Here is a 962,624-nt window from a genome sequence, read left to right on the forward strand (position 1 = left end):
TCCTCTGAACCCACCCCCTATACTGTTGGGCACTGCTGGGCTCTGCTGGGAGTCCTGTGGACGCACCCCCTATACTGTTGGGCACTGCTAGGAGTCCTTTGCACCCACCCCCTATAAAGTTGGGCACTGCTGAGCACTGCTGGGCACTGCTGGGAGGTCTTTGCATCCACACCCTATACAGTTGGGCACTGCTGAGCACTGCTAGGCACTGCTGGGAGTCCTGTGCACCCACCCCCTATACTGTTGGGCACTACTGGGCACTGCTGGGAGTCCTCTGCACCCACCCCTTATACTGTTGGGCACTGTTGGGCACTGCTGGGAGTCCTGTGCATCCACCTCCTATACTGCTGGGCACTGCTGGGAGTCCTGTGCACCCACCCTCTATACTGTTGGGCACTGCTGGGAGTCTTGTGCTCCCACCCCCTATACTGTTGGGCACTGCTGGGCACTGCTGGGAGTCCTGTGCACCCACCCCCTATACTGTTGGGCACTACTGGGAGTCCTGTGCACCCACACCCTATACTGTTGGGCACTGCTGGGCACTGCTGGGAGTCCTCCGCACCCACCCCCTATACTGTTGGGCACTGCTGGGAGTCCTCTGCACCCACCACCTATACTGTTGGGCACGGCTGGGCACTGCTGGGCACTGCTGGGAGTCCTCTGCACCCACCCCTATACTGTTGGGCACTGCTAGGAGTCCTGTGCACCCACCCCCTATACTGTTGGGCACTGCTGGGCACTGCTGAGAGTCCTCTGCACCCACCCCCTATACTGTTGGGCACTGCTGGGAGTCCTGTGCACCCACCCCCTATACTGTTGGGCACTGCTGGGAGTCCTGTGCATCCACCCCCTATACTGTTGGGCACTGCTGGTAGTCCTGTGCACCCACCCCCTATACTGTTGGGTACTGCTGGGCACTGCTGGGAGTCCTCTGCACCCACCCCCAATACCGTTGGGTACTGCTGGGCACTGCTGGTAGTCCTGTACACCCATCCCCTATACTGCTGGGCAATGCTGGGACTCCTATGCACCCAAACCCTATACTGTCGGGCACTGCTAGGCACTTCTGGGCACTGCTGGGAGTCCTGTGCACCCACCCCTATACTGTTGGGCACTGCTGGGCACGGCTGGGAGTCCTCTGCACCCACCCCCTATACTGTTGGGCACAGCTGGGCTCTGCTGGGAGTCCTGTGGACACACCCCCTATACTGTTGGGCACTGCTGGGCACTGCTGTGAGTCCTTTGCACCCACCCCCTATACAGTTGGGCACTGCTGAACACTGCTGGGAGGTCTTTGCACCCACACCCTATACAGTTGGGCACTGCTTAGCACTGCTGGGCACTGCTGGAAGTCCTGTGCACCCACCCGCTATACTGTTGGGCACTGTTGGGCACTGCTGGGAGTCCTCTGCACCCACCCCTTATACTGTTGGGCACTGTTGGGCACTGCCGGGAGTCCTGTGCATCCACCCCCTATACTGTTGGGCACTGCTGGTCACTGCTGGGAGTCCTGTGCACCCACCCCCTATACTGTTGGGCACTGCTGGGAGTCTTGTGCACCCACCCCCTATACTGTTGGGCACTGTTGGGAGTCCTGTGCACCCAACCCCTATACTGTTGGGCACTGCTGGGAGTCCTGTGCACCCACCCCCTATTGTGTTGGGCACTGCTGAGCACTGCTGGGAGTCCTCTGCACCCACCCCTATACTGTTGGGCACTGCTGGGAGTCCTCTGCACCCACCCCCTATACTGTTGGGCACAGCTGGGCACTACTGGGAGTCCTCTGCACCCACCCCTATACTGTTGGGCACTGCTGGGAGTCCTGTGCACCCACCCCCTATACTGTTTGGCACTGCTGGGTACTGCTGGGAGTCCTCTGCACCCACCCCCTATACTGTTGGGCACTGCTGGGAGTCCTGTGCACCCACCCCCTATACTGTTGGGCACTGTTGGGCAATGCTGGGAGTCCTGTGCACCCACCCCCTATACTGTTGGGCACTGCTGGGCACTGCTGGGAGTCCTGTGCATCCACCCCCTATACTGTTGGGCACTTCTGGGAGTCCTGTGCACCCACCCCCTATACTGTTGGGTACTGCTGGGTACTGCTGGGCACTGCTGGGAGTCCTCTGCACCCACCCCCAATACTGTTGGGCACTGCTGGGCACTGCTGGGAGTCCTGTGCACCCAACCCCTATACTGTTGGGCACTGCTGGGCACTGCTGGGACTCCTATGCACTAAAACCCTATACTGTCGGGCACTGCTGGGCACTTCTGGGCACTGCTGGGAGTCCTGTGCACCCACCCCTATACTGTTGGGCACTGCTGTGCACGGCTGGGAGTCCTCTGCACCCACCCCTTATACTGTTGGGCACTGTTGGGCACTGCTGGGAGTCCTGTGCACCCACCCCCTATACTGTTGGGCACTGCTGGGCACTGCTGGGAGTCCTGTGCACCCACCCCAATACTGTTGGGCACTACTGGGAGTCCTGTGCACCCACCCCCTATACTGTTGGGCACTGTTGGGCACTGCTTGGAGTCCTGTGCACCCACCCCCTATACTATCGGGCGCTTCTGGGCACTGATGTGAGTCCTCTGCACCCACCCCCTATACTGTTGGGCACTGCTGGGCACTGATGGGAGTACTATGCACCCACCCCCTATACTGTTGGGCACTGCTGGGCACTGCTGGATGTCCTGTGCACCCACCCCCTATATTGTTGGGCATTGCTGGGTACCGCTTGGAGTCCTGTGAACCCACCCCCTATACTGTTGGGCACTGCTGGGCACTGCTGGGAGTCCTGTGCACCCACCCCCTTTACTGTTGGGCACTGCTGGGCACTGCTGGGAGTCCTGTGCACCCACCCCCTATACTGCTGGGCACTGCTGGGCACTGCTGGGAGTCCTGTGCATCCACCCCTTTACTGTTAGGCACTGCTGCGCACTGCTGGGAGTCCTGTGCACCCACCCTCTATAATGGTGGGCACTGCTGGGCACTGCTGTGAGTCCTGTGCACCCACCCCCTATACTGTGGGCACTGCTGGGCACTGCTGGGAGTCCTGTGCACCCACCCCTATACTGTTGGGCACTGCTGGGAACTGCTGGGAGTCCTATGCACCCACCCCCTATACTGTTGGGCACTGCTGGGCACTGCTGGGAGTCCTCGGCACCCACCCCCTATACTGTTGGGCACTTCTGGGCACTGATGTGAGTCCTCTGCACCCATCGCCTATACTGCTGGGAACTGCTGGGCACTGCTGGGCACTGCTGGGAGTCCTGTGCACCCAACCCCTATATTGTTGGACACTGCTGGGCACTGCTGGGAGTCCTGTGCCCCCACCCATTATACTGTTGGGCACTTCTGGGCACTGCTGGGAGTCCTGTGCACCCACCCCCTTTACTGTTGGGCACTGCTGGGCACTGATGGGAATCCTGTGCACCCACCCCCTATACTGTTGGGCACTGCTGGGAGTCCTGTGCACCCACCCCCTATACTGTTGGGCACTGCTGGGCACTGCTGGGAGTCCTGTGCACCCACCCTCTATGCTGGTGGGCACTGCTGGGCACTGCTGTGAGTCCTGTGCACCCGCCCCTATACTGTTGGGCACTGCTGGGAACTGCTGGGAGTCCTCTGCACCCACCCCTATACTGTTGGGCACTGCTGGGCATGGCTGGGAGTCCTCTGCACCCACCTCCTATACTGTTGGGCACTGTTGGGCACTGCTGGGAGTCCTGTGCACCCACCCCCTATACAGTTGGGCACTGCTGGGCACTGCTGGGAGTCCTGTGCACCCACCCCAATACTGTTGGGCACTGCTGGGAGTCCTGTGCACCCACCCCCTATACTGTTGGCCACTGCTTGGAGTCCTGTGCACCCACCCCTATACTGTTGGGCACTGCTGGACACTGCTGGGAGTACTGTGCACCCACCCACTATACTGTTAGGCACTGCTGGGAGTCCTGTGCACCCACTCCCTATACTGTTTGGTACTGTTGGGTACTGCTTGGCACTGCTGGGCACTGCTGGGAGTCCTCTACACCCACCCCCTCTACTGTTGGGCACTGCTGGGAGTCCTGTGCAACCACCCCCTATACTGTTGGGCACTGCTGGGCACTGCTGGGATTCCTGTGCACCCACCCCCTATACTGTTGGGTACTGCTGGGCACTGCTGGGTGTCCTGTGCACCAACCCCCTATACTGTTGGGCACTGCTGGGAGTCCTCTGCACCCACCCCCATACTGTTGGGCACTGCTCTGCACTGCTGGGAGTCCTCTGCACCGACCCCCTATACTGTTGGGCAAGGGTGGGCACTGCTGGGAGTCCTCTGCACCCACCCCCTATACTGTTGGGCACTGCTGGGAGTCCTGTGCACCCACCCCATATACTGTTGGGCACTGCTGGGAGTCATGTGCACCCACCCCCTATACTGCTGGGCACTGCTAGGCACTGCTGGGCATTGCTGGGAGTCCTCTGCACCCACCCCCTATACAGTTGGGCACTGCTGGGCTCTGCTGGGAGTCCTGTGGACGCACCCCCTATACTGTTGGGCACTGCTGGGCACTGCTGGGAGTCCTTTGCACCCACCCCCTATACAGTTGGGCACTACTGAGCACTGCTGGGCACTGCTGGGAGGTCTTTGCACCCACAACCTATACAGTTGGGCAATGCTGAGCACTGCTGGGCACTGCTGGGAGTCCTGTTCACCCACCCCCTATACTGTTGGGCACTGCTGGGCACTGCTGGGAGTCCTCTGCACCCACCCCTTATTCTGTTGGGCACTGTTGAGCACTGCTGGGAGTCCTGTGCATCCACCCCTATACTGTTGGGCCCTGCTGTGCACTGCTGGGAGTCCTGTGCACCCACCTCCTATACTGTTGGGCACTGCTGGGCGTCTTGTGCACCCACCCCCTATACTGTTGGGCACTGCTGGGCACTGCTGGGAGTCCTGTGCACCCACCCCCTATACTGTTGGGCATTGCTGGGAGTCCTGTGCACCCACCCCCTATACTGTTGGGCACTGCTGGGAGTCCTCTGCACCTACCCCCTATACTGTTAGGCACGGCTGGGCACTGCTGAGAGTCCTCTGCACCCACCCCTATACTGGTGGGCACTGCTGGGAGTCCTGTGCACCCACCCCCTATACTGTTGGGCACTGCTGGGCACTGCTGGGAGTCCTCTGCACCCACCCCATATACTGTTGGGCACTGCTGGGAGTCCTGTGCACCCACCCCCTATACTGTTGGGCAATGCTGGGAGTCCGGTGCGCCCACCCCCTATACTGTTGGGCACTGCTGGGCACTGCTGGGATTCCTGTGCACCCACCCCCTATACTGTTGGGTACTGCTGGGGACTGCTGGGTGTCCTGTGTCCCAACCCCCTATACTGTTGGGCACTGCTGGGAGTCCTCTGCACCGACCCCCTATACAGTTGGGCACTGGTGGGCTCTGCTGGGAGTCCTCTGCACCCACCCCCTATACTGTTGGGCACTGCTGGGAGTCCTGTGCACCCACCCCCTATACTGTTGGGCACTGCTGGGCACTGCTGGGAGTCCTGTGCACCCACCCTCTATGCTGGTGGGCACTGCTGGGCACTGCTGTGAGTCCTGTGCACCCGCCCCTATACTGTTGGGCACTGCTGGGAACTGCTGGGAGTCCTCTGCACCCACCCCTATACTGTTGGGCACTGCTGGGCATGGCTGGGAGTCCTCTGCACCCACCTCCTATACTGTTGGGCACTGTTGGGCACTGCTGGGAGTCCTGTGCACCCACCCCCTATACAGTTGGGCACTGCTGGGCACTGCTGGGAGTCCTGTGCACCCACCCCAATACTGTTGGGCACTGCTGGGAGTCCTGTGCACCCACCCCCTATACTGTTGGCCACTGCTTGGAGTCCTGTGCACCCACCCCTATACTGTTGGGCACTGCTGGACACTGCTGGGAGTACTGTGCACCCACCCACTATACTGTTAGGCACTGCTGGGAGTCCTGTGCACCCACTCCCTATAGTGTTTGGTACTGTTGGGTACTGCTTGGCACTGCTGGGCACTGCTGGGAGTCCTCTACACCCACCCCCTCTACTGTTGGGCACTGCTGGGAGTCCTGTGCAACCACCCCCTATACTGTTGGGCACTGCTGGGATTCCTGTGCACCCACCCCCTATACTGTTGGGTACTGCTGGGCACTGCTGGGTGTCCTGTGCACCAACCCCCTATACTGTTGGGCACTGCTGGGAGTCCTCTGCACCCACCCCCATACTGTTGGGCACTGCTCTGCACTGCTGGGAGTCCTCTGCACCGACCCCCTATACTGTTGGGCAAGGGTGGGCACTGCTGGGAGTCCTCTGCACCCACCCCCTATACTGTTGGGCACTGCTGGGAGTCCTGTGCACCCACCCCATATACTGTTGGGCACTGCTGGGAGTCATGTGCACCCACCCCCTATACTGCTGGGCACTGCTAGGCACTGCTGGGCATTGCTGGGAGTCCTCTGCACCCACCCCCTATACAGTTGGGCACTGCTGGGCTCTGCTGGGAGTCCTGTGGACGCACCCCCTATACTGTTGGGCACTGCTGGGCACTGCTGGGAGTCCTTTGCACCCACCCCCTATACAGTTGGGCACTACTGAGCACTGCTGGGCACTGCTGGGAGGTCTTTGCACCCACAAACTATACAGTTGGGCAATGCTGAGCACTGCTGGGCACTGCTGGGAGTCCTGTTCACCCACCCCCTATACTGTTGGGCACTGCTGGGCACTGCTGGGAGTCCTCTGCACCCACCCCTTATTCTGTTGGGCACTGTTGAGCACTGCTGGGAGTCCTGTGCATCCACCCCTATACTGTTGGGCCCTGCTGTGCACTGCTGGGAGTCCTGTGCACCCACCTCCTATACTGTTGGGCACTGCTGGGCGTCTTGTGCACCCACCCCCTATACTGTTGGGCACTGCTGGGCACTGCTGGGAGTCCTGTGCACCCACCCCCTATACTGTTGGGCATTGCTGGGAGTCCTGTGCACCCACCCCCTATACTGTTGGGCACTGCTGGGAGTCCTCTGCACCTACCCCCTATACTGTTGGGCACGGCTGGGCACTGCTGAGAGTCCTCTGCACCCACCCCTATACTGGTGGGCACTGCTGGGAGTCCTGTGCACCCACCCCCTATACTGTTGGGCACTGCTGGGCACTGCTGGGAGTCCTCTGCACCCACCCCATATACTGTTGGGCACTGCTGGGAGTCCTGTGCACCCACCCCCTATACTGTTGGGCAATGCTGGGAGTCCGGTGCGCCCACCCCCTATACTGTTGGGCACTGCTGGGCACTGCTGGGATTCCTGTGCACCCACCCCCTATACTGTTGGGTACTGCTGGGGACTGCTGGGTGTCCTGTGTCCCAACCCCCTATACTGTTGGGCACTGCTGGGAGTCCTCTGCACCGACCCCCTATACAGTTGGGCACTGGTGGGCTCTGCTGGGAGTCCTCTGCACCCACCCCCTATACTGTTGGGCACTGTTGGGCACTGCTGGGAGTCCTGTGCACCCACCCCATATACTGTTGGGCACTGCTGGGAGTCATGTGCACCCACCCCCTATACTGTTGGGCACTGCTAGGCACTGCTGGGCATTGCTGGGAGTCCTGTGCACCCACCCCCTATACTGTTGGGCACTGCTGGGCACGGCTGGGCACTGCTGGGAGTCCTGTGCACCCACCCCCTATACTGTTGGGCACTGCTGGGAGTCCTCTGCACCCACCCCCATACTGTTGGGCACTGCTGGGCACTGCTGGGAGTCCTGTGCACCCACCCCCTATACTGTTGGGTACTGCTGGGCACTGCTGGGTGTCCTGTGTGTGGAAAAGTAAATTTTGCCATGTTCTGTGTCACTACGTGTCATCCATCATATGTTATGTGTGCATGATTAAATATGCATATGTATTCCCTATGTTCGATTCAAGACGCAATTATAGTTGTGTCCACCTCTAGTATGTCAGTTCCAGTCCTCGTGAATACTACGAATATCAGGCCTATGTAAAGCTACGTTGCCACGTCTCTCAGTGTGCACGTTATTTCATTGTAAAGTCCCCGTTTCTAGGCCTCAAAAGGGCCCGGACATCAGATTCAGCTCCTGTCTCCTGAGCCCTCGCTGAGGAGCGATACAGCCCCCACCTGTATCCTCGACCCTTCACTTACTTCCTGCCTTGCAGTGCCCGGTTCAGGCTGGCTCTGCCTTTGAGTCTGCCAAAAATATGTTATGATTCCAGTTATCAGTTCAGTCCTCCTTCTCTGCATTCCTAAATTACTGAATCGCATCAATAGTTTCCGTCATTGTCTAGCCTTCACGTCTCCATGTAAGAGAAATACTGTATTTAATGGTCATTTTGTATTCTTCATCACGTGCTACATGTAGAATAATGCATGCTCCAGCCTTAGAGTCTGTTAGCCTTTCCCCTCCTGACTTCTAGTTTATATCAACATGTTCTCTAAACATCAGATACTAGATACTGCTTAGGTACATGTCGCCCTGACTCTCCAGACTTCAGTCTCTGCTCCTAGCACAGAGTTCATAGCCCCCAGCTTCTCCTAGTGATACGTCATTGCTAGTTTGCGCGCACCATCAGGTTAGAGGTCCCGGCTCCTTAGGTAGCCCCCTCCATGGTTTCCGCCCCATTCATGACATATTCTGTTACGTTTGCATCACATGTCTATGTATACGCCCCGTTACACCCACTTTCACCCTTATCTTTCGCGACTGCTACGCGTCACGCCTATTGCTCCACCCACTGCTACGCCTATTGCAATGTAATGCTATGTGTTTGCGTTATGTATATATGTTCATGCACTGTTATTAAAAAAGTCATCCTTTCCCTTGTCCCGATCCTGACACCAGCAGCGCTGCTGGGCCCTGCCATCCTATTCCTATGCAGGTTGTCCTGTTCCTGTCCTTTATGCTGTAATAAACCTGCAAAACTCCTACTACCTCGAATCTTGACTCTTATTTATTGAGCTATCTGTTATTCATTTATACATTCAAAAATAGGGTATTATTTATTTATTTACCACATAATGGCGCCCGAACAGGGACTTGCCCTTTCCCCACGCGTCGGTGAAGCCACGCCGACCCCCTGACCCTCTGCAGTCATGACGGAACTCTTCTGCGCACCGGCAGATATTTCTGCTTCAAGTATCCCTCAGGCCCACGGAGGAGACGGAGGAGGCGGTCCAGCATCCAAACGAGACGGTGGAGGAACGCGGCGAGTCCCGACCAGAGCCCAAGCCGAGAGTCCAAGGTCCGAGGTATCCGGAGGCCCACCCGTAACAGAAGTCCGAAGTTCGTCCGTCCGACGTCGAGGCAGTCCAGTCCAGTCTGAGGCCTTCCGTTCTTGCTGCCCGGTGAGTACCGTTACTGGGGTGGTATCTAGACAGGGTCAATCTAATTGACTCTGGTCCGTGGGTTGGTGGTACACAGACCCACAAACGAAGTGTCCACTTCGGTGGATGCGGGTCCTGACGTGTCTCTTTATGAGACCGGTAAGTTTCGTACTGTTTCAGCAGTGCATCTAGTTCCTGTTCTAGTCAGTTCTGTTCTCGAGAAAATTCATGTATTCTGTGTTCCGTATTCCAGGTAGTATTCTGTTCGAACTGTTATTTTTAAATGTTCTTCATGTATTTTAATGTCGTGGTATGAATGGGGAATAAGTATCGTGTTTATTGTGTATTGTATTGTGTCTAGATTATAGTTCAGTCATGCCGCTCTTTTCGAAATTACGTCAGTTAAAAACCAGAAAGGGTCTGCTGGAAGCAGCAGTTCCAGTTCCGCCTAGGGACAGTCCAGGTCATTTTATGTATCAGAAGCATGGCATAAGTGCCATATTATATCTAGATTTATGGGTAGAGTATACCAAACAGTTAGAAGAAAAGTATAGATGGCCCGTATCGGGTACATGGGATGCCGAGTGCATCATGCGAGTAGAAGAGGCATTATGGAAAAAGAAAGCCAGACAGTCACAGAAAGATGCCATCGAGTTATGGCGCAAAGAAGCTCATAAAAGAACTGAAAAAGAAATCAGAAAGTCAGAATTAAGTAGAGAGTCCTCAGAACGAGCACAAGAAAAAGAATTAATCGAGATAGGTGAACGAGTTAGAACTGAACAATCAGACAGACAGAGGAATGCCCTCATTAAGGGTATGTATCCTCTTCTTGCCGAGGGCTTGCCAAAAGCGACCCCGGAGGCATCCAGTAATTTTCCGCCACCACTAGTTCCGATCAAGTTACGTCACAAACCAACCGCAGCTGATATTTTCATATCGTCCTATTTGGACGACACAGTCCCGGAATATGCAAATCCTGTTCCTGCTCTGCCAGTCCCTGAAAACCAGGCAATTCCTGCTCCTCCAGACACCGGGGCACCCTTTGTAGTCCCCCCGGTCCAGCCCGCCATACAAGTCCAGCCCGCATTCCAATTTCCCACCCTGCCAGGACGAAAAGCATCAGTTGATGATTCTAGTCTAGGGGCCGCAGGAGGAGGTCCTCCTCGAACCCCGCCGCCACATAAGCGTTTAACGGCAGCCGAATTACATATGCAAGCGTCACAACGTACGCCCAGACTGTCTGTTGCAGAAATAAGAAAATCCCTTGCCGAATGCTGCTATGACCCAGTCCCAGGCGAAGATGATATGGTTTTATATTCATTACGCGTAAGAAATGTGGCCGAGTATCTAGTCACCCTACCAGATATGAAGGAAGATCTAGACAGAATATATCGTTTCATCCGTACAGGGGAAGATCCAGAAAGTATTAGTGATGTCATGTCCCAAAGAAAAGCTGAGACCCAGCTCATGATATTAAAGTTTCTGATTAATTGTCTAATAAGAGAACAAGATTACCCGTCCAAAAATCAGGCCGAAATGAAAGCCCTGATGAAGTGGAGTAATAGTATAGCCGAGGGTAAGCACAAGACTATCGGTGCTATGGAGAGTATGTACAAGAAAATCCGTAAAGAAATAATAAAGATACACGAACAACGTAAAGCAGCACAAGTAAACGAGAAAGAAAGTAACTCTGATACTGAAGAGTTAGACGACGAAAATTCCGCCAGAATAGCGTATGTAGGAAAATCTAGATTTCCAGATCGCCATTTACGCCTAGAACACAAGTCTATTTTTCATTCTCCAGCACCAGAACAAGGTTCACTAGAACAAGTGTTTCAAGCTACCGATCACATTCTGAAATCACGAATCGGTTACAGTGAGTTAAGTACCATGCATGAACAAGAACTAGCCCGATCAGCAGTCCGATGGATTACTGATTCTACCACTTTTCCAGACGAAATAGTGGCACAAATGTTTCTGAAAATGCCCCCAGCCGAACAACGACTGGTGGGTATGTATATGATTCAGCACCTCATTACTTTGTATGAGGGTCAACACTCTGATCCAGGTCCGTTACATGATATCCTGAACGAGTTACTCCAGTATAGATGGAGAGGTCTAGGTACCGATTTAATTAGTGTCATTCTAGAACAGCGCCACAAATATAGAACGTTTCTGAACCCGCATTTTGTTCATGTCTCACCCCCAGATAGTAAACCATTTTACATAGACAGACAGAATCCGTTACGAGAAGTCCACCCAGTTAGAGGAACGGGTGGCGAAATGCAGCGAGTGTTTGTATACACTCCGATCACAAAGATGGAACTTCTAGAGATGAAGAAATTAATTCCCTGTCATGATAAAGATCCAGCAGGGTTCCACCGAGAATTAAAAGACATGCTCCGTATGGGAGAATACACGTATCCAGATATAATTAAAATGTTAAAGGTTCTGTTGCCCGCAGGGGTGTATGAAAAGCTCAAGGAAAAAGACTGGGAGGTGGGAGAGAAAAAGATCGATTGGGCAGTCCTAGAAGCTGAAGATAAGATACGAGTACCAGGTACCGGTCTCGGAGATAAATGTAAAGAATTACCTGAATTATTGATTCAAGTTTTACCCAGACTATTAACAACTAGAAAAGAAGACTGGGATGCAATCTCAGCCTGTAAACAGAAGCAAGATGAGGATATTAGTGATTTTTATTCTAGATTTGAGAAATGTTTTAGCATCAACAGTGGCCTCAAGACGAGTAGTGAGTCATACCCTCACCTTTTTGTTACTAAATTAGTCGAGAATTCAAGTCCATCAATTAAAAATCGAGTTCTGAAAGTCGAAAGTACCTGGCAAGCTAATACCCCGTCCCAGATGTTGCAGATGCTCCAATACCATCAGAATAGAATCAGAGAAGAACAAGAACACGAGAGAAAACGTATGAAAGACACGAAAATGAAAGTACTAGTTGCACAATCTGTTCCTCAGGACAGTCAGAAGAGGGGTTCGAATCAAGCCAGTCATCCTGCAGCTCCCGTTAAAGGGAACTGCAATTATTGTAAACAGCCAGGTCATTTTATAAATGAGTGTGCAGTTCTGAAACACAACATAGCTACTGGTAAGACTAAAGAAAGACCACGTCCGCCTAGACAAGAACAAGTTTCACAGACTCCTCAGCCACAGAATGCACCACAGACAGTTACAGTACCGCAGCCTATTGCTGCAACACAGCATGTTACACAGCAGATGTACCAGTATGCACAGTCTGAGTATCCAGAGTACCAGCAGTATTCATGAAACAGCCTAGAGAGGGAGGTAGGCTTGCCTCTCATCGAGATACCTGTAGATCAAGAAGGTCCCTATGTTCATAGTCAAGTATTAGGGAAAGACAGAAAGTTTTTGATTGATACAGGGGCAAGTAGGACCACAATTAGTCATGCCGAAGTTCCAGGGGCTCCGCTCTCAGGCTCAAGAAATGTTTCCCTTGGATTTTCAGGAAAACCTATCGTAAATGAGATTTCAAAGCCAGTTTCTCTAGAAGTAGGTCCATTGTCCCGCACTACTGATCTGTTACTTACTAAGTCATGTCCAGAAAATCTATTAGGCATTAAAACACTGAAAGAGTTAGGTGCAGTTATATGCTGTTCCCCAGAGGGAATACGATTGTTCCTACGTGACTTTAAGGGTCACTATGTATTACGAGATTTTGATTCAAGACTGTCTAATGTTCCACAGCATCTATGGGCGCAAGGTCCAACTGATGTTGGTTATATGCAAATCACACCCTATCGTGTGACTCTCAAGCCAGGTGTAGTGTTACCACGAATCAGACAGTACAGATTGCCACCTGAGGCTGTAGCAGCCTTATCCAAAATTATTGACGAGCTCATGGCTCAAGGAGTAGTTGTAGAGACTGACTCCAATGTATGTAATTCTCCGATCATTCCAGTCATGAAACGTACTGATCCAAATGCACCCCCAGTATATCGATTAGTGATTGACCTACGAGAGCTTAATAAGTGTATTATTCCTCAGTACCCAGTTGTCCCAGACATCTCTTCCCTATTAACGGCCATTGATTCCGAAGCCACGTTCTTCACTGTCATAGACCTCAAGAACGCGTTTTTTAGTGTCCCTATTCATCCAGACAGCCAGTTCCTTTTCGGATTTTGTTTAAATGGAAGGAGCTATATGTTCACACGAGCTCCTCAAGGTTTCACAGAAAGTCCTAGTATTTACAGTCAAGCACTCAAGAGACAACTAGACAACATTCACATGCCAACTGACACTGCCCTGCTCCAGTATGTCGATGATCTCCTGATCACAGCCCGTTCTGAATGTGCTTGCGAGCGAGCATCCCTTACAGTCTTGTATTTCCTAGCCGAGATGGGGCACAAGGTGTCCCCTTCTAAGCTTCAATTCTGTGTCCAGCAAGTGGTCTACTTAGGACACTTACTGTCCAAGAGGGGTAGGCAGTTGACACCAGACCGTATCCAGTTAATAGCGAGTCTTCCTCAGCCCAAGACCCAGAAGGAGGTACGTGCTTTTATTGGCCTTACTTCTTATTGCAGACAATGGATTCCTCAGTATGCATTTCTAGCCAAACCACTGATACAGTTAACGACACAGGAGACAGCCGTATCGACTGTTCTCCCTTGGACATCTGAACATACACTTAGTTTCAATGAGTTAAAGAAAGCTCTATGTCAAGCTCCAGTTCTAGCTACACCGAACTACAGTAAGCCTTTTACACTTTTCGTTACTGAACGCGAAGGTACAGCATTATCTGTTCTCACACAAGATCAAGCAGGACGATACAAGCCATGTGCTTATTTTTCGAGCACATTAGATCCTGTAGCCCAGGCTCTGCCTGCGTGCCTCAAGTCAGTTGCAGCCACAGCACTAGCTATCAGACAAAGTGATTCCATAGTCTTAGGACACTCCCTGACAGTACAAGTTCCACACTCCGTGGAAGTTCTTTTAAACCGAACACAGACTCAGCACTTGACAATTGCACGTTTAACAGGTTATGAATTGACACTGTTCCAGCCACACATAGAAATCAGACGCTGCAACATTTTAAATCCTGCTACACTGTTACCATCAGTTACTTCGAATTCTGCCACACATGACTGTGTGGAAGTAGTTAACATTACGACAAAGCCAAGACAAGATCTGACAGATACTCCGTTACCAGATCCCGACCTGACACTTTATGTGGATGGTTCATGTATGAGAACAAGTACAGGAGAACTAGTCGCCGCGTATGCAGTGACTACTGACACCGAAGTTATTGAAACACACCGTATTGACACCCTGTCCGCTCAAGCAGCAGAGCTAGTTGCTCTGACACAAGCCTGCATACACGCCAAGAACTTGAAAGTTAATGTTTACACAGATTCACGCTACGCATTTGGAGTTGTACACGACTTCGGAGTGCTCTGGCAGGAGAGAGGTTTCATGACTTCTCATGGAACCAAGATTCAGCATGGTCTCCTTATTCAAGCTCTGTTAGATGCCATACACTTACCAACATCTATTGCTATCATGAAATGTAAAGCACATACGAAAGTTACTGACATTATTTCCCAAGGTAATGATCTAGCAGATCGCACAGCCAAGCTTACAGCACAGACTCCAGACATTCCAGTTAATCAGACACATACTCCAGATCCGACTACATGTATGACAGTTAAGGACCCTACTCAAGATGTCATAGACATACAGTTACATGCTACTCCTGAAGAAATCAAGAAATGGTCCGAACAAGGAGGGGTCCAGACAGATCAAGGATGGTTAACGAAGGGTAGAGCCACATGGTTTCTCCCCGACTCTATGGTTCAAGTCATTATTAATACCGCACATAGTCCAGCACATTTAGGAGAAAAAGCTATGTTAGACAGTATCCAGAACATTTGGTTCAACAAGCATTTACGAGCTGCAGCCAAGCAGAAAGTCCGTACCTGTATGATATGTTGTCAGTTTAATCCAGGTAAAAGTGTCCCGGTGGAACAAGGTGGATTCCAGCCCCCTGACCACCCTTTTGAAGTCCTCCAGATGGATTATATTCAGATGGAGCGATGTCGAGGTTTCAAGTATGTCCTTGTAGTTGTATGCGCTTTGTCCAGGTGGACAGAAGCATATCCAGTCCCAGATTACACAGCCGCGACCACTGCTAAGCAGTTGGTTCGTGAGTTCTTCCCTCGTTATGGACTCCCTAGAGTCGTATATTCTGACAACGGCCAGCCATTCTCATCTGAACTCATGAAGCACGTTTCCCTGTTGTTAGGGTACCAGTGGAAGTTTCATTGTGTACGCCATCCTGAAGCAGCCGGTCTCGTAGAGAGACATAATCAGACTCTGAAAATCCGTATCGCCAAAGTATGCAAAGAAAAAGGTGTGGACTGGCTAGTAGCTCTGCCAGTCGCTTTATTTTATATGCGCATGGTCGCACATTCCAGATCAGGTCTGTCCCCGTATGAGGTCGTTTTCGGCCGCCCCCCTAACATGTGGGGTACTCCTAGACCCCGAAGTATTACCGATGTTTCAAGTAATATGCTGACAGATTACCTAGCTTCCTTGATGTCTGCCCTCAACTCATGTCGTTCACAGGTTGCCGCCGCATTTCCAGACAATACCGAGGTGGCACCGCATGAAATCGTTCCAGGATCCATGGTGTTGGTGAGGAATTTTGACAGATCAAGTCCGCTGGAGCCTCGCTGGAAGGAGCCCCGACAGGTCCTCCTCACCACCCGTACAGCCGTGAAGTTGGAAGGTCGCAAAGGCTGGGTGCACCTTTCTCATATAAAAAAGTTTTATGGACTGAAACCCGTCTTAAAGAACATTTCCCAGGATTTGAAGGATTGCCAAAGCACCATTTTTAAGGACTGTCCCGCAAAAGACAATGTTACTGCACCCCCCCTGTTAGAGAAAACTCCGCAACAGGAGTATAAGTTGAAACTGCGGTCTAGTAAAATAAGTCAGCCAGTTTGATTGTCTAAGTCCTCCCCTAGGTGAAACGGTTAGACTGTTTCTGACATGTATAAAATAGACCCCCATAGTGAGAGAGTTAGTCAAAACTCAATCCGATGTATCATTTTTCTATGTTTCATATTATTTCTCAGTATTTTGATTTCCTGCACCAGTTATGCGTTTTACCTGTACTTTCCAGTTTCTCATGTAAATATGTCTGCTAATGCTACAGTAGAGCACACGTTTAGTGATCTGCCTCCTCATGAACTCTCTTACCGCCTCGCTATGCGAAATAATTCCTTTATCCGCATGTTACATTACTCACACCAGACCAGCAATGCCACTAATTGTTGGGTGTGTGGTCGACTCCCCCCTTTCCAGACACCGAAGGGAGTTCTGCCACTTTTTCCTTATCCATTTTCACATAATGGTTCGTGTGGAGCATGGTCCACGTTAACGTCATCCTCAACAGATATGTTTTTTCTTAACAGTACATGCTTTCCAGACAAGCAAGGTCTCCCCCACAGAACAGGTTCAGATCTAGAAAATGAAGTGTATAATTTAGGTAATTATTCTTCGAATTTCATGGTCCTGAATGTTCAGTCTGATACTACTCCAGACTTACCTGCTATTTCAGTATTACCAGTCAAAGGCGAATTATGTGTCCGAAATTATGGTTCCGTACATATAGGACATAGTGATTGTACTACTATTGTCAAGTATAGTGACAGTGGGAAATCTATTTTCAAAGCTTCACGTCATTCTTATTTTATTTGTGGTCAAACTGCATATGTTCGTCTGCCCCTCGATTGGGAGGGAACCTGTTACATTGCCTTCCTACTGCCACCAGTTTTCCTAGCCCCATCTGATTATCATAGAAACACACATCTAGTACACATTAGACATAGAAGGGAGTCCCCAATTGTCGATTATACTGAAACTGCTCTAGAACAGTATACAGATTTCAACAGAGGTTTCTTTTTCTTTATCGGACCTATCCAGAATAGTAAGCTAATCCGTAGGTTAACCAGAACCCTTGAAGCAGTAGTCAATGAGACTGCCTCTGCTCTAGGTAATTTAACTGAAGAGCAATCCGCTATGAGATTTGTCGTTTTACAGAATCGTCTCGTCCTTGACGTCATACTGGCCGATAGGGGCGGGGCCTGTAGAGTCATCGGATCTAGTTGCTGCATTTTCATTCCAAATAACGCACCGTCTGTTTATTCAGCTATAACCAGACTCCATAAAATTGCCCATCTGATACACCAAGATCCAGGCACCTGGACATGGTCCGGTTGGTTCTGGAATATAATTTCCGCCTGGGGATGGAAAGTCTTGTCCTTTCTAGGTATTGCAGTAGCGATCATATTCAGCTGCTGCCTCTGTATACAATGTGGCCCTGCGATTTGCGGCATTTGTGCTACCTCTTGTATTCCTAATCCCAAACCCCGTTCTAAATCCCGTTCCAGGATAATTCGAGACGAGCAAATGATACTGTATGAAATGATAGACGGTATCATGAAAATTGATGTTTCCTGAAGGAAACGTAGTGACAAGGAGGGAATGTGGAAAAGTAAATTTTGCCATGTTCTGTGTCACTACGTGTCATCCATCATATGTTATGTGTGCATGATTAAATATGCATATGTATTCCCTATGTTCGATTCAAGACGCAATTATAGTTGTGTCCACCTCTAGTATGTCAGTTCCAGTCCTCGTGAATACTACGAATATCAGGCCTATGTAAAGCTACGTTGCCACGTCTCTCAGTGTGCACGTTATTTCATTGTAAAGTCCCCGTTTCTAGGCCTCAAAAGGGCCCGGACATCAGATTCAGCTCCTGTCTCCTGAGCCCTCGCTGAGGAGCGATACAGCCCCCACCTGTATCCTCGACCCTTCACTTACTTCCTGCCTTGCAGTGCCCGGTTCAGGCTGGCTCTGCCTTTGAGTCTGCCAAAAATATGTTATGATTCCAGTTATCAGTTCAGTCCTCCTTCTCTGCATTCCTAAATTACTGAATCGCATCAATAGTTTCCGTCATTGTCTAGCCTTCACGTCTCCATGTAAGAGAAATACTGTATTTAATGGTCATTTTGTATTCTTCATCACGCGCTACATGTAGAATAATGCATGCTCCAGCCTTAGAGTCTGTTAGCCTTTCCCCTCCTGACTTCTAGTTTATATCAACATGTTCTCTAAACATCAGATACTAGATACTGCTTAGGTACATGTCGCCCTGACTCTCCAGACTTCAGTCTCTGCTCCTAGCACAGAGTTCATAGCCCCCAGCTTCTCCTAGTGATACGTCATTGCTAGTTTGCGCGCACCATCAGGTTAGAGGTCCCGGCTCCTTAGGTAGCCCCCTCCATGGTTTCCGCCCCATTCATGACATATTCTGTTACGTTTGCATCACATGTCTATGTATACGCCCCGTTACACCCACTTTCACCCTTATCTTTCGCGACTGCTACGCGTCACGCCTATTGCTCCACCCACTGCTACGCCTATTGCAATGTAATGCTATGTGTTTGCGTTATGTATATATGTTCATGCACTGTTATTAAAAAAGTCATCCTTTCCCTTGTCCCGATCCTGACACCAGCAGCGCTGCTGGGCCCTGCCATCCTATTCCTATGCAGGTTGTCCTGTTCCTGTCCTTTATGCTGTAATAAACCTGCAAAACTCCTACTACCTCGAATCTTGACTCTTATTTATTGAGCTATCTGTTAGTCATTTATACATTCAAAAATAGGGTATTATTTATTTATTTACCACATGTGCACCAACCCCCTATACTGCTGGGCACTGCTGGGAGTCCTGTGCACCCACCCCCTATACTGTTGGGTACTGCTGGGCACTGCTGGGAGTCCTCTGCACCCACCCCCAATACTGTTGGGCACTGCTGGGCACTGCTGGGAGTCCTGTGCACCCACCCCCTGTACTGTTGGGCACTGCTGGGCACTGCTGGGAGTCCTGTGCACCCAACCCCTATACTGTCGGGCACTGCTGGGCACTTCTGGGCACTGCTGGGAGTCCAGTGCACCCACCCCTATACTGTTGGGCACTGCTGGGCACGGCTGGGAGTCCTCTGCACCCACCCCCTATACTGTTGGGCACTGCTGGGAGTCCTGTGCACCCACCCCCTATACTGTTGGGCACTGCTGGGCACTGCTGGGAGTCCTGTGCACCGACCCCAATACTGTTGGGCACTGCTGGGAGTCCTCTGCACCCACCCCCTATACTGTTGGGCACTGTTGAGCACTGCTTGGAGTCCTGTGCACCCACCCCCTATACTGTTGGGCACTGCTGGGAGTCCTGTGCACCCACCCCCTATACTGTTTGGTACTGTTGGGTACTGCTGGGCACTGCTAGGCACTGCTGGGAGTCCTCTGCACCCACCCCCTCTACTGTTGGGCACTGCTGGGCACTGCTGGGAGTCCTGTGCACCCACCCCCAATACTGTTGGGCACTGCTGGGAGTCCTGTGCACCCACCCCCTATACTGTTGGGCACTGCTGGGCACTGCTGGGCACTGCTGGGATTCCTGTGCACCCACCCCCTATACTGTTGGGGACTGCTGGGAGTCCTGTGCACCAACCCCCTATACTGTTGGGCACTGCTGGGAGTCCTCTGCACCCACCCCCATACTGTTGGGCACTGCTGGGCACTGCTGGGCACTGCTGGGAGTCCTCTGCACCGACCCCCTATACTGTTGGGCACTGGTGGGTACTGCTGGGACTCCTCTGCAGCCACCCCCTATACTGTTGGGCACTGTTGGGCACTGCTGGGAGTCCTTTGCACTGAGGTTCCGTGACGATTTTACTCGTGTTTGTAACATTGTCGTAAATACATAATTTTGGTATCAGTGAACCGCAAATGATCCATTTAGTATATCCTGGTGTTTTCGCTATGCTACGAGCAAGAGCACTCCAGTTACAAACACATTTCTGTTCTACCCGTGGCATCCATCTTAGAACACGGAAGCCATTTTGTATTCCTTGCCCTCACATAGTCAATGGACACGCAATGACCTCTTTTCATTAAAGGACACGTAGGCTTTAACCGGCGATTCACCTTGCTAGTGACACGTGCACCTTAGGCCAGCAACGCTGTAGCAGCATGACTCGGCAAGAACTGCCTCCCCAGCCTGAGGCCAGTCCTGCTATACTGGTTCTTGTGTTCGTTGGCCTGATCATGATTAGGCGGCCGAAACTGGTAACCGTGCCCATTTACGACCCACAAACATCTCTTATCCTGTCTTTCTATCTTCTACACCTGGCTCTGCTCCTTTCCTTCTGGGCCTTTATTAGGGGGAGGTAACGAAATTTACGATGAGGCGGTCCCGGTCTTGAATGAGAAATTGACATGGGATTATGATGGAATAGTGGGAACCCCTCATTCGTAATGTTTTGACATCAGATACTGTTGACGATTCCTGTGCAACGCCAAATATTTATTGTTTAAGACACGAATGTTTAGAACTGTGGTAACATGTAAAGAATTTGCCCCGAGCAGAATATTTAGTATATAAGGAACAACCCTCTTTGTACAAATTGAACAGGCTCCTAGATACTGCCCATGTGTAGTTTCTGTGACTTCTGTGTCCCTGCAGTAATAAACCTTTGGTCTTTGACGCCACCATCGAGAAGCCCGTGTTTCTGTTTGTTTGTGCACCGAGACAGGTTGAACTCCGGGGTCTTCGGGTGTTGTCCCTGACACCTCTGGACGGAACCAAAAAGTCCAGAACTCCAATTGGCGCCCAACGTGGGGCGACGTCATTCGGTACCGGTCCAAAAGCCTGAAGAGTTCGAGGAGCTTCGTGTGAAGATTTCAGAGGGAGGCGCCCCACTTCATCGATCCCGGCATATCGCAAAAGTGGCCCCGACGTTCTCTTCCACGAGGGTTCCCGTTCAGACGGCTGCAGTGGTCCGTTGCCTTGACCGTCGCCCTGTCTTGGACCCGAGGTGCAGTCCTTAGTACGGCGAGACGTGACGGGTTTCTCCTTGGTGACGTCTTCAGTGCCTCAGTTAAGTATTTTGTGAGGGTTGCTCCTGTTTGGATAATCCTTTTAGTTCTCAGTTCAGTTCAGTTCTGTAAGATTATCACTGGTTATTCTGGTTACGATAATCATTCTGTTCAGTTCAGGTATCGATACATTTGTCAGTTCATGGTAGGCCTAAGTTCTTGGTTCGAGTGCGCATCTTTTCTGTTTGTGTCTTGTTTGTTTTGTGTTCCGGATTATAAAATGGTAAGTCGGAAAAATTGTATGTTGTCTTGTTTTAGTTGCAACAGTGATTCCCAGTTGGAGGACTCGTGTTTGGTTCCTCCGATTGGAACTCCCCTTTATGACCTATATTGCAAATTTGGTGTGGGCCCTATCTCTTATAACGAGGTATGGATCCGCTTCACAGAGAAAGATGGTGTCCTTAGTTGGCCACTACATGGTAGTTTTGACCCTGAAGTTCTCGATAATCTAGAAAGAAGGTTGTTCAAGAAGAAAGCCCGGCCGGCAATGTTTGATTCTTTCCGTTATTGGCGAAAAGAATCTAAACAGAGAGAAATTAAAAAGTTGAAGAAAGAACAGAAAGAGCAAGAGTTGACTTTAGAACAGTCTGCTAAGCAGCTGCAACTCAACGAGTCTGAGAAAGCGATGGAGGTGGCCAATAGAGAGCGTAATTTAGCGATAGACAAGTGCTATCCTGCTTTGCCATCGAGTACAGCTAAGATAGTAGAGGACCCTGAAAAGGATCCCCTGTTGTCTTACTTGTTACGATCACCCCCACCGTATGCACAGGGTGCTACGGCTCCACCTATACCGAATGTTCAATTACCGGTTGCTGGACAACCTGGTGTCCCTGTTCCCGCTCCCCTGAATCAAGTTCCTGTACCTCCTGTGGTCAATATTCATGTTCCTTCGACAACCCCTCTTCCAGGGTTGCCGGCTTCTTTGCCTATGCCTGTGTCGCTCACACCTGCTAGTTCACAAGCTATTTTGCCTGCTACTCCTACTGTTCCTAATCTATCTGTTCCAACTGCTACTCTATTTACTGCTTCTGCTAATATTATGACTCCACTTTCTGTTCGTCGGAGAATCACTGATTCTGTCTCTAATATTCTATCTCCCTTCTATAAAACTCTGATTAAGACTCCTACCTCTGACTCTGTGCAGAGGCGTAGCCAGCTTCCCAGTACTGAAGAAAGAGGAATATTAGATTCCACTGCTCTTAGATGGGTTTCAAAAGTTGGAAGATATAGTATACAAAATTTATTAGATACATTTATGCAATGGAATGAACCGACACAACGATATGTGTTCGACGAAATGTGTTTCCTTCTACGTGAGGAATTGGAAGAGGATGACACTGAATCAAATCTAGAAGAATTAATTAATGTTCAGAAAGAGTTTGCTGCAGGTATGATAGTTGGTCAAAATATAAAAGAAGCGATGGAACTGGTTCTAAGTTATAGGACCGACTCATCCCTTCGTTCACCAAGAGAGTTAGAGAAACGCAGTACGAAACAAAATCGTCAATACCCAATGAGAGAGGTTCCACCAATTTGGCGTGAAGCTGTGCAAGCTAATGCAAACCTTGGTATTGCAGCCGCTCCGGCCCAATTCCAGAGAGTATGGATACATATTCCATGGAAGCGAGCTGAAGTATTAGCAGTGAAACAGGCCTTGCCAGATCCGCGTAAAAATCCTGCAGGGTACTACAAAGAGTTGGCTCAAACAGTTGACGCTTGTGTATTGAATCTTGCTGACATAGATCTGCTATTTGGTAATGTAGTACCGCAACCAATTTGGGCTAAAATTCGTAAAGAGAATCATCCAGTTGCCCTAGGTGGTGACTGGGCAGCTATAATTGCAGCAGATGGTCAACAAATAGGTGGTTCCAAACCAGAACCCCTAATTGCTAATTTGCCTGGTAGAATAATCGATTTAATGAAAACCTTGATGCCAGCATTGCGCGTTAACTGGGACAAATTGTCCGCGTGCAAACAAAAGAAAGACGAAAGCGTCTCCGATTTTTTCACAAGATTCGAGGAGACTTTCGTGGATCATAGTGGTCAGGATATGAGCACAGAAGGAGGCCAGAGATTATTTGTTGATAAATTTGTGCACAATCTGTTGCCAGAACTTAGTGGTAAATTAAAGAATTCTGAAAGTGTGTGGGCTGTCTCTACGACTGCGCAAATACTTGCGACTGCCCAGTACTATGAAAATAGGGACAAAGAGGAGAAAGAAAAATCAGATAAAAAGACGAAAGATTTAAAAACTAAAGTACTTTTACAGCAAGCTTATCCGCCTCGCACGAATCAGACTAATATACAGCAAGGGCCATATCAAAGAACGGATTATAATTTTCAAAGGCCACAATACCAATGGAATCAATGTCCTTTTTGCAAAGTGGAAGGTCATTACAAAAATGAGTGTCCAGTTCGGGCACAAAATAATGCTGCGGCAGCTCAGAGAGGTCGTGGTAGTTCTATGCAAAATTCTAGAGGTCGAGGAAGAGGTGCTATGCCTCCGCAGACGAGTGATCGCCCTTCTAATTATTTCGACCAGCGAAATGGACAATCTGCCCAACAGAATAGGTCTCCACAGTATCATGTTGAAGACTATTATGAAGCTAGTGAGGAAGTTCAGCAAAGTGAGTACTAGGACAGCCATGGACAAAGAGAGGGAGTAGTATCAGTTCCAGTAGATCAGAGTGGGCCTTATGTCGCAGTAGCAGCATCAGGTATAGTCGAACCGTTTCTGTTGGATACTGGTGCAGCAAAAAGTTCTATCATACATGCGAAACTCCCTGGCGCACCTTTGTCTGGCTCAACAAACGTTTCAGTAGGTTTTTCGGGCGCCCCTGTTCATAATCCTGTTTCTGGTCCTTTGTCTATTTCTGTTGGACCCTGTCAATTGAAAGCACCCCTGATTTTGACGACAGGTTGTAACGAAAATCTGCTTGGTTTAGACTTGTTAAAACGCCTGTACGCGACATTGTACTGTTCTCCAGCAGGAGTACAGCTTACGTTGGGTAAAATAATAATCTCTCCGATGTACTTGTCGATGGATGCGCTCCCACCAGAGCTGCGTTCACTCCCTGATACTCTTTGGGCGACTGGTCCTAATGATGTAGGTCTATTGGAAATTCCACCTTATGTAGTAACTTTGAAAGCAAATGTCAAACTTCCACGAATTCCACAATACAGAATCTCTAGTGAAGGTGAGCGTGCGCTCCTACTGATAGTGCATGATCTGATTGAGAAAGACGTTATAGAAGAAACTAGAGGTAATGTCTGTAATAGTCCTGTACTGCCTATTTTGAAACGAACTGACCCTACAAAACCTCCAGTATATAGGTTTGTAATTGATCTCAGAGAGGTTAATAAAATTGTGATTCCACAGTTTCCTGTGGTTCCAGACATTACTGCATTGTTAACGTTGATTCCTGCTACAGCAGCATGGTTTTCGGTTGTCGACTTGAAAAATGCCTTTTTCAGCATTCCGATAGCCGAAGAAAGCAGAGATATCTTCGGTTTCTCTCTAGGAGGACGAAGCTTCAGGTTTAAACGCGCTCCACAAGGCTATTGTGAAAGCCCATCCATTTACAGTCAAGCATTAAAAAGCCAGTTAGATTCCTTCGTACTTCCTCCTGGTTCTGCTTTAATACAATATGTTGATGATCTTCTAGTGGCTGCTGATGACAAGGAAACTTGCAAAACAGCTACGATTTCTTTATTGCATCATTTGTCAAATTTGAATCACAAGGTGTCACCTTCAAAAATACAATACTGCTGCCAAGAAGTGACCTACCTAGGTCATCTCTTGTCAAAGGAGGGAAGGAAGTTGACCCCAGAGAGAATAAAAGCAATTACACAGATGAATGTTCCTAGCACGCAGAGAGAAGTACGTGCCTTTTTAGGTATTACCTCATATTGTAGGCAATGGATCCCAAATTTTTCTCTTTTAGCAAAACCATTGGTAGCCTTGACTGGGAAAGATGTTCCGAGTCCGGTACCATGGTCTGCTGAATGTCAGCAGAGTTTTTCTGAGTTACGAAATGCACTGTGTTCAGCACCTGTATTGGGTACACCCGACTACAGTAAGCCATTCACGCTCTATGTCCACGAGAGAGAAGGTTGTGCATTGAGTGTTTTGACGCAGAAATTTGGTGATAAACAACGCCCTTGTGCGTATTTTTCATCAACGTTAGATCCGGTAGCCAGAGCATTGCCTAGTTGCTTGAGAGCTACAGCCGCAGCTGCAGCTTCCATTCGACAATCTGCTGGTTTAGTAATGAACAACATGCTAGTGGTTATGGTTCCTCATGCGGTGGATACACTCATGAACCGAACCAAGACGCAGCACCTTACCAGTGCTAGATTATCAGGTTATGAACTGACACTGTTAGCTAGTCACATTCAGATCAAAAGATGCAGTGTATTGAATCCAGCAACATTGTTGCCGACTAGCCAAGAGTCGAGTGATTCCGAACCACACGACTGTTATTTCAAAACTGAGGAAGAAACAAAAGGACGAATTGATCTAAAAGACACTCCGTTATCAGATCCAGATGGCACGTTGTATGTTGACGGGTCTTGCTTCAAATTAGAGAATGGTGATGTGACTGCTGCTTATGCAGTAACGACTTTGAGTACGATTGTGGAGACTGCAAGAGTGAGTCAGAATTCTGCCCAGGCTGCAGAATTGATCGCGCTAACAAGAGCGTGCGTTTTAGCTAAGGGAAAGAGAGTGAATGTGTTCACAGATAGCCAGTACGCGTTCGGCGTGGCCCATAGTTTTGGCCGTTTGTGGAAAGAGAGAGGTTTCATTACGTCCCATGGGACTAAGATTCAACATGGCCAGCTAGTTAATGACTTGTTGGAATATCTAACCTTGCCGACTGAAGTTGCGATTGTGAAATGCAGTGCTCATAAAGCAATCACGGATGATGTTGGTCGTGGGAATGCTTTAGCCGATGAGACTGCAAAACAGACAGCTAGAAATATGATGAGTAGAATGTATGTTGCAACGTCTGCAAGATGGATTTCTGAGTCTGGAATGTGTGAAGACACAGTGGAAAGCGTGAAAGAAATTCAGAAAGAGGCGACTGAGGAGGAAAAACTTGCATGGAGAGAGAGCACGGGTAAATTGGACTCGAGTGGGTGTTGGATTGACTTGTCGGAACAACAGCGTTGGATGTTGCCTGATGCGTATGTGCTTGCAGTAGTAACGATGGCACATGGAACAGCACACATCAGTTCAAAAGGGATTTGTAAGATGTTGGCTCCGGTCTGGAAGAATGATGGGATTAGTAAGTGTGCAGAGAGAGTGGTGAGAAATTGTATGGTATGCTTGATGCATAATCCTGGCAAGGGAATCCCCACACCTGCAGGTCATTTCGCTCCTCCTTCCTGCCCCTTCGAAGTGATCCAGCTAGACTTCATTCACATGGATCGTTGTAATAATCTGAAATACGTCCTAGTGGTAGTTTGTGCTTTCTCCAGATGGATCGAAGCATACCCGCTAAAGGACAATACTGCCTTATCCACTGCCAAAATTCTTCTTAAAGAATACTTCCCCAGATACGGAATGCCACAGATTGTATGGTCAGATAACGGAAGTGAGTTCGTAGGGAAAGTTATGCAGAGTGTGTGTGCCGGCCTAGGGATTAGACAGAAGTTTCATAGTGCGAATCATCCCCAGTCCGCGGGTTTAGTCGAGGGTTACAATGGCACCCTTAAACTGAAACTTGCTAAGATACAAGCATCCACGGGTTTGTCCTGGCCAGATGCATTGCCTTTGGCTTTGCTATCAACAAGAGCAACTGTACATTCTAGAGTAGGGCTTAGTCCTTATGAAATAGTTTTTGGTCGTCCTGCAAATGTTTGGGGGGTACCTAGACCAAAAGAATTCAAACAGCTGGAATACCCAATGTTAATTGATTACCTTTTCGACTTGACTGCTAAATTGAGTCTTATTCACCAACAGGTTTTCGATGCATTGCCAAAGCCACCGGAGAGTCCAGGCCATCAGCTGAAACCGGGTGACCAGGTGGTCATTAGAAATTTTGCAAGAACGAAAAATCTTCAACCCGGATTCATTGGCCCTTTCCAAGTCCTACTAGCAACGAGAACTGCTATTCGTGTGGCCGGAAGGAAGAACTGGATCCATACGACACATGTCAAACGTGTGCCTCTGCCACTTCCTTACGACAACTGGGTAAAGAAAGGAATCGGTGCCTCTGAAACGGAACAAGTCCCCAGGTTCATACCTTTCAGCGATGCAGAACTGATCACGGATTCACCAAATTCTGACTCTCCTCCTGAAACTGCTCTTTTGAACCCTGAACATTTGTCATCCACACCCAACGAACATTTGCCATCTGCACCAAAAGAACATTTGTCATCTGAAAACGTGAACATTGCAACGTCAGCTGAAAATACATTGTTTCCAGATCAGACAGCTCCTGCAAAACTGAGATACAACTTGCGACCTCGCAATATGGACAAATAAAGCAGGAAACTGCCTATTTTCAGATTTGAATTTTCTATACATTGCCTCCAGCCAGGAAGTTTGCTAATACTTTGTATTGTTTCTTTTTGTTTTAAAATTGCCTTGCCGTCTGGGTAGCCGTAGGGTCGTGGCTGTGTGCCTAGTTGAATCTGCGGGGGTCAGACACAAGGTCGATCTTTCTGTTAGTTCTGGGAACTCCCAGGGCTGATAGAGGCATTTTCATCTACGTACACATCATCAGTGGTCGCGAACGGTCGTAGAAGATGGAGCTTCCTGAGCTGCAACGAGAAAATGTAATTTATGTTCGCAGAAATAGACTGTACAGAATACTTCACAGCAAATGCTTTCTAATGCAATGTGCAGTTACATTTTTAATTGTTTTGATAATGTTGGTGGGTGGAATCGTCTTTGGTGTACATTTGATTTTTATGCCAGTAACTACAGTACCTCCCCTTGATCCTACTACTTCTACGATTTCTTCTATGCATTCTTTTCACTCATTTCCTGAACACGAACAAGCTCGACGCTCAGAATTTATTAACAATACATTTGTACAGCTCTTGCATCAACACCAACTGGTAGTTAATACTACAGACTGCTGGGTGTGTGGCTTGATACCTCACACTATGGATAAAGGCATTCCCTATTTAGTCTTGCCTTTTAGCTACAATGGATCATTTCAGGCCTTTCAGACCATTTTTTCATATGCCCTTGAGACCTATCCTCCGCGTCCACCACTGTCCACTAAATACAACTCAGCCAACAAAGCTTTAGTCCAGGGAATTATTGACATGATTAAAGACGTCAATAATACTCCATCTTACCCTAGAGATGAATTACGGGTGTATTTGAGTTGGAACTCTACAGAGTATCGCCTTAGTTTGGGAGAAAGCAAGCGTAAAAGCTCCACTTCAGTTTGGGTCGTGCCTCACCGAGGTCAGGTCTGTTTGCAAGGAAATGGGAGAAATCTGAGAGCTCAGCTAGGGAGGAGTGAGTGCGTTGAGACTTACGTATTTCCGTCTAACTCCTCCCCTGCCTTCCTTACTGCTAGGGGTACTTACTTCATCTGTCAGGACAGAGCATATACATGGCTGCCTGCTGACTTCTCAGGTTCATGTTATATTGCTCGATTGTTACCTCCGACATACACTGCTTCTTCAGATTATCACAAGACCAGAGTAGCAAGAGGTGTCTTCAGCAAGGAAGATACCGCTGGTCAGGAAGCTGGAGACTTCTTCAAAGGTTTCCTTCCGTTTTGGGGGCCTATGGCCAATAGTAGAAATCTACGTCAACTAACACGGGTAGTTGAATCTACTATTACAGAAACTGCTGGTGCCCTTAGTAACTTAACAGCTGAGCTTCAGGCGGATCGTCTCATGACGTTGCAGAACCGAATGGTTCTAGACGTAATACTTGCAGATCGAGGTGGGGTATGCAGAATGATCCAATCGAGCTGCTGTGTCTTTATTCCAAATAATGCTCCAACAGTCTATGAAGCGATCTCTAAGCTACACAAGATTTCCGACTCCATACACGTAGACAAGGGAAACTGGTCCTTCATGGAGTGGTTTTGGACTCTGGTATCAGCGTGGGGATGGAAGGTTCTGATGGTCATTGGTGCCATCCTAGTATTTCTGTTCTCGTGCTGCCTTATCATCCAATGTGGTCCCGCTTTGTGTAGTCTCTGTGCTGCAACCTGTTTCAGAAAACCACCTGCATTTGGAGAAAAGGTACGAGACAAGATGATGGTGCAACAACATGTCACTGACCTAATGAGCATAGAATTAGACTCTGACTCTGACATAGACTGAGTAATTGCCTATGTAAGGGCAAAAGGAGGGTCTGAGGTTCCGTGACGATTTTACTCGTGTTTGTAACATTGTCGTAAATACATAATTTTGGTATCAGTGAACCGCAAATGATCCATTTAGTATATCCTGGTGTTTTCGCTATGCTACGAGCAAGAGCACTCCAGTTACAAACACATTTCTGTTCTACCCGTGGCATCCATCTTAGAACACGGAAGCCATTTTGTATTCCTTGCCCTCACATAGTCAATGGACACGCAATGACCTCTTTTCATTAAAGGACACGTAGGCTTTAACCGGCGATTCACCTTGCTAGTGACACGTGCACCTTAGGCCAGCAACGCTGTAGCAGCATGACTCGGCAAGAACTGCCTCCCCAGCCTGAGGCCAGTCCTGCTATACTGGTTCTTGTGTTCGTTGGCCTGATCATGATTAGGCGGCCGAAACTGGTAACCGTGCCCATTTACGACCCACAAACATCTCTTATCCTGTCTTTCTATCTTCTACACCTGGCTCTGCTCCTTTCCTTCTGGGCCTTTATTAGGGGGAGGTAACGAAATTTACGATGAGGCGGTCCGGGTCTTGAATGAGAAATTGACATGGGATTATGATGGAATTGTGGAAAAGTAAATTTTGCCATGTTCTGTGTCCCTACGCCTCATCCATCATATGTTATGTGTGCATGACCAATATGCATATGTTATTCCCCATGTCCGATTAATGACGCAATTACAGTTGTGTCCATCTCTGGTATGTTAGTTTCCAGTCCTCGTGAATACTACGAATATCAGGCCTATGTAAAGTAATGTTGCCACGTTTCTCAGTGTGCACGTTATTCCATTATAAAATCCCCGTTTCTAGGCCTCAAAAGGGCCCGGACCCTGGATTCAGCTCCTGTCTCCTGAAAGCCTCGCTGAGGAGCGATACAGCCCCCACCTGTATCCTCGACCCTTCACTTACTTCCTGCCTCGCAGTGCCCGGTGCAGCTTGGCTCTGCCTCTGAGTCTGCCAAAAGTATGTTATAGTTCCAGCTATCAGTTCAGTCCTCCTCTTCTGCATTCCTAAGCTACTGAACTGCATCAATAGTTTCCGTCATTGTCTAGCCTACTCGGCTCCACGTTAGAGAAATATTGTATTTAATGGTCATTTAGTATTCTTCATCACGCACTACATGTAGAATAATGCATGGTCCAGTCTTAGAGTCAAGTTAGCCTCTCCCCTCATGACTTCTAGTTCATATCAACATGTTCCCTAAACATCAGATACCAGATAGGGTTTAGGTACATGTCGCTCCGACCCTCCAGACTCTAGTCTCTGCTCCTAGCACAGAGTTCGTAGCCCCCAGCTTCTCCTAGTAATACGTCATTGCCAGTTTTCGCGCACCATTAGGTTAGAGGTCCCGGCTCCTTAGGTAGCCCCCTCCTATGTTTCCGCCCATTCATGACATACTCTGTTACGTTCGCATCACATGTCTATGTATACTCCCAGTTACACCTCTTTTTACTGTTATCTTTCGCGACTGCTACGCGTCACGCCTTCTGCTCCACCCACTGTTACGCCTACTGCAATGTAATGCTATGTGTTCGCGCTATGTATATAAGTCAATGTTTTGTTATTAAATGTTAGCGCGCTCATCCCAGACCTAGCCCCAGCAGCTGCTGGGCCTCTTTTCCCCTGCTGGGCCCCAGTTGTCCTGCTGGGCCCTGTCATTCTGTTCCTATGCAGGTTGTCCTGATCCTGTCCTTATGCTGTAATAAACCTGCAGAAACTCCTACTACCTCGAATCTTGACTCTTATTTATTGAGCTATCTGTTATGCTATAAGTCTAGTCAAAAATAGGGTATTATTTATTTATTTACCACATAATGGCGCCCGAATAGGGACTTGCCCTTTCCCCACGCGTCGGTGAAGCCACGCCGACCCCCTGACCCTCTGCAGTCGTGACGGAACCATACCGTGCACTGGCAGATATTTCTGCTCCAAGTATCCCTCAGGCCCACGGAGGAGACGGAGGAGGCGGTCCAGCATCCAAACGAGACGGTGGAGGAACGCGGCGAGTCCCGACCAGAGCCCAAGCCGAGAGTCCAAGGTCCGAGGTATCCGGAGGCCCACCCGTAACTGAAGTCCGAAGTCCGAAGTCCGTCGTAGTCCAGTCCCGTCCGAGGCTTTCCGTTCCGTATTGCCCGGTGAGTACCATTGCTGGGGTAGTATCTAGACAGGGTCAGTCTAAATTGACTCCTGGTCCGTGGGTTGGTGGTACCCAAGCCCACAAACGAAGTGTTCACCTAGGTGGATACGGGTCTTGATGTGTTCCTTTATGGGACCGGTATGTTCCGTACTGTTATAGCAGTGCATCCAGCAACTCTAGTCTGTTCCGTTCTCGAGAATTCTGTTCTGTTTCTGTTTTCAGTATTTTCAGGTAGTATTCTGTTCGAACTGTTATGTTATGATATTGTTTAATGTATTTCCAATGTCGTGGTATGCCTGAATTGTTTCCCCAATTGTTATTGTTTTTCGTGTATTGTATTGTGTTCCGATTCAAGTTTAGAATGCCGCTCTTTTCCAAGTTACGTCAGTTAAAAACCAGAAAGGGTCTGTTAGAGGAAGCAGTTCCTGTCCCGCCTAGGGACAGTCCAGGTCACTTTATGTATCAGAAACATGGCATAAGCGCCATAATGTATCTAGATTTGTGGGTAGAGTATACCAAACAGTTAGACGAAAAGTATAGATGGCCCGTATCGGGTACATGGGATGCCGAATGTATCATGCGAGTAGAAGAAGCATTATGGAAAAAGAAAGCCAGACAGTCACAGAAAGATGCCATCGAGTTATGGCGTAAGGAAGCTCATAGAAGAACGGAAAAGGAAGTCAGAAAGTCAGAGTTAAGTAGAGAATCCCAAGAACGAGCCCAAGAAAGAGAATTAATCGAGATAGGTGAACAAGTCAAAACCGAACAGTCAGACAGACAGAGGCATGCCCTTATTAAGGGTATGTATCCTCTTCTTGCCGAAGGTGTGCAAAAAGCGACCCCAGAGGCATCCAGTAATTTCCCGCCACCATTAGTTCCGACCAAGCTACGTCACAAACCGACCGCAGCTGATATTTTTATTTCGTCCTATTTGGACGACACAGTCCCCGAATATGCCAATCCTGTTCGCGCTCCGCCAGTCCCTGTAAACCAGGTAATTCATGTTCCTCCAGACACCGGAGTACCTGTTACGGTACCCCCGGTCCAGCCTATAGTTCCACTTCCCACTCTGCCAGGACGTAGAGCCTCAGTAGACGACTCCAGTTTAGGGGCCGCAGGAGGAGCTGCTCCTCAAACCCCGCCGCCACACAAGCGTTTATCAGCACTCGAATTACATGCTCAAGCATCACAGCGTACTCCTAAAAGTAATAAGTCTGTTACAGAAATCAGGCAAGCCCTTAACGAATGTGTTTATGATCCAGTTCCAGGCGAATATATTATGGTTTTATATTCCTTACGTGTAAGGAGAGTGACCGAGTATCTAGTCACCTTGCCGAATATGAAAGAAGATCTAGACAGAATATATCGTTTCATCCGTACAGGGGATGATCCAGAAAGTATTGGCGAGATTATGTCTCAAAGGAAAGCCGAGATTCAGCTCATGATATTAAAGTTCCTGATCAATTGTCTAATAAGAGAACAAGATTACCCGTCTAAAGATCCCGCCGAAATGAGAATCCTGACAAGGTGGAGTGATAATATAGCCGAGGGTAAGCACAAGACCGTCAGTGCCATGGAGAGTATGTACAAGAAAATTCGTAAAGAAATAGTAAGGTTACACGAACAGCGTAAAGCAGCACAAGTAAGCGAGAAAGAAAGTATCTCTGATCCTGAAGAGGAAGAGAACGAGAATCCCGCCAGAATAGCATATGTAGGAAAATCCAGATTTCCAGATCGCCATTTACGCCTAGAACCCAAGTCTGTTTTTCATCATCCAGCACCAGAACAAGGTTCTCTAGAACAAGTATTCCAAGCTACCGATCACATTCTGAAATCACGAGTTGGTTATAGTGAGTTAAGTACCATGCATGAACAAGAACTAGCCCGATCAGCAGTCCGATGGATTACTGATTCTACCACTTTTCCAGACGAAATAGTGGCACAAATGTTTCTGAAACTGCCCCCAGCCGAGCAACGACTGGTGGGTATGTATATGATCCAGCACCTCATTACTCTGTATGAGGGTCAACATTCTGATCCAGGCCCGTTACACGATATCCTGAACGAGTTACTCCAGTATAAATGGAGAGGTCTAGGTACCGATTTAATTATTGTCATTCTAGAACAGCGCCACAAATATAGAACGTTTTTGAACCCGCATTTTGTTCATGTCTCACCCCCAGAAAGTAAATCGTTTTACATAGACAGACAGAATCCGTTACGAGAAGTCCACCCAGTCCAAGGGGCGGGTGGCGTAATGCAACGAGTGTTTGTATACACTCCGATTTCAAAGATGGAACTTCTTGAAATGAAGAAATTAATTCCCTGTCATGACAAAGATCCAGCAGGGTTCCATAGAGAATTAAAAGACATGCTCCGTATGGGAGAATACACTTACCCAGATATCATTAAAATGTTAAAGGTCCTGTTACCCGCAGGGGTGTATGAAAAGTTAAAAGAAAAAGAATGGGAGGTGGGAGAGAAAAAGATCGATTGGGCAGCTCTAGAAGCTGAAGACAAGGCACGAGTACCAGGTACCGGTCTTGGAGATAAATGTAAAGAATTACCAGAATTATTGATTCAAGTTTTACCCAGATTATTGACAACTAGGAAAGAAGACTGGGATGCAATCTCAGCCTGTAAACAGAAACAAGATGAAGACATTAGTGATTTTTATTCTAGATTCGAGAAATGTTTCAGTATTAACAGTGGTCTTAAGACAAGTAGTGAGTCATACCCTCATCTTTTCGTTACCAAATTAGTCGAGAATTCAAGTCCACAAATTAAAAACCGAGTTTTGAAAGTCGAAAGCACCTGGCAAGCAAATACTCCGTCCCAGATGCTCCAGATGCTCCAGTATCACCAGAATAGAATCAGAGAAGAGCAAGAACACGAGAGAAAACGTATGAAAGACACGAAAATGAAAGTGCTAGTTGCACAATCTGTTCCTCAAGACAGTCAGAAGAGGGGTCCGAATCAAGCCAGTCATCCTGCAGCTCCCGTTAAAGGGAACTGCAATTATTGTAAACAGCCAGGTCATTTTATAAACGAGTGTGCAGTTCTGAAACATAATATAGCTACTGGTAAGACTAAAGAAAGACCACGTCCGCCTAGACAAGAACAAGTTTCACAGATTCCTCAGCCACAGAATGCACAACAGACAGTTACAGTACCGCAGCCTATTGCTGCAACACAGCATGTTACATCGCAGATGTACCAGTATACACAGTCTGAGTATCCAGAGTACCAGTCATATTCATGAAACAGCCTAGAGAGGGAGGTAGGCTTGCCTCTCATCGAGATACCTGTAGATCAAGAAGGTCCCTATGTTCACAGCCAAGTATTAGGGAAAGACAGAAAATTTTTGATCGATACAGGGGCAAGTAGGACCACAATTAGTCATGCCGAAGTTCCAGGGGCTCCGCTCTCAGGCTCAAGAAATGTTTCCCTTGGATTTTCAGGAAAACCCATCGTTAATGAGATATCAAAGCCAGTTACTCTAGAAGTAGGTCCATTGTCCCGTACTACTGATCTGTTACTTACTAAGTCATGTCCAGAAAATCTGTTAGGTATTAAGACACTGAAAGAGTTAGGTGCAGTTATTTGCTGTTCCCCAGAGGGAATACGTCTGTTCCTACGTGACTTTAAGGGTCACTATGTGTTACGAGATTTTGATTCAAGATTGTCTAATGTTCCGCAGCATTTATGGGCGCAAGGTCCAACTGATGTAGGTTACATGCAAATCACACCCCATCGTGTGACTCTCAAGCCAGGTGTAGTGTTACCCCGAATCAGACAGTACAGATTGCCACCTGAGGCTGTAGCAGCCTTATCCAAAATTATTGACGAGCTCATGGCTCAAGGAGTAGTTGTAGAAACTGACTCCAATGTATGCAATTCTCCGATCATTCCAGTCATGAAACGTACTGATCCAAATGCACCCCCAGTATATCGATTAGTGATTGATTTACGAGAGCTTAATAAATGTATAATTCCTCAGTACCCAGTTGTTCCAGACATCTCTTCCCTGTTAACAGCCATTGATTCCGAAGCCATGTTTTTCACTGTCATTGACCTCAAGAATGCATTTTTTAGTGTTCCAATTCATCCAGACAGCCAGTTTCTTTTCGGATTTTGTTTAAATGGAAGGAGCTATATGTTTACACGCGCTCCTCAAGGTTTCACAGAAAGCCCTAGTATTTACAGTCAAGCACTCAAGAGACAACTAGACAATATTCACATGCCAACTGACACTGCCCTGCTCCAGTATGTCGATGATCTACTGATCACAGCCCGTTCTGAACGTGCTTGCGAGCGAGCATCACTTACAGTTCTGTATTTTCTAGCCGAGATGGGGCACAAGGTGTCACCTTCAAAGCTTCAATTCTGTGTCCAGCAAGTGGTATACTTAGGACACTTGCTGTCCAAGAGGGGTAGGCAGTTGACACCCGACCGTATCCAGTTAATAGCGAGTCTTCCCCAGCCCAGAACCCAGAAGGAGGTACGTGCCTTTATCGGCCTTACTTCTTATTGTAGACAATGGATTCCCCAGTATGCATTTCTAGCCAAGCCACTGATACAGTTAACGACACAGGAGGCAGCCGTATCGACTGTCCTCCCTTGGACATCTGAACATACACTTAGTTTCAACGAGTTAAAGAAAGCCCTATGTCAAGCTCCAGTTCTAGCTACACCGAACTACAGTAAGCCTTTTACACTTTTTGTTACTGAACGCGAAGGTACAGCATTATCTGTTCTCACACAAGATCAAGCAGGTCAATACAAGCCCTGTGCTTATTTTTCGAGCACATTAGATCCAGTCGCCCAGGCGTTGCCTGCGTGCCTCAAGTCAGTTGCAGCCACAGCACTAGCTATCAGACAAAGTGATTCCATAGTTTTAGGACATTCCCTGACAGTACAAGTTCCACATTCAGTAGAAGTTCTTTTAAACCGAACACAAACTCAACACTTGACAATTGCACGTTTAACAGGTTATGAATTGACACTGTTCCAGCCACACATAGAAATTAGACGCTGCAACGTTCTGAATCCTGCTACACTGTTACCATCAGTTAATTCAAATCCAGACCCACATGATTGTGTGGAAGTAGTTAACATTACGACAAAGCCAAGACAAGACCTGACAGACATTCCGTTACCAGATCCTGACCTGACACTTTATGTGGATGGTTCATGTATGAGAACTAGTACAGGAGAACTAGTCGCCGCGTATGCAGTGACTACTGACACTGAAGTTATTGAAACACACCGTATTGATACTCTGTCCGCTCAAGCAGCAGAGCTAGTTGCTCTGACACAAGCCTGTATACACGCCAAGAACCTGAAGGTTAATGTTTACACAGATTCACGTTACGCATTCGGAGTTGTACACGACTTCGGAGTGCTCTGGCAGGAGAGAGGTTTCATGACTTCTCATGGAACCAAGATTCAGCATGGTCTCCTTATTCAAGCCCTGTTAGATGCCATACATTTACCGACATCTATTGCTATCATGAAGTGCAAAGCACATACGAAAGTCACTGACATTATTTCCCAAGGTAATGATCTAGCAGACCGCACAGCCAAGCTTACAGCACAGACTCCAGACATTCCAGTAAACATGACACATACTCCAGATCTGATTACATGCATGACAGTTAAGGACCCTACACAAGATGTCATAGATATTCAGTTACATGCTACCCCCGATGAAATCAAGAAATGGTCTGAACAAGGAGGGGTCCAGACAGATCAAGGATGGTTAACGAAGGGTAGAGCCACATGGTTTCTCCCCGATTCTATGGTTCAAGTCATTATCAATACCGCACATAGTCCAGCACATTTAGGAGAAAAAGCTATGTTAGACAGTATCCAGAACATTTGGTTCAACAAGCATTTACGAGCTGCAGCCAAGCAGAAAGTCCGTACCTGTATGATATGTTGTCAGTTTAATCCAGGTAAAAGTGTCCCGGTGGAACAAGGTGGTTTCCAGCCCCCTGACCACCCTTTTGAGGTCCTCCAGATGGATTATATTCAGATGGAGCGATGTCGAGGTTTCAAGTATGTCCTTGTAGTAGTATGCGCTTTGTCCAGGTGGACAGAAGCATATCCAGTCCCAGATTACACAGCCGCGACCACTGCCAAGCAGTTGGTTCGTGAATTTTTCCCTAGATACGGACTCCCTAGAGTCGTATATTCTGATAACGGTCAGCCATTCTCATCAGAACTCATGAGACACGTTTCCCTGTTGTTAGGGTACCAGTGGAAGTTCCATTGTGTACGCCATCCAGAAGCAGCTGGACTAGTCGAGAGACATAATCAGACTCTGAAGATCCGTATAGCAAAAGTCTGTAAGGACAAAGGTGTAGACTGGCTAGTAGCTCTGCCAGTTGCTTTATTTTATATGCGTATGGTCGCACATTCCAGATCAGGTCTGTCCCCGTATGAGGTCGTATTCGGCCGCCCCCCTAACATGTGGGGTACTCCTAGACCCCGAAGTATTACCGATGTTTCATGTAATATGCTGACAGATTACCTAGCTTCCTTGATGTCTGCCCTCAACTCATGTCGTTCACAGGTTGCCGCCGCATTTCCAGACAATACCGAGGTGGCACCGCACGAGATCGTTCCAGGTTCCTTGGTGATGATCAGAAATTTTGACAGATCAAGTCCGCTGGAACCACGTTGGAAGGAGCCACGTCAGGTCCTCTTGACCACCCGAACTGCCGTCAAGTTGGAAGGCAGGAAGGGGTGGGTACACCTTTCTCATGTAAAACTTTTCAAAGGACCAAAGCCAGTCTTCAAAAACATTTCCAAGAACATTTCCCAGGATTCAAAGGATTGCCAGAACATTGTTTTAAAGGACTGTCCCGCACCGGACATTATTACAACCCCTCCCTTGTTAGAGAAAACTCCGCAACAGGAGTATAAGTTAAAGCTCAGGTCTAATAAGTCAGCCAGTTTGATTGTATAAGTCCTCCCCTAGGTGAAACGGTTAAATTGTTTCTGACATGTATAAAATAGACCCCCATAGTGAGAGAGTCAGTCGAAGTTCACTTCAATGTATCGTTTTTCTGAGTTTCATATTATTTCTCAGCATAATGATTTCCTGCACCAGCTACGCATTTTTCCTGTATTTACCAGTTCCTCATGTAAATATGTCTGCTAATGCTACAGTAGAGCACACGTTTAGTGATCTGCCTCCTCACGAATATTCATACCGCCTCGCAATGCGTAATAACACATTCATCCGTATGTTACATTATTCACACCAGACCAGCAATGCCACTAATTGTTGGGTGTGTGGTCGACTCCCCCCTTTCCAGACACCGAAGGGAGTTCTGCCACTGTTTCCTTATCCATTCTCACATAATGGTTCGTGTGGAGCATGGTCCACGTTAACGTCGTCCTCAACAGATATGTCTTTTCTTAACAGTACATGTTTTCCAGACAAGCAAGGTTTTCCCCACAGGACAGGTTTAGATCTAGAAAACGAAGTATATAATTTAGGTAATTATTCGTCGAATTTCATGGTCCTGAATGTTCAGTCTGATACTACTCCAGACTTACCTGCTATTTCAGTACTACCAGTCAAAGGCGAATTATGTGTCCAAAGTTATGGTTCTATACACATAGGTCATAGTGAATGTACTACTGTTATTCAGTATAGTGACAGTGGGAAATCTGTTTTCAAAGCTTCACGTCATTCTTATTTTATTTGTGGTCAAACTGCATATGTCCGTCTGCCCCTCGATTGGGAGGGAACCTGTTACATTGCCTTCCTACTGCCACCTGTTTTCCTAGCCCCATCTGATTATCACAGAAACACACATCTAGTACACATTAGACATAGAAGGGAGTCCCCAATTGTCGATTATACTGAAACTACTCTAGAACAGTATACAGATTTCAATAAAGGTTTCTTCTTCTTTGTAGGACCTGTCCAGAATAGTAAACTGATCCGTAGGTTAACAAGAACCCTTGAAGCTGTAGTTAATGAGACTGCCTCTGCTCTAGGTAACCTAACCGAAGAACAATCTGCTATGAGATTTGTCGTTTTGCAAAATCGTCTCGTCCTTGACGTCATACTGGCCGATAGGGGCGGGGCCTGTAGAGTCATCGGATCTAGTTGCTGCATTTTCATTCCAAATAACGCGCCGTCTGTTTATTCAGCTATAACCAGACTCCATAAAATTGCCCATCTGTTACATCAAGATCCAGGCACCTGGACATGGTCCGGTTGGTTCTGGAATATAATTTCCGCATGGGGATGGAAAGTCCTGTCCTTCCTAGGTATTGCAGTAGCGATCATATTCAGCTGCTGCCTCTGTATACAATGTGGCCCTGCGATTTGCAGCATGTGTGCTACCTCTTGTATTCCTAGTCCCAAGCCCCGTTCTAAATCCCGTTCCAAGACAATTCGAGACGAGCAAATGGTACTGTATGAAATGATAGATGGTATCATGAAAATTGATGTTTCCTGATGGAAACGTAGTGACAAGGAGGGAATGTGGAAAAGTAAATTTTGCCATGTTCTGTGTCCCTACGCCTCATCCATCATATGTTATGTGTGCATGACCAATATGCATATGTTATTCCCCATGTCCGATTAATGACGCAATTACAGTTGTGTCCATCTCTGGTATGTTAGTTTCCAGTCCTCGTGAATACTACGAATATCAGGCCTATGTAAAGTAATGTTGCCACGTTTCTCAGTGTGCACGTTATTCCATTATAAAATCCCCGTTTCTAGGCCTCAAAAGGGCCCGGACCCTGGATTCAGCTCCTGTCTCCTGAAAGCCTCGCTGAGGAGCGATACAGCCCCCACCTGTATCCTCGACCCTTCACTTACTTCCTGCCTCGCAGTGCCCGGTGCAGCTTGGCTCTGCCTCTGAGTCTGCCAAAAGTATGTTATAGTTCCAGCTATCAGTTCAGTCCTCCTCTTCTGCATTCCTAAGCTACTGAACTGCATCAATAGTTTCCGTCATTGTCTAGCCTACTCGGCTCCACGTTAGAGAAATATTGTATTTAATGGTCATTTAGTATTCTTCATCACGCACTACATGTAGAATAATGCATGGTCCAGTCTTAGAGTCAAGTTAGCCTCTCCCCTCATGACTTCTAGTTCATATCAACATGTTCCCTAAACATCAGATACCAGATAGGGTTTAGGTACATGTCGCTCCGACCCTCCAGACTCTAGTCTCTGCTCCTAGCACAGAGTTCGTAGCCCCCAGCTTCTCCTAGTAATACGTCATTGCCAGTTTTCGCGCACCATTAGGTTAGAGGTCCCGGCTCCTTAGGTAGCCCCCTCCTATGTTTCCGCCCATTCATGACATACTCTGTTACGTTCGCATCACATGTCTATGTATACTCCCAGTTACACCTCTTTTTACTGTTATCTTTCGCGACTGCTACGCGTCACGCCTTCTGCTCCACCCACTGTTACGCCTACTGCAATGTAATGCTATGTGTTCGCGCTATGTATATAAGTCAATGTTTTGTTATTAAATGTTAGCGCGCTCATCCCAGACCTAGCCCCAGCAGCTGCTGGGCCTCTTTTCCCCTGCTGGGCCCCAGTTGTCCTGCTGGGCCCTGTCATTCTGTTCCTATGCAGGTTGTCCTGATCCTGTCCTTATGCTGTAATAAACCTGCAGAAACTCCTACTACCTCGAATCTTGACTCTTATTTATTGAGCTATCTGTTATGCTATAAGTCTAGTCAAAAATAGGGTATTATTTATTTATTTACCACAGAATAGTGGGAACCCCTCATTCGTAATGTTTTGACATCAGATACTGTTGACGATTCCTGTGCAACGCCAAATATTTATTGTTTAAGACACGAATGTTTAGAACTGTGGTAACATGTAAAGAATTTGCCCCGAGCAGAATATTTAGTATATAAGGAACAACCCTCTTTGTACAAATTGAACAGGCTCCTAGATACTGCCCATGTGTAGTTTCTGTGACTTCTGTGTCCCTGCAGTAATAAACCTTTGGTCTTTGACGCCACCATCGAGAAGCCCGTGTTTCTGTTTGTTTGTGCACCGAGACAGGTTGAACTCCGGGGTCTTCGGGTGTTGTCCCTGACACCTCTGGACGGAACCAAAAAGTCCAGAACTCCAGCACCCACCCCATATACTGTTGGGCACTGCTGGGAGTCATGTGCACCCACCCCCTATACTGTTGGGCACTGCTGGGCACTGCTGGGCATTGCTGGGAGTCCTCTGCACCCACCCCTATACTGTTGGGCACTGCTAGGATCTGCTGGGAGTCCTGTGGACACACCCCCTATACTGTTGGGCACTGCTGGGCACTGCTGGGAGTCCTTTGCACCCACCCCCTATACAGTTGGGCACTGCTGAGCACTGCTGGGCACTGCTGGGAGTCCTGTGCACCCACCCCTACACTGTTGGGCACTGCTGTGCACTGCTGGGCACTGCTGCGAGTCCTCTGCACCCAACCCCTGTACTGTTGGGCACTGCTGGGAGTCCTGTGCACCCACGCCCTATACTGTTGGGCACTGCTGGGCACTGCTGAGAGTCCTGTGCACCCACCACCTATACTGTTGGGCACTATTGGGCACTGCTGGGAGTCCTGTGCACCCACCCCCTATACTGTTGGGCACTGCTGTGAGTCCTCTGCACCCACCCCCTATACTGTTGGGCACTGCTGGGAGTCCTCTGCACCAACTCCCTATACTGTTGGGCACTGCTGGGCACTGCTGGGAGTCCTGTGCACCCACCCTCTATAATGTTGGGCACTGCTGGGCACTGCTGTGAGTCCTGTGCACCCACCCCCTATACTGTTGGGCACTACTGAGCACTGCTGTGCACTGCTGGGAGTCCTCTGCACCCACCCCCTATACTGTTGGGCACTGCTGGGCACTGCTGGGAGTCCTGTGCACCCACCCCTATACTGTTGGGCACTGCTGGGCACTGCTGGGCACTGCTGGGAGTCCTGTGCACCCACCCCCTATACTGTTGGGCACTGCTGGGCACTGCTGGGAGTCCTCTACACCCATCCTCTATACTGTTGGGCACTGCTGGGCACTGCTGGGCATGGCTGGGAGTCCTGTGCACCCAACCCCTATATTGTTGGGCACTGCTGGGAGTCCTGTGCACCCACCCCCTATACTGTTGGCACTGCTGGGCACTGCTGAGAGTCCTGTGCATCCACCCCTTTACTGTTGGGCACTGCTGGGCACTGCTGGGAGTCCTGTGCATCCACCCCTTTACTGTTAGGCACTGCTGCGCACTGCTGGGAGTCCTGTGCACCCACCCTCTATAATGGTGGGCACTGCTGGGCACTGCTGTGAGTCCTGTGCACCCACCCCCTATACTGCTGAGCACTGCTGGGCACTGCTGGGAGTCCTGTGCACCCACCCCTATACTGTTGGGCACTGCTGGGCACTGCTGGGAGTCCTGTGCACCCAACCCCTATATTGTTGGACACTGCTGGGCACTGCTGGGAGTCCTGTGCACCCACCCCCTATACTGTTGGGCACTTCTGGGCACTGCTGAGAGTCCTGTGCACCCACCCCCTTTACTGTTGGGCACTGCTGGGAATCCTGTGCACCCACCCCCTATACTGTTGGGCACTGCTGGGAGTCCTGTGCACCCACCCCCTATACTGTTGGGCACTGCTGGGCACTGCTGGGAGTCCTGTGCACCCACCCTCTATGATGTTGGGCACTGCTGGGCACTGCTTTGAGTCCTGTGCACCCGCCCCTATACTGTTGGGCACTGCTGGGAACTGATGGGAGTCCTCTGCACCCACCCCCTATACTGTTGGGAACTGCTGGGCACTGCTGGGAGTCCTGTGCACCCACCCCCTATACTGTTGGGCACTGCTGGGAGTCCAGTGCACCCACCCTCTATAATGTTGGGCACTGCTGGGCACTGCTGTGAGTCATGTGCACCCGCCCCTATACTGTTGGGCACTGCTGGGCACTGCTGGGAGTCCTCTGCACCCACCCCCTATACTGTTGGGCACTGCTGGGCACTGCTGGGAGTCCTGTGCACCCACCCCCTATACTGTTGGGCACTGCTGGGCACTGCTGGGAGTCCAGTGCACCCACCCTCTATAATGTTGGGCACTGCTGGGCACTGCTGGGTGTCCTGTGCACCAACCCCCTATACTGTTGGGCACTGCTGGAAGTCCTCTGCACCCACCCCCATACTGTTGGGCACTGCTGGGCACTGCTGGGAGTCCTCTGCACCGACCCCTATACTGTTGGGCACTGGTGGGCACTGCTGGGAGTCCTCTGCACCCACCCCCTATACTGTTGGGCACTGTTGGGCACTGCTGGGAGTCCTGTGCACCCACCCCCTATACTGTTGGGCACTGCTGGGCACGGCTGGGCACTGCTGGGAGTCCTGTGCACCCACCCCCTATACTGTTGGGCACTGCTGGGAGTCCTCTGCACCCACCCCCATACTGTTGGGCACTGCTGGGCACTGCTGGGAGTCCTGTGCACCCACCCCCTATACTGTTGGGTACTGCTGGGCACTGCTGGGTGTCCTGTGCACCAACCCCCTATACTGCTGGGCACTGCTGGGAGTCCTGTGCACCCACCCCCTATACTGTTGGGTACTGCTGGGCACTGCTGGGAGTCCTCTGCACCCACCCCCAATACTGTTGGGCACTGCTGGGCACTGCTGGGAGTCCTGAGCACCCACCCCCTGTACTGTTGGGCACTGCTGGGCACTGCTGGGACTCCTGTGCACCCAACCCCTATACTGTTGGGCACTGCTGGGCACTTCTGGGCACTGCTGGGAGTCCAGTGCACCCACCCCTATACTGTTGGGCACTGCTGGGCACGGCTGGGAGTCCTCTGCACCCACCCCCTATACTGTTGGGCACTGCTGGGAGTCCTGTGCACCCACCCCCTATACTGTTGGGCACTGCTGGGCACTGCTGGGAGTGCTGTGCACTGACCCCAATACTGTTGGGCACTGCTGGGAGTCCTCTGCACCCACCCCCTATACTGTTGGGCACTGTTGAGCACTGCTTGGAGTCCTGTGCACCCACCCCCTATACTGTTGGGCACTGCTGGGAGTCCTGTGCACCCACACCCTATACTGTTTGGTACTGTTGGGTACTGCTGGGCACTGCTAGGCACTGCTGGGAGTCCTCTGCACCCACCCCCTCTACTGTTGGGCACTGCTGGGCACTGCTGGGAGTCCTGTGCACCCACCCCCAATACTGTTGGGCACTGCTGGGAGTCCTGTGCACCCACCCCCTATACTGTTGGGCACTGCTGGGCACTGCTGGGATTCCTGTGCACCCACCCCCTATACTGTTGGGTACTGCTGGGGACTGCTGGGAGTCCTGTGCACCAACCCCCTATACTGTTGTGCACTGCTGGGAGTCCTCTGCACCCACCCCCATACTGTTGGGCACTGCTGGGCACTGCTGGGAGTCCTGTGCACCGACCCCCTATACTGTTGGGCACTGGTGGGCACTGCTGGGACTCCTCTGCAGCCACCCCCTATACTGTTGGGCACTGTTGGGCACTGCTGGGAGTCCTTTGCACCCACCCCATATACTGTTGGGCACTGCTGGGAGTCATGTGCACCCACCCCCTATACTGTTGGGCACTGCTGGGCACTGCTGGGCATTGCTGGGAGTCCTCTGCACCCACCCCCTATACTGTTGGGCACTGCTAGGCTCTGCTGGGAGTCCTGTGGACACACCCCCTATACTGTTGGGCACTGCTGAGCACTGCTGGGAGTCCTGTGCACCCACCCCTACACTGTTGGGCACTGCTGTGCACTGCTGGGCACTGCTGCGAGTCCTCTGCACCCAACCCCTGTACTGTTGGGCACTGCTGGGAGTCCTGTGCACCCACGCCCTATAATGTTGGGCACTGCTGGGCACTGCTGAGAGTCCTGTGCACCCACCACCTATACTGTTGGGCACTATTGGGCACTGCTGGGAGTCCTGTGCACCCACCCCCTATACTGTTGGGCACTGCTGTGAGTCCTCTGCACCCACCCCCTATACTGTTGGGCACTGCTGGGAGTCCTCTGCACCAACTCCCTATACTGTTGGGCACTGCTGGGCACTGCTGGGAGTCCTGTGCACCCACCCTCTATAATGTTGGGCACTGCTGGGCACTGCTGTGAGTCCTGTGCACCCACCCCCTATACTGTTGGGCACTACTGAGCACTGCTGTGCACTGCTGGGAGTCCTCTGCACCCACCCCCTATACTGTTGGGCACTGCTGGGCACTGCTGGGAGTCCTGTGCACCCACCCCTATACTGTTGGGCACTGCTGGGCACTGCTGGGCACTGCTGGGAGTCCTGTGCACCCACCCCCTATACTGTTGGGCACTGCTGGGCACTGCTGGGAGTCCTCTACACCCATCCCCTATACTGTTGGGCACTGCTGGGCACTGCTGGGCATGGCTGGGAGTCCTGTGCACCCAACCCCTATATTGTTGGGCACTGCTGGGAGTCCTGTGCACCCACCCCCTATACTGTTGGGCACTGCTGGGCACTGCTGGGAGTCCTGTGCATCCACCCCTTTACTGTTGGGCACTGCTGGGCACTGCTGGGAGTCCTGTGCATCCACCCCTTTACTGTTAGGCACTGCTGCGCACTGCTGGGAGTCCTGTGCACCCACCACCTATACTGTTGGGCACTGCTGGGCACTGCTGGGAGTCTTGTGCACCCACCCCCCATACTGTTGGGCACTGCTGGGCACTGCTGGGAGTCCTATGCACCCACCCCCTATACTGTTGGGCACTGCTGGGCACTGCTGGGAGTCCTCGGCACCCACCCCCTATACTGTTGGGCACTTCTGGGCACTGATGTGAGTCCTCTGCACCCATCGCCTATACTGCTGGGAACTGCTGGGCACTGCTGGGAGTCCTGTGCACCCAACCCCTATATTGTTGGGCACTGCTGGGCACTGCTGAGAGTCCTGTGCACCCACCACCTATACTGTTGGGCACTATTGGGCACTGCTGGGAGTCCTGTGCACCCACCCCCTATACTGTTGGGCACTGCTGTGAGTCCTCTGCACCCACCCCCTATACTGTTGGGCACTGCTGGGAGTCCTCTGCACCAACTCCCTATACTGTTGGGCACTGCTGGGCACTGCTGGGAGTCCTGTGCACCCACCCTCTATAATGTTGGGCACTGCTGGGCACTGCTGTGAGTCCTGTGCACCCACCCCCTATACTGTTGGGCACTACTGAGCACTGCTGTGCACTGCTGGGAGTCCTCTGCACCCACCCCCTATACTGTTGGGCACTGCTGGGCACTGCTGGGAGTCCTGTGCACCCACCCCTATACTGTTGGGCACTGCTGGGCACTGCTGGGCACTGCTGGGAGTCCTGTGCACCCACCCCCTATACTGTTGGGCACTGCTGGGCACTGCTGGGAGTCCTCTACACCCATCCCCTATACTGTTGGGCACTGCTGGGCACTGCTGGGCATGGCTGGGAGTCCTGTGCACCCAACCCCTATATTGTTGGGCACTGCTGGGAGTCCTGTGCACCCACCCCCTATACTGTTGGGCACTGCTGGGCACTGCTGGGAGTCCTGTGCATCCACCCCTTTACTGTTGGGCACTGCTGGGCACTGCTGGGAGTCCTGTGCATCCACCCCTTTACTGTTAGGCACTGCTGCGCACTGCTGGGAGTCCTGTGCACCCACCCTCTATAATGGTGGGCACTGCTGTGAGTCCTGTGCACCCACCACCTATACTGTTGGGCACTGCTGGGCACTGCTGGGAGTCTTGTGCACCCACCCCCCATACTGTTGGGCACTGCTGGGCACTGCTGGGAGTCCTATGCACCCACCCCCTATACTGTTGGGCACTGCTGGGCACTGCTGGGAGTCCTCGGCACCCACCCCCTATACTGTTGGGCACTTCTGGGCACTGATGTGAGTCCTCTGCACCCATCGCCTATACTGCTGGGAACTGCTGGGCACTGCTGGGAGTCCTGTGCACCCAACCCCTATATTGTTGGACACTGCTGGGCACTGCTGGGAGTCCTGTGCACCCACCCCCTATACTGTTGGGCACTTCTGGGCACTGCTGGGAGTCCTGTGCACCCACCCCCTTTACTGTTGGGCACTGCTGGGAATCCTGTGCACCCAACCCCTATACTGTTGGGCACTGCTGGGAGTCCTGTGCACCCACCCCCTATACTGTTGGGCACTGCTGGGCACTGCTGGGAGTCCTGTGCACCCACCCTCTATGATGTTGGGCACTGCTGGGCACTGCTGTGAGTCCTGTGCACCCGCCCCTATACTGTTGGGCACTGCTGGGAACTGCTGGGAGTCCTCTGCACCCACCCCCTATACTGTTGGGAACTGCTGGGCACTGCTGGGAGTCCTGTGCACCCACCCCCTATACTGTTGGGCACTGCTGGGCACTGCTGGGAGTCCAGTGCACCCACCCTCTATAATGTTGGGCACTGCTGGGCACTGCTGTGAGTCATGTGCACCCGCCCCTATACTGTTGGGCACTGCTGGGAGTCCTCTGCACCCACCCCCTATACTGTTGGGCACTGCTGGGCACTGCTGGGAGTCCTGTGCACCCACCCCCTATACTGTTGGGCACTGCTGGGCACTGCTGGGAGTCCAGTGCACCCACCCTCTATAATGCTGGGCACTGCTGGGCACTGCTGGGTGTCCTGTGCACCAACCCCCTATACTGTTGGGCACTGCTGGGAGTCCTCTGCACCCACCCCCATACTGTTGGGCACTGCTGGGCACTGCTGGGAGTCCTCTGCACCGACCCCCTATACTGTTGGGCACTGGTGGGCACTGCTGGGAGTCCTCTGCACCCACCCCATATACTGTTGGGCACTGTTGGGCACTGCTGGGAGTCCTGTGCACCCACCCCATATACTCTTGGGCACTGCTGGGAGTCATGTGCACCCACCCCCTATACTGTTGGGCACTGCTAGGCACTGCTGGGCATTCCTGGGAGTCCTGTGCACCCACCCCCTATACTGTTGGGCACTGCTGGGCACTGCTGGGCACTGCTGGGAGTCCTGTGCACCCACCCCCTATACTGTTGGGCACTGCTGGGAGTCCTCTGCACCCACCCCCATACTGTTGGGCACTGCTGGGCACGGCTGGGAGTCCTGTGCACCCACCCCCTATACTGTTGGGTACTGCTGGGCACTGCTGGGTGTCCTGTGCACCAACCCCCTATACTGTTGGGCACTGCTGGGAGTCCTGTGCACCCACCCCCTATACTGTTGGGCACTGCTGGGCACTGCTGGGAGTCCTGTGCACCCACCCCCTATACTGTTGGGTACTGCTGGGCACTGCTGGGAGTGCTCTGCACCCACCCCCAATACTGTTGGGCACTGCTGGGCACTGCTGGGCACTGCTGGGAGTCCTGTGCACCCACCCCCTGTACTGTTGGGCACTGCTGGGCACTGCTGGGACTCCTGTGCACCCAACCCCTATACTGTCGGGCACTGCTGGGCACTACTGGGCACTGCTGGGAGTCCTGTGCACCCACCCCTATACTGTTGGGCACTGCTGGGCACGGCTGGGAGTCCTCTGCACCCACCCCCTATACAGTTGGGCACTGCTGGGAGTCCTGTGCTCCCATCCTCTATACTGTTGGGCACTGCTGGGCACTGCTGGGAGTCCTGTGCACCCACCCCAATACTGTTGGGCACTGCTGGGAGTCATGTGCACCCACCCCCTATACTGTTGGGCACTGCTAGGCACTGCTGGGCATTGCTGGGAGTCCTGTGCACCCACCCCCTATACTGTTGGGCACTACTGAGCACTGCTGTGCACTGCTGGGAGTCCTCTGCACCCACCCCCTATACTGTTGGGCACTGCTGGGCACTGCTGGGAGTCATGTGCACCCACCCCTATACTGTTGGGCACTGCTGGGCACTGCTGCTAGTCCTGTGCACCCAACCCCTATATTGCTGGACACTGCTGGGCACTGCTGGGAGTCCTGTGCACCCACCCCCTATACTGTTGGGCACTGCTGTGCACTGCTGGGCACTGCTGGGAGTCCTGTGCACCTACCCCCTTTACTGTTGGGCACTGCTGGGAGTCCTGTGCACCCACCCCCTATACTGTTGGGCACTGCTGGGAGTCCTGTGCACCCACCCCCTATACTGTTGGGCACTGCTGGGCACTGCTGGGAGTCCTGTGCACCCACCCTCTATAATGTTGGGCACTGCTGGGCACTGCTGTGAAGCTGTGCACCCGCCCCTATACTGTTGGGCACTGCTGGGCACTGCTGGGCATTGCTGGGAGTCCTATGCACCCACCCCCTATACTGTTGGGCACTGCTGGGCACTGCTGGGCACTGCTGGGAGTCCTGTGCACCCACCCCCTATACTGTTGGGCACTGTTGGGAGTCCTCTGCACCCACCATGTTGGACAGGCCACATGAAGGGCTCGCTCCCTCCCCGCAGGACAGGGCCCGGGCCACCGTCAGCACCATTGCCCGGCCCAGCCGCCATCTTGGACACGGCACCACGCGGCCGCGCGGCCTCAGCCCGACCCCAACCCTGGGCCTGGCCAGGCCCCGACATCCCGGCACCACCCTCCACCCAGGAGGTGAACGGCCCACTTGGCAGGTCAATGGGAGTACGAAGTGTCGATGGCTCTCCCCCGCCAGGTGCCGAGCACCCCCAGCCTCCTCGGGCGCTGGCTCCGCCCCCCTGCTGGGTGTCTGGACTCCCTCATCCCGGACCTCCCGACCTCCAAGAGCGAGGGTCCGGACATCAAAGGGCGCCAGACCTATAACTGGGGCAGCCCCAGGACAGGAAGGCAGTTGTATCCTGGAGTCGAGAGACACCGCGACGAACTCATCCTTGACGGACTGTTGGCGCTGCCACAGCCCTGCCTTGTGAACTATCGTCCGGCCTGCTGGCGCTGCCGCGGCCCTCTGTAACCTTCATCCTCGTGGGACCTGCTGGCGCTGCCGCGGCCCGTTGTAACCTTCATCCTCGTTGGGACCTGCTGGCGCTGCCGCGGCCCGTTGTAACCTTCATCCTCGTTGGGACCTGCTGGCGCTGCCGCGGCCCGTTGCAACCTGCATCCTCGTGGGACCTGCTGGCGCTGCCGCGGCCCGTTGTAACCTCCATCCTCGTGGGACCTGCTGGCGCTGCCGCGACCCGTTGTAACCGTCATCCTCGTTGGGACCTGCTGGCGCTGCCGCGGCCCGTTGCCACCTACGACCTCTTCGGGACCTGCCGGCGCTGCCGCGGTCTGACCCATCCGAACACCGAGCTCGAGGATTTTGAGCTATCACCGTTACACACCCGTACCCGTGGGTACCAAGACTGTCCCGCTACCCCCTTCCCTTACTAGAGACTAGAATTGAGAGGATCATCGTGTCCTGATCGCCTTGTATCGTACCACCCTACTACCCGAAGTGCCTATAAAAGGTGTTACCCTAATCTTTGTGTGGTGTCCATCTGTGGGGGGGAAGTTACCTGTCTGTGCGATCACGGTGCTCGGCCGGCCCTCCCGGTCCCCGTCTAACATTGGTGGCAGCGGTGGGATCCGAACCGACGCGTACCGTACAGACAGTAACTCACCCTACGACTAAAACCACAATGACGACCAAAGAGAGCGGATCGGCGGAGAAGTTCCAGATGGAAAAGCTGGAAGAATACAACCACCGAGAGCTCAAACAATTTTGCATGGACTTAGGCATTGCTACCACCGGGCTAAGCACAAAAGAAGACTTCAAAAACGCCCTAGAGGCCTGGACAGAGACAAATACCGCAACCCCCCGGGACCCCGCAGCCCCGGAAGTCAACACCACCCGGACGGAGGAACGGAGAACAGGCCCCTCCCATGAAGAGATCCAAGAGCGGGAAAAAAATAGATTACACGAGTTAGACTTGGCACGACTCAGATTAGACGGAGAATTGAAACTGGCGGAACAAAAAATAAACTTAGAACACTTACGGCTCAGAGAAGAGCGAGAGGAAAAACAGAGACAGAGAGACCTCGAAGAAAAAAGACTGGCATACGAGCACGAGTGCAAACTAGCGGAGATAGAAATACGCAAACTGAACAAAAACCTAGGGGTGCCCGAGCAACCGCACTCCCCGGGTCCTACCGAGCAGAAGGTCCACATCCCCAAGGATGTGGTCCGAGAATATCACCGGAACGACGACATACAGCAGTGGTTCAAGGCCTATGAGATTGCCATGACCGCCCACCGGGTCGCTCGAAGTGACTGGGGAGCCGGTCTATGGGGGAGATTCGTCAACGAGGGTCGTGATGCCCTGCTGCAGCTTCCGGACCATCAAATGACGTCCTATGACCACATGAAGGCCGCCCTCCTCAGTCGATATGGACTTACACCCGAAATGTACCGCCAGAGGTTCCGCAACTGCACCCGGATCCCAGGTACGACGTGGTTGGAATACGTGAACTATTTCAGCCGAGCCTTCGAGGGGTGGATCAAGGGTAACAACGTAACCACTTACGAACAACTCTTCAATCTCATTGTGTGGGAGCACCTCTCCAACAACTGCTTTGTCGAGCTCAGGCAGCACCTCCTCGACAGTAAATTGACTGAACCCCGGCAGCTCGCCACCGAGGCTGACCGGTGGGAGAGCACCCGAGTGGCCCGGAGTGGGCCGAATGAGCAGAACAGAACCAACCAAGGTCACCATCGTCCCCGAGGAGGAGGAGGAGGCCCGGGCCGGGGCAGAGACGCCGCCCCGGCCGCACCCACTAACGCCACCCCGGCCCCAGCAGGCCGGGGAAACCCCCCGATGCGCCCGGGGTTCCGAGCTAACGTGACGTGTCATCGATGCCAGCGAGTCGGCCACTATGCCAGTGACCCGACCTGCCCGAAGAACCAGGCCCCCGGGCCCCGCCAGATGGCGGCCGCCGCCCTGGGAGAAGAACAAGTCTCCGAAGACACGGAGACCTATGAGTCGGAGCAGTTCGAGTGGGAACCCGCCGCCATGACCCTGGCATGCCTAGGAGGAAGAGACATGGTCCCGCGGACTCCCCTGCCCGCCAACACTCGGAAGTACAGCCAATGGGTGAGCATCAATGGGCGCAAGGCCGAGGCCCTGCGTGACACCGGGGCCAGTGTGACGGCCGTCCGCTGTCACCTGGTGACCCCAGAACAAATCCTACCAAACGTACTTTGCCCCGTCTGATCGGCAGATAACTCGGAGAGCCTGTGTCGGATGGCCTGCGTCCCCTTCGAATGGGGAGGAGTGTCCGGCATGCTGAAAGTAACTGTCCGTGACGATGCCCCCGTAGACTGCCTCCTGGGGAACGATCTCGAGAGCTCCCCGTGGGCCGCTGTGGAAAGAAGAGAGCATCTGGGGATGTTGGTCTCCCGGACTGGGCGTGCGTAACCACCCGGTCCATGGCCACCCGCACCATCCCTAGACCAGAAGAACCAGAATGGGCAGCACCTCCGCCCTCGATCACTCCAGAAGAAGACTTCCTCCAGACCGACCACCCGGACCCCACCCCAGAGGGGTCCACACAGCCCCCCGAGCTTCCCGACCTGGCTCAGTGGCGTCAAGAAGGGGGGCCCACCCAGGAACAATTCCGGCAGGAGCAAAAGACCTGCCCCTCCCTCGAGGGATTGCGACAGCAAGCGCTCGCCCAGAGCCAAGGAGACACCACCGGGGCCCACTAGGTTTATTGGGACAATGATCTCTTGTACAGCGAAAAGAAAATCGCAGAACTGGGGGCCGGGCGAGTGCTGGTGGTGCCCCTCCACTTCAGAGACTTCCTGTTGAACCTAGCCCATGATGTCCCCCTGGCCGGGCACCTGGGCCAAGACAAGACCTACCACCGCCTGGTGACTCACTTTTTTTGGCCCAAAATGAGAAATGACGTATCCAACCATTGCCGGGCCTGCCCGACCTGCCAGGCCAGTGGGAAGAGCGGCCGCAAACTCAAGGCACCCCTACAACCATTCCCCGTGGTGACCACCCCGTTCGAAAGGGTGGGAATAGACATTGTGGGGCCCCTGGACCCCCGAACAGCACAGGGACATCGCTTCATCCTGGTCCTGGTGGATCACGCTACCCGCTATCCTGAGGCGGTCCCCCTTCGTACGATAACAGCCCCAGTAGTGGGTCGAGCCTTGATGGGGATCTTCTCTCGAGTGGGCTTCCCCCGGGAAGTCGTCAGCGACCGGGGTACGAACTTTATTTCAAAGTATATGAAATCCCTCTGGCAGCAGTGCGGAGTCACTTACCGATTCACCACCCCCTATCACCCCCAGGGGAACGGACTGGTCGAGCGGTTCAACCGCACCCTCAAGGGGATGATCATGGGGCTGGAAGAACCCCTACGCCGCCAGTGGGACGTGCTACTACCGTGCCTCCTCTTCGCCTACCGAGAAGTCCCCCAGAAGTCCCTCGGCTTCAGCCCCTTCGAACTCCTGTACGGACACCCCGTTCGCGGGCCTCTCAGCCTAGTGAAGGAGGAATGGGAAATGGCCCCCTTAAAGACCCCTCCGGACGTCTACAAATACCTCCTGACCCTCCGTAATCAGACCCGGAAATTCAGGGAGATCGCTAAAGCCAATCTGGAGGCCAGTCAAGAGGACATGAAGAAGTGGTACGACCAACATGCCTCCTCCATCGAGTTTGAACCGGGTCAGCAGGTATGGGTGATGTCCCCCATCGAACCATGTGCCTTGCAGGACAAATGGACGGGGCCCTTCAAGGTGATAGAGCGCAGGAGCCCCGTCACCTATCTCATCGACCTGGAGTCCCCCCGGAACCCCCTCCGGGTCCTCCACGCCAACCGACTCAAACCCCACTTCGTGCGCTCAGAGCTCAGCCTGCTGATGGCTACCGACAGTGGCGCAGAAGGAGACTCCGAGCCCCTCCCTGACCTACTGAGGACCCGGGAAAGAGATGGTTCGGTGGACGGGGTCCGACTCTCTGAGGCCCTGACCCCAGAGCAGCGTCAAGATTGCCGGGCCCTCCTGCTGCCGTTCGCAAACCTGTTCTCCCTCGCACCCGGAGTCACCTCCTGGTGCCTGCACGACGTGGACACGGGGGACAGTCCCCCTGTCCGACACCGGGCGTACCGAGTACCGGATCGGGTACGTACATGCATCCAAGAAGAAGTCTCCAAGATGCTCGCCCTCGGAGTCATCGAACCTTCGGACTGGCCCTGGGCCAGCCCGGTCGTCCTGGTCCCCAAGGCCGCGGCCCCGGGCACCACCCCTGAACTCCGGTTCTGCATTGACTATCGGGGTCTGAACGCGGTCACCCGAACCGACGCTCACCCTATCCCCCGAGCAGATGAACTAGTCGACCGCATGGGGGCAGCCCGCTACCTAAGCATCTTCGACCTGACAGCGGGCTACTGGCAGATCGGCCTCACCTCCAGAGCCCAAGAACGTTCCGCTTTCTCCACCCCGGATGGGCACTACCATTTCAGAGTGATGCCCTTCGGCATGAAGAACGCTCCAGCCACTTTTCAAAGACTGGTGAACCAGGTATTGGCAGGCCTCGAAGAATTCAGCGCCGCCTACCTGGACGACATCGCGGTATACAGCCGCCACTGGACGGATCACCTCCACCACCTCAGAGAGGTCCTGCAGGCCCTCCAACAGGCCGGCCTCACCATAAAGGCCAGCAAGTGCCAAATCGGCCAGGGGTCCGTGACCTACCTCGGACACCAAGTGGGGAGCGGTCTGGTGGCCCCCCTCCAACTCAAGGTAGCTGCCATTCAGTCCTGGCAACCCCGAGACACAAACCGAGGTCCGAGCCTTCCTGGGGCTCACCGGATACTACCGGCGGTTTGTAAGGGACTATGGCAGCATTGTGGGGCCCCTCACGGAGCTCACGTCTAAGAACCACCCAAAAAGAGTCAACTGGACTCCCGACTGTCAAGCAGCCTTCGAGACGCTGAAGGCCGCCATGTGCACCGCTCCTGTGCTCCAGGCCCCCGACTACAGCCGCGAGTTCATCGTGCAGACCGATGCCTCCGACCAGGGTATTGGGGCCGTCCTCTCCCAACTGAACCCCGAGGGAGTGGACCAACCAGTGGCCTTCATCAGCAGACGCCTACTGCCCCGAGAACAGCGCTGGAGCACCATTGAGCGAGAGGCCTTCGCGGTGGTATGGGCCCTCAAAAAGCTCCGGCCGTACCTCTTCGGAACCCATTTCCGGGTACAGACGGACCATCGGCCCCTGCAGTGGCTCATGCAGATGCGGGGGGAGAACCCCAAACTATTGCGATGGTCCATCTCCCTGCAGGGGATGGACTTCACTGTGGAACATCGCCCTGGCCAAGACCACGCCAACGCGGATGGCCTGTCCCGCTTTTTCCGCCTCGACGAGGAAAGTCCCCAAGAAGATGGGTGACTCTCCCCGCCTTCAGCTGGGGGGGACGCATGTTGGACAGGCCACATGAAGGGCTCGCTCCCTCCCCGCAGGACAGGGCCCGGGCCACCGTCAGCACCATTGCCCGGCCCAGCCGCCATCTTGGACACGGCACCACGCGGCCGCGCGGCCTCAGCCCGACCCCAACCCTGGGCCTGGCCAGGCCCCGACATCCCGGCACCACCCTCCACCCAGGAGGTGAACGGCCCACTTGGCAGGTCAATGGGAGTACGAAGTGTCGATGGCTCTCCCCCGCCAGGTGCCGAGCACCCCCAGCCTCCTCGGGCGCTGGCTCCGCCCCCCTGCTGGGTGTCTGGACTCCCTCATCCCGGACCTCCCGACCTCCAAGAGCGAGGGTCCGGACATCAAAGGGCGCCAGACCTATAACTGGGGCAGCCCCAGGACAGGAAGGCAGTTGTATCCTGGAGTCGAGAGACACCGCGACGAACTCATCCTTGACGGACTGTTGGCGCTGCCACAGCCCTGCCTTGTGAACTATCGTCCTGCCTGCTGGCGCTGCCGCGGCCCTCTGTAACCTTCATCCTCGTGGGACCTGCTGGCGCTGCCGCGGCCCGTTGTAACCTTCATCCTCGTTGGGACCTGCTGGCGCTGCCGCGGCCCGTTGCAACCTGCATCCTCGTGGGACCTGCTGGCGCTGCCGCGGCCCGTTGTAACCTCCATCCTCGTGGGACCTGCTGGCGCTGCCGCGACCCGTTGTAACCTTCATCCTCGTTGGGACCTGCTGGCGCTGCCGCGGCCCGTTGCCACCTACGACCTCTTCGGGACCTGCCGGCGCTGCCGCGGTCTGACCCATCCGAACACCGAGCTCGAGGATTGTGAGCTATCACCGTTACACACCCGTACCCGTGGGTACCAAGACTGTCCCGCTACCCCCTTCCCTTACTAGAGACTAGAATTGAGAGGATCATCGTGTCCTGATCGCCTTGTATCGTACCACCCTACTACCCGAAGTGCCTATAAAAGGTGTTACCCTAATCTTTGTGTGGTGTCCATCTGTGGGGGGGAAGTTACCTGTCTGTGCGATCACGGTGCTCGGCCGGCCCTCCCGGTCCCCGTCTAACACACCCCCATACTGTTGGGCACTGCTGGGCACTGCTGGGAGTCCTGTGCACCCACCCCCTATACTGTTGGGTACTGCTGGGCACTGCTGGGTGTCCTGTGCACCAACCCCCTATACTGTTGGGCACTGCTGGGAGTCCTGTGCACCCACCCCCTATACTGTTGGGCACTGCTGGGCACTGCTGGGAGTTCTGTGCACCCACCCCCTATACTGTTGGGTACTGCTGGGCACTGCTGGGAGTCCTCTGCACCCACCCCCAATACTGTTGGGCACTGCTGGGCACGGCTGGGAGTCCTGTGCACCCACCCCCTATACTGTTGGGTACTGCTGGGCACTGCTGGGAGTCCTCTGCACCCACCCCCAATACTGTTGGGCACTGCTGGGCACTGCTGGGAGTCCTGTGCACCCACCCCCTGTACTGTTGGGCACTGCTGGGCACTGCTGGGCATTCCTGGGAGTCCTGTGCACCCACCCCCTATACTGTTGGGCACTGCTGGGCACTGCTGGGCACTGCTGGGAGTCCTGTGCACCCACCCCCTATACTGTTGGGCACTGCTGGGAGTCCTCTGCACCCACCCCCATACTGTTGGGCACTGCTGGGCACTGCTGGGAGTCCTGTGCACCCACCCCCTATACTGTTGGGTACTGCTGGGCACTGCTGGGTGTCCTGTGCACCAACCCCCTATACTGTTGGGCACTGCTGGGAGTCCTGTGCACCCACCCCCTATACTGTTGGGCACTGCTGGGCACTGCTGGGAGTCCTGTGCACCCACCCCCTATACTGTTGGGTACTGCTGGGCACTGCTGGGAGTCCTCTGCACCCACCCCCAATACTGTTGGGCACTGCTGGGCACTGCTGGGAGTCCTGTGCACCCACCCCCTGTACTGTTGGGAACTGCTGGGCACTGCTGGGAGTCCTGTGCACCCACCCCCTATACTGTTGGGCACTGCTGGGAGTCCAGTGCACCCACCCTCTATAATGTTGGGCACTGCTGGGCACTGCTGTGAGTCATGTGCACCCGCCCCTATACTGTTGGGCACTGCTGGGCACTGCTGGGAGTCCTCTGCACCCACCCCCTATACTGTTGGGCACTGCTGGGCACTGCTGGGAGTCCTGTGCACCCACCCCCTATACTGTTGGGCACTGCTGGGCACTGCTGGGAGTCCAGTGCACCCACCCTCTATAATGTTGGGCACTGCTGGGCACTGCTGGGTGTCCTGTGCACCAACCCCCTATACTGTTGGGCACTGCTGGGAGTCCTCTGCACCCACCCCCATACTGTTGGGCACTGCTGGGCACTGCTGGGAGTCCTCTGCACCGACCCCTATACTGTTGGGCACTGGTGGGCACTGCTGGGAGTCCTCTGCACCCACCCCCTATACTGTTGGGCACTGTTGGGCACTGCTGGGAGTCCTGTGCACCCACCCCCTATACTGTTGGGCACTGCTGGGCACGGCTGGGCACTGCTGGGAGTCCTGTGCACCCACCCCCTATACTGTTGGGCACTGCTGGGAGTCCTCTGCACCCACCCCCATACTGTTGGGCACTGCTGGGCACTGCTGGGAGTCCTGTGCACCCACCCCCTATACTGTTGGGTACTGCTGGGCACTGCTGGGTGTCCTGTGCACCAACCCCGTATACTGCTGGGCACTGCTGGGAGTCCTGTGCACCCACCCCCTATACTGTTGGGTACTGCTGGGCACTGCTGGGAGTCCTCTGCACCCACCCCCAATACTGTTGGGCACTGCTGGGAGTCCTGTGCACCCACCCCCTGTACTGTTGGGCACTGCTGGGCACTGCTGGGCATTCCTGGGAGTCCTGTGCACCCACCCCCTATACTGTTGGGCACTGCTGGGCACTGCTGGGAGTCCTGTGCACCCACCCCCTATACTGTTGGGCACTGCTGGGAGTCCTCTGCACCCACCCCCATACTGTTGGGCACTGCTGGGCACTGCTGGGAGTCCTGTGCACCCACCCCCTATACTGTTGGGTACTGCTGGGCACTGCTGGGTGTCCTGTGCACCAACCCCCTATACTGTTGGGCACTGCTGGGAGTCCTGTGCACCCACCCCCTATACTCTTGGGCACTGCTGGGCACTGCTGGGAGTCCTGTGCACCCACCCCCTATACTGTTGGGTACTGCTGGGCACTGCTGGGAGTCCTCTGCACCCACCCCCAATACTGTTGGGCACTGCTGGGCACTGCTGGGAGTCCTGTGCACCCACCCCCTGTACTGTTGGGAACTGCTGGGCACTGCTGGGAGTCCTGTGCACCCACCCCCTATACTGTTGGGCACTGCTGGGAGTCCAGTGCACCCACCCTCTATAATGTTGGGCACTGCTGGGCACTGCTGTGAGTCATGTGCACCCGCCCCTATACTGTTGGGCACTGCTGGGCACTGCTGGGAGTCCTCTGCACCCACCCCCTATACTGTTGGGCACTGCTGGGCACTGCTGGGAGTCCTGTGCACCCACCCCCTATACTGTTGGGCACTGCTGGGCACTGCTGGGAGTCCAGTGCACCCACCCTCTATAATGTTGGGCACTGCTGGGCACTGCTGGGTGTCCTGTGCACCAACCCCCTATACTGTTGGGCACTGCTGGGAGTCCTCTGCACCCACCCCCATACTGTTGGGCACTGCTGGGCACTGCTGGGAGTCCTCTGCACCGACCCCTATACTGTTGGGCACTGGTGGGCACTGCTGGGAGTCCTCTGCACCCACCCCCTATACTGTTGGGCACTGTTGGGCACTGCTGGGAGTCCTGTGCACCCACCCCCTATACTGTTGGGCACTGCTGGGCACGGCTGGGCACTGCTGGGAGTCCTGTGCACCCACCCCCTATACTGTTGGGCACTGCTGGGAGTCCTCTGCACCCACCCCCATACTGTTGGGCACTGCTGGGCACTGCTGGGAGTCCTGTGCACCCACCCCCTATACTGTTGGGTACTGCTGGGCACTGCTGGGTGTCCTGTGCACCAACCCCGTATACTGCTGGGCACTGCTGGGAGTCCTGTGCACCCACCCCCTATACTGTTGGGTACTGCTGGGCACTGCTGGGAGTCCTCTGCACCCACCCCCAATACTGTTCGGCACTGCTGGGCACTGCTGGGAGTCCTGAGCACCCACCCCCTGTACTGTTGGGCACTGCTGGGCACTGCTGGGACTCCTGTGCACCCAACCCCTATACTGACGGGCACTGCTGGGCACTTCTGGGCACTGCTGGGAGTCCAGTGCACCCACCCCTATACTGTTGGGCACTGCTGGGCACGGCTGGGAGTCCTCTGCACCCACCCCCTATACTGTTGGGCACTGCTGGGAGTCCTGTGCACCCACCCCCTATACTGTTGGGCACTGCTGGGCACTGCTGGGAGTGCTGTGCACCGACCCCAATACTGTTGGGCACTGCTGGGAGTCCTCTGCACCCACCCCCTATACTGTTGGGCACTGTTGAGCACTGCTTGGAGTCCTGTGCACCCACCCCTATACTGTTGGGCACTGCTGGGAGTCCTGTGCACCCACACCCTATACTATTTGGTACTGTTGGGTACTGCTGGGCACTGCTAGGCACTGCTGGGAGTCCTCTGCACCCACCCCCTCTACTGTTGGGCACTGCTGGGCACTGCTGGGAGTCCTGTGCACCCACCCCCAATACTGTGGGGCACTGCTGGGAGTCCTGTGCACCCACCCCCTATACTGTTGGGCACTGCTGGGCACTGCTGGGATTCCTGTGCACCCACCCCCTATACTGTTGGGTACTGCTGGGGACTGCTGGGAGTCCTGTGCACCAACCCCCTATACTGTTGGGCACTGCTGGGAGTCCTCTGCACCCACCCCCATACTGTTGGGCACTGCTGGGCACTGCTGGGAGTCCTCTGCACCGACCCCCTATACTGTTGGGCACTGGTGGGCACTGCTGGGACTCCTCTGGAGCCACCCCCTATACTGTTGGGCACTGTTGGGCACTGCTGGGAGTCCTTTGCACCCACCCCATATACTGTTGGGCACTGCTGGGAGTCATGTGCACCCACCCCCTATACTGTTGGGCACTGCTGGGCACTGCTGGGCATTGCTGGGAGTCCTCTGCACCCACCCCCTATACTGTTGGGCACTGCTAGGCTCTGCTGGGAGTCCTGTGGACACACCCCCTATACTGTTGGGCACTGCTGAGCACTGCTGGGAGTCCTGTGCACCCACCCCTACACTGTTGGGCACTGCTGTGCACTGCTGGGCACTGCTGCGAGTCCTCTGCACCCAACCCCTGTACTGTTGGGCAATGCTGGGAGTCCTGTGCACCCACGCCCTATACTGTTGGGCACTGCTGGGCACTGCTGAGAGTCCTGTGCACCCACCACCTATACTGTTGGGCACTATTGGGCACTGCTGGGAGTCCTGTGCACCCACCCCCTATACTGTTGGGCACTGCTGTGAGTCCTCTGCACCCACCCCCTATACTGTTGGGCACTGCTGGGAGTCCTCTGCACCAACTCCCTATACTGTTGGGCACTGCTGGGCACTGCTGGGAGTCCTGTGCACCCACCCTCTATAATGTTGGGCACTGCTGGGCACTGCTGTGAGTCCTGTGCACCCACCCCCTATACTGCTGGGCACTACTGAGCACTGCTGTGCACTGCTGGGAGTCCTCTGCACCCACCCCCTATACTGTTGGGCACTGCTGGGCACTGCTGGGAGTCCTGTGCCCCCACCCCTATACTGTTGGGCACTGCTGGGCACTGCTGGGCACTGCTGGGAGTCCTGTGCACCCACCCCCTATACTGTTGGGCACTGCTGGGAGTCCTCTACACCCATCCCCTATACTGTTGGGCACTGCTGGGCACTGCTGGGCATGGCTGGGAGTCCTGTGCACCCAACCCCTATATTGTTGGGCACTGCTGGGAGTCCTGTGCACCCACCCCCTATACTGTTGGGCACTGCTGGGCACTGCTGGGAGTCCTGTGCATCCACCCCTTTACTGTTGGGCACTGCTGGGCACTGCTGGGAGTCCTGTGCATCCACCCCTTTACTGTTAGGCACTGCTGCGCACTGCTGGGAGTCCTGTGCACCCACCCTCTATAATGGTGGGCACTGCTGTGAGTCCTTTGCACCCACCCCCTATACTGTTGGGCACTGCTGGGCACTGCTGGGAGTCTTGTGCACCCACCCCTATACTGTTGGGCACTGCTGGGCACTGCTGGGAGTCCTATGCACCCACCCCCTATACTGTTGGGCACTGCTGGGCACTGCTGGGAGTCCTCGGCACCCACCCCCTATACTGTTGGGCACTTCTGGGCACTGATGTGAGTCCTCTGCACCCATCGCCTATACTGCTGGGAACTGCTGGGCACTGCTGGGCACTGCTGGGAGTCCTGTGCACCCAACCCCTATATTGTTGGACACTGCTGGGCACTGCTGGGAGTCCTGTGCACCCACCCCCTATACTGTTGGGCACTTCTGGGCACTGCTGGGAGTCCTGTGCACCCACCCCCTTTACTGTTGGGCACTGCTGGGAATCCTGTGCACCCACCCCCTATACTGTTGGGCACTGCTGGGAGTCCTGTGCACCCACCCCCTATACTGTTGGGCACTGCTGGGCACTGCTGGGAGTCCTGTGCACCCACCCTCTATGATGTTGGGCACTGCTGGGCACTGCTGTGAGTCCTGTGCACCCGCCCCTATACTGTTGGGCACTGCTGGGAACTGCTGGGAGTCCTCTGCACCCACCCCCTATACTGTTGGGAACTGCTGGGCACTGCTGGGAGTCCTGTGCACCCACCCCCTATACTGTTGGGCACTGCTGGGCACTGCTGGGAGTCCAGTGCACCCACCCTCTATAATGTTGGGCACTGCTGGGCACTGCTGTGAGTCATGTGCACCCGCCCCTATACTGTTGGGCACTGCTGGGAGTCCTCTGCACCCACCCCCTATACTGTTGGGCACTGCTGGGCACTGCTGGGAGTCCTCTGCACCCACCCCCTATACTGTTGGGCACTGCTGGGCACTGCTGGGAGTCCTGTGCACCCACCCCCTATACTGTTGGGCACTGCTGGGCACTGCTGGGAGTCCAGTGCACCCACCCTCTATAATGTTGGGCACTGCTGGGCACTGCTGGGTGTCCTGTGCACCAACCCCCTATACTGTTGGGCACTGCTGGGAGTCCTCTGCACCCACCCCCATACTGTTGGGCACTGATGGGCACTGCTGGGAGTCCTCTGCACCGACCCCTATACTGTTGGGCACTGGTGGGCACTGCTGGGAGTCCTCTGCACCCACCCCCTATACTGTTGGGCACTGTTGGGCACTGCTGGGAGTCCTGTGCACCCACCCCCTATACTGTTGGGCACTGCTGGGCACGGCTGGGCACTGCTGGGAGTCCTGTGCACCCACCCCCTATACTGTTGGGCACTGCTGGGAGTCCTCTGCACCCACCCCCATACTGTTGGGCACTGCTAGGCACTGCTGGGAGTCCTGTGCACCCACCCCCTATACTGTTGGGTACTGCTGGGCACTGCTGGGTGTCCTGTGCACCAACCCCGTATACTGCTGGGCACTGCTGGGAGTCCTGTGCACCCACCCCCTATACTGTTGGGTACTGCTGGGCACTGCTGGGAGTCCTCTGCACCCACCCCCAATACTGTTCGGCACTGCTGGGCACTGCTGGGAGTCCTGAGCACCCACCCCCTGTACTGTTGGGCACTGCTGGGCACTGCTGGGACTCCTGTGCACCCAACCCCTATACTGACGGGCACTGCTGGGCACTTCTGGGCACTGCTGGGAGTCCAGTGCACCCACCCCTATACTGTTGGGCACTGCTGGGCACGGCTGGGAGTCCTCTGCACCCACCCCCTATACTGTTGGGCACTGCTGGGAGTCCTGTGCACCCACCCCCTATACTGTTGGGCACTGCTGGGCACTGCTGGGAGTGCTGTGCACCGACCCCAATACTGTTGGGCACTGCTGGGAGTCCTCTGCACCCACCCCCTATACTGTTGGGCACTGTTGAGCACTGCTTGGAGTCCTGTGCACCCACCCCTATACTGTTGGGCACTGCTGGGAGTCCTGTGCACCCACACCCTATACTATTTGGTACTGTTGGGTACTGCTGGGCACTGCTAGGCACTGCTGGGAGTCCTCTGCACCCACCCCCTCTACTGTTGGGCACTGCTGGGAGTCCTGTGCACCCACCCCCAATACTGTTGGGCACTGCTGGGAGTCCTGTGCACCCACCCCCTATACTGTTGGGCACTGCTGGGCACTGCTGGGATTCCTGTGCACCCACCCCCTATACTGTTGGGTACTGCTGGGGACTGCTGGGAGTCCTGTGCACCAACCCCCTATACTGTTGGGCACTGCTGGGAGTCCTCTGCACCCACCCCCATACTGTTGGGCACTGCTGGGCACTGCTGGGAGTCCTCTGCACCGACCCCCTATACTGTTGGGCACTGGTGGGCACTGCTGGGACTCCTCTGGAGCCACCCCCTATACTGTTGGGCACTGTTGGGCACTGCTGGGAGTCCTTTGCACCCACCCCATATACTGTTGGGCACTGCTGGGAGTCATGTGCACCCACCCCCTATACTGTTGGGCACTGCTGGGCACTGCTGGGCATTGCTGGGAGTCCTCTGCACCCACCCCCTATACTGTTGGGCACTGCTAGGCTCTGCTGGGAGTCCTGTGGACACACCCCCTATACTGTTGGGCACTGCTGAGCACTGCTGGGAGTCCTGTGCACCCACCCCTACACTGTTGGGCACTGCTGTGCACTGCTGGGCACTGCTGCGAGTCCTCTGCACCCAACCCCTGTACTGTTGGGCACTGCTGGGAGTCCTGTGCACCCACGCCCTATACTGTTGGGCACTGCTGGGCACTGCTGAGAGTCCTGTGCACCCACCACCTATACTGTTGTGCACTATTGGGCACTGCTGGGAGTCCTGTGCACCCACCCCCTATACTGTTGGGCACTGCTGTGAGTCCTCTGCACCCACCCCCTATACTGTTGGGCACTGCTGGGAGTCCTCTGCACCAACTCCCTATACTGTTGGGCACTGCTGTGCACTGCTGGGAGTCCTGTGCACCCACCCTCTATAATGTTGGGCACTGCTGGGCACTGCTGTGAGTCCTGTGCACCCACCCCCTATACTGTTGGGCACTACTGAGCACTGCTGTGCACTGCTGGGAGTCCTCTGCACCCACCCCCTATACTGTTGGGCACTGCTGGGCACTGCTGGGAGTCCTGTGCCCCCACCCCTATACTGTTGGGCACTGCTGGGCACTGCTGGGCACTGCTGGGAGTCCTGTGCACCCACCCCCTATACTGTTGGGCACTGCTGGGCACTGCTGGGAGTCCTCTACACCCATCCCCTATACTGTTGGGCACTGCTGGGCACTGCTGGGCATGGCTGGGAGTCCTGTGCACCCAACCCCTATATTGTTGGGCACTGCTGGGAGTCCTGTGCACCCACCCCCTATACTGTTGGGCACTGCTGGGCACTGCTGGGAGTCCTGTGCATCCACCCCTTTACTGTTGGGCACTGCTGGGCACTGCTGGGAGTCCTGTGCATCCACCCCTTTACTGTTAGGCACTGCTGCGCACTGCTGGGAGTCCTGTGCACCCACCCTCTATAATGGTGGGCACTGCTGTGAGTCCTTTGCACCCACCCCCTATACTGTTGGGCACTGCTGGGCACTGCTGGGAGTCTTGTGCACCCACCCCTATACTGTTGGGCACTGCTGGGCACTGCTGGGAGTCCTATGCACCCACCCCCTATACTGTTGGGCACTGCTGGGCACTGCTGGGAGTCCTCGGCACCCACCCCCTATACTGTTGGGCACTTCTGGGCACTGATGTGAGTCCTCTGCACCCATCGCCTATACTGCTGGGAACTGCTGGGCACTGCTGGGCACTGCTGGGAGTCCTGTGCACCCAACCCCTATATTGTTGGACACTGCTGGGCACTGCTGGGAGTCCTGTGCACCCACCCCCTATACTGTTGGGCACTTCTGGGCACTGCTGGGAGTCCTGTGCACCCACCCCCTTTACTGTTGGGCACTGCTGGGAATCCTGTGCACCCACCCCCTATACTGTTGGGCACTGCTGGGAGTCCTGTGCACCCACCCCCTATACTGTTGGGCACTGCTGGGCACTGCTGGGAGTCCTGTGCACCCACCCTCTATGATGTTGGGCACTGCTGGGCACTGCTGTGAGTCCTGTGCACCCGCCCCTATACTGTTGGGCACTGCTGGGAACTGCTGGGAGTCCTCTGCACCCACCCCCTATACTGTTGGGAACTGCTGGGCACTGCTGGGAGTCCTGTGCACCCACCCCCTATACTGTTGGGCACTGCTGGGAGTCCAGTGCACCCACCCTCTATAATGTTGGGCACTGCTGGGCACTGCTGTGAGTCATGTGCACCCGCCCCTATACTGTTGGGCACTGCTGGGAGTCCTCTGCACCCACCCCCTATACTGTTGGGCACTGCTGGGCACTGCTGGGAGTCCTGTGCACCCACCCCCTATACTGTTGGGCACTGCTGGGCACTGCTGGGAGTCCAGTGCACCCACCCTCTATAATGCTGGGCACTGCTGGGCACTGCTGGGTGTCCTGTGCACCAACCCCCTATACTGTTGGGCACTGCTGGGAGTCCTCTGCACCCACCCCCATACTGTTGGGCACTGCTGGGCACTGCTGGGAGTCCTCTGCACCGACCCCCTATACTGTTGGGCACTGGTGGGCACTGCTGGGAGTCCTCTGCACCCACCCCATATACTGTTGGGCACTGTTGGGCACTGCTGGGAGTCCTGTGCACCCACCCCATATACTCTTGGGCACTGCTGGGAGTCATGTGCACCCACCCCCTATACTGTTGGGCACTGCTAGGCACTGCTGGGCATTCCTGGGAGTCCTGTGCACCCACCCCCTATACTGTTGGGCACTGCTGGGCACTGCTGGGCACTGCTGGGAGTCCTGTGCACCCACCCCATATACTGTTGGGCACTGCTGGGAGTCCTCTGCACCCACCCCCATACTGTTGGGCACTGCTGGGCACGGCTGGGAGTCCTGTGCACCCACCCCCTATACTGTTGGGTACTGCTGGGCACTGCTGGGTGTCCTGTGCACCAACCCCCTATACTGTTGGGCACTGCTGGGAGTCCTGTGCACCCACCCCCTATACTGTTGGGCACTGCTGGGCACTGCTGGGAGTCCTGTGCACCCACCCCCTATACTGTTGGGTACTGCTGGGCACTGCTGGGAGTGCTCTGCACCCACCCCCAATACTGTTGGGCACTGCTGGGCACTGCTGGGCACTGCTGGGAGTCCTGTGCACCCACCCCCTGTACTGTTGGGCACTGCTGGGCACTGCTGGGACTCCTGTGCACCCAACCCCTATACTGTCGGGCACTGCTGGGCACTACTGGGCACTGCTGGGAGTCCTGTGCACCCACCCCTATACTGTTGGGCACTGCTGGGCACGGCTGGGAGTCCTCTGCACCCACCCCCTATACAGTTGGGCACTGCTGGGAGTCCTGTGCTCCCATCCTCTATACTGTTGGGCACTGCTGGGCACTGCTGGGAGTCCTGTGCACCCACCCCAATACTGTTGGGCACTGGTGGGAGTCATGTGCACCCACCCCCTATACTGTTGGGCACTGCTAGGCACTGCTGGGCATTGCTGGGAGTCCTGTGCACCCACCCCCTATACTGTTGGGCACTACTGAGCACTGCTGTGCACTGCTGGGAGTCCTCTGCACCCACCCCCTATACTGTTGGGCACTGCTGGGCACTGCTGGGAGTCCTGTGCACCCACCCTGTTGGACCTGGGCCTCTTGGCAGGGTCATCCCTAAACTTTTTGCCTTCCTCCAATACTCTCTCTGACCTGTTTTTGTTGGTTTAATGACTCTGGGCACTTTTACCACTGCTGACCAGTGCTAAAGTGCATATGCTCTCCCTGTGAAAAGTATATATGTGATTGATGTCCATGATTGGTTCATTGGATTTACTGTCAGTCCCTAGTAAAGTGCACCAGGAGTGCCAGGGCTTGTGAATGCCAATACTGCTAGTGGGCCTGCAGCGCTGATTGCGCCACCCACAGAAGCAGCCTTAAAATGTGTCTAGGGTCTGCCATTGCAGAACCTGCGTGCAGTCTGGTACTGTCATGCTGGCTGGGCAAGTGCACACACTTGCCAGCCCCTAAACCTTCCCTTAACTTCATATTAGTCACCCCTATGGTAGGCCTGAGGGCAGGGTGCATTGTAAGTATAAGGTAGAACATGCCCTGATGTGTGTGGCATGTTCTAATAGTGAATTACTGCCAAATTCGTTTTTCACTATTGTAAGGCTACCAGTTCCCTTCTAGGCCAGATGGGCTGCTGGAATTATTACACTCTATAATCCCAGCAGGCTCAGGGAACATGGTAGAAATTAATGTTTAGTATGCCTGAACTCAGAATAATAAAATACTTCTGTTGGACAGGCCACATGAAGGGCCGCTCTCCCCCGGCCCAACCAGGCCCGAACCAGCCACGCAAGTACCACACACCACCATTGCACGCCCACCGTCCCCGCAGGGACCCCTACACTCGAACCTGTTGACCGCGTAGGCCGACCCACTACCGGCCTGCGCGCCCATCCTGGGCGCCATCTTGGACACTCCACCACGAGGCCGCCTGGCCCCCGATCGACCTCAACCCTGGGCCTGGCCAGGCCTCAGACATTCCGGCACCAACATCCACCCAGGAGGTGAGCGGGCTACTTGGTCAGTCCATGGGAGCAAGAGGTGTCGATGGCTCTCCCCCGCCAAGTACCGCTCGCCCATCGCCTCCCCGGGCGCTGGCTCCACCCCCCTGCTGGGTGTCTGAACCCCCTCATCCCGGACCTCCCGACCTCCAAGTGCGAGGGTCCGGACATCAAAGCACACCAGCCCTATAACTGGGGCAGCTCCAGAGCAGGACGGGAGTTGTATCTTGGAGTCGAGAGACGCAAAGAAGAACTCATCCTTGACGGACTACTGGCGCTGCCGTAGCTCTGTCTTGTGCACCCTCGTCCTGCCTGCTGGCGCTGCCGCGGCTTTGGGAACCACCCTATCCTTCATCGTCATCGGGACCTGCTGGCGTGGCCGCGGACCGTTTGTAACCACCACCTTCATCGGGACCTGCTGGCTCTGCCGCGGACCGTCGTCTTCCTTCATCCATCTCGGGACCCGCTGGCTCCGCCGCGGCCCGTTCATCTACACCACCGAGCTCGAGGATTGAGAGCTATTTCCATCTTTTTGGTAACAAGACTGTCCCGCTACCCTTTTCCCAAACAGAGACCAGAATAGAGGGGACCCCTGAGTCCAGACCTCCTTGTACCATTCTACCGTACTTAAAGAATTGCCTATAAAGTATCGTTGAACTTTATCATTGTGTGGTGTCCGTCTGTGGGGGGGAAGTTACTCGTCTGTACGGTTCGCTGGAGACGGCTCTCCCCGGAGACCTCTCCCCTTGTCCTCGGCCGACCCTCCCGGTCCGTCTAACATTGGTGGCCAGCGACGGGATCCGAATCACCGCATAAACCGTACAGAGAGTAGCTCACCCCACGGCGAATCACGATGTCAACTAAAGACAGCGGATCAACGGAGAAATTCCAGATGGAGAAATTGGACGAATACAGCCATCGTGAACTTAAACAGTTCTGTATCGAATTAGGTATCGCTACCACCGGACTAAATACCAAAGATGACTTTAAGCAGGCCCTAGAATCTTGGGCAGAAACCGGGGCTGCCGGAACCCCCGATCAAGACATCGCAGCACAAACCCCCATGGCCCCTGAAGAACGAAGAACGGGTCTCTCGCCAGACGAGATCCAGGAACGAGAAAGAACCCGACTACACGAGCTGGAAATGGCCCGGCTCAAAATGGACGTTGAACTAAAGTTGGCCGAACAGAAAATCAACTTAGAGCACCTGCGTCTCCGAGAAGAAAGAGAGGAGAAACAGAGACAAAGGGAGCTCGAGGAAAAGAAACTGGCATATGAACATGAGCGGAAATTAGCTGAAATCGACCTACGCAAACAGAATAAAGAAACAGGGGTGCCCGAGCAACCCCACACTCCAGGGGCAACAGAGAAGAAGGTACACATCCCCAAGGATGTCGTTCGAGAATACTTCCGAGAGGACGACATCCAGCAATGGTTTAAGGCCTATGAAATCGCTATGACTGCACACCGGATCGATAGAAGCGATTGGGGGGCCGGTCTGTGGGGGAGATTCCTCAATGAGGGCCGCGACGCCCTGCTGCAACTCCCGGACCAGCAGATGACCTCCTATGACCATATGAAAGCTGCACTCCTCACCCGCTATGGCCTCACACCCGAAATGTACCGTCAGAGGTTCCGAGACTGCACCCGCATCCCGGGTACAACTTGGGTGGACTATGTCAATTACTTTAGCCGAGCCTTCGAGGGCTGGATCAAAGGAAGCAAGGTCACAACCTACGAACAACTGTTCAATCTTATGGTATGGGAGCATCTGTCGAACAATTGCTTCATTGAACTTCGCCAGCACCTCCTCGACAGCAAGTTAACGGATCCCCGGCAGCTCGCAGCCGAAGCAGACCGGTGGGAGATCACCAGAGTGAGTCGAAATGGGTCCTCCGAACAGAACAGGAACAACAATGGTCAGCACCGTCCCCGAGGAGGTGGAGGCCAAGGACGCGGAAGGAGCAACGCTCCGGTCACCCCCACTACCAGCACCACCCCCCCGGCCAACCGGGGCAGCACCCCAGCGCGACCGGGACATCGAGCCAATGTTACCTGCCATCGATGCCAACGAGTCGGACACTATGCAAACGACCCAAACTGCCCCCAGTACCAGAGCCCAAGACCCCGCCAAGTAGCCGCTGCTGCTCTGGGGGAGGAACAGATCTCAGAGGAACAAGAAGAATATGAACAGGAACACCAAGAATGGGAGCCAGCCGCCATGGCTCTCGCCTGCCTAGGGGGGAGAGACATGGTCCCGCGGGTCCCCCTACCCGCTAATACCCAGAAGTACAGCCAATGGGTGGGCATCAATGGACGCCGGGCTGAAGCCCTTCGTGACACGGGGGCCAGTGTAACAGCCGTCCGCTGTCACCTGGTGACCCCCGAACAATACTTACCAAACATTCTCTGCCCTGTACGTTCAGCCGATAACTCAGAAAGTCTGTGTCGGATGGCCTGCGTCCCCTTCGAATGGGGAGGGGTCTCCGGCATGTTGAAGGTGACGGTCCGAGATGATGCCCCCGTAGACTGCCTCCTGGGTAATGACCTGGAAAGCTCTCCATGGGCAGCAGTCGAACGAAAAGAGCACCTGGGGATGCTGGGCGTCCCGGACTGGGCGTGCGTCACCACCCGGTCCATGACCGCCCGTGCCAACACCCGCCCAGAGGAACTCGAATGGCCGGCGCCACCGCCTCCGGTCGCCCCCGCCGAAACCACCGACCGTGACGTCCCCCCCGAACCAGCTCAACCTCCAGACCTCGCTAACCTCGACCAGTGGCCTCAAGAGGGGGGGCCCACGCAAGAACAATTTCGCCAAGAACAAAAGACCTGTCCCTCCCTCGAGGGACTCCGCCAGCAAGCGCTAGCCCAAAGCGCAGGGGATACCTCCGGAACTCACTGGGTCTACTGGGACAATGATCTGCTGTACAGTGAGCAAAGAATCGCGGAGCTGGGGGCCAGTCGAGTCCTAGTGGTACCCCTCCGTTTTAGAGACTTTCTGCTAAACCTGGCCCACGATGTCCCCCTGGCAGGACACTTGGGTCAAGACAAAACCTATAGCCGCCTGGTGACCCACTTCTTCTGGCCCAAAATGAGGGACAATGTACACCAGCATTGCCGATCTTGCCCCACGTGCCAAGCCAGTGGGAAGAGCGGCCGCAAACTGAAAGCCCCCCTGCAACCTTTTCCCGTGGTCACCACCCCGTGCGAGAGGGTCGGAATCGATATCGTAGGGCCCCTGGACCCGCGCACAAAACAAGGCCATCGATTCATCCTGGTGCTAGTGGACCACGCCACCCGCTACCCGGAGGCTGTTCCCCTGCGGACTGTGACAGCCCCGGTAGTCGGCCGGGCTCTGATGGGGATCTTCTCCCGGGTGGGCTTCCCCCGGGAGGTCGTCAGTGACAGAGGCACGAACTTTATTTCGAAATATATGAAATCTCTCTGGCAACAGTGCGGGGTTACCTACCGGTTCACGACCCCCTATCACCCTCAAGGAAACGGACTCGTTGAGCGGTTCAACCGCACGCTCAAAGGGATGATCGGGGGGTTGGAAGAGCCCCTCCGTCGCCAGTGGGATGTGCTGCTGCCGTGCCTCCTCTTCGCATATCGAGAGGTTCCCCAGAAGTCCCTGGGCTTCAGCCCATTTGAACTGCTATATGGACACCCCGTACGCGGGCCGCTCAGCCTAGTTAAGGAAGGCTGGGAGATGCCCCCTCTAAAGAACCCACCAGATGTTTTCCGCTACCTCCTAACACTCCGCAACCAGACCCGGCGATTCCGAGAACTAGCAAAAGCCAACCTAGAGGCCAGTCAGGAGGACATGAAAAGGTGGTATGACCGGAATGCCTCCTCCATCGAATTTGAACCTGGGCAACAGGTATGGGTGATGTCCCCCACCGAACCCTGCGCCCTACAAGACAAGTGGACAGGGCCCTTCAAAGTGGTCGAGCGCAAGGGTCCGGCTACCTATCTCATCGACTTGGAATCTTCCCGGAACCCCCTCCGGGTCCTCCACGCTAACAGACTGAAACCGCACTTTGTACGGACAGAACTCAGCCTCCTGATGGCCACAGACAATGGGGCTGAAGAGGACTCCGAGCCCCTCCCGGACCTCCTACGGACGCGGGAGAAAGACGGTTCCGTAGATGGGGTCCGACTCTCAGAGGCCCTCACCCGAGAGCAACACCAGGAGTGCCAAGTGCTCCTGTCACAATTCGCCAGCCTGTTCTCCCTCACCCCAGGTGTCACTTCCTGGTGTACGCACGATGTGGACACTGGGGACAGCCCCCCTATCCGCCACCGGGCCTACCGCGTGCCAGATCGGGTACGGGCCTGCATCCAGGAGGAAGTAGCCAAAATGCTCACGCTCGGGGTCATCGAGCCCTCAGACAGCCCCTGGGCCAGCCCGGTAGTACTGGTCCCCAAAGCAGCTGCCCCCGGCACCACACCAGAACTCCGGTTCTGCGTCGACTACCGGGGCTTGAATGCGGTCACCAGGACAGACGCACATCCCATCCCCCGGGCAGATGAACTAATCGACCGCATGGGAGCTGCCCGCTACCTCAGTATCTTCGACCTGACGGCGGGCTACTGGCAAATCGGCCTCACACCCCGGGCACAAGAACGTTCTGCCTTTTCCACTCCCGATGGCCATTACCATTTCACAGTCATGCCCTTCGGCATGAAGAATGCCCCAGCAACATTCCAACGGCTCGTCAATCAGGTCCTGGCGGGGCTCGAAGGATTCAGCGCCGCCTACTTAGACGACATCGCTGTATACAGCAACCAGTGGTCCGAGCACCTCCACCACCTCCGAGCAGTGCTGCACGCCCTTCAGCAAGCTGGCCTCACGATCAAGGCCAGCAAATGTCAAATTGGGCAAGGGTCTGTAACCTACCTCGGGCACCAGGTGGGAAGCGGCCTGGTGGCCCCTCTGCAGCTAAAAATTGCCGCCATCCAGTCCTGGCAGCCCCCCATTACCCAGACCGAGGTACGAGCCTTCCTGGGCCTCACGGGCTATTACCGAAGGTTCGTGAAAGACTATGGTACTATCGTGAGGCCCCTCACAGAGCTCACGTCAAAAAATCAGCCCCAGAAAGTCAACTGGACCCCAGAGTGTCAAGCTGCATTTGAACAATTGAAAGCCGCCATGTGCTCCGCCCCTGTGCTCCAGGCCCCCGACTACAGCCGGGAGTTCATCGTCCAAACGGATGCCTCCGACCATGGCATTGGGGCAGTCCTGTCTCAAGTGAACACCGAGGGCCGTGATCAGCCGGTGGCCTTCATCAGCCGGCGACTCCTACCACGGGAACAACGCTGGAGCACCATAGAGAGGGAGGCCTTCGCGGTGGTATGGGCCCTCAAGAAGCTCCGGCCCTACCTTTTTGGCACACCCTTTCGGGTACAGACCGACCACCGACCCCTGCAGTGGCTGATGCAGATGCGGGGGGAAAACCCGAAGTTACTACGCTGGTCCATCTCCCTACAAGGGATGGACTTCACAGTTGAACATCGGCCTGGGCCAGATCACGCCAACGCAGATGGCCTGTCCCGGTTCTTCCGCCTCGACGAGAAGAGTCCCCAAGAGAATGGGTAACTCTCCCCGCCTTCAGCTGGGGGGGACGCATGTTGGACAGGCCACATGAAGGGCCGCTCTCCCCCGGCCCAACCAGGCCCGAACCAGCCACGCAAGTACCACACACCACCATTGCACGCCCACCGTCCCCGCAGGGACCCCTACACTCGAACCTGTTGACCGCGTAGGCCGACCCACTACCGGCCTGCGCGCCCATCCTGGGCGCCATCTTGGACACTCCACCACGAGGCCGCCTGGCCCCCGATCGACCTCAACCCTGGGCCTGGCCAGGCCTCAGACATTCCGGCACCAACATCCACCCAGGAGGTGAGCGGGCTACTTGGTCAGTCCATGGGAGCAAGAGGTGTCGATGGCTCTCCCCCGCCAAGTACCGCTCGCCCATCGCCTCCCCGGGCGCTGGCTCCACCCCCCTGCTGGGTGTCTGAACCCCCTCATCCCGGACCTCCCGACCTCCAAGTGCGAGGGTCCGGACATCAAAGCACACCAGCCCTATAACTGGGGCAGCTCCAGAGCAGGACGGGAGTTGTATCTTGGAGTCGAGAGACGCAAAGAAGAACTCATCCTTGACGGACTACTGGCGCTGCCGTAGCTCTGTCTTGTGCACCCTCGTCCTGCCTGCTGGCGCTGCCGCGGCTTTGGGAACCACCCTATCCTTCATCGTCATCGGGACCTGCTGGCGTGGCCGCGGACCGTTTGTAACCACCACCTTCATCGGGACCTGCTGGCTCTGCCGCGGACCGTCGTCTTCCTTCATCCATCTCGGGACCCGCTGGCTCCGCCGCGGCCCGTTCATCTACACCACCGAGCTCGAGGATTGAGAGCTATTTCCATCTTTTTGGTAACAAGACTGTCCCGCTACCCTTTTCCCAAACAGAGACCAGAATAGAGGGGACCCATGAGTCCAGACCTCCTTGTACCATTCTACCGTACTTAAAGAATTGCCTATAAAGTATCGTTGAACTTTATCATTGTGTGGTGTCCGTCTGTGGGGGGGAAGTTACTCGTCTGTACGGTTCGCTGGAGACGGCTCTCCCCGGAGACCTCTCCCCTTGTCCTCGGCCGACCCTCCCGGTCCGTCTAACAACTTCTTTTAGTAAAGTTTATTTTAATATCCTGTGTTTGCAAATGCTACTTTTAGAAAGCTAGCATTTGCTTGTCTAACCATTTCAGCCCGCCTCTGCTCTTGTGTGTATCTGACTGTCTGAGTGTGTGAGTGACAGGGCTGGGAGTTGACAGGTTGTGAATAGCAGGATGACACCTTAGTGGGTGGTGGGAGTTTCCCCTGAATGATGCATCAGGCTGTGCTCTGCCCCCACAATGCTGGCTCCGCCCTCCTGGGGAGCAACTGATGACTCAGCCTGCACCTGGCCCAGGAAGGACCAAAGCTTGTCAACAAAGTGCTCAGGCTGCCCCTGTCCTCACAATGCCGGCTCCGCCCCCCTGGGGAGCGGCTGATGTGCCTGCCCTCACACTGAATGCAGAAGCAGAAGTACCCACCACAAGTGCTCAGGAGCTGAGAGCAGTTATGCAGAGGCCCCCCTGGCCAGTGAGAACAAAAGAAACTGTGTATAAAAGTAGGAGCCCTGCTCCTTGTAAATCAGAATCCTGTTTTACCACAAAGAACCTCTGCCCGAATAGAAGGAGAAGAAGACGCTGGAAGGACTGGCCTGCTGCTTGCCTTGCTGAGGAAGGAGAGGAGAAGACTTTTTGAAAGACTTTGCAGACTTGTGCTTTAAACATTCTCCAAGGGCTTGATTGAGCAAGCTCCCTGAACTGAACCCCAGGACTAGTGGGTTCTTGGTGCCTTTGCTCGTCTCTGAACGCCGAGCCGTGTGTGCCTCCCGCCGGAGTAAGACTGCGCCCCTCATCGCCCCCTCCTAGGGCTGTGGCACTCGGGAGCTCGCCTGCCTCTTCACCCTTGAGAGCCTCGCTCCGATCGGAGTCGCTCTCTGTCCCTGGGTCAGGCTGCCTGCTCCTCTGCCACTGTCTGTTACTGGAGCGCGTTGAAGCGCTCTCGCCCCTCCCGCCGGAATTCCCTGGGAGATTGTGATCTCCGCCGAGACTGCAGCCTGCACGGACCGTGCCCTGCCGCCTCCGCTTCACTGCCCCCCAAGTGAGTACAGGCCGCGCCGCCCCCTTTGTGGAGACCCCCGTACCGTCGTACTGAGGGTCGAGGGCCGCACCTGCCTGTGTGCTCACCCCCGCTGACGATCGAGATCCAAAGGTGCCACCCTGAACTGGACGAGTCGCACTGCCCGTGCACGACTCGCCCTCAAGAAAATTGAAGCCGTCGGAAAAGCTCCCCACCGGGCTAGGGGCCCGCAACGTTTGTTTTCCCCTTTGTCCGTTGCTGTTCCTGCCTACAAGTGACAGAGGTACTGTAACTATCCCCCCGCGGTGCGAGCCGTTCCTTTAACCAGACTCGCACCGCTCTGCTCTGTGTGCCTGCCTGCAGCGCCTCTCCGCGAGCGCGCTCCAGCCCCTCCCGCTGGAATCCTCTAACAGTCGGGAAGCCGAGGCTGCAATCCGAGCCCCGGCCAGAGTGACTGGGGCTGCGCTGGGTTCTTCGTCCTCTCACCCTCCTTGGCAGCTCTGAGGCCGGCGCTCTCCCCCGAGTGGGTCCCGCAGACCAGGGGGGGCCGTACGCTCCCAGAGACCCGGCCGGGCCGAACGTGCCCCACGCGAGAAGCGTGAGACTTGGCAGGGGGTCGGGATTTCACCAGACCGAGACACCGCAAAGCGCTACAGAGTGCAGGACCGAGTCCCTAAGGTCCTAGAGGGGTGGAAAAGTGCACAAAACAACCAAGGAACTGAGACAACTGTGCAGGAGTGAAAAGAGACTAAAAGAGAAACATTTAAACTACAACAAAGAACTGTTGGTGGAACATTTGAAAGAGAAGCTTGCCTATTTACAATCTGTGGTGATACAAAAACGTTATTTGGTCTTGTGATAAGTCTGACCTAAGAGATATATATATTTTACATAAAGAAGCGTATTTTTATATACTCACAGCTTGGTGTCCATTTGTGGGGGGATTGGTGTATTTTACTGTGTGTGTGATTACAAATGCTTAACTAACTAACGCCTGGAGAATAGCCTTGGCTGCTCACGCCACGCACCTAGAGGGTGAGCAAGGGTCATTCTAAGGGGTCATCCTTCGCCCTGACTTAGAGGAGAGGGTCCCTGCTTGTCACAAGTGCATACTTGCACCAACCAGAGACCCCCAATTCTAACATTGGACGCAGCGGGGAGGATTTGCGAATTTGCATTTGTAGTTTACATACAGTGAATTACTGATCACCACATAGTGAGAGCAGATCTATAACGTAGCCACAGGTTTCCATTTTTATAATTTTGCTGGGAGATCTCCATGTGCTTGTGAAACGTCATGCCTGGTTCAGTGAGGATGGAAAAGGCAGCAACCAGATGCCTGTCGCCAGAGGAGTTGGCAGACAGGGCAGCAACCAGGGCGCATGAAATAGAGATGGCGAAATTAAAAGGACAAATGGAAATGGACAAGCATAAATTGGCAATGGAAAGCCAAAAATTAGCCATGGAGGCGCTAAAACGCCAAAGAGATCACTACTTGAGGATGAAAGAACTTGATTTGGAGCTTGAAGCCAGGAGGGCCTCAGCCCAACATCCAGAGATTTGTGTAGCTCGCAGATTGAGCTTTGCTGAGTTGGAGGTGGAGTCCAGCTCAGCTGGTGGCAGCAACATTCAGGTATCTAGTGCTGACAGCATAGCGCGCGCACCTAGAGATATGGCACCTGACTTGGAGGGGGTTAACATACACCAGGAGGTTCAAGGGCATGAGGTAGCTCCAGTAGTGCGCAGCGTCCCTGAAGGGAATAGGGTGGCTGGCGTAAGAGTTCATGGTCCTAGTGGTGGGAGGGATTCCCCCATGGTTGAGGTCCTGGTGGGTGAGTGTAAGGACCGCCCAGAAGAGTGTGGGTTGTGTGACAGAGACAGTTCGCTACTGTCTGGCCAGTCTCAGAAGGATGGTGTGGAGTATGTGTGGGAGGCGCTGGATGGTGAGGTGAAGGATAATTTGGTTAACCCTGCTAGGGGGCTGTGTAATCCAATTGTGGGAGAGCATACTTTAAGTCCCAGTTTTCCAGAGCTATGCCAACACCTGTTTGAGAGTGAGTTCTCTGACCCCAGGGAGCTCACATTGGAGGCAGACCTTGTGGTGGATTCCAGAGGGTCTGGAGAGGCATTGGGGTGTGTTCCTGTGGGGAGTAGCTCAGGTATCTTCCAGCCCAGAGTGGTGGAAGTGGTGCAGAGTAGCCCAGCTAGGTCCTGTAGCAGTGAGAGGGGTGTAGGGCCTCACGTCCTGTCCTTAAGGGGAAGGAGTGAGAATGGGTGTTGTCCCGGTAGTGCCCAACCTCAGTCTCAGAGCCTGGATGGTTCTTTAAGGGAACACCAGGTGGGGAGCCTAGGCTGTCCGGATGAGTCACCCTTTAAGGGAGATCCCCCAGTGGCTAGAGAACGTGGAGGCTCTGTAAACAGGGCTCCAGTAGTTCTGGTGACTGGCAGTACCACTCCAGTTGGGAGGGTGCAGAAGTCCAGAAGGAGGGGCGAGAGGGGGAAAGAGTCCCCCGTGGAAGAACCAGTGGGTCAGGGGCCAGCCAGCAGGGCTGCGTCCCCAGTAAATGACCATGGGGACACCACTTCTGTCCTGGGGGATCTTCCCACACTGTCAGAGGGACAGAGGCTGGGAGATCTGCGCCAGGCAGACTGTTGCACGGCACAGGAGCTATGTGCCACCCTCAGGGGGGGCATGTGTGCTCCCCGAGAAGTCCTGGTGCGCCAGGCAATTGTTCAACTGCAGGGTTGGGTCCCTGAGTTGGAGAGCCAGGTTCAGGTGTTGTCTGACCTGGAGGGTGGGACCACTGTAATCAGTGTCCTGACCCATGTCACTTCTAGGGGTACCACTCCAGTTGGGAGTGGGCCGGACCCTGGAAGGGGGTGCAGAGGGAGGGAGTCCTTGCCTCTGACCCCGGTGCAGTTTGAGGGTTTAGACCCTAAGGTAGAGGGCCAGGTGCAGGGTGTCCCCCCTGACCTGGTGCCCCAGTTGCAGGATAGCACCCCTGAACTGGTGGGAGAATTGTGCAGATCACCTGCCACAGGTGCCCTGACAATTCTGGAAGGGGGTACCACTCCAGGTGGGAGGGTACAGAGCCCCAAGGAAGAGGACCGGGTGTGGGAGAGGCCACCCCAGTGTTTGGTCCAGCCGCCAGGTACAGGCCTGGGGCTGGTGGGTCAGTGCCAGGATAGCATACCTGGACTAACAGAAGAGAGAAGGGACAAAAGGTGCCAAGCACCTGGGGCTACTGCCCCCCGCTCTCTGAGGCCACAGAGGTTTGAAAGCCCTGAAAGGCATAAGGCCTGGGTCTCAGCCCTGACTACTGTCAGTGGCCACTGGGATTTGATGACTGTCTGTTGGGACACACCTGTGAGCAAGTTACGGTTAGAGGCTGCCCAGGTGGTGTCCACAGAGGAAGAAAAGGGTGCCCCATGGATTAGTTGGGTGGACCCTGAGAGTATGGACAGAGGATTTGAAATAGGTTCAGATTGGCGTAGAACTGGAATGTGCCCCTGCTGTTGCGGGCCAGGTCCAGGTTCTATCGCCCAAAGCAGGGAAGCCCATCACAGTGGTGATTGGTCTACCCTGCGTTTTGGCTGGAAGGGGGTTGTGTTGGACCTGGGCCTCTTGGCAGGGTCATCCCTAAACTTTTTGCCTTCCTCCAATACTCTCTCTGACCTGTTTTTGTTGGTTTAATGACTCTGGGCACTTTTACCACTGCTGACCAGTGCTAAAGTGCATATGCTCTCCCTGTGAAAAGTATATATGTGATTGATGTCCATGATTGGTTCATTGGATTTACTGTCAGTCCCTAGTAAAGTGCACCAGGAGTGCCAGGGCTTGTGAATGCCAATACTGCTAGTGGGCCTGCAGCGCTGATTGCGCCACCCACAGAAGCAGCCTTAAAATGTGTCTAGGGTCTGCCATTGCAGAACCTGCGTGCAGTCTGGTACTGTCATGCTGGCTGGGCAAGTGCACACACTTGCCAGCCCCTAAACCTTCCCTTAACTTCATATTAGTCACCCCTATGGTAGGCCTGAGGGCAGGGTGCATTGTAAGTATAAGGTAGAACATGCCCTGATGTGCGTGGCATGTTCTAATAGTGAATTACTGCCAAATTCGTTTTTCACTATTGTAAGGCTACCAGTTCCCTTCTAGGCCAGATGGGCTGCTGGAATTATTACACTCTATAATCCCAGCAGGCTCAGGGAACATGGTAGAAATTAATGTTTAGTATGCCTGAACTCAGAATAATAAAATACTTCTTTTAGTAAAGTTTATTTTAATATCCTGTGTTTGCAAATGCTACTTTTAGAAAGCTAGCATTTGCTTGTCTAACCATTTCAGCCCGCCTCTGCTCTTGTGTGTATCTGACTGTCTGAGTGTGTGAGTGACAGGGCTGGGAGTTGACAGGTTGTGAATAGCAGGATGACACCTTAGTGGGTGGTGGGAGTTTCCCCTGAATGATGCATCAGGCTGTGCTCTGCCCCCACAATGCTGGCTCCGCCCTCCTGGGGAGCAACTGATGACTCAGCCTGCACCTGGCCCAGGAAGGACCAAAGCTTGTCAACAAAGTGCTCAGGCTGCCCCTGTCCTCACAATGCCGGCTCCGCCCCCCTGGGGAGCGGCTGATGTGCCTGCCCTCACACTGAATGCAGAAGCAGAAGTACCCACCACAAGTGCTCAGGAGCTGAGAGCAGTTATGCAGAGGCCCCCCTGGCCAGTGAGAACAAAAGAAACTGTGTATAAAAGTAGGAGCCCTGCTCCTTGTAAATAAGAATCCTGTTTTACCACAAAGAACCTCTGCCCGAATAGAAGGAGAAGAAGACGCTGGAAGGACTGGCCTGCTGCTTGCCTTGCTGAGGAAGGAGAGGAGAAGACTTTTTGAAAGACTTTGCAGACTTGTGCTTTAAACATTCTCCAAGGGCTTGATTGAGCAAGCTCCCTGAACTGAACCCCAGGACTAGTGGGTTCTTGGTGCCTTTGCTCGTCTCTGAACGCCGAGCCGTGTGTGCCTCCCGCCGGAGTAAGACTGCGCCCCTCATCGCCCCCTCCTAGGGCTGTGGCACTCGGGAGCTCGCCTGCCTCTTCACCCTTGAGAGCCTCGCTCCGATCGGAGTCGCTCTCTGTCCCTGGGTCAGGCTGCCTGCTCCTCTGCCACTGTCTGTTACTGGAGCGCGTTGAAGCGCTCTCGCCCCTCCCGCCGGAATTCCCTGGGAGATTGTGATCTCCGCCGAGACTGCAGCCTGCACGGACCGTGCCCTGCCGCCTCCGCTTCACTGCCCCCCAAGTGAGTACAGGCCGCGCCGCCCCCTTTGTGGAGACCCCCGTACCGTCGTACTGAGGGTCGAGGGCCGCGCCTGCCTGTGTGCTCACCCCCGCTGACGATCGAGATCCAAAGGTGCCACCCTGAACTGGACGAGTCGCACTGCCCGTGCACGACTCGCCCTCAAGAAAATTGAAGCCGTCGGAAAAGCTCCCCACCGGGCTAGGGGCCCGCAACGTTTGTTTTCCCCTTTGTCCGTTGCTGTTCCTGCCTACAAGTGACAGAGGTACTGTAACTATCCCCCCGCGGTGCGAGCCGTTCCTTTAACCAGACTCGCACCGCTCTGCTCTGTGTGCCTGCCTGCAGCGCCTCTCCGCGAGCGCGCTCCAGCCCCTCCCGCTGGAATCCTCTAACAGTCGGGAAGCCGAGGCTGCAATCCGAGCCCCGGCCGGAGTGACTGGGGCTGCGCTGGGTTCTTCGTCCTCTCACCCTCCTTGGCAGCTCTGAGGCCGGCGCTCTCCCCCGAGTGGGTCCCGCAGACCAGGGGGGGCCGTACGCTCCCAGAGACCCGGCCGGGCCGAACGCGCCCCACGCGAGAAGCGTGAGACTTGGCAGGGGGTCGGGATTTCACCAGACCGAGACACCGCAAAGCGCTACAGAGTGCAGGACCGAGTCCCTAAGGTCCTAGAGGGGTGGAAAAGTGCACAAAACAACCAAGGAACTGAGACAACTGTGCAGGAGTGAAAAGAGACTAAAAGAGAAACATTTAAACTACAACAAAGAACTGTTGGTGGAACATTTGAAAGAGAAGCTTGCCTATTTACAATCTGTGGTGATACAAAAACGTTATTTGGTCTTGTGATAAGTCTGACCTAAGAGATATATATATTTTACATAAAGAAGCGTATTTTTATATACTCACAGCTTGGTGTCCATTTGTGGGGGGATTGGTGTATTTTACTGTGTGTGTGATTACAAATGCTTAACTAACTAACGCCTGGAGAATAGCCTTGGCTGCTCACGCCACGCACCTAGAGGGTGAGCAAGGGTCATTCTAAGGGGTCATCCTTCGCCCTGACTTAGAGGAGAGGGTCCCTGCTTGTCACAAGTGCATACTTGCGCCAACCAGAGACCCCCAATTCTAACACACCCCTATACTGTTGGGCACTGCTGGGCACTGCTGCTAGTCCTGTGCACCCAACCCCTATATTGCTGGACACTGCTGGGCACTGCTGGGAGTCCTGTGCACCCACCCCCTATACTGTTGGGCACTGCTGTGCACTGCTGGGCACTGCTGGGAGTCCTGTGCACCTACCCCCTTTACTGATGGGCACTGCTGGGAGTCCTGTGCACCCACCCCCTATACTGTTGGGCACTGCTGGGAGTCCTGTGCACCCACCCCCTATACTGTTGGGCACTGCTGGGCACTGCTGGGAGTCCTGTGCACCCACCCTCTATAATGTTGGGCACTGCTGGGCACTGCTGTGAAGCTGTGCACCCGCCCCTATACTGTTGGGCACTGCTGGGCACTGCTGGGCATTGCTGGGAGTCCTGTGCACCCACCCCCTATACTGTTGGGCACTGCTGGGCACTGCTGGGCACTGCTGGGAGTCCTGTGCACCCACCCCCTATACTGTTGGGCACTGTTGGGAGTCCTCTGCACCCACCCCCATACTGTTGGGCACTGCTGGGCACTGCTGGGAGTCCTGTGCACCCACCCCCTATACTGTTGGGTACTGCTGGGCACTGCTGGGTGTCCTGTGCACCAACCCCCTATACTGTTGGGCACTGCTGGGAGTCCTGTGCACCCACCCCCTATACTGTTGGGCACTGCTGGGCACTGCTGGGAGTTCTGTGCACCCACCCCCTATACTGTTGGGTACTGCTGGGCACTGCTGGGAGTCCTCTGCACCCACCCCCAATACTGTTGGGCACTGCTGGGCACTGCTGGGAGTCCTGTGCACCCACCCCCTATACTGTTGGGTACTGCTGGGCACTGCTGGGAGTCCTCTGCACCCACCCCCAATACTGTTGGGCACTGCTGGGCACTGCTGGGAGTCCTGTGCACCCACCCCCTGTACTGTTGGGCACTGCTGGGCACTGCTGGGCATTCCTGGGAGTCCTGTGCACCCACCCCCTATACTGTTGGGCACTGCTGGGCACTGCTGGGAGTCCTGTGCACCCACCCCCTATACTGTTGGGCACTGCTGGGAGTCCTCTGCACCCACCCCCATACTGTTGGGCACTGCTGGGCACTGCTGGGAGTCCTGTGCACCCACCCCCTATACTGTTGGGTACTGCTGGGCACTGCTGGGTGTCCTGTGCACCAACCCCCTATACTGTTGGGCACTGCTGGGAGTCCTGTGCACCCACCCCCTATACTGTTGGGCACTGCTGGGCACTGCTGGGAGTCCTGTGCACCCACCCCCTATACTGTTGGGTACTGCTGGGCACTGCTGGGAGTCCTCTGCACCCACCCCCAATACTGTTGGGCACTGCTGGGCACTGCTGGGAGTCCTGTGCACCCACCCCCTGTACTGTTGGGCACTGCTGGGCACTGCTGGGACTCCTGTGCACCCAACCCCTATACTGTCCGGCACTGCTGGGCACTACTGGGCACTGCTGGGAGTCCTGTGCACCCACCCCGATACTGTTGGGCACTGCTGGGCACGGCTGGGAGTCCTCTGCACCCACCCCCTATACAGTTGGGCACTGCTGGGAGTCCTGTGCTCCCATCCTCTATACTGTTGGGCACTGCTGGGCACTGCTGGGAGTCCTGTGCACCCACCCCAATACTGTTGGGCACTGCTGGGAGTCATGTGCACCCACCCCCTATACTGTTGGGCACTGCTAGGCACTGCTGGGCATTGCTGGGAGTCCTGTGCACCACCCCCTATACTGTTGGGCACTACTGAGCACTGCTGTGCACTGCTGGGAGTCCTCTGCACCCAGCCCCTATACTGTTGGGCACTGCTGGGCACTGCTGGGAGTCCTGTGCACCCACCCCTATACTGTTGGGCACTGCTGGGCACTGCTGCTAGTCCTGTGCACCCAACCCCTATATTGCTGGACACTGCTGGGCACTGCTGGGAGTCCTGTGCACCCACCCCCTATACTGTTGGGCACTGCTGTGCACTGCTGGGCACTGCTGGGAGTCCTGTGCACCTACCCCCTTTACTGTTGGGCACTGCTGGGAGTCCTGTGCACCCACCCCCTATACTGTTGGGCACTGCTGGGAGTCCTGTGCACCCACCCCCTATACTGTTGGGCACTGCTGGGCACTGCTGGGAGTCCTGTGCACCCACCCTCTATAATGTTGGGCACTGCTGGGCACAGCTGTGAAGCTGTGCACCCGCCCCTATACTGTTGGGCACTGCTGGGCATTGCTGGGAGTCCTGTGCACCCACCCCCTATACTGTTGGGCACTGCTGGGCACTGTTGGGAGTCCTGTCCACCCACCCCCTATACTGTTGGGCACTGTTGGGAGTCCTCTGCACCCACCCCCATACTGTTGGGCACTGCTGGGAGTCCTGTGCACCCACCCCCTATACTGTTGGGTACTGCTGGGCACTGCTGGGTGTCCTGTGCACCAACCCCCTATACTGTTGGGCACTGCTGGGAGTCCTGTGCACCCACCCCCTATACTGTTGGGCACTGCTGGGCACTGCTGGGAGTCCTGTGCACCCACCCCCTATACTGTTGGGTACTGCTGGGCACTGCTGGGAGTCCTCTGCACCCACCCCCAATACTGTTGGGCACTGCTGGGCACTGCTGGGAGTCCTGTGCACCCACCCCCTGTACTGTTGGGCACTGCTGGGCACTGCTGGGACTCCTGTGCTCCCAACCCCTATAATGTCGGGCACTGCTGGGCACTTCTGGGCACTGCTGGGAGTCCTGTGCACCCACCCCTATACTGTTGGGCACTGCTGGGCACGGCTGGGAGTCCTCTGCACCCACCCCCTATACTGTTGGGCACTGCTGGGAGTCCTGTGCACCCATCCTCTATACTGTTGGGCACTGCTGGGCACTGCTGGGAGTCCTGTGCACCCACCCCAATACTGTTGGGCACTGCTGGGAGTCCTCTGCACCCACCCCCTATACTGTTGGGCACTGCTGGGCACTGCTTGGAGTCCTGTGCACCCACCCCCTATACTGTTGGGCACTGCTGGGAGTCCTGTGCACCCACCCCCTATACTGTTTGGTACTGTTGGGTACTGCTGGGCACTGCTAGGCACTGCTGGGAGTCCTCTGCACCCACCCCCTCTACTGTTGGGCACTGCTGGGCACTGCTGGGAGTCCTGTGCACTCACCCCCAATACTGTTGGGCACTGCTGGGAGTCCTGTGCACCCACCCCCTATACTGTTGGGCACTGCTGGGCACTGCTGGGATTCCTGTGCACCCACCCCCTATACTGTTGGGTACTGCTGGGCACTGCTGGGTGTCCTGTGCACCAACCCCCTATACTGTTGGGCACTGCTGGGAGTCCTCTGCACTCACCCCCATACTGTTGGGCACTGCGGGGCACTGCTGGGAGTCCTCTGCACCGACCCCCTATACTGTTGGGCACTGGTGGGCACTGCTGGGACTCCTCTGCAGCCACCCCTCATACTGTTGGGCACTGTTGGGCACTGCTGGGACTCCTCTGCACCCACCCCATATACTGTTGGGCACTGCTGGGAGTCATGTGCACCCACCCCCTACACTGTTGGGCACTGCTGGGCACTGCTGGGCATTGCTGGAAGTCCTCTGCACCCACCCCTTATACTGTTGTGCACTGCTGGGATGTGCTGGGAGTCCTGTGGACGCACCCCCTATACTGTTGGGCACTGCTGGGCACTGCTGGGAGTCCTTTGCACCCACCCCCTATACAGTTGGGCACTGCTGAGCACTGCTGGGCACTGCTGGGCACTGCTGGGAGTCCTGTGCACCCACCCCTACACTGTTGGGCACTGCTGTGCACTGCTGGGCCCTGCTGGGAGTCGTCTGCACCCAACCCCTGTACTGTTGGGCACTGCTGGGAGTCCTGTGCACCCACCCCCTATACTGTTGGGCACTGCTGGGCACTGCTGGGAGTCCTGTGCACCCACCACCTATACTGTTGGGCACTGTTGGGCACTGCTGGGAGTCCTGTGCACCCACCCCCTATAGCGTTGGGCACTGCTGTGAGTCCTGTGCACCCACCCCCTATACTGTTGGGCACTGCTGGGAGTCCTCTGCACCAACTCCCTATACTGTTGGGCACTGCTGGGCACTGCTGGGAGTCCTGTGCACCCACCCTCTATAATGTTGGGCACTGCTGTGAGTCCTGTGCACCCACCCCCTATACTGTTGGGCACTACTGAGCACTGCTGGGCACTGCTGGGAGTCCTCTGCACCCACCCCCTATACTGTTGGGCACTGCTGGGAGTCCTGTGCACCCACCACTATACTGTTGGGCACTGCTGGGTACTGCTGGGCACTGCTGGGAGTCCTGTGCACCCACCCCCTATACTGTTGGGCACTGCTGGGCACTGCTGGGAGTCCTCTACACCCATCCCCTATACTGTTGGGCACTGCTGGGCACTGCTGGGCATGGCTGGGAGTCCAGTGCACCCAACCCCTATATTGTTGGGCACTGCTGGGAGTCCTGTGCACCCACCCCTATACTGTTGGGCACTGCTGGGCACTGCTGGGCATTGCTGGGAGTCCTGTGCATCCACCCCTTTACTGTTAGGCACTGCTGCGCACTGCTAGGAGTCCTGTGCACCCACCCTCTATAACGGTGGGCACTGCTGTGAGTCCTGTGCACCCACCCCCTATACTGTTGGGCACTGCTGGGCACTGCTGGGAGTCCTGTGCACCCACCCCTATACTGTTGGGCACTGCTGGGCACTGCTGGGAGTCCTATGCACCCATCCCCTATACTGTTGGGCACTGCTGGGCACTGCTTGGAGTCCTCGGCACCCACCCTCTATACTGTTGGGCACTTCTGGGCACTGATGTGAGTCCTCTGCACCCATCCCCTATACTGCTGGGAACTGCTGGGCACTGATGGGCACTGCTGGGAGTCCTGTGACCCAACCCCTATATTGTTGGACACTGCTGGGCACTGCTGGGAGTCCTCTGCACCCATCCCCTATACTGTTGGGCACTGCTGGGCACTGCTGCTAGTCCTGTGCACCTAACCCCTATATTGCTGGACACTGCTGGGCACTGCTGGGAGTCCTTTGCACCCACCCCCTATACTGTTGGGCACTGCTGTGCGCTGCTGGGTACTGCTGGGAGTCCTGTGCACCTACCCCCTTTACTGTTGGGCACTGCTGGGAGTCCTGTGCACCCACCCCCTATACTGTTGGGCACTGCTTGGAGTCCTGTGCACCCACCCCCTATACTGTTGGGCACTGCTGGGCACTGCTGGGAGTCCTGTGCACCCACCCTCTATAATGTTGGGCACTGCTGGGCACTGCTGTGAAGCTGTGCACCCGCCCCTATACTGTTGGGCACTGCTGGGCACTGCTGGGGGTCCTCTGCACCCACCCCCTATACTGTTGGGCACTGCTGGGCACTGCTGGGAGTCCTGTGCACCCACCCCCCATACTGTTGGGCACTGCTGGGCACTGCTGGGAGACCAGTGCACCCACCCTCTATAATGTTGGGCACTGCTGGGCACTGCTGTGAGTCCTGTGCACCCTCCCCCTATACTATTGGGCACTGCTGGGCAATGCTGGGAATCCTCTGCACCCACCCCTATACTGTTGGGCACTGCTGGCCACTGCTGGGCACTGCTGGGAGTCCTGTGCACCCACCCCTATACTGTTGGGCACTGCTGGGAGTCCTGTGCACCCACCCCCTATACTGTTGGGCACTGCTGGGCACTGCTGGGCGTCCTCTGCACCCACCCCCTATACTGTTGGGCGCTTCTGGGCACTGATGTGAGTCCTCTGCACCCACCCCCTATACTGTTGGGCACTGCTGGGCACTGCTGGGCACTGATGGGAGTACTATGCACCCACCCCCTATACTGTTGGGCACTGCTGGGCACTGCTGGATGTCCTGTGTACCCACCCCCTATATTGTTGGGCATTGCTGGGGACCGCTGGGAGTCCTGTGAACCCACCCCCTATACTGTTGGGCACTGCTGGGCACTGCTGGGCACTGCTGGGAGTCCTGTGCACCCACCCCCTTTACTGTTGGGCACTGCTGGGCACTGCTGGGAGTCCTGTGCACCCACCCCCTATACTGCTGGGCACTGCTGGGAGTCCTGTGCACCCACCCCCTATACTGTTGGGCACTGCTTGGCACTGCTGGGAGTCCTCTGCACCCACCCCCTATACTGTTGGGCACTGCTGGGCACTGCTGGGAGTCCTCTGCACCCACCCCCTATACTTTTGGGCACTGCTGGGAGTCCTGTGCACCCACCCCCTATACTGTTGGGCCCTGCTGGGAGTCCTGTGCACCCACCCTCCATAATGTTGGGCACTGCTGGGCACTGCTGTGAGTCCTGTGCACCCGCCCCCTATACTGCTGGGCACTGCTGGGCACTGCTGGGAGTCCTCTGCACCCACCCCCTATACTGTTGGGCACTGCTGGGCACTGCTGTGAGTCCTCTGCACCCACCCCTATACTGTTGGGCACTGCTGGGAGTCCTCTGCACTCACCCCCATACTGTTGGGCACTGCTGGGCACTGCTGGGAGTCCTGTGCACCCACCCCTATACTGTTGGGCACTGCTGCTAGTCCTGTGCACCCAACCCCTATATTGCTGGACACTGCTGGGCACTGCTGGGAGTCCTGTGCACCCACCCCCTATACTGTTGGGCACTGCTGTGCACTGCTGGGCACTGCTGGGAGTCCTGTGCACCTACCCCCTTTACTGTTGGGCACTGCTGGGAGTCCTGTGCACCCACCCCCTATACTGTTGGGCACTGCTGGGAGTCCTGTGCACCCACCCCCTATACTGTTGGGCACTGCTGGGCACTGTTGGGAGTCCTGTGCACCCACCCTCTATAATGTTGGGCACTTCTGGGCACTGCTGTGAAGCTGTGCACCCGCCTCTATACTGTTGGGCACTGCTGGGCACTGCTGGGCATTGCTGGGAGTCCTGTGCACCTACCCCCTATACTGTTGGGCACTGCTGGGCACTGCTGGGCACTGCTGGGAGTCCTGTGCACCCACCCCCTATACTGTTGGGCACTGCTGGGAGTCCTCTGCACCCACCCCCATACTGTTGGGCACTGCTGGGCACTGCTGGGAGTCCTGTGCACCCACCCCCTATACTGTTGGGTACTGCTGGGCACTGCTGGGTGTCCTGTGCACCAACCCCCTATACTGTTGGGCACTGCTGGGAGTCCTGTGCACCCACCCCCTATACTGTTGGGCACTGCTGGGCACTGCTGGGAGTCCTCTGCACCCACCCCCAATACTGTTGGGCGCTTCTGGGCACTGATGTGAGTCCTCTGCACCCACCCCCTATACTGTTGGGCACTGCTGGGCACTGCTGGGCACTGATGGGAGTACTATGCACCCACCCCCTATACTGTTGGGCACTGCTGGGCACTGCTGGATGTCCTGTGTACCCACCCCCTATATTGTTGGGCATTGCTGGGGACCGCTGGGAGTCCTGTGAACCCACCCCCTATACTGTTTGGCACTGCTGGGCACTGCTGGGAGTCCTGTGCACCCACCCCCTTTACTGTTGGGCACTGCTGGGCACTGCTGGGAGTCCTGTGCACCCACACCCTATACTGCTGGGCACTGCTGGGAGTCCTGTGCACCCACCCCCTATACTGTTGGGCACTGCTTGGCACTGCTAGAAGTCCTCTGCACCCACCCCCTATACTGTTGGGCACTGCTGGGCACTGCTGGGAGTCCTCTGCACCCACCCCCTATACTTTTGGGCACTGCTGGGAGTCCTGTGCACCCACCCCCTATACTGTTGGGCCCTTCTGGGAGTCCTGTGCACCCACCCTCCATAATGTTGGCACTGCTGGGCACTGCTGTGAGTCCTGTGCACCCGCCCCCTATACTGCTGGGCACTGCTGGGAGTCCTCTGCACCCACCCCCTATACTGTTGGGCACTGCTGGGCACTGCTGTGAGTCCTCTGCACCCACCCCTATACTGTTGGGCACTGCTGGGCACTGCTGGGAGTCCTCTGCACCCACCCCCTATACTGTTGGGCACTGCTGGGCACTGCTGGGAGTCCTCTGCACTCATCTCTTATACTGTTGGGCACTGCTGGGAGTCCTGTGCACCCACCCCCTATACTGTTGGGCACTGCTGGGCACTGCTGGGAGTCCTGTGCACCCGACCTCTATATTGATGGGTACTGCTGGGCACTGCTGGGAGTCCTGTGCACCCACCCCCTATACTGCTGGGCACTGCTGGGCACTGCTGGGAGTCATGTGCACCCACCCTCTTTACTGTTGGGCACTGCTGAGCACAGCTGGGAGTCCTGTGCACCCACCCTCCATACTGTTGGGCACTGCTGGGAGTCCTGTGCACCCACCCCCTATACTGTTGGGCACTGCTGGGCACTGCTGGGAGTCCTGTGCACCCACCCCCTATAATGTTGGGCACTGCTGGGCACTGTTGTTAGTCCTGTGCACCCGCCCCTATACTGTTGGGCACTGCTGGGAGTCCTCTGCACCCACCCCCTATACTGTTGGGCACTGCTGGGAGTCCTGTGCACCCACCCCTATACTCTTGGGCACCGCTGGGCATTGCTGGGAGTCCTGTGCACCCACCCCCTATACTGTTGGGCACTGCTGGGCACTGCTGGGAGTCCTCTGCACCCACCCCCTACACTGTTGGGCACTGCTGGGAGTCCTCTGCACCCACCCCCTATACTGATGGGCACTGCTGGGCACTGCTGGGAGTCCTGTGCACCCACCCTATACTGTTGGGCACTGTTGGGCACTGCTGGGAGTCCTGTGCACCCACCCCCTATATTGTTGGGCACTGCTGTGCACTGCAGGGAGTCCTGTGCACCCACCCCCTATACTGTTGGGCACTGCTGGGCACTGCTGGGAGTCCTGTGCACCCACCCCCTTTACTGTTGGGCACTGCTGGGCACTGCTGGAAGTCCTGTGCACCCACCTCTATACTGTTGGGCACTGCTGGGAGTCCTGTGCACCCACCCCCTATACTGTTGGGCACTGCTGGGCACTTCTGGGAGTCCTCTGCACCCACCCCCTATACTGTTGGGCACTTCTGGGCACTGCTGGGAGTCCTGTGCCCCCACCCCCTATACTGTTGGGCACTGTTGGGCACTGCTGGGGATCTTTTCCATCCACCACTCAGATGTGACACATCGTACCCCGACATTTCAGACCTGTTTGCGGCACATATCACTGTTGCAATCGTGATATGCGCTAGCGTGTGGTGCACCATAGCCCAACATTTCAGACGTGTGTGCGGCACGTATCACTATTGCAATAGTGATATGCGCTAGCGTGTGGCGCACCATACCCGCCACAACGTTAATGGCGTATGTGCGGCACGTATCACTATTGCAATGGTGATATGCGCTACTGTGTGGCCCACCGTACCCCGATGTTAATGGTGTATGTGCGGCACGTATCCCTATAGCAATGGTGATATGCGCTAGCGTGTGGCGCACCGTACAGGTATACTTCCATTGTTGCGGTACATTGTACTCACCATCTGCTTCATCGTCGGTTTCTATATACGAGCTCGTAGGCGTACAGGGCTGGGATGACACACTCAAAGGTGTTCATGTCGTGTATGCTGCGTACCGGGGTGCCGTTTGTGCCGGACTCTGGTTTTACGGCTGTTTACAGCTCTCATAGCAAAAGGGCCGTATGGAGTGTCGTCAACACGGATCGTACTTCCTGGTCCGGAAATGGCTGCCTATTTACGTACGGACGTAGCGTACAGCTTCACCCGGAGACTATCCGTATGTACTTTCTAGTTGTACGGTGTATGGTACGAGTCGTACGGAGTGGCGCTTTGGGTTGGAATTGTACTTGCTCGTACATACGGGGACGTTGTAGGTGTACGATTCGTCCGGGAAAAACGCTCCTACAGCTAATCGGAGCGCTTTTTCCCGAATCGGAATCGACCCCAAAATGTGTTGTTGAGCACAACTATCTGGGGAATCTGTAGAAAAATACATTTCTATATTGAGAACTCTTGCTGCCACCTGTAAATCCAGGGACCTACATGTGCAGATAATAAGGGATCAATTCATTAACAGGACGAGCAATATTAGAATTCAAGAGAAATTACTAGACATAAAAGATCCTTTATAACAAAAAACCATAGAAGTAGCAAGATGGGTTGAGAACACTTTCAGGTATGTTAAAGAATTAAATACAGAGAAGACTGACACTACCAATGTAGGTGTTCTAGAGAAGAATGCATAAAAAAAGGAAGGTAGTACTAAAACCATTATACCCAGAAACAGCAGAGTGTGCTACAGATGTGGCAGAGACACACTGCAGATTCTGACAAATGTTTTGCAGTAAAAGAAAAATGCTTTAAATACAAACAAATTGGTAAGCATGTGCAAGCCTGGATTCTTTCCCACTCAAAAATGGAAGCGCCCTGTGAATGCCATTATAGAATATTCTGAGAATGACAACTCAGCTAATGAAGGGGAAGTTGAAGTCATGGTTATTTGTGATAATGTTGTCAATGATGTATCTGAGGGTTATAATCCACCCAAATGTGATCTTGGCATAAACGGTACCCAACTATCAGTCTGACTCTTGCTCCCCATACACCATAATAGATAAGAGGAGAAGGTAGGAAGTCATCAATTGAATTCCCCTGATGTTGAACCTGTTGGTTACTGTGGTGTTACGTTTCCATTGTTATGCTTCTTCAGATGTACATTGTCTCACATATAGCAAGAAGCTAATAGCAAGGAATATGTAGTGGGAAAAGGAAAGGCATTGCTAGGTTGGTTCGAACAAAAAATGTTGGGTATCACGTTGGATCCTAACCACCCACGGCAAGTTCTAGTCACTGGGGATGTATAGAAAACCAAGTGGAGCACCACATTTCCAAAGTTATTTGGGGAAAAGTCAGAATTTTTAGAAAAATTCGAACACTGCATTGTACTCAAGCCCAACTATGTTCCATGTGTGCATAAAGCAAGGAATGTACCTTTTACTCTTTAAGAAAATGTTAAATTAGAACTGCAAAGGTTATGGGACGCACAAGGCATCTAACCCATCGAGTCATCTGAATCGCTCAGTCCGGTCGTTTTAGAACGCAAACCTAATGGTAATTTACGCATTTGATTTTATTTGAGAGACCTTAATGGTAAAATCCTAGTTGACCGCTACCCTTTACCCCACATTAATGAAATGGTGTCTTCTGTAACCAATGCTACTTACTTTTCACTAATTGACTTGTCCAATGCGTAGCACCAGGTCAAGCTGCATCCCACATCTAGGCATCTCACTTCTTTCATCACACCCGAAGGAGCCTTCTAGTTTATAAGAATGCCTTCTGGTCTGGCATCTGCCTCTGCAGTTTTCAAAAGAGCGGTGTGCAAAATATTGGTCGGTTTATCCAAAGTGTTAGTATTTCAAGGCGATGTACTAGTGTGGGGGCGAATTGTTCTGAACATGACACAATACTGACACAAACTTTACACAGGTTACAAAATGCAGGTTTAACTGTGGGAGTAAATGCAAGTTTGGGGGCAAACAAATTGATTATCTGGGGCACACCCTACCTAAGGACGGTGTCTTAAGTCTGTCTTAAGTCTGTCCTAAGTTTGTCTTAAGTTTGTCTTAAGACTGTCTTAAGCCTGTTCTAAGTTTGTCTTAAGTTTGTCTTAAGACTGTCTTAAGTCTGTCTTAAGTCAAACTTAAGTCAAACTTAGGACAAAATCCTAACTTTACTACTACTAAATGCCTTCTGTGAATACCAAATGTAGTAGGACAGACTTAAGACAGACTTAAGACAGACTTAAGGCAAACGTAGGACAGACTTAAGACAAACTTTAGACAGACTTAAGAGAGACTTAAGACAGTCTTAAGACAGACTTAAGAAAAACCTAGGACAGGCTTAAGACAGTCTCAAGACAAACTTAAGACAGATTTAGGACAGACTTAAGACAGACTTTAGACAGACTTAAGACAGACTTAAGACTGACTTAAGACACCGTCCTTAGGTAGGGTGTGCCCCAGATAATCAATTTGTTTGCCCCCAAACTTGCATTTCTTTACTCCCATAGACAAAATCCTAACTTTACTACTACTAAATGCCTTCTGTGAATACTAAAAGTAGTAAGTTTAGGATTTTTTCTTAAGTTAGTTCTGTGAATCGGGCACAATGTGAGTGACACAAATGAGTCAGAACGCCTCCCAAATGGCACGGTGAATATGTTACTTGTTGATATCCGTTGTGTTGTTCTTCAATCATATATTATCTTACATGTTGTAACATTCATTTCTTATGTATTCTTGTAAACAGCCTTATTCCTTTTGTCTTTAGTTTTGGTTGAATTATTAAGAAGGAAGATGTGTTACATCCTAGCTAGTGTCCCAGCAACATGACTTGTATTCCTTCCATGGTTACCAGTATCTGGGTGTTCTGGAGCTAGACGAGAGGAGAGGAGACAGTTGCTGGAGACAGGACGGATCTAGGGGTTGTTCCTCTTAACTTCAATAAAAGTCCGGCTTAAGTATATATGGTCTGCGCCTCTTAAAAAGTATTTCTAATTATTTTGTCATTTTTTATACTTGTTAACAATGTCTGGAAGTAGTTTGCACCTCCATTTTACCTTTAATGCCCAAATATAGCAAAAATCAACAGAAAAGGGACCAGTCAACCTTTGAAACAGGCCTTCCAGCATGCAGCAACATGTGTTGTGACGTTTTAGTAACTTTGAACTGTTTGAGCCAGAAACATTTTTTTTGTTATAATATGCAGATTATTTAGCAGGTGATGTATTATGTTGCAAATGCAGCAAATCTATATCCATGCATAAGATGATGTGGCCTTACAATCACATAATTCTTGTGGCCCAAGATATAGGTCTGAATCTATCTTTACACCTATGCTTCTGACTCCTCTTGATATTGTTGGAGGGCATCCCTAACTAAATCTACCAGCTATTCATATGCAATGTCCAATCAGGAAACTCCAGATTCCAATATGGCATAGTGCTTTGATGAACCTATTGTGCTGGGCCAGAGTCATCTTGAGTCAGGTATACCTTATATTTGACTGACATTGCTTCAGCAAACAGCCTTTCCAAGGAAACTGACCTGTTGTGAAATACAGCTATAATACAGAAATAAGTCTATGCTCTAGAGATATTTATCTTGTTTGGAGGAGCCAGATAGTTTGTTAAGGTAATGCACCCACTACAGAGTGCTGCAAATATCCTAAATAGAAGTAGCGTAAATCTGAAATAACCTAATATAGCCCTTTATGTCACAAAGAGCTGCTATAATATTTCAAAAATAGTTTAATATATAGATACACCTGCCATGTTCCACACGCTGGGGATTCATCTCTTGAATCATATATTGTGGAGACCATTATTAGCGCATCTGACACTTAAAACATTTTTATTATATTTCACCTTTGTAGACATCCCTGCAATTTGTTGACACCAATGAAATTCTGCTTTATCTTTATCTAACTTATAATCATAGCATATATATTGCTGGTATGAGGTCCTATGTAATATTATGCGAAATGCATAAAGTGTAGTGATCATTTAGGGCAGTGTATTTATTAGAAGTGTGGGAATGCTGGGTGGTAGGAATCTTATAGATCCTCACTGATTCCGTAACTTTCATTCCGTTTGGGCGAGAGGTCTCTGATGTGATGACAGCTTATTATTAAATTCTTTTTTAACTTTATTCACTTTGCATTTCACAAAGCTTGAACAGTTTAGAAAATACACAAAGCTGCAAGTCAGCTTTATAAATTTACACCCCTCTACTTTAAATCCCATCTGATTTATAGGACCTAAAATTGGATTGTGGAACATTGATTGACTGCGCTTTTATTTTGTCTTTAAAAAAATCCCTGGATTCTTTCACATAGAATCACACAGTGTGCAGCCTGAGTATGTAACCAGAATATTGATGGCATAGAATATCGAGTACATAATATCAAAAACAAAAATATTGACAAGTATAGATTTTCTATACCTTACTCAACATATATGTACCACTGCAATATATATATATATATATATTACCTACTGGCGGTCGCCAGTAGGTATATATAGTTAGGATTTTTTCTCTATGGGATTTTTGAAAATTCTATGTCTAATAACTTTGGCGTTTGTGGACGGAATTGGCTGAAATTTTCAGGAAAATGGCACATTTTGTTTCTGAGCAGCCCTTGAAAATTTGGGGGGGGTTCGTCAAGGGGGGGCCGAGAAAAAAGGGGGGTCCCAAAACGTGTTTTTAACATTGAGTTTTCCATAGGGCGGTTGGCCTCACTTTTAGCCCGAACGACTGAATGGATTTGCACGAAACTTGGCAAAATTGTAGGGACTGGTAGCCCGATGTGCCTTTGCTAGGTCTCAATATATGTGCTTCAGTGGATTTTGAGAAATTAACGTTCAAAAAAAGATATATATCTGTAACAGCGGACCGGGCAGCGCTCCGGTTCGCGGACTTTTCGCGGTACGGAGCTTTGTGAAGCGAAGCTGATTGGTTCTCCGGCGTCTGTGAACATTCCAAACAGTCCGTAGCGGCCGCCATCTTGTCTCTCGGTAGGATCGAGAGACAAGAGGAGGCCAAAGCGAAGGGGCAAATGACCATAAGGGGGCATAGTAGATCCTCGCTGACCCCCTAGGTTTGATGTGGAGGTTTTAAAAGGGCCCCGCGGGGCAAAAAAAAAAAATAATAATAATAATCGAACGGCTGAATGGATTTGCACGAAACTTGGTAAAATATTAGGGACTGGTAGCCCGATGTGCCTTTGCTAGGTCTCAATATATGTGCTCCAGTGGATTTTGAGAAATTAACGTTCAAAAAAAGATATATATCTGTAACAGCGCTCCGCTTCGCGTAACGGAGGTTTGCGAAGCTGATTGGTTCTCTGGCGTCTGTAAACATTGCAAACAGTCCGTAGCGGCCGCCATCTTGTCTCTCGGTAGGATCGAGAGACAAGAGGAGGCCAAAGCGAAGGGGCAAATGACCATAAGGGGGCATAGTAGATCCTCCTTGACCTCTTAGGTTTGATGTGGAGGTTTTAAAAGGGCTCCGCGGGGCAAAAAAAAAAATAATAATAATAATCGAACGGCTGAATGGATTTGCACGAAACTTGGCAAAATTGTAGGGACTGGTAGCTCGATGTGCCTTTGCTAGGTGTCAATATATGTGCTTCAGTGGATTTTGAGAAATTAACGTTCAAAAACAAGATATATATCTGTAACAGCGCTCCGCTTCGCGGAGATAAAATTATATCTGTATTACCTAGCTGTTGCTAACACCAGTTAGCGACGGCTAGTAGGAGATAGCGACCATCTTGGGCCCCACTTTGCATGTGAGTGATATTTATCACTAATGACATGCAAAGTGGGGATGCCAAGATGTTAGCGACTGGAAACAGTCGCTAACATCGCTATCTCCTATTATCAACTTTTGGAAATATTCGCGATAAGCGCGAATATCTCCAAAAGCTAGCACCTGCCCTGAGCAGTTCTTAGCCATGTCATCCAATGGGAGGTGGATAACATGGCTAAGAGCATTAGCTCGGTAATGCATGAATATCGCTGAGTTTTCAGCGATATTAATGCATTGCGGTCGTTTTTTATCGTATTTGCGATAAACCTTGATAATAGCAAGGTTTATCTGCGATAATTTCTGACGATGCTTAGCGGTAAAAAAATCGTTGCTAAGCATCGTTAGGGATAAATATCGCTTAACTTTGGTAATATGCCCCAACGTCTGTTAACGTTCGATTCGAAGGAAATCAGGAAGTGTTGAAAAACATTGTCTGCGCCATCTTGCCTTTTTTCAAATGCCACACTTTTGTCGTGCACGGCAGTCATTTTAGATGCCTTGACCAGACCCACTCTGTGCACGCTGTCGATCCTTAGCATGGCTCCCCACCCTCGCAAGCATCTCCCCCAGGCAGTGGTCACCCCCGCTCTCTGTCTTATGCATGGGTAATAAACCACCCCCCATCTGCGCTGCTCTTCCCTGAGAATCACACCCTGTGCCCGCCCGACACCTCCCTTTCGCCCTATTCACTACCGCACCCTCTGACACTCCTTTTCCTCTGTGTCCGATTGTCCAGGCCGGTCCTAGGGTATCAGCTAGCCCTGCAGATGTAGTTTATGGCCCCAGCTGTAAAGAATCACCCCTCTTCAAAGGAGTTATAGTAGATCAAGGCCCACACTCGATGAGATCCGTCACAGCAGACGCGTTCCTATTATCTGAAAACCATCCTGTATTGTGATTGGGGAGGGGATCGAGCCTGAAGCGGAAGATTCCAGGGATGACTCTTTGTACATCAAAGTTTTTACAATTATGTGTCACATTAAAAATATATAGCACTCCAACAAAGTAGTAAGATTATAAAACTTTAATGACTTATAAACAAAAACAGTAATAACATATAAACATTTTTAGGGAAAAACAACGAAGTAGCGGTCGGCTGTGCGAATAGTCCCAACGCAGCACAACGTCCAGATTTCTGGCGTGGGGCGTCGCGGGGGGTGGGTCATCAGTAGCAAAACTGTTGTGCGAATAGTTCCAAGGCAGCAGAACGATGGCACCAAGGTGATGTCCAGTAAGTTGCCGCACTGGTTTTGGTATCCTACAATGCTGCTCCGAATAACGGCGTGGGGCGCCCCCGGGGAGGCGGCGTGAACGGGCCTCTCCAGGTGGAGTCTCATCTGTTGTAGTGGGGCGCCCCTTTACCGTTTCAGTTGCCATTCCGTCCGCTTTTGGTCCACTGTGTCAAAAGCCGCAATTCAGCTGAGTTGCGCCCACTCTTGCGGTGCAGCGATAGGCGGCTGCGCCCACTCTTGCGGTGCAGCGATAGGCGGCTGTCACAGGACTCTCAAAATGGCGGCAGGCTGTTTCCTTTTTGGGCCTGGTCCACTCAAATGGCCCTGGGACACCTTGGAAATCGGACGCTAGTCTGCTAGGTCTTGGACCCCATTCTCGAAAGCGTCCCCTCCGCCTTGAGGATTCATCAAAAGTTTTGGGGGCCCCCGACTCCTGTAGGCTTCTGGTGGGGAGCGGCTGCCATGATTGCTCGCGGAATGACCACGACGGAGCTACGAGATGGTGGTGCTCTCATGCTGACGCCAGCTTCAGTCTGAAACATCCAGAAACAAGGTGGGGCTTTCATCGTTTGGGAAAAAAAAAAAGTTTTCATCCAATGAAAAGTGTTGTTTTTAGGTCATATGATCAAGCCTTCCATCATTAGGAAACCAAAAGTAAAATGAACCAATGAAAAGTTTTATAAACAAGTCACATGACCTGTTATGCGGCATAGGGTATAAAATGCGGAGAAAATACGTTGGCACGTGAGGCGGCGTCAGTAGCGGACCGATGTGCGAATAGGCCGAAGGCAACACAACGCGCCAAGATCCGGTTGGCACCGAGGTGGTGTCCAGCAAGTTGCAGCACTGGTGTGGCCATCTTACAATGCTGAAAGTCGGCGTGGGGCGCCCCGTTGGCCTGTGAGTTTGCGTCAGTAGCGGACCGATGTGCGAATAGGCCGAAGGCAGCACAACGCGCCAAGATCCGGATGGCACCGAGGTGGTGTCTAGTAAGTTGCCGCACTGGTGTGGCCATCCTACAATGTTGAAAGTCGGCGTGGGGCGCCCTGTTGGCCTGTGAGATGGTGTCAGTTGCGGACCGATGTGCGAATGGGGCCAAAGGCAGCGCAACAATATTTCCTGAATAGAAGACACCACTAGGCGCTGAGATGCCAAGATCCGGATGGCACCGAGGTGGTGTCTAGCAAGTTGCTGTACTGGTGTGGCCATCCTACAATGTTGAAAGTCGGCGTGGGGCGCCCCGTTGGCCTGTGAGATGGCGTCAGTAGCGGACCGATGTGCGAATGGGGCCAAAGGCAGCTCAACAATAGTTTCTGACTGACACCACAAGGCGCTGAGATGCCAAGATCCGGATGGCAACGAGGTGATGTCTAGCAAGTTGCTGTACTGGTGTGGCCATCCTACAATGGTAAAAGTCGGCGTGGGGCGCCCTGTTGGCCTGTGAGATGGTGTCAGTTGCGGACCGATGTGCGAATGGGGCCAAAGGCAGCGCAACAATATTTTCTGTATGGAAGATACCACTAGGCGTTGAGATGCCAAGATCCGGATGGCACCGAGGTGATGTCTAGCAAGTTGCTGTACTGGTGTGGTCATCCTACAATGCTGAAACTCGGCGTGGGGCGCCCCATTAGCCTGTGAGATGGCGTCAGTAGCAGACCGATGTGTGAATAGGCCGGAACCAGCACAAGGCGCCAAGATCCGGATGTCACCGTGGTGGTTTCATAGTTGAGAGGCACTTCATCTGCAGTGGGGCGCCGAGATCCGGATGGCACTGAGGTGATGTCTAGCAAGTTGCTGTACTGGTGTGGTCATCCTACAATGCTGAAACTCGGCGTGGGGCACCCCATTAGCCTGTGAGATGGCGTCAGTAGCGGACCGATGCGCGAATAGGCCGAAGGCAGCACAACGCGCCAAGATCCGGATGGCACCGAGGTGGTGTCTAGTAAGGTGCACTGGTGTGGCCATCCTACAATGTTGAAAGTCGGTGTGGGGCGCCCCGTTGGCCTGTGAGATGGCGTCAGTAGCGGACCGATGTGCGAATGGGGCCAAAGGCAGCGCAACAATGTTTTCTGAATAAAAGACACCACAAGGCGCTGAGATGCCAAGATCCGGATGGCACCGAGGTGGTGTCTAGCAAGTTGTGGCACTGGTGTGGCCATCCTACAATGGTAAAAGTCGGCGTGGGGCGCCCTGTTGGCCTGTGAGATGGTGTCAGTTGCGGACCGATGTGCGAATGGGGCCAAAGGCAGCGCAACAATATTTCCTGAATAGAAGACACCACTAGGCGCTGAGATGCCAAGATCCGGATGGCACCGAGGTGGTGTCTAGCAAGTTGCTGTACTGGTGTGGCCATCCTACAATGTTGAAAGTCGGCGTGGGGCGCCCCGTTGGCCTGTGAGATGGCGTCAGTAGCGGACCGATGTGCGAATGGGGCCAAAGGCAGCTCAACAATAGTTTCTGACTGACACCACAAGGCGCTGAGATGCCAAGATCCGGATGGCAACGAGGTGATGTCTAGCAAGTTGCTGTACTTGTGTGGCCATCCTACAATGGTAAAAGTCGGCGTGGGGCGCCCTGTTGGCCTGTGAGATGGTGTCAGTTGCGGACCGATGTGCGAATGGGGCCAAAGGCAGCGCAACAATATTTTCTGTATGGAAGATACCACTAGGCGTTGAGATGCCAAGATCCGGATGGCACCGAGGTGATGTCTAGCAAGTTGCTGTACTGGTGTGGTCATCCTACAATGCTGAAACTCGGCGTGGGGCGCCCCATTAGCCTGTGAGATGGCGTCAGTAGCAGACCGATGTGTGAATAGGCCGGAACCAGCACAAGGCGCCAAGATCCGGATGTCACCGTGGTGGTTTCATAGTTGAGAGGCACTTCATCTGCAGTGGGGCGCCGAGATCCGGATGGCACTGAGGTGATGTCTAGCAAGTTGCTGTACTGGTGTGGTCATCCTACAATGCTGAAACTCGGCGTGGGGCGCCCCATTAGCCTGTGAGATGGCGTCAGTAGCGGACCGATGCGCGAATAGGCCGAAGGCAGCACAACGCGCCAAGATCCGGATGGCACCGAGGTGGTGTCTAGTAAGGTGCACTGGTGTGGCCATCCTACAATGTTGAAAGTCGGCGTGGGGCGCCCCGTTGGCCTGTGAGATGGCGTCAGTAGCGGACCGATGTGCGAATGGGGCCAAAGGCAGCGCAACAATGTTTTCTGAATAAAAGACACCACAAGGCGCTGAGATGCCAAGATCCGGATGGCACCGAGGTGGTGTCTAGCAAGTTGTGGCACTGGTGTGGCCATCCTACAATGGTAAAAGTCGGCGTGGGGCGCCCTGTTGGCCTGTGAGATGGTGTCAGTTGCGGACCGATGTGCGAATGGGGCCAAAGGCAGCGCAACAATATTTCCTGAATAGAAGACACCACTAGGCGCTGAGATGCCAAGATCCGGATGGCACCGAGGTGGTGTCTAGCAAGTTGCTGTACTGGTGTGGCCATCCTACAATGTTGAAAGTCGGCGTGGGGCGCCCCGTTGGCCTGTGAGATGGCGTCAGTAGCGGACCGATGTGCGAATGGGGCCAAAGGCAGCTCAACAATAGTTTCTGACTGACACCACAAGGCGCTGAGATGCCAAGATCCGGATGGCAACGAGGTGATGTCTAGCAAGTTGCTGTACTGGTGTGGCCATCCTACAATGGTAAAAGTCGGCGTGGGGCGCCCTGTTGGCCTGTGAGATGGTGTCAGCTGCGGACCGATGTGCGAATGGGGCCAAAGGCAGCGCAACAATATTTTCTGTATGGAAGATACCACTAGGCGTTGAGATGCCAAGATCCGGATGGCACCGAGGTGATGTCTAGCAAGTTGCTGTACTGGTGTGGTCATCCTACAATGCTGAAACTCGGCGTGGGGCGCCCCATTAGCCTGTGAGATGGCGTCAGTAGCAGACCGATGTGTGAATAGGCCGGAACCAGCACAAGGCGCCAAGATCCGGATGTCACCGTGGTGGTTTCATAGTTGAGAGGCACTTCATCTGCAGTGGGGCGCCGAGATCCGGATGGCACTGAGGTGATGTCTAGCAAGTTGCTGTACTGGTGTGGTCATCCTACAATGCTGAAACTCGGCGTGGGGCGCCCCATTAGCCTGTGAGATGGCGTCAGTAGCGGACCGATGCGCGAATAGGCCGAAGGCAGCACAACGCGCCAAGATCCGGATGGCACCGAGGTGGTGTCTAGTAAGGTGCACTGGTGTGGCCATCCTACAATGTTGAAAGTCGGCGTGGGGCGCCCCGTTGGCCTGTGAGATGGCGTCAGTAGCGGCCGATGTGCGAATGGGGCCAAAGGCAGCGCAACAATGTTTTCTGAATAAAAGACACCACAAGGCGCTGAGATGCCAAGATCCGGATGGCACCGAGGTGGTGTCTAGCAAGTTGTGGCACTGGTGTGGCCATCCTACAATGGTAAAAGTCGGCGTGGGGCGCCCTGTTGGCCTGTGAGATGGTGTCAGTAGCGGACCGATGTGCGAATGGGGCCAAAGGCAGCGCAACAATATTTTCCGAATAGAAGACACCACTAGGCGTTGAGATGCCAAAATCCGGATGGCACCGAGGTGGTGTCTAGCAAGTTGCTGTACTGGTGTGGTCATCCTACAATGCTGAAACTCGGCGTGGGGCGCCCCATTAGCCTGTGAGATGGCGTCAGTAGCGGACCGATGTGCGAATGGGGCCAAAGGCAGCGCAACAATATTTTCTGAAGAGAAGACACCAAAAGGCGCTGAGATTCGGTTACCACCGAGGTGATGTCTAGCAAGTTGCCGCACTGGTATGGCTATCCTACAATACTGCTCCGAATAACGGCGTGGGGTGCCCGAAGGGGGTGGGGGGAGGCGGCGTGAACGGGCCTTCCTAGGTGGAGGCTCGTCTGCTGTAGTGGGGCGACCCTTTACCGTTTCAGTTGCCATTCAGCTGAGTTTCGGCTGCTCTTGATGCTACAGCGACAGGCGGCTGCAACAGGACTCTCAAAATGGCGGCCTGTTCTTTGGATTTGGGCCTGGTCCACTAAAATGGCCCTGGGACACCTTAGAACTCGGACGCTCGATTTTTTTTTCCTTTCCTGTACATGCAAAAAAAGGTAAATGCCCGGTACGTTACACGCTTCATCTGCCACGATGAACTCTCCAGAGGAACCGAAAAAAATATAGTTATGGTAACTATACCATGCATCGTCATTTGGAGAGGTGGCACCAATTAATTATAGTGCTGCATAAAAGAGAGATTTGGAGGAGAACCCCTGACCTGCTAGTACATTCATCAAAGAAGTGGCACTGACAGCATCAGAGGCAAGGGAAACGGTCCCAAATATTTAGAAGAACTTTGGAAAGATTAAAATGACATGTTTAGATTGTGGCAAATTAATTTCATGTGGACAGATGAGTGTTACTCTAATAAATACAGCATATGAACATCATCATAGTCGATGGTTGGTAGAGACATTTTGACTATATCCTGGACCTGCCCGTCCTCGCCCAAAATGGCGCCGGAATAAATGGGACTCGTAACTCCTTGTTGTGTACTGGTTGCAGAACCTTGAAATCACGAGATACGTATGCAGTTTTGAAGCACATGGCGGGCGGGGACGAGAATTGATTGAATATTTCGACATCCCTATTGATATTAAGTTCTGATGTGTTATTGATTACTGTACTATTGAAAGTTCGAATTAACGTCACCCATGGTACTTGTCCGCAAATGTATATCTAGATAATTTTATTGTAACTGGCCCTGTCGTATTTTAATTATAAAATGTACGTCCACCGATTCCGTAACTGTTAGACACCTTAGTTCTTGCAACCTAATGGCCCGCCCGTTACGTTCCTCTACAGTGTAAATGTCTACTCATCATATACGATTACAGTTTGCTCCGTGGCCGGCCCACGTGGTTATAGGCTCGTATTTGTATAATGAAATTTTCACAATAAAGGTTTTTAAAAGAAAACATGGTAGTAGTATATACATTGGTAAAGTTTTTAATAATAGTCACTGTTTTAGAATCATTAAAAGGCAAGTGAAATAAAGCAGACCAATTACATGAAGGGTAAAAGGTATAATACGAAGGAACGCAGTAAAGATAAATGGTCAAGGGCTGTTGTGTTTTCTATTCCTGCAACATAAAGTGATCGATAAGAATCTCATATTCAGGCCTATCGGCGACTAAGACAGCAGGTCGACCCTCTTTTGCTCAACGGCTCCGTCATGGGACGAAGAAACGCTCTTTTTCTCGAAAAAAGAATATATTTTACTTGCAGGACAGTTGTAAATTTTCCGGGAAAGTACATTAGCCTGGAACATTATAACATATATTTAAGAAAAAATAATGTTCGGAAGTAATAAAAAGCGTAATTTTTAGGTCATATGACCAAGCCTTTCATCATTAGAATAAGAAAAGTAAAATGAACCAATGAAAAGTTTTATTAACAAGTCACATGACTTGTTATGCTTACGTTACGCGCTGCGCGCCCCGGATGACTTCCAGATGCACTAACGCGGCGCGTCATATGACGCATTACGCGACAACGCAGGTCCAGAATATAGTCAAAATGTCTCCACCAACCAGCGGTCGGAACACAACCCCTTTCAGCAGGCTAAATAGTTCTGTTAAATGACAACAGAAGGGACAGGCAACAAGAACCATTAGTCAAAGAGGGGAGGGCTAGTTCTTCTCTACCGGGTTACATTGGGGCGCTACCGGAACTGATCGAATTGGTAGTCTACAGTGTTTCTGGATGTTTCAGACTGAAGCTGGGGTTAGCATGAGAGCAGCACCATTTCGTAGCTCCGTCGTGGCCATTCCGCAACCAATCATGGCAGCCGCTCTTTATCGTTATTTTGGGCGGGGTGGGTGGCGGAGCCGAGCTGTTTTGCAGCCATCATTGTGTGGAGTTCAGTTCATTTCACTAGTTTTGTATTTGTCATGAGGGGTTGTTCCTAATGTTTCTATTTTACCGAGGTCAAAAAGAGATCCCATTAGTGGCCTACCGATTTTGCTCGATTCCTTTTCTTTTTTTTTACACGATTTTTCGTTATCTGCAAAGACTAAACAGAGTATTGCGACTCTGTGTTTGTTTGTAAATAGAGAATGAACCAAAGAGAACCAATTCTAAAACAGTAAATACTTGGACAACAATCAATCAAATGGAGAGAGAAGCAGGCATGACGTATTACAACGGGGGCAAAGGCCTGCGTTAACTACCCTTCACTATGTGCAAAGAGAGAGTACTCCTAATAGAAATGAGGGGGGGGGGGCACCATTCAAAGCAGATCAGTGTGCATAAACACGAAAATGTTTTCACTTACCACGTACTTGACATTCGACAGCTTATGATATTTTCTATTAAAAAACCATTGAAATTCACTGAAAAAACCCATAGGTTATAGACCATATATAGTTAGGAATTAGCATTTACAAAACCTTGAAAATTCACTGAAAAAACCATAGGTTATAGACCATATATAGTTAGGAATTAGCATTTAAAAAACCTTATTTTACTCACACAAAACCATTGAAATTCCATATATAGTTAGTTGCACTAACTATATATCGCGCACCCGCAATCCACTGCTGATGATGTCACATATTACATCATTCATGACATGGTCAGTGACATCACTGATGACATCACTGATGACATCTCAAATGACATCACTGATGACATCACTGATGACATCTCATTTGACATCAATGACCACATCACTGATGATATCATTCATGTGACAATACAATGCATCTCCTCACATTTTAATATAACCTCTGTTTCACCCAGTGTTAAATACAGAGTATAATTTTTGAAACCATTGACACACCAATACTAGTTACTACATACGTACTCACTGATTCCTACGTCTACACACACATTCACTCATTCACCCATACAATCATTCATACGTACAATCACTCATCTTTACAACACTATCATATGCACTCATACACCTATACAGACACTCACACTCTGCCACTCATCCATGGAGTTACTCACACACCTAGTCAGTCCTGTAAAGAATCAATCACACTTCCATTTTCTTGTCTATACAGTTAAACATAGAGCACCTTACATTTTCAAACATATACTAACACATACTTACTTTCTTATACAATCATTGATACAAGTACACATTGATCTGCACAGAGTCACACACCTCCCAGCCAGCCACACACACACTCAGTCTCCCATACAAATACTTGGACAATCAATCAATAACCCATATAGTTAATCATATAGCTACTGATCAACACATGCAGCAGTTTACAGAACAACAGACATAATGATGCACAAATTAAGACAGTTTAGTCACTAACCCATGCACTCAGTGAGACACATTTAATCACTCACTCATACATTCAGTCATGCACCTACTAAATCCTTCGTCCAGACACTTATACATCTACTCATTCTTCAATATGTAAAACATATTTAAACTTTACAGAAACACACAGTCACTGGATGATGTCATCAGTGATGTCATCAGTGATGTCATTTGAGATGTCATCAGTGATGTCATCAGTGATGTCACTGACCATGTCATGAATGATGTAATATGTGACATCATCAGCAGTGGATTGCGGGTGCGCGATATATAGTTAGTGCAACTAACTATATATGGAATTTCAATGGTTTTGTGTGAGTAAAATAAGGTTTTTTAAATGCTAATTCCTAACTATATATGGTCTATAACCTATGGTTTTTTCAGTGAATATATATATATATATATATATATATATATATATATATATATATATATACATATATATATATATATATATATATATATATATATATCTTAAAGATATGCTGATTGGATTTAGGAATAGTAAATCTTTAGTACCCTATATGAACTTACATTTTGATATTTTGACCTCAATATTCCTATGCCAATATTATCTGTTGGTTAGTGTTTAGTAGAACAGCCAGTATTTGACAAAGAATGCCCCTACTGAGCACATCTTTAGTGGTTGTTTATAACTGAGGAAATGCCCACCTAAAAATATACTTCTGGCTACAGGTCTGTAAATTTAACATGAGTAATTAGTAATATTTTGCTCCATGCAAATTAAACTAATGTTTTTTTTAATGTAGAATCAGTCAAATGCTATGCCACCGAGCTATGCACCTGCAGTTTGGGGCACTGCGGACTACATTGTCCAGAATATGTGACAGCAGCGCTATGCACGGAAAGAAATGGATCCAATGGCACACCTCAGGACTAGAGAGCCTCCAAAATGAAAGAACCCCAACCAGATCCAATTGGCCTCAAAATATTATGGCAAACCTGTCAAACGAAACCCTCACCAATAAAGAGTTTGAAATCTTGGATAAAGGACTGTGTTCTGTACCCATGTCAAGTCTAGATAAATTAAAAATGTGATTCAAACTAGCAGAGTTCTTTACAAGATCACAGTGAAGGTTTTCGTCCAGAATACACCGCAAACAGACACAAATGTAGGCCATACTGCTCTAAAGAGGAAGTCCCACTTCTGCCCACCTCTAACAACAATATCCCTTGAGCTTATTGCTTTTGAAGAGGCTGTAACAAATGATGTAGAATAACTGGACACTTTGAAGAGAGAATACCAGAACCTATCCAATAAGTAGATGCATACTTTGGAGGACCTGGATATGAAGACCCATCTGATTAAGAAACCAGTAGATAAGGGCGGCGCAATATTGATCCAATATGAAAAGGATTACCGTGAGGCATGCTTGTCCCTACTGAGAGAAGAAAGGAACTATGGGGTATATTATCAACAACTAGCAATATTTATCGCTAAATAAGCTTAGCGTCAATTTTTTGATCGGCATGCATCGCCGGATTTTATCGCAGAGATAACGTGCAATTAGCAACGTTTATCTCAAATGCGATAAAATATCCGGAGATAGCGGTTTAATGCGTGAATAACGCTGGAAATCCAGAGATATTCAGGTATTAACGCCAATAGTGTCTTAACCTGAATATCCAACTCTCATTGGATATACAAGTTAAGAACTGGTCTGAGCAGGCGTTAGTTTTCAACGATATTTGCGATTAGCGCAAATTTTTTCATCGCTACACCTGCGTAGATAATAGGCGATAGCGATGTTAGCGACTGCTTTCAGTCGCTAACAGGTTGGGTATGCTCACTTTGCATGTCATTAGCGATAAATATCGCTGACATGCAAAGCGGGCCCCGAACCGCTCGCTATCACCTAAAAGCTGTCGCTAACTGATGTTAGCGACAGCTTGCTAATAGGGCGATGAAATGATCGCCGCTTTGCGGCTGAAAACGGCCGCAAAAGCGGCGATAATTTAACATCGCCTGCTTTGGTAATATGCCCCTATGAGATCCTGAGATCGGACGTCAGGCTATGTGGTAGTTGCACCCAAACCGCGCTTCATCCAAAACAAAGTAAAGAAAAAAGATGTGGAATGATGCATCCATCCTGGAGCTGTTTATGGTGGAAATGCAGAAATCCTGCGTTTTTGTAATACAATGCCTAGAATTATAAGATAGCTGCCAAAGTAATACACTCCTACTCACTGTGAGAGGCTTTGGGGGTGTGGATATAAAAGAAGGACCAAGACGCGAGTGAGTGTCTACTATTCTGAAGATTTCCATCTGCTTCGGTGTTGTGAAGTACCAAAGATCATGGAACGCCAAGGTCCTGTCAGCATTTTGTGAATCATGGAGGTAGGATGAAGATTGATGTACATTCTGGTTTTAGCAAACAGCCGCCTAGTGTCCACAATTCTTTGCTGGCGATTTAGTTCTTTGTATCTGTTTGTGGAGTACTTGTGAGTGTTTATATCTGCGATTCTGTTAGAGATGTGGTGTGCTGTGTTTCATTGTGCTGCGGTGAAGAAATTCTTGAACTCTCAAATTCAGAGTTGGTGTGTCTTGTGCATTTACAGACTTTATTAAGTGCACATTTTCCAGGACTGCATGGACCTTTAGAGGCAGCAATCAGTTGTGGATTACACCTTCTATTATTTTTAAAACACAGTTGAGCAGCAACGATATAGATTATGCTTCACTTGTGCATGAACTATTTTATGGTGCACCATTCTAGGAAGGTAATATAGCATTTGAACATAAGTTATGTATTATTTTGGGGGGTGAATTTCTTTTCTATGAAGCTATAAAAAAGCACTGTCTCTGAGTATTGGGCATGGGGTCTCAATGCTCAATGAGAATTGTTCAGTTTTTTATTCTCAACTAGAATGTTGCATTGTTTATGAAAAAGACCTGAGGCTTAATGGTTTCTATTGCAAGATTCATATGTGAACACAAAGCTTGCCACCTCTCAGGCTAGTTGCATGTTGCATGTTCTTCTGTTCGTCCCTTACAGGTCTCTTTCCCAGGTGAGCCCTTCCTAATTTTCTCTCCCAGACTTTAGCCGCTCTGATGTTCTGTGTTACAATTTATCAGAGTCTGAGCTGGTGGAAGATGGGAGTCTGTGAGGAGTACTGTTCCAGAGAATCTCTGAACCTGACATCATACCCAACAAGGAGATTGCAGGACAAGACAAAGACTCTGGTGGAATAGCCCAAAGAGAACGAATGGATCACCATGATGGCAAAGTGCCCTTTTTTTACACCCTCCCCAAAATACACAACGGGAGACTTCCACGTCCTGGTAGACCAATTATTTCGAGCATAGACTCTGTCTTGGAACCCCTCCCTTAGTTTACAGACTGGTTCCTGCAACCATTAGTTTAAAAAAAAAACCATCTCCTTAACATCTTGGCTGAGGTCAAATATGAACCAAACTCAGAAAGGAAGCTTTGCCTTGACATGCAGGCTCTGTATGCAAGCATTCCGCAGGAGGAGAGCTTGAGGGTGATTGCTAACCCTGGGCAGTAAACTCTGCTCTGCTCGTGGAGTGTGCAGGGTTTCCCTCAGGTTTCCCTCACTCTGCGTTATGTAGAGCTTGCATAGTTCTGAAAAACTACACTCCGTTTTTGTCCTCCCTGACGTTCGTCAATGTCAAGTTGGTGACTGTGAGTGAGGAAAATCAACCTCCAGGAGAGTTGTTTCCTCGTTCGCAATCATCAACATCAAGTTGGCGAGCGCAAGCGTGGAAAATAAACATCCCGGTGAGATTTCTCACCGCGGGGTGGTCAGGTTTCTCATTGCGTGTGGTCGTGTATGCTCGCGACCGCTTGCAATGAGAAACTGCTTGTTTGCATTGAGAAAGCTGCCGCTCGAGTAAAAATCTACTTGAGTGGCAGAAAAGTGAAAGAAGGGACCGCTTGCACTATGCAAGGTGGCGTTTGCAATGAAAGCACAGTGCGGATAATCACCCGCACTGTGTAATCACCGCGAACAGCATTTTTCTATGGAACTCCGCCGCTTGTGTAGTTCCGCGTAGTGTTGTGGAGTTTTTTGCTACTTCAGGGAGTTCCGTGTAGCGCAACTCTGTGAACTCCGTCCAGTGGTAGTGATTACCGACATGTTACAGGATCAGGAGGGAAACTGGGTGACACCCGTAGACTGGATAATGAACTGGAAAGACTGGCCCTGACCGAGAACTTCTTCGTCTTTGAAAATAATATTTACTTTCAATGGCATGGGACCTCAATGGGGAGTAATTTTGTGCCCATTATAGCCTGCCTGAATGTCCACTGGTTCGAAGAGGAGAATGTCTGTTCTAACAACCCATATAGGGCCAAGATACACCTGTAGTACCGGTATATTGATGAAATAATTGCAATCTGGCACAGAAATGACGGATTTACCTCAGCTTAGCATGGCTAAACAACAGAAACCCATATTTTACATTTTATTTATTTATTTATTTAAACTTATAATGCGCACAGCTACCCGCAGTGGGTTTCCCGGCGCCCAGGGACAGACTAAAGAAGAAGAACTAACATGCTGATTTTACTGATAAGTAGCCTCTAATCACTGCTGAAAAAGCCAAGTTTTGAGTCCCTTGCGGAAACGAAAAAGATTGGTTTCAGTCTTCAGGGTCACAGAAGAGCATTCCAGAATTTAGGACCCAGATGGGAAAAAGAGCGGCCTCACATTTTTGCTAGCCTAAATCTGGGAACGGAAAAATCACCATTCCCTGAGGATCGCAGATTTCGACTTGGCTTGTAGGCCTGAACTAGGCCCTGAAGATATTTAGGGGCTGAGCCTTGTTTGATTTTAAAAGCGTGACAAAGGGCTTTGAATTTAATTCGGCTCGGGATTTTGAGCCAGTGAAGGTCACGAAGTGCAAGAGAGGCGGATGTTCTCCTAGGGACATTGCGAAGGAGCCGGGCAGCCGCATTCTGAACAACCTGGAGTTTCTTTATAGTTGTCAGATCGGCTCCAAGATAGAGGACATTGCCATAGTCCAGGCGTGAAACAACCAATGCCTGGACTACGGTTCTTTGTGTGGAAGGGGGCAACATCCACAAGATTTTTTGAAGCCATCTCAAAGTGGCAAAACAAATAGAGGTCACCTTCACAGCCTGCTGTCTCATTGTGAGTTTGTCATCAATGAGGAACCCGAGATTGCGTACTACAGTGGCGGGCTGAGGGGTAGATACCATATCCTTGGGCCAATGGTGGGGGCCCCAAAGATCCTTGCCCAGTATCACAACCTCGGTCTTGTCACCGTTTAATTTCAAGAAATCGCTCTTCATCCAATCGGAGACTCGGGTCAGACCTACTTTCAAAGCAGAGGTTTCATTGCACTCCTTGTTAGAAAGAGAAAAGATAATTTGTGTATCGTCGGCGTAGGAGTATAAAGTGAGACCGGCTTCCTCCACAATAGTGGCCATTGACAATGACCTTGGACAACCAGACATTGTCCTTTTTAGATGTCACAATTAAAGCACATAATGAGAAATTGGCCACCACTCTTTATATAAAACATTCATATGGAAACAGAATGCTCCATTTCAACAAATGTAGACCTCTGTGCACTTAGAGAGAGTCAGTTCAGGCGAATCAGGAGAAATTACTCTGAGCTCGGCGATTTTAAATAGGAAGCAGTAGCCCTGACGGAGAAATTACATGACAGGGGATACCCGGAGAAAGCGATCACCAGAGCCAGAAAGCGTGCCTGTAATATTCCAAGAGAGTCACTACACGATTTAAGTGCAAGAAGGGAATTGAAATCCTTCTTCTGTGTAAGCATATATAATAACTTCTCCAGTGCCCTTAAGAATATTATCATCAAACACTGGCGTATCTTGACCTCAAACCAACAGTACTTTGAAAAAACTGTGTTTAAAGTGTTTTAAGGAATTACAGTAGTAAAAAACTAATTTTGCTGTTTGTTACTATCGGGGCATGGAACATCATAAGTACATGTCTTACCATTTGCTAACAAACCACCCTGACCTTAGGGCTAACTAGGACCTTACTTAGGGCGACCCATGTGTACAAAAGGGGAGTTTAAGGCTTGGCAATGAATTTTAAATGCCAAGTTGAAGTGGCAGTAAGATCCGCACACAGGTCTTGCAATGGCAGACCTGAGACAGATCTGAATGGCTACTTGTCTTGGTGGCACAACCAGTGCTACAGACCCACTAGCATTTATATTACAGGTCCAGGTATATGGTATACCTCTTTACAAGGGACTTATATTAAACTAAATATGCCAATTGGGTAAAACCAGTGTCAAACTTTTAGTGGATAAGCACATGCAATTTAGCTCTGGTCAGCAGTGGCAAAGTGCTCAGACTCCTAAAGTCAACAAAAAGAAGGTCAGAAACCAAGGAGGAGGAAGGCAAAAGGTGTGGGGTGGCCCTTCAGAGAGTGCAATTTTCCAAGACAACCTCCTTCCAACCTAAAGCCTGGGTAGAATAATCAATACCTTGATGGATGTCCCAGTTTAGGGTGATATAACATGGACATTGGCCCACTACTGTTTAGGACGGTAGTTCATGGGAAATTGGCCACTATTGCCTGGGCACTTGCCAGTGCCTTTCTGAACCCAGTTGGATCGTTCTGTCTATGCACTTTGGGGCTACTGAACTGGTCCATGAGAAAACCTTCTCATCTGTGTACCCTATCTGTGCAGCACCTAACTTTAATCTGCTCACAGATGCATCCCAGTAGGCAGATGGTACCACCATGCCAACAAAGTGATGTAGTCCATTCCACCCCTTGGGTCTGACCTCTGTCTCCAAGGAAAGCTCTGTCCATACAGACAGCAACCAGCAGTAGCCATTCAGGACTCTCTGACCTCTGAGGTTTCCCAGAGTGGGAGACAGTAGCCCCAGGTGATTTGCACCCCTTTTGCATTCTCCCTCCCACCAGTTCAGTGGTGCTATCCTGTACCTGGTACTTCAACCCAGGGTCTGTACCTTTAGGTTGAACATGTGCTTGGAAAATCAAGACTTCTAGTACCCTCCCAACAAGACTTGGGAGGGTACTTCTACTCCAAAGGAGTAGAAGTACCCTCCCAAGGGAAACACATTTTACATATGTTGTGCAAGAGTCAGCCTGGTGTGGGACTCCAGCCCTCTGTTCCTGTGACAGTGCATGAGCTCCCCAGGCCAGAAGCGGCCTCACCAAGATCAGTCTTGGAGTGCTCTGATCTGGCAGCCCCTGACCCACTGGTCCTCACACTGTAGACTGCTTCCATCTCCATCTCCAACCCCTACCTTTGGGCCTCTGTACCCTCCATTGTGAAGTGGTACCTCAGAAAACAGAAGTGGTAGGATGCTTGTGGCAGCCCGCCCCCCCCGTACTCATGACACTGCGGAGCTCCCATCAGTGAATGGTTTCCCAGTACACACCAGGTTACCCTGCTTATGCCACCTCTGGGAACAATCCAAGTTCTGCGGCTGGGAATAGAGTACGCTGGGCCTCTGTCCACCCTCACCTCTTCCCCTACTCTTAGAAGGGCATGGGACTTCCCTCTGACTATACTGGGACCTGTATGGGTCATTGTGTACCTGCCTCTCGCTCTGTTCAGAGGGACCAGAACTACTCTCCTTAGGATCACTCCCAAATGCCTTTTCAGACATGCGGGTGCTTACCCAGGGGTCTGCCCCCTTTGCAAGTTCCCTGTCATCAGAGAACTTGCAATCAACCAAGTGTTGGCGTGGCCCTGGAAAACAGTAACTGAACATGTGCTCTCCGGCAGTGAAATTGCAGAGGCCCTGAAAACTATGCAACATCTTGCAAAAGCACACCACAAAATCCTCCCAGGACTGATGAGACAGTTTCTGACTACCTCTGAATTTCAACCTGCACTATTCAAGGGTGAATCCGTACTTCTTGACAAGGACTCCTTCATGGTAAGATACATCAGCCTGGCCCATTCTTCTAGGGTGTCCCTCCCATCACCTGGAATATGACTCCATATGCCAGGCCCCAATCCTCCTCAGGGATCCTGTGCACCTCTAGAGCTACCTCATATAACTGAAACAACATGTCTATGTAATACCGCTCATGGAATTCAGTCACCAAGTCCGTAGGTATGTGGACTTTTTCTTCAACACTGGACACAGTAGTTTTGCTGCCACCATTTGTGCTAGACTCTGCAAGCTGTTTAGCCTTCAAATCCAGCTGCTTAAGACTCAGTTTATGAGCCACCAAGATCTTTTTCTCTCAAAAGGCTCTGCTTTTCTCTCTTCTGCAGCCAGGTGGGCCAGCTGCAGAAACAGGTCCCTCTCAGTCTGTCTGTCCTTTAACTCCTCAAGAAACAGGGTTTGGAAGGAGACACTGCTTCCTACATAGGATCCATCAAGAGACTCTCTCTCTAGGGGATCCCTTCTCGCCTCTGGAGCCTTTGCCCAGTCATTTTTCTGCTCCTCTCGCTCCTTCTTAGGGCAGCTGTCCTCTTATGGCCCTGAAGTTCATGTCAGGCATAACCAGGGTGTTGCATTGTTAGAACTCGTGGTCTCTAGTTGGCATAGGTGGGTACCTTTTTCCATATAGGGACCCTTGCTTCTAGTCAGGGTAAGGGGAATACACACTTTTGATAACCCCTGCTCACCCCCTTGGTAGCTTGACATGAGCAGACAGGCTTATCCCAAAAGTAATGTGTAAAGTATTTGTACCAACACTCACAGTAGCACAGTGAAATCACCACTAATGGACACCACACCAGTTTAGAAAAATGAAATCTCTTTATCTAAACTAAACAATACCAAAATGACAAAAATCCAACATGCAGATACTCAGTAGAATGTCTTTAAAAAGGGTTGTTGCAAACTTGTAGATGGTAAATGCAACACTTTTCTCTCAAAGTACCTTAGATGTGTAACACAGAGCAAACAAAAGGGTTGCAGAGAAGGCGATGCGTTGATTCTTCCTGCACTCCAGTTGCGATGCGAAAATATGGCGCCTTGATGCTTTGCAACGATCCGGTACGATGCGACAAAGTGGCGTCTTTGATGTGATGTGTCAAAGTGGATGGGATGTGTGTACACCCGACGCCCGTTCGTCAAAATCTGTCGTTTCCTGAGCCACCACATGCCCTGCGACACGCTTCTCTGGTGATGCAGTGGCGAGCAGCGGCGACACGCTTCCTTGGTGATGCGGCTGCTGCGGCAGCATTATGCTTCTCTCTCGTAGCGTTGCGCTTCTAGCTCCCAACAGCAAGTGCCTCACACACAGTTATAGGCACCTCTGGGCAGGTCAGAACTTCCAGCAAGGAAGTCAGGGAAGCTGGGGGTGAAGTCCTTTTGTGCCTGGGAGTTCAGAAATGGGAGGCCAGCTCTTCTCGAACCCTTGGATACTTTTCTTCATATGGACACAACACACAGCAAAGTCCTTCAAGCAGGGGTCACAGCACACAGCAAAATCCCTTGATCTTCTCCTCACTAGAAACAGAAAACTGCAGTCCAACCCTAGATACACAGCAAGGGCGGGGAACAACCTTTACAACAAAGGTTTTACAACGCGGTACTGTTACCACGCAACTTTTACAACGCAAGTCGTTACAACGACTTGCGCTGGGGGGCGCTCCAGGATAGTAAATAGTTTAATTTACTATCCAACTCCTTCCCTACTATCCACGGGGACTGGAGTTGGAATAGTAAATTAAAATATTTACTATCCAGCACCCCCCAACGCAAGTCGTTGTAACGACTTGCGTTGTAAAAGTTGCGTAGTAACGGCACGCGTTGTAAAAGTACGCGTTGTAACGTCGTACATCCAGCAAGGGCAGTACTCCTCCTCAGTCTCTTCAGCTGTTCTGCTTGGCAACAGGTTCCTCTTGATCATGAAGTAGTCTTGGAAACTTTGATGACCCTGAGTTTCCACAACAGGAGGCCAGCTCTCCTCAGGCCCTTGGACACTTTCTTTTCAGGACACAGCACATAGTTAAGTCCTTATTAAGCAGGGGGACACAGCACACAGCAAAGTCCCTTGACCTTCATTTGGCAGAAATAGCAACTGCAGGCCAACCCCAGACACACAGCAAGTGCAGTACTTCCCCTTCAGCTCTTCAGCTTTTCTCCTCAACTAAGGTTCCTCCTTGGTTCCAAAGTAGTCTAAAGTTCAGGGGTTTCAGGTCTCATATTTATACCCCAAAAGTCTTTGTTTTCTTTATGTGAGGAGTCCTAGACACAGTCAAAACCAGTTCAGGTTGTGCTCTGCCAGTGCACAACTTCTCCCTTTGTCAGTGTGGGCCAGGGTCATCAGACGCACCACAGGAGGTGGAGCCAGCATTGTGGAAGGTAGGCACACCCCTATTCAGGCCCACGGGCTACTCCTCCCACCACTTCAAATGCAGATGGGCCTATTCAGCCTAGTGCTGACTCAACCAGCCTCCTGGAGCAACCCGAGCCCCTGTCACTCTCAAACCAGACAGTCAATCCACAAATAGGCAGAGGCACACAGAAAGGTTGAACAAGGAAATAGCCACTTTCTATAAATGCTATTTTCAAACACAGGATTTAAAAAACACCCTTCCTAAAAGATGTGTTATCAAATTCTGAGTTCAGAGATACCAGACTTTAATTTTCTATCTCACTCCTATGGGAAGATATGCAGGTAAACATGTTACACAGCATTCCCCATTCTGGCCTATGGGCAAGATAGCCTTTCAATAGTTAAAAACAAAATTGGCAGTATTTCACTATCAGCACATGTTACCCACACTAGTACATGTCCTACCTTTCTTAATACACTGAACACTGCCCAGGGGGATACCTTGGACCTATCATAGGGGTGTACTAGGTGTAAGAAAAGGGAAGGGTAAGGCCTAGCAAGTGGATACACTGGCCAGGTCGACATGGCAGTTAACAACCCGCGCACAGGCGCTGCAGCGGCAGGCCTTAAACCTTCTTTTCAGGGCTACTTGTGTAGGTGGTACAATCAGTGCTGCAAGCCCACTAGCATGCTTAGACGTGAGTCCCAGGCTCTCCACACCACTGGGGTCAAGTTATCCAGGCTGAATGAAGGCTGATAGCCAGAAACCGGTCCTTGGATGCTTGATTCGGTCTGGGAAAGACATGGCTTGGTAGTTCGGACTGGACTGTTCCCTTGAGGTACAGGGTCAGAGCTGATTTGCATATAGCCAGTGTCTAACCCAGGGTGGTGTGGAGTGCAAAAAAACTATGGATTTAGGCCCAGATCCTTGTACTGGGGTGAATGTATGACATTGTTCTACATTCTGTCCATCAACTGTGTTTTTTGCAATTTTCACCCCGAGTGGGCTGGGTATGCTCAGACGTGAGTCCCAGGCTCTCCACACCACTGGAGTCAAGCTATCCAGGCTGAATGAAGGCTGATAGCCAGAAACCGGTCCTTGGATGCTTGATTCCGGTCTGGGAAAGACATGGCTTGGTAGTTCGGACTGGACTGTTCCCATGAGGTACAGGGTCAGAGCTGATTTGCATATAGCCAGTGTCTAACCCAGGGTGGTGTGGAGTGCAAAAAAACAATGGATTTAGGCCCAGATCCTTGTACTGGGGTGAATGTATGACATTGTTCTACATTCTGTCCATCAACTGTGTTTTTTGCAATTTTCACCCCGAGTGGGCTGGGCATGCTCAGACGTGAGGCCCAGGCTCTCCACACCACTGGAGTCAAGCTATCCAGGCTGAATGAAGGCTGATAGCCAGAAACCGGTCCTTGGATGCTTGATTCCGGTCTGGGAAAGACATGGCTTGGTAGTTCGGACTGGACTGTTCCCATGAGGTACAGGGTCAGAGCTGATTTGCATATAGCCAGTGTCTAACCCTGGGTGGTGTGGAGTGCAAAAAAACAATGGATTTAGGCCCAGATCCTTGTACTGGGGTGAATGTATGACATTGTTCTACATTCTGTCCATTAACTGTGTTTTTTGCAAGCCCACTAGCAGCATTTAAATTACCAGCCCTGGCACACTCAGTGCACTTTACTAGGGACCTACTGGTAAAACAAATATGCCAATAATGGATAACCAATCACAATACCAATTTACACAGAGAGCATATGCACGTTAGCATTGATCAGCAGTGGTAAAGGGCCCAGAGTCATGTAGCCAACAACCACAGTTCAGGAAAAACAGAGGAGGAAGAAGCAAAAAGTGTGGGTATAACCCTGCAAAAAGGGCCAATTCCAACATACATTTTCAAGAGTAGTGAGGTAGTCCTCTTCACACTCTTTCTGTGGTCTAGATTGCATTAAGTGGACCTCCTTCCAGGATTTAAGGGCAATCTGATAGTCAACGTGGGATCACCCTCAGGGATTTGCAGTCCTCTCTCTCTTTGCACAACTTCCTCAGCTCAGTCAGTACACACCCGGCACAAGCAGGAACCACAACTGTAGTCAGGGTAGGCTAAATACACAGTAATTGATAACCTGTGAACACCCACTGGTAACATTGCACAGAACAGTCAGGCTGATCTAAAGAGGCACTGTGTAAAGAATTTGTGCAACACACACACACACAGTAACACAATAAAAACAGCACAAAATACTCCACACAGGGTTAGAAAAATAGATTATAATTTTATGAGCAAATAAAGACTAAAACAATAAAAACCAATAAGTAGAACAGGAGTTATGAAGTTTTTAAAGATTTAATCAAATGATAGTGCTTAGAATCAAAAAGCACCAACCAGGAACATCTGATCACCCTAGAACAGGGTAAATCCGAAGTTCAGGCTGACCAATATGGAGGGATATCCGGAAACAGGACTCATGCAGGCCTCTGAAGAGGCATTGTGTAAAGAATTTGTGCAACACACACACACACACAGTAACACAATGAAAACACCACAAAAGTACTCCACACAGGGTTAGAAAAATAGATTATAATTTTATGAGCAAATAAAGACTAAAACAACAAAAACCAGAAAGTAGAACCGGAGTTAGGAATTTTTAAAGATTAAATCAAATTATAGTGCTTAGAATCATAAAGCACCAACCAGGAACATCTGATCACCCTAGACCGGGGTAAATCCAAAGTTCAGGCTGAGCAATATGGAGGGAAAGCCGGAAAAAGGGCTCATGCAGGCCCCGCTGAAAAAGTCCCCTAGATGGAGGAAGCCTTGTCAGCGAAGACTTAATGTAAGGAGCGGAAGAGGTGAGGCGTCAATTCCTTGGATGTTGGTGATACATTTGTTCAAATCCCACAGTCTGTGAAGCTCCATAAACTAGCCCCCTTTTCGATGCAGGTGGTGTATCATCATCAAGCCATGCAGTCTGTCGTCATCGAGCTGTGCAGTCCATCAAAGCAATGTTGTCGAGCTGTGTCAGTGTCAAAGAGTCATGCGTCACTTATGATTTGCGCAAAGTCATTGATGCGTCGGTTTGATGGATCAGCACATCAGAAATCACCTTTCAAGGGCCCAGGACTGGGTTGGCACCACTTGACAGGGCCGAACTCACAGATGGCGGAGTACAGGTGCTGTTGCAGGGTTCAAGGAAGTCTTTGATGGCCCTGAAACCTCAGTATAGGGGGCAAGACAGCAAGCCTTTGGAGTTACTCTGAGTTCAAGTAAGGTGGGTCCAGTCCTTGTCCTCTGCAGGGCAGATATCAGCATGGCAAAACAGAAAAGCAGTTCTTCCACAGCAGCAGTCAAACAGAGTGGCAATACATGTAGCACAGCAGTATTTACTCTTGGAAGAGTTCTTCATAGGTCCAGTATCGTGCTGCCTTGGAAGGGTCAGTTGACCAGTACTTATATCCAGTAGTGCCTTTGAAGTGGGGGTGAATTCAAAGCCGGCCCTTGAGGTAAACAATTTCCCCTTTATTCATAGCCCTGTCTCCAGACTATCAGTAGGGGTAATCAATCCTTGTGTGGGAAGCAGGACACTGCCTATTCAGGTGTAAGTGTCATTTTTACCATGTCTTCCTGCCCAGGAACAGATTACAGATAGATGATGATTGCAGATGGGTTCCTTGTCACGTCCTCCCTTCTTGTGCTTGTGGCTGTCCAGAGGGAATGCACAAGTGTAGCCATCACCCACCCCAGATGTATATTGGAGGCACACAAAGCAGTAAGAGCAGAGAAATATCCATATCAGGTAGGGTAAGACAAACTTTGGGTTCTGAAGAAAGCAGATTGACCTTTATGGACATCTGAACGGCAGAAATATGTCAGCTGTTAGATCTGGGGGTCTCTAGTTGGCAGAGGTAGGTACCAATGTCCAAATGGGGACCCTTGCTTCTAGTCAGGGTGAGGGGGATACACTTTTTAGATAACCACTGCTCACCCGCTTGGTAGCTTGGCACGAGCAGACAGGCTTTTCAAAGGCAATGTGTAAGGTATTTGTACCAACACTCACAGTAACACAGTGAAAGCACCACAAATGGACTCCACACGAGTTTAGAAAAATAAAGTATTTTTATCTAAACTACACAAGACCAAAACGACAAAAATCCAACATACACAGATTAAGAACATGACTTTAAAAAGAGTTCCAGAACTTGTCCCAAAATAATCCACAGAAGTGTCATGTTTGGACCAGAGTACCTGTATCAGTGATAATAGTTCCAAGAACAGCGGCGGTGTCGAAAAACAAGGAGTTGGGGCACTCCTGAGACCTTAGGGAGGCGAGGCGGCGTCGAGGAGAGTCGGACGGCGCCAAGCGGCGTCGAGTCCGGTCTGTAGGGGGAGGGTGGCATCGAGTCTTTGTTCTGGTTCCGAGGCACAGGTGATGCATAGGTACGAGGTGCAGATCTTTGGGATGCGACCCGTCGATGAGCGTTGTCGTCTTCGGTGTAGATGTGACATCAGTGAGCTGCTTGCTCACTCTCGGCGGTTATCGGCGATGCAATAACGTGAGGCCGGCATCCAGCAAAGACCTGAAGTCGATGCGAGGCGCTGGCGTCGGTCATGGTCGATCACTGCAGGTGTTGGCAGACGTCTTTGGGCGTCGGAGCTGCGGTGCAGGACAGGCGCTCAAGTCCTTGACTTCACGAGCGGCTCCCGGCCTCGGTGCAGGTCGCGGCGTCACAGCAGCGGCATTGACGGAGTCGGAAATAAAGTTCTTTGTTTTCTCTCTTGTTCAGCTCCCAAACAACCTCTAGAGGCCCCACAACTGGATCAAGCACTCTAGGTAGGTCGCAACTCACACAGCAGAGTTCTGGGGAAGCTGATGGTGAACTCTTTTGAGCCTGGGACTTCAAACTGGAGGCCATCTCTCCTCAGGCCCTTGGAAATCTCTTCAAGCAAGGGGCCACAGCAAGAGCAAAGTCCTTCCTCTCTCCTTGGCAGAATAACAACTGCAGATCAGCCCACAAACACACAGCAGGTCAAGTCCTTCTTCTTCAGTCTTTCAGCTTTTCTCCTTGGCAGAGGTTCCTTTTTGATTCCAGGATGATCTAAAGTTCAGGGGTCTGGGTATCCCTTTTTATACCAATATTTTCTTTGTTTTCTGAAGGCAGAGAGGCATTTGCCTAATTCAAAGCAGTTCTGTTCAGTCCTGGAGCACTCTGTTTACATGACTCCTTCTTTCCTTTGAGAGAGAAGGGGTTTGAGAGAGAGAGGTTTGTTCTCCCTGTCTTGGGTTTTTACATGTTTCAAATTCTTATGATTTAAAAAAAAAGCCGCCCAGCAGGGGGTGGAGCCAGCATTGTGGAAGGCAGGAACTGCCCTATTCAGGCACACATGCTATCCCCTCCCACCACTCAAGTTGCAGTTGAAGCTATTCAGCCTAGTGCTGATTCACCCAGCCTCCTGGAGCCGCCCCAGACCCTGTCACTCACAAACCAGACTGTCAGTTCACAAACAAGCCGAGGCACACAGAAAGGGTTAGACAAGAAAACAGCCACGTTCTAAAAGTGCTTTTTTCAAACACAGGATTTACAAACCATCCTTCCTAAAATATGGGTTATTAAATTCTGAGTTCAGGGATACCAGACTTCCATTCTCCATCTTGCTCCTTTGGGAAGATATACAGGTAAACATTATACACAACATTCCCCATTCTAGCCTGATGGCCGTACAATAGTGAAAAACTAAATTGGCAGTATTTCACTTTCAGAGCATGTCACCCACACTAGTATATACTCTACCATTCAGATACACTGCACCCTGCCCAGGGAGGTACCTTGGGCCTTCCAAAGGGGTGTCCAATGTGTACAGAAAGGGAAGGGTTTGGCCTGGCCAGTGGGGACACTGGCCAGTCAGCACGGCAGTTAGCAACTGCACACAGGCACTGCGGTGGCAGGCCTGAGACACCATTTCAGGGCTACTCATGCGGGTGGCATAATCAGTGCTGCAGGCCCACTCATAGTATTTGAATCACCAGCCCTGGCACACCCAGTGCACTTCACTAGGGACCTACTGGTAAAACAAATATGCCAATCATGGATAACCAATCACAATAACAATTTATACAGAGAGCATATGCACTTTCGCACTGATCAGCAGTGGTAAAGTGCCCAGAGTCCTATAGCCAACAACCACAAGTCAGGAAAAAACAAAGGAGGAAGAAGCAAAAAGGTTGGGGATAACCCTGCGAATAGGGCCATTTCCATCACAACCCCCTTCCAGCCTAAAGCCAGGGTAGATGGATTCCCTGCTTGGGGCGATAGAACACGGAAACTGGCCCAAACAGCAGGGGACTATTTCTGTTCTACGCTTTCCTTAACCCAGTTATATCCCTCTATCTATACTCTCAGGGCCCACTAGGCCAAACCACGGGGGACCCTTCTCCTCACCTGGAGTCCTATAGCCAACAACCACAGGTCAGGAAAAATAAAGGAGGAAGAAGCAAGAAGTTTGGGGAAAACCGTGCAAAAAGGGCCATTTCCAACATCAACCTATTGATGTCAAGGATCATTGAGCCCTTATGATGGATGTACGTCGTTACAACGCATGCTTTTACAACGCATGCCTTTACGACGCAAGTTTTACAACGCAAATCGTTACAACGACTTGCATTGGGGGCGCTGGATAGTGAATAGTTTAATTTACTATTCCAACTCCAGTCCCCGTGGATAGTAGGGAAGGTGTTGGATAGTAAATTAAAACGATTCCCTATCCTAGAGCGCCCCCCAGCGCAAGTCGTTGTAAAAGTTTCGTTGTAATGGTTGCGTCGTAAAGGTACTTCTTTGTAAAAGTTGCGTTGTAAACGCTGTTCCCCCCTTATGATATCTCACTGTTTTTGATCTTGCCCTAGACCTCACATGGCTGGATCTTAGATAATAACATCTTATTTGAGGTTCAGTATGGTTTAAGATCAGGACTTGGGCTGACAGAATAATGTCTTAACCTGTATCTTCTGATTATCAAGTACAAATTTGCCAAACACAGCTCCATTCACCTGGCTTTCGTGGACCTCTCGCATGCAATTAATAGTGTGAATAGATCAAAGCTTTCGGACTTGCTGACCTCCGTGGGGGTTGAGGATGGGTTGCTGCACTTCCTGCAGGTTTTGATTTAGATCTTTCTGCCCAGTGAGTTTTGGGGATATGGGAGAATGCACTGATTCCTTCAGACTAAAACGCAGAGTCCTCCAGGGCTGTGTCCTGGCTCCTATTCTCTTTTTGATGCATATCAATCAATTAGAAACTGCCCTTCTGGCAGTTGGGAAGGATGTACCAGTAGTGAAAAGTAGACCTTTGTCTGCGCTACTTTACCCAGATAACACAGTTTTGCTAGCCAGTACCCCCAATGGGCTTAAGATCCTTGTAGATGGATGTGTGGGTTTTATTGAGAACTTGAATTTAGAGATCAAAAGGTGGTGTGTGACCTTAAAAATATGAAAACTCACCCTCTTACAATTAAGGGGAAGCTCTTGGAGAGAGTTAATTTTTCCCTCTATCTGGGCATCACTTTTAAGCAAAACAATACCTGGGTTATTTGTCCCTCAAGCAGGTAAGTTTGTTTTTCACAGGCTGTTGACTCTATCTTCAGTTTCTCCTCACGGATAGGAAATAAGCTCATTCACCCGCTTGTAGAGATTTACAAACACAAGTGTATCCCTATTCTTACATATTGTGCAGTGTTTGTGACTACTGTAATGTTAAAGATTTACAGGCTGAAGAAAACAGGGTGATTAGAAGAATTTGGGGGGATCTACAAAGTAGTCACCATTTTATGGTGCATAAAGAATTAGGCATGGATAACATAGAGGATTATGTTAAAGTGGCACCTTTGGTTCTTTGATGCTCTCTTTGGAGAAATGACCAGGCCAACCAAATAGAGATATTGTAGAGGACTGCCTGGCATGTGCTCTTGTTTCCACAATATCCTGGTTCAAATACATCCATTTGAATCCCTTGAAACTAAGCAGCAATCTCTTTTTAAATTTGAGATCCCTTAGAAAGGAGGATAAAGTTTGGGTCAAGAATAATTTTTTGATGACCAGGGCATGGAAAAGGGAATAGCAGTATACATTGATCCAAAAGAGCCCTATGTTGCTGTCATACTTGGAATGAATAAGTCACCCCTGGGAAAGAATGTTACTAACCAGGTTTCTTTGATGTATTGTTGCTGTATCATTAGTGTATTAAATGTAATTTGAGGATTTTGGTGATAATTCTTTTTGGATTTCATCTTAGGTACTTCCAAGCTTTGATTGTTGTGTATTTTAATATAATGTCTGCATATAATATTTTAACTGCTATTTTATATGCATAATGAATTGTATATTTTTATATACATGTGATTTGAGGGTCTAATTTGACTGAAATAAAGTAAGCAATTCAATAGCACAGGTTTGACACTGATTTATTGGGTGTTATTATTGTACATTACTAAGTTCTTGGATTCGATCCCATATCTACTTAAGTCAGCTTTTTAATGCTTCAGAATAATTTTCAGGCAGTCAGGCAGAACAGGACCATAGCTGAAAAACTGATACACCATGACAGTTCCAAGATATGTGAATGCTTAAAACAATTGGTTATATGTACACAATGAACATGTCACATCCCTAATGAGGCTGATGTTTTCGAGAAAGTCTGGTGGGATTTTGTCTTTTATAGCGCTTTATGGAAGTTGTGGGAAATGGATCTCTCTGTAGGGTCACCCCCACACTTGTTTGCCTTCCTCCTCCTAATTTTTGAGGAATTTGTTTTTGTTGGCGTTAGGACTCTGTGCACTTTACCCCTGCTAACCAGTGCTAACATCTGCCTGTAACTTTGTGGAAGGCAGGACTACAGTTTCCACAATGCACTAGAACATCTGTTTTTGAGCGATTCGTCAGAGGGCCCGATTGCCATTGCCATCAATTCTTCTGATCTGGAGGATTGTTTTACCTGCAGTTTCTAGGGACTAGTTCCACTAGTCCAGGGGAGTCTGAGGGTGATTCAGGCTCTCACAGGGATCCCTCCATCTGGGGGAACTGAGATTTAGCCTAGGATGAGTCTCGACCAGGCAGTACCAGGAGTGTTACTACAGGTGCAAAGCACCCCTCTTTTTCTTTGGGCAAGTCCTGTTGTCACAGACACAGGTCTCTTCTTTCTCCTATTTGATGCAAGTTGATCAAGAACTGAGGTTCTGGTGTCAGGTGTAGCCATTAAATCCTAGATTAAGGGTTGATAGGGGTGTAGGTGCAAGTGGCCAATAGGCTACTCGCCCAGTGGCTAATCTGCCCGTGAGGTGACCACATTCAGGGGTGTAAGTCATTTTTTCTACCCAGAACATACAGTTTCTACCACTTTTAAAAATGGCAGAAGTCTTCCTTAGCTGTACAGACAAGCCAGGCCACCCTACAGCTCCTGCATATCTAATTTCCTGGCCTGAGCGTAGTTTTCATAGTTTGGCTACGTGGAATTCCGGGAAGTGACAAAAAACCACTGTGGAGTTCTGCAAGTGGCGGTGTGCAGTGCGAAATGTTGTTTGCACTGGTTTTCCTGCCGCTCGGGTAGAAAATCTACCCAAGCAGCAACTCGTGCTTGTGAACTTACCGTTCACGAGCAGGGAAAAACCTTCGCTGCACTACGCGAAGAGGAGTCTTCTGCAGTCCGTGTGCACAGTGGAGCGCGAAGTGCAGAAAACTCTGCAAACTCCGCGAACAGAGCGGAGTTAACCGCCCAGGCCTACTGATTTTCCATCTGTCTTGGAGCAGATGTGCCCGGGGCAGATGGAGGGCTGCTTCCTCCTTTGGGAGGCAGTCTTGATGCATATCAGAGGAGGTGCAGCCTTTGACGTTCACCTCCTGGAAGTGACACTTCTCTAGCCATCCTGAGAGGAAGGAAGTGTGGCCTCCTTCCTGCTCAGGCCTTTGTTTATGACACCTGGAAGTGTTCACACTGGCCAGCAAGAGGTCGGAATCCTGTCTTGGTGGCAGCAAGTGCGGGCTGGCAACCAGGTAAGGAACCTCTATGTTAGCCATCTGGGTGCATGCCACCTCGTCCTTGACAGGAAATTCATGTCAGGGGTGAGGAGGCATGTCGTTTGATACCAAACAAGCATATTTAGGCAGTACCACAATGGAGCTGGCAACCTCAGATTGCCTGTGTGCCAGCCCATGTTATCCTATGGACCATCTATCACTTATAGTGTCCTTTAATGGTGAAGCTTGCATATACATGCCCATCCTTTAATATAATGCACCCTGCCTCCTGGGCCTCGAGAGGACTACCTTAGGGGAGACTGATATATATTAAAGACAGTGTATTTACTTTGAGGCTCATGGTTAGGACAAAGTAGAGTTCGAGCAGTTTGCCTAACTCCTGCAGTCTGCAATGGCAGGCCTGCTGTCAGTAGTTTACTTGAGTCACTCAGGGTGGCACAATCAGTGCTGCAAGCCCTGGGGACCCCTTTGTTACATATGCCCTAGGGTCCATTGGCACAATATACTAGGAACCTAAAAAGGGGGTATAGTTCATGTCAATTGGGGGTACTGATTTACTCGTAACAGTATTAGGGAGAAAGTGCTGGCACTGGGGCCAAGGCAACAGACTTGAGTGCACTATCAGACTCAAATCCATCAGCATTGGGGGACTGGCAATCCAAAAAGGACACTTTCCTACATTTACTGTTTAAAGTGTTGCACAAATACTTGACACATTGCCTCTAAGGGGAAACATCCTGTACAACAAAACTTTTACAACGCACTACCATTACGGCGCAACTTTTACAACGCAAACTATTACAACGCATAGCGCTTGGGGGCGCTCTAGGATAGGGAATAGGTTAATATACTATCCAATAACCTTCCCTAGTGTCCACGGGAACTGGAGTTGGAATAGTAAATTAAACTATTCACTATCCAGCGCCCAAAAGCATTATGCGTTGTAATGGTATGCGTTGTAAAACTTGCGATGTAAAGGTAGGCGTTGTAAAAGTATGCGTTGTAACGTCATACATCCCCTCTAAGTTATGCATGACTGCTGTGTGCCAAGCTACCAGAGGGTGAGCAAAGGTTAATTTAGGGTTTGCCTGCTTCTTACCCTGACTAGGATTGTGGTTGCTGCTTGGCTAGGGCTCACAAGCCAACCTAAAACTCATTTTCTAACAGAAGTGCTCTGTAGTTCTTTGATAGGGCTTGACTTCTCCAAGTTCACCCGAACAAAGGGACATCTCACGGGAGTCTCTGACATATGTACCAGCTGCCTATTTTCTTTCAATCCATTCAAATCCACTTTTCGAAAGTTAACATAGGTATATTTATATGTCAACGAACATTCTAAAAATTGTTCTACTGTGATTTCTGTGCTGCTTTTATGATAATTTTTTATCGAAATAAAGCCTTTTTGACTGACTTTGAAAAATGTAAGTAAGAACTATAAAAAAAAGAAAATATACCCATTTCCAGATAGCTTAGTCTAACAAACAGAAGTCAAGTCCTCTAATATTTGCAAATTTGTAAAAGGGGAACTACAGTGAGCTAGCACGTGTTTTAGCACCCTATGACTAACAGAAGTGGGAAGTATAGTTTCATGCAATAGTTTAAAAAAATCCCCCCAAAAAGGGAAAGAGACTTTAAATTCAGCTTTAGTCCCTCGTTTTTCATGTACTTCAAACTACACAGATATGAGGCAAGGAAACTGAAGATTCCCACTGTTAAACAAAGCACGAGTCACAACAAAGAGGTAAGGGCCAGGACATCTGGCTATTCTTAAAAAGGGTCGTATTATACAAAGTGCACAGATAATATCATGACGTGGCATTGCATCTCTATTTCTCTTGGGTAAAGCAGACTAAATCGCGTAATGAAAGGTTTTGTCTGACACCTATTGAGCTTCATGTGTGAATCATGTGCGTTCAGATGAGCAACATGTCAGGTCAGAGAGTATTTTTGTGTAGACAATAACACCAGATGACCACCAGCTCCGAGACATTTTATGGAGGCGATAAGTCATGAAGTAAAGGGAATTCGGTGTTGTGCATCAGAATAAGTGATGACACTGAAAGAACTGGGAGCAGGGGCAGCATTTGAGACTAATAGTGGTTTCCCATGACACAATAAGTGGCGACTAGAGGCATGTACCTCAAGAAAACGTTACATTTCCCCCACTTGTGTGAAATACGGGGTTTATCTGTATTTCATATGGGTGGGCATCTGGGTGAAATGTGTATGTAGGATGCACCTCCCTATAACAGGCACCTGAGATGCCAGCTTCAAGCTGTATCTACATTCAGAGTGAATGTTGCTACAGCAGATTGTACCACTGAACATCGAGGCTAAGAATATTGTGGGACAAGAATATTGTTGTCATAATACCGAAGACTAAAATATCAAAATGTAAGTGCTAATGGAAGAAGCATAGATTTACTATTCAGAAGATGTATAAATAGTCAAGGAAAATGTATGTGGAGTTCGATATACAAAATCAATATTTTTCTTTCGATATTTTGGATTTTATATTTTGTCCCAGATGTCTGCCTTCTTCGATATTATGGCTTTGATGTTCAGGGTGCACACCCATAGAGCAGGTCTTGCCGGCGAAATCATTTCTAATTGAACAGGTAAGTAACTTTACTGTGGTTAATTAAAACCATTAAACCATTAGCAATGAAACTAACTTTCAAATGCACATAAAACATTACAGCTAATCACAAAACGAATCTAATGATAAAACCTTAAAACACAGAAGTTGGAATGTGGAAACCAAAAATCAAACCACTGAGCTGTTCAAAAACGACACCTAGCAATTTGGCAAGACTTTACAAATTAGTATCAAAATTCGTCTCCTAGTAAAGCTTTAGGAGCCCAAGAAGCTGGAATGGGCTAGGATAGAGTACAACCTAGGTGCTTTCAAAAATTGCCTGTAAATATGTTGCATACCAGCATGGTCCAGTTATGTTCTTGGTGTTCAGACAGTGACTTGCTGCTACCCTGCAGCTGGTTAGATTGATATGCGTTATATATACATTTCGTTCTCTGCTAACTGCTTGGCAGCAGCACAGGATGTGGATAAAAAGCTCAGGTCTGTAGGAGCGCAGCCTGCATCCTAAGGTGGAATGGAAATCTGAAGACCATGATGCTCTGCTCTCTTTTATTGTGAACAGCATGAATATCATGAGCACTATTTTCTGCTGTACCAAGTTGTTGAAGTTTGTATACAGATAATACTGAGCATTTAAATTGTTGTGAGATTAATGATAAGATGATGATTAATAATAAGAATTGGTTCTTAGCAAACTCCACAGTACCTTCTGCCCGACTTATTGGAAGTGCCTGGGTTTTCAGGACTCTTTTGAGGATCAGTCTAACTGCTTAATCGTTCAATAAGTGGGCGATTTAGGGGCGTAGCTAGAGCTTGTGGCGCCCGGGGCTATCCCACAGGTTGCCGCCCCTGGTGGTTGGGGGAAGGGGTGCGGGGAATAGGTACGGCGAGCAATTGAAAGAGGCCCGAGAGACATGTAGTATCGCTGCTAATAGTTACCTCGATCAATCATGCAAGTTACATACATGACACGGTCCAAGGCTACACAGTTGAATACACTGGTGACCGGGACAAAGGAGAACACACAGACTGCATAATCGAACTGGGGACTCAGAAAAAACGCATGTAACATCCATCAGAGAGATGCATGAACGATTACCTGGTAATCCCCTTAGCACAATGCAAACGTACACATACATCACACTGTTCGGGGATCCATCATCTACAGCTGACATTAAATGACCAAACATCATGGTCCCCCCATTAAAGCAGTGGGGACATGCACAAACGTGATGTGCTCTGACTTGAGGTACAATAATGCAATGACGAACTCAGAACAGCATGAACTACTGAGGGGAGGTGGGGGCAGGGTGGTACACATATAGCCTGGCCTTAGAACAGATTCACACCAGTCAGACACACGCCATTGCAGCCAGAGACTTTCTGCCAAACTCCTAGTGCCTACTGCTTGGTGCTGATCTAAGTTGGAGTGTGTGCAACAGCTAAGTTCAATTCAAGTCAAGGGAGATTTCTAATTTCTGAGTATCTTGTCACCAACCTAGTATCAGCCTGCATTAATTGATAGTTGCTCTAGTGGCCCACCACAGCAGCAAGCCACTATAGCAACAACAAAGTTCGACCCTGCAGGGTTACAGCATCACCATCCACCAAAGCATCCAGGCCTATCAACAGTGCCGGCTTCTTAACGGATGTGTTCTCATTCCTTGAGAATCCCAGGCCCCGCCAACTTGTCATACCAGCACCCATCAGGATGCAGAGCCGTAGCGGAAAAGGCACCTGAAATCAAACACGGAAATGGAAAATATAGCGGTGTATGCCAAATAAGAACATGCCCCCATGACACGATGCGGGCAGAGCACATTTCGCTTAACACCCTTGACAAGGGAGATGCCGTTGCCGTGTCAGCACGAGAACACATCTCCCCGCCCTTCACTTTAGGGGGTGTCAGAACACATCCATCTTGCTCTCCCTACACCCAGGGCATGCAGCAGTACGGAACACATCAACCTTGTCCCCCCTAAGCCGCATTGCCTGGCGTGTCCACCTCACCCTACTGTACGGCAGTGCCACAACATGCCCCCCTACATTTCCCTTCACTCTCATGCCTGCAGTTCCAATCCACACATCCTTCTTTGCTCCCCCTTGACCCCAAATCACTCTGCACTGATTTCAATGGCCACAAGGCAATGACCATATAGCCCAGTCTGTTCCTACTTTGTTTTTATTATTATTACTGTCACCCTACACTAAATATTACGGCTGCATTGCTCTGATTATGAAGACTACCCAGGCTCTGCACAAATAAGGAATTCCAATTTTCTCTTATATTTGTGGTTTTTCTGCCACTAGAATCATCTAGCAATCAAAACAGAAAACGAGGCCCACCAGATCTGCGTTGGGGCTGCAGCCAGTGCCCCTTTCAGTATGATGTTGGCGCTGTTCTCTTTATACATTCATGAGGAAAGCCTACATGCATGCACACGCCACCTTTCCCTTGTAACACAGTTTGCTACCGCTCACATTTTGTTTGCTTTTGATACTTGCACAAGTGCCACCAATGCCTATTTAATGTTTGTTCTTGTGCCTGAGTGTCTCCCAGTTATTTCAGTATCATACCTCTAATTGTACTTTGTTTTCTCTTGTAAGCTGCACACATGTCACTTTTTCCTCCTGTAATGCACCGTTTGCAAACCTCATGTATTTTGTTTGTTCAAAATTGTCACTTTTGCCTCATGTAATTTAATGTTTGTTTTTGTAATTTGTTCACTTGTAATTGTCTCCTCATGTATCATTACTGTTCCTAATGTGAAGCGCTCTGACACCTTCGGGAAAGTCCGCGCTACATAAAAATGCATAAATGAAAAAATATTGAAATAAATACGAGAATAGGTCACAGTACCTTTCACTGCGAAGCGTCAGTGACTGTAGCTGCAGAATCGGCTCTGTGTGCTGTCTCCTCCGCACTGTACGCAGCGCCCGATGCAGCCAGGCAGCCAGGCCTCTCATGATGGTGCCGCGCCATTGAGGATTGTGAGACCGAGTCTCAAGGGGGGGTGAACGCATCAAGGCAATACTACTGCTGACCCTGAGTAAGTCTGTTACAGCGTGAGGCGGCAGCCTATCACCCTTTAAGGGCTATTGGATGGCGGCCGCGGGACGGGTGTAAAAGGAATTGTGTCACTACGTCCTGACGTTGCGCGCGCGAGAAGTGCAGACTAAGGGTGATAGGCTGCCGCCTCACACTATTCCCCTTTAGTCATATTTCTGACGCGCGCAACGCCGGGACACACTTATTTTTACTCCCGCGGCCGCAATAGTCAAAAAATACAACAGTAGGGCGGCCATGCCGCCCCCAAAACAGTGCCGCCTGGGGCGGACCGCCCCCCTCGCCCCCCCCTAGCTACGCGGGTGGATTTCTAGAGTTTGAATAGCATCATTTACATAAGTCGACCGTGGCTTTGAGATTGAGTTTACTCCACTAAATAATTAGCTGATTATAGATATCAAGCTGCCATGCTTGGTGCTGATAACCTGATGATAGAATTGTAAAGGCCAGCTTTGCAGGCGGGATCTTGCTTTGAAATGAAATGAAATGAAATGAAATGAAATGAAATGAAAAGCAATTTCTATAGCGCAACTAAGCCGCATAACCAAAAGGTACCAGCTATTAAGGAGAACTCCTATTGTGGGTAGGCCTTGATGAAACACCAGGTTTTGAGCGCCTTTTTAAAAGAGGATAAAGAGGGCTGAGTCCTAATATCCTGGGGGAGTGAATTCCACAGCTTGGGGGCAACGATGGAGAATGCTCTATTTCCCCAACGTACCCTTTTGGCACGAGGTACAACCAGCAGGTTCATCTCCGCAGATCTAAGAGCTCTGCCTGGCTGATAACGAGTCAGCAGAGCGCTTAAAGGATCCGAAGACCCTTCCGACAAGGCTCTATAGGCTAGACAGAGAATCTTAAAAGAGATCCTCAGATGAATAGGGAGCCAATGGAGAGTCTTTCTAGCCAAAGTGGCAGAAGAAGCATTAGGAAGTGCCAGAAAAAATCGGGCAGCAGCATTCTGTACGACCTGTAGTCGCGGAGTGAGCCCCTTGTTGGTATCTGCATAAAGTGCATTGCAGTAATCCAACCTGGAGCCCACCAATGCCACTACCATCTGTTTCCGGGCTGGGAGAGAGAGATAGTGAAGAATTCTCCTGAGAATTTTTATGACCCCCCAGCAAGTGGCAACCGTGCGATTAACCTGAAGAGTCATGGACAGTGAGGTGTCAAAAATTACGCCAAGATTTCTGGCTGACTGGGGAGGAGAAGGACAGGTTCCCAGCGCAGGCGGCCACCACTCATTAGACCAGATATCCTGATCTTTGCCAAAGACCAGGATCTCAGTTTTGTCGCCATTCAACTTCAGGAAATTCTGAAGCATCCAGTCAGATACTGTCTGCATACAGATCCTGAAGTTGGTGGCGGATGTAGAAACTGAGTGGGCTAGTGACACCATGATTTGAGTGTCATCGGCGTATGACACCACTTCCATCCCCTGAGATTTTACTAACCTTGCAAGGGGTGCGACATAAATGTTAAATAGGGTCGGACTAAGAGCCGACCCTTGGGGCACCCCACATTGCAAGGATTTAGCAGGGGAAAGAAATTCGCCAAGCTTGACTCTCTGCTCTCTATGCTGTAAAAAAGAGTGCAGAAGGTTAAGAGCCGCACCGGAAATCCCTGCCTCCCTCAACCGAGATGTTAAGATAGAGGGAGACAGGGTATCAAACGCTGCTTTGAGATCCAGAAGGACCAACACCGTGGTTTGACCAGAGTCTACCTTCATACGGATGTTATTTACCACCATAGTCAGAGCGGACTCCGTACTATGTGCTTTCCGGAAACCATGCTGGGATCTGTCGAGATACCCAGATGAATCCAGAAAAGTGGAAAGATGGAAATTGAGGTGAGACTCAAGTATTTTTGCGGGAGCGGGTAACAGTGAAATAGGTCTAAAATTTTTCAACTGTTCCGGGTCCAGCGTGGATTTCTTAAGTAGCGGCTTCACTATCGCCCTCTTCCACACTAAAGGGAAGATACCTTGGGTTATAGAACCGTTCATCACCTCTAGAAGAGGTGGAAGCAGTGTGGATCTACAATCCTGCAGGATTTTCAAAGGACACGGATCAAGAGGGGATGAAGATTTAGTCCTATCAAGTAGATTCTCGAGTTCTTCCAGAGTGAGAGGCGGAAAGTCCGTTAGAGTGTTAGAGTGGTCTCTAGACCAAGCTTCTAAGCTAATCAAGGTTTGAAGAGAGGAATCATCTACAGTATTTCTTTGTGTTTCCAAGGCCAGGTAGATATCCTCACTCTTTTTATGAAAAAACTCTGATATATTGTCACAGAGCTCCTGCGAGCCCACTACTGGATCAGGCACCTGAAGGGAGCAAAGTGAGTCGACGATCTTGAATATCTCCCTAGAGGAGGTAAGGGAGGTAGTGAGATTAGTAAAATACTGCTGCTTTTCTCTAATGACAGTAGACTTATAGTCTGTTAACAATTTCTTATGGAGTTCCCTTTCAGTTGGATCCCAGGTTTTCCTCCATTTTCTTTCCTGTCTTCTGCAGCCTTGTCGAAGAAGTCTCAGTGATTCCGTATACCACGGGGCTGTGGGCTTACGGCGAGCAGAATATCTAAAAGATAAGGGAGCTAATTCCTCCACCGCCTTAGTGATAGAATCAGAGAGTAGTTCGGCTATTTCATCCACATCTCCTGAGGAAGAGTAGCCATACTTCTTTATAAATGGCGCCAGAGCCTCATTAGTAATGTTCTTAAAGCTCCTTTTTGGACCTCTAGTGAAGGCGGGGAGTTCAGACATTCCTTCCAAAGAGTAGGCCATCAGGAGAGGGATAGCAAGATGATCAGACCAAACTAGGGGCACCGGAGTATCTACAGACAATCTTTCGTCATTAGTGAAAACTCCGTCCAAAATGTGGCCCGCCAAATGTGTCGGAGCTTTTACAAGTTGGATACACTCACAGGCTGCAAGTGCGTCCACCAGCCTATTGGTATCAGGATCAGTTAGATTATCCAAATGAAAGTTGAAATCCCCAAGAATGGCCAGATGAGAGTTGCCAAAATAGGGTTCAAGAATTCTGAGAAGTTCCTCAGTAAAGGAAGCTCTGGAACCAGGCGGTCTATACAAAAGGATTCCAGAGAAGGAAACCGAGGGGGCACACAAGATCGAAAAGTGTAAAGCCTCAAAAGGATCCGAAGCAGCGGACAAGGGTTTAATCGTACACTGCAGGGCGGTGCTACAAAGAATGGCCAGTCCACCTCCTCTACGTTTAGGTCTATCCTGTCGGAACAGATTATACCCTTCAGGAATAGCCATCAGTAAGTCATGGCCCGAAGACTCAGATGCCCAAGTTTCAGTGACAAACACCCATTCCGGCTGCCTATCTGTCACAAAATCATGGAAAGCGATATTATTTTTAATAAGGGACCTGGCATTAATCAAGAATCCCTTATTTGTCGACAAACTTTCAGAGGAAAAGGAGTTATTCCTGAGAGCCGACGTAGGGAAAATAAAGGGTAGGACTGCTGAATCACACGTGTGACAACAAGTAGAGTGCAAAATACCATCAGGAGAGAATTTATGAGTACAAGGTAAAATAGGGGGCTTAAGAGCTAATAAATCCGAAAAGGAGTAATAGTAGGATACCTTTGGTCGTAGGGGAGAGAGTCCAGCGTCCAGCCCGTCCTCAGCGCGGACGGGCGTAGACGGGCTGAACTCTGGCGTAACTCCGGCGTCAGTCCGGCGTTCCCGCTGCGCGTGTCCGCTGCGCGTCAGCGTGACCTCCATTTAAAGCCTTCTAGCGTCCTTCTGATGACTAGAACGCGCTATGAGCCCACGCAGACCCAAGATGTCCGCCACAGATCTATACACACCGGGGGAAAGGGCCCGCCCAACAGCGGTGGGTTTCAAATCATTTAACGTGCAAGCGAGGGGACAGGGAATAAAAGCAGGGGAAAATGTGATGTAAACAAAATTATAACACAAATACCAAATAGGAAGTTTTAAAATCAACGAGTGGCCGCTCTTAACTCAGGGACCACCCACAATGCGAGAGTGTCGCACGAAATAGCTGGAATTGGCTTTGATAAACCTAACTCAGGTGCAGCTGAGCCCTAGAAATGTCTGTATGCCTTACATTGAATCTGATCAAGAATGGAAGCTCTCCTACCTGGAAACCATTGAGGACCCTATATCAACGCTGGTAGTAATTTCGCTCTGGGTACCTTTAAAATTGGAGCAGCTGATGGCTATAAAGTTTTGCTTGTAATCGGAATAACCAATACGGTCAACCAGCACCTCTACTCCTTAGTTTGTTCAAGTGAAGTCTAGGGGAATTTCTCTGTTAACATATGCCAAGATAGGTATGCGCACTACTATAGCTCAAGGTGGTGGGACCCACATACCATTTCTTTGACACTTTGTTTGCGTACTTTCTCAAAACCATTACCTTGGTTTTAAATCATTAAGGGACAATTTATTTTCCAGAGTGAAATAATTCAATTTGTTGAGTACTCTTTGAAGACCTATATATGTTTTGTCCAGTAGGATAATGTCATCAGCGCATTGCCGAATTTAAATATGGTTGTGGTATATTTTGTAATCAATTAGCTCTTCCTAGAGTTCTGCCACTATCAGCTGTATAGAGATTAAAAAGGGTGTGTGGGGGCGGGAACACATCCTTGTTTTAAAAGTCGATTTGAGGGTATTTTTATTGTTACCCTGTGTCCTCCCCCAATTTTTAGGAGCATCCAGATATCAGAATATAAAGATATTCATGTATGTAGTAAATGTGTCAAAATGTCCCATGTCTTTAATTATTAGGTGATCATTTTAGGAACAATGCAAAGCATTCATGCTGGCCAACTCACAACGAATAGCTTTGAAGACTTTAAATTGTGGTGTGGTGCTCAAGCGGGTGCAATTGTGGCCACTTTAATGAATACATTTGGTGAATTGGCATTCCTTTCCACCAAGGTTCTGGCCATATCTACCCGCAAAGAAAAGTCCAAATGGCCACACCGTGGTCGACTTCCCAGCCGATTGAATGGTGCTGATCTCCTTTGTGGTTGAGGATACTCCTGTTAAGAGCTTTCGAAGCACGAGATGTACAAAGTCCGAATAAATGTTCTTTGAAGAGCTGAATTTGTTCGGAGTCTAGAACAAGCCTAGAAAAGATACTATGGCGATGCACAGCTCTAACTCTGGAGTTGCAGAAATATGTATAGAAGAGCCATCATGAAGGCAAACATATATATTATATATATATTACCAGGTGCTTACAAAAATATGCCAATAACACTAAAGCTATTACCTGCCCTAAAGTTTCAATATTACACGAGTTTCTGGATAACTTGTGTGGTGAGCTAGTAATATTCCTTAAGGAGAAATTAAAGTGATTTCTTAGCAGTTTATAAACGTGCTCTAAACTTAACTGCATACCCGTAACTGCTCTTATTTTTGTTTTCTGTGATGTCACCTGAGAAGAGACTATACTCGTCATGCAATTTGTTAAGCTGTCCTTCTGCCAGAGTTACCCATGCCCTTTGTGTTTGATACATTATTAACAACTCGTACCTTATGAAAGCAGAGACTAATCCCATGTCCCCAAACATTAGCTCCCTATTTCAAGCAGTCAGTGGCGCTTCAAATTCATCGAAAAGGCCACTGTTTTACACTTTCAACAATTTGTGAAATGTACATTTACAACCTCTGTGTGTCCTAATGGAGCTCTGCATGCAGTATAGTCTACAATCGTGAATATGGTGAGCCAAGGAAGTCCAGTCTGGTTACTGTTACAGGCCCCTCTGTGACGTCCAATGCCTCTGACCACGAAATATTGTTAGAATGGCTGCAGGAGCGCTCTGGGTAGGTGCAAAAGCCCTCAAATGTATGGAATCCATACTTACAGGTTGATGAATCCTTATTTACAGATTGGTAGACTATGGTGTCAATGGACTAAGAAAGTGGAGACCATCACAGTGGAATGCAATGTGCTTCTGTGGAATGCATTGTGCTCCAGGAGTCTTCTATGTCCCCCCTTTTGCAAAGTGTATGCATTTAACCATTACACACCTACTACTAAAAGTCCTGGGGTCAACTTTCAAAAATACGCTGGCAACGCACATGTGGTGTTTCTTCTGGTGAGCAAGGCTTCCCAGAAGTATACTGTAGAAAACTGTTGACAACTTTGCTGAGCTTCAGAAAAGGTGTTACCCGTGTGAGGCATAAACACTACAACCACAGACACGCAGGCACTGATAAGCATCTGCGCACTCACAAACACACGCAAACACACAGACAAAAAAAGACACACAATGGGTGCAAGCAAGAGTAGCTCTGGAGGCAGTGAGTGAGCACTGTCTTGCGAATTAAGTGTGAGTGCCTCCCACACTCAAGGGGAAGAAGCAGAGAGAGTGCTGCTGCTGTCGTGGTTGGGTAGGAGGGAAGAGGGTGTGCAGGAGGGAAGAGCGCGTGCCACAGTTCAGGGCCGGAGCGGCGGTGCTCGCGGGTGTGTGGGTACTCGAGAGGAGGGGGGCCTTGAGTCTCGCCAGTGGTGGAGCCTTTAGCGGAAGCAGTGGGTTCCCGCTTCTCGGAGGGTTCCCTTTTCAGCTATTTTCTTCTCCATTTCCTTCCCACACTAGAAACCCTAGAGGATTTACATACGTTTTATAGATGTGAGTTTTTTTCCTACACCTTAGCAAGAAGGTACTTATTTTTCCCAAAACGACATATCGAGAACCCCTTCCTAATATATCACCTCACTGCGCTGCTGTGCGATGCTGCTATTGAGGGGAACGCGAAAAAAGGAGGAAACAGCCAGGGGCGTTGGTCGACCAGTTGCAGAGCCCGCTCTTCCTGGCAGCGTGACTAGACAGGAGGTGGTGAGGGGCAACGCGAACCCCAACCGTTAGAACTAACCGCGGGGTTCTTTATGGCCCGTATCATGTCTCTACAGCTCAGAAGACCGAAGGTCATAAGGAAGGCTTTACAAATACCAGCGTTAAAAGGAGAGAACGAGGGCGCAAGGAAGAACAACGACGGGGAGATAGAAAACGAAAAAAAAGGGGGGAATATTGAATGGAATAGAGGGTGATAGAAAGGTAGGGAGTGTGATAGGGAGGATGGAAGGGTGAGTGGGTTGATGCTTGAGTGGTTGAGAGGATGCGTGAATTAATAGGTGGATGACAGAGTAAAGGGAAACCAGGTATGAATGGATGGATGGTTCAAATGATGGATGGATGGATGGATGGATGGATGGATGGTTCAAATGAGGAATGTATGTATGGGTGGATGCATGCATAGATGATGGATGTGTGAGCAGATGGATGGAATGGGGAAAGACTGCATGATGGAGGAAATAATGGTGAAATAGTGGATCTCATAGGTGCAAGGATGGGTGAAAGGATGAATGGATAGATGTTTGAATGGAAGAGGACAAGGGAGCTTTTCTAGGGAGTGTTGGGCTCACTTGTTTTATTTTTTTGGTGCCATCAGAAATTTGGTTGCAAGTAGGGGGCATTTTAATTGTCACTTATTCGATTGGGTCAGGTTAGTCTGCCTAAAGAGTGCTTCAATTGTGCCTCCATTGCCGTGCATACGCAGTGGAGCTTCTGTGCAAGGAGGTGGCGCTCGTTGATAGCAGATATGTCACTCTATCCCATTTAACATGCATGCGACAAAGCTAGTCCTACACTTTATGGCAAAGGAGCTTTCTCTAAATATTCACCTTAACAAAGCAGCACAATGGGTGCCAAGTGAGATTTCTTTCTCCATAATAAACAAGTCTCACCTAAAATGCTTGTGATGAAACTGCCTAAGGTTTAAATATTATGCAATTGGTGAAATACGGTTCGAAAATGAGGATTATTATTTTTGAAAGAGGAATCCCAGAAGGCAGAAAGCTTTAGCCGAGGATGGCTCCACCAGGCAGAATACTGCTTCTTGGCCATTCTGCGGTAGCCTGGAACTCATTTGAAATATCTCCGGTAAATCTTAACTTTTAAGGTTCCGAAAGTCAAACAAATGTTTATGTTTCAACTTTCTGATTGCCCTTGAAAAATGTCTTCCTAATCACCCCGTTGCTCCTAAACAAGTTGGCGAGGCTGCTACGGTCCAGGCAACTGTTTGAAAGTGAAAGAGACTGGCTCACTTGCTGATCATAGGCATGGCTTATGGTATGGTCAAGTTAGGTCAACTCTAATGTGTTCATCCTGTTCTCCATTAAAGGTAGCACTTCTTCAGCCTTTTGAGTCCCTGAATAAAGGAAGTCTTCTTTTCTGAACATTGATAGAAGTTTGACAGCCTTGAATACAAGAAGAAGCAGGGCTAGGCCTTAGCCAAAGCTCCTGGGCATCTGATAGTAACCTATGTCCCATGCCTTTGCTGAAATATTCAGAGCCTTTACTTGAGGGTACAGGGGCTTCAAACTCCAGAAAGGCGCTATCTTATTAAAATGAGGAACCACCCTACATAAACCATCCCTCACAGTTGGTTCTGGATATCCCCCAGCTGGGAGCAGCGAAAGATTCCAGATCAAAGGACTGTCTCACTCAAGGCCTCTTTTTGGCATAAACATGTCAACAAGCCAAGCCTGAGCTAAGCCTGCTGCAATACCATCTGTACATGTACATTCCCAATCAATGTCTCTTGTATACAACATTTACTCTTCCCCAGCTTCCTGCTAGCAATGCTGCTTTATCGTTTTCTGTCAGAAAGGCATTTACCAGTGGGCTAGTTGATAGCCCTAGATGGAAGAAAAAAACAAGTGGGTTACTGCCACCAGGCTTCTAGCTAGCACAAATCGTTTTTAAGATGTATATTTATGATATTTTGCACAAACTTTGCCTCTTCACTAAATGTTTCAAAACATATATATGTTGTAGTTTCTTTTCCTAACCTGAAAATAATAACAAAAAATGAAAAACAGCATCTTCTATGGGAACAGCCACAGTGTCATGTACTGAAAATGGCACTTTGTAACTAGTTACTGTTAATATACAGCAAGCTCAACGTTTATAGATTAAGCACATTGCCTTGATGGCTATAATGAATATTTGGGAGGTGAGGTGTGATTGGTCAAAATGATTTCTTTTAACATTTGCCTATGCATGGTTCTAGGCTGCAGCCAGTCCAGCTACAATGGCTGGCCCATTACAGTCTTTCATGTGGGTATGCAGATGTATACTGCAGCCCACGTGAGATTCAATCTTTATGCGGTTGCTGCATTACCTGTCACACGCTGTTTTGGCTAAGCTTAAGAATGAAATAAACACATTGACGTTTGCCAACTTTACTCCATATTTAGTGGGCGATTGATAGATTGATAGTTGGACAGTGCCCAGGGTCCAAAAGAGAGCAAATTCAGTCTTAATTGTGAAAAAATGAAGTGTGCCTACAAATAAATGTAAACGACCAACCCAGCTGTTTTACAATGTTCACAAAACTGACGTTAAAAACAACAATATATGGTTAATTAATAAGATAACATCTTCTGTCTTAGTGGGGGATTCAAGATCTAAGGGCATAGAAATGGGGATCAGGGGGGTTACTGAGGTAAACGGAAAGAGGGATATCTGGCAGAAGGCAGGCATTCGGTTTCTACTTGTAAAGAACCCATTTGTTTCGCTTTTTAGATCATTGATTTTTAAGCTCTTGAGTTAGTCCAGAATCCAAAACGAAGTCTCACCCACTTGAATGGTATACTGCAAAATATAGTACCTCTCTTTTAACAAAAAGCCTGAGGTGCTTTGTCTCTGAGTAGGATGACATTCACACATATAACACGGGTGTACACGTGAAAGCTGAGCAAGGATGACTTTTGTCTTACGCAGCCATCATCTGCTAATAGGTAGGGCTGAGGCAGGTTATGATAATTTCAATGTTTAAATGTGGACACAATGCATCCCTTTAATTCAATTGGGTTGAAAGGGAATGGTCATTTCCTTTTACTAAAGTGTGCTGGCTCAGTGCTGTGGCAGAAGAATGTGTAGACATAGGGCCAGACATATGAATGTCTGATTGCAAAATACTGGTCGTAAAATCCTACCAGTTTTTGTTACAAAAAGTAAAGATTTTCGATAGCCAACTTTTGTACTAATAGGTCCGCTCTTAAAAATCCAAATTGTGGTGGGTCAGAACCAAACCTTCCTCATAAATATTATCGAGGTAGGTCGCAAATATTGACTCACTATAATTAGATGCCATTTTAGCCAGCTGGCATCAGCAGACTACCATGTCTGTCATCGCATTCGGCAAAGTAAACGTTTTTTAAAGTGCAGCCCAATTTCCTTAACAGAAACTAGGCTGTGTTTAAAAACAAAACTTTACTTCCTTTTGTGTTTGCTTGTTGTTTGAGAGTTTGAAGTGGTCATGTTGACCATTACCTACTCCCAAATAATTTTGTAAAAGGGTACTACCCCAACGTGGGGACCGGTAACGTTTGAATGGCTTAGGACAGCTATTTTCATCCCAAATGATTGATGCATATGGATGGAAATCAATCAATCAAGTTCCTTTCAAATAGCAACGCTAATCCATTTTTAAACCCATTTTAGGAGTGGGTCAAACGTTAGTGGGCCAAAAGTTACTACCTCCTAAAATGGGTTTAGTACATTGCTAAAAGCAGTTTTTGGAATGCAAATTCGAAATCTGAGCATTGATGATTGGCATATAGAACAACAACCATATTCAGTCCATTGTCTGTATTAAAATAAGTTCAAAAGGTACATTTATTTTGAGTTTCACCCAAATTCAATTCTTTCATATACATGAACTATGATTTCATGAGTTTTTTGACTTAATAACATGTAATCTTCAATCAATCAGGGCTTGTAGAGTGCGACCAATCACCCATAAGGATCTCAAGGCACTCTGGGGTTCTGCAGTTCAGTCCAAGAGCCAGGTCTTGCGGTCCTTCCTGAACTGAGGCATTGATGATGATTGCCTGAGGTGCAAAGGTAGGGAGTTCCAGGTCTTTGCAGTGAGGTAGGATAAGGATTTTCTTCCAGCTGAGGTGTTGCGGATCCGTGGGATAGTGGCCAGGGACAGGTGGGTGGAGTGGAGATGCCCGGTCGGTGTGTAGAAGGAGAGGCGGTGGTTGAGGTATTCGGGTCCGGTGTTGTGGAGGGGCTTGTTTGCATGCATGATGGGCTTGATTGTGATACTTTTGTTGATCGGGAGCCAGTGGAGGTCTCTCAGGTGACCGGAGATGTTGCTTTGGCGGAGGATGTCCAGGATAAGTCTGTCGGAGGTGTTCTGAATGTGATGCAGTTTTTGGGTAGTGCCCGCATAGAGTGGGTTGCCGTGGTCGAGCTTGATGTTGATGAGTGCCTGGGTGACCGTTCTCCTTAACTTGTGAGGATCCATTTAAAGATCTCTTGAATCAGGCAGAATGTGTGGAAGCAGGAGGATTAAATGGCGTGTGATTTGACTGTTCATAGAGAGAGGCATTGAACATTTTGTCAAGGTAGCGTGCGTGGTTGGTGAGTGGATGGTCTGAGCACTGCTGGGCACCAGGATTTGTCCCATGCAGAGGGAGTGGAGCCCAGGATGATGACTTCGGTTTTGTTAAAGTTTAGTTTGAGGCAGCTCGCCTTCATCCAAGTGGCTACTGTCTTCATCCCATCGTGTAAGTTGCTTTTAACAGTTGTAGGTTCATCAGTGAGGGAGAGAACCAGCTGTGTGTGATCGGAGTAGGAGAAGATGTTGAGTCTGTGGTTTCTGATGATGATAGCAAGCAGTGGCATGTTGATGTTGAAGAGGGTGATGATCAGTGGGGAGCCCTGGGGGACTCCACAGCTGATCTCTATAGGTTCTGAGGAGAATGGTCGGAGCCTGACTCCCTGCGTTCGGCCAGTGAGGAAGGAGTGGATCCACTATAATGCTTTGCCTTGGAAGTGGGTTTCATGAAGTCTTGTGCAGAGGGTGTGGTGGGATATGGTGTCCTAGGTGGTAGAGAGATCCAGGAGGTTGAGGGCTGCGGTTTAGTCTCAGTCGATGAGAGTGCAGATGTTGTCCGTTGCTGCAAGGAGTGCAGTAGCTGAGTAGGGGAATTCACTGTACTCCTAATAGGCCGACGAAAGGCTATCTAAATCATTGACCCATTTTCCAAAACAGGTTAGCTTCTACTGGTGAAAGGAGGGGGAGGTTGTGAACTGCACAGGCTTTTGCAGCATCCCCCTGAAAGTTCAGTCAGGGAATGTTGTCAGCCTAGATAAAGGGCATTGGACAGACTCCTGTCTGTCCCTTCCCACAGCAGGACTCTTTGAAAGTAATCAACTTAAGGGGACAGCGTTAACAGAGAAAGGAAATAGCACAGCGCTTCTCTGACCTTGCACTTATAAAACAATACATATAGCAATTCTCAGACTGCTCTGTAAGGGAATGCAGGCAGTGGGATAATTCTTGAATGTGCAGTAGGGAGAAGAGAGGGCAAGGTAGCAGGATTCTACCAATTGCTAAGGATTCCACTAGGCCTAGGAGAAATGTAGATGACGCCAGAGTATTTGGGGTAATTTCAGTAATCACACATTACTTTTGAAATTACCAAAATTACGCCAGCTTGAGTGATTAAAAGTAATTTGGGCAAATATCTTACCAAAGAAGCATTGAAACAATAATCTAAGAGAGAGTGAGCATCTTCTGACTACTGCTGTCCGTATCCTGCAGCATGTAGTGCTATCTTCTTAGCGCAAAAAAGGCATTCTAAGGCCCATTTTTGACTCAAGGTTGCATTTTGCACTATGAAAATAGCCCTAAACGCTGGAATGGTGAGCATACTTTCTGTGGAGAAGTAGCTGCTCAAAATCGCTTATCAGTATCTATGGTATCCTCTTCTGTACCCCAAAAACAATTCACTGTGGCTGTCCCATGCTATGGACAGCCATACGTTGCAGAATGCAGCAAGTTGAAGTTGGCACTCATGAGTACCGCTGTTCCTTCCTGCACATATCCTGCGGTTGAGGTCTCCCACTCCATAGGAAAAAGTGAAGTGTGATTGTTAGAAATGAGGCTCTCTAGCTGGCTGTGGCTTGCACCCTGTCCAAGTAGGGACCCTTATTCTAGTCAGGGTAAGGGAGTAAAACACCCAAGATAATCCCTGCTCACCCGCTTGGTAGCTTGACACGAGCAGTCAGGCTTATCTCGGAGGCAATGTTTAAAGCATTTGTACATAAACACACAGTAACACAGTGAAAACACTACCAATGGACACCACACCAGTTTAGAAAAATAACAAATCTTTTTCGAAATAAAACAAGACCTAAACAGCAAAAAGCGAACATACACAAGCAAAGATATCTCTTTTAAAAGGTTCAAAACAGTTCAGTCCATAGGAAACGATAAATGTGTCACTTTTAGCACACAATACCCTGGATGCATCAAAATCAAAGGCAAAAACAGACGATGGGGAGGTGAGGATCTGGAAAAGCAAAGCAATGCGTTGGTTCCTTACTGCCAGGGGTGGCGATGTATCAGTTTCTTACTGCAGTGCAGGGTAGGTGATGCATGGGTTCCTACTATCAGGGGAGGTGATACTTTGGTACCTTACTGTCAGGGGAGGTGATGCATCTGTTTACGGACACGCATTCTCAGTTCCTTACTGCTGGGCAATCTTGATGAAGCCTTAACGAACAGGTGCATTGCATGGAAAATCTAGTCATGCTAGGTCAATGAGGTGGCAGCAAAACAGGCACTGCGCCGATTTCTCAGCTAGGTGGCAGATGATGCCTCAGACTGATTGTGGAGGTGGAGTTGTTGGTTCCCCGGAAAACTGATTAATACTAACTCACAACAGGAGAAAAATACACTGGCCGGTCCTACAACAATCTTCTGGCAGGTTGGCTTCTCTATATGAGATTATCATCCCAATCCTACGGGAAGTGAACAAGTTTATAGCCACAGAAGGTACAATTACCTTTTTAACCTGTGTTGCAGAGACCCATGAAACATTGGCACCTAAATTGGTTGACATATTTTTTCCAATAGGATTTTTTATTGGAAAAAAGGCCAAGCATTTCCTGGTTTGACTATAGTTGTTGGGAGGCCAAGCTATTACTGATAGACACCATTAAATCGAAGGATAGCTCTCAAATTAAAATAAAGGGCATCTAACAGAGAAACCACTGCTTTAGCAAAAAAAAACCTGGGAGATGGATACATGGGATTCTCTGAGAAGGGCCCTAACCATCAATGATAGGAAGGCCTTCTGGAACATAGTTAATACAGGCTGTAGTTAAGGGAAGCAGGCGCTTGAGCCCAACATAGCAACAGATCTGGAGGGTACATTTTCAGGCCCTATACACCAGGAGGTGGACGGTACCACCTTAGTTCAACCAAAAAGTCCTCAGCAGAATACACATAGAGGAACCCTTGAGTTAACCATGACCGAAATAACTAGTGCTGTTAGCAAAATAGCCCGTCTAAAGCACCTGGTCTAGAAAAGATACCGATGGATCTCTTTCATGCAGAACCAATATTCTGAGGGACTTTTTTGTGGGCTTTATTTAATGCTATATTGCAGGGAATGGCGATCCCCGCTACATGGGCTAGAGCAGAAATGTTCCCAGTATGTATAAAGGGTTCACCTCTTTTGCCCGTTAATTACAGACCCATTAGCTTAATTGATGTAACCCGGAAAATCTTTGCCCAGGTATTGTTGGGACGTCTTCAGGACTGGATGGACAAACATAATATCCTGAGTACCGTCAAGCTGGTTTTACGAAAAACATCCCCACCATTGATCACATTTTTAGGCTCCAAATTCTTTATTGGAAAATGGTGTCAACAGAGGGTGGCAGTCTCTACCTAATATTTGTTAATTTAAAAATTGCATTTCACCTGGTACCCACGGATAAAAAATGGGGAGTTAGTGACATCGGGGTCCCTACATATCTCTGGCATATGCTTAGGAGATTGCATGAAGGCAATTATGCCCAAATCAGTTATAGGAAACATGGCAAAATTACCTCACCTCCTGTAGTTGATAGAGGAGTCAGGCAGGGATGTGTGCTAGCGCCTACCTTGTTCTGTCTATATATTAATGAACTGGTCGACATATTGACGAGGAGAAGGACATAGATGCCCCGAAGATAGCTTATAACAAAGTATCAGCACTGAGGTTTTCTGATGATACTCTCCTGCTCTCTCTATCACCAATGGGCATTCAGAGGATTCTCGTTAGCTTTGTAGGTTTTTGTAAGAACAGGGGGCTGGAGATTAACATTCAGAAGACCAAACATATGGTCTTCAACCCAGTAAGCATGACATATCTTAATCCTTGTCTGAATGGACTACTTGCTCTCACCCCTGAGGCGGAAGCCGGGGGCATCTCTGTCTCTCTTGACCTTTTATTCGCAATTTAGCAATTTAGCGTGAGTGTGACACTGTTATATTTACGATTGAGTTTATTAAGAATTGTAAATATTTTAACCTGATGCTCTTTTAAATTCAGCCATTGACCTCCTTGCTTGTTCTGACGAGAGTAAAATCGTCACAGGGGTCCTTGCTCTCTCTCCCCCGGCGCAGCCGAGCACAGCGCTCTCGCCGGCCGGGAGAACGCGGAACCGCCATCTTGGGGGGAGGCAGGGTAGCGCTCCAGCTCCTGGACGCCTCGCGCCCTCCCTCGTTATTTAAGGTTCGCGTGTTTAGTATACTGCAGATTACTTGCTCTCACCCCTGAGGCGGAAGCCGGGGGCATCTCTGTCTCTCTTGACCTTTTATTCGCAATTTAGCAATTTAGCGTGAGTGTGACACTGTTATATTTACGATTGAGTTTATTAAGAATTGTAAATATTTTAACCTGATGCTCTTTTAAATTCAGCCATTGACCTCCTTGCTTGTTCTGACGAGAGTAAAATCGTCACAGGGGTCCTTGCTCTCTCTCCCCCGGCGCAGCCGAGCACAGCGCTCTCGCCGGCCGGGAGAACGCGGAACCGCCATCTTGGGGGGAGGCAGGGTAGCGCTCCAGCTCCTGGACGCCTCCCACCCTCCTTTCACCCTAGAAGAATGGATAAAAGCAAGGGGTCATCCCGCCCGCGCAGCGGGCGGGCGCAGCGGGCGCGCCGATGGCGCGCCGAAGGCCGCGCCGGGCCCGCGCCCAGCGCCGGTCCCCCTGTCTCTTGCTCCCCAAGTATCTCCTGGTCTATCGACCAACTTTACTCCATTCGCCAAGGCGCCTGCAGCCCTACCACCTGCTGTAATCCTCACAGCCTGGATAATTCCACCTACACTTGCTCACGCTGCAAATTTGTTGTCCCTGTTGCCTCTAAATCGATTCCTCAGCCTAAGAATGCCATGACTCACCAGCCCTCGACCACCTTAAAAGCTGCCCTAATTAATTGTAGATCGCTACCCGCTCATGCCGCTGATATCTGGTTGTCGCTAGATTCCAATAACTGGGACTTATTATTTTTGACAGAAACATGGCTTAAAGATTCAACTAATCCGGACATAAATTTGGCCATTCCCCCCGGCTATCACCTATTGGGCATTAATCGTGACAGTCCTAAACCTGGCGGGGGCCTCGCTGTTATCGCGAAATCTCACCTCAAATTAAACATCACGAAAATCCCCAACCTTGGCCTCATTGAAGCCATGTATTTCACAACTAGGGATTCCGCAAGCATTATCTTTGCCGGCATCCTGGTTTACAATCCCCCCCCGGCCACCGCCTCGTCCCTTAGTGCCTTGATGCACTCAATCGCAGACTTTTCACTTAAACATTCCCACTTCACAGTGTTAGGTGACTTCAATCTTCACATTGATAACCCTTCCTGTGCACAAGCTTCTTTATTCCTGGAAACTCTACAAGGCCTTACGTTGTCCCAATTAGTCAATGGCCCCACTCATAAAGCAGGCCACACACTTGACCTTATTTTCACTAATCATCCTGGTATTTCCTCTTTCTCCCCCCTCCCCCTCACTTGGTCAGACCATTATCTTCTTCCTTTTGATATTTCCTGCCCTGCTCCTCCCCCTTCTGCCTCTCTCAACAGAGCTAGCGGTCGCAAATGGACCAAAGTTACCTGTGAGTCTATCGACTCCTGCTTCCAGTTTCAATTCAAGCAGTCGGGAGATCTTGACAGGGAAACAGAGAGATATAACTCTGCCCTTATCTCTGCCTTGGATCATATTGCCCCGCTAACCCCTCTGGCATCCGCCAGATCCCGTCCTTCTTCCCCCTGGTTCTCCCCAGCTTTACGCGAGGAAAAGAGCAGATGTAAGCAGCTGGAACGGATATGGCGCCAGACCTACGATCCTACTGCCAAATCCACGTACAAAAACGCCCTAAACAAGTTTAAAAAACTCAAACGCTCCTCGATGAGAGCCCACTTTTCAAAACTTATTTATCAGGCGCAAAATTCATCCAAAACCCTTTTCACCATTGTGAAGGATTTTATAAATCCCCCTGCTTTAAAAACACAATGTGTTCCCACCCAAGCCCTTTGCAACGGTCTCTCAGATTTTTTTCAGGATAAAATCATCAAACTCTCCTCCTCCTTTGACACCTCTCCACTTAGTCCTCAGACCATTGCTTCTCATCCTTCTCACTGTTCCTTTACCTCTTTCAATTTACTCACTCCCGAAACAGCTCTGCCCCTTTTCCATAAAGTTAAGTCGGGTTCGCCATTAGACCCAGTCCCGGCCAAAATTATGAGCACCCTCGCCCCTGTTTTAATCAACCCTCTCCTTTCCATCTGGAATCTCTCCCTGGCCTGCGGCCACTTTCCTGAGGTCTGGAAACATGCCAGGCTACTTCCCATCCTGAAGAAGCCGGGCGCTGACCCTGTTCAACTCAGCAACTACCGGCCGATTTCGCTCCTGCCTAAACCTGCTAAAATGCTGGAGAAGGTGGTTCAGGAACAGCTGGCTCAATATTTAGAATCTAATCAGTTGCTGCACGATACTCAGTCCGGCTTCAGAACTGGCTACAGCACCGAGACCGCGCTGCTAGAGGTATCTGAGACTATTAGGGAATCAGTGGACAGGGGCGAGGAGGCCATGTTGGTTCTCCTCGACCTGTCCGCTGCATTTGATACCGTCTCACACGACATACTCACTGCCCGACTACACCAACTGGGGTTTGGAGGCACAGTCTTAGCCTGGATTAAATCCTTTCTATCCGGTAGAACCCAAAGGGTACTGATGCATCCTTTTGAATCAGAAGATAAACCCCTCTCGTGTGGAGTGCCTCAAGGCTCTGCCTTGAGCCCCTTATTATTTAATGTTTATTTGGCCCCGCTTGCTAGGGTAGTTGAGTCCTGGGGGGTCAGAGTGGTCTCCTATGCTGATGATACTCAGCTTGTTTTTTCATTCAGAGACCATTCTGACTCCCTCTTTTCCAACTTCAGAAACTGCCTGGGCAACATTTGCACCTGGATGGCCACCAATCATCTGGCTCTAAATACGGACAAGACTGAGGTCCTTTTTTTTAGCCAGAAGTCTATTCCACCTGCTAACTTATGGTGGCCCACTGTCCTGAACCCCCCTCCTATACCTGTGCAGTCTGCCCGTAATCTTGGCTTTTTATTCGACAACACCCTTTCCTGTAAAGCCCAGGTTAACAAAGTATCAACGGCCTGTTTCAATAAACTTCGTATGATAAGGAAGATCTTTCCCTATCTTCCTCAGTCCTCCCGCAAAACGATTGTTCAATCACTCATTATGGCACATCTCGACTACGCCAACAGCCTTTACGCAGGTGCCCCTCTATATCTTATAGAAAGACTGCAAATCGTTCAGAACGCAGCAGCAAGGCTTATTGGTAACATCCCCGCTCGCAACTCAGTCAGAAGTTACCGAGATGAGCTACACTGGCTGCCCATAGCTAGACGGATTGATTTTAAGATTCTGATCCTTGCCTTCCGGGCTATCCATGGCACTTGCCCGGCCTACCTGAGCAAAAGACTCAAGATATCTTCTTCAGTGAGGCATCTGAGATCCAATAGCCTCCGATTATTGAATGTCCCCCGATTCAGGCTGGCTCGTAGTGGTGGTAGAACCTTTACCGTTATTGCAGCCAGGCTCTGGAACAGTCTTCCTCTGGACCTTAGGTTCATCGAATCGGAACAAGTCTTTCGACGCAAACTAAAAACCTTGCTGTTTCCTAAACGTTAACTTAATTAATGCTTCCCTGCTGGTCTTTTGGATGGTTCTGAACTTGGTAACCTCTCTTGCGATTTGACCTGTAATCATAGCGCCGGGACACCCCCGCTGGAGGTAGCCGCGCGCTTTATAAGCTTCTTAAATATAAATATAAATATAATGGTATCCAGCTTGAGAGGGTACCCGTATTTGAATATCTAGGTGTTACCCTAACAGAAAAAATGGACTGGCGACCACAAATAGATAAAACAGTCCTCAATGTAGACCAGACTACAGGTGTATTGGCCAAGCTATTTAGAAATTCTTTCCACAAACCCATTGGTCCATTAGTCCAGATTTATAAAGTGCAAGCAAGTGGTGCCACAATGGATGGAGTGAACTTTGGGGGCATTGTCCTACAAGAAATATAATTAAGTTCAAGAACAACTTCATTAGGCAGCTTTTTGCACTCCCTCCTACCACTCCACTTGTTCCTCTGTGTTTGGACCTAGGGAAGAGACCGATCGCAGAGGAACTAGGTCTCAGACCCCTAACCTTTTGGCGTTGCTTATGGGTGTCTCCAGAATTGGTTGCATACAGGTCGGAGCTAAAAGAGGTAATGGGTATTCCGGGTGCAGGGAAAATAGCGTGGTTAACACACATTAGGGACACACTCCTTCACATAGGTATAATGAGTTTATGGAGCACCCCAGAGGTAGCATGTCCTGCAATAACTACGATTGAACTGGCTAGGCATTATGGAGAAGGCAATGTTGCTGTCGGGATTGGCAGCAGCTCAAGGATAACAATTGCCACTAACCTTAACCTTGTGACCAGCGGAGACGACGTCAGAAGAATTGCCTCCCAATTCCTCCCGAGCACGATTCCCAACAAAGGGTGATTGAAACCTCTGCGTGAACTCGCGCCCCGGGGAAAAGGGAAGTGGACAAATAATAAAAGAGCTGTGATCTCTGTAGTTCCCTCAAGGTCTGGTCGAAAGAACTGCTAGGTACCAGGAAGGGCTTCCACTCTGCAGAAGGGGAAGATAATGTACAAGATAAATCACCTATTCTTTCCTGAATGGTAACTAATATATGGAAGACATCTATGTATCCCCTTACCAAAGATATACAGCTGAACAGGGCGATTCTTTCCCTTTTCCTCTCTAAAGAAATTAAATGACACAAGGATTGGAATTGTCCACTTCAAAGTTCATTGGAACATGTGTCTTTGTTTGGCAAAAAGAACGGAAGGATTCCGAATGTTATTCCAGAGTGAAACCCAAGACGAAATGTTGTCCACAACATAGGCGTTGTTTAACAGCACAATGCAATATTTGTATAACAATGCTCCGGACTTTCTCCTCTGCGGAGTTCTCCACCTTTTACTGGAAGCAAGTCACGTTCCCTATTCACTTAGAAACGAAAAGAATCGGAACGCGTCTTAGTATTCAGACGCGTTCAGAGCACTTTCGTTTTCATCCGCTGCCTGCAATATCAACACGATGCAACGCGTTTAAAACTGCACCGCGGCTTTTCCTGAAAGCGCACACAGAAATACTAGGCAAGACGCGGGGGAGGCGAGCCCGCACTCCAACCGCAAAAGTACTTGTCACAAGTCCCGAATGAAACACGATCCTATAACAAAGTCCCGGACAACAAAGGCTGTAGTCTTCTAGCTGAAATCCGGCGGGGAACACCATCCGCCATCCATCGACGAAACCAGAATAATTGACAAGCACCGTCTCAGCGGAAAGGAGGTGCTTATATGAGTTCCACCCTATGCCACATGGTTCCTGCCCCTAGGCATGCTGGTAGTTGCAGTTCTCAAGACAAACACCCTCCTATCAGATCTACCAGGGAAACAACGGAACCTTCGTGAATGATATGGGACGAGCCCTGTCGGCAATGTAATCGCTACGGAACCCCCACTCGAGGACAGCCGACCCGGCGATCGCCCAGGTCTACCAGGATGTGAATCAGGAAAGAGAGCCACCAACTCAGGACAATATAGGTTTTCCAGAGGCTCCCACGTCCTCTCCTCGGGCCCATAGCCTTTCCAATCCACCAGATACTGAACCCTACCCCTCACCATACGAGAATCAAGGATCGCCTGCACCTCGTACTCCTTCTGACCATCCTCCTCAACAGGAAGGGGCAGATCGGGAAGTCTAATACTGGGAGGACATGGCCGGAGCAGAGACACATGGAAAACAGGATGGATATGCCATGAATCGGGAAGGGAGAGCCTCATTGCCACAGGGTTAATGACCTCTACTATAGCGTAAGGACCCACAAATTTCGGTTTAGTTTGGAGACCCCTTTCAGATGAAGATGTTTAGTGGAGAGCCAAACCTTGTCCCCCACCTCATAGTCAGGCTCAAGGGTTCTTTTCTTATCAGCAAATGTTTTCTGAGAGGACTGCGCCTCAGCCAGATTGTGTTTAGCGGCTATAAGCACCGCCCGAAGATGTGCATGATGTTCATGTATACTAGGTACAGGGGAACGAACAGGCCATTCAAAAGGAAGAGCATTAGGGTGGTAGCCCTGGAGGCAGAAAAAGGGGGAACAACCCAGAGTGGAGTGCACAGCATTATTGTAAGCGAATTCTGCCATCCATAACAGGGAAGTCCATTTGAGATTGTTCTGCAGAGTGAAGCATCGGAGGTACTGTTCCAGAGTCTGGTTCAGGCGTTCAGTTTTGCCATCTGTCTGGGGATGGTAGCTGGAGGAGAGCCGTGCATCAATGTTTAGTGTTTTACAAAGAGCCTTCCAGAACCGGGAAGTGAACTGAGTCCCCCTGTCAGTTATTAGAACAAAAGGGATACCATGAGCTCGTACAATGTGTTGGAGAAACACCTCCGCCAGTTCCGCAGCTGTGGGCAGCCCTATCAATGGTACGAAATGTCCCATTTTCGTCAGGTGGTCTACAACGACCAAGATCACCGTCTTGTCGTCACAGGGTGGCATCTCGACTATGAAATCCATTGATAACGTATGCCAAGGCTGGGGAGGTATAGGCAATGATCTTAATAGTCCTACCGGTTTCGCATGGATCGCCTTTTCTTGTGCACAGATAGCACAGTTCGTAATGTAGTGTCGTACATCATCTCGCATTCGAGGCCACCAAAAAGAGCGTTCCGCGCTGGCAATTGTTTGATATGTTCCCAAATGTCCACCCAGTGTGGAATCGTGGACCCAGGTTAACACTCGTTGACGTAGAGCCTCAGTCAGGACAAAGAGGGCCGTGCCATGATAGGCAGGATCATCTTTTACAGCACGATGCTCCGGGTATTCCTGGACCCATTCCTGTAAGTTCTCATTTGCTAGGGCAACCTTCAAGTCCTCCAGGAAATCCTGTGAGGACAACAGTTCTACTGAAGGGTTCATCACGCTCACACCTTGTAATATAAAAGGAGGGAGGTTCGGTGTTATTGGGTCTCCTCTGGTCGTCTGTTTCTCCGATGCGGGAAAGGGCATCCGCTTTCCCGTTTTGGGGCCCGGTTTATACTTGATGATAAAATCAAAGTCTGAAAAGAACAATGTCCAACGCAACTGCCGGGGGGTGAGTGCCTTAGGTGGAGAAGTGTGGCTCAGGGGTTAGAGGCGGCAGACCCGGAAGCTGAGTTCGGTCCTGGACCAGGGTTCAATTCCCCGCCTCGGCGGTTCTTGGGCTAAAAATTCCATGGACTCGATAATTCTCGCCCCGGTGCCTCCTCGACTCACGGGTTCACACTCTGCGACTCTGGGCAATAGCTTGCTTAATCTCCACAACGGCCCCTCACGGCGGGATGCCCGACTTTCACCTTGTGGATACCCTGCTATCTCACAGGGGAATATCAGGAAGGGTTCCCTAAGCAAGCGCCGGGAAACCCACTGCGGGTAGCTGTGCGCTATATAAGCTCAACTACATTTACACACATTTACATTTAGCCGTTTTCAAAGACAATAAATTCCTGTGATCCGTATAGATTTCTACGGTGTGCGTTGCTCCCAGGAGATAATGGCGCCATTCCTCGCATGCTCTTTTAATAGCAAGAAGCTCTTTGTCTGAAATAGAATAGTTAATCTCACAAGGTGTAAGTTTTTTCGAGAAGAAGGCAACAGGATGTACTTGGCCAGTCACAGGATGTCTTTGGGATAGCACACCTCCCACTGCATTTTGAGATGCATCCGTTTCCAGTATGAAAGGCATTTGCGGATCAGGATGGCGAAGTATTGGAGCTTGCGTGAACTATTTCTTTAAGAATCGGAATGAATTATCAGCATTCTCGCTCCAAACAAAGGGAGTATTCTTCCTCAAAAGGCTTGAGATAGGATGTATGATTTTTGAAAAGTCTTTAATGAATCTCCTATAGTAATTGGCAAAGCCAAGAAAGCTCTGCACCGATTTAACATTCTGAGGAGTATTCCAATTGGTGATAGCCTCAACTTTAGATGTATCCATTTGGAATCCATGTTCATTGATCACATAGCCAAGAAAAGTGACTTCCCGAGCATGGAATAAACATTTCTCAAGTTTCGCATAAAGCGAATTAAGTTGTAATTTGCCGAGCACAATTTTCACATGATTCACATGTTCCGAAAAGGTAGACGAATAGACCAGAATATCGCCTATATAGACAACACAAAACGTTTCCAGGCATCCTCGCAGCACTTCGTCCATGAAAAACTGAAACGCTGCAGGAGCGTTACACAGCCCAAAGGGCATCACCCTGTATTCAAACAATCCAAATTTAGTTCGGAACGCCGTCTTCCATTTATCCCCTTTTTGGACACGGACCAAATGATATGCTCCACGAAGGTCGAGTTTGGTAAAAAAGAGAGCTCCTTTCAATTGGTCCATCAGTACTGGTATTAAGGGGAGAGGGTATCGATTTTTGATTGTTACACGATTAATCGCTCGATAATCGATACAAGGTCTTAATTCTGTGCAATCCTTCTTAGGAATGAAAAACATAGGGGATGAGGCTGGTGACGTTGAATGCCTGATAAAACCAGATGCTAGGTTGTCCTCTATATAGGTCTTTAGGTACTGTGTCTCCTTCTCCGTCAGTGCGTACACTCTACTGCATGGGATGTCAGCTCCAGGTACCAGTTCAATACGGCAGTCATATACCCGATGCGGTGGTAGTGTAGTGGCCTTTTGTTGATTGAACACTGGGAGATATTCCTTGTATTCTTCAGGAAGAATGGTGGCGCAACAAAAATGCTCTGAGGGACTTTCGATCGCCAGACACACTGAAGGCGTTATACCAGGGGTGTTGGGAACTGGACTATCCCGTTTGCCGTGTTCCTTACAATAGTCAGACGATAAGGTAATGGTACGTGCCGCCCAACTGACCTTCGGATCGTGAAGGGTCAACCAGGGCAAACCCAAAATGAGTCGAAATTGAGGCGCGTCGATGAGATCGAACTTAATGTATTCCTCATGGTTTTTGCTGGTTTGCATTAATAGAGGACGTGTATGATACGACACAGGACCGGAGGACAGAACTGTTCCGTCAACTGCCTTCACCAACTCTGGTTTCTCCTTCTTCCCACAAACGATTCCAAGTTTCATAGCATATTCCTGATCGATGTAATTTCCCGTCGCCCCGGAGTCCAGTAAAGCATCTATATCCAATGCTTCATGGGAAGAGACCCACAGCGTAACCTGGAGATTCATATGGGCGACAACTGGATGGAGCGTATTAGCGAGTACGGGTGAGATCATAGATGATTGATAACCCAAGGCAGAGATCTCTTCCTGATTTGGATTTTTTAGTTTTCCGCCGGCTCTCCTGCTTGTACAATCGCCTGCACACGAGGCACGAATGGGCGTCCAGGAAGTGCATTTCTTGCTCTACATTCTTTTATGAAATGACCCCCTTTTCCACAATACAGACACTGTTTCAGTGTTCGCCTTTTCTCTTTTTCTTCTTGTGAAAGGGGCCTGCGGATTCCTCCAATTTGCATAGACTCAGTGCCTTCTGCTACTTTGGGTCGGTCTTCAGGGAGGTTTCTGAAACGGGGAGACATATACCGACCATCCCCCATCCTGTTTCTGTCCCCTTTTCGGTCCAGGAGTCGGTGGTCCAACTGGACGGTCAAATCTATGAGTTCTTCACAAGTATTGGGAAGCTGCACTATTTGTGCCAGGACGTCTTTAAGCTCCCCTCTCAATCCTTGATAGAATAATGTAATACGTTTACTAGTAGGCCAATCGGTTTCCACCACCAGTCTGTTGAAGGATGTAATATAAGTCAACAGGTCCTGGGAACCTTGACGCAAAGTTAACAATTCCCTGTCAAGGGTCATCATCGCAACCCTCGTAATCTGCATACACTAGCGCCGAGACACCGTAAGGTATTTGTGCGCTCTAGAAATTTAAAAAAAAATAAATAAATCATATGGGATTTCCTATCAAACAGTTTTCGGAGTTCCAAGCAAAAATCAGAAAAGTTGTGCAACACGGGGTCATTCCTTTCCAATAAGGGCACTGTCCAGCTTGATGCATTTCCACTCATATAGGACATCATAAATGCTGTTTTTGCTGGTTCATCTTGAAACACCCCAGGTTTACATAAAAAATGTAGTCTACATTGATTTAGAAATGTCTCGAATTTCCGGGGATCCCCAAAAAAGCGTTCAGGGGGTGCCAATGGGATTCCCAAATTTTGTACTATATGTACTGTGTGTGTAGGGTCAGCAGGGGGAACTGTGAGAGGAGGAGGTATAGCAAACCCACCCTCTTCTGCTCCTAAGGAGGGCATGTGTGTGGTAAAAACAGGCGGTGGCAGTGTGGCGGGTTTAAGTAAAGGAACCCCTCCTGTACCCCTACGTGTTAGCCCTGCTACCTCTCTTCGTAAGGAGCCCACCTCTTTATGTAATACCTGAGATTCGGTTCTAGAAGTGTGCACTTCTCGCTGCAAAGCGGCCAAGCTTTCCATCATTGAAGCCAACGCTCCTTCGACATCCATCGTCTAGGCCGGGCGTTATTCTTGGGCTTGTCAATCTGTCGGGATCGGCAGCAGCTCAAGGATAACAATTGCCACTAACCTTAACCTTGTGACCAGCGGAGACGACGTCAGAAGAATTGCCTCCCAATTCCTCCCGAGCACGATTCCCAACAAAGGGTGATTGAAACCTCTGCGTGAACTCGCGCCCCAGGGAAAAGGGAAGTGGACAAATAATAAAAGAGCTGTGATCTCTGTAGTTCCCTCAAGGTCTGGTCGAAAGAACTGCTAGGTACCAGGAAGGGCTTCCACTCTGCAGAAGGGGAAGATAATGCACAAGATAAATCACCTATTCTTTCCTGAATGGTAACTAATATATGCAAGACATCTATGTATCCCCTTACCAAAGATATACAGCAGAACAGGGCGATTCTTTCCCTTTTCCTCTCTAAAGAAATTAAATGACACAAGGATTGGAATTGTCCACTTCAAAGTTCATTGGAACATGTGTCTTTGTTCGGCAAAAGAAACGGAAGGATTCCGAATGTTATTCCAGAGTGAAACCCAAGACGAAATGTTGTCCACAACATAGGCGTTGTTTAACAGCACAACGCAATATTTGTATAACAATGCTCCGGACTTTCTCCTCTGCGGAGTGCTCCACCTTTTACTGGAAGCAAGATACATTCCCTATTCACTTAGAAACTAATAGAATCGGAACGCGTCTTAGTATTCAGACACGTTCAGAGCACTTTCGTTTTCACCCGCTGCCTGCAATATCAAACGCAATGCAACGTGTTTAAAACTGCACCGCGGCTTTTCCTGAAAGCGCACACAGAAATACTAGGCAAAACGCGGGGTAGGCGAGCCCGCGCTCCAACCGCAAAAGTACCTGTCACAAGTCCCGAATGAAACACGATCCTATAACAAAGTCCCGGACAACAAAGGCTGTAGTCTTCTAGCTGAAATCCGGCAGGGAACACCATCCGCCATCCCTCGACGAAACCAGAATAATTGACAAGCACCGTCTCAGCGGAAAGGAGGTGCTTATATGAGTTCCACCCAACGCCACATGGTTCCTGCCCCTAGGCATGCTGGTAGTTGCAGTTCTCAAGACAAACACCCTCCTATCAGATCTACCAGGGAAACAACGGAACCTTCGTGAATGATATGGGACGAGCCCTGTCGGCAATGTAATCGCTACAGTTGCTTATCTACAGGAGAGCTCAGCAATCGGTCCTCTAACAGTTACCATGATGAGAATCAAAGATCATTACATTCTTGAGTCTTTCCTGGATGATATAGGACCAGCATTAGCAAGGAAAATATATGTTCAATTCAAACATGGGTCTCTCCCCTGCACTCATTTTCAAACAAATGGGCTGGCACCTCTCCTCTAGGATGTCCAGCCGGCAGCAATGAGGCGGAGTCAGAACTTCATGTATTATTTTTTGGTCCTGGCTATAAAAAAGACAGACGTAGATGGCTGATACAATTGTGCAAACATTTGGGGACCAAGCATTGTGCAGCTGTATTTAGGCTCCTGAAATGCAGTACTAAAAAGCTAATTGTATTTGCTGTTTCGCGCTTCCTATTTTAAATGTAACGTGCGCGAAGGTCGCTTTTGGGTTCCAATTCTTAGACCTAAGTTGACACAGTACTCATATGGGACATGCCCCAGTCTAAAGCATCAAAAGTAGCCATGTCTCAAACTGTTTTTTTTAAGCTAATTTTATATTTTAGGGAACATTGAATACAAGTTTAAAGCCCATTCAATGGGGGTTATTTGTACTCTGTAGGTTGCCCTTGGGTACTAGAGGTCATGATGTGTCAATGTTGATGGTGGGCAATTGCATATGTAAGTAAGCACTTCACGGGGTTATAAATAAGGACTTAGCTGGTTGCTTGAATGTGTTTTTTATAATGATTTTTTAAGAAATTGTAGGATTTTATTGTACTTGCACTTTTATTGTCTACTGACCGAAACAAAGGGGAACTTACAGCTAAGTTAAATGTGCCAATCAGGTATAGGCCAATTTTACCACATTTAAGCGAGACAGCACAAGAAGTTTAGCACGGGTTAATAGTTTTAAAGTGCACATAGTCCTAAAAGCCAACAAAAACGGGTTCAGAAAACAGGAGGTGTGAAGGTAAAAAGTTTGGGGGTGAACCCGCAGAGAGAGCAAATTCCAACGATCGTCAGTGCTGAGACCTTGTAAGATCCTTGTTGACATACTTTTTGCCTTTTTCACAATTAGGTTTAATCCAGCTGCAGCACTATTTTCTTTGATCTTGATAATCATTGGTTTGAGATCTTTTGCACTTTGCAAAATGAGGGTTGTGTAATTGAGTCCCCATTTTTCCACACTATGTTCAGTGCAGAGTTTGAACAAATATGGTGATAGGATAACATCTTTTGTAAGATTAAACCACTCTGTTTCTCCATAATGAGCCTTCACTGTAACTTCTTGGTTGGGGTACTTATGTAAAGACCATAAGGCCTGACTCCATCTAGAGCAGCCCTAGACTCCATTTTCTCAGTCTCATTGGCATGTCTGCCTTTGACGCAGATGCTGCCTTTCCTTATCTTTTGAAAAACCAGTGAAAGTGTTGTCACTCAGACAATGGCACAGATAAGACACCTGATGTGCAATTGCCTTGTTATCGCTCATTCAAGGTCAAACAAGAATAAGACCATGCAAATGTAGCATGAATTGATGTATTTTTACCTCATTTGTTTATAAGAATGCTTCTTAAACTAGCATCTTGATGCACATAAGTTATGTAAGAAATTCCCATCTTAGATAAGATACGGCATAAAAGGTCCAACACTTCAACAATTGTCAGGAGAGGTCCTTCACCCAAGATTATTGCGCAGGATTTTGCCATAGAAGATAATGACTGTCAGAGATGCTCTCACATTACACTTTCTACTGAAAGCTGATATTGAGCAAAATCCAAGATGAGAGAAGCTGATGAGACATGTGTTTACACGGATTTCGGACTTTTGACATCTACAGCATTTTGCTGTAAACAGGTCTGCAGTGCCCTGATACTCCCTAAGAAACTCTAGATGCAAGTTATAATACTCCATGGGGTCCTAATGTACTGCATAAAAGTAGGTTTTAGGGTGTTATAGTTTTTAGATATTTTATCTATGGTGGGAAAAGTCATTTTAGTCTCATTGTTCACAGCATTCATTTGTGCTTTTATGATATTCTGTGTGGTTATTTTAGATGTGCTAAGCAACAGATTGAGTCTGTTGAAATAAAGCTTTTTATTTAAGGTGTCTGTTTCTTAGAGCAGTTTGTGAGTATGTGATACTAGGGAGAATGAAAGAGGTCTGTTTCAAATTACCATGCCGTCCCTGGATCCCTGTTTAGGGAATGTTAGTAACCATCAAGCATTAACACTCTACTATCCCTCTAATATTCCTTTTACAATTCAAATAACAGACTAACCTGGTCACCGCTCAAATCAAATACATTTAATATTTCCTTACAACAATTCACCACTAATCCTTTTTGGGATCCAGAGTAGCATGCTACTCACTGAAAAGTGCTACAACACCTCATCTAGGGATCAAGTGCTATATAAATGCAAACGCTTCTCTCTTCCATCCCACCTATATCCTTTTCAAACCAAATAACAGACTAACATGTCCACGCTCAAATTTCACTTTACTAATTCACCACTAATTCTTTTTAGGTTCCTGAGTAGTGTGCTACTTGCAGAAAAATCTCTTTGATGACTCTTCAGGGGTGGTAAGCGCTATATAAATGCAATTACAATACAGTGGAAAACAACTATGTATTGGGTTGGGGTCTGCAGGGCTAAAATAACCTGTCTTTCACATTCGAATGTTTGTGCACATGAACTAAGTTCACTCATGTCACCCATGGATGTTAAAAACAAACCTTTTAGAGCTAAGCCAAGTATTAGTTTACACAACTGTACAGATTCCTCATGAGACTGATCAGGTGGATTGAAAAAAACATTTATTTTAATATGCTCCACAATTTTCCATGATCAACACAGTTGATGGCCTTGGTATAGTCTATAAAGCAGAAAAATACATCATTCTCTGTCTTTTTCAATTATCAATCGCATATTAGAGCTCTGGTCTCACATTCCTCTTCCTTTTCTGAATACAGCTTGTACGTCCGGTGATGCGAACTCCATGTATTGTTGTAGTCGTGCTTGTAGTCTTGTCTTGTAGATATATACAAAGCATAGAAAAACAGTGGCAATTTTAACACCCTCATATCCGACAGACATTAAAAGCCATTTCAATGCTATTTGTTTAATTGAAAATAACAAACATATGTGAAACAGATTATGGACAAAAATGTATTTTAGCATCTGTCCTATTACAATTCTGCAAAATAGTATAGTGTACAATCCACTTATTTCCTTAGAATAAGCCAGGCAGACCAGATGTAAGAGGTCACAGAGATAACAATGTTAATATTGTCTATCCCATAACACAATAAAGGCTGTCTTGATAGGCTCTTAGTCCTCTCATTTTGAAAAAGGGAGGGGAGCCTTGGTTCATACGTTTAAATTGAAAAGAGCATAAAGTGCAATATGTGCAAAACTGAGGCAAATGAGCATCACATTTGGCTTAATAGGTTCTCATTGGGTAGATCTCTAATCTGAACTTTATATGATAGTTATAATTGATGTGTGCTTCATTTTCTAATGGTTACGCGTTGATTGCAAATGATTTTCTACAGGTTCTGATTTCATCACCATGGTTTTGGTTTTTAACACATTAATTGACAGACCTTTGGACCTGCAGTCCCCATATAATCTCTCAATCATAGAGTAAATGGAGTTTTCTGTCAGTGATAACAGTACTGCACAGTCTGCATGTAAGAGAATTTGCACCATTTAGCATCAGGTATTATCATTATTGAACATACTAAATAAAAGAGGAGCCAAAACACAGCCTTGAAGTAGTCCAGTTTAGATGGGGGAAAATTGGCTTCACTCCCAGCTAGGGCCGAAACGGACCCTCGCCATGTTACAGGAGTGAAGGATTCTGAAGGCTGTCAGAAAAGGTGGGTTGAGGGGAGACCTTAGACCAAAGAAGGTAATATACAATGGACATTTTAAGATGTAACATATTCTAATATATTAGGCACATATTATTTTTAGGCAGAATACTTGCAAAACTCCCTTTCCGTATTCCCTCTGGTTAAAGTCTCAGATCCAAGTACTGCAAAAGTGTTTCTTACAATGGGGGAAATTGAGCCAGTGCTTGCTTTAGCAAATTATGCTATTTTGCTAGAAGACACACAGTTCAAATATTGGCTCCACACCACCGGTGGAACGAATGCTGGCCGTGCTTAATTTGAAAAAGAGTAAATCTGGGGCCTAAAATTTTACTCAAAAGCATGCAGCAGGAACTATTAAATGTCAGGGTCATGGACATCATTTAAGGTCCAACCACTTTGTCTTCCTGCTAATTTTCAACTACATTAACGATAAATAAAAGACTATCATTCACTATTAGTGTAATAAAAATATGTGTTCTTATCTCCTGTCTGAAACCTGCCTGACTATTAGTTAATATTTGGTTGGCAACTTGCCATTCCTATTAGTTGATTCAATGTACCCACCTTACTATTTTCTCCACCCCATTGAAAAGGGATTAGGGTTATAATTGGAGGGGCCATTACATCTACTTTTTTTAATGTCAGGAAACCAATATGGTAGATCCCCACGATTGCGGGAGGCTTTAAACAATACGTGCTGCATTATAGACTTTAGTCAAAATACCTGCCCAGTATGAAGTGTCGGTGAAAATAAAAGGACTTTTTACCCTTTTTCTGCTTAATGGCTCTTGAAAATCAAGTCCAAGAATACACATACTTTCAAAGCCACTTATATCATTACTTGCAGGCATATGTCTGCTTGTGTCAAACTCCTGTTTATACAACTTTTTTTAAATGAGAAACTCACACATTGGCCCTTACATGAAGTTCAATGTTTTGTCTATGCCCATTGCAATGAACAGATTGTCCAAGGCAGCTTAGCATTTTTTTTTATTTTGTTCGACCGAGTAATATTTGCCAAGTCCTGGACTGGCCCACCATTTATTTCTTGGAGAACATTTTTTTATATTCCCTTCTCAGGCCCAGAAAAAATGTTTCTGAGTTAGATGAACCTCTTCATTTTTCCCGTGCCAGTGAAAGATTGTTCTATTACAATTCAAATATGTCCACATTAAATATAGTTGTCTGGGAAAGTTGTGCTTCTTTGCACTGTTTGACTAAAATGTTGTGAGACAATAGCTTTTTTGCAATTTATGGACGCTTTATTTTCAATATGGATTCTGCATTCACCAAATTAGTCCTGTCAATTTCCGTGTGTAACAATGCACCTCAGGCACTACAGTAAAAGCATTTCCGTGGAGTCAGAACAAAAACCCTCATGACCAGTACTATGACTGTAAGGAATTAATACTCCAAGAGGGCTGACACAAAGCCCACATATCAGTTTTTGCTTACTTGCTTACTTATTCCCTTATCACTGGGGCATGTTGAGTAGACACTGGGAAGTATTACTTGTATGTATGTCACCATGGGATAGTGAAATGTGTTCTGGGTTGCACTGCATCCATGGACAAAGATTTCCTACTGAGTGATGTGACATTTTGATGTACCTTATCATGCTTCGATGTTTCTAGTACTGCATTACATAAGTGATTGGCAAGGGGTCTGCCCCACACTAATGTATTATTGGTTTTCTATTGAAATGGTTTCCACGAGTATTGGGTGAAGTTGTTTACCACGTGTGTGAGAACGTGTGTTTTCTTGACCTGTCAGTGTATACCTTGCTCTCAGGTTATCTTTTATATCATTCCCTGCCCTGAAGAGTCGGAGACCACTATTTCTCTGACAAAACACGTGTCAGCTGGCTGTTTTGGTGTCATAACTAATTAAAGAAACCAGGATACCAAAATGGAATCTTGTTCCAATTGTTTTCAAGTCTCTTCTACGTTGTTTACTTTATATTGTATTTGTGCAAGGGACCTTGTGCTACTTGTATAGGTGGTAGGATTTTCCTCCACTAATTAAGGGGTTATTAGAGCCTCCCCTTGGTTGTTAGCACGATACCTAATTGTTTTATGTCTAACACACCAACGTGAATTAGCTGAGCGCCATCCCTTCCTATATACGAAAACCCTGTTCTCTGGTGTCATATTTTATTTATAGATAGATTAATATAGCATAAAACTTTGGAATAGACTATGTCTCAGTGCTAGATTTTCTCCAATTATCATCACATGTACAATGGTATCCTACGGTGCTCTAGTCAGGGCATTCGTGCATCTTCAGGCTTTGTGAGGTGTATGTTTCTTGTCCAGACAAGTCCTCACTTGATATTTAGGTCAGTACCGCTGTGAAAACCTGTGACTACGTTTTTGCGATGGTTCCACCTTGATGATATTGGTGGGGCAAATCAGATTCCAGGTTTGTGTCCGAAGATACCAGCCCTGACCGTACTGCAGCAGATGTGTAAATAATCATTTATGACCATTGCTTCCTGGTTGGATAAACCATTTCCGACTCCACTACAACCACTGGTGTGCTTGTCACAGCTCAGCAACACAAGGGGGTGTCAACAATCCCCTCCCGTATTCACTCTGGCTAAAGACTCTGCAAACTTGTGTCTCATAAATGATGTTGAGGTAAATTGAGCCTGTCCTTGTTGAGTAAAATACTTTTTTTTGCCAGAAGACACGCAATTCATTTGTCGGCCCGTCCCCACCGGTGGACTGAATGCTGGCTGTGCTTAGTTTAAAAAAAATAAGTGCCAGGGCCCAAAATTTCCCTCCGCTGCACTATCAAAGGTCAGGGTCATGGACATCACCTAGGGGTCTGCGGCGTCTCATTTGCCACTCCACCCTTCCCCCTTTTTGCCCCAGGTACTGACTTTGCCACCGCTAGCCTCAGAGAGGTAGGTATAAGATGGCAAAGAGCAGAGGGGGGAATCCTCCTAATGGGCATTGTTCTCCCAACACTTTTTCTTCTTGTTTTTAAATACATTAACAGTAAATAAAAGTCTATTATGTACTATTAATGCAATAAAAAGTGGAGTATGAGGTTGTGGAATGGGATTACCGCTGGCAGCTTATGTTGGTAAAATAAAATGCTTAAAATGTATCTGTGTACATACAGGTAAGAATGTGTGAGAGAGCACGTCTGTATGTATGTGTGTGTGAGTAGAAGTATAGGAGTGACAGGTAGTGAGTGAGAATCAATGAGGTTTAATATCAGTAAATTACTATTAGTGCTTGAGAATTAGTGAGTTAGAGACAGAGTGACTTTGAGTGAGAATAAATAAGAATGATATTATGACGGAGAATTAGAGAATGTGAAGGAATGTGAGTGAGAATGAGAGTGAGTGCCAGTGAGTGAGTGATACTATGATTAAGACTATGAGGCAGGATGAATGATAAGTGAGAAGGAGTGAGACAACGTATGTGAGCTAGGTGGTATACTTCAGGTAATTCATGAATTATAGAGGCACCCATGAAAAAATTCAGAACTGGTTTAACAGAGTCATTTCTTTAGTATGGGATACCCATGACAACATTCTGGCACACTGGAGGTAAAGTTTGGCATAGGGCACCCATGGAAAAATGCTAGTACTTGTGTACTGGATGAAATTATACGCATAGGTGGCATTAAAGGTTGAATATTGGCACTTGCATCTTATATGTAAGGTTTGAGCCAAAGGGGCGCTGTAAAAAAATGTCCTTTTTGGTTGGTAATCCCCCTTTATTAGATAGATTTTATTGCTGGCGTAGGAACTCTGAACTCTGGGGAGCTGCAATCCAGTGCCGAGTGCATGTGCTCTCAGTTCTAAAAAAATGTAGAATTGGCTCATCGCTGATTGGCATATTTAACTTACCTGCAAGTCCCTAGCATACCGTACTCTGTATTCTCAGGGACTGTAAGTTAAATGTCACTTGTGGACTGCAGCACCTACTGTGCCACCAATACAGTGACAATTCAAAGGATGTCTTCAGGCCTGCCCCAATACACCGAGTCTTCAGTTGAAAACTGCAAAATCGACCTGGCATAAAATAAAACATGTGAGAACCTAAACCTGCCTTTTTAACACCTTAACTGCGGCGGCAATTCTGCCGCGGTGCGGGCGTTCTAATGAGCGGGCGGGGCTGCAACAGCCGTTGGCCGTTCGCAGCACCAAGGCGGGAGTGCTCCCAAGCACGGATGGGGTTAATACTTACATGTCACCCCTCAGGTACACAGTAGTGTCTACTCACATTGCGAAATGATGGGGCGGGTCGAGACAAACAAAGATTTCACATCAGACATAATTAAAAATACATAAAATTGTACTTACCTGCTGCTGTGGCAGCCACCGCCTTGCTCCTCTCTCACAATCCTCGACTCCGGCAGTCCAGGGCTGGCACACACTGCTTAGGCTCCAAAAATGCCAATCCCAGCGCTTCTCTCACTCCCAGCATGAGAAAAGTGCTGGGATTGGTCTGAGCCGGGCTGAAGAGAGGTGTTACCTCGAAACCGGTCCGGTCCTCGGATGCTTGATTCCGGTCTGGGAAAGATATGGCTGTTGTAGTTCGGACTGGACTGTTCCCATGGGGCAACAGGGTCAGAGCTGATTTGCATAAAGCCATTATCTGACCCAGGGTGGTGTGGAGTGCAAAAAAACGATGGATTTGGGCCCAGATCTTTTGACTGGGGGAGTGTGTGACATTGATCCACATTCAGTCCATCACTTGTTGTTTTTTGCAATTGCCGCCCTAAGTGCGCTGGGGATGCCCAGACGTGGGTCCCAGGCACTCCACACCACTTGGAGTCAAGCTAGCCGGGCTGAAGAGAGGTGTTACCTCGAAACCGGTCCGGTCCTCGGATGCTTGATTCCGGTCTGGGAAAGATATGGCTGTTGTAGTTCGGACTGGACTGTTCCCATGGGGCAACAGGGTCAGAGCTGATTTGCATAAAGCCATTATCTGACCCAGGGTGGTGTGGAGTGCAAAAAAACGATGGATTTGGGCCCAGATCTTTTGACTGGGGGAGTGTGTGACATTGATCCACATTCAGTCCATCACTTGTTGTTTTTTGCAATTGCCGCCCTAAGTGCGCTGGGGATGCCCAGACGTGGGTCCCAGGCACTCCACACCACTTGGAGTCAAGCTAGCCGGGCTGAAGAGAGGTGTTACCTCGAAACCGGTCCGGTCCTCGGATGCTTGATTCCGGTCTGGGAAAGATATGGCTGTTGTAGTTCGGACTGGACTGTTCCCATGGGGCAACAGGGTCAGAGCTGATTTGCATAAAGCCATTATCTGACCCAGGGTGGTGTGGAGTGCAAAAAAACGATGGATTTGGGCCCAGATCTTTTGACTGGGGGAGTGTGTGACATTGATCCACATTCAGTCCATCACTTGTTGTTTTTTGGGATTGGTCTGAGCGGCATGGTTTGCCGCTCAGACAGCTAAGACTGTCTTACCCCCTTAGGGTTAGAGAAAGGCTAATTGCGCATGTCTTTTTGGTTGGATTAAGACAGCCTTCCAAACCGACAGGCACACTTACCAATGCCCATTACTCCTCCAAAAGCTGAGGATGGCTCAGCCGCAACTTGGCTGGCTCTGACTCAGGGACAAATAACACAATTACAATATTGTTTTATTATCATTTTATTTTTCTCGTTTGCCTCTGCTGGATTTCTGCAGGGGAGGGGGCGATGCTCCTCCGCCATTACGGCCCTAAATGCCTACAGGGTACGGTGCCTAGTATTTAAAATGGAGGACATGTGTACTGAATTTACATGTCCCGGCATTTTTCAATGAAGCAAGGCTGGCCCTCTCATAGGCGGGGTACATTATAACAACTTATTTTGCATGTCTTCAGTTTGGGAACAGCCAACGATTCAATTTAAGGGCTGAATGCCAGATATATGGATAAGAAATCCCCAGCCCCTAACTTGTTGGTGCTGAGTTTCCCCCCAAGCAATAGAACAGATATGCTTGCATTCATTAAAGTGCACCTACAAAACAATCCCATTCAAGGATTTTGACCGTAAAAAGAGGAGTTTGGTTTGTGCATGTACACCCCTTCGGTTCATTTGTAACTCACGCTGTGTTTCATGTCCTTGCTAGTTGCTCAAAGCTTGTGGTGGTGTTTGGAAGTTTAATCAACTTTCAGAACGGATTTATTAAGTACCCGGTGCTTTCAGCAGCTGATTGGTTTGCAGCAGATTGGCACCAGTACTGACAAGACTCAATGTTTCCATGATAATCGTAGAACTGAATTAAATGAAAAATAATATTTTAGAGTTAAGGGCCGGGTTCCAGGATCAGAAGATTATCATCTGTACCCTGCATCATTTAACAAGTGATGATGGTTGCTCGCTCTATTTAAACTATTAATTAATGAATAACAACAAATAATGTTAGCGCATGCGCACGCAACTTTAAGGCTTGGCTCATGAAATTGTTGCTAGCAGTTAACTACAATGTTTTTCTTCTGAGAAATGCTGCACGACTTTTCATCTTCCACCCATTCCCGGCTCAGTCTTAGCATGCCGCAGCTTTAAAGGGTCACGTGCACTTAATTGCCAGTCTCCCTTAGTGCAGCGCTTCAGAGAGTGACCTGTGTACCAAGCATTTTGCTCCTTTTAAGTGTATAATGTGAGATCCTACGAGCCCTGGGCCAAAAGCTCGCTGCAGACGAGGCTAATCCAAGGCTCCAGCCAGTTTGGGTGAAAGAGGAAAACATATCTAAACATGTCCGAAGCCCAAGGCTGGAAACTTCATCTTCTTTGCACCGGGCAGAGCCTGTAATGCAGGATAGAGTGAAAAATGTCTGTAGTCTTCACAGACTGAACTTGTGTAAGTCAAGTGCTCTGAATGTGACAACCACCTCAGAAGAGCATCGTTCTATTTGGATGCTGAAAATGCTACTATTATTTTAGGACATAACACAGTTAGAAAATACATACTTTTGTACGGTACTATGTCTGATATGCACTTTATAAAAATACCACTTTTCCTATTATTTCAATTTCAGATTTTTTTGGGCGCATGAGCCCCTACTAGCATATGCTTTGTATTGCCCCAAATCACTGGTCAACTCCTTTTTGCACCTGATGTCCTGGTTCTGAAATAACAAATTGTCCAATAAGATTTTACTTTAGCTTTTATTACAGACATATTTTTGACCCAGTGTAAACATAGAACATAGACTGTAAAAAAATAGACATTCATGTATGATAAATACATTGTAAATCATTACTTGCTTGTAATATATGGGATAAAGTACCCCCCTGCCATGCATTATAAAAAAAAAGGAAATCACTAGGAACTTAAGTGGTTTAAGGGAAGGGTGATGGTGTGACTATGTATTATAAGGAATAAAACGCCTGCTGCTGAAATCTGCTGTACAAGGATGTAGTTCTGTGACCATGTGACCATGTGAAGGAATGAGGCCGAAGTCCGAGTTCCTTTGTAAAGTCATGTAACTCTGAATTGCATTAAATAACCCTGAATATCCTTAAAATAAACAGCAGCAGGTATTATATATACATCGCCACACCATCACCCTTCCTGTAAAATGCTTCAATCGTTTATGTATTGCTCTTTCATATTAAATAGATATTATAATTGCCGAAATAAAGAGTAAAAACGATTTTAGAATTACTCTAGTGTAAAACAGACTAAAAATGATGAAATTTACAATGTGCAGAAAAATGCAGAGATAATCCCTTTTTACGGTACTGTGTTTAGCATGCACAATAGAATTGTTCCAGTTAATATCTACTTTCTGCTCATCACTGTTTATTTGAGGACAAAGCTTAGAAGAATGAAAAGCCAGTTTTAATGCTGTGGAACCGAATTTTAAGATATCCGTTAACCGCATAAAATACTTAAATTGAACTTATTTACAGAATCAGGGGATATCTGGAAAGGTAGGCCAACACCGTACTTTGTACACCCCTTCTTTATTACCTATATTAAAAACAGTAAATACAAAAAAGGGTGCAAAATGAATTTGCCCTGTTCTTTGCACCTTTGCAAAGTTAGCATTACCTCCTCAAATGTTTTCCTTTCACAGTCATAACGAGATTCCGGGCGACAGAACATCACCAAGCAAAAAAGAAATGTGCAATCTATCTTCCTATCACGCTGACATAGCTTACTTCCCCTTTCTTTGTAATTTACATAAAAGAGAAGTGAGGGCATTCACATTTTGTGAAATAACCACATTCTGAATGTGCTAAACAACACACTGGCTGCACCCTTCACACTTTGGTGAAAACTTTCCAGATAGCTTATCTATTCTGGCAAAATTAGCAAACATGCCTAGTTTAGTTCATGGTACACACAATTTTCTATGTTAAGTATAAATTATGATTCTAACAAGATTCTCGCTAATAACGCAAGGCAGCTTACAAAAGTTCGTATATACTACATAGAATCTTTCTCCTATAGAAAACACTTTCTGTAGAACGCAACAAATGGTCTGAAGCATAATGAACACAAATCAACTGTCACCTGCAAACAGAGTTACTCTTGTATAAAACATTTATAACAAGTTCAATACCACTCCACAGCTGTGGTGCATTAGGAGCACATGCTTTTTGTAAACACTTTCACATATTAGTAGAATGCAAGTTGTTCAAAATTAGGTAGAAATGTAATATGACAGCTACCTGTCACTATGTAAACTATAAAACAAACTAGAACACTCATCGGATGATGTTATGTTAGAAATGGCATTTCTGATTGGCTAGGTTATGCACCTACACATCACAGAACCCACCACTGTAAACAGGGCAAGTAAGTTACACACCAAAGATAACCTGTGCTGAACCCTGGTAGCTTGGCACACAGCAGTCAGGCTTATCCCTGGAGTCAATTTGTAAAGCATTTACACAACACACTCAAACCAGTAACACACTAAAGAAATCACAAAAGAAACTCCACACAGTTATTTAAAATTATTTAGTATATTGTACATACCACATAGACCAAAATAACATACACTATAAGTACTGTGCATATCATGCAAACACTGGAATATAACTTGTTATCCTACGCAAGGATCAAACAACATACATTAGTACCTTAGGGCTTGAAATGCAGCACATAAGTTGGAGGCCAAACACATAACTCCCTACATATTACCAGTGATACACAGCAAAACATCATGAATATATCAGTAGCCATTAACCCACGTAGCTCAGGATTCCCTCAGTCCTAGCAGTGGAGTTACAGGAATTTCTGTGTGCCTCATTTAAGTGTGTTCTCTTGTAAGCAAAATAGGGCATGGAAATCCCTGTGTGCCTATTAAATGTAATAAAGTAATCCCCAGAGAAGTTCTGCCATCCACTAAGCAGGGGCCTCAGTCGAGATCTCACCTCTCCAATGTGGAACAGCCAATGGTCCCAAAGTCTGGTAGTTCAGAGGCCTCCTGGGTCTCTAACCTTTTACCACTAAACAGAGCACGGGACGGCTTCAGCCAGGGTCAGACTAACCCGGGTCGTTCCGAGCACGGAATGAGGGTTCTGCATAGCCCTCCCCCCTGGACCAGGTATTTGAGGCTGGTTCCACCGCACACAAGTTGTGAGGGATGGCAAAACATGACTACAGAGGTCCCATTCCAGGGAAACAGTACCTTCCACAATGCCGTTGCAAGTTCAGCTACCTGCTTGTGCAGCGCGATTTCAATCACTATGCAGGTTTTGTCAGATATATCTGTCGGGGGGAGCAGGTGGGCCGTATTGAGCTTTTCACCACTTTATTAAGGCAGTGCACGGGTCTTCGGGCTGGCGGTCTCTCCCAGCCGGCTTTTTGGCACAGTGAAAACACAGCACTGGTTTCCATCCTTCAGAAATGGTGCTGATGTCACAGGCGTCGTCTATGTTGTCCAGGCAACACGTTCGGCAGTAAAGCGGTCTTCCTCGTCTGCAGCTTGATGTACTGCTTTCACAGACACCTTCTACACCACAGCACAGTCATGTGACTGATTGAAGTGCTAGTCTTAAGCAAAAAGGAAGCACTCAACACGTGCTAGTGAAGAACCGAGAAGTGGAATTGTAAAGCACTCTACGTTCACTAGGTTACAGGGTCCAACTAGTCAACCTAGGAACCCCACCAACAGGAGGACACTGAACGAGCAGAGGTCCTTCAGCCAGCCCCTGGAAAACAGTAGGTGCGGGGCACAAAGGGGGGCTAGCAAGCAGCAGGTCAGCACATAGGGCAGGTAGTCCTGATAATAGTTCCTCCTTGTAAACAGCAGTCCTCTGGGAAACCAGAATCCGGGAGCAGCTGACAGGAGCGCAACAAACAGAAAAGCAATCCTGTGTGTCCTTCAGGCCATCTTGCCAGCAGCAAGTAGCAGGGAAACAGCAGATGTGCAGTCCAGATGAGTCCTTTGTGTAGTGCAGCAGTCCTTCTAACAGAGGTTCAGTCACAGTTCCAAAATTGCTCTCCAAATGTGGTATCATAGGCCCACATGCATCAAGCATGTTTGGAGTCGCAAACGGTGCGATTCCTTAAAATCGGCTGTTTGCGATTCCAAAAGTGCTTTTTGGGATGCATGAAGCAATTTTAGAATTCGTAACATTTTTGCGAGTTCTAAAATTGCGATTGCTTTTAAGAAGTCGCAGATGTGCGATTTCTTGAAAGCAATGCATCATTACTTTTAAAAGTGTGAAATCGCAATTAGGGTGTCAAATTTACCGAGTGATTGAACCACTCGGTAAATTTGGAAAAAGTGTTTAAAATGCTGAAAATGCTTTTTTTTCAACATTCATGTTACGGACACACATGTCCTTAGGACATGTGTGTGTGAAACATGATGCGAAAAATAAATTTCAGGGGTGCATGGGGGGGTCCTTTGGACCCCCCCCCTGCACCCATGAAATTTTCAAAGTGCCACTCGCAATTTGCTAATGCCTTCCAATTGACTCCTATGTAAGCATGGGCGGATTTTGCGGATTGGCAATCCGCGAACTTGCGTATTTACGGATTCGCAATCCGCGAAGATCCGCGAACTCTAGCGGACTTGCGGATTTTTCCGTTTTTTGTGTTGGCGCGTGTTCGCGCCGATTTTGGGACAAGTTCGCAATTGCGAACTTACTTTTCGGCTTGCAACGGCCGCGACTATGTTGTTTCTACGTCTGGTTTATCATCACAGGTTCACAGCACCCTCTGTTTCACCACTGCCACCCTCTGGGACACCCATGCCACCCTCTAGTACATCCTCACAGGCACCTATTAGGTTTATTTATTACTGTAGATTATGGTGGTTGAAAAAAGCTAGCACACCTGCCCTTCTTCAACTGCCATCAATTAATTTGTGTTTCATTAATGTGTCAGTAATTTTGAAAGTTCCAGTCTGGCTGGCACCTGCTTCCTTCCTTATCTGTAATTTGCTATTTGTTGCAGTGATTTTTTTTTTTTACAGGACCTTTATGGTGCTATTCTATGAGCCTGCTGTTTGGGTCATAGCAGGGTCATAGAATTGTTGCAAACTCTGGAGGGGCCCATCAGGAAGCACTACCTTGAATGTTACTAATGTTAAGTTTGAACTTTTGCACCTGCTCATTGCTTTCATTTTAGCTAAAATCGTTTTTTTTGCAATTTCGCGCGTTATTTGGGGCGCGAATCCGTGCGAGATCGATTTCGGAAGCCGCGAATACGTGCGAATACAAAATTGTTTTTGTTGCGACGTGTATGTTCGCGTGATCTTGCGCGTGTTCGCGAGGCGCTTCTAGCTATTCGTTTGCCAAGTTACCCTATCGGTCGTACACGGGCGCGGCCATCTTGTTGGCGTGACGTAATTCCGTTTCCGCCCGCTATGTGTAATCTCGCAAAGTGTGCTGCTCGCGAGTACAAGTTCGCGCGTACTCGCAAGGAAAATCTCGCGCGAACTTACCCACGCGGTCGTGAACGGGCGCGGCCATCTTGTTTCTCATTCATTGCTATGGTTCTGGGCATGCTTTCTCTATCCTCTCTCAATCTCTGCCATCCTTTGCTTGTTTGAAGTTTTTTTGATCTAATTTTACTTATTATCTAACCCTCTATTTTTCTAGCTCTATATTTTTGTGTTTTCTGCAGCTTTTAGTTACTTTTAAACTACTTTTTTAAACTCTTTTATTTTCTTCTTCACTATTCTATTTCTTCTTTATCATTTAAGTTTATTTCTGCCCAGACCATGGTAAAGGGAGCCGGGAAGCACCCTGAGAAGGGGAAGGGTCCCGCACCCCGTGCCCGGCTCCCGTGCGGGCGTTTAAGGGGGGAGCAAGTGGTCCCGAGGGAGATCTTTAGCGCGGAGGAAGTGGCGGCACTGATCTTCCATGTCCAGCGCCGCCTCCCCAAGACGATCCTGGGAGGCGGCAAGATCGCGACCGGCTATGGCATCCGGGAGCGCCGCCAGCGGTGGGAGAAGGTGTGCCGGGCCATGTACAAGATCTCTGGGGTCCGGCGCACGTATAACCAGGCCACCCACCGCTGGACCGATGTCATGGACCGGGAGCGGGACTTGCTGGACGCGCTCGGCGTAGAGGTCCCCGGGCTTGGTGAGTAGTAGTAGTAGTACATTTACTACTCTGTTTTATCCGGCTCTGTTATTTGCAAATCTTTGTTCTTTACCAAGAGCAATAATGCTGCCGATTACATTGAGGTAAATTATATTTCAAAATCTTCTATGCATTTCATTTTCAGGTGCACTGCTCTCCTTCTCAGTAGCCTTGCTTGCTACTATGCTTCTTTGTTTTGTATGTTGTGTTCAGAAGCATTTCATTGGCCTGAGAAATTATGTATCAGTGTACTGTAAAGAAAAGAACTGCGTAATGCTAGACAGTAAGGGTCATATTTTCAATTACCGGCGCATCCCTGCAAAGTAGCAGGGATGCGGCAGTAATTGTGTGCCATGCCACCACCACCCATTGGCCCAAAACGTCACAGAAGCCTTACGCATCTGTGCCGTAAAGGCAGCGCATTGCTGGAGTTGCGTGCCAACGATGGCGCAGCTCCAGCAATGCTCTGGGGTACCCTATCTCCCCAATGCTGCATCAAGCCGTACGTCGGCTTCAAGCGCGCAGGGTTTGAGTCATGCATCATTGTCATAAAAATGACTGATTGACATCTTGTAGATTTCCCTCAGCCACTTTTAGGATTCGTTCCTGCGCAGGTACGCCCTCCCTTGCGCCGGAACGCCCCCTGATGGCGCAGGGCTTTACAACGTGATGCATCGCCCATATGCCCATATGTGTTTTTTTTTTAATATATACGCCGCACCAACACCATGGCGAGTCTTTTGTTCTGCCGCTGCGTCAGAAAAGGCACGCAACAATGGAGGAAAATCAGCCGCAACTTCCGCAAGGGACTTATAAATCAGCCCCAACAGACTGAAGTCCAGTGTCCTTCCTTTAGACAGTCACATGGCTATCAGAAGAAATAGTGGCGGTGGTGGCGGGTGGATTGATAGTTTGAGTATTCACTGATCTGCAAGCAGGATGGACTTTGTCTGTCACGTGTTGTGCACTACTGCCTGCAGTGCCAGGCCTAGGCAAACCTCTTTAGTAGTCTGTTTATTGAGTTACATAGGAACTTTCTAAGTCAACGTTCCGCAAATCAGGCAATACGAATAACGTAGTATACCACATGAGATAGATCCCGTGGAATAGTTGTCTATCTATTTGCTATTTTTCCAAAATATGTTGTTATTGTTCTTTTGAAATGTTTGATTTGGTTGAAAAATCTCATCCATGTTTTATGGTTTTTCTTTCTTTCATGTTGTACATCAGCTCCCCCCAAGGGCAAGAGGACACAGGAGGAGGGTGCTGAGGATGCAGGCCAGGATCGGGCAGGCGAGGGCTCCTTTGCTGGCCCCAGTAAGTTTACATTTTACTAAACAGTACCTATTTTTTCCTAGCGTTCCTCATTCGATTTTTTCTAAATCGTCTTTGATCTTCTTGTAGACTGAATATAAATTCTTATCCTGCCTCGAATATGATGAGTCCCTGTGGTATTACTAGACTATTTTTATTAGTCTGTCTGTGTAGCTAACTAAGATTGGACATTTGGCAATTCCATTGGACTCCCATTATATTCAGCAATACCTCTATGCACTGTCTCCTTACTGACTAGATAGTGTGGCAGAGTCATTCAGCTCCCGAAGTCACCGATTATAGATCCCCAATGATCTCTAGATTATCGTACGCAGGACAAGAGAGTAGTACGGAGTCACAGCACAGTCAAGAAGTGTCAGAGGCACTCATGCTTGCAAAAATTCCAAAACCTTTAGCTCATCCACTCTAGTCTAGAGGAACAAAAACCACAGAGTCTATTTAAGTGTAAAAGCTTTATTAAAAGTAAACACATTTATTGAAATCTACTTTGTCATAAAACTATTTAACTGTAAACGGAAAAGTGGTTAGTGCTGACGATTAATTGGACACATTTCTTGTGGTCGAGCCGAACTCTCACCTACTTTGAACTTGATCCTGGTCGTGTTCTTAGGACTCAGGAGTCAAGCTTCTGTCTGTTAGGAGAAAAAGTGGTGCGTGTTAAAAATCAAAAGCAAGCATTCATCAGTTGTGCATAAAAGTGCAGCAAGACAACAGCCTTCCCTGGAAAATGGGACATTTTTACTATGGAGTAGACAGTCACAAATTATTACATTGTATTCTGTTTTTTTAACATTTCTCCTAGACCAAATATTATATAGTAGTGAGTGGTGTATTCTAACTTTCTTAAATGTACTTTGTAGGTGTAACATCTGGTGACGGGGCCAGCGCGGAGGTGGCTGATGTGTTGGACTTGGACTCGGAGGCCTCTGGGGAGGATGCGGCGGTAGAAGAGCTGGTGGCCGTTCCTGTGGGGGATCAAACGGTGGTGGCGGAAACAGGTAAGCTATATATTCCTTACTTATTGAGATTGAAGACTGCATAGTGTGCTTTCTGCACGGGTGTATTACAATTACAAATCAACCAGGTAGTAGCCTCCTCGAAATGTACTTCGACTTAGCTGTGAAGTTTTTGGTGAGAAGAATCCCAATAAGTTCTTAGACGAACGTGATGGATGGGATGAACGAAAAGCGAAAGAAGGGTGTAAGTAAGTGGGACGCGAACTTGTATGATGGCTGGCAAAGAAGAACGATATGTGTTTGCTTGGACCCAGAGGTGGCTGGGAAGGAAAGAATATGGTATGGTGCATGGCTGGGTCAATGATGAAGCAAGGATGGGTGGAAGGACAGCAGCCTGGGTGGGTGAAACAGAAACTGTATGTGTGCGTATACTTTGAATGAATGGATGCCTGGAGCATGGTATTCTCTGACTCTTACATAGCAAATGTGTATCTAGAGAGAGTAGATGGTCGCCAGGTGAAGTAAGTGTTACCTTGAAGAGCATGTACCACCGCACCCGCACGTCCGTCCCAGTGCAGGGAAGGCAAGGAAAAGAAATTGTAAATGTGTCCAATACTTCCATGAATAGTAGCAGTACTTTGTATTGCGTTTGCATTCACAGCATATATCTGGTTATTACGGTGGACACTCCGTACCTCTCTTAATAACTTTAGTTTACTTGTAGTACGTCATTCATGTGTGGGTGTATCACTGTGTTCACTCAATATTAAGCAAAGCACCTAAAGTCATCTCATCTGTCATTAAATACGTCCCATGTGAAGTGATAGATAATCAAATTAGTTAGCTTCTTCAGTTTCCTTTTCTAGTACTCATTTGCACTGTAGGGTGAAAGGTAAATTAATTAAGCAGTAGCCCTTGTAACAGAGTATTCTCAGTGCCACCCGTAATAGAAAAGTAATAGCTTCACCACCTGCATGTACTGGACCGGTACAGTAACGCAAGTCTGTCTCCATCATCATGGTGTGCAACTTTTTTTCTCGGGTGCAACTTCACTGTGCTGTGTCCATGTCATTCTGCCGGCTTGCATAAGATAACGTACCCATTTCCCTAAACAAGAGAGAAGAAGAAGAATAAGACTGGTGTACTGTCATAGTCGACTGTAATGGAAGTCCATAGTGGTCGTAGAATTAGTTCATTAAACTACCACTACTGTTAGAGCAAGGATGCAGAAGTGGGAGGGTTACATAGATACTGTCCTCAATAGTTATGTACTGTGCTTTCAATTTGCTACTTGTACTCTGTGACCCAACTTTCGGCTCAATCACTTTGTGTTATTAATAAGGAGCATTGGTTACAGACTATGTCTTTCTTTCTTCATATAGTTGCTCCTTCTTCCAAATCAACAACAAGGAGGGAGCAGGCTAGATTGGCCCGGCAACGGAGGCTGGAGGCCACAGTCGCCGAGTATCGGCGGCTGGTGGCCCTGGAGGAGGAGGAGGACACGCAGTCGAGCGGGGCAACATCTTCGACTGCATCCTCCTCCGTGACTAAACCAGCGGGACCGAGCCGGGCTAAGAAAGCCGACCGCCACCGCCAAGCACCGGAAACACCAGCTGCCCCCCACAGGAGCTGCAAGGAACGCCAACACCGCCTCCGAGTCCGCATGTCCAACCTGGAGCAGGAGGTCCTGAGGTATAAGACCTTGGTTAAGGGCCTCCGCTCCGAGCTTGCCACCCTCCGCAAGGAGTATGATGCCCATGCCGCATCATGCACCAGCACCAGCACCCTCCAGTAGTGGAGTGTCCCTTGCCCTTTTTTTATAGACTTTTGGGGGGTGGGATTTGGGAGTTGGGATCGTTTTGGGACGTTTCAGAGACAATCGTTGGGGTTAGGGTGGGTGAGGGAGATTATTTTGTTAGGGATAAATAAATATATTTTTCAACTACTTTATCTGACCATACCTGTTTTTTACTGCTTTTCAGTCTGGTGGGTGGGGGGCGGGGGTGTAACAGTAACTTTGTTTTCCTGAACAGTCGTAGGACTTTAGTAGTACAACCGTCAAACTCTTGTCTACTCCGAAATAATACTCCATTATACTACCTCCCACCAAACGCTTATCTTACCTGTAATTTGTGTTAGAAATTAGGGCTAGGCCCAGGGCTGGCTCCAGGTGAAATGGGGATTAACGTTGTCATTCCTGGGCGGGTGACATTTCCTCATTGCGGTGTTACTAGTGGTGTGACACAGTGGCAGTTGCATGCCTATGGAAAAAAAGAAAACGAAACCTTGTTTGTACTCCTTACTGTAGCATTACAACGGTTACGGTACGATCGAGAAAATAGCAGGTGACAGTACACTAGAACAGTGCCATAATGTAGCCTAACAAATGGTAAAGTATTGCAAGTATAACTAGTACTTGCGTTGAATTTATTTGACATTGGCTACTACTACTAGAAGATATAGTACTGAAGCTGAGTAAGTCTAGAAGATATCCTCGTATTCCTTCACCAGCCTGTTGCTGCTATCACCTTATCCTCCCCAGCAAGTGTGTGGAATTATTGATGTCATTTTAGTCAGACATCAAGCAAAACAACACAGCCCGGGGGAAGAGGGTTAGGGTTTGTAAAATGGATGGGAATGGGGGTTTCTTTTTGGGTAGGTTTTGTTGAGAGAAGAAAAAAAAAGCAGAGCATGGACAAACAATAATTGAAGATACAGAGTTTACAGACAATCTTTGGTTACAAAGTAAAGGTAAGCACATGCAGTCACACTCATAGAATAAAAGACAACAATGGATACTGTATCTGTATTGCGTATGTTGTTGGAGTTGTCCTGTTGAAATTGGTAAGTAAGTTGCATGCAGCAAACAATTCCTCTTATTGGCGGCACTCCTCCATTCCAGCTGACGCTTCGTCCATCAATGTGGTGGTGACCACTGACAGAAGAGACACCCTGTCCACTGCCTGCCTGGCGGATGTTGACTGAAACCCGGCCTGTAATTATTGAACGGAAAACAGGAAGTGCTATTACAATACCACTGATAAATAAATAAAAGGTATGTACGCTGTGTGGTTCAAAAAGTCACACTTTGATGATGCCTAGCAGAAAAATGGTTACAAAACGTACTTTGAAAGTAACAGTAGACCCAAATACAGACCGTGGATTGTATTCAAACCACTTGCCTGCAAGCAAAAGTATCCATAGCCAGCATCGCTCCAACAGTGCTCTACAACAACAGAACCGCGTTGCAATAGAACCCCCCTAAACACATGCAATCCTGCTGCTAGGGCTAACCCTAACGAACCCTAACTTACAAAGTGCCAAAACTGGTGTTTCCTTATGGATTTTGTCCAACTAACTTCTAGCCGGTATTAGACCTTCCCAGGAATGCCCCAGGCAAGACCCGCCAACCCACCCGCAAAAAAACACCCGACACAACACCACCAAACAGCGAAAAAGCTAAATCTCATACTTACAATGTCTCTCGGCCTTCGGTCCAAACGCGGCGCTGTGCAGCTAGGTCGTCATCATCATCAATCATCATAACTCCTGTTTTCCACCACGGATTTCCTGAAAAGCAAATGCAATCAAGATTAGACTGTCGCAGCAGTGCTTCGACAGAGACCCCGGCCGCAACCCACCCACGAACAGCAGGAAGCCCCCCAAAATGCTACATTGAGCAAGATGTCTGAAGAAATGGCAAAAAAAAGGCTGTTCCTTATGGATTTTGTCCAAAACACTTGTATCCGGTATTAGACCTTCCCAGGAAAGCCCCAGGCAAGACCCGCCGGCGCCAACCCACCCGCAAAAAAACACGCGACACAACACCACCAAACAGCGAAAAAGCTAAATCTCATACTTACAATGTCTCTCGGCCTTCGGTCCAAACGCGGCGCTGTGCAGCTAGGTCGTCATCATCATCAATCATCATAACTCCTGTTTTCCACCACGGATTTCCTGAAAAGCAAATGCAATCAAGATTAGACTGTCGCAGCAGTGCTTCGACAGAGACCCCGGCCGCAACCCACCCACGAACAGCAGGAAGCCCCCCAAAATGCTACATTGAGCAAGATGTCTGAAGAAATGGCAAAAAAAAGGCTGTTCCTTATGGATTTTGTCCAAAACACTTGTATCCGGTATTAGACCTTCCCAGGAAAGCCCCAGGCAAGACCCGCCGGCGCCAACCCACCCGCAAAAAAACACGCGACACAACACCACCAAACAGCGAAAAAGCTAAATCTCATACTTACAATGTCTCTCGGCCTTCGGTCCAAACGCGGCGCTGTGCAGCTAGGTCGTCATCATCATCAATCATCATAACTCCTGTTTTCCACCACGGATTTCCTGAAAAGCAAATGCAATCAAGATTAGACTGTCGCAGCAGTGCTTCGACAGAGACCCCGGCCGCAACCCACCCACGAACAGCAGGAAGCCCCCCAAAATGCTACATTGAGCAAGATGTCTGAAGAAATGGCAAAAAAAAGGCTGTTCCTTATGGATTTTGTCCAAAACACTTGTATCCGGTATTAGACCTTCCCAGGAATGCCCCAGGCAAGACCCGCCGGCGCCAACCCACCCGCAAAAAAACACCCGACAACACCCCCAAACAGCGAAAAAGCTAAATCTCATACTTACAATATCTCTCGGCCTTCGGTCCAAAGTAACGCGCTGTGCAGCTAGGTCATCATCAATCATCATAACTCCTGTTTTCCACCACGGATTTCCTGAAAAGCAAATGCAATCAAGATTAGACTGTCGCAGCAGTGCTTCGACAGACACCAAAAATTACACACAAACCCCCGGAACCCCGCCAAAGAGCACCTCAAAGGCAAGCAAGTCAGCAAAAACGGCAAGAAATTTTCACCTCATATTTGGTCCAAAACACTTTTGTCCATTATTAGAGCTTCACAGCAATGGGCCCAAAACCGTCAACTCACCCGCAAAGAAGTACAACACCCCCACAAGTGCTGAGTCTTTCTTCATTGTGCGTAATCCAGCACTCTGCTTGGAGGGAAATCGCAGTCTGGAGGAGGAGGATAGAGGAGCATGTTCTTCAGAACTTGTGAACCTGAGGAATGTAGACTGCGGCACCTTCAAATCAATAAGCAAACAAGTGAAGACAGTACTGATGATGGTCTTCTTTTTGGGATTAGGTGATTAAAGTTTGAATTAAATTAACTGTGCAAAACAAAGAAAGAGAGACACAAAGCACACAGGAATAAAAGTGAATAAGGACGAAAAAGAAAGTTCTTGATTGATTGTCTCATTTTCAGGGCTCGGTGTCAGGGAATAAGAACAAGATTTCGTCATCATACTCTGCGAATTCAGGCTGGATGAGGTCAGTGGCACCGAACAGAGAAAAAATCCCCTCATCTACGTTGCTGTCCTCATCGTCTTCATGTGGCGTGCTTTCTCGCACTTTGTAATCTGGTGGTATGAGGTGCTGATTCATCTTGATCATTGTCAGCCGCTCCACATTTTTGGGCGATAGGCGGCTCCGTTTGGCAGTTACAATGCCACCAGCAGCACTGAAAACACGTTCAGAAGACACACTTGCGAGTGGGCAAGACAAATAGTTTATAGCCAGGTTGTAGAGCTGTGGCCACAATTGTTTTTTGCCATGCCAATACTGCAATGGCTCCTCATTAAGAAAGACCACTGTTGAGTCATTCAGATAGTCCTGCACCATCGACTCAAGGTCATCAACTGTTCCTCCACTTTGCTTACTTTTTGCTGTGCCTGTGACATTTTTTAGAGAACCATACCCCATCAAACTTAGCCAATCCTCCTCCCCAGCCACTGTTAGTGTTGTCATTGTGTGTGGTGCAGATGATCCAGTTGCCGGTGTCTTTAACGGCTGAGAGGTCACTTGTGCCCCAGCCACAGGTGCAGAAGTGGATTCTTGTGACTGCGGATGGCCTGCTGATGCTGATGCTGATGTACTGGCTTCTCCTTCAATAACCTGCCGTTCTTTTTCAAACCTCTTGGCTGACCAGGCTAACCAATGTTTGTACTTTTGAACATCTGCATCAGCGAAAGGAAAGAATGCGTTGTCTGCCAGCGCCTTTTTGTAGCGTGGATCCAGAATAGTAGCACAAATGTAATGCTGATCTGAGTTGATGTTTTTAAGACGTTCATCACCACGTAGGCGATGTAATAATTTCTCAGACAAAATGAAATGGTTTTTTTTTTTTTCATCTTTTTCAAACTCAGAAGAAACCGCCATCAGTTGGTGCTCCAGTATGCACAACAATGGGATAGCTTTTCCCAAATTACAGTCCTCCTGGCTGACTGCACGCGTGAAGAACTCAAAAGGACGAAGCATGTCTGTCAGGCTTTTAACTATGGCCCATTGCGCCTTACTCATCCGCAGGTCCTCCTTCTGAGATGTAGCCTCTGTCAAGAAATAGTGATCGAGTACCGTATACTGCTCATGCAGACGCTCAAGCATGTAGAAGGTTGAGTTCCAACGTGTTGCCACCTCCTGGATGAGTGCTTTCACTGGCATTCCACGTTGAAGTAGCAGTCTCCGCAGATGCTTCCGGGCCTTAAAAGAATGGCTGAAATGGTTGCACATTTTGCGGCAGGTGGCCATTACCTCGAACGCTGGACTCTCTTTATCACTCAAGAATTTTTGAACTACCAGGTTGATACAGTGCGCCAAACACGGCACTCTAACATGGTGACCCTGTGACATGGCCTTAACTACATTGGCGCCATTATCCGTGGAAACATAACCAATCTTGCGTTTTAGGGGGGATAGCATTGACAACACCTTTTTGTCAAACTCTTCCAAAAGGTTTTCTGCTGTGTGACTTTTCTCCAAGGCAAACATGGCTAGTGTTGCATGTTTCCGAGCAGCTTTGAAAACTTGGTCCGGGTCAACACCTGCGTTTAGCTTTGCTATAACACCTGAAAAAGAGACCCAGTGTGCAGTGATGCACATGTAATCATCGCCTGGGCCACTGGTCCACATGTCTGTTGTCAGATGTATTGTGTGAACAGCACTCTTCTGCAAAGCTGCCCCAATCGCCTGCAGCACATCTTCATGTAGTGCTGGAACCGCAACTCTGGCAAAATAGAACCGGCTCGGAACCTTCCATTTAGGGCAGAGCGTTGCAACTAATTCAAGAAAACCTACCGCTTCTACAAAAGAAAAAGGTAGAAGGTCCACAGCTAGCATTTTAGCCAGCTTAGTGTTATACAGACGCGTCAGTGGGTGGTTGCGTTCATATGGCACGTCTGAAGTAAGCATTGTTCTAATGTTGCCCTGGACCAAGCATTTACGGGCTGATAATGACTTCGTTGACCCAATTTTGCTCGCTGGTGAACTTTTGTGCGTTGGTGTCTCACTCGCTCCAACACTCTTAGTGTGCCTCACATTGGGTGTGCTGCTGACAGGGGTACTGGGTGTAAGGGAAGTGTTTGACACGTCTTCTTCCTGCTCGTCATCATCAGATGAAACATCAACGTTTCCTTGAATTTGGCCTTTCTTGATCGCATCTAGGTGCGCAAACCATTTGACAGTGTGCTGTCTCCTAAGATGACCTCTCTGGCCTCCGGTACCATAGTTGGTACCTGGCTTACCACGACTAACTGCTTGCTTACAAATGGTACAAATGGCAAACTTTGGATTTTTTGGACAAACAGTAAAGAAGTCCCAAACGGGGGACTTGAAGTGTCTGTGGGACATGGAGGAGGCGGCGATACTGGTGGTGGTGGTCATGAAGCTAATGCCAGATGAAGTGGAGGATCTGGATTGCCCAACTTTTGTACGTTTTGCACTTTCACCGCCACTAATTAAGGTCGAGGTTGACGGAGGTCTCTTCTTGCCAGAAAGAAATATGGAAGCGGGACGAGTTGGTGTACTACTTAACTCCAATGATTGTGGTGTTTCCACTGCCTCCTCATCGACAACATCATCATCATCATCATCATCACGCTCAGCAGCTCTTCGGGCTAGGGTCAAAATGTCTGTTTGCTGCATGCCCGCTGGGGCTGCAGTGACCTTTATGATGACTGGGTCGTCGTTGGCAGAGTCTTCATCAGCAGCAGTATCCGCCACTTCTTGTTGAGCCTCATCACACTCCATAAGTCTGAGACTTTGGACGAGCTTCCTTTTACGCTTAAGTACCTTTGTTGGATCATGGTGTGCCTCACTCTCAGACGGCTGTGGTGCTGGTTCCCAAGTTTGATCCGTATCATCAGAAGGAGGTGTGCTTGAAGAGGATGTAGACACCACCCTTGATCTCTTCCTTGCTAGGGTTGTGGAAGACAATGAAGGATCATCAGGAGGAGTGGCTTCCTCAAATGATACCTCGCCTTGATTGTCGATTTCCTGATGTGCCCCTACTTCGGGAGGAACAACTATTGTGGGCACTTGTTGTGACCCTCCATGCACCTCTGCATGCGCATCTCCTTGCGCTGCCTCTCCTTCCACATGTACTTGGGCTTGTACTTGCACATGTGATTGTTGTTGCCGCTGTGGTTGTTCAACACTCGTCAGATGAGCTACAACAACCTGTGTTGATTGAGGGACATTGCTGCTGCTTTCTTGCGATGAGCCAACATCACTGGTCGATGGTGATTGAAGAAGTATACTGGCTGCCTCTGCAGCACTCAAGGGCTTGGACTTAAGTTGGCGTGGTGGTGGTGGTGGCACTGAGCCCAATGGAGCGGGGGTGCTGCTGCCAGCTTGGTCCCCAGCAGATCCCGCTGCAGCTGCTGCAGGCATACTTTTTTTTTTACTCACAAAAAAAGGGGCGGGCGGCACACCAGTGTCCTTGGTAACTTGCTTCTTCTGCTCCTTACTGGCACCTTTCTTGCTAGAGGAGCTACGGGTTACTTTTTTTGGGGCCATCTTCTTCAGAGCAGGTCAGCAGGCAGCAGTTGCACGAGTTGCAGAGGGTTCTGTGTCCAGACGTGACGTCGCGTGACGTTATGCTGCACACACCGCTGCAGGACTTCTTCCTGGCACTGGTGGTTCTATTGAGTCTTCTTGTGCACCTAAAAGCAATGGAAGACAGAGGAACATCAGTTCAGTTATACACCCCAAAAAATCGACAAAACACAGAAAAATGAGCACAATCCCATGCCATCCATGATGTTTACATTGAAGACACCCCACAGAAAGACTAGGGACATGCAAGTATGCAACACTCACTACCCCTGGGCATAAGGGATGAAAAGTAGGCAAAATAAGTGCAGGCCTCAGACACTGCCTCTCCTCAAAATGGCCCCCTTACACCCCAAGCACATGTTGCTGCCTGTACCAGCCAGCACTCAAGATGGCCACCACCACCACCCACATGGCCAGTCCACATCAACAGTACACCCCCAAAAAACAGAAAAACAGCCAGAAATCACCACAATCCAATGCCATCCATGATGTTTACATCAAAAAGAGTGAGACAACACCACAGGCACACTCAGTCCATGCACCACCACCACCCCTGGGCAAGCAAAAGGCCACACCAGCAGCCCCCCAAAAACGACAAAAAACAATAAAATAAGCACAATCCCAGCCCATCCATGGCCTCAATTATGTTTAAATTCAAGAAGACACCCCACAGAAAGACTAGGCCCATGCAACACTCACCACCCCTGGGCAAAGGGCCACACCAGCAGGCCCAAAAAAACGACAAAAAACAATAAAATCTGCACAATCCCAGCCCATCCATGGCCTCAATGGTGTTTAAATTCAAGAAGACACCCCTCAGAAACACTAGGCCCATGCAACACTCACTACCCCTGGGCATAAGGGATGAAAAGTAGGCAAAATAAGTGCAGGCCTCACACACTGCCTCTCCTCAAAATGGCCCCCTTACACCCCAAGCACATGTTGCTGCCTGTACCAGCCAGCACTCAAGATGGCCACCACCACCACCCACATGGCCAGTCCACATCAACAGTACACCCCCAAAAAACAGAAAAACAGCCAGAAATCACCACAATCCAATGCCATCCATGATGTTTACATCAAAAAGAGTGAGACAACACCACAGGCACACTCAGTCCATGCACCACCACCACCCCTGGGCAAGCAAAAGGCCACACCAGCAGCCCCCCAAAAACGACAAAAAACAATAAAATAAGCACAATCCCAGCCCATCCATGGCCTCAATTATGTTTAAATTCAAGAAGACACCCCACAGAAAGACTAGGCCCATGCAACACTCACCACCCCTGGGCAAAGGGCCACACCAGCAGGCCCAAAAAAACGACAAAAAACAATAAAATCTGCACAATCCCAGCCCATCCATGGCCTCAATGGTGTTTAAATTCAAGAAGACACCCCACAGAAAGACTAGGCCCATGCAACACTCACCACCCCTGGGCAAAGGGCCACACCAGCAGGCCCAAAAAAACGACAAAAAACAATAAAATCTGCACAATCCCAGCCCATCCATGGCCTCAATGGTGTTTAAATTCAAGAAGACACCCCTCAGAAACACTAGGCACATGCAACACTCACTACCCCTGGGCATAAGGGATGAAAAGTAGGCAAAATAAGTGCAGGCCTCAGACACTGCCTCTCCTCAAAATGGCCCCCTTACACCCCAAGCACATGTTGCTGCCTGTACCAGCCAGCACTCAAGATGGCCACCACCACCACCCACATGGCCAGTCCACATCAACAGTACACCCCCAAAAAACAGAAAAACAGCCAGAAATCACCACAATCCAATGCCATCCATGATGTTTACATCAAAAAGAGTGAGACAACACCACAGGCACACTCAGTCCATGCACCACCACCACCCCTGGGCAAGCAAAAGGCCACACCAGCAGCCCCCCAAAAACGACAAAAAACAATAAAATAAGCACAATCCCAGCCCATCCATGGCCTCAATTATGTTTAAATTCAAGAAGACACCCCACAGAAAGACTAGGCCCATGCAACACTCACCACCCCTGGGCAAAGGGCCACACCAGCAGGCCCAAAAAAACGACAAAAAACAATAAAATCTGCACAATCCCAGCCCATCCATGGCCTCAATGGTGTTTAAATTCAAGAAGACACCCCACAGAAAGACTAGGCCCATGCAACACTCACCACCCCTGGGCAAAGGGCCACACCAGCAGGCCCAAAAAAACGACAAAAAACAATAAAATCTGCACAATCCCAGCCCATCCATGGCCTCAATGGTGTTTAAATTCAAGAAGACACCCCTCAGAAACACTAGGCACATGCAACACTCACTACCCCTGGGCATAAGGGATGAAAAGTAGGCAAAATAAGTGCAGGCCTCAGACACTGCCTCTCCTCAAAATGGCCCCCTTACACCCCAAGCACATGTTGCTGCCTGTACCAGCCAGCACTCAAGATGGCCACCACCACCACCCACATGGCCAGTCCACATCAACAGTACACCCCCAAAAAACAGAAAAACAGCCAGAAATCACCACAATCCAATGCCATCCATGATGTTTACATCAAAGAGAGTGAGACAACACCACAGGCACACTCAGTCCATGCACCACCACCACCCCTGGGCAAGCAAAAGGCCACACCAGCAGCCCCCCAAAAACGACAAAAAACAATAAAATAAGCACAATCCCAGCCCATCCATGGCCTCAATTATGTTTAAATTCAAGAAGACACCCCACAGAAACACTAGGCCCATGCAACACTCACTACCCCTGGGCATAAGGGATGAAAAGTAGGCAAAATAAGTGCAGGCCTCAGACACTGCCTCTCCTCAAAATGGCCCCCTTACACCCCAAGCACATGTTGCCTGTACCAGCCAGCACTCAAGATGGCCACCACCACCACCCACATGGCCAGTCCACATCAACAGTACACCCCCAAAAAACAGAAAAACAGCCAGAAATCACCACAATCCAATGCCATCCATGATGTTTACATCAAAGAGAGTGAGACAACACCACAGGCACACTCAGTCCATGCACCACCACCACCCCTGGGCAAGCAAAAGGCCACACCAGCAGCCCCCCAAAAACGACAAAAAACAATAAAATAAGCACAATCCCAGCCCATCCATGGCCTCAATTATGTTTAAATTCAAGAAGACACCCCACAGAAACACTAGGCCCATGCAACACTCACTACCCCTGGGCATAAGGGATGAAAAGTAGGCAAAATAAGTGCAGGCCTCAGACACTGCCTCTCCTCAAAATGGCCCCCTTACACCCCAAGCACATGTTGCCTGTACCAGCCAGCACTCAAGATGGCCACCACCACCACCCACATGGCCAGACCACATCAACAGTACACCCCCAAAAAACAGAAAAACAGCCAGAAATCACCACAATCCAATGCCATCCATGATGTTTACATCAAAGAGAGTGAGACAACACCACAGGCACACTCAGTCCATGCACCACCACCACCCCTGGGCAAGCAAAAGGCCACACCAGCAGCCCCCCAAAAACGACAAAAAACAATAAAATAAGCACAATCCCAGCCCATCCATGGCCTCAATTATGTTTAAATTCAAGAAGACACCCCACAGAAAGACTAGGCCCATGCAACACTCACCACCCCTGGGCAAAGGGCCACACCAGCAGGCCCAAAAAAACGACAAAAAACAATAAAATCTGCACAATCCCAGCCCATCCATGGCCTCAATGGTGTTTAAATTCAACAAAACAGTTGTATCATGCACCCATAACCAACCCTGGTCCTACTGGATACTGTGGCTACCCACAATATAATTTATTTAATTTTCTGAAAAAGTTCCAAAATTGTACTTGCAGCAACTGTAATGCCCCAAACAAACTTACTTGTGAAAGTTGATTTCTAATCCAAAAGTGATCCAAAGACAGTCAAAAAGGCCTCAAATCCAAATATCCAGCAGCACCCACAAAAAGTAATCCTTCCAGCTCCAGATCCAAATGAAAGTGACCAGGAGATGGACAAAGCACTGGGAGGAGCCTGCTGGACAGGAACAGGAAGTTGGAGACTGTGGGGCACTTCCTTCCTCCCCCCCCCCCCAAAATGGACTCCTTGCAAAAAAAAAGGCCATGCAAATGTCAACCTGAGGAGTGATTCTGATAAAAATCATAATTTTCTGAAGGTTTATCCTGTTTGCTGGTGATTTTCTTGTGCGAAATTGCAAAATCTCTATTTCGCAAGTGCGAGATTGTTCCTTTCCGCCGCAACTACATGTTCGCAATTGCGAACTCTCGCGAGGTGTGCTGTGCAAGGTGGCAAGCCGCGAGTACGTATTCGCGGGCGACAAACTCCCGCGGGAACACGCAGCAAGATCTAAAATGGCGCGTCACTCGCAAAGAAAAACAACTCGGCAAACGCTAAAATGACGGAAAGTGAACGCCGTGCACCACGCCGCGCGCCGCAACCAAGCAAAAAATCCGCCGCGAGCGGATTCACGGATTTTCGACAAATTCGCGAGCGTTCGCGGATTGCGGATTTGCCGAAAATCCGAAAAATCCGCGAGCGGAGCGGATTTTACGCCCATGCTTACTCCTATGGGCCTTTTGGCCCATAGGAATCAATGGGAATTGCGAAAATTAACTTAAGAATTCGGTATTTATTTGGGATTCGGTAAAAATGGCTATTTTTACCGAATCACAAATGAATACCGAAAATAATGATGCATAGCATTTTGCAATTCTTAATTTGCGATTCGTTATTTTTCGCAAATTAAGAAGTGCAAAAAATCTCAATGATGCATGTGCCCCATAGACCCTATACTTATTCTTCAAAATGTCTTTGTTTAAGGGTCAACTTCAAAGAAACCCTTTTAAGTGTAACACAACCCCTTTCAACCCAGCTCTTGCTCCAGACATCAGTAGGGGGTAAACAAGCCCTTTTGTGTGACAGCAGGACACAGCATATACAAATGTAAGTGCTCTCCACCTCCTGCTTTCCCAGCCCAGGAAGACTATCAGTGTGCAGATACCTCTCTTGTCATACCCAGCCTTTCCTGTGTTATGACTATCTGGAAAGTATACACAAAGTGTAACTGTGACTATACCGTAGATGTGGACTGGAGTCAGGCTCCAAAGCACATGCAGTTATAAGCACAAAGAAATGCTCACTTTCTAAAAGTGGCATTTCTAAAATAGTAATAAAAAACCCACCTACATCAGTAAGCATAATTTTTCTAAACATACCAAACATGGCAGCGCTACTCCTTTCAGAACAAGAATTACCACTTAAACACATGTAAGGGGATCCCCAATGTTAACCTATGGAAGGAGCAGGCCTCATTGTAGTGAGAAACAAAACATGCTGTTTGTCACTACCAGGGCATGCCACTCAATAAAGGCACATGTCCTACCTTTTCATTACACAGTACCCTGCTCATAGGGCGACATATGGCCTACCTTTGGGGTGACCTATATGCAGTAAAAGGGGAGTTTAATCCTTGGCAGTACTTTTATAGGCCAAGTTAAAGTGGTAGTAAGCTACACACGCCGGGCCCTGCAGGGGCAGTTCTGAGGCAGGTGTGAAAGGCTACTTATGTGGGTGGTGCACTGTTCTGCAGCCCCACTAGTAGCATTTAATTTACAGGTCCTGAGTATATTGGATACCAAACAGGTGTAGACCAATCATACCATGTTTTAGAGGAGAGAGCACATGCACTGTAGCACTCATTGGCAGTGGTAAAGTGCCCAGAGTCCTAAAGCCAACAAAAAGAGGGTCAGAAAAAAGGAGGAACAAGACAAAAAGTTTGGGATAGCCCTGCAGAAAGGGTCAGGTCCAACATATCATCAGTAATATCATCAGTGATGTCATCAATGATGTCATTTGCGATGTCATCCATGATGTCATAAATGATGTCATATGTGAGGTCTTAAACATTGCATGGCGGGGCTGATTATTTCTGTGTTTTTTTTAGTTCACAACATGAATGTTGTCACTGAGAGATTAACTGAACTATATAACTTTAATACTTTTGTTTTTTTAGTGAATTTCTAAGATTTATTTGTGTGAGTGTATGTATGTTAGAATGACTTTGTAAAATATGTGGTGATCAAACAATATTTTAGTAAAAGATTTTTTTTATTGTAACAAAACAAGATATGGTACACAGTTTGCAAAATCTTTGTTAGATGTGTGTGAGTATTAAACAGATACATATTACACAGAAATTGTTAAGTTGCTCATTTATTGTAGCTCTGATATCAAGATATGTCACCCGCTTGACGTATCACCCAAAAATTGTCAAGACAGCAGCTGAAGTGACTGGCAAGCTAGTTTCGAACATTTCGCAAAGATTCGTCAAACGACGCCAAAGTTATTCGCAAATGAAAAAACTTTTTTCCTATGGACACTACATGCTAATTATAACTACCTACTGGTGACTGTCAGTATCTAATATGTAAATATATCTAGACTAATATAATAAAGAGAGAGCCCAAACCTTTGAGGCGGGTAATCTCAGGAACCACAGCACCAATCACAACACCCAATACAGCGTTGGAAAGGGCAGTTGCAGCAGAAGGAGATAGGCTATGCAGACGCCCACCATATACATTTAAAAGGTAAAAGAACTGTGCCAGCAAAGTAGTCCCTTGTGGGCGTGTCTGCATTGTGCTGTGGGCGTGTGCTGGGGGCGTGACAAATGCTGGGGCGTGTGGTACATGCCGCACTTCATGCCATGTCTCATATCGTGTGCTGTGGGCATGTGCTGGGGGCGGGGGCGTGTGCGGGGCGCGGGATTACGGAAAAAAGGGAGCGTTGTGCCCAATATTTCATTGTTTTTTCTTCCCAGGTTCTGTACATTCCAGCTCCGGGTGTGCTTGCCCCGCGCTCCCAGTGATGTGCACCTGCTTTACTGTATGGAGGTCAGGCATGGTGCTATTCCCAAGGGCCGGAAGGAGCGGAAACGGGGGCCATTGTGCAGGAAATGTAATCTCGCCTTAACTTCCGGTGACGCCTAAAGCGCACACTGGAGATTTTCCACTTCTGTTGCGCACAGGCCTCGCGCCACGCACATCCGTCACAAGGCCCGCCTCCATGGAAAGGGACTATCCCTTCCCCCGGGAATATGTGATGATATTCCGCAAATCAACATCCCGCATACCATCACTCTGCAATTTTTATAACGCAGGACTATTACTCTGCAAAGACATAATTTCTAAAACTTTTACAAAGCATATGTGGTAAAAACATGTACATTGTAAAAGTACATTATTAAAACATCAAATATATATTTGTATATATACCTAGCCCTGAACCCTATAAATACACCTGTACCTCAAAACCCAAACCTACCCCTGAACCCTAAAAATATCCCTGTACCCCAAAACCCAAACCTAGCCCTGAACCCTAAAAATACCCCTGTACCCCAAAAACCCAAACCTACTACTGAACCCTAAAATACCCCTGTATCCCAAAACCCACACCTAGCCCTGAACCCTTAAAATACACCTGTACCCCAAAACCCAAACCTACCCCTGAACCCTAAAAATACCCCAGAACCCTAAAAATACCCCTGTACCCCAAAACCCAAAACTAGCCCTGAACCCTAAAAATAACCCTGTGCCCCAAATCCCAAACCTAGCCCTGAACCCTAAAAATACCCCTGTACCCCAAAACCCAAACCTAGCCCTGAACCCCTAAAATACCCCTGTACCCCAAAACCCAAACCTACCCCTGAACCCTAAAAATACCCCTGTACCCCAAACCCCATACCTATTCCTAAACCTTAAAACTAACCCTGTACCACATAACCCAAAACTATATCTGAACCCTTAAAATACTCAAACACCCCAAAACATATACATTAGTACCCCAAAACATATACCCCTATACCCATACTTACCGTATCCAAACATAAAAAAAATCATGCTTTTACATTCATGCATTTACAACGAATTTCGTTGTAAATGTATGCGTGGTAAAAGCATATAAAATGTAATGCCATACGTTATAATGGCATTGCGGAGTCATGGTACTTTCGTAATGAAAGTATGCAGAGTGATGGTATGCGGAAAGAAAGTTGAGGAATAATGGGTGTTTACCCTCCCCCAGTAAGTACATTGGTGGCACGGCGGCCCACATCTCCAGCAACATACTCATATTTTTTCACCACCCATTTGAAAAATGCACAGGTCTCTCTCATTGATAGCCAGCTCCGACATACACTTTTAGACACACCTCCTGCCACAAGTTCTAGAATTGCGAACTTTAGATCTGGGGAGCTACGTTCGAATCTCGGCATCAGCTCAACATCCTGTGATTCCAGGCATATCGTTTTGTCTCCCCGTGCCTACCACAAATGAATGTGTTCTTCTGTAATGTAAATTGTGCTCATGCCATGTTGTCGAGTTCGCGGTATATAATATTGCAAGGATAAAAAAAGTAGGGAAACTCGAGTTCTCACACTACTGAACGTGCACTCTTCAGTGCATCAGAAGTGCACTGTGAATCGGAGCGTTTCACAGGCCTGTCACAGATAAGAAATGCTATCAAAACGAAATGCTACAAAACAATATACTACGGGCCGGTAGCAATTCATACCAGGACAACATCGGGACGGGCTGCTAGTTTATATATATATATATACACACACACACACACACACCCACACCCACACACATATACATATATATGTATATATATTACCTACTGGCGGTCGCCAGTAGGTAGTTATAGTTAGGACCTAGTTTCCATAGGAAATCTGCAACATTCTATTGGGAATAACTTTGGCGCCGATGGATGGAATTGGCTGAATTTCTCGAAAGAGGATGGCTCGCTCCGCTCCGCTCCTTCCCTGAAAGTTTGGGGGGGATTCGTCACGCGGGGGTCGAGATAAAAGGGGGGTCCCAAAACGTGTTTTCCCTATGTTAATTTCCATAGGGCGGTTGGACTCACTTTTAGCCCGAATGGCTGAATGGATTTCCACCAAACTTGGCAAAATTGTAGGGACTGGTAGCCCGATGTGCCTTTGCTATGTCTCAAGATATGTGCTCCAATGGATTTTGAGTAATTTAGGTTCAAAAAAATATATATATCTATAAGCGCGCCCCGGTACGCGCACTGGGGTGCGTACCAGCGCGCTACGCGAGTACGCGAGCGGAAAGCTGATTGGTTCTCGGGTGTCTGTCAACATTCCAAACAGTCCGGAGCGGCCGCCATCTTGTGTCTCGGTAGGATCGAGACACAAGAGGTGGCAAAAACAAAGGGGGAAATGACCAAAAGGGGGCAGGGTAGACCCCCCCTGATCCCCTAGGTTTGATGTGGGAGCCATAAAAGGGCCCCGCGGGGCAAAAAAAAATGTTGGTTTTTTTTCGATTTACGCGGGGGGAGTGCCCGGGACACGCACCGGGGAGCGTACCCTGGCGAAAAAAGAATGACAGAGTTTTTAAAAAATGTATCATTTTTTTATAAATTGGAGGTAGTTCTAAAAAGAACAGTTTTTTTTAATTCTTTTTGTTGTTTTATATTTTTTTATTGTTTTTTTTAACATTTTTTACTTTTTTTGGCTTTTATGAACAATTTTATATTTTTTTGTAATTTTTATGGGGACAAACAAAAAACAGGGAATTGTAAACGGCTCAACTGGAGCAAAAAAAATCAAGAAAAAATTAAGGCTTCTTTTTGCACTGGTGGTTGTCTCCAGCACGGTTAATCAATTTGATGCTTTGTTCACGATAAGAAATTGTAGTCCCACAAAATACGCAAACAATTTTAAAATCTCCAAACTGGGTTTGGATGTTTGAGACCGTCTCCCTTGCCTCTGGACCCGATGGAGTGTGTTGTTTGCCTGTGGAGGTGATTGCAGAAGATTGGGGAGGGTTTCTGATAAGTTCTCTCACCTCTGCCGCAGAATAGTTGTTGGGATGCCTCCGTTGCACGTGGCGAATCATGGTATTATTACCAAAAGAGTACTTTTTCGCAGGGTTCCCCCTGGAAAGTACAGTGCCACATATCAGACATGTCACTTTCGCCGCATTGACTTTCTTTTCGCCCCTTGGGAATTTAAAAAACTCCCACACAATGTGCTCTCTCGGTTTATAAGGGGGATTGTCTTCAGGCAGGAAAGTCCTCCTTTCCTCCTCCTCCTCCTCCTCCTCTTCTTCTTCACCACCAATGTGGTGTTGTGGTGGTCCTTGTGGTGGTGGTGGTGGTGGTGGTGAAGATGCTCCTGCTGCTGCTGCTACTGTAGCCATTTCTCAATGAATGGAAACAGGTCTTCCTCACTCAAAAAATGAGGAAAAAAGGTGGGGGCTTTCATCATTTGGAAAACAAAACTGTTCTGAACCAATGAAAAGTGTTATTTTCAGGTCACATGACCCGACGCGCTTACGCTACGCGCCCGGGGCGCGTAGCGTAAGCGCGTCGGGGCGCTTCCGTTGCACGATCGTATGCGCTCGGGCGCTTCCGGGTGCGCTTACGCCGTGCGTCAGAAGACGCATCTCGCGGCTACACGATACGTGTCTTATGACGCACGACGTCGCGGCTACGCGATACGTCACAATGTTGTTTTCGTTCGCGGCAATAGCGCTAACGGGACACTCACAGGTACGCGCACCGGGGCGCGCCGTGAGACTGCGCTAACCGGTGAGCGCACCGGTACGCGCACCGGGAGCGCCCCAAAACTTTTTTTTTTAAAAACATGAACAATATACATAAAAAAAATAGTATTACAGAAATATACAATATAGGATTCATTATAAAAAATATTATATTTCATAGCTATAGAGATTTGCTATTAAAAAACCTTTGAAATTCACTGAAAAAAACATAGGTTTGAGGCCCTATATATAGTTAGGAATTAGCATTTAAAAAACCTATGAAATTCACTGAAAAAACCATAGGTTTCACACCAGTAATAGTTAGGAATTACCATTTAAAAAACCTATGAAATTCACTGAAAAAAACATAGGTTTCACACCAGTTATAGTTAGCTGGAAATTTTACTCGCATAAAACCGTTGAAATTCCCACGTTATAGTTAGTTGGACTCACTATAACTTGCGCGTGCAATGCACTGCTGATGACGTCACATATTACATCACTCATGACATGCTCAGTGACATCACTCATGACATCACTGATGACACCATCCTTGTGACAGAGTGACAGACCTCCTTTCACTGTAATGTAACCCTTGAAACACATATTCAAAAATAGAAACTAAAATTTTCAAAAAAATGGAGATACCCATACCAGTTACAACAACCAATTCAGTAATTCCACCATCTATATACACATCCACTCATTCACCAACAGTTCTATTTAATCACTCATACATAGACTCACTCATCATATGTAGTGATACACCTATACATCCTGTTACACACCGACAGTCATCCAAAAGTTACTCACACACATACTCACACATGCAAATAAACTATTGAACATCCATTTATTTGCATATACAGCTATACACACACTACCACCTTACTTCTAAGGAAACTTACACATATTTACTCTCTTAAACAATCACTTATAGGGTGATGCAGTCAGGGCGAACATCACGCTGTTGCGTTCGCTCCGCATAGAACCGGCATCCTCGCTCCTTTGCAAAGGCGACATGTGGCGTCCTTGCAGGAGGGCTGTTCACAGCCCCATGGCCCCTCTTTGCGGCTCAGGCAGGCCGCAGTGAATCCACAAGAGTTGCCTGTTGAAACAGAAGGGAGCCTCTCACGAAGATAACAATGGCCACGTTTATTCAGTGCAGACAGCAGCGTTTGAACACCTTGGCTTGCAGCAAATGAATGTCCTGCCTGACGCGTTTCCTGCTTAACAGCACTTCCTCAGTGGCAACAGGCTCTGTTTCAACAGGCAACTCTTGTGAATTCACTGCGGCATGCCTGAGCCACGAAGAGGGGCCATGGGGCTGTGAACAGCCCTCCTGCAAGGACGCCACATGTCGCCTTTGCAAAGGAGCGAGGATGCCGGTTCTATGCGGAGCGAACGGAACAGCGTGATGTTCGCCCTGACTGCACCACCCACTTGGGATCATTTTAATACAATTCAGTTTAGCAACGACAGCGCACTTGTGAAAGAACGGTACCACAAGTACCATCAGGCCACTGGGGTCGCCGCGCCCCTTTTTTGGGGCGTGACTTCATGAAGTTAAGTGTGGCACTGAAAAATTGCCGTGCTAGCCTGAACATTGTCCATTGCCTCTGAGGAAGTGCTGTTAAGCATGAAACGCGTCAGGCAGGACATTCATTTGCTGCAAGCCAAGGTGTTCAAACGCTGCTGTCTGCACTGAATAAACGTGGCCATTGTTATCTTCGTGAGAGGCTCCCTTCTGTTTCAACAGGCAACTCTTGTGGATTCACTGCGGCATGCCTGAGCCGCGAAGAGGGGCCATGGGGCTGTGAACAGCCCTCCTGCAAGAACGCCACATGTCGCCTTTGCAAAGGAGCGAGGATGCCGGTTCTATGCGGAGAGAACGCAACAGCGTGATGTTCACCCTGACTGCACCACCCACTTGGGATCATTTTAATACAATTCAGTTTAGCAACGACAGCGCACTTGTGAAAGAACGGTACCACAAGTACCATCAGGCCACTGGGGTGGCCGCGCCCCTTTTTTGGGGCGTGACTTCATGAAGTTAAGTGTGGCACTGAAAAATTGCCGTGCTAGCCTGAACATTGTCCATTGCCTCTGAGGAAGTGCTGTTAAGCAGGAAACGCGTCAGGCAGGACATTCATTTGCTGCAAGCCAAGGTGTTCAAACGCTGCTGTCTGCACTGAATAAAGGTGGCCATTGTTATCTTCGTGAGAGGCTCCCTTCTGTTTCAACAGGCAACTCTTGTGGATATATATATATATATATATATATATATATATATATATATATATATATATATATATATATATATATATATATATATATATATATATATATATATTCACACAGACACACACACATATATTTTATATATATATTGCTTAGTGCAAATGGATTACAAAAAGTTGCCGAACACATAGCCTCAGAGCCAAAACACAATATTTAAACATTGGTATTCTCCTGATACCGACCGACTACTTAAGCGATCGCAAATAACTTTCAGGACTGCAACTTGGCAAAACCGGTTACCTGGAAACATGTGTTTTCTGTTTTAAGTTTGGTCAAGATGTTTATTGGTTCTTATAATTGAGAGTAAAGAGTTTTGCTTTGGAGAAAAAATGACAAAGTTCAGCATTAATTAGTTTTGAACCTGTTACAGTGACTCACTCATAACTAACCTCTCACTGGGACAAGAGAAAAATCACGATTGGGGTTTTGGTGCTGGGGGTACAGGCACCGGGCTTATTATCTGCACACCCAAATATTCAGTGAAATAATCTCTTAACACTTCAAAATGAGTCCGCGTTGAGTTTGTTGTATCAACAGTTTTTCTTTCTTTCACAAGATTTTTTCAACTTCTTGCCTCGTCAACATGCGTTTTGTCTCCCGCTGCATATATGGCAGCAGACTTTCTTAGGCCCAATTTGGCGTCCTTAAATAATGCTATGCAAGTTCTCTGGATCATCATGTGCACGTCACTTCAGTTTCTTCTAGCGCCTGCCAATTGGTTATTCACAAGGTCTCTCTTCTATAGTTACAAATCTAATCACTGGGAAGACTACTCCTGATGCCATGTCCAATTTCTCAAGTGATTGGACTTTTAACAAGCCTTTGCAGTCGTGGATGGATTGGGACTTGCATATATGCATCTAGTAGGGCTGGCGACACCAGGAAATCAACCTCATTGATGGATGGAAACATTTTATGTGAGTCATCATTTTTAATCACAGATGCAGAATGTACAAATGCAGAGTCTTCAGATCCAAGATCGTCTTTATTACCCTGAAGATTTTTTTAATGTAAAAAAGAAAATCATAGTCTCTTTCTCATGGCACAGGAATTATTGATTACTTCAGAAGCAATCTGTAAATCTCTTCATGCAAAGCTGTCCTTTATGTTGGGTTTTCTGGTAGAGAAGGAATATGGCCCTTTACAACAAATGTTTTCACTATGCATTCCATTACAACGGTCGTTACAAAGACCACGTTGTTTCTATGCGGTTCATTACATTGCAAGTCATTTCAATTACTTGCTGTAGGGGGTGAGCTGGAATTAGGAATAGTATTCATTACTATTCCTACTCCAGTTTGCACAACAGCAGGGAAGGTGTTGGATTTAAAATCAAACACCTTCCCTGGTCTTACAGGCCCCGACAGCAAGTCGTTGATACGACTTGTGAAGTAATGGATTGCGCAGAAACAACGCAGTCATTGTAAACAACCGCGTTGAAATAGAAGCGCGTTGTGTTGATAGCATTGTAAACGCTGTTTCCCATAGAGAAGTTATGCAAAACAAATCCAGAAGAGGAGACTGAAAAAACTATTCAATTTTCCTTTTGGATTTTCTGCAATACCAGCTAATACCAATCCCTCCCATTCCTTTGCATAAAACCTGAGCTGACCTCCCAATGGATGCATGGCTGCATAGTCATTATGTTCCTCCATTCTCTTGAGGCTAGGCTTATCTGAAGAAGGGACTCCCAGCAATGTTCCCTTCCCTGAAATGGCTAGTTCTTATTGCCTTGAAATGCTGTTCCAAACAACCTCTTACATCCAATACATCTGCTTCTTGAAGTTCTAGCAGCACCCATCAGCTTCCTGTCTTCAGCAGATTTCTTCACCATTTTCTCCAGCTGGCTTCCAAAGTGCTTTACTCCCATGAGCTGATTTTTTCTCAGTCTCTTCTGGGCTGCATCCACCTTCCAGGATCTGAGGAAGATCAACCAGCTATGGTGGAGCCTGCTGGGGAAGTGTAGACACTCAAAGAGTCACTCGAAATGTCTGATACTATGCAAACCTGTTGCTCCATTATTACCAAAGTTGCAGTACGGTCTGCTCCTTGTTTCATTCATTTTTCTAGTCCATGGAAGTCCTCAGTCAAAGACTGAATGGCATACATTGCTTATGCTGCCACTCTGATTGTGAAATTAGAGACTGTATAAACCTGCTTTACTGCCAGGTTTACTCTCTTATCAACTGAATCTGCTGGTGATGATTCCTCTGCGTCCTTGAGGGCTAGCCGCACCACTAATGAGTCTACTTGCACCACTGCAGGGACCTCAAAATGCTGTATTAGATATATTTTCAACAAGAAAGCTAGGATAAGAATGCTTATCTATTTCCCTCCATTCAATTTCTATCACATTTTTAAATTGCAGCATGTAATGGGAGAAACATGGGTTATTTTCTCTGGTACTGATGAAAGAAATTCTCATTCCTGTCCACAGATGAAACCTCAGAGGATGCCATGATATCCCTAATATGCTGCACAGGACTTCTGTTAGAAAATGGGTTATTAGTTGGGCGTCAGGTGGGGGGGAGAGGTGCAAACTCCATTCTGGCCTGAAACCACAATCGTTGTCACAGTGATTCAGAAAAGTCACCTAATTAACCTGAATGTAACCCTCTGGTAGCTTGCCACAAATTTCAATCAGACCTAGAGGCAATGTGTAAAGAATTTGTGCAGCACACAACCTTAAATAAACTACACAATTAGGTACAAAGTAAAACACACACCAAAAGAAAAATCACAAACCAATTTCGAAAAGTAGAGTACATTTTAATATATAAAATGATACAAGAACAGCAAAAATCTAATAAGTAGAAACCAGGCTATAAAATTCTAAATTCTTATTGAAAATAGGGTCTAAAAGCATAACGCACCACTCACGGTCATCTCGTATCACAAGACCAGTTGAAAGGCACAAGTGCAGTCCTCTTGAGGATCAGGAACTCATTCCAGGAAAGTCCTACAGGGCTCAGGCATGCCCAGTTGCAGGTTGAGTTGGAGTAGGTATCTTGGCGGTTGCAGGGAGGCCTCTGACTTGTTGTGTCCCTGTAGCTAACATAGGAGGTCAGCCAACTATCCCTTGGGGTCACTCAGGTTAGCTAGGATGAGGGTAAGCAGCAGGTTCAGTCCACCTTCTCAGACAGCAAGGCAGTCCTTCCAGCAGCAGGGTAGTCATCTTGTAGTAGGGCTTCTTCTGCAACTTCCACAGGTCCAGGAGTGTTCTGATGAGTGGCTCGGTAGGTCCAATATGTATACCTGGTGCCAGCATTAGTGTGTGTGGACTCCCCATCCCACCCCCACATCTGAAAAAAGCAGGGCAGACCTAGTGTCAGATTCCATTTTGTGGACAGTAGACAAAGCCCTTTGGAGTGTAAGTAGAGCTGGGATCAGCTCATCCGTCATGTTGCCAGGATGGGTCATCTTGTCTGCACCTAAACCCCCTTTCTGTCACAGTCTGGATGGAATACACAAACTCTCAACAGCAGAGCCATTCACAGTTAAGTGACCCAGGACACTGGCAGAAAGCACAATCGTCCTGGATTCTTCCGCTGGTTCAGGACTGTACTAAAGAGTTAATCTGAGGGTCCAATATTTATACCTAGTGCCTGCCTTTAAAGTGGGTGTGGTATCCTGGCTACCTCCATATCTGGTTCTGGAAAGTGCCTTTCTTCACCTGCCCATGCTCCAAGGGCTCTAGAGCAACGAAAGACTGGTGTCATGTCCCTTTGTGTGTGTTTTGGCGGTGGCCCTTTGACATGTAAGTGGGACAGGATAAAGATCTACCCCAACTAGCCGGCAGGCTGGCCCATCCAGCCATCCAGCCAGCACTTAGTTTGCCTTGGTCTCACTGTCTGGGAAGAATACACACAGGTCAACTGCCAAGCTATTCACAGTTACATCACCCAGGACACATGCAGCAGACTCCAAATGGTTAGGACAAGAAAATACCAACTTTCTATACGTGGTATTTTCCAAATTGTGTGTTAACATTCAACTTTACCAGTGAAGAGGATGTTAAATTACCAATCATGTGAGTGTAAAATATCTCTATCTGCTCTCAAAATAAAGTTAGGAAATGTAAAAAGGTAACCCAGTGTTAGTCAATGTGAGAGATTGGCCCTACAACAGTGAAATACTAATTTAGGAGATTTTCACTACCATGCCATATCAATGTACAATACACCCTGCCCAATGAGCCGTTAGGGCTTACTTTAGCGGTTTTCCAGGTCAAAATGGTACCTGAAAAATCGCTGATAGGCTACAATGACAGCCCTGAGACATGGTTTACAGTGCTTTTGTAGTTGGTGGCACAATAGATTATTTAGGCCCACTTGCAGCATTTAGTTTACAGGCATTGCATACATGCAGTTTAGGACGTTACCATGCCAAGGATGGCAGGTTAAACAACTTCTTTTAATTCTGCTCCCTGAATGAATTTCCCTCTACTACACTCTTTCTCACCCTCGCCATCAGCCACTGGAACCTCTATTTGTGGTCTTTTTGGAGATGGGTGATGGTACCTCAATTTAAAAGCTGCTACTACAGCAGTCAGTAGCACCTCTCAGTTGGCTGCTATAGGAGGGATCTCTGTATTCTACCCTTCATGAGAACTGTCATTGACATTGTGACATTTGTGCATGCCAATCTTAGGATACACCATTGCTCATACACATGCTGTACTGTCTGAGCTCAAACCTCATACTGAGAAATCAGAGTATGTTGCCTCTTATTGTTACTAGGAAACCCTCTGTATTGTTCCCAGAAGGAATAAACTTGTTTCCTGGCAAACATAAGTATGCGCACCATTGGTTGTGTTCTCTTTATTCAGACCCAGAAGACGCACTCTTACTGAGCCCGCAGGCCCAGGTAAATATAATGTTGCAGCCTAAAGCAAGGCTATTCACATTCTATAGCCTAAGTCTGCATGAGCAGGACATTGATCCTTCCTTTTTAATCAAGACCATGTGAGCTCAAACTCTCATGTACCGTACCGTCAGTGGGTCTCTCAACTGGCGGTTTCCCTGCCCGCTGCCAGGCCCATATCGCTGCTGGTCATTCAGGTGAGGTGGGACTTGGTCCCTCAACTCACTTTGAGCCCAGAGGGGCGGGACTCAACACACGCGCTAAAAGTGCCAATGGCAGCCTGCAGGGCCGGTCTCTCACCAAGTAGTTTCCTTGCACACTGCATCACCCATATTGCTGTTATTTTGAATGGAATGGTGCACCAGGAAGATATATCACTCTCCAATGAAATTCAAAACAATATGTCTTTACAGAAACAGATTAAATCCTTTATTTTTGTCCTCTGATGCCAACATATAAACATAAAAAACGTCCAGCCAACGCGTTCCGTTCAAGAAAAATTATTTTTCCGAACTTCCTCAGGGCTGTAAACAACATACAAAGACATATATAAGTACAACCATACTATATACCATAAGAACTAGCAAATACAATCACTAGATGAACAAATAACACTAAAAAGAAAATAAACATGGATAACAAAATCACATGAAAAACTGGCACAAAATCCATACATTAAAACAGGCAAAGATATAATAAAAGACCCATAATTTGAAAATAAAATCATATACATACATATAATCATGACAAATGGAAACAATGTGCTAAAGAAACAGGACTATTCATTGAAAGACACAAAAGGAAAAAAAATAAAGTGTTTTATGGAGCCCTTTCCCTACTCATTTAGGATGGGGCAATCTTGGCAAACCAACGTGACACCATATCTAATCTGAAGTCTCATTCAATAAATTATCCACCTCAGGATTCATGGAGCGACCTAATTGTAAACCTCATATTACTATCAAATACATGAACCACTTATCCTAATATGTTTTAAATATGTCTTATAGTGAGGCATATCCATATTGCTAGAGCATCTGTGAGCCGTCACTACAATAACTTGTTATCTATGACCCCCTTCAATTAAAAAGTTCAAAAATACCTCATCAGTGTCTTGAAATCAGTAACTGATTTAATCCTTGGGTAAAACTTCATATACATGTGTAATCCATGGGGAATGTGCTCTCATCAAATCTGTCTATTGACAATGTATATGTAGAATAAGTTTCACAAAAAGTTAAATGAAAAAGGGGTGGGGATAGTAAGTCATCAATAACTTACACAATAATTAAAATTCCCATAGTTAGTTAAAGATATGAAATTATGCACCCCGTAGCCCACTGTAAGGTACAAGATTCAATATACAATACTTGCAAAGGTACAAGTTACAGAGCACGGCACAACAGCACATGTGAGCTTTCCCTAAGCATAAACGTCGAAGAAGCCTGAAAAAAAATGCACTTAAGTTGTTAACACTTTCGGTGCTCATGACGAGCTCAGCTCGTCATGAGGCACAGTGATGCTGCGGAACGCCAATGCAGGGATAATTCCCCTCCTGTGCGGGGTGTTCCATTGAGTGGGCAGAGTCATGACAAGCTGAGCTCGTCATGAGCACAGCCCCACCGTGCTGCATGACGAGCCGAGCTCGTCACAATCACTGTAGCACCGTGCGCAGCCTCCCTCCCCCCGCACCGCGGGGGAATTAGCCCCACGGCTAAGGGGTTATGATGGAATAACCAAGATAAATATTTGCAGCAAACCGCTTCATAACATTGATAAGGCTCACAACAACGCACCGCCAGCCAAATGCCCTCTCAACTGTAATGATAACTTGGCCCTCCACCAGTTTCCGACTGTCTAAGCAGTCCTCAGTCGCGCCCCTATATAATCACTTCTGCCATTCGGCAATGGCTACACGATTGTAAAAGGAAAAATAAATCATAAGGGCATACAACCCTTTTTTCAATTTTTAAACATCGATCCTTCCATGAACTATAGTTTTAAGATGACTAGACCAAAACGGCCCTCATGCATGTTGGTAACCTAAATTAAAATGCCATGTTTGCATCAGAAAAAACTAGAAAGATACAGCGGCCATTTTGAAATTGCCATATTGGACAAGTCAAAGATCATTGCGTCAAATCCATATTATCCCAATAGCGGACATAATGACAACACTACCCTGGTATAGTAAAGTCAATGCCTACTGTTCATATTGTACCAGTTGAACAAATACTGGAACTCAAGCCCTTAATCCAATAATACAGTGGCCATGATTAAACAAGCAAGTAACGTGTAAAGGGCTGACATTCACTGAATAATCACCCAAGCAGATACACAAATCTGTCGAAAAGGGAAGAGCGAAGTAATAATTTCTCAGCATTAAAGGGGAAGTAAAGGCACATGACAAAATAAAGTCATTAGGTTGATCCCCTTTGAAAAGACAACCATTATGCAAAATTAGGAACCTGTTTTAATATCCCCAAACATAATGAACTAACACAGAAGGGCGGTGACATCCCTTCACAGCTAGAGTTTGGCCGTGCCATATCCTTTTGGCAGTTCGTACAGTATAAGCCCGGCCCTGAAGATCCGATCAGAAAGGTGATGACCCTTATGTAGGTGACCAGCCCAGGCAAGCTAATTAGAGCCAAATGTGGGCCATGGAAATCATTCATATCCATATGGTGTAAATGCAAGAGGAGAAGCTCAATTAAGCCAGAAAATAATGGAACTCAATCTGTGTTATGACCATGTGTTGTAGCCAATAACCAACAAATCCACTTGGCTTCCATTTGTCTGAGCGACAATTCCCGATCACCACCGTGCATTGGCAATGACATGATCAATTCCAAAGAACCAAAAGCTGGAATCATTGGGGTGAATCACCCTGTAGTGATTGGTCATAGGGTATCTGGGATCCATGCTAATGAGTGCCCTGCGATGCTCCTGGATTCTTGTTTGAAGAGTGCATGTCATACTGCCAACGTATATCATTTTACAACTACAATCAATAATGTAGATCACAAACCGTGAGTTGCAGTTAATGAAATGTTTGATGGAATGTATCTGTGGTGTAATAAATTCAAAGGTCTTTGTTCTGTTTACACCAAATTGGCAAACATTGCAACAATCACAGACATAGAATCCCAAAGGTTTAGGCGGCAGCCACGTTTTCCCTGATGGTGTGAATGTGACGTAGCTAGAACACAAACAGTCCTTTAGTATACACCCTCTTCTATACAATATAGTGGGGTGTTCATTCGGTAAAGAGCGTGACCCATCTAAAAGTAAGTGCCAATGCATACGAAAGATGTTAAATATCTTATCACTATGTGACATAAATCTGGTGATATAATGCCAATTTTCTATTTACAGGGTCTGCCTTATTACTTGACTGTTTACTGTGGATACTCGTTTGTAATGTCTGTTTCCTTGGTAGGGAACGTACTTTTTGTTCTGCCTTCACAAGTATGTTTTGATCATAACCTCGACAGAGGAAGCAGTACTTAATGTCAAGTATGTTTTCCCTGAAGTGTATGTCCTCACTACAATTACGCCTTGTTCGGCCCATTTCGCCATAGGTTATATTCCGAATAACTGATTCAGTATATGCACTGGATGCGTGCAAAACACTGTTGCATGCTGTTTTTTTTTTTACGAAACATGGTCCTATGGATCCTGCCCTCTGTGACATAGAAATAAAGGTCTAAGAAATCAGTTTCATTTTCATGATGTTGCTTGGTAAGACTTACATTATACGAATTGTTATTGAGAAAATGTAAATACTCAGAAAGGGACTCAGTGGTAATGGCCCATAGACAAATGATATCGTCTATGTACCTCCCCATGAATATTATGTTGTTACTCCTGGGGGAGGCACCCTTCCCCCAGGTATGCTCCCTCTCATTCCAGCCCATAAAAAGACCGTCATAAGAGGGAGCAAACCTGGAAAGCCCAAAGCCATACCTTACAATTGATAGTACCCCATATTGTCATGCATGAAAAAGTTTTTCGTGACAATAAGATCTATAATTTCCACGTGCACATGCATAAACTGACTACATTAAAGGTCACAATTTGGAATTCCTGTGACCAAGGAAAGTCATTATATTTAGTAAGGATATCCTTGCTATTAAGTATATAGGATGGCAAATTGATCAGATGTTTCTGTAGGACCATATTCACAAATTCAGATATTCTTTCAGTGGGTGAGCCCATCCCAAAGATGATAGGTCTCCAGAGTGGGAAATCGCCCTCTTTATGTACCTTGGGTAGTATGTAAATAACCAGGAACCAATTATGCACTTGGAGGTATCAGTATTCATCGACAGATGACAGACATTCATCCTTCCAATCACGTAGGCTCAGATTTATAGCTCAGCCTTAGGGCTAGAATCAACCTGTTCAAAACATTGTTGGTCACTCGATTGTCGTGTAATCTCATTCATGTAGTCAGCTCTATCCATAATGACTACATTCCCTCCCTTATCCAACTCTCTGAATAGAATACTTTTATCATCTTGAATTCTATGTAAGGCTACCCTTTCTGCACGTGTAATATTATATGTTGGTTGCGGACCAAATTTATTAGAGATGTTGAATGGCTGTAATCCCTGTATGGTACCCTGAGGGTGGTGTAAACTTAGACTTAGGTTTTATCCCACTGTCAGTGGGCTAATAATTCCTTTATATCCAATTAATTTAGTAATGCACGTATATCAATATTCTGATCATTTTCTATTGACAACAGACATTGCAAATTACGCACATCACTTATGGTTCTTTCAACTGGTAAGGGAACAGGCACACCAAATGAAGGTTTGATGGTCTTTTGTGAAAAATATTCCTTTCATTTTAGAGACCGTAGTAATTTATACAAATCAACCTGTACATCCACCATATCACCCTCGTGTGTTGGGCAAAAACCCGATCCCTTCAGCAACACGTTTATCTCATCATGATCCAGTAGTTTGCTAGTGTCACTCTCAATCAAACTGTCTAAAGTAAGGGAGTTAGATTCTTTCTCATGTGCCCTAATCCTTTATGTAGAGCTGGATCTAATGAATATATGACGTTACAATGCAAACAATTGCAACGCATGCTTTTACAACGTCATTTTTACATTGCAACTACCATTACATCGCATGATTTGGCAGCGCATGCCATTAAAACGGTTTTTATTTAAACTACCATTACAATGCATACCATGACAATGCATACCATTACAACACATAATACTTGTAGGGCAACAGTGGGGTAAGTGTTGGATAGTGTTGGGGTAAAAATTATTATTCCCGCTCCAGTGAGTGCAACAGTAGGGTAAGTGTTGGACAGTGTGGGATGAAAAAATTACTATTCCCTCTACAGTGAATGCAACAGTAGGGAAAGTGTTGGATAGTGTACGGGTAAAAATTACTATCCCCATCCACCCCAAAACCCATACCCACTCTAAAACCAAAAAATCTCAATTACTTACCTTATAATGCGTTGTAATGGCATGCGTTGTAATGGTATGCTTTATAATGAGATGCGTTGTAGCGACATGCGTTGTAGTGACATGCGTTGTAATGGCATGCGTTGTAATGGCATGCGATGTAAAGGTAGTTGCATTGTAAAAACATTGCGATGTAATGACTGCGTTGTAATGGATGTTCACCGGATCTAATTCTTCCTTGAACTGGTCCACATACCCTGATTATCTTGCTGGGCACTACCTGCTTCTCCTCCTGCCTCTCCTGATCCTTTTGTGCCCTTTCCGTGTTGTTGATTACCTATTCGCAATCTCTCCAACTCTTTCTGGAAGGAAGTGACCCCTTCCCCAAAATGGCTGTCAGGTTGATCATTGCTTCTCTACCCTTTTCCTTTTCCCCTCCTGTGTTCACATTGTCATATTTCTTGGCGAAAGTGTAAATGCGCCCATCCCTGTAATCTTGGTCATCTCTTTTGATCTTCCTCATCTTTTGATCTTTTAAATATTGCTGGTGATTTTTATTTCTTTATTCAGGATATCATACTTTTTATCAATCAAATCCTTGCAATCCATGGCCTCAATCTCTTTTTCTATCCTCTCAATTTTGGTTTGCAATTTAGCCCCCTCACTGGAATGCTTAATCAAAATTCTTTTCATAGTTACGGACGCTCCTTCAAGATGGCTTTCCCATTCGGCTAACAATTCCTCACTCAAATCCTCAAATGTTAAAAATATGAGAATTCTCAAATCTCTGGGTATTTTTTTGTTGTCTATATACTGTTGCAGCGTAACCCCATCCCACCACTGTGCTGACTCTTGTTTCTTAGTACGTTCAAGAAGCATGATCGTAACCCAACATTTTTTTGATCCTTAGCTGTTGACACTGTTGCAGTAAACCCTTTGCCAAACAGGACTTGTGCCAGTTCTTCTCTTGTATCAATTAGTTTAGGCATAATTCAAATTACAGTCACCATGTGGAGAGAGCAAAGAAGGTCCAAGGGACTGATCAAAAGTCAAAAACTTAAAAAAAAACAACGGCAGATCTCAAATCCTGCCCCTCTTTCCACGTTAAACAGAGTGCGGTCCTGTGCACAACAATTCCTGTACCTGCTATTGATTTGTACCACTGATTTGCAGATGGAAACTGGTATTTTGAATGGAGTGGTGCACCAGGAAGACATATCACTTTCAAATGAAATTCAAAATGATGTGTCTTTACAGAAACTGATTAAATCCTATATTTTTCTACTCTGTTGCCAACATATAAACGTGAAAAACGTCCAGCCAACACGTTTCGTTCAGGAAAAATAATTTTTCAAACTTCCCCAGGGCTGTAAACTACATACAAATACATATATAAACACAACAATACAATACAACACGACATAAGAACTAATAAATAAAATCACTAGATGAACAAATAACACTAAAAAGAAAATCAACATCCATAACAACAAAACATGAAAAACCAGCACTAAATCCATACATTAAAACAGGTACATATTAAATAAAAGACACATAATTCAAAAATAAAATCATATACATACATATAATGATGACAAATTGACACAATGTGCTAAAGAAACATGACTATTCATCGAAAGACACAAAAAGAAAAAACACAAAATAAATTACAGTGTTTGAGGAGCCCTTTCACTACGCATCTAGGATGGGACAATCTTGGCAAACGAACAAGGGTGTCAAATCCAACCTGAAGTCTCATCCAATAAATTTTCCCCCTCAAGATTCATGGAGTGACCTGATTGTACACCTCACATTATAATCAAATACAAGTACCACATACCCTAATATTTTTCAAATATGTCTTATAGTGAGTGAGATATATCCATATTTCCATATTGCTGGAGCATCTATGAGCAGTCACTACAATAACTTGTTATCTGTAGGCCCCTTCATGTAAAGAGTTCAAACATACCTCATCAGTGTCTTGATATCAGTAACTGATTTCATACTTTGGTATAATTTCATATACATGTGTAATCCATGGGGCATGTGCTCCCATCAAATCCGCCTATTGACAATGTGAATATAGATAGTTGGTTAAAGATATAAAACAATGCTATCTGTAGCCCACTATAAGGTACAAGATTCAATATACAATAATTGCAAAGGTACATGTTGTTGTGCAATCCGCATACAATCTACCCCGGTTGGTGTATGAAATTGAATGAAGGCACCGATATGGTAGAAAAGCGCCGGGAATAATATCCTCATAAACCAAAAAACTAGACATAGTACTAGGTATAATTAAATGAGATCTAAACATACTCAAAGCAGCGGTAGGTTCACCCATCGGGCACCCGAGTGTTAAACTGTCCACTGTTGTGTATCAATTAATCCAGGTAAGCCAAAACACAGCACCCATATTTCTGCTGGTCATTTGGCTGAGGTGGGACTTGGTCCCACAGCTCACTGTGCACCCAGAGGGGTAGTCACACTTGTTAAAAACCCCATGGCAGCCCGCAGCGCGGTACGCGCGCAGGCCATGTCCAGGAATACGCCCATCTAAAGACCGGGCCAAGACAGGTCAGTCTTAGCTCATCAGAGCCTGGAAGAAGATGGCTGGGTCCCCCCTCTTGGTTTTTATGCTCCGTCAGCAGCCTTTCTACTCTGGAATCTTCCCTGATGCTCAAGTTACTGTATGATATAGTTATTAAATCTGTCTGCGGTTCCTCTGGACGTAATGGGGAAAAGAAAGGTAACTTTTGTGGTCACTAAAGGACCATAAACCCAGCCTCGCACAACAATTGATAGTTTCTTGAGGAGGGCTGTCTATGTTATCTCCAATTAGATCAAGTCAATCATCTCCAAAGGGAATGGGGATGGTAGTAGCACTGGAGATGGTTTGATGGAAGGGGGGCACCTAAATAGTCCTGCACCTGATGTAGACTCGTCTGGCTCTGGGAAAAGAATATTGAAATCTAAGCCAGGCAACCCCAAACCCTCATTGGTTAAGCTAAAGCAAAGAGCACTGTTTAGTCACCCAATACCAGACTTTGCTGTTTGGTATAGTATAAGCATACGCCTCAATGATTTGATTCCCTCTAAATTACACCACAAAAAGTATCGGGAGTGGTACTCTGGACCGCCTCCTCTTGTGAATAACTGAGTGAAATATCCTCTATCCAGCCCAATATGGGTTTAGGAAGGTCATCGACACGGCAGAACAGTGTATAAATCTACATCTCCTGTTGTCCAAAAACACATTTGCAAAGGGCAGCAACATTCGGGTGGCATTTATGGACTTAACAAGTGGGTAAAGTAAAGGGGACGTTCTTGTCTCTCTCGGCCTTGATGTAGACTTGGTTGTTTTTCTAAGACATCTCCATTTGGGACCTATCGGCATCCGTACGTTTTGGGGACCATGGTGAGTGCACATCCGCATTTACAGTCACTAGAGGAGTGTGGCAAGGTTGCATGGTTGCACCAAAACTATTCATGCTGTAAATAAGTGATTTAGAAAAAGCCTTTGTGAATGTGGGGGCAGATGTGCGCGGATTGATAACAAAGCTGTGCCTGCACTTCTCTATGCAGATGATGCAGGACTTCTAGCAAGGACAGCAAATGGCCTTAAGAAGTTGATTTCCAGTTTTGTGGTGTTTATGAAAGGGCTTGACCTGGAAACTAATTTCATGCTATGTTATGTTAAGATAGTTTAAAAAGCGCACAGATGCCCCAGCAACGGGGCGCTGAAAAACAATAACACAACTCCAGCAGGAAAATTCCAGCACAGTTAAAAAGACAAGGGACACGGGCGTCAAAGGAACAGAAGAAACGAGAGTTACTGAGAGAACAAATAGGTTTTTATCGCTTTCCGAAAGATCAGATAATTATCCATGTTCCGGATATGAGAAGAAAGGCCATTCCAGAGTTTGGAAGCCAGTACACGAAAGGAGCGACCACCACCATGAGCTCTCTGCACGCGTGGTATAGCAGCCAGGATTTTACCAGCAGAACGCAGAGGACGCCTCGGAATGTAAGGCAAAAGCAGGCCCGCCACTATGCCAGAGGTGGGAGATTTCAAGATCTTAAACGCTAAACAAAGGATTTAAACTCTACCCTTCTCTCCACCGGTAGCCAATGTAGCCGCCGAATAGTACTAGAGATGGAACAATGCCTGGGCATGGCAAGAAGCGTTCTTACGGCAACATTCTGGACCCTATGAAGTCTTAAGATCTCGGTCCTATTGACCCCAAGGTAGAGCACATTGGCATAATCCAATCTAGAAAGGACAGATGCTTGCACAATGGTCTGCCGAATGGCTAGGTCCTCGCAGTGCTTACTAGACTTAAATATAGGTGTTTTGGGTGCTCCTGCATTTTTCAAAGTGGTAATGATGGAGAAGACCTTCTTAGCAGGGTTCTGACTATTTCTAATCTCCTCTGAGTAATAGGAGGCCCGTACTTTCTTAACCGCCCTATGATATTTCTTTATAGCTTTATGATAATTGCCTTTCAGAACAATATCAAAATCATGCCCCGATTCCCGTTCCAGTCGTTTGCATACTTTACGCATTGCCGCAAGGGTACCATTGCACCAAGGATTAGACTTGGTACTTCGCCCCTTCGACCACTTAGCCGGAACCAACTTCTCCAGTGGAAGTTTGAGCCAGTTGGTAAAGGCGTCACTGGCCAGATCAGGCTCATCTGGCCAGCAAGGCAAACTGGATGAGAGGCACGTGCAAAATGTTTGTGCCAAGGGCGGCGAAAAGTACAATACTGCTGGGGCCTACAAAGTGACACCGCTAAACGTTCCATGGCGATCAAGTAATGATCAGTCCAATCTAAAGGATTAGGGTTTGAAACAGAAAGACCCGGGAGATTAGAAAAAACAGGGTCCAACAAATGGCCTGCGGAATGAGTGGGACCAGGGACCAGTTGACGCAGTTGGCAAGCTGCAAGGTCCGTGATAATGTTAACCGCATCAGGATTGTGAGATTTGTCAAGGTGGAGATTTAAATCACCAATGACCAGAAAGTTGGCATCTCACAGCCAGAGTACCTACTAAGTCTACCAGCGCAGTCCTTCCCTCCTTGGAGGGACCTGGAGGACGATACACTATCAACCCAGACAGGGTGAAATTGGGGTTGAAAGTGATCCCAAAGCGACCACATTCAGAGCCAACTACATCTTCCTTGACCAATGAGCTGGGGAGATGAGCTTTATAGACAACTGCCACCCCCCCTCCCCTGGACTCTTGATTAATGGTGCAGATGTTGTAGCCAGAAGGAAGCGCCAAGCAAGGTTCAGCTAACTTATCGGATGACAACCAGGTTTCTGTAAGGAAAAGAGCATCTGGGGACTCATCTTGAAGTAGATAAAACACATCTAAATAGTGTTTTACCAGTGATCTACAGTTAAGGCTAAGAATTTTAATTCTTTGTGCTGGGCCCTGCATTTGTGTAGGCAGACTACTCATGATATCTTCCGCATTATAGCCACAGATCCTACAACAAAAAGAGCCCGTCGGGGTAATAGGAGAACAAGGACAAACCGTATCATCTTGTGTGTGGCCCGATGAACACTAAAACTCGTGATTTACACATTGAGGGAAGACAGATCGAAAAAGTGAGCCAGTTTCCACGCCTTGGGCTGGTGTGTGATGACGCATGTACTTGGACCCCTTGCATCAGGAATTGGCTAGACCATTTTCTGCGCTCAGTGGGAGATACTTTCTCACTTGCTGCCTCCATAGGAAAAAAAAACACTGCACCTATCCTGGAAATCTACAAAAGAAATTGTTTCTCCACTCTTAGCTGTGGTATGGGGCCTGGGGTTATAGAGCTATAAGTAGCGTACAAGTGGAGGAAAATTGATTTTGTAGGTGTGTGTAGGGCGGTCCCCTGTCTACCTCACATTTTGGATCTCGTCTGGAGGTAGGACTGGACTATGTGGAGGATTTAATATATCTAGCCCTGTTTTTACTATAGTGGTCAATATTGCTGAATGAAAAGACTAATTTTAATCAGGCAATTATTCTAGATCACCTCTCCTGCAATCATAAGCTCAAGATTCACTGGAATTAAAGAGACAACCCTTGCCCTTGGCTCCATAGTATCATGAATCGTCATTGGAAGATTCTAAAAACAGATGCAGTCATCGGAAAACAACTATCATCAATCCTAAAATTACCTATAGGAGGAACAGGTCCTTAAAAGGCACCTTGATACACAGTCACTTTGACACTATTCCTAGATCACCACGACTGGGAAACTTAACTGGATTCTTCCCATGTCAAAACTGTAAAGCCTGCCCGTCAAGCAGTAAAGTCACCTCATATGAAATTCCAGACACAGGGATAGTGAGGAAAATCAACAAATTTCTCACTTGCACAAGCCCATATTGTGTGTATCGTCTAGAATGCCCATGTAGATTATACTATGTTGGGATTTCAATCCACCCAGTCAAAAAGCGAATTCTAGAACATGCTAGAGCAATCAAACACAATGACCCGAACTACCCTGTAGCTAGACACTTTGCCTTTAAACATAACAGTGATTGGAATCTCCTGAAATTCCATTGTCTGGACCAAATACCCCTCAAAGATCGGGAAGGGAACAGAGAGCTCCGAATGAGGAAACTTGAGTCGAAGTTCATCATAGATCTCCGTACCAAGTTTCCACTAGGATTAAACACAGGGGAGGAACTAGCCAGTCATCTAGGCTAGTTAAGATGCAGGACAACATCTATGTTTTAACACACTTACCCCCTTTTATCAGTTAGTCCTTATTTCTGTTACAGTCTGCAAGAATGATTGGAAGAGTTACATATCATTTTTCCTTGATACTTTTCATGAATGTAAATCGATGGTAATATACTGTTTTCGTATTATTTGATTGCCCAACCAGGGCTTAATAACTTCTGTCTGCGAAATAAGGCCATACAATTTATGTACCGATTGAACCTACTACAAGATGGCAGCCATGTATATTTATTGTTTAGTCTTTCTTTTGTGTTTACCTAACATGAGATTGACGTCAATACACAACTTTATTTAAATTGCTAATGAATTTGGCGCCATTCACAGCAGATGAAGGCGTGATGCCGAAAAGCGTCCTGTTTTGACTTTTTGAATAAATCAATAGAGACTTTAAAATGAGAGTTGTGGAGTGCCGTCCATTCTTTTGCCTTTGTAAAAGAAAACTGGAGCGTCTATATATATATATATTCACTGAAAAAACCATAGGTTATAGACCATATATAGTTAGGAATTAGCATTTAAAAAACCTTATTTTACTCACACAAAACCATTGAAATTCCATATATAGTTAGTTGCACTAACTATATATCGCGCACCCGCAATCCACTGCTGATCATGTCACATATTACATCATTCATGACATGGTCAGTGACATCACTGATGACATCACTGATGACATCTCAAATGACATCACTGATGACATCACTGATGACATCTCAAATGACATCACTGATGACAACATCCAGTGACTGTGTATTTCTGTAAAGTTAAAATATGTCTTACATATTGAAGAATGAGTGGATGTAGAAGTGTCTGGATGAAGGATTTAGTAGGTGCGTGACTGACTGTATGAGTGAGTGATTAAATGTGTCTCACTGAATGCATGGGTTAGTGACTAAACTGTCTTAATTTGTGCATCATTATGTCTGTTGTGATGTAAACTGCTGCATGTGTTGATCATTAGCTATACGAGAGGCTATATGTGTTATTAATTGGTTGCCCAAGTATTTCTATGGGAGATTGAGTTTGTGTGGGGGTGGCTGGGAGGTGTGTGACTCTGTGCATAGATGTGTGAGCAGTTTATTCACTAGGTGTATGAGTTCAACAGTGCATGTGGAAACAGCTACATGGGCAGTTGACTGTGTGCATGAGTGTATTGATGAGTGAATGGATATCTCAATGCTACATGTCATAGTAAGTACATATGTAAAACACAGTACATGTGAGAGTTGGCATATATAAATAACTGTGCATGAGAGCCACTGAATGAGTGAGTGGTTGTATCGATCATTGTGAACTTGTATCAGGGATTGTATAAGAGAGTAAATATGTGTTAGTATATGTTTCAATAAGTAAGGTGTGTATAACTGTATAGTTGAAGAAATGGAGGTGAGATTGTTTCTTTGCATGACTGACTGGGTGTGTGAGTAACTCCATGGATGAGTGGCAGTGTGTGAGTGTCTGTATACACTGAGTGTATCTAAGGTTATATTAGAGTCTGAAGAGGTTTATCGTATTAGCACAAGAATGATGTCAAATGAGATGTCATCAGTGATGTCATCAGTGATGTCATTTGAGATGTCATCAGTGATGTCATCAGTGATGTCACTGTCCATGTCATGAATGATGTAATATGTGACATGATCAGCAGTGGATTGCGGGTGCGCGATATATAGTTAGTGCAACTAACTATATATGGAATTTCAATGGTTTTGTGTGAGTAAAATAAGGTTTTGTAAATGCTAATTCCTAACTATATATGGTCTATAACCTATGGTTTTTTCAGTGAATTTTCAAGGTTTTGTAAATGCTAATTCCTAACTATATATGGTCTATAACCTATGGTTTTTTCAGTGAATTTCAATGGTTTTTTAATAGCAAATATCATAAGCTGTCGAATGTCAAGTACGTGGTAAGTAAAAACATTTTCGTGTTTATGCACACTGATCTGCTTTGAATGCTGCCCCCCACCCCTCATTTCTATTAGGAGTACTCTCTCTTTGCAGATAGTGAAGGGTAGTTAACGCAGGCCTTTGCCCCCGTTGTAATCCGTCGTGCCTGCTTCTCTCTCCATTTGATTGATTGTTCTCTTTGGTTCATTCTCTATTTACAAACAAGCACAGAGTCGCAATACTCTGTTTAGTCTTTGCAGATAGCGAAAAATCGTGTAAAAAAACAAAAGGAATCGAGCAAAATCAGTAGGCCACTAATGGGATCTCTTTTTGACCTCCCTAAAATAGAAACATTAGGAACAACCTGTTGATAATACCAATGTGTATGTACATAAGCGGCGTTCATTTGTGTTCACAGTACCCCTTGTTGATTGTTTGAATCGAGCATTGAATTGTTCGAAGTTGGTTCTCTTAAGAATCTTCTCTGCCTGCAAACGAGGAAGAATAGGAATATTCTCTCTCCCTTTGCAGATAGTGAAGAGTAGGTAACGCAAACCTTTAACACGTCGTGCCTATTTCGTTCCTCATTGATTGATTGTTTCCCCAAACATTGACTGTTTGGGAATTGGTTCTTTTTGGAGGTATTCCCTGTTTGCAAATATACGTAGGAAAATCTTTGCAAATAGTGAAAGGGTACGTAATGCGGACCTTTCTCCCCCGTTGTAATCTGTCATGCCTATCTACTCCCCACTGATTGATGCACCTGTTTCACCCGGACCATTTACTAGAGATACGTCATCTGGCCCGACCAGAGAGCACCCCTAGTGAAAAGGACATTTGCAATAATAACAAAGTGATCACTGTATCCTGTTAACAGAAACTTTAGCATGAAACAACCTGGAAAGAAAAGAATAGGAAAACGAAAATCAGTAGGCCACTGATGAACATGAACTTTTATTAAACAACGAACAAAGAAACGATAACATAACGTAATGATAAAACCTATTAATGTCCTAGAAACAAGAAAACGTTAGAAATATGCCAGTGGTGAGAGACCAGAAAAACAGTAAGAGAAACCAAATCACCCCTCGCTGTCCCACCGCCTGCCACGCCAAAAAAATCGATAGACTAGGGAAAATGCAAGTCAGTAGAACATCCGCCCCCACTCTGGAAACTTCCAAGGTGGGGCAGGGTTGCGGCTACGCCCAGCCGGGAGCAGCCCATATAAGGCGGGTCCTGCTGCCACGCCTCGGCCAGGAGATCCTAACGTAGGGTGTAGCCGGAGGAGAGGCCGAGGCCAGCGGGACCCGGCCAGGGGATTGCCTTTACAACGCTGAAGAGTTGCAGGGGGGGGAATGTCTCCTCGACCCTCCCCTCTCTCTCCCAGTCCGGCCGCGGTGGCCCTTGAGAGTTTCAGGTAGTCCCGCCACATGCTCTTCCGGTCCGGCCACCAACGGTCGGGGGGCCGAGGCCGACGGGATCCGGCTGCAGCCGATAAACCAAGGAACCCGTTCATGGGGCCAGAGCCAGGGGCGTCCGGCCGACATCCACCGGAAGGCCGGCCCAAAGACGGACGGGACATTTTTTCTTTTCTCCTTCGTAATAGCAGCGGCAACACGCCAGGCACCACTTCTTTCTTCAAAAATGGCTTTGACAACACTGGGGGGGATGTCTTGCACATGCCTCCGACCCCCCCCCGTCCTCATCGCCACCGGCCATAACAAATGTCAAGCGGGGCGCCGTGGGGTGCACTGGGAGGGAGAGACGGTGCGAACAGGCCTCTCCCGCCTCCTCAGGTGAAGGCTTCCCAGCTGCACCCTCAGCGCTCCAGGCGCCCCGAAAAGGGTTCGTCCACTGTGGCGATGCTGCAACGTCTCGCCCGGCAGGGTGGAGCCCGTCCGCTCATGTGACCCCGCGATCGCCGGTAGCTGCCGAACTCTCAAAATGGCGATCGACCTGGCAAGAGCGGGCCCAGCATGAAGAAATGGCCCGGTCACTGGTTGACTCCACCACCGTAGTCCTCCACGACCTTGAAGATTCTAGAGGAGCCGCGGGAGTCTCCGACCCCCGATGGGGAATGACTGCCATGATCGCCCGTGGAGTGACGAAACTGTATCCGCGGGACGTCGGCGCTCCCATGCTGGCGCCAGCCTCACTTTGAATTACTAGAATCCTGCAGACCTCAGTTCCGGTGAAAGCACAGTGTGACCCGGTAGGAAAAATTGTTGCACCCTCTTCCCTTTTTCAGTGATAGTTCAAACCACCGATCCTTTCCTTTGCCCTTTTAACGGAACTTTGGACTGCCTCCCCCTCTTTTACATTTTCTAGAGAAAACAAAACATTAACCACTACATTACCATAGCAGTTGACACCAGAACTGTTTTCAAATTGAAAACCAACAACATCTTCAACAGAATCCTTTTTGTTTCTGCTGTGACCCTGCTACAGCACAGGCATTGTCCCCAGCAGTAATTCTGCAATGCCGGTAAGAATAGCTGTGGTGCCTACTGGACTCACTCACCCCCGCGGCGCCCCACGCCGTTATTTGCTGGGCGGCAACTTACTAGACATCACTTTCGTGCCATCTAGATTTCAGCGCGTTCTGCTGCCTTGGAACTATTCGCACAACAGACTGCTACTGACGACCCACCCCCAGGCAAAATCTTCTGAATTTTCATAATTTGAAAGAACTAGTAACATGTCCTCATCAGGAATTCAAAAGAAATTGCCACGGTCTCTTCGTTGTTTAAATGTTTTTACTGTTTTTGTTTTGTTGTATATATTTATATGTTATTAAAGTTTTATATTCCTACTACTTTGTTGGAGTGCTATATATTTTTAATGTGACACATAATTGTAAAAACTTTGATGTACAAAGAGTCATTCCTGGAATCTTCAGTTTCAGGCTCGGTCCCCTCCCCAATCACAATACAGGATGGTTTTCAGATAGTAGGAACACGTGTGGTGTGACGGATCTCATCGGGTGTGGGCCTTGATCTACTATAACTCCTTTGAAGAGGGGTGATTCTTTACAGCTGGAGCCATAAACTACATCTGCAGGGCTAGCTGATAGCCTGGACAATCGGACACAGAGGAAGAGGAGTGTCAGAGGGTGCGGTAGTGAATAGGGCGAAAGGGAGGTGTCGGGCGGGCACAGAGTGTGATTCTCAGGGAAGAGCAGCGCAGATGGGGGGAGGTTTATTGCCCATGCATAAGACAGAGAGCGGGGGTGACCAGTGCCTGGGGAAGATGCTTGCGAGGGTGGGGAGCCATGCTACGAATCGACAGCGTGCAGAGAGTGGGTCTGGTCAAGGCATCTAAAATGGCTGCCGTGCACGACAAAAGTGTGGCATTTCAAAAAAGGCAAGATGGCGCAAACAATGTTTTTCAACACTTCCTCATTTCCTTCGAATCGAACGTTAACAGACGTTGGTGCATATTACCAAAGTTAAGCGATATTTATCGCTAACGATGCTTACCAACGAATTTTTTACCGCTAAGCATCGTCAGAAATTATCGAAGATAAACCTTGCTATTATCAAGGTTTATCGCAAATGCGATAAAAAACGGCCGCAATGCATGAATATCGCTAAAAAGTCCGCGATATTCATGCATTACCGAGCTAATGCTCTTAGCCATGTTATCCACCTCCCATTGGATAACATGGCTAAGAACTGCTCAGGGCAGGTGTTACTTTTTGGAGATATTCGCGCTTAGCGCGAATATCTCCAAAAGTTGGTAATAGGAGATATATATCTTGCATGTTTATTTATTTATTTATTTGTGTATTTTGTAAAGCGCAACAGCTGCCCCAATGGGGCGTCCCGGCGCTAATAAATCATGGAACTTAGAGGCTAGGCACCAATGGGGCATTATATGGGGAAGAGATGTGTTTTCAGGGACTTTCGGAATGCTAATTCAGTTTGACAGGCTCGTAATGCAACCGGGAGGTTATTCCAACACCGAGTGGCACAGACCTCGAATGTTTTCCCTCCGGCGCGAGTACGTTTAAATCTAGGGGTTTCCAGCAGAAGTAGGGAATTTGAGCGTAATGTCCTGGTGTTGACATACGGTCTCAGAGTGCTTTTCAGATGGGCCGAGCCTTTGCCCTTGGAGGCCCGGAAAGCCAGGGTCATGGCCTTAAAAATACATCTCTTGGAGATGGGGAGCCAGTGGAGTTTACGGAGGTGTGGGGAGATGTGATGTCTGGCAGGAATTCTCTCCACCAGCCGAGCAGCAGCATTCTGGACAGTTTGTAACTTGTGGCATAGGCCTGCTGTGGTGCCAAGATATAGTGCGTTGGCGTAGTCCAGGTGAGATATTATCAGGGCTTGTACCACAGTCTTACGGCAGTCCATCGGCAGGTAGTTGATGAGCCGTCTAATTGTCTTGATCTTAGCAAAACAGGATGCTGCTACTGTTTGAACCTGGGCGTTGAAACTGAGATGATTATCCCAGCGCACTCCCAGGTTTCTCACCGAGTCTTTAGGCGTGGGGGCATGGCTGAGATCATCCGGCCACCATAAATTAGAATCAAGAGGGGATGATGAGTTAAAAAACAAAATCTCTGTCTTTCCAGCGTTGAGTCGGAGGGAATTGGAGTCCATCCAGCTAGAGATGTCTCCTAGACAGTTTTTCAGTGGGTCGAAGGCAGAGGCAGTGGGGGTATCAAAGGTGAAGAGTAACTGAATGTCGTCAGCGTAGGAGGTGGATTTAATCCCAGTTTGCGCAATCAGTTTAGCCAAGGGGGAAAAGTAAACATTGAACAAGAGCGGGCTCAGGGAGGAGCCCTGTGGAACTCCCCATTTAAGTGGTCTAGCAGTGGAGGTGTAGGGAGGGGTGTATACCTGCTGAGTACGGTCACCCAGGTAGGAAGAGAGCCATCTCAACACTGTACCGCCAATACCCAGGTCTTCCAGCCTTCTCAGCAGGATCTTATGAGAGACGGTGTCAAATGCTGCTGAGAGATCCAGCAGCACTAACACCGCCCTCGACCCTCGATCCAGCGTCCATCTCACCGAGTCAGCCATTTCAACAAGGGCCGACTCCGTGCTGTGGCCCGATCGAAAGCCGTGCTGAGAGTCATGCAGGAGCCCATGGGATTCAATATAGTTGGCAAGCTGGGCGTGCACCAGTTTTTCCAGGATCTTAGCTGGGGCAGGCAGGAGAGAGATGGGCCTGTAGTTACTAGGGTTATCTGGGTCAAGATCAGGTTTCTTAAGGATGGGGACTAAGGACGCATGCTTCCATTTTGCGGGAAAAATGCCCGTTCTCAGGGATTCGTTCCAGATATGGTTAAGGAAAGGGTTGAGCAGGGGTGCCAGTTTTTTATATTGTTTGGCTGGCAAAGGGTCCTTGGGGTAACCAGATTTACAGTTGAGTAATTCTACCAGTGTGTCAGCCTCAGAGATATCTGCAAACTCTAGCAATGAGGGTGACTGTAGCGGGTACGTAGTAGATTCCTCACCCGACCCTGCACTACTGCTGATGGGAAAGGAGGAGTAAATAGCCTGGATTTTTTCCTCAAAGAATTGTGAGAGTTTATCACACAGAGACTGGGAGGCTGGTTGAGTTCGAGTCAGAGCGCTGGGGTCCGTAAAGGATCTGACTATGTTGAAAATCTCCTTGGCGCCGTTACTGGCATGTTTAATTCTGGAAGCCAGGAAGTCCCTTTTATGATCCTCAATCATTCTGCGGTATTCTTTTAGAGCTGTTTTATAGGTGATTTTACTGTCGAGGGAATAGTTCTGCCTCCAGGAGCGTTCGAGGGCTTTGCATGAAGCCTTTTTCTGGCGAAGCATGTCAGAGTACCAGGGTGCGGATGGAGTGGCCCTGTAGGTTTTGATGGGTTTGCAAATTATTGTAGTATATGGAACTCATACCATAATCTCTCAGGAAAGCAGAAACTGATCCTTTTGGGACCGCCTGAGAAGGCCTAGGGGGTGAGGGGTACTCTACTTTGCCCCCTTTTCACGTTCCGAACTATTTTATTTTACTCTCTTCTGTAATTACACAAAATAGCAGCGATAAGATGCATCAGAGACACACAGTGAGAGAAAGGAGGCCGGAGATGAAGAAGAGATGTCAAATACACATTGGAGATAATATAGTGGCAGAAGGGAAGTAAATATGAGTAAACTTACCATGTAACATAAAAATGTTGCACTCTATACTATAAGTCTCATTTTATACTACAATCACTTCGCTACAACCTCATAAATTAAAAATAAAAATGAATAATGTCTCAAACAATTTTTGATTTCTAAATATAAATTTATTCTTCAGAATTTTCTAAATTTGAAAGAACTAGTAACATGTCCTCATCAGCAATTTCCTCTTCAATCATCTCATCTGGAATCTCCTCATTAAAAGTCTGCAATGATGATTCTTGTAACTCTATGGTCTCCAAACATTCGATAAATTCGCCATCAACAGATTGATCAAAAAAATCATTCAAGTCATCTCCTCCTTGTGACAATATTTCATTATTGGTGCTGTCAATTTCAATCAATGTAGTGGAATCATTCAAGTCATCTCCTCCTTGTGACAATATTTCATTATTGGTGCTGTCAATTTCAATCAATGTAGTGGAATCATTCAAGTCATATCCTCGTGACAATATTTCATTATTGGTGCTCTCAATTTCAATCAATGTAGTGGAATCATTCAAGTCATCTCCTCCTTGTGACAATATTTCATTATTGGTGCTGTCAATTTCAATCAATGTAGTGGAATCATTCAAGTCATCTCCTCCTTGTGACAATATTACATTATTGGTGCTCTCAATTTCAATCAATGTAGTGGACAATTCAAAAGAAATTGCCACGGTCTCTTCATTGTGAGCCATTTTATTTTGAAATTGCTTGCTGTAAATTGCAGAAAAAAATAATCACTTTCATTTATCGTTTTTAGTAATACATAATATAAAACTAACTTTATCAAGTATTTAGTATAACAGAAGGACTGCAAATAAATAACAGAAAACATTTTTCAAATTATCTTCAAGTGTACAACATAGTTCCCCTTACAAAGAAATTGCCACGGTCTCTTCATTGTGAGCCATTTTATTTTGAAATTGCTTGCTGTAAATTGCAGAAAAAAATAATCACTTTCATTTATTGTTTTTAGTAATACATAATATAAAACTAACTTTATCAAATATTTAGTATAACAGAAGGACTGCAAATAAATAACAGAAAACATTTTTCAAATTATCTTCAAGTGTACAACATAGTTCCCCTTACAAATTAACAACTCACCTTTTTAAAAGTAGGAGAAGTGTTAGTACTGTGTAAATCAAACACCAGAAATTCACCACCAAAAATTCCTCACAAATGTACCTCAGACAGTAGTATCACAAAATGGCTATGGTTTCCTCTCATTTGAGATATATACATAACCAATTAACTTTCATCACACACAAATACAAAACCAAAGTAACATTTTAATTGGTTCTAAATTTCAACACTTTCAAATGTGTTTTCCCCATGCAATTTTCCATAGGACATTTACATACGTCTACAGCCTGAATGGCTGAACGGAATTACATCAAACTTGGCAAAATGGTACATCAAACCTAAGAGGTCAGGAAGGATCTACTATGCCCCCTTATGGTCATTTGCCCCTTCGCTTTGGCCTCCTCTTGTCCCTCGATCCTACCGAGAGACAAGATGGCGGCCGCTACGGACTGTTTGGAATGTTGACAGACGCCGGAGAACCAATCAGCTTCGCAAAGCTCCGTAACGCGAAAAGTACGCGAAGCGGAGCGCTGTTACAGATATATATCTTTTTTTGAACGTTAATTTCTCAAAATCCACTGGAGCACATATATTGAGACCTAGCAAAGGCACATCGGGCTACCAGTCCCTAATATTTTGCCAAGTTTCGTGCAAATCCATTCAGCCGTTCGATTATTGACATTTAGATACGTCTACAGCCTGAATGGCTGAACGGAATTACACCAAACTTGGCAAAATGGTACATCAAACCTAAGAGGTCAGGGAGGATCTACTATGCCCCCTTATGGTCATTTGCCCCTTCGCTTTCGCCTCCTCTTGTCTCTCGATCCTACCGAGAGACAAGATGGCGGCCGCTACGGACTGTTTGGAATGTTGACAGACGCCGGAGAACCAATCAGCTTCGCTTCACAAAGCTCCGTTGCGCGAAAAGTACGCGAACTGGAGCGCTGCCCGGTCCGCTGTTACAGATATATATCTTTTTTTAAACGTTAATTTCTCAAAATCCACTGGAGCACATATATTGAGACCTACAAAAGGCACATCGGGCTACCAGTCCCTACAATTTTGCCAAGTTTCGTGCAAATCCATTCAGCCGTTCGGGCTAAAAGTGAGGCCAACCGCCCTATGGAAAACTCAATGTTAAAAACACGTTTTGGGACCCCCCTTTTTTCTCGACCCCCCCTGGACGAACCCCCCCCCCCAATTTTCAGGGGCTGCTCAGAAACAAAATGTGCCATTTTCCTGAAAATTTCAGCCAATTCCGTCCACAAACGCCAAAGGTATTAGACATAGAATTTTCAAAAATCCCATAGAGAAAAAATCCTAACTATATATACCTACTGGCGACCGCCAGTAGGTAATATATATATATATGTATATGTATATATATATATAAATATATATATACATCAAAACAATTCCCTTGCAGGCATTTGAGGTGAGCAAATTTAGAGTATCGCTGGTGTTGAGGGTGCTCTATACAGGAGCGGCCTTCCACCTAGACTTGGCAACTACCCAGAGTTATTTTTTGCATAATTTATGCATAACTCTATGCCTGCAAGGGAATTGTTTTGACTTATACTGGGTGCTTCCTTGTGTCTGGACAAACCTATACCTCTCTGAAGAGCTGTAATTAAAGCGAAACACATGTCAGGGGTTGTTTTTATTCATTTCAGATTGGCTTGGATGGTATTTTACCAATCTAAAGCTGTCATATTGTGCCTGAAGTGGTAAATGGCTTTTGTTATTTTATAGCTCGGCATGGATAGCACTGTGCTAATCCTATGCTTAAAGACTTTGCTGTACAAATGGCAAAAGACTTTGTCCATTTCTATTTAGGCGTGGATAGCACTGTGCTAATGCTGTGCTTAAAAACTTTGATAGAAAAGCAGACATTTGAGGTGAGCAAATTTAGAGTGTTTGATAGAAAAGCAGACATTTGAGGTGAGCAAATTTAGAGTGTCGCTGGTTTTGAGGGTGCTCTATACAGGAGCTGCCTTCCACCTAAACTTGGGAACTACCCAGAGCTCTCTTCTTCTTTTTTGCATAATTTATGTGTCACTCTATGCCTGCAAGGGAATTGTTTTGACTTACACTGGGTGCTCCCTTGTGTCTGGACAAAGCTAAACCTCTCTGAAGAGCTGTAATGACAGTGAAACACATCCCAGGGGTTGCTTCTATTCGTTTCAGGTTGGCTTGGATGGTATTTTACCAATCTAAAGCTGTAATATTGTGCCTGAAGTGGTAAATGGCTTTTGTCATTTTCAGCTCGGCATGGATAGCACTGTGCTCATTCTATGCTTAAAGACTTTGCTGTACAAATGGCAAAAGACTTTGTCCATTTCTATCTCGGCGTGGATAGCACTGTGCTAATCCTATGCTTAAAAACTTTTATAGAAAAGCAGACATTTGAGGTGAGCAAATTTAGAGTGTTGCTGGTGTTGAAGGTGCTCTATACATGAGCTGCCTTCCACCTAAACTTGGGAACTACCCAGAGTTCTCTCCTTCTTTTTAGCATAATTTATGCATCACTCTATGCCTGCAAGGGAATTGTTTTTACTTATACTGGGTGCTCCCTTGTGTCTGGACAAAGCTAAACCTCTCTGAAGAGCTGTAATGACAGCAAAAAACGTGTCAGGGGTTGCTTTTATACATTTCAGGTTGGCTTGGATGGTATTTTACCAATCTAAAGCTGTAATATTATGCCTGAACTGGTATATGGCTTTTGTCATTTTACAGCTCGGCGTGGATAGCACTGTGCTAATCCTATGCTTAAAGACTTTGCTGTACAAATGGCAAAATACTTTGTCCATTTCTATCTCGGAGTGGATAGCACTGTGCTAATCCTATGCTTAAAAACTTTGATAGAAAAGCAGACATTTGAGGATAGCAAATTTAGAGTGTCGCTGGTGTTGAGGGTGCTCTATACAGGAACTGCCTTCCACCTAAACTTGGGAACTACCCAGAGTTCTCTCCTTCTTTTTTGCATATATATATATATATATATATATATATATATATATATATATATATATATATATATATATACACCAACGCAAAGGTTGAGCCCTCGATGGAAGTAGCCACTTGATCGAAAAATTTGTAGCCATTTCATTGTCAAAGCTGTTGCAACAGGAGACGCAGGGTGAACAGTTATCTTGTTTCTCATGCCAGACCGGTTTCGGGATGCTTGTCTCTTCCTCAATGGCTTCTGCACACAGTGAAAGTTTCTTCATGCACTCCATTATTAGGAGCCTGCCCCAGTGGGCGTGTCCGCAAAAAATGGCATTGTGGATCTTGTGGTGCATGACTTCAAAACATTTCCTCAAGTGAGTCTTTCAATGTGGCAGCAAATTAAAATATATTTCATAAAACCCCAGTGGGCTGATGTGCTGTTATGCTGGGTGTCCTGATGTCGTAATTCAACAGCTTTAGTATACCGACCTCCCGTGTAGATATAGCACCGGTTGGCGCCATCACGGGTCGGCACTGAAGCGACTTGCTTGCTCCCCGCGGCTGGGCTCGTGCCGCAAAATATCCCAACGCAAAGGTTGAGCCCTTGATGGAAGCAGCCACTTGATTGGAAAATTTGCATCCATTTCATTTTCAAAGCAGTTGCAAGAGGAGACGCAGGGAGAACAGTCATCTTGTTTCTCATGCCAGACCGGTTTCGGGATGCTTGTCCCTTCCTCAATGGCTTCTGCACACAGTGAAAGTTTCTTCATGCACTCCATTATTAAGAGCCTGCCCGAGTGGGCTTGTCCGCAAAAAAATGGCATTGTGGATCTTGTGGTGCATGACTTCAAAACATTTCCTCAAGTGAGTCTTTCAATGTGGCAGCAAATTAAAATATATTTCATAAAACCCCAGTGGGCAGACTCACTTGAGGAAATGTTTTGTAGTCATGCACCACAAGATCCACAATGCCATTTTTTGCAGACACGCCCACTGGGGCAGGCTCTTAATAATGGAGAAGATGCCCTGGGGCAAGAGGTGGGACCGGGTCCCTGAACCACGGCCAGAGCAGCCAGGGTGGGCTCCCCGAGCTGCGATAACTTACCTGGGGGTCCGGGTGGGACCGGACTCTCCAAGGAAAGGTAAAAGCAGCCCGAAGCACACATCACAGCTCTCCCCGACACAGTGGAAGAGCCGCTGCTATAATATGCAAAAGGCTGGAGGAAGCGCCCCATGATGCTTTGCAGGCCCCGGCGGCCTGTAGGAATATAACAATTTGTTTTGCTGCATGTGGTGGCCCAAGGAGAACGGGGTCACCACGAAAGTTGTGCAAGGGGGAACTGCAGGAGTAACGTAGTCTCCCCCAGCAGGAAAATGGAACGACCCTCCCTAAGTCTCATGGGAACTCAAAAGAATACACCCCTCAAGGGATCAGCCAGGTGTTATCAGCTAACCCAAGGCTGGAACTTTTGTTCTGCAGCTGGGGGTGCCTTAGGGACTCCCTCAAGGTATGAAGAGCTGAGTTGGGGATGTCTGGAGAAGGGCATTCACTCGAGGTGCAAAAGGTGTAATTGCACCACAAATGCATTTAACCCATTTATTTCTTTTTAGAGAGACTGAAAGGCACATGTGTAATGTGAAGTACCTGTGTAAGGTGATTTCATAAGCCAAAAGGGCTTATGTTGCTGGGCATTCCTGCTAGGGTCCCTGGCTGTATTTGTGTAATCCTGTGATTTCATCTGTGATGCCTATTAGAGGTTGCAATTGCAATGCATTAAAAATTTTACCAAGTCTAATAAGTACCTCATTTTAAAAGGATGCCTAAACATGTATTATTGCTGTTGCCTTAGGTGAGGAAGAACCCAGACTGCTAGCCCCTAAGATGTAGAGGTGTATAATTCATGGCCAGTAGGAGAATCTCAGTTAGGGTTTTGTGTCACCACGGCAGGTGTGCCTATTTTAAATGTTTTTTGAGGTAAAGGGGTGGTGCCAGTGCACAGGGCCCTCGCTCCAGGTTGTTTTGAACTAACTGCATTAGGGGGCAAGATGGTGTGCATACATAGGAGTGGTGGTACTAGACCCCACCCCCCTGTGGGAGGGTTTGAGATATTATGCAATGCCACAAAGTAATTCCAACAGCTTATGTATATTTGTAAATTGGTGCATAGTATTGAGTAGTGTGTGTGTTTAATAAATGTACTCTTACTTTTATAAAGCAAAGTACAGACTGGACAATCAATTATTGAGTGTTATTTCTGTGCACCTGTTAATGGCGATTACTGGCCCACACCACCTCCCTTAAGTAATCCTTAGACTATTCTGCAACGCTACCCTCTGAGAGTCAGGCGCTACACTAGGGTGTTTGGTTCCCAGTGAAGGACAATTGTGACATGTTATTTGTGCTGGCCTCACAGATACTGCCTCGATTTCCAACAATCTTTTTTTATGAGATTGAATAAAGAATTCTGAAATTTGAGCCTGTTAAAGCAGGACCTCTGTATAAGAGCCTGAGTCCGCTGGAGAAGGATCTCCACTCACCACAAATGCGGCAACAATAAAAAGAAAAAGACAAAACGAAACGTATCCATCTCTTACATGGAGACTCCCATTGCACAGAAACAAAAAATGGGCTGACTTCCTTTTAATGTAAATTGCAGAGGAAGGGGAAGGCAGCCGTGTTGGAGGGATGAGAAGCTAGATGGTACATTTGTTTTTGCTTGGTGATGTTCTGTTCTAAGCCCCTTCACTCATCAAGTTACGACTATGGTGAGGAAGATCTGGACTCAGAGTAATGCAAAATTGGTATTAGCGTGAGCAAACAAACACAATTTGTGCACATTGTTACCTATTTTTTGTACACAGTGATGTAAATTCCACCTACCATCTAAATTTCTCATCTTACAATATTTTACGGTTTCCAGGCAGTGGTCGGGTGGTTGGGATCTGAGGGGATTGACGTGCCCATACTTTTTTAATTTAAGGAAAAAAGTTCCCCTACTTTTTGTAAAAAGATAACCATCCTGGGACGTTTAATTCTGAGAGTGGAAATGCTTCAGCTGTAGTGTAAAACAGAGAGTATCCTGTGTTGTGAATCGGAGGGAAGGGCAGACAGCTAAACAAGCCTTCTTGCCAGGGTGGCTGCTTCCCTGAAAGAAATGTAAATGTGTGCAACTGGTCAGTCTGCAAATGTAAAGGGTGCTTGGAAGCCGTATGGCTTTATTTGATGGAACCACTTGAAACATCCTGATGACAGAGATGTATCCTTTTTGAGTGGAATTGCAAGGTAGTTACCAGCTGGACTGCGAAGTTTCTGCTTTTAAAGGACAGTTATAAAAACAAGCATTTGCAATGCAATCGGTCTTGCATTTGATGAGTTAGAGCTATTGGTATTGTAAATGACAATATCTTTTACCCATGTGTTTTGGTTGGAGTGGAGTGAAAAATGAGAAAATAAGAAAACAAGAAACACCACAAATGCTTCCTTAAGTGGACCTCAGACCCCACTTTTAACATACACACATCTGAGAGAAATAACATGCACAGAAAAAGCAACGCATAAGGTACACAGCAACAGACACGTTTGTCCTAAGCACCCCAACATTTCCCTCTCACCCTTACTAAAAAGATATTGTAATTGGATTTATATAGCGCTTACTACCCCTGACGAGGTGTGGAAGCAATGTACGACGAGTAGTTTGTGATGAGTGATGAGTAGTTTGTGATGAGTAGTAGAATAAGATTCTACCTGCTTTTAACAGGCCCTCGTGTTCACATATACTAACAGAAGTACACATTTAGTGCATTGCATTTGTGCCTTTGGTGGGACAAAGTGTGTTGTGTCTATAAATAACATTCTCTGGCCATGGTTCCATGTATTGAGCAGATCCATGTCAAACTTCAGTTTGCACACACATCAGAACTCCGGGTTGGGTGATGATTATTTGTATTTATTTCCCATTGCAAAAGTAGCTCATCCTGTTTCAATGAGCTCGTTGTCAAAGTTATAGACAGATAACAAGCAAGTGTGGCATCCTTCAGACATATCTGGGGAAAAATAAAAATTGGGGCGTTAAATTCACTTAGGACGTCAGAAGAGTTTATACGAGCCCAAATGATCAGTGTTCAGAGCACCCACTGAGGAGATCTTTCTGGTAATGATCAGTGCTGTAAACTCACTTACTTTTGGGATTTTCTTTTAGTACATTAAATCACTAGTACCAACAAAAGATTAAGTTGCGCAGTCTCAGGCAGTAGAGGTGATCTCCTGGCTAAAACCTCCAAGTACTCCGAAACCACACAAAACTGTTCTAATGCCCTCTTTCGGTGATGTAATGTAAGAGGACGTTGCCACACGTCCCTCTTAGACACCACCTACCTCCAAATTAAAGAGGGGCTCGGTACTCCAGAAACTCACAGATATTCCTAGTCCTGCTTACCTAATCAGGTAGTTTTTAGGCACTCAGAAACAGGTGGGCCCCAGTAAATCGATAGGTGAAACTACGAAGTGACATTTCAGGGCAAAAAAAATGATTTGACAATGTGGTACAATAGTCATAAAATGAAATGTACACTGTGTAGAGCATCCTTTACAGGTGGGACGTGGGCAGGGTCTACCTGCGTTTCAGAACAGGACATTTGGGTCAAAGTGTGCGGACCAGGGCTATTATGTACAAAATGAAACACGTTTTATAATGTGACAAGAAGCGCTTTCAGTTAAGTGGTAACAGCCCTCATGTGTTTATAATTAAGGCTCCCTGATTTACGTTTTTACTGATTTTTACAGATGAATACAAAGAGAAAACCATTTAATTTGGTATCTGGATTTATTTCTAAATGTGGACAAAAACGGAAATTATGTTCCTTTTTAAGTGCTTTTAAATACTGCCACCCATGACTGTCAGGCCAATAGATGTGTGGATTGACAGGTATAGGCAGTTCAAAAAAGTAAGACAGTTTAGTAATGAGGCTTAAACATCAGTAGATATGCATTAAGTTAATATTTAAAACGTTAATATTTTCGTATCTGTATATTGATTTACCATCGGTGGGTCTATATATCATTGAAACCTGTAAGATATTCAAATAAGAGCATACATTTATTGGTCAAATAAATGCAGAAATATACCAGTTTAAGCTTCATTTTTTCACAAAACGTAAAATAAATACAGATATAATGAACAAAACATAAATATGGATAAATACAGACGGAAATGTCAACAAATAAATGCCGTAAAACCGGAAGCCATAGTTATAAAGCATTGTTAGACATATACTTTCAATGATAAGCCAACGTTTGGAAGAAGCACCTTTTTAGGCCACTGAGAGCAACGGAGATATGTTGCACTAGTCGCAGCAAGGGTAGCTCAGCATGTTGAGGGCCTGCTGCAGCGAACTCCACAAAATGGGCCAACTTGGATCACGGGAGCATCAGCCAACATCTCACAACTTAGATAAACAGTAAAGAAAGCTCTTGCACTTAACACTTAGTGAAATATACAGCTGTGCTCTTTTTAGGGCATCAGGGCGCTGTGCAAGAAACATCCATTCATACACAAAACCACATGTGGAAATACATAGCTATGCAAACAATGATGCATTAAAATCCACTGCATTGGAATACAAATCCTGGTACTTGAGCTCCAGTGACCCCTGCCTTCAGCTGCTCTCCTGGCCCTGTGTCACGGCGCACAGCATATATATACAGTCCAGTTATTTTCTGAAGCCAAAACCTCCACATTCTGGTGTTATTGCCCAATTGTCTCAGAATACTAAAACCAAGAAGACTACAATTCCAATAATGAAATATGTGTAGTATGGTTATGCTGCTTTGTTTATATCGGTCTGCTCGGAACAACACCTAAGACCCAATTTGCAGTGTAGAGGAGTTTATGGATCCCATGTGGCGACACTTCACACTGGCCACACCCCACCTGACCTCCATTCCAATCCAGTGCAAATAAAACATGTTCCCGACCGGCTGGGCCCACACATATTCATGCAACATTGGGCCTTTTGAGAGAATGCGTATGTGATTGTGAGGGTCTTCTGAGTGGCGGATGTTTACTTTTAAACCACAATTTTACAATGAAAAACATGTGAAAATTGCCATTTAACATCCGGAGAGACAAGTCATGTCAGTTGTCTACTGGTTCAGTAGCATGACAGTCCATTTGCTTCAGCGAGGTGTGCTATAACATAACAAGTATCAGTCTGGATTCTGGGACTTGTAGTTCAGGTTCAGATTCAGATTTGCTTTATTCGATTTTAACAATAGATAAAAATCATAAAAGCGACAATATATATACACAACATTTCATAATAATAAATTACACCCAAATTTAAAAATTATTATTAAATTAGTACATTAACGATATAAAGCATTTACTTTTATAAAAATTAGCAGATCATAGAATTCCGTTTCCTCAAGGTATTTTTCAAGAAACCAATCATAACCATAATACATTTTACATTTCCCAATTGCTGTAGGTTTAATTACGCTGGTCTACATTGCCGCCAAGAACCCTGTCTCAAATAATGTTTAAACCATCTTCTGCGTTCATTCTCATAGTATTTACAGAATAGGGTCACATGAAATGAGGATTGTAATGAAGAGTTGTCACATGGGCAAGGTTCCAAGATTCTAGACCAATTGTTTTCTGTAGGAAAAGTTACCAGGCGATGGAATAAATCAAATCTAAACCTAGTCAAAATAAAGCAGTCGAAACCCATAGTACAAAAAGTTAAATAAGGTTGAATCTCATAACATGCCAGTGACATTTGATTTTGGATTACCGTTTTTTTGGTTAGTTCACCCGAACATCTTAACAACTCGTAATGATTCAAACATAACCTTTTTAATTCTTTTCTGGGCAACCTACTAACCAATTCCGAGTTATTATATAGTTCCGGCCTTTGCAGATCAATGAATGTATTCCTAACGTATTCCAACCATGGAATTTGTTTTGCATTATCCAAGGCCATGGCGTCCTCTATAATTTCTCTATTAAGGGACAGCGCTTCTGAAGTCCATACTCTCTGCCAGAGTAAAATTGGTTGTAGTTTTATGAGGTCGGAAAAAAAATCCACTCCTAATTCCGCATGACAGTTAAAAACTGCCGTGCCCTGGGGGAGGGCTAGCAAGTATCTCAAAAAACAGTTTTCTGCTATTTGGATGGGCGCTGCGTTTGGTAGCCCCAAATACCTGCCCCGTAGAGTGCAATACTTCTGCATTTTGCCACGTATATTTTTAAAAGAATTTCGGGGGGTCTTTTGCCTAGTTGTTTGGCAAAATTCATTAGTGCCGCAGTGGAGCATTTGAATGAGTCCTATTCCTTACCGCTGGACCCCAAGAGCCAGAACCCTCTAACAGTACCCCCAAATAAGAGAAGGTTTTACTGTGTTCGATCAAGAGGCCGTCCGCCATGATGGCCTTACCTTTGACCCTTCCTTTCCCACACGTCATGACAAAGGATTTTTTAGCATTTATTTTTAGGCCCCTTGATTCCATAAACTCTATATATTTAGCAAGTGCCTTCTTGGCGCCTACCCTAGTTCTGGCAATTAACACTGCGTCATCTGCATAGAGAAGGGAGACAGCCTGCTTTTTCCCATACCTAGGGGAATCGACTATAGCGGTCTCCAATTCCCCCTCCAAAGCGTTCGTGTATATGAAGAAGAGGAATGGAGCCAAAACACAGCCCTGTCTAACACCCTTCTCTATGCGTAAAGACCCAGTGCATTCTCCCCTCAGCCCATGTATCACCTTCGCGGTTGCACCCGTGTACATTTGACGAAGGAAGCACACTATAGCAGGTTCCACCCTAATTTCCTCCAATATTTGCCACAACTTAGCATGGTCCACACAGTCGAATGCGGCTGTGAGGTCGACAAATATGGCATAGAGACAACCTCCTTTTGCCCTAGTATATTTCCCTTGTATCATCACAAAATTTAGGACCAGTGCCCATCCCTTCCCTAAAACCATACTGAACAGGGCTTAGAATGTTGTTATCATTTGCCCAGGTTTGTAATTTGTTTAGGACCACCCTACCTGCTATCTTCGTGAGGGAATCCAGAAGAGATATAGGCCTGTAATTTACTGGGCTCTCCCTGTCCCCTTCTTTATAAATAGGTAAGATTACCGATTCGCCCCAGGTTTTAATAAATCCTTCAGCACAGCAGGCCACTGGGACGCGCATACAGATTGGGGCCCAAAGTTCAGTGGTCAACTTAAAGATGTCATTTGGGATCCCATCCGGGCCCGGGGCTTTACTCTCTTTGCTGTTATTAATTGCGAGCAGGACTTCCTTATGTAAAATTTCATTAACTATCGGGAAATAATCCTGCTCCGGTGCGCCCAACTTGTTGACCTCTGCGGGCATACACAAATCACTTTCGTCTTTTTTATATACATTCGAAAAGAAGTCTATCCACGTGCTTTCGTCTATGGTGACTTCAATTCTTGCAATATCTTTTTTAGTGAAGCACGGTGCGTTTACTGTTTGCCAGAACAATTTACAGTCTCTACTTTGTGAGGCCTTCATCAAGTTCTGCCAAGCCAACTCTTTTATTTCTTTTTTCCGAATAGGCCGGGCTAGATTATACTTCTTTCTACAATCCCTAATTAATCCATAATCCCTAAGTTTGGCGCTAAGTGCACCTTTGAGGTGAGTGCAGGCTCTTGAACATTCAGAAATAAACCAACCATTACTCTTATTTCCTATCTTAGTGTTTGGTTTGGTCAAGGAGTCTTGTATAACTGCAGTAACCTGCCCAAAGGCCTCCAGGATTTCAAAATTTGTTGATTCCTCATCTAGGCAAACCAGGATGGGTGACAGAGCCTTGGATATAATGTCAGCATTTATTTTCGTTGGGTCCTTTCTTCCCCATTTTAATGCAAAATCATTTTGACGTGCCAATACTAATTCTTGCGACCACGCCAGGGACTCTATAGTGGTGGACTTGTTACAATCGGGTAAGTTTAAGTACACACTAAGGGGCAAGTGATCACTAAGGCCATTGGGATGAATCACACATTTTTCAACCCAGTTCGAGTATCTAATAGGTAGGATAATGAAACTGATAACAGATTGTAAGCCCCTTGGTATAAAGGTCGAACTAAATTTAATCTTCGGGGCACACATCAAATTTGCGAAGCCTAAATTAAATGTGGCCATTATGTCATTTATTTTTTCCCCTTTGTCAGTATGTACAAGATGGTTTCTATCGCCACTTTCTTCCCAATCATTTTCCCTTGATCTGCAGGCATTCGAGTTGCATACACTGATATTAAAATCCCCTCCCCATACCAAGATTGCGTCCCTTCCTTTTGCTAGATTGAGATAGTTTAAGTCTTCCTCAAAATTTTTCATCTGTACTAGGAAATCAGCATTTTTGATGTTATTATAAAAAATTCCCACCATCATTTCTTTGCCCGGGTATAATGTAATAGATACCATTTGGTAATACGAGGAAAATGTCATCATTTTGATTCTCTGGACCCTCAGCAAATTTGACACATAAACACAAATACCCCCGTTATGTCTGCCATGGGTGGAGCGTTCCGCTGTGATATGATAGGACTTAAAGCCATCCAAGTGCTTTTCATTTAAAAGCCAAGTTTCCTGGATACATAATATGTAAAAGTTTTGAATAAACTCCCCCCAAACAGGATTTGAAACTTTGCTTTCCAAACCACAAATGGTCCATGAAACAATCCTTACAAGTCCTCGGGATAGTGGAGGAGTAACCAGCGGAGCATAAACATTATCAATATCAATATCAATAGGGGGCATGGAGGTTTCCCTCTTTGCAGCAGCATCCACACATATTACATCCTTCATCACATTAGAATTATCAACTTCAGGGTTAGCTTGCATTACACAGGTGCTTGTCAGGTTAACATAGATGTAACTGTTTGACCCATAATCTAACACATGGTTAATAGGCAGAGAAGCTATCCTCTGAACTAAATTAGGCGTATTTTGGGCTTTTATTGAAGCCTTTTCTATCTGGTCTCCTTGTTCTAAATTCGCTGCCTGGGTTATACTCTGATGTTTAGGCAGGCCATATCTACTCTTACAAGCTTTTGCGCCTATGTTGTTACCATAGAGTCAGTCACACTCATTGAGGCCAGAGAGTGCTGCAAATCTATTTTGCCCTTCGAAAAAAGGGTACACCCCCTGTCTACCCCAATTCAGTTCACCTGATGGCCTCATCCTAGTTTGGCCCAATCCCTGCCGTATTCTATATTGGGGTGTCCTACCCTGTTGCAACCCATTCCAAGTATCCGATTGTGCTCGATTAGATGGACCATAAAAAAATCCCAATGGTAATATCTCAATGCCCGGTCCCCTGGGACCGCCTCCATACGCAACTTCCCTTAGTATTCTTTCAACTGGAATTGGGCTATTAAAATTGATCACAATACAATCGCCCATTTTGGATTTTTTCGACCTTCCCAGCCAAGACACCCTTCGAGCCATTATAATACTTTGACCAGACATGCTGCCTTCTATAGTATTGCATGACAACCAATGTACAACCTTATTTCTTAGCTGGTGATAGTCTTCCTTATCTCCCTCAGTGAGCGGAGGGACGTTTCATGGTACCACCACCACAGGAGAGGATTGGGGCGTTAGATCAATAATTGGGAGGCTAGCCGCATTTTTTGGAGGTTCAGCCTGATTTTTTGCCCCCTCAATCTGTATTAATGGTAAAGTTAATATGGGGATATTCTGTCTAGAAACTATGGGCCAGATGTAGGTAATTCATATTTACCGACTCTTAAATACCGAATTTTACCGATTCGGTATTTAAGAGTCGGTAAATATGAAGGGGGGAGATGTAGGTATTACAGATTCTGTAAATACCGAATCGTTAAGATTCGGTATTTACCGAATCTGTAAATACCGAATCGGTATTGCCCATTGATTCCTATGGGCCTTGAAGCCCATAGGAATCAATGGGCAATACCGATGCTGTAATTACAGAATCTGTAAATACCGAATTTGGCAAGGGTGCAGGGGGTGTCACTTTGACACTCTCTGGCACCCCAAAAATAGGCATGTGCGCCATGTGGCACACAGACATGCCTTAGGGCATGTCTGTCTGTCACATGGCTAGGTGTGCATGCACACATGTGCATGCACACCTGAATTCGGTATTTTAACACCCAATTGGATTGTGTGTTAAAATACCGAATTTGTAGGGCCTTTGGGACTCAGAAGAGTCCCACCTACATCTGGAAGGTACCGATTCGGTAAAAATACCGATTCGGTATTTTACAGATTCTGTAAATTTACCGATTCGGTAAATATACAGAATCTGTCAAATCTGGCCCCCTACATCTCAAGATGCCAAATACCGGTCGGAAATGGCCGAATTCGGCCGTTTCCGACCGGTATTTGCCACCTACATCTGGCCCTATATCCTTTCCCTCTACAGCAGCTTTGTTGTCTTGACCGCCCTTCATCGTGTCCTCCTTATTTCATGATCGCCTTATTGCATCTGATACACTGTTTGGAGACAAACAAGTAGTAGAAGGAGGAATTTTGGCCTGTTTGCTTAGGTCTATCACAATACCCCCGTTTTCCAGACTAGGTGCTAAGTTAGCCAACACAAGAGAATTCTCTGCAGTTGCCTTTTGTAGTTTATCCATTTTATCATTTATTACTTTTAATCTCTCAATGAGTGGAAGCGTGAATGATTTAAGCAACTGCTCCACTTGAAATATGTTACATGCCCCATCCCTCAATGCAGCTGTAGTTTGTGATAATGGCTGGAGACTAGCTCTAGGTAAAGGATTTGGAAGTATAGGCAAGCACGTGGCTGGAGGTTTAAGTGATGTATTAGCTTTAGTTAGTTTGGGCTTAGTCAGTTTATTTGTTATTTTTGGTATCTTAGGTTTCCTGCCTAATTGGCAGTCCCCTCCCCTCTTTCTTTTGCCCTTTTGTTTTGTACTTATAGGTGTGTTTTTAGGTGCGTCGGTGGCCTGAATTTGCTTGCTGATCAAAACAATTGGGTGAAAATCCTCCCGAGGATAAACTATCACAAGAAGTAATATTCATGGAAGTATTTACAGAGATAGTAGAATGACACCCATCTAAGCCTTTGCCTAGTGAATTGTTGCTAATCGCACTAAGTCTTTGATTATCAGCATGATCCGGTGTAACAGCTTTACCTATATCACCCAGGGATGATCGCTTGGAGCCTATGAGTTCCAGAGATAGCCGCTTCTCAGTGAGGGCTATTTCTCGCTCTAGCAAGACTGCCGCTCTTGTGATGAAATTATCGAGTGTGCCAGTAATGCTGCCCCCTGAAAAACTAGTTGCCGACTTCCTCCCCCTCCCATGATGATGGGCCGTTTTGAGTCAAGAAGAAGGTAGGTGGCAATATCGAATTGTAAGTCACAAAAGAGCATTGAATTACACGGTGTAGTTGTTCCAAGGCCCACGAGTACAGTCTTACCAGCTTATAGAAGAACTTAGGGGGGTGGCCCAGCCCAATCTTGTCCTGCCTTGGACGGCCGTAGAAGGCCCGCCCTTTGCCCGGGCTTCTCCCGGGACGCTCCCGCGCAGCGTGCACTTGAGTCAGTTAAATGTCATGTGCAGTGTCCTGTAGGCGGGGCTGTCAGCCGAACGTGGGAATAGGTGTTTCAGATCGAACAGGGACTCCTGGTTCTTCGAGTCCCTGCTGCGTTTAGCGTGATCTTTTTCATGGCCCCCTCGCCTCGCCACACAGCAACAAGTGCCCCGGTGAAAGTTTCTCCCTGGAGTTTTAAACCCCGCAGCGGCACCCGCGAAGCGGGTGCGGCAAGTTGTGTGGTTTAAGATCTTCCTCCCACAATGTCATCAACAACACCGCGGACAGCAGGGCTCCTCAGCAGATTAACAAAGCATTCCCCGATGAGGCGGTATAGCAGAGGGAATATATCCGTGCAGTGTCCTGTGGGCGGGCTGTCAGCCAAACGCGGGACCAGGTGTTTCAGATCGAGCAGGGACTCCTGGTACTTCGAGTCCCTGCTGCGTTTAGCGCAATCTTTTTCGTGGCCCCCTCGCCTCCACGGCACACACAGCAACAAGTGCCCCGGTGAAAGTTGCTCCCTGGAGTTTTAAACGCCGCAGCGGAAAGTTGTGTGGTTTAAGATCTTTCTCCCACAATGTCATCAACAACACCGTGGACAGCAGGGCTCCTCAGCAGATTAGCAAAGCATTCCACAGACTTGTAGTTTGTTTTATTATAATAACTACTATTGCATAATAAATGCTGGACAATGCATACCACAGCTCTTGAGTTTCTAATGTCCATGCGTAAGTATATTTTCTTGCCCAGGTTTGTTTTCTTCAGTTCTGGCACCTGCCATGGGCCATTTAATGATGACTAAACAAGACTACAGAATGCAAAGGCAAACTAGTTTATACTGTTGCCCACACCCCAGAAATGTCTATATTTTACAAAGTAATTGCTGAACAACCTCTTGTATGTCGCACACCAGAGTCCCGATAAACAAAACATGTCCCCTTTCTTTAAAAACCTATTTTCCTGTATGAATCTTGAAGCATGTGTGTACTGTGTGAACAGGTAAAAAACACACACCACAACCACTGTGTTTATAGCTAACATGGCACGTCTTGCAAAATGATGTGTATACTTGATGCATAGTAAACTATAAGATAAAGCATGAGAATACGGGCTTCTGCTGTATGCTATGCTGCCCACAAGAGGTTCATCAAGAACTAAAAAGCATTAGACAAAAACATCTGACAGGAGTTAGGTGGGTGACCTTTGCCTGCATAGTGTAGATGGGAGTTGTCCTTATATTAGGTACATATGAGGTGATAAAATGGGCTTGTGGGCTGGGGCTCCCTCCCGGGGTGTTTTCGTTGCCCTGCCTCAGCTGTCTCCCAGCCACGCTCTGGGTGCAGACAGAGTTCCTCTCTGGGCCGCCCACACCAGCTGCTCCGGGGCAGCTACAGCCAACAGGTGGCAGGGACGTCTGAGGGGGCTGAGGTCGGTCAGGATAACAAATACAAAAGCACCCATGACTTGTGCAGCACAGTAACATCTAAATAATGGCATGTGTTTATCTTCTCTCTTTCATCCCCGTGGGATCGACCCCGTCCTCTTTTACCCTGCTTTTCTCAGAGCTGCCTCGGCGCACAGCTAGAGTCAGGCTTGGACTATATTACTCTTACACTGACTGCCACTCACCTTTCTCCAACTTGATGCCGGCATTGCCTTTCTCCGAGAAAGGCGGGGCCGGCATCGGCCCCGCCGCAAGTATGGCGGGCACGGCCTCTCCACCCGCTGTCTGTGGTGGGGCGTGCCCTGCCGCGTCACAATGACACGGCGGGCGCGCCTCATCGTGGATTGGACCCAGGACTCCACAGTGACCCAGAAGTGATTGAATCACTTCCGGGTGGCTGGGGACAAAAGGCCAGGCCGGTTAGAACCGGCCTAGACAGTGAGGGGTTTAAAAGGCGGGGGAGCGCGGGAGTCTGCCTCTTTGACCCCGCGCTCCACGGTCTGCCCCCCCAGCCTCTAGGAGGCTGTAATTCTCTTTCCCACCCACCATCCCCTAAAGCAGATATTGGTATTGTGTTTATGAAGGTTGTTTCATATGTTTTTTCCCAATGTATATGGATGACAGGTGTGTCGTACTATTATTTTGTTCCTTAGAACTTTATCCTGTTTACAGGTCATCAATTGTCGTATTTATTGCTATTCCTTGGTCAGGCGGTAAGGTCATGATTGGTGAGCAGTAAATGTGAAGTCCTTAGAGGGCGGCGCCATTCTTGAATGGGGTCGCCCAAGGGAAGAGACAAATGGTCTCTCCTAGAACTCCTGGGGCAGTACAGCAGGTTGGCTGGATGGGTGCAGGGGGGAGAGAGAGGGGGAGTCACGCTTTCTCTAGGCTGGTTGGCCACCCCGCGCGTGCACAATGACGTCAGTAAACGGCACAGGGATGCAAGGGCCGCCTTTAATGAAGTTAATAGAGCTTACGGGGGTAACGGGGGGGAAGTACCCTCGGGGTAAATGGGCCCTCTGCGCATGCGCATTCTGACTGGAGGGGGTGGTTAATTGATAAGGATCTGACACCAGTTAGTGACCTTGCTGTTGACCCAAATAGGATACGCAGAAAAGTAATTACTGTATGATTATGGTTCATATGTTAGATTTGGATAGGAAATACCTTGTACTAGAATTATGTTATGGTTAGCCATCTGATATCTCTATATATTAATTGTAATCAAATGTCATGAAACGTTTTCTGCGTAAATGTGAAAATATTGTTTATTTCAATTTTATTTGATTTTATGTTTTTATAAATATGACCAGGTGTTGTATGACCCCCGCCTCCAAAGAAATCCCTCTCATGTCCGTTTTTAGTAAATGTTGGTTAACACAAGGGGGGGGTGTTTTCCGGTAGTCCCTGGCCATATTCGTCTGTCTCGACAGTGCTTTGCTGCCTTCATTGCCTTCTACTTTGCCTGACTCTGCTTTACTATGCTGCCTGTGTGCAGCTGTGCATCGCGCTAGGGTGCGACACCTCAACATCCAGTTGATGGTCCATTACACATATTTAAGGCTCTTCTAGTTTCCTGTTATAGTTTTCATTGAGAAATGCTGCTTTATTGTTTGCAACAGAATTGCTTCTGTTCTGTCTACTGCAGACAATTATTTACTACGTCAGAAGACCAGTGACTCAGAACAAATTATTGGAGTAAAATATCACAGCCTTGGTATTTTTTTCAAAAAATGCGAAGTACCACCTTGGTGCATATTTCTAATGTAAACCCACAGTTTATCTCGGAGAACCCGCCTCTGAAGACTGACGTTTCAGTTGGTGTGTAGTGCGCAAGATCAAATTGCTGCACAATCACCTCAGCTCGGGTCTAGAAACTGACTACTATTGTATTGGGTACTAATAATTTGTGTATAATAACTCTTAAAAATGAATTCCGCTATGGGTGAAAAAAATCCGGCATAGTTGTGCCTAGTGTTGAATGGAGTGGCATCAGGAGTCCCTCACACTGAAGGGTGGTGTAAGCTACAGAGCAGGCCACGCTTCTATCATGTGGAGTAGAGCGTTAATGCGTCCCCCTCTTCTCTGCCCTTAGTGCAAACACAAAATGCACCAGCAGAGGGCACTACAGTGTCAGCTCCTTGACCGCCTGCCTTATTCCTCTGTAAAGGTATAGGAGAATGTAGTGTGTGTCAAGGCCGGTACAAACATTCAGTCATGTTACACGGACCCCTTACCTCTTTGTTTCTGTGGGTCTATATGGCAGTGCTGCAGCCCCCACGCATACATCGATCTTTTTAATCATAAAGTAAACTGTCTCCGAAAGATCACAATGCTACCCTTTCATTTCACCAACACTCATATGAACGCGGGAGGGATAGGAGGGATAAAAGGGAAAGAGCAATACCTTTATGCACTGCTTCCTTCATCCTTACAGGGGAGCTCAGGGAAAGCGAGAGGGAGGAAGGGGTTAACGGGTGGGTGCATGGTGGGAGGTCGCTTAAGATATAAAGCTGCCGACTTTGGAGCTGGAGAGCAGGGTTCGAGCCTCAGTTAGGCTGTATCAGCTCATCATAAATAAACAGCCATCTTAGAGGGGTGGGGAGAGGCAAATAAAAAAACACAACACACCTGGAGGGGTGAGACAGATAAAAAACACGGTCAAATGAAACCAAGTGAAACAAAAGGTGCAGAGAAACACTGCGGACTTTGGAGCTGGAGAACAGGGTTCAAGCCTTGACCTGGACTGTATTAATAAATTCAAGCCTTGACCTGGACTGTATTATTAATAAATATTAAATAAACAGAGATCTCAGATGGTGGTAGGGAGGACAAATAAAAAAAGCATTGGCAGGGAGAGACAAATAAATGCAATAGGGGGGCAAGAAGCCATCAGATTGTGGGAGGAAGGGGGTGGAGGCATGGGAAGAAAGTAGTCTGTGCAGTAAAGGGGCCAGTGGCCGTGGAAGGACACAAATGAAGACATGTCCATCATAAGGAGGGACAAACAAGCCTACAACCAATCAGAAGGTAGTATTTAAATAGCATTTAAGACACAAGCCAATGAAAATGAGGGGTGGAGAGTGGGTGGAGCTTCCACGCTATAGTGTACAATACATGTCTCAAGAGACAGTGCAAGCGCTGCCTAGGCGAGACCTAAAAATGCATTATGTACAGTCTGTGTATTGCTAAAATCTATATTTTGGAAGCCCTTTTTTATCTTAAACCTTTCTGCGCATTTTGTAGCAGCCTATCTTATACAGTGTGTAATGCAAGTTTAAAATAATGTCTTGCTTGTTAACAGTGCTTTATTTCAGACTGGGATCTCGTAGCACTATACATACAAAGGTCACTGGTCTCCACCGCACAGTCAGGATTCAGTTCTGTTCCCCAAGGATGAATAGTTTCAGGCCTGGACTTTTCTTTTACAAATCCGACTATTTAGGTGTGTTACTTTAATTGGAAGGAAAGTAGCGAATAGGACTACAACTCAGAGAAGGCACCACGTTGGGAAACTAAACTACAGGCGTGAGAGATTGCTTCCTTGGAACATCTGGTAACCCTAAACTGTTTGCACTTAGTCTAAAAGATGCCTTATAGTGCTGCAGTCCGATCTTCTTAGTGCAAAAATCACTCTACCTAAGGTCCTAACCAATCCAATCCAAAAATTATTTATTTCGGTCTTTTAGACCATAAAAGATACAATAAAACATTCAGCATTTAAAAACATCCAATATATAAAAGACATAGCATAAAAATACATTTCATTAGAAGTCCAGAGGTACTAACCATCCTTTTGACCTTTAACAAAATTACAGGTATGCAGTGTCAGCATCTGATCACGGAGAGACCAGAAATGCCTTTCACCATCACAGGAATTATGAAAAAATGCAAAACCGTGCGAAAAGCACGCAGTACCTTATCCCTCCCTCTCTGTGAACTTTCATACAAGACACAACCCTCAGGTGACATTATTATTGTTATATTAATAATAATATATTATGTATTTATTATATAGCGCCCTACACGCAGTTCTGCTGTCTCCAAGCGCTGTAAATAATACCTAAGGCCCTGTCTCTCTCGTCAAGGACGCTATTAAACAGACTAGTGCAGTCTGCGACTTGTAGTTCTGATGTGCTTCAAACCAGCACAAAGATTAGCATCCACGTAAGAAAACAAGAACCACAAAAAAACAGTGCACAGAATGTCCTCTTCCTCGTGTGTTGCTCCTTCTTTGGCAAATGCGGGCTCAAGCATTCCAGGTGTAGGCGATTCTTGCCTTGAGCAAGGAGAAGGGCGTGGCCGAGCTCGGCAGAGCCCTGCTGCCGCTTGTCTGAGGTGTAAACTGCAGCAACATGCAAGAAGGAAGGGAAACATCTCCCATCCTCGGCGCCGACACGACCTTCAACAGCAGGTAAGGAAACGGCGGATTTAATAAATGTTAGGCTTGAACTTCCGGAAGCCTTGCTCGCGCCTCCTTCAAGCGCTTCTGTTTTCCTAACCACAAAACCCATGGAATCTGTAAAGTAACAGAAGTGACGGAGGAAGACAGGAAAGGTCCAAACACAAACACGAGCTGTGTTGACTTCTGTCTGCCTGCTAAAAGGGTCTTTGTTTTCCGGAATCCGAGCGTGCCAGCCAGGTATTCAAATTAACCATACTTGGAAACCACCTGCGATTCTGAGCTGCCAAGTTGAAAAGGCAGCAGAGGCCGGGTTTGCAAATATATTTCCGTTCTTATGAGTACTACAGCGGGGACGGGAGCCCCATGCTGTCCCAGGTACAGTGTTAACCTCTCAATCAGTCCCAGCACTTTACTGTTAGGTCTGTTCTTTGAGACAGCTTTGTTATCTGAGTAACCTCAAACATTATATATATATAGAGGGGCTTTTAGTCTATGCTCTTTGCTCATTGGCCTGTTGAAATGTATTTCGCACTTTGCCCCTCCCACAGCAGCATAGCGCACTGGGCGATACAGCCCACTTCAGCATTCGCTCCCTTTACTTTGAGTGACTTCACTCAGCCTCTTTAAATGGTTTACATTTAGCATTAAAGGTCTACACTTTGATTGTTGTGTGATTTGGGGAAAACACTGCTGCTGGTTTGATGATTGCGGTTTAATTCCCTAACCTTGGAATAATTTCGGGGATATTTGCTGTTCTTCCATATAAACAGAAGAGAAAGAGTACCCTAATGAGGCAGCTTAAACGTCCGTCCAAGTTTATAATGTTCGAGGACTGAAAGCCGGACACCTGGGTTTGCCTACACAAGGACATTCAAACTTTGTGTAGTGCTTTTGCCTGTTACACTTGTGCGTGCATCTAGACACACAGGTGCGCATGGCTTGAACTGGGTTATGTATTATTGCATATTAACAGCTATCGGATCCATGAGGAGGGTCAAAGGGCAGAACGGGTCTACTGGGGCACAACTGTGGTGATTGAGGTCGTTTGTCTTCTGTGTCCTGAGGTCTGTTCTCCTGTGGCTCTGCAAGTTAGGTCACGTAACCATGCTTTGATTGATTCTCTGGGTGGCATGGAGTGGGCGAGCTTCTACGCATGGCAGATGCTAAACTCAACCCTCATCTGAAAGATGCAATGGCGCATGCTGTCCATATCACTACTTGTCTGAGAAAAAGAAAACTTTTTAGTAGTACAGTAAAATGAAATGCTGCGCACCGAAACTAGGTTCATTCCCAGGTTCGATAACACTACAGGCTTATACCCATTCTTAGTGTCAGTTCCTGACCCTCTATGGAGGTCTAACACAGAGGCACCAGCTCCCAACCAACTATGGTGATTCAGAAGTACATGAAAACTTTGGGTAAAAATTGTTACAGATGAGAACTCACTTTTTGGTCTTTATAGGAAATTTCTAAATGTAGGTACCTGTAAGTGGGTTCAGTTCATATCGTGCCTTAGAGTTTCTATTAACACTTATTACTTTTCTCAGCGTATCGTTCTAGTGCAAGGCAGAGTCGCTCATCACTGCTTTGTGTTTTCATGTCTTCAGGTGATGTCCTTTCACCTCTGGGAGACTGACTGTCATGTAGCCATTGGTCATCGATCATAACAGCTGTTCGAGGAATTAGCCGAGCACTCCTTTCCTCAGACAAGAATTTGAATAAGTCTGATTTGGGATAGTTCCCTTTTCAAATTTCATTTTAGTGATGATGCTGGCTTCAAGTACGAGTATCCGAAACATGGGCATGAGGAAACTTGGATACCCTGCATCTGGCTGTTGTCGTTTCTTCTGAAGTAGCAGTCTGGATAAGGCAAAAGGGAAGGCCATGCCTAGAAACGTCCTCACATGTAAGAGCAGAATCTGCTAACACCCCCTCTACCCTACCATCCATCAAATGTCAGTACACAGGAAGAGCTAATCTGCAATTGTCTGCTAAGAGGTCTTAAAAGAATGCCAAAGAGTGGCCCTGTCTCCGTCCGCCCTAACCTCAGTGTATGGGTCTCATCCCTTCAGCACCAGCAATGCAGGCAATACACTTTCACTGCCTAGAGAAGCTGCATCCGAATCACTGTCTTCTTCTCCCTACTACCAGTATGGAATCTTCCTACCAACCAAACCTTACATACAGGCAGACAAGCGGTCCGTGCAAGGGTCTAGGTGTCAACGCATATCATACAAAGTGCAAAGTTACATGAGTAGGACTGGAAGGCTGCACGCCTTCTGAAACTGAAAAAGTCTACTCGGTACTATCCCAGAAAGACCTACGAGCCAAAAAAACTACGGTAAACAAATGTGAGGAACACCTCAACAACCAAGGGACAGGCACAGTATATAGAGAACCTTCCTGTGATACCCGGTTTTGTTTACACTTGATTTATTAACAGCCCAGATCGCATATTCAACCTCAGGAGCCTTCCCTTGGTGGCTCAGACTGTGTCATTCGGGGCAAAAAAGGTTGTTACCAAGGGTAAACAAAATGGGGTGTCACAGGAACGTTAAGATGCATGATCCTCTGTATAACTTGCTTGGAAAATCTGTGGTGTGAAGCAGCGGACAAGAGAAGTTCACTGGTGACAAAATCCATAACTTATAAAATCAGCACTAGGCTAGCTGAATGTGTACGAAGTGTATTGCCCCCAAAATAGTGTAAATTCATTGAGACAAGAAATTGTTGGTTGACCAAACGGATTAGGAGCATTATATAATCTGTAGACTCCCCCTTCGTATCTTTACATCACAAGAGATTTTGCTACTACAATTATGATCAATGTTTTTAATAATAATGGTCTGGGAGGAATATAAAATTGCTGTACTGAGTAAGGTGGTGTTCCAGAAATAAAACTTGGCCACCGAAACGCGTTAATGATTAAAACAGAAACATAATCCACTAACACTGAACAATTGTATATGATCAATTCATGATTGCACAGTGATAAGATTGTCGAATATGCACAATTCGAAAAGCTCTATATGAGCTTTTGGTTTTTTAGTATTTCTTCCTTTGGCAAATCTTGTTTATTCCATGTTGAAAATGACTTAGTCGGTGATTTTTAATACAAAAATAAATATTTTAATAACTGTTTTAGAATGTTATGTGGTTTGTGTTTAACATTGTTTTCAGAATATTGAGCCCTGATCTAAGAGCCAGAGCTACCACCTTTGGAACTAAGGAACTAAGGTGCTCATTAGGATGGCGGACGGACCTGCGTCTGTCCGCCACCCCAGAGGAGGAGGGACCATCCGCAGGGGCAGCGGCGGTCCCTCCAGTGCAATTAGGATGTGACCGCCACCCTGGCGGTCACATCCTCAATATTTAACATTGCGGCGGGTGCTGCTTGAAGCAGCACCCGCCGCAAGGTTAAATATGCATGCTTAGCATTTGCATGCACAAAGCGGCAGGCACCGCGCGGTGCCTCCCCCTTCGTGCACGCAAATGCAGGGGGGTACCATAGGTGCACCCCCCACTCACCCTGGGGGCCCACAACGGGCCCCCAAAGAAATCACCGTAAGCCTTTCCACGGCGGAGAAGCCGCCGCAGAAAGGCATCTGTTAACCCCCATCCTAATAGAGCATATTAGAGCTTTTCCGCCGTGGTCGTAAGGTGACCACGGCGGAAAAGCAGCGGACGGTCTTCCTGACCCCCCAGCCATCCTAATCTGGCGGGGGGTCTTTGAAGGCTCCGCTTCGGTTTTTCCGCATCCTCCGGGCCGGCGGACACTTCCGCCGGCCCGGAGGATGCGGAAAAACCGCAATCCTAATGAGGCCCTAGGTTCGATTCCCAGCACAGGCTCAACATCTGTAATTATGAATAAATGACTTAATCTCACCGTCAAAATTAGTGTAGATTTATTTTATAAGCCCAGTGCATACGCTGAATTGTCGTTTTATCTGGGCAAAAAGTTTGGGATACCAATTTCACCTACCGTCTGGTCACTTATGGTAGGGGTATTAATCTGTTCAGCATGCTGGGAAAAGCCCCTCCTAACCTACCATTTTTTAAAAATATACTGAACTGCAAACCACTCCAATATTTTGTTGATTCCACTTAAGTAAAGTTCAGTTTGCATAAGTTATATTTATTTGTTAATTTTGAGCTTTAAATAATGAATGAATGAGAGTGATTTATAAAGTGCAACTCCAGCCCTGGGGCGTCTTGGCGCTTTAGAGATGGCTACAGTTGCAGGAGAGGTAGTCCTTGTAAATACTCTTACCCCCAGATGCATCAAGCATCCATTTTGCGATTCCTTATTAGCGAAAAATAAGGATTCGCTAATAAGGAATAGCAAAATGCCATGCATGAAGAACTCGCTTTAAAAAAAGCGATTTCCTAAAAGTCCTTAATTGCGACTCGCAAATTGCGAATCGCAAAATACCTCCCCATTCATTCCTATGGGCCTAGAGGCCCATAGGAATGAATGGGAAGACATTCTCAATTAGCGATTAGCAATTAGCGAATTGCAAATTGAGAATGCAATTTCAAGGGTGCAGGGGTGTCCAAAGGACACCCTGTGGCACCCCTGAAATCTGCATAGGGGTACATCTTGCACACACACATGCCCTAAGGGCATGTGTGTGTGTAAAATGGAACTTTGAAAAATTCACTTTAGTGCATTTTTCAATGTTTTTGCAAATTACCATGAAGTTCAACTTCATGGTAATTTGCTACTCCTATTAGCGCAATCGCTATTTTTTTTTGTTTGATGCATAGCATTTAAGGAATCTCAATTTGGGATTCCTTCAATGCAGTCTCAATTTAGAGATTCCTTAATTGCGATTTTTGCATTTGGGATGATGCATCCCAAATGCAAAAATACAGATCGCAAAGGGGCAGATTCTGAGAATCTGCCCGTTTGCGACCTGTTTTTTGCTTGATGCATCTGGGCCTAAATCTCCTAATCTTGAGAGAACAAACAGGTTTTCAAGGCCTCTCTAAAGGGAAATATGGAAGGAGCGGCTTTAAGTTGAAACGGAAGGTTATTCCAGATCAGAGTTGTGGTCCTGAAAAAGCTCTCCCGTTCTCCCTTACCCCTCCCCCCATGTTGTCCTCTGGAAGGGCGGGACTACAAGGTTCGTAACTGAGCCTGAACGTAGTGTCCTCCCTGGGGTATACCATTTGAGCTGTTCCTTAAACTGGGCTGGCCCTGGTCCCTGCAAGGATTTGTAGGACAGGCAAAGTGCCTTGAACCTAACACATTGTTTAACTGGGAGCCAGTGAAGTTTCCTGATGGCTCTTCTGATTGGATTCAAATTTAGGAATTTGAAAGAGAAAAGAGGCAGCCGCATTCTGCAAAGTCTGAAGCTTATTCTGAGAACCTGATGCAAGATTAAGATATAGGCTATTGCAATAATCGAACCTTGAAAGTACCAGTGCAATGATTACTGTCTTCAAAAGCTCTGATGGCAAGAATTGTGATTTTTTTTTTTACTAGCCTCTGAGAGCAAAATGAGGCAGATGTAACTTTATTCACTTGACCTGTAAGTTTCATTTCTTTATCCACCAAAAAACCTAGGTTTTTTACTTTATTTGCTTGTTCTGGGAGAGGGCCTAACTCAGGGGGCCACTATTCCAGCGTCCAAAACGATGGATTGTTGCCAAAAATGATAACCACAGTTTTTGCAGCATTTAGCTTAAGACAAGTGTTGTCCAGCCAATTGCTTACATCGCTCATGCAGGTTCTAAATGCAAGGCCAGAGTTGTACTCCTGTTTCACCAATGACACCACAATTTGCGTGTCATCTGCATATGAGGCTAAAGAGAAGCCATATTTTTTGATAAGTGTAGCCAGCGGTGTGACATAAAGATTGAACAATGTTGTGCTTAGTGCGGAGCACTGTGAGACTCCGCATGGCAGAGAGAAGGGCCTGGATATAAATTTGCCCAACAACACTCTGTTGCATGTTAGCTGAATAGAATTGGAGGAGACGAAGAGCTGTATCCTCTATCCCCAAACTCTGCATACAATCAACCAGAATGTTGTGGTTGACCTATGAAATGGGGCAGAGAGGTCCAACAGAATCAGAGCCACAGTCCCTCCCCTTTCGAGCGTTTCACAGATTTCCTCAGTGGCTACCACCAAGACCGATTCAGTGCTATGGTTTTTCCTAAACCCATATTGGGTATCATCCAACATACAGTGTTCTCTGATGTGCTCCAATAGCTGTTCATTCATTACTTTCCCTTCCAACTTAGCAGCATAGGGAAGTCTGGAAATAGGGCGATCATTATTCTGATCCAGTACATTAAGGTTATCCTTTTTAAGAAGAGGCAGAACAGAGGCAGATTTCCAATGTGCAGGGAAAGCACCGTCTGTGAACATTATATTGAAAATTTCTCCAGATGTTATGCCACTTGTGCTGGAATAATGTGCATTATTTTTGCAGGACAGTGGTCTTGCAGAGCACCAGATATTCTTCATGGAATAGCTCTAAATATCACCATCCAGTTGCTTCAGAGTGCAGAGTTACTTGCAATATTTAAATACTAGAAGAGAGAAGTGAGCTTAAAGTTCATTCAAGAGAGAATTTTGATCATTTTCTATTCCAAACATTGATATTTGCTTTCGCTTTTCTGAGTAGAGCTGTCATCAAGAGTTTCCATTATTTTAAATGATTAAATTCCAAACCCAATCTGTGGTTGAGGGTATCCCACAAGCTAGGACTGTGTTCTTCCGTCCATTTTCTTCTTTTTTAATTTTTTTTTACGGTTATTGTGTTTCAACAGCCACGGCCTGTGTAGGGCGTTAAACTGGGCGGTGACGTGGGGCGGGACAGTGTAAAATATGAGAAACGGATGAATACAGGTAAGTAACGTAAAAAATAAATAAAAAGAATTTTGTTGCGCGCGCTGCAACACCATATGCGATGCAGCAACCACAACAAAATGTGTTTTATTTAATTTTTACATTACATACCCGTAATTGTCAGTTTCCCATATTTTACACCCACCTCCACCCACGTCACCGCCCGGTGTAACGCCCTACACGGGCCGTCGCTGTGTTTCAATACATTTTATACAAACAAAGATTAGTTCCGCAACTTGACATTCATTAACAGGTCCACTGACAGTACACAACTTGATTGTTCCTGAATATCCTACCCTCCACATTCTCCCTTCTAGTGTTATACATTTCAAAATGTAATTTGTAGCCAAGTTGTGATAGCCACAGTGTGTCTACTAATAAAGTTGGTTCTCTGTTTCTAAAGCTGTCAGGTTTTTATCTTCAGAACTTTTATTTCAGTATATTGTTAGTGCTCTTAATATCTTTGGGCACATTAATTATGGATAACTATTCCATGAGTAACTATTCCATAGATGACCTACCAATGGGTTTCAAAAATGCTAAATATATTCCTTTCACTTCTTAGGTGAGCATTGCATTTGTTTTCATATCCTTCCCAACCAGTCATTCAGCTATTTATTTATGTATTTATTTATTGGGGAGGGGCCAGGCAGTCCTTCCTGTGTCTTCCACAACTCTAGCTGTGTTCTGAAGGGGGTCCCTAATGGTGCCACATTTATACCTGTCACAAGCCTATGGGTGTGACTCCTGGAGTCCTGGACCCTCCTTAAACAATAAACCCGCTTTTGATGCAGTTCCTGGTGGCCTGGTAGCAAACAATCCCACACTGCACATCTCTGCCCCAAAACGAACATTTCTTTCTTTGTGAAGAACGCCCTGTGCTTACCCAGATAAGTGGCTATGGAAATGGTTAAACTCTTTCTTAGTTCCCTCTAAATTCTGGGTCATCTCCACCTCCCAATGGGTTTGGAGACAGCCTGACTGGAAAGACAAAAGTGAAGCAGGCCCAGGTGCATCTGCCAGTAGCAGGATAGAAATCCTGTGAAGATATAAAAGGAGCTGGGTAAGGCCCCCAGGACATCCTGTCATGGAAGTGTTAGAAAATGGGTTTCAGGTTGGCAGAGGTATGTCCCCTGTCCAAGCAGGATCCACAGTCCTAGTCACGGTAAGTTACAAACGCCCCCTAAATGAACTTTTGCTCACCCTATGGTAGCTTGACACAGAGTAATCAGATTTAACTTAACAGGCAATGTGTAGAGTATTTGTGCGACACATACAACAATGAAAACACCAGACAAAAAGATACCACATTAGACCATGGAACACAACAAGAGACCGGATAATTGTGTCTCAAGGAAGTCTTCTGCAAAAAATAACAGACTAAACACGCTGTTCATTGCAAACATATTGTAAGGAACAGGAGATCACTGGATCCAATGACCCTTGACGATCAATATACACAGTGGGGAAATATTAATTTATCCAAAGGAGACTTCCTTGAGACTTAATCATCTGGTCTTGTATTTAATGGTCTACTCTAGACATTTTTTGGCTTTTGTGCTCAAAAACTATTTGTATCCTGATGATGACCCTTTAATTGCTAGGGTAGAAAGTACGCTATCAGTGCTTTACTGGCAAATTGGGAATGCACCCATAGTTGTTTCCATCTTGTGTGGACTATTTGATTGAATTGTAGACTCTTTGCCATACTCTATATTTTTGTTAACACTATACAATGTTTGAATGTATCTGTTTAAGTAATAAGTCTAGCACAAACTGTTTCTGTATTATATTACTTTGTGTTGTGATTCTTTTGAAACATGTAATTTCTAATAATAAAAACACATCTTTGTGTTTGGGCAGGCACCTTTTCTTTCTCTCTTTTTCCATAGATTCACATATCTATTAGTGTAAAGATGTTTTGCAAAAAATAGTGTTTTGCATTTGTTGATTGCTTTTTCAATGTAAACAGTCAATCTACTGGAACCTTTGTTTATACATGAGAACCTTTTTAAAAGTGGCATTTTAAGGCTTGCAACTTAAAATACAACCGCATTATAAGTTATGATATTAAATTGTGAGACCAGAAATACCAAACTGGAAAAGTCTATTTCTTCGCAATTGGGATTTACACTTAATTTACACTTAAAAGTTATATTAAGGTATTCCCAATATTAACCTAAGGAAGCAGTGCAGTAGTGAAAACCCCATTTAAGAGTTTTTAACTACCAGGACATGTAAAACCTAAAAGCACTTGTCCTAATTTTTAAATGCACTGCACCCTGCTCATGGGCTGTCCAGGACCTACTTTAGGGCTTTATGAATTAAAAAGGAAGGCTTGGGGCTGGCAAGAGGGTGAACTTGCAATTCAACATGGCAGTTCAAAACTGCACACACAGGCTCTGCAATGGCAGGCCCGAGACATGTTTGAAGGGCTACTTAAGTGGGTGGCACAATCGGTGCTGCAGTCCTACTAGTAGCATTTAATGTACATGCCCTGGTCACAGGCCTGTAGTGCAGTTTACTGTGGACCTAATAGTAAATTAAATATGCCAATTGTGGATAAGCCAATTATACAATTTCTAAAGTAGAGAGCACATGCACATTAGCACTTGTTTACTAGAAAACAACACAGGGTCGTGGCTCTGACCCAGTGAGGCTATGCCCTATGCAATAAAAGAACAACACAATTGCCAGTACTGGATTAGACTTTCTGTCTTAATAGAAATGACCTTTATGAATGAAACATACCGGTCCGTTTTATGAATTACGTCACTAGTTTGTTTATTTAACTAATGCATTTTTTCCCCTTTAAATCATTTTTTCTCCATGTTACAGGAAGTTTTATTGTGCATATATGAACAGATGAAAAAACAATACAATTAGTAACATCAAAAAATTGTTTCAATATACAATATCCTTGCAAAGTTGACACACATCCTACCCATACTTTGGCCAAATCATACATCCCTCTTTCATACAAAACCACAATATTTACAACAGACTTTTAGGTGACCCTATGTCAGAAAACACAAGTTCTTTGTACATATGAATATAAACATTAATAAATTCCTTATTTTAGAGTCCTACTCCGTCAGTACTGTCCCTTGGACATAAATCCTTATTTGCAACACAATAGTCGTCCCGTTGGCTGAGCCTTCCTTTTATGTCACCTCCCCTTGGGTCCTTCTCAATTTTAGAAATGATAGTCCATTTCAAATCCTCTTCCTTGTGGTCTTTTGCCAACCAATGTTGGACCAATGGTGCATTTGGTGTTTCCTTTCTTATTCTCGATTTGTGCTGCGTGATCCGTTGTCGTGCCTCCTGAGTGGTCTTACCTATATACAATTTAGGACAAGGACATGTAATTCCATAAATTACATTCTTAGTCTGGCAGTTTGTAAAGGTCTCGTGTTTCCAGTGAATGCCGTTAAACGTAAACACTGTTCCTTCATTTGTCTGTGCGCAGCAGGAGCAATTCCCACACTTATGGTGGCCCACAACTGGGGGTAGCCCCATCATACCTCTTAGTGTTGGTTTTGAAGCAGGGGGCAGTGCAGCCCTCACAATGTGGTTTGATACGCTTCTTTCTTTTTTGAAGGCGAAAAGTGGTGGTTCTCTTAGATCCGGATGTAGGTTTTTAACCAGATGCCAGTTTTGCATCACCATCTTTCGCAACTGATGGGCATTGGAGCCAAATGTTGAAACGCATACAATCCTTGATTGTTCTGGGCGTACTTTCTTTTGTAATAGTGTTTCCCTAGGGACCCACCATGCTCTCCTTAGAGAGTTTTTTAACAGTTTTTTAGGATATCCTCTCGCCAATAATTGCTCCATTAGTCCATTAGCATGAAAAAAATATTATATTCCTCTTTGTTTGGGCAATTTCTCAGAATCAAGAGGAATTGTTCAAAGGGCAGATTTTGTTTGAGACTTCTGGGATGATGACTTGTATCGTGAAGTGCTTTGTTTTGATCAGTTGGTTTGCGAAACAATGTTGTCCCTAGGGACCCTCCACTGCATATACTTTGACATCCAAGAACGTAGTGCTTTTGTTGGAAGAGGTGAAACTGAATTTGATATCCTCCATCCTCTGGTTAATCCAAGTCATGAACTCGTTAAGTTTTTCTTGAGTACCTGACCGGACTGGGTCAAAATCCTACATTAATATGGCAAGGTTTTTTTTACATTTATCCATTGTTTGAATTAACATACTCTGGTGTCGACTCGGGACATGTGCTATCTGACATTCGAATTTGGGTATGATTTCCCCAGATGTCCTAACAAACGTTGTTGCACAAACACGATTGACGCTTGGGCTTAATAAAGCTCTGTGGTTTTGAAGTTCGGACCACGATCACATGATCTCGAACAGAGTGCCGAACACAGTGTTTTGAGCCCGTGAGACTGATGCCACTGGTAAGAAGGTTTCCATTGCGCCGATTTTCCTTTCAGCTAAATCCACACTGCCTGTGACTCTAATCTGCCCCCACTCCGTGTGTGTTTTTGTACAGGGCCCCATTCAAGAGCCCCCGTTGGGCAGCTTCCAAAATACCCCTGGGCTTAGTTCCAAGCCACATAGCCCTGGTAAGCACACTGCAGTAGCACCGCAGTTTTTACCTTCACCCACAGCAGGACTGTTGTGGGATGTTATAAGTAATACGCTCTCCTCCTTCCTTTCCCCCCCTCTAAATTGATATGGTGCCACCACACGAATAATTAGGTAAGCGACTGACTGTGATGTTCAGTTTGGTGTTTCTGACTTGATCAAGCAAATGTGTCTGACAGCAGTCCTGTCTGTGTCTTTTTGTCTAGTGTACCAAGCGGGATCTGTGTCCTCCGAACCTTATTAACCTAAGGGATTTCAGTCACAGCTACAAGGTATGGTGTTGATCACCGGTTAGTGGTGATTACTAGAGTGATTGATAGGAGTTTAGTAGTGGTTTTAAATGAGTATATATGTTTTGTGTTTTGTAGAGATTTTTTGGTCCTGAGGAGAACCCCGCAATTGGTGGTTCGAAACGCGTCGACCTGACCGGACCCTGTGTCAATTTGAATAAACAGATGACTATTGTGTTGCAAATAAGGATTTATGTCCAAGGGACAGTACTGACGGAGTAGAACTCTAAAATAAGGAATTTATTAATGTTTATATTCATATGTACAAAGAACTTGTGTTTTCTGACATAGGGTCACCTAAAAGTCTGTTGTAAATATTGTTGTTTTGTATGAATGAGGGATGTATGATTTGGCCAAAGTATGGGTAGGATGTGAGTCAACTTTGCAATGATATTGTATATTGAAACAATGTTTTGATGTTACTAATTGTATTGTTTTTTCATCTGTTTATATATGCACAAAAAAAGTTCCTGTAACATGGAGAAAAAATGATTTAAAAGAAAAAAAAAATTAATTAGTTAAATAAACAAACTACTGACGTAATTCATAAAACGGACCGGTATGTTTCATTCATAAAGGTCATTTCTATTAAGACAGAAAGTCTAATCCAGTACTGGTAATTGTGTTGTTCTTTTATTACATTAGCACTTGTTAGCAGTCGTTAAGTGCCCAGAAACCGAAAGTCAGCAAAAACAAAATCCAGGCAAAACAGGAGGTCTTAAGCAAAATGTGTGGTCCTACCTTACTACACCTCACTCTACCACTGGGGTGACTTCATTTTAGGTTGTTATGGGGGAGTAATTTCAATGTGCCTATGCTTCCTAATGTGTTTGGGTCTACTCATGAATATTATTTTGATGATCTGGAGTCGCTTGATGAAAAAGTTTGCAGCTGTGCTCATAAAAAAATAAAATGTATGTTGACAATAAGAAGAATGCTAAAGAGATTAAGTTTGAAGTGGTACATTGGGTTCTTGTCAAAAGACCCATTAAAGATACTAAGGGAGAATCAACATTTTTATTACCTGCCAAGATAGATAGTTTCTGAAACATCTGCTCTTTTGAATGGTAAAGGTTGGTGGGAAAAACATTGTGTTTTCCCCTTTATAGACTTCATTATGCAGACATAAAATCTTGAAAATGTTGTGAACTCGAACACTGATGTTGGTTCTTGTTTAGAAACGGATGTCAGTCTCAGGATCACTTCGGACCATCTTTCTAGTAATACCTATGATACCACGAATAGGAACGTGTGTATTAGTTCTGAAGTAGGTACTAGTGATGTTACTTGTGAAAAGGATGTTAGTTCTTCTTTGCCTTCATTTAAGGGTGTTTCTACTGGGTTCAATTAAGAAGTGGTTTTGAGTAATGAAACTCGACTTGGACGTAAAGTTGAATTACCTGGTAAGCTTATGGATTATGAATTATCTTGAATTCACATTTGCCTGGCCTATGTTTCTTTGATGAAGATTTGACCTTGTTTTGTTTGAGATAGGGGAATGATGTTAATGTTTTTTATTTTATGTTTGTATTTTATTTAATCTAGGAAAACGTTATTTAGTTTTGTTTTGGGAAGGGGTCGATGTTCTGTTCTCCTTTTATGACATCATTTGGTCACATGCACAGTATATGTATTTCTTTGGTGTTATACATTCTGTAGTTCTATTTGTTTGACTTGTATTCCCCTTCTAGAGGGGTTTCTCTGGTTCTGAATGGTCGGGTACTACTTATCATTCATGTCTGCTGGACGCTAACCTGGTTGTGGGCTCTTTACTCCAAATAAACATCTTAATGAAACTTCTATTGGAGTCTGATAGCATTACTGCTACAAGAGGCTTTAAGCAGGAAGCATTCATAGTTACACAAAATTGGACTTAACTATCAAGTCTATTGGTTTGTTTTTTTATTATTAACGTGTATTGCTGTCAGAAGCATTGTGTTGTTCTTTTAAGGATATTTTACATCCAAATAAAGAGTATTATTATTATTATTATTATTAATATTATTAATATTATCAAGATGGATTTTGTTTAACTGTTAGAATGTGTCCTTGAAGTATTTTCCTAGCTGTGGATTGAAGAAAAGAGAAGCAATTACAATGTATTCTTACAAATCAGCTTACCTCCCAGACTACAAACATAAATTAACTATCTCAATCACAACAGACATGAATACAATATTTTCAATTTCTCTTAAATGTGAAATTAATATAAAAACATATCCCCCTCAGAATAACTAGGTAATTTTAAATAGTTTTCAGTTGCTATCCAAATTAAATTAAACTAGAAATGTTCTCCTAAACCATTCATGAGTAGACCATTAAATCAATAGGTTACAATCCTCAATCATTATGGAGCTCATATTAAATTGTAAAACGTTTTCCCATTTGTTTCAAGAATAAATCATTCTATGTTGGTGCCTGAGCCAACACGTGTTTCACAGCTTCCTCTCGCTTCTTCAGGTCTGTTGCAGGTGAATTCACTTTAATATCCAATATATCTTGAGGTGCCTCACATTCACATCAATGCATGACACCAATCCATTCTTGACATAAAATCCATAATCCTTCACTATAAATTCATTGAGTGCGCCTTGATATCCCTATGTCATGTTTCTTTACACATAGAAACTTTGCCCATATTTCTCTCCATGGCCACCTCCAACACCAAGTCAGCCCAAATAAGCAACTTTGTAGGTATGCGCATCCAAGTTCAGCCTGATGAAACTTGTTATAGCCCCACAAAATTGGACTTTACCATAACGTTGGATTTTGTTTAACTATTAGAACATGTCCTTGAAGTATCTTCCTAGCTTTTACCAATCCGAAATTAGCTTTCTCATATGGAAGAGTAGTCCAGTACTTTGTTATGGCACAGCCAGCTTTGCCACAATGTAAATAGGTGTTAAACAATTTTTCGCTGTAAAGACCTGTGAAACAATAGGTTTCTACATGTTCTCTGTTTAAATAACGTGCATTTGGGCTAGTAAGGCCAAATTTAGAGGTGACTTATTAGTAAGAAAAAGGGAAGATTTAGGCCTGTCAAAAAGGATATTTTGACAGGTCAAATGTCAATTTAACAACTGCACAGCCAGTCTGAATGGGCAGGCCTGAAGCCATGTTCTACATGCTCCTTATAGTGATATCACAATATTTGCTGTAGCCGCTGGTGAGATCTAACTTACTGGCCCTGGTCACAAGTATAGGGTACCCTTGGGTCCATAAACCTGGGAGTTACAGGTCAGTCAAATGTGCAAATCAGGGAAACAGCCATTTTAACAAGTTTTTAGAGGTCCGAGCACCTGCACAGGGGTCGGGGCAACAGGTTCCCAGTGCACGGAGTCAAAAAGCTTTGTCTATATCAAGGGATATTTTTTCAAGTTTTTTCCACTCCTGTATTAATACTCCTGAATTAATGAATGACCATTTTGATGCAGTTTGGATTTATTTTATTTGTTTGTTTGGTAAAGCACCGAATCACCCCCAACGGGGTATCTCTGCTTTGTGGACGTGCTAGGCCGAAGAAGGGAATAAGTTAAAATAATACCGTTTTGAGGAGCCTTCTAAATTGAAGGTGGTCAAGGCATTGCCACAGGTAGGAGGGGAGCTGGTTTCAATAGAGAGAAAGCTTTCCAACCATCCTCGATTTTCTTCTTTTTTTTTTTTTTTTGAACTGATGAACAGAGAAAAGAAATTTAGTTCCTGAGCGAAGAGACCTAGAAGCAGTGTAGTTGTTGAATTTCCTTGCAAAATAAATGGGGCCCTTGCCATTCATGGCCTTGTGGACGATGCAACAGATTTTAAACTTGATTTGTTTGTGAACAAGGAGCAAGTGAAGCTGTTGTAGGAGGGTAAGGGAAGCCATTCTGGGTGGAGTATTCGAGACTAGGCGCGCCGCAGTGTTTTGGTCTACCTGCAATCTGCTCAACAAAGCCTCATTAGCTGAGACCAGGAGGGCGTTGCAGTAGTCTAAGCGGCTTAGTACCAATGCCAGAATAAGAGTTTAAAGACTCGCCATAACAGTCCATTCACATAGAAACAGGAGCCAGCAGTGTGGGTCCCCTGTTCTTTCATGGTCCGAGCCTGGTCTATGCATATGCCAAGATTCTTGACAACAGTCTTGGGTACAGGCTAGATCTCCTGGCTACCAATCTGGTGAGCACAACAGTGGTGCATCTCCGAAGAGCATGATCTGGGTCTTCCCTGCGTTAAGCTACAGGAAATTACTCCTCATCCAGTTTAATATGGCTATTATACCTTTAGAGAAGGTGGACTAGGCCCTAAGAGGGGATTTATATAAACAAAAATAAAAGTTGAGTATCATCAGCATATGAAATCAGTGTGAAACCTAATTTCCTAAGTAGGTCTGCCAGGGGAGCAGCATTAATGTTGATCAAAGTGGGGCTAAGACCAGAGCCCTGGGGTACTCTCTTGGTCAGATCCATGATCTTTGAATGAAAAGGACATGGGTTAATGGTCTAGAAGCGGAGGGAGAGGAAGCTCACCGTCCACTGAAAAGCCAATACTCGGAGTCCAATTTCCTTCAGTCTCCTGAGCAAGATCTGGTGGGAGACCATGTTGAATGCTGCCGAAAGGTCAAGCAGCATGAGTAATAATAATTGTCCGCTGCCAAGGGATATAGCCTAATGTTGTCCATGACGGCAATCAAGGCTGACTCAGTGCTATGCCTGGGCATGAATCCAGATTGAGAAGGATCAAGGCTTCTGGTAGTTTAGACATGGTCAGACAGATGTTTATTAATGTGTTTTTCCAGTAACTTGCTCAGGAGTGGTAGTAGAGCAATAGGTCGGAATTTGGACAAGTCATCCATATGAATGACCTGTGCCGCCTTCTATTCAGTGGTGAGCTATCCCTCTCTTACAGAGAGAATGAGAAGCGAACATATGGGTGTGGAAAGTTGTTTGGAATGTAGAGTAGACATTTAAGCTGGATTGATATCCAGGGGACAGCCTGAGTTTACTGTAAGTAGCAGTGATTCCACATTGTCGTAAGTAAGGGGGAGGGGGATTTTTCAACAGCTGTGCCTTAGTGAGTGTGGGTGGGCTTTAAGATGTACGAACCTGCTGAGAACTCCGAGCTGAGGGGATTTTATCATAGATCAGCTCAATTTTCTGTGTAAAATGCATTGCTATTTTATCACAGAGTACTTGAGAGGGGGCATCCTCATTGCCGCAAACGTTTGGGTTGGTGAAGGATGATCATCATTGCATTGTAAGAAGCTGCGTTACTGGTTAAGGCAGGTGAAACCGTACTCAAGCAGAAACCACAATCCTAGTCAGGGTGCAGTCACAAGTAAGCCCTAAATTAACCTGTGCTCTACCATCTATTAGCTTGACACAGGGTAGTTAGGCTTAATGTGGAAGCAATGTGTAAAGTAGTTATGCAGATTTTCAAACAGTAATAAAGTTAAACACCACACAAGAAAAATCCCACACCAATTTAGAAAACCAGAATAGAATGTAATAAATACTTCAAGACCAAAACAACAAAGATCATATAAGTAGAACCAGAGATATAGTTTTGAATTTTAAATGAACATAGCACCAAAAAGGACAAAGTGGCAACTGTAGTTATCTGGTCATGCCAGACCAGGGAAAAGTCTTGAATTCAGGCCAACCAAGATGGAGCATGGGCTGGCTACAGGGACTCAGGCCTGCTGAATAAAAGTACCTCAAATCCTGATTGTAGAGTATTGCAAGATCCCTTGCCGAGGATGGAAGGCCCTAGTCAGGAAATTAATTGTGCTGGGTTAGTTCTGGGAGACTGCGATGCAAGGTTCTGCGATGCCAGCTGTTAGGGTCCAAGTGTTTGGTTCAAGATGGAGGAAGCCTGTTCTCTCTCAGAGGCTTCTGATGGGAAGGCTAGTCAACTAGCCCTTACAGTTGCTCTGATGTTCATTGGTTCAAGATTCAAGTCCAGTGCTTCTTACTCCGGCAAGAGAGCAGCAGAGTGGCAGTCCTTTTTTCAGCAAAGCAGCACAGCAGTCCTTCTTCTGAGTCTTTCACAGGTCCAGTTATGTCCTAAAAATGTAGGCACTGAGGTGCACAATTATATACCTGGTGCCAACTTTGAAGTAGGACAAGCTTCTTGAGGATTCACGTGCCCCTGCCCCCCGCGCGCACCTTCAGAGGTGCTTGGAATCTTCTGCCTCCTAGCCCTGGCCCCAGATTGTCTGGGTCTCAATATAGTGTCAAACCCCTTGGTGAGAATGCTCAGGTAGGGCTTTTGTGGCCCTAAGTTGGCAGGGTATGCCCAGATGTGGGTCCCTTGCTCACTTTGCCACTGGATTCAAGCTAGCCTGGCTGATGACGGTTGATTAGCCAGAAACCGGTCCCATGATGCTTGTTTCCGGTCCAGGGAAGACATGGCTTGGCAGTTCGGGCTGGACTGTTTCCATGAGGCACGGGGTCAGACTGATTTGCATATGGCCATGTCTGAACTAGGGTGGCGGAGTGAGCTAAAGAATGATGATGGATTAAACCCAGATCAGTTGACTTGGTGTGAGTGCTTGCAATATTCAACACTCCGTCCATCATCCCCTCTGGTTTTGCATGTGTAGTAGGTGACAGCTCCTCCTTCCCATTAGCTCAGAGTGGCCCATCCTGGCAATACAGAACTTTGCTTTTTTTCACTGTCTTGGAGCAATAAACAAAGACCAACTACTAAGTACAACTAGTCATGTGACCCAGGATCCAGGCAGAAGACACCAAATGGTTGGTATTTTCAGAATTGTGACAAAAATTCTGACTTTACCATAAAAGAGGGCTTTTAATTATAATTCTTTAGACACCTAACTCGACCTGCTCCCAAATTAAAGTTATCGCTTATTTAGGTGAACCAATGTTATCCTACGTGAGGGTTATTCCTTGCAGTAGTGAAAAACAAATATTGGTATTTTTCACTACCAGGAAATATAAAACTTAAAAGTACATGTACAAATTTTTAAAAACACCTCACCCTTCACTCTGGGTTGTTTTTGGCCTAGCTAAGGAGTGACTTATATGTATTAAAAAGAAAGGCCAGTAAACAAAACAAGAGTATTCCAAGGCAGTTAGGGACCACCGGTAAGGAGCAAACAAACGACTTCACTTAAGGCGTTTTTTAAGAAATCCCTCACTCACCACCTAGTGATGACATGCTTCATCATCGGGCCCCACAGAAGGGACCTAGCATCCCTTCTGTGTGCTACAATGCCAGATCTACTGCGGAGGGGGTTGGTGGGTAAGGACGGTGCTGTGCAAAGAATTTTAAGTGAGTGGTGTGAGGTTAAAAAAAGTCTGTAGTGTATCAAAATTAATTGTATTAGGATCACTAGGGACTTATAAATAAAATCATGTGTAGGAAATATGTCCACAATTATTTAAGTGGTAGTTTCCTAAGTCAGTCGACATGTTTCAGCCACGAAACGGTGTAAATTTACCTGGCATTCTTCAGGACTTGGTGTAGATAAACTCTGGCGGTATGGACTCTCTAAGGCCCACCCTTACCTAGGGACGTGAAAGTGAAAATTGAATAGTGAAAAAAGTGCAAGAAAATTAGAAAGAAAAACTGTCTTTCTAATAACTCCTGGTTTAGGAGGCTTCCGAATTTTCGGTTTCTGCACTTTTATAGTGTGATGATTTCACACCATGGGTCACAGGAGGGGGGTGGAAGCGTCATTGGCACACCGCCCTCGACGCTCGGCACCCGTGGTATACCTATAGCGACCCTCTGCTGGACCCCGAGGGCGCCGAGCGTCATAAATTTTGTCCGGATGTATTTCATTTCCATAGCTTGCCCAAATCAAGCTTTTACATGCTTCTTCCAATGCATTTTTTAAATTCACCATTCCCCCTTTGGACGTTTATTTCAGACAAGACTAAGTTGGCCAATGAACCCTCAGCAGCTGACTGCAGTTTGTGGCAACAAATGCTGCAGGCCTAGTGAATGTCTGCTTTATCAGCGAAAACTCCAGCCTAATTTGGGCAGGCGATGCTGATCTTGATAGCTGGAAAATGTGTTTATTGGTCTTAATACAATTTTGTCCAGGAGGTTTCCCTCCACACCATCATTATTTCTGTCGTGTATAAGATTGCAGTTAACAATTTTGCCTTCATTACATCAGCCATTGGCTGAAGATTTTGCCCCCGGGTGGGTTTTGCTAGTGTTGTAAAGACATGGTTAAGTACTTATGCTTTTGCTTTGATCGCCCCTCTTTGGGGTGCAAACTTAGCCCTGGAGTCTATCTTAACATCTACATATATATATTCGGGAAAGGTTGATGGAATACAATTTTGGCTTGGTTGAGCCATGGAGCAACGCACAGCTAATCAAGCGCGCCATTACTACCCGGCAAAGGACCACATGAGAAGGAGATGAATACTATAGGGTAGCGGCTGCCACCTGGGACCAGCCTCAGGTATTAGCCCCCAGCGAACTCGAAAATAGGAAGCAGGGGATTGCGGACTAAGACAACACCCACTGGAGGATAATCAAGTAAGGCTGACTTCAGGAACCACAATGCCTTGCATCGCAGTCATCGCGGAATCCACCGAAGGGTTAAATTGATTCAAAAACGGCATTCGCGTTGTTTCCTGAGAGTGCAGACCACAAGTTGTTTTAAAATGCTCGTCCTCCTTTGAGAAAGGCCGAAGTTAAGGCCGAAATGCATTAGGACTGTTGGAGTGCATTTAAAATAAAGAACGTTATCTGTCTCCGCGATGTGTGCGGCTCATTCTTTCCGTTCGGGAAAGGTTGATGAAATACAATTTTGGCTTGGTTCAGCCACGGAGCAACGCACAGCTAATCAAGCGCGCCATTACTACCCGGCAAAGGACCACAGGAGAAGGAGATATATATATATATATATATATATATATATATATATATATATATATATCTCTGACGAAGGACTCCAGGTCCGAAACGCGTCTGTTTTGTCTGTCCGAGGCTAATTAAAATATTCGCTGCATATACCTCCGTGAGTGCGTTATCGTTTGTGGTGAAAGATAAATGATTGGAGCTGCTATATATATATATATATATATATATATATATATATATATATATATATATATATCTCAGAGGTCTCCTCAAATTACAGCTTCTTTGAGATGCCATCTACATTGATTTAAAATGCAGCGGTAAAGCGAGATGAATTACATTTTTTGGCAATTTATTTCCAGCCCTATGTCCTCTGCATATGATTATACGCAATCCAGTAATCTCTGCAAGTTCGTTTTGGGGTTACTAAACAATAGCAGGTGATCTGCTTACAAAATGTTCAACAATGGCAAAGCACAGGTCTAGCTTAGTGCCTGTGGCTTTTATTCTACTGAGAATTCGAGCCACTGCCATATGATTGGTTAATGTGCCTTGGCTCTTATTGAGTGGAAGTTTGCTTGTGTCTGATGCCCAAGCTTCTAGTTCATTAAGCAGCAGAGTGGAAAAGTACCCGAGAACCGCATCCAGTGACGCAATTAGGTGGTAGTTGCTTGGTGAAGATGCAGCACCTCACTTAAAGATCGGGTGATTGATCTAACCATATCAAATTTCCAGGATAATTCCTTCTGAAAAGGTGGTATTGAACATCATGGCCAGGAAGCTGGCCCACTGCATAGTGGAATGCTTAAGGAGCTAGGTCAAACCAAGATTTTTTGATGATCTTAATCATCTCTGCGTATATGCTAAGTGAGCGGAGCAATTGGTGGTCTAGTTTTCACCCTGAGCTGATCAAGCCCAGTTGCAACCTGGGAGCTGACTTTAAAGTGGGGCTTCAAGTGTTTGACCTAGTTGCCCTCACTTATATTTGAATTGTGGCCTGCCCTTGGGCCTTTTTCGATGTTATTAATAAGTTTCCAAAATTCTTTTGAGTCATTTGACTTTGAGGCATTTAGTAATTGAACCCTGTTAGAAATGAAATCTCTGGTTGGCTGAGGCTTGCGCCAATGCCAGGCAGAGACTACCACTCTAGTTAGGGCAAGGGATTTACACTCCAAAAATAACCCCTGCTCACCCCCTTGGTAGCATGGCACGAGCAGTAAGGATTATCCCGGAGGCAATGTGTAAAGCATATGCGCACGAACACAACAGCAACACCATCCCAGGCATACTACAAAAGGAACTCCACACAAGGTTATATCAAAAATAGCCTTTGTATTCTCAAAAGAAAACACATTAGAATAGTAAACACATTATGTACACTGTGCCAACTGGCACGGGCAATATTTACAAGGGATTTTGTACACCTGACAGGGCCACATGGGCCACTGTCAGAACCACCACAAAGTGAACTAGGTGAAAGTAAAAAAGATCATAACACGTACAACCAGTCAACACTGGTAATCACTGTACTTTGCATCAGTCTGTGACATAAACTACATTATGCACAGTATCCCACAAGTCTAAATACATTAGACCATAACCACCTAAGTAAAAATTACACTAGGGGCGTAAATCACACAGGGAAGTATAATCTCCCTAACAAAAACCAAAATTGGTAAAACAACCTCCTAATCATAAACCATATTTAGAGGTATCAAATAGGGTGCGCAAAACATAATATACACAATACATTTCTAGCACCCAAAAAAGCATTTAGCACATGAATCGCATTAAGGCCTGGTGCCGTATAAAAGTAACCATCTCCCGGGCCAACTGACCATCTAAAAAGGGGGCTCAAACGCCCTATGTCCATAAAGGCAGGGCTGCTGCCTAAGCAGCGAAAGTCAAGGTGGCGCCACTGCGCAAAGCCTAAACGTTGCAGCTGCCCACTACTTGCTGGGCAGCTGAGAACAACAACATGGGGCTTAAGTTCTGCAGCTGGCACTAAGTGCTGCGCAGCTGTGGAAGGCGGGGCGCCTCTATGCCACTTCGGTCCCTCTCAGGGACTCTCAAATTGCGCCTAAACGGTGCAGCTGCCCACTACTTGCACGGCAGCTGTAGAGTAGTAAATGCATGGGCTCTCACTGGCCCTTAGGAATAAATGCGCCACACGTTGGAGCCCTCTAGGCTCTAGAACAAATACCGAGGGGCGTTGGAGCCACACGGGCACAGTAAATAATGTACCCCTGAGAGCCATCTAGGCTTTAAAGGTAATGGGGCCAAACTGTGGAAAGAACACGGACCTCTAAAAGAAATATAGCCCAGGCTGGAGCCATCTAGGCTCAGGAACCAATGATGCACCCGTTGGAGCCCTTTAGGGTCTGGAAATCAATTGTACCCCCTATGCAATGAGCATGGGCCCCTCTGGTCCCAGGTCAACAATTATGGCCAGGGTAGAGCCACACTCTGAACAAAATACTTTCATCACCGTTGGAACGGCCCGCTGCCAAGTGGGGCCACTCGGGACCAAACAGGGACAACCCCCTCCTTACCGGGCTCCGCTCTCTTGCCGGTGCCATCTCCTCTCTGGGGCCGGCGGGCTGGATTCGGGATACGGGGTCTCCCCTCACTCATGGGAGCACCGCTGTACTCAACACCTCGCTCCAGGCTGAGGCGCATCTGGCGCGTCTTCACCTGGTTCCCCCTTCCCGGGACCGGGACTTGGACTTGGAGATAGAGCCTGCGAGGCTCTGCGCGGCTTCTCCCAATCACAGCGCAGCGGCGGGCGCAGGACTTCCCTTCCAAACCGGAAGTCCCGCCTGCCGTCAGGCACTACGGTGCCTGACCTCCTGTGTGCCCGCGGCTGCGGTGCGGCTGCGGTGGTGAACTTCATCGGGGGCACAACGAAGGGTAGCCTCCCTCGAGATAAAAAAAATGAAAGAGCGGGATGGGCACCCGCAAAGAGGCGCAAATTAGCGGGATGGGCACCCGTGTTAATCAGAAGATAAAACGAAGACGCAGGGTGGGCACCTGCGCACTGGCACAATTAACCAAATGAGCAGGGTGGGCACCCGCAGGGAAATAATATACATAAGAAATTTCGGGGGAATCCCTACGCCTGGCTTCCCTCAGGGCAAAGGGGCAGCTCAGCACTGCCAAGCTCCAGGGCTCCAGGGCTCCTGTTGGAGCAAAATCTCAGCGCTCCCAGGGTGCACAAAGGCAGCATCAATTCCTTGGGCAAAGAAAAGAGGAGCAGGAGGTCCCAGAAGTCCTGGGCATCAGGAGGGGCAAAGAAATGGAGCAACCAGCTCCTCAGTAAGGGAAACGCCTCCAGGGGCTGGGCAGGGTCTAGGGAGGCAAGACTTCCCTTGGGCCCCAGCAGCAGCACGCCCCTGGTAGACTCAAGTATAAGATTATTCTACATGGGGTCACAGCCCCTTTTTATACACACATTTCCTTTGTTTCCAAAGGTGCAGGCAAGGGGAGAACCAGATGCAACTGGTTCTGGAGCACTGTGTTTTGCTCAGCTCCCCTCTCTATTCACAGGACAGGCCAGGGACATCAGACACACCAAAGGGGGTGGAGCCAGCATTGTGGAGGGAAGGCCCAGCCCTATTCAGGTCCTAGGTGCAACTCCTCCCTTCCATCAACATGCAGATCTCCCTATTCACCACCGGGCAGACCCATCCTGACTCCTGGAGCCAAGCACACCAGCCAGCTCCTGTCAATCACAAGCCAGTCAGTTAATTCACATTCACTGCACACAGAAATGCCAACTTCTAAAAGTGGCACTTCTACACTAGACTTATTAAATCTGCGCACATCGTCACGCAGCATTTAATCTCACGAGTTCGCACATACCAAACTCGCCCCTGCACTCCTCTCGCATCAGGAACTATCATGGACACTCATATCCCCCATGCATTCCTATGGGAGGGCAGGCCAATCTTATCACTTTATACTGAGCCACAGTGCTAAAGTGTGCAGACACCAGAAATTAACTAACATCATGTCATATTAACAGGCAGAAAGTTCAGGGGTGAACCTGCCAAAAGGGCCAAGTCCAACAAGCCCCCAGCACCTCTTGTTTGTCTCTTTTGTAAGACCACGTCTCTCTTTTCAATATTCTACTCTCATTTCACAGGCCCCTAGTAAATTACCATCCTCAGTGGATCGCCGTATTTGCCTACGCAGTCTGTCTACTTTGGCTCTTCTCAAGTGAACAAACTGTGAGGACTGTGGTCTTATGGCACCCAAGCTGCGCTCCCTTGTTCACACTGCTAGCTAGATTTGTCAATTTGTATGCGAAAGCTTTCCATACTAATACTAGGTTGGAATTTTCTGCGGCTGGTTTTTCTGCCTAGTCTAGGAAGGAAACCGACTTGCTGGCGTGGTATCGCCAGGCTTGCGGACATTAAGGGCAAGGAGACCGATATTTTCACATACTTTGGAAACATGTTTCCCCAGTCTTATCTTTCTGTTTGTAATGTATCATTCTGTGATCTGGGAGGGTTCATACTGCCTGTACGTGCTCCTCATTTGGATAGTGGAATAGATTGAAGTTTACCCGGAGACTAGCCAATATGATGGGGGAAGACACATTTTTTAGCTGAAGCAAGTGTGATGCCAGCTCGTCTGCAAGTATAGATTTGAGATCTATAATGGCTGAGCTTTTGGTTGCCTCTTTTTTTGAGTATCTAGGCCTGGCAGCCCTCTTTATTTTGCAGGGATCCTCTGATTGCCAGTAAAAGCCAATCTGCCTTTACTGAGGCCAGTTCGATGGACATAGAGATGCCCTCCATGTCTAATGATGAGTGCCCTACTGTTGCAGTGGGCTCAACGTTGGGCGCATTGGTTACAAGCACAGGTTTGGTCAGCCGGGAGCTATCTCCCAGAGGGACCTCCACCTCATCCTCTCCACCCTCGCATGTCAACATCGGGGGGGGGGGTACATGTGCAGGGCCTGTAAGCATGGGGCAGGCTTTATTTCTGCCATTACTTGCGCAGTTCTGCTTTTTGTTTATCATCCGGTGGGTGCATGTTGTGTCGCCTCTCCTCTACCTGCGTATCGGGTGAGGAGAGGGGGTGGGGGATGAGCAAGCTGGAGGCTGCTCAACTTTATAGTTTTAGGATTCGATGGGGTTTCTTCGGCAATCGAATAAACTATGATCTCCTTTTTCCTGTGTACCACCTCACTCCTCCAGGTTTTTCTGCCTCACTTTTCCTTATGTGGAGGACAGGGGCACGAGCACACTAATGGTGCCACCTCACCTTTCCTGAGTGTCACTTCCCTCCTTGTATGTTGTGGGGGGGGGAAAGGGGGAGGGAAACCCATGCATACAAAAGGGATGGACGAAGTCTATGTAATCTTGTTTAGCTCTCCGTGGCTTCCCCTGGTTCCTTGAGTGGCTTGTTGCAACAACAAAAAAGGTGGGGGGGGTGTCTTCCTGGTCGCAAGACCTAAGTAGGTTACCTGTATGCAGCTATCAAGCTATGCATGACTGTAGTCTTTCACACACAGCCTGCAGATGTGAGCATAAGCTTGTGCACATGTGTTCATGTAGAAGCAGCCCTGTAGCGCTATTTTCTAACCACCATCAGAGATGTTTCGAGACACCAGAAGTGGCATGTAGCATGGCTAGTTTTCCAGAAGAATGCAGGGTTTTCCATGCAGCTTCCCAGTATTGCTTCAGATGTGGGCCCAGCCGCCAGTGTGGATCAGGTCACTGTCACGTTGGGTGCATCTCAAACATAGGGAGACTCATGTCACCCAAATATTTCGATATCAGTGCCTCAGGCAATTCCCATGGGTGCATTCCAAGTCTACTCTTCAGGAAGTTTAATAGTTGAGTAGATCTCTGTAGTTGGGAGGCTGTCAGGGTAAATTCAGATTGTAGGTTCTGAAATGGTTTCACTGTGCTGTCTGGCGGTAGCTGATATGGCATGTGAAGCCTCTCACAGCCCCAAGAGAGCTCCATGCACCTGAATTCAGGGACCAAGTCAGGACAGGGGCTCACTGCTAATAACCGGAAGGAATGGCTCCCCTTTATGACCTTGCAGAGGCGGCACTGAACAAGGTGGCCTCCATGGTGCAGACAGCCTGCTCACGCTGGTCCTCTGGATCCTGACAATGCCTATTAGTCTCTTCTGGCCATGGACAGGTTTTTTTTTTCTGTGTTTATGCACCGCAGTCACTGTCACCAGTTACATTTAACTCGGCCCTCAGGGGATGCAGACCAGCTGGTGGATGGGTCGGAGGAAAGTGGCGTGGAAGAGTGGGGTCCACCAGCCCAGGCCTTTAGTGTTGCGTGCCCCTTAATACCAGTTTGCTTGGTCTTTGCTTATGTGGCATTTGATTCAGCAACAGTTGCGGCTGGCATGACTCATGGGTGGTGAGGCGGGGTTCGGCGCGAGGTAGCACAATGAATCGCAAAACCTTTAAGAAAAAATGACACTTACCTGGCCGCCATCCCGCCGCCACGTCTCTGCTCCTTACTCCTGCTCTTGCCTCTTGGCGCGGGACAGGAAGCCAGGAAGAACAGCAAGGCTCCCCTGACCAATCACAATGCTTCAATGCAGCATTGTGATTGGTTTTGAGCGTTCTGGTTGGATGCTCAACCAGGGAATAGGAGCCTGGGATTGTTCTCCATGCAGACTGTAATGCATCCCGCAGGAAGTATGGGGAAAGTGTGCATGACTGGTTAGTGCGGCCTGAGAGGGCGGACTAAACATTAATTGCGCACTAAGGAGTCGGCAAAACACTCCTCCCCTGCTCCATGAGCAGAGTAGCGAGCCGCACACCCGCCTGCAAAGGAAGGAAACATAAAATGATAATAACTAAAAGTTATTATCATTTTATATTTCTTTTCCTTTACACTCCTCAAAGCAGTGGGGCGCCGCTCCTCCGCCATAGTGGAGGAGCCACCACTGTTCATCAATCGTGCCCCCCACCCCTCCTCAGGCCAGTGTTTGGCCTTGAGTCAGGCAGGGTCGGACTGGCCTGTATGGCAATCAAGCAGTGCCAGAATGTTTGGTCTGAGAGGCCGGTGTGTGGACCTTTTTTTCTATGGTTAAGGGCCTGTTTTATTGTCTGGTGGGCCCGTTTTTCACTGTTTATTTCTCTGCTATTACCATAAACATTGCCTGTAGCAAGCATAAATGCGTACTGTCTCCCATAACTTGCAAAAAGCTTAAATAACATGTCTTTACAAGTTGAAAAATGCCCTACTTGCAAATATGGGCCACTTTTTTCAGCTATCTGATTCACTAATGGAGGGGCATGTTTCAACCTAGAGTGAAGGATCCAGCGACCTCGAATGTCTTTAGCTACAAACTCGCTGCTGTGGGAACTTTTATTGCGTCATTGCTTCTTCCTTAAAAGCGTGTTGGATTTAAAAAAAATGAAAAATACTTGCACATTGTGCAATGTAAGGCGTCTATTTCAAAACGTGGTTCAATTTTTTAACAAGCTTTCTGCAGTCAGATTTAGGAAATGCAGATAATGCAGAAGTGAAAGACAATTAACTGCCAGGGCACGCTCATTGCTCACGCCTAAAACAGAAAGCGATTCTGCACAAAAATGTGAAATTAATAAAAATTGGGCAAATTACCTAAAATGCTCATTCTACAAGCTGCAGTCTAGACATGTTTCTCCTAAGAATACTGTATCCACCTGGAAGATTTCGTCAGCATTATTTGCTGTTATATGTAAATGCATAGCAGATGCATATTTATCACGATAGGCCAGTTGCAGGATTACCTGTCCCTCTCTTTTCTATAGCCTGAACCAGCAATGTGAAAAATAATGTTCAGATTACTTAACAGGAATCTCAATTACATTGTCTCTTCCTCATCTCTACCCTTAGATCCCACTCCCTTCTCAGAGGACTAATGTAAGTGACTGGCTCACTGAGAACTTCTTTACAAAGTAGGCCACAAGAATGGATCAAAGCTAGCCACCTAAGGACGATCAGAGGGAGAGAGGAAGGACCAAGACAAGACATTGAATCCTGAGTGAAAATGTAGTGCTCTGCCACGTAGAACATTACTGGTAACCCCTCCATCTTAAAGGGATGAGTGTTTAATGATTACACGACATGGCACTTCCAAGATATTAAATAAAAGTATGTATCTCTAGTGAGAGCTATCATGATATTTAACTGTGCTTGTAAAAGCTGTTTTCTTACAGAAATGGCCTGATTGCTATTAAAAACGAATATTCACAATTTCAGCTTGGAAGATGTAGTTGTAGTGGTGAAACGCCTATACTGGAAGATAACTTTAAAATCATTCATTGTACTGACTGGATGTCTGCCAGTAATAAACCGGTTCTTTTAGTCTGTGTTCCCTCCAGTAGCAGTAATTTGCATCCTGATGAAACATGGAAATGTAATAGGAGACAGTAAACCTGCTTCTGAGATCAGGTAGACTTGGGGGTGCAAAACAATGAGCAATTAAATGGGATGTGCTCTTTGGGTGTGGAAATTATCAGGTGATATTAGAAAGGGTGAGAAAGCTTTCTTGTACATCTCCCCCAAAGCATGGAATGACCTCCAACACCAGCATCTCTACATCACTTCTTGAGTTCCTCAAGAAGCTTAAGACCTGACTCCTCAAATAATCTCACCTGGGAGATAGTCGCCTACTCACATGCGAAGCGCCTTAATATACTCACAGACTATTAGCTATACAAATTGGCACAACATTACAAGGGAGCAGAGCTGAGCCCTTGCTTTTGACCTGAAGATACCAGTTACAGCCAGTTGTGGAAGAAGTATTTAATCTGGAAAAGAGGGTGATTGCTCATTCTATAAGGACTGAATCTTGGAGGGGGCTGGAAGGTCCAGAGAAGTGTTGCTGACTTTTGAGATTTGAAGCAAAGACTTCTGGGGCTTTTTTTGTAAAGTATCACACTTTCCCAGAAGCTGGATAAGTCTAATGTACAGTCAACCATCAAATGCTTAGGAACAGGTGACTGTAAGAAACTGGGTTATTAGTTGTGCAGGATGTGAGGCCTGTGTAAGCAGTACACCCACAATTGTTTCTTTACTGTGAACCAAGCACCCCATTGTAACACTTGACTCTCTCAGGGTACAAAGCAGAGCAATCCAAAGTCTACTCGGGGGGAAGTGGTGTGCGATAGAGTTAGAAATGGAATTTCTGGTTGGCTAGGGCATGTGCCTAAGCCAGACAGAAACCATCACTCTAGTCGGGGCAAGGGAGTTACACGCTGAAGATAACCCCTGCTCACCCCCTTGGTAGCTTCTCATGAGCAGTCAGACTTATCCCAGAGACAATGTGTAAAGCATTTGCGCACCACACTCGCACAGCAGTGACACACTAGGCACACCACAAAAGAAGCTCCACACAAGGTTATATCAAAAATAGCCTTTGTATTACTCATAAAACACATTAGAACGTAATCACATATATACATTGCGCCCGCCACCTGGCACTTAGTATGATTTTACAGGGGATTATCTACACACAGGGCCTATCGGGCCACTGTCAACTCCATCATAATTCACAGTTAGTGAAAACCACCAGTAACCACTGGTAAGGGTATACTCAGCACAAACCTATTAGGCATAAACCAACAGTAGTAGTGCACATAGTGTAGTCACAAACCTCACAGTTGTCCCCACCCAGTAACCAATGGTAGGAGTACACTTAGTATAGCTTTTGAGGCATACATCCTAAGTAACCACAGTGCCACATTTTTACAACCCCTGTAATGTAATGTAATGTAATTTATTTTTGTAAAGCGCAACTTACACTCCACGGAGCATCTTGGCGCTGACCATTGTGTCTAGAAGGTGTATGGCCAGGGAACTAGTCGTACGCCAGTGTGACAGAGTGATGATTTCTAGGGAGATAGTTTAGATCAGGGCCAGGCATGCTGAGTCAGTGAGTTTAAAAATCCGTGTTTTTAGAGCCTTTCTAAAAAGGTTCTCTGTCGGGATCTGGCGTAGTTGCAGAGGTAGTTTGTTCCAGGCCTTGGCGCCCAGCACTCCAAGGGTTTTGCCTCCTTTCGTAGCTAGTCTAAATTTGGGGCTAACCAGCAAGTTAAGTTTGGAGGATCTGAGTGATCGGGAGGGCACATATCTTCCAAACCTTTTAGACAGGTAGGTGGGGCCCAGCTGGTAGTAGGCTCTAAAGGGGATCACCAAGATTTTGAATAGTATCCTTTTGTGGATGGGCAGCCAGTGTAAGGTCTTCAAGGCTGCAGATGCAGACGACTTCCTAGGCCATCTCAGCACAAGGCGGGCGGTGGCATTCTGGACCATCTGCAGTCTATGCAGTACTGCTTTATTGGAGCCTGCATAAAGACTATTACAGTAGTAGAGATGTAATTAGAGCCACCGCCACAGTCTTTCTTGCTGTCAGCGGGAGAAGGTCGAAGAATCTTCTGAGGCCTTTGATTATAATAAAGCAGGACCCTGCCACAGCACCTGCTTGTTGTCTAAATGACCAGGCCTCGCCGAACGTAATCCCGAGATTGCGGGCCGTAGAGATGGTGTTGGGGGGAACTTCTGCATCTTGTGGCCACCATGAATTGGGGCATTCGGTTTTGTTGACCGAATGGTAGGATTTCGGTCTTGCCCGAATTACATTTAAGGTGGTGTTTTCTCATCCAGTCGAATGTTGCCGCCAGACAATCTCTCAGGTTTTCCTCTGCCTTGGTTGTATTGCTGTCTAACACAAGGATGAGCTGAGTGTCATCAGCGTAAGATATAGTGCTGATGTGGAACGAGGTGATGAGTTCTATCAGGGAGGTCATATACAGGTTAAATAGTACTGGGCTTAGGCTAGAGCCCTGAGGTACTCCTGTATTTAATGCTTTCTCCTCGGAGTGGTATTTCCCTAGTACCGTGACCTGTTTCCTGTGGCTAAGAAAGTTTTTTAGCCATTCAAGAACAACTCCTGATATTCCTGATTCTGCTAGGCGGCCAATTAATACGGAGTGTGAAACCGTATTAAAGGGCGCCGATAGATCGAGCAGAACCAGGACAGCCTTTTTTCCTTGGTCCATAGCTATTTTCAGGGTTTCTACCGTATGTAGTAATGCTGACTCCGTGGAGTGTTTAGCCCTGAAACCCGCCTGGTTAGGATGCAGGATATCATTTCCTTCCAAATATCTGGTTAGCTGTTTATTCACTGCTGCTTCCGTGAGCTTAAAGAGAATAGGGAGCAGTGAAATAGGGCGGAGGTTTGAAAGTGTGGTGGGGTCTGCTAGGGGCTTCTTCTGCAGAGATTTAACAGCAGCCAGTTTCCATTCCGATGGAATGGCTGCGGTAGACAAAGAAGAGTTTATGATAGCATTTATGCTAGGGTTTACTGTGTCCACTAGAGCGTGTAATAGTAAAGGGGGGCAGGGGTCAAATGGGGAACCGGATTTGCTGGATAGAATGGCCTGACGGGTTTCTTCCAGGCAAATCTGGGTGAATATGTTAAACTGAATTTTGTCATTGAGAGGTGTTAAGGTTTCTGCGAGGGGGGATGATGGTGGGTCTGGGCAATCCTTGGTGAGATCGGATATTTTCTGTTCGAAGTAGTTGGCGATTGAATTACATAGTGGGAGCGAAGGAGGGATCTCCTGTCTAAGATCCTAGGATTCATGAAGTCGTCAACTATTTTGAAGATATCTTTTTGTTTGTTGTTTGACGAGTTTATGGCATCAAAAAAATAGGGTTTTTTTGCACTTTTAATCATTGCATGGTAATGTTTTCTAGATGTTTTATAGATGGCTAATTCGTCTATTCCATAAGTACGGCGCCATATTCTTTCCAAGGTTCTGACTTCTTTTTGTTTTTCCTTTAGAGTGAGGGAGAACCAAGGGGCGGACTTTTTGTTCCGCTTTTTACTCACTTTACTGGAGTCCTCAGTCCCGCAGAATCCAGTGATCCAGGTACAGAAGTTGGTGTAGTCTATTTCCGTATTTCCAGTTAAAGGGGGTTTACTATCCTTGGCAATTTGGTGCAGGTTAGGGGTGTCCCGGATCTTATTCAAGTTTTTCTTAGTGTGGACTTCAATTTTCTGATGGCCCGTTTTAATCCCTTTCCTATCCAACGTTAGGTTAAAAGGGACCAGCAGATGGTCGGTCCAGGTCAGAATACGAGGGGAGTCAACTTTCATGGATTTAGTATTGGTACAGATACAGTCTAAGGTATGGCCCGCTTTGTGTGTGGGCTCCTTTGTCAGTATTGTGAGTCCTAGGACACTAACTAGGTCCTTCAGCCATAGCGCGTTAGGGTCCTTAGCCTCATCAAGGTGGATGTTTAAATCACCCAGCAGGGTAAAATTGGCAAACTTGAGAGTAAGGTTGCTGAGTGTTTCCCCAAGATTTTCCAGAAAGTTATTCTGTGAACCCGGAGGGCGATAGATTAGGGCTCCTGAAAAGGTAGTTTCCTCGTTTATCTGGATGCAGAAGCCCATGCTTTCAGCCCCCTTGATGTCCGAGAGTTCAAACATGGTGCATTTGATAGAATCGCGGTAAATGATGGCCAGACCACCCCCTCTCTGTTCCTGTCTGTCCACTCTTTGAATGCGGTAGCCTTGAGGAACTGTTCGGGCTATTACCGGATTACACCAGGCTTTGAGCCATGTTTCTGTCACAAAAAGCAGATCAAATTCGGTCTCCGTAATTAAATCATGGATATGCGTCCCATTTTTGCACATGGATCTCGCATTGATCAGTCCTCCTAGAAGGCGGGTATCATGTCCTGTTGTGGATGACAGTGGCTCTGGGGTAAGATGAGTTCTACATTTGAAACAGCAGATTGGTCCTAGCCAGTTATCAACATTTATGGATTTATGGCAGTATTCGGACTGGGAGTTTAAGGCAAGGATCTCTTCCCTAGTGAACGATGGAGTATTAGCTATAATGGACGTGGGTTGGACAGCGTGACTAGCCCTAGTCCCGGCCGCGGCACGGACGGGCACAGACGGGCTTGTCTTAGGCGCACCTTCGGCGCGCAAACGGCGCGCCCGCTGCGCTAGCCCGCTGCGCGTTCTGAGGAGGCACATATTTATGAGACTCGGAAATCGTCTATGTGGGGCGTGGCCTCAGAAAGGGGCGTGGCCGTGGTTCGCGGCAGTAATGGAGGGGAAAGACTTTTGTTGCTTGCCGTTACCGTGACAGCGCTAAGATCCGCTGCACTGTGATGTGGGGAGCGCGAAAATGCTGGTAAGAGAAGACTCTTCTAGTTTTAAAAACACAAGTGAAAAATAGTGACAATTTATTTTTAAAACAGCAGACAGGCTCCCGGCTTCCGCCTCAGGAGACACACACAATCCTAAAGGTCACTCGTAATCAGCGGCGCTTTAGTAGGAAGAGCGGTGGGCGTGGCCTCAGAAAGGGGCGTGGCCGTGGTTCGCGGCAGTAATGGCGGGGAAAGACTGTTGTTGCTTGTCGTTACCGTGACAGCGCTAAGATCCGCTGCACGGTGATGTGGGGAGCGCGAAAATGCTGGTAAGAGAAGACTCTTCTAGTTTTAAAAACACAAGTGAAAAATAGTGACAATTTATTTTTAAATCAACAGACAGGCTTCCGCCTCAGGAGACACACACAATCCTAAAGGTCGCTCGTAATCAGCGGCGCTTTAGTAGGAAGAGCGGTGGGCGTGGCCTCAGAAAGGGGCATGGCCGTGGTTCGCGGCAGTAATGGCGGGAAAGACTTTTGTTGCTTGTCGTTACCGTGACAGCGCTAAGATCCGCTGCACGGTGATGTGGGGAGCGCGAAAATGCTGGTCAGAGAAGACTCTTCTAGTTTTGAAAACACAAGTGAAAAATAGTGACAATTTATTTTTAAAACAACAGACAGGCTCCCGGCTTCCGCCTCAGGAGACACACACAATCCTAAAGGTCGCTCGTAATCAGCGGCGCTTTAGTAGGAAGAGCGGTGGGCGTGGCCTCAGAAAGGGGCGTGGCCGTGGTTCGCGGCAGTAATGGCGGGGAAAGACTTTTGTTGCTTGTCGTTACCGTGACAGCGCTAAGATCCGCTGCACGGTGATGTGGGGAGCGCGAAAATGCTGGTAAGAGAAGACTCTTCTAGTTTTAAAAACACAAGTGAAAAATAGTGACAATTTATTTTTAAATCAACAGACAGGCTCCCGGCTTCCGCCTCAGGAGACACACACAATCCTAAAGGTCACTCGTAATCAGCGGCGCTTTAGTAGGAAGAGCGGTGGGCGTGGCCTCAGAAAGGGGCGTGGCCGTGGTTCGCGGCAGTAATCGCAGGGAAAGACTTTTGTTGCTTGTCGTTACCGTGGCAGCGCTAAGATCCGCTGCACGGTGATGTGGGGAGCGCGAAAATGCTGGTAAGAGAAGACTCTTCTAGTTTTAAAAACACAAGTGAAAAATAGTGACAATTTATTTTTAAAACAACAGACGGGCTCCCGGCTTCCGCCTCAGGAGACACACACAATCCTAAAGGTCGCTCGTAATCAGCGGCGCTTTAGTAGGAAGAGCGGTGGGCGTGGCCTCAGAAAGGGGCATGGCCGTGGTTCGCGGCAGTAATGGCGGGAAAGACTTTTGTTGCTTGTCGTTACCGTGACAGCGCTAAGATCCGCTGCACGGTGATGTGGGGAGCGCAAAAATGCTGGTCAGAGAAGACTCTTCTAGTTTTGAAAACACAAGTGAAAAATAGTGACAATTTATTTTTAAAACAACAGACAGGCTCCCGGCTTCCGCCTCAGGAGACACACACAATCCTAAAGGTCGCTCGTAATCAGCGGCGCTTTAGTAGGAAGAGCGGTGGGCGTGGCCTCAGAAAGGGGCGTGGCCGTGGTTCGCGGCAGTAATGGCGGGGAAAGACTTTTGTTGCTTGTCGTTACCGTGACAGCGCTAAGATCCGCTGCACGGTGATGTGGGGAGCGCGAAAATGCTGGTAAGAGAAGACTCTTCTAGTTTTAAAAACACAAGTGAAAAATAGTGACAATTTATTTTTAAATCAACAGACAGGCTCCCGGCTTCCGCCTCAGGAGACACACACAATCCTAAAGGTCACTCGTAATCAGCGGCGCTTTAGTAGGAAGAGCGGTGGGCGTGGCCTCAGAAAGGGGCGTGGCCGTGGTTCGCGGCAGTAATCGCAGGGAAAGACTTTTGTTGCTTGTCGTTACCGTGGCAGCGCTAAGATCCGCTGCACGGTGATGTGGGGAGCGCGAAAATGCTGGTAAGAGAAGACTCTTCTAGTTTTAAAAACACAAGTGAAAAATAGTGACAATTTATTTTTAAAACAACAGACGGGCTCCCGGCTTCCGCCTCAGGAGACACACACAATCCTAAAGGTCGCTCGTAATCAGCGGCGCTTTAGTAGGAAGAGCGGTGGGCGGGGCCTCAGAAAGGGGCGTGGACGTGATTCGCGGCAGTAATGGCGGGGAAAGACTTTTGTTGCTTGTCGTTACCGTGACAGTGCTAAGATCCGCTGCACGGTGATGTGGGGAGCGCGAAAATGCTGGTAAGAGAAGACTTCTAGTTTTAAAAACACAAGTGAAAAATAGTGACAATTTATTTTTAAATCAACAGACAGGCTCCCGGCTTCCGCCTCAGGAGACACACACAATCCTAAAGGTCGCTCGTAATCAGCGGTGCTTTAGTAGGAAGAGCGGTGGGCGTGGCCTCAGAAAGGGGCGTGACCATGGTTCGCGGCAGTAATGGCGGGGAAAGACTTTTGTTGCTTGTCGTTACCGTGACAGCGCTAAGATCCGCTGCACGGTGATGTGGGGAGCGCGAAAATGCTGGTAAGAGAAGACTCTTCTAGTTTTAAAAACACAAGTGAAAAATAGTGACAATTTATTTTTAAAACAACAGACAGGCTCCCGGCTTCCGCCTCAGGAGACACACACAATCCTAAAGGTCGCTCGTAATCAGCGGCGCTTTAGTAGGAAGAGCGGTGGGCGTGGCCTCAGAAAGGGGCGTGGCGTGGTTCGCGGCAGTAATGGCGGGGAAAGACTTTTGTTGCTTGTCGTTACCGTGACAGCGCTAAGATCCGCTGCACGGTGATGTGGGGAGCGCGAAAATGCTGGTAAGAGAAGACTCTTCTAGTTTTAAAAACACAAGTGAAAAATAGTGACAATTTATTTTTAAAACAACAGACAGGCTCCCGGCTTCCGCCTCAGGAGACACACACAATCCTAAAGGTCACTCGTAATCAGCGGCGCTTTAGTAGGAAGAGCGGTGGGCGGGGCCTCAGAAAGGGGCGTGGCTGTGGTTCGCGGCAGTAATGGCAGGGAAAGACTTTTGTTGCTTGTCGTTACCGTGGCAGCGCTAAGATCCGCTGCACGGTGATGTGGGGAGCGCGAAAATGCTGGTAAGAGAAGACTCTTCTAGTTTTTAAAACACAAGTGAAAAATAGTGACAATTTATTTTTAAAACAACAGACGGGCTCCCGGCTTCCGCCTCAGGAGACACACACAATCCTAAAGGTCGCTTGTAATCAGCGGCGCTTTAGTAGGAAGAGCGGTGGGCGTGGCCTCAGAAAAGGGCGTGGACGTGGTTCGCGGCAGTAATGGCGGGGAAAGACTTTTGTTGCTTGTCGTTACCGTGACAGCGCTAAGATCCGCTGCACGGTGATGCGGGGAGCGCGAAAATGCTGGTAAGAGAAGACTTCTAGTTTTAAAAACACAAGTGAAAAATAGTGACAATTTATTTTTAAATCAACAGATAGGCTCCCGGCTTCCGCCTCAGGAGACACACACAATCCTAAAGGTCGCTCGTAATCAGCGGCGCTTTATTAGGAAGAGCGGTGGGCGTGACCTCAGAAAGGGGCGTGGCCGTGGTTCGCGGCAGTAATGGCGGGGAAAGACTTTTGTTGCTTGTCGTTACCGTGACAGCGCTAAGATCCGCTGCACGGTGATGTGGTGAGCGCGAAAATGCTGGTAAGAGAAGACTCTTCTAGTTTTAAAAACACAAGTGAAAAATAGTGACAATTTATTTTTAAAACAACAGACAGGCTCCCGGCTTCCGCCTCAGGAGACACACACAATCCTGAAGGTCGCTCGTAATCAGCGGCGCTTTAGTAGGAAGAGCGGTGGGCGTGGCCTCAGAAAGGGGCGTGGCGTGGTTCGCGGCAGTAATGGCGGGGAAAGACTTTTGTTGCTTGTCGTTACCGTGACAGCGCTAAGATCCGCTGCACGGTGATGTGGGGAGCGCGAAAATGCTGGTAAGAGAAGACTCTTCTAGTTTTAAAAACACAAGTGAAAAATAGTGACAATTTATTTTTAAAACAACAGACAGGCTCCCGGCTTCCGCCTCAGGAGACACACACAATCCTAAAGGTCGCTCGTAATCAGCGGCGCTTTAGTAGGAAGAGCGGTGGGCGTGGCCTCAGAAAGGGGCGTGGCCGTGGTTCGCGGCAGTAATGGCGGGGAAAGACTTTTGTTGCTTGTCGTTACCGTGACAGAGCTAAGATCCGCTGCACGGTGATGTGGGGAGCACGAAAATGCTGGTAAGAGAAGACTCTTCTAGTTTTAAAAACACAAGTGAAAAATAGTGACAATTTATTTTTAAATCAACAGACAGGCTCCCGGCTTCCGCCTCAGGAGACACACACAAACCTCATGCCCCTCACAGGCATAACCATAACTGCACAGTATGCCACATATGGTCCTCCGTGCACGTTTGTGCACACTTATCCCAGTGCAAACTTGGCCGTGTAACCCAAGTCCTAATCACATCAGGGCATACACCCCAGAACAGTCCCCAGCACATCGCATTAGGCAAATCTTGTAGCCATCCTTAATAAACCTGAGAGAGCGCAAACTGACCTAAATGTATGAGTGCATCACACTTACCTGTAGTAAGCACAAATCATGAGGAGAAATGCCATGAGTGCTAGTAGTATCTGCAATTATATTCTGAATGTATAGCTAATGTAGAGATTTAAGTAGAAATGGAACTAATACAGAAATGTGTGACACTATATGATTTTATTAGATGTGATTATTCCTGAATCCATGTCGTGTAGCTGCTAAAATGTAAGATGGCATGTGGTTAAACGCAGAATGTGGTAGGCCTCAGGGCCAGAGCTAGAAGGGAAGGGGAAGGTGTTTCTTTTCACGACATAGATGAACTAATGTTTTTGGTCATTGCATTAATGGGCCATGATTTATAGATGTGTTTACTGAATAATAGAATAAGAGTATTAATATGCTTTAATTAATGAAGAAGTTGAATGCTATAATCATTATGAGAAATGCTGTAGGCCTGAAATGTTTTAACATTGATTTACACGTACATGTCTGGGCCGAGAAATGTTGCGAACCTTTTTGGAAGTCTATGAGAGTTGGGTTCTTGGCTGCAGATGTCTGTCTGCAAGAGAAAGGGAGGATCCGATTATAAATAATATGAATAGAGGTCTGTTCAGTAGACGGCCCAGACATGGAGGAGGGTTCCGGAATGTTTAAGGGGTATCAGCGGGCCGGAGAAGAGTCTGAGAAGCAAGGTCAACTCCAACGTATGAGGCCCAATACAAAGCAGCATGGAAAAAGCCAGAAGCTACACCACGTGAGGGGCGTCTCATGAGGGGCGTCTCAAATGTTGTTGACTGTTTTGTATTAGGGACAGCACCCCTGGGTGGAGTTAGAGCAGATGCCTGAGGACCCTTTAGAGAGCGGATGGGTAGGCAGAGAGGGGTCATGACTGGAGAACTATAGGTTTTCACCAAGAGACTAAGAGTGAGTGACTTCCCTTGGGGGTCATTCACTGCTGACACCTTTTGTTAGGTTGAGACTTGGTTAAGTAGGGATACCATCTAGAGCAGGGTAGGGACAGCCTAACCTGTGTGTTTTCCTCCAACTTAAATGAAGGAGAGATATGCGTCAATGCTGATAGCTTTATTATTCTTAGAACTTGTGTTGGTAATTTCCGTTGCTCGTCTGAGGGCTTTCAGAGAGCACATGTATGTAGTTGGACCTGTGTATCTCGTGAATCTCATTCTGAGATGCCTGTATTTGCAGCTTATCCTATCCTTACAATAAACTTTTGAAAGCTAGAAGTTGTTTGTGATCTTTTGGAGCGGGGTCCTTTATTGGGTGAACTAGCTTGGTAACAGAGGCACTTTCTTCCTTCAATGACAGGCAACAAAGGTTCAGTCGACCAGATCGGGGTTTAGATCAATAGTGATAAGGTATCGATCAAAATCTCGCCCTTCCAGTTGGTAGCTATAGAGGATGGTTGCCTTCTTGAGGACGGTGACCTAGGCCAGGTTAGCTTACCCCAAGGCCCCTAGAAATCGATGATCGGAAGAACCGCCCGCTGAAGAAGATCCGGATGACGTGAGACAGAAAAAGCAGCAGTATCGGTCGAGAGTGAGTATAAAGGGTCATGCGTGTTAGATTGCGGTGTTTTTGTATTGTATCTATGTTGTAATGTCTGGCGGAGTTGAATGTCTGTAGAGTGACTGTGGAACAGGTTGTGAGCGCGCGCAACCGGTGGAAATCTTAAGTGAGAGCTTAAGTGGTTCGGGTGTATCGGACACCCAGAGTAATTGTCAAATAGTGTGAAGGGGGTCATGAGGTACCATTGATCACCCGAAAGACCGAGATAGGGGGAACGTAAGAGTGAGTGCGTGAGTAACGGACGCTGGTCGGAAGTTACTGTGTGTGTAAGCAACCTATCAGAGAGACGATAGACATTTCGTCAGTTGTGTTGACAATTACATATAGACTGTGGACGTACAGTCGAGGGAAGTGACCGCTTGGTCGGAAGTAGTCATTTTTCGGTGTATGAATGGGACGCATGCATGACCGGGAGACGAGTTGAGAAAGGAGGGGTGCTGCTGCGAAGCGGAGAAAAGTGACGTCAGGAAGTGTCGCGCAGTGATTGGCTGACCGGAGAAAGACCGCGCTGTGATAGGCCAGCTAGCAAAGACGTCAGAAAGTGTCGCTCTGTGATTGGCCGACCGGAGAAAGACCGCGCTGCGATAGGCCAAGTTAGCAAAGTCGCGTTAGGATTGGTGGATTGTCATCAGGAAGTAAACAGAGTAGCGAGGCTGGATATTGTGCGCATAATTATGAAGTGTTTTAAATGGCTGAGAGCGGCGTTTAAAAAAGAGAAGCGGGGATCGTATGAAGGGGAAGAAGCCCCGCCGGAGGGTACGCCGGCTCGTTACATGGCAGTGAATGTTGGGCTGCATACGATCCTTTGGATATCAGAGTGGAGTAAGATTACGGAAGGAAATGAGGAACTGACGTTCCCGAAGTACGGGACGTTCAGATTAGAGGTGTTACATCGATTAAAATCAGTCATGACCTCAATGAGACCCTTGCCTAGACCGACCCAGTTTGTAGCCCTTGATGCATGGATTAGGGCAGCGCATGAAAAAAATATGAACAGACGACAAGAAAGGGTGAAACGATCGGTAAGGGCAGTGCAGGATGCCAGGTGGGATGCGGATGCTAAAAGATGGAGAGTGCATAACATGGAAGTAAATAAACTGTACCCAGTGTTAGAGGTGCCCGGTAATAAAAGCCCCCTAGAAGAAGATGATGAGAGCGAAACAGAGGACAGCTTGATAAACAGATTATTGACAGACAGGCCACCCCCGTATAATAGAGCAGGGGGAGAGGTCGAGCATAGTGAAAGAGAAAAGGGGGGCAATGCAGGAGAGCATGGACCGCTTCCCAGTTCAGAGTGGGATCCTGAGGCAAAGAAAGAGCTGTCCCAGCCTAGTCAGGTGCAACAGGTAGTCGGGAGGTTTGTGGTACAAAGAGCGCCGGAAACGGAGAGCGCCACATCCTACGCATTACCAGATGCACTACAGGTACCTGTTACCATAGGTCCTATAATATCGATATATGACCAAGAGAGAGCAAGAGGGGAAGAACGGGTACGGAAGGACAGAGAAAGAGCAGGGACGGCAAGGAGGAACGATACGATTAATTCCCCAAGTCAGATGCCGATACCCAGAGAGTGGAGCACCCCGATGCACACAGCAGGGGATCCAGGAGGGGATCCTGGGGGCCCTAGATGGCCAGTGGATCTGAGGGGATCTGGACGAAAATCCTTTCAAGAGCTAAATGAGTACATGAAGAAGTGGGATGAGGCAGTGGAGGCTCACAAGAGCATCATAGCTGCAGAAGCTGAAAGGGAAAGTCAGGACAGCAGAGCTCGGACTCACTGCGGGGCTGGGGAGAGCAGCCCGGAGTGGGACTGGAGAGAGAGAGATAGTAGGGGAGTCACCCATTGGGCCCGGAGTGGGAATAGAACAGACCTGGAAAACGGGGGCCCCGGGAGTGGAGGGGTGGCGTGCCCAATACTCAGTGAAGGGGAGAGGAGAGCGCAAGAGTACAGAAACAGCTTTAAGTGTCCACACTGTGTGCCCGGCACCAGAGAACAGAATGGGAGTTGTGAGAGGTCGCACCATAGTCCCTGTGATGACGGAAATGAGCGCAGCCCAGGGAATATGGGGAACCAGGAAGGATCGTATCGGATACTGAGCGATACTAGGCAAAGGGAGAGTAGCGACCAGAGGGAAAATAACAGAGAGGCGTACGGCGAAAGGAGAGAAGCAGGAGAGAGTGGGCAGAGCAAGAGTGGGGGTAACAGGCCCGTGTTCCATCACCTTCCAAGATCGGATGGCCGAGCATGGGACCTGGAGAGATGGGAGCAAGGGAGAGCACTCATTAACTCTCCCGAGCCCAAACGTAGAGCTCGGAGTTGGGATGGTAGGGAGACCAGTGAGCCCCCTTCGAAAGACATATTGCGAGCTGAGATAAAAGCTAAGAGACTCGATGTCGCCAGCTTAAGGTCAGACCTGGATGACATGATAGATGGTACCCTGCCTTTAGAAAGAATGGAAATGTATGAGCAGGATGAAATACTGTATATGGCAAAGGACATCACTCGAAAAGCGAGAGCAATCCATGAGAAGTTAGTCGAACTAGCAGGCAAATATATGGTGGACCTGTCAAGAACTAAAGCATTACAGGGTAACCACAGGCTACATTATACAGATCGAGACCTAGATGAGAGGAGAACGATCGGGCTGAAAACGCACATAAGGGAACTGATCACTGGAATAAGGACATGGAGGGCACTAGATAAGTGGGAAGAGAGGTGGTCCAAGAAAGGGACCGTCAGGAGAAGCACGCTTGGTACGACACCAGGAAGGCTGCAGGGAATAGAAGCATACCCTTTGCGTGAAGTCGCTAATGGGAATTATGTACATGTCCCTTGGAGTAGGGGAGATTTAGCTGCTTTTACCACCTCCTTCCCCAAATTGCGGGAAAGCCCAGTGGAGTGGTACAAGCAAGTTGAGAGATTTGTAAAAATCTCAAAGGTCCTATGGATAGATCTGAACACGCTGTTTGACATTGTAGTACCAGGAGATCTGTGGACAGCATGCAAGGTTAGCGCTGAGTGGCCCACAACGGAGCCGGAGAGAGATGCTAAGACTAATGGGCCGTCCGAGATTGTGATGGCAAAATTCGAGAGAGTGATGACTTGGCTGAAAGAGAAAGTGCCAATGCAAGACATAGATTGGGTCAAAATAGACCGAACCAGACAGGAACCCAAAGAGACAGTCCACGAATATTATGAGAGATTGCTGAAGGCGTTTAAACAGTATAGCGGCTTGGATGTAATGGATCCAAAAGACATAGGGCAATTTGTGTCCAAGTTCGTCCTGGGACTGAGACCGGATATTAGTTTAATGATTCAGCAACACTTGATTTGTTGGCAGAATAGACCCCTAGACGAAATACTGAGATATGCCAGGTACTGCTGTGATGAGATAGACTCCAAGGCTAAGAAACTAAAAGAAAAATTGATGGTGGTACAGATGCAGGCAGCAGGGAAGGGGGGACAGCAGCAACAGCAGCAAGGAACAGGTACGGGAGGAAAGAAGCAGTACAGTCAGAACAAGGGCAATGAGGAGAGTTCCACCTTTAGACCCAGAATAGACATAGCTGCCTTGAAGAAAACGACTAGGTGCCACCAGTGTAACGAGGTGGGGCATTGGAAACGCGAGTGTCCCTACAACGTAGAGATAGGAGAACAAGAGGAAGAGGAGGAAGAGGTCCAGAGAGCGCCTACGAGAGGGGTGACGCCATACCAGGGAAAGGTGCTAAAAGGGGGGGGGGCTCCTCCCCGAGCCCAGTTCCCGCAACCTCCCCGAGTAGGGACTATGGGTAAGACCTATAGACAGATGCCCCTGTTTGTAGAAGGAGAAGAGTGCTATTATGTGGACCCATTAACCGGACAGAGAGTGGAAAGAGAAGACTGCACCCTCGGGGCAGCCTTGGAGGTGGACCAGAGGGGACCCTATGTCGAAGCAGAAGTAGCAGGGTGCCCCACGACATTTCTGGTGGACACAGGAGCCACTAGATCCACGATCAGATCAGCTGCAGTTCCAGACCTGCCCATGTCTGGAGAGACCATACAAGTGGTGGGGGTCGCAAACAGGAGAATAACCAGCCAATTGACAGAACCAGTACAGGTGAAAATAGGGAAGTACAGCGATGAGCACCAGTTTGTGGTTTGCGATTCAAGTCCTGTGTGTCTGCTAGGCAGAGACCTGTTGTGTAAATTGAATTGTACAATATACTGTACACCTCAGGGAGTGGAGGTATTGACCAATGATGATGACGCAGACTTCAAAGTTGCAAACTCAAGAATATGCGTGGAGCTGTACCCTACTTTGACAGTAGATGAGCTCCCCTGGGACTTGAGAGAGACAGTGGCACCAGAAGTATGGGACTTCACTGGGGAAGAGATTGGATTGGTCAAAGGGGTGGACCCAGTGAAAATTGTAGTGAAACCGCATGCTGAGTTCCCAAGAACACCCCAATATAAATTGACTCCAGAAACGATTGCAGGCATAAAACCCGTGATCGAGTCCATGATTAAACAGGGAATACTGAAAGAAATCGTGGGTAGTCCATGCAACTCCCCGATTATGGGTCTGCAGAAACCAAATGGGAAATTCCGGATAGTACAGGACCTTCGAAAGATTAATAACATAGTCGTTTCGTGTTGTCCAGTGGTACCGAATCCATCAGTGATACTGTTTCAGATTCCATTCCAAGCTGAGTGGTTCACTGTGATTGATCTTTGTCAGGCTTTCTTTTCGATCCCTCTGGACGAAGAAAGCCATTTTCTTTTCGCATTTAAGCTGGAAGGTCGCGTCCTAACATGGTGTCGTATTCCTCAGGGGTATACAGAGAGCCCATCGATCTTTAACCAGCTTTTGAAGAAAAATCTTGAAAGTCTAGTGCTGCCCCAGAAGTCAGTTCTGGTCCAGTACATAGACGACCTCCTCGTGGCGTCAGAAACAGAAGAAGCTTGCAGGGAGGACTCCATTGCTTTGTTAAATCACCTAGCTGCCAATGGGCACAAGGTGTCCCCGGGAAAGTTGCAGTACTGCCTGACAGAAGTGCAGTACTTGGGACACAGAATAGAGAAAGGCAAACGAAAGGTTTCACCAGACAGGATAGAGGCGATCATGAAAATGAATGCGCCTAAGACACAGAGAGAGGTCAGGATGTTCCTAGGGATGGTGGGTTATTGCCGACAGTGGATCGCGAACTTTTCACTGAAAGCAAAGCCCTTGCAAAAACTGACGCATAAGGAGGTGAGCGATCCGGTACCATGGGACAAAGACTGTTTGATGGCATTCTTACAGCTGCGAGAGGACCTGTGTCGTGCTCCGGCATTGGGAATGCCTGATTACAATAAACCATTTTTGCTTTACTGTTGTGAGAGAGAAGGTTGCGCGTTGTCTGTGTTAGTCCAAATCCATGGGAATGCCCGTAGACCAGTTGCTTATTTCTCGGCTACTTTAGACCCAGTAGCCGCAGCGTTGCCCGGATGTCTCAAATCCGTTGCTGCAACGGGTGTCAGCATTGAGAGATGTGAAAATATCGTCATGGGGCACCCGTTAGAGGTGTGCGTGCCCCATTCTGTTGAACTGTTGATGACCAGGACCAAAACACAGCATCTGACCAACAGCAGGCTCACGCGCTATGAGCAAGTTATTCTTGCTGCAGAGAATGTGACCCTCAAGAGATGCTCTGTTTTGAACCCTGCCACCTTGATGCCACTCCCAAATGATATCGAGGATGATGATGAATGTACAGACCATGACTGCCTCGATGTGACTGAACTATGCACCAAACCCAGACCCGACATCGTAGATGAGCCACTGACCGACCCAGATGAAATTTTCTTTGTCGATGGCTCATGTGTAAGAGACGAAGTTGGGCAGTTGAGAGCAGCTTACGCTGTTTGTACAATTACTGGAGTTGTAGAAGCTGGGTGCCTGGAAGGAGTACACTCCGCTCAGGTAGCCGAGATTATTGCCTTGACACGTGCTTGCTTGGCAAGCAATCAAATTCGAGTCACCATATACACCGACAGCCAATATGGTTATGGGGTGGTTCATGATTACGGGCAGTTATGGTCTCAAAGAGGGTTCATGACCTCTTCAGGCTCTCCCATTCGCAATGGAGAGTTTGTGCGCCTGTTGTTAGAGGCGTTGCAATGTCCAGCAGGTATCGCAGTTGTAAAATGCACCGCACATACCAGAAATGAGGACTTCGTCTCGAAAGGCAATAGATATGCCGACGAAGTCGCGCGGTATTGCGCAGAACAAGGGTACTCTTTCACAGAGGTGGAAGTGGGCGGAATAAATGTAAGGACTGAATTAGCCATGATATTGGAAACTGTTGATACTTGGGATGAACTGGCAAACATGCAAGAAAATGCTCCTGATTTTGAAAAAGAAACATGGGAAAAGGCAGGATGTGTAGTGGGTGAGTCCCATTTTTGGGTCTCAGCAGATGGCAGAGCAGTATTGCCCAATGAGATGGTGAGCCCAATGGCCAGACACATACATGGTCCCGTACACCTAGGGAGAGACGCTATGCTGAGAGTGTTTAGACAGACCTGGTACAATCCTAAGTTTAGAATAGCAGCAGAAGCAGTGTGCCAGCGTTGTGTGACCTGTCAGCAGCTGAACGTAGGGAAAAGAACACCAGTTGCACTGAGTCACATAGGAAGGTCTGGAGGTCCATTCAATCGAATGCAGATAGATTTCATTGAAATGCCGAGGTGCAACCGCCTCCGCTATGTCCTGGTGGTTGTTTGTGTATTCTCCAGATGGGTTGAGGCATACCCTACACGTAGGTGCGACACCCTCACAGTGGCTAAGTTACTGCTTAGGGAACTCATTCCGCGCTTCGGGGTGCCGGCCTCTTTGGAATCAGATAGGGGAACGCATTTCAACAGCGAGCTTGTGAAGATGATTTGTGCGGCTCTGAACATAGATCAGAAATTGCATTGCAGTTACCGACCAGAAGCCTCAGGAATTGTGGAGCAGATCAATGGCACGATCAAAGCCCGAATTGCAAAAGTGTGCTCCTCAACGACCCTGAGTTGGCCTGACGCCCTGCCATTGGTCCTCATGAGCCTTCGTAGTACCCCAGACAGAAGAACGGGGTTGTCACCACATGAGGTGTTAATGGGGAGAGCAATGAGGCTGCCATCTGTCCCAACGACTGCACTGTTAAATATCACAGATGATATGATCCTGGACTATTGTAAGGGGCTGTCTGACGCCATTCATTCTGTGTCCCTTCAGGTGCAGGCTGCCGAGGTTCCATCGTGCCAGGGCCCGTGCCATGACCTGTATCCTGGGGACTGGGTCCTGGTGAAAAAACATGTGAGAAGAAGCTGCTTGGATGTTCGTTGGCGTGGGCCCTTCCAGATCATCCTGATCGCGAATACGGCTGTGAAGGTGGGAGGCCTGCCCAATTGGATCCACGCGTCACATACGCGAAGGGTTCCAGCACCTCGGGAAGAAACAGCTCCTCTCTCGGATAGACGTCCAGCAGAGGACCGAGAAGCCATAGAGGGGGCTAGCCAAGCTGTAGAGGTGCCAGCGGAAGCAGGGAACGAGTCTGACCAAGCTGAGGACGGTCAGTACAACAGCGAAACAGACGACGCTACAGAAGGAGAAAGTAGCTGGGAGTACGAGTCAGACACTGACAGGTCTGACAGAGAGCGAGAACAGACAAGAAGAAGAAGGAGTAGAAGGGCACGTGGAGAAGCTAATTGGCCGCAAAGAAGGAGCTCTAGCCTGAGGTCAACTCCAGAGATAACCCTCCCTCCGATATCAGAAGACTCAGACCCGGAAGAAGGCGCTCAGGGCGCTGAAGCACCGGACCGAAGAAGGTCAAGAAGAGTGCGTGTGCCTAGCAGAAGATACTCCACCCCTGAGTGGACATATCTGGCGACAAATGTCTTTGAAACAGGAGACAGGGAGGATTCGAGCGGTGGTGGTGTCCAGTTCTGAGCCCATCGTCACCGTGGAAATACGACTGTTGGTACCCGGAGTCGAACAAGAAGGGTCACTAACATTCATGCTCCCCAGACCTCCCCGCCTCAGCAAGTTAAAACACATGTTTCTTTCAGAATTGCAATTCCCCGACTTTGGTACAACGATAACAGCCCATGAAGAGCACAATCTTCGTTTGGAAATACTGAACTTTGCTATCGAAGCTGCAGGCACAAACTTGATAGTAGATGCTTAAAGGACTTTGTAAATAAAGCGAGCAGAAACAAAGAAGATTACCTAGCGCCCAGGAAGCAGAGAATATTAGGGAACTTCCCTTGAGTTGATGGAGAAGGGCTAGGGTTGTCTTTATTGAACTGTTAAAGGACTTTTGCGAAGAAGGTTGTCAGCTTCCAGTTGTGTGATTCTAAAAGACAAAAGGAGTAAAAAGAGACTGTAAAGGAACGAGAAGAAAGGAACTTTGTGCCAAGATAAGAGAGAGCCATATTGTCTGACGAAATGGAAGCCGGCACCCAGAACCGCAGAGCTAAATGTATAATAGGTACACTAATAGTAGGAGTGATAATATTAATAGCTTTAGTGGTAACAATTTCTTATGTAAAGGGACATGAGGAAGAGGCGAAGGTAACTGATGTGAAATCTGTAGAAACGCTTACACCCACTGTTGCTGGTGAGAAAAGGGAAAACACTCAAGAGAAGGCGTTATTAGCTGCAGAAGCCCGCAGGTTACACGTAGATGAGTCCCAAGGAGACTTTAGGTCAAATGCTTATGCTAAACTCTTATATGAATACGTGGATGCCATGGAGGTTAAGGACTGTTACGTCTGCATGCAGTTGCCGGCGTCTGTAGATGAAGGCATTAGATATCATCACCTCCCGCTGACATATGGCATTACATGTAGCTTATTGCTTAGTATATTTTATGAGAGAGATAGTTTTGAATACTATTTCTCCAACTATGATTCAGTGTTGCCAGAAGTCCCAAATTATAAGCAGATGAACAAATGGGACTACTGGAAGAGTGAAGACAGATTGGCTAAGTTCTTCATTCCTTGGATTACCTTAGATACTTCACATGCCCGTAGAAATAACCTGACATGCAAAGTGTCAGAAGTCGAGAAGAAGTTCATAGGGCAGGTGGATGATCGTTACAGGAGACAAAAGATTTTGAAAAAATCAGGACAATGGAAAACAGATTGGACCGAGGAAGAGAAGGCACACAAGAGAAAGGGTAGTAGTGGTCCAATAGCTTTAGATAAGACGCAGAGAGGAAAGCTATGTCTTCACCGAGCCAAAACGTATTATGAAAATATATACGTGGGAGAAGTCGACTGTGAACATGCTTTCAATATAGAGTACTATACTAAAGATTTCCTGAAGGGAATGCAAGTGATTCCAAATGTGTATTTTGTATGTGGAAGAAATGCCTACGTGAGACTACCTGACAACTGGTATGGATCATGTTACCTAGCAATTGTCTTCCCCAAAATATATCATGCACAAGACTTAGTGATCATCGAGGGCAAGACATCATCGAGGGGAAGGAGAGATATAGGAGATGCAGAAATGGTTGGAGATGTCTTTGGAGCTATGTTCCCTCTTTTGGGACTAATCCTTAATGATGTTAAAATTAGACGACTGGCAACAGTCGTCGACAGGTTGTCTGCCAGCACTGCTCAGTCCTTAATGCTGGTAGAAGGAGAGATGCAATCGATAAGGGCTATGGTTCTTCAGAACCGTCTTGCGTTAGACGTCCTACTAGCAAAAGAGGGCGGAGTCTGTAAGGCTTTGAAGGTCCAGGAATGTTGTACTTACATTCCAGACAATTCGAAGCCCCTTGAGAAAGTTATTAGGAACATAACTGATATTCACAAGGAGATCGAAGACTTGAGTAGAGAAAATGTCTGGGAAAAGGTGGGCCACGGAATGAGTGAAGTTGGAGGGTGGATCTCCACCCTAGGCAAAAGCTTTGTGTGGTATATACTAAAACCTATCATCATAATATTGATCTGTGGGATCATATTGTGGGGATTGGTGAGGGTATTCAAATGGTACAGAGCAAGAAGGTCAGAAAGGGCCCAAAGAGAGCAGCTGCAGAGATTAGCTGCCATACAAGATAATCAGTACAGGAGTCTGAGGGCTCTGGAAACGCAGAGACAAGTTATGCTAGCAATAACTGCAGTTTAAATGTTAGTGATGACCCCGAGAGGTCATCAAAGGGGGGAACTGAGAGAGCGCAAACTGACCTAAATGTATGAGTGCATCACACTTACCTGTAGTAAGCACAAATCATGAGGAGAAATGCCATGAGTGCTAGTAGTATCTGCAATTATATTCTGAATGTATAGCTAATGTAGAGATTTAAGTAGAAATGGAACTAATACAGAAATGTGTGACACTATATGATTTTATTAGATGTGATTATTCCTGAATCCATGTCGTGTAGCTGCTAAAATGTAAGATGGCATGTGGTTAAACGCAGAATGTGGTAGGCCTCAGGGCCAGAGCTAGAAGGGAAGGGGAAGGTGTTTCTTTTCACGACATAGATGAACTAATGTTTTTGGTCATTGCATTAATGGGCCATGATTTATAGATGTGTTTACTGAATAATAGAATAAGAGTATTAATATGCTTTAATTAATGAAGAAGTTGAATGCTATAATCATTATGAGAAATGCTGTAGGCCTGAAATGTTTTAACATTGATTTACACGTACATGTCTGGGCCGAGAAATGTTGCGAACCTTTTTGGAAGTCTATGAGAGTTGGGTTCTTGGCTGCAGATGTCTGTCTGCAAGAGAAAGGGAGGATCCGATTATAAATAATATGAATAGAGGTCTGTTCAGTAGACGGCCCAGACATGGAGGAGGGTTCCGGAATGTTTAAGGGGTATCAGCGGGCCGGAGAAGAGTCTGAGAAGCAAGGTCAACTCCAACGTATGAGGCCCAATACAAAGCAGCATGGAAAAAGCCAGAAGCTACACCACGTGAGGGGCGTCTCATGAGGGGCGTCTCAAATGTTGTTGACTGTTTTGTATTAGGGACAGCACCCCTGGGTGGAGTTAGAGCAGATGCCTGAGGACCCTTTAGAGAGCGGATGGGTAGGCAGAGAGGGGTCATGACTGGAGAACTATAGGTTTTCACCAAGAGACTAAGAGTGAGTGACTTCCCTTGGGGGTCATTCACTGCTGACACCTTTTGTTAGGTTGAGACTTGGTTAAGTAGGGATACCATCTAGAGCAGGGTAGGGACAGCCTAACCTGTGTGTTTTCCTCCAACTTAAATGAAGGAGAGATATGCGTCAATGCTGATAGCTTTATTATTCTTAGAACTTGTGTTGGTAATTTCCGTTGCTCGTCTGAGGGCTTTCAGAGAGCACATGTATGTAGTTGGACCTGTGTATCTCGTGAATCTCATTCTGAGATGCCTGTATTTGCAGCTTATCCTATCCTTACAATAAACTTTTGAAAGCTAGAAGTTGTTTGTGATCTTTTGGAGCGGGGTCCTTTATTGGGTGAACTAGCTTGGTAACAGAGGCACTTTCTTCCTTCAATGACAGGCAACAAAGGTTCAGTCGACCAGATCGGGGTTTAGATCAATAGTGATAAGGTATCGATCAAAATCTCGCCCTTCCAAACCCTTGTAAGGGGTGCCCACATCGTGGCCATAAGCACAAACGAAAATTCCCCCAATGGTGGGCACAATCTGCAGCTACTGCGATCCTTCGTGGGGCAGCTGCTGGCAGCAAATGTGCCAGGGACCTCACATGATGTCCTTGTTGGCGAGGGGACTTCAGTTGATACCTTGTGTCTACCAATGGCCCCTCCCAAAGCTGAGAGACCGTGCGGCCTGCTTCCTGAAAAGGGACACCCCTGGTCCAAGGGACTCCGGTCCCCAGGCACTCCAGGGCTTCAGTATTTAATGTTGGGAGCATTCCGCCAACTTGCGGTGCCGTCCTTTGCCGCTCACCTTCTTTCTGCATGGTAGTCTCAGGTCGGGAATTGCCTTCTGAGGACCAAATGCAGAGCTACGTTTCTACCCCTTGGGGCGGCCTAAAAAAAAGTAATGCAGCTTTCTCCTGTCTGAAGCACACATGAGCGAAACCTCTGTCGACCCTGGCTCCTTTCCGTTACCCATGTCACGACAGTGGTCCGTTCACAACCAGGTGCAGCTCCGGCCTGGTTTCCCCTCACTGAGGGAAGCTCCGCGCACAGTCAGGTTGGATTTGCCTGACTTCAGGATTGTGGCACACACTCCTCTCTCTGCCAAGCCCAGGAAAGGGCTATTGTGTGGCGCTGCCCCAAGCAGCCTGCGCTTCTTCTCGATTGACGTAGAGAGCCCACACCATGGGCTCAGGGGACAAAAGTATGTAGCGCTTCAAGCCCAGGTCCAAGCCCATGTCCAGGACAAATAAGACTTCCCTGTCCGGGTCAGTATTACGAGCACAGCTGCACAGGCACTTAACGTACCGAGTTTTAAGGCTGCTCTGATTAATACTCGTTCACTACATAAGCATGAACTAGATATTTTCAGTTTGCTTGATGAGAATAATTTGGATGCACTTTTTCTGACGGAGACCTGGATGAATGAGGAGTCATGCCCAGATCTACAGTTAGCAATTCCGAACAACTATGTTTGTGTGCTTGCAAACAGGGGTGGAGGGGCAGGAGGGAGCCAAGGTGTTCCAATCATGTTTAGAAAAGTCGTTACATGTCAGAAATTTAAGTTGGAGTTGAAAGGTGCAGAATCCCTTGGCTTTAGGCTAACTCCTAGTGCAAAACAGGGCATGCATGATCTGACCAGGGAGACTATTGCAAAGTCATTCTATGCCCTGGGCACCCCCAGATGTTTTGCTGACTGGTATTGGTGGTAAATCACTATGACTGCCCCTGGGCTCTGCCTAACAAGGACCAGGGCCAGTGCTATGCTGAAAACGCACTCAGAATACAGTGAAAACACCTACATGTACTAATGTACACTATGGGTTAGGGTACCCCTATGATTGGCATGACCTCTCCCATAAGACCCCAGTACATAGTAGGGTAGTGGGATCAAAACTACCTTTCCGACCCTCCCAGACCACTCCCCCTGGAAGACTTACTATTAGTAGTTGACAAAGTGGCATCCATAGTGAACAAGAAAATAATGAACAATGCACTAGACCCATTAGCCCCCCCTAGGAGTGCCTGGACAGATGACCTGTTCGATATTGACGATGAGGATAGGGTAGAAGCACTGCATAGCCTTAGAGAAATAGCAAGCAGGGTGAGATTCAGGATGGTACAACTCAGGGTCTTGCACCGCTCATATTACCCCTGCACAATGCGGCACACATGGGGCAAAGCACAGGCACCACAATATGCAAGAGGTTGTCAGCAGAGGGTGTCCTTCTATATTTTATGGGAATGCCCAGTCATTGGTTCATTCAGGCAAGTGGTGACAACAGCGATGTTGAGATTGAGAGTGGAGGTGTCCATGGACGCTAGGTGGCTCCTACTCATGATCAAGGGAGAGGAAGACTGGCTCGACACAGTAGACTCTGGCTGGCCGTAGCTGCTGGGGTTACAAAAAGCAATATAACGCAACGGTGGGGGAGGGGCGCATCTCCCCCCCCATCAGTGGCAGAGTGGGAGGCCAACCTAGACTGGTGCCAATGATCAGAACATGTGATATACGAAAGTAGGGGTTGTAACAAGAAATGGGAAAAGATATGGTCTACCTGGCGGAAATATAGGAGCATGTGTGACGGGGAAGAGAGTCCTCCCATGCAAACCCCCCCCCCCCCTATGAGTGAGAGGTGTCAAACCGGATGGGACTCCCACCCCGTGGAGCGTCTAACTATGAAGAAACTTGCCTCATATGGATCACAGTGACTGTTAGTTTACTCCACTATGGTTAAGCATGATATTTTTGTACATAACTGGTGACATACATGTGACGGCTGTCAGTCTTGATTTATCTAATGAGCTGGTTTAAAGAAAAATTTAACTAAAATAAAAAAATTCCTTTAAGTCCCTAGTATATAATCGGGCATGGCAGTTTAAAGGCCAGCAGCCCTTTCTGCAAATGCATGTGTGCACTTCTGAAACCTGAGGTCAGTTTAAAAGCAGCCTGTGTTGCAGTACTGCTTTTAACTAGGCCTGGGTGGTAAATTCCGTGCCGCTCTCGGAATTTGTGGAATTTGGGTAATTTCGCGTGTTGCGGAGTTCGCGAAATTGGCCAAAATGCTGCGTTCTGCGACTTCGCAAATTGTTTTTGCTTGGTCGCGTTCTCAAAATGCGTGTTCACGAGATATTTCCCCCCAAGCACGCAAACAGCAATTGCGAACAGGAAAAAAGCATCGCGAACAAGCAATTCCGGCCGTTTGCGGAATTTCAGGCGTGTTCGCTGAGATTTTTTACAGTTTCGTGGAGATTTGCGTAACGCGATTGCGCAAATTCCGCCCCCCCATGTAAATTATACGGTGTTTGGGGCACTTAAAAAGTATTAAACTCCTATATTATGGCATATTCCTAGGGTCTCCCTTAGGTGCCCAGTAGTGGGGGACAGGTATTTGTAAGAGGACCCTTATAAAATAGGTTTTAAATGCCTTGGGTTTAGTCAAATTGCACATTTTACTGCCCACATTGTAGTAAAGTGTTTCCTCCAAATTGACTTTTGTACCAGGAGCATCGTGGGGTTAGGATCTGCAAAATGTTTACATATTCAGAACCCCTAAAGTCTCACCTGGGTATTAGAGGGGGTGAGGGGGTCCTGTGGATATAGGCAGGGTTCTTATAAAATATGTTTTATAAGACCTGGTGTTGGAAAAATTGCCCAGGTCATTTTCCCCATTGCAAATCCCCAGCCACATACGTTAACATGGCAAGAAGTTATTCATTAATAATTCCCGCAAGGAGAATGAGAACAATTTATTTCAAGGACTTATTAGAATGGTATTGAAAAATCCAACAATATACTATTGTTGAATTTATCTTAAAATTATTTGTCGATAAGAAGTTATAAGACTTTTGTCCAATGATTACACCGGGCCCCGGGATAAAGGGGTAGCCAGGTCGGCTTCGGGTGCAGCAAGGACCCCGACCCTGGGCGCACAAGAGAGAACAAAGGGTTGCTGGTGTCTTTCTTTTGCAAGTGCCAATGGTGAGATAAGGAAAAAAAAAAAAGAAAAAAAAAAAAAGAAGAAGTTATAAGACTTTCTTATTTGTAAGCCAAAATTCAGCCTTCCAGTGATCTGTCCTGATTGGCCAGAGATAAGTGGATTAGCCAGGCTACTTTGATGAGGTGATAAGTATCCCCGGGGGTTAAGGAGCCATTCTGTCAGGAGAGGGTTCTGCTACATAGGAATGCCAGAGCAAGGGGGAGGGGTCATAAACAATAATCTTCAATAGAAGGAGGAGACGGGCAGGAGAAACCATTTTCATTTACACCCCTACTCTTTGAATCCAGCCAGATGGCAGGCTTAAGGAATAAATATGCAGATGACAGGGGGAGGAAGAATATGGAGATGAGCCATCCTGGAGGATGGTTTAGTCAGCTCTTGCCTCTCTGCTGAGACTTCAGCCATATTGAATTTTGGAGAATTGGTACTTTCTAGGAGACCATTGTGCCACATTTTGGAGGAAATTATCATGCTCTGGTGAAACTTCCTGCACCATATTAGACAGGAGTGTCCTCCTGTGTGACCCCAGAGAACACTGAATAAGTATCTGCCGCTTGAAACAAGAAAAAGAAGAAGGGTCCATGCTGAGAAGTTTGATTTGTAGCAACTAGGCCTTGCACTCTGACTTGACTTTGCCTGCGGCAAAATCTGGAACTACAGCCCTGTGGACCTCACTTGCTTCAAAAGGACTAAAGAGTGGACTCCCTGCAAGATACAGGTTAACAGAGCTCACCTAGACCATCACCACCAAGGATCCCCAGCCTTGAGTTCTACCAGTAGATTTATGAGGGTTTGTACAAGTGGATTGTGGGAATTGAAGTCTCAAACTTTCAAGGACCATCTTGGAGCTTACCCACCATTGTCGTACGTTTTCTGACACTTTGGGACCTTCAGTAAACTTCAGGAAAGAAGTCCCAGAAGTTTGAAGATGAAAGCAGCTTTGGAAAAAGATCCATAATTGGACCTACTCGAGCTGGCCAGCCAAGTGGGTGACCCTCAACCACGAGCCGACCTGCCGTAAAGGTTTGTCCCACTGAAAAGCTCCAGAGTGACGACTTCCAGAGTTTTACCGGGAGTTGGTGGAAACCCAAGCTGGTGAACCCTCACAGAATCTGGCCTGGTGAAGGGCATCGAGGGACCCCGTGAGCAAAAGCTCTGTAAAACTTTCTAAGTCCAAACATGGAAACAGTGTCTGGGACCAACTGCGATCACCAAGCCGCCCACCTTCAACCACGAGCTAGCCTGGATCTCTGGTTCAACCTGCTAGAAAGCTCCTGAGGTCTGACTTCCATGAATTTGACCAGTAGTTAATCGGAAGGCAATCTGGTGAACCCTCACTGAATCCAGACTGGCTGAGAGCTTCAGGGGACCCCGGGAAGAAAAGCTCCAGAAATGTTTTTGAGTCAGAAGGTAAAAACTTTGACCAAGACCTACCGCGAAGGGCAGCCGCGCAGGGCTCCATTGCGGTCGGCCTGAAACTTTGACTTTGTCCTGGTCTAGCATTACTGGATGTCCCAATAGATGCCATAGGTTTCTAAGTGCTATATGGTGCTAAATCGTAAGCATTCTTTTTGTTTTGGTGTGATTTGAAAAATAACAATATTTCCTAGTTCTATAAATTGGTGTTGGATTTTTATTGTGTTTTGTGCCTTAATTATTAACTGAATTCATGTTTTTAAATGCTTTTCATACCTGTCTTTGAAGTTAAGCCTACTTGCTCATAGCCAAGCTACCAAGGGTTGAGCATGGAAATAATTTTCTTAGATCTATACTGTGCCTTACACCGCATTAGTGACCTTATTGCTAATGGTAAACATATACAACAGCGACGTAGGGTTAATTTCTGAGGTGATCTCTGGGGGGACTGCTGTGTCTTCTGTAGACCCCACAGGACTGCAAAATGCTGTTGGTGGTACACTTGCCCCTGCTTAGCGCACCACAAGGAGAAAAACAGTGGGTAAATAAGCCTTTACAGTACATTATGGGGTGCTTCAGCTGGAGCAGTGATAATTTTAGTCGCAATCTTTCCCTTTGTGAGGCTTTGTACTGCACTTCTGTTTTTCTTTGTTCTCTTTTTGATAGAGTTGCCCTTGGCCCACTCAGAGTACCCAGAGCAGTTTTGGATTCCATGGTGCCAGCCTTCAGAGAGATGAGGGGCCCCCAAGGGTCAACTAGTTCAGAGGTTTATAAGTGGTCTGGATGCTAAGCACCCCATGCCAATCCTCCACCCCTGTCCAACCGCTCCTGCATATCAATCTCGGACAATCCAATATGGCAATATGACCGTCTTCTCTGTGATGAGCTCCTCTGATGGCTTCAGCTCCACACTGACTTCACTGCCAGATTCATTGGCATCAAAGCGCCAAAGGGGATCCCCACCTGTGGTCTTTAATTGTCTGGACGTTCTCCTTTGTTCAGTTGGCCTAGGCTGTCCCAACCTAGGTGCAGTATGACAGCTAATTGCCAGATACTGATTTTCCTCCCTAGCCCTTCCTTCTCATGAACTGACTAAAGCACTGATAGGCTTTTAGGGGAGGCTTTTGTTCCCACATACTGGAGAGCAGATAATTAACTTGGTCCAACAGAGTGACACAAGGCCTGGAATCTGATTCTGAGCTGAGCTAGAGAACTAGGACAACTCTGGATAACCCACAAGATGTATAGGTACGCTATTTGGATCTGCATATTCACAAATGTTGAACATGTTTCACCCCAGTTTGACACTGTCCTGTATTGTTCAGGCCTAATTGGAGTAAAACGGCACTTAGAGGCAGATTTCATCTAGGTGTATAATACAGTGACACTACAATTTTTCCAGTAAACCCTACTAACTCTATGAATGCCCACTAATATTATAAGCCTTACACCAGGTCGTTTCCTAGCCTGACATGGTTCTTTCTGTGATTGGGTAGCTGTGCACAAATACTGGTCTACGCACAGTGGTAGGCTCACATGCGCAGCCCACACATGTGCAAACATTGCGTAATTAGCCGTGTGCCTCTTACTCACTGCGTTGCAGCGGCCATATCTGAAAAGGTGGACACTGGTGATAAATATGCACAGTCCAAGTACCATGTGACTACCGTGAGTGTGGCTCCCCCACAATAAAGGTCTAAAAAACAAGTTATCAAAAAGCAAAAAACCCAGGTGTACTAAATAGGCGGAACCCATTGCAACAACGACACTCACACCTTTACAAGTCCCTCACTGAATCTTGTCATACACCTTCCAAAACTCCAGTGATTAAGTAAACCCTATTTTTAGAACCCAAAGGTGAAGAGTGGGAGAGGGTTGTAAAATGAGTTTAAGTGTAATAATGAGAAAGGGAACAAGGGAAATCATGACCTTAGCAATAAGCGCATTTTCCTCTCATGGGAATGGGGGGAGAAAAGAACTCGAAACTGGTTTACAAAGGCAGCATGAACTATTACAAATAGGGAATTCTACAATTCTATAGGGGGCAGCACCGGCCATGGCAGTGTCACAGTGCACAGATTCAAATGGGAGAAGCATTCAAAATATCCTTTCTCACACTGTTAATAACTGACAGTTCTGTTACCAAATTGCTGTCGAGTTCTCATATCACAAATGTGCATAACAATTTGAACAAAACACTGGCTGAGGGGGGCATTGGCACACTCAAGGGACCTTATCGGGGGCGCCGATTCTCAGTGAACGCGGCCACCCTATGGAATGCTGTCCCGGTCAGGATTCGAGCTGAACCTAGCTATCTGAGGTTTCACAAGCTCCTTAAAACTTTTTTGTTTCCTCTGGACTCATAAACTCTAGCACCCTCCTCAGTTGTTCTTGTTCTATAGCGCTGGGACGCTCTCGGGCAGCCATGCGCTCTATAAATCTATTTTCATTTAATTTCATTTCATTATTGTAACAGTTAAGCAAAATCGGAGTACATAATGCACAACCACACTATATACATATTGTGTATTATAATGTGTAAGATTTTCAAAAGCTCTGAAGAGACAGTTAAATCTGTCTATTGTAGGGACGTAAAAAAGACTAGCGGAAGGTGTCCATTTGATACACAGTGGAACAGCATAAATAAAGACACCACTGAAGGAGAACTGTAAAGGATAAAAAAAAACCAGGATCATTTCACCCCCCCCCCCCCCCAATTGGGCCTAACTGTGTGTCATGTAACACAGTACGTTTCTCAGATAGGACCTTCAGCATATGTATAACAATTTTAAGGGCTGGTGCCATTGCTACTACCACATAAAATGATTAGGATTACACAATACCCTTTTTTATTGTAATTGATACCAATTCCAGGAATTTTGATCTGTTAAGCTATTAAAAAAACACACTGTGTGATCCAACCTGTACTACAGCATGATATTTGCTTACTTTGCCACACTAGAGGGTGCATTTCATGGCGTCTATATCATGGTAAAAACAGTAAGACCAAATCCTGCTACAGTTGTACAAGTTGGAGAGGACTCTTTATTGCAAACTGAGACAAAAGGCAGCAGAGCACTCTAGATGGTCAAATACTAGTATAAAGTCATCGAACAAAAGGAGAGGAAGCTGGGTTATGGACGGTTAATGCATTGTGATGTAATTTTCTTTAATGATTAGCGTCTTCAACTCTTTCCTAATTTGAGGCAGTGTTGGGGCTGTCCTGATAGATACAGAGATGTTATTCTAGATCCTGGGTAGTTAGATGGAAAAGACCTGCTGTTTTTTTTCTACTCCTCCTGCTCTGCAGTGTGAGGGTGTCCTAGCTCCGGGGTGTGCTAAGATCCACCAGAAATGAGGAGCTTGGCCACAAATGAAAGTGGGGATGCTGTTCGTGATAGTCTTTTAAATGATGGAGCTGGTTGTGCATGCAGGACGGCAAGAGGATCAATGAAGTTCCATTAAAGTTATAACAAGCTAGAGGTGATGCAATGTATGTTTTCAAGTCCTGGATGAGACATGCTGCAGTATGGAGGTTGCCCCTATGGGGTGCCAGTATGGAGTCTGGGAAAGTGAAACTCCGTTCTGAAGTCACTTTCTAGAAGAGATGGTTCAACTTCTTTTATTTTGTGCTGTTTTATATAGCGCTAACTGTCCATGGGCATTGGAACGCTTTACATGAGCACCAGTTATATTACTCAGATTCATTTTTTATTTTAGGCACTTTTTTTTAAACATTTTTATTCACAGCTAGATTAAGTGATTTGCACAGGAAGTTGAGCCAATGCCAGGTATCGAACTTGGGTCACCAGCTTCAAAGGCAAATGGCAACCCTTTGTTTAGTCAATACCAACGCTAACTGCAATAGCGTGTTGGCCATATTCCTCTTCTTGCTGTGTGGTACCAGCCCTAGGAGGCACTGCTCAGGCATAGCCTCCAACGCAATTACCGCCCTTCCACAGAGCTGTGCTACTATCTCAAGCCAATACTGATGTACTTCTGGGCGTTCACACGCCATATGCATGAACCCAGTATTGGCTCCATGACATCTAGGACATTCATGAGAACGCCTCACTGTGGGTCTTATACACCAGTTGCAAGAAGTTATAGTGCAGCAACACTCAACACTCAACACTCAATGGGCATCCCGTCCCCTCCCAGGGCCTTTGCAATAGGTGTGTCTCCTATCGCCTCCCTGAGCTCCTCCTCAGTGATCAGCGCATCCTGTTTCGTCTTAACCTCGTCTGATACCTGCCTCAACTGTAGACCCTTTAAAAGGGGGATATAATGGTCCTCACTTATCTGGAGTTCTGCCCTGTACATGTCTGCAGGGGTTGCCGGAACACCTCCAGCATAGCTGCCCAAGAATAAACCAGCTCACCCGATGGTGCTCAAGGACTGGTAACCATGGGGTGGGGGGGCTGCTCCCTATGCAATATCCAAGCCAATATCCAACCAGATTTATCTCCCTCTGCATGTAGCCCCTGGTGATACTTCGTAAGGGTATACTTATCCAACTTATCCCAAGTATCTGCAACTTGCTCCTGTAATGCACGCTCTCATTCCTTGGGAGTCTCCTTGCTCCTGTGGCTCTGATTGAAGCTCAGCCAGCATTTTCTCCCTATCCGGCAGCTCATATTACAATTGGCTCCGAACGCCATATGTCAGCCTCATTGCCGACCCTCCAACCACCTCCTTCATCGCATCCCACTCTTGAGACCTATTGTTGGCAGTGCCCCAATTAAGGGACATATACCCCATTAACGCGCTCAAAATGTCCTCCTTCCCAACCGGATCCTCCAGAATATCAGAAGGGATCTGCTATCTACCGGAGCCCTGCTCCCCCACCTCTCTGCGCAACACACTGGTGCATGATCAAACAAAAAACGAGCCAGGAGTATCATCTCTACCGCCCTAAACACCGGGTGCTATGTCGCTAGTACCCTATCTAGATGACTGTGCGTGTTATGAGTGGGTGTAAAACAGGTGTATATTTTCTGGGTCGGTGGTGCTCCCTCCAAACATCCTGGTTGCCCAGCTCACTCGTTCAATTTTGCAATTGCTTAGTCATATGTGGCTTGGTGCCCCTTCGAGGGGGGCATCTATCCAACTCCGGATCCACCACACAATTAAAGTCTCCCAACCCTAGTACGGTAGTGTCCAAGTCTACAGTAATCAAATCCTGTAAGACCGCAAAGAAATTTGCCACATCAATATCAGGGGCATATCTGTTTAATATACTCCACATCATGAGATCGGGAAGAGTTAGAACAGAGCCAATCAAACACAAAAGACGCCAACAGCAACGCAGAAATATGAGTGAAGGAGCAAGCGATCCTTTCGACGAAGAACTAACAGACGGGCTTGACACGAGTGTCAGTTCCCCCCTAATAAGACTCAAAAGTCAACCCCAGGCCTCAAAAACGCCAAGATTACAGACTTTCTAATCCCTTCTACACCCTCTTTACCGTCTTTATCCACTATATCTTCAATGTCCATGACTCCTCCGTTGCAACAAGCACAGACACCCAAGATCATCACCAGTAATAAAAGAAAGTCCCACTCAGTTGGCCCGTCAACGACAGCCCCGCAGCCTCAGAGCAACTCTACAAAAGACACCAACCAAAGTCCATGGCCAATCCCCAAAATAATGGCTGACTAAGTAACAGTCAAAGCGCAAATAAACTCAAGAGAAGCACTAAACAATCTAAATGCCCAAAAGGAAATGTACATAGAATCATCGGTCCCACCAGAGGAAAAAAACTTTAAACCCGTCAGCAAAGCCGGGCATAAATGATCTGGTTTTTCTCTGTTGCACTGCGGGGCTCGAATCAGCGGCCGCGCACCCAATATCCACAGGAACTGCCATCAGTGATATGTGGGATAGGAGCATCACAGACACAGAACTCACAGAAAGTTCTCAGGGAGAATGGCCGTCTGGCAACGCACATACAAACTCGGAAAGTCGTAGGGCACAGGAAAGTCAAATAATTTCAAAGAATGATAAAACATCAAAATGTCCAGCAGGTTTAGGACCACAACTAACACCCAATTGCGCCAGCGAGACCAGACTAATAATTAGCAGTGAAGACTCCGCAAAACCAACAAACAGTTTATCAGGAGATGCTCACCCCCATCTCACTGCCATCTCTTCAAACATAGCAATTTCATCAATAGTTCCAGAGCCCCAGAACTCAGAGTACAATCAATCACCAACTCCGGTATCAGGTCCGGCAAGTGCTTCACAAGATTCCCGCCGGAACAAACCAGGGGAAAAAGTTTGGTACAGTCCCCAAACAAGAGATAATCAGTCAGATCTCTTTCCATCAGAACAGGCTCCATTATGGACTCCATTTATAGGCATCATGGAAACTATCTCGACGGCGTTACTTCAACACTCAGTAAAACTGGAGTTACAGATAGACCTTTTGCAAATCCTGGCCTCTCATGTCGTAGGAATAGAAAGAAAAATAACTGAGTTTAACTCCCTCATTGAACGGGTGCAGAAGGACACGCACACAAAGTTCCAGGAATGCCAGTGCCTTGACATAACAACCCACTTAGCAGCACTCCCAAACATATTAACAGCCTTTTTGTCAGAGATAAGAAAAAACACAAACAAGTCCCACACAACCACTGAAGATCCATGTGTAAGAAATGCCCATAACCCCCCGTCACGCACTACCAGCGGGGACACCCCAACCAGCGAGGACACAATTGAGGAACTAATGGGAGGAAGCCCACAAAAAGCTACTGCCAACATCGGCGGGGTCTCCTCATCCAGCGAGGACACAATTGAGGATCCAACGGGAGAAAGCATTTCAGTTACCATCGCCCACCATCCAATTGGCACCGACGACCCAATCAACCAAGGTAGTCAAGACCCAGGGCTACGAACAAATGAGCAACCAAAACAAACTAACTCCTTAACAAAACGTGAACGCAAACGCTTGAGGAAAGCTAGACAAAACAAGCAACAAGGAAAAAAAGGAACAACACTGTTCAAAAGGCACCCACACCAAGAGACCTCATTGGTCAGCTATCCAAAACCAAACTAAACAATAGAATTAAAAGAGAACGGAAAAAAGGGCAAAAAGTCAATCACTAATACGCAGGAAGACGAAGGGGCAATCTGTCCGTACCCTTCCTCACCAACCCCTCCACAGTTAGTAACTCAAAACGATTTCAAAAACACCGATAAAGTTTTCGATCCAGTGCAAGAAAATAAAAAAACAAAATCGGTGGTTGGTCTTCTCCTCCAAAAGTCTCAAAAAGAACAAAAAACCATCACACATTACTTCACAAAGTCGGTCACGTCACAAAAAGAAAACCCGTTGGCCAAAGGGTCGCAACAGAGCCCTCCTACAGAAGGATCAGAGTGTCTAAGTCTCTTACAACCAGTATTCGAGAATGAGCCAGTAGCTCAGACAAATATCCTATACCAGGGCCACCGAGCGAATAATCTAAAAACCATCCAAATCAGGCAGGTGGGGCCAAAAGAAGAGCTAGAGGCATTTTATCCAGCCGAGGTACTTGCCCACGAACTTATCCCACATTATAGCTCCAGGGGGAACCACGACATTCTTAACCGGAACGCCATCTTAAAACTAACAAACTCAATCGAATCATTGAAACACCTAAAGACCATACACATCGAAAGTATCGAATTTAAAACAATTCCAAATGCAAACGGAAGAGAGATGACCGTGGTAACATGGAAGGATCCCTCGAAGGCCAAAGAATTTTGGCAACATAGGGAAGAGTTCGCAAAATGGGGAATCGAGATAAGACCGGTCGAAATTGAAAGATACCCGGGCCCGTTAGCCACACAGGCAGATGCAAACTCAAAGTCCGACAGTGGAGTACTCCGGGGAGCAGTTGGCTGTTCAGATAGCAGCAAGGTAGGATGGGCCAACCTACGGATCATCCATCAAGGCTGGGCAGGAGTTACCAGCCAGATGCGGAAAGTTGTACCCCCAACGGCAACCCCAGCGGACAACAAGAGGGATGGAGCATGAAAACCGAACCTGAAGGTATGCTCTTGGAATATGAATGGACTGGGAGGAAAAACAAATGACCTGGAACTAACAGCTTTCCTCAAACAATTCGACATTATACTATTTCAAGAGACTTGGTCAATTTCATCGGACCACATAAATGGCTTCAAAGAAATTCAACAACATGCCATCAAAAGGGGTGCAACGGGCAGAGCCGCGGGAGGTCTATCGATTTACTTGAACACCAGCATCCCATGGTCACTTAAGTCAATCAAGTCAGGTCAAACATGGATCCAATGTATAAAAATCTCCCTCCCGCCAGACCCCAGTTCAGGACTACAGGATACGCAAGAGTGTCGGTCACTGGTCATATGCAATATTTATATACACCCGGCATCTAAGAGCAAATTAGAGAAAATTCTGACGCTTAAAGCACTTCTCAAATCCTTGCAAGCCACTTACCCACAGGCTGGTTTGGTGGTTTCTGGAGACCTGAACATGTTCCTACTACAAACAGATCCCGCCTACGATATTCAACGAACCAAGCTGCACGGGAAATCAATCCCCCCAACAATAACAGACCATCGCAAAAAAGACCAATATGGTAAGATGTGCGCCCAAATGATAGCCGAAATCGGACTGATTACTTTGAACGGCCGATTCTCGCAGGACCAGCTGGCATCCTCGACCAGAATTGTCAAAAAGGCTCAATCAATTCTGGATTACACTATGGTGGACTTTGAGGTATTCCAAACAGTCGACAACTATAGAATAATCCATACACTGGAGAGCGATCACAGCCTACAAGTAATAGAGATCAGATTACAACACTCAAGGGCCCCAGCAACCAAAGATCTGACTGTAACCTCGGCCCTTTACAATCTTAACCGGTTAGCTTGGAACGGAAAGAATGTAGGTGAAATCATGGTTCATGTGAAAACTATGTCGGCAGAAGCCAAAGAAAACCACCCTCTAGCATACCAGGATAACTGGGAAAAAATGACAGAAAAACTAACTGACAAATTTGGTCAATAAAATCAGACTAACAAAAGAAAACCCTATAAGGTACACCAAATGCACCTGGGAGCAATAGGGAGTAAAAAAAGGATTTTCAATCAAAGTCAGAAAACTTAAAGGGATAGACACAAAGAGGGGTGACGACATCAAGAGGCAAATATATAACTTAAGGCAAACATACAAAAAAGAAGTATGGACTGTAAAGAAAAAACATCAAACAGAAATCTGGCTAAAAATATTAGAAGCAAGTAAATCCAATAACAACAGGAAATTCTGGGCAGAAATCAACAAAGTAGACAATGGAGCAGCCCTCGATTTTAATGCAAACATACTACAAGAAGACTGGATCCACCATCTAGAGCAAACACAAATGACCCATGCACACGTAAGGAACCAACATCTCCCACCCACCTGCTGAATGAAAAGCATGAAGAAGATCAAACCTTTGGTGCAAACTGGATTACGCAATGCCAAGTCCAAATGGTCTTGAAAAAATTGAGGCCAAGAGGTGCGCCAGGTCCGAACGGCTTGCCTAATGGGCTTTTCAAACATGATCAAGCGTTTTGGGCAGAATACCTCACCCCACTGTACAATCACGCATTTCAATCAGGAAGTATTCCCTCTTCATGGAGAGGGAGCATTCTGCACCCAATCTTCAAAGCAGGCGCGCGCACAGATCCAGCGAATTACAGACTGATTGCGCTAATTGACGTAGAGGCCAAGGCATATGCATCAAATCTCCTGAAAGCATTGGAAGATTGGGTTAGCCGCAACAACATCCTCCCAATCACCCAGACAGGGTTCAGGCCTGGAACCAACACGTCATGTAACCTGACAGCGCTGAATCTTCTTGTCGACAAAGCAATGGCCAAATCTACAAAACTGTACACCTGTTTTGTCGATCTAAAAGCGGCTTTCGACACAGTACCAAGGGAGATCCTATGGGAAAAAATGGCCTGCTGGGGCATACCTCCGAAGTTGCTACGGGCCATCATAAATCTGTACTCATCCACCTGGGTTAAGATAAAACTTGGCAATGGGGACAGAACAACATCAAAAATCACCACCCACATCGGCCTCAAGCAGGGATGTGTATTGGCCCCCTCCCTTTTTAACATCTTCACTGCGGACCTCGACAAGAGCATCTCAGAGATCCAAAGTGACCCGCCAAATTTAGCCCAATACAAAATAAGGAGTATGCAGTATGCCGACGATATAGTCCTTTGCAGCCAAACCCCGCTGGGTCTCCAACGCGCCATAACAAGGCTACATGAATACACCAGTACGCATGGGTTGCTTTTCAACCACAAAAAAACGAAAGTGGTCTGCTTTGCGTCTCAGCCAGGGCAGCAAACATTCAGATGGCACATCGCTGGAAACAACATAGAGCAAAGTGCCACCTATAAGTATCTGGGAGTACTGGTAGATTCAAGATGGTCATCAAGAGAGCACACCCTGTACAGAAAAGCCCAGGCAAATAAATTGCGGTTCGCCTTAAACATACTAAAAACAAATATAAAATGTCCTTCTAATGAATACCTGCTGAAAGTGATTGCTGCCAAATTTTTACCTTCCCTTACGTACGGCTCTGACCTATATAGAGGCAAAGACGCAAATTTCCTGAACCTCCAACAGTCAGTGTTGTTTAAACACCTTTACCAAATCCCGCAGTTTGCATCACAGGCGCAGGTACGCCTCGAATTCGGGTTACTAAACCAGCACCAAGCCAGACAAGCCGCCACAATAAAAATGTGCTGGAAACTAAGAGCAGCTCAAGGGGACACGCTGATGGGTTACTGTTGGTCTGAAATTAACAATCAAGCAAAAGGAAAAAAGGCATGGAAAACAACACTGGAAGAAGCATTGAAAAACTTAGACATGCAAGAGACGTGGAATACCAAACTCACCTTCGCGGCCTTTAAAAAAGTAGCCAATGGTGCTGCAAAACATAAATCCTGGATTTCTGACAAAGCAGCATTGGCTAAGAAAAAACACGGCTGGATGGTACTGGCGACGTATGAGAGATGCGTCCCGCAACCGTATCTTGTTAACTACATAACTCCACCTACTCAACAAATGCTACTACGACTGCGGCTGGGAACCTATATCTCAAAAGATCAGATCCCGGCATGGCGGCAAACATGGCCAACAGCACTGTGCAGACTCTGTGGTCTCTCAGAAGAAACATTGATTCACGTCCTGTGCATCTGTCCCTCTCTGAGCAACTTGAGACGGTATTATCTCCTTCAAATATTCCGCCTTTTCCAAATCAGAACCTGTCGGTCGGCAGTCATGTTAGTAATGAACAGCCAACAGCTGCAGACAGCCTGCAGGGGCACCAGATTTTTTCAGAAAGCGAGCCTCCTACTGCTGAAAAACGAAAAAGAGGTGATCAATGGGACAAAACCCCAAAGACTTAGTGAAACAAATGACTTTGAAGTTAGACAATGAAAGATAGACTTTATTACTCCAAAAATGGTTATCAGTCTGTAGATGAATTTTATTCTTTTATTAAGCTCCTTTGAAATGTACTCTTTTGTAAAGGTTTTAACTAACCATACACAATAAAAATTGTACTTACTTTCTGTTTAATATACTGATAGCTTTTCCATCTAGCTTGCCTCACAGTAGCAGATAAAGACCCCTCTATGTCTGAATCGGCATACTGTAGTGTAAACTGGGCCCCAGGTGCCACCTAAATCAACACCCCCCCCCCCCCCCCGGCATAGGTAGAATATGATGAGTGGAACACCTGCACCCTCCACTTTTTGGCTAGGCGCCCTGCCCAACATCATCCATATATGTCTCCTGCAAGCATGCAATCATTATACTATGCCGCTTAAAGAATTAAAGGACCCTATGTCGTTTAGCGCAGGTGCCTACACCCCTAATATTCCAGCTAAGGAACTTTACTACATCTGCCATGATCATACATTTGCAGTTTCTGTATGGCGATGTGCCAGGACTCAGCATTCTTCTGCAATGACTAGCTCTTGGGCACAACACTAACAAGATTCACACAATAACAACTAAACCAATAAATACCCCGCCTCCCCCCACCCACGGACAATGCTCGACTACCATCACAGACGATTTTGCCCACCCACCCCTCATGCCAGGACGTGCACAGCATCCCACTAAGCCCAACAGGGACAAGAAGAAAACATTGCATCCCCCATCCTCCCGCCCACCACAGATCAACGATCCTGCTGCCATTCTGAAATACACCCGCTCCATATATACTTAATCCAGGCAACATCCCCTCCCCTAGGTCCTGTAAAGCCCACAAATAGTGCTATGCTCCCCCCTGTCCCAGAGCAACAAACACCACCATACAGAATTACCAACTCCTGCATAGTAGTCCTGAATCAGCAAGCAGTGCTGTAATCCAACAGTCCATGATTAATCACTTTCACTGACACTCCCAGGAAGATCCTTCAACAAGGTCTCGGGTACAACATCTATCGTTGGAGGCAGTGTCTGATCTTGCGTATCCGGTTCAGCGGAAGCAGCTCCCAGCAAGTCGACCTCTGACTATATATATTTAACCTATTTTTCTGATAACAGATTTTTATGTAGCAGAACAAATTGCAGACTACTTAATGAGCACAACGACATCTGCTACCGCATTTTATCCCTCATATTATGCTAACAGTTATTGGTCAAACTGGGAGGAATCCACTCTCAATAAGGATTTCTGCCAGAATTCGCACATTTGTGTTATGCTCATCTTGGATGTCAATGTGGCTATGTTCAGATGTGTGCTGCTATCTTGGATGTCTTTCCTCTGCCCCTGTTTCCGCTTTACACTGCAGCCAGTTGTAGCTGGACAATGCAGGACACATAGAACATTGGATAAGGTATACAAGCTAAGCTCTAAACTTCATAACTCAGTTACCTCAGACTAATTTAGCTGTTGGCGCTCCCCCTTCTTAACAAGGATTTAGATCTAAAGAAAGAAGTGCTGTAACTCATGATGACTGTCACTCCCAATCTTGAATAGCGATCCAGGGGGTGATCCAAAATGTGAATTCAACTTCCGACAAACTAATACAGAATGTGGACTAACTCATTGCTTGACTGTCTGATGTGCTGTTAGATGAGCCAAATTGGAAAGATAATCATAGAAAACCATGTCTGATGGGAACTTAGTCTTATGTATATAATGCATTACATTATGTATTAAATACACATGCTCTGGTCAGAGTTGTCTGTTGGTGTGACATTTCATACATATATTTTGTATATGAAGTGTATATATAAGATGGGAACAATGTGTGTGCAATACCCATGCATATGTAGGTGCAATTGTTGGCTGTGTTAGAGGCGGGTTCTCAAAAGTCGGTCCTCAGTCGGTTTAGAGAAATGTAGTTATCTTAAAAATGTGGCATGGATCTGGCCCTCCAGGACTGACTTTGGACAACCCTGGTTTAGATCATACCTGCATCTTTGTACAGGGGGAAATTGTCCTTATCCTTCTTGGTGGAGGAGTCTGTGACGGAAGCCTCCATTATCTCTTCCTCCTTTCTTCCTTGGGCCATTCCGTATCAATGAGGCCTCCAATCAGATAACAGTGTTCCATTACAAAATTCCCTGACTTTTAACAGTACGACCTATTGCTGTTTTTGTTTTGTTTGTTCCTGAAATACACACTTCCTTTGAAGTACCCTGATCGAGATCCTACCTTTCTCACTTCCTGTTCCTTGTCTGAGCCCAGCCAGTGTTTGTTGTTGTGCTTAAAAAGTCTGGGACAACCTTCGGTGGGACACACAGCTGGAGTTTTTTCTCACTTTTATCTTCATCGGAGGAGGGCGCAGGCATTGTTCGAAATTCAAGCCTTGCAGGGTGAGATCGGACCTCTTTGTCTCCGGTTTTTAGGTTCTGAGATTGATCAGAGATCTTTCTGGAAACCCTATACTATGGAAGTGTGTGCTGTTTGTTTAATCTTAATTACTCTGCATCCCATTTCTGAGATATTGTTGATCTTTTCCGGAGAAGGTATTCTGCAGAATCATGCCTAAAGAGAGAAAGAAGAATGGGAGAAGTCACTGGGGTGCAGGAGCCTCTCTGATAGAGATCACAACATTCCAGACTTCCCTATGAGGAGAAGACAGTCCTCTTCCGCTGGCTCTACTCTCCCTCGTAACCTACCTAGGTTAACGGAGGTATTGATGTTGTTTTGCAAAAGTGTAAAAAAAAAGTGAAGGGGTGTGGTCTTGCTGCAAATGGAGTTAGACACACGGCGTTTGAACTCCGGGCCGCCGCCGAGATCATCGGCAAATCTAAGCAATGCAACAGCGTCAAAAGTGCTCCGTTTGGGAGTGCACTGCTAGCGAAGTGGCTTGAGTACCTTCTCCAGGGCTTGAAATATGCTGGTGGTGACAGACGGAGGAGATCCGGGCTGTGGAAGACTAGCGGCCTGGTATCGGACAGCACGCCCGCTAACTTAGCTGTCCAGACCCCGCGTATCTGCAACCGTTACCCCTGGTGACACTCAGGGGCGAGGGAGAATCTCTACAGCTCCTGGGAGGTGTGATTGAGACTTGGAGGGGACCTAACGCCGCCAACCCTTAGCTACCCCTATCCAAGCTCCATAACGCGATGCACCACAAGGTACACCTGCCATTTTAGCTATCCTGACTCTGCAGGACTGCACCGGAGGCTCTTGGAGGTAACTGTGGTGCGGTCCCACAATCTACTAATACCACGGGGGCGTGAGAGTAGCCCGTGGGGAGTCTGGAGCTGCGGGTCTGCCAGTTGGCCTGCTGGTGTCTTGAAGAGGAGGGACGGACGCCGGCGGGCAGGAGCACGCCCGCCATTTTGCTGCCTTGAAGGGTTGCGGACCTCGCCTGGACTTCGATAAGCAGCCGCCAGCAGTGGATTCCAGGCTACACAGGTACGGGGGCAGGCGGGTGCTGCCACTGCTGGGGGGACTGCTCTGAGGATCTGGGCTGTCTGGAACTCCCCTCTTCTGCTGTCCCCTTGGGGCCTGGGACATACCCCGGCGGGGACGCCCCTACCCTCCGGAGCGAGACCCCCACAGCTCTCCAAATCAACCGCAATGCCATACGGAACTAGCCAGTCCACTGCACTGTACCTGGACACAGCTTTCTTGCCGAACACTGCCACCCATGACCCCTGATGGGGCCCCCTGCGCGCTGGCCTTCTCCTCCTGTGCCCCCACTTGAGATCCTGGATCATGCTGGCGAGTCAACGCGGGAAGACAGCGACGCTGGCTGAGACCGCCGGGAGAATGGCGGGACCATAGGCCTCCCAGAGGGCCTAAAAGAAATCCCTTTTTTCTGTGGGGAGCCAAGGAGCAATTGAAGCGCTTAGGGGCACTGAGATGATAGTCTGGGGGAGCTCTGTATATCGATGGACAACCTGAGGGACCTGGGCCTCCACCAGCGGGACTCGAGGTGATCGGAGACGTCACCTTCTGCTCAACCTATTAGGGTAGTACAGAGCCCACCACCATACTGCCACAACATCCCCAGCTTCTGCACACGCCCATTGACCAGAGGTACCGGCGCTGCTGCTTCTGTTGCCCAATGAGCTGGCTACTGGATTGAAAGGCCTGGAGCTCTGTCTTGCCCTTCCTCCAATATCAGAGTGGCCACCACGTCTCAATCCACCTCTGTGGCTGCCCCACTGCCTGATAGTGGAGCTCCCTGGACCCCACTGGCTTGGTGTTAACGGAGGGGTGACAGTGCAGTTAGGCTAGCCTGACCTCTGCTCCACTTGTGGCCTACCCTCCTTTGGAGTCTGCATCTACCTGAAGGCCCCCGAAACTGCACCCCGCACCACTGCAATACTGGGCCTAATCTCCCCCTTCTGTATTCTGCTTATTGCTTACAGGGTCCTGAAACTGGGAGCACGGATACGACTCTGCATCGACAGCTGTTGGCGATGTGACACCTTCCTTGGGATCTACCGCGAAAGATACTACTACTACATGAACATGACTCGTTCAGAGTCCGGGAAAGAGCCGTCAACAACCCCTAAGGATACTACGGTCATGGCCCTGTGGAACAAACCGCGTTCAGTCTCAGCATCTGACACGACACTGGCGGCCGGGGGCCCCTTTGAGTCGGTTACACAATCCTTCATGACCCTCTATATGCAGGAGCTTAAATCTGAAATAGGGTCTCTGGGCACCGAGGTCCAAGCCTGTGTCAAGGAACTCCGGAAAGATGTGTGGGGGCTGGGTGGACGAGTGGATGACCTCGAAAAGACTCTGGATGTCCGTACGGAAGATCAGGAACACCTATGGCAGCGGCTGGCCACCCTGGAGGAGCAACACATTGAGTTGCAGATCAAGCAGAAGGACCTGAAAATAGGGGCCGCCGGAACAACATACGCTTGCGGAGGATTCTGATTGGCGCAGAAGGCACTGACATAATGACTTTCGTGGTTGTCCTGCTTCACGACATTAGGGGAGATAATGACGCCTCACCACCCGCTCTGGACTCTGTGCACCGAGTGTGTGGTCCACCTGACATCCTGACTCGGGTCCATTTCTTTACAAGGCAGCTAGGGTTAAGTCTGAGATCCTGTTCAGGGGCACGCCGATCCAGTTGTTCCAAGACTTGGCTCCCACGACACTTCGGTGCCACAGGGGCTTCCGACCCATCACGGACAAAATCCGGGAGCTTAACATCTGCTACCAATGGGGGCATCCCTTTGCTCTCATCATTCAGTGGGAGTCCAAACGTTGCCTGCTGAGACCCTACAAGGAGGCGGCCCAACTACTTCAGATCCCTGACACTCCCACGAGAAGTCCTTCACGCATGAATCTGAAGGCCGGCGTCCCACTGAAGCCGCAGTGGACCACAGTACATAATGCTAGACATCCATTATACTGAGAGCGTAGCTGTTCTTCCCAAGAAAAGCAGGACATAATACGATCCTTAGAAGGAGGTCAGTAACCCTCAGGTTCACAAACCTCTACCAACAAATAACTTGACTCTATGCTTGTTGATCAAGTGGATGTAAACTTTTCACCTTTAGTTGGGCCTCCGGCCGTTACGTTGCAGCCATTCCACCCTCCTTTTCACCGCCTAAGAGACACCACTAATCAATGCTTAACATATGCTAGGACGGGGGCCCCGGGCCGCGCTCCAGAGATAAAGATTCGATCCACAACACGATGACCAACCCCCACTCCTATTTCTGGGAGAGTGACACATCCAGGACAGCCTGTGCCACTGTGCCTGGCTCCTCCCTGGACTGGAATAGGCTCTGTTGGCAATGATGGCCAATAAACCATTTGGGTTGTTTGGTTTACCTTTGCCCCTTTCCTCCTCTCCCCTTTCCTTACCCATCCCCTCAGTAGGGGGACACTAGGAGGGACTCCGACTGGATGCTATGCCTCTTCTCACCTTCCCACCCTGCAGTGATCACCATACTTCTGGGGCTCCGCGGCTTTTCACTGGGTCTCAGTTAGCCAGCCTTGTACAACACCCGGGTCACCTGCTTACACCTGACAACAGGCAAATATGACCTCTGCACCCTGCTTGAAGCTCATATCCTTTAACCTGAAGGGACTTATCTCCATATTTGGCAACACTTATTGGGGGAGTTTTCTGCTATTTCAAAATCGAGACATTGTCTTTTTACAGGAGACCCACCTCCTCAGGGCTGACATAACATGCATGACTCATCCACTTTTGCCCCTCCAGTTTTGGAGCTCGGCGTCTACTAGGACAGCGGGTGTAGCCATCCTCTGCAGGGCAGGCATCATCAGGGAGACTCTAAAGCAGAGGTCTTCAAACTTTTTGATGCCGAGACTCCCTTGTAAAACCTTTTTAGGCGTAAGGACCCCCTTCCGACAAAAGTTTCTAGAAACTGGTACTCCTCATCATCAACTTTTGAAAACCATAAATGCGCCTGTTAGACCTCATCACATCCCTCTCTCATTCATCCACCCACACTTTCACACATCCATACATCCACCCTTTCATCCTTCCATCCATACATCCATCCTTCATCCATCCACCCTTTCATCCTTCCATCCATACATCCATCCTTTACCCATCCACCCTTCCATCCATCCACTCATCATTCATCCACCCACCTTTTCACACATCCATCCATCATTCATCCATGCAACCTTTTATCCATTCATACATCCATCCACCCTTTCATTCTCCCATCCATACATCCATCCTTCATCCATCCACCCTTTCATCCTCCCATCCATAGAGCCATCCTACATCCATCCACCCTTTCATCCTCCCTTTCATATATCCATCCTTCATCCATCCACCCTTTCATCCATACATTCATCCACCCACCCTTTCATCCATCCACCCATCATTCATCCCCCCACCTTTTCACACATCCATCCATGCATCATTCATCCATGCAACCTTTTATCCATCCATACATCCATCCACCCTTTCATCCATACATCCTTCATCCGTCGACCCTTTCATCCTCCCATCCATACATCTATCCTTCACCAATCTATCCTTCATCCATCCACCCTTTCATCCTTCCATCCATACATCCATCATTCATCCATCCACCCTTTCATCCATCTATTCACCCATCAGTCATCCACCCACACTTTCACACATCCATCCATACACCCTTTCATCCATCCATTCACCCATCATTCATCCACCCACACTTTCACACATCCCTCCATCCACCCTTTCATCCTTCCATCCATACATCCTTACTTCATCCATCCACCCTTTCATCCATACATCCATCCACCCACCCTTTCATCCATCTATCCCCCCATCATTCATCCCCCCACCTTTTCACACATCCATCCATACATCCTTCATCCGTCCACCCTTTGATCCTTCCATCCATACATCTATCCTTCACCAATCTGTCCTTCATCCATCCACCCTTTCATCCTTCCATCCGTACATCCATCATTCATCCATCCACCCTTTCATCCATCCATTCACCCATCATTCATCCACCCATCTTTTTACACATCCATCCATCATTCATCCATCCACCCTTTCATCCATCCATCCGTCCACCCTTTCATTCTTCCATCCATACATCTATCCTTCACCAATCTATACTTCATCCATCCACCCTTTCATCCTTCCATCCATACATCCATCATTCATCCATCCACACTTTCATTCATCCATCCACTCATCATTCATCCACCCACACTTTCAAACATCCATCCATCCATCCTTCAGCCTTACATCCATCCATCATTCATCCACCCACCTTTTCTGTGCCTCTCTCATGGGGGGGTCAGTATCTCTCTGTGTCGTCTTCCTTCTTCTTTCCCGCTCATGGGAGGGCATCTCTGTGCCTCCCTGCTGGGGGTGGGGGACGTGTCACGGGACCCACAGCTCCAGGTGTGCAACATCCAAAGGGATACACTACAGCCTGCTCCCCCAGCCCCCCCCCCCTCCCAGTTCCACCCAGCTCGTGTATGTGAGCCCGGCTGAAACAGCTTAAGGGACACACACACAGTCACACCAAAGTACTTGACAGGTCTTTAAAAGACCTTTTACTTGTTAATGAGGCGTTGATGTTTTTCACACCTCGGTGTGAAATAGGCCTCCGCCGTGAGCACCCTCGATCAGCCCAATGCCAGGAACTGCACTCTGCAGAATCTGCGACCCCCTTCCCAGGACTCCACGACCCCCCTGGGGGTCACGCCCCACAGATTGAAGACCGCTGCTCTAAAGTGATCCGTGGCACAGAGGGAAGATTTCTTAAAGTGGTGGTCAAGATGGGGCATCACACTCTCACCCCTTGCAACACCTATGCGCTAAACCAGGGTCAGGATACTTTTTTGCGCGAGCTCCTGCAGGAACACATAGTACATGTAGACTCAGACCACATGTTGGGCGGTGATTTTAATCTAGTGTGGGACGCGGGCCTTGACTGCAGCGGGGGCACATTAAATGGGGTGGGTGCCATGTCGGTGGCAACAAAGGGATGTCTCACTCTTTAGGTCTTGTACACATTTGGCGTTACCACTCCCGTGAGATTCGCAACTACTCTTATTATTCTCAAGCGCACCGCTCCTACTCACACATTGACTACCTCTTTGTTTCACACTCCCTGGTCAAGGACACTCTCTCAGCAACTATGTCCGATATCTCCATCTCCGACCATGCGCATGTTGAGCTACTCCTTCTTGAACACTTCTCTTGCCCCAGGTGACCTACTAGATGGCGATTTCCCCCCCCCACATCCTTAGAGACCCAGTAGAAACGGCGGAACTCTAGGCCGCCATCTTGTCCTATTTCAAAACTAATGGCCTCCCGGAAACACTGCTTCCAGTCCTATGGGATACGTTCAAGGCTACGATACGCAGCACCTTCCCATCTATAGCTACTGCCCGGACTCGGGAGGCTCGCTTGTACGAGGACAAGCTCACGCGTGAAATCAAAATGCTTGAGCGACTGTATCAGGAGTGCCCATTAGCGATACATAAGAGGTGTTTAGCTATACCCAGTGGTCAGCTCCCGGCTCACACAGAACCAATAAGGCCGAGCACGCTCTTCTTGCACAAAGACAGCGCTCTACGATGGAGGCGACAGGGTAGGTACCGTCTTGGCGCGCCGCCTGAGAACACTAGCAGCCAAAGCGCATATTGCTAAACTAAAGTTAGGAGACGGGACTTGGGCCACTACAGAAACTGCTAAATTTCAGCATTTCCAAATTACTATGCATACCCCTACGCGCAAGTCACGCCCAATCCTGATCAAATATCTGCTATTTTAGACGCCTGTGACTGGGGCCCCTTAACACGTACCACTCCCAACTCTTGGAAGAACCAATCACACTAGAGAAACTAACCAGCGCCCTTAAGGAACTCCCATTCGGCAAAACGCCGGGCCCAGATGGACTCCCAGTCTAGTTTTATTGTGCCTTTTTGCCACAACTTCAATCTTCAACTCTTTTACTGATACAATTGGGCCTTCCGCAGATATGGCTATGGCGGAAATAGCCCTAATCCCGAAGCCCGGGAAGGACCCCTTACTCTGTTCCTCCTTCGGTTCCATTGCCCTTCTAGACACGGATCTCAAACTCTACACTAAAATACTCGCTAAATGCCTCAGCATACATCTTACTGGCCTAATTGAATCAGATCAGATGGGCTTTATTCATCCACGTCAAGGGGCAGACAATGTGCGCCAAGTCGCGCACCTTGTTGGGAAAGCGCACCACTGGAAGATACCCTCCAGCCTACTTTCGCTGGAGCTGAAAAAGCGTTTGATCAAGTAGACTGGGTGTTTCTCTGAGCCATCTTGCAGAAAATAGGCCTAGGCCCACAGATGATAGCACGCATTGTGGCCCCTTACCTCTCGCCGCTTGCCACGATACGAGTCCATGGCCAACTCACACAACCTATCCCCATTCTCAGGGGCACCAGGCAGGGATACCCCTTGTCCCCTCTATTATTCGCCTTCGTAGTAGAGCCACTCGCCATTATGATCCCCAATTGCTCGATATCCATGGTCTTACCCTCGGGGGCAGCAAGCACAAGATTGCTCTCTTTGCAGATGACTTATTTCTCACATTGTCCCACCCAACTTGCTTGCTCCCTGCGGTGCACACCCTGCTCCAGTCATACGAGCAAGTTTAAGGGCTTAAAATCAACCATACAAAATCATGGCTCTCAACCTCACAATTCTGGCAGATGAAATTTCGGCTCTGCAAGCCGTTGTCCCTTACCAGTGAGCAGCTAGTTCTATTAGATACCTAGGACTTAATCTGACACTGGATTTGGCCACCTGGTCCCAAGCTAACTGGCAAGAATATAAAAAGGCAGTCCTAACCGACCTACGAGTGTGGAGATCCTTGCCGCTCTCCTGGTTGGGGAGACTCAATACAGTTAAAATGTCCATCCTCTCGAAGCTACTCTACTGATTCCAGACCCTTCCAACGCCCATCCCAGAACACCAAATCCAGAGCCTACAGCATGAACTAGTCACATTCATATGGGGAGGGAAGAGGCCACGATTCTCCAGTAAAATCTTAATGCTCCCACAAGACAAGGGTGAACTCCCCTGCCCTAATCTGTTAGAATATTACTGGGCATCTCATCTCTGCTTTATACCGGAGTGGACAGCTTCGGCGAGCGAGAAGGTGTGGTTCCATATGGACAGGGCGGTTACCTGTCGCCCTATCTGTGATCACGTGGGGCTCCCACATGAAGCACACTCCTGCAGTGCTTACATGGCGGTCTACTTGAGACTTGGGATAAACTGGCCGTCCACAGGGGTCTCGCCTCTTTTCTGTCTCTGCACACTCCAATTGCTCGCAACACGCAATTTCCTCCTGCTCTTCGCTCACCTTATTTTGCAGAATTGACGTACAAGGGTTTTAGAACGATACAAGACCTATTCCTAGGGGACAACATCAGAACTTTTCCCGAATGCAAGCAGGAATTCCGGTTATCAGAGAGGGAGAGTTTCTGATATGTACAACTCCGGCAGTGGATACAAGCATCCTCTCTATCACAGGCGGCTACACGGCCTTTCACACCGTTTGAACGGCTGGCTCGTACATTTGATATTTCGAAGTGATCAATATCTTGCATATATCAAGTCCTCCAGCACTCACAACGCCTTAACCCTCACCCTTACCAACAGCAGTGGCAGTCTCTTCCTAATGTCGACATTGCACCCTCTCAGTGGGTACGTCTTTGGCATCCCGAAGACTTTCCATAGCATCCCCAGCAGGAATCCACTTACAAAGTAATGACCCATTGATACTATACTACCCTCAGGCTACATAAAATGTTCCCCAACTTATCACCTCTTTGTTGGCACTGCACTCATGCACTGGGAGATTTCATACACATTTGGTGGTCGTGCCCTCTCTTGGCCACTTACTGGAAGGAAGTTCTTAGCCACATTAAACGGGTGCTAGGCTACCCCTTACCTGAGAGCCCACTCACAATTGTTCTGGCCCTCAGGCCGGTCAACCTACGAGCTATGACTCGCCATGATCGGCATCTCAGCCTCCCTATGCTTTGAGCTGCTAAGCAGACCATCACCCTCCATTGGAAAAAGGCAGAAACGCCCTCAATAAACGTGTGGTTTGCCCGCCTGTGGCACACAGTGGCAATGGAGCTTCTCACATCGGGTCTACAGTGTCCAGACCCCAAATTTACGAAACTGTGGAAGCCACTTGTGGATCACCTGTGACAACTGGAGAATGCTAGACTGCAGCCACCAAGGCTGCAGGCTCTGCACCTTTGAAGATGCTGTCCACCTCACAGACCCAGATAGATTTTGGAATCCCATTGATTGACCACCCCGTGCTGAATCCTTACGTACCCAACATGACGGGTTGTGTGCCTCTTGACACCCTGCCAGCTGCTGCCACTTCCAGCACCACCCCGCACATCCCAAGAGACATTAAATGGCATAGCTGCAGCTGCGACCCCAGTGTTGTGAGTTATCCTAGGTATAGTGTCATGCTGCACCCACCCCCGCCATGCCTTCTCCCCTTTCCTACAGTCCCCTCCCCACCCCTCCTCTCTTTCTGTTGGTTTTTATTACTGGTATATTGCTTAGAGCTTCATTGGTGGTGCCTATATACAGTTTAGGCTTGGCTACTGGAGAAAGAGCTCTGAATAGATAGCACACAGCTCCGCGCCCTGGATATCGACACAGGACAATCATAACTCTACAATCTTATACAAAAAGGAGCTACAGGGGTAGAAAACAGGTCATCCCCCACTCATATAATTATACGCAATATATGACCTGTTCACACTGTGGACCTCATCCTCCGATCCTCACCAATCTAATCCGATTTCCATTGGAACAGCAGTTACTCTTATACTGTCTCTACTTTCAGAACCTGGGTCACCACTTTAAAGCAAAGGTTAAAATTGTAACCGTTGCGTTGATTCCACCTAGTGTCATCCCCCGTCAATCCCCGCCCCTCATGTGAAGCGTGTACTTCAAGTGAGCGAGGAGAGATTAGAAGTGAGAGAAAATGAGAACAAGCATTTGCAATGCAACGGTTTCGCCTTTGTAAAAGTTAGAGCTATTGGCATTGTAAATGACAATTTTTTTTATTTATGTGTTGGTTTTGAAAACATAAATAAATGGCATTGTCATTTACAATGCCAATAGCTTAATCTCTCGCAAATGCGAGACCTATTGCATTTGCATCCACACGCACACACACAGAGAGCCACACACACAGAGCCACCCACACATAGAGCCACCTACAAAAAAAGCTAGCCACACACACAGAGCCCCAACACACACAGAGCCCCAACACACACAGAGCCCCAACACACACAGAGCAGAAAATAAGTTGAGGACTGTGCACCAACGCTCTGTAATGACAACAGGGCACTAGAGCTTTATGCCACAAGAAAATAGGCGCTGGAAGAGCAAGTAACCCTGGCCTTGTGCGGCAGGAGACTGTGTGCAGAATGAGCTGCTCACTAGGGCCTGTTTAACAAGAGGGGCGCCAGGGCGTGTGGAGCAGCTGTAGATCTGGTGCAACATGCAATAATGTTGTCCACTGCAAATTGTGGACACACGTCCCTAAAATCTCCCCAATCCAATGTGGAACTACACTCATCACCCAATCAAATCAAATCATAAGAAGGCAAAAGGGGCCAGGGCTAGATTGTATTTCCTATGCACCACAAGGGCTGCACAACCCTATGTCGCGTGCCTGCCAAAATGTGCATGTCGCTAAGGCACTGATGCAGCAGGAAAGAAATACTGTGCAAGACTGATTTGATAAAAATTTATAATGCGCAGAACAATAACCCGGAGGTATCAAGGCGCCTAACAATACCATCAAAAGTTGAGACATACATCCTTACATATAGGCTTGCAGGAAGAGGCGAGTTTTAAGAGCACTTCGGAATTTCTGTAGGGAAGGCAGGGACCTAAGATTGAGAGGAAGATCATTCCACCATTTGGGAGCTAGGGTAGAGAAAGCCCTGCCACCCCACTTAGCTTTTCTTGTGCGGGGGACTGTCAGGAGCGATTTCCCTGAGGAGCGTAAGCTCCTTCCGGGAGTGTAGAGGGAGATGATGGAGCCAACTCCCAAATCGCTGTCTTTCGCAATGGCTCTATAAGTCATGCATAAAACCTTGAACCGTACTCGGTATTCTACCGGTAGCCAGTGCAGAGTTTTCCTGGCCAGCGTGGCCGAGGAACGTCTGGGAACATCCAGGACAAATCTGGCAATGGCGCTCTGGACCACCTGTAAGCGCTGCAGAAGGCTCCTGCTTAGCCCCACATACAGCGCATTACAGTAGTCCAGACGTGAGCCAATGAGTGCAACCGCTATTTGCTTTCTGGACTGTAGAGAGAGGTATTTCCTGATCCTTCGCAAGGTGTGAATCAATCCCCAGCAAGTGGAGATGGTTCTACTCACCTGCCTGCCCATGTCCAGGGCGGGATCTATCATCACTCCAAGGTTCTTAGCAGATGTTGTGGGGGAAGGACACTCTCCTAACGAGTCAGGCCACCAATTGGCTGACCAGATGTTCTCTTTCCCTCCAAACACCATTACCTCTGTCTTCTCCCCATTCAGTTTGAGAGAGTTCTGGATCATCCAGTGACCAACCGCCTCCATACAAGATCTAAACTTGGAGGCGGTTCGTACATCTGAATGGGAGAGAGAGACGAGGATTTGGGTGTCGTCTGCGTAAGAAACTACCTCCATCCCGAAAGTTCTTATAAGTCTGGCTAGTGGGGTCACGTAGATGTTGAATAGGGTCGGGCTCAAAGCCGACCCTTGTGGGACCCCACATAGCACTGGTCGGGATGGAGATAAAAACTCCCCCAGCTTGACTCTTTGTACTCTCCCGTCAAGGAAGGAAGTCAGCAGATCTAGTGCTGCGTCCTTCACCCCCACATCCCTTAGACGAGAGGTAAGAACTGAGGGGGAGAGGGTATCGAAGGCCGCAGTCCGATCTAACAGGACCAGGAGGGAGGTCTGGCCCCCATCCACAGTTGTGCGGATCTTATCAAGCACGATGGTGAGGGCCGACTCGGTACTGTGTTCCCTCCTGAATCCATGCTGGGAGGAGTCCAGGCAACCCGAGCTTTCCACAAAAGCAGCGAGGTGCTTGTTTAGATGTGCCTCAAGCATCTTCGCTGGGGCTGGGAGCAGCGAGATCGGACGAACGTTTTTTAGAACCTCCGGATCAAGGGAGGCCTTCTTTAACAGAGGTTTCACTACGGCACTCTTCCACTCCAAGGGGAAGATACCATTTTTGATGGCTAGATTCATTATTTCTAGCAATGGAGGCAAGAGGGTCTCCCTGCATTGCTTGATGATTTTCAGTGGACATATATCCAGGGGGGAGCCTGACTTAATCTTATCAAGCAAAGACTCCAGGTCCTGCAGAGCTAGCGGGGGAAAGGAGTCCAGAGTGTGGGATGGGGAGATGTTAGTGGTGGTCATATTCATCTCAACCCGAACAGGGGGCCAAGTGGTACATGCTCTTTGCTCCTCGAGAGCCAGATGAATGTCCAGTATTTTGGTGTGAAAGAAGGTGGCAATTCTATCACATAGATCTTGCGATGGTACTACAGGATCAGGGGCTTGTAGGTTGATTAAAGAATCAACGATTTTAAAAAGCTCCTTTGGCGAGGAGAGCGAAGTTGTCAGGGCCACAAAATGGTCTTGTTTGGCCTGCACAATATCAGCCTTATATTTCCTGACAAGGAGTTTATGGGCTTCCTTGTTCTTAAGGTCCAAGCTAGAATGCCAGAGCCTCTCCTTCCTCCTCACTTCTTGCCTGAGGAGTCTGAGGGAATCAGAGAACCATGGAGCAGACGGTCTCTTTCTGGCTCGACGACGGGTCTGTACTGGGGCCAGTTCATTCAAGGCCTTAGTAGTAACCTGTTCAAAGTGGCCAACCGCGGTCTGCACATTTTCTAAGCCAGTAATAGAAAGGCTAGCAGCCCAGGGCGCAAAGGAATCACTGCTAATGTTCCTAAAATTTCTGGCAGTTTCCAATATGTGAGTCCCTTTTCTCCTTCCATTCACCCTATGGTGTTCCAGGAGGAATGGAACCGCAAGATGATCGGACCAGGATAGGTGCACCGGATCCTTGATGGTCAGACGACGATCATTAGAAAAAATGCCATCAAGAGTGTGGCCTGCACGGTGTGTACCCCCACTAACTCGCTGCGTGAGCCCACAGGACATCAGGGCCTCCGTAAGACATGATGTGTCAGACAAATCATGCCGTTCTAAATGGTAATTAAAGTCACCTAGAATGGAGAAATTCTCTCGGCCAAAATAGGGTTCTAGGGACTGAAGGAGGTTGTGCACAAAATCGGTCCTCGGGCCAGGAGGTCGATATAGTAAGATACCATTAAAGAGGGGACATTGCCCTTCCTTTATTGTAAAGTATAGTGCTTGGAAGCAGTCCGGAAAGTCGGGTATGGGTACAATGTGGCATTGCAGGTGGTCTCTATAAAGGATCGCTATACCCCCTCCCACTCGTCCTTGTCTGTCCAGTCTAGCCAAGCAGTACCCTTCAGGGACGGCTTCGATTAGGTCAGGACCAGAAGAGTCTTTAGCCCAGGTTTCAGTGACAAACACAAGGGCAGGCATTGTGTCAAGGACCATCTCCCTAAACATTATCTTGTTTTTAACAAGGGAACGCGCATTGACCAAAATGCCCTCAACTCCCACTGTCCTAGAACTGACAGCGTCGGGTTGGCCGGGCGAAAGATAATGGGGGACGGAAATAGAGGGCCTACGTGTGTGATAACAGCCGCATTGTAAGGGGATCATGAGTTCGTCCGGCTCATAGGAATGTGAACATCCCAATCTTCGAGGTTTCAAGCTTAGCATCTCCAGGTGAGAATAACTATAGGGGGGTGAAGTGCCATCGCCTACATCCAGAGTCCAGCCGCCCAGCGCGTCCTCAGCTTGACGAGCAGCTTGATCGTCTGCAGACTGGACTCTGCACCTGGAGTTTAATTTCTGATTCCCACAACAAACGGTCTCTGTGAACAAGAGGCGGGAAGGTGCTAATAATGCGTCCTGCAACCAGGGCACGATCTGCAGGGAGAGGCGAGTCACTGAGCCATGGGCAGGGCAGCATCTGTAGGGAGAGATTACAGGCTCCCTTAACCAGGAAAACATTAGCACTCTCAGCAGGGTGGGAGCTTCAGCAGGGAGTAGTGGCCAGCAGGGCTGTCAGTGAGTCAGAGAGAAGCATGCACATGGGAAGCTGATCATACGGGTCCTAAGAACACTAAGATAATTATACGAAGGTCTGATGACTAGCAGCGTTGTGACGTAAACAGCACTTAGCAGCAGTTAAAGGTAAAGGATATTGAAATTGCAGGGCTCGGAGCTAGTTCACATGTCATCTCCTTAGGGATCAGACAACAGTGGGGGGTTCCAGTCATATGTGGGCAGGTGCATCTCATATAATGCTTAGCCTGTAGGCGTGTGTGTGCGTAGAGGCTGCACCCGCACTGCCCCTACCGATGCTAGATTGGGAGCGTAGGGGATTACTGAAAACAACAGCAAACCATGCCCCATCAATTACATACGTAGCACGAGAGGGCCACCGCCTTCCTCTGCACATTTAGACGACAGGACATGGGGCTGGACTCTTACCTTCCGGTCACCGCCGCCGCCGACTCCTCGGGACTCTCACAAGCACTGAATTTGTGTAGCACAGTCAGCAGCAGTGTACTCTTACAACACACACGCAGAACAGTTTTACTAGAGCCTGTTCAGCTTCCCTCACACACACAGAACATCTACTACAGCAGTGCAAGCTTCTCCGACACACATAAAAGGCGCAGCATGGGCACCAGCAGTGTACCCATGCTGCTCACACTCATTAAAGTTGTGTTGAGCACGTAGAAGAAGTCCAAATTTACATCAAACATTCAGCACAGCTACACTACAGACGGGATACATTCAGGTTCCCCTCACACATACAGACCATCTACTGCAGCAGTGAAAGCTCCCCTGACACACAGGACAGGTACAACACAAGCAGCAGTACAAGATTTACACACCAGGGCAGTGCAAGATTCTGTCACGCACAAGGCACAATTATAGTACAGACAGCAACTTTGCAGGTCCCCTCACGCACACAGAACAGCTGCTGCAGCAGTGCACGCTCCCCCCCCCGGCACCCAGGACAAGTACAGCACAGGCTCACGGACAGAGGGAGGGGGGCGGGCAGGCTCACGGACAGCGGGAGGGGGGCGGGCAGGAAAGGGAGGTAGTAAAACAGGACAAAGGAGACGATGGGGAAATAATGAGAGAAGGAAAATGGGCGGGGGGAGGGGGGTATTCAGCCATATGGAAGAGAAGTGCCTGGAGGGGAGCGGGGGTGACTCACAAAGATGAGAGGAAGGGAAAATTGTGACAGGCGGCAATGGAAGGACATGCTCAAAACCAGTGCTTGGAGGTCCCCGAAACACGGACAGCGGGAGGCACACGGACAGCGGGAGGGGGGCGGGCATGAACACGGACAGCGGGAGGGGGGCGGGCAGGCACACGGACAGCGGGAGGGGGGCGGGCAGGCAAACGGACAGCGGGAGGGGGGCGGGAACGGTAACGGGGACACGAACGATAAATGAAATGATAAAGAAGCAAAATAAAAAAGGTACAACCTAGCGGGAGGCACACGGACAGCGGGAGGGGGGCACGGGAAGGGAACGGCAAGAAAGGCACTCACCTTGACTTCCTCCGGCGGCGGAATGACCAAATAAAACCTCGACGTCGGAAAAAATAAACCCTGCCCACCGCCGCACTGACGAGACAAAAGGGGCCGGATGAGAAAAATTCTCCAGAAACGCCCACGAGTCGCCTCGCAAGATGACGGACGCCTCTGTTTGCCAATGGCTAGCGTCCATTTATGGAGCTAGCCAATGGGAAACAGAGGCGGAACGAACATCCATACTGTAACTCAGAAGATTTCGGCCTGGGCGGAGCACTGCGTGCTCTCGCCAGGTCGAAACCTAAAAAATGTGTGACTGGTGTTACTTCCCGTGAGGCACCACCAACCCTGTCACACATTTTTTCTCATTTTCTCTCACTTATAATCTCTCCTCGCTCACTTGAAGTACTCTCTTCACAAGAGGGGAGGGGATTGACGGTGGATGGAAATGAGATTAGATTGGTGAGGATCTGAGGATGGGACCCACCGTGTGAACAGGTCTATATTGTGTATGAGCATAACTCTACGATGCCTGCGCCAGAGATATGTTTATACAACATTGTTTTCAGCTAGCACTGCAATCTACTGTAATGCGCAATATCCTTGTATCTAACTAAGTCTGCTGAGCCTGCAATGCTTTTTTTAATGTATGGGCCACGGTGTTCAGATTTGGCCTCTTTTGTATCATTATGTGGCGCTCGCTAATTGTAGCACTGATTAATGCACTATGGTTTCTTATAAATGCTAATAAAAACGTGTTGAAACAAAAAAAAGAGTGATGCAGTTTTATAGAAGCAGAAAATTAATCGGAAGAGACAGTTGTTGAGTCACATTTTATTCCTAAAGAGAACACACTGATGGCTCTAAAATATGTTAGGGTTAATGTTGTTTTGACTGCTATATGGAGACCACCGAGGAGGTTTTGATTCATTTCAAGAGTGTGAGCAACCTTCTTCTTACCTACTGCTTCATTGAGCCAAGAAATCATTAATGCATAGAAAACGGCGTGATCCTGAGGAGCTGACATTTCTAAAATTCATGTATAAACTTTATCCGGGAGTTGATGGTGATCTTGGATAGCAAACCCATACCCATATCCAGGTGATGAGAATCTCTTCAATCCTCAGGTGACCTTTCAGTTTCAGTTTCGGACATGATGCCAAGAGATCCAGTAGACCACAAGTTAGATTCTGCACTGAAAAATGCTTATGCAGATGGTGTGCTAGCAGTGGAAATGTGCCCATATTCAGATTCTCTCATCAAATGGATCGATGAAGCACACTCTGATTTTGCCCCTCATCCAAAAGTAGGAAAGTGATGTCCAGAGCAGCCGACTTTGGACCTGAGCAACAAGGTTTGAGTCTCTACATCCTGTGATTATGTCCAAATCGCTTAAAGTTGGTCGGAAAAAACTTAATGTGACATTGTGTGATGCAAAGGTGCTCATGTAAAGTGATATAATACTCTAGGGTCAAGTTTGCACTGTATAAAACTTCAAAAAAAGTTTTCTTTTGTCGTAATGAAAGTGAAAGGTGTGCAGAAAGTGCTAAGAAGTGAATGAGCAGAGACTGCTCCTTCTTTAGGGTGTTAGGGCTCCATCCCGTCTTCAATAAGCAGTCTCAAAGTAAACATTCTTTGTCAGTAATGCAGCATTTTAATACATTGTAGCCCGTCTCTGTTCTGTCCGATTCCTGTTGTGTGAAAGGATAAGGCAGATAGACATTTTCTGCCAGCACACACTGACGTGCTCATAGCCTCAGGGGGATAATATAGTGGAGATGGGATGCCATCGGCGCTCTCTTGCCAACATAATCAACCCCTGGTCATTTCACTGCGTTGCCCACCTCAAGATGACGTTTGTCAATGTTAGGCAGATCCAACCCTTTACAAGTCTTTGCAGAGCAGACAAATGTATGTCTGCTTAACTTGACCAGGCATCTGAGATTAGTTCAAGCATTCCATCCATAACGTCTTGTAAATTGTAATACATCACTTTAAGTAGGACTGGTTAGCCCAGATGTGGGTCCCATGCGCACAGTGTCTTTGGAACTAAGCTGTACCTGGCTGATGAGCCCTAGCTGTGACAAAACCGGCACAGGTTTGCTCATGTTCTGGTTCAGGGAGGACCTGGCTTGGCTATTTGGGCTGGACTGCTCCCATTGGATTAGGGTCAAGACTGATTTGCATACAGCTTTGGCTATACCCAGGTGGCATGGTGTGCAAAATAATGATGGAATGGGATACGGCCCCAGTAATTACCAGTGGCTGAGATTAATTCAAGTATGCCATCCATCACCTTTTGTGTACTTTACTGTGTTGCCGTAAGTAGGACGGGTATGCCCTAACATGGGTACTGTGCTCACTGATTCACTGAAACTGAGCTATACCTGATTTAAGAGCCCTAACAATGGTGAAACTGGTCCTGTGTTCCGGTTCAGGAAGGACCTGACTTGGCAATTCGGGGTGGACTGTTCCCATTGGAGAAGGGTCAAAAATGATTTTCATATAGCGGGTCCAAACTGAGGTGGCATGTAAAAGGTCAAATCATGTTTCGCAATCTGACATCTCAAGTATAATCCTGAATGTACGAATGGGTTCGAAGGAGGAATTATTTGCTCCTTTCCTAGTTTCTCTTGCCATGCCAATACAACAGTTTCAATGTGAAGGGAGGGAGATGGCTCTGTGGTATGCTCTAGATGAGATAAACGGTGTGTAGAGAGCAGATAGTTTCCCTATCACTCTAACCTGGCTACCAAAGATAATGTACCTGCAAAAAAAGTTGTCGTGCCAGAAATGTGCAGGGGCAGGAACTAACAGAACCATCACAGTATGCTCATCAGAAATGCAAAGTAAGTATTCACATCAGACCCAGAGTAATTCATTTGAAGGAAAATAAATGGTCATTGTTAGAAATAGGAGTCTCTAGTTGGCAGAGGTAGCTACCTTTATCGAAATAGGGACCCTTGTTTCTAGTCAGGGTAAAAGGGATACCCTTGTAAAATAACCCCTGCTCCCCCCTTGGTAGCTTGGCATAAGCAGACAGGCTCATCTCAGAGGCAGTGTGTAAAGCATTTGTGAATACATACAGAAATGCAGTGAAAACACTACAAATGGACACCAACCAGTTTAGAAAATGTGGTTATCTTTGTCTAAATCAAAACAAGACCAAATGACAAAAATCTAAAATACAGTAATGAAAATATGACTTGTAGATGGTAGAAATAGTTCAGTTCATAGCAAATTTGCAGTTGCGACACTATTCACACAAAGTACCTTTAATGCGTCAGGCAATCAAACAAATAGGGCTGCAGGGAAGGTGATGCGTCAGTTACTTACACTCAGGGAAGGTGATTGCTCTGGGGGAGGTGATGCCTCGGTTCCTTACTGCTGCGCACGCAGTGGGGGTTGATACGTTGGTTTCCTACCGGAGAGGAGGTGATGCGTCGGTTTCTTACTGCATGGGGAGGTAATGCGTTGGTTTCTTACTGCATCCCCCAAGGATGCGACAAACTTGGCGCCGCGATTCGATGATCCGGAACAATGTGTGGATTCTTACAGCCACACAACAGGACTTGTGTCAAAATCAGTGCAGTGATCTCTGACTTTGGAGATCGGTGCATTCGAGCCGCGGGCAGGTGCTGCGACAATTTCCTAGGCGGTGTGTCAGTTGCAGGTGAGGATGCATCTCGCTTCTCGAAGTTGCGTTACTTTTTTCAGCTCCTAGTGACAAACAGCCTCCAGAGGTCCAAAACAACAGCAGACACCTCTTAGCAGGTCAGAGCTCCCAGCAAGGAAGTTCAGGGGAGCTGGTGGTAAAGTCTTTGTGTCCCTGAGACTTCAGAACAGGAGGAAAGCTCAACTTAAGCCCTTTGAGATCTTCCTAAAGCAGGGTACACATCAAACAGCAAAGTCCTTTTCTCCTTTCCTTGGCAGCAAGTAGCCACTGCAGGCCAATCCGATACAGCAAACAGCACAGGGGCAGTATTCCTCCTCAGCTGCTCCGGCTCTTCTCCTTGGCAAAGGTTTCTCTTGATTCTAAGAAATGATCTAAAGTTCTGGGGTCTGGGCCCCAATATTTATACTATAAAATCCTTTGTTCTCTGGTGGCTGAGAAGCTCTGTGCTTGGCCAAAACCAATTCTGACCTCTCCGGTGCAGCTTCCTGACAGGAGGGGGAGACTGCATTGTGGAAGGCAGGCCAGGCCTATTCAGGTGAAAGGAAATCTCCTCCCCTACTCTAAATTTGGCCCGAGTCCATTCAGCCCAGCCCTGACTTATCAGACTCTCTGAAGCCACTGCTCCTCCCCAGCCTGTGGTTCCGTGAATTCTGAACCCGTTTTATAAATAGCATGGTTTAGTTACGAATCTGATAGTAGCAAACCGTAACTAGTGAGTTCGGCAAGTACGAGTGATCTCGTCATACTAGACCTACAGATTCACTATGTATTTGGAGATTTCGTTCTGGACCATGGGTTCCATTTTGTGCGTGGCAGCCATTTTTTGGTTGCCCTCACATAGGCCGTCGACTGGGGCCGAACGAGTCATTGATACACGTACACATCGGCTCGAGTTCGTGCTGACTTCTGGATGACCCAAGTGAACTGACCTCGTTGCCTGAAGCTGACCTTGCTAATCCAGTTCCTTGCCCTATAGCTGATCAAGATTAAGGATCAGAGCACAGGACATTGTAAAGTTTGATATACACACACATCCCTTATCTTGCTCTGTATCTGTTTCTGTTTCTTCATTTATGGTCTCTTTTATGACATGGGTTATGGTCCTTTATTATGGGTATTGTCCGACTTATGTAAGAAGGAATGTTGGGCTTTTCTGTATAATTGATGGTGGGCGGGACAACCGAAAAGTGGGTTTGCCGTTGTGCGATACCTTCTGTAATAATGCCTATGATTGAACAAATTGTAAATAATGGGTGTTTGTCCAGAATGTGTTTTTTTGGCATAAAGGGGATGACTCGTTTTTGCAAATTTGAGCAGTCTCCTACGAATATACACGGTGTTGTACTTCGTGGACCTCTGTTTCTGGTTGCAACCAATAAATTCGATCTTTGACGCCACCAAGAAGTATCTTGTGTCTCTGTATTCTAAGACAGGTGAACCTGAAGACTTTGGGCGTGCCCCTGGCGCCGCTGGGTACTAAAAAGCCTGGTTCTTCAGTTGGCACCCACGTGGGGCGACTTCAGTGGTACCTGTCCAAGCCCGAAGATTGCGAGGAGCTTTGTGAGGAAATTCCAGAGAGGGCCCCCACTTCATCGACCCCGGTATGTCGAGCGTGGACTGAAGGTTTTTGCTGCAAGGCTTCATCTTTTCCTGACGGCTACGAAGGACTGCTGCCCTGACTGTCGCCCTGTCTTGGACACCCCCCTTGTGATGATTTGTACGGCGAGACGATAGACGGGTCTTCTGGTGGCGTGACTGATACCTTAGCTAAGTATAAGTGGGTCGCTCCCAGTCCTTTGTTTTGGGTTTCTTTGGGTCTTCGATTTGGTTCTTGCAATTACCAAAGCCGAGGCACTCGTACATTTACGAGACTATCGTTTGTGATAAATCCCTTGAAGTTTGAAGCTAGATTAGTGAGCGAAGATGCCTGGTCTTAGCAAAATTAGGAAGATATTTTGTTGTGGTCATAACAGGGATTCCCGGTTGGAGGACTCATGTCCGATACCTCCAGTTGGAACTCCGACTTATGAGCTCTATTCTAATCATGGCGTCGGTCCCATTACGTTTAATGAAGTATGGGTCCGCTACACTAGGAAAGATGGTGTCTTATGATGGCCTCAACATGGTAGTTTCAATACCGAGATTTTAAATAATTTGGAAGCTGTATTAGTTAGGAAGAAAGCCCGGCCGGCAATGTTTGACTATTTCCGCCTTTGGCGTAAGGAAGCCAAACAACAAGAGATTAAACAGGCTAAAGAGATAAGAGAGAAAAGGGTGTATCGATAATGCAAGCTGCTGAGCAGTTTAAAGAAAATGAAGAAGATCAAGCGATTGAGGAGTTGCATAGGCAACATAATATGGCCATCGTAAATGTTATCCAGCTTTGCCATCTCTTCTACAAAGTGCAACAAAGGACCCTGAAAAGGATCCTTTGATGTCACATTTGTTGAGATTACCACCCCTTTATGTGCAGAGTGCTACAGCACCTCAGCAACCTCCTGCTGTTGCTCAGCCGCCTGCTCCTCCTCCGCTGGTTTCTCCTCCTACGGCGCAGCCTCCTCTGGGGCCGCCGACTTTGCTATCAGTTCTGCCTCAAACTTCTTTGTCTCACTCTCCTGTACCTTCGACTTCCCTTACTACTACTGCTACGTTTCTATCACCTCAAAATACTTTGTCTCCTGTCCTTATGACAGCTTCTCCTTCTGCTCGACAAAGAATGACTGATACTGTTACTGGTCTTTTGTCTCCTTTCTTTGGGTCATTGAGTATGACCCCTGTTTCTGCACGTAAACAATTACGTAGCCAGCTTCCTGGTCCCGAAGAACGGGCAGTGTTAGATCTTTTGGCTCGTAGATGGGTTTCGAATATCTTGAGATATGATCTAGAGTCAGTTATGGATGTCTTCCAGCAGTGGGAGGCACCGAAGCAAAGGTACGTTTTTGATGTTATGTGTACTTTCCTCAGTGAGGAATGGGAAGATAATGAATCGGGTCAGGTCCCATTGGAGTTACTTAATGTACAGTCCGAGTTTGCGAAAGGGACGATAGTGGGTCCCGGCGTTGAGAAAGCAGTTACGACGATACTCGCGTTTAGGAGCAAGCTTCCTTCTCAGCCACTGTTTGAGTCTGATCCTTCTGTTAGGAGGAAAGTGAGACAGTATCCGATGAGAGAAGTTCCTCCAGTATGGCACGATGCGTTAGCTGCTGGTGTGAATAATAATACCCCAGCTATACCAGCACATTTTCAAAGAGTATGGGTACATGTTCCGTGGAAGAGAGTTGAGGTTTTGGCTCTTAAACAGTCTTTACCTGATCCCCGTAAGAATCCGGCTGGATATTACAAGGAGTTGTCCCAGACAGTTGACGCATGCATCATGAATTTAGCTGACATAGACATGTTGTTGGGTAACGTGGTTCCTCAACCTTTGTGGGCGAAGATTCGTCATGAGGATCATGCGCCAGAGTTAGGTGATACATGGGCGAATATCGCTGCTGCGGATGGTAGACAGGTTGGTGGAGCTAAGCTCGAGCCTTTAGTTGCAGATTTACCTGGCAGGATTATCAATCTTATGAAGACAATGATGCCGGCTTTACGAGTGAATTGGGATAAATTAGCTGCATGTAAGCAAAAGAAAGATGAAAGTTTGTCTGATTTCTTCACTAGGTTTGAGGAGACATTTATAGATCATAGTGGTCAGGATAGGAGTACGGAAGGTGGTCAGAGGTTGTTTGTGGACAAGTATGTCTTTAATTTGTTACCCAAGCTTTGTAATAAGTTGAAAGATTCTGAGAGTTCATGGGCTGTTTCTTCATCGGCCCAGATATTGGCGACTGCACAGTACTAAGAGAATAGGGACAAGGATGAGAAAGATAGAGTAGAGAAAAAGACAAAAAATTTAAAGACAAAGGTTCTGTTGCAGCAGGCGTATCTGCCTCGCCCGACTCAACAAGAGTCACAGCAACGTTTGCAGTTTCAGCAACAGCCACAGTTTCAGAGGATATCACAGAAGCCTGAGTATTTTCCTCCAAGGCCGCCGTTGGGTCCGAATCAGTGTGCTTATTGTAGGGAGGACGGGCATTTCAAGAGTGATTGTCCTGTTTTACGACAACGTGCGAGTTGTATGTCGGGTCCGAGAGGTCGTGGTGGCTTCCTGCAAGTATCGAGGGGTAGAGGGCGTGGCGCGTGTCCTCAGAACGAGCGTTCGTTTCCCCCACAGAATTCTGAGAGTTATTTTGATCAGCAGAATGTTCCGACTGTCAGATCTGCTCAATATTATGCTGATGATTATTATGTTGAGAGCGAGAGCACTGGTTATAATGATTGCTAGGATAACCGAGGACAAAGGGAGGGAGTAGTGTCAGTTCCAGTAAACCAAAGTGGACCTTATGTTGCAGTAGTCACATCGTGTGTAGTAGAGCCTTTTCTTTTAGGTACTGGTGCAGCGAAGAGTTCTATCATGCACTCTAAACTCCCTGGCGCACCTTTGTCTGGCTTAAAGAATGTTTCGGTAGTATTCTCTGGCGCCCCAGTTCGTAATCCAGTTTCTAGTCCTTTGTCTCTTTCTATCGGGCCTTGTGAATTGGAAGCCCCCCTTATTTTAACGACAGGTTGTGGTGAGAATTTGTTGGGTTTGGATTTGTTGAAAAGGTTGAATGCGACATTGCATTGTTCTCCTTAGGGAGTGCAGCTTACATTGGGTAAGAAAGTGATCTCTCCGATGTATTTGTCTAAAGATCGGCTTCCACCGGAATTACATTTTCTCCCTGATACTCTTTGGGCTACTGGTCCTAATGACGTTGGTCTTTTGGAGATTCCACCTTATGTTGTAACGCTTAAAGCGAATGTTAAATTGCCACGTATTCCCCAATATAGGATTTCTAGCGATGGTGAAAGAGCGCTTTTAGCGATCATCCATGATTTGATTGTGAAAGATGTGATTGAAGAAACGAGAGGTAATGTGTGTAATAGTCCTGTTTTGCCTGTTCTGAAGCATACTGACTCTTCTCAGCTGCCTGTTTACAGGTTTGTGATCGACCTTCGAGAGGTCAATAAGATTGTCGTGCCACAGTTTCCTGTTGATCCGGACATTACTGCTTTGCTGACTATGATTCCTGCTTCAGCTGCCTGGTTTTCGGTTATAGATCTGATCAGTATTCCAATTGCCAAGGAGAGTAGAGATATTTTTGGATTCTCTTTAGGAGGCCGAAGCTTACGGTTTAAGAGCGCTCCCCAAGGTTATTGTGAAAGTCCGTCCATCTATAGTCAGGCTTTGAAAACACAGCTTGATGCGATTGTCTTGCCTACTGGTGTTGCCCTTATTCAGTATGTGGACGATCTGTTAGTTGCTGCTGATGATGAGGAAACTTGTAAAGAAGCTACTCTTTCTTTGTTGCGACATTTGTCTGACCTTCACCATAAAGTGTCACCTTGAAAGTTGCAGTATTGTCGACAAGAAGTGACCTACTTAGGTCATCTCTTGTCGAAGGAGGGAAGTAGGTTGACCCCAGAACGAATTCAAGCAATTGTGCAAATGACTGTGCCATCCACACAGAGAGAAGTGCGTGCCTTCTTGGGTATTACCTCGTACTGTAGGCAGTGGATTCCGAATGTTTCATTACTTGCGAAACCTCTGTTGGCACTTACTCTTAAGGATACTCCGAATCCTCTTCCTTGGTCTGACGAATGTCAGAAAAGTTTTTCTGGATTACGTGATGCATTGTGTTCTGCTCCTGTGTTGGGTACTCCCGACTACAGTAAGCCTTTTACACTCTATGTTCACAAGAGAGAGGGTTGTGCATGTCAGTTTTGACGCAACAGTTTGGTGACAAGCAGCGTCCATGTGCGTATTTCTCGCCAACTTTGGATACGGTAGCTAAAGCATTGCCGAGTTGCTTGAGAGCTACAGCGGCAGCGGCTGTTTCTATTCGACAGTCTGCTGGTTTGGTGATGGACAATACGTTGGTTGTGATGGTTCCACATGCAGTGGATACTTTATTGAACAGAACGAAGACTCAGCATTTGACTAGTGCGCGGTTGCCAGGTTATGAGTTGACACTTTTGGCGAGTCATGTGCACATAAAGCGATGCAACACGTTGAATCCAGCCACGTTGTTGTCGATTTCTGTAGAGACAGATGTTCAAGAGCAACATGATTGATTTCTCAGGACAGAGGAAGAGACGAAGGGTAGAATTGACCTGAAAGATACTCCTCTTTTGAATTCTGATGGTACATTATGGGTAGATGATTCATGCTTTAAGCTTCTGAATGGCGATACGACTGCAGCATATGCGGTTACGACTTTGCACACGATCGTTGAAGCTTCACGTACTCCACAGAATTCAGCTCAAGCAGCAGAATTGATTGCACTGACAAGAGCGTGTGTGTTGTCAAAAGGAAGAAGAGTGACTGTGCATACCGATAGTCAATATGCGTTTGGTGTCGCCCATAGCTTTGGGCAATTGTGGAAGGAACGTGTTTTCCTTACTTCCCATGGTACGAAGATTCACTATGGACAGTTGGTGAATGAACTTCTTGAGTCGCTTACGTTGCCGACGCAAGTTGCGATTGTGAAATGCAGTGCACATAAAGTTGCAGATGACGTTAGTCGTGGTAATGCGTTTGCGGATGAAGTAGCGAGAGAAACGGCGAAAGATGTGACGAGTCGAATGTATGTTGCAGGTCCAGCGAGATGGGTTCCGGATAGAGGAATGTGTGAAGACACAATAGAGAGTGTGAAATTGATTCAGGCTGAAGCTACTGAAAAAAAAATTGAGTGTGTGGAGAGAGAGTACGGGAAAGTTGGATTCGACTGGCTGTTGGATTGAATTGTCGGAACACCAGCGATGGCTGTTGCCTAATGCGTATGTGCTTGCAGTGGTTACGGTGGCACATGGAATGGCTCACATTAGTGCGAAAGGGATTTGTAAGTTGTTGGCTCCAGTGTGGAAGAATGGTGGAATTCCTAAGTGTGCGGAGAATCTGGTCAAGAACTGCATGGTTTGTCTGATGCATAATCCTGGCAAGGGAACCCCAACTCCAGCTGGTCACTTTGCGCCTCCGGCGTATCCGTTCGAGGTGTTGCAATTTGATTTTATCCACATGGAGAGATGTAACAATCTGAAATACATCCTGGTGGTTGTCTGTGCCTTTTCAAGATGGGTAGAGGATTATCCCCTAAAGGAGAACACTGCTTTATCCACAGCTAAAGTTCTGCTCAAGGAATTTTTCCTTAGGTTTGGTTTGCCAAGAATACTGTGGAGTGATAATGGAAGTGAGTTTGTGGGCCAGATCATGAAGAGAGTGTGTGAGGGTTTGGGCATAAGGCAGAAATTTCATGCTGCGAATCGCCCCCAATCAGCTGGTTTAGTCGAGTGCTATAATGGTACTCTGAAGCTTAAGTTAGCCAAGATCCAGGCAAGTTCTGGTCTCCAATGGCCCGATGCGTTGCCGTTGGCACTTTTGTCAACTAGAACTACAGTGCATTCCCGAATAGGACTTAGTCCATACGAAATTGTGTTTGGTCGCCCGGCAAATGTGTGGGGAGTGCCGAGACCAACGAATTCCAGCGACATCGTATATCCTGTGTTGGTTGATTACTTGTATGATCTGACGGCTAAATTACGCGTTTTACATCAACAGGTTCATGATAACCTCCCACAAGCATCTGAAGATCCAGGTCACACCATCAATCCTGGAGATTGGATATTAGTGCGCAATTTCCAGCGGACCAAGAACATTCAGCCCCGTTGGACCGGCCCATACCAAGTACTTTTATCGACACGAACAGCAATAAGAGTCCACGGCAAGAAAAATTGGATCCACGGCGTACACTGTAAGAAGGTACCTTTACCTCTACCGTACAACCAGTGGATCCGTGAGGGTATTGGTGATTCAGAAACAGAAAAAGTGCCGAAATGTATGCCATTTAGCGACGCACATTTGGTAGGGACCAGGTCTGAGCGAGAGGACGACGATGTCTTGCAAGCAGCTGTGCCTCCGCCTTTGAGATTGGACACCACTGAGCCTGAGTTGTTGTTCCGAGATCAGACGGTGCCTGGTAAAGGCTGTTATAATTTGCGACCAAGAAACAATGGACTAATAAAAAAATAATCTCTTTCTGCCCTTCCTGCACTCTCTCATCCAAGAAGCTGTTTTGTTTTGTTTGTTTGTTAGTTTTTTTCCCTCCTTTTTCGAACCACCATCCGGGTTCAGCTATAGGGTCGCGGTATCAAAACTTGGAGTGGCAAACCGTGTAGACGCAAGGTCGACGGTTCTGGTTTGTTCTAGGGCGTTCCCTAGACTTACAGACGCACACCTGAGCGAAGAAAACCAACTGCCGCGAACAGCACGGTTAGAGGATGGAGTTTTTTGAGATTGAGAGAGCTGTTGCAAAAATTAACTTTAAGACAGAATTGTGTAAATTGATTCGTAGGAAATGTTTTTTAATAACGTGTTTTATAGTGTTTTTTAGCATGATGTTGTCTATGATGGGTGGGATTGTTTATGCTACCCAATTGACATTTGCACCTACTTCCCAACCTATGTCTTTTCCTACTACTATTTCTTTGCATTCGTTCCACACTTTACCTGAACATGAACTGATTAGAAGGTCAGAGTTTATTAATAATTCCGTTGTACAACTTCTGCATCAAACCCAGTTGGTAGTGAACACCACTAATTGTTGGGTGTGTGGTCTTATGCCACATACTACGGATAGAGGTATTCCCTATTTGGTTCTGCCATTCAGGTACAATAGGTCTGTATGGGCATATCAGACGATGTTTATTTATGCCAACGAAGTCTATCCCCTGCGTTCCATGAAAGATAACTCGAGTAATAGTGCCTTGGTGAAGGGAATAACAGATATGATCAGAGATATCGATACATATGAGACTATTCCTAAGGATGAGGCATTAGCTTATATCGGATGGAACGTGACTGAATATAGTGTTAGTCTGAATGAAAAGCAGAGACGAAAATGGTCACCTCTGATTTGGATCGTACCCCATCGTGGTCATTTTTGTCTGCAAGGTAAAGGCAAGAATCCGAGAGCTCAGTTAGGGAAGAGTGTTTGTACTCAGACGTATGTCTTTGCGTCCCAAACTTCCCCACCGTTTTTAGCAGCTAAGGGCACGTATTTTGTTTGCTATGATAGAGCATACACATGGTTGCCTCCTGATTTTTCAGGAACCTGTTATGTTGCATATTTGTTACCTCCTACGTATACTGCTGCTGTAGATTACCACAGAACGAGAGTTCTTAGGGGTGTCTTCGCGGGACGAGAAGTGGGAGACTTTCTCAAGTGTTTCCTACCGTTTTGGGGACCTATGGCAAATAGTAGAAACATACGGTAATGGACGAGAGTGGTTGAGTCCACCATAAATGAAACTGCTGGTGCCCTTAGTAATTTGACCGCTGAGCTTCAAGCGGATCGCCTTATGACATTACAGAATCGAATGGTTTTAGATGTCATACTTGCAGACCGAGGTGGGGTATGTAAATTGATCCAATCGAGTTGCTGCGTTTTCATACCAGATAATGCTCCTACAGTATACCAGGCCATTTCTAGGTTACATAAGATCTCCGAGTCTATACATGTGGATAAAGGAGATTGGTCGTTGACTGGATGGTTCTGGGGGCTGTTATCAACTTGGGGATGGAAGATTCTGATGATCATCGGGATGATTTTAGTGATTCTTTTCTGATGGATTGCTAGTGGGTGTGTGTGGTTGTTCATCTTGTCCTGAGGCGGAAGCCGGGACCAGTTTGTTGAATTGCTAATCTTGCTGCTAGCTTTCTTTTAAACGCCATTATTTTATCCATTGTACTATTTTAACTATCGCCTATTTTGCACACTAAGGGCTCGAACCCACGCTACCTCGCCCCATTTGGCCCCGCTTTGGCCGCCATCTTCAGTGAGGAGCAGTGCTGGGCGAGCAGTCTAGTGCTCCGCCCTCCCGCCCTGCTGTATAAAATTCCCGTAAGCACGTAGCGCCCCTGATTGCTAGTGGGTGTGCGTGGTTGTTCGTCTTGTCCTGAGGCGGAAGCCGGGACGAGTTTGTTGAATTGCTAATCTTGCTGCTAGCTTTCTTTTAAACGCCATTATTTTATCCATTCCACTATTTTAACTATCGCCTATTTTGCACACTAAGAGCTCGAACCCACGCTACCTCGCCCCATTTGGCCCCGCTTTGGCCGCCATCTTCAGTGAGGAGCAGTGCTGGGCGAGCAGTCTAGTGCTCAGCCCTCCCGCCCTCGCCGTTTATATAATGACACCCTGGCCCAGGAAGCGCAGCGGGCGCGCCGGCGGCGCGCCAAAGGCAAGCCCGTCTGCGCCCGTCCGCGCCAGTCCGGGCACAGGGGCCAGGAGCCCTGGTCAACTTATCACCTATCCCCCAAAGGTACTTAGAGAGTTGCAGTCCTCTGACCCTCCATTACCACCAGGCACGCTTGAGCGTATTATACACTTGAAGATCTCTCGAAATATCCCAAGCCCATGTATCCGGAGTGATTATGGAGCTACCCACTCTCGTCCGGAAACCTCCCCACAGGTATTAAGCAACGACACACAGCTTCGAGTGCTCTATCTTAATACTCGCTCTATGGTGAAACACCAGCTAGACCTATTTATCCTGCTCACCACGGATAAACCAGATGTCTTGCTACTAACAGACTCGGCTATGGGGCACTGAGGTGGTGCCCCAGACCATGGCACCGTCGCTGCTGCATTTGCAGTTTTCCTTTATCCGTTTTTAACTTTATAATCCGTATAATTACTTCTTCAACCATTTATAATCCGTTTATATTCATTTCAGTCCACATGCAATCTTTAAGCCAATTTACTGTGTTTCTCATATTCATGATGGGCCATCCGTACCTCTGCATTCAAGAATATGTACTAGTGCTTGTTTTATCAAAAAGCAGTTTATTATAAAAACCCAATGCATTTCGGGCCTCGGTGGGCCCTTAGTCAGGTGTAACTGAAAAATCAATATGAACAAACATTAATATACTAAACGCCATTGTATGTACTGGATTACATTTTAGTCAATCAAAAACCCTTTTAAAACAACAATAATACGATTCAATACTGTACTTCAATTCTATGCCTGGGTGCCTATTGATGTTTTCCCTTAAAGTTCAAACAGGATTTGAACGATACATTCTATTTTAATGTTTATACATTCCTAATGTGAGTCACCTCTATGCTCGTGTAGTTTCATCTCATTTAAAACCTCCCTTCACTCCAGGCCCATTGTCCGTGTGGTGATTTCCCGGCATTCTTCATGAGAAACTGACTTTCCTTGCCCTACTACGTCCCACCTAGCTGAAATATGCTTTATCACTCTTGCTCTAAGCGCCCCCGATGTTCTATATAATTCGTTAATCTTTGCTATTAACACAACTTCCCTGTTCGAACAATATGCGTCACTGCGCGGTTAAGAAAACAAATATTGCGCTTTCATTTTGCATCCCCCGATCACGTACCTGCTGTTAAACGTCCATCCTCCTTTCCTAATGTGAAAGAGAGTCTCCTACCACTCACAAGACTACCTGGCTTTAAAACCACCTTCCGCCCCTCCTCCTTACTGAGCCATCCCATTAGCGTAACATCATCGTCACCTGATGGAACCTCAAACTATCGAAGATTCCTCCCGCACTACACCTCCCATGCTGCATCTTAACAGTTAAAGGTATTCCCAAAAAAAATCAGTTCCGTTATTCTTAAAAAGAACGTGTCCAAATGTCTTAAAACAGCTCAACAAACATGTAGCGTCTTAACAACTTCCTGTATATTATGCTGTTGGTAAGTTCGATTCAAGATTACTTCTGGCGTTTCAAATAAAATAAACTTGCTGAATGAAACGTGGTGTTCCGTCTTGCACGTGGACAATGACATCCTGTTAAAAAAACTCCTTCTATTCCAAAGTAGTGTGGGTGCTAACCCACCCATGTCGGAGCTACCATCATGGCCAGCATGTTCCAGTTAAGAAAAATTTGGAAAATCACTCACCTACTCTCGTATGATGCATTGGTGCAAATTGTCATTTCCCTTGTTCTCTCCCGTCTTGACTTTTCCAATTCTCTTCACTGGGGCCTACCCAAGTCCCTGCTTCATCGCCTCCAGATGGTGCAGAACCAGGCAGCAAGGCTCATTTATAAAGTCCCTAAATGGCAGTCAGCAAGACCCCTTTTGTCTAAATTGCACTGGCTGCCTATTGAACAAAGATCCGCTTTTAAGATTGGCTGCCTAATTTACAAGGCCCGGCAGTGCAAGTGCCCGGCCTTTCTGAAATCTCTTATCACCTCGCACTGTCCAGCCCGTAATCTTGGTTCAGCCCATCTTCACCTCCTAACCACCCCGGCGGTTAAACTAAAGAAACTGGGTGGCCGCAGATTCAGCTATCTGGCACCCATACTGTGGAACTCCCTCCCCCTAGGAATCAAGACCTCTGACACCCTACTGAGTTTCAGGAAGAGCATAAAAACCTGGCTCTTCTCGAACTCGAACTAGCCCTCTGCCACCACCGACTATCATCTTTACCTCCGCGCCAGGAAACCTACGGTGTCAGTGCGCTTTATAAGTGTAGCTTAACATAACATAACATAACATGTTGTCTCTGTATACAGTGTGGTCCTGCCATATGTGGCCTTTGTGCTACTATGTGTGTGAGAGGACCTGTCTCGAGAGAAGTACTGAGTAATAGGATGATGCTCCAGCAGCATCTTGATGATCTGATGAATATTGACATCGATTCAGACGCAGTCTGAGTGATTGCCTATGTAAGGGCAAAAGGAGGGTCTGTGGTTCGTGAATTCTGAACCCGTTTTATAAATAGCATGGTTTTGTCACGAATTTGATAGTAGCAAACCGTAACTAGTGAGTTCGGCAAGTACGAGTGATCTCGTCATACTAGACCTACAGATTCACTATGTATTTGGAGATTTCGTTCCGGACCATGGGTTCCATTTTATGCGTGGCAGCCATTTTTTGGTTGCCTTCACATAGGCCGTCGACTGGGGCCGAACGAGTCCTGATACACGTACACGTCGGCTCGAGTTTGTGCTGACTTTTGGATGAACCAAGTGAACTGACCTCGTTGCCTGAAGCAGACCTTGCTAAACCAGTTCCTTGCCCTATAGCTGATCAAGATTAAGGATCAGAGCACAGGACATTGTAAAGTTTGATATACACACACATCCCTTATCTTGCTTTCTATCTCTTTCTGTTTCTTCCTTTATGGCCTCTTTTATGACATGGGTTGTGGTCCTTTATTATGGGTATTGTCCGACTTATGTAAGAAGGAATGTTGGGCTTTTCTGTATATTTGATGGTGGGCCGGACAACCGAAAGTGGGTTTGCCGTTACGCGATACCTTCTGTAATAATGCCTATGATTGGACAAATTGTAAATAATGGGTGTTTGTCCAGAATGTGTTTTTTTGGCATAAAAGGGATGACTCGTTTTTGTAGGTTGATTAAAGAATCAACGATTTTAAAAAGCTCCTTTGGCGAGGAGAGCGAAGTTGTCAGGGCCACAAAATGGTCTTGTTTGGCCTGCACAATATCAGCCTTATATTTCCTGACAAGGAGTTTATGGGCTTCCTTGTTCTTAAGGTCCAAGCTAGAATGCCAGAGCCTCTCCTTCCTCCTCACTTCTTGCCTGAGGAGTCTGAGGGAATCAGAGAACCATGGAGCAGACGGTCTCTTTCTGGCTCGACGACGGGTCTGTACTGGGGCCAGTTCATTCAAGGCCTTAGTAGTAACCTGTTCAAAGTGGCCAACCGCGGTCTGCACATTTTCTAAGCCAGTAATAGAAAGGCTAGCAGCCCAGGGCGCAAAGGAATCACTGCTAATGTTCCTAAAATTTCTGGCAGTTTCCAATATGTGAGTCCCTTTTCTCCTTCCATTCACCCTATGGTGTTCCAGGAGGAATGGAACCGCAAGATGATCGGACCAGGATAGGTGCACCGGATCCTTGATGGTCAGACGACGATCATTAGAAAAAATGCCATCAAGAGTGTGGCCTGCACGGTGTGTACCCCCACTAACTCGCTGCGTGAGCCCACAGGACATCAGGGCCTCCGTAAGACATGATGTGTCAGACAAATCATGCCGTTCTAAATGGTAATTAAAGTCACCTAGAATGGAGAAATTCTCTCGGCCAAAATAGGGTTCTAGGGACTGAAGGAGGTTGTGCACAAAATCGGTCCTCGGGCCAGGAGGTCGATATAGTAAGATACCATTAAAGAGGGGACATTGCCCTTCCTTTATTGTAAAGTATAGTGCTTGGAAGCAGTCCGGAAAGTCGGGTATGGGTACAATGTGGCATTGCAGGTGGTCTCTATAAAGGATCGCTATACCCCCTCCCACTCGTCCTTGTCTGTCCAGTCTAGCCAAGCAGTACCCTTCAGGGACGGCTTCGATTAGGTCAGGACCAGAAGAGTCTTTAGCCCAGGTTTCAGTGACAAACACAAGGGCAGGCATTGTGTCAAGGACCATCTCCCTAAACATTATCTTGTTTTTAACAAGGGAACGCGCATTGACCAAAATGCATTAACTCCCACTGTCCTAGAACTGACAGCGTCGGGTTGGCCGGGCGAAAGATAATGGGGGACGGAAATAGAGGGCCTACGTGTGTGATAACAGCCGCATTGTAAGGGGATCATGAGTTCGTCCGGCTCATAGGAATGTGAACATCCCAATCTTCGAGGTTTCAAGCTTAGCATCTCCAGGTGAGAATAACTATAGGGGGGTGAAGTGCCATCGCCTACATCCAGAGTCCAGCCGCCCAGCGCGTCCTCAGCTTGACGAGCAGCTTGATCGTCTGCAGACTGGACTCTGCACCTGGAGTTTAATTTCTGATTCCCACAACAAACGGTCTCTGTGAACAAGAGGCGGGAAGGTGCTAATAATGCGTCCTGCAACCAGGGCACGATCTGCAGGGAGAGGCGAGTCACTGAGCCATGGGCAGGGCAGCATCTGTAGGGAGAGATTACAGGCTCCCTTAACCAGGAAAACATTAGCACTCTCAGCAGGGTGGGAGCTTCAGCAGGGAGTAGTGGCCAGCAGGGCTGTCAGTGAGTCAGAGAGAAGCATGCACATGGGAAGCTGATCATACGGGTCCTAAGAACACTAAGATAATTATACGAAGGTCTGATGACTAGCAGCGTTGTGACGTAAACAGCACTTAGCAGCAGTTAAAGGTAAAGGATATTGAAATTGCAGGGCTCGGAGCTAGTTCACATGTCATCTCCTTAGGGATCAGACAACAGTGGGGGGTTCCAGTCATATGTGGGCAGGTGCATCTCATATAATGCTTAGCCTGTAGGCGTGTGTGTGCGTAGAGGCTGCACCCGCACTGCCCCTACCGATGCTAGATTGGGAGCGTAGGGGATTACTGAAAACAACAGCAAACCATGCCCCATCAATTACATACGTAGCACGAGAGGGCCACCGCCTTCCTCTGCACGTTTAGACGACAGGACATGGGGCTGGACTCTTACCTTCCGGTCACCGCCGCCGCCGACTCCTCGGGACTCTCACAAGCACTGAATTTGTGTAGCACAGTCAGCAGCAGTGTACTCTTACAACACACACGCAGAACAGTTTTACTAGAGCCTGTTCAGCTTCCCTCACACACACAGAACATCTACTACAGCAGTGCAAGCTTCTCCGACACACATAAAAGGCGCAGCATGGGCACCAGCAGTGTACCCATGCTGCTCACACTCATTAAAGTTGTGTTGAGCACGTAAAAGAAGTCCAAATTTACATCAAACATTCAGCACAGCTACACTACAGACGGGATACATTCAGGTTCCCCTCACACATACAGACCATCTACTGCAGCAGTGAAAGCTCCCCTGACACACAGGACAGGTACAACACAAGCAGCAGTACAAGATTTACACACCAGGGCAGTGCAAGATTCTGTCACGCACAAGGCACAATTATAGTACAGACAGCAACTTTGCAGGTCCCCTCACGCACACAGAACAGCTGCTGCAGCAGTGCACGCTCCCCCCCCCCCGGCACCCAGGACAAGTACAGCACAGGCTCACGGACAGAGGGAGGGGGGCGGGCAGGCTCACGGACAGCGGGAGGGGGGCGGGCAGGAAAGGGAGGTAGTAAAACAGGACAAAGGAGACGATGGGGAAATAATGAGAGAAGGAAAATGGGCGGGGGGAGGGGGGTATTCAGCCATATGGAAGAGAAGTGCCTGGAGGGGAGCGGGGGTGACTCACAAAGATGAGAGGAAGGGAAAATTGTGAGAGGCGGCAATGGAAGGACATGCTCAAAACCAGTGCTTGGAGGTCCCCGAAACACGGACAGCGGGAGGCACACGGACAGCGGGAGGGGGGCGGGCATGAACACGGACAGCGGGAGGGGGGCGGGCAGGCACACGGACAGCGGGAGGGGGGCGGGCAGGCAAACGGACAGCGGGAGGGGGCGGGAACGGTAACGGGGACACGAACGATAAATGAAATGATAAAGAAGCAAAATAAAAAAGGTACAACCTAGCGGGAGGCACACGGACAGCGGGAGGGGGGCACGGGAAGGGAACGGCAAGAAAGGCACTCACCTTGACTTCCTCCGGCGGCGGAATGACCAAATAAAACCTCGACGTCGGAAAAAATAAACCCTGCCCACCGCCGCACTGACGAGACAAAAGGGGCCGGATGAGAAAAATTCTCCAGAAACGCCCACGAGTCGCCTCGCAAGATGACGGACGCCTCTGTTTGCCAATGGCTAGCGTCCATTTATGGAGCTAGCCAATGGGAAACAGAGGCGGAACGAACATCCATACTGTAACTCAGAAGATTTCGGCCTGGGCGGAGCACTGCGTGCTCTCGCCAGGTCGAAACCTAAAAAATGTGTGACTGGTGTTACTTCCCGTGAGGCACCACCAACCCTGTCACACATTTTTTCTCATTTTCTCTCACTTATAATCTCTCCTCGCTCACTTGAAGTACTCTCTTCACAAGAGGGGAGGGGATTGACGGTGGATGGAAATGAGATTAGATTGGTGAGGATCTGAGGATGGGACCCACCGTGTGAACAGGTCTATATTGTGTATGAGCATAACTCTACGATGCCTGCGCCAGAGATATGTTTATACAACATTGTTTTCAGCTAGCACTGCAATCTACTGTAATGCGCAATATCCTTGTATCTAACTAACTAAGTCTGCTGAGCCTGCAATGCTTTTTTTAATGTATGGGCCACGGTGTTCAGATTTGGCCTCTTTTGTATCATTATGTGGCGCTCGCTAATTGTAGCACTGATTAATGCACTATGGTTTCTTATAAATGCTAATAAAAACGTGTTGAAACAAAAAAAAGAGTGATGCAGTTTTATAGAAGCAGAAAATTAATCGGAAGAGTCAGTTGTTGAGTCACATTTTATTCCTAAAGAGAACACACTGATGGCTCTAAAATATGTTAGGGTTAATGTTGTTTTGACTGCTATATGGAGACCACCGAGGAGGTTTTGATTCATTTCAAGAGTGTGAGCAACCTTCTTCTTACCTACTGCTTCATTGAGCCAAGAAATCATTAATGCATAGAAAACGGCGTGATCCTGAGGAGCTGACATTTCTAAAATTCATGTATAAACTTTATCCGGGAGTTGATGGTGATCTTGGATAGCAAACCCATACCCATATCCAGGTGATGAGAATCTCTTCAATCCTCAGGTGACCTTTCAGTTTCAGTTTCGGACATGATGCCAAGAGATCCAGTAGACCACAAGTTAGATTCTGCACTGAAAAATGCTTATGCAGATGGTGTGCTAGCAGTGGAAATGTGCCCATATTCAGATTCTCTCATCAAATGGATCGATGAAGCACACTCTGATTTTGCCCCTCATCCAAAAGTAGGAAAGTGATGTCCAGAGCAGCCGACTTTGGACCTGAGCAACAAGGTTTGAGTCTCTACATCCTGTGATTATGTCCAAATCGCTTAAAGTTGGTCGGAAAAAACTTAATGTGACATTGTGTGATGCAAAGGTGCTCATGTAAAGTGATATAATACTCTAGGGTCAAGTTTGCACTGTATAAAACTTCAAAAAAAGTTTTCTTTTGTCGTAATGAAAGTGAAAGGTGTGCAGAAAGTGCTAAGAAGTGAATGAGCAGAGACTGCTCCTTCTTTAGGGTGTTAGGGCTCCATCCCGTCTTCAATAAGCAGTCTCAAAGTAAACATTCTTTGTCAGTAATGCAGCATTTTAATACATTGTAGCCCGTCTCTGTTCTGTCCGATTCCTGTTGTGTGAAAGGATAAGGCAGATAGACATTTTCTGCCAGCACACACTGACGTGCTCATAGCCTCAGGGGGATAATATAGTGGAGATGGGATGCCATCGGCGCTCTCTTGCCAACATAATCAACCCCTGGTCATTTCACTGCGTTGCCCACCTCAAGATGACGTTTGTCAATGTTAGGCAGATCCAACCCTTTACAAGTCTTTGCAGAGCAGACAAATGTATGTCTGCTTAACTTGACCAGGCATCTGAGATTAGTTCAAGCATTCCATCCATAACGTCTTGTAAATTGTAATACATCACTTTAAGTAGGACTGGTTAGCCCAGATGTGGGTCCCATGCGCACAGTGTCTTTGGAACTAAGCTGTACCTGGCTGATGAGCCCTAGCTGTGACAAAACCGGCACAGGTTTGCTCATGTTCTGGTTCAGGGAGGACCTGGCTTGGCTATTTGGGCTGGACTGCTCCCATTGGATTAGGGTCAAGACTGATTTGCATACAGCTTTGGCTATACCCAGGTGGCATGGTGTGCAAAATAATGATGGAATGGGATACGGCCCCAGTAATTACCAGTGGCTGAGATTAATTCAAGTATGCCATCCATCACCTTTTGTGTACTTTACTGTGTTGCCGTAAGTAGGACGGGTATGCCCTAACATGGGTACTGTGCTCACTGATTCACTGAAACTGAGCTATACCTGATTTAAGAGCCCTAACAATGGTGAAACTGGTCCTGTGTTCCGGTTCAGGAAGGACCTGACTTGGCAATTCGGGGTGGACTGTTCCCATTGGAGAAGGGTCAAAAATGATTTTCATATAGCGGGTCCAAACTGAGGTGGCATGTAAAAGGTCAAATCATGTTTCGCAATCTGACATCTCAAGTATAATCCTGAATGTACGAATGGGTTCGAAGGAGGAATTATTTGCTCCTTTCCTAGTTTCTCTTGCCATGCCAATACAACAGTTTCAATGTGAAGGGAGGGAGATGGCTCTGTGGTATGCTCTAGATGAGATAAACGGTGTGTAGAGAGCAGATAGTTTCCCTATCACTCTAACCTGGCTACCAAAGATAATGTACCTGCAAAAAAAGTTGTCGTGCCAGAAATGTGCAGGGGCAGGAACTAACAGAACCATCACAGTATGCTCGTCAGAAATGCAAAGTAAGTATTCACATCAGAGCCAGAGTAATTCATTTGAAGGAAAATAAATGGTCATTGTTAGAAATAGGAGTCTCTAGTTGGCAGAGGTAGCTACCTTTATCGAAATAGGGACCCTTGTTTCTAGTCAGGGTAAAGGGGATACCCTTGTAAAATAACCCCTGCTCCCCCCTTGGTAGCTTGGCATAAGCAGACAGGCTCATCTCAGAGGCAGTGTGTAAAGCATTTGTGAATACATACAGAAATGCAGTGAAAACACTACAAATGGACACCAACCAGTTTAGAAAATGTGGTTATCTTTGTCTAAATCAAAACAAGACCAAATGACAAAAATCTAAAATACAGTAATGAAAATATGACTTGTAGATGGTAGAAATAGTTCAGTTCATAGCAAATTTGCAGTTGCGACACTATTCACACAAAGTACCTTTAATGCGTCAGGCAATCAAACAAATAGGGCTGCAGGGAAGGTGATGCGTCAGTTACTTACACTCAGGGAAGGTGATTGCTCTGGGGGAGGTGATGCCTTGGTTCCTTACTGCTGCGCACGCAGTGGGGGTTGATACGTTGGTTTCCTACCGGAGAGGAGGTGATGCGTCGGTTTCTTACTGCATGGGGAGGTAATGCGTTGGTTTCTTACTGCATCCCCCAAGGATGCGACAAACTTGGCGCCGCGATTCGATGATCCGGAACAATGTGTGGATTCTTACAGCCACACAACAGGACTTGTGTCAAAATCAGTGCAGTGATCTCTGACTTTGGAGATCGGTGCATTCGAGCCGCGGGCAGGTGCTGCGACAATTTCCTAGGCGGTGTGTCAGTTGCAGGTGAGGATGCATCTCGCTTCTCGAAGTTGCGTTACTTTTTTCAGCTCCTAGTGACAAACAGCCTCCAGAGGTCCAAAACAACAGCAGACACCTCTTAGCAGGTCAGAGCTCCCAGCAAGGAAGTTCAGGGGAGCTGGTGGTAAAGTCTTTGTGTCCCTGAGACTTCAGAACAGGAGGAAAGCTCAACTTAAGCCCTTTGAGATCTTCCTAAAGCAGGGTACACATCAAACAGCAAAGTCCTTTTCTCCTTTCCTTGGCAGCAAGTAGCCACTGCAGGCCAATCCGATACAGCAAACAGCACAGGGGCAGTATTCCTCCTCAGCTGCTCCGGCTCTTCTCCTTGGCAAAGGTTTCTCTTGATTCTAAGAAATGATCTAAAGTTCTGGGGTCTGGGCCCCAATATTTATACTATAAAATCCTTTGTTCTCTGGTGGCTGAGAAGCTCTGTGCTTGGCCAAAACCAATTCTGACCTCTCCGGTGCAGCTTCCTGACAGGAGGGGGAGACTGCATTGTGGAAGGCAGGCCAGGCCTATTCAGGTGAAAGGAAATCTCCTCCCCTACTCTAAATTTGGCCCGAGTCCATTCAGCCCAGCCCTGACTTATCAGACTCTCTGAAGCCACTGCTCCTCCCCAGCCCGTGGTTCCGTGAATTCTGAACCCGTTTTATAAATAGCATGGTTTAGTTACGAATCTGATAGTAGCAAACCGTAACTAGTGAGTTCGGCAAGTACGAGTGATCTCGTCATACTAGACCTACAGATTCACTATGTATTTGGAGATTTTGTTCTGGACCATGGGTTCCATTTTGTGCGTGGCAGCCATTTTTTGGTTGCCCTCACATAGGCCGTCGACTGGGGCCGAACGAGTCATTGATACACGTACACATCGGCTCGAGTTCGTGCTGACTTTTGGATGACCCAAGTGAACTGACCTCGTTGCCTGAAGCTGACCTTGCTAATCCAGTTCCTTGCCCTATAGCTGATCAAGATTAAGGATCAGAGCACAGGACATTGTAAAGTTTGATATACACACACATCCCTTATCTTGCTCTGTATCTGTTTCTGTTTCTTCATTTATGGTCTCTTTTATGACATGGGTTATGGTCCTTTATTATGGGTATTGTCCGACTTATGTAAGAAGGAATGTTGGGCTTTTCTGTATAATTGATGGTGGGCGGGACAACCGAAAAGTGGGTTTGCCGTTGTGCGATACCTTCTGTAATAATGCCTATGATTGGACAAATTGTAAATAATGGGTGTTTGTCCAGAATGTGTTTTTTTGGCATAAAGGGGATGACTCGTTTTTGCAAATTTGAGCAGTCTCCTACGAATATACACGGTGCTGTACTTCGTGGACCTCTGTTTCTGGTTGCAACCAATAAATTCGATCTTTGACGCCACCAAGAAGTATCTTGTGTCTCTGTATTCTAAGACAGGTGAACCTGAAGACTTTGGGCGTGCCCCTGGCGCCGCTGGGTACTAAAAAGCCTGGTTCTTCAGTTGGCACCCACGTGGGGCGACTTCAGTGGTACCTGTCCAAGCCCGAAGATTGCGAGGAGCTTTGTGAGGAAATTCCAGAGAGGGCCCCCACTTCATCGACCCCGGTATGTCGAGCGTGGACTGAAGGTTTTTGCTGCAAGGCTTCATCTTTTCCTGACGGCTACGAAGGACTGCTGCCCTGACTGTCGCCCTGTCTTGGACACCCCCCTTGTGATGATTTGTACGGCGAGACGATAGACGGGTCTTCTGGTGGCGTGACTGATACCTTAGCTAAGTATAAGTGGGTCGCTCCCAGTCCTTTGTTTTGGGTTTCTTTGGGTCTTCGATTTGGTTCTTGCAATTACCAAAGCCGAGGCACTCGTACATTTACGAGACTATCGTTTGTGATAAATCCCTTGAAGTTTGAAGCTAGATTAGTGAGCGAAGATGCCTGGTCTTAGCAAAATTAGGAAGATATTTTGTTGTGGTCATAACAGGGATTCCCGGTTGGAGGACTCATGTCCGATACCTCCAGTTGGAACTCCGACTTATGAGCTCTATTCTAATCATGGCGTCGGTCCCATTACGTTTAATGAAGTATGGGTCCGCTACACTAGGAAAGATGGTGTCTTATGATGGCCTCAACATGGTAGTTTCAATACCGAGATTTTAAATAATTTGGAAGCTGTATTAGTTAGGAAGAAAGCCCGGCCGGCAATGTTTGACTATTTCCGCCTTTGGCGTAAGGAAGCCAAACAACAAGAGATTAAACAGGCTAAAGAGATAAGAGAGAAAAGGGTGTATCGATAATGCAAGCTGCTGAGCAGTTTAAAGAAAATGAAGAAGATCAAGCGATTGAGGAGTTGCATAGGCAACATAATATGGCCATCGTAAATGTTATCCAGCTTTGCCATCTCTTCTACAAAGTGCAACAAAGGACCCTGAAAAGGATCCTTTGATGTCACATTTGTTGAGATTACCACCCCTTTATGTGCAGAGTGCTACAGCACCTCAGCAACCTCCTGCTGTTGCTCAGCCGCCTGCTCCTCCTCCGCTGGTTTCTCCTCCTACGGCGCAGCCTCCTCTGGGGCCGCCGACTTTGCTATCAGTTCTGCCTCAAACTTCTTTGTCTCACTCTCCTGTACCTTCGACTTCCCTTACTACTACTGCTACGTTTCTATCACCTCAAAATACTTTGTCTCCTGTCCTTATGACAGCTTCTCCTTCTGCTCGACAAAGAATGACTGATACTGTTACTGGTCTTTTGTCTCCTTTCTTTGGGTCATTGAGTATGACCCCTGTTTCTGCACGTAAACAATTACGTAGCCAGCTTCCTGGTCCCGAAGAACGGGCAGTGTTAGATCTTTTGGCTCGTAGATGGGTTTCGAATATCTTGAGATATGATCTAGAGTCAGTTATGGATGTCTTCCAGCAGTGGGAGGCACCGAAGCAAAGGTACGTTTTTGATGTTATGTGTACTTTCCTCAGTGAGGAATGGGAAGATAATGAATCGGGTCAGGTCCCATTGGAGTTACTTAATGTACAGTCCGAGTTTGCGAAAGGGACGATAGTGGGTCCCGGCGTTGAGAAAGCAGTTACGACGATACTCGCGTTTAGGAGCAAGCTTCCTTCTCAGCCACTGTTTGAGTCTGATCCTTCTGTTAGGAGGAAAGTGAGACAGTATCCGATGAGAGAAGTTCCTCCAGTATGGCACGATGCGTTAGCTGCTGGTGTGAATAATAATACCCCAGCTATACCAGCACATTTTCAAAGAGTATGGGTACATGTTCCGTGGAAGAGAGTTGAGGTTTTGGCTCTTAAACAGTCTTTACCTGATCCCCGTAAGAATCCGGCTGGATATTACAAGGAGTTGTCCCAGACAGTTGACGCATGCATCATGAATTTAGCTGACATAGACATGTTGTTGGGTAACGTGGTTCCTCAACCTTTGTGGGCGAAGATTCGTCATGAGGATCATGCGCCAGAGTTAGGTGATACATGGGCGAATATCGCTGCTGCGGATGGTAGACAGGTTGGTGGAGCTAAGCTCAAGCCTTTAGTTGCAGATTTACCTGGCAGGATTATCAATCTTATGAAGACAATGATGCCGGCTTTACGAGTGAATTGGGATAAATTAGCTGCATGTAAGCAAAAGAAAGATGAAAGTTTGTCTGATTTCTTCACTAGGTTTGAGGAGACATTTATAGATCATAGTGGTCAGGATAGGAGTACGGAAGGTGGTCAGAGGTTGTTTGTGGACAAGTATGTCTTTAATTTGTTACCCAAGCTTTGTAATAAGTTGAAAGATTCTGAGAGTTCATGGGCTGTTTCTTCATCGGCCCAGATATTGGCGACTGCACAGTACTAAGAGAATAGGGACAAGGATGAGAAAGATAGAGTAGAGAAAAAGACAAAAAATTTAAAGACAAAGGTTCTGTTGCAGCAGGCGTATCTGCCTCGCCCGACTCAACAAGAGTCACAGCAACGTTTGCAGTTTCAGCAACAGCCACAGTTTCAGAGGATATCACAGAAGCCTGAGTATTTTCCTCCAAGGCCGCCGTTGGGTCCGAATCAGTGTGCTTATTGTAGGGAGGACGGGCATTTCAAGAGTGATTGTCCTGTTTTACGACAACGTGCGAGTTGTATGTCGGGTCCGAGAGGTCGTGGTGGCTTCCTGCAAGTATCGAGGGGTAGAGGGCGTGGCGCGTGTCCTCAGAACGAGCGTTCGTTTCCCCCACAGAATTCTGAGAGTTATTTTGATCAGCAGAATGTTCCGACTGTCAGATCTGCTCAATATTATGCTGATGATTATTATGTTGAGAGCGAGAGCACTGGTTATAATGATTGCTAGGATAACCGAGGACAAAGGGAGGGAGTAGTGTCAGTTCCAGTAAACCAAAGTGGACCTTATGTTGCAGTAGTCACATCGTGTGTAGTAGAGCCTTTTCTTTTAGGTACTGGTGCAGCGAAGAGTTCTATCATGCACTCTAAACTCCCTGGCGCACCTTTGTCTGGCTTAAAGAATGTTTCGGTAGTATTCTCTGGCGCCCCAGTTCGTAATCCAGTTTCTAGTCCTTTGTCTCTTTCTATCGGGCCTTGTGAATTGGAAGCCCCCCTTATTTTAACGACAGGTTGTGGTGAGAATTTGTTGGGTTTGGATTTGTTGAAAAGGTTGAATGCGACATTGCATTGTTCTCCTTAGGGAGTGCAGCTTACATTGGGTAAGAAAGTGATCTCTCCGATGTATTTGTCTAAAGATCGGCTTCCACCGGAATTACATTTTCTCCCTGATACTCTTTGGGCTATTGGTCCTAATGACGTTGGTCTTTTGGAGATTCCACCTTATGTTGTAACGCTTAAAGCGAATGTTAAATTGCCACGTGTTCCCCAATATAGGATTTCTAGCGATGGTGAAAGAGCGCTTTTAGCGATCATCCATGATTTGATTGTGAAAGATGTGATTGAAGAAACGAGAGGTAATGTGTGTAATAGTCCTGTTTTGCCTGTTCTGAAGCATACTGACTCTTCTCAGCTGCCTGTTTACAGGTTTGTGATCGACCTTCGAGAGGTCAATAAGATTGTCGTGCCACAGTTTCCTGTTGATCCGGACATTACTGCTTTGCTGACTATGATTCCTGCTTCAGCTGCCTGGTTTTCGGTTATAGATCTGATCAGTATTCCAATTGCCAAGGAGAGTAGAGATATTTTTGGATTCTCTTTAGGAGGCCGAAGCTTACGGTTTAAGAGCGCTCCCCAAGGTTATTGTGAAAGTCCGTCCATCTATAGTCAGGCTTTGAAAACACAGCTTGATGCGATTGTCTTGCCTACTGGTGTTGCCCTTATTCAGTATGTGGACGATCTGTTAGTTGCTGCTGATGATGAGGAAACTTGTAAAGAAGCTACTCTTTCTTTGTTGCGACATTTGTCTGACCTTCACCATAAAGTGTCACCTTGAAAGTTGCAGTATTGTCGACAAGAAGTGACCTACTTAGGTCATCTCTTGTCGAAGGAGGGAAGTAGGTTGACCCCAGAACGAATTCAAGCAATTGTGCAAATGACTGTGCCATCCACACAGAGAGAAGTGCGTGCCTTCTTGGGTATTACCTCGTACTGTAGGCAGTGGATTCCGAATGTTTCATTACTTGCGAAACCTCTGTTGGCACTTACTCTTAAGGATACTCCGAATCCTCTTCCTTGGTCTGACGAATGTCAGAAAAGTTTTTCTGGATTACGTGATGCATTGTGTTCTGCTCCTGTGTTGGGTACTCCCGACTACAGTAAGCCTTTTACACTCTATGTTCACAAGAGAGAGGGTTGTGCATGTCAGTTTTGACGCAACAGTTTGGTGACAAGCAGCGTCCATGTGCGTATTTCTCGCCAACTTTGGATACGGTAGCTAAAGCATTGCCGAGTTGCTTGAGAGCTACAGCGGCAGCGGCTGTTTCTATTCGACAGTCTGCTGGTTTGGTGATGGACAATACGTTGGTTGTGATGGTTCCACATGCAGTGGATACTTTATTGAACAGAACGAAGACTCAGCATTTGACTAGTGCGCGGTTGCCAGGTTATGAGTTGACACTTTTGGCGAGTCATGTGCACATAAAGCGATGCAACACGTTGAATCCAGCCACGTTGTTGTCGATTTCTGTAGAGACAGATGTTCAAGAGCAACATGATTGATTTCTCAGGACAGAGGAAGAGACGAAGGGTAGAATTGACCTGAAAGATACTCCTCTTTTGAATTCTGATGGTACATTATGGGTAGATGATTCATGCTTTAAGCTTCTGAATGGCGATACGACTGCAGCATATGCGGTTACGACTTTGCACACGATCGTTGAAGCTTCACGTACTCCACAGAATTCAGCTCAAGCAGCAGAATTGATTGCACTGACAAGAGCGTGTGTGTTGTCAAAAGGAAGAAGAGTGACTGTGCATACCGATAGTCAATATGCGTTTGGTGTCGCCCATAGCTTTGGGCAATTGTGGAAGGAACGTGTTTTCCTTACTTCCCATGGTACGAAGATTCACTATGGACAGTTGGTGAATGAACTTCTTGAGTCGCTTACGTTGCCGACGCAAGTTGCGATTGTGAAATGCAGTGCACATAAAGTTACAGATGACGTTAGTCGTGGTAATGCGTTTGCGGATGAAGTAGCGAGAGAAACGGCGAAAGATGTGACGAGTCGAATGTATGTTGCAGGTCCAGCGAGATGGGTTCCGGATAGAGGAATGTGTGAAGACACAATAGAGAGTGTGAAATTGATTCAGGCTGAAGCTACTGAAAAAAAAATTGAGTGTGTGGAGAGAGAGTACGGGAAAGTTGGATTCGACTGGCTGTTGGATTGAATTGTCGGAACACCAGCGATGGCTGTTGCCTAATGCGTATGTGCTTGCAGTGGTTACGGTGGCACATGGAATGGCTCACATTAGTGCGAAAGGGATTTGTAAGTTGTTGGCTCCAGTGTGGAAGAATGGTGGAATTCCTAAGTGTGCGGAGAATCTGGTCAAGAACTCCATGGTTTGTCTGATGCATAATCCTGGCAAGGGAACCCCAACTCCAGCTGGTCACTTTGCGCCTCCGGCGTATCCGTTCGAGGTGTTGCAATTTGATTTTATCCACATGGAGAGATGTAACAATCTGAAATACATCCTGGTGGTTGTCTGTGCCTTTTCAAGATGGGTAGAGGATTATCCCCTAAAGGAGAACACTGCTTTATCCACAGCTAAAGTTCTGCTCAAGGAATTTTTCCTTAGGTTTGGTTTGCCAAGAATACTGTGGAGTGATAATGGAAGTGAGTTTGTGGGCCAGATCATGAAGAGAGTGTGTGAGGGTTTGGGCATAAGGCAGAAATTTCATGCTGCGAATCGCCCCCAATCAGCTGGTTTAGTCGAGTGCTATAATGGTACTCTGAAGCTTAAGTTAGCCAAGATCCAGGCAAGTTCTGGTCTCCAATGGCCCGATGCGTTGCCGTTGGCACTTTTGTCAACTAGAACTACAGTGCATTCCCGAATAGGACTTAGTCCATACGAAATTGTGTTTGGTCGCCCGGCAAATGTGTGGGGAGTGCCGAGACCAACGAATTCCAGCGACATCGTATATCCTGTGTTGGTGGATTACTTGTATGATCTGACGGCTAAATTACGCGTTTTACATCAACAGGTTCATGATAACCTCCCACAAGCATCTGAAGATCCAGGTCACACCATCAATCCTGGAGATTGGATATTAGTGCGCAATTTCCAGCGGACCAAGAACATTCAGCCCCGTTGGACCGGCCCATACCAAGTACTTTTATCGACACGAACAGCAGTAAGAGTCCACGGCAAGAAAAATTGGATCCACGGTGTACACTGTAAGAAGGTACCTTTACCTCTACCGTACAACCAGTGGATCCGTGAGGGTATTGGTGATTCAGAAACAGAAAAAGTGCCGAAATGTATGCCATTTAGCGACGCACATTTGGTAGGGACCAGGTCTGAGCGAGAGGACGACGATGTCTTGCAAGCAGCTGTGCCTCCGCCTTTGAGATTGGACACCACTGAGCCTGAGTTGTTGTTCCGAGATCAGACGGTGCCTGGTAAAGGCTGTTATAATTTGCTACCAAGAAACAATGGACTAATAAAAAAATAATCTCTTTCTGCCCTTCCTGCACTCTCTCATCCAAGAAGCTGTTTTGTTTTGTTTGTTTGTTAGTTTTTTTCCCTCCTTTTTCGAACCACCATCCGGGTTCAGCTATAGGGTCGCGGTATCAAAACTTGGAGTGGCAAACCGTGTAGACGCAAGGTCGACGGTTCTGGTTTGTTCTAGGGCGTTCCCTAGACTTACAGACGCACACCTGAGCGAAGAAAACCAACTGCCGCGAACAGCACGGTTAGAGGATGGAGTTTTTTGAGATTGAGAGAGCTGTTGCAAAAATTAACTTTAAGACAGAATTGTGTAAATTGATTCGTAGGAAATGTTTTTTAATAACGTGTTTTATAGTGTTTTTTAGCATGATGTTGTCTATGATGGGTGGGATTGTTTATGCTACCCAATTGACATTTGCACCTACTTCCCAACCTATGTCTTTTCCTACTACTATTTCTTTGCATTCGTTCCACACTTTACCTGAACATGAACTGATTAGAAGGTCAGAGTTTATTAATAATTCCGTTGTACAACTTCTGCATCAAACCCAGTTGGTAGTGAACACCACTAATTGTTGGGTGTGTGGTCTTATGCCACATACTACGGATAGAGGTATTCCCTATTTGGTTCTGCCATTCAGGTACAATAGGTCTGTATGGGCATATCAGACGATGTTTATTTATGCCAACGAAGTCTATCCCCTGCGTTCCATGAAAGATAACTCGAGTAATAGTGCCTTGGTGAAGGGAATAACAGATATGATCAGAGATATCGATACATATGAGACTATTCCTAAGGATGAGGCATTAGCTTATATCGGATGGAACGTGACTGAATATAGTGTTAGTCTGAATGAAAAGCAGAGACGAAAATGGTCACCTCTGATTTGGATCGTACCCCATCGTGGTCATTTTTGTCTGCAAGGTAAAGGCAAGAATCCGAGAGCTCAGTTAGGGAAGAGTGTTTGTACTCAGACGTATGTCTTTGCGTCCCAAACTTCCCCACCGTTTTTAGCAGCTAAGGGCACGTATTTTGTTTGCTATGATAGAGCATACACATGGTTGCCTCCTGATTTTTCAGGAACCTGTTATGTTGCATATTTGTTACCTCCTACGTATACTGCTGCTGTAGATTACCACAGAACGAGAGTTGTTTGGGGTGTCTTCGCGGGACGAGAAGTGGGAGACTTTCTCAAGTGTTTCCTACCGTTTTGGGGACCTATGGCAAATAGTAGAAACATACGGTAATGGACGAGAGTGGTTGAGTCCACCATAAATGAAACTGCTGGTGCCCTTAGTAATTTGACCGCTGAGCTTCAAGCGGATCGCCTTATGACATTACAGAATCGAATGGTTTTAGATGTCATACTTGCAGACCGAGGTGGGGTATGTAAATTGATCCAATCGAGTTGCTGCGTTTTCATACCAGATAATGCTCCTACAGTATACCAGGCCATTTCTAGGTTACATAAGATCTCCGAGTCTATACATGTGGATAAAGGAGATTGGTCGTTGACTGGATGGTTCTGGGGGCTGTTATCAACTTGGGGATGGAAGATTCTGATGATCATCGGGATGATTTTAGTGATTCTTTTCTGATGGATTGCTAGTGGGTGTGTGTGGTTGTTCATCTTGTCCTGAGGCGGAAGCCGGGACCAGTTTGTTGAATTGCTAATCTTGCTGCTAGCTTTCTTTTAAACGCCATTATTTTATCCATTGTACTATTTTAACTATCGCCTATTTTGCACACTAAGGGCTCGAACCCACGCTACCTCGCCCCATTTGGCCCCGCTTTGGCCGCCATCTTCAGTGAGGAGCAGTGCTGGGCGAGCAGTCTAGTGCTCCGCCCTCCCGCCCTGCTGTATAAAATTCCCGTAAGCACGTAGCGCCCCTGATTGCTAGTGGGTGTGCGTGGTTGTTCGTCTTGTCCTGAGGCGGAAGCTGGGACGAGTTTGTTGAATTGCTAATCTTGCTGCTAGCTTTCTTTTAAACGCCATTATTTTATCCATTCCACTATTTTAACTATCGCCTATTTTGCACACTAAGAGCTCGAACCCACGCTACCTCGCCCCATTTGGCCCCGCTTTGGCCGCCATCTTCAGTGAGGAGCAGTGCTGGGCGAGCAGTCTAGTGCTCCGCCCTCCCGCCCTCGCCGTTTATATAATGACACCCTGGCCCAGGAAGCGCAGCGGGCGCGCCGGCGGCGCGCCAAAGGCAAACCCGTCTGCGCCCGTCCGCGCCAGTCCGGGCACAGGGGCCAGGAGCCCTGGTCAACTTATCACCTATCCCCCAAAGGTACTTAGAGAGTTGCAGTCCTCTGACCCTCCATTACCACCAGGCACGCTTGAGCGTATTATACACTTGAAGATCTCTCGAAATATCCCAAGCCCATGTATCCGGAGTGATTATGGAGCTACCCACTCTCGTCCGGAAACCTCCCCACAGGTATTAAGCAACGACACACAGCTTCGAGTGCTCTATCTTAATACTCGCTCTATGGTGAAACACCAGCTAGACCTATTTATCCTGCTCACCACGGATAAACCAGATGTCTTGCTACTAACAGACTCGGCTATGGGGCACTGAGGTGGTGCCCCAGACCATGGCACCGTCGCTGCTGCATTTGCAGTTTTCCTTTATCCGTTTTTAACTTTATAATCCGTATAATTACTTCTTCAACCATTTATAATCCGTTTATATTCATTTCAGTCCACATGCAATCTTTAAGCCAATTTACTGTGTTTCTCATATTCATGATGGGCCATCCGTACCTCTGCATTCAAGAATATGTACTAGTGCTTGTTTTATCAAAAAGCAGTTTATTATAAAAACCCAATGCATTTCGGGCCTCGGTGGGCCCTTAGTCAGGTGTAACTGAAAAATCAATATGAACAAACATTAATATACTAAACGCCATTGTATGTACTGGATTACATTTTAGTCAATCAAAAACCCTTTTAAAACAACAATAATACGATTCAATACTGTACTTCAATTCTATGCCTGGGTGCCTATTGATGTTTTCCCTTAAAGTTCAAACAGGATTTGAACGATACATTCTATTTTAATGTTTATACATTCCTAATGTGAGTCACCTCTATGCTCGTGTAGTTTCATCTCATTTAAAACCTCCCTTCACTCCAGGCCCATTGTCCGTGTGGTGATTTCCCGGCATTCTTCATGAGAAACTGACTTTCCTTGCCCTACTACGTCCCACCTAGCTGAAATATGCTTTATCACTCTTGCTCTAAGCGCCCCCGATGTTCTATATAATTCATTAATCTTTGCTATTAACACAACTTCCCTGTTCGAACAATATGCGTCACTGCGCGGTTAAGAAAACAAATATTGCGCTTTCATTTTGCATCCCCCGATCACGTACCTGCTGTTAAACGTCCATCCTCCTTTCCTAATGTGAAAGAGAGTCTCCTACCACTCACAAGACTACCTGGCTTTAAAACCACCTTCCGCCCCTCCTCCTTACTGAGCCATCCCATTAGCGTAACATCATCGTCACCTGATGGAACCTCAAACTATCGAAGATTCCTCCCGCACTACACCTCCCATGCTGCATCTTAACAGTTAAAGGTATTCCCAAAAAAAATCAGTTCCGTTATTCTTAAAAAGAACGTGTCCAAATGTCTTAAAACAGCTCAACAAACATGTAGCGTCTTAACAACTTCCTGTATATTATGCTGTTGGTAAGTTCGATTCAAGATTACTTCTGGCGTTTCAAATAAAATAAACTTGCTGAATGAAACGTGGTGTTCCGTCTTGCACGTGGACAATGACATCCTGTTAAAAAAACTCCTTCTATTCCAAAGTAGTGTGGGTGCTAACCCACCCATGTCGGAGCTACCATCATGGCCAGCATGTTCCAGTTAAGAAAAATTCGGAAAATCACTCACCTACTCTCGTATGATGCATTGGTGCAAATTGTCATTTCCCTTGTTCTCTCCCGTCTTGACTTTTCCAATTCTCTTCACTGGGGCCTACCCAAGTCCCTGCTTCATCGCCTCCAGATGGTGCAGAACCAGGCAGCAAGGCTCATTTATAAAGTCCCTAAATGGCAGTCAGCAAGACCCCTTTTGTCTAAATTGCACTGGCTGCCTATTGAACAAAGATCCGCTTTTAAGATTGGCTGCCTAATTTACAAGGCCCGGCAGTGCAAGTGCCCGGCCTTTCTGAAATCTCTTATCACCTCGCACTGTCCAGCCCGTAATCTTGGTTCAGCCCATCTTCACCTCCTAACCACCCCGGCGGTTAAACTAAAGAAACTGGGTGGCCGCAGATTCAGCTATCTGGCACCCATACTGTGGAACTCCCTCCCCCTAGGAATCAAGACCTCTGACACCCTACTGAGTTTCAGGAAGAGCATAAAAACCTGGCTCTTCTCGAACTCGAACTAGCCCTCTGCCACCACCGACTATCATCTTTACCTCCGCGCCAGGAAACCTACGGTGTCAGTGCGCTTTATAAGTGTAGCTTAACATAACATAACATAACATGTTGTCTCTGTATACAGTGTGGTCCTGCCATATGTGGCCTTTGTGCTACTATGTGTGTGAGAGGACCTGTCTCGAGAGAAGTACTGAGTAATAGGATGATGCTCCAGCAGCATCTTGATGATCTGATGAATATTGACATCGATTCAGACGCAGTCTGAGTGATTGCCTATGTAAGGGCAAAAGGAGGGTCTGTGGTTCGTGAATTCTGAACCCGTTTTATAAATAGCATGGTTTTGTCACGAATTTGATAGTAGCAAACCGTAACTAGTGAGTTTGGCAAGTACGAGTGATCTCGTCATACTAGACCTACAGATTCACTATGTATTTGGAGATTTCGTTCCGGACCATGGGTTCCATTTTATGCGTGGCAGCCATTTTTTGGTTGCCTTCACATAGGCCGTCGACTGGGGCCGAACGAGTCCTGATACACGTACACGTCGGCTCGAGTTTGTGCTGACTTTTGGATGAACCAAGTGAACTGACCTCGTTGCCTGAAGCAGACCTTGCTAAACCAGTTCCTTGCCCTATAGCTGATTAAGGATCAGAGCACAGGACATTGTAAAGTTTGATATACACACACATCCCTTATCTTGCTTTCTATCTCTTTCTGTTTCTTCCTTTATGGCCTCTTTTATGACATGGGTTGTGGTCCTTTATTATGGGTATTGTCCGACTTATGTAAGAAGGAATGTTGGGCTTTTCTGTATATTTGATGGTGGGCCGGACAACCGAAAGTGGGTTTGCCGTTACGCGATACCTTCTGTAATAATGCCTATGATTGGACAAATTGTAAATAATGGGTGTTTGTCCAGAATGTGTTTTTTTGGCATAAAAGGGATGACTCGTTTTTGAAAATTTGAGCAGTCTCCTACAAATATACTCGGTGTTGTACTTCGTGGACCTCTGTTTCTGGTTGCAACCAATAAATTCGATCTTTGACGCCACCAAGAAGTATCTCGTGTCTCTGTATTCTAAGACAGGTGAACCCGAAGACTTTGGGTGTGCCCCTGGCGCCGCTGGGTACTAAAAAGCCTGGCTCTTCAAGCCCCTGTCATCCAGAGCCAGAAATGCAATACACAAACCTAGCAGAGGTACACTAGATGGCTAAGCAAGAAAATACATACTTTCTAAAAGTAGTATTTTCAAATACAGAATGTAAAAATCACACTCACTAAAATGTATTTTAACTTTCTGAGTCCAGGCATACTAAACTTTATATTCCTACCTTGTTCCCAGGGGTAACTACAATCATTGAGCACTCAAAAGTCCTGTGTTAATGTTCTGTTTGTTTATTCCTTGATTCTTGTCACAATTATATCTTCATTGAAACAGTCCAAGAATTGATTTTTCCAATAATACAGCAGCCAACGCGCGTTTCGTCTGGTCTGATCAGAGGTTACCACCTCTCGGATCTATATCTAGGCGGTCTATGCCATGATAGGTAAATGTATGTTGCTTCCTATCTTGAAAACACCTAATCAGATGTGCTGCGGTTGGGTATCTAGTATCACCTTGTATAATGGCTCTAAAATGTTCTGCCATCCTTTCCTTTAGTCTTCTCTTAGTGCTACCGATGTAAATCTTGCCACAGCTACACACAATCGCATAGACAACAAAGGTCGTATCACAATTTATGAAAGTCTCAATAGTATATTCTCCTGTGCCATTGTAATTAAAACTCACCACTTTTTTCTTAGCCCATCATTTACAGGTTTTTGAGACTTAGAAGGATGGAAGTTACCTGGCTCATGATATGGTATAAATTGATGCTTGTACTTTAGTGATTGAACTAATTGAAGTGTAGTTTATATATTTGAATTACTGTTATTTAAATTTGAGTAATATATAATTACTCATAAAAGATCGAGTTATACTAATGGAGTGGACATATTGATGCTACCGATGAAGGTAGGCATAGGTATATAGCCTCGCTGTCTAGCCACGACGTCAAACCCGTACTACTTTATATTATTTTACTTTTTTCTCCTTAATATTCCATGTCTTGAACCAAGAATAAACCCTCCTTTTATATATTTTTTTACAATTTGACACAAGGGGTGTTTTCAGCCTATAAACTTGGTGGTGAGCAAACATTACTATATAATTACTTTACTCTAGGCACAACTATACCTATTTGTAAATTTTGTGAAAAGGAATGTGAATATGTCACATTAAGGCATGATTTGGGTTATTTACTTAATGTCATTATAATTTGTTTGGGTTGCAGCCCTGAGGAAGTCGTAGGTCTGATCAGACCAGACGAAACGCGCGTTGGCTGCTGTATTATTGGAAAAATCAATTCTTGGACTGTTTCAATGAAGATATAATTGTGACAAGAATCAAGGAATAAACAAACAGAACATTAACACAGGACTTTTGAGTGCTCAATGATTGTAGTTTCTATGTTGAGCTTTTATGAGCTTATTGATTTAGTCGTGGTAACCGACTAGCTATCATTTTGAAGCACCAGTGTAATTTGTTATTACTACCCTATACTCAGCTGTGCGCTCAATTGAAAACAGTTACCCTTTTGTCTTATATCTTTTGTTCCCAGGGGTAGTTATGTTTATAAGATTTTATTAGCAACTCCCCATTTTGTCCTATAGGAACAGGTACCCTTGCAATAGTGAAAACAACTAAATTGCCAGTATTTCACTATCAGGACATGCCACACACACAGGAGTGACTAACATATAAGGGAAGGGTAGGGTCTGGCAAGTGGGTGCACTTGTCAAGTCGACATGGCAGTACTAGACTGCACACAGATATTGCAGTGGCAGATCTGAGTTACATTTACAGGCTGCTTATGTTGGTGGCACAATCAGTGCTACAAGCCCACTGGCAGCATTTGATTTACAGGCCCTGGGTACACATGGTGCACTGTACAAGGGACTGACTAGTACATCAAATAGCCAGTTCTGGAAACGCCAATCCATAATGATAATTTATAAAGCGAGCACCTGCACTTTGGCATTGAACAGCAGTGGCAAAGTGCCCAAAGCATCAATACCAGCAAAACGGACCCCAACACACAGCATAAACACAGAAGGCAAAGGCCAAAATTAGGGGAGACCCACGCCAATGGTACCAGATCTAACAGTCATAGATGAAATGAAATGAAATGTGTATTTATAAAGCATGGTTTCTGCCCAGGGTGGTACAAGTATCTTTCAGGAATGCTGACATGCCTTACTAGTGTTCCGAAATGAACTGACGATGTAACCTTAGGCAAGGGGAGAGTCACACATGACGTACATAAAGGAACAGCCTTATGACCAGCTACCTTACCTTGTGGAACCAATATAGTCCCAGTTGCTGTACCAATAATAAGAACTATCAGTACAGATAAAGCTACAAGAACAGTCGTATCATACATGGTGTGTCTGCAGTACCTGCAGAAGCTCCAGCGCTGGACCTATGGACCTGAAGTAGGCCTATAAGCGGGAACTGCAGGATGCCAGATATGATGCAGTCAGGGACTAAAAGAAGGTGGGGAATGGACAACTTGTAACTGCGTTACCGAGGTTCTCTATCTCTCTTAATAAAAAAACATCATACACGCATTGTAGGAACGTTGGTGGTATATCTTGATTCTCCGCCTACACTAATGCGTTATTGCATCATCATTGGGTTTTTTGTGTACTTACACGAGGAAACAGAATGGACAAATGAATTTCCTCCTCCCTACCTGGTGATTTTTGACTACAGTCAGGGACTAGCCACAATATGCTTTATATGTAGCGAGTAGAACCAGGGGTTCTGTGTTACAGGAACTATGAGCTGCATTAGAATGGAATGTTAGAAAGTTGCTGGAATCGCAAAATCATATATCATACACCCAGGAACTGCCACATCCAACCCCAGAGGCAGTCATCGCACTTGTTCTCTCTGGGATAGACTATGCCGATTCCCTATATGAGGACCTTCCTAAATGCCTAATCAATAGACTTCAAATTGTCCAGAACCAGGCAGCCCAACTAATATATTGAAAACCCAAATGGTGCCACATCTCCTCATTGAAAGAACACCTCTGGCTACCGTTGCCATAAATAACAGCATATAAAACTATCTGCATCATCATCAAAGTTTTACCCATAAAAATATAGTGTATTTTACCTCCTGAATCCAGACGTACACCCCCAACTGCTATCTGCACTCTGCACAATTGAGCTATCTGTTGATATACAAATTTAATGAGAAGAGGGCTAGTAGAGCCAGATTCTGAGTCGTCGCACCCAACATATGGAACTCGCCCCAACCTTCCCACCCCACCCCCCACTAATGGTTCTGATGGGTCTCATGTTAACAAAAATTCAGGAAACTACTAAGAACCTGGCTTTTTGGCCAAACATACTACTAAACCCTTGTTTACAGCCATCTTGCCTTACCGATCCTCACAGCGCCATGAAACTGGCCAGTGTGTGCGTGCTTTACAAATGCTGTGAACACAAAGAAAAAAAATCAATATCCGACAGGCTCAATATTATGCCTGGATGGAATTTAGGGCTGATCAACTGAAGATCACCGCCTAAACACTCAACTGAAATCCGAATTCCGTTAAAGGATACTAAACTAGATGCCTTCTTTATAACCGAAAGTTGGCTTCAGGAAGACTCCTCGCCGGATATAGTCATGGCACTCCCACCAGAGTATGAGATACACAGGCTAGATAGGATAGGCCAGTTAAGGGGGCGTTGCTCTCCTCATAAAAAAAGGGTTACAAGTGCATTACAGAGCAACTGGCCTTGAAAGGCTGTGAATGTCTCTCCTTCTCGATTTTCCTTTCTTCAAATTGTACCCTATAAAGCCTCTTAATTTACAGTCCACCAGGTCCTCACGGGGAATTCCTAGAAGAACTGCCCGAAGCGTTGACCAGTCTTTTACTAAGAAAAAGACACATCACTATTCTGGGAGACCTGAATCTGCACATAGAAAACAAGGAACTTTCTAGCACAAAGATTGTCCCATCAGATCTGGAAATTTTACATCTGACCCAGCTAGTAATATCGGCCACACATAACAAGGGACATACCCTAGATTTAGTAATCACAAACAATCCAGACTTGAAAGTGGTTTTACCAATACCAGTCCCCTGGTCAGACCATTATTTCATCCCAATAGAATTGAGAAGCCAGGAAAGGAAAGTAGGGAAGGTTCAGCCACAGATATGACAAAGAAAAGGTGTTGGACTACGACCAACCAGCTAGAATGGGAGAAGGTCTTAACAAATATGCCAAATTTAGAGACAGACTAGCCAAGAACAGCTGAAGCAGAGTACTCAAGATGGGACTCATGGATCAACAAATCTTTGGTCCTAGTGGCTCCCAAATCAGCAGTAAAGCCTAAAATCAGAACTAGAGCTGAAGGATGGTGCTACCCCAGCTCCTAGAATTAAAGAAGCTATGTCAAAGGCTTGACAGGGAGTGGAGAAAATCCTACGAGCCCTCATTAAAATCTGACTATAAAAAAGCAATTAGGAACTATCACGAGAATTTCAAAATAAGCCAAGCTAAATTCTTTGAGGAAAAAATAAACAGTGCTCAGAACTCCTCAAAGGAACTGTTCCTAGTAATTAAGTCGCTAACTAACCCAAGCTCTGCCACTGGCCCTATTGAAACATCGGCAGAGAGATGTAATGACCTGGCCACTTACTTTCTCTCTAAAGTAATGGACATATACAGCAATTTTAAAAATAGGGGAGACCCTGATCCAGATAGGGAAGAAGACTCAGAATCAGTACTTCCACAGCAAGTGATGACGTACTTCCCACCCATTAAACAGAACGAGTTTATAGCACTGATGGAAAAGGTGAAGTCCGGCTCTCCTCTGGACGCAGCCCCCACACAAATACTTAAGAAAGTTGCACTCAACATCACACCAAATTTAATGAGGGTATTGAATCGATCCCTAGAATTAGGCGAAGTCCCAGGGGCCTGGAAATATTCAGTGATAAAGCCCCTATTAAAAAAAGCAAATGCAGATACAGGACAACTCGGGAATTATCGACCGATATCCCTTCTACCATACAAGCTGCTAGAAAAGCATGTAAACAGAAACCTGTCTGAGTTTCATGAGAGCCACCAATGTCTCCATCCAACTCAGATGGATTTTCGAGCACATCATAGCACGGAATCCGCATTACTGGTAGTAGTAGAAGAGTTGATACCATCACTAGACCAGGGGAAATCCGCGGTGCTCCTCTTGTTGGACCTGAGTGCCGCTTTCGACACGGTGGACCTCAAATACTGGCACAAGGTTAGCTAACATTGGAATACAGGGTGACGCACTTGAATGGCTGATCTCCTTCCTGAACAAAAGAACCTTCCAAGTACAAGAAAACTCTACTTTCTCGGAAACTATGAGACTAGAGTGCTGCATTCCACAGGGATCAGCCCTGAGTCCAACCCTTTTTAATATATATATATATATATGGAGCCCCTGGCTGAGATTGTACAATAATTCAACATATCAATCACCTTTTAAGCTGATGATACACAATAGGTGATATCATTAGACCCAAAAAACAGCAGAGACAGGGAGAAGATGTCTTCCTGGCTGATAAAAGTTAAAGATTAGTTGACGAGAAGCTGCCTAAAATTGAATTGGGGAAAAAACTGCGATATTATATCTTGGAAATAAACTGGAACCCACCCCTATTTTAGCCTGGCCACCTATACCTACAGACATAACTAAAAGCCTAGGTTTCTGGCTCGAATTCGACCTGTCTATGGGGACCCAAGCCAAGAAGGTAGCCGCAACTTGTTTCGGACTACTAAAAAGCCTAAGAAAAGTTCTGGACATGGTGCCAATTCATCTAATTAAGACAGTGGTCCTCTCTCTGGTCACCTCCCAACTAGACTATGGAAACTCTCTGTTCCTGGGAGCACCTACATACGTCACACGCAAGCTGCAGAACATTCAGAATGCAGCTGCCAGGCTGCTCTGTGATATTCCTACACCGGAATCGGTAAAAAAAAAATTGTGAACCTTCATTGGCTTCCGATATTTGCAAGAATAAAATCTAAAGCTCTGATCATTACACACAGAGCGTGCCATAATAAAGGGCCAGAAAAAATCAAGAAGCTTCGCTCCCTATTCACTCCACACAGGCGGTTAGGATCTAGTACAGCTGACCGCCTAACACAAACAAAGACCAAGAGAGAAAGATGGGGCGGAAGAGCATTCTCACATCTGGCCCCCAAACTCTGGAATTCTATTCCAGTAGAATGCAGGAAATTAGATAATGAACTTGAATTCTGAAAGCAAATCAAAACATGGCTGTTTAAGCAACATCTCTAAGTCACTGACATCTTATCAGTAACTAATCATACAGCCCTGGGAAGCCTTAGGGCAGCAATGCACTCTATAAATCCCCTATAACTATAAATCCCCTATAACTAACATAATATTGAATAGCAAGGCATAACATCTATTCTACATTCATAGCTAGCACCTTCTTACAGACTGCCTCCAGGGACTACCAGACCTCCAAGCAGTGCACCAGCAGGAGCTTCCCCAATTCCCAGATCATGAGAGCCCCACATGAGCTCCAGCAGTCAGTCTGTGAGAGCGTGAGTGCAAAAACTACTGCCTGTGAGGGTCGTTGTCTGCAGCCCAACATGTCCCATCTGACTACAGAGGGGCTGGTTCAGTTATAAGTTTGAATTCTGTAACTTTCCTGCCTAAGTGAGATCAGATAATCTGTTTCAGTGTAAATTATACAAAACCTCTGCTTAATGAACATGTTGGAAGTGCAAGGTGGGTTTATGATCGAAGTATCTTCTTTGTTGTCTTTCTATACTGTAATCTCAGTTTCACATCTTTTGACACCCTTCTTCGCCCTTAGCACCAGAGATGCGTGATGCCCCAATGACAGCATTTGGTGTTGGGACAGTGCTCTTCTGCCTCCACTATTTAATGGCAGTTGAAGCTGTACATTCCAGGCGACACTCAATATGGACTGTGGACACGAAGAGGTTATTTATGCGAAGCACTGACGTTCAGGTAGTTGCTTGCTTATTAGCTAGTGCTGAGGGGTCGTACATAGGTTAAGGATGTCAGATCAATATCAGAATATAAAATTCCCAGCCAAGGGGAGGAACGTTTTCAATAATGTGAGGGACACAGAGGTGAGGATAATGCTTTCTTTCTTTCTTTACTTTAATCAAAACGGCAGCCCAGAAAGGCAAATACACTTCCCAAGAACCACTGGGAAAATAGTAATGCAACAAACAACCAATCAAAGTCCCTAATGCTGCATGTAGCCTTGCTTCTTTAGGCCTTCTCCCTCTTTCTTCCTGCGTGCTCAGCCGTGATCTTCCAAAACATGTTTATTCCTGTTTGTTTATTCAATACCTGTTGAGCACGAAAGACAGTAAGCTCTTGTGTGTCATAATCAAACCTCCAAAAACAATGAACAGGAGTTAAAGTTGCAAGAGATTAGTAATCGGCATCAGTTCACCATAGGTGTTCCGTCAGACTTCATGAGTAGATCTCCAGGCAAAGAAAACGTGATGGCTCAAATATCTGCTCTGTTTCTAATGTAACTGAAAACTGGGTCATTGTGTATTCTACGTCGAGACCTTATTTGATTATTATTTTAGTTTAAAGCTTGCTCACCGCTGAGGCCACTGGAATTATGCTGCAGGGTAGGAACAAATTATGTGGCAGGCTTAACTAAATTATACAACTAGAAAACACAAATTATGACGCTTAATGTGGCACACATTTGATGCGGTATTAGTTCATTATTTAATCATATTAGCCACGTGAACAATGTTTGGGTAGAGGTTTGCACCACCTTTGTTCCATTGTAACACCTACATTCAGCAATCGGCAAAAGAAAGGCGACCGGTCACTCAGTGATAAAAGGCCTTTCACTGCCTGGTGGGACATGTGGCTGTGTGTACAGTACATTTTTATCCATTTGATCTAGAAATGATTTGTTTAGTTAAGATCTGCAAATTATGCAGAAGATAATGGATTATGCGCCAAGTGTGGCAAATTCGTAATTATGTAGTGACTCGCACCAAGTGAAGCAATATCCCTGCCACCATGTAATAAGTGTGTGAAGGGTGAGTCAGAACACCAATATGACTCAATCACACCCTTCAGGCTGCCCCCAGAGAAAAAGCTTTTGACGCCATGGTCCCTCTTATCAAATGGGCCCCAATTTTGAGACCTATATTCCTGCCTCTTGTATGACCCATCTCACCCATCTAAAATGGTGGAGAATGACAATCCCGTAAATGGCTTCCTAAAATCAGTTAGCAGTTCTGATACTCCAGGGGTGGGAACTCCTCCATCATGGCATCATAGACTTTGATACAACATACCAGGCAAAACTCTGGGGTAGTCTCAAAAGAAGTATTGGATACTACTTGCTTTCAGTACGTTTAGATATATAAAAAGTATTTGCATGTGAAGTAAACAACCTCCCCACCAAGTTCAGAGTCTTGACGTGAGATACCCACTTGCAAGATATTAAGCAGAGTAGCACAGGCAACTTACCTGTTAACTCCCTTCGGGAGAGGAGCTTGTTCTGTTGCCCAGAAAAAGCAGATTCAAAACCATATTCACATCCCACAGACTCAAATATTTGGGTTGTAAATATTTGGTTTGTAGGGGAACTGTCATTCAATCAGTGAGTGGCACACCATAGAGAGTTCTCCGACCGAGTCCTCATCAACCAGGTGATGGCCATTAGAAATGACTGATCTAAAGGCATGTATGCCTAGATGCATCAAACAGAATTGCATTCGCAAACGGTGAGAATCGCATTTTTTGGCCGTTTGAGAATGCAATTGACTAATTTGGAATGCATCATGCATTTCGCAATTTTAGGAATCGCAACCATGTTGCGATTTCTAAATTTGCAATTGCATTTAAGAAATCGCAATTAGAGATTTCTTAAATGCAATGCATGATTATTTTTAAATTGCGAATTCGCAGTTTGGAAGGGGTAAAATAGCATGAAATTGGACTTCATGCTAATTAACCTAAAACTATCAAATATGCACAAATTGCATTTTTGGAAGTTTAAATTTACACACACACATGCCCTTGGGGCATGTGTGTGTGTAAATTGCATTTAAAGTTACATTTCAGGGGTGCAGGGAGGGGTTCTTTGGACCCCCCCTGCACCCTTGAAATTGCATTCTCATTTTGCGAATCGCAATTTGAAATTCACAAAATGTGATTGCCTTCCCATTCATTCCTAAGGGCCTTTTGGCCCATAGGAATCAATGGGAAGGGTTTTCCTTAATTGCGATTCGCAAATTGTGAATCGCAATTAAGGAAAAATACTGAATCGCAAAAAAAATGCGAATTGTTCATGCATTGCCGTTTGCGATTTCTAAATTGCGATTCCTTAATTTTCACAATTTAGGAATCGCAAACGGCAACAATGATGCATCTAGGGGGTAGTGACCTGTAAGCACAACCTCCTGTCACCATAGTCAAAAGGTAATTTAGGACATGCACAGCCTTGGACCTCTGCTCCAAACCCGAATCCGACCATCTTACTCAGGCCAACCTATATCTCTTAACTCTACTGTCTGTCCATGCCTTTCTGATGAGATCCTCCGCTTGCACCAAAAGACTTAGGATCATCCGGTGAGCCCTGTAACTAGAGGTGGACGGAACTCGCAGAATTTTACTCCGTGGAATTCTACAGAGTCACAAAAAACTGTATTAAATGCAAATCCAGGCTTAATACATTACAGCCGTAAATTCAATGCCTCTCGCACCAAGGTAATAATCTTAGGGCCATATGTATCATCAAACTATTTTGTATTTCCTAAATAGCGAATTTTAAGGAACCGCTATTTAGGAAATGCAAAACGGTATGTATGTACAAAATCGCTTTTCAATAGCGATTCCTTAGCATTCCTAATTTGCGATTAGCAAATTGCTAATCGCAAATTACCCATTCATTTCCATGGGCCAGGAGGCCCATAGGAATGAAAGTGCAATTTGCGATTAGCAATTTGCTAATCGCAAATTAGGAATTTTTCCAAGGGTGCAGGGGTGTCTCAAGAACACCCTGCTGCACCTCTGAAAAAGACATTTGGGGGCATATGGCGCACATACATGCCCTAAGGGCATGTATGGGTATCATATGGCACCTTTTGTTTTTTGTAAAAAAGCTTGTTGAAAAGGATTCGCAAATTACCACCAACTAGAAGTTGGTGGTAATTTGCTAATCGTTAATGGCATTTTTTGCATATTTTTTGTTTGATACATTGCATTTAAGGAATCACAAAATTTGCGATTCCTTAAGTGCAATCGCAAAATAAGGAATAGCAAATTTTGCTATTCCTTATTTTGCATCAAACATGTTTGATACATACCATTTGTCTAATTAGCATTCGCAAAGGCCGAAATTCACAGAATTTCGGCCTTTTACGAATGCTAATTAGCTTGATACATATGGCCCTTAGTTTCATCTCTTTAGTGTCCAATGATTTTTTCAGTCAAATATCTGTTTAAATTTAATTTCGGAAATCCAGGCATTTATCTCCAAACAACAGCTAAGCATATGATTTTTGAAAATACACATTTGTGTCTCGAATGTCTCTTTTCAATTATGGGATACAAATATTAATTCAAACAAGCATTAGCTTCTACTTCCGTAGGCTGGGCTTCACACTGGGGAGATATTTCCAAGTAGCTGGAGAGCAACCAGTAGTTCACGAGCTACTGTTTGGAGAAGCCTGGACCAGAAACATTTTTTGTTGAAGCGCCGATCTCTGTTTGATAAAATTAGATGTAGATGGGGAGCTTGAAATCGCTAATGCTGACCGTTTATATCTCGCACACTGGAAATGGAATTGCTACTCTGTCTGTTAATGATCTGTGCTGATATTACCTCGCTCAGTGGTATTCATATTGTTGATGCTCTAGTCTAGATCCTTAAAGGTTTAGCCAGTCCATCATGCCTATATGTGAATCGGATCAGGTAGTCCTTACCAAGATGTCCGGAGCCTGGTTACAGTTTTAGGATATCAACATAAGATACATTTGCATACAAAGATTGTAAAAAGAACTCATTGAGATAACTACTGGTAATTCTTAGAATCTGGGCTGGACCAAGCCCTCCTGGACCTACTTTGGACACTGCTTCTGTACCTGCATGTGGGCATGGACACTTAGACATACAGTGGTCAGCATGCCAGACCATTCTTGTCATGCCTACAGAGCACTGCAGAATCTATTCAAGACATATTATCTCCGATAACAAATCCTGCCCTGTTAGCATGCAAAAGTTGTTGCTCATATCTCTCATTGATTAAGCTGCTCCAGTCATGATTAAAAACCCTTGACAATTACAGAGGATGCTGACGTGAGCTGATTGAGCCACAGAGAGTCTTGGGCTGCTCTGGCGGCACTGCCATTAGGGCTGCTTGCTACTGGATAATGCAAAGGTTGTGTGCTGCATGTTGTCTACTAGCCACATGGCTTCTTTCATCCCACCTTGCGTTTCATCAGCTGGATCCATAAGGCACGATAATAAATTAGCCTCATTGGACACATACAAGCGCCAGTCTGTGGGGGCTGCACAGTTATCTACTGGACCCGCTAAGTGAGTACACAAAGTCTATTATGCACCATTTTGGACTGCTGATTTGAGGCATAAAAGGTTACGCCTCTGTTTTTCCATATTCTGCGAGAGCCATGGTCCAGGGTTGAGTGACATTGCAGTGACACCGCAAGGGTCCCATGGGCCCTCCAACAAAGAAGGAAATTGGTTTGCAAACGCCTGGTTAGGTAGTCAGAGAAACAGCCACTCTGTTAATTCGGGTGCAGTGGGCCCCTGCCAACCCTGGGGCCACAATGCCAGTGCACAGTGCTTTAAATGGAAATATAGAAGTGCAGGTACTCACTCGAGTGAACTTGTTTGCTCCTCATAAGTGCTGATGCTCTCCCATTAAATGCAATTGCTGTAGTGCTGAGATGTGCAGGTACTCTCCCTTTCAAATGAAAGATGTGCAGATACTCAATAGCAGACAGTACCTGCCCATTTAAGAACTGCCACTGCACTTACTGGAATTGTGATGGGTATACCACTTTGAAGTTGTGTGGGGGTGTAAGATAAGTAGAGGGCATGCATGGATGGGAAAAATTTGAGGTAGTATTGTAAAACGTACTATGTGACGATGGTTTGTGGTTTCTGCATTTCCAGCGAAAGTGGTGCAAAGTAGAACACCATTGTGTGGGGGTGAAGGTTTTTTTGTCAAATATGTTTTTACTGGTTTTAGAGTTATTGAGGTGCACACATATACAAAAATAGCATGTAGGGGCAGGAGACCCTGGTGTACAAGAACAGCCAAACAGTACAGCGAGCAACTAGGTCAGATAAAGTTTGTGAACTCGAACTCAGCCATTTCCAAATAGCATGGTCCTCCAACAATTGGCTGAACCCCCACCCACCCTCAACCCCCCCAAACAAAATGAACATAAAAAATGGAACTAGGGTGTCACGGTCAATATTAAAAGAAAGCATGAATAGGTGTGTTACAAGGGCATTGATTAGCCACTAGAGTGTCCCTCTATCCGAAACTGCAGAGTTCGAGGGTGTAGGTGTGGTGTCTAGATATGGAAGAGATGCAGAGCTCGTAGCCTCGGACCACATGCAAACAGGGGTAAGCCCCCGATTGATATTCAACGAAGGGGGCCGAAACATGTATGTATGTATGTATGTATACTTGTAAAGCGCACGGTTACCTCGTTACGTGGTGTCCTGGCGCTGTATACCGCTGGGGAACCCGTCCTGGCTTTCCCTGTGAGAGGGCACCCCAAGGTGAAGCCAGGCATCCCCGGTGTTTCTGGGGCCGTTGTGGAGATTAAGCAAGCTATTGCCCAGAGTTGCAGAGTGGGACCCATGGTTAGCGTAGGCACCTAAGCGAGAATTATCGAGTCCGCGGACATTGACCCAAGACCCTGCCGCGTCGGGAATTGAACCCTGGTCCCGGGCCGACCTCTGCTTCAGGGTCTGCCACTTCTAACCAGTGAGCCGCACTTCTCCACATAATCAAATCCCTTGCGGGCATCTTCTACAATATCTGCCATTCTCTCCATCGCCAATGCCCGTTAAAGCCTAGCATGCCATTGCGTAAGGGAGGGAGCCTCTGATTTTTTCCAAGCTGCAGCCACTGCCATCTTGACTGCACCGAGGCAGAGCAACATTACAGAGCGGTCACCCTGCGTTTGGCGCTTTAGCTTGTTGTCTCGGATCCCCAGGAGTTTGTGTTCAAGCATAGCTGGTAGCGGGTAACCCAAGATGTGCTTAATCTGAGTTAGGATCTCCTTCCAAAAGGGCTTAATGTGGGGGCAGTCCCACCAGATTTGCCTAAAGTCACCCAACTGTCCGCACCCCCTCCAGCACCTGTCGGAATTACTGTGGAAAATTGAGTGTAGCTTCTGGGGATGGAAATACCAATCGTACATAATTTTACAATGGGCCTCACGCCGAAACATCGAGCAGTTAAACTTGGGAATATCCCTATATAGAGAGGCCCATTGTTTCTCCTGGAGAGGGGAGTCCAGAAGTGTATCCCAAAAATGTTGATATCTCAGGGTGTGCGGGGAGCTCCGCTTCTTTAGGAGGGCATAAAGAAAGGAGATGGTTACCTTTGAGAAGGCCTCAGACAAGGCAAATTTCTCGATGGGGAGAAACTTCGGTTAGCAGCCGACCGCACTAGCAGTTGCAAAGCCCAATGTTTAAGTTGCAAATACAAAAATAATGAAATCCCTCAGTAGGAGTAAGCTGAAAAGCCTTGGAGCATTCCTGAAAGGAGAGTAACTTCCCCTCTTCAAGCAAATGAAAGAGTGCCAGACAGCCACCCTCGCGCCACGCGTCAAAGGGACCTTCCTGTACAACCGAGCGGAAATCTGGATTAAAGTGTATAGGCGTGAACGGGTAAGGACACGCAGATCTTGGGCACTCTTGGCCCAGATCCAGTAGAAACAAAGCTGCGTTTCAAAGAATGCATATCCCACGTTTATAGGTGGATGGGAACTAATCACCTTAAATTAAATGGAGGCAAGTCTGAGATCATGTCCATTGGCGAAGGCTCAAGAGCATTGGTTTAATGACTGGTGGCCCCCAAACCTAGGCCCTTGTCCAATACCCAAATTGATGGTACGGAACCTAGGTTTTCATAAGAATAGCCCATTGTCAATGAAAAGTCAGATAAATCATATAATTGGCTCTTGCTTTGGAGTCATTCCGATCGAGGCCAGGAAACCATTATTCCAGGGACTGATAATAAATCGCATGGACTACGGAAATGCCCTGTTGTCCTCAATCAACAAAGGCCTTCTTAGAAGACTTCAGATTTTGCAGACCACTGCGGCCAGGCTGGTTCTGAATCTTCCACCCAGGTTCCCTTCTGCCCCCAGTCTGAGATCTCTACACTGTTTCCCAGTCAGAAAGCAAATCCTATTTAAGATTCTCTGTCTAACACACAAAAATATGTATGGAAAAGGCCCGGGGTGTTGGTCCAAAAACTACATTGGTAACAGCCATGTAGGGCGCGAACATCGAGCAACCAATCATTTCTCAAACCTCTCAGAATTCGCACTGCGGGAAATGGAGGAAGGTCTTTTTCCTTTCTTGCCCCTGCTTCTTGGTACAAACTGCCCTTAAACGTATGTACTATCACAGATCACAACTGCTTTTGCGAGAAGTTGAAGTCATGGCTATTTGACATCTAAATGAGTAATGTCTGCAAGCGCCATGAGACTTTCGAGTGATATGTGCGCTGTACAAATGTCCCTGATTTGATTTGATTAGAGTGGGGTGGTCCTTTTCGAGACGTCCCAGACCCCCAAGGTGGTCGCCGTAGGCGTACTAATGTCGGCGTTGCGTGATCGATGTTGTTAACGGTGCCACAATAATTCCCAGATCATTCTTCCCATTATTTGTCTGTCCCTATGGAGCCATAGCTTATCTGATTCTTGAGGGGGCCACTTTGTGATCACCCTCCATTGGGCTGCTCAATAGTAACCCAAAATGTCTGGTAGGGCTAGCCCACCTCCCTCCTCGGTTGCATCAGCAAACGGTTGGTGTATCTATCCCTCTGTCACTGCCAAATAAACTTGGTGACGATTATTTTTAATTCGGAGAACACACATGTTCCACTGGGATGGGAAGGCCCTGGAAGAGGTACAGTACCCGCGGCAGGATATTCATCTTTATAGCGTTTATACTTACGATCCAGGAAAGGTAGGCCATTGGGAAAAGTCAGCTTTAATTTGGTGCCGCAGTGGGTGAAAGTTTGCCCTGTAGAGATGTTCCAGCTTGAGTGCAAGTTTGATGCCCAAATAGGTGATGTCTTTGTGAGAAATGCGGAAGGGGTCGTGCACTCAATAACCCTCATAATGTCGTTAGGCACTGTGAGGTTCAGGAGAAAAGATTTCGAGTGGTTCACCTTAAACCCTGAGGCTCACTCATATGCAGTAAGCTCTGCCAGGATCTCCAGAAGGGAATAGTGCGGTTGCGTGACCGGGAGGAGCACATCTTCCACAAAGAGGGATACCTTTCGCTCGTCCGAGCCAAAAGGCACTCCTCCTATGTCTGTGTTGGTATGAATGCGTTCTGCAAAGGGGTTTGATGCTGAGCTCAAACAGTAGGGGAATAGAGGGCATCCCTGATGGGTGTGCCAGGAAAGAAGGAAGGAAATCCGAGGCCACCCCGTTTACCAGGACCTTCGAGTGCGGTGCATGGTAATTTGACTGAACCATCCCAATAAAAGATTCGGTAAAACCGAACCGGAGGAGAGTGCAATCAAAGGCCTTCTCCGCATCTAGCGTGAGAAGAACCATAGGAATCGCCTTCCGTTGGGCTTTCTCGATGATTTGAACTTCCTGTCTCAGATTATCATGGGTTTGTCTCCCTTTAATAAAGCCTGATTGATCGGCCTGCACTAAGAAAGGCATAATGTGTTCCAGGCGGGTGGCCCGAATTTTTGAACAAAGTTTAGCGTCCAGGTTTAGGAGAGCGATCAGCCTGTAAGAGGCAGATTGGGAGGGATCTTTCCCAGGTTTGGGGATGACCGAGATCAGGGCTTCACCCATCGAGGGGGTTACCAGTCGCGAGGTCGAAATATCATTGAAAAGGGTCACCAGGCAAGGAACGAGTTCCAGAGCGAACGTACGATAGAAATGGGCACTGAGGCCATCGGATCCAGGAGCTTTTTGGAGTTTAAGCGAGTGGATTGCCTTTTAGACTTCCTCCACCGTGAAAGGGCTACTCCACTCTTCATTCGTGAGAGCAAGTACCTGGGACAAGCTGAGGCCCTCCAAGTATTGATTGTGGGCCAGCAAGTCCGGGTGATCCGCAGTGTATAGAGCACAGCAGAATTCCCCAAAAACATTTGCTTGTCCAGTTCACTCTGGTGGAGGACGCCTTTACTATCTTTTATATGCTTTGATGTAGTTCCTCTTCTGCCTTATGCAGAGCTGGGGAACCAACTGGGCACCTACCTTGTTCCCACCCTCATAGTTGGGTGCCTGGAGGTGTAAAAGATCCTTTTGGGGCCCCATTAGTGTAGATCGCTTGAAGTTTCCTTTTAAGCTGGGTGACTTTACGGAGAGATTTAACCAAGGGTGAAGCCTTATGGACACCCTCCACGGAGCGAAGTTTGCGCTCAAGGATGAGGCGTTCCCCTTTGCATTGTGTCCTAAGTGTGGCCTCCAATTCAATACATTTGCCTCAAATGACCGCTTTGAAGGCAACAGAAGAATTAGCTAGCGAAGTATGATCCATGTCATTGAGGTCAAAGTAATCTTTAATGGCTTTACGCAGTTCATCTCGGAGGAGTCTATCTCTGCATAGGTAGTTGGGAAAGTACCATCTTGCAAATTTGGCATGGGGTGCCGGCCAATCTAGGGTCAACTCCAATGGTGGTGTGGCGGAAGAGGTGTGGCGCCGCGGCCAGGGCGACTGACGCTGGAATCTGGGGACCACGGTTCGATCCCCAGCTCCGGCGGCAGGTTAGCCCAGCACCATGTGACTCTGGGCAATAGCTCGCTTAATCTTCCCGACGGCCCCCAGCGCCTAGAGACCCTTACGGGTGATTGTGCGCTTTACAAATGTGGACTTTACTTTAATGGTGCATGGTCAGAGAAGCAGATCGGGTGAAATTTGGAGACCATCACTGTAGGGAAGAGGGATTGACTCAGGAAGGCATAATCGATTCTGGAGTATATTCTATGGGAGTGGGAGATAAGAGTAATCCTGAGTTGCAGGGTGAGCAGTTCTCCTCACATCTAACAAGCCCAGACCCTGTAACGTTGCTTGTGGTTTGCTAAATAACATCCTGCAGCCCTGTAGACGTGTGTGGTATCCAACGCCAGATCCCATATCAATATGAAATCCCCAAGTATAATATCCCCCCTTGCAAATCCCCTAGGGCAGATAAGAAGGAATGGAGGAAGTCGTGTTGCCTGGTATTGGGGGCATAAAGTGGCGCAATTGTACACTGTCTGCCAAGTATTTCCCCCTTACCATCACATACCTCCCCTCTTTGTCAGTTGTGGTGTCTTTATGTAGAAAGGGGATCAAAGTGTGAAAAAGCAGCGCCACCCTGTTGTGTTTAGTGCGGGTCGAAGAGTGAAAGATTTGAGGGTAGGCTCTGTGCTTTAGTCGGTGTTCCTCTGCGCGGGGAAGGTGCATCTCCTGGAGGGCAGCAATTTGAATCTGGTGGTCTTCTAAGAATTTCCAGATCCGCTGCCTCTTGTTGGGGGAATTAAGCCCCTTAACGTTCAATGTCAAGCAGTTACAGCCCGACATTGGAAAGTGGCTTCATTGCCGCTAGGTCCCCCCATCCTCCTCTGTGTGTGGGGACTTCCCTCTTTAGGAAATAGCGTTAAGGCCCGGGAGCTGCGTTGATCGGTCACCACCAACCTACCCAGGGAACCAGGAGGGGCCACTGTGTCAGACTAGAGACTCGGAGTGGCTCAATGAAATGATGTTGAAGGGTCCAGTGTCGGGTCACTGTAGAGAAGTAAGTTTGAATTGTGCGAGTCGCCCTTCAAATGTCCGATCTCTGGTGCGCGTCTGCTGCCTCAAGAAGCAACTCTCCCCTACGGAGTCACCGCGGGACCCCACTGAAGACCGCCGTATCTGCCGTCTAGTAAGCAATCATGGAGGCACTCAGGGTTCAATGCCCGCAGGTGTAGCCCATGTGAGAAGGGGGGTAGCTACAGCAGAGGCCCTCCCAGGAGTGTTGGTTGGCTGTCAAGTCCAGAATGGGAGTTGGGAGCGCATTGCCTTCAACTTTGAACTGTCCCCATGGTGCAGAGCAGGGACCTGACCGCTGCCATTTTAGGCCAGGCTCTTTAGGGAATGCGGGGCTGGATGTCGTTGTGGGAGCCCCCCCTCACTCCTCACTGCTGCTCCTGCACGCTGTCTGCTGTATTCCAATGGGCTCATAGCCCCCCTCTCTCCAGGGACTCCGCACTTTGTTCTGCAGGCTCATCGATGGCAGCATGCAGGTCTCCCCGAGGAGGGAACCTGAAGAGCCAGGAGGTCACAGATCCCTATAGACAGACGCCTCGGGGGCCAAGGGAGCAGGATTTCAGGAAGCTCTGGGCTGCTCAAATGCCTCGGGGAACACCACGGCTCTCGCCATACCCTCGGGCGTCCCCACGGCAGAGCGAAGAGGGAGCCGCCATTTTGTTCAGCCCCACTGGTCTCCTCACCTAGAGAAGCCTTCTCCCTACAGGATTCTGGGGGGGCCCAAACTCACTCCCTGATTACCTCCTAGTCCCCTGGGTGTGCCAGGAAGAGAGGCAGCCCGGATTTAGAGATGTAGCTGAGCTCTAAGCAACCTCTTCAGCAGGGCTTGGCACAGGGCCGGACAAAGTTACGTCCGGATGTATCCCGGAAGAGGATCATGGTTAGGTATCCATTAGTGCAGGTAAGCACCTGATGGCCCCGATATAGGTTCGTTGGTTGTAAAGCAGCCAGTACTCCCGGGTCACTGTGTTCCAAGTAGCTACTTGGAACACTGTGACCCGGGATTACTGGCTGCTTTACATCCAACGAACCTATATCGGGGCCATCAGGTACTTACCCACACTAATGGAGACCTAACCTTGATCCTCTCCCGGGATACAAGCACACTAATCACTTGACTGGAGCTAACTCTCCACGCTCAGAAAACTAGCCTTCCTTTGGTATTGAAGAGTGACTGGGACTTTTAAAAGACTTTTTTCATTATTCGGAAACACGCGTGTTCAAGATAATCATCTACAAGGTCACGGGCCCTGCCGGGTCGGAAATATAACTGGTAGAGCGATCTATTGGCCGTATTACCTTTAGCACAGCCCTGATGAGTCGCAGTGATATTGTTTCCACGCGATGAAACACGTGTCGGCTGGTGTGGAATCATTAAAACCTTCCCAAAAGCACCTCTGAATCAAACACTGGGCTTGTTGTTTGTTGACTTTGACTTTCTCTAAAAATTGTGTTTTATAACTGTTCACGACTGAAATATATTTTGTTTTTGTGTGCATAGGCAATACTGCAGTAATTTGTTTTGTGTGTTTACTTCTGTTGACACACGGTTGAGTGGTTAAGGGGTTTTCTCCGCTCGCCTGTTTGCACCTGACCTACTCAATTCTTTCGACTACTTTAGCGTCCACCTCTGGTAGAGCGCCCTGTATCATTCTTATACAATAAAATACCCCTCCTCTAGATTCACGTTACGTCCGGATGGCCATGTTGGTTGGCCACGCCCCCCACTGGTGACTCAAAGACATGTTATGGTGTGTTGTGGAACAATTGATTTGTGAGTCCTACTCTCTGTACTGCCCACTGATGAGGATACATGGAACATACATCCTGTGCTAAATTGGACAAAGATGTTAGTGTATATATTTAAATCCATATAAGTCAGTTCACAAAACAATATTCCCACTTTAGCTACTTAAGATTTCAATTTTCAAATTCCTGTAACACAAACATGAAGATGTTCTCAAACGCCCAAGAGATGAAATCAAGGAGGTACTTGAGTTTGCAACGCCATTTGCACACTATTGTCGTTGATAGTGAGATCATGCTTTCTGACACAGCCTTTTTATCACATTAGATATGTAAAAGTTGTATCTTTGAAATTGTGACACACAATTAGACTCTGCTAAAAGTGACAACACAGAGCACCTTTTGCACATACCCCAGTATTGTCTTTTCCCCAAACCGGCACATAGAGCAAAATATTTCACATGCCCCTTTTCAAGGCATTAGTCATTTTATCCAATGTAATCCCACATTTTGTGTTAAATGCACTTCAGAGTTCATCTTTTTCAAAACCTTTCTTCAAGTTTAAAAGACATTTTATTGAAATCAAGCATGGGATACATTTATTGAAGTACATATGAATACAACATTTGAAAAAGAAAGAGAAAGAAAACAACTGAGATCAATGAGGAAAAGAGGAGAGGGGTGGACGAGGTAAGTACAAATTAAATAACATTGCATAAATGTCTGATTGCAAATATCAAAAAAGCAAGAAAATATTAATCAAATAGCCATAGTTAGATAAAAATAACATTGCAATAGAAAATGTAATCAGGGGGTTTAAGCACTTCTTGAATTACAGGGGAAAGTGCAGAAGATCTTTTGGTAGAATCAACTAAAAACTGAGTAATTGGTGTCCAGAGTTGTTTCCTTTTTAAAACAGACATATGATGCATATAGGCAGTATCCAATCTATATTAATAACAGACTGCGTACCGCCATGCTTTTGATGACAACTGCTTGGAGTCCTTCCAATGCTTAGTGATTTATTGAAAAGCAACTGCCAAAAAAAGGTCCATCAGCCCACACAGTGGAGAGTCTTCCTAAGAAAACATTTGAAATAGAATAAGGAGTACTTAAAGAAGATTTTAGATTGATTTGATCCCAAACCTTTTGCCAGAAAGTAGAGATCTAGGGACAGGAGAAAAGTACATGTTTAAGGTTAGAATGTTGGGCAAAGCATGTGCAGCATGTGTCTGGAGTGTCTGGGTGGATCCTGTGGAGAAGAACAGGTATTATAAAAAGTCTATTATAAACAAAAAAAAACTGTTTGTGTAGTATTAGCTGCTTGAGACGATTTCATTATTTTGCTCTAAATCGGTTTTCATGTAAAAATAGGCAAGGTAATTATTTTCCCAAGCAAATTCTACAGGTTACTTAGGATGATCACAAAATGTACACTGTAGGGATGATATATGGAAGAGGCTTTTGGATTTGTGTGCAAAAGGTTGGCCAGATTAACGGAGAGTGGTGAGGTGGGGGGCAATCGAATGGAAAAATTTAAATGATTGAAAAATGATATGTAGGAGAACCATAAATTTATGATTTGAAGTAGATGAAACCAAACATTGTTGAAGCTTCTAAGAAAGAAAGAAAAGAATCTTTTTTGTATAATTGTTTGACCCAAAGTAGCCCCATAGTTCTCCGACATGGCCAATAGAGGGGTCTACTATTTACATGTATGTAATAAATGTGCCAGATTTGAGACTCAAAAAAAGTATCCAAATTTATATGGTGACATGGAATAACAGAGGTCAATAGTTTATATGCATGCCGAGGGATCGGGGTACATAACCTCAGGGGCGCGCGCATAAATTTGATTTATTCAAGAAATGAAAAGGGAGAAAGAAACTGGTTCTAAGGCTACCCATAATAGAGTAAATAAGAATTCCAATGAATGGACTGCTTTAAAATAAATGCTTATGATATTCCACAAAATCTGGAAATTCCATCCCCCCTCCGCTTTAGGATGCTTCAGTTTAGATAAGGACATACAAGATTTTTTTTTTATTCCAAAGAAAGGAGGATAGAATTCAATAAATTTTTTATATGGTTTAAGCTGAATATTGAACGGAATAGTAGAAATAATAACGTAATAGGAACAAACTTCAATTTAATTGTATCTAACCTGCCCCACCAAGATAAGTGTAAAGGATGCTATCTAGAAGTTAGGGAGGCACTCTTATGAGTGTGCAGATCTAGATTAACAGAAATAGAAGTGGTAAGAGACTGAGTGAATTGGAGACCCATTTATTTAATTTAAGTAGGCTCCCATTTAAAAGTGGAAAAAGAGAAGGCGTGTTTAAAAGTAAATTTATTTTATTTGTGTCAAATTTCACATTTGTCAGTGTTTAATTTATTCCCAGAAACACAATTATAAGAGGCACCCTCTGATGAAAAAGCAAGGAGAGAGGAATGAGGGTTTGACATAAATAACAAAATATCATCCGCATATGCGACTAATTTAATATGCTGAGTATTGTAGGAGAAATCATTGATAAGAGGGTTTTGTCTAATTCTGGGAAATTTAAAGAGAAATGGAGACAGAGGGCATTCCTGCCGAACACCCCGACCTAGAAGCAAATAAACAGAAGAGAGGCCATTAGCACAAATGGCAGCCTGTGGTGGTGAGTACAAGAGGGAGACTAAATTAATTATTTTAGGACCAAATCCAAACCAACGTAGTGTATGGAATAAAAAGACCAATCAATCCTGACAAAAGCCTCCTAGACATCCAAAGCAATGGCTGCCAGAGTTTCAGGGAGATCAGCAGACTTAGATATAATATCAAAGAACAGACGAGTGTTATCTGAAAGATAGCTACCCAAATCAAACCCTCATTGCTCCTTCCCGAGAAGATTGAGTAGAAGAGGCTGTAGTCTAGTAGCCAAGGCCTTGGCAATAATAGTATAATCTATATTGACTAAAGAAGTGGGTCTGTAGTAGTTTTTTCAATAGTGCACATCTTTACCATCTTTCAGGATAAGACAAATAAGTACTTCTAGAAAAGAACCAGAAGACATGGAAGAATCAGAAAACGATTGAATTAAAGTGAGTAGTTTGGTTTTAAGAATATGAGAAAAATGAATATAAAATTCTGCAGTAAAAGTTGTGAAAGTGCCAATGTCTAAGCATACTGCGTATTAGTGTGTTTGCGTTATACATAGAGCCAAGGAGAGAATCTCTAAAATCAGTTACCAAGACACCCTTTAAAACATACCAGAAAAGAAAGAGAACAAAACAGTATGTTTAATTATGGATTTTAACAAGCACGCAAACACACTAACAAGCAGTATGCATAGACATAGGCACTTACGGCAGACAAGACACTGCAGAGATTTACAACATCAAGGTCTGAGATTACCTTTCACAGGGGTGTATGCCTAAGAAATATTCTCAGCCCTAGCTACCCAAAAGTGGAACATACACCAAACTGGCTTACCCAACACACTCTGGGCTTTTTCAAATGCAGCCTTTGCTCCATGTGCAGGTGGGCCACTGACAGAAAAAAAGAATTGAGGGGACCTAACAATAAGGTGTACAAAATTGAGAACAATATCACCTGTTAAACAAAATATGTAGTATATGCTGAGTGGTCTGAGATACATTGGAAGTACCATCAGGAGCCTCCAAGACCGCATCGGGGAATATATGGGGGCTGTAAAGCAAGGGGAAAGCAGATATCCGATATCCACACACATAGCTGAATATAAATCTCAGAGCACACATAGAACGTTCTCCTTCTATGGTTTTAATGTCACACCCAAAGACCCAAGGGGGGGTAATAGGGAATTAACACTCAGGAGGAAAGAGGCGCTATGGATTATGAGACTTAAAAGTGTTGAACTGGGCTTGAACATGGCCCATGAGCATCAATACTTCCTGGGGGATTAGCCCGTGCCCGAGTCCAAATGAACTGAAACACTGGCTGGCTTACGCCACACCATCATCACAGCTTATAGAGTACACCCATTATGATACCTACTTTTCTTGGTAGACTCCGTACTGTTGCAATACATGACTATTTCTGTGTTAAGTGATTTATTCGCACTGGAAACATAATTTGCTATAGACTATATACTTTGAGAAATTAAGACTTTAAGACGTAACATGTTGTGGACTATGTACACTATCACAGTTTGTTGTAGACTATGTACAGTGAGAAACTGAGACCTCGAGACTTAACATGTTGTAGACTATGTATAATAAAGAACTGAGACTAAATGTAATTGTCCCCACCTAGCTATGTGACAGAATTCATTTTCACATTGCATAATGCTTTCTAAATTGGTTTGGATTTGATACTAGTGAGAATTGAGACTGACTGACAGTGTCCGTAAAAAGTCTAAGAATTTATAGTTAAATATGAGGTCCACCTAGTTGTGTCATGAAATTCACTATCACATTGTCACACATCACATGTCACAAAACACACTATCTTGTTGATCAGTTCAGTCAGAATGACAAAGCTCTTGGATATCAAGAGAAATTTCTTACACAGATGTTCTTCTGTATAAAAACTGCATGCACGTTGCCATAAATGTCACACTTGTTTGGAAGTACACCGCAATGCTGTCATGTACTCCTGCAGATACAGATTACTAGCAGATAGTGTTTAATCTTATGGGCTTTTCACCAGCCCGATGCCACCGACATTTTGCTAGTTTACAATATTATTGATTCCAGTACCCCGGGGGTACCGATACACCACTCTAAGATGGAACCCAAAATGGGTTCAGTGATTCCAAAGCCCTGGAGGTTCCGATATACCACTTCAAGATGGTGCCCAAAATGGGCTCAGTAACGGTGTATTCCCCCCTCATGCTTCATTATTTAAAACAATACTGGGGTGACTGGCTGCAGACTCCTGATTTGCACAGCAAACATAGCACGGCCTTGAGATCCAAAGGGTTCGATCTAATACTGCCAATAAGGAATGATAAAACTGGCTTACTAGAGTCTCAATACAGGACAGAGAGATAGAAATGCTAATACAATGTTAATTTTACCTTAGGATGGGGCAGCTCTTCTAAAAGAAACTCCCTTATATTTGGAAGCATATTTAGCTCTCAGGACACAAGACTAATTGGTCTACCTCCCCAGGAGTAGTACTCGTAGGAACCCCTTCCGGGTTGGAATTATCACCGGAACTAAGGTAGGGGGATCCTTCATGGTACCTAGTACACCACATTAGAGTGTGCCGATTGCTACTATTTAGCGGATGTTCCCTTTTCTGTTACTTAGAGACTACTTGAAACTGTCCTCCGGTATCGCATTATTAAAAAAAAATGCGTTCTTTTATACATGTTCTAGTACACAATATAGTTAGCATGTATTTACTATTTAGTGACAGCATGAGGGATCACTACTTCACCACGAATATAACAAAATAGATAAAAAAAACACAAACACACACACACCTTACCAACGACAGGATTACTCATATAAGGGTGCCTCACACACCGACTGTATCAGTATGTTTTCTAGCAATAACATAAACAATGGGGGGTTTTGCTTGTTCTTTCTTTCCCCATTGATACATGGATGCACAGAGAAGTTGTACGAGAAGTATGTACAACACCAGTTTCACATGGATTTCCACACAGTTCTATTCACTTTTTTGAAACTCACACAAGTCACCGAAGTTACCTTGTCAATTTTTTAGAAGTAAAGTGTTCTTACTACTGTTACATATACAAACAAGTACCCGTCTATATATTCCTTTAGCCCTGAAGAAGTCGCGGGGTAATCCGCTGTAACAGCGACAAAACACGTGTTGGCTAAGAAGGCTTAAGGATCCTGAATTAAAGAGATCTGAAAATATAAAGACAAGCATCATTGTGATACTTAATGTAACTTTATGTATTTACTTTTGAATGAGGATTTGTATATAATTCTGTCGACCACGAATCTGGGGAACTAGGTAAGAGACCCAGCTGGGATACTCAACATCCTCTTATTCTGGGAAAATCACTTAATCTCCCAGTGCCTAGTAAAAATGAATGTGTCTGTAATGCAACTGGTGCTCATGTAAAGCGATCTGAGACCTGCGGGTCTAATTTGCGCTATGCTATATAAAACACCACGAAATGGCAAACGAAGCAGCAAACCCACACAGAAAGAAATAGTCCCGGAATTAGAGAGCGACTTTAGCAGAGGCCGCCCCCAAAGGGGGCCCCGAGGGCCGGCGCCATATCGGCAACCAGAGCCTGGCAAGGAACCAGGTTACGCCACTGGGAATTGCGCCGAGGCGGTGCTCCAGCACGGCTCCAGAAATCATTTCTAATCAATACTCACCATTTCCCTGAAACCTTAAAACACACAAATCATGCATCAGTGGGTCCCATAACACTGCACATTTACCCTGTTCACTTACACTTGGCTTCAAGGCTTTGGTGAATCGCAATGGAGAAGTGCTGTAACATTGGGTGGAGCGTCTAAACCTATTTAACTATTCATTATTGCAGATTTAACATTTTTACCATGGGTTTAATTATTCAGACACACCACCATAGTGGCAATGGATCTACTAAAATGAAAATTAGGCGTAGGAAGAATCAAAGACCAGCTTTTACTTCTTCATTTATCTAATTTTTATTTAAAGCAAAACTTTATCATGTCTGACATTTATGCATTAGTAAATCTTTATTCAGTAAAATCTTAAACTTTATTTCAAAATGATCATTTTTATTTAGAGCTCAGAAAAAGTCGCATTTCAGAATTCAGTTAAAGTTTAGTAAAGAACAGATAGTTCCAAAAATCATTTTCTCCTAACCTCCCTAACTAACACCCTCATCTTATCCTTTCAATCCTGCAAAGCAAACAAGTAAAAAACATCAAAGTTCTTACATCCAGGAATCGGTCAGCAATCTGGCAGCATTTCCCATGGAAATTGAAAAGGCGATCCCTTCTAGGTAAAACCAGGGGTTTTTATACCCTATTTCTCCAACTTAATCTATCTAAATTGTATCTAACATCTCTTATTCAAAATTTCATTGGACAAATTCGGGGTGGGTGGGCATCATCTCACCCTTACGACATCATGTTCTCGATGGTTCAGTAAGAAATAAAGGGTCTTTGTTTAGGACAGTCTTTGGCCTAGCCATTTCCTTGAGTGGCAACATCAAGCAAAATTCTCATGATCTCAACGTTCAGTCGTCCAGGTTTGGCACCCATCCCAGGTTCCGGGCCACATCAGCCTTGAACCTCCTTGAGCACAAACAGTTCACTCTGACTTGCAGGTTTTTGGCGTGCCTGCGCAGTTCAGCTCTTGCTCACAGTTTACCCCGAGCAGCCATCTTTGCATAGGCCTCAGAGGCCACTTTTGGAACTATCGTAAAAACAAACACAGATTTATGTTATTTATTGAATTTAAACCCATTCTGTTTACCTCCCACCTTACTAATGTTTCCCAATTAGTTGTTACCTAGTAGATATGCCACATAAATGCATTTTATACTTACATTTTCGACCTCTCCACCACACAGAAACGTATAAAATAAGCACATCAAATTGCATTTGTTTACAATTAAGGTGCACATTAATCCATAACACGATAACAATACATATTGCTGGGTTTATTGCAACATGCAAGCAAAGTTAGTTTTCCCCGTGTGTAACAATAAAAATAATGTGTGCACTTTACTCTGTGGTTGGTTAATTTCGCAAAACATGCAATCAGTACATATTAATGTTATGGGACATTAAATTTGCGAGGGGTACACAACATTTTGCGTTTGCCACCTCACTTCATCAATTCCCTCATCTGGTGATTTTATCACCAAATAACCCTCAAAATTTTGAAAAATTTAGCAGAACATGTTTCAATTTCCTTTTGTTAATATCACCTTTTCTTTAATTTCTTCCATTTCTATCTCATTCTTTTCTCTCATTCTTGCCAATCGTTCTTCATTCCTTTTCTTCATCAAATTTCTAAAATCTCTTCTACCTTTGTATATACAGCATAACCTTATAAGAAAATCACTATCACTATAACTGTTATTGGAATTAGTATCTTACCTATAATTGAACTACCTATTTCTTGAAACCAATGTTTAATTGCTGAGAAACTTTTACCCAGCCTTACAAGGACACCTTCAACCTCCAGTGGTTCAATTTCTTTATGCAAATCTGTAATATTTTATAATATTTTTCAATGTTCTGACTTTTATCTGGAATAGAAGTACAACAATGTTGAACTTTCAATATTCCACAGACTCCTCCCTCTTTTGCTAAAATTATATCAAGGGCAAGTAGGTTTTGCATAACCATAGCTCTCATAGCAACCAATTTTCTGATTCTATTTGCATTAAACGAAATTCCCACTGCTAGTATCAGTGCTCCAAATACCTCACCTATTATTTCTAACGCACTCTCTATTCTTTTTCTACTTAAAACTTTACCTATCTCATGTTTTCCATTAGTACCTCTATCTACATGGAAGATTTTAGGAAAGACCAAACCCACATAACATGTCCCATACCAATGGTCTGGCAGTCTATAATAAGCTTTATTCCCACATATGAAATAAATTCCAGGGAAACAGGATCATTTCCTCCTTTAAATCCCTAACCCCCTGTAATTCTATAGATGTCTTCACATTGACTCGCACCCAGAAAATAATTATCATATATTGAATTATCTCTTCTGATACAAAATTTTCCCAACATTGATGCATCTATATTTATTGCCACATTCACATTCTTGTCTTCAATATTCTCATCATCAAATGTATAATATTTAGACTTTGCATGTTTCATCTTCTCTTTTCGTTTATAAGCAATTCTCCTTTCCTCAACCATGTTTAAAAATGTCTTTTCTTCAATTCTCATTTTACATGTCAAATTATTATTAAATGCATACTCGTGTGTTAATTCAATTACTTATAGAAAATATTCTCCCATCACCTCTGCATGTTTTCTTTTATTTAGTGTAGCATCAATTTTCAATTTTGCAAATATTTCATCCACATTGGAATAATAATATTCCAATTTCCCAGTCTTGTAAAACAAACTCGAGATTACACTACAAGTTACTCCATATGTAAGAGGAAGGTGGTGATAGGTCACCCCTTCTGACACTGATGCTGGCAACTTTACACAAACAGAACAGTCATCAACATTCATTGTTTTGATGTACTCCAGCAATAACTGTGAAAAGGTATTTTTAGTGTAGTCACTAATAGACCTATCTTGATGCAACTCAGGCTTGTACACATAAGTCTCATGTAATTTTTCTTTCTCAATTGGCTTACTTGAACTCACATTCGGCTTTAATTTCATTAAATTAGATTTGAAAGGAATCACAATAGCTAAAATTATACATAATATAGTCATCAACCCCATGCATATAGTAAAACACCTGCACCATTTTCTAAAAATAGAACATTTTGTCTTATGGTTGTTCATTGCTATTTTCTCTAACACTGTTTCTTCGACCTTATGTCACCTATCATTTTTCACACCACACAGCACTCTAACAAGTTTTCTTCGACCTTGTGTCAACTCTGACCTCTTCTTAATTTACAAAAATCGTCTCACAGGACTTCAGACTTTTTACTTTAATATCATATATTATGAACACCTATCTTTCCTCTTAGATGACCTTTTTACTCACTTTTCCCAATTGATTTTGGGTCATACAGATTTTCTTGACTGCTATTCACTTCAACAATTGGAGGAAGAACAATATATGTCCACTCAGGTAACTTGTACCTTTGATTTGGACGTCTTACTCTTTTTGGCCTTTGAATAGTCTCTATTTTCTTTCCCAGTGTTTCTTTCTGACTGGTAATTTCGTTCACTTGCTCTTCTTTTTCTTTTGTCGCATTTACTATTTTGAATCTCAATCCTCCAGCCCCTCTAGGCCAATTGTCTCCTTTGCAGACTTTCTTAGTCTTTGGCTCTTCAGTGTTATGTTCCACTCTCTAAGCTCTTTTTCTTGTGCTTTTTCTTAATGGAGTCTCATCTGCACTGCCATCAGTTTCACTTTCAGTGTCTTCTACTGTATCATTTATTATGATTTTCACAATGTCTTTGTCTTCATCAGTTTTAGTTTTCTCTACTGTTACTCTGTCAGGAACTCTTTCATAACTGGTACTTGTAGTCTCATCCTTGTTGTGAGTTACTTCCTCTTCCCCAGTTTCAGGATTTCCCTTCCTACTTCCAGAGTTTTCAGTTTGCGTTTCAGTTTTCTCCTTTTCAACAGCTCTCTCTTCACTTTCTTTTGCGTCTTTACTGGTGCTTGTCTTTACCGATTCTCGATCTTCAGATTGATCTTCTGAATATGGTATTTCAACAATCTCCCTTTCACCTTTACCTTCAGACGCAGAACTGGCTTTTGATACTTCCAGATGTCGACGTTCTTGTCGATCTTGAGTATCTGGATCCTTTTCTGGTTCACCCTCAGAATCCGAGTCAGTTGTACTTTCACCGTCGTATGGGTATTCAGGTTCAGGCACACGGATGGTGTGACTAGCATGAACCCACCTCCTCAATCCATCACACTTAACTGCAGTATTACTGATCAAGATCACTTGACGTGGTCTTTGCCACCTTGGTACCAAACAATTCCTTCTGCGATGAACTTTCACTCTTACCCAGTCCCCAGGGACTAGATCATGAGCTGGAGTTTTCTCTTTGGTATTTGATTCAGTTCCCACCTGGTGGAGCACAGAAGTTACTACATCAGATAAATTCTTACAGTAATCCAGTATGATGTCATCATTTATAGTTAGCAACTTATTAACTGGTACATAGGCCTGTCTCATTACCCTACCCATCAAGATTTCATGTGGGCTTAATCCAGTTTTTCTGTCAGGTATGCTTCTCAGCGTCATCAAAACGAGTGGCAAAGCATCAGGCCACTTCATTCCTGTTGCCAAACACATATTTGCAATTCTGTTTTTAATCATACCATTTACCTGTTCAACTACTCCTGAATCCTCAGGTCTATATGCACAATATAGCTTCTGAGGAATGTCCAGAGCTTTCCAAATCATCTGCATTAACTCATTCTGAAAATGCGGGCCTCTGTCCGATTCAATCGTGACTGGAAACCTGAAGCGCGGTATTATCGCATGCAAAAACAGTTTAGCAACAGTTATTCCATCATTCCTTCTCGTGGGGAAAGCTTCTACCCATCGAGCGAACAAACAGATTATCACAAGAACATATCTGAGTCTGTTGCATGGAGGTAATTCAACAAAATCCATCTGAACTCTTGTAAATGGGCCAACCTCCCGTCCTATGGTTCCCAAACTTACAACAGTTTTTCTGTTTGGATTAAATTGCTGGTAGACTAAGCATCTTTGACACAAACTTTCAGCAATCATTCTGAATTTAGGATTATACCAAGTCTGTCTAAAGAGACGAATCATAGCGTCTGTGCCAATATGTGCTTGACCATGGTACATTCGGGCCATATCTGAAATCATGCTATCGGGCATTACTGGTCTTTCATCTTTGTAAACCCAAATTTCATCTTCCTCCCTTTGCCTGCAACCTGATTTTAACCAAATATCTTTTTCCTCTGTCCCTGCCTCTTCCTGCATCTGCTTCACTTCCTGCCAAGTTTCCACTACAGTGGTTAGCATTAAAGGACTTGGAACATGTTCTTCAGTTTTCTCTCGATTGATTGAAATTTGATTTTTGGCACAATGCTTTGCAATTGCATCAGCATAACTGTTTCCTCTGGTGATATAATCCTCACCTTTCCGGTGGGCAGAACATTTTACCACAGCCAATTTTTCAGGCAGCTGTATCACATCAATCAATGTCTTTACAAACTCTGTGTTCCGAATGGGTGTTCCTGCAGAGGTCAAATAGCCTCTTTGGGACCAAAGTTGTCCATAATTATGAACAACTCCATAACCATATTGACGATCCGTAACTATGGTTACTTTCACCTCTTTTCCCAACTCACATGCTCGTATCAAAGCAATCAACTCCGCTATTTGAGCAGAATGACTTCCTTTCAGACAAGATGCTTCCAACACTTCTGCCACTGTACAGACAGCATATGCAGCACTTAGAACACCACTCTCTGTTCTCAAGCACGATCCATCCACAAACATTACAAAATCTGATTCAAGTAAAGGTTCATCTTTAATGTCTGGACGAGGCTTTGTGCAATATTCCAGAACATCCAAACACTTGTGATCAAACTCACTTTTCACTTCTGCCTCAACCGTATCAGGTAACCGTGTCGATGGGTTGATATTCACACATCTTGCAATTGTCACATTCTCAGCTCCCAAAATTATTTTCTCATAACGTGTCATTCTGCTGTTAGTCATGTACTGAGTTTTGCTCTTGTGAGTAGAATCTCCACCGAATGAGGTACATAGATTCTCACAGGAAATCCCATCACAATTCCTTCACTTTGCTCCAGACTTACACCAGTTGCAGCTACTGCTTTCAGACAACCTGGCAAAGCCTTTGTAACAGGGTCCAAAACAGCTGAGAAATACGCAATCGGTTTTCTCATTCTTCCATGCCTCTGAATTAATACTGATAGAGCACATCCTTCTTGCTCACTGCAGTACAGTTCAAATTCTTTTTCATAATCAGGCATTCCCAGAGCTGGTGCTTCACACAATTTAGTTTTGAGCTGTTCGAATGCTTCCATTTCTGTTTTGGTCAATACAATAGGGTCTCTGATGCCTGCTTTTTTCAGTCTCTGCAATGGCTTTGCAATCAATGAGAATCCACTTATCCACTGTCTGCAATAACCCACCATTCCTAAGAACATTCTTTCCTGTCTTTGAGTTTTAGGTGGCTGCATTCCCTGTATCATTTTAATTCTCTCAATTGTAACCTGTCTGATTCCTTTAGCAATCTTGTGACCTAAATACTGTACTTCTTTCTGGGAAAACTGCAATTTTGATGGAGACACTTTATGTCCCTCCTCAGCCAAATGATTCAATAATGCCACTGTATCAGTTATACAGGCATCCTTTGTTTTTGATGCAACCAAAAGATCATCAATATACTGTACCAACACAGATTCTCCAGGCATGCTCAAATTTTCCAACGATATCTTTAGTAGCTGATTGAAAATTGATGGACTCTCAGTGTTCCCCTTTGGAATTCTACACAATGCTAGGATACGATTTTGGAGACGAAACTCAAAAATTGGTTGGCTTTCTGGATGCAATGGAACAGTAAAGAACGCATTACATAGATCGATCACTGTATACCACTCTGAATCATGTGGTATTTGGTACAGAATCACTGCTGGATTCTGGACAATCGGACAACATGGGACTACAATTTTATTAACCTTTCTCAGGTCCTGTACAATTCTAAATGTTCCATTTGGCTTTTTCAATCCCATAATTGTTGAATTACAAGGACTACTCTCGATTTCTCTTAGAATTCCCTGCTCGATCATTTTGTCGATCACTGGCGTAATTCCTTCAATTACTTCGGCAGTCATTTTATACTGAGGTATATTCGGATAACTTGCACCTTCTTTTATGGACACTTTCGCAGTATCAACTCCTTTCATCAAGCCTATATCTTTTCCAGTGAAATCCCACACACTTTCTTTCACTGCCTCTTTCAGTTCAACAGGAATTTTCTCTTTATCAAAAACAGGAAACAGTTTGTTTTGTTCTGCCTCAATCATGAGCATTGTCAGTTTATACAAACTATTTTCATCTGGAGTCTGCAATTCTATGCTAGCTGGTGAACAGTATATGGCACAGTTCATTTTACACAATATATCCCTACCTAGCAAATTAACAGGACTGCTGTCACACACTACAAACCGATGCATATCTTTATACATCCCAATCTCTATTACAACTGGTTTTGTCAAAGGAGTATTTATTTGTCTGTTAGCTACACCTACAACCTGGATTGTCTCACCCGAGAGAGGAAGATTTTGAATTTCCACTGATCGAACAGTAGAACGGGTAGCACCAGTGTCCACTAAGAAAGTTATTTCCACATCATTCACCTTTCCGCTCACAAATGGACCTGACTGATCTACCTCGAGTGGCTCCAAGCACACACTCTTCTTCCTCCCTCAGGCACCGTCAGAAACTTTCATCCGGCTCACTGCCATTCTCTTCTTGCAACCAATATTGAGGACACGGATTTACTCTTTGCGGTCTTTTTACCTGCTCACCACCGCTGAATCCTGTCTCTGCACTGTATCTCTGCTGATTCCCACTGTATGGCAGTGGCGGTTGCGGCACCTGACTTTGCTGATTTGCTATCTGCTGTTGCTGCGGTTGCTGCTGATTTACCTCAAACTGCACCTGCGGATTCAATGATGTATGTTCCCCATTAACTCTAGGTGGACATTTACACTCTCGTTTCCAATGCCCTATCTGGCCGCAGTTAAAACATGGCATTTTCTTTTTCAATTCATCAATATTCCCCACCAATTTAGGTTTACCTTTAATCCCACCTTGATTCACTGCATTCTTCTTCTTTTTCTGTGCTACTTGTTGTTCGGCTACTTTACTTGTGCCCACATGGCTTTCTCTTTCAGCTTCTTTTGTTTTGCATCAATCTCTTCACTGCAATATTTTGCTTGTCTCAGGACCTTATCTACTGAACTCGACTGCCAATCCATCATGCTATGTCTAATCATATCTGAAATTTCTGGTCTCAATCCATATACAAATCGATAAACAAAGTGACTCATGTCTTTCTCATTTAATTCCTCATAATCACTGTACTGTTTAAAGACTAACAACAACCTTTCGTAAAATGAATGCACAGTTTCTTTCGGCTCCTGTGTTGTTCTGTCTATCTTTACCCAATCAGTTTCTTTTGGAGGTATTTTGTTTTTCAACCATACTATCACTTGCTCGTATTTCCTCATCACATCTGGTGAGGGAGCTCCCGTTTTCTCATCTCTGGGATACTCCTCCCTTGGCCAATCCACAGATATTTTACATTCTGTCCATAAATCTGTTGGCACCACTATGTCAAATAATCCATCTAAATCAATCCACAATACTTTTGACACCTTTACAAATCTGTCCACTTGTCGATACCATTCTACTGGCTTCTCTCTCAATCTGGGGAAATCATTCGTAAAGGACAATATATCCTGTCTGCTCCAGGGTACATGTACATATCCTCCCCCAGGAATTTCTCTCATAGGGAATTCAGTTGCTACTTTTTCCTTCTCTCTAATGGGGAAAGCTAAAGTGGACTTATCACTATTTTCTTCTTTCTTCTTTGCCCACTCGACTCTCCATTTACCTACATCACCCCATTTGCGTAATAACACAATCAAATCTTTTATCTGAGCTTGTCTTCCTGCAGTGTTCATATTTTCAATGTCTATTTCTGCAAAATCTACTCGATAATATTTCTCCAATGACTTTATTTTGGAAAAGTCTATTCCGCATTCACTTGCCACTTCTTCTAATTGATCGTACATTGTCTTTGCTCTCCTTGTTATACTTTTACATAAAAACATGAGCTCATTATCCTGATAAGTTTTTAATCTGTCCGTCCCTATTGTTCCAATTAATAACTCTTCCATGTCTACTTTTAATTTGGACACATCCAACACTTTTAATTCCTGCTCCTTTAATTTTAATGATTTTATCCATTCACTCAAGTCTTTTTCTGATGGTCCCATGGGTGTCTGTGTTAAATCTATTTTATCTGCACTTTTCTCTGGAGTAGCAGAGTCAGATTTTGCTCCTGTTTGGTATCCGCATGACAAATTTTGATTAAAAGTTAACTCTAGTGGATTTACACTTATATTCTGCCTTATTTCTGGTAAATCAGGACAAGTACTCTCTTTTGCTCTCTGTAAACCTTGTTGTAATGGAATGGTTAGTCTCTGCTCTTTTAATTTCTGATCTTCAAATACCGGTATCACAGGTCCTATGGTTACTTGTACTGTAACAGCTTCCATATTCTTAGTAAGATTTTGAATTAATTCATGTGCAGAACGCTCGTAATCTGACATGTTTGGCTGTTCATTACTTCGTCTTTCCGCACTTAGCACAATTCTGTGTGAATCATTACTTTGTACAGGAGTTCCTGTAATCCTAGCTTCTCCTATCGGTGTACTTGGGACATACCTTGTTTCTAGTCTTTCAGGAAAATCTCTAAAATTTATGGTTGCCTTGGCGTTTCATTAACTCTTTCTTCTGCCATCGGGGCGTTTGGGGTACTCCATAAAGAACTTGGCTGATATGGAGGTGGTCTCCTATTTAATATTTCTTCTAAAACAGCATCTTCTGATTCGCTTTCACCATAGCTTTGATTTCTCACTTCTGTATTCTTTTTCTTTTCTGTACTTTTTCGTCCCTCATATTCTTCAACCAATCTGATGGGGTACATGCCATCGCACATACTTCCATCCCTCCATCTTCGCATTCGAGACTCATGTATTTCTCCCCACAACTCTCTGCCTCTACCTCTCGGTCTAAGATGCCTACTCAACCTCTCACTTTCCATTTGATGAAACTCCTCAAATTGAGTTGGTCTAGGTCTCGGTTCAAGTTTCATCATTTTGTCTCTCAAATTCCTCAGAATAGCCAAATCAAATGATCCTCCTTCCGGAAAAGCTAACACACCATCATCCTTCGTATACTGTACCCAATTCTCCAACCAAACACACGTATGGTAACCATATTTCGTCAACATATAAGAAGCAGGCGTTTTCGGTGAAGGAAGTACGTTTCCCTCTCTCGTAACCACCTCTTTATCTTTTACAAACATGTTTTTCAGCTTTTTAAACCATGAAGATGTCTTCCTGTCACCATCATAATAGTAGTATGACATTTTTGGTAAACTTTCCTGCTTTCAAAAGATCGCGTACTGTTCTGTTGTTGATTCCGTAACACCAACCTATCACAGCGCGGTTCGCACTAATGCACCAGTTAGAACACGATACGTCACTTTAGTGCTTAACCAATAGCCTTTGCTGCTTTCTGTGGTGAACCAATCAACTCCTACTCTATCGACACTTTTGACGTCACCAGCGCTCCGGCTTCTGCAGCGCCGACTGACCCCTCCTTTACAGAGTTTTTTCAAGAAGCCGTATTTACAAGATATTTTACAAAATCAGTTAGTAACTTTACACAAAACAATTCCACTAATCTGTTTCGCTAATAAAGTGATAGAATTTTCAATCGCACAAGTATTCTGTAACTGGAGTAGACGACACTTGTCTCCTCAGAATTTTTTAGACTCGCCGATAAAGCAACACTACTGGCTTTACCCTTCTATCAGGCAATAACGATCTCGCTTCTCTAGGACAGCACATACAGAGATCTTTTTCACCTCCCAGAGTTTCACTTGAACGCGTATTGCAATATCATTTACACACGTTAATACGGAAACCCCTATTCATATATACATACACTCTGTGTTACCAGTAGGCAGCGTGTCCACTAACCCACCACAGAATTCCTCTATTGTTAGCAAAAGAGAGACACCACTCCCTTTACCCTTCAATCAAGCTCGGGTTAAGACCTATTACTCTCCCAGCAGTAAGTTTTAGTCGGGAAGCACGGAATGATCCCTATACTTGAAGGCTGAAATTTCATAGACTGTCCTCACTATACTTTTATCCTTCCACGCCTAAGGTCCCTAAACAGTGATCTACGATGATACCACCGCAGTATTCGGCGATACTCCTTTTTTAAAACTGACTAATTCACTGTGCGACTACCTTGCCACACTTCCTCCACCTGCAGACGGAGGCACTGGCTTCACCATACTCTATGAAGCCTTTCCAGGACTACATGTAACTCAATACAACCTCAACAGATGTTAGTCACACAGTGGTGCGGCCTAGGGCTGGGTGGAGTGAGGGGAGGGTTGGTTGTTATGGGGTAAAAGCGGATACGATACGATATAACTGACCTATGGCCCGGACAGGGCATGCACTGAGGCACCTCCAGCGAACTGGTTCATTGAAGCGCCGCCCAGCCTCCGGGATGTGGGCTAAATGGCTGTGTATTGGATTTCCATCATACTGAATGTTGGGGGCCGTCAGTGTATAGGTTGGCCTATTGAATGGTTTTATTTCTGATTCTGCAATAAAAATATATTTAAAAAAAAAAAAACAGATGTTAGTCATAATTCTGTACATCAAACTCTATATAGTACTTTACAATAACCCACGCTAATTTCCTTAGTAACCACTACTCTTCTACCAAGTATATAACTGCTCCAGCGCGGCTCCAGAAATCATTTCTAATCAACTCACCATTTCCCTGAAACCTTAAAACACACAAATCGTGCATCAGTGGGGCCCATAACACTGCGCATTTACCCTGTTCACTTACACTTGGCTTCAAGGCTTTGGTGAATCGCAATGGAGAAGTGCTGTAACATTTGGTGGAGCGTCTAAACCTATTTAACTATTCATTATTTACACCTCCAGATTTAACATTTTTACCATGGGTTCAATTATTCAGACACACCACCATAGTGGCAATGGATCTACTAGAATGAAAATTAGGCGTAGGAAGAATCAAAGACCAGCTTTCACTTCTTCATTTATCTAATTTTTATTCAAAGCAAAACTTTATCATGTCTGACATTTATGCATTAGTAAATCTTTATTCAGTAAAATCTTGAACTTTATTTCAAAATTATCATTTTTATTTAGAGCTCAGAAAAAGTCGCATTTCAGAATTCAGTTAAAGTTTAGTAAAGACTAACCTCCCTAACTAACACCCTCATCTTATCCTTTCAATCCTGCAAAGCAAACAAGTAAAAAACATCAAAGTTCTTACATCCAGGAATCGGGCAGCATCTCCGATGGAAATTGAAACGGCGACCCCTTCTAGCTAAAACTAGGGTTTTTTATACCCTATTTCTCCAACTTCATCTATCTAAATTGTATCTAACATCTCTTATTCAAAATTTCATTGGAAAAAATTGGGGTGGGTGAGCATCATCTCACCCATACGACATCATTTTCTCGATGGTTCAGTAAGAAATAAAGGGTCTTTGTTTAGGACAGTCTTTGGCCTAGCCATTTCCTTGAGTGGCAACATCAAGCAAAATTCTCATGATCTCAACGTTCAGTTGTCCAGGTTTGGCACCCATCCTAGGTTCCGGGCCACATCAGCCTTGAACCTCCTTGAGCACGAACAGTTCACTCTGACTTGCAGGTTTTTGTCGCGCCTGCGCAGTTCAGCTCTTGATCACAGTTTACCCCGAGCAGCCATCTTTGCATAGGCCTCAGAGGCCACTTTTGGAACTATCATAAAAACAAACACAGATTTATGTTATTTATTGAATTTAAACCCATTCTGTTTACCTCCCACCTTACTAATGTTTCCCAATTAGTTGTTACCTAGCAGATAAGCCACATAAATGCATTTTATACTTACATTTTCGACCTCTCCAACACACAGAAACTTATAAAATAAGCACATAAAATTGCATTTGTTTTCAATTAAGGTGCACATTAATCCACAACATGATAACAATACATAATAGCTGGGTTTATTGCAACATGCAGGCAAAGTTAGTTTTCCCCGTGTGTAACAATAAAAATAATGTTTGCACTTTACTCTATGGTTGGTTAATTTTGCAAAACATGCAATCAGTACTTATTAATTTTATGGGACATTAACTTTGCGAGGGGTACACAAAATTTTGCGTTTGCCACCTCGGGCCATCAGCGGGGGTAGCGCTACCTGCGCTTCAAACACGTGACTGAGAGGTGCTAAGACACCAGGGTAAGGAGGGGCAGGAGATTGTTTGAATCCCCCAATCAGGGGCACCGCCACCCAAGAGCTACGGCGGGAATGGCACCGCCACCCCAAGAGCTACGGCAGGAATCGAGAAGGCGGGGAATGGCGCCAAAGGATTATGCAGGAAATGTCCCCATGCGGTATCCAGGTGTACTACACTGCGTAAGAAAAGTAATCAGCAAAGTTATATACATGACCTACTACTGAAAAGTCATTACCAAGTATATCTACAATATTTCAAAGTATTGCATTTCCAGTAATTTTACTGTAAACAAAACAAAGTACACATACAACTGTCAATGCAGGAAGCTGGCTCTGTATATACCATACGAAAATGAGGTATAGTGTTCACAGAGTCCAGTGGCACCCCAAAGGCAAGTAGAGGTGAAAGTTGATAGCACCGTACTCTCTATTTGTGGTAGTGTGGTTGAGCAGTAAGGCTTCATCAGAGGGTAGTGTTAAGCATTTGCTGTACACCCGCAATCAGCAAATGATTTCACACACTGAAAGACTAAAGACCAATTTATTTTGTATAAAGTATTAATATGTGCGTATACTGGAGCAATCTGTGGGGGGGCGACAAGAGATGAAAACTGATGGCACGGGGGGAGCTACAGGAAGACTGAAGCGTCCCTGGTTGCGTGGCGGAAACGAAGGGTACATTGGTTATGGAAGCACACCGACCGGGCGGTGTGTAGGAGGAGGGGAGCTCACTTTGGGATCCTTATGGCAGGGTGAGTAGGTCTGACAAAAGGGGGTAGCAAACGAAGATGGCGCTCGTAGCCCAGCCCCCTCCAGATGGCAGGGCACAACAGAGACTAACAAGGTAGCGAGGTGGGGCCTAACTCCGGGGAGAGGCAAGCCATGCTCACGATAAACTTATTCCCAACGCTTGACAGACAATCGGAAATGCAGAAAGGTGTATTTGAATGGTGACTGCACACACACGAAGTAATTAGAAATATGTATCGATTGCAACACAATTGAATGGTGAATACATATATGTAGGTTAAATCTAAGATTACAGCATGACAATATCGAAAAGGATTAATTCTGTGAATTTTTATTTGCATTTGATGTTTCATGAAAACAGCGACAGAGAAGGATATCAGCCAAATTTGCATAACGCAGCACCTTGGCTATCTTTGTCATGGCCACAAAACTACTGATGTAAATAGCCTACGGGGGCACTGATGAACAGAACTCATATACCATATACTACAATTCATAGAATGATTGACTAGACAGGTTATATCATTACCGCTTGTAACTGATTGACATATATTTATGGCTGAATCGCATAACAGACAATCCCCACCCTTAATAAGAAAAACATTTTTATTTAGCCAATTATTTTTATTCCGTTGTCATGAGAGAAATGTTGCTTGCGAGTTTGTCTTCTGTTATCTCGTCTGAAAGACCGTTTTAAGTTAGTTGAAAGGCAATTTTTCAAAACAAAGTTTTCATATAATATACCCATATTCATTCATTGTGTCTAGGCTTTGACTCTGATTAGAAATATTGATAACAAAACAAATGGTTGTGGAAGGGCGAGATTTTGATCGATACCTTATCACTATAGATCTAAACCTCGATCTGGTCGACTGAACCTTTGTTGCCTGTCATTGAAGGAAGAAAGTGCCTCTCTTACCAAGTTAGTTCACCCAATAAAGGACTCCGCTCCAAAAGATCACAAACAACTTCTAGCTTTCAAAAGTTTATTGTAAGGATAGGATAAGCTGCAAATACAGGCATCTCAGAATGAGATTCACGAGATACACAGGTCCAACTACATACATGTGCTCTCTGAAAGCCCTCAGACGAGCAACGGAAATTACCAGCACAAGTTCTAAGAATAATAAAGCTATCAGCATTGACGCATATTGAGATCTCTCCTTCATTTAAGTTGGAGGAAAACACACAGGTTAGGCTGTCCCTACCCTGCTCTAGATGGTATCCCTACTTAACCAAGTCTCAACCTAACAAAAGGTGTCAGCAGTGAATGACCCCCAAGGGAAGTCACTCACTCTTAGTCTCTTGGTGAAAACCTATAGTTCTCCAGTCATGACCCTCTCTGCCTACCCATCCGCTCTCTAAAGGGTCCTCAGGCATCTGCTCTAACTCCACCCAGGGGTGCTGTCCCTAATACAAAACAGTCAACAACATTTGAGACGCCCCTCGTGAGACGCCCCTCACGTGGTGTAGCTTCTGGCTTTTTCCATGCTGCTTTGTATTGGGCCTCATACGTTGGAGTTGACCTTGCTTCTCAGACTCTTCTCCGGCCCGCTGATACCCCTTAAACATTCCGGAACCCTCCTCCATGTCTGGGCCGTCTACTGAACAGACCTCTATTCATATTATTTATAATCGGATCCTCCCTTTTCTCTTGCAGACAGACATCTGCAGCCAAGAACCCAACTCTCATAGACTTCCAAAAAGGTTCGCAACATTTCTCGGCCCAGACATGTACGTGTAAATCAATGTTAAAACATTTCAGGCCTACAGCATTTCTCATAATGATTATAGCATTCAACTTCTTCATTAATTAAAGCATGTTAATACTCTTATTCTATTATTCAGTAAACACATCTATAAATCATGGCCCATTAATGCAATGACCAAACATTAGTTCAATCTATGTCGTGAAAAGAAACACCTTCCCCTTCCCTTCTAGCTCTGGCCCTGAGGCCTACCACATTCTGCGTTTAACCACATGCCATCTTACATTTTAGCAGCTACACAACATGGATTCAGGAATAATCACATCTAATAAAATCATATAGTGTCACACATTTCTGTATTAGTTCCACTTCTACTTAAATCTCTACATTAGCTATACATTCAGAATATAATTGCAGATACTACTAGCACTCATGGCATTTCTCCTCATGATTTGTGCTTACTACAGGTAAGTGTGATGCACTCATACATTTAGGTCAGTTTGCGCTCTCTCAGTTCCCCCCTTTGATGACCTCTCGGGGTCATCACTAACATTTAAACTGCAGTTATTGCTAGCATAACTTGTCTCTGCGTTTCCAGAGCCCTCAGACTCCTGTACTGATTATCTTGTATGGCAGCCAACCTCTGCAGCTGCTCTCTTTGGGCCCTTTCTGACCTTTTTTCTCTGTACCATTTGAATACCCTCACCAATCCCCACAATATGATCCCACAGATCAATATTATGATGATAGGTTTTAGTATATACCACACAAAGCTTTTGCCTAGGGTGGAGATCCACCCTCCAACTTCACTCATTCCGTGGCCCACCTTTTCCCAGACATTTTCTCTACTCAAGTCTTCGATCTCCTTGTGAATATCAGTTATGTTCCTAATAACTTTCTCAAGGGGCTTCGAATTGTCTGGAATGTAAGTACAACATTCCTGGACCTTCAAAGCCTTACAGACTCCGCCCTCTTTTGCTAGTAGGACGTCTAACGCAAGACGGTTCTGAAGAACCATAGCCCTTATCGATTGCATCTCTCCCTCTACCAGCATTAAGGACTGAGCAGTGCTGGCAGACAACCTGTCGACGACTGTTGCCAGTCGTCTAATTTTAACATCATTAAGGATTAGTCCCAAAAGAGGGAACATAGCTCCAAAGACATCTCCAACCATTTCTGCATCTCCTATATCTCTCCTTCCCCTCGATGATGTCTTGCCCTCGATGATCTCTAAGTCTTGTGCATGATATATTTTGGGGAAGACAATTGCTAAGTAACATGATCCGTACCAGTTGTCAGGTAGTCTCACGTAGGCATTTCTTCCACATACAAAATACACATTTGGAATCACTTGCATTCCCTTCAGGAAATCTTTAGTATAGTACTCTATATTGAAAGCATGTTCACAACTGACTTCTCCCACGTATACATTTTCGTAATACGTTTTGGCTCAGTGAAGACATAGCTTTCCTTTCTGCGTCTTATCTAAAGCTATTGGACCACTACTACCCTTTCTCTTGTGTGCCTTCTCTTCCTCGGTCCAATCTGTTTTCCATTGTCCTGATTTTTTCAAAATCTTTTGTCTCCTGTAACGATCATCCACCTGCCCTATGAACTTCTTCTCGACTTCTGACACTTTGCATGTCAGGTTATTTCTACGGGCATGTGAAGTATCTAAGGTAATCCAAGGAATGAAGAACTTGGCCAATCTGTCTTCACTCTTCCAGTAGTCCCATTTGTTCATCTGCTTATAATTTGGGACTTCTGGCAACACTGAATCATAGTTGGAGAAATAGTATTCAAAACTATCTCTCCCATAAAATATACTAAGCAATAAGCTACATGTAATGCCATATGTCAGCGGGAGGTGATGATATCTAATGCCTTCATCTACAGACGCCGGCAACTGCATGCAGACGTAACAGTCCTTAACCTCCATGGCATCCACGTATTCATATAAGAGTTTAGCATAAGCATTTGACCTAAAGTCTCCTTGGGACTCATCTACGTGTAACCTGCGGGCTTCTGCAGCTAATAACGCTTTCTCTTGAGTGTTTTCCCTTTTCTCACCAGCAACAGTGGGTGTAAGCGTTTCTACAGATTTCACATCAGTTACCTTCGCCTCTTCCTCATGTCCCTTTACATAAGAAATTGTTACCACTAAAGCTATTAATATTATCACTCCTACTATTAGTGTACCTATTATACATTTAGCTCTGCGGTTCTGGGTGCCGGCTTCCATTTCGTCAGACAATATAGCTCTCTCTTATCTTGGCACAAAGTTCCTTTCTTCTCGTTCCTTTACAGTCTCTTTTTACTCCTTTTGTCTTTAGAATCCACACAACTGGAAGCTGACAACCTTCTTCGCAAAGGTCCTTTAACAGTTCAATAAAGACAACCCTAGCCCTTCTCCATCAACTCAAGGGAAGTTCCCTAATATTCTCTGCTTCCTGGGCGCTAGGTAATCTTCTTTTTCTGCTTGCTTTATTTACAAAGTCCTTTAAGCATCTACTATCAAGTTTGTGCCTGCAGCTTCGATAGCAAAGTTCAGTATTTCCAAACGAAGATTGTGCTCTTCATGGGCTGTTATCGTTGTACCAAAGTCGGGGAATTGCAATTCTGAAAGAAACATGTGTTTTAACTTGCTGAGGCGGGGAGGTCTGGGGAGCATGAATGTTAGTGACCCTTCTTGTTCGACTCCGGGTACCAACAGTCGTATTTCCACGGTGACGATGGGCTCAGAACTGGACACCACCACCGCTCGAATCCTCCCTGTCTCCTGTTTCAAAGACATTTGTCGCCAGATATGTCCACTCAGGTGTGGAGTATCTTCTGCTAGGCACACGCACTCTTCTTGACCTTCTTCGGTCCGGTGCTTCCGCGCCCTGAGCACCTTCTTCCGGGTCTGAGTCTTCTGATATCGGAGGAAGGGTTATCTCTGGAGTTGACCTCAGGCTAGAGCTCCTTCTTTGCGGCCAATTAGCTTCTCCACGTGCCCTTCTACTCCTTCTCCTTCTTGTCTGTCCTCGCTCTCTGTCAGACCTGTCAGTGTCTGACTCGTACTCCCAGCTACTTTCTCCTTCTGTAGCGTCGTCTGTTTCGCTGTTGTACTGACCGTCCTCAGCTTGGTCAGACTCGTTCCCTGCTTCCGCTGGCACCTCTACAGCTTGGCTAGCCCCCTCTATGGCTTCTCGGTCCTCTGCTGGACGTCTATCCGAGAGAGGAGCTGTTTCTTCCCGAGGTGCTGGAACCCTTCGCGTATGTGACGCGTGGATCCAATTGGGCAGGCCTCCCACCTTCACAGCCGTATTCGCGATCAGGATGATCTGGAAGGGCCCACGCCAACGAACATCCAAGCAGCTTCTTCTCACATGTTTTTTCACCAGGACCCAGTCCCCAGGGTACAGGTCATGGCACGGGCCCTGGCACGATGGAACCTCGGCAGCCTGCACCTGAAGGGACACAGAATGAATGGCGTCAGACAGCCCCTTACAATAGTCCAGGATCATATCATCTGTGATATTTAACAGTGCAGTAGTTGGGACAGATGGCAGCCTCATTGCTCTCCCCATTAACACCTCATGTGGTGACAACCCCGTTCTTCTGTCTGGGGTACTACGAAGGCTCATGAGGACCAATGGCAGGGCGTCAGGCCAACTCAGGGTCGTTGAGGAACACACTTTTGCAATTCTGGCTTTGATCGTGCCATTGATCTGCTCCACAATTCCTGAGGCTTCTGGTCGGTAACTGCAATGCAATTTCTGATCTATGTTCAGAGCCGCACAAATCATCTTCACAAGCTCGCTGTTGAAATGCGTTCCCCTATCTGATTCCAAAGAGGCCGGCACCCCGAAGCGCGGAATGAGTTCCCTAAGCAGTAACTTGGCCACTGTGAGGGTGTCGCACCTACGTGTAGGGTATGCCTCAACCCATCTGGAGAATACACAAACAACCACCAGGACATAGCGGAGGCGGTTGCACCTCGGCATTTTAATGAAATCTATCTGCATTCGATTGAATGGACCTCCAGACCTTCCTATGTGACTCAGTGCAACTGGTGTTCTTTTCCCTACGTTCAGCTGCTGACAGGTCACACAACGCTGGCACACTGCTTCTGCTGCTATTCTAAACTTAGGATTGTACCAAGTCTGTCTAAACACTCTCAGCATAGCGTCTCTCCCTAGGTGTACGGGACCATGTATGTGTCTGGCCATTGGGCTCACCATCTCATTGGGCAACACTGCTCTGCCATCTGCTGAGACCCAAAAATGGGACTCACCCACTACACATCCTGCCTTTTCCCATGTTTCTTTTTCAAAATCAGGAGCATTTTCTTGCATGTTTGCCAGTTCGTCCCAAGTATCAACAGTTTCCAATATCATGGCTAATTCAGTCCTTACATTTATTCCACCCACTTCCACCTCTGTGAAAGAGTACCCTTGTTCTGCGCAATACCGCGCGACTTCGTCGGCATATCTATTGCCTTTCGAGACGAAGTCCTCATTTTTGGTATGTGCGGTGCACTTTACAACTGCGATACCTGCTGGACATTGCAACGCCTCTAACAACAGGCGCACAAACTCTCCATTGCGAATGGGAGAGCCTGAAGAGGTCATGAACCCTCTTTGAGACCATAACTGCCCGTAATCATGAACCACCCCATAACCATATTGGCTGTCGGTGTATATGGTGACTCGAATTTGATGGCTTGCCAAGCAAGCACGTGTCAAGGCAATAATCTCGGCTACCTGAGCGGAGTGTACTCCTTCCAGGCACCCAGCTTCCACAACTCCAGTAATTGTACAAACAGCGTAAGCTGCTCTCAACTGCCCAACTTCGTCTCTTACACATGAGCCATCGACAAAGAAAATTTCGTCTGGGTCGGTCAGTGGCTCATCTACGATGTCGGGTCTGGGTTTGGTGCATAGTTCAGTCACATCGAGGCAGTCATGGTCTGTACATTCATCATCATCCTCGATATCATTTGGGAGTGGCATCAAGGTGGCAGGGTTCAAAACAGAGCATCTCCTGAGGGTCACATTCTCTGCAGCAAGAATAACTTGCTCATAGCGCGTGAGCCTGCTGTTGGTCAGATGCTGTGTTTTGGTCCTGGTCATCAACAGTTCAACAGAATGGGGCACGCACACCTCTAACGGGTGCCCCATGACGATATTTTCACATCTCTCAATGCTGACACCCGTTGCAGCAACGGATTTGAGACATCCGGGCAACGCTGCGGCTACTGGGTCTAAAGTAGCCGAGAAATAAGCAACTGGTCTACGGGCATTCCCATGGATTTGGACTAACACAGACAACGCGCAACCTTCTCTCTCACAACAGTAAAGCAAAAATGGTTTATTGTAATCAGGCATTCCCAATGCCGGAGCACGACACAGGTCCTCTCGCAGCTGTAGGAATGCCATCAAACAGTCTTTGTCCCATGGTACCGGATCGCTCACCTCCTTATGCGTCAGTTTTTGCAAGGGCTTTGCTTTCAGTGAAAAGTTCGCGATCCACTGTCGGCAATAACCCACCATCCCTAGGAACATCCTGACCTCTCTCTGTGTCTTAGGCGCATTCATTTTCATGATCGCCTCTATCCTGTCTGGTGACACCTTTCGTTTACCTTTCTCTATTCGGTGTCCCAAGTACTGCACTTCTGTCAGGCAGTACTGCAACTTTCCCGGGGACACCTTGTGCCCATTGGCAGCTAGGTGATTTAACAAAGCAATGGAGTCCTCCCTGCAAGCTTCTTCTGTTTCTGACGCCACGAGGAGGTCGTCTATGTACTGGACCAGAACTGACTTCTGGGGCAGCACTAGACTTTCAAGATTTTTCTTCAAAAGCTGGTTAAAGATCGATGGGCTCTCTGTATACCCCTGAGGAATACGACACCATGTTAGGACGCGACCTTCCAGCTTAAATGCGAAAAGAAAATGGCTTTCTTCGTCCAGAGGGATCGAAAAGAAAGCCTGACAAAGATCAATCACAGTGAACCACTCAGCTTGGAATGGAATCTGAAACAGTATCACTGATGGATTCGGTACCACTGGACAACACGAAACGACTATGTTATTAATCTTTCGAAGGTCCTGTACTATCCGGAATTTCCCATTTGGTTTCTGCAGACCCATAATCGGGGAGTTGCATGGACTACCCACGATTTCTTTCAGTATTCCCTGTTTAATCATGGACTCGATCACGGGTTTTATGCCTGCAATCGTTTCTGGAGTCAATTTATATTGGGGTGTTCTTGGGAACTCAGCATGCGGTTTCACTACAATTTTCACTGGGTCCACCCCTTTGACCAATCCAATCTCTTCCCCAGTGAAGTCCCATACTTCTGGTGCCACTGTCTCTCTCAAGTCCCAGGGGAGCTCATCTACTGTCAAAGTAGGGTACAGCTCCACGCATATTCTTGAGTTTGCAACTTTGAAGTCTGCGTCATCATCATTGGTCAATACCTCCACTCCCTGAGGTGTACAGTATATTGTACAATTCAATTTACACAACAGGTCTCTGCCTAGCAGACACACAGGACTTGAATCGCAAACCACAAACTGGTGCTCATCGCTGTACTTCCCTATTTTCACCTGTACCGGTTCTGTCAATTGGCTGGTTATTCTCCTGTTTGCGACCCCCACCACTTGTATGGTCTCTCCAGACATGGGCAGGTCTGGAACTGCAGCTGATCTGATCGTGGATCTAGTGGCTCCTGTGTCCACCAGAAATGTCGTGGGGCACCCTGCTACTTCTGCTTCGACATAGGGTCCCCTCTGGTCCACCTCCAAGGCTGCCCCGAGGGTGCAGTCTTCTCTTTCCACTCTCTGTCCGGTTAATGGGTCCACATAATAGCACTCTTCTCCTTCTACAAACAGGGGCATCTGTCTATAGGTCTTACCCATATTCCCTACTCGGGGAGGTTGCGGGAACTGGGCTCGGGGAGGAGCCCCCCCCCCTTTGAGCACCTTTCCCTGGTATGGCGTCACCCCTCTCGTAGGCGCGCTCTGGACCTCTTCCTCCTCTTCCTCTTGTTCTCCTATCTCTACATTGTAGGGACACTCGCGTTTCCAATGCCCCACCTCGTTACACTGGTGGCACCTAGTCGTTTTCTTCAGGGCAGCTATGTCTATTCTGGGTCTAAAGGTGGAACTCTCCTCATTGCCCTTGTTCTGACTGTACTGCTTCTTTCCTCCTGTACCTGTTCCTTGCTGCTGTTGCTGCTGTCCCCCCTTCCCTGCTGCCTGCATCTGTACCACCATCAATTTTTCCTTTAGTTTCTTAGCCTTGGAGTCTATCTCATCACAGCAGTACCTGGCATATCTCAGTATTTCGTCTAGGGGTCTATTTTGCCAACAAATCAAGTGTTGCTGAATCATTAAACTAATATCCGGTCTCAGTCCCAGGACGAACTTGGACACAAATTGCCCTATGTCTTTTGGATCCATTACATCCAAGCCGCTATACTGTTTAAACGCCTTCAGCAATCTCTCATAATATTCGTGAACTGTCTCTTTGGGTTCCTGTCTGGTTCGGTCTATTTTGACCCAATCTATGTCTTGCATTGGCACTTTCTCTTTCAGCCAAGTCATCACTCTCTCGAATTTTGCCATCACAATCTCGGACGGCCCATTAGTCTTAGCATCTCTCTCCGGCTCCGTTGTGGGCCACTCAGCGCTAACCTTGCATGCTGTCCACAGATCTCCTGGTACTACAATGTCAAACAGCGTGTTCAGATCTATCCATAGGACCTTTGAGATTTTTACAAATCTCTCAACTTGCTTGTACCACTCCACTGGGCTTTCCCGCAATTTGGGGAAGGAGGTGGTAAAAGCAGCTAAATCTCCCCTACTCCAAGGGACATGCACATAATTCCCATTTGCGACTTCACGCAAAGGGTATGCTTCTATTCCCTGCAGCCTTCCTGGTGTCGTACCAAGCGTGCTTCTCCTGACGGTCCCTTTCTTGGACCACCTCTCTTCCCACTTATCTAGTGCCCTCCATGTCCTTATTCCAGTGATCAGTTCCCTTATGTGCGTTTTCAGCCCGATCGTTCTCCTCTCATCTAGGTCTCGATCTGTGTAATGTAGCCTGTGGTTACCCTGTAATGCTTTGGTTCTTGACAGGTCCACCATATATTTGCCTGCTAATTCGACTAACTTCTCATGGATTGCTCTCGCTTTTCGAGTGATGTCCTTTGCCATATACAGTATTTCATCCTGCTCATACATTTCCATTCTTTCTAAAGGCAGGGTACCATCTACCATGTCATCCAGGTCTGACCTTAAGCTGGCGACATCGAGTCTCTTAGCTTTTATCTCAGCTCGCAATATGTCTTTCAAAGGGGGCTCACTGGTCTCCCTACCATCCCAACTCCGAGCTCTACGTTTGGGCTCGGGAGAGTTAATGAGTGCTCTCCCTTGCTCCCATCTCTCCAGGTCCCATGCTCGGCCATCCGATCTTGGAAGGTGATGGAACACGGGCCTGTTACCCCCACTCTCTCCTGCTTCTCTCCTTTCACCGTACGCCTCTCTGTTATTTTCCCTCTGGTCGCTACTCTCCCTTTGCCTAGTATCACTCAGTATCCGATACGATCCTTCCTGGTTCCCCATATTCCCTGGGCTGCGCTCGTTTCCGTCATCACAGGGACTATGGTGCGACCTCTCACAACTCCCATTCAGTTCTCTGGTGCCGGGCACACAGTGGGTACACTTAAAGCTGTTTCTGTACTCTTGCGTTCTCCTCTCCCCTTCACTGAGTATTGGGCGCGCCACCCCTCCACTCCCGGGGCCCCCGTTTTCCAGGTCCGTTCTATCTCCACTCCGGGCCCAATGGGTGACTCCCCTACTATCTCTCTCTCTCCAGTCCCACTCCGGGCTGCTCTCCCCAGCCCCGCAGTGAGTCCGAGCTCTGCTGTCCTGACTTTCCCTTTCAGCTTCTGCAGCTATGATGCTCTTGTGAGCCTCCACTGCCTCATCCCACTTCTTCATGTACTCATTTAGCTCTTGAAAGGATTTTCGTCCAGATCCCCTCAGATCCACTGGCCATCTAGGGCCCCCAGGATCCCCTCCTGGATCCCCTGCTGTGTGCATCGGGGTGCTCCACTCTCTGGGTATCGGCATCTGACTTGGGGAATTGATCGTATCGTTCCTCCTTGCCGTCTCTGCTCTTTCTCCGTCCTTCCGTACCCGTTCTTCCCCTCTTGCTCTCTCTGGGTCATATATCGATACTATAGGACCTATGGTAACAGGTACCTGTAGTGCAGCTGGTAATCCGTAGGATGTGGCGCACTCCGTTTCCGGCGCTCTTTGTACCACAAACCTCCCGACTACCTGTTGCACCTGACTAGGCTGGGACAGCTCTTTCTTTGCCTCAGGATCCCACTCTGAACTGGGAAGCGATCCATGCTCCCCTGCATTGCCCCCCTTTTCTCTTTCACTATGCTCGACCTCTCCCCCTGCTCTATTATACGGGGGTGGCCTGTCTGTCAATAATCTGTTTATCAGGCTGTCCTCTGTTTCGCTCTCATCATCCTCTTCTAGGGGGCTTTTATTTCCGGGCACCTCTAACACCGGGTACAGTTTATTTACTTCCATGTTATGCACTCTCCATCTTTTAGCATCCGCATCCCACCTGGCATCCTGCACTGCCCTTACCGATCGTTTCACCCTTTCTTGTCGTCTGTTCATATTTTTTTCATGCGCTGCCCTAATCCATGCATCAAGGGCTTCAAACTGGGTCGGTCTAGGCAAGGGTCTCATTGAGGTCATGACTGATTTTAATCGATGTAACACCTCTAATCTGAACGTCCCGTACTTCGGGAACGTCAGTTCCTCATTTCCTTCCGTAATCTTACTCCACTCTGATATCCAAAGGATCGTATGCAGCCCAACATTCACTGCCATGTAACGAGCCGGCGTACCCTCCGGCGGGGCTTCTTCCCCTTCATCCGATCCCCGCTTCTCTTTTTTAAACGCCGCTCTCAGCCATTTAAAACACTTCATAATTATGCGCACAATATCCAGCCTCGCTACTCTGTTTACTTCCTGATGACAATCCACCAATCCTAACGCGGCTTTGCTAACTTGGCCTATCGCAGCGCGGTCTTTCTCCGGTCAGCCAATCACTGCGCGACACTTCCTGACGTCACTTTTCTCCGCTTCGCAGCAGCACCCCTCCTTTCTCAACTCGTCTCCCGGTCATGCATGCGTCCCATTCATACACCGAAAAATGACTACTTCCGACCAAGCGGTCACTTCCCTCGACTGTACGTCCACAGTCTATATGTAATTGTCAACACAACTGACGAAATGTCTATCGTCTCTCTGATAGGTTGCTTACACACACAGTAACCTCCGACCAGCGTCCGTTACTCACGCACTCACTCTTACGTTCCCCCTATCTCGGTCTTTCGGGTGATCAATGGTACCTCATGACCCCCTTCACACTATTTGACAATTACTCTGGGTGTCCGATACACCCGAACCACTTAAGCTCTCCTTGAACTTAAGATTTCCACCGGTTGCGCGCGCTCACAACCTGTTCCACAGTCACTCTACAGACATTCAACTCCGCCAGACATTACAACATAGATACAATACAAAAACACCGCAATCTAACACGCATGACCCTTTATACTCACTCTCGACCGATACTGCTGCTTTTTCTGTCTCACGTCATCCGGATCTTCTTCGGCGGGCGATTCTTCCGATCATCGATCTCTAGGGGCCTTGGGGTAAGCTAACCTGGCCTAGGTCACCGTCCTCAAGAAGGCAACCATCCTCTATAGCTACCAACTGGAAGGGCGAGATTTTGATCGATACCTTATCACTATAGATCTAAACCTCGATCTGGTCGACTGAACCTTTGTTGCCTGTCATTGAAGGAAGAAAGTGCCTCTCTTACCAAGTTAGTTCACCCAATAAAGGACTCCGCTCCAAAAGATCACAAACAACTTCTAGCTTTCAAAAGTTTATTGTAAGGATAGGATAAGCTGCAAATACAGGCATCTCAGAATGAGATTCACGAGATACACAGGTCCAACTACATACATGTGCTCTCTGAAAGCCCTCAGACGAGCAACGGAAATTACCAGCACAAGTTCTAAGAATAATAAAGCTATCAGCATTGACGCATATTGAGATCTCTCCTTCATTTAAGTTGGAGGAAAACACACAGGTTAGGCTGTCCCTACCCTGCTCTAGATGGTATCCCTACTTAACCAAGTCTCAACCTAACAAAAGGTGTCAGCAGTGAATGACCCCCAAGGGAAGTCACTCACTCTTAGTCTCTTGGTGAAAACCTATAGTTCTCCAGTCATGACCCTCTCTGCCTACCCATCCGCTCTCTAAAGGGTCCTCAGGCATCTGCTCTAACTCCACCCAGGGGTGCTGTCCCTAATACAAAACAGTCAACAACATTTGAGACGCCCCTCGTGAGACGCCCCTCACGTGGTGTAGCTTCTGGCTTTTTCCATGCTGCTTTGTATTGGGCCTCATACGTTGGAGTTGACCTTGCTTCTCAGACTCTTCTCCGGCCCGCTGATACCCCTTAAACATTCCGGAACCCTCCTCCATGTCTGGGCCGTCTACTGAACAGACCTCTATTCATATTATTTATAATCGGATCCTCCCTTTTCTCTTGCAGACAGACATCTGCAGCCAAGAACCCAACTCTCATAGACTTCCAAAAAGGTTCGCAACATTTCTCGGCCCAGACATGTACGTGTAAATCAATGTTAAAACATTTCAGGCCTACAGCATTTCTCATAATGATTATAGCATTCAACTTCTTCATTAATTAAAGCATGTTAATACTCTTATTCTATTATTCAGTAAACACATCTATAAATCATGGCCCATTAATGCAATGACCAAACATTAGTTCAATCTATGTCGTGAAAAGAAACACCTTCCCCTTCCCTTCTAGCTCTGGCCCTGAGGCCTACCACATTCTGCGTTTAACCACATGCCATCTTACATTTTAGCAGCTACACGACATGGATTCAGGAATAATCACATCTAATAAAATCATATAGTGTCACACATTTCTGTATTAGTTCCACTTCTACTTAAATCTCTACATTAGCTATACATTCAGAATATAATTGCAGATACTACTAGCACTCATGGCATTTCTCCTCATGATTTGTGCTTACTACAGGTAAGTGTGATGCACTCATACATTTAGGTCAGTTTGCGCTCTCTCAGTTGCTTTATATTTTGGATATTTTCCTTATGATCTATAATCATATCACTTGCTATTATGAGTTCCCGGCTTTCTATATAAATAAATAGCCTTCTAGCTCCCTATGCAAAGTATGTTTTAAGAGTATCGTCTTTGATTACATCTAAATATCATGCCATCTGCATCCGCTATACATTCATCAGTATGCGCATCAGATGTGTCCCAAAGGGGTCAGAGGGCGAGGGCGTTGGCAAGTATAGGTAGACACTGTTTGGCCAAATACTACTGAGAGACCAAGTGCTGAGGCAGTGGAACTGGATCAGATTATTAGAGCACTTGGTCTCTCTGGAAGGCTCAGAGCTTCTTTAGACATCATCACGAGGATACACCTCTTCCAACTGAAGGAAAGAACATGACACGCATCCAAGAGTAAGAAGACGCCACATTTGTAGGGAACTTAGTTAAACTATTTCAGGATCTCGCATCTACTTTGCTGCAACTATACTGCTAAAAAGAGTCATACTTCCGCTCAAAAAACATACTTACAGATGGGGACAGCCCTTTAGGCTAATTTTCTCCTTGTATGTTAAGCAGCACTAAACGTGCACCCTCCAAGAAGCTACTCAAATCTTCAATTGCGAGAAGGTGCAGCGTAAAGCCAACAACACAAAATGGATTACATGCAGGTATGTACTACATCTCGCGAAGGACAAGATAGAGAGCTCTGTCGAATAACTCTAGGAGGAAGAAGCCCTCCAGACCGGCAGTGTCTAAAAAGAGAGAAAGTAATGTATTCCTCAACTCAGGGAGATGACTCGTTGAGCTCCAGAACACTTTAACAACACAAGCAAAATGGAGAGTGATGTTCAGGGTCAAGAGAGGTTACTTCACCCCTGATGGATCACCTAAAAAAGGTCAAACTGAGTTAGCTGAGTTTCCTGATATGTATTACAATATTTTTCTGGCTTGTGGGATCATCCCGAGGGATGATTGGCATAGAAATGACGCTTTCAAACTATTCCAATTTAACATTAAAGATTTGAAACACATTCTGCTGGAGACATAAACTTTGTAACTACATAAAGAGGCATAACCTAGACCTCATTTCCCCCAATAGATCCACCTAAAGTGGCACACATTTTTCAGAATGAGGCACGGAGATTGTCCAATGGAAAGCTGGTCAGTTCCTCAAACTGCAGTAGGTGGGGTACTGGAAAGATCAACTTTAAGGGATACCGAGTAAAAGCGTGGGAGACCCAGAGGGTCATTTCCTGGCAGTACACATCCAGATGTGTGCACCTGCCCACCACAATAAGGCTGTCACCCCGTCAATGCAGGAGCCGGCAAAATCATTATACATACGCTCAAAAAGGATTCTGAATACTGCGCAGGTTTCACACCAATGTAATCATTCTTTTACAAATAACTTAGCAAGTAAACTGATGGCATCTACGTCAGGCCTGATAGGAATTATGCAGCATAGACAGGGGAGTGACAATGTCTATAGAGTGGCCCATTTAGTGGAATGAGGCACATGCCAAAAGATGACCACCATCTTGTTAAGTTGGGACACCTAGAAGGCGTTTGATAGGATGGGCCTGAAGATGGTCGGATGGATCCAATCTAATTATAAAAACCCATTAAAAGGTTCTCTTTATACATCCTGAATTGTCAGAATCCATGTCCTCAAAGTGAATATGTTATCTCAAATCAATACCTATTTCAGGCCCTGCCTGCCCTCATCCAATAGGGGAGCCTTCACTTTCTCTGACAAGATACAACAGCCTCCATTTGAGCAAGAGAGGTGGCTTTGAATGTCCTGATATTGTGGTTTACTAAAGAGCAACCTACATGAGTGATTGTGGAATGGGCGTCTGTTGAAATGGAAAGTAAAGGTAATTAATGACTAGAGCGGTGGTAGATACTATTCGAATTCAAAAATGTAGACACTCAACCCATAGCCCGGCAGTTCACATTCCCCAGATATTTACTAATGGACCATAAATATATCTCTGGTATCAAAAAACACACACAGGAATATATATCATTTAATATCAACTCTACTGCTATCAGCTATGTATGGGACTCTAGTAAAAGCAGCATCAGAGGCTATACACAGCAATATATTTTCAGGGACAATGCTGAAAAACGAGGGCTAGAAAAATCTACTATATTAAATATTTCTCTAGCCGAGCAACAACTCTCAGACGCTATAATACAAGGCAAAACCAACATCAAAGAGCTAAGTTTAGGACTTATCTCATTAAGGGCATCACTCAAGAAAACCCTTAGGGAAAAATTTAGTTCCAAAATTCATAAATATAAACTTGCACAATATGGAGGCGGAGACAGAATTGGGAAAATTCTGGCGTATAAGGTAGCTGATAAAGAGGCTAAAACTACTATAAAAAATATAAAAGGACTTGATTTTAAAGTCTATAGAAAACCAGAACTGATTCTGGAACAATTTGCTAAATACTATTGCCACCTCTACACCCCAGAAAAAACACCTACTCTAGAAACAATAGAATCATATTTAGAGAAACATGCACCTGAAAGATTGGACTCAGAAATAACTAGACCACTTAGTACTAAAATCTCTATTGAAGAACTTGGCAAAGCTGTAAAGGCACTCCCCCCAGGCAAGGCTGCAGGTGAAAACTGTTTGCCTGTAGAAATTTATAAGGTTTGTGAACAGGAACTTCTCCCTCTACTTAAACAAGTGATAGACTCTGTGGGAGAAACAGGAGTTGCCCCTGCTTCATGGCGTATAGCCAAAATAGTATTCTTTCTAAAAAAGAATAAACCACCGGAAGAACAGGGATCATACAGGCAAATTTCATTAATCAATACTGATGCTAAAGTTTTCCCTAAAGTACTTGCCAATCGCTTAGCACCTATAATGCCGGTCTTAGTCAATTGCCAACAACATGGATTTGTGGTAGGTAGTGATACCACCACCCATGTTAACACTGCAATAACCGCTTTTGATGTTGCAGCGCCTACTCTCACCCCACTCGGAATGGTCATGCTAGATGCAGAGAAGGCATTTGACCGAGTGGGGTGGGAGTATCTCTGGGTAACACTATTGGCTTATGGTCTACAGGGGCAATATCTAAGATGGATCCAATCTCTGTATGAGACACCTACAGCAATAGTTAGCTATTTGGGGAATAACTCGGATAACTTCTTAATAAAAAGGGGCACTAGACAGGGGTGTCCTCTTTCACCCCTGTTATTCACTATAGCCCTAGAACCATTCCTAAATGCATTAACTGCTCAAGAACACATAACCCCAATAGAACATGAAGACGTGCTTAAAAATTACAGCTTTTGCCGACGATATAGCTATATATACTACTGACTTGGTGCGGGCTATACCTAAAATAATCCAGGAAGCAAGAGAATTTGGCGATATATCGGGATATAGACTAAATGTCAATAAAACTCAAGTGATAGCAAATTATCAACCTACACAATCGATAACAGGGCTTTGCCAAAATGCTACTTATTTAGGAGTGAAACTCACCTCCAACATCGAGAAAATTATTCCGTTAAATTATGATTCTTTACTTAAAGATATTACTTCTATGCTTAAAAATTGGAATAAAATACCTCTCAGCCTGATCGGACGTATCAATATAATAAAGATGAAGATAGTTCCAAAAATATTATATTTATTCAGATCTATCCCGCTACAACTAAATAAATCACACATTAAGAAAATAGAAAGTATTTGTAGTAGCTACATCTGGGGATACAAAAAAGCTCGCCGGTCAATGACGGTATTGAAACTATCTACTGAAAAAGGGGGACTAAATTTCCCAGATCTAAAAATTTACTTTTTCGCCACTTTTATAAAACGCATACATAGCCTTTTGTCTAAAGATGCCCCCACATTCTATAATCAATTCATGCTAGGATTGCAAAGCAATCAGTTCCTATTTAGGGTACACGACCCCAATTACTACAAGAGAGTCAAATTCAAGACTACTAGAGCCATTAAAAGAATTTGGGACCAAATAATGGACACTGATAACATCTCCTTTTTTAATGCTGAACTCCCAATATGGGGGAACCCTGGGCTGCCAAACATCTTCGCAGATGGCGCTTGCACTCAATGGATAGACTAGAACATTAACAAGCTAGGGGATCTCTATGGTCCAGATGGCCTTCTGAGCTTTAATACATTAAAAATACTCTATAAAATCAAAGCGACAACACATTTTAAATACATACAGATACAAGACTACTTAATCAATAAAAAGAAAATCGAGAGCGTAGAACACTCAGATATTCTACAGTTCATCTACTCTAATCAAACTAAAGCCATTATCAGCAAGAGCTATATCCTTCTTAATAAAGGCCAAGTCGGCGACTGTGGGAAAATGGCAGATAAATGGACTAACAGGCTAGGAATAAATATCAAACCCAGCCAGATTGAGGGCTCACTAAAACAAATAAATCGAGTAGTCCAGTCTTTAAATTTAAGGCTACAATTCTATAGGACAGTCACTTACGGTAAGGAGGAAACTCTTTTCGCTTTGGCGCCTTCATTCTCAGGCTGCAGTAGGCGTGCAGCGCTTTTTAAACCTGCATTTTACTCGTGTTTGCATTTGTTTTAAAAATTTGATTTCTCACCTGTTTTTTAATAGCGCGGTAGCGCCCACATTCTCGCACCATAATAGTGCCCCCCACCGCTTGCAGAAGCGGAGCGCTGTCACCTGGTACAATTGTTTGGGGCAGGAAGTTGGGCCGCCATATTGGGGCTGCTGCCTTGCAGCGCGCCACCTTACTCAGCGCTCTAGTTCTCCGTGTGGAGAACGAGGAGGCTGTATTTAAGGCGAGCTGGTGGGAGCTGCTCGACCTTACGGTAAGGAGGAAACTCTTTTCGCTTTGGCGCCTTCATTCTCAGGCTGCAGTAGGCGTGCAGCGCTTTTTAAACCTGCATTTTACTCGTGTTTGCATTTGTTTTAAAAATTTGATTTCTCACCTGTTTTTTAATAGCGCGGTAGCGCCCACATTCTCGCACCATAATAGTGCCCCCCACCGCTTGCAGAAGCGGAGCGCTGTCACCTGGTACAATTGTTTGGGGCAGGAAGTTGGGCCGCCATATTGGGGCTGCTGCCTTGCAGCGCGCCACCTTACTCAGCGCTCTAGTTCTCCGTGTGGAGAACGAGGAGGCTGTATTTAAGGCGAGCTGGTGGGAGCTGCTCGACCTTACGGTAAGGAGGAAACTCTTTTCGCTTTGGCGCCTTCATTCTCAGGCTGCAGTAGGCGTGCAGCGCTTTTTAAACCTGCATTTTACTCGTGTTTGCATTTGTTTTAAAAATTTGATTTCTCACCTGTTTTTTAATAGCGCGGTAGCGCCCACATTCTCGCACCATAATAGTGCCCCCCACCGCTTGCAGAAGCGGAGCGCTGTCACCTGGTACAATTGTTTGGGGCAGGAAGTTGGGCCGCCATATTGGGGCTGCTGCCTTGCAGCGCGCCACCTTACTCAGCGCTCTAGTTCTCCGTGTGGAGAACGAGGAGGCTGTATTTAAAGCTCGCTTCTCCCGTGCAGCGGTGACGCGCAGCGGAGGCGCCTGACTCGCGCCTGAGTCAAGCCAGAGTCCTGCCCGTCTGCGCCCATCAGCGTCCCGGCGGCGTCTCGGTTGGCGGGCGGGGCTCTGCTCTCCTAGATTGTGTAATTCTGGCGCACTTTCGGTGCGGTACTCATCTGAGGAGTTGTGCTCTCTGAATCATAGGGAGAGCCGCTGCTGCTCTGTTTTTCCGGGTCGCCATAGGGGTAAGTCGCGATGCCCAGGCTGTGGCTGGCGTCCTAATCGGGTACTGTCATCAGCCCCGATTAGTAATATAGCTGGCGCTGAGTATGCCTGCATGCTGCTAAACACCAGATCGGCGTGCAGTCATGCGCAAGACATCTTTGAGCTTCTCGAGACTGAGAAGCCTCTCTGCTTAATGTTGACGGAGACTTGGTGGGGAGAATCCTCTAACCCCGATGTGGCTATGGCAATTCCGCCTGAGTATAACATCTTCAGGAAGGACAGAGTGAAGGGCAGGGGCGGTGGAGTCGCATTGGTGGTGAAGAAGGGCACGTTGTGTACCGCCTTGCCCACAGAGGACATCCGTGGCTCGGAATCGCTTGCTTTTTCAATCATGTTAGCGCCGCACCAATCAGTGAAGGGACTGTTGGTCTATCGACCCCCTGGCCCGCTTGGAACGTTCCTTGCAGACCTTGACTCGGTGTTGTTGGGTCTAGCCCTGAAAGCAGAACATTGCTTAGTGGCGGGGGATTTTAACATCCGGATGGATGATCCGTCTGACCCCGCTGCTATATAGCTTTCGGAGGCCATGACTCCGCTGGGTCTTATTCCTTATTTGCAGGGGCCGACTCATGCTAAGGGGCATACGCTCGACCAGGTCTTCTCTACATCCCCTTTGGTGGTGAAAGAGATTTTCCCGGTCTTGTGGTCGGATCACTGGCTTGCCAAATTTGTCATCAGCGGCATCGTCAGGTCGTCTATCCCTGCCCCACAGCAACGGGGACGAGCCTTTAGAGCATTTAGCAGAGTGACCCCTGAGATGCTGGCTCAGGCTGCTTCGAATCACCCTTGTCCTCTTTCGGGTGAGCTGGAGAGAGATTTGGAGTCCCTGCAAGAATGGCTTACGGAGAGGCTTAATGACCTGGCCCCGATGTTGCCCCCCCGCCTGACATCAAAGCGGGCTTCGGCCCTTTGGTTTACTACTGCACTGTGGGCTACGCGGCAGCAGTGCAAGGTAGCCGAAAGGGCCTGGCGGGCACATTATGACAGCAGGGACAGGTCTGCCTACAAGGCTGTGGTTAAGGCCTACCACCGGGACATCCGCCTCGAAAAGAAAGCCTATCTCGCGGGGAGAATTGAAGCGGCCTCGAACTCCAGTAAGGAGATTTTTACCATTGTTAGAGAATTCATTTCCACTTGGACCATCGCAGCGGAAGAGGTGCCCTTAGAATCCTGGGCGGCGGATCTTGCTTGCTTCTTTACAAGCAAGATTAAACTCATCCAGGACCCTTTTCCATCTGGAGTACCTGTCAGGCCGCCGATATCCGAGGTTGGTATGTCTCCTCCTGTCGTGCAGGGCGCCATATTGGCCGAGTTTCCATCGCTGCCAGCCGCCGCCTCTTTAGCGCTTATGGGCAATTTAAAATCCGGGTCTCCGCTTGACCCCTGCCCAGCCAAGCTCTTGGGTAAATTGGCGGAGGTGGTCAATCCACTGGCGCACCCTCTTCTCAACCTATCGTTGAGTCAGGGAGTGGTTCCGCCAGTGTGGAAGCAGGCAATGGTCATCCCGCTGCTTAAAAAGCCGGGGCTTGACCCGAAGGTCTCAGCCAATTATAGGCCGATTTCGTTGCTGCCGGCCCTTGTAAAAATCTTGGAGAAGCACGTTCAGTCGGTGCTCTCCAATTTTTTGGAGTCCCATGAGATCTTACATGACTCCCAGTCTGGCTTCCGTTCAAATCGTAGCACCGAGACCGCGCTCCTTGAGGTTTCTGAAACCATCAAAGGGGTGTTGGACACCGGGGGCAAAGTCATGCTGGTGTTGTTGGATTTGTCGGCGGCTTTTGACACCGTCCCCCATGATGGCCTGCTCGCAAGACTCTTTGAGATTGGTCTTCGGGGGACGGTGCTCAGATGGTTTTTGTCTTTTCTAGCCGGCCGCCGGCAAACGGTCTGGACATCACCTGACACCGCTGTGATGCCGCCTTTGGGAGTTGGGGTCCCTCAGGGCTCTATTTTGAGCCCGACCCTGTTCCACATCTTTATGACCCCTTTGGCGGCGGTGGCGGAGTCATTTGGTGCCCGGATCGTGTCGTATGCCGACGACACCCAGCTCCTCTTCTCTTGCGAGAGAGGGGCTGACTTTGACGGGGAGAGTATCCGGAATTGCCTTGGGGCGGTGTTCACATGGTTCCAACAGAACTGCCTCAAGTGCAATTCTTATAAATCTGAGGTACTCTTCTTCGGGTGCGATACGGAGCCTAGCTGGCAGGCCTGGTGGCCCATCGACATGTTCCCTCCGTCCGGCTCTTCCCCCATGGCTAAAAACTTGGGGGTTAAGATGGACAAGGGGCTGACGATGAAAGCCCAGATTCTGGGGGTGACCGGCACCTGCTTCGGCCTTTTGAAAATGTTGCTGAGGTTTTTGCCTCTCTTGTCAGAGGAGCACCGGAGGCTGACTGTACAGGCTCTGATAGGCTCCAGGTTGGATTATGCCAACATTCTTTACCTGGGCCTACCAGAGTATCTGCTGCAGCGCCTTCAAGTTGCGCAGAATGCGGCGGCCAGGGCCATTTTTGGTCTAAACAGACGCACTAGCGTCTCCGGGTTACTGGTGACGCTGCACTGGCTACCTATGCGCAAACGGATCGCCTTTAAGGCTATGACTTTGGCCTACAAGGCGCTCCACGCCGTGGGAGCAAAGCATCTCCAAAAGAGAGTGGCCTTTTACCACCCGGCTCGTGCGCTGAGGTCGGAATCTTTACTTTTGGCGGTTGTCCCTCGTGTTAAGAGAGCCCGCCTGGGCGGCCGCTCTTTCAGTTTGTTGACTCCACAGATGTGGAATTCGCTTCCACTCCCACTTCGGGAGGCTACTACTCTTCTTGATTTTAGAAGAGGTCTCAAAACGTGGCTGTTTACCCAGTAGGTTTCCCAGCAGTTCCTCTCTTTTTGTCTGTTTGTTTTCTACTCTTTTAACTGTGTTATGTTACTGAATTAGTTCTCCTTACCGAAAGCGCCGGGACACTCTTTTTGAGTAACCGTTGCGCTATACAAAAGAATAAATAACATAACATAACATAACATAACTCAAATATATTACACGCCTCAAAGAATTTCTAGCTGGACTTCTGGCAATATCTCCAATGAACGCACTAAATGCTCAAAATGCAATATGGAAGCAGCAGGCATAGAGCACATGCTCTATGAGTGCCCAAAACTCACAACCTTCTGGTTGGGAATAACTGATGTTCTCAACAGGAAGCATATAACAATGTCTACACTTTCTGCTCATTTAGTTTTGTTAGATATACAAGACATCAACAGTAAATACAAAGATTTGTTATCTATAATTTTCGCTTGTGCTAGATTGGCCATCGCGCGGACATGGATCTCGAAAGAATCCCCTAGCGTCATGGAATGGTGGTATCTTATTCATGAAATACATACTATGGAACTCTCATTGGCTAAATTAAGAGGCCCTAAAGCACTAAAAGGAAGGGAAAAAATATGGGGAACATTCATTAGCTAAACGGACTAATATTTCGTGAGACCGACATGCTATATCTTTTCGTTATGACCTCTTGTAAATTTGTGTTGTAATCATTTGTTCTTCGTCTTCTTTTTTCTCTCTCTATAATGACAATAATATGTACAGAGAATTATGCACATATGTACAACTGAGATGATTTCATCATTGTATTTTTTGTTCTTTCTTGCAATAAATAAAAAAAGATTAAAAAAAAAATAGAGTGGTGGTAGGTAAATCTGTTTAGGGCCCCCATTGTTAGCAAGGCCTAAAGATCCCGAAGTTGGGTGGCAGTCGGGATGGGTGGCAGTCGTCAAGAACGAGGTCTCAGAAACGTCTTGGAAGGAACTTAGGTTAAACAGCCTCAAACCTTTGAGTGTTCCTCTCAGGGAATCAGCCTACAAGATCCTATGTCAATGGTACCCGACTTCAGAGTGGCTCTATCACATCTACCCACCACTGCTGGATCTTTTATGGTGATGCACGGAAGGGGTCAGCGAAAGGATCGTCATGCTCAATAGTTGGTGGAAATATTTGTCCATCAGTGTTGATATTTACTAGGTTTGGTGATTACCTCATGCCGCCCCTCCTCGCGGCTTGTGATTTGAGGCGTTCATCTGGTTGTACCTCCACATCTGCATAAAGAATCAGAAACCCAAAGGAGAAAAAGATAGCAGCAACCTACCGCTCTGGGGCAGATCATGTACCATAAAAAAGATCTTTAAATGAAGCCATAAATATCAGTCTCCTCCTGCTAGTATACATGTTGTTTTCTATGAAACGGCCAATGCATAGAGGGACACACAAATATAACCTGCTATTAAGCCCTTCAGTTCACATCTTGTTATATCAAGGGTAGTATTATACCCGAGGTACATGTGCTGTGGACACCATATATCCAACTTCAGAATTTCATTGAGCACCCAAGTGTGTTCTGCAATTCGTATTTAAGGCTTTTGTTTTAGCCAATTAATAACAATGATTTGAAGCAGCAAAGTCCAAGATAAATGCAGTTTTGACGACATGCAGCTGTGTGCCGATGGTAGCCACGAATGATGGATAACTCAAAATACACGTGTGTTGTCTGTCACTTGTGATGCCTGGAAGGGAAGCAGTGGTGATTTCGGAGTCCGCTGCAAGGACAAATGATATGATGAATGAATTTAAATACAGATGCAGCTCAGGACCAATCAGTTATAAGTTAACAATAAAAAATTGTGTGGGGCCATGTGCTTTCCTTTCTGCTGCCTCATAAATGCCTCAGCGAATTAAGATTGCTATCTGCCAGGGTGATTTGTATCACAATTGTACTATTTTCTTTGTTGCAGGGCTCCCAATATAAAATATAATATTTTACCCTTCTACGAAAAGTCAAGATGTGAGTTGGAACCCCAGTGTGATTGTTGGAGACAGCCACTGAATAAAACATGATGGCTCTTACGGAGAAGCTTTTCCTGATTACTTTTCTTCAAGGTAATTTAAATAAGCATTTGCAATGCAAACGGTCTCGCCTTTGGGACATTATATGTATTTAGCTATGCATCATATTAGCCTGGGTGGTGAAACATCTACTGTTCTTTAACATGAAGGGAAAGTAAGCACCAAACTGCGTGACACGCCAGGTGTGGGAATATATGGAGAGAAATATTGTGTTTCAGCGGGAAATGGTAGAGTACAAAGCTCTGTTTATAATATAAAAGCAGGGCCATTGATGGTCATATCACTGTAAATTCAAGATTTGAAAAAAATATTATTGTCTATGGGTGCTCGTGGAAGACTATTTCTATGGACTGGAATCTAGAGAATGATAAAGTGATTCTCGTATTTTACTGACTTCTGCTGGTCGTTTTCTATCAAGAAAGTTAAATAGAGGCAGCTGTGAGAAAAAGAAAAAAAGAAAGTCCCTCAGCAGAAAGCAATTCTGGTATTTTACTGACCTCTGCTGGTCTTTTTCTATTGAAACAGTTAAATAGAGGCAGTTAAACAGAAAAAAACAGTCCCTAAGCAGAAGCAGACAAGTCCTAGGGCTGATCTCCAGAGCCCACAATGTACATACACATAAAAGAAAATACTAAGGTATATACAAGAGGTCTCAAATGCTCAACCTAAAAAGCGATATAGAACAACTCTTCTTCAATATCAGCATGTTGCTTAGCTTTTGCGTCTTTTTGAGGGACATTTTTATTTATGTATTTATGATTCTATGTCTTCATGTGGTGTCTGTTTTGTGGTACCTTACCTGAAAAATATTCAAAACAAATAAAAAAATTATTTATTTCGGCCTTTACGGCCATAAAAGCACATAAAAAAGTATTACAGCATAATTTGCACACATGATTCTCGCAAAGGTAAAGTGAGCGTGCATCGCAACATTAAGAGAAAGAACAGTTCTAAATATAAACAGGAGCTAGTTCGAAGTTAATATTTTTATAACATTTAAAAAGATAGTTAAGAAAGCGTTAATACATTTTGTTTGCATGTAAATACTAGAATTATCCGATAGACCCAGCTTTTAAAATAGATGACCGTTCACACCACAAAAAAAAAGTAAGTAATGAATAACTGAGTACTCTATGGGCAGACTGGAACCATATTTTAGGATCCTATAGGCCTCCGCACAATACTTTGTCCCAAGGTTCCGACTCACCTGTTGTAACCATTGATGTCCAGCCTTCTTGTATGCCAGGCAGACGAATAAACATGTTGATCTGTTTCCGGTTTATCTGCACAGAATGGACAGTCCTGAGTCAAAGTAATAATATTACGAAAACTGGTCGCTAGTGCAGAAAATATGCCAACGCCTGTTGTAGTTTGTGCAAAACAGAACAAAAATGGAACCAGTCAATATAAAAACAAACATTGACAAAACCATGCTATGGCAAGCCCCCACTGCCTCCCCTCCTCCCCCTTTCAACACTCCCAATTATTTTGTGGTGTAGTGTCTATTTTCGTGTATGGCAAGAGTCAGTAGCGGGTGGAGACCTTTAAAAGTGGTAGGGAGTAATCCTTGTCTTGAATGCCAAAGAGCTGTTTCTTGAAAAGTTCTCTCACACTTTCTTGCACAAAGTTTCCTGTCTCACTCAGTCTCACTAAATCTCACTAATTCACGCAGCCTCACTCACTCTACTCTGATCCACTCAGTCACACTCTTCTTACTCATTCTGAATTACTTTGTCTTACTTTGTCTCACACAGAATAACACTGCTATGCTCACTATCATTCTCCCTCCCTCACTCAATTCATTCTCACACATACTTGTCCTTACTGTCACTCATTCTCACTTACTCCTTCACTGACTCTCTCTCAGTTTAACTCTTTCACATAGTCACACAGACATACTCACAGTGTTAGAATTTCTCCAGCTCTGAACAGTATCTCTGATGGCTGGTGCAGGCACCTTCATGCACCTGTATCAGCAACCAAACAATATCATTAGCTGCCTCCGTTTGTTACTGGACCTGATGCAGGTCCGCATTTTATTTTTATTATATCAAGTGTGAATAATCATTCACTCCTTGTACAATAAAAATGGACCACGAAACAAGGAGACAGGTGTAATGTAGCTGTGGAGCCCATAAAGGAGAGCCGCCACAGTCCCAGGTACATTTATCACTAAACTCAACTCAAAGAAGGCTTTATTCGATTGATTAAATAAGCAATCATAAAAGCACTCAGTTAAAAATACATTAAACATTTCATAGATTAAAATTCATATCAAGTATTACACAAACTCCAATTCAAAAAAGTTAAAATAGTATTAAACTTACAGAAGCCCTCATCTTATTAAAAACAATCAGGTAAGCATGTGTTTCCTTTGGCTCAAAACTTTTTTCAGAAAAATTGTTATCCTAAAAGCACTATTCTCGTTTTCTAGGTATTGTAGTACCAATAAAGAAGGGCGACATTGGCGGAGCCCATACTGTTTCAAAATGGGGGCTAGAAGCAGGCTCCTTACAACAGAGTAACATTTACAAAAAAGAGTAACATGAATCGTAGATTGAGGGGAACTATTATCACAAGGGCAAGGCTGGAGATCTTAAGACCATTCGTTCATAGTGGGAAAAGTAACTAATCGATGAAAGACCCCCAACCTAAATCGAGTTAATAAAAACCTGTCGTATGCACCAGGAACAAAGGTTAAATAGGGTTGAACAGTAAAAGTAATTAAAACCATCTTATTATGCAGGACTGTGGGTTTTAAGATCTCCGTGGACATTCTAAGGGTATCTTGCGGCAGAATACCATCTTTTCCTAATTTCTTCCTTGATATTGCCCCTAGAGTATTAGGATTGGTAACAAACTCCAAATGGCCAAGATCCTTAAAAAACTTATAAACATATCTTACCCTCATTGCACCCTGCAGTTTTAATATGTCTAAGAGAATATCTCTATTCAGTTTGGCCTCCCCTTTAGTCCAGAGCCTGTGCCATATTTGGACAGGCTCAAGCCTGATAAGAACAGAGATAAAGGAAAGTCTTAACTCTGCATGGCAGATGCAAGCTGAGGTACCATTCGGGACAGATAAAATATATTTCAAGAAAGAATTTTCTACTCTATGAATTGGGAGCAGGTTATTAAACCCCCAAACCCTGCTCCCATAAACTGCTGCCTAAATGCACTTTGCCGTATGAATTTTAACGAGCTCCTCCAGGGGTGTTTTGCCCAGTTTTCTGGCAAAGAGGGTTAGAGCAGCTGTAGTGCATAGAAGTACCAGTTTTTTTTTGCTGCCATGCTTGTGCCCAGGTGTCATTATGGGGAAAGAGAATGCCCAAGTATAAGAATTTCTTAGTGGCCCGATCTTTTGCCCTGCAACAAACATATCCTTGTGTTTCTTGATACCATTACCACAGCGCATAATGAAGGTTTTGGATGAGTTTACCCTTAAACCTAGATCTTTCATAAAAAGGGAAAAACAGAACGCGCTGAAGGCCATCTTGTGTGCGAGACATCAGCACTGCATCATCTGCATACAAGAGGGCTGTTATTGGGCGACCAGCTACTTGGGGGAAGTCTTGATTATCTTTAAGTAGAACCTCCCCCAGTCCATTTATACACAAATTAAAAAGGAACGGGGCCAAGGCACAACCCTGCCTGACTCCGCTCCTAATCGGGAAGACAGCCGAGCGCTCGCCATTCAGACAACAGTGCACACTTGCCTTGGCATCACTATAAAAACGTTTTAAGAAAATAAATAATATTTGCATCAACCCCCATAACTACTAATATTGACCATAGTTTAGTGTGGACCATGCCGTCAAAAGTGGCTGTGAGGTCCACGAATGCTAAAAATAGATTCCCTTTCTTAGCCCTTGGGTACTTCCCCACCAGAAGAGAAAAATGCAAGCCCTGCTCTACAGTCCCCACACCGGCCCGAAAGCCATATTGATGGTCTGACAGAACAGAGTTATCATCAGCCCAATCCTGAAGACGTTCCAATATAACTCTGCCTGCTACCTTCGTTATGGAATCCAACAGGGAAATTGGCCTGTAGCCACCCGGATTTTGTCTGTCCCCCTTTTTGAAATGGGCACAATAGTAGATTCTACCCATGTGGTTAGAAAGTCAGTGCTACAGCTGGCTTTGAGAACCTGTACCAATAGGGGCCCCCACAGAGTAATGTTTGACTTAAACGGATCTACGGGGACCCCATCTGGTCCAGGAGCCTTGCCACCCTGATTCGCATAGATGGCCCGCTCCACTTCCTCTAAGGTAAACATTAATTCCTTATGATGAGAGGAGTGATTTGTACCATGAATCTCCTGGACGTTATTATCCATAGTATCAGAATTTCCCTCTCCATTGTATACCTCAGCAAAGTGCTTAAGCCACTGTTCCTCGCTTATGGCTATCTCAATCGCCGGACCAGCCTCTCTGGATAAGAATGGTGCCCTTATTGCCTTCCAGAATGCTGCACTATCTTTAGCTGCTGAGGCTGAATATAATGCTTCCCATGCCTCCTTCTTCAATGTAATTTTCCTGTCCCTTAATGCTTGTTTATATGCCCCTCTAGCTAACCTTATATCCAGCATATTTCTCTGGGTTTTATGCAGCTCTTTTTTAATCTGAAAATATGCTTGAGTACAGCTTGAATCAAACCATATATTCTGGGATCCGTTGCTCTTTTTACGTCTGATGAGAGACTCTCTTATTAAATTGGTTATTACTAGAAATGAAGCTAAGATGTTATCAGGGGCAATTTTTTCACTCAGGCATGTCTCTATGTCTAGTTTACATTTACTCACCACTAGTTGGATCAGCGCTACTTGATCTGCCATAGCCCAAAGGAGGGAGTACCAATTAATACTCCCAATGGCTATATTTTCTAGCAATTGATCATTGTTAATATTGGATATAAATATTTTACTAGAGGGTAATGTAATAGCCAGACAAAAAGGGAAAATGATCACTAAGTGAATTCTCTGAGACAAAGGAGGAGTGCAAGCTATGTGCATGATTACTTGATATTAAAATGTAATCGATAGTGAAACAATGTCCCCTGCCATTAAATGTCCAAGGCAAAGGGGCAGGTATTGGGCATAATTCATTTACAAAGCCTAAATCAAAACTGTAAATAAATTAATTTAGCTGCTCGCCTAAAACAGTATGCCTAACATGAGATAAGCATGCTCCTTCTTCCCTTAGGGCTCCACATAAATGATCCACAGCATTTTCACATAGCGTACAGTTAAAATCCCCAGCGAGTATTAACATTATGTTTTTCATCTTACTTTTACCCAATAAATTCCTGGCGGAATAATATTATAAAAGTTAACCAAAGCTATGGAACATGTTGAGTCCAAATCCAATCTAATTAGTTGATGAAAATCATCATTGACCAGCATAATTATTTTCTTCGTATTCATGGTACTCGATATATACATGCACAATCCACCCTTAGCCCTACCACTCCGACACTTGACTGCTGGGATATGGTATGTCCTATACCCATTCAGGTGAATCACTTCCTTGGTCCATGTCTCCTGGAAACACAGAACCTCAAATTGTAAAATGAATTCCCACCACAATTGGATATTTAGCTTCGAATAGATCCCAGCACGAAACAATGTTACAAATAGTAGATTTAACATCAATGGAGCAATTATGAGGGTGGATTGCTGTCCCCAATAAACCGTCATTTGAATGTCTAAGTGGAGAAAGGGTGTTTAATTCACCCTAGGGTTTGATCTGTGTCTCATTATTTGAAGCCGTAAGCCCTCGTACTTCGGCGCCCTCGCTTTCAACAGAGACCTTGTTTAAATGTCTAGATGGAAAAAAGTCATTTGAATTACCCTGGAGATCAGCCTGAGACTCTGTCTTCGGGTCCATAGGCCCACAAACCTCACCCCATCACTATAAGCAGAACATGTAATGGGACATCATCGTTACCCGTTAAAGTCAATCCAGAATTACCCCCTTTAACATGCCTAGAAGTTACACAGTTCTGATAGGCGGAAATCCCAAGATCAAGTCAATCAATGTCTTCCAGGGAGTACAGGGCATCAAAATGATTATGTACTGGAATGGGGTGTCTAAACTGCCTAGTTCCCATGTGACCTCTCTTACTCCGTAGGAAGCGGTCGCTTCCATTGCCCCTGGCCGACTGCCATAGCGCTTTGCTCAGCTGAAAATTGGTATCGTAGCGCTATATGCCTGCCTGCTTTTGCTGCATTTTTTGCCTGCCACTGCTGCCGCCTTGAAAACGTGCACTTTGGGTCTTTTAAATTACATTCTGTTATCGTGCACTTCGTGTCATCTGAAATCATTTGGTGCTGGATTTGCAGCTAGCGCTCCGATTGTATTGGTGTTTGCTTGGTGATTGAATATTTATTTTCTCTTTGCCCTCAGCGTCCCTCCTCCCTGTGCCCCAATCTCGCCCAGGCTCAGTTTCGATTTCCCCACCATTTTGTTTGTTGTGCCTGAACCAGAACATCCATCCCGCCTCCCGCCTCCCAGCTGCCCCTCCCTCGCTCCGCCCCCCCCACTATCCACTTATGATAGTCACACCCGCGCGCAGCGTTCACGCGCCCCATGCGCGCCCCATGCGCGCCCCATGCGCGCCCCATGCGCGCCGAAGGTGCGCCAAAGGTAAGCCCGTCTACGCCCGTCCGCGCCTGGACCGCGCTCAGCGCCAGACCCCCTGGTCCCCGCTGTACCCAGCCCACTAGAGTAACATATGATGCAACAACTCTCCTAGCCCTCAACCCCGGATGCACACCATATTGCTGCGAAGCCACCCCAGGACGTACCCACGGCCCATTCGCCTGCCTCTCCTCCAAGTTCAACTGCTTCAGGACCCTCACCAAATCCACTTCCTCTATACACAGCTCCGACTCTAACCACCTGAAGTGCATCCTGCTGAACATTCGCTCTATCCACAGACACGCCACTGAACTCTGGGACCTACTCGACACTGCATCACCGGACGTTGCCTTCCTTACAGAAACATGGATGAACACATCATCAGCACCTGACATCGCCATAGCCATACCGGACGCTTACAAGATTATCCGAAAAGACCGCACCAATCAAACAGGAGGAGGCATCGCCATCATCCATAGGAACACCATCAAAATCACGACCAGCTCCGACGATAATCTTTCAACCGCCGAACATCTCCACTTTCATATCCACACCGACCCTAGGACCACACTCAGAGGCACCCTCATCTACAGGTCTCCAGGAACCCGCACTCAATTCAGCGATGACATCACTGACTTCGTCAGCCCACATGCCATCGCCTCCGAGAACTACATTCTTTTAGGAGACCTCAACTTCCACTTTGATAACAAACACGACAGCAACACCTCCACCCTTCTGGACAACCTGGCCAATCTCGGACTCAAACAATTTGTTGACTCCCCCACCCATGTAGCCGGACACACGCTCGACCCTATCTTCACTTCCAGCAAGCACATTTCCTTCGTTCGCACCACAGCTCTCCATTGGACGGACCACAGCTGTGTTCACTTCAGCAACAAAACCACCTTGACCCACAACCGCCCACAACCTATTCCTCGGAGAAACTGGAACAAAATCACCTCCGACCAACTCCTCACATCACTCAGCCAAAACCCTCCCACCTTCTCATTGGACCCAAACCAAGCGGCCACCAATCTCAAGCAATGGATCACCCACAGTGATGACGAATTAGCACCCCTGAAAAAGCACCAGATCAAATCAGGCAGCAAAAAGGCTCCCTGGTTCAATGATGACCTTAAAAAATCCAAGAAGCTATGCCGCACCATGGAGAAAACATGGAGAAAAAACCCAACCACCGACAACATGGCCACCCTCAAGGCAGCCACCCACAAACACCACCAACTGATTCGATCCACCAAGAAATCAGCATTCAAGGATCGTCTCGACAACAACACCCACAACAGCAAGGAACTTTTCAACATCGTCAAAGAATTCACCAACCCCACCGCAGCATCTAACGACATCACTCCCTCCCAAGACCTCTGCGATGCATTATCCTCCTTCTTCTACAACAAAATTGCCGACATTCACAACAGCTTCGAGAACTCTCCCAGCGATCAACCCTCCCCACCCCCCTCTGATCCTACACCGACTACTAACAACCTTAGCGCCTGGAACCCAATCACCACTGAAGACACCATCCGCCTAATGAACTCAATCCACTCTGGCTCGCCAACCGACCCCTGCCCCCACCACATTTTCAACAAAGCTGACTCCATCATCGCACCCCATCTCCGTGATGTCATCAACTGCTCGTTCAACTCTGCCACCTTCCCAGAAAGCTGGAAACACGCCGAACTCAGCACCCTCTTGAAGAAACCCACAGCAGACCCCTCGGAACTTAAAAACTACCGACCCATATCCCTCCTCCCTTTCCCCGCCAAAGTCATTGAGAAAGCCGTCTACAGCCAGCTCGCCGCCTTCCTTGAATCCAACAACTCCCTCGATCCCTCTCAATCCGGATTTCGAGCCAAACACAGCACCGAAACCGCCCTCATTGCAGCGACAGACGACATCCGAACACCACTGGATAACGGAGAAACAGCGGCCCTCCTTCTACTCGACCTCTCCGCCGCTTTCGACACAGTCTGCCACAGCACCCTTATACAACGCCTCAGCAACATCGGCATACAAGGAAAAACCTTGGGCTGGGTCATCTCATTCCTCGCAGGGAGAACTCAAAGAGTCCGACTTCCCCCATTCAACTGAGAGGCCACTGAAGTCATCTGTGGAGTACCACAAGGATCATCACTCAGTCCCACCCTCTTCAACGTGTACAGGAGCCCACTCGCATCCATCGCGCGCCAACACAACCTCAACATCATCTCTTACGCCGACGACACCCAGTTAATCCTTTCCCTCACCAAAGACCCTAACACCGCCAAATCCAATCTTCATGAAGGCATGAAAGAAGTAGCCGAATGGATGAAACATAGCCGCCTGAAACTCAACTCAGACAAAACGGAGGTGCTCATCCTAGGATCTTCCCCCTCTTCCTGGGACGACTCTTGGTGGCCTTCTGCTCTGGGCACAGCACCCACACCCACAGACCACGCACGCAACCTTGGCTTCATCTTAGACTCCTCTCTCTCGATGTCCAGACAAGTCAACGCAGTCTCATCCTCCTGCTTCAACGTACTTCTCATTCTCAAAAAGATCTTCCGCTGGATCCCCCTCGAGACAAGAAAGACTGTCGCCCACGCACTGGTCACGAGTCGACTGGATTATGGTAACACACTATACGCCGGAATCACAGCAAAATTACAGAAAAAACTCCAACGCATCCAAAACGCATCAGCGAGACTCATACTGGACATCCCTCGCCAAGATCACATCACCGGACACCTAAAAGACCTCCACTGGCTTCCCGTCAACAAGAGAATTACGTTCCGTCTTCTCACCCACACACACAAGGCCCTCTACAATCTAGGACCCAAATGCCTCAACACTCGACTGTCCTTCTACACACCCACCCGCCAACTACGATCGTCCACTCAAGCACTCGCCGCAGTCCCGCGCATCCGAAAGTCCACCATGGGTGGCAGATCCTTCTCCTTCCTGGCTGCCAGGAACTCACTCCCCACTTACCTCCGCCTTACTCAAAACCACATCTCCCTCAGAAAAGAACTTAAAACCTGGCTATTCGACAAATAATGAACCCCTTCCCCAAGCGCCTTGAGACCCTCTGGGTGAGTAGTGCGCTATACAAATGCCCAACTTGAACTTGAACTGTCTCCTTCAAACGTAAAACCCTTGGTGTTTTGGAATGTTTAATGGTTAATAAAAGTATCCCAGTGGTAGTATATTTATGTTGTTGGGATTGACAAGCCCGTTATTACCCCTCTCCAAAATTCTGTGCACCAAGAGGTTTGTCCTGACCGTTATTACAACACAATCTCCACACAGTGACTCATCAGAAGGACCGACCCACCCGATCCTTCGTACTATTTTAAAGTCTGAAAAAAGGGGATTTTTTTAAACCAGTCCTCATAGTTAAGTAATGAAGGGACTTATTCCTTCGAGTCAACCAATGTTCAAAGGCATTCTGAGGTAAAGGGGGAACATATGCCACAACTACCGTATGCGCGGTTGCTTCTGGGGATAAGTTTAAATTTAACGTGGGCTAAGGGGCTTATCTAGATCTTCCTAGAAGTTTATACCTCTCTCTGCTGTTTCCTTATTTGCATCATGCTTCCCGGCAATATGTGCCCTTCTTTCTATACCAACAAAATTATTAAGGACTACTGTAATAAGACCATCCTTAGGGGGATATAGCCCAGTGCGAACGGGGGCATTTGCTGTATTAGGTATGTTAGTATTAATGTTGTTGCTCCTGCGTTGTGTTTGTCTATTAACGGTGGAGCCAGAAGATGGTCTGACTGCCATGTCTGCTTCCCTACTAGGCAGAGGACATTCCCTTGGATGAACACTATCTGCCTGTATAGCTAAATGTTTACTGCTAACCAGCTCCTCCACCTTAGCTAGCCTAGTTTCTACGTTGGGTTATTTTTAACATGATGGGTTCCAGGAGGGTTGTCATCATTATCTCAAGTCTAGCCCAAAAGTTCCCATCTTGCATACTATCAGCAGGCTTATCTGTCTCATTCTGTTTTACAAGATTTAGTGGTCCCTCACTGTGTTCGCTCGAGCCAGTGGCAGTTTTTGCCTTCTTCCCAATAGTTCTCTGAACAGGTTTACTCTGCTTTTGTACGTTTTTACCTTTTCTTTTTTTTTGGAGGGGTTCTGCAGTATGGTCCAATCTGTGTTTAACCTTTTATCCTCTAGTGGTGACTCTAGGCCTAACAGGGCTAAGTTCAGAATCAAAAGATGAGGAAGAAACTATATCTATAGCTTGGTCTGGCACAGCTCGAACCGGAGTGCTAATCGGTGAAAGGGATGGCTCATTATTAATCACCGCGCATGATTCCATAAGTGGGGGCATCAGGGAAAGTCTACTCTGAAGAGGTGTAGGGTCTAGAGAAAACCTGTGTTCGGTTATCTGTATTTCATGTATAAGGACTGACTCTGCTCTCTGCAAAAAGGCATCTAAGGTCCCCTCAGCAGTCCGACCTTTGTTATTTTTCAGCTTACTGATGTTTGACAATAAATATAGTTTTACACAGCTGTACCAAAAACTGTACGTTAGGAGTCCCAGGATCAAACTCATAGGGGGGGTTATCCAGTCCAGCCTCTTACTGTCTGTGACGGGCTCAGAAGGGCCTGCCCTTGGTTCGGGCTTCATCCGCGTCGCGGGTGGAGAGGCAGCGCTTTATGCGCGATGGACACGCCTCCTCCTCACTCGCGTCAGCTGTTTGGGCTAAGTTGCATTCTGGGAGTTGTAGTCCTCTCCCAGGGTAATGGCGTCGTCAGTGGAGTGAAAAGTGGGCTGTAAGTGGGCTGTGTCTGGGACCCTCCTCCGACCTGGGAAACTCTTGCAGCAGCTGGCAGCACCAGCAAGAGAGGACGAAATTCAGCATGCAAACAAACTCAAACTCCAATCTATCCAACCATTCAATCATCCATCCTTTTACGTATCCATCCTCCTTTTCTCCATCCTTTCAATCATCCATCCTTTCATGCATCCATCCACTCTTTCGCTCCATCTACAAATCCTTTTACTCCATCCATACATCATCCTCCCTTTGGCTCATCCATCAATCCACCCATTAACTCAGCCATCCATCCCTACCCCCATCCATCCATCCACCCTTTGTCCCATCCATCCATACCCTCATCCATCCATCCACCCTTTGTCCCATCCTTCCATTTACCCTTTCACTCAGTCATCCATCCTTTCATCCATCTGTCTACCATATATTCATCCATCCATCAATTCACCCTTTCACTCATCCATCCATCCTTTTATTCAGACATACATCTGTCCTGCCTTTCTCTCATCCATCCATCCTTACATCCATTCTTTCACTCAACAAAACTTTCACTTCATGTATCCGTCCACTCATCCATTTATTTTCCCTTCCACTCATCCATCTTCCCTTTACTCATCCATCATTCTTTCACTCATTCTACCATCCATCCTTTCACTCATCATCCATCAGCGCATCCTTTCACTCCATCCATCCATCCAACCTTTCACTCATTCACTCATCTGCCCTCTCTGCATTTCACTGTTCCATTATTACGTCCATCCTTTCACTCATTCATCCGTGCATCAATTAATCCACCGTTTCATCCATCCACTCATCCTTCCTTTCACTCACTCACCCTCCAAGTTAATTATGAGCCTTTGTCTTCCACACTGCAGATGGAAGGGGCCCATCAAAAACCCCAACCCACTGTAGCTACTAAAGCTAGAGCGGAGAGGGGGTGTGATGCCCGTGATGCAGGCAAAATCTTAATTGCACAATTACCTCTTAGTCATTTAGTACACTTGTGCAATTGTTGTCCACAGCTGTTTTCTTCCGTTGCCTGGGCCTCTCTAGCCCTGCCAATTACCACTCATCAGGCGTTATACTAACACATTTAAATGTGGTGGTCCGCATCACTGCGTTAAAATGCATTATCACGCATAGTGCCTTGACCACCTGCATGGCCGCACTGCATTACAGCACGACGACACGGGCGTCTCACTAAAATTACAATGTCGGGGGCAGGTATTTGGCAGCAGAGCCAGACCTTGGCTAGGCATCGCAGGCAGCCAGCAGCTCCAACTGAGTCCTAGCCCAGACCGAGTTTGCTACAATCATGGTGGCACCCGTGAGAAAGGCTTAAAACAAATGCACGTGCCGACCCCACATCCAATCAGCACTACGGAATTCTCTGTGGCGCTCTAAGATTGTCTTATGTGTTGCAATCGTTGAATCCCGGTTTGTTATTTTACACACAGTACCTCCTACTTCCAGGCCGTAATTTGAACACTTGTTGGAAGCGAATAGGATGTGCTAGAAAGTTATTTAAGTTGCACAGCTTTGTGTGTATTCAGAGATGTTTTAAGGCGTGGGCAAAGTGGGCTCTGACCCAGGACCCCAACAGGGCCGGCTTTAGGCATGTGCAAGCTGTGCACCTGCACAGGGCCACCAAACCCCAGGGGCCACCACGCCAATATATATCCTTAATATATTAATCCTCTGAGGATGGATACATATTTGCGTGGTGGCCCCTGGCAGGGATTTGGCGGCCTCCGGCTCTGTTCCACTTCTAAACACCCTGACCCCCTTCCCTCTGTACTGGCCTGCGCGCTCCGCCCCGCCCGGACCCCCTCTGCCGGGCCCCCTACCTACGCTCCTTGCCCAGGGCCACCATGAGCCTAGAGCCGGCCCTGACCCCAACCTTTCAGGGGTCCCCTGATAGAGCCAGCTATGTTCTACAGAGCTTGCCCTGATGGCCTTGAATAATTCTTAAAGGGATTGTTTTAAATGTCGGTTTCCTTTCATTTACTTTCAATGTGGCTGATATGTGCAAATAGTTTGCAGAGAAATGTTGTGTTCGTTTCATGCAACATACATAAAAAAAATCTTCTTTTAGATCAAAACAGGACCATACATATGTTACATATGTTCAAGTTGACATTGATGGCTAGTGGTCGTTTACTTATGTGTTTCACACAAGTGTAAAAGACATTTCTATTCACAACGCTCTGACTTCAAAAATTTGCAAGACCTATTGCATTTCTAATACTTGTTTTTACAGTTAGTAGCCAACCATTGAATTTTCCGCAAAAACCATTTAGACGTTAATTTTTTGCTAAATTATCTTGGTTTGGCTTACCGAATAGGTTTCTTTGTACCGTTGTTGTGCCCTGTTATAGGTTTCCAGCCCCATGATACCTCCAGTAAAAACGAGCTTTAAAAATAATGAAATTAATTAGTTAAAAAAATGTCAGCCTGTTTAGTCTCCTAATGTTCTTTCAATTAATTTTTGCTCCCTCTTCTCCAGATTGTGCTCGCACCTTTACTCTGTCTCAATTTTCTGGGTATATCCTTTGTGTCGTGGCTTTATTTTGTGTAGGTCTGATGCAGTTCTTGTTGTCCTTACATTTCACCGGCCCTTCTTCATGCCACGACAATACAGGCAGACTTCTTGGCTGGAATAATGAGTAGTAGCCCTCATATTTGGATGTCCTTACCTTATCGTCATTGCTGCTCCAAAATCTATGTGCTTAGGTTTCAAATTGGCTACATTTATTCTAAGACCAATGTATTGGATGGTTTCTCGGCCTCCTTACCCTTTTCTTTGTGTGACTTCTTGTGTTTAACTTTGTGTTTTTCTTAAATGCATGATAATTACACCTACTTTCACTGAAGCAATTGGCCACTGGGGAATTTATCCTGTTGCTTAATGGCCTCATGCAGTTTGTCCAGTTGGAAACAGTATTCATCAATGACACTGAGCTACCCAGCTCATCGTATTTGAAGGCCAAGCCATTGATATTTGTTGCCCTTTCCCCTACAACTGCGCTTCCATCATATTTCTGTAATAACAAGGAAGATGTTCCAACTACAAGTTAGAGGATTGATGTTGGCTATTTATCCCAGTAAATTTACCACTATCACTGCCGCATTCTAATTGTCTCAGTTTTTTTAAATTTTGTTAGCTGGGCCCCTTATTATATTTAGGACGCACTGTTTTTTAATGTGGGTACAAACGGGACTGTGCACCCCATTACAGAAAGTGCACTGCCTCCAGGCCAGCTGCTAACTTGCGCTGCCCTGGGGGCAACGCTTTCAGTGAAATATGAAGTGGCAGGTATAATGCTGTAAAGGCAGGTATAAGGTATGTGCCATGGAATTATGCCCCTTTTTAATGGAGGGATTGCAGATTCTGTCAGTTTTATTATTCTTTTACAGCCATTCAAGTATTGTTTGATGTATTTTGGGGATTTTCCTTCAGGTGTCTATCACCAGCTTTCCTTTGGATGTTGTTAGTGAATGGATTGATTTAGATTTGGTTTAAACAGTTGAATTGTCAACAAAGGCTTTTCACTTATGTTTTGTTAGAATTAATTTAATATTACATTTTATAAATAATTGAAAAATATTTCTGTAGCCTACTCTTTTGATGACCACATTTCCTTTATATTTTCTCACATTTAAGGTGCTAACATTTCTTCTTTAGAAGGCACAGACATGAATATTGTTGCTTTCAACCCTCCTGTTTGCTGACTTTATTTTTGCTGGTTTTAGAACTTTGAGCTCTTTACCGGTGCTAACCAGTTCTAAAGTGCTTGTGCTTTCTCCTTTAAATTCAGTAGAACTGCTTTCACAAAATTCACATATTTTATTTACTTGTAAATCCTTAGTAAAGTGGCACTACCTGTGTACAGGGCCTGTAAATAAATGCTACAGCACTGTCTTCAGTACTGATTGTGCAACCCACTTAAGAAGCAGGTTCAAAATACAAAAGGGAACTGAGGCTATTTTGCCCGCACTGGTGACAGAATCCCTATAATGTATAAATGCGTAGGTGCTGGTGGTCTGGGATACAATCCCCTAGATCCCAATATTGGAAAACAAAACCTTGTTTTTCAAATCTACAAATGAAAGATGACCCCGCACACTATAACAGTAATTATTGCAGTTTCAATCACATTAAACAAGTTGTTCCATTATTTCTTCAAACATTCTCCCAAGGATTTCCAAAGTCAGGTTTCTTCATTTAGACATGATTTCTTTATTCACAATAGATATTTTAAAACCAATAGCCAACGCGTTTCGTCCGTTACCGGACTTCTTCAGGGCTATATTAACCCCTTTAGAGCTTGTAAACAAACCTCCCCAGTGCTGCGCTGTCCATTATCCAGTGCTGAACTGGACGTCCAACGGTCGTGCGCAGCACTGGGGAGGTAGTGGCCGTGACGACCGTTGGCCGACGGCAGCAATTAAGGGGTTAAAAGATACAAAAATAAAAACATTTACATACAAATGACAATGTTACATTCAAAATTTAATCTGTACAGGTATTTTACAATATTATTGACATCCTTAGGCATAACCAGACAATAGATAAACAGTCAGAACCTGAAATTGAAAAACTTCTTTACCAGGGAGAACATACTTTTTGAAGAAAACAGATATAGCCATCATGTGAATGCCTTTACAGCATATGTATCGAAAGAGCATTTATAAAACATTTACAAAAGAGCTTTACAAACCAATAACTTATTTTTGGAAAATGAATTTATCTAGAAATATACTGAAAATACTATCCATTTCTATTTATAATATTTGTTGGCCCACAATACTTTCGAGAACAATTGTTTAATAAAATAGTGTGATACTGGACTTTTTGATCATTAAATACCTTATTAGAAATCTGTCTCACAGAACTTCATATTCCTCTTTTAGCTCTACGCTTGAGTATTCTGCTGGGAAGATGGTGTCATATTAGCATTTTATTCAGCTATTATGTGCTATTATGCGTTAGCAACAAATCTTAAGTAATGCAATTAATTGTATCATATCATACGTCAGACGGACAGTCCAGCTACAAATTTCACAACTTTTCCCATGAGTAATGAATCAGTATCTTTGTCGGTATCATTGTCTATTATATTTATACTTTATCATCTGTTATGTAATCCCACAACTAGGGGTTGGTGAGATTATCATATTTAATAATTGCCCAGCGGTGTATTTTTTTCTCTTCTTTATGATGCATCTATAAAAACACAAAGTCGATTAAACTATTTACTTCAAAGGATCAGTTAATTATTCCAGTTCAAAGGTCTACCAAATTTTCTTTATTATTTCTAGAAATGTGGGTTATATAGAGCCTACAGAGAAAGAGAGATTAGAAAAGTTTATAGAATTTTGTAAATATAACATGCTAATGTTTTATCAAAATATAATATACATCCTCACATCAATACTATGGAGAGATAAGACTCGAGCGCCTTTGAAGATATGCATTATGTTGCTACCAAGAAGAAATATGGAGCGCTAACCTTTGCAGTATTGGACACATAAATTCCATTATTTCTTAGGGGGGCAACATTACAATGACATGTTTCCCCTTTCAGGTCCACAAAGAACATATTGAATGGTCACAATGATAACACGTGACATGTTGAACCATCAGGGAACAAAGTCCAAATATAGACAATTGTAGCCATAAATAGGCAACAGAGTCTATACGTAGGATTTATACAAACATGCATACTGATCATAATATAAATCAAGGTACTGTTGAAATTAAAAAGCATACGTTCAAAAAAGGTGTGGTCTTTGTTAATACTCTACACCTATACAAATAAGACTTTCTGATCGCAAACAAAAAGTTTATGGCAGGCATCACAAATCACAACCACAATATTGTGGTGGGAAGACAGACACCAAATGGCCGCAATCTTGAACTATCGTGTCAGACACTCGAAATTTCAAGCGCTATTACTCATATGGGTTTTCTGGACACGTAAAAATTATTGTCACAAAACAAGTTTGATTTTTTAGTTAAAAAAATCAGTATCGCCCATTGAGAACTACATTACACGTCTAGTCTATCGCGACCCATTCTAACCTCAAGAATTACTCACAGAGAACAAGGTAGCGGCGTTTCGTCAGGTATGCAGTCGTCTGGTACGATAGACCGCTTTTGGTGATGGTGTATTTATACCCCCCTAGTGCGGTAATAAGCAAACAATTTGTGCAGATAATTGGTAATTACGACAGAGCAAGTCGCACGGGGGTGACGTATACACATAGCTCATACTGTCGGCCATTTTGTAGTGGTAAAGGATCCCACAAACAAACAAAAAGGTTAATCATATTCCTCAATTCTGTCATCCAATAGACAAATGACTCTACTCTTGATCTGTTAATTCAGTTCGGAAAAATGAGTGTAAACCCCCAAAATAAATATTTCGTCAACACGAAACAACACTAGTTGATGACAGAGTCGGAAGGGGTAGGAGCAAAGATGACGTAAACACTGATCAATGGTGTCCGCCATCTTACAGTGGTCATATAAACATCGGGAAAATATACAGCACACGATCATGTAGTGCTTTAAGGTTCTTACTGTATTCATCCCTTATCGTGCAACTGCCACTTAGGCAATGCACATATTTATACTCTCAAGATAAATCACTCTTAGGAAAAGGGCTCAAGTTGACAAAACAAATCCCCAGAAATGTCCGATGTTTATTGACACATATATAAGTGTCATCCACTAGACATCTACATGTAAGCTTACGATTCAGAAAGGCATTTGTGAATTTCCCTCAATTGAGTTGCCATTTTAGATTGGTCATGATCAAAGGAACTGAGAACACCAGCTATATGAGCTAATGTCATTGTTTGAGTAATAATCAATAAATGCGATGTATCAGTATGGCATATATGGATTCCCCAAAATTGAGACGCCATTTTGGATCGGTCATGATCCAAGGAGCTGGGAACACCACCTCTATAGGCAAAAAAAATATTATTATGGCTCGAGTCATCATCAATAAAAAACAATATGTTGGAAATGTATTAATTACTGTTCTACAGTCCACGACACGAAAGATTTGGTCTACAATAGATTCACTCTTAGTGGATGTAGATTTAAATTAGGGGGGGGATCAAGGATCGATAGGGGAGATCCAGACAAATACAGAATTTAGCAGACTTGAGGCTAATGCAGATGTTATTGCCGAGTCACAGCCTTACATGCACACAGCAAACAGGCAAATTAAGCAATTATAGATAACTACAGAAAATGATGAAATTCATTATTTATATTTAAATTTAAGCCCTGGGTCACTGATCTCAATCTATAGATCCAGCGCAAATCGTTAGGGGAGAACCAGACAGATACAGAGTTTAGCAGACATGAGGCTAATGCAGATGTAATTGCCGAGTCACAGCCTTACATGCACACAGCAAACAGGCAGATTAAGCAATTATAGATAACTACAGAAAATGATGAAATTCATTATTTATATTTAAGCCCTGGGTCACTGATCTCAATCTACAAATCCAGCGTGCCTCAAGTTGTCTGAGGCACGTTGTCCTGTTACCACCCCGTTTGCCCATAGGGACTCTATCGATTGCATGGAATGTAATTCCTTTTTCCAAGGGGTGATGTTCTACAATATGTTGTGCCACCGGGCTACGAATGTCATCATGTCTTATATTTCTTAGATGTTCTTGAATTCGTATTTTCAGGCATCTAGTACTACTGCCTACATAGATCATTTGGCAGTGGCAAATAATAACATAAACTACAAATGTGCTATTGCAGTTTATGAATGTCGTGATTGAATGCTGTTTTGGACTGTTGTAGCAGAAACTATTGGTTTTATTCACTCCATATTCACAACATGAACAGTTGCCACATATAAAGAAGCCAGCCGGCTTCTCCGTTAACCAGTCAGAGCCACAGCTTTTAGGTGGATTTACATAACTAGGGCATAGAATATTCTTAATCGTGGTACCCTTTTTATAAACAACTCTCGGTTTATCGGAAACAACCCCTGTTGGTAATATGTCAGATTTCAAAAGGTGCCAATGTTTCCTTAAGATATTGTAAATATGGCCACTGTACATTCCGTATTTTGTTATGAACGAACATTGGTTCTGTGATGGATTAGCTTTCTTCTTCGGTTGTTTGATTATAGTAACAGACCGTTTCTTTTTTCTAATCTTATTCTCTGCTATTATGATGTCATTTTTAGCATATCCTCTGGAAACAAAATCTTTTTTCATTGTATCAATGGTGTTCTCAAAATTGGCCTCTTCACTGCAGTTGCGCCGTGCACGTACCATCTCACCATATGGGATGGATGATATGGTATTTCTGGGATGACAGCTTTCAGCATGTAGTATGCTGTTACATGCAGTCGGTTTTTTATACATATCACTTTGAATCACACCATCCCTTACATAGAGTTTTAGATCTAGGAATACAATTTCACTTCTAGAGTGATTGAAGGTCAATTTTATATTCCGATCATTATCATTCAGATAATGTAAGTAATCCCTCAGTCCATCAATACTTCCCTTCCAAATGAGGAAAACATCATCGATGTAACGGACATAAAAGATTATATCATCCATCCATTGTGCAGCACCACGGCCCCAGGCATGCTCCATCTCATACCTTCATGTAGGAAGACATTCTGTGTCAGTATCAGTTCGGCCATATCCAACAACATCTGAGTGTGCACAAGATGGCAGGCATTACGTTTGTACAAAAAATGCCTTAGGGCCTTGATTCCATTTTTCAGTTCGATGCAGGTATAAAGACTTTCCACGTCCATAGTTACGAACGTGAAAAGTTCTTCATCCCATGGCGGCCATTTGGTGTCTGTCTTCCCACCACAATATTGTGGTTGCGATTTGTGATGCCTGCCATAAACTTTTTGTTTGCGATCAGAAAGTCTTATCTGTATAGGTGTAGAGTATTAACAAAGACCACACCTTTTTTTTAACGTATGCTTTTTAATTTCAACAGTACCTTGATTTATATTATGATCAGTATGCATGTTTGTATAAATCCTACGTATAGACTCTGTTGCCTATTTATGGCTACAATTGTCTATATTTGGACTTTGTTCCCTGATGGTTCAACATGTCACGTGTTATCATTGTGACCATTCAATATGTTCTTTGTGGACCTGAAAGGGGAAACATGTCATTGTAATGTTGCCCCCCTAAGAAATAATGGAATTTATGTGTCCAATACTGCAAAGGTTAGCGCTCCATATTTCTTCTTGGTAGCAACATAATGCATATCTTCAAAGGCGCTCGAGTCTTATCTCTCCATAGTATTGATGTGAGGATGTATATTATATTTTGATAAAACATTAGCATGTTATATTTACAAAATTCTATAAACTTTTCCAATCTCTCTTTCTCTGTAGGCTCTATATAACCCAAATTTCTAGAAATAATAAAGAAAATTTGGTAGACCTTTGAACTGGAATAATTAACTGATCCTTTGAAGTAAGTAGTTTAATCGACTTTGTGTTTTTATAGACGCATCATAAAGAAGAGAAAAAAATACACCGCTGGGCAATTATTAAATATGATAATCTGACCAACCCCTAGTTGTGGGATTACATAACAGATGATAAAGTATAAATATAATAGACAATGATACCGACAAAGATACTGATTCATTACTCATGGGAAAAGTTGTGAAATTTGTAGCTGGACTGTCCGTCTGATGTATGATATGATACAATTAATTGCATTACTTAAGATTTGTTGCTAAAGCATAATAGCACATAATAGCTGAATAAAATGCTAATATGACACCATCTTCCCAGCAGAATACTCAAGCGTAGAGCTAAAAGAGGAATATGAAGTTCTGTGAGACAGAGATTTCTAATAAGGTATTTAATGATCAAAAAGTCCAGTATCACACTATTTTATTAAACAATTGTTCTCGAAAGTATTGTGGGCCAACAATTATTATAAATCGAAATGGATAGTATTTTCAGTATATTTCTAGATAAATTCATTTTCCAAAAATAAGTTATTGGTTTGTAAAGCTCTTTTGTAAATGTTTTATAAATGCTCTTTCGATACATATGCTGTAAAGGCATTCACATGATGGCTACATCTGTTTTCTTCAAAAAGTATGTTCTCCCTGGTAAAGAAGTTTTTCAATTTCAGGTTCTGACTGTTTATTATCTATTGTCTGGTTATGCCTAAGGATGTCAATAATATTGTAAAATACCTGTACAGATTAAATTTTAAATGTAACATTGTCATTTGTATGTAAATGTTTTTATTTTTGTATCTTTTAATATAGCCCTGAGGAAGTCCGGTAACGGACGAAACGCGTTGGCTATTGGTTTTAAAATATCTATTGTGAATAAAGAAATCATGTCTAAATGAAGAAACCTGACTTTGGAAATCCTTGGGAGAATGTTTGAAGAAATAATGGAACAACTTGTTTAATGTGATTGAAACTGCAATAATTACTGTTATAGTGTGCGGGGTCATCTTTCATTCACTTAAGAAGCAGGTTAAGGATGTCTTAGACCTGCCATTGCAGCCTGTGTGTGCAGTTTTGAACTGCGATATTTATCTGGCAAATTAAACCTTTTGCCAGGGCAAACACTTCCTTTTTAATAAATATGTCACCCCTAGACTTTGGACAGTCCAGAGGGCAGAGTGCAATGTACTTAAAAAGTGGGATGTGTACTTTTTTGGTCCTTGCAGTGAAATGTTTTAAAATTCGTTTTTCATTATAGCACGGACTGGCTCTCCCTTAGGATAACATTGAAGTTACCTTATTGAATTTAATATGCTGTAATTTCCAAATGGGAACAGGTAACCAGTTCATGTTTGATGTCTCTGGAATTTTAATGTCAAAATCCTAACTTATAGTGAAGTGGGATTTTAAATTACGATTTTAGAAATGCCACTTTTAGAATGTTGGTATTCTCCAGCCTTTGTCATTTGGTGCCTGCAGACTGTCTCTGAGCCACATACCTGGGTGTAGTTGGGCTTTGTGTATTCCTCCTATATAGCCACACACAATAAGGAGCAATCACCGGCAGGAGAGGATGACTGAGCTGGGCATAGTTCCACTTACACTTGAATAGTCTGCGTCCTGCCTTCACCCAAAGGGCAGAATACCCCCTGTAGTTAGTCTGGGGCCTGGACTTGGAAGGCAGGATGCCTGGGAAACCAAAAGGGAATTTCTAGACGCATCTCCCACCTTCCAGAGGAAGGGTACTAGGCATAAATATTGGACCGCAGACACCACCTCTTCAGTACATTTCTGAATCTGTGAATTCTCTGCCAGGAAAGATGGCATTGCTGCTGAAAGGACTGCCACGCTGCTAGACTGCTGCCCTGACCTGCTGCCCTCTTGCCTGGGTGAGAAGGACTGGACCTGCATCCGTTAAAAATAGGATCCCAGTGCGACTCCAAAGGCTAGCTGACTGGCCATCTGACTTGAGCCTCAAGGACAGAAAGCTTCAACAACCAGACTTTGCCTTCTGTGCGTCCTACCCTGCCAAGTGGTGCCACCCCAGACCTAGACCCTTGGAATTGGGCCTAAGTTGCTCTGCCAGCGTCTTTGGATACAGCAGAACCAACGTATCTCAATTGCTGCACGGGGCAACCCTGGGCAGAACCAGCACATCGCTGTTACGCAGTCATGTCTGCTGCCCAGAAGCAGCAGTGGGGCCGGTGTTGGCAATGAGGCGGGGGAATCGGGTAAAAAAGTAAACTAAAAACAATCACTTACCTGCCAGCTGGCTGGCTGGCCAGCTGCCGCTGCCTCTCCTCTTCCTGGCATCTTGTTGGAGCCCAGGTGCTTCCTGCTTTGTGATTGTAACAGTCCCCGCAGCCAATCAGAATTCTGCAATATAGGGTTGTGATTGATCTGAGGGGCTGGAGGGGTGGGCATGTTCCCCATGCAGGTTGTAAGACAGCCTGCATGGAGAACAGCGAAGTGTGCATCACTGTTTTGGGTGGCCCGAGAGGGACGACCAAACAGTCATTGTGCACAGGAGTGTTGTACCACTCCTCTCCTGCTCTGCAGCCACTCCAGGCCCCCCTCATGCATGCACGCTGCTACAGTAGGAGGACAACAAAAATTATCATATAATTACGGTATTTTCAAATGTATTTTTCTTTCTTTTGCTGCTTCCAGGCAGTGGGGCGATGCTCCTCCTAGCGGAGGAGTCGCCACAGCCATTGAGCGTGGATCACCCTGTTACAAAAATACCTACATTGCTGCCTGTAGTCTTAACAAAACTGCCACTGCGTGATGTATTCTTTTGCGCAGGACATTGCATTCCTCTTCCACGTCAGCCTCGATGATGACGCCGAAGTCTGCATCACAGCCTTGCAGCTCTTCAGAACCAGCGCATCACTCTGATGCAGGGCATCGTTGATGCTGAACTTTGCATCTCAAGCCTTGACAATGGTATCCTCAACAACGAGGCAGACTCTCGCACTGCAGCCTTGATGCATCTTGGTGCACTCAGCCTCGCTGAATTTTGGAACTTACGCATCACTTTGGCTGTGAGACACATCTTCGACATGGACCCTCGCAACGCTCCACAAACCAGGATTTAAGGTACTTTGTTTAGCATACCTTACTGGGTCCCTGTAGCCAGCTCACAAAGCATTCCGGTTGGCTTGAACTTGTGACTTTGTCCCGATCCAGCACAACAAGATACCCACAGTTGTCCCTTTGTTCTTTTTAAAATTGCATCTCTCCATGTCAGGATATGCCTCCCGATGAGCCCATGGAAGATGAAGAGACCTTACCTCACTGGCCCACTCCTCTGCTTTCATTCCAGCCCCGAGACCATTGTATGAAGTACGATATGCTGGTGAGGTACTAAAGGATCAGGAGTGCGGGTCCTTTAATTTTCCAAACCCGAAATCTGTGGAGTATATAAGTCATGCCCCCTTGAAGTGGGCATGCGCGATGCCAGAGGAAAGAGAAGATGCCAAAGAGAGGACCCAAGGCACTGTGATTGACGAGACGGAGACACGGGAGGACACACAGCAGCTATGAGGACGGGCAAGGAGTACCTGAGATCTGAGGACCTGAGATACCTAGAGTGAAGGCTAAGGTGGGAAGCCAGTAGGCCAACAAACCTGTGAATCACCCAGCCGCATTCCCGGAGGAACGTGCACAGGTATGTGCAAGACTTCTGGGGAGTGGTAGGTGGGTGGGGCCTCCGCCCCTGGGTAAAGAGCAAGAGAAATCCTTGTAATCTCCAGAGCATAACGACAAACTAAGGGTTCCTTACTCTAACGGTGGTGGTCTCTCTCCCCCTTTCAGCCCAAGCGAGGACAGTGTGTTGTCTCCCCCCTCTCCCTCATTAAAGTATAAACGCGTTGTGCTGATTCCTGTTTTCTTTTCTTAGTTCTTTGGAACGTTTCCTGATGCTGGAGGAAGGTCAAGACCCTCGACATTTGTTTTTGTAATTCCTTTATGGACTCCAGGTTGTAATAAACCTCTTTTTCTGGCATAAGTGGTCTCATGATTCCTGTGAAACCTAACATTGCCATTTGGTCTTTGTTAGATTTGGGGGGTCCCCTAGTTGACAGAGATATGTACCTTTGACCAAATAGGGACCCTTGTGTCTAATCAGGGTAAGGGGCTACACTCCCAGAATAACCCCTGCTCAACCCCTTTGTAGCTTTCCACGAGCAGACAGGCTTATCTCAGAGGCAGTGTGTAAATCATTTGTGAACACATACAGTAACACAGTGACAAGACTACAGATGGATACCACACATGTTGTATTATAAAAGTAAGTATTTTTATATAGACTTAACACAAGACCAAACGAAAAAATTCCACAATACTGTACTCAAGATATGCTTAATAATAGGTTGTTCACTTAAAATCAGTCTCTAGCAACAGATAACTCCAGCCTGAGTTATCACAATGTCGTGAAAGGAGAAATGCCAAAGTACGGCGCTGACCACGAGGTGCGTAGCACTGGGCACAGACCCCCAAAGAACTCTATCTTGGAAAAGCGATGAAAAACAAAGACCGCTCACGGCGTCGGGGAGGTGCGGCTTTGTTGGCACTGTGCAGCGTCCGTTCCTTATGACCCCAGGGGAGGTGTAGACTTGGTTTATTACTGCAGCACAGGGGAGGTGGGATGACGTTCCTTACTGCATCTGGGAGGTGGCGTCACGATGGCGCCGAAGCCACAATTCCTTACGATGTTGTGCTGTCGATGGATTCTCGGTCACCTACATCGAGGATTGGCTCTGTGATGTCAATGTCAGCATCTGAGTCAATGCGGGCCAGCAGCCGGCGTTGGGACCGCGGCACAAGTCGGAGCAGCGCTTACGGTTACGGGCAGGTTACGGCATCGCTCGCTGGCGTCTGTGGCACGGCGGCCGTCATAGGGTCCACGGTGCAAGTCGGAGCAGTGCTCACGGCTTCGTGCAGAAGACGGCGTTGCTCGTCGGCGTCGGTGTTGAAAGTTCCTTCTGCAGCAGCTAAAACTGCAGTTCTAGATGCAGGCAAACACAAGGGGTGAAGTCTTGTATCCCTGAGAATTCACGCAGGAGGCAAGCTCAAGTTCAAGACCTTGGAGATCTTCCTGAAGATGAAGAAAGCACACTCAGTCCTTTTTCTCCTTTCTTTGGCAATGAAGCAACCACTGCAGGCCAACCTCAACAATACGCAGCATAGGGGTAGTCTCCTCCTTCAGTTTCCCAGTTACTCTCCTCAGCAAAGGTTTGTCTTGATTCCCAGAAGTGATCTAAAGTTCTGGGGTCTGTGTCCCCTCTTTTATACAGGAAAATCCTTTGTCTCTGAAGGCAGAGAGTGTCTTTACCTAACACAAACCAGTTCTGGTCAGTCCTGAAGCACTTTGTTTACAGGACTACTTCTCTTCCTTTGACAGTGTAGGCCAGGGACATCAGACACACCACAGGAGGCGGAGCCAGCATTGTGGAAGGCAGGCACAGCCCTATTTAGGTCCCTGGTGCTCCCCTCCCACCACTCTACATGCAGATGGGTCTATGCAGCCCTGTGCTGACTCACCCTGTCTCCTGGAATCCCCCATCCCCTGTCACTCAAACTCCAGACTAGGAATACACAACGTAGCACAGGCAGATGTGGATAGTTATGCAAGAAAATACCTAATTTCTAAAAGTGGTATTTTCAAACACAGAATGTTAAAACCAACTTCACTAAAAGATGTATTTTATCATTCTAAGTTTAGGCATACTAAACTCAAATTTCTACCTAGTTCCCTGATTCAGTTAGGATTATATGATGTTATAATCAAACTGCCCATTCTGGCCTACGGGGAACAGGTAGCCTTGCAATAGTGAAAAACAAAAATGGCTGTAATTCACTATCAGGACATGCCACACACATCAGGGCATGTCCTACCTTTTACCTGCAATGCACCCTGCCCTTGGGCCTTCGTTAGGGGTGACTAATGTGTATAAAAGATAAGGTTTAGGGACTGGCAAGTGGGTGCACTTGCCAAGTCAACATGGCAGTACTAGATTGCACACAGGCTCTGCAATGGCAGACCTGAGAAACACTTTACAAGCTGCTCTGGGTTGTATGATCTTACAACGAACTCCGTTGTAACGCATGCCTTTACCACGCATGCGTTACTACGGAATACTATTTTCACGCTTTTCCTTCTCCACGTTTTTTCCGTGGTGACGTCATACGTAGAAATAAAGAAACGGCCATTTCCTTCCCCTGCGCCGCCGATTTCCTGCACATCTCCTCTATTTGTACCCTTTACCACACATGCCTCTACTACGTACTTCGTAGTAAACGTATGCGTGGTAAAGGCTGTCGTTGTAACCACGCATGCGTTGTAATGCATGCGTGGTTAAGGTTTTCGTTGAAACGGCCTCGTTGTAGTGGCTGTTTCCCGCTGCTCTGGTGGGTGGCACAATCAGTGCTGCAAGCCCACCAGCAGCATTCGATTTACAAGCCCTGGGCACGAGCAATGCACTGTACTAGGGTCTGACAAGTAAACCAAAAAAGCCAATCATGGATTCCCTAATCCATACATCAATTTACCATAGGGAGCACTTGCACTGTGGCACTGAATAGCAGTGGCACAGTGCCCAAAAGCATCTAAACCAACAAACAATGGAAGGGAGACGCACTCCAATGGTACCAGGTCTAACAGTCTTGTTTTAAATATTAAATATAACCTATTTTGCTAAACAGGTGTGGGATCTGTGTTGTGTGGTGTTTCTCTTCACCACAGTTAGAAGTGTTGCAGAGATACTTGAAATATTGCCTCTGAATTAAGCTTTACTGCTCTGTGTTAAGTTACCTGAGGGTTGAGTACAGGGTAATTTAGGGTTGGCTTGCGTCTCACCCTGACAGGGTTTGTGGTTGTTGCTTGACCAGGGCTCACCTCCCAGTCAACCAACAACCCAATTTCTTACAGCTGCATAGTATAAGTACTGTAGTTTCTGACTCACCTTGTACCTGCTGTGTTGACTGGTGTGTTGACTGGTGTTGACTGGTGTTTTATGATGGGCCCTGGTGTTTCCATACAAGTGTTCGTATGTACTTCGTATGTACTTTGTGCCTGACTTCCTTTACCCATACATGCCTACTACTATTCCCCTATGTGCAGGTGTTGCCTGGTTTTGCAACTGAAAGCTCGTCATAATTCATGAATACTACATCTGGTTAACAGAGGATGTTAGTATGATTGATTTTCTGACTTGAGTTCCCTCATTTTATTCTGAGGGTGAAAATTCAACATTCAATGAAACTTAATGGCATCTTGAGAGTGCGACTTTTATCTGACAGTAGTTTGTCAAAATTGGAGGTTTTTTTGAAGCAATGTGTCTGTTCTACTGTGGCATTTTATGCTGCACACACTTTAGGCACAGTAGTAAAACATGCTTCACTTTTTGGCATCTCCAGTTTCTGCTATGTGTCCACACATGTGGCAAGAGTCAATTGTATGCAAAAAGCCTTCAAGTCATAGCCTAGAGAACGCAGATGTCCTGTGGTGTTTGTCTTGGGGGTCACTTCTGTGCCAGCTATTTGAGGAATACACACTACAGTTAGGGAGCTGCATCCAGCCAGGGTGCTGCATCTATGTAAAGTGTTTGTTTATAAGTGCACCTGCTTGCTAGCAAGTATGTTCTGACCAAACCAAAGGTTGCCAAAGTCTCTAGCGAGGAGGGTAGAAGAAGTTTTCTCCACAACATCAATTCAGTGGCGGATTCTCCTCGAGGGCGTCAGGGCTTCGCTCCCTTTACTTTCAGCCCCAGGTAGGACAAAATTAACAAATTTTGTCTTCTTATATAAGTTTTTTAAATTAAATAAAATGTGCACTCACATTTTGTCTACTGGCTGAGGGGCTGAAGCACCCTGCCACCCACCTCGCTTGCTTCCATGGCAGACCGGAATGCATTCCATTAATTGCTGCCCCTGGGCATGCCCGAGGTCTAGAGTATTTGCCGGACTGACGCTCCCAAAGCCCTGAGGCCTGTGAGGTCATCAGCTCAGCAAAGACAAAGTCTTGTTCACCAGTCTCAACCCTCTGATGCTAGCTGGATAAAATTAACCCCTGGTGTTTTACACTGAAGCTCTGTATTGCTAGGGCTTCACGTTAATCAGGCAGTGGAGGCTGGAGAGTGTGATTAACCCATACCGCACCCTTTCACAGCTCATCACAGGGTGGGGTGGGCCTTACCGTTTGATGTGTCAGGAAAGGGTTAAGTTAAGGCTGCAGGCAGCCGGGACACGAAAGAATCGAGTCTGCACATTTTGTCTTCCTGAATTTTTAAGACACACTCTGCAGACTCGAAGAGTCTGCTTCCAGTGCTGCACTTATTTCAGGATGACATTTCACTCGAAATGACTTGCCTCACTTGAAGCTTTGTTTCAGTGAGTGGACCAGCAGATAAATAGAAAAAAAACTTGCCAGCTGGGAAAAATGACTATGTGAGTCGCTCGGGCTGGGCCTATTTGATGGAGGTAAAGCAAGAAATTTGAGCAACGTTCCTAACCTCATGAAAATGTATAATTGTAATTGTTAGAACTGGGGGTCTCTAGTTGACCAAATAGGGACCCTTGCTTCTAGTCAGGGTAAGGGGGATACACACTTTAGATAACCCCTGCTCACCCCCTTGGTAGCTTTGCGCAAGCAGACCGGCTTATTGCAAAGGCAATGTGTAAAATTTTGTGCCAACACTCAGAGTAATACAGTGAAAACACCACAAATGGACACCACATCAGTTTAGAAAAATAAAATATCTTTATCTAAACTAAACAAGACCAAAATGACAAAAGTCCAACATACAGAAACTCAGTGGAATGTCTTTTAAAAGGTTGTTGCAAAAATAAACCTGTAGATGATCAAATGCGACACTCCCTCTCAAAGTACCTTGGATGCGTAATGCAAAACAACCAAAAGGGGCATTGCAAAAGCGATGCGTCGGTTCTTCCTGTGCTCCGGTTCTGATGTGACAAGATGGCGCCTTGATGCGTTGCGACGATACGGCGTCTTTGTTGATGCGACAATGTGGAGGCGATGCGTGTACGCCTAACTTTTATGCAGCAAACTCTGTGATTTTCTGAGCCATGACAGGCCCTGCGACACACTTCTCCGGTAATGCTACGACACCCTCGGTGGTGGAGATCCGTTTCTCCTGTGTTGCCGCGGCGCATCTCCTCAGCAATGTGACGGCCCTACAACACACTTCTCCGGTGATGCGACGGCACCCTCTATGCGGTGGCACCCTCTAAGCGGTGGCAAGCTTCGGTGGTTATGCAATGGCAAGCAGGGGCAACATGCTTCCTCGATGATGTGACAGCAGCTGCTGCTGCGGCAACATGCTTCACTCTCATTGCGTCGCGATTTCAGCTCCCAACAGCAAAAAAGCCTCACACACAGTTACAGGCCCTTCTGGCAGATTGGAACTCCCAGCAAGGAAGTCCACGGAGTCTGGGGGTGAAGTCCGTTTGTGCCTGGGACTTCAGAAACAGAAGGCCAGCTCTTCTCAGGCCCTTGGGAGCTTTTTCTTCAGAAGGACACAGCTCACAGTAAAGTCCTTCTTCAAGCAGGGGGCAGCACACAGAAAAGACCTTTAAATCTCCCCTTAGTTGAAACCGCAAACTGCAGGCCAACCCCAGGCACACAACAAGGGCAGTACCTCTCCTCAGTCTCTTCAGCTGATCTTCTTTGGCAGGGATTACTCTTGATCACAAAGTAGTCTAACTTTCAGGGGTTTCAGTTATCATATTTATACCTCAAAAGTATTTGTTCTCTAGGTGTGAGGTGTCCTGGACCCAGTGATGCAGCGGTAATTTCACGTTTTTTTCTCTATACAAAACCTCATCTACCTCTCTTTTACCGCTTAAAAGGTGTTGGGCTCTTGACACCATGTATCACCTTCAGGAGACTTTACATAAACATGCAGTCAAAATTGCAATTAATATTTAAGCCAATAAAGAGAGTTGGTGAGTATTTTAAAGGGTTTTATTTTCTAATCAAAAAAATGAAGGTTTGCTCTAACCCTTTAATCATTAGTCAACTAAAAATCAGTTTACAGAATTTTGAATACAGGAAAATAGCATTAATGCAGAACATATTACAGTCTGCATACAAGCATCACATGTATAAAAGAAAAATGTGGCGCAAATGTCCGTCAAAACTCTTAAAGAGTTTCTAGGAAAAAAGAGTCTTGCAAGGCTAATCAATAATTAATCTGCCATAAAGATAAATACATGCATAAGACAAATGAATCTTTTCAAAACAAATTCATTAGTCAAAGCATAAATCTAGTGTTTACCATCTAAATCTAATCTAATCAGCTGCACTCTCTGCTCTGGTGATGCTCAATCGGTCTCTCTCCCTCTCCATCATCTGACAGAAATGCTGCTCCTTGAAAATGCCCCTCCTTCACAAATCCTCAGAGGAATGTGATGTGCCTTGCCAAAAATATGACGTGCAAGGACTTCTCTGAAAAAAATATGAGCAAAGGCCCCTACCTCTCTCTGTCTCTCCTCGGACGCAATCTCCACCCAGGCTGCACCCGCGACGATCACATACCTAATCCATATGATCTCATCTGCTTCCTCTCCTCTCTTCTCCCTCTCTGACAGAGGCCCCCTGGCTTAAAGAGAAGAGACACATGCCCCCTAAGAGGGCATTATTTATACTCTAATTATTAGCAGAGTACACAAAAATGTTTCATTCAGAAAAGCTTGTACCTGATTGGTTAACCAAAATGGCATGAGGTCTCACCATCCTGATCTCATTGTAAATACCAGTAACAAAAGAAGCGTTAATGATTAATACATTTATATGTTTTAGCAACATTTACTAGGAAAAGTTTCATTCTATTTTCCTCCTTCCTGTCACATCGCAGGCAGGAAGGATACTTTAACTATCACTGGTACATTGCCACAATAACAAGAATGTACAGTTCACAGTGGCCTTTACTCCTTCTTGTCTTGAGACAAGCTGGTACAATCTGTGCTTGCTCTCTTCTTTTAATGCTACTCACAGCTTTGCTGGATTCACAGGCAGCCATTTTATCTAAGGCCCAAAAACAAAACAAACACGAAAGAGTATTAACTTCAAGTAAATAAACCCATTATGTTTTTCGACCCCATACTAATACCCTTTATAAATGATTACCTGGCAAAGCTATTAGTTTAAAACTGCTTTTCTTATTGTTTGTGCTCAACATGCAAAAATAGAAATGTGCAACATAGCATAAACAAGCACTAGTGTAAATTTTCAAAGCACACACAGTTAATATATATTCATATCAATATGCTTAAATGCATTAAAATAGCTTTTCATGCAAATAAGCGTTTTGCCCCACATACAGTGTTAGGTGCATTATTAATTAATACACATTATAAAAAGAGGTGTTATAAAGTGAACACGTTTATCCGAATAACCAAAGTCTTTAAGACAGGAACAGGGGTGTAGATTGCAAGGAAAATGAGCTGGGAAGAGAGAGAACATTCTATGGTTATACCTCACAACTAAAAAGGCCACTTAAATCACAAGTTTTCTCTACACTGCGAAAAATCACATGTTAATTCTGCATAAGCATTTCAGAATGACTCGGCCTCATTTCATGTCTCATATGCCATTTGTATTCACTTGCACCAAATGTGTGTGTCAATTTAAATGCAGTCTGTCTGAAGCACAAAAATAAAGCAATGTCTGACTACAGATGAAGTCTGCTCCATCAACAGTCCAAACCAGTTTTGGGGGCACTCTGCCAGTGCACATCTTCTTCCTTTGTGAGTGTGGGCCAGGGTCATCAGATACACCGCAGGAGGTGGAGACAGCATTGTGGAAGGCAGCCATAGCCATATTCAGGCCCAGGTGCTACTCCTCGCACCAGTCCAAATGCAGATAGGTCTATTCAGCCTAGTGCTGACTCACCCAGAATCCTGGAGCCACCCTAGCCCATGTCACTCTCAAGCCAGATAGTCAATCCACAAACGGGCAGAAAGGTTGAACAAGAAAATAGCCACTTTATAAAAGTGCTTTTTTCAAACACTGAATTTAAAAACCACCCTTCCTAAAAGATGTGTTAATAAATTCTGAGTTCAGGGATACCAGATTCCAAATTTTTCTCTTGCTCCTATGGGAAGATATGTAGGTAAACATGTTACACAGCAATCCCCATTCTGTCCAATGGGCAAGATAGCCTTTCGACAGTGAAAAACAAATTTGGCAGTATTTCACTATCAGGACATGTTACTAGCATATGTCCTACTTTTCACATACACTGCACCCTGCCCAGGGGGGCATTTTGGGCCTACCATAGGGGTGTCAAATGTGTAAGAAAAGGGAAGGGTCAGGCCTGCAAGTGTGTACACTGGCCAGGACAACATGGCAGTTAACAAACTGTGCACAGGCACTGCAGTGGCAGGCCTGAGACCCCATTTTAAGGTTACTCATGTGGGTGGCACAATCAGTGCTGCAGACCCACTAGTAGCATTTGAATCACCAGCCCTGGCACACTCAGTGCACTTTACTAGGGATTAACCCTGGGCAAAGCACTACGCTACGCTCGCGTAGTTTGCAAAGTTTCCGCTACTTTGGACTACACGAATTGCACGTAGCACAGTGCAAACACGCATAGCGTAGCGTATTGCAGCGGTAATTATTTGCTTGCTCGCGGTCCTCAACATCAAGTTGGCGACTGCCAGCAAGCAAAATGACATTCCGGCTAAACTTGTTCCTCGTTCAAGATCAGCAACATGAAGTTGCCGATCACAAGCATGGAAAAGAAACCTCCCGGCGAGTTTCTCAACGCGGGCAAGTCAGGTTTCTCATTGCGAGTGGTTGCGATGAGAAACTCCTAGTCCGCGTTGAGAAAGCTGCCGCTTGAGTAAAAATCTACTGGAGTGGCAGTAAACTACAGCTTGCACTGTGCAAGATGCCGTTTTCAACTTAGCGCCAAGAAACTAATCAGTGTTAGTGCACTCAATAAATGACTTAATAACATAACATAACATAACACAGTGCCAGATGCATGTCCGCACTGTGAAATCATTGAAAACGGCATCTTGCAGCCGAGTTCAGGTTTATTTCTATAAACTCTTTTATATGTGCTTTCAATTGTAACGTAAATAGAGGATCTGATATTAAATATCTTGGGAATGTAAAACTGCGTGCGTCTTTCCTAATAATGCCAATCTTTATTGTCAAGAGTATAGGATTGTGATGTGAGGTTATTCTAGGGCATAGTTCAATAATACATCCTTCAATGATTCTGTCAGTAGCCCAGGCTAAATAAATTCGAGAGCAAAGCTTATGAGGATGTGAATAATATGTAAACCCTGCTACCTTGGGGTGAATAGTTCTCCATACATCCTTCAAATTATGTATACGGCTTAGTTCCATTATGGCAGCCCTTACTTTACACATCCGCGATGAAGAAGCTTGCCTAGTAGAGTCCTGAGTATAGTTCATCACGCAATTAAAATCCCCCATTATTAACAGTTCACCCTCCCATTCAAGAAGTTCTACATTTAATGAGTCAAACATGTTCGGGTCGTCTATATTAGGCCCATAAACAACACCAAATACATATTTACTGTTCTCATATTGAACTTGTGCTAACGCCCATCTGCCTTTTGGATCAGCAGCAGTCTTTATAATATCTAGCATAAACTGCTTTTTCTTTAATATAGCCACTCCCCTGATGGAAGCATATCATGTTCTCATATCAGTATGGGAAGCGTGTAAGGCTAGTGTAAGGGGCTTTGCTCAGCAATATGTATTTCGGAAAAATGCAGAAATATGCAATACTATCAAACAAACTAATCTACATATATTGTCATTGGAAAAAAGATTAGCACTAGCCCTCCGGCAGGGGGCATCTAATAATGACATCGTTCAGATGAGATTAGAATTAGTGGATTTACAATCAGAGACAAAAAAACACCTGCGAGAGAAGAGTAGCGCCAGAATGCATAAATTCCACTTGTCTCAATACGAAAGTGGGGATAGAATTGGCAAAGTCCTAGCATATAAGGTTGCAGACCAGAAAGCTAAAACTAAAATCAAATCAATTAAGGGCATGGACTTAATTATGTACCATCAACCAGATGAGATTCTTGAACAATTTGTCAAATATTATCACAATTTATATACCCCTGAAAATCGCCCAATTAAAGAAGATATCATGTCTTATTTGAGAGTCTATTTGAATGGAGACTATGAAAAAGAAGCCGCCAATCTGCTTAGCTCTGAGATTACACTAGACGAGATCAAAACGGCTTTCTTTTCACTTCCTCTGGGCAAAGCGGCTGGGGAAGATCTGCTTCCCATTGAACTTTATAAGATATGCTCTGAAGAATTTTTCCCTCTATTTAAGTTAGTAGTTGATTCAATGGGGGAAACTGGGATAGCCCCTCCTTCATGGCAAACAGCGAAGATCATTTTTTTTTTTTTAAAACAAAAACCTGTAGAGGAATGCGGGTCATATAGGCCGATATCTCTGATTAATGCAGATGCGAAAGCATTTGCTAAGATTCCAGCAAACCGTCTGGCTCCCCTTATGCCAGAACTTATTAACATGCAACAGCACGGGTTTGTTATGGGCAGAGACACCACGGCCCACGTCAATATGGCCATTACAGCCTTTGATATAGCCAACACTAACTACACCCCACTCGGTATGATTCTTCTTGATGCTGAAAAAGCGTTTGACCGAGTGGGGTGGGAGTACCTATGGGCTGTGCTTGATGCATATGGTATTAAGGGTAGATACCTTGGCTGGATCCAGTCATTATACGATCACCCAATGGCCACAATAAATTATGCGGGCAAAAGTTCTGCATCTTTTTCAATAGAAAGAGGAACGAGGCAGGGGTGTCCTTTGTCGCCCCTGCTATTTGCTTTGTCATTGGAACCCTTTCTTAATGCTTTGTTAATTTCTAGCGATATTATTTCTTTCAATCACAAAGGAAACAGCTTAAAAATCACCGCGTATGCGGATGATATCGCTGTATATACTACTGATGTGTCCAAAGCTGTTCCGGCTCTAACTAAAGAGGCAGAAAGATTCGGTAAGGTATCCGGCTATAAACTAAACGCTAAAAAAACTCAGGTTGTCGCAAATTATAAGCCAACAGGAATAGTATCGGGTATATGTAAGAACGCTACCTATCTTGGTGTTAAGATCTCGGCCAAGTTAGAAGACGTAATAACCCTCAATTATGACTTGCTTCTTAAAGAAACAGCGGCATCTTTAAAAAAATGGCACAAGATTCCATTAAGCCTTGTAGGACGCCTTAACTTAATAAAAATGAAAATCCGACCTAGAGTTCTCTACCTATATAGATCAATCCCTTTGCGTCTTAATATTGTTTTTTTTTTTAAACTTGATGGAATATGTAGTAGCTTTATTTGGGGCTATAAAAAAGTGCGAAGAGCTCTTAATCAGCTGAAACTCCCAATTGATAAAGGGGGTCTAAATTTTCCTGACTTCAGACTTTACTTTTTTTCCTCTTTTATTGGCCGCTTGCGGAGTTTACTATGTACTGAAAACCCTTTTTTCTATCATAAATTTATGTTAGGTCAAGATAGCAATCAATTTCTTTCTAGAGTAAACGACCCTAATTATTTTAAAAGAGTTAAATTTAAGACTGCTAGACACATCGCCCAAATTTGGAAACAACTAATGGCACATGAGAAAATCTCCTTTTTTAATGCAGAATTAAGATTATGGGAAAACCCTGGATTACCTGGAATTTTTTCGGATGGGGCAAGAATAGCTTGGACAGGGCACGGCATAATCACACTGGGGGATATGTATGGTACTAACGTTTTTTTAGGATTCGAAGCACTAAAAAACATATATAAACTGAATGATGGAATGTACTTCAAGTATATGCAAATTCATGATTTTATTGTTCACAAAATGAAAGTCCGGGAAGTTCAGCAATCAGACATTCTTAAATGTGTGTACTCAAAACGGACTAAGTCACTTATTAGTAAAGCTTATTATAACTTGAACAAAGATAAAAAAGATGATTGTGGTAAATTGGCTCTTAAATGGTCCGATCGGCTGGGTGCTAACATTTCCGCAAAAACAGATTTCTACTACACTCACTCAAATCAATAGAGTGGTGCATTCCTCTAACATAAGGCTTCAAGCATATCATACAGTTTGTCAACTTTATTACACCCCAGAAAGGATTGCTAGCTGGGCTCTAGAAAATCAGGCTAATGAGCGCACCAGGTGCTCTAAATGTTTATTAGAAGCTGCAAACATAGAGCATATGCTTTTTTCATGTCCCGCTTTAACTAACTTTTGGAAAGGACTAGAAATTATACTTAATATGAATATGCTTGTTTTCCCACCTTTATCTGCTCATCTGATTTTATTAGATATCCAGGATGTGAACTGTCCCAACAGGGACCTTATTTCTATTATTTTTGCTTGTGCCAGACTAACTATTGCCAGATCTTGGATATCGCCAGATCCTCCTCATACAATGGAGTGGTGGAGTCTAGTAAAGGAAATTTACACAATGGAGATTGCTTTGGCGAGACTAAGGGGTCCTAACTCTTTGAAGAAAAAAGAGAAAGTTTGGATTAATTTATTTGGATAAAAATTCGGGAAGATGTTGGTTGGCTATTAGAGACATTTTTGCAAATTTGCAAACTGAAAGATCATTTTTTTTTGTTGTAAATGATATGTTAATTGGTGTTATCTACTTCTGTTTGTACATATTTTGTTTCTATTTACCTCTTGCAATATCAATAAAGAGATTAAAATAAAAATAAAAAAAGAAAACGGCATCTTGCACAGTGCGAACAGGGTACCACGCAGTTCGCGTAGTGCTACGCGTAGCTCGCGTAGTGCAAAGTGCACTTTGCGTTGCTACGCGTAGCGCTACTTCGTCAACTACGCCCAGGGTTACTAGGGACCTACCGGTAAAACTAAAATGCCCATCAAGGATTACTATTCACAACAACAATTTAACCAGGGAGCATTTGCACTTTGGCACTGATCAGCAGTGGCTAAGTGCCTAAAGCACCTAAACCAGCAAAAACAAACTCCTGCACAGTGTCAAAAATACAGGCGGTAGAGGCAAAAAGTCTGGAGAAACCACTCCAAGGATGCCAGGTCTAACAGTAATGTTTTTGGCTGTTGGGAACATGGTTTACTGTTGTGATGTTTGTTTGGTCATTATACTGTGACCACGTGACGGGCTGGAGACCTCAGCCTGCAGTCACTTCCTGCTTGTTTGATTAAAGACCTTTACAAAGGGTGAAACATGCCCACATAAATAGAGAGTCTTCCCCATAAGACAGCTTGTCTCTGCTATGATAGGACGGTAGGCCTGGAGCAGAGTCAGTCACACATCAGTTTCGGAGGTAAAGACATGAACATCCCAGGCACAGCCCGGCGTGCTCTCTTCGTGAAGTGAATGCGACATGACAGGTTGTCACATTCCCCGTCCCTTGCTAGAATTGAGTTTGTGAAGGACTCTTCCCCCACCCTTCTGGATTTGTGACTCACTTTTCAATGGGGAGCCTGACACATGACTGACTTTTCCCTCGGTGTACCGGATGTTAAGCAACTCTGGGCATAGTACTACGCTAACGGAGCATACGTAGTTTGTACTAATTCGCACTCCGCAAATTGTGCGGAGCACAGTACAAAAACTGTGCTTAATCCCGTAGCGTAGCAGCTAAATCAACAACATCCTCAGATGCTTTGATAAAGCAATTGTACATGCTAAAAAGCATATAACCAATTCACAAAAGCAAACTTTTTGAATTAAAATATTAGGCAATGAGAGAGGTGATGATTTTGGGGTACCCCCTAACCTAGGGGGAGGACCAGGCAGATGCCTTTAACACAAAGAGCATAAACAAAAAGCACATCTTGTTTAACTTTGGTGGTCCCATCCTCTTAGGACCACCCCAAGCACAGTTAAAGGTAAAAAAACAATCCCAACCAAAGGCCCTGCAAAGCAATATGGGACGAGATTAGCAGTGGGCAGTGAATATTATAGTATCCAATATCAAAATAATTCTACAAAGAGCTGCAGTTCAACTAGTCGTTACTAGATGTCCCTCACGAGTCAAATGCAAAGTCATTGAAATTATTCTTGCATCAAGCTGCAGTTCCACTGGTCGTTTGCAATTATTGTACAGTGCAGACAAGTACACAGTGCCATCAGCTACACACTACGCAGTTTGTGTACTACAGAAAGTTCAGTACTATGCAAGGTTCAAAGTATACTACGTGCAGCTACGCGTAGTGCTACTACGCAAACTACGCCCAGGGTTAATGTTAAGGGTAGGGGGGATGACTGACTCTTCCCCACTGGCTGATATGTGACTAACTCTTTCAAGGGTTTAGGAGACACTACATTTCGAGGGGGTGGTTAGAACATATGGGCAAGCTTGGAGAGAGAAGAGCCAGGGGTCAGTCTTGGTTTTGAGAGTCAAAACACAAACTGAGGCATCCGATGATGTAACTCAGACAACAAATGTCATTAAAAACAATGAGAAAGACTTTGGGAATGAAAATAAAATGTATATTTATATTTTGCTTTTCTCAGTGTCTCAAATAAGCAGATACGATTTTATCACTGAATTTAGTGATATTTATTTAAAGAAATTAAAAAACAAAACCGAAATATCATTCAAGAATACTCCCATTTCCCAAGGACATCTTAAGAATTTTGGGGGATCTGGGCCAGACATATTTTAGGGCCCCCTTTTCGGAACAGCTTTAAATTTATGATCCAGTTTCAACTGTTTCATGTACTCTACAGTCAGGTCTCTTACAGTGCACAGTCACACTGGTGGAAATTCTAAATATTGGGTAACCCTTCACACATTGGGTAACTCTTGGCAACTTTGTCAGGCAATGGTGGAGACGTTTTAAAGCATGGACAAAGTGGGCTCTGGCCCAGGGCCCCAGCCTTTCAGGGGGGCCCCTGATAGAGCCAGCTCTGTTCTATAGAGTATTGCCCCGATTACTTTGAATTATTCTTAAAGAGTTGGTTTCAAATGCGGTTTTCCTTTCATTTATTTTTAATGTGAGTGATGTGTGAAAGTCTGTTACAGACATTTTGTAGTGAATTCTTTTCTTTATTTTTCATGCAACATACATAAAAAAAGGTTTCATTTAGATCAAAACTGGACCTCACATATTCATATGTTACAAAGATTATTTGCAGTAATATTAGCGAGCTGGCAGTGTGTTACAATACTGAAAACACACTGCACTATCAGTTTAGATGTAAACATATTTAGAATTTCCACCAGTGTGACTGTGCACTGTAACTAAACAATAACTGTTTCCAGAAGGCAAGGTGTGTTCTGCCTAAAGAGAACACTTGAACAAAGGCTGGGGCATGGAAACATCCCTTGGTTTTTGCAGGCTGTGCAACACTGGATAATTACTGCTTTCGGGTGACTACGAAGGCTGCTGCAGGCAGAAGAAATTCAGTGTGCATAACTGTCTTTCTCTTATATAACGTTTTTGTCATGATGAAATGCGCTACGTAGGATATCAAACTTCCAAACAATTTAATTTGTGACCAAATTCTTCATCATTTGGCGGCAGGGATTTACACTTAATTCCTAATGCTTACACAGACACTAGAGACACCTCCCATCTATTCATTGTCCTCAAGGTGTTTTTTTAATTACAGCTACCTCGTTACTGCTAATGCTAGCGTGCGCCGCCTTAATGTGTAGGCAAACACAGTGACCCAATCAGCAGGTGAGAAAATATGAGAAAAGTGCATGTGCGATTCATCAAGATTTTAACTACACGACATCTTAGCAAGCCACTGCGCGGACAAATGCAGACTTTAATCCAGCACTGAATTCCAATGCACTGGCTTTATAGGTGCTCTAATAGTCGGCACTCAGTGCACGTGTAACATGCAAGTGCGACCTCACTAGAACAACTGCACGACAATTTGGAAATCGTGCAGTCCTCAGAGTGCACAAGAGTCGTATTTACATAGTTTAGAGTATTTTTAGGAGGCGTTAAAATAGTGACAACATGTCTTCACCTACCAAAATATAAGCACAGAGGTGGTGCTCCAGTTTTCTTACTCAATGGGTCAACATTTCAAAGTAGAAATCACAACTTGGAGTATTTGATAAATATGATGGTGTACTTACTTTTTCTGTAGCTACAATTATTTTGTAGTGCGTTGGTGCTATGTATTCCCTGTGTATATATATATGTATGTCTACTTATGTACTTAGTCCTGCATTCATTTATTCACTCTTCCTCCCCTCGTTCAGGGCTTTCACAAATGAATTTGGAACACATTAATCCTTGTCGCTCTAAACACTTTAAAAAAAATCGCCGTGGCTTTAGGCGCTATGTACATGATGTTTCAGGGGTATTGTTCAAGGTCCTTTGTTTTTGAATCCCCACACATTTCTGTTGGTGCCCAAGCCAGAAGCATGCACCAATTCCTGTAACTGCAGTGCCCAGGTGCTCATACCTGAGAGAGCGAGGACGCAGTGCGTATGGCCCTTACTTTCTTTCCCTTTGTTTTATATAGCACAAACTCTCCCTCACACAGCTGCTATTGGTTTCATTCCCTAACACAACTCCCCTTGGCTCTCTCTTTCAGAGTTTTGTAGTGAAGTCACTGTTGCACTTTTTTTTTTTAATGGTGTTTCTAGCATGAAAACAGAAAAGTAATTTAAGGAAATTGTGTCATCATATTGATATACAGCACTGCACAGTCAATGTATTTATTGCACAGTCAAAACTATAACAAGTTTATCAGTGTGTTCAAAAGTTAATATGGGCAAATGACAACTTCAGCATATGCAGAGATAGCTCATAAAAATTGGCAATTTCTTAAATGATAAATAATTCACTCGTATTGCTTTATTAACCTTCCTGCTTCCTCAAATTTGCTTGCATATGCACCATTTATCCACTTTTTTTTCAAAATGTTCTCGGGTGGAAATCCCTCCCAAACCCGTTAGTTCTCGCTCGCTCGCCACAGTGCAGTACGGCAATACCTCGCCACTTTCAAATGCCACCAGCCGCCACTGCCTCAATTCCAATATTCATGCTACCCAATTTAGTTAGTGAGGCTGTCACTAATGTTGGAAAAGTTCCTATCAATACAAGCAAATGAGAAGTAAACTGGTTATATTCCACTCTCTCTGGCACCTGTTCAGGTATGAATCTGAGCCCCTGTGTGGCTCTTAAGTGACTGATGTAGCAGAGTGAGCCCACGTCTTTTTATTCTGATTCAGGATCACATGTATTTAATACAAAGGTGAAAAATCAGATCTAAACTTGGATTTTACTGTTCAGATTTTGCAGACTTTAACTTACTGCCATATGTTTCTACAGCATACTCTGTAAGAGCACTTGTGCAATATCCGTATGACTCACAGTCACTGGCGTGATGAAAAGTGAGGGGGCCTCCCTGCACGGTACTTAGGGGGTGCCCCCGTCTGGCTCAATCAGGAGCTCTCCCGGCCAGAGATCAGTGCCGAAGGGGCCCCTTGGAGCTAGGGGCCCCCCCGCACCGTGTGAGCTGCGGGGGCCTGTGTTACGCCCCTGCTCACAGTGTGCCAAACAAACATTAACCCAACCAGAAATACTTGTGGTGGTTCTCCACTAACGAAATCATTGATATGTGTCAGTTTCTAAATAGTTAGCGATGGTACGCGAACACAAATTAGCTGGGATCTTGCAATGCAATGTCATTGAACCTATCATTTGGAGCATTTCCCATCCATACCATCTTCAACTTTGTTTACTTATCTCCTTCTACGCAATAATGACTGTGAATCTGCTTGGAAGAGGAGGCGTGGAACAACGAAGCTGCACAGATCTCACCATCTCAAGCTGTATACACACCGAACACGAAAATTACACAGACCATACAGGTTCAGACAGAAAATCTATACATACATTAACTTGCAATTATTTTACAATCTCATGTCTAAAACATGTAATAATGTTATCAAATGGAGTTAGTATGTAGCATGATACACTTCCAAATGTCATAATTAGGAATATGGATATCAGTAAGTGCCCTCTTGCATGATGGAAATTATGCCTTAAAAGGGCAAGTGTTGGGCAATCCCTATGTATGTGTTTGAACCAACAGCTCTGGTGTTAAGTTCCCCCCCCATACCTTTTGCATTCTCTCCTGTTTGCTACAATTCATTTTTGTTGGCTTTAGGACTTTGTGTACTGTATTTATATTTATTCTATTTTTTTTTAAATGTTGGTGCAGTTTACCACTGCTAACCAGCTCGAAAGTGCTTATGCTCACTCCTTAAAACATGGTAAAATAGGCTTATTCCCAATTGGCAAATTTATTTTGCTCATAAGTCCCTAGTAAAGTGTTACTGCATGTACCCAAGGTCTTTACATCAAATGCTACTATTGGGCCTGGAGGGCTTATTGTTTCACCCACATAAGTAGCCCTTCAAAATATTTCTCTGTTCTGCCATTTGAGCTTGGGTGCAGTTTTAAACTACAAATATGATTTGAAAAATGAACCTTTTGCCATGCCTAAATCTTCCTGTTTAATACTTCATAGGCAGCACCTAAGGTAGGTCTTAAACAGGTCATAAATTCAGCTTAATTATAAAGTTGTACATGCACTTTTAAGTTTTATATGTCCTGGTAGTGAAAACCCCCCACATTCATTCATTCACTTCAGCAAGGGCCACCTCTCCCGCAAGATAACACTGGCTTACTATATTATATTGGACAAGTGCTAACATTTGATTAGGAACAGGTGGAAAAGTTAAGTTTCGTCTCAAATGAATTGTAATTTAAAATCCTCCATAATGTAAAGTCAGATTTTAATTGTGGTACAAAGGGTTTAATCCATCACCGTTCTTTAGCCCACTCTGCCACCCCAGTTCAGACATGGCCATTTGCAAATCAGTCTGACCCTGTACCTCATGGGAACAGTCCAGCCCGAACTGCCAAGCCATGCCTTCCCTGGACCGGAAACAAGCTTCCGAGGACCGGTTTCTGGCATTTCAGCCGTCTTCAGCCCAGCTTGCTTGAATCCAGTGGCAAAGTGAGCAAGGGACTCACGTCTGAGCATACCGTGCCAACTTATGGCGAACAAAGTGGTACAAAAGGGGGTGGTGATGGACGGAGCATCTGAACCAATCAAACACTCACACCTAGTCAACAGATCTGGGTTTAATCCATCACCGTCCTTTCGCCCACTCTGCCACCCCAGTTCAGACATGGCCATATGCAAATCAGTCTGACCCTGTGCCTCATGGGAACAGTCCAGCCCGAACTGCCAAGTCAGATTTTAAGTCACAATTCTGAAAAAAGCCACTTTTATAAAGTTGGATTTTCTTATCCTACTACAATCTCAACAACGGGGAGGGTGCCAAAACCGTAAAAAAGGTGGAATACTCAATATCATCTCCATAATTCTCCTCATAATTATGGATCTCTAGACATGCATCAATGAAAGATACCGAAATTACCTCGATAATAACAACTGCTGAAAAGGTTCTTTCGTCCTCTGTGTCCAACAATATCTCCGCCTCTAATTTCTATAAGTTGTTCACAGTAACCACTCTGGCTGTGAACCTATGAATAATCATAAAGAAAACATGCTGACAGAATGCCACAGTAGAGCACCCAAAACGAAGAAATAGCCAATAAACATTCTAAAATTGGCAGAACAAGGTCTCTCCTTACCAAAACTGCAGACTATGTTCAATGAGGACTAAACCTCTATCAAATATGCTGCGTCACACTCTGGTTTTCCAAGCACCCCGTTTCTGTAAAAAGAAACATACCAAACCTTACACTAGGTCCCTATTTAATGTGCATGCACTGTAAAGATACAGCGTACACCTAATCACTTAACTCCCTATACTTATGTCTCGCTCCCAAACTCCGGTCTAATGATCAACTGACTATCCCCAGATGACACACCGGAAACCACATGCCCACAACTTATCCAGAGTGCTGGTTGAAAGTCACCACCGACAATCTTGCCAAAAAACCGAGTTCAGCTATAACTGCTCCGTGAGACTAGTGCTAGCTTTACCTTGCAATTTTTAAACCAACAAGAATCTACACTGTAATCACTGACGCACACGCATCAATAACAATAAAAAACGTACTAAAGCGGATTCATGAGAGCCATCTTAGACTAGTAAAAAGACTTGAGACACAACCAAGTTCTTGCCGATTGAACTAGTGTGACACAATATCAATCAATCAATCAAGAAATTTGTATAGCGCGCTACTCACCCGGAGGGTCTCAAGGCGCTAGGGGGAGGGGGGTCCGCTACTGCTCGAACAGCCAGGTCTTGAGTTTCTTCCTGAAGGTGAGGTGGTCTTGGGTCAGACGGAGGTGGATGGGAAGGGAGTTTCAAGTCTTGGCTGCCAGGTAGGAGAAGGATCTTCCTCCCATTGTGGCTCTTCAAATGCGTGGAACGGCGGCGAGGGCGTGGCTGGTCGATCGCAGCTGTCGGGTGGGAGTGTAGAAGGTCAGGCGGTTGTTGAGGTACCTGGGGCCCAGGTTGTGGAGGGCCTTGTGGGTGAGGAGTCGGAACGTGATTCTCTTGTTGACGGGGAGCCAGTGCAGGTCTCTCAGGTGTCCAGAGATGTGGCTGTGTAGGGGGATGCTAGGATGAGTCGTGCGGAGGCGTTCTGGTCCTGGATGCGTTGGAGTCTTTTCTGAAGTTTGGCTGTGGTTTCGGTGTAGAGGGTGTTTCCGTAGTCCAGTTGGCTGGTGACGAGTGCCTGTATGACCGTCTTTCTGGTTTCGGTGGGGATCCATCGGAAGATCTTTCGGAGCATGTGTAGGATGTTGAAACATGATGAGACGGCGTTGTCTTGTCTGGTCATCGAGAGGGAGGAGTCCAGGATGAAACCCAGGTTGTGTGCGTGGTCCGTTGGTTTGGGTGCACTGCCCAGGGCAGGGGGCCACCAGGAGTCGTCCCAGGCCGAGGGTGATGATCCCAGGATGAGGTCTTCCGTCTTGTCTGATAAGGATTAAGACGCAGATGAACATGAGAATAAAATGTGAACCAGGCTAATAAGCTATTCCCTGGATTAACTGAAAATGTATTAAGACTGGAATGGAAATGTGAGAGCGTGAAATACATCGAAGCCTATAAGAGAATAAAAAATGGAATTAACATGCCACGATGCAGGATACATCGAGTGGAATAGAAAACCGGAGTGAATTAAGATAAATACAAATAAGGGTTAAAAGAACTGAATTAAAATGAATAAGATGAGAAAATATTTAACAATCTGAATGATGATGGTAGAATCTGCAAAAATGAGTAAACAACCACATTAAAGAAAGCACATAATTTCCAATTTATCATTAAGACCACATGGCATCATTGTCTGTAAGGTCTTAATCCACCACACTTCCCGTTGAGAAAGTAGCCTGGCATTATTGCAACCTCCTCTACAAGATAGTATTTCTAGTATAGTGAATCTCACTTGTGCAATTGAATGTTTGTGTTCTAACCAGTGGGACACAAAATGAGATGTAATGCTCTGTGTGCATATTGTACTCTTATATTCTGATATGCGCACCTTTATATATAAGACCGCAGGGAAATTTGATGCTATATGTGACGTATCGAGACTTTCAGTCTCCATTGTATCTCATCATGATTTATTTCCCAGAATATGGGTGATTGATTGTATTGCCTGTGACCACGTTGTAAAAATTGATGCAGTTATGACAATTATGCATGCCCATGTATGTTGGTTGCGTGAACTCAGGTTTGTATGTCAACAATCCTTTCATGTTTCTGGTTCGCTTATAGGCAAACAAAGGTTCTTGAGCAAATAATCCATTGAAATCAGGTGCATTTTTAAGCAATTCCCATCTTGATTTAATGATCTTCTTGATGGTGGATGCTTTAGTTGAAAACTTGGAAACAAAGATGTGACTTTTTTCAGTAATCTTGGGTTTTACACAAGGAAATCCTCGCGTCTCAGCTGCTGTGCTTTAGCAACAGCTTGGATCAGCATAGCTTGAGGATAACCTCGCCACTTAAAACATTGCACTGTTCCTCTAAAATTGATCCCAACTCTTCCTAATTGCACATAATTCGGGGAGCAGTACGGTGCCAGGGGATAACTGAAAACTATAATACGGCATCACAGAAGAAGTGGGCGATCGCAGGAAGACGGGTTAATTTAACCACACCCGGGATATCGTCCCAATAACCATTTGACAGCGAGATGATAACATGCTGGACCAAGTGATGTAATTTAAACTCACTGGAAATTGAGGCAACAGATTTGACCAGACGATTTGCGCAGATTGAAAGACGCAGTATCGATCAAAACATCACTGTAAACAAGAGCCTCCCCGTTTTTAAAAATTCTGAGAGCTTCATTAAATTGGCTCCTAAAACACATTGAACACCATTTGGCCTCTATACTGAAGAGAAGGACCAATAGATAACTAACTAAAAAAGAAGACCATACCTGTTTTTAACTCGTCCATCCTGAGGAAGGTGTCATAATACCACAAAAGCACCGAAACGCGTCGACAAAGGACTTTTTTTATGTATCATGGTTTTAATTTATTCTCTTTATTGTTTATCTATTTTGTGGTCAAAGTTGAGTTTTGTTTAAATCATTAAGATCAGTGCTCTCTGTGATAGCAACCGTAATTGGAATTGTTAGATAGATTGACTCTGTATGTACCAGAGCACATGATCCTGATCGTTAAACATAATGAATGCTCAATTAGTTAATGTTTTTAAATGGAAAAGAAATTGATGTTTTTAATACAAATAAAACTTGAGAAGTAAATAGAAATTACCAGTGTTGTGTGGTACTAATCATCTAGTGGTTGTGTAGAATCCATTATCTGTGTCACAATTTGGACATTAAGTAAATCATGGTCTGTGAGTAGGCCTTTCGGTCACCAATCAGAAGTCTAATACCACACAAGACCACAACACACCTTAGCAATTGAGGTAGAAAACACCCCCTACCACCAGTGAAGAGCCATTATCCTTGTGGTAATTTCAGCACTTGCCACCTGACGAAGAAGAGCGAACGTATAAAATTCAGGAATGGTACGGAATGGGAGCAGAGGAGATTTACGAACTGCAACAGCAAGAATGTGGTTTATATCATCACTTGCCCAAAATGACAACTAGACCTGTCAAGATACACATAGGAGAGCACAGGAGCAAGGTATGTTGCAAAAGAAGCAGTACTAAAATAGCTACCCACTACTTGACAACCCAACACACAATGGAAGACCGACAGTGGACCATTATTGAACAACTGAACAGTGAACATGGTCTTCTAGAGAAGGAACAATGGTGGGTGTTCCGCTTGGGGAACACACATTACAGGTCTGAACGAAGACATCCCCTGGGGACAATTTAGCCGATTTATATCTCCCCGTGACTTTTTATCACTATCTCTGGGAAGAATAAACTACTACAAATAGGCTGAATAGAAACTCTTGAAACGACTGGGCAGGAACCTTATGTTAGCCAACCTTCTATTAAACACTTGGGGCCAGCAGGAAAACACCCCTGAGATAATGTTGCTGTGAGGGCCTTTACATTACCCTGTATGATTTTATGTCCTGCCACACGTTTTTTCCACTCCTATACGCTTATGCCATCTTGAGCTCACCCTTCTGTAGAGAGGAGACATTACTACTACATATCCTCTATATAAAAATCTTTTGCAGCAAGTGGGCAAAAACCTGTTTTTGTTAACACACCTTTTTTTAAAAGAAGACTAGGTGCTGACATGAAAACCGCAACAATGTCGCCATGAGGGACCGAATAGTAATATGGGAGGTTTTTGCCCTGCCACACGACTTGCAACTCTTGCATTTAATTGTTTATGCCATCATGAGTTCACCTCTCTACTGTTAGGTGCCAATACCCCCATTTTGTCTTGCATAATATGAAACATGATGAAATAAACACTTCGGAGTTATCAGCATGTCTGGCTGTGCACTCCCTTGGTACTATGTCTACCATAAAGGCGATTATATATACCTTTAGTAATACTTGCCCAGACATGGTTTACTTTTGTAATATTATTTTTTCATTATACGCTCAGACAACAGGAAGTGTTTTTTCTGTGAGCGCTCCACTCTATTATGCTCTATATATGCTAACTGTCTGGTCCACATTTTATGGTTGGATAGTTTAAGGAGTAAGTAAGAGGTAGTGTCCTTTTAGTTAGCGCACTAGTCTTTTTCGCTCCTAGGGCTATCCAACAGGTACCCTCGAGCAACAGGAAGTGAGGAACAAACACCCCCCAGCAACAGGAAGTGAGAAACAAACACATTGAGCCGGAGGTGCCATTCTAGGTCACCATCTTGGATTTTCTGACAGACCAGTGTTTGTACCAATTAGTGCAGTTTTTTGGCGGCAAAACTACATGTAATGCGCAGTATTTAAGGACACTGCCCACACTGGCTTAATGTTCCATGGAGCCGCGGCGAAGCAGTGTCCTGGTGAAGAGGTAACCTTGATATTGTAAGTACGGGACATCTGATTTGCAACAGTGAAACGCTGCCCAATTAGGAAGGATCTCAAAACCAGCAGATTCCCTTTTTCTTTTTCAATTTCGTTTTGTGTTACTACTGGTACCCCTTCCCTCCCGTTTTGAAGGCTCATTGGGCATTATCTCGGCGATATACAAGTATGCGAACTGCCTAAACTTCTGGAGGCTTCTTTATCTGTCACTAAACTGTTCTTTTTTGATGGAACGATATATTGAACTGATACTCTCAGTTATACTTATCATATATATTCGCACACCACACGGTCCTTAGATATAGGGTGTGAGCTTTATGATTCGTCTGTGTATGTTTTTGTATTGTCCCATCTGGCAGGCATAACACAGCACTGATTACCAATTATAACGGATAAAGATAAGAAAATATATCACAGAAATATATCACTTTTCTTTACCTGGCAACACCACATATGAAGCAGGTCAGATGTTTTATGTTATTTTAAGTCTGTTTTAATTCTTCCAGAATCCATTCAGCAACATGCCGATTGCGGTATAGTATTCTGTGCATGTAGAATTTATATGCACCACTTAGTTAGGATTATATATAAATAGACATTTGTTTTGCTTTGAGTGTAGAAGGGATCTCTTGTAGGTCCCGATGAGAAGCCATGGGAGTGTGTGAAACATGTTGACACAGGAGACACTGCTCATTAAAGCATAGTATCCCCATCTCATTCCCCACTTTTAACAATACCACCTCAAAGGGACATTAAAATGATTTTTTCTACTGAGGCAAGTATTTTTTTCTTTTTCACCATTCACCCTCTTCTGACCCTTCCACTCACACTCCTACATCACACATAGTATTGTTTTTCATAATATGTGCTCCCACGTAGTCATAGGTCGCAGCACACCCCGTCCCGCAGTGGGGCGGGAAGACCCCGATGATGAAGCATGCCACCAAGGGTCATTTTGGTGGGTGAAGGGTATTTAAGCAAACCTGTGTGCTTTCTACCATTGTAGAAGATGCACGTAGCCTGGAGGAAGACTTCAATAGTTAATAGATAACCTTTGTGTATTCCTCCCAGACAGTGAGACAAAGGAGGGATAGCTGTTGGCAGATTGTGCCATTCTGCTAGGATCGGCGGGGTGTAGCTGTTCCTCACTCCACATACATTTGTGAGACTGCTTTCAGTACACTAACAAAGAACTTGGCACCAGTCTTTGTCCCTCTACATCTCTCTGAACCTAGGCAAGGGAAGAGGGGAATTTCCAGAACCAAATGTAGAAATGCCTAGACGTTTCTCTCACTTCAAAGACCGGGACCAGGTATAAATATTGGACCCTCAGACTAACTCGTCAGTACACTCCTGGACTTGTGGACATTACAGAAGAAAGACTGCCTTGTTCCACAGAGGACTTCCCTGCTTCTTGAGGCCTGTCTTGTTCTTCAGAGGACTGCTCAGTTGCTATGAGAGGTCAGCCATGTTGCTTAGGGCCCGCCTTGTTCCTCCGAGGGCTGCTCAGCTTCTTGAGACCTGATTTGTTCTTCAGAGGACAGTCATACTGCCTGAGGCCTGCCCTGATTTTTGAGGAGGAAGACTGGATATGCTCCCTTCATCCCAGGCTGACAAGAGTAACTCCAAGGGCCAGTTGGCTGTCCTCCTCTTTCAAACTATAAGGACACAACAAGCTCCAGAGGCTTCCCTACAACTGCCCAGCTGACCTACTGCAACTAGCCCTGCTTGGGCCTGCAACTGGACCTACCTGGGTCCTACTGTCCTCTGCTGGAGTAAGTTCCTGATCCTGAGGAGGTGCCTCCCATGTCCTGGATTCTTAGCTGGCATCAATTGAACTCAGCCTAGGAAATGACTACATTTTGAACACTGCACGCCAGACTTTGAGAAATTAACTTTTTCAGCTAGACTAAACTGTTCCCTTTATCTGCCACACAGCCCATCATATTTGACCTGAACTTATGATCCAGTCTAATGTGACTAGATTCCCACAGTTGGCATGTTCTACATCTTGGTGGTATTTTTACTTGAATATTTAAAATGTTTTAATTCTGGTTCTATTAATTTGATTTTTGTAGTTTTGGTCTCATTTTGTATAATTGCATTTTAGTCTATTGGTCTAAATTGGTATGGGATAACTCTTGTGTTGTGTTTTCACTTTATTATTGTTTGTATGCTGCATAAATACTCAACAGAGGCCTCTAAGTTATGACTGAATGCTTTTGTGCCAAGCTACCAGATGGTCAAGCACAGGTTAATTTAGGGACTTTTGTGATATATCTTAACAAGGACTGTTCCAACCCCATCTTCAACAAATACACCAGTTTCCTACAGTATGGAACTCAAATTTTCACTTTAAATTGTGTTAGACCTGACATATTTTAGTGGGGTTTTCCATGTCTTTTTGCCTCTGATCCCCTTCTTTTGACTGTGTGCTGGATTTTATGTTTGCTTGCTTTAGGACTCTGGGCACTTTACCACTGCTGACCAGTGCTAAAGTGTCCCCGTTTGTTTTTCCATGATTGGCCTCTTTGATATACTAGTAAGTCCCTAGTACAGTGCACTGTGTGTGCCCAGGGCCTGTAATTCAAATGCGACTAATAGGCCTGTAGCACTAATTGTGCCACCCACATGAGTAGCCCTGAAAACACCTCAGGCCTGCCACTGCAGTGTGTGTGTCTGTGCAGTTGTTAACTGCCACTCTGACCTGTCAAGTGCACCACTTTCCATGCCTCAAATCTTCCCTTGTATTACATGTAAGGCACCCCTAACGTAGAACCTAGGCAGCCCCATGGACAGGGTGCAGTGTACATAGGTAGGACATATGCTGGTGAGTTTTACTTGTCCTGGTAGTAAAATACTACTAATTTTGTTTTTTACTTAAGCAAGGCCTATCTTTCTCACAGAGTTCGATTGGAGCTGTCTTGTAACATCTCACATGTGTAGCTTCCAATTAGTAACTGATAGAACATTGGTGTTTGCTGTCTTTGGACTCCCAATTTAAAAACACATCCTTTAGTGAAGTGCATATTTTCAATTTCAGGTCTGAAAATGCAATTTTTAGAAAGTTGGCATTTTCTTATTTTAACCATTCTGTGCCTCTGCCTATTGCTGAATACACGTCTAGGTTAGGGTAACAGTTGGACCTCTACTTCCTGCAACCATGTTTGCCTCTACAGAACTCAAGTAATGCAACTTCTCCATACTAATAATTTATTCCTGCTGGATTCCAGGATATCATTTTTAGCTCATTGCTAATAGGAGGGATGTTGCAGCTGGTTACTATGAGAAACACTAGATAATGCACTAGGTAACCAATTCCAATTGAGGTTCTCCTGTAAGGAAAGAACAGGGGATTCTCTAATTAACATGTTTACCATATTGATCTAAGTTAGATTTTTATTCCTTTTGCACTAGTTAACCCTCTACTAATAAGCAGAAGTTGGGACAGGGAAGACCTTGTATCCGCAGAACAGTATCAATCCTCTTCTTTAATTGGGATGACATCAATCCCCCTACTTTGTAAACCTTCTGACAATCTTAATATCAAATATATATTTATTTTAGAATGAAACAGTACCCTTGATTTAAAACAAGCTTCAGAGGGTAAAAGGTAAATAAAATGTATATCAATGCTTTGGATATGCTTCAGATTCTCCATCTCCAATAAACATTTAAGCAGTGAGGTCCTATTTAATATTAGATCTCCATCAAACAAAGGATAAAAATGTAATGTTATGTCATGTTAAGGGATTTGTACAGCGCATGGCTGCCCCAGCGACGGGGGATCCCAGCGCTAAAAGAATCCAAGATACACGTCCACTAATTGATGGATGTTGAACCTAGAAGCTGTCAGATCAGTAAAGGAAGAGCCACGTTTTTATAGCCTTTCTCTAGGCCAGGTGGTTGTCAATATTCTGATGCAGGTAATGAGTTCCATGGTGTAGCTGCCAGCACCTTGAAAGACTGACCACCAGCATGTACTCTATTGACTCTGGGGGGATGCATGCTAGGTGCAGATCTGTTGATCGCAATATGAGCCATGGTGAGTATGACATAAGTAGGCCGGACAGGATAGAAGGGGCTTGCTTAGGGAGAATTTTATGAGCTAATCATAGAGTCTTGAAGTGTATTCTCTTTACGGCAGGTAGCCTGTGTAATTTGGGTAGGTGCTCTGATACCGAGCAATTTCGGGAAGAGCATGAAGGGATTATGCTGCCGCATTTTGTACCCTTTGCGCCTAAATAGAGAGAGTTGCAATAATCTAGTCTAGATAGGATGTTTGTTTGGATGATGATCTGGTGGTTTTGTGAATCAAAGAACCCTAACTGTGTCTTGATTCCACGCAGAAGACGGAACAAGGCCCCTGCCACCATTTTATTTGGGTTTCAAAGGACAGACCCCTGTCCACCCTTACACCTAGATTGTTCCAGACTTCCTTGGGTGATGGTGCAGGTCCCAATGCTCCTGGCCAACATTGTTCTATCCACAGGTGGCTATCCTTCCCTAGCAGCAGGATATCAGATTTGCTAGGTTTCAGCTGTAAACAGTTGCCCGTCATCGAATCTGCTACTGACATCATATCTTCTTTAAATTTGATGAGATTGAGTGCAGTTTTTGGAGAAGGAGAAGGAGATAACCAATTGGGAGTCATTTGTGTAGGACACCAATGACAACCCTCTATTTTTTGCTACTGTCGCCAGGGGTTGTAAGTAAATATTGAAGAGTGTAGGACTCAACATTGATGCCTGTGGAACTCCGTAATGCACCACGTATTACTGAGAACAATAGGGAGGTGCAGTAACTTGGAAGGATCTGCCCTTCAGAAAAGACCTGAACCAGGCCAGGGCTGTACCCTCTAGCCCCACTAACTGCAAACGACACTGAAAAATCTCATGAGATACTGTATTGAAAGTGGCACTGTGGTCTAGGCTCAATAGCTCGTTTGCTGGCATGTTTGCTCCCTTGCTGCCTTGTCCTTGTCTTCCTTAGCTGCAGCCAGTAGTCCTGCTCTACTCTCTGCTTCTTAAGCAGCTGTGGACCAGCAAACACTGGTTTCGGCTCCTTCACATTTCCCCATGGCTTACAGCAGAGAACACAGCCACGCCACCACTTGCCGCTCACCACTTTACAGCGGTTGCAGCATGGGCGTCCGCAGGGGGGACAAGGAGGGGCGCTTGCCCCCCCCCCCCGGAGCACCACTCCTTGCCCCTCCCCCTGCGGACACCATGGTGCTGAAGTCTGGAGGCCTGCGCCTGGGACCTGGTGCAATGATCCTGGGACCCGCTGGAGCATGGTGACAGGGACGGCGCTGCAAGATTACAATGGAGGTGAGAACCAGGAGGGGGACTCACCAACAGTGTGGTGAGCTCACGGACTGGATTATATGGCCCTAAGGTGCAAGAGTACTAGTGCTGGAGGCAGGCGCGCAACGCCCATTGGACTCAAAGGGCTTCATCACCCTCCACTCCCCATTGTGTGTCGCAGCACGGGATGAGACAGCTTCCCAGGCACACACACAGCCGCACTCGAGCACTTCACAGGTCTTGTAAAGACCTTTTGCTTGTTAATGAGGCTTTGATGTCCCCCCTGCTTGAGCCCCTGCCGCTCCACTCTGCCTTTTGCTCGAAGAATCACCCCCCCCCCCCCCCGGAATTTTTTCTTAGCCCCCCCAAAAAAAATTTGACTCTAGTTGCGCCTCTGTCTGGAGCTGAACCTGGAAGTGTGCAGCCCGTTCTGTGCCTTTCGTGGCCTGGGTCGCACCGAGAGCAGGCTGTTGGAGATAAAGGCTGAAAGCTAAAGCTTGATATAAATTGCCCACACCAACGACTCATTGCTAACTAGTACACAGGGCTGCGCCCATGTTTTAATCTGTGCTCTCCCTTTCCACCGTGGGTGTTTTAGTGGAGGACTCCTGGCTTATACTGGTCCCTTATTGAAACGGACTTGCACATGTGAGAGACCTGATGCAAGGGGCAAAGGCATAATCTGTGCAGCGTTTTAATCCCCACAATGCCATTGCCCACTGCCTTATATCCCTCTGTCCCCCACACCTTGCGCTCACTGCCTTATATCCCGCTTTACCCCACACTTTGCGCTCACTGCCTTATTTATATCCCGCTGTGCCCAGACCTCTCGCTCACCGCCTTATATCCCTCTGCACCCCACACCTTGTGCTCACTGCCTTATATTCCTCTGTACCCCACACCTCATGCTCACTGCCTTATATCCTTCTGTACCCCACACCTTGCGCTCACTGCCTTATATCCCTCTGTACCCCACACCTCGCTCTCACTGCCTTGTATCCCTCTGTACCCCACACCACTTGCTCACTGCCTTGTATCCCTCTGTAACCCGCACCTCTCGCTCACTGCCTTACATCCCTCTGTACACCACACCTCGCGCTCACTGCCACAACATATCCCTCTGTACCCCACACCTCGTGCTCACTGCCACAACATATCACTCTGTACCCCACACCTTGTGCTCATTGCCTTATATCCCTCTGTACCCCACACCTCAGGCTCAATGCCTTTTATCCCTCAGTACCCCACACCTTGCTCTAACTGCCTTATATCTCTCTGTACCCCACAGCTCGCGGTCACTGCCTTATATCCGTCTGTACCCCACACCTTGAGCTCACTGCCTTATATCCCTTTGTACCCCACACCTTGTGCTCACTGCCACAAGATATCTCTCTGTACCCCACACCTCGCGCTCACTGCCAAAAAATTTCCATCTGTACCCAACTCCCCGCAGTCACTGCCTAAAATCCCTCTGTACCCCACACTTTGTGCTCACTGCCTTATATCCCTCTGTACCTACACCTTGCGCTCACTGCCTAATATTCCTCTGTACCCCACACCTCTCGCTCACTGCCTTATAGCCCTCTGTACCCCACACCTTGAGCTCACTGCCTCAATCCCTCTGTACCCCACACCTTGAGCTCACTGCCTTATATCCCCTCTGTACCCCACACCTAGCGCTCACTAGCTTATATCCCTCTGTACCCACACCTCATGCTCACTGCCACAACATATCCCTCTGTACTCCTCTCCCCGTGCTCACTGCCTAAAATCCCTCTGTACCCAACACCTCGCGCTCACTGCCACAAAATATCCCTCTGTGCCCCACTCCCCGCAGTCACTGCCTAAAATCCCTCTGTACCCCACACCTCTTGCTCACTGCTTTATATCCCTCTGTACCCCACACCTCTCGCTCACTGCCTTATATCCCTCTGTACCCCACACCTTGCGCTCACTGTCTCATATCCCTCTGTACCCCACACCTTGCGCTTACTGCCTTACATCCCTCTGTACCCCACACCTCGTGCTCACTGCTTTTTATCCTTCTGTTCCTCACACCTCGCGCTCACTGCCTTTTATCCCTCAGTACCCCACACCTTGCGCTCACTGCCTTATATCCCTCTGTACCCCACACCTCACACTCACTGCCTTATATCCCTCTGTACCCCACACCTTGCGCTCACTGTCTCATATCCCTCTGTACCCCAGACCTTGCGCTCACTGCCTTATATCCCTCTGTACCCCACACCTTGCGCTCACTGCCTTATATCCCTCTGTACCCCACACCTCGCGCTCACTGCCCAACATATCCTTCTGTACCCCACACCTCGTGCTCACTGCCACAACATATCCCTTCTTACCCCACACCTTGTGCTGACTGCCTTATATCCCTCTGTACCCCACACCTCGCGCTCACTGCCTTATATTCCTCTGTACCCCACACCTCACGCTCACTGCCTTATATCCCTCTGGACCCCACACCTTGCGCTCGCTGCCTCATATCCCTCTGTACCCCACACCTCGCGCTCACTGCCACAAAATATCTCTCTGTACCCCACTCCCCGCAGTCACTGCCTAAAATCCCTCTGTACCCCACACCTCTCGCTCACTGCCTTATATCCCTCTGTACCCCACACCTTGCTTTCACTGCCTTATATCCCTTTGTACCCCACACCTCGCGCTCACTGCCTTATATCCCTCTGTACCCCACACCTTGCGCTCACTGCCTTATATCCCTTTGTAACCCACGCCTTGCGCTCACTGCCATATAGCCCTCTATACCCCACACCTTGCGCTCACTGCCTTATATACATCTGTACCCCACACCTTGCTCTCACTGCCTTCTATCCCTCTGTCCCTCACAACTCGTGCTCACTGCCTCATGATATCACTTTGTACCCCACACCTCTCGCTCACTGCCACAAAATATCCCTCTGTACCCCACTCCCCGCAGTCACTGCCTAAAATCCCTCTGTACCCCACACCTTGCGCTCACTGCCTTATATCCCTCTGGAACCCACACCTTGCACTCACTGCCTCATATTCCTCTGTACCCCGCACCTCTCGCTCACGGCCCTATATCCCTCTGTACCCCACACCTGACCCTCACTGCCAAAACATATCCCTCTGTACCCCACACCTCTCGCTCACTGCCTCATATCCCTCAGTACCGCACAACTTGAGCTCACTGCCTTGTATCCCTCTGTACCCCACACCTTGCGCTCACTGGCTTATATATCTCTGTACCCCACACCTCATGCTCACTGCCACAACACATCCCTCTGTACCCCACACCTTGTGCTCACTGCCACAACATATCCCTCTGTACACCACTCCCCACGCTCACTGCCTAAAACCCCTCTGTACCCAACACCTCATGCTCACTGCCTTAAAAAAACTACTTGTACCCTTCACCTTGCGCTCACTGCCTTATGTCCCTCTGTACCCTACACCTCTCACTCACTGCCACAACATATCCCTCTGTACCCCACATCTTGTGCTCACTGCGACAACATATCCCTCTGTACCCCACACCTTGCGCTCACTGCCACATATCCCTCTGTATCACACTCCTCACACTCACTGCCTGAGCGCTCACTTCACCCTGCCATCCCTCTTCTACTTGTTCTCTCCCCTTCCACTCGTTCTACCTCTGTTCACCCCCTTACTTCTTTTAGTACCTTACTGCTTTCTCAATACCTCTACTTCTTTTCCTCTTCAGTAACATCTCTCTGACATCTCTGCACTTCCTTTATATCAACGTACCCCTCTACCTCACCTGTCTACCTCAGTCTTTATTATTCCCTTTTCCTCAGCTGTCTCTACCTGTCTCTGACACACCTCACCCTCTCTCTACCTGGCCCTCTCATGTTGTACAACTGCGTTATTCTCCCCTCTCTATCTTCGATTTACCTGTCTCTGCTCCTGAATCTTTTTCTTCTACACCTCAATTCTTTGTCTACCCTTCACCCCACGCTACCCTTCTGTTTGCCTCACTACGGTCTTTACCCGACTTACCTTTCAGTGCCTCTTCCCATTTCGCCTCCCTCCCTCACAGTGCTCTCCTAACATGCATATGTTTCTCCCCTCACCACCATGCCTACCTCTACCCCTCCGTACCTTTCTAACCTGCCTAACTTTTTACCTTCCTGTTATTTCTGGTGGTGAACCTTTAATTTCACGCCTCTGGTTGTATTACCTACGCATTCAAATTGAGTAGGTCATTGCTGTGCTCCCAATCCGACATCTCTTCCCTCCTGCTGAGAGGCTCTACCTTATCACTGCCTCTCTTCCCTCCTGCTGACATCATCACCTGCTGGGAGTCTCACCTCTATAACTGACAACCTCCCCTCCTTGTTCAGAGCATCTCCTCCTGCTTACTTACAGTCTCCACTCCCTCTGACTCACAGCTTCTCCACCCTCCTGCTGACAGGCCCGCCCTTCCACTGACAGAACCACCCTTCCACTGACAGAACCACCCTTTCACACCCTTGCCTCCCTCCTGCTGACAGCCTTGCCTCCCATTGACTCTCAGACTCTCTTTCCTCCTGCTGGCGGTGTCTTTTCTATCTGACAGACTTCTTTTACCTACTGTCTATCTCTCTGCCTGCTGACTCACCGCCTCTCCTACCGAGAGTCTCATTCCTATCACTGGCCGCCTCTTCTTCCTCCTGCTGAGAAGCTCACCCCTATCACTTACAGCCTTTTCTCCCTCCTGCTGACTGCCTCTCATCCCTCCTACTCACAGCCTCTCTTCCCTCCTGTTGATGGCCTTTCATGGCTCTCGCTGACAGCCTCTCCTCCCTCCTGCTGACAGCCTCTCCTCCCGTGGGTTGACATCAACTCGTCTGCTGACTCGCAGCCTCTCTTTACTCCGGTTGACAGTGTCTCTTTTATCTGTCTGACGGACTTCTCCCTCGACACTCCCGCTGACTCACAGCAACCCCTCCCTCCTTCTGAAAAGCCTCTTCTCCCTCTGGCTCCTGGTCTCTCCACCCCCCCTGCTGCCAACCTTTCTTTCTGCCAGGCTGACTCACTATCCCTAACAGCCTGTCCCCCTCCTGTGACAATCTCTCCCCCTCCTGCTGACAACCTTGTCTCCCTCTAGATATTGTCTCTCTTCCCCACCTACTGACAGCCTCTCCTCCCTCCTGCTGTCATTCTCATCCACCTGGTTGACATACTCTTCTTTCTCCTGCTATCAAGCTTTGGTGCCCCTGCTGCTGGCAGCTTCCGGTACCTTGTGCTGCTGACAGCCACAAATGAAGGCTTCTTTGCTGCTCTCTCTTTCTGAAACATGTTTGCGTGCTGTCATTGTCTCACATCCCCTTGTACTAGAGGTGTGCGAGCCACTTAAACTTCAAGCCAGAGGCCTGGCTCTAGCTCATCTCGAGGTCCTCTTGGACCCTTGTTCCCAAAAGAACCTGAGCTTTAATGTTGCCTCTGCCTGTCACCCACACTCTACCATCATGTGCCAAAAAGTACAAACAAATCCTACACCTTTGGTGTTAAAAAGGAGAGAAAGATGTAGCCATCTGGTGGAGGAATTGCATATTGTGAAAACAGAAAATCTGGGATCAATCTTGGCTTCACCAAGTGACCAAATGTTGTTATTTTGGCAAATATTTTGTTTTACAGAGCTTCCTGTTTCTATGTAATCACAAAGGACCTTCCAGTATGTAACTTCAGAGTGTGTGCTGCACAAAAATAATATCATATATTAAGGTGAAAAAAGCTACTTCATGTCAAAGAAAAACTTGTATTTTATTTTAATTAGAGTATCCTATTTTCACTTCATGTTATCGCACGATTGACATGCCAGCTATTTTCAGGGCTCAGCTCATGCTCAAGCTCTCAGAGCTCCACTACACCCTTGGCTCAGCTCTCCCTGTTAATTTTTTCACAGCTCCTTTCTGGCTTCCACTTTTTAGGTAGAGCCTGGGCAGCGCACGCGCTGCTCTGCGAACCATGCTGTATTAGAGTATGCACTTGAAGCCCACCCACTCTCTGCCCATATTTTTTATTTGGCTAGTCATTGTCCTTAATAAACCCTGGCTTCTGATTAGTCAATAAGCGTGTCAGTCCCTCCTTAGTACCGCCCTGTCTTCATTTGTTTTCTTTGATGAGGACTGGACCTTTTACTTCAGTTGTTACACTGTACCTCTTATTTTGTCTGTAAGCACTATTTTCTTTAAGAGTCTCTGGTACTGCAGGCACGATTGCTTTCCTGCAATGTGTTTTCCTGCAACATTCAGCACACCATGTACGCTTTCACTTTTATTTATTACATGTGATTTGTTGATGCCTACATAGGTCACCATAGCGAGCTCTGCGATTTTTATGCACTTTATCTTTAAAAAAGGCGGTTGAACCCTTTAAGTTATTACCATTTTAAATGACGATGCCTTTTATTTATGTTTTAAAAACTGCTAGAACTGGTGGTCTCTAGTTGGCTGAGGTATGTACCACTGTCCAAATAGGGACCCTTGCTTCTAGTCAGGGTAAGAAGGATACACCCTTTAGATAACCCCTGCTCATCCCCTTGGTAGCTTGGCACAAGCAGTCAGGCTTATCAAAGGCAAGGTGCTAAGTATTTGTACCAACACTCACAGTAACACAGTGAAAACACCACAAACTGACTCCACAACAGTTTAGAAAAATAAGGGTATTTAATCTAAACTACACAAGACCAATACAACTAAAATCCAACATACACAGTTCAAGAATATGGTTTCAAAAGAATTCTTAAGGTTGCGTTAAAATAATCCACACTTGCGTCACGTTTTAGCCAACAGTACCTTTAGTAGCGACAAAAGTTCCAAACCTGTAGCGGTGAAAAGCAAGCGGTGCGTCACTCCTGAGACCCTGTTGAGGCGATGCGACAACCCCGCTGGATGTAGCGGGTGTGTAGCGGTGACTCCGGTCTGTATGGGGAGGGATGCGATACCTTGAGTGGATTCCGATGCACAGGTTTCGATGGGCATGGCTCGCCAAAGGTACAAAGCGACAATCTGTGGGGCAGTGATGATCTCCGGTGCGGTGATGATGCGCGGTTCAGCGACGATCTTCTACTCTCACGGCCCCTTGATGCGATGGCTCTGCGACGACTCTCGCAGCGACGTGATGCGGTCCGCAAGCATGCGGTGCGACAATCTCACCGACGACAGACTCTGCGACGATACTCGGAGTGATGGTTATCTTCCCACACCAGTCTGGTGCGTCCCGCAAACGAAGGATGCAACGACTCTGGCAGCAGCAACAGGCGCTGTGACGATCTCGGCCTTCGTATCAGCAGGAATTTCCTCGCACTGACTGGTATACAGCTTGGTTTCCAGCTTCCCAACACAGGTACAACTTCCAGAGGCACCACACATGGGCCCAGCACTCCAGGAAGGCCAGAACTCTTTCAGCAGCGTTCAGGGAAGCTGGGGGTGAAGTCCCTTTGTTCCTGGGACTTCTTAACAGGGAGCCAGCTCTTCTTCAGGCCCTTGGAGATTCCTTCAAGCAAGGGGACATAGCACAAAGCAAAGTCCTTCCCCTTTCCTTGGCAGCAAAGCAACAGCAGGTCAGTCCAGCAGAGCAACAGCAGGACAGTCTTTCTTCTTTAGTTTCAGTTTTCTCCTTGACAGAGGTTCCTTCTTGATTCCAGGATGATCTAATTTTCTGTAGTCTGGTGTCCTGTACTTATACCCCTAAAAGTCTTTGTTCCCTTTCTGCAGGAGGCCTCTGAGCCCGGTCTGAACCAGTTCTGGGTGTTCCTTGAGCACTTTGTTTTCCTGGCCTCTCCTTTCCTTTCAGAGAGAGGGGCAGGGTCATTGGCCACCCAGCAGGAGGTGGAGCCAGCATTGTGGAGGGAAAGCACAGCCCTGGAGCACTTTGTTGACAAGATTCCTTCTCTCCTTTCACAGTGAAGGGCAGAGGCATCAGACGCACCACAGGATGTGGAGCCAGCATTGTGAGGGGCAGGCACAGTCCTATTCAGGTCCCAGGTACAACTCCTCCCACCACTCTAGATGCAGATGGGGCTATTCAGCCCAGGGATGGCCCACTCAGCCTCTGGGAGCCACACAGCCCCTGTCACTCACAATCCAGACAGTCAATTCACAAACAGGCCAAGGCACAAAGAAAGGTCAGACAAGAGAACTGACACTTTCTAAAAGTGCTGTTCACAAATACAGGATTTAAAAACCACCTTTCCTAAAAGATGTGTTATTAAATTCTGAGTTCAGGGATGCCAGATTTTTATGTCCTATCTTGCTCCTATGGGAAGATATGCAGGTAGCCACTGTAGCCAGCATTCCCCATGATAGCCTATGGGCAAGATAGCCTTACAATAGTGAAAAACGGAAATTTCTGTGATTCACTACCAGAGCATGTCACCTGCACTAGTACATGCTCTACCTTCCACATACACTGCACCCTGCCCAAGGGGGTACCTTGGGCCTTCCATAGGGGTGACCAATGTGTACAGAAAGGGAAGGGTTAGGCCTGGTCAGTGGGGACACTGACCAGGAGGACATGGCAGTTCACAGACTGCACGCAGGCACTGCGGTGACAGGCCTGAGATGCCATTTTAAGGCTACTCATGTGGGTGGCACAATCAGTGCTGCAGGCCCACTAGTAGCATTTGTATCACCAGCCCTGGCACACTCAGTGTACTTTACTATGGACTTCTTGGTGATACAAATATGCTGATCATGGATAACCAATTAGAATAACAATTTACAGAGAGAGCATATGCACTTTAGCACTGATCAGCAGTGGTAAAGTGCCCAGAGTCCTATTGCCAACAACCACAGGTCAGGAAAAACAAGGGAGGAAGAAGCAAAAAGTTTGGGGATAACCCTGCAAAAAGGGCCATTTCCAACAAAAACCAACACAACAGCAAATTGAACTGCCATTTGCAATGCCATTAGCTCAAACTCGAGTAAATGCGAGACCTATTGCATTGTAAATGCTTGTTCTCACTCACTGCCACTTCTGCTGTCCTTAATTTCCATCGCAAAACTCACGTGGTCTTCTCACACACCCTAACCTGCCTGCCTTCTCCTTGTCTTCTCTGTTATGCCCCTCTCTTTTTCTGCCACACACATGCGGAGGGCAGTGTTTCATACTTTAAATGCTGAATTATCAGTTTTCAAAGGTACAATGATGACAACAAAGATGTGTTCCACAATTAGGCAAAGCCAATTTAATAGATCCTGCCAAATGATGATTTCAAGAAAAAAATGTCTGTTTAGTTGTGAAAAAAAATAATAATAATGATTTGCAGACATTTACATACTATTTTGCCCATTGTGTTGCTCTTTGTTGCCCATATTTACTCATGGCATCTGTAAAACCTTCGTACAGAGTCGTTTGATGCTCCCTAGCTACATACTACTACACTCAAGTCCTCTTTTAAAAGGCTTTAAATGCATGCTCTTCTCTTGAGATCCAACCTTTGGCCGTATCAAGAAGGCCGGTCTCGCTCAGCGCAGAGCAGAGCGCCTGTTTTATGCGCCTGCAGTGTGTAAATCGAACTCATTTAACCCGAAATTTCTCCGTGCTATGTAATGCAAGATGATCTAATACACCTCAGCCTGGGAAGAGTGAACAGTGTTTGCCTGCTTCTGTTCCTGAGTTGTGCTGTTCAAAATAATGCACCAACTCGGAGAAATATCAGATTAAAATAATTCACTTTACACACCGCAGGCGCAAAATACAAGCGCTTCGCTCTCTACTGGCCCAGCGCAGCCCATTATGAGGCAGTTCCTGATTGAAAGCGCCATAGCTGCTTTATCACCTCATTTGACTTTTCTCCTTTTTGTGTCAACATTCCATCCCTTATTATGGGATCAGCTTTTAGCTGGTTCAGCACCTGTGTGTTGTTTACCTTTGAAGTGTCTTAATTTCATATATATGATTTGAAATTTCTCCGAATTAATGCAAGAAATGCAGATCGCACGAGAAATAAAGAGTGGTTGCTCCTGTTTCCGACTTGTTCGGTCTGCATTGCATGCATTAACTCCGACAAATTCGGACTTGTGGTATGTTTAATGTTTAGACGTGTCAACCCCAAGCTGCAGGCTGAGCTAGTGCAGCTGTTCGCGATACAGTCCTATATCGTCACGCTTGATTCCTCCGTCTTGTTTCTCCTTGCAGTGTCCATCTCTCAGGCGCAGCTGCAGTTCCTGCGGCTCACCGTCCCGGCCCTGAGAGGCTCCTGTGTGGTGATCCCCTGCACCTTCAGCAACCGCGAGCCTCCGGCGGCCCCCGAAGAGCTCAGCATCAACTGGTACCTACAGAAGGGGCCCTCACTGGTATATAGCAGTAAATCTACCGATCCGGTTCCACCAGAGTACCGCGGCCGCACGGACTTCGTGGGAGATTTAAAGAGCGGCAACTGCTCCCTGCGGATAAACCATGTCCGAGGAGAGGACGCGGAGGATTATTACCCCTGGATTCATCCGCTCACCTCCAAGATCGAGACGTATAGAGTCACAGTCTCAGGTAAGGCAGACTTATTTCTGGCATCTCTATTTAAAGCATATGTGTCCTTGTGTCATGTAACTGGTGCTCATGTAAAGTGCTTCAATACCTTAGGGTCGAGTTTGCGCTATATAAAACCGCAAAAAAGCGCACCAAACAATCTGCAGACACATGAAATAAATGCACTAAAAAACACAACCGAAACTCCTGAATTTCTACATATACTCGTCATTATCATGAAACACAGGTCGCCTATATTCTAAAAGGGAGAATTATTTGGAGTTAGGGGTGTATTCCTGATCCCTCTGTTGATGTGCTATGCTATGGGATTCGCTATCTTTGCCGAGGGGTGTTGCTGCCCTCAACTTGCGTGTGTGCTTGCCTGCCGTGTTTGGACCCCTGGACTCTGCCTGCTCGCACTTTGCTTCTCGCGGCCCCCGCTTCGCGGGAGCCGCTTGTGAGGGGGAGACTTTGCTGATCTCAGAAGGGGAGGAGGAGGAGACTCGACACCGGAGCCCTGCGGGACTGCGAAGACCAGCGGGCAGTGCGCTGCTAATCTGCCGCAGCTGGTCCTCTTCCCGCCCCCACCTCCGTTTGAATAAACCCTCCGAGGGACCTCACCTGCCTGGATTCGCTATCTTTGCCGAGGGGTGTTGCTGCCCTCAACTTGCGTGTGTGCTTGCCTGCCGTGTTTGGCCCCCTGGACTCTGCCTGCTCGCACTTTGCTTCTCACGGCCCCCGCTTCGCGGGAGCCGCTTGTGAGGGGGAGACTTTGCTGATCTCAGAAGGGGAGGAGGAGGAGACTCGACACCGGAGCCCTGCGGGACTGCGAGGACCAGCGGGCAGTGCGCTGCTAATCTGTAGCAGCTGGTCCTCTTCCCGCCTCCTCATCTTTTATAAATGTTCTGGGCTACGCGGGACGTGCGCGGGACGGAGCACGGGGCAAAGTCCGGGCCAAGGGCGGGCCAGTTTAAGCCCGTTCAAGGCCGGGAAAGGACGGGACGGGCCACCTCCCTAACACCTGCCACTCTACAATCAAGGTTAGTGCCATATTGGGACTCTCTAAATATAGTATTGAGTAACTCAAAAGGATGGCTACCTTACAAGATGGTGATCCTAGCTGTAGGAAATCTACTGGTGGTTCACTATTAGGGACTCTTGACAACTTCCTTATAAGGGTATCAACCGCACTTGCCAAGGACACTGAAAAAAGACTATCCTTGGATACATCCTTCGACAAAAGGTCCTTTCTGGGCCCTCTGGCAAATGCTAGATCACCAACCTATTCAGATTCTAATTTGCAGGGTTCGCTTCCTCTCTCAGGAGTGGTAATTTCCTCCCCATCGCAATCAGCGATCATGGTCATAAGTGATAACTCTCCAAAAGAAGGAGTGCCCAACAGCGACTTAGTCAGAGAATTTTCTCCCAAAATTAAGACTCAATCTGCTGGCCAAGTGAAAGCTATCATGGTCCAACCAAAGGGGAGGGAGCAAACAAAAAGGAAACGCCCTGGTCCTCAAATCAATGTTGGTGGGAAAAAAGCAAAATCTGGCAAAAGTAATGTTCCACCTGATGACCCACCTGATGACTCAGTTGTGACGTCTCAAACCAACCCCGTGCTATTGGATGGGGCTGATAGAAGTGGGCAGGGAACCCGTTTGGACAATAGGGAGGAGGATCCACATGTGGAGTTGGGTCCTTCCTTCTGGAAAAGACTGGAGGCCACCTTCAAGAAATTGTGTCACCCATTGCATAATCGGCTGGACTCCATTGAAAACAGACTGTGTGCCTTGAACTTTCACTGGAATCAGCTCAGAAACAGGCAGGTCCAACCCGTAGCACCCACACTCCTAGACCAAAACCTACTGTAGTCAATGGTCCATCTAGTTCCAATAGTGCAACTGGGACAGGTCAGACTGCAAGGCCTGATCAGGCTGTTGAAATGGGGCCAATTGTTAATCTACAACCAGTCACCCAAAAAGGAGTGGGAAACACACACCAAATTAGTGCGATACCACAAGCCACCTTGTCGGGAGTAGTTTCTTCCCCTGTATCTAACCTCGCAGGGGCGGGTGCAAAGTCATTGAATAAAGAGAGAACTGTGGGCGATGGAGCTAAGTTGCAGGACAAACATCTAAGTTTACCTACGTCAAGCAGAGTCCATAGCGAGTCTCCTCTACCCTATATTAACCTCCCTCCTCAATCAGCCCCTTTTGTGGTAGTTCTGGTAGGGGTTCCCCCACTAGCTCGTGGGAAACGAGAATCATACCAAGATCTAAAGCACAAATCTATTTTCTGGCTAAATAAAAACCGCCCATTGCCAGTGAATATGCGTGCTGGTTTTATGGGTGTTAGGAGAGTTAACTGGATAGGCAGGGGATGTAAGACTGTTGCAGGAAATTGTATCGTTATTAATTTTAGAGACCAGATATGTGTCAACTTCATCTGTAACTGGTCTCACGATGATATGACTACTGGGATACAAGCACTACCCCTAGCCTATTTCTATGGCCCCCCCTACCCCAGTTTCCTTTGAGAAGGATATGTTTTCTCAGGTGTCTGTACCTAATTTCTGCCCCTTAGAGAACATCAGGTTGTTCAACAGATTCCAGACCCTGTCGGGGCTAGGGGACTGTGATTGACAGTATGAACAAGAAAATCTTATATTGGTTAGTAGGGGAGGGGCTGGTAGAGAAGGGTTCGAGGATGAGAAAGAGAATGTGCAGGCCCAGTGTAGTAATGGTGAAGGGCTGGTTGAGGTTGGGCAAGGTACCACATGTGACATCACCCCAAAAGCTCTAGAGGTAGATCAGTCCACGAACAGACACCATAATATACATCCTGGTCTAGAGGGACAACCCGTTCGGGGTAAACTGGCCACACTATCTGATGGCCCACTAAGTTGGACATCGCTGGTTTCCTGGAATGTGGCAGGCTGGGGTCAAAACTCAACTCGGAGGCTTGGGCAGACTTCATTGACCATTTTTCACATCTGTTTGTTTCAAGAAGTCTGGGCGGTTGAACCAATGTTTAGAGTTGGCTATTTGAACTTTTTTGTCCCGGCTGTAAAAAAATCTAAAGGGCGACCTATGGGGGGGCTAGTTATATCGGTCAAGCAGTCCCTAAAATGTAAAACCCAGTTGCTCCCCACTGAATGTGACGACATTCTTGGTGTTAGGATTAGCTTCGATGCTAATTTAGAAATTGACATCTTTAATGTTTACGCCAGGGGGCTCCAAGGTGGTAAGAAATCGGAAGTTGTAGTTAAACTGGATACATTACTACAGGCTTCCTCTAATAACATAAAGACATTGATTGCTGGGGATTTCAACACCACTTTTCAACCCCTTGGTTTGGACGATATCCATTTGACAGAGGAGGAGGACGCTAGGTGGGGAGTTCCCCAGCTTAGCACTAAACCCATAAAAAAGTGGACCGAGGCTGCTATCCAGCTAAATGGTTTCTGTCTGGAGAACGAGTTGAGGGCTGCCAACGGGCGTAGACTTTCAGATAAAATGGGGAAGGAAACTTTTGACAATGGTGCCAGGGAAAGCAACATTGATTACTTACTTGTCTCTCTCAATATGTGGTCAATTCTCCTCTATATGGAGGTTGTGTCACGTATTGAAAGCGACCATAACCCCTCGTGCGCAAAGTTAAATTTGGGTATTTATACTGGGGATGACGCTCATCAAGGGCATTCTTATCCGGATCTAGTTATGGCAAATGATGAGCGTCACCTTAAATGGTGCCAAGTCGCTGGGCATCAGGAAATAATTAGTTTCATTGAGGGAGACCTGGAAGGGGCCTTAGAGGTTATGGAGGACGTCATACTGAAAGGTTCTCCGCCTTATCTTTTACTAGAGGCACACAACAGGCCCTTTACTAAATTGAAATCATATTTCTGTAAACCCAGCTTAGGGAAAAAAAGAGCTACAGTTAAAAAACCAGAGAGCTGGTATAATAGTTCCTGCCGCCAAGCTAGGAGGGACTTGGGTATAGCCCTAAAGTCTAAAGATATGGGAGCAGTAAGACTGGCCAGGGCGAATTACAGGCGCAAGCAAATTGCTGCTAAAAAGGACTGGGAAGAGGGCCTGTGGCAGGATTTGAAAGTGGCGTGCTCGGCAAAGAATCCCAAACTCTTTTGGGAAATCTTTAAGTGGGACAGGGGAGGACATGGAGAGAGCCCCCACAATAATGTTGACCGTAACTCTTGGGTCGACTATTTTAAGCCCCAATATGCTGCCAGTGCCAATGGTAAAAGCGTAGGAGACTACTCCCATATTGTGTATAAGGAACCTACCTTTCCTTGAATGAGGTGGACAGGGTGTTGGACCTAATCACTGAGGGGCGTGCTACCGGCATGGATTGTGTCCCCGCAGATTTATTTCTGAATAACAGAAGGCGCTGGCGATTTTATATTTTGTATGTGGCAAACGCCATTGCCCAAGGGATGGAAGTGCCCATCTCATGGAAAGGGGCAGAAATCGTGCCGGTGTATAAAAAGGGTGACAAGTCACTTGCAGCCAATTATAGACCAATAAGTCTAATTGACTGCTTCTAAAAAATCATGGGTCGGCTGGTTTTGGGCAGAATTCAGTCCTGGATGGATAATGACAATATTTTAAGTCACCTCCAGGCTAGGTTCCGCCCAAAAACAAGCACCATTGACCAGGTCTTCCGGTTCATCATGTTATACTGGCGTACCGTTGTCTTGGAAAAGGGCACTTTGTTTGCAGTTTTTGTCGACTTAAAAGCGGCTTTTGACCTGGTCCCTCGTAATATACTATGGAATGTTTTAGCGGACCTGGGGTTGGCACCTGAATTTCTGAGTCTGATTGTCTGCCTGCATGAGGATACCTTCGCTCGGGTACGGTGGGGATCCCAGGGGGAGGTTACCGAGCCCTTTCCAATGGAGCGTGGAGTAAGGCAGGGTTGCGTCATGGCGTCCACCTTGTTCTCGCTCTTTGTGAACGGGGTTGCGGATTTCCTCTCCCTGGTGCCGACCGATGCCCCTGCGATATCTGGTGAGCGAGTCCCGATCCTCATGTTCGTGGACGACACTCTCATCATTTCAAAGACTCTGAGTGGACTCCAGCATGCACTGAAGCGGTTTGAAGATTTTTGTTTGGACAGGGGTCTAGAAATAAATACTACAAAAACTAAGTCTATGGTTCTGACTGGTCGCAAAACGTGCGGGACAAACAGACCTTTTAGAGGGCTGATCAATATGAATGGTTCCCCGCTGGAGCGGGTAGACGCCTTTACCTACCTGGGGGTCACCCTTCAGAAAGATCTGGGGTGGTCCAGTCAATTGGACATTGTAGTCCTAAAACTCCGCCAGCAGTCAGGTATCCTTTAAAAAAAAAAAATCCTCCTCAATAACTAGGCCGATTAGCCCTTTACTGGAAGTATATGGGATGAAGGTCCTAGGTTCGGCCCTATATGGAGCCGAACTATGGGGTTTTGAAGACCTTAGGAAATTAACGCTAGCTGAAAGTGAATTTCTCCGAAAAGCTACTAGCGTCCCCATAAGTACCCCCTTAGTACCGCTAATGTGGGACCTTGGAAAAAAGGCGGTCCAGGATCTAGCCTTTTTGCGTCCAGTTCTTTACTGGCGCCGGTTGTGGACGACAGAAGAACTACAGCATTATGCCCATGGTCTAAAAGAGATAATGGTTAAGGACACGTCCCAAAGAATTCATTGGCTCAAGAACATCAAGTCGATACTTTCCAAGCTAGGAATGACTGACTTATGGGAGGACCCGGAAAACGCTCATTTTCCCTCCAAAAAACTACTAAAAGAAAAATATTGGGAGATGGTGATCTTCGAAGCAAGGTCAGAGGGTCTCTCCGCTCATCTAACTAGTTGTTTCATGGACATTAAAGCCCTACCGAAACTGGAACAATATTGGGATATTATTGGCAAACAACAGGATCGCAAGCTCTATTTCCAGCTTAGGGTAAGATCACTCCCAGTAAGATCTTTTACAGTTAAATGGGCAGATAAAAGTGGAATCGACAAATGCCCAAATTGCGAGGAGAAACAAGAGTCGATTAGCCACTTTCTATTTTTTTGTCCCCTGTACAAAGCCCCCAGATCGATGTGGATCAAACCTTTATGTAAACTGATAGGGCTACACAGACATGCTGAGGCTTTGAGAATCTTAACTACAGACCCGACGCCTACAATTGCTGTTGCCGTGGCTAAATTCTTGAAATGGGCCTGGGTAATCCACACAAAATACATAGCGGCAAAAATGTGAAGATCAAGCTGTACTTGTCCTTATACTTATGGGCTATCACTTGTGAATCTTTGTGCAATATTCCCCTGGATTAATGTATGTTTATGAAATTGTTTTTATACCCCTTTTAAACTGTAATTCGACATAGTCTACTCTAGTTTAATACTCTTCTAAAATATTTATTGTATGGATTTTAACGTCTTTTTTATCTACATTGGTGTAATATATGTATGTTTACTTTTATGACTTAATTGTCGAATAAAGTTTGTGAAACAGCTATGCGATATTGAGGTGTTATGGTTGTTCTCTAGCTCTGCCTTCTGTTAAACATAGGCTGATTGCACGGCACCACAGCTAAAAACAAGCATTGACACAGCCAATAGATCTTCCTACTTCATTTGCATGTCCTTGAAAAACGCCAAGCCTCACTTTCCTGATGCAGGCGGCAGTACCTTGGGTGGTAAAGGTCCTTTGCAACAAACGTAGATGCTTTCTGTAGCAGGCTGCTTTACCTGAAGCCATTACAAGAGCACCCTTGAGGCAAACACAGATACTTCTTGTAGGAGACTGCAACACTCTAAGCCATCACTAGAGGTCCCTTGAGTCAGGAATAGGCTTCAGCACCTTAAGCCATCCCTAGATGTCTCTTGAGTCAGGCACAGGCTTCGGCACCTCAAGCCATCAGTTGTGGTCCCTTGAGTCAAGCACAGGCTTCGGCACCTCAAGCCATCAAAAGAGGCCCTTGAGTCATGCACAGTCTTCGGCACCTCAAGCCATCACAAGAGGTCCCTTGAGCCATGCACAGTCTTCGGCACCTCAAGCCATCACAAGAGGTCCCTTGAGTCATGCACAGTCTTCGGCACCTCAAGCCATCACTTTAGGTCCCTTGAGTCAGGCACAGTCTTTGGCACCTCAATCCATCACTATAGGTCCCTTGAGTCAGGCACAGGCTTTGGCACCTCAAGCCATCACTAGATGTCCCTTGAGTCAAGAATAGGCTTCAGCACCTTAAGCGATCCCTAGATGTCTCTATGAGTCAGGCACAGGCTTTGGCACCTCAAGCCATCAGTAGTGGTCCCTTGAGTCAGGCACAGGCTTCGGCACCTCAAGCCATCACTAGAGGTCCCTTGAGTCAGGCACAGTCTTCGGCACCTCAAGCCCTCACAAGAGGTCCCTTGAGTCATGCACAGTCTTCGGCACCTCAAGCCATCACTTGAGGTCCCTTGAGTCAGGCACAGGCTTTGGCACCTCAAGCCATCACTAGAGGTCCCTTGAATCAGGCATACTCTTCGGCACCTCAAGCCATCACTTGAGGTCCCTTGAGTCAGGCACAGGCTTCGCCACCTCAAGCCATCACTAGATGTCCATTGAGTCAGGTACAGGCTTCGACACCTCAAGCCATCACTAGAGGTCCCTTGAGTCAGGCACAGTCTTCGGCCCCTCAAGCCATCACTTGAGGTCCCTTGAATCAGTGGAGTGTAGCTGGCGGCTGGGGATGTAGAAAGAGAGACGTATGTTGAGTTGGCTGGGCCGGTCATGTGGAGTGCCTTGTGTGCGTGGGTGAGGAGCTTGAAGGATATCCTCCTGTTGACGGGGAGCCAGTGCAGGTTTATCAGATGGGTGGTGATGTGGCTGTGGCGTGGTACCTCGAGGATCAGTCGTGCTTAGGCGTTTTGGATGCGTTGTAGTCGTTTGATGAGCTTGGACCGGGCTCCTGCCTAGAGGGCCTTTCCGTAGTCGAGTCTGCTGCTGACAAGGGCCTGGGTGACTGTCTTTCTTTTATCAGTCGGGATCCATCTGTAGATCTTGCGGAGTATGCAGAGGGTGTTGAAGCAGGAGGAGGAGACGGTGTTGACTTGCTTGGTCATTGAGAGCCTTGAGTCGAGGATGATTCCCAGGTTGCGTGCGCAAACATATCCTAAAAACATAATGAAAACGTTTAATGTTCTCGTTCATGCTGATGGAGCGCGGGTTCACCTGCTCGTTTTACCATACTCACCTGGGCCCATAAACATACACACTTTGAACAGGTAACCCTTGCTAATCAGGATTTTAATTAACCTTTTAGGACTTGTAGTTATACCATTTGACTTACCAATCCTCGTCACCGGTACCTAGAGTCCTAAGGGATCAAGGGTGTTAGCATAATAGTTAGAAAACAAACATTTGCATTCATAAAACAACCACAGACTCAGGAACGATTTAAACACTTTATCTATGTAAATTCTTAAATTTCAGAGTCCATACATTTGCTTTAAAGCCTTTTCAATTAGGAAGATAATGATCAAAGCAAAATTGTGCAGATATTTTATGAGACTGTCTTTAAGCATTGGAACATAGGAAGGGTAGAAAAGGGGAACAGTATGATGATGTACCCACACAGATTATATTTACCTAGAATGGTGTCAGGACTCTTCTGAAAGTGTTGAGGACAGCAACACTATATATACATCTATATATATATTGAACTCCAAAATAACATTAATGCTCCAACATTCCTGCACAACTACCAGTCTTGCTTCAGACCAAACAGCTTATTTCAAAAAGGGGGTGGTGATGGACAGAGTATCTGAGTTAATCAGAACACTCCTACCCAGTCAACAGATCAGGGCTTGATCCATCACCGTTTTTTAGCTCACTACACCATCCCAGTTCAGACCCTGGCTATATGCAAATTAGTCTGTCCCTGGCCCAGTGCATCATGGGAACAGGGCAGACCAAACTACCAAGCCAATTCTTCACTGGAAAGGAAACAAGATTCCGGGGACCGGGTTCTGGCACTGCACCATCAGGATTCAAGCAAGCCGGGCCAAAGACGGCTGTAATGCCAGAAACTGGTCCCCGGAAGCTTGTTTCCTTTCCAGTAAAGAATTGGCTTGGTAGTTTGGTCTGCCCTGTTCCCATGATGCACTGGGCCAGGGTCAGACTAATTTGCATGTAGCCAGGTTCTGAGCTGGGATGGTGCAGTGAGCTAAAAAACGGTGATGGATCAAGCCCTGATCTTTTGACTGGGTACGAGTGTTATGTTTAATTCAGATACTCTGTCCATCACCACCCCCACTTTTTGAATCGTTTTAGCCACCACAAGTGTGGCAGGGTATACTCAGATGTGAGTCCCTTGCTCTCTGCACCATCAGGATTCAAGCAAGCCGGGCCGAAGACGGCTGTAATGCCAGAAACTGGTCCCCGGAAGCTTGTTTCCTTTCCAGTAAAGTATTGGCTTGGTAGTTTGGTATGCCCTGTTCCCATGATGCACTGGGCCAGGGTCAGACTAATTTGCATGTAGCCAGGTTCTGAGCTGGGATGGTGCAGTGAGCTAAACGGTGATGGATCAAGCCCTGATCTTTTGACTGGGTACAAGTGTTCTGTTTAATTCAGATACTCTGTCCATCACCACCCCCACTTTTTGAATCGTTTTAGCCACCACAAGTGTGGCAGGGTATACTCAGATGTGAGTCCCTTGCTCACTGCACCATCAGGATTCAAGCAAGCCGGGCCGGAGACGGCTGTAATGCCAGAAACCGGTCCCTGGAAGCTTGTTTCCTTTCCTGTAAAGAATTGGCTTGGTAGTTTGGTCTGCCCTGTTCCCATGATGCACTGGGCCAGGGTCAGACTAATTTGTATGTAGCCAGGTTCTGAGCTGGGATGGTGCAGTGAGCTAAAAAACGGTGATGGATCAAGCCCTGATCTTTTGACTGGGTACGAGTGTTCTGTTTAATTCAGATACTCTGTCCATCACCACCCCCACTTTTTGAATCAGACCAAACAGCAGCATGCCTTCTATGCTTACATATAGTAGGCGATTTCTTCTTGACCACTGAAATTGCTGGAACTATCAGCTGCCTTCAAGAGAGTCTACGATCACACTCTGTTAAGCACCCTGGTGTCTTGAATGGCATTTATTAGCAATGTGCTTCATTGGTTCTCCTCCAAACAACACCAGTTTGTTCACACGGGCACCCCGCATCCCAAAAGATCCTGATCCTCTGCGGCGCTCTCCAGGGTTCATTAGTCTCTACTATCTTCAACTTCTAAATGGAGCAGCTTGGTGCATTACTGTCAGGTAACTGCATTAAAATTAACCAATATGCAGATGATAAACAGCTCTACTTAAGTCTCCTTGCTTTCAAACATCCAATGCCCCAGATACTGCCTATGCACTATCCAAACCTGGGTGTTAGATCTAAAGGTTAATCTAACTATGACAGAATTTCTGTCATTTGCCAAGAACAACAACAAGAAACAGTTACACACCTTTATCAATAACATGAACCTCAAACGATTCTAACACCAACTCTCACCAAATGTCAGGCCACATGGGTTCACTTTGGATACCAACCTCACCCTCGAGGAACAAACAAAAAGGCCTGGTTATCAGCTCTCATTTATTAAGAAAGTGAAAATATTTCTTCCAGAAATCACCTTCAAAACTGCTATTCAGGCACATGTACTCCCCCTTCTTGAAGGTTGCAACACTCTGCAAAATGTCATTCCTTATTTCACACTGACATCCCTTATGGGCATGCTGCACACTGCAGTATGCATTATCCCAGGCCTGAAGAAATATGATCACATCACCCCCCATCCTGAAGGCTCCCCTTTCCAGCCTGCACCATCTTCAAAACCATATACATCATTTACAATACTAGCACCCGTTCTTATCTAGCAGAAAAGCTCAACATCGCTGGTGGTTGTCAGTACACCTGCAGCCAGAACACCATCAGATTAGAGACTGTGTAAAAAAAACACTATGCAGCTGGTCTTTTCCACCTATCCATCAGGACGGCCCCACAGCTGTTCCAATTAATGAAAGTGATAAAGACTCACCTCTTTATTAAACTCTCCTTCACAATGCATTACCCGACCACATCACAGCCACTTCTTCTATCACAGGTTAACTTTATGCTGCTCTTTGACTCTTTATAGCTCTCCGCTGCCTTTTGGTTAGGTTTGGACTACAAAAATAGCATGTACATATATACTTCTACCCTAAGGTGTTATTTTTCCCCTATGTCACTTATAGATATGTTTACAAAATACACATATTTGATGAGCTAGGAGACATTTTTTCACATCAGTATAATGTCCTTTCTGATTGCTATTATTGATATGCAAACAAATTGTCAAAACGCTAAATAAAGCTATCCAGACAGAAGTGCCTTAAAGACTCGGGTTCTTAATATGTACATCTGCAATGGAAACATCCTTTACAACGCAACTTTTACCACGCAGTGCTTTTACATCGCAACTTTTACAACGCAAACCATTACAACGCATTGCGCTGGGGGACGCTCTAGGATAGGGAATAGATTTAATTTACTATCCAACACCTTCCCTACTATCCACGGGGACTGGAGTTGGAATAGTAAATTAAACTATTCACTATCCAGCACCCCTCAACACTATGCGTTGTAAAGGCATGCGTTGTAAAAGTTGCGATGTAAAAGCATGTGTGGTAAAAGCATGCGTTATAATGTCATACATCCTCTGCAATAGCTGATCACTACTATGTTGATTTGTGCTCTCAATGTTGACATGTGAAATTGCTAGTATTCCATGAGTTTTGGAATTGTTTTGATGAATGAAGATACAGGTTTAAATAATCTCAACGTGTATTCTAGGGGGTTTTCAACCTACGATGTTTGGTGCTAAATTACCACTTTCAATGTTTTGCGCAGATCGCCCAGAGGAGATCTCCCTAGGTGAGCTTGGGGAGATGACTGAAGGCGTGCCTGTTACAATCACCTGTTCTGCTGTTCACACCTGCCCATCCTCACCACCCACTCTTACCTGGGACTGGAAGGACCGCAATGTCCACAATTATCCTGAAGACCTCAGTAATGGCAGATGGAAAGTGGTATCTGAGATGTACTATACTCCCATGGCAGAGGATCATGGGAAACCTTTACAGTGCACTGCTTCATACACAGAGACTATAACTTCTAAAAGAAATATCACAATGGCAATACAATGTGAGTAAATGTACCCTTAGCAGTTACATATTGGTTTAGGTAATATCTTGATGTCACATTTTAATATTACATATGCAAAGTAGTTGGTGGTGGAAAAAACATTCTCAACAAAGTAATGCCATTGCAATAACTGCTTTTAGTGTGTCTCAAGTTGTATGTAAAATATGTCCGCTTCATGTACACGCAAGGCATGCCTGTCCAAGTAAATTAATTTCTAACAATTGCCTGTGACACTGTACTCTAATGCTAGGAAGATATCTTGACATATTACTTTATGTTGCACACATATATATATATATATATATATATATATATATATATATATATATATATATATATTACCTACTGGCGGTCGCCAGTAGGTATATATAGTTAGGATTTTTTCTCTATGGGATTTTTGAAAATTCTATGTCTAATAACTTTGGCGTTTGTGGACGGAATTGGCTGAAATTTTCAGGAAAATGGCACATTTTGTTTCTGAGCAGCCCTTGAAAATTTGGGGGGGGTTCGTCAAGGGGGGGCCGAGAAAAAAGGGGGGTCCCAAAACGTGTTTTTAACATTGAGTTTTCCATAGGGCGGTTGGCCTCACTTTTAGCCCGAACGGCTGAATGGATTTGCACGAAACTTGGCAAAATTGTAGGGACTGGTAGCCCGATGTGCCTTTTGTAGGTCTCAATATATGTGCTCCAGTGGATTTTGAGAAATTAATGTTTAAAAAAAGATATATATCTGTAACAGCGGACCTGGCAGCGTCCCAGGACGCGTACTTTACGCGCAACGGAGCTTTGTGAAGCGAAGCTGATTGGTTCTCCGGCGTCTGTCAACATTCCAAAAAGTCCGTAGCGGCCGCCATCTTGTCTCTCGGTAGGATCGAGAGACAAGAGGAGGTCAAAACAAAGGGGGAAATAACTATAAGGGGGCATAGTAGATCCTCGCTGACCCCCTAGGTTTGATGTGGAGGTTTTAAAAGGGCCCCGCGGGGCAAAAAAAAAAAATAATAATAATAATCGAACGGCTGAATGGATTTGCACGAAACTTGGCAAAATATTAGGGACTGGTAGCCCGATGTGCCTTTGCTAGGTCTCAATATATGTGCTCCAGTGGATTTTGAGAAATTAACGTTCAAAAAAAGATATATATCTGTAACAGCGCTCCGCTTCGCGTAACGGAGGTTTGCGAAGCTGATTGGTCATTCTGTCACTGGGCTATAGTTGGGCTACATCTGGCTGATATTTGGGCTACATTTGTTTTTTTGTGTGTCTGGCGGCCATCTTTGGGCTACATTGGGCTACATTGGGCTTCATTGGGCTACATTGGGCTACATTTGGGCTCCAACATATATATAGGCCAATGTAGCCCAATATATATTTTTCAAAGTTAATTTTCGTAAAAACCACTGGAGCATATATCTTGAGACATAGCAAAGGCACATCGGGCTACCAGTCCCTACAATTTTGCCAAGTTTCGTGGAAATCCATTCAGCCGTTCGAGCTAAAAGTGAGTCCAACCGCCCTATGGAAATGAAGGAAATGAATGGGTAATTTGTAATTAACAAATAGCTAATCGCAAACTAGGAATGGTAAAGAATCGCTATTTATTCCTTAAAGTTCGCTATTTAGGAAATGCAAAAAACTTTGATGATACATATGGCGGTTCATCTCTAACAAGATAAGAAGCATAGGGATACATTTATGATGACTGGCGCATCACCAGGGATGTGTTAGTCATTCTGTGCCGCTGTTCCGTCACCTATGGTGTGCTGCATTTACAATGCGGCGCATCATGGGGCAAAAACAGCACAGATGCGTGATGTATCTGTGCCGTAAAGGTGGCGCATTGCTGGAGTTGTATCGCAAGTGTGATGAAGCTCCAGCAAGGGTCGGGGGTGCCCCTGTCGCAGGGTTTCTGTTCTCACACAGAACTGTGGACAGAGGATTGGAACCTCGGCGAATTAGGGTGTCCCAAAACTCACGTTAGTAATCAAAAACTCCTTAGCAAGCTAGGTACAGTGTCACATTGGATATAACAAACTCTCAATGTTTAGACAATCCAGAATATGAACTTATAGTACCTCAGGATACGTGGAACTCATGAACAGTCGGTCGTTATATATTTCTTAGAAACCAGAACATGGAGTTAAGAAGAACACATGTGTATTTGAAATGTTTATTTACTAATGCCGTCTTCTCAGGCGTAGTATCTTAGATAATACAAGTACACATATTATCAGTAGCAAAATTACCAGCATAGTTACTAGTACATAAAAAGCGAATGGTGATAGTATGTTAACATGCTGTAAATGAATAAGAGTTAGCAACACTTATAAGCAGCCGCGGGCCGTGGAGGGAGTTACGGTGAGGCAGGGAGGCGGGGAGGGGGAGAAGCAGGGTGGAGAATACAAGTACACATATTATCAGTAGCAAAATTACCAGCATAGTTACTAGTACATAAAAAGCGAATGGTGACAGTATGTTAACATGCTGTAAATGAATAGAGTTAGCAACACTTATAAGCAGCCGCGGGCCGTGGAGGGAGTTACGGTGGGGCAGGGAGGCGGGGAGGGGGAGGGGCGAGGTAGAGAGGGCTCCACCCTGCTTCTCCCCCTCCCCGCCTCCCTGCCTCACCGTAACTCCCTCCACGGCCCGCGGCTGCTTATATCTCACCCTCCCTAATACACATATTATATTATTTGCTAAGAAGGTCTCTTTGTGTTGGTTTAGGGCGTGCCCATACTTTAGTGTCTTAGATTTGAAGGAATCACATCAGCATACACCAGCTCTCTCTTCATGTGAACCGCATCAACTGTTGTGTATGTGTGTTCGGCAAAGCAATATAAAACCCGCCTCATGCCCAGAATTGGCAGAAGTTGCACTTATGTTATGAGTATGAAGTCGTGGAGATCAGACCTCATAACAATTCTGTATCGTGTTGTTCTTGAAACTTTAGCACTCGCTGTACAGATATAGTTTAACAAGCAAAGCAGATAGTAGAGCAATAACATATTATTCTCATGTAAACCACGATGAACTACTAGGTGGAAAGCTAAAGCAACAACTAAGTGTCGTGTGCAGAAGTTGCAAAAAAGGAAAAATGGCGTTTAAACCGGTAATGAGCCCATGCTAACTTAACACGGTGTAAAGATATCCAGGACCTAGATGACACCTCCCCATGATCCGGAAACGAACTGAATAAGATAATAGAAGTGCCATCTCATGAGAGCAGATTGCAAGTTTATATGTGGACGGTCCGCAAGGTAAAGCATTAAAAACTAGGAAAATTTAATGCTAAAGAAAAATAAAACAGCCAAGTACTTTATCGAGTCTTAAGCCAATAGGCAAGGTAAATAATAAAAACTTGACAAATAAGTCAATGAATTGTCAATGAAATGCTAGTACTCAGCATATCAAACATGAAAAAGGTCTATGACATAACTGTGTATGCAAAATAAGCTGCAACAGCCTCCAATAGGAAGTCACCGTCTTCATCCGAAAACAGTTCAGCCATCCAATTTAAAAGCGGAAAAGAACATACGTGCTCTCCCAGCACCGGATCCTCTATCACCATCAGAGGACAGCTCGGTGGGTTTTCAAGAAAGCTCTGTTCCAAGAAAGACTGTGCTGCCGCCAGTAAATTCCAGGGACCAAGTAGTCCATGCATCAATGCCACAGCCATAATCCTTTCGCCAGGACAAACCAACTCGTGAGTAATGATAGGAGTCATCAGCTGATTAAAGTCGACGTCAGGAGAAACCGGTCCGCAGAGACACAAATCAATGGCCCAATCGAAATCACAGGTCAGGCAGTGAAATACAGGCTGGACACAGGTGAAGTAGGAGAATCGAAAAGATAATCCATATGCCGTGCTTAATATCGCCAACGGCATTGTGCCATAATATTCTAGCATGCGATTGCGGAACAGTGTCAGCAGCTGCAGGGTGGGAGGTTGCATAGGAGGGACATCCATATTTAAAAATGTAAAAAAGCACAAGAGCGTCCGCTGGTAATGCAAGTAAAAATGCCAATCCACGAACCAGAGTGGAGAAAATAGAATGAAAGGAAGCAGGGATGACTCCAAAGATTTTCTCAAATGAAGTCACGAGACCACTGGTAACAACTTTAAAAAAGTGCGCCAGGGTCTTTGTGGAGGATGCGTTAAAGATAGTCGGAACCATCTTGCTGAAATTGAAAGGCAAATCTGAATTGAAAAGGGTCTGCACCTCTGTACGGGTGTTCGCTATGTGAAGCACGAAAGTTTCACGGGCCGAACTCAAGGCCACCTCTCTCTGAGACAAAAGAGCTCTTATTCTTGCCATGCCGTTGAAATCTGTCCCAAGGTTGGTATTTGTGGCCAGATTGAAAACTCCCTATGTTCATGTGTGGGAGGAAATAGAACATTTCTGCAGCAAATAACCCGTTCACTTACTGTTACGATAAAAGGAATACTTTTAATTAACTCAGAACAATCTTCATTATTGAGCATCAAATAACTACCATTTTCCAACAACTTGAACGTGGGGATGATAGCAGGAACTGGCGTGCCTTGCAACACGCAAGCCATATTTGGTCGGTGTTTGTTGCATGAACCGTGTAACTGTATGTGCCTACACATTAGTGAATGATCTGGCGTCTCAGTGCATTCCTCTCCATTCAGATAAACTTCTTGATCATCTTTGAAACATCTGTATGTGTATGGAAGCGACCAGACCTCATGAAGAAAAGCACTACCTAAAGGTTCATAACGACCTATTGGTATATATTTCATACAATTTGAAAACTTATATAAAGCAAAAGGCAGCGTTATTAAACCGTGGATAAGGCACGTTGCCAAAAAACCCGCAATCCTCTGCTGATGATGTCACTGAGCATGTCATGAATGATGTAATATGTGACATCATCAGCAGTGGATTACGGGTGATAGTATCTCTAGTTTACTCCCCTATAGCTGTCTTTCTTTTAACATAAGTGTCTGTTTCCTTCCCTTATACTTACTGTTTTTGGTTCGCTTCTGGTTCGCGTACCGGCGAGCGAACTGGGAAGCGAACTAAGAGAAATAGAGGTTGGCACAGTTCCAAATATTGTACCAATTTTTTAATAACGGGGAGGTAGTTCTGAAAAGAACTTTTTTTTTTATTGTTTTTGTTGTTTTATATTTTTTTTATTATTTTTCGGAACATTTTTTTACTTTTTTTGAATTTTTCTGAACAGTTTTATATTTTTGGGGGTTTTTCTTGGAGGGGGCAATGAAAACGATTCATTGTAAAGGGCTCAACAGGAGCAACAAAACAAAAAAAGAAGTATTTATTATTTTGGGCGTTTCGTACAAACTTGCATATGATAGTCAATAGCTCTGTTGATCAGAGTGATGCTTCTTTCTCCGTAGCAAATGAATCCATCGCAAAATACGCAGATGTGTTTTACTTCACCAAATCTCATTTGTATATTTGGCACCATCTCCCTGCCCTCTGGTCCCGTTACTTCCGGTACAACAGATCTTCTGGCCATAATAGGGAGATTATCTAGGTCGTTCCGAAACTGTGCAGCACTGTAGTTGTTAGGATGCCACCTAGTCATATGGCGATGCATTGTGTAGTTTCCGAAGCTGTATTTTTTGTCGGTCCCTCTGGACAGTCTATCTTGACATATAAGGCAAGTTACGTATCTTGCATTTACTTTTTTCTGACCTTTGGGAATTTTAAAAAATTGCCAAATGAAGTTTTCTTTCCGGTGAGACGTCCTGGGCTGCTCAGGCAAAAACTGCCTCTCTTCGTGCTCGTCGTCCTGTTCCTCTTCTTCCTCTTCTTGTTGAATTATAACTTGAGCAGGTGGTCCACTCTTCCTTGGATGTGGTGGAGGTGGTGGGGAAGCACCAGCTGAAGCTACTAAAGAAGCCATTGCTCAGTGATCACAAAGGGTCTTTCTCTCACAATGATGAAAGTCAGAGTGAGGAAAGAAGGAGGGATTTTCATCATTTGGGAAAAACAAGAGTTCTCAACCAATCAAAAGTGTTCATTTTAGATTATATGACCTAGTCTTACATCATTAGGAAACCAAAAGTGAAATGAACCAATGAAAAGTGTTATTACCAAGTCACATGACTTGCTGTGTTTACGTTAAGCGCTTTGCAGGGCCTCCCGGTTTGCTTCCAGAAACCTGCGCTTTGCGACTCGCTTCGCGCACCAGTTCGCTAACGTAGCACGTCATATGACGTATCACGCGAGAACGTGAAACGTCATGCGGACGGGAGGCGTCACGATGTTGTTTTCTAACGCGGCACTTGCGGTAAAGAAACGTTTACCGGCTCGCGGTCTATTTCGCGGCATCAAGGTCAGCTAACGGGAAGCTTCCCGATTCGCGAAGCGGGAACGAAGAAAAAAAAATATTTTAAAAAAAAATTATTCATAAACATATAAAATATATTTTTGGATTTAAAGAAGAATACATTTTACAGCTACAGATATTAGCTGTTAAAAAACCAATGAAATTCACAGAAAAAACCATAGGTTATAGACCATATATAGTTAGGAATTAGCATTTACAAAACCTTGAAAATTCACTGAAAAAACCATAGGTTATAGACCATATATAGTTAGGAATTAGCATTTAGAAAACCTTATTTTACTCACACAAAACCATTGAAATTCCATATATAGTTAGTTGCACTAACTATATATCGCGCACCCGCAATCCACTGCTGATGATGTCACATATTACATCATTCATGACATGGTCAGTGACATCACTGATGACATCACTGATGACATCTCAAATGACATCACTGATGACATCATCTAGTGTCTGTGTGTTTTTGTAAAGTTTAAATACGTTTTACATATTGAAGAATGAGTGGATGTATGGAAGACTGAGTGTGTGTGTGGCTGGCTGGGAGGTGTGTGACTCTGTGCATATCAATGTGTACTTGTATCAGTGATTGTATAAGAGAGTAAGTATGTGTTAGTATATGTGTGAAAAGTATGGTGTTCTGTGTTTAACTATAGATGAGGAAATCGAAGTGTGATTGATTCTTCACAGGACTGACTAGGTGTATGAGTGCATATGATAGTGTTCTAATAATAACTGACTGTATGTATGAGTAATTGTATGGGTGAATGAGTGAATGTGTGTGTAGACGTACGAATCAGTGAGTGCGTATGTAGTAACTGGTATTGGTGTGTCATGATGTCATCAGTGATGTCATTTGAGATGTCATCAGTGATGTCATTTCAGATGTCATTAGTGATGTCATCAGTGATGTCACTGAAGTATGGTGTTCTGTGTTTAACTGTATAGATGAAGAAATGGAAGTGTGATTGATTCTTTACAGGACTGACTTGGTGTGTGAGTAACTCCATGGATGAGTGGCAGTGTGTGACTGTCTGCATAGGTGTATGAGTGCATATGATAGTGTTGTAATAATGAGTTACTGTATGTATGAGTGATTGTATGGGTGAATGAGTGAATGTGTGTGTAGACGTAGGAATCAGTGAGTGCGTATGTAGTAACTGGTATTGGTGTGTCATGATGTCATCAGTGATGTCATTTGAGATGTCATCAGTGATGTCATCAGTGATGTCATTTGAGATGTCATCAGTGATGTCATCAGTGATGTCACTGACCATGTCATGAATGATGTAATATGTGACATCATCAGCAGTGGATTGCGGGTGCGCGATATATAGTTAGTGCAACTAACTATATATGGAATTTCAATGGTTTTGTGTGAGTAAAATAAAGTTTTCTAAATGCTAATTCCTAACTATATATGGTCTATAACCTATGGTTTTTTCAGTGAATATATATATATATATATATATATATATACAACATTTGTTCAGTTTTGACAACCTCTTTGAGCAATATATCAGTCAGATCATGACTATATAACTGTAGATATATATTGTATATTGCAGGAGAATAAGAATGAGAATTGTCCCTGAAATCGAATTTACGCATTCAAGCTTGTATTATATGTGGAGAACTGATCTGCTTTCTATGTTCATGAATTTCATTTGCACTAGCACTTTAAAAAGTGGGAGAAATGGTCGAGCGTTGTCATGTGATCAAGGCCGCTTGTACGGCTGAAATGCCTAATGGCAGAGACGAAATAAAATATTGCTGCACAATTTGGAGGTCTGCACTTGTTCTTATCCAAGTGGAATTGGAGGCGTAGCGAGGGGAATTGATGGATATATAAATATATATAAATATATATATATATATATATATATATGACAAACACCTTCCTCCAAAGAGCAAGCAGAGGCCAGAGGGAGAATCCTTTGGTGAAGCCTTTAATAATCTGGTGCACAAAATAACAGTGGCAGCAAATGCATTTCGGCGATTTTCGTGCCTTCATCAGTGCCCTTCACTGTGTGGAGCCAATCGAAAAAGTCCAAAAGTCCTGCCCCTCTCTTTTAAATGTCACTGAGGCCAAACACACTCCTCCCATCGGTGAATACCGCTCACCTGTTGGTAGTTTAGGGTAAATGCCGAACTCCAACTCCCAGCATGCATCATGGTTATGCATCTGGGTTGGCGATATGGAGGAAGATCTTCAAAGTGTTAGTTACAAGTGTTGGCACGGTGCAGGTATGGCGAAAGGACCCCCGCAACAGCAGCAGAGTATCCAAGTATCACCTCGGGTCCCTCGTTCCGCCGCTGCCATCCTCCAAGGTAAGTAAATAAACGGGGGCAGCTGAGTAGCCACACAACGCCCGGTTGAAGCAAAATGCCTCGCTCCGTTTGGAACAGTTCCTTAGATGATGGCGGACACCGGGCTATTCGATCCCTCGACCACAAACAAGCACTGCAAGCAGTGCGGTTGCCAGCTGAGTCCGGGTCACTTGCTGCGACAGGGCCATCTGTATAGCGCCGCAGGCTGGCGCTAGAATTATGACAAACACCTTCCTCCAAAGAGCAAGCAGAGGCCAGAGGGAGAATCCTTTGGTGAAGCCTTTAATAATCTGGTGCACAAAATAACAGTGGCAGCAAATGCATTTCGGCGATTTTCGTGCCTTCATCAGTGCCCTTCACTGTGTGGAGCCAATCGAAAAAGTCCAAAAGTCCTGCCCCTCTCTTTTAAATGTCACTGAGGCCAAACACACTCCTCCCATCGGTGAATACCGCTCACCTGTTGGTAGTTTAGGGTAAATGCCGAACTCCAACTCCCAGCATGCATCATGGTTATGCATCTGGGTTGGCGATATGGAGGAAGATCTTCAAAGTGTTAGTTACAAGTGTTGGCACGGTGCAGGTATGGCGAAAGGACCCCCGCAACAGCAGCAGAGTATCCAAGTATCACCTCGGGTCCCTCGTTCCGCCGCTGCCATCCTCCAAGGTAAGTAAATAAATATATATAACACAAGCAGGTTACCCCCAAGGTTAAAGTTAAGCCACACGAAGTTTAATCTGCATTTGAAAATTTGCATCCATTTCACAGCTTGCGGCAGAGAAACACACAAATTCAGTGGCTCTCATGCACAGTTATTTATATATGCCAACTCTCACATGTACTGTGTTTTACATATGTACTTACTATGACATGTAGCATTGAGATATCCATTCACTCATCAATACACTCATGCACACAGTCAACTGCCCATGTAGCTGTTTCCACATGCACTCTTGAACTCATACACCTAGTGAATCAACTGCTCACACATCTATGCACAGAGTCACACACCTCCCAGCCACCCCCACACAAACTCAATCTCCCATACAAATACTTGGGCAACCAATCAATAACACATATAGCCTCTCGTATAGCTAATGATCAACAAATGCAGCAGTTTACATCACAACAGACATAATGATGCACAAATTAAGACAGTTTAGTCACTAACCCATGCATTCAGTGAGACACATTTAATCACTCACTCATACAGTCAGTCACGCACCTACTAAATCCTTCATCCAGACACTTATACATCCACTCATTCTTCAATATGTAAGACATATTTTAACTTTACAGAAACATACAGTCACTGGATGTTGTCATCAGTGATGTCATCAGTGATGTCATTTGAGATGTCATCAGTGATGTCATCAGTGATGTCACTGACCATGTCATGAATGATGTAATATGTGACATGATCAGCAGTGGATTGCGGGTGCGCGATATATAGTTAGTGCAACTAACTATATATGGAATTTCAATGGTTTTGTGTGAGTAAAATAAGGTTTTTTAAATGCTAATTCCTAACTATATATGGTCTATAACCTATGGTTTTTTCAGTGAATTTTCAAGGTTTTGTAAATGCTAATTCCTAACTATATATGGTCTATAACCTATGGTTTTTTCAGTGAATTTCAATGGTTTTTTAATAGCAAATATCATAAGCTGTCGAATGTCAAGTACGTGGTAAGTAAAAACATTTTCATGTTTATGCACACTGATCTGCTTTGAATGCTGCCCCCCACCCCTCATTTCTATTAGGAGTACTCTCTCTTTGCAGATAGTGAAGGGTAGTTAACGCAGGCCTTTGCCCCCGTTGTAATCTGTCGTGCCTGCTTCTCTCTCCATTTGATTGATTGTTCTCTTTGGTTCATTCTCTATTTACAAACAAGCACAGAGTCGCAATACTCTGTTTAGTCTTTGCAGATAGCGAAAAATCGTGTAAAAAAACAAAAGGAATCGAGCAAAATCAGTAGGCCACTAATGGGATCTCTTTTTGACCTCGCTAAAATAGAAACATTAGGAACAACCTGTTGAAAATAGCAATGTGTATGTACATAAGCGGCGTTCATTTGTGTTCACAGTACCCCTTGTTGATTGTTTGAATCGAGCATTGAATTGTTCGAAGTTGGTTCTCTTAAGGATCTTCTCTGCCTGCAAACGAGGAAGAATAGGAATATTCTCTCTCCCTTTGCAGATAGTGAAGGGTAGGTAACGCAAACCTTTAACACGTCGTGCCTATTTCGTTCCTCATTGATTGATTGTTTGCCCAAACATTGACTGTTTGGGAATTGGTTCTTTTTGGAGGTATTCCCTGTTTGCAAATAAACGTAGGAAAATCTTTGCAAGTAGTGAAAGGGTACGTAATGCGGACCTTTCTCCCCCGTTGTAATCTGTCATGCCTATCTACTCCCCACTGATTGATGCACCTGTTTCACCCGGACCATTTACTAGAGATACGTCATCTGGCCCGACCAGAGAGCACCCCTAGTGAAAAGGACATATGCAATAATAACGAAGTGATCACTGTATCCTGTTAACAGAAACTTTAGCATGAAACAACCTGGAAAGAAAAGAATAGGAAAACGAAAATCAGTAGGCCACTGATGAACTTTTTATTAAATAACAAACAAAGAAACGATAACAATACGTAATGATAAAACCTATTATTGTCCTAGAAACAAGAAACGTTAGAAGTAAGCCTGTAATAAGAAACCTGAAAACATCGCCCCTCACTGCCCCAAAACCTGTCTGTCCCACCGCCTGCCACGGCCAAATAACGGCAAACTGGGAAAGATACAAGTCAGCAGACATCCGCCCCATTCTAGAAACTTCCAAAGTGCAACAGGTTTTCGGCTACGCCCAGCCGGAAGCAACACATATAAGGCGGGTCCTGCTGCCACGCCTCGGCCAGGAGATCATCACGTAGGGTGTAGCCGGAGGAGAGGCCGAGGCCAGCGGGACCCGGCCAGGGGGATTGACAACACTGGAGAGTTTTAGGGGGGGGAATGTCCGTGTCCTCGACCCTCCCCTCTCTCTCCCAGTCCGGCCGCGGTGGCCCTTGAGAGTTGCAGGTTGTCCCCCCACACTCTCTCCCGGTCCGGCCACCAACGGCCAGGGGCTGGGGCCGACGGGATCCGGCTGCAGCCGATGAGCCAAGGAACCCGTTCATGGGGCCAGAGCAAAGGGCGTCCGGCCGCCATCCACCGGAGGTCCGGCCCAAAGACGGACGGGACATTTCTTCTTTCTTTTATAATGGCTGCGACAACACTGGGGGGGGATGTCTTGCACATGCCTCCGACCCCCCCCCCCTCGTCCTCATCGCCTGGTCCGGCCATAACAAATGTCAAGCGAGACGCCGTGGGGTGCACTGGGAGGGAGAGACGGTGCGAACAGGCCTCTCCCGCCTCCCCAGGTGGAGGCTTCCCAGCTGCACCCTCAGCGCTCCAGGCGCCCGGAAAAGGATCCGGCTGCAGCCGATGAGCCAAGGAACCCGTTCATGGGGCCAGAGCAAAGGGCGTCCGGCCGCCATCCACCGGAGGTCCGGCCCAAAGACGGACGGGACATTTCTTCTTTCTTTTATAATGGCTTCGACAACACTGGGGGGGGATGTCTTGCACATGCCTCCGACCCCCCCCCCCCCTCGTCCTCATCGCCTGGTCCGGCCATAACAAATGTCAAGCGAGACGCCGTGGGGTGCACTGGGAGGGAGAGACGGTGCGAACAGGCCTCTCCCGCCTCCCCAGGTGGAGGCTTCCCAGCTGCACCCTCAGCGCTCCAGGCGCCCGGAAAAGGGTTCTTCCACTGTGGCGATGCTGCAACGTCTCGCCCGGCAGGGTGGAGCCCGTCCGCTCATTTGACCCCGCGATCGCCAGTAGCTACCGAACTCTCAAAATGGCGGTCGACCTGGCAAGAGCGGGCCCAGCATAAAGAAATGGCCCGGTCACTGGTTGACTCCACCACCGTAGTCCTCCACGACCTTGAAGATTCTAGAGGAGCCGCGGGAGTCTCCGACCCCCGCAGACACCCCCGATGGGGAATGACTGCCATGATCGCCCGTGGAGTGACGAAACTGTATCCGCGGGACGTCGGCGCTCCCATGCTGGCGCCAGCCTCACTTTGAATGACTAGAATCCTGCAGACCTCAGTTCCGGTGAAAGCACAGTGTGACCCGGTAGGAAAAATTGTTGCACCCCCTCCCCTTTTTGACTGATAGTTCAAACCACCGATCCTTTCCTTTGCCCTTTTAACGGAACTTTGGACTGCCTCCCCCTCTTTTACATTTTCTAGAGAAAACAAAACATTAACCACTACATTAGCATAGCAGTTGACACCAGAACTGTTTTCAAATTGAAAACCAACAACATCTTCAACAGAATCCTTTTTGTTTCTGCTGTGACCCTGCTACAGCACAGGCATTGTCCCCAGCAGTAATTCTGCAATGCCGGTAAGTATAGCTGTGGTCCCTACTGGACTCACTCACCCCGCGGCGCCCCACGCCGTTATTTGCTGGGCGGCAACATACTAGACATCACCTTCGTGACATCCAGATTTCAGCGCGTTCTGCTGCCTTGGAACTATTCGCACAACAGATCGCTACTGACAACCCACCCCCCGGGACGCCCCACGCCGGATACCCAAATCAGTGCGGCACCCAGGCAAAATCTTCTGAATTTTCATAATTTGAAAGAACTAATAACATGTCCTCATCAGGAATTTCCTCTTCAATCATCTCATCAGGAATTTCCTCATGAAAAGTCTGCTATGATGATTCTTGTAACTCTATGGTCTCCAAACATTCGATAAATTCGCCATCAAGAGATTGATCAAAAAAATCATTCAAGTCATCTCCTCCTTGTGAGAATATTTCATTATTGGTGCTGTCAATTTCAATAAATGTAGTGGATAATTCAAAAGAAATTGCCACGGTCTCTTCGTTGTTTAAATGTTTTTACTGTTTTTGTTTTGTTGTATATATTTATAAGTTATTAAAGTTTTATATTCCTACTACTTTGTTGGAGTGCTATATATTTTTAATGTGACACATAATTGTAAAAACTTTGATGTACAAAGAGTCATCCCTGGAATCTTCCGCTTCAGGCTCGGTCCCCTCCCCAATCACAATACAGGATGGTTTTCAGATAGTAGGAACACGTGTGGTGTGACGGATCTCATCGGGTGTGGGCCTTGATCTACTATAACTCCTTTGAAGAGGGGTGATTCTTTACAGCTGGGGCCATAAACTACATCTGCAGGGCTAGCTGATAGCCTGGACAATCGGACACAGAGGAAGAGGAGTGTCAGAGGGTGCGGTAGTGAATAGGGCGAAAGGGAGGTGTCGGGCGGGCACAGAGTGTGATTCTCAGGGAAGAGCAGCGCAGATGGGGGGAGGTTTATTGCCCATGCATAAGACAGAGAGCGGGGGTGACCAGTGCCTGGGGAAGATGCTTGCGAGGGTGGGGAGCCATGCTACAAATCGACAGCGTGCAGAGAGTGGGTCTGGTCAAGGCATCTAAAATGGCTGCCGTGCACGACAAAAGTGTGGCATTTCAAAAAAGGCAAGATGGCGCAGACAATGTTTTTCAACACTTCCTCATTTCCTTCGAATCGAACGTTAACAGACGTTGGTGCATATTGCCAAAGTTAAGCGATATTTATCGCTAACGATGCTTAGCAACGAATTTTTTACCGCTAAGCATCGTCAGAAATTATCTAAGATAAACCTTGCTATTATCAAGGTTTATCGCAAATGCGATAAAAAACGGCCGCAATGCATGAATATCGCTAAAAAGTCAGCGATATTCATGCATTACCGAGCTAATGCTCTTAGCCATGTTATCCACCTCCCATTGGATAACATGGCTAAGAACTGCTCAGGGCAGGTGTTAGTTTTTGGAGATATTCGCGCTTAGCGCGAATATCTCCAAAAGTTGGTAATAGGAGATAGATATCTTGCATGTTGTAATGCAAGTTATTGTGGTATATGGAACTCATACCATAATCTCTCAGGAAAGCAGAAACTGATCCTTTTGGGACCGCCTGAGAAGGCCTAGGGGGTGAGGGGTACTCTACTTTGCCCCCTTTTCACGTTCCGAACGATTTTATTTTACTCTCTTCTGTAATTACACAAAATGGCAGCGATAAGATGCATCAGAGACAGACAGTGAGAGAAAGGAGGCCGGAGATGAAGAAGAGATGTCAAATACACATTGGAGATAATATAGTGGGAGAAGGGAAGTAAATATGAGTAAACTTACCATGTAACATAAAAATGTTGCACTCTATACTATAAGTCTCATTTTATACTACAATCACTTCGCTGCAACCTCATAAATTAAAAATAAAAATGAATAATGTCTCAAACAATTTTTGATTTCTAAATATAAATTTCTTCTTCTGAATTTTCAAAATTTGAAAGAACTAGTAACATGTCCTCATCAGGAATTTCCTCTTCAATCATCTCATCTGGAATCTCCTCATGAAAAGTCTGCAATGATGATTCTTGTAACTCTATGGTCTCCAAACATTCGATAAATTCGCCATCAAGAGATTGATCAAAAAAATCATTTAAGTCATCTCCTCCTTGTGAGAATATTTCATTATTAGTGCTGTCAATTTCAATAAATGTAGTGGATAATTCAAAAGAAATTGCCACGGTCTCTTCATTGTGAGCCATTTTATTTTGAAATTGCTTGCTGTAAATTGCAGAAAAAAATAATCACTTTCATTTATCGTTTTTAGTAATACATAATATAAAACTAACTTTATCAAGTATTTAGTATAACAGAAGGACTGTAAATAAATAACAGAAAACATTTTTCAAATTATCTTCAAGTGTACAACATAGTTCCCCTTACAAATTAACAACTCACCTTTTTAAAAGTAGGAGAAGTGTTAGTACTGTGTAAATCAAACACCAGAAATTGACCACCAAAAATTCCTCACAAATGTACCTCAGACAGTAGTATCACAAAATGGCTGTGGTTTCCTCTCATTTTAGATATATACATAACCAATTAACTTTCATCACACACAAATACAAAACCAAAGTAACATTTTAATTGGTTCTAAATTTCAACACTTTCAAATGTGTTTTCCCCATGCAATTTTCCATAGGACATTTAGATACGTCTACAGCCTGAATGGCTGAACGGAATTACACCAAACTTGGCACATCAAACCTAAGAGGTCAGGGAGGATCTACTATGCCCCCTTATGGTCATTTGCCCCTTCGCTTTGGCCTCCTCTTGTCTCTCGATCCTACCGAGAGACAAGATGGCGGCCGCTACGGACTGTTTGGAATGTTTACAGACGCCGGAGAACCAATCAGCTTCGCAAAGCTCCGTAACGCGAAAAGTACGCGAAGCGGAGCGCTGTTACAGATATATATCTTTTTTTGAACGTTAATTTCTCAAAATCCACTGGAGCACATATATTGAGACCTAGCAAAGGCACATCGGGCTACCAGTCCCTAATATTTTGCCAAGTTTCGTGCAAATCCATTCAGCCGTTCGATTATTATTATTATTATTTTTTTTTGCCCCGCGGGGCCCTTTTAAAACCTCCACATCAAACCTAGGGGGTCAGGGAGGATCTACTATGCCCCCTTATGGTCATTTGCCCCTTCGCTTTGGCCTCCTCTTGTCTCTCGATCCTACCGAGAGACAAGATGGCGGCCGCTACGGACTGTTTGGAATGTTTACAGACGCCGGAGAACCAATCAGCTTCGCTTCACAAAGCTCCGTAACGCGAAAAGTACGCGAACTGGAGCGCTGCCCGGTACGCTGTTACAGATATACATCTTTTTTTGAACGTTAATTTCTCAAAATCCACTGCAGCACATATATTGAGACCTAGCAAAGGCACATCGGGCTACCAGTCCCTACAATTTTGCCAAGTTTCGTGCAAATCCATTCAGCCGTTCGGGCTAAAAGTGAGGCCAACCGCCCTATGGAAAACTCAATGTTAAAAACACGTTTTGGGACCCCCCTTTTTTCTCGGCCCCCCCTTGACGAACCCCCCCCAAATTTCCGGGGGCTGCTCAGAAACAAAATGTTCCATTTTCCTGAAAATTTCAGCCAATTCCGTCCACAAACGCCAAAGTTATTAGACATAGAATTTTCAAAAATCCCATAGAGAAAAAATCCTAACTATATATACCTACTGGCGACCGCCAGTAGGTAATATAGATATATATATATATATATATATATATGTGTATGTATGTATATATATATATTCACTGAAAAAACCATAGGTTATAGACCATATATAGTTAGGAATTAGCATTTAAAAAACCTTATTTTACTCACACAAAACCATTGAAATTCCATATATAGTTAGTTGCACTAACTATATATTGCGCACCCGCAATCCACTGCTGATGATGTCACATATTACATCATTCATGACATGGTCAGTGACATCACTGATGACATCACTGATGACATCTCAAATGACATCACTGATGACATCACTGATGACATCTCATTTGACATCAATGACCACATCACTGATGATATCATTCATGTGACAATACAATGCATCTCCTCACATTTTAATATAACCTCTGTTTCACCCAGTGTTAAAAACAGAGTATAATTTTTGAAACCATTGACACACCAATACTAGTTACTACATACGTACTCACTGATTCCTACGTCTACACACACATTCACTCATTCACCCATACAATCATTCATACATACAATCACTCATGTTTACAACACAATCATATGCACTCATACACCTATACAGACACTCACACTCTGCCACTCATCCATGGAGTTACTCACACACCTAGTCAGTCCTGTAAAGAATCAATCACACTTCCATTTTCTACTCTATACAGTTAAACATAGAGCACCTTACGTTTTCAACCATATACTAACACATACTTACTCTCTTATACAATCATTGATACAAGTACACATTGATCTGTACAGAGTCACACACCTCCCATCCAGCCACACACACACTCAGTCTCCCATGCAAATACTTGGGCAATCAATCAATAACCCATATAGTTACTCATATAGCTACTGATCAACACATGCAGCAGTTTACAGAACAACAGACATAATGATGCACAAATTAAGACAGTTTAGTCACTAACCCATGCACTCAGTGAGACACATTTAATCACTCACTCATACATTCAGTCATGCACCTACTAAATCCTTCGTCCAGACACTTATACATCCACTCATTCTTCAATATGTAAGACATATTTTAACTTTACAGAAACATAGTCACTGGATGTTGTCATCAGTGATGTCATCAGTGATGTCATTTGAGATGTCATCAGTGATGTCATCAGTGATGTCACTGACCATGTCATGAATGATGTAATATGTGACATCATCAGCAGTGGATTGCGGGTGCGCAATATATAGTTAGTGCAACTAACTATATATGGAATTTCAATGGTTTTGTGTGAGTAAAATAAGGTTTTTTAAATGCTAATTCCTAACTATATATGGTCTATAACCTATGGTTTTTTCAGTGAATTTTCAAGGTTTTGTAAATGCTAATTCCTAACTATATATGGTCTATAACCTATGGTTTTTTCAGTGAATTTCAATGGTTTTTTAATAGCAAATATCATAAGCTGTCGAATGTCAAGTACGTGGTAAGAATTTTTTTTTTCGTGTTTATGCACACTGATCTGCTTTGATTGCTGCCCCCCACCCCTCATTTCTATTAGGAGTACTCTCTCTTTGCAGATAGTGAAGGGTAGTTAACGCAGCCCTTTCCCCCTTTGTAATCCGTCGTGCCTGCTTCTCTCTCCATTTGATTGATTGTTCTCTTTGGTTCATTCTCTATTTACAAACAAGCACAGAGTCGCAATACTCTGTTTAGTCTTTGCAGATAGCGAAAAATCATGTAAAAAAACAAAAGGAATCGAGCAAAATCAGTAGGCCACTAATGGAATCTCTTTTGACCTCGCTAAAATAGAAACATTAGGAACAACCTGTTGAAAATAGCAATGCGTATGTATATAAGCGGCGTTCATTTGTGTTCACAGTACCCCTTGTTGATTGTTTCAATCGAGCATTGAATTGTTCGAAGTTAATTCTCTTAACGATCTTCTCTACCTGCAAACGAGGAAGAATAGGAATATTCTATCTCCCTTTGCAGATAGTGAAGGGTAGGTAACGCAAGCCTTTAACACGTCGTACCTATTTCATTCCTCATTGATTGATTGATTGTCCGAACATTGACTGTTTGGGAATTAGTTCTTTTTGGAGGTATTCCCTGTTTGCAAATAAACGTAGGAAAATCTTTGCAAGTAGTGAAAGGGTACGTAATGCGGACCGTTCTCCCCCGTTGTAATCTGTCATGCCTATCTACTCCCCACTGATTGATGCACCTTTTTCACCCGGACCATTTACTAGAGATACGTCATCTGGCCCGACCAGAGAGCACCCCTAGTGAAAATGACATATGCAATAATAACGAAGTGATCACTGTATCCTGTTAACAGAAACTTTACCATGAAACAACCTGGAAAGAAAAAAATAGGAAAACGAAAATCAGTAGGCCACTGATGAACATGAACTTTTATTAAACAACGAACAAAGAAACGATAACATAACGTAATGATAAAACCTATTAATGTCCTAGAAACAAGAAAACGTTAAAATATGCCAGTGGTGAGAGACCAGAAAAACAGTAAGAGAAACCAAATCACCCCTCGCTGTCCCACCGCCTGCCACGCCAAAAAAATCGATAGACTAGGGAAAATGCAAGTCAGTAGAACATCCACCCCCACTCTGGAAACTTCCAAGGTGGGGCAGGGTTCCGGCTACGCCCAGCCGGGAGCAGCCCATATAAGGCAGGTCCTGCTGCCACGCCTCGGCCAGGAGATCCTAACGTAGGGTGTAGCCGGAGGAGAGGCCGAGACCAGCGGGACCCGGCCAGGGGATTGCCTTTACAACGCTGAACAGTTGCAGGGGGGGGGAATGTCTCCTCGACCCTCCCCTCTCTCTCCCAGTCCGGCCGCGGTGGCCCTTGAGAGTTGCAGGTAGTCCCGCCACATGCTCTTCCGGTCCGACCACCAACGGTCGGGGGGCCGAGGCCGACGGGATCCGGCTGCAGCCGATAAACCAAGAAACCCGTTCATGGGGCCAGAGCCAGGGGCGTCCGGCCGACATCCACCGGAAGCCCGGCCCGAAGACGGACGGGACACTTCTTTCTTTTATAATGGCTGCGACAACACTGGGGGGGGATGTCTTGCACATGCCTCCGACCCCCCCCCCCTCGTCCTCATCGCCTGGTCCGGCCATAACAAATCTCAAGCGAGACGCCGTGGGGTGCACTGGGAGGGAGAGACGGTGCGAACAGGCCTCTCCCGCCTCCCCAGGTGGAGGCTTCCCAGCTGCACCCTCAGCGCTCCAGGCGGTGGCATCCTAACAACTACAGTGCTGCACAGTTTCGGAACGACCTAGATAACGGTTCTTCCACTGTGGCCATGCTGCAACGTCTCGCCCGGCAGGGTGGAGCCCGTCCGCTCATGTGACCCCGCGATCGCCGGTAGCTGCCGAACTCTCAAAATGGCGGTCGACCTGGCAAGAGCGGGCCCAACATAAAGAAATGGCCCGGTCACTGGTTGACTCCACCACCGTAGTCCTCCACGACCTTGAAGATTCTAGAGGAGCCGCGGGAGTCTCCGACCCCCGATGGGGAATGACTGCCATGATCGCCCGTGGAGTGACGAAACTGTATCCGCGGGACGTCGGCGCTCCCATGCTGGCGCCAGCCTCACTTTGAATTACTACAATCCTGCAGACCTCACTTCCGGTGAAAGCACAGTGTGACCCGGTAGGAAAAATTATTGCACCCCCTCCCCTTTTTGACTGATAGTTCAAACCACCGATCCTTTCCTTTGCCCTTTTAACGGAACTTTGGACTGCCTCCCCCTCTTTTACATTTTCTAGAGAAAACAAAACATTAACCACTACATTAGCATAGCAGTTGACACCAGAACTGTTTTCAAATTGAAAACCAACAACATCTTCAACAGAATCCTTTTTGTTTCTGCTGTGACCCTGCTACAGCACAGGCATTGTCCCCAGCAGTAATTCTGCAATGCCGGTAAGAATAGCTGTGGTGCCTACTGGACTCACTCACCCCCGCGGCGCCCCACGCCGTTTTTTGCTGGGCGGCAACTTACTAGACATCACTTTCGTGCCATCTAGATTTCAGCGCGTTCTGCTGCCTTGGAACTATTCGCACAACAGACCGCTACTGACAAGAATATTTCATTATTGGTGCTGTCAATTTCAATAAATCTATTGGATAATTAAAAAGAAATTGCCACGGTCTCTTCGTTGTTTAAATGTTTTTACTGTTTTTGTTTTGTTGTATATATTTATATGTTATTAAAGTTTTATATTCCTACTACTTTGTTGGAGTGCTATATATTTTTAATGTGACACATAATTGTAAAAACTTTGATGTACAAAGAGTCATTCCTGGAATCTTCCGCTTCAGGCTCGGTCCCCTCCCCAATCACAATACAGGATGGTTTTCAGATAGTAGGAACGCGTGTGCTGTGACGGATCACATCGGGTGTGGGCCTTGATCTACTATAACTCCTTTGAAGAGGGGTGATTCTTTACAGCTGGGACCATAAACTACATCTGCAGGGCTAGCTGATAGCCTAGGACCGGCCTGGACATTCGGACACAGAGGAAGAGGAGTGTCAGAGGGTGCGGTAGTGAATAGGGCGAAAGGGAGGTGTCGGGCGGGCACAGAGTGTGATTCTCAGGGAAGAGCAGCGCAGATGGGGGAAGGTTTATTGCCCATGCATAAGACAGAGAGCGGTGGTGACCAGTGCCTGGGGGAGATGCTTACGAGGGTGAGGAGCCATGCTACGAATCGACAGCGTGCAGAGAGTGGGTCTGGTCAAGACATCTAAAATGGCTGCCGTGCACGACAAAAGTGTGGCATTTCAAAAAAGGCAAGATGGCGCAGACAATGTTTTTCAACACTTCCTCATTTCCTTCGAATCGAACGTTAACAGACGTTGGGGCATATTACCAAAGTTAAGCGATATTTATCGCTAACGATGCTTACCAACCAATTTTTTTACCACTAAGCATCGTCAGAAATTATCGAAGATAAACCTTACTATTATCAAGGTTTATCGCAAATGCGATAATAAACGGCCGCAATGCATGAATATCGCTAAAAACTCAGCGATATTCATGCATTACCGAGCTAATACTCTTAGCCATGTTATCCACCTCCCATTGGATAACATGGCTAAGAACTGCTCAGGGCAGGTGTTACTTTTTGGAGATATTCGCGCTTAGCGCGAATATCTCCAAAAGTTGGTAATAGGAGATAGATATCTTGCATGTTGTAATGCAAGTTATTGTGGTATATGGAACTCATACCATAATCTCTCAGGAAAGCAGAAACTGATCCTTTTGGGACCGCCTAAAAAGGCCTAGGGGGTGAGGAGTACTCTACTTTGCCCCCTTTTCACGTTCCGAACTATTTTATTTTACTCTCTTCTGTAATTACACAAAATACCAGCGATAAGATGCATCGGAGACACACACTGAGAGAAAGGAGGCCGGAGATGAAGAAGACATGTCAAATACACATTGGAGATAATATAGTGGCAGAAGGGAAGTAAATATGAGTAAACTTACCATGTAACATAAAAATGTTGCACTCTATACTATAAGTCTCATTTTATACTACAATCACTTCGCTACAACCTCATAAATTAAAAATAAAAATAAATAATGTCTCAAACAATTTTTGATTTCTAAATATAAATTTATTCTTCAGAATTTTCTAAATTTGAAACAACTAGTAACATGTCCTCATCAGTAATTTCCTCTTCAATCATCTCATCTGGAATCTCCTCATTAAAAGTCTGCAATGATGATTCTTGTAACTCTATGGTCTCCAAACACTCGATAAATTCGCCATCAAGAGATTGATCAAAAAAATCATTCAAGTCATCTCCTCCTTCTGACAATATTTCATTATTGGTGCTGTCCATTTCAATCAATGTAGTGGAATCATTCAAGTCATCTCCTCGTGACAATATTTCATTATTGGTGCTCTCAATTTCAATCAATGTAGTGGAATCATTCAAGTCATCTCCTCCTTGTGACAATATTTCATTATTGGTGCTGTCCATTTCAATCAATCTAATGGAATCATACAAGCCATCTCCTCCTTGTGACAATATTTCATTATTGGTGCTCTCAATTTCAATCAATGTAGTGGAATCATTCAAGTCATCTCCTTGTGACAATATTTCATTCTTGGTGCTGTCCATTTCAATCAATCTAATGGAATCATACAAGTCATGTCCTCCTTGTGACAATATTTCATTATTGGTGCTCTCAATTTCAATCAATGTAGTGGACAATTCAAAAGAAATTGCCACGGTCTCTTCATTGTGAGCCATTTTATTTTGAAATTGCTTGCTGTAAATTGCAGAAAAAAATAATCACTTTCATTTATCGTTTTTAGTAATACATAATATAAAACTAACTTCATCAAGTATTTAGTATAACAGAAGGACTGCAAATAAATAACAGAAAACATTTTTCAAATTATCTTCAAGTGTACAACATAGTTCCCCTTACAAATTAACAACTCACCTTTTTAAAAGTAGCAGAAGTGTTAGTACTGTGTAAATCAAACACCAGAAATTCACCACCAAAAATTCCTCACAAATGTACCTCAGACAGTAGTATCACAAAATGGCTGTGGTTTCCTCTCATTTGACATATATACATAACCAATTAACTTTCATCACACACAAATACAAAACCAAAGTAACATTTTAATTGGTTCTAAATTTCAACACTTTCAAATGTGTTTTCCCCATGCAATTTTCCATAGGACATTTACATACGTCTACAGCCTGAATGGCTGAACGGAATTACACCAAACTTGGCAAAATGGTACATCAAACCTAAGAGGTCAGGAAGGATCTACTATGCCCCCTTATGGTCATTTCCCCCTTCGCTTTGGCCTCCTCTTGTCTCTCAATCCTACCGAGGGACAAGATGGCGGCCGCTACGGACTGTTTGGAATGTTGACAGACGCCGGAGAACCAATCAGCTTCGCAAAGCTCCGTAACGCGAAAAGTACGCGAAGCGGAGCGCTGTTACAGATATATATCTTTTTTTCAACGTTAATTTCTCAAAATCCACTGGAGCACATATATTGAGACCTAGCAAAGGCACATCGGGCTACCAGTCCCTAATATTTTGCCAAGTTTCGTGCAAATCCATTCAGCCGTTCGATTATTATTATTTTGGTTTTTTTTTGCCCCGCGGGGCCCTTTTAAAACCTCCACATCAAACCTAGGGGGTCAGCGAGGATCTACTATGCCCCCTTATAGTTATTTCCCCCTTTGTTTTGACCTCCTCTTGTCTCTCGATCCTACCGAGAGACAAGATGGCGGCCGCTACGGACTGTTTGGAATGTTGACAGACGCCGGAGAACCAATCAGCTTCGCTTCACAAAGCTCCGTTGCGCGAAAAGTCCGCGAACCAGAGCGCTAACCGGTCCGCTGTTACAGATATATATCTTTTTTTAAACGTTAATTTCTCAAAATCCACTGGAGCACATATATTGAGACCTACAAAAGGCACATCGGGCTACCAGTCCCTACAATTTTGCCAAGTTTCGTGCAAATCCATTCAGCCGTTCGGGCTAAAAGTGAGGCCAACCGCCCTATGGAAAACTCAATGTTAAAAACACGTTTTGGGACCCCCCTTTTTTCTCGGCCCCCACTGGACGAACCCCCCCCAAATTTTCAAGGGCTGCTCAGAAACAAAATGTGCCATTTTCCTGAAAATTTCAGCCGATTCCGTCCACAAACGCCAAAGTTATTAGACATAGAATTTTCAAAAAACCCATAGAGAAAAAATCCTAACTATATATACCTACTGGCGACCGCCAGTAGGTAATATATATATATACATATATATATATATATATATATATATATATATATATATATATATATATATATATATATATATATATCCTACTGGCAGTCGCCAGTATAGGTAGTTGAAGTTAGGACATATTTTCCATAGGAAATCCGCAATATTCTATTTGGAATAACTTTGGCGCCGGTCGACTAATCTTCGCAAAATTTTCAAAACTGGTGGGGCCCTCCGGTCGGCTCCTATCCTGAAAGTCATGGGGTGATTTGTCAAGCAGGGTCCGAGAGAAAAGGGGTGTCCTAAAACGTGTATTCCCCATGCAATTTCCCATAGGAATCATTAGTCGCAGCTACTGCTGAATGGAATTACACCAAATTTGGCAAAGAGGTAGTCCCAGGTTCAGACTCCTGTCTCTTTGTTAAATGGTGTAAATCTGTTAAGTATTTTTTTTAGATATTAAAGGAAAAAAATACATATATATCTGGGCGGAGATCTGATTAGCTGTCAGCACTTCATCCAAGAAGTGTTGGCAGCCTTCTTGAGACCAATATACATGATAGCACCTCATTAAAAAGCATTGTAGTTAATAGAAGGTTTTAAGACTTCAGTTACATTAGAACTCATTTGTTGATGGTACCATACTCATTTTAGGAATTGTGGTGTGTTCTAAGGTGATTTTACCATGCGAAAAAGCCACCTGCTGGGATATCATGAATCATGTCTGAGAGAAAACTATTTTCTCATGCTTTTCTCACGGAGCTTTGGAAGGTGATCTATAAGCTAAACTGAGAGCATATTTTGTGTAAATTCACATTATCTTTCTCAGTCATCTGAAAATGGAGTCTGCCATTCTCAATAAAACATGTACATCCAACAAGGGCAGAGATTGTCATTTGATTCATTTGTGTTCAACTGCAGCTTCCCAGAGTGTTCAAAAGAACAACTAGAGCGCTAACAGCCTCAAGTATGGCACACCTGAAGCCATCTTGATTGGAATATACTGGTAACACTTGAAACATTTAATGTAAAAAGGAACAACATGAGGGGGTTCATTCTGCTATAGAAAGTATGATTAGTGCTGCAGAAAGAAAGATTAGGGCACTTTTTGAGTGACTTCTCAAATCCTCTTCTAATTCATGAAAAAAAATTCTGACATGCAGACTGAAACATGTACTTCCAATACCAGCAGCATACTTCCTTGGTGAGCTGTAGCTTTACTACAGTGATCTAATGAGCAACTAGAGTGCTAACATTCAGAATTGATAGCAAATGTGTGACACATCTGAATGCCCTCTTGATGGAACCATAGTAAACAAGCATTGAAAATGCAATAGGTCTCGCCCTTGTTTAAGCTAAAGCAATTCTGTTTGTAATTAGGTGGCTTTTTAGCTTTGCTTTTATTAGTGTTTTTTTCAAACTTTCATGTACATAACATATATATGTATGCATGCATTTATATTTGTATGTATATAGATATGCAGATTATATATATGTTTATATATGTATGTATATATATATACACCTACATACATATACATGCATATATATGCATATATATATATATATATATATATATGTGCATATGTGTAGAGAGAGGTTAGTGAGGCTAGAGGTGTAGAGAGTTACAGCTAGAGAGTAGTAGAGAGTGGTAGAGAGTAGAGAGTGAGTAGTAAAGAGTAGTAGAGAGAGTAGCAGAGAATGAGTAGTAGAGAGTAGTGGAGTGAGTAGTAGAGAGTAGTAGAGAGTGAGTAGTAGAGAGAGTAGTAGAGAGAGAGTAGTAGAGAGAGAGTAGTGGCGAGTGAGTAGTAGGGAGTAGTTGAGAGTGAGTAGTAGAGAGTAGTAGAGAGTGAGTAGTGGAGAGAGTAGTAGAAAGTAGTAGAGTTAGTAGAGTCGTAGAGAGTGATTAGAAGAGAGTGAAGAGTAGAGAGTAGTAGAGGGTGAGTAGTAGAGGGTGAGTAGTAGAGGGTGAATAGTAGAGGGTGAGTAGTAGAGAGAGTAGTACAGAGTGAGTAGTAGAGAATAGTGGAGAGAGAGTAGTAGAGGGTGAGTAGTAGAGAGAGAGTAGTAGAGAGTGAGTAGTTGAGAGTAGTAGAGAGTGAGTAGTGGAGAGTAGTAGAGTAGTAGATAGTGAGTAGTAGAGAGAGAGTAGTAGAGAGTGAGTAGTACACAGTAGTAGAGAGCGAGTAGTAGAGAGTTGTAGAGAGCGAGTAGTAGGGAGCGAGTAGTAGAGAGAGTGCTAGAGAGTAGTAGAGTGAGTAGTAGAGAGTGAGTAGTAGAAGAGAGTGAGTAGTAGTATATAGTGAGTAGCAGAGAGTAGTAGAGAAGTAGAGAGTGAGTAGTAGAGAGTGAGTAGTAGAGAGTAGTAGAGAGTAGTAGAGTAGTAGATCATGAGTAGTAGATCGTGTGTAGTAGAGTGTGAGTCGTAGAGAGTGAGTGGTAGAGTAGTAGAGAGTAGTCAGTCAGTGTCTATCAGTGTCTGGCTCTAAAGCAGCTCTGCTGACCCAGTTCTATGTCTCTAAAGCAGTTCTGCTGACCTGGTTCTCTGGCTCTACAGCAGCTCTGCTGACCTGGTTCTCTGGCTTTAGAGCAGCTTTGTTGACCTAGTTCTTAGGCTCTAGAGCAGCTCTGCTGACCTGGTTCTCTGGCTTTACAACAGCTCTGCTTAACTGGTTCTCTGGCTTTGCAACAGCTCTGCTGACCTGGTTCTATGGCTTTAAAGCAGTTCTGCTGACCTGGTTCTCTGGCTCTAGAGCAGCTCTGCTGACCTGGTCCCTTTGCTCTAAAGCAGCTCTGCTGACCTGGTTCTCTCCCTCTAAAGCAGCTCTGCCTACCTGGTTTTCTTACTCCAAAGCAGCTCTACTGACCTGGTTTCTCTGGCTCTACAGCAGCTCTGCTGACCTGGTTCTATGGCTCTACAGCAGCTCTGCTGACCTGGTTCTCGGGCTCTAGAGCAGCTCTGCTGACCTGGTTCTATGGCTCTAAATCAGCTCTACTGGCCTGGTTCTCTGCATCTGAAGCAGCTCTTCTGACCTGGTTCTATGGCTCTCAAGCAGCTCTGCTGACCTGGTTCTCTGGCTCTAGAGCAGCTCTGCTGACCTGGTTCTTTGGCTCTAAAGCAGCTCTGCTGACCTGGTTCTCTCCCTCTAAAGCAGCTCTGCTGGCCTGGTTTCTCTGGCTCTAGAGCAGCTCCGATGACCTGGTTCTCTGGCTCTAAAGCAGCTCTGCTGACCTGGTTCTCTGGCTCTAGAGCAACTCTGCTGACCTGGTACTCTGGCTCTAAAGCAGCTCTGCTGACCTGGTTCTCTCCCTCTAAAGCAGCTCCGCTGACCTGGTTCTCTGGCTCTAGAGCAACTCTGCTGACCTTGTTCTCTGGCTCTAAAGCAGCTCTGCTGACCTGAGTCTCTGGTTCTAGTGCAGCTCTGCTGACCTGGTTCTCTGGCTCTAGAGCAGCTCTGCTGACCTGGTTCTATGGCTCCAAAGCAGCTCTGCTGACCTGGTTCTCTCCCTCTAAAGAGATCTGCTGACCTGGTTTATTTGGCTCTACAGCAGCTCTGCTGACCTGGTTGTTGGCCTCTAGATCAGCTCTGCTGACCCGGGTTTCTGGCCCCAAAGCAGCTCTGATGACCTGGTTCTTGGCCTCTAGAGCAGCTCTGCTGACCTGGGTCTGGCCCCAGAGCAGCTCTGCTGACCTGAGTCTCTGGATCTAGAGCAGGTCTGCTGACCTGCTTCTTAGGCTCTAGAGCAGCTCTGCTGACCTGGTTCTCTGGCTCTACAATGGCTCTGCTGACCTGGTTCTCTGGCTCAAAAGCAGCTCTGCTGACCTGGTTTCTCTGGCATTACAGCAGCTCAGCTGACCTGGTATTATGGCTCTTAAGCAGCTCTGCTGACCTTGCTCTCTGGCTATACAGCAGCTCTACTTACCTGGGTCTCTGGCTCTACAACTGCTCTGCTGACCTGGTTCTCTGGCTCTAAAGCAGCTCTGCTGACCTGTTCTATTGCTTTAAAGCAGCTCTGTCCACTCCTTCAATCACCCTGACAGACGCATGTCCTTATCTAATCACTCTGCTGAAACATAAGTGTGTATGAACGTATCCTGCTGTCAACTACTAGTACTCTAGGAACATAGTCACTTTCTATGCACTTGCAGAATGACTCGGGCATTGAGACAATACCTAAGCACTTATAAATTAACTGACCAATCTGTTTGCAGCACTGTCATCATTCTAGTTACTAGTGATGTTCTTATGGAATGACGTAGGCACCAACACAAGTACATGTACAATATTCTGTGCACAATCCCTACAAACCTCTAAGCAGATACACACTATTGGTACACTTCACTAAATACTGAAGTAGTACTCATGCAGCCTAGTCAGCCTTCTGTCAGTCTCATGCAGTCGTCAATCAGCCATCCAGCACTATGTTCTTATTGTATACATCTGCCAATACCTAAGCACTTATGGGTCAGATTTACAAGCCCCCTGCGCCACCAGTACGTCACTTTTTGTAACGTAGTGATGGCGGTGGGGACTCCTCCATATTTACGAGAGGAAAAGCCACCCTGCGTGGCTTCTCCTCTCCTTGAAAATACGACCCATTCAAACGCAGCATGAGTGTTGCTGTGTCTGTTCCCACACAACACCCATGGAATAACACATCTGAAGACTTACAAAGTGTAAATCTGTGGATACTTGTGAATTGTGCGCCACCCTAGAGGTGGTGTAGCGAGGCACAATGTTTTCATTTCTCCTCGTTTTTTCCTCTTTCAATACATGCTGCATTCCACAGCACACATTGAAGGAGGAACATGCCTTTAGTGATTGTTTTTGTGCAGGAAGTAGTCCCTTCCTGCACAAAAACAATCTCCCCACGACACAGATATCCTTGCACCATGGTGCAAGGGTGCATGTGTCACTGCATGGCTGCAGTTTGTGTGCTAGTGCAGAGGGAGCACATAATTGTGACATATTCATGTAAATATGTCACATCCCTGTGCTTCAGAAGTGCCGCAACGCGGTGCAGCTAAAGGGCTTGCAGTGTCACCCTGCAGCACTTCCTCATAGATCTGCCCCTATAAATTCACCATACAGTACTAATGCATTCTTTCAGTCAAGCATGCTCTACACATACATTCAACCAAACTTTCAGACATTACCATGCAATTATAATTCTTTTTCTAAACCAGATAAGGTAGTTCTGAACTTTTTTTTTCCTTCTGTTTTTTGTTTTCTTTTTTTTTTTGTCGTTTTGTAACAATGTTGTACTTTTTTTGTGTTTTTTAAAAAAATGAACAAAAAAGGAACTAAGTAAACAGTTAGCTTTTGGAATTCAACATCATTCCAAAAACAAAACAAACAAAAAAAATTGCGTTTGTCGTTCCGTTGAGCTGCACAAATGGCATCCACTGACAGATGATGGTTACATACTCGCTGTTCCACAGGAGTATTTCTTGTCACTGCCTCACGACAGGACCCTGTCATACAGCAAGCATGTGACTTTTTCTGCATTGACCTTTTTTTCTCTGGCAGGAAAGGAAAACATTTTCCATACCACTGATTAAGGCCTCTGCTTGGGTGGATCTTCCTCCAAGATAACTTCATCTAAAGAATGCTGAGGAGCTTGCGAATCAGATGCCATTTCTCTAATGCAATTTAAAAAAACAAACACCAAAACAATTCCCAAATCAGCTATGGAAGAAGAAGAAATGGATCTCATCAACTGCTCCAAACACAATAATTAAAATGGGTGGGGTCCTTCAATAGTTTCAGTGGGAAATATGAACCAATCAAATCTTTTTATTGAGGTCACATGGGATCCGCGCATCGTGCGCTCACGAAACGCGCACTAGACGTAAAAAGAATATAAGTTTATTACAAGTAGAAATATATTATTTTCATGAAAACCTTAGATAACCTTTTGCCCTAATATCTCCATTAAAGACATGTACATATCATTTTAGAACATCAAACATTTCACGGGAGTTGCACACCCAGCGCCCCCTAGCACATATATGATGTCACGTGGGGCCCGCCACTGCGCAAGCGTTGCATATTGTAATGCACATGTGTCGCAAATGCGCGGGAGCAGGAGTCACGGACCAGTCTCATACCGGTTGCGCACACCATGTAACATTGTACGTGTATGACGTAACTGAAAAAAACCCGCACTCGTCGCTCACCATACACGGGTCCGGTACAACTTTTCCAAAATGGCAGCTAGAATATGCGGACCCGCTGCGGTAGGTACGCTTTGGTTGGGCAACTCCTCAAAAAAATGTGAAATACAATTACAAAAGAAAATTATATAAATATATTAAAATACAAAAAAACAAAATAATTAAAAATATTTCAGTTTTAAATGTATTTTAATTTTGTTTTGCACATTTCAGAAAAATATATAATGTTGTTTAATAAATAAAATATTTATGAATGAACAGTTAATAAACTGTAGAAATCCAGTACAAAAAAATAGGTATAACTACTATTGCACTTAAAAATTAGCATTTAAAAAACCTTTGAAATTCACTGAAAAATCCATAGGTTTCAGAGACGTTATAGTTAGAAATTAGCATTTAAAAAATCCTTTGTAATTCACTGAAAAAACCAGAGGTTTCATGAGTGTTATAGTTTCCTGGACATTGCACTCGTACAAAACCATAGAAATTCCTCTGTTATAGTTAGTTGTGCTTACTATAATTTGCGTGGCCGCAATGCACTGCTGATGAGGTCACATATTACATCATTCATGACATGGTCAGTGACATCACTGATTACATCACTGATGACATCTCAAATGACATCACTGATGACATCACTGATGACATAATCCAGTAAATGTGGTATTGTTTTTAATCTGTTATATATATATCAATCTGTATTGAAGATTGAGTGGATATATAACTGTCTGGATGGAGGATTTAGTAGCTGTCTGACTGTTTAATTGAGTAATTAAATGTGTCTCACTAAATATATGGGTTAGTAACCAAACTATGTGAATGTGTGTATCACTGTCTCTGTTGTTGTATAATCTGCTGCATCAATTGGTCACTAACTACATGAGTGTCTATATTAGTTATTGATTAGTTGGCTGAGTATTTGTAAGGGAGACGGAGTGTATCTGTGGTTGGGTGGGGGAGTTGTAAGTCTATGCATAGATGTGTGAGTGGTTGATTGTCTAGGAATATGGGTTTAGGAATGTTTATGGAAACAGTTGTTTGGGTGTCTGAGTGTGTTTATTTGTGTGTTGGTAAGTGAATATATGTGTCAGTGGTACATCTCCAATAAAGTAGAAAAATAAAAGGCATTGTATGAGTGTTGGTGTATATAAATAAGTATACGTAAGAGTCAGTGATTGTGAGAGTAACTGTATGAATGAGTGTATAATTGTAATAGTGATTTTTTAACATAGTAACTGATTTACTATGTGTATATATAAAGCAGGTGTTGTGTGTATAACTGTGTAGGTGAGTAAATGTAAGTGTGATTGATTCTTTTCATGAGTGAATAGCATCACTGCATAACCGACTAGGATGACTGCTGATGTGTCAATGTCTGTATAGGTGTATGGGTACATCTGATAGTGTTACCATTGATCAGGGACTGCATGTATAAGTTATTCTGTAGGTGAATGGACAGTTGTGTGTGTAGACTTAGGAATCAGTGAGTGTGTATGTAGTAACTGGTATATGTGTGTCAATGCTTTCAAATATGGTACTCTTACAGTGTGATCAAAGGTTAAACTAGTGTGTGATGAGGTGTATCAGATGGTCACGTGTCGTGACCAAGGCAGAGGAGTAGCAACCGAAATGCTTCGATGCCGTCACTGTAATAATAAAAGTCGAGTGGAAACTACCCCTTGGAGTGCTGGTTTATTCCCCATTACAAGAGTGGTGATTCACTTGAGATATATATAAATATATATATATATCCGCATTTCTAAAGCGCATGGTTAGCCGAAGGCATCCCAATGCTGCTAGCAGTGCATTCAGGAACTCTGAGCAGTATTAGGGAAACAGAAAGGTTTTAATTTGTTTTCGAAAGGTCAAATAGTTAGCCTCAAGACGGATCTGGAGGGGAAGGCAGTTCCATAGTTGGCAAAATAATAAGAAAAAATATGCCCTCCACTTCTTGACTTTCTTATTTTAGGAACTGTAACCAAATGTTCACTGTTTGACCGCAAGGCCCTGTTTGGACAACAGGGCAGAATAATGGAAAGAATGATGGGAGGTCCCTTGCCTGATAGTGCCTTGTGTGAAATACACAGAGCCTTGAGCTTAATTCTCTCTTGTATGGGAAGCCAGTGGAGAGTGGCTAGGGCAGGCTTTGCTAATTGACGGTTTGGGATACTCAAGAGCAAACGTGCTGCACAATTTTGAACAGTCTGTAATTTTGTGGTGGTAAAGCATGGAGGTTCTAACTATAGGGCATTAGAGAAGTATTGCACAGCATCTGCTCTAAGAGGCTGTAATGTGCAGTCCTGTGCCATTGTCAAGGAGGCTATTGATGAGGCTATTGATGAGGGACTGGTGATGGAAAGTCCTGCGTCAAGATGCGTCACACACAAGCTGGTCCCAGGGAAGCTGAGGTGATTGTGATGCATTGTCCTGTGTCGTCGATGACAGGCTTGTGATGTGAGGACCTATGGGGTTGCTTTACTTTGCAACAGTTCCTATGAAGCTGCAAAGATGATGCGTAAACTTTACACTAGGAAAGTCCACATGGCATGGGCGATGCGTCAGTTCTGCTCAGAGTTGCACCGTGCAGCGGAAGTAATGCATTGGTTCCGCTGGATCTACCGGTGGGCTGGCAGAGCACCTTCAGGCCCACTTCTAAAAGTCCAGGACTGGGCTGACAGCAGATGGCAAGGTGGAACTCTCAGATGTCAGAGTCCAGGTGCTGTGTTAAAAGTTGTTTGATGCTTCTGTCCTTGAAACTCTAGTCAGGAGGCAGACCACATTGCTCTTGGAGTCACTCTGGTGGTCCTGGTTCCAACAGATTCAGGTCCAGTCCTTCTGGCAGTCAGCAGGTCAGAACAGCAGGGAAGCAGTCCTTTGGAGCAGTAGACTAGCAGAGTGGCAGTCCTATCAGCAGCACAGCAGTCGTCCTTCGTGGCAGAGTCCAGAGGTCCAGAAGTATACTGAAGAGTTTGGACTAAGGGTTCAAGATTTATGCAGGTGCCCACTTTGAAGTGGGCAAAGCTTCTACAGGTTTCCACCCTCCTGAGGTGTCAGGCATCCCCTTCCTCCATGTCATGGCCCCAGCATATCTGCAGTCACAATAGACCAGTGTGCAAGTGTGGTAGATGGCAGCTCTTTCCCCTCATTAACTCAGAGTTAAGGGTGGGCTGAAAATTCGTTCCGCTCACGGAATTTGCGGATTTTCTGTGAATTCGCGATCCGCAAATCTCGCGAAATCGCAGTAAAATCCGCGAGCGGGACGATTTTTCAGCCAGGCACTTACAGGGTTACAGCAGCAGGTGCAAAAGTTGAAGCTAATTAACTTCAATTTGGGTGCCTGCTGCTGTAAGCCTGTAAGTGCTTCCTGGCGCCTCGTTGCCTACTTGCAACTATTCTCTGACCCTGCTCTGACCCTTGAAGCAGGGTCAGAGAATAGTTACAAGTAGGCAATGAGGTGCCTGTCACGAAAATTAAACCTCGACAGGAAGCACTGACAGATACAAATGATAGAAATGATGCCTTGGGGGACCTTCCGGGTAACAAGAGGCAGCCGCAGCGTAATGCGAGGCGCGAGGAGCGGAGCGTTCGCCCCCTCGAAGCCATTGTAATACCCAAAGGAGGTGTAAGTTCTCTACACTTCAGGTACATTGAGACCATTAAAAAGAAACAGGTTGATAATTTCCCTTTTCTCACACTTGTTTGCAATAGTACTGTAGACTTGCGCCACTCTCACTCACCACGATTGGTCCTGAAGAAAGCCCATAAGTCCGAATTCCGGCAAAGAGGGCTGAAACATGTCGGCCATTTTTATTATTCACTAAATGCTAGCGCGTTCTGAAATCCTAATCTTTTCAATAGAACGCACTATTTTTGAAGCATTCCCCTAGAGGGGCTACCCGAACCCAGAATTAATAAAGTTCAATATCTGGCTGTATGGGTATTTTTAATTGAACACTGTCCACATCATAGGGTCACTACAGTTTTGATCATGGGTAAGATCCTCCTGGTGGAGGCTGCATAAAACTAACCATATGATTATGCACACACGTGTATGAAGAGCGGAGAATCAAGATATACCGCTACCCACACTTCCCAACACGTGCATGAGGGTTTTTTATCGGAGACACTTTACCTTTCTCTTGCATACCCTGGTTCATGCAGGACAAGTGATCCTTCCCCATTGATTATTTGACTTACAGGATTACAGCAGCAGGTGCAAAAGTTGAAGCTAATTAACTTCAATTTGGGCACCTGCTGCTGTAAGCCTGTAAGTGCTTCCTGGTGCCTCGTTGCCTACTTGCAACTATTCTCTGACCCTGCTCTGACCCTTGAAGCAGGGTCAGAGAATAGTTACAAGTAGGCAATGAGGCGCATGTCACGAAAATTAAACCTTGAAAGGAAGCACTGACCGATATAAATGATAGAAATGATGCCTTGGGGGACCTCTGCCACCCTGCCAGACAAAGAGCCAGCTCACAGGGTCATTTGACAGGGGTGTTAAAAATACTACTATCTAATAAACAGCAGACATTCCTAGTGTTCATTACACTGAATTCATCAATGAATGAATTCCGGTCACACTCTGAGATTAGGCACTGAAAACGCTAATTGTCTGCATACTCAACATTAAGATTAAATACATAAATCCTGTACAGAAAGAAGCCTGCTCAGGGCTGTGCTCCTGGCCCCAAGTAACTGCAAAAAAAGCTCAAAGAGACGCACATGTCTTGTGATTTATTGAAAATGGAAAAGTTTTTTAAACAAGCGGTTTAAACTATGAAGAAAATTAAGGGGCAACAATGGTATGTTGTGCAGAATTTCAAAATCTGTTTAACAACCACTTTATCGCAACTGAAATAAATTCAGCTCCTATCAAGAAAATGTATATCTTCCTTGGATTTAGATGAGGCACAACACACAGGTGGTGACTGAAGCCGCATGGATAGCTCTTGCATTGGGGTTCGCATAGGTAGACTATGTAATACCCTCCTGAAACTGAATGCACAAGGCACCTTCATTTTAGATGTAAACATCTAGATATGGAGAGGAGTCTCTTAGTTACACATCTGGGTTCGAATGGAGCTAAGATTATAGGACTGAAGGCAAAACAGCATTTTGTCTGCTTTGCGTAGGCTGGGCTTGGATGAAATTGGAAGTGGCTATCACTGTTGTGTGCCAGTGTGTTGTTATCAATGAGTGTATGTATGTGTGCTGCTTGTTTGCCTTTTTGCTTTGTCAGTACAAAGGCGCCCCCATGCACAGTGTCTGTGTGAGACTGGGCGCCTAAGTGTGAATCTCTAACAGCATGTCCGTTGTCTTGTGTGCATGTGTTGTGTGCCAGCGTGTGAGGTGGTTTGTGCGCATGGGTATCTGTATGTCTGTTGTCACTTTTGGTAGGGTGTTTATAGATCTATGAGCATTATTATCCATATCTGTGCATAGGTATTTGTAGTCAATGTGTACAGAGACCTGTAGCTATATTTATCTGCGTGCACCGACGTCTCAAAATAAGTTACTGTCTGCTTGTGCATGTATGAGTGCTGGATTCTCTAGTTGTTTATGTGGTGTGTGCATCTGAATGTATCAAGTATTCAAAACCAACCCTACTGGCTTTGCCAAGCCTTGTTAGATAAAGCTTGCGATTAGAGCTGTCCACGTCGCTTTCGTCCAGCGCCTTGAAAAGCTGCAGTTAAAACTTTAGCCGGCACAGCACGGCCATTGCTGCTCCTCTCCAGCGGAGGAGCTTGAAATATAGCCCAGCGTGTTATCTGTGTCACCGAGGAGCACAGGTGAGGGCAGTGTTACTCACGCTGGCGGTGTGGCTGCACTGATCGCTCACGACGAGGGCCTGCCTCTGTGCATTACTTCACACTGCTCACTTATCCTCACTTGACCTCCAGTTCGAGATGCCGGTCATGCGCAGGGGCCTCGTGAACGGTCTGTTCTTGTTCAGGGACGTGAGGTTATCACATATTCATGACCCCAGGCCACCTTTTTACCCATTTTAAAGGCTCCAAACGCACACACCTGATGAGCACAGCTGCACTTCTCATTGTGTGCTTGGTTTCATGATTTGTGTCACTGCACTACTTTAGCTTCTGTTATTTCACAAGGTACAGTACTGCACCTCTCCAAGGTCTCCTCATATTAACCAGTAGTGTTACCTGTTCTTCAGTGGATAGATGTATTACAAGTCCCGGTGCCTCCCGTCACTTCCTCCTTCTGGCGGCTACACTTTCGTTTTCTACTTCTGCAGCTTTTTTTTTAAGTTCCTCTTAATGCGCAGGAGCGCCTGTTTAGTGAATACGGGATGATGCATGCGTACCATAGCTGCCTGAACAGGTCAGGCAAGATAAAGTGCGAGACTCAGCCAGCCAATCCAATGAGAAAACAAGCATTTCAAAATGCCATAAGACTCTTCTTACGCGAGCCCTATTGCATTATAAACAAAAGTGTGTGTGTCCAAGAAGGCATGATCGGGAGTGGGGGGGAGGGGAGAGGTAGGGAGAGAAGTTACAGACTGCTGGATGGAAGGAGGGGGAGCAGAGTAACAAAAGAGTTTATAAAGTGAAGGGGCCGATAGCCATGGAAGGAGAAAAATGACGACATGGCTGTTAAGAGGAGGGACAAACAAGCTGAAAACAAATCAGGATGCAGCATTTCTGATATAAGCCAATCAGAAACATGGACGGAAAGTGGGCGGAGCTACCCCCACTATACTGTATACTGCATATCTCGCAAAGAGAACAGGGCGTTGCCATGCAACGCTATGCGAGCCCTAAAAAAAGCAGGTGCCAGAGTTGAAGGTCAAATTAAGTAACATAAAAAAAAATTTTGAGCAAGGTCGAGGCTGGGCAAGTGAAAAGGCTTTCTCACCTACATAAATTCACATGGGAAGTTAGCTGTTTAAAAAACCTCAGCTGAAGACCATCATAAAAGTTCTCAAGCATATTATTAATAAATATGTTAAAAATGCTTCTAACAGGCTTTTTTTTAACCTGCTCTCTTTCAAAAGTACCATTAAACTGTATCACCAACTCTTTTTGTTTGTCACAGAAAGAAGCCCCTGCTCGTTCACAGTCTTCACAAATGCACCACAGTGTTCATAAATACACATCATAGCGCTAGTGTGTGATGTGCAGGGCTTCAATGCGAGTTCACATGCCTCTTGTTTTAAAGGGTCAGAGGCCGAGCAGGGCAGCAGATGAGGAGAAAGCAGGCTCCTGGTCACAGGAGCAATGCTCTGGATGGCCCTATCTCCCCAATGCTGCGTCAAGCCTTACGCCTGTTTCAAGCAGGCGCAGGGTTTTGATGCAGCATTGGCCTAAAAGTGACTGAGTGAAATCTTGTAGATTTCACTCAGCCACTTTTAGGAGGCGTTCCTGCGCAGGAACGCCCTCCCCTACACTGGAACGCCTCACGATGGCGCAGGGCTTTACAACGTGACGCATCTCTCAGATGTGTTACGTTGTTAATACCCAGCACCATGGTGCCTCTTTTGTGCTGCCGCTGCATCACAAAAGTGACGCAACGGTGGCGCAAAAGAGGCGCAAGGGGCTTGTAAATCTGCCCCATAGTGCTTTTACTACACTGCAGCTGCGTAAAGGGCCAGAAGATGTGTCTCCAGTGACCATGTGTGCCTGTAACTTTGCACCCCGCCAAAAGGCTCTGAGGTCCCTTGAGTGAGCTGTCCATCATAGTGGGGAAAGGGCGGGAAGACGTTTCATAGCGCTAGTGTGTGGTGTGGGGGGCTTCAATGCGAGTTCACATGCCTCTTGTTTTAAAGGGTCAGAGGCCGATCAGGGCAGCAGATGAGGAGAAAGCAGGCTCCTGGTCACAGGAACTACACGGGGATGGCACTCGAGAAACTCCTGGATGCACAGACCTCCTCAAGGATTACAGCTCATTTAAGACGGCAGATATGGGGATAAAGGACACTTGCCCAGCCTCGACCTTGCTCACAATTTTTTAGGGCTGATTACTACGTTACTGAATTTGACCTTTAACTTGGGCACCTGCTTAATTTGTATCTGTAAGTGCTTTCTGTTGAGGTTTAATTTTTGTGACAGGAGCATCGTCCCAGAATGAATCCCACCCTGCGTGTTTGTCCACGAAGATGCCACGTTTTGTGCAATATCTCTACTCAACTGGAGTACTTTCTACTGTCTAATCAGTAAGTGCTCCCCGTTGGCTAAATGTATAGGGCCAGATTTACAATAACTGGCGCATCCCACGGATGCACCAGTTATTGTGCACAGCAGCTCCGCCACCCATGGTGCGCCGCATTAACAATGTGTCGCACCATGTGGCAAAAACGGCACAGATGCGTCACGCATCTGTGCCGTAAAAGCAGCGCATTGCTGTGTCAAGCCTTGCACCTGCTTCAATCAGGTCCAGGGTTTTGATGCAGCATTGGCCTAAAAGTGACTGAGTGAAATTTTGTAGATTTCACTCAGCCACTTTTAGGAGGCGTTCCTGCACCGGAACGCCCTGCCCTGCACCGGAACGCCTCCTGATGGCGCAGGGTTTTACAACGTGACGCATCTCTCAGATGCGTCATGTTGTTAATACCCAGCACCATGGCGCATCTTTTGTGCTGCCGCTGCGTCACAAAAGTGACGCAACTGCGGCGCAAAAGAGGCGCAAGCGGCTTGTAAATCTGCCCCATAGTGCTTTTACTACACTGCAGCTGCATAAAGGGCCAGAAGATGTGTCTCCAGTGACCAAGTGTGCCTGTGCCTGTGTTACAGGCCCACATGGTCACTGGAGACACATCTTCTGGCCCTTTACGCAGCTGCAGTGTAGTAAAAGCACTATACATTTACCCAATGAGGGAGCACTTACTGGATTAGCCAGTAGAAAGTACTCCAGGGCAAATCGCAAAAAAATACGCAAATTCGCAGATTTTTTTTGCGGGGAAATCCGCGAATTCACAAATTTCACCCATACTTACTCAGAGTACCCCAAATCATCTTCCCTTTGTCTCACTGTCTGAAAGCAATACACAAAGACCATCCTCTGAGGACCTTTCACTTCCACTAGGAGTGGAAGGTGAAGGACTAGGCAGGTACACATGTTTGTTCCCTGCCTAGGGAGACTGGAATACCCATGCGTGTTCCCCTCCATACAAGGCTGCTCTTCCCCTAATTTAAAATGGGGAAGCGGTCAACACTACTCTCAGCTGCAATAGTGGATTGCAGTTGCGCAGCCTCCTGATGTTTCCAATTGATGGATTCACAATGCCAAACCTGATCCAGTGATACAACTGGACTCGGCATATTTCGCTTAGGAATGCCACGTATAGAAGTATGGACATTTCTATGCCCTATACTCTTTGTGTGCCATGAGGCCCAGGGAGTACATGTGGACATGCAATTGGATGGCTGACCTCTGCCATTTGCGGGCCATCTTGTGTACTCAAAACTACTGTTAGAATCAAGCTGATATGACAATACCAAACAAACTTAGACCTTGAAAGAGGCAAGAGAAAAGAATATGTGCTGTCATCATTGCACTTGTCTCTTGTAATGGAGCCCCTTTAATGGTTTCTGCAGGACTAATTACAAGTCTATTGCCTTGGGGTGTTGTGAGAAGTTGGCCTGATGTATGATGTCCACAGTTCTGTGGGCACCCTGTATCAGTTCAAACAGTCCCTTATGGTGGTGGTTGTAAGTCAACCTTAAAGACAAGCTATCCTAGTGGTAGCATGGACTAAGCAGCCTAAAGGCTTAACTCAAGAGGACATGTGAAGCCAGCTGTTTTACCATATGCAATCCTGTAATATCAAATGAAAGGACACCACACAAGTTATATATTATAAAAATATATGTATTCTTATAATAATCCCCACTACTCTTTATGAGCAATGAAGCACAAGCGTTTAAACAAAAGCACAATATAACATATACAAGTTGCACGTTTATGGATGAGGCCGGTGGCCACTCAAACCATATATCAATAAAGTGGTATAACGGGGGAGGAGCCAAGCTTGTGACCGCAATGGCCGCTCTGTAGCTCGGCTCCGTCAGCCTTCCTGCCCAACACGCAAATCCTGACAAATATCCTGCCCCAAGACGACACACTCGGGAAGAAACGGAAACGTGAAGCAACGCTCGTACTCACCGTCTGGCCTGGGGGCTCCTGCGTGCTGTGGATCCGAAGCTGTGCTCCTGCTTGGTCCAGGGCCTTCGCGGTGTGGAGACCGGCCGGGGTGGCGATGTCGGCGGCGGCCCCCGGCGGGAGAGAGGGCCGACTGTGAGAGGCCGTTGTGCGATTGTTCCGGTGGATACTGACCGGGCCCGGTCCAGCGGCCGGGAGGCCCCGTGGTAGGGCGTGGCACGCCGTGGATTGGGGAAGACCGTGCAGGAGGACGCCCTCGTTGCTGTCTCGTCCGGCCATCTTGAAGCCCTGCGCCCGGAGTCGGCTTGTGATGCCCGCGGGTGGCGGCGCAGGCGGACCCCCCGAATTTGGTGGCGCATCTTTCTGCACCAAGATTGCCATTCTTGGGGCCTGCGTGAACTCCAGGGGTGTTCTCGCTTAAGAGCCCGCTCCGGGAGTTGCGGAGGGTGGTGACACGGCTGAACCCGCAAAATGGCGGCCGGCGCCCTGGGACACGGATTTCCTCAGGGCGGTAGACTTGTGTGGCTGGAGTGCGCGGGGGCCTGGTCATGTGAGCGTGAGCCCACGATTGGTGATGTCCTTGACGCCCTGCAGTCTCTGCATGCGGCCTTGGCCCCCGGTGCCCCTGTGAAAGGTATACGGTCCGCCGCCATCTTTGATGGACCGTTTTTCATGGGCGCGGCTCGACTTCGTGGTGGCGCTGCTTCGTCCCCCTCGATCGCTGCGAGGAGTGCTACCGCTGTGCATCGACAAGACTGCAAGCCTGCGGCCCCGAATCTCCTGGCAGTTGTGAGTGTGGAGTGCGAGGGCGTGGGCTCCATGTTGGGGCCCGATCCTGTTCGAGTGTTCGAGGAGCGTTGTGGACTGCTGCTCCGATCTACTTTGGTGAGGTCGTGCTGTTGTACTGCGGGGGAGCCTCTGCTTTCTTATACGGCGAGACTGAACTCCTGTTTTTTGCTGCTCTTGGTGTCATCGTTGAGAGTTCCGGACTGCAGAGAAAGATTCTTGTTTTGTTGCTGGTTGCCGGGGCCCCCTGGTCTACACCCTTGCCTTGTTCTGTTACGATCGAGTAGCCTCTCCATCTTGAAATGTTTGCTTCCCACTGCTATATCATGTGTGGTAGTGATGACTAGGAAAGGCCAGGGGTGAGCCGAACTGAACCCCGAGGACTACCGGTGAACGGATTGTGATGAGGCAGACCCCCAATCATGATAATATGGACGATCCCTTTTGAGAGTTTATGATACCTGAGATTGTGTCAATCTCGTTTAGACGCTGCATAATTGTGTGGGTGGGCGGGGGGCTGGGGCCGAACGACTCGATTGATGGTCTCCTTCCCCCCCCTCTTGATTTCTTTCCCCCTTTTTTGCCGCTTTATTCCTCTCTCTCTCCTTGACTTCTCTATATTTCGTGTTCTGATTTAGGGCGACAGGCACGCTGCTGGGGGGGTAGGCCGTAGACTTCTGCAGGGGTGCAGGGTGGGGTGGGTACGCTGGGGCTTCTTCTCTGTTTTCTTTTCCTTAGTTCTATGGCTCTTTTGTATCCCTTTATCGGAGCGCCGCGTCTGTGCTTGTCTCCCATGGTACGATTGAGGGTGGGAACTGGAGGTGTGTTGTTCTTCTTTTTACGGTTTTGCCACATTGCTATTACGGCTCACATGCCCACCTTGCTGGCGACATCCTTACTTTCTTTGCGTGCTTATTGCTGTGGGGCACTTACATCGGCGCAGCGTTCTCTCCTTCTTGCTTATATTACTTCTCCCCTTTCCTCCCTCCCTTCTCACCTCTTTTTCTTCTTTAGGTTAGTATAGCGGATGATTATATTCACTGTTGCTATTCCGGTTCCTCCGTTCTGTCTAAAACATGTAACTGGGTGTTAGGTAGACAAGAGACGAGCCACGGTGGGTACTGCTCTGATCTATGGCGTCCATATCCTGATTGATGTAAACTGTTGCTGATGATTATCCATATTGATGCCCTTATTTTTTGCTGTTTGCTTCGTGGCCCGCTATGGGAACTCGGATATCCATACACTGCAATTGATCCTGCTATACTCCTTATTATAAAATTAACCTTCTTTGATCCTGCTCGATGGCCGTACTTAACCTTTCCAGACTGAACTGATTGCTTCTATATTGTTGGCTGATTCCGGGGAACATCCCTCCGGAGTCATTGGCCTCTCATACTGTGTCGTGGCCGGCCTGACTGGTTGTAGGCCCGTATTTGTATATTCCTTACTGCATAATAAAGGTTTTAAAAAAAAAAAGTGGTATAACAATCACTAATCGATCGGGGGTAAAGCCTAGGGCCTTGGGAATCGCTGGGACTACACTAGACTAACAGCAGTTAGGACGGGAGTAGCCCGTGGGATTCGGGTGCAGTGCAGAAAGCACACGCATGCACCAATGCAAAGTCAATGGTGCGTAAAAGTTATCGAGTTACAGTTTTAAGAGTGTTCCGACTGGACTAGAAGGACAAAACTTTAGACTTAGACACTAGAGGTGTAAACCACTATAGTAGCACCGGTGTTCAAGAGTTACCTCACCCACAGGAAGCGGGTGCACAGGTGCGAAGATGTGTCGGGTTTCGTCACGAAGATCTAGGGTGCCTGGAGATGAAGATGCTGCAGGCGTCCAGAAGAGAAGTGTCCGGTGTGATCCAAGGGTGGATCGAAGATGATGGGTACCTGAAAGTAGAGGGGACAGAGTCTGGGTCACTAGCCAGTGACCAGGAAGGAATCAGGCGATGTCGGGTGCAATCAGGTTGATGTTGTGAAGCTTGTCTCCGCTGTCACATGGACTCTGGGGCACCGAGGATGTCATGGAGTGGATCACGAGCTGTCTCACAAAGGCTCTCGCTGTTGGCGGTGTCGGCTTCCGGATCAGAGTCAACAAACCTTGGCAAAGGCAACCCACCCAGGATTTGAAGATCGCTTAACACTCGGACCAGCAAGGTCAGAGCGGATGCTCCTTTTCAGGAGAGTGAGGGCCAATCTGGAGCAACCAGACCAGCTGTGTAACTTCTTAGGTTCGTTGGTTCTGGGGCCACTAGCCAACGGGCAAGCGACCGGACCAACATGTCAAGCAGGAAAATGCAAAAGGGCCCCACGCAGCACTCGTCAAGTGTGGAGGGGTGAGCTTCGGTGCAAAAACTTATCGGGGCTAGAGCTTCTCATACTGCAATGCACAGCTTCGAGGAAGCCTCGGATGCTGCACGGTCAGCGCTTCGTGGTTTTTCAAAGATGGCCGCTCCCACGCTTCAGGTCGCCTCCACGGGTCTCAGCTCTGCATAGACTGTGGATCAGGCTGTTAAAAGGCAGGCACGCTGGGTCTTGTTGATCTCTGTCACTCGAGTTACGGGGGGAACTGCAACAAAGCAAACATCGAGGTGCTGGATGGTGCCTGTTTGCACAGGGTGGTCACTCCTTGACCACAAGGGAGACTCTTCAGTCTTTTACGTCGAGTAGGATGTCAAAGGGGCCAGAGTTTTGTTTCATAAGTTTCAGTCTGGATAATCTGATGTGCATTGGCACTGCTCCCACCTATATTCCAAATCTGGGGGCTGGATTACCTGCTATGTCCCTCCTATAGGTGGGACCTGGGAAGGGGGTGGTTACACCCCTTTCCCTTTGTCCAGTTTGCCACCAGGACTGGGGCAGGATGGCCCCAGAACCGGTTTGACTGGAAACTGCCCAGGGACACCTTGTGCGCCCCAGGCAGTGTCTAGTTTCTTTCAACCCTCCCTGCTACAATCCCCTATCTCCTGTCTGGGATGGTGTGACACCTCCCTGTGACAGGAGATCCTTTGATCAAGCTTCCTCTGCCAAGTTTCGTTCAGCAGCAGGAGGCCAGACTCGTGTCTGTGGCAGCAGCATCCATTTTGTAATGCTGGGGCTCTGGTTAGGATTAACCGCGTTTTCAGTAAAGTAACATGTCTTCTCCCTCTAGAAGGGTGGAATGCTACCCCCATCGCCAGAACTGGCGAGGGGGTAGTATTCCAAAGTGTTTGACACCAAACACGACATGTTTTGATAAAGCCAAACCAAAGTTAACATTAACCGCGAGGATTATAATGCACTTAAGAGTATATGGTATGGCAGTATCACTAGAAAAGTTGCACAGAAATGGTTCCGACCTCTGCAGACAGGCTCAGCTCATGCTAGAGCACCATCTCACATAAAACCAAGCACTCTGCCTCCAGGATTGTTAAGGCCTGCCATAGGAGTGACTTATAGGTATATATGTGTCCAGATATAGGTTTAGATATAGGTATGAATGAATGAATGAATGAATGAATGAATGAATAAATGAATGAAAGAAATCCGATTTATATCGCGCTACGAAGCCCAATGGGCGTTAAGGTATACTATATCTAAGCAAGGGCTGATTACACCACCTTGCCCCAGCTGTGTGAACAGCCAGTTGTGTCGATTTAAGTACCAGCCAGGGGTGGCAAAAGATATGCTGCAGCCCCTGGTAGGCCTTGGATGCACCTATGCCCTGAGCACCTATAGTGCATGGTACAGGGGCTGACAAGGTGTCCAGTACCAAATTGGTGATGTACCTATAGTACATGTAGTCCATTTAAAGAGAGAGCAGATAGCCTGGGGCCCTGATTAGCAGGATCCCAGGCCAACTAAGTCGAAAACCAGCTAAACACAAGGCAAAAAATCTGGGGTAACCATAGTCAGGTATCCACCTTCCTACAGGTGTCCAATAGGAAGTGCACTCTGTCCATGTGTGAAGGCCACATGCTGGTATATCTCAGTACCCAGATCGTTCAGCTTAAAAAATCTGTAGCTGCTCTGTTTGATCTCAAGACTGATTTTCCACTTTTTTTTATCGGGTTTTTCAATTAATTAATGCTGTTTTCTGTATATCAACAACAACAACTTTATTGTATGATTAATAAAAATCCTTTACAAGTAAATGTACATTTGTAACTTTGTACCAAAAATGGTCCATTTAGAAACCGCTCATGTGGAGATTTGACATGCGGGGGATGCGCAAGTTGTGGAGGGCATACAGTACCTAGCAAAATTTAGTACAGACATAAATAGTATTAAAAAGTGCTATGCTAAGTAATTGCAAGCGCCAGTAGTCCTTTGAACATGATTTATTCAACTGTCACTTCTGTGGCAAATCGTAAGAACATTCCAGCAGCCGCGTAAAACTTCCCAATTAGTGCCAGCTCAATCGGGACTATGGTGGTGCAGATGTGCCTTAAGGCCTCCTTGCATGTTCTTACGCCGTGATGTATGAACTTGGCTCTTAAATACATACGCTTTCACGACAGAAAAGCGGGGCAATAGCACATGACATGTTCCGCAACAACTGGACCCACTTAACAACCAGTTTTTCCAGTGGGCTCTATAGTCTTGGATTGGCAAAGTTAAGAGCCTCACCCTCATGACATTTTGTAGGGCTTGCCTTCCAAGACCTGCTTTTAAATAGGGCTGGCATGGAGTACTTTCATGTGATTTGAAAAGGCCTTCTGCACCCAGGACTGGTCTGATCCGTTCAAAGTCTTGTTGCCTTGAGATGTTCTTGCCACACTTTTTTAACAGGTTCTTTAGACTGCACTTTGTTAATGATAAGTCTGTTGAAAATTCAGTAGATAGACCCAGTGTTTTTTTGGCCATCAAGGAATAACTCGCCCAGCAACGATTGTTATCTCTAAAGATCACCTGTAGTGCAGCCCTGAATGTGCCCGAACTTGCATTGATCACATTATGTTGGAATTAGACTATATCATTTTTGCATTCAATATCCATTGCTATGATTTTGAACTCTAGTCGGATCAGTGATCGCCTGGTCGTGTGAGGGAGATTGAAGACTTTTCTATATGCCATTGTGTATAGGCCCTCCATTGTTTTGGTCAGCAAACCAGGGAAGGCGAGGTGGCCATAGCTGTGTGTAGACATTAGCTTGGCTTGCTTTACTCATCGGATCCCCTCTGTTGAGTGACTTACAAGCTTGTGGTGTAATTTACACAAGCTGTATGTTAGCTTAGCTGCCTCTAGTGCTTTAACCTGCAGTGCTGGTCTGCAGGTATCTATAAATTGTACTCCCAGGTAGGTGTACTTATTGGTCGTGGTTATCCTAAGAGGACCCAGCTGCCATGCCAATGTTAGTTTTTTAACTTGTGGCCAAAAATCAGCACTTTTGTATTAGATGCATTAGCTACGAGCTTGTTTTCCATGTTGTAATTATGTAGCGTCTCTAATGCACTTTTCATGACAATTCTTGTATGATCCGATAAGACGAGATTGTCTGCGTACTGCATAGTTGGCAGTCTGGGGTGGCCCAATTTTGGAGGAAAGATGTTAGTTTACTGAAAAACAATTTAGCAAGCATAACTCCACTGTGAATATTTTGAAAATGTCATATAGATATCCAGACTAGTAAGCATGTTAATAAATGTGAAGTTGCCATCTCTTGCTATCATTTGTACTATGTCTGAGTAAAGGCGAGTCACAATTATCCTAAAGCTTTTAGACTCCCATATTTTCCTGATTACACACCTGGTGTACAATAATGGGGTCCTTCAACTTGGAAAGAGGAAACAAAAAGGAGTGCACACTCATTTAACATGAAGAATATGGAGGTAATGGTCGGGTAGGACATCCTGGGCAGGGGTGTAAGTCCAAATACATTCTGCTCTTCACATCATCCACCTGGAAGAACAATGGTTAAGAGATCTGATCTCAGGACTGATGATAAATTGGGACTAGTGAATTCCCTTCCCAATAGTTGCATTAAGGGAGAGGGGTGTGGACTACTCCCAGCATTAAGGTTATGGTGGGAGACCGTATCATTTTGCTAGCTGAGCATATGGACATTATAATCGAAACCACACAGCTAAAAATGTAGTCTAGGGAGAGTAGTAAGCCTGAAAAACTGCCTGCATTTAGATGACATACCCATTATCTCTAATGGGCCTGGGTAAGGCAACCTTTTTGTCTATGTATTTGCCAGGACGGTTAAAACCTGTTTTCCAGAGAACGGTTTAGAGACTAGAATATCATTTTAACCAATAAGATGTGGAATAGGATGTAAAGGAAAATGGAAAGGGGTAACCTGTTCGTGCTGAAACAGGACAGTGTGGAAGGTGGTCTATAGTTGTGGGCATGGGATGTTTTATCTAGTGGCACAGTTACCTTATTTATTAAGCTGCCTAAAAAAGGTACCAGAAATACTTAGAAATGCTGCTTGACATGTGTCAGGGACCCCAATACTGATGTTCTCATCAGTATTTCTTCCCAGCTATGAAAACTGTTGCTGAGAATGGTGAGAACAGATACCTCATTCATTTGGTGGGACCACACTGAGGACTCCCCGGACATGCGAGTCACATAGATGTTCTATGCTTGAGAGAAGACAACTGTCTTTAAATTCTGATATTTTTATAAGCTTTGGGAAGACCTAGTAAACTTACATCCTGGAAAGGGGTGTTTTTACTTTTTGTTTCTTTTGTAAAAAAATAAGTTTGTCGTACATTGTGAAGTAGCATTGTGTCACAATACAGACCTGGTCTTCTCTTTTGGTGTCCACTCCTTCATTGTAAATGAAAATGTAAATGTAAAAAGTTCTTATATACCGCGGGCTTCACTCCAAGGAGCATCTTGGCGCTTTAGACAGGATAGGCAGAGAGTGGGGAATCTAGCTGATGGTGGTAGGAAATCTGCATATTCAGATTAAGCTTTTACACATGGTGTTGGATAGGTTGTATATCCATGTTTTTTAGGGTCTTTCTAAAATCTGTTTCTGATCCAATTTGGCGAAGGGACGACGGGAGAAGGTTCCAGGCCTTGGAACCGAAGACTGCCAGAGCCTTTCCTCCTCTCGTTTTCAGTTTGAAGTTGGGGATGGTGAGGAGGTTAGCTTTTTGGGATCTTAGGTTACGCGAGGGGATGTAATGTCTGAACATACTCCGAATATAGCTGGGTCCGTTCCCATGGAAGGCCCTGAAGGTGATTAGGAGGACTTTGAAAAGGACCTGTTTATGGATCAGTAGCCAATGTAGTAAGTCCATTGCTGCTGTGGCTGAAGCTCTTCTGTTCCATCCTAGCACCAGTCTTGCCGCTGCATATTGTACCATTTGCAGTTTGTGGCAGACCATCCTATTTGTCCCTGCATATATGCTGTTGCAGTAGTCAAGACGTGATTATATAAGTGCTACTGCAGCTATTTTACGTGCCGGGAGTGGAATTAGGTCAAATAATATTTCTGAGCCCTTTTATGATGCCGAGGCATGTCCCTGCCACCGCCACAGCTTGATGTTTAAAAGTCAGAGAGGAATCGAATCTGATCCCTAGATTTCGGGCTGACAGGATGGTGTTTGGGGGGACGGTAGCGTGCTCCGGCCACCATAATGAGGGGTTAAACAGATTCCCCTTTCCATATGGCACGATCTCTGTTTTCCCTGAGTTGCATTTAAGATGGTTCGCGCTCATCCATTGGAACGTGGCTTTTAGGCAAATTTTAAGCTTCCTTTCAGCCTCACCGGTGTCATCTTCCATCACCAGGATGAGCTGCGTATCATCCGCATATGAAATGGTGTTGATGTTAAAGGATGATATGAGTGCAATCTGGGGGGCCATATATACATTAAAAAGTGTCGGGCTCAGACAGGAGCCCTGAGGCACTCCAGAAGTGAGCCATTTTTCTTCAGACCTAAACTGACCTAAGATGACCACTTGTCGCCTGTTTGCTAGGAAGCTTTTTAGCCACCCCAGCACATTTCCAGCTATCCCTGCCGCGGCTAAACGGTTCACCAAGATGAGACCGTATCAAACGCCGCGGACAGGTCTAGCAGCATCAGGACCACCTTCTTTCCCTGATCCATTGCAGCCCGTAGAGTTTCAGAAGTGAAAATCAGGGCTGATTCCGTCGAATGTTGAGACCTAAAACCAGCTTGGTTAGTGTGCCATATATTATTGGCTTCCAAAAAGGCGGTGAGCTGCCTATTCACGGATTTCTCTGTTAATTTGCAGAGAGCTGGGAGCAGGGAGATGGGACGCAGATTTGTTAGAGTTGTTGGGTCTGGTAATTGTTTTTTCTGCAGGGGCTTCACTGCTGCAAGTTTCCATTCTTCAGGGACTAAGCCAAGATTAAGTGAGGAGTTGATGATGCTATTTATGATGGGGTTGACAATGTCCACCATTTTGTGAAGGACAAAGGGAGGGAAGGGGAACCTGATTTAATCTTTAAAATTTCTGCCCGAGATTCCTCTAGGCTAACCGAATGAAAGATGGCCATGGGGGGGAGTAGTTGTTGTGACGGCTCTGTTTCCTGGCTCATTATACGGTAATGGATGGGAAAAATCCTTTATGATCTTTTGAATTTTTCCTCAAAGAAATCTGCTATTATGTTACATAAGTTCTGGGAGGGGGGAATGTTTTTCTGCATAGTTTTTGGGTTAATAAAGGTATTAACTATTTTAAAAATTTCCATTCAACCATGCAGTAAGATTTAAGTTAATTCTGTATGGTGCTGGATAAAAGTACTGCGCTCTTCCCTTCCGAGGGCTTTAGGCCTACTTACCAAGCAAGGAATGGGTTTTTCTCATGTATCTTGTTTCTGTGGAATAGGATGCTTTCTTCATAGATCCCCCACTAGATCTCTTCTATTTTATAATCATTCTTGCCTTCGTCTATCATGCATGATACTATTTTCTCTGCTAGTGGCAGCTTAACAAAGGCGTCCCTTGGGTTGCACTGATTGTTTCTCTTCAAGAAAATTAATGTATTCATAAAAATCATTCTAATTCCACTTGATAATTGTTTGTTAAAGACTGGGGATTTTCCTCTTTTTTTGTAAGGTATTCTCCCTCTTTCAGGTTCACTGAGTGGTGTGTGGAAAGGCTTTGGGATGGTAGTTAGATCTTAGTGCATCACTTGGGGCCTAGTGAGTGATGATTATTCAGTAGTGCAGCGGATACAGTGATAGAAGGCTTAGGTGGTGTGATAGTCCACCTAATCCTAGATACAGTGGCCTTTTGTATAAAACTGAAGGAAAGTGGACCATTTAACTTGCTTACCACGGGGCCCGGCGTAGAGCTCTTCATTCATCTGGAATCTCAGGAGCCCCAAGTGATTTAGCATAAACAGGGACTGCTTCACTGGCATGTTTGTTGTTTAGGGATCTTCCACAGGCCTTCTAACAATGTCTGCAGAGACAAGAACATTTGTTTAGCAGTCTTGAGGTGTGCTGGAGGACCATGGCACTTGATAAATTCTGTTAGACTGATCTTTCTTGAAACTATGCTTGAATTATAGTTTGTTCACCTGTCATGAGGGTTCTATTGCTTAGTGGTCCGTGCGCATGCACAAACCAGCCAGGTTGTTCACTGCCTTAAACATCTCTGGAGGAGCTAAAAGCTTCAGGAGAAAAGAGATCTTCAACCTGAAACCTGGATGGTCAAATACCACTTAGCCGCCAGCCAGTCCTTCCCCAACACAGCGCCATACTTCAGGAGCTCCATTCCCAAAGACATCTGACATCTTAAAGACCTCCTTCAATTCTGCAAAAAAACAAAACCTAGATATTTAAACACTACCTTGACCAGTTACCCCCCTTCTCTGTCCTTTTTTTTTCTCCTGGTCCTCACTATACGCCTCCTCTACATAACAAGTCCTAAAACACTTGTTCCTTTTCTCGTTTCCTTCTCCTCTCCCAAAGTGTTGTTGCACCAATACCTTTCCTCTAACTCTGCCCGCCTTGATGTTTATGCTGATTCTTCCTGAGTGTAATGTAAGTTGTGAGGTACTGTACTCTGGCACCCATATTATTATAAAGAGATTCTGGTCACTGCAATATTGAATATCCATCGACCTATCCATTGTTAATTATGTAAAGCACAGCCACCTACCAGACCACTGCTTTATAAGAATGTGAAATAAAAAATGTGCCGGTCTTTTGTTAGCAGATGTTCCAATGAACAATACTATTGTTCATTATCTATAGGTGTTCCATAGTCTAAGACTGTATCATCTTCTTCAGATGATTCAGACGGACAATGCCATCTGTGTTCAACATAATTTAGTTGATAGAAAAAAACAATATATTTTAGATGTCTCTGGTCTGGTATAATATTAAAATAATTCCAACAAACGACAATATCATATTGACATTTCACTGCTCTTGAATTTCACTTCAGATGCTGCAGACTGTGTTGTGTGGGTTATGTTTTCAAACTTGTGTTATAGTTGTTTTCATGCTGCACCATTCAATTAAAGACAATAAATAGAAGAAATATATATAACATGAAGTAATAAGTTCTATTATAATTTCCAGATCCTCCCAAAAATACAGCAGTTGTTATTCATGGAAATGCAACATTCCGAGAAGGAGACAGGGTGACTCTAAGCTGCTCTGCTGTTGGTAATCCTGATGTGTCTAACTACAGCTGGTATGTGGGTCACGACGAAAAGCCTTCACTAGGCCATGGCCAGGAACTTACTGTGAACAGCATCGCCTGGAACAGCGGGCCATATTCTTGCGCTGCAACAAATGCAGTGGGATCAGGAAAGTCCGCACCCCTGAACCTAACCATTGAGCGTGAGTTAATATGTTGCATGTATGTATTTTATAATAGGCAATGATAACATGTCATATCATGTGTTTTCTCAGAGCAGAGCGGGTCCAGAATGATCTGACATTTGACCTCATGATATCTGTATGGTTTATACTTGTGCATCTCACTTAAAGCAGGAGGGTGAGGACATCCCGTCTGCAGTGTTGTATTCAACACCAAGGTGCTTAATCTTTGAAGTCTCGTTCTTCTGTGTAGACATATATGAAAATGTATGTGACGTTTGTTGGAATACAAGCTAACCGGGCTGGACTAAGAGCCTAAATCAGCCACTCTACACCACCCCCATTGCACTCGGCCGCGCTCCAGCAGTACGTGGAAGGTAACCTTGCATGCGGATCTTTGAGGGGGGTCTCCCATCGAGATTTCTTCTTTTTTTAAGGTGAGGTGGCAAAAGATTATATGTACAACCGTCCTCACAAGAAATCTATTGCCTAAAGAACAACTGCTTTCAGGACTTGGTATGGTCTCTGTGTCACAATGGCATGTTTGGGCTGGGAGCTCTCGTGGTCAATAGACGGACTTCACAGATTTTCCACATTGACTGCCATTTTCTTCCACTACGACATGCACCTGTAGCATTCATGTAGGTCTCTGCCATCCAACCCCTCTAAATAGGTACTATTTATTTCTAGAAAGAATACACTTGTTTTCTCTTCCTTTCTCTCACCCATTGCTCAGGTCGTGCCACCTACACTATATATTGTAACCTCTATAGACTGATTTTGTTTGTTGGTTTTGTTATTTGTGATTTCTTCATATGCCGACATGGCTGTCATAAAACATTTACTTTCGAACATCCCTTCCACTAAATTTCCCTAGACCCCAATGGTGACTTTTACATTTTCAGAGAGAAAAAATAAGCAGGAGTATTTTCCACTGCATCCTCTTGGTTGCACTTACATGAGTAAAACAAATGTTAGGAAAATCGTACAATTGAGAATTATCATATTAACGATGATTAAAGATGTGAATAATATACTGTAGTGACTAAAAGTACACCCCAGCAGGAGTTATCACACATTGATAATAAGCTACCCTAAAAGTTCCTAATTGCTCAAGACATCAATTTACTAAGAAGATAGTTGCACAGTTGAGGCCTAAGAAACTTCAGCTTCTCATAATTTACAGGATACATTCTAGGTCTCCCCCAAAGAATTACTTTTACCATCCAAAAGGGCAGGGCATGCAATTTCCTTTCTTTAAGGCTTAGACCACTTTTTTGATGGCATTATCCTGTAATCCACGGACTCCTTCTTTGGATGTGAATGTGAATTCCACAGCGAATTGTCTCAATCCATTGATTACATCAGCACTTGCCCCCATTATTCCACCGAATATCACAGATCTGTGTGTCTCCTGAGGCGGAAGCCGGGAGCTTGTTTGGAACTTTTAAAATTTGATTGTCACTATTTCACTTGTGTAATTTTAAACTACAAGAGCCTTCTCTTACCGCATTCCACGCTCCTCGCATCACCGTACAGCGGATCATTAGCGCTGTCACGGAAACGACATCAACAAACTTAGTCCCGCCATTACTGGCGTGATTTACGGCCACGCCCCTTTTTCTGAGACCACCCCCACTGCCTTGCCTACTAAAGTGCCGCTGAATACGAGCGACCTTTAGATCTGTGTGTCTCTTGAGGCGGAAGCCGGGAGCTTGTTTGGAACTTTTAAAATTTGATTGTCACTATTTCACTTGTGTAATTTTAAACTACAAGAGCCTTCTCTTACCGCATTCCACGCTCCTCTCATCACCGTACAGCGGATCATTTGCGCTGTCACGGAAACGACATCAACAAACTTAGTCCCGCCATTACTGGCGCGATTTACGGCCACGCCCCTTTTTCTGAGGCCGCGCCCACTGCCTTGCCTACTAAAGTGCCGCTGAATAAGAGCGACCTTTAGATCTGTGTGTCTCCTGAGGCGGAAGCCGGGAGCTTGTTTGGAACTTTTAAAATTTGATTGTCACTATTTCACTTGTGTAATTTTAAACTACAAGAGCCTTCTCTTACCGCATTCCACGCTCCTCGCATCACCGTACAGCGGACCATTAGCGCTGTCACGGAAACGACATGAACAAACTTAGTCCCGCCATTACTGGCGCGAATTACGGCCACGCCCCTTTTTCTGAGGCCACGCCCACTGCCTTGCCTACTAAAGTGCCGCTGAATACGAGCGACCTTTAGATCTGTGTGTCTCCTGAGGCGGAAGCCGGGAGCTTGTTTGGAACTTTTAAAATTTGATTGTCACTATTTCACTTGTGTAATTTTAAACTACAAGAGCCTTCTCTTACCACATTCCACGCTCCTCGCATCACCGTACAGCGGATCATTAGCGCTGTCACGGAAACGACATCAACAAACGTAGTCCCGCCATTACTGGCGCGATTCACGGCCACACCCCTTTTTCTGAGGCCACGCCCTCTGAAGACGACCTCTGCACCTTATAAATATGTGCCTTTTTCGAACGCGCAGGGGGCGCGCCGTTTGCGTGCCTAAGGCAAGCCCGTCTGTGCCGGGACCGGGCCTAGGGCCACAACCCCTGACCAGAACCCACGACAGGGATTATTATCCAACACCAAATCCACCTTGATGGAACTACGCACGAAAGCCTATACTCAATGTATACAACTTAGCCCGCATACAGTCCTGGACGATACTAAACTCAGCTGTCCTCAGTGTAACATTAAGTTACATATAGTTAACGAAAAGGTTAAGACGAACATTACCATAACTGCGAAACCCACAGAATTCTCCGCAGCACTTATTAATGCACGCTCTCTGGTAAAGCACCGGCAGGAAGTATCCGACCTCATCCTGGACAACAACTTAGACTGTCTCTTTTTAACAGAGACATGGACGGATGAGGCATCTGACCCAGATATGGCAGTCGCTACCCCTCCAGCCTACAAAGCCTACCGCCTAGATAGAGTAGGGAAGCGCGGAGGGAGTCTAGCCATCATAGCTCGCGACCACGTAGTTGTGAGAACAGCACATATCCCGTCCACCTCCTGTGAAGCCCTCCAATTTGATCTTAAACTCACTCCATCGCATCATTTTAAAGGAATGCTCCTATATCCACCCCCAGGCGCACGTACAGGCTTCCTAGACAATCTAGGCCCAATATTAGAAGCTTTGGCGATGGAAGACTCATGCACAGTCATAGGAGATATGAACTCCTATCTTGAGAATCTCTCTGACAACGACACCCGAACATTGATTTCAGATATGGACACCTTAAATCTCCGGCAACTGGTCACCACCCCCACCCACAAGGCCGGCCATACCCTAGACGGCATCTTTTCCAATATGGAAGGCATAAAAATAATAGATACCTTACCAATGCCGTGGACCGATCACTATGCCATTCTTATAAGATTATCAGTCAAAACGAACAAAACTAGACGTGAACCCGTAGGGAAACCAGAAGTATTTAAGGTGTGGAATGACATTGTTCCAACAGAGCTAACCGCCCTACTGGACAGAACCCGGCCCTGTTTGTCCACCGACCCCAATACTGCCACACGTCAATTTCATGAGTGGCTGAGCACTGCCACTGACTCTTTAGCACCGACCAAACAGCCTTCAAGAAACAGAACAACGCCATCGGCCCCATGGTTTACAGAGGAACTGCGCAAAAAGAAACAACATTGCAGAAATAGGGAAAGGCACTGGCGTAGATCCTACAGCGCAGACAGTAAGGCCAGCTATAAGGTAACACTTGGGCAGTATAAAGCCCTCATTGTCGAAACCAAGAAAAAGTTTTTCACTGAACAGATCGATAACGCTAAAAACTCCAGTAAAAAACTGTGCGAGATCACTAAGATCTTATCGGGTAACATGCCGGATTTAGCTCCACCACTATCCCAAGTCTTTTGTGATTCACTGGCCAATTTCTTTTTCACTAAAGTGAACAATATATACCAAGCATTCTCCGCCAATACAGCAATCAACGCACCTGAGCTGGACAGCAGGACTCAAGATACCAAACTGCTCCAGTTTTCAGACCTTGGAGAAACACAAATTAAGGACATCATTGATACCATTAAATCAGGATCAGTATTAGACCCATGTCCCCTAAAGGTCATCCGCCCGGTCTTGGACTGCCTCTCCCCTGACATAGCCACAATATGTAATGCCATGTTCAGAACTGGGATATACCCAGACTCACTCAAGAATACACTGGTTAAACCACTCTTGAAGAAAGCCAACCTGGATAAGGAACAACTAAAAAACTACCGCCCCATAGCTAACTTACCTTTTTTAGCCAAAGTAGTTGAGAAGGCTATGAACACACAGCTTTCAGAGTTTATAGAGAAGCACCAATTACTGGACAACACCCAATTTGGCTTCCGCAAGTACCACGGTACGGAGACGGCACTAATCAAAGCAACAGAGGACATAAGAGTAATTCGAGACCAGGGAGGAACAGCGATCCTGGTACTACTCGATTTATCCGCAGCCTTCGACACGGTCGACCACAAGATTCTGGTCGACCGTGTCGGAAAGATGGGCATTCGCCACATGGCAAAAAACTTGCTCTCCTCCTTCTTGGCTGGGAGAACACAGGTGGTCACATTGGGGCATTTCCAATCAGACAAGCTATCATTGCCGTGCGGGGTACCCCAAGGCTCATCCCTAAGTCCGACACTATTTAATATCTATGTGTCGGACCTGGCCTCTGTCATCAAGGCCCATGGGATGAGCCTTACCTCATACGCTGATGACACGCAGCTTGTGCTGGCCATCAATGGGGATGGAGAAAAAGTAGCAGAAAATGTTCAAGAGGGCATGCGGGCGATTGAAGAGTGGATGGCCTCCAACTGCCTAAAACTAAACTCCGAAAAAACGGAGGTGGTCATTTTTGGAAGTCTTTCACCTAGCTGGTCAACTACCTGGTGGCCCGCCACATACAGAGCCCCCCCTAAACCAGTCACTACTGTCAGAAATCTTGGTGTGACTTTTGACGAGAACTTGAACTTTATGGCCCACGCAAACGAAATAGCAGCCACTGCCCACCATAAACTCAGACTGATTAAGAAAATTATGCCGTTCCTACCAATTGCAGCAGGTAAGACACCGGTAAGCACCCTAGTGTTGTCCTCCCTTGACTACTGCAATGGCCTATTTATTAATACCCAAGCCAGAGTGACTAACAAAATGCAGACGATCCAGAACGCTGCAGCCCGTCTCCTATCTGGAACATCGAAGTTTATGCCAATCTCTGAGACTATAAGGAACTTCCACTGGCTCAAGATCCGGAATAGGATCAAATTTAAAACACTCTGCATAGTATACAAAGCACTGCACAACTATGGCCCATATTTTCTTAAATTCCACCTTAGGTTTCACTCATCCACTAGATCGCTCCGATCCAACAACCAAAAACTTTTGCTGATACCACGAACCAAAACAGTCAATTGGGGCGACAGACGCTTCCTGGTGGCTGCTCCCAGACTGTGGAATTCTCTGCCAGTAACCATCAGAGAAAGCCCATCCTTGATGCAATTTCGTAGAAAAATAAAGACCTGGCTGTTTAGTCAAGAATAGCAGCCGACTTAGTCTCTGGGAACTTCACATACAGTATCTAGCGCCGAGACGCCTACGGGCATTTGTTCGTGCAGTATAAATTGCAAAAAATAAATAAATAAAATAAAAATAAATCTTGCTGCATCTTATTGTTGTCATGCTGACCTTTTCAGTTAATAAAATACAAGCTTGTAAAGCACTTTAGTGTGCTTGGAGAAAGGCTTTTTCCATAGTAATATTTTCCCTCCGGCTGTTAATTTGATATGGAAGCCCGTTTGTGAATATAGGGATACATAGGAAAAAGTATAATGGACATTAGTGCTTAATTTGAGCCGGTGCTAGGCACCGGCACTTAATTGCCAGCACCGCATTTATGACAGACTGCCACATGGTGATACTGTCTTCCTAATTTAGGTATCAGCACAACAAATACTGTTTATTAATTCAATTGACATTTTCAATAACTAATACCAGCCTCCCGAACCATTCTTATGTTTTTTGGGGGGCCTGGAAAAGAATGAATTGACACACTCAGGGCTTCAAGTGTGATGAAAAAACTGGAGGGTCTCCGAAAGGGGCGTGGCTAACGTAATTAAGGGCGTGGCTTAAAACACAAACTAAAAAACTAAAAAACCTGTGCTTAGCATAATGTGCCACCCGACTTGTATTTTGCTGTTTGTCATTCTATCTAGATATATGATACAACAAGTAACATCATACCTACAACAAGTCAGGACTATTGGCTTTGGCAATGGTTGTTAATTGCATTAGATAAATATGCAGCAACTATGGCATGTTGTATATAATGTTGAAAAAACTTCCACTTAGAGCCCTGGTGACATCTTTACAGTGTTGCTGCTCCCGAGTTTCAAAAAGAGAAGGGAAATCCAGAGAGAAAATAACTCTCTTTAAAGGATCTCCCTTCCCCTACAATGTTCACCAGGCTTGAGGTCATGCCATAACTTCTCCACTAGTGAGAAATGAGCAGGGTGAGCACGCGCACATGATGTGCCTGCTGTAACTGCAGTCAGGAAAAAACCTTGTAAAAGTGTGAAGGACAGTTGTTGTGTTTGTACTGTCACTGGCAGCAACGGATGGTGCAAGCTGTAATGCCCTCCTGACGGGGGCCTTGGTACACTTTTTTTGTACTGCTTAAGCACTGAGCAGACTACACCACCCACGAATCCTTGCAGAAAAACTAGCGATGCGAGTCACACAGGTGAACAGACAATAAACAATATATAAACCCCCCTAACATCCAGCACTTCCTCTTTCTGGCTGCTGCTGCCAGTTCATTTTAAGTGACCACTTTCTCACTTATTGCTGTTGATAAATATATTATTTGTGTATGTTTTATTTGACAGTTTATCACTACTGCGCCATGCCGAAGGGTGCGCTACCATTCCCTTTCATTGATATTTAGAAGTTCGGCGGCTTTTCCCCCATGACTCACTACGCTTTACCCGTAAGTGCCTCTTACGGCCTGCTGCGGCCTCCCCATGGGCACGCGCTCACATGCTATTCTCAAAATCGTGCAGCATGAGACGTGAGTATGTCCTAAGCCCGGTCCCTTGGAAGTCAAGAGGAGTGCATTGGGGTTGAACTCCATTCTCGTGAAATTCATACCAGTACTGGTTGCTTATCTCTCCTTTTCTTCACAAAACAAGCCAAATATTCTCATTGGGCTCTCTTTTTTTCTAGTTTATCTCTTTGTTAAGTAATGCGTTGGCTTGTTTCTAAGAGTGCCTTAGACAATAAAGAGCCTGATAATGCAATTATGTCTGCACCTCCTCAAATCGAGATGGAGTCAGTGGGGAGATTTTCAGGGAAAACTTTAAACAATGTATTAATAATTCTCCTGCAACAACATGGAAAATATTGTTCAGGACAAAGAGGAATTGTAAAGTTATCATTATGGCCCAGACCCAACCTGCAGGAGGAAGCAGGAATGATAATGATCATTACCCTCAAAAGTGCAGCCATGTGTATAGTCGATTTTCATACTAAACATACATCCAAGAGGCACCACAAACACAGAGCTAAATTATGACACATGGGCCAATAGAACTTCCTGCTATTAAAGATTCTGACGGTGTCATAGCAGAGATGGATGATAATTCATCATATGTTTTTTGCAATGTTCCAACTAAAAGACCACTTTCTGGGGAGGTTGAATCCACTTAAAGACCAGCATTGGCACTGCCAATAGGCCTCGCCTTTATAGTGCGATGCCTCCGCTAAATGTGATTTTGTTGCTGCGGTGTGTGCGCTGGTGATCTGCGTTTTTATTGTGATGCAAGTGTTAATAGAATATGTATTTGTACATACTGTGTTGCCTTTTTCTGGGTGGTCAGTGTTTATGTCCATCATCTCTGGGTTCCTCTAAAATCCTCAAAATTGGAGAAAACGGACACAAATTTGTCGTAGATGCCTTTTGTGGGAGAAAGATTAGGAAGGCCTTAACACAAAGTGTCCCTGATATCCAAAAAGGGATCAGCACTGGGGAAGGGAGTTGACGGGGGAAGGTGTGGGCATAGAGGGTCGAAGAGAGCAGCCACAACTGCTAATGAGTCAATATGTTTCCCTTCACAAAGGGGCAACACGTGTCAATATTTGTCACCACACTAGGAAAATGTCCCACATGGCAGGGATGATCACCACGTACCAGGGACACCCACCAGATGCCACATATGTCTACACTATGCCAAAGATGGTCACCATGTGTCAGGAAGGGACATACCAAATGAGTACCTTCAGATGGGAGGAATACCCACCATATGGAGACATCGACAACAACGACATTCTTACAACTATTAAACGCATGCACTTAGGCACAAATATAAAGAAATACTTAAATGTACACTTTAATTCACACACAGACATGCACACACACACACATGCGCACAAATACAAGTCTCACACTTTGCAGTTGTTGTGATGCTCTTATTCAGCTCCAATGCATATTTTTGATGAGCGAATGCTTAGGACAGGGCACTGTAGAGATGAACTTTAATAAATCTAGGGAGCAGAGGGCTTCAGGCTAGCTCGTTTGTCCACCAGACCTGAGTCGGGAGGGTGAAAAAATGCAAGAAATAGGATAGATGACCTTGAGTGACAGAGGACAGCAGAAATAAGGCAGATGTGAGGATGGGCAGAAACTCTCTTTACCGTTTACTTAAGGGCCCTCCATCCATCCCTCAGTCAGTAAGGCTGTTTTCCAGGCTCAACCAATGAGTGATGGTTATTAGGGTCCCATAGTGTTGACAGTGTTAGGGGGAGAGGACACTCCGCGCCATTCACTGTTGAAAAATGCGCACTAGGCATCTGGACCAGGATAACTAAATGTGCATCCAGACAGGGCATGCGCAGTGGGCATGTAGTATCAGTTGACAAAGATTCAATATAAAAGAGCTAACAGACTAGCTACAGTGAGGAAAATGCTTTGACCGCGTTATTTCCGTAAGTGTACAAGATCAGGTATTCTCCTGCTCATCCATGCAGAAATGATATCTATCGCCTATTATTGTTTAGACCCATTCAAATCTGTGGTGAGAAATGCTCTATTTTGCTACCAATATCTTGGAGTTGTTGAATGAGGGTTAGGCTTGCTTTTCACACCATCAACATACTGAAAGATTTTATGAGTGCCCTTTTAGAACTATGAAGAGCTACTAAGCCCATACATTTTCCAAATATTCATGTGTAGAAAAATATGCTGAGCCCCGCCTCTCCCCTAGGAAGAAGTGGGTCTTGGCAGTTGAATTTCGGGTTGGTGTTTGTGCTAAACTACTTCCAAAGGCCAGTGTGGAATATTAGGCCTTATTGTTTAATAAAACCTATTAAAGAATGCTATTATTGAAGAAAAACTAAGCTGCGTGATAAAATAAATACCTTTTTTAACCGTGCTGAACAAATTAAAGCATGTTATCATTAAGGGAAAAACACTGCCCTACATTTTGTTTTTTTTAATATTAGGTCCCGGTAGATCAGATTCCACCGCACACAGCACCTTGGCATGACTGGACACGGGGCTCTCACTGACCCACTTGAAGGAATTCCTACAGAGCTCCCAAATTGCCATAATATAAAGCGATCTTGACATGAAGTATTGGAGTGCTTTACAGAAGCACCAGAACCATTACACAAGTACACTATCATTTTTCATAGGCAAAGGGTTGATTCATTTATTTGCCCAAAATCACAAGATGTGGAGCCCACGATGGTGCTCGAACATGTTTCCCCAGTTACAAAGTCAGCACAATATACAGCGTTTAATATTTATAAACTACATATAAAGGAAAAACAAAATAGTTGATAAAAGTAATGGATTTTTTAATTTAATTAAAAATATAAAACCATCTTATCATTCTGGAAAAATAAAAATGAGATTCCTGAACAAAGTTTTATTCTAATAAGCAACATTTACACCCCAGTTCCAAAGTACACAATGAAGCTGGGATACAAGCAAAAAAATAAATAGATCCTGTAAATAGCAAATAAAATTTGTTAAAAGGAGTCCTTCTTCCACACAAATAACGAAACAAACAGAAAATCCTAAGCAGAGCCAGAACCCGGGAGAACCTGGCCACCGGTTCAGTGGGAGCGGCTATAGTCACGAGCTAGCCTTAGTCGCTGTGGAATGCATGTGGGGCCCGGTGGAGTATGAGGGCAGACTGTGCTTTGTTTTTTGTCAGTTTGCTTTGAACTCAGAGAGAGGTATGTGTCCGCTGTGCGCCTGATTTATTTATTGACCCAAAGTGAATCCCCAGGTACACATAAATGGGAGAGGTAGCTAATGTCACTTCTGTCTGCCCCCAAGGGGAAGCCTGAAGGAGTTAGCCGGCTATGCAATGGAACAAACCTCCAGACAGCTCAGGCCCAATGCCTTGAACTCAACAATCATTTTCCTCCAAATTACTTTTTTACTGCAATTCTCATTATTTCAAATGGAGCTGGCAAACTACGCCGCCCGGGCTTAATGTATTGAGATATCGGGTTAACCTTTTCGCGGGAATGGTAAACGTCTTGTGGTTTTTGACTGTCCAGATTACAAATCACGCCCTAGGGCTTTGTTAATGGTTCATAGTGAACATCGTGTTTACACTGAAGTATCGCAAACATACGCGGCAGAGCTTTTTCCAGAAATATTTCACTTAATTGCATTAGCAGCCCCGCCCCAGCCTTCTGCTTTCCTCTTGTTCCGCTCCTCATGCAGTTCTTGCGCAGCCATCTCAGACTGCTGACAAGGGACTGCAGCATGCACACCGGGTGACATACCTCATACGCCAAGACGCAGTCTCAAGCCTGGCAGATGACAACGCGCCAGCCTGCACCGCCTCCTAATTGGAACAAGCCAGCTTCAATGACCAGAGGCGTCGAGGGGCCATCGCACTCTGTGTGAAAAGGAAGCGTGGATGGCCAACAAAATAAATCACTTGGGGAAATTGCCTCCGCTGAAACAAGCCCCCAGAGGCGGGACAGTTGCAAGAAATGGACCAACAGAATGCCAGCATTTCATATTGGCAGGAAGAAAAACCAATGGCAATGGGTGGGTTTGCCAGAGCCCATAGATAAGGATACAAAAGGTCGATCAGGCTCGACCTAAAAATGATTTATCCTAAATACAGTGATGTGTCGGACCACAATACTAATGCAGTTAGATATTCTCTAGACTCAGACTAAGACGGAAAGAATGATTCTGACCTTGATTGAAGTTTCACAATTTACAAAAGAAAATAAAGATAACCAAGCCAACGCCAAATTTTTGACACTGTTGGGGAGTCTATATTTATACTGTTTGAATGGGATGCCGACTGTTGAGGCAGCCTCACCCTAACCATAGACTGTTCTTTTTGCTTCAAAGTCCTGAAGAAGACCTGTGTTGATGGTATATACAAACACATAACATCTTTGGGTCGAAACCTCGACGATAATTACAGGTGCTTGTTCTATCTTAAGTTTATACTATGGATCTTCCCTTTTTCTCTGCCTCTACTGCTCAGCTAGTGAGAGTGAAATGTTGGCATGGATGGTGATGTCACTGGAATGCTAGGATTGCTGTGAGGTTGAGTGTCAGTTGGATCCTGGGCTGAGTAGCAGAGAGGCTACTCCTGGTGGGGCTATATTTACATCTTTACTGGAAAACCTTATCTAACACCAAAGATTAATAAATGTCTTCATCTGTAACCTAACCAAGTCCACTGGAACTCCTTACCTATGACACAACAGTTCTCCTTACCTATGTTGAGCAGACTATACATCCAAGCAAAATACGATTCCAGCTCCAACACATATGTTTTCTATGGATACCATATTGATTCATGTATGTATTGCATGTTAATCTGTGTAATGTCTAGTATCTAATCTATCACAGTCTTGATACATTTTCAGTTTTTATTTTTATTGGTTTATTGGTTTATGTATGTGTTGCATGGCAGTCCTGTGTGTTCCCTTGATATGTTATTATTTTCATTGTTTCCCAATATATGATTAACAATGTACTGTTTCTAAATTTCAAGCCTGTTTGGTGCTGTGTTTTTAATTTGGTAAAATCTAACACCTGTACAATTTATTTGTCATATTCCTAGTGATAGAGTATACTAAATATGTTTTGTATAAGAAATGGTATACCCCCTACAGAACCGATTGTTGTTACCTACCACTAGATGTCCCAGGTTCTGCGCAATACGGGGTAACCCCATTAGTCCTAATGGCAAGCCCACTAGTAGCATTTTATTTACAGAATCTGGGACACACTGTGCACTTTACCAGGGACTTACCTGTAAATCAAATATGCCGATCGTGAATAACCAATCATTGTCATAATTTAATACAGAGCTCATATGCACTTTAACACTGATCAGCAGTGGCAAAGTGCCCAGAATCCTATAGCCAACGAAAAAAGGTTCAGAAAAATAGGAGTCAAAATTCAAAACGTTTGGGGCTAATCCTGTCAAAGGGCCGGGTCTAGCAACAATAGATTACCTTGGGTGACAGTCGGAAGTCACATTTGCCCCCTAAAGAGTCATGACAACCCAGATCCCAGTACCCCTCCACCTATATTAGATTGAACATCAAAATGAAGGAGTAGAATCACCTAAAATGAAGCAGGCCGCTTGACATTGTCAAAGGTCATAATATCAATATATAAAGCAAGCCTATTGACTTTTTCTAGAGTTACGGCATTAAAAGACCAACAATCCATAATATAAACATCCATTATTTCACTGTACTCATTAACCATATTTAAATGCAGTCATTATTGTCAAAAACCACTATTAGCAATATATTGATAATAGAGCGTTCAAAATTAACATACCATGTCTTTCTTTGACACATTTAGGCCAGGTAAACTGCAGCCATAGAACCAGCCACTAGATGTCTTTGATTTCCCAGGTTGTAGAGCACAATCTCTAGCCAGAGCACTTGTAAAATCATGGACTTGTCCAAGAGCATGTCTCATCAGACCTAGGATTAGGGTTACTTGGTAATTCACTTCTGGGAGCGGCTGTTGCACCTATTGCAGTCTCCACAACATCTATTGATAGTGCCCTTCCTTTCCAGGGGGCATCACAAAGCCAAAATTATCATTGTCTCCAGGTCCTATAGGGCATTTTGGGGCGCTACAAACACAGAGCGTGCATATTAAATGAGCGAGTTCGACCACTCCATTTTCTTCCGTGACCTTGCTGCATATCTTTTTCCATTTACTTTTAATCCTGGTGTCTGTGCCCACTAGACTCCTGAGTGCTTCTTGGGCTGGGGACAGCCCGGGGAACCCACTCATGCTGCCCCAGCTGAAGGCTGTGTTTTCATTGCTTCTCTGGGGGGCACCCCACCCACCCCCCAGACACCGGCACAGGGAGTGGGGGCTAGCCCATCATCACTGGGAGGGGGGATAACAGTGCTCCCCTTCAATTGTTGGTTTTGGGAGCCCATGAGTTGAGTCCCAGGCCCCATTTACAGTGTTTTCTGGATTAGGTGATGGGGTCCCAGACCCATAGAGTGTGAGAAAGGGGCTCCCACACACACCCCATCCCTGGAAAAAAATAATACAATCTTGCACTGGACATGGAGAGACCCACTGGTCCTGGGTTCAGCTGTAGGCAGAGTCCTTAGTCCTTGTAGGCTTCGAGGGTGGTCCAGCTCTTCGTGCTGTAGCCACCATCCATTTCCAGTGTCCAAATCTCTGTGTCCCCCTTATGCAAGAGTTTTTAAATGAGTGGAAAGGTCTAGATTCCAGGCACCCCATGCTAATCATGGGGTGCTACATCACCTTCCATCTCTATTCCAACCCTACTTACAGCATACTGGACAATCCAAATGGGTGCCATCAAGAGGTTTTGCTCCCCATCACTTCCTTCTCAGGAACTAAGTGAAGGGGTGTTAATTTCTCCTTTTGTGTGGAGAGGCCTTTGTTCTGTCTGCTGGAAAGCAGAGTAATTAACTTGCACCAACAGAGTGGGGGGCGACATACAAGGCAACTTTTGGGGTACTCTACCCCTTGTACTCCAACCACATTTGGGGACTCAATCCCCATCCACCAATGAACCAGGAGGTGTGGCTGCCGACTGAAGCTTCCAGGGGGCAGGGTTTCCATTGAGCATGCTAAAAAGTGCATTGGTTATCCGGCTGCATGGGCCACATGGAAGGCAACATCTGGAATACTCTTCCACCTTGGACTCCAACCACATCTGGGGACTCGATCAACCAACACATCAGGAAGCGCATTTGCTTAATGCAGCTTCCAGGGGCAGGTCCTTCCACTCCCATACTCAAAACCACCTTGGTTATCTTGATTGGCATGATACTCGAGGTCACACCCGGGCAAAGCCTGGGCCAAGGGCGGGCCTGTCCTGTGCCATCAGCATCAGGAGGAGTCTGGGCAGGGCCACTACCCTTGGCACCTGCCTCTGGTAAAGAAGCGCTTTAAGGTCACAAAGGGCAAACGGAAGGCTGTTAAATCTGCACCTAGATCTGGAAGGAGCCTAAGTTGGCCATGAGACACTCAACCGAGAACTGCACCTTAAAAGATATTGATAATCTGTTAGTGGAGGTGAGGATATGTTGAAAAGAGGTTAAAACAGTCTGGCCCACAAGGCACCAAACTTAAGAAAACCCATTTCTTCAAGGGTAAAGGGCACACACGAAGCTCCTCGAAGCCTAATCCTCAATCCGTTTTGGTTATAGACATTACAGCCAAGACAACCAGCCAAGATGCCTCCCAGCTGCCCAACTCTCCTTCTAGCCAATCTCCTCCGGGCAACAGCTCGTCAGTTGAAACTATTTGCCAAGTAAATTATGTAGCAATTACTTTCCCTCGCTGGCCAGTGCAACAAGGAGAACTTTCCACCCACAAGCAATGTCAAAGCTTTAGAAACCATATGCCCAGAGGATTCCGTATTGTCACCCTTTTGAGGCAATTAGAGCAGTGCACACAAAATATAAGCAAACCATATCCTCTACCAAACAGAGCTGGATCGACCAAAATTAGCTAACTTTGGTTGATGCCTTGAAATCCAAAGACTCCCAGACATTCTAGCATATATAATTGCCAATGGTTGCCCCAAAGCCCATAAACTTATAGAGTTCTTTGTGCAATCATAGCAGTGGGTAGATCACTTTACGTAGATATATACCCCAAGTAGATCAAGGGCAGTGGTGGATACACCAGCAATGCAGGACTGGACAGCCCAATTTGATTATAATCCTATCAATTTAACACTTGAGGATATAAACCTAAAGCCATTCAATCCCTGAAACCAGGGAAGGCACCTGGTCCAGATAAACTTCCAAGTGACTTTTACTGGTCAAAGCCAGCTATATTAGGACACTATATAAATGCTCCAACCAATGGAATTATGGCAGGAGGGAAAATTCCAGATTCAGACGTGGTGCTTGGGTAATTCCACAATTTAAAAAGATGATAGAACAGTCCCAAATAACAACCAGCCCATTAGCCAAACTGATAAAATACAGAAGGTGTTCTGCAGACAAATCCTTGATAAACCCCTCGACTTACTAAAGGGGATTTTTTTAAATACCTTCAAATCCATAGTTTTTTAGAGAGAAAAAAATCTCTTAAATACTAGTAAAATTAATGAATATGATGTTTTGGAATGTTGCAGAAAGAAAAAAAAAATTGGGGTAATATATCAGACAATGCTAAACCGAATTGAAGATAATGTAGAAGCGTTCGAAAACAAGTGGCAAAAAGAATTAGGAATGGAAAATGTTGACATATTTAGATCATTAGAATTGGCAAATTTGGTTTTGTGTAATGGCTCACTCAAAAGTCAACATTTTATGAGTATATTTGATTTGTATTACACCCCAGCGAAGTTACTGAAATGGAAAGCCAACAGAGGTACTAAATGTAACAGATGCGGTTATCTTGGTGCAGACTCAATTCATATGTTTTTTCAGTGCACCAGATTAGCTTAATTTATTGATGGTATACAGTTCTTTTTAAATAATATCTTGAGTAAATCATTGGTATTGTCTGCCGATCTAGTAATTTTTGGCATTCAATATGATCAAACTGTTATCAAAACAGATACTGAAGAAGGCTTTCTGTTTATTGCGATGTCGGTTTTCAGATACTGTATAACTTCTCACTGGTTAGATGCAGATCCCCCCACGTTTTATCAATGTCAAACCAAATTATTAAATATCTATCAACTGGAGAAAGCAATATACAATTTAAAGAGAAAGTATTTGGCCAAAAGCTTTGGGCACCTATTTGTAACTGGATATAATATGCTTATTGCCATGATTGTTTCTGTTTTGTGGATATTCATCTATTTGTATTTTTTTTCCCCTTTTGAACTGGTTGTTTGTTTTAACTACTTGCTGTCATAAAACTCAATAAATAAATAATTTAAAAAAAAGATAAACCCCTCGACTGGATTGATGATACTAGCATATAATACCCTGTCAAGGCTGGGTTTCAGTTAAGGGGGGAGTACAGTAGATCCAATTTTCAGACTCAGTCTGCTAGTCACAAACTACCTCAGGTTCTCTAGGGACTATCTGTACATGGTTTTCATGGACCTCAGGGCAGCTTTCCATTTAGACCAAGGTAGCAACTGTGGTCCACCCTTGCCCTAATGGGAATTCATTCTGTTTTATTAGATGTTCCCATTAGCTTGCACAAGACCAATTTTGCCAAGGCAGGAAAGGGCAAGGTGGCGAGCTGACTAATCAACTACTAGTTGAGCAAGGGTTGTGTTCGCACACCAACCCTATTTTGTTTATATGTGAATGGTATGGTTGACCATCCTAACTCCTGCGTCTGCGATGTCCCTAGATTGGGTGGATGTTCTATCCCAGCACTGCTATTTCGAGAGGATAGTGGGATACCCTTTTGCTATCTTGTAAACCTTCTGAGCTTCAAAAACTGCTCAACAGATTTGCTGACTTTTGTGATCTTTGAGGCTTAAAAGTGAACACCACAAAAATCAAAATGATGGGATTTCGACCCTCCATAGAACATTTAGAGGTAGGTTTTTAATGAATGGGTAAATCCGACATATTATTGAATATTTTGATTATTTGTGAGATAGTCGACAAAACCTGCAAATGAACTCTCACATTCACAAATGCGAACGGATTCTGCTTCGCAGTGCATCAGCAAAAACAAAGAGATATAAAGCAATTACTCCCAAATCAGTCTTTTCAGCCACCAAATTGTACTGGGCAAAGGCCCAGGCTACAGCCCTGTCTGGAACAGAAATCTGGAGGGCAGACACTACCAGTGGCCTGACTGTTAAAGAAAAAGGTTTTAGTCTACCCCACAGTACCCCCCATGTTACCGTTAATCATTGATACTGGGCTAAAAAGGATGGGGGAAGTTGCATCCCTGAAGCTCCTGCTTTACTGGGTTAAGTTGTAGGCTACCTGAGTTATTGCAATATAGACTTCTGGCTGAAGAACTAATGAGCTCTGGCATAGCACATCCCATTCCCTGGTTCTGTCATGGTAAATCTCTTTTTAATGAACTAGGTTTGTGTTTTTTAGAGTAACCTCTCAATCATTAACACAAAAAGGCTGCTTATTCAAACAGTCACACCAATGCTTCCCAATTGCAATGCCAAAATTCGGGGATTGGTAAGAGATTTCTTATCCATTTAACCTTCACCTGCTTCAGAACCTTATATGCATGTAGGTACTTTAGATGCTCAGTTGCTAGACCTTTGTATTCTTGTTCTCATTGTAACTCTTAACACGTTGAGATCCTCTTCAAATGTAATCATACTGTCTCTCATTTAAAAAATCTGCCAACGTTGGGCAGTTTGAGGCTTGAAGGCATTTATAGAGAAGTGGATTTTGCCAGATAGCGAAAGTTGCCTTGCTGCCATCCAGACTCTACTTTTTATTTTCCTTAGCGAATTTATTAATCTATTTTGAGCTCAGTCTCCCTGCAATCCAAAGGTTTGAATTCCCTCATTGATGACTTCGCTTTACCTGCCGGGAGGATTACCAAATAAATCCTTTTGGGAAAAGTAGCACCTGCCCCATGAAAATATTATAACGTCACAAGACTATGGCAGGAAATGCTTCATAAAAATCCGCATTGGCAAATCAAATTTGTACGACTTAAACATTTTTTATATATATCTAACCTTTGCTGCTTGAAGAGCAGTGCATTTTGGTTGTATGCCTGAGTGAGTGGGTGAGAGCAAGAATGTGATTATTGGTGCATGTATGGGTGACTACATGGATGGGCGAGTGGCAGTGCTAGACTGAGCAGTGAGTGAGAGTTGGGGTGTGTGGATGAATGGAGGAGTGGTTGCAAGGTTGAGTATGGAAGTTGCAGTGGAAGGGTAGAGCAGCCTCGTGCCCACAGCTGGACTGCAGCCACCCTCAAGCACCACGCTCTCACCTATCCATGCACTCTTAACATTACGTAGATGCATTCAGCCATGCACTCTCATCACAGTTTCATCAGTTTAGACTTTTCCCATCATCCATGCACTAACTCATTTATATACTTATTTACTCTTTAATCAGAACACTCACTTTCCCATGCATCTCCTCATCCATCCAACCCAATTTCGACTCATTCTCTCCTTCCTTCACTCTCTTTTCATCACAACAGACAGGGAAATCGCTAATTGGTGGGGAAGAGTTTTCTTTTGAAAAACGAGGATTGCTGGACGTTTCAATGCTTTTTTTCAGTTTGTATTTGTTTCAGCAGCACAGATTGACTTCCAATCTGCGGTGAAGCATAACAACCGAGGTGGCATTCATTGTACCAGTCCGTTTATTAGAATATTTTATTGCACCTCCGATTTGTCATTTTATAGGTCAATACAACAGCGTCAGACTTGCACGCTTGATGTGCTGCTTTGCTTGACTGTGATAACTTTGCAAGGGATTGTCTATGCAAAAAAACGTCCATTGACCGCTTGCAGGCTCAGAAATCCTCGGAACAGTTTGGATGTCTCTTTGGTCAAAGAACATAACGTTATATTCTGTTTTCTAGATGCTCCCAAAGAAATTCAAGTTATTGTGAGACCCAGCCCCGTTGAAGGAACTCCTCTGACATTAACATGCATGGTTAACAGTAGTAACCCTACTGTGACCAATTACACCTGGTACAAAGATGACCACCTGATGCACGAAAATTCATCTGAATTGCAATGGCAGGAAGTTACATCTGAGCACTCTGGGCTTTATCACTGCATGGCTCACAATAACCTTGGGAGTTCGCCCTCGGCACCTGTCAATGTCTCTGTGCATTGTGAGTATGTGTAATTAATATATTTAATATGTTTATAACATTTTGAGCGGTTTGTCTTTATTAACCCGTGTTGTCCTCACTTTCACTATCCTATTCACCTAGGTGGCCATATTATTAATTTCAGTCTTACTTTAGGTTTTGGATAAATCAGTGTGAAACCACAGAATTTGGAGGTTTTAAATGCATAACTTCTCAGTAATAAGTCAATATGTGATTATGCATATACATCTTTAATCGAGTTCTTGCAAACACATTTCCCAATAATATTAGCATGCTACTGAAAATATCAGCATATATAAATGTTATCACCTCTCCTAGGGATACTAGTATTCCTCACTACTCAACCCAGTTACAGAATTGACTTCAGCATTCAGCATCTCAAAAGAACAGCCGTGCCTTCATCAGTGCTTGCTCTTGGTAGACCAACGTAGTCTTGATTTACTAATACCCCATTGTAAAAAGCGTTCAGCAGTATCTAATAACATAAAGAAGGGAGAAAGGAAACATTGAGATACTACTAACGAGTGAAAAATGTGATCTTTTCACATCTGTGTGAGGCAGTTTTCCATGTGGTCTTTTCGTCCATATCACACAGTTGTTTTCTTGTTTTTGTTTACAACTTTATCAATGTTAGTGTCTTGAAAACGGGGTTGTCTTGGTTTGATTGTGGGAACGGCCTATGGTACCCCATATTTTCTATGGTCCGAGTCCTGAAACTGCTCATGGGTGGTGCATGCAGCAGATGACGTCAGGTTTAAATGAAACCCAGAAATGTCTGCAGGTTTCGGCCTCTATTGGTAGAATGCTTAACTTCCAGTTTATACTGTGGATGTATGGCCAGGGAACTGGTCCAACTAAAAATAGCCCCATACTTAGCTCATTTCTCAAACCCTTGAATTCCGACTGCATTATAAGATCTATTGCGTCATCACACTAAGATACACCCACAGTGATAACAAGTTGAAAACTTGCAGCGTGAGTCCCAGGCTTTTCCTAAGAACTGCCTGTGCTTCTGATCCCTTGTTCCGTTGTTTCACCTGCTGCATCTCTGTATGTGAGTGGAGCTTAAGTCTTGTTCTCGGAGAGGAGTGCTACCATGGTTACACAATAAAATATCCAGGTAACATTGCTGAGTAAATGCGTCAGTTACAGTAATATGTTATGAGTTTTGGAAAGATGACTTTTCACCTTTTCGGTATAAACAAAATGTGTGGATTCATTTATGCAGAGCTGTGTACAACTCAAAGCGCGAGGAAAAGTCGGAACAGACTGCAGATTTCCTGTGATCTCTTAGCAGACTGGGAAGTGCAGTTCCCAAGCCAGCTGCAGCCTTTATCAGTTCTCCTAAACTGAGGTCAATGGAAGGATTGAAGAAAGACTTGCGGTCAGACATCACTTGGCTGCACCAATGTGACTGATTTGGGTAAATCCATGTATTGGCCTAATTCCGTGATAGAGACTAGCGACAAGTGTTTCTGCCTACATGTGGCAATCTTCACTTTGAAACGTCATAACTGATGCTATAACAATTCTATTGAATTAGGCTATTTGCATAATCACACACAAAGAACAAGTTACTCGTTTTGGTGAATAATCATTTTCTTTCTGGACATTGTCAGCGCCCTCAAAAAAGGAACCCAAATACCATTTGTTCATACCAGTGTGCAGATCTCTAAACTGTGACCTTTTTAGATGGAAAAAGAGTCCATTCCACAAAATGGGGAGGTAGGATGATGGTAACAAATCTGGGGTTAGATAGAGTATCCACCAAAAAGCGAGATATTGAAGGTAAATAAATTGTTTTTCTAATGGGTGCTTCTAAGCTCCGATTCCTCAACTTCAGAACAAATACGGTAGTGGGTCTGTGGAGTGACTTTGAACATAAAACCCTGCAGGACTGAACAGCCAAAATGCCTTTCCATCAGGCCTGGCTGTCAGGGTAGTAGTGCTTTTTGAACAAAAATGTGCATTGATGCCTCTTGTAGGAGCCAGTCAAACATGCAGGACAGGCACTCAATGTGCCAGCACAATTCTAGCATCCATGGCACTGGCGGCGTGAGCCCTCAAACCCTCAAGGGGCTGCTTCTTGGCCAAAACATAGCAGCTCCTGATGCAGATGAATATCCACCTGGATTACTTCCTCTTATGTACTGGTTCTCTCGGCCCTTGAGAATTCTACAAAGAACTGATCATCCACTCAATGGTCTTAAGAAGCAATGATGCAAAAGCTCAGCACATTTTTGGGATCCAACCAATGGAGTCTCTCTTCCTCTTTTGAGGGGTGAGGTGGAGCAAAGAACATCAGTGTAGTAAATGGACTGACAGGAAAAGGTGTCACAAACTTTGGTAAAATGTCTGCTGTAGTCTGTAGCACCAATTTCTCATGAAAGAAGGTGCTGTAAGGCGGATGAACTGCAAGAGTTAAAGCTCACCCGTGCCATGAGCCAGAGTGATTGAGAGAAAGAAAACTGTTTTCAGAGTTGAGGGACATCTGTTTAAAGGTTTAAATGGGGTACACATAACAAAAGTGAGCACCAGTTGAAGGACTCGCTAGGGTATTATGAAAGACTTTGAGGGAAATGTGGACCAAACCTTTGAGAAAATGCATCACAACAAATGATTTATACAAGAACAGCTAGAACGGTAACTGCAAAACGGTTTAAAGGGCTTAAAGGTAACCTTTAAGAGTGCCTGCTGCAAGGCCTTGCTGGGTGGAAAAGAAAAAGTAATACATCTGATAGTTGCGGTCTGAATAGTGTCCACTCCAATCCCAAACTTGTGCCATTCTCTGGAATCAAAAGATTTTGTAGAGGGAATCCTGGCTGCCAAGATGAAATCCACTACTTTGGGAAATAGGCCGAATGCAGTTAGCGGCCTGCAATCAACATCCCCACATGGAGGTGTAAACTGCGAAGGCTCTGATGCAAGATCCTACCCTGCTGCGGCAACAGAAGATCCTCCTGAGGTGGAAACCCTGATCAGAGGACAGATGTTCATGCCCAGAAGTTCTGGGTGTCACACATTCCTGGCCCAATGCGGCGCTACAAGGAAGATTTTGGCCCGGTTGTTCCTCGTCTTCTTTAGAACGCGGGGCAGGAGAGGTAGTGGCAGGAAGGAATACACATTTCCAGTGCTTCACTCTATATGGAATGCGTCGCCAAAAAAAGACACTACATACTATCAGTGTTGGTGACGAGATCAAGACTGTGTTACACCTATTGTGGAAAGACACCCTGTACCATCTCCTGCCTTTCATGATCCTCTAAGCATCACCGGCTGAGTTTATCCATGCTGGTGTTTAAAAAACCCGCCAGGTGTGTACTGTAAAGGAGATGCCCAGGTGGTCCAGCCTGTGTCAGCGGTGCGGGCTGTTTGGCATAGGGGTCAGAACCCTACCCCACCCTGCTTATGACAATACCAGATGGCAGTGGTGTAGTCGGTGGGGCGTAAACCAGCCTCCCCTTGATGGAAGGCAGGAGCACATTCAACAGCAAGTAAATGCCCCTCAATTCCAGAAAACTGATGTGGAAGCATTTCTTCACAGAGACCAGAACCCTCTGATTGCTACCTCTGGCAGATGACCACTCCAGCTCGGAAGTAATGCATTCATCACCATCAGGTCTAGGTGGAGGTAGGGAGAAGGGTCTGCTGCTGGCTCACTTGTGGTTGATCTACAAACCCTGCAGAACATTTGCTGCCTCCTCTGAAACCCAGAGGGACTCTGACAGATTTATCTGGTGCTGGGCTCACTGCCACTTCAGATCACATGGCAAAGCCTGCGTTTGCCATATGGTTATGGCTGGGGAGCAGAATGCAGGAGAAAGTAAGCCTAGAAGCCTCAAAGTCATCCTCCTTGAAACCCAGGACACATAGACTGAAACATCGGAATCAAAGCCCCAATGTCCCGGTCTCATTCATCTGAAGGAAAGACCCAGAACAGCACTACATCCAGAATGAATCCAATGAAAGGGATCATCATCGAAAGAGTCACATGAGTATTTGGCAGGTTTATCATGAACCCTAGTGATGTCTGGAGATTTGTCATCACCTGGAGATGGTCTGTGACTGACTAACTGTGATAAACCTGCCTTTAACAGCCAGTCATAAAGTTAGGAGAACAGTTAGGAGAAGACTGGTACCTACGAAGATGGGCACTGTCTACTGCCATCACCAGCATGATGGCATGAACACCTGAGGGGCACTAGAAAGGAGGAAAGGGAGCACAAAGAATGGAAATGCTCATGGCCCACTACAGGTAGCACCATTGGGCCTGCAGGAGAAGTATACAGAAAAACACACTCTGCAGGTCAATCAGCATCATACATTCTTCCAGATTCAGGGCAGATGGATTGACCAGTGTGCGTTTCTTTCATTTGTCATTCCTGCAGGAGGAAATTGAGGAGTTTAGGTATAGATTGATACGAGGATTCCCTCTTTCTTCGACATGATAAAATATCTGGAGTAGCTCCCAGTTCTGATATTTAAGGCTAAGACCCTCTAAAGCCCCTTTGAGGTGTCTCTTCTCCCTTCTGCTTGCTCTTAATGCTGTGTTGTGTTTACCTTTTCAAAGCGCCAGGATGCCCCTTTGCTGGGGCAGCTGTGCGCGGTACAAATAAAAATAACATAACATAACATAAAGCCTGTGCGTCCTGCAGGAAAATTGACAAATGGTCCTCCAAGAGCCACCAAAGGACGTTGAAAGGTGTGACAGAATAGAAAGGAATGAAGGGGAATCATTTAATTAGACTATCTGCAGGACCCACCTGTCAGATGCAATCATTTTTCACCCATGGAGAAATGTCTTATCCTGCCTCTCACAGGGTGATTGTTTGCCACTAAAGTGGCTTGGAGGCTTCTGCCGGAAGGGCTGAGGACAGGGTGGGTTGTTCCTTTGGGCCTGGGGTTAAATCATGGATTCCTGACCTCAAAAAGACTGGGTTGCTAATTGTTTTAATTGTGGACCTTGACGTCTGTTTTCATATCCCTAGTGATTCCTTGAAAGGTGAAAAATTGGTGTTGAGACTGCCTTGCGATGTGTAACGGTCAAGGGTGTATGCATTAGCTCTGCTTTCTTTAAAGTATTTAAGGATGGATGCAACCTCATCAACAAAGGCGATCTCCCATCAATGGGCATGTCCATGAATAATGCCTGAACATCTACCAAGAAGTCTGTGGATTTCATCCATATGTGGCACTAGAGCAGTACTCTAGTAGCAACTGCTCTGCCTAAGCAGACAGTTTTATCCAGGCCCAACTAGACAACATATTTGACTGCATCCGGGCCATCTTGAATTGTCTGTGCCAAATTAGTGTGCAATATCTGTGGGTCTGCCAGTAAGATTTCAGTGACAAAGTCCCTTGAGGCATAGGAGCTTCTTCCTAGTAAGCAGCTAGCATTGACAGAATGATGGGAAAAGCTAGCTGAAGACTCTCTTTGTCTGGGGGTTGGTCAAAGAAAAATTGGTGTTACCCTACATATAGTAGCCAGGTTCTCCAGAGTGGCGTGATGTGTAAGTAAAGCAGGGTCACCTGACTTGTGTGTGTGTGTGTTGATGTGCCCCCTATCTGTTTACTGGAAGGCAAGAACAGGGTTTGTTCCCAGTGACCATGAAGGTGTATGTTAGGGCCTCATTGAAGGGCTCTAATGAGGATAATCTGGGCTGTAATACCTTCATGATGATATTGATTTTTACTTCAACAGAAGGAAACTGTAAATCCAAAATGTCTGCTACTCTTCTGATGACTATATTAAGAAATGGGGTTGTTGGATGACTGAGGTGTGAGCCCTGGTCAAGGAACATTCAAACCTCAAATTAACCTGTGCTCACCACTGGTAGCTTTGCATAGAGCAGTCGGGCTTAACTTTGAGGCAATGCGTATAGCATTTGTGCGGCTCTTCAAATGAAATACAAAATAAAGTGATGAAAACATGATACAAAAAGGATACCACACTAAATTTGAAAAATTGAGTAATTTTTAATAAAATGTTTTTTTTTTAATTCATCATTAGAATCGGAGATATTCATTTATAATCATTTTTGTGAAAATAGTGCCAACATATCTGGTTGTGCCATACCAGGACAAAGGCACAAGTTTAGTCCCACTGTGATGGAGCGTTGGCCAACTACATGGACCCAGTGAGGCCCGCTGGACAAAATACCTTAAAAGCTGGTTAGATGAACATTGTGAGTATCCACTTTGAAGATGCATTGCACAGCTAGAGCGATGCAAACAGGTGTGGCGAGACTGTGATGAGAGGTCCAGCTTCTTTGGCGAGGATCCCTTCGGCGGGGACATGTGATGCGAAATACAGTGTTGAGGATGCATCACAGAGTCGAGGCGATGCGTCGGTTCCGAGGAGCTGTGAGGCAGAGATGCAGTCTGGCGTTGTTGACGAGGGATGTGAGGGCCTGCACAGAGGATGCACCGTGCAGCGATGTTACTGAAGATAGTGTGGAGGTGATGCGGGTCTTTGTGGCCGTTCCAATCTAAGCAGTGATGCATCGGTTCTCCTAGAGATTGTGCTGTGAATCAGAGGAGATGCGTCAGTTCTGCTGGATCCACAGAGGTTGACAAGTCACTTTAGGCCACCTCCAAAGGTCCAGGACTGGGGTAGCACCACTTGGCGGAGTAGACTCAGGGGGCAAAGTCCAGTTGAAACGGTTGTTGGAAGCATTTTGTGCCCCTGAGGCTTCAGATCAGGAGTCCACACAACAAACCCATGGATTCACACTGGGGCTCTGAGTTCAAGAGATGCAGATCCAGTCCTTTTCACCCAGGCAAGAGAGCTGCTATCTACATGTTGCACTGGGCAGGTAGAGACGTGACACCGGGTATTTTGAGTCAAGGGTATTTATTAATGCGTCATCCAAGTAATGTCATCCTCAGGCGGATGGGGCTTCTCCTCCTTGGCGTCCTCGCTGGAATTTGGTAATGTTGGGTCCTCCGAAGCATAAGGGGGAAAGAAAACAAGAAGGTGCACTCTGATTAGTGCTATAGTTGCTCAATGCAGGGAAAAGGGAGGGTGTGAGGGGAGGCAACACCCGGTCAGTTCCTAGGAAAGTACGGGAGAAGGGGCCATCACCAAGACAGGTAAGGATTACGCTGCACGTTATCCTTAAGGTCTCCATACTGGAGGGCTATTTTCCCTGCTCTCCCCGCCTCCCGGTGATATTCAATCCAACCTTCCGGGTCTCCAGAAGCGGGCCCGCACCTGTTCAAGCCACGTCCCTCCGAGAACGTGGCGGGGCGCTGCATGAAACCATTGGCCTCCTGCCTGCTCCTCAGTTTTAGCTGTAACTTCTCTGGTGGCTTTTCTCCCTCTCTCGCTCTGCTCCACGCTCTCCATCTCTCGAGCTCGTCCGTCTTCCTCCTTCGGGTCTCGACCTCTTCCTCATAGGCTCCTGGGCTCTTATCTCCCGATGACGCTCTGTGGTCCCACCTCCAAGGGGCGGGGCTGGGATCCTTCTCATCTGGGATGTTAAAGGGCCAGCCATGCGAGGCGCAGGATGCCTCCAGCCCTGGGGAAGACACCTCTGATTCCGGCAGCTGGAGGAGAGAGAAAGGGGCGGTTCCATAAGGAAGATAGGTACATTCAGGGTCTGTTGGGAGAGGATCCCGACACACCCCTCCCCCATAATCTTCCCGTTCGGGTATGATGGGAAAATGGGATAGAAAGTCAGCGTTGGCATTTAGGACCCCCTTATCTGCCAGACATCAAAGGCGAAGGGCTGGAGGGACAGGAACCAGAGCATCATTCCCGGGATGTTGCCCTTGTTCCTGCTCATCCAGACCAAGTGAGCATGATCGGTATACAGGGTAAAGTGGCTCCCTTCCAGGTAATACTTGAGCTTTTCGATGGCCCATTTAATCGCCAGGCACTCTTTTTTCCACCACAGGATAATTCTGTTCACCGGGGAAGAGTTTCCGGCTGAGGAAGAGAATGGGTCTCTGCGAACAGTCCATTGTGATTTGTGACTGGACCGCGCCAAGGATTACATCAGAGGCGTCTGTCTGTAGAATAAAGAGGCGGCTGTGGTCCGGATGCACCAAGACAGGGCTACTGGTGATTGATGTTTTTCATCTTTGGAAGACCTCCAAGACCGAGGAGTAAGGGGAAGTTATGGCGTGTTTGGGGTTGTCCTTCTTCTAAAGGTCCAAAAGGGGAGTAGCTATTTCAGAGAACTGAGGGATGAACCTCCTATAGTAGCCCAAATGATCCAGGAAGGTCCTAACTTCCTTCTTGGTAGTTGGCAGAGGTGTCTTGGTGATGGCTTGGATCTTTTCTTCCTGGGGCTCTATGCACCCGTTCCCTAACATATAGCTGAGGTATCTCACTTTCTGAAACCCCATTCAAGACTTCTTAGCGTTTATGTGTAGGCCAGCTTGCTGTAGTTCCTGGAACACCGGACACTGGGACTGAAGGTTCAATCCCTGGCACTGGCGGTAGGTCAACCCAGCACCATGTGACTCTGGGCAATAGCTTGTTTAATCTTCCAAACAGACCCCAGCACCGGGATGTCTTCGGGTAGCTGTGCGCATTACAAATACTGGATTTACATTTACATTTCCCAGGTGGGACTAAAAATGACAATGTCGTCCATGTATGTCGACGAAAACATCTGGTGGGGTTGCAGCAATCGATTCATTAATCTTTGGAAGGTTGCAGGGGCAGGCCAAAGGGCAAGACAGTAAATTCGAAAAGTGGAGAAGGCGTTTTTTCCTGGTCAGAATGTCAGAGGGGCACCTGCCTGTAGCCTTTAGTAAGGTCAAGGGTGGACCTTACTAAAGGTCTCCAAGACGTCTCCAAGTTGTTCGATAAGCTCGTCTACACGGGGAAGGGGGTAGGCGTCCAGTTTGGATATTGCGTTCACTTGGCGAAAGTCAATGCAGAATTGAACTGTCCCATCAGGTTTCAGAACCATGACGATGGGGAGGACCAGTCGCTTTATGACAGATGAATCACTACCATTTGTAGCATCTTCCTGACCTCGCTATTCATCGCCTCCCTTCTAGCGGCCGGGATCTAGTATGGTCTTTGTCTGACTACATTCCCAGGGAATGTTTCTATGTGGTGCTCAACCAGGGTGGTCCTGCCTGGGAGGTCAGAAAAATGGGGAGCAAAGGACACTAGCATGTCTAATAGTCCTTTTTGTTGTTTGGGGCTTAAAACCTCGTTGAATACCAGATTCCCTAGGGTGTATGTGTCTTCTAGGGGGAAGTAGGCTACATATAGATTGCGGGGAGGGGGACCTATCCCTTTTTTGAGCACTTTGATATGATAGGTTTGGAACCTGTTAGGACCAAGCTTTATCCGATATCTTGTCTTGTCTATGGTAGATACTACTTGGTAGGGGCCTTTCCACTCGGGTTTGACTTTATAAAGAGAGGAAGGGAAGAGTACAAGGCCCCAATTGTTAACCTGTAACACCCTCCACTTCTTCCCTTTATCGTAAAGGTTTTTGACTCCTCTCTAGATTGGTATGGACAAGATCCCATAATTTCCAAAGCGTGACCAAAGATGTTGGGTATAATCAAGGAGTTCCGAGGTGTTATCTGTCTCCTTTTCCCAGGTCTCCTTTGTCATTTCTAACAGGGTCTGGGATTGCCTGCCATAGAGCAATTCAAAAGAGGAACACTCCAGGCTGCTCTGGACCTGTCCTCGAATGACAAAGAGAGCAAGGGGAAGACAACGATCCCAGCTCTTTCTCTCCACCATCAGCATTTTTTTCAAAGTAAATTTTAGGGTCCCATTGTACCGCTTAACCAACAAGTCGGTCTTGGGATGGTAGACCAAGGTCTTGATATGTTTCAAATCCAGCAGTTTGCATACTTGTGTCATAAGTCATGACACAAAGGGGGTGCCTTGGTCTGTATGGATCTGGCTAGGAAATCTGACACGCGAGAAGTACTCAAGTAGTTTGTCCGCTATGTTGGCAGTGGTCGGGGCCCTAAGAGGGAAGGCCTCGGAAAGCGTTTACAATAGTCCACTAGGACCAGTACATATTGGAAACCTTTTTGAACTTTGGTAGGGGACCGAGGAGGTCCATACCTTACCTTTCAAAGGGCTTTCCTTTGATTGCCAAAGGTAGTAGGGGTACCGGCAGGGGTCGATAGGGATTCTTCTTTTAACACAGGGGGCACTCTTGGCAGTCATTTTGTATATGTGCGTAGATCCCCGGCCAGTAAAACAATTGTAGGAGGGTTGGGGTGGTCTTAAGAGCCCCACAATGACCTGCCAATAGGTGGGAGTGAGCAAAAAAAAGAATCTGGTTGCGGAAGTCTTTAGGGGCCAAGAGCTGAGGAGTCGCGTCTCGCCCGGCCACCCTAAACAAAAGGCCATTGGTTATTTGAAAATAAGGGAAGGCATGGGCTGGTCGGGTCTTGGTGTTGAGGGCTTCTTGTGTGGGATAAGGTGGAGTCATTCTTCTTGGCCCAGCGAAAGTCGTTGGGTTTTGGGTATGGTGTTTTTAGGGGCAGGACCAGGAGGGGGTTCTTTTTTTATCAGGTCAGAAAATAGAGACCGGAATTTGGGGTTGTCTGTACCGAGGATGAGATCCTCGTGTAGGGTTGAAAGAACTCCCACTGTAACTAGAGAGAGGGAACCTCCAGGACATTTGAGGCTTATTCGGGCTGTGGGGTAGGGATGGATGTATGTATGTATGTATTGCGTCTTATATAGCGCACGTATCACCCGAAGGTATCAAGGCGCTTGCTTAGGGAACCCGTCCTGGTATTCCCCTGTGAGATACCCCGGCAGGGTATCCACAAGGTGAAAGCCAGGCATCCTACCGCGAGGGGCCGTAGTGGAGATTAAGCAAGCTATTGCCCAGAGTCGCAGAGTGTGACCCCGTGAGTCAAGTAGGCACCGGAGCGAGAATTGTAGAGTCCGTGGAATTTTTGAGCCTGAGACCCGCCGAGGCGGGGAATCGAACCCTGGTCCACGGCCGATCTCAGCTTCCGGGTCTGCCGCCTCTAACCACTGAGCCACGCTTCTCCACCTGTACACAGCGTATCAGGACCTGTTTCCCCGGGACAAGTTGTTCAGATCTGACGTACCCACCCTTGATCAGACTGTCGAAGCCCTGAATCAAAGAGGGCCATACTGGGAGACCCATTAACCGTGAGACTTATGTAGAAACAAGTTCCCATCTCCTCTGTGTACATAAGGTTCCTAGGGACATAGCTGATATCCATAGGCTCATCCATTTTCTTTCAGGGACAGGCCTGGGCGATGTGGCCCCACAGTCAAAACCCTGAGGCCCAAGATGCAGGGTATTCTCTGACTTCTGTATCCGCACTCTCTCAGGTTCTTTGATGGGCCTGAGGGCCTTCTTAGGGGTAGGTACTGACCGTGAGGGTTTTTCTGGTTCCCAGGGGTTGGGACGAGGTTGAGCCCGAGCAAATGAAGTGGCCATGTCCACCGCCTGCTCTGCAGTAAGGTGGACGTGCTGTCTCAGCCAATGGTGGTGTAAGGAAGGGATTCCAGGAATTGTTCTAGGTAGATTGACTTCATGATTTCATCTTAGGACCTGTCGTTAGGCCTAAGCCACTTGTCAGCGGCAAGCGGAAAGGATGAATCTGTCATTCATCCTTCCCGCCCCGGTCCGACGCGGTGGTTAGCACCTTTGTGAAGAGGGCGCGGAAGGTAACGACAGCCACTTCCGGTGCGAGGGAGGCCGATCAGCGGTCTTGTGTTTTGCACGCTGAAGGGCTGCAGGATACTTAAGGCGAATGCCTTTCCGGGAGCGCAGCGGACGAGCGCAGAGGGCGCGACGAAGGCGCGGAGAAGTCGCGCTTAAGTCAAGCCCGTCTATGCCCGTCCGCGATCGTATGCGAGCCAGGGCCAGACCCTATGTCCAACAGGCAGGGCACATACGGTGGAGCAGGCAGGAGTTGATGGCTCTTCGCAGTACCATTCCCAACTCATGTTTGCATAACATACGAGTGGAGGATAACATGGTCTGTGAGCACTGCAACTTCTCCTATGACTCTGGCAGGGAGGTGGCTTCTAGAGACCATAACCTGGCCTGTGGCCTGCTCAACGTACGTTCCATACGGAAACACAAATTAGATCTCTATGATCTAATCACTGAGAAACAATGGGATCTTGTGTTTCTCACAGAGACGTGGTTAGATGAAGGCTCCACCCCTGATGCCTTAGAGGCGCTACCAGAGAGCTATATAATGCTTAGGCAAGGTAGACCTACTGGTAGAGGAGGGGGCATCGCTATTGTAGCCAGGCAAAGCCTACGATGCCAGTTAGACTACACCCCCATCCTGGACATTGAGGCAGGGAGCTTCACCATAAAAGTTAAGGAGGGATGCACGCTGAAGGGTCTTTTGATATATAGACCCCCAGGCGAGTGGGGAGAGTCTGGTGGAAGGCATTATGGAGGCTTCGCTGCGCAGAGACAAGTTCCTGGTACTAGGGGATCTTAATTTACATCTGAATGACCCCATGGACAACGCTGCCAGGGATTTCTGCCAGACGCTGGGAGCCCTCCAGCTGAACCAGATAGTAGGTGGTCCCACTCATCAGCTGGGCGACTTGCTAGGTCCTATATTTGTTAACTGGGGGGAAGTAGAAGCTATGACTCCCATTCCTATTCCCTGGTCGGATCATCACCTGGTACCTTTCTCCATACGCATCCCAGGGGCAAGACCGCCGGAGCCTACACCACTGTACCACCCTAGGCGGAGATGAGCCACCTTCTCCCAGGCTAAATTCTGTGCGGCACTAACCATTGGGGGGAGCCCTGGGGGGGATGATGCGGATACTGCAAACACCAATCTCTGTAAACGCATCACTGAAGCGCTCGATTGCACGGCCCCACTCTCCCACGCGAAATCGGGTGGCCGCACACAGAAAACAGCCTTGTGGTATAGTGATGAGCTTCGAGTTGCGAAAGCAGCACTGAAGCGAGCTGAAAGACAGTGGCGAGGGGCTTTTGCCGCAGATGCCAAGGAGATCTACCTAATTGAGAGGCGAGCCTATCATGGGCTAATTAGGAAGTCCAAAGCGGCATGTTATGCCACTAGGATTAGTGAAGCGGGGAATTCCACGAAGGAGTTGTTTTCGCTCTATAAAACTCTCTCGGGTGGGAAACCAGCTATCACCCCTGATGATTGCTCGGTGGAATCCTGTGACAGGATTGCAGGTTTTTTCGCCGAGAAAGTAGCGAAAATTTACTCGGCGTTCCCTAGTCACCCTACCGTAGGGTCGGAGTTTGTGGAAGTCCCGAGGGAATGGGGGGATAGATACACACTGACCAACTTTGCCACCCCGTCCCTGGAGGACCTTTTAAAGATCTGTAGGTCCGTTAAGTCTGGCTCCCCACGGGACCCCACCACGCCGAAACGGCTAGCTGAGAGCTTGCCAGTGCTCGAACCTTACATCAGACACTTGCTGGACATGTCATTTCGTACTAGGACCGTGCCCAGAGACTGGAAACAGGCGGTGGTTCTACCTCTTAGGAAGAAGCCCAACATCAGCTTCGAAAAGTTGGAGAACCTTCGACCTATCTCCCTCCTGCCCTACCTGGCCAAGGTGGCGGAAAGAGCGGTAAACATGCAACTGATGGATTTCGTGGAGAAGGCTGCCCTCCTGCACGACACCCAGTTTGGTTTCCGTCCCCGCCACTCAACTGAATCAGCGCTTCTGATGGCTGTGGAGAACTTAGGCCAGGGGGCGGATGAAGGTCAGACCATGGCCCTCATCCTATTGGACCTAAGTGCAGCGTTCGACACTGTAGCTCATACCACCTTGCTACAGTGTCTAAACAGCGGCGGGATATCTGGCGCTGCACTCGAATGGCTCCAATCCTTCCTGACAGGGAGAAGCTTTCAGGTTCGCCAGGGAGAATGTTATTCCAGGGAATTCGGTCTGGGACAGGGCGTGCCCCAGGGCTCGTCCCTAAGCCCCACCCTATTTAATCTATATGTCTCCCCGGTGGCACCCATTGTCGAAATCCATGGTCTTCGCATAGTGTCCTATGCTGACGACACGCAGCTGGTCATCTCCCTTTCGCGCGCGCCCGGTCTTGCGGTGGACAGATTCAGAGCTTGCATGCAAGAACTTGCAACCTGGATGTCCACCAACTATCTCAAGCTGAACGGCAGCAAGACCGAGGTGCTCGTGGTGGGAGGTAGCCCATCTGTTTGGTCGTCGGCATGGTGGCCCCCATGCTTAGGCGAAGTTCCAACACCCTGTCAGGAAGCCAGGAACCTTGGAGTCTGGCTCGACACGGACCTGTCCTTTGGTCCTCAGATAGGCCGTGTGGTGGGTATGAGCTTTACCGTCCTAAAAGGTCTGCGGAAGATATTAGATCTCCTTCCTGCGACGGCCCGTAGGACACTGGTGCATGTCCTCGTCACATCACGCCTGGACTACAGCAATTTGCTGTAATTGGGAGCCACCAGTAAGGCAATAAATCGCCTCCAGGTGTTGCAGAATGCGGCAGCCCACCCGATTCTGAAATTTTCCAAGAGAGCTGCTTCCAAAGCAGCCCTTCAGACCCTTCACTGGCTCCCAGTAAGGAGTAGGGTCGAGTTTAAGGCCCTTTGCACCTGCCCTCGCATCCTTACTGGGAAGGCACCAGCACCGCTGCAGACTCTGGTCACCCGATACGCGCCCACGCGCGCCCTGCGCTCCTCATATGGAGGCCTACTAAAGGTCCCCAGGATAAGAAAGGCTCATATGGTGTAGTGTAGTTCCTATCTTCCCAATAGGCTCTGCGCATTGGAATAATACCTACAGCAGTAAAGGCCTAGGCCAGACGTTAACTAGGTCTACTACTGTCGATACTAGACTTAAAGTTTTGGGTTTGCCAGCGTAGCTCAGAGTTCGCTAGAAACTTTCTCGAATGTTCAAGGAGGAATTAACTTCCCTGATTAGACAAGAAGGGATTTAGTTTCTGACAACCATAGAACATGACAACTTTGCTCTCCCCTAATCAAGAGTCAATCTCGAGAGTCGTGTGAACAAAAGGCAAATTATTTTGCTCAGTCAGTACGTGCATTCTTAGTCTCATCAGAATGTAGAGAAAAGGAAGAGACGGGCGTGTTCAATAAAAAGGTGTTATTTATTGATCAGTCTCTTTTCTCGTACAAGAGAAATGGATCGATATTATTGCAATACTTATAGCTAAGTAAAGTGCATACATTAAAAGCAATAGTATAAAGTAATACTGTAAAAACATTGATATGGTTTCTAAGCCATAAGATGTTTTAAAATGAATAAAATATGTTACATACACATATACATTTGACTAAACGCACTCAACTGGTGTTTCTAGATACGCCTACCCCGTGTACCTGACCTAAGTCTAATACGTGGGCGGGAATAGAAAGTTACAGTTTAAGTTAAGTTTCTTTTTGCCAAGTGAATAACTAAAGAATTCTCTGTGAGGGGTTATTCAGTTCTGTACCTGGAATTTAGGATGAATGAGGGATGGTATTTCTCTCTCTGGTCTCGATATTCCAGGCTGCCTGCGAGGGCTACCCAGAAACGCCGGGGCTGGATTCTCGGCAGGAGAAAGCAGCGCGTCTCTCAGCGCGTCAGGAAGGCGGGGCTGCTGCCAGCGGGGTCTGCTCTGCTTCTGGGCTTCGGCAAGTATGGCTGCTCCGTCTCGTCACCACGCGTGTGTTTGCATATGGCAAGATCGGTAATATTTATACCTTTAAGGTGCCGAGATTGACGTAAGGATGGACATAGATACGTCAATAAAGATGTCATACGACTTGCTCGTTAGCACATTATTTTACTAAAGTTCTCGGTGAAATCAAAACAATGGCCGCAGGGTTTTGCCCAGGTTGTCATAGGTTTGATTTGTTATGAGAACTCCGTATGCCTTATCAGGGGCTGGAGGAATATCGCTTGTCTAATTAGATCGCAAGCGTTATGACCTAATCAGATAACACGTTCCTGTGCCGTAGTGTGACTGCGTCAGATAACGGTATCTGCATCATGGGGATTTTCTGCCTCATGGGCTGACTGCTAGTTAACTTGTTGGTTTGTTTAACTAGAATAGGGTCAGGAATAGGGGGATCGATTCAGAACCGATAGGAATACATGACACCCACTCCACGCTAACTATGGACATATTTACTAATCTAGGCATAGTATAACATAGTACAACATACTATAGAGTAGTGTGTATACCTTACCACCCCAAAATACATAAATGCATTTCGAAATTTTTCAAATATACGGAAAAATTGCAGACATATATATATGGTATGCACTCAAGCAGTAGAAAAATGCCAAAGTAATCGCATTTGTATACATTATTGCTTATTTGGTATATGAGAATTACACATGAAATGGTTTCTGACAGAAAAAAGTTTCGAGACCATTCCATCACTGAATAAAATATCTTTATGAACATGCCAGCGGGCAGCTAATGTCTATAAGCTATCTAAATTTTAGAAACCTTAGTTCTCTAAGAATAGTTCTTACTTTAAGCAGAAGATAGTGTCCTGAAAAATATGCCAAAATATTTGGGGCTGCTGGAAAATTGCTGTCCGTGAACTGGAGGGAAAATGTTCATGTGACTTTATTTTTAAAGTTGAAGGCCGAATTCAGGGAACGCCGTGTGCGAGCTTGCTCAAAAGTCTCTATTTCTGTTCGGGTGAGAACATCATATCATTTAGGCTTTCGAAAAAACTGTCAACAGCTTCCTGGGAAAGTTCCACTAACTCGGAAATAGGTGTAATCATGCATTCTTGCGCATGATTGTCTCCATTGACATTCTGATTTTCATTACTGACAGAAGGTCGTACCTGTTCGATGCTGCTTTCATCTTGAACTTCACTACCCATCAATCGTAGTGGTGAAGCTTCCACGAATGCCGTCATCAGGATTGGTAGCCTTTGAGGGCAGCACAAAGCATGAACCTTGATCGGGCTCAACAATGTTTCTGCATCCATCGGCGCATCCGATTGTAGCGTCAGACAGGTGTCTAACACGCATTCTTCTCCGCATAGCAGACACCTCAATACAGGTAAAACACATCTTTGCCACATTGGTCGAAATGATAGAAACCAAGTCATGTTCAGGTCTCTAAGCCGGGATAGTCCCAGGATTTTTGATATCCGGTCCCGGTATCCAATGGCTAGGATTGTTTCTTCCCTTGTCGCAAGAGTTTTGTCTGTGACATGGGTTGCCATAACGAAAAATAAGGACCAAGAATAGGATTCCTGCAATTAGTCCCAGGATCAGGGGAAGTCCGCCAAAAATCGAATGGACGAAATCTGGAAAAATACCCAGTATGGCTTTGAATGGTGTTAATGCCATCGAAAATACTGTCTTAAATACCTTTGAGACCCCATTGGTATCAGAAATATTTAAGATTTCATTCAGGATTTCCGCGAAATGTACGGGGGAATTAGTTGATAATAATGTATGTATCTCTGCAGTCGTCCTTGCGACTTGTAGATCATACGTTTCTTTTGATGACGAGAGCCTGGTAGGCATCTGAAGAAGGACTGTTTTCATTCTGCTTAAAGTATCTATTCGAATAGAAGTAATTTTCAAATCGGGCCATGCCCTTGCCTCCCTGTCTGGGAAGGAGCTGGGGAACAATGAGCGTCCACAGCACTTGACCTTCGCAGTAGTAGTTACTAGATAAGGAGTCCCGGGCATAAGACTACAACATCTGCGGTCTACAATAAGAATGTAACTCCCATTATAGAGTCTTTGAAAGAATGGTTCTATTTCTGTTGCAGGTGCGCCTTGCTGGTGACATGAAAGGTTGTATGAATTCCCTTCACAGGCTCCATGCAAACTAATTCCGTTACACAGAAGTGTGCCACTTAGTGACATCGCACAATTGTTGCCACTAAGAAACACTTTCTGTCCTTTATTACTGACACATGCATGTGAATAGGGCAGGTTCCATGTTGTTTTAAGGTACCCCTTTCCCAATTTCTCGTACATGCCAGCCTGTATATATTTTTGGCAGTATTGAAACCTGAAGGTTGAGATTGGAATATTTATGATTCCGTGTATTATCCATTCACTGACAGGCCGTTCTGACATTGTCATTGGTAATCTTTCTAGTTTTTCAATGCTCAAGATTGTATAATCAGCACCCTTTTGTGCCATACCGATTTGTCTATCAGTAAGGTTAAAGATTTGGAATAATGACGTTGTGTTGATTAAACGCCAAGGCACATAGCCTGAACGCAGATTTTGTAACGTCCAGCCAAGCTGTACAATAGAACGCAATTGTGACTGACCATGTTGTAATAACAGTAAGTCTTGCGATAATATATCGATTGCTGACGACACAATGCTGTCCAAAGAAAAAATTCTGGAGGACAGTCATTAACCCATTGTCCACTACAGAAAGTGATTTTTCCAAATTAATACGGTCAATTTCCCGTATTCTCTCTGCTGTTTCGATTTGAGTAACCTTCCAGGCCTCATTGTATGCTGCATATACAGAGGCTGCTATGAAACGCTTTTGACGCTGTTTGCGTGGTCCCAAAGTGAAATCACGCAAGTCAGCACCATCAGTAAGTAAAGTTAGGTGTTGCTTAATTTCTGCCAGTGTGGAAGTTTGTAGCCACTGAAGGCATAATTTGCCCACACTGTAGGTTGTTATTATCCCTGGGTGATGTCTTTGAGGATATCTAGGGTCTGGCCTGATCATTTTGAACCCCTGTGTTTTGTTCAGGAATCTGTCTTGACAGTTATTAGTATCTGTGGGCCAGATCAACCACTGTTTCCAATCAGGATGTGTTCTGTTTTGGTTTAATATATGGTTTACGTCTATCTCTTCATCTGTAGAAGTGTTGCTAAACATTGTTGGCTTTGGAATAGACGGTTTATTTCAATCTTTGATTTTGGCTAGGCCAAGACAGGTGGTTTGTTGAACAGTGTCATTTAAAAATATCATTTGTTCTGGGATCATGCAGGCTCTAAACAAAGCTTCTATACCCTGTACTTGCCATTCTTTTGTACCCCAAACACTTTTCAATTCAACATTTTTGTCCCAATAATCAAAACCAAAAGTATTCATTTTTTCAAAGAATGAGTCTGAATATATCAATTTTGTGTTTGTTATCATGGTCTTGGTCCCTGTTTTGTTCGACAATTTAAAATACAATGTTTCAGCCTTACTTGTGTTAAAACCTGAAAAATATGAATATTTGTCGTAAACGGTTCTGGAGCTCCCTTTTGGAGGTGTTGCACAATGTTCCCATTGATTATAATTTAAAACATTTCCAGGTTGTGCAGATCTATGTAAAAAGTGGTTACCATAGTGGTTATAGCAATACATACTATCATAATTTGTAGAACCCTGCAAATAATCATGTTTGGTCAATTTAGCAGACATTACTAAGTCAGACATCATATTATTAATGCTTTCGAAGTCCCAATCATCAGCAAAAGAGTTTGGTTTTGCAAAGTCACTCAATGAGATCTTAATTTGGTGTGGATATTTCAGGATCTCGACCGGACCATAAATTTCATAGTCAGTGTTGTCCCAGGCTACCCCACCAGGTATCGGATTGGCTGTGAAGTTGGCTGAAGAAAGTTCTCTTTTCTCGACGTGTGAAGATGTGTGTGGTTTGAGGATCAAGTTGATTTTCTGACTTGCTGTGTCCATTTTAGCATATTTTCCCTCAATGAAGCATCCCAAAGTTAGTATCATGATGAGCCAAAGTATGAGGATAAATGCACCAAAACCCACCCAAAATTCAATCCATGGAGAAATCAGATATGTCTCTTTCAGTTGTTTCGAAAGTTCCTTAGCTTTGTCTTTAAAGGTTTTTGATGATGGCTGTGTCTTTGATCCACTGAGGCTTTCAGAGGAATCATCGAAGTTAATGAAGTAACCGGATGCAGTTCTGTCAATTGTTCCAATTGTTTCAGGATTTTTGTTTCTTGCATTTTCACTTGGTACTTCATTATAGATTGGTGTGTCTCTGCTAAATGTTTTTATTTGGGTTTTCAGAGGTCTCAGTTCTATTGCATTGTTGCATAGTCCTTGTTGTTCTTCTGTAGGCGTTTCGAATGTGATGAGCCTCTTCGTTAGGACCTCTGTACTGGTAGCAAACCTTGGTGTTCTGCTACTTATTGGGAGTCCACTTGACCTACTGTTTGTTATCGGCCACATGTTGTGGTTTTACCAGGTCGATGGATACAACTCGGTTCTCCTTTTTACCAGCAAGTGGCGGTAGTACAACTGATCTTGTCCCGTTGACAGACAAGACAGGAACTGCTTTTCTGTAAGAAGGCCCAAATTCCTTCTTTACCGCGATCTTTTCCCTGACTAGATCCCCGACTTTTGGAATCCAGACAGGTCTTGCTGGGACAGGTGGTGGTTCTTCAGTGGTTGTTGGCTATTGTTTCAACTTTATGTTGCTCAGGTCTTTTCTTGTTTTGTTTAAGTCCTGCAAAATAGCCAAACGGTCTTTGATATCAAAGGTTTTTTCTTTCACCACTGAAGTCTGACTATCAATGTCAGAGATCATCATCCTAGTTCCAAATAATAATTCGTACGCACTGAATCCCTTCAGAGAATTTCTTGGCAAGTTATTGAGACTACGTTGGACACTTATTAGATGTTTGACCCACCCAGCTCCCGAACCTAATATCCTTTCCGCTATAGATTGCTTTATGCCTTGGTTTTTTCTTTACACCATCCCGTACCCTCAGGAAGGAAGTGAGAAGATTCCCGCTGGACTGTGCTCATTCGGCCATGTTTCCCCCCAGGCTGGTGGGCTTGAGTGAAAACAATGGTCGAACGTAGCATGCTCTTAGCGTATATGCCATTTAGACTCGCAAATCTTTGTATAACAGTCCGGACGTCAGCCGAGTGCTGGTGATCTACATTATAAGTGGAACTAGCCTGTATATGTTAATCGCAACCCTTCCTTTTTACTCCTGATTTTTCCTGGAGTTGAACGACAAGGTATTAAACTGGTTCTCTCCCCACTGCGATCTCTGTTGCAGTCTGGGCAGTTTTTTACAAACATGGTATGATGCAGGCTCATGCCTGGCCACCAGTACCGTGATTGTAATTCTTCCAGAGAATATTTTAGTTTGAGGTGTCTGAGACCCTCGCCCATATGTGCGTCTGCGATTAACAAGTTTCTCCTGTCCATGTTTGGAATCACTCTATCCCCCACTCCAGGGATTCGAGCAAAAGGGACGGAGTTTGCATCGATTATGTATGTATAATTGAGTGGATAGTTGATCGGTAACGCTGAGCAGTCGCCTTTTGATGACGTTTTCACCGCCAGCACTGTTTCACCGTCAATGTATTTTAATGTACGCTTTTTTCGAACTACGGGAGCCGATTTAGTGACTGCCGCTGCGGCTGTTTCAGCCAATGAATTCCCTACAACATGAACGCCATCACGCTGATGACTCAGTGAGTGAGTCACGTGAGTCTTTGGTAGTTTTTTTTGTAAAAGAGCTATTTGTTCCCAGAGCAGTTTCTGCTTTATTTTTGCATCTGTGTCATCTTTGTAACCATTTTGAATCCATGCCTGCAAATCGCTGCTATATGATTTGACGCAGTAATATGAATCTGACACTATAAGTGTCGGGAATTCGCGATCCGCATTATCTAGCGCCATTTTCAATGCTATTATTTCAGTTTGTTGTTCTGAATTAGTTTCTACTGAGTGTGATTTTGTTAATAGAGGTTTTAGTTTACCTCCGCGTCACACTTCTTTTGTAATCTCACATGTGGGGTTGTATGCCTGTTCTCCCCAAACGGGGGGTTGAGCATGTCCGTCTGTATAGATTACACAGGCGTAATGTCGTAGAGGCAGAATGTCGGATGGCATAGGGTATGTTATTTCATATTCTAGATTTTCCATTTCTTCTAGTTCTTAGAAAATTGTCAACCAGGCTATACTTGATAATTCATATCCTACGTACAAGATTGTTAGATGGGCAATTCTGGATTTTTTAAAGTTGAATTTGTAACCCTCTGCTGCGAACCCAAGTATTATGGTGTTCACTCTTTTCAAGTGAGTCTCCAAGTCATCATCTGTTAAGTAAATGTCATTGACATAAGATAATGCTTCATCATCATATAGTTGTAGTAATTCTGTTACTCTCGCTGAGAATACTCCCGGGCTGTTCTTGTACCCCTGGGCTAACCGACAGAATTGTTTTTGAGTGCCATTTACTGAGAATGCAGTTAAATATCTGCTCTCTGGTGCTATGTTTTGACAAAAGAACCCATTGGAGATGTCCAAGGTTGTTTTGTATTTTTTGCGCACTATATTATTCATTAGTGCAGCACTGTGTGAGTTTTGCACTGCAAAAGTTTTGCAACATGTGTTAAGGTGTCGGTAATCCAAAACTAGACGATATGAATTGTCTGGTTTGGAGACCGGAAAGAAAGGATTGTTCATTTGTGAGGTGCAAGTTTCAATCACCCCCTGGTATTCTAGCTGATCTAGTATTTCATTTACCTGTTTTTTAGCTTCTTGCTTAATAGGGTACTGCCTTTGTGCAGTAGGTTGTGATTTTAACTGGATTTTGTGAGGAGGAGAATCCTCATCCCATCCTACATGATTTTTATATAAAGCAGGTGCTAGAGCCACTGCCCACTTTCTAGCAAGTGTGTATTTTTTATGAATTGGAATTTGGTTTGAAAAGGCAGGCATAATTATTTCTTCGCCATGAGGGCACTCCCTGACAAACTCTGGTGGCCAGTCTTTTTCGGCTAGAAGGATATCATAGCCCTTGGAGAGATTATCCCAAAATAGTCCCCTTATTTTCCTAGTCTTATCTCCCTCTATACGTAATGTTATCTCGTATATCTTGTGAGGTTTGCTAACCCTGGTGTCTGCAGTTTCCACTTGAAGATATTCATTCGTGTCCACTGTCTCCAGATGATTCATAAGGACTTTGCGAGCTATGCTCACTTCTGCTGCGCTGTCTAGCATTGTCTGAGCCCACTCTCCGTTTTTCAGTTGTGTCCTCAGTATTCTCGGCATTGTTAACTACCTTGATACTGGCTACCTTCTTTTTTGGAAATTGTAATTTCTTTTTTAGTTGAGCAGGTTCCTTGTCTTTGGACTTGGCGTGCTCTTCTCTTTGTTCTGATCGTCCTCTTCTTTCCGATTTCTGCGAGGAATTCTGAAAAGATTGAGAGGGACGTGTATCAATGTCTTGATATCTATCAGGTTTTTTAATATTATCCCTATTTCTAAGGTTATATCTTTTCCCAGAGGGGTCACTCTGGGGTGACCTGTGTCTTTGGTTCGGAGATTTCTCTCTTCGCCTAGGAGACCTTCCTCTGGACTGGAATTTCTTCTCTTTAGGATTGGATTGTTTGTTTCCATCCCAGTTCTTTTTTGGTGAATTATTATTAAAAAATATTTTTTCTGGACTTTCAGTCAGTTGCGGTTTTACTGGTATTCCACCTAAACTATCTCTACTTAGTTCCTCATAGGATTTTTCTATGATTCTGGCAATTTCAGCTGGTTGGTCTGCTATATCTGTCTCTTTTAACCTCTGGCGGATCGCCACGTTTGCTGCTTCACCTTTTATGTTGGCTAATAATATAGCCGAGACCTGCTTGAAGTCTTTCAGTAATTTCATACCAAGAGTTAAAGCGGGCTCTGGACCGTATTCGTCTTGAATTTGTTTTAGCACATCTGGTATTACCGAAATGGATGGAACACCGTGCGTTTTTGTGTAGATGGAAGCAAAGACTGTACCCCAAGTGTCACAGTCCTCTATGTGTGGTGCGATTCCCATAGGAAGACAGATAGTCAGAATCCTGTGTTTTTCTAGCGGGGTGGTGTCAGGAAACACCGCCTCTATTTGGGTAATTTTCTGTGCCAACCAGAATGGTATTTGTTCCCGTTTAGCCGGTACTTTACCTAGGCAGGATTGGATGTTCTGTGGTGTAATTTTATTTGTGTTACCCTGGTGAGGGGTCAGCTGTGGAAGTTTAATCGCTGGCTGAATTGTTGAAGTCCGCATTACATATTGGACCAATTGTCTATGAATTTTTATTAATTGTTTTAGCTGTATTAACAGCTGTCCTGTAGACATCCCATTGATGTCTGGATGTGGTGTGTATCCGGCTAGGACCGGCCACGTTGCTCCTGGTCTACCTAAAGGACCGAGCCTTGTAATGTGATTTTTATGTCTTAGGGCGCCATCAAATAAGAGCAAATGCTCTTGAAATTTGAGTGGTACTTCCACCTCCTCGAAAGGAGTGTAAATGTCAGGTGGTTCCTCTATTTTGTAATAGTGGAAGTACTTTGTTACAGCATTTGCTGCTGGAAAATGTATCCATGAATAGTATACCTCTGTCTGCCGATATTCGTGTGCCTCAATTACGAATATGACTGTACCACCTCTAGGTGTCAGTCCATTTTCTATAAGTTTTAGAGTTATAGATCTCCTTTTGATGACCGGAATGAGTATTATATCCGCGTCTGCTGCTTGCATGGTAGCATCAGCATCTGCGAGTTCAGTTGCTAATCTAACTGCCTCTCTTTCATCCTCATTGTCTGACATTTTACTGTCCAAAGGGTTATTTCTTTTGTTTGCAGATCAGGTTTCTTACGGAACAAAGATTTAGATGCACAATATTTTGGAACAGTGTATCCTTCAACGTTGACTATACCAAGAACCATACATAGGAGTTCCCTCCTGCGAGGTTTTGGAGGATATAACCTTTCACCCACTCCAGACGTCTTTGGAGTATTTGGGAAAAGGGGTCTGAGTGAGAAAGCACGACTGAGTTACTCTAAATGTCTTACGTTAGTTTTATCGCCCTTTCCAAACGCGTTGGGCGCCATGTAGTGTAGTTCCTATCTTCCCAATAGGCTCTGCGCATTGGAATAATACCTACAGCAGTAAAGGCCTAGGCCAGACGTTAACTAGGTCTACTACTGTCGATACTAGACTTAAAGTTTTGGGTTTGCCAGCGTAGCTCAGAGTTCGCTAGAAACTTTCTCGAATGTTCAAGGAGGAATTAACTTCCCTGATTAGACAAGAAGGGATTTAGTTTCTGACAACCATAGAACATGACAACTTTGCTCTCCCCTAATCAAGAGTCAATCTCGAGAGTCGTGTGAACAAAAGGCAAATTATTTTACTCAGTCAGTACGTGCATTCTTAGTCTCATCAGAATGTAGAGAAAAGGAAGAGACGGGCGTGTTCAATAAAAAGGTGTTATTTATTGATCAGTCTCTTTTCTCGTACAAGAGAAATGGATCGATATTATTGCAATACTTATAGCTAAGTAAAGTGCATACATTAAAAGCAATAGTATAAAGTAATACTGTAAAAACATTGATATGGTTTCTAAGCCATAAGATGTTTTAAAATGAATAAAATATGTTACATACACATATACATTTGACTAAACGCACTCAACTGGTGTTTCTAGATACGCCTACCCCGTGTACCTGACCTAAGTCTAATACGTGGGCGGGAATAGAAAGTTACAGTTTAAGTTAAGTTTCTTTTTGCCAAGTGAATAACTAAAGAATTCTCTGTGAGGGGTTATTCAGTTCTGTACCTGGAATTTAGGATGAATGAGGGATGGTATCTCTCTCTCTGGTCTCGATATTCCAGGCTGCCTGCGAGGGCTACCCAGAAACGCCGGGGCTGGATTCTCGGCAGGAGAAAGCAGCGCGTCTCTCAGCGCGTCAGGAAGGCGGGGCTGCTGCCAGCGGGGTCTGCTCTGCTTCTGGGCTTCGGCAAGTATGGCTGCTCCGTCTCGTCACCACGCGTGTGTTTGCATATGGCAAGATCGGTAATATTTATACCTTTAAGGTGCCGAGATTGACGTAAGGATGGACATAGATACGTCAATAAAGATGTCATACGACTTGCTCGTTAGCACATTCTTTTACTAAAGTTCTCGGTGAAATCAAAACAATGGCCGCAGGGTTTTGCCCAGGTTGTCATAGGTTTGATTTGTTATGAGAACTCCGTATGCCTTATCAGGGGCTGGAGGAATATCGCTTGTCTAATTAGATCGCAAGCGTTATGACCTAATCAGATAACACGTTCCTGTGCCGTAGTGTGACTGCGTCAGATAACGGTATCTGCATCATGGGGATTTTCTGCCTCATGGGCTGACTGCTAGTTAACTTGTTGGTTTGTTTAACTAGAATAGGGTCAGGAATAGGGGGATCGATTCAGAACCGATAGGAATACATGACAATGGGAGGCAGATCTTTCCGCTACCTGGTGGCGAAAAGCTGGAATGCCTTCCCTTTGGACCTTCGCCTGGAGCCATCTGAACTTGGCTTCAGGAAGAAGCTTAAAACCCACCCGTACACACGGTAAACCTCTAGACCTTGCGGCCCAGCTTTGCCTACTCCACTTGCCATAGCGCAGGGACACGCCATTCGAGCGTAACCAGGCGCTTTATAAAACTCCCTTAATAATAATAATAATAATAATAATAATAATAATAAAGTAGAGAGTCTTAGCGTTGTCCCCAGGCGCGCCTTTCTCTCTCCTGAATCTGAGCCTGTATGCTTCTGCGTCGATGCCCTGGTGGTCCAGGATTACCGCCTTTATCTCCTCATAAGGCGTGACTCCACCTGAATTTGCGACCAGGCCACGTGGGCTTCTCCAGTGAGTAGGGGAGCAAGGAAAACTGCCCTTTCGAAGTTCAGCAAAAATGCATCAGGTCCTCCCCAGGGATGTACTTTTGCAGCAATATGTTTGGGGTGGCCAAAGCACTCCTGGATGGCTTTTGGGCGGTTACCTCCTGGGGTGGGTTCTTCTACCCATGGTAGGGCATCGATCTGAGACTTCATGATGTCTTTAAGAGTTTCACGGTGAGCATGGGCGGAGTTCATCTGCCGTTCCACCGCCCACTGCAACTTCTTCTGGCCCTCTACTATATGTTGCATAAACGCTTCCATTTTGGGCTCCCAATGGTCCTATTCCGCCTGCAGTCTCCACCACCTGTTGCACTGGGCTGACAGAGATGCAACACCGGGTATTTTGAGTCAAGGGTTTTTATTAATGAGGCAAAATAATCAATGAATTAAGGGCATCTAGGTGACATCGTCCTCAGGCGCCCACTGCAACTTCTTCTGGCCCTCTACTATATGTTGCATAAACGCTTCCATTTTGGGCTCCCAATGGTCCTATTCTGCCTGCATTCTCCACCACGTGTCGCACTGGGCTGACAGAGACGCAACACCGGGTATTTTGAGTCAAGGGTTTTTATTAATGAGGCAAAATAATCAATGAATTAAGGGCATCTAGGTGACCTCGTCCTTGGCGTCCTCGCTAGAATGAGTTATTTTGGGTTCTCGGATGCGTAAGGGGGAAAGAAAAACTCTGATTACTGCTATAGTTGCTCAATGCAGGGAACAGGGGGGGGTGTAAGGGGAGGTAACACCCAGTCGGTTCGTAGGAAAGTGCGGGAGAAGGGGCCATAACCAAGGCAGGTAAGGGTTACGCTGCATGTTATCCTTAAGATCTCCCTACTGGAGGGCTATTTCCCCTGCTCTCCCGGTCTCCTGATGATATCAAATCTAGCCTCCCGGGTCCCTGGAAGTGGGCACGCACCTGTAATAGCCACGTTCCTCCGCAAACATGGCAGGGTGCTGGTGAAACTGCTGGCCTCCTGGCTGCTCCTCAGCTGTATCTGCGACTTATCAGGTGGCTTTTCTTCCTCTCTCTCTCTCTGCTCCACGCTCTCCGTCTCTTGATGCACTCATCCGTTTTCCTCTTTCTGGGTCTCAACCTCTTCCTCATAGGTTCCTGGGCTCTTATCTCCTGATGACGTTCCGTGGTCCCACCTCCAAGGGGCGGGGCAGGCATCCTCCTAGTTCGGGATGTTAAAGAGCCAGCCATGCGAGGCGCAGGATGCCTCCATCCCTGGGAGAGACACCTCTGATTCCGGCAGCTGGAGGGGAGAGAAAGCGGCGGTTCCATAAGGCAGATAAGTATGTTCGAGGTCCTTTGGGACAGGATCCCAACAATACATACAGACAGACAGACAGACAGACAGATACATACATACATTCCCAGACCTGGCTTTCAAGTGGGAAAGAAGCTTCCCTTTAAAGTGCACAGGTGTCCTGCCTTGACTCCAGACTTATTACAGGTGCATGCAGCCCTTTGTGTGGAGGTAGGACACAGCATATTCAAGTTTAAGTGGGGCTGTCACCACCTCCTCCTTCATCCCATCTTGCCAGTGATGGTCTATCCAGGCATGCCTAAGCTCTCTATTGTCTGTGGCTGCCTAAGAGGAATACACAAAACCCAACTGCCAGCTAGCTACACCCAGTTGGTCATGTGACTCAGACAGGCTGCAGGCACTAAATTATTAAGGCAGGAAAATACCAAGTAAAGTACATTTAATATGTTAATTGGGTATAAGCCAATGTTATCATATTTTAAGGAGTGAGCACATGTACATTTTAGCACTAGTTAGCAGTGGCAAAGTGTACAGAGTCCTAAAACCAGCAAAACGAGATCCAAAGAAATAGTGAGGTTAAAGATTAAATGTTTGAGGTAAGATCATTACAAGGCTGACAGGTCTAACAGGTGTTCCCCCTCAGCTGAAAGTGGGGTAAACTACACAACCCGCTAGGAGTTCTCATCACTAAGGCATACAATCTTGGAGAGACCATCCGCATTGGCTTGGTCTGACCCAGAGTGATGTTTCTCCATAAAGTCCATTCCATGTGGAGAGATGGACCACCTCAACAATTTGGGATGCTCAACCCTCCACTGTATCAACCATCTGAGGGGCCTGTGGTCTGTCTGATCTCCGAAGTGAGTCCCAAACACGTATGGCCTCTGCTTTTTCAATGCCCGCACAGCAGAGGCTTGTCTAGTGATAGCACTCCACCTCAGTTCCTGGGGACGTAGCCTTCTACTGATGAAGGCTACAGGTTGCTCTAGGCCCTTTCAAATGGGACTGAGACTGTGGCAGGGAGGGGGACCAGACTGACATAAAAAACCAAAAGTACCCTGGAAAGGAACTCTTCGCTCCAGAAACTCGACTTGAGCCGCTGCATCATACCATGAAGGGTGGGTTGCCCATTGTTAACGCACTCAAAGCGGGCCCTGGATTTCTCGCAGTGCAGGATGATTGGGGCTGTGCCTGAGCCAAGGGCGGTACCATCAGCGGCTAGTCGAAACAGGACTGGCCACCCCCTTTGGTTCACCAGCAACGTACTATTGTTTTCGCTTTTATATATCAATATCCAATGGTTATTCTGTTGTTTGCCTAGGAGTCTGTCATTTTTCACTGCTACAGCACTTTTATGGCTGAGGATTGACTGCCATATCCTCTTCATGGTCCATCTAGTGTAGTGTCTATTCAATATTTTAACCAGGGCTAGACCAAGTAGCCGAAATCTTGGGCTAAAGGAAAAAAATTAGACTTTGTAACACGAGCAAGGCAACTGGCTATATCCACTTCAAACATCTATTAGCGGGCCTGCTCCCTCTTAGCAGCTTGCTCCCTTTTTCTTTCCCTCATAGACAAGAGGATAATGGGGAAATGCATGTCTGTTCAGGAGAACCAGTGAAAGCTAAGAAACAGGGAAAGCATGCTGCAGAAAATATTACCTTAGATGATATCAAGGGTTTAATTGCAGAAGTGGAAGGACTGTTGGCTCAGAAAGTGAAGGGGGAACCTAAAAGTTTTGCCAAATCAAATTTCTTGGGCATAAAGTCCTTTTTAACCCCACCATGCTGTAACCAGAGTATAACGCAGGTACTTGGTGTAACACAAGGTCCCCTGAGGTCTGGGACAGAACTTGGTGCTGGAGCCGGTGACACTCAACCTACCCCTATACATGTCACATCAAATTTACAAACCGGTTCTCAGCTCTCCATCAGCACGAGAATTCTCCAACCCTGAGTGTTACAGCCTCAAGTGATTAGAGTGAACCTAAATAGGGCACCACCACGGAAGCCCTGCTGATGTCACTGATGGGTGAGATTTGTGAGTCACAAAACTGTGTCACCCTTTTCATGCAGACTTTGGCCAAAAAAGTGAACAGACAGACTAGTGCTGGGTTATCTAGAGGAGGGCAGGGGGCTTGACCCCTCTAGAATTATTGATCAGTCTGATTCAGAACCACATGTGGCAGCTGTAAACACTCAGTCTTGAAGCTCACCCCAGTTTACTACCTCTAATGAATCCCAGGCTTTTTACTCCAATCCGTGTTCTAGACCAATTGCCCATCATGCGGAGAAGGTAGTGGCATGCACCAAGGGGAGGGAGTGCTGTGTAGTTGCATTGCAACAATTACCAGGTGTTGCAAGTAATCCTGATGGGAAGGAATATAGCACTACGTTCTCAGCTAGCAAAAGACTGGCTTCATGATACTGTGTGCAAGATGGGAGTAATGTTAGTGACCATATGGAGGAGGAAATCTTCTTAACAAATATTCCCAAATTAAGCTCCAGGGCCTTCAAAAGTAATGAAGCATTACTCAACAAGAGAATTCACTGGCTGTGCAAAGTATGCAACTGTTGGTCCATAATCAGGAAGGGTACCGTCCAAGCTAGGCACTTTAGCAGTAAGCTGGGAGGCAATGATTATGTACGCATTAGGTTCATTATTAGCAAAATAAATGAAGGTCTAATTGCTCTAGAGCATAGATTACCCCTTCACAATGCCTCAAACATGCGCATTATAATAAAACCACTATCAACAATTCTTCCGGAGGATAGTAGAATCCCAACCTTTACCAAATTGCAGCATATAAAGCAAAGGTCGGTTGGCACAGGTTCCCGGGCCACATCTGATGTAGATTGACTTCTCAAGGACGTCACCCAATCTAGCGCTAAGCCCTGTGCTGCGTTATTCGCTACTGGGGACAAGCTTGGCTAAGAAATCAGTAGGTCACATGTACCGGGGGCCGGAGGTCGAGCAAGCCTGAGACTGCGCAAGAGTTGTTAATTACACAATCCTGATCTGTCTCTGTATACCATCACACATCTGACACTTGCCACGCCTGACCCAGTCAAAACTTTGATGTCAAACTTTTGCCATGGAATATTACAGATGAAAAAAAGCACATTTGATGGACAGAATGCAGAACAATGTCATACATTCACCCCAGTACAAAGATCTGGGCCTAAATCCATCGTTTTTTTGCTCACAATGCCATTCTAGTTTGGACCCAGCCATATGCAAATCAGTCATGACCCTGCGCCCAATGGGAGCAGTCCAGCCCGAACTGCCAGGCCAGCTCCTCCCTGGACTGGAAACAAGTATCCTAGGACCGGTTTCAGGTTTTCAGCCCTCATCAGCCAGGATAGCTTGACTCCAGGGGCATGTAGAGCACGGGACCCATGTCTGGGCATTTCCGTCCCACTCGGGTTGACAAATGCAGAAAGAACAATTGATGGACAGAAAGCAGAACAATGTTATACATTCACCCCAGTACTGAGATCTGGGCCTAAATACATTGTTTTTTGCTCACCCTGCCATTCCAGTTTGGACCCAGCCATATGCAAATCAGTCTTGACCCTGCACCCAGTGGGAACAGTCCAGCCCGAACTGCCAGACCAGGTGCTCCCTGGGCTGGAAACAAGCATCCTAAGACCGGTTTCGGTCCTCATCACCCAGAATAGCTTGACTCCAGTGGCATGGAGAGCAGTGACTGGGAGTGAATGTTTGCATTGTCCAGCATTCCGTCCATCAATTGTTTCTTTTGCATATGTCACCCTAAGTGGGAAGGGTATGTCCAGACATGGGTCCCTTGCTTACACCACTGGATTCAAGCTAGCCTAGTTGATGAAGGGTGATGCCCAGAAACCGGTCCCAGGATGCTTGTTTTCGGTCCAGGGAGGACGTGGCTTGGCCCTTCGGGCTGGTCTGTTCCCACAAGGAACAGGGTCAAGACGGATTTGCATATGGCTGGGTCCAAACTGGGGTGGTGTGGTGAGCAAAAGAATTATGGATTTAACCCAGATCCTTGTGACTGAGGGTGAATCTTTGCATTGTCCAGCATTCTGTCCATCAATACTTTCTTTTGTATATGGAATGTCACAGTGCTACATGCCAAACAAAATGATTTGGAATGGATGGACTCTATAGAAAGCCACCAAATCATTTTTTTACAGTAAACATGGGCCACTGAGCCAATTTACAGGCCAGGTTATCTCACCCACTTTGAAAATGCAATCCCAGCCACTCCTGGGAGAGCTTTGGGAGGCTTAACAATCTGGCAGAAAAACCTAATAGCTTCAAGAATTACTAGATGCAGGATCAAGGGACATCTTAGGTATTCACCTCATATTTTATCGTTCTATTGTACTGAAACACCATTTGTGATTAACATCTACATACAGTACAGGACCAAATCCTCTACCCTACAAACATTTCAAGCACAAATAGAGGATAGCATATGCCATTCCAGGCATTTGATAATAGCGGGGACTGCAAAACCAAATCAAATTCAAACCCTTCAACCCTCTTGCAGCCCTAACAGCTGGCAAGGATGAGGAGTGAGGATCCCTGATCTCGCAAGCAAACCAGCCTTAAAATGACATAGGGGGCAGATGTATCATCCGTTTTTTTTGTGGCAAACGCTGCGATGAAGAAAATCGCATCGCAAAATTAAGGTATCGCAAAATTTGTGATTCCTTAATTTTGTGCAAGCATTTAAGGAATCGCAAAAATGCTATGTAAGAAGCAATCAAGTTTTGCGATTTCACACTAAGAAATCGCTAATTACCACCAACTTGTAGTTGGTGGTAATTTCCGATTTCTTTTACAAATGCACTTTTTGGCATTTGTAAAGGTGCCATGTGGCGCATGTATGTGCGCCATATGCGCACACATGTAAATTTCAGAGGTGTAGCAGGGTGTCCTTAAGACACCCTTGCACCCTTGAAATTATTCTCAATTTGTAATTAGCAAATTGCCAATCGCAAATTGAGAATAACTTCCCATTCCTTCCTATGAGCCTCCTGGAATATAGAAATGAATGGGAAAATATTCCTTGATTGCGATTCGCAATTTGCGACTCGCAATTAAGGTATATTAAGAAATCGCAAAAAAATTGCGATTTTCTACATACATCCCATTTTGCAATTCTCAAATAGCTATTCTCAAAAAATCGCTATTTGAGAATCGCAAACATGGATATACATCTGTCCCATAAAGACTAAAGTCAAATATTCCATCTTTGCCTAGATTCTGGCCTGAGAGCGGCTAAAGGGCACACTAAATCTGAGATTCACTGTTGTTTTAGCTTTAAAAGTTGAAGTAATATAGATTAAATGCTGCTCGATTGGAGACTATCACACTACAGGATAGACATGGAAGTTGTAACACATAGGATAGTGATTATAATGCATTTCCAATTAGATCTGTTCCATCAATCCCCTGAGCAAGGCAATGACAACTAAGTCTCACAAACAATCGCAGGAATATAAAGTGGGCAAACATTAGCATGGAACTTGGGGCAATGACAATATTTATCAATCTTTTGAAGAACATTTTGGAACCTATAACCCCCTTGACTAGGACGTAGCAATGTTCAACATCAAGCACAGAGTTTTTTTAGCACCCTTAAATATTACTTAAAGAAGCAGAGTGCAAAAGGACATGTTGCCTCCGATAGATGCCCCATGTCTGCTAGGGAGTGTAGAGAGGCAATAGTGGGTTAATCAAGGCTGTTAAAGAAGGTTAAAAAATAGACCAGGTGAGGGCTTAGAAGGCCTACAAGGCTAGATTGATCAACGCCAAGGGTAATTGGGAAGGGAAGCAGTGGAACAAAATGCTCAAAGCTCTGGGCAAACAAGATCACAGAACCTTTTAGAAATTAGAAGCATCAAATTGCAATGGTGGCTCTACCTATCACAACAAGCATGTTCCGGAGGACGTTTGGATCGATCGTTTCAAAGCTTTATATAGGTTAAGCATGACCGTGAGAAAGGGAAACTACTCTCAGTTGAAGGACATGTGCCACAGCATAATAGCAGTGCCATCTATCCCTTTTGTCTTTAGCACCCCCTTTATAGAATTTTCAACCAAAGATACTAGGGTCAGCCTTCCCCACATGAGAAGGGAGAAAGCTCTCGGCCTACATACTATTCCAGCGGATTTATTGGTCTCTGAACCTGAAATCTGGGCACCCAACCTGAACATGTTAAGCAAAGCTGTTCTGCATGGGGAGGAAATCCTAGAGTCGTGGCGTGGCACTATTATTGTCCCAATCCATAAAAAGGACCCAAAAGACAGACCTGCAAACCGTAGGTCAATTAGCCTTATCGATAACACCCATTGTTAGATTTGGGGGTCTCCAGTTGGCAGAGGTAGGTAACTGTGTCCAAATAGGGACCCTTGCGTCTAGACAAGGCAAGGATGTACACTCCTAAAATAACCCCTGCTCACCCACTTGGTAGCTTGGCACGAGCAGGCAGGCTTATCTCAGAGGCAGTGTGTAGAGCATTTGTGAATACTTACAGTAACCCAGTGACAACACTACAGATGGACACCACACAAGTTGTAGTATAAAAATAAGTATTTTAATATAGATCTTAACACAAGATCGCAAACAACAAAAATCCACGATACTGTACTTTAAAAACAGTAGAATTAGCTTAGTTCCCTTAAGATGTAAAATGCGACACTTTGAGTCAATGTACTTTAGGATGCGTAACGCTATACAACAAAAGTGTTGCAGGGAAGGTGATGCGTTGATTCCTTACATGCAAGAACGTTGATGCGGCGGGTCCCTAGTGATGCGTAGGGGATGTGTTTGTTCTTCTTGTCGTGGGAAGGTGATGTGTTGGTTTCTTACTGTACTTCCATGGCGATGCGGCTCGCAATGCGGTGATGCAATGAAGATCCAGTGCAATTAACAAAATGGCGACTTGTCTTTGATGGGACACGATGCATGCTCGCCCGACGGCCATGTGGCGACTCAACGATTCTTCTGAGCCGCGACAGGCCCTGCGGCTCGCTTACCGGTGATGCAGCGGCGTCTGATGCGACGTTGATCCTATTCTCCGGCGATGCGAGGCGCTTCGGCAACAATGCAACAGCTTGCAGCGGCGACACGCTTTCCCAGCGATGCGATGACAGTGGCTGCGGCAGCAACACACTTCTCCAATGATGCTGCGGTATCTGGTACGATGTCGATCCTCTTCCCCGGCAATGCGAGGTGCTTTTGCGTTGTGAAGCAACAGCAGCAGTTCGGCGACACGCTTCTTCCTCGTGAGTCACGCTTCCAGCTCCTTGCGACATACAGCCCCTCAGAAAGCCCAACACAACTGCAGGCACTTCCAAAGAACTCTTGGGGAGCTGGTGGTTGAAGTCTTTTGTCCCTAGATTTCAGCAGGAGGCAAGCTCTATCTCAAGCCCTTGAAGATACTTCACAAGTTGAATGAAAGTATCACAACGTCCTTTCTCCTCTCTTTGGCTGTCAGGCAACCACTGCAGGCATATCCCTCATGCTTAGGGATAGTCTCTACTCAGTCTCTCTGGTTCCTCTCCTCAGCAAAGATTTCCTCTTGTTTCCCAAAAGTGATCTAAAGTTCTGGGGTCTGGGTCCCCTTTTTTATACACCGTTTCTCTTTGTTCTCTGAAGGCAGAGATGCCTTTGCCTAGTCCAAACCAGTTCTTGTCAATCCTGGAGCACTCTGTTGACAAGACCACTTCTTACCTTTCACAGTGCAGGCCAGGGACATCAGACGCACCGCAGGAGGTGGAGCCAGCATTGTGGAGGGAAGGCACAGCCCTATTCAGGGCCCAGGTGGAACTCCTCCCTCCCATCTGCATGAAGATCTCTCTATTCAGCCCTGTGCTCACTCACCCTATCTCCTGGAATCCCCCAGCCCCTGTTACTCAAACTCCAGACAAGGAATACACAACCTAGCAGAGGCAGGCTTGGATGGTTAGACAAGAAGTACCTACTTTCTAAAAGTGGTATTTTCAAACACAGAATGTTAAATCCAACTTCACTAAAGGAAATATGTTATCATTCTGAGTTCAGGCATACTAAACTCAAAGTTCTACCTTGTTCCCTGAGTCAGTTAGGATGATAAAATGTAATAATCAAACTGCCCATTCTGGTCTATGGGGAACAGGTAGCCTTGCAATAGTGAAAAACGAAAATGGCTGTAATTTACTATTAGGACATGCTACACACACCAGGGCATGTCCTACCTCTTACCTACAATGGACCCTGCCCCGAGGCCTACCATAGGGGTGACTAATATGCAGAAAAGGGAAGGTTTAGGGACAGTCAACATGGCAGTACCAGACTGCACTAAGCCTCTGCAATGGCAATCCTGAGACACACTTTTACAGGCTGCTTCTGTGGGCGGCACAACCAGTGCTGCAAGCCCACCAGCAGCATTTGGTTTACAAGCCCTGGGCACACTCTGTGCACTGTAATAGGGTCTGGCAAGTAAAGCAAACCAACCAATCATGGAATAACTAACCCATACATCAATTTACCATAGGGAGCACTTACACTTGGGCACTGAACAGCAGTGGCACAGTGCCCAAACCATCAACAACACATGAGGCAACAGCAAAAAATGGAAGGGAGACCCACGCCAGGGTGCCAGTTCTAACACCCATAAAATATTCCGTAGGAAGGTTCTATTTAGTTTGCAGGAGTGGATGGAAGATCATCAGGTCCTGTCACACCAGCAGGCAGGCTTTCACAGGAACATAGGTACTAACGACCAGACTTTTGGTTTTATGACTACCTTTTGGAATTACAGAGTCACAGGTAACCAGCAGTTGGGTATCATCGGCGAAGGACACGGTCTGAAAACCGTGCACTCTGATGATCCCCACCAGAGGGGTAAGGTAAAGGTTGAACAACATGGGACTAAGTATCGATTCCTGTGGGACCCCTACAGTTACCGGGTAACTACAGGACATCAATGCGTCAGCAACCACGGTAGTGGATCTGTCCGCCAGATAGCTTTCAAACCAGGCAAGGGCTTTACCTCTGACACCCACCTCCCACAGCCGATGTTTCAAACTGCTGTGGGAGATTGTGTCAAAGGCGGCCAACAGATCCAAAAGAACCAAGATCGCTGAGTCCTTCTTCTCTAAGGTGAGCCTAATGTTGTCAATGACCTCAATTACCGCCGTCTCCGTGCTGTGAGAGGCTCGGAAGCCGGATTGAGAAGAGTCAAGAAGACCATGCTTTTCTAGATGGACAGTAAGCCGTTTATTAATGAGGTGGTCTAACACCTTGCCAAAAAAAGGCAAGAGGGAAATTGGGCGATAATTAGATGACAGGTTGGGGTCCACTGAAGTTTTTTTCAGAATGGGTTTAATGTAAGCATGTTTCCATTTCACAGGAACCCTGGCTTGATCTACAGACATGTTCAGAATTGGGGTCAAAGCATTGGTGAGTAAAGGCATAAGCATGGTACAGGTGCGTGGGAAGAAAGGGTTGGCAGGAGAGCCGAATTTGATCTTAGTCAAACCCTCCAGTACATCCGTGGTGGTAATAGGATCGAACTCCATGAGCACCAGGATATTACTCATTACAAAGGTCGGGGCCAACCCAGGTTGATTGAAACTAGAGCCGTGGAAGACAAGGTCATCTGGAGGAAAGGAGGAGTAGATAGTTTTAATTTTATTATCAAAAAAGAATGCGATTGAGTCTATCCACTTTTGAGAGGGGAGAAAGGAAGACTGTTACACACGGGGGGCGGAGAATTCTTTTAGTATTTTATAGAGTTCCTTGCTTGATTGGGCAGCATTATTTATTCTATGGGTGAGAAGATTTTTAGCTAATTTGATATTTTTTATGTAGTTGCGATGAGAATTATTATATAACTTTTTTACTCTAACCTTGGACAGTGGGACAGCTTTGTTCAGTGCAGCCACAATGGCCGAGTCCAACGTGTCGGTAGTTTGTTCCACATTAACTGAAGAAGAAGTCAGTGGGGGCTTAAAGTACAGGTTAAACACTTCAGGGGAAAGTTTACGCCATGGCCTAATTAAAATGTCACTCTTAGGGTCTAGTTTCCTATTGAGGTTCATGGACATGCCAAACTTCACTAAATAGTGATCGGTCCATAGTAAAGGTACTGGAGGATCGGTGGTTACATTGGTTGAGTTTGTAAATATTAGATCTAGTGTATGACCTGCTAGATGAGTAGGACCTTCTATCCTCTGAGTTAGCCCAAGTGTGTCCCTAGCTTGGGTTGGATGGCAAGTATCCGGATCGGACAACAAATCTACATGAAAGTTGAAGTCCTCAAGTAATAGAAAATTGTCCACTGCAAGTACATGAGATGCAGTTGTATCTAGCAGCTGGTTAACAAAGGTGGTTTTTCGGACCAGGGGGTCTATAAACCAGAGCTCCTCCCCATGTTTCGGCATCAGGGGTTTCCAGTCTAAATACCAGGATTTCTAGTGTGGCGGTGGTCCAGGACTCTAAAACATTGATGACACAGGGAGCTTTGGCAGCAATAACAATGCCACCTCCTCTCCCAACCACCCTATCCTGTCTAACCAAGTGGTATTGTGGCGGGAACGCTATTGTGACATCAGAGGAGGCCAGGCTATGCAACCAAGTCTCCGTGATAAAACAGATGTCTGGCAGCTCGGCATCCAGGAGACTCTAAAGTTCTACTCCATGCTTGGGCACAGACCTGGCGTTAAGGTAGAGGGCATTAATTGTTGTGGGAATACTGGTTACATCTGAAACCAGTGATTTGGCATTACATGTTTCCGTAATTGTACTCTTCTTCACTTCGAGGCAGATGTCTGCTGATTAGCCAAAGACAGGTAATTTATGGGGGGACATGTAAGGGCCTGCAGATTAAGGGGGTTTAAAGCTCTTAATTCCTTACTTGAGTAACACAGCATTGCGTCGGTAACTTGTCCGAGCTCTGGGCGACGGTCTGGCGGCGCCACCGGCGCGCCACTGCGCGTGTCCGCTGCCTACTGTGGGTTAAATGGCGGGAGGGGGCGGAGCTAGAGAGGAGTTCCGATCAGATGATCCTGACAGAGTGCTTACAGTCCCTCCTCTCAACCGGCACTTGCCGTGGTGGACCGGGGACCAGCAGAGGAGGGAATCCGGTAAGAGGAACAGATCAACAAAGTTGTTAAAAGCCCCGATTTTAAAATACACAATGTTAAAAAAAAACCACACAATTCGTTTTTTTAAAAGTTAAAATCCAGTAGTGCCCAAGCGTGACCTGCAGACATTCACTACCATCTGAATGTGAAGCTGCGCGCGTCCGCTGCCTACTGTGGGTTAAATGGCGGGAGGGGGCGGAGCTAGAGAGGAGTTCTGATCAGATGATCCTGACAGAGTGCTTACAGTCCCTCCTTAAAACCGGCACTTGCCGTGGCGGACCGGGGACCAGCAGAGGAGGGAATCAGGTAAGAGGTACAGATCAACAAAGTTGTTAAAAGCCCCGATTTTAAAATACACAATGTTAAAAAAAACACACACAATTCGTTTTTTTAAAAGTTAAAATCCAGTAGTGCCCAAGCGTGACCTGCAGACATTCGCTACCATCTGAATGTGAAGCTGCGAGCGTCTTCTGCCTACTGTGGGTTAAATGGCGGGAGGGGGCGGGGCTAGAGAGGAGTTCCGATCAGGTGATCCTGACAGAGTGCTTACAGTCCCTCCGCTCAACCGGCACTTGCCGTGGCAGACCGGGGACCAGCAGAGGAGGGAATCCGGTAAGAGGAACAGATCAACAAAGTTGTTAACAGCCCCGATTTTAAAATACACATTGTTAAAAAAAAACACACAATTTGTTTATTTTAAAGTTAAAATCCAGCAGTGCCCAAGCGTGACCTGCAGACATTCACTACCATCTGAATGTGAACCGGGCAGCACCGAAGTTTGCTTTAAGAAATGCATAGTCCAAATTAACAAATGGATGAGTGCCAACAAGCTACAACTCAACAGTAGTAAATCAGAAATCATCTTGTTTGGAAAGGCCGCAGACTTCTGGTCGTCAGACTGGTGGCCCTCTGAACTAGGCACTTGTCCGCTCCCGAAACCAGCGGTACGCAACCTGGGGTCACTATTGACAACTCTCTGTCTTTGAAACCCCATGTTAATCAGGTGCTTTGTTATGGGATCCTTCGCTCCTTTTGTAAAATCTTTAAATGGCTACCCATTGAAGCAAGGAAACCATTGCTGCAAGGGCTTGTTAATAGCCGTTTAGACTATGGTAATGCCTTGCTTGTTGCTCTGAATGAGGACCTGCTGACCAAGCTCCAGATCCTTCAGAACATGGCAGCGAGGCTGGTCCTTGACCTCCCTCATAGAGCTCCATCTGCCCCGAATCTCCGGACTCTCCACTGGCTTCCTATTCGATAAAGATGTCATTTTAAAATTTTAAGTCTTGTTCATAAGTCATTGTACGGGGCTAGTCCCCATAACCTGAAAAACAAACTGACATAGTATGTACGTGTTAGAACTTTAAGGTCATGTTCTAAGCCATATCTTGTTCAGCCCCGCATTCGGACCTCATGCAATGGAGGCCGCGCCTTTTCTTACCTGGCCCCCATGCTATGGAACAAACTTCCTGTACACATCTCCTCCACTTCGGATCACAAATGTTTCCGTAAGAAGCTAAAAACCTGGTTGTTTCCTTAGCAGCCCATAAATGTGTACTGCTGGTCCGATCTACCGTTCTTTATTTGCTGCGAGCGCCAGGAGACCTCACGGTGATATGGGCGCTATATAAGAACGTATGACATTGACATTGACATTACCATCAACAAGGACCACTTTGTAGTGTAGTTCCTATATTCCCAATAGGCTCTGCACATTGGAATAACATAAACAGCAGTTTAGACGTAGGACTGAGGTCATCTAGGTCTCTACTGACTATGTTAGACTTTATTAGTTTTGCCAGCTAGCTCAGAGGTCACTAGAAACTTTCTCGAGTGAACAGGAAGGAGTTAACTTTCCTGAATAGACAAGAAGGGATTAGTTTCTGACAACCGCATAAAACATGACAACTTTGCTCCCTCAGAATAAAGAGTGTATCGCTAGAGTCGTGTGAAAACAATAGACCGCTATTTCATTCAGTCAATCGTGCATACTTAGTTTCACCAGAGTGCAGAGAAATAGAGAGACGGGTGTTTTCAATAAAAAGGTGTTATTTATTGAGCAGTCTTCTTTCTCATGGCAGAGAAATGAATTGCCACAATTGCAATACTTATCATGTAGTAAAGTGCGTACAGTAAAAGGAGTATTATGAAATAATACTGTAAAAGCATTGATATGGTTTCTGAGCCATATGATACTTTAAAACGGATAAAATATATACATACATAAAAACATTGACTAACGTACTCAACTGGTGCTTCTAAATAAGCCTACCCCGGTGTACCTGACCTAAGCCTAATACGTGGGAAGGAGTAAGTAAGTTGCAGTTTAAGTTAAGTTGGTTTTTGCCATGGAATCTGACTCAAGAATTCTCTCAAGGGTTTAGTCAGCTCCGTACCTTGGTTCTAGAATGAAGGAGGTCTTGTATCTCTCTCTCTCAGGACTCGATCTCCCAGCAACCCGCAAGGGTGACTGGAAACACCGGAGCTGGATTTTCTCGGCTGGAGAAAAAGACAGCGTCTTTCTCAGTGCGTCAAAAAGGAGGGGTGGCTTCCTTCGGCTCTCGCATCAGTTGGGCTTCGGGTAAGTAGATAGCCGCTCTGCTCCAAACCACCGTGTGTTTGCTTAAGGCAACGTTGGTATATTTATACCTGAAAGGTGCCGGGTTTGACGTATGGTTGGACATAAGACGTCACTAAGAACTAACAGTTCTTTCTGGGCTCCAGGAATTCTTGTTCAAATCAAAACAAAAGCAGGGGACTTACCGGTCTGCTGGAGGCTTGGTTTGTTTAAAGAATGCGTTGTACTTTCTAGGAGTCTAGGGGAGTAGCCTTGCCGTATTTGGACTGCATGGGCTATTACTAAATATGGATATGATTCTTATGCCTTTATAAGGATATTATTTGTTATAACCACATGAGGGCATAAATCGGGAATATCGAATTAGGGTCCTAGATAGAAACACAACACCCACTCCACGTACTAATGTCCATCATTACTAAAAACTAAGCAATATATAAACATATAAGTATGCATGTGTTTTCCAACCCACCCCAAAATACATAAATTTGCATCTGAAATGGTATAAGGTAAATACACAAAATTGAGTATTGATACTGTACACTTTTCAAGCAGAGGTATCATTCAGTTAAATGCATATATGTATCAGCTGAATGAATTGCGAAAATTACACATGAAATGGCTCTGAATACAGAAAAGAAGGTCGAGACCATTTCATCACATATTTATACAAATGCTGTACATGTGCTGGAGGCTGAGGTAAAATATTGTCTCTAGTATCCTAAAAATAGAAGCTCTGTTCTCTAAGAATAGTTCTACTTTAAGCAGAGTACCATGTGCCAGAAAAAGAGTGAATATTTTGGAAATGGAAAAAATAATTTCGCTTTCAGGGGAAAAAATAGTTCCAAATGTTTTCAGTAGCTTTGTTTATCAAAACTGAAGGCCGAATTCAGAGTTCAGGGAACGCTGTGTGCTTATTGTTTTAAAAGTTATTCTCGTTGACTGGAGAGAACATCATATCAGACAGGCTTGCAAAAAATTGGTCTACAACATCAGGTGAAAGTTAGACCAAGTTCGAAAATGCTGAAATTGTGCATATGTGAGAATGATTGCTATCATCTATGTCAGGATCAGCAATGCTCACAGAAGGTTGTACCTGTTTGGTGCTGCTTTCCTCTCGTACTTCACCACCACCTACTCGTATTGGGGAAGTCTCAACGAATGCCGTCATCAGAATATGTGGCCGCTGGGGACAACACGTTGCATGAGTCGTTACAGGACCTAGCAAAGAATCGACATCCATTGGTACTGCTGATGGTAGTGTAAGACAGACGTCCAACACGCATTCTTCTCCTCATAGCATACATCGAAGCACAGGTAAGATGCAATCTTGCCAGATTGGTCTGAATGAATGAAACCAAGTTGCACTCAGATCTCTTAGCCGGGCTAATCCGAGGACTTTAGTGATTTGGTCTTGGTAGCGTATTGCTAAGATCGTTTCTTCCATCGTTGCTGGAGTCTTGTCTGTGGCTTGGCTTGCCATATCAGGGCAGAAGGATCAAAAATAAAATTCCTGCTACGAGTCCCAAAAGAAGAGGCAGGCCGCCAAATATCGAATGGACAAAATTCGGAAAAATTCCCAGAACTGTTTCAAAGGGTGCTAACAGTCCCGAAAAAACTGTCTTAAAAACATGTGCCTTAATTTGACTTAACATTTCTACGAAATGGACGGGGCAATTTGTTGATAATAGGGAATGTATCTCTGCCGCTGTCCTTGCAACTTGCAGATCATACGTCTCTTTGGACGAGGTTAAAGGCACAGTTGTCTGTAAAAGAATAGACTTCATTCTGCTTAAAGTATCAATTCGAATAGAAGAGATATTCAAAGAAGGCCATAACGCAGCCTCCATGTCTGGATTGCTGTGTGGATACAATACTTACATACAGCAAATGACCCTGGAAGTAACAGTTACGAGATACGCTTTTCCTGGCACCATGCCACAACAGCTGTGGTCACTTATTAGATCATAACTGCCGTTGGAAAGTTGTCTGAAAAATTGCTCTATCTGTGTTGCAGGAGTGCCATGCAGGTGACATGAAAGGTTATTTGAAGACCCTTTGCAGGCTCCATGCAAGTTAATACCTGGACACAGAAGTGTACCACTTAGTGATTTTTTACAATTTTTACCACTAAGGAATACCTCCTTTTTTCCTTCACTATAACATTTGTGTGTATAAGGTAAATCCCAGGTTGATTTGATGTATTCTTTACCCAACCTTTCATACTGGCCTGCTGGTATATACTCTTGGCAATATTTAAACTGGAAAGTTGTTATCGGAATTGTAATTGTTCCGTTTATTATCCATTCAATGACAGGTCTCTCTGACATTGTCAATGGTAATCTCTCAAGTTTTTCAATGCTCAGAATCGTATAGTCTGCTCCTTTTTGTGCCAAACTGATTTATTTATCAGTAAGGTTAAAGATAGAAAATAATGACGTTATGTTGATTAGACGCCATGGCTCGTAGCCTGAACGCAGGTTTTGCAACGTCCAGCCAAGCTGTACAATGGAACGCAATTGGGACTGGCCATGTTGTAACATTAGCATGTCCTGCTCTATTATATCCATAGCAGATGATACAATGCTGTCCAGTGAATATATTCTGGTGGACAGAGTCGTTAACCCATTGTCCACTACAGAAAGTGATTTTTCCAAATTAATACGATCAATTTCTCGTATTTTTTCAGCTGTTTCAATTTGCATTACTTTCCAAGCTTCGTTGTATGCAGCGTATATACCGGCTGCTATGAAACATTTTTGACGCTGTTTGCGAGGTTCCAGTATGAAATCTCGCAAGTCAGCACCGTCTTTAAGTAAAGTCAAGTGTTGCTTAATTTCAGCCAGTGTGGATTTCTGTAGCCATTCAAGGCATAGTTTCCCTACACTGTATGTTGTAACTATCCCTGGATGTTGTTTCTGGGAGTATCTTGGGTCTGTCCTGGTCTGTTTTAACCCCTGTGTTTTGTTCAGGAATCTATCTTGACAGTTATTTGTGTCTGTGGGCCAGATCAACCATTTTTTCCAATCAGGATTTGTTCTGTTTTGGTGTAAAATATGGGATACGTCTATCTCCACATCTGTAGTGCTATTACTATCAGTTATGGGCTTCGGAATAGACGATTTGTTTAAGTCTTTTATCTTAGCTAGGCCAAGACAAATAGTTTGTTGAATGGTGTCATTCAGGAATATTATCTGTTCTGGGATCATGCAGGCTCTAAATAATGCTTCTAGGCCTTGTACCAGCCAGTCTTTTGAACCCCAGATGGTTATTGTTTCAATGTTATTTTTCCAAAATTCAAAACCAAATGTAGACATTTTGTCAGAAATTTTTTCTGAGTAAATCAATTTAGTATTTGTCAACATTGTTTTCATTCCTGTCTTATTTAACATTTTAAAATAAAACGTTTCTGGATCACTGTTGTTAAACCCTGAGAAGTATGGAAATTTCTCATAAAATGATTTTGAGCTGCCTTTTGGTGGAGTTGGACAATGTTCCTATTGGTTATAATTAAAAACATTTCTAGGTTGAGCAGATTTATGCAAATATTGATGACCATAGTGGTTAAAACAATACATTTCTTCATAGTTCGATGAACCCTGTAAGTGATCATGTTCTGTAAATTTTGCTGACATTACTAAATCTGACATCATATTATTAATATTTTCAAAGTCCCAATCATCAGAGAAAGTACTTGGTGTCACAAAGTCACTTAATGAAATCTTGAACTGGTGTAGATATTTCAAGAGCTCAATCGGGCCATAGATTTCAAAATCTGTTTTGTCCCATGCTACCCCACCGGGTATTGGATTGGCTGTGATGTTCACTGATGACAGTTCTCTTTTCTCGATGTGAGAGGATGTGTGAGGCTTTAGGACCAAGTTGATGTTCCGACTTGCTGTGTCCATTGTACTATATTTTCCATCAATTAATTTTCCCAAACAAAGAAGCATGATGAGCCAAAGCAGGAAGAAAAGTACACCTAACACAATCCAGAATTCAATCCATGGTGAAATCAGATATGTTTCTTTTAGTTGGTGAAAAAGTTCAGTCAATTGTTCTTTGAAAGTTTTTGTTGCTGGCGTTTCTTCATGTTCACTTGGATCATCAGAAAAGTCATCGAAATTGATGAAGTAGCCAGATGCAGTTCTGTCAATTGTTGGAATTGCTTCCGGATTTTCATTTGCCTTTGCATTTTTCTTTGTTTCATTAGCATAGTCTGAGGCTACATCGTTGTACACAGGTGTTTCTTGACGAACGGTTGCAATTTGAGTTTCAAGAGGCACAAGTTCCATGGCTTTGTTGTATAGTCCTTTTTTACTCACTGCAGGTTAATCAAATGTGATTAGTCTCTCAGTTTGAACCTCTTGGATTGTAGCAAAATTTGGTCTTCTGCTATTTCTTGGGAGTCCACTGGGCCTACTACTTATTATTGGCCACATGATTGTGGTTTTACCAGGTCGATGGATACAACTCGGTTCTCCTTTTTACCAGCTGACAGCTAAGACAGGTACGGCTTTTCTGTAAGAAGGCCCAAATTCCTTCTTCATCGCGATCTTTTCTCTGACTAGATGCCCAATCTTTGTAATCCAGACAGGTCTTGCTGGGACAGGTGGTTTTTCTTCAGTGGTCGTTGGCTTTAACTTTATGTTACTTAGACTTCTTGTTTCATTTAAGTCCTGTAAAACAGCCAAACGGTCTTTGATATCAAAGGCTTTTTCTTCTACCACTGAAGTGTTACTATCTAAGTCCTGGATGTGCATTCTAGTACCGAACAATAGTTCATAGGGAGTGAGACCTTTTAGAGAATTTCTTGGCAGATTGTTAAGACTATGTTGGACACTTGTTAAATGTTTGACCCAACCATCACCCGAACCCAATACCCCCGCCGTTATAGATTGCTTTATGTCACGTTTTGTTCTTTCGACTACCGCATTTCCCTCAGGATGGAAGGGAGAAGAGTACCGCAATGCAATGCCCATGCTGGCCATGGCCTCCTTGTAAGCCTGAGAGCTAAACGCAGGACCCTGGTCAGAATGTAGCATGCCAATTGCGTATGTGCCGATAAATACTCGCAAATCTTTTATAACGGTTCTGGCGTCAGCCGAGCACTGGGGTCTACATCTTAAGTGAATCTAGTCTTAAAAATTATGGGGACGCATTTTTCCTGCTGGATTTCTGCGTATAGATAGCCTGATGCTTTCTAATAAAGGTGTCCTGGCAGTAGGCTGGTCCGGTTCACAACTGCGATCTCTGTTGCAGTCTGGACAATCCTTTGCAATTTGTAATTTTGCAAGCTCATCCCCAGCCACCCGTATTCTGATTGTAATTCTTTCAGAGATTTCACGATCTCTTGGTGCCTTAGACCCAATCCCATGTGTGCATCTTCAATCAAGAAAACTCTCCTGTTCGTGTTTGGAATTACTCTATCCCCCACTCCAGGGATTTGAGCAAAAGGAACAGAGTTCGCATCAATTATGTATGTATTATTGATTGGATAGTCGAGAGGTAATGCTGCATAGTCGCCTTTTAATGAGGCTTTTACCACCAGCATGGTTTCTCCATCTATATGTTTTTTAGAACGCTTTTTTGTGGCTACGGAAGCGTGGCTATGGTTGAACCGCTGCCGCTGTGGCTCTGTTAGCCAATGAATTCCCTGCAACGTGAACACCATCACGTTGCTGACTCAGTGTATGTATCACGTGAGTCTTTTGTAGTTCTTTCAGCAAAAGAACTACTTGTTCCCAGAGCTTTTTATGCTTTATTGTGGCACCTGTGTCATCTTTGTAACCGTTTTTGATCCATGTCTGCATGTCATTATTGTAAGACTTGACGCAGTAATGCGAGTCGCACACTATCAGTGTGGGGAATTCGCGATCGGCATTTTCAAGCGCCATCTTTAAAGATCTTATTTCAGCTCGCTGAGCTGAACAGTTTCTGAGTGATTCAGTTTTGGTTATTATTGGTCTGAATTTACCAAAGCGTAGTGTTGTGCAAATCTGTCCATATAGATTACACAGGTGTACTGTTCGAGAGGCAGAATTTCGATTGACAGAGGATATTCATGTTCATATTCTAGATCTTCTAGTTTTTTTTATTTTCGGATCAAAATAGTGTTTCACGTCTTCCGCAGCAAGAGAACTTTCCCATTGTATCCATTTTGGATTTAATGCCACAGCATTCAGATTGTGTGGGCTTGTTAATGCCTCAAAGGCTGATTCTGCTGTTAAAACAGATATTCCCTTGCCTTAGGCCAGGGCTCTTTCTTTTGCTACAGCAGTTTGAACCGCTATTAGAATTTTTTCAGTGGAACTGAATTTCATTTCAGCTTGTGTGTACAAGTGTGATTTGTAAGCTATTGGTACCGTTTCTCCCTCATTAGAGGTAAGATACGTGAATCCACATCTTCCTGGGATGACTCGGATTACAAGGTTGCGTACGTTTTCGCGAGTTTGCAATTTTGTTTTAGTTAACATGTCTGTTTGCAATGATCTTAAAATTTCTGTGTTTCTGAGTCCAATTGATTGGTTTGAAATCAGGTTTTATTAATTCATAGAGAGGTTTAACCCTCGCTGCATAATTTAGAATGTATGTTCTTCCGAAATTCAGGAAACCTAGTATTGTTTGTAAATTCTTCCGCGATTTTGGAGCTTGGAGTACAGCGCACTTCCGCAGGAAGATATCTGCTAGGCTCTTGCCTTCACTTGATAATTCATATCCTAAAAACAGGACAGTTAGATTAGCAATTCGTGACTTTTTAAAGTTGAATTTGTACCCTTCAGCTGCGAATCCAAGTATTATGGTGTTCACTCTTTTTAAGGGAGTCTCCAGGTCATCATCTGTGAGATAGATGTCATCGACATAGGATAATGCCTCATCATCATATATTTGTAGTAACTCTGTTACCCTTGCTGAGAATAATCCTGGGCTATTCTTAAATCCCTGTGGGAGTCGACAGAAGTGTTTTTGTCACCCCATTATTGAGAAAGTGGTCAAACACCTGCTTTCAGGTGCTATGTTTTGACAAAAGAATCCATTAGAGATATCCAATGTCGTTTTATATGTTTTGCGCACGATGTTATGCATTAGTGCTGCACTGTAAGAGTAAGTGTCTGTAGTCCAAAACTAGACGATATGAATCGTCTTGCTTGGAGACAAGAAACAAAGGATTGTTCATTTGTGAGGTGCATGTTTCAATCACCCCCTGATATTCAAGTTGATCTAAGATCTCCCTGACTTGTTTTTTAGCTTCTTGCTTGACTGGGTACTGCCTTTGTGCAGTGGGTTGACTTTTTAACCGGATTTGGTGGTGAGGAGAATCCTCATCCCAACCTACATGATTTTTATATAATGCAGGAGCTTGGGCCACTGCCCATTTTCTTGCAAATGTGTATTTTTTATGTATTGGATTATGATTTGAGAAGGCAGGCATAATCATTTCTTCGCCATGAGGGCACTCCCTGACAAACTCTGGTGGCCAGTCTTTCTCAGCTAACAGGATGTCATAGCCTCTAGATAAGTTGTCTCAAAAGAGACCCCTTACTTTCCTCGTTTTATGCCCCTCTATACGCAATGTTATTTCATATAATTTATGAGGTTTGCTAACCCTGGTGTCTGCAGTTTCCACCTGAATGTATTCATTCGTGTCCACTGTCTCCAGAAGATTCATCAGGATCTTGCGAGTTATGGTCACTTATGCTGCGCTGTGTAGCATTGTCTGGACCCACTCTCCGTTTTTCAGTTGTGTCCTCAGAATCCTCGGCATGTTTAATTTTAATACTGGCTACCTTCTTCTTTGGAAATTGTAATTTTTTACTTTGATGAGCAGGTTCCTTGTCTTTGGACTTGACGTGCTCTTCTTTGTGTTCTGACCGTCCTCTTTTTTCCGATTTCTGTGAGGAAGTCTGAAAAGATCGAGAGGGACATGTATCAGCATCTTGATATCTATCAGGTTTTTTCAAATTATCCCTATTTCTAAGGTTGTATCTTTTCTCAGAGGGCTCGCTTTGGGGAGACTTGCCTCCTCTTTCTGGAGATCTATCTCTTCGTTGAGGAGACCTTCCTCTGGACTGAAATCTTTTTTTGTGGGAATGGATTGTTTATTACCATCCCAACTCTTTTTTGGAGTATTCAGATTATTTTTAATAAATGTTTTTTCAGGATTTTCAGTTAGTTGGAGTTTTACTGGTTTCCCACCCAAACTATCTCTACCTAGTTCTTCATAGGATTTTTCTATGATTCTGGCAAGTTGAAAAGGTTGTTTTGCTATATCTGTTTCTTTCAGTTTCTGGCGGATCGCCACAGATGCTGTTTCTCCTTTTATGTTGGCTAATAATATAGCCGAGACCTGCTTGAAGTCTTTCAGTAATTTCATACCCAGAGTTAAAGCAGTTTCTGGACCGTATTCATTTTGAATCTGTCTTAGTACATCTGGTATTACCGCCATGGACGGAACACCATGTGTTTTTGTGTATATCGAAGCAAAGACTGTGCCCCAAGTGTCACAGTCCTCCACATGTGGTGCGATCCCCATTGGAAGGCAGATAGTCAGAATTCTGTGTTTCTCAGTAGGCGTAGTATCTGGAAATACTGCCTCTATTTGAGTGATTTTTTGTGCTAACCAGAATGGGATTTGTTCCTGTTTTGTGGGTATTTTGCCAATGGCTGATTGTATATTCTGTGGTGTGATTTTATTTGTGTTCCCTGGTGAGGGGTGGTCTGTGGAATTATTATTGCTGGTTGGACTGTTGAAGTCCGCAATACATATTGGACCAATTGTCTATGTATTTTAATTAGTAGTTTTAGCTCAGCTAAACGTTCCCGGTCTGACATTTTATCAATGTCTGGATGTGGTGTGTAGCTGGCTAGAACCGGCCACGTGGCTCCTGGTCTACCTAGTGGACCGAGCCTAGTGATGTGATTTTGATGTTTTAGGGCGCCTTTAAACCAGAGCAGGTGCTTTTGGTAAGTTAGTGGGATTTCAACGTCCTCGAAAGGAGTGTATTCATCCGGAGGTTCCTCTATTTTGTAATAGTGGAATTTGTGTGTCACAGCGTGTGCTTCTGGAAAGTGTACCCATGAATAGAATACCTCTGTCTGCCGATATTCATGGGCCTCTACCAGGAATATGAGTGTACCACCTCGTGATGATACTCCATTTTCTATAAGTTTTTTAGTTATAGTTCTTCTTACATTTACCAGAATGAGTATAGCATTCGGGTCATTATCTTGGAGACTTGTGTCATCCGCTAAGAGTTGAGCTGCTATTCTAGCTCTCTCTCTTTCATCATCACTTTCCCCCATTTTACTGACAGAAAGTGTTTTGTTGCAGAGCAAGTTTCAAGGAAACAAAGATTAGGTGCACAATATTTTGGAACACTGTATCCTTCAACGTTGACTAAACCAAAAACTAATACATAGGAATCTCTTCCTACTAAGTTCCGGTGGATATTAAACTTTTACCCACTCCAGACGTCTTTTGGAGTTTTTACGGAAAAAGGGTTCTGTGTGAAAAAGCACGACTGAGTTACTCTAGTGTCTTGCGTTAGATTATCGCCTCACCAAATGTTGGGCGCCATGTAGTGTAGTTCCTATATTCCCAATAGGCTCTGCGCATTGGAATAACATAAACAGCATTTTAGACGTAGGACTGAGGTCATCTAGGTCTCTACTGACTATGTTAGACTTAATTAGTTTTGCCAGCTAGCTCAGAGGTCACTAGAAACTTTCTTGAGTGAACAGGAAGGAGTTAACTTTCCTGAATAGACAAGAAGGGATTAGTTTCTGACAACCACATAAAACATGACAACTTTGCTCCCTCAGAATAAAGAGTGTATCTCTAGAGTTGTGTGAAAACAATAGACCGCTATTTCACTCAGTCAATCGTGCATACTTAGTTTCACCAGAGTGCAGAGAAATAGAGAGACGGGCGTTTTCAATAAAAAGGTGTTATTTATTGAGCAGTCTTCTTTCTCATGCAAGAGAAATGTATTGCCACAATTGCAATACTTATCATGAAGTAAAGTGCGTACAGTCAAAGGAGTATTGTGAAATAATACTGTAAAAACATTGATATGGTTTCTGAGCCATATGATACTTTAAAACGGATAAAATATATACATACATAAAAACATTGACTAACATACTCAACTGGTGCTTCTAAATAAGCCTACCCCGGTGTACCTGACCTAGGCCTAATACGTGGGATGGAGTAAGTAAGTTGCAGTTTAAGTTAAGTTGGTTTTTGCCAAGGAATCTGAATCAAGAATTCTCTCAAGGGTTTAGTCGGCTCCGTACCTTGGTTCTAGAATGAAGGAGGTCTTGTATCTCTCTCTCAGGACTCGATCTCCCAGCAACCCGCAAGGGTGACTGGAAACACCGGAGCTGGATTTTCTCGGCTGGAAAAAAAGACAGCGTCTTTCTCAGTGCGTCAAAAGGGAGGGGCGGCTCTCGCATCAGCTGGGCTTCGGGTAAGTAGATAGCCGCTCTGCTCCAAACCACCGTGTGTTTGCTTAAGGCAACGTAGGTATATTTATACCTGAAAGGTGCCGGGTTTGACGTAAGGTTGGACATAAGACGTCACTAAGAACTAACAGTTCTTTCTGGACTCCAGGAGTTCTTGTTCAAATCAAAACAGAAGCAGGGGGATTTCCCGGGCTGCTGGAGGCTTGGTTTGTTTAAAGAACGCGTTCTAGGAGTCTAGGGGAGTAGCCTTGCCGTATTTGGACTGCATGGGCTATTACTAAATATGGATATGATTCTTATGCCTTTATAAGGATATTATTTGTCATAACCACATAAGGGCATACATCGGGAATATCGAATTAGGGTCCTAGATAGAAACACAACAACTTGTAAGACTTTTATGGACATGTGGGGTCAGCACTTGATCTAGAATGGAGGGACTCTGTCTGGGTTGTATTGACCCAGTTAGGGATTCCACATGACTTACTCAATCTTCTCTTTATACTTCACACAAACACATTTGCACAGGTTAGGTAGACCACATGGGGTGACCTTTCCCCTAAGATTGCTGTTAAACAGCGGGTGGGACAGCGTGTTCCCCCACGTTTTTTTTCTTCTTCATGAATGGTATAGTGGAAACCTGGGAAAGATGCCAGGGATAGGTTTGCTCTCCTCCTTCACTCCATTATCCGTCATTAGCACCATGATCTCAGACCTCTTGTAGTGGGGCTTGAGACGATTGAGGTGGCAGACCCACAGGGGTCTCCTGTGAGTCTTGAGATCCACCAGATAGGTTGCCTCCTCCTTAATGTCAACCACCACATAGGGCCCTTTCCAAAAGTCTTGGAGGGCCGTGGGTACAGCAGGCTCTAATACTAACGGTAGGTGGAAATCGTGGAGTTTCACTCTGCAGAATTTTGCTGAGTTATCTGGAAACTCTGCGGTATTCTGCAGAGTTCTGGGAGTGGGTGCAATTGTAACATCACACTGAGTTTTTGTGCCTCGAGCAAACGGCAGCATGAATGCTCCAGAGGGCACTGCTTCTTTGCTGCCACTCAAGTAGATTTTCTAATTGAGCAGTAGCTTTCACACAACGATCGTTTGCAACTGCCTGCCTTGAGAAAATCTCACTGGGGGCCACTTAAGCACCCGTAATTCGCACTAGGGGATGCCAATTCTCACTTGCCAATTTACCATTAGTGAGCCATGTGCTAGAAAAAACGTGACCGCACAGAGGAGAAAGGGGCACCCTGATCCACCCAGAACTGGATGGTGTTAATGTAGTTTTTGGGTCCGTAGGCTCCAAAGGGCAGAGAGCGGATTGATGGCACTTACACATTCAATGTAGATATATTCCCTGTGAAACATCAATTGCAGGGAAAGTTACTGATAACTTGTGTCCCAAAGGACAGTACCTTTCCAATAACATTAACACCACCCAGTTCTGTTTGGATCAGGGTGCCCCTTTCTTTCTGTCCTGAGGAAGACTCCGTAATAAGGACTTAAGCGGCCTACTCTGTTTCTTGGGGGTCCAAACGTCAAATATGTCATTGTTTTACGCCAGTTGGATCAGCAGTGCTTTATCATTGTGATGGAGTTTTCCAAATCATGGCCTTGTATTGCGTATTACTGAAATGTGTGGCTGAGAAAAACTGTGTTTCATTGTAAATATTGATGTAATGAATATAATGTCACTATTTTTCCTCTACGCTTTCCTCACTTGATGCACAATACCTTCTCCTTTTCTTTTCTCCCCTTTATGCGGGGCACTGTTTTGGTACTACTTTTGGAGTCATTGATGCTCAGTCATTTGCTGATTTACCAGCAATCATGTGCAATGTGATTAAATAACATTGTTCTATAAATATCCAGAGTGTATTAGTGTATTACTTTGTAAGTTTTTTTTGTTCTTAAGAAATGTTCTATTTGGACCATTTCTCGTCTGTACTGAACTGTATCTCATGAGCCATACAGTCTAACATCGGGGGTCCGCCAGCACACATACTGCCCCAAATGCACCAGAGCTGTAGGCTCCTTTTAAAGGAGTTAGTTCTCCCAGTAGATAAGGTGTTCTCCAGAGGTATCACCAGTTGCCTGGGTTTCGGCCCTTCACCTCAGCTCCTCAAGGGTTCGGCACTCTGTGCACACTCTGCAGAATTCTTCCTCACGACCCACCCTCAACTTGCCACCCTGCAAGCTCAGGCAGGTCACCTAGGGAGCCAATGTCTTCCCCAGTTGGCTCTGTGACTGCCAAGCCCAGTTTCCCATCTTCCGATACCACTGGCACGTCAAAGATGGTCTTCCTTTGCCTCCCCCATCCTTACCTTTCTTTGCAGCCACCTGGGCCTTTTTTCCAGGTTCTCTTGACTCCCCTCCTGGGCGTGTATTTGCACAGGCCCACTCAGGCAACTCCAACATTTCCAAGTGAAACTTGAGCTCAACTTCTTTCCAGACAGTGTGATCCAAGTAATTTCCTAGCAAACAATCGACCAGCATTGCTAACTTAAGAGACCCTGAGACCCCCGGCCCAAACTCACACTCAAAGGGAACAAGAGCCTGCTCTCATGGTTGTCTGCCACCACAACATGCTGAAATGTATTGGGTATTTCCAGCCCTGAAGACAGACGATAACGCCTTATTGTAGTCGTATTGGCTCCTGTGTCCCTCAGGGCCTCCACTCTCTGCCCACTTATGGTGACCCACTGCCTATACCTGGAAGTATTGGCTGGCATGTGGGCCCTAGGTAACCTATCCCTATAAACCAGAGACACTACTTTTACCTCAGCTTCACCCCCTTCACTGACTGGGACCATCTCCTTTCCAAGCGCTACACTGGCCAACACCTGGGACTGCCCATCACGGGGGGTGGTGCCCTTTTGGGCGCTTACCGTCTCCCTTGAACTACCCACACTGGTATGGGACAAACTTTCAAGTATTTCTCTCCTCAAAACTTTTTTGGGGTGTCTAGGTTGAGATTGGGACCTTTTTCCTGTAAACTATTTTGGGGGCCTTGTGAGAACCAAATTGTCAAGAGAGGGACCCTTTTACTTCACCAAAGGAATAGGGTACTATTAATAAGTAAAAAGCAAATCTTCCTTTGGTTACTGCAAAATAACACTACTCGTTTTCAATCACTCAATCCACAAGATTCAACACTAGTCACATACTGTGAGATTATGCTAAAGGCCCAAACAGTATACCAAAAAATACATAGGTAGTAGAAAATGTACCGAATGTATTCAATAAAAAAAGTTTTCTTTACAAAGGAAAGGAAACATTCTTCCTAGTCACATAAGAGTTTAAAAACACAGAACATAACAAGAAAAACATTTCATATGCGTTGTAGCATTATCATAAAGAAAGAAATTTGAAATAATGTAATAATCTTCATGGAGTCAAGGTGTAGTTCCAAGTTGATATTTATTGTAGTTGAAGTTACAGATGGTACAGGTGAACCATGATGGTAGTTAAGTGGTTAAGTAAGTAGTTAAATAAGCCCCACCAGGAGCTGTCCTCCTGGATGCTCAGCCTTCCATCACCAAGTGAAGACTCATTTCTTAGCAAGCATTCTATGACATATATAACATTCTAAATACAGGCAAGCTGGAAAGTATGAGAAGATAGATGACAGATAAGGAGATTAAAATACACTTTACAACATATCCCCTTTTCTTACACTAGAGAATAGAGATGTGTATAATGGTATATATTAAACAGGAAGAAGTAATAATGTAGAAAAACAGAACTAATTAAAATTTAGATTAGATATGTCTAGAAGAGGAAGAATATAGAAAAAGGTGATGAATTAAAATACAAGACCCAAGATATCCCTTTTTCTTATTGTAGAAAAAAAAAACATTAATAAGAAGAAGGACATCGTACACAAAGTCCACGGGATCGTCAACCACACCAATTGGCCAGACTGGCGTAATTGTGAAACTATGAACCAAGTAGTGATAGATAGAACAAGAATGAATGAATTTAATAAGGAAATCAAGTATAGATGAAATTCAATTAAAGGTGAAAGAATAACACCTAACATGAACATGAAATGATATCAGCAAGAATAATTAATTAAAGTAATATAGGAAAAGCATTCAAACTTAAATATTACGAATATAATAAATCCAAAATTCCATGTGACGCACGTCTACGCACAGGAAACAATCAGGAGTAGTAAAACTATTTTGCGCAAAAAGAAGATATATTATTAGAGAGCTCGAGCAAAACTATCAGAAAACAGCACTGAATTCAAAGAATGATGTCAAAATCTTATTTTAAACCGGTAGCTGTAGACATAAATATTGTCCATTAATAAAGCATGCATCAATTAAATAATGCTAAAATTATCACTTTAACCCGACAATTGTAGACAAATTGTGTCTACACATATATGCATAAATTGAATAATAGTAAATATCATCTTAAACTGTTTTAAACCAGTAACTTTAGACATGAATGTTGTCTATTAATAAAACATGTATTAATTAAATAATGATAAAATTATCACGTTAACCCGACAATTGTAGACAAATTGTGTCTACACGTATATGCATAAATTGAATAATAATAGTAAATATCATCTTGAACTGATAGGCGTAGACAAATAGTGTCCACTCATATAACATGCATAAATAGAATAATGACATAAATTATCATTTTAAACCAATAGGTGTAGACAAATAGTGTCCATTTATAAAATATACACGAATTGTTGAATTCTTTAAGTAAATAAATAACATCACCAAGTTAAACTTAGAATAACATTTTATAAATAATGTATAATTATACTTGTTGCAACCTAACATTATAATGTAAAATTTTATTTTAAAAGGTATCACAACATGAATACTTGTTCATCACAGCGTAGCATACTAAAAAACAGTTGAAACCTTATAAGTGAAGGAATCCTCAGTTTTAAATAGTAATAATAATTTCAAAACAATTAAATAAAATAAATAAAGTTGTCACCGTTGTCAACCGGAATATATGCTAGGCGTTGTAGTTCAAGAAGAAAGAAACAGTACCTGTGCTGAAGAATTAGAAATTCTGAATATCATGAGACACATCGAAGAAACAGCAGCACTGCTTTTCAGTAGATGAAGGTCATATGTGGCGCTCTGTTTATTTAATTTACTTCGTGCACCACTGAATTTAAACAAACTGTAACAGAGAAACTGAACCGAAGAAAACACATCCGGAAGAGCTGCAGGTTATGACGTGTTGGATAGAAGATGAAGTATTGTGAAGATGGCAGCACGTTTTCTCACGTCGTGCCGGGTGGCTAAAGGCACAGAAATGTATTTCATATTTATAGCGTAGTGTCATTGTCGCTAAATGCACGTTATTGCATCATGGAACAAGAGAGTATATCAAATTCTTTTTAAGGTGCACGCAAGATGAATGCGCTGGATGCATGCGCTGGTGCCACATTTAAATATACAGATGGCGGGTTGAACTGGCTGGGTAAAAGTAATTTTTTTTTGTTGTTAACTAAAAAAAAACACAGTTCTTAACTAAATGTTTGAAGTGTAAATTCATCTTCTATGTTACGCTGCACATGGGAAATATAAATCATGAGTAAAGTCAAAGGTTCTCTAAATGCTTTCATTTTGCTCGGCTGTTCCCATAAATCTGTAATTATTAGACAAACAGGGTCGGAAAAAGGCATACCCATAATAGATGGTGATAGATAAAAACCCATAACTCGGGCGGGTGCAATAACGAAGCCTTTCTTTTTTTTAAATTAAACCGGTGTCCAGACAGTTAACTCTTTTAGTTGTAGGAATCCACGGACATTCACACTGGTGCTTTATCTAAATTTAAAGTTAATTGTATCCTTCACTTAACGACTGTCTCTTTGAAAAACACACTGCAGGCTTACAAATCAGCATAGTGTATATTGAATTAACGTTTTTTAGTCAGGAACAGTTTGTGATGATGGCTCATAAATTAATAGCGTGTAGGTTTTCAATCAGCAAACTAATTAAGTATTGTCAGTCAGTCTCTTTTCAATCATAAGTAAGAGTTTTAACAGGAGCAGTTGTTTTAAAATCAGGTGTAGCAGTAAATAATTTAAAATTTCGAAATAAGCAGAGAACTCACCAAGCTTAAGTTGATGTTGGCAAGCCCCGGTGAGGCTGACCGTTGAAAGTTGGTCACTGGTGGGGCAGGGGCAGCCAACAATATAGTTGCAAGTAAGTGCTTGGGTTCTTCGTTGTTGAGTTATAGTTCTTAGATGTAGTTGAAGATTTTAAATCAGTAAAATCAATGTAGAAATCCTTTAAAATAGTATCCATGCAGTGTTTTTAGTCCAAATCGTCGCCAATGAAATAATGTAATAATGTAATAATCTTCATGGAGTCAAGGTGTAGTTCCAAGTTGATATTTATTGTAGTTGAAGTGACAGATGGTACAGGTGAACCATGATGGTAGTTAAGTAAGTAGTTAAATAAGCCCCACCAGGAGCTGTCCTCCTGGATGCTCAGCCTTCCATCACCAAGTGAAGACTCATTTCTTAGCAAGCATTCAATGACATATATAACATTCTAAATACAGGCAAGCGGGAAAGTATGAGAAGATAGATGACAGAAAAGGAGATTAAAATACACTTTACAACAACATTACAAGTGTATTGTTGACATTACCACAAGAAATGAGAGAAGAAAAAGACAGTACACTTTGTCATCAAAAAACACATTCATGTTGAACAGTATATCGACTGGAACCTGATACGTTGGCACTCATTTGGTATCTGCAGTTTCAGCCAACTTCAGGAATTGTGTGATAAATGCATTGACGCGTTTCGATGGTGCAATCCAACTTTATACCATCTTTATCAAGGCATGAATATAACTCTCATAGTGAGACATATAATTGATCTTATTCGTAATCCAGTCCACTTGTACAGTTTTAGTTGTCATGCAGGGAGACAGGTATACTCCTACTAATGAATACTATCTTCTGCGTTCTTTTACCGAGGTATGGTTTAATGACTTCTCATATGTAGTTGATCCAGTGCTAACAATTGCACATCTTTAAAGGTGCTTCAGTATCAATTGGCAATTAAAAACCTGTTTCTAAGACTCTGAAAGAATCTGCTTGGAACTGGATGTAGGTTGATGCTCATTGCGATTATTAAAGTTTTGATAGATGGCTTGTAGCAGTAATCAATAAACACCCTTATTGAGAATATTCTACCCCAGAATTGGGATGTAAAGCCCATCATAATCATTAACTTTCCTGTCCCTCATTCAACCACTCAGTACTTTAATAGAATACTCTAAGAAGTGTACCCAAGACTGGTATAGAAAATTCTGTCTGTCCCTGAACATCTGGTGATAGCTCTCAGCCCAAATTTCGTGACAAAAATGGCTTTCATTGGGGCACACTTGGTCTGGTAATTTACTGCCAGTGTGAGTACTGTATCCGTACCTACTGCAGGCATATGTTTTCACAAGCAAACCCCCCTCCCCCAACAGAGTTCTTCAGGCACCTTGTGCACCCGTGGGTCAACGTCATACACAACAATTCATTTGTCAATATCATTCCCCAGCACATAGTTGAGCAGTAGGTCTTTGGGTGTACATACCTTTTTGTTACCTCCAGACACTACAAGTACTTGGGGCACCCACAGGAAAGCAGGACACTGCAATGAGCAGTAGCAGGAAACACGACTCCTCTCTGAATTTTTAGGGCTCTGGAGTGCAGGCAACTGAAGAGGAAAGTGGGAGCTCCCAGTAACAGCAGTGGGAGAAGAAATTCTGAATGCAGAAACCAGTCTTAAATCCCGCCTTGTATCTCAGACACACAGGGAGATAGGAACTCAGAACATGTGTGAGCTAGCTGCAGCACAGTGCAGGTGGGAGCAGTTGAAGTACCTCCTCCAGTTTGCTGTCTAAAGGGTTGCAGAGGTTCCAGGAATCAATCAGAGGGCAGAAAGAAATTCCAGAGTGGAACAAGAATTGGATCTCGTTTCTAAACAGGGCAGGAGTTCATGCAAGGGGGCCCATCAACATACTAGAAGTGTTAAAACATAGTTCAGAGTATAATAGGATTCCCCAAAAAGCATCTCTGGTTCTCAAACCCGGGTAAGGCATACAAGTAAAATAATACATTAGGAGATGAAAAGCAAATCCTGTTATGGAATCTGGAGTGGATCTCATTTTCGTAAGGATTAAAGTCTCTGAAGAAATAATGAAATGCAGCCAGGTTCCAAACTTGTGCTCACAATGGTAGCACCCTCACAGAAGGTCTTCAAATAGTGCCTCCTGATGGCTGGATCGAAAGATCCTGACAATAACTTGTGGCCTAAAGTAACTATAACTCATGCCCTCACCATGAACTGCTAATTACCTTCCATATTACAGTACTCATGACATGTTCTATGACCTCATTGCTAGCATCACAGCAATATCTGAAATGAATTACATCATTGATAACAACACTGTGCATGTTTTAACTGACATTTTTCACCTAGGAGTGCCCTTAACCTTTGGGTTTTTTCAGTGATTTTCTAATGTTTTTTTTAATAAAAAGTACAATATTACTACAATTTCTAACTATCACATACATTTTAGCATTTTTTCTATCCATAGATATTTTTCACCAAGTTTGGCTCACTTTTCCCAGACCCCTGGCGCTGCTACGTCCGGCGCGGAATTCCAGGCAGAGCCACGCCGACATATACTTCCACATTGAATCCTTACGAATTCCTTTCGAATAACACACTCAAAGGCTTTTTCGTTCCCCAAATATTTTATTCCAAACACATCCAAAGGTTCAAGAAGACAACCGACGCGTTTCGCTATCCCTGATAGCTTGTTCACGGTTCAAGTTTGAAACAAACAATTCAACCAATAAAAACCTTGTCAAAACATCATGTGACTAGTGGTGGTCATTGTATTTACAGTGCATTGTGGGAATTGTAGTTTGCTTGAATATCACTTTGACTAATGTGCACAAATGGTTTGGGTTTTATAATGTATCTACCTGTGCGTAATTACATAACAGTATGTGTAGAGGCCTATTTTTACCAATGTTTTTATTATTATTGATTTGTTGCTAGTTTTAACTTTTTTCTTCCTTCCTCTTTTTTACATTTTTACCCATGTGTAGACAAATCTGTACATCACATTGATTTCGACATGTTTGGTACTACTAGTACTACGTTCTGTTGCATTGGATTCAATGTTTTACACAGAGTGCGTCACTATCTACACTCTGTTATATGTGCCGTTATTATTAGCCTCAATTTTATTACATAGATGAACTCTATCTTTGCGCATTTTCCATGTATCCCTAAATATAGGTTTATATTGTTAAGCCTAAGCTTACTCATTTTATAAAATGTTTGTTATTACTGTGATCACAGGTTTTTACTTATGTGCAGTGATATAATAAAATAAGGCCCTCCAGTGGGCATGAATATCCATTTATTTGAACAGACATAATCAAATCTTGTTAATATATCCTTGGCTACTGTTGCGTTTGAAACATCGTAGTGCAATTTTAGTAAACACGGGTCAATTTAACCAATTTCGACGGAATTTAACAGGCATTTACACATACTGTTATATGATTAAGCACAGGTGGATAAATGATAAAACCCCAAATATTTGCGCACCTTAGTCAAAGTGATATTCGAGCAAACTGCAATTCCCACAATGCACTATGTAAATACAATGACCACCACTAGTCACATGATGTTTTGACAATGATTTTATTGGTTGAATTGTTTGTTTCAAACTTGAACCGTGAACAAGCTATCAGGGATAGCGAAACGCGTTGGATGTCTCCTTAAACCTTTGGATGTGTTTGGAATAACATAATTGGGGAACGAAAAAGCCTGTGAGTGCGTTATTCAGAAGGAATTCGTAAGTATTCAATGTGGAAGCTGCTTTCCACCTAAACTTGAGAACTACCCCGAGTTCTCTCTTTTTTTTGGTATATATATATATATATATATATATATATATATCCAAAAAAGAAGGAGAGAACTCTGGGTAGTTCTCAGGTTTAGGTGGAAAGCAGCTCCTGTTAGAGCACTCAACACCAGCGACACTCTAGATCGGCTCACCTCAAATGTCTATTTTTCTATCAAAATCTTTAAGCATAGGATTAACAAAGTGCCATCCACGCCGAGATAGAAAAGGACAACGTTTTTTGCCATTTCTACAGCAAAGTCTTTAAGCATAGGACTATCACAGTGCTGACCTTGCCGAGCTGTAAAATGACAAAAGCCATCTATCACACCAGGCACAGTAATACAGCTTTGAATTGGTAAAATACCAACTCAAGCCAACCTGAAATGAGTAACAGCAACCCCTGACAAAAAAATTAAGTGCTGTGTCCCAGGCTTCCCTCTTTCTGCACCCCTCTTGCCTTTTTCTGCACCTATGTTCCCTATTTCTGCACTTATTTTGTTTCTTTCTGCAGCCCTTTTGCTTCTTTCTGCACCCCTCTTGCCTCTTTCTCCACCTCTCTTCCCTAGTTCTGCTCCCCTGTTGCCTCTTTCTGGACCTCTGTTACTTCTTTCTGCCCTTCTTTTGTTTCTGCACATCTCTTGCTTCTTTCTGTACTTCTTTTGCCTCTTTATGTACTCAAATGGGAAGTACAAGCTGCCAAGTTTAAAGGTCTGTGTGCTCTTGTGACTGAGGTATATGACTACTTGTATATGTATTCTCACAGGTTTTATGCATCTGAAGATGGTAGCTTAAAAAGTGGGTAGCTTTGTCTATAGGGGGTTAAATGTTCTCAGTTCTGCTCTGTCATTCAGTTGCACAGGCAGACATGTCTTGTGTATGTAGATGTTATGGAGCCCCTCAAATATACTATTGAATACCCATGTGCCCTGTATTATGGGCAGCAAGAAATACATACACCTTTTTGTACACATATTTACAGAGTATGCTGTTTGAAACACAGGTATTCAAGTATTTCTATATTAATTCTTATGTAACATGTCACTCAGAAAAAGCAGAGACACTCATGCATACCTTTACAAACTTGGTCAGACTTACAATAGTGATATACTTAGGATTGCTGTTTTATATTTGGTAGGTAGGCCAAACATTCTGAGCAGTCGATTAAAAGTCAACCTTCAAGAGAGGTTTAAGGCATCTTGGGAGAAGGATTAGTGATTAGGATACTTTGTATGAGTCTTTTGTAAGGTACGGTCATAATAGGCCTATTTCTGCACCTTTGATGGTGCTCTCTGCACTTCTCTTGTTTCTGTCTGCACCTTTCTTCCTCGTTCTGCATGTCCTAATTATGTAGGCATATTTAAAAATGTGCATTTAAAAACCTTAGAGATTCACTGAAAAAAACTGTGGTTTATGTGCCTCCTTGCGCTTGTTGAGAGCTATTTTATATTCCTTTCTCCGGGTTTTGACTAGAGTGCTATCCCTGGGATCGCATGCAGAGCTTTCCCGAACCGCCTAGCAGCAAGCGAGCATTTTGGGTTAAACCATCTAGGTGCCCTTTCTTGTTGGCTTTTTGGGGTAAGGACCGTTAGTAGCTCGGTGATAGAAAGAGGGATGGATTCGAAGGCGCGGACGATGGTCTCGTCTGGCTGTGACTCTATGTCCCAACAAATCAGGATCTTGTTCTGACATTTGTCCCAGAGGGTCTCAAGGAAGAAGCCAGGGATAATTTACACACATTTAAGCTGTCTACCTCCATCTGTAGGCCATAGTACTCCTCCTCCATTACTCCTCCTCTTCAAACCTAATATAGGCCAGCTGGCTTTAATACAAAGTGCATTGTGATCACTATGGTTACTGGCTATAATAGAAAAGTCAGATATCAGGTAAAAAAGAGGGCGGGAAACTAAAGTAAAATCAGTAAAGGAGGGTTCCAAACCTAGACCCTTTGAAGGTGGGAATTAAGTTCCTCTGATCGGGGTCTTATTTACCCATAACTGATAGAAGGTCCAGATCACAAACTAGGGAGTTTAGTTTGTCCCCCTGTCCTCTATGTTTGAAGTGCTTTTCAGCAGCACGAGTACAGAACCCCCAATACCCCCAAAACCCTGAGATCTTAAATCCACTCAAGGATGAACATTAAAATCACCCAGCAAAACGATGTTACAAGTGGGGCGGGGGAGGGGGAAAGCATTAACATTGGTCAAGAAAGTACCCAGTCGTGTGATGTTACAATTCTCGGGGAGGGATGATGTAGCATTATAAATGTTCAAAAGTAGTAAACTGCAAGGACCTAGAGAAAAGAGCCAGGCCTGCAGGCATGGATTATCAGTGTTCAAGTCCACAATGCCACCTTTTATCTTGAGTGAGACAAAGACTACAAGGCCCCCTTTAGGTCAACCAGCCCTCAAATTAGTTGCCAGTACAGAAACGACTTGTATCATTCCAGAAAGGAGTCATCAGTGGCACAGGTCTCCTGTAGGCAAATAATGTCTTACTTTTGAATAAAGCAAGCCACTCCGGATCTGTACACATACTGGCCAAGCAGGCTGTATGCCAAGAGATGAGTTTACAAGAGTTACTGTCCTTGGTGTGACTGCTAAGATTGCATTGGACCCGCTGATGCATGGGGACCGGTTGTAAGGAAGGGGCCTTGGGGATCACAGACACTGACCCTTTGAGTCAATTGCCGTTGTCAAGGAGCCCCAGCGGTGCAAATGTATTAAATAGTGGAACTGATGAAGGAACCTGAAGCCACTCATGAAGAGCCGGGCTGAGTGGTCTCCTGGTGAGCCAGGGGTTAAGATGTGGAGCCAGGGGTGGGACGGAGGTCTGTAAAAAATAGCCCCAAAGAAGGGCTGTAATAGAGGTGAAAGGGCCTGTGCTGTTACGATGGCTGGCTGCATGAAGAATTCTCTCTGCCAGGCGTGGCCCGTTAAAGTTGATAACTACGCTGTCACCACTGCTACTCTTTTTGGATCCTTCTATCCAGGCAACCCTCTGAATCATGATGTTCCTCTCCACTCTAAAGCCCATAGTTGTATTAATGTTAAGCCAATGAAGAACTTTATTTTTTAGCTGGTGAAAATCCTCAGTAACGCCCTGCTTTAACACTGGAACATTGCTCAGAACCACAACATATAGTGTTCCTTCTGGCGGGAGCTGAATGATGGTGTTTGGCCCTGGAGCTTTAATCCTGACCCGCCATTCGCAGGGATGTAGGATTTCCCTGCTCCAAGACTCATCCTGTTGGTCAAGTCACTCCGGCGACTGGCTTTTGGCCTGATGGAATCTAGAGGACATCCCCACCACCTGTGTTCCATTGGTAGGGAGTAGGTGCCGGCCAGAGTGAGGTGAGGGGACAGTCAGGGGAATAATGCTCCTAGGATGTATAATTTGGGCCTTGTGGGCCTCCCCTGTTTTAGTTGTTGAAGCAGGCTGGCTTGGGCCCTTGTTGAATTGGTGGTCTTAATAAATTGGGACCAGTTGGAAAATTCCCTCTCGATAGATAGCCGTTGTTGCTTGATTGTTTCTAGTTTAGAATCAATCATTTTTATTACTTGGCAGCAAAGTAGCAAATACACAGCTTAACTGCCTACATCAAAACGCCAACAGAGCGAGAACTAATGAAAATGACACAGCGTTTAGGTCTACATCCCAGAGGGCGTCCTCGCGATGAGTTCAAGTCATAGTGCATCTGTAGTCGGGTAAAGCAGCGTTGACCGGGTCTGTGTGAGTGAAAGGATGACATCATCGGTGTACATTCTGATTTTATGTGTATCAGCTCCAAAATGTAAGGCCCACAATGTCAGCGTTTTAACGTATGCGTTGGGCAAAGGGTTCCATGTATAGCGCAAACAAGAGCAGGGACAAGAGACAACCTTGCCGCGTGCCCCGGGCGAATGGGAAAGAGGTCGACCTGCAACCATTGACTAGCACCGCCGCCGTAGGGGAGGCATATAGGCAACCGACCCAGCAAATAAAATTGTCTCCGAAACCGAATGCGCTTAGCACCGAGAATAAGTACTCCCAATCCACGCGATCAAAAGCCTGCTCCGTGTCGATTGAGAGCAAAAAGGCCTGAGTGCACGATCGGTGTATAAGGTCAATGAGGTGCAGGAGTCTCGTAGTGTAATCCCCTCTTTGCCGCATCCGTATAAAACCGGACTGGTCTGGATCTATAATGTTATCCATGAGGGGACTGAGGCAGGAGGCTAAAACATCCGCAAACAACTTTGCATCGATATTAAGGAGCGAGATCGGTCGGTACGAGCCGCACTCAGCATGGTCTTTCCCCTGCTTAAGAATTACAGAGATTGCTGCCTCAGAAATTGTAGGTGTCACCTCCCCAGTGTCCAGGAAGGAGTTCAAAAGCCTTGTCAAAATGAGGGCCAGCTCCGCACAAAACGTCTTCTAGAACAGTGCCAGGAAGCCATCGGACTTAGACATTTTGAACCGAGCTATCACCGATTTCACCTCCTCAATGCGAATAGGGGAGTCCAAGACATCAGCCGTTGGCTGGAGTAAGGGGGTGATATCGCAGGAGGCCAAATATTCCTCTGGATCTTGCAAATGGGTATCCCCCTCCGAGAAGAGGCGTTGGTAAAACTGGCAAAAATTATCCGCAATAAGGCCATCCGCTGTATTCTCTACTGCATTCTGGTCCCGTATGGAGGGGATTGCGGTCGCCTGTGGATGTGCCCGCAGCTTATGTGCAAGCATCCTCCCACACTTATCCCCAATGAGATATAATTTATGTCGAAGTCGTAGGAGCGCATGGTCAGCCCTGTCAAGATCCAGGTGCTTCAGCTTGCGGCGACTCATTTCCAGTTCCCTCAAAACTCTCGGAGCCCCGGTGCGCTTGTGAACTGCCTCGAATTGTCCTACCTCTTTCTCCAGTTCTGCATGTTTCTCCTTGCGGAGACGTGCGAAAGATACCGCAACTGCTATAAATTCCCCCCGCACAACGAGCTTCAAAGCCTCCCATACAAACGCGAGGGAGGTTTCCCCCTGATCATTCTCGGAAAGATAATATTTTATAGTGTCCCAGATTCGGTGTATGACTTCATCAGATTGAAGGAAAGAATCGCGGAGTCGACAACCCGGAGGGGTAAATCTTGTGTAGCGCACTGGAAGCTGGACTAAAATAAGGGCATGATCTGAGAGGGAGCGAGGGGTGATATCCGCAGCCTGCAAGAGAGGGAGGAGGGATGAGGAGGCTAAAAAGTGATCAAGACGCGCGTATGTTTTGTGTGCCACTGAGAAGTATGTATAGTCACGTTCACTAGGATGTTGTACACGCCACACATCACACATTCCGCAGTCAGACAGCCACTGTTTCCCAGCCTGCGACAACATCCCTGTGTGAGTAGCACTCTGTCCTGATCTATCCAACTCCGGATCCATCACAACATTCAGGTCCCCCCCAATCAGAAGTGCAGAATCAGGAGAAGCAAGGACCTCAACTAGAGCTCAGCGCAGAAAGGGTTCTTGTCTTTCATTCGGAGGCATATAAGGACCCAATTGTTAAATGTGTATCCCCCCATTGTACCCTGACTGCCAACAACCTTCCTTTTATTTCTATCACCGTAGAGACCACTTTGCATTGTGAGCACACAATAAAGAGGATTGCCACCCCAATTTGTTTGGACAAACCCGAAGACCAGAACTGGTGTGGGAACTGCCTATCTCTCTTTCGCTTGGTATCTTTATTTAACAGGTGGGTTTCTTGGAGTAAACAAACATCCCCCCCAGAATTTTCTAAAAGTGAGAGTATTGCGGAACGCTTTACAGGATTATTTAACCCCCGTACATTCAAGCTAACAATTTTTAGTTCCCTACCCATCGCAGCATTGGAGGAGAAAAAGGCTATATACCAGCCCAAGGCCACCAGGTTCAAAACCATTGAGGATCATCTCCCAGGAACAGGTTTTACCTTGCCCAAGAACTGATGCGGAGCCCCAAAAGAACACCCAAACATACCCAAAGTCAAAAACATAAAAAACCCCTGGAAAAAACAAGACGAAGAAAAAGCAAGTCAACATGACAAACGTTTGTCTCGGTGGTCAGTGTCTAGGGAGACGCAGCCAATGCCCAGAGCACACTAAGATCAAGGTGTCTATCACACCGATAACTAGGGCGTAGTAACACTGCGCTCAATCAAAGGGCCTCCTCCTTCCAGCGCCAAATGAAGCGCCCAAGCGGTCACCATGCGAAGTACTTCAAGGTGTTGCGGGGTTGTCAGTCACTTGTGTAACTGATGAGAGGGCTGCCTCCCTCTCTAGCTTGCTATCAGCGTGTCTTGGCACCGGTCTCCCCACTTGTTGCCATTCGGAGGAGCGACGCCGTCTGTGGGGAAGTGATTGATCATCGTCTGTCCCAGCGGGAGGCCTTTCAATGCCTTTCAATGCCTAGTTTGTTATTTGCTTCCTTCAAGGACCATATCTGAAGCAATTTGCCCTGAAATTTGAAGATGAGGTGGAACGGATGGCTCCAGGAGTAAGGAATCTTCTGTTCTCGGAGATGGTTGGTGATGGGCTTGAAGTATCTGAGTTTAAGCAGTGTAGAAACTGCTAAGTCCTGGTAAAGTACATGTTGGTGACCGCAGATTTGTACTGGGTTAAGATCCCCAGCTCTCAGTAGGATGCGTTCCTTTACTTGAAAATCATGCACGCAGACGAGAATGTCAGGGGGAGCCTTAGCACCACGCGGAAGGCCCACTCGGTGAACACGATCCATTTGTATCTCTCACACCTCCTCATCTCCATGGATATGTAGGAAAAAGGTGCTGACATAGACACAGAGGTCGTCGCCTTCACCCTTCCATGGGACCGCTCAAATCCGGATATTGTTACGTCTGGAGCGGTTCTCCAAGTCCTCCGCTTGGGCTTGCAGATCTATGTTCTGTTCTTGAAGGCGTATCATCTCCTGCTGTAGTTAGTGCAGATCGTCTTCTCTGCTCAAGTCATGTTCCTCTTATGTCGCCACTCTTTTCCCAATTCTGTCAACATCCTGTCGGACCTCACGTAGATCCACGGAAAGCTGTGAGCAAAGGTCTTGAATGTCTTCTTTAATGGCGGGGTACAGCTCAATCATGAAGGTCTTAGTTGCTGGTGCATTTTCCCCATCCATCAGCGCCATTCCAGCTGCAGATTGTGCTGCGGAGTGCCCAGCTGTCTTCTGCAAAAGGTCTTTTAGGGATTTGTCTCTTTTCCCACTGGTTGATGACATATTGGGACCGGGCATCCACCACAGGACACTTCTCTTGCCCTTTTCACTGCCCAAGAGTAGCGGGACGGAACACACACTACTAGTCTCCAGCCAGACCGGCAATCTGCGGCAGAATACCGTTGGCGCACGGTGAGAGTCACACCCCATTTCGTAGCACTGGCGTGCGTCGCTTTCCCACTCTCTGTGCTTCCCGCCGGTGCCCCTCAGGAATATGCTCCCCTCAAGTCAGCATAGTTAGACAATGTCCACAGGTAGCCAGGGCCGCGTGAGTGATCACCCCACCACCAACGCAATCCAGAGTGCAGCACCGGCAAGAGGGGGATCGCCGCAGTCACCAAGCCAATGTCATGCAGTCAGCCATGTGGCACTTGCACCGAGTGAAAGTAGTCACTAAGGCTCTCCTGGTGTCCAGTTTACTCATTCCCCAAATCCGGCCCAGACAGTGGGGATCGTAAGGTTAGTCTCAGCCTCTTAGGTACCCCAAGGATCTTACAAGCCCAGCACCAGTGGGGAAAACAACGCAGGTAAATCATGCAGGAGTGCTCCTACAATTTGGGATTGCAGGCACCGTCTCTTTCATGTGGGATTAGGCTCAGGGTTGCACCGCTCCCACCAGGCCTCTCATTCAGCATCTGTGCCAACATCGGGAATCAGGCAACACTGCAATTTCCCACCTTCACAGCCCATCGGCACTATCAGGGCGCCACTCCGTCTGCCGATCTGCAGACCGGGCCTCACCTCCGCAGTCACGTCGCTCTCCCCCGGCCCGCCACTCCTTACCTGCGGGCCTCGCGGGGGATCACTGCAATAGCTGCTGCTCCCAGCCGCTCCACTTGTACAGGCTCACTCCGCCGTCAGGAACCCGGGCCGGCTGCTGCTCCAAAGCCGGAGGATAGTCCCTCTCCGACAAACTCCCTCGGCCGCCATTTCTTATGCGATCCATGGAGGCCTGCACTAGAGCCCCCAAAATGGCTCCGCCTCTGGATCTCGTTATATATTCTTGATTTCAATACTTTTGTGTAGCTTTGTACTTCCTTGATGTCTTTAAAGGAGTAAATCCCATGTATGGCTAGGCCGTACGTTGTCACAGCAATGACCAAGGTCATACTCCTCCTTTCATAACACTGTGCGTTTCTTTAGATTCTGCCATCAATTACACTTCCATTGTCATGGCCTGTAAGAGAAGACTTCTCCCACAAACCGTGGCTGTTTCCAAAAGATTTTCTGTCATGCCAGACAGGCCTTACTGGCCCTTCCATGAAACCTCTTGATTTACCATTCAAATTGTACGCAGCCTCACCACCTTCCATCACCCTTTTTTATAATTCTGATCAGGCAACCTCACCACTCTCATTGCCTTACTCCTTTTTTGCTGCCTCTCTATCTCTATTCATGCCTTCTTTCTCATCTCACTCTGTGCCTCTTTCTCTAATTTTACTTACTTTCTTCCTTATCTGTGTGTCTACCTCTCTATCTACCTCATAACTCTCTATCTCATTCTTTCTCTCTCTAATCCGCCTTTCTACATCACTTTATTTCTCTGTACACCTCATCTGTCTTTCTCCTCTTAGCTACCTGCCTCTCATTATCTCTTCCTCATAACCCTTTACTTTTGTCTTTTATTGCCTCTTCTCATTTTGCCCCTTTATCTACCTTCACAGCTTTCTCCACATGTCTCTCACTGTCTCGCCCTTCTACCTGTGCACATCAACATCTTTCAAATTCAACTAATTTTTCCACCTTGCCTCTCTCTGCCTCACCTTTAGTGGTACCCCAATCTCCCAATCTCCAAATGTCCTTGTCATTACCTCAAGTTCTCACTACCTCACTCTAAAATGTATCTATCTCTCTACCCCCCGTTCTATAATTCCTTTCTCTGGTGACCTCCTCTTTCTCTCTTTTACTTACATTTCTGCCTACCTCAACTAACTCCATACCTCACTTCAATCTCTAACTACCTTTGACCTCTACTTCTTATCTTTCGCTCTACCATTATTTTAACCTCTCTGTTCTTCTTCTGGCTGTTAACTCCCTCTCATTTCTCATGCTCAGCAGAGTAATCGGTCACTGCCTATTCCAAGAAGTGCACACAGGAAAGAGAAGAGAGAAGGCAGGTGAAGAGAATTAAGGAAACAAATATCACATTTCACCCACTGAAATTATGAAAATCCTCTGAAATATGCTTTGGAGATTCTTGATATAAACCGAATGCTAGTTGTGAAGTGGGTTTTGTGATTAAGAATATCCTCCAATTCAGCACTGTGTGTTTGTCATATTTCACTTTATATACTTATGCACTAAACAGCTTACAAGTAACTTTTGCTGCAAAAAAATATCTACATCCAAGTGCAAAAAGAAATAATTATTTCAAGCTTTCTTTAGTACCAATTAATTAGCAGAAAGTGGGCAGCTTAAATCTACAGCTCTATCTGAAACTTTATCATATGTTTACATTTTTTCGTGCATCACAAGGTTGTAAAGTAAATAGCAATGAGTAACTAATTCAAAGTTGTTTTGAATGTGGGCCTCAAAAAAAGATATGTATTGCCCACAGGATTGCAGACAGGACAGAATTTGGAGAGGGCCTGTGCATTTCAGAGGTGGCCTAATAAACTGATCACATCTTCAAAGGCCATTGTGGATACACCTACATGCTGAATGTCAATGTTGGGACATCGAAAAGAAGAACCATTAGGGCAGGAGGGACTGCAACTGTATTGTCTGCAGACTTGTGGTGGCCTGGGGCTTTTCATGCTCCAGAAAGGGGATTTTGCCTCAACATTTTCTGGCCTGCAGCTAAGTGCCAACTGTCATGGCTCATGTCCCTATGTACTCTCCAAAGGCTGGTTGGCTGGTTTCCTGTCCCAGGGACAAAAAGGATCTCCCCATTTCCATGAGATCGTAGGAACTATGCAGGGTGCAGCAGAAATGGGTGGAAGTGACCGTCGATTGGGACAAGCACCGTCCTGACGTACACTGTCATCACAATGTGCAGAGGAGTATGCTCTTCATGATCATAGCCCACCTGAGGTTCCGAGATGTGAGGAGTTTGAAGAGTGCAGGGGTAGCTTGCAGAGTCCAAGGGACCCGAGCTTGCAACCGGAAACCTGTGCTAGCTTGCACTTTGTAGCATGTGGTGTCAGAGAGGCGTTGAGGGACCTGAGCTGGAAGCCTATACTTTATTTGACTTCTAGATTGGGAGGACGACAGTGCCTGACATCACAGCCTCCATCTGAGGTCGCTGGTTCCCTCTCTCTGAACCCACACCACAAGGTACTCTTGTTGGAGAGAGCACCATGACTTGACCCGAGGGGTCATCGTTGCACTTTGTGGGCACCTACAGCCGGCTGCCAGGAGCTTTGGCAGCTCGTGCCTCCGCTTGAGGGGAAACATTTCTTGGGACTTAGAAGCACACCAGATTCCTGTGGGAAGCTCGCCAGCTTACTGTCACAACCTTCTGCCTACAGAGGGGATTGTGATCCTGCAATCGTGCAGGTGCCACTGGGCGCCTAATCCGTATGAATGGCTTGAAGTATCTGTTTCTTTCTGCTTTAGGTTGTTCTGACAAATCCTATCAATGTGTTGCCAGCATGGGGCAACATGTATCATTTGCTGGTGTAGTTGAGTGACTGAGAAGCTAGATCATGAGGTGCAGTCAAATCCCTGTCATCTCTTGGCCACCGCAACTCGTGGAGTATGTAATATTGAGGAATGGTGCGTTTGATGAATACTTCTGAATAGGGCATATATGTTCATGCCGTCCATGCCGTCATGGGAAAGTTCAGCAATTGCATGAGGCTGTAAAGTATATATACAATGTGTATAGCATTTTGAATTTCAGTGTGTGTGTGTAATACATACTGTGTGAAATATTTTTGTAGCATATGCAGTATGTTGCGAGGGTGGTGTTGTGCCAGTACTTTACACTTGGACCCTGAGGATAAACCTGACTGCTCTGTGCCAAGTTTCCAAAGGGGGAGCACAGGTTATCAGACACGAGTACCGTACTCATCCTATCAAGGACAGTTGATTCTGACTAGCTTCGATGCGCCCCAGCCAGCTGGAAAATGCTGGGTCCTGGGTCCTACAATCTTCCCTTTTTTTGCTGTACACTGTCCCACGTCTGTTTCCAATATGTTCCACCTGGATGTCCTACCACCAGACCCAGCGCTAGTAATAAATAAAAAAAAGCACCAATGTAAAGTTTTGTTCTTGATTAGAACCTAGGTACAATTTCAGGATTGCAGGCTGGCTGAGATGGAGCATATTTCGGAAACACAATGCATGTTGCCCTGATCAGACATTTTACTTTGGTACTTAGTCTAATTTTTGGAGGTCAAATTCTTACAGCCGATCAAGTTTCAAAGCAAGGATCTGTTGAACGTGGATACGATGTTCTTGACACCATGCTAAAGGCATTCGTTTTGGCTCGAAAAGCTTTGAGCAGACAAAGCTGGATTTTTAAGTAACTCGGCTCTTGGCTGATCGTATAGATTTGTCACTTCACCCTGTGTCAAGTTTTTATCTTTAGGCAGGGTGACTTTTTTGATGGTCTAAAAATCAACTACTTCCTCTGACTTTCACAGCGGAGAGTAAGACTGCACGCCAAAATCGCTGACAATTAATCCGGGCGAAGGGACTAACGAGGTGATAGATGACACAGCCCCTTTATTTATGCACAGTTAAAGCAAGGAAGACCTACATATTACGAGTCTTTAGGCGGTGCCACAAAAATATCACCCTGTACGGGTCAGATTTACGAAATCCTCACTGAAAGCCCAGTAAAAACGGATGCAAACCGATTTAAGCAAAAAGGACTGAACAATATATTAAAACTTTCCAAGTGATAAGATGCTGTGCAGATATAGACAAGTGAACTGGAAGAAAGTTGGAATGCCGTATTAAGAACATAACAATCTGACGTAATATAAAGATTTGAATACATTTTTGTCTTGAAAAAGATGGAAACTATGTATTAACCATCGACACGCGCCGACGTAGCACTTAACGCAATCCAGGGTAGAACCGGACGTGCAGATGCTAAAATAATTATTGTATCCAGGTTAGGTTGTTGTATTGTTACTCAGGATACGTTTTTACAAAGACAAAGTGTACTGTCTAGTCTTTTTCTCTGTATATGTTGAGGACAGTGTAATTTTATGTACTGTATATATATCATGTATTTTATTGTATGTTCTTTATGAAGTATGAAATGTGTTGGACTATTTATTTATTTATGTATACCATTTATAAAGCGCACTGTTACCGAGCGGTGTCCTGGCGCTGAAATGATATCTCCCCAAGGTGACATTCCATTTCTAAAGGCCAAAAAGCCAGGTTTTAATATTTTTCCTGAAGGCCATTAGGTCCATACTTTGCTTCAAGACCAAGGGCAGGGCATTCCAGGCAGTGGCCGCTCCAGAGATGAAGCTTCTGCCTCCCCATGGTGCTTTCCTGATCCGAGTTGTCTTGACCAGCCCTTTGTTGGGCGACCTCAACTGTCTGCCTGGCGGGTACAGTTGGAAGTGCTGCTGGAGAAAAGATGGACCCAGTCCATGAACTGCCTTATACACAATGATTTAAACATTATGCGTTTGCGCACCGGTAGCCAATGCAATTTCCTCAATTCCTGAGTCACCGGCGCAAACTTGGGGAGACCAGTAATAAGACGCACGGCCGCATTTTGCAGCACCTGCAGTTTATTGAGCAGCCCCTGCTGGGCTTCCAGGAGGAGACTGTCGCAGTAATCAAGGCGGGAGAGCACAAGTGCCGTCACCACCGTTTTCCTGCTACTGTCCGGTAGGAAGGGGAGAACCTTCCTAATGGTTTTCTTGATCCAGTAAATGGAGGAGGTTAATACATTGACTTGCGGTTTGACGGACACTTGATTGTCAATAAGAACTCCCAGGTTTTTTACCTTCGTTGCCGGAATGGGTGGAGTTCCCATATCGTCAGGCCACCATTTAGGGCTCCAGAAACTTCAGCACCAAATAGTAGAACCTCAGTTTTAGAAGAGTTAAGTTTTAGGCAATTACCTGCCATCCAAGTGCTGACTGCTGTCATGCAGTCCTGGAACCTGGCAGCTACGCCTTCTTCTCTCCCCGGGAGCAGAGATACTACGATCTGAGTAGCATCTGCATAAGATGTTAATTCAAATCCAAATGACCGGTCACCGGGGCGAGGGATGAGACATAAATATTAAATAGGGCGGGGCTAAGGGAGGAGCCCTGTGGGACCCTCCTGGGAGTTTGAAAGGTCTAGACTCAAAATCTCCCAGGGCCACTACCTGGACCCTATCCGCAAGGAAGGATTTCAAAATACTGAGTGCCCTCCCCTGGATCCCGTAGCCTTCTAAACGATCCACCAAAATCCTGTGGTGGACCGCGTCGAAGGCCGTGGAAAGATCGAGGAGCTGCACGACCCCCTGCATCCAGCGCCTTCCTGAGCTCTTCAGTAGATTTAACCAGGGCAGTCTCGGTACTGTGACCTTCCCTGAACCCGTGTTGGGCTTTGTCCAGACACTGAGAGGTCCTGAGAAATGTACAGAGCTGCGCATTCATGACCTTCTCAATAAGTTTGGCTGGCTATGGTATCCGAGCTATGGGCCGATAGCTATTGGGGTCTGAAATATCGAGTGTCGGTTTTTTAAGCAGTGGGGCAATTGATGCTCGTTTCCAGCATGTTGGAAATTCCCCGATGTCAAACATCTGGTTAAATAGATCCGCGAGAGTACACGATATGGGGGTAGCTGCCAACTTTGCAATTGACGCTGGTCAGGGATCTTGGGGCAAACCCGATTTGGTTCCATTCAGCAATTTTTTATTCTCTTCCGAGCTCACCGGACGGAACCCAGAGAGTTTTGCCTCATGTGGATTGATTAAAGGGGTCCTGTGTGTTCCTTCAAGAAGAGTCAACCCCACTTGATGCTCAAGTGCAGTAAAGATCAGTTCCACTTTGTTTGAAAAGAACTTAGCGAGGTTCTCACAAAGTTCCAGACTTGGAGGAACGATCACTGACTTATGGGTGACCAAACTGGCAACTGTGTCAAAGAGTTCCCTAGTTGAGTTCTTGGCTCCCACAATCCGGTCAGTAAAATATGTGCATTTAGCCTTCCTAATCATATCTTTATAAATCCTTTGACTGGCTTTGAGCTTAATTTTGTCTGCCTGAAGGCAATCCGTACGCCAGACTCGCTCTAGTTTTTTACAGATCACCTTATATTCTCGCAGCTCATCAGAGAACCAGGGAGCAGATGGTACTGTGTGAGTGGGGCAACAAAGTTTCGGCTGAGCTAAGGGGCTACATGCTCGATCTATCCAATCTGTGTACCTATCTGCGGCTTCATTTACATCTACTGGCAGAGTAATCATAGAGCAGTGGTTCCCAAACTTTTTTAACCCGTGGCTCCCTTGACCTAATTGGCAGTTGGCCATGGCTCCCCACCATTTTTTTTTTTACCAGTGGGCGGATCGGGGAGATGTAAGCAAGACCTTGGGAATACTTCCTGTTGGCTTCCTTAAATTAATTGGGATGCAATCAAGGTGTTAGGGATCAAAAGGATAGCAGCTGCTAGCTAGCTATTCACAAACTACCGGCAGACCATTAGTCATTCTCAGAGGTGTTGTAAGCACATCAAGTAGTAAGCGAAGAGCCTCACATTGCAAATTTTGGAACACTGGACAGATGATTTTTCACCTTTTCTTTAAATTAAAGGTGACGAGTAGCATATTGGCAAGACCTGGGGTACACATCTACAGCACTTTATTCATTTTGAAAGTAAACACAAAAAATATTTTTTTATAGATGCACATTAGGGAGGGCGAGATACAGGATGTACTCAAATATTGTGTGGTTCCCGTATTTGTTGGGTTGACTTGACATGGTGGCCCACTCTCCCACCTCATGCCATTGGCATGTCACCTTTTACTATGGAGTTTGTGCACTGTCCTTCGGTCTTTCCTCCTTTTTTTACCCTCAGCTCAATCTCCCCCATTTATTCTCCTGTGTCCTTCCTCCACTCTTTCTTGCACTTTTTCTGTTGTTTCCCCCTCATTTCAAGCTCCCCCTTCACACTCCTCCTGTGTCTTTTCTCCGTTTTTTACCCTCAAGTCAATCTCCCCCTTTCACTCTCCTGTGTCCTCTGTATCATTCCTCCTCTCTTGCTTGCACTTTTTCTGTTGTTTCCCCCTCATTTCCAGCTCCTCCTTCACTCTCCTTCTGTCTTTCCTCCGTTTTTTTGCCCTCATGTCAATCTCCCCCTTTCACTCTCCTGTGTCCTCTGTATCATTCCTCCTCTCTTGCTTGCACTTTTTTTGTTGTTTCCCCCTCATTTCAAGCTTCCCCTTCACTCTGATTCTCTTTCCTCCGTTTTTTACCTTTATCTCTGCTATATATTGTTTTCTCTAGTATCTTTCTTGCATTTATCTCTTTTTATTCTGTGACATATCCCAAATACACACAGTACAATTTTTTCATTTGCACGCCTGACAATATGACGTTGCTGGTCTACATACAACATTGAAGGCCCTTCGAATAAAACAGAATTATATAATCCTTCCTCTGGTAAAATGAGCTGTGACGACTTAAATAATAGCAGCCAGGCGATTCATAATGTTTTTGTCCCCTGATTGATTCCGGTCTCCCCGTGTAGGAAAAGAAAGAAAATGAGGCTTGACTTGTTGGAAATAAAGCCTGTGCGTGGCGTTTGTGTGTTTATTTATGCATCAGTGTTCGTGTGATCATGTGTTTTCTTTGTTTTTATGGCGCACTATTACTCTGGTGCTTCTGACATTGCTGCACAGGGGGGCCAAACGTGGCCAGACCCTATCTTTCCAACATCGTGCGCGGCGCCCCTGGCTACTGATAACGGCGCACCAGGGCGCCGTGGCGCACACTTTGGGAACCACAGTCATAGAGGATGTGAGCTGGTCCTCCAGTGCCGTTCCATCAACCTCTTTCCAGGGTCTGTACAGCCTGGCTGACTTCCTATCTTGCCTGGCCCTATCCAGCTGGGGCGTTTGGATATTGAATAGCACAACTGAATGGTCTGACCAGGCCACGGACTCTGTGTAGACAAACTGTAAGTCCGGGTTGTTCGTGAAAATGCCATCCAGAGTGTGCCCTACTGTTTGCGTGGCCCCCATTACCACCTGAGTAAGTCCCACCCCCTGCATTGCTTCAGCCAGGGCTAGAGTGTCCAGGTCTATACTACCTTCTAAGTGGAAATTAAAATCTCCTAGTGCTGTGAAGGATTTGATACACAGGGCTTCCTCCAAAATATTGCCCACTGTTTCGAGGAACTGGGATCTGGTCCCGGGTGATCTGTACAGGAGGCAGCCCTGGAAAGTTTGATGATTTGATAATGAAAGCTTGAACCCCAATGCCTCACACGTCTGTGAGGCCACCACCTGAAATGATCCCCCGATGGAGGCATGATAGATAATAGCAAGCCCACCTCCTCTTTTACCGGCTCTGTCCAGAACAAAGCTCAGGTAACCTGAAGGCGTGGCCTTAACTAAAACCGGTCCGGAGGCCTCATCCGTCCATTTCTCCGTAATGAATGCAATTTTTGCCCTTAATCAGTTCAGCGCATTCCGTGCTATGTTTTACCAGGGACCTGATGTTGATGAGAATACAGTTAATTTTATTCACCTCCCTATCCCCCCTATTGTTGTGGGTCCTAACGAGCGCCCTGATTGGTGTACAAAGAATGGCAGGGGGGCAAGATGAGCATGCTGGGCACATAATAAAGCCTGTCATCATATCCTTGTCTGGTCTTAAACAAATGCAGTTATCCCCCCCCATTAAAACTCAGCAACAACTCACGATTGTAAACTCTCCTGGTCTGACCATCTGACGGAGAATGACCGGGGGTCCTGGCGCTCGCCGCTGGACTGGCGCGGACCGGCGCAGGCGGGCTTGCCTTGGGCACGCCCGCTGCGCCCGCCCGCTGCGCGGACGATTCCCCATGGAAATTTAATGGCCCCTATGATAATAGGGATTGTGTACATGACATTTTAATTGTATTTTATGGGAAACAATTTTTTTAACAATAAAACAAGTTGTGCTTGATTTCGAAGGAGCAATTCATTACATGATTTTTGGTTTTTGGTAGACATAGTGTGTGGTGTTATTTTACTGAACTGATAAGGTGTAATATTGATTCTCTTCTGAAGTTTGTCATATTTCTAATGAGTGAAAGGTTGTATTGGTAGTGATATCCCCGTCCAAGGGATTATTTTATTTAACAAATAAATCAACTACAAGGACAGTGCTAGAAAGTGTTGCCTTTATTTTGGCATCATTCTTAACCAGTTTTCAGTGCAGCAGTAAGCTCTCAGGAAGAGAAATCTAGATTTCTTCCCCACTTTAGGGGTGTCTTCCCCCGGGAAACTTTGGCAAGTTGTGCCACTACTTCAAAACTGTAAAAAATGACTGAGTTCCATTTTTCTGAATCCACTGTGAAAGTTCTCCTGATCTCTCCTGCATCTCTGGGGTTCTCAGGGCCAGCTTCTGTGGACAAGGGTTCACTTCTACCTGGTCTCCGGCAGGGTCCAGTCCTCCGTCACCAGATAGGCCTTGTTCATGTCGTACATCTTTCTGATTTTTGTGTTCCTGTGGTAGGCAAATAGGACAGCCACTAGCCCCTTTGAGAGTGGTTTGAGGCTTGGGGTGTGAACAGGAGTCCTCAAGTCCTTTTCTTCCAGCAGAATGTTCTTTCTCACAGACATCGTCTTCCCCGGTCAGAAAATTTCGGAGGAGGTGGTGGTAAACCTCAAATCTCATTGATTGGAGAATGTTTTACATCCAAACTGACTTTGATAGTATGCCCACCACCTTTTTCAGCACTTCCTCTTCCCTTCAGTCAGGCTCCAAGCTGTTTTTTCTTCCTGTTGAGGTCGAAGCTAGAAACTTTAATGACTTGGGAAAGACTAACTTTAGCTCCTACTAGGCCTATTTGTTATCAACAAGTCAAAAAAAGAATTACTAAGACGGCCCTTGGCTCTGGCAACGGTTTCTGTTGCACTCTAAGATGGCTAATCTGTGGTACCTTCTGTTCATTGTGGTATCTTCCTTCCACCCTTTACCTCCGAGATCTGCTCAGATCCGTCCTGCGCAAATGTTCTAGAATGTACATAAGGAGGGAAAAAGAACTGTTCCTGATAAAGAGCTGAGAGATTGAGCTGTTCTTGGTGGTATTTCTGGGTATCTTACACTGGCAATGAGAATGGGATGAGGACAGTGAGAACACCCCAACACGCTGGAACTTTAAAGGATTCAGTTTACTTATTCGGCGTGAGTCTATTGTGACACATTTCTCAAATATAAAGAAAAATTAAAAAGACCGGGTCCAATGAAACCATGTTTGTTGCAGGGTTAAGGCTGTTAATTGTAAGGACAAAAGTTCATCACCCATATGGTGATTAAGGCAGAGATAAATGTAGAAGCAACGTTGCTCCGTAACAAAAATTTTGTGAGAGCCTGTTGTGATGATGTACTGATATGCTAATGTTCTATTGAGATGAAATGAGTTCTCTCTGTCCTCATTGGCACACCATATCATGACATTCCATTCTATGTCAGGACCGGAGGCTCCGATTATGCTTTCTCATTTCTTTACTAGGAAATGCTCAGCAGTCAATCAGAAAACAGTAAAGAAAACAATACTACAATACCCATGATCACTCTGGGTATCACCTGACAAACCATTGGGTAACTACTATAAAATGTCCAATAGAGAATACCATATCCTCTTTCTTTGCTGCTCCGCAGCCAGTTAAGTGCTTTTGCCTCATTACTGCATTGTTCTTGATTCATTATATTATTGTATTATTTGTGGCTCGTGTTTTGCCCTGTACTTACTTTGGTGTGCTGCCTGTGCTTGCGCTTTGTTTGCGCTTTGACGCTACGGTGCATCTGGCAGCCCAGCATTGTCGCTTGTGCTCCTTTGCGCCCCTCGCATATTTCTGGTTGGGGTTCTGTATCCGTTGCAGGGAGCGTGTGTTCACCTCCCCGGTTCGGGCGCTTTGCACCCGTGCCTATTTCTGGTGGAGCAGGAGTTTTGGGGGCTGAGAGGCTACGTGCGCTGCTCGCGTAGTCCTCTCTTTTTTTCTTTTGTTGCTGGCAGCCGTTACCCCACATGCGCGGCGGCCATTTTGTTTGTTTATCTCCGGTCAGACACGGAGAATTAGCGCCGGAGCAGCGCATTTTCAGCTCTTTGCCCACAGCCTGCATTTACAGCCCCCGTTTACGCCCAAATTGCAAACAAAATATTCTTTTAGGCTGTATAATTCTGCATAGGCCTTGCCTAGAGTGGCCTATATTGAGTCAGCCCTCCTTCAACTTTTTATTCAATTATAACCAGGTTACAACCTGTTTATCATTGGCTTGCTTTAGGGGTTTTTGCCACTCCCCCCTTATATTTACCTTCGGCATTTCTCTTATTCCTTCCTCTTGTGGGCATTATTGTTACACTTGGTGTATTTATGGAGGAATATTATGAGGAAGATGAGTACTACTATGGGGATGATGCTTCTGGCTCCATGGAGCAGGATTTAGTTGAGGCTCTGGACCAAGGTGTTCAGCATTCCGTTAATAAGGCGCTGGTACGCGCTATTGAGCCCTTGAAGCGTCATCTGTCCAATTATGCCTTGCAACAGGGCTGGTTGCCTTCCTCTTCAGGGAGTTCTTCTTCTTCAAAGTCTCCAAAATATCCTCATAAGTCTGACTTTGTTAAGCTGGCCAAGGTGCTTTCTACTGAGCATTCTTCTGGTAAAAACGTCCAAAGAGGCTCTGGTCCCTCAGGCTGACCAGACAGACGATGGTGACACATCTTCTACCTCGTCATCATATCATGATGTTCCTCCTCCTTCTAAGAAAGTTTGTACGGAGCATTTTGCTGATGCGCCGTCGCATCCCCAACTTCTTATGTTTGATCCTGCTGATATTGTGCACCCTAACTCCTCCTCTTGGCTTCCGTCCCCGGAAGTGGCAGAGTATGTCCAGACTCATATCCGCCAGCCCTTTGAAAAGGACGTACGGACCCGTCTTCGGTCGGAATGTCCGCGCCCTGATTTGGCAGACAAGTTGGCTGAAACTGCTGAGGTGGATCCAACGATGGTGACATATCTAAAGAAATATGCCAAGGATCCCAAAAAGGGTATTGACAGGGCATGGCGCACATGTCAGGATAAATTATTTACTGGGTCCTCTCACAAAGTTTTTAGACTTAGGCTTTCGGGCCAAAGAGTCTTCATCTGTCGTTGATCCGGACAAATTGATTGGGTGGTCTCAGAGTGCCATTTGTCAATTAGGGAATGCCAATTGTGCGATGTCCTGTGAGCGTCGTCGCTCTATTCTGTTGAAATTGGACCCCAAATTGGCTGAATTGTCTGAGTCTGGCCCTTTGGCTCAGGGCTTGTTATTTGGTCAGCCATTCCTTAAGGAGTTGACCAAATTTGTGGCTACCTTTAGTGGGCTTGATAAAGCTCAATCTTCTCTTCGGCGGGCTTTTCGCCCGGTTTTTGGAATGGCCGGACGAGATAGGTGACGATCTTTCGGCCGTAGGTTTAACCACAATACTCATTGAGAATATCAGTCCCAGTGAGGAGGATGTCAGGATTCCGGTTACAACAATAATAAGTCTTCCTTCTACCCCTCCCGCAAGGTGAGAGGTCAATTAAAAAAAGGACGCTATGGTGGTAACCAAGGAGGACATCACGATTCCTCGAATTCAGGTGAGCTTCATCCCGGCCTCAGAGGTCGTGTTGGGGGACAGGATTCAATTTTTTCTTCCAAATTGGCATCTGATCTTGAGCGATGCATGGGTGTTGGAGACTGTCCTGGGTTACAAGATAGAGTTCTACAGTTGTCCGCATCAGCCCCATCCTCCTTCAACCCCCGTTGTTTTCCCTCCAGAATGAAGAGGTAATTCCCATAGAGATCGATTCTCTTCTGACAAAAGGGGTCATTTGGACTTCTTGTCATCCTCAGGGTTTCTCAAGCAACGTATTTCTGGTCCAGAAAAAAGGGGGCGGGTCCAGGTTGGTTCTCAATCTCAAGGATTTCAACGGAGAGGTAGTTTACCGCCACTTCAAGATAGAGGGCATCCATCTTTTGAGAGATCTTCAGGAAGGGGACTGGATGGTCCGTCTCAATCTGAAGGATGCATACTTGTCGATCCCCATTTACGGTACTCATCGTCGGTTCCTGCAGGTCTAGTGGCAGGGGATTTGGTTTGAGTACAAGGTTCTCCCTTTCGGCCTCTCGTCAGCACCTTGGTGCTTCACGAAACTTCTTAGGCCTGTTGTAGAGTCTCTGCAAGCCCGAGGTGTTCATCTGATGATATATCTGGACAACATTCTCATTGTGGCGCATTGCCCTTGACTGTTGATGACTCATTCGGAATGGTCAATAGTTCTTTTACAATCATTCGGGTTTCTGGGGAATCCTCAGAAGTCTGTTTTCATTCCCTCTCAGTCGATAGAACTCCAGAGTTTCCTCATCAATACCCTCTCTTGCCAACTTCTCTTGCCCAATCAGAAGATCAGATCTATCAAGAGGGAGTTGAGATTGATTTTGTCCAAACAGAGTGTATCATTGAGGTCTGTAGGTCGGATTATTGGTCTGTTGGCTTCCTCAATACAAGCAATCTTCCTGGGTCTTCTTCATTACCGGGCACTTCCGCGCCCCAAAATCCGTCATCGCCAGAAAGGCCTCCGCTATTCAGATCAGATTCCTCTTTCAAAGGAAGCGAGGTGGAAGATGTTATGATGGTTGGAGCACATGGAGTCTTGGAATGGGCGAGCCCACTTTGGAGCATCCCCGGAAGTGGTGATAGAATCCAACGCTAGTCTGTGGGGATGGGGAGCCCGTTGTAGTCAAATGTTGAAGGGAAGTCGGTGGTCTCAGGAGGAATTGTCTCTCCATATCAATTGTCTGGAGCTTTTGGCAGGGTCTTTTGCGATTTGCTGTCTATCTCCGCGCATGACGAACTGTTGCATACTTCTCCGCATGGACAATGTGTCAGCAGTTTGGTATGTCAACAAATTAGGAGGAACGAGGTCCAAGATTTTGGCAGAAATCGCCAAGGATTTTTGCCACTTTTGTCTTCAGAGGAAGATCACAGTTATTGTAGAGTATCTCTCGGGTCGCAACAATCTGATTGCAGACTGGAACTCTCATCACCTCCGGGATTTCAGCGATTGGAGGATTCATCCTCGAATATTCCGATCTCTTTCCCGGTTTTGGGGTCCGTGCCAGTTCTATCTGTTCACCTCTTTCATCAACACTCAGCTTCCCCTGTTTTTCAGTTGGCGCCAGGATCCGGAAGCCCTGGCCACGGATGCATTTCTGCAGGTCTGGCCGTCTCTCCTGTGTTATGCCTTTCCCCCATTTGTGATGATCCCCAGGGTCTTGGCTCGCACGAACCATTATCAGTTGGAACTGATTCTGATCACTCCTCTGTGGAGGGCTCAGGCTTGGTTCCCAGTTCTTCTGGAAATGAGTTGTGCAGTACCGGTCCTTCTTCCCCAGTGGTGGAATCTATTGCTGGACCCACTCAACAACCCGCATCCCCTAATAGTCGGGTCAGGTGAGTCCTAGTTGCATGGCTGGTTTCGGGGATCGCTGGCCAATCCCAGGCCTTTTGCTAGATGCTACCTGATTTATCAGCGAGGCTTGGTCTCCCAACACACACAAATGTTATGCAGCCGCTTGGAAATGATGGTGTTGTTGGTGTAATAAATGGGAGGTGGATCCCGCTTCAGCGGATGTCTCTTTGATTGTGATCTATTGCTTACTCAGGTCTTGCTTATAGGATGGTTAATAACTTTCGTTCTGCCATTTCTGCAGGCCATATTACTATCAATGGCAAACCTGCTGGTAAGCATCCTTTGATTTCTAAGTTACTCAAGGGTATCCGGCTGGTAAAACCGCCTTGTCCAAAGTATGTTGGTCTATGGGATGTTTCCATTGTTTTGCGATACTTGGAGGTTTGGCCGTCCAATACTTCTTTATCCCGCAAACAACTTTCAGCAAACCTGACTATGTTATTTGTCTGGTTTCGTGCAAATGCGTTTCCGATGTTCGTGCTCTGGATCTAATAGGTCGTAGTTTGGCACCTGAAGGTGTAACTTTTGCTATCTCCAGACGCACTAAGTGTAATACGTCTTTGGTTACTTACCCATCTTTTCCCAATAATCCCAAACTTTGTGTAGTTCAATGAATTAAGTCTCTTCAATAGTCTTTTGGTAACCTTTAGTAGATTTGACAAAATTCACTCCAAATGAACAGGTCCGAACTTGCGAATAGTTGCTTTTCAATTCTTTATTGTGATATTCAATCAGTAGACAGAACAATCCAGTATTTGAGTAGATTTCTCTTTTTTTAGCCAACGCGTTTCGTCTCAAGAATGAGACTTCTTCAGGGCTTTAGAAAATTGTCTTTAAGGGCCTATTACAGACAGGAAATTTTCATAATTTGAGTGCAGTATTGAAGATCTGTCAATTCAGATATGTATCCTGAAGAGTCAGAAAAACGGCATGGTGGCCAGAGAACCTTGATCGTCAAATGCGGAGCGGCAACTGAAACTCAAATACTGGATTGTTCTGTCTACTGATTTGTCGCAGGGTTTCTGTTCTCACACAGAACTGTGCACAGAGGAGTGGAACCTCGGCGAATTAGGGTGTCCCAAAACTCACCTTAGCAACCACCTCACCCCTTACCGAGCTAGCTACAGTGTCTCATAGGACGTCTCAAACTCCCAATGTTTAGACAAACCAGAACATGAACTTATTGTACCTCAGGGTACGTGGAACTCATGAACACTCTTTCGTTATATTATCATTACAAACCAGAACATGGAGTAAAGAAGACACATGTGCATTTGAAATGTTTATTTACTAATGCCGTCTTCTCAGGCGCAGTATCTTAGATAAGACAAGTATACTTATTATCAGTAGCAAAATTATCAGCATAGTTACTAAGACATAAAAAGCGAATGGTGACAGCATGTTAACATGCTGTAATGAATAAGAGTTAACAACACTTATATCTCACCCTCCCTAACACATATATTATATTATTAGCTAAGAAGGTCTCTTTGGGTTGTTTTAGGGCGGGCCCATACCTTAGTGTCCTAGCATGAAGGAATCACATCAGCATACACCAGCTCTCTCTGCATGTGCACCGCATCAAGTGTGTTAACAATTCTCGTGCAAAGCAATATCAATCCCGCCTCAAGCCCAAGTTGGCAAAGGCTGCACTTGTGTTATGACTATGAAGGCGTGGAGATCAGACCTCATAACAATTCCATATCGTGTTGCTCCTGAAACTTCAGCACTCTCCGTGCAGACATGGTTTATTAAACAAAACTGATATCAGAGCAATAACATATTATTCTCACATACACCACGGCAAACCACTAGGTTGAAAGCTAAGTCAACAATTAAGGGTCGTGTGCAGAAGTTGCAAGAAAGGAAAAATGGCGTTTAAACCTAAAATGTACCTATGCTAACTTAACACGATATAAGGATATATAGGAGCTATATAACACCCCCCCATGATCCGAGAACGGACTAAATAAGATAACAGAAGTGCCATCACATGAGAGCAGAATCCAACAATAAACGAGCATGAATAAAAATTCAATCATAAAAACTAATGCTAAAAAATAGCTCAAAAGTATAATGTGGCTCAAGCCAATAGGCAAGCAAAATTAAAATGTCTTGACCAAAAGTCAATAAAATCAAGGAAATGCTATTAATCAGCATGTCAATTCGAGGCAGCGTTTATGATAAGACTGTATATGAAAAGTAAGCTGCAACAGCCTCCAGGAGGAAGTCACTGTCCTCATCCGAAAACAGTTCAGCCATCCAATTTAAAAGATGAAAGGAACATACGTGATCTCCCAGCACCGGATCCTCTATAACCATCAGAGGACAGCTCGGTGGGTTTTCAAGAAAACTTCGTTCCAAGAAATTTTGCGCTGCCGACAACACATCCCAGGGACCCATTAGTCCATGTGCCACCGCCAAGGCCATAATCCTTTCGTCAGAACAAACCAACTCGTGAGCAATGATAGGACTCATCAGTTGATCAAAATCGACGTCAGAAGAAATCGGTCCGCAGAGACACAAATCAATGGCCCAAAGGAAATCACAGGTCAGGCAGCGAAATACAGGCTGGACACAGGTGAAATAGGAGAACCGAAAAGATAATCCAAACGCCGTGCTTAGAGTCGCCAACGGCAGTGTGCCATAATAATCAAGCATGCGGTTGCGAAACCGCGTCAGTAGCAGTTGAGCGTGGTCTTGCACAGGAAGGGCATCCATATTTAAAAAGGCAGAAAACCACCAAAGCGCCAGCCGCTAATGCAAGAAAAAACGGGAACCCTCCAAATAAGGATGAAAAAATAGAATGGAAGAAGGCAGGGATGACTCCAAAAATCTTCTCAAAGGAAGTCACGAGACCACTGCTAACAACTTTAAAAAAATGTGCTAGGCCCGTTGTGGAGGATGCGTTAAAGATAGAACGAACCATGGCTCCGAAATGCAAAGGCAAATCAGTATTTAAAAGAGCCTGAACCTCCGTACGGGTGTTAGCAATGTGAAGCACGAAAGTTTCACGGGCCGAGCTCAAGGCCACCTCTTTCTGGGACAAAAGAGCTCTTATTCTAGCCATGCCGCTGAATTCTGCTCCCAAGGTCGGTATCTGTGGCCAAATGGAAGACTCCCTATGTTCACGTGTGGGAGGATAAAGAACATTTCTGCAGCAAATAACTCGCTCACTCACTGTTACTATGAAAGCTATACCTTTAATTAACCCACAACAGTTTTCATTATTGAGCATCAAATAACTACCATTTTCTAACAATTTAAACGTGGGGATGATAGCCGGAACTGGCGTGCCCTGTAAAACGCAAGCCATATTCGGTCGGTCCTTGTTACATGAACCGTGTAACTGTATGTGTCTGCACATTAAAGAATGATCTGGCGTCTCAGTACACTCCTCCCCTGTTAGATAAACCTCCTGTTCATCCTTGAAACATCTGTATGTGTATGGGAGCGACCAGACCTCATGAAGAAAACCGCTACCTAAGGGTTCAAAACGACCTATTGGCACATATTTCATACAATTTGAAAACCTATATAAAGCAAAAGGCAGTGTTATTAAACCGTGGATAAGCCACGTAGCAGCAGTGGCTTCTGCCACAGAAAAAGGTAAAGATTCCAACCTTTCAATATGTAACATAGAAAAGGAAGCATCACGCATTGAAAGCAAGCGTTGTTTGTCAGTCAAATTAAATGGCGCAAATAAAGAGGAAACGTTCATGTATCCCCAGGGAACTTTACCCATTTTCAGAGTCTGAAGTGTCCATGCAAACTGCATGATTGACCGTAATTGATTTTGACCATGGTATAATACTGACACTTCATCATGCACAATATCAACAACAGACGACACAATATTATCCAATGTGTAAATTCTAGAGGAAAGCACGTTAATGCTATTGTCAACAACTGCAAGCACTTTCTCAAGATTTGCCTGATCAATAGCCCTAAGGCGTGTAGCAGCCTCAATCTGTGACAGTTTCCAAATTTCATTGTAAACCCCATATAACCACCTTTTCGACCTGCCACTAGCTGGGCCTTTAATGAAATCATTCAAATCCACGTCTGCATTCAGTTTGGAAAGGTGATACTTAACCGCAGGTAAAGTTGAATGTTTCAGCCAAGCTTGACACAACTTGCCCACAGAGTAAGAGGTGACAGTATGACTCAAATCAAACCGGGGATCAGATCTAACAGTCTTAAAACCGTCAGTTATATTCAAAAATCGTTTTTGGCAAGAATCAGCACTACGGTGCCAAAGCAGCCAACCCTTAGGATTCATACTGGAAATATTAAAGGAGGAATTAAGAAGCAGAGCCCGTATATCATTAATGGCCAATTGAGTAAAATTACTCCAATCCTCATATTCCTCCAACTCTGGGAAAGACGGGGTGTTTAACCTTTTAGATGTAGCCAATCCAAAGCATGTCGTCTGGGAAATGGTTTCATTTAAAAACAACATATGATTCGGGATGAGACATGCACGGTGCAAAGCCTCAGTGCCTCGTACCTGCCAGGCCCTTGAACCCCAAACCGATTTAAGGTCTATGGTATCCTTCCATAACTCATACCCCCCAGTAACTAATTGATCTAGGAAGGCCTTCGAATACAACAATTTTGTATTTGTAAGTCTAACCTTGGACAGTGGCTGTTTGTGAAATTTAAAATAAAAGGACTCGGGATTGGACTGATTAAAGTCAGTGAAATAAGTATACTTTTTAAGAAACGTTTCTGAACTCCCTTGTGTAGGTGCTGGGCAATGTTCCCACTGAGTAAAATTAACAGCATCCCTTTGGGAAGATGTCTTGTGTAAGAAGTGATTGCCATAATGTTGGTAACAGAACAATTCACCATAATTAGCAGATTCTAAATATAAATCCTCAGCATCAAAAGCAGCATAGTATTTCAAATCAGAAAACAAACTTTCCACAGCATTAACATCCCAATCATCAGAACGAATATTTTGTTTCACCACATCCCCCATATTCACTCTAAGTACATTAGGAACATTAACGACTTCCGTTGGGCCATGAATTTGAAACCGAACTGCATCCCACGCGACTCCATCCAGAACAGGCCATGCTGTGATGTTAACCAAAGTCAAGTCTCTTTTTAATCTGTGTGTAGAATGTGAAGAGGAAAGTGGGGCCAAAGTTCCATTCAAATGAGTAATGCATGTTCTTTCCTCGACATAATGTCCATTGATGATTCGAAAAAAATAAAACACAAAACCAACTGACATAAAAATGTAAATCGAAGCAAGGACTAGCCAAATGTAAGTCCAAGGTGGTATTAAAAAATGTTTTTTAAACAGGCTTGCATAAACTGCAACTCGAGAGGGTTCCTTTGAGGTAAGAGAAACAGAGTCAAAAGAAAATCTGGAATCTGTGGCTAAACGTGTTTGCAGGTCAGGTATGGACAAATCAGCGGGATAGGCATAGTCTGTGTCATCAATGTTAGTTCCCGGTAAATAATTTAATAAAGGACTGGAAACAGCAGGTAATTCGATGGCCACTTCAGGTTCAATATTAGAAGCAGTGGGCATAATTGAATTTCTCACAATGGAAGGACAGGAAACAGCTGGCGTCATGCTAAGAAGAATCGGCCACTCTGTGTATCTTGACATTGTCAATAGAAATAAACCTGTTTTCTTTACGACCTGGAAGTGGTGGTAATATGACTGTTCTTGTGCCCTTCACTCCAAGCACTGGGACTGGAGCTCGATAGGAGGGACCAAACTCTTTCTTGTTGTCGATCTTCTCTCGAACCAGTTCTCCAACCTGGGGTAGCCAGCCAACTACCGGGATCTGCAACGCATCATCCGATGTGGAGGGCAAATGTTCCTTTGCAAGACTGTCTCTGGTCTTTTGTAGAATCTGTAAAACATTGCAATGTTCATCTGCGTCAAAGGAAGTGGCGCGAACCACTGAGTCTAGACCGTCAAGGTCAGGGACGTACATTTTGATGCCAAAGAGCATTTCGTATGGGGTCCGCCCACCCAGAGACCTTCTAGGGAGATTATTAAGAGCACGCTGCACGCCATAGAGATGAGCCAGCCAGTTTCTGCCAGTGCCTATAACTCGGGCTGTCAAAGATTGCTTTAAATCACGGTTCATTCGTTCTACTACACTATTACCCTCAGGTCTGTAGGGTGACGAAAACTTGACTTGGACCCCCATTGAAGTCATGGCATCCTTATACGCCTTAGAGGCGAAAGCCGGACCCTGATCCGAATGGAAGGTACCACAGGCAAAAATCCCTATAAAGATACGCAAATCTCTAATGACAGTCCGTGAATCAGCGCTGCGATGTGGCCATACCCACACAAAGCGTGTGCATGAGTCAACTGCTACTAAGATGTACTTATACGCAGTATCAGATGAAAAAGGACCGCAGTGATCTAAATAAACACAGCCTAGTGGTTTATTAGAAATGTACAACTGAGTCTGTGGCGGACGCGTAGCAGTTGAAGGTTTAATCTGCTGGCATATGTCACAAAGTAGGACATAATCACGCGTCTGTTTGTACAGTCCCCGCCACCAGAAACGTTGTTGTAGTTGCGTTACAGTGGCTGAGACGCCCGCATGCGCAGACGCCACACCTTCATGAGCCGCTGTAATCAAGTCTGCTCTGCGATCCGAGTTGGGAATCAGCCGTTCCCCAACATCAGGAATTGTCACAAAAGGAACCTTTTTGGGACTTAAGTGGTATTTATACTTCGAAGGGAATCCCACAGGATGTTTACTTCCCTTCTCAGAGGCAGCAATCGCTGCTAAGATGTCGCTATCAATCTTGGTTTTAGACCTAGTAACCGCTGCAACTAAGTATGTAGATACTGCTGATTTCGCTGCTTCATCAGCAAGCGAGTTGCCAACAGCGTGAACTCCTACGCGCTGATGACCGAGAGTATGAATAACAAAAACGAGTGGCAACTTAGCCTTAAGCTCTGCCACTCGAACCCAGATCATTTTATGTTTTATTGTGCTACCCTTCGAATCATGAAAATCATTTTGAATCCAAAAGAACAAGTTTTCATTGTAAGACTGGACACAGTAGTAAGAATCACTTACAATTAGAGTAGTAACACTTGGATCTGCGTACTCTAACGCTAGTAATAGAGCACGAAGCTCTGCCAATTGTGCGGTGCAATCGCCCAGGGGCATCGTGTGCACTTCCCTGGAAATGAACTCATCATTTAACATAGCACCGACCACAATGGCGCATGCGGAAACGTAGGCATGTTTAGAGCCATGCGCAACCTGCGCCGACCCATCAGTGTAAATGATGCAATGGAAGTCCTCCAAAGGTCGCATAGCCAGAGGAGCAGGATGAACGAATTCATACTGCAAGTACTCTTGCGACCGTAAGGAGGCGTCAAAAATAAACATGACATCCGTGGATGACAATGACGCAGCCCACTGAATCCACCGAGGGTGCAAAGCTTTTGAATTTGGTACACTGGCTTTCGTGACTGCCTCCAAGTGAGGACAGGGTGTTACCACTAGCATGCGTTTCCCCTGAGACAGTGCTCGTTCCTTAAGAATTGCCATCTGTACAGCAGTTAAAACCTTTTCCACTGTGGGAAACCGCAACTCAGCCGAAGTGTACAAGTGTGACTTGTAAGCAATAGGTACTGTGTCACCTTCATTAAAAGTGAGGTATGTGAAACCCACCGTCCCAGGAATTATTCTTATTACCAGGTTGGTGTGGTTATCACGAGTCAGTAAATATTTAGAAGCGAGCAGATCAGCCTGCAAGGATTGCAAAATGGCTGAATGCTCAGGCAGCCAGCATGATTTTGAGAAAGTTGGTTGTATCAAAGCATACAAAGGCTTGATACGCTGGGCATATTCCGGAATGTAAGTTCTCCCGAAATTCAAAAAGCCCAGCAAAGACTGTAATTTTTTCAGTGTTGTAGGAGCGCGCAATTGTGCGCATTTCTCCAAGAAGTGAGGAGCCAAACCTCTACCTTCATTGTTCAGCTCATAGCCGAGGAACAACACCGTGTGTTCTGCAATGTGCGATTTTGCAAAATTAAATTTGTAACCCATATCTGCAAAGGTACAAATGATGGAATTCACTCGACACAGATGCATCCAAATTTCGTCGTCTGTGAGATAAACGTCATCCACATAAGAACATGCATCGGGATCGATACCCTCCAATAGAGTTACTATTCTGGAGGTGAACACTCCAGGACTATTTTTGTAGCCCATAGGGAGTCGCCGGAAGCATTTTTGCACACCAGCGGACGTAAAACTTGTCCATTGGGAGCTAAAGCCATCCAGTCTGTGGGCATAAAAACCATTGGAAATGTCAAGCGTTGTCTTGAAACGCTTACGCACTAGACTATCCACTAACGCAGAGCCGTGAGTATTCTGTACTGCACAGTTACGGCAATGCGAGTTCAAATGCCGGTAATCCAATACCAAACGATATGATCCGTCCGGTTTGGTCACAGTAAAAAGGGGATTATTCATTGGTGACACACACGTTTCAATAACTCCCTGATATTCCAATTGTTCAAGGATTTCCGCGACGGCTGCTTTAGCTTCACGTCGTATGGGATATTGAGGCTGAGGCTGCGGCTCAGACCGCAAAGGAATTTCGTGGCAAGGGGACAATTTGTCCCAACCACATTGGTTGCGGTAGAGAGCCGGTGCAAGAGCCCGAGCCCACTCTTCTGCAAAATGCTGCGCATGCTCAGTGGAGACAGTGTGCGCGAAACTGGGAAGGATTACCTCCTCCCCTCGCGGCGCTGCGAGCACAAAAGGTGGGGGCCAGTCAGCCTCAGAAAGCAAAATGTCGTACGTAGACGACCGGTTCTCCCAAAATACCCCTCTGACCGTACGCTGTATGTCACCTTCAATTAACAGGACAATTTCAAAAAGTCTTTCAGGGGGAGCTAATCTCGTATCGGCTGTTTCTATGACAACAAACACATCAGTCGCTGTCACCTTCAGTAGTGGACGGAGCGCCTCTCTGACTATGGTAATCTCCGCCGCGCTGTCCAGCAAGGTCAGAGCCCACGTCAGATTCCGAAGCCGCGTTCTCACTATCTGTGGCATATCTATGCGCTGTTAAGGCTGCGACTTTCTTTTTCGCAAACTGCGGACGCTTAGGCGTAGAATCTTCCTGCTTCACTGCGCCGTTCGTCTGGCGGGACTGACCACGTCCTTGTTGGCCACCACGTCCACGTCCACCCCCTCCTCCAGTGGTCTTCGGGACCGATGTTTCCTGAAAGGAACGAGGAGAGCGTTGATCAGAACCCTGAAATCGATCAGGTGATTTAATAATCACGCGATCGCGCAAATCATAAACTTTTTCTGTAGGCGCAGGTGCTTGTACTGCAGGAAAAGAATCCTGAGTCTGTGTATTCTGCTTCCCCTGTGTCTGTTTCTTAGGCCAATTTTGTTTTTTGGACTTGGGCTGGACATCTGTCACTGCAGATTGTCCCTGAGGTTGTTTTTTCTCCTTTACTGGGAAATATTTCAGACCTCTACTTGTGCGGCCAATTGTCTTATAAGCGGCCACCACAATCTTTGCTAACTGGCGGGGTTTGTCGGCATCGGGCAGAGCAGCCAAAGCATTCGACACCTGAAAGTTAACCGCATCTCCTTTAACATTGGAGAGAATGAGATCACATACAATCTCAAAAGAACCACACAGGCGCATACCCAATTCAACCGCTGCCTCTGGACCGTGATCATTCTGAACACGTCTAATGATGTCAGGCAGGGCAGTCATAGACGGGGTGCCGAAGCACCTTGTATAAACTGCCGCAAATGTTTTTCCCCAGCTTTCACAGTCAACAAGTTCAGGAGTTAAATCCTTCGGTAGAGTAATCGTTAACATTCTATGTTTATCAGCAGGAGTAGAATTCGGAAACACCGCCTCCAGTTGATCAAACTTCTCAGCTAGCCAGAATGGGAAGTCATCGTTGTCAACCGGACGAGCACCAAAAACCGAATTAACCATCACTGGATTGAGACGCATTCCGCCTCGATCCACGGGAACGGCCGCACCCCCCTGGGGACCACCAGGCAGGTGGCGACCGATGTATTGCACTAATGCACGAATCACGGAAATGGAAACAACATGCAGCCTACGAATTTCCTGCAGGGTACAAGCGCCGTGATTCGGGTGCGGGGTAAAGCCACCCAACGCAGGCCAATTTGTACCTGGAATTGAGAGTGGACCTAACCTCGCAGCGGACAAAGAGTGGGGGAGGGCGCCATCAAACCAAACTCGATGCTGCCAATGATCAATAGGTATTTCCAATGCCCTGTACGGTGTATACTCAGCCGGGACAGCCGAGGCGGTGTAGGAGTGGAACAAACCAGAATTGGCGTCCACAGCCGGAAACGTAACCCAAGAGTAAAACAACTCATAAGGGAACGCCGGATCTGCACACACCACGAAAATCACAGCCATCCCATCTACCGGTACTTGGTACGTCTGAAGATGGTTGCGCACCGCCACGCGACTATGCTGCGCAATGGCCACTGCCGCCATGACAACACTGGAAACTAGAAAACACAAAGAATACTTTGTAGCACAACTGGGTAGTAATTCAAAGAAACCGTTTAAGAAAGAATCAAGCTTGAATAACACCTATTTCAAAAAATAGGTAGGTTTCACCGACACCCCGCTTTCCGGAAACGGAGGTGAAGGGGTTAAGGTATGAACGATAAACTACTCGAGTGTCATGATATAAGACCACCGAAACCGTTGGGCGCCATGTCGCAGGGTTTCTGTTCTCACACAGAACTGTGCACAGAGGAGTGGAACCTCGGCGAATTAGGGTGTCCCAAAACTCACCTTAGCAACCACCTCACCCCTTACCGAGCTAGCTACAGTGTCTCATAGGACGTCTCAAACTCCCAATGTTTAGACAAACCAGAACATGAACTTATTGTACCTCAGGGTACGTGGAACTCATGAACACTCTTTCGTTATATTATCATTACAAACCAGAACATGGAGTAAAGAAGACACATGTGCATTTGAAATGTTTATTTACTAATGCCGTCTTCTCAGGCGCAGTATCTTAGATAAGACAAGTATACTTATTATCAGTAGCAAAATTATCAGCATAGTTACTAAGACATAAAAAGCGAATGGTGACAGCATGTTAACATGCTGTAATGAATAAGAGTTAACAACACTTATATCTCACCCTCCCTAACACATATATTATATTATTAGCTAAGAAGGTCTCTTTGGGTTGTTTTAGGGCGGGCCCATACCTTAGTGTCCTAGCATGAAGGAATCACATCAGCATACACCAGCTCTCTCTGCATGTGCACCGCATCAAGTGTGTTAACAATTCTCGTGCAAAGCAATATCAATCCCGCCTCAAGCCCAAGTTGGCAAAGGCTGCACTTGTGTTATGACTATGAAGGCGTGGAGATCAGACCTCATAACAATTCCATATCGTGTTGCTCCTGAAACTTCAGCACTCTCCGTGCAGACATGGTTTATTAAACAAAACTGATATCAGAGCAATAACATATTATTCTCACATACACCACGGCAAACCACTAGGTTGAAAGCTAAGTCAACAATTAAGGGTCGTGTGCAGAAGTTGCAAGAAAGGAAAAATGGCGTTTAAACCTAAAATGTACCTATGCTAACTTAACACGATATAAGGATATATAGGAGCTATATAACAGATTGAATATCACAATAAAGAATTGAAAAGCAACTATTCACAAGTTCGGACCTGTTCATTTGGAGTGAATTCTGTCAAATCTACTAAAGGTTACCAAAAGACTGTTGAAGGGACATTTTCTGATGGGTGCTGATTCCACATTTCTTGTTCTGTAGCTAAGGGTTTTTCCCTTTAAGGAATATATTGGGTTGTATTCCTTGGTTTCTTGTGCACCATCGTCATATTACGAAGTCACGGACTGTAACAGGTGCAGGTCTTATTGCCTCAACCCTTGTGTATATGATTATATTCAATGAATTAAGGATTATGAGGTAAGTACTGCTCCTTTTCGACAGGATATGCATGGTCAATTGTTGATTGCTCTGCAGAAGCCTTTTCGTCCTGTGACCCCAGCTACGTTGGCAAGATGGGTAAGATGGCTCATGAATGAAGCTGGTATTGATGTTTCCAAATTTGGTGCACATTCCGCACGTGGGGTTATGGCTTCCAAAGCTTTTTCTATGGGGGTGAGTTTACTTGACATTATGAAGGTCGCTGATTGGTCGTCTGATTCTATGGTCAAAACTTTTTATCATAAACCAATTGTAGATATTGCATCTGTTGTGGGGGCACAGCTTTAAACCAGCATAATCGGAGTCTCCGGTCCTGACATAGAATTAAAAATTTGTGAACATATGTGACAAGAATTTTCAATTCTATTAAGGACACGGAGGTGAGGATTATCCCACCCATATTTCTGCATTTCAAATGTGTTGACATTGCTGCCATTTATTGCAACTGCATATTGTGTATTGTTTATATCTACTCCTTATTTTCCCGCCCTTTTTAGTGCATCTTTCTATCATGGAGGAATGGTATATTACGCCTCTGTCTTTTTTCAGGTTCTGATCCTAAATTAAGTTTCCTGTCCGGCCCTTTTGGCCTGTCTGATGGCTACCTACAGTATCCAGTTTTTTCTATAGATGCAAGCATCACGTCTTCCATCCCAGTGGACTTCTGTTTATCGCTGTTTTTTCCTTTCTTCCACACTCTTCATGTTGGACTGAAATTTTTTTCACTTGAACTGTTTTAAGTTAACAAAGAAAGAGGATATGGTATTCTCTATTGGACATTTTTATAGTGGTTACTCTATGGTTTGTCAGGTGATACCCAGAGTGTTCATGGGTTTTGTAGTATTGTTTTTCTTTACTGTTTTCGGATTGGTTGGCTGCTGAGTATTTCCTAGTAAAGAAATGAGAAAGCATAATCCTCGCCGCCGTGTCCTTAATAGAATTCTTGTCACGTATGTTCGCAAATTTTGAATTGTTTGACAGTTGTTTATCTGTTACTTGATTCATTTTCCGTTGACCCTCATTGGAACCAGCTGTGCCTGGGGCTCTTAAAAATAAAACGTTTTTATATCCGCAATTGGAGTAGTCTTCTTAATTTCTAAAGTGGCGACGAGAGGAGACAGCTCAAGATGCTACTTCACTTGAAAACAGGGCGTTTGTGAGGAATCCTATGAATCCTGTTTTACTTCTATAACTTGGAAATCTATGTGCAGATTTTCGACATCTTACAAGAACCTTGTGTGGCCATCTTACCTTCCGAAGGGGATTAGCTGGTTCATACATTTTACAGCAGGCTGTGCAGATGAGTGTCAGCGAGTGAAGGCGGATGAGAGACGGCGTGTGAAGGAGGAGCGCATCCGATATTTTACCTGGCTTGCTGATGAAGTTATGGTGACGTCGAGGAATTGATGCGTTGGAAGCACTTCCGGCAAGCACCTTGCAACATTCGTGAGATGCTCCCCAACATCTGATGAAAGGAAACGTGAACGAACATCAAGCGGCCCTCTTTGATATTTAATGTATGTGACGCGCTAGCAGCTGCGAGTGTAATCTCTTCATCTTGTTAACTACCAGTCATCTCTACGTGCAAGAGTCCGCGTGAGCATGTTTACCTTGCCATCATCTCTTTCAGACCTGGATTATGGATTTATCAAGTCATTCATAAAAGAGGAACACTACAGTATTGTAACTTTTGCGGTGAAAAACATTTTTTTTTCTCCATTCTCTCTTCTCCCTTTTGTGAAGAAAAAAAAATGTTTTCAGGTTCATTTACTTCCCGCATGATGACTTGAACTTTTCAATCTTATCTCGTTCATAGGGAAATCATATTTAGGGTCAACCAATTTTACAGGTTGAATTTGCATTTGGGAACAGTAAGTGCATAGTGTTTTATTTACGGTGCATCACATATACCTAGAAAATTTCGCAGCACATTCAGCCTTCAGAAGTTTTGTAAATGTGTGCTTGAAATTTGATGAATCTTACAAAACCACAGCCATTTCTACCTTCCAAGGGTGGACCATCCCTACCGTGGAAGGAATGGAAGGAGTATTTTTGTAATTATACGGACATATTTGAAAATGAATATGTCACTCGAGAAAAAAATGAAAGTTTTGTTGTATTGTTTGGGTCCAGGAGGTCTTACTATTTGATGTTGGGCAAGAGGGAGTCACTCTTCTAGAAAGGATTGATTTCATGGCTAAATCGTAAATCATACGTTCTTATATAGCGCCTTTCACCGTAAGGTCTCAAGGCGCTTGCTTTGGGAACCCGTCCTGGCTTTTCCCTGCGAGATAACCCCTAACTGGGCATCCCCAAGGTGAAAGCCAGGCATCCCATCGCGGTGGGGCCGTTGTGGAGATTAAGCAAGCTATTGCCCAGAGTTGCAGAGTGTGAACCCATGATTCGAGTAGGCGCCGAGGCGAGAATTATCAAGTCCGTGGACATTTTGAGCTCAAGACCCTGCCGCGTCGGGAATTGAACCCTGGTCCCAGGTCTGACCTCTGCGTCCGGGTCTGCCTCCTCTAACTGGCGAGCCACACTTCTCTAAAGATGGTTATATCATCATTTGTGTCTAAAGGAAGGTCGGATAAGAAGAAATTGTGTATGGAGGAAAGGGCTTTCTGGGAAGTTAGGAATGAGGTAAGTGTAGAAGAAAATCTCCTGTTCAGAGCTGGGAAAGTAATAGCATTGGCAGAATTAAGGAGAGTGTTGTTAAAACTGTGTCATGAGTATCATCTGGGAATATCCAAAACAAAGCAGAGAGTGAAGTTTAATTACTGCTGTCCTGGCATTGATAAACAAGTGCAACAAATGGTAAGAGAATGCATTAGGTGCAATGATTAAGACAAAAGTCTAAAACTTTCAAACGGCCATTAAATCCTATTGAAAGTCCAATTATGTAATGGGAAAGAATTGGCGTAGACATTGTGGGTCCTGTTGAAGGTACAGATGGTGCTTGTAAGTACATCTTGGTCGTGGTAGACCATTTTTCTAAATGGCCTGAAATTGAAATTGTTGACAATGCTGATGGTTCTAAAGTCCCTGAGTTTTTGGATAAAATCTTCATGGGAGAGGGATTACCAAAAAGTATTATTACAGACAGTGGTACACAATTTACTACTTTGGTATGTAAAGATTTCTTAAAGCTTAACTGTATCAAGCATAACACAACATCTGTTTATCATCCCGAAGGGGATGCTTCAATAGGGTGCTTAATGGTAGCATTCAACTTTCTAAATGTGGTAATATGAGGTGGGAAAGTGAGCTTTGCAAGCCTATTTGGGCTTACTGAATTACTCAAAGCTTAATTACTGGTAACAGTCCTTTTACAATGATGAGAGGTAGGCAAGCACTGAGAAAAGACTTAGGTTAGATGCCAATTCCTAAACAGGTGGAGTAGTCTCCAGAGTGTGTATGAAAGAAAATGAGTATTGCCCATAAAACTTATAAGGAATTATACGATAGAAAACATTGGTCAAAACAAAGAAGGTACGAGTGTAGATTTTGGGTGATAGTTCTTTAGAACAGAAAACTAGGAAGGGAGAGAGCAGATTCTCTTGCCCTTTACGCATTTATGAAATTAATTGTATTTCTGTAAAACTCAGGGATGGTAAGGTTTGGCACATGAGCAGACTGGCTTTGTGTAGTCCTAATGGAAATTTACTTGACAATGCTCGCATCAGGGTGGCTAATGCTAATTCTGACTTATGGTTAGATTTTGACTATGAAAGGGTCGATGTACCGGATTCTAACAGTGGAAATGTGGATGCTTTTGAGGGGAGCATTAGTGCTTCTGACAGGGCACAAGTCTCCTCTGAAACCACTCATTTTAGTGCCAGTATCCAGGATGGTGAATCTTGTTCACCCAGCGGTTCTGATAGTCCTGTTGGCAGCCAGAAACATACAAATAGTTGTGATAGACAAATTGACAAACCTAAAAAATGTGATGATATGTCATTGGTGTATAATTTCTCCTGTGTTGCTCCCCTTGCACACCATTGTACTTGTGGGCTGTTACCACTGGAGCCGTCCCCTCCCCACCTTGTATCTATTTATCCCCACGATCATTTGTCCTCCCCCTTAATGCTCTACATTTTATTTTGTCCTTGTGGAATAGAGGATGTGTTGTGATGATGTACTGACATGCTAATGTTCTATTGTGATGCAATATGTTCTCTCTATCCTCATTCCCACTGAGTGTTACACCATATCAGGACATTACAGTGTTTGACTGTTGCTTATCGGCTGCTTGATTAATTTTCCGTTGACCATCATTGGAACCCGCTGTCTGAGGCTCTTATGAATAAAACTTTTTTGAACCCGCATTTGGGGTATTCTTCTTCATTTCTAAAGAGCCCCCATTTTTATTTATCATTCGAAATACTGGCATTGGTATTCATAAATTGCCTTATCCGGTCCGAGTGCTTTCCTCATCTTTCCCCATGTATCTCCCATGGAACACACAGAGTTTAAAATGTATACAAGTGCATACTGCTAGTGGGAAGTGTCTCTCTATCATTCACCTGTGCTGTCTGAGAAAGCATTCCTGAACCAGTACTTTCCAGGAATAGAGTAAATACTCCTCCGCATTATTCTCTTTAACATGGGTTAACCGCCCGCCCACAGGGTCAGCCTTTCACGCATACTTACGTTGGAGTCATTCATGAAGCTCAGCCAATCTACTTGCTACAGTGAATTAGATTTTTTTAATTTTGTAGAACATTATTGTACCTTTTTTATACAATTTTCCCAGTCGAGATTAAAAGTAAGGATTTTGTTTGCTCCTAGACCTGTGCTCTGGGACAGCATACTATTATTAGTACTTTTTGTATAGTAAGTATGGAGTCCTGTGAGCTTACAAGGCACATTTTTGGGATGAGTTATTAAATATATAAAATAAAATAAGTTTTCCTACATGGCAACTACACTTTATCTGTCATATAACTCTACTATTAGGCTTCTAAACAACAGCTCAGCGGCAGCACAATGGCATTCATAAATGGCAAATATTTTAACATATTTGTGGGTGATGTAAAAACACACACTACTACCTACAGATGGCTTTTACCTTCAAGCCATTGGTGCATTTCTTGTGGAGTTAGCCACGGCCAGGAATCTAATTAGGCCAATTAGATGAAACCTATGCTTAACACATATTGAAGGGAGAAAGTAAGGGTGCTATACCACTGTTAAGCAGTGGCATAACGCACACAGTCCTAGAGCAAACAAACTAAACAGGAACGAGTGGGGGACTGTTGGAAAATAGCGCTCTCCGAAGGGTCACCCCAAACCTTTTACCTCCCATTTTTGCTGATCCTTTTTGTAGGCCTTAGGCCTTGTGCTTCTCCCCAAAACATGATGACATTGGTGTATACCCGATTGGCATATTTATTGTACTGGTAAGTCCCTTGTAAAGTGGTATACCATATACCCAGGGCCTGTACATCAAATGCTACTCGTGGCCCTGCAGCACTCATGTGCCACCTTCACAAGTACCCTTCAAACCTGTCACAGTCCTGCCACTGCAGTGCCTATCTGTGCAGCGTAATGGCACCTCGACTTGCTTTTAAAACTACTTGCTGAGGTTTAAACTTTCATTTTGTTACATAGAAGTCATATAAATAACCCCTAAAGTAAGGCTTATGTAACCCTATGGGCATCAGTGTGCTGTGTAAGTAAAAGGTAGGGCATGTACCTTTATGTTTTGCATGTCCTGGTAGTGAAAAACGGCTTATTTTGTGTTTCAGTATTTTGAGCCCTACTCCTCTCTTAGTCCAGCATCAGTAATTCCTTAATGCACTTTTAACATGTAAATCTGTAATTCCTGATCTGAGAGGAGTACCTTTTTAATGTTTGATATGTTAGGAATTGTAATGCTTAATTCTTTTACTTGGATTTAACATTACTGCTTTAAAAATGCCCCATTTAGAAAGTAGATATTTCTCTGTACTTACTGCTCTTTGTGCCTGACGGCCTAAAGTGTAGGTTGAATGACAGCTACACTTTATGCATTCCCTCTCGACCACCACAAACACAGGAAGATGGGAGGTGCTGACCCTTAAACTTCAATAGGTAGTTTCCTGTCCACACACACAGGACTGATTACCCCCCACAGATAGCCTGGCAGACAGGAATGGGTTGAAAGGGATCCTTGTGCACTACTGGGAGCTCCTTTGAAGTCACCCCCTACATCATGGGCACTTGTGAGTATAAGTGCTAGGTTTCTGACCAAAATCAGGCACTTCTGGATCTTGAACTGAACGTCTGTCAGAAGACTTGCTGAGCTGCATAAAGTCTCTACAAATCTCTACTGGACTGCTTTTCTGGAAGGACTGATTTTCTGCTTGTTGCCCTGCTATCTGCGGCTCTGTCTTCTTTCCTAGTGATGTACAAGGGTTTGCTGACTTGTCTTCTTTTATTTGAAGTCTCAGGGACACACAAGACTTTCAGAAATTCTGCTGGTGCTGCTGGACTCTGCTTTCATGAGTCCTATCCTTGCCTGTGGTGCCCTCTCCAAACTCTGGGACTCAGAAGTGGGTTGTGCAGCTGATTTCTACAAAAACCAATCCATTGCATGTACTGCCTGAGAAATTCCACTGCATCACCGTTCGACGCAGAGGCTGCCCGGCGACAGCAGACTCGCAGCCTGCGCAGCTCGATGACCATGCTCAGTGCAGCCTGATTTTATGTATGTATTTTATTTTTGTGTTTTATAGAGCGCGAACTTGACCCATTAGGCTACCAGAGCCCTTTACAGAGTCATAGTGTTGTACAAGAGGCATGGAATCACAAGAGTATGCCATAAATTGGGAGGGGTGGGGTGCTGGGTACAAGAGGGATGGTGGGATACAATGTACAGTTTACATTACAGTTACTGAAAACAGGCCCAAGGTTTCTTGGTGGGGTGAAAGGTCATCGGAGGGAGGCAATAGCCATTAATTGATCAGGATCTCTGTGGCAGTTGAAGGTAAGGGTTTAGACGAGGTATTTACCCATCAGGAAGGATTTGGCCTCCTTTTTGAAACGTGCAAGAGAGGCATTGCTTTCACTTCAAAGGAGTTTGATGACAACATGAGACCCCCTTTCCCACCTACCACTTCAAAAGCAGGGCTGGGCCCATCTGCGCCCGTCCGCGCCAGTCCCGCGCCTAGTGCCATAACCCCTGGCTGGCTCACTCCAGGCAGCCTTTTACGCAAGATTTATGGGTGTGATGCACTCATTAATCTGAACGCGGGGGATGGAATGCTAGCTGCGAAGTGCTGAGGTCAGATGAGATTACACAAGGAGGCCTTCATGTTTGTCAAGTATGTCATGAAAATATCCCTGATATCCTTGTGAGATCAGCCCAGGCACTTATTTCTCGGACTAGGATCAGGGGGGAGGCTCAGAGGACCGATTATGATTGCCTCTTGATCAATGCTATATCATTGGTCAAGCACAGCTTAGAGATAGCTGAGCTGATTCAGGACAACGCAATTAAAATAGCGTTCGTCACTGAAACATGGACGGATGCGGCCTCTGGCCCGGATCTAGTGAAGGCTATCCCAGTAGATTACCTTAGCTTTATTTTAGACAGGCCGCAGAAAAGAGGGGGTGGCCTGGCGGTCATCTGCCACTCCTCCATTAAAGGTAGCTTCCTCCCATTACTATCCAATGCATGTGAAGTTTTGGCATTCAATCTAATTCTATCGGATCATCAATCTTTCAAGGGCTGTCTAATATATAGACCGTCCGGAGCTAAGACACAGTTTCTGGGTGCAGCAGGCAACTTCTTAGAAGAAGCGCTGTGCGCAAAAGCCTACACCGTCTTGGGAGATTTTAATTTCCATCTGGAGAACAGTCAGGACAGCGACACAACGGCCCTAAAAGAATTAATGGAAGGGGTAGGGCTAGCACAGGTGGTCACAGGTTCCACTCACACTGCAGGCCCCACCCTGGATGGGATTTTTACAAATCTCCCAGATTTAAAATTTACCCTAACGGAGCCCGTAGCTTGGTCAGACCATGCTGTTGTTCGGTTTAGCATTTCAGGCACAATATCGCAAAGAGCGAGACAGAACAGGAAGGAAGTTAGGACTAGGAGAGCCTGGAATAAAATAGAGGGGACTGCCCTTGAGGAGATGTTAGTGGCCTCCAGGATTCCTATGGCCCTAGGGGCAGATGAAGCCGCAGCCACTTACGCCAACTGGATCGATCAGGCCTGCAGTACCCTGGCTCCACCTAAAAGTTGGCATCCCTCCCGTACTGTCCTGTCAGCTCCCTGGTTTTCAGAGGAACTCAGGGAGCTAAAACTCGTGTGTAAAAAGCTTGAACGAGCCTGGCGTAAAAAGTATAGGGAGGATGGAAAAAAGAAATATAGATCTAGTCAGGGGATCTATAAAGAGAGGATTAGACAGCTAAAGCAATCCTATTTCACGGATCGCATTCTTGGGGCCAAGAGCTCTCACAAGGAACTTTTTCACACGGTCGCAAGCCTGGCCACGCCCAAGCCAGTGGCCACACCACCCAGCCAGGAACTCTGCGAAAACCTAGCCCAGTTTTTTATGAGCAAGGTTGAAAACATCTTCATATCCTTAGAAGTCCAAGTGAGACAGAGTCTGCAGGAACTGAGGTCCAGGAACCTAATAGCGAACACTCAGGGGACCAAACTGCTCTCATTTGCCCCAGTCAAGGGAGAAGAGATCAAGAGACAGTTGCTGAGCATAAAATCGGGCTCACCTCATGATCCTTGCCCGGCAGCCGTGGCAAAGCAAGCAGCAGTCCCGATAGCTGATGCCCTAGCAGGGCTATTTAACCAGCTAATTGAGACAGGGGAGTTTCCATCTAGTTGGAAGCTGGCCTCAATCAGACTACTACTAAAGAAGCCTAACTTGGACATCGCCGATCCTAACAACTATCGACCGATCGCGAAATTACCTCTGCCGGCCAAAATCATAGAAAGAGCTATGAACACCAAGCTCAGTGCATTCCTAGGATCCACCCATGGTCTTGACATTTCACAGCATGGGTTTAGACCTGGCCAAAGTACGGAGTCCGCCCTGATCAAATCAAAAGAAGAAATCAAGAAAGTAATGGATTCAGGGGGTCGGGCGGCCTTGGTTATGTTGGACTTATCGGCGGCCTTTGATACGGTCCACCATACCATCTTGGTGGACCGTTTGGAAGAATGTGGCGTACATGGGAAGGCCCTAGATATATTGAGATCTTTCCTGACCAACAGGGTGCAGGTGGTTGCATTGGGTAATTTTGAGTCAAAACCTTTTCAACCACCTTGCGGGGTCCCTCAGGGTTCCTCCCTTAGCCCTACCCTATTTAATATCTACGTCTCATCCTTGGCTTCGGTTTTCCGCTCCTATCGGTTCGAACTAAAATCTTATGCAGACGACACACAGATTGTGGTGTCTCTGCTTCCAGGGAGAGAGGATGACGTGTCCGGTAAGTTCCAGGAATGCATGACAGCAGTGAGCACATGGATGGCCAGCAATTGCTTAAAGCTTAACTCGGCCAAAACCGAAGTGATACTGTTTGGCTCCTCGGTCATTTTTTGGAGCCCGAGGTGGTGGCCGGAAGAGATGGGGACTCCTCCCATCCGGTTAGTAAGGTCAAGAACCTGGGGGTCGTGATAGATGAAAAACTCTCTTTCAGACCTCAGGTAAATGCCCTAGCTTCATCCATTCACTAGACGCTGAAAATCCTTCGGAAGGTTCTCCCTTTCCTTCCAGTTGTCAGCAAGAAAACGGTGGTGACGGCCCTCGTGCTGTCACGGCTCGACTTTTGCAATAGTCTACTCCTGGAAGCCCAGCAAGGAGTGCTTAATAAGCTGCAGATATTACAGAACGCAGCAGCGCGTCTCCTTACAGGTCTGCCCAAGTTTGCCCCAGTCTCGCACGAGCTTGTGAAGCTTCACTGGCTTCCAGTGCGGAAGCGGATCCTATTTAAAACCATGTGTATTGTTTTCAAGGCAGTCCATGGAATCGGCCCACCGTTTCTAGGGCAGTATTTTCATTGGTATAGACCAGGCAGACTTCTCAGGTCAGCCGCCCTTGGGCTGATCAAAACCCCACGCATTAGGAGGGTGTGTTGGGGGAGTAGAAGTTTCAGCCGAGGAGCTGCTGTCGCCTGGAATGCCCTCCCGGTGACCCTCCGTCTGTCTCCTGATCTGATGACCTTTCGCAGAAGTTTAAAAACATGGCTGTTTACAAACTAAATAGGAGGCCTAGCTAAGGGAGCTATCATGACAGCACCAGGGCACCGTATGGTAAAATGTCAAAAATAAATTAAATAAATAAATGACACAGTAGGCTCTCAACATCAACACTTGCTCCAGCCAAGGTATTTCTTCAGTAGGAACTGTCTGGATCCTGTAGTCTCTACTGTCCCTGAGACATTCAAAACAGGAGGCAAGCCAGCAAGCCCTTGGAACCACTCTGGGTATAAGTGGATTGGTTCAGTCCTTCCTCCTCAGCAGGGCAAGATCAGCAGGGCAAGATCAGCAGGGCAGCTCAGCAAAGCAGAGAAGCAGTTCCTTGGAACAATTAATCACGGAAAGTGGGAACCCTTACAGCACAGCAGTTTTCACTCCTGCAGACTTCTTCCCCAATTCTAGTAGTGTACTGATTTAATAAGGACAGAGCCCTCATACATGTATCCCAAAATGCCTTTGATGTTGAGGTGACCTCAAAAGAGAATTCACAAATGCACAGTGATCCCTTACAGCCCAACCATGATGCCAGACTACCAGTGGGGGGTAAATCAGCCCTTTGTGTGAGAGCAGGACACAGCCTATTCAGATGTAAGTATGAACCACCTCTTAACCCAGAAAGGCAATCAGTATGCAGATGAATGCAGATGTATCCCCTGGCACACCCAGCCCTTCCTGTGCACAGAAGTGTAGCTGTCACCCTGGCCAGACGTGGATTGGAGACAGGCTTCAGGCACACAAAGCAAAGTTAAGAGCAAAGACCTGTCCACTTTTTAAAAGTGGCATTTCTAAAATGATAGTAATAAATCCAACTACTCCATTAAAGAAGATTTATAATTACTATTCCAACCCTACCAAACATGACCGAGCTGCTCATTTCTGATCAGGAATAGACTCTTAAAAAGGTGTAATATAATTCAAAATGCTGGCCTATGGAAGGAGTAGGACTCACAGCAGTGAAAAATTAATTTCGCGGTTTGTCATTACTAGGACATATACAAATTAAAAGTACATTTCCTTCCATTTAATTACACAGCACCCTGCCCTTAGAGTCACTTAGAGCACCTACCTGAGGGGTGACATATGTAATAGAAGGGGAGTTTAAGGCTTGGCAAGTTGTCTAAATGCAAATCTGAGGTGGCAGTAAACTGCAAACACAGGCCTTACAATGGCAGGCCTGAGAGCGGTTTGAAAAGCTACTTCAGTGGGTGGCACAACCAGTGCTGCAGGCCCACTAGTATCATTTAGAATAGAGGCCCAGGTTATCTGGGAAACCACTTTACCAAGGGACTTATAGTAAACGAAATATGCCAATCAGATGTAAGCAATGTCACCATTATTAGGGAAGGAGCACAGGCACTTTAGAACTAGTTAGCAGTGCCCAGAGTCCCAAGGTCCACAAAAAAGATACAGCAAAAAGGGGGAGGCAAAAAGGCTAAAAGTTGGGAGGACCACACTAAGGATGACAGATCCAACAGTAGGGGGTCAATGAAGTGATTAGAATTTTTCAGAGAAGATAATATTTTTAAGATGTCAGATTTGTCATGAGTCCTAAAGATGGACAAGGAGGCAATGTGTTTGAGTGTGAGGTAGGGGCATTCAAGGTGTGTTACTTAGATATGGGGGAGTGAGGCGGAGTGGTTTTGATGGATAAGAGATTCATAGCGTTTTGGAGATCATTGCTGATTTGATTTGTTTCCTTGATAGAGAAGGAGGCAGATATGTTGCCACTGGACAGAGCTGACTTTCATTTGAAAAGGGACTACATTTCCTATTTCTTTGTTTTTTGACAATTTCAAATAATTTTTTGGGGCAGTTTGTGGCCATGTTGAGTTATTGTCTGAAGAATGATGCTTTGGAACTTCTGATAAGCCTGTTATATATTTTTATTGATTGTCTCAGCAGATTGAGATTGGTCGTAGTGGGTGAGAGTCTCCATGTCCTTTCCGCCGATCTCAGTGAGCAACATCTTTCCTTGAGGCTGCAATTGTACCATGGGTTGGAGTTTTTGTTCTGGACTCTTTTCAGTTGTTTGGGAGACAGGGTGTCCATGATTTCAAACACAGAGTTCATCTAGTAATCAGTGAGGTCTTGTGCGTCTGAGGTGTTAGTGGATGGAGATAGAATGTTGTTAGTGAGAGCCGACAGCGTGAGAGGGTTAATATTTCTGATGTCTCTAACCCAGCATTTGACTTTCACTGGTTCCACTCTTATGCTCTGATGAGTGGAAGCATACTGCCACTCATGTGCCAACCTGGATGTGAACGCTCCTTACTACAGGTGTGACATTGTTACAGTTTTTAATCCAAGAGAACCCTAAGGGTTTTGAAACCTCATAAACTATTTCAGACGTTAGTTGTGAAATAGAAATTGGAGGAGAGTTTCAAATAATGGTAACTGTATTTAAGTTATTTTAGTTAACATTACGTTATTTCCTCTAACTTAACACATCAAGATTTTCTACCTTTCTCCTAAGCCATGTTTCACTTCATGAAATATTTGTAAGGAATTGGATTATAGTGGCAAAAATTTCATTGGTTTTAAGGGCTAAAAAGTAAGTTATTATATAATCTGTTAACCGAAAAAATGGCACACAATGATTTCAGAAGAAATATTTTTTGCATAATTATGTTAACAGTTCATTATTCAAATTACCAATAATAAGGTAAATTAAATATCTCAAATAATAATTAATATATATCTTCAAATAAATATTTGTTATATGGTTATGCTTATGAATATTTCTGCTCAGTAAAGGTACCTCAGCTAGTATTGGAGGATAGAAAAGTTCTCTGTGTGTAAGGCAAAAAATGAAATATTCGCAACATCTTAATAAGGTATATCACATACTGTATTCCACTTCTCAAGTTATGTTGGTCACCTCCAAATAACCATACACATGCCATTCATCTGCCCTTTTCCGTGCTTTGAAAATAACTACTGCTTCTTCCATGAAGACACCTGGAACATGATGCAATGGTAGTCTGTTCAGTTGCATGGTAGTATAGTTTGAGCGTGGTTATTGTTCTCCTTTGCTATTGTTAGGTCTCTTTGTTACGCATTGGGCTGTTCCATGCTTGAGCCAAGTTGAGGTCATGAGTGAAGGTTTTGAAGCTATTGACGAAAGGGTAGTTTGTGTCATTCCAATGGATATTGAAATCACCAAGAAAATATGGCTGTTGAATGATGCATTTTTGGTGGAGATGACCTCAAAGATTTGTTCAATGAATGTGATTATCGCAAGGAGGGTGGTGGATCATGTCCAGTATACATAAAGTGCTATCCGTGATTGAGAGATTGATCCCTAGATATTTGCAGGAGGACAGTGATTGAGTCGGTGTTTGTTTTAATGAGCGATTGATCCGATGGGTTGCTGGCAGTACCTCAACTGGGATAACGGTCCAAGTGAATGTTGTGATGGGTGGGAGGGGCTTGAATGTCCAATATGAGGGATGATAGTTCATTAAGCCATGTTTCTGTGATTAGTGGAAGGTCCAGGTCCAGAGTGAGGATAAAGCCAGCAATATCAGCAGCATGTTTGACTGCCAACTGACAGTTACTTAGGCTTACTTAGAAAATGCTTTATTCGATTTTACAAATTGATAAAATCATAAAGCAACAATTCATTAGAAATATACATACATTAGTAAGTTAAGAACAAATTATATATTTTCTTTTCCTCAAAATGCTTTTTAAAAAACCAGTCATGATTCCTACGCTGTACACATATTCAATAATTGTAAAAATAAAAGGGCCGGACGGCATTGTGGCCATGTACTCTGCTTTAAAAGGGGTATAATCCATCTGGCCCGTTCAGTTGCATAAAATTTACAGAAAAAGATCACGTGTAAAGTAGATTGAATTGATACACAGACATTTACTAACCTGTCTAGGCCAGTCGTTAGTATTAGGGAACAAAACCAGGCGAAAAAAACAATCAAATCTAAACCTGGTCATAATATATCTGTCATATCCCCCTACACACCACACTAAATAGGGTTGAATGGAGGTAGAGGCCAGGGTAAGCTGATGCTGAATCACATTTTTTTAATTAAACTCCAGCCCCATTCTTAACGACTTGAAATGATTCAGACACAATGCTTTAAGATCTTTTCTGGATATGAAAAGTAAGGAATCAGGGTTTCCATCAAATTCAGGCCTGCCCAGATCGTTGGATAGCTTAGAGATGTAGTTCAACCATGGGATATTTCTAGCCTGATCCAGACCCATGGAGTCTTTAATTATGTCTTGGTTTAATCCTAAATTGGGTGATGGCCAGACCCTAAGCCATAATAGCATGGGTTGCATTTTAATAACATAAGTGATATAGCGAATCTCTAGTTTGCTATGAGAATTAAAAACCGATGCACTTTGGGGAAAAGCTAAAATAAATCTTAAGAAAGCATTCTCTACCGCTTGTATGGGTGAAAAGTCATAAAATACCCAGAGCCCTTCTCCATACGGCTATACTTGTACACTTAGCATGGTAAATTTTCAGTAAAATCTCCGGCGGCCTCTTACCCATCTTTTTAGAAAAAATCATGACTGCCGCCGAAGACCTCTTAAATAAAAGGGCCCTGTTCTTTATGGCTGGACCCCAGGAACCTGAATCCTCCAATAAGATGCCAAGATAGGAGAAAGTTTTTGTCTGTTCAATTTTGTCTTTCCCAGCTACAAGGGTACAAGATCTGCTCTTACCCTTTCCACAGGACATAACAAATGTTTTCTTGACATTGAGCTTCAAACCCCTATTATCCATGAAGTCAATGTAAGTGCTTAGGGCCCTCTGGAGACCAAGCTGGGTTCTGGCCATTAAAACCGCATCATCTGCATATAAAAGAGAGATAATTTGACTATTAATAACTTGCGGGGAATCTCTCACACTGGCCACCAGTGCCTTCTCCAATTCATTAGTGTATAAAGTGAAGAGGAACAGGGCAAGAACGCAGCCTTGTCTCACAACCCTCCTCACGTGGAAAGGCTTAGTAGATTGCCCTTTTAGTCCATACCTCACTTTCGCGGAGTCCCCGCATATAATTGTCTCAGTAATGACACAAGTGATTGCTCTACCTTTAATCCCTCTAAAATCTACCATAGTCGATTATGATCTACGCAGTCAAAGGCAGCAGTAAGGTCTACGAATACCGCAAATAAACTGCCTCGCTTAGCCTTGGTATATTTCCCATGTAAAATGGAAAAAATTTAAACCTGCTCGACAGTACCCCTCTCCTCCCTAAACCCATATTGAACCGGACTTAGGACCTTGTTATCTTCAGCCCACTGTTGCAGTCTGTTCAGGATGACCCTTCCTGCAATTTTCATTAGAGAGTCTAGCAAGGAAATGGGTCGTTAGCAAGCAGGATTTTCCCTATCCCCTTTCTTAAAAATAGGAATAATTATGGACTTCGACCAGGAGTTAATAAAACCCTTGGCACAACTAGCCTCTAGGACTCGTGTTAATAGTGGAGACCAAACCTCAATCGTATGTTTATACAGATCGATTGGGTCCCATCCGGGCCTGATGCCTTACCTCCTTTGCTCTCTTTTATGGCCACTAATACTTCCTCATGCGTGAAGTGGATATTGATCGGTGAGAAATGCGTATACTTACCCGGTACTGCTTGGTCACTTACTGGTTCGGAATTATTACACCCAGTACCATCGATCGAGGAAAAGAAATCCCCCAGGAGTCTTCACTTATTGCCACCTCAATCCTTGATCCCTCACAAGTCGAACAAAAGGGGGCCTTTACTGCCTCCCAGAAAAGGGAGCAATCCCGTTGTAGGGATCCTTCATACAGGTTAGTTCAGGCCTGATCCTTAATTTCCTTCTTTCGCTTGTTTCTAGCTAGATTGCAAGCCTTCCTGAGCCCCCAATTTCCTCGTAATACTTCACTGGTCTATGTAAAGCAGCTTTTATATGAGAATATGCTTTTGTATAGTGGGTATCAAACCAACCATTTTTCAAAATGTTTTGCTTCCTACACGAACGAGTCAGGATTTTTTGGATTATCCCAGTAATTCGGGGAAAAAGCTGTCAGTATCTCGGAGTGGGAGATCTCTTCTTGCAAACACCCGGTTATTGGGATTTTGGCCTGTAGCTTTATTTTCGAATTTGTGACCTCAGGGTCATTCTTGGCCCAGCGTAATGAATATCTGTTCTGTCGTTCCAGGGCACAGCCTTGAGTCCAGGCTATACTCTGTACTACAGAGGGAATACTCTTATGGGGGAATAGAATGTTAATACTTAGCGAAAGGTGATCGCTAAGCCCATTTGGTTGAGTAATGAATTAGTCAGCCCAAGTTCCATATCGATTTGGGAGAATAATGACATCAATCAATGTACTGTGGCCCGACCGATAAACGTGGGGCTATAATCAACAGGTGGGGAGCACATCTTATTGGCAAATCCAAGATCATGCATTGCCATGACATCATTAAAACATTCACCCCTTGTTGAGTGTGTGAAGTGAGTCAAAAAACAAGAGAGGGGCCCTGAATCTATCGATAAATGACAAGAGGGAAACAACCCGCCAGGGCGAGAATACTAGAGAAAAACATGAAAAGGGGTGTTCCCTAAATATCAGAAAAGGATCTAATCGCACATTCAGATAGCCCACACAACCACAAAAAAAGAATTTATTTATTCAGAGAAAACTTTTTTATTTTTGTTTTTTTTATATATACACTGTTTTCATAGAAAATTAATCTCATTAAGGCAGTAGAGTAATATCTGTAAGGTTTTTATGGATCATATACAAAAATACAATATAAAAACTAGGACTCGCAGAAGTAATTCAAAAAGAGGGCACAAGATCCATTCACTCATACACTCAAACACACCTTTTGTACAGTCAGATTCATACACAAACATTCACATACGTATCATCACACACAAAAGCGCCGACGCGCGTTTCGGACAAGTGCCATTAAAGGCTTCCTTCATCAGGGCGCACTTGGAATGGAAACAAAGCAGACGCACTGAAGGACGTCTGACAAAAGGTGCTGGAAGGCGGTCCTAGTAGCATCAAGGGCTGGAGGTAGGTATTCTTTATGAGGGTTCCAAACAGAGCCTGATAAAGCCTCTCCAAATGGGTGAAAAATATTATCAGAAGGACCAGGAATCGATATTTGGGTGACCTTAGTGGTGAGGTCGAGTCAATTCCATAATAGACGCGAGGGCAGCGCCGATGTGCACAAGCTTTAGGCAGAGTTATAAAATACAAAGGCAGAGAGCCTGAAAACGACCCGTAGGTCCGAACTAGATGGGGACCACGATGGAGGCAGCGGCAGAACAAGTCCTTCCCCCTGCGACGGAAAGATGCACCAGTGTGTGAAGTGAGCCATTTGGCCAAAATCCTCTTCCTCAAGGTCCCCAACCCACGTGAGGACTGGGTGCAAATATTGGTATTAAAGTCCCCACCCCAAATAATAATGGTATCCTTCCCCGATGTGTTACTTAACTTCTTAATTTCCTCATTGAGGCTATACAACATGTCAGTAAAATTACCCCTGTCTGTATTGTTATAAAGATTAATGACCGCTATCTCATCCAATGAAGAAAGATTAATGACAACAATTTGGTAATAGCTAGTCTGCTTTAACGTTTTTATCCTCAAAGCCCCCAGTAAATTTAAGATATACACGACATGCAGGTATATGGAACGTTTTGAAACCATCAAAATGTAATTCATCCAGCAGCCAGGTCTCCTGCAAGTACAGAATATCAAAGTTCTTAAGAAAATCTTACCAAGCTTGATTGTTGACCTTAGATTGAAGCCCAGAGATGTTCCAATAGGCCATTCTCACCTGCCCCTGGGCATATTCAGATTGAGACCCTAACACTGTGTCCCTCGCCTCCCGATCTTGACCCTTCTCTGACTCTATGATGGCACACAAGCTTCTATCAGTACTTCCAGCAATTACAAGTTCATTCTGTACCTTCTTGGTCTCCTGGGCATTTTGCCCCTGTTCTTCAGTTCCTATTTTTGGAATGTTACCCGTTTTATGTATACCTAAACAAATAGTTAGATTCATACTATCATGGGCAGACCGAGACGGGACTGCTACTAGGGATACCTCAAACAATATCATAGGATCATTTTTCGGTAATTCTGCCACGGGTACCAAATCGCCACCACTTTGGTAAGCTATAGGCCCTTCACTTATTACAGACTTATGAGCAGCATTGGCTACCATTTGTCAATCCACATCCTCCAATGAGTGTAACGGACCAAACCTGTTTGACAGTTCTAAATTGTATCTGCTATGATTGTTAGTAGGGATACCATCCAGGGCTATGTTATTATTGTCAAACATGTTAGGCCGATCGAAAAATCCCAGAGGTAGCACTTTTATCCCCTCAGCCATCAAACAACTTTAATTTATCTGGGTCAAAATGTCTTCTACTAAGGGAGGGGAACCTAAGGATAGGACTATACAATCCCTTTTGAAAGTCTTTTTGCTGGGACCTACCCACTTGACACATCTCAACATTTTAAAAGAATTAAACATATCCTGTGTCGAGCCTGTCTTGGCGCCTAAAAAAATGTAAAGTTTTGTTCCTCAGTGTTACCCAATTTTCTCTATCTCCCTCATAAGATGTTGGCAGTTAATAAAGCATGTTTCAGGTTAGTTTAAGGTACAGTTGTAGTGAGTGAGATATGAGCACTAGTTTGGGGTTACGCGTATTACTTGGCATAAAATTGTGATGAGGAACTCTGTGTGGGTAAGTGATATTTGTCTGGATTTTTTTGCACAGAGAGTGTGTGCTTTATAGGTGCGTGGCTGCAAGAGGAGTGAATGGAGAGGAAGTTGTTGTTTGATAAGCGGCTAGCCACTCTGTTCGGTCAAGAATAGTGGTCTAGATTTGGGTTTCCACCTCAGCTTAGGTAGAAGTATCCTAATCTTCGCAGGGGACTCATCTGTTTGGGCTGTAGGCTGTCAGCTGTTATGAGACTAGTACTGCTTTCTGTGATACGTCACCTTATGCTCTAGTTTATGGTTTACATTTTTTATTGAGTTTTCAAAACAGGAAAAAACAGTCGGACCACAATTTTCCATCAAGTGTATCAAGGCAAAGTCCACCATAAGAAACACAGTCAAACTTGATGCTATAGCGAGTTGGACAGCAATGCAGGTCCCATATAACACCCTCAAGAAGTGTAACAGTACCCACCTCCCCTCCCCCCGTCCACAAAACAAAAGGAGTACCCCACTAAGAAAAAAAAGGAAAAGGCAGAAAGAGGGCCATCAGGGCCCAACTTTGTGTTTGCGTGTGGGTGCCTTCTGCTCCAGAATTGGGGTATCTGCTAAACGGAGGAGGCGTAAGTAACGGGGGCAGCTTAATTCCCGTAATTCCCCTGTAAGCAGAGTCAGAAAGGGACGCCAGAGTTCCGTGAATTCCTTGCATCTTCCAGCCCGTGCTAGGGACATTTTATCCATGCCCAGCACCATCCACAGCCTGTTCAACCAACCTGTGTGTGGGGCGGTCTGTGTGGTCCTCCAGTGCGCCAGGATGTTCTGCGTGGCTGCCCCTAGAGCAGTAGCGATAAGCCTGCCTCTCCGTGATTTCAAAGGGTACATCAAAGTGTTAGGGAGCCCCAGCAAGATGTAAGCAGGGAACCTAGGGAGTTGGGGGTCTAGGTGAGAGTCTATGTTGTCCGATATCGTATCCCAATATTCCTGCAAGCGTTCACAGCTCCAAAGTCTATGCTCCAACGGGCCAAGTTCCCCACACCCTCTCCAGCAGCGGTCGCTAATGCGGGGGTCAAATTGATGTAAGCGCTCAGGCGTGTGATACCAGTAGGTGGCTACTTTGGTCAGGGTTTCCGTTAGGCCGGTATGATATGCAGAGTGACTGGCCCTATGGTAGATACCGCTCCATTCTTTGCGTGTGAGGGCCCTTCCGAGTTCCCGCTCCCATCGGCATCTACCCGCGTTGTATGTGTAAATGTTTGTGAGAAGGAGGTGTTGGTATAGGTCAGAGATCTGCTTTTTATCGGAAGTGCGAGTGACTAGCCACTTCTTGTATGGGGTGAGGAGGCGTTGCGCTCCCAGCCTGACTTCCGGCTGCAGTGCCCAGTGTCGCACCTGCATGTAGGGCAGTCGATCGGTCCCCGGTATGCCGTAGTCCTCCCTCATCTGTCAAAAGGAGAGGACACCGTTTAGATTAAAAAGATGACCTAAGGCTCTGCAGGGGGAATGTCGCCAGGCTGTAAATGTTTTGGGGTCCAGGCCTGGGTTAAAATCGTGATTGGCAAATAACGGTGTCATAGGGGAGGGGAAGGATGTTAGCTCGTGTTTGATGGCGACCCGATCCCACACCTCCAGGACAGTGCCCGTGATCTGCAATGCGTAGAGATTAGGCGGCCGATGACGCTTGGGGAGGAAGGGGATCCCCTGTAGGCGCATGCCGACAACCTCCTGGTCTTGGAAAAGCCAGTGCTTGCTGGATTCCAGCTGGTGCCATTCCACGAGACTGCAAAGCTGTGTCGCGTAGTAATAAAGTTGGAGTTCTGGTACCCCTACTCCACCCTGACTGGGAGGGAGGACTTCGATCTTTGCTTAAAGCGCGGTCCGCGACCGTTCCAAATGAAGCGCGCCAATTCGGACTGTGTTTGTTAAATCCAACTTGTCGGTGGGCGCAGTGGGAGGGTCTGGAATACGTAAAGTATCTGTGGCAGGAGGGTCATCTTGGTGGTGGCTATCCTCCCTAGCCAGGAGAGGGAATGGTGCTTCCACCTCCGGAGTTCTTTGCGAAGTCGTGAGCGAAGCTTGCATAGTACGCCACAGCGGTGGCGGGGATGGTAGGGCCCGGGAGGACTCCCAGGTAATGGACTGTGGTGCCAGACCACTGCACATCGTGTTCGCCTTGTACCTCGGCTAGCGTCTCGGTGACAGTGATATATTGAGGGCCACTGATTTATCGGCGTTAATTTTGAACCCGGAGGCCAGAGCAAAACTTTGGAGTTCAATAAAAAGTGCGCGGAGCGATTGAATCGGCTCGGTGAGGGAGAGTAATATATCATCCGCATATAGACTGATCTTGTGTGTGTCCCCTCCAAATGGAATGCCCTTGATAAGAGCATGTTGCCTGTTCCGTTGCGCCAGCGGCTCCATGTAAAGGGCGAAAAGGATAGGGGAGAGGGGGCATCCCTGTCTGGTCCCCCTTTCAATCGGAAAGCGAGGGGAGGTGAGCCCGTTGACGCGCACCGTGGCAGTAGGCTGTCTATAGCAATTCAACATACGGGTGCAGAGAACCTCCCCAAGGCCAAAATGATGTAATGCCTGTTCCAGGTAGGGCCAGTGCACCCTACAGAAAGCCTTTTCAGCATCGTGAGGAGCATGCAGTCTGGTCGCGTCCACGACGCTGCTTCAATGAGGTGGAGGACCCGCCTAGTGTTGTCGCTGTTGTCGCTGGTCTGTCGCTGGGGTATGAAGCCGGCTTGGCCGGGCTCCACTAATTGTTGCATATAAGGTGCCAATCTGCTTGCCAGAATGCCTGTGTGCAGTTTGAAATCAAGATTTAAAAGAGAGATCGGCCTATATGAACCGCAGCGAGTGAGATCCCGGCCCGGTTTCAGTATGACCGAGATTGCCGCTTCCAGAAGATCTGCCGGAATCACACCAGGCTGGGCAAAGGAGTTAAAAAGATCCCGCAACAGAACATTTTGTAAAAGATCGCCGGGTACCCGTCCGGGCCCGGGGATTTCCCCAACTTTAGGCGGGAGATCGCCAACACCACCTCCTCCAGACCAATGGGCCTGTCTAGGAAATCTGCCTAGGCAGAGTTAAGGGACAGAAGGCGCGCTCCCTGCAAATAGTCGTGACCGGCCTGCAGGTCAAGCATGTCGCTGGCGTAAAACTCCCCGAAGGTCGCCGCTATTGCGGCCCCATCTACCACCAGATCTCCACGACTTGTCCTGATGGCCTGTACCCCCCGCCTCTGGTGCTGCTCACGCAGCTTGCTCGCCAGCAGTCGCCCGCACCGGTCCCCCCTACTGTAATAAGCCTGTCGGAGGCGAAGGGCCGCATATTCCGCTGTGTCTTGATCTAGAGTGGCCAACATCTTCCGTTCTGCGCAGAGTTGGCGCCACGCCGGCGCTGCCCCTGTGCATTGGTGCATTTGTTTCAGCTCTGCTACACGCTGCACGATTTTGGCCTGTTTCTGCACTCGTTTTTCGTTGTTGGCTGAGGCAATGGAGATAAATTCGCCTCGCAAGACAGCTTTAAGTGTAGCCCATTGTGTGGCCCTAGAAGTGTCAGTGTTACCATTGTGGGTCAAAAAATGTGTGATGGCAGATTTAATCCGGTCCACTATCGAAGGGGTCTGGAGAAGGGCTTCCCTAAGATGCCAGTGTCGTTGCGGGGTCGGCGCAGCTGGAAAAAGGAAGGTAGCCACCACTGGAGAGTGATCAGATAAGGAGGCTGGCAGGATGTCAACTTCCCGAGCTCGAGGTACCAGTGGGGAGGTGGATAGGAAGTAATCGAGTCTAGCGTATGATTTGTGGGCCCCTGAGTGGTAGGTGTAAGCAGTGTTGTGTAGGTGGAAGTACCTCCACAGGTCAATGAGACCCAAATCAAGGAGGTGTGCGTGTCCAGCTTTGGAGAGGGATCCTACCTGGCCTGACCGTTGGCAGGAGCGTTTGCCGTGTTATGGAATACCAAGTTAAGGTCACCCCCCAGCAGTAAATGTTGTTCGGTGTTGGCCGTGGCGGCTACTAAGGCTTTGTGGAGAAAGGATTCCTGCCCCTCATTAGGTGCGTATATCGAGCCTACTAGTATGGTCTGCCCTGCTATTAGGAAGTGGTGTACCAACAATCTCCCCCTTATCTCCGCTTCCTTCTGAAGGATTTGGCCTGTGAAAGATTTGGACACCAAAATTGCCACCCCTGCCACTTTCTTGGGTGAGGACGAGAAGAGCTGCGTGGGGAAGGCCCGAGACTTAAGTCGGTGTTGGTCTTTGGGCAGTAAGTGTGTCTCCTGTAAGAGGCAGAGATCAGCTGTAGAGTGCTCTAAGAGGGATAGCACTGCTCGGCGCTTGATAGGGTTGTTGAGTCCTCTCACATTAAGGGAGAGGCTTTTAAGTCTGGAGGGTGTCATTGTTGGTCAAAAGGGGCATCTGAGCGCTGCGCAGGTTGTGGTGAAGAAAACAGAAAAGAAAGTGGACAAGGGGGTGCCCCCCCCAAAGAACAAAAACCCCCTCCAACCGTCCCGCCCCCCAATAACCCACCATCCCCCTCCCCCTTCCCACACCCCTCCCGACCAGAAAGCTCCTCATGTAGGTAGGTGTTTCAAGTCGGTTAAGAGTCACCCCCCCAACCCCAACCCGACCCCCCCGCTCCCTCCCCTCCCCAACCCCAACTTGAAGTCCCAAATTGCAAACCATAGTCTCAGACCAGTCACAATCAATTCAGGCCTGTAGAAGGTAAAGATGAGGGAGTGTGTGGTAGTGGCGACCCTGTTGCCCCCCCCCAACCCCATGCGATGGCATTGCAAAAAATCCCCCCACACTTGCTGCATCAAGTCCAAGCTGTTGTGTCCTTGGAGACTTCCTGTATCGCTCCTGCCTGTTCCTGCGCCATGGTCGTTGGGTCTGGCTTAAGGCTGCTTCTGGGTGAGCATTGGCGTCCCACTCGTTGCCATCCATCTCTGGAAGAATGGGAGGGTCTCGTCTGTGATGGCTGCGTAGAGGTCCCCTCCTCCCCTGTACCTTCCTCGTGATCAATGCCCAGCAAACCACACGTCGCTCGCAGGGACCGGAGCTGGTGGAGGGCTCCCTTCCATTTAAAGAGGAGTCTAAAGGGGTGGCCCCAGGAGTAAGGGATCCCATTGTCCCGTAGGAAGGTTGTGGCCACCTTAAAGGCCTTCCGCTTTTGTAAAGTAATTGCTGAAAGGTCCTGGAATAACCCCACGGAGTGGCCCTGGAATTTGAGGTGTTGCTTTTGGCGCGCCACCCTCAGAATGCGCTCTTTAGGGGGTAGTCAGGTAGGAAGGCCAATATGTCAGGAGGGGGGGCAGGTGCCCGGCACGCCAGGCCCACTCTGTGTGCCCTGTCTATACAGATCTCGAAGTCTTCGGGCTCCCCTAGGATCTCCCGGAACAACTGCTGCAGGTAGTTGATGTTGTCTCCCTCTGATTTGGATGGCACGCCTCGGACCCGTATGTTATTGCGTCGGGAACGATTCTCGAGATCCTTGGCGTGCGCCTGTAGATCGGTCTGTTGCTCATGGAGAGGGATGATCTCTTGTTGTAGGAATTCAACTTCCTCGCTCCTAGTGTGATCTGCATCTTCCATTGCCGCCACACGCTCCCCAAGACCGTCAACATCACGACGCAGTTCTCGGTGCTCTCCTGCCATATCTTGCTTGAGGGTTTGAAAGTCCTCCCTCAAGGAGTTGAACAGGGACTCCAGGAAAGCTTTGGTGATGGGGGCCCCACCGTCTTCCTGCCCAGGGGGCTCCTCAGCTGGCACCGGCGGCGCAGGGCTCTTCTCTCCCTTAGGGGTGCCTTTGACTAACATGTCGGTTATGGTGTGGCCGCCCCTGCGATTTGTGATCGCCATGATCCTCGAGTGCCACGCAGCTCAGACCGCACGAGTAGCGGGCACTCCGGTAAAAGCAGACCCACGTGGAACTCCAGGTGCTCTGGTGAAAAACAGGCTATCCCGGGGCAGGCTTCCAGCGCAGACCAAGGCCCGGATAGGCGTCACCTCAAAGGCCTCGATGGGGGAATGGGTAGAGTTCTGTGGGGCACTGTGACCAGCCTAGGCCCCTGTCTGGATGTACAGTCAGCACTGTGGCTCCCCTGCGCCCCGGGCCCCAGCCACGTGGCCCCTCCACGACGCTCCTTTCGCACTTTCTCGATGGCCGCCCCCTAGACACGCTGGGTAGTTTGTCGCTGGCACCGGCTCCCCCGACCACTGCTCTCCAGTGCGGGCCCCCAGTGTTGGGATGTGCAGGCGCCCGTGCTTCTGCTCCCCAGGCTCACTGCAACCCTCACCGCCGATCTTCTCAGGTGCGGGAGCAGCTCGCCAGGTAGGCCTCGCTAGGCCTCATGCCGGGGGCTCGAGTTGTGCCCCCCGAACTCTGCCTCTGCCCTCTCAGGCCCAACGCTTCGCTCCACACCTCCGGGGCCACCCAAGGTGACACAGCTCGTCCGTCTCCACCCGCTGGGTGCTCGGTTCGTGGCTCAGCTGCAGCTCCGCCAGGCGGAGCGCCGGTGCCTCACTCCACCGGGCGCGGCGCTAGGCCCGAATCCCGGGCCTCGATTCAGTTCCACCCCGCCGGCTCCTCTAATCGCCAATGCCGGGCACCTCGCTGGCCTCGGCCCGCACCAGGTGCCGTCGGCACTCCTCCGCGCCTCTGGCCCACAGGCGGTGGCAGCAGGTGGCTCGATATGGCGCAGGCACCCGCTGAACTGTGAAAGGCCAGGTCGGCCGCGGTCACCAGGCAGGGCCGGCCACCATGTTCTCCTTCTTTAGTCCGGGTGAGCTCCGCGCGGGAAATGGCAGTCCCCGTAGGTCTATGAACGGGAGCCCGGCCCCGCTGGATCGGCTGCCAGACACCCCATCACAGCAGGGTAAAGTCTGGAGTAATTGAGGGGCTCGAAAAGCTATTTAAAGGGCGCCAAGGGGGTCCAGGACGAGGAGCCACTCGAACAGACGTCCTCTCAGGCCGCCAACTTGGCCACGCCCCCTTATGCTCTAGTTTAGAGGTAATATGAAGTAGGATCTGAATGCCTGTCACCATCAGATGTATTTCTGCTTTTAGGTCGGTGAGCCTTGACCAGAGAGGGGGAATATTGAGTTGATTTGGGGGATATAGTTGAATGGGTTTGGGGTGTGTGGGAGGTACTAGCAGTTTGGGGCAGCCATGGGACACAGGGATGGATTTTGGTCAATCACCGTGCAATGCTGCATGGTTTGGCTGATTGCTGGGAAGAGGGTTTGTGCATTGGAAGAATGGTAGTGAATCCTGTTTAAATCCTGTCTAAGGAGTGCACTTTTATTGAGGGGTCTTGTCCGAGGAGGTGGTGTAATTGTAAATGGTAGAGGTTGTGAATGCCTTCCCAGTGTGAGATACTAGATCAAGAAATGTGTTGTTCTTGTCATTCATGAGGTCAGAAAGGAGAAGCAATTTGCTTATAGATTGGGGAGAGGAGTTGATAGAGAGATGTTGATTTGTGACGGTGTCAACATTATTTGCTGAAGAGGCAATATTTTGTACTGTGATGATGTGGCGACTTGGGTTTGGGTTGAAACTCTCGAGAGGGGAGGGAGCAGTGTGGGTAGTAGAGACGCCATGAGCGGGAGAGTGGGTAGAAGAGTTGTGAAATGTGGTAGGGGAAGGAGTAGATGAGGGTGTTGATCGTTTTGAATGGTGGTAGATGGTAGCAGCGATAAGGGGCTAGGGCTAGGCTCATGGGTATCAGCAGTCACCAGCAGCAGTCTTTGCCTATCTAATCTTTAATGTGGAAGAAGAGATAGCCAGACCGCTCCAGAATGTAATTGGAGGATTGGATGAGTACAGTGCTGTTATTGTAAATGATGATGGTGGTTTCAGCACTGTGCACAGATAAAAGGGTGCTAGTACGTTTGAAGCCATACAGAATCTTCTTGCTGTAATTGATATTGAGTACAAACGATAAGGCTTTCGGCCATTGAGCATGACGGTTGGCAAAAAATATTAGATGGCAGATTAGCAATCCCCTAGTGCAGCAGAAGTAGGAGTCTAGGACGAAACTGTGTCTAATTTGAGCAGTTAGTGTTTAAGATGTTTTGGCACATTATTAGTTAGGTTTGGTGGATAGATGATTTTGAGTGGGTTGTGTCTGGCAGGAGATGATAGGCAGTACAGTGCATTTGTATATGATAGATCCATGATGAGGTCACTGGGTAGTGAGGTGCTAGGGTGATAAGGAGGAGAGAAAATGTAGGACCCTACTGGAGGGAACTCATTCCAAGATGTCTGCCCCTTTAGAAGAGGGATGAGTGAGGACCTATTTCAGTTTCTATGTAATACTTGGCTGGGTAGTCCTATTTTGTTATCTATGCATGTTGAGGGGGCTCGATGTGCTCAGGAAGGTCGATATGGGGAAGGAAAAATGGTTGCCCATACTCCAATTACCAAAGTCCGGGTGAGGGTATGCCATAATGAAACAGCAACAATGTCCAACTGACAAAGACACTCACCACACACACAACATAACATGGGAACTGATCTTTGGCCTAGGACTAGTAAATGAGCCTCAGTGCTCTTCTGGCAGTGCTACCAGCAACCTGACATATTGCTGTCTAGACAGGAGGGGCTCGGTAGGAGCTGGAGGTCCCACGAGTAAAGCAATCCCATATACCAGGGGTGGATCAGCGCATTGATATAGCTAAGCGTAGGAAAGACCCATGGCAAGAAGCATCAAGATAATCATGTGAACTTCAGCATGATCCCCTGCTCATGGGTATCAGCAGTCACCAGCAGCACAGGGCAAATCCAGTAAGGCAATCATCTGCCCATGATCCGAAGGCAAATAGGCAAAGCTGGCATAGATCACAAGGAGATCAGGAGGAGATCCCCTGGAGATCCTCTGGGTCTGTGGAGTTGGCCTGCAGGTGATCGGCTTCAGAACGGGGTCCACCATCGAGCCTAGCAAGTGAAGACCTGCTTCTCTAATAATATTGCTGTGGGCATGTAGCAGAGTTGCTGGAGTGCTAGGGACAAAGTGGCAGACGTAAGGAATTAATACATAGGCTTCTTAGAATTTCCTGAAGTCTCTTCAAAATAACCACCTTACAGCAAAAATGCAAATTAAGTATACACATTTTCTCACCCAGTAGCTCTCTATGGTAAAAATGTCCCCGTAGTAAGTTGTGTTTTAAAAAGAAACAGATTTAGATATATAACTTGCGGGGTAACATTGAACATTATTGCATGTGGTAAGCAATATTTTAATAATATAACAACAGTTTCCTAAAACGTTCCAATGTTTATCATACATGAGCACATTTTACTTCTTCCTCAGAGCGTATGTGAACATTTTAACTGGTTCACCCATGTATGTGTACTTGGATTGTTTGAGTATATGTTTTGGAATGCTAAAATGCAATTGTCATTCAGTTTTTGAAAGTTTCTATCCATTTTATTGCATTACATTTTTAACATTTCTTTAGTATTTCTTTTTTTTTAAATATGAACTTATTTCCTATTCTATCCACTTTTTGTTGTTTTTGTTATCCTTTCTTCCTTCGACATACAGTGCATTCTCTTGAATAAGGGCAACTAGATCCTTGTCTTGTTAATCAATTAACAGGTCAGACGATGCATCAAGTACTAGAAATAGAAATTTGAAGACGTTTCTCTTTTGTGTATATATCCAGCCTACCTGGTGAGAATATTTGGATATAAGGGCCGCATGGAGCAGGATGAGGGCATTTTGAAAGGTCAAACGCAGTACTTTTTTAGAGGATTAAAGGAGTACAGCTATAGGCTTGAGAGTAAACTATGTTAGTAAAAATCCTCCTTTATGGTCACAGTGATTCATGATTAGGGATTTGTTTTACCCAGAGGGACGATCATACTTATATTTTTAGAGATGAATCAAGCAGCTATTAATGTGGTTTTCCCGTGGGAATAATTGTAAACTAAGAGGTTCCTGGCTGATGGCAAGGGCATTCTGGCACCATTGAGAAAAATAGATTGTGAGTAATTAGCTACTGTAAAGGTAGAATTACTAAATTTGCACTGTTAAGTTTAAGGGCGCTGAGAGCAATCCAAAATCTGAGGGAAATCTGTAGTGCACGCATGTGCTTAATAGCAAAGAATAATGGGAAGCCGATAATGATTAAGGTGTTATCCGTGGAAATTTGTAATCTGAACTCAAAGTTGATGCAGCCAAGGACAAAATGAAAAGAGAAAAATTACAAGAATAAAACCTTTGGTTTGCTTCCACAGGTCGACACTGAACTGGGAGTGTGGTAAATTGAAAATCACATAAGATTTGTCCGGGATATGCTGAAATAATCTGTGCTGAAGGCTACTGAGTGATCATATATGGAGTCAAAAGGGCCTCAGCCATGCAAAGGAAGACTGTCCACCCTTCTTCCTCCCACTGCCCAGTCCAATAGGCTACATCTAGTGAGTTAGGCAGTCAGTTAGGTGAATGTAGCTATTCCAGTATGTGAAGATGGCGGTTAAGAACCAGACTTGAAAGCATCTGGGCTAGTCCATCGCATGCATTTTGGATTGAGGAATTACTTTTAACGGTTTTCAAACAGATTGGCCAGATATAACTTATTGGTTGAGTTTCTGGATAAGATCAGTGAGAATGCTTGTGAAAAGTTGCAGTGGCTTCCTAATTTGTGGTTCAAAGTGGTGAAGTTGTGGATTGAGGCTTTAGTTGTGACTCTTTTTATTTTAAGGATGGACCGTAGCTTGGTTCAGTTTAGAGGCGGCTTAGGTGAAAGTTGAAAATAGCGTTTACATGAAGGAGATGGAATTCAGTAAAATACACTGAAACATGTTGAGTCCTTCAAAGATTTTACTTTCAAGGCAGAGGAGCAGGAAATGAGAAAATTGTGAATTTAGCAGACGGAAGAGGGGGAATGAACTCGGGTTCCAAGGAAAATGTGATGGTTTGTGGATAGTTCTGTAAATCTGTAGATCTAAGCACATAATATGCCCTTTTCAGTTTGCTTGGCTGATGGAGATTCTTAAATTAAAGTTCATGTTTATGTTTCAAATATGTTTGGAAAGTAGAGAATGTGGAGTGGGTAGTACAATTATTTGAGTCTTGGACTTATTCATGCAGATCAAGATGATTTGGGTGAGAATGTGTGCTTTTAGAGTGTAAAGAATTTCTGATGTGGAGATTGAGTGCAATATGTAGAGTTGAGATCCTTTTATTGTGGCAAAGGTGGTAGTATGAAAAGAGAGGTGCAAAGAAACAAGAAGATGAGAGATTCTTTGTTTCATGGGGCAGAGGCAATAATGGAAAATGAGTGTTAATTGGAAGTATTTATCTACAGACAGACATTCAGTAGGTCTTCTAGTCAAGGCTGAGCCCTTGAAAGCTGGAATTCGGTAGGAGGCTGGGTAGTCTGAAAAGTTAAAGTTGGGCCTCAGTTTCCAAATATTGTGGGCTACAACAATGGGATCCATACCCTGTGAAAACGTGAATGACTAGGCAGGCTACACTTCCTGCTAGTGGGTATATTGGAAGGTTGAGCCACGGCATAGCTGTTTGTGTCTTGAGGGAGTGGTTAGACCTGAATGCTTATTTCATAAGTGCCATAGTCAATTAAACTATTTATGACAAACAGTATCATTTACCTTATTTCTTGAGATATCAAGAGCAAATATACCAAGATACAGCCAAATATGCCCTCTCCAAATATGGAACCCCCACATCGATTTAGAGCTAGAAATGAAGGTGGTTGTATGGCTGGACTTTAAATAAATATTTTTTAATTCCACAGATTCTCCAAAAGGGACACACATTTATACTACAAAAACAAATCTACAGGAAAGAGAAATGATGCAGTTGAAATGTAATACAAGCAGCAGTAATCCAGCAGTGGATCATTACGTCTGGTTCAAGAATGGAATTCAGTTACAGAATCGGTCAGAAAAGGATCTCATAATTGAGAATGTTATGCCTGATGATTCTGGAGACTATCAATGCGAGGCTCACAACACGGTTGGCAATTCCTCGTCTCCACAAATCACCATCAAAGTCAACGTTGAATGTGAGTATATTGAAGTATATACATAAAACGTTTATACACCCCTTGCATTAATCCCAGTAGGCCAGAGTTAATCTGATCACTCTATAATATGTAATGTATGAGGTCAGATAGACTTGAGTGTTTTGAGCATCTGTGAACAAGACGACAAGAACCCTAACGTGTTGTAGCATAGCTGCAGCATCATTGAATGAGGTTTGAAAAGTTTGTGTTGTTGGGAATGGAGATGCAAGGATATTCGAATGTGACAATGACTTTGATATGACTGATGGAATTGATTATGCTGATGGAGTAGTGTTACTTAAGCGGCCCTGCTCAGCCACAAAGTGAGGGTTTAGGGTAATATTGGGTGTGTAGAAAGGTCATGATGGGGTTAAAAGTGTACTTGGAAGCAGAAGCAAGGCAAGCTGATGATCATGTATGCCATTGGTGCACAGTATAATTTCATGCTGCATGAGGAGCGTATATCAATGTGCACTTGGTGAAAGGAAGCGGATGTGTCAGTTAGTGCAGGAAATTCAAATTGATTTTCAATCAACAATAAATAAATGGTCCTCAAAATCCCAAGGGTCCATTTAAGTTAAAACAAATTATACATGACGAGTTTGCCAGGAAAAGCGATGGGTAGTCTCTTCAAGTTGAAAATGCTAAAGAGCCATTGACAATTTTTCAACATAGCTCTGGATCCATCCTGTGCAGAAAAACACCTTTAGGTAGTCCCCATGAAGTGGGTTACAGTCAGAAGAGAAATTCACAAAATGGAAAAAACCTCCTAAGGAATCTGCAGCTCCTGGTTAAATATGAAGTGTGGATTGTATAATAACAGCAAGTCACCAAACTCCTCCAGACATCAGGAAGGAAACAAGCAAGTGCTCCCGGCAAGGAATTCAAGAAGCTCCCAAAAAAAAATCTGTGCGAAAAATGGAAGCACATGAAAAAAAAAACGGAAATAGGGTATACATGCCTTGTTATGCATCAAGTACTTGGAAATGGCCCCTAATTATTATGTGGACATGAACTGACATCACAGCAATTAGTCAGCCTCATTTTTGATTGGGAACCTCTGTTAACATTTTATGTGGAAACCACCATCATGTGTATGATTCAGAAAAGGGGGTGAAGATGGACAGAGCATCTGAATTAAGCAGAACACTCATACCCAGTCAAAAGATCAGGGCTTGATCCATCACCGTTTTTTAGCTCACTGCACCATCCCAGTTCAGAACCTGGCTACATGCAAATTAGTCTGTCCCTGGCCCAGTGCATCATGGGAACAGGGCAGACCAAACTACCAAGCCAATTCTTTACTGGAAAGGAAACAAGCTTCCGGGGACCGGTTTCTGGCATTACAGCCGTCTTCGGCCCGGCTTGCTTGAATCCTGATGGTGCAGTGAGCAAGGGACTCACATCTGAGCATACCCTTCCACGCTTGTGGTGGCCAAAACGATTCAGAAAAGGGGGTGGTGATGGACAGAGCATCTGAATTAAGCAGAACACTCATACCCAGTCAAAAGATCAGGGCTTGATCCATCACCGTTTTTTAGCTCACTGCACCATCCCAGTTCAGAACCTGGCTACATGCAAATTAGTCTGTCCCTGGCCCAGTGCATCATGGGAACAGGGCAGACCAAACTACCAAGCCAATTCTTTACTGGAAAGGAAACAAGCTTCCGGGGACCGGTTTCTGGCATTACAGCCGTCATCGGCCCGGCTTGCTTGAATCCTGATGGTGCAGTGAGCAAGGGACTCACATCTGAGCATACCCTTCCACGCTATTAAAAAAAACGGTGATGGATCACGCCCTGATCTGTTGACTGGGTAAGAGTGTTCTGATTAACTCAGATACTCTGTCCATCACCACCCCCTTTTTGAAATTATTTTGGCCACCATGAGTGTGGAAGGGTATGCTCAGACATGAGTCCCTTGCTCATTGCACCATCAGGATTCAAGCAAGCCGGGCCGAAGACGGCTGTAATGCCAGAAACCGGTCCCCGGAAGCTTGTTTCCTTTCCAGTGAAGAATTGGCTTGGTAGTTTGGTCTGCCCTGTTCCCATGATGCACTGGGCCAGGGACAGACTAATTTGCATATAGCCAGGTTCTAAACTGGGATGGTGCAGTGAGCTAAAAAAAACGGTGATGGATCAAGCCCTGATCTGTTGACTGGGTAAGAGTGTTCTGATTAACTCAGATACTCTGTCCATCACCACCCCCTTTTTGAAATTATTTTGGCCACCATGAGTGTGGAAGGGTATGCTCAGACATGAGTCCCTTGCTCATTGCACCATCAGGATTCAAGCAAGCCGGGCCGAAGACGGCTGTAATGCCACAAACCGGTCCCCGGAAGCTTGTTTCCTTTCCAGTGAAGAATTGGCTTGGTAGTTTGGTCTGCCCTGTTCCCATGATGCACTGGGCCAGGGACAGACTAATTTGCATATAGCCAGGTTCTAAACTGGGATGGTGCAGTGAGCTAAAAAAAACGGTGATGGATCAAGCCCTGATCTGTTGACTGGGTAAGAGTGTTCTGATTAACTCAGATACTCTGTCCATCACCACCCCCTTTTTGAAAATATTTTGGCCACCATGAGTGTGGAAGGGTATGCTCAGACATGAGTCCCTTGCTCATTGCACCATCAGGGTTCAAGCAAGCCGGGCCGAAGACGGCTGTAATGCCAGAAACCGGTCCCCGGAAGCTTGTTTCCTTTCCAGTGAAGAATTGGCTTGGTAGTTTGGTCTGCCCTGTTCCCATGATGCACTGGGCCAGGGACAGACTAATTTGCATATAGCCAGGTTCTAAACTGGGATGGTGCAGTGAGTTAAAAAAAAACGGTGATGGATCAAGCCCTGATCTGTTGACTGGGTAAGAGTGTTCTGATTAACTCAGATACTCTGTCCATCACCACCCCCTTTTTGAAATTACCATCATGTGTATGGCTGGTTTTACGACTTGTCTACGCCACCTGTCTGGAATCCATAGCGTTCAACAGGTAGATACTAGAAACGCCCAAATGCTCAATGTAGCTTGTGAAACATACCTCCCAATGAATCGAGACATTTGGGAGGCTCAGGTAGCTTGGGCGCTCTGTAATGAACTGAGCTCAGCATCTAAGGATCTTACTTTTTAAAACAAAAGTGCTGAGGACCAAAGTTGGCTCACATGTGCCCATGTAGCATGATCAAAGGTCAGGATGCCGAAACCCAAAGCAGTGTGATCTTTAGAGCCTGCTTTAGAACTGGTGGCTCCTTGTGCAATAACCTTTTTGGGCACCCTCCAAATACTTCCTTCTGCATGGATTCCCTTGCTGCCACCCTTCAACAGAGCCCTTCATCACTCCATAGCCACTATGAGACCTGCATTTCATTTTTATTTAGCGCTACTTTGTTCACTCGTTCTCTGGTCTATAATCTGCATGTTCAAAACTGCCACTGGACAAAAATGTATCTCCAGAAGGAAATTACTCACCAGAGGTATTTTGAAATTTTTATTGTTGCCTGAAAACTGCTGGCTGCACAAAGAACAATGCAGGAAGTGCTTTTACACTATTTGTTCTGATAGAGATCGCAGGTCACCCGACTATAAATTTACCAATACTCACCTGGGCCCATAATTCAATTTTCTACATTTACTAAATCAGGTAACCCACACTCTACTACCAGTCTATTTTGTTCCACTGATTCCTATACCATTGACTTACCAATCCTCGTCACTGGTGCCTATGACCACATGGAGTTAGTTGTAAAGAAGGCAGTCAATATTCAATAACATTTGCACTCATATAATAACCACACACTCAGGGTAGGTTTAAACTCTTTATCTAATCATCATCAAAAGTCATGAGCCACAGATTGAAAGTAATTAGATTGTCAATAAACGATATTAGAAACAGTGTATAACTATGCAAAAGATATATTATGCCAACCATTTAGCAAGTTGAAATAAAGGGAAGGTAAAAACAGGGAACATGCTATTTATAAAAACAGATTTCACCACTTTACTAAAGGAAGTAAAGAAGAGGAACATACTAACCAACAGGTCTCGCAATTATCAACAGTTGGAAAAAAGGAACACAATATGAAACGACGAAACCAAAATTTAGCATACAGCTATAGGGAAGGTAAAAATTGGAACACACTATTAATCAAATAACCACGTGTAATTACTTTAAAGGGAGGGTACATTTACGCAATCATGAAAACATTGGCATTCAGCTACAAGGAGGGTAAGAAAAATGGAACACGCTATTTAATAGCAAAACACGAGTTTATCATTTATCAAAGAGAGGGTAAGAAAAGGAACATATGCAATCAAAGTTTAGCACATTTAGGGAGGGTAGAGAAAAGGACGCAAATTATATTGACAATTACCCACACAGATTTTATATTTACCTAGAATGGTATGAAGACCAACCCTGGCCTCGGGTCAGTTGGAAAGGACAGAAGAACCCCAAAGGTTGCAGTGCCAGCAGGTGCAGTTCAGAAATCAGGACAGGAAACCCCAGAATTTGGAACAGGACCGGACCACCAAAGGTTAAGACCAGCACCCGCAGTTCGGTTGCAACGCCTGCACTACTCCCTCTCTGCAAGGAATCAGCCAAAACCCCGATAGGGTTACAACATTCACCAGCAAAGTGCTTCACCAGCACTTCAACTTCCCCAAAACCCCGATTGGGTCACCGAATCTTCTGGCAGAGTGCTCCGCAGCCCTCTGTTCTTAATCCCCTATTGAGTGCGTTGGGTCAGTGACAGGTCAGCTATTCAGACAAGTCGGACAAATTAACTAGCTAAGCACTGTTTTCCAGGTCAGTGTACCACCCCCAATGTTGCAAGTGTAAGGATCCCCAATTTTGATTGGACAAAGAGGAGGACATGTCATCACACCACCTAAAATTTCAGACTTCAGTATTGAATATTAATTTCTTTCGTACCCGCCCCATCAATTTCTTTTCACATGACATCTGCATTTTCGCCTAACAATGGTTGTTCTATTGACAAATACATTGCATGCAAGTTGGCTTCTTCTAGTGGGGTCAGACGTGAGTTCCCAGGCACTTCTTCTTGGTTGTATTACAGGTGGATCAGTTTGACTGGTTACTTCATCTACCTGTTCAGGTTCTTCATTAATTTTCTTTAAACGCAGTCTCAGTTTCTTGACATAACTATGACATTTGTCTCCTTTTGTAAGTCTTTTAGTTGACACTGTGCTTTGGCCCTCTTCGAATGCTCTTTTATTTTCATTCAGTTGTGGCACATGGATTTCAATGCTGCCTTCTGTTTCCCGCTCTATCTGACTAGATCCAGGTCTTATTTCTGTTTCTTCTGCCTGGTCACTAATCTGGCCTTATTCAGGTATTTGCTGAGTTTGACTTTTGTTGGTTTCACCCTTTTCGTCCTGAACACAATTGTCTATTCCTGCCTGGTCCTGCTCAAGCTCTACGAACCCTTGATTTTCTTCTGCTTGAGTTTTCGCCCTAATTTCTATCAGTCCCTTTTCAGTCTCAGGAGTTCTCAGTGGAGTGTTGATTATTTGATCTTTCCCTATCTGATCCTCCTCAGAATCACTTTTGACTTGAATTTCTATGATCTGAGTATCGCTTTCTACACCTGTCTCATCCTCACTATCACTCTGTCTGTCTAGATAGGTTTGACTTCTTGTCTGCACATATTCTGCAGGTATGTTGATTACTGGAATCCAATCATCTTGACCGGTGCTCGGCTGTTCTTCTTCAGCTACCTCAGGATCGATCTCTTTAGACCCTTCAGCTGCACAACCTTCAGCCTCAGTTTCATCAGATTCCGTCACCTTCTTCGTGTGACTGGCATGGATCCAGTGTGGTACTCCTGCACACTTTACAGCTGTGGTGGTAACCAGAATCACTTGACGTGGTTTACCCCACCTGGGTGCAAGACAAGATTTTTGAGTGTGTTTACTTATCACTACCCAATCACCTGGGTTCAGGTCATGTGCTGGAGTTGCTGGTCTGGCAACAGCGTCTTCCCCAACCTGGTGAGAGATAGAACGCACTTGGTCAGCCAGTTATTGCAGTATTCCAGTACTAAATCATCAGATATGCTTAGCAGTTTGTGCCCTGGCACCCATGCTTGCCGCATTGCTCTTCCCATCATTATTTCATGGGGACTCCAACCTGTGTTCCGGTCTGGAATACTTCTAAGTCCCATCAGAACAAGTGGCAAAGCATCTGGCCACTCCAATCTAGTAGACTCATACATTTTTTCCAGTCTTGATTTGATTGTGCCATTCAATTGTTCTACCACTCCAGAAGCCTCTGGGCGATATGCACAGAGTAATTTTTGTTTAATCTTGAATGCTTCACAAATTACACCCATTATTTCACAATTAAAATGTTTTCCTCTATCTGATTCAATTGTTCCTGATAAACCGAAACGAGGTATCAGTTGTCTAAGTAGGAGTTTGGCTACAGTGAAGCTATCATTCCTGCGTGTAGGGTAAGCCTCCACCCATTTTCAAAACAGGCAGACAATGACAACTACATATTTTAGTCCTCGACAAGGGGGTAACTGAATGAAATCAATCTGCAAACGTATAAAGGGACCCTCTGCCTTCCCAATCTTTCCTGGTAACACCACTGTTTTCTTTCCTGAATTCATTTGTTGACAAACCAAACACCTCTGGTAGAGTGCCTCTGCTATGTTCCTGAATTTCGTATTAAACCATGACTATCTGAACAGACGTATCATAGCATCTCTTCCCAAATGAGAATCTCCGTGAATCAGCCTAGCCATAGGAGCAAGCAGACAGTTGGGTAACACTGGCATTTCATCAAGGTAAACCATGACACCATCCTCATCCCTTCTCCGACCGCCTAACTTCCTCCATTCTTCCCTTTCTTTTGGTTCTGCTGCATTCTGCAAATCTCTCACTTCTTCCCACGTATCCACACCTTCTAGCAACATAAGTTGGCAGCTGTTTCCGCCCCCACCTCAACTTTCTTGTTAACAGCCATTTTATATTTTGCACAATGTTGGGCTAACTGGTCAGCATATCGATTACCAGCTGTGACTTTGTCGTTGCCAGATTTGTGAGCAACACACTTGACCACAGCCACTTCTTTTGGCAACTGGATTGCTTCCAGTAAATCTTTCACATATTGACTATTTCTGATTGGAGTACCTGAAGAAGTCAGTAACTCCCTTTGCATCCACAATTGGCCATAGTCATGCACAACCCCATAACCATATTGGCTGTCAGTGTATATGGTTACTTTTCCAGTGTTTCCCAAATTTACAAGCTTTTGCCAGGGCAACCAATTCGGCTACTTGTGCAGACTTGACTCCAAGTAAATGGGATGCTTCCACTGGACCTCCCAATGTACATACTGCGTAATCAGCGCTAAGACCTCCTTCCTCATGTCTCATGCATGAGCCATCTACAAATAGCTCATAATCTGAATCAATTAAGGGCTCTTCTCTTATATCTGGTTGTGGTTTTGTACTGTACTCAGTCAGGTCCATGCAGTCATGTTCAACATCTTCCTTCAATTCTGCAATATTTGAATTAGGCAACAGGGTTGCTGGGTTCAAAATATTACACCTAGCAATGGTTACTTTTCCTGCACCTACAATAATTTTCTCGTACTTAGTCAGCCAATTAGGTGTGAGATATTGGGTCTTAGTCCTTGTTAGCAAAATTACAACTGCATGTGGAACATACACAGTTACAGGATGTCCCATAATGATGGATTCACTCTGCTCAAGGCTCATGCAAGTTGCAGCTACTGCTTTCAGAGATCCAGGTAATGCAGCTGCCACTGGGTCTAACGTGGAAGAAAAATATGCAACAGGACGTCACACTAGTACATGAATCTGAGTCTGGACTGAAAGTGCACAATTATCTCGTGTGTCACAGAACAGTGCAAAATCTTTTCTTCGTCAATTGTATCAGGGGCTTTGCAAGGACTGCAAATCCCACAATCCATTGACTGCAATATCCAACAACTCCAAGAAACATTCTGATTTATTTTTGTGTTTGTGGCAAATTCATGTTTTTAATTATCCTGATTCTTTCTGAGGTAACTTTTCTGACACCTCTATCTATCTGATGCCCCAGATATTTCACTGATGTAGCACAAAATTGCAATTTTTCTGGGGACACTTTATGTCCTCCTTCACCTAGATGATTCAGTAAAGCAAGGGTATCAACAACACAGTCTTTTCGTGTTTTAGACGCGATAAAGAGTTTCTGTTTCTGTTTGAGCACTTCAGAATGAGCACAAAAGTCTTCAATGGTTGTACAGTTACAGCACAACCACAGAAATTCCCCAAAGGAGATGTTATCTCTTTGTGATTTGGGGTGGTTGCTTCCATAGTTGAGCAGTGTGTTTTTATCCGTAGGCTTTGTGTATAATTCCACTGTGAGTTGGTTCTCTCCGTTTTTAATACAGATGTCAAAGAAATTAATCCTACTGTTACGCTTTTGAACAGTAAATCTCAAATTGGCATCCCCTAGGTTTAGCCAAGAAACAAACTTTCCTAGGTCTTCACTGGTACTGGTCCAGATGAAAATGATGTAATCAATTAACCAAGACCAGTGACTGATGTTTTCAAAAAAGGGAGCGATCTCGATAAACACATGTTTATGTTCAAATGCACTGACATAAAGGGATCCCAGACTGGGGGCGAACGTGGCCCCCATGCTGGTCCCCTTCACTTGTTGAAAGAGGTATTTTTCATAGAGAAACAAGTTGTTTTTCAAAATCATGCTAACACACTGCATGATGAAATCAATATTCCCTCCCCCAAGATCTTCTGTGTCTAATATCGATATTACTACTCTTATGGTGTCGTCTTGGGGAATGTTAATGTCTAGGCTTCAATGTCCACGGTCACCAGAACCTCCATCACCATAAGAAACCACCGTGCCATTCAGAAAGTTGTTGCCATATAGATTCATGAACCACCAATAGGGTACTACATCTTCTTTAACAACATGATCCCCTATACTGCTTGGATGGACCTATACACTCTCCACCTGTTTTCAGGACCAAAGTCTCTAGCTTCCTCATGCAGTTCTATTGCCCACCCTTGACCTATTATTGCTTTAATGTACTTCAAATCCTACTTAAGTACTGCAAATATCTCATCCATCCTTTGGGGACTTTGTATAAATCTGTTAACATTCCTGTATTCTCCCAACCTTCTCCAGCATGTACTATCTCCTTAAACGGAGTTCTACTTTCCACTTATTCAACACTCTGAAACCTCGCCCCCACCCCATCCCGCCATCACCAAATGTACACCTCACAACTACAGGATCCAATTTCCATTACATGTTTTTAGCACATGGGTTTGAAGAAATCAGTCAGTTGTATTATGTGCTGTTTTCATGTTTTGTAAAGCTAATTTTCGTGTTCTTCGTCCTATGTTCTCCTCCTGCGAAGAGGCTACATTTATCAAGATGTCTCTTGTCTTCATTTTCAGGGTCAACTTTACCATTTAAAAGCTTTGCTACTCTTGGCGTTACAATTGCGTTGCTGCTGCTGCTTCTGCTTGCACTTTTCATCTTCTTTTGGACAAGGTAATGTGCCACATAAATTGTGAATAGTAAGTATATGGATGTTTTCACAAACCCTAACCAGGAACGTCAGCAATCTATTGTGTATGATTCCCACTGTTGTTGTACTCTGGGTTGCAGTACCTCACCACATTCTTTTCCTTAAAACATGTACAATTTTCCTATTTTAATTGAGATATTTCATTTTTTTGTGATTTAACCATGAGTGCCTATAAACTGCGGATTTTGCCTAAAAATGACCTAAAAGTTAATATTTTCCCACCCTTGTATATCCAAAACCTTGTACAGGGGATCAAAAGCAGCCCTCCCACTCACTGTGCACTAGGCCTCGGTGTTAAGCCTCGGTGCTAAGTTAAGATTGTATTGTGGTCTGGATACTAAATCTGTCTTTAGGTGAGCCACTGGTCTCACCTCTATGTGCAAACGCTTAAGATTGTTACTTTTGAGGTGCTATAGTTTTACACATTGATAAACCAACAGTTTTAAAGGACCTACTTCTGTATCATCTTAGCCGGGGGAACATGTTACTAGAATGTTTATTTTTTAAAGCTGGGATATTGCTGTGGTTCAGTCATCAGTTACAAAGCAGTTGGCTGGCACCTTCTGCTTGGCTGAGGCCCCTGCATTGAAGCCTTTCCATCAGCGTGAAGAGGTGTGGAAGATTTGAAGTGGCCACTGACCATGATCCGTTACATGACAATTGCTTTCCTGAACTCCAACTCTTATCCTTGTTCACAAAGACATTGCTTGCACCCAAAGCCACCTTGTTTTCTCTTATGCCTTAGTGTATTCATTCCAGGGGCCTTCAAATTGCTGGAATTTCAGATGGCTGCAGCTACAGTGGCGCATCCAGCCTTATGTTTTAGCAACTGAAGATCAAAGGGGAATAAATCAATCAATCAGTATTTTTGGAGCGCAGACACTCCCCCGTGTGGGTCTCAAGGCGCTGTGACTCCAGTGAGTATATTTGAAGCCCGAGTGTCACCTAGAAGGAGGTGTGTTGTACACTGATCATAAAGGTGATTTAACTGGTCAGCATCCAGTGGAGCAAAGGAGCAGATTCTTACTCGTATCCATTTGACCATTTGTGAAAATTAAGGAACAAGGGCTTGTGGGATTGATTTTGACCTGATTCCTGGCAACTGTTGATAAAGTAAGAATGTGTCTTATGTTTTCTTAGGAAATCTGGTTATCATTGAGAATGGGTCGTAAGTTTTCTTAAGGCTGTAGGATCTGAAAAGACTAGGGGGATGCGTATGCTGCTGAATTCCTATCTTTCTGGGGGGGTAGTGAAAGGGGAATCCAGGGCATCTTTGCAAAAAGAACTACCAAAGCTAGTTGGAATTGGCCTTTGCACTATTTTTAAGTAGGGCTCCCAGTTTTAAGTGTTTTTTTTTTTAACATTTTCGCCTGTAATTATACATATTTCATTTTTAGCCTTCTGATTGGTATTTATCCTTATCTATTTTGTGTTTTGAGACATGCTAACTTGTTTCCGATGATAACACAACAATGTTGGCTAAATTACCAAGGGTATTCCTGGTATGATATTTTTGAAGAATAGCTTGTAGCTTTAACAGGAAACCAGAACCATCATATCGAGACTCATGGAACCCATCTGTACTTCTGCTTCGATGGCGGATGTTGACCCTTCAAGTAGAAATCTAACTGAAAAGTAAATTATTTGGTTCCGGTGGCTAAGCCATTACATCCCTGGTGTCTTACCAGACAACTGTGGGGTGTCCCTCTGACCCTGCTTATAGCTCCGCTAATAATAATAGTGCCTTTGTTTTTTGTGGAAGCATTTTCAAAATTTCACAACTTTTGTTCCCCACACAAAGATATTTTACATTCGGTATCTTTTTAATTGTTCAGTCGTTTTTTTGTTTGAAGTAAATTGGCTTCAAATGTTAACTTATTTATTTATTAACTGTTTGTGTGTTTGTTCCTGTTCCACATGCATTTTGTCACAGGATGATCTTCCTCTTTGAGCTACGTTAACAATAGTAAGTTGTGGTTACTCAAATAAACATGCTTTTATTTCTAGGTGCTACATTGTCTAACTTTGTGGGAACACTCTTCCCCAAATAGCAACCCACTATTGCTTATTGGCGCATCAATTACAGTTCAGTTGAGAATCAGTTCACAGAAAAGAGCACATGGTTCCCCGAGTTAAGACAATCTTCCTACTGAGAAAGTGTGTGTTTGACATTGTTCAGCATTCCGTTTATCAGTTTCTCTTTTTGCATTTGCGCCCCCAAGTGGGGCAGGGATGCCCAGATGTAAGTCATGTGTTATGTTATGATACCCTAAAACTGGTCCTGGGATGCTGTTTTCCGGTCCAGGGAGGACCTGCAGTGGCAGCTCTGGCTGGAGCAGGGTCAAGACTGATTTGCATATGGCTGGGTCACACTAGGGTTACTTGGTGTGCAAAAAACGATGGATTTAGGCCTAGATCTTTAACTAGGGGTCAGTGTTTGACATTGTTCAGCATTCCATCGTTCCATTGTTCTTTTTGCATGTTGAGAAAGTGCAGCAGATGGAGGTGCACTCCATGATTTTAGGATAATTGGTGAGATATCAGTATCTAAAGAGGTGGCCATGACAGGACAAAATGACCCCTTTATCCCTTTTGCTAACACAAGACTGGCAGCAGGTAGAGAAGATATGACTGGACTGTTAAAGAGAGTCCGCAGAGACTAAGGGGGTCTGAGGATAGTAACATTTTCATTTATGTGTCAGCAAAAATACTCCATTTTGCTTTAAATCAATCATACCTCTGAACCCAAATACTAAGGAAAGGTTAGGTGTGTTCTATAAACTCTCCCAGTGTACATGATTTGGGGATGTGGTACTGGAAGATATAAAGAGGTCCATTCATTTATGAATGTTTATTCTTTCTTGGGGTTCAGAGATCCAAGGAAAATGTATCAAACTAGTTTTGAAAATTCTGAAACCCCCAAAAAATGAAAGTTATACTCTGGCTTGATTAGCATTAATAGAGTATAAATATATGCTGGTGTATTCAGTGTTAGCACCAGACATGAGAAAACCATTATAAGGTGTGGATAGCTAAAAATAGTCTATGACATTTCTATCCAAGTAAATTGACATAGCATCCTTCAGTCATAGAGATAATATCTGAAAGAGACTGAAAAGAGACTATTAGTTATTGATTCCTTACCTCAGAATTACCCCCAGGCGTCAAACTGGATCCTGAGATTTTTTTCCTCAGCAGTTCTACTGCGCGTTGGTAGGTGGCATCGGTCGACTCCACGTTCGTTGTCGTGATTGCCGGGATGACATCGAGATATCCACTTAGATGCTGCCCCTGCCCACTGATTTCAGCCGCGCCAGCCAGTGCAGATCCAGAGAGAGAGGGGTACCCTTAGTAATTTTTTTACTTTTGTTGACCTCTTTTCAGAGTCGTTTGACTCTTGGTGCACGTAGGGATGTTCCATCATCAGACCGGCTTCAAGCCTTGTGACTCTTTTCACAAGTTGATGTCAGTCACAGACCCGCACCTCGTGTGCCTTCGTTGCCTGGAGCGCAACCACAACCCGAATTCGTGATCCAATTGTCGGGCCATGAACCTGAAGTCTTTGCGGGTGTGGTCCCGAAAGCTTCTGGCGGCCCGGCAGTCAGCTCTGCGCTGCTCGAGGTCCTGGTTGAGAGGGAGGTGGCAGGACTGGTCACGAAGCCACCACCATCACTCCTCATGGAAGTCTTCGGGTAAGTCGAAGCACAAGAAAAAGGTGAAGAAGCACAATCTCTCTTTGCCTTCTCCCCAGCCATTGGCCGACGCAATGCAGAAAGTCGATGTCCTTCGGCTCTGCCTACAGAGCCTACTAGGATGGCTCCAAGCTTCCCTCCCTTCCCGGGAGTCACAGCGTCCCCTGCTCAGCTTCGTGCATTTTATGAAGCCCTCCACTCCATCTTTGGACAGCCCGAATCGGCCGGCGTACCTTCGAGCCCCACTCATCTTGGGGCTCTAGGCCTTCAATGCCAGCCGCTCCGGCCTCGGCGCCGCAGGGCCCGGAAGGATCCAGGCATGAATCTGGATCGATGCTGGTCGACCTCAAGGTACCTTCCCTGACACCGATACCTCAGATGACGCCTCCGCCACTTCGGACACCGGTTGTGTCCCCGGCTGGCATTGACCCCGGCCTCCCCCTCAACTTGAACAAGGAGCCGGACTGGTGTCTACCACTACTTTTGTACCACTGTTATAACCTGGCGCTCCCTATCACCCTGAGTGGCAGCCAGAGGATGGTGAGCAGGATTGGGAGGGGTCTGTTGACCCTCTGGCATACCAGCTTGAAGAGCTGAACTGGAGAGAGTAGTTGGGAAAGGCCAGTGGTCTGGATACCTCCCCAGACCTTGACATGCTTTCTCCCCCTACTGTGGCCAAGGAGGAGGGAGCCTCCTATGCTATGGTGTTGTGTAGGGCAGCTGAGGCCATGGGTCTTGAGCCTCCTACGGTGGCAGTCAGGACTAATCTCCTGATGGAGGTGCTTCAGCCGGAGCGGCCTCTTGGGAGCCCCTGATGCCATTCAATGAGGCCCTCACTGACATCCTTCTGAGCACTTGGTCCAAGCGCTGTGGATCCGTTGATAGCCCGACGCCACCGCCCAGGCAACCCCCTTTTCCTCTTCCAACACCCTACCCCCGAGAGCTTGGTGGTCAACGGCTCAACATCCAAAGGCGCGTTCCCTACTGCTCCCCCAGATTGGGAATCCAAGAAGCTGGACCATCTTGGGACAAAGATGTTTTCTTCCGCCATCTTAGGACTGTGGTCGGTGAACAGCGGATGTCTCTTGGGGTGTTACACCCACTCTGTGTGGGACACAGTTGCATAAGTACTGCCACAGAGCACGGAGGTAGCCCGGGTCACACTCTTTGTGCGGTAACAGAGGGTAGAGATGCAGCAAAGTGCGCCATCCAATGTGGTCTGGACACTGCCGATTCGCTGGTTAGAACGATTTCTACGTCAGACCTGAGGCGCTTTGCCTGGCTGAGATCCACTGGCTTTTCTGGGGATGTCCAATCAACTCTTTTGGACATGCCCTTTGATGGCCATTGCCTGTTTGGCGACAAGGCGGACAGTGCGCTCAAGGGCTTCAAGGATTCTAGAGCTATGGTCAGATCCTTGGGCCTCACTGTTAACTCTCGGCCTGTGCAGCCTGCCTTTCACCCCTTTTGTGGCTACAAAAGGGATGCCCCACCACGTTCCACCCAGGGCCACAGGCCAGTACAAACTTCCCAGCCTCTGCGTGGCCGGGAACGTGGGAAACCAACACAGTGGGTCTGGGGGCCAGCGGGCGGGCCAGTCCACCAGTGCCCCCTCTGCAGCAGCCTCTAAGCCTCCCTAGTCCATCCTTTCAGAGCCACCAGTTGCCATTGGGCGGCAGGATCCGCCATCACCTCCCCCCTGGCACAACATCACGTTGGACAGGTGAGTTTTGCAGATAGTCCAAAGGGGAACTCCCTCTCCTTCAAGACTACCCCTCCCTCCATGCCACCATCACTCCATCGCATGTTGGAGGATCATTTGGACCTTCTCCATCAGAAAGTTACAGCTCTCTTGGCCAAGGGAGCTATTGAGCGAGTCCCTTTCCCAGAATTAGGTCATGGTTGTTACTCCCACTACTTCCTGGTACCCAAGAAGGACAAAGGCCTGTGTCCTATCTAGGATCTCAGAGAGGTCAACCGCCTCCTCCAGAAGGAGATCAAAATGTTAACCTTGGCTCAGGTCTGGTCTGCCCTAGACTCTGGAGACTGGGTGGTAGCGTTGGACTTGCAGGACACTTATTTTCACATCCCCGACTTGCCTGCCCACCAGCGTTCCCTACGGTTCATGGTAGCCATAAACATTTTCAGTTTACCATGCTCCCCTTTGGCCTTACCAGCAGCCCTCGGGTGTTCATGAAAGTGATGGCGGTGGTCGCAGCTCATCTGTCCAGTCTTTCCCTATCTAGATGACTGGCTGTTTAAGGCGGGCTCACCCCAGGCTGTCCTCTCACACATCCAGACTACGATGGACCTCCTGCATTCGCTGGAGTTCACTATCAACGTGCCGAAGTCACACCTGATTCCCTCTCAGAAGCTCCTTTTCATTGGAGCAGTTCTGGACACAGTGCAGTTTTTGGCTCATCCTCCGCAGCAGTGAGTCCGGGATATCCGGGCTTTGATACTGATGTTTCAGCCTTTACCCCGGGTTTCAGTGAGATTGACCTTGAGGCTGCTGGGCCTCATGGCCTGCATCCTGCTGGTGGACCATATCAGGTGGCATATGCAGGCTATGCAGTGGGACCTGAAGTTCCAGTGGGCGCAGCATCAGGGGCATCTTTCTGATGCCGTCCAGATCTCAAAGGGCACTGCACACCAATTGCAGTGGTGGCTAACAAATCAGGATTAGGTCAACAGCAGATCCCTCTCCCTTCCCCAACCAGACTTCACAGTGGTGACAGAGGTGTCACTTTTGGAATGGGGCGGCCACATGGGAGAGGCGGAGATCAGAGTCATCAGGTCTCCTCTGGAGTCCGGGCTCCACATCAACCTTCTGGAACTCCGGGCGATTTGTCTTGCACTGAAAACATTCCTTCCTTCTGTCAAGGGTAGAGTAGTGCAGGTGCTCACGGACAAGACCACCGCTTTGTGGTACTGCAACAAACAGGGTGTGGGGGGTGGTGGGCCCTATGTCAAGAGGCTGTTTGCCTCTGGACATGGCTAGAACATTAGGGCATATCCCTGGTTGTTGAACTCCTGGCAGGTTCTTTGAAAGCCAGGGCAAACAAACTCAGCCGCCGGTGCATGACCAATCACAAATGGCATCTCCACTCAGAGGTGGTGCAAGGTATCTTTCAGCAGTGGGGAGAGCCTTGGTTAAATCTGTAACCACGGAAGAGAACGCGCAATGTCAGCCTTTCTGCGAGTTGGAATTTCCAAGGCAGCACTCACTCAGCTACGCTTTTGGTCACAAGTGGAATTGTAGTCTTCTATATGCCTTTTCACCTATACCACTTACGCAAAGAGTGCTGAAGATCAAGCACGACCCGGCCCAAGTCATTCTTGTGGCTCTTGGTTGGGCAAGAAGAGTCTGGTATCCCAAGCTCTTGAACTTGGCCATCAATCCTCCCATCAAACTGCCTCTTCGGGAGGATCTTCTATCGCTGCAACAGGTGACGGTCCTCCACCCAAACCTGTTCAGCCTCCACCACATTGCGTGGAGATTGAGCAGCAACAGTTTACAGCTTTTGACCTTCCTACCGAAGTCTGTAATGTCATCTTGGCAGCCAGGTGTACCTCCACTAAAACAGTGTACGCCTGTAGATGGAACAAATGTGTGGCATGGTGCACAGCAGAGGCTGCGGATCCCCTTTCTGCCCCTCTTTCAGAGGTTCTCCTCTTCTTTCGTTGGCCCAGCAGGGCTCTGCTCTGGGCAACCTTAAAGGCTATCTTTCATCCATTTTTCCCGTTCTTCCCCTTCCTGATCAGCCTTCTCTTTTCAAGTCCCCTATTGTAAATAGATTTCTTAAGGGCATTACTCACCTCTGTCCTCCTATTCCTTTCATAATGCCCTAGTGGGACTTGAATCTGGTCTTAACTTACCTAATGTGTGCTCCTTTTGAGCCACTACATAATTGTCCTCTCAGACTCTTGACCTTAAAGACTGCTTTACTGGTTTCCATAACCTCTGCTCGAACCTCCTTTCCTTGCTGTTCATCCGGACAAGGTTGTCCTTCGAACTAGACCTTCTTTTTTCCTTCTTTTTGTGTGTTTGTTCCTGTTCCACATGCATTTTGTCACAGGATGATCTTCCTCTTTGAGCTACGTTAACAATAGTAAGTTGTGGTTACTCAAATAAACATGCTTTTATTTCTAGGTGCTACATTGTCTAACTTTGTGGGAACACTCTTCCCCAAATAGCAACCCACTATTGCTTATTGGCGCATCAATTACAGTTCAGTTGAGAATCAGTTCACAGAAAAGAGCACATGGTTCCCCGAGTTAAGACAATCTTCCTACTGAGAAAGTGTGTGTTTGACATTGTTCAGCATTCCGTTTATCAGTTTCTCTTTTTGCATTTGCGCCCCCAAGTGGGGCAGGGATGCCCAGATGTAAGTCATGTGTTATGTTATGATACCCTAAAACTGGTCCTGGGATGCTGTTTTCCGGTCCAGGGAGGACCTGCAGTGGCAGCTCTGGCTGGAGCAGGGTCAAGACTGATTTGCATATGGCTGGGTCACACTAGGGTTACTTGGTGTGCAAAAAACGATGGATTTAGGCCTAGATCTTTAACTAGGGGTCAGTGTTTGACATTGTTCAGCATTCCATCGTTCCATTGTTCTTTTTGCATGTTGAGAAAGTGCAGCAGATGGAGGTGCACTCCATGATTTTAGGATAATTGGTGAGATATCAGTATCTAAAGAGGTGGCCATGACAGGACAAAATGACCCCTTTATCCCTTTTGCTAACACAAGACTGGCAGCAGGTAGAGAAGATATGACTGGACTGTTAAAGAGAGTCCGCAGAGACTAAGGGGGTCTGAGGATAGTAACATTTTCATTTATGTGTCAGCAAAAATACTCCATTTTGCTTTAAATCAATCATTCCTCTGAACCCAAATACTAAGGAAAGGTTAGGTGTGTTCTATAAACTCTCCCAGTGTACATGATTTGGGGATGTGGTACTGGAAGATATAAAGAGGTCCATTCATTTATGAATGTTTATTCTTTCTTGGGGTTCAGAGATCCAAGGAAAATGTATCAAACTAGTTTTGAAAATTCTGAAACCCCCAAAAAATGAAAGTTATACTCTGGCTTGATTAGCATTAATAGAGTATAAATATATGCTGGTGTATTCAGTGTTAGCACCAGACATGAGAAAACCATTATAAGGTGTGGATAGCTAAAAATAGTCTATGACATTTCTATCCAAGTAAATTGACATAGCATCCTTCAGTCATAGAGATAATATCTGAAAGAGACTATTAGTTATTGATTCCTTACCTCAGAATTACCCCCAGGCGTCAAACTGGATCCTGAGATTTTTTTCCTCAGCAGTTCTACTGCGCGTTGGTAGGTGGCATCGGTCGACTCCAGGTTCGTTGTCGTGATCGCCGGGATGACATCGAGATATCCACTTAGATGCTGCCCCTGCCCACTGATTTCAGCCGCGCCAGCCAGTGCAGATCCAGAGAGAGAGGGGTACCCTTAGTCATTTTTTTACTTTTGTTGACCTCTTTTCAGAGTCGTTTGACTCTTGGTGCACGTAGGGATGTTCCATCATCAGACCGGCTTCAAGCCTTGTGACTCTTTTCACAAGTTGATGTCAGTCACAGACCCGCACCTCGTGTGCCTTCGTTGCCTGGAGCGCAACCACAACCCGAATTCGTGATCCAATTGTCGGGCCATGAACCTGAAGTCTTTGCGGGTGTGGTCCCGAAAGCTTCTGGCGGCCCGGCAGTCAGCTCTGCGCTGCTCGAGGTCCTGGTTGAGAGGGAGGTGGCAGGACTGGTCACGAAGCCACCACCATCACTCATCATGGAAGTCTTCGGGTAAGTCGAAGCACAAGAAAAAGGTGAAGAAGCACAATCTCTCTTTGCCTTCTCCCCAGCCATTGGCCGACGCAACGCAGAAGGTCGATGTCCTTCGGCTCTGCCTACAGAGCCTACTAGGATGGCTCCAAGCTTCCCTCCCTTCCCGGGAGTCACAGCGTCCCCTGCTCAGCTTCGTGCATTTTATGAAGCCCCCCACTCCATCTTTGGACAGCCCGAATCGGCCGGCGTACCTTCGAGCCCCACGTACTCATCTTGGGGCTCTAGGCCTTCAATGCCAGCCGCTCCGGCCTCGGCGCCGCAGGGCCCGGAAGGATCCAGGCATGAATCTGGATCGATGCTGGTCGACCTCAAGGTACCTTCCCTGACACCGATACCTCAGATGACGCCTCCGCCACTTCGGACACCGGTTGTGTCCCCGGCTGGCATTGACCCCGGCCTCCCCCTCAACTTGAACAAGGAGCCGGACTGGTGTCTACCACTACTTTTGTACCACTGTTATAACCTGGCGCTCCCTATCACCCTGAGTGGCAGCCAGAGGATGGTGAGCAGGATTGGGAGGGGTCTGTTGACCCTCTGGCATACCAGCTTGAAGAGCTGAACTGGAGAGAGTAGTTGGGAAAGGCCAGTGGTCTGGATACCTCCCCAGACCTTGACATGCTTTCTCCCCCTACTGTGGCCAAGGAGGAGGGAGCCTCCTATGCTATGGTGTTGTGTAGGGCAGCTGAGGCCATGGGTCTTGAGCCTCCTACGGTGGCAGTCAGGACTAATCTCCTGATGGAGGTGCTTCAGCCGGAGCGGCCTCTTGGGAGCCCCTGATGCCATTCAATGAGGCCCTCACTGACATCCTTCTGAGCACTTGGTCCAAGCGCTGTGGATCCGTTGATAGCCCGACGCCACCGCCCAGGCAACCCCCTTTTCCTCTTCCAACACCCTACCCCCGAGAGCTTGGTGGTCAACGGCTCAACATCCAAAGGCGCGTTCCCTACTGCTCCCCCAGATTGGGAATCCAAGAAGCTGGACCATCTTGGGACAAAGATGTTTTCTTCCGCCATCTTAGGACTGTGGTCGGTGAACAGCGGATGTCTCTTGGGGTGTTACACCCACTCTGTGTGGGACACAGTTGCATAAGTACTGCCACAGAGCACGGAGGTAGCCCGGGTCACACTCTTTGTGCGGTAACAGAGGGTAGAGATGCAGCAAAGTGCGCCATCCAATGTGGTCTGGACACTGCCGATTCGCTGGTTAGAACGATTTCTACGTCAGACCTGAGGCGCTTTGCCTGGCTGAGATCCACTGGCTTTTCTGGGGATGTCCAATCAACTCTTTTGGACATGCCCTTTGATGGCCATTGCCTGTTTGGCGACAAGGCGGACAGTGCGCTCAAGGGCTTCAAGGATTCTAGAGCTATGGTCAGATCCTTGGGCCTCACTGTTAACTCTCGGCCTGTGCAGCCTGCCTTTCACCCCTTTTGTGGCTACAAAAGGGATGCCCCACCACGTTCCACCCAGGGCCACAGGCCAGTACAAACTTCCCAGCCTCTGCGTGGCCGGGAACGTGGGAAACCAACACAGTGGGTCTGGGGGCCAGCGGGCGGGCCAGTCCACCAGTGCCCCCTCTGCAGCAGCCTCTAAGCCTCCCTAGTCCATCCTTTCAGAGCCACCAGTTGCCATTGGGCGGCAGGATCCGCCATCACCTCCCCCCTGGCACAACATCACGTTGGACAGGTGAGTTTTGCAGATAGTCCAAAGGGGAACTCCCTCTCCTTCAAGACTACCCCTCCCTCCATGCCACCATCACTCCATCGCATGTTGGAGGATCATTTGGACCTTCTCCATCAGAAAGTTACAGCTCTCTTGGCCAAGGGAGCTATTGAGCGAGTCCCTTTCCCAGAATTAGGTCATGGTTGTTACTCCCACTACTTCCTGGTACCCAAGAAGGACAAAGGCCTGTGTCCTATCTAGGATCTCAGAGAGGTCAACCGCCTCCTCCAGAAGGAGATCAAAATGTTAACCTTGGCTCAGGTCTGGTCTGCCCTAGACTCTGGAGACTGGGTGGTAGCGTTGGACTTGCAGGACACTTATTTTCACATCCCCGACTTGCCTGCCCACCAGCGTTCCCTACGGTTCATGGTAGCCATAAACATTTTCAGTTTACCACGCTCCCCTTTGGCCTTACCAGCAGCCCTCGGGTGTTCATGAAAGTGATGGCGGTGGTCGCAGCTCATCTGTCCAGTCTTTCCCTATCTAGATGACTGGCTGTTTAAGGCGGGCTCACCCCAGGCTGTCCTCTCACACATCCAGACTACGATGGACCTCCTGCATTCGCTGGAGTTCACTATCAACGTGCCGAAGTCACACCTGATTCCCTCTCAGAAGCTCCTTTTCATTGGAGCAGTTCTGGACACAGTGCAGTTTTTGGCTCATCCTCCGCAGCAGTGAGTCCGGGATATCCGGGCTTTGATACTGATGTTTCAGCCTTTACCCCGGGTTTCAGTGAGATTGACCTTGAGGCTGCTGGGCCTCATGGCCTGCATCCTGCTGGTGGACCATATCAGGTGGCATATGCAGGCTATGCAGTGGGACCTGAAGTTCCAGTGGGCGCAGCATCAGGGGCATCTTTCTGATGCCGTCCAGATCTCAAAGGGCACTGCACACCAATTGCAGTGGTGGCTAACAAATCAGGATTAGGTCAACAGCAGATCCCTCTCCCTTCCCCAACCAGACTTCACAGTGGTGACAGAGGTGTCACTTTTGGAATGGGGCGGCCACATGGGAGAGGCGGAGATCAGAGTCATCAGGTCTCCTCTGGAGTCCGGGCTCCACATCAACCTTCTGGAACTCCGGGCGATTTGTCTTGCACTGAAAACATTCCTTCCTTCTGTCAAGGGTAGAGTAGTGCAGGTGCTCACGGACAAGACCACCGCTTTGTGGTACTGCAACAAACAGGGTGTGGGGGGTGGTGGGCCCTATGTCAAGAGGCTGTTTGCCTCTGGACATGGCTAGAACATTAGGGCATATCCCTGGTTGTTGAACTCCTGGCAGGTTCTTTGAAAGCCAGGGCAAACAAACTCAGCCGCCGGTGCATGACCAATCACAAATGGCATCTCCACTCAGAGGTGGTGCAAGGTATATTTCAGCAGTGGGGAGAGCCTTGGTTAAATCTGTAACCACGGAAGAGAACGCGCAATGTCAGCCTTTCTGCGAGTTGGAATTTCCAAGGCAGCACTCACTCAGCTACGCTTTTGGTCACAAGTGGAATTGTAGTCTTCTATATGCCTTTTCACCTATACCACTTACGCAAAGAGTGCTGAAGATCAAGCACGACCCGGCCCAAGTCATTCTTGTGGCTCTTGGTTGGGCAAGAAGAGTCTGGTATCCCAAGCTCTTGAACTTGGCCATCAATCCTCCCATCAAACTGCCTCTTCGGGAGGATCTTCTATCGCTGCAACAGGTGACGGTCCTCCACCCAAACCTGTTCAGCCTCCACCACATTGCGTGGAGATTGAGCAGCAACAGTTTACAGCTTTTGACCTTCCTACCGAAGTCTGTAATGTCATCTTGGCAGCCAGGTGTACCTCCACTAAAACAGTGTACGCCTGTAGATGGAACAAATGTGTGGCATGGTGCACAGCAGAGGCTGCGGATCCCCTTTCTGCCCCTCTTTCAGAGGTTCTCCTCTTCTTTCGTTGGCCCAGCAGGGCTCTGCTCTGGGCAACCTTAAAGGCTATCTTTCATCCATTTTTCCCGTTCTTCCCCTTCCTGATCAGCCTTCTCTTTTCAAGTCCCCTATTGTAAATAGATTTCTTAAGGGCATTACTCACCTCTGTCCTCCTATTCCTTTCATAATGCCCTAGTGGGACTTGAATCTGGTCTTAACTTACCTAATGTGTGCTCCTTTTGAGCCACTACATAATTGTCCTCTCAGACTCTTGACCTTAAAGACTGCTTTACTGGTTTCCATAACCTCTGCTCGAACCTCCTTTCCTTGCTGTTCATCCGGACAAGGTTGTCCTTCGAACTAGACCTTCTTTTTTCCCAAAGTGGTTACCTCTTTCCACATAGGACAGACCATCACTTTACCCACCTTCTACCTGCCCTCACCCTTACAAGGAGGAAGAGAGACTCCACCGCCTGGATCCAAAACGTGCATTATCCTTTTATTTGGATTGCACAAAACAATTCCCGGTGGACCATCAACTCTTTGTTGGCAATGTGGGCATCAAGAAAGGTCAGGCTGTGCAACAACGGACAATCTCTCGATGGGTCATCCTTTGCATTAAGATCTGCTACTTCTTGGTGAAAAAGGAGCCTCCGGTTGGACTGCACACGCATTCCACCAGGGCAACAGCAGGTACTACTGCACTGGGACGTGGAGTCCCCCTCGGTGACATCTGCCAGGCAGCCAAGTGGGCAACACTGCACACGTTCACTAAGCATTACTGTCTGGAAAGTCAAGTCCGGAGAGACGTTTTTTTGGGCCGTTCAGTTTTCCAGTACTTTCTGGTGTGCACTTGGTTTGCAGACCCACCTCCGGGGTTGGTATTGCTGGGGTGTGTATTCTAAGGTAAGGAATCTGTTAGAAGCGGCTGTCTCTAGTTGGCAGAGGTATACACTTCTGACAAATAGGGACACACCTTTTCTAGTCAGGGCAAGGAGATCACACACTTAGATAACCCCTGCTCACCCCCTTGGTAGCTTGGCAAAGCAGACAGGCTTATCTCAGAGGCAGTGCGTTAAGCATTTATGACCACATACAGTAATAAAGTGAATACACTACAAATGGACATGACACAGTAGTATTATAAAAATAAGTATTTTTATATAAGGTTTAGCACAAGACCAAATAACGACAAAAATATACCACAGTCTTAATAAATACTCTTGGAAGGAAAAATAATAGTTCAAGCACGGTTTCTTCTTAGCACAAAGTCTTTAGTATCAAAAGCAACTCTTCTTCTCTAAAACACAGATCTTGGCAACAATGTAACCCACACGGGAGTCACACGACGTCAAGGCAAAGTTAATCCAAAGGTTCGGCGTCGACCGCGAGGAGCGCTACGTCGAGCCCGGAGTCGCACAGACCCCAACAACACAGTACCTTGGAAAAGTGAAGCACTCGATGATCAGCGGCGTCGAGATGTCCGGCGTCGCGTCTTCGGCGTCGATCGGGCCTCGGAGTCGGGGCGATCTGCAGCGGCGTCGACCGAAGTCAGGCGGGAGCAGCGCTCACGGGATGAAGCAGGATACGGCGTCGTCGATGTCGATGTTGCAAGAGTGAGCAGCGCTCACGGCGTCGAGAGGGCTCGAAGTCGATGCGATCAGCGGCGGTGCAGACACGGGGTCACTTGGAGCTGGAGCCGGACTCACTACTCACTGGCGTTGCTGCTGGCGTCGATCGGGCCCGGCGGCCGGCGTCGAGGAAGCGGGACACTGGAGCCGTTACTCACGATGTCGAGCTGGATTCGGCGGCGTCCGTCGGCGTCGAGATTGCTGGATTCTTTCAGAGGTGCTGGATTCACAAACTCCAGCAAATAGCACTTTAACAGATGAAGTCCTTTAGCCCTGTGACTTCAACAGGAGACTGGCACTCTTCCAGCCCTTGGAGATTTTCTCAGCAAAGAGTGAGAGTACACACAAAAGTTCCTCTCTCCTGGTTCCTTGGCAAAAATAAAGAAGCAATGCAGGAATCCCCCAACAAACAGCACTCTGGCAGAAGGGGTAGGCAGTCCTTAGATCAGCAGGCTTCTTGTCCTTGGTTCAGGTTTCCTTGTCAGAAGTGATCTAATTTCTTGGTTCAGGGGTCCTTCTCTTATACCCCTTTTTGGCTTTGATCCCTTTGTCCATGCAGGGGAATTTCCCCCCATCCTGGGTTTGTTGTGGGTGTTGCCAGGCCAGAGCACCTGGCCTATTCACTGGGCAGGGCAGAGTCCTCAGCCGCTCAGCAGGAGCGGAGCCAGCATTGTCACTGGCAGGGGCAGGGCCATCAGCTGCCCGGCAGGAGGCGGGCCAGGGAAGTCCCAGGCAAGCACAGAGTCATCAGTCGCCTGGCAGGGGGGCGGAGCCAACATTGTATCAGGCAGGGCAGGCTATCAAGAGCTACTCTCCCCTACTCTCAATGCAAATGCCCCACTCATCCCACACTGACTCATTCAGACTCTCTGGAGCCACCCAGCTCCTGTCACACGCACACCAGAACCAGCAGAGACCGGTAGACAGTTAGACAAGAAAATAGCTACTTTCTAAAAGTGCTATTTTCAAACACAGAGTCCAAAAACCACCCACACAAACGGATGCGTTATTAAACCCTGAGTTCAGGGATACCAAACTCGACATTGCACCATGCTCCCCGAGCCCGCTAGGATTATAGCATTAATAATCCTGGCAGCCCATTCTAACTGATGGAGAGCAGGCTACCTTACAATAGTGAAAAACGACTATGGATGTAATTCACTATTAGGACATGCCAACCTTGTCAGGCTTGTCCTACCTTATGCTTACAATGCACCCTGCCCGTGGGCCTACTATAGGGGTGACTAACATGAAGTTAAGGGAAGGTTTAGGGACTGGCAAGTAGGTGTACTTGCGCAGTCCTCGTGACAGTCAGACTGCACGTGGTCTGGCAATGGCAGACCTTCAGACATACTTTTACTAGGCCGCTCTTGTGGGTGGCACAACATGTGCTGCAAGCCCACTAGCAGCATTTGTATTTACAAGCCCTGGCACTCCTGGTGCACTCTACTAGGGACTGATAGTAAACCAAATAAGCCAAACATGGAAGTCAATCAATACAGCAATTTCACATAGGGAGCACTTGCACTGTGGCACTGATCAGCAGTGGCACAGTGCCCAAAGCATATACCAGCAAAACCATCGTAAACAGAAGAGGCAAACAGAAAAAATGGAGGAGAGACTCATGCCAATGATGCCAGGTCTAACACGTGTCCCCTCCAGCTGAAATGTGGGGAGAACTACCCTTACCCTAGGGAGTCCTCATCACTAAGGCGGAAAAATCTGGACAGACCATCAGCATTGGCGTGATCTGTGCCAGGGCGGTGTTCCACCGTGAAGTCCATCCCCTGTAGGGAAATGGACCACCTCAACAGCTTTGGATTCTCACCCCTCATCTGCATCAACCATCTGAGGGGCCTGTGGTCTGTCTGCACCCGGAAGTGAGTTCCAAACAGGTAGGGTCTTAGCTTCTTTAGCGCCCAGACCACAGCAAATGCTTCTCTCTCTATCGCACTCCACCTCTGTTCCCTGGGAAGTAACCTCCTGCTGATGAAGGCTACAGGTAAGTCTCGGCCCTCTTCATTCACCTGAGCTAGAACAGCCCCCACGCCATGCTCTGAAGCGTCCGTCTGGACAACAAATTCTTTCGAAAAGTCGGGTGCCTGGAGTATGGGTGCGGTGCACATTGCAGTTTTCAGGGTGTCAAAGGCCGTCTGACAGGCGTCAGTCCAGTTCACAAGTCGTGGCTGCTTCCTGGAAGTCAGCGAAGTCAAGGGGTGCACAATGTTACCATAATCCTTGACAAACCTCCTGTAGTAACCCGTGAGACCCAGGAAGGCTCTCACCTGAGTCTGGGTTTTGGGCGGTGCCCATGCCAGGATGGTATCAATCTTGGGTTGCAGGGGGGCCACCTTGCCGCTCCCTACTTGGTGCCCCAAGTACACCACTGAACCCTGCCCAATCTGGCACTTACTGGCCTTGATTGTGAGGCCTGCTCTGCGCAGGGCCAACAACACTTCCTGGAGGTGGCACAAGTGTTCTTCCCAGCTGGCGCTGAACACTGCGATGTCGTCCAGGTAGGCGGCACTGAAATCCTCCAGCCCAGCCAAGACCTGGTTGACCAACCTCTGGAAGGTGGCAGGGGCATTCTTCATCCCAAAGGGCATAACCCAGAACTGGTAGTGCCCATCTGGTGTGGAGAATGCTCACCTCTCTTTTGCCCCATCGGTCAAGGCGATCTGCCAGTACCCAGACGTTAGATCAAACGTACTAAGGTACTGGGCAGCCCCTAACCGATCGATGAGCTCATCAGCTCTGGGGATGGGGTGCACGTCAGTCTTGGTGACTGAATTGAGTCCTCGGTAATCCACACAGAACCGAAGTTCCGGTGAAGCACCAGGCGCTGCAGCCTTTGGAACCAAGACCACTGGGCTGGCCCAAGGACTGCTAGAGGACTCAACCACCCCTAGGGCAAACATCTTGGAGACCTCCTCCTTGATGTATGCTCTGACCTTGTCAGTCACTCTGTAAGCCTTGTGCTTGACAGGAGTGCTGTCCCCGGTGTCTACATCATGGACACACCACTGAGTAACACCAGGAATCAAGGAAAACAGATCAGGGAATTGCCCCAACAAATGGCGACAATCCTGCTGCTGTTCAGGGGTCAGTGTGTCAGAGAGGACAACACCATCCACTGACCCATCTTGCTCTTTTGCATACAGGAGGTCAGGAAGAGGCTCACTCTCCTCCTCCATTCCAGCATCTGTAGCTAGGAGCATGCCCACTTCGGACCTTTCTAAGTGGGGCTTCAAACGGTTGACATGCAGGACCCGCAAGGGGTTCCTGGGAGACTTTAAATCCACCAGGTAGGTGACATCGCTCTTCTTCTCCACAACCTCAAATGGTCCAGTCCACCTGTCCTTGAGCGCACAAGGTTCCACAGGGGACATGACCCAAACTTTCTGTCCAGGCTGAAGCTCTACCAGAGTGGCCCTCTGGTCGTACCACCGCTTCATCTCCTCCTGGCTGGCCTCCAGATTTGCCTGAGCAAGATCCCTGAAGCGCCTAGTCTGGTTCCTAAAGGCCAGCATGTAACTGTATACATCCTGGGGAGGTTTCCTGGGAGATTGCTCCCAGCCTTCTTTGACCAGACTCAAAGGTCCTCTTACCGGGTGACCATACAAAAGCTCAAAGGGGCTGAACCCTAGAGACTTCTGTGGCACCTCACGGTAAGCAAACAACAGGCATGGCAAGAGGACGTCCCATTTACGCCTCATTGGTTCTTCAAGACCCATAATCATGCCTTTAAGGGTACGGTTGAATCTTTCAACCAACCCATTACCTTGAGGGTGGTAAGGAGTGGTGAACTTATAAGTTACCCCACACTCCTTCCACAGAGACTTCATATAGTTGGAAATGAAGTTGGTGCCCTGGTCTGACACCACCTCTCTGGGGAACCCCATTCGGGAGAAAACACCCATTAGTGCCCGTCCCACCACGGGGGCAGTCACTGTTCTGAGAGGGATGGCTTCCGGGTACCGTGTGGCATGGTCCACCAAGACCAGGATGAACCTGTTGCCCAGGGCTGTCTTGGGGTCCAGTGGCCCAACAATGTCAATCCCCACCCGGTCAAAGGGGGTACTGACCACGGGAAAAGGTTGGAGGGGAGCCTTCTGCTTCCGCCCGCTTTTCCCACTTGCCTGGCAAGTCTGACAGGTCTTGCAATGGACATCTGTGTCCCTTCGCATCTGAGGCCAATAGAAATGGGTGACAAGCCTGTCATAGGTCTTGTCCTGCCCCAGATGTCCAGCTAAAGGAACGTCATGAGCCAAACCCAGTAGGAAGGCTCTGAAGCGCTGGGGTACCACCAGCACACGGGCTGACCCAGGCTCAGCAGCCTTAGGCTCGCTATACAGGAGGTCGTTCTCCCAGTACACAAAATGTGACCCTGACTGATCACCTGAGGTTTGGGCTGAGGCCTGCTGCCTCATACCCACAAGAGAAGGGCACACTTTCTGTTCTGCACAGAATTCCTCCCTGGAGGGACCACCATCCTGCTGCCAATGGGTCAGCTCGGGCAGGTCTCCCAGTTCGGCAACTTGTTCGCCTGTGGGTTCCAGGGCATCCCCCTCGAGGTCTGCCTCCTCCTGGACCACGGGAACTACGGGGGACGGTTTCCCGCGCCCCCTGCCTCTTCTCTTCACAGTTGGGTTCTGGGCCATACTTTCAGGCTCCAGAACCCCATCAACACCCTTACTTGCTGTCATGGATCGAGTGGTTGCACACACCCACTCTGGCACACCCAACATTTTCAAATGTGTCTCCCTCTCCACCTTAGCCCAAGGGGAGTCTTCTAAATCATTGCCCAGGAGACAATCAACAGGCATGGCGGGCCTCACAGCAACCTGAAGAGTACCCGAAACTCCCCCCCATTCAAAGGAAACTTGAGCTACCTCACACTCTTTCTGGGAGTTGTCAGCAGCTATCACAGGGTAGAATGCGTGGGGAACAACCTGCTCTCTGGACACCAAGTGACACTTGACAGCTGTCACACTCGCTCCGGTGTCTCTGAGAGCCTCAACTCTATGGCCATTAATGGACACCCACTGCCTATATTTTTTAGTGTTACTAGGCAGAGGGGGTGGCGGGACCAATTCCATGTCTCCTAGAGAGACCAGGGACATCTCTGCGGGACCCTCCCCACCATGGGCAACCATCTCCTCCCCTCCCAGAGCTACACTAGCCAACTGACGGGGTGGTGCACTGGGTAGTGCACCAGACTTCTTCAAGGGACACTGAGGGTCATAAAAACGGTGTCCTACCTGCTTACAAACGAAGCAGGTCAGTGGGCCCCTATGACCAGGTTTACCTGGCGGGGCCTCTGATTTCTTCACAGGGGGAGGCTGGGAACCTTTCCCTTGGTTCCCTTGGGGATTACTTTGGGGCCCTTTCTGGGACTCCTTCTGTTTACCCTTGTCCCCCCCACTCTTCTGCTGGGGACCCTGCCCACCTTTGGCTGAGTCTCCCACTGGACCCTTGTGGACCCTGGTACTGACCCAGCGGTCCGCCTCTTCAGCAAGTTTTCTAGGGTTAGATATCTTGCTATCAATAAGGTGCTGGCGCAGCTCTGGAAAACAGTTATTAGACAAGTGCTCCCAAGCAAACAAATCATAAAGAGCATCATAACTTTCCACTTTGCTGCCCTTTACCCAACCATCCATGGCTCTGCAAAAATATGACACATACTCCACCCACGTGGTACCAGGCAACTTCTTACATTCTCTAAAGGCCTGTCTGTACTTTTCTGGGGTTAGGCCATACCTTAACATTAAAGCATCTTTCATATGAGCATAAGACGTCCTATTCTCAACAGGCATGTCTAACAGGGTATCTCTTCCCTCATTCACAAAGCGACCCCACAACCCCGCTCCCCAATCCTTCTCAGGGACCCGGTGGGCCAACAATGCTAACTCATATGCTTTAAACCACTGACCAATATCCTCATTCTTCTGAAAATCTTTGATCACATCTTTGGGAAAATAAAACCTACTTTCTGCAGGCACAGATGGGACGCTGCCACCAGAGGGATTCAATTCTAACTCCTTAGCTTTGAGCTCCATGTCCCTCACCATTTTCTCACGCTCAAAAGCTAACTTCTCTCTTTCAAACTCTAATCTTTTGATCTCCAAATCAGCTTCTCTCCTGCCTCTTGCATTCTCTATCTCCAACTGCCCATTTATCTTAAGTTTTGCCATTTCCACGTTGTAGGCTCGCTCCTTCGCCCTTTCTTCTCTTTCTTCAGGGGAAAGACCTTTGGAGGAAACACTGCTGCCAGGAGGGGATACAGGCCCAGTCACGGGCACTTCCTCCTCCCCTTCCTCTGTCGGTACCACCACCGGGGCAGAGGGGTCTCTGGCCTCTAACCAGGCTTCCAATGCTTTGAAATATTCTGCTTTCTTGGAGAGGCCTGGAGTAGGGACTTTCAATTGCTTGCAAAAGTGTTTCAGCTCCTTTAAGGAATAATCATTTATCTTACTTCTATCAAATTCCTCCACAACAGCAACAACAGGGGCAGTGACTCCGGCGTCACTCATGGTCAAAACTGGCAGTTTCAAAAATCAAGCTTCAGGAAATTGGAGAACAAAAATAGAATATCCTACCAAAACAGATTGTGGCTGCGCTATGGTCTGCTTTCACTATGTAGCGCACACTAATCACTGCACATGGGTCATAAATGCAAAGTTCAAAATCCCACCGCTGACCCACCAATGTTAGAAGCGGCTGTCTCTAGTTGGCAGAGGTATACACTTCTGACAAATAGGGACACACCTTTTCTAGTCAGGGCAAGGAGATCACACACTTAGATAACCCCTGCTCACCCCCTTGGTAGCTTGGCAAAGCAGACAGGCTTATCTCAGAGGCAGTGCGTTAAGCATTTATGACCACATACAGTAATAAAGTGAATACACTACAAATGGACATGACACAGTAGTATTATAAAAATAAGTATTTTTATATAAGGTTTAGCACAAGACCAAATAACGACAAAAATATACCACAGTCTTAATAAATACTCTTGGAAGGAAAAATAATAGTTCAAGCACGGTTTCTTCTTAGCACAAAGTCTTTAGTATCAAAAGCAACTCTTCTTCTCTAAAACACAGATCTTGGCAACAATGTAACCCACACGGGAGTCACACGACGTCGAGGCAAAGTTAATCCAAAGGTTCGGCGTCGACCGCGAGGAGCGCTACGTCGAGCCCGGAGTCGCACAGACCCCAACAACACAGTACCTTGGAAAAGTGAAGCACTCGATGATCAGCGGCGTCGAGATGTCCGGCGTCGCGTCTTCGGCGTCGATCGGGCCTCGGAGTCGGGGCGATCTGCAGCGGCGTCGACCGAAGTCAGGTGGGAGCAGCGCTCACGGGATGAAGCAGGATACGGCGTCGTCGATGTCGATGTTGCAAGAGTGAGCAGCGCTCACGGCGTCGAGAGGGCTCGAAGTCGATGCGATCAGCGGCGGTGCAGACACGGGGTCACTTGGAGCTGGAGCCGGACTCACTACTCACTGGCGTTGCTGCTGGCGTCGATCGGGCCCGGCGGCCGGCGTCGAGGAAGCGGGACACTGGAGCCGTTACTCACGATGTCGAGCTGGATTCGGCGGCGTCCGTCGGCGTCGAGATTGCTGGATTCTTTCAGAGGTGCTGGATTCACAAACTCCAGCAAATAGCACTTTAACAGATGAAGTCCTTTAGCCCTGTGACTTCAACAGGAGACTGGCACTCTTCCAGCCCTTGGAGATTTTCTCAGCAAAGAGTGAGAGTACACACAAAAGTTCCTCTCTCCTGGTTCCTTGGCAAAAATAAAGAAGCAATGCAGGATTCCCCCAACAAACAGCACTCTGGCAGAAGGGGTAGGCAGTCCTTAGATCAGCAGGCTTCTTGTCCTTGGTTCAGGTTTCCTTGTCAGAAGTGATCTAATTTCTTGGTTCAGGGGTCCTTCTCTTATACCCCTTTTTGGCTTTGATCCCTTTGTCCATGCAGGGGAATTTCCCCCCATCCTGGGTTTGTTGTGGGTGTTGCCAGGCCAGAGCACCTGGCCTATTCACTGGGCAGGGCAGAGTCCTCAGCCGCTCAGCAGGAGCGGAGCCAGCATTGTCACTGGCAGGGGCAGGGCCATCAGCTGCCCGGCAGGAGGCGGGCCAGGGAAGTCCCAGGCAAGCACAGAGTCATCAGTCGCCTGGCAGGGGGGCGGAGCCAACATTGTATCAGGCAGGGCAGGCTATCAAGAGCTACTCTCCCCTACTCTCAATGCAAATGCCCCACTCATCCCACACTGACTCATTCAGACTCTCTGGAGCCACCCAGCTCCTGTCACACGCACACCAGAACCAGCAGAGACCGGTAGACAGTTAGACAAGAAAATAGCTACTTTCTAAAAGTGCTATTTTCAAACACAGAGTCCAAAAACCACCCACACAAACGGATGCGTTATTAAACCCTGAGTTCAGGGATACCAAACTCGACATTGCACCATGCTCCCCGAGCCCGCTAGGATTATAGCATTAATAATCCTGGCAGCCCATTCTAACTGATGGAGAGCAGGCTACCTTACAATAGTGAAAAACGACTATGGATGTAATTCACTATTAGGACATGCCAACCTTGTCAGGCTTGTCCTACCTTATGCTTACAATGCACCCTGCCCGTGGGCCTACTATAGGGGTGACTAACATGAAGTTAAGGGAAGGTTTAGGGACTGGCAAGTAGGTGTACTTGCGCAGTCCTCGTGACAGTCAGACTGCACGTGGTCTGGCAATGGCAGACCTTCAGACATACTTTTACTAGGCCGCTCTTGTGGGTGGCACAACATGTGCAAGCCCACTAGCAGCATTTGTATTTACAAGCCCTGGCACTCCTGGTGCACTCTACTAGGGACTGATAGTAAACCAAATAAACCAAATAAGCCAAACATGGAAGTCAATCAATACAGCAATTTCACATAGGGAGCACTTGCACTGTGGCACTGATCAGCAGTGGCACAGTGCCCAAAGCATATACCAGCAAAAACATCGTAAACAGAAGAGGCAAACAGAAAAAATGGAGGAGAGACTCATGCCAATGATGCCAGGTCTAACAGAATCTATAACAAATAGTCTCTTTCAGATGAACAAGTTACTTACCCTCGGTAACGATATATCTGTAAGCAACATATATTAGTTATAGATTCCTTATTGCTCCACCAATCCTCCCCGTTCTGTACCCGGACTTCTAGAGTAAGGGACTCCCTTTCAGGGCCCTAGATTTGTGCACCAGGGGTCAGTGTCTTACAGGGCTCTGCGCTTTTGGCGTGGAATGTTGTGTAAAGAACTGAAATCAGCTCCCGGGGGCGGCTTCTAAGTAGATCCGCAAAGTCATCCCGGCGATCACGACGCCGACTGCAAACACTGAGTTGACCGACGCCACCTACCGACGTGCTGAGGATTTTATTTTTTTCCAGATCCTGTCTGACGCCTGGGGCTAATTCTAAGGTAAGGAATCTATAACTAATATATGTCTCTTACAGGTATATCGTTACTGAAGGTAAGTAACTTGTTCTTCTAGCATTTTACTAACCACCCCAATGGTAGAGTAAACAATAGCACACTTGTAGGTTATGCAAAGATTGGATACTTTAAGGAACATGTCTTGTTTTTAGATAAAAGCACTCCCTGTCAATGTATGGCATTATTCATCATTCGACTCTTCACCCTGACATTATTTCCACCAGGATGGGTCAACCACACTAGATGGACCATTTAGTATGTCTTTACTCTTTTCTTCTTTTTTTCTTAATGATTTAAGGTGATTATTTTAGGAATAAAATGATCTTGGAATATCCTTAATAATTTTTTGGGTTCTCATTTTTTCTGGATAATATTAAAAATAGTACAGCACAATTGGATAGAAAAGGAAACTATTATCCCACTATTTTATTCACTCCAATGGTAGTATTTTTAGTATTGTAAAAAGCCATATTTTAATTTTATGTAATTTTGCATAATTGCTCCAAAATATCTCATAATTATGCAAAATGCAATTACACAGATTGTACATAGGCCTAGTATATTCATAATACTCATAGTATTAGAAAGAGGAAAGTAGAGCTAATGACACGAAAATTACCTTCTACATTAGGTGCACATTTTATGTATTTACTGTGTGTGAAGGAAAACTGAGGCACTGGGATAAAATACAATTCTGTAAATGTACATTTTATTTAATTTGAAAAAATTAGAAATCCATTTTTTGGGAAACTGTGGAAAGGACTAATTACTTTATGGAGGTAGGCCACACATATGATGGAATCTGAATAGGAGAAGCTTAATTGTTCTTAATACTGTGGACTAGAAATATTTCCAATATCTTACCTCTTGTTGATTTGTAATATTGAATATTCCCAAATCCAGTTTTTAACAGTACCTTATGTGATAACACTATAGATGGTAGGAAAACAACTAAATCTATCTTAAGAAGGAGCTGTATGTCACAGTTTTTGATCTTCTGATTCCTTTTTCTCTCTGAACGATATATCAATGAGTATCTTCTTTTTTCACTTGCAGACGGAACAAGGAAGAAAAAACTGATCAAAGCCATTCCATTGTGAGTATTTGCCCCACCAATAATAATCATTAAAAGCTTCTCTCTAGCATTGCAGTGATTCCTCAATAAAGGAAAATCCTATGATGCCTCACTCCATGTTCTACAAAGTTGTACTGTGTTGTGTGTCCAATAAAAATATTTGTATTATACATGTAAATGATCAATTTAGCAGATACATAAAACAAACACGATATGTTGTAATTAAAATAGAAACAGTATTTAGTTAGTATAATTGTGTTAGTTACTGCACTGAAGGTACCTTTCTGCATTTCTCTACTAGTCTCAATTTAGGTTTGTAATGGAACCTAAAAAAGATAATGGTAGTGTACTCATTTGTCCCACTTCCTTCAACCTGTTAAACTCTCTCGGCTCCCTCTTCATCCTTTGGACTTCAATGAGGTGGGCATTATCACATGTTTACTGATGTTATTTGAAATGATAATTTCATACTGATAAATTTCTCTTTTTAATCCGACAAACCGACAACAGCATTCTATTATCTGTGTGTGTCTATTATTCAGATTATGATTTCCTTATGAAGATAATATTGTGGTAGCGTTGAGGGAAATGTGGTCTTTTGCACACACCATCACTCTTTCAGTTCTTCCTCTGCGTACCTCAATAGTATCTTTTTTGATGCTACAGTGTCTTTACTCTAAGTATTTTTATACTGTTCATCTATCATTTAAGGGGCACCATGGTAGAAGTAACTGCAGTGAAAATAAGGGGCTTTGAAATCAAATGGAAATATTACAGTTTTCAGACTCACCCTCACAGCTTTCAAAAACCTATTCTGTTCTCAAGACATGATTTTTACTAACCCATAGTGGTTTTATTTCAGTTGTAACATGAACCAACTCAATGAATCCAACTCTTTATGGGATCATTGGAATCCAACAATGATATATTAAAAAACTATTCTACTCCCTTTCAAGAAAGCTGTCCTCATTTATTAATTCCTTCCCGGGTCAAGTTGTAGAAATCAAGGCTGACACAATTACTCGACCATCTCATAACCTTACTTGAATCACTTCTATCGTCTTTCAGTACTGCTTTCCACTTTTCACCTATCATTGACAAAGTGGCAGAGTGTATACTTGAAGACCTTTCACCATGCAGGTTTTTAATAACACCTTTACCTTACCTCTGGCCTACATATCTGTTAATACCTTGACAAATTTTATTTAACTCTTCTCAGGTGTTATCAATGTAATCTTTTATTTGTCAATACACGAGCCTATCATTTTTATAAAGCCTTGTCTTCATTCTTCAGAATTGGCCAACTCTCACCAGACTGAATGGCTTTGTGCCTTCCAGTCTGGGTATCAATCAAAAGCAGGAACTTTGTTGATACTCTAATGAAATACTTAGAGCATTGATACTCTGTATGAGGACAGACTGAGTCTTTATGATGCTAACTCTTACTGCCAATTAATAATACCTTCATACAACAAGAATTTGTGTCTAAACAATTAAAGAAGGCAGAAAGTTGTAAGATTAGTTGTAGTTAGTGATGTTATCATTGATGTAGTTCAACATGTCTTCAATCATGTGAGATGAGTCGCAGTGAATGGCAGTGATGCAAGTTTTAGGTAGTTCAGTCAACTGTAACTGGTGAATTTCATTTATTTATATACATATATAATACATTTCTTTGACTAGTTCTTATAAAATGTAGGAATTAAATTGTAAGAAATATAAAAATTAACAACACTATCGGAGGGGCCTGGGATCATGTAGGTAGACTGGGAGTTGAGTTGTAGTTGTGAATTAATAGAAATAGTAACATTCTTATTTGATTAACAACTTTGTGGGTCCTGTGCAGCCTATGTGAAATACTGGTTTTCCATTCTTGGTTCATCTTGAACAATCAGCAAGGCAGTTTTGGGAAGAAGAGAACTGGCTGGAGACCAAAGCAAGACGTTAGCAGTGAGATTCATCCTATTGGCTCTAAAGTTTTAGGTTTCACAAAACATCCCTTAGCTTGTCTTGGCTTGGTATTGTGGTCTTTGCTGACATCATTATCTTTTATTATGAACTAGTTTTTATTGAAGTTTTCAAGAAATTATACAAAGAAAGAAAATTACTTTATCACTCTGTGACTTACTCAAACCACTTTTGGGGAAATAATGTTGAATAGACCATCTGGCCACACATAGCATCCATTGCACAGTTTATGAACAACAATACAGGCTCGCATAACAAACATATGTTAGGCCTCCGGATCCGTGTGGCTGGTCAGGCAACCCAGCAATCATATCATCGTCTGATACATTTCAATCTTTGACTTCTGGATGGGCTAATAGATCGGAATGGAGCGGCTGCCAAATATTTTTTTGGCGGGAGGCCGGTAGGAGTAGGGATGCATACACATCATTGGTTGTATCACAGTTCAACACATCTCTGAGCCATGACCCAGCCTGCGGTTCCACCGTTCCACCCCAGGACAGGGACACTTGTCTTTTAGCCAGCACTAGCGCAATCGCGATGAAGCATCTTATCCCCTTGTTCAACAGGAGTACCTACCCCAGCAGTGCCAACAACAGTGTGTGTGGGAGTGTAACCTCAACCATTTGTTCAAGATGCCCAAACAACAAATCCATGCCAAATGAATAAAGTCGGCATGCGTCATTGCACAGCAGCCTGTCTTCGTATGGTCCATCTTTCCAAGCAACACAGGGGTGACAATGATTCTGTGTAGGTATTTTGAAGTTTGTTTATTATTATTATTGAACACTAAGAGCATCTGTTCATAACAGTAGGCCCACATCTTCTCAGTCATGGGCTGTGCTAGATCCCTCTCCGCCACCCATCATTGGTTGGAGTGTCTGCACCGGTCGATACAGTTGAGAAACTAAATGCGCGCCATTGGGCACTGTAATAATTGTTGTTAGTAGGGGAAAATCTGTAGGCTCCTTTGTCTAAAGGGCGCAGCACAGTGACCAAAGCCACTCTCGTTCTATGTACAAGGAAGCGATCCAACATGTTAACGTCCCTGTCTGTTGTCAAGTCTGCCAGTGTGCGCAGCTGACCGTCTCTGAACATGCCACCCAGGTTGCATACTTGACAGCGGGTGGGGCTCTCTGCATCAGTTTTGCTGTCGTGGGCGCTAGCCAGGGTTTATTGAGAATCGGTAAATGTGGGGAATACAATCGCTCAGCCCCCAGATATCTGCGCAAGGGCTCCCACACCATCCTGTGGTTTGTAAGGTATGTATCTCAGCTGGTGTTCTCCTCAGCCCGTTTGGAAGAATGGTGGATAGTGGGTAGGGATGGGCCTGCGTGTGCTCAGGTCCAAAGCATGCGTAAGGATGATATAATTTATTGTGAATTGGATTAAAGACGTGGCAATAAGCACCATTGTGACAGATAAAGTAGTTTCAATGAATGCTCTGTTGCAGTAACTAGGTATTTAACGATCAGGTACAGTACTAAGTACTATCATGCCCACATCCTACAGCCAGTCACCTGTTTGGACCATCCACTGAGCTTGAAACAGACAATACGTGCATATTATCATTAGTAAGGCGGATTTATTGATGTGGGCATTTAGTAGTAAAGAAAGGACTAAAAGCATAGATTTCACAATGATCACCAAATAGGCCTAGTAAAGACTATCACTACCAATGGGTTTCAAATATGTACTTGGAAAGTACAAGGATCTGTAGCGTTGTTTCAGACTGCCAGGCTGGTCTACCCATACCCCCCGCCCTGCAACCCACCACATTGAGACGGCTTTTAATTTAAGCACAGATACTTAAATTAAAAGCCATCTCAATGTGGTGGGTTGTGGGGCGGGGGGGATTAAAAGCATAGATTTCACAATGATCACCAAATAGGCGTAAGGATGATACCAGAAGTAGGCATAATGGGCCTGCGCAACTAAATAATACAGGTAGTAGTCAGGTACCCCGAACCCCCCCTTTCAAAGGATTGAGTAAGAGTTTTCCAACCCACCCACGCCTGCCCCCCCGCCCAGCCCAGTCGGGTCAGCATCCCACCAAGTGTTTTAAAAAAGGAGACTGTAAGTGGGATAGGTATATTTAAAAACACATATAGAAACCTGGGCAGCATGACCATTTTAATGATCGTAATGTGCCCTGCTATCGACAATGGCAGCGTGCTCCAGTAATCTATTTGTCCAGATATCTGGACAAATAGATCGCTGGATCACGCTGCCCTTGTAGATAGCAAAGTGCATCGCGATCGTTAAAATGGTTGTGCCAAAGTGCTTCCAGGCCTCTCCCCCTCCCTGTATACCTGGGCGCGAATGTACTTCTCCAGGTAAGCTGTCTCCCTCTGCGCCAGCTCTTGGAATACCCCCAATAGTTTAGCGTGGTGGTGCAGTGGGGAAGGGTCCACACCAGACAGCATACGGGCGTCCAAATCTCGCAATTCCCGCTCAGTAGCTTTGAGGACGCGACTAATCGTACAGAGTACCCCTGCCTGTTAAGCAATGTAGATGCCCCTGATATATACTTTAAATGCCTCCCATAGGCTGGCATAGTGAGGCACTGAGCCAGTGTTCATCTGAAAATACTCGACCATCGCATACTGTATTTCACTCCTGAAAACAGCATCCAGAAGCGCCTCAGCAGGAAAGCGGCAACACGTTGAGGGGCGCACAGCAGCGGTCAGGGTCCGAACCAACAGCACCGGTGAGTGGTGCACAGCAGCGGGCAGGGTCAGAACCAACAGCACTGGTGAGTGTTCTGATTGCGTGCTTGGCAGGTGATCCACCTCCTGTATGTTGAGGAGCAAATCAGGGGTAACATAGCATCGGTCTATTGGGGACCAACTACTGTGCAGTGCCAAGTAAAAGGAATATCCCTGCAGCCGTGAATCAGTGACACCAGACATCCTCCAGAAGGTGTGCATGTATTAGTGTCCGAAGCTCTCTAGCTGAGCATGGTTTTGTGGTGTGTCCCACGCCTGTGGTATCCGACCTGGGTTGCAGTATAAGGTTGCAGTCCCCCCCTCCCAAATATTATAGTTGATTGGAATGCCCGTAATGTGAGGTGAGATGTCAGTGAAAAACCCTCAGGCGTCTACATTGGGGGCATATACATTATTAAATATCAAGCAATGTGCACCAATAGCTCCTGCCACCATTAAATAGTGACCCTCTGGGTCCCCAATCACAGTATGTGCCATGAAAGGAAGGGATTTGCAGATTAATATACCGACTCCCAGGGAGTAAGTACTACACCCAGCAAAGAAACTGTTGTCCCCCAGCTAGAATCAAACCTGTTGTCTGATTTTGAGGCGTAGTGTGTCTCCTGTAGCATTGCCACCTGTATCTTTTGCCTAGTTAGATATGCAAGCAGCTGCTCTCCCTTGCTTGGAATCGACAGTCCTCTAACGTTCCAGGACATACAGCGCATTCACCCAACCCCGCTCCCACTACAACAGGCGAGACATTATGCGGTATACTGAAGTATTACAGTCATGCTTGGGTAGCCGTTCGAAATATGTTCCCATATCCTGAAACCAAAAAAAAAGATCAATAATATTCAACAGGAACTCCCACCCCCCCACCCATATCCATTCATTCTATATCAGGTGAATCCCAGCACGTTGTAACTAGGTAGAAGAGAGAAAATGAAAAAAAAAATAACCCCACACTAATGTAGGTAATAGGAGTTCTCCTAGGGGGACGGCAAGCTTACCACGATCTGTGATGATATTTGTTACATCATTAGTTCATAGCTGCATAAGTAAAAGAACAATATTGTAAGCGTGTCCTTAGTGGTACAGAGGAAAAGGGTATTTCAGTTGATTATCCGATATCTTAGATGCTGCAGAGTTTGCGCCAAAGTCAACTTGTCTCTGAGGAGCACAAGAGTGCAGCGCCCGTAACTCCAAGTCCTAAGCCCATGCCTGCCTTACTTTCTAGGAGAGTCAGCCCTGTTTGATTTATAGCGCTTCCAGCCGTTGGCTGCCTCCGTAGGCAAGTAAAAAAATAACAGTTTTACCACCGAGATGTACACGCATGTGCGCCAGGTACAGCATGGCATATCGGACATTCTCATTCTACAAAGTGTGTATGATGTCTAGATAGTTACGCCAGGCCTCCTGCATCATTGGCCTAAAATCTGGGTACAACTACATGTTCATTCCTTGGTAATTGCTGATTTTCCATCTCCCGGGCCTTTCTCAATGCAACATCCCTGTCATGGTAGTTCAGTAATCGCACAATAACAAACCGAGGGGGTGCACCAGGAGCAGACCTTGTTGCAAGGGACTGGTGAGCACGCTCCACCGCAAATGTAGTTGAGAACCTGTCTTTGCTCTGATAACATCTGTTCCACATAGGCCTCCATAAGGCTGGTGATGTCTGATTCAGTGATTCCTGCTATACGTAGGTTATTACGGCGTGAACGCGCTTCAAGGTCCTCCGCTTTTGCTCCTGTTGTTTTCAGCATGCGATTGACACAATCTAGGAGCTTAGACATTGCGGCCTGTGCGTCATCGGCATTGGAGATGTGCTGCTCAGCAGCCTATATGCTGGCTTCATGCTGCTCCAGGCGACCATGCATGCCGACCATTTGTGCACCCAGTTCGTCAAAGCGCACATCTATGGCCTTAAATCATGCACTTAACTCCGCCATGATAGCGGTGGCTCCCTCTGTCACTACGCCACCAGTACCTGGAAGATCGACGTGGCCAGGGGGGGTCATCATGCGGCACCTGGTCTCCACCCTCCTTCCTTGGGGTCATGGAGGCCTCGAAAGTGAGCTGCTGCTGCATAGGGTCTCCACGCCCCATGACTGCCAATTGAATGCCGCAATGAAACAGGGACTCCAATTCTCCCAGTCAATAGCTCAGTCCAGGGGTAGACTGCCACAGTCACGCTATCACATGGTTTGTGATTCCAACCGTAGGCAGAACAGGGGACCCCAGTGGTACCACCCCAAACTGCAGCACCTGTTAGAATTTTCCACTGCGCATCGCTCCCAGCTCAGTTATTTTATGGGGTGGGGGCATCCATATGCCATATGCCAATTGTACCCTAAGAGGCCACCGCAGCTGCTCCCCTCTCCTGAACATTAAAAGCAGGGGAAAATGAAATAGAAAAAGACCTGTACCCCTGCGCTGGACTCGCTGCTGCCCGCCGGGTCTGGATTGAGTAGGTGCTGGCATTTTGTGGCCATGTCCGCAAAGGCAGCAGATCCCTGGGCTCAAGTTTTTCTCTGCGGCCACACTCGTCGACCGAAGTCCTGTCCTCAGGCTCACCCATGACCCCCGACGTCGTGGAGCCTCTGAGGGCTGTGTCAGGCCGTGTCCGCAGGGCAGCCGCTGCGGCAGCTATGGAGCACCCCAGCACTCCCATAACTCTATCCACTTGCCCCCAGGTCTCAGTCCTCCAGCGCCATCCCTAGAGACTCGATTCTTCATACTGACGCAGTCCTGTGTAGTGTTAGCGGCGCAGCGCTCTGGAGCTTCTTTGTCAATGCACCATCTTGGTGCTGGAGCAGGCCACGCCCCCCCTCCCCGACACCATTATCTCTTGGTCTGTAATGTTGCTGCTGGACCCCAGACTGGTGTGGAAACAGCCTTTACTATGAAGTTTTCAAAGTAGACTGTTGCCACGCAAGTCTTTTAACGCAAGACTTTACCACTCATTTTAGCAGTAGGTAGCAGTGTTGCACCTCATAAACATGAAAGACCTCTTTTGTGGTAGACCTCCATATGGAAATCTCCTCCCAGAAAATGAGACATGAGTCAGCCAGAAAGAAGTTCAGAAAAGCTCTCAGTGTGTTCTACATGCTCTCCTCTTCCTGTTTATGTTTGGAAGCTAAACATAGGGAATCCTTACTGCCACCACTAAACTGCTGAATTGCTCTTCCCCCCTCAGAGCTATAAAACAACATCAGAGTGCTGCAACATACAAATATAAATAGATGCAGGGAAAAATACCTATAATTAGACTCTCTAATGAATTCTGAAACAGCATCTTAATCAGTATAATGAACATCTTTCCAAGAATGAGCCTAGAGAGCATTCTAGTCCCATCCCCAATCCAAACTTGCCAAGTATCCATTTGGCATCCGTTGAAGAGCGACTCTGGCAGTTGCCTTGTCCTTTCTTAGAAAAAACAGGTGTTCCCAGAAAGCAATAGCTTTAAACTACAATTACACTTTTTTAGGGATGCAGTTATAGATGTGGGAGATTGAATTATAACATGGACACTTTTAAGATTTGCAGCACAGAATGTGTTGTAGATACAGTTATAGATGTTGGTTATTTGTTTGTATATGCCAATTGACCTTCTGTGGCCGCCTTCTGGACACTATAGAGTACAGAGTATATAGTAATGTTAAGAATTCATAATTGTCAACAGTGTTGAAGGACAGCAAAGAAATTTACCATACCCAGTGTGAAGGGAAGGTGTCAGTGCAAACAGACTACAAGCGTGACTGCAAATATTAAAGGATGTACAAGCATGGTAATGATATGTGTTGTTAAATATGCAATGTAAAGTCTTGCGTGGTAAAACCACTTTTGGCGAGCTGAGCTCGTCATGAGCATGCGGGCGCTGTGCGCACCCCCTTCCCCCCCAGCACAGCAGGGGAATGGAGCCAGCAGGGAAGGGGTTAAACAAAGTTCATCTGCCAACTAACCCTGTCATGACCCAGGAACTGGCTGTAGGTACAAGATAGCTAGGGAAAGAAAATGGCAACTTTTTAAAATTGGCATTTTCAAAATTGTAACTTTGCCATTAAAGAGTGTTTTAAATTGCAAATGTATTCCAGATAGGCAACCTAGTATTATCCTATGGAAGAGGCAGACTTCACAGTAGTGAAAAAAGAATTTAGAGGTTTTTCACTACCAGGACGCCTAAAAATTAGAAGTACACATTCAACATTTTATTTACAAAGCACCCTGGCACAGCCTTATGACTGATTTACATATGGCTGTGTCTGAACTGGGGTGGCGAAGTGAGTGAGTGTCTGAAACTTTTCAGTGTTCCGTCCATCATCTCCTTGTGTTTGATTTGAAACTACTTGCCAGGGCTTAAACTCACTTTTTATTGCATCTAAGTCACTCATAAGGTAGGCCCTAAGTAACCCTAAGGGCAGCGTGCCATATAAGTAAAAAGTAAGTCTTGTACTCTTATGTTTTGCATGTCCTGGTATTGACAAACACCCTATTTCATTTTTCACTACTGTGAGGCAAACACCCCTCTTAGGCCAGCATTGGGGATGCCTTAATACACTTTAAAGCTCTAATTCATGATCAGAGAGGAGCAGCTTTTTCATGTTTCATATCTTTGGCATAGTAATGATAAATCCTCCAATACACGTCAATGTTAGGTGGCAACTACACTTTATGTATTCCGTCTAGACAGCCACAAACACACGAAGATTAGGCTCATCTGCATTAGGAGCACTCATCTGCATTTTGATGGGTCTTCCTGGGCAGGGAGGAATGGGAGGGGCTGACACTTTCCCTTAAATAGGTAGTGCCCTGTTCACACAAAAAACACTGCTTTACCCCCCACAGATAGCCTGGCAGACAGGACTGGGTTGAAAGGGATCCTTCTGGAATTCAAACAGCTGCTTTGAACTCTCAAAGGCACTTTTGGGTACACATACTGGGTCTCTGACCTCCTAAAATCATACACTTTTGGATCTTGAACTTAACCTCTGTCAGAAGGACTGGTGTGCTGCTTAAAGGAGTCAACTAGTCTGCTTTTCTGGAAAAACTACTCTTCTGCTTCCTGCCCATCTGCTCCCTGACTCTGCTGAAGCGGAGCTGGACTCTGCCTTCCCTTAAAGTGATCTCCTAGGTCTTGCTGGCTTGCCTCCTGTTTTCTGAAGTCTCAGGGACACAAAATACTTCCTTCAGTTATGCTGGCTCTGCTGGACTCTGCCTTCCATGAGTCATATCTTTGCCTGAGGTGCCCTCTCCAAGATCTGGGCCTCAGAAGTGGGTTCTGTAGCTGTTGGGCTCCAAAACTGCCAAATCGGCAACACCGCGCCAGTCGGAACAGACACATTTCTCTTTGACACAAAGGCTGTACAACAGCAGTGGTTCTACAGCCTGTGCAGCCCAATGACCATGCTCTGCATGGCTCAACAACAATGCATTGCCTCCACTTCAATGAAGCTCAACAATGACACAGTGATCTGACTCTGTGGAAAAGATCAACGCATCACACCCTCAGCGGCGACGTTTTGCTCCATGCAAGGTACTTTCTCAGTGAGCCCTGTGTGGGTCCTGTAGCCTGCCTGCCCTCCATCACAGTCGGCCTTAACTTTGGATTTGCACCGGTCCCTCACAACCTCAAATAACCTTTTGATGGTTAGTGACTTCTAAGCATTGTTTTTTCATTTAATCTTTCAAAATTCATAGGTCAACTTCCACCGATTGGATTTTTGTCATTTTGGTATTGTTGAACAAAGTTATACATTCACTATTTTGGAGGTGTATTTATTGTGTTACTGTGCGTGTCTTGCACATACACTTTACATAGGTTATCTTTTAGTGTGTATCTAGCTTACCCTGACTAGAGAGGTGGTTTCGTCCTGGCCTGGGTTCAAACCTCAGCCAACTAGGAATCATAGTGCACATTTTTGAATGAAGGGAAGTTTATGAACATGATAAAAACAGCTGTGAAGAGTGTGGACTATGACATGGCTCATTGTTAACAGAAATTGACCTTTATGCTGTGTCTACAGAAATTGTTCTGAATTTGGTTTCAACGTGATTACAATAACTGTACTAGTACGTGAAGCTAAGACATACTGAACAAAATTGCCAAAACTCTGAATTCTTTTTTAATGTTCAGGAGAAGGGAGGTAGTTTAAGTAAAACAGCCAGATGCAGAATCGGATTACAGGCTTTTGTGTTTGTTGTTCCCAATTTCAATTATGTTGCTTATATTTAACGTATATTGTTTACCAAATATGGAATGATATGTTTAGTGGGTTCTTCAGGAAAAAAGGCTTCACGAATGTTAATGCAGTAATATCACGACCTACCGTTGTCAGGAGGAACTGACAGTGGCATGCAGGACACAAATGACATGCTGCTCGCATCTCCTAGCACAGGTTGGTTTGCAGGACTGTGCTCCAAAAATACTGTAAGTCAATCAAACAAATGATTCCACATCACTAAAGGCCAAAGCACCATGTCCAAGGTCAACATGCTGTTTAGTGGGACTGCCATGGATAGTGTTCCCTTCGCCCTATGTTCAGGGGACCTGGCGTGTTGAGCCCATGGTTGAGCCACATCTTGGTAGTGTTGTTGGCTTCAACACTTGGACTAGACACATGCAGCAGCTTTGCAGAAGGTGAGGTGAAAGACAAAACCCTTTACCTTGCCATGCTCACCTCTTTGATTTAGATATTAATGTAAAGAAGCACGATGCAATTATTCATTATGACTGACATTCAATTACCCGGACAGTCCTGGGGGCTGGAAATGAAACTCTTATCAAATCAATGAGCAGAGCCGCGAAGCCAAAACTATGTTTTCTCGTCATCTAGTTGAGCTTATGCCATGTCTAAATGTCTACCCAATCGTTCACCCCAAGCAGGTTTATAGTAACAAATACCAACGGTTGTGAGTTGTTTTTCGTGTCACTTCCATCAGAACTTCCTCTGTAAGGTGAACAGGCCCTAATAGAAATACTTTAAGTTAAAAATACAAATAGAGAGGTAGCCTATTTGTGGAATTATTTGTAAAAGTTTAAACTTTGCCAATAATGCCACAAATTGACTGCCAAAATTTGCTAGTTATTAATGCTATAATTGCACTTCACCGTTAAATGCACTATCACCGCCAGCTCAAAATGCAGAACTTGTAAGGCAGGAAAATATCACATGATAATGCCCTGAAGAAAATATATTTGTGGTCTATTGTACAGAAGACGTGCGAAATGTGAGAGACATCAGTTCATGTACCTTCGTCCTTTTTCTTCAACAGCCGAAGGTTCCTGAAGAGCAGGTTGTTTATGTCACAATCAACCATTCCAAAGAACGAAGATCACAAAAAAGAAAGGTTCCAAGTGATGATTTTGTCACATACGCTGCTGTGAGAAGGTACGTTTCTTGGCAGAGTTAAGACCCAGTGAGTGAGGAACAGATTTAATCTTAGGAGTAAAAATGACAATGGACACTCTTCAACAATACATTGTGTACTCACGAGAAATCTAAGATAGTGGTACTGATGAGTTGATCTACAAAGCATGCGATTTCCAATATAGAGCAACCACTTGAAATCATAAATATATTTGGTACCCTGGATTCTTTACAACACCTTTAAATCAAATTATGTAAAATATATCAGACCTGATTCACAAAGGTAATTTACACATTTGAGTAAGTTTACTACTTTTCAGTATTCACAAACTGCACTTTTGAAGTAACAAACTTTTGTAGTAACTAATACGAAGTCCAGCACTGGTACTGCAACACTCTCCTGTATAAAATAATGGTTTTAGGGACTTACTACAAAAGTGCAAGTTTACTACAAAGTTGTAAGTTAATACAAAAGTACAGTTTCTGCATACTACAGAGTAGTAAACTTACTCAAAAGAGTAAGCTACAGGAAAACTGCAGTTTGCAAGTAGCACTTTGAAGTAAGTTTTGTAGTAGTACTACTGTAGTACTATAACACTTCAAAACTTACTACAGAGTGCAGGTTGGAAGACAGGCCCATCATATTTAGGGACAAAACTCTAAAAGACCATTTTGGGAAGGAGCAGAAAATATAAATATATAAATGAATTGCAAATATTTGGACAGACAATTGTGCATGCAAAAGACGATATGTGTATGTTTATTTGCTTGTAAAGCGCTCGAATGCCGAAGCGTCTTGGTGCTGGAGTGTGAGGGTAGAAAATGAAATGATGAGAGAAGCCCATGTAAATGACAATATCCATTGTCCACTTGTTTTGGTGGGGCATAGCATTATCCATGAAAACGACATGCTGGATTTGTTTCAATAGTTACCGAGCTTTAGAGTCAAATCAGTCAATGGATTGTTTCTGTAGATCTTAAGATAAAATTCAGTAAGAGGAGCATTGTTTTGATCCACTATTGAATCAAACTATAGGTGGTCATGACGTTCCAGTACTTACTATTGCATACACAATTGAATAACATGTTAACCGACAGTAGTTGCCTTAAACATACAGCACACAGTGATCTCCTATACTGTAGTATCACTTCCTCATCACTTATATTATTCTTATGACTGCGAGAATGAGCTTCTCCCCCCACCGAATCTATATAAGGTCAACAACCTCACAAATCACTACAACTCGACTATGACTAACCTTTTGGACGATCTGGCTCCACTTAAGTTTATGAGGTCCCAAATCAAAGACAAAAATCCTTGGTCCAGCGGACCCCTCAATGACGAAAGGAGAGCTCTCCGTCTGAAAGAAAGGAACTGGAGACAGCACCCCTCAGCCTCCTACCTTAAACTCCACCATCAGGCCAGAAATAAATACAACAAGAATATCCTTTTGTCCAAAAAAGAGTTCTTTCATTCAAAGCTGTAAAATTTCAAGAACAGACCACGCAAACTTTTCGAAATAGTCAAACTTTAACCAAACAAACTAGCAACTAGCAAAAGAAACCACTAAATCCCCAATCACCTGCGATGAGTTCTCCTCCTTCTTCGCAACCAAAATCAACTCACTGGGTAACGAACTCAAGGTCTCCTCGAACTACCATCCTTCTCTGTCTCGTACCCTTCTATTCTCTCTTCCCCACCAATCAACACCCATAAACAAGGCTCACTGGTCCAACTCCGAACTTTATGATGACCATTCCATCTCAAAAATTCTATCCTCCTTAAAACCGAATATCCCCACTTTAATGACCCCCTCCCCGCCAACTACTTGGCAGCAACCACCTCACTCATCGCTCCCATCTGGACTACCATGATCAATGCTTCCGTTCTCCAAGGGACCATACCGACTCACTGAAAACCGGGCAAGTCATCCCCACCCTAGAAAAACCCACTTTGAATCCGGAAATTCCAGGTAACTTCAGACCCATCTTGAATATCCCTCTTCTCACGAAAGTACTGGAGAAATGTGTGCAGCTACAACTAAGCCAACACATCACCGATTTCAATCTACTCGACGAATTCCAATCTGGGCTCAGGCCTGGGCACAGCACTGAAACTACTATTCTTCACATCGTTGATGATGCTCTCCTAGCCCTTGACCAAGGTAAAACATGTCTGCTGATCCTTCTGGCTCTCTCCTTGGCATTCGACACGGTCAACCACGAGAAACTACTTGAACGCCCCGAACAAAGGATGGGCTTAGGAGGTACCGTCATCAAATGGTTTGGTTCCTTCCTCAATAACCGCACACATAGATTCCTTGTCAGCAGCAACCTTTATGCTCCCTTCCTGATCTCCATTGGTGTCTCGCAAGGCTCCACTCTGTCCCCTACCCTCTTCAATCTCTACCTTAAACCTTTAGCTGAAATTCTCCACTCGGCCAACATCTCCTTACACATGTATGCAGATGATACCCATATCTACATTAAAATCTCCTCTCTTAAGGAGAACACCCATCTAAATGATGCCCTGAAACTGACAGTCCATTGGCTTGCCAACAACCAGCTCAAACTGAATGCCCAAAAAACAGAGTTTCCTCTGATATCCCCCCAAATAAATCTGCTGACATCCTTGGATCGACTAACTCCATCACAGCACTAAACTGCACCCCTACCATTGTGGATTCCGCCAAATCCCTTGGTATTATTTTGGATGGCAACCTGAATATGATTGAACACATCAACGTGATGGCCAAACCTGCCAGATTCCATCTGAGCTACTTGAGAAAACTAAAACCCTTCCTTGGAACTGCCGACCTAAAAAATGCTGTGCAGGCGTTAGTTATCTCCAGAATCGAATATGGCAGCTCCACACTATATCGCCTGCCTAAGACTTCGACTGCCCCCCTAAAAGCTTGCCTCAACGCAGAAGCTAGACTCTTATCCAGTTAAAAATATTTGACATATCGCTCCACACCTGAAGGCTTTGAACTGTGTTCCCCTTGAAGGCAGAATTCATCTCACTCTGGCCTGCAGCACTCACAAAACCTTGTACACGAACTCCCCGGCATATCTCGCCCAGAAACTCGTGTTATCTGGGAGATCCAGAAACTCCAGATCCGCCAGAGTCAGTGTGCTCCAGCCACCCCGCTTCCACAAGGCAAAAACATACAATCGAGCATTCTCCGGAGCTGCACCAAGAATCTGGAACTCGCTTCCTTCCTCCATCAGAAGAATACCTTCTCTGGTGATCTTCAAAAAAGAAGCTAAAACCTTCTTAATGAGCAAATTCCTCCCATAACACTCCCGTGGGGCACATTCGTATGACCTACTATTTGTATCAACTCTCACGCCTTCCAATGTTTCCTGTACCAGTTTTTGTACATATCTTTTTCGTCCAATTGTTATCAAATTGCCCGCTGATCTTGGAACTGTATTGACACTTGTATATATCCACGGCTTTGGCCTACTTTTGACATTTCCCCAACCCCATCCCTGTATTTTGCCCATGCCATCCTGTACTTAGATTTAGACCATTTATTATATATATCTCCTCCTTGTGCCCTATTGTACTCAAGTCATCGCTGATTCTGGAACTGGATTGACTCTTGTATATAGCCACAGCTTTTTCCCCAATTGACTTTTCCATACCCCCATCCCTGTACTTTGCCCATGCCTTCATGTATGTAACGTACCTTTCCTTGTGAAGCGCTCCGATACCCTAACGAGTCATGTTCACTCTATATAAAACTTAAATACATTAAAAAAAAATTAAAACATGAGCAGATAATTTTCTCATCTAATACAGTCCAGCAGTTCAGTTTGACACTGCTGTGTAGGATTAGAGGAAGGTATGTAAATTGGACTTCGGTTACATCAAATGAAATAATGCTACAGGGTGATGTCCTGTTTGTGCTTAGTGGATAATGCTGCAATCTTTGTGAGTTTTAATGGGTTCATTAGCAGCCATTGTTCATACTCTTTTTGACTTCCTTTTGTCCTGAGCTAAAAAGATAGGCTGTCTGAACTATAGAAATCAAAAGAAAAGTGGATTCCTATTTGGCACCCTTGAGGTGCTAGAAATGTGGCAAGATTGCTTGTTAAGATTTTTGGAAGCAGATCTTGGGTGCAGATGGCAGAGTACAGCCACCTCTTGTGAAGCTCATTGATATTGTTTGTTGAAGGGCTTCCTTCTGAGTCATGAGTGAGCTCACCTGTAATCCACCTGATGGACACCGAGGAAGGAGAAAAAGGGTCATTGGAGGTGTCAGCATAACACACTGAATTCTCCCCTTGAAAGATAAAAAGTCTTTTGGTGTCAGCCCTTTATCTAACAGCTTCATTCTGCTTCGTGAGGGCAGTGTCAAGTGATGTAAACAGGACCATCAGCTGAGAAGGAGGAAGAGCTTAGGCTAAGTGGCCTCACTTGGAGATGCCTGGAAGAACCAGGGTTTAAGAAGGAATATCATTACCAGCATCCAAGGTGAACGAAGGAACACAGTGCTAATAGGCCAATGTATATAAGTACTAACATGCAGCCACGTAAACAGTCCTGTTAACCAAACAGATCTGTTTGCAGTGCACCCCACCTACCCTCATCAGTGGAGCCCCAACTCTGTGACCTGCACAATTGACTTGAATGCCTCTGGCTAATGGTAATCTTTTGGTGATCGAAGTAAGTAGAAAATGCCTGCCGCCCTCCCTGTGATAACATCTATATTCACCCAGTGGTCACAATAGCATGGTGTATGGGCATTTGTATCCTCAATGGAGCCATGCAGCCAAATTGCCTGTGCTCTGTATCCTATGCTGGAAACTCGAATAACAGCATCTAGCCCATCACCACTGGTGCAAGTGCAGTATCCATGGAATATGACATTAAACACAAACCATGAAATTACGTCTTGCTCACCAACGTGGTCATTGAGACGTTGTGCCCTGACACTTGCATTACCTCAAGGACTGTGAACACATAGTATGCAGTATAATTGTATTTAACACAAAGGCAGTGAGAGGGGCCCCTTAACCACCAAAGTAGTAGGGCACCGAGTAGACATTAGTCAAAAAAGGGATCCCCTTTGGATAGGCTTAATACAACAAAGGAAGAACACTCATCACAACCAATATATCACCAGAACACAACACCACCACCATCAAAGGCCAAGTGAATACAAATAAGGAAAATATTTTATTTAAAATTTACCAAACATATGGTCAGTAAAAATAAATCATCATACAGTGTTAAAAAGAGAGAACATCATACAAACAAATATTATACATAATTAATCTTAGGGAGAATCTGCAAGAAAGATAGTTTCTAATCTTCAAAAAGGCATATACATTAGATCCAAATCATTTGTTCTGCATATAATTGTTATGCAGCAAGCTTGAGCAAACAGTATCAAATGTCACCACAATCTACAGTATGCCTTTACACAGTTTGCGTTGATGCATTTCGGGGGTTATCACTGCTCAAAACAACACCTTCCTCAGGACAAGAAATAATATCTCCCACATGGATTTTTGGATCTATACACATTCACAAAAAAGATATATAAAGAACAGTCAGTTAGCCTTCGAAATGTGATTCAATAAAAACAGTGTTTATATCCTGGTGATACATCCAACAAACTTCCACACAGCACCATATATCTCTGTCATTCAATATACATACATCTACAGTTAACCTCTTGGCCGCGGCGATAATTCCGCTAGCGTGCTGGGGTGGTGGGGGTGAGCGCTGCGCCGCCATGCTCGTGACGGATCCACGCCGTCATGATCACACTCCACCCGTGGTTCATGACGGCGTGGTTCCATCATGCGCAGGGAAGGGGTTAATCAAATGGAATAGTATGGAAGAAGAGGGAGAAATCTTTCTCCATCCAACCTTGCAGAGGTTGCTTATGCATCCCTACTTTATATATTCATTTTATTATAGTGAACCTAAAAACATACACTTTTAGGTGTAACAGAACTCACATAGATAGACATTCCTAAATATCATTTGGTGTATATACCTGTCACGATATCAGAATACACATCCAGTTAAAACTGCAGTGCATATAACTTGCAGGCCCGTGTATGAGGATTGACTATTCTCTCAGTAGGGCATTTCTCTTAGAAAGAATGATCAATCTGTGGAGAATAAGGACCCTTATTACTGAAAAGTCCAGACTAATACTTCCGGTTAAGCAGTAAATTCTCAATGGCAAACGAGATGTACCTTCCATTTTAATTACTCATGGCACTTCAACGAATAATGAAGAGAGGCCACTCTCTGCCACTGCAATAGGAGAAGGCAAGATATCAAACTCAAAATCTACCTGTACCTGTATTTATAGATCACAGGCTCTAAACCCTCCCAAAGTCATTATTACCTTAAGTTTGTGTTGGGCGTGTTTCTTCTGCAATGATCAATACACTTCATAGAACAAAGATAAAACTGAAGAGAGGCCACTCTCTGCCACTACAATAGGAGAAGGCAAGTTATCAAACTCAAAATCTACCTATAGCTATATTTGTAGATCACAGGCTCTAAACACTCCCAAAGTCAATATTACCTTAAGTTTGTGTTGGGCGTGTTTCCACTGCTATAATCGTTATTCAATTTATCTGAATTTTAAAACCACTCTCCGTGCAATGACAAGAGATATCCCTTCTTCAAACAATTCCTGTTAATTCTGGAAGACATAGACACAAAGATTATGAGTTTGTGGTTCCCTAATCATCATCTTAGAATACATATCGCAAGTTCATTTCATTAGCCATTCGCTGTAGAAATCTACAGTTAGTCTTATAAAAAGGACTCTTCATAGTTTCTCACCTTTTTTCTGGTTAAATTGTGTTTATCTTTGATCCCTTTCGCGAGTAAAGAAAGATCCCGTAAAAGCCGGGTACCCATCATGCGCCACAAACAACGCTACAATAATCTCGTAAGACAATCCCAGAGCAATTAAAATAAGTCAAGGCCCTGTACAAGGTCAAAAGTGGCATCATTACAAACATTGCACAAACGAGGCCCATATTACCAAAACAAAGTTAGCGGTCTAAGCTTAGATCTAACAAAGCACCTGCCTAACTTACACCCACTGCCATGCGATTACTCTTACCTTTTGTCACAGCAATACAGCCTCAAACCAGAGAAGAAAACCTTCGCAGCCTTTAGAACTTCTTGGCTCTACAGTGGATGAATGGGATTTAAATGTATCTAATTCTCCCCTGTGACCTACGTCAACCACAAGATTCAGCTGAGCAAGCTTACAAGTATACTCAGAAACACTCGTAACTGTGGCGGCCATCTTGGTCTTCCTATTTATACATGGGTCACATAGGGACCTCCTACTCTAAGATAGAAAACTTACTCCCTACCATTAAATACACAACTATAAATACATGTTCCTGCACCCTGATAACTGGATTCAGTCTCATTACTCCTCAGACAAAAAAAGGGGCGTGAATCATAAATATGAACTCTATCTTGTGACTACAGCGGCCATTTTAGACTTCTAAAATATTCACTCGAGACAGTTCTTTATTGCCACCGGTACATGATCATAACGGCAATCTACAAATTTTCTTTCGCTAGATACTAAAATACCTCCTTGATAATAATTAATTAATCATACAATTACACCCTACTTCTAGTTTTTAAATCCCCTAAACTTCTTCCACCTACTTATAACAGTGGCACAGATAAAGACTGAATTAGATTCCCCAAATTAAACAGTCCCATTCTTCTTTTGAATTGAGGCCATTACGGACCTTATTAAACTGCGAGATAAACCATTGTTCTCTAACTTTACGTTTTAATTCAATATTGCCTCCTAGGGCCCCCATCTGATTTTTTTTTTTAAAATGAACCATTCCATATCTCAATCATTCTGTCCCATTTTTAAAACATGGTCTACCAAAGGGGCGTTGATTTTTTGGTTCTGATCGCTGAGCGGTGTTCTTGGTGTACTGGTTCCCCCCCCCCCCCCCCCCCCCCGTAGCCCTTGGCACACGGACACTCCAGGAAATATACTATGCTTTTACTCCTTCAATTATTCAGAGTCCTGGAGTTCACGTGACAACCATTATGTTGCAAGCTTTTCGACTCGATACATAAAGCACAGACATTGCATGTACCGCATCTAGCGTTTCCAATTGCTGACCTTCTATCTAATGTGCTCTGCTTGCTTCCTTGAACTTCCCTGTAGGTGTGTACCAACTCATTTTTCAAATTACTCTTTCTTAAGGCAAAAAGGCTTTCCATGTGTTGGACCTCTAAATAATACAATGAGAAAAAAAAGACATATAAACTGGTGTAAATGGGAATCTTGAAATGAAAGTATAAGCAAAGAATAAACACATGCAGTGTGTAGAGTATTCACTGCATTCTCAGACAACTTTGTGACCCTGTAAACACAAGTGAAATCATAGCACACTAATTGAGCACTTGTGTTGATAAAATGCTAATATGCAGTATACACACACTCATCTTACCTTTTTAAATATCTGTAGAAGCCCCCTTGGAGGTACAAGAGGTGCATACCCTTAGTGCCAATATCGGCCCATACCCCAAACCGCTCACAACAATTTCTCATAATAACAGACACCACACAGTGTTTTGTTGGAGAAAGTTGTTGCAGCTTTATTTGCATAAACATTATGCCAACATGTTGGGTTATCTTACGGGCGATCCAGGGTCAGGCCGCCCCTCGCGACCTGCCCACCTGATGAGCCATGAACCCCCTGTGGTATTAACCGCGGGGGGGTTGTCAATAATGGGGGGGAGAGCTAACCCCCCTCCCCCCGGCGGACCTCCAGTCCACCCCTTACTCACGCCGCCTCCCCCTATGTGGGGGCTGAGCGTTGCAGGCAACCCCCGGTTGCTCAGGTCCACAACCGCCCGAAGGACTAACGGGGCCCCTCCAGGATCCCACCGAGGATCTCCCTGGGGATAATTGGCTCTCGCACCCTTACTGTGCTCCTGTAGAGGGTACCCTTCTGTACCTTCCAGCGTTGGATCACTCTGTAACTCCGCCTGCAACACAAAGCAAAATGGTATTAGGTAACTCACCCCCCAGCCCCCCTGCTGCCCGACAGCCGGGTTAGCGGTAGGGAGGGAAAACAGCGTCCGGGCATCATAGCTCGTCCGGGGTAAGGGGGGAGGGGGACCATCCACGAGGCTGATCGGGGTCTAAGAGGGTGCCAGGCCCGCAACCCCAGGCTATATGCCTACGCCCCCTCCCCCGCCGGAAGGGACATTACTGGGGACCCCCAGAGTCCCACACACTAGACCGCTCATTGGGGGTCTGTGCCATCCTGTGGCACTAAGGGTGGCCGCCCTCTTAGGTGGCCCCCTGCGGTGGCCCGGGGCAGCCTGGCATAGTAGTCACAAACTCTATTAGAAGTGAAACCATGCCCACATTGGTTAAGATCTACAGACAGAGGAATACAAATCAGCTGGGGGAGGGGGAGAGGTGGGCAAAGAGTGAGTGCTGTACTTAATCTAGTCATCAGCATGTTCTCCATATGGACAAGGAGTCAAGGACCACACTGTTTGTATAACCTTCTTTTCGAAGGTGGACACAGATAATGTCACGTGCTGTGTGTTCTGGGGTGACATTTGTGGCTGAGTACTGAGAAATGGAGTCCCTTACTCTGTGCATGTTTCAAATGGAATATAAAGGAGCCGAATATACAATCAATGTAGGAAGGTCTGATAGAGTCAGGTCTCTAGGGCCTTTACTCTGCTCTGGCCGCCTGTACCATCATGGCCTCAGTCGGAGGCAGGGAATGGACTTAAAAAAGGGAGACAAGGCTCCGGTACCAGAAAGGCAGGGACAGAAAGAGAAAGAGCTAAGATTAGGTGTAGCATGTGGCTCCCTGGTGCTGAGTGATACAGCTAATGGAGATTTCATCTACCTTCCTCGTGTTATGTCTCATCATTACTACAGACACGGCAACCGGTGATGAGGAGGACACCCCTATGCATCCCACGCACCAGAAAAAACCTGTTCCCACAAGCACCCCATGCTCCGACCAGCTGCATTCCAAACCTGGCGGTTTGTTTGCTGCCTGCACGGAGTGTGTAACACTTTACACCCATTACCTTCAATGAGCCCCTCTCACGCTCCAACATGAGCTGGACCCCAGGGAGAATCACAAATGCTGCTGTGGGCGCTTTGCCTCCTGGCGTACTCAGCTGACAAGCAGAGGATATCAGTCTCCTGACCAGGCCATCTTTGCTGCACATTCTGCATCACTGCCTCAGTGCCCTGGGCCTCGATTCTGCCTTGGGGGCCACCTTGGATTGGGCTTCCAGTCCTGACATGCTGCTCTCCCTACCCAGGGGTGACCATATTCTATGTCCTCCACTGCTTATTAACAGCAGTCAACTTAGATTCGGAGACCCTTCCACTCTTGCCTTGCTTCAACTCTGCACTGCATTTATGGCCTCATTGACTTTGTTCTCTTATCCACAGCCTCTGAGGAATATTTGGATTGTTGTTGTTAATTGACCTACCGCCAAACAGGCTGCCCCATCTGTATTGCTGATTCCATATTTGTTTCTGAACATCAAGTCTCATCCTTCCCTCTCACATAAATTATATCTGTCATTAATACACAGTGCAATCTACTTTACATTAATTATTAAGCAATTAGATGAGTTTCAGATCACATATCTAACATTCATACACATAATCTACTTTTTTCTTCTAATGATTACTGGTACATTTGCACAAGTAAATCCACATCTTAAATCCATATTGCAGCACTGTGCTGCAAAATGGATGAAAACTCAATAATTGGTTAGTACACCCTCCCTCAAAAGCTTTATATGAGATTAGAATTCAACAATCAGTCTAACTTCAGCTTACAGAAAGTAAGGGGCGACCATAGTTTATGGAAGACGGATAGTAAGATTCATCCAGAGGTTTGACACATCCTAGAGACAAAAATGTTAAAGGCGCAAGCAGTTAGGCAAATAGTCACCCACTTTAGATGATTATCCTGGATAGAACGGTGCATGGAAGAGTGTCAGCCCCTCTCATTCAGTGTCTCATTCTCCCTAACACATTTTTAATTTTTAGTGTCTTCGACTCAAACCGTCTCTCGCTATTACACTCACCCATTGCCTCCTTCTCACTTACTCTCTCATTTTTTCTTACACAGGTTTCCAGTCATTGACCCACTCTGATTTTCTTAAACTTACTCATTCTGTTACTCTTTTCTCCGTCCTTCTTGATTTACAAATTTGATTTACCCCCTCTCACCTAGCCTTGCACCTCTTTCAGTGTCCATCACTCACTCAGTTTCTCAATTTCATACCTACCCAATCATTATTGTTCACTCACTCCTCCATTAGTATTCATTATGCATTCATTGCAGTCACAGACTTGTTTTTTATTGCTCTCACTCACTCCCAGGTATGCTTTCTCTCACTTTCTCAGTTGTCCACTGTTTGATGCACTGTACTATTACATTCTCCCTCACACCATTTTTCACATTCACTCACTGGCTCTCCCTCACTCTGACTTTTGCACTCATTCACTTACTCTTTCTCACTCACTCCCTTATTTCACACACTCAACATCTCACTGTCAACTTTACTTTTACTCACTCTGCAACTCACCATCACTCATTCTTTACTTACCCTTTCTCACATTGCCAGTCATACACTCTCTCACACACTCCCTCACACTCTTTCACACACTGGTGCACTGTGTCTTACTTTCACCTGTTACTTGGTTCATCGCTGCAGCGAATTCTTCTGTACATGATAAAGGTTGTAAAAGAAGTCATAAATGCCGCATTCCTCAATCAATGATGACATTCAACATGTGAGTGATGTCATATATTAGGTCATGAGTGGTGCATGATTGATGTGAAAGTTATGGTGTTAGCCCGGGGGCGTGGCTTGGCCGGCTGCGAAATGGCCACACTCTGAGTGAGCTCAACTGCTCCTGGGGCTCAGTTTGATCGCACTCCTGTCTTCCTGCTACGCTGTTGTGCTGTGATCCACCGCTGCGTGTATCCCGAGGCCCACAGCTGGCGCGGCTGTCCCAACCATCCCAGAGCTGACTGCGGGCTTCCTCCAGGCTACAGGATCTGACTCCTGCCTTCAACCGCCGTCACTCCTGCACTTCAGCCGATAAGCGCCGTTGCTGTGTGGGTGCACTGCTGCGCTACTGTGGGCTCGCTGGCCTTATTAACCGCCTGCCGCCCCCCCCACCCCCCGCCTGGACCGGACCGGCTGAAACCTGCACTTGTGAGCTGCTTCACCCTTGCTCTGCTCCTGTCCTTTGACTTGCGGTTGGCTCTGGCCCTCCGCCCACTGCTGGGCCCTGCTCTCGAGGACGTCCAGGGGGCGTGCCCATGGCCCATCACTCCTCTGGCTTGAGACCTGCCTCCTCCCGGGCCCCCCCCCCAGTGCTGCATTGCGGAGGCCTTCCTCCCACACCAATTGCGTCTTTGCTTACTCTGGCCCTGCAATATCCTGACGGCGTCAGTGGCTGGAACGACATCGCTACACCTTCAGACTCCCAGGCGGCCTGCAAATCACTCTGCCACCATGCGGTCCGGCCCCATGTCATTGCTCAGTCTTCACTGTTACCCCCAGTGCTGGTGGGCCCATTCCTCACCTGTTTCGACCCCCCCGGAGTTGGGTTTGTTGCCGGGGGCCTATGCAATGCGCCACCACCGGCCTAGCTGCTCACTGCCTTTGCTAATTGTTTCCATTGCCTGCTGGTCCTGCTCCTCTGCTCTTTCCAGAGCTGCTCCACCTCTATCGAGCGCAACATTCACCTGCTATCTCAGCTGCCTTCGTATTTCTGCTAGACTGTTCCTCCAGACATGGGGAGGACCGACCCCAAGGAGCCTAAAATCGCTTTTGATCAACGTCATTAAGGCACGGGTGCCGGTGGAGGGGACCCTCCGGCTCCTTCTGACATGGCTTCAACTCGTGAGGACAACTTAAAAGCCATTATGCTGGACGTCAAGTCCACTGTCACCAACATTGCGTGTCAGTTGGATCAGCTGTCGGCTCGCCTGGACACAGTGAAGGGCGAGTCGATTCACACGATGCCCACCTCCTCCATGTAGAGACCAGGGTATCAGATGTGGAGGATGCCGCCATCTGGGACCAACAGAAACTGCTGCAGATGGACAAAATACTGGATCTCATCCAGAACAAGAACGAGGATTTGGAGGCCATCTCCCGCAGGAGCAACCTCTACACCACGGGAGTGCCTGAATCCACCAATGTCTCCCTCATGGAGGACTGTGTAGAACAGCTGGTCCGTAAGCTCTTTGGTGACATCCTCTCGCCAGTCTTCATTGTAGAGCGGGCCCACCGCTCTCTTGGCTCTCGCCCGGGCCCTGTCCTGCCGGCCTGCCCCATCATAGAATTTTTTTTTAACCCCTTCGACGCTCATGACGAGCTGGGCTCGTCATGAGGTAGCCTCCTCGCACGGTCATGACGAGCCCAGCTCGTCATGTAAAGTGCGTTTTAAAAAATCTCAGCACAGGAGCAGAATTCCGCTAGCGCGCATGCGGTTAATTCGGGGACCGTGACTCCATCCTGTGGGCGGCCAGAGAGAAGGGGTAACTCCGCTACCAGGGTAACTCCCTGTCATTCTACCCTGACTACACGACCATGGTTCAGGCGGCCCGCCGTGAATTTCTTCCGGCGAAACAACTCCTTCAAAAGCACGAAATCTCCTACTCACTAGCTACTCGTCAAGCAGGGTTCCAAGATCCTCATCTTTTCAAACCACAGGGAAGTGCTGACGTTTGCCAAAAAACTGGACAGGTCACACCGCTCTTCGCCCTCCAACTCACAGGCTGCTGCAGTGGACAACCTTAGTGATAATGACTGACCTGATGGATAGCCAAGTTTGTATGGGGTTTTTCTTTTTTCAGACCTTTTTTCCTCAGCCTCTCTGCTTGAATTCTGACTACTGACCAAATGCTTTTTCTTAGGCTATTCTGATTTATCCCTTTTGCTGTTGGCATTGTGTCTTATACCTCCTACTATTAACTCTTTGGTGCCTGCCACTTCCTATGGCTTGGCCACCCTGTCTTTCTTGCAGGGGTGTACGCTGAGCATTGCTATGCCCCCACAGAATAATTCCCATCTTGGACACACTCTTCCCTTCCTAGTTGTGAGTCCCTGGGGTGGGTAGGGTTGGTACCGCAGCCTGATTGGGGGTTTGTGTGGGAGCGGGGTTGGGGGGATCTTCGGGGTTTTCTGCTTGGGGGGTGGGTTTGGGTGGTTGGGTGAAGGAGGCCTGTGCTGTAGTGTAGTTCCTATATTCCCAATAGGCTCTGCGCATTGGAATAACATAAACGATAGTTTAGACGTAGGACTGAGATCGACTAGGTCTCTACTGAATATTTTAGATTTAATTATGAATGCCAGCTAGATCAGAGGTCACTAGAAACTTTCTCGAATGAACAGGAAGGAGTTAACTTTCCTGATTATACAAGAAGGGATTAGTTTCTGACAACCGCATAAACATGACAACTTTGCTCCCTCCAGAACAAGGAGTATCTCTCTAGAGTCGTGTGAAAACAATAGACAGCTATTTCACTCAGTCAATCGTGCATGCTTAGTTTCACCAGGAGTGCAGAGAAATAGAGAGACGGGCGTTTTCAATAAAAGGTGTTAATTATTGAGCAGTCCTCTTTCTCATGCAAGAGAAGTGAATTGCCAAAATTGCAATACTTATCATAAAGTAAAGTGCGTACAGTAAAAGGAGTATTATGAAATAATTCTGTAATAGCATTTATATGGTTTCTGAGCCATATGATACTTAAAACGGATAAAATATATACATACATAAAATCATTGACTAAACGTACTCAAATAGTGCTTCTTAGATACGCCTACCCCGGTGTACCTAACATAAGCCTAGTACGTGGGAAGGAGTGAGTGAGCTGCAGTTTAAGTTAAGTTAGTTTTTGCCAAGAATCTGAATCAAGAATTCTCTAAGGATTTAATCAGCTCCGTACCTTGGTTATAGAATGAAGGAGGTCTTGTATCTCTTTCTCAGGACTCGATCTCGCAGCAACCCGCAAGGGTGACTGGAAACAATGGAGCTGGAATTTCTCGGCAGGAGAAAAGACAGCGTCTCTCTCAGTGCGTCAAGAAGAGGGTCGGCTTCCTTCGGCACTCGCATCAGCTGGGCTTCGGGCAAGTAGATAGCCGCTCTGCTCCAAACCACTGTGTGTTTGCTTAAGGCAGATGCTGGTATATTTATACCTGAAAGGTGCCGAGTTTGACGTACGGTTGGACATAAGACGTCACTAAGAACTTATAGTTCTTTCTGGACTCCAGGAGTTCTTGTTCAAATCAAAACAAAAGCAGGGGGAATTCCCGGGCTGCTGGAGGCTTGGTTTGTTTAAAGAACGCGTTGTACTTTCTAGTAGTCTATGGGAGTAGCCTTGCCGTATTTGGACTGCATTGGCTATGACTAAATATGAATATGATTCTTATGCCTTTATAAGGATATGTTTTGTTATAACCACATAGGGGCATGAATCGGAAATATTTAAATAGGGTCCTAGATACATTCACAACAGTGCTTTGCCACCTCCCAACGAGGAAACGCTGTTCTTATCAGTACTGGCTCGCTAATCGAGCCTCTTCATGTCATGTTCTCCCCCCTATGGTTCATTTCCCAGCTGGGTGGATTGTATTGTTTGTTTTGTTGCCTCCTTATGAGGCATTTGTTGTATTTTTGATTGCACTATTCCATTGTGATTCTATTGCTACTGCACTTGTGTTTTTCCTTGTTGTCCATTGCACTGTGCATTTACACACGGACTCTGCTCTTTCCCACACCTTCGTCGCTTCTCCACCCTGTGACGAAGCACCATGACTGACACTACACTACACTTTGGACATGGAATGTCCGTGGGCTGAATAACCACCGTAAGGCACGACTAGTCTACGCCCACCTCATTTGGCACAACGTGGACATTTGTTTTTTTACAAGAGATCCACGTGTTACCGGCCACCTCCTCCAGACTCCATTTCAGATACTGGGGTGAAATTAGTTCTTCCTTCTAGTCCAACTAATCCCGGGGGTCTACATTTTGTTACGCAGAGGGCTCCCATAGCAGACCTCTGAAGTGCACACTGATTCTGGGGGGCGTTTTGTTATCCTCCATGGCACCATACAGGCTCAACCTTTGACGCTTGCTGCTTTTTATGGTCCAAACTGCGATGACCCTGACTTTTTCGCGCAAGTCTGGCACCACAGCTCATCATTCGGCTCTGCAGCGCTCCTCTTGGGGGGAGGGGGGAGAGGGAGACTTTAACATAACACTATCCGCTGCTCAGGCCGGTCTGGCACTCGTGCTTCTCACCCGCGCGCTGCTTCACTCCTCAGCTCCATTCTCTCAGACAACTCCCTGTACAACGTGAGGCATCATGCTCACCCTGCTTTACAGCAGGGCACATGTGTCTCTGGTACTCGTGGCTGTTGGTCCCGTCTCGACTTGTGGATCACTACTCCGGATGCCTTGGTATGGCTCATCTCCGTTGATCATATGGCGCGCACTCTCTCAGATCATGCCCCCGTTCGCCTCTGCCTCCGCCTCCCACATTCTCCCCGCTGTGCCTTTTTCTGGCGGCTTCCCCCTAAGGCGTTGCGCGATTCGGTCTTCAGTGACGAAATACAAACCACAACCGTAAACTATTTTGAGTTCAATGTGGGTTCCGTGGACTCCCCGTCCACGCTTTGGGAGGGGCTTCAAACTGTTTTCCGCAGGGAATGTTTTTCAAGCAATCTGGTGTTCTTCGCTCCATCCGCAGCACTCTTTATAGAGTAGAGGGGGAAATTAAAGCGATTGACGCCTCCGACGCCCTGGACCCTCGCCCTGACACGCTTGCCCAGGTGCGGGGGAAACTTACTGACTTTGCCGATGAGGCTGGCAGGAGCTGGTATTTCTCGGCAGGGAGGCGAGGGGACGCTGCTTCGGCGAGGGTGATCATCCTGGAAAAACCCTTGCCAACATCCTGTGGCAGCCACGGGCGGCATCCTACATCACCACCTTTCGGGACGGCAGCCCCGATCATACCACCTCCCCTGAGGAAATTAAAGCCTGCTGCACCACTTTCTACGCACAACTCTACACGGCCGGATCGGTGCCACCGCGTGAAGTATTTGACCAATATTTTGACACCCTTCAGCCTCTTAGGCTCAGCAATCCCCATCTGGAATATCTTGATGAGCCCTTCTCTAAAGAGGAGATCCTACCAGCAATCAACAGCATGCCTGGTGAAAAGGCCCCCGGCTCGGACGGCCTGCTGGCTTCCTTCAATAATGGTTTTGCCCCGCTCTTGGTTCCCCATTTAGCCTCCATGTATAATGAATCTTTCGAAACAGGTTTGTTCCCCCATCGCTGCGTGAGGCAGTGTAGACTCTGCTCCTTAAACCAGACAAACCACCTGAACAGCGAGACTCATACTGTCCCCTATCCCTCATCATTACAGGTAATAACATTTTCGCCAAATTGCTCGCTTCCCACATGCCGTTTGTCGCACGCACAGATCAGTCCGGCTTCATTCCCAGTCACGCAACCTCTCATAACCTCTGGACCATTTTTCCGTTATCCATCCAATAATCCCGCGCTCCCGGCAGTGGCCGCCCTTCTCGACACAACCTTCGACACCTTGGAGTGGCCCTTCCTGTTCTATCTCCTCCCCCGGTTGGGCTTTAGCCACGTTTTCTTATGCAAAATGCATCTTCTTTATACTCTACCTACTGCCCGTCTCCGCATTAATGGACAGGTCTTTGAGCCCATATCCATCGGGCGTGGTACTCGGCAGGGCTGTCCGCTGTCCCCCATGCTAATTGCTATCACCATGGAACCCCTCGCTGCTCCATACCCAGAGTGGCATTGGTTTTTCGGCTCCCGCTTTACTAGTTTCCATGTATGTGGATGACATCACTCTTTATGTCTACCATCCTCAGGATAACCTCAGCTCGCTGGTCTGTGAGGTGATTCGCTTCAGAGGCTATTCCGGTATCCAGGTCAACGGGGGCAAGTCCGTACTATTTCCACTTACGGATGATACAACACCCTTTGTTCCTGACTATCCCTGTGTTTGTGCCTTGGAGCCCACTCGATATTTTGCAATTGGTTGAGCAGGGATGTTGATGAACATTGGAAAGTTAACTTTGGTCGTGCTGTTGACTGGTTTGAGTCTAAGATTTCTCTCTGGAACCGGCTGCCACTTTCTCTGGCTGGGCACATCGCTATCGCCAAAATGGTGGTGCTTCCAAAGTTCTTATACTTATTTGTCAACATCGTCATCCCTTTAACTGCTCACTTTTTTCTCAAGATTCGCTCTCTGCTTATCACCTTAATTTGGGCCATTCGGAATCCTTGCATTGCCTACAGCATCCTCATTCTTCCAATGTCGCGTGGCGGGCTTGGCACCCCAGATTTCAAGCTGTATGCTCTCAGTGCTCAAGCCAGTTTTCTTCACTTTTGGCTTCACCCCACCCTGTTTCAACCTCACTTCGCGGTGGAGGCTGACCTCGCTACCCCGTGGCCCCTAATGACTGCTCTATTTGCCCTGGCGAAATTCCTTCGCACTGAAGTAGATACGGTCGAGACCCTGCGCTGGGCTTGGGACGGGCTTCACAAATTTTCTGGCTCTGACATGTTTTTCACGAACAATATGCCACTCGCACATCACCCCACCTTTCCTCCTCTTCATTCTTCTGGGTTAATCATGCATGCCACTCGTCTGGGCCTTTCCACAGTCTCGGATCTGTACCCTGGGGACACTTTCTTTTCCCTCACCGCTGACTCTGGCCCCATGGATACTCTGTTATATTATCAACTCAGAGCTATCTGTAGAAAGCTTCACCCCAAATTTCCCCAGCCTCCCCCCTCGATAGCCTCTCTCGATCTTCTTTATACATATTCCTCTCCTAAAAAACTGGTCACCAAAATGTACACGTACGTGCTAGCAGCATCTCCCATCTCCACTGACCGGGCACGCGTTGCATGGGGCGATGACATGGGAGCCGAAATTTCCTAAGCCAATTGGCTGTACTGTTGTAATCAAATCAAACACCTCTCCTCAAACTATGGTCTGCGACTTATCCATTTCAAGTATCGGCTATATTGGACTGCCGCACAACTTCATAAGCTTGGACTGATTGCCAGTGATAGATGCCTGCGCTGCTCTGCACCCGTGGCTGACTTTTCTCATCTCGCCTGGCTGTGCCCCCAGTTCTCGGCATATTGGCGCGAAGTATGTGCTGTGATTTCCGCTATCACCTTGTCTCCAATTCAACCTTACCCTCTGCTCTGCCTTTTAGGTTTTGTTAAATTTTGCCCGGACCCCACTCGTCGCTTGACTGTCATGCTGCTGTTTCCTCGCAAGGCGCAGGGTCTCCATCTGCTGGGGCCGCAGGCCGGCGCCCAAGGTTGCACTCTGGCTTGAGGACGCTTCTCGCTGCCAAGCTCTGCTGACTGAGTTTTGGGACTTCCAGCCAGCCAGGTCCCATCCAATTGATATTTCGGATCCGCATGTAACCTACCTCTCAAGTCAAGACTCACAGCGCCCTGCAACCTCTCCTGCACGCTCCGCTCGTGGCGGACGCCGGTGTAGGTCCATGAGCTGTCTCCCCGCTGCTCCCGACCCCCCCTCTACACCACATGCCTTTCTTCCCTATTGACGGCACTCTGTTCTGATGTATATTTCACTCCCTCTGTGCTTGCAGGTTATTGTCTCTTAACAATGTCCTCAATGTGACTTAAGTTTATGATTGTCTTCACTGTATTGCATTATCATGCTGTGCTTCATTCATTGCAATGGTGGAATCTTGTAATTGTGCTTTGCAATTCTTTTCAAATAAAGGTTTTTTGAAAGAAAAAAAAAGTTATGGTGTTTGCCCAGCCAATGGTTTTTAAGTTTTACTACAGTGCACTGTTATTACCAAAGTACAGAAAAAGTGACAAGTGAAAAACACAGTTTTCTGCCTCAGATTTCATGTAATAATTACTTTACACAGGGAAACCAATTTCCACATTGCCATAATATCTATAGTATGATTTTAACTTGCTGCACAAATCGAAACCCTTCTGTTCAGGTTTTTTGTTAAATAAATGTTTTAATACAAAGGTATTAACCATATATGCAGATGTGCAGAGTATAACATTATATTTATTACTATTCATGAGAGACAGTAAGGAGATTAATGACTCATGGCCACTCCTCTCAAAAGGGCTAATAAATAGCATATTACACTCTGCGAACCTGTGTATATATATATATATATATATATATATATATATATATATATATATCTCAGTAGCGTTAACACTTCTTGGTCCTGACGAAAGCCAGGTCAGTGCCACCTATAAGGCTGAAATATGTCGACCTACGTCCTATTGCTATAGATAGTTAATTGTTTAAACTATCAGCTCGTGTTTTTAAGCTTGACACTAGGATAGCTTCTATTGTGTCCTCGTAGTCATTTTTAATTTTTTAACATTTACTTTCTCTTGCACTGCAAATCATCAGCACCACTGACTGAGATTTTCATTTTGGTCGGATCGATCACTGGTTGTGAATTGAGTACAGCGTGGTTCCCCCTGGAGAGGTGTGGGCTGTACTAATTCATATAACTATGCTTATTCCCAGATGACGATGCTCCGCCATTGTGGTGGGCTGATGGGATTCATCTCACACAGTGAGGCTGAATTTGTATTGCTCTGAGTCCCACTATTTTCAATCCAATCTCTTTTGTCTCTGTTTGTTGACCGTAGTCCCCTCTTTTGTTTCAGTGGTAGTTGGGGATCAGAGACTATTGGGTCGTTAAAAATGATCTCCCTTTTTGTAAATTTGTGTTTTGAGTATAAATAATTCCCATAACAGAAAATTGACCGGAAAAGCAACACAAGCGAAATTCAGATTTCATGATTGGATTAATCCTATTCAAAACTCCTCATACGACAATTCCAGCAAATATTAAGGTGCTACTTGAGACAGCGCAGTGCAAATGTGATCAAGTGAGGTATTGTAAATAAATATATATTGTGTACCATCCAGCGAATTAAAAAAGAGCAATGAACCAGCAGGACATAAATTGAGTCTACTAGAATTACAAAACATGTAGTAACATAGTTAGTGAACATTTGGCTGATATAATGAATGTTTAGATCCTAAAAGATAGAATTTGAAGGGTCTTCCTCAGGACAATTGTAGCTACCTGGCCCAGCTGGAGGGTATATCTCTCACAAGAGAAGGTAAGATGATAATAAATGAGACTACCAGGGTTGTCATATAAAGGCAAACCCGGTCAAATCAGAGTGACTGCAGAGGCAGAAGAAATGCTGCTTATATCTAGGTACAAGCGCTTCACCAAAACTCTGGCATGGCTGACATTCTCACCACCATCACGGTACACACACTGATGGCCGACTCAGGGGAAATCGTCAGAATTAAAAACATACTTCACATATTCCAATCACACTATTCTTACCTCTACAACTGTGCAGGTACTACTAGGATAACTGACATAGAACAATACCTAGAAGACATAGCCCTGGACTGAATAGAAGGGGAAATGCACAACTTCTTACTAGTACCGATTTCTGTCGAAGAAACCAATACAGCATTTGAAGGCATTCTGGGAGATAAGGCTCTAGACTTGACTACACTTGCATCAGTATTCTTTAAAGCATATAAAGTACTATTAGCATCATGGTAGGCTGGCCTATATAAAAAGGCCTTCAAACTAGGTGTCTTAACAATGAGATCAAGAGAGGTCATAACATCTAACCTAGTGAAGCCAGGACAGTAATGAGATAAATCCTACATCTACTGTATCTCCTTAATGTAGACAACAAAGTTTTGGCCTGTATCATTACCAATAGACGGAACGCTCCTAAATGGACTGGTATTACCAAATAATTCAACATTTATAACATGTAGGGTGACCTTTAACATCTTCGGGACCCTCTTCTCCCTGGTACACAAGATTCAGCCTGACATTAATACTGCCTAGGTCTTCCTGGAAGCAGAATGTGGATTTGACTCACTAGATTGGCTATTTGTGTTTGCTGTGCTGGGGACAATGTGCATTATCTTCCAAAGTCCAGTTGACGGTGGAGGTGGCTGCGAGGAAAAGGGACAGGGAGAGAGTCGCGGATGGTGGAGAAGTGTGGCTCACTGGTTAGAGGAGGCAGACCCGGACGCTGAGATCAGGCCCGGGACCAGGGTTCAATTCCCGACGCGGCAGGGTCTTGAGCCCAAAATGTCCACGGACTCGGTAATTCTCGCTTCGGTGCCTACTCGAATCACAGGTTCACACCCTGCAACTCTGGGCAATAGCTTGCTTAATCTCCACAACGGCCCCCTGCGGCGGGATGCCTGGCTTTCACCTTGGGGATACCCAGTAGGGGCTATCTCACAGGGAAAAACCAGGACGGGTTCCCAATGCAAAGCGCTTTGAGACCTGGCGGTGATATTGCGCTATATAAAAACCCATCCATCCATCCATCCATCCATGGTCGTCACTTTAGAACTAAGATCATGTGTGGTGTCATGGATGTTCACTGCTGGAGCTTCGCTTTGGTGGTCTCTACAGGCACTCGATGCTGTAGTGTGAAGTGCGGATCTTGCAATGTCAGTCATTTGTGGATGTTGCTGCAGCCTGAAGAGTCTGGTTCACTGGGCATTCATGCTGCGGTTGGCCCAAGCGGCAAAATATTGGCACAAACAGGCCTGTTTGCAGTCATGAAGCACCCACAACTTCAGGATTTTCCTTTTCTTCTAGGAGTATCTCAACTGATACCACATCAAGGGTCAAGGGTCTGGGGGGCACCACTTGGGGATCATGTACTCACTCCAGCCAAGGCTAGCGGGGTCAGGTAGGTAAAGTTGCAAGTACTGGCAAGTCCAGTACAGCTGGGCAATTGCAGAGAGGCCGTTGGGCCTTGTTGTGTCCCTGTAGCTCAGAACAGGAGGTTATTTAGCTGACCCTTTGAGTCACTTCAGTCTGAGGTGAAGGATGCAGGTCTTGTCTTCCTTCTAAAACAGGAAAGCAGGGCTCAATTAGCAGGGCAGTGTTCATGCAGCAGGGCAGTCATTCTTCTGTAATGTCTACAGGTCCAGGAGTGTACTGAAGAGTGAGTATGAGGGTCCTCTATTCATACCTGGTGCCCACTTTTAAGTGGAAGAAACCTCTGAAGTCTTCCCCTTTAAAAATGTCTGGCATGTTCTGCCTCCCTGCTATGGTTCAGTCTGTCTACAGGCACAATAGGCTAGTATGAGGTACTTTGTATGTGAGCTGAAGCAGAGTCTTTGAAGTGCAAGCTTGACAGGTGTCACCCTTCCTCATCAAGTGGGAATAGCTCATCCTGCTAACACCCAGACCCTCTACTTTATGGCTATCTGAGTGAAATGCACAGAGGCCAATTACAAGCCTCGTCAGGGGATCCAGGAAACCTGATGCAGAAACCAAATGATTAGGACAAGGAAATGTAAATTGTCTAAGAGAGGCATTTACAGAACTGTGAATTAAAATCCAACTTTATCAATAAAGAGTGTTTTAAATAATTCCTCAGACACGAACCATGATATTTCTACCTGCTCCCAAACAAAACAAAGGTTATCACTTAATAAATGTAATAAGGTAACCAAATGTTATCCTATGGGACAGATAGGCCTTGCAATAGTTAAAAACAAATCTGGGAATTTTTACTAGCAGGATGTGTAAAACTTGACAGTATAATTCCAACTAGTTAAATACAATGCACCCTGCCCTTTGGGCTGTTGATGGCCTATCCTAGTGTTGACTTGTATGTATTAAAAAATCTTTTGGTCTGGCAAAGGTATTATTTTGCCAGGTTCAAATGGCAGTTTAACTGCGCATACTGGCAGCAATGACAGTCCGGAGCCATGTTTAAAAAGGCTACTTAAGTGGGTGGCACAATACGTGCTGTAGGCCAGTGGCATTTAATTTGCATGTCCTGGGTAGCGATAGTACTATGGATTAATAAGTAAATTAAATGTGCTAACTGGGTTCTAAATCAATGTTATCATGTTTAATGGAGAGAGCACAAGCACTTTAGCATTTGGTTAGCAGTGATAAACTGCACAGATTCCTAACATCCAATAAAAACAGGTCCAGAAAATATAAGGGGTGACGGAAAAAAGTTTGGGTATGACCCTGCAGAAAGGGCCAGGTCCAACACCTCACATCGTACTATTGAGAGAGACCAAGTTGATATAAGTGACCTGAATACTGTGATCACTAGTTGCCCACCACCATTATATCTAATACAAATAGTGAATGTACCTGCGGGTCCACATGGACACTAGATTGCCTGTGTTCTCCAGCACTAAAGCTAGCCTGCAGCCTTGCCATAAAACCCAATCTTGAAGCTGGGATCAAGTCAGATGCTTATTCCCAGATGGTAAGTTCCTATCCCTTGAAGAATATAAGGGAGAGAGACAGATCAAAGCCCTGGATGTCTTTGCAAACTACAGAATATGACATTCATTTTTTAAGCTATGGACAACATTCCCAATGGAACCCCCTGACTTTTCTCCCTAGACACAACTAACCACTACGCCAGCCAAGAGAGGTTGGCTCTCTAAAGAATACAGACTATACCCAAGCTGTCTACCTGAAACCAACAGCTCTACACTAGGCAAATGGTAATAGGATCTAGGTAATACCATGAAAGATGTCAATCTCCATTTATCATACACTGATGTTAATCTCTATTTTTTATAGATCAAAATGACAAAACTTTACATTTTAGTATATATTCTCCTGTCCCCCCCCATGGTTTACTTGCACGTGACCTAAGTTATCCAGCTCATTGTATCGCTGCTCTAGTGAACTGATGGGCTTCCTCCACTTGCCATGGGAATGCCCACTGGTGAGTGCATTCTGGATCAGAAGAAACAAAATAATATTTTGCATCACTGAGACACAGGTGGACTGCTCCCCGAAGCTTATGTTGCTGGGCTATGTCAAAACCCATTAGGAGACTTACCGATGTGCTACTCCTTTTGGTGAAATGATCTGGCCAACCCCCATAACAAAACCCTGGCTCCAAGATGCTGCATATTTCAAAGCGATGGCAGAAACATACGCTGAGCAACAGGTCCTGCAGTTACGGCCGAAAGATATTTGGCAATCTTTGCAAACATACCCAGATTCAGCCCTCAGGCTCCTGGAACCAGTGCTATGCCCTCACCTCACACTGTACACTTACTCCTCTTGCACCACCAAGGTTTGACAGTCTACCTTACACTATAGGTATACAATCTTAGTCCTTACAAAATGTACATGCTTATGAGTAACCTTCTATTGATTGTACCAGGTGCCATATGTCTTGGAAGTATTGAATTATATAATGTAAATTTTGTTGCTTACCCTGTATTGAAAATGTAATTAAAACAACACTTCTGTATATCAGAACTCCTGAAAAGTCCTTGTTGACCTGCCTATGCCTCTAGCACCGTTTGACAGTATGTATGAAACCTGGCCTTTTCAAATTGATGCAGATCCATCACTGGAATGTGTATGTGGGTTTGTGTCTCTATCTGTAATGCCTGATGGGTAGATGAAATAAAATTGATTCAGAGTGCACACATTGTGTCCCATGGTTTCGCCTTTAATTGGTAATATGGACTACGCAGTAAGGTCACAAGGTAAAATGGGTCTATCCCAAATGGTGGGTATTTTGAAGAGTTTGAAAGTCATTGCTGCTTATCATCCTTTCTTTCATTGACTCTCAAAATGACCGTGCCTTCTTATTTCAGGGACCCAGATTCAGATGGAGCATATGCAGAGGTCAGAAAACCACGCAGGACTCCTAAGGTAGATTTTCTACTGCTGCCTTCATGGAACTAATTCATTTTTATGAAAGTGTATCAAAGTGGTTTCAAACCGACCATTTGCCAGTGCTGTAGGTAATTTGCAAGGTTTTAAATCATTCTGAAATGTGTTTTGTTTGTTAATAAGGTTCCTGTTAGATTTGGGGGTCTCTAGTTGGCACAGGTAAGTACTTGTGACAAATAGGGACCCTCTCCTCTAGTCAGGACAAGGGGATTACACTCCCAAAATAACTCCTGCTCACCCTCTAGGTTGCGTGGTGCGAGCAGTCAAGCCTTACTTCAGAGGCTTTGTAAGTTAATTAGTTGTGACCACATACAGTAACCCAGTGACAACACTACAAATGGACACCACACAGATTTTATATAAAAAATAAGTAGACTTTTATAGAGTTACCACAAGACCATAAACGACAAAAATACACACTATGATTACTTTAAGATGGTAGATTTAAGCTTAGTTCTGTTCAGTTCTTAGATGCAACACTCTACGTCAATGTACAGTAGGTTGCGTTGCGCTTCCACGACAAGCAATGTCGCAGCGATGGGAAATGCGGCAAAGTCAGGTAGAAAGAAATAAAGATGTGAAGTTCTTCCAGATGCGACACGCTCTCGAGGTTGCGAGAAGTTCTCGGTTCGATGCGTGGACTGCAGCAGTGACACCGTTACGATGCGACGGCAACAGCTCCATGATGCGTGAAGCTTCCACTCGATGCGACAACTACAGCGGCGACATCCAAGATGTGACGGCAGCAGCTCCGATGGCGGCGCGCTTCTCGGGGATGCAAGGTGCTCTTGGTTGAGGCGGTGCAATGCGACAGTTCCAGCAGCGACACCCTCCTTCGGAGTTGCAACGGCAGGCACAGCAACGGTGACACGCTCCGACCTCGTTGTGAGATCCTTCTCCTGATGCGGTGCAGTAAGACAGCTCCATCGGCAACACCCTCCTTCTTCGGAGTTGCGACAACAGCAGCAGCGAGGGTGACACGCTTCCTCTTTGTTGCGGCACGCTTCTCTCCGATGCGGTGCAGTGCGACAGTTCCAGCGGCGACACCCTCATTCGGAGTTGCGACGGCAGGCACAGACACGGCGACACACAGTTCCTCAGAAGGTCCAAAACAGCAGCAGGCACTTCTAAAAGAACACTGCGTAGCTGGGGGTTGAAGTCTGTTGTTCCTAAGGCTTCAGCAGGAGGCAAGCTCTTTTCCAAGCCCTTGGAGATCCTTCACAAGTTGAAAGCAAAGCACACAAAGTTCCTTTCTCCTTCCTTTGGCAGTAAGGCAACCACTACAGGCCAATCCCCCAAGCAGCACTTCAGCTTGGGAATAGTCTCTCCTCAGTTTCTTCAGGTTCCTCTCCTCAGTAAAGGTTTTTTTCTTGTAGTCCAAAGTGATCTAATTTCATGGGATCAGGGTCCCAATATTTATACCCCAAAGTCCTTTGTTCTCTGAGGGGAGATCGGCCTTTGCCCAGTCCAAACCAGTTCTAAAGCACTCTGTTTACCAGACTTCTCCTTTCCTTTGACAGTGCAGGGCAGGCACATCAGATGCCCCACAGGAGGTGGAGCCAGCATTGTGGAAGGCAGGCACAGCCATATTCAAGGTTCAGGTTCAACTCCTCCCTCCCATCTAGATGCAGATCTCTCTATTCACCACTGGGGGACTCAGCCTGTCTCCTGGAATTCCCCAGCCCTGTCATTCACAAAACCAGACATAGGAATACACAACCTAGCAGAGGCAGATTTGAATGGTTAGACAAGCAAATACCTACTTTCTAAAAGTGGTATTTGCAAACACAGAATATTAAAATAAACTTTACTAAAAGCTGTATTTTATTATTCCGAGTTCAAGCATACTAAACTCAAATTTCTACCATGTCCTCTGAGACAGTTGGGATTATAAAATGTAATAATCTAACGGCCCATTCTGGCCTATGGAGAACCGGTAGCCTTGCAATAGTGAAAAACGAAAATGTCTGTAGTTCACTATTAGGACATGCCACACACATCAGGGCTTGTCCTACCTTATACTTACAATGGACCCTGCCCTTGGGCCTACCACAGGGGTGACTGATATGAAGAAAAGGGAAGGTTTAGGGACTGGCAAGTGGGTGCACTTGCCCAGTCAGCATGACGGTACCAGACTGCACGCAGGCTCTGCAATGGCAGACCCTAGACACATTTTACAAGGCTGCTTCTGTGGGTGGCACACCCGTGCTGTAGGCCCACCAGCAGCATTTGGATTACACGCCCTGGCACACTTAGTGCACTAGACTAGGGTCTGACAAGTAAACCACATAGCCAAACATGGAATCACTGATTAGTACATCAATTTACAATAGGGAGCACTTGCACTGTGGCACTGGATAGCAGTGGCACAGTGCCCAAAGCATATAACACCAGTAAAAATACATGAAGCAACAGCACAAATGGAAGGGAGACCCACGTCAATGGTACCAGGTCTAACAGTTCCTTATTGGGTGAAAGACTGAATTGGAGCGTTTGAGGAGAAGGCATTTATATATATATTACCTACTGGTGGTGTCCAGTAGATAGTAAAAGTTGGGTCTGCTTTTTCATAGACAGAGCTTTTTCTGGTTTCTGAATAACTTTTGATGACTCTTCTCAAAACTTTCCCCCAAAAAATCCATTAAACTCAGCGGTTTCCTGAAAAATTTCAGGGTGCTTTGTGGAGCGGGGCTGGAAAAAGGGGGGGGGTTAAGTGGGGGGATGTAAAGTATCCATGCATTTTGAGGTCCAGCTCCCCCTCCTATTACCTCCAGTAAGTCCCACACACCGGGATTGCTAAAACGTCTTTAGAGGCCACACCCCTTCCTTCACCACTCTGCAAATATGGCTCGGCTTGTGGTGCACTAGTGGTTAGGGGACGAAGTCCACTTTACTCTCAGAATGATAAAATGCATCTTTTAGTGAAGTTGGTTTTAACAATCTGTGTTTGAAAATACCACTTTTATTAAGTAGGTATTTTCTTGTCTAACCATCCAAGCCTGCCTCCGCTAGGTTGTGTATTTTTTGTCTGAAGTTTGAGTAACAGGGGCACGGGGATTCCAGGAGGACAGGGTGTGTCAGACCAGTGGTGAATAGAGAGATCTGCATCTAGATGGGAGGGAGGAGTTGCACCTGGAACCTGAATAGGCCTGTGCCTTTCCTCCACAATGCCTGCTCCACCACCTGTGGTGCATCTGATGTCTCTGCCCTGCACTGTCGAAGGAAAGAAGGAGTCATGTAAACAGAGTGCTCAGGGACAGACCAGAACTGGTTTGGACTAGGCAAAGGCTCATCTGCCCTCAGAGGACCATTTTGGGGTATAAGTATTGGGACCCTGATCCCAAGAATTTAGATCACTTTTGGACAACAGGAAGAAACCTTTGCTGAGGAGTGGAACCAGAGAGACTGAGGTGAGACTATCCCTAAGCTGAAGTGCTGCGTGGGGGATTGGCCTGCAGTGGTTGCCTGACTACCAAAGAAAGGAGGGAGGAACTTTGTGTACTTTTTCTCAACTTGTAAGGATCTCCAAGGGCTTGGAACAGAGCTTGCCTCCTGCTGAAGTCTCAGGGGCAACAGACTTCACCAACCAGATCCCCAATAGTTTTTTTTAAGTGCCTGCAGTTGTGCTGGACTTTTTGAGGACTTGTGTGTCGCAAGGAGCTGGAAGCGCAACTCAAGAACAGGAAGCGTGTCGCCGAACTGCCGCAGGAGAAGAGGATCGACGTCGCATCAAACGCCACACTTCTCTGAGGAGCGTGTCGCAGGGCCTGTGCCGGCTCATCGCAGGAGAAGGGGATTGACGTTGCCGCAGACGCCGCCGCTTAACCGGGAAAAGTGTTGCAGGGCCTGTCGTGGCTCTCATCGTTGTGGAAGCAACTCGCATCGCCAGGAGAGAGGATCAACGTTGCAGCAAACGCTGCTGCATCACTGGAAAGCGTGTCGCAGGGCCTGTCGTGGCTCGCATCGTGTAAAGAATCTCGCAACGCCAGAGACATCAAAGCAGACGCCGCCGCATCACCAGGAAGTGTGTTGCATCAAGGAGAAAGCGCCATCTTTATTTCTTTGCACCAGATCTTCAACGCATCACCATCCTTGCTTGTAAAGGACTACTGCATCACCTTTCCTACAACACTTTTGTTGCCCTGCGTGTCACATCCTAAGGTACATTGACTCAAAGTGCCGCATTTTAAGATCTAAAGAGAACTAAGCTAATATAAAAGATAGTTCTTTTTGATGTAAAACTGGTGTGGTGTTCATCTGTACTGTTGTCACCTGATTACTGTATGTGTTCACAAATGCTTTACACACTGCCTCTGAGATAAACCTGTCTGCTCATGCCAAGTTACCAAGGTGGTGAGCAGGGGTTATTTTAGGAGTGTGCCTCCTTACCCTGACTAGAGGCAAGGGTCCCTATTTGTCACAAGTACCTGCCTGTGCCAACTAGAGACCCCCAAATCTAACATTGGTGGTCAGCGGTGAGGATTCATGACACGTATTTGTGACTCATGTACAGTGAGTGGTGAACACTACTAGTGAGTGTAGACCAAAACATGACCACATACTTTTGGTAGATAGTTTTGTTCTGGGACTTTCTATTTTTGCCAAGTTTAGCTGCCACGGATAAAGCAGCATCCGTAGCATCAGTTGATAATGATTGGGCAGAGAAGAAATTGGAATGCTACACCATTACCAAGCTCAAGCACTTCTGCAGGAGGTTCAACATTTCTATGACCGGTATCTCCAGAAAAGAGGAGTTACAAAAGGCTCTGAGGCCTGGTTTGAAGCAAGGAATACCCCTGAGGATGGGGCAGAGAATGCATATGAGCAGTTTGAAGGGCCATTGGGTCCAGGAAGGAGGAGAATAACCTCCCCAGCAGGTAGCGGTGTTTCTGCCAGAGGACTGTCTCCAGAAGAGTTGAAGGACAGGAAAGAGAGTAGGATGCATGAAATGGAGCTGACCAAGCTCAAGCTGAATGGGCAGTTAGAATTTGAGTTGCAAACTAGGAAATTAGCCCTGGAAGAAAAGAAACTGCAGTTTGAACATGAGAAGGGTTTGAGGGATTTGGAATTGAAGGCCAAGAGCTTAGAAATTGCTCCCTCAGGTGGCAGCACACCATCAGAACTGTAGAAGCTAGGGTATATATTCTTCAAGATGTGGTGAAAGAATTTTATAAGAATGATGATATTGGGCAGTGGTTCAGAGCCTATGACGTAGCCATGTCTTCCCACCTGGTCCCTGAGAGAGATTGGGGAGCGGGGTTGTGGGGAGATCCCTTATTGAGGGACGGGGCACACTGTTAGACTTGCCATCTGAAGTCCATAATTCTTATAGCCACATGAAGGATGCATTAATGTCTAGGTATGGTATGGTTTGATCCCTGAACTCTATAGACAGAGGTTCACGAGTTGCAAGAAGATAGAGAGTTGTACCTGGGTGGAATATGTCACTTTCTTTTTCAGAGCATTGGATGGTTTGAAAAAGGGCAGCAAAGTTAATGATTTTCAGGAGCTCTTTGATTTGATTGCACGGGAGCACTTGTCCAGTAATTTTTGTCCAGAGATGCGCCTGCACCTGATTGATAGTAAGCTGACTAATCCGAGGAAGCTTGCTGAAGAGGTGGCCCGCTGGGTGAGCACCCGGGTCCACAAAGGTCACATGGGAGCCAAAGGTGGGCAGAGTCCCCAGCAGAGGAGTTGGGGGACAAAGGTAAACAGAAGGAGTTCCATAAAGGGCCCCAAAGTAATTACCAAGGAAACCAAGGGAAAGGTTCCTCCTCCCTCTGAGAGAAAGCAAGGGGCCGAACAGGTAATCCTGTTCACCAGGGACTCCTGAAGTGTTACAAGTGTGGGGAACTGGGTCATAAGGCGAATGGCCACAGATTCCGCTTATTTTAAAAGACAGCACTCCCTTCTGCTCCACCCCAGCAGATGGTGAGTATAGCCTTGGGGGAGGAGATTGGTGTCCAAGGTGGGTGGGGTCCTGCAGAGATGTCCTTTGTCTCTTTAGGAGACTGTGAGGTGGTCCCAGGGACCCAGCTACCCAACAACACTAAGAAATATGGGCATTGAGTGACCATCAATGGCCATAAGGGGGAGGCTCTTAGAGACACAGGAGCCAGTGTGACAGCTGTCAAGTGTCACCGGGTGTCTCAAGAGCAGATTGTCCCTCATGCATTTTGCTGAGTTGTTGCTGCTGACAATACAGAGAGCCATTGTCCAATGGCTCAGGTTCCCTTTGAGTGGGGGGTCTCTGATATTCTTCAGGTAGCTGTGAGGCCTGCATGCCTGTTGACTTTTTGTTGGGGAACAATTTGGAGAGCTCACTTGGGGAAAGGTGGAGCAGAACATTCACTTGGAGATGGTGGGTCTGCCTGACTGGGCGTGTGTGACCACGTGGTCAATGGCAGCCCGTGGGGGTGCTCAAGAGGACCTGGAGCCTGGGAGGGAGGCCCAGGGACCTCCCTTAGAGAGAAGAGGTAGGGGGCACGGGGAACCGCCCCCGAAGTTCCCACGGTCCTGGAGGAGGTAGATCCTGAGGGGGATGCCCTGGGGCCTACAGGGGAACAGGTAGCTGAACTGGGGACCTGCCTGAGCGGACCCATTGGCAAGAGGAAGAAGGACCCTCCAGGGAAGAATTCTGCAAGGAGCAGAGAGAATGCCCTACTCTTGTGGGTTTGCGGCAACAGGCTGCAACCCTGGCAGCAGGTGATCAAGAATTTAGATCACTTTTGGACAACAAGAAGAAACCTTTGCTGAGGAGTGGAACCAGAGAGACTGAGGAGAGACTATCCCTAAGCTGAAGTGCTACTTGGGGGATAGGCCTGCAGTGGTTGCCTGACTGCCAAAGAAAGGAGAGAGGAAATGTGTGTACTTTTCATCCACTTGTAAGGATCTCCACGGGCTTGGAACAGAGCTTGCCTCCTGTTGAAGTCTCAGGGACAACAGACTTCACCCACCAGCTCCCCAATAGTTTTCTTGAAGTGCCTGCAGTTGTGCAGGACTTTTTGAGGACTTGTGTGTCACAAGGAGCTGGAAACGCGACTCAAGAACAGGAAGCATGTCGCCGAACTGCTGCTGCTGTTTCACAACCTGAACCGCCTCGCATTACCGGAGAAGAGGATCGACGTCGCAGCAGATGCCGCTGCATCTCCGTGAAGAGTGTCTCGGGACCTGTCGTGGCTCATCGCCGGAGAAGAGGATCAACGTCTCCGCAGATGCCGCTGCATCACTGGGATAAGTGTTGCAGGGCCTGTCGCGGCTCGCATCATTGTCGAAGCAACTCGCATCGCCAGGAGAGAGGATCGACATCGCAGCAAACGCCGCCGCATCACTGGGAAGCGTGTCGCAGGGCCTGTCACGGCTCGCATCTTGTAAAGCATCTAGTATCGCCGGAGAAGAGGATCGAAGTCGCAGCAGACGCTGCCACATCACCGGGAAGCATGTTGCATCAAGGAGAAAGCGCCATCTTTGTTTCTTTGCTCCAGATCTTCAACACCTCACTGACCTTGCATGTAAAGGACTACCTCATCACTTTTCCTGCAACACTTTTGTTACCCTGCTTGTCGCATCTTAAGGTACATTGACTCAAAGTGTCGCATTTTAAGATCTAAAGAGAACAAAGCTAAGTCTACTATTTTAAGTACTGTATTGTGGGTTTTTGTTGTTTGTGGTCTTGTTATAAGTCTATATAAAAGATACTTATTTTTGATGTAAAACTAGTGTTGTGTCCATCTGTAGTGTTGTCACTTGATTACTGAATGTGTTCACAATTGCTTTACAAACTGCCTCTGAGATAAGCCTGTCTGCTTGTGCCAAGCTACCAAGGGAGTGGGCAGGGGTTATTTTAGGAGTGTACCCCCTTACCCTGACTAGAGGCAAGGGTCCAATTTGTCACAAGTACCTACCTGTGCCAACTAGAGACCCCGAAATCCTATATGTATGTATGTATATATATATATATATATGTATATATATATATATACATATATATATATATATATATTTATATATATATATATATATATATATATATATATATATATATATTATTTATAAATATCAAGGGCTCAAGGGCCCGAAACGCGTCATGGCGGCAATTGTGTTGTACACGGAATAAATTGATGCAAAGTACCTGTCTGTTTCTTATCGACGGAAAACTGGAGGAGTGAAACGGAGTTCTTCTCATTTATAAATATATATATATGTCTCTGCTTGTTTATCTACCTACATATTTATATATAGAGTATGAAATGCTAGTGGGATATATTTAATTTACATTACAGTAAAACATTTGCTACTTTCAATCCTATATTTAAAACATTTATATTTGTATATTTTTGGAGGATATTGGTGTCAACTGTATTTTTTTTAAAATGTTGTACTTACGATTATAAGTATAGGAATACGATTTTGTGGTTAAACAACATATTTGGCACAATATCTTTGTCAACAATACGGTTCAATACGATATTGTGTCAGTGATCCTTGGGCTTGCCAGTTATAGGTACAAGCCATCTCACCAGTATATTGTATACATTGATTTCTAAGGAGCCTGCCTCTGTCTCTAGTAAATCATTTTCCACTGTTGCAGACTTTAAGGCACTGGGTATCCTCTTAGTTTTCCACGAGCTGTCTGACACCTTTCACAGAGGGCTAGAGGTGTAGTAGCAGCAACAAAGTCAGGAGAGCTCCAGTAAGGGCTCCATTTTTAGTCCTAGTAAGGACTAAGTAGACCACATTAAGCAGCAGGGCCCACTGGTCCAACATAAATTATGTTAAAAAATGTGCATGGTACTTTTACCGGGATATATTCCCTAATCCTCGCAGTTGTGCAGCATCACAGTCACAGTCAATGCATCTCTTTGTTTCAATATATTCAACCACAGTCCTTAAGTAACTATGAAGATTAGGTTACTTAATCCTTACAGTAACTAGGAAATCTACTTATCTTCCAGTTTAAGGTTAAAGCGTGGCTGACCCTTGAAAATGTATATGTGGTACATATGAGTTTGAGTTAATATGTCCATGTTCTGGGGCAATAGGCCTGGGAAATAAAACACTAGGAGAATGCAGACTCTCTTCGAGCTCTCTTTGATCCATTTACATTTCAGGACAACTATTTAATGCACATTAGGGTCAGCGACTCACATAGGTGGATAGGTGCTCACAGGTCACTGTCACCACTAACATCAATCCTCATTTGCAGATGAACGTTTTTGGGGAAAACCTCCTGCAGTATATGGTAAGGGACAGAGGGGGCTTCTTGGTGCTCTGCCCACATCGCTGGACGTCATGGGTTAGCAGGATCCTTCGACTAATACAACTAAATCAATTGGACAGCAGACCAGTAAAGTTTGGTAACCCATCAACATTAGACATAGCCTTAAAGAAATTGGTGCTAAGCGGCTTCCCACAAGTGTTCTTGCAGGTCTGTGAGAACGAAGATAATCCATAAACCAGAGTGGGGTTCCATTTTGACAGTACGAGACACATAGGCATCAGCCCACTGCAGATAAGTGCCACTGAATCCACAAATTGTAAAATCCATTCCAATCATATTCCTCTTCTGAGAGGATGCTGAACACATCATGAATTTCCTGCCATTGAATAAGGATTTTGCCCTCATATAGTGGTGTCACAAACTCCCAGGATTCCCTAATCCCACTACTCTTCTGAAATATCCCCTAGCAATAGTTCACTCTTCTTTTTAGATTTTGCATGAATGTATGCAATTCTCTTTAAAATGTTGCATTTGACATCAAGTGGATACAGCTTACAAAGCCATCAGACATCTTGTAAACCATTAAAATGATATGCTATCATACGTAGCCAAAAAATAACCACCTCGGGCAGACAATGCCATAACAAGAGCCAATATATTGCAAGCACAAAACGTAGGAGTAAAAGTTCAATAACATACCCAGTATGTGGCAAAATGTAACCTACTTACCTCCGAATTGCTTTAGCCCTGCTGAAATTCAAGAGACGCTTCTTTGCAGAGAGAGTAGTACTCATATGCAGTCTCACTTAAGCTACATATTTGTATCATGTTCTTCGTCTCTTACCCGTTGTTCATCCCTCCCTGGGAATTGCAGCTATACAAGTAGCTGAGTGAATACTGTACCACGCGGTATCAGTATTTGCTGGGTGCAGCAATTGCCTCACACTGTACAGACCCAATGTGAATAACTTCAGCACACTAAGACCACCTTCAGGCCATGAATGTGCTACCAAATCTGGAATGCACAATGATTGCCGCAATAAAAACAATAAAGTTTCCGCTTTGCTCTTCTTACATGATACTTTTATAGGCCTAGGAAGTAACTAGGCAAATGCAAAGACGTAAATTCTAATAAGGATTCCTGGTTAGAAATAGTTTTACATGCTGCAAACCAATTACAGTGCAGTATTCTCATTAGGCTCCAACAGTCCATGTAAATGTGCCCTAATTTACTTGTCTTCAAATCACCCCTCATTAGATAGGTATATTTTGCAGAGATTCTCAAACGTGTATCATAATAATCCTCAATGAGGTGCGCAAGCTCAGCCAGTGATTGTAAACCGTTTTTTTAGTGTGTTGCTGATATACAAACAAATCTGGCATCCATCCCAATATAACAGCGGTATGGACATGTTTCTTGAATCAGACTTTGAGCAGAGAAACAGTTGCAGAAGACCATCTTGCATGACAACTCTGTTATCTTCCAATACTAAATAGAAATCCCTTATATAATGTGAACTAATGTATAGACCATGATGGCCTACTGTCCTAAAGCTTCAGGGCTATGGTTCCAGCACTCTGCAGCAAGTAACCCTGAATGAGCCTTCATCAGCAGACAATATGCATATTCGACCGAATGTCAATGCTGTTCTTCTTTTACGATGAATGGGATTTTGTTGTGGGAAAACTTCTGATCAGAGAATCTAATTGGCATAACAACAATTTGATGTTGAGATTTGGACAACATAAGGCACTGCCAATGAGGTGATTTCGCCCTAAAACATGGTAGAATTGGCATATACTCGATTGGCATATTTTATTTACTTGTGACTAGTAAACTGTGCCCAGGGCCTGTAAATTACATGATACTAGTGGGCCTGCAGCACTGATTGCACCAACTTAATTAACCCTTTAAACATGGTGTCAGTCTTTCCATTACAGCCCAAACCTTCCTAATTTAATACATATGTCACTTCAAGGTAGACCCTGGACAGCCCAGAGGTCAGGGGGCAGTGCATTTAAAAAGTTGGACATGTACTTATAAGTTTCACATGTCCTGGTATTGAAAAGCTCTTAAATAAATGTTTCCTTCTGCACGGCTGCATACCCCATGTCATTATTCTGGAGCCAGGGCAAGGTAGTCAGGAAATCTGTGCACTTAAATGGAAACCTCTAGAAGCTGCTTCCGCTTCAAAGGGGGTACTTGATATAAGTATTGGACCTCAGACACCAACTGTTCAGTATACTCCTGGACCTGTGGATACTCTGCCAAGAACAAGAACTGCTGTGCTGCAGAAAGGCCTGCCACTCTGCTGGACTGCTGCTCTGAAGGACTGCTGCCAGTCTTGCCTCTGTTGAACCCAGGACCTCAGATTGACTCAAAGGGCTAGTTAGTTGGACCCTTACCTTAGCCTCAGGGACAGAAGGCTCCAACAACCTGGATCCAAGCATCTTGAACCTGCCATCTGTGATTCCTAGCCTGCCAAGTGGTGCTATCCTACTCATGGGCTCTTGACGTTGAGCCTGAATGTGCTCTGCCAGCCCATCTCTGCAACACACATAGTAGGGGATGTCTAACAGATACATTGCTTTCAACACTCATGTTGCCAATACTTTTCTGCCATGTTATCCACCTTCTTTAATTGTCGAAGAGTGCTGCAGTCAGGGTAATATTGGATCTCAAATTCCACATCTCAACCTCTAATCATTTGTGAATCATGCACTGGCTTCTGGACACAAAAAAGGGGTGTTTTTAAGGTTCTGTGTATTGACCTTCAGCCTCACAGGTGGAATTGCAATGTATTTCTTCTAAACATACTCAACTCCTATTCAACTGCTATCTGTTTAATTTATGAACATACATCAATGCATACTGTTAGAACTGGGGGTCTCTAGTTGGCAGAGGTAGGTACCACTGTCCAAATAGGGACCCTTGCTTCTAATCAGGGTAAGAAGGATACACTCTTTAGATAACCCCTGCTCACCCCCTTAGTAGCTTGGCACGAGCAGTCAGGCTTATCAAAGGCAATGTGCAAAGTATTTGTACCAACACTCACAGTAACACAGTGAAAACACCACAAACTGACTCCACAACAGTTTAGAAAAATAAAGGTATTTAATCTAAACTACACAAGACCAAAATGACAAAAATCCAACATACACAGTTCAAGAATATGGGTTGCTTTAAAATAATCAACAGTTGCGTCACATTTTAGCCAACAGTACCTTTAGATGCAACAAAAGTTCCAAGTGAAAGCTGTAGCGTTGAAAAGGAAGCAATGCGTCACTCCTGAGACCCTGGGGAGGCGATGCGACAACCCCGCTGGACACAGCCGGTGTGTTGCGGTGACTCCGGTCTGTATGGGGAGGGATGCAATTCCTTGTGCGGCTCGCAAAAGGTACGATGCGACAATCTCCGGGGCGGCGACAATCTCCGGTGCAGTGACGATGCTCAGCTCAGCGGCGATCTTCTCCTCTCACGGCCCCTCGATGCGATGGCTCTACGATGACTCTCACAGCGACGTGATGCGGTCCGAAAGCACGCGGTGCGACGATCTCACCTAGTGACGACAGGCTCTGCGCGATACTCGCAGCAATGGTAATCTTCCCGCACCGGACTGATGCGTCCCGCAAACGAAGGATGCGACAACTCTGGCAGCGGCAACAGGCACTGCGACGATCTCGGCCTTCGTAGCGGCAGGAATTTTCTCGCACTGACGGGGATGCGCTCCGCCAGCGAGCGATGCGTTACAACTTGCAGAAGGTCTTTAAAATCTTGGTTTCAGCTGCCCAACACAGGTACAACTTCCAGAGGCACCACAACTGGCCCAAGCACTCTAGGAAGGACAGAACTCTTGCAGCAGAGTTCATGGAAGCTGGGGGTGAAGTCCTTTTGTTCCTGGGACTTCTTAACAGGGAGCCAGCTCTTCTTCAGGCCCTTGGAGATACCTCCAAGCAAGGGGACACAGCATAAAGCAAAGTCCTTCCCCTCTCCTTGGCAGCAAAGCAACTGTAGGTCAGTACAGCATAGCAACAGCAAGACAGTCTTCCTACTTCAGTCTTCCAGCTTTCTCCTTGGCAGAGGTTCCTTCTTGATTCCAGGATGATCTCATTTTCTGTAGTCTGGGGTCCTGTACTTATACCCCTAAAAGTCTTTGTTACGTTTGTGCAGGAGGGCTCTGAGCCCGGACTGACCCAGTTCTGGGTGTTCCTTGAGCACTTTGTGGAAAAGTAAATTTTGCCATGTTGTATGTGCCTACGTGTTCCCCATATTATGTTATATGTGCATGATCGATATGCATGTATTCCCCTCTGATCGATTAAAGACGCAATTACAGTTGTGTCCATCTCTAGTATGCCAGTTTCCAGTCCTCGTGAATACAACGAATATTAGGCCTATGTAAACCTACGTTGCCACATTTCACAGTATGCACGTTAATTCATTGAATTATCCCCGTTTCTAGGCCTCAAAAGGGCCCGGACTCAGATTCAGCTCCTGTTTCCTGAACCCTCTCCGAGGAGCGATACAGCCCCCACCTGTATCCCTGACCCTTAGCTTACTTCTTGCCACGCAGTGCCCGGCCCGTCCTGGCTCTGCCTCCCAGTCTGCCAAGAATATGTTATGTTTCTAGTTATCAGTCCAGCCCTCCTTCTCTGCATTCCTAAGCTACTGAATCGCATCAATAGTTTCCGTCATGGTCTAGCCTTTATGTCTCCATGTAAGAGAAATACTGTATTAATATTCATAGAATATTCCTCACACACGCACTACATGTAGAATAATGCATGCCCCAGTCTTAATGTCTGTTAGCCTTTGCCCTGATAACTTTTGGATTCTATCAACATGTACTCTAAACACCAGATACTAGATATGCCTGGGTACATGTCGCTCTGACACTCCAGACTTTAGTCTCCTCTTCTAGCGCAGAAGTCATAGCCCCCAGTTCTCCCTGGTAACACGTCATTGCCCGTTTGCGCGCACCACTAGGTTAGAGGTCCCAGCTGCTCAGGTAGCCCCCTCCATGTTTCCGCCCCTTTTATGACATATTCTGTTACGTTTGCATCACATGTCTATGTATACACCCTGTACACGCCTTCTTGTTACATCATTTTACCCTTATCTTTCGCGACTGTTACGAACCACGCCTACTGTATTGAATGTAATGTATTTTGTTTAACTATATATATTGTGCACTGTTATTAAAAGTTAGAGTCCCTTATGCTCCCAGATCCTGCCCGGCAGCTGTCGGGCCCTGCCATCCTATTCCCGTACAGGCTGTCCTGTTCCTGTCCTTTATGCTTGATTAAAGCCTGTCAACTCCAACTACCTCGAATCTTGACTCTTATTTATTGAGCTACCTGTTTATTGATTATATTCAAAAATAGATCCGGTAATAATTTATTTATTTACCACAGCCTCTCCTTTCCTTTCAGAGAGAGAGAGGCAGGGTCATCGGCTTTCTAGCAGGGGGTGGAGCCAGCATTGTGGAAGGCAGGCACAGCCCTATTCAGGGCCAGGTGCTACCCCCTCCCACCACTCTAGATTCAGATGGAGCTATTCAGCCCAGGGATGGCCCACTCAGCCTCTGGGAGCCACCCAGCCCCTGTCACTTACAAACCAGACAGGCAATTCACAAACAGGCCAAGGCACACAGAAAGGTCAGACAAGAGAACAGCAACTTTCTAAATGTGCTGTTCTCAAACACAGGATTTAAAAAACACCTTTCCTAAAAGATATGTTATTAAATTCTGAGTTCAGGGATTCCAGACTTGTATGTCCTATCTTACTTCTATGGGAATATATGCAGGTAACCACTGTAGCCAGCATTCCCCATGATAGCCTAAGGGCAAGATAGCCTTTACAATAGTGAAAAACGAAAATGGCTGTAATTCACTACCAGAGCATGTCACCTGCACTAGTACATGCTCTACCTTTCACATATACTGCACCCTGCCCAAGGGGGTACATTGGGCCTTCCATAGGGGTGACCAATGTGTACAGAAAGGGAAGGGTTAGGCCTGGTCAGTGGGGACACTGACCAGGTTGACATGGCAGTTCACAGACTACACACAGACACTGCGGTGGCAGGCCTTAGACACCATTTTAGGGCTACTCATGCGGGTGGCTTAATCAGTGCTGCAGGCCCACTAGTAGCATTTGTATTACCAGCACTGGCACACTCAGAGCACTTTACTAGGGACTTCTGGGTGATACAAATATACCAGTTATGGATAACCAATTCCAATAACAATTTACACAGTGAGCACTTGCACTTTGACATTGATCAGCAGTGGCCAAGTGCCCAAAGCATCTAAACCAGCAAAAACAAAATCCAGCACAGTGCCAAAAATACAGGAGGTAGAGACAAAAAGACAGGGGAAACCACGTCAAAGATGCCAGGTCTAACACATACTATTCTGGAAGAGCCAGAAAGTCGAACTCTTCAACTTTATATTAGTGCACTGCAACGTTTAATGGTTTTGCTCACTGACAATGCTAGGAACACAGAATAACAATGTGTTTTATAAACCCTTGGAACTGAATTACTTTTTTACTTGATAAAAGTAATACAGGCAGTGTTGGACTTGGCCCTTCTGGCAGGTTCACCCCTGAACTTTTTGCCTTTTAATGTTGCATAATTATAGTGATTTCTGGTCTTTGCACACTTTGACACTGTGTCCCAGTGTAAAGTGCGTGCACTCTCTGAGTGCGTGTATGAGATTGGCCTGCCCTTCCATAGGAATGCATGTGGGATATGTGTGTCCATGGTAGTTCCTGATGTGTGGGGAGTGCAGGGTCGAGTTTGGTATGTGCGGACCTGTGTGATTAAATGCTGCGCGATGATGTGCGCAGATTTATTGTGTCTAGTGTGGAAGTGCCACTTCTAGAAGTTACGTGAATACAAAAAAATTGCCGGCAAGGGAATTTGATTTAGAACAATTTACAGAAATCAAATTTGATTGTCACTTATATTAGTGAATTCGACCTAATTCAATTGGTATCTGAAGGCAGTTTCAATTCGTTGTACCTCTGTGACAGAGTAATGATACCACACTATTGTGAAGTAGAGAACAGCAACACGGGGAATCTTTTTTATCAAAAAGTTATTTTCTTCTTGTACAAAATTTATCAGGGTACATATCAATCATGAAGGTTAATCAAAAATGCATTCAGATGAAAAAGGAGTAAAACAATTTCTCCTGTATTACATCAGAATAGAAAGTCCAAACCACAATATATAATACAATGACTTCTGATTTTACTAAAAGTACTCACTTGTGTCAACAATCTTAGATGGAAAATTGGACTTAGAAGTCGACGTTTCGGTCTTTTATGTTTACTCCACAAGACCTTCTTCAGGACAGTGAGAATTTGCATCCAACGATGACCCCCTAAAAAAACATAATGTAACATATTACTGCTGCATCACTTTTATGTTACACATTGTTTAAAAAAGACATACATAACCCGTGTGCTAGTGAAAGTTCTCTGAGCAAAGTTGTCTAAGTAAAAACAGAGGAATCAATCTTCATATTTATCTCATTTGTCCAATCTGGACTATACATTGATATCAGTTATTGTATCAATTCAACAGAACTTGGCATTGGCGACCCAGCAGTGAAACTTGTGCATTCTGTTAAAGTACTGTGAACAATATATCGTTTTGAACTTAAATCAGTTGAAAGTTAACTCATAGTTTATTAGCACTTACTTAAATTTAGTTGGAAGTTAACTCATAATTTATTCGCACTTACTTAAGAATTGGATCCCACAAGAGATTCCAAAGAGAGCGCCTGTGTGACAGTCCTGATTTTCTACAAGTCAAAATTCATACATCAGAACTGAATGGGGAATATACAGTTTGAAACTTGACATTACCCGGATTCATTCATTAATTACCTGGACTTATTATTTGTGGGTTTCTAAAGCGCTTGAATCGACTCCCAAAGGAGTATCTCTGCGCTCTAGACCGCTGGGGGACCCGTCCTGGCTTTCCCTGTGAGATGGTCCCTACTGGGTATCTCCAAGGTGAAACCAGGCATCCCCAGCGTTTGTGGGGGGCCGTTGTGGAGACGAGGCAAGCTAATGCCCAGAGTTGCCGAGTGTGATCCCTGGTTAGTGTAGGCACTGAGGCGAGAATTATCGAGTCCGCTGACCCAGGTCCACGACCCTGCCGCATCGGGGATAGAACCCTGGTCCCGGTCCATCCTCTGCTTCTGGGTCTGCCGCCTCTAACCAGTGAGCCACACCACTCCACCTTTTGGAGAATATGTGGGGAATATGCCGACGCGTTTCAAATCCATAAACACTAATGTCATAAACACTAATCCGCGTCTGAGTGCGTATTCTTCCTCAATGGGAGTATTTCTTTGGCACTTTGATCTTTTCATACAAGAATCTGAAAGAGTGAATGTTCAGACTAAATGGACTTGAATCAAAAACTAGTGCAAACTCTGCTGCCTCATATCAAAAGGACTGCAGATTTGTTTCACAGGCAAAACATGGTTGATTGCCGGTCTAATTGGCATTTGGTGACCCGGCTTATATGTTGTTAAAATAAGCTTGGTGTTTTTTGTTTGACTAGGCGAGCACTACCAAGGTTTATGTACTAAAGAGCTGGTTTTACTGAGAAACGACCCACGGAGCAAAACACCGGGCTGTCAAAAGAAAGTAATGAGTTAACTAGGAATTACATGAGAGATCCGTTCTATCTAATGGCCCACGGAATTGATGATACCTTCTGAATCAGAAAACAGCACGAATAAGAACAAAAGAACAAAAGCCCCAATGAGAATCATGTTAAGAAATATAAGGATTTGAAACGCGTCGGCATATTCCCCACATATTCTCCAAATGTTGAGGAGTACTGGTTCGATCCCACTTTGTGAATAAGGACAGAATGTTTTTTTTTTAATTTTTTATAAATCGGGGTTGACTTTTGGTTAAAAAAAAGTAGGATACCTATTTGAAAACTAGTATTAAGGCAATAAGCTAGAAGTTGTTGTTGTCCATACGGCTTATTTTTTAATACTGTTGATTCACAATTTTGATTTAAACTTGTTTTTGTGACACTGGTTTTGTTAAGCACAAGTCATTTTTTTGACAATGTATTGTAGAGCACGATTTGTTTTATATTTATATGTGAATTGGTTTTGAATGCAGCTATAAAGTGACAATGTTTTTGTACTCCATGTATTGATGTTTGAGAAAAGAAAATTTTAAATATAAAGTAAAAGGTATGAATAAATATACCAGGATTAATCTGTAGAAGAAGTGTTAATCGTTTAAGCTAAAAATTGTTTAAGCTTAAAATAATTCGAGGTATAGGCTTATCCCTGGTTGCTTCAGAGTTTTTTAAAAGTGGCATTTCCAGAATAGTAATTAAAAATCTGAATTTACCATCAAAGAGGATTTAAAAATACAATTTGAATGAGTGGAAGAAGCCCCAGACTGAAGTGATCACTTATTAGGTGTAATAAGGTAAATGTGTGATAGTTTATGGAAGAGATATCCTTGCTACAGTGAAAAACAACCTTAGGATTATTACACCATTGGGACAAAAACATAAGCATGCATGTCCTACTTTTTAAATACCGTGCACACTGCCCTGTGTGCCTCTAAGGCTTACCACAGGTGTAATTAATAGGTTATAAAGAAGAATGTTTAGGCCTGGATAAAGGTTTGTTTTGCTAGGTCGAAATAGCACTTTAAAACTGTACTTCAGGCTGCCGTGTCAGACCAGACCTGAGACTTGTTTTACAGTTCTTGTTTAGAATCAATCGTTTTTATTGAGCAGTATAATGGCACATAACACAGCTCAGCTGCCTACATCCACTGGCCGGCAAAGCAAGTTCTAGGAGGAGGGAACACAGCCTATGAGCCTACATCCCGGAGGGCGACCCGGCGAGCGCACATGCAATGCCAGGAGTAACAGCCAGCAACTAAGAGAATTGTACTACATTTAAATAAAAGCAGATACAACAAACCAAACAAAACCAACCCCTCCACCCCCTCCCCTCCCCTCCCGCCACCCTCCTCCGCATCAGCCTCAACTACCCCCCATACTCACTAAGGTGCTCCCCAACCCACCTCCCAAGCCTACGTGTCTAGGGGACTGCGCCCCATGGCGCCTCCTGGATAAGCTGCAGAATCTGCAGGTATTTTGGGCAAGTCACCTCGTGCATGTCCCGAGATAAAAGATGGATGAATGGTTCCCACAGCTCCGCATATTCTGCCCCCCTGCCATCGATACATAAAGAGAGCCGTACAGTTCTTTTTTTAATGGGTGGCACAGCAAATACTGCAACCCACTTGTAGCATTTAATTTAGAGACCTGAGTTTATTTAGTACCACTTACTAGGGTCTTAAAGTACATTAAATGGACCAATCAGGTGCAGACCATTTCTACCATGTTTATTAGCAAGAGCACAAGCACTTTACTTCTGATTAGCAGGACTTAAGTGTGCAGAGTCCTAAAGCCAAGAAAAAGTGGTTCAGAAAAGAAAGGCAAAAACCTGCAGTGACCCTGCAATTAATGCTGCTGTGCTATTTGGATCGCTTTGTAGGGGGGGCCCACAAGTAATGTCATACTTTGAGCATTTATTTTTACCGTTACTATGTATCTCTAGCTACTCTCTTTGCATCGCATGTTATTATCGTTGTGCATACTAGGTAAAACACTCTGATACCTTTGGGTCAAGTTCACGCTATATAAAACTCACAAATAAATACATATTAACTGGTTGCTCCTATTATTTTTAAAGTAGGGCATTATCTGTAGCCATGCCTATTTTGGACAATCTCTGTTAGTGAGTTGTGGATATAATATTAACTGTGCAACGCTGTCAGGGCTTTAAGTGGGCTGGGTCTCACCGGTGCTGAGCACCGGTTGTTTTTTGAAGGGGGCCTCGAAATGGGTAACTATCGGCCTCTGTTTTGTGCCCTGGCATAGGCGGTCCATTTTCTTCCAGACTGTAGTGACAACAGGCACATGGATGTGCATGTGCTTACAAAGCTCACTTCTCACTAGTGGAGAAGTTACTTCATGACGTCATGCCAGGTGAGCGTGTAGGGGAAGCGGAATCCTTTAAAGAGAGTCATTTTCTCTCTGGATTTCCCTTCTCTTTTTGAAACTCAGGATCAGCAACATCATTGTGCTGTCACCAGGGCTTTAAGTGGAAGCTTTTACAAATTTATATACAAGCCATAGTAGCTGCTTATTCATCTTATGCAACTAACAACATTGACAAAGCCAATAGTCCTGACTTGTTGTAAGTATTATGTAATTTGTTGTATCATCATATCTGGAAACATTGACAGAAACAGCAAAATACAAGTCTGGCGACACACTATGCTGAACACAGATTTTTAGCTTACCTGTTTTTAAGTAGGGCTGGGCGTAGTTTGCGAAGTAGCACTTCACGAAGCTACGCAAAGTGCAATTTGCACTACGCGTAGCACTATGCGAACTGCGTAGTAGCATGTTCGCACTGTGCAAGATGCCGTTTTCAATGATTGCGCAGTGTGGACAAACATCTGGCACTGTGCAAACATTGAAAATGGCATCTTGCATAGTGCGAGCTATAGCTTTCTGCCGCTCGAGGAGATTTTTACTCGAGCGGCAGCTTTCTCTACCCGGACTGGTAGTTTCTCATCGCGAGCAGTCGCGAGCATACGTGACCACTTACAATGAGAAACCAGACCTCCCCGCGTTCAGAATCTTGCAGGGAGGTTTATTTTCCACGCTCGCGATCGGCAACTTGATGTTGCTGATCGCGAAGGAGGAAAAAGTCTCGCAGGATGTCATTTTGCTTGCTCACGGTCGCCAACTTGACGTTGAGGACCACGAGCAAGCAAAAAATGACTGCTGCACTATGCTATACGTGTTCGCACTGTGCAGCGTGCAGTTCGCGTAGTGCGAAGTTGCGCAAACTTCGCAAACTATGCGAGCGATGCGTAGTTCTTTGCCCAGGCCTATTTTTAAGCCACGCCCTCAATTACATTGGCCACGCCCCTTTGACAGACCCCACAGTTTTTTCATCCCACTTAAAACCCTGACCGGTGGTAATAACCTTTATTAAAGTTTAAGCACACACAATTTCGAGCAAGTAGCACCAAGTGCGTATTTTGTTACCATCTGTTTGCCACCTGCATAGTTGCTGCAGATGTGGTCTTGTCACATTGAGAATAACACTAAACTTTTAATGGAAGGTTCTGTAGTAAATGTGGTACATTAATATGTGATCCGACCAGTGACATCATCACTGGTGTGATTTATGATGTCATATGTGGCGTTAATAAGGTCATAAGCAATGCACTGTCATCTACTTATGGTTGTGTTGCTGACAAAAACTGGGGAGTGAGTCATTTTGGGGTTTTAAGTTGAACCCATAATATGAACTTAATCATAACTTTTGTTTTCCTTGAATCTTTGGGGTATTAAAAAGATATGCATCTCCTTAACAAAGCAACACTATGCACAACCTGGATTTGATATTGCAGGCTACGACAATAACATTGTGTGATGGAAATTTCATGTGGGCATCTCAACAAAGACTTCAAGTAACGATAACACCAAAAACATTTATACTTCTCAAAGTCTTCCTATTCCAACCTGCACCAGGCATATTTCTTTAACAAAAGAGGCAAAAGTTACTGTGAACAGTGATTGCTGTGGTATACTCTGAAAATCCGTTTATTCATGTCTGTCTTTCCTGTTTCTAGAAGCAAGAGGAAGAGGCCATTTATGCCACAGATCTGAAATTTAACCGCCCTACAACGAATGGATCAGAGAGTCGGAATGTCAACGATGATTTTGTGGAATATGCAGCTGTGAAGCGATAGACCAACCATGGACAGATGTGCTCACATTTCTGCAAGTCTTGAGGCCTCATGAAGCACTCGTCACTAGCATTAACGGATGGGATAAAACCTCTTAATTTCCTCTTCATTATTCCACAACTGGTCATGTGTTGTTATTCCAATTGGTAAAAGCAGGAATCTCTTAAAATTGCAAAGCAAGTCCTGCCACAAATTTTTTTCATGTTTGGCTTTTTATTTTGTTTGATTTTTTGGTGCATGACCACCCTGTCTTCTTGGCGTGGACCCATCATCTTTCTCCTGATGGTATTGTCTGCTCTCTACAGCGTGTAGAATCCAGTTTTAAGTTTCTTTTGGCATACACACATATGACCCTATCCACAAACCCAGAGATCCTTTTGAAGAGTTGTGAATATATTGCCACATTTACGACAAATTGGACTTGAATGGATGAAAGAACGCAGTCTTACAGGAGCGTGCACCGGTTCTGAATCCATCCCAATACTTCATATTTCTGTAGCGACATCGATCAGATACACTTTTGCAAACTACTCTTTTTCACGAAGCCATCACAGTCCTGGTATTCAGAAGATGAGATTGCAAAGCAGGGTTACCTATATATGCTTTTACCTCACATTTAGAATCCCTCTGATAAATTGGTGCTCGGCTATTGCTGAGCGCGGCTTTCGCTCCACAAGGGTTTTCGTGGCAAGTACCATTAATATCATCACTGAAACTTCCTAGGAAGCCTCTCAAAATGTACCCCTATTCAACAAACTTTGTGATCAGTCCTAAAGAGATAACAATATTTCGAACTATATGTCGTGCCAACGTGCTTCCATTACAAGACAATAATAATTCTCATTTTATTGATCTGCGTTTGTTGGCAACTGGCTAAAAATCATACAAATGGGATGTTCAAAATTGTGAATTTAACAATTATCTATTAAAGTATTTGAAGGGGTTGGGTTTGATGCAGAGTGCTAGGCAGCGTTGGTTTGAAAAGCAATACATATCAGGCGGGCACATGAGCACCGATAATCACAGAATGGGTAAAGTGTGCTTAGGTTATTTTCATTATAGCCACAGGCTTCGATCACAGCTTAAACCCCTCCCAAGGGTGAGTCGTCGTCCCCCCTTCCCCTCCAGACCCCGAACTACATCCCTTTTCCCATTAATCATTCCAGTGACAACATGTTATGGTGCATAGAGAAGGCTGCAGTTTATTAAAACATGGTTGTACATCTCTCAATTTTAGTTGGTCATTCATAAACATCCATGTCATTTTACATCCTTCATTGTCCTGTAACATTTTGTTGTTGCTCATTTTATGACACCACTGTCTTTGTTCGAGGTGCCCCTTTTAGCAAGGCCTCTGTGTTTGTGGTTTTCAGGCATCCCTTGCTGCCGATTCTGTGGGTGTCCATAAGGACGCGCCAAGGCTGCAAGTGCCATTCCGCTTGCCTTGGACCCTTGCTGGCCACTCTCCTGCTCCTCCGTGCCCCTGCCGGGTGGCATCGCGAGGACACTGCATGAGCATCTCATCTACTCTGCCTGTGGCTGTGTGCTCTCCTTCGCTCACATAGTGTCCCTGCTGTGAGGCATCTCGAGGACACTGTGTGAGCAGCTCATTTACCTACATTAATTTCATCTTTTCGTGGGTTTCTGCCGCCCCTCTCCTCTACCTCGTGGCTGCGATGCCTGCTACTTTTGGCATGGGTGGGAGCCCGTTTCAACCAGGGGGTGTTTGTTTGCTCAACTGGGGACCTACACCCCTTCATAACCCCCCCCCCTTCCCCCCCACACACACACACAGCCGCTTACCACCTCCTACCCTGATTGGGAGGCCAGTGGCTGCCTAGCGGGCGTCCAATCCAGTGCGCTCCCTTTTCCTTGGGGGGGGGGGGGGGGGGGGGGTGTTCCTGCCTCCGGGAGGCGTCCTAAACGCTCTATCAGGTCCGGCTTCACCTCCCCCAGCCCATGTTTCTGTTGCTTCTATTCCACGTTCATAGCATTTTATTTGGAGGTGTTCAGTGCAAACACCTTTAATCACACGTGTGACGGCTTCGATACTGCAGTGCCCAGATCTGACCCAGGAGTGGATTTAGGCAGCGAATCAGAGCCTGGAAAGACTGGTGGAGGGCCAGTAATGCTCTTAATTCACTCACCCCATATTTTGCCCGATCCAGCACTATTCTTGAACACATTCTAGGGTGAGCAGGGACTCGGGTGCTCTATTCCCTCCTGCAATGACCAATTGCCACTGTAGCAGTAACTTCCGGATGTAAGAATTCCAGCACGAAAAGACGCCTTAGCCTGCCCGTTGCCGTAACCCCTGCCTCTTTCTCCATAGGTCTGCTGTGGCCCTCCTCACCCGTCCTCATCCCCTGTGAGCACACACCGTGGGATTCTGACAGCTGATTCTAAATCGGGTATTCTCTGCATAACAGTGATCCTATCTACAGTGCACCCCACGCATACTACTGTTCTATAATCATATATTCATCCGGAAGTGCTCCGAAGCTACTGAAAGCGGTTTGTAGAGCTATATAGAAGACAAAAATAAAGACCATTTTTGGCAACCGCTTCTAGGTCATCTAAGCAAGAGCAAAGTCGTTTTGCGAATAATGCAGCCCGCTCTGGAAGGATAATGCCATATTATTCGACCTGCCCCATAGAAGGAACGCGTTTACCTTTGATGGTGTACCCTGCTCGGGTGTGGGGTCTGGAGGCGCGACACTGGTCTCCTGTGTATAAATGATGAAACCCTCGCATATACAAAGGCACACACATTTAAGTGTTCACACTTTTTAATCCCTACTCCAATGAACGAGTGAACTTCCCCCAAAAGCCTGCTAATTCTATATATTTCCCAGACATCAATCAGCTGTATTGGCAGGGCCAATTCATTTGCACTGGAAGTGGTGGAGAATGGATATGGTTGTTTAATAGTTACAGAAAGCGCAACTATGTTTTACCCTTTTGATCATAAAGCGATGCTTAATTAAACGGTGAAACACCGTGGCCTTTGAACAAAACAAGCCATGTGAAATTACCGCGCGCGCCTACGAGTGTAAACAATTTTGCCACAAATATGCAGAATACTATTTGAAGCTTGCTTTGCCTTTATCGATACCCAAAGTGTGTTATAAATGTCCGAATGCTCTCGTATGTTTCTTCGCATTTTTATTTAAACGACCTCTAAAGTATTAGTCTGGACTTACTTTGAAATGATAACAAGCACGGGATGGTGCTTTGATGTTTGATACGAGTGTATTGGCTTGCTTTAATAAAATTGTAACAGGACTAAAGGCTGTTTTACCACGGATAAACACCCTGTGCGTTTTTTTTACTTGTATTATGTTGTTTCCAGTCTGCGTTAACCTATCTGAGTAAAACATTAGTATAATATCCTTGACTAATGTTCTGCGCTTTGCTGCTCTAAATGATAGATACAGTTATAAGGATGACGCAAAGAACACGCATTGGCAAAGTCTCCCGTCTGGCCGTGGCACACTAGTGTGATGGTTATATATTTATATAATTTTTTTTTTTTACTGTAAGCACATGCCACAGGATTGAAAGGAAAAGAACCCAGAAGAAACTATACCCCTTCTTAAGGTGCCCACCTTATGTTGCAACTAAAATGTTACATTTAAAAAACATTCAGCTATGCAGCTGTTTGTAACATACACCTTGAATGGAATGCAGGCAAAATAAATACCTAGTATCTAAAGTTCTTATAAAAATAAACAACACTGAAATAGCACACTTTGAACCCTTTGCAAGTGAAGGATTTAGAACTATGTATAGGTAGCTGGGAACAATATGCTGTGGGTGCAGTGCGCAGACACATTGCCCCATGTTGTAAAGTGGTGGGAGGATAAAAAATGTAAGTGACAATTAAACAGGACAATGAATAAAGCCCAATGGAAAAAGCTAATCTATGTATATTATGTTTGATTTTTATTTATTTATTTAAACAACAGTTGGGCAAAATGACATGTACACAATCTTTAAAGTAGGCAAGGATGAGAATGTCTTCAAATTGGGCAGCCTGTACACCTAATAAGTATGAAAATATAAAAAAGTTTTGGCACAAATAGGACCTTCTCCCACCTGTATATTTTAAAAGTACCACAGAGCTGAAAAAGCGATGTAGGTCCTATAGCACACATCATTGATTAATGGCGGTAACATTTATTTCAAGAGCTGTGTGAACACACTGAGACGCGCATTGCCCCAGACCATTGTTCATGCCTCTCAATTCTGTGGCATGCAATCTGTGTATCTGTTTCTCCAAATTAACTAAATGTCAGACATTTATGCAGTGGTATATATGTATCTATCTGTCCTCGTCCTGTTGGACCTTTCCAAAGCCTTCAATGCAGTCTCCCACCCTATCCTGACTGCACTAAGCCAGCATCCGTGGACCCACACTTTGATGAATTTTCTCCTTTCTGACAGGCGTCATCCAGTCGGTCAGCCCATACCATTCACCTCAGAAGCAGTCAACTTGATCTGTGGATTTTCACAGGGCTCCTCTCACAGCCCCAACTTGTTGAATGTCTACATGGCCCACCGGCTGCATCATCTGCACCCTCTAAATCAACATCGTATCCTAACAGTCGGCGTAGTTTCTCCACCTGTATGACCAAAGTCTCCAGGTGGATAAAAACCAAATGCCACAAGCTCAATACAGACAAGACGGAAGAAGTAATCTGTAACAAAACCTCGCTTTTGGACTCCATCTTGTGTCTTACCGAACTCTGAGACACACCCTCCCAGCAACCCACACAAATAAACTCAGAAAACTAATCAACAACAAACTCACCATGGCAGCCAAGTGCAGGCAGTCTCCATCTCCTGCATACGCCCCCAAGTTTCTCAAGAATATCTTTAAATTGCTCCCCACCAACAATCGCAGAACCATCACCCAAGTTATTAATCACTCGAAAGCTGGACTATGGCCTCAAACTCCATGTCTGGGTCTAGGCTCATCTGACCAGATGATTCTAGATCATGCAAAACTCATCAATTAGGCTCACTTTCAACCTCCCACCTTGAACAAAAACCATCTGCACCTAAAATATTAACATGACTAGATCCACCTTGCCAATCACCAGCTTCTCTATGCCACACCATCAGTATTAAAATATAACAATATCACAGAAACTGCTCTCTTAGTAGCAAGGATCATCTGGATGATCCTTGACAGGGGGAAACTGCAACCCTCATTCTCCTAGACCCATCAGCATCCTTCAGCAACATTTCCGTTCCCATTCTGATCCAATAACTTCACAAAGAAGGAATCCAGGAGAATGCCATCAAGTGGAACTGATCCCTACTCATCAGAAGAACCCAAACCGTAAACATGCCCTCCTACTCCTCTGAAGAACAGGAATTAACATACAGAGTACCAGGGCTTCTCTTGCAGCTTGATGCATTTCAGCATCTACAAAACTCCACTGGTCAACGTCATATGGACTCAATCAAAGAATGTATTGTTTAAGTTAGTTAAAACCATATCAAATTGACAAAAATACAGTTATTTAAAAAAGCACCATTATTACCCATGTGAGCAGATGCAATTGTACAGTAAGAAAACAAAGCCATGGTTGCAATCGGTCTATAAGTGTATTAAAACCTAGTTTCCTGAACAATTTGCTTGAGGCCGTAGGTAAAGGTGATTAAAGTTCAAAATGCAAATATTAATGCCTCGAAAGGAGTTTAAGTGGGGTTTAAAAAAATGTGGGCTGAGCCTATGCGGAATGCATGTTGGGAATGAGAGTAGTGGCGGGTCAGAAAGGGGATCCACATTCCCTCTCTGTGTGTTGTACTTGACCAGGGGGAAACCTTACCGTTTCAGTTCCTGACTCTGGGTCTTGCAGTAAAATAGTCTATTATCAGTTTTTGAGAAAAGTTAGCAGAGTTAGAATCTGCATGATAGGGATGGAGGAGATCCCCAAGCTTATTGAAATATTTAGCACACCTAGATAGGGTTCTTGTAGGAGTGTGGGAGAAGCACAGAGACAAAACCTCCAGGCAAGAACAAGCTTCCTTCCATAGGAAAATTGGGGGCATCAAGCATAAGAGATCAGCACAGAAAGTGAAACCATGATTCTTTCTTATAATTGCAAAGTTTGCAGTCCCCCTCCTTGCCCGGGAGAGATCATGGTTTAAAGTTAGCCAATGGTAGGCCTAACATAAATAAAATGTCTCTGTGGACCTGCCTGTTTATGGCTTCTGAGAGGTATGGCCCAGTTAGATAGGAATTGTTCAGTGGGTATAGGATGTTTGGGGGCGCTACGGTGTGGGTGTCCAGTAGGTGCGAGTTTGATTTCAGCAGCCTGTAAATAACCCTTTTCCAGGCTGTGTAAGAAATAGCTTCGGAGTTTAGTGCTGGACCTTCAATTTGAGGAGAGGCTATTGCTTTTTAAACTTGTCGGTGCCGGTGTACCCAGGACTCTCAAATGTCCCTCATGTAAGTATTCTGGTGCTTTTAGGATCCTTAATTAAAATTTCAAGGTGTCAGCCTCACAGGTGAGGGTTTATTGTGTGAGGCTCATTTCCATGCAGTCTGGTCCTCTGGATGCATCTGGGCAGTTGAAATAGTCTCTTGTAGGCCATGCATTCAGTGTGATCTAGGCTTGGGGTGCAGGCCTCAGAAAAAGCCCGTGGTGTAGTGCTGGGAGGAAAGAGGCGTTCATTACCTTAAGTAGGAGTACATCTGAGGTGCTGTTCAAGATCTTATTGATACAGGTCAGTCTATATGTGATGGTTCCAGATATCTTTTTCAGGGTGGCTTGGTGGGCAGTTGGTCTGGAGGTCTTCTTGAACCATACCCCAGAAATTTGCATTTCATAGTTTTAATGATCGCAGCCCCCATGTGTCATCTTACAATGTTCTTCTATTTGTACCGACCAAAAGTCAAGACATTGGGCTTGTCCTGTTTGATTGTGAGAAATTTGGCTTCAATGTATTCCTGGAGTTTGCTCCTAGCTCATTGGATTCCAGCTTTGGTGTGGTCCATTATGACAATGTCATCAACGTATTGTAAGATGTGTACTTTTGAGTGGCCAAGTTGTGGATGAATGAGGCAACTGCTTTGCAGAATTGTGCCCAGGTCAGCTGTATATAGCTTGAAAACCAGAGGGGCGAGGATGCACCCCTGCTTCAGGCTGCCACCATTTAAACATCCTCACATGCGCCAACTACATACAACTGATATTGTTCCTCTCTGACAAAATACCCAGAATTAGGAAGAAGTTCACCACATGCATGACTGAATTGGCCACCTGGATTAAATCTAACTGCCACAAACTGAACTGAGGCGAGATTGAAGTTGTGGTTTTCATGAAAGATGCCTAGCCCTGGTGTGGTGCAGCGGCCTGGGCACCTGACTCCGGATCACGGGCCCTCACGGTTCGATATCCGGCACCGGCGGCAGATTAGCCCAGCACCTTGTGACTCTGGGCAAGAGCTTGCTTAAGCCTCCCAACGGCACCCAGCGCAGCGGCACCTCCCCAGAGGTAGCTGTGCGCTTTACAAATGCTGGTATTATGATTATTATTAGCCACGGGAATCCACCACTAGAGCACAAGTAAATAGAAAAACTTGAAATCATCATACACAACAAACAGGATATGGCAGCCACAGTCAACGCACTAACCCAGTGGTTCCCAAACTTTGTATCGTGGCTCCCTGGGGAGTTGTCAAACCTAGCCAGGGGAGCAGCACACCAAGCACTTCAATGCATTAAATGTTGAAAGGGTTGTTGGCTTCAGTTAAACTAATTAGACTTAAATGCATCATGTCCATGATTTGCAAGTGACATGCCAAAAGCTGTAAACATAGTGCCTAATTGATGGCATGTCGAGGGAGATAACCTCCATATTTCACTGGATCCCCACATTCCAACACCCCCAAAGTAAGCGGAAGATGCCTGATTCGTTTTTTTAGACTTGTTAAAAGTTTCATTTTTTTCCAACTACATTTTACTTTTACATCAATGCAAGTTATCAGAAAAGTACAGTTGTCCTGTCTATTAAACACACTAAGTATTATTAAGTATTGACTATTGAATCATGAGTACTTGAATCATAGGTACTTCCAGAACACATTTCTTTCATTATACACACATTTCCAGACATGCCTGCTCTCTCCTTGAGCACAGGGAAGTAAAACACCATATAAGGTATAATGCTGACATTTGGAAGCAAGAAAGAGGAACGTTAAAAAAAAAAATCAAAGCAATTTATTTTACTTGCATTGATTTGGAAGCAATTTTAGAGAGGAGACAGCAAAAATAAAACTGCATGTGAGCCACCCTGCTGAGACAGGTGTATTGGCACGTATGACATGGGTAGAAATGGAAGTGCATGCAAATATTTGTCAAGCGCAAAAACACTTTGGCAATGTGGCCTACATGCATAGGGGTGCTATCTAGCACTGTAAGTGAGATAAAAAGGTTTGAGAGGGTACTTCAAAAAAGGCATGGGCAAAGAAGTGTAACTAGGCATATTTTATTAGAGGCACCACCTTAGTAATAAGAAAGACCCTGCATATATGATTATAATACCTTCATCAGCTTCATCCCAATTATTTTCAGGGAGAAAAATGCAAGCACTTCCGAGGCCGGGCTTACATCCCCTCCCACGCTCCAAAAACGTAACAGTGGGAGCCACAGGCAATGGCCATTTGGTCAAGAGAGCAGTGGGTCGAAAAAGTTTTGGAACCACTGCAGTATCCTCATCCTGTGTCAACACCCTAATGTTTTTTTCCAGAGTTTTATATAGCGCAAACTTGACCTGAAGGTACCAGAGTGCTTTCCATTAGCATCAGCTGCATTACAGACGGGTACATTAATTTTAGTTAGGCTGAATAAAATCGTAATGTGGCTACCGTACAATAGTCATCATCCAAGCCCTCCTCACCAGCAGACTAGATTATAGGAACACCCTGTATGCAGGGGTTACAAACCAGTTCATAAGAATACTGCAGAACATTCAGACCATAGCAGCTAGACTAGTCCTCATCCTCCAAGTCAAGCCTACTTCACTCCACACCTTGCGGAACTTCACTGGCTCCTGATACACAAGCACACACACTTCAACCTCCTCCACCACACCTATAAAGCACTCCACAAAACAGGTTGTGCCTATATGAATAGCTGCATCCATTCAACCAACCTCCCAGACTCCTTTAATCTAGTGGCCTCTCAGCACACTTCCCAGACAAACACAACAGCCAAGCACGGGATCGCACCTTCTCAATCAATCAATACATTCATAGAGCGCGCTACTCACCTGCGAGGGTCTCAAGGTGCTGAAGGGAGGGGTGGCGCTACTGCTCGAAAAGCCAGGTCTTGAGGTGTTTCCTGAAGGTGAGATGGTCCTGGGTCAGCCATAGGTGTTCGGGGAGGGAGTTCCATGTCTTGGCGGCCAGGTAAGAGAAAAATATTCCTCCAGTGGTGGTTCTGCGAATCCGCGGGATGGTGGCGAGGGCGAGGCTGGCGGAGCGGAGCTGGCGGGTAGGATTGTAGAATGATAAGCGGTTGTTGAGGTATTCGGGGCCTATGTCGTGGAGAGCTCCTGCACAAACCTCTTACCTCAACTGTCACTCGCTCCAGTCCCAGAGCTCCCCACACGCCCCCTACCGACATCCTTGAGACACCTTCGCCCCCGCAAGCACTCCAGCTACCTATCAGAAAAGGAAACCCTTGACCTCGCCCTCTCCTACAACCTTTCCGTCTTCTCAACAAATTCACAAGACTTCACTGAAAATGAAATCCTGGTTTTTCTCGAAGACCATAACGCAGCCACCACCTCTCCACCATGTATACCAGACGCGAGTGCCGCAAACACCATCTGCACAGTCGCTATTAACGCATACAGATTAGCCCCCCGCTGCAATAGAAGGATGATCGTTAGCAACCTTGCACCCGTACCCCTGTTGGTCCCGACTCCCGCTACCACCCCTCTCCCTGCTCTAAAGGGGCACTTAATCAACTGCCGCTCCGCAGTAAAGCATGCGGCCGATATCGCTGCTCTCATTCTGAACAACAACACAGACTTAGCCATTCTAACAGAATCTTGGCTTAACCACGCATCATCCCCATGCCTCAACCTCTTAATCCCCCCCAACTTCAACATTGCCAGGCTAGACAGGCCACATAACAAAAAAGGTGGCGGAATCGCCTGCATCCATCGCTCTAACCTCCTTGTCACAGAACTTTTAAAGGATACCACTGATGCCTGTGAATATCTAGCCCTCTCAGTCTGCAGTAGCACCACCCTCCTATGTAACCTACACATATTTTACCACCCCCCAGGCAATAACAAATCCTTCACGGACTACATCATGGAAGTTATCACAGCTAAGAACTCCCCCAACACCAAAGACATTTTCCTCGGTGACTTCAACCTGCACTGGAACGACCTTAAGGACCCCCATGTCAACGCCATTAAAGACCTCATGACAGATCTTGCCCTGACCCAAGCTTGCCCTCACCCAACACACTCGAAAGGGGCCACTCTAGACTGGATCATCTCCAAGGAGACAACCATCAAGCTCATATCGATTGACCCCTGCGACTGGTCAGATCACCATGCTATCACCTTTCAGCTACCTGGCACACGCATCACACCACAACCGGTGCTCCCTAAACGCTGGGCCAGAGATACCAAAAACCTTGACCTCAACGAACTCGAGACTCGCTGCAAGTCTGACCTCCCCCCTCCTCACCACATCGCCTCAGTCAGTGACCTTAACGATCACTACTCTGTTACTATGTCGAATATCCTGGATGACCTAGCCCCTCTTAAACTAAAAAGAACTCAAGTCAAAGATAGAAACCCATGGTTCACTGGTTCCCTCAACGATGAGAGGAGATCCCTCCGACAAACCGAAAGAATCTGGAGACAGTACCCCTCGGCTGACCACATAAAACCCTAAGTCTCCCATCGCCTCCGAGGACTTCTCATCGTATTTCGCAACCAAAATCAAAACTTTACATATCGAACTCAAGGCGGTCTCACTCCCCCCTCCATCCCTTGACCTTCCTACTCCTCTCACCTTGCCACCATGGTCCTCACCAAAGAATCTAGCACACTGGTCCGTATTCACACCCTACGATGAAGACGCTGTCGCAAAAATCCTTTCCACCCTGAACCCTAATAACCATTTCAACGACCCGCTCCCCTCAAACTGTCTCGCGGCCGTTGCACAAAGCATCATTCCTAGCTGGACTACTATAATCAATGCCTCTCTCCGGCAGGGATCTATTCCAGTCTCACTGAAAGCTGGCCAAGTCCTCCCCATTCTGAAAAAAAACATCATTGGACCCAGCCTCCCCAGACAACTTTAGACCAATTTCCAACATTCCTCTCTTGGCCAAAGTGTTGGAAAAGTGTGTACATTTACAGCTAACTCACCACATCAACAACTTCCATCTACTTGACTACTGCCAATCCGGCTTCCGACCAGGACACAGCACTGAAACGACCATGCTCCACATTGTCGATGACGCTCTTCAAGCCCTTGACCAAGACAAAACCTGTCTCCTAATCCTCCTCGATCTATCCTCTGCCTTCGACACGGTCAACCATGAGATGCTACTCGAACACCTCAAACAGAGGATGGGATTAGATGGCACAGTCCTCAACTGGTTCAGTTCCTACCTTCAAAATCGTTCTCAGAGATTCCTTATCAATGGCGATTTGTCCGCTCCCTCCGTGGCCACGGTGGGAGTCCCTCAAGGATCAACGTTGTCCCCCACCCTCTTCAATCTCTACTTAGAACCCCTTACCGAAGTCCTTCGCACTGCAAACATCTCCTTCCACATGTACGCTGATGACACCCAGATCTATATAAAGAGGAGATCCTCACCTTCACTGAAGCCCTGAAAGTGACCGTCAGATGACTCTCCTCCAACCAACTCAAACTCAATGCTAAGAAAATGGAGTTCCTTTTAATATCCCCACCCAAGAGCAACCATGAGATCCAGTCTTGGATTAAAGCCATCACAGCCTTAAACTGTACCCCAACCATTGTGGACTCGGCCAAATCTCTGGGAATTACCCTGGATTACAACCTGAACATGCGAGACCACATCAACGCAATGGCCAAATCTGCCAGATTCCACCTGAGCTATCTATGGACACTGAAACCCTTCCTTGACGCTCCTGACCTAAAACTAGCAGTCCAATCACTAGTTATCTCTAGACTAGAATATGGCTGCACAACCCTCTCCAGCTTACCCAAGACCTCGCTGGCTCCCTTAAAAGCATGCCTCAACGCAGCCGCTAGACTACTTACAGGCTCCAGGAAATTTGATCATATCACTCCTCACCTGAAAGCTTTGAAATGGCTTCCCTTCGAGGCTAGGATCCACCTCAAGCTGGCATGCATCACGCACAAGGCCCTTCACCCTAACTCCCCTACGTACCTTGCACAGAAGCTTGTGATATCCGGAGGAAGCAGAAACCTACGGTCGACCAATGCCCTCCTCCTCCGGCCTGCACGCTTCAGGAAAATAAAAACCCACAAACGAGCCTTCACCGGGACTGCACCAAGAATATGGAACTCCCTCCCTCCTGATATCAGAAGAATCCCTTCCCTGGCACGCTTCAAAAAAGAGGCGAAATCCTTTCTCATGGTTAAATTCCTGGGATAATCCCGCTCCACAGCCACCGGAGAGACTATTTCTGCGACCCTGTACATGACTCATGTTGATATCCTGCCTATTTGTATGACTCTGTCTCCTCATATTGCCCTCATGTACAGCTTTCCCCTATCCCTAATGTACTATACTTGTGTGAAATCCTGCCTTCCTTATGACCCCGCGACCCTCCCTGATGTTCTTCTTCTCTTACGATGACCCGCCTCTTTATTACCCCATGAATATGTAAAGCGCTCTGATACCCTCACAGGTCAAATTTGCGCTCTAAAAAACCTTAAAATAAATAAATGAATAATAAATAATAATCATATATCTGGATGCATTGACAGAAGCAGCAAAATACAAGTCCGGCGACACACTATGCTGAGCACAGATTTTTAGTTTACCTGTGTTTAAGCCACGCCCTTAATTACATTGGCCACGCCCCTTTGAGAGACCCCACAGTTTTTTCATCCCACTTAAAGCCCTGACCGGTGGTAATAACCTTTAGTAAAGTCTAAGCACTTACAATTTGAGTGAGTGTAATCAAGTGCGTATTTTGTTACCATCTATTTGCCACCTGCATAGTTGCTGCAAATCTGGTCGGGAATGAAAGAAAAAGAACCCAGAAGAAACTATGCCCCTTCTTAAGGTGCCCACCTTATGTTGCAACTAAAATGTTACATTTAAAAAACATTCAGCAATTTAGCTGTTTGTAACACACACCTTGAATGGAATGCAGGCAAAATAAATACCTAGTATCTAAAGTTCTTATAAAAATAAACAACACTGAAATAGCACACTTTGAACCCTTTGCAAGTGAAGAATTTAGAACTATTTATAGGTAGCTGTGAACAATATGCTGTGGGTGCAGTGCGCAGGCACATTGCCCCATGTTGTAAAGTGGTGGGAGGATAAAAAATGTAAGTGACAATTAAACAGGACAATGAATAAAGCCCAATGGAAAAAGCTAATCTATGTATATTATGTTTGATTTTTATTTATTTTTTTAAACAGTTGGGCAAAATGACATGTACACAATCGTTAAAGTAGGCAGGGATAAGAAGGTCTTCAAATTGAGAAGCCTGTACACCTAATAAGTATAAAAATATGAAAAAGGGTTGGCACAAATAGGACCTTCTCCCACCTGTATATTTTGAAAGTACCACAGAGCTGAAAAAGCGATGTAGGTCCTATAGCACACATCATTGATTAATGGCGGTAACATTTATTTCAAGAGCTGTGTGAACACACTGAGACGCGCATTGCCCCAGACCATTGTTCATGCCTCTCAATTCTGTGGCATGCAATCTGTGTATCTGTATCTCCAAATTAACTAAATGTCAGACATTTATGCAGAGGTATATATGTATCTATCTGTCCTCGTCCTGTTGGACCTTTCCAAAGCCTTCAATGCAGTCTCCCACCCTATCCTGACTGCACTAAGCCAGCATCCGTGGACTCACTCTTTGATGAATTTTCTCCTTTCTGACAGGTGGCACCCAGTCGGTCAGCCCAGACCATTCACCTCAGAAGCAGTCAACTTGATCTGTGGATTTTCACAAGGCTCCTCTCACAGCCCCAACTTGTTGAATGTCTACATGGCCCACCGGCTGCATCATCTGCACCCTCTAAATCAACATCCTATCCTAACAGTCGGCGTAGTTTCTCCACCTGTATGACCAAAGTCTCCAGATGGATAAAAACCAAATGCCACAAGCTCAATACAGACAAGACCGAAGAAGTAATCTTCTGTAACAAAACCTCGCTTTTGGACTCCATCTTGAGTCTTACCGAACACTGTGTGACACCCTCCCAGCAACCCACGCAAATAAACATCAGAATACTAATCAACAACAAACTCACCATGGCAGCCAAGTGCAGGCATTCTCCATCTCCTGCATACACCCCCAAGTTTCTCAAGAATATCTTTAAATTGCTCCCCACCAACAATCGCAGAACCATCACCCAAGTTATTAATCACTCGAAAGCTGGACAATGGCCTCTAACTCCATGTCTGGGTCTAGGCTCATCTGACCAGAAGATTCTAGATCATGCAAAACTCAGCAATTAAGCTCACTTTCAACTTCCCACCTTGAACAAAAATCATCTGCACCTAAAATATTAACATGACTAGATCCACCTTGCCAATCACCAGCTTGTCTATGCCACACCATCAGTATTTAAATGTAACCATATCACAGAAACTGCTCTCTTAGTAGCAACCAATTACATCTGGATGATCCTTGACAGGGGGAAGCTGCAACCCTCATTCTCCTAGACCCATCAGCATCCTTCAGCAACATTTCCGTTCCCATTCTGATCCAATAACTTCACAAAGAAGGAATCCAGGAGAATGCCATCAAGTGGAACTGATCCCTACTCATCAGAAGAACCCAAACCGTAAACATGCCCTCCTACTCCTCTGAAGAACAGGAATTAACATACAGAGTACCAGGGCTTCTCTTGCAGCTTGATGCATTTCAACATCTACAAAACTCCACTGGGTAACGTCATATGGACTCAATCAAAGAATGTATTGTTTAAGTTAGTTAAAACCATATCAAATTGACAAAAATACAGTTATTTAAAAAAAGCACCATTATTACCCATGTGAGCAGATGCAATTGTACCGTAAGAAAACAAAGCCATGGTTGCAATCGGTCTATAAGTGTATTAAAACCTAGTTTTGTGAACAATGTGCTTGAGGCCGTAGGTAAAGGTGATTAAAGTTCAAAATGCAAATATTAATGCCTCGAAAGGAGTTTAAGTGGGGTTTAAAAAAATGTGGGCTGAGCCTATGCGGAGTGCATGTTGGGAATGAGAGTATTGGCGGGTCAGTAAGGGGATCCACATTCCCTCTCTGTGTGTTGTACTTGACCAGGGGGAAACCTTACCGTTTCAGTTCCTGACTCTGGGTCTTGCAGTAAAATAGTCTATTATCAGTTTTTGAGAAAAGTTAGCAGAGTGAGAATCTGCATGATAGGGATGGAGTAGATCCCCAAGCTTATTGAAATATTTAGCACATCTAGATAGGGTTCTTGTACGAGTGTGGGAGAAGCACAGAGACATAACCTCCAGGCAAGAACAAGCTTCCTTCTATAGGAAAATTGGGGGCATCAAGCATAAGAGATCAGCACAGAAAGTGAAAACATAATTCTTTCTTATAATTGCAAAGTCTGCAGTCCCCCTCCTTACCCGGGAGAGCTCATGGTTTAAAGTTAGCCAATGTTAGGCCTATCATAAATAAAATGTCTCTGTGGACCTGTCTGTTTATGACTTCTGAGAGGTATGGCCCAGTTAGATAGGAATTGTTCAGTGGGGATAGGATGTTTGAGGGCGCTACAGTGCGGGTGTCCAGTAGGTGCGAGTTTGATTTCAGCAGCCTGTAAATAACCCTTTTCCAGGCTGTGTAAGAAATAGCTTCGGAGTTTAGTGCTGGACCTTCAATTTGAGGAGAGGCTATTGCTTTTTGAACTTGTCGGTGCCGGTGTACCCAGGACTCTCAAATGTCCCTCATGTAAGTATTCTGGTGCTTTTAGGATCCTTAATTAAAATTTCAAGGTGTCAGCCTCACAGGTGAGGGTTTATTGTGTGAGGCTCCTTTCCAAGTGCAGTCTGGTCCTCTGGATGCATCTGGGCAGTTGAAATAGTCTCTTGTAGGCCATGCATTCAGTGTTATCTAGGCTGGGGTTGCAGGCCTCAGAAAAAGCCCTTGGTGTAGTGCTGGGAGGAAGGAGGCCTTCATGACCTTCAGTAGGAGTACATCTGAGGTGCTGTTCAAGATCTTATTGATTGGTGTTGGATGGATGCACAGCTCAAAAGTTATTTGATATTTGAACCAAATTTGGGGAGGGTTCTGGTGCACCAAAAGGGTGGCGTCGAGGGTCCCACGACGTCAATACAATGCTGAGATAGTGAGACTAGAACAATCTAGAATCATCCCCCGTGGGCACTCGTTAAATCGTCTTCTGAATGAGGAAGACTTCCAGTTTGAGGTTTTTCTCAAATGTTCATTTTATTTCATGATTGACATTTAAAGTCTTTTTTGATTATTTTTGCAAACAATTTGATAATATCAGGCAATGTCCATTTCAAAATCACCAATGCATTTCGGGCATTAGATTCATGCCCTTCATCAGGGAGACGACACTACAAAAGATATATGATGAGTGACTGTTAATATATGATTAAAAACGGGTAAACAAACAGTTAAAGCAACATGGTTAACTCATTAGCATTAGGCTAAAAATGTAATGTACTAGTCAGTTGTTAAATTGGTTGGACTTCGTTGTACCAAAGACAGGTTATTGCAACAGAAAACATTCAAATAAAGAACAGTGTGTCAGTGTCACTTACATGCCTTTCCAAATCAGAGGTTCGAAGTCTAGAAGGAAAGTAAAGGGACTGGTTTACTATTAGTGCGGTCTGCGCGGTCTAAAAGCGTTATTAGAGGGATGGTCAGTGAGAAAAACGTTGGGATAAGACTAACCTGAATAGTTAGATTCCGGGTGTAAATAATCCAGTGCTCACTTCGGTAAATGCGGCACGAAGAAGACGCGCTTCCCTATTCAAACAGAGAGTTATCTGGTCATGTGGGTAGTCACATGACAAAAAGGATAGAAAAAAGACTAAACGTAGTTGGGTGGTTCCACTCGCTAAAGCGAGGGTAGATATCCATCTGCAGCTAGATGCCCACTCCAAAAGGTAAAACAATTTAGCACGAACTCATGTTTACCAGTTGGCAATATAATCTGGAGTATGCTACGCAAAAAAAATAAAAAAATAAAAAAATGAAATTAAAATCAAAGGACTCGATCCACTGTGTGTTGCATGTGGGGAGTGTGAGGTTGAGAGATTAGTCTGTTGCGCCACCGTAGTGGTGGATGGTATCAACGAGTGTTAGACCTTAAGCCTAATGTTAGTTAGGGATGAGTGTGATGAGTGTCCTGTGTGAAATATACCAACGCAATAGGCACAATAAATGATCATAGGAGCAATTAATTACAGGTAACATGCAAGTTCAATTCTCTCATTCAAGCCCATTGGCTTCTGGGTTGACAGTTTCTGGATCCATTGATTTTCTCTGCGGAGTAGATGGCTGGAATTGTCACGACCTTCAATTTTAGGAACAGTTTCCAACACAATGAATTTGATCTGTGAAATGTTATGTTTCTCTTCCGTGAAGTGCAGTGATAAGGCTGATTTGATATTTTTTAGTCTGATGTTTGACTTATGTTCAGTTAAGCGCACTTTGATGCGGCGCTCAGTCTTGCCCACATACATCTTGCCACACGGGCAACGTATCCCGTATATTAGGTTGCTTGATTCACAAGTTGCATTAACCTTGAGTTTGATTCGATGGCCTTTGGATGGGTGGTTTATGCTACTGCCTCTGATGATGTTATTACAGTGACCGCAGTTGAGGCACGGTCTAGTACCAGAGTAAGTGGTCTTGTCCGTGCTGGGGTTTTGTAGGATTTCTCCCAGGTTCTTAGCTCTGCTGAAAGCAAAAAGTGGTGGTTGGCTAAATGATTGTTTAAAATCAGGTTCAAGATTCAGAATTGACCAATGTTTGCGAATGATTTGTTTGTATCTTTTGCTGGCTGTTGAAAATTTTGATACCGCCACTATCCGTGACTGTTCTGTTTGTGGTTTGTAAGTGAGTAAGGTGGTTCTGTTGATGTTGTCAATTCTCTGTCTAGCTTGATTGACCACAGATGGCGGATACCCTCTTGCTAGAAACTTGCTAGTCATTTCTTGTAGTCGTACCTCCAAAGTGGTTTCATCCGATGTTATTCTCTTCACTCTCGCCATTTGGGAGAATGGTAAATTGTTGATTAGGTTTGGTTCATGAAAACTAGAGTGTAGCAGCATGTTATTTCTATCCGTAGGTTTCACGTAAAGGTCCGTTGTGAATCCCATGGGGGTTCTTGTCACTTTAACATCCAGGAAATTGACTTCAGTATTGGATGTGACCTCATTCAGAAGACGATTTAACGAGTGCCCACGGGGGATGATTCTAGATTGTTCTAGTCTCACTATCTCAGCATTGTATTGACGTCGTGGGACCCTCGACGCCACCCTTTTGGTGCACCAGAACCCTCCCCAAATTTGGTTCAAATATCAAATAACTTTTGAGCTGTGCATCCATCCAACACCAATAGATTATTGTCCACATAGAGTCCACGGGACGGATGGCACGCACCTAATCACAACTCCTTAAACTAACTATGAGCAACTACGACGATATCACGAAAAGCACGGAAGCTAGGGCCTCCACTTTCGCTTTTGAAACCAAAGATGCCGATCAGATTTACTCCTTAATCAGGGAAGAACTTACGCAGGACAGCACAAGCCGATCTAAAGAGCAAAATATAAGACATTTATTGTACCTCACGAAACGAAAAACCAACCAACAACTACATGCAAGTACACTCATAAGGTACCATCGGAACGCACGCATACCACGTGGCCTGAGGATTGCACTCAAACCATCCCTCTGCAAGCACTCAAAAAAATTTCAAGAACGTTGGTACGAAATATTGAACAAATGTTCATTAGACCTGATTCTGTTAATTATACAGGAACTATCCAACATTCTAGAAGAACTTAGCACGGAGATTGAGGAAACTTCAACTGAACTATCTAGGATGATGACTGAGGATGAACTTAAAAATACTCTGGAAGACATCAAAAACCAAATAGACCGTCACACCAAGGAAATAAACGAACGAAAAATTCGCAAATACAAAAGGGATACTCTTGATTACCGCCTTGGGGAAGTCTACACATGGGCAGATATTTATGCACAAAAACGCAGAAACCGCCCATACAACTCAAACACGGACACATCCTCCACAGATAGTGACACGCAGAGATCACGCAAGCCTCAATCCACCCGTACTCCTCATGATAAGACACCAACGGAGGAACCCACCACCAGCAAAACCTCTGATATAAATCCTTTTTTAGACCAGGGCCAGGCCCAAAAAGGAGACCCCGGAGAGGGCCAAGGAAAAGACAAAGAAAGGGACCCACCGACTACACGAAGTACATCAGCCATAAACAAGGAGAAGGACAAGGAGAAGGAGAAAAGAACCAAGAAGAATCTACCACAAAACAACTAGTGATCAATATAAGCGACTACAATTTTAGCCCATATGAACTGACATTATTACAGAAAGGAACATCGTTTGTACCTACAGCCACCACTGACAATCTAGAACTGGAGGTGAGTTTTTTCAAACTCATGCGTAAACTCAGATTGAGACATTTCTTCGACAACATCGTGCCGGACCGCCCACAACCCGACAGCGATCAACTACGTGGACTACGACCGCACAGTACCTTCCAAGCACCGACCAGCCACAAAACCTTGGATTTATTTGAAAACCTTGTGAAACAAGACCTACACAAGATATCACACAAGAAACCCAAAAGTCGCAACACTACTCAGAAGGATCTAGATACTCTAAAAAAACTGGCTTCTAATGAATTGATCAATTTCACCAAAGCGGATAAAGGGGGAGCCATCGTAATCATGAATAGCGAGATGTATAATGCTAAAGTCATGGAACATATCACGGATATCAACACCTATAGAAGATTGGACTACAACCCAACTTCAGAATATTCAAAAAACCTCAAATCCATAATTGATACAGCATTCACGAACGGCACCATAAACGAGAGGACGAAGAATTTCTTGATAACCCTGCATCCCAGAAGTCCAACACTTAGACTGGTCCCTAAGATCCACAAGAACACATTTGATCCACCCATGCGACCGATCGTGTCCACACGAGGCAGTCTCCACGAACCTATCGGACAACTACTGGATAGATACATGCAACCCACGGTACAGACAATGCAAACATACATCAAAGACACGTCTCAATTTCTTCTAAAACTCCAGAAGGTGACCCTGAACCCCTCAGAAAACATCATCCTATGCACTGCAGACGTACGGAGTCTGTATACTAGCATACCTCACGACATGGGCATTGAAGCGATGGAAGCAGCCCTCCTTCAAACTGAATTGGATCGAGACCTCCAAACTTTCCTTATGGAACTGATGTACTTTATACTATATCATAGTTACTTCAAAATAGACAACACCTGGTACCAACAACTCACCGGGATGGCAATGGGCAATTCGGCAGCGCCCGTGTATGCTAACATCTTCATGCAGTGGTATGAGAACCAACACATTCTATCTAATAAGGAATGGACTGACAACCTGAAAATGATCGTGAGATACATCGATGATCTCTTCATCGTTTGGACGAACACCGAAGAGAAACTCATCAATGCTCTGATGAAGTTCAATGACATCGACCAACGCATCCAACTGACATGGGTCACATCCAATACTGAAGTCAATTTCCTGGATGTTAAAGTGACAAGAACCCCCATGGGATTCACAACGGACCTTTACGTGAAACCTACGGATAGAAATAACATGCTGCTACACTCTAGTTTTCATGAACCAAACCTAATCAACAATTTACCATTCTCCCAAATGGCGAGAGTGAAGAGAATAACATCGGATGAAACCACTTTGGAGGTACGACTACAAGAAATGACTAGCAAGTTTCTAGCAAGAGGGTATCCGCCATCTGTGGTCAATCAAGCTAGACAGAGAATTGACAACATCAACAGAACCACCTTACTCACTTACAAACCACAAACAGAACAGTCACGGATAGTGGCGGTATCAAAATTTTCAACAGCCAGCAAAAGATACAAACAAATCATTCGCAAACATTGGTCAATTCTGAATCTTGAACCTGATTTTAAACAATCATTTAGCCAACCACCACTTTTTGCTTTCAGCAGAGCTAAGAACCTGGGAGAAATCCTACAAAACCCCAGCACGGACAAGACCACTTACTCTGGTACTAGACCGTGCCTCAACTGCGGTCACTGTAATAACATCATCAGAGGCAGTAGCATAAACCACCCATCCAAAGGCCATCGAATCAAACTCAAGGTTAATGCAACTTGTGAATCAAGCAACCTAATATACGGGATACGTTGCCCGTGTGGCAAGATGTATGTGGGCAAGACTGAGCGCCGCATCAAAGTGCGCTTAACTGAACATAAGTCAAACATCAGACTAAAAAATATCAAATCAGCCTTATCACTGCACTTCACGGAAGAGAAACATAACATTTCACAGATCAAATTCATTGTGTTGGAAACTGTTCCTAAAATTGAAGGTCGTGACAATTCCAGCCATCTACTCCGCAGAGAAAATCAATGGATCCAGAAACTGTCAACCCAGAAGCCAATGGGCTTGAATGAGAGAATTGAACTTGCATGTTACCTGTAATTAATTGCTCCTATGATCATTTATTGTGCCTATTGCGTTGGTATATTTCACACAGGACACTCATCACACTCATCCCTAACTAACATTAGGCTTAAGGTCTAACACTCGTTGATACCATCCACCACTACGGTGGCGCAACAGACTAATCTCTCAACCTCACACTCCCCACATGCAACACACAGTGGATCGAGTCCTTTGATTTTAATTTCATTTTTTTATTTTTTTATTTTTTTTGCGTAGCATACTCCAGATTATATTGCCAACTGGTAAACATGAGTTCGTGCTAAATTGTTTTACCTTTTGGAGTGGGCATCTAGCTGCAGATGGATATCTACCCTCGCTTTAGCGAGTGGAACCACCCAACTACGTTTAGTCTTTTTTCTATCCTTTTTGTCATGTGACTACCCACATGACCAGATAACTCTCTGTTTGAATAGGGAAGCGCGTCTTCTTCGTGCCGCATTTACCGAAGTGAGCACTGGATTATTTACACCCGGAATCTAACTATTCAGGTTAGTCTTATCCCAACGTTTTTCTCACTGACCATCCCTCTAATAACGCTTTTAGACCGCGCAGACCGCACTAATAGTAAACCAGTCCCTTTACTTTCCTTCTAGACTTCGAACCTCTGATTTGGAAAGGCATGTAAGTGACACTGACACACTGTTCTTTATTTGAATGTTTTCTGTTGCAATAACCTGTCTTTGGTACAACGAAGTCCAACCAATTTAACAACTGACTAGTACATTACATTTTTAGCCTAATGCTAATGAGTTAACCATGTTGCTTTAACTGTTTGTTTACCCGTTTTTAATCATATATTAACAGTCACTCATCATATATCTTTTGTAGTGTCGTCTCCCTGATGAAGGGCATGAATCTAATGCCCGAAATGCATTGGTGATTTTGAAATGGACATTGCCTGATATTATCAAATTGTTTGCAAAAATAATCAAAAAAGACTTTAAATGTCAATCATGAAATAAAATGAACATTTGAGAAAAACCTCAAACTGGAAGTCTTCCTCATTCAGAAGACGATTTAACGAGTGCCCACGGGGGATGATTCTAGATTGTTCTAGTCTCACTATCTCAGCAAGATCTTATTGAGACAGGTCAGTCTATATGTGATGGTTCCAGATATCTTTTTCAGGGCGGCTAGGTGGGCAGTTGGTTTGGAGGTCTTGTTGAACCATACCCCAGAAATTAGCATTTCATAGTTTTAATGATCGCAGCCCCCATGTGTCATCTTAAAATGTTCTTCTATTTGTACCGACCAAAAGTCAAGACATTGGTCTTGTCCTGTTTGATTGTGAGAAATTTGGCTTCAATGGCCGACTATCCCCGTTCGCAATAACTCCCACCGCCCCCGCCGTGTCCTCAACTCACTGTCTGACCGCGACCTATGCTCTCTCCTACACTCCTATGGCCCAGGTCCTGTAAAACACATATCCAACACACACATCCCCATACCCACAACTCACTCAAACCCTCTGAGGCTCCCAACCCATAGCAACAGAGGTTCCATCCCTAGCAACCTCAGAAAAATCCCCCTCTCTCTAGAAGGTTCGACCACCCTTCTCACTCCCAAACTCAAATGCATCCTACTCAACTGCAGATCGGCCCAAAGACACTCCTCCGACATCGCTGATCTCGTCTCAGCAATGGAACTGGACCTAGCCATTCTGACGGAAACGTGGCTTACTGAAGCCTCTACCCCGATAATGGACATATTAGTCCCCCCCAATTATCACATCATTAGACTGGGATAGGCCTGTCAAGACGGGCGGGGGAATTGCATGCATTTTTAGGAGCAACCTCTCCGTCACTAAAGCCGCCTCCCCCTCCCTCACCTCCTGTGAACTCCTCTGCCTCGATATCACCAGCGAGGGCAAACAAGTTTGTGCTTTACATCTCATCTATCACCCGCCTGGTGACAACCTCATATTCACCCAACAACTCATGGACACGATCACCTCCAATGCCGGTCGGCAGATCACCCAAATCTACTTGGGTGACTTTAACCTCCACTGGAATGATCAGAAAGACACCGAGGTGAACAGTCTCAAAACTTTCCTTAATGCGCTTGACCTCACCCAAATATGTGATAGACCAACACACGACAAAGGCGCGATACTCGATCTCATCATCGCCAAGGAGGACTCCACCAAACTGGAGGCGATCAAACCCTGTGACTGGTCAGATCACCACATTATCACCTTCTCTATTAACGAAAAAGTTAAACCGAACCCGGTTCAACCCACCAAATCCAAAATCTGGAAAAGGGACATGAAGAGTCTTAACCCCACTACACTGCCTCCCCACCTCAACAGTCTCCTCCTTCCCCCTCCAGGTGTCTCGGATGCCCAATCACTGACCGACCACTACCGTGACTCTATGAAACTAATAGTCAATGAAGTCGCTCCACTGCAACTGAAGAGAGTCTCCAACAAAATTTCTAACCCCTGGTACGATGGCAGACTCAATGACGACAAGCGCACTATGCGAATGGCAGAGCGTACCTGGAGATCTGACCCATCATCACTGCATCTAAAAACGCTTAAAAAGAAGAGAAATGACTACTTTAGGAAAATAAAGCGCACAAAGTCGGACTTCTTTAGCCGTCTACTGGACCAAGCAAAAAACAGGCCAAGAAAACTGTTCGAACTAATCAAGACTCAAACAAAGGCACAACCCTTACAATCAAACAAAGCAACAAGCGACACCCCACACTGTGAAGCCTTCTCTGCTTTCTTTAAGCAAAAGACCGACAACATAAGAAATGACCTCGTCATGGATTTAAGCCGATTCCCCAATCACACCAGAATGTCCAACATTCAACCTAAATCTAGTCAGTGGCACCTAGGATAAGTGGCAACTCCTTGAGCATAACCTTCCAATATAGAAAAATTATTCTTTGAACCAAAGTTGCATAGAAGTACTGTCCATGTTTAATTCACATGCCTTAAATTACATCCGTTGTCAAATCTCATTCGAATGTATTATGCATTAAATCCATTGTTGCATATATGCGTTTTCACAATTTCCCTCCCGATGCATTTCGGACCTCAGTCCTTCGTCAGGGGAATCCTAGAAAGACAATATCATCATCTAAGTATTGTGCCCCGAGGTTCATTTAAACTATTTACATGAAAATTACAAAATAAAATACTAAACCAATAATAAGAGGTTGCGGTATTATCGTTAAGCTGAATCATGATGTTTAACTGATCACCGTGCTGGTTCTCATTAAACCCAAAAAAATACTCCGTCGTGTCGTGATAAATCAACCGACTCGAACGCCCAGTGTCTGACAGATGGTAATAATGTCCAATCACCCAAGATTCAATCGTGTGCCCTGTGTCTGATATTCGTAATACGGTGCCCCAAAAGAAGATGCAAACATGCAATTAAATGCAGATTCAAAACTTACAGAAAAAGGTGCAGTGAGAGCCCGCGTCCCACTCGTGTGCTCCTCGCCGACGCCTACAAGCCGGGTTCAAACGTGGGAACGGAAATAAATAAGGTGTAACCAAATGCATGCAAAGCCGACTGGGCATGTGGCGGCCATCTTGTAATGGTGTGAAAAGATACACGTGAATCTGTAAGAGTGTTAGTTAGTAGTTTAAAGCGCTGAATGTGCGATGTATTAGTGGGCTACAGAATAAGTCCCGATAGGTGAACAAATGATACTGATCAAAGCTCAAATTGCAACTCATAACCAAACTGGAACATGCTAGTGACATTTGAAATACAGTAAAAAAATAATAACATAGCTACAGCGGCAAGTATCAATGTCCATTGTGATGTTCTATAGGTAACACATAAATTCCATCCGATCATTAAGACCGGACGGTTTCATGGATTGAAGAAATTTAATCCAGTGATTTTCACGCTGTAATAGAAAGTCGTTGTTGTCTCTGCCATCCCGTTTATTAACCACTTCCACAGCAGCGAATCGCAGTTGACTGATGTTGTGTCTGCTGTCTTTGAAGTGCATGGCAAGGTTGGATTTCTGATTCATTGTTCTTATGTTGCTCTTGTGCTCATTTATTCTCAGTTTCAATTTTCTCGAGGTCTTCCCAGTGTATACCAATCCGCAAGGGCATTTGATGATATATATCACATTCTCTGTGTCACATGTTGCATTCAATCTGAGTCTAATATTAGTGCCCTTAAGAGGATGTTTGAGTACAGAACCTTTTATCATGTTATTGCAATTTTTACAATTTAAACAAGGTTGATTTCCTTTAAAGATGGTTTGCTGACATTGCCTTGGATTTTTGATGATTTCTTTCAAATTTCTTCCTCTTTTATAGGCGAATAATGGCTGTTCATTGAAGATACCATTGAAGTCTTGTTCACTGCCTATGATCGGCCAATGTTTCAGTATTGAAGCCTTGTATGCCTTAGATGCTTCTGAGTATTTGGATACAACCACTGGTCTTTTGGTGTCCCCTTTCAGTTTTGTCACAAGTGTATCTTGTCGTGTTAGACTGTCACATCGTTCTTTGGCTTTAATCAAAATGTTGCTAGGATATCCTCTTTTTTCAAAACGTTCCAACATTTGTTCTGCTTGTGATTCATATTCGAGTTCGTCGGATACAATCCGTTTGACCCGAAGAAGCTGTGAGAAAGGGAGGTGATTCTTCAATGGTTTCTGGTGATAGGAATTGTAATGCAAGATGTTATTTTTATCCGTTTCTTTTCTATACAAGTTGGTTTCCAAATGGTCCCCAACCCGCATCACTCTGACATCCAGGAATGTGATAGTTAGCTGGTCCACTTCATGCGTGAACTGAATACGATCGTTAATGTTGTTCAGATTTGTTAGTGCTGATGATATTGATTCATAATCTCCATGCCATATGACAAAAATATCGTCTATGTACCTCAGAAACATTTTGGCATGCAACATCCACTGGGTCTGGTTCAGAATGTGGTTGTTTTCAAAGTATTGCATGAATGCGTTTGCGTACACAGGTGCCGCACAGTTGCCCATGGATGTCCCGGACAGCTGTGCGTACAGCTGGTCACTCCAAGAAAAGTAGCTCTGATATAAGGTAAAATGCATCAGCTGCATGATGAAAATTTGAAAATCGTTGGCCAAGTCAGAGTGAAGTAAAATATTTTCCACCGCTTCCATCCCCAAATCATGGGGAATGCTGGTATAGAGAGATTTAACGTCTATGGAGCAGAGCCAGATGTTGTCCCCTTCCTCAAACACGATTTCTTTGATTTTCAACAAAAAATCTGTAGTGTCTTTTACGTATGTACAGGATTGCTGTATTAAAGGTTGTATATATCGGTCAATGAGTTTGCCAGTGTTCTCATGTATACTCCCACGAGTCGAAACAATTGGCCTGAATGGTGGTGATGTTAAACTCTTGTGGACTTTCGGAAGCATATACATGCTAGGAATACGTGGATTGGTCGTGGTCAAAAACTTCTTGGTTTTAGAGTTTATGGTTCCATTATCTTCAGCCATTGACAATATATTCATTAATACCTCATTGTACTGGGTGGTAGGATTAGACGGCAGGAGGCAGTAGGTGTTAGTGTCTGAGAGATGCTCTTGAACTCGTTCATTGTAAAAAGTGGTGTCCATGAGGACTAATGCACCACCCTTGTCCGCGGTTTGATAAGTTATATCTTCCCTCTTTGCCAAATTATTCAATGTTGAGTATTCTTTGCTAGTTAGATTCAGATGTTTCTTTTTCCTAGTGAAGGTGATGCTGCTGATGTCATTTTTAACCAGTTTCTCAAAAGTGTCAAAGGACTTATGACTGACAGGTGCTATAAAGGTGCTCCTTGCTCTTAGTCCCTTGAGTTGATCAGTACGCTCACCGTCTTGTGGTGGCACGACATTTTCAAAAAAGTGTCTCAAACGCAAATTGCGCATAAACTTAAATAAACTAACTTCTAGTTCTAGCTCGTTGGTATGACTGGTAGGGATAAATGAGGTGCCTTTTTGCAGTACCTTAATTTCCTGGTCAGATAGCATATAAGAGGAAATATTGATCACGAGGTTGTCTTCTTCTTTGGTTTCTCTACCCTCTTGTTCAGAGTTGTGCTCCTCATGTCTCTCTCTGTCTCTCTTTCCTTTTCTCTTGGCCTGGCTCCTCCTGGGTCGTCTCTTTCTCCTGATCCCTCTACTAAAAAAGGAACCGCAGAGAGGGTAGAGGATTCTGCGCTGGTTGAAGGTTTATTCACGTCTGTTCGTCTTTGGTCACCACGTGATTCTCCCTCTGAGGATGAGGTCTCCGTTGTGGTATTGGTCTGATCTCTTTGTGGTTTGTTCTGTCTTCTCCTGGCATAAACCTCTGCCCAGGAGTACACCTCCCCTAATTTGTAGTCTATAGTGTCCCTGCGATACTTCCGTATCTTCCGCTCGTTTATTTCTCGTGTATGCTTGTCCATTTGCATGGTGATGTCATCCAATATCTTGGACCATTCATCAGCGGATAACATGTCACTTAGTTCCTGTTTACATTGTTGTATCTCCTTGTTCAATTCTTCCAAAGCTCGTGATAATTCATCAACAATTAGCAAAACTAAGTCTAAAGAGCATTTGTTTAAGATGACGTACCATCTTTCCACAAATTTAGAGCTGTTCCTGCACAGGAGTGGCTTTAGCGGGATGCGGAGCCCCCTGGGTATCCGCTGTGCCCGGTGGTAACGTATTAAAGTACTGGCGTGAAGCCTTTGGCTAATTTCCTTCCTTGTAAAGTACAGTAGCTGTTTCAAACAACTTTCTTTGTTCCTTGTAGGACCTTGAGGACTTGCCACCTCGGGGATCAAAGCGTAGATTTTATCAATGTCATCAGTGTTGAAAGCAAATGTATCCGCTTTCAAATCAGTTAATGCCGCAATGTCGTCATATACCATAGAAGCCATAGTTGAGATAGTTGATTTGGGGTGCAGTGGCCCTGGTCAGGGCAGAATACAAATGTGGTGTGGGTCACGCACTCCTCCTTGTGTCAAACTGTATAGTTGTGGTGTGCTTCAAAGATATCACCTCCTGACTTGAAGGTGTGGTAATCCAAATCTAGTCAGTGGCACCTAGGATAAGTGCCAACTCCTTGAGCACAACCTTCCAATATAGAAAAATTATTCTTTGAACCAAAGTTGCATAGAAGTACTGTCCATGTTTAATTCACATGCCTTAAATTACATCCGTTGTCAAATCTCATTCGAATGTATTATGCATTAAATCCATTGTTGCATATATGCGTTTTCACAATTTCCCTCCCGATGCATTTCGGACCTCAGTCCTTCGTCAGGGGAATCCTAGAAAGACAATGATATCATCTAAGTATTGTGCCCCGAGGTTCATTTAAACTATTTACATGAAAATTACAAAATAAAATACTAAACCAATAATAAGAGGTTGCGGTATTATCGTTAAGCTGAATCATGATGTTTAACTGATCACCGTGCTGGTTCTCATTAAACCCAAAAAAATACTCCGTCGTGTCGTGATAAATCAACCGACTCCAGAACGCCCAGTGTCTGACAGATGGTAATAATGTCCAATCACCCAAGATTCAACCGTGTGCCCTGTGTCTGATATTTGTAATACGGTGCCCCAAAAAGAAGATGCAAACATGCAATTAAATGCAGATCGGACTGAGGTCCGAAATGCATCGGGAGGGAAATTGTGAAAACGCATATATGCAACAATGGATTTAATGCACAATACATTCGAATGAGATTTGACAACGGATGTAATTTAAGGCATGTGAATTAAACATGGACAGTACTTCTATGCAACTTTGGTTCAAAGAATAATTTTTCTATATTGGAAGGTTGTGCTCAAGGAGTTGGCACTTATCCTAGGTGCCACTGACTAGATTTGGATTACCACACCTTCAAGTCAGGGGGTGATATCTTTGAAGCACACCACAACTATACAGTTTGACACAAGGAGGAGTGCGTGACCCACACCACATTTGTATTCTGCCCTGGGCCACTGCACCCCAAATCAACTATCTCAACTATGGCTTCTATGGTATATGACGACATTGCGGCATTAACTGATTTGAAAGCGGATACATTTGCTTTCAACACTGATGACATTGATAAAATCTACGCTTTGATCCCCGAGGTGGCAAGTCCTCAAGGTCCTACAAGGAACAAAGAAAGTTGTTTGAAACAGCTACTGTACTTTACAAGGAAGGAAATTAGCCAAAGGCTTCACGCCAGTACTTTAATACGTTACCACCGGGCACAGCGGATACCCAGGGGGCTCCGCATCCCGCTAAAGCCACTCCTGTGCAGGAACAGCTCTAAATTTGTGAAAAGATGGTACGCCATCTTAAACAAATGCTCTTTAGACTTAATTTTGCTAATTGTTGATGAATTATCACGAGCTTTGGAAGAATTGAACAAGGAGATACAACAATGTAAACAGGAACTAAGTGACATGTTATCCGCTGATGAATGGTCCAAGATATTGGATGACATCACCATGCAAATGGACAAGCATACACGAGAAATAAACGAGCGGAAGATACGGAAGTATCGCAGGGACACTATAGACTACAAATTAGGGGAGGTGTACTCCTGGGCAGAGGTTTATGCCAGGAGAAGACAGAACAAACCACAAAGAGATCAGACCAATACCACAACGGAGACCTCATCCTCAGAGGGAGAATCACGTGGTGACCAAAGACGAACAGACGTGAATAAACCTTCAACCAGCGCAGAATCCTCTACCCTCTCTGCGGTTCCTTTTTTAGTAGAGGGATCAGGAGAAAGAGACGACCCAGGAGGAGCCAGGCCAAGAGAAAAGGAAAGAGAGACAGAGAGAGACATGAGGAGCACAACTCTGAACAAGAGGGTAGAGAAACCAAAGAAGAAGACAACCTCGTGATCAATATTTCCTCTTATATGCTATCTGACCAGGAAATTAAGGTACTACAAAAAGGCACCTCATTTATCCCTACCAGTCACACCAACGAGCTAGAACTAGAAGTTAGTTTATTTAAGTTTATGCGCAATTTGCGTTTGAGACACTTTTTTGAAAATGTCGTGCCACCACAAGACGGTGAGCGTACTGATCAACTCAAGGGACTAAGAGCAAGGAGCACCTTTATAGCACCTGTCAGTCATAAGTCCTTTGACACTTTTGAGAAACTGGTTAAAAATGACATCAGCAGCATCACCTTCACTAGGAAAAAGAAACATCTGAATCTAACTAGCAAAGAATACTCAACATTGAATAATTTGGCAAAGAGGGAAGATATAACTTATCAAACCGCGGACAAGGGTGGTGCATTAGTCCTCATGGACACCACTTTTTACAATGAACGAGTTCAAGAGCATCTCTCAGACACTAACACCTACTGCCTCCTGCCGTCTAATCCTACCACCCAGTACAATGAGGTATTAATGAATATATTGTCAATAGCTGAAGATAATGGAACCATAAACTCTAAAACCAAGAAGTTTTTGACCACGACCAATCCACGTATTCCTAGCATGTATATGCTTCCGAAAGTCCACAAGAGTTTAACATCACCACCATTCAGGCCACTTGTTTCGACTCGTGGGAGTATACATGAGAACACTGGCAAACTCATTGACCGATATATACAACCTTTAATACAGCAGTCCTGTACATACGTAAAAGACACTACAGATTTTTTGTTGAAAATCAAAGAAATCGTGTTTGAGGAAGGGGACAACATCTGGCTCTGCTCCATAGACGTTAAATCTCTCTATACCAGCATTCCCCATGATTTGGGGATGGAAGCGGTGGAAAATATTTTACTTCACTCTCAACGATTTTCAAATTTTCATCATGCAGCTGATGCATTTTACCTTATATCAGAGCTACTTTTCTTGGAGTGACCAGCTGTACGCACAGCTGTCCGGGACATCCATGGGCAACTGTGCGGCACCTGTGTACGCAAACGCATTCATGCAATACTTTGAAAACAACCACATTCTGAACCAGACCCAGTGGATGTTGCATGCCAAAATGTTTCTGTGGTACATAGACGATATTTTTGTCATATGGCATGGAGATTATGAATCAATATCATCAGCACTAACAAATCTGAACAACATTAACGATCGTATTCAGTTCACGCATGAAGTGGACCAGCTAACTATCACATTCCTGGATGTCAGAGTGATGCGGGTTGGGGACCATTTGGAAACCAACTTGTATAGAAAAGAAACGGATAAAAATAACATCTTGCATTACAATTCCTATCACCAGAAACCATTGAAGAATCACCTCCCTTTCTCACAGCTTCTTCGGGTCAAACGGATTGTATCCGACGAACTCGAATATGAATCACAAGCAGAACAAATGTTGGAACGTTTTGAAAAAAGAGGATATCCTAGCAACATTTTGATTAAAGCCAAAGAACGATGTGACAGTCTAACACGACAAGATACACTTGTGACAAAACTGAAAGGGGACACCAAAAGACCAGTGGTTGTATCCAAATACTCAGAAGCATCTAAGGCATACAAGGCTTCAATACTGAAACATTGGCCGATCATAGGCAGTGAACAAGACTTCAATGGTATCTTCAATGAACAGCCATTATTCGCCTATAAAAGAGGAAGAAATTTGAAAGAAATCATCAAAAATCCAAGGCAATGTCAGCAAACCATCTTTAAAGGAAATCAACCTTGTTTAAATTGTAAAAATTGCAATAACATGATAAAAGGTTCTGTACTCAAACATCCTCTTAAGGGCACTAATATTAGACTCAGATTGAATGCAACATGTGACACAGAGAATGTGATATATATCATCAAATGCCCTTGCGCATTGGTATACACTGGGAAGACCTCGAGAAAATTGAAACTGAGAATAAATGAGCACAAGAGCAACATAAGAACAATGAATCAGAAATCCAACCTTGCCATGCACTTCAAAGACAGCAGACACAACATCAGTCAACTGCGATTCGCTGCTGTGGAAGTGGTTAATAAACTGGATGGCAGAGACAACAACGACTTTCTATTACAGCGTGAAAATCACTGGATTAAATTTCTTCAATCCATGAAACCGTCCGGTCTTAAGGATTGGATGGAATTTATGTGTTACCTATAGAACATCACAATGGACATTGATACTTGCCGCTGTAGCTATGTTATTATTTTTTTACTGTATTTCAAATGTCACTAGCATGTTCCAGTTTGGTTATGAGTTGCAATTTGAGCTTTGATCAGTATCATTTGTTCACCTATCGGGACTTATTCTGTAGCCCACTAATACATCGCACATTCAGCGCTTTAAACTACTAACTAACACTCTTACGTGTATCTTTTCACACCATTACAAGATGGCCGCCACATGCCCAGTCGGCTTTGCATGCATTTGGTTACACCTTATTTATTTCCGTTCCCACGTTTGAACCCGGCTTGTAGGCGTCGGCGAGGAGCACACGAGTGGGACGCGGGCTCTCACTGCACCTTTTTCTGTAAGTTTTGAATCTGCATTTAATTGCATGTTTGCATCTTCTATTTGGGGCACCGTATTACGAATATCAGACACAGGGCACACGATTGAATCTTGGGTGATTGGACATTATTACCATCTGTCAGACACTGGGCGTTCTGGAGTCGGTTGATTTATCACGACACGACGGAGTATTTTTTTGGGTTTAATGAGAACCAGCACGGTGATCAGTTAAACATCATGATTCAGCTTAACGATAATACCGCAACCTCTTATTATTGGTTTAGTATTTTATTTTGTAATTTTCATGTAAATAGTTTAAATGAACCACGGGGCACAATACTTAGATGATATCATTGTCTTTCTAGGATTCCCCTGACGAAGGACTGAGGTCCGAAATGCATCGGGAGGGAAATTGTGAAAACGCATATATGCAACAATGGATTTAATGCATAATACATTCGAATGAGATTTGACAACGGATGTAATTTAAGGCATGTGAATTAAACATGGACAGTACTTCTATGCAACTTAGGTTCAAAGAATAATTTTTCTATATTGGAAGGTTGTGCTCAAGGAGTTGGCACTTATCCTAGGTGCCACTGACTAGATTTGGATTACCACACCTTCAAGTCAGGGGGTGATATCTTTGAAGCACACCACAACTATACAGGTTGACACAAGGAGGAGTGCGTGACCCACACCACATTTACATCAACATTCAACCTAAAAACAATGCATCATGGCTGCACTTCGACAGCTACACGGAAGAAGCTATACACAAACTACTCTGCACTCTGAAGCCCTCTAATCACCTCACAGACCCCCTACCTGCTAATGCAGTAAAAGACTTCACCCCCTTGCTCCTCCCTCTTTGGACCAAAATCATCAACAGCTCCCTTCAACAAGGTCTCATCCCAGACTCCCTCAAGGTGGGGCAAGTCACACCTATACTCAAGAAGCCCACAGCTGACCCGTCTGACCTGAACAACTACCGGCCTATCACCAATATCCCCACCCTGGCCAAACTGCTGGAGAAATGTGTCCAACTCCAACTAACAAAACACATTGACCAATTTGACCTTCTCAACACTCACCAATCAGGCTTCCGAGCGAAACATAGCACGGAAACAGCTATGACACACATAATTGATGACGCCCTCCAAATCCTTGACCGCAATGATTCCTGTCTCCTCATCCTTCTTGACCTATCGTCAGCTTTTGACACGGTCAAACATGAGAACTTTTTGGAGCTGCTAAGCACTAGAATGGGTCTTTCGGGAACTGTTCTCAAATGGTTTTCTTCTTTCCTTCATAACCGGTCGCAGAAGTTCAAGATCGACAATGTGCTATCTAAACCAGTGCCTGCAGATCTAGGTGTCCCACAAGGATCCTCCCTCTCCCCCACACTGTTCAACCTCGTCATGGAACCACTCGCCACCTTGCTCCAAGCATCCAATGTTCAATTCCATATGTACGCCGATGACACACAACTTTACCTAAAGCTACAATCCCCGGAAGATATCAAACTACTGAATTCCACACTTAGCAACACTCAATCCTGGTTGGCCGTTAATCACCTCAAACTAAATGCGCTGAAAACTGAGTTCCTACTCATCTCACCCCCGGCGAAAACTTCCACCACCCAAACGTGGCTCAATAACCTAACAGCACTCAATGTCCAACCTACTATCGTGAACTCAGCGAAATCCCTAGGCATCACAGTTGACGCCAAGCTCAACATGCAACAGCACGTTAGCATAGCCACAAAAGGGGCTAATTTCCAAATCAACACACTGAGGAAACTCAAACCCTTCCTCCCTGCCAAAGACTTCCAAACTGCTGTACAAGCTTTAGTCATCCCTCGCATAGACTACGGAATTGTGGCCCTCAGCGGACTCCCGCTATTCACAACAGCACCCCTAAGAGCCTCCCTGAACGCTGCCGCGAGACTCATTACTGGCTCAAGAAAACATTCGCATATTTCCCCAGACTTAAAATCTCTAAAATGGCTACCTTTTGAAGCCAGAATACAGCTAAAAATTGCAATAATGACACACTCGGCCGTGCACCACAAAGCACCCAACTACCTCGCGCAAAAGTTGTCTATATCAGGAGAGTCGAGATCCAATCGTAGTACAAAAAATCTACTTCTGAAACCTAGTAGATTCCGGAAAGAAAAAACATACAAGCGCTCCTTCTCAGGAATGGCACCCAGGATCTGGAATGCGCTCCCTCCGGAAACGAGGCTTATCTCCTCCACTGCACTCTTCAAGAAAGAGGTGAAGAGAATCCTTCTGGCCAAGATCTCCTGAACCTTACAGAGACTGGAACTGAGTCTCTGCATCGCGCTGTATCACTGATCACCCTGCCCTTTGGCACTATCCTCCTACCTAGGGGGTCACTACTACGCTACTCTCTTTCTAACGACCAATATATGCTACTCTTTGCTGTATTTATATTACTTGTTTACCTGACTGTATTTTGATAGGTTTTGATATGTTTCTGTACATTATTGTTATCTTCTATGTTTAGTGACTACTATATTGCTCCCATTATCTTGTTCATTCCTGTTGCCCTTGCCCCTGTCTCTGTGAAGCGCTCTGATATCTGTAAGGATCTTGTTCGCGCTATATAAAACTTTGAATAAATAAATAAATAATGTATTCCTGGAGTTTGCTCCTAGCTCATTGGATTCCGGCTTTGGTGTGGTCCATTAAGGCAATGTCATCAACGTATTGTAAGATGTGTACTTTTGAGTGGCCAAGTTGTGGATGAATGAGGCAACTGCTTTGCAGAATTGTGCCCAGGTCAGCTGTATATAGGTTGAAAACCAGAGGGGAGAGGATGCACCCCTGCTTCAGGCTGCCACCATTTAAACATCCTCACATGCGCCAACTACATACAACTGATATTGTTCCTCTCTGACAAAATACCCAGAATTAGGAAGAAGTTCACCACATGCATGACTGAATTGGCCACCTGGATTAAATCCAACTGCCACAAACTGAACTGAGGCGAGATTGAAATTGTGGTTTTCATGAAAGATGCCTAGCCCTGGTGTGGTGCAGCGGCCTGGGCACCTGACTCCGGATCACGGGCCCTCACGGTTCGATATCTGGCACCGGCGGCAGATTAGCCCAGCACCTTGTGACTCTGGGCAAGAGCTTGCTTAAGCTTCCCGACGGCACCCAGCGCAGCGGCACCTCCCCGGAGGTAGCTGTGTGCTTTACAAATGCTGGTATTATGATTAATATTAGCCACGGGAATCCACCTCGTGGTCCACAGACCTAGGACCCACCCCACACCTAGAGCACAAGTAAAACAAAAAAAATATGAAATCATCATACACAACAAACAGGATATGGCAGCCACAGTCAACGCAGTAACCCAGTGGTTCCCAAACTGTGTGCTGTGGCTCCCTGGGGAGTTGTGTGGTACTGAAAATTTTGGACCTGTGTCATAAACATCGTCGTATCATGACGATTTTGATATCAGCAGACCGAGAATGGCTAGTACACTTTGCACAAGCATTTTCGTCCTATTCAAATGACAGAATCACCCTGAAATCAGAGTTTTCGTCCTGAGGCCCTCAGGTTCCATTTTGTGAACAGCAGTCATTTTGTGGAATGCCCTTACAGTAGGCCCTCACTGTGGCAGAACAAGTATTAAGGACATAACCTTAGCATGGGTTTGTGCTGACTCCTGCATGACCTGGCGAAAGCTGACTCCCTTGCACGAGGCTGACATCTCTGAGCCAGTTCCTTGTTAGGCAGCTGGTCAGATAGAGATCAAAGAGCAGGACATTGCAATGTTTATTGTACACGCACACACCCCTTTATCTTGCTCCTATCTGTTTCTGTTCCTTCTTTATGGTCTATTTATGATGTGGGCTGCGGGCCTTTTCATTATGGGTCTTGTCCAGCTTGTCTAAAGAAGAATGTTTATTATGGGTTTGTTTGATGATTAATTATGGCCTGGACTTATCTTGAAAGTGGGTTTGTACAGTGCTTTGTGTGCACGTCCTGGGAGTGACCAACAATAATGTACTTCAAAGAGAAAATGTGTGCCTAGGGCATAATAAATGGTATAAAAGGTCTGTGCTGAGACCATTCAGGAGGCTGCCTCATTCAGTTGCTTTAGGTGTGACTGGGCGACGTAGCCTCACAATTAATTGTAATAAAGTTGTCTTTTCATATTTCAGATTCTCTGTTTATTCCTTTGCTGCTTTTGAATGGACTACTTATTGGTAAGACCCCTGAGTAGGAGTGCGAATTATTAGGTACTTCAATTGGCGCCCAACGATGGGCCTCATCAAGAGGTGACTATGTGGAGGAGTAATGTTGTCAGAGGATGGAAATCTACTGGGGCAGGCAATACAGAAATCTACTAAAAGAGGTACTCTGTGCACAGAGGTTCTGGGGGATTCTTTGTCTCTGCAGCCCAGTATATTTTTGAATTTTCTGACTTAAACTCTCCAAAAGATGTCACTCCTGACTGAGGAACCTTTTTGGCGTAAGTTTTTTTAAAGAGACTGTTAGTGCAGTTAGAAATTGGCAGTTAGAATTTGGACAACTATTTGTTTGGTATAGCTTTGATAGGTTTGTATAGGTTTGTATATGCGAATTGCAATTTGTGTAGGCAGGTAATGATGAGACTTTTCTCCATCTGCTTTAGTTGAAGTATAAGTGGGTCGCTCCCAGTCCTTAGTTCTTAGTTATTTGGTCCTTAGTTTATTTGAACATTGCAATATTCAAAGACCGAGGGTCTCGTACATTTGCGAGTGTATTGATAGAGATAGCCCCTTGAAGTTTGAAGCTTGGTTAGTGAGCGCAGATGCCTAATCATAGCAAATTTGGTATTTGGTTTTGTTTAAGTTGCAACCGGGATTCCCGATTGGAGGGTTCATGTCTGATACCTCCGGTTAGAACTCCAACTTATGAGCTCTATTTAGCTAAAGCGCGCTGTATTGTGTGTCCTGACTGTTTGACCCCCTTTCTGTTTGTGTATGGAGTGGGCCCAATGTGTGTTTGTTGGTTTTCTTGATGTTCTCAGTCTGTTAAGTAAAATTCTGGTTGGTTAATGTTGAGTAGAAACTTGAGTAAAAGATACAGAAATGAAACATGTAATGTGCTAAGATGGGTATGTGTTGCTCTTTAGTTTGTAGAATAAGCAATTGTGCACATATACAAAACTGCCGTTACACGCTTAAAGGATAAAATTTGGAAAAACATTCAATGGATATAAATAAGGCCCCAAAAGAAAAAAAAACGAAATTGTCTATTTGTGCAAAAATAAATAAATTTACAGCATTTTCCTTAAATGCACTGTATTAGATGTTCACAGGCAAACATCTCAGCTGCAGTATATTTTATAGGAATGTTCATTCAGGCAGCACTTTTCCAGTTAAACACGGGTGGAATTTTGCATAACCGTCCTTTTAAATAAATGTGGCACAAAATTGTGACGCAGGAATGTGACGCGTTTTAAGTTAGGCATATGCGCTTAGGTTTGTGAGTTAATGCATCTAAATGATAGGCAAGGGATGCAGCGGGCTCTTATATGTAGAACAATCACAAAAAGGAATAATTGGTTTTATTCGAAGAAAATAATTATTAATTATGAAAAAATAATTATTAAAAATAAGTGCTACAAAAATCGTTTTTTAATACTTATAAAGCTTAACACTCATACTATGACTAAGCATGGGCGTAAAATCCGCTCCGATCGCGGATTTTTCGGATTTTCGACAAATTCGCAATCCGCGAACTCTCGCGAATTTGTCGAAAATCCGTAAATTCGCTCGCGGCGGATTTTTTGCTTGGTGATACAATATTGCGGTGCGCGTTGTGGTGCACGGCGTTCACTTACCGTCATTTAGCGTTTGCCGAGTTGTTTTTCTCGATCATATTTTGCGAGTGCTGCGCCATTTTGGATCTTGCTGCGGGATCCCGCGGGAGTTTGGCGCCCGCGAATACGTAATCGCGGCTTGCCACCTTGCACAGCACGCCTCGCGAGAGTTCGCAATTGCGAACACGTAGTTGCGGCGGAGAGGAACAATCTCGCACTCGCGAAATAGAGATTTTGCAATTCTGCACAAGAAATTCACCAGCAAACAGGATAAACCTTCAGAAAATGATGATTTTTATCAGAATCACTCCTCAGGTTGACATTTGCATGGCCTTTTTTTTTGCAAGGATTCCATTTTTTGGGGGGGGGGGAGGAAGGAAGTGCCCCAGAGTCTCCAACTTCCTGTTCCTGTCCAGCAGGCTCATCCCAGTGCTTTCTTCATGTGCTGGTCACTTTCATTTGGACCTTGACCTGGAAGGATTACTTTTTGTGGGTGCTGCTGGATATTTGGATTGGAGGCCTTTTTGACTTTCTTTGGATTACTTTTGGATTAGAAATCAACTTTCACAAGTAAGTTTGTTTGGGGCATTACAGTTGTTGCAACTACAATTTTGGAACTTTTTCAGAACATTAAATAAAATATATTGTGGGTAGCCACAGTATCCAGTAGGACCAGGGTTGGTTATGGGTACATGATACAACTGTTTTGTTAAACACCATTGAGGCCATGGATGGGCTGGGATTGTACTGATTTTTGTGGTTTTTGACGTTTTTTTGGGGCTGCTGGTGGGGCCCTTTGCCCAGGGGTGGTGAGTGTTGCATGGGCCTAGTCTTTCTGTGGGGTGTCTTCTTGAATTTAAACATCATTGAGGCCATGGATGGGCTGGGATTGTGCTGATTTTTGTGTTTTTTGTTGTTTTTTTGGGGCTGCTGGTGTGGCCTTTTGCCCAGGGGTAGTGGTGCATGGACTGAGTGTGCCTGTGGTGTGGTCTAACTCTCTTTAATGTAAACATCCTGGATGGCATTGGATTGTGGTGATTTTTGGGTGTTTTTCTGTTTTTTTGGGGTGTACTGTTGATGTGGACTGGCCATGTGGGTGGTGGTGGTGGCCATCTTGAGTGCTGGCTGGTACAGGCGACATGTGCTTGGGGTGCAAGGGGCCATTTTGAAGAGAGGCAGTGTCTGAGGCCTGCACTTATTTTGCCTACTTTTCATCCATTACGCCCAGGGGTAGTGAGTGTTGCATGGGCCTAGTCTTTCTGTGGGGTGTCCTCTTGAATTTAAACACCATTGAGGCCATGGATGGGCTGGTATTGTGCTGAATTTTGTGGTTTTTGTCGTTTTTTGGGGCTGCTGGTGGGGCCCTTTGCCCAGGGGTGGTGAGTGTTGCATGGGCCTAGTCTTTCTGTGGGGTGTCTTCTTGAATTTAAACATCATTGAGGCCATGGATGGGCTGGGATTGTGCTGATTTTTGTGTTTTTTGTCGTTTTTTTGGGGCTGCTGGTGTGACCTTTTGCCCAGGGGTAGTGGTGCATGGACTGAGTGTGCCTGTGGGGTCTCACTCTCTTTAATGTAAACATCCGGGATGGCATTGGATTGTGGTGATTTTTGGGTGTTTTTCGTTTTTTTTGGGGTGGACTGGCCATGTGGGTGGTGGTGGTGGCCTGGCCATGTGGGTGGTGGTGGTGGCCATCTTGAGTGCTGGCTGGTACAGGCAACATGTGCTTGGGGTGCAAGGGGCCATTTTGAAGAGAGGCAGTGTCTGAGGCCTGCACTTATTTTGCCTACTTTTCATCCATTATGCCCAGGGGTACTGAGTGTTGCATGGGCCTAGTCTTTCTGTGTGGTGTCTTGAATGTAAACATCATGGATGGCATGGGATTGTGCTGATTTTTCTGTGTTTTTCGATTTTTTGGGGTGTATAACTGAACTGATGTTCCTCTGTCTTCCATTGCTTTTAGGTGCACAAGACATCAATAGAACCACCAGTGCCAGGAAGAAGTCCTGCAGCGGTGTGTGTGCGCAGCATAACATCACGCGACGTCACGTCTGGACACAGACAACTCTGCAACTCATGCAACTGCTGCCTGCTGTTCTGACCTGCTCTGAAGAAGATGGCCCCAAAAAAAGTTACCCGTAGCTCCTCTAGCAAGAAAGTTGCCAGTAAGGAGTAGAAGAAGCAAGTTCCAAGGAGACTGGTGTGCCGGCCGCCTCTTTTTTTGGGAGGAAAAAAAAAAGTACGCCTGCAGCAGCAGCGGAATCTGCTGGGACCAAGCTGGGAGCAGCACCCCGGCTCCATTGGGCTCAGTGCCACCACCACCACCACGCCAACTTAAGTCCAAGCCCTTGACTGCTGCAGAGGCAGTTAGTCTAGTTGTTCAATCACCATCGACCAGTGATGTTGGCTCTTCGCAAGAAAGTAGCAGCAATGTCCCTCAATCAACACAGGTTGTTGTAACTCATCTGACGAGTGTTGAACAACCACAGCCGCAACAAAAACCACATGTGCAAGTACAAGCCCAAGTACATGTGGAAGGAGAGGCAGCGCAAGGAGATGCGCAAGCAGAGGTGCATGGAGGGTCACAAGTGCCCACAATAGTTGTTCCTCCCGAAGTAGGGGCACATCAGGAAATCGACAATCAAGGCGAGGTATCATTTGAGGAAGACACTCCTCCTGATGATCATTCATTGTCTTCCACACCCCTAGCAAGGAAGAGATCAAGGGTGGTGTCTTCATCTTCTTCAAGCACACCTCCTTCTGATGATACGGATCAAAATTGGGAACCAGCACCACTGCCGTCTGAGAGTGAGGCACACCATGATCTGACAAAGGTAGTTAAGCGTAAAAGGAAGCTCGTCCAAAGTCTCAGAGTTATGGAGTGTGATGATGAGGCTCAACAAGAAGTGGCGGATACTGCTGCTGATGAAGACTATGACAACGACGACCCAGTCATCATAAAGGTCACTGCAGCCCCAGCGGGCATGCAGCAAACAGACATTTTGACCCTAGCCCGAAAAGCTGCTGAGCGTGATGATGATGATGTTGTCGACGAGGAGGCAGTGGAAAAACCACAATCATTGGAGTTAAGTAGTACACCAACTCGTACCGCTTCCATATTTCTTTCTCACAAGAAGGGACCTCCATCCACCTCGACCTTAATTAGTGGCGGTGAAAGTGCACAACGTACAAAAGTTGGGCAATCCAGATCCTCCACTTCATCTGGCATTAGCAGCATGACCACCACCACCAGCATTGCCGCCTCCTCCAGGCCCCACCGACACTTCAAGTCCCCAGTTTGGGACTTCTTTACTGTTTGCCCAAAAAGGGAAAAGTTTGCCATTTGTACCCTTTGTAAGCTTGCAGTTAGTCGTGGTAAGTTAGGTACCAACTATGGTACCGGAGGCCAGAGAGGTCATCTTGAGAGACAGCACACTGTCAAATGGTTTGCGCACCTAAAGGCGATCAAGGAAGCCCGAATTGGAAGTCAAGAAAACGTTGATGTTTCATCTGATGATGACGAGGAGGAAGAAGACGTGTCAAACACTTCACTTACACCCAGTACCCCTGTCAGCAGCACACCCCATGTGAGGCACACTAAGAGTGTTGGAGCGAGTGAGACACCAACGCGAAAAAGTTCACCAGCGAGCATAATTGGGTCAACGAAGTCATTATCATCCCGTAAATGCTTGGTCCAGGGCAACATTAGAACCATGTTTTGTTCAGACGCGCCATATGAACGCAACCACCCACTGACGCGTCTGTATAACACTAAGCTGGCTAAAATGCTAGCTGTGGACCTTCTCCCTTTTTCGTTTGTAGAAGCGGTAGGTTTTCTAGAATTAGTGGCAGCGCTCTGTCCTAAATGGAAGGTTCCTAGATGGTTCTATTTTGCCAGAGTTGCGGTTCCAGCACTACATGAAGATGTGCTGGAGGTGATTGGGGCAGCTTTGCAGAAGAGTGCTGTTCACACTATACATCTGACAACAGACATGTGGACCAGTGGCGCAGGCGCTGATTACATGTGCATCACTGCACACTGGGTCTCTTTTTCAGGGGTTAAAGCAAAGCTAAACGCAGGTGTTGACCCGGACCAAGTTTTTAAAGCTGCTCGGAAACATGCAACACTAGCCATGTTTGGCTTGGAGAAAAGTCACACAGCACGAAACATTTTGGACGAGTTTAACAAAAAGGCTTTCACTGGCTGTCCCCAAAAAAACGCCAGATTGGTTATGTTTCCACGGATAATGGCGCCAATGTAGTTAAGGCCATGTCGCTGGGTGACTATTTCAGAGTGCCATGTTTGGCGCACTGTATCAACCTGGTAGTTCAAAAATTCTTGAGTGATAAAGACAGTCCAGCGTGCGAGGTAATGGCCACCTGCCGAAAAATGTGCAACCATTTCAGCCATTCTTTTAAGGCCCGGAAGCATCTGAGGAGCCTGCTACATGAACGTCGAATGCCAGTGAAAGCACTCATCCAGGAGGTGGCAACACATTGGAACTCAACCTTCTACATGCTTGAGCGTCTGTATGAGCAGTATACGGTACTCGATCACTATTTCTTAAAACAGGGTACAGCTCAGAAGGACCTGAGGATGGGTGCGGCGCAATGGGACATAGTTAAAAGCCTGACAGACATGCTTCGTCCTTTTGAGGTCTTCACGCGTGCAGTCAGCAAGGAGGACTGTAATTTGGGAAAAGCTATCCCATTGTTGTGCATGCTGGAGCACCAACTGAAGGCGGTGTCTTCTGAGTTAGAAAAAGATGATAAAAACAAAGACACTTTTGTTTTGTCGGAGAAATTATTAGAGCGCCTACGTGGTGATGAACGTCTTAAAATGATCAACCCAGAACAGCATTACATTTGTGCTACTATTCTGGATCCACGCTACAAAAAGGCGCTGGCAGGCCAAGCATTCTTTCCTTTTGCTGATGAAGATGTTAAAAAGTACAAACGTTGGCTAGCCTGGTCAGCCAAGAGGTTTGAAAAAGAACGGCAGTATATTGAAGGAGAAGGCAGTACATCAGCATCAGCAGGCCATCCCCAGTCAAAAGAATCCACTTCTGCACCTGTGGCTCTGGCACAAGTGACCTCTCAGCCGTTAAAGACACCGGCAACCGGATCATCTGCACCACTCACAAGAGTAACATTGGCTGCTGAAGAGGATTGGCTAAGTTGGCTTGGGTATGGTTCTCAAGAAGAGGTCACAAGCACAGCAAAAAGTAACCAAAGTGGAGGAACCGTTGAGGACCTTGAGTCGATGGTGCAGGACTATCTGAATGACTCAACAGAGGTCTTTCTTAATGATGAGGCATTGCAGTATTGGCATGGGAAAAAACAATTGTGGCCACAGCTCTCCAACCTGGCTATAAACTACTTGTCTTGCCCACTCGCAAGTGTGTCTTCTGAACGTGTTTTCGGTGCTTCTGGTGGCATTGTAACTCCCAAACGGAGCCGCCTCTCGCCCAAAAATGTGGAGAGGCTAACAATGATCAAGATGAATCAGCACCTCATACCACCAGATTACAAAGTACGAGAAAGCACGCAGCATGAAGACGAGGAGGACAGCAACGTAGATGAGGGAATTTGTTCTCTGTTCGGTGACGCTGACCTCATCCTGCCTGAATTCGCAGAGTGTGATGACGAACTCTTATTCTTATTCCCTGACACCGAGCCCTGAAAATGAGACAATGAATCAATAACTTTCTTTTTCGTCCTTATTCACTTTTATTCCTGTGTGTCTGTCTTTCTTTGTTTTGCACAGTTAATTTAATTCAAATTTTAATCACCTAATCACAAAAACAAGCCCATCAACAGAACTGTCTTCACTTGTTTGCTTATTGATTTGAAGGTGCCGCAGTCTACATTCCTCAGGTTCAAAAGTTCAGAAGAACATGCTCCTCTATCCTCCTCCTCCAGACTCCTATTTCCCTCAAAGCAGAGGGCTGGATTACGCCCAATGAAGAAAGACTCAGCACTTGTGGAGGTGTTCTACTTCTTTGCGGGTGAGTTGACCGCTCTGGGCCCATTGCTGTGAAGCTCTAATAACGGATAAAAGTGTTTTGGACCAAATATGAGGTGGAAATTTCTTGCCGTTTTTGCTGACTTGCTTGCCTTTGAGGTGCTCTTTGGCGGGGTTCCGGGTGTTTGTGGGTGAGTTTTGGGGTCTGGGAGCACTGCTGCGACAGTCTAATCTTGATTGCATTTGCTTTTCAGGAAATCCGTGGTGGAAAACAGGAGTTATGATGATGACCTAGCTGCACAGCGCGTTTGGACCGAAGGCCGAGAGATATTGTAAGTATGAGATTTTGCTTTTTGGCTGTTTGGGGGTGTTGTCGCGTGCTTTTTTGCGGGTGGGTTGGCGGGTCTCTTGGGGCATTCCTGTGAAGGTCTAATACCGGATAGAAGTGGTGTGGACAAAATCCATGCAGAATTTTTTTTTGCTATTTCTTCTGACATCTTGCTCAATGTAGCGTTTTCGGGGGCCTGTTTGGGGGGCTTCCTGGTGTTTGTGGGTGGGTTTTGGTGTCTCTGTCGGAGCACTGTTGCGACAGTCTAATCTTGATTGCATTTGCTTTTCAGGAAATCCGTGGTGGAAAACAGGAGTTATGATGATGACCTAGCTGCACAGCGCGTTTGGACCGAAGGCCGAGAGATATTGTAAGTATGAGATTTTGTTTTTTGGCTGTTTGGGGGTGTTGTCGCGTGCTTTTTTGCGGGTGGGTCTCTTGGGGCATTCCTGTGAAGGTCTAATACCGGATAGAAGTGGTTTGGACACAATCCATGCAGAATTTATTTTTGCTATTTCTTCAGACATCTTGCTCAATGTAGCGTTTTCGGGGGCCTGTTTGGGGGGCTTCCTGGTGTTTGTGGGTGGGTTTTGGACTTGGTGTCTCTGTCGGAGCACTGCTGCGACAGTCTAATCTTGATTGCATTTGCTTTTCAGGAAATGCGTGGTGGAAAACAGGAGTTATGATGATGACCTAGCTGCACAGCGCGTTTGGACCCAAGGCCGAGAGATATTGTAAGTATGAGATTTTGTTTTTTGGCTGTTTGGGGGTGTTGTCGCGTGCTTTTTTGCGGGTGGGTTGGCGGGTCTCTTGGGGCATTCCTGTGAAGGTCTAATACCGGATAGAAGTGGTTTGGACAAAATCCATGCAGAATTTTTTTTTGCTATTTCTTCAGACATCTTGCTCAATGTAGCGTTTTCGGGGGCCTGTTTGGGGGGCTTCCTGGTGTTTGTGGGTGGGTTTTGGTGTCTCTGTCGGAGCACTGCTGCGACAGTCTAATCTTGATTGCATTTGCTTTTCAGGAAATCCGTGGTGGAAAACAGGAGTTATGATGATGACCTAGCTGCACAGCGCGTTTGGACCGAAGGCCGAGAGATATTGTAAGTATGAGATTTTGTTTTTTGGCTGTTTGGGGGTGTTGTCGCGTGCTTTTTTGCGGGTGGGTTGGCGGGTCTCTTGGGGCATTCCTGTGAAGGTCTAATACCGGATAGAAGTGGTTTGGACAAAATCCATAAGGAAAAGCCTTTTGGCACTTTTTGTAACTTAGGGTTCGTTAGGGTTAGCCCTAGCAGCAGGATTGCATGTGTTTCGGGGTGTTCTAGATTTTTGCAACTGAGTTCTGGGGTCTTAGAGCACTCTTGGAGCGATGCTGGCTATGGATACTTTTGCTTGCTTGCAAGTGGTTTGAATACAATCCACGGTGGGTAAGGGGGTATTTGGGCCTACTTTTACTTTCAAAGTACGTTTTGTCACCATTTTTCCGCCAGGCCTCGGTTTTTGAGATCTGATTGGGGGTCTTCTACATTTTTGCGACTGGCTTTAGTAAGGGTCTGGGTGGGAGCACTGCTGGGAAGGTCTAATTTTGTTCTAAAACACAGTTCACAGTACACCGAGCTTGAGGGGAAAGATCCGCTAAATTAATTTGGCCATACTTATTTATCCTTCAAAAGGTGACTCAGACAGAGTACGCAATTTCAAAAATATTGTACTGTCTATTAGGAAAATCAAAGTGTGACTTTTTGCACCACACAGCGTACATACCTTATATTTATTTATCAGTGGTATTGTAATAGCACTTCCTGTTTTCCGTTCAATAATTACAGGCCGGGTTTCAGTCTGTGCAATGGGGAAAAAAGATGGAGTCAGGCTTCACATTAACGAGCCGCAATTCAACATCCGCCAGGCAGGCAGTGGACAGGGTGTCTTCTGTCAGTGGTCACCAACATTGATGGACGAAGCGTCCGCTGGAATGGAGGAGTGCCGCTAATAAGAGGAATTGTTTGCTGCATGCAACTTACTTACCAAATTCAACAGGACAACTCCAACAACATACAGATACAGTATCCATTGTTTTCTTCTATGAGTGTGACTGCATTTCTTGGATCTCTCTCTGCTTCTAAATTGATCCCAGATTTCTTTATCTTCAATTATTGTTTGACCATGCTGTGCTTTTTTTTTCTTCTCTCAACAAAACCTACCCAAAAAGAAACCCCCATTCCCATCCATTTTCCAAACCCTAACCCTCTTCCCCCGGGCTGTGTGGTTTTGCTTGATGTGTGACTAAATGACATCAATAATTCCACACACTTGCTGGGGAGGATAAGGTCATAGCAACAGGCTGGTGAAGGAATCTGAGGATATATTCTAGACTTACTCAGCTTCAGTACTATTTCTTGTAGTAGTAGGAGCCAATGTCAAATAAATTCAACGCAAGTACTAGTTATACTTGCAATACTTTACCATTTGTTAGGCTACATTGTGGCACTGTTCTAGTGTACTGTCCCCTGCTATATTCTCTATCGTACCGTAACCGTTGTAATGCTACAGTAAGGACAAACCAGGTTTCGTTTTCTTTTTTTCCATAGGCATGCAACTGCCACTGTGTCACACCACTAGTACCACCGCAATGAGGACATTTCATCCGCCCAGGATTGCCAACCTTAATCCCAATTTCCCGTGGAGCCAGCCCTGGGCCTAGCCCTACTTTCAAACACAAATTACAGGTAAGATAAGCGTTTGGTGGGAGGTAGTATAATGGACTATTAGGACTAGACGAGAGATTGACGGTAGTACTACTAAAGTCCTAGGACTCTTCAGGAAAACAAACTTACTGTTAAACCCCCACCCACCAGACTCAAAAGCAGTAAAAAACAGGTATGGTCAGATAAAGTTAAAAAAATTATATTTATGTAGCACTAACAAAATAATCTCCCTCAAGACCCTCCCTAACCCCAACGATTGTCTTTCAAAAGTCCCAAAAAGAACCCAACTCCCAAATCCCACCCCCCCAAAGTCTCTAAAAAAAGGGCAAGGGACACTACACTACTGGAGGGTTGTTAGAAGCGGCTGTCTCTAGTTGGCAGAGGTATACACTTCTGACAAATAGGGACACACCTTTTCTAGTCAGAGCAAGGGGATCACACACTTAGATAACCCCTGCTCACCCCCTTGGTAGCTTGGCAAAGCAGACAGGCTTATCTCAGAGGCAGTGCGTTAAGCATTTATGACCACATACAGTAATAAAGTGAATACACTACAAATGGACACGACACAGTAGTATTATAAAAATAAGGATTTTTATATAAGGCTTAGCACAAGACCAAATAACGACAAAAATATACCACAATCTTAATAAATACTCTTGGAAGGAAAAATAATAGTTCAAGCGTAGTTTCTTCTTAGCACAAAGTCTTTAGTATCAAAAGCAACTCTTCTTCTTAAAACACAGTTCTTGGCAACAATGTAACCCACATGGGAGTCACCCGACGTCGAGGCAAAGTTAATCCAAAGGTTCGGCGTCGACCGCGAGGAGCGCTTCGTCGAGCCCGGAGTCGCACAGACCCCCACAACACAGTACCTTGGAAAAGTGAAGCACTCGATGATCAGCGGCGTCGAGATGTCCGGCGTCGCGTCTTTGGAGTCGATCGGGCCCTCGGAGTCGGGGCGATCTGCAGCGGCGTCGAATGAAGTCAGGCAGGAGCAGCGCTCACGAGATGAAGCAGGATACGGCGTCGTCTATGTTGCAAGAGTGAGCAGCGCTCACGGCGTCGATAGGGCTTGGGGTCGATGCGATCAGCGGCGGCGTCGACACAGGGTCACTTGGAGCTGGAGCCGAACTCGCTACTCACTGGCGTCGCTACTGGCGTCGATCGGGCCCGGCGGCCGGCATCGAAGGTGCGGGACACTGGAGCCGTTACTCATGATGTCGAGCTGGATTCGGCGACGTCGAGATTGCTGGATTCTTCAGAGGTGATGGATTTCAGGTTCCAGCGACAAGCACTTTTAGCAAATAGATGAAGTCCTTTGGCCCTGTGACTTCAACAGGAGGCTGGCACTCTTCCAACCCTTGGAGATTTTCTATAGCAAGTTTGAGAGTACACACTCAGTTCCTCTCTCCTGGTTCCTTGGCAAAAATAAAGAAGCAACTGCAGGATTCCCCCAACAAACAGCACTCTGGCAGAAGGGGTAGGCAGTCCTTGGATCTGCAGGCTTCTTGTCCTTGGTTCAGGTTTCCTTGTCAGAAGTGATCTAAATTCTTGGTTCAGGGGTCCTTCTCTTATACCCCTTTTTGGCTTTGATCCCTTTGTCCATGCAGGGGAATTTCCCCCCATCTCGGGTTTGTTGTGGGTGTTGCCAGGCCGAGGCACCCGGCCTATTCACTGTGCAGGGCAGAGTCTTCAGCCGCCCAGCAGGAGCGGAGCCAGCATTGTCACTGGCAGGGGCAGGGCCATCAGTTGCCCGGCAGGAGGTGGGGCCAGGAAAGTCCCTGGCAGGCTCAGAGTCATCAGTCGCCTGGCAGGGGGGCGGAGCCAGCATTGTATCAGGCAGGGCAGGCTATCAGGAGCTAGTCTTCCCCTACTCTCAATGCAAATGCCCCACTCACCCCACACTGACTCATTCAGACCTCTGGAGCTACCCAGCTCCTGTCACACACACACCAGAACCAGCAGAGACCGGTAGACAGTTAGACAAGAAAATAGCTACTTTCTAAAAGTGCTATTTTCAAACACAGAGTCCAAAAACCATCCACCCAAATGGATGCGTTATTAAACCCTGAGTTCAGGGATACCAAACTCGACATTGCACCATGCTCCCCGAGCCCGCTAGGATTATAGCATTAATAATCCTGGCAGCCCATTCTAACTTATGGAGAGCAGGTTACCTTACAATAGTGAAAAAGGAATATGGCTGTAATTCACTATTAGGACATGCCAACCTTGTCAGGCTTGTCCTACCTTATGCTTACAATGCACCCTGCCCTTGGGCCTACCATAGGGGGTGACTAACATGAAGTTAAGGGAAGGTTTAGGGACTGGCAAGTAGGTGTACTTGCGCAGTCTGCGTGACAGTACCAGACTGCACGTAGGTCTAGCAATGGCAGACCTTCAGGCATACTTTTACTAGGCCGCTCTTGTGGGTGGCACAACACGTGCTGCAAGCCCACTAGCAGCATTTGTATTTACAAGCCCTGGCACTCCTGGTGCACTCTACTAGGGACTGACAGTAAACCAAATAAGCCAAACATGGAATCCAATCAATACATCAATTTAACATAGGGAGCACTTGCACTGTGGCACTGATCAGCAGTGGCACAGTGCCCAAAGCATTATACCAGCAAAAACATCGTAAACAGAGGAGGCAAACAGAAGAAATGGAGGAGAGACTCATGCCAATGATGTCACGTCTTAACACGTGTCCCCTCCAGCTGAAATGTAGGGAGAACTACCCTTACCCTAGGGAGTCCTCATCACTAAGGCGGAAAAATCTGGACAGACCATCAGCATTGGCGTGATCTGTGCCAGGGCGGTGTTCCACCATGAAGTCCATCCCCTGTAGGGAAATGGACCACCTCAACAGCTTTGGATTCTCACCCCTCATCTGCATCAACCATCTGAGGGGCCTGTGGTCTGTCTGAACCCGGAAGTGAGTCCCAAAAAGGTAGGGTCTTAGCTTCTTCAGCGCCCAGACCACAGCAAATGCTTCTCTCTCTATCGCACTCCACCTCTGTTCCCTGGGAAGTAACCTCCTACTGATGAAGGCTACAGGTAAGTCTCGGCCCTCTTCATTCACCTGAGCTAGAACAGCCCCCACGCCATGCTCTGAAGCGTCCGTCTGGACAACAAATTCTTTAGAAAAGTCGGGTGCCTGGAGTATGGGTGCTGTGCACATTGCAGTTTTCAGGGTGTCAAAGGCCGTCTGACAGGCGTCAGTCCAGATCACAAGTCGTGGCTGCTTCCTGGAAGTCAGCGAAGTCCAGGGGTGCACAATGTTACCATAATCCTTGACGAACCTCCTGTAATAACCCGTGAGACCCAAGAAGGCTCTCACCTGAGTCTGGGTTTTGGGCGGTGCCCATGCCAGGATGGTATCAATCTTGGGTTGCAGGGGGGCCACCTTGCCGCTCCCTACTTGGTGCCCCAAGTACACCACTGAACCCTGCCCAATCTGGCACTTACTGGCTTTGATTGTGAGGCCTGCTCTCCGCAGGGCCAACAACACTTCCTGGAGGTGGCGCAAGTGTGCCTCCCAGCTGGCGCTGAACACTGCGATGTCGTCCAGGTAGGCGGCACTGAAATCCTCCAGTCCAGCCAAGACCTGGTTGACCAACCTCTGGAAGGTGGCAGGGGCATTCTTCATCCCAAAGGGCATAACCCGGAACTGGTAGTGCCCATTTGGTGTGGAGAATGCTGACCTCTCTTTTGCCCCATCAGTCAAGGCGATCTGCCAGTACCCAGACGTTAGATCAAACGTACTAAGGTACCGGGCAGCCCCTAACCGATCTATGAGCTCATCAGCTCTGGGGATGGGGTGCGCGTCAGTCTTGGTGACTGAATTGAGTCCTCGGTAATTCACACAGAACAGATGTTCCGGTGAAGCACCAGGCGCTGCAGCCTTCGGGACCAAGACCACTGGGCTGGCCCAAGGACTGCTAGAGGACTCAACCACCCCTAAGGCAAACATTTTGGAGACCTCCTCCTTGATGTATGCTCTGACCTTGTCAGTCACTCTGTAAGCCTTGTGCTTCACAGGAGTGCTGTCCCCGGTGTCCACATCATGGACACACCACTGAGTGACACCAGGAATCAAGGAAAACAGATCAGGGAATTGTCCGAACAATTGGCGACAATCCTGCTGCTGTTCAGAGGTCAGTGTGTCAGAGAGGACAACACCATCCACTGACCCATCTTGCTCTTTTGCATACAGGAGGTCAGGAAGAGGTTCACTCTCCTCCTCCATTCCAGCATCTGTAGCTAGGAGCATGCCCACTTCGGACCTTTCTAAGTGGGGCTTCAAACGGTTGACATGCAGGACCCGCAAGGGGTTCCTGGGAGACTTCAAGTCCACCATGTAGGTGGCATCGCTCTTTTTCTCCACAACCTCAAATGGTCCAGTCCACCTGTCCTTGAGCGCACAAGGTTCCACAGGGGACATGACCCAAACTTTCTGTCCAGGCTGAAGCTCCAGCAGAGTGGCATTCCGGTCGTACCACCGCTTCATCTCTTCCTGGCTGGCCTCCAGATTTGCCTGAGCAAGATCTCTGAAGCGCCTAGTCTGGTTCCTAAAGGCCAGCATGTAACTGTATACATCCTGGGGAGGTTTCCTGGGAGATTGCTCCCAGCCTTCTTTGACCAGACTCAAAGGTCCTCTTACCGGGTGTCCATACAAAAGCTCAAAGGGGCTGAACCCTAGAGACTTCTGTGGCACCTCACGGTAAGCAAACAGCAGGCATGGCAAGAGGACGTCCCATTTACGCCTCATTGGTTCTTCAAGACCCATAATCATGCCTTTAAGGGTACGGTTGAATCTTTCAACCAACCCATTACCTTGAGGGTGGTAAGGAGTGGTGAACTTGTAGGTTACCCCACACTCCTTCCACAGAGACTTCATATAGTTGGAAATGAAGTTGGTGCCCCGGTCTGACACCACCTCTCTGGGGAACCCCATTCGGGAGAAAACACCCATCAGTGCCCGTCCCACCACGGGGGCCGTCACTGTTCTGAGAGGGATGGCTTCCGGGTACCGTGTGGCATGGTCCACCAAGACCAGGATGAACCTGTTGCCCATGGCTGTCTTGGGGTCCAGGGGCCCAACAATGTCAATCCCCACCCGGTCAAAGAGGGTACTGACCACGGGAAAAGGTTGGAGGGGAGCCTTCTGCTTCCGCCCGCTTTTCCCACTTGCCTGGCAAGTTTGACAGGTTTTGCAATGGATATCTGTATCCCTTCTCATCTGAGGCCAATAAAAATGGGTGACAAGCCTGTCATAGGTCTTGTCCTGCCCCAGATGTCCAGCTAACGGAACGTCATGAGCCAAACCCAGTAGGAAGGCTCTGAAGCGCTGGGGTACCACCAGCACACGGGCTGACCCAGGCTCAGCAGCCTTAGGCTCGCTATACAGGAGATCGTACTCCCAGTAGACCAAATGTGACCCTGACTGATCACCTGTTGTCTGGGCTGAGGCCTGCTGCCTCATACCCACAAGAGAAGGGCACACTTTCTGTTCTGCACAAAATTCTTCCCTGGAGGGACCACCATCCTGCTGCCAGTGGGTCAGCTCGGGCAGGTCTCCCAGTTCAGCAACTTGTTCACCTGTGGGTTCCAGGGCATACCCCTCAAGGTCTGCCTCCCCCTGGACCACGGGAACTACGGGGGACGGTTTCCCGCGCCCCCTGCCTCTTCTCTTCACAGCTGGGTCCTGGGCCATCCTTTCAGGCTCCAGAACCCCATCAACACCCTTACTTGCTGTCATCGATCGAGTGGCTGCACACACCCACTCTGGCACACCCAACATTTTCAAATGTGTCTCCCTCTCCACCTTAGCCCAAGGGGAGTCTTCCAAATCATTGCCCAGGAGACAATCAACAGGCATGGCGGGCCTTACAGCAACTTGAAGAGTACCTGAAACTCCCCCCCCATTCAAAGGAAACCTGAGCTACCTCACACTCTCTCTGGGAGTTGTCAGCAGCTATCACAGGGTAGAATGCGTGGGGAACAACCTGCTCTCTGGACACCAAGTGACACTTGACAGCTGTCACACTCGCTCCGGTGTCTCTGAGAGCTTCCACTCTATGGCCATTAATGGTCACCCACTGCCTATATTTCTTAGTGTTACTAGGCAGAGGGGGTGGAGGGACCATTTCCATGTCTCCTAAAGAGACCAGGGACATCTCTGCGGGACCCTCCCCACCATGGGCAAGCATCTCCTCCCCTCCCAGGGCTACACTCGCCAACTGACGGGGGGCTGCACGTGGTGGTGCACTAGAGTTCTTCAAGGGACACTGGGGATCATAAAAACGGTGTCCCACCTGTTTACAAGCGAAGCAGGTCACTGGGCCCCTATGACCAGGTTTACCTGGCGGGGCCTCTGAGTTCTTCACAGGGGGAGGCTGGGAACCCTTCCCTTGGTTCCCTTGGGGATTACTTTGGAGCCCTTTCTGGAACTCCCTCTGTTTACCCTTGTCCCCCCCACTCTTCTGCTGGGGACCCTGCCCACCTTTGGCTGAGTCTCCCACTGGACCCTTGTGGACCCTGGTACTGACCCAGCGGTCCGCCTCCTCAGCAAGTTTTCTAGGGTTAGATATCTTGCTATCAATAAGGTGCTGGCGCAGCTCTGGAAAACAGTTATTAGACAAGTGCTCCCAAGCAAACAAATCATAAAGAGCATCATAACTTTCCACTTTGCTGCCCTTTACCCAACCATCCATGGCTCTGCAAAAAAATGACACATATTCAACCCACGTAGTACCAGGCAATTTCTTACATTCTCTAAAGGCTTGTCTGTACTTTTCTGGGGTTAGGCCATACCTTAACATTAAAGCATCTTTCATATGAGTATAAGACATCCTATCCTCAACAGGCATGTCTAACAGGGTATCTCTTCCCTCATTCACAAAGCGACCCCACAACCCCGCTCCCCAATCCTTCTCAGGGACCCGGTGGGCCAACAATGCTAACTCATATGGTTTAAACCATTGACCAATATCCTCATTCTTCTGAAAATCTTTGATCACATCTTTAGGAAAATAAAACCTACTTTCTGCAGGCACAGATGGGATGCTGCCACCAGAGGGATTCAATTCTAAATTCTTAGCTTTGAGCTCCATGTCCCTCACCATTTTCTCACGCTCAAAAGCTAACTTTTCTCTTTCAAACTCCAACCTTTTGATCTCCATATCAGCTTCTCTCCTGCCTCTTGCATTCTCTATCTCCAACTGCCCATCTATCTTAAGTTTTGCCATCTCCATGTTGTATGCTCGCTCCTTCGCCCTTTCTTCTCTTTCTTCAGGAGAAAGACCTTTGGAGGAAACACTGCTGCCAGGAGGGGACGTGGGCCCATTCACTGGCACCTCCTCCTCCCCTTCCCCTGTCGGTACCACCACCGGATCAGAGGGATTTCTGGCCTCTAACCAGGCCTCCAATGCTTTGAGATAATCTTCTTTCCTTGTGATGCCTGGGGTAGGAACTTTAAACTGCTTGCAAAAGGATTTCAGCTGCTTTACTGGATAGTCGTTTATCTTACTCCTATCAAATTCTTCCACAACAACAACAGGGGTAGTGACTCCGGCATCACTCATGGTCAAAACTGGCAGTTTCAAAACTCAAGCTCCAGGAAAGCGGAGAACAAAAATAGAATATCCTACCAAATCAGATTGTGGCTGCGCTATGGTCTGCTTTCACTATGTAGCGCACACTAATCACTGCGCATGGGTCATAAATGCAAAGTTCAAATCCCACCGCTGCCCCCAATGTTAGAAGCGGCTGTCTCTAGTTGGCAGAGGTATACACTTCTGACAAATAGGGACACACCTTTTCTAGTCAGGGCAAGGGGATCACACACTTAGATAACCCCTGCTCACCCCCTTGGTAGCTTGGCAAAGCAGACAGGCGTATCTCAGAGGCAGTGCGTTAAGCATTTATGACTACATACAGTAATAAAGTGAATACACTACAAATGGACACGACACAGTAGTATTATAAAAATAAGGATTTTTATATAAGGCTTAGCCCAAGACCAAATAACGACAAAAATATACCACAATCTTAATAAATACTCTTGGAAGGAAAAATAATAGTTCAAGCGTAGTTTCTTCTTAGCACAAAGTCTTTAGTATCAAAAGCAACTCTTCTTCTTAAAACACAGTTCTTGGCAACAATGTAACCCACATGGGAGTCATCCGACGTCGAGGCAAAGTTAATCCAAAGGTTCGGCGTCGACCGCGAGGAGCGCTACGTCGAGCCCGGAGTCGCACAGACCCCCACAACACAGTACCTTGGAAAAGTGAAGCACTCGATGATCAGCGGCGTCGAGATGTCCGGCGTCGCGTCTTCCGCGTCGATCGGGCCTCGGAGTCGGGGCGATCTGCAGCGGCGTCGACCGAAGTCAGGCAGGAGCAGCGCTCACAAGATGAAGCAGGATACGGCGTCGTCGATGTTGCAAGAGTGAGCAGCGCTCACGGCGTCGATAGGGCTCGGGGTCGATGCGATCAGCGGCGGCGTCGACACAGGGTCACTTGGAGCTGGAGCCGAACTCGCTACTCACTGGCGTCGCTACTGGTGTCGATCGGGCTCGGCGGCCGGGGTCGAAGGTGCGGGACACTGGAGCCGTTACTCACGATGTCGAGCTGGATTCGGCGGCGTCCGTCGGCGTCGAGATTGCTGGATTCTTCCGAGGTGATGGATTTCAGGTTCCAGCGACAAGCACTTTTAGCAAATAGATGAAGTCCTTTGGCCCTGTGACTTCAACAGGAGGCTGGCACTCTTCCAACCCTTGGAGATTTTCTATAGCAAGTTTGAGAGTACACACTCAGTTCCTCTCTCCTGGTTCCTTGGCAAAAATAAAGAAGCAACTGCAGGATTCCCCCAACAAACAGCACTCTGGCAGAAGGGGTAGGCAGTCCTTGGATCATCAGGCTTCTTGTTCTTGGTTCAGGTTTCCTTGTCAGAAGTGATCTAAATTCTTGGTTCAGGGGTCCTTCTCTTATACCCCTTTTTGGCTTTGATCCCTTTGTCCATGCAGGGGAATTTCCCCCCATCTCGGGTTTGTTGTGGGTGTTGCCAGGCCGAGGCACCTGGCCTATTCACTGTGCAGGGCAGAGTCTTCAGCCGCCCAGCAGGAGCGGAGCCAGCATTGTCACTGGCAGGGGCAGGGCCATCAGTTGCCCGGCAGGAGGTGGGGCCAGGAAAGTCCCTGGCAGGCTCAGAGTCATCAGTCGCCTGGCAGGGGGGCGGAGCCAGCATTGTATCAGGCAGGGCAGGCTATCAGGAGCTAGTCTTCCCCTACTCTCAATGCAAATGCCCCACTCACCCCACACTGACTCATTCAGACCTCTGGAGCCACCCAGCTCCTGTCACACACACACCAGAACCAGCAGAGACCGGTAGGCAGTTAGACAAGAAAATAGCTACTTTCTAAAAGTGCTATTTTCAAACACAGAGTCCAAAAACCATCCACCCAAACGGATGCGTTATTAAACCCTGAGATCAGGGATACCAAACTCGACATTGCACCATGCTCCCCGAGCCCGCTAGGATTATAGCATTAATAATCCTGGCAGCCCATTCTAACTAATGGAGAGCAGGTTACCTTACAATAGTGAACAACGAATATGGCTGTAATTCACTATTAGGACATGCCAACCTTGTCAGGCTTGTCCTACCTTATGCTTACAATGCACCCTGCCCTTGGGCCTACCATAGGGGTGACTAACATGAAGTTAAGGGAAGGTTTAGGGACTGGCAAGTAGGTGTACTTGCGCAGTCTGCGTGACAGTACCAGACTGCACGTAGGTCTAGCAATGGCAGACCTTCAGGCATACTTTTACTAGGCCGCTCTTGTGGGTGGCACAACACGTGCTGCAAGCCCACTAGCAGCATTTGTATTTACAAGCCCTGGCACTCCTGGTGCACTCTACTAGGGACTGACAGTAAACCAAATAAGCCAAACATGGAATCCAATCAATACATCAATTTCACATAGGGAGCACTTGCACTGTGGCGCTGATCAGCAGTGGCACAGTGCCCAAAGCATTATACCAGCAAAAACATCGTAAACAGAGGAGGCAAACAGAAAAAATGGAGGAGAGACTCATGCCAATGATGTCAGGTCTAACAAGGGTGCTGTTGAATTTAGAGGCCAGGGCATCATACTCCTTGCGGAGGGTGGCATTGTCGAAGCGGAGGCCCTCCACCAAGTTCTTGTAGCTAAGGACCTCCTGCTCCAGGTAGGACATTCTTAGGGATAAGCGGCGCTGGCGTGCCTTGCAACTCCTGTGGGGGCAGCTGATGTCTTTGCTGCTTGGCGGTGGCAGTTGGCTTTGGTAGCCCGGCTCCGTACCGCTGGAGCACTGCGCTGTCTGGCAGCCCGTGGGGGCACGGAGGAGGATGCAGCTGTCCGAGTGGAGGATGTTGTGGTTCCACCGGTTGACTGCGTGTCCTCCTCCTCCAGGGCCACCAGCCGCCGATATTCGGCGACAGTGGCATCCAGCCTCCGTTGCCGGGCCATTCGAGCCTGCTCCCTCCGTGATGTCGATTTGGAAGGAGCAACTACATGAAGAAAGAAAGACATAGTCTGTAACCAATGCTCCTTAACATTAATAACACAAAGTGATTGAGCCGAAAGTTGTGTCACAGTACAAGTAGCAAATTGAAAGCACAGTACATAACTATTGAGGACAGTATCTATCTAACCTCCCACTTCTGCATCCTTGCTCTAACATTAGTGGGAGTTTAATGAACAAATTCTACGACCACTATGGACTTCCATTACAGTCGGCTATGACAGTACACCAGTCTTATTCTTCTTCTTCTCTCTTGTTTAGGAAAATTGGTACGTTATTTTATGCAAGCCGACAGAATGCCAGCGCAGTGAACTTGCACCCGAGAAAAACAGACGCACACCATGATGAGTGAAACAGACTTGCGTTACTGTACAGGTCCAGTACATGCAGGTGGTGAAGCTATTACTTTTCTATTACGGGTGGCACTGAGAATACTCTGTTACAAGGGCTACTGCTTAATTAATTTACCTTTCACCCTACAGTGCAAATAAGTACTAGTAAAGGAAAATGAAGAAGCTAAATAATTTGATTATCTATCACTTCACATGGGATGTATTTGATGACATATGGGATGACTTTAGGTGCTTTGCTTATTATTGAGTGAACAGTGATACACCCACACATGAATGACGTACTACTACTAAACTAAAGTTATTAAGAGAGGTACGGAGTGTCCACCGTAATAACCGGATATATGCTGTGCTTGCAGTTGCAATACAAACTACTGCTACTATTCATGGTAGTATTGGACAAATTTACAACTTCTTTTCCTTGCCTTCCCTACACTGGAATGGACGTGCGGGTGCGGTGTTACATGCTCTTCAAGGTAACACTTAGTTCATCCAGTGACCATCTACTCTCTCTAGATACACATATGCTATCTAACAGTCAGATAATACCATGCTCCAGGCATGCATCCATTCAAAGTATATGCACACATACAGTTTCTGTTTCACCCACCCAGGCTGTTCTCCTTCCACCCATCCTTGCTTCATCATTGACCCAGCCATGCACCATACCATATTCTTTCCTTCCCAGCCACCTCGGGGACCAAGCAAACACATATCATTCTTCTTTGCCAGCCATCATAAAATTTCTCGTCCTTCCACACTTACTTACACCCTTCTTTCGCTTTTCGATCATCCCATCCATCAAGTTCATCTAAGATCTTATTGGGATTCTTCTCACCAAAAACTTCACAGCTAAGTCGAAGTACATTTAGAGGAGGATACTACCTGGTTGATTTATAATACACCCGTGCAGAAAGCACACTATGCAGTCTTCAATCTCAATAAGTAAGGAATATATAGCTTACCTCTTCCCGCCACCACCGTGTGAACCCTCACAGGAACGTCCGGCACTTGCACCGCATCCTCCCCAGAGTCCTCGTCCAACACCACCACCTCCGTGCTGGTCCCGCCACCAGATGTTACACCTACAAAGTACATTTAAGAATGTTAGAAATACACCACTCACTACTATATAATATTTGGTCTAGGAGGAATAAAGAAATGTTAAAAAACACGAAATACAATGTAATAATTTGTAACTGTATACTCTAAAGTAAAAATGTCCCTTTTTCCAGGGAAGGCTGTTGTCTTGCAGCACTTTTTGGCACAACTGATGAATGCTTGTTTTTTATTTTTAACACGCACCACTTTTTCTCCTAACAGACAGAAGCTTGACTTCTAAGAACACGAGCAGGATCAAGTTCAAACCAGGTGAGAGCTCGGCTCGACCACAAGAAATGTGTCCAATTAATCGTCAGCACTAAGCACTTTTCCATTTTCAGTTAAACGTTTAGTTTTATGACAAAGTTGATTTTAATAAATGTGTTTACTTTTAATAAAACTTTTAAACTTAAATAGACTCTGTGGTTTTTGGTCCTCCAGACTAGAGTGGATGAGCTAAAGGTTTTGGAATGTTTGCAAGCATGAGTCCGTGCCTCTGACACTTCTTGACTCTGACTCCGTACTCTTGTCCTGCGTTGGATAATCTAATCATCATTGGGGATCAATCATCGGTGACTTTGGGAGCTAAATGACTCTGCCACACTATCTAGTCAATAAGGAGATTGGGGGTTCAACTACAAAGTCTGTTATCACTGAGGTATGTGGAAAGTCTAACAGCACCTATTATAATTGATAAGCTAAGCAATGCATTATTTAGTGTCCATAGTTCTGTTTGTGCAGATTTGTCCCTGCAACAGTAGTAGAATGGATTGTCCTACTATCCAAACCAAAAGTAAAGTAGTATCTTATTCTTTCTTGGTGGTCATTCACCTTTTTATTGTTGGCAATTGTCAAAGCATAAACATTTAGAAGACTTGAAAAGACATTATGGACAATCCCAGAGGACTGCACTCAGTGCATAGAGCTATTACTGATTGATTGAAAAAGCTTTATTCGAGTTATACACTCATAAAAGCACACACATATATTTTTACACATTTAAAACTTTAAACATACATTAACAATGGATTTGCAGTTTAAAATACATAATACACACACATAAAATGTTTACCAGTAATTTTTAAAATAAGCTTTCTCATAAAATGCTGAGACTAAATGCATGTTAAAGTGCAGGATCCTCCGCTTTACGGGCCATACCCAAATTCATACAATCATAAGAACTTAACGTACATATTAGCAGCATTTTTATAATTAAAATTCATATCTCTCTCCCACTAGGTAATAACAAAGATAATTCGAGCAAGCGGGAAAGGTAGAATTCAAAGCATGTTAGGAAATAGAGCCCTCCTCCTTATGGACCATGCCCACCCCAAATATTTTGCCGTTCCAACTACAATAGACAATTCGGTGGAGGAGCAAATAATTCTCAGCCCCTCAACACCACTTAGCACACCAAGGTTCCTACAAACCGGTGCCAACCAAGATTTTCTTGGGTTTGCATAAGCCTCACATAAAAATAAGAAATGTACGATACTTTCGTTTGGGGCGCCACATGTCGGGCAACACGAACTACTACTAGTTCTCCAGCTGGACGTCAAACACCTCAAGGGGAGGGAACCTGCCCTTAACTGGAAAAATAATTTCCTGTCTAGCGGAACCGTTATAATGTCCCAGTACTGTTCTAGGGCAGGTCTTGTTTTAATTTCCATAAATCTACCCCCCATGGATTCTGAGGTTGCGCTCCTCCAAAGCTTCTGATCAATGTAATCCCAATATAAAGCTTTTATAGTGGTTTTACTAGGGAACACTTCCCCGAGGGGGTTTTCCCAGAGTTTGGAGAGACCAAGCTCGACAAGGACGTCCCTAAGCATTTTCAGCCATGTAATTTTATGGAAGATATCTGATTTGGCTAGTGCTAAGAACCCCTCAGCATAGTGTCTAATTTCTATGGTTGTCCATAGCCGTCTCCAATAGAGGATAGGCCTTAGTCGGGCACGATCACTAAGCGATCTCCTTCCTAAATCCAGGCCAAGCGGTATTAGTGGGGTACTCTGAGGGAGACTAGTTATCCCTCTCAGGATCCTGTTCTCTGATCTTTGGAGGGTGGTAAGCCTCTCAAAGCCCCAGACTTCAGCCCCATAAAGGGCTGCGCCCAAGGCTTTTGCGTCGTATACCATGAGAACCGGTTTTATAGGCTTAGTTTTGGATTTTACTTGTTCTACCCGAAGGGCTCCTGAAATCTGCTGGTGTTTCAGCACCGCCTTCTCAATGTGTCTCGACCAACCAAATTTACTTGATATCTCCACCCCAAGGTATGTAAAAACATTTACTAACTCTAGTTTGATGTTGTTCAGAGATACCCTAGGTTGGGATTGGCGCTTTTTCCCAAAGGCCATCAGCTTGGTTTTATTTATATTAACTTCGAGACCTCGTTCTTTACAGAACATATCAAATATGTTCAAGGCTCGCTGAAGTCCCGACGGGGTCTTGGACACGATCAAGGTATCGTCAGCGAACATCAGGATCGGGACCCTGATGCCCGCTAGCGAAGGTGCGTCTACCGTCGCGTCCAATATCCTGTCCACTATGCCATTAATGAACAGGGAGAACAGCAGGGGTGCCATAGCACATCCCTGCCGTACCCCCCGCTCAACTGGGAAGTTGGTAGTAGACTCCCCATTCCTCCCCCACTGGACCTTGGCAAAATTGCTTTCGTGGAGACGCATTATTAATGTAAGCAGCTCAAGTGGGACCCCTATCTTGCTCAAAACCACCCACAGCTTGCTCCTTGGCACCAGATCGAAGGCAGCCCTTAGATCTACAAATGCTACATAAAGGCTGCCTTCGCCCAGGAGTACAGTCCCCCACCGTAGCATGGTGAAGCGAAAAATTTGATCAACCGTGCTGGTTGCCCGTCTAAATCCTGCCTGGTAGGGGGATAAAGCATTATTGTCATCTACCCAGGCCATAAGTTTGTCGACCACCATCTTCCCCACCACTTTTTGCATAGTGGCCAGCAAACTTATCGGTCTGTAATTTGCCGGGAGTGACCGATCACCTTTCTTAAAGATCGGTATTATTATTGCCCCCTTCCATACATTGGGGATTTTGGCCCCTTTAGCAAGGGCATTTCCCAGCATAGTCGCATATTTTGCCCACCGAACCTTGTCGTGTTTGAAAATGTCTGAGGGAATTCCATCTAACCCCAGAGCTTTCCCCCCCTGCAGAGTTGAGATTACAAGTTCCGCATCTTTAATTAAAAATAAATCTCCCTTGGAAAATGCCACAGGGATTGGTTCTGTGGCCACTATATCCCTATTCTCCGCATACTGGGGTTTAAAGTACTCGACCCACGATGCCTCGTCGACATTGTTGTCGGGGTTATTAGGGGTACCACCTCTGCCCCATTTCACGATTTTCCAGAAGAGTCTGGAATCTTTTAACCCAGAGGCCTCAAGTAGCTCCTCCCAATGCTCCTCATCCCACAGCTTCTTAGCCTTGCGAATGCTGTCGTTATATTGTTTCCTTGCGGTGCTAATCGAGACCTTATCCCTGCTTTTAATTGCTCTGCCCAACTCCAGTCTGGTTACCCTACACTGCTTGTTAAACCACCTCGCCAGTTTGATAGGTGATTTTCTATTTACCTTAGCTGACTTGATGAAATGTGGTTTTATCAACGAAAAGAATGTGTCATGTATGTCTGTTATTTGGGAGGAACCCGATGTTACGGGGTCTGCTATTTCCATGGCGGCGATAGCATTATCCACCTCCAAGTTAATGTAGTCCAAGGTGGCCAAATTGGCCAACACGTTTGGCCATTTCACCCTTCTTGAGTCATTAGCCATAACAGGAACGATCTCGCTACCTGGCACTGGGTTGGCAGATGCGGCCCTCCACCATGAATGGGTAACACAGAGGGGGTTATGGTCACTTTCTACTCTCCCCTTAATTTCCATGTCACCCACGCCACACCATAACTCAAGACTACAGATGACATAGTCGATCCTACTTTTATTATGACCATTGTCAAATGAACAATTTCCACCTTGGTCGCTTTTTGTCCTGCCATTAAGGGCCCTCAAACCATGCTCCAAACATAACGCATTCAACAACAATATATCTTTTGTCCACCTCTTCACAGGTGAGAGGTTTAAGTATGGGACGCCCCATATTACGTCTTCCTCTTGTCCTATTGGATGTGCAGTATTTTCTAGAGGCTCGAATGTCCTATTCAGGTCACCAGCCACTACCACTCTATTTCCAAGTGAATGGGATTCAAGGAAGGTGGATAGAGCTTCTAGGGTGGCAGAATTCCCAACACTCATACCCCTAGCATAAATGTTATAAATATCTATCACACCACCCCTCCCTACTGATAACCTCAATAATTGTATATCCTTACAGCCTAGATCAATCATTTTTATTTTAACTTTTGAGTTCTGCTTGATCCAGACTGTAAGACCTCCCATAGGTCTGCCCCTGGGGCCTCTAGTCGCTGGTATACAAAAATTTAAGTAACCTGGCAGGTATGTTGGATCACAAGCCCACGTCTCTTGGAATAAGCACATTTCAAACCTGCTTACAAAATCTATCCAATGATGTGACATCAATCTGGCCCCCAACCCCGCTATATTCCATGAGAGAAAACTCCCCTCTGTATTTTCTGTACTGATCCCCCTTTCGTTAGGTACCATGGGCGGTAGATCGGTCAGCCTCACACAATCACCGTCCTCTCCTGGAACAATATCTGTGCAATTTACATCTATACCCTCCTTTGTGCCAATGCTTAGTGAGAGACCTGGTTGACCCCCCCAATCCTCTGGACATACAATGATACTCCCCCGCATGTTAACACAATCCCTATCATTAGCCACTTCAACTATTTCACACATTACATCCTCATTGAATACCAGGGTTGGCTCTGGGGTGCTTCCCCTGGCCATTTTCCCTCCAGAATACATTTGTTCAGCAGGTTTCTGTCAACATCCCCACCTCGTCTGCCCCTGCCCATTATAAGGGTTATATGCCTGATTATAACAATCATTCGGTCTTAAGATGGGGGCAGGAAGGGGGCCAGCCTCTACCCAGGGACAGAGACTAGATCTCAATTGTTCCCTACTGCCCCCAGGGTAAATCGCCACCGGTCTGGGATAGAAGAAAGTGAGATCCACAACTCCAATCCCACCAATACTAATGTTCCAACCTGGTCCCGTAATTAACCCTACAACCCTTGGGTCTTGAAAGTTGATTATAATACACTCACCCCCCTGTTTTTTTAGAGTACTCCCTATCCAATTGACCCTTCTAGCACCAATTATCAAACCATCCACTCCCCCTGGCAAGGGTCTATTGACCCGAAGCCAATGCATGGCCTTGTTTTTTAGTGTGTCATAAGATTCTCTTTGGCCCTCCAATAGGGGTGGGACGTTGGTGAGTATAGCCACATATGGGTAGGAATCAGGGGTGAGCTGCACTGGGGGTGTCCTAGTTGGCGGTTTGGTCACATGTGGCTTTGATTGGCCGTGATCTGGGACAGCACGGCACTGTGAAACAATGTTTTCCGCTGCCACGATAACATTGTTCCTATCTTCAACGCTATGACCTTCCCTTATGGAACCACCCCCCGTTACTATCTGGGAGGTTGACGCCACATTATTTCCAGTGCCATTGTTACAGCGGGGTTTGTCATTTCCTGGCAAAGTACCCAGACATGTTTTCGAGCTGGTCGGCAAGGGTGGAACATTTTTACTAGTGTTGGTATCTGAGTTTTTTATACTGTCCTTTCTACCCTTAACAATAATATTATTGGGCTTAATTTTCCCACAGTTACTCTTACTTGTGGTGGACAATAATTCAGATGCATTCTTGCTATTCAGCCCGTTATTCCGCTGCATAGAAGCACCACTCGCAATCGAAGATTGTGAGTCAACCAACACGACTCCTGGGTCTCGGTCGGCTGTCTGTTGACATTTCCCATTCTCACCCATTTTATTGCCGGACTTAATTAGAGATTTTATTGAAAAAAAATTATCTAAGCTAGCCTGTTCTAAATGGTCAAGTTGTTCTGCTAGCTTTTTAAGTCTAAGCTCAAAGGGGTTTAGAAGGGAACGCATTATCTTTTCCACCTCCAACAGAAAATCATAGTTAGAAGATAGTGGCCCAGGGGGTGCTATAATAGTGGGATCTAAACCTGGTGACACTGGTGTTGAAGGGGGCACCATTATTATGGAGTCCACAGCTACTGGGACGGCTTCTCCCTCTCCCGTTAACATTGCAGCGCCATTCTTTAGAGGGGCATGGCTTGGGGGCGATTTGGTACCCAACTTCCTGTACTTTCTTGCAGGTTTTTGTGGTTGTGATTTTTTTACAGTGGCTCCCCATTTCCTTTTGGGGCAGGGTTTAGATTTAATCACTTCCGATTGCACACCGACTTTTTCTAGTACTTCTTGCCCTTTGGGTAATTGGCTAGGTACATTTTGATGCTCAACAGGTAGAGTGGTAGCTACAGTGTCTAAAGAAGAAGTACCCGTTAGCTCACTAGATAGAGGCGAACCAGGTAATATATCCTGGGTAGCTGGTAGTACAATAGATGACAAAGGTGTGACCAGCGATGGGAAATTTTGGCCTTGGTGTTTCTCAAGGGGGTTTTTCAAGAGCTCAATCGACAGCCTACGCCCGGCTCGTCTTTCTGCCAGAGCGATCTCCCTATCGATGTCCTGCGGCAATCGTTTGAAATAGGAATCAAGAGGGCCCATGACTGCTGTCTCTACCTCACCCGTAGAAGGCAGCAGGGTAGAAATACTTGTTGAACCCGCCATGAAGCAAGAAACCCCCCTTCTACCCAGCAATTGATTGGCAGGTCAAAAATCAGTTAGTAAACAAATCGTTTTTGTCAGTACCAGCACCGTAGATGTTGGTGGGGTGGCCCAGCCCGGCCTCCTGCGGCCCCGGACGGCCACAGACGGTCCCGCCCTTGTCCCGGGCTTCTCCCGCGCGCTCCCGCTCGCTCCCGCGAAGCGGAGATACTGCACTCCTTATGACTCTACAGCTATGTGTTCATTGGCTGATAGGCGGGGAGGCGTGGCCAGCGGGGAGAGCAGCCCAGGTGTTGCTAATTGGGCGCGCAGGGGCTCCTGGACACTGGAGTCCCCTGCCTGTGCTCGCAGCCCCGCTGGTTCACTCGCCTGTCCCCGCGCTCCTCCTGTGAACCTCGCTGCAACCTCCCAAAAAACGACGCGAAGCGGGTCCGACGAGTCGAAGTGAAGGTGATGGCAAAGGGTCAGCAAAGCAGCAGGTCAGCCGCGTTCCTCACACGACCAGGTGCAGGCAGCAAAGTCCGTTCAAAGGTATCCCACAGGCTCTAAGGAAAAGCCCACTTTTAACACCGTTGGCGGGGGGGCGTGGCCAGCGGGGAGAGCAGCCCAATTGGGCGCGCAGGGGCTCCTGGACACTGGAGTCCCCTGCCTGTGCTCGCAGCCCCGCTGGTTCACTCGCCTGTCCCCGCGCTCCTCCTGTGAACCTCGCTGCAACCTCCCAAAAAACGACGCGAAGCGGGTCCGGCGAGTCGAAGTGAAGGTGATGGCAAAGGGTCAGCAAAGCAGCAAGTCAGCCGCGTTCCTCACACGACCAGGTGCAGGCAGCAAAGTCCGTTCAAAGGTATCAAAGGTATTACTGACTAGAATGGGAGTCCAATGGAATTGCCAAATGTGCAATCTTAGTTAGCTACACAGACAGACTAATAAGAATAATCTAGTAATACCACAGGGAGTCCTAGTCGAGGCAGGATAAGAATTTAGATCCAGTCTACAAGAAGATCAAAGACGATTTAGAAAAAATCGAATGAGGAACGCTAGGAAAAAATAGGTACTCTATATTAAAATTAAAACTTACTGGGGCCAGCAAAGGAGCCCTCGCCTGCCCGATCCTGGCCTGCATCCTCCTGAACAGCACCCTCCTCCTCCTCCTGTGTCCTCTTGCCCTTGGGGGGAGCTGATGTACAACATGAAAGAAAGAAAGACCAGAAAACATGGATGAGATTTGTCAACCAAATCAAACATTTCAAAAGAACAATAAGAAAATATTTTGGAGAAATAGCAAATAGATAGACAACTATTCCACGGGATATATTGACCAATCTCATGTGGTATACTACGTTATTCGTATTGCCTGATTTGCGGACCGTTGACTTTGAAAGTTCCTATGTAACTCACTAAACAGACTACTAAAAAGGTTTGCCTAGGCCTGGCAGGCAGCAGTCCGCAGCACGCGAAGTGACAGACAAAGTCCATCGTGCTTGCAGATCAGTGAATACTCAAACTATCAATCCACCGACCACCACCACTATTTCTTCTTATAGCCATGTGTCTAAAGGAAGTACTGGACTTCAGTCTGTTGGGGCTGATTTAGAAGTCCCTTGCGGCTCATTTTCCTCCATTGTTGCGTGACTTTTGTGACGCAGCGGCAGAACAAAAGGGGCGCCATGGTGCGGCGTATATATAAAAAAAAAATGACGCATATGGGAGATGCATCACGTTGTAAAGCCCTGCGCCATCAGGGGGCGTTCCGGCGCAAGGGAGGGCGTTCCTGCGCAGGAACGAATCCTAAAAGTGGCTGAGGGAAATCTACAAGATGTCAATCAGTCACTTTTAGGACAATGATGCGTGATTGAAACCCTGCGCCTGCTTGAAGCCGACGTACGGCTTGATGCAGCATTGGGGAGATAGGGCACCCCAGAGCATTGCTGGAGCTGCGCCATCGTTGGCACGCAACTCCAGCAATGCGCCGCCTTTACGGCACAGATGCGTAAGGCTTCTGTGACGTTTTGGGCCCATGGGTGGTGGTGGTGGCATGGCGCACAATTACTGCCGCATCCCTGCTACTTTGCAGGGATGCGCCGGTAATTGAAAATATGACCCTTAGTGTCTAGCATTACGCAGCTCTTTACACTACACTCATACATAATTTCTCAGGCCAATGAAATGAACACAAAATACAAAACAAATAAGCATAGTAGCAAGCAAGTCTACTGAGAAGGAGAGCAGTGCACCTGAAATGCATAGAAGATTTTGAAATATAATTTACCTACAATGTAATCGGCAGCATTATTGCTCTTGGTAAAGAACAAAGATTTGCAAATAACCGAGCTGGATAAAACAGAGTAGTGATGAAATAGCTAGAAATAGCTACTACTACTCACCAAGCCCGGGGACCTCTACGCCGAGCGCGTCCAGCAAGTCCCGTTCCCGGTCCATGACATCCGTCCAGCGGTGGGTGGCCTGGTTATAGGTGCGCCGGACCCCAGAGAGCTTAAACATGGCCCGGCACACCTTCTCCCACCGCTTCCGGCGCTCCCGGATGCCATAGCCGGTTGCGATCTTGCCGCCTCCCAGGATGGTCTTGGGGAGGCGGCGCTGGACGTGGAAGATTAGTGCGGCCACCTCCTCCGCGCTAAAGATCTCCCATGGCATCACTAGCTCCCCCCTCAAACGCCCGCACTTGAGCCGGGCACGGGGTGCGGGACCCTTCCCCTTCTCAGGGTGCTTCCCGGCTCCCTTTACCATGGTCTGGGCAGAAATGAAGTTAAATAATAAAGAAGAAATAGAATAGGGAAGAAGAAAAGAAAAGAGTTTAAAAAAGTAGTTTAAAATTAACAAAAAGTAGCAGAAAACACAAAAATATAGAGCTAGAAAAATAGAGGGATAGATAATAAGTAAAATAGATCAAATAAACTTCAAACAAGCAAAGGATGGCAGAGATTCAGAGAGGATACAGAAAGCATGCCCAGAACCATAGCAATGAATGAGAAACAAGATGGCCGCGCCCATTCACGACCGCGTGGGTAAGTTTGCGCGAGATTTTCCTCGCGATCACGTGCGAAATTGTACTAGCGAGCAGCACACTTTGCGAGATTACACATAGCGGCCGGAAATGGAATTACGTCACGCAAACAAGATGGCTCCGCCCGTGTATGACCGCGTGGGTAAATTTGCAAACATATCACTACAAGCGCCTTGCGAACACGCCAAAAATCACGCGAACATACACGCCGCAAAAAAAAATAGTGTATTCGCACGCATTCGCGGCTTCCGAAATCGATCTCGCACGGATTCGCGCCCCGCAAATCGCGCGAAATTGCAGAAAAACGATTTTTGCTAAACTGAAAGCAATCACCAGGTGCAAAAGTTCAAACCTAACATTAGTAACCATTCACTCTAGTGCTTCCTGAGGGGCCCCTCCAGAGTTCAGTTGCCTTATTTGCAACTATTCTATGACCCTGCTATGACCCAAACAGCAGGCTCATAGAATAGCTACAAGTAGACCATAAAGGTCCTATGAAAAAAAATTGCACTGCAACAGAAAGCAAATTACAGATAAGGAAGGAAGCAGGTGCCAGCCAGACTGGAAGTTTCAAAATTACTGACACATTATTCACCCCCAAATTAATTCATGGAAGTTGAAGAAGGGCAGGTGTGCTTGCTTTCACTGCAACAGAAAGCAAATTACAGATAAGGAAATGGTCCACAAATCCTCGCGAACACTCGCCAACACAAAAAACGGTAAAAATCCGCGAGAGTTCGCGTATTTTTGCGGATTGCGAATCCGTAAATTCGCAAATTCGCGTACGCGAGATCCGCTAGATCCGCCCATGCTTAACTATGACCTCCTAGCATTAAAATTTGATTTAAGTTATGTTGCATCACTAAAATGACAAGCATTCGTGTGTATAATTTCCCCTAGGCATAGGCGCAAGCAAGCTCATTTTTATACAGTATAAGTTATTATTTTCAAATGCCTGACTCAAGGGTTATGTAATAGACATTCTAGTAATACATATTATGCAACAAAATTGTAGGATATTCATTTTTTAATGCCCAAAATATGAAAGTCGATTTTGAGTAAAAGCACTGTTTAAACTGCATTTTGCTTTCATTTAGAGTACTTTTTAAAGTGTCTCAGGCCTCAGTAAATGCATACATTTAGGTTTTTATATATATTTGTAGGTTGTGCCTTCTTATGATTCAGTGGGTAATGTGCCAGTCCAAAGGCTTGTTTTAATATCAGGGTTGAAGGTTCTAGCTTCAGCTAGGCCTACGGAAAAGTTTGTTCATTTAAGACTGATGAAGTGTGTTAATGTTAATGTTAATGTTAAAAGAGCTTGTAAAGCGCGCAGATGCCCCAGCCAAGTGTGTACCATAGGATTGCAACAAGCATTTACTCTAAAAAAAAAAACGGTATGTGTGTTATTAGGTTTTAATAGAGATAGTTCTAGCGCCTGAAAAATAGAATTTTTTTTTCAAAATAGAGTGTATTATTACAGATTAGGAGAAATTAGTTAGGCCTTCTGGCTTTGACAGCTTCAGTGTGGCAGAAGCTGAGGGCTGAGAGAATTGCAGAGGCTGGCTCAAGCCACGCTGCTAAGATGTTATCTTTTAGTTTCCCTGTAAACAATGGAGAAGGCTGTCATGTTGACATTTGTGACCTTTTAATTAGGACTTTGCCTCCGAGGAATGCAGAATGACCTTGCTGAACGAGCCTCTAAAGGTGGGGTTTCTGGTTTCTCCGTGAGAACATCAATAAAATGAAAGAACTTAATTTAATAGGGAAAATAAAAAGGGGTTTCTTTGAAAGTCCCAAACATCGGGTTAAATGCTCTGCAGAACTGATACATTTGTGTCTCCACGCTAAGAAAAATAATGTTTGCTAGTTGCATTTATTTGACAGAAAACGAAGTGTTGCATTACGTCTTAAACAAAATAATAAGATGCAGCCTTTTTCTAAAATTTTGAAGCCTACATGAATATGTAAAAACGATTTGCCAATTAAGATTTTTTTTTTATCATGGAGATTGTCGCACAAGGCTAATTTTAGGTGTCAGGGAAAGGATTTTACCTCTAAAAGTTAAAAAGGCTTCATGTTGCAAGGTGACTGACAAGATGGTAATAGTTAAGTAATGGAAATTTATTTTTGTGTTTGTTAATGTGTATCATGTTTTGTCTTCTGCTTAAAAGTTACAATTGGTGTCAGAAATGTCTCTCTTTTGTGTGCTGTGTATTTTTTTTTCCTTTTCACTTCTGCTCACAGATCATTCATGGATTGCTCTGAGGGCTTTTAAGCCTAACAAGACGGGTGAGTTTGGTTGGTTGAAATTAGATGGTTTTTTTTTTTGCGCAACTCCTTTGAAAAGAAATGTCCATGCGTTTTTCATGTTTGTGTATTTTGATCTATCATGAATTGTTCTTGCTTGTTGTGTGTGTTCGAAAGTTGTATTTGAAAGCAGATACCCACTATTGGGGATCTACTGTCAAAAAGGAGGGTATCCTTACACGGTATTATGCGTCGCCGCTCATTTATATATGCTATCGTTTTACACCGAGTCTATCTGATGGCTTGACGTCCGTTTTGTGCGTTTATGCATGTTTTATGTTGTATGTTGCTGCTTAAGAAATTATTACAAATTCACCCGTGTTGTTGTGACATGTATGACGATACGTGTCGCTGTCAACAGTTGGGTAACATTTTCGCTGATACCGAAATTCACAGATATGATTTTTTTTAATTGTGAACCAGACAGACAACACTTCACCAGTGTATGTCAAATTTGGCTATAAGTATTGAAGAAAAATAAACAGCAAATTGTGTCATTTGTAGTCACGATACTGCCCTTTCCTGTAAGAAACAGGCAGCCCTAAAATTATATATCCTGATTGGACGTAAGGATAAATTATAGATTTGTGAGTCTTGTACATGGTGACCTAATTTCTATATCACATTAGTCAGTTTTATTCTGCTTCCTAAGTGGCCTTCCTATGGCTCTGGACCGTAAAAGAAACCAGGTTTCATTTTTTCCTGAAGAAGGAACTGGAACATTAGCTGAGATTACCATATCTGGTGCAGAGGGCTAGGGGTAGTTAAAATTGTAAACTATTGTGATTTTTTTTTTGGTGTATCACCCATACTCTTGGTATTGTGTCACATGCCTGACTATCACCCAAGCACATCAGACCTAGTTATTGGGGATTTTAGCTGTGTTCTACTCCCATTCCTCTTTTCCGTATTCAGCTTTTTATTATTGTTAGCGTATTGTTCAGGTTCACACTTTCAGATTGCAGTAATGTACCATGGACCCCCATCTTATGTATAATTCCCTTTTGCATAACTAGACTGGTTTCTAAGAATTTTCTTTAGGCCTATTCTGATGTTTTTCCAGTCTGACTGTTAGGACTGTTAGGACTGTTAGGACTGATTAACTGACTCAATACTATAGTAAGATGTGTTTTCCACCTGAATAGGAGACACATTACGTCTTTTTTTAATATGACAAAGTCAATACCTATTCTAAAATTGGTTTTTAGTTCCTTTTTACTGCTTTAATTTTTGATGGACCAGATGGATTATAAATAATTGAAATACCAGGACTCTCTAGTTCTTGTCTTTTGTTTCCACATCTTGATAATTAGCTTTTGTATTGCACAGTCCCACCTGATGAACAATTATTATGTATGTGATCCCGCTTTTGAGATGTGCTAGATGAGGAATTTAGGAACACCTATATGAAATAATTGACATAAAATGTGTTTACCCAATTAGACGATGCCACTATGTGTGAGGACATCCATTCAGATAGAATTCCCATGTCGCTATGATGATGAAAGATATGCTCTCACACGGAAACCCAATTGAAGAGCCTAGAGGCACTGTTTTACCTATTGCCTTTGTTTTTGTATTGCCTTTGAGAATGACAGTGTATTTCAATGCAGAATTGTCCCATGGGGTGTGGCCAGTCCTTTGAAGATCGCAGGCCACCTGTTTGCAGTCCCCTTGTTGTACAATGAACTGTTTAAAGCATCGCACTTGCTTCATCAGAAGGCGTTCAACATCAGAAAAGAAGAAGGAGCTGGTTTTGCCACAATCCCTTGAGATTTCAGTGCAAAAGAGCGCCTGTTATGTGCTGGTTAACCTCTGACAGTGTGCAGTCCCCTGAGCAGTGCAAAAGAGCGCCTGTTATGTGCTGGTTAACCTCTGACAGTGTGCAGTCCCTTGAGCCCCTTGGCCTGAGTTTTTGGTCACACACGCACCCCTTTTTCCTTTGCTTCGACGGAAGTGCAGTGCACCGGGGGATCCAAGAGTGGCAAAAGGCACTCCATTCTGGTGCCCATGAATGAGCGGCCTGAGCGTCCTCTGACACTGAATGATGAGTGTTGGAGTCTGAGAATGGTCCCGGGTCTGCACGAGATGATCTGTGCCCATTGACCAATGAAGCGCACAATATCTGTAGTGTCTGCCGCAGAGGAGAGATACGGTGCACTGCCTTGAGACATTGAGACTTTGTGAATGAGCTATGAGTGTTTGCCAGGAGGGCACTCCAACAGATACTGAACATCAAGAGCATGGGAGGCCTGAATCCGAAGGCCCATGCAACAACGGGAGCAGACTTGATTCAATCAATCAATGGCACTTATAGAGCGCGCTACATACCCGTAGGGTCTCAAGGCGCTGGGGGGGGGGGGGGGTGCCGCTACTGCTCGAACAGCCAGGTCTTCAGCTTTTTCCTGAAGGAGAGGTGGTCTTGGGTCAGGCGCAGGTCGGTCGGGAGGGAGTTCCAGGTCTTGGCGGCCAGGTAGGAGAAGGACCTTCCTCCTGTCGTCGCTCTTCGGATGCGGGGGACGGCGGCGAGGGCGTGGTTGGCTGATCGGAGGTGGCGTTTCGGAGCGTAGAAGTTGACTCGGCTGTTGAGGTAGCTCGGGCCTTGGTCGTGTAGGGCTTTGTGTGCGTGGGTGAGGAGGCGGAAGGTGATTCTTTTGTTGACGGGGAGCCAGTGAAGGTCTCTCAGATGTCCGGAGATGTGGCTGGTTCGTGGGATGTCGAGGATGAGTCTGGCTGAGGCGTTCTGGATCCGCTGGAGTCTCTTCTGGAGCTTGGCGGTGGTACCGGCGTAGAGGGCGTTGCCGTAGTCCAGTCGGCTGGTGACGAGGGCCTGGGTGACAGTCTTCCTGGTCTCGGTGGGGATCCACCAGAAGATCTTCCGTAGCATGCGTAGGATGTTGAAGCACGCCGAGGAGACGTTGTTGACTTGCCTGGTCATGGAGAGGGAGGAGTCCAGGATGAAGCCCAGGTTTCGTGCATGGTCTGTCGGTTTGGGTGCGGTGCCCAGGGCGGGAGGCCACCAGGAGTCGTCCCAGGCGGAGGGTGAGAAGTCTGCCAGAGAGGCTTTTTGAACAGACTCTGGGCATAGTTGGTTTCACAAGAGGTTTCCGTGTGATTGTATAGACTACGTGTTAGGAGAATGATTTTATTGTTCTGCTGGCATTATTTTAAAGTAGTATTCTGTTTAGTAAAAGCAGAATAAAGTCCATTTTCTGTGAAAGAGTATCCCCTTTTCACCTCAGAGCATTAATGAGGGTCACCACTGTTTCACTTGAACATATAATGAATTACAGAAATGCATAGGACGACCTCAAATGTTACTAGATAATTTTAGGATTTACTTTTTGCTTAAGGTTGTGGAAAATTATGATTCATTTGTAATAGCGGTCCCTACTTTGTCTATATGTTCTTAATGACGTGTTTTCTAGTGTTTTTTAAACATGGCATTGTCTTTTATGGGTGGGATTGTTTTTTGCTGCCCAATTCACATCTGTACCCACCTCCCAACCTATGTCTCTTCCTATTTCTACTTCTTTGCATTCTTTCCGGATTTTACCTGAACATGTACTAGTTAGAAGGTCAGAGTTTACTGATAATTCCTTTTGTATAGTTTCTGCATTGACACCAGTTAGTAGTGAACATCACTAATTGTTGGGTGTGTGGTCTTATACCACATACTACAGATGGAGGAATTCCCTATTTGGTCCTGCCATATATGGCCTTTGTGCTACTGCGTGTGTAACGAGACCTGTCCAGAGAGAGAGTCGCTAAGTAATAGGATTATGCTTCAGCAACATCTTGATGATTTAACAAATATAGACCTGGACTCAGACTAGCGTGAGTATAGGTTATTGCCTATGTAAGGGCAAAAGGAGCGTCTGTGGTACTGAAAATTTTGGACCTGTGTCATAAACATCGTCGTATCATGACGATTTTGATATCAGCAGACCGAGAATGGCTAGTACACTTTGCACAAGCATTTTCGTCATATTCAAATGACAGAATCACCCTGAAATCAGAGTTTTCGTCCTGAGGCCCTCAGGTTCCATTTTGTGAATGGCAGTCATTTTGTGGATTGCCCTTACAGTAGACCCTCACTGTGGCAGAACAAGTATTAAGGACATAACCTTAGCATGGGTTTGTGCTGACTCCTGCATGACCTGGCGAAAGCTGACTCCCTTGCCCGAGGCTGACCTCGTTGAGCCAGTTCCTTGTTAGGCAGCTGGTCAGATAGATATCAAAGAGCAGGACATTGCAATGTTTATTGTACACGCACACACCCCTTTATCTTGCTCCTATCTGTTTCTGTTCCTTCTTTATGGTCTATTTATGATGTGGGCTGCGGGCCTTTTCATTATGGGTCTTGTCCAGCTTGTCTAAAGGAGAATGATTATTATGGGTTTGTTTGATAATTAATTATGGCCTGGACTTATCTTGAAAGTGGGTTTGTACAGTGCTTTGTGTGCATGTCCTGGGAGTGACCAACAATAATGTACTTCAAAGAGAAAATGTGTGCCTAGGGCATAATATATCGTATAAAAGGTCTGTGCTGAGACCATTCAGGAGGCTGCCTCATTCAGTTGCTTTAGGTGTGACTGGGCGACGTAGCCTCACAATTAATTGTAATAAAGATGTCTTTTCATATTTCAGATTCTCTGTTGATTCCTTTGCTGCTTTTGAATGGACTACTTATTGGTAAGACCCCTGAGTAGGAGTGCGAATTATTAGGTACTTCAGTTGTCAAACCTAGCCAGGGGAGCAGCGCACCAAGCACTTCAATGTATTAAATGTTGAAGGGGTTGTTGGCTTCAGTTAAACTAATTAGACTTAAATGCATCATGTCCATGATTTGCAAGTGACATGCCAAAAGCTGTAAACATAGTGCCTAATTGATGACATGTCGAGGGAGATAACCTCCATATTTCACTGGATCCCCACATTCCAACACCCCCAAAGTAAGCGGAAGATGCCTGATTCGTTTTTTTAGACTTGTTAAAAGTTTCATTTTTTTCCAACTACATTTTACTTTTACATCAATGCAAGTTATCAGAAAAGTACAGTTGTCCTGTCTATTAAACACACTAAGTATTATGAAGTATTGACTATTGAATCATGAGTACTTGAATCATAGGTACTTCCAGTACACATTTCTTTCATTATATACACAATTCCAGACATGCCTGCTCTCTCCTTGAGCACAGGGAAGTAAAACACCATATAAGGTATAATGCTGACATTTGAAAGCAAGAAAGAGGAACGTTAAAAAAATAAATCAAAGCAATTTATTTTACTTGCATTGATTTGGAAGCAATTTTAGAGAGGAGACAGCAAAAATAAAACTGCATGTGAGCCACCCTGCTGAGACAGGTGTATTGGCACGTATGACATGGGTAGAAATGGAAGTGCATGCAAATATTTTTCAAGCGCAAAAACACTTTGGCAATGTGGCCTACATGCATAGGGGTGCTATCTAGCACTATAAGGGAGATAAAATGGTTTGAGAGGGTACTCTAAAAAAGGCATGGGCAAAGAAGTGTAACTAGGCATATTTTATTAGAGGCGCCACATTAGTAATAAGAAAGACCCTGCATATATGATTATAATACCTTCATCAGCTTCATCCCAATTATTTTCAGGGAGAAAAATGCAAGCACTTCCGAGGCCGGGCTTACATCCCCTCCCACGCTCCAAAAACGTAACAGTGGGAGCCACAGGTTATGGCCATTTGGTCAAGAGAGCAGTGGGTCAAAAAAGTTTTGGAACCACTGCAGTATCCTCATCCTGTTGCAACACCCTAATGTTTTTTTCCAGAGTTTTATATAGCGCAAACTTGACCTGAAGGTACCAGAGTGCTTTCTATTAGCATCAGCTGCATTACAGACGGGTACATTAATTTTAGTTAGGCTGAATAAATTCGTCATGTGGCTACCGTTCAATAGTCCTCATCCAAGCCCTCCTCACCAGCAGACTAGATTATAGGAACACCCTGTATGCAGGGATAACAAACCAGTTCATAAGAATACTGCAGAACATTCAGACCATAGCAGCTAGACTAGTCCTCATCCTCCAAGTCAAGCCTACTTCACTCCACACCTTGCGGAACTTCACTGGCTCCTGATACACAAGCACACACACTTCAACCTCCTCCACCACACCTACAAAGCACTCCACAAAACAGGTTGTGCTTATATGAATAGCTGCATCCATTCAACCAACCTCCCAGACTCCTTTAATCTAGTGGCCTCTCAGCACACATCCCAGGCAAACACAACAGCCAAGCACGGGATCGCACCTTCTCAATCAATCACTCAATCAATCAATACATTCATAGAGCGCGCTACTCACCTGCGAGGGTCTCAAGGCTCTGAAGGGAGGGGGGGCACTTCTGCTCGAAAAGTGAGATGGTCCTGGGTCAGCCATAGGTGTGCGGGGAGGGAGTTCCATGTCTTGGTGGCCAGGTAAGAGAAAAGTCTTCCTCCGGTGATGGTTCTGCGAATCCGTGGGACGGTGGCGAGGGCGAGGCTGGCGGAGCGGAGCTGGCGGGTAGGATTGTAGAATGATAGGCGGTTGTTGAGGTTTTTGAGGCCTATGTCGTGGAGAGCTTTGTGTGCGTGGGTGAGGAGCTTGAACGTGATCCTCTTGCTGACGGGGAGCCAGTGCATGTTTCTCAGGTGGGCTGATGTGTGGCTGTGGCGAGGGATGTCGAGGATGAGTTGTGCGGAGGCGTTCTGTATGCGCTGAAGTCGTTTCTGAAGTTTGGCCTATTGCAGGTCATGCCAGCCCCGCTTACTCGCAAGCCACCCATTCCATAACGTCTAGCACAGCACACCGTTTCCCACCAACCCCCCGCTCCACAGCTATCCACTCTCTACACTCCAGAGCCTCCAAAATAATTCAGAGCCTCCACGCCTCCATACTCAATCTAACTAACCTCCTCCACCTCGCTGAACTCTCCTGCACAAACCTCTTACCTCAACTGTCACTCGCTCCAGTCCCAGAGCTCCCCACACACCCCCTACCGACATCCTTGAGACATCTTCGCCCCCCCAAGCACTCCAGCTACCTATCAGAAAAGGAAACCCTTGACCTCGCCCTCTCCTACAACCTTTCCCTCTTCTCAACAAATTCACAAAACTTCACTGAAAATGAAATCCTGGTTTTTCTCAAAGACCATAACGCAGCCACCACCTCTCCTCCATGTATACCAGACGTGAGTGCCGCAAACACCATCTCCACAGTCGCTATTAACGCATAGAGATCAGCCCCCCGCTGCAATAGAAGGATGATCGTTAGCAACCTTGCACCCGTACCCCTGTTGGTCCCGACTCCCGCTACCACCCCTCTCCCTGCTCTGATGGGGCACTTAATCAACTGCCGCTCCGCAGTAAAGCATGCGGCCTATATCGCTGCTCTCATCCAGAACAACAACACAGACTTAGCCATTCTAACGGAATCATGGCTTAACGACGCATCATCCCCATGCCTCGACCTCTTAATCCCCCCCAACTTCAACATTGCCAGGCTAGACAGACCACATAACAAAAAAGGTGGCGGAATCTCCTGCATCCATCGCTCTAACCTCCTTGTCACAGAACTTTTAAAGGATACCACTGATGCCTGTTAATATCTAGCCCTCTCAGTCTGCAGTAGCACCACCTTCCTCTGTAACCTACACATATTTTACCACCCCCCAGGCAATAACGAATCCTTCACGGACTACATCATGGAAGTTATCACAGCTAAAAACTCCCCCAACACCAAAGACATTTTCCTCGGTGACTTCAACCTGCACTAGAACGACCTTAAGGACCCCCATGTCAACGCCATTAAAGACCTCATGACAGATCTTGCCCTGACCCAAGCTTGCCCTCGCCCAACACACTTGAAAGGGGCCACTCTAGACTGGATCATCTCCAAGGAGACAACCATCAAGCTCATATCGATTGACCCCTGCGGCTGATCAGACCACCATGCTATCACCTTCCTGCTACCTGGCACACGCAGGTCAAGGACACCACAACCGGTGCTCCCTAAACGCTGGGCCTGAGATACCAAAAACCTTGTCCTCAACGAACTCGAGACTCGCTGCAAATCTGACCTCCCCCCTCCCCACCACATGACCTCAGTCAATGACCTTAACGATCACTACTCTGTTACTATGTCGAATATCCTCGATGACCTAGCCCCTCTTAAACTAAAAAGAACTCAAGTCAAAGATAGAAACCCATGGTTCACTGGTTCCCTCAACGATGAGAGGAGATCCCTCCAACAAACCGAAAGAATCTGGAGACAGCACCCCTCGGCTGACCACCTAAAACCCTAAGTCTCCCATCTCCTCCGAGGACTTCTCATCGTATTTCGCAACCAAAATCAAAACTTTAGATATCGAACTCAAGGCGGTCTCACTCCCCCCTCCATCCCTTGACCTTCCTACTCCTCTCACCTTGCCACCATGGTCCTCACCGAAGAATCTAGCACACTGGTCCGTATTCACACCATACGATGAAGACGCTGTCACAAAAATCCTTTCCACCATCAACTCTAATAACAATTTCAACGACCCACTCCCCTCAAACTGTCTCGCGGCCGTTGCACAATCCATGATTCCTACCTGGACTTTGATATTAATGCCTCTCTCCGACAGGGATCTATTCCGGCCTCACTGAAAGCTGGCCAAGTCCTCCCCATTCTGAAAAAAACATCATTGGACCCAGCCTCCCCAGATGACTTTAGACCAATTTCCAACATTCCTCTCTTGGCCAAAGTGTTGGAAAAGTGTGTACATTTACAGCTAACTCACCACATCAACAACTTCCATCTACTTGACGACTGCCAATCCGGCTTCCGACATGGACACAGCACTGAAACAACCATACTCCACATTGTCGATGACGCTCTTCAAGCCCTTGACCAAGACAAAACCTGCCTCCTAATCCTCCTTGATCTATCCTCGGCCTTCGATACGGTCAACCATGAGATGCTACTCGAACGCCTGAAACAGAGGATGGGATTAGATGGCACAGTCCTCGACTGGTTCAGTTCCTACCTTCAAAATCGTTCTCAGAGATTCCTTATCAATGGCGATTTGTCCGCTCCCTCCGTGGTCACGGTGGGAGTCCCTCAAGGATCAACGTTGTCCCCCACCCTCTTCAATCTCTACTTAGAACCCCTTACCGAAGTCCTTCGCACTGCAAACATCTCCTTCCACATGTACGCTGATGACACCCAGATCTATATAAAGAGGAGATCCTCACCTTGAATGAAGCCCTGAAAGTGACCGTCAGATGGCTCTCCTCCAACCAACTCAAACTCAATGCTAAGAAAACCGAGTTCCTTTTAATATCCCCACCCAAGAGCAACCATGAGATCCAGTCTTGAATTAAAGCCATCACAGCCTTAAACTGTACCCCAACCATTGTGGACTCGGCCAAATCTCTGGGAGTTACCTTGGATTACAACCTGAACATGCGAGACCACATCAACGCAATGGCCAAATCTGCCAGATTCCACCTGAGCTATCTATGGAAACTAAAACCCTTCCTTGACGCTCCTGACCTAAAACTAGCAGTCCAATCACTAGTTATCTCTAGACTAGAATATGGCTGCGCAACCCTCTCCGGCATACCCAAGACCTCGCTGGCTCCCCTAAAAGCATGCCTCAACGCAGCCGCTAGACTACTTACAGGCTCCAGGAAATTTGATCATATCACTCCTCACCTGAAAACTTTGAAATGGCTTCCCTTCGAGACTAGGATCCACCTCAAGCTGGCATGCATCACTCACAAGGCCCTTCACACTAACTCCCCTACGTACCTTGCACAGAAGCTTGTGATATCCGGAGGAAGCAGAAACCTACGGTCGACCAATGCCCTCCTCCTCCGGCCTGCACGCTTCAGGAAAATAAAGACCCACAAACGAGCCTTCACCGGGACTGCACCAAGAATATGGAACTCCCTCCCTCCTGATATCAGAAGAATCCCTTCCCTGGCACGCTTCAAAAAAGAGGCGAAATCCTTTCTCATGGGTAAATTCCTGGGATAATCCCGCTTCACAGCCACCGGAGAGACAATTTCTGCGACCCTGTACAGGACTCATGTTGATATCCTGCCTATTTGTATGACTCTGTCTCCTCATATTGCCCTCATGTACAGCTTTCCCCTATCCCTAATGTACTATACTTGTGTGATATCCTGCCTTCCTTATGACCCCGCGACCAACCCTGATGTTCTTCTTCTCTTACGATGACCCGCCTCTGTATTACCCCATGAATATGTAAAGCGCTCCGATACCCTCACAGGTCAAGTTTGCGCTCTATAAAACCTTAAAATAAATAAATAAATAATAAATAATAATCATATATCTGGATGCATTGACAGAAACAACAAAATACAAGTCCGGCGACACACTATGCTGAGCACAGATTTTTTGTTTACCTGTGTTTAAGCCACACCCTTAATTACATTGACCACGCCCCTTTGAGAGACGCCACAGTTTTTTCATCCCACTTAAAGCCCTGACCGGTGGTAATAACCTTTATTAAAGTCTAAGCACTCACAATTTGAGTGAGTATAATCAAGTGCGCATTTTGTTACCATCTATTTGCCACCTGCATAGTTGCTGCAAATCTGGTCGGGAACTCCACTTCTTGTCACATTGAGAATAACGCTAAACTTTTAATATAGTTATAGACAGAGGGGTAAGGCAGGGGTGTGTTCTGGCCCCAACCCCTTTCTGTCTATTTCTTAATGGCCTTGTGGAGGACTTGACTGGTGGGAGGGATGTAGATGCCCCCAGGTTGGAGAAACGCAGGGTTCCGGCCCTGATGTTCGCCAATGACACTTTGCTGCTATCCAAATCCCCGATGGGAATTCAGCGGGCCCTAGATATTTTCCAAGAGGCACAAGGGGAGCTTGGCCCTGATGGACAAATGGGGAGGCTGGGCCCAATTAGATCAAAAACAGAAGAAATTGCCTCGCCACTTCTACTTTATCATACACTTAAGGAAAAGTTGAGAACACTGTTTGTCGTACTCAACTAGGTATTTTTATTTATACCAATCACTTTTTGATTTCAAATTATATTTTGTCATAACAACCTACTTATGATCAGACAAACATATATATACACAATATACAATCAACATTTAGTGTGACTTATATACATAACGACATGTGGCCACACAGTATGCGGAAACGCTTTCCAAGCAAGACGGAGTAACCGGAGCCTGGGAAACATTGTACGCGCTGGCGTCTGAAGTCAGATTGATCCGTATGACCAGACCTCCCGCGCAGAGCGATCAAAAAAGAAAAAACAAAGCGCCCGGACTCACCATTCAGTGCAAATTCGTGGAAGGATTAAATTCCAGTTCCAAAGGCGACTGCCCACGTTCAGCAACGAAGCAGCTGGCGGTAGTTCTGCCCCCTTGACTCCTCTTGGAGCAAATCCAGCCTGCACTCCCAACTATACCTCGAATCCGTTTCTGCTGAAGACCCGACAGAATAATTGTGCCCTGATGAGAATCCGGTACTTAATCACCAGGATTCGAAACGCGTCGGCCAATTAGAAAGGACAATTTGGATAGCAGCATTCGCTGTCTGACAATTAATTTTGAATTTGTTTTCATGTTCCTTTCCTAATTTTTCATCACCAATTTTGTGTTTCGCACAAAGTCTTTTTTCACTTGTCAATTTGTGTTTCATTTATCATATTGTAAATATTGTTGTCTGTTGTGAAAAGCTTTTGTATCTAAATCTCTTTGCTAATAGTGAATATTATTTGTTGTGATAACATGTCGTTATGTATATAACACTAAATGTTGATTGTATATTGTGTATATATATGTTTGTCTGATCATAAGTAGGTTGTTATGACAAAATATAATTTGAAATCAAAAAGTGATTGGTATAAATAAAAATACCTAGTTGAGTACGACAAACAGTGTTCTCAACTTTTCCTTAAGTGTATGATAAAGTAGAAGTGGCGAGGCAATTTCTTCTGTTTTTGACTAGATATTTTCCAGTCATTTTGCAAAAGTAGGGGTTTGGAGATAAACTCTTCAAAGACAAAAACGTGTTTTTTAATGCAGATGACTCCACATGTCCAAATCCCGGCTTAGACTGGAAACAACAGGAAAAAGTTACAGTTTTCGATTATCTAGGATTAACCCTCACTGATAAAATGCAGTGGCATCCACAAATTAAGAAGGATATCTTAAGATTAGCCCAAACATCGAGGGGACTGGCTAAGATGCTCAAGAAAAATGCCCATTAAATGGTTAGCCCCATTAAGGAAATTTACAAGAGACAAGCAAGGGGGGGGAGGCCCTATATGGGGCAGACATCTGGCGCCATCAATCATCTGATTCTCTTTCTAGGAACAAAAATTTCTTCATTAGACAAATCCTACGCTTCCTGAAAAGTACACCACTGACGCCACTCTGTATGTACATTGGGGTCGGTCCAATTGCTGTGGAAGTTGCCCTCGGGCCCCTTCTCTACTTGAGACGTTTATGGTGCACACTAGAATTAGTGGCTTTCAAGTTTGAGATGAAGGAGGTTATGAATTTTATGAGCCGGGAAAAATCCCATGGTTCGCCTATATCAAAAATACCTTAGTTGCTCTATGGGTAATCTATGGGCCAACACTGAATTATCATGCCCAACAATTCCTAGGAAGGCTCTTTCAAAGCTCTTTAGAGAATTTAATATAAACCGGATCAAGGGGAATTCCACCACTGGAATACTGACTGCACAATTTAAGGCAAGAACCAATACAGGTTAGAACCTGTTCTTGACGTTATTCAGCCCCCTCTAGCTAAAAAACTTTATTTTCAATATAGGCACGGGGCTAAGGCAAGCCCGTCTGCGCCCGTCCGTGACCAGATCGCGGCCGGGGCCAGGCATGCTGCCGGTGAGTGTGCGTGCCAAGGGAGGATTGTATGGTCAAGAGAGGACCTATGGGCCCTTAATATTACATCCAAGTGCCGCACGCATGAGATAGATCCTCAGACTCTCACACGCCTCCAGATCTGTGGGACTTGTGGGATATCTCTTGGCTCCAGTGACACGGCGAGGCCCTCCAATCCCAAGCCAGCAATTAACAAGGGTCTCAGAGCAGGTCTATTGAATTGCAGATCCCTTGTTAAACACGCTGAGGATATTTGGCTACTGCTAGAGGAACATGAGTGGGACGTTCTGTTTCTAACGGAAACATGGATCAAGGAAGATAATATGACCGCCATTGCGTTAGCAGTTCCCCTAGGATTTAAAATATGTCTTTCCAACCGTCCTGGCGCCAAAAGAGGGGGAGGTGTGGCTGTTATTTTTAAAGAACAGCTAGTATTAACCTCCTCGACCCCTACCTTGATTCAGGGAATCGAAGGCTTACACTTTTGTTTTCAGGTGAGCCCTCAGCTCTCCACAGCAGGATTAGTAATATACCATCCGCCCGGCGGTGAGGATCCCAATCTACTTACTCTGCTAGATATGATTATTCAGAGCTCCCTCCTCCACCCTCAATTTATTGTGGTCGGGGACTTTAACATTCATATGGACAAGATGGATTGCGCTCCTGCAAAGCTGCTGAGATCCACACTAAATACGGCCAAGCTGAGGCTGATTAATGACGGCCCCACGCACAGAGCGGGTCACAAGCTCGATCTCATTTTCTCTAATATTATAGATGTGAAGCCTGAGAAACCTCTACCGCTGACCTGGTCAGACCACTCACTAATCCCATTTAAAATTAATTTGGCACATAATAGTCCGGCTTCAAGTAAATGCTTTTTCTTGAAGAGACAATGGAAAAAACTAGTCCCCGATATTATGGGCCCTGTACTGACGCAGAATATTCCATCTCTCACCTACAACGCTAACACAGATGCTCAGCTACTTAATGAATGGGTCGGGAACATGGTCTCCTCCATCGCTCCAGCCTCACGAGCATTATCTAAGTGACACTCTCCCTCCGCTCCCTGGTTCTCTCAGGACCTCAGAATAGAGAAAGCAGCCTGTAAGAAACTGGAGAGACTGTGGAGAGTGAACAATGGGCTTGCAGAAAAAAACAAATATAAGGATGCATCCAAAAAATTACAGAAAGCTATTCGTAAAGCAAAAAAACAGTTTTATGCAGACTCTATCCAGCAGGCAGAGCAGTCGAGTAAGCAGATTTTTAAGGTGGTACAGTCCTTTTTTAAACCTAAATGCATTGAGAGGGAGGTCCCCCAGTCTCTCGCTCTATGCGAAAATATCTCTGAGTACTTTGACCAAAAAATTAAACAAGTTTACGAATCCTTTGGGCCAGAATCAAAAACGATAAAATCGGACCTAGCTACCAAAGATGTGAGGGGTGAAACCCTAACTCAATTCCAGATCATACCTCTGCAGGCGGTGAGACAAGAACTGATCCGCTGCAAATCCGGTTTGCCGGATGATCCTTGTCCTTCTAAAATATGGGGCACCATTGCTGACTTTGTGGCACCTACAGTACAACAAATCTGGAATTCATCCATCGTTTCGGGGGTATTCCCGAACATCTGGAAACATGCTACCCTCCTCCCGCTTAAAAAAAAAAACAATGGGGATCCAGAAGACCTCAGTAACCTTCGCCCGATCTCTCTGTTAGCCGCTCCGAGAAAAATGTTCGAGAAACTCATACAGCGCCAGCTGAGTGAATTCATCGAAAAAACAAGATACTACATGAGACACAATCTGGCTTTCGTCCGGGCTTCAGCACGGAGACAGCTTTAATTGAGGTGGCAGAGTCAGTAAGGTGGTCGATGGATGCAGGAAGCTCAGCGATGCTGGTACTCCTGGATCTGTCGGCCGCCTTCGACACGGTCGATCACGCCAGGCTCTTGATGCGACTGGCTGAGACAGGCATCTGTGACAAAGCATTGGGATGGCTACATTCGTATCTGTCTCTGAGAACACAAAAGGTGGCATTGGGGACTGTCTCTTCATCACCCAAAGTCATCAGCTGTGGCGTTCCGCAAGGGTCGGCACTCAGCCCCCTCTTGTTCAATATCTACCTCGCTCCTCTCTTTGCGTTGATTGCCAACTGGGGTGTCAAGGCAATCTCATATGCTGATGACACCCAGTTGGTATTTCCATACTCAGAGGTGTCGCAGGAGTCCTTCGCAAACTTTCGGGGCTGTCTCCGAGATGTAGCCTGTTGGATGAACGCGAACAAATTAAAACTAAACGCCAACAAAACGGAGGTAGTCTTTTTTGGTAAAGGCCCCCCTCCTCCCGCAGAGCTATGGTGGCCAGCGGAGATGGGCCAAGCGCCTTCACCTAGTCTCTCGGCAAAAAATCTGGGAGTGAGGTGGGATGACAGCCTGTCCTTTACCTCGCATATTCAACAGGTAGTTGGCTGCTGTCTGAGTAAGCTGAGGAATCTCCGCAGGATCCTGAGACTTCTTCCTGTGAGCTGTCGGAAAACTGTAATCCATGCCACAGTAACATCTAGGCTGGACTACGCCAACGGACTCTATCTGGGCTTACCTAAATACCTGACCCAAAAACTCCAGTTGGTCCAAAATGCGGCTGCGAGACTGTTATTGCAGATCCCTTTTAAGCACTCAGTCTCTCCGTATCTGCGATCACTACACTGGCTGCCAGTTACCAACAGAATCAAATTCAAAGCACTTACTTTGGCCTTTAGATCTCTGTTTGGCACCTGTCCTAAGTACTTGAAAATCCGGCTCCCGAGATATGTACAGGCCCGTACGCTTCGTTCCAATAGCCGTGTTCAACTTGTCGTCCCACGAGCTAAAAAGGCTCGATTGGGTGGCCGAACTTTCTCGACAAATGTCACAATGTTATGGAACTCCTTGCCCTCAGCTATTCAGCAAGCCCCCTCTGAACCTTGCTTCAAACGGTTGCTGAAGACCTGGCTCTTTACCCAACCACGCTAAGCTCCCTGTTTCAACCTCCAGGTCAACAGTGTTCTTCCTATCGCCGGGACACCTCCTTGTGAGGTAGCTGTTCGCGCTTTACAAAATGCTGTATTATTATTATTATTATTACTACCACTCCTTGCCTTCACAAATAACTGGGGGGTGCATAGTCCAAGGGGTGTCCGGTTTGTGAGAGCATCTCCGAAACAGACCAACATGTACTGTTTGTTTGTCCAGTATACAAGAAGATTAGGCACCGATGGCTTCAACAGGTCTGCCGGAATCTCGGGACAACTCACTGTTGGGAGGCATATAGGATATTAAAATATGATACCAGCCTCCCTATTGTGTATTCAGTTTGCCAATACTTATTCTCTATGCGGTGTGTTCGTTCAACTGTATTTTAATGTAGTCTGGTTTAGTTGGATTCTTTTAAACTTTTAAACAATTTATATCCTCTTTTATTATATAAAATGAGTAGTTTTTAATGTTTTTTTCTGAGACCTTTTAATATTGCACTGTCCAGCACTTTATTTCATTCTGTATATCAAAACTTTATGAAATGTGTTGCATTTTTTAATGTACTTTTATGGCCGGATTGGCCGAAATAAAGAGATTTTGAATTGAATTGAACTACACTTTTAATGTAAGGTTCTGTAGTAAATGTGGTACATTAATATGTGATCTCACCAGTGACTTCATCACCTGTTTGTGGAAGCCTGATTGTGGAAGCAGGACCAGTTGTTTCAGGTCTGCCAGCACTGGGTCCAGCACCATGGACTGATCTACTGTCCATATGTTTTCAAGGCTATTGTAAATTCGCTTCTCTAATGAAGTATTCCATTAAAGGGGCGAACACAACAGCTGTAGGACTGTGCCTGGACCGAACCTGCTAGATTCCTTCTCTGACAGTCGAAACATTGAAGCTCAAACGAGGCCGGGGAATATTAAGGGCTTTAGGTCAAGAGCATTTTAGTTGAGAACAGAAGTATGTCTCGCACAAATCTACTAAGTATGAAGCAGCCATACAGCCAATACACGGCCTTCTTATGACCACGGCCACATTAAGACCCAAGGCCCACCCTGCTCTGCGATTGGCAGCTACATTGTGCACACAAACCTCACTGCATCCATACAGCCACTCACCGCCACTCCAGTCACTTTCTTTCGATTGTAGCAGCTCCAGGCAAGGGTTAGGTATGCCTCTGGGTTATAACTCTCAACAGAGGGACAATGAGAATTTCTTCATTCGTTCTTATATACGTTCGTAACAGGATACAGCAGTCTTACTTTTAATGGAAATGTTGCTGAAGTTTTAAAGCTGGTTTCCTTATTTAGACGGTAAGAAGTTCAAGAAAGCACAGAATTGGTACAGTGTGGTTAATTTATTTTAATTATAGCCACAGGCTTCGATCACAGCCTAAACCCCTCCCATGGGTGAGTTCAGTTCCCCTCCCCCTCCGCCCCCCCCTCCCGAGCCCGAACTGCATCCCTTTTCCCATTAATCATTCCAGCGACAACATGTTATGGTGCATAGAGAAGGCTGCAGTTTATTAAAACATGGTTGTACATCTCTCAATTTTAGTTGGTCATTCATAAACATCCATGTCATTTTACATCCTTCATTGTCCTGTAACATTTTGTTGTTGCTCATTTTATGACACCACTGTCTTTGTTCGAGGTGCCCCTTTTAGCAAGGCCTCTGTGTTTGTGGTTTCAGGCATCCCTTGCAGCTGATTCTGTGGGCTTCCGTTAGGACCGGCCCTCGCTGCAAGAGCCGTTCTGCTTGCCTTGGACTCTTGCTGGCCACTCGCCTGCTCCTCTGTACCCCTGCCGGGTGGCATCGCGAGGACACTGCATGGGCATCTCATCTACTCTGCCTGTAGCCGTGTGCTCTCCTTCGCTAACATAGTGTCCCTGCCGCTAGGCATCTCAAGGAAACTGAGTGAGCAGCTACCCTGATTGGGAGGCCAGTGGCTGCCTAGGGGGCCGACCAATCCAGTGCGCCCCCTTTTCTGCAGGCTTGCTGAGGAGGGGGGGGGAGTGGGACGTTTCCCGGATCCGGGCAGCGTTCTACACAGGCCCCTATCAGGCAGGGCCGGTTCTAGGATTTGCGAGGCCCTGGGCTAAAAGAGAAAGTGCGAGGCCCCCTCTAATTTAGATAAGTGGCCCCGTGCAAGGAGACCATTCAGAGACACTGTGGGGGCCCATGGTCCAGCATTTTTGCGCCCCCACAGTTTTAACTTTTACTCCACTAGCATTTCTCACACCTTCAGTCCGATAGGTGTGAGAATTGATTGTGGTCTAAAAGTAAAAACTGTGGGGGCGCCAAAATGCTGGGCAATGGGCCCCCCCACAGTGTCTGTGAGTGGTCTCCCTGCAATTGAGGGAGTGTCTCAGTCTCCCTCCCCTATCTGAGAGGCCCAGGGAGGGGGCCCCCTCCAATGGACCTTAATTGCAGGCGACACCTTTCATTGAAATAGATCGCCAGGGAAACAACAGGACACACCACCAGTGCGTGGCCCCATGCTGGTGGGCTGAGTGCGAGGCCCTGTGCAGCCGCCCACGCTGCCCATGCCTAGCGCCGGCCCTGCTATCAGGTCCGGCTTCACCTCCCCCAGCCCATGTTTCTGTTGCTTCTATTCCACGTTCATAGCATTTTATTTGGAGGTGTTCAGTGCAAACACCTTTAATCACACGTGTGACGGCTTCGATACTGCAGTGCCCAGATCTGACCCAGGAGTGGATTTAGGCAGCGAATCAGAGCCTGGAAAGACTGGTGGAGGGCCAGTAATGCTCTTAATTCACTCACCCCATATTTTACCCGATCCAGCACTATTCTTGAACACATTCTAGGGTGAGCAGGGACTCGGGTGCTCTATTCCCTCCTGCAATGACCAATTGCCACTGTAGCAGTAACTTCCGGATGTAAGAATTCCAGCACGAAAAGACGCCTTAGCCTGCCCGTTGCCGTAACCCCTGCCTCTTTCTCCATAGGTCTGCTGTGGCCCTCCTCACCCGTCCTCATCCCCTGTGAGCACACACCGTGGGATTCTGACAGCTGATTCTAAATCGGGTATTCTCTGCATAACAGTGATCCTATCTACAGTGCACCCCACGCATACTACTGTTCTATAATCATATATTCATCCGGAAGTGCTCCGAAGCTACTGAAAGCGGTTTGTAGAGCTATATAGAAGACAAAAATAAAGACCATTTTTGGCAACCGCTTCTAGGTCATCTAAGCAAGAGCAAAGTCGTTTTGCGAATAATGCAGCCCGCTCTGGAAGGATAATGCCATATTATTCGACCTGCCCCATAGAAGGAACGCGTTTACCTTTGATGGTGTACCCTGCTCGGGTGTGGGGTCTGGAGGCGCGACACTGGTCTCCTGTGTATAAATGATGAAACCCTCGCATATACAAAGGCACACACATTTAAGTGTTCACACTTTTTAATCCCTACTCCAATGAACGAGTGAACTTCCCCCAAAAGCCTGCTAATTCTATATATTTCCCAGACATCAATCAGCTGTATTGGCAGGGCCAATTCATTTGCACTGGAAGTGGTGGAGAATGGATACGGTTGTTTAATAGTTACAGAAAGCGCAACTATGTTTTACCCTTTTGATCATAAAGCGATGCTTAATTAAACGGTGAAACACCGTGGCCTTTGAACAAAACAAGCCATGTGAAATTACCGCGCGGGCCTACGAGTGTAAACAATTTTGCCACAAATATGCAGAATACTATTTGAAGCTTGCTTTGCCTTTATCGATACCCAAAGTGTGTTATAAATGTCCGAATGCTCTCGTATGTTTCTTCGCATTTTTATTTAAACGACCTCTAAAGTATTAGTCTGGACTTACTTTTGAAATGATAACAAGCACGGGATGGTGCTTTGATGTTTGATACGAGTGTATTGGCTTGCTTTATTAAAATTGTAACAGGACTAAAGGCTGTTTTACCACGGATAAACACCCTCTGCGTTTTTTTTACTTGTATAATGTTGTTTCCAGTCTGCGTTAACCTATCTGAGTAAAACATTAGTATAATATCCTTGACTAATGTTCTGCGCATTGCTGCTCTAAATGATAGATACAGTTATAAGGATGACGCAACGAACACGCATTGGCAAAGTCTCCCGTCTGGCCGTGGAACACTAGTGTGATGGTTATATATTTATATAATTTTTTTTTTACTGTAAGCACATGCCACAGGATTGAAAGGAAAAGAACCCAGAAGAAACTATACCCCTTCTTAAGGTGCCCACCTTATGTTGCAACTAAAATGTTAGATTTAAAAAACATTCAGCAATGCAGCTGTTTGTAACATACACCTTGAATGGAATGCAGGTAAAAGAAATACTTAGTATCTAAAGTTCTTATAAAAATAAACAACACTGAAATAGCACACTTTGAACCCTTTGCAAGTGAAGGATTCAGAACTATTTATAGGTAGCTGGGAACAATATGCTGTGGGTGCAGTGCGCAGACACATTGCCCCATGTTGTAAAGTGGTGGGAGGATAAAAAATGTAAGTGACAATTAAACAGGACAATGAATAAAGCCCAATGGAAAAAGCTAATCTATGTATCTTATGTTTGATTATTATTTTTTTTTAAACAACAGTTTGGCAAAATCACATGTACACAATCTTTAAAGTAGGCAGGGATAAGAATGTCTTCAAATTGAGCAGCCTGTACACCTAATAAGTATGACACTATGAAAAAGGGTTGGCACAATTAGGACCTTCTACCACCTGTATATTTAAAAATACCACAGAGCTGAAAAAGCGATGTAGGTCCTATAGCACACGTCATTGATTAATGGCGGTAACATTTATTTCAAGAGCTGTGTGAACACACTGAGATGCTCATTGCCCCAGACCATTGGTCATGCCTCTCAATTCTGTGGCATGCAATCTGTGTATCTGTTTCTTCAAATTAACTAAATGTCAGCCATTTATGCAGTGGTATGTATGTATCTATCTGTCCTCATCCTGTTGGACCTTTCCAAAGCCTTCAATGCAGTCTCCCACCCTATCCTGACTGCACTAAGCCAGCATCCGTGGACCCACACTTTGATGAATTTTCTCCTTTCTGACAGTCGGTCAGCCCAGACCATTCACCTCAGAAGCAGTCAACTTGATTTGTGGATTTTCACAGGGCTCCTCTCACAGCCCTGCCTTGTTGAATGTCTACATGGCCCACCAACTGCATCATCTGCACCCTCTAAATCAGGATCCTATCCTAACAGTCGGCGTAGTTTCTCCACCTGCATGACCAAAGTCTCCAAATGGATAAAAAACAAGTGCCACAAGCTCAATACAGATAAGACCGAAGAAGTAATCTTCTGTAACAAAACCTCACTTTTGGACTCCATCTTGAGTCTTACCGAACACTGTGTGACACCCTCCCAGCAACCCACACAAATAAACTCAGAATACTAATCAACAACAAACTCACCATGGCAGCCAAGTGCAGGCAGTCTCCATCTCCTGCATACGCCCCCAAGTTTCTCAAGAATATCTTTAAATTGCTCCCCACCAACAATCTCAGAACCATCACCCAAGTTATTCATCACTGGAAAGCTGGACTATGGCCTCAAACTCCATGTCTGGGTCTAGGCGCATCTGACCAGAAGATTCTAGACCATGCAAAACTCCCAATTAGGCTCACTTTCAACCTCACACCTTGCACACAAATCATCTGCACCTAAAATATTAACATAACTAGATCCACCTTGCCAATCACCAGCTTCTCTATGCCTCACCATCAGTATTAAAATGTAACCATATCACAGAAACTGCTCTCTTAGTAACAACCAATGACATCTGGATGATCCTTGACAGGGGGAAACTGCAACCCTCATTCTCCTAGACCCATCAGCATCCTTCAGCAACATTTCTGTTCCCATTCTGATCCAATAACTTCACAAAGAAGGAATCCAGGAGAATGCCATCAAGTGGAACTGATCCCTACTCATCAGAAGAACCCAAACCGTAAACATGCCCACCTACTCCTCTGAAGAACAGGAATTAACATACAGAGTACCAGGGCTTCTCTCGCAGCTTGATGCATTTCAACATCTACAAAACTCCACTAGTCAACGTCATATGGATTTAATCAAAGAATGTATTGTTTAAGTTAGTTAAAACCATATCAAATTGACAATAATACAGTTATTTAAAAAAAGCACCATTATTATACATGTGAGCAGATGCAATTGTACAATAAGAAAATGAAGCCATAGTTGCAATCGGTCTATAAGTGTATTAAAACCTAGTTTCCTGAACAATGTGCTTGAGGCCGTAGGTAAAGGTGATTAAAGTTCAAAATGCAAATATTAATGCCTCGAAAGGAGTTTAAGTGGGGTTTAAAAAAATGTGGGCTGAGCCTATGCGGAATGCATGTTGGGAATTAGAGTAGTGGCGGGTCAGAAAGGGGATCCACATTCCCTCTCTGTGTGTTGTACTTGACCAGGGGGAAACCTTACCGTTTCAGTTACTGACTCTGGGTCTTGCAGTAAAATAGTCTATTATCTGTTTTTGAGAAAAGTTAGCAGAGTGAGAATCTGCATGATAGGGATGGAGTAGATCCCCCATGCTTATTGAAATATTTAGCACACCTAGATAGGGTTCTTGTAGGAGTGTGGGAGAAGCACAGAGACAAAACCTCCAGGCAAGAACAAGCTTCCTTCCTTAGGAAAATTGGGGGCATCAAGCATAAGAGATCAGCACAGAAAGTGAAACCATGATTCTTTCTTATAATTCAAAGTCTGCAGGCTCCCTCCTTGCCCGGGAGAGCTCATGGTTTAAAGTTAGCCAATGGTAGGCCTAGCATAAATAAAATGTCTCTGTGGACCTGCCTGTTTATGGCTTCTGAGAGGTATGGCCCAGTTAGATAGGAATTGTTCAGTGAGGATGGGATGTTTGGGGGCGCTAAGGTGCGGGTGTCCAGTAGGTGCGAGTTTGATTTCAGCAGCCTGTAAATAACCCTTTTCCAGGCTGTGTAAGAAATAGCTTAGGAGTTTAGTGCTGGACCTTCAATTTGAGGAGAGGCTATTGCTTTTTGAACTTGTCGGTGGCGGTGTACCCAGGACTCTCAAATGTCCCTCATGTAAGTATTCTGGTGCTTTTAGGATCCTTAATTAAAATTTCACGGTGTCCGCCTCACAGGTGAGGGTTTATTGTGTGAGGCTCATTTCCAAGTGCAGTCTGGTCCTCTGGATGCATCTGCGCAGTTGAAATGTCTCTTGTAGGCCATGCATTCAGTGTGATCTAGGCTGGGGGTGCAGGCCTCAGAAAAAGCCTGTGGTGTAGTGCTGGGAGGAAAGAGGCCTTCATGACCTTCAGTAGGAGTACATCTGAGGTGCTGTTCAAGATCTTATTGAGACAGGTCAGTCTATATGTGATGATGGTTCCAGATATCTTTTTCAGGGCGGCTAGGTGGGCAGTTGGTCTGGAGGTCTTGTTGAACCATACCCCAGAAATGAGCATTTCATAGTTTTAATGATCGCAGCCCCCATGTGTCATCTTAAAATGTTCTTCTATTTGTACCGACCAAAAGTCAAGACATTGGTCTTGTCCTGTTTGATTGTGAGAAATTTGGCTTCAATGTATTCCTGGAGTTTGCTCCTAGCTCATTGGATTCCGGCTTTGGTGTGGTCCATTATGACAATGTCATCAACGTATTGTAAGATGTGTACTTTTGAGTGGCCAATTTGTCGATGAATGAGGCAATTGCTTTGCAGAATTGTGCCCAGGTCAGCTGTATATAGGTTGAAAACCAGAGGGGCGAGGATGCACCCCTGCTTCAGGCTGCCACCATTTAAACATCCTCACATGCGCCAACTACATACAACTGATATTGTTCCTCTCTGACAAAATACCCAGAATTAGGAAGAAGTTCACCACATGCATGACTGAATTCGCCACCTGGATTAAATCTAACTGCCACAAACTGAACTGAGGCAAGATTGAAGTTGTGGTATTCATGAAAGATGCCTAGCCCTGGTGTGGTGCAGCGGCCAGGGCACCTGACTCCAGATTACGGGCCCTCACAGTTCGATATCCGGCACCGGCGGCAGGTTAGCCCAGCACCTTGTGACTCTTGGCAAAAGCTTGCTTAAGCTTCCAGACGGCACCCAGCGCATCGTCACCTCTCCGGAGGTAGCTGTGCGCTTTACAAATGCTGGTATTATGATTATTATTAGCCATGGGAATCCACCTCGTGGTCCACAGACCTAGGACCCACCTCACACCTAGGTCACAAGTAAAAAAAAACTTGAAATCATCATACACAACAAACAGGATATGGCCGCCACAGTCAACGCAGTAACCCAGTGGTTCCCAAACTGTGTGCCGTGGCTCCCTGGGGAGTTGTCAAACCTAGCCAGGGGAGCAGAGCACCAAGCACTTCAATGCATTTAATGTTGAAGGGGTTGTTGGCTTCAGTTAAACTAATTAGACTTAAATGCATCATGTCCATGATTTTCAAGTGACATGCCAAAAGCTGTAAACATTGTGCCTAATTGATGGCATGTCGAGGGAGATAACCTCCATATTTCACTGGATCCCCACATTCCAACACCCCCAAGTAAGCGGAAGATGCCTGATTCGTTTTTTTTGACTTGTTAAAAGTTTAATTTTTTCCAACTGCATTTTTCTTTTACATCAATGCAAGTTATCAGAAAAGTTGGTTGTCCTGTCTATTAAACACACTAAGTATTATTAAGTATTGACTATTGAATAATAAGTACTTGAATCATAGGTACTTCCAGGACACATTTCTTTCAGTATACACACATTTCAAGACATGCCTGCTCTCTCCTTGAGCACAGGGAAGTAAAATACCATATAAGGTATAATGCTGACATTTGGAACGCAAGAAAGATGAACTTTAAAAAAATAAATCAAAGCTTTTTTTTTTACTTGCATTGATTTGGAAGCAATTTTAGGGAGGAGACAGCAACAATAAAACTGCATGTGAGCCACCCTGATGAGACAGGTGTATTGGCACGTATGACATGGGTAGAAATGGAAGCGCATGCAAATATTTTTCAAGCACAGAAACACTTTGGCAATGTGGCCTACATGCATAGGGGTGCTATCTAGCACTGTAAGTGAGATAAAAAGGTTTGAGAGGGTACTCTAAAAAAGGCATAGGCAAAGAAGTGTAACTAGGCATATTTTATTAGAGGCGCCACCTTAGTAATAAGAAAGACCCTGCATATATGATTGTAATACCTTAATCAGCTTCATCCCAATTATTTTCAGGGAGAAAAATGCAAACACTTCCGAGGCCGGGCTTACATCCCCTCCCACGCTCCAAATACGTAACAGTGGGAGCCACAGGCAATTGCCATTTGGTCAAGAGAGCAGTGGGTCGAAAAAGTTTTGGAACCACTGCAGTATCCTCATCCTGTTGCAACACCCTAATGTTTTTTTTAGAGTTTTATATAGCACAAACTTGACCTGAAGGTACCAGAGTTCTTTTCATTAGCATCAGTTGGATTACAGACGGGTACATTAATTTTAGTTAGGCTGAATAAAATCGTCATGTGGCTACCATACAATAGTCATCATCCAAGCCCTCCTCACCAGCAAACTAGATTATAGGAACAACAGGGATAAGGGATAACAAACCAGTTCATAAGAATACTGCAGAACATTCAGACCATAGCAGCTAAACTAGTCCTTATCCTCCAAGTCAAGCCTGCATAACTCCACACCTCGCGGAACTTCACTGGTTTCTGATACACAAGCACACACACTTCAACCTCCTCCACCACATCTACAAAGCACTCCACAAAACAGGTTGTGCCTATATGAATAGCTGCATCCATTCAACCAACCTCCCAGACTCCATCAATCTAGTGGCCTCTCAGCACACATCCCATGTCTTGGCGGCCAGGTAGGAGAAGGATCTTCCTCCGGTGGGGGTTCTGCGAATCCGCGGGACGGTGGCGAGGGCGAGGCTGGCAGAGCGGAGCTGGCGGGTAGGATTGTAGAATGATAGGCGGTTGATGAGGTATTCGGGGCCTATGTCGTGGAGAGTTTTGTGTGCGTGGGTGAGGAGCCTGAACGTGATCTTCTTGCTGACGGGGAGCCAGTGCAGGTTTCTCAGGTGGGCTGATGTGTGGCTGTGGCAAGGGATGTCGAGGATGAGTTGTGCGGAGGCGTTATGTATGCGCTGAAGTCGTTTCTGAAGTTTGGCCGTGGTTCCAGCGTAGAGGGCGTTCCTGTAGTCCAGTCGGCTGGTGACGAGGGCCTGGGTGACCGTCTTTCTGGTTTCAGTGGGGATCCACCTGAAGATCTTTCGGAGCATGCGCAGGGTATTGAAGCATGAGGATGAGATGGTGTTGACTTGTTTGGTCATCGTGAGGGAGGAGTCCAGGATGAATCCCAGGTTGCATGCATGGTCAGTGGGTGTCGGTGCGGTGCCCAGCGCTGCGGGCCACCATGAGTCGTCCCAGGCGGATGGGGTTTGTCCGAGGATGAGGACCTCCGTCTTGTCTGAGTTCAGTTTCAGTCGACTGAGCTTCATCCATTCCTCGACGTCTTTCATTCCTTCCTGGAGGTTAGTCTTGGCAGTGGCTGGGTCTTTGGTGAGGGAGAGTATAAGTTGGGTGTCGTCGGCATAGGAGATAATGTTGAGGTTGTGTTTGCGCGCGATGGCAGCGAGGGGGCTCATGTAGATGTTGAAGAGAGTTGGTCTGAGCGAGGAGCCTTGGGGTACGCCGCAGATGATCTTGGTTGCCGCGGAGCAGAACGGCGGGAGGCGGACGCTCTGGGTTCTGTTGGAGAAGAACGAGGTGATCCAGTCCAGGGCTCTTCCTTGGATACCAGTGTTGTAGAGGCGGGTTGTTAGGGTATGGTGGCAGACGGTATCAAAGGCGGCTGAGAGGTCTAGGAGGATGAGAGCGGTTGTTTCCCTGTTGTCCATCAGGGACCTGATATCATCGATGGCTGCGATGAGGGCGGTCTCGGTGCTGTGGTTGGCTCGGAATCCGGACTGGGAAGGGTCGAGCGAGTTGTTAGCCTCAAGGAATGCTGTCAGCTGTTTGTTGACGGTCTTCTCGATGACTTTCGTCGGGAAGGGAAGAAGAGAGATGGGGCGGAAGTTCTTGAGGTCCTTAGGGTCTGCTGTGGGTTTTTTCAGAAGGGCGTTGATCTCTTCGTGCTTTCAGCTTTCAGGGAAGGTGGCTGACGCGAAGGAGTTGTTGATGATATTCCGGAGGTGGGGTGCGATGATGGTGTCTGCTTTGTTGTAGATGTGATGGGGGCATGGGCCAGAGGGAGAGCCAGAGTGGATGGTGTTCATGATGTGGCAGGTGTCTTCTGTGCTGATCATGGTCCTGGCGTTGAGGGTGGTCGTGGGGGTCGTTGGTTTGGTGACTGGAGGCGGAGCCTTGGCGTCAAAGCTGTTGTGTATGTCTGTGATCTTGCGGTAGAAGAACGTGGCGAGGGAGTTGTAGAGGTCTTGCGATGGTGTGATGTCGTTGTTGCTGGCGCTGGGGTTGGAGAGCTCTTTTACAATGTTGAAGAGTTCCTTGCTGTTGTGGGTGTTGTTGTCCAGACACTCTTTGCATGATGTCCTTTTGGTGGTGTGGACCAGCTGGTGGTGTTTGCGAGTGGCATTCTTGAGGGCTGTCATGTTTTCTGTTGTCCACTCGTGGCGCCAGATTTTTTCAAGAGTACGGCAGGTCATACATTTTTATTGTATATAGTTAATTAAAACCTTAACAATATGGTTACATAAAAACACATGTTTTAAAAATAAAGTGTACGACTTTGGCTGATCTTTAAAAAAAAGAAAGCAAAAAGATATCTTAGTAAAATGTCTATGTTTTTGGTATATTTGTTCGTAACCCTTCGGGCGTTCATATTCAAGCGTTCAGCGATCTTTTTTCTCCGTCTTCGTTACTAGCAGCAATGCCTTTTGGCAGAATCTGGCAGCCCTACAAGCTGTCTGCAGATGGTGACTATTCAGTGCTAGCATGACAGCTGGGCGGCATGATCTAATCTGAAAAAGTCGAAATACATGCAGTAAATAATAACGTCTCAAAATTTTCAAGGATGGGCAGATGCACAATATGTGCAACATTGATTCTTTCATTTGCCCACATAGTCTGCAGACGGGGGACGGCCATGTTTGCTTCCATGGAGGTGTATGATCTTTTAAAATGGTAATGCCCAGCCGTAATTGTAATAGTGTTTTTTTGGCGGCATTAGATATGTGATTTACTAAGTACGGTTGAGGCTCCATTTTCACATACGTGGCCAGAACCGTCCAACTGTGTTTTTTCTGTGCTGTTGCGGCTTTGTCTGTTAGCCAGGATCTTTGCTTTGCTGCTCCGTTGGTTACTTTTTTGAAGGCTGCGAAGGTTAGATTTGTGTTCCAAGCCTTCTCCAACTTAAGGCTTGCAAGGGCATTCTCCCATACTGGTTTCCAAGCGTTTTTCGACTTGGTGTGGTTGTTCATCTCAATCCAACAGAGGCCCATGAGCGTATCTTCTTGGGCTGCTCTTAGCTTCCAACATGTTTTTAGAATTGCCGCTTGTCTGACTTGATGCTGATTTGATAGACCAAATTCCAGTCGAATCAGAGATTGAGATACAAACCTCGGTATCTTAAAGATATATTTGAACAGCTCTGATTGCTGTGTGTTCAGAAAATTTGCATCTTTACCCCTATACAATTCCGAACCATACGTGATGGAGGGTAAGAACTTGGCGGCTATCACCTTCAGCAAGTGCGCTTTGGATGGACAGTTCAATTTCGTTTGTAATGTGTTTAGGGCAAAACGAAGTTTATCCACCTGGCATCTACAACTACTCCCAGATATTTGTACGAGCAAGTCTGCTCTATTTTGTTGCCTGCGATGTGCCATTTGAAAGATTTCCTCCCTGGACGAGAAGAAAAACAGACGATCTTCGTCTTTTTGTAATTAATTTGCAGGCCCTGCGCACTGATGTACTCGTGGAGTTTCATGATGGAATGTTGTAAGCCCAACGGGGTCTGACTGCAGAGTACAATGTCATCCGCATACTGAATGCTCCTGATCTTATAATGGGCTAGCTTTGGCGGATCACTTTCTGTCTTCGCAATATGCTTGTCTAGGTCCGCTGTGAAAATATTGAAAAGGGTTGGGGCCAATACACAGCCCTGCTTGAGGCCCACATTGGTGTAAATTTTTCGTGTTGTTCGGTCGCCATTGCCTAATTTTATTCGAACCCAAGTGGATGAATACAAGTTCATGATGGCCTGCAACAGCTTTGATGGTATTCCCCAGGTGGCCATTTTATTCCATAGAGCCTCCCTCGGGACTGTATCAAACGCCGCTTTCAGGTCGACAAAGCACGTGTACAGCTTGGTTGACTTTTCCCTGGCTTTGTCCACCAGGAGGTTTAGCGCCAGCAGGTTACATGAGGTATTGGTTCCGGGCCTAAAGACAGTCTGCGTGATTGGCAAGATCTTGTTCGCACACACCCAGTCTTCCAAGGCCATCAAAAGATTCGAGGCATATATTTTAGCCTCGACATCTATGAGTCCGATGAGGCGGTAATTGGCTGGATTGAATCTTTGGCCTGCCTTAAAGATTGGATGAAGAATACTGCCTCTCCATGACTGGGGAATGCCTCCAGTCTGGAATGCATTGTTGAATAGTGGGGAGAGATGAACTGCCCAGAATTGTTGGTCTTGTTTGAACAGACCATTCGGTAAGCCGTTTGGACCTGGGGCTCCCTTAGATCTCAAGTTTTTTAATACCTTTTCTACCTGGGATGGCGTTATCCTGTTTTCATCCGAAAGCTGGTCTGCTTCGTGGTTGTTTTCTAATTGCAGAGTCTGCAATGCTGGGCTCCCCACTGGATAGTTGATGATTTGAGTTTGCTTTAAGTACTGTATCCTGTCATCCTCCAGAATATTGGCGCTGAAAACCTGTGCCGTCCCGTTTGCAACTTTATTGATTTCGGCCCAAAATTTCCCGTGGTTATTTGATTGACTGGATGCTAATAGCGATTGCCAGATGTTGGTTTGATATTTTGATTTTTCTAACCACACTTCTTTTTTATAGTTTTGCCTTAAACTATACATTTGAGTGGTTATATCATCACCCTTTGACCTGGCTGTTGCTTGCAGCTTCCTGATTTCTTGATTAAAGATCCTTTTCTTGCGCGCTATATTGCCCAAAGACGCATGAGGAGTGTTACTTGGTTTCTTTATATTGCTGTGGTTGCCGAATCTCTCGGTTAGAGATGAGGTCAGTCTTTCCCAATTTTCCCGATGAGCGGATGACTCTTCTCCGATCACTTCAGTGTCGATGTTTTTCACGAATATCATTATGTCTTTAATGTTGTTGCCATTCCAAACCAGTCTCTTAAGATTATAGAGGCTTGGGAGTTCTGTCAGGTCTTTGGTCGGTGAGGCCCTTTTATGTTGGATGTTGATTTCAAATGATTGCACGCTGTGGTCGCTCTCCAATTTGTGGATGATTTTGTAACTAACGATTGTTTGCAGAACATCTAGATCCACGACGGTATAGTCCAGCACTGATTGGGCCTGTTTAGATATTCTAGTTGAAAATGCTGGTTGGTCTTGTGGAAAGTGGCCATTCAATGCGATCATCCCGACCTCAGCGAACATGCGTGCACACTGTTGACCGATCTTATCCCTTTTTTGGTGATTTGTAATTATGCTTGGGATTGGTCTGCCAATCCGTTTGTGTTGATTCATAAGTTGGGCGTAGTCTGTTTGCAGGAACATATTCAGGTCGCCAGACACGACCAGCCCCGCCTGCGGGTACATGGTTTGGATTGATTTTATAAAGGCTTTTAAGGTCAAGATTTTCTCCACTTTGTTCTCGGGGTTTGGGTGAAGATAGGTGTTACAAAATATTATTGGCGAGATGTTATGGGCACACTGCCTGCCATTGCCGGGAACTGGCATCAGCTCAATTTTGATACACTGGATCCATTTTTGTCCTGTGTCGATGTTATCATATGACCAAAGTGATCCCGGTGTTCAGGTAGATTGAAAGGCCTCCGGCAGCCCTTCCTGAAGGGCCTTTATTGGTCGCTTCTAATTGAATTTCCTTAAAGCCGTCAATGTGCTGGGAAGCCGTTGACCAGGTTTCTTGAAATAGGATAATGTCAAAAAGTTTTAAAAATTACATTAATTCTGCATCATTGGTTTTGACCCCCAGGCCATTGATGTTCCACGAGCAGACTTTCAGAGTCGGTTTTCATGCTTCAGCCATCCTTGCTGTAGATGTGTTTAGGATTGGATGTAAAATTTTCCGACTTTGACCTTGATGAATGATGCGTAAGTTGGCCCAAACCCCCTTGTTGATGTCCATGCCCCCGACGGCGCCCCGAAGAATTCCGCCTTCTGGTTTTGATCTTTCTTCCGCCCGCATGGATAGTGGGCCTGGGTATCCTTCTGGTGGCACTGGTCTTATTTCAATTCCCCAGTTGGTGAAATCTTCTCTATAACGCCAAACTTCTTTGGCTATTTCCAGGTCCTTCCATGTTACCACCGTCATTTCTCTCCCATTTGTGTTGGGAATTGTTTTAAATTCGATGCTGTCTATGTGGGTTGTGTTCACATATTTCAACGTCTCGAACTGGTTGGTGAGTTTTAGAATTGCACTCCGGTTAAGAATATCATGATATCCCCTTGAGTTGTAGTGCGGTATTATTTCCTGCACTAGTGATCCCACCGGATAAGTTATGTCTTGCTTCTCATTCGGATTTGATAAACGGATATGATATTTCGGTTTGGGTTGTATAGAAGGACTCCCCTGGTTTGGGGCGAACAACTGAGGTCCTGGTTCGATATCGGTGACCGCCTGCTTTGAGCTTGAGTCCGCTAAAACTTGCAGAGTGAAAATCTGTTGTTGCTCTGTTACGGGGCGGTTTTCTTTGAGTGCCATCACCATTTTCGGGAAGTAGTGTGAGATATCCTACTGTTCTCCCTGCCGCTTCAATGCGGGAGGGCCGTCCGTCTGATGCATTGTGATATGGGCTTGTGGTCTATTTAAAGCACTTAGTGACATTGTGTCAGCTGTTGGTTTGGCTTCCGGGGGCTGATTCGCTGCTGAAAGAGTCATCCCGCGGTCCAATTGCTTTGTCAGGTTCTCCTTTGGCGACTCTTTGTGGTTGGGGCCTTGCACAATTATTCCTGCGTTTGTATCTGGCTTAGTGATTCTTGTGGAAGCTTTTTTTCCCTGCAGTTTGTTTTGTCTTGCTTTCCTTAGTCGCTTTCGTTCGCGCTTTGTGAGATGGAGTGTCTGTTTTATTTGCCCGTTTTGTGTTATCCCCAGCTCTACTCTACTCTACTCGCATATTCTGGTTCTTCCGTGAGTGTGTGGGATTGGTTCCCGTTATTTTGCGATTGCCCGGGAGCATCCTTCCCTATATTGGCTGTGTCCGCAATGCCTTTTTGAGGAGATATTAAGTCTTTAGAGATTAACAACTGGGAGGCCTTGGGGAAGGGTATTGGACTGCCTTCCATTTTAACTGGCCTTGTGACTTCGCTATATGAAGTGGCACTGCTGACTGAGCTTGTCGTGTCTACGGGCGAGCTATCAGTCCCGATGGTTTCAGAGGAGTTATGGACGTCATTGGATTTATTCTGTACCTCTACCAGAATGTCTGTTAGAATTGCTGGTAATACTTTTAGTTGGTCAATTGTTTCTGAGCACTGACATTCATGGTATGTTGTGCGCGGGTCTTTCTGTGCCCGTTCGATGAAGGAATTCAGCTCGAGAATCTTTTTATCTATCCCCGCCACGTGTGAGGCTAAAATTTGCAAGATGTCTATCTGAGCCTCTAACTTTTCTGAGTGTTGAAGGAGGGCTGAGGAGATTGTTTCCATCATGTTTATGAACGGAGGCCACAGTGGAGCGTGGAATGGTAATCTGTCATCTGCTAGGTGTCTAGGGTCTTGAGGGCTGCTACAGGCTTTGTCCCTTGTTTTGGATCTTATTACGCCTGAGGCTCATGGGTCTCCGGAGTCTGGTCGGTCTCGTTGGTCTCCACCCCGAGCCTTGTCAGGGGTGGGTGTGTGGTAGGATGTTCTAATCCCCTGCTCTTTGCCTTTGAAAGAAATTGTTCGACTTGGTGAAACGATGTTGAAGTGGAGCGGGAATAACCCTGACGGATGATTTGAGGTCATTTGGCTGGTAGGAGTGGTGCCAACATTAGTCGGACTGTAGGGCTCCTGCGCGTTTTTACCTGCGGTGAAATTTGGAGTAATATGATGTTTAATTTGAGCATCTGTGCCTGATGGATCTTCCTTTGGCTGTGTTGAGCCGTAGGATGTCATCCTTGCGCTTGGAGATAGGACCTTAGTATCGATTTCTTCGGTATCCTTATCCGGTATGTCCAATGAGGCCTCGTTATCCTTTCTCGAAACTGTTCTCTTACCGACCCCGAGGTCATTTTCATAAACCCTAGGGCCGAAATAAGATCCTAAGCTTAGTGAGCGTCACTTTTCTGTGATGGTGGGATCCATTTGAGGATCCTTTGTGTACTCCATGCGCTCGTCACTTGGTGTAATGTCTTGGTCGGTGTCGCCAGCTTCCTCCCTTGTATTTATTTGGGCGTTCACCGTGTATTGATTCGTCGTCTTGTTTGGATTCTTTTGGGGAGTATCCCAGGGATGATGTTTGTTCTTATATGTTTTATTGCTTTGAGTGTTGTTGAGGGTCTGCGGAGCTTTGGTTAGAGAGGATGCCGATTGAGACATTCTTTTGATACTAAGTGCTGTCTTTATGTTCTGTTCCAGCAAGGCTGGCAGAGCGGATAATGGGGCAGAGAGTAGAAAATCTGTGATCTTTGTATTTCTTAGGCATGCAGTCTTCAGGGGTGTTTCAACCGTGAGGGCCATGGGAGAAATATCTTTTGCCTCTAGAGTGTCCTCTGTTGTGTCCTCTTCAGATGAGTGGATGGCCTCTTCACTCTTTTTCCGACATGCGAGTTGTTTACTTTTACTTGATTTAACTATGGGGTCTGTTCTGAGTCTCCCTGATCTCATAGTGAGATGTGGTTTTGAGGGGGCTTGCCCCCTGCTCCCTTGCGGCCTTTCAGACGCCCAATTGCTTCGTCAATTGCTTCGCCACCACCGAAATGGTAGGGTTCCGGCTTGTTGGAATATTCCAACAGACTCTTTTCTTATCTTGTTTTGTCTTCTCTTGGGGAGTCCACTTGGTACGGGTTGCTGTGGAATTGAGTTGTTTAGCCGTGGTCAGTGGGGTGGGCGAGGAGTTGTTCCGTTGCTATCAAGGTGCTATCAAGGTGCTCAGCTGCCACACTGATTCAAGACTCCCTTAATGTGGTCTTTTAGATTGGTTTGGTACTTTGTTACTTTGTTACTCTCTGTTCTGTTCTACTCGGGGCTCTACTCTGTGCGCTCTGATTTAAGCTTGGTGATGCTTAGTCTTGTGACAATGAGCCCAATTCCGGTTCCAAACTCCCAGGCTCCCGATGCTGCCAAGGAAAACCGCCCCGCGGCTTCTCTGCGTTCCAGGGGTCCGCCCCCTTCTTCCTGGCAGTGTGCTCGTGCTGGTGCTGCCTGCAGTATTGCGGTTTCTGTTTTTTGTGGGCACACTGGCAAGTATGGGCCGGTATGAGTGTAAATGCTGGCAGGATCGAACCAGGATGTGCAGGATGTGCAGGGTGAGAGGACCGGGGGCGCCACGGGTTGGGGAGGGGTGTAGTGTAGCTCCTATTTTCCCAATAGGCTCTGCGCATTGGAATAATACCTACAGCAGTAAAGGCCTAGGCCAGACGTTAACTAGGTCTACTACTGTCGATACTAGACTTAAGTTTTGGGTTTGCCAGCGTAGCTCAGAGTTCGCTAGAAACTTTCTCGAATGTTCAGGAAAGAATTAACTCCCCTGATTAGACAAGAAGGGATTTAGTTTCTGACAACCATAGAACATGACAACTTTGCTCTCCCCTAATCAAGAGTCAATCTCGAGAGTCGTGTGAGCAGAAGGCAATTATTTTACTCAGTCAGTACGTGCATTCTTAGTCTCATCAGATTGTAGAGAAAAGGAAGAGACGGGCGTGTTCAATAAAAAGGTATTATTTATTGATCAGTCTCTTTTCTCGTACAAGAGAAATGGATCGATATTATTGCAATACTTATAGCTAAGTAAAGTGCATACATTAAAAGCAATAGTATAAAATAATACTGTAAAAACATTGATATGGTTTCTGAGCCATATGATGTTTAAAATGATTAAAATATATTTACATACACATATACATTTGACTAAACGTACTCAACTGGTGTTTCTAAATACGCCTACCCCGTGTACCTGACCTAAGTCTAATGCGTGGGCGGGAATAGAAAGTTACAGTTTAAGTTAAGTTTGTTTTTGCCAAGTGAATAACTAAAGAATTCTCTGTGAGGGGTTATTCAGTTCTGTACCTGGAATTTAGGATGAATGAGGAATGGTATCTCTTTCTCTGCTCTCGATATTCCAGGCTGCCTGCGAGGGCTGCCCAGAAGCGCCGGTGCTGGGTCTCTCGGCTTGAGTTAGCAGCGCGTCTCTCAGCGCGTCAGGAAGGCGGGGCTGCTTCTGCTCTCGGCTTCGGCAAGTATGGCTGCTCCGTCTCGTCACCACGCGTGTGTTTGCATAGGGCAAGATCGGCAATATTTATACCTTAAAGGTGCCGAGATTGACGTAAGGATGGACATAGATACGTCAATAAAGATGTCATACGACTTGCTCGTTAGCACATTCTTTACTAAAGTTCTCTGTGAAATCAAAACAATGGCCGCACGGATTTTCCAGGTTGTCATAGGTTTGATTTGTTATGAGAACGTCGTATGCCTTATCAGGGGCTGGAGGAATGTCGCTTGTCTAATTAGATCTCAAGCGTTATGACCTAATCAGATAACACGTTCCTGTGCCGTAGTGTGACTGCGTCAGATAACGGTATCTGCATCATGGGGGCTTTTCTTGCCTCATGGGCTGACTGTTAGTTAACTTGATAGTTAGTTTAACCAGAATAGGGTCAGGAATAGGGGGATCGATTCAGAACCTATAGGAATACATGACACCCACTCCACGCTAACTATGGTCATATTTACTAATCTATGCATAGTATAACATAGTACAACATACTATAGAGTATAGTGTATACCTTACCACCCCAAAATACATTAATGCATTTTGAAATTTTCAAATATACTGAAAAATTGCAGTCATATATATTGTATGCACTTAAGCTATGAATTAAACGCTAAAGTAAACACGCATTTGTATGCATTATTGCTTATTTGGTATATGAGAAATACACATGAAATGGCTCTTAATATAGCTATACAGAAAGGAAGTGCGAGACCATTTCATCACATAATAAAATATTCGTGAACATCCCAGCGGGCAACTAAAGTTTATAAAGTATCTAAAAATAGAAATCTTAGTTCTCTAGGAATAGTTTCTTACTTTAAGCAGAAGATAAGTGTCCCGAAAATTTTGTAAAAAATAATTTGGGCTGCTAAAAAATTGCTGTCCGTGAACTGGTGGGAAAAATTGTTCATGTGACTTTATTTTTAAAGTTGAAGGCCGAATTCAGGGAACGCCGTGTGTGAGCTTGCTCAAAAGTCTCTATTTCTGTTCTGGAGAGAACATCATATCATTAAGGCTTTCGAAAAAACTGTCAACAGCTTCATGGGAAAGTTCCACTAAGTCGGAAATAGGTGTAACCATGCATTCGTGCGCATGATTGTCTGCATTGACATTCTGATTCGCATTGCTGACAGAAGGTCGTACCTGTTCGATGCTGCTTTCATCTTGAACTTCACTACTCTTCAATCGTAGTGGTGAAGATTCCACGAATGCCGTCATCAGGATTGGCAGCCTTTGAGGGCAGCACAAAGCGTGAACCTTGGTAGGAACCAACAATGTATCTGCATCCACTGGCGCATCCGATTGTAGCGTCAGACAGGTGTCTAACACGCATTCTTCTCCGCATAGCAGACACCTTAGTACAGGTAAAACACACCTTTGCCACATTGGTCGAAATGATAGAATCCAAGTCCAGTGGTATCAGAAATATTTAAGATTTCGCTCAGGATTTCCGCGAAATGTACGGGGGAATTAGTCGATAATAATGTATGTATCTCTGCAGTCGTCCTTGCGACTTGTAGATCATACGTTTCTTTTGATGACGTGAGCCTTGTAGGCGTCTGAAGAAGCACTGTTTTCATTCTGCTTAAAGTATCTATTCGAATAGAAGTAATTTTCAAATTGGGCCATGCCCTTGCCTCCCTGTCTGGAAAGGAGCTGGGGAACAAAGAACGTCCACAGCACTTGACCTTCGCAGTCGTAGTGACTAGATAAGGAGTCCCGGGCATAAGACTACAACATTTGCGGTCTACAATAAGAATGTAACTCCCATTATAGAGTCTTTGAAAGAATGGTTCTATTTCAGTTGCAGGTGCGCCTTGCTGGTGACATGAAAGGTTGTATGAATTCCCTTCACAGGCTCCATGCAAACTAATTCCGTTACACAGAAGCGTGCCGCTTAGTGACATAGCACAATTGTTGCCACTAAGAAACACTTTCTGTCCTTTATTACTGACACATGCATGTGAATAGGGCAGGTTCCAAGTTGTTTTAAGGTACCCCTTTCCCAATTTCTCGTACATGCCAGCCTGTATATATTTTTGGCAGTATTGAAACCTGAAGGTTGAGATTGGAATATTTATGATTCCGTGGATTATCCATTCACTGACAGGTCGTTCTGACATTGTCATTGGTAATCTTTCTAGTTTTTCAATGCTCAAGATTGTATAATCAGCACCCTTTTGCGCCATACCGATTTGTCTATCAGTAAGGTTAAAGATTTGGAACAGTGACGTTGTGTTGATTAAACGCCAAGGCACATAGCCTGAACGCAGATTTTGTAACGTCCAGCCAAGCTGTACAATAGAACGCAATTGTGACTGACCATGTTGTAATAACAGTAAGTCTTGCGATAATATGTCGATTGCTGAAGACACAATGCTGTCCAAAGAAAAAATTCTGGAGGACAGAGTCATTAACCCATTGTCCACTACAGAAAGTGATTTTTCCAAATTAATACGGTCAATTTCCCGTATTCTCTCTGCTGTCTCAATTTGAGTAACCTTCCAGGCCTCATTGTATGCTGCATATACAGAGGCTGCTATGAAACGCTTTTGACGCTGTTTGCGTGGTCCCAGTATGAAATCACGCAAGTCAGCACCATCAGTAAGTAAAGTTAGGTGTTGCTTAATTTCAGGCAGTGTGGAAGTTTGTAGCCACTGAAGGCATAATTTGCCCACACTGTAGGTTGTTATTATCCCTGGGTGATGTCTTTGGGGATATCTAGGGTCTGGCCTGGTCATTTTGAAACCCTGTGTTTTATTCAGGAATCTATCTTGACAGTTATTTGTATCTGTGGGCCAGATCAACCATTGTTTCCAATCAGGATGTGATCTGTTTTGGTTTAATATATGGTTTACGTCTATCTCTTCATCTGTTACAGAGTTATTGCTAAACATTATTGGCTTTGGAATAGACGGTTTATTTAAATCTTTGATTTTGGCTAAGCCAAGACAGGTGGTTTGTTGAACAGTGTCACTTAAAAATATCATTTGTTCTGGGATCATGCAGGCTCTAAACAAAGCTTCTAAACCCTGTACTTGCCAATCTTTTGTACCCCAAACACTTTTCAAATCAACATTTTTGTCCCAATAATCAAATCCAAAGGTATTCATTTTTTCGAAGAATGAATCTGAATATATCAATTTTGTGTTGGTTATCATGGTTTTCATCCCTGTCTTGTTTGACATTTTAAAATAAAATGTTTCAGCATTACTTGTGTTAAAACCTGAAAAATATGAATATTTGTCATAAACGGTTCTTGAGCTCCCTTTTGGAGGTGTAGCACAATGTTCCCATTGATTATAATTTAAAACATTTCTAGGTTGTGCAGATTTATGTAAAAAGTGGTTACCATAGTGGTTATAGCAATACATACTATCATAATTTGTAGAACCTTGCAAATAATCAGGTTTTGTAAATTTAGCAGACATTACTAAGTCAGACATCATGTTATTAATGTTTTCGAAGTCCCAATCATCAGCAAATGAGTTTGGTTTTGCAAAGTCACTCAAGGAGATCTTGATTTGGTGTGGATATTTCAGGATCTCGACCGGACCATAAATTTCATAGTCAGTGTTGTCCCAGGCTACCCCACCAGGTATCGGATTGGCTGTGAAGTTGGCTGAAGAAAGTTCTCTTTTCTCGACGTGTGAAGATGTGTGTGGTTTGAGGACCAAGTTGATGTTCTGACTTGCTGTGTCCATTTTAGCATATTTTCCCTCAATGAAGCGTCCCAAAGTAAATACCATGATGAGCCAAAGTATGAGGATAAATGCACCAAAACCCACCCAAAATTCAATCCATGGATAAATCAGATATGTTTCTTTCAGTTGGTTCAAAAGTTCCTTAGCTTTGTCTTTAAAGGATTTTGATGATGGCTGTGTCTTTGATTCACTGAGGCTTTCAGAGGAATCATCGAAGTTGATGAAGTAGCCGGATGCAGTTCTGTCAATTGTTCCAATTGGTTCTGGATTTTTGTTTCTTGCATTGTCACTTGGTACTTCATTGTTGATTGGTGTGTCTCTGCTAAATGTTTTTATTTGGGTTGTCAGAGGTCTGAGTTCTATTGCATTGTTGCATAGTCCTTGTTGTTCTTCTGTAGTCGTTTCGAATGTGATGAGCCTCTTTGTTAGGACCTCTGTACTGGTAGCAAACCTTGGTGTTCTGCTACTTATTGGGAGTCCACTTGGCCTACTGTTTGTTATCGGCCACATGTTGTGGTTTTACCAGGTCGATGGATACAACTCGGTTCTCCTTTTTACCAGCAAGTGGCGGTAGTACAACTGATCTTGTCCCGTTGACAGACAAGACAGGAACTGCTTTTCTGTAAGAAGGCCCAAATTCCTTCTTTACCGCGATCTTCTCCCTGACTAGATCCCCGACTTTTGGAATCCAGACAGGTCTTGCTGAGACAGGTGGTGATTCTTCAGTGGTTGTTGGCTGTTGTTTCAACTGTATGTTGCTCAGGTCTTTTCTTGTTTTGTTTAAGTCCTGCAAAATAGCCAAACGGTCTTTGACATCAAAGCTTTTTTCTTTAACCACTGAAGTCTGACTGTCGAGGTCAGAGATAATCATTCTAGTTCCAAATAATAATTCGTACGGACTGAATCCCTTCAGAGAATTTCTTGGCAAGTTATTGAGACTACGTTGGACACTTATTAAATGTTTGACCCACCCAGCTCCCGAACCTAATATCCTTTCCATTATAGATTGCTTTCTGCCTTGGTTTTTTCTTTACACCATCCCGTACCCTCAGGAAGGAAGTGAGAAGATTCCCGCTGGACTGTGCTCATTCGGCCATGTTTCCCCCCAGGCTGGTGGGCTTGAGTGAAAACAATGGTCGAACGTAGCATGCTCTTAGCGTATATGCCATTTAGATTCGCAAATCTTTGTATAATAGTCCGGACGTCAGCCGAGTGCTGGTGATCTACATTATAAGTGGAAACTAGCCTGTATATGTTAATCGCAAGCCCTGCTTTTTATTGGTCATATTATCTGCCTTGATACGACGAGGTATTAAACTGTTTCTCTCCCCACTGCGATCTCTGTTGCAGTTTGGGCAGTTTTTTACAAACATGGTGTAATGCAGGCTCATGCCTGGCCACCAGTACCGTGATTGTAATTCTTCCAGAGAATCTTTCAGTTTAAGGTGTCTGAGACCCTCGCCCATGTGTGCGTCTGCGATTAACAAGTTTCTCCTGTCCATGTTTGGAATCACTCTATCCCCCACTCCAGGGATTCGAGCAAAAGGGACGGAGTTTGCATCGATTATGTATGTATAATTGAGTGGATAGTTGATCGGTAACGCTGAGCAGTCGCCTTTTGATGACGTTTTCACCGCCAGCATTGTTTCACCGTCAATGTATTTTAATGTACGCTTTTTTCGATCTACGGGAGCCGGTATAGTGGCTGCCGCTGCGGCTGTTTCAGCCAATGAATTCCCTCCAACGTGAACGCCATCACGCTGATGACTCAGTGAGTGTGTCACGTGAGTCTTTGGTAGTTCTTTTTGTAAAAGAGCTATTTGTTCCCAGAGCAGTTTCTGCTTTATTGGTGCATCTGTGTCATCTTTGTAACCGTTCTGAATCCATGTCTGCAAATCCTTGTTATATGCTTTGACGCAGTAATATGAATCTGACACTATAAGTGTCGGGAATTCGCGATCCGCATTATCCAGCGCCATTTTTAATGCTATTATTTCAGTTTGTAGTTCTGAATTAGTTTCTACTGAGTGTTATTTTGTTAATAGAGGTTTTAATATACCTCCGCGCCACACTTCTTTTGTAATCTCACATGTGGGGTTGTATGCTTGTTCTCCCCAAACGGAGGGTTGAGCATGTCCGTCTGTATAGATTACACAGGCGTAATGTCTTAGAGGCAGAATGTCGATTGGCAGAGGATACGTCTTTTCATATTTTAGATTTTTTAATTCTTCTAGTTCTGGATCAAAGTAGTAGTATACTTTGTCCGTTGTGATTGATTTCACCCATTGTATCCATTCCGGATTCAATGTTGTTGTTGGTAAATTACACGGTGTTGTTAATGCCTCAAAGGCTGATTCTGCTGTTCTTACTGTGATATGTCTACCGTCAGTTATGTCTTTTTCTCTAGCTATTGCGGTTTGAACTGCACGAATGATTTTTTCTGTATTACTGAATTTCTGTTCAGCTTCTGTATACAAGTGTGATTTGAATGCAATTGGTACCTTTTCTCCCTCATTAGAGGTCAGGTATGTGAATCCGCATCTCCCTGGGATGACTCGAATCACAAGATTGCGTGTGTTATCACGTGTTTCTAATTTTGTTTTAATGAGCATGTCTGTTTGTAAGGATCTCAAAATTTCTGTGTGTGTTTGAGTCCAATTGGATCTTTTAAAGTCTGGTTTAATTAGATCATAAAGGGGTTTGACCCTTTCTGCGTAATTTGCAATATATGTTCTTCCGAAATTTAGGAAGCCTAGAATTGACTGTAGGTTTTTTAGTGTTTTAGGAGCTTGGATTACGGCACATTTCTCTAGGAAATTGTCTGCCAGGCTTTTACCTTCACTTGATAACTCATATCCTAAGAACAGGACTGTCAGATGGGCAATTCTGGACTTTTTAAAGTTGAATTTGTAACCCTCTGCTGCGAACCCAAGTATTATGGTGTTCACTCTTTTCAAGTGAGTATCCAAGTCATCATCTGTTAAGTAAATGTCATCGACATAAGATAATGCTTCATCATCATATAGTTGTAGTAATTCTGTTACTCTCGCTGAGAATACCCCCGGGCTGTTCTTGTACCCCTGGGCTAACCGACAGAATTGCTTTTGAGTGCCATTTACTGAGAATGCAGTTAAATATCTGCTCTCAGGTGCTATGTTTTGACCAAAGAATCCATTGGAGATGTCCAAGGTTGTTTTGTATTTTTTGCGCACTATGTTATTCATTAGTGCAGCACTGTGTGAGTTTTGCACTGCAAAGGTTTTGCAACATGTGTTAAGGTGTCGGTAATCCAAAACTAGACGATATGAGTTGTCTGGTTTGGAGACCGGAAACAAAGGATTGTTCATTTGTGAGGTGCAAGTTTCAATCACCCCCTGGTATTCTAGCTGATCTAGTATTTCATTTACCTGTTTTTTAGCTTCTTGCTTAATTGGGTACTGCCTTTGTGCAGTAGGTTGTGATTTTAACTGGATTTTGTGAGGAGGAGAATCCTCATCCCATCCTACATGATTTTTATATAAAGCAGGTGCTAAGGCCACTGCCCACTTTCTAGCAAGTGTGTATTTTTTATGAATCGGGATTTGATTCGAGAAGGCAGGCATAATTACTTCTTCGCCATGAGGGCACTCCCTGACAAACTCTGGTGGCCAGTCTTTTTCAGCTAGAAGGATATCATAGCCCTTGGAGAGATTATCCCAAAATAGTCCCCTTATTTTCCTAGTCTTATCTCCCTCTATACGTAATGTTATCTCGTATATCTTGTGGGGTTTGCTAACTCTGGTGTCTGCAGTTTCCACTTGAAGATATTCATTCGTGTCCACTGTCTTCAGATGATTCATAAGGACTTTGCGAGCTATGCTCACCTCTGCTGCGCTGTCTAGCATTGTCTGAGCCCACTCTCCGTTTTTCAGTTGTGTCCTCAGTATTCTCGGCATTGTTAACTACCTTGATACTGGCTACCTTCTTTTTTGGAAATTGTAATTTCTTTTTTAGCTGAGCAGGTTCCTTGTCTTTGGACTTGGCGTGCTCTTCTCTTTGTTCTGATCGTCCTCTTCTTTCCGATTTCTGCGAGGAAGTCTGAAAAGATTGAGAGGGACGTGTATCAAGGTCTTGATATCTATCAGGTTTTTTAATATTATCCCTATTTCTAAGGTTATATCTATTCCCAGAGGGGTCACTCTGCGGTGACCTCTGTCTTCGGTTTGGAGATGTTTCTCTTCGCCTAGGAGACATTCCTCTGGACTGGAATTTCTTTTCTTTAGGATTGGATTGTTTGTTTCCATCCCAGTTCTTTTTTGGTGAATTATTATAAAAAAATATTTTTTCTGGACTTTCAGTCAGTTGCGGTTTTACTGGTATTCCACCTAAACTATCTCTACCTAGTTCCTCATAGGATTTTTCTATGATTCTGGCAATTTCAGCTGGTTGGTCTGCTATATCTGTCTCTTTTAACCTCTGGCGGATCGCCACGTTTGCGGCTTCACCTTTTATGTTGGCTAGTAATATAGCCGAGACCTGCTTGAAGTCTTTCAGTAATTTCATACCAAGAGTTAAAGCTGGTTCTGGACCGTATTCATCTTGAATTTGTTTTAGCACATCTGGTATCACCGAAATGGATGGAACACCATGCGTTTTTGTGTAGATGGAAGCAAAGACTGTACCCCAAGTGTCACAGTCCTCTATGTGTGGTGCGATTCCCATTGGGAGACATATAGTCAGAATCCTGTGTTTTTCTAGCGGGGTGGTGTCAGGAAACACCGCCTCTATTTGGGTGATTTTCTGTGCCAACCAGAATGGTATCTGTTCCCGTTTAGCCGGAACTTTACCTAGGCAGGATTGGATGTTCTGTGGTGTGATTTTATTTGTGTTCCCCTGGTGAGGGGTCAGCTGTGGTAGTTTAATCGCTGGCTGAATTGTTGAAGTCCGCATTACATACTGAACTAATTGTCTATGAATTTTTAGTAATTGTTTTAGCTGTATTAACAGCTCTCCTGTAGACATTCCTTCGATGTCTGGGTGTGGTGTGTATCCGGCTAAGACCGGCCACGTTGCTCCTGGTCTACCTAAAGGACCGAGCCTTGTAATGTGATTGTTATGTTTTAGGGCGCCATCAAATAAGAGCAAATGCTCTTGGAATTTGAGTGGTACTTCCACCTCCTTGAAAGGAGTGCACTCATTAGGAGGTTCCTCTATTTTGTAATAGTGGAAGTACTTTGTTACAGCATTTGCTGCTGGAAAATGTATCCATGAATAGTATACCTCTGTCTGCCGATATTCGTGTGCCTCAATTACGAATATGACTGTGCCACCTCTAGGTGTCAGTCCATTTTCTATAAGTTTTAGAGTTATAGATCTTCTTTTGATGACCGGAATGAGTATTATATCCGCGTCTGCTGCTTGCATGGTAGCATCAGCATCTGCGAGTTCAGTTGCTAATCTAACTGCCTCTCTTTCGTCATCACTTCCTGACATTTTACTGTTAGAAAGGTTATTCTTTTTGTTTGCAGATCAGGTTTCTTATGGAAACAGAGATTAGATGCACAATATTTTGGAACAGTGTATCCTTCAACGTTGACTATACCAAGAACCATACATAGGAGTTCCCTCCTGCGAGGTTTTGGAGGATATTACCTTTCACCCACTCCAGACGTCTTTGGAGTATTTGGGAAAAGGGGTCTGAGTGAGAAAGCACGACTGAGTTACTCTAAATGTCTTACGTTAGTTTTATCGCCCTTTCCAAACGCGTTGGGCGCCATGTAGTGTAGCTCCTATTTTCCCAATAGGCTCTGCGCATTGGAATAATACCTACAGCAGTAAAGGCCTAGGCCAGACGTTAACTAGGTCTACTACTTTCGATACTAGACTTAAGTTTTGGGTTTGCCAGCGTAGCTCAGAGTTCGCTAGAAACTTTCTCGAATGTTCAGGAAAGAATTAACTCCCCTGATTAGACAAGAAGGGATTTAGTTTCTGACAACCATAGAACATGACAACTTTGCTCTCCCCTAATCAAGAGTCAATCTCGAGAGTCGTGTGAGCACAAGGCAATTATTTTACTCAGTCAGTACGTGCATTCTTAGTCTCATCAGATTGTAGAGAAAAGGAAGAGACGGGCGTGTTCAATAAAAAGGTATTATTTATTGATCAGTCTCTTTTCTCGTACAAGAGAAATGGATCGATATTATTGCAATACTTATAGTTAAGTAAAGTGCAAACATTAAAAGCAATAGTATAAAATAATACTGTAAAAACATTGATATGGTTTCTGAGCCATATGATGTTTAAAATGATTAAAATATATTTACATACACATATACATTTGACTAAACGTACTCAACTGGTGTTTCTAAATACGCCTACCCCGTGTACCTGACCTAAGTCTAATGCGTGGGCGGGAATAGAAAGTTACAGTTTAAGTTAAGTTTGTTTTTGCCAAGTGAATAACTAAAGAATTCTCTGTGAGGGGTTATTCAGTTCTGTACCTGGAATTTAGGATGAATGAGGAATGGTATCTCTTTCTCTGCTCTCGATATTCCAGGCTGCCTGCGAGGGCTGCCCAGAAGCGCCGGTGCTGGGTCTCTCGGCTTGAGATAGCAGCGCGTCTCTCAGCGCGTCAGGAAGGCGGGGCTGCTTCTGCTCTCGGCTTCGGCAAGTATGGCTGCTCCGTCTCGTCACCACGCGTGTGTTTGCATAGGGCAAGATCGGCAATATTTATACCTTAAAGGTGCCGAGATTGACGTAAGGATGGACATAGATACGTCAATAAAGATGTCATACGACTTGCTCGTTAGCACATTCTTTACTAAAGTTCTCTGTGAAATCAAAACAATGGCCGCACGGATTTTCCAGGTTGTCATAGGTTTGATTTGTTATGAGAACGTCGTATGCCTTATCAGGGGCTGGAGGAATGTCGCTTGTCTAATTAGATCTCAAGCGTTATGACCTAATCAGATAACACGTTCCTGTGCCGTAGTGTGACTGCGTCAGATAACGGTATCTGCATCATGGGGGCTTTTCTTGCCTCATGGGCTGACTGTTAGTTAACTTGATAGTTAGTTTAACCAGAATAGGGTCAGGAATAGGGGGATCGATTCAGAACCTATAGGAATACATGACAGGGGGGTTGCACCAACCTGCTTTATTGCTGCTTTATTCTGCGTACTGCGTGCAAGACCCTGCTGCCTGCTACCAACCGCTGGGCGCACTGACGCTGCTTCTGGCAGATCTCTCCTCGTGGGCTGCGGCGGCGGGAGATGCACGGGTGAGCTCTCACTGCTGTGTTTGCCTCTCTTTGGCGTGGACTGTAGAAATGGTTGTTTCCCCCATGCTCAAGGCTGGTACCGGAAAAGCAGAATTTAAATGTGCACACAGTTTCCTCACGGTTTCCTCTACGGGCGTTTCAGCCACATATGCCGGTCCCCCCCGGTGCAGTTGCCGCCTCTGCTGCCTGCCGCCTCCGTCTCCGCTCCTTTGCAGGTCCAGAGCACCCTCAGGCTGCAGCCGGACCCCCGCAGCTTCTTTTGGTGCTCTGTTGCAGCTCAGCTCACGGAGCTCACACGGAGCTCGAGCTCGAGGCGCGAGGCTCGTGGCAACCCGAGTTTTTCTGGCAGTCAGCTTTTGAAAACTTTGAAAGCCTTCGCAGACCACGCGGATCGCGCAGCCCCTCTGCTGCTCCTCTGCTTCCACTACGAAAAACACCAAACTGAAAGCGCCGGACTGCTCGCCACTGCTCTCTGCTGCTCTCGGCAGGATTTCTTTGAGTCTTTGAGGGCATTGGTGAACCATGTGGTTTTCCTGTTGCTGGTCTTGCCTGGGGGGTTCTTCAGTGGAGCAAGGTTGTTGGCGCAGTTGGTGATCCATTGTGCGAGATTGTAGGCTGTGTCATTGGTGTCAGAGGTGTCGGCTGGTGGGTTCTGGCTCAGTGATGTGGTGAGCTGGTCTGTGGTGACTTTGCTCCAGCATCTGCGGGGGATCTATAGCGTGCGGTGGTGGGATGTTGTCTTCGTGAAGGTGAAGTGGATGCAGCTGTGGTCGGTCCAGTGTAGTCCTGTGGAGTGGCTGAAGTAGACGTGGTTGCTAGCGGAGAAGATGGGGTCCAGTGTGTGGCCGGCGTAGTGAGTGGGGCAGTTCACCAGTTGCTTGAGTCCAAGGTTGGCGAGGTTGGCGAGCAGGGCGGTGGTGGTTGTGTCGTTTTTGTTCTCAAGGTGGAAGTTCAGGTCCCCTAGGAGGATGTATTCTGGTGAGGCGAGGGCATGCGGGCTGATGAAGTCGGCGATGCTTTCACTGAATTGTGTGCGCGGGCCCGGGGGTCTGTAGATAAGGGTTCCTCTGAGTGTGGTTTTGGGGTCAGTGTGGATCTGGAAGTGTAGGTGTTCGGTGGCGGAGAGTGTGTCTTTGGCGTTGGTCGTGACGCTGATGGTGTTCTTGTAGATGATGGTGAATCCTCCTCCGGTTTGGTTGATGCGGTCCTTCCGGGTGATCTTGTAGCCGTCCGGGATGGCTGTGGCGATGTCAGGGGCCGAGAAGGCATTCAGCCAGGTTTCCGTGAGGAAGGCGAAGTCCGGTGCTGTTGTGTCGAGGAGGTGCCAGAGTTCGACGGCGTGCTTGTGGAAGGAGCGGGTGTTGAGGAGGATGCATTTGAGGTTGTTGTTGATGTCGTTAGGTCCGGCGGGCGGTGTGCCGGCTCGGAGGCAGGTGAATCTGCAGGCTAGGCAGGTGAAGGGTCCGTGTGTGCGTTTCGGGGTGGCTCGATGGTAGGCGGGTGGTCGTCCGGTGTTAAGTGCTTTGAGGGTGGCGGTGTCGTATCTCAGTCAAGTTCCCTGGTTCCTGCGGGGGCCAGGGGTTCTGGCACTGGGCGCGGTCCAGGCACGGACGGGCGCAGACGGGCTTGTCTTAGGCGCGCCAACTGTGCGGCCACGCAGTGGCCTGCATTATGTAGGGGTCGAGGGAGGGAGGAGCAGCTGGGAGGGGGGAGCGGGGACCAATCGGGGGTCAGGGGGCGGGGCCGCCGAGGACGCTGCGGCAGGTAGCGTTGGAGCAACGGCAGGGGGAAACAACAGTGGGGCGGGCACAGTGAGTGCAAAGGAGCTGGAAACAGAAATACAGTCAATACAATGCAACAGTAGAGAAAGTCTACAGAGTACAGTCAAAACAGTATAGCAGTAGTAAGAGGAGGCAAAACCTATGACCACTGGGCCACCAGGGATCGAACCGGCGGCAGCAGCGGGGCACAGGGGCATGAGGACACAGCACTAGCAGGGAGTGCTAACGCGGTGGGGGAGCGACCTGGCCTGAAAACAGGGTCAAGGGTCGCTCATACCTGGCTTCTAAAGTCTGGAGTGACTTCTGCAAGAAGCTGAATATCTGGTCCTTTAATGTCTCCCACATTATACTAACGTATGCAAATAGAATTAAAAAACGATATAAACAGCTATATTTTTGTAAACGATATTAAAGATTTCAGTATTTTCAAAATCAATATTACTTACCTTAAAATCAACCTACTGTATGAATGCCTCCCAATGTTATAAAGCCTACTTGATATGAGTATGAATCTCTGGAGGGTCTCTTCTGCAAGAAGCTAACTGTACGCAGATACCAGGCTTCACACTACTGTAGTCTCACATGCGCAGTAGTGGCCTTATCTGAAAAGGTGGTCACTGGCGATTAGCATGCGCAGTCCAATTACTGTGAATTGAGTGTGAGTGAGACTCGGGTAGTGAAACTCACCCACAGTAAAGATCTAGAAACTGCATAGTCTAAAGTGAAATATTCAGGGGTCTAAATAGTTGCCCAGTACATTTTAAAAGTAGTAAGTCTGGGATTGTTAAATTTGAATTCATAGTTGTAAATTAGCTTGAAAAGGATGGGAGGAATTATGGGTTTTGCAAGTATCAAGAAGACGAAATTGTGCATATAGATCCAATGTTATTTGATAAACATGCTGATACTGGTCCATGTAAAAGAACATATAAGAGAACACAGTTGTCGGTGAAAAACTTTGAGAAGGCAGGGGCAGAGGTGAAAATATGTGTTGAGTGAGCAGTTAGTGATCATGTATTAGACATGCATTCAGTCCTTTGGAAGCAGTGAACATGTAACATAAATTGTAAGATATATTGGAGCTATCAATGGATGTTGGAGAAATCTTAGATAGTAGGGGTACCAAAAGTGGTCTCCAGATATGAGTGGCATTCATGAGTGGTCTAGAAAGTATGAAGTATCACCACTGTATAGGGTTACATAAACAAAAGGCCTCAAGTGTGGAAGAAAGAAGAGCATGTGTGTGGGGAAAATACAGCTGCAACAGAATGGCACTTTGTGTTCAATGAAGAGCTGAATAAAATGGCATGCATTGCAAAATAACCTTCAGTTTTAATACATATAAGTTACTCCTAAGTTAGGCCGTAAACAACCCACACGGAAAGGTGCATTGTATTAAAAAAAGTGGGATGTGTTTTTAAGTTTTACATGTCCTGGTAGGGAAAAACACATACATTCCTTTTTCTCTACTGTAAGCCCTACCTCTCACATGGGTAATAATGGATTAACTTATTACCATAAAGGAGCTGTTTATTGGGAACAGGTAGAACTGTCTTTTATAGCCTAATATGAATTGTAATCTAGAATTCTCTATAATGGCAAAGTCAGATTTTAAGTCACAATGCAGAAAATGACACCTTTAGAAAGTTGGCATTTCATGTCCTAACCATATGCTGCCAGAGTCCTGGGTCTTATGACCCTGATGTTAGGTTTTGTCTACTTCTCCACACAATTGGGTACCCTTTAGTCTTTAGCGAACGGATGAAGGTGCTTCTCCAGACTAACCCTAACAGTTGGGACTTAGAAACATTTTCACCAGGCAAGATGGCATCTGAAAAACTCACCCATAGAGATTCCTCTACCCTCCGCACTCCTCGCTCTGCAGGTGCTCCTGCAATGATTGTTTTTGTGCTCCCAGTAGTGCCGCAGGAGTTGACCTTTTCTAAGCTGCCGACCAGCTCGCTCCCCTGGACCAGGAATCTTCTTGGTCTGATGGCAGGCAGAGGCACAAAGACGCTCAGGTCTAAGAATGTTGCTGCTTTGCTCCCAGTGGGCTCCTCCCAGTGCTTAATTTGTAAAAAATGAAGTCCAGGTGCTCAAATGTTTGTCGGAGGCCACACCCACTTTCCTCCGTGCTCCACCCACTCCCTCCACTGGCTCCACCCACTGCCTCTATTGTCTCCGCCCACATCCTCAACTGGCACTTCTTAAAGTCAGATGTAATACACGATCTAAATTTCAGCAAGGGAGCCTCCCTCCAAGTAAGGATTTAATAGGAGGTTCCCCTGCCATGTGAAGATTTTGAAAAAATGAAATCAAAAGTTCATTTAAAGCACAATTTTGAAATAAATTAGCTACAATGACTAATGCATTCAAAAGGGACCTGTGAAATATTCGAGTGCTCTGTACCAATTGAGGGAAAGGACAATACTGGGGTATGCCATTTCTAACAGAGTGTATTTGTGTGTCATGAGTTCAAAGAAACAACTTTTACATATCTTATGTGACAAAATACACCAAAACATTCCAAAAACACTCTAAACTGAAACATTTAATAAAACCATGCAAACAAGGCCAGACTGGGAACCCATAGTAGCCCTGGCAAGTTTTGTTAGACCAGCCCCTATACGGTGCGGAGCGAGAGCAGCAAGCCTAACGACTGCTAGAGGGGTTTGGGTGGGATTCTCCCCTCAAGAAAAATGTGTAAAAAGAAAGACCAAAATGGTGCACAACACAATTTACATTACATATTTAACTGTATTAACTTTCAGAGCAGAGTAAATCCTAAATAATGACCTGACATAAGCACCAAGGCCAGAAAGCATGGAAATGTCACACATAGGCACCCATGCTATAAACCGTGGAAAAGTCACACATAATCAATCACCCATGCCATAAACTGTGGAAATGTTACACATAAGCACCCAGGCCATAAACGATGGAAATGTCACACATCAGCACCAGCGCCAGAAAGCATGGAAATGTCCAACATAGGCATCCAGGCCATAAATCGTGGAAATGTCACTCAGGCATCCAGGGCATAAACTGTGGAAATGTCACATATAGGCACCCAGGCCATAAACTGTGGAAATGTCACATATTAGCACCAAGGCCATAAACAGTAGAAATGCAGTGGAAATGTCACACATAAGGCCTCAGGCCAAAAACCATGGAAATGTCACATATAAGCGCCCATGCCATAATCAATGGAAATGTCGCACATAAGCACCTAGGCCAGAAAACATGGGAATGTCACACATAAGCACCCGTGACACAAACCATGGAATGTCAAACAGGCATCCAGGCCATAAACCGTGGAAATGTCACATACAGGCATCCAGGCCATAAACAGTGGAAAATGCTTTGAAAATGTCACACTTAAGTCCAAAAAGCATGGAAATGTCAAAGATAAGCACCTGTGCTATAATCCATTGAAATGTCTCATAGGCATCCAGGCCATAAACCGTGGAAATATCACACATAGGCATGCAGGCCATAAACCGTGGAAATGTCACATATAGCCTGGGCTGAGCTGAATCGTGACAAAAAGAGAGGAGGAGGACAGAGATGTACAGGATTTGATTAAGTCTTTGACCACTCTCGCTATTGTTGTATAGAGGGGTTGTTTTATTTTTGAGAGGTATAAAGTGGTTTCGCGCCAGTGTGAGAGAACGCATGCAACTATAATTACTAAAGGAAGCATGAAAACTCTGTTTAAAAAAGTAAGAGGGGAGTACGATAGGCTAAGAGGGCCCGTTCAAAAAATTCATTAGTATTTATTAAAAATTTTAGGCTGGGGTTCATGGATGAAAAATCAGCAATTAAACAAGAGGGCCACCAAACACCAGCATGACGCAACCTAGTCTAGAATGAGAGCTGTTTCCTACAACAATAACAAATAAATGGGACATTTTGCATTAGGACTCAGAGAGTAGAACATAATAGGAAGGATCAAGCATAAAATCTCGAAAATGTCCACCACTGTGGATGAGAATTGCAGGTGCTGCAGGCGAGGCATTTGTTAACTCTTATGAACTGTAGAGATTTTTCGCATGCACTGCTTAAACCAAGGTTTGATGGCAACTGAAATGCTTCCTGTAAGACAGATAGTTCTTGATTTAAGAGAGCAGGAAAGGGAAGCGCAGGAGGAAATAACGTCCTTGCTGTATAAAAATCCATAAGCATGGTAATGCCTCTGTAGTGTCCTGCCAGGACACAGTCTAGTTGTTGCAGTGTAACCCTACACTAAACACCCACCCACCACAGACGTCACTGGGTCAGGTGACGCTGTTAATAAAAGAGCCTGAGCGCACGTGCTCGAGGCCAGATCTGCTATCCCCTAACTGGTGTCCGTGTGTCTCATTCCCCACACCATGTGGGCCTAAGGCCCAACACTACATTGGCGACGAGGCCGGTAGTGAAGCCACGCGTGCCACTGCCAAAACGTCCTGAGAAAAGGGGGAGAGAGCTGCCCGCCTGCAGGGCACCCCCCGTAGCAGGGCGCAGCAGCGCCGAGAAGCCGGTGGGCACGTCGGAGCCCCGCAGCCTGCAGCGACCGTGAGGCCCACCGCACCTGCCTTCAAGGACGAGCCGACCGGAGCCCACCCGCGTCGGCCGCCACCATCCAGCGCCACCAGGAAACAGCGAACCGCCCAGAGCCCACCTGAGACGGCCGCGGGGCAGAGACCCCCACCGGAGAGGTGCACCGGCCGGACGGAGCCCACCCGCCGCGACCGCAGCCCAGGATCTGGCCCGTCGGCCGAAGGTGAGCCGGGAGCGGGAGGTGACTCCCCCCGGAAGACTGTGCACCGAAGCGGAGCCCACCCGCTATAAACACAGACTGTGCCAAACTGCGAGGGGTGCCCGCCATTGTCCCTGCATCAAAGCAAGACTCGCGGAGCCCACCCGCGGCCCGCCTACAGCGACGCAGTGTTGGCCGCAAACTGCCCCGTGATAATGCAAGGCTCGCGGAGCCCACCCGCGGCCTGCCTGCCGTGTCCCCCGCCGTGTGTGTGAAGAGCCTACGGCGAGGGTGAATGAACACTTGAGGCAAGACTCGCGGAGCCCACCCACGGCCTGCCTGCAGCGCCCCTCCCCCGCCGCGTGTGTGAAGTGCGGCGGCGGGGTGGACAACCTACGAGAGGAGCGCCCGCAGCGTGAGGGAAGCTGCGGGGCGCCGTTTAATGAAAGCGGAGCCCGCCCGCGAGTGTACTGACCCCAGCGCTGCGTATACCACATTGCCGGAGGGCGGACTGTGCCCACAAACAGAGGATCAGCGCCAACACCCCACCCCCGTGAAGCGTGTGGCCGCCGCGGTGGGGGAGGAAAAACAAAGTGTAAACCCAACGCCCAGTAAAAGCAGCACTCACCGGAGTTAAGGGAAGCCCTCCCGGGGTGACTGCCTGCATCACCACTGAGAGGAACAGAGGCGGCAAGGCAGAGTGACCGGAGAACAGCACCGACACTCCTTTCCCCCCCCCCCCGTGCAGCGTGTGAATCAGGAAAGCTGCCGCACTGAGGGGGAGGTAAGAGACAAGATGCAGCAATGAAGCCCGTACCGGCACCGTGAAATCTGCCACCATGCGGTCAGTGAGTTTCACCGCACTCTGAATAGCCTGCACGGAGCAACCGCGAGGGGGTCACACAGATTTAAAGAAAAGACTCGAAGCACAACACAGCCCAGGCACAGACAATCACACAACAGGAGCCGTCTTACCTCAATGGCACCGTGTGTCCCTCTTTCTGCATCCTTAGCACCCTCCTGCACCGTGCCTGCCTGAACTCCTGGGGGCATCAGCAAAGCCATTGTAGCTGCAGCGCCACCCACCTACTGACTCGGGGACACCGCGCCACAGCAGCACACAGCCCCACGCCGGCGCCTCTATCAACTGGGGCCCACAGCTCTCAGAAAGTCTGCCGGAGCCGGCAAATGGAAAACGCTGCCCGCCATCTAGTGGCCACGAATGGTACTGCGCCCATGCAAAGGCAGCAAATAAGGACCGATGCCTGTACTGTCTCCAGCACAGAGGAACAGGAGTAGCAGCCGCGTTCCCCACCACTGACTGAGCAGCCCCACCTGCCCCAACTCAGTCTTCCACTTCAGCACAGAGACCGAAAAAAATAACGGAGGGGCACCAAACACAATACACCTATACTTCCAATACTGATGCATCAGCCTGCGCGAATCAACAGCTGCAGCAATACCTGGTGACGGGCGCTGTGCACCAGCGTCAGAGGTGCTCTCACGGTAAATGCCTCCCTGCCCAAACACATAGCACCAGGTCAGGGAGAACGCACCACCAGTAGGAGAGAGACTGCCTGCTCAGGCCCAGTCAGCGACAAAGGCTGCCCCAGGCACCACAAGACGTGCCCTCAGGGAGGAGTGCTCAGAGAGTAGCCCTTTGTACCCAGCAAGCGAAGGCAGCAAGGACTCCCACCAAGAGTCAGCGAAGGCCCTGCACAACCAAAAGAGCCACAGCGACACAGGAGGAGTGGCCAGCAGCAGAGTGCATGCTCCCAAGCATGCACCAAGACATTCAGAAGTCCAAGACTCCCCAGGACGCCAACTGCCGCCTGAACCCCACGGCGACACGTACCGCTACAGGAGCACCACTGGGGACCCAACACTGCTGCGACACTGGTAGTAGGATAACTGACACAGCCAAGTCAGTTGACAAAAGCACTACATGCCACAAAGGATGGCGTAAACTTTCGAAGGAGAAAGAAAATTGCACAAACCCACGATGGGTCAACAGTAGCAAGGGGCAACAGACTGAATAGCGCCCCCAAAGAGAATCTACTACCACGCAGCAAGTAAGTGCGCAGCCACGCAGAAGACACCCACACACACCAGCAAAGGGTCTGCAGATGCCACTTCCAGCCCGACGTGGGAAAGAGGCACAAACGCCTCACCAAGCATCCAAGCACTGACAGAACGTCTGGAGGGAAACGCCTGCCAAGCACTGGAAGAACGTCCAGGGAAAACGACTGCCGAGAGCAAACGACGGTGAGAGCAGCGACGCCTTGTGGCCACAGGTGTTCACCGCAGCATCAATCACTCCCGCCAACGGTCCAAAGCAGCAAGTACCCAACGACTCACAACAAGCGTCCAAGAATTCCACACCCGCACGACAAGACTGCGCAGCACTGCGCCGGAACGTGCCAGGAATCATGAGCGCCGAAATGCCGCTACACAGCGACACGCCAACGCCACGGGACAGCACACAAAGGTCCCCAACAGGGACAGCAATGTCTCGCAGCAACCGGAGCGCCACCGTCAGCACGCATGGCAGCATGCGCCAGAGTTGCACCAGGAGCGGTGACGCAACCCTCCTCCGCGCAGACAAGGCGCGCCAACGCCAACACACCGTGACGGTGAATAGCGACCCCAAAGAAAACAGCACAGCATGACAACTCATGCCCAAGATGAGAACCGACCACCCAGTCTGGTCACCATGGAAAGAAAAGCAACAACAGAGAAAATCGCGACAACTGGTCCAGTCAGTGAAGAGAAGAACACCATGCCAGAGAGCTATGCCCAGACCAGAAAGAAACAGGCGGAGTGCACGCCACCTGGGGAAGACTGGTCGGGAAGGCCAACGACAGCAAGAGGACCAAATAACGTCGCAAGAAGGAACATGGAAAGCAAGGGCGCGACGCCATAAAAGAAATTGAAGATACGACGACAGGTCTAGTCACCAAGCCAAGTGAAGACAGTGTCCTACCACATGGACAAGACCACGGAGACGACATGTAGAGGGCCCGCTACATGGAGAGTCCTGGTTAGCATGAGAAATCAAGAAAGAAGACCGGACCGTGTCGAGGAAGTGAACGAGGAGGAAGAATGGAGAATCACATCACCCCACAGAGGAGGAGAGAGAACTACAGCACACAGGAACATCGGTGCTGTCCAAGGAGCATCGTAACAATCAGCACACAGGAACATCGGTGCTGTTCAAGGAACATCGCAACATCCGTGTGGATCCCAGTAATCCCTACAGCCACTGATGAACTGCATGGGTGCCCCGTGAACCTGAAGCTTACCGAAGCAGAGCATACCCGAGCACTAGACAATCCACCCTTGTGGACTACACAAGACTCGACTGTGGCCATGTCCGAAGCTCGGCAGCGACCCGTACAGCCCACGCGATCAAGTGGCGGTCCAGGGGACAAGGGCCTCGGCCGCATATCCTGTGAGAGAGGAATCCGGATAGGAGAGGTGCAGCAGCGGCAGCTCCACGACAGGCAACAGGAAGCATGAAGGCCCCAGGTAATCACCTGGCACTGAGAAACGGTCTGTTGAAGACACTGAACCCATGTCCTAACGGCAAGACCATCCTGGCGGACGACATCAACACCCCCGAGGACATCATGAGAGACTTGGCGGTGAGTCCGTTGGCAGTTCGGCAGCGACGCCTTTGCGCGGCTCATGCGAAGCCCGCACGGCCCACCCGGTCCCGCTGTGTCCGACAAGAGGGTCCTCCCAGCGTCTCTAGTGAGAGAAGAGTCCAAGCAGGAGAGGCCAGTCTTCAAGGCTCCCGTGAGAGAGGAGTCCAGCAAGAAAGGCAAGTCGGAAGTTACCTGGCCGGACGGAGAGGTGAAGGCATCAAGATCAGCAAAGCCCAAGAAAGACCTCTCGTGCCATAATCGTCTCCTGCAACAACCAAACGTGGTCATCCACTGGACTAGGAACACCTGCGAGACCCCTCAAGGGTCACACCTTTTCTGCTCCCAAAGTGAGAACACTGTACATAAGCGTCAACACAGCAAGACACGGATGATCTGAAGTACACCGCCAAGGTGAAGCTCATCTGACTGACTTTGTAGTTTTGGAACTTTCAACATTCTCCCAGCTGATCGCCTGAAGAGGATCTGTTGGGGCTATCAAATGTTATTGTTCTGTTTTTCTTGCAGGTCGGACATTCACTTTTCCTTTCATTAAAGTTGGGGAGGAATGTAGTGTCCTGCCAGGACACAGTCTAGTTGTTGCAGTGTAACCCTACACTAAACACCCACCCACCACAGACGTCACTGGGTCAGGTGACGCTGTTAATAAAAGAGCCTGAGCGCACGTGCTCGAGGCCAGATCTGCTATCCCCTAACTGGTGTCCGTGTGTCTCATTCCCCACACCATGTGGGCCTAAGGCCCAACACTACAGCCTCAATGGCATCAAAGGAGGGAGTGTTGATGGACAATTACAGAGTGTGTTACAGAAGGGTAGATAGAGCAGGTCAGACGGGGGTGCTACATGCATTAAATGGGTGAGTGAAGAGACAGCCCAGATAAGGACAGGACAGCGTTTGCAATCATGCCACCTGCAGGAAGCTGAACAAACAAATGCAATTATTGCCTGGCAGTACTTCGTACACCGAAAACAAACCATGAAAATGGTGGTCAGGTGGAAACGTATTCCTCAGAGACTTACTGAAGCTCTGATGGTGACACATCCAGGGTGCTTCATTTGATAATAAACTTCAATCCTTATTTGGTAAGCTATATTAACAACAAGATTGCCTCTTATCATTTGGCTTATTGCTGTCCATGGTGTGTGTGATCAATGCCTTCTCCTTTCGTGATGCATGGATGCAGACTTCAATAAAATGTTGCCGTGGATTGCCGCTATTGGCTGTGTATTAGTCACGTGGAGTCTGATGTTGTATACATAGGCAAGTGTTTGGTCATCAGAGGAGGATCTCACATTTCTTCTGGGAATCCCCTTTGAGAGCTCCTTCTGCAATTGCTGTTTGCTCTGTAGAATAAACTCTTTGTGCTGGTACCGGAGGCTCCTGAAATCTGTTCAGAATGAGCGCCGCTTTGTTTGTCGACAGTGCTCCTTCTGATTGATTATAGCCCACTTTCTCAAGCCGTTTCAGACAATGTTCTGTGATAGAAACCTCAGAAGTGAACTGTATGCAAAGACACCCTCAGACTACTAAAAGTATGGCGATGCCATGCAGACTTCCTACATTCATTATGCACAGTTTGCAGCAAGGTGGTGGGACAGTTCAACTCACCTGGGTAATCACGACTGCCTGCCCGTGGATGTTCTGCTGCTCCACGCGGCCTGCTGGTTTTCTCCAGGTGAAGGTACCTCTTCTCTTTGGTCCTCCACCCTCGCCGTAGCACCAGCTCATCGAGTGTACTCCAACCTTTCACACAACTAGGTCACTGCCTCTGTGACGGGGGGTTGGCAGTTTTCCACCTCCGGTGTGGTTTTCATGTTCAGTCAGTGCGAGGCACTAATATGCAGCTGGCAGAGATGTTCAAGCTGGCTTTTACTGTGTTACTTAGTTCTCTTCAGCCCTTTTTCCATATCCCTGTGGCTCTTCCCCAGACGGATCTTGCCTCACACCTGTTGTGTTTCAGGAAGTAGGTCATCCCATGTCCCCTTACCCTGCAGGGGTTTTCTGTGGTTAACCCCTACCCCCCCCCCTGAAAGTCCCGATACTCACAACCCATGACATAGGGACAAGGGTAGATAATAAACAGGCTCAAGGGCTTGTGTCCGATTGAGCAGCAACAAAGAAAGTGTGTGGTGTATTATTTGGTACGGCACGAGATCGTACAAGGCCAGCAGCCAGATTACACGCACGCACAACACTGACGATGATCGTGGCTCTTTCCCACCTTCTGCCTCAGCGGCCTGCTGTTTGCCGACGCTGTGCTGGGGAGTGCAGTATACACTTCTCCTTGGGCGCACGCCTTCTTTCCCTTCAGAATAGGGCTGGGATGCAATCTCTCGCCCTTCCACTTAATTCATATTATGACGGCAATCGAGAGGTCATTTACATAAAGACATTGTGCAGTAAATGAGAGGTGCCCTCTTGCGGGCATGTACGTCTTCAGCCAATAAAGCAACATATTTGCTTCACTTCACTCACACTACAGTAGTACTAGCGCATGCTAAAATGAAATGATGACTTACTTTACCTTTTGGATTTAATGAGAGGCCTGCTGCTGCTCGAGTCATCGGGACACACGCTGATTGCTTTTTGAAATGACTCGACCCATTCGACTGACTAGCGACTCTGCAGCTGCACAGTACGGTATGGCGGGCAAAAAGTGGAAACACTCTAATCTGCATTTATCCGGCTGGAGGGGAAACTGATGATTCAGCGGTGCCAAGGAGGAACAGACGCGGCAGGGTTAATCCTGTGATTGATACCACACTAACACTACTAATATTGCTGTTTGTTAGGCTTGAAGCAGGAAACTCACCCAGGCAGTTAAAGGCAGGTGATCGCGGCTCCAAATTTAAGTATTTTACAAACAAATGTAAATCTGTGTAGACCCAGCCTTAAGAAATAAGTGCCGGTGCTAAGCACAAGAAAGCACTGGCACAAATTTAGCACTGGCTCCTCCAAGACGTCTGCTCACCCAGATCACTCCTGAGAGACTAGCACAGAGCGGAGGGGGTGGACGAGAGGCGGTGATACAGCTAGTCTAGGAGAAAAGCCTGATCCAAAGCCAAGCCATGGAAGAAACAGCACTTCAAATACTGAGGGGAAACTGGCGATTTCTAACATATATCCACCAATGCTTAATAAAAAGCCAAAAAATTTAGAGATGAATGCCACTGTCCTTTGTCTACAGCTACAGCTACTATTGTACAGTCGGTGAGGATTCCCAGCTGAACGAAAGTCCTGGACTGAAAGGGGACAAGACTCAGATAATCGGTTTGACCGTGACCTCAGTGAGTAACTTGCCTTTGAATTCAGCTTCTGAGAATATTCCCTCTAATACGTGGGGCACTAAGCGGAGATGACCCGAACGGGTGGGTGGCCCCCGCTATCCCTCTAGGATTTGTCAATACCTGTTTGCCACAATCAGGCTCTTTGAGGGATGGGAAGGAGATCTCCCCTCCTGAACCAGTGGGTGAGAAGAGAGAATTTTTCTTCCCTCACTGACAACTCAGACTCCTTAAATGCCGGATCTAGAATCCTCAACTCCCACATTGTCGCACTCATAAAGCTGTGACTCCCTGGATGAGTCTGTTATCCATGCCAGAGTCAAACGGACATGGAGATAGGAGAAAATCTATGGGCATGGAAGCAAATAAACAGGAAACGTGAAGAGCATGGAGACCCAACGTCAGGGCTCACAACAAAAAGACACCCCTGTTTGAGATGGGACTATTCTTCAATCCAACTACTTGAGCAATAAGCTGGAGGGCTGTGTGTCCAGGGCCTAGCAGCCATCAAGCGGATGCATGAGGATGTCAGGAGCGATAACCAGCATACTAGGCAGGCTTACAAAGCTCCATTAGGAAATTAAGTAAAACCTGCTCTGATAACTCTTATAGGATGATTATGGTGAGAGTTCATACAGAAACACTGGAAGCAGAGGTGGCCAAATAAAAGCTTTGTATATCTCTCAGGATCCTAAACTTACTGATATAACGTGGAAGCATGAGGATCAGGAAAACAGGCAAAGGAAGAGTAACCTGAGACTTCTGGCCATTCCCAAAGGCATGGAAGGAGGAAACCCTAGAGGCTTCATAGTCAGGCTCTTAAAAGGCGCCTTCCCCAAACTTATGGGATGGGAGTGGGAGAAAGAGATCCAGAGGGCACATAGATTCCAACCCTGGGTGGAGCTTGCGGAGTTCTGAAAAATTCTGCTTCACGGAGCAGAGTTTTTTCCTTGTTCGCATTCACCAACATCATGTTGGCGAGCGCAAGCGAGGAAAATCCACCTCCCGGTGAGATTTTTCCTCAATCGTGATCGTCAACATCAAGTTGGCGAGTGTGAAAAACAAACCTCCCAGCGAGATTTATCAATGCTGGTTGGTCAGGTTTCTCATTGTGAGTGGTCGCATATGCTTGCGACCGCTTTCGTTGAGAAACTGCCTGATCACATTGAGAAAGCTGCTGCTAGAGTTAAAATCTACTTGAGCAACAGAAAAAGAAAGAAGGGACTGCTTGTACTGTGCAAGGTGCCGTTCGCAATGAGTGCACAGTGCAGACAAGCATCCGGCACTGTGCAATCACCACAAACTGCATTTTTCTATGGAACTCCGCCACTTGCTGAGCTCCCAGTAGTGCGACAGAGTTTTTTTTGCCACTTTGCGTAGTTCCACGTCGTGCAACTCCGCAAACTCCGCCCAGGGTTAATAGATTCCTCCTAAACCTCAAGAACAATCAAGCCTGGTATAATGCATATCTCTGGGTTGTTTTAGTGTATTTTGTCAATTTTTTGTTAAGACATAGCTTTTATGTTCTGGCACATCCTAACTCTAAAAAAGAGTTTGATGTGGTCTCATTTTTTGCTCAGCCAGATTTTGCTCATGCCACCATTGAGCGGCAATGGCGTCTAAGACAAATGTTTTCTCCTTTTCAGAAGCTAGGGCTAAGGTTTATCTGCAAAGTTTATCTGGAAGTTTGAGATTCCAGACTAAGTGGGGGGTGGCCAAACAGATGAAAGGAGAGGGAGAGGTTGATAAAGGAGCATTTTGTTCGTGAAGAAGGGGTACTAAGAAAAGAGAAAATAGGGTAACATAAAAGAAAGGAATCTTTTGGGGGTGTTGCGTTCCTACTGAGGAGTGGGGGGGTTGGAGAAGAGGTTTCCGGGAATAAGATGCCGCCACTCAGTCTTGGACTGGTTGTCTATTGGATGGGTAAGGTTTTTGGGAGGTTGGGGGGGTAGTCCGAGGAGGTGGGGGGTCCCATATGCTCAGAAAGAGTATAGGAAGAATTGAGAAATGACCTAGGAGAGGGATGAAGTGTGGGACTGTTGCCACAGTTATGTTAAGAAATGGAAACCAGATAGCTCTCTTCTCTTTCTTTTTAATAGGGTAAATGGGTGATACACAGAGCATACCTATTGCTTCCATTAACATTTGTGGCCTGAACGATCCTAAAAAAAGATCAAGAATACAGGTCCTAAAGGCTGATATTGTTAGTTTACAATAGACACACATTGAAGCTTCAAAAAATAATGTTTAAGCACTATGGTATACAACCTTATTGGTCAACCTCACAAGGGGCATGTTGGGCGGGGGGCAGGGGGAGTTGTAATTCTGGCCAAAGGGAATTGGTTGAAATTCACACGTGTCAATAAATACTCCAGGGTTGATGGGTTGCTGGAGTCTGACATCCTGTTAACAGAGATACATTTACCCTCTGCCAAGTTTAAGTTAATATTCTGTATAGTCTCTCTGTTATTTACCAGATATCCTGGGAATTTATACTTCGGCCCCTACCCATAGTTTTGTGCGGGGACCTGAATATCAATCATTTGATTGATTGGAATGTAGTGGTACAGTTTCCATACACAGGTCAGAAATCAGATTGGAATTTTGTGGTACAGTTTCCATACACAGGTCAGAAATCCAGAGTATTTAAAGACCTAGAAGGTCTGTCTAAAGAACATGGCCATTTTGATGTCTGGGCTAAAATGAAAAACCAGCAGAGCATGGTTCCACATATTTTTCTGCTCCGCACTCTACACATGCTCGTCTGGACTATTTTCAGGTCTCAGATCAGCTCCTTTTGATTTGTAAAATCAAGTGATACTCATAGTTCCATTCGGGTCATAATCCTTTGGTACTATAAATCCAAGGAATGGGGGTAAAACTCGCTAATGAAGACTATGAATTTTATTTTCAAATCTTTATTCGGCTATCAAAGATAAACAGCCATAAAAGTACGGACCATAATAAAACATCTAAAAAAGAATTAAAAACATATAATTACATTGACAATTATTAAAATTGATTAATTTGTTACACTATAACAGAATACTTTTCCACCCATTAAGTGATTTCAGAATAACCAGGGCATCGTTATAACATATTAAAGGGTCATCTGGCATCACCAAAACTTTCATTCCTACTTTGTGTGAACTAATGTTATGAGCAGCAAACAATGGTTTAAGGTAAAAACACCTAAAATTGTGATAAAAGTTACAAAACAATAAAAAGTGCAGGGTGCTTTGTTTGCTTTTGTTATCACAGGGACATGGTACCATATCAGGTGGGCGGGACTTCATTTTTGGGAATGCGACAATGAACAATGCCTCATCACAGTCAGTAGCACAAAGCAATGCTGTACATAAGTAACATATGACAGGTAATTATTAGCTCCCTCCTCAAAGTTAAAAGATTTGTACAAGGCGACAATCGGTTTATTCTGCTCAGCCTTTGATCTGAGATCCTGCCTATTCTGCAAAAAGAAATGTTTGATCTCCTTCTTTGTGTGAGACAATATTTTTGAGGTATCCGACCATACTGATATACTGAGCAGGTTTTCTAGAAAGGAATTGTAATATAATAATCATGGAATTTGAAGTGCATCTTTCAAATGTAAACAATATAAAATGATTGATCTAGTAAAAGCTGTTTCTTCCCTCTTCCAAAGTGAGGCCCACAATAACAGTGAACTAACCAATAAAAGGTCTTCTAAAAACCAAAGTCCATCCTCAAGGTGTACAATAGTATTCGATGCAGAGGGCGGTAAATATAGAAAACGTTTTAGGAAGCAATTTTCTTCTGTTTGCAGGGCCGTGCTATTTGCATAACCCCAAAGACATTCCCCCATAAAGGGTAGCACTTACTCCTTTTGCTTTATAAATAACTACCATCTAATGAATTGGTCCATTCCCTAGTTTAGAGAAGAATTTAAAAATCCCTTGAGTTGCCACACACATTTTAGCTCTGGCATTTGAAATATGTTGGGGCCATGAGACATTTACCGAAATTAAAATTCCAAGATAGCAAAATACACACTTCCCTGGCTGCATACCAGGATGGGAGGGACATGCATTGTTTATGCAGTGACACAGCAAGTTTGGTAAGCTGGAGTCAGGACAGAAATAGCCTGTGCTAATGGCTGTGTGGGTCCATGAGGTTATTCAAAGACTCATCTTTGACATTACCAAGAGTATCCATCCAGAGGGTACTGATGGACGTGTGTCTGACTTAATATTGCCAGCATGGATATCTCAGCATTAGGCACAAGAGTAAAATGCCAGAAGGGTGACACTCTTGGCGGTAATTCACCTATGACACAGCAGATTGTTGTACTGTTGAAACGTCACCCTTCAATTTTCACCATTATGTGTACTGACTCGCATGTGTAGGCACTGTTTGCCCACTCATTTTGTCCCTGCATGTGACATTTCTGATGCCACACGTTAAACCTCAGTGTGAGCCACCCTGGCCTGCACAATCACTGCCCAATTTGAAGAGGATCCATCACCGAATGGACAGAGTGGGACACACCGGTTGTCTGCTACCCTATCTATCAAAGGGCTATCTCAGGCCGGTGTATTTAAAGAGACAGACCTTGTTAGAAGGGTTTGAGATTGTGAGATCATGTCCCTAAATGTGGCCTCCATGACACAGTGAGCCATTTACAAGGCAATGAAATTGAGGGGTGTGCAGTGTTGGACACAGTGAGTTTGCCTCGCCACATCATTTCCAATGTAATGTATGTCTTGCTCACTCACAAACTGGATAGCAGATATCAGCCTCCTTCACATTGCTTTCTGTGCTGGCATTCTGCATGTGTATGAGATGTCCAGGTACTGTCCATCCTCATACCTGCATGCATTTTGGTATGATTATCACAGGACTATGTACTACGTGTTATGCTGTATTGTCTCTACTACACATGTCTGTGGAGTTGTGCTGAGTTGGTGCATTCTCCTGAACTGAGAGATAGTAATATATGACCCAGTGTCACTGAAATTTCTCCTTCCTGCAGCACAAACCCACCAGCGTAAGGCCATATGGAGGGCCATTGCACGCAAGGTGCGGGCTCTGGGTGTCCCCAACCGATGACACACATACACTGTCACAAGAGGTGGAATGACATCTGCCGGCTGAGCAAAAACATGGCAAAGATGACCCTGGGACTGCTCCCTCGGAGTGACAGGTTGACATGCTGGAGCATGACACCACTAATGGCACGTATCTTTGCAGTTACGCAGCCAGACCTGGATGCACATTTGAAGGACCATCAGCAGCAAGCTGGGGGTGAGTATTCTGGAAAGGGTAACTTTGGTTGTGAGTGACTGCATGTATTCCAAGCCTGAGCCAGTGCTGAGCTCTGTGATGTTGCAAGTGTGATGCAATGGCATGTAAGTGGTCGGGTGCAGCTGTCATGAATTACCGCTACATGTACTTTTTCATGTCATTGATGTAATGGCCCTTGATGTTGCTTTCTGAGTTGCGGCCTTATGGCCTCAGCTGCATTGGGGGAGTCAGGGACATCCCATGGCAGTTAACGGCAGTGTGCCTCATCTGAGTGTGCTTTCATCAATGTGTGCAGTGCCACACCTCAATATTGTGAGGACTTCACATCTGACACCAATGTGCAACTGTAGTTGTGCCCCAAAGTACGACATGGTAGTTGGCATGAACTCATGGCCACTACGAACTGATGTTTTGGAGTCTGTATAAGTGCTATCCCCTTATGATGACTCTATATGTCACTGTGACAAGGTGTTGGTAGGTACATCTTTACCCCCCTCAGGGCCCTAGGTATGCTCAGAGGGATCTGTATGTATAGTTACAGGGAGGCACGGGCAGGCGAATTGGCTGTGTGGGCATCATGTGGGTCACTTATGCCAAGTTTGCATGATACCATGTGATTTTTGACTTTGGAACTAAGGTTGGACAATGTTACTGCACAGGGTGGTGTGCAACATGGGGGTATCATCATCTTGTTTTGTGCTTTGCTTGAATATGATAATTGTGTGAATGGCACTAAACTGAACCTACGTCTCTGTCTCTTGCAGTATCTACCGTGGGCACAGAAGGACAGGGGATGGACACCAGTGGTGAGGCATCAGACACAACTGCAACCACGAGCACGCTCACAGTGATATGACCAGCGCCTCGGATTGGGACAGGAGTCTGCTTGAGGAATCGCAGCCAGAGACCCCAACCTCAATGTCATCTTATGCCAGCGGTGACTCCTCTATGTTGGAGGGCACAGGGAGCGGGAACTCAGCCTCCTCTTCCACCTCACAACATCCAGTGCCCATCCTCCCAGCTACTTCCACTAGTGTTGCACGTGCTCGCAACAGTAGGAAGGGAAGAAGGTCCTTCCCCTCAGGCACCACTGCCCATGCCCCTGACTCCCCTGCTGTCCTCAGCGTTGAGGCTGTGGACCTTTTGCACCAGATGTGTGTGGGTCAGACAACTTTCCTTAATGACTTCCTAGACCATGACAAGAAGTTGGCACAGGTAGTTGCCTTCATGGTGGGCATTCATTCAGAGGTGGGTGGGCTGCACAGGACTGTCCAGTCTTAGTCATCAACAGTGACGGCAGCCATTCAGCTATCACAGGCTCAGAGTCCAGCACCAGTCCCTTTGGCCACCCCCCTGCAGGGGCTACATCTGATGAGAGTGCCCACACACCACAGGCCTCAGGCTCAAGATACACCACATAAAGCATACAACAAAAGCAGCCCAAGCAGGCCAGAGCACAGACACCAACCCCCAAACCAACCAAAGCATCCCCAGAGCGCAAAGGCAAAAGCCCTTCAGGTGACACTCGGGGCATCAAGCCAAGAAGCAGGCCTCAGGCTCACATCCCTTAAAGGCATCCTCAGGCAAGGAGACTCCGGTCCCAAAAGTGTCTCGCAAAGTAAAACAGTCAGTTCCAGTGCCTGCTGTGAATCTGGTGCCTGCTAAGAGTCCACAGAAAAAGGCAGATTCACCCACCAACTCAACTCCCATCCAGACCCCTGTGAAGCAGGTAATGCAGAGCACTGTAAGGCGTTCACCTGGTCAACAGGTAATGGAGGGGAAAAAGTAAGGCCAGGCCAAGCGTACCGCCGGATCCAGCAGGTCGCCAGAGGGAGACCCACCGGCTGCACCTGATGCAGCCTTGGTGGAGAGTGTGCCTGTTGTGCTTGCCCCACTTCCCACTCCTCCCAAGATAATCATTCCCCATCAACTCCCCAAGAAGTGGAAAGGCACCCCTCCAAATTCTCCCATCCACACTGTGTCTCATGGCAGCATGACTCCACCTCCAAGTGCCACCACACCACCCGGTCCAAGCAGCCCACCTGCTCCCAAAGCCACTGATGCCTCTAGCTCAGCTGGTCCTCTCTCTCTCCAAGGTCAAGTCCCTAAACTGGCCCCGACACTTAGCCTCCTCCAAGTCCAACTGACAGCCAAGTCTGAGTGAAAGTCTCCAGTCCCTAAACTGGTCCGACACTCAGCCTCCTCCAAGTCTGACTGACAGCCAAGTCTGAGTGAAATTCTCCCTCACACACCTGTCCCTCCCACATAAGTGCCGGGACTGTCCATTGTTATCCCCCTAATTGTTTTGCCGACCATGGCAGTGTACAGGGTCACCCATTCCGTGTGCAGGATCTAATGCACACATGTGCTGGCCACTGGCCTTGCTGTTCATCACTGTTGATGCCAACTCCCTGCGCAGCCTCTCATGCACACATGTGCCTACTTGGAACTCTGGACTGGCCACTGGCCTTGCTGTTCGTCACTGTTGATTCCCACTCCCTGTGCAGGTTCTAAGGTACCTACTTTGCACTTTATACTGGCCACTGCCCTTGCTGTTTATGACTTAGGATGCCCATTCCCTGTGCAGTTTCTCATGCACACATGTACTTTGTACTGGCCACTGGTTTTGCTGTTCCTCACTGTTGATGCCCACTCCCCATGCAGCCTCTCATGCACACATGTGCCTACTTGGAACTGTGGACTGGCCACTGGGCTTGCTGTTCACCACTGTTGATGCCCACTCCCTGTGCAGCCTCTCATGCACATGCGCCTCATTGGAACTGTGGACTGGCCACTAGCCTTGCAATTCATCACTGTTGATGCCCATTGCCTGTGCAGTTTCTCATGCACACATGTACTTTGTACTGGGCAATGGCCTAACTGTTTAGTAATGTGTTTGCCCATTCGCTGTGCAAAATCTCATGTGCCTACTTTTTACTTTGTACTGTCCAATGGCCTTGCTGTTTATTACTGTACTTGCCCATTCCCTGTGCAGATTCTCATGTGCCTACTTTGCACTCTGTACTGGCCAATGGCCTTGCTGTTCAATACTGTGTTTGGTTATAAATGAATCTGTAAATGACAGATCAGAGAACCTAACCAAAGGGAAGGGCTTCCGCTAAATGTGCAAAACCATGCCCCAAAACTAAGAAGAGAAAATTCTCTTATTGAGTGCCTCACTTACCAAGGGTTGCCCCTAGGTCAAATGCTTCATCATTGGGGCCATCCCAGACAGCTACTGTCTGGGGTGTGCTGCAACTTGCAGAACTACATAAACTACTTTGTGAAAAATGTGTAGTGCAGTGTTAATAGTAGGGAGGAAGTGTAACTGTTATGTGTATACTTTCCCTAGTATTTGTTCGACATGTTTCAAGGTGTCCCCTAAACCTCTTCTTCAGGACCACATGGGCACCAGCCCCATGCGTACCACTCTGTAAGAAAAACGATCCTATACTAAAGAAATCTATACTACTATAATAAAGGAGAAACTTTCAGGCTTTGAGGCGGGTAAACTCCGGAACCACTGCGCCAATCTGCACACCTGATACACCGTAGAAATCGTCAGGGTGTGTATATGGTTATAGGCTATATAAAGTTTAAAAATAAACCTTATTTAAAAAATGTATTTAAAAAAAAAGTAGTCCCCCCAAAGTAGCGCCGGCCGCGATGTGCGTGCTCACGTCGAGGAGCGGCGTCAGAGCGACGTCAGAGGAGCGGCGGACATGGCGCGGGGGAGGAGCGGTCACGTGAGGAGCAGCGGACAGGCCAGCGGCGGTGCGACCAGCGGAGAGGCGGACATGGCGCGGGGGAGGAGCAGCGGCGGACAGGCGGTGAGGAGCAGAGCGGCGAGGAGCTGTCAACTCAGGAGCGGCGGCTGAGGTAAGCAGGAGGGTGTCGGGCCAGGGGGGGGACGGGGAGTTACAAAAGGCAATGTCGGGGCAGGCGGGGGTCAGGGCAGGCGGGGGTTGGGGAAGGCGGGGGACAGGGGACGGGGAGGGCGGGGGCACGGGCTGCTGGGCAATGTCGGGGCAGGCGGGGGTAGGGGGAAGCCTGAAAGCTCCCGGACAAGGTCGGGACAGGCTGCTAGTAATATAATAAAGAACAGATGCACACCTAATGTGTGAGCACCAAATTTAATAAATACGGTTGAAATCAGATTCATGGTATTTCTGTTTAGGCAACGCTGTGCCTCATGGACTGCCAGGGTGGAGGGGCTTGTAGTAACCTTGTCTTAACACTCCTCCATACGGTGCCATTGACATGAATTTGGGAAGCACTTTACTACAATCGGGGAATTGAAATGTGCAATTTCTCTATCCTCAGGTTGTATAAAACACCTTTTATACTGGTCCTCTTTATAAGTACATTGCCCACACCCCTGGGGCGCCTATGGGAGACCCCAGGGGTATTTATTATGCCAGAATATTGTAGTTTGTAAATGTTTTAGTGCCCCTACCACCAAAGTCGAGTATGTGCACAATTTACATTTAAAAGCAGCCCTGCCATTCAGGGCTGCTTTTAAATCAACCCCAGGCTCTCAGCAGTGCACACATGCAAGTGCAGAATGGGCTGCTAGCCTCTAAACGGCCATGCCCTAATATATACTAGGGACTTAAAAGTAATTTTAATCTCCCTGCACATTTATGTACTAGGGACATATATGGTAGGTAATGCAATTCATAGGGGTACCCTAAAACATAGTGTACTCTACATTGTATGTGTGTTTTCACTGTGACTATGACCGACAGCACTAATATCAGCCCACTGATCTGTGTATCATGTGTTTGCTGCCAAATCTAGTGGTTGGTCAATATTAACTAAACCAAAAAAATTACTCCAACTGTGCGATGGTCAATCTGAAATGCACTTAGGTGGGGGGACCTGAAGCTTATAGTATGAGGAGGAATTTGTAACTTCACCAATCGGTGAGGAAGGAAAGGATTCCTTTTTGTTTAGTTACCTTCACACACCCTAGTGGTGTCATGCTTCATCATCGGGTCACCCCGACGCCTAAAAGTCGGGGTGGGCTCAACCACAGTGTTGGGAGCTCTTTGAAGTTTGTAAAAGACATAGGGCCTAAAGAAGTAAAAAAACCTCCGACAGAACCCCAGTTTCCCTTTATTATTGGGTCTGTCAGGGTTATTAAAATGAAGTAAAAAATGGGTCGGTATAGGAGTATTATGGTCCTAAGACCCTAGTGCCAACATGTTTCAGTCCATATGTGGCCGTAAAGGTCCAGGACTTTCTTCAGGGCTCGGGTTGGCCTCCCTGGGGTACAGAACGGGGAATTCCCTATCCTGTCAGTGAAATCAAGGGCAGAGTAGCTGCTCCTAATGTGTGTGATGAGAAATTGTCTACCACATGTGTGTGATGAGAAATTGTCTACCACATGTGGGTCTCCATCTGGAAGAGATCGATAAAAGGAGGGAAGAACATACAGCAATGTGTGAGTATACATGCAATTTTTACACGTTTGTGTTTCCCCAATACGTGCATAGTTGAACGAGCGAGACCACCAGTGCCAAGTGATGTGCAACTCAGTAGTATTCAAACTCTTTCAATCTTGTGCCACTCTCAACATGGTCTGTACACTCTCAGGATTTGTGACAGAATATAGTGGATTGGCGAGCTTTGCTCGCAAACTGACAGTAACAACATGCCAGGTAGTGCGTATTAAAAATGTATCAGAACACTATAAAATCTTTTCCATCATTCAGCCCGTGTCCATTCTTCATGTAAATTTGTAACAGTTAAGATACTCATACTTCTAACGTTCCATGCTTCACCTCAAACACATAGTCTTACCCGGATTCTGTAACGTCTCCGTGTCTCAGGGGACCGTGTGGCCACGTGGGGTAGCTCTGTAGTCAAACCCTATAGTGTGCCCCCAAAAAGATAAGTAATTTTTAGCCCGTTTGAGGGTTCTAAGCCTGCTAGCAGTGGTGACATAGGGCCATGTCTAGAAGGCAGCATTATCAAAAAGAGCCAAGCGGTTTTGAATGGTTCCGATTGTCTGTGTGCACGCTCTCACTTACTTCGTCAAGAGTCCTGACCCGCCTTCCAACCTGTTCGGTCTCGGTCCCTGGCTTTTGCATGGTTCTAACGGGGACCGGCGTGTTTGTAAGAAGTTTTTGCCCGTGAAAAATGCCAATGACTGCCGGAACCGCCCTACGTGTGACGTAGCGACGTGTGCGTGGCACGGCGCAAGTGGTTCAAAGGCTCATGGGGATTGTAGTAACTGGTGGTATTACATACTGCAAAACCGTCTCAATATAGAAGCTAACGAGAGTTGTGTATTATAATAACCGGGGCCCGTCTAACATTATTAATAGGACAAGCATCTGCACTGTTCTATATTTTAGAGTTGTAGAGCTTATTCAAGTGTATACACAAAAAGGGGGTAGAGTACACAAAATCAAAACCACGAGACAAATACAGAAAAATCCATAAATTGGAAAAAACTGCCCTCACTCACATACCGAAGTATGTGACATGCTTCATCATCGGGTCTGCTTACAATACGCCCTGGTGTAGCCACACTCAGGGCGGAGCATAAGGGAGGGGAATAATAATAAATTCCACACAACGTTACAAGACACCAACAGACACATACAACATGTAACATGTAATGTGATGAAACCAGTGCCAATCACCATGTAATTGAAATAAGTAGTGCGACAATAGTGCAGTAAATGGGAAATATTAAAACTGATTAGGGGTGCCAATTGAAAGTATTGCTTTATTGGACGTTACTTGGTATCAGGATTAAAAAAATACAAGAATAGGATGGGAGATGTCTTGCTAGAGACTGAAAGATCCCTCAAGACTTCCCTCCAAACACTGGTGTGGTCAATTATTCAAGTGTCAGGCACTCGTATTCAGGGGCTGGAATGTCTCACATAAAAACGCGAGTCCTGTGACCAGGTTATGGTTACGTGGTATCAAAGTGGTGTTTCCAATGTATGTGAAATGTGAGTAGGATAGAAAAAGGTCTTTTGAGAGATTTTTTTAGGAATAACCAGATCATACGACTCCATATTGCTTTTGTTAAAGTACGGCCCACTCTCTAGCCTAATCTCAGGTAATGCCCGGGATGTATGAGATGGCATATAGACCAGTACTGTTTAGGGCATGTGAGTGAGACTCATTTGTTGAGTTGGCTCCATGGGATATAGTCGTTCAAACCCACTTCGTGTGTCTTCAAACGGTATACCCACCGTTGTTCACGTTCGAGGAGTCTGTGCTGTAAATTTGCCGTGTCTTTCACCTTTTCTATAATGGTCCACCTGATCTCAGTGTCTTTGTGTCCCTTTTCCCTGTAATGTGCCGTGAGTTTTGTAGCTGTTATTGCACGCCGTATTGTGCTTCTGTGTTCGCTGATGCGGATCTTAATTTTGCGGCTTGTCATGCCAACATACATTAGATCACACAGGCATTTGATGAGGTATACCACTGACTCAGAGTTGCAGTTAGTATGGGATCTTTGTTCCCAAGGTGAGTTTAGTCCTAGTTCTAGGTGTTTGGTGTGTTCTGTGAAGGGGCATGCTACACAGTTCCCGCAGGGCTAATGTCCCATTACTGAAGGAGTATTCCACAGTGTAGATTGACTTATGGGTGGGGGTATTCATGTTCCGCAGTGCACCAACGAGTCTCTAAGACTTGTGTTTCTTTTGAAAGAAAATATCAGTTTCTCAAAGGTGAGTTTATTTGATGTAAGGATTTGCCATTTCCTATTTATTATCTTCTTTACATCATTAGACGATGAATTGTATGTAGTGACACATATGAGTTGCTCAGGTTGTGTTTTCACATGTGTCTCTAAAAGGGCTTCTCTAGGAGTGTTGCGTGGTCTCTTGCTTGCTTTCTCAATGATTTTAGTTGGGTGCTTTTTGTGTTGTAATTTGTTAGTGAGGTGCACTGCCTCCTTTTTGTAAGTCTGAAGGTCAGAGCAGTTTCTGCGCACCCTTAAAAACTGGCCTACTGGCAGATTTTCTCGTAGTGCGTGTGGATGTGCACTGTCAAACCTAAGAAATCTGTTTTTGTCAGTTGGTTTGGTGTAGAGGGAGCTAGCTAGTGTGCCCTCTTTTGCTGTAAATGTGACATCGAGAAATAAAATCTGTTCTTTATGTGTGGCCATGGTAAAACGGAGATGGGGATTCAGACTATCAACCCACTCTTCAAATGCAATAAGGCCATTCATGTCACCTTTCCATACCATAAAGATATCGTCGATGTACCTATACCATTTGTAGATGTTCCTGGTGTATGGGTTCTGGGTCCAGATTTGTTGATTTTCAAAATGGCTGACATAAACACATGCTAAACGTGGGGCGAATGTGTTGCCCATTGAAGTACCATGTACCTGGAGGTAAAGTTGATTCTCAAACTTAAAAAAGTTCTCAGTGAGTGCCAGATGTATGAGAGTGCCAGTCCACTCTATAGGGGCTGCCCACATCCATTCGTCCATTTTCAAGATCTCTTCCACTACTCTGATACTCTCCACTTGTGGTATATTAGTGTATAATGCTTCTACATCAAGACATACTAGGATATTTTCTTCAGGGTTGTACTCTACATCTGTTAGTAGGTTGAACAGGTGTTTTGTATCCTGTACATACAACCTAATTCTTGTTACTAGTGGGCGTAAGAAACAATCAGTGTATTTTGATAATGGCTCTAAGAGTGATCCAATGCCCGAGACGATGGGTCTGCCCGGGGGTAGGATTTTGCCCTTATGGATCTTGGGGATCGTGTGGAAGAGGGGGGTTCTGGGATCCTCCTGGTTCAGGAAATCATGCTACTTCTTTGTAATCTACTCTTTTTCCAAAGCATCCACTGTGAGTGTGCTAATGGTCATCTTCAGACGCTTGGTGGGGTCTCTGTTGATCTTTTTGTAGTACATTGTATCCGCAAAGAGATTCAAGCAAGCGGTCCTGTATGCGTTCAATGCTCTGGACAACTGTGGACCCACCTTTGTCCGCCGGATTTATTACTATGTCAGTTCTGGTCTTTAGAGTTTCAAGGGCTAGGCCTTCCTTGGTGCTCAGGTTGTTAAATCCTTCTTTTTTGGGGAGTAGTTCCTCCACCTCTTTGACCACTGCTTCCTCGAAGGCCAGGACTTCCGGTGGCATCAGGTTTGAAGGGGGAAAGAAAGTTGATTTTGGTCTCAGGTTCGTATAGGTGCCATCTTCTAATGTTCTATCTTTTTCCATGAAAAATGTCTTCAAGCGGATTTTCTTGAAGAAATCTCCCAATTCACATCAGAGACGGAATTTGTCTAAATAAGGTGTGAAGACGAAACCCAGTACTTTCTCTAGGACACTGAGTTCTTCCTTTGTGAGCATTTTGTCTGACAAGTTTACCACTAGTCCTTCTTGCTGCTCGGGCCTGGTTGTTGCGGGCCTTTGGAGTAGTTCTGTGTGTTTGTCTGTGTCCGATCTTCTTCCCATTGGAACCCTCCGTTCCTGCGTCTTCCTCATCTCCCTCGTCTTCCGCCCTGTCCTAAAAAATGTTGATTGTAGTCAGGTTGGTAGTATGGACCAGTGGGAAACTGGGGAGGCCTTGAAATGGCACTGGGCCATATGGGCCTGGCCATGGGTACATCAGTTGGTGTCCATGTCATTGATTATAACCTCCCTCTTTGTGGTCTTCTTCCTTTCCCTCACCAGCTTTTGTTTGATCCGCAGCTAGACCAATCGTTATATTCCGAGTCGGAATTTGTTGATTGGCCACTGTGTGATGATCCTGAGTGAGTTTTCTTGGTTCTTGTAGTCGTCTTTGATGTAGGTATACACAGTCTCATGATTGAATTTCTTCAAATCCTTCTGTAATTTATTGATTTTGTTCTGCATGAGGTAATCCTTATGCTCTGTAATCTCCTTGTTCACTTCTTCTAGTTTCTTCTTATATAGTGTCAGCTTGATCTCTGTTGTCAGTGAATCCTCACTGGTGTTGATTTTGATCAGTAGCGCATCTGCGAGTCGTTTGGCTGTATTTATAATTAAAATTAACCAATCGCATGAGCATCGCCACGCGATTAATGACCACTCTTTTTTAAATTGGGGATCATCTAGAAAAATCCTCGGTGCGTTGGTCACCAACAATCCTGTTGGTGCTGCATTGCCACTGAGATATTCAGTCATGATTGCTCTGTGTAGAAGATTTTTTATTTGGCACCATATCAATTCTTTTAGTTCGTCCCAGTTTTGGGCTTGAGACAGGTTTTGGCTAATGTTGGTGTCAGATAAAAGGGATGGTCCAGCTAGTATTGCTGATGTCATGTCATCCGAGTAGCCAATCCCTAGTAGTTCCGCCATGTCTTTGTATCAATGGCTATTGAAATGCGTATCAAATAAAGAGGACGTTGGTAGTAGATGGGGTTGACAATGTGTTTGAAAACTGAGTAATACTAGGATAACCTAGTCAGAAATTGTTCTGTGACGCACCCTACAGCTGTGTGCTGTGCTAACCGTATGTACACAAGGAAGGTTTTTGAAAAACTGTTTCAATGCCTGGAGGGTAGAGAGGAAATTGGGTTGGAGTAACTCCTCCCACACGAAATCACTAAACCACAAAAATTACTCCAACTGACCGTGCAATGGTCAACCTGAAATGCATTTAGGTGGGGCACCTGAAGCTTATAATATGTGAAGGTATGTGTAACTTCACCAATCGGTGAGGAAGGAAAGGATTCCTGTTTACCTAACTAACAAATTACAACACAAAAAGTACCCAATCAAAATCATTGAGAAAGCATAACTACATGTATACTCACACATTGCTGTATGTTCTTCCCTCTTTTTATCGATCTCTTCCAGATGGAGACCCACATGTGGTAGACAATTTCTCATCACACACATGTGGTAGACAATTTCTCATCACACACATAAGGAGCAGCTACTCTGCCCTTGATTTCACTGACAGGATAGGTAATTCCCCGTTCTGTACCCGAGGGAGGCCAACCCGAGCCCTGAAGAATGTCCAGGACCTTTACGGCCACATATGGACTGAAACATGTTGTCACTATGGTCTTAGGACCATAATACTCCTACACTGACCCATTTTTTACTTCATTTTAATAACCCTGACAGACCCAATAATAAAGGGAAACTGGGGTTCTGTCGGAGGTTTTTTTACTTCTTTAGCCCCATGGTCTTCTACAAACTTCAAAGAGCTCCCAACACTGTGGTTGAGCCCACCCAGACTTTTAGGCGTCGGGGTGACCCGATGATGAAGCATGACACCATAGTGTGTGTGAGGGTAACTAAACAAAAAGGAATCCTTTCCTTCCTCACTGATTGGTAAAGTTATACATTCCTAAAAGCTTCATGTCCCCCCACCTAAGTGCAATTCAGATTGACCATCGCACGGTCAGTTGGAGTAATTTTTGTGGTTTAGTGATTTCGTGTGGGAGGAGTTACTCCAACCCAATTTCCTCTCTACCCTCCAGGCATTGAAACAGTTTTTCAAAAGCCTTCCTTGTGTGCACAAGGTCAATATTAACTGGTCATGGTCATTACAGTATGACACATCCCACATGCACTTCCTAGGGCCACTTTATTGGTAAGTCATACATTGGCAGTGGACCTGGCTTAGTAACGGATTGGACTGGATTGCTACCTCCCCAAATCTTCGAATATTTCCCAAGTAGTTACGTGCTTACAAACCTGTCTCTGGCACAGTCATAAATGCATGAGGGAACATTGAGGTGCAGCAAAATGTAAGTGCTCTACAGGTGACTACTATTTTGTTTCCTGAAATTTCCTAAGACTTAATTCACAAAACACTAGATATGAAAGTTACACATTTTCAGGAATACAAACGGTACAGGAGGTACATTTGTGCAACTACCACTACGTTGTTGTCTTAAAATAAAGTGATAACGTCCATAAAACCACATGTGTTCTTTTAGTTTATTTTCTGTTTCTCGATAGGAAACATTTTCTTATTCTTGGAGAAAAAACTTCCTCTCTCCCCCTGTAAATACTTGGGTGTTCTCGCATTTTCACCCTTGAAATGTTTACTACTACCCTTGAGGAGAGTGCATTTAGATGTGTTTCTAAGGAGGGCAACTACATGTCAGAGATATTTAAGTACCAGCAAATGCACAGGTTTGTGGTAACTCACCAATATTTACACGTAGATTTATACAAAAATCATCTGAAACTGACAACTACCTTGCATCTGTAAATGGGGAAATCCTGGTGGAGTTGACAAATGCATCTTGCAGCACTATAAATACATAATTTACCAGCTTAAATAGGTTTTGTAAATATAGGTGTGAGAAATGCTCTTAGAATTTGCAGGTAAATTCTAAATTAGAAGTCATGGGGGTACACAAATATGTTTTAGGCCAAGTACATACATTTCACAAATGATGGGCTAGGGCATGTTGAAAATGTCTCGTACCCGATGGTCTGCTTGTAATATATCTAATCTGTTATATGCAACTGTGGATTCAATGTTTACAATTGAAGGACTTTGAAAGACACCATTAGTATAAAGTTCTGAAGGGGCAGTTTTTCTTCACAAATTCTTTCATGAGCAGGAGCATGGGCATGAATATCTTGGGACTTATTTCAAAGTGTTAAAAATGTGCAGGAGGCAAAACCACCGAAGGGAAACACCAATAGGGTTTTTCCCTCCGTGGTCTGTCTTTCCTATTTCCAAGCTCTGTATGAAGAACAACATGGGGCTTAGTTGCACAATTTACACTTTTCCAACCAGGAAAAACTCAGAATCAAGATCCGTTTTCCATTTTCTATTATGAGGGAAGTCGGCCATTTTTCCTACGCAGGGACAGCTAGAGGTGCCATTTTGTGGCTGTGCGCGCTCTAGCTGTCTACAAGGCTACGCAAACAAATGATGGACGGAATGCTGAATAAGTCAAACATTCCCCCCCGTCAAGAGATCTAGGTCAAGTCCATCGTTCTTTTGCTCACCGTGCCACCCCAGTTTGGACCCAGCCATATGCAAATCAGTCTTGACCCTGTGCCTCATGGGAACAGTCCAGACCAACCTGCCAAGCCAGGTTCTCCCTGGACCGAAAACAAGCATCCTGGGACCAGTTTCTGGGTATTATACTTCATCAGCCAGGCTAGCTTGAATCCAGTGGCACAGTGAGCAAGGCACCCACGCCAGGGCCTACCCATCCCACTTAGGGTAAAAAGTGCTATGCAAACAAATGATGGACGGAATGCTGAATAAATCAAACATTCCCCCCCCCCCCGTCAAGAAATCTTGGTTAAATCCATCATTATTTTGCTCACTGTGGAGAATGTATGACATTGTTCTGCATTCTGTCCATCAATTGATCTTTTTGCATTTGTCACCCCGAGTGGGACGGGATTGCTCAGACGTGGGTTCCATGCTCTCCATGCCACTGGAGTCAAGCTATCATGGTTGATGAGGGCTGAAAGCCCGAAATTTGTCCTATGATGCTTGTTTCCAGTCCAGGGAGGACCTGGCCTGGCAGTTAGGGCTGGACTGTTCCCATTGGGCGCAGGGACTGATTTGCATATGGGAGGGTCCAAACTGGAATGTCATGGTGAGCAAAAAAACGATGGTTTTAGGCCCAGATCTCTGTACTGGGGTGCATGCATGACATTGTTCTGCATTCTGTCCATCAATTGTTCTTGTTGCAAAAGGCCATAGGCTTAAAGCTGGGGCCACTGTGCGGATGTGCGAGCTCTAGGTTCGTTTTGCTAAGCTTGTCTAGGATTGCTGTTGTTTTTAAAAGTGAATTGTAATCAAATGTTTTAATTTTAAGCAAAACGTTCCCTGCATGAGAAGGACACGGCCCCCAACCCACAGGTTAGTAAAAATGACATGCAGTTCACTGAATTCTTGAGCAATGTTCGTTCATTGCAGTCTTGCACTATTTTGCACATCTTGAGAGATGTGTAGTAATGTAATCGAAGGTGGCTGGGACCTGCTAAAAACCTATTATCAGGGATGTCTGCCATTTTTTCCTACACTGCAACAGCTCGAGCTGCCTTTTTTCTGCAGTGCAAGCTCCAGCTATCTGCAAGGCCATATGCTTAAAACATGGGCTGCCAAGCTTGTCTGTGCCCATAAGTGTCCCGCCAGCCACGCTGCCTGTAGTTTTCCCTGGAGGAATCATGCATACCTGCTACAATAGGGACCCATGGTGTTGTTTAGCCCTCACGCAAAAATACACTTTTCAATTCCCAATGATCACAGTGAACGACCACATTTCTTTTCTCAATGTGGCTTTCAAACAAAACCTTCTGTGTGTGACAAGGACACTGCCCCACCACACAGGTTAGTAAAACGAATGCACAGTTATCTGCATCCTTAATCAATTTTCATTAATTGCAGAAACATGCTACCAACCCTTTGGATTTTCTTAGTAAAGAACACCTGGATATAATGTTTATGACTGAATCTTGGCTATCTGAGACCTTTAACCACTTAATTGCGACAGCTATACCTAGAGGTTACATACAACATTACAAGGATAGACTTAGTGGAAGGGATAGCCATATTATATAGGAAAAAGTATAACCGCTGGGCGTCTGTCTCACCCGGTCTCTTCATCAATCCATTGCTGGGGTAATAATATACACACCCCCAGGCCCTGCAGGACCTTTCTTAACTGCCTAGGAAATGCTCTTGCACATTTGGCCCTAAGTTATGCACACTTCATGGTATTGAGAGATCTTAATTTACATATAGATCAAGTAGCAGATAACATGGTGGTTACACTATTAAAACTATTATCTCCTGAACTTACCTAACATGTTCAGACCCACACATCAAGCGGGTCATGTACTGGACCAAATCTTCTCTAATGTCAACTAGTTGACAGGTGAACCCATCCCACACATCTGGATGGATCATTATAAGATTCATTTCAGATGGCCCGTCTTATTGAAAGAGCAAGCCTCAATAGGCGAAACTCCATATGTACCAAGAGCATTCAATGGAGTCCAGCTATTGGAATTCACTCGCTCCCTGGAAGAGAGCGCCCCCCTCCTCTTTCAGGTGCTGTGGATGAAGATGCCAGCTTGCTAGACAGCTGGATCTGTAAAACGACCAATAAGTTGGTGCACTTCTCTCGACGTACAGTCTGCAGAAATAAGCCGTCATGTCCCTGGTTCACAGATAGTCTCAAGGAAGAGACAAAGGGCCAGATGTAGGTAAATCCATGTTTGTGATTAATTAATAGCGACTTCTAGGGAATCGCTATTAAGGAATTGCAAAATGCCATGTAGGTAGGAATCGCAATATTTTTTGCGATTCCTTAATATTCTGATTCGCAATCAAGGAATATCTTCCTATTCATTTCTATGGGCCTTGAGGCCCATAGTAATGAATAGGAATTGCTCCTGCAATTTGCGAGTCACCAAGAGGCACTCGAAAATTGCGGGCGCAATTTCAAGGGTGCCAGGGTTCCAAATGGACACACTGTTGCACCC

General features: G+C 45.9%; 1 protein-coding gene across 7 annotated transcripts; it reads left to right on the plus strand.

Annotated features, from left to right (window-relative positions):
• Nucleotides 1-129,933: 129,933 nt before the first annotated feature.
• Nucleotides 129,934-811,312, plus strand: LOC144770644 (B-cell receptor CD22-like). Of its 7 annotated transcripts, none has more exons than XM_078655344.1 (13): nucleotides 129,934-130,066; nucleotides 277,607-277,864; nucleotides 437,551-437,695; nucleotides 502,535-502,882; nucleotides 514,785-515,078; nucleotides 567,274-567,537; nucleotides 586,589-586,846; nucleotides 714,337-714,606; nucleotides 724,057-724,153; nucleotides 749,541-749,580; nucleotides 761,514-761,629; nucleotides 787,407-787,464; nucleotides 809,430-811,312. In XM_078655344.1, the coding sequence occupies exons 3-13, from the start codon at nucleotides 437,650-437,652 to the stop codon at nucleotides 809,547-809,549; spliced, it is 1,911 nt and encodes a 636-aa protein (XP_078511470.1). In that variant the 5' UTR covers nucleotides 129,934-130,066; nucleotides 277,607-277,864; nucleotides 437,551-437,649; the 3' UTR covers nucleotides 809,550-811,312. The 7 variants fall into 7 exon arrangements, with proteins under 7 accessions (XP_078511470.1, XP_078511472.1, XP_078511468.1 ...); XM_078655346.1 differs by lacking the exon at nucleotides 277,607-277,864 and adding an exon at nucleotides 163,676-163,731 and having other exon boundaries at nucleotides 129,971-130,066; XM_078655345.1 differs by lacking the exon at nucleotides 129,934-130,066 and adding an exon at nucleotides 248,858-249,172.
• Nucleotides 811,313-962,624: the final 151,312 nt, after the last annotated feature.

Source organism: Lissotriton helveticus, chromosome 7 (assembly GCF_964261635.1).
Source record: "Lissotriton helveticus chromosome 7, aLisHel1.1, whole genome shotgun sequence".
Taxonomy (NCBI): domain Eukaryota; kingdom Metazoa; phylum Chordata; class Amphibia; order Caudata; family Salamandridae; genus Lissotriton; species Lissotriton helveticus.

Excerpts from the sequence above, each read along its gene's own strand:
- LOC144770644 (XM_078655344.1), top strand. The coding sequence starts at position 437,650 with ATGATGGCTCTTACGGAGAAGCTTTTCCTGATTACTTTTCTTCAAG. Across the intron at positions 567,538-586,588 it reads CCTGAACCTAACCATTGAGC|ATGCTCCCAAAGAAATTCAA; the intron begins GTGAGTTAATAT and ends TCTGTTTTCTAG. Across the intron at positions 787,465-809,429 it reads AACCACGCAGGACTCCTAAG|AAGCAAGAGGAAGAGGCCAT; the intron begins GTAGATTTTCTA and ends TCCTGTTTCTAG.